Source organism: Lissotriton helveticus, chromosome 3_1 (genome assembly GCF_964261635.1).
Source record: "Lissotriton helveticus chromosome 3_1, aLisHel1.1, whole genome shotgun sequence".
Lineage (NCBI taxonomy): Eukaryota > Metazoa > Chordata > Amphibia > Caudata > Salamandridae > Lissotriton > Lissotriton helveticus.
The window spans coordinates 1,053,664,535-1,054,817,967 of NC_136061.1; the positions used below are offsets into that span (position 1 = coordinate 1,053,664,535).

General features: G+C 43.7%; 1 protein-coding gene across 1 annotated transcript; it reads right to left on the reverse strand.

Moving 5' to 3' along the window:
• Positions 1-39,993: 39,993 nt before the first annotated feature.
• Positions 39,994-893,748, reverse strand: CERS6 (ceramide synthase 6). The gene is made up of 10 exons (XM_078681623.1): positions 893,374-893,748; positions 687,404-687,509; positions 609,623-609,753; positions 548,530-548,587; positions 406,625-406,675; positions 363,375-363,467; positions 255,825-255,953; positions 255,187-255,293; positions 99,385-99,541; positions 39,994-43,962 (listed from the first exon to the last, which is right to left on the reverse strand). Exons 1-10 carry the CDS (start codon positions 893,541-893,543, stop codon positions 43,801-43,803), a joined length of 1,164 nt encoding a protein of 387 aa, XP_078537749.1. The 5' UTR covers positions 893,544-893,748; the 3' UTR covers positions 39,994-43,800.
• Between the last annotated feature and the right edge of the window lie 259,685 nt (positions 893,749-1,153,433).

The window sequence follows — 1,153,433 nt, forward strand, 5'->3', positions numbered from 1 at the left end:
CCTGCCATTGTGGCGGGCGGTGCTGAGTGCACCGCCCGCCACAATGGTAGGAATGCAGGATGCACCCGCCACTGTGGCGGGCGCATCCTAATGCTGCCGACAGGACCCCCGCCCTTATGGCCTGCGGTCCCTAGTACAGCGAGGATGGCGGGCGGGCAAAGTCCGCCCGCCATCCTCTCTTGTGGAAAATAATGTACAATGAGAAGTGTTTACAATAGAGACATTGAAGGATTATACAATTGTATTTATTTTACTTTTGTTACATTGTTTGTATAACTGTGTAGAACCCTTGATGAATTCCAAATGATAAAACTTTTCTATATATACCCATGTTTTGAATATTTATTGTTTTGTGATTGGTTCATTCGTTCTTATGTCCTCACAAGGAACAACAATATTTCTTAGATACAAGCCATTTGAATAATATCTCTCTGGCGAGTTTATCAATAATTCTTGCAGTTAAAAATATATATAAAAAGCAGTAGAACAGAGTATTCTAAATCCCTTAAAGGCGCTTTTTACCCGTTTATTTGATTTTCATTGGAGAACAGCAGCAGATAGTGCGCCAGCACAGGGGAAAAGCACAGGAATGTGCCCTATCTGACAGATACGGCTCATTCCTACCCTTTTCTTTTGCCGTAGGGCAGCACAGCCTCATGACAAAACCTCATAAATGAAGCCCAGTGTTCTTTGTAGGTGGGTATTTTATGTTTTTTGTACAGGTTTATGGATTGCAAGTTATCACATGGACATTTAGATGTTTCGTTTTTAAAGAAAATATTTTGGTTTCTAGTAAACCAAAATGTTAAATTTCGATTTGATTTGTTTTTCCGGGTTTCCAAGAGTGCTTTTCTTTCTTTTTTTTTATTAGAAACAAATTCCAATCATCACAGATATAAATTGCAGACAGTGTGGTTTTATAACATCCGATACTGAGTACTGAATAAAGATACATATTCAATCAATCATGTCAATTGTGAAGTGATTTTCCTTAGTCATTTTTACAGTCGGAGTACACATAGATTTCCACAATATGCATTCCACCCACTCCACTTTCTGTCCCATTTTTTGGGGCACCCACTGAATTTGAACACTTCTTTTTCAACAATCATGCACTTATCCAGTTCAGCCATCCAAGCATTTATTGAACGTCGCCCCGCTACCCCCACTTCATTGCAATTGCTCTCTTAACCAATGAAAGTTTTTCTTTTTATTTGTTTTCGAGTTTTTAATGATTCCTTAAGAATTTGAACTGCTTTGTTGGATTTAAACAGACCTGATTTATATTTTCACTTTTTTCGGTCTTTTGTGGAAATATTTTTCCCCCTTTTGATGGATTATATTTTTGATTACATGGATACTGATGGAAATCTACATGCTCAGACGTGAGTCCCATGCTCACTTTGCCACTGGATTCAAGCAAGCCGGGCTGAAGACGGCTGCAATGCCAGAAACCGGTCCTCGGAAGCTTGTTTCCGGTCCAGGGAAGGCATGGCTTGGCAGTTCGGGCTGGACTGTTCCCATGAGGCACAGGGTCAGACTGATTTGCATATAGCCATGTCTGAACTGGGGTGGCAGAGTGGGCTAAAGAACGGTGATGGATTAAACCCAGATCTTTTGACTGGTTGTGAGTGTTTGATTGGTTCAGATGCTCTGTCCATTACCACCCCCTTTTGTATCGCTTTTGGCCACCATAAGTGTGTCAGGGTATGCTCAGATGTGAGTCCCATGCTCACTTTGCCTTTGGATTCAAGCAAGCCGTGCTGAAGACGGCTGAAATGCCAGAAACTGGTCCTCGGAAGCTTGTTTCCGGTCCAGGGAAGGCATGGCTTGGCAGTCCGGGCTGGACTGTTCCCATGAGGCACAGGGTCAGACTGATTTGCATATAGCCATGTCTGAACTGGGGTGGCAGAGTGGGCTAAAGAACGGTGATGGATTAAACCCAGATCTTTTGACTGGGTGTGAGTGTTTGATTGGTTCAGATGCTCCGTCCATTACCACCCCCTTTTGTGTCGCTTTTGGCCACCATAAGTGTGGCAGGGTATGCTCAGACGTGTGTCCCTTGCTCACTTTGCCACTGGATTCAAGCAAGCCGGGCTGAAGACGGCTGCAATGCCAGAAACCGGTCCTCGGAAGCTTGTTTCCGGTCCAGGGAAGGCATGGCTTGGCAGTTCGGGCTGGACTGTTCCCATGAGGCACAGGGTCAGAATGATTTGCATATAGCCATGTCTGAACTGGGGTGGCAGAGTGGGCTAAAGAACGGTGATGGATTAACCCAGATCTTTTGACTGGGTGTGAGTGTTTTATTGGTTCAGATGCTCCGTCCATTACCACCCCCCTTTTGTATCGTTTTAAATACTTTGACAAGGGAGAAAATAAAAATGATGAGTTTTATGTAATGCATATTAACATAAAGTTTACTCCCATTTCAAAAAATCGCATTGATACACAGCAGGCATCCTGCTTGCAGTGGCTAGTATACAAGCAGCCATATTTATAACTGAAAAATACAGCCATTTGTTTTAAATGGGAGAAATATAAAGTGCAGAAAAATGTTCCTTACTATGAACATCTTTGCAGAACAATTTCCTGCACTTTAAATTCCTAACATTAAAAAAAATGGTTGTATGTTTGTGTTGTACATGTAACGGTAAAAGAACAACAAAGAGAGAGCGAGGAAAAACAAAGGGAACGTTCTTCTCCCCGGATTCAATCAATGAACAAGAACTTGGACGGACCCTTTCGGGGATCCAAATACAAGGATGACAATGTCCTGCACAGGAATGGGGAAAATAACCAGTGGGTTTAATAGAAGAACCCTCGCCCACCAACCTAGTTGGTGGCATGCTTCATCATTGGGTTCCCAGCTGGGGTGCTGAATGCAACCCAGCTGTGCTGGGATGCCTGAGTTACAGCGGAGCGGGTTTTGTTTTTTTAAGTGAGAAAAGGGTGCTGGAAGTGTGGTTTAAAAGTACCTTTAGGATCGTGAGTCTTTCTTCATGACCAAAGCAAGTGAATTGTGGATATATTTCAGAACACGCTCTAAGGTGTGCTGTGGTGCGGTGATGTTACCCTACTTACGGTTCTCACTGTCAGGAATAGGATAAGAGCTACAAGGAATATGCAGCTGATAGTGATCCCGAAGGGGGCGGAATCCTGTAGTCACACATTCATCAAGCATGTCCATCCACCTGCGATACCTACTGTGGTCCTACTGTAGACCACACTGGACTACTGCTACCCCCAGGATCCTTGATACCGCTGTGGTGCCACAGCAGTCTGAGGAAGTAATATGCTAGAGGTGCCGCACTGGCACCACCGAGCATATTAAGAGTTTCCTCACTGCCTTCCTTTTCATTCCAGTGAGCCCGCCATGAAAAGGGTGGATGTGAGGAAACTCGGGATCCTGAGTAGGACCACAGTAGGTATCACAGACATAAGGGAGGCACAACGAGGAGAGATATCTTTATTTTCTCCTCGTTTTTTCTTTTTCTATGTGTGCTGCAGTCTGCAGTACACACAGAAAAAGGAAAACGCCTCTTGTGATTGTTTTTGAACAGGAAGGTTTCCCTTCCTGCACAAAAACAAACATCCCCTCAAACAAGACGCCCTTGGCACCATGGTGCACAGGTGCCTGTGTTGGGCCAGGGCAGCCCATTGTGCGCCGGCGCTGGGGAAAAGGACAGGACTGCGCTGTATCTTATAGATACAGTGCACTCCTGCCCTTTTCTTTTGCCATAGGCAGTGCAGCAGGAAGGCCTGCTGTGCTGCCCTATGGCAAAAACACATAAATGAGGCCCCTTGTTTCCTGGTCGTTGATTAGCTTTATCAGGGGAGATTGAACTTGCTCTATGGAGTTAAATAAAGCACCTTGTCCTATTGTGAGGAAAGTCTCTAAGACTTTATACGATTCTTCCATTTGCAGTTTATCAAACTGAAACTTTTTTTGCCATAGATCATTGTGCCATATTTTCCGATGTTTCGAGGCCAGGCCTCTTTGTTTCCTTTTCCCAGGTAGAGTGCTCTCTCTGTTTTGCAATCATGCTTTCCTCTGTAGATTTTTATCATTTTAGACTGCATTTTGTAGTGGCTTGACATCTGCTCTGGATGGAATTGCTGCAGACATCACATTTCATGACACCCGAAGATAGTCCCTCGGGGAGCATCAAGAATGACCTCCAGAGATTTCTTTCATGCAATCCTATTTTTCTAGTCATTTTTTCCCAGCACCACAGCTCAGCGCAATAAGTAATTTGGCTTCCTACTGCTTCCATGACAAGGTCTCTATGTGCTGAGAAAGGATGACCATGGCTGTGTACCATTCTACGAACTTCGGGGCATATGTCAATGAAAATGGCACAGCGAGGTGCCACAAAGCCATTTTGCTGTGCAGATCTGCATCATTTTCCATTAAAAAGAATAAGCCGCTAAAAAACTACCTAGCGCCAACTCAGGTATCCTTGCACCATGTCCCTGTGTTGCAGGTATGATAGTGAAACAATCATTAATGGCATTTTGCTGCATGCAGCACACACAGATAGCTAAAAAGCTAAAAAAAACTAGGAGAAATAAAACTATTTCTCCTCGTTGCACCACATTAATGCCTCCTTTTGAAAGGCCTTAGTCTTTGGCGCTGCCTGAGATTTACAGATCCTTGTAAATCTGGAGCAGTGTGAAAAAGCCAAGTATGTTGCTGGGAAAGCCCCCTGCAACACCCATTGCATGCCACTTTGTCACAGAAAACTGCGTTGCAGAGGGCCATATTTACAAGGCTGTTGAGCCATGCAAAGTGTCTTAGCACGACCTTATAAATATAGGTTACCATAGAGCGCCACCGGAGCGTCAAAAAAAGTCACACTCTGGTGGCTCTAGGGGTTTGTAAATATGCCCCTTCATTTAAAGGAGCTCCTTAGTTTTCTTTGGCTGATTTCATATGAGCATCCCCCTTCTGGTTGTTCACTTTTGAAAGCCCTGGATAGGTGAAGTTGTTTACTTCTTCTAGCATTGTGCTATTTACGTTGCTATTTTTCTTTTTTTCTGAACACCATGGATTTTGTTATCTGGCTAATTATTTTTATCCAGTTATTTTTTGAAGTATTTTTCCATTCAAACTGCCTTGTATATCCGTGGGGAGGCTTGCTATTAGAATAGAGTCATCAGCTCATAATAAAGCAGATATTGTAAATCCTTCAATACCCGGCACATCTTGGTTTGCCTTCAGAGTTTCATAGTTGAAGTTATTTTTATATCAGAACAGTAATTGTGCTAGCAGGCAACTCTGTTTTAACCCACTTGTGCAGGAAAATCGTTTGCTAATAAGTCCTTTTTGAATTAGTCTGACTTAGACTATTCTATCCAAAAAAAACAATATCACCTCGAATAGAAAAGTAGGGACCAGGCCCATGTAATGCAAATATTTTCCAAGATCGAATACAGACGTGAAGTCCAAAAAAGCCACTGACAGCTGCATCTTTTTTGCAGTTGTGTGTTTGCCGACAATATGAAGAAAGGTGACTATGTAATCAATGGTGGGCAAACCTTCCCTCAAGCATCTTTGGATAGGATTAAGCATATTTGAATTTGAAATCCATTCTTTTAAAGCTCTGTAAGTTTGGAGATGATGCTACAGTTGATATCAATGTGGCTGTTTGGTCTGTAGGACTTAGAATTGTTTATGGATCCCTTTTTTACAATGGTACAATTTTACTCTTCATCCAAGATAGTGGGATTGCCTTACTCATGGTGATCTCTTTAAAATTCTCCACAAAGATGTTCCGTCACCAGGCAGGACTATATTTGAACACTTTTGCTGGCACCCTATTTGGCCCAGGGCCTTGCCTTTTGATTGATCCTATTGTGCTGCCTTTATTTTTTCCTCTTTCAAAATATTTTCATAAACGTTTCTCTTGGCAGCTATTTCAATTTCTGATTCACTGTCTTTGACTGGTCCTGTAATAGCCTGTGGATCTTTCCTAGGCAACTGATTACATAATTGAAATGTTGCTGAAAATGGTCTTATCCAGTATTCCTCTGAAAAATTGTTCTCCAAGTCGTTTTTATTTGTTTCCATGCATTTGCCTATCTTCTGCCAAAAGGATTATGAATCTTTCCCCAAGTCATTTTTTTGCTAATTCTCCCAAAAGTTCCTCCAAAAAATTCATTAATTTAGCAAAACAGCTTCTTTCTTTTGTTTTATCATGTTTCCATTTTCTTACGACTTTCTTAATTTCATCAATAGCTACTGCTATATGAATACGTTTTTTCAGATCGTCTTTCAAATTTTTATAGTGATCCTCAAACCAGCTTATGTTTGCTGTTCTGTCATGCTTTTTTCTTTTGTATTAGCAACATCACTTTTGGAAACCAGTGGGAGTGAAGATAGCATAAATTCTTTTTATATTTCTTTTTATTGAAAAATTAACATAAAACACGCAAGGCATAAATACATTACAAGAGGTACCAGCTCAGACGAGGAAGGAAAAACAATAGTGCAAAGTCAGTAAGCAATGAGTTGAAGCGGGGAAAAGGGGGGAAAGAACGGGCCAAATCAATATACATACGTTAAAACATGGTTGGAATGTAGGATCAGGGGGAAGGTGGAACGTTGATGGTTGCTACCATAGGAGGTGTACAGATCTCACCTCGATAACTATTCCAAGACCCCCATACTCTGCACCACTTTCTAGGACGACCCCTGGCCAAGTATACTGTTTTTTCCCTACACATGCACCAAACCATGTTTTCCTTCCACTGGAGCCCCATAGCTGAGCAATATCTCGTTTGGCGACCATGGCTCCCAGGGTCGCCCACTGCGTCTGCGCCACATTGTAATCCGTGGGTTCCCAGACGTTTAATAAACATCGTCTAGCTTCAGGCAAAAGGGCAACCCCGGTTACAGTGCTCATTACCTCATACACTCCCCTCCAAAAAGCTGCAACATCACGGCACTCCCAAATAATATGCAGAAACGTGCCTACCTGCCCACATGCCCTCTTGCACAACCCCTCCTCAGAGAAGCCCATGTGAACCAAACGGGGGCCCGTGACATACACTCTATGCAGAATCTTAAGCTGGACCAGTCGGAGACGAGCCGGAATCGCAACCTCCTTTGGGGAGGAGATCGCAGACTGCCAGTCCTCGTCATCCAATTCAAGTCCGTCACGGGTCCACAATTCTCGAAGATGCAAGAGGAGATCTGATCTATCGTTAATCAATTTCTTATAAACCAGGGAGATAGTACTGTCGGGCACATACCCATCCAACAACCTATCCTCAAGGGGGGATGACTCCGGAATGACTTCCCCAACCGGAAAAAACGATCGCTGGGCGTGGCGCACCTGGGCATAACGAAAGTATTCTGCGTTACTCAAGGCAAATTCCTCCTTCAATACATCAAACGATTTAACCTGGCCCTTGTTCCAGAGGTCACCCAAATTACTGATACCAATAAGGTCCCATTTGTCGAAGCCCTTGGTGTTCCATAACTTACCAAGCCTATCAGAAGCAAAAAGAGGGGTCGCCAAGGTCAATCGATCCCTCCACCCCATTGAGCTATGTGCATCTCACCACAATCGCACCGCGGTCCTAGTGGGTCCCGACAATTCCCTAAAGACAGATCCAGAATACAGCGCTCTATAGTAATTACCCCCAGGCAATAGCCATTTATCCATGGCAAAGGCGGGATTAAATTCCGGGCCGTAAGTACAAGGTTAATGGCACCCAAGTGGGATGCCCAATAATAACGCTTTATATCGGGCAGAGCAATACCCCCATCATACCACGGGTAAGCTTCCTCTGGAGTTCCTCTACCGAGCGAAAATAACTAGCCGGGACTAAATCAAGAGTGTTCTGGAGAGCATAGAGGAAACGAGGCAAAGACATCATCTTGAAGAGGGCCGCGCGACCCAAGGGCGAAAGCGGCAACCCGCGCCAACGCGCGACATCATGTTTTAATCGAGCAAGGGGAGGAAGTAGATTACGATCATATCTAATCGCGGGGTCCAATGAAACATATATGCCGAGGTATCTGAAACCCCCTGTAGCTATCTGAATTGGATAATTACCCGGGAGAGGGGATACCTCTCCAGAGAGAATGTACAAATATGATTTCGACCAGTTAATAATTAGGCCGGAGTTCCTGCCGAAGGACGCCAAGACATCACACAAAACCATCAGCGACTTCCGGGGCGAGGTCAGATATAACAAGATATCATCCGCATATAGCGAGATGCGATCTTCAAACTCTGGCGACCACCGAATACCTCTCATTGAAGGCTCCCATCGGATCCAAGCAGCAAGGGGCTCGAGTGCCAACGCAAACAGGAGCGGCGACAAAGGACATCCCTGACGCGTTCCCCTCTCGAGACCAAAAGAGGCAGAAACTCGACCATTGACGACAATTTGCGCGAGGGGGTCTTCATAAAGCAGCCTCACACAATTAATAAAACCGGGTCCAAATCCGAATTTGGTTAAAACCACCCACAAATACAGCCATTCAATTGTGTCGAAGGCCATCGTGGCATCCAACGACGCCAAGATGGCCGGCTCACGCAACGTTACTGCTCTCGCGAGAACACCATGCAGATGCCGAAGATTCAAAGCAGTTTTCCTATGCGGGATGAATCCGGATTAATCCGGATGGATTAACTCACTGATGACCGTGATCAATCGGTTAGCCAGCACCTTCGCAAGGATCTTAGTTTCAGCATTTAAAAGAGAAATAGGTCTATACGAAGCACATCTGTCTTTTGGCTTCCCTTCCTTATGTATAACAACAATGGTAGCCAAACGCTGATCACGGGGGAGAATACCACGTTCCATGGACTCCAAGAACATAGCTCGCAAATAGGGGGCAATCTTATCTGGGCGCAGTTTGTAAAGCTCGATAGGCAAACTGTTGGGACCCATAGCCTTTCCAGATCGTAAGGAGCGAATTGCAAGGGCCACCTCATCCGTGGTCAGTACGGCATCCAATTGTTCTCTATCAACTTCCGAAAGGCACGGCAGAGCAATATCTCGCCACAGTAAATGCGAGTCCTCCTCCGGTCTGTCAGACACAGAGGAGTACACAGTACGGAAGTGCTCTGCAAAACATTGCACAATGCCTTCAGGGTCGGAGACCCAAGCACCATCCGATGTCTCAACAACAGGCACAACTCGACTGGCTCTATCTTTCTTATCAAGCCACGCGATCAGTTTACCAGCCTTATCTCCCACATCATACAGGCGACCCTGTTGTGCCCTACTCAAAGCCCTGGCCGCGTCGGTAACCAACGCCCTATAATCAAATTGTTTTAAGCGCAAAGCATGCGTCTTTTCACGAGTGACCCCAGACTCCAAATCGAGCTCCAAATCTGCAATCTCAGCCTCAATCTTAACCACCTCCTCAACTCTTCGCTTCTTAACACCAGCGATCAACGACAGGGCCTGGCCCCTAAGCACCGTCTTAAAAGCCTCCCAAAGCGACACAGCGGATGACACAGATCCCTCATTTTCCAAAAAGTACAAGTCAAGCCACTTCACCAGGGCAGAGCGAGTTACTGGATTTTGAAGATACCAGGGGTTAATCGGGGCGACCCGTCCCTCAGTACCGGGCTCCAACTCCAACCGAAGCCACAAAGGTGAATGATCCGATATACCCCGAGCCAAATGTCTAACCTCGACAATGGATAGAGCCTGAGAAGCCGGCACCAAGAAATAATCGATCCTGGAGAGGCTACCATGGGCTCCAGAATGAAAAGTATATTGTCGCTGATCAGGGTGCAACAATCTCCAGCAATCTACTAGCCCTAGGGTGTCAAGAAAATCTGGAAGCCAGTTTTGCGCTCCCCGTAAATCCCTAGGCGGGTATCGATCAGTCATACCAGAGACCACCGCATTAAAATCACCCCCTAGAAACAGGGACCCCTCAGGAAGAGCCAGAACAACCCGCCCCAAATCAGCAAAAGTAGATGACTGCAATCCAGGGGGAACATATACAGAGATCAAGGAAAGATTGCGACCCTCCCACCTACCCGTAAGAGCGGCATAGCGCCCCCTATCATCCAAGACAACCTCGTCAATCTCAAACGGAAGGGAAGTACGAACAAGGATACCAACCTCCCTGGAGCCTGAGGAAAAATCAGCATTGGCAACCAACCGGTACCCCCTCCTGTTCAAAGCATAACAAGCATTGCCAATCAAATGTGTCTCCTGGAGCAGCACTACATCAGGAGCTAGTCGCTTCAACAGCTGCAGCACAACCCCTCGCTTTATCTTATCCCCCAGGCCATTCACATTCCAACACAGTATCTTTAGCCCTCTACCCCCCATCCCGAAAAATGAAGAAATTCCAACCCCAAGGAGAACTTGGCACTCCGAACAAGTTGGCTAAAAGTACACTGTCTTGCAAAACAACAAACACACACCCCAACAAACCCCCTCTGCCCCCCTCCAACAACCCGTTACAAACCCCCCCACCCTGCACCCCTGCATACAACTCGGAAACCACCCAAAAGTGCAGTGTGCCTGTGGCCCCCCCATCTAACTACGCAACAGAAAGAAACTTAGAGGAGGAATAAGACTCTCCAGGAACCCCGTGACCCCCCAAAATGTGCATATGTCAATATGAGAATTGTCGAACCACAGTTCGAGGCCCATCAGGGACCCCAGGATCCAAGCCGCAGGTGCTTATTCCTGTTCCACCGATCCACCCTCGGCTTTGCCTGATTGTTCCTCCGATGAGCACTGAGTTGGCAAATTGTCCAGCCAGTCTGAGACTACGTCTGGTCGATCAAAAAAGTATGTCCGCTCTGCGTGTTCAATCCTCAACCTGGCAGGGAAAAGCATGGCGTATTTCAATCCCATATCACGCAAGCGCTTCTTCACACCAAGAAAACCTAGTCTCTGCTTCTGAACCGCCTGGGTGAAGTCCGGGTAAAAACTGATATTTGTGTCATCAAATTTTGTAGGGCCACCCATCCGTGAGGCCTGCAGGATAGCGTCCCTATCTCGAAAATTGAAGATTCTCGCAATTATGGGCCGCGATGGGACGCCCAATTTCGGCTGGCCACCCGGAACTCTATGGGCGCACTCAACCGCAAAAAAATTTGCTAAGGCCCTTAGGTGCAAGGTGGCTGACAATGAGGTTCTCAACGAAGAGGTCCACAGACGGGTCTTCTGCTCTCTCCGGTACCCCAATAATACGAACGTTGTTTCGTCTAGCCCGACCTTCATAATCCTCCAGACGTCGTGTAAGAAGATCGCCAGTAGTCTTCAAGTGACGGACCTCCGACTGCAAATCAGTAACATCACTCTTCAGGCTGGAGGTCTTGATGTCCAGAGATTCGACCCTCTTGTTTGTCTTGGCCAAATCAGTGCGAATCAGGTTTACATCAATTGCCACAGTGTCCAACTTATGGGCGAGAGTATCCATTTGTTGCCCCAAGGAGGATTTAATCCCATCGAGTGCAGCCATGACGTCTTGCAGGGTCAACTCAGCAGTCGAAGATGGCGGGTCTTTCGCGTCGTCCTGTGCTGAAGTGTGGCTCACTGGTTAGAGGAGGCAGACCCTGAAGCAAAGGTCAGACCCGGGACCAGGGTTCAATTCCCGACGCGGTAGGGTCTTGAGCCCAAATGTCCACGGACTTGATAATTCTCGCTTCGGTGCCTACTCGAATCACGGGTTCACACTCTGCAACTCTGGCCAATAGCTTGCTTAATCTCCACTACGCCCCCCCGCGGCGGGATGCCTGGCTTTCACCTTGGGATGCCCAGTACGGGTTATCTCACAGGGAAAAAGCCAGGACGGGTTCCCAAAGCAAGCGCCTTGAGACCTTGCGGTGATAAGGCGCTATATATGAACCTTTGGCATGACATGACATGACATGTGCTATGCCCGTACCACCGGGAGACCCCTTAACCTGGGCATACCTATCCATGACGTTGGTTTGGGTATAGCTGCCTCGCCAGGTGGTCTTACTCTTAAGCTTCTCACTCTCCGGTTTCCCCGCCATGATAAGGGATCGGGCAACACAGCCTGATATAGCAAGTCAGGAAGATGACGGAGGCAGGTCCCCGCTGATAGAAGCAACCCAGCGTAGAAACAGGTCAAACGGAATCCGAATATGACCAAATGAGGAGAAACCACGGTCGAGGATAACACAGTGCGATAGTACAGAGGCACAGGGGTGGGCACTGACACAGTCAGAGAGATCTTCGACAAAATCGAAAGCGAAAGTGACAGGACCGGTCCACTCCACCCCAACAGGCCGTTGTTGTTCAACTACCACACGGGCACCGTGCCAACTCCACCGCCGGGCCTCACGGAAACAAAGGCCTCAAACTTCAAAGCGCTCTAACTTCGGTACCCGGGGTCCGAATCGAAGTCTGACTGCAGATTTCGCCTCAGTCGTGGTTCACCTTCATGAGAACGTTGACAGAAAACAGGATAAACGACAGGATAAATGCAGGAGGGTCGAGGGTCGAGGGAGGCCTAAGCTCACGCGGACATCTTGGTTGCGCACGAAGCTCCTCCTCCTGATAGCATAAATTCTTGATAACTGGACATGTAGTTTCCCTGGATGGTAGTTTCATGTCTTAATTTTGACATAAGGTCCTGTGTCTCTTCCCCATCTCTCCATTCCTTAACCTTGCTTTCTAGAGACTGGTTTGTCTTACCCTTATCTGTCCACCCATTTCCAGGTGTTCCTGACCTGGGGTCCTGAATTTCCCTCCATTGGTGAGGTATGTTTCCTTCAACATCAAGTGCTAAAGCGTTATCATCACTTTCCATTTCGAACATAAGCAAAATGTCATTTAGAACAGCTTGAGCTGGGGTGTGGCTTGGATGGCAGAGCTAATGGCTTCCTGATCCAGCCGCTGCACCGTAACGGAGAGATCGAAGCCAAATTCTCCGACTTTACCCGAGACCAAACACAGAGGAAAGGTAATCCCGGGACATTGGCGCCACGGAATGCAACCGTCCCGGAGAATGGTGAAAGCCCAGAAGGTGGAAAATACTCTCTGAGCGACGACACACCCTGAGAGAGTTCGACTCAAGATGGTGGCCAAGCAATGGAACAGAGCCGATCAACACGGAGGACGAGACGAAAAGAGAACAGCCGCCAAGACTGCTGGAGCGCGCAAGTCTGACGGCTCTGCAGGAACACAAGTGAGAAGCCAGAGGCGACTGACAGTGCCAGAGGTGAGCGCCGGTGGGGGGAGCCCGGACGCCTAGCCTCCGCGTGCATCAAGACAAGAGCACGGCCACAGAGGAGGCGGTAAGGAGGCACCCTCAAAATCAACTTACTGAGCCAAGAGAGTCCTCCCTCAGAGCAGCTCAAAGGCGGCCCACTCCCTGAGGGACTCAGGCCGACAAGTTAACGTCTAGTTAACGACGTAAGAGTGAGCGAGTAAACGAGTCCGTAAACGAAACCGAAACCGCAGGAAGGGGAGCAAGCTCCGGTGAAACTAAGGACCACAATAAGGCTGGAGCCAATACAATGCCCCACTAACCGTGCTAAAAGACAGTCAAGGAAGGACCTCATGACCAAATCTTGCTGTGTGGCGCCAGCCCATCAAAATAGCGATTGAGGAGCGAGCTCGAAAACAAAACCACACTAAGGGAAGCGTGACCCGGAGAACCACAACGGAGAAGGGCTCTTGATACTACCCCACAGCGCCTCATGTCCCCCGCTAAAAAGTCACTTAGTAACGAGACCCATGATACAAAAAAAACTCAAAAAAGTAAGGCTTAGAGAAGGGGCAACGCGGTATAACGCACAAGCGAGAAAATCCACGATGGCGGACAATAAGTATTAAAACAGGATCATTGGAGCACAGAGGCCCCCAGAGCAGGCAAAAGTTTATCACTCACCACCTACAAGGACCCCAACCAGCATACCATTGCGTGCTTGCAACATAAGAGCCCAGCCCTCAAAAGACAGTCGATAGGCATCAACACTGACCCCCCAACAACCCAGAACACCACACACAACGCTGCACATCAGGAAAGACCAAGAAGTAAGCGGAGGGGTAGATTCGGGGGGGCTCTCGGAAAGGAGCAGAAGAAAGGCGAGTAACTAGGTCGAAGAAGACCCAGCAAGCACGCAACACGCTCCACACAATGACCCAAAAGACAGATGGAATAAGGCAGGCCACACAAACCCTACAGACAGGAGGTTGAGAGTGAACAGAAAGAAGCAAGAAGGGGAGAGACAAGGAATAGTAGGGGGCTCAACCACGCCAGAGAGTAACAACCAGCTATACTCACCCATTAGCGAATGAGGGCAGTGTTAAACAACTAAGTACTCTTCGGCAACCAAAAAGCAGAGCCCTTTAGAATTAACATAGGGCACAACAAACCAGAGCTAGCCAGTCACTTGAACACAGGCAAACAAACCAAATACAAGCCGCAGGGCAAAGTACAGACCCGAGATGACCCAAACATAAAAGAAGCAAGGAACTAAGCAAGCAAGTAGGATTGGGAGACCAACAGGGACATGAGCGGTCAACAAACGGCACAAGGGAGGAAGCAAGCCAGACACAATACAAAAGCAAAGGGAGCCAAGGAACATGTCGGACAGGGAAATGAGGCTGCAACAACAACAAATGAAGAAGAGTAAAGGAGAACCAGCCATATCGGATTCCCCGATTAAACAAAATCCGGATGTAAATAACACCCTGGAAATGATACTAGAAAGTAGCAGAGGTCCAGGACCTGGCAAAATCCACAAAACTGACCACAGAAACAATCCAACTGGAGATTGCAGCAGTCAGAGCCGATCTGAATTCAGTAAACATCAGATTGGCAGCGGCAGAGCAACGGATCAGCAATTCAGAGGATTCCAGCCACAACACAAGAAAAGAAGTGAGGGCCCTAACAGAAGTAATGGGTTTCCTCCAAAAGCAAACAGCAGAGATGGAGAACAAGAACCGCAGAGGGAACATACGAATACTTGGCATCCCAGAAGGGGCAGAGGATGCGGCGGAATCCTGCTCCACTTTTCTCGAAGACCTGATCCCCAAGCTAACCAACCTAAAATTCACCCGACAATTCGAGTTTGACAAGGCATACAGGGTGCCAGCCACCAAGTCTCCGATGTCCCAGTACGCGAGGCCTATCATATGCAAGCCCCTGGATCACACCACACTGAAGAGATATTTAACTTTGCACGCAGGAACAACCAGATCAACTGGAAAGGTCACAAAATCATCCTAACACAGGACCACTCAAAGCCCATGGTGGACAACAGGAAAGGATTCTTAGCCCTACGCCAGAGACTCAAAAGCAGAAACATTCAATTTTTGTTTGTAGCACCTGCAAGATTAAAGATTATAGATAAATGGAAAAATCACCTTTTCACAGACCCCCAAGACCTTCACCGCTATCAGGAGGGTCCATCAACACAGGCCATGGACACCTCGCTCCACGGCTCAGCAAAGAGAGGCCCCTCACCGGAACCTAACACTGAGGAGGACGCTGTTTGGGATGAAATTTGTGGATCCATGTAGATTCCAGAACTTTTCCACACAGAAATTTGAGAAAAAAGTAATTTTTTCAGCTAAAATTGAGGTTTGCAGGGCATTCTGGGTAGGAAACGTTGGAGGACCCACGCATGCCATACCCCGCTGGACCCCCCCGGGTGTCTAGTTTTTAGGAATGTTTGGGTTTGGTAGTATCCCAAGATGGCCGCCGAGCCCGGGGACAAAAACCCAGGTGACCCCCCCATGCAAAACCAGGTTGTTTTGTAACAGGTCATTTTGATGTTGCCTCAATAGGTTTTTGGCCCTTGCCTGTCACAGGCACTAGGCCTACCCACACAAGTGAGGTACCATTTTTCTCTGAAGGCTTTGGGGAACATGGGGTGGGCGGAATTTTGTGGATCCACACAGATTCCAGAACTTTCCAAAACAGAAATGTGAGGAAAATTTGTTTTTATGGCAAATGTTTTAGGTTTGCAAGGGATTCTGGGTAACAGAACCTGGTGAGAGCCAGTCAAGTCACCCCATTCTGGATTTCCCTGTGTGTCTAGTTTTCAAAAATGTACAGGTTTGTTAGGTTTCCCTATGTGCCGGCTGCGCTAGGGCCCAAAAACCACAGGTAGGCATATTGCTAAAAACAAATCCGTGCCTAGTCAGCTTTCAAATGCCCGGGGAGGGGATTTCGGGGGTGGGGTTGCCCTGATATGCCCCCAAGGGTGGCAAAAACACTGTGGCTATTTTTTTTGGGGGGTGGGGGTATTGGTATGCCCATTCTAGGCAGGTCCCACCCCCACACATAAAAAATCCAGGGCGTTGTGTGGACTTTTTGCCCCGCTGGGGGGGCAGATTGGGGGCTTATGATTGGGGGCTAATGTCCTCATCTGCCCCCAGGGGGGCAGAAAGCCTACTAGATGGCAGGGATTTTTTTGGAGCAAACTTTAATTAGGGTGGGGTCTGCCCAAAATGGGCATGCCAATGCCTCCACCCTAATATAAATGTGCCCAAAAAAATCCCTGGTGTCTAGTGGGCTTTTTGCCCCCCCCAGGGGAGGGCAGATTGGGGGCTACTGCCCCATCTGCCCCCGTGAGGGCAGGAAGGCTGTAATGTTTGCGGAGGAAGGGGTAGGGGCATGGTCAAGAACGTTTTGGGCAGCCCTACCCAAATTCTAATTTGCCCAAATAAAATCCCTGGCGTCTAGTGGGCTTTTTGCCCCCCCGGTGGAGCAGATTGGAGGGTAATGCCCCCATCTGCCCCCCAGGTGGGGTAGAAAGTCTACTAGACGCCAGAGAGTTTTTTGGGCACATTTTATTTATGGTGGGGTCTGCCCAAAACGGGCATGCCAATGCCCCCACCCTAATTAAAAATTGCCCAAAAAATCCCTGGTGTCTAGTGGGCTTTTTGCCCCCCCCGGGGGGCAGATTGGGGGTTACTGCCCCAGCTGCCCCCCAAGGGGGGCAGGAAGGCTGTAATTGTTGTGGGGGAGGGGGTGGGGGCATGGGCATGCCCGTTTTGGGCAGCCCCACCCTATTTCAAATTTGCCCCCCAAAAAAACCCTGGCGTCTACTGGACTTCCCCCCCCCCCCCGGCGGGGAAGATTGGGGGCAAATGCCCCCTCTGCCCCCAGGTGGGGCAGAAAGTCCACTAGACGTTGGGGAGTTTTTTGTACAAATTTTAATTAGGGTGGGGTCTGCCCAAAACAGGCATGCAAATGCCCCCACCCTAATAAAAATTTGCCCAAAAATATCCCTGGTGTCTAGTGGGCTTTTTGCCCCCCCCCCCGTGGGGGCAGAAAGGCTGTAATGCTGGTGGGTGGATGGGGGCATTGGGAGCTGGGGAAGCTCTTCCCCAGCTCCCGAGGGTTTGGGGGAGAAAAGGGAATCCCTCTGGTGCCCGCACCAGAGGGATTTCCTGGGGTGGGTGTCATGACGAGCTAAGCTCGTCATGAGCACACGAGCACTGTGTGCCATGACGAGCTCAGCTCGTCATGAGCACCCAAGGGGTTAAAAAGACGGTCACAGTCAGGGTGAATACGTGACAACGTCAAAGAATTATCAACAAAATGCAGCATACGAAGCAAAAGTAAATACTGATCACGAGTCATAACTGCAGAAAATATGGCTGTTGCCATCAAGGGACTAGTAGACCAATATGAAGCCAGGGACGGCTTCCTCATCAAACCCGTCAATAAAGTCAAACCCAAAAACTTCTTAATCTCTTCCAGATTTGTGGGAGTCCACCCAGTAGGTCTAGAGTGGGGCCTAAGTTTGTTACTGTTGTCCCTCAAAAACTGTTCAGCATACAAATTAGTCTGCTCAACAATCTCACCTAAAAATACATCATCTATAAACAACTCTGCCCTCAGGGTGGCAGAAACAGCTAAATTAATGCTCACCAAAGGGGAGTAACCCTTGCCGAAGGGGCCACTCCCCACAAACAAATCCCTGGTGGTCTAGTGGGCCCAATTGTAAAAAAAAAGACGAGGTCTGCCCACCAGACACAGCCACAAACATTGCCCCCAAAGGAGAGCGACTCTTGACCAAGGGGTCACTCCCAATAAATAAATCCCTGGTGGTCTAGTGGGCCCAATATAACAAAATTGAGATCTGCCCTCCCTTGGGGGCAGACAGCCAAAAACAATGCCCCCAAGGGGGAGCGACCCTTGCCCAAGGACCCACTCCCCACAAATAAATCTCTGATGGCCTAGTGGCCATACAAAAAAAAATCAGACGATTTGACAACCCAGGGGGACAGAAATGGCCAAATTAATGCTCCCCAAAGGAGAACGACCCTTGCCCAAATCTCTGGTGGTCTAGTGGGCCTAATTTTTGGCTCCCTCTGGGGGCCAGACACAGCCACAAATATTGACCCCAAAGGAGAGCGACCCTTGCCCAAGGGGTCACTCTCAACAAAGAACTCCCTGGTGTCCTAGTGGGCTTTCCCCCCCCCCCAGGGGAGGGCAGATTGGGGCCTATCTACTGCCCCATCTGCCCCCAGGAGGGCAGGAAGGCTGTAATTTTTGCAGAGGAGGGGGTAGGGGAATGGTTCAGAACATTTTGGGCAGCCCTACCCAAATTCAAATTTGCCCCAAAAAAATCCCTATGTCTAGTGGGCTTTTTGCCCCCCCGGTGGGGCAGATTGGAGGGTAATGCCCCCATCTGCCCCCCAGGTGAGGTAGAAAGTCTACTAGACGCCAGGGAGTTTTTGGGCAAATTTTAATTATGGTGGGGTCTGCCCAAAACGGCCATGCCAATGCCCCCACCCTAATAACAAATTGCCCAAAAAATCCCTGGTGACTAGTGGGCTTTTTGCCCCCCCCGGGGGGCAGATTGGGGGCTACTGCCCAAACTGCCCCCAAGGGGGGCAGGAAGGCTGTAATTGTTGCGGGGGAGGGGGTGGGGGCATGGGCATGCCCGTTTTGGGCAGCCCCACCCTATTTCAAATTTGCCCCCCAAAAAAACCCTGGCGTCTACTGGGCTTTTTGCCCCCCCCCCCCCCGGCAGGGCAGATTGGGGGCAAATGCCCCCATCTGCCCCCCAGGTGGGGCAGAAAGTCCACTAGACGCTGGGGAGTTTTTTGTGCAAATTTTAATTAGGGTGGGGTCTGCCCAAAACGGGCATGCCAATGCCCCCAACCTAATAAAAATTTGCCAAAAAACATCCCTGGTGTCTAGTGGGCTTTTTGCCCCCCCGGGAGGGCAGATTGGGGTCTCCTGCCCCATCTGCCCCCCAGGGGGGGCAGGTAGGCTGTAATTGTTGCGGGGGGATGGGGGTACGGGCATACCCATTTTAGGCAGCCCCAAGCTATTTCAAATTTGCCCCAAACAAATCCCTGGCGTCTAGTGGGCTTTTTGCCCCCCCCGGCGGGCCAGATTGGGGGTAATGCCTCCATCTGCTCCCTAGGGGGGTCAGAAAGTCCACTAGACACCAGGGAGTTTTTTGGGCAAATTTTAATTAGGGTGGGGTCTGCCCAAAACGGGCATGCCAATACCCCCACCCTAATAAAAATTTGCCAAAAAAATAATCCATTGTGTCTAGAGGGCTTTTTGCCCCCCCGGGGGGCAGATTGGGGGCTACTGCCCCATCTGCCCTCCAGGGGGGCAGGAAGGCTGTAATCTTTGCGGGGGAGGGGGTGGGGGCATCGGCATGCCCGTTTTGGGCTGCCACACCCTATTTCAAATTCGCCCCCCAAAAAAACTTGGCGTCTACTGGGCTTTTTGCCCCCCCGGCGGGGCAGATTGGGGGGTAATTCCCCCATCTGCCCCCCAGGGGGGTCAGAAAGTCCACTAGATGCCAAGGAGTTTTTTGGGCAAATTTTAAGTAGGGTGGGGTCTGCCCAAAACAGGCATGCCAATGCCCCCACCCTAATAAAAATTTGCCCCAAAAAATCCCTGGTGTTTAGTGGGCTTTTTGCCCCCCCCGGGGGGGCAGAAAGGCTGTAATGGTGGTGGGTGGATGGGGGCATTGGGACCTGGGAAAGCTCTTCCCCAGCTCCCGAGGCTTTGGGGGAGAAAAGGGAATCCCTCTGGTGCCCGCACCAGAGGGATTTCCTGGGGTGGGTGTCATGAGGAGCTGAGCTCGTCATGAGCACATGAGCACTGTGTGCCATGACGAGCTCAGCTCGTCATGAGCATCCAAGGGGTTAAAAAGACGGTCACAGTCAGGGTGAATACGTGGCAACGCCAAAGAATTATCAACAAAATGCAGCATACGAAGCAAAAGTAAATACCGATCACGAGTCATAACTGCAGGAAATATGGCTGTTGCCATCAAGGGACTGGTAGACCAATATGAAGCCAGGGACGTCTTCCTCATCAAACCCGTCAATAAAGTCATACCCAAAAACTTCTTAATCTCTTCCAGATTAGTGGGAGTCCACCCAGTAGGTCTAGAGTGGGGCCTAAGTTTGTCACTTTTGTCCCTCAAAAACTGTTCAGCATACAAATTAGTCTGCTCAACAATCTCACCTAAAAATACATCATCTATAAACAACTCTGCCCTCAGGGTGGCAGAAACAGGCAAATTAATGCTCATCAAAGGGGAGTAACCCTTGCCCAAGGGGCCACTCCCCACAAACAAATACCTGGTGGTCTAGTGGGCCCAATTGTAAATAAAATGGCGAGATCTGCCCACCAAACACAGCCACAAACATTGCCCCCAAAGGAGAGCGACCCTTGACCAAGGGGTCACTCCCAACAAATGAATCCCTGGTGGTCTAGTGGGCCCAATATAAAAAATTGAGACATCTGCCCTCCCTTGGGGGCAGACAGCCACAAACAATGCCCCCAAGGGAGAGCGACCCTTGCCCAAGGAGCCACTCCCCACAAATAAATCTCTGATGGCCTAGTGGCCATACAAAAAAAATCAGACGATCTGCCAACCCAGGGGGACAGAAATGGCCAAATTAATGCTCCCCAAAGGAGAGCGACCCTTGCCCAAATCTCTGGTGGTCTAGTGGGCCTAATTTCTGTCTCCCTCTGGGGGCCAGACACAGCCACAAATATTGACCCCAAAGGAGAGCGACCCTTGCCCAAGGGGTCACTCTCAACAAATAACTCCCTGGTGGCCTAGTGGGCCCTAGATTAAAAAATTACAAAATCTGCCCCCCCATGGGGGCAGACAGCCAAACACATAGCCCCCAAACGGGAGTGACCCTTGCCCAGGGGGCCACTCCCCACTAAATACTCCCTGGTGGTCCAGTGGGCCGTTTTTGTTTATATTTATGAAAAATCTGCCCCCCCAGGGGGGCAGACAAAGCCAAAATATTACCCCCATAAGGGGAGCCACACTTGCCTAAGGGGCCGCTCTCCCAAACAACAAAACTAACTCACATATACAAAAAAAACATGGCCCCCAAAGGGGAGTGACCTTTGCCCCATGGGCCACTCCCCACTAAATACACCCTGGTGATCCAGTGGGCCGTTTTTGTTTAAAATTAATGAAAATCTGCCCCCAGGGGGCAGACAAAGCCAAAATTAATACCCGCATAAGGGGAGCCACCCTTGCCTAAGGGGCCACTCCCCCAAACAACAAAAATCACTAGAGAATAAAAAAAAAAAATCCCTGGTGCTAGTGGGCATTCCTGCTGCACGATCGCACGATCGTGCAGCAGGAATACACAAAAGTGGTACTGGGGGAAAGGAAAACCCTTGGGGGAAAGAAAAACCCTTTCCTTTCCCCAATGCCTCTTTTGGATAAATCCCCCCTCCCCAGCCCCAAAACGTACCTCTTTGTTCCACAACATGCTGGAAGCAAATGGCTTCCTGTGCGTCGGGGAACAAAGGGAAACCTCCAATGACGTATACAGGGGGCCGGGGGGAGGCAGGTGAATGGCTTCCCCTGCCTTCCCCGGTAAGAATACCCGGAACGGCCTCCCACTTGGGTAGCGCAAGCACTACCCTCGTGGGTGGGATTCATGACGAGCTGGACTCATCAAGAGCACATGCCCACTGTGTGCCATGACGAGTCCAGCTCATCATGAGCACCAAAGGGGTTAACGCCGCTTTGTAAATAAGGCACCCTTTCACGCTATACTTAGCGTGAAAAGGGTGGGCAATTGGTGTTGCGATGTGCGTTCTGCTGCAACACCCATTGATTTTGACACTGCCCCATATTTACAAGGGTGGCGTAAATATGGGGTAGTGCCAGGGAAAACCAGGTCTTACATGGTGAAACAAGGAGAAATGCTTTATTTCTCCTCGTGTTTGTTGTTTCCATGTGTTCTGAGTTGTGCAGCACACATAAAAACAGTATATTGCCATGATTGATTGTTTATGTGCAGGAAGGGACCCTTCCTGCACATAAACAATTTTCCCCTCAATGCAGGCATCCTTGCACAATGCTACAAGCGTGCCTGCATTAGCGCTAGGCAGCTAAGTTTAGATTCAGTGCAGGGTGTAACGCAGGGGTGCGCTGCATTCCAGTGGATACGGCGTGTCCCTGCTTTTCAAAAGTGACGGAGCACAGCGTTAGCCTTCTTTGCTTAACGCCGCGCTCCACCACTTTCATTGTAAATATACCCCATTATTTAACCCTGCCTTTTTGTGATTATTCTACTGCTGACTAAAGGCTTTTGGTTGTGATTTCCTCCCTTTGGAAGGAATTCTTAGGTATTTCTGAGTAAATCTTCAGGTGAAGAACTTATCTAATGCCCCTCTCTTTGGAGACCAGGTGGGGGTTATGATCTGAATGGGGAGCATGTTCGGTGTCATTTTATACCTTTCACAGCTTTCTGCAGACCAGGGCTTGGAAAGTGAATAAAAATACTGTGGGTCAGATTTGCAAGGGGCTTGTGTTGCCCTTGCATCATGCAAGGTGGTGCAAGGCAACACACACCCTTAACTGGGATTTACTCTGCTGTGCAAAGCCACCTTGCGTGACTCTGCATGGTTTGGTAAATCCAAGGTAATGCTAGGCAGCAAATTTTTCTGCCTTGCGTTACCCTGTGGCTGAGAGGCGTTCCATGGGTGGAGTGTGTATTTTGGCGCATTCCCATCTAACGAGCGTTATAAACCTGGGACTGCATCAAAAGGGTACTCCTCCCAGACCCAGGCGTAACAAGGAGAAATATCTTTATTTCTCCTCATTACTTCCTCTTTCTATGTGTGATGCATTCCGCATCACATATAGGAAAAGGAAAATTACTTTAAGGATTGTTTGAGTGCACCAATGCAAGAATCCAGCAGAAACTCATCATATCTTAGCAGATATGGAGCATTTCTGATGTCTCCATTCACACAAGTCACTGTGCTGCGCTGCATTGTGTGAAATGTTAGTAAATCTGCCCCTTAATGAGCAGCTGCAATGCAAGGGATGTCAGACAGCTTGCGCCAAATAAAAACAGGTTGTGCGGAACTGGATTCATGTTACTAGCTGGAGACATGGTTTCTGTATCCCAGATCACTCATATAGCATGGATGTGTGCTTACGCATATTCGACTTGATGAGTTGAGGTGACTAAACCAGCACTGGAATGCGATGCTTTGTCAAAAGTACCGGGGCATCTTTGAAAATACTGCTAAGTATTTTGTGCACCCAATTTGAAAATGAAACAATACACACAGACAGTGTCTTAAGTTAAGAGACTGTCAGTTTTAGTCTTGCGCAGAGATGGTCCTATAAAAGATCAATCAATAAATCAGCATTTGTATAGTGCAGCACTGTCACCCCTAGGGGTATCTGGGAGACCTGGATACAAGGTTTCTGTTGAAGAGCCAGGTCAGAAATGAGCAGAAAGAGAAAGCAGAAAAATGGCAGAAAACGAGCAGAGGAGGCACACATCTAAGTCAGCAGACAAGCTGGACAGGAGAACTGTTGCAGGGGGAGCTGGCACAAAGACCTGAAAGATGATTACTTGTAATTTATAAACAAGGAATCATGTATCTTTAATTGCAAACAACAGTGGAATTATTAGTATATCAAGATCTGCTATTTGTGCAAATAGAGAAAATCCAGGCTGCCCAACACTTTTGAAGATGTTTCTAATTTCCTTTAAAGTGAATGATTGCTTATTCAGCCATTACAAAAGACGCCATTTAAGAGGGCAATTGAATTATCTTTAGCCACTCACAAGTGGGCCGCATAAAATAAGAAAGATGAAGCACTTGAGTCAGTGAAACCGGATTGGAAAGGCAGATGTCATCAAAATAATTTCAGATTTTTTTTTATCTAACTTTTCTTTGCACAGCACAAATAATTGAATAGACAAATAACATCGGACAAATACTATAGTTATGTACCATTTTACATCAAACCGTCAATGTATATAGTTTCCAAAGCAAGGCATGTTGCTTTTAGGGGTGGAAGCCATCCCATTAAGAGGGCTTCTGTATTCATCAAATAGTCCCTGGTAAATGTTGAAAACAGTGGACCTCATCATTGCAATTAAAGAACTCCCAACGAGGCTGTAAAATATGTTAAATAGCAAATAGCATGATCACAATCCTGAAATACTCTTCTGACCTGTCTCAATGCAGTGGTATTCATACAAAATATTGATATTTTTATATTGACCTACAGAAATAACAAATTGAAATGTCAGCAAGAATATCGTTCACAAGAATATCGATTTTAAGGTAAATAATATCGAAGTTAGAAATATAGAAAGTGTTAATAACGATTACAAAAATATCTATGTTGTTAATATCGATGTTAAAAATATTGTTGCTAATAATATCGATTTATTATTATTTTAATGTAGTTTACTATATATTTTAAGGGTAAATGTTATAAACTGTCTGTATAAATATTGTTAATGATTTAAATATAGTTTGTGGATTTTCAGTACTTTTAAAATTTAATGTAAAAGTTTTTTTCATTTTTAGTACTGTAGCGGGATGTGGGGTTTATAGGGGTACAGTGTAGGAAATAAATGTATTATATGTAATTAAAATTAATTGTTAATTACCATAATTTATTTAATTGATATGTATTCATGTTAATTGTATAATAAAAAAAATGTTTATGTAAGTTTTAGGTGCAGGTTGTGGGTTTCTAGGGGCAGAAAGTGGGAAGTAAAATCATTATACCTAATTAATTTTGAATTCCTATTAATTACTTAATTGATAATTATTTGTTAATTATATAAATGATTTTTAGTTTCATTTAAGTTTTAGGTGCAAGTTGTGGGTTTTGTAGGGGAATTTCATAATTATTTGTTTCTAATATTAATTTTTTAAATGTAGGCATATAGGGTGGGAAGTAAATTAATTCCAATTAATTATTATTTATGTATTATTATAATTACATTATTAATTGAAAATTAATTATGTAAATTGCGTACACATTTATTTTTTGTAAAGTTTGTTGTTTTTGTAAGGGTAAAGGGTGTGCAGGAAATGAATTACACTATATAATAAATGTTAATACATAAAGCTATTTAATTGTTAAATGAGTTCGTAAATTGTGGAATTAAAATCTTGTTTGTGTTATATATTAGGCGTCAGTCGTATTTGTAGGGGTACAGTGTGGGGAGGTAATTAAATATAATTAATTTATTAGTTAATTATTATTTATTGTTTAATTGATAATTATGTTAAATATACATAGTAGCGTTGTTTGTTTTCGAAGGATAAAGGGTGGGATGGGAAACAAATACAAATGTGTAAATATTATAAACCCCAGCAAATGCAGGAGCTCCGCAGTAGTCTGGAGGTGGGAGACAACAACCCGAGCGAGCTTGCTTTCAACAGCCAGTCTTCGAGATAGGGGAATATTGGCACCCGTGATCTGCCCAGATCTGCTGCGACCACCATCATCACCTTGGTGAACACCGAGAAGCGCCAGGAAGGAACAAGGAGAGCACGGAGAACTGAAAGTGCTCGTGGCCTATAATAAACCAAAGGTGGTGCCGGTGAGCAGGCAGAATGGGAATGTGAAAATAGGCATCCTGCAAGTCCAACTCTAACATCCAGTCACTTGGGTCCAAGGCAGACAAGACCTGAGCTAGAGTGAGGATCTCAAGAAAGTAGTTGAGGGCTCGTAGATCTAGGATAGGACACAGACCCTTTTCCTTTTTTGGGACAAGAAAGTAGAGAGAATAACAACCACAGCCAACTTCTGCTGCCTGAACACCTCTCTATGGCTCCCTTGGCCAAGAGAGTCATGACTTCCTCCTGAAGTAAAGTCAGGTGATCCTTTATCAGCCGGTCGCAGATTGGAGGCATGGAGGGAGGGGTAGTCTCGAAGAGGCAGGATTAGGCCCTTCGGACTATCTGGAGGACCTACCTGTTCAAATGGATTTTCTGCCAGTGGTGTTGATGGCTGATCCTGCCACCAACCATGATCTTGAGGGGCCGGACTAGGAACGTTTCGGGACTGAGGGGGCGGTGGACTGACCTGACTTCTGGCTGCCTGACCCATGGGTTGGAATAAGCCATGCCCACGGCCACAAAGAGGTTGCTGAACTTGCTCGTTCTTGTGGCTGGGTATGGCTGGTGTGGCTGAAAGCTCCTTTTTTATCCAAGAAAGGGGTAAAATGGTGTGGCCACTGAGAGGCCCCAGGACTTAGCCGTAGCCTGTGAGTCCTTAAAGCACTCCAGTGCCATGTCTGCCTTGTTTCTGAAGAGACGGGTTCCATCAAAGGGCATGTCCATGAGAGAGGCCTTGACATCCCGTGAAAGTCCTCAACCAGGCGTAGCGTGGAACAGCCACTGTAGATTAAATTGTTCTGCCCAGCAAGTTGGTTGTGCCGAGACCACAACGAATGGTGAACTTTGCCACATCTCTCCTGTTTAATTCTGCTTGAGAGAGGATACCCCAGGCCCCCGTGGAAAACCGATGGAGTCCCCTCTGAGTTTCCAGGCCCCAAAGGCACTCCAGTAGGGTCAGGCCACCCAAATATGAGGCACATGGGATCAACCAATTCTTTGAGCTGTACGAGAGTCGCTCCGGCTCCCGGGAAGGCTGGTAAGTACAGAGCCCACTCAGGTGCAGGTTCTGAGGAACAAGGCCTAGAGCGCCGAGACTCCTCAGTCACGTCGGCCGATGGATGGGGAGAAGTCGAAGTACGCTTTGACGTCTTATGTTTCTTGTACTTCTTACCTAACCGATTTGAAGACTTCGAGTGGGAGCACAAAGACTTGGGACTCCCAAGGCGGTGACCGGACCTTCATCTCAACTGGGATCTTGAATGAGACCTCAGGGAAGAAGGATGCAGTGCTGGGCCACAAGCAGCTTTAGGGACTGCTCCCTCAAAGATTTCAGAGCCATGGTCCAGCAGTCGGAGCACACCTTTTGAGACGTGATCACGCTCTAGGCCCCAGAGACAACCCAGGTGTGGGTCCGTCACCAATTTTGCACAGTGACGGGCTCCACATGGCTTGAAACCAGAAGTGTTTTTGGACACGAGGAAATACCTACACACCAAAAAAGGGTTCAACAAAACTTTGAAAAAGGCCTGTCAAAAAGTGGCAGAGGGTAGCTAGTTTCACAGATTTGTGCTGCCTGGAGCAGAAAGAAATTAACTTTCGTCAGCGCATTGAGGTGGAACCTATATAGGTGACGTAGACGTCACTACTGTGAAGATGATGACATCAAGCGTAGCCGACCAACGCCCCCTCCTTACACACAGGAGTCCTGCTTGAAGAGAAATCTTCAAGGTCGAGTCTGATGCCTGGGAAAATCAAAGGTAAGGAATCTGCAGCTAGATGTCTCTATCAGATATTAATAAATACAATGACACCAAAATTAATTAAATCTCATCAGTTGAACCAGAATTATGATTTTTTAAAAGTTTTAAGTGAAAAATAGTGCCTAAAAGATCAAGGCACCAACCGTGGTTGCGCTGGATCTGGATAATGTCAAAAGCCAAGGAAGGTAAGGTAAGATAATGTTCAGAGGGGCAAGGCAGCCAACCATGTCTGGGGTGAAGGCATCGTCTTCAGGGAGCCGCTGGATGAAGTCACAATGATGATTTCTACGTTCGTACTTTGAAACTTTTTTTTAGATTTTGAAAATTTCCAGCAGGACAAAGCTACAGGCTGTAGCCAAAGAGGGCTTCATGGGGCCAGACACTCCTGAGCAGCTGAACAGGTCTTGCTTCTGTGGAGAAGAACCTAACAGGAGTTACCACAAAGTCAGGCCAACCAGCGATGCACCTCGGTTGGATCAGCGAGCAGGTAGGTCCTGATCTCTCAGGCCACTTTTTGGTAGAAAATGTTTTAAGTTTCCATGTTTCAAGTTTTGGCTAAAAAAGCATCGTAAGCACCAGTTCCAAGGGTCCGGGGTTGCTTTGGTCATGACTCACTTCAGATAGCAGGGTTCAAGGTCTCTGGAGCTTGTCATGTCCCTGTAGCTCAAACAGGAGGTTAGCCAACTTACTATTGAAGTCACTCTTGTTTTCATGAACTTAAGCAGCAAGACAGGCCGCAAGCATCAGAGCAGTTCTATTAGGGTACAAAGTAAGCTTCAAGCAGCAGGACAGTCCTCTAGTAGCAGCAGGGTACTCCACTGAGGTACAAAGCAGGACTCGAGCAGCAGAGCAGTTCTTTGAAGGACAAGGCAGTCCTTCTGGGGGGTCCGCTGCAGGTCCAGGAGTGAACTGAGGAGCTGGTCTGAGGGTCCAATAATTATACCCAAGGCCAGCCTTTGAAGTGGGGAAAACTTTTAGATTTTTTCCTCAGGGCACCTCCAGGTCCTCCCTCAGTCACTTTCCTTTTTCCCATATTTGTACAAAGGTACAGTACAGTGACAGTTGCAAATTGGCTAATAATGGGAGGTCTGTTTATGGATTTTTGTAGAAGTCAGAATCGATTGCAATACCTTTGTATGAGGGGCGGTCCATAGTCCTTGGATTATGAATTTCAGGGGGGGCATGTCCAGGCCAAGGGTGGGCCAGGCCATGCCTCCTCCAGGCATGGACTGGCCCACCCTTGGCCTGGACATGTCCGCATGCGTCCCGCGCTGCGGGAGTGTGTGGCCGGTAAAGAGGCATCAGGACGGTGATGTCACCTCCCGCTCTGCCGCAAGTCTAGCTGGGGGACCGAGTCTCACCCCAGCGGGGAGCAACAGCAAAGTGTCCGGGCCTCAAATGTCTAATCAGTGTGCCCACAAAGCCTGTTGTCAGGATCCTGGTGCAGGAAGCAGGATGAGAAGCAGGTAACTTTGGGGCTCAGAAGCCTGCTGTAGGAACCCGCGCTGCGTGAGAGTGCGGCCGGTAAAGAGGTGTCGGGAGGGTGACATCACATCTCGCGCCGCCGCAAGTCTTGCTGGGGGACAGAGTCCCACCCCAGTGGAGATCCCTCCATCTGGTTCTAGAAATTTCTGTCCTTCTCATTCCCATGCTCCAAGAGATCCAGGGTGACAAAAGGTTTGTGTCCAGATTATATGTGAGCTTGCTGGAGGCAGCCCTTTCAAATGTAAGTGGGGCAATGAACAGCTCCACCCCACCCATTCTGGTAGGAGGACCATCCTGTCTACGCCTAGATCCCTTTCTCTCAATCTCTGGGAGGAATACAAAAAAGGCCAACTGCCAACTATTAACAGACATGTCCAGGGAATAGGCTGCAGGCACTAAAGGGTTAGGACAGGAAAATGCCAATTTTCTAAAAGTGGCATTTTCAGATCTGTGACTTACAATCCAATTTTACAATTGAAGAGAATATTACATAACAATTCTTATGAGACCAAACATGATATTGCTACCTGTTCCCAATCAAAAGTTCACATATACTAATTGACGGCACGCCTGTGTTGCCACCTTTAACTTGCCTGCCTCATTGCTGGGGACCACTAGTCCTGGCTTCTCACCACCACTGACGCCGTCATCCTTGCGCGCCAGGAGGCACTTCGTAATCCGAGGAGGGCTACCGCAGCGCGGTACGCCCTTGTTGCCACCGTTAACTTGCCTGCCTGATTGCTGGGGACCACTAGTCCTGGTCTGCCTTGAGGCCTCTTGCCGCCGCCGACACTGTCATCCCTGCACGCCAGGAGGCACTACATAATCCGAGGAGGTCTCCCGCAGCGCGGGATGCCCGTTTTCCCACCATTATCTTGCCTGCCTGGTTGCTGGGGACCACTAGTCCCGGTCTGTCTTGTGGCCTCTCTACGCCACTGACACCGTCATCCCTGCGTGCCAGGAGGCGCTTCATAATCCGAAGAGGGCTCCTGCAGTGCGGGACACAAGCGGGTGCGAATGGGCAAAGCCCGGGCTCTTCCACGCCTGTCGGACCCAGGAGAGGGCTGGGCCCACCCTCTAACACCAGGACTGCAGGTCGCTAAGGCTCTCCACTTTGAGGTACTGGCTTTTTCTTAGTGATCTTTTATATAAGTGCTTCGTATAAAGAATGGTTACGTGTAAAGGCACTAGTGATCATCTGAGGGTGGAATAACAGGGACATTAGACACCTTCCTAACGAGGGCGGAATTGGTTTTGATCCACCAAATGGAACTGAGAGGTGACTTTCATTGGACTCTCTGACCATCCAGAAGCGTTTTTCTCTTAGCAGTGTATCTGTGGAAAGTCCCCCCATTACTTCCTCACCAATGCTTATGCATTCAGTACTACCCACAGCCTCAGCCCTTGTGGCCCCTGTGGCATTTGCTGTATTCGTTCCCGCTCTGCCGAAGTCTCATTCTCAGCCGAAGCCTCAACCAGGCCAAATATAGCTACAACGGGCCAGGCTGCAACCTCCCCACTAGACACTAACAGTGAGCCACCAGTAAAAAGTGGACACGCGCAGCGGGCGAGCCACTGGCGCGCTGAAGGCGTGCCTAAGGCAAGCCCGTCTGCGCCCGTCCGTGCCTGTACTGCCAAGCGCCAGGACCCCTGGTCCTGAGCTCCCCAAAACCTATCCTATACTCTGGAGTTGCTGCTTGCCTTGCAACGCAATGAGCCCTGCAAACACTATAAGTGGCATCATGAAACCCCGCAGAAACAGAGTAACAACTGTGGGTTTAAAGTTACAACTGACCTTAAATACTCTCATCTGGCCCCAGGTTCCACCCATATCCGTATATGCAACCTTAATTGCAGGTCACTGGTAAAACACCATGCGGATATCTTCGATCTTCTTATGGACTCTGCCCCAGATATACTGTTTTTGACGGAAACCTGGCTAACCATGGATACCACAACAATACCGGTATTAGCCTTACTTGCAGGCTGTAGGCTGCTCACTCAGAACAGGCCTAGCAGAAGAGGGGGCGGTCTTGCAGTCATATTCAAAAGTGCTTTCCACTGCTCACTGTCCCCACAAACTATCCCGAGTTGCGAAATCGCCCTGTTTAAAATGTCCTTGTCACATAACTTTACCTTCACGGGGCTTCTTATTTATCGTCCACGAGGCCCAGCCAGGGCTTTTCAAGAGGCCCTGGTTCACTCTGTTTCCACCCTTCCCATAGAACCATTTTTAATTTTAACATTAAAGGCGATCTTACCCTACACCTGCAACACCGATTGAGATTTGCACCTTCCTGGGCGATTTTAAGGCCTGCCAACTAATCCAGTTGGCGGAAAGACCTTCTCACCAGTCAGGCCACCTATTGGACCCAATCTTTTCGAATCTCTTAAATGTAGTAGCTAATACTCCTCTTCCTTTGATTTGGACTGATCATTTTCTGATCTCCTTGCTTCTTGAAATGGCAGGCCCTATCCTGAGGGACTAAGCGCACGCATATGCACACATGGTACAATGAGTCCCTACGGGCAGAAAAGAAAAAGTGTAAAATTTCGGAACGTGCTTGGAGACATATTTATGGTGCCGTTGCCAGAAATACCTATAGGAAGGCCATAAAAACCTTCCAGAAATCTGTTCAAAAGGCCAAAGGCTTGTTCTATACCAACTTGATCTCATCCAGCTCCAACCGCTCCAAAACTATCTTCTCACTCATGAAAGATATGTCAACACCTCCCACAGGAACCAATAACACCATATCTTCCAACACTCATTGTGACTCACTGGCAAGGTACTTTATTAACAAAGTGGACAGTATATACAACACACTAGAAATGAGGTGGAGTACCACTGAATCCATGGTGCCCCCCATCTCTAGAGCATTCCCACACACATTTCAAACGTAGTCACCCATGTCTCTCGAAGACCTAGCCACCCTAGAGGCTAAAGTCAAATCAGGTTCCCCTGATGATCCCATGAAACCGGATATCTTCAGGAAATTCCATAACTGTCTTATGACTGAGGGCTGGGAATTCATCAATGGCTCACTTCTGTCGGCAGTAATTCCAAAGTCGGGAAAGCATGCCAACGCCGTTCCACTGCTGAAAAAACCCACACTAGACGCATCTTTACCGGAGAACTTTCGACCTATCTCCCTGCTTCCCTACCTGGCCAAAATGATGGAGTCCCATGTTAACATCACTTCAAATATCTGGAGGCCAACCAGATCTTAGATAGATCTCAGAATGTATTTTGCCCCAGGCACTGCACAGAATCAGCACTTTTGGCAGTCACTGAGCACCTGTGGTCCACGCTAGACGAGGGCAATACCTCAGCACTATTTTTACTTGATCTTAGTGCGGCCTTTGTCACGGTCTCCCACAAGATTCTTCTTCAACGTCTTGAGGAGATTGGGGTCAAAGGCAGGGCTCTGGGCTTGTTTGCTTCTTTTCTTTCAGAACCCTCTTTTCAGGTACATGCCCTCCCTACCAGTCTAGTAATTACCCTCTTAGCTGTGGAGTCCTTCAGGGCTCTGCCTCGAGCCCCACGTTGTTCAATGTGTGTGTTCGCCCTCTGGCCCTCCTGGCTAAGGAGCGCAACATCAAAATGGTATCTTACGCGGACGATACCCGGCTGGTATTCATCTTTTCCAACAACCCTGCTCTGGACCAACTAAAATGTTGTGCCGATGTTCTGGCCATTGCAGACTGGATGGCAAACAACTATCTACAGCATAATTCAGCAAAGACGGAGGTGCTCCTGGTTGGCCGGGACACTCACAAGTGGGACTACCAATTGTGGCCGTCGTCCTTGGGCACCCTTCCCACACCGAAAAACGCAGTTAAAGATTTGGGGGTCTTGATTAACACCGCCCTCTCATTTGAGCCTAATGCAAAAAAAGTGGTCAGTACCTGTTTCTGCATGGCTTAAAACCCATTTTAGGATTTTTTTTACGCTGCCACTCGCCAACTGATAGTCCAATCGGCTGTCCAGTCGCGCCAGGGTTACTACAATGGTCTTCTGCTTGGCATAAATAAAACAGTTACGGCAAGACTCCAACGGATACAGAATGCAGCTGCACGTTCTATGCTTGCCCTCCCTAGGAAATGTCATACCTCCAATCTCCTTCACCGTCTACACTGGCTGCCAATCAAACAGGGAGTCCAGTTTAAAACCCTCTGCACCACACCATGAGATTGTACATGGCCAGGACCCCCAAATCCTGCAGGGACTCTGCACACCTTATGTCCACCTGCGTCCATTGCTTTCCACTGATCACCATCTGCTGTGCATCCCACAGGTCTGCTGACGCACAGCCGAGGGTCGCTCCTTTAAATCTCAGGCCCCCGCACTATGGAATTCCATCCCACATGCTGCCCGCAGCTATCAGGAGCACTGGGCTTTCAGGAAACTGATCAAAACTTAGCCTTCCTGGGAGGGGGCGTCCAAAGGGTGGTAACATTGAGGGGCACCATCCATGCATGAGTAGCAATGCGTGTAACACTGTAGCTACCCCTCGTAACAACCATCAATTGTTACCTTCCTGTCCAACAGTGCATTCCTCGAACTTAGCAGGAGTCTTAAACTCCCAGTCACATCCTATTATCCTTTCAGACGGGCCAGCTACCAATGCACGACCGCCATTGCAGGGGGTTGGAAGGAGGGAGCTCTGCCCTAGGCAGTGTCGACCAAACATGGGGAGCCCTTCCAACACATATGAGTCTCTACACCTTCCACGGGCCTCATCCCCTTTAGTACTGATTCTAGGCAATGTGCCTATCTAGAGGAGGATCAGTCCGAACCTACTGTCCAATTAATGGACAAGTCCCTGCATTGGTTAACACACCAAACATCTAGGAGGGTAAACAGGGGGGTTCAACTGGTCAACCAAATTATAATGCCAGAAGGGTAGAGTGGCTGGGACCGACCAAGAAAACAATGGAGGATGATTGTGTGATTATACATTTTAATAACCATCATGTATCAAGTTCCCTATTAGACCATCTACACTGGGACCCACCTAAAGGCACACAAATTAGAGCTCTACCCTATGTGTTTTCCTATAGGCACCTCCAAACGCTGGCAAGAGAAACAAGTGCTTTAATGTGGGGCGGGGGGCAAATGAAGGACGAAGAATCATGCACTGCAGGCAATGTAGGGGGTAACCCTTGAGAATAGATATGCCCATCTTAGTGATCTGGAGCAATGCGAGTGACTATATTCTTCTGACCACCTATTTAAGCAATAATGGGCTAGTCAATCATTTAACTCTCCACCCAGACAAAGAAAGCAAGGATGCTACCCCTTGCCAAATCATAGGCAGCACAGACCCGGCATCTTCCCTAAAACCAGCTCAGTTATCATACATTTCTTGGAATATACTGGGGTTGCAGTCGAAATTAGAGTGCAGGGACTGATTTGAATTAATTGAAATCCACAACAAGTTTCAGGAAACATGGTCCCTAAACCCATTACATCAATCAGGCTATCTTAACTTTCACAAACCAGCAACCCAAGGGCAGAGAGGTAGACCATCAGGAGGGCTGACAATTTGGTTAAAACAGGTCCTACGATATAGAATCTGGGAAGTCCATATTGACAGCCTGGATATTATGGCCATTTGTTTACAGATAAACCCAAGCTAAGATAATAGTCCTTAATGTTTACGCTGGAGGTATAACAGGTGAAAGACTGATACAGTAGCCATTTTAGAGGTCTTTTTTGAAGGGACGATTGGTACCCCAGACGCTGTAATTGCAGGGGACTTCAATACCACCTTTGAACTCCTTGACCAAGATGATAGCAAACTTACCGAAGAAGATGTACAATGGAGCCTCCCTACTATAGAGCTGCCCCTGATCAAGAGATGGACGGAGGCAGCTTTACAACTCAAAGCATTATGTATGGGGAGGGGTCTCTGGGCAGTAAATGGGCGAACTCCTTCAGATAAGCTGGGCTCCAATACCTTTAATAATGGCGTGAGCACGAGCCGTATTCACTCTATATATATATATTCATCAATTTGGAATATTGGGCCTCCCTTAAAAACATGGAGGTTCAGGAGAGAGCAGAAAACGATCACAATCCCCTAATATTAAAAATGAAAGTTTCAGGACTTAATCTGTTCCCAACCCCGACAATGCACTGTACCACCAACAATGCCCTGCTCTGTAATGACATGAGGAGGGTAAAATGGAATAAGATAGTGGAAAGCAAACAAACACTCCTAGCAATAAGGCCAGATGTTACCAATACCATGACAGAGTTACAAACCATCACCACCAGACCAAGTTAAATAAAAACATAACTAGGGCCCATGAAGACCTATTTGGTAAAATTAAGAAATATTTTATAAAGCCTCCCAGCCACCACAACAAATAGGAAGAAAAAAAGCAAATTGGTATAACAAGGCTTGTAGAGAAGCATACAAGTAATTGGCGGCAGCCATCAAACAGGCAGATTTTGCCACTGTCAAAGTAACACGCCAGAAGTACAAAGCTATAAAGCATGAAGCTGAAAAAGACTGGGATGAACTGAGCTGGCTGATCTTTATCAGGCCAGCCTAGGGAAAAATCTTTAATACTTTTGGCAGCTGGTTAAATGGGAGAGAGGCGGGCAACCACCATCACCGCAAAATCATGTAGCTCCCGAAATGTGGGTCTTACATTTTGCTAAGCAATTTGCAGTAGAGAAAGAGGGAGAAACTGAAGAAACATTTCAAATTCCATCAAATGATGTTGCATTGCACTTTGATATAGGGGAGGTCGAAATAGCGTTGGGTGCAGTAATAAGCGGAAGAGCCCAGGCCTTGACAGTATCCCAGCAGATTTGTTTCTATATGATTGGGTCATCTGGCATGAGTATATATGGTTGCTAGCGAACGCTATAGCCAGTGGAGCTTCCATTCCCGTCTCCTGGAGGGGTGCAGAATTGTTACCAATTCATAAAAAAGGTGGTCGTTCAAGCCCCAGCAACTACAGACCAATAAGCCTTATCGATGCTATACAAAAAATAATTGCAAGAATGGTGTCACGATTCGCTCCCTGTGCTCTCGTGCCCACCACCAGGGGGCCGAATTGTGGGGCGTTCCAGTGTTCTAATATGCCTCCAGACACTCACCTCTATGCATATCCTGACTTCCAGGCATTTGGACACTTATTGGGAATTGACATCCATTCCCAATCCATGCCGGGTTTTGTGAAAGCCAGCCTGCATAGACTTAAAGCCAGCCTACTCATGCCTGAAACTCCATTACCCAGAATTCCCTGCTCACTGCTTTGTCTCCACCCCTGCAGGCCAAGGATGGGTGGAGGAATTCAGCTCACCTGTGGCTGGCTGCTGCTAGCCTGCTCACACCAGCTGCATGTGATTACTGTGAGCTCTTTTAAGCCCCAGCTCCCTTCAGGCAAAGGTTGGTCATTGTAGCTGTTTACCGGTGAGACCAATCCTTGTTTCCAGTGCTCCTGAGCTTTTGCTATTCTTGTTTCCTGAGCTTTAATTATGCCTTGTTCCTGATCTGCTGCTGTTTTCCCTGTTCCTGAATTAGCACTGGCTGCAGTGCTACCCTGACCCCTGAGCCTTAGTATTCCTTGTTCCTGAACTACAGCAGTTTCCCTTCTCCTGAATTAGCACTGCTTGCAGTGCTACCTTGTTTCCTGATTCCTGAGCTATAGTTAATCCTTGTTCCTTGATTCCTGAGCTATAGCTAATCATTGTGCCTGAATTAGCACTGCCTACAGTGCTACCTTGTTTCCTGAGTTCCTGAGTTATAGCTATTCCTTGTACCTGAATTAGCACTGCCTGCAGTGCTACCTTGTTTCCTGAGTTCCAGAGCTATAGTTATTCTTTGTTCTTGTTCCTGGGCTTAGCTATTTCTTGTTCCTGATTTGCACTGCTTGCAGTGCTCTCTTGACTCCTTGTTTCCTGAGCTGTAGCTATGTCCTGTTTCCTTGAACCAGTACTGCCTGCAGTGCTACCTTGACTCCTGAGCTCTAGTAATTTTCCTGTTCCTGAACCAGCACTGCCTGCAGGGCTGCCTTGACTCCCGAGCCTTACCTCACTTCTTGTTCCTGCCCCAGCACTGCCTTCTATGCTTCTTTGTTTTCTTGATTCCTTAACCTGCACTATTCTAGTATACCCTTGTAGCCTCCTCTTCTGTATATCCGTGTCCAGTCCCTGCCTTACTTCCCATTTCCTTGTTTCCAGTTCTTGTTTGCTGTCTTTCTATTCTGCTGTCTTACTTCTGTTACCTTGTATGTTTGTTACCTGCTTTCTGCCAAGGTTGCCCGGTCATTTCCTTCCTTTCCTGTTAAGCACTCCTCCTTGCTAGCTCCTTTTCTATTGTGCTTGTGTTTAGCTCTACCCCTTTGCTGTTACTGCCTTGCGCGTTCCTGTTTGATCGCCAGGATCCGTGGGCACAACTGACTACCTAGGTGGTGTTTCTTGTTCACTGTGAGTATTGTCTTTGAGTTACATGTATAACATCACCATAGGTATAAGCTCCACAGACCCTGCCTTTGTATCCATATCCTACATGTGGGTATTTGCAGTCAGTATCTGTAACAGCAATTGTGGGTAAGAAACTTACTGAGCTTCAGTCTTCCCGTCTGGAGCTCCTGAGTGCTTTACCCCACACCCCCCTTTATTGTTAATGTTGTTTCATATATATGTCTTGCACATTCATCCTGGGTGTAGTTATTCTGAATGCTAAATTGCTTTCTGAGTGCCGTTCCTTTCTAAGTCTTACCCATCTTGTTCACTTGTACAGGCTTCCCCTTTGGATCCCTTTTTCTCCTTTGACTCCTGTATGATCCTGGGCAGCGCTGTACTCCTCTTCCTGTGTAAGTTTTCTACCCAGTTCCCAGTCCTTGCCCAAGTCCCTGACTGTGTTCCCCACATAGTCCCGGACAGTCCCTGACAAATGGTGCTAAATAGAATCCAGGAATGGCTCGTTGACTTTGATATACTGTTCCCTCTACAGGCAGGATTCCGCACCCATGCGAGTATGGTCGACCAGGTCTTTCGCTTTGTATTAATATACTGGCATGTTGTATTGATGGCAGGAAGTACCATTTACTCCTCTTTTGCGGACTTAAAATCTGCATTCAACCTGGTCCCCTGTAACAAACTTTGGTGGGTCCTTAAGGACTTAGGGATGCCATTAGAACTATTATCCGTTGTGGTGAGGCTGCATGAGGAGAATTGTGCACAGGTCCGATGGGGTAAACAGGGTAACACTACAAATCGATTCTCTGTATCCAAAGGGGTCCGGCAAGGGTGTGTTATGGCTCCAACACTATTTCCACTATTCATCAATGGGGTTGTCAACTATTTTACCACCTTCCTGACTGATACACCCACCCTTGCAAGCATTAAAACACCCATACTAATGTTTGCAGATGACACAACGTTAACGAGGTTTGAAGAATTCTGTGATGCCCATGGTCTTGTGATAAAGACAAACAAAACCAAAGTCATGGTCCTCCATAAACATCGGACTATTAAGGAGGGTATCCTTAAATAATAAATATCTTGACCAAATGGACGTTTTTAATTATTTATAAACTTAACTGGAAACCTCAGATAGAAACCATGGTCTTAAAACATCACCAACTAGCAGGTGCATTGCTGAAGGAACATAAGTCCTCATTAACTAAGCCTATAAACCCAGTTCTGAAGATCTATAACACCAATGTTTTAGCTTCTGTACTATATGGTGCTGAACTCTGGGGCTAGGACAACCTGACGCTATTAGTTTTAGCCCAACACAAATTTATGAGAGGCGTCACCGGTCTACCTCAGAACACTCCACTCAAGCCTTTATACTACAACCTAGGCTATAATAGATTGGATGAGGTAGCATGGTTTCGCCCAATAGCTTTTGCCTGTGGGAATTTGGATTGTTATTGTGCAAGGGAAAGACACTTCAATCTTATGTGAGCTGAAACAGGGTTACCAGAAAGGTAAGTCTATCTAGCACCTTATCCAATCCTCCAGAGATGAAAAGGTCCCAACTTTTTCCAAAGTTCTGTATCATTCCCCCTGATGCTGCAGATGCTCATTGGATACCAGGCCATGGGGTACAATAAAACATATTTTCCACACGTAGAGCTAGGAAAACAGCAAGACATCTAGATGCTACTGGCCTTACTAGTTTTCTTCCAGGCAGATGCAGTTGTCGCTGTTCTAAGGAACGTGTAAGTATCTTTTCGAGAAAAGGACTTACCAAGCAGCAGGCTTCTTTCAGAGATCATCATATACCCTTTTTACCCATTTCTCTGTCTCTCACGATAAAGGATTTGATCTAGAGATTCAAGTGAAAACAATACGGTCAACCACCAAATCCTGGTCTTTCTTACTTTTGAATTGCTTCGTTTTCCTTGATTTACTGCCCCGCTTAGGATATTCCTTTATTCTTACTACCCATCCGCCACTGTTGGCTCGCACTTCATGTATCATTTCTTTAATTTCGGTCGTTTGTTAGAGCACAGTTGTTGAAGTTTACATAGGGTATTTTATTTTGTGCATGGACGGTTTTTTGCTCAGCAAACCAATTCTAAGACTAGCATAGCTAACATGTTGTACTACTTCATGGACAGCATGCTCCAAAGCGCGGGATTTTGAAGTAAATTCACAAGGACTGGGTTTTGTGCAAATTGTCAACTTTTTTTTACTGCAGAACCCATATCATAATGTTTGTGATGTTAGTGGTCAATCACCACGTCCCCTTGTCAACCATTATTCATTACATTTCTTGCTTTTGGTTCATCCAACCACTTCAATTGCCATCCCTCTATTAAGTGCGTCTATGCAAAGCAATGACCTAGAGTGTGTTCCCCCTCATCTGGAATCTCTTCTTGAGGGTAAGCATTACCATACCAAGCACAGATACTTCACTTGCGCAAAATTAAGAGACAGATACATTTCTTCAACCTCAACATAATATTTTAATCATGTTTAGAGCACTTATTTCTTTTTCTATAGGGTTGTTCACATTGAGAAAAATTCCTTGCCATTTTTTACATTCCTAATGAACTGTCAAGGGTTTCATACTAATATTTCAGGGAATTATTTATGATTGAAGGGAAGAGTGAGAGAGAGAAGGTTGGAAATAGAGAGAAAGGCATTTATAGAAGAAAGGTCTTTGAGACAGAGGGAGAATGAGTGAGTAGGAGTGAGGAGATTTTTGTTCTGTATAGCTTTAATACATTTTCACAATTGTCTGGTTATGAATAAACACAGCACATCATTTTCCTGGTTCATTGCGCCTGTAAAATGATGGTGCCAAAGAAAGTAATAGAACTAGCTTTTGAAATATCAAAGGGTAAGACTTTCTAACTCTTTATTAATCAATACCAAACATTATGGTGTGATCACTGCCACAGTATGCTGAGCTAAACACAATCAGACATTCCATGATTGCTTCTGAAACCATAATTATTTTTAAAAAATGCAATTGATTTAAAAAATGAAATCAGGAATAATGTTTGACTGGTGAGTTCCTGTCTTAATAACAAAATCATTTATAGTAAGAATAGCCCCGCTCTTAACAGGCAGTGCTGGAATTATACATCAGCTGCTTATATTTCCACATATTGGGGACATTTCTTTGCTCTCGGAGAAATCCCTTCTCCCACCATTCCATTTTACCCTAATTATTTTCCAATTACACACTGCTTTTGCTGCCGTCTACAAGCAAAGTCAGTGTTGACTATTGTGGGGTTTGAAGTGATGAGCTGTGGAATGACACTAGGCATCTGTATATCCAGCTTGTCGAAAAATCCAGCCCTTCAGGATGCTGTTTTATAATTAGACGTCACTATTTGCTTACCATTTCCTTGATCCAAGTTCATTCTCCTTATCAAGCCATATTATTGAAAACCTGTACAAAGGGGAAGACAGACACCAAGGTGGCTTTCGTATTGAACTCATAAAAAGAATTCTATGTACATTTTCCAGTAGTCCCTATTAAGATATGACATAAAGGATTCTCTGAATCAGGGGAAATATATATTGTTTGCAGTCAAGTAGGGTTGCAGTCAAGTCTTTCCCAGGTGCTTGGTGTCTTTTTGAAAATCACAATTAACAATTTCCGCAAGAATAAGGACTTTGACTGTTTTTGTACTCCAACGATGTTGGCTAGCATTTCAAAGTTTGATCACAATTGGCTAAGAGGACTAGGCCATGTTGGAAACTCATGTTAAGTTTTTCCAGGCTTTATGAAAATTATCCGGGTCATCATCATTCAATTTAAGACTGGGGAACAATGTTCAGCAGTAGAGGTTTCCTTTCATTTGGTAGATGGATCTAGAGCTTAGTTAAAAAGGTGTATGAGCTATCCCTGCCAATAAATTAATTGGATTAAAACATTGACTGGTGAAAACAATGCAATCTTATAGAACAAATTACCAATTCACCCTCCATTTATCAAGCAACAGAAGAATGCACTACTTTTTGTAAGGTCATCTGCAAGAAAGAAACTAAATAAAGTGTGTAGAAATAATTATGTTGCACTCGCTCTTGGGTTCTCTTGTCATTTTTCCAGTTTGCAAAACAAATATTCACATTCACGTAGAATTCCTGTTGAAGAAGATAGTTACACCAAGCAAAAAACTCAGATACATCTAGATGAAAAGAGAATAGTGCATTATTGTAATACTTTTGTACATTGCCTTCATACATATGTAAGTAGTTATCCTGCACTAAAACTCAACTGATTATATTTAATTGAATCACCAATTTAGACTTCAAAACGGCGCTAAAGATATTACCCACAAAACTAAATTATTCAAACCATTAATTGAGGAGCATGAGAAAACTTCTTGAAACGTTAAATTATAATTTCGAAACAGTACATTGGGAAAGTGCCCACCTAAATGCTATTTTTAAATCCACTGCTATTCTACTTAACACTTACAATGCACTTTTCCACGCGGTGCATGAGCAATATGTCAACACCTCTCACTGGATCGTTTAATGTGAAGGAGCAGTATTATTTGCTCTTATTCAATAGAAGAGCAATTTCAGATAGGCCTGATCGCCCCCACAATAAAAACACACATATGCAGAATCCAAGAGGTGGGCTTAGTGCAGATGCTCCACCCACTTCATCAAGGGTCCTCATAGTGTGTGGCCATGGCACTCAGTTTTATATGATACTATAAGTAAATGTAAGTCTGTTTGCGGTAAAACGCGTTGATAAGGGGATGTTCCAGGACTGGCTTTAGGGTAGTGCGACTGGTCACACTGGGCGCGGACCTGTGGAGGGAGTGCTGAACTCGGGGGGGGGGGTCTGTTTTTAGCAATAACTTGTGATTGGAGAGATGAGTGGCACTTTTGCCTGATGGTGGTGAGAGAATCCAAGGAGGCAGTCATAGGGCGTGGGGGCACCAAAGATGATCATTGCACCGGGCGCCACCAGCGCTAAAGCCAGCCCTGGGCTGTTCCTTCTCAAGTTGTCAGAAATGCTAGCCATTCACGTTTCCAGTACAGATTAATGCACACAGGTTGATGGGTCACCAGGCCTCAATTGGTGTATTGAATGTCAGACACCTATAGCAAGTCATATATTTTTGTCCCGTTGAGGGTCCTCGTTAGAGAAGGTGATACATCCCAGGGGCATTTCAGGTCCCTCTAAAGGGAGCTCAGCTATAGAGGAGGGATTCTGGTCTGTCATCTAACGTGAAGGTGTAGGTGCACATACACATAATGTAACACAGCAGTGGCAACTGCACTAACAGGGTTTGTGTTTTGCACCTGGCAACTCACCCCTACGGTGCAGCTTGAGTGGAATAATAATTCGGTCTGTGGTGTTTATGCAAATGCACAGGCATTGAGGAGATTGGCATAATTATGCACCATCTAAATACTATTATATTACATTTCCTGTGATAGTAAAAAAAAAAAACACCCCCAAAAGAGTACGTCAAGTATGAGTATAGCTACACTCACGAAGAATAATTCAATATCTCAGCCCTTGAAAGCACTCGCATTTGATATAACCTCACAGTAACGTTCGGGGAGGTCAATGTCCATGTTGGCACATCATTCAGTATTTGCAATTTTGTGATGCAAATTTTCAGTAACTGCGATAAGATGGCCTCATTTTATACTATTACTGGTTTTCTCACTTCTGTATGAAAATACCAAAGCTTTCTTCTGTCACTCACAGTAAGTGTTTGGATAGAGATTATGCCTAAAAGTTGTTTGACTGCCAATTCATGCCACGGATATATTGAGACGATGAGAAGTTATTGATAATTTGCCTTTGAAACAGCGCTACACCGTCTGTTCTAAACTACGGTGTATGTGTAGGTCCAATTAACGCCGATTTGCACATATTTTGCTCTCCTGAATTAGGCACGGATGGACGGGTATTAAATACTTCCATCAATGAAAGTAAGCAGGGCGAACCAAAGTGGTTTACTTGCCTTTTGTCGCTTCTATAAAAACATATTAAAAATAAATAATATTCAAAGACAGTGCACCTGAAAATACTGTTCCCGTTATGCCATTTACATACACATAGAGCATGCCCACGGATAATAGAACGGCAAAATCCTCATTCACAAACAGAAAATATGGCAGTGCGCGATCAGAAAGCTTTGATAATCGTCGTGTTCTTTTCCGATGCTGAGATATACTGTATGTAGAAACCGCATTCACAATTTATTACGAACTTCCAGCAGGAAACAGTCTGTTTTGTTCTGTCTCGTGGTGCGACTGGAGGGCTAATGTTCTTCCGAGCACGTGGCGCCTGTGAGGTAGCCGTTTGTCCCACTGGCGGCGCCGCCGCTCGTGCCGTTGGTAGTGGTGCTGTGCGGGCTCTTGTGACGCACTGTGCCTTCCTCATCTGAACTGGTCTCAATGTCACTTCGGTCGTCTTTTGACACCTGAGGATAGAAAAGAAATATATGTAACGCGAATTTTTGGCAACATTAACCGGGGCGCTTTGTAAGAAGCTTGGAAAAGAAAATTTTGCACTGAACAGATGTATTGACACACAGGGGCGGCCTTAGGCATGTGCAAGTTGTGCACCTGCACTGGGCCACTAAACCCCAGAGTACTCCACGCCAATATAGATCCTTAATATAATAATCCTCTGAGGATGGATACATATTTGGGTGGCGGCCCCTGGCAGGGATTTGGCGGCTACATGCTCTGTTCCACTTCCAAACACCCTGACCCCGGTCCACCCCCTCTTCACTGGCCTCCGCGTCTGTGTCCTCCTGGTTCCTGAGCACCGGGGGGCTCCGCCCTGCCCGGACCCCCTCTTCCGGGGCCCCCTACCTACGCTCCCTGCCCAGGGCCGCCATGAGCCTAGATGTTACACATCTGAAATACAACAAATAGATTTTGTTTGTTTCAGATTTACCACGTTCTCTGATATGCAGTCAGTGCCAGGGGCGTAGGAGACACTAAAATTCTGGGGGGGACAGGGACAACCTTGTGGACTTCCCAGTGACCCTATACAAATCACTGCCCGTTAAACAAATGCAATTGCATACTTTCAAAGTGAAATATTGAGAACAGCAGGCATGTCACAGTTTGCATGTATGCTTTATTGTTATTTACAGTCATATAGTAATCGGACCAAATGTTAAAAAAACATGTATATGAATCTTGCATCTTCATGCACCAAGCAAACAAAGGTCGCTGACTTAGGGTGGGGGCGTCGTGTTTGCAAGCGCATTATGGTTTGAAAAGTACCTGCTGCAGCATTCCTGATCTCCAGCAATTTTCAGGCAACAATAAAAATTTGAAGATAACTTTGGTGATTAATGTTCTTTATTGAGAGAGATCAGAGGTTTGTCTAGTGGAAGTTTTGACTCTTGGTAAGGTAGCCACAGTGGGGTAATATGCATGCGCAAAGAACGTGTACCACGCAGATCACAAAATGCATATCATGTAAATAGGTCAGTGAGTTACTGCTGTTGTTCAGAGCTTCACGTCCCCGATGGCTCAAGCAAGTGTGTCGCTATCTTCACCTTCTTGGTGCAACACCCTTTCCTGCTGTTTTAGGTATAAGATTCAGGCTATCCAAGCAGCATTTATTCCTCGCAATAGCACTATGGAGATACCTTTAGAATGTCATCTGCTGGTCTAGCCCCCACCTGGTCCGTATTCAGCACAGTGGACCCATTGGTGTGTCATAGAATTTTGAAGGTTCTGAAATCAGGCTTACCATCCGATCCCTGCCCAGCGAGGACACTGGCAGCAGTTGCCGAGGTTATCAACTCTGAGGTTAATACCATTATCAATCTGTCTCTTCAGAAAGGGGTGGTCCTGCGGGCTTGGAAGGAGGCCAAGGGGTACATGCATCAAAGGAAATTGCATTCGCAAATGGTGCGAATCACAAAATTCGGCCGTTTGCGAATGCAATTCCCATTTTTGGGATGATTTAACATTTTTGTAATTTTCGCAATTTAAGAAATCGCAAAATTGTGATATCTTAAATTGCGATTGTATTTAAGGAATCTCAAATTGAGATTCCTTAAATGCAATGCATCAAACTCTAAAAATTTGCGATTTTGCAAATAAGGGGAGCAAATTACAATGAAGTTGACCTTCATGGTAATTTGCGAAAACTTTGAAAAATGCACTAAAGTGCATTTTTCAAAGTTCCATTTTAAACACACACATGCCCTTGGGGCATGCGAGTGTGGTGCAAAATGTACTTCTAAGCAGATTTCAGGGGTGCAACAGGGTGTCCTGTGGACACCCCTGCACCCTTGAAATTGCATTCTTAATTTGCGAATTTCTAATGGTGAATTGCAAATTAAGAATGTCTTTCCATTCATTCCTATGGGCCTCTAGGCCCATAGGAATGGATGGGGAGGTATTCCTTAATTGCGAATCTCAATTAGAGAATCGCAATTAAGGAATTTTAAGAAATCGCTAATTTTATAGCGATTTCTTGATGCATTGCAGTTTGCAATTGCTTAATTGCGATTCCTTATTTTTCGCAATTAAGGAATCGCAAAATGCAATATTGATGCATGTGCCCCTAAGATCCTTCCTTTTCTAAAAAAAAGCCGTTGTTGGACCCCCTTTGCCCAGGGAATTACCGACCTATCTCCCTCCTCCCTGCTGTGGCGAAGGTGTGTGAGAAGGTGGTCAATAAGCTGTTGACAGGCTTTGTGGAAAGGGAGTTGCTTCTGCACCCTGCACAATCAGGGTTCAGGGCATCCCACAGCACAAACTGTGCTGGTGGAGGTGGCTGAAGCCATACGGGAGTGCTTTGACGCCGGTGGGAGAGCAGCATTAATTTTGCTTGACCTCTCGGCGGCGTTCGACACGGTCCCACACGTTCTTCTTCTCTCATTTCAACGGCTTTATTCGACAGATTTAAGTCATAAAAGCAATTACAAAAATACAAATAAAATGAATCAGATAAAACAGCTGTCAATAGGAGAACATTCAATTACTGGTTATAAAAAGGATTTACTTCTTTTTCTCTATTTATATATTTCTTGGATAGAAGTACACGCCCCAGCTAAGATCATCTTTAGAGGCTCTGGGCATAAGTCTAAGTAGTGATTCATGCTAGACCTGGCCTCCGAAAGATTACATAATTAAAAAGAAAAATAGTTTTAAACCCAACTAAGATAGTTTAGCAAATCAACGATTCAAAATAATAACCCAAGATGCACAGAATCCCCCTTTTTCATCCGGTGTTATGGTGATTCGGTGCTCGTGGACCAGGATAAAAGTCATGCAGGTCCCAAATACAGATGGAGCCATCTCCAAGTTTGGGCTGGGTAGATCGCAGATAGGGGGCAATGTTCCTGTGTTTAAATTTAATTAAAATCAAATCCCCCGGAACATTTTTGGGCAGATGACCAAGCCACCCCACCCTTCTGACGCTCAGTATCCCGCCGTCTAGCGCGGATGGTAATGGTCTATTGTTTTTAAGCCAAAAGATGGCTTTGTTCAGTAGGTCCTGGTGTGGTTCACGTTTGGCCGGGCTGAGTACAGGGACCCCAGAGAGAACGGTGACGTATGGGGCGGCTTCGGGGGGTAAATCAATACGATGCCTTCTTTCTAGTGAGATCATAGGAGCTCTATGTGGGAGATGTTCGGGATTAAGAGTATCATTGCGACCACTTTGAATGGGTGATGTAACAGGGGAGTCACAAGTTTGAGCATTGTTCATAGCCCTTTCCTGGGTGTTAGTAGAGCGTGTTGGTATAACAGTGTTTCCAGTTAGTGGATATGACCGTATTACAATTTTTTCGATCCTGGACAGTCTGTCCCCAAATCATTAATTTTTGCTACCAGTGGGGATAGAGCAGTATTTAGCAGTCGCTCGATTTGGGTCAGAAGGTTCGATTGTAGGGGGGATGCAGTCATTTGGTCGAGTCTCAGCCTTATCCAACGTTAATGACGCTGGCTTGGGGCCAGGTGAGGAGGGGCAGCAGTTATTAGATAGAGAGAGGGTTGTATCGGGGGATGCCTGGGGAGTGCAAATTTCTTGATCAGTGACTCTGGCCACTATGGGGGGGGTTGATGCATCCGGGATATAGTTTGTGCCACACAGGGCGTTCAGCTCTTCCCAGATGGACATAATGGTTGGAAGACAGGATCCCAGAGACAAGAGTAGACAGTTCAAAATGATAGGAGTTGAAAGGATAGTACCTGACTGTAGCTTCTCCTATGATGGTGCCAGGGGTGGTGGCCCGTCCCGTCCTCCTCGTGCCTCGGAGGGCAACAGAGGGCCCGCCCTTTGCCCGGGCTTAGCCCGGCGCACTCCCGCGCGCTCCCGCGCTGCGGGGATTATGGGCGGGTTAAAACACGCCTAGGCTATGGGCGTGTCAATCAGCCAGGTGAGCGGGGGCACAGGGAATCCTGGTAAGTGTAGTTTTCAAAGCGCCTACCATCAAAGCGCTAGGGCGGGAGAAATTGGCAGAGTTCGTGGGTCTCCCTCCGCCCCTAGAAGTCCGGTTGCAGCAGAGACAAAAAATAAAAACCCTCCAAAGGCTCCCTCGAAGGTTCAGCACCAGCCCCGAACGGCGCTGCGGCACCCGCGGCAGCGGGTGCGGCGAGCAGTCTTTGTGCGCCTAGGCTGTGGGCGTGTCAATCAGCCAGGTGAGCGGGGGCACAGGGAATCCTGGTAAGTGTAGTTTTCAAAGCGCCTACCATCAAAGCGCTAGGGCGGGAGAAATTGGCAGAGTTCGTGGGTCTCCCTCCGCCCCTAGAAGTCCGGTTGCAGCAGAGACAGAAAATAAAAACCCTCCAAAGGCTCCCTCGAAGGTTCAGCACCAGCCCCGAACAGCGCTGCGGCGAGCAGTCTTTGTGCGCCTAGGCTGTGGGCGTGTCAATCAGCCAGGTGAGCGGGGGCACAGGGAATCCTGGTAAGTGTAGTTTTCAAAGCGCCTACCATCAAAGAGCTAGGGCGGGAGAAATTGGCAGAGTTCGTGGGTCTCCCTCCGCCCCTAGAAGTCCGGTTGCAGCAGAGACAAAAAATAAAAACCCTCCAAAGGCTCCCTCGAAGGTTCAGCACCAGCCCCGAACGGCGCTGCGGCGAGCAGTCTTTGTGTGCCTAGGCTGTGGGCGTGTCAATCAGCCAGGTGAGCGGGGGCACAGGGAATCCTGGTAAGTGTAGTTTTCAAAGCGCCTACCATCAAAGCGCTAGGGCGGGAGAAATTGGCAGAGTTCGTGGGTCTCCCTCCGCCCCTAGAAGTCCGGTTGCAGCAGAGACAGAAAATAAAAACCCTCCAAAGGCTCCCTCGAAGGTCCAGCACCAGCCCCGAACGGCGCTGCGGCACCCGTTCTTCTTCTCTCATGTCTGGCTAAGATCGGTCTGTCAGGCTTCGTGTGGGACTGGTTTACGTCATTTCTGGATGGGCGTGCCGAGCAGATCTGGATCCCACCATCCTCCTCCTCCCCTCAACCGGTAACAACCGGTGTTCCACATGGTTCCTCCCTTCTTTTTAACATCTATGTGACCCCTCTGGTCTCTTTGGCAGAGGAGTTGGGGGGTAAGGTGATGGCATATGCAGATGATACCCAGCTGCTTTTTACCTGGGACAAAGAGGCGGACACGGTATTACCAGTTCAACACTGTCTGTCCTCGATTTTTAAATGGCTGGCTGAGGTGCAGCTTAAATGTAATGTAGAAAAATCTGAGGTTCTGCTCTTTGGCAAATTTCCCCTTAATTTTAGAGAGCAGCTCTGGCCTCCTGAGTTTCCTTCACCCGCCTCATCAGGGAATGCAGCAAAAAACTTGGGGGTTTGGTTTGATGAACATCTTTCCTTCTCAACACACATCAACAAGCTGGCTGCATATTGTTTTGGCCTGCTTAAAACCCTCAGAAGATTTTTCCCACTCCTCCCTCTAGCAGCGAGGAAAGCTGTTGCGTTGCCTGTGCTCTGATCCTGTCTAGGTTGGACTATGCGAATGCCCTCTATGCTGGTGTTTCTGGGTACCTGCTGAAAAAACTGCAGGTGGTTCAAAATACAGAAGCCAGACTTTTGTTGGGCATCCCGGCTAGAAACAGTATCCGACAACAGCTATGCTCTCTTCACTGGCTCCCCATGTTGGAGTGAGTCAAATTTAAATACTTAATTTTGGCCCACCGCGCCCTGCATGATCGTGGTCCTCTCTAGTTACAGAGTCGCTTTTCTTTTTCTTTTTATGTTCCTGCACGTCCTTTGTGGTCCTCGTCCCTTTGCTATGCTCTGACCCCTCGCTTTAAGCTTCAGAGAATAGGGGGCAGTTCTTTTACGGTGAAGGCGGCGGTTGCCTGGAACGCCCTTCCTTTTGCTTTACGCACTATCCAGGACCCTGCTGTGTTCAGGAGGAAACTGAAAACTCCTCTGTTCTCCTGCTCGTACTCCATCTCCTCCCCCGCCAGGCTCAGCGCCGGGATACTCATGAATAGCTGTGCGCGCTATAAATTTATGTAACATAACATAACAGAGATTCTTTTGGTATTTGCAGTTTAAAAGTTAAAATCCTAACATTGAACAGTGAGCTATAAACCGTAATTAAAGAACTGCAAGAAAACTTCAAGGTATAGATTAGAACGTTATGATTTTTCCCAAGTCTTTCCTTATCCTAATGCTGGAAAATTGATTAATTAGGATAGAAATCAATCCTGGTTAATAAAGAGAACCCCACAACCATGGTGTTATGTTTTAAATTCTGAGTTTGTGCTTCTTTAGTGTTGCAAAGTCATCCTGTGCCCTGTACACTCCCCAAAGTTTTGCTGACTGGTACTGGAGGTACTTGACTGACTGACCCTGGCCTCTGTCTGAACAGGCACTGGGCCAGTGCTATTCTGAAAGAGACACTTAAAGATACTGTGAAAACACCTACATACCCTAGGGTGCACTATGGGTTAGGATACCCCTATGATTGGCATGGCCTCTCCTATAAGGCCTTAGTACATAATAGGGCAGGGGGATTAGAACTACCTTTAAGTCCCTATAATATAATAGGGCATGGCAGTTTAGAGGCCAGCAGCCCTTTCTGTGTTTGCATGTGTGCACTGCTGAAGCCAGAGGTCAGTTTAAAAGTAGCCCTGTGTTGTAGGACTGATTTTATAATGCAAATTGTGCCCAAACTCGACTTTTGGGTTTGGCGTACTTACAAATTGATCAACTACAATGCTGGAACAAAATTAAGTTAAGTGGAAAAATGTTTTCAACTTAACTATGGCTGTATCATATTTGCCACATGATACATCATCTGCTGCATAATCTAACGATTTTACGCAAAAAATTTTTGTAGCTCAAACGGATCAAAAACTACTAAAAGAAATGTGACTTATGTTGCTGTGAAGTGTAGGGCCCTTTGAAAAGGTTGACTGGTCATCTTTCCCACTGCCGCATTTGTATGTTACACAGGTACTAATGATGCAAAAGCTTTGCAGAGGCTGTTAGTATGTATAAATATGTCAAAATAATAAAGTATCATAAAATGCACCACATTACGCTGCAGCCTTTTTATTGTTGCATAATTTAGTCAACACTGCAACATAATTTTGGCCTGCATTACTGCATAACTCCAGTGGCAAGAAAGCTGGCTGCACGTGTTAAAAGTGTTTGTGCATGAAGCAAAGGCCATGAAGTTTGCAAAATTAGGGGCTGATTACGATGGCAGGCGGACTTCAGTCCGTCCGCCATCAAATCAGGGAATGGAACCGCTGGCCTTGAAGGTGGCGGTCCCACGAAAGTAATTACAATGCAACCGCCACCATGGCGTTTGCAGTGCCTATCTTTTACATTGCAGCAGGTGCCGCTGGCTGCATCATCCGCTGCAATGTAAAAACGGACATGTTACATATATCACTGCACTACGTGGCAGGCACAATACGGTGCCTGCCACATGGTTCAGTGATATGAAGGGGGGCATCTTAGATGCCCCCCGGGTCCCATGCCTGGGGGCTGGGGAGAAAGGGGCCTGCTACGAGCACCCAATGTCCCTTTCCGCCAACTTTTTCATGGCGGGTGAACAGCCATGGATAGGCTGGCAGGTAGGATGTATCGTAATCCCTAGTGCGGTGCCTGGTAGGCACCAGCAGCATTGAAGGAACCATGAGCCCCTCCGCCGCACTGGAGGGCCCAAGGAGCCAGTCCGGTGCGTGGCGGTTGGTTTTTCCGACCGCCAGGGAACCACCCACCATTGTAATATGGCTGGAGGTGATGCAGTCACCGATGGCGGTGGGACCACCACTGTTGGGCTGACATGGCGGTCCCACCTCCATTATAATCACCCCCTAAGTTTGGTGTGCATGCAAATCCTTCATTGCCGTTGCACTACTACTGCTGAAAAAGGCCAATGGAGGTACCAATGGGTACGGTGGACTGGCCTCAAGGACCTTGTGACCTCAGTGTCACTGTTGATCTAGGGTGTGCTTCTTCATATGCCTGCTCACAAGACTGGAGGTGAAATGCAGTATGGATTGTGGTGGACAGGCCTTCAAGGTTAACTCACACTTGCCACCGTTAGGGTCCACCTGCGGATGCTAAGACACCAGGGTTTCTAAGGTCTATTGGGCCTTCTAAGGTGTAGCATCAGAATCAGCTCTGTCAGGAGTGCGGTCTTGTGGACTGGTCATGAAGGCTGAAAATGGTGCGCCAGTTCCAAATTCAGCAGCTCTGGCCAGAGTGCCACATCCTCTCCCACACTGAACACCATATTGCCCCACTGAGAGAAATTTGCACTGCCTTCAGCTACAACTCAATTGTGCTGTGACTAAACCCAAATTATGCACTAGACAACAGTAAAATGCTGCCTGAAAAAAATGAATCACACCCTGGAAAAAGCAAACACTCATAAGGAATTCAAGAAGAAGCAAAGCATGTGAAATATATTCAGGAACAACATGATTACCTTAACAGTTTTAAACTCATTATTCAGAAATCAGTAAGTGATTTTGCCTGAAAAATTCAGGACATGGCTACAGGATTAGGAAGGGACCCGTTTCAATGTCCATTGCTTAAATCCTTTCAAAATGTAAGCAGTTTGGTTTAAAAAAGACCACATCCTCGGACACAGAGACACATTTTATAAACTAAATAATTATAACAGTTGAAAACGATCATATTAAACATTTCCACTCCACCCATCAACCAGGTATTGCAGTCCCTTTAGGAATGGTGCACTTACCCACCCTGGAAAAACAATGTTGTTCAAAGATAGAAGAAAAAAAAGAAAGTAGCGCTTTCACTGGCAAACTCTGTAAAGTGGCGCTAATGTGTGTGGGTGTAAATAACAATCTGGCCTGTCTGCTGACCACTCTGACGCTTTCTTTAGGTATTTAATTATTTTTTTCTCTCGGTCTGAGGTTTGTCTTTGGAATTATACAACAGTCAGCAAATTAGGACATTTCCAGCCAAAGTGTTCTGCTCGTTTTTGGATCCATTTCACAGGGAAACAAATAAAGAAAAGGGGAGGCAAGAGAGAGTACTTAAGAGCTGTCTCTAGAAATCAGAACTGAAGGAAGAGCGAGACAGAGACAGAAAGAGATGGAGGAATAAAGAGAGATAGGGGGGGCGGAGGGAAGCTGCCAGAGGCAGATCAGGAGAAGTGGACACTGTCCTTGCCTTCTCTGGGCATGAAGAAAAAGAGACAGAGTTTTTTTCCTTCTCTGCCCTTCCCAGAGGCAGAGCCTTCATGCAGCATAACAAAGGGCAGAGGGCGGGTGGCCTCTTTAAAGACTTTGACTCCAGGCAGGTCAAGTGCAGGGCCATTAGGTAGCACTTACGCGTGCTAATGGCCCTGTGAATAACAGAAGGCAGAGGGGAAAGTCTTTTGTTCCCTCGTCCCCCCCCCACCCTTGTCCCCCGTGTCCCCCCCACTCCAAAATCTGGGGGGGATATATCCCCCGCGTCCCCCACGCTTCCTACGCCCATGGTCAGTGCATACAACATCATCACGTGACGGGAGGCATCTATTTCTTGAGGCAGTTAAGCATGCTCTCTAGAGCCATGCAGGGGACATGTTTCATCCCGGCACTGATATTAGATCCTGGTTTGTTAAAGATACATAGGACAGCCGCTCTACAATGTAAACAGCAGTTTTCAACAGATTGACTAAAATGTCACCATAAGGATACATAGGACAGCCGGTCTATAATGTAAACAGCAGTTTTCAACAGATTGACTAAAATGTCACCAAACGAACATGGTTCTGCAGCCAAATATTCAAAACTTTGATTTGGGAGAAGAAAACATACCTGAAAGCTCCTGCAACTTTAGTTTGCAAAGTCTACGAAAATACATATTTTAGAGAATATGTTGTTAAAGAAATCCTGGATAGATATTCCAGGAATCCTTTATAAGAGTATATATTGATTTGAGAAATCTCTTAACCCCTTGCGTGCGTATTATGCCTCCACGCCGTCATGAGTCACGGTAGCCGTGTGCTCATGATGGCATGGAGCCGCCAGGCCGCTGCCGCTCTGTCTACGCGACACTAATTCCCCGCCTGTGCGGGCGAAATAATGAGCGGGCAGAGTCATGACGGCACCACGCCGTCATGAGCACACGCCGCTTGTGACTCATGACGGCGTGGTGCCGTCATGAGCACCAAAGCGCCTCGCCTGCCCCCTAGCCCCCGCGACGCTGCAAAATTCGCGGCACGGCAAAGGGGTTAAATGAGCAAATATAAGTTGTTTGCTGCTAACCCACAAGCACTGTACAGTGGCCGCTCCTCTGCTAAAGCGGAGGAGAGTCGCCCCACTGCTTTCTAGAAGTGTGAATAAAATAAAAAATAAAAAGATAACAACTTGTTATTATCATTTTATTATTTCCTGCTGTGGCAGCTTTGCGAGGAGCGGCAGGGCTGCTCTACTCTCAGAGCAAGGCGAAGAGTGGTGTGCACTATGTAAGTGCGCATGAATGTTTGTCCGTCCGTCTTGGGAAGCCTGGAAGCTTCCTGTACCACCGGGAGAGAGACGAGGACGGAGGACAGACACAATAAGGATGCAAGTTATTATTTTTTTTACACCCTTTTACCCCCCCCACCCGACCCCCTGCCATCCCTGATCTGTGTCAGCCGCCTCTGCAAGGAAAGTGTTATGCTTTTCTAAAGCAAGCTTCCAAAGCTGGGTTTTGTTGCTGGAAATTAAAAAAGAAGAGGCCCTGACAGACTTGGAGTTTTTTCTCTGTGTGTAGAGGCATTTTTTGTTTTATGCTTGGGGCCACCAGCATCTTTTTGGCAGGCCTGAATAGGAAAAAAGTATTTTGTAATGGCAGTCTAAACAGGACAGATGTTACGTTGTACATTTACCAAGCGCCCAGTGATGGATGGGTCATTAGTCAAAGGTTTTCACCAATAAAACCTCTCAGGATCCATTAGAGGCGCTTTTGTCAGACGGAACATCCTCCACTCATTGGCAGATATCCCACTTTTATCAAATTCTAAATGAGGCCCTCACTCTTTTTATTGATCAAATTTTCTTTTTTTCCATCGTAGGTGGTAAATACATCGATAGGTCTCCTTTTGGTTGATTGTGCTAATCTCATGAATTTCTTTGTCTAAATTATCCTTTCTCTACAAGTCCTGATCTCTTAGATCTCCTGGCTAGTTTTACCAGATCTAACTACTGAAGTGGGAGAGCACCAGTGGAGTTAATACTCCCACTCTCAACCTATCATGTAGACTGAGGTCAGCAGAAATAGCATAGTTGAGCTTTTACCAAAATTCAACTGTTGCGCCGTCACGCTCAGTTACAAACAACACAGCCAAACAAATGTGCTGTCGCATCAACACAGCATGAGTGCAAGTAAACCAGCATAATGCATTTTCTTCATGTTTGATTCAACGGTAATCTTCATTTATACAATGGAGGCAACGTAATTCCAAACTTAAAATGCAGCATAAATGCCCATCCAGGCCTTTTATAATGTAATGTAATGTAAAATGAATTTGTAGAGGGCATAAATCACCCCAAGGTCTCAGAGCGCTAGCAGATACCTCAGTACAGATACAGAGAGCAGGACTATGGGTTTGTTGCCAGAAAGAGCCAGGTTTTTAAGTGCTTATGGAACCTTAGATGGTTAGGTTCTGTCCTGATCTGGAGGGGCAGGGAGTTCCAGGCTTCGGGGGCTGTTTTACTAAAGGCCCTATCGCCATTTCTGACCGTACGTACCCTGGGGACCGTCAGAAGTGACTTGCTGGAGGATCTGAGAGATCTTACCGGATTGTGAGGTTTGAGCTTTTGTTGTATGTATGTTGGTCCGTGTCCATTGTTGGTTTTGTGGACTAGGCAGCATAACTTAAATTTTATGCGCTTCTTTATTGGGAGCCAGTGCAAGGTTTTTAGGCAGGGCAGAGATGGGGTGCGCGGGGGGAGATTAAGCACCAGTCTTGCAGCAGTATTTTGCAGGACCTGCAAACGGGCCAGGAGAGTGGCGTTAGTTGAGGACAATAGTGAGTTCCCATAGTCTATCCGACTGACAATGAGTCCCTGCACAATGGGCATGCGAGATGGAAGAGGGATCCATTTAAAGATCTTCCTCAAACTACGTATAAGGCCGAAGCAGGTGTGGACTACTTTGTTGACATGTTCAGTCATAGATAGCTTGTTATCAATTATCATCCCGAGATTTCTAACTGAGGATTTAGGGGAGGGGCAGGGACCGAGGGAGACTGGCCACCATTCAGCAGACCAGATCTTATCGGCCTTTCCAAAGAGCACAATCTCTGTTTTGCTGGCGTTCAGCATCAGGAAGTTCTCTGTCATCCAGTTTTGTACGTCTACCATGCAGTTTTTAAACCTCAGTTTGATTTCGTCTGGATCCTGGTTGATTGTGATTAGTATCTGGGTGTCATCTGCGTAGGACACGGTTCCGAAACCGTGTGCTCGGATAACCTTTGCAAGGGGGGAGACATAAAGGTTAAGAAGGGTAGGGCTCAAAATTGACCCCTGAGGCACACCCTTGTCGTTGGTATAAAAGCTGGAGGAGTGGGAGCCTACTTGGACCTTAGACCGTCTGTCGGTAAGGTAGCTTTTTTTTATCCATAGTAGCGCAGAGCCTTTGACACCAGCCTCTGCGAGACGCTCTAGAAGAATGTGATGCGAGATGGTGTCGAAGGCTGCGGACAGGTCGAGTAGGACAAGTATGGCAGACTGATTGGAATACAGAGTGATTCTGACATTGTCAACAATCTCGAGCAAGGCAGTTTCGGTGCTATGGAATGCCCTGAACCCCGACTGTGATGGATCCAAAAGCCTGTTAGACTCCAGGTGGGTAATAAGTTGCTTATTTATTAGAGATTCCATGACTTTGCCAAATAGAGGCAGAAGGGAGATGGGTCGGTAGTTTGAGAGTAATTTTGTATCGGCTGTTGTTTTTTTTAGGATTGGCCTTATTATCGCCGCCTTCCATTGCAGGGGGACAGAAGAATGCAGGAGGGACTGATTGAGAACTTTAGTTAGGTCGGAGACCAAGACAGGGGCAATTTTTGCTAGGATGTGAGGGGAGGCTGGATCTCCCGGGGCTCCTGACTTCATTTTGTACAGGGTTGACTCCACCTCCATTTCAGAGCAGGTTGGAAATTCCCTAAGATTGTTGATATGGTTAATTGGGTCCTTGTGGCAGTTGATGGGTGGCGGGATGGACTGTGACAGGGGGGAAACTTGGGGAAAAAGTTTGTGAATGTCATTAATTTTTTCATGGAAATACAAGGCTACAGAGTCAACCCATTCTTTTGACTCATTGGGTGGTTGCTGACAGGCAGATGGATTGGTGAACTCTTTTACTATTTTATATAGCTCTCTCTGAGAGTTAGCTGCTTGGGAAATCCTATTTCCTAAATATACTTTTTTGGCCATGGCAATTTCTTTCATGTAGGACCTGTGCGCTGCTTTATAGAGATGCTTATCATTTGCGTCTTTGGTTTGACGCTGGGGCTATAGAGTCTAGCGCTAGGGAGATGGCGGTGTCAAGATCGGTCGCTGCACTGTTAGGGTTGGTATTACTAGTGATGATGGGAGAGGAAAAATGGGTGGCAAAGGAATTCAGGGTGATTTTGTTCCATGGTCTGCTCAGCTTTTCTTGGGTTGATTTTATGGGGTTCAATGCAGAGACCGGTGATAGAGAATGTTATTACGAAGTGATCCGTCCAAGGCACAGGAGAAATCTGATTGATTTCTACTTTGGTCGAGTTAGTACATATGAGATCAAGTGTATGACCAGCATTGTGCGTAGGGCCGGTCGGTAATAAACCAAGTCCTAGAGAAGTCAGATTGGTGACTAGATCTATGGTATGGGGGTCGCAAATTTGTTCCATATGATAGTTAAAATCCCCTAATAGCAGGAAATTCCCTGTGACCAGGGAGTAGGGAGCAATAGCTTCTACAAGCTTGCTTACAAAGTTGGTTTTTACTACTGGAGGTCTGTAAATGAGGGCCACTTTCCACGACTCATTATTTCCGAGGGTCGGGTAACAATGCACAATTCACCCCAAGTCTCTAGGTAGGAGTCATGGGAATGGAGCTTGGTGGTGGATTTATATATGATGGCAATGCCCCCTCCTTTTTTTGTACCATGTCGGTCAAGCCTATATAATTTATAGTTAAGAGGCAATAGCTATATCTGGGGTGGACGACTCTTGCAGCCAGGTCTCCGTGATGAATAATATATCTGGATTGTCCGAGTCAACGAGCGACCAGATTTCTAAAGCGTGTTTGGGTAGCGATCTCGCATTGCAGTACATGCATGTAAGGTTTGTCTGAGGTTGGGGAACGATTGTGCAGTTATGATATTTTACACGTTTGGCTTTGTTTGCGTTACTCCTGGTGCGGTTACTGGGTAACTGAGGTGTTTTGTTAGTATTGCCGGCTATGTTTATGGAGTGAAGCACCTGGTTTGTATATTGTAAGATGCCCATTAGAGAGGCAAACCCAGGGGGAATATGGAGCTATAGATAAAAAATAAAAAGAACAGGGTACCTGGCATCTGGTATCGGTCGAGAGCGGACGGGCGCAGACGGGCTTGTCTTCGGAGTGCCGCCAGCGCGGCGCTGCGCACGTCCGCTCGGCGCACTGGTTAATGACGTGAAAGTGGGCGGGACCGCAGCAGTGTGAGAACGAAGCTAGAGAGCTACCCCTGATAGATCCAGGAAGTGAGGGCGCCTAGAAAGATGGTGTTTGACCCCTCCGCTCAAACGGCACAGGCCGCGGCGGACCAGGGGGACCAGGGGGACACCGAAGTACAGGTATGAGCGATTCAGTTTTAAAATGGTACAATTCCGATTTTAAAATAATAGCGTGCAAATATACAACAATTAAAAATGACTGGCAGAGGCAGCCTGAGCCTGCAATGTCGTCTGTGCTGGATGTTTCTACTGCGCGCGTTTGAATCCATTTCACATCCTAGGTAACCTTACACGTATTCACCCAATGCATTTCGGGCAATGTGCCCTTCGTCAGGGGATTCTGTGATGTAAAAATAAACCATCAGTGTTCTGATATACATGGCAAATTTTTGTATTTCATGAGCATACTCGAAAACAATTCTAACAAGCATTGGCATAGCCAATAGGTCTCAACTTTGGGACCTTATAAGTGTTTAGCCATGCAACAGTTGATGTTGTTGCACCAAGGATATTGTGCTGAATAACTAAACACTTATAAGATCCCAAAGGCGAGACCTATTGGCTATGCCAATGCTTGTTGTCTAATGCCCTCATCACAAGTGGCCCCTTCACTCCGTGGAGGCCAGTAAACACAGTTACCGTGGCCTGAACCACGCATATGCCTGAGCCCTGCACATGCTTGGTTAAGGCAGACACAGGATGGGTGGGGAGAGGAACAGGATACCAGGAGTGGAAGGATCGGGACGTTGCTTGGTAAGTAGGTCTGGGGGGTAGTTTTCAGTGGAGAGTAGTTTTCATGGGGCGAAGGGGTAGTGTTAAGGCTCAGGGCGGTGGGAGTTTTCAGGGCTGGGGGACATTTTAGGACTCAGGGTGGGGGGCAGGGGTCAGGGTAGTTTTTTGGCCTGGGGCTATTTTAGAGCTCATAGTGGGGGTCGAGGGTTGGGGTTGTTTCTTTGACTGGGGTGGGGTGCATTGCAGGGCTAGGGTCTGGTTTTAGTGTTCAGGGCAGGGTAGTGTTTAGGGATGGGGGATTGCAGTTCTGTGGGTCTGTTTTTAGGGCTCAGGGCAGGATGGCTGGGGTGTGATCTTTACCACGTATGCCTTTACCAATCATGCCATTACAATGAAATTCGTTGTAAAGGCATGCGTGGTAAAGGCATGCATGGTAAAGATGTGGGGTAGAGATCATGGTTGAGACATGCGTTGTTGAAGCATACGTTGTTCCTTCATACAACCTACTGAAGCAGCTAACTTAGTGGAGCCATCAAAGGCCCAGTGTGGCCAGTAGGATGTGCTGCGTACTGTGTACAGTTGCATTGAGTTTATCTCCCTATGCACGGCATTGGACTGTAAACTGAAGTTGCTCAGTTTCACTGTAAAGGACAAGTGGAGTTTCAAGATTTAAACCATTTTCAGGCAGCTCCTGTCCTTGTCCAAGCATCAGAAGATTAGACACAGAGTGTGCTGGGAGTTTTTCAAGACACTCTTGGCCTTTGCACCACAGTAAACAGGATGCAGGGTTTGTTTGCTTCTGTTGTGGCCAGGATCAAGCTTTGCAGCACATTGCACGTTCATTTTGCAAAACCCAGAATCGCGAAAAGCTGAAGGGTCTGATTTGGAAGAAGAATTCTTGAAATTCAATGCCTCCATTTTGGAAGTTTTTTCAATTGTCTGGAAATCTAATTGTGTTATAGAGGCATTGATATAGGCTTCATATGAATGCGCACAGGTAGCTTCACCACAGAGGTATAACTACCTGCAGTGTGGTTTATTTGGGCGGGGCCTGGTGTGTGCGTCAGTGCCCGGGAGGGTGCTCTCACCTGGGCTGGTCTGTGGTACCAGCACTGAAGCGTGTAACAGCAGTAACACGCTTGAGGGAACTCGTGTGGTTTACGTTCATTGACTGATGCTAATGATTTCCAGGAACTCTCTAAAGTCCACCCAGGAGCGACAGAAGCGGAGCTCATGCGCGCACTGGGCACAGGTTCATGGGGGATGCTTTCTATAGTCTCTGGGAGCTGCGGGTGAGTGCACTACATGCTGGCACTGGGTACAGCCAGCCAGGGTGAACTATCTCAAGAGCGCCAAGGCCTACAAACTTAGGAGTAAAGGACTTTATGACAGTGTGAAACAATGGAGTGAAAAGAGGAGCGGCAGGAAAGGGGAGCAGGGACAGCCTTTTTTCCTCCCCTGAAGTGTCATTACATTCTTCATTTTACGTCCAGTATTCAGAGGCACATTGGCAGGGCTTTAAGTGGGATGAAATGGGGAGGGGTGCGGCAAAGGGGCGTGGTCTATATAATTAAGGGCGTGGCTTAAACATATAAACTAAAATCCCCCATAGAGTGCCATCCTACCCACACTTTTGTATATAATCGCACTGCCTTAAAACACAACTCAATCGTGCCCGTTATAAACACCTGATGGGACTTATTTCAAAGTAGGCATACACTACAAGAAAAAAAAATACAGAAACACTGCCTAAATCACACGATGGTGGAGGAAACGAGCTGAAAACCACTATAGAGAGTGGATTTTAGCTAGTTTGCGGAGGCTGTCTGCAGCCGATGTCCATCCATGAAGAGGTGTGAAAACACCCCAGGATATCTGCGACAGCCTCATGACCCCTTGTGCTTGGTGAGGGGCAGAGTGCCTCTTAGAAGCTCTCACACCTGTCCCCGCCTCCTCCTCACACAGTGAAGTGATTTTGTGAGTTGGCAGGTATGGTAAAGAGTCAGTACATAAGGCGAAAGTACAGAATGGGTGGTAAGGTATTTTAAAGGATGATTCAGAGACATTAGTAACTGCATAGTTAAGCACGTCATAAACCTGTAGCACCTACGTGCTTTCGGTGTATGAGCAGCGCGCTATTCCCTCGGTATGGATTGTCAGCCTAAATTGGGATGAACAAGGCGGATAAAAAACACGCCCCTTTGGGCGCCTCCTTGTCCAGGGACTGCATACACGAATATTGAAAATGTTCGTGTAGTTGCTTTCTATATCACTACCTTAAAAATATACGAATCAAGTAGAGCACAGGTGAGCGGATGTGGTTTGACGGCTAGCGCAGGCAACTTTGAAGCGGGGGAGCTAGGTTTGAGTCTGCAGAGGTTCAAAAGCCCTGTGATTCAGCACAAAACACTTAATTCCCTGGTGCTTAAATGAATGTGTCCGTCTGTAATGCAACGGGCGATCATGTAAAGTGCTCTGATACCTTCAGGTCGAGTTCGCGCCACATAAAACCGCAAAACAAAAAGTGCTTGCCGCATTGCGCAAACCTGACAACAAAACGTAAAATGCGAACTCAGCAAATAACATGTTGTGACTAAGCAGCAAGACACTGTTTAAAGAGCAACGTCTACAATCAACCCAGGCCCCTCCCTGTTACTTTCTTTCTCGGGCGCTGAATGTGGACATGCCTCAGTAAAAAAAAAGTTACAAGTCAACTAACAAGTGTCAACTGGCCCCATGTCATAAGAGTATGATGCAGTCAAGTTGTGACTCTTTAAGAAAAGGCACTACAGTGCATGTTGGTATTTGTAGTACTAAGCTATTACTGTGACAGTTAAACGTCAAGCCTCGGCAAGCTCGGACGGTATTGTTGGCTGAAAACACATGATTCCAATGAGTTGGGCGTGGCGTACGTATGAAGAGATGCTCGCATGCCTGCTGGTCAGACCCCATATTTACCGGGGCACTGTCTGCTGGAGAAGACAATTGGACACCCATCATGTGCATTAAAACCAGGTGGTTTGCTATTTTAAATAAATAATACTTTCAGAAGAAGGTTCGATATAAAAGGCAGTAATCTTTGCAGGGGAGAGCATTCTATGGGAAATTTTGTGAGAGGCGAGTGTGATGGTATCTTGACCAGCATCCCCCCTGGTTGTTGTGAAGGAAGGTCTACTAGTAACTAGACTCTAGTTTAAAGCACCTACACAGCGTATGTTCTATTCTTCTTTTAAAAGGCAATAGTGCCCCCAAGCGGTCATGTAGAATATGGCGCCAACAATACTAACAAGCGTGCGCTCCTAAAAAAGTGTCGGCAAAAGTGAACGCGGTTCCCTTGCGGGAGCGAGCCAGAGGCACCATGTGTTTGTAAGTTAATTATAAACATATGGTGTCAAGCTCGCTCCAGCAAGGGAATCGCCTAACGTGCATGCGTTGCCGTTGAAGGCAATGGAACGCGTGCACGTTTTTAAGACACAAACCGAAGCGATTGCTAAAGGTCTTTTGTCTATGCAGCGCATGCATGCTGCTAGGCGAGACCTAAAACCACTCCATTCAACTAAACAGTATCCCATTAAATAATACCATCTCTCCCACGTTTTGACTACAGAATAAGCCAAAGTCAGCAAAATATTTGATCCATGAAAACGAGAGTGACTTCCGTGAAAGTCACCCGTGCAAAACTATGCACCTAAAAACCCACAACAGACACCCAGAAAGTGCACTTACAGGGTATCCACTTCTGCAACATAACAGTGCCGTGATCTGTCCCATGTCTCCTTCTTCTAATGATCCCAAATACGTATGCAGAGAACTGCTTCTCTTTATACTCCCAATGTGCTACAGGTGCAACCAATCCATTCAAAACGTGCCGTGTTATACAAATTAAGCATGTGACCGCCGACCCCACCTTGAAGTAGACATGGGGCTGATAAAACAAGAAGAAATATGGATTACGCTGGTTTACTTGAACTCACGCTGTGTTGATGCGACAGCACATTTGTTTGGCTGTGCGGTTTGCAACTAAGCGCGACGGCGCAGCAGTTGAATTTTGGTAATTTCATGCTATGCTTTGGGACAGAGCAGAAATCAAGCCTGCAAGCCGGAAACTACGCCTTTGAGCATGACATTAAATTATAGAACCTGAGTAAAAATGGGTGTGCACTCAATTATGTGTTTTTGATAGTTGAGCTTTTGACATGCTATTCTCATTCCCAAATTGTCAAATTAATGGAATTATTGTTATAACCCACTCACAACTTCATCTAAGAGCACTAGGTTCGAGAGCCGATTCCTTCATAAGCACACTCCTTTTAATTAATTGAATTTTAATGCTTCCTGGCTCTGGTACGTATGTTTGGCTGACACATCAAGAATTATAGTGAGTCTCTTACACCTTCCTTCTATGTCATATACTCTCTTAATCTATCCCTCAGATTGATGAGGTTTAGTGCCCTTTAGTTACAAACATATAACACATGATATGAGGAAAGATACTTGCCCTCCAGTTCTAAGCTGTGGACACTCTCTAGCTCTACAAACATAATTCCACATAAATCATCCCTATATGTCCTTCCTTCCTCCCAGTCTGGGCATTAACTATGTTGACTGTGGATTTCAAATATATGCTAGGAATGAAGCCCTTCTCTCAGGCTAAAGAGTGAAGAACCAACTTTCCCCTCAGCGCAGGTCATTTTCAATGCTACAGTCTGATCTAGTGCTTGCCAGATTTTTTAGGTAGATGAGACATCCCCCCAAAATCTGTCCATCATGTGTCAAGTCTGTACACATTATTCAATTTTTTTCACTCGTACATTGTCATGTTGAGAAAATCTCAAACTAATTTGGTCCTGTCAATGAGCGATTGCTGCTGAGTATGTCAGGTTTTGGCCCTATGAATTGTATACATGAAAAGGGAACTTGTAAATGAGAACTACCCCAGCTCTCTATTGCAGATCTGTGCATCATAACTTTACATGCTGCTCCATTTAGGATTTGTTTTACCAATATCATTCTCAATTTAACCTCTAGTCCTCAACAGTCAGCTGGTAAGCAGCAATCCAGGACTGGCCCACCTAAGCCCTAACCACATGTGGCTCACAAATTGCACACTTCAGGTTGCAAACTGGGCACCTGACAAATACTAATTGAAGGAGGTGCAGTATTTAGCTGGTGTGCAGTTTGCATATGGTTTCTATTTATACACCTCGGAATGGAGCATATTCTGCAAAAAGAAAAATGCTAATCGTCATTCTAATGTGCTCAGACAGTGCACGTGCACTATTTGCATATTCATTTTTGCCAGCCTTGACCTTCTAAAATTGCCTCTGCAAAATTCCCTGGTGGCACAGTTTGCACACGTACAGTAATACCAAGTCCGAGGCAAATGGGAGTTAGTATATGAAACCTTTCCATATGCCCATTTTTATTGATATTCTATCAAAATGGATGAGAATAGCAGGGAAGACCACAGGCACCTTGTGACTGGACGGCATGTCTATCGATATGGCAGGAACATGTACCAATCTGGATACAAGTACACAACATGGCCATTTGCTCCTGGGTGGGTACCAAAGCTGCCCCTTAAATGTTCCTTTTTTTTGTTTTTCTTTCTTTACGGAGTTTTATATAGCACAAACTTGACCCAGGTATCGGGTATCAGAGCGCTTTACAGGAGCACCAGTTGCATTACATGAGGACACCTTCGTTTTTTGTTAGGCACAGGGAGATTAAGTGATTTTCCCAGAATCTCAGGATGTTGTGCGTTCTTGCCGAGACTCTAACCCGGTTCCCCAGCTCCGAGGTCGACCACCCAGCCGTTAGGCCAACTCCTCTCCCTACCAGTCACCAGTGGGTAACTACCATGTGTCTAAATCCATCATTTGATCAGAATGCTAATCCGTTACCTTATCTGCCTTTTAGGCTAAGCTTCCAATTCTTACACCCCCTGCCTTTCTTCTGGCTTCTCCTGTCATTACCCCAGCTACAATTAACAAGGATTTGTACATAAAATGGTGGGTGTCCAAATGTGGGCAGGGATAACCTGATTTTAGAATCAACATTTGGAGATAAAAACACAACTGATGACATCTGAAAACGAACTGGACTACCCTCCTCAGCATACCTACAAAGATTATCAACGAAACACACAGCTCTACAAACCTTCCTTGAAGCACGAACACCCTGTGGTTACAAGACAATCCAGGAAGGCAACAGGGTAGTAGAAACATCTAACAGAGCAGGAAGCTAACAATTTGGCAAACTGGCAAAGGTTAGCTGAGGATCACAGGCTGTACTCAAGGCACAAATCCATCAGACATCCCTGCAGCAACGTTTCTCAGGGCCTCATTCTTGTTTGCTCGCTAGTGTAGGGCTGGTGCTAAGGCTGCTATGTGACTAGAAAAGCTATGCTAACTCTCTTTTCCCTCAGTGTGACGAAAAAGGTCCATCAGAGGACCAAGTTGGTAAGTAAATAAAAGGTAGTAAATGATCCAGTAAAGGAGGTGAATCCTCAGTACCAGTTAGGCCCAGTAACGCAAGATAAAATCTGCCGGATCAAATCTGGCAGCTTGTTGGAATGTTCTGTCCACTTTTTGGAGGGAGTTAGGTTGTCCAATCTAGAAACTGCCCAGGACCAGTCCGACCCAATGCCCATGGTTAGGTCAGAGGAGTGATGGAGTATTAGCAATGCTGAAACGACTTGTACCAGCAGGAGTGTGAGTTTTAATACGGTTGCACGTTGTAATTGCTTATATTTAGATTGCTGTGTTTGTAATAGCTGTGTGATGTCATGCGGAGTTCATTTAAGTTCATGTGTGATTGTGGAACCTAATGCACAGAAGTTGAAGGGGTTAGCGGGTCCCTTGAGACCTCAGATCCTGGGATATACCCCCTACACGGTGAGTATCAGCATAGAAGATACTTGATGTAGTTGTCTGCTGTGTTGTGGTGGTTGTCATGAGACATTGTCTACAGCAGCTTTGAGATAGTGACTTGTTCATATGTGTGGTTGTGAGAAGAGGTTGGTATAGTTGATCTCAATGCACACGGAATAGCTGTATCAATCTACGAGAGACCCTCTGGTCGAGGTTTCACTTGGAGTAAGTGTTAGAATACGCCGGAAAGCATAATTCCGAATTACCTTGTGCATGGAAATATTTCCTTTCATTAGTGGAGCAAACACACTTAGTTGCTGAAGTCGCTTGCATGGTTTTGTTCGAATTGCTTAGATAACGTGCTTGAGAAGAAAATTGTAAAGGAGGGGGAGCTACTGCATGGAGTGAGATTGACGTCACAGAGTGCCACACTGGTATAGGTCGGTTGAGGTAAGGCTGCGCTGTGATTGGTTGTATAGGTCATAGAGAGTTCCGCTGGTATTGGCTGTGACTGCCAAATAAGGGAATTGTGGGAGAGATTAATTTCCTGTTTTCAACGGAAAGTCATTTGTGAATGACATACTGAATTGAGCTAAAATTACATTCATGAAAGCTATACAACACACAGTAAGGGGAGATGTGACTGTACTCATTAGAGAAGGAGAAGAAATACCACCTAAAGGTACACCAGGTCACACCATGGTGGGCGATGTGATTTTCCGCACATGTCTTTGGCACGCATAATGGCACCAAAAAAGATCGGGTTTTGCGGTTTCCCCATTATGGCACATTCAATTTAAGAATTATTGGGAATTTAGGGAGAAAATTATGTGGCATGAAACTGCTTCGAAGACCTACTCAATTTGAAGCCCTTAATGCTTGGGAACATGTTGCGCATCTCAAAGAGAGAGAGAAATATCAGGGGAAAGTCAAGAAAGCCATACGCACTTGTGCAGATGCTAGGTGGGATGCTTAACAGAAAACCTTGAGAATTTACATGATTGAGGGGACTCTATTTCATCCTGTACTGATACCTGAAGGAGAAGAGAAGGGCAAATGCAAGAAAAATAAAAGCACCTAGAGATAGAAGGGACGGAAATATAAACCCGAGGATGATGACAGCAAATTGGATCAGAATGATTGCTAAACCACCCAAACCCATATAACGAAATACCAATTGCCGGACCAGGTAACACACCTGTTGATGGAACTTTTGATGTTCCTTCTGCACCGTTCAATCTGAATCCAAAAGTAGTTGGAGAAAATTAAGTAGCTTCAGTTACTTCCACATCACATGCTCTAAATGTTACAGATACACTGACAGTTTCCATCACCATAGGCCCTGTAGTTACTTTGTATAAACCTAGAGCAATAGGAAACACTACACATACGTTGATTGTTCCTACTGGGACAACTACTGTAACTGGCACTTCAGTAGGCTACGTGGTGAGACACGGTCCACAGACTTCAATGCTTCTAATACAAGGGAACACTTCAGATATTTCCAATGCAATTTTTGCTTCGAATCCAACAGTGATCAACTGATCCCAGATGTTTTCTAAAGAGAAACAATGCACTCAAGCACACAAAGTCCAGTTTAGAATAGTGAGTTCTGTTGAAATGATCAGATCCAGTCCACAAAATTAAAATTCTTCAACATTGTTTTTACTTCATAGATAAGTTTTCACACAGTATTGTCCCAAAACACTGCAGCTGACACGTGTTACATCCTCCTAGACTTTTTCCAAGGCGGCAAGATTATATTGCACAAAAATTAGCACTACTGCTATTTTTCTACTAGCATCTGTATGGGTGCCCCCATCACCAGTTACACCCTATTGTCACAAAAAGACATGTATGTGACGAAAGACAAGGAGGTTTAAACTCAGTTGTCAATACTTCAAAGAAAAATGAAATCCACCCAGTGTCTCCATTTCAAAGGCGTATTGAAAACATCAGAGTGAATGGAGTCACATCCATGCAAGTACAATTTTGCTTGATGGTATATTATAAGGTGCCCAAAGTCTGAGCCATCACCAAAAATAAGACAGGAGTGTGGGAATAAATCCTACCTATGAATGCTGGTCAGAACTAATCCTAGAGCCCTCTTCAAAAACGGTGTATGAAAGATATTGAGGCAATTCCTTCAATCTGAAGCATCATAAACAAAAAGGTTATTGCAATAATGGACTAACCGACGAGTAGGATCTGTAAAAAGAAACATATTGCCTGTCAGATTATGAAATTCCCAACGGGGGAATATGGACGAGATTTACAGCGTATCTTAAAAAGTGAGGGCCATGGGCTATTGTAGAAGTTAAACATATAAGCACTTATCCCCGAAATGTGTAATCTTCAGAGTGTCCTGGGAAATGTGTGGCGAGACCCTGATAAGCCGCCGTTGAGCAAGGAAAAATAAAAAAAAATTCAACCGAGTATTTTACTTAATTCCTGAGTTCCAAAGAGTGAAATGTTGTTCTTCCAATGAAAGTGATAAGTATGCCAGTCGGTAAACAGACCGATCTGAACTGGCATGGCAAACTTATTAATGATGAGCTCATAAACCCGCTAGTGAGCTAATGGATCCGCTATGTAATAAGGCACGAATGAGTATTGAGCTCAAACCCGCTAGTGGGTCCGCTAATACAACAGGACAGGAAGAAGTAAGCAAGCCAAAGGACACTCCTTCATTTCGTGCGAGTATAAACATAAATAGTTATTCCACAATGATAAATTGTTGGGTAACTAAGTAACAAGTAAAAAGAAAGGGGATATGAACCAGCAATTGTAATAATGTTCCACATCGTGGACTCTTAGCCACTCCACCGTGTCTGGGGTCAGGTGAACACCGTATGCACGAGGGAGTCATCTGAATCCCTGTTTAAGAATGAGGAAGTCAGTGGAGAGCATAACCATGAAAAGGGGATCACAGATGGAAGGCCAGGCTAACCATTTGTGGCTGCCATCTTGTAAGAATAGCAAAAATCACATGAAAATGTGAAGCAACCACCATTTTGAATAAATGCTAAGTAAACTAAAGTCAATTTGACAGAAGTATACACCGAGAAGTAAATTTGACCTGTTGGTTTTGTCACAATAGGAAGAGTGACAATAGAAAAAAAGAATTTATATCCCTGTTTCAATGCAAGAAATGGTCCATTGGACTAAAGTACGTTACGCACCATTTAATGGCGAGTTACAAATGATACCATGGCCACCATATGTGAGAGTTCTAAAGCATGTAGGGAATTAGCTATACTATCATATTTGAAGCCATGAAGTAATATTATGAGTTCAGAAAAAATGTATACATTGCTGGCCTGTCTTACTAACTAAGAACGCCACTGTTGTGGTGGTGTAATGTATCTGGTTCGCATATATAGATATGAATCGAAACATCCATCTGCGCCTCTAATGGAGGTGAGAAAAACCAAACCGTGAAATAATCTATAACCCATGTTTTTAAAGTGAAAGCGGCTAGTGGTATGGGAATGTTTGGTGTTTTCCCTCATGTCTAGATAGTTATCGTGTTTGCAAGTCATGCAGATTTAAACCCACAGAATTGAACACTCATAATCAGATGCATCTACCATACATGTTAAAAGTATACAATCCTGTATAAATGTTGTAACACAGTACTGTACAATATTATTAAATATTGAAGTTAGATGTACATTGGTAATGTATACACTGACATTATTATATAATGCTGTACAATATTGGTATATGTAGATGTTAGATGTACATTGGTGGTGTATACATTGAGGTATGTAACGTTTACAACGAAATTTTTACAACGCACTACCATTACAACGCAGGCATTATCACGCATACCATTACAACGCATTGCGCTGGGGGGTGCTCTAGGATAGGGAATACGTTTAATTTTCAATCCAACACCTTCCCTAGTGTCCACGGGGACTGGAGTTGGAATAGAAAATTATACTTACCACTATCCAGCACCCCAAAGCGCTATGCGTTGTAACGGTATTCGTTGTAAATACCGCGTTGTAAAGGTATGCATGGTAAAAGTATGCGTTGTAACGTCATACATCCATACATTGATATTGTTATCTAGTCAATGCTCCTGGAACTAGAAGAAGACATGCAATTCTTTGTCAATATTGAGGCACTGTGCAACCGCCCTCAATTTGATAATCCAATCGGTTTCAAGCTGTCTTAATCTAAGTGTTCTGTTTCCCCACCCTTGGTAATGGTTTTACACATTCAACTTCATGGAAACCGATATTAATTAACTCATTGCTTTTGTGAACCTGGTTGTATTGTGGGGCAATCGGATGGTATGGAGTATTGTTTCTTATTGCTCTGACATGATCTTGTATCCTTTCTTTGAGCAGGCTTATTGTCTTACCTATGTATACACGGTTACAGATGCATTTCATAAAGTACACCACAAATTTGGTATTGCAGTTGATGAAGAAGCGGATATTGTACACTTTGCACACGTTATACTTGAAAGTTTTTATTTTATCTGAAGCAAAACAACATACACAACATGAACCACATTTGTAGAATCCAACTGGGGGAGAGGGTAACCAAGTGTCTTTTTTAAAGACTGGTAAGTAGCTTGGACCAGATATTGTCTCAGCGTTTTTCCTCTGCCATGACTTCCTTCAATGTATCAACTTGAGTAAGTATGTACCAATGTTTTCCAAGAATTCTATACACTTCCGTGCTCAAAGCTGAATAGGGACTGATGAATGCAATTTTTCTCCTACTTTTTTTCAAGTTTTTGATTTTCAGTAGGCTGTCTTGTTTATCTCTATTAACTCTGTTGCGTGCTTCTGTCAGTGTCTCTTTACTATACCCTCTATTTGAGAATCTATCCTTCAACCTTTTCAGTTCCTGATTTAAGATCCCCTCATTACTGCAGTTTCATTTAATTCTGAGCATCTCCCCATTTGGGATTGCCTTTATTTGTGATACTGGGTGGCCACTCGTAGCATGCAATACTGAGTTGTATGCTGTGGGTTTTCTGTATGGGGATGTTGTTAATTTGTTGCCATCTACCTGTAAGTGGATATCTAGGTAGTGCATTGTAGATGTGCACTGAACCTTTCTGAATGTTATCTTGTGTCCCGGAGGTTTTCTCAGAGACCTTCTCATTTTTTCATGTCAAAATTAAGGGCCCCACCAATGATGAACTACAGTCCCCATAGGACAGAAGTGTCTACAGGAAAGCCAGCTTCTGACATGTCCCTTCTGCATTCACTGCCTGCGCTAAGCAGTGGTACTTATAGTGGAGAAATAATTCTGAATACTCCAGAAGAACAACCAGGTATTTCTGCTTGAGAACTCGATGATTGTCTAAGAAGTGTAGATACCCCGTTGACTAATAGAAACCCTGGAACGAATGGAGAAGCTACTGCTGAAACTCCAGAGTGAGAAAGGGTTATGGATGTCGTTAAATTGAAAACAGAAATCGAAGAAATTATCCAACTTTACTATAGGTTTATAAAGAGGATGATTTACAGAAGTGCAGGACAGGCTTATGATAAACTTGCACAGCTAGTACAGAAACATGAGATTGAAATCCAAAGGTCCAAAGAATTACAGAGAAGCTAAAGGATGGGCTTTTGTGACTGAGACATTGTCAACATGCGCTCACCTGGAATGAAGTTGCAGGTTAGAGAATTGGCACCCTATGTCAGGAAATGGAGTGAGCTGGACAAATGGGAAGGTAGATTGTGTTAACAAAAGAGAGAAGACCCAACTTGTTCCAGGGAACAGGGTACTACCGACAAAAGTCAAAGGGAATTTCCCTGGACTAGCTATATGGAGAGACACCGTGGTGAGTGCAACGGACACAGGGATCACTGAATCCGGTGTCAAATCACACATTAATACAACGAAGCGTTGAGGGAAGCAGTGAGCCCTTATGAAATTTTTTTTGCTTTTAAATAATACGATCAAATAGACTATGAAAGTGCCCAAAAGGATACAAGATAAAAACTTTTTCAATTGGGGAGATGATCGATTGATGAGCCCCCATTGGGATATAATAGGACACATCCCATGATTATGGATCCTGCAAAAACAAGCTCTAGTATAGAGAAGGATTCCACCAAATGTGGTGATGATGACCCCAATCATTATTGTCCTGAGGAAGGTGTAACCACATCAAAGGCTAAAACACCGAAACGCGTCGAGGCACTTTGTATATAGAATCCAAGTTAAGCCGAGTGGTTTCCATAAATTCGCCAATCGTGGACATTGGAATACTTATACATATGATAATAAGGCTATTGGATCTGGTCATCTGGGACTAATATCTATTGTTCCATTGAAAAGAGGGGTTTTCTTTTTTGTCTGTTTTTTATCAAGTAATGTGTTTTTATTTTGTGACATTTGCTGTTTTTGTATATTGTATTAGATGTATTGTATTGATGAATGTCTAATACATTTTTATTGTATTAAGAGAGATGTACACTCTTTGTTTTTCAGAAAAAGAAAGGTTTTCTGAAATTTTAAATTTGTTTGTGGGCTCCTTATGTTAAGGATAATACCCTGTTGAGTAAGGAATAAGATTTTTTTTAATAAAGAACGTATACACACTACATTTTAGTTAGTGGCAACAATTATTTGTGCATAATATGCTTGTGTTATAGTAAAGTGTCATATATAATACAAAACTATTCTCCATATAGCTAGTCCAGGGAAATTCCCTTTGACTTTTGTGGGAAGGTAGATTGTGCCAGAAAAAGGAGGCAAAGAAAGTCAGGATATAAATTACCCCCACACGAATCACAGGAGGACCAGAACAAATGTGCACATGCTCTCCATGAGGGAGGTTGCTGTTGGAGGGTATGTACATGTGCCATGAAGTAGGGCTGATCTCACATCCTTCACAAATGATTTCCCGAAATTGAGAAAAAATCCAGTGGAATGGTACAGGCAGGTTGAGCGATATGAGAAAATCTGCAAAGATTTATGGAAAGCTTTAATTATGTTATTTTAAATTGGTGTTCCAAGTGACTTGTGGACCGATTGCTAAGTTGCTGTTGATTGGCAACATTCGGAGCCGATGAGACATTCTCATTTGCAAGCTCTGCCCCTACTGTTATTAAAGAAATCTCATTAGGTAATCATCCACTTGAAAATAAAAATCTCTCCTAAAGAGATCAACTGGGTCAAAACTAACAGGACGACCCTGGAGTTTAAAGAAACGATTCATGCTTACTATGAAAGATTGTTGCAGGCATTCAAGCAGCTCAGTGGGACAGAGAATATTTCAGCGAAGGAGGTGGGACATTTTGTTTAAAGATTAGTGCACAGGTTGAAATTAGTTCAATCATTCAACATTTGATTTGTTGTCAGAGCAAGCCCATTGCTGAGATCCTGGAAAACGCAAAGTATTGCAGTGAAGAACTGGAAATGAAGCACAAAAAGTTGGAAGAGAAGCTGATCACTGCAGCCCCCTGTGATGCAAGGTGTTAATGGTTTTCCGCAGCAAGGATTTCAGCCACAGGGTAGAGGAGGAGTTGTGCTGATTGATCCGAGAATGGGTGTTGATGTACCAGCTTTGAATACAACTAACCCATGCCATGTGTGTGGCAAGTTGGGGTACTGGAAGCGTGAATGTCAATTTAACACTGGTAATTTGGTAAATGGAAATCAGGTTGAGAATGGTAGATTCGTTCAGTCACAGTGAAATAACAAGGTCCAGCCACAGCAGGGACAGAGACAGCGAGTTCAGAATCCCACCGGGAGTGGATGGGGAATTGCAATAATTTGTAAACATTTCATATAGTGCACCCTCAAGGTTTGTGGATATCGCGGACAGTAAAGCTGGTTTCTTCTCTATTTCGGTATTCAACAACTAAATCATAAAGGGGCTTTTGGTTTATAGACCCCCAGGAACATCAGGAACATCTACTCGGTTCGCCCCTAGTCTGATTGAGTGCTTAATTCAACCAGCACTCAGGGATGAGAAACTACTGCTACTGGGGGACATGAATCTTCACTTTGAGGATGTCTCTAATGCTTCCAATGCTGGGGCGCAAGAGATCCGTCAGGAATTGGCAGTATTACAGATGAAATTAAAATCTGAGCTCCCCACTAATTATCTGGGCCACCTACTTGACCCGATTTTTGCTAACTGGGAGGCCTTAGAAATAGAACCCGCTCCCGGTTATATATATGAGAGGATAGAGATAGCGGCGAACTCGGTCAAGGAGTTGTTCACTGTTTTTAAAGAAATATCTTCCTTGTCTAATATCGCTGCACCCTTGGTAGGCTCAGTGGAGTCCTGAAATCAGGTGGAAAGATTTACTCCAACTTCCTGGCCGCAGCTAGGGAGGGGTGCATGGACGATGATGCATCTAGTAACATAATGAGGACAGAATGTCTTGATACATTCAACGTTCCCTCTCAGGATACCCTAAACAAGATAGCTGCTAACATCAAGTCTGGTTCTCCCAAAGACCCTGCATCGCCCAAAGTGCTGAGAGGTAGTATTGAGACCCTTGAGACCTACATCAGACACCTCTTTCCTTTAGCACAGGGAATGTTCCTATAAAATGGAAGGAGGCTGTGGTTCTCCCTTTGAAAAAGAAACCCAATGTCAGCACGGAGCAACTGGACAATCTGCGTCCTATCTCGTTCTACCTTACTTTGCTAAGGTCACAGAGAAGGTAGCTAACAACCAACTGACGGCCCATATTAGTACACAAAGTCTTCTCCACCCCACCCAATCAGACCAAATCAGCTCTGCTCCTATTGATTGAGACCATCCAGAAATATTTGGATGAGGGACAGACGGCGGCCTTAATTCTATTAGATTTACGTGCCGAATTTGACACTGTAGCTCATCACACGCTGCTACAGTGTCTCAGAAAGGGAGGGGTGGTTGGTAAGGCCTGGGAGGGGTTGGAATCCTTTCGGCAAGACCGCAGTTTTCAGGTAGTACTGGGACCCCATCGGTCAAAAAACATCAAGCTGAGACAGGGGGTGTCACAGGGGTCCATGCTCAGTCCTACCCTATTCAATCTCTATGTCACGCCGATGGCTGAGATTACAGAGAAATTTAGGGTCAAAGTTGTGTCCTATGCTGACGACACTCAACTGGTTGTGTCTCTGACACAACCAGATGAGAAGGCAGCAAGCAATTTTACAACATGTCTGCAAGAATTGGCGTCTTGGATTGCCAATAATTGCCTCAAATTGAATGTAAACAAAACAGAGGTGATGATTATAGGGAAGGTTCCATCAATGTGGACATCGGCTTGGTGGCCACAGACGCTGGGTCATATACGGACGCCTAGCGAACAGGTTAGGAATCTAGGGGTGTGGTTCGATACCAAGCTCTCGTTTGAGCACCACACAAAACGAGTTGCAGGTATATGTTTTGGAATCCTGCAGAGACTCAGGAAGACCCTGGACCTGCTACCTACCACAGCCAGGAAAACGATGGTCCACGCCTTGGTCAATCAATTAGATGCATATCTTGACATTTTCAGGGGTAAGACAACACCTTTTAAATTCGGGTATTCAAAATATACTTCCAAAATTACTATCTAATGCAACTTCAAAAGACCTGGGTAGATAAAGTCCTTAAAATATTGAGTTACAAGATTTTTTATAAATGTGGAAGTAAGTGGTGAAAATGACGTCTAAAAAGAGGATTCCACGTTCTCACTTTATGTGGGGAAGATACAAACAATGCATGCTACCTGAAGAATGTGGAAAATTCATATTTGTTTACATGTTCAAGTTGGAATTTTGGGATACATTGTGTGGTTGGTGTTTTGAAACTCTGGGCAATAAAGTACGTCCAATCTGTGTATCAGGGCATGTGAACTTGCCTAAGCTATGGTAACGATTTGGCTATATAATTGCCATAATTGACTTTTGCTAAATATGGAAACTGGCGTATGCCTGCTAGAGTGACAGCAGAATCATGCTTGAACATACCTCAGACAGGATTCCCAGATGGAAAATTTACTTTCAAGGGCATTGTTAAAGCCAGACTATGTAATTAACTTTATACAATTACATAACGGTAATTACATTGTATTACCCCCAACTGTTCTCCTAAAAACAGCTGTTTTTCACTTTTGTTTTCCTTCACCTGGAGAGTAACCCCAATTCTATTTTTCCAGTGAAGGAAAAAAGGAAGCCTATTTTGCGGTTTTGTTTTTTGAGCGAAATCTTTGCCCACCCCTATGTGTCAACACTTGCTTTGCAAAGAGCTTATGGAGCACAATGGACCTCTGGAATCGCCTATAAATATTGACCTGGCTGATTTATTCTAACAGCAAATTAGATTTTTTCGAAATTTTGGCGATGAGCACTGGGCTTCGTGAAACCGACACCCAGTGAAAAAATAACCTTGAACTTTACATTTGAGGCCCTCAGTACTAGTGTCCGGTAACGTTTGATGGGCCCAGTAATGTAATACCAGACTGAAATTATGAGTTAAAATGGAACCGCCACGGATATTCCTACCCAGGATTTCACCTGCTTCAAGCATGTGGAATACCAGAGAAAACATGGGGAAATCAGCCTGATAAATTAAATTACTGTATTTGAGTCCCCCAAAACATACACTTTGTTATTTCCCAATCCCCAGAATTACCAGCATCACCAGTAGCAGTAAATTCAGGGCAGGTAAATTACAGACATAAATCACTTGAAATGAGGACCTATATCTGCCATGACCACCTGCGTGAAGTCCAGGGTAATGCAGTAAATCTTGCTTTACTGGTCAAGCAGGAGTCACTTGCTCAATAGGAAATAAAAGGAATCAATGACTGCAGGTCTAAATAATGGGGTTTAACTGTGGATGATGGAGTCTTGGCTTGATAAGATAAGGCAGGTAGTGCTTTAAAAGAATAGAGGTATCAACAAGGAAATGTTCAAGTCCTTATTAAGGGAGTGGTTTGTATTACACCAAAACATTCTGACCTCAAGTGCCTAGAAGGTTAATCACTGAGTGAACTGAACTTGCAGATATATTAGTACATACATTAGATCACGCTCCTCAGCTAGGGTAGACCAAAGTCCACTTTTTAGCTAATGCTGAACATTTCACGGGGCTGGAGAGGTCCTTTGATGGACTTCATAAAAGCAAAGATTTTTTATATCGCTCCTTAACTTTGCCTTGTACAATTATCCAAAATTTAGACTCAATGTGTTTGAACTGTATTCAAAGACTTTCACCCTTATGGCAGTCTACTCCTTTGTGCTGTTTGAGAATATAACTAGGATTTACTCCTTTGCTCGCTATGGCTAATATCAACAGAATCATTTACTATATACCTTCTAAATAGGAAAGAATAATCACTTCAAGAGCACTGTACCTAGTGGGGAAGTATTTTTCTCAGAAATTACATTCATAAAGTTGCAGGTACATTATAATCTCCCCCCCTGGCAACACTAGCAAGCATGTCTAGAATGACTCAGTTAGTGGTGAAAAAGGGAATCAAAGAGTCCGGTTTGCTCAGGGATATGGAGGTTGCAGCAATATATAAGCACAATAAGCACTTCCTCAATACGTTTACCCCTTCAAGGCAATCTTATCTCGATTTTGATACGTGTCCTCAGGCGAATATTGCCTTTTTCCTTTTGAAGCTTTTTAATCTCCCCTTTAAGGATTTGCTGTTGTCGGGACATACAAATATTACATATGCAGTATGTCCAGGATGGGTAAGTTAGCCCAGGAGTCCATGAAACACAATATGCGTGTGCCTAGCACTACCTGTTGCTCGGGAAAAATACCTAAAGCCCATGTTTAACGCGGAGTACAAAAGAACAATGTCAGAGGCGGTATGATTTTGTTTTAAGGGCAGCACACCAAAATCATTGAGCAATACTGTGAACATTTTGAGCCTAGCCCCAGGGCTTTTTTTCGTAAAGCTTTTTATTGGCATTTGTACAGTAATCAAAAACAGTACTGGCTTACTGCTAGAGTTTTACAGGTTATCGTGCCGCATAACATGAACACTCGAGATCCTTCCTCTCACCCCCATGGTCTCATTCCGTTCGCTCATGTATATCCAACAGTATACATTGTGACATACATAGTATTGAGGGTAGAGTAAAGATGTATTCTCCATTGCATTCCAGCTCTTTCAGTAACTCAGAATAGGCAAACGTTTCATTGTGCTTTCAACCAAACTGTACCTGGACCTCAGCCTGCTTTCATTTCTCAAGAGTCACCCTTCTCCCCTCTGTAGCTTCTCACACGGCACCTCCTGAGGAGACAGCCTCAGTTTAGGACTTCAGAGGTAGGGTTACAGAGGTAAAGTTTTGGAAATTACCTTGGTTGCCTTGGGAAGCTCCCTGAGACTCACTCCCAGACCTCCCCCCCATCATTATGGGAATCCAGAGGCGCTCCTCGGTCTATATAGCCAGGCTCTAAGGCTATTCTCCAGTTCTGGTTCCTACAAGTTTTAGCACTGAGGAAGGTAGAGCCCGGAGCAATGTTAATTGCTGGAACCATAAATCATTGTTCCCAAAGAATGGGACTAACTTAAATACTAGCGCTTAACAATAAGAATGAAATTGTCCTAATAGCACATACTGTAACTGGTAAGCAGTGCAACATAAGAGAGTTTGTAAAACATTGCAAAGCCTAAGTGTTAGTAGTGAGTATTAACAAAACTAGACCCATTGTCTTTGGCAAATCATGAGGATTTAATAAAGAAAAACTGGAAGTTGCAAATGAATATAGTTTCCTCAGGCTGCAGTTAAATAATATTGTATTAAGGGAAACATGAAAACATATTTTTTAAACAATGTGGTAGGAGCTTAAAAAAGTATAGGTGGCTATACGCTCTCCGATGTAGTACATTTGCAGCTTCTGTTTATTGGTTTGATGTATGTTTAAAACCAGATGAGATAGCAGCCTATATACGGAAAACTATGCAAACAAATTCCCATTCAAGCAGTGAGATTAAACTTGTAATGACATGTCCTAAGAAAGCAGCCTGGGAATCTGCAACGCAAATATTGCAGGATACAGAGTCATCAACAGAGCTGAGCTGTTTATTAAACTATTTACTAAAAGTCAGTAAACTCTATTTACTAAAAAACGTGACCATATGTATTCTTTATTTTCTGCTCATAAATGGATTGTGAGGTCAGTTGTCTCATCATTTGTTATCAGTGAATCAAACAGTAGGAGAGAAAAAAAAGTACACTGAAGATAAGTTTTAATCCTGGAACAATCTAGTAATGTTGACATTCTGAAAAAAAACCCAGATCTAATGGAAATGATCTTTTCTAAGGGTGCTGGGGTGTATACTGAACTTATCCTTCCTGTTCTGTCCCATTTAAGGATATGCATGCACTCTTCATATTTTGATTAGGCCAACTGCCATTTTTGTTAACCACTGCTGGAAGAAATTGGGTTTTTGGTTGAGGAGGGTGAAACCCTACTCAGGGCAACATCCACAATCCTTGAGAGGGTGAACCACAAAAAGTCACTAAATTATCCATGTCACTATACCTCTGGTAGCTTGGCACAAAAGCAGTCAGGCTTAAGTTAGAGGCAATGTGTAAAGTATTTAAGCAGCTCTTAAAGGTAATAAAGTTAAAACACAACACAAGAAAAACCCCATAACAATTCAGAAAAATAGACTAAATTGTAATAAATGATTTGAAACCAAAATGACAAAAATCGAATCAGTAGAACCTAAGATAAGCAATTTAAAAGATTTGAGGGAAGTATAGCCCCTATAAGCACAAAGTCCCACACACAGTGTCAGATCATGCAACACCGTGTGCAAGCTACACGTTCAGGCTAATTGCGATGGAACTCTGGCTGAATACAGGGACCCCGTTGGCAGGGCCGGACTGGCCATAGCGGGCACCGGGTGTTACCCCTGTAGGCCGCTAGGGTGGGAGCTGGTTTTGTGTCCCTGGGGGGCCGTTTTTGTTACCGGGGGTCGGCAATGTCGACCCCTAGGTAACAAAATCAGCCGAAACTGGCCGTCGCAAACTGCTCAGCTGCACTCCCCCTGACACCAGGGGGGGCCAGCTGAGCAATTTGCCAGGGCCGGTTTCTGTTCTCAGTCCGCCCCTGCCAGTTGGTCCTGCTGAAAAAGTTACCTTCTAAAGTCCAATGCGGAGGGTTCCCTTTGCGGTGGAGGAGGCTGCAAGAAGCAGGGAGAGCTTCACAGACAGTCGGCGCTGTAGCGGAAAAATCCCGTTGGGGGTTACGGATGGTCGTTGCTGAGGATTCACAATGGTGGTCACTGAGGGCTGTTTATGCTGTAGCACGAAGTGCAGATCTCGTGTTGCTGGTTTTCATTGGCGGTCGCTAAAGCTTGAAGAGTTGAGTTCACAGGAGTTTCATGTTGGTGGTCGGTACGTCTGGCAAGATCGTGGTGCGAATAGGACTGGTCACAGCTTCCATAAACTTCAGGATTTCTCCTTTTCTTCTAGAAGCTCAGCTGATGCCACAACAAGGGTCCAGGACCTGGGAGGCACCTCTTTGGCACCAGAAACTCGTTCCAGAAGAGACCAGCATGGCCCAGGCAGGTCCAGTTGCAGCAGGTCAGCTGGGCTGTTGCAGAGTGGCCTATTGAGTTTGTTGTTTCCCTGTAGCTCAGAAAAGGGGGCCAGTCAGCTGACCATTAGAGTCACTTAATCCTGGGATGAAGGGTGCAGGTGGTCTAACCTTCCTTCTCAGCAAGCAGGGCAGGCCTCAAGCAGCAGGGCTGCAAAGTGCCCTTCTTCTGTAGTATCCACAGGTCCAGGAGTGTATTCAAGAGTGGGTCTGAGGAGAAGCTTCTGGAGGTACCCACCCCCACACACAAAATATCTTGAGTTTTCTGCCTCCTTGCCTTGGTCCCAGTCTGACAGGGGGCACAATAGGCTAGTGTGAAGTCCTTTGTGTGTGAGCTTGGCCAGTGTGTTTGAAGTGCAAGTGTGGGAGTTGACAGCTTCACCACCTCCCCATATTGCCAGAGAATTTTTGAGAAATCAAGAACCAATATTAGATTAAAATAAGGTTTATTGAAGAATATAACAAGCGACCATCAGAGCCAACCTCTCAGCTCCTCAGCCAAGCTTCCCTCTGTTGGACTCCACAGACAGGATTCCAAGAAATAACCTTGTTGCTAGGAGCTGGGCAAAACTAAACAAGTATTGAAAACACAACACATCTCCCTTTTTACATTAACATTTTTTTTTTTAAATATCACAATTAAATACAACAAATTAGGTTAATAGTAATATCTCTCAAGTGCATATATAATCGTTGAATTTTATAGGTCTTACTCTTTGACGTGTACTGGGAGCTCTCACAAGATCACTCCTAGACTTATCCAATATTTCCGAATGATCTTTTAACCATACTTTTACTTCAGCATCATTGCACTTGACTACTTTGCAAATATTCCACCATTTTTCATCTGATGTTTTGATAGCATTACCCTTGACTTCTAAAACTATCTTTGGACAAGATAACTTTGAATTTCCTTTTTTTACTAAAATGTTAGGACAAACTCTCACAAAATCTCCCTGATTTATGTTTATTCTGTTCTTGCGAATTTTTTCATTGTGTCTATCACGTACCTCAAATTCATTCACATCTTTCTTACCACTTTTACCCATCCATGCAGGAACTGCTGCAGTGCAGGGAACCCTTCCTTTGAGAAGACAAAATGGAGTCTCTTCAGTTACAGAATTTGGAGTAGTTCTATAATTCCACAACATCTTTCTAATCTGAGATCTCCAACAGATATTCATTGAAGTAGCCAACTGAATGTGTTCTACTAAAACTAGGTTGAAGCGCTCAACCAAACCATTTCCCCTTGGGTGATACACAGGAGTCCTCAAATGTTTGACTCCCCATTTGTTTAGAAACTCCTAAAAATCGTGAGAAATAAATTGTGGCCCATTGTCAGATATAATCTCTGCTGGACACCCCTCTCTAGTAAAGATTTCTTCACAAAAGGCAATGACGCTACTGGTCTTGACATCTGTCATAAAAGCCACTTCCAGCCATTTAGAATAATAATCCAACAACACCAATGTATATTTCTCGACTGAACCTAACCCTTCAAACGGTCCACATATATCAATACCAAGTCTCTCCCATGCTTTATCTGGTAACTTCATGGTTGTGATGGGAGAATCCCTCAGTACATGTGACTTGTCGCTGCATGAACAGGATATGCAATCTCTCACATACTTTTCTATATCTCTATCCATATTTGACCACCAGAAATCCATCCTAGCCTTTCTTTTTACAGCAGACATACCTCTATGACCTTCATGTAACAATGTCATTAGCTTGGCTCTCAACGAAATAGGTACCACAAGTTTGTCATTTTGTCTAATTATTCCATTCGCTACAGATAACTCTTCCCAAACATCTTTGTACATTACAATATCATCATCTAATTTTCCACTGATAGTCAAAGGAAGAACTTTTATCAGCTTCAATAATGATTCATCAGAATTGACAGCCTCTTTCCACTAAGTCTCACTGATAGATTTATGGGAATCCTCAATATTAGCAATTAACAAATCATCTTCCTCATTTCCCTCATTACGTTTACATTCTACTGTCAACCGTGATAAACAGTCTGCATTTATGTTCCTCACTCCTGGCACAAATTTTAATTCAAAAGTGTATTCTTGCAATCTATATAACCACTTTGCTATAAGTGGGGTAGCTCTGCCAGCACCTGTGGTTGTAAAAAGATCAAGTAAAGGCCGGTGATCAGTGCGGAGTTTAAATGTCGTACCCCAAATGTATATTCTGAAATGTTGTACCCCCACCAAGCCAACACCTCTTTTTCGATGGTAGAGTATGAGGGTTCAGCACCTTTTAAAGTGCGTGATGCAAATGCAATCACACATTCTTCTCCATTTTGTTCTTGCATGAATACAGCTCCTAATCCATAACCGTTGGCATCCGTTACAATAATGGATTTCTTTTGCAGATTAAAAGATTTTAAAGTGGTAGCATTTGCTACTGCTTTTTTTTATAGCATCAAATGCCTTTTGGCACTTTTTTGACCATACAGAATGTGCCCCTTTTTTCATTATATCACGTAATGGTTGTATTATATCTGAAAAATGATGTACAAATATTACTCAGCTAAACCGAGAAATGATCTTAGCTGATCTTTATCCATTGGTGGTGGAGCTTTTTCTAAATCTTCTACTAGATTCAATTTAGGTCTTATTTCTTTGTGAGACAATGTATGTCCTAAATATTCCACCTCATGTTGACAACATTTACGTTTTTTCAAACTAATAGTAATACCTACAGTTTCAAGTTTCTTTAATACAGATTTGAGATTTTCATCATGCCGAATCTCATCTTTTCCCCAAATCAACACATCATCTTGGAACACTAAAGTATTCCTTACATCTTTTAAAATTTTCTGCATTATTCTCTGAAAAACGGCAGAAGCCGAAGCTAGACCGAATGGCATCCTAACAAATTGGAACGCACCCTCGGGAGTAATAAAGGATGTCAAACGTTTGGATTCTGCTTGCAAACGTACCTGATGATAGGCACTAGATAGATCTAAAGTGGTGAAATACCTTCCAGCTTCCACACTCGACAACATCTCATTTATTTGGGGTAAAGGATGCCTATCAATTCATATACATTCGTTTAAGTCTCTCAAATCCGCACACATGCGTTTGTGCGCGATTACAATTGGACTTAACCAATCTGCCGCTTCAATCGGTTCAATGATCTTTTACTCACACAACCTCTATAGTTCTTCCTTTAGTTTTCCCCTCAAAGCCATTGGCACATTGTGTACTTTATGTACTTTAAGTTTTGCATCTTTTTTCACAATAATTTGGTGTTCGAATCCTTTGAGACATCCTAATTCTTCTTTAAATAAATTAGGAAAATCTCTTACCCAGTTGTTTGTTTCATGTGTCTCCGTCAACAATACTTGCAAAGGATGGTTAGGATTTTAAATAATCCCTAAATTCTTCTGTTCTTTCCATCCCAATAAACTCCTGCCAGATTGCACATCATATATTTTGGCTATTGTGGAACGACCTTTGAACTGTATATTTGCATTAAAGTATCCTAGAACAGGTAATTTGACTCCACAATACCCAATTGGATCACATCAGAAAAAATTAAGGTTATGGATCCTAAACTTTCCCAACTGTCCTTATCTATTAAGGTAACAGGAGAACATTAATCTGCCCATACTTTTTTTTTTTTTTTGCGAAAACCTTTATTGAGGCAGTTGTTAAATACACAGCAGTGAACGCCTACATCCTGCAGGGTGCAGGCCGGCAGCAATCTCAACGTCTACAGTGCAGAGTGTTAATGAAGAGGGCAACATCTGACACAGCAAGCCGCCTACAACCCCTCAGAGTTAAAGACTATAGGGAGCTGTGTGTGGCAGCATTCGATAATGACGGAGACCTCGACATACATAAAGCAGAGAATGCATGAGGTTTTAATTTTTTTGTTTTTCTTCCCCTCCCACACCCATGAACAACAGTCAACTACAACATAAGTATATGGTCCGACAACCGGTGTGTCTGGCGTGACTGGTCTGTCCTCCCATCCCCCGCCCCTCCGTATCTTGAGGAAGGAAAAGGAGCTGTTAGGCATGATATCGAACCTCCCAGGGTCGTCCTTTTGACCGTAGGGGCCATACGGTAGCACCCCAATGTCTTGTGGAGAAGTGCGCACCACTGGGAGGTCAAGGGATGGGGGAGGTGGACTCAACAGCAAGGGAACTAGGGAGTGAAGCGTGGTCAGTAGTCCGTCACTAGGTCTGCACTCGGGGGGTGGCGCAGAAGAGGCCTGTGGAAACAATTATACATTGCGGAGTATCATGGCACGGAAAGCGCCCAGCCTAGAGTGCGGGAATGAGATGCAAGTGTGCCGTATCGTAAGGGTAGGCTTAGGGCTATTGAATACAGTTCAGGCAAAGCAGCTAGCGAGGGGCGCGGGCAGTAGAACGTGCTACGTGAATGATCCTAGGACTAAAGCGTGGTGCTTCATTGTGGTGCATTAGGAATGAGGTGCAGAGCATGGTGTCCCAGAAGCGTCCCCCCTGTCCGGTGTATCGGTGTCTGGCTGTGTAGAGTCTTGGAGACGCAGAAGGTACGCAGTCAGCGGACCCCATACGTCTTTAGGTCTCGATTTAAGGAGAAGAAGTTCTGCATAGTTATGTAGGTGGTCCTGCCAAGTGGACATTGCCGCGAGCCAGTCTTTGAATTTGGGCGCCCGCCCACGCCCCCTACTTGCACATCATTATCATTGATAGATATTATGCACTTTGGGGGCACCTAAGCATCATTTGAATTGTTTTGCACACTATTTACATCTTCAATTACCATGACTTCAATGTCACTATCTTCCTCAACATCTAATACATTTTTAGTGTTATTCATTTCAGATTCACCTATCGTGTTTACAGATTTCCTTACATTAGACGCGTCATTGGTTCTACATACACAAGAAAAATGCCCAATTCTTTTACATTTATAACAACAGCTTTTTGCTGCGGGGCATTGTATGGCATCTGAATTATGTCTGTAACTACCACACCTGTAGCAATTTTTTCTGTAATTAACAGCTATTGTTTTCTTTATGACATTACTTTCATCTTTAATTGTTTTGACTGTTTCTTTTATCTACTGCACACACTTTGTTATACTCAGTTTCTGTTTTCGAATTATTCTCAGATAACTCTTTCACATATCTTGAGGTATTTTCAATACGTCTAGCTATTTCGATGGATTTCTCTAAAGTAGGATCTTTTAAGTCTAATAACTTTTCCTGGATTCTCTTATTATTTGTCCTATTTATGAGTTGGTCTCTAATAATATCGTCTCTCAAATCTTTAAATTTGCATTTGATAGATAATTTTCTTAATGCAGCTACATATTGTTCAATCTTGTCTCCTTGTTTTTGTGAAAGAGAGAAAAATTTGTGTCTTTCTACCACAATGCTCAATTTCCTACCAAAATTGTCGGCTAATGCATTCAATGCCATTTCATATACATCCTCATCATCATCAGAAGAAGAATTGTCAACATTAGCAGTATTAGGTTGGAAATTTGGTAAGGTTTTCAATACATTTCTACCTTCTATGCCAAGACATACCTTTAAAATCGCTAGTTTTATTTTAGAAATAAAGACATCACCACCTATTGCTTCTAAATAATTTGTAAAAGCTTCCTTCCAATCTTCCCAATCCATGCAAGGAGTACCAGGTTCAGGAAGGAAAGTGGGTGGAATAGGAATAGAAGATTGCGTGGCCATATTTGTGCAGAATGAGGAGGAAGGAATATGCGGTTATTACGTAGTTATTCACACAGTTAGCTGTAATTTCTTGTTATTATTCCTGTTTAAGCATAATAGTCCTATTTAAATAATCATATTTTAGTCTGTGATGTTAAGCAAATTCTTTGGCATTAAAATATGGTACCTTTTTTTTTTTTTTTAGACTATCAAAATTAAATTACAATTACGAACACTTTGTTAAAGAACCTTCTGATGCAGCGTAAAATTACTGTTAGTAAGACCTGAGATTGGCAAGTAAATACGATATTTCTCTCTCTAATTTCCCTCTTCAAAATTCTGCTCATTTCATTGTTTCCTCGTAGAGTATATCGGGTGCGTGCGCTCACGTAAATATCTTCGTGTTGCAAAATAGCTGTCACTGTCTCTCTGCAACTTGTTCCACGTCGTCTCCCACGTAGATTTCCTCACAATGTTTATTTAGTTGACGCGGTATCCAGGCAACTACGTTGTTATTCTCGTAGACACCCACTGGCAATCGCTGTATCTAGGTAACCGCCGACGTCGTGTTTAGAAATATTCCTTTCTTCTCAGTGCGTCATGCATACCTCGCGCACTACCACATCAGGTCTCGCGTCCCTGGGAACGAGCCTCATGCAGCTTCCTTGTCCATAAACACAAATTTGTCCGAAATGATCAAAATCTGCTTTAAACGTCTCGGTAGTCCCTGCAGTCACAGCCAGCGCGGACACTCAACAGCGGTCCTCGTGGACTCCGGCCATCGCTATCGCCACTGCACACTCGGCTCAACATGCAATTCCGATCGGCTCAGCACGCGATCATTCCGTTAAATGCCAGGTACAGTCAGTCAATTTTCAAACCATAACACACTGGTTTGCTCTCTATCTTTACGCAGATTGACGGATTCAATATTCAATAAAGTGTCAGACTCGCACACTGACCTTAGAAATTCGAAGGTGAAGGATCTGAGGGTCTTCCTTTTTTTAATAATAATTTTAGAATTCTTCCTAGTTCTTTTTAAATTCCTATAATCTTCTCCAAGAACATTTCCTTATTGAATTGATCCCATCCTCATCGCCATTTTTGAGAAATTAGGAACCAATATTAGATTAAAATAAGGTTTAATGAAGAATATAACAAGCGACCCTCAGAGCCAACCTCTCAGCTCCTCAGCCAAGCTTCCCTCTGTTGGAATCCACAGACAGGATTCCAAGAAAGAACCTTGTTGCTAGGAGCTGGGCAAAACTAAACAAAACTATTTGAAAACACAACAACTACCTCCCCCATATTGCCCGAGCTGACCCATACATCCAACACCCCAATCCTCTATTTTGATGCTGTCTGTAAGTAATACACAAAAGCAACTGACAACTAAGCTTTGTGATGTGACCCAGGATACAGGCTGCAGGCACCAAAGGGCTAGGACAAGAAAATGCAGACATCTTGACAAAGTGGCATTTCAGTGCGTTTGAAGTGCAAGTGTGGGAGGTGGCAGCTTCACCCCCCGCCCATATTGCCAATGTTGACCCATCAAACCAAAACCCCAACCATCTATTGTGATGCTGTCTGGGAGTAATACACAAAGACCACTGCCAACTAAGCCTTGTGATGTGACCCAGGCTACAGGCTGGAGGCACCAAATGGTTAGGACAAGAAAATGCAGACATTTCGAACATGTGGCATTTTCAGAATTATGACTTACAATCTGACTTTTTCATTAAAGAGGGTTTTAAATTATAATTACTCAGACACCACAGATGACTTTTCTACCTATTACCAATCAAATGTTATCACTTATTAAATGTAATAAGGTAACCCAATGGTATCATTTGTAAGAGGTACGCCTTCCAAAAGTGAAAAACGAATATGAGAGCTTTTCACTACCAGGACATGTACATCTTAAAATCACATGCCCAACTTTTTAAATAGACTACACCCTGCACTATGGGATGTTTAGGACCTACCCAAGGGGTGGCTCATATATACTAAAAAAAGAAGGGATAGGCCTGACAAAAGGTATATTTTGCCATGTCGAAATGGCAGTTTAAAACTGCAAACAAAGGCTGCAATGGCAGGCCTGGGGCATGTTTTAAAAGGCTGCATTTAACTTACAAGCCCTGGGTACCTCTAGTACCACTTTACTAGGGACTTACAAGTAAATTAAATGTGACAACTGGTTTAAGCCAACCTAATCATGTTTAAAGGTGAGAAAACACACTTTAGCACTGGTTAGCATTGGTGAGGTGCACCGAGTCCTAAGGCCAACAAAAATTAGATTAGGGAAAATGGAGGAGTGAGGGCAAAATGTCTTTGGAAAGACCACATTAAGGTTGACAGGTCTAAGAACTAAATACAACAAGGCAAATCAGAGATCACTGATAATGCTGTATATGTTTTTCTGAAAATGACACTTCAGGATTAATATATTTGTCTTCTTTACACTTTGCACTTTGTAAGTAAAACGGATTACCCTATTATCAACTGGAGAGGCATGACAGTATTCAATGGATTAGAATGAGTGAAAATAATTAGTTTGTACATTTCTGGCAATTAATTTTTTGAGAAAATTAGACTTGAAATAAAAATGTAGAATATTGTATATTTAATGTTTCCTTTTCTATTTAGATTGTGACAGTTTAATGCATAATTGTATTAACGTTCAGCCAAATGCAATTATTCTTATTCTTAGTCACATATTAAGTTGCCGTAATCTATGACTTTGGAAGTGATGGTAAAGAGGTGGTCGGCCTATTGCGCGAAGATCTAACTAGTAAAATATAAGTATTTCTGTCATTTATTGGAGAAAGTATAGCAATCAGAAACAATTTAGGGGCCAATTACGATCTCGTTAGGAAACTCTTCTGATCAAATCGGTTTCAGAATCATTTCAGACCCACTCGGGTTTTGCGAGTCTGACCGGCCAATTACGATGCTTCCGTACATTGTTCGGTCGGACTCACATTGACTTCAAAGGGAGCATGTGTTCCAAACGAGAACACAGGCTATCATTGACAAAGGGGTGGTGTGGGAAAACCATGCACCCACTGGTGCCTGCTATACTGTGCATGGTTGGAAAAAGGGGACCCATGGTTGCCCCCATGGGCCCCATTCGGAGGGTCCTGAGTGAAGGGGGGGGCAGCTACGGGCCCGGAAAGTCAGATTTTTACAGCTGTTTCATGTCGAGCAGACCAAATCGGAACGCTGTCCGAAACGATCATTGTAGTCACTCGTTCGTAAAACATGTCCACAGAGCAGGACAATTCAGCTCCGAACAACTCGGGCTGTCCGAATGTCATTCCAGAACCGATTCGGACAGCCCGAATGGTTTCCTTGCATTGTAATCAGTCACCTGGAAAGGTGTCCGATTCGGTCGGAAACATAGGTTCCGAATCAGATTTGCCAGATCCGAATCCCGTGTGAAGCCTTTACGGACAGCATCGTAATCGACCCCTTAGTATGCGAAGGAAAGTCATCTCCTAGTTTTCCATACATAGAAGAAATATCGATAATTCGTTTTTGGTATGTAAAGTAAATTGGTTGCCTTTACTGGTTTTGTATATATTATAGGAAAATTGTAAAACAGGTTTTTGTCAGACTTGAAATTGTATATATGCAGATGAGTATGCAAACTATTACAATTGTCGGGGTAGGGGTGAAGGACCAGGACTCACAAGAGGCTCATGCTTGCCCTCTCCTCACTCAATAACGGTAATAAGTATCAAATTACACTCTGCGCATCTGCATTTAAGGCTGATACCAAATAATTTTCATGTGTATTTGTTTAAAAAATTTGTATTTAACAAAACCATGGATGAAGGGTGTTAAATATGTGCCGCAAGATAAACTTACAATAAATTGCCTCCTGACTATTTAGAGAGTCGTTTCCATATGTAAAGTAAATGTAACATGCAATCTGTGAGGAAGTAAACACTGTTTTTCCTATGCTAAATTCTCATAATCAAATCAGGTTTATTCTGTTACTAAAACTGATTTGACATTTGCAATGTAGTAATAGTATGCTTCTATTAGTGCAGTTGCTCTAAAAAAAACTGTTGCTGGACGACATTTATTTTCATTCCTTTGACACAAAAAAATTCTACTGCACTACTACTAATCTCTAATTCTATTAAGGATGAAGATGCTAGGTGCAATTTGAATGAACATAGTGGAAATACTCAATGTAAGCTGCCTCCATTGTCTCTTATTCTTTGGCGCCAACGTTCTTTCTCAAAATGTATGTCTGTGGTATCTGACTGTCACTTTCACAATTATTTCCAATGTCTGAACAAACCTATTTCTGATCAACCATTCAGAATTTGTTAGTAGAGAGGTTTTCTACTATTTGCCAACAATATTGGAAGATATGTATCAGAAATTTGTAAAAAAAAATCGCCTGACAGAAATATTGTGTCCTGAATATTGTTTACATAAATATCACCCTTCTAAAGTTAGAAATGATATATCTGCTCCCAATTTAGCAATATTGTTTGTAAAAGACATTTAGGACACAATATTTCTTTCAAACAGTATTTTTGTTAACAATATTTTGGCGTACAGCCTATCGGAGCCGTCGCCGGAAAACGTGTCGGCTGTTAATAAATGTTACAATTTAATAATCTTAAGGCACAAACTTTACAAAAGCTACTTTATTGACGATTAGTCTATTGTTAATATGTAAGAATGTTTCATGCAATGTGTTCAGTGAAACTTACGTGCAAAGGATTCCACTTCCCAGTCTTCCATGTTGGCACAAGGAAAAGCACAGATAAATAGAATAAGAAACCGCAACATAACATGAATTCCAAATTGTATGGGCTAGTCTAAAAGGCTAATTTGCTATTCTGCCTACATATATCTTCGGACATATTTGTGATGCTATTGGAATGAAGCTGCCTTACCTACTTCAGTACATGCTATGTAACAGGTGATAGAATACACACACACACACGTTTTTTGTTCACAGCTAACCGTGCGAAAGAAATTAGCAATGAAATTGCAACATTAACTTGGTAATTGTTTTTTATTTGTGTGAAAGGTATTGGAAATTGCAAAAATCCATAAATGTAAAGCAGGATATAACACAGGATATAACTACGAGGACGCTCACAGAATGGTTATTCTATGAGATACAGTACCACAAAATGCTCTCTCTCTTTTTTCCCTCTCTCTCCCTTTCTCTCTTTCTTTCTCTCTCTCTCTATCTATACTTTCTCGCTCTCGTGCAGCCTCCAGTTTCGCCTTCATATATGTTTGCAGGTGCCACAAAGTCTTATCAGGGCAGTGAAATATTTGCAATACGAGGCAAAGAAAAAGGTGCCTGAGGATGGCTGCAGGGCAGGCTTTGATTTCAGGGGAGCTGCAGAATGAAAATGTAGAGTTCTTCACAGAAACGTTTTGATGATAGCAGTGTGAACATGAAGTCATTGCAAAAAAAGAAACTTGCTTTCAGTTGTATGCCCTTGCTCTCCTTGTAGTCCCTATTCCTTTTCACCATCAGCTTTCTTAACAGCTCATTAACAGCTTTTCTGTCTGCTCAAGTGGTCTCTTTATAAGCTGCATGCCTAATGGATATTTACAGGCTGACAATCACAACTCACATTTGTGCAGAGGTGTGTAGCTCAAAGGGAAACCTAGGGCACCAGTACCAGGAGCTTTCCTTCTGTCTGCATATATATTATTTTATGTGCCCTCCTCATGACATCCAACTTTTGATGAGGACTTGCTTTGATTTTTTGTGGTTCTCACAGCAGTCACTCTGCTGAAGATTTCTGTCTCAACTGGGCATATTGGGCTTCAAACACATTGCCTTGTCTTAGTCTCGCCGGGAATTTTGTTGTAGATGTTGAGCCAGCTTGTCTTTTGAGCATATTTGACACAGTTTGATTTCAATATCTTGCAATGGATAGCTTTCATATTTAGGTGTCTACTACATCAAGCTCTAGCAGTCTTTAGACAGACCTATTGCATACAATATATAGTCAGTGTGGGCTTCGGATCAGCCCCTTGCTCATCATGGATATTGGGTTGCCTATATCACTTGTATATCCTAAGTTTGATTGCTTTCCTCACCATTCACGTATTTGTTCTACCCAGGAACAATTTAGTCTTACAGGGTTGTAATTGGAGGAGGTGTATGATGCGACTGCTAACTTTTCAGGACTACTGTTATCTTTTCGTGACACTTTTTTAATTGCCATTCAGCATTCAACAGAGATCCATGCGTTTCCTTGCTCCTTCCTTCCTTCTCCACTAGTTCCTCTGATCCCCCCTGATTTTGCTCCCCTTTCTTGACCCATCTTCACAATTTGTTGCATACTATTTTTATATATTCCTTTCTAAAGAGGTTTTGGTAGCTTCTAACTGCTACTACCCAAATATTTTCATTTCTTTTAAACAATGCCCTTGGTGTTAGTGTGGGAAAGCATTGTAATGAAGTAGTCTAGACACTATCTGGATTGAGCACACTGATCTCCGGCTGTTCCTGGCACAACTACTCCTCTCACTGGCCCTGGAGCATTTTCTGCACGCCCAGCTGCCATCACCTCTCCGGCTTGCACATCTCATTGCACTCCGATTTGCTCCTTTCCTCTACCCAACAGCAACAAGAACTTTAGTACACATGGGGCCTTATTATCCGGGAGATACAGTCAAGACATTTACTGGACAAGCACAAAGGGCAACTGGAATGTTTAAAGTGTTTTCGGGGAGTCCATTCATTGACAATTTATCAGAACGGGTCCCAAAGATAACCTTTTAAATATACTAAGATATTGAAGTAGATGCCTCACTTACTTATTGTGAAATTTTTAATCATCTGCACCTATCACACCTTGGTAGGAAAATTCCACCAGGGCGGACTGAACCAAAGATTGAAATGGGAGTTCTTGAATTAAATCTAACTGGGTAACCAGGGATCCAGGTGAAACTTTTGCTATTAAAAATATCTGCAGTTATACCCAAAGGTTTCCTTTATCCGTCAGGTACCTGGGGTATAAATAAAAACGTGTACCAAGGTTTTTTATTGCATATAATTGTTGAATTAAACCTCCTGTATTTATGCCAACATGTGTCAGTCCACTCTAGGAGCCCAAACGGGTCTGGGGCCTTCGTCAGGGCTTAATGAATCTATCCATGCCGGGGGGTGGCAACCTTCAGCAACAAGGATGCCCGTATCCGAAGGACCAGTTTTTCTGGGAAAAGCAAAATGTAGGGAGGCTGAGAGGATTGTGTCTGTAGCTCGCTGACCCTCCAGGCAGATGTAATTGCCATCGGAAAGGTGGTCTTGATAGTGAGCAGCCTAAGAGAGTATGCATGGAGCGGCTCAAAGTGAGTGCACATTAAGAAAGTAAGAACAAAGCTAAGGTCCCTCTGAGGCATAACAAAAGGCGGGTGCAGACTTTTAAGGAACCTATGTACAATAGGTGACTTGAAAAGAGAAGGCTGATCTGGCAGCTGCAGAAAAGCAGAGATGGCAGATAAATAACCTTTCAAAATGCCCAATGCTGGGCCAGGGTTGGAATAAGCAAAAGAACCTGAGAAACAGGAGCAGATAGGGGTCAACCTCTTTCTCAGCAAACTATGCCACAAATGTATTCCAACAGCCGGCTTATACAGTCTTGGTGGAGGGACGCCAAGCTGGCAAGATAACATCACAGACTTCGGGCGGAATGTCAAAGGCTGTCAATTATCGCTGCTAAATCTCGACCCATAAAGGCACAGGGTTGACAGGTTCGGGTGGAAAACCCTCCCCTGTTGCTGTGACAGAAGATCCTGCTGAAGAGGCAGCCTGATCAGAGAACCAACAGCCATGTTATGCTCAATAGCTCAGGATACCAAACTCTCCAAGACCAATTGGGAAGCCACAAGGGCAGCTTGGGCTCAGTCATTCCCGATCTTCTTGAGAACTCTGGGCAGGAGTGGTATAGGCAGAAAGGCGTACAAAAGGCATACATTCCACTCAAGATAAAAGTCTCTTGAAGAGAGAGACGCCTCTGACACTCTGACATTGCATGTTCACAGTGATGGTGAACAGATCTAACCAAGGCTCTCCCCATTGCGGAATAAAACCTTGAACCACCTCTGGGTGGACTCATCATTGGTTATCCTCTAGGCATCTTCGCTGAGTTTGTCTGCCTTGGCATTCCAATAGCCCACAAGGTGTTGAACCATCAGGGATGTGCCCTGACATTCCAGCCATATCTAGAGGCACAGGGCCTCTTTACAAGGGGTCCATGACTCCACCCCAACCTTGTTTGTTGCAGTACCACATGTGAGTGGTGTTGCCAGTGAACACCTGCACTAGCCTTTCCTTGATGGAGGGTCGAAAGACTTTCAATGCCAGTCGGATTGCTCACAGCTCTAAGAGGTTGATGTGGAATCTGGATTCCACTGCAGACCAGAGGCTTCTGATCTCCGCCTCTGTGAACTGAAGGTGCTTATAGCCTATCGTGAAACGCAGGTAATGTCTGTGGGCAGGCACGACGGGAATGAGTAAGTATGCGTCCCGCAAGTCCAAAGCAACCTTCCAGTTTTCCAGGCAGACAGGACTTGAGCGAGTATTAGCACTTTGAATGTCTCATTTTTCAGGAAGAAATTGAGAGGGAGCAGGTCTAGCATAGGACGAAAGCCTCCGTCCTTCTTGGGCAACAGAAAGTAGCAGGAATAGCAACCAGTAACTACTTCTGCTGTCGGCACCCTCACTATGGCTCCCTTGGCCAAGAGAGCAGCCACTTCCTGGTGGAGTAAGGAAAGATGGTCCTCCGTCAACCTGTAGTAAGTGGGTGGCATGAGTAAAGTGGTGGTCATGATGGGGAGGGAGAACCCCTTTTAGACAATTTAGAGAACCTGGCATTTGGATGGTATTGACCTCCAGTGGAGATGGGGATGGCGTATTCTGCCTCCGACTGATTGCCAATGATGGCTGGAGGACAATCTAAAGAGGCTGGAGGGCTGCAGCTCCCGGGGGAGTGGTGGACTGGCGTAACCTCTGGATACTTGGCCTCTGCATCTGTGGGTACAGCATACCTGGCCATTCATGGGCTCGGAAGCTTGGGCACCATGGTGGCTGGGCGAGTGGAAATATGGCTGGAAGCCCCTTCCATGGCCATGAAAGGAGAGAAAGGTGGACTGGGGCATCAAAGGGCCTGTCCATAAGTGAAGACTGGACATCCCCTGAAAAGCCAGTCGTGGCCCAGCGAGACCACCGATGAAGAAACTGCTTTGCCTAGTGAGTCCTTTTTTTTAACTTAGCTGCATCTCTCCTGTCAGCCATAGCTTGGGAGAGTATGGTCTGGGCCTCCTCTGGGACCATAGGCAACACCTGGTCAACGTAATTCCAGAGTGAATAGGAGTAACAGCCCAAAATGCACATGGTGTTCACTGAGGATGGTGGAAGAAAACATTATCTTGCCCAAGGTGTCCAGTCTTTTGTATTCCTTATCTGTTGGGGTGGGAGGGGATGCAATAGGATTTACTCGTAGGTAGAGACTTGGACCATTAAGTTGTCTGGGGTTGGGTGAGGAAATTGGTGTCCCCTGGGATGGGGTAATAGTGGCGGGCAATTGTTCTGTTCACAGGTGCCCCTTGAGGGGCTTGGACCAGGCCCCAAGCAGGATGCACTTGAGGGCTTTTTTAAACGGGAGGAGCTGTTCTGAAGGAGTGACCCCCGGATGAAGCACCTCCATCAAGACATCAGTCTTGACTGCCATCAAGGACAGGTTAAGGTACAGGACCTCGGCCCTCCTCTTTCTCACCAGAGCAAATAAGGCTCCCTCCTCCATTGCCACTGTACGAGGGGAGACCAAGCCAGTATTTGGGGAGGTATCCAGTTCACTGCCCTCTGCCAAATCCTCACACCAAGTGCCCTCATTTGGGTCTAAGGACTGGTAATCATAAGAGTCCCGAGGCCCTTCCCAGTCTTCCCCAAGTCCAAGCCCATAGGAATAGAGGTCTGACACTGGCCTGGTGGGAATGGCTCCAGTCGGCACCGGTGTTGGCATCGATCGACGCCCATCCGGCTCTGTGTCGAAGTCGGGGACGCACCACTGGAGGCATCAGGAGTGTCGGCAGCAGGGTCGGTGCCAGGAAAGTCTAGGTGTGTTGACTGGCACCGGTCCAAATCCATCTGTGGATCCAAGGGGCTAACTAGAGTCGAGGGTGAACCCGCCATCAGAAGACCAGTAGGGGCACCTCCTAAACCTGCAGGGCATGAAGGTACTCCAGCGGAGACGGGACAGAATGGGACGACTTCGACTGCGATGAAGATCGATAACTCAGCGACCAATCCCGGTACCCTCCTCTCAACCGGGATCAAGACCATTGCGGCGTTGCACATTGAACAGCAAGGAGTTTGAGGGATCGCTACCTCAAGGCCTTAAGGTACATGGTGTGACAATCTGTGCAGGTCTTGCGGTCGTGGTCACACTTGAGGCACAAAAGACAGACAAAGTCTGGGTCATTGCCAAAATTTGTGAGTGACAGGCACCGGAGGGCTTGAATCCAGCCTTCCTTGTTGACATCCCTGTCACACCAGGATGCAGGTGTCAAAAAAGTTCGGACAAAAAGACAGTCAAAAAGCGAATGATTGTAGTTCTCTCTGGATCTGCTCTGACATGTGCAGAAAGAAAATAACTTACTTGAGAACACTGGGGTGGCGGCTATATAGGCAGCGCACACGTCCCTTCCAGCACGGACAACGCAGATGAAGTCATGCAGAGCTGAATGACACCACCTACCGGTGCGCAGGGGTACTGCTCACTTAAAATTTCCAGATCCCGGCTGACGCCTGGTGATAATTCTAAGGTAAGGAATAAGCAGCTAGAAGCCTCTATATGTACACATTTGTGTGGGGATGCCTTCGGAGGGGGGCATAATACAACACTTCCTTTCTTTATGGTTTCTTACTTGAACTGGCTTTCTCATTCCCTGAGACAATAGAGGTGAATAAAAGGGGAATGAGGTGAAGTAGGTCCAGGGCAGATGCCTGATTCTAAGACTAGAGCAAGTATTTAGTATTGCTGGCAATGTCCTGCAGTTCAGAAACCCCCACGTGTTGCGCCAATATAACAATTGTGAAATAAAACACCTTCACAAGAAATCATGGCAATATGTGTATATTTCTTCTTAAGGCAAAACCAGAAGCAATAACAGGGCGCTGATATACAATCCCTCTCAGTGCTTCATTTGTTAAATAATAAGTGCTGGGGCTCGAAAGTTGCTCAGAAGCTTGCAGCTGGCACTACAAATGTCAGTGGTGCAGAATACCAAGGCTGTGTATTCATGTCACTTTCATTGACCGACAGACACTCCCTGTCCCTTTGTCTCATTCTTGCAGGTTCTTCTAATCTGTACTTTATCCCTTTGTCACTGTTTTTCATTATTTCTCTGAATCTTTCTTACCCCTTTTGTGTGTTTCTGTCTCTGACTCTGGGTAAAAGTCTGATTTAGGAGTAAATAGTGCTGGTCTCTGAAAAGTACCAGAGGCCCTACCTGCAACCACCGGCTCGAATTAGTCACTGCTTTTTCTACCAAAAATGTAATGTAAGTCCCCCTCACTCTCTTTTGAGTGCCCTCTCTCTACTCGCTTTGTCTATCTGTCCACCCCTACCCATACCTCAAAGTCCTCCCTTTCCACATAGTATGCTGTATGAAGTAACGTACACCACTGAATAAAAAATAATATTATTAACTCATGTTCTGCAAAGGAAACCCAATACAGCCTTTCTCACGTAGCCAAGAAACTCCTGTGGTGTCAGGAGTAAACATGTAATACCCCTAGGATGCCTCCATATTAATGTAATGTATTGTAAACTTGAATTAGAGAGGGCAACTAATGTCCAGGAGAATTGGCTCCTAGGTGATGAAACCTGACAAAAGAAAACATGAGACTGCCCGTGACAAGCCAAGTTTTTTTTTTTTGTGAACTATCATCTGGGTCGGTATCTTTCTCAGCGTAGGCGGTAGTTGTCTCGGTATTAATCCCAAACTAACCATTAATAGCTGTGTGTCATGAGGGGGATTTGAATAAGTCACTGACGTGGTTTGATAATTTAAAGCCCTTAACTACCTACCGCCCATCTCTGCCATGCACCTAAGACACCAGCAAAGTGTAAAAAAAAAGTCATTACAGCACACTTGCCTTACATTCCCGATTTTTTTTTTAAAAGTGTATCCAAACACATTCAAAGACATGGTTTACTCCTTTTTGTGGCCAGAACAACAGCCATTAGACGTATTCCAATCATACGGCATGCACGTTGCACACCCAGCTGAAAACTTTAACTTTTCTTATTAAACACACACTGGAGAAAGAATAACTGATATCTTCTTATATTTTCAACAACCAGTAACTAGGAGTGAGCATTCAAAATCTTCTAAAATCGTAGAGAGTATGCAAAGTCTACTAAAGTCGTTTCCGTTCTGGTGCAAACTTTATTTTTCACTTTCTTAGATTTCATTCACCTGCCTAACATTGCCAGCTACCATATTAGAACAATAAACATAAAATATAGGAAAATAGCTACCATGCATAATGACGCCTAGGTGTGCTTGTGCATCAGCAGCCATCGAAGAATGGGATTTCTTTAACAGAAAACCCATTGCAAAATTGTCATACATGCCAAAGCATTTTTCATGATGCATTCGTTCAGGTGTACCAGCAAATAAAAAATGTAATGGCAAAGTCTAAAGTCCAGGCATTTAAAGACAAGACCTGCTGGCTTTTCCAATGCTTGTTTTATATTTTTAACTTTGAATATGTAGTTTTAGATTTGAAAATATTCCATAAAATAATGCGGAAACAATCATACTCCTTTCTAACACAGCCATTTAGTAAAATACGATTGGTATAACAACATTTTAAAACAATTAGACAAATATAAAAGTACATATTTTGACAGCCAAGAGTGAACACATTTTTTCTTACCCTGCCTTTTGAAATAGCTTTACAGGCCGTCTTGATAAGGAGATATGACCAAAAGGAGTGCAAAACTTGAAGTAGTAAGAGTAAGAAGTTAAAGACCCACCACGAAGGATATGGGCCAACAATTTCCCAACTTTCAAATAAAGTAGTGTTTAATACCCTGATGAAAAGAAAAAACACAATTAGTAGGTATAGTTGATACACACAATTCAAAATCACACTATCGTTAAATAACATTCGAAAATGTAGCTTTCATAATTTTTGAAGTCTCAGATTAGTAGATGTCTTTGTCAGGATATCATTTATTCTGTGAAGACGTTCAAGAATATCATCTGAACAGGGTGACAGCGGAAGTGTACTGAGTTTACAAATGTTTTTCATAGGTCAACTCCTACAGTGTATCGTGCATTATCTTAGTTTCGAGTTTTATATCTTCTCTTCAAATAATCACTTTTAATTGTTTTTGATCATACATTGCTTGTGCTACTGAGACAGTACAACAATCAAACATGTTTACAAATATAATTTAGACATACATATTATTGGATTCCTCTGGCTCCGCTGAGTACAAGTATATTATATACTATGTTGAACAAGTACATTATTTCTGGGGTACGATCTTTTTTATTAATATTTCACTATGCCCCAAACAGGCTTTTGATCTATAACTAATTTTCTTTTTGGCTCAGGTGAAATCACCTAAGAACAATCTTTAAAAAGACCCAACAAAGCCTCATGTCACATTTGTTAGACATTGTGTTACTGGTTGAAGGGAGTGGCACCCTACTCCAGCAGAAACAACAATTCCTGACAGGGTGAAGTCACAAGCAACCCAAAGGTAATTATGCAAAACTTCAAGCAGTAATAAAGTGTAAACACAACACAAGAACAATCTCACAGCAGTTTAGGACAATAGAGTGAACTTTTATAAATTATTTGAGATCGAAATGAAAAAAATCAAATCAGTTGAACCTGAGATATGCAATTTGAAAGATTCAAGTGAAAGTAGTGCCTAGAAGCACAAGAAGCCAGCTGTGGATATCTGGTTGTGCCAGACTGGGACAAAGTCAGGCCGGCCATGATGGAGCATGGGTCGGATACAAGGACCAAGGGAGGCCCGCTAAACAAAGTACCTTAAATCCTGTTTTGCGGAGGATTGCAAGATCCAGTGCCTAAGATGCGTAGCGCACTGGCCGTTTCGAAGAAGCTGCAGGGCTGCAATGCGGAGTCCTGTGATGTCATTGGGAATGCCTTACATGAGGGGTTTGAGATGTAAAGGCCTGCGTTGGGGATGTATTGCTCAGCTGCGATTCCAAGAATGTGTTGTGCAGGCGCAGTTCCGAAGCAGCTGTGCTGAGATGCGTGAAGCTGCGTCTGTTCTGCTTACAGGACCACAGCTGGGTTAACAGAACACCTTCAGGCCCAATTCAAGGATTTAGAACTGGGGTGGAACCGCAGCAGGAAAAGTTCAGGTGCTGGGTTAAAGGTGGTTGGAGCCTTATCTGTCCCTGATCTCTGATCAGGAAGCCAGTCAATTATCCCTTGGTGTCCCTCTGATCGTCCTGGGTTCAAGATGCAGGTCCAGCCCTTTCACTCAGGCAGCAGGGCAACAAACAGATTGGCAGCCCTTCTCGTAGAGCACCACAGAAGTCTTCTAAGCCGTTCACAGACCCAGAGGCATACTTAAGAGTTGGGTATGAGGGTCTATCATTTATACCTGGTGCCAATTTTAAGTAGGAGAAGGTTCTGGAGGTTTCTACCCCCAGAGGGGCTTCGATTTTCCTGCCTCCCTGTCTCTGCCTAGGCCCCAGCTTGCCTGGTGTCACAAAAGACTAATGTCAAAACCTCTGTGAGTGTCCTCAGGCAGAACCTATGTAATGTGCAAGTATGCTAGAAGATGGCTCCTTCCCCTCATAAAGTCAAAGAAAACGAATTTAGAAGTTTTCAAAACCAGGACATGTAAAAGTTAAAAGTACATGTTCTACTTTTTAAATACACTGCACCCTGCCCTATGGGCTGTGTAGAACCTACCCTGGGTTAACTTAAATGTATTTAAATAGAAGGTTTAGACCTGGCAAAAATAGAAGTTTAAAACTTTACAGGGGCTGCAGTGGCAGGCATGAGATATATATAAAAGGCTACCTAAGTGGGTGCCACAATCAGCGCTGCAGGCCCACTAGTAGCATTTAATTTAGAGGCCCTGGGTACATGTTGTACTACTTTACTATGGACTTGAAAGTTAATTAAATGTGGCGATTGCCTACCAGCCAATTTCACCATGTTTAAAGGAGAGAGCACACACACTTTCGCAATGCTTAGCAGTGGTAAAGTGCACTGAGTACTGAGGCCAACAAAAAACGAGATCAGCAAAAATATAGGAGTAAGGCACAAAGTCTGTGGGAAGACAACCTTAAGGAAGACAGGTGTAACGTGTCCTCCCCAGCTGAAAGTGGGGAGAACTACCCAACCTCCTGGGAACCCGCATCATTAAGGCAGAAGAACCTAGAGAGACCATCAGCACAGGCATGGTCTGGCCAAGGGCGGTGTTCCATCATAAAGTCCATTACCTGTAGGGAGATGGACCACCTCCACATCTTGGGATTCTTACCCCTCATTTGCATACGCCATGTGAGAGGCCTGAGGTCTCTCTAAAACTGGAAGTGAGTCCTGACCAGGTATGGTCTCAGCTTCTTCTGTGTACAGACCATAGCAAAGGCCTCCCTCTCAATTGCACTCTACCTCTATTCCTGGGGAAGTAACCTCCTACTAAGGCTACAGGTTGGTATAGGTCCTCCTCATTTAACTGTGCTAAGACAGCCCCTACGCCATGCTCTGAGGTTTCCGTCTGCACAAGGAACTCCTCTGAAAAATTAGTAGCCTTGAGTACAGGCGCGGTAGACGTAGCTCCCCTGACGGAGTGAAAGGCTTTCCGATAGGCTTCTGTCCAAATCACCTTCTTGGGCTGCTTCTAAGTCAGCTCAGTCAACAGGACAACAATGGTGCCATAACACTTAAAAAACCTCCTGTAATATTCGGTGATACCCAGGAAGGGCCTCATCTAAGTCTGTGTTTTGGAATGTAACCAGGCTATGATAGTCTTGTAGTGTAGTTCCTATTTTCCCAATAGGCTCTGCGCATTGGAATAGTACCTACAGCAGTAAAGGCCTAGGCCAGACGTTAACTAGGTCTACTACTGTCGATACTAGACTTAATTTTTGGGTTTGCCAGCTAAGCTCAGAGTTCGCTAGAAACTTTCTCGAATGTTCAAGGAAGGATTAACTTCCCTGATTAGACAAGAAGGGATTTAGTTTCTGACAACCTTAGAACATGACAACTTTGCTCTCCCCTAATCAAGAGTCAATCTCGAGAGTCGTGTGAGCACAAGGCAATTATTTTACTCAGTCAGTACGTGCATTCTTAGTCTCATCAGAATGTAGAGAAAAGGAAGAGACGGGCGTGTTCAATAAAAAGGTGTCATTTATTGATCAGTCTCTTTTCTCGTACAAGAGAAATGGATCGATATTATTGCGATACCTATAGTTAAGTAAAGTGCATACATTAGAAGCAATAGTATAAAATAATACTGTAAAAACATTGATATGGTTTCTGAGCCATATGATGTTTAAAATGATTAAAATATATTTACATACACATATACATTTGACTAAACGTACTCAACTGGTGTTTCTAAATACGCCTACCCCGTGTACCTGACCTAAGTCTAATGCGTGGGCGGGAATAGAAAGTTACAGTTTAAGTTAAGTTTGTTTTTGCCAAGTGAATAACTAAAGAATTCTCTAGGAGGGGTTATTCAGTTCTGTACCTGGAATTTAGGATGAATGAGGAATGGTATCTCTTTCTCTGCTCTCGATATTCCAGGCTGCCTGCGAGGGCTACCCGGAAGCGCCGGTGCTGGGTCTCTCGGCTTGAGATAGCAGCGCGTCTCTCAGCGCGTCAGGAAGGCGGGGCTGCTGCCTGCGGGGTCTGCTTCTGCTCTCTGCTTCGGCAAGTATGGCTGCTCCGTCTTGTCACCACGCTGTGTTTTGCATAGGGCAAGATCGGCAATATTTATACCTTAAAGGTGCCGGGATTGACGTAAGGATGGACATAGGTACGTCAATAAAGATGTCATACGACTTGCTCGTTAGCACATTCTTTACTAAAGTTCTCTGTGAAATCAAAACAATGGCCGCACGGATTATCCAGGTTGTCATAGGTTTGATTTGTTATGAGAACGTCGTATGCCTTATCAGGGGCTGGAGGAATATCGCTTGTCTAATTAGATCTCAAGCGTTATGACCTAATCAGATAACACGTTCCTGTGCCGTAGTGTGACTGCGTCAGATAACGGTATCTGCATCATGGGGAATTTCTTGCCTCATGGGCTGACTGTTAGTTAACTAGCTAGGTAGTTTAACCAGAATAGGGTCAGGAATAGGGGGATCGATTCAGAACCTATAGAAATACACGACACCCACTCCACGCTAACTATGGTCATATCTACTAATCTATGCATAGTATAACATAGTACAACATACTATAGAGTATAGTGTATACCTTACCACCCCAAAATACATAAATGCATTTTGAAATTTTCAAATATACTGAAAAATTGCAGTCATATATATCGTATGCACTTAAGCTATGAATCAAATGCAAAAGTAAACACGCATTGTTATGCATTATTGTTTGTTGGTATATGATAAATACACATGAAATGGCTCTTAATATGGCTATACAGAAAAAAAGTCGAAACCATTTCATCACATAAAATATATTGTGAACATACCAGTGGGCAGCTAAAGTCTATATAAAGTCTATAAAGAATCTAAAAAAATAGAAATCTTAGTTCTCTAGGAATAGTTTCTTACTTTAAGCAGAAGATCAGTGTCCCGGGAAAAAATATATAGAAAAATATTTTAGGGGCTTGCTGAAAAAAGTTGCTGTCCGTGAACTGGATTGTAATTGTTCATGTGACTTTATTTTTAAAGTTGAAGGCCGAATTCAGGGAACGCCGTGTGCGAGTTTACTCAAAAGTCTCTATTTCTGTTCCGGAGAGAACATCATATCATTCAGGCTTTCGAAAAAACTGTCAACAGCTTCATGGGAAAGTTCCACTAAGTCGGAAATAGGGGTAACCATGCATTCATGCGCATGATTGTCTCCATTGACATTCCGATTTGCATTGCTGACAGAAGGTCGTACCTGTTCGATGCTGCTTTCATCTTGAACTTCACTACTCTTCAATCGCAGTGGTGAAGATTCCAGGAATGCCGTCATCAGAATTGGCAGCCTTTGAGGGCAGCACAGTGCGTGAACCTTGGTAGGAACCAACAGTGTATCTGCATCCACTGGCGCATCCGATTGTAGCGTCAGACAGGTGTCTAACACGCATTCTTCTCCGCATAGCAGACACCTTAGTACAGGTAAAACACACCTTTGCCACATTGGTCGAAATGATAGAAACCAAGTCATGTTTAGGTCTCTAAGCCGGGAGAGTCCCAGGATTTTTGATATCCGGTCCCGGTATCCAATGGCTAGGATCGTATCTTCCATTGTCGTGAGATTTTGTTCTGTGACATGGGTTGCCATAACGAAAAATAAGGACTAGGAATAGGATTCCTGCAATTAGTCCTAGGATCAGGGGAAGTCCGCCAAAAATCGAATGGACGAAGTCTGGAAAAATACCCAGTATGGCTTTGAATGGTGTTAATGCCATCGAAAATACTGTCTTAAATACCTTTGAGACCCCTGTGGTATCAGAAATATTTAAGATTTCGCTCAGGATTTCCGCGAAATGTACGGGGGAATTGGTTGATAATAATGTATGTATCTCTGCAGTCGTCCTTGCGACTTGTAGATCATACGTTTCTTTAGATGACGTGAGCCTTGTAGGCGTCTGAAGAAGCACTGTTTTCATTCTGCTTAAAGTGTCTATTCGAATAGAAGTAATTTTCAGACCGGGCCATGCCCTTGCCTCCCTGTCTGGAAAGGAGCTGGGGAACAAAGAACGTCCACAGCACTTGACCTTCGCCGTCGTAGTGACGAGATAAGGAGTCCCGGGCATAAGACTACAGCATCTGCGGTCTACAATAAGAATGTAACTCCCATTATAGAGTCTTTGAAAGAATGGTTCTATTTCAGTTGCAGGTGCGCCTTGCTGGTGACATGAAAGGTTGTATGAATTCCCTTCACAGGCTCCGTGCAAACTAATACCGTTACACAGAAGCGTGCCGCTCAGTGACATAGCACAATTGTTGCCACTAAGAAACACTTTCTGTCCTTTGTTACTGACACATGCATGTGAATAGGGCAGGTTCCAAGTTGTTTTAAGGTACCCTTTTCCCAATTTCTCGTACATGCCAGCCTGTATATATTTTTGGCAGTATTGAAACCTGAAGGTTGAGATTGGAATATTTATGATTCCGTGTATTATCCATTCACTGACAGGTCGTTCTGACATTGTCATTGGTAATCTTTCTAGTTTTTCAATGCTCAAGATTGTATAATCAGCACCCTTCTGCGCCATACCGATTTGTCTATCAGTAAGGTTAAAGATTTGGAATAGTGACGTTGTGTTGATTAAACGCCAAGGCACATAGCCTGAACGCAGATTTTGTAACGTCCAACCAAGCTGTACAATAGAACGCAATTGTGACTGACCATGTTGTAATAATAGTAAGTCTTGCGATAATATATCGATTGCTGAAGACACAATGCTGTCCAATGAAAAAATTCTGGAGGACAGAGTCATTAACCCATTGTCCACTACAGAAAGTGATTTTTCCAAATTAATACGGTCAATTTCCCGTATTCTTTCTGCTGTCTCAATTTGAGTAACCTTCCAGGCCTCATTGTATGCTGCATATACAGAGGCTGCTATGAAACGCTTATGACGCTGTTTGCGTGGTCCCAGTATGAAATCACGCAAGTCAGCACCATTAGTAAGTAAAGTTAGGTGTTGCTTAATTTCAGGCAGTGTGGAAGTTTGTAGCCATTGAAGGCATAATTTGCCCACACTGTAGGTTGTTATTATCCCTGGGTGATGTCTTTGGGGATATCTAGGGTCTGGCCTGGTCATTTTGAAACCCTGTGTTTTATTCAGGAATCTATCTTGACAGTTATTTGTATCTGTGGGCCAGATCAACCATTGTTTCCAATCAGGATGTGTTCTGTTTTGGTTAAGTATATGGTTTATGTCTATTCCTTCATATGTATCAGAGTTATTGCTAAACATTGTTGGCTTTGGAATAGATAGGTTATTTAAATCTTTGATTTTGGCTAAGCCAAGACAGGTGGTTTGTTGAACAGTGTCATTTAAAAATATCATTTGTTCTGGGATCATGCAGGCTCTAAACAAAGCTTCTATACCCTGTACTTGCCATTCTTTTGTACCCCAAACACTTTTCAAATCAACATGTTTGTCCCAATAATCAAATCCAAAAGTATTCATTTTTTCAAAGAAAGAATCCGAATATATCAATTTTGTGTTGGTTATCATGGTTTTCATCCCTGTCTTGTTTGACAATTTGTAATAAAATGTTTCAGCATTAGTTATGTTAAAACCTGAAAAATATGAATATTTGTCATATACGGTTCTAGAGCTCCCTTTTGGAGGTGTAGCACAATGTTCCCATTGATTATAATTTAAAACATTTCTAGGTTGTGCAGATTTATGCAAGAAATGGTTACCATAGTGGTTATAGCAATACATACTATCATAATTTGTAGAACCTTGCAAATAATCATGTTTTGTAAATTTAGCAGACATTACTAAGTCAGACATCATATTGTTAATACTTTCAAAGTCCCAATCATCAGCAAATGAGTTTGGTTTTGCAAAGTCACTCAAAGAGATCTTGATTTGGTGTGGATATTTCAGGATCTCGACCGGACCATAAATTTCATAGTCAGTGTTGTCCCAGGCTACCCCACCAGGTATTGGAATTGCTGTGAAGTTGGCTGAAGAAAGTTCTGAAGAAAGTTCTCGTTTCTCGACGTGTGAAGATGTGTGTGGTTTGAGGACCAAGTTGATGTTCTGACTTGCTGTGTCCATTTTAGCATATTTTCCCTCAATGAAGCGTCCCAAAGTAAATACCATGATGAGCCAAAGTATGAGGATAAATGCACCAAAACCCACCCAAAATTCAATCCATGGAGAAATCAGATATGTTTCTTTTAGATGTTTCAAAAGTTCCTTCGCTTTGTCTTTAAAGGATTTTGATGATGGCTGTGTCTTTTGTTCGCTGAAACCGTCAGAGGAATCATCGAAGTTGATGAAGTAACCGGATGCAGTTCTGTCAATTGTTCCAATTGGTTCAGGATTTTTGTTTCTTGCATTTTCACTTGGTACTTCTGTATAGATGGGTGTGTCTCTACTAAATGTCTTTATTTGGGTTTTCAGAGGTCTAAGTTCTATTGCATTGTTGCATAGTCCTTGTTGTTCTTCTGTAGGCGTTTCGAATGTAATGAGCCTCTTTGATAGGACCTCTGTACTGGTAGCAAACCTTGGTGTTCTGCTACTTATTGGGAGTCCACTTGGCCTACTGTTTGTTATCGGCCACATGTTGTGGTTTTACCAGGTCGATGGATACAACTCGGCTCTCCTTTTTTCCAGCAAGTGGCGGTAGTACAACTGATCTTGTCCCGTTGACAGACAAGACAGGAACTGCTTTTCTGTAAGAAGGCCCAAATTCCTTCTTTACCGCGATCTTTTCCCTGACTAGATCCCCGACTTTTGGAATCCAGACAGGTCTTGCTGGGACAGGTGGTGATTCTTCAGTGGTTGTTGGCTGTTGTTTCAACTGTATGTTGCTCAGGTCTTTTCTTGTTTTGTTTAAGTCCTGCAAAATAGCCAAACGGTCTTTGACATCAAAGGTTTTTTCTATTACCACTGAAGTCTGACTATCAAGGTCAGAGATCAACATCCTAGTTCCGAATAATAATTCGTACGGACTGAATCCCTTCAGAGAATTTCTTGGCAAGTTATTTAGACTACGTTGGACACTTATTAGATGTTTGACCCACCCAGCTCCCGAACCTAATATCCTTTCTATTATAGATTGCTTTCTGTCTTGGTTTTTTCTTTACACCATCCCATACCCTCAGGAAGGAAGTGAGAAGATTCCCGCTGGGCTGTGCTCATTTGGCCATTCTTTCCCCCCCCAGGCTGGATTGCCTGAGAAAAAGAAAAAAATGGTCGAACGTAGCATGCTCTTAGCGTATATGCCATTTAGACTCGCAAATCTTGTATAACAGTCCGGACGTCAGCCGAGTGCTGTGGATCTACATTATAAGTGGAACTAGCCTGTGTATGTTAATCGCAAGCCATTCTTTTTGTTGGTAATATTATCTGCCTTGATACGACGAGGTATTAGACTGCTTCTCTCCCCACTGCGATCTCTGTTGCAGTTTGGGCAGTTTTTTACAAACATGGTGTAGTGCAGGCTCATGCCTGGCCACCAGTACCGTGATTGTAATTCTTCCAGAGAATCTTTTAATTTAAGGTGTCTGTGACCCTCGCCCATGTGTGCGTCTGCGATTAACAAGTTTCTCCTGTCCATGTTTGGAATCACTCTATCCCCCACTCCAGGGATTCGAGCAAAAGGGACGGAGTTTGCATCGATTATGTATGTATAATTGAGTGGATAGTTGATCGGTAACGCTGAGCAGTCGCCTTTTGATGACGTTTTCACCGCCAGCAATGTTTCGCCGTCAATGTATTTTAATGTACGCTTTTTTCGATCTACGGGAGCCGATTTAGTGGCTGCCGCTGCGGCTGTCTCAGCCAATGAATTCCCCACAACGTGAACGCCATCACGTTGATGACTCAGTGAGTGAGTCACGTGAGTCTTTGGTAGTTCTTTCTTCAAAAGAGCTATTTGTTCCCAGAGAAGTCTCTGCTTTATTGGTGCATCTGTGTCATCTTTGTAACCGTTCTGAATCCATGTCTGCAAATCCTTGTTATATGCTTTGACGCAGAAATATGAATCTGACACTATAAGCGTCGGGAATTCGCGATCCGCATTATCTAGCGCCATTTTCAAAGCTAATATTTCAGTTTGCAGTTCTGAATTAGTTTCTACTGAGTGTGATTTTGTTAATAGAGGTCTTAGTTTACCTCCGTGCCACACTTCTTTTGTAATCTCACATGTGGGATTGTATGCATGTTCTCCCCAAACGGAGGGTTGAGCATGTCCGTCTGTATAGATTACACAGGCGTAATGTCTTAGAGGCAGAATGTCGATTGGCAGAGGATACGTTTTTTCATATTTTAGATTTTTCAATTCTTCTAGTTCTGGATCAAAGAAGTAGTATACTTTGTCCGTTGTGATTGAATTTACCCATTGCAACCAATCTGGATCCAATGTTGTTGTTGGTAAATTACACGGTGTTGTTAATGCCTCGAAGGCTGATTCAGCTGTTCTGACTGTGATATGTCGACCATCAGCTATGTCTTTTTCTCTAGCTATTGCGGTTTGAACTGCTTGAACCATTTTTCCTTTGTTGCTGAATCTCTGTTCAGCTTTTGTGTACAAATGTGATTTGAATGCAATTGGTACCTTTTCTCCCTCATTAGAGGTCAGGTATGTGAATCCGCATCTCCCTGGGATGACTCGGATCACAAGGTTGCGTGTATTATCACGGGTTTCTAATTTTGTTTTAATTAGCATGTCTGTTTGTAAGGATCTCAAAATTTCTGTGTGAGTTTGAGTCCAACTGGATCTTTTAAAGTCTGGTTTAATTAGATCGTAAAGGGGCTTGACCCTTTCTGCGTAATTAGCAATGTAAGTTCTTCCGAAATTTAGGAAGCCTAGAATTGACTGTAGGTTTTTTAGTGTTTTAGGAGCTTGGATTACGGCACATTTCTCTAGGAAATTGTCTGCCAGGCTTTTGCCTTCACTTGATAACTCATATCCTAAGAATAGGACCGTCAGATGGGCAATTCTGGACTTTTTGAAGTTGAATTTGTAACCCTCTGCAGCGAAACCAAGTATTATGGTGTTCACTCTTTTCAAGTGAGTCTCCAAGTCATCATCTGTTAAATAAATGTCATCGACATAAGATAATGCTTCATCATCATATTGTTGTAGTAATTCTGTTACTCTCGCTGAGAATACCCCCGGGCTATTCTTGTACCCCTGGGCTAACCGACAGAATTGTTTTTGAGTGCCATTTACTGAGAATGCAGTTAAATATCTGCTCTCTGGTGCTATGTTTTGACAAAAGAATCCGTTGGAGATGTCCAAGGTTGTTTTGTATTTTTTGCGCACTATGTTATTCATTAGTGCAGCACTGTGTGAGTTTTGCACTGCAAAAGTTTTGCAACATGTGTTAAGGTGTCGGTAATCCAAAACTAGACGGTACGAATTGTCTGGTTTGGAGACCGGAAACAAAGGATTGTTCATTTGTGAGGTGCAAGTTTCAATCACCCCTTGGTATTCTAGCTGATCTAGTATTTCATTTACTTGTTTTTTAGCTTCTTGCTTAATTGGGTACTGCCTTTGTGCAGTTGGTTGTGATTTTAGCTGGACTTTGTGAGGAGGAGAATCCTCATCCCATCCTACGTGATTTTTATATAAAGCAGGTGCTAAGGCCACTGCCCACTTTCTAGCAAGTGTGTATTTTTTATGAATCGGTATTTGATTCGAGAAGGCAGGCATAATTACTTCTTCGCCATGAGGGCACTCCCTGACAAACTCCGGTGGCCAGTCTTTTTCAGCTAGAAGGATGTCATAGCCCTTGGATAGGTTATCCCAAAATAGTCCCTTTATTTTCCTAGTCTTATCTCCCTCTATACGTAATGTTATCTCGTATATTTTGTGGGGCTTGCTAACTCTGGTATCTGCAGTTTCCACTTGAAGGTATTCATTCGTGTCCACTGTCTCCAGATGATTCATAAGGACTTTGCGAGCTATGCTCACCTCTGCTGCGCTGTCTAGCATTGTCTGAGCCCACTCTCCGTTTTTCAATTGTGTCCTCAGTATTCTCGGCATTGTTAACTACCTTGATACTGGCTACCTTCTTTTTTGGAAATTGTGATTTCTTTTTCAGTTGAGCAGGTTCCTTGTCTTTGGACTTGGCGTGCTCTTCTGATCGTCCTCTTCTTTCCGATTTCTGCGAGGAATTCTGAAAAGATTGAGAGGGACGTGTATCAATGTCTTGATATCTATCAGGTTTTTTAATATTATCCCTATTTCTAAGGTTATATCTATTCCCAGAGGGTTCACTCTGAGGTGACCTTTGTCTCGGGTTTGGAGATTTCTCTCTTCGCCTAGGAGACCTTCCTCTGGACTGGAATTTCTTTTCTTTAGGATTGGATTGTTTGTTCCCATCCCAGTTCTTTTTTGGTGAATTATTATTATTATTATTAAAAAACATTTTTTCTGGACTTGTAGTCAGTTGCGGTTTTACTGGTATTCCACCTAGACTATCTCTGCCTAGTTCTTCATAGGATTTTTCTATGATTCTGGCAATTTCAGCTGGTTGGTCTGCTATATCTGTCTCTTTTAACCTCTGGCGGATCGCCACGTTTGCTGCTTCACCCTTTATGTTGGCTAGTAATATAGCCGAGACCTGCTTGAAGTCTTTCAGTAATTTCATACCAAGAGTTAAAGCAGGTTCTGGACCATATTCATCTTGAATTTGTTTTAGCACATCTGGTATTACCGAAATGGATGGAACACCGTGCGTTTTTGTGTAGATGGAAGCAAAGACTGTACCCCAAGTGTCACAGTCCTCAATGTGTGGTGCGATTCCCATTGGGAGACATATAGTCAGAATCCTGTGTTTTTCTAGCGGGGTGGTGTCAGGAAACACCGCCTCTATTTGGGTGATTTTCTGTGCCAACCAGAATGGTATCTGTTCCCTTTTAGCTGGAACCTTACCTAGGCAGGATTGGATGTTCTGTGGTGTAATTTTATTTGTGTTCCCCTGGTGAGAGGTCAGCTGTGGTAGTTTAATCGCTGGCTGAATTGTAGAAGTCCGCATTACATACTGAACTAATTGTCTGTGAATTTTTAGTAGTTGTTTTAGCTGTATTAATAGCTCTGGTGCAGTCATCTCGTCGATGTCTGGATGTGGTGTGTATCCGGCTAAGACCGGCCACGTTGCTCCTGGTCTTCCTAAAGGACCGAGCCTTGTAATGTGATTATTATGTTTTAGGGCGCCATCAAATAAGAGCAAATGCTCTTGGAATTTGAGTGGTACTTCCACCTCCTCGAAAGGAGTGTACGTTTCAGGAGGTTCCTCTACTTTGTAATAGTGGAAGTACTTTGTTACAGCATTTGCTGCTGGAAAATGTATCCATGTATAGTATACCTCTGTCTGCCGATATTCGTGTGCCTCAATTACGAATATGACTGTGCCACCTCTAGGTGTCAGTCCATTTTCTATAAGTTTTAAGGTTATAGATCTCCTTTTGGCGACCTGGATGAGTATTATATCCGGGTCTGCTGCTTGCATGGTAGCATCAGCATCTGCTATTTCAGTAGCTAATCTAATTGCCTCTCTTTCTCCATCACTGTCTCCCATTTTACTGACAGGATGGTATTATTTTTATTTGCAGATCAGGTTTCTTTATGGAAACAGAGATTAGATGCACAATATTCTGGAACTGTTTTATCCTTCAACGTTGACTAGACCAAGAACCGTACATAGGAGTTCCCTCCTGCGAGGTTTTGGAGGATATAATAACCTTTCACCCACTCCAGACGTCTTTGGAGTATTTGGGAAAAGGGGTCTGAGTGAGAAAGCACGACTGAGTTACTCTAAATGTCTTACGTTAGTTTTATCGCCCTTTCCAAACGCGTTGGGCGCCATGTAGTGTAGTTCCTATTTTCCCAATAGGCTCTGCGCATTGGAATAGTACCTACAGCAGTAAAGGCCTAGGCCAGACGTTAACTAGGTCTACTACTGTCGATACTAGACTTAATTTTTGGGTTTGCCAGCTAAGCTCAGAGTTCGCTAGAAACTTTCTCGAATGTTCAAGGAAGGATTAACTTCTCTGATTAGACAAGAAGGGATTTAGTTTCTGACAACCATAGAACATGACAACTTTGCTCTCCCCTAATCAAGAGTCAATCTCGAGAGTCGTGTGAGCACAAGGCAATTATTTTACTCAGTCAGTACGTGCATTCTTAGTCTCATCAGAATGTAGAGAAAAGGAAGAGACGGGCGTGTTCAATAAAAGGTGTTATTTATTGATCAGTCTCTTTTCTCGTACAAGAGAAATGGATCGATATTATTGCGATACTTATAGTTAAGTAAAGTGCATACATTAGAAGCAATAGTATAAAATAATACTGTAAAAACATTGATATGGTTTCTGAGCCATATGATGTTTAAAATGATTAAAATATATTTACATACACATATACATTTGACTAAACGTACTCAACTGGTGTTTCTAAATACGCCTACCCCGTGTACCTGACCTAAGTCTAATGCGTGGGCGGGAATAGAAAGTTACAGTTTAAGTTAAGTTTGTTTTTGCCAAGTGAATAACTAAAGAATTCTCTAGGAGGGGTTATTCAGTTCTGTACCTGGAATTTAGGATGAATGAGGAATGGTATCTCTTTCTCTGCTCTCGATATTCCAGGCTGCCTGCGAGGGCTACCCGGAAGCGCCGGTGCTGGGTCTCTCGGCTTGAGATAGCAGCGCGTCTCTCAGCGCGTCAGGAAGGCGGGGCTGCTGCCTGCGGGGTCTGCTTCTGCTCTCTGCTTCGGCAAGTATGGCTGCTCCGTCTTGTCACCACGCGTGTGTTTTGCATAGGGCAAGATCGGCAATATTTATACCTTAAAGGTGCCGGGATTGACGTAAGGATGGACATAGGTACGTCAATAAAGATGTCATACGACTTGCTCGTTAGCACATTCTTTACTAAAGTTCTCTGTGAAATCAAAACAATGGCCGCACGGATTATCCAGGTTGTCATAGGTTTGATTTGTTATGAGAACGTCGTATGCCTTATCAGGGGCTGGAGGAATATCGCTTGTCTAATTAGATCTCAAGCGTTATGACCTAATCAGATAACACGTTCCTGTGCCGTAGTGTGACTGCGTCAGATAACGGTATCTGCATCATGGGGAATTTCTTGCCTCATGGGCTGACTGTTAGTTAACTAGCTAGGTAGTTTAACCAGAATAGGGTCAGGAATAGGGGGATCGATTCAGAACCTATAGAAATACACGACAGTCTCAGTCGTGGCCTAGAGGGGCTGCACCTTGACCCTGCCACCATGTGGCCCAGATATACCAGAGTACCCTGTTCTATCTGGTAGTTACTGGCTTTAATAGACAGGCCTGCCTCCTACAGGGCCTGCACTACCACCTGAAAGTGGTACAGCTGCTGTTCCTTCCAGCTGGAGCTATAGACAGATATGTGATCTAGGTATGCAACACCAAATGTCTCCTTCCCAGCTAGGACCCTGTTCAGCAATGTCTGAAAGGTAGCAGGGGCATTCTTTAAAATAAAGCGGATCACCCTGAAAAGGAAGTGGCCCTCTGGGGTCAAGAATGCAGACCTCTCTTTTGCCCCCTACGTAAGAGTAATCTGCCAGTACACTGAGGTGAGATCAAAGGTAATGAGTAACCTGATAATGCACAGCCTGTTTATGAGGACATCAGCTTGGGGATGGGGTGGGTGTCAGTCTTAGTGACAGAATGGAGTCTTTAGTGTCCATACCGAACCTAAGTTCTAGGGCGGTGCTCAGTAGGGCAGCCTTCAGTACAAGCACCACCGAGCTGGACGAGGACAGTTGGAGGGCTCAATCATGCCTAATGTCTGCATCTTGGAGGCCTTTTCCTTGATGCTAGCTCATACCTTGCCCCACAACCTGTATATTTTGCTCTTAAATGGCATACTGTCTCCAGCATCTATGTTGTGGGCAAACAAATGTGTATGTCCAGGGGTGAGGTAGAACAGAGAAGAAAACTGCCCAAGTACCTGGAGAGAGTTATTCTGCTGTTCTGGGGTCAGAGTAGGGGAGAAGTTAATACCCTCTACTGACTCATCGTGCTTCTGGGTAGATAAGAGGTCAGGGAGAGGTTTAATCTCTTCTTCTACTCTGTCATCTATCACCAAGAGCATGGTGACTTCGGACCGCTTAAAGTCTTGTTTGAGGAAGTTTACGTGGAGCAACCTTAAGGGGTTTCTAAAGGACTTGAGGTCCATAAGGTAGATGGCATTACCCTTCTGCTCCTTCATCTTACATGGACCTGCTGAATGATCTTGGAGAGCTCAGGGCTCCACAGGTACCATGACACTCACTTTCTGGCCAGGTTCAAAATCAACCAGAGTGGCCGTCTGGTCCTACTATATTTCATTACTTCTTGACCTGCCTCAATATTGTCCTTAATCTTTTCCCAGAAGTGTTGCATCTGGTTACAGACAGCCAGCTGGTAGCTGAGTATTTTCTGAGGGGGTTTCTGGACAGCTGGCCTCCCACCCTATCTCACAAGGCTGAGAGGCCCATTAATAGATGACCACAGAGGAGTTTAATCGGCTAAACCCAATCCCCTTCTGTGCTACCTCCCTTTAGGCAAATAGCAAGGATGGCAAGCGGACACCCCACTACAGCCCCATAGTTTCAGGCTGGCCCAATATCATGCCCTTCAAGGTCTTGTTGAATCTCTCAAAAAGCCCATTGGTTTGAGGGAGGCAAGGTGTGGAGAACTTGTAGGTTACCCTACTCTCATCCTACATGCACTTCAGCCGCCTCTATCAGACCGTACCTCCTTAAGGAACACCACACAAGTAGAAATTCCCATCAGGGCCCTAGCCTCCCCAGGTACAATAATCAACCTTAGTCGGATGGCTTCTGGGTACCATATGGCATGGTCTACCAAGACAAGGATGAACCTTTTGCCCAAGGCTGTCTTGGGGTCTAAGGGACCAACAATGTCAAAGCCCACAGCTACATAGAGAGTTCCAACAACAGACAAAGAAACCAAGGGAGCCTTCAGTTTCCCCCCTGCTTTCCAGTTGGCCTGGCAGCTGAGCAGAACATGCAGAACATGTCTGAGGCTCTCTTCATTTGGCGCTAATAGAATTGGGGGGACAAAACACTGGGGGGGGGGGCAACAGTACACAGGATTCCCCATGTCTAGGAACCTTAGGCTCACTGTAAAGGAGGCAATTCTCCCCATAAATAAGGTGATCTTCGGAGATATTACCTGCCGCCTTAACCTCAGCTTGTAACCTCAAGCCCTCTCGAGTTGGGCACTTTCTCTGCACATTGCAGAATTCCTCCCCGGTGGTGTCACCCTCAACCTGCCATCCAGCAGGCTAAGACAGGTCAGACCGGTCTCCTAAGTTTGCAATGTATCCCCAGTAGAATATAGGGTGGCTTCCTCAGGTACTCCATTAAATTGGACTGTGGGAACTTCACAGATTGGTCTCCTGCACCCCCTGCCCGTCTTCTCATTGACAGATGCGTAGGCCATTTTTCTAGGCCCCAGGCTTCCTTGGCGCCAATCTTGGACAGCCACGGACCTTGTGGCCCTACAGACACATTCAGGCAAACCGAACATCTCCAGGTGGGACCTAAGGTCCACTTCCTTCCATAAAATGTGCTCTTGGCCATTGCCCAACACACATTCTACAGGCATGGCAGGGCTCACAGCTACTTTTAAAGAACCTGACACCAACCCCCCTCCCCTACTCAAAGGGAACCAGAGCCACAGGTTAGTGGCTGCCACGGTTGTCTGAGATTATGAACTGGTGGGATAAATTTAGGATGACTTGCTATGAGGATACTAGTTGACACTTTACACTTGCCATAATGCCTCCTGTATCTCTCAGAGCCTCAACCACGTGCAATTTGATGGTGACTCACTGACTAAACTTAGAAGTATCGGAAGGCAAATGGGCTTTAGGCAGAATCTCTCTATCACCTAGGGACACTAATGTAAACTGCTCTCTCTACCATGTTAACTGGGACCACCCCCTCCCCAAGTGCTACAATGTCCAACCCAGGTGTCTGCCCACCAGTGGGCGGCTGCAACCTCTTGGGACATTTGGTATACCTTTTGAAATGCTAATACTTGGAGCACTCAGTAAATGAGGTGACAAATCTCTCTGTCCACTTGTCAAAGAACCCCTTCTTCTTTGGTTCAGTTTGAGACTGGTGTCGGTTGTTCCCTTGGGAATTAGTTTGGAGGTCTTATGAGAACTCTTTAATTTAAAGTTTTTCTCCCCCCTCTTTCTTATGGTGGGACCCCTAACTACCCTTCTGGTGATCCTCCCAGATACCCTTTTGTATACTCTAGTGCTGATACGGAGGTTTGCCTCCTTCGCAAACTTCCTGGGATCAGTGAACTTGCTTTCAACTAGGTGCTGGAGCAGCTCTGTAAAACAAACATTTAATATGTGCTCACTTATACTCCAATTAAACAACCCAGTAAAATCATTACGTTTGCTGCCACACGCCCAACTATTCAGTGCATTGCTGGTGTAATCCTGAAAATCCACCACATGACTGGCTCTGCGTCTTTTGCGTATCCCTGAACCTAATGCGGTACTTTTCTTGTGTGAGTCTAAAACTTGGTAACAAGGATGGTTGTTATTGGGATGTATGTCATCTGGTCCCATACCTCCAGTGTAAGTGAGTTATCCCAACTGTGGGCATGTGTTTCCAGAGTGATGCCCCACAAAACATCTGTGCATTTTAAGGGCCACCTCATAGGTAGAAAACCACTTCGCTATGTCATCCTTATCACATAGCTAGGCTCCACATCTTTCATTATGTGAATTTTCTTGTCCCCCTTAGACACCGTGTGTGTTCGCTGACACCATTGTTGCTGGACTCCGCTTGCCTAGCTCTAATGGCCCGATCCCTGAGGCTCCACTCATGAGACATTTTTCTCTACTCTGCCTCCTAGGGCAGTTTATTTTCCTCCATCTTATGTTTTGCCATCTGAAAGTCCGAATGATCTTAAAATATTTATCTGGGAATTTAGCGTAACAGAACATCACTGGCACTACACAAACACAAGTCCTAATCTTTCCAATGAACAGCACTGTTGGAAATTCTGTTGTGGCAGAAACCACAATTCCTGTCAGGGTAAAGTCACAGGCAGCCCCAAATGAAACTGTACTTAGCCCTCTGGTAGCTTGGCACAACAGCAGTCAGGCTTAACTTAGAGGCAATGATTAAAGTAATTATGCAGCACTTCAAACAATAATACAGTGGAAACAACACAAAAAAATAGATGACACCAATTTAGAAACATAGAGTGAAAATTAATAAATTATTTGAGATACAGATTTGGAATACAGATTTATAAAGAGCGCTACTGACCAAAGGCGTCTTGACGCTAGCCTATCGAGCAGGTAACCCAGAGAGTTGTACTAAGAATATGAATAAGAGCAGACTATAGATTAAAAAGCCATGTTTTCAGACCTTTCATAAAGGCTAGTAGCCCTGTCATTTCCTTAAAATCTGGGGCAAGAATATTCGAAAGCTTGGCAGTACAGAGGATGAATCTTCTGCTGTCCCAGTTCGATCTTGTGACTTTGGAAACAGTTACATTAAACACTGAAGATGAGTGTAAGGACCTCGAGGGAGTGTACCACTGCAAACATTTTCATATAGGGCTTTAAACGCAATAAAAAGTGCTTTAAAATCAATGCATTCCATTATGGGGAGCCAATGAAGTTTGATCAGGGCTTAAGAGGCAGATTGATGCTTGGGGATCCTCAACAATTAACGTTTTGTAGAGTCAGCAGCTTGTTTAAAAGTCTTTTCTGCAAATTCATAAATATTGCATTGCAGTGGGCCAGTTTGGACAGCAGGAGGGCAGATACTTCAGGCTTCTGCAACTCCTGCAGGATAAATGGAAAGTCGTTCCTTAGATGTTTCAGAGTGAAGAAGGAGGACGTAATGGCTTTCAAATGAAGGTTTGTTGTTCCCACGTTTTTAAGTTTTGTTACTGGAGTAGATAGACTAGCTAGTTCCTGTTGTCACCAGCTTGGGGGCCAAAAGGAGGTGTCCCTTCCGAACAGCAGAACCTCAGTTATACCTAAATTCAGTTTGAGACAGTTTTTGCTCATACACCTGCTGATCGATTGCATGCAGTTATGGAACTTAATAGAAGTATCCTCAGGGTTACTGCCCACTGACACCACAATCTGGGTGTCGTCGGCATATGATACAACTGAGAACCCAAAAGATTTAAAGAGAAGTGCCAGAGGGGTAACTTAGAGGTTCAAAAGGGTAGGACTTAGAGATGGCCCAGCGACACACCACATGGTAGAGAAAACAGGGTTGATGTGAATTTGTCAAAATCGATTGAATTGCTCTTGTGCAAAGAGAACAACAACAATTCATCGGTTGAACTGGAGATATGCAATTTTAAAGATTCAAGTGAAAATAGCGCCTTGGATCATAAAGTGCCAACTATGCAGTAGCGGCTGGAGTGGCAAGGTAGGGGGGGCGACGGATAATGGGGAGGTTGGCGGGTGAAGGGACAACAAAAAAAACATTTTTTTTAAACGTACCTGACACCTGACGCTCTTCTACTCAGTGTCCTGTGTCCCCTGAATCCAACCCAGACACTGCTCTCATGCTTGAAAGTAGCATCAGGATTGGCATGAGTATCATGAATTTGTGCTCCCAAAGAGACTGGGAGCCTGTGCTTGCAGTCTACAACCCGGCAACATCGTTGGGTTGGAGACAGTTCAGTGCGCATGTCAGTTTGGCCGTCCTGAGATGGTTGGCCAAACCAACATCCACACTGGTAGGAGTGCCCACCACTCCCTCTCGTCACTGCCCATGCAATGGCCCTGCCCCCAAGAACTGCTAGCCCTTAGAACCTGAAAAATAAAATGATAAAAAACCTGTTTTATTATAGTTCTATTCTACTAGTTTTGAGGCTGGTAGGGAGTCAACGCTGCTCTGCCATAGCAGAGGTGCCGTCAAAGAGCAAACTGTCAGACTGGCTGTCTTGCCGGGTTTGTTACTGTTTGGCAGAGACGATTGCCTTTGACAGAAACTTTCAGTGTTCTGGCTAACAGCAGTCTTTCTGATACCAGACTTACAAAGCAGAAGTTACTTTCAGCATGGAAGCTGTCAAGAACAATGATTAGTAATTAATATTCTGTCATGAGTGGTATCAACAGAGATCAAAAGCGACAAATTGATTCATTGATTTTCAAATGTTTGGCAAAAGAACACTCAGTAACGTAGTTTTTAGCGCAAAAATTAGCATCTATTTATTTTAAAAAGTGACAGACAGCGAATTAACGTTTGTCTGTGTCTTTTATTTAATGAAACAATTAAATCTTTTACAAAGACAGAGATTGTTAAATGTTGCATTTCCATGTGCACGTTACAGCCTCAACCCATTTAGCAGTTAAACGTCCAAATTGAATCCCAAACAAGCTTACATATTTTCTGAAGAGTAGCACTTAGAGAAATAATAACCACAGAAAGAGGGCAGTTCTACAATCAAGTTAGGCTGCATGTATTATTGAGAGAGAAACGGCTATACACGCTGGCTTAGAGGCCAACCAAAAATATGGGCACTCTATGGACCCGATTCACAAAGGTAAACTTATACTTATGTGTCCGTTTGTTTGCTATTCACAGAGGTATTTTATGAGTAGTATCTTTACGACTGTGGAGTTTCTGCACATAAAACCATAGGGCTATTTTATCTTTTTATGTGAGGCTACTCCGCAGTCCTAAAGATACTACTCATAAAATACCTTTGTAAATAGCAAACAAAGGTAAACTTACATAAAAGTGTATGTGTATCTTTGTGAATTATAGCCTATAGTTTTAGGTGTCACAGGGAAGGAATCGTACATCTACTTGAATTTAGAGCAGTATGCTGAGAACAAAGAGCAACTGCTATTTAAGCAACTTACTATTTATTCAGTAATGTTTATTACATAATTTGCTTTATTTTAACCCCTTAAGTGCTTCCGTCGGCCGTCACGAGCACTACCTTCGTAGTGCTGCGCACGGCCGACGCGGCCCCGCCCGTTTTGCCGAAATGCCGCACTGCTGCGAAATCGCGGTTGCGGCAAACAGGTTAAAGAACTTTTTGTGCAATGAACAGATGGCTCACTGAACTAATGCACCCACTCCAAGACTCTGCATCTGACTGCATAGTCACAGGTTCAAATCCAAGAAGCCCATTCAGTCTGTCATTCTTCTGAAGGCAATGCATTGAGCTGTATAACAAGAAGCGCCTGGTACTCAGTACCAAGATGCCCCATGTGGTAAATGTATGATTTTCAAATGCATGCTACATATTTTGATGTTATGTGTAAAGATAGTAAAGTCTGATGAACCTTTGCAAATTATTGAATATGTAGGTAATTCTGTAACACTGACATTAATGCTGTGAGTTCTAGGAGGTGACGATGAAGGAAAAAAAGAGATTGACAGAATTATGGTTAGCCTGTTATTTTACATGCACTCATCGCATGCTTAGAGATTACCGTACAATATATTTTATCCCACATGGAGTGGGCTCATGTCAACTTAGCCTCAGATAATTAGAGAGAGCGAGAAACCTGCTCCTCTCTAATTGTACCTACAACAACACATGTTATAAAAGGGAAGACTGCAGGCAGAAGTGTCAAGTGAACTGCTGTGGAAATCAAATCACCTGCTGAGATATCACTGATTATTAGTAGACAGAGACGATGAAGGACTGGCTACATAATTACACTGAAAACTTAACCTGGATGACATAAGGTTGCTACCTACCCTCCAAATGGTGTGCAGCATAGTCTTTGACAGTTGCTCATTTTCTACTTCCCAAGGAGACATTTCTAAAAACCAGTTGCAAATGACAACTTTAGAATAAAATGTAAATATACTGGTCTTTGGACACATGATTAAATGGGCCAGTTATTATGAACTAAACCCTAATGTACAAACACAATTCTGGCCTGTTTACCTTACATGAGCGTGGCCCGTTATATAAAACTGAAAGTATGCCAATTATGGTTCTTGTTCTCTTATTTCCATGTGCAAGTGGCACTATAGAAATTAGAGAATCCCATTACCTATGTAGTTACTATCTGTGAAACTCTAGTTTTAGATATATTCTGGATGTAGAACTTGTCTCTCTGGTAGTAAAACTGACGCAACTTCTTATTGGCCATGAACTTGGAGTGGAGAACAGTGGCACTTGCTTATTGAAAGTCAAAATAATAATATGTACTTTGGGGCAGCCAGGTATTGACGTTAAAGCAAATATATGACTTTTTAGATCACTTTGCACTATGCAACCACATTGGATATACATCAGGATTGAACTTTAGGATATTAAAAACTTTGTCACAGATCTCAATACATTACTGATATTGCAATTGATGCCCGTCTTTAAGCACACTTGTACTGATTCACAAAGGATTTTTGCCTGAATAAGTATGTGTCCTAAAATCAAGGCTAGCTATTCAACATAGGATGTCTAAAGGGTGTAAATATATTTAATTGTGAGAAAATATATTCCACAACCGTGAACAGTTATGAAATTATGCAGCAGTTAATCCTAATCAAGAGCTGGGGTATTGCTCTGTAAAGCATGGTTACCACTGAGAGTTTATGAATGCCCTCAAACACATTACTATGTGAGCATCTGCAAACTACTTCCTCCCTAATTCCAACTGTGGGAAGTTTCAGTGATTTGCTCTAGCAAAGAGCTGGGTAAATCCCCTTCTAGGCAGTCGTGACCAGCATGACTCGTAGGTGCTGTGTGGGGTTAATTTAAAATAAAAATGTTCTTACCTTTGCCGGACTGGTCCTGCGTCGTCTTCTTTGCAACAGGAAGCAGCCGCAGACAGCCTCCCTCCCCCTAAGCCAATCACAACACTGCAATGGCAGCGTTGTGATTGGTCGTGACTGCGCACAGCCACGCGCCTATGGGGAGTGTGCATTACTGGTTTGGTCGGCCCTACAGTCAGAGCCCACAAAGGTAGGCAAGCCACTCCAACCCTGCCCTCGAGTGGGAACGCACACCTGCTCGCCCCCAACCAAACCCTTCTGCTTTCTCGCAGTACGAGAGGCAGAAACATAAAATGGTATTTATAATACCATTTAATGTTTCTGCTTCTCGCACTGCGAGAAATCAGTGGGGCGACACTCCTCCACCCACATGGAAGAGCCGCCCTTGCTTATAGTGTGGGTAGGGAAACAGAACATCCCCAAATGCGGTGTTGGTGTGAGGAAAGGGTTTCTCTGGGTGCAAAATGTATTCTCCATGGAACAAAATACGAGAGAGCAATTACACATCGGTATCACCATTTCCCAAAGCAAAACTGTACTATTCATATAAAGTTTCACATTTTGTATATTTTTCTGCCGATTTTCTCCTCATGATATTCGTACGATATCCCACGGCATTTCTTGCTTATTTCCTGCATTTAATCTCAAGGTCTACTATTTTAATGCTGGAAGTCTTCACTTTTTATAATTTTTTGCCATTTATTGTGGGATACTCTGTCTTTGATCTCATTGATGCCAATGCATCCCTGTATTCTCTTTACCATATTTCATGGGTAGGAGCAGACATGTACTCCACAACTCTTTGGGTGCCAGATGTGGCTTGTTTTATCCTTGCATCTTTAAAGTCACCTTCCTTAACAAGACTTCCAACTTTGAAGACCCAGCTGACCTCAGAAGATTTATTCATGCTCTTTCTATTGCTTCAATGGAGACTGCTCCTTCTCTCGCTGGATCTTGACTGTTTGCTCCTTCTCTTATAATACTGCATTGAAATTACTGTTATAGTTTATACTTTTTAGATTACAGTGTTTTTCTAGCTCTATTTTGCATAATTCTTGTTTCCTTTTACAGGTTAATTGAGGTTCACCTTCCTCCTATCCATGTTTCCGTTCCTTGTTTATTATTTGATGTCCTGGTGTGGTGCGTTGCCCCTTGTTAGGTTTGCTGTTTCTGTTGTCCGTCTCATCCTTTCCCTTGTTTCCCGTAAGGTATGTATTACAGTCGTCGTTTGACATGTACTGTCTCCTCTTGTTTCTATTCTCTCTCCCCTTCCTCTCTCTTCCCTTTTTCATATCTTTTCCTTCTCCTCTTCTAACTGACTTCCCTATTTCTTCCTATGTATTTCTTTCCTTGTGTGATTTCTGATTATCTTTCCCCATTTTCTATCTTTCTCTCCTACCTTATATTATTATTGTTGCATATATTGTTCTCTATGTATTTTTGATGATTTTGTATTCAAAGTTATCTCTTGGAATGTGAACGGTTTTATTAACCCAATTAAGAGACAGAGAATACTTTCCCCCCTTGCCTCTTATAACCCTGATTTGGTCTTCTTACAAGAAACCCACCTTACAGAACGTGAGGCATTAAAATTGAAAAAAGGTTGGGTGGGATCAGTCTTAGTTTCCCCACCTCTAACAAGAAAAAATGGTGTGGTTATTCTATGTCACAAGAAGCTGAATTGTAAGGTTATCTCGCAAGAGACTGATACGGAGGGTAGATGGGTGTTGGCGAAGCTGTTAATTAATAACATATCTTTGACTGTATTCAATATCTATGGACCCACCCATCCTGACTGTTCTTTTTGGCCTTTGATTACTCAGAAAGGTATACAGTTTAAAGATGACTTCTTTATATTAGGAGGTGATTGCAATCAAGTTGTTGACCTCTTTCTTGACCGCCAATCTCAGGTATGCATTGTTCCCCATAAAACACACAAACACTTTCTTGACACCATTTCCCTAGTTCACCTTGTGCATACTTGAAGACTCTCCCATCCTGATGCTCTTGACTTTTCTTTATTTTCTCCTTCTCATAACTCTCTTTCCCGCCTTGACTATATTTTTCTATCTCAATCTCGAAATTCACTTTCTTCCGCTATTGAACCTATTGTTATCTCTGATCATGCCCCAGTTGTGGTAGACCTTGATTTGCTCCCTCCACACTCTAGGTTCTACCGATGGCGCTTTACTAATTCTCTTCTCCTTGATCCTCTTTTCTCTTCCTCTTTTACTACTTTTGCTAATGATTTTTTTTACCTAAACAATACACCCAGTACCCCCCCTCATATATTATGGGATTCCTTTAAGGCTACTGCAAGGGCTTTTATTATAGATTTGTTTAAAAAGAGAAGGAACATTTCCTCCAGCAGTGCAAAGATACCCTAGCACACATTAAATCCCTAGAACATAAATGTTATACCTCATCGACAGACTCAGTATTTCCTGATCTTATTTGTGCCAAATTGGCCTTTAATAAAACCACAACTGATAACGCATCTCCCATTCTTCTTCGTAGCAGCACTCGGTACTACGGTGGACGTAATAAAGTGGGGAAACTCTTAGCGAACTACCTCAAGTCCTGTAAAGACCTCTTAATATTAATAATAGACACATTTTTGGAAGTCTTGGAGACTTAAGGGGATAATCTAGGTAAAGATTTATTTGATGGCCTTACCCCACGCTCATTTCCCCAACTTCAAGATACCTTTCATTGTCCCGCTCCTTTCAGAAATTCTCAATTCTTTCGGCGGTCATCCTTGACACTTTTTATACTCTTCCCTCCATTCCTCCCCCCTCTGATCAGAACCCTTTTCTCAAAGTACTCCTTACTCTTCCCAAAGCTTCTCTCATTTATAAACGTATCCTGTCTCCTAATCCTGATCGCGCTAAAACTAGATTAGAACATGCATGAGAATCTGACCGGGCATGTGAATGGACTAATATCTTTTGGAACAAACTCTGGTCTCGTTCTCTTAAAATTTCTCGCTCTGCTTCTCTTACTCAGTCTATGTTTTTCCTTTACCATAGACTTTACTTTACTCCTGTCTCTACTGCTAGATTTTCCCACTCTACTGATGCTAATTGCTGGTCTTGTGGTTCCCCTAATGCTGACTTCATACATCTTCTCTCTCTTTGCCATTCCGTTTCTACCTTTTGGGGAAGGTTTGGTCCTACATCTCTCCTGTTTAACATTCTCATTTCTTATTCTATCCCTCTTCTTTTCTCTGGTAGTTTGTTTCACTCCTTAGATCTTCCCACTCCTATGCATGGTCTTTCTTGACCTCATGTTAGCTCTAGCTTTTCAACACATAACTCTTAACTGGAAAACACTCGGAAAACATTCTGTCCAACATTGGTGGAACAGTCTATGCCATTTTCACCGACTTGATATTGCTTTTGCCTCCTCCTGTAAGCCAATGATTAATAGAGAACTTTTTTGGGTGCCTCTCACTTCTTATTTAGATAAATTGGTGTTAGCAGATAATTTTCGTTTGAATGCAGAAAATGTTATGCCTCCTTAAATATTTATCTTCTCAGCTTTTTCCTTCTAATTCTTGTAAATGTATTATCTTTATTATTATATGATAATTATTGTTTGCATTCCTATGTAAATATGCAATTTCATATTTTTCCAATCTGTAAGTCTCCCTTTCTCTCCCTTTCCCCTCTCTTCCTTCCCACTCTTTTCTCTATCTCTTCCTTCCCCTCCCCCTCACATCCTTTATAAACTTAAACAGCTTTCTCTTTTACTTCTCTGTTAACCATATTACTATTATGTGTTATTCCAATATGCTACTCTTTGTATTGCTAGCCTTTGTATTTTCTATTATTATTCAAATTAAGCTTTTCAAACATAAAAAAAGTGTGTTGAAGTGGGAGAGAAACTGTACAAGCTTTTTTGATAATCGGTTCAGTCAATTTCACTTTAGCAAGGAAACTGTTTTACATGGACTGCATTACTCTTGTCAAGCATAGCCAAGTCACATATAAGCCCTATTAATCCATTTAACTGGAATAAGGCACTAGTCCATATAATGACCCTGTTGATTCTCGTTCATTTGCACATCCTTGGGCATCAGGTGTTTTTGTCTCTTATAAAAACACAGGCAAAAACACAGCTCTTGAAGCCTTGGGTTATCAATTACTTTACATTACAAAAACACGCATGTAACATACAATGATGGTATGATGGACGAGCAAGCTGCTATTTCCCTGCTAACTTGTGAAATGAAGTCACAAGTACAAATCTCAAAAAGGTGTTTTTCTCTTTTAGCACCCCCAAGGGCGATACAATGGGATCTCTTAACGATGGGTATTAGTAACGTTATTTCAGGAAATAAAGTAAAGTGGTTATAAACTGTATAAAAACAAATATGCCAGTTGTTATGTGATATATAATTGAAGCAGGAATCATACAATAACATTGCATGTGGAAAATAAGCTGCGCCTTGTGCAACACATCACTATAATAGAAATTACACCCTTTTTGAATAAATTCACAATGTGACCAACGCTGTGGATGTCACATTTCAGAATTCAGCCAGAATGACATTTTAAAATCATTATAAGTCAATGAAAAAACTTTTGCCATCACATTTCACGATAGTTTCTCCTCTAGTACCAGGGACTAACTAGACCCACATAAAAAGACAGTACACGTAGATTGCAGTGCCGGTCACTTCATCACAATGTCTTTCCATCTTGTCCAAAAGGAAAGACTTTCCCCAGAAGTGACACGTCGAGTAAGTGATTCCGACAATGATGAAAAAGACAGATGACAGGGAAGACTTTGTAGGAAAACTGATCAACTCTAGACTTAAGGTGACAGATTGGGAAGTAAAGCGACAGATTGAGAAGTAAAGCGACAGATTGTGAAGTCACTGGACCAAAACTGTACAATTCCCCACCATTTTATGTAAGCACAGCCTAGCATACAGCAAAAGCATCTCAATACAGAGCAGCATTGCAGCTGGGTAAGACACCCCAGCAGTTTAATTTGTGTGGGCTGCTGCAGACACTCTTTTCAAGTTTTCTGTGACTTTCGTGTAGAAACGTAAGGAAATATAATGGAGATCCTAAAGCCTCAAATCCACATCTTCAAAGACCAGCAGTGAGGCACCAACCTGCTTTCGCTGCTGATTAAAATGAAGGAACACATGACAGCAAACCGGAATCTCACTGTACAACTGCACATGCAGTGATGAACTCTCCTGGAGCCCTCATTAATGGACACTAAGAGCCTCTCTGCAGATGCAGAAAATAATTATTTTGGACTATATTGTTAGTTGCTTAAGGATCCTCTAACATACCAAGACAACCAAGCTCAGTGCACATCGTCAGCCATGGTCCTAAGCAGGTGTTAATTAAAAAAAAAATGCTGGGGCTCTCGCCAGGAGGCAGCTTGCACCAGCTTATTTCTTCTGTTAGCGCCGCCTCAATCAGAACCAACTGCTAACCATGAAAGCAGGGAGAGGATGTGGCGTAATGGCCAGAGCTGCAGACTTCAGAGCTTGGGAGCCAGGGTGGGTCTTGGTGTCGACTCAACATGCAGTTATTCTGAGCAAATCACTTAATCTCCCCAAAAATGTATGTATCCTTAACTGGTGCTAATGAAAAGTGCCAATGTTGATGATTAAATGCTGGTGTTGAGCACCAGAAACCACCGGGTCAAATTAGGCACCTGCCTTAGGGCTGACGGTAAAAGAATGTTACTGAATAATAAGTTTGCCTCACTTCCTTAGCACTACAGGACTTTCAAGTAGGAGGGAAGCATTGGTCAAGCTATCAACGAGGTTATCTGAAATACAAGCTTGACCCCCCATCAGGCCCTAACAAATCTAATAACTCCACCCACTGTAAAAGCATTAAAATGGTATATGTTATCTGTGCTTCTATCATATGTGGTCTAAAGACGACAGTACTAGATTACAATATCCCATCACTATATAAACATATAAATGTCTCTGAAATGTCTACAGGAAAAATGTGTCTTTAGGTTTTCCAAGACAAAGTAAAAAAGTAAATATTTAAAAACATACCCTTCACTTCTCTGCAGGATGAAGTGCAGTTCAAAATCCACCACATAATGAACATTTATTTCACCCAAGCATACAAACAACTATCCCATTCTGTACACACGTCCACAGTCTAAACATGGAAATAAGACTTTCTGGGTCACCTTAGTTGTACTGGGGATGAACAAAACCAAATATTATTAGAAGTTCGAGAAACTCTAGGATATGTTTCATGTAAAACAGAGCTACTAGAACCCGTGTCAGACAGATAGCTTGGAAATGAAAGTTTTTTAATAGGATCCAATCACAACCATTGTCCCCATACAATTCTGCTTTCAGGCATTCACATTCAAAGTATGAACTGTGCTGCAAGGTTCAATTCGCAAGCTATATGGATTGCTTTTACAAAACAAAATGCAATGGAAGAATAAATATCAAATGTGCTGTAGTGTAGGACTCTAGGGCAACATGTTCAACAAATTAGATGCCATCACAAAACCATCATGAGTCAAAAAGGAGGAAATCAAACAACATAACTCTTCGGCTAGCCAGCACAGACGAACCCAGAAGCCCTGTATACGCTACCCTATGCTAAGCCATGAACCGATTAATCGTCACCATGTACATTCACCTTATCCTCCACACTGCCCAGACCTCTCTTTCTTCAAATGAAAAGGGAATATAACAGGTATTGATGCTTTTGATTGATTTTTACACATAGCTCAAAAAGATTATTGCCAAAGTGCAGGAACCACTCATCCTTTTGCTTGTGGCAGATATTGAAAACAGGATATATGCATCGGTCCCATTAAAATCACTCCACGCCCAAAAAGTCTACTGCAAACATTTACAACAGGCAGAGCTACTAAAACATCTAATGATGAAATCCTTGAATTAATCTCAGAAACTGGTATTTAGTTTGGAACACATTCCATGTAATTGTTGCCATGCTTTCAGTGCTGCTACAAACAGGGAACATCAATAAGCAATTCAGCCCTAGTCCCAAAAAACTATCATCTACCGTGACTCTATGCCACTGCCCTTTAAATGGAGACCCGATTGTCATGGCTCAGCCTAGGCATGGGGACTTTAGGTCTCAAGATGCACCTCACTGATACAGCTTACTAAGGAAGAAACATGTATAGGGTTCATTTATTAACAGACAGGTATTTCTGGGGAGTTCAGGCTGCACTGTCCATTTCGGAATGGAACCAAGACTGGCTTGCATATGATTGGTCCCTGCATAGTGGCCAGAAAATTCATAGAATGTTGCACGAGTAACTATCAGTGGTTGAAATTAATTCAAGCATTCCATCAATCACATATTCTTTTTCTCCTTGAGCCACCCCAAGTTGTAGGGGTATGCACAGAAGAGGTTCTGAGCAAGGAATAGAGCTCTAAACTACTAATAAGGTTCAACACAGTTCACACATGTCTGTTGTTTCATGTGTTCCCATACAGAAAGAACACTGCCTTACACTTTCTGCAGGTTTATCCTTCTTGGAGCAGGAGCCAGAGGTATCCGCATATCTTTGTACCCAATCTGTAGAAGTATAGTGACTAAAAAAGACGGATGGTAATGTGGCTCAGAGTAATAATCAGTGGTCGATATTAATTCAAGCATTCCATTCATGACTTGTTTACTGCTGAGCTAGCAGATACGTGTTAAAATACCTTATCCCAGCAAAATCTGAGAGGAATAAAAGAATAATCAACTACAAAAACGCACCAAGCAAAACAATCTCATTCGTAATTGTTAGAAATGGGGTCTCTAGTTGGCATTGTTTTTCACCCTGTCAAAGTCTCACTCTAGTCAGAGTAAGGGAGTCACACAGCTAAAATAATCTCTGCCCACACCATTGGCAGCTTGGCATGAGCAGTCAAGCTTATCTCAGAGGCAGAGTGTAAAGCATTTGTACATAAACACAGTAACACAGTGAAAATGGTACAAAATGAGTCCACACCAGTTTAGTAAAATAGTCAGTATTTATCAGAGTAAAAGAAAACCAAAAGAGAAAAATCTAACATACACAAGCAAAGAAATCGCTTTTCAAAGACTAAGAAAATATACTCCATAGGAATCTATGGATGCGTCCCCTTAAGCACCAATTACCTTGGTTGCGTTAAAATTCAAAGACGGTGCGAGGCACAGGGAAGGTGAGGCGCTGAAAAAGTAATGTGATATGTGGGTTTCTCACTCCCAAGGGGGTTGATGCCTCGATTCCTTACTGCTGCACACTCAAGGCGAGGCGTCGATTCCTTACTGCTGGAGAGGTGATACATTAGTTCCTTACTGTCAAGAGGAGGTGTTGCATCGATTCTTTACTGGAAAGGGAGGTGATGTGTTGATCTCTGGACATGTGGCCTCGGTTCCCAATGAAGAAATCGGCGCCCAGGGATGATACGTCAAAAATCCAGATGCGCTGCGTCGATTGCATAGCGATGAAGCAGGCGCTGCATCAGATTTGAGCTGTGCTCACAGATTACAGTGATGCAGTGCTCAAAACTCTCACTCTGCAGCGGTTCTTCTGGCATGCTGCAACGGAAAGCTAGGGCCTGCAGTGAAAGCCATGGTCGATGCACTGATGGGGAACTATGCTTCAGTGCTGGAAGTGATGCGTCGAAATTTTAAAGATGCATGAATAAAAACAGATGCTGGGAGTCGCTGCATGGATTTTCTCCTTCAGTTCACCAGTTCTACTACCAAAGATCCAGGAACTGGATTTGGAACCACTTGGCAAGTCAAGACCCTCAGCAGAAGAGCCCAGGCACTGCTAGGTGAAGTCTTTGATGGCCCTGAGACTTTTTAACAGGAGGCAAGCACACACAAGCCTTTGGAAAACTTTGTAAGCAGGATGCAGAAAGCAAAGTCCAGTCCTTTCACGCCCAGGACAGAAGCAGCAGGCACATACAACAAAGCTGAAAATACAAAAGTGCGGAGGGTCAAAAGGGGAAATAATTTTACGACCTGTCTTCTCATGCCCCTTATAGCAACATGAAACAACAACAGAGAAGACCAGGTCAAGGTGGTGTACTAATTTGAAAGGTGCGTGGGATTCAAATGGACACAAAGAATTGAGTCCTACTGGGCTGAAAAAACCCATCAGACCACCCATTTGGCGGCATTTCATCATATGGGCATAAGTGATCGCTCCAAACAACGCCTAAGCCTTCAAGTGGCGTTGTATACATGGAGAGCAGCAATTTCAGCCACAGTAGTGCTCAAAAAAAAAATGGAAAGAGTGCAGTGCTATAGAAAGAGTGCTTGCTAAAATTGGCTACCTAGAGTAAGGAACAGCTTGCAGAAATAGATCTAGGTGTCAATATTAAAAACACGCCTGGTAGTGGGTAAGTGAGACTACATTATGGCGCTGTGTGAAGTGGTCGACTAGTTTCAGCTTGAAGGAAGGGGCCTCCCCTTCCGCTCGGATCGGAGCGTTGGGTACCGACGGATAGAGCGGGGCCTCTATTTCCCGAGCAGTTGCCGGGCGAGATGAGGCCTTCACCCACACAAAGCTGGGAAGAAGATTATTCCTATGATCAGTGGACATTGGGGTTCCAAGGTTTGAGGGGCAGATATGTTTTTCTTAAATATATCACATGATATTGATATAACTCATTCCCTCTTACAAGAGTATATACCCGTCACACTGTTTTGCAGTAGCTTTTTACAAGGTCCTGATGAAAGCTGGAGCAACATTCCTTCAAGCTGAAACTAGTCGACCACTTCACACAGCGCCATAATGTAGTCTCACTTACCCACTACCAGGCGTGTTTTTAATATTGACACCTAGATCTATTTCTGCAAGCTGTTCCTTATTCTAGGTAGCCAATTTTAGCAAGCACTCTTTCTATAGCACTGCACTCTTTCCATTTTTTTTTTTTTTGAGCACTACTGTGGCTGAAATTGCTGCTCTCCATGTATACAACGCCACTTGAAGGCTTAGGCGTTGTTTGGAGCGATCACTTATGCCCATATGATGAAATGCCGCCAAATGGGTGGTCTGATGGGTTTTTTCAGCCCAGTAGGACTCAATTCTTTGTGTCCATTTGAATCCCACGCACCTTTCAAATTAGTACACCACCTTGACCTGGTCTTCTCTGTTGTTGTTTCACATACAACAAAGCAACATCCAGAGTGTCAGTCCCTCCTACAGCATCCAGCTCTTCTTCCTGGCAGAATGTCCTTTCATCCAGAAGCATTCTGATTTTGGGGTGTCAGAGGTCCAATACTTATATCCCTTTCTGCCTTTGAACTAGGCAAACTTCAAAGGAAAGTCTTCGTAGTGCACAAGAACCTGCCTTTCCCTGACCTGACTCCAAAACACACTACAGGGGGTGGAGACAGCGTTGTGTGAGGACAGGCACAGCTCTATTCAGGTGTCAGCAACAACTCCTCCCATTCCTCTAGCTCAGAAAGGTTCATCAGCCAGGTGATGATCCATACGGATGTGCAAGGTACACCTCAGCTCTCTATGTGTGACTGTCTAGAGTGAATGCACAAGAGCCCAATTACTGAACAAGCTCTGCCTCTACCAAGGAGGAAGTATGCTTTTAGCACCCTCACAATCCAGCACTTGTGTCCCTCACAAGTGGGGCAATCAGAGACTTTCTTATAGAGACTGGGATGCACATGCCAGGCTCTGGTGTCTGTGTCGGTACTTGAGCATCATGCAAGTGGGTCCTTGATGGGTGCCAGACAGAACCTTTAACAGTACAGATGCAGCCTGAACTTAAGGTGACACTCATGGGGCCTCGGGAATACAGCTCATAGCAAAACTCTATTACAGCAAAGTAATTTACAGATACGTGCTGGCTAACTTGAACGACTACATGTTCTCAGACCACCAATTCAACATTTGCATCAATACATATACCCCATTCACAAATGCCATAAGACACTGCAGCATTCAAGACGAATGTATGACGTTACAATGCATACATTTACAGTGTATGCCTTTACAAAAGTGTGTTTACATCGCAACATCCTTTACAACACATTTTTTTTTTTTAGCAGAGTTTTATATAGCGCGAACTAGAACCGAACCGAATAAGTTATCAGAGCGCTTTACATAGCACCATTTACGTTACATGAGGACACACTTTCATTTTTTACATAGCATGCCATTACATCGCATTTTCAGAAACTACCTTTACAACGCATTCCATTACATTGCATTATACCTTTACAACGTATAACATTACAGTGCATACCATTACATTGCATTTAAGGTAAGTGTTGGATAATATAGGGGTAATAATTACTATTATAACTCCAGTGAGTGCAACAGAAGGATAAGTGTTGGAAAGTGTAGAGATAAAAATTACTATTCTAACTCCAGTGAGTGCAACAGTAGGGTAAGTGTTGGATAGTGTAAGGGTACTATGCATTGTAATGGTATGCACTGTAATGACTTGCGATGTAATGCCTGCGTTGTAGTACATGCACTGTAATGACATGCGTTGTAGTGACATGCAATGTAATGGCTGTGTTGTAATGACATGTGATGTAAAGGATGTTGCGATGTAATGACTGCTATGTAAAGGTAGTGCTATACAATGACTGCGTTGTAAAGGTTGTTTCTATCACTGGGGATTACTGCCACTTTGCACAGATACACTTGAGGTACAAGCAGTAGGATGATGGCAAAGGCCATTGATGTTGAAACTAAACATCAATCTGAACTCAAAATGGTGCCTTTTTTGTATTGAGCTCAATGAGACATTTCAATTCTTAGGATCAAGTAACAATGGAAAAACAATTTGGAAACTTGCAAATGTAAATGCTCCAATTATGTACCGATAAACCTCATTATTCTGAGTCTAAAGTCCTCATTATGAGTGACCTGGTTTTTGGGCTGCTATTTATTGTACAATCTCACTCTGCGGGGCTAGAATTTTTCGGGGCTGTTGTTGGACCTGGCCTTCTCTGCAAGGTCACTCCCAATCTTCTTGCTTTCCTCCTGTTTTCTGAACCTGTTTTAGTTGTCTGTAGGGCACAGCGCAATCTACCACTGCAAACCAGTGATAAAGTGGCTGTGCTTTCCTCTTTAAACATGATAGAATTGACTTACACCAAATTGGCACATATGATTTACTTGTAAGTCTCTAGTAACGTGGTAAAATGTACCCAGGGCCTGTAAATTAAATGCTACTAGTGTCCTGCAGCACTTATTGTGCTACCCACCTAGGTAGCCTTTCAACATGTCTCAGGCTTACCACTGCAGCTTGTGTGAGTGCAGTTTAAACTGCCATTTCAACCTGGCTCCATACCTTTTGCCAGGACCAAACCTTCCATTTTCATACATACAAGTCATTCCTCGGCTAGGCCCTAAATAGCCCATAGGGCAGGGTGCGTTGTATTTACAAAGTTGAAGATATACTGTTACATTTTACATTCCCTGGTAGTGAAACATTCTTAAATTAGTTTCACTATTGCAATACATACCTCCTTCAAAGGATAACATTGTATTTACCTTATTTCATTCATTATGTGATCACATTTCAATGGGGATAGGTAGGAAAGTCATGTTTGGTGTCTGCGGATTTGTAATTGTAAACCCCCTTTATTGGTAAAGTCAGATTTTAAGTCCCAATTTTGAAATGCCACTTTTAGAAAGATATTAAATATATAAAGGCAACCCAATATTCCCTTGTGGATTTGGGTATTAGAAGCCAGAAAGGTAATGGTGTCAACAAGGGTTCATTTTCATGAATAATTGTTAATAAATGTATCAATCATATAGGATGTTTAGACATGGCTTCGCAAATGAATTGAAAGTTATACATTCAATTTCTCTTTTTTTATCAAAAAAATAAATTTTGAACTGTGTAATTGGGCATTGTGCTCTAGCCACACGACCTTTGGAGAAGATATCTGTCACTCCACTCCAGATGTGTCTGCAGATATTTTTCATATTAATTATGTTTTCGTTTCAAATGTCTGCAGGCGGGTCTTTCATCTTTACACAACTACAAAGTCCTGAAGATAGTCTCAGAGATGTATAACAATAGAGACCGACACTTTGACACTTAACCCAACTTTCCTTTTAGTCATTTTTAAATTTAGGTTTGGATTCTAGTGTTTATGTTAGAGACAGACTAATGCACTATATACTTCAAAGTGGGTTGTTACATACATTGACAAATAGCATGCTAATAGTGAAAGTGATTTTAGACTTTATTGTCAATGTATGTGGCAAATGTTTTGTGAACCCCTATTTTATGATTCCGGATTTCAATATAAATGTGGTATAAAGACATACACCTTTGTGCTGAAATTAATTTGTTTGATTAAAAAAAGAAAAATGTAATGTATAACTTTCAATTAATTTGTGATACCATTTCTAGACATCCTATATAACTTTTTGAAAGTTGGCATTTTCTTCCCCTAACCATGAAGGAAAGTGACATTTTCAAAATTGTAATTAGAAATCTGACTTTACCATGAAAGAGGATTTTTAATCACAATAACATACATACCACACATGAAATGCTTATATTCCCCAATCAGAAGTTAGCACTTATAAAAAATAATACAGCAACCCAATGCTAAGGGACAGGTGGGCCTCGCGGTAGTGAAAAACGAATTCACTACCAGGACATGTAAAACTTGAAATTACATGTTCAACCTTTTAATGGCAATGCACCCTGCCCTATGAGATGCCTAAGGCATACCTTAGGGTTGACTTATATGCAATAAAAGGGGAGTTTAAGAATTGGCAAGGGGGTCATATTGCCAAGTCTATTTGACAGTTTAAAACTGCATTCAGGCTGCAACAACAGGCTGCAACAACAGGCCTGGGACATGTTTTAAGGGGATACTTAAGTGAGTGGCACATTTAGTACATATATGGCATTCCAATCTACAAGGGACATAAAAAGTAAATTCAATATGCCAAACCGGTAATAAGCCCGTTTTACCATGTTTAAGGGAGAGTTCACAACCATTATAGCACTAGTTAGGAGTGGTAAGGTGCACAGAGCCCTAAGGCCAACACAAAAGAATTCAGTAAACAAATAGGAGGAGTGAAGCCAAAACGTTTGGAGTGACCCAGCAGAGTAGGCCAGATCCAACAAGGACTAACGTGGTCCCAGTCTCTGGCCCATCCTCCATCACAGTCGGCCTGAACTTGTGACGTTCACTGGTCTCACACCACCAGTTAACCGCACGTGGTTCTTTGTAAATAACTTCCCAATTACGAGTTAATGAGGACTAACAATCAGATTTTTTAAATTACCGCACCAAAATCCACGTCCTGGAAATGTATTGGTGAAAAATTGCGGGACTGCCACGTTAGCCATGTAAATGTAAATTGATACTTGTATAGCGCACTACTCACCCGCAAGGGTCTCAAGGCGCTTGTACGAATACCGCTGTGGAACCCATCCTGGCTTTCCCTATGAGGTGTCCACTCCTGGGCACCCCCAAGGTGGAGGCCAGGCATCCTTAGCATTGTGGGGGGCGCTGTGGAGATTAAGCAAGCTATTGCCCAGAGTTGCAGAGTGGGACTCCATGATTGGAGTAGGCACCGAGGCGAGAATTATCAGGTCCGTGGAATTTTGAGCCCAAGACCCGCCGAGGTGGGGAATTGAACCCAGGTCCCGGGCTAGACCTCCGCATCAGGGTCTGCCGCTCTAACCATTGAGCCACACTTCTCCCACTTATGCCATCAAACTTCTAATTTCTATTTGTTACGATATCAGGAGCTATTCGTAATGAAGGGCCTTAGTCTTCATCGTCACAGTCCTGGAGACCTTTCACCCTGCCTGAGGGATCGACCACATAACTGTTGGATTGTGTTTGCGATTGCAGCAAGTGTTTTTTCATCATTTCCAGGGCAATCAAGCAGTCCTCAAAGGGTTAGCCTGACAGATCATGTGTGGCCCGGGTTTTTAGAAGTTTTGAGGCCTGTTTTATGGCTGGGTGGGCTGGTTTTAACTATTGACTTCCAAGATATTACCACAAACACATGCATCAGTCTCCCCTTCCTTTCAAAATATCCACATAGCATGTCTGTACAAGATCAAAACTGGCCTGATTTGCAAACGTAGGCCCCTTTTTTTTAGCTTTCTTGTTTGCTAATCGGGGCCACTTTGATTTTGGTGCTCGGGCCTATTCTTTGTCTCAGTCTGACCCCCGTCAGTTCCACTTTGTGGGGTCAGGAAACAGAGGTTGCTGTGTGGTGTTTCGGGAACACGGGAGATTTGGGAGAAAAAAACAAAACAGGGTATACATCATGTAGCAGGGGCTGGCTATGACGAAGAGAACAGGCAAGGAAGTGATTGATTAATTTTTTTAAATATAAGTTAATGCTTGATTATGACTTTAAAAAATCGCGTATGTTTGCATGCTACAGCAGTTAATGTGGTGTCTGCCGCCAGTTATCACACCATTTTATGGAATAAATCAGAGAGAGGGGAAAAAGAGATCATTTTTCGCCATTTTTTAATGGCAGAAAACAGTTTGAGTGTTAGGCTTTCCGGTTATTTTGAGAGTAAGACCTGCAATCCTGATGGACATTCCTTTTCGTAGTCAAAAGAGTGATGGATGCCTGGTGTAGCCGGAAAACAATGATGCACCACAAAAAAGTCCAGCAGGTGGCGCATTGACAAAGAAATACTGAAGACCAGTTCTTACTAACCATAATAGAAGCTGAAAAGAATCAGTTTAAAGCATTCCAGTAAAAAGAGTGGGCCAGGAAATATCCCTGGTGATATGAGTAACTACAGGGTAGTCACTGATTAACAAAGCTGCCCTTTGTTGCCACAGTTGTAACTATATGAGCAATCAATTCACCCGCTTAGCATTGAGCAAAAGTTCACCAAACATTTTATAATAAAAACAATCTTTTAAAAACAAATGGGATTTTACCCATATAAGCTACTTATTAATAACTACACTAAATACCAATTCTTCAGTGCTAAAAACGACAACATTCGGTTTATCGAATTAAAAAAGAAAATTATTCTGACCTAAAAAGGAATATAAAAGGACAATTATAGTAATGCAAATTTAGATGTAAAAAACACGAAGCAAACTTTATCAGAAAGATAACATAAAATAAGTGCATAAAGTCCACATCATAAAAAGCGTGACTAATAGAAACTGTGATAATGGAAGTTTCAAAGAAAAAGAACCACACATTATCAAAGCCAATATGTCGATCTTTGTAGGTCTGGCCGGGAGCCAGCTTCACTGCTTTGCCACACTTGTGTAAGCAAAACATGCATTAATAAAATACATATATACATCCTAGTGTTGCTTTGGATCAGCTCTTTTCATTCACTCGTCTGTTCGGGTGACAGTCACATTTTGATAATAACATCCTACTAGGCCGTAGGGCGGGTTGGATTGGACTGGGACCAGTGGGTCGCCAAGGGGAACTGCATTATTCTCAACTTTAGAAGCCCACATGGACTGCATAGGTTGTTATTTGACCCTGTGGACAAGCTGGTGAGGACACCTTCGTTTTACCCCCCCCCCCACCTTTGTAAATGCCAATGGTCAACGATATAACCCTGTGGGCTACAATATTCCAGTTTATAACCGGTACTCTGTGATTGAAGGGGTTGATTGACTTATGGGTGTCGGGGGGCATGGCAGTCTTATTGGGCCTGATGTAACCACCCTTGGATGTTGTTTGGAATAATCACTGCGGAGGGAGAGGGGTGTATGTCACGTTCAGCACCATATATGGTCCTCCTTCTCCCGTCTTTCTGGAGATGATCACTTTACTATCATTAAATCTATGAAGGCCACATACTTCTTTCAGGACATCATCAAATCCTACATGGAGACCGCTAGACTTAAGGTGCTCGATGACATCTATTGCATCATTGGTAAGACTGACTCTAGTCTCCTGGTTTCACTAAACCTCCCTGCAGCATTCAACACACTAGATTATGCCAGGCTGCTAAAATACAGAATGAGCCTTCGTGGCCAAGTCCTAAACTGGTTCTCATCCTACCTTCTACATCGTGAACACCTAGTCAAAAGAGCTAATAGCTGCTTCTCACTGTGTAATGCAAATTAGTGGGGTTCCTCAGGCCTTTGTTTTATTCCCTTTGCAATGTAGCAAATGTAAGACCTGGTATCCTTGGCCTGGTTTTCCCATAACTTTTTGCCTTCAGACCTCCTCTTTTGCTGACTTTGTTTTTGCATGACTTGTGACTCTGTGCACTTTACAGCCGCTAACCAGTGCGAATGTGCTTGTGCTCTCTCCTTAGAACATGGTAAGATTGACTTATACCCATTTGGCAAATTTAATTTACTTGGAAGTCCCTAGTAAAGTGGCACTACCTGTGCTCAAGGCCTGTAAATTAAATGCTACTAGTGGGCCTGCAACACTGGTTGTGCCACCCACTTAAGTAGCACTTCAAATATATAAGTTTCAGCCCTGCTATTGCAACCGTTGTGCGCAGTTTCAAACTGCCATTTTGATTTAGAAAAATAAATCTTTTGTCAGGCTCAAACCTCCCTTTATAATACATATAAGTCACCCTAAGATAGGCCCTGAACAACCATCAGGGCAGATTGTAATGTATTTAAAAAGTAGGACATGTACATTTAAGTTTTACAAGTCCTGGTAGTGAAAAATGCTTACATACCGTTTTTCCTATTGCAAGGCCTACCTTTCCCAAAGGATAACATTTGAGTTACCAGGAAGGCAGTGTGTTGGACTTGGGCCTTAGGGCAGGTTCACCCCTAATCTTTTTGCTTTTATTTGTGACCCTGTGTAGTGATTTTTGGGTCTTGGCGCACTTTTTCCCTGTGTCCCAGAGTAAAGTGCGTGCGTGTAGTATGGCTGGCCTGCCCTCCCATAGGAATGCATGGGGAATGTGTGTGTCCATGTTAGTTCCTGATGTGTGGGGAGTGCAGGCTCGAGTTTAGTATGTATGAACTCGTGAGAGTGAATGCTGCAAGATGGTGTATGCGGCATGTATGTGTCTAGAAGGGAAGAGCTACTTCTGGACATTGATGTATGTGTGCAGTGAGCATACTGGAGCGTGATTGGCTGGAGCTGGCTGGCATGCCAGGCTCCAGGAAGTCTGGATGGGTCTGCCCGGTGGTGAGTGTGAGATCAGCATGAGTGATGTGTGGGAGGAGTGCACCTGGGTCCTGGATGGACTGGGTTTTCCCCACACAATGCTGGCTCCGCCCCCCTGTGGTTTGTCTAACGACCCAAGCCTCCCCAGTGAATGAAAGGGGTGGTTGGGCCATCAAGGGTACTCCCAAGCCAGCTGCAACTGGTTTCCCCCCACCCTGCACCCTGAAACAAAGGATTTCTCTGTATAAAAATGGAGCTGTGTCCCCACAGAAGTGGTTCTACTTTGGATCCTTGCCAGAGGGGGCTGTTGCTGCTGCTGGGGCCAGGAGGACCGCCACTTGGCTTGTCTCCCTGCCTGGAGACCCAGTGTGCTGGCTCTGGCCCTGCCTTGCCCCCCTGCCTGCCTCCAGACCCTGCTGGAGCCTTTGCTTTGCTCTTAGCGCTTGGGAGCGCTTATTTGCCTGCTAGCGCTGTGGAGCGCTTTTCCTTTTGCTCATAGCGCTTAGGAGCGCTTTATTTACGAGCCGGTGCCCACCCGGCATTGGCCGCCTGAATTGCCGATTTTCGGCATAGCGAGTGCCCACCTCGCTTTATATTTGATTTGGAAGCCGGTGCCCACCCGGCATTGCCCCGTCCTTGGAGATTTAAATCATCACGAGGGAGCCCACTCCTCGGATGCTGAGAGCCCGCCTGCCTTCCTGAGACGAGCCGCCGCGCTGCCCGCGGCGACCCGGAAGTATTGGGCCGGCCGGCCACTCACAGCGCGGCCCGGAGAGGCCGACCGGAAGTCCCGCCTCCCACCGAGCCGCGAGACGAAGGAAGCAGCCGGCGTGTCCTGCCCGAGGCTCCCGATCGAAGGGAGAGCCCCGGGACAAGAGAGAGGAGCCGCCGCAGCGCCAGACAGCCGGTGAGTGTGGCAGTGCCGGTAGCGCGAGATCGCGCTAAGTGACAGAGTGAAGCCACGAGGGCTTCGTGCTGGGAGCCGCCTGGTTGGGTGAGCGGCCCCGAGGGGCAGCGGGCCGCTCCCACACTTGCAGGGGCAGTTCCCCTTTTGCCTTGAGCGGCCCCAGTGGCAGAGGGCCGCTCCAACGAGCGACGAGGCATTTTCTTGGTTGGAGCCACGAGGGCTCCAGAGGCCTCACCATTCCCGAGCCTGCGAGGCTCAAGGCGCCCACCTTGATTTAGAGCCCAGAGAGGCTCTGGGGGCAATTTGTGATTTACGAGCCAGAGAGGCTCCTAAGCCCTTTCATTGTTAAAGAGCGCTGAAGCTCTTTAGTGCCAGCATATTTGTGTTGTGAGCCCTGAGAGGCTCTGAGGGTGCCCATTCCTTGTTCCTGAGCCCACGAGGCTCCAACGTTTGCCTACCTGCTATTTACAACTGTCCAGCACTTAGTGGACAGTTGCTACGTTTAGGCTTTTGTTCTGTGCTGCCTGCGCAGCCTTCCCTGACTTTGAGACTCAGGGCATTTCAGCCCTTGCGAGGCCAGTTGGCCTGAGGGACATTTCTAGTGTGGTGCTACGTGCACCCTGCGCAATTTATGATTTATTGCTGAGGTGATTCCTGCGCAAATGTTCTACCTGCACCTCTGAAGGTGTTTTTATGTTTCATGTGCAATTGTTTGTTATTACCTTTGCTAAAAGTGACCTGCTTAGGTGATTCTTTATGTTTTATTCCCCTTTGCTAAAAGTGACCTGCTTAGAGGAATGTTTGTTGTTACCTTTGCTAAAAGTGACCTGCTTAGGTAATTCTTTATGTTTTTATCCCCTTTGCTAAAAGTGACCTGCTTAGAGGATTGTCTGTGTCATTACCTTTGCTAAAAGTGACCTGCTTAGGTAATGCCTTGTGCTTTTATTCCCCTTCGCTAAAAGTGATCTGCTTAGAGGAATATTGATGGTTTATTGCCTTTGCTAAATGTGACCTGCTTAGGTGATTATTTTAGGTTTCCTTCCCTTTGCTAAATGTGACTTGCTTAGGTGATAGGTTTTCCTTCCATAGGTCCTGATGTTAAGGTCCTAGTTCCCTGCGTGATTTCCCTACAGTGTTTAGGGTGGCGTAGGAGGTATTTACCCTTTACCAGTAGTTACTGGTTGTATGCTACATTTACTATTTTCTGTGTTACAGTCATTATATGTTTATGTGCTAAGTGTTATACCTACAAGTGTTATTTCTAAAAAGTGCATACCCCTGACAGTGGTCCAGGTGGCCCTGTCCTGTACATAATCCCTTGTAAATCTTGCCCGTGCCTGTTGGCACATTTTAAAGTATGTGTGTTATCTAATGTGTTTTTATTATTATAATACAAAGGCTATTTTTGATATAACCTTGTGTGGAGTTTCCTTTGTGGTGGGCCTAGGGTGTTGTCGCTGGGGTGCGCGTGCAAACGCTTTACACATCGCCTCTGAGATTAGCCTTGCTGCTCGCGTCACGTTACCTAGAGGGTGAGCAGGGGTTATCTTGGTGTGTGACTCCCTTGCCCTGACCTTAGAAATGGCGATCCCTGACTGACTCTGGCGTGAGCCTTGGCCGGCCGGGGGTCCCGTTTCTAACACAGGGCATCTGTGCACTTCAAAGGCCTGCCTCTAAATAGCTTCTCCCCACTTTGAAGGCATAACTAGGTATAAATAGTGGACCTCTGACACCAACTCTCAGTACACTTCTGGACCTGTGGATATTCTGCCAGGAACAAGGACTGCGGTGCTTGAAGGACAGCCACTCTGCTGGACTGCTGCACTGAAGAACTGCTGCCCTGCTGTGGTGACCTGCTGCCCACTTATTTGGGTGAGAAGGACTGGAGCTTCATCTCTTGAACCCAGAACCATAGAGTGACTCCAAGGGCTAGTTGTCTGGCCTCTTGATCCGAAGCCTCAGGGACACAACGGGCATCAAAAACTCTTGCATCTACACCTGGACTCTATCATCTGTAAGTCTACCCTGCCGAGTGATGCCAACCCTAGTCCTGGACCACTGGTAATGGACCTAAGGTGCCTGGAAACCTCTGTGGATCCAGTGGAACCGTACCATTTCCTCTCCTGGGTGGCACAACCCCAAGCCAAAAAGGACACTATGCCGGTGCTGAATGGATCCAAGTTGTCACAAAGATCTGCATCACCGCTGGTGTCCTCGGAACCAACGCATTACTCCGACTGTGTGATGCATCCTTGATGTTGTACTTCATGTCAGAAGCCCACGTTGACAGGACCCTTGACGCCTATGCAGTACTTCACATCGCGGCTTTGCCACACCTCAGAACTGATGCATCGCTTCTGCTGCATGACGCATCTCCAACGCGGATCCTCACAACGCTCCGCAAGCCTTTGTTCAGCGGGCCTAACTGTGTTCCTGTAGCCAGCCTGCGCTCTCCCACGGTCGGCCTGAACTTGTGACTTTGCCACGGTCCTGATCAAACTGAAGGGAGTTGGTGGTGCAGAGTGCTTTCAGTTTCAATTATCAGCGTCAGGAGCGTTGATCATCGCACACAAAAAAGCAAGTTCAGGTAATGAGGGAAGCTGTTTTTCTGAAAAAAAGAAAATCCTTCTGATGTAAGCAAGATTTTGCAATCAAAGGGTTTGTAACTGCAAACTGCTTTAGTATGTTAGGAATTAAAGATGGATTGATGATGTTGAACCCTGTCCACTTTCCTTTATTGCAACCCCTAAAATCCAGTCAGACTCATGTTCGCAAAGCGCACATTTTAGTACATGTAGTTTGACTCTGCTCTGAGGGTTGGGTTCAGTGCGTTTTATTGCCTTGGGCGCTGAAGTCTCTAGGATGTTCCCAGGTGTTTTGGAAATTTTAAGGTTCATTGTCTGAGGAGGTGTGCAGTTGTTGAACTAAGATTGCTCTTGATGCATAGTGGAGAACAAGAAAGCATAAGTATTTTTGGCAATTCACTCAGTTGGATTTGTAGACAACACAGAGGTCCTTTAACTTACACCAACTGGGACCAAGTGTCGGACTTTACATGTTTGTTTGATGTGATAATATTTGTGAAACATCAGGTACAGTCTGCCTGTCAATTTTGTATCTTTTGGGAGGACTGCATTGATGATATTACTGTAGACAATGTGAGCCAGGACCAATTTTGAGAATTTAGTGAGTTTTTCAGAGGATAATGCACTGTCTTTTGTACTATTTTACCAGCTCTTTGAGCCCAGCTTTTTGGTGGAGGTGTTCAAAAGCCTGGAGACTGGATCAGCTGGAATGTAATGGAATGTGTAATTCACAGCACCAGTATTTTCATTTAAGTTTGTATATCCAATGGTTGTCAGGAATGTTTTACAGGCAGAACTGATATGAAGCATTTAAAAAACAAAGCCTGCATACACATCATGGTGCACCAAAAAATCTGCAAGTCTAACAACATTTCTATGCCAGCAAAGAAAAATAAGTGAACCTTCAAGGGAATTATTGAATAGCCCTATGCCTTTATTTCATGTCATATTACAAAAAACAGTGGACCCTAGTAGTTTGGGTGATCAGGGTAAGAATAGACACAAACTGGAATAGTATTTGTGTCCTTTGTCCAGCCAGACAGGAATTTATTTGGCGATGCACACAATCAGAAATTAATGTCAAGGGGGCACAGCCCATGACCCACAGTGCACAAGTCAAAACAACAAGTATAAGCAAGAACGAGCAAATCGGTCTGTATACTTATAATCAGTGAACAGACTTGATTGTAGTTTGATTGACCATTGTACATAGTATTCACAAGCATATTCAGTACATATGATCCTATTGTGTCGACGACGTTTCGATGCCGAAAAACAAGATAAATGGCATCATCTTCAGGACAAATATATAATTCATGTTTGTCTTGGAATTATAAACAATTGCCTTTCAAGCAAGACAGATCCGTATGCGGGGAGGTAGCACAGTCCGAGAGAGGTGGATCGATTTGGACCAATGATAGCGTGTATTTCAGATTATCCCGCTTTTGAGTCAATTAGACCGTCCAGATCACGGCTCGAGTTGTGCCGGTTGCAGAATCGCAGGATGCGGCATCTCTGGCGGGGATCGCTCACTTTATTTCATGTCAGGCTTATACTCCTAAAGTAGAAGTAGCAAAGCCTTAAATCAGCAATAATGTTATGCTTGCAATTAAATAGAAGAACACAAACTGGATCTCAATTTCAAAGTAAACGTTATGCTGCATCTGCAGTTTAACAAAGAACGACTTAATCACATCACCAAAATGTAATGGTAACACTGGATAAAACAGCCATCTTCAAAATGCCATGGCCTTGATGAATAATCCAACCAAGCAATGGAAAACCATAAAAAAAACTCTTGCTAGCAAAAGGTAACAAAGGGGTGACTCAAAGACCGTTCTCTCTCTATAATGCTTTAGGTTTATTTATGATATATTGATGACAAGAACTTTTTCTAGACTGAAAAAGGAGTTGTACTTAACCTGAGTATCTACTCAAGGGTCCATGCCACCAATGAACAATTTATTTACCTTTACTTTAGCTCTTTTTGGTGTATACTCTATCTAACTGTAGATTCCTCACTTTTAGAATGTGTCAAACTGGATCAGGAGACGTAGTCAGCAATGCTCCCGGTACACCAGTAGGTGCTTATATATGACTTCCTACCACTATGGAAGTGATCAAGCAGAGATGCATATGAGCACAACCCCTGAGTATTGACATTGGTTTCTTTCTTTCAGCACCCTTGTCATTTTTCTGACTACTACAAAATCATCCAAAATATATCAGGGAAGATGAATCTCATTAAATCTATAGGATGTAAGCCATCCCGCAGCTGCAAGAAGCAGATGTCCGTCACAATCCCACAACATATGTGCCTCCAGACTGACTCAAACTTACTGGATAAAGGCGCCCTCATACATCCGAGATAATAAGGGAGTTGAAGGCACAGCTCTATGTCTCTGAACTTTAGGTCATAATTGGAACAACGGTCGTACTCCAGGTCGTGGACCACTCCCCGCTCCTGGTCACAGAGCTAGTCCCACGCAAATTCCTATTCTCAGTTGAAGTTTTCAGGTAAGTTTAAGTGACAACGCACCATAAGTGCAAGAAAGCCAAGCGGGACTTGACACCATCCCTCCACTCGAAATCAGGTGAGAAGTTGCAAGGGCAACACTTGAAGGGCTCCTGGCCTCCAGCGCCTATTGAATCTGATGTGGTTGCGCAGTGGTCTCAGCGCACCCCAAATTCCCCGGGCAGTCATCAATTTGAAGCAAATTGCTGCCTTCAAAGAGGCCAAGCTATTAACTTTCAACACTGTTGGCTACCTCTAGTGTGCCTTTGGGCCACACGGAGCCTGGAGGTAGGAGCCTCAAGGTGGACTTCCGCCACACGGACCTGTGGTGACACTGATTTGTCTACTTAGGTCTGGTCCCAGGGTCTGTACCCCAGTTGGACCAGACATTCGCTCCAGTCCCAGGTTCCATGCCAGTTCCCTCCAAGCTGCCACCGATACCAACTCTTATCAGTTTGAGTTCTGAACAATATCAATAATTTTGATGGCACATTGGTCCTTTTCTAAACAACAGACCTTTAGGCATTCCTATCTTACAGATGCCAATCAATAAACCCGAAAAATTCCAAACAAGGCCGTATTTGCAATTTTAATACACAAAATCTGATCATGGTGGTCACATATAACAATCAATATCATGCAAATGGGTTCTGGAAATCAGAAGCATGGTGTAGCCTAAGCTACACTGTTTACCATCACCCATCATGACCCACCAAGTGTGCTCGTCACACTACAGGAGAGCTACTGCTTAGAAAAAGTTCCACATTCAAAATGACCTTTACAAAAAAGGTTTTGGAAGAAACCTAATAAAAAATAAACAGACCTTTCTGGTTAATCTGGAAAGTCACACGAACCTCTGTGTTTTAAAATTAAGCCACAATGTTAAACATAGATACCAATTTTTCTTAATCAGTGATACGGAAATAGCGCATTCTCAAAAATATGCGTACCACAGCAACATATTAAATGTCTGAGTTTTACACTGATTATTACAAAAAGAAGCATTGTTATGTCGATAGGTCTGGCCTAGGTAAGCGTGCAATGTTACATTTGTTTGGGAAAACGTGAGGCTGGTGAGACAGCTACAGCTCTGTCTAGGTGAGACTTAATAAGGTTTGTGGCTAATATAAACAAAAACAAATATACTGGGTGTCGCGCCCCCGCTAGGAACCACACGGAGCCAGGAGTAAGTGTACACGTCTTTATTCTCCCGTGTCACTTCTCTAACTGCCCCTACGTAGTTTCCCTTTCCTTTTTCCTCCTCCCCACGCCCCTTCCTGTGATGCCTGTCCTGTCACATACAGAAGCCAGGCGATCACGTTATGACATCTCCCCCGTTTGTATAAAGTCTTACTGAGTCTTAGATTACTTCGAAGAGACGCTCTGGCCGTCGAGTGAGCCTTCTGGGCCGATCAGTTCGTTCGGGTGTTCTGACTCGGGGATCATCAAGCTGGTCTCGTCTTATCGGGCTGGACTGGCTGTGGTCACTGCTCCTGGTTTGGCTTTCTGAGTCGGTGGACGACTCCCATTGTCGACTGTCATGTCTTCCTGGAGAGTTGCACTTCTTGAAGTGTGAGATGTTTCTGGTGATTCGCTTGTGGTCACCTTGTGCTGTGATCATGGTTCCCTTTCGGCGACTGACTTTCAAGGGATGTGCAAGGTAGCGGCTGTCTGCTTTTGTTCTTCTGTCACGCCGAACCATCACCCAATCGCCTTCTTGGATATCTGTGGGTTTCGCATGCCTGCGTTGGTCGGCGTATGTCTTCATTTTTAGTTTCTTCTCGTGATCGATATCTACTAGTGTTTCGTGATCAACATTTGGAGCTCTGGCTTGGATCTTGTCGTCCAGGGTGGGTAGTCGAGTGTGTGGTACTCTTCCTAGCATCAGAGTGGCTGGGCATTGATTGGTAGTGTTGTGAGGCGTGGTGCGGTAGGCCCTCGGTACCTCATTTAAAGCCTGTTGAATGTCCCTGTGAGCTAGCTCCGCTTGTTGCACTGCTTTCTTCAGGGTCCCCATGAATCGTTCCACCATGCCGTTGGCTTGGGGCCATAGTGGTGTGATCTTTTGGTGTTTGAAGTCAAGATGTTTGGCGAAATCTGCAAATTCATGGCCATTAAATGGGGGCCCGTTGTCCGACTTGACTCGCAGTGGGATACCCCATGCTGCGAATGTTTCATCGAGTATTGGGATTACCGCGGTTGCCTTGGTGGACGATATTAAATGTGCAAATGGGAAACGGGAGTATTCATCCATGATGACGATGATGTATTGGTTTGACTTCAGGGGTCCGAAGAAGTCGACAGCAACTTGTTGCCACACACCTTCCGGTAGTTTAGACATGTGCAGTGGAGCTGGTGGTTCGTCACGGCTTACTAGTTGGCACGAGATACAGTCTTTGAGGGTGGATTCGACCATCTGATCTAGTGTCGGAAACCAGACACGTTCTCGGAGGGCTTTCTTGGTGGCGCTTATTCCTCGGTGACCTTCGTGAGCGAGGTTGATCACTCCTTGTCTCAGTCTTTTTGGAATGACAATCCTCCCCCCTCTCAGAATGAGGCCATCCGTACTGATGGACAGTTCAGCATGAACATGCTTAAACGCCAGGATCTCCGGAGATTGAGGGTTGGAATCGTCTTTCACGTGTCGCCAGGAGTTGTTGCGAATGCGTTCAGCGACATATTGGAGGACTAGATCTTGGATGGACGCGTCACGAATAGCCTCAAGAGGGACGGTGGGAGGGCATGCTGTGTCAATGACAAAATGTATGTACTCCTCAGCTACAGAGTGCAAATCTTTGGTGGAGGCCTTCGGTTGTCGCGACATGAAGTCTGCAGGGTTGTCCGACTTCCCAGGTTTGTGGATAATGGTGTAAATGTAGTCTTGAAGGCGTAGACCCCAGCGCTCAATACGTGGAGGCATTTTGGCTTTGGGGTTGCCAAAAATGGTGAGGAGCGCCTGGTGATCGGTGATGATAGTGAAATGTTTCCCATAAACGAACAGATGGAAATGTTCACAGGCCCAAACCACTGCCAGGCTCTCTTTCTCAGGTTGAGAATACCGGGTCTCTGTATCGGTGAGGCTGCGGCTGGCGTAGGCGATGATGTGGCGCTGGTCTGAATCTTCTCGATATTGGGCCAAGATAGCGCCAAGGCCCACCGGGCTGGCGTCAACCGTGTGTTCAGTTCGTTTGTTGGCATCAAAGTAGGACAGGTTGATGGCGGAGCTGACAGCATGTTTGATTTTGTGAAAAGACCGGCTGCATGCTTCTGTCCACTCAAAAGGTTGACCTTGGCGGGTTAGCTCAAGAAGAAGATGGCTGATAGAGGCAAAATCTGGGATATAACGAGCGCAATAACTCGCCATGCCAAGAAAAGAGCGGAGATCACTCACATCTTCCGGTGTTGGCGTGTCTGCAAGGGCCGAGACTTTGTCGGGGTCAGGAGTCATGCCATCCTTCGAGAAGACGTGACCGTAGAATTTCAAGGTTGATCTATGAAATTCGCATTTGTCGGCATTCAGAGTCAGGTTCGCATTGAGTAGGGCATGGCATACCCTGTCGAGGGCTGTGTCATGCTCAGTCTGATCTTTCCCAAACACCAGCAGGTCATCGCTATAATTGAACGCATTCGGGATGCCTTGTATCACTCGTCTAATGGCTTCTTGGAAGATTTCGGCTGCAGATCAGATGCTGAAATTCAGGCGCTTATACCTAAATAGTCCCTGGTGAGTCGTGAAGGTGGTAATGTAGCGGGAGTTCTCTTGAAGCTCTAGCTGGTGGTAGCCCTTGTTAAGGTCGAGTTTCGAGAAAACTGTGGCACCTTTGAGACGAGCGATCATGTCGCTGATGTGTGGTCCGGAGTGGCGTTCTCTTTCAATCGCTACGTTGGGAGCGCGCATGTCGACGCACAAGCGCACCTTGTTGTTTTGTCCCTTTTTTGGTACGACCACCACAGGTGATACCCACGGAGTTGGGCCGGACGTGCGCTCATTGATGTCGGTTTTGAGCAACTCCTGGAGTTCATCATCTACGGCTTGCTGCAGGTGAAACGGTACCTTTCTGTGATGTTGCGCCACTGGTGGTACGCGCTCGTCGATATGTAGCTTGACTTTGAAGTGATTTAGTTTTCCTAGTCCCTTGAAGAGATTCGGGAATTTTGCAATGATGTCCGGAGCATCTTCAGTCATGTAAAGAAGCTCCACGAGTCTCAGTCTTTCAGCTGTTGGCAGGCTGAGCAGACAATCAGCCACGTCCGGGCCCTCCACCACATGGATGAATGCTGGGATCTGGCGGTTTTTGTAAGATAGCGTCGTGCTGAAACGGCCTAGGCACGGCAGTGGCTTCCTGGACATCCACGTGAATATACGTACAGCAGCTGGCTCTAGCTTGGGACGTGGTTTCATGCTTTGGTATTCTAGTGCGCAGATGTAGTTCAGTGACGCTCCTGAGTCCAAAACAAACTTCGCTGGATGATCCCCTATCCGAATATCTAGCTTTGGATATTTCTTCAAGCGATCCGGGTCTGAGACCATGCAGATGTACTCGTCACTGTCTTGTGACACCGGTGTGCGTGACGGAGATTCGCTGGATGCTGATCTGCGTGATCGATGCGAACTGAAAGACCGGATACTTGACTGGGAGGAGCTGGATGAGTGTCTTTCGCGCCCTGTCACTGCACGGGCGTGATGCTGCTTGGAGTATCGAGACTTTGATGATCTTCGTCCTGACCGTTGAGTTTGGCAGACGGTTTCAAAATGGTTTTCTCTGCCACAGCGGTGGCAACGTTGTCCAATGGCGGGGCATTGCCCTGAGTGAGGATAGTCCTGGCCACATCGGTAGCATGCGGACGTCGCTTTGTTGTGTTTGGTGTGTCGCGAATCGCGTGATTCAAATCGAGTGGGTGGCTTCCGAGAGGGCGTGTGATGCGTCGACTTGTTGGATCTGTGACGATCGGTCTGATGCTTCCTCTCTTTGTGTGCTTGCATTCTGAAAGCTTGTTCTTTCTTGTCAGTTTTGTTGACTTCCATTTTCTTTGCGTGGTCTTCTGCTTGGTCGTTTATGCGCGTCATTTCTTCAATCTCTTCGAGGGTATAATGTTTCTTCAGCAGCCGTCGACGTAGCGACTCAGAGTGGCACCCTTCAATTATGCGGAGTCATAGTGCATCTTCTGTATTAAAGTCATCAAAGTTGCAATGGCGGGCTAGTCGTCTGATGCGCACTATGAAATCACACATTCGCTCATCCTTCTCTTGAGTGGCTAGGTTGAACGTGTAGCGCTCATAATCTAGGTTGTACTTGTGTAAGAATCTCCGATCAAGGGCTCCCTTCACGTCGTCATACGAGGCAGTGGCCGCGTCGGGCAGTTCTTTGATGATCTGTGCAAAGTCTTTCCCCGCCAGATTCCGTAGGGCTATTAACTTCTGTTTGGGGTCTTGTATTTGCAACCCAGTCATGTAGTCCTCGAAATCTTCGGACCAATTCTTCCACTTTGGTCCCATGCTGCTACCTGACGTTAGCTCTAGAGGCTCCGGGGGTCTCAAGTATGGCACTCCTACAACTGTGGGAGGTGGTAGAGCAGCCACCGGTGGGTTGCCTGGAGCTGTTTGCGCCGCGGGCGCTCCTCCCGTCCCGCTGGATGAGCTGGTGACCGACATTGCGAGTGTTTGATTTATTCTGGAGTGAGTCTGCGTGAAAATAGCACTTTTGTTGAAATGCCTGACCCTAAAATGGCCGACACGAAAATGCTATGGGAGGTCTATAGGCAGTGCCTGACTCCAAGATGGCCGCCGCTCGGGACGCGTGGTTTCCACTGAAATCAGTGTTCTGCAATGTCCTTATCTCTTTTATGTCCCTGCCGAGTGGCTGGCACTGTCTGCAAATTTGGCTGATTAAAACAGGTTGACTCTTGGCATTTGGGACTCACCCCTTCACTTTTGAGCGTGGTGGCCGATCGCCGGGCGCTCCTCCGTTTTCGCGCCCTTTTTGGTTTTAATTTTCCTCCCGCTAGGGCTTGTCTTCCTTCGGGCGTGGGCCGTTGTATGGCAGCAGGCGGGCTCGGGCACTCGCTGTTTTGTGCGCTCCCGCGCTCCGTCTCGGCGAGTGCTGCAGGCTCTGTGTTTGTGGCCGCGTGCAGGAGGCAGGGTTTGAGCGGTGATGCGCGAGGGGATTCACGATCCCACCCTCGTCGCCAGTGTCGCGCCCCCGCTAGGAACCACACGGAGCCAGGAGTAAGTGTACACGTCTTTATTCTCCCGTGTCACTTCTCTAACTGCCCCTACGTAGTTTCCCTTTCCTTTTTCCTCCTCCCCACGCCCCTTCCTGTGATGCCTGTCCTGTCACATACAGAAGCCAGGCAATCACGTTATGACACTGGACAAATTCAGCACCTACTAAATCTACTACGGAAATAATTTCAGAGTAAAATCCGTTTGATTACAATATCTAGGCATACGTTTTGGGGTCAATAAGGCTGTGTAACTGAATAAATGTGACTCCATGTAATTACACCAGAAGTTATGCAATGAACAGAAGCCAAAAACACATTCTGGAGTTCTTTTTAGGTAACCAAAAAGGCCATGAGTACAACGAGTAGCTAGAACTGTCACATTGACACCCAAGCCCATACAACAAGACTCAAGAGAAAGCCATAAAAACCCCATACATCACCCAAAGAGATATAGCAACTGCAAAGCATATGGAACAAAAATGATATAGCTCTTTGAGGCGGTGCTAAAACTTAGCAGGCACTCTCTCTCCTGTTAGGAAAACACAATCAAGGCTGACAGTCCCTAGTTACAGGCAGAGTAACAGACATGTGCTCAAAGATGGTTGATACAATCAGAAGTGGAAACAGAAAATAAGCCTCGCTCTGTGCCCAGTGTCAGGGGTACCATAGATATCAAGAGCCATTTCTTCTTCCACAGTAAAAGATACAGTACAAGTTTTGAGACCATCATCTTAGGACAGTGCAGAGAAATGACAGAAATAACTCCCAGACATGTTACGCCTGGACCCAAACTTTAATGGTTGTACCAAACCATAATTACATTTTGGTGCATAGGGATGGGAATCCCTATCCTAATAGTGTAATGAGGGCAAAGTAGCTGCTCCCCAAAGTAAAAATTGTGTTATGTGTGTAAACTGTCAGGCTGCGTCCAATTTGGGAAGTCGGCTTGCTTCACACAGGACCGGATAACATGAGGGTGGTCTTCAACTGGAGGTCTCACCCTGCAAAGTACCTACATCGGTTCCGGTCCTCGGCTTTTTGGCCAAAAGGATAGGGATTCCCATCCTTCCCACCTCACATAGGGGGCTCCCTTGCCCTGAAGAAAGTCCCGGACCTTCATGGCCACGGAGGACTGAAACATGTTGGCACTAGGGGCATAGGACCATAATACCCTGACGAGACCCACTTGTATAAATAATTTTTATACAGTATTTTAACTTCTCAGATAGACCCGAAAATAAAGGGGCACCGGGGATCTATCTGGGTGATTTTATTTTACGTAAAGCCCCCTCCTCGAATATATCAGAAGACCTTCCTAACACTGTGGTCGAGCCCACCCCGACTTGTAGGGGTCGGGGTGACCCGATGATTAAGCATGACGCCACTAGAGTGTGTGAGGGTAATATAAATAAGCTAGTTTTTTGCCCCATATACACGGTTGCGCTAGACACAACCTTATAGTTTCGTTATTCGTGTGGCTCCTACCGTTTTAGTTCTGGACCTCAGGTTAAAATTCTTCACCTTCTACTCAATTGACCACCCTGGGGTCTACTGGAGTATTTTGTCGTGTTGTAGATAATTTACTCAACTTTCTAAACAGATTGGGGAATTTTCGTGCGTTGTGCTTTTAGTTTATTATTGTTTGTGTGCCGCATAAATAATTTACACATTGCCTCTAAGTTAAGCCTGCTTTTGCGCCAGTCAGAAGGTTAAGCAGAGGTTAATCCAGGGACTCTTTGTCATTCATCCTGAAGAGGACTCTGGTTGTTGCCTAAGTGGGGCTTTCACCCCTCTAAACCAATAACTCAATTTCTTACAGAATGGTTTGGAAATCAAACACCTAAAAGTGAGTATGTTCTTGGTACAAATCGCATGGCACACTCTTACCTAATTAAGCGTCTTGCAATGTATCCTTTCTTGTACTAGCAGCCAGTACACATTCTACCTCCCGGGTGAAATATGATAATGTTGATGGTTTAATGATAAGATTTATCATGTGTTTATCAGGCACATAATCTTAGTCTTGTGCCCTCAGCTAAAGAATGTTGACATGCTCTGACATGGATTAGGTATAGAAATTTGGCAACAGCATTGAACAATCATGTGATGCAATATAGAAAATAGTTTATTTATATGCAGTTTCATGAGGTGGTTTTCTGAATGTTTTTATTTAGAGTAAGTCTTAGAAGCTGTAAATATCTAATGAGATGGGAGCTATGCAGCTTTAACTCTCCTGCCAGGACGGCAAAGGACTTCCTAATGCTACCTTTGTAGGCATCTCCCTGTGTTTATACCGATAAGGTTTCAGGGTCTGAATCCCTTAAGGCAAGCCACTTTGGGGAGCCAGGATCCCTGCCACAATGAGGTCATATGCACAAGAGTTATCTCCGAGTAATACAAAATTCTATTTAATTTGCTGGTTCGCCCCCATCGGGGGGGGGGGGAGATGCATATTGTTTGAGCATTCCAATAATACAATTGCATTTCATCCGCCCTCAGTCCTCCATCGTACACTGATAGGATACATGTATTTATTGATATTCAAGGTAGCACACCATCCCAGAGAAATGCCGAATATAGAGCCCTCACTGATTCTAAGCAATTCTTTGGAAATTCGTATATATAGTTCTAAAGTACGTAAAAAACTCTCAGAAGTACAATAATTTTGAAAAAAGGAATTCTGCCTCTAATAGTTAAAGGAATGTTGTTTCAACCGTATATGTCTTCATGTATAGTTTCCATAGTGAGATTATGTTAAATTCCAAACTTAGCTTGGGTATATGGTGATATGCATCCCTAGATATCTGAAACTACAGGTGTGTATTTGCATTTGGTTTTCTGTCTCAATTTGCTACTACCTCAGGACAATAACTGTGTTTTCCCCATTTAATGACCATTCCCAGTGCCTACCCATCAATGGCACAAAATGATAGGCCCCCCCTGCAGACTTTGATGAGGGGCCCCTGTGACAACTTTTTTTCACAGATCTTCATAGACTTTATCTGTTTTGGGCTCCAGGCATCACCATCGTTGGCTTACAGTGAGTTTGTCTTTGCTTCCACCCTACCACTGACAACCACATTTTATTTACACCATCCATTAATTTCTTGACACCATAGACCCAGGCGAAGTCCCTGTGATGCGTTGTTCCCACATTTGCCCCTCCATCTCATTTTGCAAAAAAACCATGAAATTCACTTATACATAAAAAAGTAGAAAGACAACTCAGTAAATTCAAAAATTCCTCCAATAATCTGTCTAATCTTCTTGTATGTGTGCATGAGCATCAAAACCAAAGGTTTGTGGAAAATCTGTCTAACTGGTTACAACATTGCAAAGGCTATTTCCAAAATGAATAGTTACTGCATAAAACAGAATAGTGGGGAGTTGATTATGTAGTATAAACGTTCTTAATACCAAAAGGATTCCCTTTACAGCACCATCATCCACAAGATTAAAGATGAATCCAAATGACTGTTATGCTTCCACTACATTCTTTGAATTATTATGTGAGTTGGAGCACCAATTAGTTAAAGGTAGATGGACTAAAGCGACGTGCCCTAGAAAATAACTTTCTATCTCTGTATTAAATCCTAATTTTAAAGCAGTGCATTTTTTACACAGTCCTGGTTATTTCCGAATCGTGACCATGAACAGATTGCAAGATGTTTCTATTTTCTCTGGTCACCTATAAATCCACATAGAGTGCGTCTAGCCTTTGTACAACTGCAGTAGGAGTGTACTATGTTCTTAACCATGCTGGACCTTACGAGATGATCAATATTAATTTTTAATAGTTTCTTTTTTTTTGTCATATATAGAAAGTTATTCCGCTGATGTTTGCTATTTTGTGGACTTGTTACTTACAGGGAGTAATATCAGTCAATTATAAATCACTCATAAAAAAAGTGCCCCTCCCAACTGCTGTGACATTACCTATTAGTTTTTGAAGATATATTTTCGTAAAATGAATCCGACAAATTAGTATTTAGTTTGAAGTGTTACTGTAGCCCTATTTTGTGTAAAATACCTTTGGTCTGTCCAAATACTGAGCATAATTCTGGCTGCTTAGATCCACATTAACCCGCCCTTTTTGGAAAAAACGTTAGGTGTTAGACGGGTAAAAATTAACATGCCTAATTAAAGGAATAGGGACGATTTTCAAAACAATTTGCACCTGTGCATATAACCCACAAGTAAATAGGCTTTTCTACGAGTACAATTATACTTCTGCTGTTTAGAAAAATAGCTTTTGCACTCAATAACGGTTTAACTCACAAATCGATAACACGTGAGTGCGTATTATAGGCATGAAAGTCATAAAAAACTGAAACAATTTATACGCATATTGGTGTTCACAGATTTCTGAGACTCCCTCACATCGTGGAAAAGGTCAGAGGTTTACTTCCGCAAAGGCGGGTGAAGGGGAAGATAGCACCTCTCTAAAATTGATGGGGGATAGGAAAAGTAAAGCATAAGATCTCTGTGATAAAAATAAAGTTGAGCATGTGCGCTTGCACTTGAAGGGTTTACTTTTGCATGCAAAAATACAATACACAAAAGTTCTCCAGGAGTTTGCCTACAGATTTGCGACTGTAGCTTTAAACGTCCCGCCCCCGTCATTTTAGTGCCGTTTTGCCCATGAACAGATAACATGACTTAAAAACGTCTCTGCAAATATTTATTCAAATATAGTTGCCGTGATAAGTACACAAAAATAAAAAATGTAAATGTGCTTTTGCCCCACTGTATTTTTGTTCTTTCTTTCTCATGCTGAAGAGTGGCAATTGTATCAAATACTTACTGACTGGTCATTACATCACAGGGTACTTTTCTAAACCCACATGTTCCTATTACATCTGATTTGAGCATCCATTATCTAAAGATGTCTTCTTTGTTTAAAAGCAATAGTGATTTATGTTCTACTGCGACAAGTTTCGCAGCACATCTCACCATGTCATAGAGTAGTAGGCTACAACACGGAAAAAACACCCTAACAGGCACCTGTTTGACTCCTATCGGTGCAGGACAATTCATTTTGATGCTGGTATGAAAATATGGTATGAAAATATGGCATGAAAATACAAAGGAACAAGATATAGCTATGGCTGATGAACAGGCCCTTAAACAATACAATTATTCAGAAGTAGATCTTTCAGCTGCTGTGCCATCTAACAGTGTAGCCTTAAATAATAAAAAAAAAAAAAACGATAAACACCTCTGAATAAAGAGGAATTTCAGAAGAATAGGTTAGCTGTTATACGCTGTTTAATTTTTTTTGGTTATGTATCCTGTCTGAATATGAATTTCATTCAGATTATTGTCAAGCCTAGTGATTTATGAAACCGCACAAGGATGATCAATCATATCTCTGAGCGGAAAAACTTTATGAGGATGATGGAAATTGTCAATGTATCGTATTGAAACGTCATTTGCGAAGCGTCTCATTCTTCTGACAAAGTTTGTAGCACATATTTGATTGATGTATTTGATTGTCCTGAATATCTGATTTGAGGGGATTCAAAGTGTCAAAAATGAACAAATAAAAATGAGAACTAAAATGAACATAAAAGAAATGGCAAGTCAGGAAATAAAACTTAGAAAGTCCCTTTTGTGGTTTCAAGAAAACATACTTAATTTAACATTTATGATAATATTTGATACCTTATCCTTCGAGCGGCATGACCAGAAGACACAATAACGCCTTGAGGTTGCATAATTTATCTCCTACTTTTGTTGCTCAACCCTTCATTAAACCACAGAGTGTGTTCAACACTGCATTGAATGTATCGTGCCCAATATCAGATTATATTAAAAAGGAACTCATTGGTTGCAGATATAAGGAAAAAACAGAATTGTCTAAGGATGCTCATAAACAGTCTTTAAAATGCCTGTATTTCATGTTCAAAGTGCATCTTTGCCATTGTCTGTAGTTGAAATCGAATACTCATAGTAGAATTTGGCACACACACTTTATAGGGGCTAATCGTACATTTCCCAAATAAAAAGCAGTAAGCTGAAGGGTGGAGGGATGACCAAGGTTTGGAATACATTCTTCCCAAGAGAAACCGGTGCAATACTGATTTGCATTAGGTAGGCCACAGTCTACGTTCCTGATAAAATAATAATAATATGTTAAAACCTTTAAGTCAAACGAGGGCGACGAAAAAATAACAACAAAGGCATAGGGGGTCCGACTCTGGGTCCTCGGACTCAACTCTTAAGCCAAGAGTGGCTTTATTGGGGGGGGGGGGGCGTTCACACCCCAAACCCCCCCCCCCCTTGCAGCTAGATATTTATCTGTCCATCTGCAGGCAGTGAAATATAGTTCATTTTTGGATGAGATGTAGTTCATTCACTAATTGTTTTCATTTCACATTTTATGACAACCATGTCCAATTAGATGTACAAAATAAACAATGTTAAATAGCAGACTCCAAGTCGGTATCTATGGACATTTACAGCTTCAGATGACATCTAGAACCATGAGAAATCCAACATAAGAGCAGATTATATGTAGGAATTCTTTTATGGGCAGGAACAGGAGTGATCTCAGTGGAAAACCGGGAGTGAATATCGGGTAGGTAGTTCACTCCCAAGAAGTATTATCTCTGTGCGTATTCATTCACCTTTCAAATGTTTTTTTCAACCACATTTGTACACCACTCGTTAGGGCCTCATTGAAACCCTCAAGGTAATATCAATATGATCCCAAATGTATCAGGGTTCTGAGTTTTGCGTTAATCACCCACACGTTGCAAAAATGTTCCATGAAATAACATCAATGGGTAAATCCAGCGAGGATTTGTGCTGGGAAAACTTCAACAATTCTGTGTTGAGCATCAAGGAACATGGGAAATGTGTAACAGCATCCTCATCCATTGTGAGATGTATAAATCTGAATTTTATTGATGATATGGAACCTGGTAAATACTTCACCGCACATTATCAGATCTTACCAAGAGGCTCAATGTGACAGTGGATAAAGAGAATGAAAAACACCCAAACTATATTTAATGCATACACAATCACTGTACCAGCCCAGAACATGTACTGGTCACGTCAACACATCTGGCTTGCATTGTATTTTGAGTACATGAGCTAAGAATTACTGTATGCCCATAATACATAAAGTATGCAGAGGGTGGCACCATTTTTGAGTGCACGTGATATTTTGAGGTTGAAAAGGAACTATTTTACCATCCACATTATAAATATCTAAAGTACATGGCATAGGGCACTATCGACAATATGCCGTCACCTGGTAGTGATTTCATTGCCGCTTTCAACAGACAGCTAAAGCTGTCTGCACCCAGATCCTAAACATGAAATGGCTAATTGGTGTACCACACTTTGAGATTATTTCAAGAAGAAAAGTAATCTACCCATGTAAGATATTGTTCAGAGCATTAATGATAGAGCAGCAGGCACAAGTAACAGTAACAAGACAGAGACCTCAAGCATTGAATAAAAAAGAGCAGCATTTGGAAAAATCTCTACTGAGGAAGATTTAAATGTTGCTGGACAAATTAACCGAACAATTTGTTTGGAGTTCAAATAAAACCCAGAATAGAGTAAAACTACAAACACCTAGTAGACCTCTTTTGTACTGCATTCATTAATCATTCAGTCGATTGTATATTTCTTTATGTCTAAAACAATTGTGGATTACACCACTAAAATTAAAAAATAATTTGACTGAAGCTAATATCCTATCCTCAAATTAGTTGCAAATGTTGTCATATTGCAATTTAAATGCTGCTTTGAGAAAATAAATCCCCAGGCCATTGGTAGTCCCATTTTTGCCTGAATAGGGACAGATAAATGGTACTAATTGATGTCCAGTCCTCTTTATGTGACATTCTAGATAAGGATGCAGATGCTGTTGGGATGCTGTTTGGATTAGCCACTGCTTTGAAAACATGAACTACTCCTCCATGATGGAGTGGTTAAGATGTGTGGTTGGCGTGTTGTCAGAACAGGAAATGGTTCCGTTTTTTAGGTCGAGCCTGGGCAGCGCATGCGCTGCTCTGTGAGGCCTTCTGTATTGAGGTAGAGATTTGGAGCCCCGCCCACTCTCCTCCCATATTTTTCATTGGCTTGTGTCATTGCCCACTGTAAACTGGGGTTGTTTATTGGTCAAAAGTCTTAGTAGTCCCTCCTTAGTACCGCCGTGTCTCATTCTGTAACCTCCCACAGTGACACCCCCTGTTACATGTGTTGTTACTCAGCATGCTTGAATTACACTATTTTCTCAAATAACTTTGTCTTGCCTGCTGTTTCAGGCAGGACACGCTCTCTCCTAATGCTTTTTTTAAATTTGTATAGCATGCATTTGCAATGCAATAGGTCTCACATTGGTGAGATTTTAAGCTAGTGGCATTATAAATGACAATGGCTTTTATTTTTCTGTTTTAAAAACAACACATAAATAAAAGGCATTGTCATTTACAATGCCAATAGCTCAAACTCTCAAATATGCATGACCTATTGTATTGCAAATGCTTGTTATAATTTAAGAGTGGGATATGCACTGTTTCTGTGAAGTCTTGCCTTTCTTCGCTTTTATTAAAATGTATTTTTAGCTTCTACATGTTAGACTGAAAATTATATATTTCAAGTTTCGCAATGATGCTGATATGGAGGTGGTGTGAGTGGTTTATTACAAAGTAACTGGAGACATTGTTAAAAAAATGAAAGCAAATGATTTGGGTAAGCTTCAACAAGATAAAACGGAGAATGTATTGCTAAAGATTTCCAGAGAACCTTATGGAGGTTAAAAATCACCTACACCACTTTCTCTGCAGGTAGAAACATGGTGACCCCTAAGGATAAAGTTAAACTTCTGGTTGTATGGTTTGACTCTACCATATGCATGAGATGTCATATTCATTTGATAGTTGTAGCAGTCAATTAGCACTTGAAATTGCCAAAGAGCGTCAACCTCCACTGAAGAGGTCAGCTTGTGTTAGAGGAACGATAAGTCATCGGTTGTACTATCAACTATTTAAGCACAAAGGGATAATTGAAGGATAAAAGGATAATTTAAGTAGAAGTAAAGTAATTCAAAACTTAGCAGCAACATCAGTCTCCATGTACTTATAAGAGTATGGATGTAGAGAAAGGGATTTATTCACCAAGAATAATGTATTTCTAATGGCGAAGAAAGCAACATCTGTTGGACACCAAACTGGGCTGTGAGAGGCGTTTTTACAGTTGACAAAAGTATTCCATTATCTGATGAAACAGCCAAAATGTAGGAGAGGATATATGAGAAACTCCACAGGTCCATTTAATCAAGCCCTTAGAATGTCAAAAATTGCAGGCGATGACGTTATTCTAGTAAAAAGCGGAGAGCATGTGCGATAATCATTAATGACATAACATAACTTTAACACATATTTAATAACTTATGTTTGCCCTTGGAGCACTAACATGAGATCTTAAACAGCGCCCACAAACGAGATTTTGAGTACGATTAAAGTGAAATAGATTTTTGTAAACACACATTACAATAGGAGGGCCTCCTCCAAAGACCCAGGTTTGTTTTCAGCCTTCTGAAAATATGAACCTCCTGTTTCTGACCAGAGATCACTTTCTGTTGCAGTATTGAGAAGAAAAGGCCATGGACCACTCTTTACCACTGAAAATTACCAAACCCCTTCACATTATTCTAAAAGAAGAAGATTTGCAAGGGCGTATTTTAAATTCAATCAACAGTGTAAATGCCAACTCTTAAAATGCTCTACACCTAAAAAATAAAATATACTAGCTAATACTGTGTATATTCAGCGAACCAGACATGTTTGGGCTAGGATAGAAAATAGGCCCGGGAGCCAAACTAAAAGTGGCCCTCATTAGTGAAGTAGAAAGCTAAAAAAGTGGCACATGATTGCAAATTGTGTCAGTTTTTAACTTTATAAAAGCACACTGTATAAGTCTTTGTAATGTATGGAAGACTGAATGAACTTGATGTTGCTGCATGCAGTGTTTGTTTTAAAATCAGGGAACTCCACAGTAAACACTGGCCAAGCAGACTATAAGACAGGCCCACAAACAGCCAAAAACTATCCCACACACTGACCTGCCAGACTGGCCCGTTGGGCACTGCCTGATTGCCCTGTAAGTCAGTCCAACTGTGATATAAAGACAAGAGTGAGAATCATGTCCCAAAAGTAGGCCTCCACTAAAAGTATTGTGATAAATTCTTAGCAGTAAGCATGCTCCATAGAAGTGGTCGTCCACCTGTTGAGTGTGCATCCTTGCCCTGCAGGGGCTATAAGGCATATCACTGGGATGTGTTGCCAGCAGCTGAAAAACTATGGTTTGTTATCTTGACCTCACTAAACCACTGTATTACAGGCTCCAGACTTGAAAACAGACCCATGATCGGTGCAAGAACAGATATCCCTCAACCCGAGTCTATTCTTACGCAGTTCTCTGGACCTAGATTTAACTGGCCAACAGATGAAACAAATAGGCAGTCTGTCTACCACTTCACAGACATACCAAGACACAACTGGTTTATGAAAGAGACATATATGTGTGCAGCAGTCTATGCATAACTATAGTAGTAACGATTATTTACATAGCATACAATAGCACACAATACAAACTGAATTGCTTTTGCGTTCAATATTATTACCAAATTATTCCACCAATTAAAGACTAAGGGGCCGATTACGATGTTGTCAGGAAAGGCTCCGAATGGTATTCAGATTCTGCACATCCGATTCTGGACTTATGTTCCCAGACAAATCGGTCCCCTATCTGGACGACCGATTATGATGCAAGGAGGCGGCCCGGGATATCCAAATCGGCTCCGAACGGAATTCAGGAAGCCTGAGTCATTCGGAGCAGAATCCCACAGCCCAATTCAGGCAGTTTCCAAACGAGTGAGTACGATGACTGATTCAGACAGCTGTTCCGAATTTGTTTGGCAGAGACAAAATGGCTGTGGGAATAAACTTTGGGACTCGTAGCAGGCCCCCCTTCACTCGTAGGCCTCCTGATGCAGCCCATGGGGGTACCCAAGGGACCCCCTTCCCAACCATGCACAGTGTGGCAGGCACCATGGGGTGCCCGCAACAGGGTGCAAGGTTTTCCCCACCCACCGCTTTTTTCAACTGGAGCCTGTGTTATCGTTCGGAACACAGGCTCCCATTGAAGTCAATGGAAGTCTTCCAAACTGAGTCCGTAACCATCTAGACACATTGTAAACGGTTGGTAGATCTCCTGGAATAAGAATCGTTCAAAAAGCATTCCTAACCCGATTTGGTGAGAATGCTTTCTTGATGACATCGTAATCAGCCCTTAACTGTGCCCTTTACCGATTCAAAAGTATGACAAACATGGATCTTGCAGATGTTTGTAGCAGGCACACACACCACTTTACTCTTTCGGTGCTCGTGTTTTCTTGACGGAACCATTCAGTCACGAGAACAGGGGCACTAAATCCCTCTGCTGCAGACAGAAGAGGGATTTTTTTTTTTATTGGCCTCAGGAGGTTGGTAATTTGCATTTTCATTGAAATGCCGATCACGCGCATGGCGCACTGACGACATGGCAATGAACATTAAACTGAAACTTAGTTTCAGTTTCATTGTTTCGGTGTTCGTGGGGTATCTCAGCCCCGAGCACTGAAACACTTGGGAGAGGTATCATTAGAAAAGGGAGAATCTCCCCTTTCCAATGGCACCCTTCCCTAGTAGATCCATGCTTTGGGATCACCCAAGGAGGATGATCCCCAAGCAGAGATCCATTCACTAGCCACCAGGGAGAGGGGAGCAGCCCCTTGGGCAAGGGCCTTTGCTCCCCCCATATAATGTGGGCACAGACAGTCTTTCTGCCCCCCTGGGGGGCAGATTGGGACATTATCCCCCAATCTGCCCCATAAAATCCAGGGATTTTTTGTATAGACAAGAGGTTTATTTTTTATTTGTTTACAAAGTTTGAGGTTTGCAAGGGATTCTGGGTAACAGAACATGGTGAGAGCTAGACAATTCACCCCATCCTGTACTCCCATGGAGGTCTAGTTTTCATAAATGTATAGGTTTGCTAGGTTTCCAAAGGTGCTGGCAGAGCTAGAGTTCAAAATCTACAGCTAGGCATTTTGCAAAAAAAGGGTCAGTTTTCACTATGAAAATGTTGTGTGTCCACGTTGCGTTTTGGGCTGTTTACTGTTGCAGGCACTAGGCCTACCCACACAAGTGAGGTACCATTTTTCTTGGAAGACTTTGGGGAATGTGGGGTGAGTGGAATGTTGTGGATCCACTCAGATTCCAGAACTTTCCACTGCAGAAATGTGAGGAAAATGTGTTTCTTTTTAACAAGGTTTGAGGTTTGCAAGGGATTATGGGTAACAGAACCTGGTGAGAGCCAGACAAGTCACCCCATACAGGATAGCCCTGGGTGTCTAGTTTTAAAAAATGTATAGGTTTGCTAGGTTTCCCTGGGTGCCGGCAGAGCTAGAGTTCAAAATCTAGCTAGGCACTTTGCAAAAAAAGGGTCAGTTTTCACTGTGAAAATGTGGTGTGTCCACGTTGCGTTTTGGGCTATTTCCTGTCACGGGCACTAGGCCTACCCACACAAGTGAGGTACCATTTTTCTCTGAAGACTTAGGGGAATGTGGGGTGGTTGGAATTTTGTGGATCCATTCATATTAAAGAACTTTTTACCACAGAAATGTGAGGAAAATGTTTTTTTTTTTTACAAAGGTTGAAGTTTGCAAGAGATTCTGGGTAGCATAACCTAGTGAGAGCCAGACAAGTCAGCCCATCCTGGATTACCCTGGGTGTTTGGTTTTAATAAATGTATAGGTTTTCTGCTAGGTTTACCTAGGTGCCGGTAGAGCTAGGGTTCAAAATCTACAGCTAGGCACTTTGCAAAAAAGGTGTCAGTTTTCACTGTAAAAATGTGGTGTTTCCACGTTTGCGTTTTGGGACGTTTCCTGTCGCGGGCACTACATCTACCCACACAAGTGAGGTACCATTTTTATCAGGAGACCTAGGGGAACCCAGAATTGTAGAGCAACTGTTACTACCTATTGACTTTCAATGCATTTACTGACTTCCAAATGTAAGACAATGTGTAAAAAAGAAGTCACTTTGAAAAATGTCCTATAATTCACATGCTAGTATGGGTACCCACAATTTCAGAGATGTGCAAATAGCTACTGTTTCTAAACTCTATATTTTGTTCCCATTTCAGAAATACATAGCTGTCTTTCATAACCAGTACACAATAAAAAACCATTGCAGGACACTGCTCAGTTATTGACTGAGTTCCTCGGGTTCTAGGTGGACCTACAAGTTCTATATATCCCCATAACCAAAAGGGTGGAGCGGATGTAACGGTATATTGCTTTAAAAAATCTGTCAAGATTAAAAGAAGTTACAGGTGAAAACATTGGTACAAATGGCTGTTTTTTTAACTCATTTTCAATTTTTCCTATTTTCAATTGTTAGTTTCTATAAGAAAACCTTGAAGGATCTACACAAATGACCTCTTGCTCAATTGAGAATGTTGTCTACTTTTCCTACTTTTCAGAAAGGTATAGCTTTTCGGGATCCGTCATTGCTTTCATACCCATTTTTTTTCATCATTAACTGGAAGGAGGTTGAAATCACAAAAAAATAGGAAAAATAGGTTATTCCCAGTGAAATGCCAAAACTTTGTAAAAAAATGTGGTTTTCTGAAAAATAAGTATGTCAGTCCCTGAAAGCTGGGAAGATGGTGATTTCAGCACCACAAACCCTTTGTTGATAGTGTTTGCAGGGATGAAACCAGAGGCTTTCATCTGCAGCCCTTTTTTCAAATTATCCCCCCAAAAACACAATTTAGCTGTATTTTGGCTACTTTCTGGGTCCCCTCCAGGGGAATCAACAAACCCTGGGTCCCTTTAAAATCCCCATGGTGATGGAAGTAAAGGATACAAATTTGGCATGGATACCTTATGTGGTCAAAAAGTAACAGGGGCCTAAGCTCAAAGTACCCCAAATAGCCAAAAAAAAGCCTTAGCACAGGGGGAGGGGGGGAGGCCTAGCAGCGAAGGGGTCAACTACTTTGCAGAGTCAAACTTGTGACTTGCAGCTCATACGTGGAACTGCAACAACTTCATCAAGCATGTCAGGTTAGTTCACCAGACCCAGAGACACTCATAGGCAAGCCTTATATTGACTGCTCTCTTTGAAGCAAAATAAGCCAAATATTTTTGTGAGCTCACTGATGTGGCAAGTACCCCCAACACAGGCACTTGATTTACAGGCAGTGCCTACAGATACAGCTTTACTCCTGAAATGTGGTTGTAGCATAGAATATCAACTTCAAATAGCAATTCATCAATGTCCAGTCAGTGTTACTGTTTTAAAAAAATCGCGAAGGCTTTATTTCCAAGAAATATAATTCGCTGAATAAGAAAGATTTATAGCTCACATCACAGAGGTTCTCATTGTATCAACATTTATTTTACTATGCCAGGCAAGCTCCTATTCTGTCTGAAGAACAATTACAGTTTGAAAAATAGAAACAGCGGAGTGCCTAGACTTAAGAGGATACAACAGTGAAAGTAGCATTTTACTCAGTTATTACCATCAGACACTCTGTACAAATGCATATTTAATTTATTGATTTCAAATGTTTTACCTGTTTTGAGTGCACTCTAGCCAACGCTTTTGGAACCTTACTGGAATCGTCGAAAGGGGAGCACACTGAGCATCGCCGTGTTTGTGCCACTATAAGTTGGGCCAGAGATATGATTGCCATCTTGAGTGATTTCAGTCCTCGATCTTCTGTTACAAGTCATTGTCTTTAGAAGCCCTAGTCCAGTTAGTTATAGTCTAGCAAAAAAGATTACAATTTCCAGAATTCTTTATGTTGTCAAAAGAGCTTCAGTCTTGGAAACATGTTTCCAGATGACAGGAAGTGAAGTGGTAACCCAGGGCTAAGATTCGTAGTTTGGCCATTAAACAAGCATTAGAAAATAGACGCAAATGTAGCCCCCGACAGACTGAGTACCGTATGTCAGACTTAACGTCTGCTACCATGATAGACAGCAGTCCATACTTTTTTAGGTAGAGACTGGGCAGTGCAATGTGCTGCTGTGAGGCATGCAGTAGTGGAGTATGGACTTGAAGACCCACCCACTCTCCGCTCATATTTGTAATTGGCTTGCGTCATTGCGCTTAGTAAACGCTGGCTTCCGATTCATTATTAGGCTTGACAGTCCCTCTTTGGTACCTCCTTGTCCACATTTTTTTATCTCGCATAACAACTGGAACTTTTACTTGTCTTGTTACACGGTCTGCCTTATCTTGGCTCTGTGCTATGCAAACAAATGATGGACGCAATGCTGAATAAATCATAGATTCACCCCCAGTCAAGAGATCTGGGTTGAATTCAGTTCTTTTGCTCACCATGCCACCCCAGTTTAGACTCAGCCATATGCAAATCAGTCTTGACCCTGTGCCCCATGGGAACAGTCCAGACCGAACTGCCAAGCCAGGTCCTCCCTGGACCGGAAACTAGAATTCTGGGCCCGGTTTCTGGGCATTACTCTTTATCAGCCAGGCTAGCTTGAAACCAGTGGCACAATGGAGCAAGGGACCTACATCTGGGCATACCCATCCCACTCAGGGTGAAAAGTGCTACCAAACAAATGATGGATGGAATGCTAAATAAATCATACATTCACCCCTAGTCAAGAGATCTGGGTTAAATCCATTGTTCTTTTGCTCACCATGCCACCCCAGTTTAGACCCTGTGTTGGACTTGGCTCTTTTTGAAGGTCATCCCTAAACTTTTTGCCTTCCTTCTAGACTTTTTCCTGACATGGTGTTGGTGATTTTAGGACTCTGGGCACCTTTGTACTGTTTATCAGCGCAAAGTGCAGGTGCTCTCTGCCCTCCATAGGCTAACATTGGGAACACACCCCTAATGGCATAACTCCTAAATGGAACAAAATAAGTATATAATGTTTGGAATGGAAATAATAAATGCTGCGCAATGGTGTGCGCAGATTTATTTTAATTTTCTTTAGGAATGCCACTTTTAGAAGTTGCCATTTCTGTGTGCTATGAGCCGGCCTGCTTGATGTGTATTGCATGTCTGGTTGTAGAAGTGACTGGAGCTGGTGAGGTGTGGGAGGCTCCAGGGAGGGCAGGGTGAGTCAGCACTAGGCTGAATAGAAGATCTGCAATTGGACTAGTGGAAGGAGAAGTCCCCTGTCCCTGAATAGATCTGTGCATGCCCTGCTCAATGCTGGCTCCGCCCTCGTGTGGTGTGTCTGATGACCCAGCCCCAGCTCACAAAGGAGGAGGGAAGCCTGGTACAAAAAGTGATTAACACCCCTCCCACAGCCAGATGAGACTGAAACCTCCAAGACCCTTCCAGAAGCTTCTAGTAGGGGGTAGACAAGGAAGACATGGAGTATAAATATAGGGGCTGTGACCCCATGTGTTTGTTGTGCTTGTGCTTTTTTGGAGTGGACAGTCTGGCGTGAGGAACCGCCGCGGGACCCAGTTGCTGGCTCCTGGGGGTACCTGCGTGCCTGCCTGCCTGTGCCCAGCTCTGCCCCTCTACCTTCTACTGGACCAGGAAGAGACATTTGCTGGAGTAAAGACTGCTGCGCCAGGAGGATTACCACCGAGCTGAGTTAAGACTGTTCCTAGGAACTGCTACCTGGTTTTGGCTGAGCTGCCCTACTGGCTGCTGATCCTTGCCCAGCCTGAGCCCTTGGACTGTGCTCCAGGTGAAGAGGAGAGCTATCTTTGTATTTCTGGAGTTCTGGAGCCTATATTTTACCCAGTATAAGAAGGGGAGCTGGTGGCCTGCAGCACTGTACTGCCAACGTGCTGCAAGGGAATCCTGGGGTGTGGGATTCCCCCCTGCACTCCTGAAGCCAGCAGGAGCCCACCCCACATATTACCGGTAAAAGCGGGAGCCTACTCCACGTTTCGTCATCTCTAACAAGCGGGTATCCACCCCGCGTATTTGTACACTCCTGCGGGTCCCTACCCCGCATTCCTTCTTGTTTATAGAGTGGGAGCCCACCCCGCATTTTGCAGAGAGGAGCGGGGGCCCACCCTGCTTATAGTGCTTCCTAGCGGGTGCCCAGCCCGCGTTTGGTGTTGTCGAGCGAGTGCCCACCCCACAGCTACCAGAATTCACCGCCGCGACCTGGGACAAAAAAGAGACACGACCGCTGGTCAGTGGTTGCAGCGAACAGCTGCTGTCTACTTCGCTCAGCCATCAAGGAGTGGTGAGGGGGCTGAGCCTTTCTTTTTTTTCTTTGGTTGTGCTCTCCCAGGCCGCAGTGGTGAAGAGCCAGTGTTCCTTGGGCTACACAGCAGCGCCGCAGTTGCGGGCTGCTGCAATGTTTTTGGGTAAAAACTATTTTCAGGAGTCCCAGGCCGGGGGCTGCAAAGGCACAAGTGTGCCTACACTAGTTGGCACAGCTGTACCGCTCGTTAGCGGCAGCTGCAACGTTGGGGACCATTTTGTTTAGCGTTCCAGGGGGTTAAGGAGGCACAGTTGGTTCCAGTGTTTTCTTGTATCCCCAGCTGCACCAGGGGGGCATTTGCTTTTTGGGCCATTCTTCTGTTACCTGGACACATCTGTGCCCAAGAAGCTGGCAGCTGCGACGTGGGCCCCCAATCTGCACCTTGTTAGTGTTAATGCTTATTTTTATGGTTGCAAAGAGGGGCATATTTGTTTTTCATCCCAAGGAGGGTCCTACAATAGAACGGGGATAATCTGTGTGCACTGCTGATTAGGGTTTATGCCCCATGCTAATAGGAGTGTGCATAATGTATTGAGGCTGATGCTTGCAAAATGTGATTTATGCCCCATGATTGTTGCATAATGTATTTTGATGCCTAATGATGTCGTATTTATGCTTATGAGGATGCCCAACGTCAGATTATTAGGTTCATGCCTGATCTGATGAGTTTATGCCTCATGTTAAGGTGATGATGCGAAGTTCATGATCTTGCCAGTTGTTACTGGTTGTTTTACATTTATTGCTTGTACGTTTGTGATGGTTCTGGCAGCGATCCAATTGGCGTGGCCTGGTACATAGTCCCCTGTAAATTATGACCTGGTGCCAGTTGGCACAGTGTATATATCTGTAATTGTGATTCTAATGTGTTTTACATAATACAAAGGCTATTTTTATATAACCTTGTGTGGAGCCTCTTTTGTAGTGTGCCTAGTGTGTCGCCACTGTGTGTGTGTGTGTTGCACAAACGCTTTACACATTGCCTCTGGGATAAGCTTGACTGCTCGTGCCAAGCTACCAAGGGGATGGGCAAGGGTTATCTTCAGTGTGTAACTCCCTTGACTAGAAATGGGGGTTTCTGCCCGGCTTTGGCACATGCCCTAGCCAACTGGGAATCCCCGTTTCTTCTAACACGCAGCCATATGAAAATCAGTCTTGACCCTGTGCCTCACGGTTTTTGGGTATTACCCTTCATCAGCCAAGCTAGCTTGAATCCAGTGGCACAGTGAGCAAGGGACCCACGTCTGGGCATACCCATCCCACTTAGGGTGAAAAGTGCTACGCAAACAAATGATGGACGGAATACTGAATAAATCATACATTCACCCCCAGGTAAGAGATCTTGGTTAAATCCATTGTTCTTTTGCTCACCATGCCACCCCAGTTTAGACCCAGCCATATGCAAATCAGTCTTGACCCTGTTCCTCATGGGAACAGTCTGGACCAAACTGCCAAGTCAGGTCCTCCCTGGACCGGAAACAAGCAGCCTGGAACAGGTTTCTGGATATTACCCTTCATCAGCCAGGCTAGCTTGAATCCAGTGGCACAATGAACAAGGGACCCCCGTCTGGGCATACCCACCCCACTTAGAGTGAAAAGTGCTGAAGATGGGTGAAACCCTAAAACCAGTCCTAGGATGCTTGTTTCCAGTCCAGGGAGGACCTGGCCTCACAGTTCGGGCTGGACTGTACCCATTGGGCACAGGGTCAAGACTGATTTGCATATGGCTGGGTTCAAACTGGAAAGGCATAGTGAGCAACAAAACGCTGGATTTAGACACAGATCTCTATACTGGAGCAAATGTATGACATTGTTCTTCATTCTGTCCATCAATTGTTGTTTTTGCATTTGTCACCCCAAGTGGGACAGGTATGCCCAGACATGGGTCCAGTGCTCTCCATGCCACAGGAGTCAAGCTATTCTGGCTGAAGAGGGGTGAAACCCCAAAACCGGTCCTAGGATGCTTGTTTCCAGTCCAGGGAAGACCTGCCCTGGCAGTTTGGGATGGACTGTTCCCATTGGACACAGGGTCAAGACTGATTTGCATATGGCTGGGTTCAAACTGGAATGGCATGGTTAGCAACAAAACAATGGATGTACTAGGGTGAATGTATGACATTGTTCTGCATTCTGCCCATCAATTGTTGTTTTTACATTTATCTTGGCTCTGAGCACTATTTTATTTAATGATTTGGCTCTATTCCATCCACTACCTCGCAACACGCCCGCTTTTTAGAAATGTTATAACGGGTGTCCGCATTAACTATAGCGGATGTGTTTTTTAAAATTAATGTATTTATTTTATCAGCCCGGTCCACTTCAAGTATAGCGGCCGCACTTACTTATTTATTTCTTTTGTTTACCAGCGCCCATGCGGCGCTTTCACATTGATAGAGGTCGCACCCCTTTCTTTACACAAACTGCGTCTAAAGAAAAGTGCCCGGCTGACTTTAAAGTGAAATTGCAGCAAGCGCACTTTTACCCCCCCCCCCAAAAAAAAATCTGTTTATCCACTTGACAAACAGATACTTTTTTGGGTCTAAGTTGCCATGCTGCGGTTTCATTTTAACGTGGAACTCACTTCTTCCTTTAGACACAGCTTGTCTAAAGAAAGGGGTGGGGCCTTCATTAATGTGAAAGCGCTGCTTGGGCGCGAGTAGAAAAACACATATTTGCAATGCAGTAGGTCTCGCATTTGCGAGAGTTTAAACTATTACATTGACAATAGCTTAAGCTCTCGTAACTGCGAGACCTATTGCATTGCAAATACTTGTTTAGGAATGACCTCTGGTCCAGTGGTCATCTCTGTAAGTCACAGTGGTTCTCTCCACGATACAAAACATTAGGCGGACTACCGCCATTGCTATTGATAGTCGTGTACGAAATGCTTAACATTCTTTGTTTTTTAAAAACAATCCCTCAAAGTGGAAGTTTAATAATGAAAGAAGGGTATTGGGGTTTTAATTTTTTTCTGGCCCTCATCGCTAGATTTTTCCTGGCAGTGTCTGTCATAAATTAAACTATCAGATGGTCACTCTAAATAAAGTGGGTGGTGTGATGGCTTCACTCAGTTCTAATAAATAAAATAGGGCCACCAGAGGTACTGTTCAGTTGAGGGAATAAACGGGGGCTCAGCTGACGGAAAACTGGTAGTTTACCCATCACTTAATGAGGCAGTTGAACCATAAGTTTGGTGGACAGGGTACTCTGTCATGTTTGTCCACTTAACTTTAAGGCAATCCATTTGCTTCTATACATATTCCAATTGCAATGTTCTTCTTTCACATGTTCATGTTTTGAGGTTAAGCACTCATTGTGAAGAAATGGTTGAAACTCATAAATCTACGGAGAGGCAACTGCCTATATTTCTCGACTGCTGAACAACAGAATGTTACTTAGGCAATTTGGAAATCATTGAATGCAATTTGGAAGTCATTAAATACCTTCTCCTTGAAACAGAAGTAGGTTTGATCGAATACAAGGACAATGAGAGCTTCACATGCTTGCAAAGTTGAGTGAACATCACCGTGCAGCGATCAGGGCTTGGAAGTACTGCCATAGCCATAGTGGGTAACTTCATGTATTTTGGGAGATGGGAAGGTTTGACATAAGGTTTGACTGATATGCTTTGTTCGAAAAATTACCCCTTACATTCCTCAATACTTACATATGAATTTATCTGTTTGAAAACATATAAGATTTAGATAATAGTTCCCCAACAACATTCTGGGATAAGTCATTTACCATTTAGATTCTAGTCCTATATTATTTAGTTGAGGTACACTGTACCATAGCTATACAATCATACACAATTAAGGGCCCGATTTTGATGTGGTGGGGAAGGCCTCCAAAAGGCATTTGCTCAGCCCAAATCGGATCAGGAACGTGTCTTTCACTGAGGGCCCAATTCCGATCTCGTTCGAAAAGCCCTTTGGACGACTCGGATCTGAAGAGCTTTCCGAATTACTTTCACTCCGGGAGTCCGAGCAACTGATTCCGATGTGTCAGTATAGTGACGGACGCGGTTTGGTTGGACTCCCATTGAACTCAATGGGAGCCTGTGTACCGAACGCATACACAGGCTCCCATTGCAAAAAGGGGTTGGTGGGGAAAAGTGTGCACCCTGTGGCAGGCACCCCATGGGGCCCACCACACTGTGCACGCATGGAAATGGGGGGACCCATGGGTAACCCCCTTTGACCGATTCGGAGGGCCCTGGGTGAAGGGGGGACTGCCACTGCCCCCCGAAGACTGATTCCCACAGCTGTTTCGTCCTGGCAAAAGCAAGTCGGTCCGGCTGTCAGAACTAGTCATGTACTAGCTCGTACTTGGTTGTTCAGAGAGGGGGACGATTTGGTCTGAAACATACGCTTTGAATCAGATTTGCTTTTTTTCGAATCCGGTTCGGAGCCCTTCCGAACGCGTTTGTAATAGGGCAAAGAATAGGAAAGGTTTCCGATCAATCGAATACGGTGCGAGTTAGGCATTAGGAATATCCCAATCAGAACCAGATGGCATTCGGAATGACAGAGCCATACAGAGCAGAATCGTACGTCTCTATGAGCTGCATTTCCAAATGACCGATTACGATGCTGGATTCGGACTGCCTTTCTGAAATGTGCCATCCGACTTGAATCAGTAGTCAGAATCAGACTTTGGGGTCCCTTAGAGGGCCCCCTGCACCCAGAGCCTTCCCAATCGTGCCCATGGGGTTACCAAGGGGTCTCTCCTTACCAGCCATGCACAGTGTTGCAGGCACCATGGGATGCCCGACACAGGGTGCCCGATTTTCCCCAGCAACCCCTTTCTTCAATGGGAGCCTACACTTTCGGTCGAAACATAGGCTCCGATTGAAGTCAATGGGAGTGCAACCAATTCGTATCTGGAAACATCCAGATGCATCTTAATCGGTCGGTCGGACTCTCCAGATCTGAGTCGGACAGAAACCATTCCCAAACCGATTCGGTCTGGAAGAATTCCAAACCGCATCGGAATTGGGCCCTAAATGTCAAGTTTTGTTAATTAATTCTATGGTGGTTTTGATGTTATCAAACAATTTAATAGCATGACGCTGGCATATATATCCCTCAGGCTGTCTACAGGCCCGACTGGTGGTAGCAGGTACCGGGGGTTTAACCTGTGGGCAGCCAGGGTGTGGGCCAGTTTTGGACTCCTGGGGGGCCGATTTTTTGTTAACGGGGCCGGTTTTGCAGCATAGCTGCAACATCATCCCCCTGTAACAAAAGCAGCAGCAGTCTTTCCCACGCCCCCGCAGTCTGTCCAGCTCGGTTTGCGTTCCCAGTCCGGCCCTGGCTGTCTAGAACAATTACAGGGGACCTATATGTTTGAGTCCTATATTTAAAGAGCTGGTTGCAGTGTGTGGGGTCCTGACATGATTTAGTCATATTTTGCCAAACATGTTTCTGATGGTATTCAGTCAAGATATTCAGTTGGAAATGTCGACTTACACTAATATCGAGTTTTAAATATTGTGACACAGAAATATCAACAGCAAGAATATTGTGGTGAAGACTATCAATATTAAGGTAAGAAATATTGATTTTAAACATATTGAAGTCATTAATATTGTTTGCAAAAATATAGTTGTTTAAAATATTGATTTTTCGATTAGGGCTATGTATTTTAGCATGTATTTTAAATGAAAGTGATGTATTTTTTTGTATAATTATTGTTTATGTTTTTTAATTTATCTGTTACATTTTTAATAGTTATAACTTTTATTTTAATTACATTTTGTGTGTTTTGTTTCTGTAGCAGGTTGTGGGTTTATAGGGGAATAGGGTGGGAAGTAATTTAATTATATTAAATTGGTGAATATTTTTGTATTTATAATTTATTTAATTGAGATTTTATAATTTAATTGTGTTTTTAATTTTTTGGGGTTACAACTTAGGTGCGAGTTGTGGGTTTATAGTGGTAAAGGATAGGAAGTCATTTATTTTTTATTAATAATTAGTTGTTAATTAATATAAATGAATCAATTGACAATTAATTATGGTAATTGTGTAATTAATTTTAGGTGTGGGTTGTCGGGTTTATAGGGGTAAAGAGTGGGAAGTAATTTATTATTAATCAATTAATAATTAGTTGTTAATCAATAATAATTAATTAATTGACACATATGGAAAATGTGCAATTAAATATGGTAATTGTGTAATTAATTTTAGGTGTGGGTTGTCGGGTTTATAGGGGTAAAGTGTAGGAAGTAATTTATTTTTCATTAATTAATAATTAGTTGATAATATTAGTTACTTATTTGACAATTAATTAGAGTAATTGTTAAATATTTTTTGTGTGTGGGTTTTGGGTTTATAAGGGTGTAGGATGGGGAGTAAATTAATTTTACTTACTTTATAATTAGTTGTTAACTACTAGTAATTTTTACCCCTCTGCTATCCAACACTTTCCCAACTGGTGCACAGATTGGAGTGGAAATAGGAAATGTACCCCTCCGCTATCCAACAATTTCCCCACTGTTGCACTCATTGGAGTGGGAATAGTAATTGTTACCCCTCCGCTGTTTAACAATTTCCCTCCTGTTGCACTCATTGGAGTAGGGAAAGAAATGTTTAGCCCTCCGCTATCCAACACTTTCCCTACTGTTGCACTGACTGGAGTGGGAAATTTGAGTTTAAAGATTTTTAAATAGTTAAATGTTTTAATTTATAATAGAACTTTTTTAATATATTTTATGTTATTGGTATGTGTATATATATATATTTATTTGTTACATTTTTAGTTAATTTTAAAACATTAAAATTATTAGTTCAATACTTGTTTTTAAAGTGAATATATAGATATATATTAATTATTATATATGTGTGTTTACTGTTTTAAAATTAAGTTTGTTATATTTGTTAAAATGAATACCAAATCTAATTTTTTTTAAATTAATTTTATTCCTTAATGCATTTACTATTTATTAATTTATTTTATATATATAAAAAAGATATTTTGTACAACTATATTTATGACATCAATGTTTTTGTACTAAGCATTATAACTCAATATTGTGGTATAGGGATATTTTAGTTGTCGATATTCTGCCAGAGAACCCTTTCTAATGGTATGCATGCAGATGTTTCTATTTTTCTTTTCTTTTTACAGATTTTATTGACAACACTTTTGACAGCCACATTATAACAATATATAAGCGGATAAAGCATTCCAATCTCCTGAGAGGAGACAGTAGCAGTGCAAAATGAAGCAACTAGGGCAGCACATGTCTCAATCTTGTGACATAACAATCCAACAAACACAAGTACTTCAACACAACCCACCCAATAGCTATGTCCGAGAAAAACATCTACTCCATTCATGCAGTGGTTATCCACTGCACAGGCAGTTTACTTAAAGAAACAGCAAGATCGAGCGAAGAAAAGGAGAGTAGAGGGTGCAAGTGGAAGCCACAATGGTCTATCAGCCTCCCTGGCAGGTAGAGGTAAGTAGCCACTGATACTGTCCACCCATGTCGCAGCTCCTGCAGCAAGGCATCCCAGGACCAAGCAATCTCCAACTAGCACTGTCCCATCTTTGCTTCCCTGAGCAAAGTCCACTCTTCTAAAAAAATCCACCTTCCATTTCGAGACCTGTGGGCATACTCTTCCAATTTAGAGTAGTGCTTTGCCATTATCAGAGCAAGATCTATAATCGTAGTAACTTTGGGCCGAATTACGAGTTTGACAGATGGGATACTAGCCGTATTGCAAGTTCTATTGGATATAATGGAATTGTAATATGGCGGATTCGATATCTGTCATGTTTGTGATGGAGTAATCCAGTCCGCCAAACTTGAAATTTGGCCCTGTGTGTTTATACATTTTTGGGAGCATCCCCAGCAGACTGGCAGCAGGCGTGATGGGTAATGTACATTCCTTGAACTCATATACAACTCCCCTAAGTGAGGGCAACCCCACACCATAGGGTACTTATCTGCCATCACTAGGCCACATCTGGGGCACCGTGACCCTGCCTTGGAAAAAATGTGTTGATCTTCGCAGGGGTGATTCGCCTTATGAAGATAATAAAAAATAACCAATTTGAATCGTGCATTATGGGAAAATCAGGGAACCCCAGCCAGGAGATTATCCCAGTCGATGTCTGTTATAGGGGTGCCGATATCAGCCTCCCAGGTGTCCCTGAGGGTGCCAAGGGGAAAGCTAGTGTTCGCCCTGACTGCTGCATATAATGCTGTGATTGCCCTGTGCCTACCCGAGGATGTGCATATGAGATGGTAGCCTGTAGGGTAGGTGGCTCCTCCTGCCCGTGGTGCCTCCGCTGACATATCAGTGCAGTGATGGCACCAAAGAAAAGGAAGTGACCCGTGTCAAGTCAAGTCATAGGCCGCCTGTAGGTCCCCAAAGGGCAGTAGGATCACAATTTCATATAGATTGCCAATTGTATCCAGCCCTTGAGCTGCTCGTTCCTCCAACCGCCGAGGGGCATCCTCTTAAAGAAAGAGAGCCAGCCACCGGAGGGGTAGGGCTCGGGGTATAGGAGGCGATTACACCTGCCTTTTGCAAATACTGCACCCAGTAATGCCTGGCCACCAGTTACAGGGTGCATGGCTTAGCTCGGAATCGTTTAGGCTCCAGCAACAGTTGCATCAGCCAGGGAAGCTCCGGCGTGACCCTCTCCAGGAGTTACCACCCCAAATCCTACCATCTGCTTACCCACTAGAATTGGGCCACCAGATAGTATGTTTCGAAGTCGGGAGCCGCCAAACCGCCATCTCAAACTGTGTGCTGAAGTTTCACAAGGGCTATATGCCAGAGGAGATCGGTTAGCAGAGAATGTATCTCTCAAAACTTGCTATGTGGAATTATAATGAGGAGAGTAGCAAAATAACATAATAGCCTGGGCAAAGCAACCATTTTGGTGATCCCCACAGGCTCCACCACTGATATGGGGAGAGTCTTCCATAAGTGTATTGATTCGCAGAGTACCACAAGCGTCCTGCCTTGATCCCCATCTAGTAGAACAGCCTCAATCCGAAATAGTTGTACCCATTGCAGTTCCCCATAAGGAGACAGGATCTCGGGGGTCACCAGCAGAGGCATCACACTGGTCTTTCACCAGTTTATGCTCAGGACAGACAGAGCAGAAACTCCTCCAAGAGTAGAGTGACCCCAGAGATGTCCACTCTGTGGTCCGGAGGAAAAACAACATGTCATCAGCATACAGAGAAATATGGTGCAGAACACCCCGGAGCATGATGCTGCTGTAATAATCGCCCTGCCGTACTCTGCTCACCAGAGGCTCCACAGCCAAGGTGTAGAACAGTGGGGATAAGGGATAACCCTGCCTGGTACCCTGCCCCACCACACTGGATTTGGACACCATTTACCCTGTTCTAACGCTTGCAGTAGGGACTGCATACATCAACCTAAGCCATGCATGGAGCCCCTACCCCCGGCCCATGTGGCGCCATACAGAGTACAGGTAGTCCTGATTAAGTCTATCAAAGGCCTTCTAGATGTCTACTGACATGACTTCTGACTGTGCGTCAATTGAGGAGGCAGCAAGTAACAATGCCATCACCCTTTTGATATTTAATGCTGTGCTTCTCTCGGCAAAAAGATAGGGACACAAGTGTGAGCAGGCACCCAGGTCAGGTCTGCAAAGAGTAATGATCAGACAACATTCCGGCCAGATACTCAGAGTGCCCTATTATGGCGTGGACGACTGGGCCAAGCATAGAAGCATGTCTAGATGCAAATGCAAGTTATGTAAAAGTGAATGAAAAAAGTGGGGGAAACATTGGTAGGGGAAGTCTGCCATGGGATTCTGAGCATGTTCATAACAGATTTTACTGTGGCATTCCTTAAAAGATTTTACTGTGGCATTCCTTTCATGTGTCAGAGTAAGACCTGCATCTAGGAGTCGTCATAGGGTTTTAACTGTGTCCACTGCAAAGAGCCATGGGGCATGTTCTAAGTGGGTGAGCCAGCCTGACATAGAAAAATTTAGTAGCCAATTTCTACGTGTGAAGGTTTTTGTTTTGCTTGGGCTGAGTTTTAGATAGTAGGCAATCATCCAAGTTGTGATGACAAACAATAAAAGTGCCAGCTTTGCTGGCATGGTGTTATTAAAGTTCTGGAGCTTGTGACTGGTGAGAGTGTTATTTGCATGATTGAAGCAAGCAAGACCACAAGGTTAGATCAAGGTTAGAGGAGGGATGCGGTAAATGTTGAAGAAGAGTGCCAGGAAGTAGGCAAACCATATTCAGGAAGGAGGGAAGCTATAAGCCGGAAAGAGGCAGTCAAATCCCATGTTATAGTGCGATTAAATTACCACTGTTGATATGGTTGTAGGGCAGCTTGACTAACAGTGTTTTTTAAACAAGAAAAAATCTTTCAGCCATTTTCTCTAAGCAGTTCAGCTTTCCGCCACTACTTTTCTCCTACAAGACTTAATACAATATTTGGTTGTTGACCTTGACACAGGAGCCCACCCCACACAATACATCTCATTGGCTGATTTCAAGCACTGAGATTTAATAGTAACATCAGATTCATTCGGAATGATAAATTATCTTGTTGGTGATGAATAGTAGCAAGTATGTTGGTTCCAAACCTCCCCCTCCAGATGGTCACTATCCTATACCCTACTCTAGTATTCTGCCAATTGGAGAGAAACACTTCCCTTGTAGGGGTGAAAGAGGAGACTAGGGAAACCACTGGTGTCGAATTTAAGGTTAACTGTGGGACAAGCACTATATTGGCCTTAAATGCAGACATATGTGAGTTTTTCCATTAAATGTCTTCAAGATTGTTTAAGGTAAAAAAAAATAACACCATGTTATGCAGTCCTTAAATCCTACAATATCACAATAAACTGATCCAATGTGTATGCAAATGCACTTATCCTGTCTACCTTTAGGTCTAAGAGAAGTAACAGTTATCAATGCTTAAAGGCCGATAAATGTCATAAATTGTGTGTGTAACTCAAATATCATTAATGAAACAAGATACTCACAAAATTCCATGTGAATAGAATCAGCAATGTTATCTTATGCAGATTTGTGGAGCACACTATCACCCGGGAGGGAATCCTGGTGCTGGGCAGGTGTGAGTCTAGACACATGCAGGGCCTAGTGGGACGACTCAAAAGACCAGGTCTTCAGCTTCCTGTGAGGAGGAGGCACTTAGAAGCGATATAGGAAATGGCTCCACCGCCAGATCTAGTTTTCTGTATGCATGAGTTGTGTGCAAGTCAATGCTACTGCTGGGCCAGAGTTATGTAGCGGCTTGAAAGTGAGGGTGAGGAGTTTATATTGTGCAAGTTTATGAATGGGGAGCATGGCATGGAAGGATGAGGGTGATTCTCCCCGCCAAGCTCTGAATGGGTTGAGGCCTTCTGGAGAGTTTTTTATTGATCACTTCATAGAGCGTGTTCCCGTAGCCCAGCATCCCTGCGACCAGAGTCTACATGATGGCTTTCCAGGAACAATATAAAGATTACATTAAACTAATATAATATATTATTGTTATCACAAGTAATGAATCTTCACAACAAGACCACGAGCACATGAGAGGAGATGTGTAGGTGGAAAGAAACACAGCTAAGCCCAAGATACAGAGAGGAGGGACACTCAGGAGGTGGCATGTGATACAACTGCATGATGTGGCAGATGTACAGCAATGCATTTAGAAGTGGTCTTTGCTAATTCATCAGCACTAATAAAGAATGATTTTGAATGCATTGCATTTGACAAATAAGCAGGGTAAATGTATGGTCAAGCCTTTGATTTCCACGGAAGAACTCAGTGGTCTAGCAAGGGTGCCATGGGCCCCACTTCAAGCAAGAAAAAGGCTCCTCCATCACCACTGGCTGTGTAGTAAAACTCATTATGATCAGGCTTCTGTGGTTCTCCAAGCCACTGGGCCTGGTGCCACTGCACCTGATCTACTAATGATAGCTAAGGCCCTGGAAGACTTTAAATGTTGTCACCTCATGCTGCAAGTACACCTCAATGGCCATCATTGCTCTGACATCAAGCACAGGCATCAAAAAAGAAAACAAGAGCGTAAATAAAGTGTTCCATTAATATCAAATGGTGTGAGTGCCTAAGAGTAATGTCTGTTACAAATTAGACCTCTACACTTTGTTTGTAATGTATGCGATTATTCACTGTTTATTTCCTCTCTCAAGGAGGTTGTGATACATCCAGTGGGCACCTTGGGTAGTGCATACAGTGACAAGGCCGTGAGAGGCAGGATTATAGTGGTAATATGCAGGAGTATGTAATTCTGCTTGGAAAAAAACACACCCTTATATATAAGGAAGGACAGGCCTAACCGGTAAGTGTACATTTTAAACAGATTTTGGTTCTAGTTCTCACACATCGAATGATCTGACCATAGATAAGTTGCAACGAGTCTCTACTATAAACACAAATACAGTGAAACCCCTCTTTGTTTCAACCCTTCCTCATTCTATCTACCAACTCTTCTCATTTAGCAGGTTCCTGCCCCCTTCCTCAGGCATACCCTTTGTGTCATTCTATTGAGGAAATAGGTGGACATGCCAGAGTATCCGTCTCAGTAATTGAGAGTAGGGCAGTAACAAGTCTTCTGAGTGCCATCATCACCTAAGTAGGCATCCCCAGATTTTGCCATATCCACGATAGTTTCTCCTGCTTTTGCACACCCTGTGTTTCCGGTAGCCGCTGCTTCTGAGTTTAGTGTCACTGCTTCCTCCTTCTGTGCCTTAACCAGCCAAAAGCCAAGAAGCCAGCCTAAAACACCTTGTCAATGCTCAAAGAAATCCGCAGGAGGCCTCGGGTAGGTCCTCTCTCAGGCAACGTGCATTAAACAACTAGCAACAACCCAATATTTTTTGTACAAAGGAATTATTCCCCGGGAGAGCAATACAAATGTGCAATGACAAGGAAGTGCACTTCAATGCATATGATAGTTTGGGAAGAACCAATTTGTACAATGGCAAAATGTGATGCAAAGAAGATGCAACAAATACACTAAGCCTGGCGCCTCTGATTCCTCTGCTGTGAGGGTGCTGGTTTCTCAAATCTGGTGCACAGCAGGACTTTGAAGCACTACTACTAGCCTTGAAGAATGTAATTGAGAGACAGTTACCAGGATGGGCATGGAAAGAGCTTACTACCACCCATGTATACAGATTAGGGACTCGTTGAACGTGCATCCTAGGCTCTCAACTGCAACCATGCTACCGGTACTCACCAAGCAACATTAGTGAAGTGTATGCTCTCCAGTGCCCAAAGTACCCAATCCCCAGAATATAGATATGCTAGCACTCTCCTGCACTGCTCACCTCCACACAGACAAGTCCAGCTGTCTCCATCTGTCTTCTCACTTCCCAATCTCTGTTACTCACACTTCATGTCCATCTGAATTCTGCTACTATGTCCCAAATCTTCTATAACCGCACTAAGCCTACAGCTTAGGATCATCAACCCTACTGCCATCACATACACTTCTACCAAGGAACCCTCTCTATTGCATTCAGAGTGGCATCCAAAATCTGTCCCACCGCCTTGCCTTTGCTAGTATGCCTCTGTGTATTTCACGGTCCTCAAATCACCAAATCTCAGTCCAACACGCGCTAAGCAACTGCAACACTAACACTTTCACCATACTTCTTCACAGTTACACTCATTCTTCCACTCGCATCGCAGGTCTGCATTCCCTCTTTATACCCACTACAAGCCATCAATGTCACAATGTGCAAGAGGCGAAAACCAGTATTTGACCTTTGGAAGACTCATCCAGGGAACTATTCGCCCAGAATGCGCACACTTGGTAGCTGTGGAAGTCAAATGGCAAAGCTGGGTAAATAGCCCACATGCTATTGACACATCTGGTTACAAGCGATCAGCAGTGGGAATTGTGAAATGAGGCAATTTAGACTGTGCAGGTTTGAAGGTGACATTACTTTCTGACCCGAGGTCACATATTATTGAGTTGTTGTCCCCAGGTATATGTTTAATCAATTCAGCAGTACAGGAACTAGGTCAACCAATTCCTCTAGGTGGAAAGACACAATCTCTGATCATTGTAGCTAAGACGAAATGCCTATAAATAGATGCGTCTGACTGAAAAAAAACGTACATTTCTCCACTCATCATCTTTCACAAGAAAACGTTTCAGTGATAACATTCCTGCAGCAATCCACTCATGGGGAGCAGGCCTGATTGCAGCATTACCCTCACCAAATATGGAATCAAAACCATTCACTTCCCCTCAATTAACCTGGCCCTAAGCCCACTGAAACATGCCTCTATTTCTACTGTCAACTCCCTTAATTCCGTGAAGACATGGGGAAAAATGTATAAAGGCTTTGCGATTGTGCCGTAGCAAAAAATGACAAAACACTGACACAACGTCTTGATAAACTATTTACTATCAAGTGCAAATCGTGATTTGTACTGTATAGAAGTTCTCAATAAACAAACAGTAATGCAAATGTCCTCAGGCAACCACCCATGGTTTTTGGCCCAAAGCCCTATCTACTAAAATTGAAAGGTGTAAAGTTACAGAAAAGTTTACTTTTCACTGAGCTTTTCCAACTTTGCATATGTGCTGTACTGCACACACACAAACTTGGAAAAGCTTCAAACTATGTGTAAGAGTAGTATTTTATACTGGAAGGGTACCCGTTCATTACAAATCCTATGCTAGGACACCACACACACACCCTTGCACTGTAGTGCGCCAGTGCGGGAGAAGAGTGAGCAACAGTGCCCTATTTTAGAAAAGATAGTGCTGTAAGCCTCTCTTCCTCTCACTCAACACAGTGCGACAATTTTGGTTACCATGCTGCACTGCATGACTTCTGAGTAAATTTGCCCTATAATCTCTGGTAAGATTTGATAGTATGCCTGCTTTGTGGATCATAGGTTTTAGGTGCACATTCTTAGATTGTTGAGATCACTATGCCACCATGAATATCCAACATTATAATTTTACCACATGTATGATGATGTTCTTTGTGAAAAAAAAACTTCTTCCTTAGTGTATCATTTTTAATAAAGTATTAAACTACTGAAAAGAAATAGACGTGCTTTGGCCCAATTTTTTACACTATTCAAAACAGTACTGCATTTGATCAATTTGGTGGCCAGGTCACCGGTATAAGTCAATGCCACATTGTGAATGAATGGATTGTTATGTATCGCTCCCATAGAGAGCCTCTATCGTTTACATCAGTTTCTAAAGCTCATAAGCCACTGCTATGACATAGTAACAGTTGATAACGTATAAAACTATAGATGGGTAGCAGTAAATTATGGGGATGTGTTTTACTGAGGGGGTCTCAGTGACATCAAATAGACAACGAGATCTAAGCTCGAGTTGGCTATGATGTCACTCAGAACCCTTAGGTAAGAAACACACGTAATTCACTTTTTACCAATTTATAATTGTGTTGTATGTATGGCCCCCAAATCATCTGTCCCTGCTTTCAACAGGTATGCAGTGGCAGAGGAGTAATGGGGGAGCCAATGCCTGTTGTTGGTGCAGGGTGCTGGTTCTGTGTTGCCGGTCATCCCGGGAGTTCACTGTTGGCGCATAGAGTAGGTCCCAACTGAGCTTTGAGTTGGGAGTCGATGCAGGCAGTCATTTCTTGGTGTGAAAAAAGTACTCTGTGGTCGCAAGGAGCCCAAAACGTGTGCAACTTCACCTTATCTTCAGTGGGAGTTATCACTGATGCCAGCCAAGGGTTCAGGACCTGAGGCGTCTCTTGGGGATCAGGACTCACTCTTGCAAAGTTCAGCAGAAGGGCACAGGTAGGTCCTGTTGCTGCTGGTCAGCCGAGCAGTTGCAGGGAGGCCTCTGGAGCTTGTTATGTCCCTTTAGCTCACAGAGGAGGTTAGTCAACTGACCTTGGAGTCACTCGGGTAGTCTGAATTTAAGGCAAGCAAGCCCAATCCTTCAATGAGCAGGGATGTTTGTCTTCCTCAGACAGCAGGGCAGTTCTTCACCTGAATCTTCTACAGCTGCATGAGTGTTCTGACGAGAGGTTCTCAATGCCCCATATTTATACTAAGTGCCAACCTTTTTGTAGTGGAATTCCCTTACCCACCCCCATAACTGGTTCTGGCCAGTTCCTCCACTTCCACTAGTCCTGTCACCAAAATGTCTAGGGTGACACAGGCAAGGGCAGGTCTGGTGTCAAGTTTCTGTGAGTGCACTGCAGGCAGGGCCATTTGAAGTGTAATCAGGGCAAAGTACAGCTCCTCTCCAGCCATACTGTCAGGAAGATCATCTTCCCTTAGAACCAGGTATCCTTTGTCTCACTTCTAGAAGAAATACACAACCCTCAAAAGTAGAGCCATTCACACTCAATTTCAATTCAAGAACTTTATTTGGCTACTATACAAAGTAAACCATAAAAGCACAGTTCATATATTACACTATTAAAGTTCCCTGAACAAATTAAAACAGAAAACCACAAGAATGTCAGATACTCTTAAAATAAACTTAAAAAAAGCATATATCATATCACAATTGATTTACGCGAAGGCAATAATAGAGGTAATAATAAATTCATTATCCAAAAACAGGAGAGCCAGAAATGCAGGGGGCATTATCTCCGACCCAATTTTTTTAGCACTAGTATAATCCATCTTTTTCTAGGGATAGAATAGAATTTGCAAAAAAACAATATATGTTTAGACGACTGTACAGAAACATCATCACACGGGCATTTACATAATGTTCTTGACCAATCATTTAGTTCGGGGAAACTTAACGACCTAGTCTGAAACGTGTTAGCAAGAATCTATCGTAGTCGCTAGTTATTAACAAGACATATGGCTGTATGGTCTCAAAGGCCAGAGTAAGGTGGTGAGACTTGACCGTTGTTTTCTTAATTTCAGTCATAATTCTCATTTCACTCAATAAACACATACAGCCACTCTTTAGATCCTTTCAAGACATGTCACACATAGTGTGGGGATCGTTATAATATTCTTGATGGCCTAATAGAAATACAAATGTTTTGACATATTCTAGCCATCGTATATGTTTAGCCCCATCAATCCCCAGGGCGTCTTTTAATATGTGGCGATTAAAAGCAGAATCATCTGTGGTCCAAAACCTGTGCCAGAGGAGGACGGGCTGGATCTTAATCACACCCTCCAAGTCATTCACAGTCATGTGACCCAGGGAACAGGCAGAAAGGCACAGTTTGTTTAGGCAGAGAAACGCCAACTTTCTAAAAGCGGTAATTTTAGTATTGTGACTACAAATCTGACATTACCATTAAAGAGGATTTTTAAATAATTCATTTGAAGGTAAGGATAATTTCTCTATCTCCTCCCAATCTGATGATAACCTCACAACAGTGCAAAAGGGACTTTAGGAGTTCTTCACTGCTAGGACATGTAGATCTTAAATACACATGTCCTACTTTTAAATGTTATGTGCCATGTATTATAAGCCTTTAGGGCCAATCTTGGGGGTACTTATAAGCATTAAAAATAAAAAAGATTTAGGCTTAGAAAAATGTTTATCTGGCAAAAGTTTAAAATGGCCCTACAGGCTGCAGTGGCAGGCCTGAGACATGTTTTAACAGGCTACTTAAGTGGGTGGCACAAGGAGTGCGACAGTCCACTATTAGCAATTAATTTACAGGCCCTGACTACATGTAGTACCATTTACTAAGTAATTATAAGTAAATTAAATATGCCTACTAGGTGTAGGCTAATGTTGCCATACTTTAGGGACAGCACAAACACTTTAGCACTAGTTAGCAGAGGTGGTGTCACAATGCCAACAAAAACTAGGTCAGCAAAGTCAGGGAATAAAGGCAAAAACTTTGGAGGATTACCACGCCAAGAATGTCAGGTCTAACAATAGCTCTTTAAAGGGTAAGCACCACTGGGGAACTAAGACATTGTACTAATGATGCTTTAACGGTACTGTAAGTAATGTAGTAATTTTAATGTTTGGTCTGAATAAAAAATATAATTATATTACAGATTTGGTGTTTTTTTAAAGAGGCATAGACCAGTAGTTTTTTGTGTTTTCTATTTCTTCTAAATATACTTATTGCTCCTTTTGAAAAAAAAACATAAGGGAATTATATTCATGTATGAGACATAAAACTCTTTCAATTTACATTTGAAGACCAAACGGCGAAATGAAACCAAATACCATGCACAATGCAATTATGGTGAATGATAACATAAAATATGTTATAATACAGTAAAAGTATATATCATTGTTCCACACATGTATCCTGTACTTACCAACGTTTTTCTGTTTGAATTGAGGCAGATGTCTTCAGAAAGTTACTTAACTTCCTGAGCTATCTTAAACTGAAGTATGTTTGTAACCAATCCAGAACTAGAACAGCTTTACTATCACGTTTCCTTAAATTGTCAACTGATCTGGGGGCTGAATAAAAATAACGCATTTGCACTGGCAACCATAGATTGACTGTCATTGACTTTGCAACTATTCACTTGACACCTCGTGACTCACTGCCCTTTCTGCCGCCATTTACCTACCTCATTCTCCCCACTTGTATGTTCCTACAGTAAATTATGTCTGTTTACACTGCTGGGCACCCCTGACTTGCCTCACGAATCTTGTCTCTAATGCCTGATCTGTGTTCTCCAGCAAGGAGGTAGGTAGGGGTGAGGATCTCAGTCAGGTGGCTGGCAGAGGGGTCGGTAACATCAATGTTACATGCAGGGCCCAGGCTAGTTAACATCTTGGAAAAGTTCGCCGGGATGAACTGCTCTGGAAATAAACAAATCAAGCAAGATACAGAGAGGAAAAGAGAATGAAAGAAAGTGAATTGAGGAGGAACTAAAGAGAGCCCTAAGACAGAAACAAAGGGGAGCACTGGGAGAGAGAAAAATTAGTCTGAGAAATACTGAAGGAAAGCTAGAGCAGCGGGACAGATGAAAAACAGAGAAGAGAGAAGGGGGGTGGTGATTTAAATCTTGATCTGAATTATTCAAAGTATTGTCCAAGGGTTAGTAATGGAAGAAACCTTGAAGTGACCAAACTGATGTGCGTTGTAGAACATGCGTATTGCATTGTACCGACAAATTATTCTCCATTGTATATAATATCTAAACAGCCATGTAGCGGCCTAATTGTACAATTACTGACACCTTTTTGGTAAAAGTAGTAAGTGTGGCAAGGGAATGTCACGAGAGAAGCCTAGAGTCAAAGTGGTGGCAAGATGGATCTTCACGTTATAGAACATCCAAGCACTGGCACTGGCTGCAGTAGTGGCCGCCACAAAATAAAGTGTGCATGTGGGGAGGGGAGCGGGGTGGGGGCCTCAGGGGGTGGTATGAGGAATTCAGGGGAAAAGAATAAGTAAAAACAAAGTTACTTCCAAGTTACTTCCGCTGCCTCCGATGGCCGCCTCAATCCTTCAATCCCAGCAGACTCTGGGAAGGCACAGCCCCCCCCCCCCGCAATCCAGATGTTGCTCTCATGCTATGAGATCAGCACCAGGATTGGTCTGAGCGGCCTGGTCTGCTGCTTAGACACTTAGACACTTCCCAGGAGCCTGTGGCTTTTCTCCATCCCGGCTGTGAACACAGCTGGGTTGGAGAAAAAGAAGTGCACATGTTTGTTTCGTCGGCATAAGTCGGCTGGCCAAACTTACATGCGCACTTCTAAGTGACCACCCCTCTTCCCATTCATGGCCTGGCCCCACCCTACGCAGGCATGCCAGCCAGTCACAGAAAAATAAAAAGGTATTGTTGTATTATAATTTTATTTTTCTGTGACTGACTCTGATGAGTGGGGTGGCGTTCTTCTGCCATTATGGAGGAGCCGTCCCTGCCTGGCTCTTGTTCAAGTAAGCTTTGACTTTGGTCTGCCATTGTGGGGCCTGCAGTGCTTTGTCAGCTGTGCTATCCATGATTTATGGACTCAACTGGAGTGGTTTTCACACATTGCCACATGCTCACAACTAATGAATGTTCTGTCTGTGGAACTCTACACCAATATTTAGAAATATTTATGTCGGTGTGCTTTTTTTTTTAATAAACGTATTCTATATTTTAACAAAGACTGTTAGCACTGAGTGAGACATTTTTCAGCATCCAGATCTTCTTATCTCCTGCTTTACTAAAATCTAATGAAACACAGGTTCACTCGAGGCCTTGTCAGATCTGTAAGAATTCCTTCAGTATATATCATTGTAATTGTGAATTGTATTTCTAGCGATCACTAACCATGAAGAGGCATTGAAGCGCTTTGCGGCGAGAAGCATGCTACTTCAGAAGTAAAAGTTAGGGGTACGAAGATAGCAGATTATAAAAATGTGATTTATTTTTGACCTTTTGGATTAATTGTGGTAAGTGTGTCAAGTTAATGCTTCTTATTATCTCTTGCATTTACTGTAACTGTTTTGAAATACGTGATGTCAAAAAAGCTTGTATATATGTCTGCCCTACAGGGAGGGGAGAGCCATTCCTTTATCTCAGCCGGATGATGCAAATTTACTGTTTCCTCGTGCCTTCAGGCACATCAAAATCCTGAGTAATTACCAACGTTCACTGATAGATTTTGTCAACCCATTTACAGTACATGTTTACATACGGCAGCTCGAAGAAATTGTGTGCAAAAACCTGGTTTGTGGGTTCCAAGGCAGTAGCGGCTAGCACGGATCAGGAGTGGCGGGGCAGGCAGAGGTAACGATAATAAAAAGAAAACTTATCTCCTCGCGTCTCTCGTCGTCATCCCTCTTCGACCTCGCCCCTCCGCTCTAGCCAAATGAGGAAGCAGCCAGGCTACCCTGACTAATCACAAACCTGCAATGCAGCATTGTGATTGGTCTGAGCACCGTGGTTCGGCGATAAGATGGAGAATGGGAGCCTGGGCATGTTATCTATGCAGGCTGTAATGCAGCCTGCATGCAGAAAATGTAATGTGCCCATTACTGTTTGGCCAGCCCAAGAGGGCCGGTGAAACATTCATGCGCACTTTACAGAGTTCCATCTCTCTCTCCCCTGCTCTGAGAGCAGAGTCACAAGCAAATAAAATGATAATAACATCCAGTTATTATCATTTTAATTTTCCTTCCTTTCCACTGCTAAAAGCAGTGGGGCGATTCTCCTCCGCCTGTGTGTAGGAGCCGCCACTGTGTAACCAAGTAAAGCTTAGTCAAAACAGTGCAGTTCCTCTTTTTATCATTTAACTGATTACTGGACACTCCCACCTCTTTAACCAGCTGTTAAATCGTGAAAGAGGACAGGGGGAAAACTTTTCAAACTCAAAGGGAATAATAATCCAGCGATTAAAGTGTGGAGTGTGAAAAGGAACTGTATCAGGCCTGTGAAAATCAATCATCGTCAACATTCAGTCGCATGGGCGAGTGGGTGAGTCAAGCATAGCTTACATTTTTTAAAGTAATCTCCAAATGAGAGGTTTACGTTCTACACATTACAGAAACCCAAAAGAATGTGCTATTAGAGCAAGGTTCATCACTAAAGTGACATCTCAGAAACACTCCATAGTGCACAAATTGGACACAGGCCAACTCCTCTGCAGAAATGAACAAAAGTACATTTTAGCCTGTGTGGTTTCTCAGTCAATTACTAATTCTCACATGTCGGTCGGTGTGCCTAGCTTTGCTACTATGTTCTTTTGCTAAATCATTCAATCTGAAATGCAGGCCAAATCAAACGCACTTTGTCCCTTGTACTTGTCATTGCTTTCTATTCAAAGTCGAACATATAAACTTGTTTTTTATTGTCTTCCTTAAAATGACCTTTGGACCTTGATCTAACCGAGCCGTTTGATTATAAATGACAACAGCAGCTCGGTGTATGTTCAGCCAGGAATATCATAAGGAGGGCTGACACCAACTGCCAGAAAAATCCGTACCGATGGGATTCTTTTTATACCAGCACACCTCAAAATGATCCCGCCCAATACAGTGCATTACATTTGGGAACAATGAGTCCATGACTTTTTTTTTTTTTAATAAAAAGAACGAGCATACTTTTTAAAAACGTAAACTGTACTGTGGACGGGAACATCAACAAAAGAACATATCTGGATGATATAAAAAGTGATGAAGGTGGTGAGGCAAGAACACAGAACCAAAACAGAAAATGCAACCTGACATAATTCACAATAGAAAGTAGGACATAGTTGTGGGAAATGAAGAATACCTACATTGGGAAATGAAGAATACCTGCATTATAAATCCATTGGACAACCACCAATGATTGCAGTTCTGGTTATACAGTTGGATGTATTTTCATGTGCTTAATGATTTAAATCCCAGGTAATCAATAGACGTCTTTACTTGGACGTCAGAGAAGGGGTGTGACCATCGCCAATTTGCCCTATCTTCATGTGTTTCAGTTTTAAGGACACACCACCACTAGAACATTGCTATACTAATACAATGAGAGAGGCTCTTGGAACAGACAGGTATATTTGGTAATTTATGGTGATCAAAATAAATCCCCACATAGCACCCCATGCATCTTTAAAGTAGGTAACCTCCATAGTAGTTGACGTGCCACCTTCTTAACCCAAGTCCTTACTGGACTGAAGATTGTTTTGGGCCTTAGATGGTCAACCATAGATATTCACTCTCCTGCCAGGCTGCTGTGGGGGGCTTATTCTGTTGCTGGAGTCTGGGGTTTTCTTGATGGAAACAAAAGAACCCAGAAGTAAACTAGAAGTAAAATTTCACAATTGCCATGACGTGGTTATCTTGCAAAAAAAAAAATCAAGAAGTGGACAGCCTGACGTGAAATAATTACTATCTAGGACAGCAGAATGGTTTCAGAAAGCACAGAGTCTATGGCCAGATGATCTATGCAGAGAACAACTAGGGAGATGGAAGTTGACCCAGAGTTCTCCAGTACTAAGACAAAAATTGGGCCTGTGCAGATGCTGTAGCTTAAGGATAGAGTGAATTAAAAAACTTGGAAAAGTTCTTCCCCAAAAACACAAGGCAAGTTCATTTCAACATCATCTGTAACCGAAGCAGCGTGATGTAAAGGACCCCCACTATTTCAAGTTAACACGGTCAACATCTAGATCCAGTAGTTAGCAATCCTGCTCACCCCTATTCATTCAGTTCATCTCACTTCTATGTTTTCCTTAGGCAATCCAGCATTACATTTTTAGCACACTTAGCCTAAACCTGCAAGTAATTCAAGTTCAGTTGTAGTCTTCTATTGTGTATCCTCCTGGTCCCACTACCAAAAGGACACTATCTGCAATTTCTCTATAATCTCTGATTGTAAAGTGGGTCCATTACCACTGAAACCACTTTCATCAAATGCAAACAGATGTCCATCATACAAAGATTAAGGGACTGATTACAACTTTGGCGGTGTGGGAGCAGACAGCCATGCCAGCGCCTGTTCCCATGCCGCTAAAGACGTACTGACACCGCTTGCCAGATTACGAATTTCCTCGTGCCAGGCGGGCAGTGTTTTATTGGTCCCACGGCGGTGCCCCTTAAAAAGGCACAACAATGGGAGCACCAAAGGCCGTTCCTGCACATCATAAACTTCACAGGAAAGGGATTGAATGCACACAGGGGGCACAACATGTGCCCCCTGCAGACATGCAATGACCCTGAGGAAACAGACGGCCCTGTAGGGATCCTTTTGTTTTCTCAATGCCACAGTTTTCATGGCAGCCTCAACGCCATGAAAACCGTGGTGGTGAGGAAACTCCTAATATGCTCAGCAGTGCTGCAGTAGCACAGCCTCCATATTGGGGGCTTTCACTGCCACGCCACCACCGCAGGATCCTTGGATCCTTGATCCCTGGCAGTTGTGGTAAGCCTGTGGTGGTCCCACCACCCTAATAGTACTATGGCGGGTGGACCACCAGTCTGGCAGTCCATGGACTGTCACCACGGGTTCGCCGGACTCATACGCAGCCCCTAAGTCTTTTTCTATTTTTCATACACCCTCACCTTCATGCTTGAGCTTTAGCACCAGTGCAGCTTTATTTTTTATGTTGCCTTCATAATATAGAAGTACATACAGTTATACAATTTTACAACTGAGATCTACCATGAAGAAAAAGAGGATTACTGCCTATTCTGTCCAAAGGAATTATGAAACATTGTTTGGGGAAATTAAATAACTATATAGCACAACACAAACAGACCCTTCTCTCTATCCTTATTTCCTTATTGAGAAAAAGATACCTTCTACTACTTTTCCCTGAGTGATATGTATAGTGGGTAAATCAAATATAGTAAGCAGTAATTTGCAGGTAATGACACAACACATGTATTTCCATTTCTTTGAGTTCTAATCTATTTAGTAATCTTTTTACATTTTAATGCACATTGGAGACACTGGTCTCTTCTTGTTAGAGTAAGAGTAACTAACTAAATAGGTAAAAAATAAATAAACAAATGGGTATACTGCGGTGGCTAGAGGAAGAACCCCCAACCTCATTAACACGTTAGATCTCTTCTTTACTGATGGAGTCGATTCCTTTAAGTAATTTCAATGATCAGAGGCAGCAGCTTTTTCACACACAACCATTTTCGGATCCCATATAAGTTGTTTAAAATACTTCCAAGTCATGGAGCAAAGGATTTGGCCATCTCTAACATAAAACCCACATCTAATGTTTTAAAGTGCCTAAAAATATTTTAAATAGAGCATGTTCTCACATCCTCTGTCCACAGACCAGGGGATCACCCAGGAATATCTAGTGTGACCAGTAGGGTTTCCGATTCTATGACAGGACTGGAGGCGAACATTATGCCTTCTTTCTTCACTTTTATTAACCAAGCAGCAACAAGAAAACCAACAAAAGACTACGTTTCCCATGAACCACAGGGAATAAGTAGTTGAATCAAAATACATGAAGTAACCAATCACAGCTCGAGAACAATGTCCAATCAGAGCAATACAGCAACTCTATAGTCCATTGCTAGTGTCCTTTCCTCCTCTTTCTTCGCTGTTACACAGCCAGATAAGTGCCTTTCAGTTTTCTCTAACTGCTTCATGCTATGTCTGGTTTTTGCTTCATATGTTTAAATTTAATTATATGGTCCGCGCAAGTGTGCGGCGTGCTTTTACTGTGTGACTGTCATGTCGGATTTGCTGTCAGCGTTTGTTTATTCCTGCTGCTTGGCAGCATGAGCGCTCTGGTAATTCCCTGTCAGCGTTGTTTTCGCTTTGTGTGTGAGTCCCGGTAGTCGCGCGGTTTTGTGTTTTTTTCTGGCCGCGGGAACGGGTCTTATTCCTAGCGGCTTACTGCTGGTTGCACCTGCATTCCTCCTGCCACAAGGAGGCGTGGGAGGCGGCTGAGAGCGCACGTCGCCGCCGGAACCACTACGAGGGAACGGACAGCGAGCGCGCAAGTGTCACTGCAGGTCCTGTTCGGAGGACGAATGCCGTAACGGTCGGTAGCGCAGCAACGGTTCCTCTGTTTGTGGGCGCTGTTCTTTTCTGTGCATGTCCGGTTCCCTCGCATGTAAGGCTGCAAGTGTGGAACACGGGTCTGTATTGTTTGCAATTGTCGCCTCGTGAACGAGGTCAAGTAGCAGCCTTCAGGCCTCTCAAAGGGGACATTTCCAAGACCAGTTGTGCCCTCGGGCTGAGAGGATTAATCGCTTTATTGTTTGCCAGCAGTCTGTCCCCTGGGGCTAGTACCCCGTACAATTGTGGCTCATATAGCCACCCTTACCTGCCCCTGAGACCCAGCGTTCCCTGAATACACCTTGCTTAAGGTCTGAGGGCCTCTTGTAGTGTGTTAGCCTACAGTAATATATTGACTTTTCCTCTCCCTCATTATGGAGCATTACGATGAATATCAGGATGAAGAGGACCCTTTGGCAGACATGCCCTGGGGGGATGCCTTCTATGAGGCTGTAGACACTTCCATCTACAAGGCTGTTGATTTGGCCATTTCACCCTGGGAAAACGGGCTTTCACGCCAGATTGAACAGGCGTTTGTAAGTCTGGAGCATAGAGTAGCCTCCGCGCTAGCTCCTTCCACGCCACCTCAAGACACTTTGACTTCCCACCCTGCCAAACGACCTCGCGAGCCAGGAGTGGATGTTGACGCTTTTGAGCGCCTCAAGAAGGCTTTCCCAGATAGCCAGTCAGGTACTTCTGGGACCACCCGTCCATCGACCCCTTCCCAGCCGCCAGCTCTACCGAGTTCTTCGGCGGACCCCGACCCGGTACCCAGCCCCTCTAGACCCTGGCTCCCGTCCTACCCTCCTCAGGATCCCCAACCTGCTCCTACGGCATCAGACATGCTTGACCCCAATGACATAGTGCACCCCCGCTCGTTGGATTGGGTCCAGGCAGAGAAGGTGGCTGGGTATGTCACAGCTTGTTTATGTTGGGTATGATGGCCCAACGAACCATGCACTATTCACTTGGTGCTATGCACCTAAACATATAATACTTTTTTACAGCAAAACATAAACCTGTTGTCATTACAGTATCTTGTCTTTTATTTTGAAACTTCTTTTATGTCTTGTTTATCATATATGCACTTCATCATTCTTTGTTAATCACAATCTTTCGATTAACATAAATGGTTCAAAGTAACAATCAATATATTCTTAACATTTCATATTCATGTTATGATTTACTTTGCAAAATATTGTACATTTTGTGAGAGAGCCCAATGCATTTCGGCACTAATGATTAAGGCGACGTGGAAGATATGCACATTAGAGAAAACGGGAGAGTTGAATTGCAGAGATAGATAAAGTTTTGGAGAACCAGGAAGCTGGTGAAATAACGACATTAGCGGCCAGAACACTGAATACACCATACTCAGGTCTGCCCCTGATGAAGGCACTTTGGTAGTGCCGAAATGCATTGGGCTCTCTCATAAAATGTACAATATTTTGCAAAGTAAATCATAACATGAATATGAAATGTTAAGAATATATTGATTGTTACTTTGAACCATTTATGTTAATCGAAAGATTGTGATTAACAAAGAATGATGAAGTGCATATATGATAAACAAGACATAAAAGAAGTTTCAAAATAAAAGACAAGATACTGTAATGACAACAGGTTTATGTTTTGCTGTAAAAAAGTATTATATGTTTAGGTGCATAGCACCAAGTGAATAGTGCATGGTTCGTTGGGCCATCATACCCAACATAAACAAGCTATAATTACCAGGGACTGACAAACCCAGTAACCATAGCACCAAAGACAAGTGTAAAACTACAGAGTGAACGGAGTGCTCCCTCATCCAATAAAACACTATTTACTGGGTATGTCACAGAGCACATCCGCCTCCCTCTGGAGACAGACGCCAGCAACTGCCTTGGGGCAGAGTGCCCCCGCCCCTCCCTCGATGGGAAAGTCACCCTGACACCGAAAAATGACCCTAAGATGTCCACATTCCTTCAAAAATGTATACGTGATCCCAAGAAGGGCATCGACAGATCATGGAGGGCGTGCCAGGATAAGCTCCTGGACGCCCTTGGGCCTATCACTAAAATTCTAGATGTGGCCGAGGAGGCCAAGGCATCTTGCTCTATTATATCTCCGGAAACCTCGTCGGGCTGAGCGAGGCGAGCAGTGATTTCCATGGGCAACGTTATCTGTGCCCTTTCCACTGAGCGCCGCCGGTCCCTCCTGTTTAAGATCGATCAGAAGCTAGGTGACTTAGCAGATTTGGAGGCCGGCGCCACCTCTCAGGGAGGTTTGCTTGGAGAACCTTTTATAAAAGAACTGGGCGAGTTCGTAAATACTTTTACGTCCTTGGATAAGGCCCAATCTACAATAAAGAAAGTCTTCCCTCGTGTTTTTCGGGGGGCCGGTCGAGGTAGGGGCCGCTCGACCGGTCGTCAGAACCACCAGAATAATCAGAGAGGCTCCGGTCAATACCAGGATCGAGCAAAGTTTGGAAACTTTTACCCCACCCGAGGACGTCGTGGGAAAGGCAGAGGCTTCAGAGCAGGAACATCTAACTATAATTCCAGTGAGTGTTCTCTCTTCTTCCCCTCAAAAAATAGGGGGGCGGTTGACAAGTTGTTACCAGGCCTGGCGAATCATTACCCAGGATGCATGGGTGCTTCAAACAGTGAAGGGTTTCCATATAGAGTTTACTGGATTCCCAGTTCAGAAGGTGGCCTGAGACCCATTCAGTTTTCCGTCCAGGATGCACTCCTTATGAACGAGGAAGTAGAATCACTCCTTCACAAGGGCACCATCGCCCTCTCTGTACTCCACCCCCAAGGGTTTTTTAGCAACATTTTTCTGGTTGACAAGACCGATGGCGGAAAGAGACCGGTAATAAACCTGAGCGAATTCAACGAATGGCTGGTTTACCGCCATTTCAAAATGGAGGGGACTCACCTCCTGCGTGATGTCCTCCGTCCTTGCAATTGGATGGTCCACCTGGACCTCAAGGACGCGTACCTGGTGATCCCGTTTTTTGCGCCCCATCACCGTTTTCTCCAGTTCACGCGGCGTTGTCGGGTTTACGAGTTCACAAGTCTTCCTTTTGGACTCTCTTCAGCGCCCCGGTGTTTCACCTAGGTCCTCAAACCGGAGGTGGAATTCCTGAGAGCTGGAGGCGTGAGGATAATTGTGTACTTGGACGATCTTCTCCTGATGGCCTCGTGTCCCCGTCAGCTGACGGAACATCTTCCGATGGCAGTGACTCTGCTCCAGGACCTCGGGTGTGTGATCAACGAGAAGAAGTCGTTGTTATGTCCGACAGTGTCGGTTACATTCTTGGGGTTCGTCATCAACTCCACAGCCTCCACACTCAGTTTGCCAGCAAAAAATGTGGCAAAAATGTGTCACGAGTTACAGCGAGTCTTGACCAAGCACCAGGTGTCACTGTGGCAACTCGCTCGTATAGTAGGATTGTTATCAGCCTCGATTCAGGCCATTTTCCCGGGTCCGCTTCATTACAGGGCCCTTCAGCACCTCAAGGCACACTTTCTGCGGAAAGGTTACCCTTACCCGCACAAAGTGGATTTGTTCGAAGAGGCGAGAGTAGATCCTCTGGTAGTTAGACCATATGGAAGCCTGGAACGGCAGGGCAATCTTCGGGTCAACTCCAGACCTCGTCATCGAGTCGGATGCCAGCAGGCTCGGTTGGGGTGCGCGTTGCGGAGATCTGTCTTCGGGAGGGTTGTGGTCTCCCGAAGAACAACGGTTGCATATAAACTGTTTAGAACTCCTAGCGGGTTCGTTCGCTGTGCGGTGCTGGACGACAGAGTAAGTACAATCTTGCGTCCTGCTGAAGATGGATAACATCTCAGCAGTACGGTATATAAACCACCTGGGAGGCACCAGGTTGAAAGCCCTCTCGGACATCGCGGCGAACTTCTGGCAGTATTTCCTAGATTCTCAAATCTCAGTGACGGCGGAGTACCTGCCGGACCGCGACAACGTGATAGCGGACTTTCAGTCCCGTCAATTCAGGGATTCCTGCCTTTGGAAGCTGGATAAAGAGATTTTTTCATCTCTTCAGGACCTTTGCGGTCCGTTCACGGTGGATCGGTTTGCCTCCAGGCTGGACCATCAACTTCCAAGATTCTTCAGTTGGAGGCCCGATCCCTTGACGGTGGCCTCGGACGCGTTTCTCCAGGACAGGGGTCTGGAGCGGCGATATGCATTTCCCCCGTTCGCGATGATAACACGGTTGACCACTCAGGATCGCAGGCAATCTGCAGACCTAGTCCTGATCACCCCTCTGTGGTGGTCTCAAGTGTGGTTTCCAGTTCTTCTGGAACTTTCTTGGGATTTTCCAATCCTACTCCCCCAGTTTCCTCTTCTTCTGAAGAACCCGGATGGAGCTCCTCACCCATTGGTGTCGACGAACTCGTTGTGCCTCATGGCATGGAGGATATCAGGGGTAGATGGCAGGCCCCAGGCCTTTCGCGAGAAGCTGAGATCCTCATCTCCAAGGCTTGGGCGGACAGTACTGTCAAAAGGTACAAATCCGTGTGGGGCAGATGTCCCCTTGCTGTGTGCGAAGGGGTGTCGATCCCGTGGTCGCAGATGTGGTCCACGTTGTAAATGTTTTGGCACACCTTGCCTCTGAAGGCTTGGCTTATCGGTCAATTAACACTTTTAGATCGGCCATCTCCTCTGGTCATGTCCCGGTTAATGGAGCTCCGGTGGTGGAACATCCCACGGTCTGTAGAGTTTTGCGAGGCGTTCGGCTCTCCTTGCCCCCGGAACCTCGCAATTCGGTTCTGTGGGACGTTAATCTAGTCCTGAATCTTTTTCTCTCATGGCAGCCTAACAGGTTCTTGTCCAGAAAAGAACTTTCTGGGAAGTTGGCAATGCTTTGTGTCTTATCTCTTGTAGATGGGTTTCGGACGTTCGAGCCCTAGACATCTCTGGGCGTGTGTTCACCCCTAACGGTGTTACTTTCACCTTACTCCGACGCACCAAGTGCCATACCAGGGTCATTTCCTATCCAGAGTTTCCTGACTCTCATAAACTCTATGTGGTGCGTTGCCTCAAGGCTTATGAGGAGATGACGGAAGAACTCCGTCCCCCGGGTGAGAGACAACTCCTGATCGCACTTCATAAACCTTTCAAGGCGGTTTCTTCCCCGACCATCGCTAAATGGGTCCGGTGGGTGATGGAGGAAGCTGGGATCAGTCTTTGCCATTTTGGAGCTCACTCAGCAAGAGGCGTCATGGCTTCCAAGGCGTTTGGCTTTGGTGCCCGTTTGGAGGATATTCTTAACGCGGCCGATTGGTCCTCTGATTCTACCTTTAAGAGGTTTCTACTTCAAGCCGATACTTGACATGGCTCAGTTGGTTGTGGGCAAGCTTTGAACAAGCATAATCCTCGCCTCCAGTCCTGATATAGAATGAAAAATTTCCAAGCTAACGTAACAGAAAGTTTCAATTCTATTAAGGATTTTGAGGTGAGGATTGTCCCGCCCAGTGCTCCTGGAGGAGGTCCCTCCCCGTACGAAAGTAAGTACCTTTAATTTGGGATTTGCTTATGTACCTTATGGAATGTTCTTGTATGTTATCACATCATGCTCATCTTGCAGAGGGAGTTATTTTGACCTCCGGTAATACCTGTCTGATTCTATCAGGTTCGGATTCCAATAAACAGGACAACTGAAGAGGAGAAACGGGCTGCATCCGCACTACGAAAAAGGAGGAAAGGACACTAGCAATGGACTATAGAGTTGCTGGATAGCTCTGATTGGACATTGTTCTCGAGCTGTGATTGGTTACTTCATGTATTTTGATTCGACTACTTATTCCCTGTGGTACATGGGAAACGTAGTCTTTTGTTGGATTTCTTTCTGCTATGTTAATAAAAGTGAAGAAAGAAGGCATAATCCTCGCCTCCGAGTCCTTAATAGAATTGGAACGTTCTGTTACGTTAGCTAGGACATTTTTCATTACACTGCCTACCATACCCATGGCACATTGTGTGCTATACAAATCGTAATCATGCAATACAGAACACAATAGGTCAAAAGCTTCTCTTCTTCAGCGGTGATACTGCATAGAATTGTCATGCTCATGCAAGTATTCCGATGATTATACATCCCACTGTAGGAAAGTGCCCTTTTCGGTATAGTCACCCCCACTTTTTGACTGGTGTACGATGTGATTTCGACTTAAAAAGTACTGGGTTCCTGCTAACTGGGTCTCCAGTGCCTGATCTCTTTCCCAAAAACTGTGCAATTGTTTTCCCCAATAGGTGATAACTTTTGTACCCTCCCCAAGTCCCTAGTAAATGGTACCCCCTGGTAACATACGGCCTGAGGTACTAAATAGGGTCTCCAAAGGAGGCAACAAGAATTGTGCCCCCTTAAGGGACCACTCACCAAGCTCATGCAACCTGCGACTGCCTGCGGCATCTTGGAACAGACAAAAAGTCTGTGCCATGCCTGCAACCCCTGCATGCAGTATAGGTAAGTCACCCCTACAGAGGGCCTCACAGCCCTAATGCAGAGTGTACTATATTATATGTGAGGCCATAGCTGAAAGAGCAGATTGGCCCCAGTGCTTCTCAGTTTCATTACTGCCAGTACAAGTGGACAGGGAAGCCATTTTAAGTACATGTGTTGGACACTTGTGAAAACGAGCTCCCCAGCTACATGATGACTTCATTAAAAATAGGGATGCTCAGTATCAAACATCTTGTACTAAAAAACCCACACTGATGCCAGTGTCAGAATTATAAATACATTCACCCAGAGAGCACCTTATAGGTGCCCCCTGAAAACCCACCAGTTACTGGTGGTTTGACTGACTGGTTTTAGCTATCCTGCCACCAGAGATGAGTTTCTGACCCCCAAGTGAGAGGGCCTTTGCTCTCAGGGGGCCATAAACCAAGCCTGCTCAAGCAGAGGGTGCTTTACACCCCCACCCTCAGGATGACTAGTGGACTAGCATTCCAGGGACAGTGAGCTTCAAAGTGGCCCACCGCCTTAGGTAAGCGCAAATGGCTTCTCTCACAAGAGAGGAAACTGAACCCCTTTGTCCAGGGTCTTCGGCATATGGACAGGTGGGAAAATTAGCTAGGCAAGACAGGTGTGTCCACTCTCAGGCGAGTACCACCTAAACTAGGCTGCCTGAAGTGGATGCAACTTTCAGAAGTGACCCTCTTGATGATGGCTAATTTAGGATCACTGGGACAGGGTTATGCCTACTTTCCCCAGGAAGTGGTCATGTAGGGGGCGTTGTGACCACAGGGGTAAGCAGCCCATTGGCTACCACCCTATACTCCCCTAAAACCCCTAAATTCAGTATTTAGGGAAGGCCTAGCACCAGGGAACCAAGCACTTTAGCACAGGTTAGCAGTGGTAAAATGCACAGAATCCTAAAGTCAATAAAAACAAAAATGGAATTGGTGGTGACCCTGCAGAGAGGGCTAAGTCCAGCATGTCAGAACAGAGTAGAACTATACAAATCCTGGTAACACAAAATAAAATAATATCTTAAAATGCAGAAAACTCCTCAACATGTCTGTTGTACTGGTAGGTGTGGACAATATTTCTAAATTCTCCTAACCAACCTCTGTGCCTCTCTGACGTTTCGTTCCACCTGAAGACCTGCCTCTTTAATTGGCAGGTACTGTATTTTCAATCATTGTCAGCGCCCCGCCAACACGTGGTGGTGATCGAGCACATTGTAAAATAAAACATAAACACTGCCTCTCTCATGCTCAGTCTGCAAGGCAGAGTGCCAAGAAGGGTGAAGTTTTCTGGAACATCAGTTACTTTTTTTTACTGCTTAGACATCAGGTTGCCCAACTTATGAATTAAAAATTAATTCTTCTACTTTAAGCACGTGCTTCGGTTATGAGTAGCTAAAGATAGCAGTAGCTTGCACTTTGGTACCTTTGGCTGCTATAAGTTTCAGGTTTCATGAAGACATCAACTGGTAATTAAAGTAAGCAGGGCTTAGAGCCCTTTCACTTTTTGAGTTGAATTTCTTGTCTTTAACCCCTGAGCAGCAACTAGGACCACGTAAAGGAGAGATTGGTGGGGCAAAGGGTCAATGCTGCCGACACCCGTTATCAGAGGGTGCATAATATCACTTTGATAACCCTGGCACTTTGGTGAATTGACTTCCATAACTAAGGGGATCAGTAAGAGGTGGGTGGATGTGGGACATCTTTCAAACAGCAGAGGTATTCACGACCCCAAACTGACAGTTCTCAGCCACCATTTTGAGGCAAGAGAACTGCAGCATTTCCACTATTGGAGCCTCAGAGGGCTCTGCTGGTGGCAACGACTGACTCAGGGGTCTGTCTGCCAAAGGACCTCCATGTCACAGTGGCAGTAGCCATTCTCTATTTAAGGCAGGGCAAACGTCACTGGTTTTCTCCAACCAGGACCGCCAGATCCAGATAGGGAAACAAATAATGGCTCTGATGTGTGAGGAGGAAACCCTCAAAAGAATGGCCACTGATTTCTATGTGATTTGCAAATTCTTTCTTTGGGAGTTTGTGAAACACAAACATGGGTATCGTCTTGACATTTTGCTATAGAGTTATATGCACACATACCAACATTTTCTGCCAGGAAAGTGGACTATTTTGAAAAAACAATCCGGGGAATGTATTTTCCCCATTGACTTCTATTGAAGTAGAGAAAATGTCAGGCGGGAGGTTGCTAAAATAAAGCCATTTTTTACTTCAAAACTTGGGAGTCTCTCGCCTAAATCCGGTCTGTAGTCATGAGTGTGCGTGCTGACACAGTGACGTTGCACCAGCCGGGTGTATAAATTACCCTGTTCGTCTTTTTACAAACTCGTATGTTTAGCCTAACTAGCACAGAGAGTGACAAGTTCTTGTCAGGCAACGTAATTTATTGGAATTGCCCTCAGAAATATTCCGATATTGAAATAGTCAGTGTCATGATTAGTAGTTTTTTCTGTTATTATTTTGTAACTATTTTTTTCCTATTCCTATGTTGAAATGTTGATTTGCTTTAAACTTTGTTAAGTACTTCTACGAAAGCATGCTTAGCGCGTTTTCTTCCTGAAGCACTAAGCATATTTAGATACACGTTCTAACCCATTATTAAAAATAATTATGTAGCGTGCTTTTGCGGTACAAAGTAAATTGTTCTGCAGCCTGCTTGTAAATCAATTTACACGCAGCAGAACAAGTCCCTGCGTTACATAATTAGTACTTAACGTCTTTTTAATTCATCGCTGCGTAGAAAGTTCATTGCACCCAAGACGCACGCTGTACTTTCCGAAAACAGTTCCAAAGAAAGTGCGTATTTAATAACAAAGAGGTAAACACGTTCTGCATCACTGATATTTCATGCAGGGTTGCCCTGCCAATTCTACTTTTAGAGCAGGTGGAAGAAATTAGTATCTAGTAACCGACTTGAGAATTACGGTTGACTTAACACATGATGGGTGCCAAAAGAACTCTAAATATAAATCTTCTTGGCTAGATTTCTCTGTGAAGCCCCCTCCTAGACTTGAGGTACACCAAGTGGCTCCCTGTGGAGTGCCAGATCAGCAGTTTGTGGGGTGATTGGGCACTTGGGATCTGGGGCCACTCAAGCTGTGCCAAATGGGGAGATTTGTCACTGTTACTGTATATAACGTTATAATTGTTTACATTGTGTTCTAGGTTTCTAATTTTTGTGGCATTTAAGTATAATGTAAAACTTTTGTAACTGTTTCACCGAAGTATTTATATTAACGCAGTAATACCCAACTGGGTCTGATGTGTTCGGTATAAACCACATAAATATATAAATAAATAAATGATTGATTAATTATAGATCCATCAGGAAAATAGAAAAGAACAACATGCTACCTATTAATTCCCATAAAGAAGACACGAGCAAGGGCCAGATGTACAACTTATTTTGCCCGTGCAAAATCGGTCACTAATCGATCTGCAGAAGCAAAATCGATCGTATGCAATGTACAACAGGCACTCACAAAACAAAATTTTGCGATGCACCTGAATACCAACTCACAATAAAAGCGACCGGCAATTGAGTTTCCTAAATTGCAAGTCGCTCACTGTGAGTCGCTAATCAAAATGTACAGACCAGTCGCAAATAGCGACCATGCGCAAAATAGCTTGTTTGCACATGCAATTTACCGTGCATCAAAAACAGTTGGTAACCAGGCCCAAACTATAAAAACAGCCCCAGAATGCATCAGAAATCTTCCCACAATGGCTGCCCTGTATGTGATAGCGAGCAGGATGTGGATACTGACTCCTCAGCAGAGGAGGCAGAGACAGGAGAGGATATTCAGAGTCAGGCTAACCTTGTTTGATTAGACAGAGGAAGAGATATATGAGCAGTACGGGCTGAGTAGCACTGACATCCTAGATCTAATAGACACCTTGAAGCCGCAACTGGAAAGCAGAACCCAGCGCAGGAATGCAATCCCCACACATGTTCGATGTTGTGCTCCCTCCCCCTATTGGCTAATGGTAGTTACCAAGATGGCATTGCAGTGGCTGGAGGGGTGTTGCACAGTGCACTTTTCCATTTCTTCCACAATTTCTTAGATGCCATGCTCCACCGCATACACCAACATATCTACCTGCCCAGGAATGAAGTGGAAGTAGAAAATATCAACCTATAATTCTAGAGAACAGCAAGGTTTCCACAGGCCATTGGGTGCATAGATGGACCTATGTGCCCATATGTACCCATCTTGCATCAAATACATATTCCGGATTAGAAAAAGCACACAATCCCTCAACATTCAAGTGGTCTGCAATGCAAACAACTTAATCACAGACATTGTGGTCAAATATCCAGGGAGCACTCTGACTCATACATCTTCAGTCGCAGTGGCATATACCAGAAAACAGAAAGCGGTGACTTTGATGCAGAATACCTACTAGGTACTCGTATGTCATGTCCACAGTGAAATGTATTGGCACTTTCATGTCTGTCTGCATGCTGTCTCACCATATTATTTCTCTTACCAGGTGACAGTGTGTTTGCCTTGCGTCCATGCATACTTACACTGTACCTGTCTCCCAACAATCCACATGAAAGGCGTTACAACATCAATTTATTGAGCGCACATTTGGCATCCTAAAATCTCGCTTTCGGTGCTTTCACAAAAGTGTTGGAGCCTTGCAATAGGCACCTGAGACCATCTGCAAAAACAGTGGCAACATATGCCATACTCCACAACATGGCCTACAGTGCTGGCTTGCCCTTGAATGTGTCTGATTCAGATTCTGAGGATGATGACCCAGGACCACCTGCCAGACAGCTAAGGGAGGGAAGCTCAGCAGCAGAGGGGAGAAGGCACAGAGACCACAGAGCTAACAATTATTTTGCAAGGTACGTCCGAACCATTGACACACTATCCTCTACAAATGATAATACAAATTGTGAATTCAACAATGAATCTTTGCCTTTATTGTGCAAACTTCCACAAACAATTGTAGGATAACCTGTCCATCTCCATTTATATAACTTACCACAAGTATAACTGTAATGTGGTTATGGCACCACAAAGTAAACAAAAAAGTTGGGCCACTGAATGGCATGTTCGTGGTAACTATTCATTTCCCGGCTGTACATCCAGCACGGGGGGGGAGATGGCACATTGAATTACAGCCTGGCGGCTTCTCCGCTGCATTGGGTTGTCCGCAGCAGACATACTACTGCGGCTGGACACCTCGCTATATGCTGCCTCTGTTGCTCCTCCACTGGCAAACAATTTAGTTTGCATTGTCTCCCCTGATGCTGTGATCTGTTGGAGCCCTCGTGCCACATCACCACTGTAGTGGCCCATCTCTACCTGAAGACTCAGGGTGCGCTTAGTGTGTTGGATGGTTGCCTGCGCCAGCCTCCCAATTGCCCTGGTCATGGCGTCCATACTGTCCGGCTGTGCTCAAATAGTCTTTGCTGCCCTCTCACCTCCGACAACTTTTTACACAGCTCCCCAATGGCTCCTGTAAGGGCATCACATTTTTGCTCAATGTGGCCCTGGTTCTCAGCCGTCCATTGGCCAATATTAGTGAATCCCTGGTTCAGCTTGGCGTTCATCAGCCTAATTTGTTTCTGTTGCAGGTGCTGAATCCTAATCATCGCCTGTTCCAGGCCACCGAACAACACCTGATTGGCTGTTCCAGCATTAGGGTGGGGGGAGGGGGAGTGTGCAGCCTTGCTTGCAGTCGGCTTCCTGACTGCTGGGTTGGACGCACCAGTCGTACCCTGCTGACTGGAGTACATTGTGATGGTGCTAGCTGTTGTGATGCTGGGATTTCACTAGCAGGAGCCTGTGTTGAGCTGGATGCAGCAGTAGCCTGGGAATCTGAACAACTTGTTCCACTTGACGATCCCTCATTCTGCCCTTCCTCCATCTGGCCCTTATCCAGGACTTCTTCTGCCTCATCTGCCCTTTGTGCTCCCCCCAGAGGAGTATCTATGTGGCGAATAAATAAATAAAAAGAAACATATGTGAGTCACTATCTCAGTGTTGTCACTATGTTTTTCAGCTCATGTCAGTCCGTAACTACACTGTTTATGTCACTGACTACGTTTCCCACAATGCACCACCAGTGAGTTTCGATTAATGTAGATGGACTATTAGGGTGTGGGTGTGTTGCATGCATCTGGAGAGCAGGATTTGAGCTGAACTGCAAATACGTTACACATTTCACACTTAGCAGGGTTTGGTGGAGTCAGAGATGCATCGAGGGTCCGAAATCCAACCACTGCCTTCCTCTCCAAGGTACTTTCCACCATAGCCTCTGCTATTGATGGTACCGATACATCGGATGGCCCTCCTTCTGTCCCTTGGATTTCACGCAGTGGTGCTGCCACCCTCTCCTTGGCCCTGGAGTGCAGGTGGTATCACCTTTTTCTTTATGTCTTCCAGGGACCTGTGTGCCACACCATGGGCTTTTATGCGCTGCTAATCTCTTGCCATATTTTCCTTTTGTCCAACTCTGGGACAGTGTGCGATGCCCTCCCAAACAGCTGCACGTGATTGTTGCAATAATCCTCAATTATAATGTCCAGTTCCCTCTCTGAGAATTTTAGTTTTCGCAAACGCTCCTTTCCTGACTTCTCACTGGCCTTGCTGGACAATGTTTTTTTTTTGGGAGGGGAGGTTGCTAGCAGTGTTGATCTGTCCTGCTGCACCTTACCGTGTGCTTACTATTTTGATCAGGAATCTCCACGGCCACCATTTCCTGTTTCTGGGTTCTTCTGCTCTCCCAGGAAGTGTTTCTGCTTATTTTGTTAACCAAGGTCACTATTTGCGTGGGCTAAATGGCCTATTCAGCCGATTGTGCTATTTGTGGATGCTAAACATCCTTTACAGCCGTGGATGCTATTTGCTTACAGCGCTTACAGACTCGCAAATAACCTCAATGCTAAATTTCAATGTGAGCCTTTAGCGACTCGCAATCTTGGTACAAGTTTGGTACGTAGATTTCAATTTGCGACTTGTATTTTGCGACTAGCAATTTCATGCAAAGTGCATTCATCTGGCCCTAAATCATATCACTGAACTCATTTGGGCAACAGTAATATTAATCATGGAAAATAGATAGAAAATGTGTGCTCCCGCTAAATGCAGCAAGAGAAAAATCAGGAACTATCATTGGCTGAACTTTATAGTTCATCATCAGCAAGCTGGACTACAACAAAGCACTCTTTGCTGGAATCACTGCTAAACAAACAACAAGATCCCAGACCATGCAAAACTGTGGGCAGGCTCACCCTCAACCAGCCACCCCACACTCCCATCATCCCGCACCTCAAAGACCTCCATTGGCTCCCAATCTGCAAACAAGCACTCTTCAAACTCCTCATGCACACATACAACGTCTTATGTAACATTGGCCCTACGTACCTCAACAACCTCGCAAGCTTCCACAAACCTACCAGACACCTCTACTCAGTGTGACTCCTATTCGCACCACCACACCCAATATGCAAAACCAGATATGCTGATCATGCCATCATGTACCTGTTTCCTAAAACCTGGAACCATCTGTCTCTTCACCTCAGAGCCTCATCCTCAGTTCCTGAAGTCCACAAGAAACTGAAGTCCTGGCTCTTGAACTTGCCCTGACCCTGGCTCGGCTCATGCAGCACCTGCTTCAGCACCAGGATGCTCCCCCATAACACCCTCACAGCAGATCTGTACTTGGGACCCCCTTAACAGCACTACACTTTATGACATCATTAGTAAAATCAAATCTGGTTCCCCAATGGATCCACTCCCCCCACAAATTCTACAAATCCTGGACACTTCTTCTCTCAATCTAATTTTGAATTTAGTTAACACCTCCCTTAGAGAAGCCAAGGTACCTTCTGCATGGAAACATGCGATGATAGTGCCCTTATTAAAAAAGGCGAATGCTGACCCCAATAACCCATCCAATTTTCGCCCCATCTCACTCCTTCCGGTTTTTTCAAAAATTCTGGAAAAACACATTAACATACAACTCACTCAACATGTTGAATCAAGGAACTTTCTACATCCATCCCAGTCTGGCGTTAGGTCCGGCTTTTCGACGGAATCTACTCTGTTGGGGGTTTTGGAAACCATTTGATGCCGAGTGGACAAAGAGGAAACCGTGGCACTCATTCTGCTTGATTTAAGCGCTGCATTCGACACGGTTTCCCATTCCATCCTTCTTAATGCTCTTAAGTCATGTGGCATCACTGGCTCAGCCCTCAACTGGTTTGCTAGCTTCCTTTCAGATCGTACTTTCCAAGTATTCTCCTCTTCATCTGCCTCTCAAATCTATAAATCTGCTCACGGTGTCCCTCAGGGCTCCATTCTGAGCCCCCTACTTTTTAATTTATATATTAGACCATTGGCCACCATTGCGGAGCAAGCTGGGCTCACCATTTAATCATATGCCGATGATACTCAGATCATCTACTCTCTTTCGATGGGACATCACTCCTCCCCATCCTCTCTGCGCAGTGCTCAGTAACATCGCCGCATGGATGCACGAAAACAAATTAAAACTGAACGGGGGGAAAACAGAGCTCCTCTTGGTTGGCCATAATACTACCTTATGGGGGCCCCACCATTGGCCGACGCAAATGGGCACTCTCCCTGTCCCTTCTAGAACAGCACGAAATCTTGGCATCATCTTTGACGACCAGTTGTCCATGAAGCAACATGTGGTCAAAATCTCCTCTACTTGCATCACTATCATTAAGTGGCTTAGAAAGATAATCTGGATGCTTCCTCAGGAGACACAGAAAACCGTAGTCCAGGCCTTATTTACTTCTAGACTGGACTACGGCAACCTTCTTCTCCTGGGGGCATGCAAGGAGGTGACTCGCAAACTACAGAAAATCCAGAACATGGCGGTCCGGCTGCTCTGTAAACTCCCTAATAAATCCTCCACTTCTACTTCTCTACGTAGCCTGCATTGGCTCCGTATTGAAAGCCGCACTAAATTTAAGGCCCTCTGCTTTATCCACAGAATTAATGCAGGTCGGGCTCCATTTTACCTTAGCACTTTAGTTCACCAGTACTGTCCACCCCGCACCCTTCGTTCATCCAACCAGCATAGGTTCCAGGTTCCTAGGGTCAAAAGAGCCAGAATGGGTGGTCGCTCCTTCTCCTGTCTGGCCCCCTCCCTTTGGAACTCTCTTCCCTTATCCTTGCGTACTGAACCTTGCTATCTCAAGTTTCGCAGAGAGGTTAAAACTTGGTTATTTAACCAATAATCGCTCCTTCGGATTCTTCCTCAGCTGGTACACTCCCTTCATCTGGTCCCTAGCACCGGGAAACCTCCGGGTAGCTGTGCGCTCTATAAACTTAAATATAATAATAATAATAATAATAATAACATAGCATACCATAACATAACACTCAAATTAGAGTATATATGTCCACAAGCCCGAGTCAGTGCTGTATAGGCATAGTGCATCAATAAACAAGGATACAGTGGTGCAGGAGTCTGAGGATTAGCCAAGTATAGTTTTGAGATTAAACACCCAATTTACAGAATTTGTGATAGGAACATCCTGATGGCTCTTGAAAGGTCAATGGACCTTTGCCACTGTTTGTGAATTGCAGCTCGAACAAAAGCATAAACTAAGCATATATCATCAACAGTTTTGAATGTCAATGATGAGAGGTAGGTGAAGTTTTCAGCACCTTTATATATCTTAAATCATTGTATTTGTTTTGTCATCTTTGTCCATATTAGTCAGTTTACAGAAATGTCAGTATAATATTGAATAGTGATAGCATAAATCAATACACACAAGGAAACATCACTAAACTAGCTAGAGGGCCTAACCTATTCTAAGTAGAATCCATGAAGAGTCCTTTTCAGAAAAAAGCAAGAGTGAGAATAGAAGAAGAACTTCCCATAAAGAGTCCTTCTGGAAACTCAGTCAAGTTCCCTACAGTTCCAGTAGCAACCATCAATGATAAAGTGATGTCTGCAGTAGCACTGATCAGGAAAAGGTTATTGGATAAAAGGAAATAAGTCACCTTTAGCAGTAGCTGTTGAGAAGTGGAAATAGATCTGGCCCACTCGGTCTCGCATCAGGAACCCCTCTAACTGGGAACACTCAATAGTATAAAATCATACAATAATGTATATAAACTATATTAGGTATTAGCTCCTTTGGCCAATGGAAACCGCTAATTCGATGGTGTCACCAACTTCCGATGTCTCTTCTCTCGATTCCCACTGTAAACATTCACATTGCTATAGTGTGACACATTTTTTCAGGGCTTTGTTACATGGAGGAAAGTTCTCATGAGAACCTTCTTACCTAAGCTAAAAGATGCGCTATGAGTTTCAGTGTGGAGACAAAGGCTTGTTAGAGATGCGGAGGCAAACTAGCAATAACATTCTGATGAAGCACACATAAAATGTCTAAATCATTATTTATTATAACAATCACAGCAAGTCTCATTGTATTAAGGTAAATCACCTAACATGGGGTGAGAGAACTGAATGAAACACAAGTTTGACGTCAGTACATTCTTAATCAAGTTGCTGGTACTGGGCAAAATATTCTCATGAGCAAACCATGGGTAAGAGTCGGGGGAAAAGGCTTTTAGGCCTAACTAAAGTGGCATATATAAATATAATTGCCTAATACAATTTTCTTTAAAATTATATTATTTCATAAACATTTCGTGAGCATTCTTTACTCTACAGATGAATCATTTATATATATGTATATTTTAACAACATTAATAAGGAATCTTCTCATTCTATGTGCTAGGCACATTTTTCTTCAAGTCATTTTCTATGTGAAAACATTACTGCAGCAGTTTAAACTCATTTCTAAAGTGATATTCTAACATGGTCTGCAAGTTGAATTTTATTTTCAAACTAATTTCCTCCAGAGGTCTATCAAGTTGCTTCAAAACTGAACTCTCCAAAGGTTGGATAGGCTTCAAACCCTTCAAGGATTTTGTAACAATTGTTCTGCTTCTTTTTTCTAAACAAATTCAGTAAGGAATTTAGGGTCAAGTTTACAAAGCTTTTTTATGTCTGCAAACAGACCGAATCGCAGAATTGGACTGTTTGCGAATGCAAAAATGCATTTTTAAATGTACAAAGGATCAATTGCAATTAGGTAACCTATTACCGAATCGCAATTTGGGTTTGCAATTGGGTATGAGGAAGGGGGGTGTTTAGGGCATCCCTTCCTAATAATGAATTGCGGTGTCATGTATGAATGTTTTGTGACTGAAATGCGGTCACAAAATATTTGTAATTTACCAACAACTTCATGTTGGTGGTAACCAATTTACAAATGGGAAGGGCCCCCAAGTGACCCCTTCCCCTTTGTGAATGTTTGTAAAAAAAAAAATTGAGAGCAGGCAGTGGTCCCTACTCCTAAAAGGAAAATAGACTGCATTAAAAAAAAAAAGTTGCTTTATTGAAAAGCAAACACAGACATAGTGGTCTGCTTACCCCTTCATGCTTCAACTACCTCTCATCATTGACTGAACATTTAAATTCCCTGTGATTGTTGCAATTCCCAATGAGCCACAAACCGAGACCTGCCTCATTAATATCCATGAGGTAGATGTTTTCGGACCCACTGGGAATCGCAAAATGTTTAATACACATGGGTGTTTGTGAAAACAAAATATCAAATCGCAAATATTCGCTATTTGGTAATCGCAAACGATTACCTACCTACATCTGGCCCCTACTCAGTAAAAAGTAAAAAGGACGTGACAGTTAATCTGTCAAACCCTCCTGAAGAGCCGATTTTCGACTTTATACCAATTTTACTTGTAACATTATGCAACATCCAGCTCATCACAAATCAAACATTTTCCTGGTATAAAGATGTTATTATTCCATATTTGGAAGGGTGTTGCAAAACAGATGGTCAGTTTATTTCTGATTATACAGGTAGATCCATGTCATCTTGCTTATGAATAAAAGGCATGAATATACACGTTTGCAAATGATTCAGAAAAAGCCACAGTATGCAGGAGAAAATGAAAGAAGGAATGTTCAGCATGATAAAAGTAATAACTTGATGAGGTCATTCTGAGTGTTAAACTTCGTTCTCTCATAACTACAAGATTTCAGCTCACCAGAATACGGATAACACTGGTTCTCGTGTTCAGAAACATTAAAAAGAGGTTGTTATACCTCAAAGAGGGCTTAAAATAATTGACCAAGAGCATGATCAAAAGCCTGGCACTAGGTAGAGGGATCCTCTCCTAGAGGGATCCTCTCCTTCCAATATGACGAACATACATGCCTCACAAGTGACCAACCATAAATGTCCATAACATGGTCTCCATTTTTATAGAGTCAAAGGAAACTACATTTTCTCTGCTGTTGTAGGTTCCGGGGCTATTATGGCAAGAATCACTATTTAGTATAGTATAGAACTAACAGAAGTAACGAAGAACTACTGATTTTGGAAAAGGGGGTGGTGATGGACAGAGTTTCTGAATGGTGCAGAATACTCTTACCAAGTCAATAGATCATGGTTTTAATCCATCACCGTTTTTTAGCTCACTGCACCATCCCAGCTCAGAACCTGGCTATATGCAAATTAGTCTGTTCCTGTCCCAGTGCATGATGGGAACAGGGCAAACCAAACTACCAAGCCAATTCTTATACTGGGAAGGAAACAAGCTTCCGGGGACCGGTTTCTGGCATCACAGCCTTCTTCGGCCCGGCTTGCTTGAATCCTGATGGTGCAATGAGCAAGGGACTCACGTCTGAGTATACCCTCCCACACGTAACGGAGAACTACTGCCAGTTGTGCTATGGTGCACCAAATACCTGTCCAACACAGTGATTTATACACTTGCATATGGCCTTATAAAACTTGTAAACACCTATGCCTAGACCTATTATACTGTATGTTGTTTCACAAAACATTTTACAGCGGCTTAACATAAGTATTAAAACTCCTGACTGTTTAATGGAGTGCTGTGGCCTGGGTGTGGGGAGTACAGAGGCACCCACCACTATGTTAGTGAATCATAATGCCACAGTGGATCCACATAGAAATTCAGCACAATATCTCACTATATTGATTCAAAAACAAACCACTCCTCATTAGAAGATGGTACATCACTGGAAAAAGTATGTGCCTTCTTACTGGCTGTTCCTCATAAACTAAAGGCATATCTTCCTTAGAATATTAAATGTGGATTACAAATTTAGATATCTTCCAGAGCTGAATATCATGTAGCTCATTTGAATTATAAAAACATATGTAAGGAGCGTTGTAGGAGAATTACACTTAGGGGCAGATTTACTATGATTGTGATTCTGGTTTGCATCACTTTTTTGGTGGAGCTCCGACGCAAACTCAGTTTTGGTATTTACTAAACCATGCAAAGCCGCTTTGCGCTGCCTTGCTTTACCTTGCATTGTGAAAGTGTTCCATGGGTGGAGCATGGGCATTCCCATGCATCCACCCATGAATCGTGGTGCATTCCAAGATTTACTAAAGCTAATAAACCTGGAATGTGTTTAACTGCTACCTCTTCGCAAGTGAGGCATAACGAGGAGAAAGATCTTTATTTCTCTTCATTTTTTCCTTTTTCCATGGGTGCTGCATTCTACAGCACACATACGAAGATGAATACATCTCTAAGGATTGTTTTTGTGCAGGAAGATATCCCTTCCGTCACAAAAACAATCCTGCTCATAATGCAGGACGAAAGGTACCAGGGTGCAAGGGTGCCTGCAGTGCTACTAGGCATCCCTAAGTCAGCTAGCGCAAGAAGAGAACTGAGAGTGCAATATCTCACTAGATATGGCACTCTCAGCTCTCTACCATTCATACAAACCAACATAGCAGTCTGCTTTACTGCATTGCGTGAATTCTAAGTAAATCTGCCTCTAATTGTCTGCCTAATAAATATATTCAGTTGATTATGAAACATATATCTCTTGATCAGTTTCACCAGAAAAACAAGATTAAGTATAGTTGGTAGTTGGGCTTTGTGTATTCATCCTAGAAAGCCATACACAATGGGAGTTTAGGTGTGGCTGAATGGGCTATCACTGGCAGGATGGGAGGGAGGAAATATGCCCAGCCTCACTTACACCTGAATATGCTGTGTGCAGTCTCCTCACAAAGGGCTATATACCCCCTGTGGTTTGTCTGGAGACAAAGCAGGAAAGGCAGGAGATCTGTGCACAAAGGCATGCCTCTAGAAGTGTCTGCCCACTTCAAAGACACAACTGTGTATAAAAGAAGGACCTCAGACACTACCACTTCAGTACACTTCTGGACCTGTGGATACTCTGTCAAGAAGAAGGACTTCTGTGCTGCTGAATGACTGCTACTCTGCTGCACTCCTGTTTGCAGTGCTGGCCTGCTTCTCTCTTGCCTGGTGAGAAGGACTAGGCCTACATATCTTGAACCCAGAACCCAGAGTGACTCCAAGGGATAGCAGGCTGGCCTCCTGATCTGAAGGCTCAGGACATACCAGGCTTCCAACAACCTGCACCAACACCAGGACTCGGCAACTTGTGAGTCCACCCAGCCAAGTGGTGCCACCCCGGTCCTGCAGCCTTGGAATTGGGCCTAAGGTGCTTGCCATCGGAACCACCGCATCCCCTCTGATGAGCGATGCATCTCTGAGTGGAACCAACTCATCTCCTTGGCTAAGCAGTGCATTCCTCAGCAGAACCGCCATACCGCCGCTGCTTCGTGGTTATGACCCGTCGCAAAAGACCTGCATCACCCCCACAGTCCTCGGAAAAGGCCAGCGCATCCACACCCCAGATCCTCGCTTCTCTCATCAGCGGCAGCATCAATGATGGACTCCGCATCGCAGCCTAGCAGCTCCATTGAAACAACGCATCACCAGTAGAACTATGCATCCCCTGGACTTTGCATTGCGAGCTGTGTTGACGGAATCCTCGATGATGGCGCAGCAGGTCTTCGCACCGCAGCCACACCACATCTTGAAACCAACGTTTCGCTCCAGCTGCACATCTTCGAAGCAGATCCATGAAACGCTCCACAAACAGGGTTAAAAGTATTCTGTTCAGTGCTCCAACACGGTCGGCCTGAACTTGTGACTTTGTGCCGATCCAGCGCTGTTTTTACTAGAAACCTTAAAACTGTACATTTCCTGTGCTACTAATTGGATTTTTGTTGTTTTGGTCTTGATTCTAGTTATTAAAAAACGACTCTATTGTTCTAAATCTGTTGTGGGATCATTTTGTGGTGTATTGTTACTGTTTTCCTGTATGAAGTGTTGGACAAGTACTTTAAACATGGTCTCGGAGTTAAACCTCACTGGTATGTGCCAAGCTACTAAGAGGGTGAGCACAGGGGAATTTGGGGTTTGCTTGTGCCTTTCACTGACAAGGATTGTGGTTCCTGCTTGACCAAGGCTTACACCTCAATCAACAAACAACCCAATTTTTTATAACACCTCTGTACATTTATTGTGCATTGACTGTATTTGTATGTGTCTGCTTTCTGTGTGAATCTGTCTATGACTATATCTGCTTTTGTGAGTGTGCTCATTGCAAAGGGATAGCTTGAGTTGGTATATCTGTATCAGGGCTATTAGTGGGACTGGAACAACACTCGAAGGCGAAAGTGCATCCTAAAATATGAATTCTAAATTAGGGCACAAGCATCTATACTCTTTGCCAGTCCAAGCAAGGATACACACCGATGTGTGGAGAGGAGGAATGTTTAGTATTGTGCCAGAAAGAGCCAGTGTCTAAAACAACTTTTTTTATTTACGTAGATGTGCACTATTGTATTATATTTCAATCAACATTTATAAAATGCACATGCACCTCTGGCAATCTTGGGGCTGAATGGCAGATATCTATTCTTATCCTATTAATGGTACTCATTTTATTGACCTCAGGGAAATGAAATACTGGCTGCACTCACTGGTTTCCAAAACTGTGAACATGAGATCAACACAGGTCCCTGCAGCGGATTATTAATGGCCGCATTAGCTTTTTGCTCAACTGTGAAAATTATGTTCTTGGCTAGCTGGGGAGACAGACCCGGCATTACATTTTGCGAATGACACCTTGCTCATTTCAAAATCCTCAAAAGGTCTTCACACCCTCCTTAATAGTTTTTTTTCTATTTTCCTTAATATGCAAGGTCTAGAGGTTAATATTCAGAAGACAAATGGTATGTGTTTTAACTGCCGAAAAAAGTTCGGGGCTGGTGAGCCTGGGAGAGAATCAGCTTGACAGAGTTTCTAAATTTGATTACTTGGGAATTGGGTTAACCAACACTAAATTCATGGATGTTGCATATCACAAAAAGTTCCCTTCCTATAAAGCACAGGTTCTCAGCTATTCTTAGGTTTGTGAATCATATTCCTTCATACCCTATTTCCCCTGCAATTGAAATTCATGAAGTACAAGCAATTAATGCCGCTCTCTATGGTGCTGAACTCTGGCTCTTGGCACAATCCATCTTCTATCAGCCCAAATGCAGCCGCTAGAGTGAAGGTCAAATACTGGGAGTTATTTATGGAGAAAAAGGAATCATCTGCAGCTCTGGGTATTTTATCACAACCATTCTTGCACCACAAAGATGTCTTCGAGTGTGAGGAATATTTAGATTATATATCAACCTTCCCTTTGCAATATCCTTGTACTTGAAATTTGGATATAGATGTATGTCCATAGACACTTTTACATCCACCTGGTCTTTGTCCTCCACCAAGTCTACACTATGCTCTTCATGCCTCCTGGCAGCAGATTCTGAAGAACAATGACTGTTCTTTTGTGCTGCTTACTCTAGCCTAGGGCTATGTTGTAACATGGGTATGCTGGAAAGGACAAATGTGCTAAGAATTTGCAAAATCGATATAAGAAGGCTCATTGGCCCACATGCATCAAGCATTTTTGTAGTCGCAAACGGTGCGATTCCTTAAAATCGTCCGTTTGCGAATGCAAAAGTGCTTTTTGGGATGCATGAAGCAATTTTAGAATTCGTAACATTGTTGCGAGTTCTAAAATTGCGGGTGCTTTTAAGAAGTCGCATATGTGCGATTTCTTAAAAGCAATGCATCATTACTTTTACAAGTGGAAATTCGCAGTTAGGGTGCCAAATTTACCGAGTGGTTGAACCACTCGGTAAATTTGGAAAAAGTGTTTAAAATGGTGAAAATGGTTTTTTTTCAACATTCATGTTTCACACACACATGTCCTTAGGACATGTGTGTGTGAAACATGATGCGAAAAATACATTTCAGGGGTGCATGGGGGGGTCCTTTGGACCCCCCCTGCACCCATGAAATTTTCTAAGTGCCACTCGCAATTTGCTGATGCCTTCCCATTGACTCCTATGGGCCTTTTGGCCCATAGGAATCAATGGGAATTGCGAAAATGTACTTAAGAATTCGGTATTCATTTGGGATTCGGTAAAAATTGCGATTTTTACCGAATCCCAAATGAATACCGAAAATAATGATGCATAGCATTTTGCACTTCTTAATTTGCGATTCCTTATTTTTCGCAAATTAGGAAGTGCAAAATGTAACAATGATGCATGTGGGCCATTGTGTTCTCTGTTTCTAAATGTCTGTACGAAACGTGGCTGATAACACTCAATTCATTAGGAAAACTGGACAATAGCAACTCATAATAAGTATTTGCAGTTTTACCTTTTTTTCAACACCAATCAAATGCTTATTTAAACTGTTTTCAGAGTTTTGAAAATATTTATCTAGATTCCTTTTAAAATATATTTGTCTGCGCCTGTAAGGGTTCTAACATCTGCATGAATCACAGGCCCTGGCACAATTTTACAGATAATAATGCAATCACTTCTGCTCGCATTTTATGATTAATTTGGGGGAAAACAATCCTACAGCGAGAGCACATTTAGAGAATGTGAGTATCCGCTTGCACTCACAATTCATGTTCTACTGCATTTAACACTATTTTTTACCCATCCTTGTGTCCATTTGGAATGTCAGGGTGCATTTTGCGCTAACAAAATAGCATTAAATGCAGGAAGTAAGTTGGGGGGAAATCCTAGCCCAAGAGGGCATTTAGTACTATTTCTTAGCACAAAATGCATTCTCGTGCCCATTTTGGGTCAGGGGGGGCATTTTGCGCTGACAAAATTGTGCTAAATGTTGGGGATAAATTGTAGGGGGAAATCCTACCACAATGGTATATTTAGCAGGCGCAAGCAGCTGCATTAGGGGTATTTCTTAGTGCATAACACAGAATTACTCTTCTCACATAATTATGCACACTCTTGTGGTAGTTTTAAGTAATTTAAACTAATTCTAGATCACTCAGCCAACTGTAATTTACCACATTCAGGCACACAGTTACTCACATTCACCTGCCCCCCTACTATCATTCACCCAACAACCCACACACACTCCCCCTTTAAGAATGTACTCACTTTTTACCTCAACACCCGCACTCACCTTCCCACTCACGTTCACTCATGCACTTCGTATCCCACTGCCATTCATTCATCAACTCATTCCTCGAGTCAAATACATTCAACCATACACTCACATTTACCACATTTTATTTCCCTTGCAGAGTACATCTGTTCAATGGGGGGAAAGGAAGTGGTTTCCAGGGTGCCAGTCTGCCAATTACGTTATTGCGTCACTGACGCAACTGCATCTTTGGCAAGAGAGCCACCCCCTCCCATTCCCCTCCTGCACCAGAGCGAATCTCCCTCTCCAACACAGGGGTTGGAGAATGGGGTAGCATCAGAGCAACACACAACAGCTACTGCTTTGATGCCCAGCGTTGGCACATGACCTCCACTTCCATAGTGCCCGGTTGGGAGCTCATGTCCATAACACCTTAGGGAGTTAATCAGCTGAGAAACTCACTGTCAGCCTTCTTTCACAAGAACATGCACTTGCTGCCAGGGACGCCTCTTCTGCTAAGGTGGAGGAGCGTCGCCCCACTTCTCTCAGATCAGTGGAAAAAGGACAAAGAAAATGAGAACGTTATTATCATATTTTTCATAGTTACGGGGCGAAGTTAGGCCGGGGCTGATATCACAGGGCGAAGGAGTGGTTTGTGCATAATAAGTGTGCATGACGGTTTGGCAGGCCATCGTGGGCCGGTCAAACAGTGAAGCGCACATAACATGTTCTCCACTGGGCTGTATTGCACTGCCTGGGTGGAGAACAGGCTTCTACTCCCTGTTGGAGCACCGACAACTGTGCTCAGACCAATCATGATGCTGCTGTGAGGCTGGTGTCAGCAGCGTCATGATTGGCTTAGGGGAGCCTGTGTGCTTCCTGCTTCCGGGACTTGGAGTCAGGAAGAGAAGTGTAGGAGAGACGACAGCCATGAAGACGTGAGTGGGATTTTTTTATATTTTGTTTTTTTCAACCCGCCACCTCTGTTCCCTACGGTAAACGTTGTTTACAACGCGGTGTTTACACAGCACGATCTTTACCATGCTGCCATTACAACGCAAGTCGGTACTACGACTTGCGCTGGATGGTTGCTGTTGGTTAAGGAATATTGTAATTTTATATTCCAACACCTTCCCTACTGTTACGTGGACTGGTGTTGGAATATAAAATTATAAAAATCCACAATCCACGCCCTCCAACGCAAGTCGTTGTAACGACTTGCGTTGTAAAATCCGCGATATAAAGTACCGCGATCAAAATGATCGCGTTGTACTATCATACATCCTTCGCTACCAACTGCCACTGCTTGCTGCAGAATGCAAGTAGAACACGACTATCCCTGTTTTGATGCACTCATGGTGGAACAATAGGAAGTCAATGATAGTCCGCCTTTCTTGCCGATGACACACTGGAGGGAATTCATACAGCAATCATGTATCAGTCAGAGGACAGAAAGATTGGCAAGAACAGGAAACCTCAGTTTAAGAATGCTGCCGGGGGATGAACGGTGGAAAACATCTATAAAATTGTGCTTATGCCTCAACAATATCGCTTCACAGAGACGTGATGTTCACATAAAGGATGGGCAATTCATAAACCATGACACATTTTGTTGCCTTCCTTCTAGGGAGATGTACGGCAATGGTTTTTCAAATATTAGTTTAGTTTCTAGGCACCAATAAAATTCAGAGATCATATTATGCTGTTATTGCTTATGTTTGAAAACTGTGAGCACGCTAAACCATGAGCACAACTCACCAGAGTACCTTTGTTCAATTACTCTTACTGGATCACATAAATAATTCATAATCTATTTTGGTTCCTCATTCATTTTGCAGTCCGTTGCAAAATGGTTTTGTTTGATATGCAAGTCTGGCATAATTGCATACTAAACTGACAGTGATATCTACCTGCGCGTATTTTAATCAATCGCTGGCATTGGTGCAGGTTTGACTGTTTTATGGTTAATGTCCAAGCCAAAACCGCCAGGAAACATGACCCAATAAACATAATCATTATGTATATGTATACTAAAAAAAAATGTGCAAGTTATTCTCAAATTTCAATTTAATTTTACAAATAAACATCTTATAGAAGAACCACAACACAGCTACATTTTTAAAAATAAAGTGAACTGACGCACATGCTGTTGTGTAAGCAGCAAACATGATCTAACCAAAAGTGGCCTAACAAGGTGAAAAAGGGTTTGACTAACCACACCAAACAGAGGAAGCTTGCATCAAACTATAGAAGGCAGTACATTTATACAATCAAAGAACAATTGTAAAGGGCAACAATGCAGACAAGACACAGGAATCTCTCCACAAACACCTCCACAAATGGTATCTAAACCTTCTTTTTACAGTAGCTACTACAGCTGATTATTCACTTGCTTACTAAGGAGTTTTATAGAGTGCTACCCGCATTACTCAACGCACTTGAGTGAGTTGTGACAAATACAAATATCTGGTGTATTTTACTGTTCTGTATTTTTTATATATTGCTTCATACCACTGATAATGTCATGAAGCGCTCTTGCATTAGGAATGTCAGTGTCCAGAGGGGTGGGTGATTTAGGATATCTGAAATGTTTTTACTGCAATCCTGAACCTATGGTGAGTTTCGCTTGAAAGCAAATCTGAACCGCATGTTGTCAGTTAGGAGCTAGGGCTTGATATTCCTCCTTGATTCAGCCTCTTTAACCCCTTCACTGTGGGGTGTTCCCCCCCCCGCTGTGCGGGGGGAGGGGGGCCGCGCGCGGTGCCGCTGTGGTTGTGACGAGCTCGGCTCGTCATGAGGCACAGTGCAGCTGCACTCATGACAAGTGGAGCTCGGAACAGCCACATCAGTTTTGGAGCGTTCCGCAGAGCGGAGAAATTATCCCCGTGTGTGAACGTACCAACGGTCATGACAAGCTCAGCTCGTCATGAGTGCAGCTCAACCTTTCCTCATGGAAGAGGTTAACCTAATGATGTGGTTGTTGCTTGGGGGGCTCTGCTTTGAGGTTTTCCTGACTTTCCAGTTCCTGAAGGTGTGCATGGCCTTTGCATCAGCACCCATGGCTTTGAATTTTATCCTGCAGTCATTAGGACGTCTGAGGATAGCGATAGGGTAGGGTTAGATGAGGTCCTGTTTCCAACACCTAAGTAAAGGTCTTGCTGACTGTTTCTGAAAACATTTGGGCCTTATTATGAGGTACTGGGAAAATGATATATTAGCAGCCGCCAGAACAAGGGCTCATGCCACTTTGACTCTGTGGTTCATATGGAGAAAAGTTGGCATTTTTTGAATGAGCTATATCTGCAGGTTTACAACCTTTGTTGCAGCACTGACTTGGGAAGCAAAAAATAGGTGGCATCGAAGATGATCCTCAAATGCTGGCAAAGGGATGAAAGAGGGTCCAAGGCTTGACGGCCTGCCCAATGGTAGTGAGATAGACTTTGTGTCCTCGGGTAATAGGATCTTAATATTGGCACAATTAATGTACAGGAAGTGCTCCTTCATCCAGTGGAAATTGGAATCTGGTCAGGTGGTAATGTTGATTGGTTATCTGCCTTTTCTTCTAGCATTAGTGAATATTTGCATCATCAGTAAAACTGTGAAAGTTCACCTGTTACTTCTTGAGGAGGTGACCCAGGGGGCGTACATACCCATGAAAGGGATGCTCATTTAGGATGCCACAGAGCACTTGGCATGCCACTGACAAGAATTTATAAATCCTAACTCTTTTGCTGTGATTGTTGAAATAGGAATGGGCCCAAAAATAGCAAAGGAGTATGCATCATTACAAAATGAAGAAAGCCATCATGACGAAATCAAATTGACAAAACCTAATTTGCTAAAAATGCCTTTTACACAAAAATTGAATGTTTTGATGGAAAAAAATTCCCAGGACCAGGATTGATCCCTCGATCTTGGAACAAAAGCGTCTAACTGTTTCTAATGAAATAGGAATTGTAAGAATAAACGTTTTTTTAAGCTTCACAGAATTCTTTACTGATGCCTACCATGACTAATAGTGCAAGAAAGCAGGACACCAACAAAGATAAAAATTGGAGAATAACGAAGTGAAGGTAAGAAGGGAAAAGTGGTGGCAACTGAGGCTGTGGGGAGGGCTAAAGGGTTGTGGTATTGCTAGGAGTTCCAAAAACAAAAGCATTAAAGGGGAATAAGAGAGTTTAAAGGAGCGGTACTGAGGAAAGAGTTAGATATGAGGGCTCAAAGGGGTACCCCCTCATAGAGGAAAAACACGATGTAGGAAAAGAAGGTTCAGAGCCTTAAATGGGAGCAACCCACCATGAAAACAAACATGAAGGAAATATTTTTTCTCATGGTTGGCATCAAAAAGCTGGTGAAAACTATTCATGGCAAAAAAATATCATAAATGGTTCAGCTCAAAAAAATCATCAGAACCAGTTTCTTTATGTAGATTTTTCGTTAGATTTACATTGAACCATCCATGAAGGCAAGTAAGTGGTGAACATATATAGCGACACAAGGAAATTACATAAAAATGATTTTATAATTACAAAATGTGAGGATTGCTTTCAACACTACAGACTCAATCAATCAGGGGTTTATATAGCGCACTACTCACCCGTGAGGGTCTCAAGGCGCTGGGGGAAGCAGCTCCGGATCAGTCGAAAAGCCAGGTCTTGAGGTCCTTCCTGATGGTGCGTAGGGTTGGGGAGCGTCTGATGTTCACGGGGAGCTCGTTTCAGATCTTGACTGCGATGTAGGAGAAGGCTCTCTAGCATGTTCTGTTTCTGCCAGTGCAGGGGACCTCTGCCAGGGCGAAGTCGGAGGAGCGGACGGTCCTCTTGTGTATGTGGAAGGATACTCTCTCTTTGAGGTATTAGGGTCCGATGTTGTAAAGTGATTTGTAGGCGTGGGTGAGGAGTTTGAAAGTGAGCTTTTCTCGATGGGGAGCCAGTGGAGGTCTCATAGGTGTTGGTTCATGTGTTCGTGACTTGGAGTTCCGAGGACAAGTCTGGCGGCGGCGTTCTGGATGGTCTGGAGTCTGTGTAGAAGAGTTCTGTTGATTCCGGCATATGGGGCGTTGCCGTAGTCCAGTCTGCTGGTTATGAGCGCTTGGGTGATGCTCTTTCTGCAGTCGGGGGGATCCACTTGAAAGTCTTGCTGAGGATGCGCAGGCAGTTGAAGCTAGTGAAGGCGACAGCATTGATCTGGCAGTTCATGGAGAGGGAAGAGTCGAGGATGATGTCAAGGTTGTGTACGTGGTCAGTAGGAGTGGGTGGATTCCAGAGGGCAGAGGGCCACCAAGTGTTGTCCCAGGCAGAGTTGCTGGATACGAGGATGAGGACCTCGGTCTTCCCTGAGTTGAGCTTCAAGCAGCTGTCCTTCATCCAGGCTGCCACATTCTTCATTCCTTCCTGGAAGCAGAGTCTGGTGTCTTCAGGATTCTTCATGAGTGAGAGGATGAGCTGGGTGTCGTCGCCGTAAGATACAATGCTGAGCCCACGCTGTCTGACGATGGAGGCAAGGGGGGTCATGTAGATGTTGAAGAGCGTGGGTCTAAGTGATGAGCCTTGGGGTACTCCGCAGCTGATATCTGTGGGTTTGGAGAGGAAGGGAGGGAGTCTGATCCTCTGGGTTCTGCCGGAGAGATAGGATCATATCCAGTCGAGGGTGGCTCCTTGTATTCCTGCGTTGTGAAATCTGGCTACAAGGGTGCGATGAGAGACAATGTCAAAGGCCGCGGAGAGGTCTAGAACGATGAGTGCCGCAGTGTGCCCCTGGTCGAGTAGCAGGCGGATGTCGCCAGCGGCAGCGAGTAGAGAAGTCTCGGTGCTGTGGTTGCTGCAGAATCCAGACTGGGAGGTGTCTAGGATGGAGTTCTCTTCGATGAAGGTGGTCAGCTGGGCGTTCCTGAGTCTTTCGGTGACTTTGGCCACGAGAGAAGGAGAGTCTGTGTAGTAGAGTTCTGTTGATTCCGGCGTATGGGGCGTTGCCGTAGTCAAGTCTGCTGGTTATGAGTGCGTGGGTGATGGTCTTACTGCAGTCGGGGGGGATCCACTTGAAAGTCTTGCTGAGGATGCGCAGGCAGTTGAAGCTAGTGAAGGCGACAGCATTGATCTGGGGGTTCATGGAGAGGGAAGAGTCGAGGATGATGTCAAGGTTGCGTATGTGGTCAGTAGAAGTGGATGTATTCCAGAGGGCCACCAAGTGTTGTCCCAGGCAGAGTTGCTGGATCCGAGGATGAGGACCTCGGTCTTCCCTGAGTTGAGCTTCAAGCAGCTGTCCTTCATCTAGGCTGCCACATTCTTCATTCCTTCCTGGGAGCAGAGTCTGGTGGCTTCAGGATTCTTCGTGAGTGAGAGGAGGAGCTGGGTGTCATCGCCGTAAGATACAATGCTGAGCCCATGCTGTCTAACGATGGCGGCGAGGGGGGCCATGTAGATGTTGAAGAGCGTGGGTCTGAGTGATGAGCCTTGGGGTACTCCGCAGCTGATATCGGTGGGTTTGGAGAGGAAGGGAGGGAGTCTGATCCTCAGGGTTCTGCCGGAAAGAAAGGATCGTATCCAGTCGATGGCGGCTCCTTGTATTCCTGCGTCGTGAAATCTGGCTACAAGGGTATGATGAGAGACGGTGTCAAAGGCTGCGGCGAGGTCTAGAACGATGAGTGCCGCAGTGTGACCCTGGTTGAGTATCAGGCGGATGTCGTCAGCGGCGGCGAGGAGAGAGGTCTCGGTGATGTGGTTGCTGCGGAATCCAGACTGGGAGGCGTCTAGGATGGAGTTCTCTTCGATGAAGGTGGTCAGCTGCGCGTTCACGAGTCTTTCGGTGACTTTGGCCATCAGAGGAGGAGAGAGCTGGGCCAGTAGTTTTTCAGGTCCGTTGGGTCGGCTGTGGGTTTCTTGAGGAGGGGTTTGACCTCCGCCCGCTTCCAGTCATCTGGGAAGGTGCCGGACATGAAGGAGGCATTGATGGTCCATCCCAGTTTGGGTGCAATGGCGGCAGCGTCAAAGTAATAAGACTGACAAAGTAATTGCAAAGGAGGACTACATGGCACACACCTGCTGATGTAAGGGCACAATTCATTTGACAAAGTCTAACAGTATGCATAAAATAACACATTTCAAGAGAATATCACAAACCCAAAATTTATTGCAACCACATAGAATAAATATGAAACCAGCTAATCATCTATGTGTCTTCTTCCTGGGAATTTCACTCCACGAAACAATAGACTTGATTACGTCTCAACCTCACTAACTTCATGGAATCAGACCATTTCTCACAGGGATAGCTCAAGTGAAATTGAATATGTGCTCAAACTTGCGTGGGTCACTCCACTGCTTAAAAAAAGCCATTGCGAATCCTTAAGACAAATGATTATTGGTCCCTGTCAAGCACTGTATTGTGTCTGTCACAGATGGAATCAATGAGAAAGTTCTTTAAACTCTGGTAGCTCTTATTAAGTAAGGAAAATCCCATGCACAGCCAATAGGATTGCTTCTTGGTTTTGTGTGGAAATTTAGTGATGGCACTTATCACCAACAGCTCTCTGAGGGATTCAAACTAGAGTGCGAGAGATAGCAAACGGAAGGAGCTGGTACTAGCTGACACTGGAGTGCAAAGCTGGAAGCTGCAACACTCCTGCTGCTGCAGCACACAAAATAGGAGAGGTGGTTTCATAACAATGCTCTCCATGGTAGTGAATGGAAAATTCACATCCATGACATGCTGAACTGCAGATGTGCTGCTAGACAACATGGCTAAAAGGCATTCACATTGACAAGGCCAATAGCTTGGCATTGCCACGACAGATTGGCTTTGCTAATGCTTGTTTCAGAAGCCGTTATTGAGAAACGTCCTTTTCCTGGAAGAGAAGGCAGACCCTACATTATACCGACACCTGTCCTAGGTGGTTGTCTCTCCAGCATTGTCTGTCTGAAAATCCCAAACTAAGATTGCCTTCACCTTTCTTCCTGTGATAGCACTTCCTGTCTTAAACATACGTGAGCAGGCTTGGGCTTGAGAAGGATGCAACAAAGCATTCATTCCCTGAGTGTACATCAAGCTCCACTCTCATTCCCTAATTTTACATCAAGCTCCACTCCCATTGTTATTTATTTTGAATCCTGATTTTTTTTCCCCATCAGGTTTTCTTTTCAGTTTGGCCTTCCAGAAAGCGTATTCAAGGCTATTTTTCAGTCATGATTCAGTGTGGTTTTGGTACCTTACTTATCAACCACAGACTTGGCTCTCAATTACAGTCAACAACCATCAAGATTACCTTGGAGTTGTTTTGCTTTTGTGGTTTTTCCTGCATACTGAGACCATCTTAAGAAGACACATATTTCATATGTGTATTAAAGTGTAGGGTGACACTGTGATTACTGGGAGGAGTCACCCTTTGTCTAGCAATCGAAAAGGTATCTTTTTCTTCTCGATTGTCAGATTTGACATGGCACGCTTAGGTGTTTAGTTGCTTGTGGATGCTGGGGTCCTGTATTGGCTGCTTCAAGTTGTCTGCAAGGAGAGAAGCATAGTGGTGCATGTGACTTGAAGCTGGAGATAGTGGCTGGGCAAGAGTGAAGGCGATCAAATGGTCAACCTGCCTCTTTCATGTTTGGGTTCTCATGAGCTCTGGGACACTATCATTTTACCTTTCACATTTCCTGGAGTAGAAGAGGTCAAGTGATGGATTAATTCGGTGCTTGGTGGAATTATAGTACAAGTATGAAGGTCACATTGCCAGCTCCCCTGGCTTTATCACTATCAGCAGGAATATATAATATTTTCAGGAATGGTTTTGCATTGTCTGAACTATGAAATAACCTTGTTCTTCCTCTTGATGACAGCCATCAACTTATCATTAACTTTGTTTGGCCTACTTCAATCATACTACAAGGCTTGAAACAAACATGCACCATCAGAGGAATAAAAATAAAACTAACAAAATATGCAAATTAACTTTCATTTCACTATCTCGGTAGATATTGGATGAGTAAAAATTCCCAACATATTAAGTAGTAATCTGCATTCCATAGTGCATACTTATGAATATAGATGGGTTTCTTGCAGTTCCTTATGGAGTCTAATACTGCTGCTCTATTATTGAACATGTTCATTTCAGACATCAATTGTTATCTTCTCAGTATACTGGTGAGGTGGGTCACCTATGGTTTTCAGCCTTTACTTTCCAGCCATTTTTACGTGGATGACATGGTTCCACTCAGCCACACTCCAGTGAGGGTGTAGTGTCTGCAAAAATGTTTGAAAACGAATTGGGATTTTGCATGTTTCAGCACAAAAAAGTGATTTATTGAGATTGTGCAGTCATTATTTTGCCTAAGTCTGTAAAGAGTTACATCTTCAAACTGTGACTGGATTGAATTCATTGTGTGTTATATTTGAGGAGAAACTACATTGAAAACAATTAATGCCGAAATCATTTATGGCTTGATTATAAGTGATTTGACAAAGTGCAGCTCACTAAAGGGTTATCAACTTATAGACCTTGTTAGGATCATGTACAACACCAAAGTAGTTGGATACCACTGACAGATGGGCCAAGTAACAATTGGACTGGTAAACCCTTACTGAAGGTTTCTTCTCAAAGGATGCATTAGTAATGGATAAGGCTACGCCACTGAACTAATATGCAATTTACTTCTGGTCTTCAGATGAGGGGACAACATTGTAAGAAAGCGAACTATTACTGTGGTCCACTACAAGTAATAAAGCCAGTGACCTGTTAGGTCCTGTCAAAGGTCTCAATAATTTAAATTTGAGTTCAACTTCCTGTAGCTATGGCATGGAGCTGATAGGCCTACCTTAGAGAAGATGCGTATGGCTTTTGGAAGTACCAAAACAGTTAAAGAACTCATAGACACAATAAAATAAAAATCAATCCCACTCTAATTTTAAAACATTAATAAGCAAAAGAACACCAACAGGACAAAAATCCAATAAGGTGAACTTGAGACAGTAATTTTTAAAATTTAAAGTGAAAATAGGGTCATCAAAAAAAGTACCTAATGTCAGTCAATGCACCCAGAAGACAAGGACCAACGTGCAATTTCAGACTAACCACAATAGAGCCCAGGCTGGATTCATCTGGTTGATTTATACTGGTGATGGTCTATAATTTAAAAGGTTAAAAAACGTTTTTAAGTCCCTACACAGAGAGAGAGTTTGTCACTTTTCTGAAGAAAAATGTTGACATTTATTCTAAGTCCCAATGCAGGAACGGACTATGTCCCTTTTTGCAAAAAACCTCTTCACCATGTGTGGAACTGAAAACCATATACCAGAAGCAGGCTGATCCCGCCAACGCATAAAGACAATTAATCAATTTTTCAGAGGTGCTAGGAGCACTGAGTAAGACAAAGCTGAAATTTAATCTGACACAGGGCAACTGATTGTTAGCTACTTTTTCCCACAAATTCCACTGCCGCTCTGGAGAAAACGTTTCTCAAACATTTAAAACTTTCTGCTGGTGACCAAACAACCAAAAGAGTACACTTCTAAGGAACCCTTGACCTCAGGAGATGCACTTAATACTCCCTGAGTGTCAGACAGCAGGCATAAGCAGGGTCTAGTCCAGGTCCAGTTGCTACTAGTCAGCTGAGCAATTTAGGAAAATGGTCTCCTGCAGCATGTTGTTGCCCTGTAGCCACACAGACGGTCAACCAACTGACCCTTGGAGTCCACTTCTTTGTCCCAGGTAGAAGTAGGGGCAGGTCCAGCTCTTCAGGTCCCATCCCAGGTCTCAAACAGCAGGTTTAGTCCTTCTTCTGTTCTTCCACAGGGCAAGTGGGTGTTCTAGGGAGGCAGTCTTGGGGTTCCACGTTTAAGGTTGGCACTAGCTAGTAGATTGGGGTGATCCCTGCCTCCTCACTAAACAATGAGGTAAAAGTGTCTGTGGGCAACCCTACCCACTTTTCAGCAGTTTCTGTTTGCGCTACTGCAAACAATCCCACACTACGCCTCGTCCTCACAATTCATGATGGATTAACCCTTTCTTTCCTTGTGTTTATATCCACCAAGAGATGTGACTAGGGTATTGAGCAGTCCCCTCCTCTTTGGTCACTCAAAATGGGTTCTGGAGGTAACTTTCCTCAAACTGGTTTTGGTCCGAACCTGAATAGGGGGACAAAGGATGGGGCTTTATAGGTGTTATCTAACATTTCCTTGTGACAGAGCAGGCCCCTTTTAGCAAATTAAGTGCCTAGGCCCAATCCAGTTTGTCTTCCTGCCAGAGCTGCCAGAGGAAGAAAACACCCACCTGTTCCCAGGTCATTGTTCATACTCAAAGTAGTTTTGAAACATCTTTTACACCTCATTCAGGCTAAATACAGGCTGGGCAGTGGTTGGAGAGCTAATGCAAATTAGTGACCAGTAGATTCAGGCACGGTAAATGTATGTTTAAAAAGTTAGATTTCCCATATATCTAATAACAATCTGATTTCATCATTAGATTGAATCCTTAATAAATATTTGTTTTTAAATGTAATGGGGGCCATAGCTGGTACAGGTCAAACATAATTGATTGAAGTGTATAATCTATTCTTTGACGTTTTCCTATGTGGAAGCTATAGCATGACCAGTGACAATGTTGTGTTATGTTAGTCACTGAGTAACATGCCATTTCTAACATCAAACATATTCCTCTCTTAAATATAATCCACCATACCTTGTGGGAGGCAAGGTGTGATATTTAATAATTACAATCAGGTTTTCCTATCTGTCAAAAAGATGATTTTGACAGGTAAGTGCAGAAGGGTTCAAGCTATTGGTATCAGGCTACACAGGGTAGGCCTTAGGCCATGTTTTGATGCGTCTCGCTAGTAGATGGCACACTAGGTGCTATAGTTCAAATGTGATACTTAACTTTCCATGCTATGGATGTTGTCATCTCTACACCATGTACTATGGCCTTACAGACTAGTTAAATACGTAAATCAGGGATAAGCCAATTTGTATATGTTTTAGCGATTAGAGCATGTTCACTTGGCCCTGTACAACAATACAATCCAGCAAAAAATAGGGGTGGCCATGCAAAAAGGATAATTTTCTCACAAAAATGCATTTAGCTCAAAACGTTTCCGACTCATAGTTAGGGAGAATGAATAAGGTATCCTATATGGAACAATTTATTGGAAGAGATGGGGAGCTAATTAGACATGCAGTGTTTGAAACTCCCAGCTAGAACTAATGAATTTTATTATGATCTTTTACCTGCTCCTAATGAGACTAAGTACTAAGTTTATTAATCCTCAAGCGGGATAAAATAAACTCTTAGATTACCATTCTGGAACATGTTTAAAGATTTTGCACACCTCAATTAAGAAAAGAAAATAATCGAGTCTGCAATATCATTTTAAGTTGCTGCTCTGATTGTATTTTAACATGCTTATAAGTAAAAGGTTTTAAAATATTTTTTAATCTAAATTATATGTTTATTAAATTGTAGACGTGAGTTTGGTGCACTTGTTTGAGCAAACTGTGTAAAGGTGTTCAGTATCTTGATCGGAATTGTGAAATTGTATAGTCTTTTTCAATGGAAAATTAAAGTAGTGAACATTAGTAAAAAAAGGAAAAATAAAAAAATTTATTGGCAACAAAAAATAAACTATAAGACAACAGCGAATAAGAATATGTATGCACGGGCAAATGAATTGTACCGTTATGAAGCTATCCCCACAAGGCACTGTCCTTCTTTCGCTTTCAAAAGAGAAGGAAGGGGTGCTCTTTCCAGATAGATCATAAACTATTATGGTAGTGACAGCAGCAAGTGCTGTTGTTTGGATCAAAACACAACTAACACTTTGTGTGTTTAAACAAACGTATTACATTATTTCGTTTCTAGTCTATTTTCATGGAAAATCTTTTGATGCTTGTGGAATGATTCTGCAATTACAGGTCCCAGTGCAAAATTTAAAACTAGGACAGAAGTGATAAATAAGTGATGGAGCAAGCTGTGCATATTGCCATGGGCTGCATCGAATGGAGGTCTAACAAAATGGAAGGCCGCATGCATATTTTATTATACACTTTAAGTACAAACTATGTATTTTACTAAACTTCGATTTTCCCAACCAACAAGCTTTAAACAGGCATATGAAGGAAATCCCAATTAAATGCGCTAAATGCGCTTTTTCATCAAAGGACATCCCAGCTCATTAGACATGCACTATTCACGTTTTGTTGACTATATATCATTAGGCTTCCGAGAGGACTTTCAAAGGCTTCCTGAATAAAGATACTTAGCAGGCCAGATGTTCAATCATATTTAACCCAGATACACTGTGAAGGCATTTTAAAATTGCAGCAAATACAATGACATTTCTTCTAGAGGACCTAGAAGGTGACATATTAAGATGACAAAGTATCAACATGGTTTCCGCCTCAAATATCACAGAAGCCATTCTAAACAAAAAAGACATGCCCCTATTGATGTGTCTCCTTTGACACGGGGGGCCTGGGGGGGGGGGGCAGCCTGGTGGTCTGCTCACCCCCCCCCCCCACCCCTCCCTCCCAAGGAGGGCTTGGGGGGGCAGCCGACCGAAGGGAGGTCCCCCCCCCGGGTTGTTTGGGAGGTTAGGTGGGGGGGGTTTCTGCAGCTTCCTGCAGATTTTTCTAGAATTGGGCTTGTTGGTCCTACCAAATGGAGCCCAAGCATAAATGCTTGCGGCTCCTCCCCCCGGCCACCATTTTAGGCTTGGTGACCTGGTGGCCGGGAGGTAGTGCTAAAAAAAATGTTTGTGGTATTTTGGTAGCTTTAGCTTTTAACTTAGTCTTTTTCGACGTCTAATTAATTTTGATTATGGCGGCGGAAGACTATAGAGTTCTAGAAGCCATTCGGCTCCTTAGTGAGGCGGGGAGGCTTGATTTGGTAATTGGTGATGTAGAGGGCCCGCCGCGGCCTCATCGTCGGGCCTCAGCCGGGGTAGCGGCTGTGGTAGCGGCCTGTGTTACTCCCAAGGGCCCTCGCTCGGGAGTTTTGAGTGAGCGCGGCCGTTCCCGCGTTCGAAAGGTGGTGCAGGGCGTTCAAGCACGGAGGCCTGATGAGCCGGTGCCCTTCGATGCTCCGCGGCCTTCTGAGGCGGTAAGTGCTGTTCCGTTAGGGGCTTTGGCTGTGGTAGGGCCGCGGGAGCCGTCTCATGCTCCGCCGTTTTCTGGGAGGGCAGGCTCTGCTCCTGCGTAGCGGGGAAGAAGGGTTTGCAGCACGGCAGTCAGAAGCGTTCTGCTTCGGCCGCTGTGACTGAGTCATCAGCGGTTGTGCGGAGGGGTGAGGAGGAGGGGCCGCGTGCGGTCTGCCCTCCGTCTCTCCATTCTTTTTCAGTTATGCCGGCTGCGGGCGAGGGCCGGGGTTTTTCTGCTGTTTCGGCGGGGGAGCTCACGCAGCATGCGAGTGTGCGGGGGAGGGGGGCGAGGTTGTCTCCGTCTCGCCTTTCTCTTGGAGAGCCGGAAGGTTTTGTGAGGCAGGCAGGTATCCAGGTGCAGCCCGCGTCAGAGGTTTTGCATCAGGTGGCACTGGGGCAGTTTAGCCCTCTCTTGTTTTCGCCCCCGGCATCCATTAGGGGTGAAGTTTTATCGATACAGAGTGGGTCAGTTGGAGAGGGTGAGTGGGCTCAGATGGATCGCTGGGAGGATGTGTCTTTTGGACCTCGAGTTCAGGATGCTGGCATTTTAATTTCCCCGGTCCTTTCAATGGGGCCCAGCGCAGTGGTTGCGGGTTATTTGTCACAGGTGGCTGCCTTTCCTTCAAGGGAAACTGTGAGTAGAGGGTCTGGGATGGGCGCCAGGTCCTGGGAAGGCCTTGATGTTTTTCCCTCTTGGTCGCAGGGTGTTTTGGAAGCTGGTTTGGGCAGGAGGGGTTCAGTTTTTGGTGGTCTTAAGGATCCTAGGGCCAGATGTAGGTCGGACGGTAACGGCCAAAAATCGGTATTTTCGGCCGTTACCGACCGGTATTTCAGAAATGGTATGTAGGGCCCTTAATTTTACAGAATCGGTAAATTTACTGATCGCTAAATTTACCGATTCTGTAAAATACCGAATCGGTATTTTTACCGATTCGGTAAATTTGAGATGTAGGTGGGACTCTTCTGAGTCCCACAAGCCTTACAAAATCGGTATTTTACCATCAAATCCAATTTGATGGTAAAATACCGATTCCGGTGTGCATGCACATGTGTGCATGCACACCTCTGCCATATGACAGGCACACCTGCCCTTGGGGCATGTATGCCTGCCACATGGCACCCGAGCCTGTTTTGGGGGGGCCAGAGGGTGTCAAAGTGACACCCCCTGCACCCTTGAGAAATTCGGTATTTACTGATTCTGTAATTACAGAATCAGTATTGCCCATTGATTCCTATGGGCTTTCCAGCCCATAGGAATCAATAGGAAATACCGATTCGGTATTTCCAGATTCGGTAAATACGGAATCTTAAAGATTCGGTATTTACACATCTGGAAATACCTACATCTCCCCCCTTCATATTTACCACTTCTTAAATACCGAATCGGTAAGATTCGGTATTTAAAAAGTGGTAAATAGGAATTACCTACATCTGGCCCCTAGTCAGTTAGGGGGGCCTTGTGATTTAGTGGTTCAGGGACAGGTGGGGCAAGCTGGCCATAAGCTGGGTCCCGCTTCAGCTGTGATACAGGCTATGCTAGATTACAGCAGTGGGGATGAGGTGGTGGATCCTTCCCCTCCTCCTCGCAGGGTGAGTTTTTCATCAGCTGATGTGGGGTTGAAGGATAAGGGGAATTTGCAGAGTACTTATTTTAGGGGCTCGTCTGTTTTTGGTGCAGCTGGTAGTCAGGGGCCCGGCACATCAGTCCAGCCTTTTTCTTTACAGGTTAGGGACCGGCGTGGGACTGTGGACTCGGTAGGGTGACAGGCGGCCCATTTTCACCGAGGAGAAGGGAGGGTGGAGCCTGGCGCGGCACATTCCGTACCGTCGGGGGATCCCGGCGTGGTCAGCAGATGCAGGTCCGGTGCGACCTCGCTGGCCCCTACACACCATGATACAAGGAGGACAGATTGGTCTGCTGAAGATGCTCTTGGGATCAGTCAAAGGTTGAGGGAGTACCGGCGGGTACAGTCGGCTCCCCCTTTAGGTGGTAAAAAACGGGTTGGTAAGGCCCTATCTGTGGTGGAAGAGCCGACAAAGGCTCACAGGAGTGTGATGGTGTCAACCCCTCCTCAGATGGAGGAATCATTGAATTTGGATTATGATGAAGACAGCCCCGAGGAAGGGGAGCTGCGTGGTACGTTTTCATGCTTCTTGTAGTGTTTTACAGGCACCAGTGGCGGTGCACCCAAAGAAAGTGGTGATGTCCGGACCAGTTCGAGAGCGCGGCCCCACAGGAAGGGTTACTCGGATGGTGGACAACGTGGAACGACCGACATGGAGGTCGGGGCCAGGGCAAGCCCCCGTTTTAAACCCAGGTGAGCTTAGTGAACCACGGGCCAAACCGAAAATGGTGTCTGTGGGGATCGGGGGTGAGTCTTTAGAAGAGACTGGAGGTAAATTGTACAAGGGTCGCTACGTTAAGGATCAAGGAGTAGGTACGGGGGATGGTAAGGGTGCAGCCGACAAGGCTGAGTGTGCCACAAACACTGAGTTTATAGGGGGCACAGAGCCCTTGCATAGCAAGGAATTGAAAATTAAAAAATTACCCTACATGGGTGTGACTAAGCCTTTAGGGGCACATTTGATGGTGTCTACCAAGGAGAGAATTTGGAAAGGTGAGTATGTGGAACTTTTGAAGTTGCTACATAGGGAGGTGCGCTCTAAGGATGGCTCGAAAGAGGAGGAATATGAGCTGGCTAAGCGCCCTAAAGTACCGCTCACTATTGAGAACGGGACTTGAGCATTTTTGATATACGCTAGTGTTTATTGCGAAAAGTTTCCTGAACGCTGCGTGGCTTTATTTAAATACATAGATGTTATCAGGAAAGCGCAGATCACTGGTAGTGGCTTTGCATGGGCGCAATATGATGAGGAATTTAGGGCGCGTATGGCTTGGGATCCTGATGCCAAGTGGGGCGAACTGGACACTGATCTTTGGCAATACACCATGGGTGTTTCTGTTGGTGGTAAAACCATTTTTACTGCTAGTGGTCTTCCTTTAGTGTATCGGCCCTTTCAGGGTAAGCCCACCAGGGGAGGGGTGGGAAGTTCAGCGGTCACAGTCAGGAGGGGGAGCTTGTTGGGATTTTAACAAGGGCCTGTGTTCAAGGGAATACTGCAGGTTTAGGCATGAATGCTCTCAGTGTGGTAGGAGACACCCATCGGTCAAGTGCTGGGGGCCTCGACCGGGGCAACAGTGGCCCCAGCAAAGTGCTAGCGCGTCCGGCCCCCCTCAGCAGTCCCAGGCAACCAGAGGAGGGAAGTATACACCAGGGGCTGGGCCCAAAGGCTCGTACTCCGGTTAAGCTTGATAATTTGGCAGACAGTTTAAGGTGGTATGGGGATGTGCGAGCTCAACAACTTTTGCTGACAGGTTTTCAAGAAGGTTTCCGTCTGGGTTATTTTGGGCCTCGTTTGCGGCGATGGTCCAAGAATTTGAAATCGGCCCATGAGCTAAAATCTGTGGTGCAGGGCAAACTTGATAAAGAAGTGCAAGAAGGTAGAATGGCAGGTCCTTTTGATGATTGGCCTTTGGAGAACTTGATTATTTCACCCATAGGAGTCGTTCCCAAAAAAAGAGCCAGGGCAGTATCGTTTAATCCAACATTTATCATGGCCAGAAGGGGCATCTGTTAATGATTTCATTGGCGCAGAGTCAGCTTCAGTGTCCTATTCATCAGTTGATGTGGCAATGTCTTTGGTGGTGAAAGCAGGCCCTTTAGCGGAAATGGCAAAATGTGACATAAAATCAGCATTTAGACTGCTTCCAGTCCATCCTGAAGATTGGAGTCTTCTGGGCATCCATTTTCATGGAAAATGGTACGTGGACAAGGCACTGCCAATGGGCTGTTCAATATCCTGTGCTCTTTTTGAAACTTTTAGCACTTTTTTACAGTGGTTTTTTGTACACCAATCTGGTCACGAGCTAGTCACACAATAACTAGATGATTTCTTTTTTGTAGGGCCCCAGGGATCTTCTCAGTGTCAGGCAGCTTTGGACAAGTTTCAAGATCTTACGGAATATTTGGGAGTCCCACTTGCGCCGGAAAAGACAATGGGTCCTTGCGCGACCATGTCTTTTTTGGGCATTGAGCTTGATTCGAGAGCAATGCAGGCTCGTTTGCCACAGGATAAGAAAGTGAAAATGCCTGACCTTGTGCAGTCTATGTTGTCAAAACCAAAGGTTACAGTGAAGGAGGTTCAAGTCCTTTTGGGGCATTTGAATTTTGCTTGCAGAGTGGTACGAGCAGGTAGGACTTTTTGCAGGCGACTGGGCATGGCTCTGTCAGGTCGTCATTTGCCTCATCACAGGGTGCGACTTTCTGCTGGGGTGAAAGAAGATTTACGGATGTGATCCACCTTTCTGCATTCTTTCAATGGAATTCCTTTGGCTCAGGAGCAAGATTGGTTGTGGGAGGTTCAGATATTCTCAGATGTGGCTGGCAGTGATGGTTTTGGCTTGTATTGGCAGGGCAAGTGGTGCGCAGAAAGATGGCCTGAGCAATGGAGGGATGGAGGCAGAAGTATCTCATTTTTGGAATTGTTTCCGGTGGTGGTGGCTTTGACTCTGTGGGGCCAGGATTTGGCGCACAAAAAGATTCTGTTTCGTATTGACAATCGAGCTGTGGTAGACATTATCAACAGGCAGTCTGCTAGGGATACTCAGATTTTGAAACTGCTGCGCGTCTATGTGTTGGGGTGCCTTAAGTATGACATCAGTTTCAGGGCCTTACACATTCCTGGTGTGGACAATGACATTGCGGATGCTTTGTCTCGTTCACAGTGGGAGAGATTCCATGGGCTTGCCTCGGAGGCGGACAGGACCCCGACACCCATGCCGGAGCACTTTGGGAGGTCGGCAACACTGGGTCGTACAATTGGTGGTATGTTTGTTGTCTTTATCTACGCAATCTGCTTATGAGCTGGCTTGGAGAGAGTTCTTAGCATCGGGGGCTCGAAGACGTGCACCAGGTCCTGGACGTTTGGAAGATGTAGTACAATTTATTCTGTGCTTGATGGACAGAGGGTTATCCAGGGTCACCATTGCTGGGAAGTTAGCGGGCATTTCCTTTATGGGTAAACTCCTTTGGGGTTACTCTCCTTCGGCCGGTGAAGTGGGGAGGAGACTGTTGGAAGGGTGGTCCCGTGAACAAGGTGCTAGGCAGGCAGTTAGAAACCCTTTGTCCTGGCAAAATTTGGCCAGGGTTGTTGAGTCTCTCCCTTTTGTTTGTAGGGATGATTTTGAGATTTGTCTGTTTTCCACCCTCATGGTGTGGATGTTTTTTGGGGCTTTTAGGGTTTCAGAGTTGTTGGGTTCTAGAACCAGTAAAGGTATTGGGTGGGGGGATGTACATTTGTCTGAGAAAGGTGTTCATCTATGGCTTCATCGTTCAAAAACTGATCAAAGGGCCAAGGGCAAGGGGATTTGGTTGGAAGCTTCCTCTCCCTCAAGGACATGTCCTTTATTTTGGGCTAGGAGATGGTGTACTGTTTCTGGTGGGGCTCTTGAATCTGGCGTTTTTGTTCATGCGGATGGAGTACGAGTCTCTGAATACCAATTGCGCATGGTTTTGCGCAAAGCTTTGCGTTATATTGGTCTAGATGACAAGAAGTATGGCACACATTCGTTCAGAATTGGAGCGGCAACTGAGGCACATAACCGGGGTTGGTCTGGGCATGATATTATGCGCTTAGGGCGTTGGTCCTCTAGGTGTTTTCAGCGCTATGTACGACTTGAAACGGATGCGGCGCATGCGTCATCCTCTGTGTCTTAAAATCTGATGCTGCTTTTTCATTTCAGGTTCGGAGGCTGGTCCCCGGTCAACATCTATGACCATCTGGATTGTGGGTCATTCATTCGTGAAGTGGGCACAGTGTCAAGCACGGGATAGATATTTTGGTTCAATGCTTGGTTTTAATGAGAGTTTTTTCAATGTGTCATGGAAGGGTAGAGGGGGTATGTGTTGGAAAGATTTGATTCCTGCTCTTAATTCCTGGTTGGGTGGGGGACATTGTCCCGATGTTTTGTTACTTCATCTTGGGGAAAATGATTTGTGCAGGGTGAAGGGAGTGGTTCTTATACGAGCGATGAAGAAGGACCTTTCTCTGTTGAAGCAGCAATGGGCTGGTTGCCATGTTATTTGGACGGAATTGGTTCCTAGGAGATCTTGGAGAGGAGCTATCAAGCCCAAGGCTATTGACAAGGCGTGGAAAAAGCTTAATTTAGAAGTTTCCAGGTTTTGTAGAGATTTGGGCTTTGGTCGTGTGACTCATTCTGACATTCGTTATGACGCAGTTGAGTTTTTTCGTGATGATGGTGTTCACCTTTCTCGTTTGGGCATGGACTTATATCTTTTGGAGTTGCGGGAAGTCTTGTCCCGCTGTTTGAAGATTCAGGAGTTTTCTGGCTGATTCTACCCTGTGTTGGGCTTGATGCCTCTTTTTTCTTGCCCTGTTTTTCTTTGGGGGCAGAAAAGGGGGGTTACTTTTGTCCCCCCCCCCCGCTTTCTAGGTGGCGGGATTTAGTTGTGTTTTGTCAGGCTTGGCAATTTTGTGGTTGGTTTTAATTGGTTGGTGCATTCGGCAGGGGAAATTGGGCAGGATGATGTGTGGGGATGTCTACATAGGTTGGGGGACCAAGAGGGGTTTGAGAACAAACGGTGGAGTTTGTTTTATGGTTTGGAGGGTTGATAAGTTGAAATGTTTATTGTGGGGGTTTTTGCATTGTTGGATTTGTAATGATGTAATGTTCGGGTGGGGGCAGGGTCAATGAAGTTTTAGGGGTGGGGGTGGGGTGTGGAATTTAAGGAAGTTATTATTTAGTGAGGTTTAGTTTTGTAAGGCATGGCTGAGGTTTCAAATTTGGTAATGTGCACCTGTTTCAATAAAAGCGGCCTTTTTCACACACAAAATCTTGTCTGGTGGTCTGCTCACCCCCCCCCCCCACCCCTCCCTCCCAAGGAGGGCTTGGGGGGGCAGCCGACCGAAGGGAGGTCCCCCCCCCCGGGTTGTTTGGGAGGTTAGGTGGGGGGGGGTTTCTGCAGCTTCCTGCAGATTTTTCTAGAATTGGGCTTGTTGGTCCTACCAAATGGAGCCCAAGCATAAATGCTTGCGGCTCCTCCCCCCGGCCACCATTTTAGGCTTGGTGACCTGGTGGCCGGGAGGTAGTGCTAAAAAAAAAATTCCCCTCCCTCCCTCCCCATTTTGTAGCTTTGCAGTTTTTTGTAATTTCTACATTTTGGTTTTTCTTACTTAATATTGGAATTCTCTGTTTTTTCCCCCTTTTTTCTTTTTTCCCCCCTTTTTTTTTCTTCTGGGGCTTCTTTTTGTGACTCAGGTGTACATGGGGTCTTTTTTCTTTGTAACTGTCGCTTGGAACAGGTGCTGTGCGGGATTTAGTTGTGTTTTGTCAGGCTTGGCAATTTTGTGGTTGGTTTTAATTGGCTGGTGCATTCGGCAGGGGGAATTGGGCAGGATGATGTGTGGGGATGTCTACATAGGTTGGGGGACCAAGAGGGGTTTGAGAACAAACGGTGGAGTTTGTTTTATGGTTTGGAGGGTTGATAAGTTGAAATGTTTATTGCGGGGGTTTTTGCATTGTTGGATTTGTAATGATGTAATGTTCGGGTGGGGGCGGGTTCAATGAAGTTTTAGGGGTGGGGGTGGGGTGTGGAATTTAAGGAAGTTATTATTTAATGAGGTTTAATTTTGTAAGGCATGGCCGAGGTTTTAAATTTGTTAATGTGCACCTGTTTCAATAAAAGCGGCCTTTTTCACACACAAAATCTTGTCTGGTGGTTTGCTCACCCTCCCCACCCCTCCCTCCCAATAGCGGCATTTTAAAGGGGTGTAAGCTAGAGAAGTGATATGTAGGACTTCAGGATACGAAAGTTGACAGAAAACATGAGAGCATTCTTAACAAAATGTTTCAGTGTTCATAGATAGGCTTGCATTTTTTATTCACATGTATTTCCTGTTTGGATTATAACACACATGCTCACAACAATTTACATATATTTTTGTATGGGACACTGGCCAGGATTAACATATAATCATCCGGTATCTTCAGTTCTCGAGAGTTTCCAGTCCCAAGGATACTCTGGGGGAGGAGGCAAAGTTATGGAAAGTTTACTGCGCCACTCGAAATAGGGGCCTCAGTGTTCCCGTGGAATGGATAAGCCATCATGAAAAAAAAGCATGAAGGAACTTGGGGCAAGATGTATCAACGGACTGGTCGCAAAAAGTGGTTGCAAATTGCACACCACTTTTATGTAAGCAGTTTTAATATTGTGGCGCAACCTATATTCTAATAGGTCGCCCTGCAAAGTGTCCAGTCTTCTTCTTCAGGATTCTTTATTCGATGATTAAAAATCACCATAAAAGTACAAACATACAATATATATTCCCCCCCATTTTTCCCCTTTCTTTAAAAGAAAGAATTAAATTGACATGAATCCCAATATTAATACAAACAGGTAACAGTATATTAAAAAAGAGGTAACTGGTCTTTAAAACCTATCACTGGAATCTCAAATTTCAAATTCCCCCCCCCCACCCTCTGGTTGCTCTCAAACGTACCGCTCCTTTAATAAAATTAATAATGCAGCACAATGTAAGGGGATCAGTCGCTTGTTGTAGAAAGATCAAGGCTTTTTGGGCACTTTTTATGTTAGTTTGTTTTAAAATATCAACCAAAAATCTACGCCTGGGCTCAGAATAAAAAGAACATAACAATACAAAATGAAGGGAATCCTGCGGAGACCTATTGTCGCAGCCGCAGGTTCCCTTCTGCTCAATTGTAGACGAATACCCTAATGGTGATGCCAATAAATACGGTAAAAGATTGAGCCTAAAACGGCTCATTAAAAACCTGTCCTGAGCATTATATATCAAATATAAGTAAGGTTCCATGCCTTCTGTGATCTTTACAAGGTTGTAGGCACACACTGTGGTTTTGTCCCTTTCTTGCTCTGTTCTCTGTGTAGCCCTGTGTGCAAGAAACTCTTTTTTTACAGTCATTTTATGCTGTGGGGTAATCGCTGCGGGATCAGAGAATAGCTTCCCAAGGCCCAAAGTTTCCAATACAGTCTTGACATAACTGAGCCACGGGATTCGCATCCATTTATCTCTACCCAGGCAATCATTCATGATTTCCCTACTTAACGTTGCCTCTGAGTTTACCCAGATTTTTAGCCAAGCTAAGATAGGCCTAACCTTCACCAGGTCTTCAAGATAAGGTATCCCTAACTCCCTGTGTGTAATTAATGCAGCTAGGCTCTGTGGGGCTTTCAGGACGGAACGTAAATATTTGTTCTCTTCCCGCTGCAGTTGGCAAGTGTTCACAAAGCCCCACACCTCTGCCCCATAGATAACCTTTGAACAACACATGGAGCTATACAAGTTCAAAACCTGTTCAGGGCACCATCTCCCCAACCTTCGGCCATATCCTGCAATTGCCCCGTTTGTGACATTCATCTTGCGGCAGCGTTCCTCCACCAGACAGTTACATTTTAATTCACCGTCAAATAGTAAGCCCAGATACGAAAATGATTTAACTTTCTCTATCTTATGGCTCCCTATCGTGAAGGCGCATTTGTTACAGGGTTTATTGCCAACAACTAAAACATAGGATTTACTCAAATTAACAGATATGTCTAATGAACCCATAAAAAGTACAAAACCATCGATTAAAATCTGTAGACACCTTATTTATTTATTTATTTATTTGAGGGTTTGTAACGCGCCGGAATCACACCCGCAGGTGTATCTCCGCGCAGTGCTGTAGAAGAACAGGTCTGAGCAGGCGCTAATACTGGAATACGGTTGTCTTAAGGCTTTTCCTGAAGGCTGGGTGGCTAGAGCACTGTCTAAGGGAGAGAGGGAGGTTGTTCCACAGACGGGGACCCATAACAGAGAGGGCACGTCCTCCCTGTCTGGTCTTGTTATGTCGGGGAATCTGTAGTAACAGCTGATTGCTGGACCGTAGATTGCGGGGGGGGGTGATGATGGACAAATTTTTCGGCCAGATAGGGCGGCCCTAAGTTGTGGAGACTCTTGTGCACCACACAGCAGGTCTTAAATTCCACCCGTTTCCGGATAGGAAGCCAGTGGAGCAATTTGAGAAGGGGCAGAGATGGTGTTCTGGGGGGGGCATTTGTCACCAGGCGTGCCGCGGTGTTCTGTACCACTTGAAGCTTGTTAAGCACTCCTTCATTGGCCGCTAAAAGTAGACCATTGCAATAGTCGAGGCGACTCAATACGAGGGCCTGGACCAAGGTCTTCCTTGTGCTGTCAGGGAGAAGGGGGAACACTTTCCGGAGGAGGCTGATGATATGGAAACAAGACCCCACCGTGGTGTTGGCATGATGTACAAGATTGAGGTCTTGGTCCAGACGGACCCCCAGATTTTTCACCACCTGTTTGGGGGAAGGGGCCGCACCCAGACTTGTAGGCCACCAATCAGGGGTCCACATGATTTTTGCTTCCCCGAACAGCATGACTTCCGACTTCCCCACATTGCACTGGAGAAAGTTCCTGGCCATCCAGCCGGCGACCGCAGTCATGCCATTCGAGAACGCTTGCCTTATCTCCGGGGTAAAGGTTTTAAAGGTAAACAGTAGCTGTGTATCATCAGCGTATGAGATGGGTAAAAACCCAAAAGACCTCATAATACCAGCTAAGGAGGAGACATAAACGTTAAATAACGTAGGGCTGAGACAAGAGCCCTGCGGGACTCCTCTGGTGATTTTTGTGGAGGTGGAACTGAAGGTGCCCATGTTGACCTGCTGGGTACGATCTGCCAGAAAGCTGGAGAACCATGCCAGGGCAGATTTCTCTATGCCGATCTCCCTTAATCTTGTTAGGAGGATGGTATGAGATATGGTGTCGAATGCTGCGGACAAGTCCAACAGCACCAACACCACAGATAGACCCCTATCCAGAGACATACGTATAGTATCCGTGACAGAAAGGAGGGCCGTCTCGGTACTATACCTGGGTCTAAACCCTGACTGAGAGTGGTCCAAACAGCCGGTCTGCTCTATGTGACTGGAGAGGTTGAGATTAACGTGCTTCTCCATTAGTTTGCCGACAAACGGCAAAAGGGAGATAGGCCTCAAGTTGGTCATATCCGACCAGGGAACGGAAGTGTTTTTCCTTATGGGCTTAACCAGGGCCTTTTTCCATTCCAGGGGGACCACTCCTTCAGCAAGGGAGCGATTAATCACCATCTGAATGGTGGGACTCAGAGCATTCCCTATAAGATGCATCACTCGGGCGGGGATAAGGTCCGCCGGGCTGCCCGATTTAATCGTCCCAATCAGTGAGTTTACATCATCCAGACTGATCTCAGGGATAGCAGACAGTGCCGGATGGCCAAGGCCAACTGTTCCGAGCTGTGGACTAGGCAAGGAATCCTTAATATCGACCACAGTAGTGGCTTGAGCAATATTTTGGTAAATAGTGTCTATTTTGTTTGCAAAAAACCCGGCAGTATCATCGCACAGTTGTTGGGACACCGTCTCTGGGCTGTCGCATGCGATGGTGTTAGTAAAGGTTCGAAGAACCTGATACAATATTTTAGGATCATTACCTGCCTCAGACAGCTGGGAGACAATATGGTTTTTGCGGGCAGCTCTGATATTTCTATGGTAGGATCTCAAAGCAGAGTGGTAGCGGGATTTATCTACTGCACTCTGAGAGATCCTCCAGGCCTTCTCCAACTTCCTACATGCTTTCTTTTCTGCACGCAGTGAGTCGGAGTACCATGGTTCCTGCTTGCGATTATACCGCTGATTACAGATTCTTAAAGGGGCAATGAGATTGACAGCAGTGTTCAAGGCAGCATTGTATTTGGAGAGGGCAATGTCGGGAGTATCCAAGGGAGAGAAGTCCGGGGGACCTTGGTGTGCGTCCGAGGATGACCGCGTCATCTGCGTAAAGTAACACAGGAACATGACGCGTCCCTACTCGTGGACAATCGGTTCTCAACTGTAATAGTTTCTGCTCCAAATTGTTAATATAAAGGGAGAACAGAAAGGGCGCCAAAATGCACCCTTGGTGTACCCCACTTTTACAAGGGAAGGAATCAGTACATCCGCCCTCCATGTTATACCTAACCTGTGCTGAGGTACTGCTATGCAAATCTCTTAGGATATTGATATGGCCGATCTCTATCCCCATTCTGGTCATCATATCCCAAAGCTTGTCCCTGTTTACGTGGTCAAAAGCAGCTGCCAGGTCCTTGAACCCCATATAAATTGATTCGTTACTGGCCTTCGTGTATTTGGCTGCTAGCATGTAAAGGTTCAAGCATTGGTCGCTCGTGGACCGGCCCGTCCTGAAACCGTACTGGGTATCTGAGATTATATTATTTGCCTCAGTCCATTCCAACAGCCGGTTTAATATCCCCCTCCCTAAAATTTTGGCAGATACATCAATCAGGGAGATTGGTCGATAACATTGGGGATCGTCCCTGCTACCCTTTTTAAAAATAGGGACAATGATAGTCGTTGACCAGGAGGGCGGCAAACCCCAGCGGATTGCTGTGTTTATAACTCTTGTCATTAAAGGGGCCCATAATTCCACAGAGCTTAGGAACAAGTCTGGCGGGATGCCGTCTGGGCCAGGGGCTTTGTTTTTAGACAAGCCCTCAATCCTGACCTTGATTTCCTTTAATGAGAAAACTACGGGATGGCCCGGGTCAACATTCCCATATTCAGTAGAAGTTCCCATTTCGTGATTGTATAAACCCCTATAATGAGTAATCCACATGTCAGGCGTGATGTTTGTTCCTATTTCAGGTACCTTGTCATCCTGGAACGTAGGTCTATTGATAATCCGCCAGAATTCTGTCATGTCCCTCTTTTCCCCCGCCTCCCTCAAATCTGCCCATCCTTCTGCTTGAAGTGCCAATTTCCGCCTACTTAATTCTCTCTTATATTTTTTCCTACACAATGCAACTTGTAAGACATCCCTTGGCTTCATTTTAATACTATTTTTAAGCTCCCTCAAAGCCTTAGAGCAATCTCGGTCAAACGGTTGACTACAGGTTCTTTTTACCGGGGCGCTAGTTTTTAACAGGCCGTCTACTAAACCAGCAATCTGTTCGAATGCTGTGAGTAGCTGCTGCCCTTCTACTGATGTATTTAAGCATTTCTCAAAAGCTAATTTCCCCTTTTCCATCAGTGATCTATAAAACATTTCTCCATTGATTTTGGCCCACCTAAGGCGTCTGCCCTGATCAGTGACCCTTTCGGTTATCGCATCGGACTTTCGCCCTCTGGGACAGACCCGATAAAATATATCTAGTATCAGGGGGTTATGGTCACTGAACAGGTTCCAGTCAATCCCAACTCTAGAAATCCTATTTTTAAAAACCCTTGAGACAATGATATAATCAATATATGAGGAACATCCCCTGCCCTTAAAAGTTGGTGGCAAGGTGCCATCCTGCGGTATGTGCACCATATCCATAGTATGAACCAGGTCTTGGTTGTGTAAGAATTTTGTTAGTACATGGCCATCCACTGAGTGCTCAAAATGAGCCCCATTATCCTCTGGGCAACGCGACCAGGCCTCATCTAGTGTGAAAAGAGCCGGGCAAAGATGACAATTAGGGTCCCCCATGACCAAAATATTTTGGCCAGGGCTCCCAGTTTCGCCAGAAAAATCCTGGCACAATCTGCACTCCAGTTCTCTTATCAGTGCATTACAACCTCCACCCGGTCCGTTGTTATAAACATTGAACATTGTCAATTTTAATCCTTTGCCAATAAACCGTACCTCTTGAATGTCTTGTGAGTTGCGGTTTGGGGTCGACCATGTACCGAGGAGGTTCAGGTCTACGTATAAAGATTGCCCTTCCATGGCTCTACCAGAGCTAGATTTCTTTGCAGGAACAAAGAAACACTTATACCCTTGAATGTGTAGGGAACCGTTATCAACTGCCCAGGTTTCTTGTAAGCAAATTATATTGAATTTGCTTATATACTGGCGCCATTCTTTATTGTTAAATTTGGCTGCCAGACCGGCTATATTCCAGGACACTATTCTGACTACCTCATCATCTACCTTCCCACTTTTATCTCCCAAACTAGAAGCATGTGCGGGATCGGTTTGTCCATCGGGTACAGCTACATTATCAATCAGTATGTCCGAAGGACATGTATGCTTTAGGGGAGGGACATATAAATTGCCATTATGGATTACTTCCACATTAGTGTGTGCTACATACCCTATGGGTATGTAGCGCGCTATATAAATTAACTGAATTGAATTGAGTGTGTCCAGTCATTTAGAGGGTCGGAAGATGACATAGATAACGAACATTAATTTGGCAGGTCGCTATTTGCAGCCACCTCTGATTGACTACAAAGACTGAATGCTTAAACCGGAACAATAGACCACCATTTCTCCATTTATATCCCCAAATCAGGACCCCCCCCCCAAAAATAAAGTTTCCTGCTTCGGGACATATCAGTGGGACCAGGCATTGGTCTACGGACCACCCTGAGGCTGTTGGAACCATCCAGAAAGGGAAGGTGTCCCAAGGTGATCCCTCCACACTTTGCAAACCAGTAATCACCTCTTTTGATGTGTTAGTAAGTTATCAATAGTTTACGACCACATTGGTACATACAATACCAATTCACAAATAGGAAGGAACACCACTTTCACACCATTTCTTAATTGTGATTTGATAAGGGGGTAGGCATACATGTTTTGAATGTTCAAAATGCTTTTCCAAATTGCAAAATGGTCTCAGGCAGACCATAAAAATAATGTTATAATCGCAAACCCTGTACATTTTGAGTCACTGGTTTGAAATAGCAAAATGGATTTGTAGATTGGACTCTTGGGCTGTTATGCAGATATTACTTGATCAGTACTATTAATGATTCATTTTAAAAGAGCCTAATTTCCCATTTTTTATTTGGTTTACATATTTTACTATCAAAGGGAGATGGCAATAGTGGCTTCCTAGTTTTGGTTTCAAATACTTTTTCATTAAATAAGCGATAAAGTACCCCCTGCTGTACATTATAAGGATATTGCAAAGATATTGGTTCTATAACCATGAGGAGGAACAAGCGTGAGTTCTGAGTTCCTTTATAAGGTTATTGAACTCTTATGATGTACGCGAGGGAGGACTTTATCACATATAATACATGGTCACACCATCACCTTTCGCACAAACCGCTTAAAACCTTGGTGCATAGCTTTTTCAAATGAATGATTAAGCACAATTGTAAACATGAATAATAAAAATAAAACATCTTGAACAAAATTAAACACGTCAAAAACCTGCTAGATATTTGTTGCAATCAGATATTAGAACCGTTCAATACGATTCAGTTAAAAATAAAATGCAGTAGCTCAGAACATGTAGAACCATGCAGAAAGAGTGTAGCTGTTCTCTATCTAAAGAGTGCAAAAAATAAATATATTGTCTCTGCTTGTCACAGTAAGCTATTAATATACACAACATGTTTATACACAAAAAACACATTGCACACGTTAGACACAGATTCCCACAAAACAGCTTGCTTTAAAACGTGAAATAAAGAACACAAATTGATAAGACAACACTAATACAAATAAACGAATGGCTATAATGACATTTTAATGCATAGCTTGTTTATTAACGTATATTCAGGGAAATTGTGATGCTAGATGAAGTGTCCTAGTGTTTTCTATGCTCTTTGCTGAAAATGCACCAGTTAGAAAAGTCAGTGCAAAAATGTGTAGCAATGAAGTACAAGCTTGATATTTTCCAATATGATAGTACAGACTCTATAGTTTATGACATTAAAAAACATTTTTGAAGGAAGAAATTTGAAAAACATGCATGAAAGTTGTAAAACAACTGTGGTAGTAGGGCATTTATAATACTTATTTTCATGTAATAATATTTTATGAAAATGTATGCATTCATGATTTGAATTGATTTAATTTCATTATATTCTACAGCTAACACAGAGTGTGGTCTCCCTAATTTACACTTCTTCTATCGGCGGAGAAAGATTCATCAGCGGATCATTGCCTCTGTGGTAATGGAAATGTTTCAGACTGTCTAATCTTAAAGGGCCCAGTACGGTTAGAGTAGTACGAAGAGTAAGCGTGCAATTAAACATTTTACGCATGCTTCATGCTGCAATAATCCCTATGAAAAGTCTTAGGTTAGTCAGATGAGTGGAATTTGAGCCGAGTGCTCTTGTTGGGACATAGTGCACTAAAATGATCAAGGCTTTTGTTCCAGTATATTTAATCCTAGCCTCCATTGTAAGGGCCGGTTTGATGTGGCCCAGCTTGCAAAGGCAAAGGTACACTCTAGATAATGTTTATTCAAGTTTTTGGGCTATTGCAATGAATTTATTCAAACAGTCAGAGTAGATAATATTACAGTATCTTGTCGGAGTAGCATTCTCTGGAAATGTGAGTTTACCAAGCCAACTACCCTAGCAATGATAAGGAAATATAAGACATAAGAAAACTAAACAGCGGGCTGATTCACAATATAAAGGGCACACCAAACAAGCCAACAACTGAAGGGGGCTCACTTAGAGAAGCCAATAGGCGAAGACAGCTTACCCAAAGCCCACTCTATAGTTTATATGTTGTATTCTCTTTTGTGCTAATATGAGATCTGGCGGACAGTTAAAGCCACTGTAGCAAGACCTAAGAAAAGTGTGTGTTTGACATGCTATAATAAATTGATGAGAAAGTAACAAAAGCAGTTTCAGATACAAAACGGTTTGCAAACATACTTTTGTGCTGGCCTACTAATATGCCACACTACTCAGCAGAAACAAGTTACACAATGCTCCTCATCACTTACATTAAATGCATCCTACTATTACAATTCAAATAGATTAGATTAATATTTATAAAGCGCAACAAATGCCCGAAGGCGTCTTAGCACTAGCGGCTATAAAGAGAAATAAATGAGAGCAAAAAACTAATCAAGTCTTCAACATGAGAATAGCCACATTTTAGCTGTTTTCTACATCCCATCAGGTTCGGCTGGGACCTAAGATGAAAAGGCATTTGATTCCATCACAAAACAGTTGCAGGTACAAAGCTTTTGCCACCCCAAGAAGCTTTACAAATCTTGGGTACTAGCATGGTCTTGGCAGAAGCAGATAGCAGACATCTACTGTGAATGTACCATACATTTTTTCCTTTAGATAATCTGTGCCTATTCCATGCATGACTTTATGATGCAAGGCAGAGCACTTTAAATGCAACTCAGCTCTTAATTGGCAACCAATTAAGCTCTTTGAGACCTTTGCTGGCAGATTCATATTTCCTGAGATTTTTCAGAAGCAGGACTGCAGGAAACTGCAGCCTCTGACACTTTTACAACAGTCATTGTTGAATACCCAGACAGACAGTGTTACAGTAGTCTTTCTGAGATAATACCAAAGAGACCACCCCTGTTGTCTGAAGATCTGTAGAAATGAATGGTAAAAACTTCTTTAATGTTTTGAGATGATAGAAACAAGAAGAAATCAATTGATTTGTCTGATCTTTAAACGTTAATTTGGAATAACATATCACACCAAGATATTTTACTTTGGTGACTGGGGAGGGTAGAGGACCCATCATAGAGGGCCACAAAGAAGAGTTCCAGATCGCAGGTCAGATCCAAAGAGAAGCCCCCCAATCATGTCGGAGTTCAACTGGCTTTCCATCCAATTGAGGATAGTCACTATACAGTTATTAACTCTACTGGCTACCTCATCTACATTTGAATGGCTAGAGACGCCAATTTCTGTGTCATCCGTATAAGATATTGTACTGAAGCAAAAAGATCTAATCAGTGCAGCCAAAGGAGTCACATAGATATTGAACAATGTGGGGCTTAATGAGGACCCTTGCGGGACCCTACATGGCAAAGAAAAGGAGCTAGAAGTGAAATCTTCAAAAGTGACAGACTGTATTCTGTTACTAAGAAAAGATGTCAGAGGGTTTAGCAGGTCCTTCAATCCCAATCTCACTTAATCTTTGGATCAGGACCCGATGACTCACGGTGTCAAAGGCCGCAGACAGGTCCAAAATTACCACTGGAGCCTTTTCCCCCAGCTATTCAGGATTCCACAAATTTTCTTCATTGCCACCTGCAGAGCAGATTCTGTGCTATGTGATTTCCTGAAGCCAAATTGGGTTCTATCGAGAATCCCATTCTGCTCGTGGAATTTAGAAAGAGCCACATTCATGTGCCTTTCCAATATTTGTGCTGGAACTGGAAGTCTTGAGATAGGGCAGTAAATCTTCTCTTCTGCTGGATCTAAAGTGGATTTTTTCATAAAGGGAGATTCTACGCTCTCTTCCATTCGGCAGAAGAGATGCCCACCTCTATGACCTTATTTAATAAACTGCCAGAGGAGGAGCTAAGATAGTAGCCAACTCATGAAAGATGTCCACAGGGCAGGGGTCAATAGGGGCCCCAGACGTAGTCTATAAAATTAGCTGGACCACCTTCCCTGGTGAAAGAGAAGGAAACACACTCAGAGAACAGATATTCTCATTTGTGACAGTGATTTCAGATGCAGCAAGGACAACCCTTTACTCCATTAAAAGCCTTATATATCGCTTCTACTTTAATTAAAACAAACTTGTTAGATTGTGGTAGTTGTATTACCACTTCTTTAATTCATGGCAAACTGACCTTTGCAAAAACAAAGACCACAGGACATAATAAAACAATAAAGTAATATAGGGTTAGGAAACTTAAATATATACATTCATTTTATAAACTAAAATGTACACACCCTCTTACAAATACGCACAAACGTTGTTCTTATTCTTGCTGCATGAAGTACCAGCACGCAATGTTTCCAGATGATCCAAACTCATCTGTGACCCATAGTCTACCTTTTATAGCAGCCGAGCACACGCCGTGTAGTGAAGGTGCAGCACTTTACCAGGCTCATACTTATGCTTCAGGTTCATGCAGCGCTTCACTCTATCCCCCCTTCCCCACAGGCACGGCTCTTTTCTCATTTTTTCCCTTTTTTCTGCTTTTTGGTGGCATTATTACTCGTGTTGTCAGCTTGCTTCCTTGTTATCCTATTAGGAGTTCTCTGTGTACAGGAGGGCCTAGAGATTTACAGCCCTAGGGGGTTGGCAAAAGGAGGTTAAAGAACACAGGACTGTTAGTTAGAAAGAGTGCTGTAATTAGCATATTGCTATCTTCCTAGTCCAAGAATGCAAAATGGTCGCCATTTCCTGTTTCTTACTGCAATCCCTTAACATCATTGCACAATAATGGCTTTCAGCAACTCGCAGAAGTCTTGTCCCCTTGATCCTGTCAACCTGGACCTTGACTTGCCTCAACCTAGAATATGTTCCTGCTTCTTTCTGCAATTCTTCCCTTCTTTAGTATTACCAGGTTTTAAGAAACAAGCACGTCCACAGAAACGTTAACATTTGCTCTTTCAGAAGAACAGACGGGAAATCGATTTGTAAAAATGATGTTGCCATTCACTGCTAAATGCTGACAAATATCATTTTAAATATTCGGTTAACACTCCTATAAATGCAACTACATTTTTACTTCACACCGATTAGACCTTTAAAAGCACATACCAAGGAGTATGACCTGAGAAAAGGCTCCTTGGGAAGATGTTGAGTGTGTGTCATGGGAGAATAAAGCCGGTCTTTCACCCAGTCACTAAGGTGCGAGGCAGCTCCTGCTTCGGTAGTGCTCCCTTTTTGCACACAGCATCCTGCAGGGATGTTTATTACCTATTCAGGCCTGTAACATTAGATATAGCCAGAAAAGAAGGGGAGCGTTCTGATTGGCTGGCCAGCTCCCAGCATTCCACTTGCTAATGCCCATTATTGTCCCTCATGTCCCTAATGCGCTTACGTCTGTGCCTCGGGCCCATAAACATTATTGACTGTTTCCGCAGTTGGTAATGCTATTTTAGAAAAACTACCTTTTATGCTGAGAGGATGAGGGTAATACATTTCTAATCACAACTTGAAGAATACTCTTAACTTCCACAATTCTTATATTGCTTTGTTCAGAAAATACAGTGTCCACGTTTTGATGTACATTCATTTTCTTTCATGAACGATTGTCCTACTTTAAGGTAGAACAACAACTTACCATAACGGGAATATAGCAAGCCGTGTGATGATGAAAACGAACGCAAAGGTGATAAACAGAAGGTCACACAGTTTTTGGCATTTGGAATAGTTGGCCATTTTAGCAGCCTGCGGAAGAAAAATATGCAGACTGTAGTGGCAGATGGGAGAAGAAATGCCAAGCATAGCTCATCAGTTTAATAACACACTGTGGATATTGTAATATATTAAATACATGTACGCCATGTACTGTTGTAGTCTTAGATTGCAAAGCATGCAAGAGGCATAAATATCTTTCTTTTGTGTAAAATGACGGAGACTAATTAATTTGCACTATCTCTAACACAAATAAAACAGCAGAAAAGTGTTTAAAAATACACACGACTAAAATGAAGTAACTGAATTACTACAATTAACGAGCCCTTGGCCAAAGCACTGAAATGTAAAGAAAAACCATTGAAAGCTGCAGGGGGAAGAATAAAAAGCTATGTTTGCGTAAGAACCACGGACCCCCGTCCCCCAAACAAAGCAAAAGTTCCCACTATAAATCATGCAGCATTCGCTGTGACGCTTACTATTTCACAGAACGAGACGCAGTACCAAATAAACAATAACAGGCTGGTTCATTACATGTCAGAAATGCACAGGAAAGGATCTTACCTCTAGAAGCACATCTGCTACATCGTGAAGGCACATAACCAAGGTACCTACACGCACCATGTTGTTTACATAGGAAAATGTTATCAGTGAAATTGTTGCAAGGTGATGTACGGACATAACTCCAAAGTCCTATGGGAAAATATGGAAAAAACAACTGTGTAAATGACTTCAATAGCTTTTGCAAGTCTGGCTAGAGGCACCTTTATCAGACACTACACCACAACATCCAACGTGCATATATTATACCAAAATATCTTTGGGAAAGACCCCATTTAATCATTGTAAATTTTCGGTCGATTCCCCTTTTTACATTAACCCACACAACATTTCAAAATTATGCAACAAAATCACATAGCCACAAGGATTTTAATACAGAAATACAACAATTTTTAATAATTTTAATGATAAAAAAGGTATCTAGCTGGTGTTATACTAAAGTCAAGTACACTGATATTTCAGTCATTGCTACGTAAATAGCAAGGGGCCGATTCACAGAACTAACTTACGACAAAATCCTAAATTTACTACTTTTGGTATTCACAGAAGGCATTTGGTAGTCTTAAATTAGGACTTTGTCCTAAATTAGGATTTTGTCTTCAATTAGGAATTTGTCCTAAATTAGGATTTTGTCTTAAGTTAAATTTAAGACAAACTTAAATTAAATTTAAGTTTTATATAAGACAAAATCCTTATTTAAGCAAAATCCTAATTTAGGATAAAATCCTAAATTAAGACAAAATCCTAATTTAAAACAAAATCCTAATTTAAACAAAATCCTAATTTAGGACAAAATCCTAATTTAAGACACAATCCTAACCCAAGACAAAATCCTATTTTAGGACAAAATCCTAATTTAAGACAAAATCCTAATTTAGGACAAATTCCTAATTTAAGACAAAGTCTTAATTTAAGACAAAATCCTAATTTAAGACTACTAAATGCCTTCTGTGAATACCAAGAGTAGTAAGTTTAGGGTTTTGTCGTAAATTAGTTCTATGAATCGGGCACCAAGTTCGGTGATATCTGGCGTTACATTTACAATCCCAAACTCTCAAAAGAACTGACAATCAGGCACTTTATTAGAGGCCGATGCTTCTTGGCTGTTGTTTATGTGACAAGTGAAGGCATGTATGTATTGCGGTAGAACAGTGAATGGTGCCATGTGGTACTCAGTGATTCAATCTGGAAGTAAAAACATCACATAATTCCCCAGATACCTACTTTTCAAATTTTTTATCTCAATCAAGTGGAACTACTTTATACTGATTTCCTTGGGAAGACATTTTTCCAAAAGGGCTAGATTGCTTGCTTGCCCATTAGGAAATGTTGCTTACTGACCACGAATTGTGATCATACCTAATGAGACAGCAAAGTAGTTTACCACGCCAAAAATATTTTGCATTGAAATATAACTGACGATTTTGCGGGACCAAGACAAGACTTCTATACTTTGTTGGCTCAGTTCATCTACTTTACAGAAAAGTATGGAGTTTCTGGATGTTCCTGAATGCAGCACTGCTCAATAGGAGATGCTGTAGAAGAAAGTATCACTTCGATCATTGATCAATCTTTCTTTATAGAAACCATAGTTGACACATTGACAGTCCTCACATTTGGCATGCTGAATTAAAAAGAAAAAGTTCCCTGTGAGATGTTTGGTGCTGCAGGTCTTTCTGTATTGGAAAAAGCCTAGAACTACAAGTTTACATGTGGAAATCAGTCATATCGTCAATTTTCACATGAAGTCCCCCATTGTGCAAGGCGTTCTGGGATAAAGTGTAACCACTTGGTAATCAAGCAATGCAGAATTATCGGAAATTAGTTGGTAATACCCAACTTGGAAAAATTGGAATCAGTGTTAAAACTCTCTGCAGTATTACCGATATTTTGACAAAATATTGACTTGTAAATATCAGGATTCAGAAATATCGGGACAAAAAATATTGCTATACAAAAATTAACATGATGCAGAAATATCGTTGCCAATAAAATCCTTCTTTTCAGGTAAGTAATATCATTGTTAAGAATATCGTTGTTGTTAATATAGTTTTTAATAACACAGTTTGTATAATTGTTATTCATTTTATTATAGTTTATAATTTTAAGTGAAATAGAATTTTTAATGTAATTGGTAATAGTTATTTATAGCATTGTAGTGGTTTGTCTGGTTTGTGGTGCGTTAGGGTGGGTAGGTATTTAAGCAATAATGAATTATTTATCATTTTTAGGTGAGTATGCGATTGATCTTAATTATGTACATTATGTAATACTGATTTATTTTACTTAACTTATAGGTGTGGCTTGCTATGTTTGTATTGGGTGGGAAGTTAATTAGGCAATCATTTATTACCTATTCCTTTTACATTTAATATGAATTATTTGATTGATTAATAATCATGAAAATTATGGAATATATATTTTAGCTGTGGGCTGACAGGTTTGTAGGGGTCTAGGTGGGAAGTTAATTAAGTAATAATTCATTAGCAATTAATTAATCTATTATTACTTATTGAATTGAATATTATGTACATTATTTAATACTAATATATTTTAGTTATATTTGTGTTGCACGTTGCTAGGTTTGTAAGGGTATAGGGTGTGAAGTTAATTAATAAATAAATAAATAATAACTAATTTATTATTAAACAATTAATTGATTAAAACTTTTTAAAATTGTGTAATAATTATATATGTTAGTTATATTTAGGTGGACTGCTGGGTGTGTAGGGTTATAGAACGGAAATTAATTAAGTATTAATTAAAAAAATATTTATTAATTGTTAATTATGTAATTATCAATTATGTATATTGTGCTATACTTATTTTTTGGCTATATTTTAGGGAAAACATTTTTTGACTTGCCTCTAACTTTGGCCTTACTTGACCAATCTTCATGAAATTTTCCCCAAAAATGTCAAAGTAGGTTCTGTGTGTCATGGATTTGGGGGTGATCGATTGACTGGCGTATTGGAAGTGAACTTATTGAAAGTAATTATAAGAACTGTGACATTTATACCTACAGATGTATTCCAGTGGGATTGCTGTTTATTAAAACATGATTATATTGATTGCCTAATAAGACCATAATGCATCATTTGAAACTCTGATTGGCTGGCAAATTCAGCCCAGGGAGAGTGGGCAGCCCTCTCCCACTTTAAAGAAAGTATTTGGCAAAACAGAGGGCAGAAAAATTAGCAGAATAGGCAAAATAGAGCAGAAGAGGGCAAAACAGAGAGCACTCAGACATTCACACACCCACACAGAGACCCACTTAGAGACTCATGCACCCACTCACAGACACACTGAGACTCATGACTCACTCACAGACCTACTGGAAATGCATGCACTCACTCACAGACCCACTCATAAACTTACACCCACTCACAGACCCGTTGAGACACTCATGCAACCTCTCAGACTGACCTAGACACTCACACACCCTCTCACAGACACAAGCAGAGACACATGCACCCATTCATAGACCCACTCTGAGACTCACTGCTGGAAAGTCATCCTGTGCCTTGGGCACCCCCCAGCGTTTTGCTGACTGATATTGGTAGTAACTGACTCTGACTGACCCTGAGCTCTGCCTAACCAGGCCCAGGGCTACTGCTATGCTGAAAAAGACACATTTCGAATACAATGAAAACACCTACATACACTAGGGTGCACTATGGGTTGGGGTGCCGCTGTGATTGGCATGGCCTACCCAATAAGGTCCTAGTACGCAACAGGGCAGGGGGATCGAAACTACCTCTCAGTCCCTAGTATATAAAAGGGCATGGCAGTTTAGACGCCAGCAGCCCTTTCTGCACTTGCATATGTGCACAGCTGAAGCCTGAGATAAGTTTAAAAATAGCCCTGTGTTGCAGGACTGCTTTTATAAAGTAAATTGTGCCCAAAGGGTAGGGGGTCAGGTATTTCTAAGGAGGACCCTTATAAAGTGAGCTTTATATGCCCTGGGAAAAGTGAAATTGCACATTTCACTCGCACATTTCACTCCCCACATTGTGATAAAGTGCTGCCCAAAATCGACTTTGGTACTAGGAGCACTTTAGAGGGAGGATCTGCAATATGTTTACATATTCAAAACCCCTAAAATCTCCTCTAGGTGTTCCAGGAGTAGGGGTACTATAAATATAGGCAAAGTACTTATAAGTTTTTCTATAAGCCCTGGTGCTGGAAAAATGGCCCAAGTCTTTTTTCTCATTGCAAATCCCATGCCACATAGATTAACATGGCAAGAAGGTATTTACTACTAACTCTTGATAGGAGAAGGCTAAAAATACCATTCGAAGACTTCCCAGAATGGTATTAATAAACTCAACAATATAATATTGTTGTATTTCTCCTAAAATGTACAGACAAGAAGTTATAAGACTTTCTTGTTTGTAAGCCCAGATTCAGCCTTCTAGTGGGCTGTCCTGACTGGTCAGAGTTAAGTGGATTAGCCAGGCTCCATTGAAGAGGTGATAAAGAGCTGCTGGGGTTAACCAGCTCTGCTGGGAGGGCAGTGCTCTATTACACAGGAATGCTAGAGCAGGTTGAGGAATCGTAAACAATGGACTTCAAGGAAAGGGGAAGACACCAGTGTCATTTACAACTCTACTCTTTTGAACCCAGCCAGATGCTAGGCTTAAGGAAGGAATGAGAAGATGCAAGGGAGAGAGACTATGGAGATTATCCATCCTAGGGTTGTGTTTAGCCAGCTCTTCTTTCCGTGCTGAAAAATTCTGCCATTATGAATTTGGAAGAATTGGTGCACTCTGGGACAAAATAGTGCCACGCTCGGCAGAAGTGCTCATACCTTGCTCATACCTTGGGGCGGTACCCTATACCTCATTGGACAGGAGTGACCTCCTGCTTGACCCAGAGAACTTGGAATACGTGTCTGAGAGGGGCATATCCTCTCATATCTGCTGCTTGAAACCTAAGAAAGCAAGAAGGCCATGCTGAAAGGCTTGATGTGCATTTCCTAAGGCCTGCACTCTGAAGATTGCACCTTCTGTACCATCTAGAACTACAGCCATGTGGACTACCTTGCGGTAAAAAGACTAAAGAGTGGACTCCCTGCAAGCTACAGGTTAAGAGAGCTCACCTGGAACATCACCACCAAGAATTCTCAACCTAGAGCACGACCAGAGGATTTGTAAGGGTTTTGTCCAAGTGGATTGTGGGAACTGAAGTCCTCAACTTTCAAGTTTGGCGAACTTTGGAAAAAATCTCCATAAGGGGACCGACTCAACACGGCCAGCCAAGACGCCTGGCTTCAATCGCGAGTCGGCCTGCCGTCCAGGTTCGCCCTGCTGAATAGCTCCGTAGGTCCTGCTTCCAGAGTTTGACCAGGAGTAGGCGAAATCCAAAGCCTGCGAACCCTCACAGAATCTGGCCTAGTCAAGAACATCGAGGGACCCATCGAGAAAAAGCTCCCTAAAGGTTTCTAACGACCATAAGGTTACTGGGAGCAACAACGAAAGCCAAGCCGCCTGGCTTCAACCGCGAGTCGGCCTGGATCCTTGGTCTGTCCCGCTGGAACGCTCCGGAGGTTGGACTTGGAATAAATTTGACCGGGAGCTCATCGTAAGGCAATCCGGCGAACCCTCACTGAATCTGGACTGGCTGAGAGTTTCGAGAGACCCTGGGAAAAAAAGCTCCAGAAAAGTTTTTAAGTCAGAAGGTAAACACTTTGAACGAGACCTACCATGAGGGGTAGCCCAGAAGAGATCCATTGTGGTTGGCCTGAAACTTTGACTTTGACCCGGTCTATCACAACCAGATGTCCAGATTAGGCGCTGTAGTCTTCCATGTGCTAGATAATGCTAAATCTTTGAAAATTCATATCTCTCGTTTCCTACGTTGGATTATTGTCGTTTTGGTGTCATTTTAAAGATACAAATATTTCCTATTTTTTAAATTGGTGTTGGATTTGTATTGTGCATTGTGTCTTACTTATTTACTGAATTGGTGTTTTTAAATGCTTTACATATCGGTCTTTGAAATTAAGCCTGCCTGCTCACAGCCAAGCAACCAAGGGTTGAGCATAGGAATCATTTTCTAAGACATATTCTGAGCCCTATACTGCATTAGTGGCCTTATTGCCAGTGGCAATTATACATTTGCCCCTACCAATAATCCACTTTCCAACACTGACACACCCACTTACAGAACCACTGAGAGATTCACACACACACTCACAGACCCAGAGACTCATGCACTCACTCACAAACCCACTCAGGGACTCATGTATGTACTTACAGACCCACTTAGGCACTCAAATAAATCGTCACGGGGCATTTAATCAGAACATCTGACCAGTTGTTAATATTAGGAGATGTAACTAGATGGTAAACAATATTTAATCTAAAACAAATCAAAAACAACCTTTAATGACAATTCTGCACATAATTAAGTTATTGATGTAAGCCATCCATGACAAGTATCTGGTTATTGACAACAGTAGGTTTCACCAATTCCCAATATAATATCCGTTCTTCACGCGAGGACAGACATTGTTTCTTTAATTCACTTAAGGCAGGGTTTTTAAAATATTCAACATGATCTAGATCCAGACAAGCCTGTTTAACAAATTTGAACCAGTAGCTTAATTGCATCTGGGACAGAATAAGACAATCATTAATAATCTTAAGATTTAAAACTGTGTCTTCACCCCAAGTTCAGTATTACATACAAAAGAAGAACAGCTCTTACAGACAGACAAAAGGCTCCTCAAAAAGGCATTCTCTACCATCTGGAGCCAGTTGATGTTGTTATAACCCCAAATTCTTGTTCCATATAGAGATGCCGACACACAATTAGCTTTATATATAGTTAGCCTCTCCCTCTTGATTTTTGCCAAACTTGAGGCGAAGTTTAGAAGCTCTGAAGTAGATTTATTTAAGTGCAATTTGCTGTTGTTTACAACCACATTTCATGAGCCTTGTGCCTCAAATAAAATTCTCAGATAAGAGAAGGTGTTAGTGAAGCTAACCTTGACATTGACAACTACAAAATCATGACACTTCCTGACTTTTCTCCCACTTTTAATTTTTGAAAGTTTTCCCTAAATTAACATTCAAACCAAGGTCTACCATGTGGTTGACAAAACAGGTAAGTATCTGATGCAAAGCCAATGGGGCGAATCTGGGGAACATCTCTTCAGTTTTTGGTCAAGACAGAGCCCAGACTGTTAGTGTACAGGATATCAGAAAGGTTGCAGGACACAACCCTGTCTAATCCCTCTCTCAAGATCAATAGTGCGAGTACATTCACCACAGGATCCATAATGCACTTTTGCCCTGCCCCCCAAACACATTTCTCTAAGGAAGGATACTCTCGGGGGATCCAACCCAAGCTCAAATATAATTTCCCACAGTGTGTTGTGGAGAATAAAGTTGAATGCATTTGACAGGCCAACAAATGCTAAACACCACTGACCTTTTTTCATTGAAGTATATTTTCCAATTATCAGATTGGGATTTAACCCCTGCTCACTCATCTCCAGACCTCTATGGAAGCCATATCGCAAGGCTGAGAGGGTTTCATTGGTCTCAGCCCACTCTTCTAATCTATTCAATAATATTCTCCGGGTGACTTTCACCAGGGAGTCACAGAATGATATTGATGAATAGCAAGCTGAATTTGTACACTTCCTCTTTCTTATAGAAGGAAACTATCACAGACTCCGACATGTGGACCTATTATAGCTAGGGTGCACTTTTCCTGTTTGCGCCACGGCACACCTTTAAGGAGGTGCGTCAGGTGCAAACAGGAAAAGTGCGCCCTATCATGGAATGGTCTGCCCTCAGGGCAGCTGTGAACTTGTGCTTGCCTGGGGCAGTGTATTCAAGAAAAATATGGAGCAGCTGTTTAAAATGTGCTCTGTGCTTCTCTGTGTAGGCGGAAACTTGCCTGCACTTTAAAGAGGGATTTGAGGTCCTCTTGCAGGTGGGCGCAGTGAGTGACTGCACCCGCCGGCAAGGGGATGTCTGTAGACCCCCTTTCCACTCCAGATGCCAACATCTGAGCCCACGTCTATAATACGTTGTGTGCGCAAAGGGATTGCCTCATTTGCATGGGCCCACACCCCCATGCAAATGAGGGAATGCCCTCTTGAGGAAGCGCTGGCGCTACATGTGCGCCAGCACTTTCAGTATTACAGAAGGGGTGCATAAGTGTCTGTGGCCCCTTCTGTGATACCAATGTGCCCCGGGGGCGTGCAAAGCAGGTGCAAACGCTCTTTGCGACCCCGGGGCATGTTCTGTAATACGGCCCCAGGTGATCAGAATACCAGTGCAGCAAAAAGTCCTTAATACCCTTGTCAAATTTAGGCCCCATAAAGGTACATTGGCCTTAAAAAGATTGATTGGGATGCCGTCCAAGCCAGGTGCTTTACTTCCCTTGCTGCCCATAAGTGCGCTATTTATTTCATCCAGGGCGAAAAATAAGTCGCTGGTGTCCGATACTAAGCCCTCAGCAGTTGTGGGGCCACACCGCTGTGTCTGCACTCTATAGGTAGAGTAGATCTTTGCAAAGTGGGCCATCCAATCAGACCCGTTGATGGCAACCCCTAGTCTGGGGGCACTGTAGTCCTTTCATAGAGGGCTGTTAATTATGCACCAGAAGGCAGAACAATCTGGCTATACTAGCTTCAATCAAGGATCCCCTGGCAGCATTCTTTAGTTCTTTCTTCCTTAGTTTCAGTGCAAAACTATACTCACATCTACGCATTCTCACTTTCAAAGTGAAGCCCGGATTCTTGTGAAGGGCTGCCATGAGATGCTTCTGAGCTTTGAAACAACTGGGATCAAACTAACCTGGACTATTACAACTAGGCTGAGACGTGGATCTAGTTAGGCCTTCTTTATTCCCCTGGGATATACTAAGGCAAGCTTTCTAGATGTCATCATCATTAGCAGTCATCCAAACAAATGTCAAAGGCCTCCCTGTGATCAATAACCTGCTTTTCAAAAACATTATTAAGGTTGACCAGAGACCATTATAATAAAACTAATTGTCAGTGACAAACACAGTATTATCAATATTACATTCAATATGATTGCTGTTCAGGCTCTACAACAAGTGGCCTACAACCATAATATGGGGTAATGGTCACTCATTGGAATGGGATGAGCTGCGAAATTGAATAATAGCGTACCAAGTTTGTATAAGGAGGGGATATAATCAATAAATGTGTTAAGGCCACTACCATTAAATGTGCAGTTAAAAAAAGTCGTACTATGACATTAGATCATTCAGTTTCGCTCCATAGTCACTATGGAGAAAATGGGTTTGATCAGTGTTGTGTATGTCCATCATGCCACAAACCTTTTTAAGTGGGAAATAAATCTATGTTGAAATCTCCACCCCACAATATAAAGACCTCTTTCCCATAAATCTTCCAGGTCATGATCAAGTTGTGATAAAACCTTGATGATATCAGGTAGTGGTGCATTATAAAACTTAACAAGCACAGAATTGAGATAGTATGACATTTTGATAATAAGAACTAATGTCTGATTTTATCATTACATAAGCCAATAAATTCGAAACACAAATGAACAACCCACCCTTAGCTCTGCCAAGTTCAGAAGGGACTGTGGGTAGGTGAAATGTCTTACATTCATTAATACGATTGGGCTGAAGGGTCCAGGTCTTTTGGAAACAAAGGATGTGAAATTTGAGTATACACGTCATTCGAAGTGAAAGAAGCCCCTTGGTGCATAAGCCTGCCTTGTTCCAATGTATAAAACTATAGTGTGGTAGGCACCCCTGGACCTCAGACAGTGTGAACATGATTAACCATGCTAGTTGAAGGGGAAATTGAGGGAAAACATGGCACATCCGGAAGAACCTCAGAGGTGAGAAGCATGTATGTGTGTGTATGTGTATGTATATGTATATATATATATATATATATATATATATATATATATATATATAAAACCAGTAATAGTTAAATCTCCACTAAACTTTCCCAAAAAGTTTTATTTTATGCTTAGCTTGTGCATGGGAAGTTTCAGGGTTATCCATCCAGCTGAGGCTGAGAAAAAAGGGGGGTCCCAAAATATGGCTTCACCATTCACTTTCACATAGACTCAGCTACACATTAAACCTCTGAATGGATTTACGCCACATTTGGCAGAGAGCTACATCTATGTCCAGAAAGAGTGCTTTTTTGGTTTTGGTGTAAATCTGTTCAGTAGTGTTTGAGCAATTTATGCTAAAAAACGTGGTACATCCAGGGGCATGTAGGCTCCGCAGATCCCAACAGATTTCAAACTGAGATCTGATTTGCTGCCACCACCTCAACCGGGAGGTGGCTGCAGCCATATTAGGAGTCCGGGAAAAAAAAAAAAAAAGACAGAAGGTGGCATGGTGGGAATATCCTGACCCCATAAGCTTGGTGCCTGGAGCCGACACTGTTTTTTTTTTAAAGTTTGCAACAAATTTGCAGAGAATACGTAAATCCACAAAAGATCTGTGAATCTGCATCAAATTTAAAAAAAAAACATGTTTTGAGATAACTATACCTAGTGATTTTCTGTGGTTTTTAGAGTTTAAAATGTTATATTTTAAACTCTAAAAACACGGGGCCAGTGGTGCGGGCAGGAAAACCTGTGTTTGTTTTTGATTGGCAGGAGCAATTTAAAATCCACTGCCATGCAGGAGCAAACACTATGGGGCCCATTACGATGTCGGGCGGATTGCCTCCGCCAGGCTGGCGGTAGCCACGGCCGGCCTGGCGGAGGCAATCCGCCCGACATCGTTTCCCAAATTCCCCCCCGCCATATTAGTATGGCGGGGGGTACCGTGGCGGATGGAAAGACCGTCCGTCGCTTTTCTGCCCCAGTCGCCTTGCAACCGGGGCGGAAAAGGTTTAATATAGCCATATTAGCATGGGCTTCCAGACATGCCTTTCCGTGGCGGCAATGCTGCCACGGAAAGGCATGCGGTCTTCACTCTGGGGGCCCCCTGCGGGCCCCCAGAGTGGAGGGGTGGGGGGTGCACACAGGGGGTACCTGTGGTACCCCCCTTCATTTGCATAAACAAAGCGGCAGGCACCACGCGGTGCCTGCTGCTTTGTTTATGCAAATGCTGAAATGCATTTTTAGCATTGTGGCGGGCGCTGAGAGCACCGCCCGCCACAATGCTAAAAATGCAGGCTGTGCCCGTAATTGTGGCGGGCACATCCCAATACCCCCACGGGACCCCTGCGCTTATGGCGGGTGGTCCCAATCCCTGCTAGGATGATGGGCGGACAAAGTCCGCCCGTCATCCTAATGGACCCCTAAGTCCGCTCCCAGTGGGCAGGGGCCTAAAAAATGCTTCCACCTGCTGGGAGCAGAATTTTCATCTCTTTCCCTGCTCGCAGTGATGCAAATGTCTAAATATTGTTCCTGCTTGCAAAAAAACAGCATTATTAGCTGCTCCCTATGAGGGGAGCAATGCCTGCTCCACTCACCCACCTTTTATTCTGTAGGACCCAGGGATGGGGTCCGTGTGGCCAAAATAGACCTGTGGAGGGGTGACTTGTGCCCCACCCCATAATATTAATACTAGGCCCTGAGGGACGGGGTCCTTGGAGCATAAATTGGCCCAGGGAGGGGGGAGCATGCCTCCACTCTCCCTTAAATTAAGGCCAAGTCATGGGTATTCTGTCGCCAGTTCCAAAATCGGGACAGAAGGGTGGTCGCATGCCCCCTATCCCTAATGTATCACTGATCCCCAGGGATGGGGGCCTCAGGGCTGATTACAGGCCCAGGGAGTGGGTCACATGCCCCTCTACCCAAACAATAATGCTGGGCCCCAGGGGATGGGGTCCCAGAACTGAAACCTATCCAGCGGATAGGGTGGGCAGCCACCCACAGCGCACCACCTAAGGCTGTGCGCATCATGGGATTGGATGCATGCAGTGGGTTGGCCAGGCCCGGCCCTGCAGACAACGATCCCTCTAATTTTTTTCCTCTGTGTGCTGCAGTGGAGGGTCTCTGTCCGCTGCAACCATGGCTATGTGCGCCAGGAACCAGACCGCGCATGCGTGCGGTGCCAAATGTCACTCAAAATGTTTACTTTAAAAAGTGAAAAGATGGTGCATTTTCACACATACAGCGCGACAATAAGGTTCTTAAGAGCAGTTTGCAAATTGGATAAATATGCCATGACATGAATTGGTTACACAGGCAAGTACTCTTCAGGTTTAGAAAAGCACAAGACTTCAACGGTGGTACCATAATAAGATTTTAATAAATATTCTTAACTGGAGCACTGTTCATTGGGTGGGGAAATGTTGAGAGCCTATACAATATCACATATAAACAATAAGGGAGAGGGCCGTTCAGACACGTCAAGTGGCATCACTAGATGGGTGACAGGGTTGCTTCTCATGGCGATCCTTGCCATTTTTCCAGTGCTGATAAACTCTATCTAGGTCAACTTTACCATTCAGGAGGTAGGCCTTTGTCCTCATCAGCATATCCAAATGCTTCTGCTCTAGTCTATTCCTCAATTTACTTTTGATAGTATTCATGAGGCTGAATCCTCGTTCACAATCTGCGCTAGATGCTTGAAACGTTGCGCAGACATCAACAAGCTGAGACACCACACTATACTGAGCAGCATTGTGTACAGTGAAATTCACCATGTCTTGAAAGGTGGTATATAACCCACCCTTTGCTTGTTCTGCCACCACATATTTATAGTCTCTGTATTGTCGAACAATATCTTCTGGTGTTTCACAGTCACCCAGGACCAAGACATTTTTATACTTTTTAACAAGTCTTTGTATATTCTCAGTCCCAAAATCAAAATGAGATTGTGTTGCTATTGCCTGGATTTCAAAACGTGCCCATTCTTCCAGCTCATGTTCAGGGAACCTTTTTTGCATGTGCTCAAAAAGAAGGGAAACAAAAGACAAAATAGGTGTACCACACCATCAGATCTCTTACATTGCTGCTCCAAAAGACACTGTCCCCCCAATACTGCTGCTTAACTTGGCCAACCTTTGCTCTTGCATACTGTACAGCTTCAACAGTAGCAAAATAACTTTTTTGGAATAGTTTGCACAAAGATGTGAATTCACCCAGAATGTCATCAAGTACTGCAAGTGAAATAGGGTAGTTGGAGTTTCATAGCTTTTTGTAACAATATTTAGCAACTGGATCATTCTCCTCAACTTTCTCATAATCAAAGTACTTAAGAACAGCCTCGTAATTACGAATTAGTGCACCAAAAGCAAAATGCCTTGAAAGCCACCGGACTTCATTCAGTGGTCAAAAAGAGACCACTTCACATTCAGTGACCGATGCAATTTCATCCAGCTTGGACTTCCTTGTAGGAGATCTGGAGAACACAGTGTAGATAGTCCGCAATAAAGGCTCCATCTCTTTAATCATTGAAACCCTCTTCCAGGCATCATCAACTCCCAAATCTTCTCGATGGGCGATACAATGCTGCTCTACTGGATGAGGAATGGATTGTTTAAGGCGATTAGCAACACCATTATTCTTACCCAGCATCACAGACGCACCATCGGATGTGAACATGACCATTTTCATATGGTCCAGTTCATTGGCAGTGTAGAATTCTTTCACAGCAGTAGTGATAGCCTCAGCATTACAACTAGTCAGCTTCACTAGGCCCCCAAACTGTGTTTTGTGCTCTAGTGATGTTACAGGTCAGAACTTGAAGTACAGGATAAGCATTTTTGTGACAGACATATCTGTGCTCTCATCAATTATCAATGCATGATATAAAGCATGCCAAAGTTCTGCCATAGCTTCACAGTGTATCACGCTATTGATGGCCTCAAGGAACTCAAAGGCATAGTTGTTGCTCCTCCCGCTGTCTGGTATCTTGACATACAAAGCTAGGTGGTCATGGATGTCTTGTACAGATAACATTGAAGTATTCATCTTGACTGCCAGCAACACGTTGTTGATGAGAATCTTTATCTCCTCAGGCGTAGATCTTTGGCGGTCAACTACTTCCATTCTATTTGCTTTGTCAGTGGCAGTTTCTGTCAGCATTGCCCGCACTCCATAACCAAACCTGGCAGAAGCACTTTTGTTTCTCAATATCACCATGGCAGACTTGTGTACTTTGCTAAGTATATGGCGTTTCATGTAATCCAGTTTCCAGCCATCACTCCATTTCTTCCCTGTGGAAAAGTCCCCAACAATCTTGGCTTTGGCACATGCTTTGCAAATAAAGCCTACGTCTGGACTGTATTGAAATAGTTTCCCGAGTTGCACACGAACCTTGCTTCGTGATTTCTGTGTCTCAGCCTCCACAATTTCTTTCATCCACTCTTCCTTGATTACAAGGCAACATTTCTCCCTTTGTGGTGAAGCACCGCACTCTCCTAAAATTACAACTTTGCGCTTGAACATTTCTGTGCCCGCCGGTTTGAACCTGCTGTGCCACAACGCCTGCAAATTAAGGGAACATGGCTTACGTTGACGCCTAGCTCATAAATGCACTCTGTTATACTACAATGTACAAGATGCACCACAGTTTAACTCTACCAAACAATTACCTCTTCTGCTTGTACTCATGTACGCCTGTTTAAATGTGTGGGGTACTGTCTGCGAAACCTGCAACAGAAGAAAACATGGGTAAGTATATTATACTACAATGTACAAGATGCACCACAGTTTAACTCTACCAAACAATTACCTCTTCTGCTTGAACTCACGTACACCTGTTTAAATGTATGGGGTTCTGGCTGCGAAACCTGCAACAGAAGAAAACATGGGTAAGTATATTATAATACAGTGTCCAAGATGCACCACAGTTTAACTCTACCAACAATTACCTCTTCTGCTTGTACTCACGTACGCCTCTTTAAATGTATGGGGTTCTGGCTGCGAAACCTGCAACAGAAGAAAACATGTGTAAGTATATTATACTACAATGTTCAAGATGCACCACAATTTAACTCTACGAAACAATTACCTCTTCTGCTTGTACTCACGAACGCTTGTTTAAATGTGTGGAGTACTGTCTGTGAAACCTGCAACAGAAGATGCACTAGTTTAACTCTACCAAACAATTACTCACGTCTGCCTGTGCAATTGTATTCTTAGTATGGTCTCACGAACCTGCAAAAAAAAAAAGGGGTGCAGATTGTGAATCTATTTACCCAGAACCCCCAACCCGAGGAACGTAAACAGAATTACCTTGTCTTTGTGGGTACTCGCACCTGGCCACTCAAATCCAAAAACCTTACAGACTGGCAACCTGCAATTAAAGAAAAGTTAGTCAGCAAACGCTCGAAGAATTCCAAACTATGAATGGGACCGGTCTAGAGGCCCCAATAGGAAAAATGACCAAATAATTACCTGGTATTCCAGCCTAGGACAAACAGGCGTGTGCCATGTGTTCCATTATCAGCATCCATTATCTTAAAGTGGTCTATAAATCTGTATTTTGTGTTACACCTTCTGTGATGCAGCTTTTCCCTGGGATTCAAACTGTGCAAATTGTTGAAGTGGGTGAACAAGAAAATTCCCAGGAAGACTGAGCAGCACACAATCCATCAAAAGATCCCACCTGAAGATGATGCAGTGGCGTACAAAAAATATACGTTCGTGCAATTTTCAGGCAACCATAAATATGTCAAGATAACTCTGAAGAATGATGGACCTGCTGCAGAGAGATCTAAGTTTTGTCTACTGGAAGTTGACTCATCGTTAAGTAGCTGAGGAGGTTAAAATGCCTGATGAAAAGCTGGTGAACCATGCAGATCACAAATTACATGCAATGTAAATGGGTCAGTGTATTAATGCTTCTGTCAGAAAGCTCCTTTTGTTACTTGCAATTTATAAGTTTTAATCCTAGTATAGAACAGTGAGCTATTAACTACCAAAGAGCTGCATTTCCATTCATTGCAATGGCAGAAAACCTGCGACAGACCACCCAAGCGGAAGAGTAACAGCTTTTGATTGTAAAAACTTAAGGGTGTTTTCGAACAGTAAATAAAAAAACTTCAAAAATGAAGCCTTAAATTTAAAAATCAGCATCAAGAGGAATAACCTTCAATCTTGTTTTACTTGCAGAGATTTTTACATATTTTCCGCATCTTCATTGCTTTGATTTTGTTCACAAGAAAATGTCACCCTTAGCCATCGAATGCTAGTCATCATAAGTGCATTGAAATTATGAAAATGCCAATGTCTAAGTTTATGCTATATAAAACTACAGAAAATAAAGAAAGAAAATAGCAGCAGAATCTGACTGGCGCTGGGATTGGAAAAAACTATGAATTGTTTAGGGAGCTGCAGTCCAGCCTGAGGCGCATGCTTGTGCAATTAGAAGTTCTGTGACATTTGTGTTGACAACCAATGATAGATGGTCTGGGGTGTCAGGAGAATAATGAGTCAACTGGGGTCTGGATGCTACATCATGTGCCAATGTTTCCGAACCTTTGCTATGTGCACTCCCTCCATAAAACTTATAGTGTAGTTCTAAAGGTTTAGAACCGGCACAACAAACAAACCGGCCCTCGAAGTGAGAGGCCTACAGTCACATTACCAAAAAGGACTTTGACACAATAGTTTGATACTGTCTTACTACTCATGGATGAGGGAACCAGGGATTCATGTTTGTCTGGAATCTTTCAGTATGAACGGGCAGTGGGAGTCAATAGGCTTTGCTTCACCCTAAAGTGAAATACCTTTTGAAAATACACTGCCTGATGTATGCACTTCTCATTTTCTTTCTTTCTTTCTCTCTCCCACTATTTGTTATTCTACCTGAATTCAGAACACTTTACCACTTTTACAGCTCAAATGCTGAAAAATGCATGTCTAACTGATAAATGTGACTGCAGGCAGAGTTCAGTTTAAAAATTAGAAATTTCAAACACTAAAATCTTCAAAGGCTGGTCTCTGGATCATCTAGCCAGAGTAGTTTTATTCACCTATGAGGATTCAGTCCCTAGATACCGCGAGCGGGTGGAGAAAAAATATAGAGAGCGGAGGGAGGGAGAGGGGGGAGAGAGAGAGAAAGAAAGAGAGAGAGAAAGCGAGAGAGAGGGAAAGAAAGAGAGAGAGAAAGAAAGAGAGAGAAAGAAAGAAAGAGAGAGAGAGAAAGAAAGAGAGAAAGAAAGAGAGAGAGAGAGAGATAGAGAAAGAAAGAGAGAGAAAGAAAGACATTTTTGCTCTATACAGTCTGATTTCCCTTTGGATTATCTTCTGAAAGACCCTGCATGCCTCTTTTCCTTTCTGGATCTCAGGGAAAGTTTGGTGCCTTGCTTAACTACTTCTACAAAATGTTCATCTTCAATCAGGAGGAAAGTCACAGAGGGCATAAAAAACGCTCCTTAGCAATTTTAGAGCTCTTACCTTGAACTCACTTAATAAGACACTTGACAAATTTAAGATGCACGATTAAAGTGCAAAGGGGCACATGGCTTTAGAAGTTGCTATCCCTTCCTCGAGCAATCGAGATGGAAACTTGACAGATCTTCTCAGCAGCCAGTCTTTCACAACTACTTTTCAAGAAGCCTTCCATGATGGTGGTTTATCACAGCTTTACGTTAATTTAGCTAAGCAGCAAAACAGAGCAGGAGGCTCTGGAAGTGTTAGTTTGGGGAGTCTACATTTCTACGGCATCTGTTACAAGGTTCAGTCAGTATTTGCACTGTATCCGATGTAATACTCTGACAGTGCTGAGGGTATTTATATTTACAAGGAATTATGATCCTGAGCTGGGATTACTTCTGCAAGTCCTTGCAAACTCCTCAAAATGCGGAAATGGTAGCCTATTAGTTCTAGAATGCCGCAGTCTCTGCATTTGCAAATTGAAAGCATTACAGCCACTGCACATTGCAGGGACATGAGCTTCAGTACTAGAAAGTGTGGCACAAAATGAGAGATTTTGGAAACATGTAGTGGTCAATAGAACACCTTTCTGCTTCCTCTAATGCCTGCAACTTCCACTACAAAATAGAAGTCAATCACCCACCTTCCCCTTTGTGTATATGTATAGAGTTACATTGGTAGTCTGTAGCCTTTCAATGGTTGGTGTCCATGGAGTGATTGCAAACCATTGATACATTCTCAATTTTGGGAATGCCTCTTATCGCTTCCTTTGTCTTACAATGTGCAAGAAGTTACAGTGATGAGTGATGCAAATTGAAAACCTCTTTCTGTGGTCTGACTTGACAACAAAGCTGTTGCCAATTACGTGGCTAGTAAAGCGCAGTGCGGGGATGATTGTGGCCTTTTGTTTAAGTATTGATGTTAATCAGAGCCCCTTCACGGGCTCTGATGAACACCAATACTTAAACAAAATGCCGCAATCGTCCGCGCACCGCGCTGTACTAGCAAAAGAGTAGAGCCAGTTTAAAAACACGGCATGTGCTAAAGTACACGCTGTGTTTTGAAACTGCCTCTACGCTTATGTTAGTAAAGCGCGGGGACGATTGTGGCATTTTGTTTAAGTATTGATGTTAATTAGAGCCCATGAAGGGGCTCTGATTAACATCAATACTTAAACAAAAGGCCACAATCTGCCCTGGGCTCTGCGGTCACATCACCACAAGCCCACTAGCCACCAGCCCCCCAGCCCTCCAGGCCACAAGGTCTCCTTACCTGCACTCGTCACGAGACTCACGACTCCTCCGCCACGCACACCGCATTCAAAAGTGCCTGATTTTAGCGCTGCTCGCTTCGTTAAAGCGACGGTGCGACTCTCTCGCGCGATGTCCTGGCTGTGTGCGTGCTCCACACAAGGCAGTGCGCGCTGACGTCAGGGTAGGTGCCCGCGCCCGCGGGCACGTGCCTTAAAGGGAACGATGCCTGCAGACATAATTCCACCATGCACAGTTGGAGGCCGTGTGTCGTGGGGGTTGGATTTCCATATTGCGATGAAATATTACAATTCATTAAAAAAACTGAAATTTACTGAAAAAACAAAGGTTAAAGTAACGTTACAGTTAGGTCAAATTATCAGTAAAAACATAACGTTTAAACTCTAAAACCCTCAGAAATTCTCTAGTTATAGGTATGGTTATCTGTGGTAACTATATCTCTTGCCCTAAGGTAACTATAGCTCGTGCCTTCGCCATGCACTGCAGGCTGGCCGCAGGGCCTGGCGAAGGCCCAGTGGCCAACCCCCTGAAAACCAGCCAACCTGGGAGGGGCTGGGAAGAAAAATAAGGGGGCCCTACTCACTTGGATTCTGGGTATAAAGTTTTAGCAAAACAACAACGGCTCCGGTGGATAAATATAAAACACTTATAACAAGTATTTATGCACAATGGCAATGTAGGTGGTTGTTGTTTTGCTAAAACCTGGGAGGGGGGCACGCAGCCCTCACCCTGTGCTGACTTCGCCCCGGGGTCAGCCCCTTTATTTAGGGGAAGGGGAACGTTGCCTATTCCCCTGGACCCACTGCTGGATTTACAAATAGGGAAGGGGGAACATAGACCCCCTTCCGGGAGAAGTTTCTGGCCCTGGGGATCCCATATCTGGGGGCCCAACCATGTTATAAAGAGGGATGGGGCATGCAGCCCCCCTACCAGAGACAATGTGGCCACAAGGACCCCATCCCCTGGGGCCCTCTATTATTTTAAATAGGTAGGGGTAACATAGACCCCCTTCCCGGGACAATTTCGGCCCTGGGGCCCCATCCCCGGGGCCCAGCCAAGAAAGGTGGGCACCCACAATCTCCTTGCTGGGCCTCAAGGTCCCTGCGACCCCAATCCGCTCCCCATCTTCAGCGAGCTGGAGCAATATTCAGAACTGTAGGTATGCCCCACTCCCAGCTGGCAGGAGCATTTTTAAGGCTCCAACCAGTGGGCTGCGGACTTCGTGTTTGCTTGCCACTTTGAAATTGCTCCAGCCAAGTGAAAAAAACACAGATTTCCTTGCCTGCACCAGTGTGGGCAGAGAAACTGCTATGTCCCGGGAGTGGGCACCCCAGGCCATAGCTGCACCCACAATCTCCTTGTTGGGCCCCAAGACCTTGCAACCCCAACCAGCTCCTCACCTCCAGTGGACAGCAGCAATATTCAGATCTGTATGCATGCCCCACTCCCAGCTGGCAGGAGCATTTCTAAAGCTTCAACCAGCTGACAGTGGACTTTGTGTTTGCTTGCCACTTTGAAATTGCTGCAGCCAAGTTAAAGCAAGCACCGGTTTCCTTGGATGCACCAGTGTGAGCAGATAAACCGCTATGTCCCGGGATTGGGCACCCCAGGCCATAGCTGGAGCCCGTCCCTGGGGATGGGGACCGCCGGGCCACTTATGGCTCAGGGATGGAGATCACAGTGCCCCACTCCCTCTTGAATTTGTGGGTGAGCCCCGGAGGATGGGGCCCCCATGGCCGAAATGAGCCCGGGTAGGGGGGCAGCATGCACCCCTCCCCAATATATTTAGCAACTGAACCCCTTCTGGGGCCTGGCCCATCCGGGGGTAATAGTAAAAAAATCTCAGTTCCAAAAAAGAATTCCTTGTGAATTTATAGGAAAATTAAAACAAATCTAGGTCTATGGCCCCCGAAAGTGTCCCTGGCAGACCACACCACCAAGCATAAAGGGATCAGGTTATTTCTACCTTGCCCCCTTGACTTTTTTTGTGTGCTTTTTCTTGGTACTTGGCCAAGTCCCAAGATGGATGCTATCACTTCCTGGTTAAAGTGGTGGCACTGATCAGATCTCTAATTAAACTGATATACATAAATCACTTTTTTTTTTAATAATTCCAATACTACTGAACACATTTACACCAAATTACAGAAGGGCTCTTTCTAGACCAAGATCTAACGTTCCACCAAATGTGGTGTAATTCTGTCCAGCAGTTCGGACTGTAGTTATTTCTCCAATCCCTCTGGGAATTTGCATGGGGAAAAATGCGTTTTGTCCCCCCCCCCCTTTTCTCGGCCCCCACTTGACAAATCACCCCAAAACTTACAGCTGAAGTGAGTGGCAAACGAGTTGTGAGAATTTTGTGAAAATTTGTTAAATGGTGTCAAAGTTTTTAGTAAACCAAAACACGCTTTTCCCACGGTAAGTAGGCCCTAACTATAACTGTCTAGTGCCGACTGCCATTAGCTAATATACATACATATATATACTTTGGTTGCTACTAAGCAAGCAAGTTCCTGTCCTCGTGAACTATAGCACCTGTCCTGAGCTTTTGATGGGAAGGTGGAGCAAATATATATATATATATATATATTCACTGAAAAAACCATAGGTTATAGACCATATATAGTTAGGAATTAGCATTTACAAAACCTTGAAAATTCACTGAAAAAACCATAGGTTATAGACCATATATAGTTAGGAATTAGCATTTAAAAAACCTTATTTTACTCACACAAAACCATTGAAATTCCATATATAGTTAGTTGCACTAACTATATAATGCGCACCCGCAATCCACTGCTGATCATGTCACATATTACATCATTCATGACATGGTCAGTGACATCACTGATGACATCACTGATGACATCTCAAATGACATCACTGATGACATCACTGATGACATCATCCAGTGACTGTGTGTTTCTGTAAAGTTTAAATATGTTTTAGATATTGAAGAATGAGTAGATGTATAACTGTCTGGACGAAGGATTTAGTAGGTGCATGACTGAATGTATGAGTGAGTGATTAAATGTGTCTCACTGAGTGCATGGGTTAGTGACTAAACTGTCTTAATTTGTGCATCATTATGTCTGTTGTTCTGTAAACTACTGCATGTGTTGATCAGTAGCTATATGATTAACTATATGGGTTATTGATTGATTGTCCAAGTATTTGTATGGGAGACTGAGTGTGTGTGTGGCTGGCTGGGAGGTGTGTGACTCTGTGCAGATCAATGTGTACTTGTATCAATGATTGTATAAGAAAGTAAGTATGTGTTACTATATGTTTGAAAATGTAAGGTGCTCTATGTTTAACTGAATAGACAAGAAAATGGAAGTGTGATTGATTCTTTACAGGACTGACTAGGTGTGTGAGTAACTCCATGGATGAGTGGCAGAGTGTGAGTGTCTGTATAGGTGTATGAGTGCATATGATAGTGTTGTAAAGATGAGTGATTGTATGTATGAATGATTGTATGGGTGAATGAGTGAATGTGTGTGTAGACGTAGGAATCAGTGAGTACGTATGTAGTAACTAGTATTGGTGTGTCAATGGTTTCAAAAATTATACTCTGTATTTAACACTGGGTGAAACAGAGGTTATATTAAAATGTGAGGAGATGCATTGTATTGTCACATGAATGATATCATCAGTGATGTGGTCATTGATGTCAAATGAGATGTCATCAGTGATGTCATCAGTGATGTCATTTGAGATGTCATCAGTGATGTCATCAGTGATGTCACTGACCATGTCATGAATGATGTAATATGTGACATGATCAGCAGTGGATTGCGGGTGCGCAATATATAGTTAGTGCAACTAACTATATATGGAATTTCAATGGTTTTGTGTGAGTAAAATAAGGTTTTTTAAATGCTAATTCCTAACTATATATGGTCTATAACCTATGGTTTTTTCAGTGAATTTTCAAGGTTTTGTAAATGCTAATTCCTAACTATATATGGTCTATAACCTATGGTTTTTTCAGTGAATTTCAATGGTTTTTTAATAGCAAATATCATAAGCTGTCGAATGTCAAGTACGTGGTAAGTGAAAACATTTTCGTGTTTATGCACACTGATCTGCTTTGAATGGTGCCCCCCCCCCTCATTTCTATTAGGAGTACTCTCTCTTTGCAGATAGTGAAAGGTAGTTAACGCAGGCCTTTGCCCCCGTTGTAATCCGTCGTGCCTGCTTCTCTCTCCATTTGATTGATTGTTATCCAAGTATTTACTGTTTTAGAATTAGTTCTCTTTGGTTCATTCTCTATTTACAAACAAACACAGAGTCGCAATACTCTGTTTAGTCTTTGCAGATAACGAAAAATCGTGTAAAAAAAAAGAAAAGGAATCGAGCAAAATCAGTAGGCCACTAATGGGATCTCTTTTTGACCTCGCTAAAATAGAAACATTAGGAACAACCCCTCATGACAAATACAAAACTAGTGAGATGAACTGAACTCCACACAATGATGGCTGCAAAACAGCTCGGCTCCGCCACCCACCCCGCCCAAAATAACGATAAAGAGCGGCTGCCATGATTGGTTGCGGAATGGCCACAACGGAGCTACGAAATGGTGCTGCTCTCATGCTAACCCCAGCTTCGGTCTGAAACATCCAGAAACACTGTAGACTACCAATTCGATCAGTTCCGGTAGCGCCCCAATGTAACCCGGTAGAGAAGAACTAGCCCTCCCCTCTTTGACTGATGGTTCTTGTTGCCTGTCCCTTCTGTTGTCATTTAACAGAACTATTTAGCCTGCTGAAAGGGGTTGTGTTTCGACCGCTGGTTGGTGGAGACATTTTGACTATATTCTGGACCTGCGTTGTCGCGTAATGCGTCATATGACGCGCCGCGTTAGCGCATCCGGAAGTCATCCGGGGCGCGCAGCGCGTAACGTAAGCATAACAAGTCATGTGACTTGTTAATAAAACTTTTCATTGGTTCATTTTACTTTTCTTATTCTAATGATGAAAGCCTTGGTCATATCACCTAAAAATTACGCTTTTAATTACTTCCGAACATTATTTTCTCTTAAATATATGTTATAATGTTCCAGGCTAATGTACTTTCCCGGAAATTTTACAACTGTCCTGCAAGTAAAATATATTCTTTTTTCGAGAAAAAGAGCGTTTCTTCGTCCCATGACGGAGCCGTTGAGCAAAAGAGGGTCGACCTGCTGTCTTAGTCGCCGATACGCCTGAATATGAGATTCTTATCGATCACTTTATGTTGCAGGAATAGAAAACACAACAGCCCTTGACCATTTATCTTTACTGCGTTCCTTCGTATTATACCTTTTACCCTTCATGTAATTGGTCTGCTTTATTTCACTTGCCTTTTAATGATTCTAAAACAGTGACTATTATTAAAAACTTTACCAATGTATACACTACTACCATGTTTTCTTTTAAAAACCTTTTTTGTGAAAATGTCATTATACAAATACGAGCCTATAACCACGTGGGCCTGCCACGGAGCAAACTGTAATCGTATATGATGAATAGACATTTACACTGTAGAGGAACGTAACGGGCGGGCCATTAGGTTGCAAAAACTAAGGTGTCTAACAGTTACGGAATCGGTGGACGTACATTTTATAATTAAAATACGACAGGGCCAGTTACAATAAAATTATCTAGATATACATTTGCGGGCAAGTACCATGGGTGACGTTAATTCGAATTTTCAACAGTACAGTAATCAATAACACATCAGAACTTAATATCAATAGGGATGTCGAAATATTCAATCAATTCTCGTCCCCGCCCGCCATGTGCTTCAAAACTGCATACGTATCTCGTGATATCAAGGTTGTGCAACCAGTACACAACAAGGAGTTACGAGTCCCATTTATTCCGGCGCCATTTTGGGCGAGGACGGGCAGGTCCAGGATATAGTCAAAATGTCTCTACCAACCATCGACTATGATGATGTTCATATGCTGTATTTATTAGAGTAACACTCATCTGCCCACATGAAATTAATTTACCACAATCTAAACATGTCATTTTAATCTTTCCAAAGTTCTTCTAAATATTTGGGACCGTTTCCCTTGCCTCTGAAGCTCTCAGTGCCACTTCTTTAATGAATGTACTAGCAGGTCAGGGGTTCTCCTCCAAATCTCTCTTTTATGCAGCACTATAATTAATTGGTGCCACCTCTCCATATGACGATGCATGGTATAGTTACCACAACTATATTTTTTTTCGGTTCCTCTGGAGAGTTCATCGTGGCAGATGAAGCGTGTAACATACCGGGCATTTACCTTTTTTTGCATGTACAGGAAAGGGAAAAAAAATCGAGCGTCCGAGTTCTAAGGTGTCCCAGGGCCATTTTAGTGGACCAGGCCCAAATCCAAAGAACAGCCATCTCACAGGCTAATGGGGCGACCCACGCCGAGTTTCAGCATTGTAGGATGACCACACAAGTACAGCAACTTGCTAGACATCACCTCGGTGCCATCCGGATCTCGGCGCCCCACTGCAGATGAAGTGCCTCTCAACTATGAAACCACCACGGTGACATCCGGATCTTGGCGCGTTGTGCTGCCTTCGGCCTATTCGCACATCGGTCCGCTACTGACGCCATCTCACAGGCTAATGGGGTGACCCACGCCGAGTTTCAGCATTGTAGGATGACCACACCAACTTGCTAGACATCACCTCGGTGCCATCCGAATCTTGGCATCTCAACGCCTAGTGGTATCTTCCATACAGAAAATATTGTTACGCTGCCTTTGGCCCCATTCGCACATCAGTCCGCAACTTAGACATCACCTCGATGCCATCCGGATCTTGGCATCTCAGCGCCTTGTGGTGTCAGTCAGAAAATATTGTTGCGCTGCCTTTGGCCCCATTCGCACATCAGTCCGCTACTGACACCATCTCACAGGCCAATAGGGCGCCCCACGCCGACTTTTACCATTGTACGATGGCCACACCAGTGGCACAACTTGCTAGACATCACCTCGGTGCCATCCGAATCTTGGCATCTCAACGCCTAGTGGTATCTTCCATACAGAAAATCTTGTTACGCTACCTTTGGCCCCATTCGCACATCGGTCCGCAACTTAGACATCACCTCGGTGCCATCCGGATCTTGGCATCTCAGCGCCTTGTGGTGTATTCTCTTCAGAAAATATTGTTGAGCTGCCTTTGGCCCCATTCGCACATCGGTCCGCAACTTACACATCACCTCGGTGCCATCCGGATCTTGGCATCTCAGCGCCTTGTGGTGTCTTCTACTCCGAAAATATAGTAGAAAATATTGTTGCGCTGCCTTTGGCCCCATTCACACATCAGTCCGCTACTGACACCATCTCACAGGCCAACAGGGCGCCCCACGCCGACTTTTACCATTGTACGATGGCCACACCAGTGCCACAACTTGCTAGACACCACCTCGGTGCCATCCGGATCTTGGCATCTCAGCGCCTTGTGGTGTCTTCAAATCAGAAAATATTGTTGCGCTGCCTTTGGCCCCATTCGCACATCGGTCCGCTACTGACGCCATCTCACAGGCCAACGGGGCGCCCCACGCCGACTTTCAGCATTGTAGGATGGCCACACCAGTGCGGCAACTTACTAGACACCACCTCGGTGCCATCCGGATCTTGGCGCGTTGTGCTGCCTTCGGCCTATTCGCACATCGGTCCGCTACTGACGCAAACTCACAGGCCAACGGGGCGCCCCACGCCGACTTTCAGCATTGTAGGATGGCCACACCAGTGCGGCAACTTACTAGACACCACCTCGGTGCCATCCGGATCTTGGCGCGTTGTGCTGCCTTCGGCCTATTCGCACATCGGTCCGCTACTGACGCAAACTCACAGGCCAACGGGGCGCCCCACGCCGACTTTCAGCATTGTTGGATGGCCACACCAGTGCGGCAACTTACTAGACACCACCTCGGTGCCATCCGGATCTTGGCGCGTTGTGCTGCCTTCGGCCTATTCGCACATCGGTCCGCTACTGACGCAAACTCACAGGCCAACGGGGCGCCCCACGCCGACTTTCAGCATTGTTGGATAGCCACACCAGTGCGGCAACTTACTAGACACCACCTCGGTGCCATCCGGATCTTGGCGCGTTGTGCTGCCTTCGGCCTATTCGCACATCGGTCCGCTACTGACGCAAACTCACAGGCCAACGGGGCGCCCCACGCCGACTTTCAGCATTGTAGGATGGCCACACCAGTGCTGCAACTTGCTGGACACCACCTCGGTGCCATCCGGATCTTGGCGCGTTGTGTTGCCTTCGGCCTATTCGCACATCGGTCCGCTACTGACGCCGCCTCACGTGCCAACGTATTTTCTCCGCATTTTACACCCTATGCCGCATAACAGGTCATGTGACTTGTTTATAAAACTTTTCATTGGTTCATTTTACTTTTGGTTTCCTAATGATGGAAGGCATGATCATGTGACCTAAAAACAACACTTTTCATAGGATGAAAACTTTTTTTTTTTCCCAAACGATGAAAGCCCCACCTTGTTTCTGGATGTTTCAGACTGAAGCTGGCGTCAGCATGAAAGCACCACCATCTCGTGGCTCCGTCGTGGTCATTCCGCGAGCAATCATGGCAGCCGCTCCCCACCAGAAGCCTGCAGGAGTCGGAGCCCCCAAAACTTTTGATGAATTCTCAAGGCGGAGGGGACGCTTTCGAGAATGGGGTCCAAGACCTAGCAGACAAGCGTCCGATTTCCAAGGTGTCCCAGGGCCATTTCAGTGGACCAGGCCCAAAAAGGAAACAGCCTGCCGCCATTTTGAGAGTCCTGTGACAGCCGCCTATCGCTGCACCGCAAGAGTGGGCGCAACTCAGCTGAATTGCGGCTTTTGACACAGTGGACCAAAAACGGACGGAATGGCAACTGAAACGGTAAAGGGGCGCCCCACTACAACAGATGACACTCCACCTGGAGAGGCCCGTTCACGCCGCCTCCCCCGGGGCGCTCCACGCCGTTATTCGGAGCAGCATTGTAGGATACCAAAACCAGTGCGGCAACTTACTGGACATCACCTTGGTGCCATCGTTCTGCTGCCTTGGAACTATTTGCGCAACAGTTTGCTACTGATGACCCACCCCCCGCGACGCCCCATGCCGTTATTTGCTGGGTGGCAACTTACTAGACATCACTTTCGTGTCATCTAGATTTCGGCGCGTTCTGCTGCCTTGGAACTATTCGCACAACAGTTTGCTACTGATGACCCACCCCCCGCGACGCCCCACGCCGGAAATCTGGACGTTGTGCTGCGTTGGGACTATTCGCACAGCCGACCGCTACTTCGTTGTTTTTCCCTAAAAATGTTTATATGTTATTACTATTTTTGTTTTCTTGTATATATTTATAAATTATTAAAGTTTTATAATCTTACTACTTTGTCGGAGTGCTATATATTTTTAATGTGACACATAATTGTAAAAACTTTGATGTACAAACAGTCATCCCTGGAATCTTCCGCTTCAGGCTCGGTCCCCTCCCCAATCACAATACAGGATGGTTTTCAGATAATAGCAACGCTTCTGCTGTGACGGATCTCATCGAGTGTGGGCCTTGATCTACTATAACTCCTTTGAAGAGGGGTGATTCTTTACAGCTGTGGCCATAAACTACATCTGCAGGGCTAGCTGATACCCTAGGACCAGCCTGGACAATCGGACACAGAGGAAAAGGAGTGTCAGAGGGTGCGGTAGTGAATAGGGCGAAAGGGAGGTGTCGGGCGGGCACAGGGTGTGATTCTCAGGGAACAGCAGCGCAGATGGGGGAGGTTTATTACCCATGCATAAGACAGAGAGCGGGGGTGACCACTGCCTGGGGGAGATGCTTGCGAGGGTGGGGAGCCATGCTAAGGATCGACAGCGTGCACAGAGTGGGTCTGGTCAAGGCATCTAAAATGGCTGCCGTGCACGACAAAAGTGTGGCATTTGAAAAAAGACAAGATGGCGCAGACAATGTTTTTCAACACTTCCTGATTTCCTTCGAATCGAACGTTAACAGACGTTGGGGCATATTACCAAAGTTAAGCGATATTTATCCCTAACGATGCTTAGCAACGATTTTTTTACCGTCAGAAATTATCGCAGATAAACCTTGCTATTATCAAGGTTTATCGGAAATACGATAAAAAACGACCGCAATGCATTAATATCGCTGAAAACTCAGCGATATTCATGCATTACCGAGCTAATGCTCTTAGCCATGTTATCCACCTCCCATTGGATAACATGGCTAAGAACTGCTCAGGGCAGGTGGTAGCTTTTGGAGATATTCGCCCTTATCTCGAATATTTCCAAAAGTTGATAATAGGAGATAGCGATGTTAGCGACTGTTTCCAGTCGCTAACATCTTGGCATGCCCACTTTGCATGTCATTAGTGATAAATATCACTCACATGCAAAGTGGGGCCCAAGATGGTCGCTATCTTCTACTAGCCGTCGCTAACTGGTGTTAGCAACAGCTAGGTAATACACATATAATTTTATCTCCGCGAAGCGGAGCGCTGTTACAGATATATATCTTGTTTCTGAACGTTAATTTCTCAAAATGCACTGAAGCACATATATTGAGACCTAGCAAAGGCACATCGGGCTACCAGTCCCTACAATTTTGCCAAGTTTCGTGCAAATCCATTCAGCTGTTCGATCCTACCGAGAGACAAGATGGCGGCCGCTACGGACTGTTTGGAATGTTTACAGACACCGGAGAGCCAATCAGCTTCGCTTCGCAAAGCTCCGTAACGCGAAAAGTACGCGAAGCGGTGCGCTGTTACAGATATATACCTTTTTTTGAACGTTAATTTCTCAAAATCCACTGGAGCACATATATTGAGATCTAGCAAAGGCACATCGGGCTACCAGTCCCTACAATTTTGCCAAGTTTCGTGCAAATCCATTCAGCTGTTCGATTATTATTATTTTTATTTTTTTTTGCCCCACGGGGCCCTTTTAAAACCTCCACATCAAACCTAGGGGGTGAGCGACAATGTACTATGCCCCCTTATGGTCATTTGCCCCTTCGCTTTGGCCTCCTCTTGTCTCTCGATCCTACCGAGAGACAAGATGGCGGCCGCTACGGACTGTTTGGAATGTTGACAGACGCCGGAGAACCAATCAGCTTCGCTTCACAAAGCTCCGTTGCGCGAAAAGTACGCGTAGCGGAGCGCTGCCCAGTCCGCTGTTACAGATATATACCTTTTTTTGAACATTAATTTCTCAAAATCCACTGAAGCACATATATTGAGATCTAGCAAAGGCACATCGGGCTACCAGTCCCTACAATTTTGCCAAGTTTCGTGCAAATCCATTCAGCTGTTCGATTAATATTATGTTTATTTTTTTTTGCCCCGCGGGGCCCTTTTAAAACCTCCACATCAAACCTAGGGGGTGAGCGACAATGTACTATGCCCCCTTATGGTCATTTGCCCCTTCGCTTTGGCCTCCTCTTGTCTCTCGATCCTACCGAGAGACAAGATGGCGGCCGCTACGGACTGTTTGGAATGTTGACAGACGCCGGAGAACCAATCAGCTTCGCTTCACAAAGCTCCGTTGCGCGAAAAGTACGCGTAGCGGAGCGCTGCCCAGTCCGCTGCTACAGATATATATCTTTTTTTGAACATTAATTTCTCAAAATCCACTGAAGCACATATATTGAGACCTACAAAAGGCACATCGGGCTACCAGTCCCTACAATTTTGCCAAGTTTCGTGCAAATCCATTCAGCCGTTCGGGCTAAAAGTGAGGCCAACCGCCCTATGGAAATTAACATGGGAAAAACGCGTTTTGGGACCCCCCTTTTTTCTCGGCCCCCCCTTGACGAACCCCCCCAAAATTTTCAGGGGCTGCTCAGAAACAAAATGTGCCATTTTCCTGAAAATTTCAGCCAATTCCGTCCACAAACGCCAAAGTTATTAGACATAGAATTTTCAAAAATCCCATAGAGAAAAAATCCTAACTATATATACCTACTGGCGACCGCCAGTAGGTAATATATATAATATATATATATATATATAATCTACTGGCAGTCGCCAGTAGATAGTTATAGTTAGGACCTATTTTCCATAGGAAAATCGCAACATTCTATTTCCAATAACTTTGACGCCGACTGAGGAATCTTCGCGAAATTTTTAAAACTCGTGGCTTGCTCCGGTCGGCTCCTATCTTGAAAGTTTCGGGGTGATTTGTCAAGGGGCGGGGGCTGATAAAAAAGGGGGATCCCAAAACATGATTTCCCCATGCAATTTCCCGTAGGAAACTTTAGACACGGCTACAGCCCGAACTGCTGAACGGAATTACACCAAATTTTGCAAAAAGGTAGCTCTTGGTTCAGAAAGATCCCTTTTTGTTAAATGGTGTAAATCCGTTCAGTAGTTGCTGAGAAAATCAAAATTAAAAAAGTTTCGATATCTATGGCCGCGCAAGATCCGCGCACCCTCCCGATAACGAGCTTTATGCTAATTGGCAGTGAACACTCCACACCAGGAAGTGTTGGCAGCCATCTTGTGCCTCGGTAGAACCGAGGCACAAGAAAACAGAAAAAGAAACACGAAAAACAAGAAAAGGGGGCAGGGTAGAAACACCCTGAACCCCTAGGCCTGATCAGGGCCAAAAAAGTTTTAAAAAACTGCGAGATTTGCGCACCCAGCGCAAATTTCAGCCGAAAATAAAATAAAAACGAAATGCGGGTTTCCACGCTTCATTTAATTAAGCCCCCAGGTGGGCCAGGTCCCGGGGGCAGTTAAAAAATGTGTGGGGGGCCCAATCCCTCACACTGCCCCGGGGACCGACACTTCCCCGGGGCTTGATCAAAGAGGTGCGGGGGCACGGAAGAGGAAAACGTGTTTCAAGTTGTGGTAGGAGGGCAGGCCGTCCCTGACCTGTACGACCCCTTTTTGGCAGGTAACAGCTGTAAAGGGGGTGCTTTGCAGAAGGGGGTGTGCTTGGGGTTATTCGGATGCTACACGTGTGGTGCAGAAACAGTGCCAAGTGAATGCACAGAAGCGCCGGGGGTGTCTAGTAGCTGTCCAGTAGCTGCAGAGGTGTTAGTTAGTAAGAGAGTCGCAGTTCTGCTAAGGCTGGAGCTGAGCTGCACTGGGAATGCCCTGTTGTGCAATGGGATGCTGAAAGCCTGCAAAAGGTGCACGCTGTAGCTGTACAGGCCTACAGGAGAAGGCCTGGGACGGACCCTGTGTGAGTGTGTGTGTGTGGGGGCTGCTCGGAGCTGCGGTAGGGGTGTCCTTGAGCTGCACAAGGGGCCTCGGGGACGGCATGTGATAGGCAGGGTAGACGAGCGGGCGTGAACAGGCACTGGAGTTGTTGTCTGTAGGTGTCCCGGGTGGTTGAGGGTGCTTCAGGGCTGCAGGGCAGACAGTGGATTGGCAATATGCTTGGAGTTCCCAGGGGCTCTGTTGGGTACACATGGCTGTAAGGTGAGGGGGTAGGGTGAGGAGTCGGGGCTGGAGTGATTGCGGTGTAAGGGGCGGCAGGGGCTGTACCAGCATGGGGCTGCATAGGGGTTCCAACTGCACATGCTGCGCATATGAGCACGTGGAGTCACAGGGCTGCGCGCAGGGGTACCACATGTGGCTGCAGCTGCACGCGACACACGTACAGGCACCGGATGGGGTGCACAGCACTGCACGTGGAGCCCAGGGCTGGGAAGAGCGAGCACAGCCACAAATCACCCCCGCGCGGGGACCCCTGTGGAATAAATCCCGACACCCAAGTAATCTCACATCGCGTGGGGAGGGGCTGCTCCTCCGCAGATGACAGCGGTCCTCTGGTGCCCCACAGCAGGCACTGGGCATGGGTGGGATTCGCGGGGGGGCGGTGGGCGCATGTCCCTACATCCTCTCGAGGACAAGGGCAGAGACACTGGCATTGGTCAAGAGACGGGGGCGTGAGTGGCCGGGGCTGTGATGAGTGAATCCACTATCACAGGGAGGCCGGAGCTGCTCTCGATAGTAAGAAGAGGCCTGGGGCGGGTCTCTTGAGACCGGATTTGCATTTGTTCTGGAGTCTGACTGACACTAGACAGGCATTGAGCTTCAAGGTGTCACTGGAGCGGGGTACAGAAGCTGGAGTAGGACCCCCTTTCCCGCACTGCCCCAGCAACCTTCCGATCCCTGATGGCTTGAGTGCGCCATTTGCTACCCGTACCTTACTGGCCCGGCCCTGCTGCACATTGCCACAGTTGACTTAGGGTGGGTAAGGTACGGGCGTAGGGTCACTTGCACGAGCAACGTGCCCCACAGCCATCCGGCCACATCTCTTCACGACACCGAGGCACGTCTACCCTGTCACCGATCATAGTGCCCACACCGCCATTCACTCCCGCCCGCTTGAACATATACACAATTCCTCCCCCAATGAAACTCTGGAGACATATTTATGGGAAAGAACTGCGGCAGTTTTATTTCATACAACACACGTATGACGTTTTAAGGTGGGTCATCTTACGGGCGATCCAAAGCAGGCAGCCCCTCGCTGACCCGCATGCCTAAGGAGCCATCTTGCACGGCGAGTCGATGCTCTGACCGTGCAGCATATTACCAACTTCGTTATACTCCCGCCCCCCCCTGTCGGGGTGGAGCGGTGTGGCACACCCCCGGTCGGTTCAGGCCCCCCGACCGCCCGAAGGACTAACGGGGCGCCGTCGCGGTTTCCCGGAACCTCCTTCGGCTCCTGGTACTTGGCTCAGGCACCCTTACTGTGCCAGGCAGTGGTACCCTTACTGTACCCTTCTGCCGCAGAGGTACCCTTACTGGACCCGTCTGCTTCCAGATCGCCCTGTAACTCCGCCTGCAACACAAAGAAAAATATTACAACATTCTATTACTTCGCGCCGCCGCTCAAGCTGCTGGGTCAGGGTTCAGGGTGGGAACAGCGCTTGAGCCGTGAGAAGGCTGCGGATGGAAGAGGCCGAGCCTTGGCCACCGCGGTAGATAAAGGGGGGTACGCCCCTCCCACATGTAGGCCCTCCCCTGGCCTGTGGATGGTGGACGCGGGGCGGGGCGCCCCACCAGTGCCGGCTGGAGTTATGCCGGATGGGACTAAGGCGCTGCCCCGCCCATGTTCCCCTGCGGGTCACGCGGTCAGCGGCATAGTGCCCACACCGCCATTCACTCCCGCCCGCTTGAACATATACACAATTCCTCCCCAATGAAACTCTGGAGACATATTTATGGGAAAGAACTGCTGCAGTTTTATTTCATACAACACACGTATGACGTTTTAAGGTGGGTCATCTTACGGGCGATCCAAAGCAGGCAGCCCCTCGCCGACCCGCATGCCTAAGGAGCCATCTTGCACGGCGAGTCGATGCTCTGACGGTGCAGCACATTACCAACTTCGTTATACTCCCGCCCCCCCTGTCGGGGCGGAGCGGTGTGGCACACCCCCGGTCGGTTCAGGCCCCCCGACCGCCGAAGGACTAACGGGGCGCCGTCGCGGTTTCCCGGAACCTCCTTCGGCTCCTGGTCCTTGGCTCAGGCACCCTTACTGTGCCAGGCAGTGGTACCCTTACTGTACCCTTCTGCCGCAGAGGTACCCTTACTGTACCCGTCTGCTTCCAGATCACCCTGTAACTCCGCCACAGCTCTGGAGGAGGCTTCCGTCGATGACAGAGCCCCCCACCCACCTAGCTCCTTCCCGTCGCTGTTTCGTACCTCCTGTAAGTCCGGGATATGTCCGCTCCCAATTTAGACAAGTGAACCCTGTCTTTGTCATATTAACCCTCAGTTTTCTCTTGTATTGGTACTGCCTCACGTCCCATGAACTCATGCATGGGTCTTGTTGACTACTACCCCGAGCGACTGCCAGTGGTTAGATACATTGCTAGCAGTCCTCCTATCCCTTTGCGTGTTTGAGTAGCTCTTAACCTGCACTCCCTTCGCCTGCCCCCAAATTAATGGGCGTACTGTCCAGTCCAGGGGTTATAAGTATCCACCGTCACCCCAGTTGGAATTTACACTCAGAAATTCGCTTTGTGGCTCTTTTCCGAAAGTTATTTCTTTGCTCGCCTGAAGTGTGAAGTTTGATTACTTACACTTTCTCACTCTGCAAACTTGCAAGGAGGTCACTTCAACTTATCATATTTGTTCACCTTTCCTTGTTTCGCTTAATGTGCAATAAGGTAGCTGTTTCCTACGGAATGGGATACCGGGGATCGGCGAGTGATTATTTGCATGATCTTATTCGATGCTAATGGAAAACCATTGATATTAGTCCCAGGAACAAAAGTGATGGAAAGTTACCCTGTCGTCAGACTCGTTTTCTTGCTGTGCGAGCACAGCATCGTAGTAATTATGACAATGGATTTACAGTCAAATTGTCCTTCCAGTTTTATGTTGTAAATATGATCTAATTGCTGGAGGCCTTCAAGTACCAGAAAATCGCTTTCAGGCTCTATACTTCTCCTCAGTGAACTTAAGGGTGTTTATTTCAAAATGTCATATTAGTACACCTTTCTTAATTTCTGCTTAATGAGCAAGCGTACGCTGTTTTCGGCAAGTGACTATTTGCATTACTGTATCTGGTGCTAATGGAAACCCGTGATATGCGCCAAGCAAAGTGAAAGGATAATGGAAGTTACCCTGTGGTCAGGATTAATTACTTGCTGCGTGAACACAGTAGCTGTAACAATTATAACAGTGCATGTCCTGGCAAGTTACTGCAAGGTCATTACCTGGAATGGTTAGCGCATGGCCTGGCAGATACACCTAACAGTCAATTGTCCTTCCATATTCCTAGTTTAAATGTGGCATTGTTGCTAGATCCATTTCAAAGTTTGAAACAAATTCCGGTGTTCAATCTAATGTGAATGGTGCTAGCGGATATTGGTAAACACGGATACGGGGGAAAATAGATGGGTACAGTTTCTAGTCGAATAGTCCAGCACGCCTGTGGTTATGACCCTTCATGTGGACGCCAATCGAACAGCTGATTGACACGATGACTATCCTTCATGCATTGTGCTGGCACAATGGGCATCACACAATGTCGGGGAAGACGCTGGCATACGGTTAATGCCTCCAGCGAAAAGCACATGTGTAGCATGCATATGACTGCTTAGTATTTGTTGTAGCTTGTTACTTGCAGCTCACAAACTGGAATCCTCCTGATATAGCACCGTGGACTGTGAGGGTAGTGGTACTCCTATCCCTTGTAACCCTCACCGTCACATGTAACACATCATGTATACTGCTGTAATTACCCACTTAAGCAATGTATTGTCCATGTATCGTGTGAATGTTACCCCAAAGCGCTCTGCCATCCTGCATTGGAAAGAGTAGTGCTGTAGAAAATACAATAGTGCTAATCAAATCGTTATATGGGTAAGTACAGGGACAGACAAAGACATCTGGCAATCTTACAGTGCCTGCACTATATATAGGGTGAACAAGGTCACAGGCATGCCTCTTATCAGTCCCTGTGGAGTATTTGCCATTTATTGCAGTATTGTCCTTGCACCTGTGTGTAGTACTCTTTTGTAACTTGCCCACATCACTTTCCACTTGTAACACACTGTTTGCTACTTCTTAAATGTTGTTTGCCTTTGCTACTTGCACAAGTGCCTAATTTCTTTGCTCACAATTGTCACTTTTACCTCATGTACTTAACGTCTGCTTTTATAAGTTTTTTACCTGTCATTTACTGTTCCTATTGTGAAGCGCTCTCACGCCTTCGGGTAAAGTCTGCGCTATATAAAAACGCCTAAATAAATAAACGGATGAAAGTTGACCTCAAGCAAATGAAGAATGCCCCACTCAGGATGGCGTGTTTGCCGACCATGCATTGCAAGTGGCTGTGACTCCTGCCAGAGCACTTGGTGTTCAGGATCTAAACTAACTATCCTAGTTGAAACATATGTGCGCTAAACAATTCCTTCTCTGTACGAGGCTGTCCTGCGCCTGCCAGGTTCGTCTGGATAATGATCAAACCTGCAGTGAACACTCATTTAACGTGATCCCTGTGCTGAGCTTCCTTGGCAACACACAAGTCATGTGTGGTGCTGTCTCAGTCGTTTAAAACGCCGCTTGGTATGCTTATTTCCATGAATTATTTGACCATTCGCTTCTGACACTCGATCAGTTTCAGACTATCTAACTTAAACGTTGCAACTCGCCCATGAGAATGTGCGTTCCATTAACTCCGATGCAGGTACTTCCATTGTTTGCAGGGCAGGCAGAACAGAGCAGCGCCCTGAACAACAAATTGTGAATACCTCTTGCAATTTCAATAATTTAATGTGCACCTATTGCACAAATCACATCAGGCCCACTGAACATCTGTTTCTGGTGGTCTGCCTATATTAGCTGGAGGCTTCAATACAAATTTAACAGCATCCTGCTCTTGCTTTCATGAGCAGGGAGGGGATTTATGTATGCGATTTTATCAAAGGGCTTCCATACCGATTTAACAGCATCCTGCTCATTCATTCCATGAGCAGAGTGGGACTTTTTTGTTAACCGGCTCGACTTTGACTTTATAATATTATGTGCATGCTGTCCGTGAATGACCCATCCCCACACAAAATAGTTCCCCTTTCGTGTCAATGGCTGGTATGACAATGTGTATTGTTTGAGAGCACGAACCTCGTTTTAGGGTTGCGCGTGCTAAGCAACTACCAAGTAAGTTCAGAAATTTCATGCATCACGGAGCAACTAAATTACCTTGCTAAAAGGCATCAATATCTGGGCGCCTAGTGGAGTATCTAACCTACATTCCACACTATAAAAGACTGCACCTTGTGTTCGCTGTTATATACTAAACCACTTACAACTGGCTCAAATAGCTCACAAAACATGACGCACATAGGGCACCGGTGTACCCGGCCTACCTGACTGATCGGCACCGACACTGAGGAACGTTACCTTCCCGAGCGGGAGGGAGACCCATGCCGAGCCAGGCACGCGAGCGTCTAGCTGATACGGTCCCACCAACTGATGAAAACCAGCACCTTGAAAACGGAGCCCTCAAAATGAGATGACATGACACATGACCACCCCACAACAGCTAAGTGGCTGCATCACGCACAATCAATAAGCGCAGAGCAATCAGACTCTGCACACAAAACAAAGCGGGACACTCATCCTGTAGCGTCGCTACAAGCAGAAACTAAAATAACCGTTACCCTGTGGTGTTACAATCGGTTTCTCCTTTCAGCACCCGCATGGCTGACGAGGTTAGAATTTGCTACGTGTGGCATGTTCATAGTTAAGGTATATTTCGGAGTGAAATTCGACGACCGGCGTGTGCCACTTCAAAGTGGCCCTTTCTGCATGGCTGAATCATGCTAAATGTCCAAGCGACAATTGAACAACCTCGCAAGACTCTGTTACACAAGCGCATCAGCCAGACGACGCTGGGAACAAGCTCCATGATGGCCGTGCATCGTGGCATTACAAACGCGCAGTCACAACCACCGCGCGAGCTGCCGTCAAAGCGCCGCGAGGCATTAGGGTAGCCATATTTTAATTCTCTGCTGACAAGATGCAATATGTAATTTTACACCGGGAACAAACTCCACCATGGCCGTGCATCGTGGCATTACTAAACGCGCACTCACAACCAACGCGCGAGTTGCCGACGAAGCGCCGCGAGGCATTTGGGCAACCGATATTTTAATTCTCTGCTGACGAGATGCAATATATAATCTTACACCGTGAACAAACTCCACAATGGCCGTGCATCGTGGCATTACTGACGCGCACTCACAACCAACGCGCGAGTTGCCGACAGGGCGCCGCGAACAAACTCCAACTCCACAATGGCCGTGCATCGTGGCACTACTAAACACACAGTCACCCAACGCGCGAGTTGCCGACAAAGCGCCACGAGGCATTAGGGTACCCGATATTTCAATTCTCTGCTGACGAGATGCAATATGAAATCTTGCCCAAAACCGACAGACATCACCGAAAGGTGGCCCGCCACGGAGGCCCACGTGCCGGGGTCGAAAATATTACTGCATAAAGGCACCAGCAATGGACTACGACTGTCGGGGATCCCCGGCGGGCTCGCTTTACCTACCACCGCGGCGCCATTGTGCACTCCCCGTCCCTACACACCAGACAGTACCGAGAGATGCATGCAACACGTGAAACGACCATCACTTGAATTCTACACCCGCCGCCCCGGGAACCAGATATGCCTAAGCGGCCCTGTACTACGGGCGACCACATGTCTAGGTTAAACTATGGGCGACCCCAAGTCTAGGTCTCTGCTCATGCCGGGCACGGTGAACTCCACTCCCTGCCCGTACCCATGGGCGAATTCCGGAACGCGCGATCGGTTCAACGAAAACGCTGTATCCTGCTTGGTATAGCTATCATGGCAGAGTAGAGAGGCATAAAAAAGGCCCGGAGGTTGCGGGCTGTTGCTCGATCAAGTATACCCAAGGGGATGGTCTGTGGGTAAAATATGTACTATAAACTATTCGTTGTGAATTCGTTAACATGGCGTCTGTGGGTAAAATATGTCTGATGTGCGTTGGTAGTTGCATTGCGCCCTGTTTTCATGAACATAGCATTCAAATCTCATTGTTGACTGTAACAGGTTCGCTATATCAAATGCATATGTACTATAAGCTATTCGTTGTGAATTCGTTAACCTGGCGTCTGTGGGTAAAATATGTCTGATGTGCGTTGTTAATTGCATTGCGCCCTGTTTTCATGAACATAGCATTCAAATCTCATTGTTGACTGTTACGGGTTCACTATATCAAATGCAGGGTACTGTTAAGTCGGCGCAGTGCGAGTAGGTAAAACTAGTGTCCCTGTCCATAAGTGCTCGTTTATTTGGTGATAGCGCTATGGGTCGGCGTCTTAACCTTAAATGTAGAGAATTCCGGCTCCATCCAGAGCCGAGCAAGTTGGGCAGACCTGATGCTGGCCTTCCAAGTAACAGGAGTCAGGCCAGATGAGCAGCCGTGTTTACTTACAGTTTATACTCGAAATAAAAGCCACCATTGTGCGTCTTACCGGCCTTCTGCTATCTTTGGAAGACGCGCTCCCGTGTCTAACTGGTTTCATTTAGCTTGCAGTTAACAGTAAAGAGAGACTAATCAGAACATATCAGTCGGTTTTAACAAAGTGAAATACTATTCTTAGTAAACAAAGTGAAACACTATTCTTAGTATGTCAGCAGCAATCATTAATCAAATTTAGGAATTAAAAGACTCAATTCGGCCGCCACCACCGGTCCTTTGTTCCCAGCCCCTCGCGATGCGCTCGAACACCGCCAAACACAAACATTTCCAGGCATTGTACCAACGCATTCAATCGCATCAATGACGGCGTCACTAAACCGAGGAAAAAAATTGTTCTCTAAAATCGGAGCTCCTCAAACACCGAACACCGCCACAACAAACACTGCCGGCACGCACTCCCTCGGCCCCCTATACCATTCAACCGCCGCTCTGCATCGGGGACAACAAACGCGGGCCCCGATCACCAGCACTCACCGCACACCCGTCGAGGCAGGCAACCCGACGCAAGACCAGCGAGGCAGGCAGGCGCAGGACGGCCAAACAGAGGCCGGGACAGGACAGCGCCTGAAGAACACAGCCGCAACAGCGCTTGAGCCGCGAGAAGGCTGCGGATGGAAGAGGCCGAGCCTTGGCCACCGCGGTAGATAAAGGGGGGTTCGCCCCCTCCCACATGTAGGCCCTCCCCTGGCCTGTGGATGGTGGACGCAGGGCGGGGCGCCCCACCAGTGCCGGCTGGAGTTATGCCGGATGGGACTAAGGCGCTGCCCCGCCCATGTTCCCCTGCGGGTCACGCGGTCAGCGGCACATGTGCCCTTCACCAGTGCACAACTGCATCTCCGTCACAGCATTACCCACGTCTCTGCTCCCTCCCACGTGTCCCAGAGTATCCCCGGCACTTCCACACCACACCAGCCAATGGACACCTACAGCTTTTCAAAACACAGTGATTACTCCCCCTCCCCCTGCACCCCTGTCCCACAGCATCCCTGTCACCGAGCACACAGACCCCTCAGCATCCTCGTCAGTATCCTGTCACCGAGCACAAATGCCCAGCAGCATCCGTCAGTACCCTGCCACTGATCACACATACCCCACAACATCCCTGTCACTACCCTATCACCGAGCACACACGTACCATAGCATCCCTGTCTGTACCCTGCAACTGGGTATAAATGCCCCACAGCATCTCTGACCGAGCACACACTCCAAAAAGCTTCAATCATCCACTGCACGCGTGCACCATTTCCGAGCACACATTCCCAACAGCGTCCCTTTCACCCCCCCACACACACACACAGGCTCTGGGGCACACATGCCCTGCTACCTACTGCACATGCCATGCAACTTCCATGCCACGTCCACCAACCCACACGTCCCACGAAACCCTAGTCACCCGTGTACTCCTAATACATGTCTGCATCTTGTCCAAGCACACTTCACCCTGCATCCCAGCCGTGCCCTACCACACCTGCCTCATTCTAAGCACACATAACCCAGTGCATCTCTCGCTCATCCCTGTCACCGATCCCACGTGACAACAGGATCCCCGTGACTCAGTACCCGAGACTCAGAGAAGCTCGGTCACTGAGCATGTACACACCCCAGAAAATCTGAATACACTTGACCCACATACCATATTTCACTGAGTACATGTCACTCAATTCCTTCTCACTGGGAACAAATGTCCCACAGAATCTGTCACTGAGCGCAAAGCCCCGGAAAATCCCTGTCACCTTCACTCCCCCCCCCCCCCCCCCCTCCCCGGCCTGCACCAACTCCCTCAGCCTGCAGTCATACCCACCTTCACACCAAACACACCTGTTCTTTTTTCCAAGTAGCCACCTCCAAACACTTGTTTTAGTGAATGCCTCTCAACTCTCTTCGCTTCACTTAACCACTCGTTTTTTACAAAGCCCTTCCTACCACGCTTTTGTGGTCCCTCGACCATATATATAACAGGCGGTACCACTATCGAACGTAATGGTGCTCTATTTACCGACCAAGGAATGATGAAAGACCGAGGTGTCTTTACCAGGATTCAACTTTAATTGCACATGTCAAGTGGCAGCGTGCAACACGCTGAGTCACCTAGGCTTCTCTCCTACAGTACGATCACATTGTACCGAGCAATTTTGCCTCTCAAAAGCACCGAAAAGGTACACCATTCGTTACATACTCAAATCTAGAACCGGCAAAGCAATGACAAAAAAAAAAAAAAAAAATGGGCACAGTAAAGCAATGGCATCTTTCACACGACGTCACTGAAAGTGTGCTTTCGATTTACATCATACATATTATGAATTGAATAAAACATGTATGTCACATATTCAATTGTCAGCTCGCTTCAAAAGCTAACTTCATGCTGTACTATCTATAACCACGGTTATTATTTACACGCCGCGTGCTACAAAAAAGTGTTTTTGCACTGAAGTAACAGATTAATTATTTTTAGCAGAGCCATTTTAATTGCATCGACTTAAGATGGGTGAAAGGCCTGTCAGCCACAGTTCGAAATGTGCTCTTCAATACCGAGTGGGGCATCGACTATTTCGTTTGAAAGCGGCAAGCACTTGCCCTGTTTTCGCAAGAACTCCAGCGATAATTTCGTAGAAACTACAACTTGTGATAGGGCTTTTTTTGTTAAGGAGGAACATGTAATTTTCACCAGACCCCTTAACTTTGTTAATGCAGCCGTCTAATTTAGTTATTTAAAATTGTTTGCACTTTAAGGAAGTGAGTATGTGCCCGTATATGTGTGTCATGCAACATGTGGCAAAAGGGATCTTTTGAAATATCTAAGGTGTCTAAGTTTGCAATTGGTATTTTCTTGTCACGCCGCCAATGAATGCAATAGGAAAAGGTTGCTGTGTCAAACTATCAAGCGGATCTGTGAAAGGCACGTCTGAGCCCATATAGTGGAAGACGAAACCCAAGACACGCGACAAGCACTGAGGGGAAAATAATCCAATTTCTGGCTATAGACTTGGTATGATTGTAGCCTCCAAGTTCCCATCTCTTCCCCCCAAAAAATTCCACCAGCAATAAAAAAAATTCCCAGCTTTATGTTTATGAGTCTTTATCATTCCCTGTGTTCACCGCTCTCACAGCTCCGTTAATAATCTGGAATTGGACCCTAAGGACCCTCAGGAATCAAAGGGACTTAATCTTCCAACTTAAAACGGCCACAGGGTGTGTTTATAGTGGTGAAGGGAGGAGATGAAGCCTGAGGTGACGTGTGCAAACACGCCCTGTGGCGAGTTTTAAGTTGGGGAAATAATTACCCTTCAATCCTGAAGGCCCCTGGGTGCCAACTAGCCCATCAGGTGCTACCAGTAAGCACTTTTGTACCGCTTTGGCCGCCATAAGTGTGGCAGGGTATGCTCAGACGTGAGTCCCTTGCTCACTTTGCTCACTTTGCCACTGGATTCAAGCAAGCCGGGCTGAAGGCGGATGGAATGCCAGAAACCGGTCCTCTGAAGCTTGTTTCCGGTCCAGGGAAAGCATGGCTTGGCAGGTCGGGCTGGACTGTTCCCACGAGGCACAGGGTGAGACTGATTTGCATATAGCCATGTCTGAACTGGGGTGGGAGAGTGGGCTAAAGAACGGTGATGGATCAAACCCAGATCTTTTGACTGGGTGTGAGTGTTTGATTGGTTCAGATGCGCCGTCCATCACCAACCCCTTTTGTACCGCTTTGGCCGCCATAAGTGTGGCAGGGTATGCTCAGACGTGAGTCCCTTGCTCACTTTGTCACTGGATTCAAGCAAGCCGGGCTGAAGACGGCTGGAATGCCAGAAACCGGTCCTCGGAAGCTTGTTTCCGGTCCAGGGAAGGCATGGCTTGGCAGTTCGGGCTGGACTATTCCCACGAGGCACAGGGTCAGACTGATTTGCATATAGCCATGTCTGAACTGGGGTGGCAGAGTGGGCTAAAGAACGGTGCTGGATCAAACCCAGATCTTTTGACTGGGTGTGAGTGTTTGATTGGTTCAGATGCTCCGTCCCATCACCACCCCCTTTTGTACCGCTTTGGCCGCCATGAGTGTGGCAGGGTATGCTCAGACGTGAGTCCCTTGCTCACTTTGCCACTGGATTCAAGCAAGCCAGGCTGAAGACGGCTGGAATGCCAGAAACCGGTCCTCGGAAGCTTGTTTCCGGTCCAGGGAAGGCATGGCTTGGCAGATCGGGCTGGACTGTTCCCACGAGGCACAGGGTCAGACTGATTTGCATATAGCCATGTCTGAACTGGGGTGGCAGAGTGGGCTAAAGAACGGTGATGGATCAAACCCAGATCTTTTGACTGGGTGTGAGTGTTTGATTGGTTCAGATGCTCCGTCCATCACCACCCCCTTTTGTACCGCTTTGGCCGCCATATGTGTGGCAGGGTATGCTCAGACGTGAGTCCCTTGCTCACTTTGCCACTGGATTCAAGCAAGCCGGGCTGAAGACGGCTGGAATGCCAGAAACCGGTCCTCGGAAGCTTGTTTTCGGTCCAGGGAAGGCATGGCTTGGCAGTTCGGGCTGGACTGTTCCCACGAGGCACAGGGTCAGACTGATTTGCATATAGCCATGTCTGAACTGGGGTGGCAGAGTGGGCTAAAGAACGGTGATGGATCAAACCCAGATCTTTTGACTGGGTGTGAGTGTTTGATTGGTTCAGATGCTCCGTCCATCACCAACCCCTTTTGTACTGCTTTGGCCGCCATAAGTGTGGCAGGGTATGCTCAGACGTGAGTCCCTTGCTCACTTTGCCACTGGATTCAAGCAAGCCGGGCTGAAGACGGCTGGAATGCCAGAAACCGGTCCTCGGAAGCTTGTTTCCGGTCCAGGGAAGGCATGGCTTGACAGTTCGGGCTGGACTGTTCCGACGAGGCACAGGGTCAGACTGATTTGCATATAGCCATGTCTGAACTGGGGTGGCAGAGTGGGCTAAAGAACGGTGATGGATCAAACCCAGATCTTTTGACTGGGTGTGAGTGTTTGATTCGTTCAGATGCTCCGTCCATCACCACCCCCTTTTGTACTGCTTTGGCTGCCATAAGTGTGGCAGGGTATGCTCAGACATGAGTCCCTTGCTCACTTTGCCACTGGATTCAAGCAAGCCAGGCTGAAGACGGCTGGAATGCCAGAAACCGGTCCTTGGAAGCTTGTTTCACGTCCAGGGAAGGCATGGCTTGGCAGTTCGGGCTGCACTGTTCCCACGAGGAACAGGGTCAGACTGATTTGCATATAGCCATGTCTGAACTGGGGTGGCAGAGTGGGCTAAAGAACGGTGATGGATCAAACCCAGATCTTTTGACTGGGTGTGAGTGTTTGATTGGTTCAGATGCTCCGTCCATCACCACCCCCTTTTGTACCGCTCTGGCCGCCAAGAGTGTGGCAGGGTATGCCCAGACGTGAGTCCCTTGCTGACTTTGCCACTGGATTCAAGTAAGCCGGGCTGAAGACGGCTGGAATGCCAGAAACCGGTCCTCGGAAGCTTGTTTCCGGTCCAGGGAAGGCATGGCTTGGCAGTTCGGGCTGGACTGTTCCCACGAGGCACAGGGTCAGACTGATTTGTATATAGCCATGTCTGAACTGGGGTGGCAGAGTGGGCTAAAGAACGGTGATGGATCAAACCCAGATCTTTTGACTGGGTGTGAGTGTTTGATTGGTTCAGATGCTCCGTCCATCACCACCCCCTTTTGTACCAGTAAGCACTACTGCGCTGCATTGCAGAGAGGTGGTCAGATGCCAAGCCCCTTTTTACACCTCTCTGCAACGCAGCTCTGTGGCGCTACCTGGAGATACCTGGTGGGCTAGTTGGACCCAAGGAACATTCAGGATTCAAGGGGACTTTTTCTCCCAACTTAACACGGCCACAGCGTGTGTTTGCACACGTCACCTCAGGCCCCCCTCCCTTCACCAGTGTGCAAATGCACCCTGTGGCGCGTTTTAAGGGGTAGTTTCAATCCCCCTGCCCTATTATGTACTAGGGGCTTATGGAGGAGGCCATGATAATCACAGGGGTACCCCGACGCATGTTTTTCCCTAGTGTATGTAGTTTTAACTGTATTCTAAGTGTCTTTTAGTATAGCACTTACAACAAGGGGTGGTGATGGACAGAGTCTCTGAATTAAGCAGAGTACTCTCACCCAGTCAAGAGATCAGGGCTAGATCCAACACCGTTTTTTAGCTCATTGCACCATCCCAGTTTCAGAACCTGGCTGTATGCAAATTAGTCTGTCCCTGGCCCAGTGCATCATGGGAACAGGGCAGACCAGACTACAAAAGCCAATTCTTACACTGGGAAGGAAACAAGCTTCCGGGGACCGGTTTCTGGCCCTGATCTTTGGACTGGGTAAGAGTGGTCTGCTTAATTCAGACACTCTGTTCATCACCACCCCCTTTTCTGTATCGTTTTTGGCCACTATAGGTGTGGCAGGGTATACTCAGACATGAGTCCCTTTCTCACTGCTCCATCAGGATTCAAGCAAGCCGGGCCGAAGAGGCTGAAATGCCAGAAACCGGTCCCCGGTAGCTTGTCTCCTTTCTGGTGAGGAATTGGCTTGGTAGTTTGGTCTGCCCTGTTCCCATGATGCACTGGGCCAGGGACAGACTAATTTGCATATAGCCAGGTTCTGAGCTGGGATGGGGCAGTGAGATAAATAACGGTGATGGATCAAGCCCTGATCTTTGGACTGGGTAAGAGTGGTCTGCTTAATTCAGACACTCTGTTCATCACCACCCCCTTTTCTGTATCGTTTTTGGCCACTATAGGTGTGGCAGGGTATACTCAGACATGAGTCCCTTTCTCACTGCTCCATCAGGATTCAAGCAAGCCGGGCCGAAGAGGCTGAAATGCCAGAAACCGGTCCCCGGTAGCTTGTCTCCTTTCTGGTGAGGAATTGGCTTGGTAGTTTGGTCTGCCCTGTTCCCATGATGCACTGGGCCAGGGACAGACTAATTTGCATATAGCCAGGTTCTGAGCTGGGATGGGGCAGTGAGATAAATAACGGTGATGGATCAAGCCCTGATCTTTGGACTGGGTAAGAGTGGTCTGCTTAATTCAGACACTCTGTTCATCACCACCCCCTTTTCTGTATCGTTTTTGGCCACTATAGGTGTGGCAGGGTATACTCAGACATGAGTCCCTTTCTCACTGCTCCATCAGGATTCAAGCAAGCCGGGCCGAAGAGGCTGAAATGCCAGAAACCGGTCCCCGGTAGCTTGTCTCCTTTCTGGTGAGGAATTGGCTTGGTAGTTTGGTCTGCCCTGTTCCCATGATGCACTGGGCCAGGGACAGACTAATTTGCATATAGCCAGGTTCTGAGCTGGGATGGGGCAGTGAGATAAATAACGGTGATGGATCAAGCCCTGATCTTTGGACTGGGTAAGAGTGGTCTGCTTAATTCAGACACTCTGTTCATCACCACCCCCTTTTCTGTATCGTTTTTGGCCACTATAGGTGTGGCAGGGTATACTCAGACATGAGTCCCTTTCTCACTGCTCCATCAGGATTCAAGCAAGCCGGGCCGAAGAGGCTGAAATGCCAGAAACCGGTCCCCGGTAGCTTGTCTCCTTTCTGGTGAGGAATTGGCTTGGTAGTTTGGTCTGCCCTGTTCCCATGATGCACTGGGCCAGGGACAGACTAATTTGCATATAGCCAGGTTCTGAGCTGGGATGGGGCAGTGAGATAAATAACGGTGATGGATCAAGCCCTGATCTTTGGACTGGGTAAGAGTGGTCTGCTTAATTCAGACACTCTGTTCATCACCACCCCCTTTTCTGTATCGTTTTTGGCCACTATAGGTGTGGCAGGGTATACTCAGACATGAGTCCCTTTCTCACTGCTCCATCAGGATTCAAGCAAGCCGGGCCGAAGAGGCTGAAATGCCAGAAACCGGTCCCCGGTAGCTTGTCTCCTTTCTGGTGAGGAATTGGCTTGGTAGTTTGGTCTGCCCTGTTCCCATGATGCACTGGGCCAGGGACAGACTAATTTGCATATAGCCAGGTTCTGAGCTGGGATGGGGCAGTGAGATAAATAACGGTGATGGATCAAGCCCTGATCTTTGGACTGGGTAAGAGTGGTCTGCTTAATTCAGACACTCTGTTCATCACCACCCCCTTTTCTGTATCGTTTTTGGCCACTATAGGTGTGGCAGGGTATACTCAGACATGAGTCCCTTTCTCACTGCTCCATCAGGATTCAAGCAAGCCGGGCCGAAGAGGCTGAAATGCCAGAAACCGGTCCCCGGTAGCTTGTCTCCTTTCTGGTGAGGAATTGGCTTGGTAGTTTGGTCTGCCCTGTTCCCATGATGCACTGGGCCAGGGACAGACTAATTTGCATATAGCCAGGTTCTGAGCTGGGATGGGGCAGTGAGATAAATAACGGTGATGGATCAAGCCCTGATCTTTGGACTGGGTAAGAGTGGTCTGCTTAATTCAGACACTCTGTTCATCACCACCCCCTTTTCTGTATCGTTTTTGGCCACTATAGGTGTGGCAGGGTATACTCAGACATGAGTCCCTTTCTCACTGCTCCATCAGGATTCAAGCAAGCCGGGCCGAAGAGGCTGAAATGCCAGAAACCGGTCCCCGGTAGCTTGTCTCCTTTCTGGTGAGGAATTGGCTTGGTAGTTTGGTCTGCCCTGTTCCCATGATGCACTGGGCCAGGGACAGACTAATTTGCATACAGCCAGGTTCTGAGCTGGGATGGGGCAGTGAGATAAATAACGGTGATGGATCAAGCCCTGATCTTTGGACTGGGTAAGAGTGGTCTGCTTAATTCAGACACTCTGTTCATCACCACCCCCTTTTCTGTATCGTTTTTGGCCACTATAGGTGTGGCAGGGTATACTCAGACATGAGTCCCTTTCTCACTGCTCCATCAGGATTCAAGCAAGCCGGGCCGAAGAGGCTGAAATGCCAGAAACCGGTCCCCGGTAGCTTGTCTCCTTTCTGGTGAGGAATTGGCTTGGTAGTTTGGTCTGCCCTGTTCCCATGATGCACTGGGCCAGGGACAGACTAATTTGCATATAGCCAGGTTCTGAGCTGGGATGGGGCAGTGAGATAAATAACGGTGATGGATCAAGCCCTGATCTTTGGACTGGGTAAGAGTGGTCTGCTTAATTCAGACACTCTGTTCATCACCACCCCCTTTTCTGTATCGTTTTTGGCCACTATAGGTGTGGCAGGGTATACTCAGACATGAGTCCCTTTCTCACTGCTCCATCAGGATTCAAGCAAGCCGGGCCGAAGAGGCTGAAATGCCAGAAACCGGTCCCCGGTAGCTTGTCTCCTTTCTGGTGAGGAATTGGCTTGGTAGTTTGGTCTGCCCTGTTCCCATGATGCACTGGGCCAGGGACAGACTAATTTGCATATAGCCAGGTTCTGAGCTGGGATGGGGCAGTGAGATAAATAACGGTGATGGATCAAGCCCTGATCTTTGGACTGGGTAAGAGTGGTCTGCTTAATTCAGACACTCTGTTCATCACCACCCCCTTTTCTGTATCGTTTTTGGCCACTATAGGTGTGGCAGGGTATACTCAGACATGAGTCCCTTTCTCACTGCTCCATCAGGATTCAAGCAAGCCGGGCCGAAGAGGCTGAAATGCCAGAAACCGGTCCCCGGTAGCTTGTCTCCTTTCTGGTGAGGAATTGGCTTGGTAGTTTGGTCTGCCCTGTTCCCATGATGCACTGGGCCAGGGACAGACTAATTTGCATATAGCCAGGTTCTGAGCTGGGATGGGGCAGTGAGATAAATAACGGTGATGGATCAAGCCCTGATCTTTGGACTGGGTAAGAGTGGTCTGCTTAATTCAGACACTCTGTTCATCACCACCCCCTTTTCTGTATCGTTTTTGGCCACTATAGGTGTGGCAGGGTATACTCAGACATGAGTCCCTTTCTCACTGCTCCATCAGGATTCAAGCAAGCCGGGCCGAAGAGGCTGAAATGCCAGAAACCGGTCCCCGGTAGCTTGTCTCCTTTCTGGTGAGGAATTGGCTTGGTAGTTTGGTCTGCCCTGTTCCCATGATGCACTGGGCCAGGGACAGACTAATTTGCATATAGCCAGGTTCTGAGCTGGGATGGGGCAGTGAGATAAATAACGGTGATGGATCAAGCCCTGATCTTTGGACTGGGTAAGAGTGGTCTGCTTAATTCAGACACTCTGTTCATCACCACCCCCTTTTCTGTATCGTTTTTGGCCACTATAGGTGTGGCAGGGTATACTCAGACATGAGTCCCTTTCTCACTGCTCCATCAGGATTCAAGCAAGCCGGGCCGAAGAGGCTGAAATGCCAGAAACCGGTCCCCGGTAGCTTGTCTCCTTTCTGGTGAGGAATTGGCTTGGTAGTTTGGTCTGCCCTGTTCCCATGATGCACTGGGCCAGGGACAGACTAATTTGCATATAGCCAGGTTCTGAGCTGGGATGGGGCAGTGAGATAAATAACGGTGATGGATCAAGCCCTGATCTTTGGACTGGGTAAGAGTGGTCTGCTTAATTCAGACACTCTGTTCATCACCACCCCCTTTTCTGTATCGTTTTTGGCCACTATAGGTGTGGCAGGGTATACTCAGACATGAGTCCCTTTCTCACTGCTCCATCAGGATTCAAGCAAGCCGGGCCGAAGAGGCTGAAATGCCAGAAACCGGTCCCCGGTAGCTTGTCTCCTTTCTGGTGAGGAATTGGCTTGGTAGTTTGGTCTGCCCTGTTCCCATGATGCACTGGGCCAGGGACAGACTAATTTGCATATAGCCAGGTTCTGAGCTGGGATGGGGCAGTGAGATAAATAACGGTGATGGATCAAGCCCTGATCTTTGGACTGGGTAAGAGTGGTCTGCTTAATTCAGACACTCTGTTCATCACCACCCCCTTTTCTTTTAGTATAGCACTGGCCCTCGGACTGGTTAGTCAGAGTCAGTTACCACTAGTACCCATCTGAAAAAGTTGAGGGTACAGGATAATTTTGCAACAAGACCTTTTTCTGCTCCTCTGTTTGTTCTTTCTGCCCGTCTTGCTTCTTCCTGCACTTTTCTTCGTCTTTGAGGACTTTTGTTGCTTTTTTCTGCATTTCTTTTGCTTCTTTCTGTGTGTTTTTTATTCCTTCTTTCTTCACATGTCGTACCTCTGTAGGCATTGGTAGAAACTAGCATTTACAAAACCTTAGAAATTCACTGAAAAATCCTTAGGTTTCAAGCACGTTATAGTTACAAATTAGCATTTAAAAAGCCTTTGAAATACACTGAAAAAACCATAGGTTTCAGGCATATTATAGTTAGGAATTAGCATTTAAAAAACCATAGAAATTCACTGAACATACCATAGGTTTCAGGGGCGTTAAAGTTAGTTGGACATTTGACTCGTACAAAGCCATTGAAATTCCCCCGTTATAGTTAGTTCAGCTAACTATAACTTGTGCGCCCGCAATGCACTGCTGATGACGTCACATATTACATCACTCATGACATGGTCAGTGACATCACTCATAACATCACTGATGACATCTCAAATGACATCACTGATGACATCATCCTTGTGATAGAGTGGCACCCTAATATAACCTTTGATACACACACTAAAAAATAGAAACTAACATTTTCAAAACAATGGACATACCAATTCCACTTACAACACACCTATTTAGTAATTCCAAGATCTACACACACATCCACTCATTCACCAGAAGTCCTATACAGTTACTCATACATGTACTCACTCATCATAAGTACTCATACACCTATACATCGTGTTACACAATGACACTCATCAATAGAGTTACTCACACACATAGTCACACATGCAAACAAAGTATCGAACATCCATTAACCCCTTGACCGCAGCGGTAATTACGCCGCGGTGCTGGGGGGGGGCGCGCGGCGCCGCCATGCTGGTGACGGAACCACTCCGTCACCAGCCACGGGTGGGCTGTGCTAATGACGGAGAGTTTCCGTCACGGCCCCGCCTGCCCATTAGAATGTGCCGCGCAGGCACGAAATTAGTGCTTCGCAGGCGCGGCGGCCGGGTCGTGACGGAACCACTTCGTCATTAGCACAGCCCACCCGTGGCTGGTGACGGAGTGGTTCCGTCACCAGCATGGAAGGGGTTAAATTGCATATACCGTTATACACACACCAACGCACTTACTGCTACAGAAACTTACACATACTTACTCTCTTAAGCAATAGCTTATAGAAACACATACTAATTTATACAGGAACTCTTCCAATCTCTCACTGTCACATATACTCACTTATATACACCAATACTCACATATACTAGTTTAAAACTTACGTAGTTACTCATAAAGACACTATTGAGACAGTCATTCACTCACTAACACACACATACACAAACTCATCCACCCATACAGTCCTGCACACATGCTGTATTCAACACAGACAAACAGTGAGTCACTCATTTAAGCATCTATGCACTACGTAAGACCCCCCAACGAAACATACAGACACTCAGACACTCATACTGATACTCAAAAAAACAACTAATAACCTATATAGACACTCATGCAGCTACTCACCAAACCATGCAGCCACTTGTACACAAAGTGAGAGACTGATACAGATATTTATATATTTAAACATTACTCACTAACTCATATATTCATTAAGATACACTTAATCAATTATACAATACATTTAAAAAAAAATCATCCATTTAGACATTTTTATACTCATTTATTCTTGCATCGACATTGAAATATACATATCTAAAACATATTTAATTTTCAGAAAAACACACATTCACTGGATGTCGTCAGTGATGTCATCAGTGATGTAATTTGAGATGTCATCAGTGATGTCATTAGTGATGTCACTGACCATGTCATGAGTGATTTAATATGTGACATCATCAGCAGTGCATTGCGGGCGCGCAAGTTATAGTTACCTGAACTAACTATAACGGGCGAATTTCAATGGTTTTGTACGAGTGAAAACTATAACGCCCCTGAAACCTATGTTTTTTTCCAGTGAATTATATATATATATATATATGTATATATATATATATATGTATATATATGTATCCTTGTTAGTCCATTTGTCCTGCTTTCCTGGCGCTCGTTTCGCAGTGCGTTGTCCAGCGGCGGGACCACACCGCTAATACTTTTGCCACAATTCCGGAACCCCAGAAGAACGGCTCGCACTCGACAAAAGCGTTAGTTTTTCCAAATTTCTTTTATTTTATTTTCAGTTTCTATCTTTTACCGGCATTTTACAAGACAAACAAATCCGACGCGTTTCGCAGCCACCGCTGCTTGATCACAGCATTTAACATCTCACTTTTTTTCTGTTTTTAAACTTTGTTTGAAAAGGATAATCACATCATTTCCTGTTTCATAAAAAAACTCCCCCTAAGACTTATGGGACATGTAGTTTTGAGTCAACAAAACATCGTGGATTTACAGACACACCTGGAGTTTTTGTGAACAGGCCCAATATGTCTTAAGTTACATTCTGATTTAGCATGTTTCTAACCCATATCATCATTTCAACTTCTTCACCCCATAAAAGATTACACTTTCATTTAGTTCCCTCAATAATTGTTTTTTTGGGGATACTTTACACTTTTCAATAAACTCATTATTAATCACTTTTACCAGTCATTTAAGTGCACGTTGGAGCCCATAGTTGGTGTCAAATATCTTTGTTTATTCCAGTTTAATTTAAATGTACGTATAATTCCTCCGATTGGTTTAAACGAAACGGAGACATAGTTCTGAATTTCAAATTGTGACATGATTCCTTTTGTCGAAGGATTTTCTCCATATTTCCTCCACGTTTGCTCTCAGCCACTTGGTCTATGCCCTAAAATTTTAGGGACTTCCAGTCTCCCTTATGGGTCAGTTCCATGTGTTTTGCCACTGCGTTGTTTTTATCTTTGTTTGTGGTGGCCCGTGTATGTTCCCGGATTCTTTTTTTAAGTTCGCATGTGGTGCTCCCTATATATTTTAGTTTGCACGGGCATTCGATTACATACACTACATACTTGCTTTTGCAAGTGATCAGATTTTGTATTTTCCACATTTTTTTATTCGCCATTTGGAGTTCAGATGTTGGTTTAGCAATTTGACAAACTTTACAGTTGTAACATTTCACAAAACCTTTAGTGTTTAGCCATTGATTTGCTTTATTTTGTGGCTGTAAGTGGCTATGGATCAAGTGGTCTTTCAGATTTTTCACTCTACGATATGTTACTATCGGATGATCACCCACCAGTTTGCCGATAGTAGTGTCCAATTTGAGTATTTTCCTAAATTTTTTCCAATATTGAATTCACTGATTTGGATTCTTGTGTGTAATCCGTGATGAATCTTATTTCTGCTGGATTTGTTGTTGTTTCTTTGGTTTTTATTGTTAAGCATTTATCTCTTGTTTTGCTGTTTGCCCTTTTCCAAGTGGCTGAGAGCAAACGTGGAGGAAATATGGAGAAAATCCTTCGACAAAAGGAATCACGTCACATTTTGAAATTCAGAACTATGACTCCGTTTGGTTTAAACCAATCGGAGGAATTATACGTACATTTAAATTAAACTGGAATAATCAAAGATATTTGACACCAACTATGGGCCCCAACGTGCACTTAAATGACTGGTAAAAGTGATTAATAATGAGCTTATTGAAAAGTGTCAAGTATCCCCAAAAAACAAATATTGAGGGAACTAAATGAAAGTGTAATCTTTTTATGGGGTGAAGAAGTTGAAATGATGATATGGGTTAGAAACATGCTAATTCAGAATGTAACGTAAGACATATTGGGCCTGTTCACAAAAACTCGAGGTGTGTCTGTAAATCCACGATGTTTTGTTGACTCAAAACTACATGTCCCATAAGTCTTAGAGGGAGTTTTTTTATGAAACAGGAAATGATGTAATTACCTTTTCAAACAAAGTTTAAAAACAGAAAAAAAGTGAGATGTTAAATGCCGTGATCAAGCAGCGGTGGCTGCGAAACGCGTCGGATTTGTTTGTCTTGTAAAATGCCGGTAAAAGATAGTAACTGAAAATAAAATAAAAGAAATTTGGAAAAACCCGTTCTTCTGGGGTTCCGGAATCGTGGAAAAAAAAAATAAAAAAAAAATAATATATATATATATATATATATAAACACACATACACATCAATTGGAGTAATCGAACTCCAATTTAAGTAAAGGTAGGAAAACTATTAGATTTACTATTCCAATTCTAACATAATCCAAGAGCAGGGAACGTGCTAACTTTTAAAGAAACATTTAAATACCTAAAACATAACATTATTTAGACAAAATGAAAAATATTTGCTATGCAATAGGTAACATTAATTGTGAAAACAATTACTAATACAACATTGTAACAAATAAAAAAATTAACAACATGCACTTCCCAAAACACACAACCATAAAAACAAAAATTAAATATAAAATACATTTTGTATATTTTATGATATACTGATTAATTCAGAAATTAATTACAAATCAACATAGAATTAATCCATTTTTAACATACATAACTAACAATGAACTATTTAATGAAATGTAAATAATAATTTAAAAATATTGTAGCTTACAAAAATTCCCATTATACTTCCCTACAAATCAAACTCACAACTAAAATATAAATTACTAATTTAAGTATAAAATATAATTTAAATAACTTCCCACTCTACTTCCCTACAAACCCCCAAAAAACTTCAAATTATATATTACAAAAAAAGTAAGCATTATAAATTTCACACTAAAATGAACAAAGTAAACTTAAAACAATAGAAACAATTGCGTTGATAATATGAACACCTCAAAAATAGTATAACATAGTAAATTAATTAAAAAAGCAATATTGAATACATTTACGTTGAAGTGTACAATATTACATACAATATTTTTTAAAACATGTTTAATACAAAAAAACATTCTTGCCTTCTATCGTTTCTCCTTCGAATATTTTGCAAACACAATCGTTTTGACAAAATATTCGTATCACACCATATATTTGACATTCACTGTCCAGACAGCACAATGGTGTCACACTTAAACCTATTCTCTCAAAACATGCACAATGCCATTGTAGCACTCAAGTGGGCAAGGTGAATTTGACAACTGAGCTCTCAAAAAAATTGCAGGTTTAGATGAGCCCTTCCCCTTGCCGTCTTCTGTCAAATGTGACCACAAATTTCATTACAAGTACGGAGGCTACATTATGCATTATTCCTTTAATGCAGTTCAAGCAGCCGCTTACATCACAATATTAAAAGGCTCCAGAATAGAACAATAGCAACACATGAAAGGCATGAGCCATCAACAATCTGCCTCTTTTAAATGCAGCTCCGAGCAGATATGTTCATTTTCCTTCATTACCATTATTCATTTTATCTCTATTTTGGAGTTCCCTTGTGTGTGGCTTCACCCCCCCCCCCCTTCCTACTGCTGTTATACCGATCTCCAATTTATGGAGATCTCACTACTCCCCTTCCCTAGTCCCATTCTTGCGTGACTGACCAGATTAACCTGCCTTTTCTATCAGCTTATGGACTATTTCTAATGTTTGAATATATTAAAAGATTTTTAGATGTTTAATCAAACCTTAATATTTCGTTTTTTGTGTAAACGATTATTCTTCAATTTCATCCTTGTTCTACTTCCTCATGCCATGATGAGCTTAAATTAAATATAACAAGAGAGGAACTATTCTCTTCCTCTCTTGTCAGAAAGAGTAGGGAGGAACATGGTGGCGGTAGGCTGACGTCTGTCGCGGAGCTCCTCGCCACGGCGGCGCTACAAGCAGCATAGTAGAACATAATGGAGTTTTTCCTTTCGAACGATTCCACCGGAATTAAGCGGTGAGACGCTGGGTGCTTTTTTCATTAGGAAATTCAGGGGACTGTTACCAGTGCAGCGTGTCTTCTCTTCTCTTCTAGCGATGGCAGTGGTGGTGGCGGAGCCAGGAGCAGAGTAGTGCTCGGGGCATTAGGACCCAGCAGTACTGGGCAAATGCGGGAGCAGCCTGTAGCAAGGTCGGAGGCTGAGGCGGCGTCGGCGTGCACTGAGGCCAGAGCTGACAAACAGCTAACAGCGGCACCCGAGGTGAAGGTTCGTTTGGCGTGTGCGGGGGCAGCAGTTGGAGAAGGAAAGGAACTGGAGTGTGAGCCAGGATACGTGAACTGGAGGAGTGTGTGGTATCGTTCTCAAGGGGCACTTCTTTCCCATTTCAGGGGTCCAGTGTGTTGGGGGCAGTTTTCAGCTGTTAAATCCCTGGGAGCACGATATACTGGTAAGGAGACATTGAGGAGAGGGTCTGTATGGAGATAAATCCACTATCAGTTGGAACAGCTGCAGAGGTTGAAGGTACGGCAGTGGCAATACCACCTCCACAGGTCTGGCCGCATTTGAATATTGCTGAAGGCTCCCCCGGGGTCGTGCAGGACATATTTAAATCTAAAGAGGCTGTAGGGGAACCGAGGAATAAATACCAATTAAGGTCAAAACAGGACCTGCGACGACAGGGGGTCTGGGACTCTGTAGAACCAATTGAAAAGGGTGGTCCGACCCCTTTAACGCCATATAAGAAAAAAAGAAAGTGGGGGACTAAGAAAGGTGGGAGCACTAAGGCGACCTTACAGCTGCAGGTACAAAAAAGTACGCCCTCCCTTAAAAGTTATTTTCAGATCATGGCGCACATGGCGGGGTCTAAAAGTTCTCAGGATACTATGGGGAAGCCATTAACAGTTGATGTAGCTCAAACAGACCAGGCTGCATCTCCGTCCTCGTCCTCCCCAACTTTGGGGAATAGATATGCCCCGCTTGAGACCATCCAGGGTAATGAAAGCTTAGAGGGCCCAGAGGTCCCGGGGATTCCAGAAGTCCCAGCACGTTTAGGAGATGGTTTGCCTTCGAGTGTTATTCCTGACACTATTTTTGACCCCCAAGTCTCTCTTACTCTTTCACCTTCTTCATTGGTAGCACAAGGGCTTCCTTAGGCTTCATGAATTCCACATCCTCCACGGCCTCAGCCTCGGTGAGCTCGGGAGACCAAAATATACCTCAATTATTTCAACCACCTCCGGTAAAATCTCCGGTTCTGGCTCAGTCTCTCCCTGAGAGCAGTTCAGCTGCCCATGACTTAGCCAGAACCACAAATCTGCCCGAGTGTGACAGAATTGGTTCACTACTTCAAACATTGCGGGAAGACTTAATGGGAAGGTTCGAAGTCTCAGAGTACAACCAAAAAAGATTGCATGATAGATTTGATTTGTTGGAAACCAAATTAGATGATATAGCAATCCGGACAAGCTCATTGGAAAGTAAGGTATCAACGCTTTCAGAAACCACTTTGTGGAACATGAAAGACATTGACACTCTCAAAGCACAAAACCGATCCCTCATGATGGATATGGAAAGGCTGGAGATACAAACCCGACGGAATAACATCGGAATTTTAAAAATACCAGAAGGAGAGGAGGTGGAAGATATTAAAGGGTTTGTGTGTAGACTCTTACGTGAGGGGGTGTTGAAGGACCGGCCAGATATTGATCTTGAGGCTGAAATCCAGAGGGTGCATAGAGACCCCTTTAGACTACATCCTGATCGGAAGGCACCTAGAAAGATCCTAGTTAACTTTCAAACCTTTAGCGTTAAGGAGTTAATACTAAGCAGATGTCTAGCACGATCTTCCCTCCCCTACCGGGCTAATCATTATCAAATTAGATCTGATATAGGGGGACGGACTGCTCAGAGGCAGTGGGAATTGGGATCTAGAATGCCAGAACTTAGATCTTTCGGTGCGCAAGTACAAATGAAATTTCCAGCCCTATTGAAGGTGATGTGGAACAATAAAATGCACAACTGTAATCACCCTGAAGAAGTGGACGAACTATTGTTAAAAATGAGGAAATAGTTACACTCAATCCTGTAAGATATAACCAGGATCAGGAACCTTACTACATATTCATTTACCTACTTACTATGTATAAGGAAATCTAAGTTAGATGCATAAACACATATATTTCCTCTCTTAGTTCTTTTTCTCTCTTCCCTCTTAAATAGCTATTTAATTAAGAGAGTAATGTGATAGCTTGGGTAGAATTTGTTGGTGGAGAGTAGGGAAGAGGAAAGGAGGAAAGGGAAAAGGTGGGAAAAAAGAATAAATAAATAAGTAAATAAATTAATTAATAATAAAAAAAAAGGGTATCATTGCACACGGTAGCGTCGTGAGGGCGAGGGGCTCCCTAAGGCAAGATAATGGCCAGTAGCATGGGAGCAAGCATCAAATTTCTCTCCTGGAACTTAAACGGTATGCGGAGCCGTAAAAAGCAAATGAGGGTTTGTGGATTTTTAAAAAATACTCAAGCACACGTCCACCTATTACAGGAAACTCATCTAGAAGCTGAGTTATGTCATCAAGTCTTCGCGAAACTCAGTTGGGTCCAGGATGTGTTATGCTCCAGGCAAAAGGGTATAAAAAGGGGGGTAGCCATAATTGTTCAAGCAAATAAGGGAATAAGGGTCCAGAGTTGGGAGACCGATCAGTCCGGAAGATGGCTGGTGGCAGTCCTCTCTATAGGTGGTTTATCATATACGTGTGCTGTATACTGCGGCCCCAATGAGGATAATCCTAGCTTCCTTCTAAAGCTACAGGGAGTTCTGTTACAGTACACAGCGCCACTAATATTTGGAGGCGATTTTAACTTAGCTTTAGATAGTCAGCTGGATCGTACCTCTAAAGCTAAGTATAATGTCCCAAGAAATTCTCTCTCGACTCTCGGGGGAACATTATGAAGGAGTTCCGTCTGCAGGATATATGGAGAGCCAAGCATGGAGTCTTGAGGGAATACTCTTTTTACAGTAAAAAATAAAGGCAATACTCCAGAATCGATTACTTTCTGGTGGACCGTGTGTTTACACCAGACATAGCTTCAATCTCATATATTCCAGCAGGCCTCTCTGACCACTCTGTGGTCGAATTAAAAGTTAATTCTAAGGCCAGATCCTTAGACTATAGATGGACTCTGGATAGAACACTCCTACTAGATGAGGAAATCGTAGCTAAGGTTAAGGACAGTACATCTGAGTTCTTTTTATTCAATATAGGCACAGCTACGGAACAGATAGTTTGGGAATCATTTAAAACCTATATGAGAGGGATCTTGAGCTCTCTGATGGCCCACAAAAGAAGATCCATTAGGGAAAAGGACTCCAATGACCTTGATTGCATCAAAAAGAAGGAGCAACAGCTACAGCTGGCTGCCCTGGAAGATAGAGGAAAATACTGAAATTAGAAAAGGAACTTTTAGAACTACAGTCACGATTTAAAGCTAGAGTTGAAAAATCAATCAAGGACAGAAGGGAGACTAGCAGCTTAAGAACTTCGAGTATGGAGAAAAGTGCGGCGCCCTTCTCGCTTGGAAAGCAAGATCTGAGAGGAGCAGGAAAACATCAACTCCTTAATCCAGCGAGACACAGGAGTGGAGTTAACGGAAGACGATGACATCAGGGAAGAAGCAAGAGGTTTTATGATGGAATTATATCAAGAAAATAACTGTTCGGGAGTTGAAGAACTGGAGCAGTGGTGGAATTCAAGGGAATTGCCTCAACTGAGTGAGTCGGATAAGATCATCTTGGCCAGTGACATTACCGAGGGGGAGATAAGAGCACAGGTGAACAAGATGAGTAGAACCAACGCTGCCGGCCCAGACGGACTACCGACTGAGGTCTATAAAGATAACCTTGAGGAAATTCTACCTGTACTACTGTCACTTTTTAATAGAATCTTTACACTTGGAGGTGACATTCCACCCTCATGGTCAGAAGCCACAATCGCTCTGATAGTAAAATCAAATAAAGACCCTAAGAAGATTGAATCATACAGACCCATTTCCCTCCTAAATTCAGACCTAAAGATATACTCTGGAATATTAGCTACTAGGTTGGCTAAAGTGATTAAGACCATAATTCACTCAGACCAGAGGGGATTTATACCTGGCCGTCAACTAAACGAGCTCACATTTCAGGTGATTGGAGCAATAGATGTAGCTGAGGAGAGAGGACTGCCGCTCACCATCGTAGCGATTGATGCTGCAAAAGCATTCGATCAGGTCAATTGGGTCTTTCTGTGGGAGACTATGGCAAAGTTTGGGTTCCCATCTTCTTTCATTGAAGGAATAAAATCACTATATAGGAGCCCTCGTGCTAAGGTCTTGATAAATGGCGGCCTGACCAACTGGTTTCATATCTCCAGAGGCACTAGGCAGGGCTGCCCTTTGTCCCCGCTTCTTTTCGATATATATGTCAAGCCCTTTGTTTGCTCTTTGAGATTAGACCCAGTAATTATTCCATTTAAAATGGGAGAATTAGTGTTAAAGACTGCATTATATGCTGATGATCTCCTACTCTATACTATCAACCCCGCAGAGGCTATTCCCAGACTATTTAAGTTAGCAGAAGAATTTGGCACGGTGTCGGGATATAAAATAAACAAAGAAAAAACTGATATAATGAGCTGGAATATCCCGACCCCGATACCTGGTGTTAAACAAAAAATTAGATATCTGGGCATATACCTCACTCAGAAACTAGCGGATGTTCCAAAAACCAGCTGGCAGATAGTGCTAAAGGAGATAAGTAAGCTGTTAATTAGGTGGGCAGTCTACCTTTGAATACTTATGGTAGAGTCAATCTGATCAAAATGATCATTCTCCCCAAAATCACCTTTTTATTTAATAATATTCCCCTGATCTTTAATTACAAAGATATTGGCAGTCTTCAGGGGAAGATCGGGTCTTTTATTTGGGCCACCAAATCCCCTCGGATTGCGTGGAAGAAATTACGAAGGGGCCTCTTCTCATGGCCGTCTCTTTCGAGCAATTTTATCTGACCAGCCACAAGGCCTAGAATTCTTCCTCTACAAATTCGGGAATCAAAAGTTCTACAAAAAGGTCCGCTTGAAGCTTCTACAGGCGGCACTTAAGAACTATTGCACAAAACAGGGAGAGGGGGGGTCAAAGGGAAAAGAGTTTTAAGACCTACTACCAGTTCACTTCCCCAGCTAAGTACTATGAAAAACAAAACAAAACTAGTAAGGTCTAACAGCCAAATTAATTGGCCACACTGACATGAAGTACACTATGTCAGTGAGTGCCATTGAATGAAGTTGTGGAACAGTGGATATTTTGAGCAGGACAGATAGACATCGTTAGACTCTATAGATAGAATGGAGCTGGGATGCATTCGCCTGTTTACATACCTTTTGTTCCACAGCGCGGGGCCTCGTATACCTGAGCACAGTCCAGGTGAGGTGAGGTCCAGTCCCCTGTCACTTTTGGTGAGCAATTAATTTGCAATATCTTTTAACTTATGTATGATATGTTGTGAGCATTTGTGTTTGTGAAGCGGTGAACGCTTAGTATATTTGCGAGTAACAGTTATGTATCTCCCCTTAGATCACGTTGAGTATCCTGGTGACCAGGAGGATGTGTACATATATGTAGGTACAGGTTGTATCGTTCCTATTTTCATTTGCTTTTGGAGTTTCATTTTCACTGATTAATTTGGAGTGAAATGTTTGATTTACTTTTCACAGATTTGATACAGTAGCAACACGTTAGAGCAGTGGCCCTGATGAAAGCCAAGGGACGTTTAGCCCATTAGGCAGAAACATGTCGGCCCTATTAGTGACAGTCATTTTTTCCATACTGTCTTTTGCACTGTTCCTGTTCTTTTAGTTAGAGGATGTGCCTTGTTTCCAATAAAGAGTAGTTTTGACACATCACCCTATTTTAGATTCACCACGTTTGTGTTATGTTGCACTGTCTTTTCACCACTGTCAACCATCACTAACTGGCCAACAACTTATGGCTCACAACACACTGTGGACCTGATCCAGCACTAACATCTTACTGTGTGGCATGGGGTCTAGATGATCTAAAGACTGGCCTGGTCACAGTGTGGACGATCCAATGATATGACTGATCACTTGGTTTGTTTGATGGTTATCCAAAATAAGTTGCTCTGGACTTTGTTGACCAGTCCGTGATTACACTTGCTTCTCACACATGCGACTCACACTCTGTTACTCTGTCTAGAGGCAATTATAGCACTCACTGACATAGTGTACTTCATGTCAGTGTGGCCAATTTATTTGGCTGTTAGACCTTACTAGTTCTGTTTTGTTTTTCATGGCACTTAACAACTGGCAGTCTATATGCAAGATTCTGGGGATCCCATATTATAATGCCCAAGCCCCAATATGGGATTCCCGGGTACCCCGGAATGTCTAATAGATCGACTGGCCCTCCCTCTGAGGGAGGCGGGTTTTGTGAAATGGGGTGACCTCTGCAATAACTCTCAATTAATGGACTGGGAATCTCTATCTAATTTAACGGTGGGGTCCCCCACAAGATTTAAATATTATCAATTGTCTTCTTGGTGGGGGAGGCAGGGTTGGGGGAATGAGGACAAGATCCAGATCCTAGAGTTAATCAATAGAGGGAGAGGTTGGAAAGGGGAGATCTCAGTTTGGTACAACTCTTTAGTGGGTGCAAAGGATAATGTAGAGCCTGAAATTACGAAGCTTTGGGATAACCTTTTAATCGATAATACCGATGAGATGACGAAGGTTTGGATAGACTCATTTACAATCTCACAGATGATCATAAAACCCGCCAATCTTAGAAGGAACCACCTGTTCACTGCATATAGAGTATATTGGACTCCTGCGAAACTATCAAAGATCTCAGGGATTCCATATTATTGCCCAAGATGTAAATTCCCTGCAGCTGACGACATACATATGTTTGTGGAATGCCCAGAAATCAACAGTTACTGGAGACAGATGAGTAGGTTTCTAGAGGAGGTATTATTGACACCAGTTATTTGTAGCTCGAGATTGATCCTCTTAGGCCTCCCACATGGATATAACATCAGAGACAGTGCCACAAAGTTTCTATTCTATGTTATTGTCATTGCAAGAAGGGAGATATGCAGAGAGTGGAAATCTGAGGCCCCCCGAGATTTGCTGATTGCCTAAGAAATATCATGGCCATTAGTCAGTCTGATATGTTGTGTAGCGGAGAGGGTGCTACTAAAGTATGGTCTGCTTTGAAAGTATGGTCGGATAAATAAACAGTCCAATGATTATGCCAGAGGTTTGTGGTCCGGTCCTCCCAAGGGACAAGGTACATCGGATCGGTATTGGGAGTTGGATAAGGAGACAGCCTACCTCTGGGTGACCTCTGCAGGCCTAGCACTAAATCCAGGGGCGGAATCAAAAAATCGATTGGTGTCAGTGGCTCTGAGAGAGATCCCATCTAGAGTTGATACTTTCTGTTGGCATATATGAGGACAAAAAAAAAGAAAAAAAAAAAAAGAGAGGAACTATTCTCTTGACATTTCTTCATCTATAAACCTTGTCATTATTATTAAGGGAAATCCTCCCTAATTATCTTTTCATTAAAGGGCTATACCACTTTTTACAAGTTAACATTTCCTATATACCATGTCTGACTCTGACTCAGACAATGCTTCTGCCCCTACTCCTGCAAAAAATCCTTCATAAGGAATTGAGGTCCTGCATGTTTGAGACCTTAAGTCAGATCATGTCCTCTAAAAGGTCACTTCCTGATGAGCACAAAAACTCAGAAATTCCAAACCCCTACTCTGACAACATCACTGAATTAAGGGGTAAAAGACTTAAGAAAAGTAAAAACATTGATAAGAGCAATATAGGAGGTCAAGCACCTCATCAATTTAGGGAGGAGTTAGCACCTCAACTTCTAATGGAGGTCCTCGCACCTCGAACTCTCAAGGTGTCCCTAGCGGCACGACTTATCTGGGTGTCCTTAGCGGCACAAAACATCTGGGTGTCCCTAGAGGCACAAAATATCATAATGCTCTTTACAATATGGGAGATAACGAATCTACTGATATAGAATCCTCAGGCACACCTGATGGGTATGTCCTTGAGCTTGATGAAGATGATCAAGAATTTTACAATCCAGAAAAGGAACTTACATCATCCTCTAAGGACATTATCCTTGACCCCTTAGGAAAGAAATATTTTCCCCATTAAATCTGAAACACCCAAGAAGTTCCGAACGGTTCCCTCAGGACCACGTTGCAAAATTCATAAAAAAATGGATAAGAAACCTTTTAGAAAAACATCCTTAGAGCTGAATGCTCCAGACCTTCTATCGAGGATAAAACTGGCTATACCCACAATTTGGACGCTGAACTCATTAAATTCCTATTCAAATTTAGACGTGATCCAAGAAAAGGGATGGAAAAATCCCTGACAGGGTGCCAAGACCGTCTGACCCATTAGCCAGAATCTTAGATTCCACAGAAGAAAGCCACATCAATGGCACTCCTCTCAACACCAATCTCATCAGGGGATGGAATCAGAGATCATTAATTCTACTGGATAATGCAAACACTAGCATTAATGCAGAAAGACTAGGAGTCGTTTTGACTAAAATAAATCCCAAACTAACTGACATGGCGGATAAAGAACCCTCGCAAAACTCAAAAGGTTTACTCTTTGGAGAAGACCTCATTAAATATTTGGGGAAATACGTCTCCACTTTCACTGCCCTGAACAAGGCACTGCAAAATATGCGCAGAGTTTTTAATCCTAACCTCTTTGGCCAGGCCGGAAGACGGAGCCTCTCTTCTGGCCGCTTCAATCAAAGGCCATTTCCAAGATCCCGTGGTTTCAGAAGAGGGTATCAGTAGTACAACGTGCCTCAATTCTACCCCCAGAGAGGTAGAGGCCAACGCATCAGAGGATTTAGATCCCGTGGAACCTCCATCCCCAACAACCCTGTGAATGAGTACTCTCTTCCCTCTCCCTTCTTCTTCTTTCCCCCAAAAAGTGGGTGGCACTCAAATACTTCCTTCACAACTAGAGATTGATCACTCAAGATCCTTGGGTTTTAAACACTGTCAATGGGTTTATGATAGGTTTTACTCACATATCTTTACAAACTTCTTTCCCGAGAGACATGCCTCTCTCTCCAGAGCAACAAAAAATAATAGAGGAGGGGATCTCCTGCATGCTTCAGAAAGGAGCCATAATAGAGGTCGCATTAGAAACTTTAAGATTTATAAGCACACTCTTTCTTGTAAAAAAGTAAGACAAAGGTTGGAGACCTGTCATAAACTTAAGAGAACTAAACAAATATTTGGTTTACAGATATTTTTAGATGGAGGGCATCCATCTCTTGAGGGAGACTGGCTAGTCAAATTGGACCTTCACTATTCCTATGGCCGAATCCCACCAACCCTTTCTTCAATTTGTCTGGAAAATCACCTTTACCAGTTTCAGGCTCTCCCCTTCGGACTCTCCTCTGCCCCGTGGCACTTTACAAAGGTCAGGAGAGCTGTTGCCTCATCTCTAAGAATAAGGGGCATTTGTTTAATCATTTACTTAGACGACATTCTTATAATGACTCAAGATCCTTCACAACTAGCCAAAGACCTGAAGACTGTGATGGATCTCCTAGAAAGATTAGGATTCATCATAAACAAGGAAAAATCAATTCTGACCCCTTCCAGATCTCTGGAGTTCCTGGGTTTCACAGTAGATACATTGAAATGTCTCCTTTTACTACCTTCCAAAAAGATTACCAATATCAGGTAGGAAATAAGACAAGTCCTGAAACAGTAAGACGTATCTCTAAGAGAGCTAGCCAGACTTCTGGGTCTCCTCTCCTCCTCCATCCAAGCCATCTTTCCCAGTCCCCTCAACTACCGGGCACTCCAAAGGGTAAAGGCGAGAGCCCTAAGATCTGGCCTCTGGTACGGAGATGGGATCTGTCAGGATCAAGAAGCCAAATCGGAACTAGCCTGGTGGCTTGAGAACCTAGACAGATGGAATGGAAAAGCAATCTTTGGTTCAAAACCAGAGTTTGTTTTAGAATCAGATGCGAGCCTTCATGGCTGGGGAGCTTGCCTTCTCAATCAGAACACTGGTGGTATCTGGTCATAAGAAGAATCATCTCACCACATAAATTATTTAGAACTAACAGCTGGGCTTTACGCCCTCATGAGCTTCAAACACTCTCTCCAGGGGAAGTCAGTCATTCTAAAGATGGACAACATGCCAGTGGTAGCCTATATAAATCGTCTGGAAGTCACAAAATCTGCGGACCTCTCGAATCTAGCAAAGAAACTTGGAATGTTCTGTCTGGAACATCTCTGCAGACTGGAACTCAAGATTCCTGTTAGATCACAGCGATTGGAAACTGCATGTTTCCGTGTTCAGCACCCTAAAAAAGATCTGGGGCCCTCTAGAGATAGACTTATTTGCGAGCCGACTAACCTTTCAACTGGAGAACTAAACTACTTCAGCTGGATGCCTGACCCGGGTGCTCTGGCAGTCAACGCCTTCCTACAATCTTGGAAAGGAGCCAAGGTGTACGCATTCTCTCCCTTTGTCATGATTCAGAGAGTTCTTCAGAACGTGAGACAGAATCTGCGCTTCCTTATCCTAATAACTCCCTTTTGGCCATCCCCAGCATGGTTCCCCACCACTCTAGAACTAGCTTGCAACCCACCTTCTTAATTCCTACCCTAAAGAATCTTCTTGCAGATGTAGACGGAGGAGTTCACCCCCTAATTCAGATTGGGAGTTTAACCCTTCTTGCCTGGAGAGTGTCAGGAGATCCAATGAAATCTCAGGAGTTTCGGCGACGGCTCCAACTCTCCTCAGAGAGTCTTGGGCACCAGGCACTCACTGCAGATATAACATTTGGAGAATCTGGGTACGTTGGTGCCAGGAAAGAAACCTGGATTCCTTGGAAGCACCTATAACTGTTGATTGCTATAGATCGGCTATTTCTGCTGGTCATGCCCTTGTCAACGGTAAAACAGTAGGTAAAAATGTCATTGTTTGTAGAGTGATGAAAAGCATTCGTTTAAGAAGACCTCCTAAACCTAAATATGAAAGTCTTTGGGATGTCAAACTAACCATTGATCTTTTCAATAACTGGCCTGTTAATACTCTCCTAAATAGAAAAACCCTTTCCATTAAGCTGGCTACTCTACTATGCCTAATCTCATGCTGAAGGGTCTCTGATGTCAAAGCTCTGGAGATTACCAATAGATCTTATAACATGTTCGGAGTCAAATATGTGATTTATAGAAGAACAAAAACGATGTCTGATTCAATCTTTTACCCACGTTTTGATTTATGTCCAAAAGTTTGCGTTGTGGACTGCATGAGAGAGTATGATCGCAGCATGTTTGCTCTTCGCCCTCAGGATGTTAACCAATTACTTATATCCTTTGTTAAACCCCACAAAGGCATAACCTTGACCTCTATTGCTAAATGAGTTAAGACTGTTATGAGTGTAGCAGGTATTGACTTAAAGAAATTTCAAGCTCATTCCCTTAGAGGTGCTATGGCCAGTAAATCTCTCTGGTCTGGAGGTAAGTTGGACGACATTCTCAAAGCTGCTGACTGGTCAAATGCTAGCACCTTTGCACATTATTATTGCAAGGCTATTGAACATATGTCTGATGTTGTTTTATGTTATGTTATGTTATGTTATGTTATTGCGTATTCGTAAAGCAGAACAGCTACTCAATCGAGTGTCCCGGCGCTAAGCAGAACACAACGCTACCGAAAACAGGACTGACACTCAGGATGAAATTATTGCTGGAATAACCAGGTTTTTTGTTGTTTCCTAAACAGCCAAACATGTGTCAGTTGTCTTATTCATTCATTCATTTAATCTTTATTTCGGCTCATTCGGCCATAAAAGATGCATAAGCAACAACAATACATTTTGCACAGTGGATACAACATACAATAGATTCGGCATACCAATGGGGAGCAGAAAATATTCAGTTTCTTCAGCTAATACAATAAATATTCTGATTAAAATAGGCATCACTAGCCAATAACAGGGCAACCTAAATTACATGCAATTTACACCCATTTAATGTCTACAAATCAAGAGCCAAAGTTTTGCGGGTATAACTAGCACTCAATAGGAATCTACTGACACAAAACACTGTAAGGCGTCCAGTGTCAGTTTTAACAATCCTATATGCTTCCAGGTATGATCGTATACCTAAGGCTTTACACAAGGGTTTAATCCATTTTCTCCTCGCTAGTTCGTAGACAGTACAAAAGAACAATATATGGCTGTCATCCTCTCTCTGATTTAACTGACAACATGTACAATTTACACTTTTTGAATGCCCTGTAGACTTATCCCATCTTGCAAGTACTGATTTTGTTTTAAGTATACCATATCTAAATTTTAAATACAGGCTTTTTGCTAGGGGTGGTTGGATCTCATTTAAAAAGTCTTCAAATAATGGAGAGTCCTTAAAATCAAGAAAACTACGTGTAATGGATCCACATGAGTAGCCATGTTGGTAATTATGTGTTATATAGTTGTCTTATTGTAGTAGGTAGCTTATTCCAAAGGTGTGCTACCTGTACTTGGAATGAACGGCCACCTCTGCGAGAGCGTGCAAATTTAGGCATGCTCAACAGATGCTGTTTGGATGATCTTAAAAGTCTGCCAGGCGTGTAAAAAGTCACTCTTCTCCTAATATAGGGGCCGATTAGGATGGCGGTTTTTCCGCATCCTCCGGGCCGGCGGAAGTGTCCGCCGGCCTGGAGGATGCGGAAAAACCGCGGCGGAGACTCCAAAGACCCACCGCCAAATTAGGATGGCTGGTGGGTCTGGAATTCCGTCCGCCGCTTTTCCGCCGCTGTCGGCTTCCGACCGCGGCGGAAAAGCTATAACATGGCAGGCGGTGTCTATGAGACACCGTCCGTCATATTATGATGTCGGTGTAAATATGCTTTTCCACGGCGGCTTTTCCGCCATGGAAAAGCATACGGACATTCACTTTGGGGGCCCGTTGCGGGCCCCCTGGGTGAATGGGGGGTGGGGGGTGCACATGGGGGGTACCTATGGTACCCCCCTGCATTTGCGTACACAAAGCAGCAGGCACTGTGCGGTGCCTGCCGCTTTGTGCATGTAAATGCAACACATGCATTTTTAACATTGCGGCGGGTGCAGCTTGAAGCTGCACCCGCCGCAATGTTAAAAATAGAGGATGTGACCGCCACCCTGGCGGTCACATCCTAATTGCCATGGAGGGACCGCCGCTGCCCATGCGGACGGTCCCTCCTACTCAGGGGTGGCGGACGGACGCAAGTCCGTCCGCCATCCTAATCGGCCCCATAGTGTGCTCCGGTATTATGCACAGCTTTAAAGGCCAGTGTCAAAGCCTTGAACTGAATTCTGCGGTGAATGGGAAGCCAGTGTAGGTTCTTTGAATGGGGAGTGATCCGTGCTCTGGGGCCCAGCATAAGAATGGATCTCGCAGCAACATTCTGGACGACTTGAAGTTTATTTAATAAACACTCTGGAAGGCCCAGATAGAGGACATTTACGTAGTCCAGCCTTGAGGTAATGAGAGCTTGGACCACCATCCTTCTATGAGGAAGTGATAGAAGCGGCAGAAATTTCCGGAGCATTTTCAGAATGCCATTGCAGATTCCTGCAACCGATTGGACTTGTTTCTTCATATTTAGTGAGTCATCCATTTTTACCACAAAATTTCTCACTATGCCAGCAGAAGTCTGTGGGGGTGACATATCTGACAGCCACCATTGCCTCCAAAAATCTGAGACAAAAGATCCAAAGAGAATCTCTTCAGACTTCTCAGAACTGCACTGAAGCTGATTGCATTTAAACCAGGCAAAGACCTTTCTAAGACAGTTATTAATCTTCTCCCCATCAAAATCCTCTCCCTTTTTACAGGTAAACAACAGCTGAGTATTGTCGGCACAAGATATAATTATTGCACCTGCATCTTCAACCAAAGGGACAAGGGGAGCCCTATACAGATTGAACAACAGTGGACTCAAGATTGACCCTTGGGGAACCCCGATGTTGTTTTACAAAGCTACCAACATGCATAATGTAGCCTCCGTTCTTGTAATGAAATAGCGATTCTCATATTACCATGACTAGAGAATCCGGATTTCATTAAAACAACGGAGGCTGACATTATCCCTCCCATCCCACCCCTTGGTTGTCTTAATGAATTAATGCTGTTTTTGTTACGGTTTATTAATGTACTTTTTATTAACAGTGCTTGTTTCATCTCTTGTTCTATTAGCTTGATAAGCTTTACACAATTTTTTACCTTCAAGAGATATTTACTTCTTTCTCTTTTCAGGTAACGCTTCTTAACTGCGTGTTGTTTGGCCTTTGGTTTTACCTTCATTCTTCCTTCTCCTTCCTCCTGCTCATCAGAAGATCGTTTTGAAGTTTCAAGTTTCATTAACTTATTTTCCTCCACATTTAAACGAGGCAGATTGTTGATGGCTCATGCCTTTTATGTGTTGCTATTGTTCTATTCTGGAACCTTTTATTATTGTGATGTAAGCGGCTGCTTGGACTGCATTAAAGGAATAATGCATAATATCAGCCTCCATGTCTTTAATGAAATCCAGATTCTCTAGTTATGGTAATATGAGAATCGCAATTATCAGCCTTGTTTTCGTGGTTAAGAGCCAGGATCAGTCTGAATGGACTCCGTTTGCACCAGTAAGTGTGTGCAGGGATTTAAAGGTGAAAGTTGCACAATGACAGCAGACAAATGTCTTTAGAGATCAGTGCCTTTCAAAGCCCAATAGCAGAGCAGAAAAAGGCACCGCCATGGGACCAGCAAAGCACGTTCCAGCACAGGAAGAAATGCACCATGTTGTGGATGTCTTTCTCTGCTGAAACTGGGGGTGCATGCATACAGGGTGGCACAACATGTGCCTCCTGCACAGAGGCGACAAGGGGCCTCCCTTTAGTTTTGCCACCACCCCAGTTTTAATGGCGGTCGCACCGCCATGAAAACCTTGGTGGTGACAAAACTGCTAATATGCTTGGTGGTGCAGCAGCAGCACCACCAGCAAATTACGGCCTCAGACCTCTGCGCCCATGCCGAGTGATCACGGATCCCTGGCGGTTGAGGCAGTCCAGTGGCGGTCTGACCACCAAAGTAGCCACACTACCACTGTGAGTATGGCGGTCCATCGGACCACCAAACTCATAATTAGGCCCTTAGTCCTCTGTTTGCGAAGCTTGTTGAAATGGAACAGTTACAAGTCTCGGGGCAAAACAGGTCTGTTTGTTTATTCCACAATCTGACTCTACTATTAAAAAAATATGTGTGAAGACCATTCTTATTTGTAATCTTAGCTTTAAGGTGTCCACTTCACCACCAGCATATCACGCAATATCAAACAATTGTTTGTCATTTTTGGCTCAGCAATTAAAGCTTTTTGTACGCTATCCAGATCAAATGATGTGCTCCCTACCCAAGTCATTCTAACTGACTACTTGGTATCATGATAAACAGACTTTTAATATGTTTTTCAACCACCAGTTCCGTGTACTGCAAGACACTCAGTGCTTTCTTCTTTCCTCTTTTCCATTCTATACTGTTATGACAGGGCCATTATTTTGCAAGGGAAAGACACAGTTATGCCAAGAGCGTTGAGAATATAAAATAAAATGAACACCATCATGCAAGGTCTGCCGTTTTGCTGGGGACAGCTGGAATTAAAAATAGGCCCAGAAAAGAGGGGAACATCCACATTTTTGGGTCCAATGTTTAACATGAAATAAAATACCGGCAAAGAAAAATATTTTTTGGTGCAGATGATCCACTCTGCAGCTCTGCAATGGGAAAAACGTCAAATGAGGGAAGAGGGAGGAACATCGTTTTTAGGTAGGCCCAATGTGTTTTGGCAAAACCCAATATATCTTTAATCAACATGCTCTGATGGAGAGTCAACATATTGGTTTACTATGACATAAAGTGACCAAGACCTCCTGTTTTTGGCCTGGAATGGTGGGAATTCTGCTAAACAATATTTTCAAATGAAATGTAGCCTTTCAATGATAAATACATTTAACATCTGCTGTTTTGCTGCTTTGCTTAGGCCTCGATGCTATCTTCTACGAAACAATGGCTCGTTCCATAATTATTTCTTTGTGACAAGGCAGGCTTTTGACGAAAAAGTTTAAATCTATTGCAGGTCAAAGTTAGCCTTAAAGGAGAGACACTGGTTAGCTGCAGTACATAAATGCAGTATTAAAATACATTGTTACTTAAAGCTAATGGATGCTGTTGAGGGAATTAAAGTGAGTTTAATGAAAATAACAATGAAGACCAATAACTAAACAAATCATTAAGTATTCACTTAAGAAGATTCTTTGGATGATGAATCTTTTTACAAGCTCTTCTCACATAAAGATTTTTCTAGGAACATGTTATAAATGTTGCACATATTTTTGTCATAACTTGTTTTGGATTGTAGCCCAACACATTCTAAGAATCTTCACACCCTTGAAAACGACCTAGTACTGTCTAGTTAACATAATATATATCAAGTATATAATACAAAATCAAAGTAGTTGTAACTCAATTCTGGTTCCGATATTGATGAATTAGGACCTCTGTAGGGTATATATTAAAAAGAGACACATGACCAAATATTAAAATAGCAATCTAGTCCTAATTCTGTTAATACTCCTTAAAGTAGTTTTATTTCTGAAAGTTATATGTTAACCAGCTATTTAAAACAGCGATTCAGGTGTAAAACTAGCTGTTCTGCTTTTATATCTGTTCATGTGCATCTTTATATGTTTTTTTATTTTTAGTGAACCACCTGAATCTCACTTTGTCATTATCTTTCTTTGTGGCTTCAAAGAAGTGATGTGAGGATCGAAACACATGTTGCGACACTGAAAACGTGAGGCAAACATGGAAAGTAGAACAAGCAGTGGCAAAGCCAAAAAGTCTGACTTGCATTGGGAGTTTAGAGAAAAGCACTTAAAAAGCATGCTGCAGTGAATAAAATAACTACTGTCTGTTTCCAAGCAGCTGTGAGCTAAATAATTTAATGCGTGCTGATTCAGAGTACTCGTGGGATGTAAAATAGCTCCTAATGCATTTTCATATAAACAATCCAAATGATGGTGTATGATACACTAGGCAACCAGTAGCTTAGGCGAGTGAAAAATGATCACCGGGGAGGGGCCACAGCCAACTGGTATGTATAGTTTGAAGGATTGGTAATAATAAAGCATGGAAAAATAATAACCAGTAGCAATATAATAAATTACTGAAGAAATTAAATGTTAATTACCTCCCGCTGTGTTTTCAACATAAACTCAGTCACAAGAATACTCACCAGACTTTACTACTGGTCTAATTATTAAAATGTGGGTGCTAAGGAAGACGATGTCTTAAACCCTACTGTAGTAAAGAGGGACGCAGAGTTCTTGTGCTGAAGGGTCTTTATTCTTAAGTTGATAACAAAGAACTGCCGTCAGCTTGTCAGTATGGTAGCCCGGGTCACTGTGTCAACATTCCACAGTGAGCGCCTGGCTGTCACATGGAATGTACCAACACTATACCAAGAGGAGGGGGGAAAACGGGGAAAGGGAAGGGGTGAGGGAATGCTTAGGTTACAACACATCATCCCCCTTAAGGGAAATAACACGAGTACTCAGAAATCTGTCTTGCGGTGAATGGTAGGCTATGAATGTGATGTGTGCGTCTATCTCATTATGTACTGTTTGTGCCACTGAGGAGAGGTTCTAAATCTAACACTCCTTCTGTCTTGTCTGACGTTTTCTCTGATGTCATTACCTCCTGCTCTCCTCACTACTGACGCCTGTTCTCTCCCTTCTGCTGGAACCACTCGATCATGGCTCCATAGCCTCCCATCTTCCATTACCACAGAATTTCTATTTGGCTGCCTGATGGTCTTGGAGGCATAGAACTTGTCACCCCCTTTCCATAGTCTCTCCGGTTTCTTCACATAGACTCCTTGACCTTCCTGAAATTCTCTTTCCTTCACTCCCCATTTCTTGTCATACCATTCCTTGTATTTTCGTTGACTGTCTTCAATCTTCCTCTTGACTTCTCCGTGCTCGATCTCCGTTGAATGTCTTCTCCCCATCCAACCTGGTGTGAGTTTGGTGCCCGCTTTTCTTCCCCTCAGTAACTCAAAGGGCGTGCATCCGGTGGTGGACTTAGGCGTGGTGTGGTATGCCCACAGCATGTCTCTTATGGCCTCCTCTATGTTCTCCCCTGCCCTATTGGCCAACTGGATGCTCTCCTTCAACATACGGTTGACTCTCTCCACCTTTCCGTTTGCTTTGGGACAATACAGTGGTGTGCGAATGTGGGTCACTGAACAGTCTTTGAGGAATTCCTTCATTTCTTCCGACACCAGTTGAACTCCATTGTCTGTCACCAGTGTGGAGGGTATGCCTTCTAGGGTGAACACCTCTTTAAGGAAATCTACTATAACTTTAGTGCTCACGCTGTGGACGATCTTGCAGATTATCCAGCTTGAGAAGTAGTCCACTAAGACTAATAGGTAACAGTCCTGGGGTCCTCTACCCCGGATGGGACCTGCAATATCAAATCCTAACTTGCTCCATGGAACTTCTGGAACTTCAACGGGTGACAGTGGTGCTCTTCTCGTGATCTTTGTCTTATCACTCAGGGCACACGCGTAACAGTCGCGTACCTTGTCTTCCATTTCTCTGTCCATCGTAGGAAACCAATAGTCTGCCCGGAGTCTGGCCTTGCACAAGCTCCTTCCTAGATGTCCTTCGTGGGCTAGTTCCACTACTTGGTTTCTTATGGCATCTGGAGGGACTAATTTTCCTGACTTCAGTATGAGATCCCCTTCCACTGATAACTCCTCTCTCACATTCCAATATGGCTGGATCTCTGACTCTGTGTCCTTGCATTTCTTGGGCCATCCCGACACAATATATCTCCTCACCTTCTTCAATACTTCATCTTGTTCCATCTGTGTTTCCCATGACACCTTTTCAACTGCTGCTAAACGCACCTCCATGATTGAGTTAACCTCCTTCTCTTCTTCCTCTTCTCCTTCTGTGGGTGCTCTTGACAAGAAGTCTGCAACTCTGTTTTGTTGACCAGGAATGTAGGACACTGTGAAGTTATATGCTTGCAGGCCCACTGCCCATTTAGCTATCCTTGGCGTCATGCTTTCCATGTTCTTTTTGGTGAAAAGAGAAACCAGCGGTTTGTGGTCAGTCTGTATTTCAAATGGCATGCCCCAAATGAAAAATTTGTAGTGACACACGGCCCAATACACAGCCAGGGCTTCCTTCTCTATGGTCGAGTAGTTTTTTTCAGACACCGTGAGGGTTCTTGATGCAAAAGCTATCACGTTTATCTTGCTGCCTTCCTTCTGCGCCAGTGTTGCCCCAATGCCTCTGTTGCTTGCATCCGTGGAGACGATGGTTACTCCGTTAGGATCAAACTTCCCTATGTATGGAGCTCCAATGATAGCTTTTTTTATGCTCATCATGGACGTTTCTTGTTCTTTACCCCATTCAAACACACTGTCCTTCTTTATCAAGTCTCTTAGCGGCTGCGACACCATCGCAAAATCCTTAACAAACTTGGCCATATATTCTGCCAGACCTAGGAAAGACAGTATGTCCTCTTTGTTCTTGGGAGAGGGAGCGTTCTCCACTGCCTTTACTAGGTCCAGTTTTGGCTTGATGCCTTCTTCGGATAGAGTGTGTCCCAGGTAGTCCACAGAGCTTACTCCCAGTTTGCATTTGGAGGGTTTCGTGGTGAAGCCTACTTCTTTCAACTTCTTCAGGACTCTTCTAGCCATTTCATTGTGTTCTTCTTCGCCACTACCAAAGATAAGTATATCGTCTTGGAAACATATGGTGTTCCTACAGTCTTTCAACGCATGTTGCATGACTCTTTGGAAAGCAGCAGCAGCTGACGCCAATCCAAATGGCATTCTCTGAAACTTGAAATTTCCAAATGGGGTAGTGAATGCTGTCAATAGCTGGGACTCAGGATGGAGTTTGATTTGATAATAGGCCGACGATAGGTCCAACACGCTGAAATACTTGGCCCCCTTTATGGTGCTTAACATCTCCCCTATCCTGGGAAGAGGAAACCTGTCCACCAGGATGTTGGCGTTCAGGTCTCTCAGGTCCACGCAGAGTCTTATGCTGTTCCCTTTATCTTTGGCCATGATGACGATCGGGGCAAGCCATGCTGAACTCTCAATTTCTGTAATGACCCCCTCATTGACTAGTCTCTGGAGTTCCTGCTGGAGGGGCTCCCTCATGCGTAATGGTATGGACCTGGTCTTGTGCACTACTGGCTCCGCTCCCTCCTTTAACACTATCTTGTGCATGTAATTCTTAAACACACCCAATCTATCACTGAACACTTCTTTAAACTCTTTGGTGAGATCCTCTGATATTCCTTCAGGTTCAATTAACAACACCTGCTCCCTATTGTTAGGATCAAGGATGATTCCCAACTGCTTCTGATGCTTCCAACTCAATAAGGTCGATCCCCTCGTGGACACATACACCTTCCCTACTGTGTGTCTATCCTTAAATGAGATTCTCATGGTTGCCATGCCCTCCAGGGGAATCCTTCCTTCATTGTAACCCTTTGGACTGATGTCTGGTGTATACAACTTCACAGGGCGGTTAGCAAATTTGTCATCAAACACTTTCTTGTCTACTAACGTGTATGGGGAGCATGAATCTGCGAACATACTGAACTTAACCCCATCAAGTAAAACATCACATTTAGGGTACATATCATCATCATTATCTTCCTCATCCCCCACTTGAAAAACGTAAGACTTTTCCCTTTCCTCTTCCTGAGGTGTTTCTTCAATGACATGCACTGCCTTTCCCGGGGCCTTACACACCTTAGAATAATGCCCCCATCTGTTACACTTTCTGCACTGTACATTCCTTGCTGGACATTTCCAGTTATTGGCTAAGTGATTGGGACTGCCACATTTGTAACACACAGAAGAACTAGGCTTGCTGCGATTGACCTCTTTACTTTTGTCGCCTACTTTGCAAACTGTTTCACTCTCTGTACTGAATTTACCTTCAGCCCTCTCTCTGTTAGTCCCTTCAGGTGCTTTCATTTCCCTCATGCAGCGTGCAGTGTGTTCTAGTCCCTTAGCAATGTTTATAGCCTCCTCCAGATTTGGGTTCTTTGTCAGTAATTCCTCTTGTACCTTCGTGTCATTGGTGCACCTCACTAGTTGGTCTCTTATTAATGAGTCGGTGATCTGACCAAACTCACAAGTGGCTGACAACCCTCTTAACACTGCTATGTAATTGCTCACTTTCTCCTCCCTCTTCTGCACCCTCTTGAAGAACTTATGCCTTTCCATCACTACGTTTATCTTCTCCTTAAAGTGAGCCGCTAGTTCCCTCAGTGTGCTTTCATACACATTGACACCTTCTTCCACCACCTCTTCCTCATCCTCTATCAATCTCCCTGTAATATCCTCGTATATTTTCCTCCCATGTGTGCCTAAATTGTGTAGCAATATATGTTGTTTGCTTATGTTCGTGTAGTTGCTACCCCCAATAGCTATTAGGTAGGATTTGAATATACCTTCCCACCTTCTCCAAGGAATGACTGGCTCACCTAACTCATTGAGGAATGGTGGAGGTTGGCTCATTCCTGCTCCTGCCATTGCCATGCAACTACAAAAATCCTGTTAAATTATGAATAGCTTAATGAAAATACACCAAAGATTTTCCTGAAGCAGTGCACTCTCTCCCACTGCTGCAGTGGGTCTAATCTGAAGGATTACACATGTGAGCTCACATTTAAACTTAGCTTTTCTTTTTTTTTTTCTTCTCAATGTCACACATCAATCATGGTAAAACAGGAGAATCACAGTATCTCCCTGTTCATACAGTCCCCTTTCTGCCTCTACAGGTTGTCTTTCACGGTGCCCAATGGAACTGCTCCTTTCTACATACTGGCGGGCGCTTCCTGTGTGGAGGCTTTCCCTCAATCAAGTTCCTGTCAGGAAGACGTCGACTACAGTCTGGGTCCCCTTCCAGGACGTGCGCTTCACAGATAAGCCCTTCCAGTCGAACTCCCTCGAAGGCAGGACACCAGAGCGCAGCGCTGAGGAAACACGATCTCTGGAGAATGACGGGAGGTGAGAGCGCTGACTGAATGTGCGTCGAAGTAGGAGCGCCGGCAGTCGTGCGCGCGAGGAGCCTCAACTTTAAAACAGACTCAGCGTGGGTCAGATCGCCAGAGACTGAGCGCGCTGGGGCTGACGCTGTGAGGGAGATAAGATTTGCTGAATAGCGCACTCCGAAATTGAACGGAGCGGACAGCTGCGTTGACAGACCTGGTGCGAGCAGCCCTGATTACACCTCTCGCCGGTCACACTCGCTCGATGTTAATTCTAGCGCTGCACTCCTCCCCACAGCTGGGAATGGCTCCCCCGCAGGCTAAGAACAACGATGCCCGACCGGCACCCGAAAGTTGGAGATTACACTTTACTCCCCCAGCCTCTCTCCGCTCCCGCACTAACGACCCAGTCTCAATTAATAATTCGATGCCCGACCTGGCATCCGAGTTAAGCTTGACCCCACAGGAGTTTATTATCGACTGATAAATTTCAGTGAAAACAAAGCCGCCGTGTCACCTTACTTGTTTACCACAGCTCACATGTCCGCCTTCATTTTGGGATTGCTCCTTTAAATTTTGTCACAGGCTACTTGAGGTATTTTCCTTCTTGACAAGCAATGAATATCGTCCAGGGAAACGGCAGTCACTGTCCCTGGCCCAGTCTCCTCCTCCTCGTCGCCAGGAAAATGTAGTAAAGAGGGACGCAGAGTTCTTGTGCTGAAGGGTCTTTATTCTTAAGTTGATAACAAAGAACTGCCGTCAGCTTGTCAGTATGGTAGCCCGGGTCACTGTGTCAACATTCCACAGTGAGCGCCTGGCTGTCACATGGAATGTACCAACACTATACCAAGAGGAGGGGGGAAAACGGGGAAAGGGAAGGGGTGAGGGAATGCTTAGGTTACAACACCTACCTTGTTTAACCTGTTACTGTTCCCATATATCCAATGTTCATAACATAAAATGTAATTTGGCTGGATATGTGGTCCAATGGCGCAGCTGCTACCCTTATAATATAGCCAACTGTGTCTGAATCATAGCCTCAACAATCGCTTAATTTCACATCTGCATAAATGTGCATGGCATCTGATAGACACAAATCCTCCTTTGATGTACACAATCATGTATCCTCTCCCAACACCCCCTATAAATGCAGCACTCACCTGCTTACCTGCTGGATTTGTACTATATAAGTACATAAATGTATTTATTTGTGCACTATGCCACTTAAGATGAAACCGTCTTCCTGTGCCAAATAGTTGCTATTCACATTCTGGCTACTATTTGTGATTGAAAGAGAGATCCTAGTCCGATCTGGTAGGCATATAATTAAATGCCAAGACACCAGTAACAAAACCAATGCTTATCCACATTCATTTCAGTTCGGTTTCAGTACACTCTTAGTGATTCATAAAACACATATAAGTGATATACATCGCCAGATATCTCATGAGCACCCCTCATCTTACCTAACCATTCTGGACTACAACGCCTTTAATCAGGTGCGGTATTTCATAATAACATTGACATCAACATATCTCTGACAATAATATTGTGGTAAAAAATAAGTATATATTTATTTTACTTTGTTACAATAATATCGAATTAAAAAAATAGATATAGTTGTATTGGATTATGATTTTTGTTTCTTAAATTTAATTCTTTAGTTTTACCAATTTTTTATTAAAATGATAATAATTAATAATTTACTTTTGTGGGTTTTTGGATTCTTGCATGAATGAATGGGTAGTTGTTTTATATATGTAATAATTAACGTTGATTAAATAATACATTGATTCTGCTTTTTTTATTACTTTTAATTTTTTAATTAATTTCCTTTTCAAGTTGTGGGGTTAATTGGATGACTGAGTGGGTGGTGTGTTAATTAAAATATATCGTAGTTAATAGTATTTGATTGTTATGCTAATTATGTAATTTCTGAATGAGTTATTTGCATGTTTATTTGTTTTTAAGTTATTTCATTATTTTTAGAGAACACTGGAGTTTACTTGGAGGTTGGGTGGGTAGTAGTTTGAATAAAATATATATTAATTAATTATTAAATTTAATCAGTTTATTTTTAAACAGTGAATTATTTATTTAGAAGCTTCATTATTTTCAAGTTACTTAATTTTTCATATTGTATTGTGTGGTTTATTGGGGTAAAATAATATTTAAAAGATGTATTAATTGATAATATTGTTTTTAAAAACATCGTACATTTATTCCTTTATTTGGCTGTGCAATGAATTTTTAGATATAATAAACATTGCTTTTGATAACGCACTTTGTACAATGTCTGTTGAAATAATATTGAATAGTAAATCTGACCCGCTCCATCTCCTGATTAAATGCACTTTCCAACCAGTTTGGTTGGACTGAATTTAAAATAACAAATCTGGACTTCCCCCTCCAAATATATGCACTTTCCGTACTTTTTGTTGGACTGCTATTAGAATATTGTGTTTCTTGTACTTAAGTTAGAATGGCAAATCTGACCCGTTCACCCCGTGAAATATATGCACTTTCCATTATGGGAGTTGGATTATAGTTAGAATAGTAAATCTGCCCCTCCCCAAAAATACGCACTTTAGGCAATATTACTTGAACTGGAGTGAGAATAGTAAATCTTTTGCCCCTAAATATATGCAACTTCTCCCAGTGTTTTTTGGATTATTGCCAGAATATTAAATCTGGCCCCACCATCAACCCCAAAATATATAAATATATGCACCTTCCTCGGTGTTACTAAGACTGGAGTTTGAATACCCTGAACTTTGCTTCTTTTAAAAAAGCGTTGAAAACACACTTGTTCCGGTCGGCCTTTTAGCTGTCTTTTGTTTTGGAGTCCTTGGCTATTATTCTGTTTCCTCTTCTTCGCGCCAGGATACTCCGGCAGTAATTGAGCGCGTTATAAAACAGCATAATAATAATAATAATAGTACATTTCACCACACAAGCTACATGCACTTTCCCCAAAGTTAGGTGGATTATACTTAGAATACTAGAAATTACCCCCATTTTACGTAGTTTCCCACATTAGGAGGGCTGGGGTTAGAATAGTACATCTTACTCCCTAGTCTCAAATATATTTTTAGAAACCATGTCCAAGTAGGGACTCTTATTCTAGTCAGGTTAAGGGAGTTACACACCCAAGAAAACCCCTGTTCACCCCCTTGGTAGCTTGGCACGAGCAGCCAGGCTTATCCAAGAGGCAATGTGCACAGCATTTGAACAAACACACACAATAACACAGTAAAAACACAACAAAAGGACACCACACCAGTTTAGAAAGATAACAATATTTTTTTAATAAAACAAGAACAAAACAACAAAAATCCAACATACACAAGAAAATATATCATTTTTGAAAGGTTTAAAATAGTTCAGTCCATAGGAAACTATGGATATGTCACTTTTATCACAAAGTACCTGGGATGTGTCAAAACCAAAGATGAAAACAGGTGCAAGGGAGGTGAGGCACCGGAAAAACAAAAGCAATGCGTTGGATCCTTACTCCCAGGGGAGGTGATGCATCGGTTCCTTACTGACAAGGGAAGTGATGCGTTGGTTCCTTATTGCAGGGGAGGGGATGCATCAGTTACTTACTGTCAAGGAGAGTGATGGGTGAGTTTCTTACTGTGAGGGGAGGTGATGCATCGATTTCCGGAGACTCCCGCGGGTTCCCTACTGCTGGGCAGTCAATGCAGAACTTGGCACACAGGTCTGATGCGGCGAAAATCCGGACTCACGGGGTTAATGCGGCGGCGAAACAGGCAATGCATTGATTTTCCAGACACGGAGCAGGTGATGCGTCAATTTCTTCCATTGGACTGCAGGGCCTGCGTCGAAGTTGGAGAGTGTGCCACGGATGTTGGTAATACAGTGCTCAGGACTCGAGCTGTGGCAATCTCTTACCCGAACGACAGGCGCTGCATCGATTCTTCAGCCACACCGCAGCAATGCATTTGGTTTTAAACCGCATGCGATTGTTGCGTCGGAAAAACAAGCGCTGAAGGTCGGTGCATGCATTTTCTTCAGTCCTTTGAATCAAAGTCACCTCCAAGGGCCCAGAACTGGAATTGGCACCTTTTGAAAGGTCAGAACTCCCAGCAGAGGGGTTCAGGTTCTGCAGGTAAAATCTTTGATGGCCCTGATACTTCTGAAAAGTAGAGAAGCACAAACAAGCCACCCTTAGAGGACCTTTGCAAGCATGATACAGAAATCAAAGTCCAGTTCGTTCACTACCTAAGACAGAAGTGGCAGACAGTAGGCCAGGAAAACACAGCAACAAGCAGTTCCCCTCCAAAAGCTTCTCCAGCTCTTCTTCTTGGCAGAATCTCCTCTTAGTCCACAAATGTTCCAAAGTTATGGTGTCACAGCTCCAGTACTTATACAGTTTCTGCCATTGAAGTAGGCAAACTTCAAGGGAAAGTCTTTGTAGTGCAAAAGGCTGTGACTTTCCCTGACCTGGCTCCAGACACACTACAGGGGGGGGGGGTGGAGATAGCTTTGTGTGAGGACAGACACAGCCCTATTCAGGTGTCAGTGACAACACCTCCCATCACTCTAGCTCAGGAAGACCCATCAGTTTGGTGATGGGCCCTAAGAATATGCAGAGCACACCTCAGCTCCCTTTGTGTGACTGTCTAGAGTGAATGCACAAACAGCTCAACTGTCACCCACCCTCAGACGTGGATTCCACAGACAGGCAGAGACACAGAAAATGCCCACTTTCTAAAAGTGGCATTTTCAAACACATAATTTAAAAATCAACTTCACAAAAAATGTATTTTTAAATTGTCAGTTCAGGGACCCCAAATCTCTCTCTCTTACCAATTGAAAGTAAGACTTGTAAGACTTTACAAGGCAGCCCCAATGCTAACCTATAAGAAAGATAGGTTTTGCAATAATGGAAACCGAAATTGGCAGTATTTCACAATCAGGACATGTAAAGCACCTCCGTACACGTCCTAACTTTCACATACAGTGCACCCTGCCAATGGGGCTTCCCTGGGCATACCTTAGGGATATCTTACATGTAGTTAAAAGGAAGGTTTGAGGCTGGCAAGTGGGTACACTTGCCAGGTTGACATGGCAGTGGCAGGCCTGGGGCATGTTTGCAGGGCTACTCATTTTTTTTAAATGTATTTATTTATTTATTTAAGTTTTGTATAGCGCTAGCTAGACCCGAAGGTATCAGTGCGCTTCACAACGTATACAAATAAGCAACAACATAACAGGTAGGTTGAAGCAGGGTAGGAAGAGTATGAGAAAACATGGTAGCACGTAAAAGTCTATACAGTATCAGCATGAGGGCGACATGCCGGAGCACAAGTGAGAGTCATCAGGTTTTCGCTAGGACCAGAGAGTGAACTATCAAAGTCATACGATGGTTCTCGTTATGGACCAGCCCGCTCAAGAAAGAAGGCTTTGAGTAGTATCTTGAATTTCAGGAAGGAGACGGTCAATCTGAGGTGGGGGGGATGGAGATGCATATCTTAGGAGCAATTCCCGCAAAGGACCTGTTAGATCTTTTACGTTTCTGTGATTTCAGAGGTATGAGTAGTAGCGTGTTGGAGCTTCTGAGGGTCCTGGACTGACCGGCTCTCTTGAGTTTATTGGCCAGATATTCCGGTTTACCTGTATGCAGGGCTTTGTGTGTGAGGCAGGCTGTGCGGAAGTTTGCTCGTAGGTTAATAGGAAGCCACTTCAGGTCCTTGAGAGCCGGGGTGATGTGCTCATATTTCTTAGTTCCCATGACCATCCTAGCTGCTGCATTAAGGGTAGCAGTCAAAGGACCTAGATGAGATTTGGCTGTTCCAGTCAGAGTAGCAATGCCATAGTCGATCCTGGAGAGTACCAGTGCCTGAGTGGCCTGTTTCAGGTCTTTCAAGGGGAGGAAGGGTTTAAGTTTGTAGAGAAGTTTCAGGTTAAGGAAAGCACTATTGGCAGTTTTAGAGATGTGTTCTTTCATGTCCAGTTTTGGGTCCAGAGTGATCCCTAGTGATTTGACGGAGGTTGTAGGAACAAGAGGAACATTGAGGGCGTTTAAGGCTTTGAGCCATTCGAGTATTTGGGGATTTTCACTTTTGTTTGAGATGAGGAGAACTTCTGTCTTTTCTTCATTAAGTTTGAGGTGGCTGGAGGAGAGCCAGTGTTCAACCTCTGTGAGTGTGTCATTTAGTCTGTGGATGTCTGCGATCGAGGTAGTTTCCAGGTAGAGTTGTGTGTCGTCCGCATAGAGGTGAAAGGGGATGTTGGAGTTCCTTAGAATTGTAGTGAGGGGCTCCATGTAGATGTTGAAAGGTTGTGGAGAGAGTACTGACCCCTGTGGGACTCCTCTAGTAATAGGGAGGGGGTCCGATTTGGAGCTTTTAATTTTGATAATCTGTGTGTGGTTGTTGAGAATGGGTGGCACAATCAGAGCTTCAGGCCCACAAGTAGCATTGGGCCTGCGCACACACAGTGCACTTTACTAGGGTCTTCCCAGTAAATCAAATATGCAAATCATAAATAACCAAGCATAATCACAATTTCCACCTAGATCACTCGCAATTTAGCACTGATCAGCAGTGGTAATTGCTCAGAATACTTAAAAAAGAAATGCAGCACACAGTCAAAAACAGGAGGTCAGAAGCAAAAAAAGACAGAGGAAAAATACGCCAAAGATGCCAGGTCTAACACATATGTACTCCAGCGTTTGTTGGATTGGAGTCAGAATATTAATATTAACTTCTCCTCCAAATTATGTATTTTCCTAATGTTTGCTGGGTTGGAGTTAAAGTAAGTGCTTTCTAAATATTTTAATTGATGCTGTTTATACTTTTTGGATTGGAGTTAAATTAGTTAACAGTATTCACTTTTATTTTTTTTCCCATGTTTGAGCATGTTAAACTGAGATATATATTTTGATATACTTGTTTTATTTTGTTGAATATTTTCCATTTAATATTGCTTTTTTTAAAGTATTAACTATTTATTAAATTGATTTATGGATTGTAGAAACATACATTTTTGTTATATGTCTTTAAAAAAATGTATAATGCCTTAATATTATAAGAATACATGTTTATTATTAAAATGTTTGATATTTATGTATGTTTATAAATCTATTCATGTGTTTATTTTAATGTAACAATTTGCTCTATTTTTATAAACAATGTGATGTAATTTATATTCTAAGATTACAAATATTCCTTTAAGTAATTGTCAAACAAATAAGCTACATGTTTAAAAGTGTAAAGATGTATTATTCAGATTAAATTCTTTATTTCAATGACTTACATAACCATAAAAGACCCAAACACAAAATAAAATATATAAATACACAAGTAATAAACATCATCCACTATAAATACAGAATAAAGTTTTATAGTCAAATTAATGACTGGTCTGGCGACCTATGTTTGTACCCCTGTGATGATATATCAGTCCAATCCACCATGCATGTAATTTTATTTTGTAAATTTTACGTGAACGAGAGGCGCAGATGGATTATTCCATTTTTGAGAAAAGGGGGATGGAGGCAATGTCGACCTGCATTGTATCATTTACTTATGATGGACAGTCCTCACTGTATTGGATCTAAGGCTGGTTTTTTGAAAAGTGTTATAAGGGCAAGGAAATTGGTGGTGGTATAATATTTTTTAATTGCTGATGCAAAGTGGGCAAAAAATATGTAGAAATAGTAACCCCTGATTGTGTATAATCAGTTACGAATGAGATGAAAAGCATCTGATTGGTATTATGAAATGAAACTGGCTTGCTATACATATTTCTATTGTGTAGGAAAACGTTTTTTAATATGTATTAGTATGTAATGTTTTTAACTGTATGCTTTTATGATTTTATGTGCCTAAAATCGAATAAAGTTTGTTTTGATTTGAATTAGTCAAATCAACAAACTCAGATTAATTTGATTTTGCAGAAGGAAGATTGTGCTTCAAGATTAGAAAACAATTCCGGCATATTCAAACTGCAGCTGAGATTCCTAATGTAAGCCAGCTAAGGAATCTTCATGGCATTCTCACATCTGAGAAAGTCCAACAGAAACAAGTGACTCAAAGAGGTTTGCTTTTTTTGTCCAAATAGATAGCCACAAAAGAAGAGGGTTAAGCTTGATGTGATCCAAAATGTAATCTTACCACAGTTTGGTGACACAAATAAGTGGAATTGCTCTGAGGGACTGCTGCACTCTTCTCAGAAAACTAATTTTGCCTTCTGAATGACAACATTTTCCTGAGTGCCGCAAAGCATAGCTTCATAAGTGGCAATTGATAGACATTTTGACTTATAGACCTCAACAAGCTATTTGATGGTTTACTGTTTGAGATGAAGGTACACTTCTTTTGTAACAACTGTCGCCCCTGTGCGTCCCAGCGGGCTCCATCTACTAACATCAACAAATAGGACCACAAAGTAGGGAAAGGTGGGTGGCAACAGCGGTAATCATGGTATTGTTAACAAGATAAGTCCTATATTTGTACTTTTTCCGTCCATAAAACATAACATGTGTGCTCAACTAATGTATTGCTAAGTTTAGTTCCATCATAAAGAGGGAAAATGTATCCAAGAGTTTCTGTAGCCCTAATGGGGCCTGGGATAGAAGCATTGCATCATCCGCATAGAGGAGAGCATGTCCTGCGTGGGATATCAATACCACATTTTGTTAGAAATTTATTGAATCCATTGATGAATAAAGTAAATAAAAAGGGGCAAGTGTGCAACCCTTACAGACACCCCTAGATAGTATGAAAGGGTTAGTAACCTCACCATTAGGGCCAAAAAGGACAGCAGGTGTTGTACAGTTGCCTGAGAAAGTTAACAATGTTTGCCTCTATCCCTAAATTGGACATAATGTCCCTAAGTTTGGAACAATTTAAATGGTCAAAGGCTGAATTCAAGTCTATGAATCCCAAAAAACACATTCTCTCATTTAGCTACTGCATATGTGTTAACTAGCAGGTGTAAATTCAAACACTGCTCAATTGTCTCAAAGCTTGATCCAATCCCAAACTATAGGTCAGGCAAGATGTGATTGTTATGAGTCCATGCTCTTAGACGTTCCAATAGATTCTTCCCCATTATCTTGGCTGTTGAGTCAAGCAGTGATATTGGTTGGTAGATCATTGGATCAATTTTATCTCCCTGATTGAATATAGGTACAATAGTGACATAGTGCCATGTCATAGGAGGGTCAGGGTTCATAAAACCTTTCAAAACATTAGTCAGGAGAGGGGCCAATAAGTAACCACTCTCCCTAAATAAATCTTGCATAACCTTATCGGGGCCAGTTCCTTGCCTCTAGGACACGTGTTAATGGCAGCCAGTACGTCTTCAAAGTACATACAAAGACTATCCACCCCTACTGCCCTGCACTCTGTATCAACTGGTGACTCAACATTCAATACAGGGACATCATAAACCCCAATAAATTGAGCAATCCAATTGACATGCAAATTTACAATTTCATACTCTGAGGCTGGCATAGCTTGGAAAACGGGGAGATTGACGCTTGGCAAAAGGCTTGAGTATCTTTACTTGTGCTTTCTGCCAAAAGGAATTCACAGGCCTCCTCTCTTATATATTTTTTTCTCTTCATGATCGCCCTTTTATATTCTGACCTGCAGTAGCACACTTATTCCGCATTCCTAGGAGCATGTTTACATGCTGCAATCAGGGTTCTATGGGTTTTTGAATAATGTGTGTCAAACCATTTTATAGGTTTTACTTCACTGAACTGCTTTAGGGGCCAAATGCAATTCCTGAATTGAGCCACATAATGATAATTGCTTCTGGGCTAGCACCCTCATTCAGACATGTCAAAACTACAGCTTATTATTTAAGATCAGGATAGTTTGAAGAATTCCCTTGTCAACTCTATCACGTCTCATTAGGACCTCCTTGTTTTTTGCCGCACATATTAAGACTGGTGTTTCGGGGAAGTCAGCATACAATGTTAGTAGATTGACAGAATATTGTGATTGCTGTGGGAATTTTCTAAAACAATTTAGCATATCTAAAAAAACAGTACAAAATGAATTAAACTGCTACTGTCTCTTTCATTAAACGTGGGATTTAATATGGTAGTAGAAAACGAACCAAAGGCAAAACATAAACAATGTTTAATAAGCAATAGAATGAGTGCTTCCCATAACAGTGAATGGCAGAAGTTAGAACTTCCCTATTTGAATCCACAATCCCATAGATTTGGTTTGGTTGTTGGTAAGGGCGGACAGTGGCAGTGTCTCCCGACCCCGCTTGGCACCAGGTAACGATCTTTCAGAGCAGAGCATTCTGAACAATCAGCGGACGATTCTGTGTTTTGGAATTGAGTTAATAATTTTTAAACCACTTGCGCCGCTTTTAATGTGACAGAACTCTTATACTTGCACATATCATGTTATATTGAAATTGAATGCTAATTCTAATATAATTCTATCAGAGTGCACTCACGAACTTCCCCGAAGTGTAAGGGGCCCCATGGGCAAGTCTTTGTCTTCGCTCAGTGTTCCAGCCTACCCGCCCCGGTCCGACTCGGTATCCTATACCGTTGAGCGGAGGGCGGGGTAGACAAGAGCAAGACACGCCCAGCAACCCCGAGACTTCCGAGCGGTTAGCGCTCTAGCAGCACTCCTCACAGGGCTACTTAACCACTCGTCGGCTGAAGCGCGCAGCGGTTGCGCGCAGAGGTGCGCCTTTGACGGCGCCGAAGACAAGCCAAAGACCAGCCCGTCTGTGCCCGTCCGTGACTGGACGTGGCCAAGGGCCATGGTAGCCGCCATACCTGATCCACGAGCATTCCCCTCCAAAAGAAAAACGTATACTGCACAGGTACTACTGGGTTTAAAAACCGACTCGCTAGTGGGCTGTAGAAGTGGCGATTTTCTCCACCTCGAGGGACCTTTTTCCTGCTTCCATTGTCAGACCCAATTTCCCATACATAAGAGGGAGACCTACAATCTAAGATGTCCCAACCCAATGATTCCTATGTGCACTGATTCCGATAAAATTCAATGTTCTTCCCTTGGAAGGAAAAATATTCTTTGTAATGTCAGGTCACTCTCCAAACATTCCTCGGAGGTCTGGGACCTAATCTCATCACAACATCCAGACATATGCTACCTCACTGAGACGTGGCTCAAACCACACTGTACCCCGGCTATAACTCTGGGAATTCCGAGCAACTATAAAATAGTTAGATTAGATCGTCCCACTAAAACTGGTGGTGGAATCGCCATTGTACATAAGCAGGAAATCACTATCTCAGTCTTAGAAGAACTATGTACCACGGATATTGAACTATTAGTTTTTAAGATATCATCGTCCCCCAAAGTAAGTCATAAAGGCGCCCTAGTATATCGGCCGCCTGGTCCCTATAACAATTTTTCTAACATACTGGTAGAGCTATTAGCTCCACATATTAATGATGTCAGCAACTTTGTGTTAGTTGGTGATTTTAATGTACATACTGATAGGTCAGATTGCAGTGAGGCACAAACCCTACTAACTGACCTATCGTCCCTAGGACTAATACAAAGGAACAGTGGGCCAACTCATCAGGCAGGTCATACCCTTGACCTGGTATTCTCCAATGTCCCGCTAATCTCTTGTCCACCTGCTACACAGGTTAACTGGACAGATCATTTTGTTGTACAATTTGTCACTCCCTACTGCGTCCCCACCCCCTCACGCACAATCTTACTACCAAAGGTCCGCAGACAGTGGCATAAAATCACTGATACCACCTTTAAGGAAACTTTTAATTCCCCCCTCTTCTTACCCCAAGAAAATATTGCAACCATCCTTAAAAAATTTGAAAGGGCAACTAAGGAAGCCATAGACAAAATCGCCCTCATGAAACACTTTAAATCAAGACCAGCTCACAAGCAGGAAGTCTGGTTTTCCGACCATTTAAGGACACTCAAACTGAGCGCCAGGAAGCTAGAAAAAAGGTGGCGAACTTCCCACCTACAAGAGGATAAGAAAGAGTATTGGGATGCACTCTCCCTCTATCATAAAGCTATCCGCATAGCACGTAAGACATACATTGCATCACAAATAAAAGATGCAGGGAACTCGCCCAGGGTTCTCTACCAAATCCTGCAAACATTTGTTAAACCTGCTGCATGTGAGTCCTCTGAGATGGCATCTCAGCAACTATGCGACGAGATCTCTTGCTATTTTACCAATAAAATTGATAAAATATACGACAAAATAGTATGTGCCAACAAACTAATTACCACTGATCTGGCATCTCCCCAGGTAGATACAGAAATAAAACTAGACACTTATTCCTTGGACAGCTTCCTTCCCATTTCTCTACAAGAAACTGCCTCTTTAATACTGCAGATTAAGAGTGGAAGCCCTGAAGATATCATCCCTGCCAGGATTATGCCTGTCCTAGCTGAACAACTTTGCCCCTTGATTACAAATCTGGTGAATCTGTCACTCAGTTCAGGTATCGTTCCCATAGAATGGAAACGCGCCCTTGTCAGACCCATCAGGAAAAATACTGCCACCCCCTGGTCTGATTTAACCAACCTCAGACCTATCTCCTTATTACCTTTCCTGGGAAAATTAATCGAAAAATATGTAAACTATCAATTGTCTGGATACATTGAACTTGCTGGCGCCCTAGACTACTCTCAGTCAGGGTTTCGGCCTAAACATAGCACGGAGTCCACCCTCCTGTCTGTCACTGATGATTTGCAGATGTACCAAGACAAGGGCATCTCAGTCATCCTGGTTCTATTAGATCTGTCAGCAGCGTTCGACACCGTGTCTCACACCATCTTGACTGATCGGTTGTCGAACGCTGGTATTAAGAACAATGCCCTTGACTGGTTAAAGAGCTTCCTATCTGATCGCACCCAGAGAGTCACCATGGGAGCGTATCGTTCAGCGGAAATTGAGATCTCTAAGGGGGTGCCACAGGGCTCCTGTTTGAGCCCAACCCTTTTTAACATCTATGTGGCACCCCTGGCAAGAGTGATGCGTAGGTATGGTTTCATCCCCGTATCCTACGCAGATGATACACAGCTCCTCTTCCCTTTTAAGACTCTCTCCGCTGATGTTAGGAGCTCCTTTTCATCTGGCATGAAAGCAGTGGCAGACTGGATGTCCTCCAACTGCCTCCAGTGTAATGTCAACAAAACGGAGGTAATGTTGTTTGGAGAGGCTATAATGCTATGGACTCCTGAGTGGTGGCCACAAGATCTGGGAGCAGTTCCCGAACCCAAACAGGTCGTAAAGAACCTGGGGATTCGATTCGACCATGATCTATCTATGAAACAACATACCAACTACATTTCAGGTATCTGTTTCCACACCATCAGTCTGTTACGTAGGGTCTTCCCATTACTGCCTGACTCGGTTAGGAAGACTCTTGTACAGACATTGATTCTTAGTCGAATCGATTACTGCAACGGCCTGCTGCTCTCTGCCAATGAAGGCGTGCTGGTCAAGCTCCAGGTCATTCAGAACACGGCAGCTCGCCTTGTTCTGAATCTCCCCCCGAGAACTGCTTCCAAACCTCTCCTTGAGCAGCTACATTGGCTGTCAATCCGGCAAAGAGCCAAATTTAAGATATGCTGTATTATCCATAAATGTCTTGATGGGGAAGGGCCAGCCTATCTAACAAGGAAATTTGTTCCTTATGCTCCAACTCGCTCCCTCAGGTCCAGCAATAATCTTCTCTTAGTAGTCCCCCGTGCCAAAAAAACAAGACACGGGTGTAAAGCTCTTTCCATCTCTGGACCTAGTCTATGGAACAGTCTCCCTCTGTCTTTGAGACAATGTAAAGAACATCTCACTTTCCGAAAACTCTTGAAGACCGCCCTGTTCAGAAATGAAATCTAGACTCTACTTATATCATCTTTTCCGTTACTACTGGCATCAAAAGCGCAGAGATACTCCTGTCGGAGTCGATTCAAGCGCTATACAAACCAATAAATAAATAAATAAATAAATAAATAGAAACCACAATACTTAAGATTAAAATCCTCCATACATGCAAGTTCCACTGGACCACACGGACTACTTGCGAACCCCTCTATTTCCTTGCTCAGGGAATTTATCATATTGGTGGTGTTCAAATCAAAAAATTTATAATTGAAATAAATTAGAAGAAATTTCATAAAACTGCAATCGGACCACAATAAATGTCCCTGGGAATGAAGTAGAAACGAGGGTCCACAATCCACCCTTGGTCTACCTGATCATGTAGAGGTCTCAGGGAAAACATATGATAAAAATCCATCAATGTATTGGGGGTCAATGGCCTGGCAACAAATAATATCAAAGTTCCTAATAACACACAACCATTCTGGGTTGCTGCTCGCCTAAGAGCTTAGACCTGCTAGTTTCCAGGAGAATGCTTATGAATTCTTAAATATGAATTCTTGGTTGACAGAAAACCTGCTAGCGCAATGGTTAAAGAGCATTTATTTTCACAATTAGGAGCATATAATAAACCGGGCTCAGCTATTATTAGTATACCCTCTTCCACGAGATGGATGTTATGCTTCCCATCGGGTCTGATTGCATCTGATCTGCCTAATTGTCAGCATAAAGGTTCAAGTTGCGATAGTCCAGCACATCTGTTTGCAACTGTGATATCAGAACGTGGGAAAAGGATTGAATCCCTTTCACTCATCGTTTACATTTTAAGACACAATAGCAATAGACCTGGGTCGATAGAAAAAAGCCAAGTGGAAGTGCCTCAATCTTGCTGTGTCCCAGAGATGGAGATTTAAGCCTAGGAATCAGATTGGTTTATTAATTTGTTTCATTTTGTTATAGACTGAGGAAGGCGACAGCCGCAACGCGTTTGTTTGCACATCTTTTCATTAAACCAAAGCATTTATCCCCATGAGTGCCGATCTCCCTTTTGTTTGGGAAATAACGGAGCAGTGACATATCCTTGAGTGTTGCATACATTTTTTTAAATGTGTTATTTTTATTAATACATTAACTTAGATTTTGTAATTTAATGTAATTTACAAACGAATATATCATTACTATTAGAATATCAATATTTTTTATCACAACATTTTATAAAATGATAATGTATTACTTTACATTATATGTATGTAAAGTAAATATTTTTGATGTTGATATTTCCACACATTATTTTGTGCCAGTTTTTTTGTAGTCGATATTTTTAAATATAACCTAATGTTCTCTCAAGCTTTTTTTAATAAATATTTGCATTTAATTTTTGGGAAGTTGCATCCAGCACACAAAGAAGAGAACAGCACTTAGGATATCGAAAGCGCAACTTTGGAACAAAACAAGAGAATATGCAACATCCATATTTTTCAACAAACAACACACTCTCCCTTCACCCTCAAAACTTGACGTCTGCCAGCTAACACATTTGTCGTATATCAGAGGTAATTGGTGTCCACAGCCACGTTTGGCATTACCTTTGTATATCAACACTCATCATGTCAGGTCATGGCCCGTTCCCCTCCCCCATCAGCCACACTAAGAAGTAGTAATTTATCCATCTGTTCAATACCTTATAACATTTTGGGGGGAACCCCTACAAGCATATTTGACTTTTTCGGCTACCATATACATGTGCATGTTCCACTTCCATTCCAACAGTGTTAGTCTCTCACTTGCCCGCCAGTACCGGGCTATATATCTCTTCGCCAAATAAATTTAGCGTCTGGCGGGATCAATTCTGCAAGGATTTTGCAAGGTTCCCCTATAATCTCTGTCCAATAGGAGTGGATTAGTGGGCAGCACCAAATAGTGTGGAAAAAGGAACTATCTTCTTCATTACATCTGCAGCAATATGGGTCTTGTGCCTTTCCCACGATGTGTAGTCGCTTCCTGTTATAATATACCTGATGAAAGATTAAATCGGATCAATTGTAGACTCGATTTTATTGCTCCCTCTGCAAAATCTTCCAGGTCTCCCAGCTATGCCACCCCCTCTGGTACCAACCCTGTCATTTCATGGCTTTCTCCCAGGCTGCCAGAGAAGCCTAGGTGGCTGGGAGAAGCCCCCTCACTTCCTTGTCGACCGCATAAAGCGAAATTCTCTTCTCCGCACTATACACTCCCGGTAGGGAGAAGCCTCAGACGCCAGGATGGTCGCCTACTATGCAGGCCAGGAATTTCATTGTGAGAGCAAAGAGGAGAGGAAACAGGGGACAACCCTGCCTCGTGACCCTGGCAATAGTGAAATTGGGAGATAGTGTTCCATTTACTCTAACAGCTGCTACAGGGGCTTGGTAAAGGGACTTAACCTCCTGCTGGTATCAGAGACCAAACTCATACTTCACTAGGATGCATTCCAGGAAGGGCCAGTGCACCATTTCAAACACCTTTTCTGCATTTAATGCAAGGAAGACATGCAGCTCTGAATGGGTTTTAAATTTCATTTGTCCAGTTGTACGCTCACCAGAGATTATATCGTGCTGACCTACTGGGCATAAAGCTTGACTGATCTCTGTGAAGCAGGGGCGTGATGACCTGTAGAAGTCTGGTGGCCAATATTGTGGCAAGAATCTTGACTTCGACATTGAGGAGTGAGATTGGGCGGTAAGATTCCCAACGCTCTTTGGGTTTACCCTCCTTATGTATCACTACTATAACAGCCCGACTGAGGTCTGGTTGGAGGATATCTTGTTGGCCAGCTTCTAGGAACATGTTAAAGCAAACGGGGTCCACGTAATACTATGCTGCGCTTAAGACACTCTTCCAGGAGCCCATTAGGGCGCAGTGTCTTACTGGAATATACCTTCACGGTAGCAGCTCAGTGCCTCTTTCTCGCAGGGAAGGCCCTGGGAGAGGGTGGGGAGAAGACAAGAGTACAGGATAAGAAGAAAGACCCAGGTCTCCGATCTGGCAGGTCCGCACCCCTCACCCCTAGAGTGTCTCTCTCTGCCTCTCCCGTGGTGGCAAGCAATTTTTGAACCAGCTGGATGAGCACTAACCCTCGACAGCGGCAAGCCAACCCAGGGGAATAAGTGGCAGCTTGCAATTCGCAGGCCATATAGTAGGCAGTCAATGGTCCTGCAATCACCTCCACAAATGGAGCATCAGTGGGCTGCGGACAGACAATTTTAAAGGAGGAAAGGAAATTGAGAGGGGGGAGGGAGGGTCCATCAGCAACACAAGCTCAGGACCCCTCCACCAGCTCCTCTCAGATCCGTCACCCTTTGGTCTCCTCCATATCTCCCTAAGTGGGCCTAGGTATGTCCTAAAGTGTCCAAAACAGGGAAATCTGCCCCGGGGCTGGGCCCCCACCACTAGAGCCATTTCACCAAGGAACCCGGCATCGCTGTCCCAAGCAGCTCCTGCACTCAAAAACAAAAGCTGGGGGGCAGAGAAGTAAATGATGGGGCCCTCCCACTGGGCTGCCCAGTAGTGGTGATTAAGTCATTAGACCCCCTACATCCCTTACTCCAGGTCAGGCTCAGGCCTTACCGCACCGCTTCTGTTTGTGAGGGCTAGCACTCGTTTTCTGCAGGAGCTTCAATTTCTGGCACCAGACCTCTCTTCTCTGGTACTGGGCACCCCAGGCAGCAGTAGCAAGTCTTGGTGCTCTGGGTTCCAGGCTGCAGCCTCGGCGTTTCAGCCCACAACAGGCATAGGTCCGGGGACCGAGAACCGGCAATCACCATAGGAAAGTTTCTGCTCCTTCTCAGTTTTTTGCTGGCTCCAATGGACCCTCTGCAAATCGTATGGGGGGTAAACTGCTTATTTTTAAGTGGCGCACATGTTAGTATTGAAAGTAAATTACAGAGATTTTTTTCCCTCATCAATTCACATATATATGATTTGAAGTTCCAATTTCTTATAATTTTAAGCACTTCATCATTCACTGTATTTATTAAAAAAGCTCACCCCACCGGTGTCTTGTGTTTCAAAATATGAAAAATCTACAGATATGTTCATGTGCCACAAGTACCCTCTAGACTGTATGTATTTAACTAACTGAAACTTATCAAACGTTTATGCCATTAGGGCTTTAATACAAGCAAACTGAAAAGGTGGAAAAGGATGAATAGATATCTAAATATTTAAATAATAGGGGACTGTTAATTCTCTTATAATAGTGACACTTGTCCACTCGTCCGCTATTTCAAGATACAGATACCATCACGACTATGTGCAGACGTGATTACATATTTTATTTGTCGTAATCACAGGGGATCATTCTCTATAAGTGTCAAATTTACATTATGCACAAATATACATACATATGTACACAGATATATACAACAAAGAAAGACAAAATACACCATATTTGTACAAAAAGCACATAATCACAAACAATTCCTTCTTCACCCAGAGAAAGTTATTAAAGCAAAAGCTTAGTGTCCTCCTATGTATTCTAGGAGGTACACTCCGAGGTAGTCAGACACAGTCGGTTAAAAAAAGGAATGTATAGAACCTAAATATAAAGAATGTGTCAATGGATGTAATTCCAATAAAATTTCAACGTTAAATCAGACTCCTCTTTATGGAAAGTGTTGACGCAGTCGTGTTTCGGCCTTCCGACAAATCTGGCCTCCTCAGGACAGGGTGATTAAAGAACTAATATGGATCCAATCAAGCAGAACCTTACGTGAAGTCTCACAGGAAGGAGGATTTCTTCTAAGTGGCGGTATAACGCCTGCAAGGAGAACTCTCACAGGTCGCTCAATCTGAGTACCGAATATCCCAGGGTCAACGACTTCTCCAAAGTATGCCACGGGTCGCTCAGTCACTCCGTGGGGTCTCCACTCGACATGGCGGTTAAGTGACGCACATGTTAGTATTGAAAGTAAATTACAGACATTTTATTCCCTCATCAATTCACATATATATGATTTGAAGTTCTAATTTCTTGAAATTTTAAGCACTTCATCTTTCACTGTATTTATTAAAAAAGCTCACCCCACCGGTGTCTTGTGTTTCAAAATTTGAAAAATCTACGGATATGTTCATGTGCCACAAGTACGCTCTAGACTGTATATATTCAAATAATTGAAACTTAACAAACATTTATGCCATTAGGGCTTTAATAATCTTAAACTTGTGAAACTCCTGCCTTTTAAACTCGTGCAACAAACAAAGTGATAGAAGGATTGCTTGAAATAATTTTAGCCACTGGCAATCATTCAGGCCACATTCCAAATGATAATATTTTACCTACTACGCCGGTCTAGACACAATGTAAACATCTGCAAACAAGTCCGGTTTCTACTGCTGTATGAACAGGCCAGCCGAAACTGCCAGGCTAGGTTCCCCTACAGACAAGAACACAATAATTTCCCCAGCCCACTTTTAGCCTTTTTCCACTCCATATGTAAGGAGCAGCTTGAGTGAGCTAGATACATTTGTTGTGTCCAATTTTGAGCATATCAGGGTGATTTTATGAAATGTGAATTGAATGGCAATGGTGTGTGTGTATATATATATCACAGTGGCAGTCACAGTTGTATTTATTTTGCTTATAACTTTGGCACTGTCTCCCAAATCTAAACAAAACTTTCCCAAAAAAGTTCATCTACCTCAGCTCCTTTCTGGAAAGTTCCACAGCAATCAGAAGACGGCAAAAAGAGGTGTAGATCCCAAAACATTGATTTCCCATACTAATTCTCATAGGATATTTTGCTCTACAATACACAGAAAAACCGCTGAATGTAATTGCACCAATTATGGCAAACACCAGGAGATGATGGACGGAGTGCTGAAACTTTTCAGACACTCACCCCCAGTCATAGATCTAGGTTGAATCCATCATCATTCTTTAGCTCACTTCACCACCCCAGTTCAGAGTCAGTGGCAAAGTGAGCAAGGTACCCACGTCTGGGCATTCCCTACCAACATTTGGCAACCAGTTAGAACTTTACTCAAAAAATATAAATATTTAGCAAGTAGGTGTAAAACTGTTCAGCTGATTTCCAGAAATGTTTGTATGGAGGGGTTAAAAAGTTAAATAGATCTGGACGGTAGGCCCCACAGAACTCCAGAATGAGTCCTATTGTACAGTAAATTAAATAAATAGGGACCTCTGATTGGCCTCCCGCTATACAAATGATTTGATTGTCTAGCCACAAACCAGAGAAAAATGTGTGGCTGCCTTTACAGGACTTAGGGTTTCCGTCCCTGTGTCCTGAAAATGTAAATGAAATTGGGAATAAAAGGGCCAGGCCATGCTGCCAGCACCCCGCTGCACACGGCCAAAGGGACCCTTGGTAGCCCTCTCTTTAAAGTACATGTCCCACTAAGCATGGTAAATGCCCGGGAATTCCCAACCTGCCTACTATGCATGTCATCAGGACCAGAGGAATCCTGAAATTCTCTAGTGTAATGCTGTGATTGCACAGGAGCATAGAAAACCCAGGGATTCTGAAAGGAGAAAGGGATGGTTGTTGCGATTTGAAAGCCAATGGAAGTGAACTGACACTCTCATACTATGCCTCGGTACCCCTGTATTGTCACCTGGTGGAACTAGATATCTGCATAACATTATCCCCACTGCCATTCTAATTTACATTATGACCCTGGTAAATCCTAAATCAGAAGAATTTGGAACCCAGGCTCTGATGTGTGATGCAATGATTGATATTTAACTAATGGAGATCAGTTGCATTTCCCAATTTAAAATAGGTGTCTTATTGCAAGAGGAGAATGTGGCTCACAATTTCTAAATCTGATCCCACCTGAAAGTGTACCAGAGGGGGAAATGTGAGAGGTGAAATGTTGGGCAATGAGGCATGTCATTTTACGGGAAAATATTTTTCTTCTTTTTTTTATTAAATGTTTTGATTTTCTTAAGTCAGTTGTTCAAAAGCAGACATCGGCATCTAAAGGCCCCAAAATGGCACAAACTTTGAGCATGCATTTTGTACTACAAACATAGGAGTAGAAAGTAAGTGGAAAAACATAGTAGGGATAGTATACCTGAATCCGAAAACAACTATGGCAGATTAGACTACAAATGGAACAGTTCAAAAGAACTTAAGATAAGAAAAGCTGGAACACCTAACTATCACATTATACATGATTATTTAACAGACTCCAACATTTTCTGAGCCAATCCATAGCCGCCTAATTTTCATACATGAGCACTGCTGTAAAGATCCCAGTTAATTTGTGCCCAGATCTGATGTAATCTTTTAATAGTGCAGTTGGAAAAGAGTAGTGATGATGGAAAAGAGTAGTGATGACAAGGACATCTACATAAACGAGGCATATGAGGTCGCCGATCCGGGAACTAATATTATAGAAACTAAGGCAGGCCAATGTGCCCAAGATCCCTTCCCAGATAGATTGCTAGTGGGAAAAGAGGGTAATTGTGAAAAGGTTTCTAATACCTGTGAGAGGGTTAGTAATTTTCGTGTACTCTCTTGGAATATAGCGGGTTTTGCCCATAGGGGGGAAGATCCGGTATGGGTAGATTTTGTGGAGTCCTTTGATTTAGTTTGTTTTCAGGAGACCTGGAGTATAGTGGATTTGAGTTTGGATGGTTTCCAGGCTTTTAATACCCCAGCAATACCATCAAACTCAGGGCGAGCTAAGGGTGGACTTATGACAGCAATCCCTGTAAAACATAATTTAATAACCGTAAATCTTGTGGTGGAAAGACCTTGGTACCAATTATTTATTATTAAGAACCTTATTACAGAACCTGTTCTTCTTATTAATTGGTATTACAATATATTTGACCCAAATAAAACGGAAATTATTGATAATTTGTATGAAGAGATTGCTAAAGTAAGAAATAAAGCTTTCCCTCTCCTTATTATGTTGTTAGGTGATTTTAACTGCGAGCTGTGTAAATTTAGCGGGTCCAGAGCCTGTGGGATGATGGACTTAAATGACCACCCTATGGCCCATTTTTCTCATACAAAACAAGGCGAGGCCCTAAATAGTATTTTAGTAAACAATAATTTATCTATTCTTGATGCGAAGAATTTTATGGGTAACATGAATATGAATATGAACATACCCACTTTTCAGGGCATAAGGGGCAGAACTAGCACAATTGATTTTGCTATAGTATCCATGGGATTTTTTAGTTATCTAAATGATTTTAAAATTGAGGTAAACCCGGCTAGCGATCATAACCCCCTAACCCTGAGTTTGACTATTGCTGCTGACTCAAAAAGGTTTCAGGAATATCCAGTAGCATATAATAAGAATCAGGGTATTACTGTAAAATGGAATAAAGTAGCCGTGGGGGAACTGGAAAAGGATATCTTTAAAGAAAATGTGGCTCAGATAGACATATGTCTATCATCTGATCCCGACCCAGTTCATATAATTAGGAGCTTCGAGAAGCTAATGGAAAATGTAGCTACACATTTACTAGTAAAGGTAGGGGGGAAGAATCAAGATCATGGGCCCAAATGGTTTAACGCAGAATGTTCTGCAGCTCAAACTACCTTAGCTAAAGCACTGCGTAAAAAACCCAGAGATGGAAACATGGTAATACTAGCAAGGAAACAATATAGGCAGGCAATTAAAAAAAGGAAAAATGAATTGAAAACTAAAGCATGGGAAGATTTAGATAAGGCATCTGACTTAAGGGATAACAGACTCTTTTGGGAAGTTATAAATAGGCCCTTTTTAAAATCTGGGGAGGAAAATACTATCCGAGTTCACCTATCAGAGGGAACTTGGGTAACTCATTATAACAAAATTTTCAATCCCAAAGAGAAATTATATACTGCTGCCCTGGAGGAGGATGATTCCCGTTATGTTAATATGGACTCAGCTAAGAAGTTCAGCGAATCGATAACGCTTGCCGAACTAAAGTTAACTTTGACTTTGGGGGCAGCTTCAAAGGCCCCAGGCCCTGATTCAGTACCTCTAGATCTTTTTAAATCTAATCAAGAGTTTTGGTCTCCTCTACTGATGAATGTATTTAAGGCAATAATAACTGGCCCCATTCCGACCTCATGGAAAGAGGCCGTTTTGGTCCCAATTTTTAAAAAAGGCGACAAGTATGATCCAAGATGCTATAGGCCAATATCGCTAATAGACTCAACATGTAAGTTGATGGGTCGGGTGATATTGGCACGGTTGGAAACATGGGCTGAGTCATCAGGGGTAATTGTAGAATCGCAATATGGTTTTAGGAAAGGGAAAGGAACCACCGAGCAGTGTTTGAACCTTGCTTTGATTATGGGCAAGTACATGGGTGCCAAGAATGGTTCTATACACTTGGCATTCATGGACTTGTCCAGCGCCTTTGATACAGTGTGCAGGGAAAAATTATGGCGTATGATGGACTCCATGGGTTTTGAAGAACCACTGGTTACCCTGCTCCGCAGGCTACACACTGCTACAACGGTCAGGGTCAGATATGGCCGTGGTGGAGAAAAATCACAACCAATTTTATCTACTGAAGGCGTCCGACAAGGATGTATTTTAGCACCTTTCTTATTCTTGGTTTACACAAATGGCTTGGAGGGTTTTTTGTTAGAAACATCTGCTGATTTTCCAAAGATAAACGGAAAAAGAATCCCAATGTTGTCTTATGCTGATGACACTGTTTTAATGGCACTTACCCCTAACAGCATGCAGATTTCTCTGAATGCTTTTGATACTTTCATGGGCAATTTAGAATTAGGTGTTAATTTTACTAAATCTTTTGCCATGACTTGCGGTCCAAAAAATGTTAAAATACGGAAATATACGGTAAAGAATGCTACCATTGAGAAAGTGGATAACTTCTGTTATTTGGGTAACCTCTTTAATAAAAAACTGAGTTGGGAACCATTGCTGACAGCACGGGTTCAGAAGGTTGCACAATTAACCGAAGCTCTTTTCCGCTTTTCTAGTAAATTAGGCCAGCGGCGTGTAGCAGAAATTATATCATTATATAAGGCCAAGTGTGTTTCCGTTTTGACCTATGGTTCAGGGGTGTGGGGTTCGGATAAATGTGAAAAAATACAAATTGTGGAAAATAAGTTTGTTAAGCGTTTGTTATCTGTCCCAATGGGTACATCTAATATTTTCTGCCATGGAGAAGTTGGTATCGAGTTTATAAGTGACATCATTCACGTTGCCCCTCTAATATTATGGGCAAAGGTTTGGCAATCTGAAGACCTGAAACTAACAAAAGATATCATCCAAGATTGTCTTAAACTTGATTATTATACCCAAATCCCGTGGCTAAGATACGTTAGAGAGACTTTTTTTAACATTGGCCTAGGTAAAATGTTTACAAACCCGGAACTACTTGGTAGGGATGCCAAGGAGATTATTAAAAACGCTTTTAAAACTAGTTTGGGTTCTTTTAGGACAAATGACCATGCACTGAGCGCACGGGGAAAGCCAGTTTGCCAGTTTTATTTGTCATATATTATGAACACGCAATGGCGTTTCTATCTAACAAGATTTCGCCTTGGTACCCTACATTTTTTGTTCGCTTTCCCAAAGCAGGGGGGCTGGTGGGAAAAGTTACCCCGCTGCCCCTGTAACAATAGGGTTTCACAGAATACTCTCCACCTTTTGTTTTTCTGTACCTTGTATAAAGTACCAAGAAACACTTTCCTTAAACCTTTATTGGCATCATTTCAAACACGTTATTATAAAGAAGCGTATGATTATTTGTTATCCCTGTCAACTGCACATATTTGTAATGCCGTCTTAAATTTTATCAGATCAGCTCTGGTGATTCGAAATAGATATTGATGGCATTTGGTTTTAAGAAAAAGTATGTAAACATGTACAATGTCTGATTAATTTTATTGTTTTTTTTTAAATTTGTTATGTATACTTTTATGGTTTCTTTATGAAATCGAAATAAAGTTTTTGAAATGTAATGTAAATGTAATAGTGCAGGCGCCCCTTGCTTTAACCAGGGCCTTCTCCGACTCATATGTTTGTCAAATAACAGTCCACCATCAAACTGTCCTAGAAGGAATTCTGGGCAACCCATGCTCTAGTGATGCAGAGACTGGCCGAGACAATTGCTACTCACAACATCTGTCTCAAGCCGATTTCAAATTCCATTTTATAGCCCAGTATAATCTCCTCAAAGGAAAGTTTTGTATCATATCCAAGACAAGAGTCTTGCAAATTAGGACAGGTAGAAAACATGTGTAAGATATCTGCTGCATAGTGCTACCACTTGGGACACTTCGGCTGCTTCTCACTCCCAGGATACTCACCCCACTTGGCTATGTATACTACAGCATGTTGATTGTCTTAAACTGTTGCAGCATTAGATTACTAGAATGAACCAAGCCCTCAATAGTCTCTAAAGCACTTCAAACTTCTGAGGAAAGAATTTCATCAGGAAGCACCTGACTCCATTTGGCTTCCAGGGAGCGGCTGTCATCGACCCTATATTGGCAGAACCCTTGATGTATAGGTTCTAATTAACGAATTCCAAGGCACCTTATGCAAACAAGAAAGTAGGTCATAGCCGCCCAATTCAGATATAACATATTCAGACATAAAAAATTCCCTTATCTGTAGGAGTGTAAAAAAGAAATGGTGAGGGAGATTGTAAGAGACCTGGAGCCCAGCAAATGTACAAAATCCATTAAGGTCATAGAGTTGGCCCACAATCTCCACCCCATAGCGTCACCAAGCTTTACCCACTACATCGTGGAATATAGCTCGGAATGCAAGGTTATCCCACAAAGGTGTGTGTGAATGAATCAACAGGAGAAAGTATTTAATAGATATTTCCTGCCATATACTGATAATGTTCGTAAGACACTTAAACTCAGAAATGTTTAAAATAATTGAGATCTCTGCATCTATATAAGAATAGCCTGTAGTCTGGCCATAACGCTAATGGACAACCAAAACCTGAAGGGTATAGGTCACTTTGCATTACAGATTACACAGGTGACCCGCAAATGCCACCCAGAAATAAAGCTTAAAATCGGTAAGCTGTAGACCCCCCTGCCCATAAGGAAACTTTAAAAGTCTTACACACGTATAGCCCGACAATATCCACAAATGAAGCAAATTATGGTACCTTCTAAGCGTTTAAAAAAATGATTGGGACCCCAGAGGGCAATTGCATGGAATAGATATAAAAATATAAGCAGAACATTCATTTTGATGATGTTGCATTGACCAATATTGCTTATTTGGACCGTCTTCCACAGTCGTAGTTTACTAGTATCTGATTAGCAGCAGGTGTTCTTAGTTCAATTAGACAAATTTCCTAACCAGCAGCCTTAATTGGACCCCCATGTATGTTGCAGATAAGCAGTCTTCAGGGATCAGGGCTTCTGGTTTAAAGTTTAGGAGGACTTGAGTCTTCAATATATTAAGTTATAGCTGAATAATCCAAATCGATTTGATTCCTTAGTAATGTTTGCCAGTGCAACTGATGGGAGTAGGTGCAAAAAGGGCAACGTCATTCACGTATGCTGTAATTCTGAGTTCAAGACCTTCTGCAGTCATAGGCTGAATTTGCTCATTCTTAAACAGAGAGTGCAGGAAAGGCTCGATATAAAGAGCATTTAAAAGAGACGATAGAGGACACTCCTGTCAAGTGCTGCAGTAGACCTAAAATGAGTTTGAGAATATCCAGGCACAGACTAACTGCATGCTAGGGTTCCTATATAGCGACTCTACCCACTTGCGGAATTGGTCCCCTACACCCAAAGCAGCCATTGTTGCCCAGAGTCATCCCATACAATGCAGTCAAAGGCTATTTCAGCATCTAAGATGTTGCTGCGAGACCAAGTCTGACATAAGAGGAGTAAGTCAGATAGCAAGAATCTTTGCAAACACTTTAGCATCAACATTAATGAGAGATATAGGGCGGTAAGATACCCGTTCATCTGATGGCTTACCATTCTTTAGGAAGTTGTACTATTCCACATAGCTGACACTTCACCACCAGCATTGACATGCCAAACGAGTCCCAAAACACCAAGATAATAATATCTTTAAATGTTTTATAAAATTCCAGTGGTAGGATGTCTTGTCCTGCCTACTTTCCGGATGGCAGAGCTAAAAGAGCCACCTCAATATCACTAATTATAATATCTTGCTGAAGTATGCTATTTTGGGCAGTTTCTAAATTATCATAAGATACGGGGGCTTTGACGGCGCTGTGGGGAGTTGAAACAAACAAACCCCCCACTCATACGGCCTTCCAGGCGATGGTGACTTTGTGCTCGGCGGGACACCTGGTAAAATGGTTGTACCGGGCCATAACTGTAATGACCCATTGACCTTTGCCTAGACTACAAGAGAGATGGGAGGGCACACTGACTAAGCAGCTGAATGAGAGGGAGTGGAAGAAGGTCCTAGGAAGCCGAAAAAAGTGTCCAGGGACGCTGCCTTTAAACTCATACAATTTAACGTGCTCCATTGAACTTACCTCACCCCTCATAGGCTGAATGTAGTATATGGTAGAGAAGACCAGGCCTGCGCCAGATGCTAGCAAATAGAGGTTGACTTTGATTACATGATACCGGCGTGTCTGGGGTTTCAAAACTACTGGACCAAAATCGTGGATACGGTAAATGAGGTTTTATCTCGCAAACTGACATGCTCACCGGAGGTGTGCTTTCTGGGGCTTTTCCCGAGACCCAAATCCAAAAGAATGGGTCATAGGTTAGTAGACTAGGCTTTCCTCCTGGCTAAAAGTAGAATAGCGCTCAGATGGAAAGCACAGACGGACCCTTTAAGAGAAGACTGGGAAACTGATGTTTCCTGTTCGGCCAGGGCAGAGGAAAAAGCACTAATCCGGGAGGATAAGATCACGAAACGGGGCAAACCTCTGGTGGAACCATGGGCTGACATACTGAGGGCTTGGGACACTTGTGATACACCTAACCGAGGCTCACAGTGGAGCTCATCGGAGTCTGAGGGAATAGAAGAGGCACCGACCCACTAAATACATAACAGTTATTGCAGAACCCTTGTGACACTCTGAGATCCTGAGAGGAGGGTAAGCTTAGCCCCCAAGCACCACAACACCTGGATGACACCGTCATTTTCTTCGGTGTATTTGGTGCTGGTCCTTGCCCCAGCATTCTGTGGGTACTCATTGTTTTCCCCTCTCTTCTCCCCCATTGGGGCCCCGGGCCCGACAGTCGAGCAGTTTCAGACATACCGATTGACAGAGGACCCCTGGTGGATTTACATAAATTTTAGTGGAGTGTCTAAATTGTATTTTAGATGCACTGAGTTTTTTTTTGTTTTCTTTATTAAAATGTCTTATTTCGTTATTGTAAGGCAGTTATACAACCATTGTTCAGAGCATGTAAATACGGAACAATCAAGGCTGACAGAGGACGTAGATACTCCATACAATGCACCCCGCTGCAGCAGGGAATTATTATGCATTAGTATAAACCTGGAGGATAACTAACACTACACTGGAGAGAAACACAGGGAAACATGATGTTGAAATCACTACTGTTTACTTTGTACTTATATATGATATGTATTTGTGACTGATATATGGCATGTTTTTCTTAAGAATTGTATTACTACAGTGGTTTTGAACTTACCTTAATTGTATAGAAGACAATATCATACAAGCCAATAAAACAGAGCATATTGTGCAAATCCTGAAGCATTAAACCCTTGAGGCTGACTGTAAAGTTCTTGGTAAAAGACCAAAAATTGGTCCGCAATACCCTAGGGGTAAGTATTCACTGCACCATTGATACCTTTAATGGAATGAATTACACCCCTGGATTTTCTATCAGCAATTTGATGAGCGAGTACACATCCTACCTTTCCCCCATATTCATATTGGAGGGCCCGATGCTTGGCATAGCTGGCCGCAATCTTTTCTCTTAGGGTCCATCCTAATAAAGATCGTTTTGGGGGAATTTCAGAATGAGACTCAAGTAAAGTAGTTTTATGAAGAAAATGAACAGAATGTATTTTGCAAACTTACAATGGCACACATGTCCCCAGTTTTGCAATTGAATGGTATATACAGTCATGAACCATATGTAGTATGTGTACAAGTAACACAGACATGGATATAATGCCTAAACACAGACCATTCTTACCTTTCTCTTGATGTCAGTGAACTGAGAAAACATTAAGGACCAATAGAAGGACAGCTCGACTATGTAGTAGTAATGGAGGTCTGCAGTCAGCGGCTGAAATCATAATGGGTAGAATGCAGTTAATATGATTTTTTTTGTGTGGGAATTTTTTTTTTTTAAACTAAGCAGAAAATACATATTAAAATATTTCATAATTAGAAAGTAAAATAGTTCATACTACCGTGTACGAAAAATGCACACTATTGAAACAATAATAGACGTGAAACAACACAAAGCAGTTAAACACATTTTAATAAATCATTTGACAACGTAAACTATTGAAAATATACAAAATGTGTTGTGGGAATGGTTCTACAAGGCTCCATGAGTGTACTATCTGTTTTAAACGCAAGGGAGAAGAAACTGTGGCACAGCGACTTAAGCTGGCTTTTTATTAGGGAACATGCTTGATAATAGTTGGGCGATTTTTGTGTCAGTCGTCCACAGCTGTCCTGGAAAGAAAGTTCCGCAATTAAGAAAAATCTCAGATTGTAACAATATGGAAGCTGGCAGTGAGGTACATCTGAGGAGCAGCTGCTACCAAACGGGGAAGGTTGGGCGATCGGAGGGGGAAAATGAAAAAAATAAGCATTTACCTCCGTCCTCTTCACACAACAGGAAGCACACAGTCTCCCAGAATCCCCAAGCCAAACACATTGTTGTCTTACAGTAGCTTTGTGATTGGTCTGAGCGCCATGGCTCAGTGCTCAGAGAGGGACTGGGAGGCTGTGCATATCCTTCATCCAGGCTGTATTTTACAGCCTGTGGAGAACATGCAAAGTGCGCATGAAGGTTTGGACATACCGAGACGGTCGGGCAAACCATCATGCGCACATAAGATGCAGCCAACACTCTTCCTTCTCGATGTCAGGGCACTCTGTCCCGCCACACCCTAACCTAGTCAGGCTTCCACTCCAAGCTCAATAAAAAAAGTCATAATAATAACGGAGCGTTTTTATCATTTTATTTTTTGTATTGAGCTTGCAGTTGAAGCAGTGGGGCGACACTCCTCCAGGATGTATGACGGTACAACGTGTGCTTTTACAACGCGTAACGTTACCACGCAGGTTTTACAACGCAAGTCGTTACAACGACTTGCGTTGGGGGGCGCTGGATAGTGAATAGTTTAATTTACTATTCCAACTCCAGTCCCCGTGGATAGTAGGGAAGGAGTTGGATAGTAAATTAAACTATTCCCTCCCATACAGCGCCCTCCAGCGCAAGTCGTTGTAACGACTTGCGTTGTAAAACCTGCGTGGTAATGGTATGGCGTTGTAAAAGTTTCGTGGTAAAGGATGTTTCCCCTCCTCCACCTTAGTGAAGGAGCTGCAGTGGAACAGACTGCATTAGTTGAGTTAAGTTGTACCTCCAAGAACAGTGTTCTGAAAAGTAGTCAGAAGATGAAGTATGTGCTGTAAATAGGAAACTATGGAAAGCAAAGATTTTGCAGAACAGATATATTTAAATGAATGGCTAGTATTTTCATTGCATCTTTAGAAAAGCCTAAATGCATGTTAGTCTTTACTGTGTCCACCAAGCTAGCCAAAAAATCAAGAATGTTAAAGTTAAGGTACACAAATGAAAAGTGCAAGGTGAATTAGTTAATATCAATGTTTCTTAATGAGAGGTTAAGACATCCAAACAGCAAAAAGCCATGAATCAGAAAATAAAATGTCACCTTGTCAGCTAAGTAAATGCATTAAAGTAAATCCAGTAAAGTAAATTCAACTAGACTGGGTCTCGAGCTTTGTCTAGTCTTAGGAAGGTTTTAGCAGAGCTTTTAGCCTTGAAAATGCTAGTTGTCAACAGCATTAGCACAACGAAGGAAAAAAACGTATCGATGCTGAGCAGCATCAACAAAAATAGAGAAAAAGGCAAATGAATTATCTCTGTGAGTATATGCATGCATGTATTAGCACACTTGCTACCGTATACATTATGATGCCTGGGCTACCATTTTTTCCCCAGTATTGAACAGCATTAGCAAACACTAAAAAACAGTGGGCAGGCATCATAATGCAAGCACACATGTCTGTGTGATGATGCTGCTGCAGCCATTATTTTTACTTTCAGTTTACTGTTCCAAGTGAAGAACACCAATGTTGGAATGGTAAATTTGCTCAAAATCGATTTATGGAAAAATGAGCAGCCCAGAAGCAAATCGCCAGACCTACAACCCCCTCACCCCCCAAAAAACAGCATTGAAAAATAATAGAACAGTGGAGACGCAGGGGAGCAATGGAAAATCAGAATGGAGTAAGTCTACACTTCTAAGCAGTGGGTAGTAAAGGTGGGCAGCGAATGGAGAAAAGTTGAGCGGACAGCAAAAAGCTGGAGAAGCAAGGGACATGTAAAGTTAAAAGAAGTGCATGGGTCATGGAGGTATGAGGGGGAAGCATCACAAATAGCTTAGCATCAAAAAGGTTGAAATTGAGGTACTGCTTTAATAGAATGGACACAGTACTGCTGGAGCGAGGATTCAAGAAAACTGAACTTGCTTGGATCAATTCCTCAATAATAAGTACTAACCTCTAGATATAGAAAAGAAGTAAAAAAATAACATACGTACAACATTCACATATGGGGAAGAGAGCTTCTTGCACGCTTAAATAAGAAAGATTAATTTTCAGCGCGATCAAATCCCGCATTAAACAGAAAATGCTTCTGCGCATGTGCAACTCAGAACCTACGTAAATAAACATTTGATTAACTTGTTTGAGAGGGAAACTCTCACGCATGCGCAAAAATTCCTAACCTTAGGTCTGGAGGCCCGAGTGCCTGGCATATGCTTGCCTAAAAGTTAAAAGAAGACGTTGCTGCTAATACTTTTGCTTAAAGACAAATATTTTAACATGGGATAGAGTAGAAGTGGGTGGTGAACAATGATAATCACATATTATAGAAATTAACATCTGTTTATGATTCTTTTATTAATAGTGTACATTTGGGCCGGTATACCTGAACAATGAAAGAAAATGGCTCTGGAAGAAAGATAGTACTGCGCATGTCCGGAAAGAGATGAAATGTGACCTAGTGCCTGAAAAGTTGAAGAACTGCCAAAGATCAAGAATAGTAGCTGTGTAAACATGGGAACCTGTGATATTTGTCAATGAAGTTTGAATAAAATGTTATTTAATTAGTTACAAATTATGTATGGGAAAGGGTAGACATCGATGAGCTAAAGGGGAAGGGCTTACAAAACAAAAGGGTCTTAATAAATTGGCAGTGTCAGCATAGTATGATGTGAACTCCCCTAGTTTCAACCAATCATATTTTATATTTTACCGAGATTTAAAACTTTTGAGGGTGGGACATGCAGAAGTAAGAGTATAACTAGAGTGACTTAAGTTGAAAGGGGTGACGCCGATGCTGAGTGAGTTGTGGGCAGGAGCTGCTGCTGCAAGGAAGAAGAACAGACTGGGGAAAATCATTCTTGAAAGACAGCCTGATTAGATTGTAGGTTGCAGAAGAATATCGAGGAGGGAGAGCGAGTAAGAGAGGGTTACGCTCTGGTGCGTCAGGGTTCTAGAGAAGTATCATCCTATCCTGATCCCGGCCATATACTCTTTGTTTCCTTATTCTTAATCAGGAGACCTCCACCAGTCCTTTGGCCAGAGGGTTGGGTTTCCCGTTTCACAAGTTGGTAACTATTATTCTGTCTTATATATGCATATCCTTTGCAAATGTGTGAGTTTGTAAGCCTTTTGTCTCTTTATCTATCCACTCATAATGCATTGAATTGTTGAATGAGTCTATGAACTGAATGAATTTGATAGATGAAATGTTCTCCCTCCCATCAAAGTTCATCGAATGTGCACTGTGAATCTGTACAAATGAGAGATCATTTTGACTGAGTTATTAGATAAAATTTAATAAATCTTACTCAGAGTCTGTGATTATTTTATTGTAAGTTGTAAGTTATAATTAGTTAATTTGTTAATACCACCATCAACAACTCGACTAATGGTCCATTGACCAAAGGAAGACTGTTGATCTGTGAAGATTAGTTAGAAATTGACTAATCAAGATCAAAGTAAATATAAAACTTGACCCCCAGCGGAACAGCCAGGAAACTTGAATGTGTATATGGGTCCAATTTGTATTTATTCTTGACTCTGAAGTGTTAATCCCTGGCCTTCTGCTGGATCAGTACTACATCGGTAATATTGTTCCCTCATAAGCTTTAAGCTCTGCCTAAAAGCCTACGGCCCCTATCACGATGTCGGTAAGAGTTGCCTCCGACCGACACAGTCTCTATGTGGGAACTGCCCGACCATAGGATGCAACTGCAATCTGCTATTTCTCATTGGGAGCTTATGCGGCGGCTGAAACTGCCCACAGCACAAGCTCCCATTGAGAAATGGGAGTTTGTGGAAATCCCTGCACTGTGTGGCAGGCATGTCACAGTGCCTGCCACATGGTGGAGGGATTTTCATGGGGGCACCATAGGTGCCCCCAAGGCCCACAACCAGAGCCCATGGAGCAGGGCCACCAAAGCCACTTTCCCACAGCATTTCCATCTTGGTAAGCCCAACATGGAAAAACGGTCGGAAACCGACATCATAATCCCGACGGCGGAAACACCATACTTAAGGGATTATGATAGGTTTCTGACTGGCCGAAATGCTTTTTGAGCCACTTGGATCCGAGTCGGATTGACTGGCCAGTTTACAATCCGACCACTGACATTGAAATTCGGCTGTTGGACTGCAAACCAACCATGTTGGTCAGTAAGCCTCCGACGAGTGGTCAGAGGCTTACGGACCAACATCATAATGAGGCCTCTAATATGAGATTAAATCATTGGAGTTCAGAATACCTGTGCTAGCATATCAAAAAAACATATATGCCATATGCACAACTAAAAGTTTATTTTTTTTTTCCAAAGACTGCTCTGAGCTTTTATAGTAATTATCATATTCATCATTAATTAAACAGGATTTTTAAAATTTAAGACAATATCCCTCTGATTTAGTATGACCATGTTGCCACACAATAAAATTATTAGGTGCCTATCCAGAGGTGTAAATGGGCTGCATTAGCATCTATCAAAGCTTTTGGCAAACCAGCCAGAAACAAAGAAGAAAAGTAGTGTTGTATGTCGAATTAGATTCCGTATGTGTTTCCCGATTCATGCACTTATATAGGTACATTTCACATAGCCCTTATACAGGCATAGAACCCCAGTCCTTATTTAGGCATAGCCCATGCTTCCCAAATACAGGCATGGCTACTTACATCCGTTCATCTACGTCACAACGATTTCTTGGAACTCTTAAGCCCTTAGGGGCTTCCCCTTGCTTGGATATTGATTTCTCCAAGAACTCATTTATTATGCATGAACATCTATTCCTTAGGGGTTCATTCATGATGTTCATATGCCTGACTTTACGTCAATACTGGCATTCCTAAACACCTTCAAGGTATAAATATACCTTCACTTGCTATGTCAAAGCAAGGTGTGGTTTGGTGCCGTTCGACTACCTATTTGCATGATGCAGCACGCCACAGCAAGTCCCGAAGGAAGCCAACCCTCCAGCACTGACCAGAAGCTGTCCTCTTCCTGCCGAGAAATCCGGGTCCAGTGTTTCCGACTCCCCTTGCGGCGTGTTGGGAAATCGAGTCTCGAGAAAGAGATACCAACCTCTCTCATTCTAAAGAATGGAGCGGATTAGAATCTAGAGAAACCTTTGGCAGATTCTTGGCAAAACTAAACTTAAACTAAACAGCACCTACTTCTTCTCTCGTACTAGACCTAGGTTAGGTACACTGGGGTAGGCGTATTTTAGAAGCACCAGTTGAGTATTTTAGCCTTTGTTATTCATGTATGTATTTTTATATATGTCATAGCAACAGACAATGCTTTTACAGTATTATTTTATATTACTGTTCACGTTGTACGCATTATACTTTGCATTCTGTCTAACGATTGTACTAGTTCATATCTCTTGCATGAGAAATAAGACAGTTCAGTAAACCCTTTTATTGAAAAACCTGTCTCTCTATTTCTATGCTACTCTGTAGAAACGAAGCATGCACGTTTCACTGAGTGATATAGTTATCTATTGTTTCTACGACTCTGAAGATATTGTTCCGGTTCTAGGGGAAACATGTTGTCATGTTTATGCGGTTGTCAGAAACTAATCCCTTCTTGTTTATTCAAGAAAGTTTTTTAGTGACCTCTGAGTTAGCTGGCACACACAATTAAGTTTAATATACTCGATAAGAGACGTACTGACCTCAGTCCTATGTCAAATAATAATAATAATAATAATACTGACATTTATAAAGCACGATCAGCTACCTCACAAGGAGGTGTCCCGGCGCTAAGTGAGCAACTCTTGTTAGGCAGGAAAAACAAAAAAGGAGGGAGAGTGCTTATCTTTTCTGGGCAAATAGCCAGGTCTTTAGTAGCTTCTTGAAACAGGATTCAGTCGTGGCAGCTTGGATGGCGGCCGGCAGGGTATTCCAAAGTATTGCCGTGCTAACAGAAAAGGATCTGCCACCGAGTCTAGCTTTTTTGGCGCGAGGGACGAGGAGCTGAAGCCGAGCGTTAGAACGCAGGTGCCTCTCCTGGTGATACCTGGGGAGTCTAAGTTTTAAGTAATCAGGACAAGACCCCTTAAGTGCTCTGAACGCCAAGGTTAGAGTTTTGAACTTTATTCTACTAGCCACAGGGAGCCAGTGCAGGTTGTGTAGATGCGGAGAGACATGATGTCTAAACGGGATGTGTTTTAGCAGTCTCGCAGCCGCATTCTGCACGAACTGTAGGCGGTGTACCAAATATTTGGGTAGGCCAAGATATAGGCCATTTGCGTAGTCCAATCTGGATGTAACTGTTGCATGGACTACCATTTTTCGACAGTCTGGTGGCAAAAGCGCAAGGAACTTACGAAGGTTCCTAAGTTTGAAAAGACAGCCAGTTGTGACCTGTTGTATGTGTGCCGAAAAGGAGAGACCCTCGTCCCATCTGACACCTAAGTTCTTCGCATAGGTCCTAGGAGGAGGGGGGGGACCCATTTCGGGAGGCCACCACAGGTCAGAGGGAGGGCGATTGTGTTTGCCAAAAAAGACAACCTCCGTTTTGCCAGCGTTCAGTTTTAATTTGTTGGTATTCATCCAGCTGGAAATATCCCGAAGACATCCCCTCAATTTGCTGAAGGCTGCCTCAGATACGTCAGAGAAGGGGAAGACTAATTGCGTATCATCTGCATACGAAATCGCCTTCACTCCCCATTTTGAGATCAAGGTAAAGAGTGGGGCTAAGTAAACATTAAAAAGTAATGGGCTGAGAGCCGACCCCTGAGGGACGCCACACTTGAGGTGTTTTGGTTTTGAGGTGAAGGTGCCCAGCGCTACTTTCTGGGAGCGATCTGTAAGATAGGATTGTAGCCAGCCCAATGCTTTGTCTTTCAGACCTATATCCTTCAGCCGTGAGATCAATCTGTCGTGATCCACCGTATCAAATGCGGCTGATAGATCCAGGAGTACCAGCATGGCTGATGCTCCTGAATCTAGAGACCACCTAATCGAATCAGCCACCTCAATGAGGGCAGTCTCGGTGCTAAATCCCGATCTGAAACCTGACTGAGTTTCATGCATGCAAAATCTCATTGTCCTCGATAAATCTGTTCAATTGACGTTGTATCAATTTTTCGAGCATTTTGCCCGGGCCTGCTAGAAGGAGATTGGGCGGAGATTACTTAGATCATCCGGAGCGCCGTTTGGCTTCTTTTTCAGGGGAAGGAGAGTGGCGTGTTTCCAACAATCCGGAAATATGCCTGATGCAATGGACGTGTTCCAGATGTGTAAGAGCGGTAGAGCGATCGCCTCCGACATCATTGACCAAAGCTTAGGCCGGCAGGGGTCGTCAGGGGCCCCTGCTTTACATTTTTGTATTTCCATCAGGGCCTCGGCAAAGGGAATGGGGTAAAATTGGGCTAAGGAGGGGGAGGGCAGCACTATTTCAGTCATATCCGTCAATACTGTGGGCTCGAGGCTAATGAAGGAGGCATACCCCTTCTCAATTTTTTTATCAAAAAAATCTGAGATATCCTCACAGAGTTTCTCCGACGGAGTGACTTCAGTCTCAATAGATGAGGGCTTAAAAAAGGATTGAACAATCTTGAAGACTTCTTTGCTGGATTGCTCCGCTTGCTGAATGGAAGACGCAAAAAATATCTTTTTTGCTTTCCTTATGGCTGGTGGAGACCATGGAGGGCTTCTTTATAGCGAGTTTTTGCTGAGTTGCAGTAGTTTGCCCGCCATAGTCGCTCAAGCCTTTTACAGTCGCTTTTTTTTACCCTCAGCTCAGTAGAGAACCAAGGGGCGGAGGGAGATTCCCTCCGTGATATAGCGACTGTTGCCGGGGCTAAGATATCCACCGTATTACCTATCCAGGAATTCAATGCTGCCGCATTGGTGTTCACGTCCAAAGACAGAACCTGGGGGGTAGCTGCAAGAGCGGGGCAAAGGGAGTCTGCTGATATATTGTCCCATTTTCTGCGTACATATGAACGTCTCCCATTTGTTCGGTGCTGGTGAGGGAAAGAGAATGAAAAAGGGATAAGAAAGTGATCCGTCCATAGCAGTGGCTGTGGGGGATTGGCAGTTATGTCCATGATGATGGAAAAAATCAGGTCCAACATATGGCCTGCCTTATGCGTAGGTTCCAAAATAATTTGAGGTAGATTCGCAGCTTCCAGTGTTGAGATAAGTTGCAAGGCCAAGGGGCAATCAGGACTATCTACATGAATATTAAAGTCGCCAGCTACAATGAAATATGAGTAAGCTAAAGAGCTTTGGACTATAAAATCCATGAGTTCACAGGTGTTAGTTGAGGAGCAATCCGGGGGTCTGTAAATAATCAGACCAGCTACAGATAGTTGAGGATTAATTTGAAGGCAAAAAAGTAACCCCTCTATGCCTGAAAGAGTGGTAGGAGTTGAGGACGCCAATGTAAATTTGTTTTTAAAGATAATGGCTACCCCACCACCCCTTCTACCCTTTTCTCTATTCGAAAAACTTATTTTAAAACCAGGCGGGACTGCCAATGATATGGAGGCCATATTTTCCTCAGATAGCCACGTTTCCGTAAGGAATAAAACGTCCCATTCGGAATCAACCAATAGCAACCATATGTCATCAGCATGTCTCGGGAGGGATCTGCAGTTTAGTAGGCCAGCCTTAATAGTAATCTCAGCGTGATTAGCTGACGGTTTCATTTTTGATTTTAAGTGTAATACTTGTGATGAAGAAGCATCACAGAATGTTTTGCGGCATTTTGAGCACAACAATGGTAGGGCAGTTTTGGCCAGGTCAGATCTAATCGCCTGACACATATTAGATTTATTCAGTTCTAGTAATTTCTCTCTTGGCCAAACGATCCTCTTGTTCGCCCTATTCTCACAGGCAGCGTGGCTGGCGCTGGCCGCGATCCGGTCGCGGATGGGCGCAGACGGGCGCAGACGGGCTTGCCTTAGGCGCGCCTTCGGCGTGCAAACGGCGCTCCCGCTGCGCTCGTCCGCTGCGCTTCCGAGGGAAGCACATATTTTATAGTTGTAGATGACGTCAGTAGGGGTGTGTGGCCTCGAGAAAGGGGCGTGGCCTCACTCGACGACGGAAGGGCGTATGTTATTCCAATGTGCGGAGCCTATTAGTGATATAGGAACTACACTACATGGCGCCCACAAGTTTGGTAAGGTACTCATTTAACGCTAGATACTGATGTAACTCAGTCTGGCTTTTCTCAGAGACCCCTTTTTCCCGTAATACTCCAATAGACGTCTGGAGTGGGTTAGGGATAATATCCACCATAGCTGAGTAGGACGAAAACTCCTATGTATTAGCTTTTTTGGTTTGTTTAACGTTGAAGGAAACAGTGTTCCAAAATATTGGGCACCTTATCTTTGTTCCCATGAAACTTGCTCTGCAGTTTTCATTAAACAAAAAATGTCCCTAAACGGGGAAACACCAAAACCGGTGGAGCTGCGGCTGATCCAGTCGATGCAGCTTTTAACTTCACAGGTTTCCAAGAGACCGATGAGAATGCTGTAGCCATTCCTCAAAATTTAAGGAACACCATCACTATAAAACTTATAAAACATGGCCTAACATCAAGAGGTGGTGGGGCAGTTTTTGTGATAGAGGCACATGAACATCACCAGACAGAGGTATTCTATTCATGGACAGTCTTCCCAGAAGCAAATCAGTAACACACATGTTTCACTTCTACAAAGAAGATGATCCACCAGAGGAATACATCCCTTTTGAGGATATTAAAATTCCACTCACATACCAGGAGCATGAACTCGGGTTTAAAGGCGCCCTAAAACATTTAAATCACATTACTAGGCTTGGTCCACTAGGTAAACCAGGAGCTACATGGTCGGCTCTCGCCGGCTACACACCTGACCCTGACATGAATTAATGTTGGACGAGGACTTACTTAGTAACATACAAAATTTAATAGAATTATACAGTTACATGTTTTTACTAAAAACATTCCTACTCCTTCTAAAAAGAAGTGGGAAAATAGCAAACAAAAATCTAAAGAGAAGCGTTCTCATCCCAGAAGTACGTCTCCTCAAAAGGAGCCCTCTGAAAGGAGGTATAACCTCAGGAATAGGGATAATTTGAGAAAACCTGATAGATATCAAGACACTGATACACGTTCCTCTCGTACCTTTCAGACTTCATCACAGAAATCCGAAAGACGAGGATGGTCAGAAAACAAGGAAGAACGTGTAAAGTCCAAAGACGATCAACATATTCAGAAGAATAAAAAACCTAAATTACCCAAAAAGAAGGTAGCAGGTCTAAAAATCAGACATGTCGAGGATCTTAAGGACACAACACAAGAACGGAGAATGGGCTCAGACAATGTTGGACAGCGCAGCTGATGTCACAATAGCTCACCAGAAACTGAAGGTTCTTCTGGAGACAGTGGACTTGAATTAATTCATTCAAGTTGAAACTGCAGATACCAAGGTTACCTCTCCACATAGGTTATATGAAATAACACTTCGATGGAGGGAGACATACCAAGAAAAGTGAAAGCACTCTTTTGGGAGCGACTTTCTAAAGGCTATGATATACTTCTAACTGAACAAGACTGGCCACCAGAATTTGTCAGGGAGTGTCCACATGGGGAAGACATCATTATGCCAGCCTTCTCTAATCATATTCCAATACATTTAAAATATACTTATGCCAGGAAATGGGCAGTAGCCCAAGCCCTAGCATTATGCAAAAATCATGTAGGATGGGATGAGGATTCACCTCACCATAAAATCCAATTAAAAAAATCAATCAACTCCACGAAGGCAGTACCCAGTTAAGCAAGAAGCTAAAAAACAGGTCAGGGAGATCTTAGATCAACTTGAATATCAAGGATAGATTGAAACATGCACCTCATCAATGAACAATCCTTTGTTTCCAGTCTCCAAACCAGACAATACATGTTGTCTAGTATTGGATTACAGACATCTAAACTCCTGTTGCAAATCATTTGCAGTGCAAAATGCACACAGTACAGCATTAATGAATAACATTGTGCGTAAAAAAATATTAAACCATATTAGATATTTCTAATGGTTTCTTTTGTCAAAACATTGCACCTGAAAGTAGGTATTTGACCGCTTTTTCAACTATGGGGAAACAGCGTCTCTTTTGTCGTCTCCCTCAAGGATTCAAGAATAGTCCTGGGTTATTCTCAGCAAAGGTAACAGAGTTACTTCAAACTTATGATGATGAGGCATTGTCATATGTCGATGACATCGATCTGACAGACAATGACTTGGATAGGCACTTGAACAGGGTGAAAATCATTATACTGGGCTTCGCCTCTGAAGGGTACAAATTCAATTTTAAGAAATCAAGAATTGCCCACCTCAATGTCCTTTTCCTAGGATATGAATTATCAAGTGAAGGTAAAAGCCTGGCAGCCAACTTTTTAGAAAAGTGTGCGCTGCGCCAAACACCAAAAACTCTAAAGAACTTACAGTCAATGCTAGGATTCCTGAATTTCGGAAGAACTTACATTCTAAACTACACAGAAAGGGTTAAACCTCTCTACGAATTAATCAAACCTGATTTTAAAACAGTAAATTGGACACAAAAACACACAGAAATTGTGCGTTCACTCCAAACAGACATGTTACATTTGCAAACACGCGTAAACATACGCAACTTAGTGATCCAAATCATTCCAGGTCAATGCGGATTCACCTACTTAACTTTTAACAAAGGTGAAAAAGTACCAAGTGCATACAAATCACACTTGTACACACAAGTAGAAATGAAATTCACTTCTACCGAAAAAATTCTGACAGCTGTTCAAACTGCTGTAGCAAAAAAGAGAGCCCTCACACAGGGAAAACGAATTATGATTGTGACACCTGTACCTGCTTTAGAAGCAGTAACAAAAGTGAGCATTCCAAATGCAAAAGCTTTACATCCGAGATGGATACAATGGGTTAATTCTCTTGCGGCAACTAATGTTGAATACGTTTTTGATCCATATTTAAAAACACAAGCCTTTCTACAATACGGACAAGAATGTCCTCTGCCTACTGAAATTCTCCCTCTTCATCAGTATGAATGTATAATTTACACTGACGGATCAGCACAACCCGCTACGATGGTAAACAAGCTTACAGTGCTGCATGCGTGATCGTTAAAGGTCATATGTTCGATGGCAAATTCAGACCTATGGTCACAAAAACGCAATCTCTAGGAGAATGTACAGCTTAGCGAGCTGAACTACAAGCCTTCATCGTGGCACTTGAAAATACAGATCGTGAATTCCCCACACTCATAATGTGCGATTCTTTCTATTGTGTCCAATCCTACAATGAATATTTACAAAATTGGCTTCAAAACGGTTTCAAATATACAAAGGTGACACAATCAGGCATAAAATGCTTTGGGAACAAGTAGTTCAGTTACAAGAAGGACTACAAAACACTCATGTGATACACACGCTGAGTCATCAACATGATGGCGTTCACGTTGAAGGGAATACATTGGTTGATGAATCTGCCAAGGCAGCTGTGCAAAGGGCTTCCATAACTGCAATCACTCGTTCAAAAATAATGCTGGCGGCTGTCAATGCTTCTAGCAAAGACAGTGGTAAAACATTACCGAAAGGGTTTCCAGTCAAATACTCATATATAATTGATGCAGGCAGCGTTCCTTTTGCTCGACACCCTGGAGTGGGGGATAGAGTAATTTCAAACAGTAAACATAGAGTAGCTTTGATATACGAAGCACATTTGGGAGAGAGTCCGATACATTAAGGGACCTTTAAAACAATATTATTTGTAAAAGAGATGTACTGGTGGCCAAGAATGAATGCTCACATTCATATGTTTATCATTGACTGCATAGGCTGCAATAGAGATCGCAGCACAGAACGCCGCCAGAAACCGGACTATAGCATAGCCAGCCCAGTACAGACACCATTGTTAGAGAGCATTAGTCTTTCTACATGCAGATGTCCCTGTGGACAAATGTGGTCCCACAAATATTAAGACAAGGTTTATTTGGATGTAACCTCAGCGCTCGGCTGATGCTCGAACTGTTATAAAAGATTTGCGAGTCTTTATCGGCACATACGCAATCGGCATGCTACATTCTGACCAGGGTCCTGCGTTTAACTCTCAAGCTTACATGGAGGTCAATGTCCAATTTGTGTGTTGCATTGCGGTATTCTAGTCCATTCCATCCTGAGGGAAATTTGGTTGTGGAGAGAAAAAAACAGGACATAAAGCAATCTATAACAGCTAGGGTATTAGGTTAGGGTAACGGGTGGGTCAAACATCTAAGGAGTGTCCAACATAGTCTTAATAACTTGCCAAGAAGTTCTCTAGGGGGTATCACTCCACATGAGGTCCTTTTTGGGACAAGCATGTTGGTCTCAGACGTTGATTGTCAGACATCAGTGGTGGAACAAAAAACATTTGATATCAAAGATCGTTTGGCTGTTTTACAGGACTTAAATGAACTAAGAACGAAAAAAAGCAACATGTTCCTGGAGCCAACCACCACTGGGGAAAAACCAACCGTTCTATCAAGGCCTGTCTGGATTCCAAAGCTTGGTGATCTAGTCAGAGAAAAGATCGCGGACAAGAAGGAATTTGGGCCTTTTTTACACACAACCAGTACCAGTCCTAGCAATCCACGGATCAAGAACAGTATTACTGCCGCCCCTTGCTGGTAAAAGGGAGAACAGTTCGTGGCTACCGACCTGATAAAACCACACTATGTGGCCTGATACTAAGCAATAAGCCAAGTGGACTCCAACAATGTAGCAGACACACTCCTCTAGCTACAATCCAAGAGGTTCAAACTGAGAGACTCATCACCTTTGAGGAATCTGCAGTGCGAATAGATGGACAATGCAACAAAGCTTTGGAACTTGTGCCTCTTGAGACCCAAATAACAGTTTGTAAAAGAACACCTGTCTACAACGAAGTAGCACCTGTCTACAATGAAGTAACAAATAATCAAGTGGGTCCAGCGATTTCAACGAATTCTGATGCAATCCCAACAGTTGACAGAGCTGCTTCTGGCTATTTCATTAACTTTGTTACGTTTTCTGAGGATCCCAGTGAACCTGAAACAACGCCAGCAAAAATAACTTTCAACGAACAAGCAAATTACATTTTTCATCATCTGGAAAAGGCTTATCTGGTTTCACCATGGATTGAACTTTGAATTGTGTTGGGAATATTTTTTCTTCTACTTTGGTTGACTCTAGTAATAACTCGGGGAATGCTGATAAATTGAAAAATGGACACAGCAAGAAAGAACGTCAACTTACTCCTCAAGCCACACAAATCGTCCCATCGTGAACAAAGAGACTTGTCATCAGTGAACATCACAGCTGTTCCTATACCTGATAGTATAGTGTGGGACAAAACAGAATATGACATTTTTGGCCCGTCGGAGCTGTTGAAGATTCCACACTTATTCAAGATTTCATTAAGTGGTTTTGTTTCATCTAGTACGTTTTCAGATGATTGGGACTTCACGTCTGTTAATAATATGAAGTCAGACCTAGAAATGTCTGCAGTATTCACAACTCATGAATATTTAGAAGGTTCATCAGACTATGAACAATAGTATTGTTATAATCATTATGGTCATCATTTCTTGCACAAATCTGCAAATCCTAGAAATGTATTCATGTATAACCAAGAGGAACATTGTCGTACGCCACCAAAGGGTAGCTCAAAAACATTTACTATGAAATTTCCATACTTTTCAGGGTTCAATGTATCCAATGCTGAATCGTTTTTCTTTAAAAATGTAAACAAGGGGGAGGAGCCAAGCTCGCGAGCGAAATGGTGGCCTTGTAGCTCGGCTCCGTCAGCCCTCTGGCCTGACTCACATATCCTGCTACATATCCTGCCCAGAGACGATACATTTTCGAAGAAAGAGAAACGCAGCACTTCGCTCCAACTCACCGTCTGACCTGGAGGCTCCGACTTGTGGTGGATCCGGAGTTGTGCCCTCTCGCGGAAACCGGGGCCTTTGTGAAGCTGAGACCGGGGCTTCGCCTATTGGATCCGGCCTGGCGTTGTGGCGACTGTTGGCCCCGGCCGAGAGACTGCACCACGAGAGAGAGCCACTGTGAGAAATCCCCGGTGATCCTGAACCGGGCCTGCCTTGACGGCCGTGAGACTGGTGCGGGGCGTGGTGCTCCATGGACTAACCGTGTAAAGGGGTTTCCCCGCCGCCGCTCCGTTCATCGACTCTGGACCCTCGCGCTATACTTTTGAGGAGCGCCGGCTCGAACATAGGCGACCCTCCGCTTGGTGGGGCTCTCTTTTCTGCACCGCGGTGGTCATTGCCGGGGCCCCCCAGACATCTGTAAAGGCCTACGTTTGTGGACTGCTCCGGGGGTGGCGGAGAGTGAAGAAGGGGTTGAATTTACAAAATGGCTGCCGCAGTTTGGAGCTGTGGATTTCCTCCTGATGGCGATCTCCGGTTGCTAGATTGCGCGGAAAACTGGCCATGTGGGTGTGAGCCTACGATCGGCGACGTTCTTGCTGCCTTGAGATCTTTACACACGACCTTGGCCCCCGGTGTTCCTGGGGACTTGTCCCAATCCACCGCCATCTTGGGTGAACGCTCCTTCAAGGTCCCCTCTTGCCTCGGTGATACCATTGCCTCACCCCCCTCGATGGCTCCGAAATATGGTGCTGCTATCCACCAACGGATTTGTACATCGGCGGCTTCAGAACCTCCTGTTCGATGTTCGGAAACTGGAGACTTAGACACTGTGCGAGGGCCCGATCATCCCCGGGTGCCTGAGAAAGATGGCGGACTGCTGCTTGTTTTTACCTTGATGAGGTCTTGTTTCTATTTTGCCAGTATACTCCCGCCTTTTCGAACGACGAGACTGCACTCCTGTTTTTTATTGCCCCTGTGGCTGTTGCTGATATATTTGGATTGCTTATTTGAATTTTTATTCACTTGCTTTTTCATTGACCTTTCTGACCAGCATCTGTATCGTATTCTTTTTCATTTGTGTGCTTGCCTCGCATCGTATTGCACGCTTCAGGCTGTTATTTGGTGGGTGGTAAATGCAGTGAAGAAGGGGATTGGGGTGAGATGCATGGCCCCCGAAAGATTATTGGTATACGAATTCATGGCGGAGTTGCCCATATTCATAGTGCTATGAGAAACCTCTCTGAAAGTTTTATCGTGCTCAAGTCTATATCGTTTTGGTACACATGTACTGTAGTGTATGGTTGGGTGGAGGGCTGTAGCCGACCGTATTTATTTTTGATCTCATGCTCCTCCCTCCTATTTACTATTTTGTTTTCGTATCTTTTTTTTGTCTTCTGTTTCTTTTCTCTCTTATCTCCACTATATTTCGGGTTCTGGTTTAGGGCGACAGGCGCGCTGTTTGGAGGATAGGCCGTAGCCTTCTGCAGGGGTGCTGGGTGGGATGGGTGGGTTGGGTCTTTTTTGTTGTTTTATTTTCTTCAGTTCTATGGCCCTTTTGTATATCTTTATGGGGGTGCCGCGTCTATCCTTTGCCTCCCGTGGTATGATTGAGTGGGATATGTGACGTCGCTGTTCCTCTTCTTAAAGTTCTGTTGCTTCCGATGCGACTCCCATGCCCTCATCGTTGCAATTCCCCTGTTCCTATGTGTGTTCCTTGCTATGGGGAGCTTGTTCCGACGCGGCATTCCTCTTCTTTTAATCTGTGTTTTTTTTTTTTTCTTATTTTCTTTCCTTTTCCCTCTTCCTCCCCTCCCCTTTTCTTTTTCTCCCCAGGTTAGTATGGCGGGCTAGTTTTAATGATATTACTATTCCGGCCCCCCTGTTCTATATCCAAGTGCTATTGGGTGGTGGGTACGCCAAGTTATTATTGATTGCATATTGATTTGTGCTTCCTACGTCTGTCCTTCTACCGATGTGTATAGTACTGCCATTTCTATATTGCTGCCCTTTATCCGTTGGCTGTTAATGATTTGTGCGGGGTATCCGGATATTGTTTTGTTCTCGCTGAGCCTGCCATACGCCCTATCGTTATATTATAAAATTAACCTATATTACTCCTGATTGCTGGCCGTATAGCTCCTCATACTTCCCCCTCTCTTTTAGCGACTATATTGAATGTACAATTTACTCTGATTCTGTGACTACTATTTTGGAATTTTTGACTGCTTTAACATGTTGTGGCCGGCCAGATCGGTTGTAGGCCCAGCCTTGTATATCCTTTCTGTACGAATAAAGGTTTTCAAAAAAAAAAAAATGTAAACAAAACAGAAATAAAAAGTATGTTGACAAATACCAAAGAGATTTATTCTGCAGCCTTTTATGCCCAACTGTCTAAACTAGGTTTCGACTTTTGGAAAGACAACATTGAGACAAAAATTGTCTGGGGTACAAAAGATTGGCAGGTACAGGGTGTAGAAGCTATGTTTAGAGCCTGTATCATCCCTGAGCAAATTATGTTTTTAAATGACACTGTCCAACAGACGTCTTGCCTTGGGTTAGCCAAGATCAAAGACATGAACAATCCGTCCATACCTACACCTGAGACTGATAACACTTCAGAGGGGGAGGTCGGCATACATACTATTTTGCATCACAACAGAACAGATCCAGATTAGAATAAATGATTGATCTGGCCCAATGACACAAACAACTGTCAAGATAGATTCCTGAACAAAACACAGGGTTCCACATTCAATAGGCCAGACCCAAGATATGTTCAAAGACAGCATCATGGAATAGTAACAACATACAGTGTAGGGAAACTCTGCCTTGATTGGCTAAAGAAATGTACACTTAAGGATGTAAAACCTCACTTATCTTTACTTAAAGATGGCGTGATCTTAGGGAATTCTTGCTAGGACCAAGAAAACCGCGCCCAAAACGTTTTATATATGCCAGTATATATGCTGCATATAATGAAATATGGAAGATTACGCAATCAGAGACTGCAGGAAGGATACGAGAAATTGATTGTATTAATTTAGAGAAATCCATCTCTGTGGTTGACAATGGGTTAACGACTCTGTCGTCCAGGATATATTCATTGGACAGCATTATGTCTTCTCCCATAGACATCATGGGACAGGACTTGGTCATGTTGCAACATGGTCAGTCACAATTACCTTCTATCATGCTATTAGGCTGGACGTTACAAAACCTTTGTTCAGGCTATATGCCTTGGCGTTTAATCAATACTACGTCACTGTTTTCAGAATTCAATCTCACTGATAAACAGATCAAATTGGCACAAAGGGGAGCAGACTATACGGTGCTGAGCATTGAAAAACTGGAAAGATTGCCATTTATGGTAGCAGGGAAACCAGCTACTGAATGGATTATACATGGAACAATCACTCTGCCTGTTACAATTTTCCATTTTCAGTATCGCCTAAAACATATACCAACAGGCATATATGAAAGGTTGGGTAAAGAATACATCAAGACATCCTAGGAATTACCATACACACGCATATGTTGGAGTGGGGGACGTGAAGTGTTTCCTAGCGGTTCAAATAGTGAAAACACACTAAGCGGTTCTCTCCTTTGTCAGGGTATAAAGTTACACGGGGCCTGCGATGGTTCCTCCAACAATTTATCCTGCCACCTGCAAGGTTCACCAGCTGAAGTGATTGAGCCAATTTTTTGACAACTTTCAAATGGAAGTTACCTCATGTTGAACGATCACAGCTGCTATGGCATGCTGCCAGGTATACCATATCTAGTAACTGTGTCATCCAGGGTCACTTGCTGTATGCTAGTATTGTTTCCAAAAACCAGGTCAGGGATTCGCCACTTTAGCCTTCACTGAACATCTCTTCTATACGAATTGATACTCTAAGCAGAATGAAAGCCATTATTTTGCAAAAATATGTGCCACTGACCTCGGCCAAAGAAACCTATGATCTACAAATCGCTAGAACTTCTGCCGAGATAATGCCTTTTAGCTACAATTGGGAGCAAGCAGCTTCAGTTACTGAGACCGGGACTGTGAATCTAAGGAGGTTCCAGCATTCCTACCTGGCGGGATTCCTTCACCGGCGCACCAGCGGGACTGCGAGTCCCAGGGAGCAAAGCGGCTCTTCACACGCCGCACCTGGTGGCTCTTCCCGGCTGGCCGCGCCTCCTGCCTGCGAGGTCAAAACCGCGCCTCGCGGCCCCCGCTCCGCGGGTGCCGCTCGATTTGGGAGCAAGCAGCTTCAGTTACTGAGACCGGGACTGTGAATCTAAGGAGGTTCCAGCATTCCTACCTGGCGGGATTCCTTCACCGGCGCACCAGCGGGACTGCGAGTCCCAGGGAGCAAAGCGGCTCTTCACACGCCGCACCTGGTGGCTCTTCCCGGCTGGCCGCGCCTCCTGCCTGCGAGGTCAAAACCGCGCCTCGCGGCCCCCGCTCCGCGGGTGCCGCTCGATTTGGGAGCAAGCAGCTTCAGTTACTGAGACCGGGACTGTGAATCTAAGGAGGTTCCAGCATTCCTACCTGGCGGGATTCCTTCACCGGCGCACCAGCGGGACTGCGAGTCCCAGGGAGCAAAGCGGCTCTTCACACGCCGCACCTGGTGGCTCTTCCCGGCTGGCCACGCCTCCACGGACTTATGGCTATAGAATAACGCCCTTAGTCACGCAACGCGGGACGCGCGCGGGCGGTCGCCGGGCTAAGCCCGGGCAAAGGGCGGGCCGTTCTAGGCCGTTAGAGGCCGGAAGAGACCGGACCGGGCTATCTCTCTGACTCCTGGCTTGCCGGTCCTTCTCCCTCGATTTTCGAGTTGTTCTACTGCTAGGATACCATCATGGCTTCCAGAGGATCCCGGAGTAAGTCCGCCCTGCAGCACGCAAACACTCTTGAAAATTTTTTCCCTAAGGCTAGCGCTGGGGCTAGGAAAAACTCCACTGTGAAAGAGTCATTGTTTGAGCTGAACACCGGAAATCTGTCCCAGGATTTTCTGGCTCCATCGTCTAATGATGCCAGCACCCCATCAATTCTCCATAACACTCACCTTTCACTTCTGGATAGCATTGATGAGACTATTGAGTCGGTGCTCCAACAACTCAGGACCCCGACAACCCAACCTAGGGACAGCCAGCAACTATGTCCCTCCGGTGTAGTGGATACCACTCCGTATGTGAACTGTGTGGTACCAGTCGAGTCATCGGAGGAGGGCCAGCCTTTACTGCCAACAGTCCCCTTGGGTTGCCGAAGGGCTCACCCGCCGAAAAGGAAAAGGTCTAGAGAGACATCAGGCTCAAAAAGGGCTAAACTGGACGCGACTGCTCCAACACTGGATGCCAGCACGGATATGTCGGCATCCTTTGATAGCACGGGACTGGGCTTTGAGTCTGATCAGCCAGATACACCTTGTGCCACAGCTGATCAGGGGCGCTTGGGGCCATTTATGTTTGGGGGGCCCTCAATCAACCCTGCAGACGCTCTAATCAGCTCACTCACAGTCATCTTCAAGAACCTGTTGGAACCACTGTCTATGAAATTAGACTCTATAGATGCTAGACTTACGGCCATAGAAAATGCGCATAGGCGTGACCTTTCCGGAGGGGGGTTGGGTGCTAGCGCGCAGCTCGCTCCTGGAGATTCTGGGGGGAATGGTCATCTTACGGTTGAAACATCTACACAGCCCCAGACTGGGGCTCCAACAGGAACTCTAGCTACCCATGTCCCTCCACTTCCTCCCACACAAACTCGCAGGCCTCCTATTCCCGCGCCAAGAAGATCCAAGCCACCAGTAGCAGCCGAACCAAGGAGGGTGGGGCGGGATACTAATGTACCCTCTGGTCATAATATTAGTCCCAATACCAGGCGTAGGGCGGTTAACTTGCCCCCGGAGGCAGTGCCCTATACGGCAATAATGGTGGGTGTTCCTGAACTCACTGGTGGTTCCAGAGAACCGCAGGATTCACTTCGCAACAAGGTAATTAGTTGGCTTAATATCAACAGACCCCTCCCCCCCAATATCAAAGGAGACGTCCTAATGGTCAGAAGGATTCCTTGGATCGGAGTCACTCCAAAGAGTAGGGCTGGGGACTGTGTTATAATTAGCTTTAAAAGCCCACTAGTTGCTCCCTACATTTGCAATTGGCTGGTAAGGCCTGATAATTCTAATATAGAACTAGTGCCACTTTCAGATTTCTATCCACAAGTGACTAATATACCCACGGGGAGGGAGCAGAGTTGGACGAGAGTGGGCTATGCAATTGATGGCTCAAGGTACAGACCGAAGCATAACCCAATCCCCGCCCTTGTTAACTTTGTTCACCAGAACAGATTTTCTTGCCTGGACAATGTTGATTGACCACTACGGGGAGTGATATCAAAAGTTCCTGTGAAATCTCCCCATGTCACCCCAGCAAGAGGTGAGGACTCGCTCCAACCTCTAGCCGAGGCAAAGATCCAGGCTATCCACAATGAGGGGGGGGCCTCTGAGGGATGCACCCAAGAGCAAGTACAGGAACCACTCTACCCAAGTTCTGCCCCAACACTGCAACAGGAGGAGTGTGCTGCATTATCCATCCCGCAGCCTAGTTCACCAGGGCTGGGCAGGTTGCCACTGCACACTTGTGACACTGTGCCAGCATTAAGCGAAGCTCTCCATCAACCCAAGGGCCTAGCATCAAGTGAAGTTTCCCTGCAATCCCGAAGTCCAGGGCTAGTGATCCTGTCATGGAATGTGGCGGGCATTATGAATAAGGTGGGCACCCCGGAGTGGGAGACCCTACTCGAGGGGAGTGACATCCTCCTCCTACAGGAAACGTGGGCAAGGGAACCACAGCATATGAGGGGGTACGATATATACGAAATCCCGGCGAAATGGAATGGTAGGGGGAGACCCTCGGGTGGGTTGGCAATCTGGGTGGCGAGTCACATTGGGTGCCTGGTGGAGAGTATGGATACTCTCTCCCAGGACATCCAGTGCCTTCGCCTTAATTGGCCTGGTAAAGGGACTTGGGTAATTGTAAATGTTTACTCCCGACCAGTTGCCGTGGGCAATGAATCTCCCACTCTAGTCGAACTCTCATCCTTTTTAGGTCAACTACCTGCAGACCTGAAAATAGTGGTGGGAGGGGACTTCAATTGCCACTTTGAACCACTCGAGGGTCTAATGGAGGGACCATTTACATCTGAGGATGACTACTGGGGAGTCCCACCCTCCTCCTCGCCTCACCCTAAAGCGTGGTCCCCGCTGGCAATACAGCTCACTTCCCTCACTCTGAACTTTGCACTGAGGGCGTGCAATGGGCGCACTCCCTCCGATACTCCATCAAAGTGCACATTTAACAGAAAGGGGCATGAGTCCCGGCTGGATTACATTTTTATCGATATATCCCTATGGCCTAAAGTGCAGGACTTCAAAGTGGCACCTAGAACAGATAGCGACCATAATTGTCTCCTTCTGGAAATTCAGCACCCAACCTTCACTGTAGGGTTGGTAGCCACCGATGCAGGAGGCGATCAGAGGGACATACTCCTGACCTCAAGCAGACGACGGGTGAAATGGGGGAAGTTGGTCAAAAACGAAAATGCCATGAAAAAGCTATATGGTATAGCACTCCCCATGCTTCAGGAGGTGGATGCTCTAATCAGTCAACCCAGACCTTTTGACTATAATGAGAGACTCTCCGGCATCCACCAGACTTTGGTCAGGGACCTTGCTGATGTCTTTAACCCAGTGGTGCCCGCAAGAAGGAAAGCCACCCGTATTGCGACTTGGTATACTTCCACCTGTAGGAAAATCAAATCCGACCTACTTTCAGCTATCAAAGAAGGTAGTGATAGGGAGAGGGTTACTACCCTGAGGAGGGAGTATAAGTCTGCGACGGCTAGTGCTAGGGCTGAGTGGGATTGGAACCACTGGCAGGAACTGTTTGAAGCCCTGAAGTGCAGAGACTCCAGGAAGTTCTGGGCTCTGGTAAATAACGGCACCGGGGCGTACACGCCTGCGGTGGAGCCTAACATTGCCCCATCTGTGTGGGAGGCCCACTTCGGAGCACTATACCATGCAACTACGCTATGGCCTGATGGGCTGGCGACGGATTTTCCTGGTCTCTCAGACACGCCTCTGGAATTCTCCCTAGGCGAGGTGAAGTCAGCGTTGGAGTGTCTGGCTTTGGGGAAGGCACCGGGTTTGGATAAGCTGCCCGGGGACCTGTTTAAGTGCTACCCCGACATTTGGGCCCCGTACCTTCTTATTCTATTCAACGCTATACTAGGAGGTATGGCGGTTCCTTCCTCCTGGCTAGGGGCCGAAATTGTCCCGATCCACAAGAAAGGTTCCCCTCTAAATCCAACTAACTATAGGCCAATTAGTCTTATAGATGTCCCCCAAAAGCTTTTCGCGCGTCTTATCCTGAACCATCTACAAGACTGGGTAGAGGACAATGACATCTTGAGTCCTCTGCAGGCTGGCTTCAGGAAGAACACGTCGACCATGGACCAGATCTTCCGCCTCGTCCTCCTTTACTGGAAGACCGTGATCATCGAGGGGGGAAGACTGTACATGGTCTTCGTGGACCTGAGGTCAGCCTTTGACCTAGTCCCGCGCAGAAAGCTCTGGGAGGTGCTGGAAAAGCTGGGAGTTCCCCCCCAGCTACTTAACATCTTAGTCAGGCTGCATGAAAACAACTATGCGCAGGTCAGGTGTGGGAAAGATGGCAAATTGTCATCAAGGTTCCCCGTTTCCCGAGGGGTGAGGCAGGGTTGTGTCTTGGCACCAACCCTGTTCTGTTTGTATATCAACCTTGTCATCTCCCACCTGGAAAATGTTAATAACAACGATGCGCCCTGCCTGGCAGGAAGGAGGGTACCGGCAATTATGTTTGCCGACGACACCCTCCTTCTTTTCAAGTCCCCCATGGGGATCCAGAGGATCCTGGACGGATTTGGACTCTTTTGTGCTCAGCACGGGTTGGAGATAAACACAGAGAAGACAAAATATATGATTTTTAATCCACCCACTAAAACAAGACCTAATCCTACCTTGGGGTCGGCCAGTCTCGAGAGGGTGTCCACCTTCATATATCTGGGGGTAACACTACAGGAACACTTATCTTGGGACCACCAGATAGCACGCTCAAGGGTAAAACTGTCTCAACTGTCTGGTGCAATTTTGAAGGTGGCAAACTCTTCGTCCTTTAAGCCTGTGAGCCCGGCCCTCGAAACCTACAGGTCCCAGGCCAAGGCAGCGGCCATTTACGGTTGTGAACTCTGGGGGCATAAAGCGGCGAGGGATTTGTCTACAGTTGAAAACAGTTTCTTGAGGCGATTACTGACCCTTCCGCGTGCAACGCCACTTTTGCCCCTGAGAATGGACTTGGGGCTACCCCCTATTGCAGAGGAGCTTGTGTCCAGACCAGTGAAGTTTTGGCACAGGCTCTGGTCCACGAACGAACTGCGTCATTATAGGGAGGACCTCACTCACGTTATGAGTCTTAATAGTGGTGGAAAAATTCCTTGGCTTGTCTCTGTTAAAAATGAACTGACTTTGATGAATCTCCGTCTCCTCTGGGAGGACCCAGCGCAAGGTTGCCAAGCAATCTCGCGTAAAGCACTGTCAAAAATTTTCAAGGACAGGTCACTTGCTTTCTTGATAAATGCGCAACATAGCGGTACCCTTACTCTGCGATTTTTAGAATCCAAAAATTCATACACTTTTGAACATTTTATGGATTTTATTTTTCCCATTCTGGCTAGAAAACTCTTTGTCCAATGGAGGCTGGGCACTCTGCCTACTAAAACCTTTACATCCAAGTGGTCCAGTACGGCTGATAAATCTTGCCCATGCTGTAAAACCCACTTGGAAGACGATCTTCATATTTTATTTGTGTGCCGCGCCTACCAAAGGCCTAGGAAACGCTGGATAGCACCACTTTGCAAAAACCTGGGGTTTAGAGAGTATGCACAGGCATACAGGATCTTGAAAACTAGCACCCTGGGCCACATCGTGTTTGCTGTCTCAAAATTCCTTATGGCTGTATGGTTGATCAGAAAAAAGATAGGATCTGTTGAACTCTCTGAACTTTAGTATCTTAATTATTTCTACGCTGGGATGGAGTATTTTATAACATGTAATTTTCTAAACATGATGTGTATTTAAATGTATGTGTTTTTATTGTCTCTTTTATGGTCTATATGACCGAAATAAAGAATTTTTGGAATTGGAATTGGCTACAAACTGCCCTATACATTTCTCAGAAATGTTAGGTCGTATCTTAAACATGTCTGATACGAGCGGTATTGTACATGTATTTAAGACCGTATTTTACAGACTGTTAGCACCTTTTCAAGCAGTCCTAGGAATATTTCCAAACTTCGTGCACTCTGTGTTTGGATGACTGCCACTCCTTTTGGGACTCGTTGCAGGGATACTATTTTTGTTCCTACTGCTGCGATATGGCAAGCCAAATAACCTGCAACACCCAGTTCTCCATGGAGACAACTCTACTGCTGATGAAGCGTCGTGAGCGTATCGTCCAAATTTTAGGACTACATTGTCTACAAGAATTAAATACCACATGGTTTCTATCATTCAGACCAATCTGGCAATATTGCATCTTACCTGTCCTACGCTGCCTGCTATGCGAAGAAGAATGCGTTAGACACATGTCTCACACTCCCATCAGTCATGCCAATGGATGTTGATACTTTGCTTGAACCAGTAACGGCCCATGCTCTGTATTGTCCCCAGCGGCTACCAATTCTGATGACGGCATTCATTGAGATCTCACAGACGCAAATTGCAACTGCTGAGGTACGAGAGGAATCAGGCGCGCAGCTACCTTCCATTACGAACATTGCTAATGCGACCAATGCTGACGGCGATGCTTCACATCTATGTGCGGTTAATCTTCTAAACAAGGTAATCCAACTTTCACCTACAATGGTAGATGACTTTTTGTCAAAAGACATAGAAGATTTCATGTTTTCGCCAAGCCTTCACACTGACCTTGTAATTTGGCACAGTGTTCTGAGACACTTTGAATCTGACCTTCATTTTTCAGAAGAAGGCACTAACTTTGGGACTTTTTCCTGTGATTAATTTCTTTTCTCCAAATTTGTATTTTTCAATTTTTGGCACAAGTAATCTACTTAAAGTAAAACTATGCATAGAGAACAAGAATTATTTGAACACTTCCAGAGACAATATATGACCTTGTCCAAATACAAACAGTTTTATGCAATCTGACATGAAATGGTTTCTGCACTTTTTCTTCTGTATTTACGAGCCATTTCAAAAATGTAAATTTTCATGGTTCATTCATTTAGCATTTCAAATGTCGATGTATGCTTAGAATACAGCATTACTTTAATGAGTACAGCACCAATGCAATAGTTTGATTGCGTTATTTACAATGTATTTGAAACATGCTTTTAGCACTTCACGTACAGATATGATTTGGATATGTTGAACGTGTTTAGAACTTAGTAATGTTGTACATAAGAAAGTGTAGGGGGTGTTGTATGTCGATTTAGATTCCGTATGTGTTTCCCAATTCATGTCCTTATACAGGTACATTTCACATTGCCCTTATATAGGTATAGAAATCCAGTCCTTATTTAGGCATAGCCCATGCTACCCAAATACAGGCATGGCTACTTACATCTGTTCATCTATGTCACAACGAGTTCTTGGAAAACCAGACTCTTAAGCCGTTAGGGACTTCCCCAAACTTGGATATGGATTTCTCCAAGAACTCATTTATTATGCATGAACATCTATTCCTTAGGGTTTCATTCATGACGTTCATATGATCGACTTTACATCAATACTGGCATTCTTAAACACCTTCAAGGTATAAATGTACCTTCATTTGCTATGGCAAAGCACGGTGTGTTTCGGTGCAGTTCGACTACCTACTGGCACAATGCAGCTCGCCACAGCAAGTCCCGAAGGAAGCCAACTCTCCAGCTGACGCACTGACCAGAAGCTGTCCTCCTCCTGCCGAAAAATCCAGCTCCAGTGTTTCTGACTCTCATTGCGGGGTGTTGGGAAATCGAGTCCCGAGAAAGAGATACCAACCTCTCTCATTCTAAGGTATGGAGCTGATTAGAACCTAGAGAAACCTTTGGCAATTCATGGCAAAAACTAAACAAAACTAAGACAGCACCTACTTCTTCCCTCGTACTAGACCTAGGTTAGGTACATTGGGAAAGGCGAATTTTAGAAGCACCAGTTGAGTATTTTAGCGTTTGTTATTTATGTATGTATTTTTATATATGTCATAGCAACAGACAATGCTATTACAGTATTATTTTATATTACTATTCACGCTGTACTTCGCATTCTGTCTAACGATTGTAGCAGTTCATATCTCTTGCATGAGAAATAAGACTGTTCAAGAAACCCTTTTATTGAAACACTGTCTCTCTATTTCTATGCAACTCTGTAGAAACGAAGCATGCACGATTGACTGAGCGAAATAGTTATCTATTGTTTCCACGACTCTGAAGATGTTGTTCCGGTTTTAGGGGAAACAAAGTTGTCATGTTTATGCAGTTGTCAGAGACTAATCCCTTCTTGTTTATTCGAGAAAGGTTCTACTGACCTCTGAGTTAGCTGGCACACACAATTAAGTTTAATATACTCGATAGAGACATACTGACCTCAGTCCTATGTCAAATCTATAGTGTATGTTATTCCAATGAGCAGAGCCTATTAGGGATATAGGAACTACACTACAGTAGGTGAGCTAGAATTTTGCCTAGCTTTAAGAAGTTACTGATGTCAGTTATGAGTGTCATGACGCCTATTTGATCTGTTTGTACCCTTGTCCATGTAGATATGTGCACTGCCTCAACTAAACGTAATGATAGCTAAATATAATGATGCCAGAGGAAGGGTCTTTCACAAGATAAAGAAAATACTCTATTACATTGAGGTATTGGAAGTGTTTGGCTCTTCAGACGTGGGCCTTGAACATCCTAAGGTGAGGATATGGTTAAGTATTGAACTAGAATTGTGCACATTTAGTAGTTATTATATTTTGGGATGCCATTTTAACATCATTTCAATTATAGTTTTTTCACAGAACAAAGTCTTTATGACTATTGATTTCAGTAACTGTTTTAAATAGACAGAGCACCTTTCCTCAACTAAAGTCATTTCAGTAATATTTTTCACTTTTCTAATGATATGCTATAAAAACTGTCTTGCAGGTGTGTTTATCAATAGACCTAAGAAATTATATGCATGACCTAAAGCTATGCCCTGGAGACATCGGCACAGTGCCTGACTTTAGACACAGCAGGCCCAGCAGGCAATATGCACAGTTTTTGGCTTTTAACATGCCATACACACAGTAACTCTGCCCCTATATAGGTTAGGCAAAGCCTTCAGCAGTAGCCAGTAGGCACCATTAGTGACGCTCCAAGGTTTACAAAGCCTACCTCAAGTCTTGACAGATTCCCGGGCACAAGACTCAGTTCAAGAACTCTGAGGAAATACCACACGGCCAACGAGTCTCTAGGGGTTCACACACCCAAATGGAGGTTCACAAGCCTCTCCAAAAACAAAATACAAAAATTTAATAAAAAGAGCCAGGACATGTTTGGCTGGCCGAAGGCCATGTGAAGTGGGGTTGGTTGATAACTGCAGGTTGGTGAAGGGGCCTTCACGAGTAATTTAAAAGAAGTTGGATGTAGTACATCATCAGAAAGAAAACGAAATTGACTGAACTAACTACAGGTAAAGAAAAGTTACATTTAGGGATGGCTAAAACACCTTAATGTGTGTTAAAAAAAATATAGTTGAAGTTCAGTTAGGGTTATAAAGCAAACATAATACTCACTGAATGAAATTCACAATGTATGGAAAGCTATGCAAACCATAACTCACTCACAAATAACCTGCCAAACGCCACTAGTAAACCACGTCTTACCTGAGAACTAAGTGGGACTGGGTAAAGAAATATGTAACAAAGATTGGAAAAAAGTTACAGTCTATTTTTTAATGTATCTAGAAACATTAGACTTAAGCTCATTCTGTGTAATAACTTCCCTCAAACATATTTCACACCAGCCAAAATTCTATTGAATAGTCAATGTTGGATCGTTTAACTGTAGTAGGTACAGTGCTGCAGCTGCACAGTACATACCTACTGATGGGATTAGACAGAATTGGCACATTGTTAGTGTGCCACATTGCTAAAGATAAACAACGGGTTAGGTGGTCCTCTGTTGTCAACACACAAAGTGTGTTCGCTGGGAGTATTCCAGCTCTCGGATAAAGTCACATACAGGAGCAGATTTGCAGACTTGGGGGTCTTATTGGCAAGAGGATTAGTCATGGATTGGAAGGCCATGAACGCCCTGCACTGAGAACATGGCATTGATATGTATTTAAGTGGCCACAGCAGGTCGCTTCTCTGCAAGTGTCCTCCTCCAAAGCACAGGGATGTTAAGCACCGCCAGCATGGGAAGATGCCTAAGAGATTGTTATACACAAATGAAATGACCAGCCATCTTGATGTAAGTGAAGAACTCACACAACTATAATAGTTCAGTCCCTTCTGTAACCCATGCTTTTGATGACCACAGAAACATGATTATCATGCCCCACATTCTATCACCAAGTTCATATCTGCTATATGAGACCCGTAGTCAGGGTCTGTCTAGTCTCTATATCTGTCTGTAATTAATTCCATCTGAAATCTGTACACAAATAATGAATGAATGAAATGAAATTTATAAAGCGTACTAAACCTGAGTGTACCAAAGCACTAGTGTATACTGAGAAACAACTGAGAGAAAACAAGTAACAACACTCATGGGAGAGAGAAGAGCTAGGTTGCGAAACACAGAGAAGGACTCCAGGGTTGCGATGTGCACAGGTAAAGTATTCCACAATTTAGCCGCCACCACCGAGAAGGAGCGGCCACCCCATCTAGTTTTGCGGAATTTGGGGACAATGCCTTTCCTGTGAGAGGATGATCCGAGCAGTCTAGTAGGGATATACCAGTCGAAGGATGTCCTAAAGGATATAGGTCCTTGATGGTGGAGAGTCAGGAATACCATGCAAAGGGCTTTAGATACTACCCACTTTCTTACTGGCAGCCAGTGAAGGGAGCGAATACCATCCCTCACCAAGAGATGTTTAGGCACATTTAACACAAGGTGGGCTGCCACATTCTGAATAACTTGAAGCCTATTCAGTGAGGACTTGTTGATATTCAGATGTAAAGCATTGCAGTTGTTTAAGCAAGATGTTATCAAGACGATGTCTACTGCAACTCAGAGTTCAGGAGGGATTAAAGAGAACACTTTCTTCACGGTCATGATTATGAAGAAACAAGAGCTGGCAGTCCGACTAACCTGAGAGTCAAAGTTATGTAAATGATCAAAAATAGCCCCCAAGTGTTTTGCAAATTCAACCGGGGATGGCAAAGGACCACACATTTCTGGCCACCAAAGCTCAGACCACAGCGAGTGCTGAGCCCCGAAGACCAGGATCTCAGTTTTTTCAGCATTCAAGTTTTAACATTTATCATTCATCCAATAGCTGAAACCATTCATACAGTACTTAAACTTATCTGGTACAAGTGGCAGATTGTCCGATATGGACACAATAATTTGAATGTCATCAGCATAGGATAATACTTGGAAACCGATCAAGGTCACCAACTCAGGGAGAGGGAAGACATACAGATTGAAGAGAGTGGGACTGAGAGAGGAACCCTGAAGGACCCCGCAGAGGAGCTTGAAAGCCCCCATCCTAAAATTTCCAAAACTAACTGTTTGGACCCTATCCGTCCAAAACAGTAGCCCTCACCCCCACCTGATGGACCAGGCAAGAGGGTGACATAGTATCAAATTTTTCAGGGATTTTAGATCTGCCATTCTCCCACTCTGGTCCTTGATTATACATGAATCGCTCTTACAGGGTAGGATTCCTCACTGCCTGAAGATAGGACAAGTCACACCCATTCCAAAAAAGCTTAATGTAGACCTATCTGATCCCAACAATTAAGTATGGGCGAATTTTGCGGATCTGCGGTCCGCGAATTCTCACAAAATCGCAAAAAAAACATGCAGATTTTGCACTGGAGTACTTTCTACTGGCTAATCCAGTAAGTGCTACCTCGTTGGGTAAATGTTTAGTGCTTTTCCTACACTGCAGCTGCCAGTGTAGGAAAGGGCCAGATGATTTGTCTCCACTGACCATGTGTGCCTGTAACTTTGCCACCGCACCAAAAGGCGCTGAGGTCCCTTGAGTGAGCTGTCCATCATAGTTAGGAAAGGGCGGGAAAACGTTTGATACCACTAGTGTCTGGTGCGGGGCCATACGGGCGGGGCTTCTATGCGTGTCAACATGCCTCTTGTGTATAAAGGGTCAGAGAGCGAGCAGGGCAGCAGGTGAGGAGAAAGCAGCCTCCTTGTCACAGGAACTACACGGGGATTGCGCTCGAGAAACTCATGGAGTCAAAGACCTCCCTCGAGTATTACAGGTAATTTTCGACGGCAGATATGGGGTTAAAGCACTCTTGCCCAGCCTCGACCGTGCTCACTAATGTTTTGGGCTGATTAAAACGTTACTGAATTGGAGCTTCAACTCAGGCACCTGCTTTATTTATATCTGTAAGTGCTACCTGTTGAGGTTTAATTTTTGTGACAGGAGCCTCGTGCCATAATGAATCCTGCCCTGCATAGTTATCCACGAAGATGCCACCGTTTTGTGCAATACCTCTACTCAACTGGAGTACTTTCTACTGGCTAATCAGTAAGTGCTACCTCGTTGGGTAAATGTATAGTGCTTTTCCTACACTGCAACTGCGTAAAGGGCCAGATGATTTGCCTCCAGTGACCGTGTGTGCCTGTAACTTTGGTCCCTTGGGTGAGCTGGCCATCAAACATTAAAAAAAAAATCCGCCCGCAAGCGAATTTGCGAACTTTGCGGCAATTTCGCGAGATTAGTGGATCGCGAAATTACCGAAAATCTGAAAATTCCGCAAGCGGAACTGATTTTTGGCCCATACTTAACAACAATTTACGTCCAATCTCCAATTTCATGACTCTAGCTAAACTTTTTGAGAAAAGCGTACACATACAACTGTTCAATCACATCAAAAAGTTTCAGTTGCTTGACAAATACCAATCTGGTTTTAGAGCAGGGCATATTACTAAAATGGCTCTAACCCACATTGTTGATGAAGCCTTCAGTCTACTTGACCAGAATGATCCTTGCCTACTTATCCCTCTTGATCTATCCTCGGACGGTCATACCCAAAAACCTGATTGATCTTCTGGAAAAAGGAGGGGGTTAGCGGGCCCAGTCTTAAACTGGTTTGCCTTGTTCCTACAGAACAGAATGCAAAGATTCAAAGTGAACCATTCCCTCGCTAACAGTACACTACTTTCAATTGGAGTGCCTCAAGGTACCACACTCTCACCTACGCTCTTCAACGTGTTCATGGAACCCCTCACAGAAATCCTAATATGTTGCAACATACAATACCACATGTACGCTGATGATACGCAACTTTATATGAAATTGACCTCTCTGGAAGACATCAAAACTCTGAACTGTGTTCTTCTGAAAACTCAACAATGGTTAACTCACAATCACCTTATGCTTATTACTCTCAAGACTGAATTCCTCCTGATTGCCCCACCCACCCACTCCACACCCATTCAAGGCTGGCTCAAACAATATTCTGCCCTCAACTGCGATCCACATGTTGTTGATTTCACAAGATCTCTAGGTATCAAGCTAGACAAATTCCTGAATATGCAAGACCACATCAGCGCAACAACTAGGGGAGCCAACTACCATCTCAACGCTCTTAGGAGAATCAAGCCATTCCTGCCTCCTGTGGACCTGCAACATGCAGTCCAGTCCCCAGTGATCTCCACTGCAGAATATGGAATTATGACCTTGGATGTGTAGTCCAAAGCTAGACTGGCCCCTCTTAGGGACACTCTGAACTCTGCAGCCAGACTCATCACGGGCTCACAAAAACATGATCACATTACAACTGATCTAATTCAGCTCAACTGGCTATCGTTCGAAGATCGGATTAGGTTCAAGATTGCCTGCCTGATGCACAAAGCTCCTCATTATAATACCCCAACTTACCTAAAAAAAACTCAAACTTTCTGGTATGAATAGGACCCTAAGAAGTTCCAGCACCCTCCTGCTCAAATTTCACAAATTCAAAACGAAAAGAATCTATAACCGCGTCTTCTCGGGTCTGGCCCGAAGTATTTGGAACGCTCTTCCGCCCGATGTCCGTTCTAACCCTTCGACCTCCTCCTTCAAAACACAAGTCAAAGGGTTTCTCCTAAATAACCAGCTGCAACAATCGTCCTGAAGACTACATAACTAACTTTTATACCATACAGACAATAAGGCTATCTTATTCATGGAGGCATTTTCGAGATGCAACTTATGATCTCGCTACATATTCTACATGTTTGGGTTGGCTCTTACTGTATCTGGGTTGGTTAACTACAAATGTTTATGACGTTTGCTTGTTTAGTGACCAATCATATCTTTTTTCTACTGTAAAGAGCTCTGATATCCATAAGGGTCATGTTTGCGCTATATAAAACCTTTCAAAATAAATAAATAAATGCTGCTGATAGGTCCAGCATCACCAAGATGGTGGCAACCCCCCGGTCAATCTGGCAACAAATGGAATCTGCAATGACAACAAGAGCAGACTCTGTACTGTGACCACTTCTCAACGGTTTCTGAGACGTATCCAGGAGATCATGAGTGTTAATTAATTTGACCAGCTCACGGTTAATATGTTTTTCTAGCATTTTTGCAGGAGTGAGCACTAGTGAGATTTTACCAATCCAAAGCTGTAATACTGTGCCTGGAGTGGCATATGGATTTAGTCATTTTGCATCTTGGCATGGACAGCACTGTGCAAAAAAGAAGCAGAGAACTCTGGTTAGTTCTCAAGTTTAGGTGGAAAGCAGCTCTTGTATAGAGCACTCTCAACACCAGCAACACTCTAGATCTGCTCACCTCAAATGTCTGCTTTTCTATCAAAGTTTCTAAGCATAGGATTAGCACTGTGCCATCCATGCTGAGCTAGATAGGGACATAGTATTTTGCCACTTTTACAGCAAAGTCTTTAAGCAAAGGACTAGCACAGTGCTGTCAATGGCGAGCTGTAAGATGACAAAAGTCATATACCACTCCAGGTACAGTATCACAGCCTGGATTGGTAAAATACCAACCAAGCCAACCTGAAATGAGTAAAAGCAACCCCTGACATCGTATTTAGCTCTACTTAGAGCTCTTCGGAGAGGTACAGCTTTGCCCAGACACTAGGGAGCACCCAGTATAAGTCAAAACAATACCCTTTCAGGCATAGAGTGACGCATAAATTATCGAAGTATTGGTACAAAAGCAGACATTTGAGGTGAGCAGATCTAGAGTGTCGCTGGTGTTCGAGTGCTCTATAGAGGAGCTGCTTTCCACCTAAACTTGAGAACAACCCAGCGTTATCTTCTTTTTTGCATAATTTATGCATCACTCTCTGCCTGAAAGGGTATTGTTTTGACTTATGTGTGCTCTCTTGTGTCTGGACAAAGCTAGACCTCTCTGAAGAGCTCCAAGTAGAGCGAAACACTATGTCAGGGGTTGCTTTTACTAATTTCAGGTTGGCTTGGTTAGTATTTTACCAATCCAAAGCTGTAGTAATGTGCCTGGAGTGGTATATGACTTTTGTCATTTTGCAGCTAGGCATGGACAGCACTGTGCGAGTCCTATGCTTAAAGACTTTGCTGTAAGAATGGCGAAAGACCTTGTCCCTTTCTATCTCAGCGTGGATGGCACTGCGCTAATCCTCAGCTTAAAGACTTTGATAGAAAAGCAGACATTTGTGGTGAGCAGATCTAGAGTGTCGCTGGTTCTCTGCTTCTTTTTTGCATAATTTTATATACTTTTGTGTGTGTGTGTGTGTGTTATTTATATAGCACTAACATAGTTAAAAGGCATAGGAGTCCTGTACAGGGGCAAATGCTAGGAAACAGTTAAAAAGTGATTTAAGTAAACGGTTTCTGGGAGCAGAAGTGTCCTGTTACATCATTGTGATGTAATTTTATTTAAAGACATATTTCTTAAGCTCTTTCCTAAATTGAAGCAGCGCTGTGACAGTCCTAATGGATATAGGGATGTTGTTCCATATTGTAGGGGGATAGACAGCAAAGATCATTTGCCTTATCTTTTTTCTATTTAATTTTCTGTATCTCCAGTCTGTTAGAGTCTGGCTGGAGGTGGCACAAGTGTGGTATGTGTTAAACTGCACATGAGCAGTTTATCTCGTACTGCATCAACAGATGCACAGTGTGATTCTTAGAATTATGTTGGTATGCTTTTAGTTGGTGTTCTAAGTTCTGGCTCATTGAGAGTTGCGGTTAGAGTTTTGACTCTGACCATTGTGCCGGACGGACAAGGACCGGGGATGCATGCATGCACAGCACCGTTGTGATATAACAGAGGACAACTAGCAGCCATTCCCACCGTTCAGATGTGAGAGTATGAGGGTGAACAACAGTTCTGGGGTAGATTCTGGGAGAAACTGTTTCTCTTTGTTTAGTAGAGAGAGCTAGTAGCAGGTTGTCTCTGTTTCCTCTAGGGTGATGTTGGTGTCCAGGATAAATCCACGCGGTCCGGGATTAGGTGAAAGCAGGGGTTTGAAGCCATAAGAGTTAATGCCAATGAGCAAGTTTTGAACTATTTCTTATTATTATTTTTGGTATATAACAGGAATTACGTCTTTGTTTGATTGAGCTTAAGATAGGTGTTGGGCATCCAGGTCTGGATGAGATGCAGGCATTATTTAAGGCATTGGATATCAGTAAAAAAAGGAGAGTTTTGTAGCAGAGTTATGGGTCATTGGAATATTGATGAATGTGCATGCTTTCAGCAGTGAGTGGAGCCCAAAGGGCCTAGATGTAGAGGCTAAAGATGACAGGACAGGATGGAACCTGGGGGGACTACGTGTGTCGTAGGGATCTTCTGGGACCTGGAAGGGTACATGTGAACAGACTGCTTTTGACTGGGGAAGAAGGATGAAAATCAATGAAGGATGTTACCAGGGATCTCAATTGAGAGTTCAGGAGGTCTATGACAGTGGAAGAAGCAATATTTTGTTCATCGTTGAATACAGACTTCTCACAGAAATTCACATTTCCACCCACCACTTGTTTATGGGTTCAATGAGTCACCACAACACCTCTTGGTGACAAGGCCTATTCAAAAACAATAGGGGTATATTGTAAGAAAAGCATAACTATCTAGTCAAGTGGAAACTAAATGAGAACGAGTACCTAATATGCTTCTGATACCATCTTTGCTTGTCCACTTACTTCCCTTTCCTTCCCCCACTGTGATTTTGTAAGTAAGGGTCTATGGCTATAGTTCTACTCTCACTGCTTTATCCGCCTTAATACACTGCAGGTGTCCCAAGGCCACCTTAACATTGGCCTTTAACATAAACACAACTAAGGAATATTCCATTTTAGCCTCCTTTAACACAATCTGAATACACGCCGATTACAATGAGCGCATAGAAATGTACAGTTTAGTCCATTGGGTTAATTCAGACTAAATTCTGTATGACGTCGTAGATATAAATGGTCTCTTATCAACCAAGTAGTTGTATATTGGTTACTTTGCAATACCACTAATTGGATATGTAAATGTAACCATTGGACTTTGCTGTAAACAATCAATAAGTTACGGTAGGTAGGCAGACTAAGATGTCTGCCATGTTAGGAGAATAGCTGCCCCAACACTTCCGGTTTCTCCTTGTTTCACATCCGGGTGTCTAAAAATAAAAGCGCACTTGCTCAGCAGGCTACCTTCACACACCATTACCGAAGGAGTGCTGCCCATCGGCCAACATGGTGAGGAAATGTAAGTCAATATCGTTTTGAAGCCCTCAGGATACCTGTGGCATTATTTATTATGTTTGCAGTTTGGCCCTATTATTGCGTATTTCTGAAAGGTTTAGCGCCAGGATGCCTGCCAGGTGACAGTGCGCTTAAGAAATATAATAAATAAATAAATAAAATAATAGACTGTTACAGAACTTGAGCCAACCAACTAGTAATGTAGAAAGACTGTGGCATAGTCTGACTATTGATGTATTATCGTTGAGAGAGCTACTTATCTCCATTTACTGATGGGAGTGTGTTCTCCGCTAACCTAATCAGACATTTATGCGAAGGGAGCATAGATTTTAACGGCTGTCTGAAACACACAGCCTAGATACGGCACCAGTAAACAGTCACTGTCATTTGTTATTGTCTCTCGGGGAACGAGAGAAGACGATAGTGAAATCTCAGACACGATCCAAAGCTGGATATAGCTTTATCTGCGTTCATGAATCCGTGTCTATTTAAAATAGGACATGTTCGTATTGAACAATGAGTTTGTTAAGAAGCAAAACCATCTTGATGACCTACATACGTTAATAATAAAGTATCCAAGTTAGGCAATATGCCTTCTTGTTCTTTGGAGGAACTGTATCCAGTATTCAGGTTTAGTTCCCCTATGTAGGAGTACAGCTAACTAATACAAGTAAATGATTACCATGTATATTAGTGATCTCAATTTCAGAAGATTTATATGAGATGCATATTTTAGGCAACTGCTTAAGAATTTGCCTTTCCGTTTTTGAACTGAAAAAATTAAGTACATGCACAATACATTGAAACTGATGTGATGTCACTTGTTTTCAGAGTGATTGTCGAAAAGATTGAATCTTGGACTAATTCGAACGCCTTTGTAATTGACATCACTGGCTTGTCAATCACCTGACCAGGTACACCAGAAATGTATTCCATCGAGCGGTAATATAATTAAATTATCAATAAGCAACCTTAGAATAATTTATATATCTCAATTTCAGAGTGTGAACTCCGACATTCAAGGTCTGGAGCATTAGTGAGTTCCTTTGATACCGAACCAACTGTGCTGAATCACTGTCTGATTGGCTTTTCTTTAAAAGTAAGCACATAAATGTTAAATATGAAATTCCTGTTTTAAAATGTGGAGAGGGTGAGATAATCTGACGCTTGGCATATTTTGCTTTCTTAAATTGAAATTGGATGACAATACAGTAAAGTACGGGGTCGAAAACGATAGTCACTATACATGTACGCTGTCTTGTTTTAACACGGGTTGTCTTGGATTTATTGTTGAATCAATACATTAGAATTGAATTTAACGGACATATATATAACTGTATGCATTGTGTTCTCTCAGGGGTCTTTGCTAGATGCAATATCTATTGTCCTGAAGATGGTCTGAGGGATTCACACCACAGAAGACCAAAACGTTGACTGTATCATCCACTTCCCTAATATTGAATGTATTTTAAGTGATTGCTTTGTCTATCAGGAGATACGTCACTTCTTTGATTATTTGGGAATGGATGTTTTTACTCATGAATTATAGGTTGAGTTGTAATATACCTTTTTCATGTTTTTGCATTGAATGAATTTCTGTTCTGATTGTACCCTTCCTAATGTGATTTACATATAAAAATACATTTCTATATTGATTATAAGACATGCCCGTGTTTGTTCTGTATTTCGTTTTTCTGCGCATTTATTGCACAAGTAATTCATTCAATTGCTGGTTCAAGATTTATTTAAACTGAACTACCTAACTTTTTGACTACAACTTATTAGAAGTTATATTTTCTAAATAAAATCCCTTGTTGGCACATCTTACCTGACACCTTAACATTGAAGCCTTTTTCTCCTACAATTGAACATCAAAATAATTGCAGATGGTCCAATGACCAACCAACTTTCTTTTGCCACACTGGGCTTATGACTAAGATAGCCAACAGCTCTAACTCATGGCAGAAGCACCTTTAGGCTTTCATGACTCTCTCTGTATCGTGCCATTCAGGCCCCTACTAATGACCAAAACCGTATGCCTGCAGTACAGGGCTCATGCCCATCCAACGGAAGGTGCCAGCTTTAGCTGCCACTTTTTAGCACTTATATTTCTTTGCCAAATTAGTAATTATCACCTCAAGAATATATTTCACACTTAACATAGACATTCTTTCATACATCCATTCCTTCTCCTTGATTTTGCTCAAGCAAAATTTGACACCAGCCTAAGCGCCCACCACAAGTACCTACAAATTGGCAAATGCTCTCATTTATTTACGGAGCATGACAAGGTTGTTACAGGGACAGAGTTACAAAATAAAATTTAGAAACAGAGTCACTAATCCTCAGTTGATTTTCACAAACGGGCGCCTGTCAAGTGAGCTAGGTTTGAAAATCAGCTGTCACTTACTGCTGACAAGGGATAATGAGGAATATAATTTTTAAAATGTAAATATGTTTATAATATTTATGATTTATTTGGCTATAGGCCAGATTATTTTCAACATAATATGTTTTAATGAATTTCATAATGCCTTTTTCCTAACAAATGGAAATTGTTTTATATTGTCTTCAATTATGTATGTTGCCACTTCTTAAGAAACCGGCTACTCTCCAAGTTGACTGGCTATCCAAAGGTATTTATGCTGATATTGACATAGTAAAATGTATAATGATGTGAGTTCTATTTTTAAACATTTCATTGATCTTAATCCACATCTATCAGGATAGCACCCCAATATGTTTGAGAAAACATCCAATGTGTCAGATAGGTTTTTAATAGACACGAGTGAGAGAGAGAATTAGCACCACGTCATTGCTGGGAATTGCATAGTCTGGCTACGTGCAATTATAGTATTTGAACATTTGGATTTTGTCCATATATGTCAAGTCAATGTGGCTACTAGTTATTTAATTTAGCACACGGTACAGTCCACTATTCTATCTTGTATCTATTCAAATTATTGACCTGTAGCTATTGGCTCATTCAGTTGGGTGCACATCTTTTTTACCTTTTGGAATGTACAACCAGTTTCCTAGTACCACATCCGTAAAAAGAAATTTGAGAGGTAAAATAATGATGTAATGTGTGATATTAGTTGCCCTTCTAAGGCTGCACAACTAATCACCTTTGGTCTCCTTTGGGTAAACTGTAACATGCGCCTTTGTGTAGTGGCTACACATAGGAATTACCCGCTCCCCCTGGTAAAACAGTAATGTGTGTGAAATTATATATTGTGTGATTGCGCATTATAGAGTGATATAAAATAGGCCTTATGCTCAGTAATTACAAGCACTAATGGTGTGTCTGCCAGCCTGGTGGTGAGCTTAAACAAAGCCTTAAAGAAATAGGTGAATGAGTTACTCCTAAACTGGGGAAGACAGCCTAAATGGTCGCAAGAATAACCCTGCTGGGGTTATGGGTTCGACAATGAAACCCATTGACCCCAGCTGCTCTCATAATTCAAAAGACTCCTTTGGAACCATGAAAAACTGCACCCCAATTGTTGCTCTGGTTAGCCTTCCCTTGGCTCACCACTATGGTTTATGCGAAATGAAATGTGCTTTTTTTAGGAAAAAAACAGGTATGTCCACAGGCTAAATCCTTGCCATTTTGCATAATGTGGAATTTCGAATGATTTTTACACAGTCCTAAAAATATTCTACCACATTTGGTTTTCGAAGAATCAATGTCATTAACATTTAAAATGCAGTGCAATGTATTCCTTTTGGAATGCTGAAATAATGTGTAGAATTACCATTGCCTGCAGAAACATTGCAGGATTAACATGTGCGGATCTTGAACTGGCATCCCTTCTCCCCATCCAGAAGAGGTGCCAGTTCAAGATCCTCCCGCACGCCTACAAAGCTCTGCATGATAAAGGAATGGCCTACATCAACCAATGATTGAACCTCCACCTACCTGCAAGACACCTGAACTCCTCCTCACTAGCCTGTGCGCACACCCCCTGCATCTGTCGCAGCTGGAGCGAGGGCCGCATCATCTCGTACATCACCGCCAAGACCTGGAATGACCTACCCTACCATCTTCGAACAGCACTCTCCCTGGCGGACGTCAGGAAGAAACTCAAAACATGGCTCTTCGACGGAGACGTTGCACCCACAGAACCCAGATACCCGTAAGTGTGACACTGCTGCGCTACACAACTGCTGTTCAATTATAGACACAAAGCAACCAGGAGCAAATATGCTCTGTCAATAGTTATTAATCAGCCGGGGTCTGTGCAGGTACCAGCGGTGGGGCCATGTAAGGGGGTATTTTGAGGGACGATGCAGAGAGAAATTTAAATAAATAATTAATTTTCCCTCCGAATCGTCCCTTGAAATACCCCCTTACGTGGTCCTCCCACCGCTGTTACCTTCACAGACCGCGGCTGTTAATAATTCATATCATCTGCCCTACCATGTTTAAATAGAAGAAGTTAGCAAGCAGCTCCTGCAACACCAACCACTCTTCTTTTACTAACTGGCATTTAAGGAGCAAGTTACCCACGCTTCACACTGTGGTATCTGGTGAAGGACTTACCCTTTTGGAAGACCTGCTCGGAGATTATGTTATTTTGGCAGCACTGCCCACTGTGAAAGCTGGATTGTAAAATAAGCGAGAGAGAAACTAAACATTGGAGCACATTCCAAAGCAAGAAATTCAGGTTATAGATGCAGTTGTGTATCTACAGTTAAACAAACATTACTCATACTCGGTTATGGCTCATCACGTGTTAATTTTTCTACGAGGTAACACTCAGCTGAAAGCCAGGTACTGTAATTAGAGTACTGGTATTATTAGCCCCGTGTTAAGGGATGGTATATGCAGACAGGGATGGTATATGCAGACAGGCATGCATGCCTCTTTTTCTAACATGGCAAAAATATATTTTAAGCTTTAAAATGTCTAACATTATAAAACATTGCTTCACGGCCCATAGAAGCTTTTTTATTGAAAGGTGACAAATATTCAGTTCCAAAGGACAGCAGTTTTTGCATAATGCGCTCACTAAGAAGAAGTGTTGAGCACATTCTCAAATGACTTGCATGAGTATTAGATCTGTCATTTTAAATGCCCCAAAAAATATACATACCTGTATGGCTGTGTTTCTACGTGGTTGTTTATAAGCCTAAATTGCATTTTTTTGTTCCATATGTAAATGCAAAAAAAATGTCCACTGGAATACTATATCTGGAATTTGACCTTTATACAGGCTGAATTGTTTGAGCTCAATCCCAAAAATTGACATAACATTCAAATATGGCAATTACATTTGTATAATTGTTCCGAAATTAAGTAAGGTCATATGTAGATTGGAGAAAATCAGCAGGTCTCAACTTCCCACAAGTAGAAATGCCAGTTAGCCATGAAAACCATGCAAAAAGATGGATTTCCTACATTTAATATTTGTGGGCACAAGCTGAAATTTTATAACCGGAAGAGTGGAATTTAAAGCTGCATACGAATGTCACATTCTGTAACGGATAGCAATTTGCCACCAGTGGTAAATACCACTTCTAAATGGCGGTATTCATACACAAATTATTGAGTGAAATTCCGTATAGCCCCTCGAAATGTTATCTAGAATAAAAGGACTGAAGCTTATTTTTGCGCCAGGCACAATTTGTATATGATACCATCTTTGAGCCTATTGGTTCAAAGCACATAGCATAGGTAAAATCATCATCTAGTTGTTACCTTCTATTATTAGAAAATGTTGCTAATATCTTTATTTTAAGTATTATTTTAAATATAATGATTTCCTATTGTTGCAATATACATATGTGTTCAAACAACAACAAAATATCCAATTACCTGATATGGATAGTTGTACCAACACTGTCTGGTATTCCATAGCCACGGAGTCTGGAAAAGACAGAAAGGAACATTTTAAAAGGTGCCCATAATATTTATTTGACCATATGACCAAATGAACACTTTAGGAAGAAATGTTTTCTTTGGAAATTGTATAGTTTAGTATAGTGTATTGATAGTGACAGGTTAAGAGACAGTTTTTGAGTGTTGGGAGAAAATATGTGGCTTTCCAGAAACATCAGCTATCCAGTTGAAACATTCCCTATAGATTGATATTGACTGTCAGCAGAATTTTAAAACACAAAACCATAGGGCCTTATTATGACTTTGTTGGTCCTCCAGCGCCGCTGCCACCGCTCCGTCAACTGGAGGACCGCCAAAGCTATTGTGTGCCAGCCCGCCAGATTACAAGTGTAATCAAGGTCAGACAGGCGCTGCTGCAGTGGTTTCACGGCAGTGGGCTGTTAGCTCATAGCGGAGCCTAACATGTAGATAGCTGCTGTGACAGCTTCTGCAGCATGTTCCTAAATGTTGTGCCATGCATGCCACACTGTGCAGGAACTGGGGTGCAATAACAAGGGGACACAAATGTGACCCTGCACATGCACCTCCAGGCTAAAATCCAGCAGGGGGCGCTGTTAGGGTCCCCTTAGCTGCCTGTCCACCAGCCTTTTCATGGCAGGCTCATCGCCATGAAAAGGGTGATGAAAAGCCAAATTAGAATACGTTTGGCAGTTCCGGCAGTGGCACTGCCAGCATATGCATGCCAGTTGCAGACTGCCGGACGAGAAAGATCTTGCTGGGCCGGCGATCTCCTGGCGGTCTGATCATAATACTGTGGACGGGCCCACATCATGGCGGTGGTTGGACCGCCACCAGGAGTACGGCGGTCCTATCGACCACCGTACTCAAAATTAACCCTGGGCAAAGTACTACGCTACCCTCGCGTAGTTTGCGAAGTTTGCGCTACTTCGCACTACGCGAATTGCACGTAGCACAGTGCAAACACACATAGCGGTCATTTTTTGCTTGCTCGCGGTCCTCAATGTCAAGTTGGTGACCGCAAGCGTGCCAAATGACATCCCGGCGAAACTTTTTCCTTGTTCGCGATCAGCAACTTCAAGTTGCCGATCGCAAGCGTGGAAAATAAACCTCCAGGCAAGATTCTCAACGCGGGGAGGCCAGGTTTCTCATTGCGAGTGGTCGCGTAAGCTCGTGACCGCTCGCGATGAGAAACTACCAGTCCGCCTTGAGAAAACTGCCACTCGAGTAGAAATCTAGTTGAGCGGCAGAAAACGACCACTTGCACTGTGCAAGATGCAGTTTGCACTGATTGCACAGTGCGGACAAGCATCCGGCACTGTGCAATCAGTGCAAACAGCATTTTGCACAGTGCACTATGCAGTTTGCATAGCTACGCGTAGCGCTACTACTCGAACTACGCCCAGGGTTACTCAAAATCAGGCCCTAAGTATTTGTTAATGCACATGAGCCAACATCTTGTAGCAGATATTTTAAATCTGATTGAAATTCTATAAATAGTATACATCACTTTCACTTTCCTCCTTAATTCTATACCTCTCTTGGGATTGTGTTTTGTCATGTGTTGCATATACATTGGGAAATACATGTTATTCTTGATATCATGATATTTATAAGGCACGTGCCTCATTGCACCTTATGAAACCAAATGCATAATTGCTATTCCCTAGTGAATGTAAAGATTGAAACAAATTGAATATGATGCTCCTCCTGTATGAGAAGCAGCAACCTAACTGAGGAAAGAGATACAATACAGTTGCGGGCCTATTTGTGCAAAGCTTATAGCTTAAAGTGTTGACAAGTCTTGTGGATTAAACGATTGAACTAGCAATGTTGTATACATAACTATTAAATAAATGACTGCTCTATTCCTCTCATGGGCCTCTCCATTGTTACACTTTTTTTAATAGATTGTCAAATAATAGTAAATTGGACAGAGGGACGTTTTTGTACAGAATACAGGAAAATTGGTTGTGTAATAAGAAGGCCTGTTAAATGTAGTGCTTCATCTGCATATCTATAGCCTTTGACCAAAATCATGGAGATAGGCATTGCGAGTTTAATCCACAATGGCATCCCAGGAAGTGCCATGTCATTACCTTTGACTTAGATGGCACCACAGAAAGGGACACTACATGCTCCTTTGACGTGACGAGGAGACGGGAAATGATATAAAATTGAGGATCATAACATCCTATACCAAGTACAAAATTAATATGAAGAAGTGAAGAAGTTGACTATTTCTCTGAAGCATATTAAAATACTCTAGAATTGATATAATGTTCCCAGTCCTGTGGAATCCTGTCACACATGGAGCGCTAGAATCTGGGTTCGCATATTGCAACCCCCCATGCATTTGACTGAGTGGGCATGGACAATTCTCAGGTTTACATGTCTTCTAGAAATGTAAATGAGTAACTATCATTTGCAAGGATTTTTTCACCAAGTGGTACGGGGAGGTGGCAATAGTTATTATTATCTGCGCTTTTGGGCTCTAACACCTGCTTGTTACCCAGTCTAATAAGTATGGGTCTAAGCTGCCGGGGAAGGCTCATATAGATGAGGAGGGTGATTTAAATTCATTACTGTACAGCAGCTTCAGTCAATATGACTGTTCGCATCCAACCCAACATAGACAGCAATAGCTGCATTTCACTAGAAGCAAGGGCAGAGGAGCATGCAGCACACCATATTCAGTGGTGAAAAGCAGCCTTCATATACTGCTGCAGAGCTCCTTCTCTTACTTTGGGTGCCCAGCCAACAGAAAAGATGCTCCCTCTCCACTGCCACTTTGGTAGAGCTCCAACAAGTGCTTTGATGAGGGAGAAAGCAAGACTAATCAATCACAGAAGAGAAGAGAAAAATAAACACATCACTATTTGGAGTTCTCCCTACAGCACTCTGTGGTATATAAATGATGTTCTTGAGTCATGGATATATTTATAGTTGCTTTATTCAATGTAGTTACAGATCCAATTCTTATGATGGTAATTAAGAGACCCCACCAGGAGTGACTGCCTTGTCACTCAGCCTGCCTCCAACTGTCTGTAGGCTAAGGCAAAACCCCCAACATTCTATGATGTCACTGGGTAAACTCACATTGACATCAAGTGATTAACAAGGAAGTACAAACCTGAGAAAGGAGACAAAGTCCATGTACAACACACTCCAGTTTGCATATCCCTAAATGAAGCATAAGGTGGAGCAGGCATACTTTCGGAGGGAGCAGGTTTTATACGAGGTGTGCAGCAGCACAGAGAGGCTGCTTAGAGCTACCAGCCAAGATGTGTTCACCACTGTCTTCACTATCCAGTTAAAGTTAGCTAACGATGATGGATGGGAAAATCTACAAAGGTTATAGGACGATCCTGGGTTTACTGGTAGAGGTAACTAACACAACTTGAGAGACAAGGAGCTTGCAACCACACAATGCCTCAAGAGTAGGCCCTTACTTCTATTTTTACCTACAAATAACGTATTCCAATTTGTTGTCCAGGTTCCAAAATTCCAATAAGGTGCTAATCTCATTTAGAACACAAAATTGAAAAACACTGCCTTAATTTTATAGCTATACATTTCAATTAGTTCTAGCTCCAATTTGCAATAAGAAAAACAAAGTACATTGTTTTAATTAAGAGTTGTTGTAAAAAGTACCCAATTGTAACTGTGTTATCACATTGCCCTTTTTCTTTTAGGCCTATCGCCTTTTCTGGCAGGCCAAGTGAGCCATTTAGTTGTGCAGCCAGGACTGTCTGTTGTCTTTATTTTGTTTTAAATTTCTCTGCCTTTTTCACTCTGAGAATTTGAAAATAGAATTGGATGGATTTGGCGGGTGGTATTCCGCACAATTTTCTGAGGCCATGGTTTCACAGGTCTCAAAGGTAGTTATAAGCTATTTGGGAAAGTTAGACTGTTTACAATGAGGCATGCTTCAAAAGCAATGGCTAGAAACTAAGAGGCAGACTTGGAGGAGCACTGCACTTTAGTAGAAGAGCCTCCATGTAGGGTTTGAGTGCAACACATCCCTTTGAGATTCCACAAACTATAGAGTTGTAACGCAATGCAAATTGCTGGCAGTGGGGGTGGGCTGCAGTTTCTACGCAATGCTCTCCTTTTTTTGCATGGTCTGGAATGTGTCAGGTGCACCGCAACTTCTTGCTGCTACTTTTTAGTGCCATATATGTTTATTTCTCCATGTAACAGGCTGATGGAGTATGATGGCTTCACTGGCTTTCTAATTGTCTCATAAGGGTAGGCTTTTATGGAGGTCGCCCTTTCAGGGCCTGTTTCTCTGGGCACACTGGTTGTGTACTTTTTCTTTTCGGCTCCCAATTAATGTTTTTTTGCTTTGGGCTATTTTGGCTTTTGGGGTTCTGTTGTTCCACCTTTGTGTCTTTTTGTTGCCCTTTCTAGCTGGGACCATGGTAAGCAAACAATGCTGGAGGCATCTGTTTTGAAAATAGGACTGGCTTGAGAAAGTGATGAGGAAGTCATATTTTATTTGCTCGCTTGAAATCCTATTACTCCAATACTACTTCCTTGTCCCAGTTCTTATGACCTTCAACCCCTCTCTGCTCTGTAGCATACTTCTATTTGGGTCTAGTGGGTTGTTTTGGTCGTCAAACATGTTTCTTTTGACAAGGCAGCGAGGTGCCTGTCTCCTCAACTCATGAGCAAGCCACTGCGCCACCGCTATGGCGAAGGTTGCTGCCGGCCACCTACCAGATTATGACTTTTAAGTAGACTGGCAGGCGGGTGGCATGGCAGTGCCTTTTTCAGAGGCAGCGGTTCCTTTGAAAAAGGCACCGCAATGGGACCACACAACATGGTTCCTGCACGGCATGGACCCGAAAGTCCACACTGTGCAGGAACCTATGTGAATGCATACAGGGGGGCACATATTTTACCTCCCTGTGTGCATCTATATGCGGTGGAGGCACAGTGGGCCCTGTAGGACCCCCTTTGTTTCCTCTCCGCCAGGGATTTCATGGAGGTGGAACCTCCATGAAATCTCTGGCGCAGAGGAAACTTGTAATATGCTTGGTGGGACCACAGAGGTACCGCCAAGTATATTGCAGCCTTAGGACCACCACACCACCTCCAGGGAACAGCGGCTCCCTGGTGGCAGTGGCGGTCCCAGGGCGATCCGACTACCAAGTTGGAATCAGGTGGTTGGACCGCCACCACCGCACCACTGCCGGTTTGTTTTGTTTTACTTGCACGTGTATTATGATTTTCAGAATACAACATAGTCTACAAAGGCAAATCTAATGTAGGGGGAGATGCTGCCAAAATTGACAATTTTTGGATTAATTCCAAGATTCATTAAAAAGGTATCGAAAAAAGTAATATTTCACATAATAGAAACAACATCTACATTAGATCCTCTCAAATCATTCTAAAATAAAATACAGCCTAATAAACCCCATAAAGAAAACAAAGAGAATAAATTGTGTACCTGTCCCAGTAAGATGTGATTATAATTTAATTAGAGTTAGCCTTTGCTAAATAGTTGAGTAGACTGAGTAGATGATGAATTGCAGAAACACTTCATTTTTCTAATTTCACTTGTTCCTTTGCTTGCCATTGGGCTTGATAAAGTATGACAATTGATAGAAAGAATTTCGTCATGTTGTAATTTAAACACATTGAATTGAAAAGTGCACATTTTATGCTGAATTACACATTTATAATAAATGATAATATGTAGTAGGTAATCATATTTAGACATTATAAGCGCACAAATTAAGAAACATAATGTTTTGACTTAGGTTAGGGTGACTACGGATGTCATAATGTTGACTTATACGTTAGGGGTAAGAGGCTTGTTTTCACATTAAACAGTTGTCTTGCACAAGATATTTTTTCACTTCCACTGCAGATACTTCTGTTAGCTAGTGAATGGGCATTTGTTATGTATTAGACAACTGATAGTGATAGTTTCCCAGAAAGGAGAGGAGCTGGCATGAAACATGACTCATTGAAAGACCTGTCTGAATCACAATATGTTTCCAGTGTAACATTTCAAGGACTTGATTCTGTACTTAATTGTGAAATCGTGAGAAACTATGGAGATTTTCTGCTACCTGAGTTTGCTGAGGATTGACTGGATGCCGGGATCAATGACATATTATCAATCACACAAATATTGTGATACAAAAAATATTGTGCCAACAATATTGATTGCAAAAATAATGCCAAATAAAACAATATCGAAAACATATTGTTTCACACTGATATTGTTAAAAAACATACAAAAATATTGATTGTCATACATATATACTATAAAGTAGTAAATTTAAAATATTCGAAATATAACATTAAAATAATAATAAATCATGTTTTAATCTTTAAAGATATATACTCATATAGGAACACACAAACATATATAAATATTTATATATTCAAACTATTCACTCGGAATTGAGGCCGCTCACCACTCGCAGGTCGGTTTTCAAAACCTTTATTAAAGAAACATGCAGCTTGCAAGTCCTGTGTTGTTGTCCTTTGGCCTTACGCGTTTCGAAGCCTTGTCGCTTCTCATCTTTATATATATATACATGTTTATATATACATATATATATAAAATGCAACACTATTAATAAAAATATATATTTTAATTTATATCACATTTTTTAAACTATGGTTTTTAATTTACAATTATAAAATGCTGAATTATATAAAAATCTAAATTGAATGGAAACATAAAAAATAATAAAACACAATTATGAAACATTAAATGAAATTACTAAATAATTAAATATAAAAAACGATACAATTAAAAACAATTATTAAATATATTACGAAATTAAAATAACATTTTTAAAAATTGTATTTTTATAAGAAAATACAAAAATACACTATTCCAAATCCAGTCTGTGCAACAGTAGGAAATGTGTTGGACTTGGGAGTGGTTAAATTTACATTAATTATTATTTATGGATCAATAATTACTTAATTAGTTTCCAACCCTATACCCCACAAACTCCAAAAACCACGCCTAAAATATAATTTTTCAAATATAATATATACACAATTTACATAATTAACAATAGATTAACTTATCAATAAATTGATAATTAATTATCAGTCAATTATTATTAATTATCAATTAGATAGCTACAAAACGATATTTGTAACAGAAGGGGAGTGACCCTTGACCTTGTTAGGTAGGTCGCTCCCCCTCCGCACAGCACCACCTGTGCGTCCTGACCCTGCCCTAGCTGCCGCTGCTGAGGAAAGTTGAGGCCCTCCTCCACCCGCAGGCTACCACCTGTGCCTCATCCCTGGTGGCCAGTGGTAGGCCTTAGGTCTGTCCTATTTTCGGTGTCATTCATTGTGTTGCCCTTATCGTTTTTAGGTCGAGCAGACCTGCATTCAATGCGAAGCATTGATTGCTGTTGTCTGCTTCTAGACCTATTGTCAGCCGTATTTGGGAATGTGGACAAGAGATGGGCACGAGCACAGATTGCCCCTCGTGGGCGCGCACGGTGCCGTGCCCATCTCCTGCCTCGGAAGCTCCAACACGCATGCGCATACCCAGAGACACACACACACGAGCACCCATGCACGCACCCATACATACAGAGAACGCACCCCCGCCGTCGCATACACACACGCGCACACACACACACACACACACACGCTCCCCCCCTTACCTCACTAGAGACACACACACGAGCGCACATACACACATGCACGCATACAGAGACACCCCCGCTGTCGCACACATACACACACGCGCGCACACATACACACACGCGCCCCCCGCCGCTCCCGAATACAGTCCCACTTACCGCCAATCCGGTGTTCTGTAGCCTCAGCGGGGCTCTCCCTCGGACATGGGAGCCCCGCGTCACCACTGCTACTCGGGCCAGGAACTCCGTGGGCGCTGATTCGCGCACAAGACGGAAGTCCCGCCCCCACGCTAGGTTTCGTTTTCATGAGTGCGCGCGCACATCTTGTTATCACTTGTTTTATTATGAAATGCAAGTTAAAAGAACCCAAGTCCGTCCACTGAAAAAAGACATGTGCTCCTCCTGCAGCACTAAACATGTTATTCAGCGCCAAGATACCCTTGGGTGAATGTGCGCTTACAATTACACGTTTTGTTATGTTATTTGCACTGACAGAAATGGATCGTGCAGCCCCAACACAACTGAAAACATTATTACCGGCAGGCCTTCCGTTCGACCCGCACAAAATACAGACACTATCGACGGCTAGCTGGGCCTGGAAGATACCAGCTTGACGGTCGGTCGTTAAATTCCCCTGTGATTCCCCTAGCTGACAATCCCTGGCTCCCACCACACACAAACACTTAGTCCAACATATATTGTCAAAAGATGACTTACACGCCTTTGGGGATCCTTTTTCTGATGGACATGTATTCTGCAGAACGGAAGGCATAAGGTTTCAAAATGCCCCTTACAGGGATCACTTTATGCCCCCCCGACTCCAGAGCGCATTACGAGCGCAGATCTAAACCTACCCGACAAATTTCTACCACTGACGTTGTTTATGTTCGACATGGATGGGAACGGACCAATTTCCAAATGATGCCACAGTAGTTTAAACCTTATTCTGGGCCAACACTCCAAGGTTCAAACTTCTTGGGAGGCCGATTTTGGTCCGCCCTTGACTGATGAGGTATGGTATACCCACTGCAGGCCGACACGCCATATCTCCTTCAATCATAGACATAAGATTATTTTTTACAAATTCGTAGCAGGCCATATGTTACTCCCTGCAAAAGGATTCGTCTTCACAGACTCAACATTCTGGCTTAATTTGCATCGGCCCCATTCATTTACTTTATCACGGTGGTTTGTGTAGCGCTCCCTGCAAAAGGATTCGCCTCTAGGTGTTAAGTTTAGCGCACACTTCGGGTTGAAGATCGACGATTAGCTGAAGGATGAGGTGACCACTGGCCTAACAGAGTCTTAACGGCCAAGTGCACCCATGCCCGTGCACCCGCGCCAGTCAGCCAATGCTTTACTGCCAAACGAGCGTTGCATTTTGGGGCTTGTAGGCAGGGCCAAACTTTAGCATATGTGAGCTGGGCTCAGGGCGCCAAACTCCAGAGTGGCGCAGGGCAGGAGCTGTCTGCAAGAAGCCTCACTTCGACCTGGGACACATAGACAATTAAAGAAAATTAGTGTAGGGTTGGGGATGGGGCGCCAAGTGTGTTTCACCCAGAGCACTCCCTGACTAAAGGCCAGCTCCGTTTGTGGTCCAGCTTTACCCATTATAAACGCGATTCTACATTTCGTCACTGCTGCTGGCACATTGAACCAGCCATGGCGGTTTGATGAGGGTTGGGAAAACTCGGTTTTCATTACTTTTCTTAGTGTTTTTACTTTTGCAGTTTTATGTAGTGCAAACTCGACCGGAAGGTATTGGGAGCGCCTTACATTAGCGTCAGTTACGTTACACACGGACACATTCGATTTCGGTAGGCACAGGGAGATGAAGTGATTTGGCCAGTATCACAGGATATTGAGCCGGAGCGGAGACTGGAACCTCCTTTCGCAGTACCAACGGCGGCAGCTCTGGCCGTTATGCCACATTCTCGATGAGCCACATGCAGCTCAGCTGTTAATTGTGTAGAGGGTAGGTGATGTGATGGGGTGGAAGGTTTGGGGGACTCGGGAGGGGTATTGGCTGCACTATTGTAACACCTCACTAGTCGATATTGGGAGGGGTAACCAGACATTTGAGTCCATTTTACTGGCACATTATGTCCTAGACCTGGAATTTCAATTCCCCATCTGTTGGATTCTGGGAGCTGTAGTCCTATCTTTGGGGGGAGGGGGTGGTGATGCCATCAGCGAGTTCTAGCTATTAAATGAACAACTTTGCATTTTGGGTTGTGTAGTTTGCATCCTACCATTGGACGTGTAAGGTAAATGTCAGCACAGGCTGGAAGTGTCACGAAAAACACAGGACTACTTAAGAGCTGTAGGATTTTGTTTAATTTGAAGTGCAACCAGAAATGTACAACTTTAAAATAATTAGCAAAATGCCCGCCACCCAGGACTGAAACATAATTGCGCCAGTGGCATTAAGAAATCTGCAGCCGCATGAGTGGAAGAGGGTGAGGGGGTACACATCTGCTTTGCAGACCGGTTTTACACCAGCGGCAAGCACCATACAGTAAAGCGCTTTATCCCATCCTTCTTAAGGTCATACCGTTACACACTGCAGGACTACAAATACCAAAATGGAATGGGTAAATCAAACATGGACGAAATGCCGCAGCTGAGAGGTGCTGCCCTCACTAGAACGCGGAGTCAAATGTAAACGTGTGAACTATGGGAGCCTTTCTGTGATGAGCTATGAAAAGTGCATGCCCTCATCCTTCCCCTGCAGAAAGTTTACTGCCTGCGTGCAGGTGCTTGAAGGCGGAGTTTTGATAAGCACAAGACGAATTTTAGAGGAACATTGATTTTGAGTGCAGTTGCAAAAAAAAAAAAAGCATTTGCAATGCAATAGGTCTCGCATTTACGAGATTTTGAGCTATTTACGTTTTGGTTTTTAAAAACAAAATAAAAGGCATTGTCATTTACAATGTCAATAGCTTAAAGTCGTGTAAAAGCGAGACCTATTGCATTGCAAATGCTTGTATCACCTTTTTGGTAGGTCTCCCAAACTACTACCACCCTCACCACTGCCATCCTTTCATTCAAAAGGGCTCTCTATTGCCCTAAAAGATCCGTATTTTAAACAACTATTTTCAAATCATTACTCTTTTGTTTTCATTGAAGTTTGTTTATTCTTGAGTAGCTTCCCCTTATATGAAATAATGCATCTATGTATCCAGTATACTTGTCTATAGCCATGTATTGACCTGTCGGCCTATTTCATGGAAATCAATATGTGAATGTTGAGAAGGATGCAGCTGTGAGAGCTCACTGGGAAGATTCATATTAGCATAACATTCATTTGTCTACAGATTGATTGCTGTGCAGTGGAAATATGAAAAGTAGTGTTCGTTGCAGTACATGGTATGCTTTTAATGGAGCGACTGATGAACAGAGTCAACCCTGCTTCGAAGACTGGTTGTGTGTCGTTTACTTCCTCTTCTTGTGTATCCCTCTCCACTGAAGGCTGGCCTCTTAACGTGCGCCTTTCCAGTGCTTACTTATCAGGCAGTCTTTTTTTTTTTGGGTTAAGTACTCCATGAGTGCATATACCTTCCTCGCCTCTCCTTCATGTACTTCTCTTCACCTCTCCACTGTGATCCAAGTTGCTCTTATGTGTGTGCTTCTCTCTCAAACAGGGCCGTCTTAACAGCATTATAGCCCCCCAGGCAAAGTAGGGCACTGGGCCCTGCCTAAACAACCACACACACAGGATTAAAAAAGTTTAATGCAAAATGAGTGCATGGTGCCCTTATGCTCACCAGCCCCCCCCCCCCGGCCAACTGACTAGGGTGCCCATGCGTTAAGATGGCACTGTCTCCACCCCTTCGGTGTTGTGCTTGTCCTTGTGTCTTTTCTATCCCCTACATTGCTTTCTTGTCGGTTTGCTTCTCCCCATTCCACGTTGTGCTCTCTCTTTTGTCCATGTGCGTGTTTACCCACAATCAATGTTGCTCCCTCCCTCTGTCTATCTATCGCCCTCCCTATATCCATCTATCGCCGTCCCTCTATCTATCGCCCTCCCTCTATCTATCTATCGCCCTCACTCTACCGCCCTCACTCTACCGCCCTCACCCTACCACTCGACCACCCTCACTCACTCTACCGCCCTCACTCAGTCTACCATTCTACCGCCCTCACTCTACCGCCCTCACTCGCTCTACCGCCCTCACTCGCTCTACTGCCCTCACTCGCTCTACCGCCCTCACTCGCTCTACCGCCCTCACTCGCTCTACCGCCCTCACTCGCTCTACCGCCCTCACTCGCTCTACCGCCCTCACTCGCTCTACCGCCCTCACTCACTCTACCGCCCTCACTCACTCTACCGCCCTCACTCACTCTATCTATCGCCCTCCCTCCCTCTATCGCCCTCCCTCACTCTATCTATCGCCCTCCATCTATCGCCCTCCCTCTATCTATCTATCGCCCTCACTCTATCGCCCTCCCTCTATCTATCTCTCGCCCTCACTCTATCGCCCTCCCTCTGTCTATCTATCGCCCTCATTCTATCGCCCTCCCTCCCTCTATCTATTAGCCTCCTTCTCTTCCACCCACCTCCTTCTCTAACTCCCTGTTCTCTTCTCTTCTCCTGTGCTAATCTGCTGCTCTCTTCCACCTCACCTCCTTCTCTAACTCCCTGTTTTCTTCTCTTCTTCTGTGCTGATCTGTTGCTCTCTTCCACCCTGCTTTGTTTCTAACTCCCTGTTCTCTTCTCTTCTCCTGTGCTGATCTGCTGCTCTCTTCCAACCCCCCTCCTTCTTTCCTGTGCTGATCTGATGCTCTCTTCCAACCCCCCTCCTTCTTTCACTCCGTCTTCTTCCCCTGCGCTAATCTGCTGCTCTCTTCCACCGCCTCCTTCTTTAACTCCATGTTCTCTTCTGCTGTGCTGTTATGCTGCTCTCTTCCACCCACCTTCTTCTCTAACTCCCTGTTCACTTCTCTTCTCCAGAGCTGATCTGCTGCTCTCTTCAACCTGCCTCCTTCTCTACCACTATGTTCTCTTCTCCCGTGCTGTTCTGCTGCTCTCTTCAAGCACACCTCCTTCTTTAACTCCCTGTTCTCTTCTCCTGTTCTAATCTGCTGCTCTCTTCCACCAACCTCCTTCTTTAACTCCCTGTTCTCTTCTGCTGTGCTGATCTGCTGCTCTCTTCCACTCACCTCCTTCTCTAACTCCCTGTTCTCTTCTTTTCTCCCTCTGCTGATCTGCTGCTCGCTTCCACCCCGCATCCTTCTTTAACTCCCTGTTCTCTTCTGCTGCGCTGATCAGCGCCTCTCTTCCACCCACCTCCTTCTCCAACTCCCTGTTCTCGTCTCTTCTCCCGTGCTGATCTGCTGCTCTCTTCCACTCTACCTCCTTCTCTAACTCCCTGTTCTCTTCTCTTCTCCTGTGCTGATCTGCTGCTCTCTTCCACTCCCTGTTTTCTTCTCCTGTGCTAATCTGCTGTTCTCTTCCACCCGCCTAGTTCTCTAACTCCCTGTTCTCTTCTCCTGTGCCGATCTGCTGTTCTCTTCCACCCGCCTCTTTTTTAACTCCCTGTTCTCTTCTCCTGTGCTGATCTGCTGCTCTCTTCCACCCCACCTCCTTCTTTAACTCCATGTTCTCTTCTGCTGTGCTGTTATCCTGCTCTCTTCCACCCACCTCCTTCTCCAACTCCCTGTTCTCTTATCTTCTCCTGAGCTGATCTGCTGCTCTCTTCCAGCCGCCTTCTTCTCTAGCTCCCTGTTCTCTTCTCTTCTCCTGTGCTAATCTGCTGCTCTCTTCCACCACCCCCTTCTTTAACTCCCTTTTACTCTTCTCCTGTGCTGATCTGCTGCTCTCTTCCACCGCCTCCTTCTCTAACTCCCTGATCTCTTCTCCTGTCCTAATATGCTGTTCTCTTCCACCCGCCTCCTTCTTTAACTCTGTTCTTTTCTCCTGTGCTGATCTGCTGTTCTCTTCCACCCACCTCCTTCTTTAACTCCCTGTTCTCTTCTCCTGTGCTGATCTGCTGCTCTCTTCCACCCCGCCTCCTTCTTTAACTCCATGTTCTTTTCTCCCGTGCTGATCTGCTGGTCTCTTCCACTCGCCTCCTTCTTTAACTCCCTGTTCTCTCTCCTGTGCTGATCTGCTGCTCTCTTCTACCCCACCACCTTCTTTAACTCCCTGTTCTCTTCTCTTCTCCTGTGCTGATCTGCTGCTCTCTTCCACCCGCCTCCTTCTCTAACTCCCTGTTCTCTTCTCTTCTCCTTTGCTGATCTGCTGCTCTCTTCCACCCGCCTCCTTCTTTAACTCCCTGTTTTCTTCTCCTGTACTAATCTTCTGTTCTCTTCCACCCGCCTCTTTCTCTAACTCCCTGTTCTCTTCTCCTGTGCCGATCTGCTGTTCTCTTCCACCCCACCTCCTTCTTTAATTCCCTGTTCTCTTCTCCTGTGCTGATCTGCTGCTCTCTTCCACCCCACCTCCTTCTTTAACTCCCTGTTCTCTTCTCCTGTGCTGATCTGCTGCTCTCTTCCACCGCCTCCTTCTTTAACTCCCTGTTCTCTTCTCCTTTGCCGATCTGCTGTTCTCTTCCACCGCCTCCTTCATTAACTCCCTGTTCTCTTCTGCTGTGCTGTTATGCTGCTCTCTTCCACCCACCTCCTTCTCCAACTCCCTGTTCTCTTCTCTTCTCCCGAGCTGATCTGCTGCTCTCATCCACCCGCCTTCTTCTCTAGCTCCCTGTTCTCTTCTCTTCTCTTCTCCTGTGCAGATCTGCTGCTCTCTTCCACCCACCTCCTTCTCTAACTCCCTGTTCTCTTTTGCTGTGCTGCTCTGCTGCTCTCTTCCACGCCGCCTCCTTCTTTAACTCCCCGTTCTCTTTTGCTGTGCTGATCTGCTGCTCTCATCCACTCCACCTCCGTCTTTAACTCCCTGGTCTCTTCTCTTCTCCTGTGCTGAACTGCTGTTCTCTTCAAACCGCCTCCTTCTTTAACTCCCTGTTATCTTCTCCTGTGGTAATCTGTTTTCTTCCACCCGCTTCCTTTCTTAACTCCCTGTTCTCTTCACCTGTGCTGATCTGCTGTTGTCTTCCTCCCGCCTCATTCTCTAACTCCCTGTTCTCTTCTACTGTGATGATCTTTCTGCTATCTTCCATCCACCTCCTTCTCTAACTTCCTGTTCTCTTCTCCTGTGCTGATCTGCTGCTCTCTTCCACCCCACCTCCTTCTTTAACTCCCTGTTCTCTTCTCCTGCGCTAATCTGCTGTTCTCTTCCACCCGCCTCCTTCTTTAACTCCCTGTTCTCTTCTCCTGTGCTGATCTGCTGCTCTCTTCCATCCCGCCTCCTTCTTTAACTCCATGTTCTTTTCTCGTGTGCTGATCTGCTGCTCTCTTGCACCCGCCTCCTTCTTTAACTCCCTGTTCTCTTCTCTCATGCTGATCTGCTGCTCTCTTCCACGCCGCCCCCTTCTCCAACTCCCTGTTCTCTTCTCCCGTGTTGATCCGCTGTTCCCTTCCACCGCCTCCTTCTCTAACTCCCTGTTCTCTTCTCCTGTGCTGATCTGCTGCTCTCTTCCACATACATCCTTCTGTAACCGCACACACACATACATACAACCACGCACACACACACAACCACACACATACAACAACACACATACAACCACACACATACAACCACACACATACAACCACACACACACAACCACACACAACCACACACACAACCACACACACACAACCACACACACACAACCACACACACACAACCACACACACACAACTACATACACACAACCACACAACACCACACACACACAACCACAAACACTAAAACCAAAAAGACCAAGGGCAGCAGACCAGGTCAAGCACTACGGTTCATTTTGTTCTTAAGTTAAGGTGGTGCAACCCCTTCCAACATCCGCTGCCGTAGGATGTGTAAATTATTGAAAAACAAACAGAAAGGAAGGTGCACTCAAATGAAGTCAATAGAAATAGTATTTATAAATAACTTCTTCTTTATTCAATAAATGTTCTTGAAGCATAGGCACAGCCAACGCTTTTCGTTCCTTTTGCCTTTTTAGGAACTTCGTCAGGGCAGGTTCTTGTTATACGATAAATGTACACAAGAGTCGATTAGAATTAAATCAGAATTGCTGGTAAGCTTCGTGGGCCAAAATGATATCCGGGTTCTTTATAAAACGCAGAAATGTTTTCAGGAGCCAAACACAAAATTAGGTCAAAGATGGCGGTAAGCCCAGCGGATCAAAGAAAATATCCTTCGTTTCTGATGGATTAGACCCCACCGTCGATGGACTCAAATTAAATTCTTTCACAGTTAAGTCCAATTCAATATATCCTAAAACGCTAATAACAACCTCAATTCCGAAGTAGTATTGGAATAGAGGGAATGGTGGTATCTCCACAACAAAACGTTCTCCTGTGAAAACCTGTGGCATATGCAAAAGTTATTCCACGTGGGGACCTCAAAGTGGAAGAAGCCGATCACGTCAGCAAAAAGGCGCAGGTCCGGTAATAACCCAGATCTTAAGACAAGCGGCACAGAGCACCTTTGATAGGGTGTCCGCTCCCAAGTTTACAGCAAAAACGGCGTCTCTGTTTGTTTTACAACCACAAACACAACCACACCCAACCACACACAACCACAAACACAACCACACCCAACCACACACACAGCCACAACCACACACAGACAACCACACATACAACCTCACACACACACAACCATACACACACAACCACACACACACAACCACACACACACAACCACACACATCTATCTATCGCCCTCACTCTATCTATCGCCCTCACTCTATCTATCGCCCTCATGCTATCTATCGCCCTCACTCTATCTATCTATCGCCCTCACTCTATCTATCTATCTATCGCCCTCACTCTATCTATCTATCTATCGCCCTCACTCTATCTATCTATCGCCCTCACTCTATCTATGGCACCACCACAGCATCACTCAGGGGCACCACAGCATCACTCAGGGGCACCACAACATCACTATGCGCTACCACAGCATCACTGAACGCCACAACATCACTCAGCGCCACAACATCACTCAGCGCCACCACAGTATCAATCTGTGCAACCATTCAACAACAACTGGTTCAAATATGTTCTCTCAATGTTTCAAGCTTTATTACAAATGTCACAAAAAGATGTTAATATTTCACTTCTGTTCTTGGATTTTCGTCACAATAAAATAAACTGAACATAATCTTCACAAAAGTTATTAACAAAAGTTTAAGCTATTGCCATTATAAATTACAATAACTTTTATTTAAGTATTAATTATTAAAAAAAATAAAAGCCATTGTTACTTGTAATATCAATACATCTAAGTCACGTAAATACAAAACATGTTGCATTGCAAATGCTATAGGTGTCACATTTGCAAAAGATAAAAGTATTGGCATTGTAAATGACAAAGCTATTAATTTCGCTATTTTCAAAACCAACACAAATAAAAAATTTGTCATTTACAAGACCAATAGCTCAAACTTTCCTAATGCGAGACCTATTGCATTGCAAATGCTTGTTTTCTTTGTTGTCTGTGACTACCGTTGTCTGACTTCCCCCTGTGCCTATATTTTCTCATGTACCCTTCTTTCCTTCTGTTCGCATCGTCACCCCCTAGACTCTGTGCCTGTTTTTCCTTCTGTGACCCCCGTGATTCTGTGCCCGTTTTTTTCTTCTGTGACCCCTGTGATTCTGTGCCCTTGCCTTCCATTCCGTTCACCGCTCCCGTTCCCGCCGCTGCATCCCCTGCGGCCCCGCCCCTCTGACTGCCCATTCGCTGCCACTACCTCCCGCCGCCCAGCTGCTCCTACCTCCCACCTCCCCATATATGGCGCAGCGGGCGGGCAAGCCTGACTGCGCCCATCCGTGCCTGGACCTTGCCCAGCGCCAGATCCCCTGGCCCCGCGCCCGCCACGAAAAAACGCCGCCACTACGATGCCAGCACACAGCACGCTCTCAACTCCGGACGGGCCCACACCTGCTTCAAGGCCGCTTCGGATCGCACACACGGTTCCCTTCACCTGCCGGAACTGCAGCTACACCATCCATAATATTTATGTGTCACAATATTAAAAACTCAATATTTATGTATCTCAATATTTTTTATTTGATATTTTGTCCAGATACCTTGCCGGGAACAGGGAAAGCAACAATTATTGCAATTTAGCTTTAGCATAAGTATATTAGTGTATGTTCCTTATATTAGTGTATGTTCCTTAGTTTAGGGGGCGAGAGAGCAGAACTGAATAGAAGAGACCCCATCTGAACCCTTCCCATTCTCACTCAGAGGCTAGGAACTCCTGCTGCCGATATAGCTGAGAATACTTTCCAGTCTTGCAAATTCCTTTTGCTTAAGTGTTTGGGCTTCATACCTGTGCATTTCTATTTCTCTCTTCAGAACACTTCATTTGGGTTTCTGAAACGGACTAGTTACCTTGCTTATTGAAGCCTTTTCATACCTAAACCCCTATTAGTTTAGTCTAGGGATTTCCTTTATGGAACAAACTTGCTGTATTTCCTCTTTTTTATTTGAAATACCTACTAATGTAGTATCTTATCTAGTTTTGAAATATCGATTAATTGATTGTTTGAATCTGTAATGATGATGACTAAAATGTCATATTTACTAAATGAATAAATACATTTTTGAATTGTAAATATAACCTTAATACCAATATCAACTCTATTATTTCTTTGGGAAACCCCAAGAGCCATATGACCACTTGCACCAGTTATTTAACGATTATACTTGAAGATTAAGGTACATTAATTCCCACTTCAGCACAATCAAGTACTTCACACAAAAAGAATCAGTTTTTTAGTTATTGCATGCTTTGTGTATAATTGTTTTGCTGTGCACCATCATATGTGCATGCATGCCACATTTTATATAAAAAACATTATTATAATGAATTCCAATTTATGCATGGAGGGGGTCTGATAGTAAACACAACTCTTTTCAGGGTGAGCCTCAAAAGTCACGTCACTAAATAAATCTGTACTTAACCGGCTGGTAGCTTAGCACAAAACCAATCATGCTTACCTTAGTGGCAATGTGTAAAGTATTTATGCAACACTCAAATAGTGATAATGTGAAAACACAACAAAAGAAAAATCCTAAACCAGAAAAATAAAGTGAATTTTCATTTAAAAATTACACCAAAATGACAAAAATCCAATAAGCTGAACCGGAAGTATGAATTTTCAAAATGTAAATATAGCGCCAAAAGCCACAAAGCACCAACTGCAGTTATCTGGTTGTGTTAGCCCAGGTGAAAGTCAAAGTTAAGGCTGACCACATGGAGCACGGTTGGGATACAGGAACCAGCTTATTCCCAGTTAAGACTTTCTGACTTACACATTTTTCTGGAGGAAAAGTGGTCATCAGCAAAGTCATTGGCAGGGCAAGCTGCAGGCTGGATCCCAAGCATGGCTCGAAGACAGTGGATTGCTGAAAAGCGCTGTCCTAGGCTTGTAATTGACTAAGGCGAGAAAGCTCTGAGAAGGTGAAGACCGAAGTCTGAGCCCAGGAAGGTTCGAAGTTAATGGGTTGATGCTCGGGTTGGTCACGAGAAACCCTTTTTAGTTTGTACTTAGAAACCTTTCTGGAAGTCAGATTTTCTTCCGCGAGGCAAATCAACAAGTTGAATCTGGCCAATGATTTATCATTAATGGCTTCGGCTCGATGGCGGTCCTCAATTCCCGACGTTTTTTAGGAGGAAAAGTTGGCAAAAAGTTTGGAAATCCCAGCTTTTGTAGTTGGAACAGGAGGAGTACACTCAATGGTCCAGCACCTGTGATGCACCACCTCGGAGCAAGGACTCTCTCCAACAAAGGACAGTAGCAGGATCCAGGGCAAGTCCAGTTGGAACTAGTCATCTGGGCAGTTGCAGGAAAAGGCCTCTGGAAGCTTATTATGTCTTTGCAGCTCAAACAGGAGTCGGCCAGCAGACCCTTAAAGTCACTTCTGGAGTCATGGGTTCAAGGCAAGCAGATCCAGTCTCACTACAGGATTCAACTGTGTGTTATACTATAAGCCATCGCATAGTAGCCCTATTTCCCTAAAACTAACACATCACAACAAACCCTTCTTCCACTGGTCAGAACTCCATGTGCCCACCCCGAGGTCTAGCTATAGAAATGTTCAACTCCCTGTTGTGGTCACTCTAAACCAGTTCTGGGGAAGCTCCCCCACACACTTTGTTTGAAGCCAAGCTAGCAAGCAGGGCAATAGAGAGGGCAGGTCCTGTGTCAACTACATTTGCCACTGAAGACCAACTGAACAGTCAGATGATACTGGACACTGGCAGAAAGGGCCTTTTGACTTAGGCAGAGAAATGATAACTTACTAAATGTGTAATTTCTAAAATGTTAATATAAGATCTGGCTTTACAATTGAGTTTGTATTTTTAATTACTAATAAAATGAGTCATTGAATAATTTTTCCAGCTGCTCTGGAGACTTTCCGCCCAACATCATAATCGGCCCCTACACACACAAGTCCTAATACCATGCACCCTGTCCTACAGGACTTTAAAGCCTACCTAGCTTAGGGGTGACTTATGTATTAGCCTCTTCAGCGCTCATGACAAGCCCTGCTCGTCATGAGTCACAGTGGAGCTGTACTCATGACGAGCTGGGCTCGTCGTAACGGCCGTGCTCCTCCCACGCGCAATTGATTTCCCGCCTGTGCGGGCGAATTAATAAGTGGTCAGAGTCGTGACGAGCCCAGTAAGTCATGAGCACAGCTCCACTGTGACTCATGTCGAGCTGGGCTCGTCACATGCATCGTAGCGCCGCACCTCTCCCCCCCCGCCCCCCACACCGTGGGGAATTAGCCCTGCAGCGAAGGGGTTTATAAGGAAAGTTTAGGCTTGGCTTGGCAAATGGTGTATTTTTCAGGTCAAAATTGCAGTTTAAACTGCTTACACAGGCAGAAGGAGCAAGTCTGGAGACATGCTCTATAGAGCATGCCATAATGTCAGCAGTCCCCATGCACCCGATTTTAAGCTGTGATTTACAATATCTATCTTGATAAATAAACAAAGGGTTGGGTCTGGTAGACAAGGAGGAGGAAGGACAGATCTATCTATTTTTGCCAAGTCCTCCACTACACTAAAATGTTTAATGTTCAGACTATTTTAGTGGAAACTCGTTCAATTTTAACTTTCTTCAGACTCCTCCCTGAGGAAGAGGTTTGAAAAATTTGGTTAATATTGTATATGTGAACAATTTTGCTGGTTACTGACGCAGCAGTACAACACTTGCTCAATAAACAGAACAGACTGTCTCAGGTCTCCCATAATGATGGCTACCCATATTTTATTGTCATGATTCCTTTTGTCCCAGATAGTTACAACAGGAGAGTTATCAACTAAATAAAACTGCAATGCGTTAACTGAACCAACAGCAGACAAATAACGAAGAGCACACCCGTTGGAAAGCACTGGCAAAGCCAAGAGGTCTGGCTCTAATGTTTTTACGCATGCAAACATAGGCGCGTGCTAATGATGCTTGCTTACAATAACACACTAAACGCACACCCACTGGCTGGGACAATTAACACCCACTTTTAACAGATAAGGAACTAATCTTGCTGCACATACACAGTGCAGGTGTTTTATACTTTGAAGGTATTATGCACACATCGAGCAGTGCTTCTGCTAACGGCATCCACATACAGCTCATCCTGACATTCTTGGGGAGTTTAAAAGTAACCCACTGTAAATGTACAGCAAGGTAAAAAAAAACATCCAGCAAAGGAAGGTTTTTCAAGGCGAAAGACAGGACAAAGTGACAGCACCTGCATTGGGGCAGAGGAACATCCGCCCGCCGCGAGCACAGCAAATGTGAAAAATAAAATGGCAATTAAATGATTTTATTTGTTATCCTTGAAGCTTGAGCAGAGTATGAGGGTGGGGTGGGGCCATTGCTGCTGATTGACAGCAGCAAGGAGGAGTGGTGGCAAGTGCAAGTGCACATGTCAGTTTGGCCAGCTGTCTTGCAACAGCCAGCTCAACATGCTCACTTTAAACCTCACCAGCCACAGCTGTGTTGCACAGCCGGGTGGAGAGCAGACACAGGCAATCAGTGTCGCGAGAAGTGCCATGCCAGCCCGCTTCAACCAATCGTGGTGCTTTATTCATGCTGGGTAATAGTATTAACAGCATGAGAGCAACATCTTGATTGGTTAAGGAAGTTGACTAGAGTCTGGGAGCCTGTGCTCTGAGCCATGGACTTCCAAGACTGAAGAGGAACAGTGAAAGTGCTAAGATTTGAGCATGATATTAAGGCTGTACTAGGTGACACAAAAGAGGATGATGGACGGAGCGCTTGAACAAATCAAACACTCACCCCCAGTCAACTGATCTGGGTTTAATCCATCACCATTCTTTAGTTCACTCAGCCACCCCAGTTCAGACATGGCTATATGCAAATCAGTCTGACCCTGTGCCTTATGGGAACAGTCCAGCCCGAACTGCCAAGCCATGTCTTCCCTGAACCGGAAACAAGCATCCTGGGACCGGTTTCGGATTCATAATCCTCATCAGCCAGGCTATCTTGAATCCAGTGGCCAAGTGAACAAGGGACTCACGTCTGAGCATACCCTGCCACACTTATGTCGAACAAAGCGATACAAAAGAGGATGATGGACGGAGCGCATGAACAAATCAAACACTCACCCCCAGTCAACTGATCTGGGTTTAATCCATCACCGGGTCAGACTGATTTGCATATAGCCATGTCTGAACTGGGGTGGCTGAGTGAACTAAAGAATGGTGATGGATTAAACCCAGATCAGTTGACTGGGGGTGAGTGTTTGATTTGTTCAAACGCTCCGTCCATCATCCCCTTTTGTATCGCTTTGTTCGCCCTAAGTGTGGCAGGGTATACTCAGACGTGAGTCCCTTGTTCACTTGGCCACTGGATTCAAGATAGCCTGGCTGATGAGGATTATGAATCCGAAACCGGTCGCAGGATGCTTGTTTCCGGTCCAGGGAAGACACGGCTTGGCAGTTCGGGCTGGACGGTTCCCATAAGGCACAGGGTGAGACTGATTTGCATATAGCCATGTCCGAACTGGGGTGGCTGAGTGAACTAAAGAATGGTGATGGATTAAACCCAGATCAGTTGACTTGGGGTGAGTATTTGATTTGTTCAAACGCTCCGTCCATCATCCCCTTTTGTATCGCTTTGTTCGCCCTAAGTGTGGCAGGGTATACTCAGACGTGAGTCCCTTGTTCACTTGGCCACTGGATTCAAGATAGCCTGGCTGATGAGGATTATGAATCCGAAACCGGTCGCAGGATGCTTGTTTCCGGTCCAGGGAAGACACGGCTTGGCAGTTCGGGCTGGACGGTTCCCATAAGGCACAGGGTCAGACTGATTTGCATATAGCCATGTCCGAACTGGGGTGGCTGAGTGAACTAAAGAATGGTGATGGATTAAACCCAGATCAGTTGACTTGGGGTGAGTATTTGATTTGTTAAAACGCTCCGTCCATCATCCCCTTTTGTATCGCTTTGTTCGCCCTAAGTGTGGCAGGGTATGCTCAGACGTGAGTCCCTTGTTCACTTGGCCACTGGATTCAAGATAGCCTGGCTGATGAGGATTATGAATCCGAAACCTGTCCCAGGATGCTTGTTTCCGGTCCAGGGAAGACATGGCTTGGTAGTTCGGGCTGGACCGTTCCCATAAGGCACAGGGTCAGACTGATTTGCATATAGCCATGTCTGAACTGGGGTGGCTGAGTGAACTAAAGAATGGTGATGGATTAAACCCAGATCAGTTGACTGGGGGTGAGTGTTTGATTTGTTCAAACGCTCCGTCCATCATCCCCTTTTGTATCGCTTTGTTCGCCCTAAGTGTGGCAGGGTATACTCAGACGTGAGTCCCTTGTTCACTTGGCCACTGGATTCAAGATAGCCTGGCTGATGAGGATTATGAATCCGAAACCGGTCCCAGGATGCTTGTTTCCGGTCCAGGGAAGACACGGCTTGGCAGTTCGGGCTGGACTGTTCCCATAAGGCACAGGGTCAGACTGATTTGCATATAGCCATGTCTGAACTGGGGTGGCTGAGTGAACTAAAGAATGGTGATGGATTAAACCCAGATCAGTTGACTGGGGGTGAGTGTTTGATTTGTTCAAACGCTCCGTCCATCATCCCCTTTTGTATCGCTTTGTTCGCCCTAAGTGTGGCAGGGTATACTCTGACGTGACTCCCTTGTTCACTTGGCCACTGGATTCAAGATAGCCTGGCTGATAAGGATTATGAATCCGAAACCGGTCCCAGGATGCTTGTTTCCGGTCAAGGGAAGACATGGCTTGGCAGTTCGGGCTGGACTGTTCCCATAAGGCACAGGGTCAGACTGATTTGCATATAGCCATGTCTGAACTGGGGTGGCTGAGTGAACTAAAGAATGGTGATGGATTAAACCCAGATCAGTTGACTGGGGGTGAGTGTTTGATTTGTTCAAACGCTCCGTCCATCATCCCCTTTTGGATCGCTTTGTTCGCCCTAAGTGTGGCAGGGTATACTCAGACGTGAGTCCCTTGTTCACTTGGCCACTGGATTCAAGATAGCCTGGCTGATGAGGATTATGAATCCGAAACCGGTCCCAGGATGCTTGTTTCCGGTCCAGGGAAGACATGGCTTGGCAGTTCGGGCTGGACTGTTCCCATAAGGCACAGGGTCAGACTGATTTGCATATAGCCATGTCTGAACTGGGGTGGCTGAGTGAACTAAAGAATGGTGATGGATTAAACCCAGATCAGTTGACTGGGGGTGAGTGTTTGATTTGTTCAAACGCTCCGTCCATCATCCCCTTTTGGATCGCTTTGTTCGCCCTAAGTGTGGCAGGGTATACTCAGACGTGAGTCCCTTGTTCACTTGGCCACTGGATTCAAGATAGCCTGGCTGATTAGGATTATGAATCCGAAACCGGTCCCAGGATGCTTGTTTCCGGTCAAGGGAAGACATGGCTTGGCAGTTCGGGCTGGACTGTTCCCATAAGGCACAGGGTCAGACTGATTTGCATATAGCCATGTCTGAACTGGGGTGGCTGAGTGAACTAAAGAATGGTGATGGATTAAACCCAGATCAGTTGACTGGGGGTGAGTGTTTGATTTGTTCAAACGCTCCGTCCATCATCCCCTTTTGTATCGCTTTGTTCGCCCTAAGTGTGGCAGGGTATACTCAGACGTGAGTCCATTGTTCACTTGGCCACTGGATTCAAGATAGCCTGGCTGATGAGGATTATGAATCCGAAACCGGTCCCAGGATGCTTGTTTCCGGTCCAGGGAAGACATGGCTTGGCAGTTCGGGCTGGACTGTTCCCATAAGGCACAGGGTCAGACTGATTTGCATATAGCCATGTCTGAACTGGGGTGGCTGAGTGAACTAAAGAATGGTGATGAATTAAACCCAGATCAGTTTACTGGGGGTGAGTGTTTGATTTGTTCAAACGCTCCGTCCATCATCCCCTTTTGTACCGCTTTGTTCGCCCTAAGTGTGGCAGGGTATACTCAGACGTGAGTCCCTTGTTCACTTGGCCACTGGATTCAAGATAGCCTGGTTGATGAGGATTATGAATCCGAAACTGGTCCCAGGATGCTTGTTTCCAGTCCAGGGAAGACACGGCTTGGCAGTTCGGGCTGGACTGTTCCCATAAGGCACAGGGTCAGACTGATTTGCATATAGCCATGTCTGAACTGGGGTGGCTGAGTGAACTAAAGAATGGTGATGGATTAAACCCAGATCAGTTGACTGGGGGTGAGTGTTTGATTTGTTCAAACGCTCCGTCCATCATCCCCTTTTGTATCGCTTTGTTCGCCCTAAGTGTGGCAGGGTATACTCAGACGTGAGTCCCTTGTTCACTTGGCCACTGGATTCAAGATAGCCTGGCTGATGAGGATTATGAATCCGAAACCGGTCCCAGGATGATTGTTTCCGGTCCAGGGAAGACATGGCTTGGCAGTTCGGGCTGGACTGTTCACATAAGGCACAGGGTCAGACTGATTTGCATATAGCCATGTCTGAACTGGGGTGGCTGAGTGAACTAAAGAATGGTGATGGATTAAACCCAGATCAGTTGACTGGGGGTGAGTGTTTGATTTGTTCAAACGCTCCGTCCATCATCCCCTTTTGTAGCGCTTTGTTCGCCCTAAGTGTGGCAGGGTATACTCAGACGTGAGTCCCTTGTTCACTTGGTCACTGGATTCAAGATAGCCTGGCTGATGAGGATTATGAATCCGAAACCGGTCCCAGGATGCTTATTTCCGGTCCAGGGAAGACACGGCTTGGCAGTTCGGGCTGGACTGTTCCCATAAGGCACAGGGTCAGACTGATTTGCATATAGCCATGTCTGAACTGGGGTGGCTGAGTGAACTAAAGAATGGTGATGGATTAAACCCAGATCAGTTGACTGGGGGTGAGTGTTTGATTTGTTCAAACGCTCCGTCCATCATCCCCTTTTGTATCGCTTTGTTCGCCCTAAGTGTGGCAGGGTATACTCAGACGTGAGTCCCTTGTTCACTTGGCCACTGGATTCAAGATAGCCTGGCTGATGAGGATTATAAATCCGAAACCGGTCCCAGGATGCTTGTTTCCGGTCCAGGGAAGACATGGCTTGGCAGTTCGGGCTGGACTGTTCCCATAAGGCACAGGGTCAGACTGATTTGCATATAGCCATGTCTGAACTGGGGTGGCTGAGTGAACTAAAGAATGGTGATGGATTAAACCCAGATCAGTTGACTGGGGGTGAGTGTTTGATTTGTTCAAACGCTCCGTCCATCATCCCCTTTTGTATCGCTTTGTTCGCCCTAAGTGTGGCAGGGTATACTCTGACGTGAGTCCCTTGTTCACTTGGCCACTGGATTCAAGATAGCCTGGCTGATAAGGATTATGAATCCGAAACCGGTCCCAGGATGCTTGTTTCCGGTCCAGGGAAGACATGGCTTGGCAGTTCGGGCTGGACTGTTCCCATAAGGCACAGGGTCAGACTGATTTGCATATAGCCATGTCTGAACTGGGGTGGCTGAGTGAACTAAAGAATGGTGATGGATTAAACCCAGATCAGTTGACTGGGGGTGAGTGTTTGATTTGTTCAAACGCTCCGTCCATCATCCCCTTTTGGATCGCTTTGTTCGCCCTAAGTGTGGCAGGGTATACTCAGACGTGAGTCCCTTGTTCACTTGGCCACTGGATTCAAGATAGCCTGGCTGATGAGGATTATGAATCCGAAACCGGTCCCAGGATGCTTGTTTCCGGTCCAGGGAAGACATGGCTTGGCAGTTCGGGCTGGACTGTTCCCATAAGGCACAGTGTCAGACTGATTTGCATATAGCCATGTCTGAACTGGGGTGGCTGAGTGAACTAAAGAATGGTGATGGATTAAACCCAGATCAGTTGACTGGGGGTGAGTGTTTGATTTGTTCAAACGCTCCGTCCATCATCCCCTTTTGGATCGCTTTGTTCGCCCTAAGTGTGGCAGGGTATACTCAGACGTGAGTCCCTTGTTCACTTGGCCACTGGATTCAAGATAGCCTGGCTGATGAGGATTATGAATCCGAAACCGGTCCCAGGATGCTTGTTTCCGGTCAAGGGAAGACATGGCTTGGCAGTTCGGGCTGGACTGTTCCCATAAGGCACAGGGTCAGACTGATTTGCATATAGCCATGTCTGAACTGGGGTGGCTGAGTGAACTAAAGAATGGTGATGGATTAAACCCAGATCAGTTGACTGGGGGTGAGTGTTTGATTTGTTCAAACGCTCCGTCCATCATCCCCTTTTGTATCGCTTTGTTCGCCCTAAGTGTGGCAGGGTATACTCAGACGTGAGTCCCTTGTTCACTTGGCCACTGGATTCAAGATAGCCTGGCTGATGAGGATTATGAATCCGAAACCGGTCCCAGGATGCTTGTTTCCGGTCCAGGGAAGACATGGCTTGGCAGTTCGGGCTGGACTGTTCCCATAAGGCACAGGGTCAGACTGATTTGCATATAGCCATGTCTGAACTGGGGTGGCTGGGTGAACTAAAGAATGGTGATGAATTAAACCCAGATCAGTTTACTGGGGGTGAGTGTTTGATTTGTTCAAACGCTCCGTCCATCATCCCCTTTTGTACCGCTTTGTTCGCCCTAAGTGTGGCAGGGTATACTCAGACGTGAGTCCCTTGTTCACTTGGCCACTGGATTCAAGATAGCCTGGCTGATGAGGATTATGAATCCGAAACCGGTCCCAGGATGATTGTTTCCGGTCCAGGGAAGACATGGCTTGGCAGTTCGGGCTGGACTGTTCCCATAAGGCACAGGGTCAGACTGATTTGCATATAGCCATGTCTGAACTGGGGTGGCTAAGTGAACTAAAGAATGGTAATGGATTAAACCCAGATCAGTTGACTGGGGGTGAGTGTTTGATTTGTTCAAACGCTCCGTCCATCATCCCCTTTTGTATCGCTTTGTTCGCCCTAAGTGTGGCAGGGTATACTCAGACGTGAGTCCCTTGTTCACTTGGCCACTGGATTCAAGATAGCCTGGCTGATGAGGATTATGAATCCGAAACCGGTCCCAGGATGCTTGTTTCCGGTCCAGGGAAGACATGGCTTGGCAGTTCGGGCTGGACTGTTCCCATAAGGCACAGGGTCAGACTGATTTGCATATAGCCATGTCTGAACTGGGGTGGCTGAGTGAACTAAAGAATGGTGATGGATTAAACCCAGATCAGTTGACTGGGGGTGAGTGTTTGATTTGTTCAAACGCTCCGTCCATCATCCCCTTTTGTATCGCTTTGTTCGCCCTAAGTGTGGCAGGGTATACTCAGACGTGAGTCCCTTGTTCACTTGGCCACTGGATTCATGATAGCCTGGCTGATGAGGATTATGAATCCGAAACCGGTCCCAGGATGCTTGTTTCCGGTCCAGGGAAGACATGGCTTGGCAGTTCGGGCTGGACTGTTCCCATAAGGCACAGGGTCAGACTGATTTGCATATAGCCATGTCTGAACTGGGGTGGCTGAGTGAACTAAAGAATGGTGATGAATTAAACCCAGATCAGTTTACTAGGGGTGAGTGTTTGATTTGTTCAAACGCTCCGTCCATCATCCCCTTTTGTATCGCTTTGTTCGCCCTAAGTGTGGCAGGGTATACTCAGACGTGAGTCCCTTGTTCACTTGGCCACTGGATTCAAGATAGCCTGGCTGATGAGGATTATGAATCCGAAACCGGTCCCAGGATGATTGTTTCCGGTCCAGGGAAGACATGGCTTGGCAGTTCGGGCTGGACTGTTCCCATAAGGCACAGGGTCAGACTGATTTGCATATAGCCATGTCTGAACTGGGGTGGCTGGGTGAACTAAAGAATGGTGATGGATTAAACCCAGATCAGTTGACAGGGGGTGAGTGTTTGATTTGTTCAAACGCTCCGTCCATCATCCCCTTTTGTATCGCTTTGTTCGCCCTAAGTGTGGCAGGGTATACTCAGACGTGAGTCCCTTGTTCACTTGGCCACTGGATTCAAGATAGCCTGGCTGATGAGGATTATAAATCCGAAACCGGTCCCAGGATGCTTGTTTCCGGTCCAGGGAAGACATGGCTTGGCAGTTCGGGCTGGACTGTTCCCATAAGGCACAGGGTCAGACTGATTTGCATATAGCCATGTCTGAACTGGGGTGGCTGAGTGAACTAAAGAATGGTGATGGATTAAACCCAGATGAGTTGACTGGGGGTGAGTGTTTGATTTGTTCAAACGCTCCGTCCATCATCCCCTTTTGTATCGCTTTGTTCGTCCTAAGTGTGGCAGGGTATACTCAGACGTGAGTCCCTTGTTCACTTGGCCACTGGATTCAAGATAGCCTGGCTGATGAGGATTATGAATCCGAAACCTGTCCCAGGATGCTTGTTTCTGGTCCAGGGAAGACATGGCTTGGCAGTTCGGGCTGGACTGTTCCCATAAGGCACAGGGTCAGACTGATTTGCATATAGCCATGTCTGAACTGGGGTGGCTGAGTGAACTAAAGAATAGTGATGGATTAAACCCAGATCAGTTGACTGGGGGTGAGTGTTTGATTTGTTCAAACGCTCCGTCCATCATCCCCTTTTGTATCGCTTTGTACTAGGTGACCCCATATATTGACACTCATTAGGGCATCAGAAGCCACAAGAAATCAGTTTGAACTGCAATATAAATGCTATTAAAATAAGCTTTCAAAAAGCTGTAAATTAGACAGGTATTGCATGTTGAGATAATAAGATCTTCCACCCAACATGATTTTTCTGCATTCTGTTCAATGTATGAACCTATAAGCATTCCAATACTCCTCACCCTGCACTTTCCCAGGGAACGAAGATAACAGCATCTATTTTGGATAGATATTTTTCCTTTCTTGAGTAATATAGGTTTATGGCAAGCAATTTCAATCACAGTGAGACTATGTATGGGTTATAGGCATGGACATGAAGTTAGCAATCATAGTATCTTTGGTTACACACAGACGTATGGGCCTGTGGCACAAATTAACTTGTAAGCTGCTTTAGATAGATCATCTTATATGTGCTACCCACCTCAGTATATCTATTAAATACCTATTAAGTTAGAAGTAGTAGAAAATATTTTTAACATTAAAGAGAATGCTTGACTCCTGCCTAGAAAGGGGGTGCTTGACCCTTTTTGTTATTATGATTAACTTTTTTGTATTTGGACTGTTACAGATGTCATTGATATCAATCAATTCTATTGCAGATGATATATTTTCCATAGCTACTCAGTAAAAAACACATACAAAAAAGGATCCTCTTCACATGCTGGTGTCCAGAGTTTTAGATAGTATTGAAGGATTGGAGCTCATGCAGACTATTCTTTGCCCAATAGTTTTTGGAGGAGTGAAGACCACAACAAAAAACAAATGAAGAAAAGCAAAACTAAATAAAGCCTTTGTGATCCTTCTTCTAAAGTTTACTTTAATGTATGCCATTTATGTACCAACTAAGCTTGTTACCAGTTCCCTTATTGAATAATTATAACTATAATAGTAATGTTCTGTTTATATTTAGGCTTTTCTGGGAGTACTCCATTTGAAGGGCATCTGTTTTCCGAATGAGAGTAGCTTGGGCCTTCTAATGCTATTTGGGCCATAGCCAAAGGGGTGCCCAAATAGGTGCACTGTATATGTGAGCCAAACGATGGGCCTGTAGGCCAATTTAGGGTGCCTGAAAGAGGACTGAAGGGAGCTAAGGGCTGCTCCATGCTATTTGTGGGCAGATGAGGCTAAAGTCCCTGGGCACCTGCTGATTCTATTTGAGCCCCAGCAGACAACACACCATCCCACACTGGGACATTTATTGGCACTGTGAGGCGGCATTCTGATAATGTTTAAGGACTATTAGAGGGTATCTCAGTATGTGAGAGGCCCGGCTGCCGCTGAGTCAATCCAAAAAATAGATTAGGGAGCCTGAGCCCTTCCGAGGGGCAGCAAGGGTTGACTGAAGCCCATTAGTGAGGGCCTGCTGTGTATACAGTGATAATTTCATTAGAAATAGCTAGCAAAGTAGATCATGAAATGCATTCACATGAGGTATGAACTAACTACCTTCGGCCCAATAATTGGTGTCAGTGAAAAAGCAATAATGCCGTAACATCACCAATAATCTTTCTCAACTCTTATGAATAAAAACTAAAATATCACCTTCAAATATTATATAAAATTATATAAAGCCACTAATATTTCTCCAAAATATAATCGTCTTTCTGAAATGCACACAGTTTCTGCAAACGGTATTCCTTTTTAGTAATTAAAATAAAATACATTCCTGGGACTTGATTGGTATCTCCACGGTCGGAGACCTGTGGAGGCGGGGTGCTGTCCTTTCCTTTGAACAACTTGTGGAACAATATGCGCTAGCGCACACGGAGCGATTCCGATATTTGCAGATAAGTCACGCCCTGAAGTCACTGATCCAACCCAGTGACGAGTTACCTGAATCCACTCCATTAGAAGATAGGCTCCTCACGGAACATATGCCTAAAAAAGCGATCTCCTTTGTTTATCGAAAGCTCGTTAATAACCTGCCTGATCCCACCATAAAGCTCCGGGCGGCCTGGGTTGCGGAGGTAGATGAGTTTGATGAGTCGGATTGGCAGACTGCGCTCTCCTCACCCCGGGAAGTCGCTATTCCATCCTGGCTCCGATTAATACAATTGAAAATTTTGCACCGAGTATATTACACTAGAGTTACTCTTCACAAGATAGGGAAAGCCAACCATAAGTATTGTCTGCGAGGATGTGGGGAGGAGGGGACATTCTTTCATACAATCTGGGACTGCCCTCAGGTTGCCGGTTATTGGGCTAAGGTTATGCAGACTATATCACAAGTGGTGAAAGAATCGCTGGTCCCGGAACCGCGCTGTTGCTTGTTAAACATTTGGGAGCCTAACGATCTTAATCAGGCCATGCAGGATTGGGCCACGCTAAGTATCATGTATGCTAAAAGGAATATAGCCAGATTCTGGGGATCCCCTTTGGTGCCAGCACTCAGGGACTGGTGTACGGACTTGGACTCTGCGATGGTGGCAGAAAAGGCAGTATATCTGAATCTGAAATGTTAACGAAAATGGGCCAAGATTTGGGGGGCCTGGAATGAATATAGAGGGTTCATATGCGAGCCACCACAGCTGGATATCTCTAGCGACTCCGAGTAGAGGGGAGGGGGAGGGAGATCCAGGGAGGGTGGGGGACTGACGGATTGCTCAAATTGTCTTGCTTTCATAAATGTGCCGATGTATTGGATTTCTTGATCTTGCCACAATCTCTGTATGTATGGAATGCTTTATAAATGCCCATTGTTTATTTTTTGAATCAATAAAATTGTTTAAAAAATAATAATAAATAAATAAAATACATTAATTGTGTGCCAAAACAGCATATTTTAATTTTAGTAACTAACTTATTTTTCCTATATCAGGGCTCGACAAATAAAAGGGAATGAGCAATACAGATGCCTTTAAATCTTGTTATCTTGTCACTTTTGCTCCGTTTTCAGAGACGGAGGTCAAGTGGGTTGCAGTCAGGTCGAGGGGATTTTCCATGGTACTAGACCAGCAGGACTAGTACTATTTTTCGGATTTGTCGAGCCCTGTATATGTTACCAAGTTGTTTTCATTGTGCCAGTCTTGGATTCCATGTGAAAAAGTGACTGCATCTTTTTTTCATAAGCAGTTGCTGTTTCTGGGCCCCCTGGTCAACTATTTTAGACCATCAGCAGGCGATCCGCACGCGATCCAAATTGACCCCCAAGTTATTTGCAAAGAAAGTCTCTAAATGAGTTTGAATCAGCTTCTTTCAAATTGTACCGATATCTAAATAAAGCTGTGTTAATGCAAGTGATTGATAAATTTAGTTAAATTCTATACAAGTTTGAGAATAGCTGCTGATTTCAGAAGACCGAAAACAGATATGTAGAATTTCCACCTGGTCTTATTTAATCAGCAATTAAAAATTCCAGGGTAAGCTTCTAGGTCGTAGGTTAATAATGGGAGGATGGAAGTAAACAATACAATGACATCGTTTGAGGGGGGTGAATGAGAGGGAAGCAGTGGAGGGGGGGTTATGGGGAGGGGAGGAGAGATAGGGGTACGGAGAACATCAAGGGGAAAACGATCAGGAACAAAGCCCCGGGCTGTGCAATCCTAATCAAGATATAATACACATAAAGCTGCTCGAAATTTCTTACACAAAATCTAATAGAAGCAAATGCTCAGAATATCAGTACAAGGGTAATAAAAAAAAATAAGGAAAGAATTAAATAGACAAAATGTAGGAGGGGAATGTAGGTCACATATGGAGACACTGACGTCAAAACATAGGCGGCTCAACAGTAACACACTAGGGCTAAACATACATTGCATTAAAGTGCATGACAGTCACCCTTTGCCTTCCGGGTGTCTTCCATCCACCTCAACATCCTCAACAGGAGAGTTAAAGTCCCTGCAGCAAAGAAAGGAGGCAAAGGCTCCAACATATCCTTGGGGCGGGAGCGTAACAGCAATAGTTCACAAAAGTTAGTGTAGTCAGCTGTGGAATTTTCAGATTAAGACTGTTAAGAACATTCCAGCTCGGACAGGACAGGACAGGAGAGGAAAGTGGATTGAACCAAGTAAGAGCAATTACAACAGTTAGTCAACTGCTACTGTCAGTATGCCACATCACCCAGCTATGCTTTAGTGGAGGGAGCAGGTTTCCTACCCCAGTGTATGGCCACCCTGGGTTTAGCTAACAGGAATAACATGGCGGTGAGGGGACGTGGTTGACCAGTGATTGTATAGATGGTTGCAAAGACCTTCGTCCAGAAGTATGCCACCTTCGGGCACTGTCAGGCAAGGTGGATAAAGGAAGCTGGGGTGAAGTAGCAGTGCAAACAGTGGCGGACCAGGACCAGCTTCATTTTGAAGAACTGGATTGAGTGTGATAAAGGCAGTGTGAGATTAAAGTGGATGAGACAAAGCCTACAGTTGGGGGAAAGCAGCTCCAATTGACCACAGCAGAAGGACAACTGCATGTCCGACAGGGCTGGAGTGATGTCCTCCTCTCATGTTACCTGCGCCCTCGGGGATGCAACTGGTGAGGAACACTGCATAATATTGTAAAGGTGAGTAATCAGTTTATGCAGAGATGGACATGTGCGGTGGTGTTTCAGTGCCTGGAGGGGAAGTGGCAGGTATCATGTAAAGCGCAGCAGGTGGCACGTAATTAGTAATATAGCAGTGTATCTAGAATAGTGGGGGGTGGAGACACCGCAGCCTCAAGTGGTGGGAGGAATGTGTCATTGGGGTAAAGGTAGGAGAACAGTCTGATGTTGCGCTTGTGTGTGATTGCGCCCTTGCATAATGAGCAGTGGTGTCATGGGATTATTGGTGAGGGGACTGGAGAGAGCATTTAGAAGTGTCAGCCCTGCTTTCTTCCTCAAACTCTCCTAAGCCCAATGCATACACTCAACTGTGTTGATTTCAGCCATAGGGGCTTTGTACGGTAAGTATAGAGCTGTTGATAGAGGGCATGGAGCTGCGCGGTCTGTCTCAACTGCTGTATGTGTTTGGAACAGGGTTGGATAAAGCTTGGGCACAAAAAGCATAAAGCGTCATGTCCAGCGCCCCTAGTCCGCCCTGCGCAAGCCGTAAGGTGAGGAGCTCCCAGGAAACTCGTGACTGCTTACCCACCCACACCAAAGCCACCATGTTATATTTTAAACGCTTGATAAATTGAACCATTAGTGGAAGGGGGATATTAAGGAAAAGGTAGCGAAACTTGGGGAGGATGAACATCTTCGCGATCATGATACGGACAGTGATGGAAAGCCGCATTGATACCGAACTGGGCCATCTGCCCAATTCAAAGGATACTCAGTGGGGAAGGGAGGTGTGTTTTCTGTAAGGGGAAATAGTATGGACTTGGACAGTTCACTTGTATTCTGGAGTGCCAAACAAAACTTCACCACCTCGCTTGCCAACAGGGCCACGTTTTCACAAGGATCGCATGCATACAGGGTGATGTTATCTGCATAAATCGAGACCATCAGGCCCCTGGAAGTGAAGCCAAGACACCTGTTTGCATGACATTGCTGAAGCCTTGACGCCAGAGGCTCTATTGCTATGGTGAAAAGTAACGGTGATGGTGGGCACCCCTGCCGCTTGCCCCAGGTTTTGGGGAAGAAGTCAAAAGTGAGCCCGTTGAGGCGTAAACAAGCAGTGGGATGTGTATAAAGGAGTTGTACCAGATTGATTAAATGTGAGCTAAGGCAGAGCTGCACATAAAGAGGAATGAGACATGCCCATTCCAGTGAGTCAAACTCTTTAGCGGCGTCGAGCTGAGCAGCTATGTCAGAGACCTAAGGGTCAAGGTGTTGCACAACTGTGAAAATGTTGCAGAGATTATGCGACGTAGAGCGGCCGGGTATAAAGCACCATTGATCAGGCCGCACAATCATGGGCAAGAGGGGCAGCAAAAGATTGGTTAGCACCTTGGCGTAGATTTTATTGTTGACGTGTATGAGGGAGAGAGGGCTGTACGAATTGCAACAATCAGCAGGTGTGTCTGGTTTGAGGAGTGTGATAATAACTGCCTCCTGCAACGAGGGTGGCAACGAGCCTGTATCCAGAGATTCCTGGTACATTTCTAGAAGGTGTGGGGCCAGTAGGTGAGCAAACTCCTTGTAAAAGGTAGACGTTAGCCCACTGAGTCCAAATGCCTTACCCCCAGGAAGTCTACTGATGAACTGCTAGATCTCTTCCTTGGTGATGAGGGAATCTAAGTAGGAACAATGAGCATGGTTGAGCCAGAGAATCAGGGTGACAGTGTAAGGCTAGGCATAAACGGTGGACATGACATTCAATAGCTCTGGTGTGGAGAACAAAGGATTGGACTTGGAGTCAAGGAGTTCTGCAACATAACTGGATGTGCGCAGGTTGCATAGTAAACCCGCAAGAGTTTTGACCGGCCTGTCACCCTCCCTGTAGCATCTGGCTTGTGCGTCGCATCACAATGAAAGTAGCGAGTCTCACAGAAGGCTTCCTCCTGAAACTCCATCAGCTTCCTCAGATACAGGCCAGGAGAGCAGTTTCTTTGGAATGGAAATACTGCAGCTCCAGGGTTTGGATATCCTGCTCAAGCCGGGCTATAGTCCCCCGGATGGCCTTCAGGACACCGGATTGTTTTGCGATTCAAGCTTCCTGTATAATAACTTTGAAACCCTCCCTAAGTACAGATAGCGATTTAACAGAGCTTACATTATGTGCAAAGTAGTGTATGATTTATTTGCAAATTTCTGCACAAAAACAGCATCAAGCAGCACTCCCTTAGGTAAGCACCAAGTAAAGGCATTGGGAAATGGACTCACCTGGGGGACCTGACGTGCCTGCAAACTGGAGCATGGTCTGAAAGGGTGCGCTGCAAGTGGGACACATTCGACGTTCAGATCTGAACATCTTTGGATATCAACCAAAAATCTATCCTGGACCAAGCAATGTGCCTTCATGTGTGTGGGGGTGTAAGAGGCGCCATACATCTTTTTAAGAGCTGTTGTGTGCTATCGTGGTGAGTGTTGTAGCATGTGGGTGTAGGCTTTTAGAGATGCCATATCTGTCCAGCCAGTTGTCCTTTACAGCCTTAAAGTCACCTCCCCATAGGATGGCACAGGGCAAATCCAAATATTTCTGCCCAGATCCTAGAGAAAGACTCGGGATCATCTATATTGGGACCATACACGGCAGCCAGTGTCACTGGCTGCCTGTGCAAGGAAACCGCAAGAATAACATACCGACTGTCCGGGAAAGTGAGGGAATGGAACATTTACCATTGTAGCCTCCTGTGCAGTAGAATCGACAGGCCTCTGGCATGGTTGGAGTAAGCAGGGGAGTATGCTTCCCCACACCACTGGGTGCGTATACCTGGGGCCAAAGAACTGTGCATATTAGTCTCCTGTAGGAAGCAAATGTCATTATTATGTCTGTTGAGATAAGCATGGACTAGGTATGCTTTCCTGTGGTCATTGAGGCCGCAGATGTTCCAGGTAATGCAATTTGCCTGTGTTACCTACAGTGAGGGTGTAGTGCTTTTGAAGGGCATATGCTATGGGACAAGTGGTAAGCAGGCGCCGCAAACGGTAGGAGGTCCTGTTGCAGAAACTGAGGGAGAAAAGGCAAACAAAACAGCAAATCACAACACAAAAATAAATGACCCACACCACACTTCTCCCACTCTAACCTCTCCAACTAGGTTGAGATGAATCCCCTTTTTAAAACATAGCAAGAGCGGGAATCATCCCTGGGTACGAGGCATACAACCCTACCAAGAACACCCGGGTGGCCGAACAAGTAGTCACAGGGGCAGCCCATACAAATAAAGTATCATGACTGGTAACACAATACAGTATAAGGGACACATAAGTGCCATGTGGAGCAGCGTAAGGCTCCCTGAACAGTAAAGACAAATGAGAGCCCCCAAAGACGATGGTAGCCTACTGCACCCACTGTTCAGTCATTGTCGCTAAGTGAGGTCTCCTCTGTGGCATTTGGTGATCCCCAGGGGATAGATGACATTTGACGGTGTGCTTGGTGAACTTTAGGGCAGATTTTGCGTCTATGTAGAAGTGTGACTTGCCCTCGAAGGAGACATTCAACCTGGCTGCGTAGAGGAGAGCATAAGGCATTTCCGGTTTTTAAAGAATCTTCTTGGAATTTCTCTTGAAGAAGTCGCTGCGAGCCACCTGTATCGACAATGTAAAGTCCGGGTAGTGAAATATTGTTACTTTGTTATTGGATCTAACCATGCTCTCGTGGCAGCTGCAGAAACGTATCATGATCTCAATTGTTTAGTAGGCGGGAAACTATGGGATGAGCTGGCGTGCATGGGTGTGGTCGAGGGCCAAGCGAGCGATCAGCACGCTCCACGATGAATATCACGGATAAGCCCTCACCAAAGAGGTCACGCAACAAGGTCCTGACAAAGTTTTCCATTTTGGAGATCGCTGTAGATTCCAGAATCCCGATAATCCGGGGTTTGTTGCGTCTTGATCTTAGCTCCAAATCTTCGTTTTTGGCTTTGCTGAGGGCAAGGACCTTGTCCTAACGTAACAGGTGTTCTTTGGAGTCTGCCAAAGATCTGTCTGCATCAAACACGCTGTTTTCTAGTTGATCAAGTCTGGTTTCATGCTTATCAACGCACTGCTTGACATGATCTAAACTACTGGAAGCAGGTCCAGCTTGGCATCCATAGCTTTCAGACTTGTCTTTGCATCCATAAACAGCTCTCTGAGATCCATCTCCTGGGGGCCTTGTTTTGCCTGGAGAGTAAGGTGTCTACACCCAAAGAAGAGTTTTGATTGTTTAGCTTCATGTTTGCCCATGACGACCGCCACAGGCGCATCTGATGCAGGTGATAAGTGAGCAGAGTCTTAGCAGAGAAGAGGGTACGTAATAGACGGCGTAGCTGGGGATGGACGCGACCGGTCCACTACCCCAAATGGTAGGTGTCCGGGAGTGTATGGTGGCACCCGGTACAGAGAGTCAGCAGAGCCCCGCCACACCCGGTGAAGGTTTGTATGCCAGGGGACACGAGTAGGCTCAGCCCAAGGGACAATATTCCAGCCTTCTTGGTGGCCACAGCGTAGAGTAGGTGAAGGTGAGGAACTATATGGCCAGTGCAATACTCCCTGCGGAAAGTTTAGGGGAATTGTGAGCCAAGATTGTAGCACCTCTTTCCTTTAAAAACAATCTCTATCTCTGCACATCAGCATACTAAATTTCATATGTATTATGTAAATGTCTCACAATAAGAAACTTAAGTATTCAAGACTTGTGACCTTATAAAAAGAGATGCATCATATACCCTTCCAAACTTAGAGTGTCCTGTTAAAATATCTGCAACTCAGAGAACAGGGTCAAGACATAAACAATAGTGAAATCAAAAAGTCCTGACAAATAAGGAGTCAATATAGCCACCGGGTAAGAATTGGGCATTTAAAGGTTACGGCTGCAGACACGACACCTCAATTCTTCTCCAGCGCATCAGATGGAGATATTTGTAATACCTAGACAAAACTATCATCCCTGTTCATGGCAAATTAAATCTAGGGGTGATCACCTAACTTGTGTTTGCTTACTAGTGTATGCTGTGTGCAGCAAACAGTTTAATCATTTTGATCAAGATAGAGACAATATTTTTGTTAAATTGGCACATAATGAGGCGGGTGATGCATTATGCGGTGCCTGAGGAAAATTCACATTTATGTGGAAAACAATGCCATAGCCACAACCACATTTTCCGTTGGATCTGAATAGAGGGTTGTTACATTATTTTCTCTCTATGGTTTTCTTTGGACACAACGTATTATGTGAATCTGTGGTTTGCTTACAATCACGATCAGTCAAAATTGTATTCAGCACAATTCTTACTGTTATATTACACATTTGCAAACAAGTCCAAAGTACAATTGTGGGGTTTATTCACTGTATAGTTTATGCTCACATAGGCCACCAAGTAATGCAACAATTGGCATTCCATTTCCATTGTAAAAGGGGTGGGGAAAGGGGCAGACAGTGCTGAGAAGAAGGTGGAATATAAATATTTTGTACACATTCCCAATTTGATTTAGTACAAGGTATTTATTAAACTTTTGCAAGTAGTAGTTTCCACATTTATACCTACAAAAATGAGGTGAAAGTGTGTGGAAAAAGAGAAACACTATTCCCCTGCCATTCTTTCATGCATACAGTAGAGGTTTATTAATCACAGCCTTCACCATCGAAATAAGAGTACTCAAGGAGGCATTGTGGTGCATAGTTGGGGCATGCAGTTTTTGATGCACTAACAAAATTACAATGCATACCCCTTCCTTTTTATTTCACTGACCATTACAGCATAATGATTTCAAATCCAAACATACTCTTGTTTTATGGCACTTATACGCCTCAGAAAGAGGTAAACATGTTGTCAATTGTCTGGTATATGTAGAAGAAGTTTTTGTCTTTGACTCACAATGTATAAATAATCCCTGCCTTTAGATTATGATATTCTTGGGTCGACTTGAAACTTGGTGGAAATGTTCAAACCCTCAGGCCCCCATTTTGGATTTTGTGAGGAAGGTACTTGTAAAACAGCTGCAACTGTTTCTTTATTGGCAATGCTGAATATTCTACAATGCTCACTGAATATTTCTGTTTTCCTTTTTTGTTGGAGAAATTAAAAGGAAAAGAAGTTACCATAGCAACATAAGATATTGTGCTTTTATTTGCATGTGAATTATTTTCTTTGCCTATGCATATGCTCTCTGGGCACAGTTAAAAAGCGGTTGCATTTCCAGTGAGAGGAACAGATGTGACTATTCTACTGTGATCAATCTACTACTTTTTTAAATAAAATAATTCTTTGGTTTTTAAAACCATGTTCACATTTCTGATAAACATACCGCACTGCATGTGGTATTAGGCATTCATAGACAATATCAGTGATCCTGTGCACCTTCTTCCATAAAATGTAAAGCACAACCTTACGTACTTGCATTTGAATACTTTGACATTAACGTGATGCATTTGATTGATTTGATTAGGTATTGCATGACACTAGAGAAGGTTTAATAGGAATGACCATCCTCATCTATTTACTTAAAAAAAATAAAGTTAATCAAATCAGCTAACATCTGAGATTGGTCAGATGGGAACCCAGCAAAGATTATTTGTGACTGTTGTGTGTATTGAGTTTACAGGTATGTAGGCACTAGTAATGAATAGCAATTATTTCTGGGTGCTAGCGGTAAAAAGGTGTTGAGGAGCGGAGAACGTGGCTAGGAGAAACTCTGTGATGGAGGCTGTGAAACGCTGGATCATAGGTGGACAATACAGTAACCCTAATGAGGAGCCCCGAATAGGGCGAAACTGGTTAGGGGATGTTTCTGGTCCCTCCTGAAGGGTGCTTCACCTGGCAGTTCAGGAAAGACAGTCCCAAGAGGTGCATGGGTAGTACTGACTTGCAGAAGGAAGCCATTTGTCTAGAGTGACATGGTGGGCATAAAACAATAGACTGGAATGCGATTCTGACTGATTGCCAGTGACTGATATGCATTTTAAGTATTCAATCTATCACCTTGTTATTGTTGCAGCTGATGCTCTAAGGGTGAAGGGTATGCCCAGACACGGGTCCCAACCTCATGGCACCATAGGACTCAAACCATACCCCACTAACGAGCCCACAGTACAACAAAACCAATCTCGAGTTGCTTGTGGTCTATTCTGTAGGGAACTGGAATGCAGCCCGAGTGATTGCCAGTGGCTGAGATTAATTTAATCATTCCATCCATCACCTTGTTGTTGCTGTAACTGATGCCCTAAGTATGACGGGTATGCCCAGACTTGGGTCTGGTGCTCTCTGTGCCATAGGAGTTGTCTCAAGCTACACCCTACAGACAAGCCAGAAGAAGGGCAAAACCAGTCGGGTTGCTTGCGCTCCCTTCTGGAGGGGGCCTCACCTGGATATATGGGACAGAACTGTTTCCATGAGAAGCAGGGTCAGCACTGATTTGCATAAGGCAGGCCCTTGTCTTGGCCTGGTGGGCAAAAAATGATGGACAATAATGCGGCACCGAGAGAATGCCAGTGGTTGAGATTGATTCAAGCATTCCATCAACTACCTTGTTGTTGTTGTGGCACTCATTAATTTGGGAGCAAAAGGCTAATCCTGAAAGAGTACCCTATCTCCCAAGGAGCACGTGGATGAACAGTTGCAAGAAGTAGTGATGAACTAAAGCTAGGATATATACCCGACCTAGTCTATAAAAGTACAGCCAAGACATAGGCCTGGGTGGTAGTTTCCCCAGTCAAGGGTTTACATTTCAAAGAGTTGCTGTTTTGATTAGATCTACAAAGAATGAAAAGGTGCTGACTGTAAAGGAGTGCAGAAAGTAGCAATGTGGTCTGACTGTCAATTGAGGGCCAAATTAGGGGATTACCCTTATTTTTTATATTATGACAATGGTGACTGTTTTACAGGCCACTAACTAAAGGTGTTTAGAAGGGGCAATCAAGCAAGTAGTCATCAGAAATCTGCGAACGGCTTAAATGGTTAGAAGGACAGTTTAGGCTTGCAACCAAGAGGCGCAATGAAAAGACCCATCAATGTCCACCCATCAGAGTAGGAATTCAAAGTGGAGGAGAAACTTCTAGATTCTGGTGCAATAGGACCTAACAAAATTGAAGGCCAAGTGAGAACCTGGGAAGCAGAGTTGTCTTAGAAATATAAAAAGCATCCCTCCTGTCAGGTCTGATGCAACAGGCAGAAGCAAGTTTAAGCTTGCAGCCAAAAGGCTAAATGAAGAGACCCATGAATGTCCGGACCCTCAAAGTAGGAATTCAAAGTGGAGGAGAAGCTTCAAGATTTTGGCGCAAAAGGACCTAACAAAATTGAAGGCCTAATGAGTACCTAGTACCCAGGAAGCAGAGTTGGCCTAGAAATTTGAAAAGCATCCCTCTTGTTAGGCCTGATGCAATAGGCAGCTACCTGCATTGCTTTCAATGCAGAAGTTGCATTCCGAGGTTTCTTTAAAGTCTGTTGGAAGAATGGCTTGTTGAACAGCCAGAATCTTCAGGCTGGAGGTTGATGGTGTGCCACATTATGTTAGTTTTAAGGTTCTCACATAAATTATTTTGCCTTGACGTTTGAAACAAAAAAAATAAAAAATACATGGCTCAATTCTATATGCCTCAACCGAGAAACATGTGAAGCAGAGGACATGGGGTTGGTTGCATCCCAAGTATTAGAAGAGATATTGGAGGAAGAGACCGGGGGTGATGCAAGCGACAAAAAAGAAGTCCCTAGCGAGGCGTTCTTCTCAGTGTCAGAGGGCGGTGAATGGTCGGAGGAAGAAGATGGCAGCCTGGATCAAGAAGACAGTGGATCTGACACTGATAGCGATCTGGAACAGGACGATCTCTGCCCCCCAACAACCGCAGTGAAAGCCACTGCAGGCTCAAAAAACCCACCTCCAAAAAAAAGAACAGCAGACGGCTAAATCCACCAGAATGATTCAAGATAGCCCAGGAGGGGAAGCGGCACAAATGTCTCTCCTGGAGGTTATACATCAGGAAATAATCTCACACAGGGAAGAAGCGCGACAAGAGAGTCGCAAATCTCAGGCTGCAGCCAGAAAAATGCAAGGGGCGGTCAGAAAACTGACAAAAGTTTGTATGAACCTGGGAGAGCGGGTTAATAATTTGGAAGAGCGAGTTGTTTCAGTTGAAGCCGAGTCGGCAGCGGCATCCAGCACGGCAGATTTACAAGGAACACAAATAACTGATATGCAATGGAAATTGGAGGCGCTGGAAAATAGATCACGACAGAATAACCTTCGCATTCTGGGAATTCCTGAAGGATCAGAGGGTTCAGACATGAAAGCATTTGTAGTCAAGCTATTTGAACACGCCTTCACAGATTTGAAAGATTGGGATTGGTCTAAAGAGGTTCAGAGGGCTCACCGAATACCATTTAAAATTCATAAAAACGCAAAAGAGGGAGACAAACCGAGGGCAATTTTGATCTTTTTGGGCATCTTCATTCTGAGGCAAGCAATTTCAGAGAGGGCGAGACCGGATAAAAAAAAGAATGTTGAGGGTTACTCTTTTTTCGTTCGTCCTGACTTTTGTTATGTCACGGTGGAGAGACGCTGGAGGTTACGGCAGATGATCAAACCGTTTCAGGATAAGGGCATGCAGGCATACCTGATTAATCCTGCTCAACTGAAAATAATCAAAGATGGAAGAACAATATATTTTTCCTCTGAAATAAAGGCCAAAGAATTTTTGCTGTTGTAGGGCATCTAGAAATGTTTAGAAATGTTTAGTAATGTTAGGTAATGTGTAGCAATTATATGTAAAATTGCTTGGTATAACAAATTTGATTTGCACCAGGGGAGAATCTTGCTAAAAAGGGACTCCTATTCAGGTTAAGTTCGCTACAAATAGGCTCACCTGGTGGTGTGGTGTGGTGTGTACTGTACATGGTGGCGGGTCATAGGAACTTAAAGGGATTTAAAGATGGGCCACAGGTTTTAATCTCCTCAATTCGGGCTGCGAACCATCACGTGCACAGACCTTCGTCTGAGCGCCTCTAAGAAAGGGGGGGGAGGGGCAGAGCTCTGGCTGGGTGCGGGGGAAGGGGCAGCAGGGCAGGGAGGGGGAGGGTGGAAAAGAATGGGAAAAAAAAAGAACATTTCTGAGATGGAAAGGAGTATGACTATGACTAGAAATAGACTTATGGAAAACAGGAAATGTAGGGAACAGAACTGTGTTTATAATGTCAGACATTAGGATTTGTACTATTAATGGAGGGTGTTTAAATGACTGGAAAAAACGTCAAAGGATGTGTCATTGGGTCAAATCGAACAATATAGACATACTATGTGTTCAGGAAACCCATATACCCTGGGCTAAAAGGAAGCTGTTGGAGATGTATGGGTATACGCTGGTGGGATGTTCCTCGCAATCATCTATGATTAGAGGTGTGGCTATTTTAGAAAAATGCAATCTGGGGGGGGTGAAACGGAGTTTAACTGATGGGTCTGGCAGATGGGCCTTAGTGGAATTCCATATGGGGATTACGCTGTGCGTAATTTATGGCCCAAATGAAGATGAGCCAACGGTGTATGATAAGCTGGAGGAGGAATTGGCTAATTGGGCAACCCCGATGATAGTATGTGGGGATATGAACATCTCAGCTGACTGGAAACAGGGAAGCAGGTATATAGGGCGCAAACGAAAGGTAAAAAGAGCTCTTGGCTCCCTAATACAGTCACACGGCCTGGTCGACGTATGGGGTGAAAAAATGCCCGGGGATCCGGGGTATACATATTTCTCACATCCGGCGCAGAAATATTCTAAACTGGACTATTTCTTTGTGACAATGGGAGAAATCTGTAAGGTTAAAATTGCTAAATTACCAAGAATTATCTCGGACCACAACCCCCTGATATTGACGTATAAGATCCCTAATATGCAGAGGAAAATCTCAAAATGGACTTTTGAAAGGAAACTTTTAAATGACGAAAGGTTTATTAAACATATCAAACAGTGGGCGAAAGGATTTTTTGAGATCAATAGATATAGCGCATCCAGAAATGGCGTATGGGAATCCTTCAAGGCCTCGTTAAGGGGGGAGACTATTAGCTGTGCAGCCAAACTAAGGAAGGAGGATAGAAGTAAAGTGGAAAAACGCACCCTAGATTTAGCAGAAGCTGAGAGATGTCACATATCGGAAATAGCCTCAGGTCAGGATAACTCTGAAACGGCCAGAACTATGGCTCTGATTAAGGGGGAGATTCTAAAAATAATAACACAGAAGGAGATCTGCAACTATCAGACACACAGAGCGAGGCGATATGAGACAGGCGAGCAAGCTGGAAGAGCCTTAGCTTTGCGCATTAGGCAAGAAGCAAATAAAAATAAAATTGGTAAGATCAAATATAATGGAGTTGAACACACAGACCCGAAAGCAATAATGGAGGTATTCCAGAAGTTCTATCAGAAACTGTATGACCAAGAGACTGGGATGTTACCACCTTTGCATGATCACGAGCCACTATGCCCAATGGTGAAGGAGGATGATAAGGAGCAACTGGACCTAGATATAACAGCAGAAGAGATTAAGACTGCTTCATATGAACTTGCAGCGGGTAAAGCCGTCGGCCCAGATGGTCTACCACTAGAAATTTATAGGGTACTGGAAGAGGAAATCCTCCCTATGCTCGTAGACTTATTTAATGGAATAATTTGCTCTGGGAAGATCCCCGATACTTGGAAACAAACTAATATCGTAATATTTCATAAGAAAGGGAAACCTGAGGAAAATCCTGGCTCCTATCGGCCAATTTCGCTGATAAATTCAGACGCAAAACTCTATTCTAAAGTATGGGCTAAAAGGTTAGGGAAGATTATCGGCCAACTTGTCTCACCCTGGCAGCATGGGTTTGTCCCGGGAAGAGGTACAACTGAACACACGGCATGGGCAATCTCGCTATTTGATGCAATGGCTGCTACAGGGGGAGATATGGCCATGATTCTTTTAGATGCCGAAAAGGCCTTTGACCGTGTGGTTTGGGATTTCATGTGGGATGTCTTGGCTAGAAGGGGCTTTGGAGAGAAATGTAGGAATGCAATCAAAGCTATGTATATGGACCCTGTAGCCAGAATTACTGCAATGGGTCTGCAGTCGGAAGAGGTGGTGATTAGGAGAGGAACACGCCAGGGATGCCCCTGTTCCCCGATACTCTTTTCACTCTATATCGACCCCTTTATTAGGAAAATTCTCGCTTCTGATAAAATATCTCCAGTTATAACCAACGGTCATAGTACCAAATTATTGGCGTATGCGGATGACTTGGCAATTACTACCACTAATCCACAAACGGCAATGATAGAGTTAACTCTTCTGGCTCACGAGTTTGGATTGTGCTCTCGGTATAAGCTTAATACGGAAAAAACAATAATAATTGGTACTAAAAACATTCATAAAAGGGACCCAAGATATGTGGATTCTGCGGTTTATCTTGGGGTAAGAATCAATGCTAATGTGGGGAAAATCATTCAGGAAAACTACTTGCCCTTACTTACCTCAATAGATAAAGAACTGAGAAGAATAGATGTTCTACATTTATCCTTGATTGGAAGGGTGAATGTTTTGAAAATGTCAATGTTCCCGAAATTACTGTACCTATTTCGTGCTATACCCCTACTTGTTGAAGAGGGTTTGTTAAAAAAATGGAAGCTGTTTTCTCACAATTCGTGTGGCAATATGGGAAAATTCGGAGATCATTAGCCCGACTTTCTGCACCATTGGAGGGGGGAGGGCTATCGGCTCCTAATCTGAGGTTATATCATTGGGTTTGTTTAATGCTGCAAATGAATTGTTTATTGAAATATGATGTCCAAGAGATTCCACCTGGCCCTTATAGAATCCCCTCAATATATGAATTAATATTTGGAGAAAAGGCCCCGGGGCTCCTAACACGTGAAACTAACATCTTACACTTTAAAAGGAGTAAAAGCAAAGTAATGTTAAGTGCGTGGGGCACTTGGAAGGCAATATTGAAATTCATGAAAATTCCTAAGATCAATGGTATGGTCGATTTATGGAGCTCAAAACCCTTTTCTCATCTTGGACAGAATAGAAATAGCAGTATATGGAAAATGTTGGGTATTAGATGTTTGGGGGATGTTATGTGTAAGGAGGAATTATTAGGGTTTGATCTTCTACAACAAAAATTTGGTATCCCTGCTAGCCATTGGTTTTTATATAAACAAGTAGAGCAAACGGTCAAATCATTCAGACCGAGATTATCAATTCAGGAGATAAATCCTCTTATGAAATATGTAATAAATGGTGGCAAGAAGATCAAAATAGGGTATAGCTATCTTTTGCAGGGGTTGGGTGATGACATTGGACAAATAGAATCTGCTTGGGCGCGAAGATTGGTGGATCCAAATATAGACGTAGATTATGACGTAGATTATGTTCTTGCACTGAATAAAAAGGTATTAAGAGCAACCAATTTAAAAGCGCAGCATTACAAGATGATTTTTAACTTGTATTTTACTCCTGCAAAGCTGTTTCAGTGGGGCAAAAGAGACAATGATAGGTGTCCCAGGTGTAATCAAGGCCCGGCGGATCTATTGCATATTTTCTATTCTTGCCAGAATCTTACGCCTATTTTAACAGAAATGGAAAAAATTTTATCGGGCTGCTAGAGTACCAAATTTCTCTATCCCCAACTACTGTTTTGCTCGGCAGGGATGAAAACTCATCAATTGGACAGGAAGCCAAAGCTTTCATATTTCTATGTGTGGCTGTTTTTAGAATCCTAGTTGCTGCGGCCTGGAAGGATCCGATTGCCCCTACTTTTCCAGATGTGGCTAACTAGGCTGCTGGGGACCCATAATATAGAGGATTGCCTATATAACTTTAAGGGAAAAAGGAGGAAAGAGTATGGTAAAAAGATTTGGGCTCCTCTTAGTAACTGGAGGGAGTTGAGTTGAGATCAACGGACTAAGAGTCGACCAGGGCTGATCCTCCTGCATTATCTGGACTGTAACATTCTGTCATATTTCGGCTGACTGTTGAGATTTTATGAAGAGATTGAAAATGCATATATTTACCGTAATGTCTGATTTTATCACATGTAATCTAGTATATATTTGTAATGTCTGATTTTATCATACGCTATTCAGTATATATTTGTAACTCTGTTTTTGATATTCCGATCCATCTCAATAAAAAAAAAAAAAAAGAAACATGTGAATATACAGTGTCATAGCTTAGCCACCTGCCAAACGTATTATTTTCCACGTTTATATGTATGTATGTGGTTTATATGTATGTATATAAGTTTGTATAAAGTAATTAATTTAATTGTACAAAATCCTTTTAAATTCATTATTGATTTTAACAATATGTATATTTATGTGTGTGCATGCATTTCATTTTTTTATCTATAAAACATTGATTTGTATTTGCTTTTATTTTATTTACCTGCCTTCATTGTTTTTTCTTTTACGAGGATGTGTTGCAGTACCTGTTGGGGGCCGTGCCCGGTGCTCTACTTACTCCAAGACTCTGATGGAATATATTTACTGCTGTTGGTGGTTCTTTTTTGTCGCAGTTTGTATTCACAATGAGTTAGTCTTTTGTGGGTAGGACTTTGTAATTGCAGGTCCCTCCCTAAAACTCTCTTTCCTCCTCCCTAAACAACCTGCTACCCATCCCTAATCCCTTCAAATTTAGTAGAGAATATTCTCAATTTTCCTGCCACTACTTCAGTTTCCTCTCACATTTACTACTAAAACCTGTAGACCTCCACAACACGGGTGGAGAACTCCACATAGAAAAGTGTGAAGAGGTAGAAGCAACCATACATTTGTGAACAGACGTTGGCAGTACATGACTAGTACTACTGTTACACTACTAAATGTACAACGGTGTACATTATGTGAATAGCCTCCCCCAGATCTTAATCTGAGTAAAACAAGGTAGGAATTATTTCCTAGTTGTGTAGCCAGTGAGTCTTGACAACTTGTTTGGAATGAAAATGCTTTATTTCCATACACTTCTTCCGATGGCTATTTATCTCAATGAGATTGGTGCAGCGCAATTTTGGCAAAACCTTTACATGTCACAAATACATGACATGAATGTGCCCTTAGCACATGTTACTCGCGTGGTCTAACATCACTAAAATGAGTGTTCAAACACAGTTGCGACTCCTGCAAGTTAGCCCGGTGGGGCGCAACGGGGGCTGGGTGCGGGGGAGAAGCCGACAGACGACGGAATAGGGAAAATAAATAAATAAATCCTATTCCGTCGGCTCTCCTCAGACCCATCCCACCGCCCCAACTGGCTTCCAACTAGCTTACCTGCAGGAGCCACGACTGGTTCAACTTGACATTATTACTAAAGTAAATTCACTGTAGGAATAGTGAATTTACTCATACTGTGTGCCTTAACTGTATTAAATTAGACATTAATAAACTATCCTTGCTTAGTAAACATGTATTCACTATAAAACAAATTCGATTTATATAATGTGTGCCTTAACACATTAAAAACCATTTACTGTTTAGGTGTGTGAGTAGAAACCATCCTCATGTTCTGAAATCTCATTTATATTAGAAACGAAGTAGATTTATGTAACGTGTGCTCTACTGTTTCATATATATTGCATTAAATGTAGTTCCTAGACATACTTAAACATATACATTTAAAATGTTATTGTATGCTACATGTCTAATGTACTGACAATTTACATTCATTTGTGTTTAAATGTTTTCCATTTTCTGATAACATGCAATTTCTTGCAGGTTTTCACACATATTGTTAGTTGGAAGCTAGATACATTAGTGCACTAGCAATAGAAGGAGAGAGCCTGAGAAAAAGAAGTTTTTGAAAGAACATGAAGAGCCAGAGTATTAACTGAAAGGTCTATTCAGCAATGTAACAACCTAACCTGAGTGTGAGAAGACAATGTTGTTCATGTCCATTGTGAGATCTTTAGCCAATGTTGCAGTCTGCAAAGTGAGAATGGAAGAGGACAGTAGTAGCCCTGATGATGCGTATAGAGGATTGTTGCTCTCGGGATCCGGATGGAAATAACTGTTGTTTACACCATCTGAGTTTCTTTCATTTGGACTTTGAGAGGTTCAGACCTCTATGCTTCCCTTTTTTTTCTTTGCTTAGTGTGGCGTAGGCTAACACTTATTTCCCTGGCCCAAGAAGCCTCTTGACTGAGCTTCTTCAATGCTTACACCTCCTAATATATTTCATCCTGCCTTATTATGTGTTTCCCTTGTTTGAATTTCCCAGATTTTGTTGATTCTTTAGGTTTTAAAACCATCCTCTTAGCTTGGGCTTAAGAAATTTAGATTTACTCATGTATAGAGAACATTTAAGATATTTCTCTCAGCATTAGATTCTAATATTTATCTTTGTTATTGCTGTGACTTAATTTCTTGTTTACCTAATACTGATTGCTAACTTGTAATAAACATTCTTAATTATTGTTACTGATTCCTGGGAGGCCCTATGGGAAGTGCAACCAAGATGGCTGCACCACCATGAGGCTCTGGTGGCCCGAACCGTAAATACTCAACAAAAATTCGGTACCGCTGCTAAATAGCATGCCTACTATTCCAAAACCTGCTTCGGAAAGAGTCTGGAATCCTCAGGTGACCTTAACAGCACTAGCGGATCAAGGCAAAGCTTGAAAAAGCTGATCAGGAGTCCCAGCGGGTGCGGCATTACGAGACACATAACAAGGAGCGGGCACATCAACTAATCGAGCCCGCGGTCGTGCACGAGGCGAAGGCCGAGCTCACTGCGTGCCTGTGGCTTCTCCTTTGGCGGGAGAGGCCTGCGGACTGCGTGGCCCTGGGTGAGCGACCGGGGCTTTGGGTGCCCCCCGTCGCCCGACAAGGTGAGAAGGGACCGTTTTGAAGCATGGGAGGTAATGGCAATTCCATACAAGGCACCAGCGCAATGCAGACAGCACCCCCTCCGTTGGGACCATTGGCATTCGCAGCAAAGATCCCCTGACACAAAACAGCGGAATAGCTATCACCTATTGGTTCCAGGTATGAGAGACAGTAGCACTTATTGTACAGCGCTGGAATGAAGATTGTGGCCCAAAGGCTTGTCGCGAGGCACACGGGGCACTACCGCAACAGAACCCCCCTCCTGCTCCAGGCCTGTGTGCTCAGGCCAACATAGTGCTGTACCCCCACATACTAAGGCGAGTGGTGTCTGGCAGAACGTCCCCAGTGCACCACAGTAATGAGTAAAGTCGGCAGCCCGCATAAGGTCCCTGCGGACACAAAGACACTGCTGGAAGTTAACCTAGCTAGAATTGAGCTACATCACAAGGAGACTGAAGTAAAATTTAGAGGAACAAATTGAACAAACAGTGAAGCCCCAATGTCGGACTAGACAGCCACCCTATAAACATTGTCAAACGGAACTACTACCCTAAGGAGTGGGCCAAGACACTTCGGAGTATTAACAGTAGCAAGATGGAGCGTACAGGCGGCAAGAAGTCAAACCTGCCCTTCGATGCCCCAAAAACAGCGCGCTCGCAGCACGAAGAACAGACTAAGACGGGGGCTTCTCCTGATGATCGAGTCGATGGCTGGAAAGCCATACTCCTCACTATGAAAAGTAGTTTAACCTCCATTGAATCAAAAATAGATGCCATGTCCACGCGTATGGACACAATTGTCCAGAAAATTGAAAAACACGCCCACAAGATCAATGAAGCAGAAACCAGAATTTCAGATCTGGAAGACAACACCACAAGTCATAAAGAACAGATCTCTCAGATGGATCGACTGCTGAGGGTCATTGCCGCATGACTTATAGACGCGATCGCGCCGAAACAACGTACGCGTGCTAGGTCGTCCCGAATCGACAAATAATGGCCACATGGAAGATTACAAAGAATGGCTGCTCTGCGACGTGTTCGGCGCCAACGCCTTCTCCAAACACTTAGTGATCGAAACAGCACACAGATCACTGGGGGCAAGACCACCTCCGGGAACGCCACCAAGGCCCATTGTGGTGAGATTCCTCAACTACGGTGATAGGGATTCTGTGCTGTAGCTTGCTTGTGAGAAAAAGAAGGTGGAATACAGGAATAATGCCCTTAGCAGATCCAGATCCCGATCTTCTTCACCATTATCCAAACTTGACTGAACTCTGCAACAATGCTATGTATTGTACTCTTTTGAGAAGCAGTCACTTCACCCTAACCGTGGGCTGCTGTTATCTGTCGAACAATATGGGACATATGCAATAGCCGAGGTGAACCCACTGGTGTGACCTGACAGACGATAATGGGCATAGAACTTTTGAAAATGAACAGAAAATCCATGCTTTCTCTCACTTTTCTTTTTATCCTATGGTAATATGATTTCTTAAGTGGTACAGAACTTTACCAAAGGTCCGGATGCCCCCCACGCACTTCCACAAGTTGGAGGTCACCCTCCCTGGTCATCGGGCATTATGAGATGGAGGGCTGGCGCAACCCTCCTAGCGGCACCTCTGCGGGAGATCCCACCAAAGCAACCTCTTAGAAATTAGCACATTCAATTTGGATGATTGCTTGTACAATGTTCTGTTTAATGTTTTTATTGCCAGATGGGGAATGGGTGGGAAATGCATGTTGGGGATGTCGGTGTGGGAGGGGGAGGGAAGAGGAAAGCAATCAAAGCAATCAAGTATTTCTTGATAGAGATTCAGGTCAGAGCATCTTTTTTAAACTGCATAGTAAAATAAACATGTTACATATATGTTCACCAACATTAAGAGTACCACAAGGACACCGGTTAAAATTCATTGCATATCCTGGACCGTAAGGCACCCCACAAAAAAGAAGGCATATTTTAGCATACTTAGATAGACACCAAATCCAGATAGCACTTCTACAGGAGACCCATTTTGACCACGCTATGTAACCAAGCTTCGCTGCCCGCTGGGCATCATACGCTACTTCTCGTCATTTTGCACATAAGCACGGGGAGTAGTGATCCTTGTTAGAAAAAACACACTATTTGCCCCCCGGGACATCACTAAATGACCAACAAGGATGATACTGTATAGTGTGGGGACGCCTGGGCCCACATGTAGTCACCATTGCCAACTGCTATGGCCCTAATGTAGATGACCCCTATTTTTTCACTGCAATATGGGGTAAAATACTTTTAATAGGAACGGCGTATATCATTTGGGGAGGAGATTTCAATATAGCAGTCTTGCCCGCCTTGGACAGATCACACCCGACTGCACAGCACTACACCGCTGCGCAGGGTCAACTAGGAATTATTATAGACAATTATCGTCTTGACGCATGGAGATATCTCCATCTCACTGAAAAAGAAGGAATACACTACTCAGCACTACACTCGACGTGGTCGAGAATCGACTACTGGCTACTCACAAGAAGAATGGGACACTGGGTGAACAGGCTGAACACCTAGCTCAGACAGTTTCCAACCACTCTCCAGTGAAAATGACACTTTCCATTCCAGAGTGCAAGCCACCATATAGCAAGTGGCGACTAAACTCAACAATATTATTAGACCCAGTCTTTAAAGAAGAAACAGGACAAGAGATACAAGATTTGTTCGAGCGCAATATCAACACTCTCCCCAAAATCGCCATGGTGTGGGAAGCGTTCAAAGTCACCATACGAGGACTCTGTATCACAAAGGGTGGGGGTATACTAAGAGATATTCACACACAACTTAATTCACTAGAGAGGGACATAAAAGATTTTAAACAAAAAGCGAGCAAGCCAAACACGGGGGAACACATGAAAGCCACCTTACGAGACAAACATTCAGAGTATAAGGATACAGCCGACCGGGAATGTACATTTAAAAGTAAATACCACAGAGCTAGAGCCTACAGAGAAGGTGACCGCCCATGAAAGGTTATTACTGACCACATCAGGCAACCTAGATTCTCCAATTTTGTCACAGAACTACATGATTCTGAGGAAAACATTCATAGGGACGCCACCGACTTAATAAATATATTCACTACATATTACTCTGCCCTATACACCACACAGAGGACACAGCCCCATGACATCTCACAATACCTTGAAGACACTGCACTGGCTTTGCTGGGGATTCCCAAAGGGACTTTCTCGCAGCCGTCTTGGAAGAGGACGAAATCACGTCAGCCATCATGCAAATGAGCTTTGGGAGAGGCCCTGGATCAGACGGGCTACTGGTAGAATTTTAAAAGACATACATTACTCAATTAGCCCCCATGCTCAAGAAGGTGTTTGAGGAAGCGTATGAAGATGGTATACTCCCACTGACAATGAGAGAAGCTATGATCACCTCTCTGCTCAAAGCTGGTAAACCAGCGAAATATTGTGAATCATACAGACCGCTCTTGTTGAAAAACTGCAATACTAAAATCCTCGCATATCATTAATAAAAATGGTCAAACTTCCCAAAATACTTTACCTGTTCACAAACGTCCCATACAACCCAGGCAGGGTCTTCTTTAAGGCCCTGCGAATGCAAATGATCCGGCTGGCATGGGGAGGCAAACAACCCCGACTCAAATGGAAGGTACCGATACTCCCATACTCTCAAGGAGGATTTGAGGCACCAGAACTTGAACTGTATTATTACTGTGCACAGGCACACTATGCAACATATTGGTTCAATTCACCCCCTTTTATGCCCCACTTAGCGGTCGACATGGGACATATGGACCCAATCACTCGGTCAGGTTTATTTCCACTAAGCCAAAAAAACGAGAAGCAGTCCCCTCAACGGTAGCATGCACCAGCATCGCATGGATGAAAATAGTGAATAGACTAGAAGTGCCTATGCTATACTCCCCTCGCCTACCAATTGAGTACCACCCTGATGTGCGGGTTACCTATGAGAAGACATGTAGGCAGGTCCTAGATGGTGTTCAGAGGAATACATGGGGAGACCTCTATGAAAATGGGGAGAGTTTGACAAGGGACAATTCTTTTGAGATAAAAATCCCACATTAATGGAGTTGTTCATTTTTGTTAGACTCAGACAAAGCGTCCGTGCAATTACACCGGAATTTCCACAAGAACCTCAGATCTTAACACCATTGCATGACATACTCCAAGCAGAACCACCTCGGCATGTGACATCGCGCATTTACCACAACACACAAAGAGCTATTAAAGCACCTCAGCTAGCATCCCATAAGGTTTGGGAGGAAGAGCTAGGTACATCAATACTAGAAAAGCAGTGGAATTATTGTTGTCAACAAACAGGATATATCTCAGCAAATAGTAGACTAAAATGATACATTATACATTTTTGCACCTATTATATTACACACCTGCTAGGCTATATAGACTCCACTTGAGGGACGACAACAGGTGCATGTGATGCAGGCAGGAGAGGGCAGGATTCCTACACCTAGCCTGGGAATGCCTGACCATCAATGAATACTGACAACAGGTGTTCGTGGCTCTGGAACAAATGGTGGGCACTCCCATTTAGGTTACTCCGATTATAGCTATACTGGGATACTCAGATGGGGTGGAAACAATGAATTGGGCATATTGATAGAAAAACGCAAAGTCTACTGCAGATGGGGCAGAGGCAGAGCCCCCAAATCCAAAGATTGGCTTTTAGACATGACATGGCAGGAACAAGCTCTCACCTACGCAGAATTGCTTCCACCCACATTGAGGCCCAACATTATATGTGAACCCCTCAAAATCTACCTTCTCTCTACCCCAGGCACTACATCCAACTCTCAAGATTGACAGGAGGCACAAAGACAATAAGGGATTACAGCAAAATATACAGATTGACCAATCAATCAATCAGGGCATTTGTAAAGCGCACTACATACCTGTGAGGGTCTCATGGCGCTGGGGGGGGAGCTGCTACTGATCGAAGAGCCAGGTCTTGAGAAGTCTTCTGAAGGCCAGTAGGTCTTGGGTCTGTCGTAGGTTGGTGGGGAGGGTGTTCCAGGTCTTGGCGGCGAGGTGGGAGAAGGATCTCCCGCCGGCAGTCGTTTTAAGGATGCGGGGGACCGTGGCGAGGCTGAGTGGAGACTGCTGGTGGGGGTGTAGAAGCTGAGTCGTCTGTTGAGGTATGCTGGTCCGGCACTGTGTAGGGCTTTGTGTACATAGGTGAGGAGTTTGAAGGTTATCCTCCTGTTGACGGGGAGCCAGTGTAGGTCTCTCAGCTGGGGGGTGATGTGGCTGCGTCGGGGGATGTCGAGGATCAGTCGTGCCGAGGCGTTCTGGATGCGTTGCAGCCATCTCAGAAGCTTGGTTGTTGTTCCTGCGTAGAATGCATTTCCGTAGTCCAGCCTGCTGGTGACGATGGCTTGGGTGACGTTTTTTCTCGTTTCGGAGGGGATCCACTTGAAGATCCTGCAGAGCATTCGGAGGGTGTTGAAGCAGGATGCGGAGACGGCGTTGAACTGCTTGGTCATGGAGAGGGTGGAGTCGAGGATGACCCCTAGGTTGCGTGCTTGGTCGGTGGGTGCTGGAGCTGTTCCCAGGGAGGTAGACCACCAGGAGTCGTCCCAGGCTGAGGGGGTGGAGCCGAGGATGAGGACCTCCGTCTTGTCAGAGTTAAGCTTCAGCCCACAGGGTCACAGTAGGAATTTAGTCCCGATCAGACCTAGCTGTAGTATATGGAGCAGAAGTGTTGTGCTTCTGGATCACAACATAGGCAGACTCATTGTAATATAAAGCTCCTGTAACCTGTATACAAAGTGTAAACCTCTGAATAGATCACAAGGATATGATTAACAAGCAATGTTCTCTCCGGGCGCTGAAAAATGTAACGCACCTACGCCAACACTTACTGAATGCAATGTTCAATGCTAAGACTGTAAAGTATCATTCTTTTTCACTTGTTTTATTATTGAAAACAGATGTTATGTATAGGCAGTACTGATTATGTGAAAATGCTTAATAAACACATTTTTTTAAACTATTCTTCCTTAATCCTTGTCCTTATTGTGTAGCCAATTGGGTTACACGGTTAATTGAAATTGATTGATATAATGTTAACTCTCTTCACCTCTCAGTCAGATAAAAAGGTCCACTGGAGGACTAATTGTAAGAGAGTGGGCTCAGAGCCCTGGATCAAGATGGATGGGGCATGACAATGTAATCAATTATGAACAACATGTACAACAATTTATGTTAGAAATAATGGACATTGTTGGTTAAAAGATAGCCAGCAGCACACAAGAAGAACAACATTTATTTATCATGCAAAGTTAACTAGAACCATTACATGACTGAAAAGACACTCTAAAAACCCTACTGGCAGTAAAATACAATGGAAGATACATCGATCACATATGTAATCTTAGTGTTTACAATATTAAAATGTAGTACAAGTATTTTGATATGCTTGCAACTTCTTGAATCGTGAGGAAAGGCCCTTTTGAATCCTTAGCAATACATCTACAATAGACGCTTCTAATGCAGATGGGTGTGGAAATAAGGTGCAGTTAAACTACTGTTAATCCAGCCATAGGTCGTAATCTGGTCTTGGGGCACCTCTTTTAGATAATGCACGTTCATCAAACAATTAAAGTATATGCTGTGCAATTTAGAAATTATTAAAAAGGGCCCACTTTCTGACTTGACAGTGTCTCTGAAAAAGAAGCTTCTAATACAACGATGGACAAGGAGCAGTAGACTCAATACACTCTTGGACCGCGATCGTAACGTGTCCCGTAGCGAGGACGCCACCGCATCCTAGAGGGGACACTGGAAGTAAGGTTTCCCCCTTCACAATTGACAATTTTGATTCAACATGGGCGGCTGACTAAGGCGGTCGCCTCTGGAGGTATCGACTGTTTCCTTGTGGATTTCGCTTGGTCGCACCTAGTGTGAATGAACGCGGACTGTTTGTAGAACTCCAGTCTACGACTGCGCATTGCTCATCTTCCCATGTCTAGAAGAGACCCAACTATACAGGCCAAAACGCGTAGACCACTATAAGTGGAGGAGTCCAACTTTAAAACAAAATTAACACATATGATGTGGTATACACTGCAGAATTTCAGATGGCCGGACGATCCCTCTTGTGAATCAGCTTATATAATATGGAAAGCATATGATAAATTGAAATCGCAGCCATATCTTTGTATAAAACTGTTGGAAGAGAGATAATACTCATCAATCTATTTTGATATATATGTGTCTTTTGGTTTTTATATAATCTAAAAGTGTTACGAATCTTGTACAAAATGGTACATGTTGTTGAGTGATGTCAATATACACTTGTTATGTCGTTACATGTGGACACACTCCTATACTCTCCTCACGCTAGGAGTTCAGATTTTCGCTTACAAAGTCTATCTAAATTACATTGTGTAATTGCATACACCGGACCAGTGATCAATTAATAAGTTCACTGTTACAATTTTTTGGTTTTCATTTGCTCCCACAGGTTACCAGCTTTTCTGTTACCCCTAATACAAATAGCAACACAGATAACATGCAATTTTAATCATACCATGATTCTAAAATAGACGCTTCTAAAACAGATAGCAGCTCAACTAAAATGCAATTAATGTTAATCATACCATGGTTCAAAGCCAATTCTCAGGCTGCATCTATAAGCAATAAGTACACAGAACCCTGCTATTGCCCCCTTAAACACCACAGTTGCTGGAACTAGCACAGTGCAGTTAGAACTAACACAATCATGCAACAGTACCATTCCTCAAACAATATCTTTTCTATATGCTGTTTGTGGATCCCACAAGAACGTAGCACAGAAATAAATGTGAATTACGATGTCGGTAGTGGTGAGAGATTCATGCAACAATCTCGTTTCTCAGACACTATCTGTTCTAGGGGTTATTCAATGGTCTAGCAGGAGCATGCACCCTCAATCTGTTTTATAATCAACTAAAGTAATTTAATAAAACCTGTAGCATCTTCCCCCACCCGGGAGCATGCAGAAGAATTTCAGCACACAGAAGCTATGGTTAAGCATTACTTTATTCTTCAGCATACACTCACCCACTGGGCATTGCATCATACTTCCCAATTAACCACACCTTAACACCTCCCTGCATATGATGTATTTCATCTTCGGAGACTGCCCAGATCCACGAGGGTCCAAGTGCACATAACACCAATATGCTTCATCCCCCCTTTGTTAAATAAAAAGAGGCATCACATTTTCTCGATTAATCAGCCAGGCGCCTGCACTTGTCTGCCAGTTCGGGTGATTTGAGGTGATCAAGGTTCACCCTGATTGAGCAACAGTGACATAAACTCATGTGCTTCAGCCAGACCTGCTGGAGGGGTCGCCTCACAAGTGATTTAAGGACTTGACAAGTGTTGCGGTAGGTGTTTAAAATGTGATGTGTCCTGAGTAATGGATTTTCCAGGACGGAGTACTGTCACCATATGTCCCTTCCATGCCACGACCTGTAAAGGATCAGCGACAAATGGAGCATCCATTTTCCGTCTTGGTTTCTGTTTAACGGGTACCCAGTTTACTGGACATGGCGACGCTGATCTGCATACGTTTTAATTTTCCTTTTCCAAGTCGCGTTGGTGTCTCAAACTGTGTTAGTGTTCACTGACCAAGCCGGGGTCCATTAAGATCATTTTGTTCTGATTCCTCTCCCAAAAAGTAAGATGGCTGGAACCTCACAAGTTGTGGAGTAAGGAGTTTATCAATAGGCCTAGAGGGTCTGCCAAATGGCTTGGTTCAGATCCATTCCCTCCAAGGACGCTCAATGAATGCCCCTTTTGAGGGTGCCCATGAATTGTTTAACTACACCATTGGCTTGGGGGCAAAAGGGTGTACTCTTTTGGTGTTTGAAGTTGAGTCAGACAAGAAATTCTATGAAATATTTGCTGTTAAAGGGTGGCCTTTGTCAGATTTGTGGATGTTGATTTTACCCCACATTGCAAAGATGTCATCAAGCCATTCTATCACTTTCATGTGTTGTTGAAGATAGGTCTTTCACCAGAGGAAAATGAAAATATTTGCTTATGACCATCATGAGATGAAGTCTATTTCCTAAAGGTCCAAAAAAGTCAACTGCAACCTTCTCCCATGCATGGGCAGGAAGGTCAGGCAATGTCACTGGGCGCTGTGTCTCCTTGATGATATCATGGTGCCATTCATGGTCCAGCTCGATGACCTGCTGTCTTAGGCTTCCAAGTACGACGATTTTCGAGCATCGCACAGTTACTGTGACTGCTAACTCAAGTGGCCGGGACCTTTCCTCGCCATGATAGCATGGTAATAAGTTCTTTGATTATAGTCATGTCTTTATCTGCGTTGGTGGAAGCAATGATTTGTTCCACAGACAGAGCCACTGGTGTGCTGGTCGCACAATAAAGTTGAGATAGGCTTCAGCTGTCCTTGATGTTGAACTGTGACAAGACAGTGGCACTCGTGAAAAGTAATCTGCCAGATTTTGATCTTTACCCGATTTGTGCACAATCTCATTGTCGTACTCTTGCAGTCTTAAGCCACACCTCTCGATGCGAAGGGGCATCTTCACCTTCGGATTTACAAAAACTGTAAGTAATGCCTGGTGTACCATTTCCGTAGAGGAATCTATGAAAATGTTTGCAGGCCCACACTAACTCTGAACTCTCCTTCTCCAGCTGAGAGTAGGCATGTCCTGTTGTAGACAGACTTCAACAAGCATAGGCCACAATGTGTCTGAGCATTTGGATCGTCATTGTGTTGACGAAGAATTGCCCCCAGCCCTACAGAGTTAGCATCAACTGTTATATTAGTATGTAACTTGGGATCAAAGTAGGCTATTTCAGTTGCCTTATCAATTGCATGTTTAATGTCTTTGAAACTCTTATCATATTCCGGAAACCACTGAAATGGTACATTTCGCTTTATGGGGCACTCACAGTAGCAAAGTTGCAACTGTACCTTAGACCATTCCTAGAAAGGATCGCAACATGGTAACATCCTGGAGTGTGGGAGGGCAAGTGAATGACAGTGCTTGCTCCTTGCCTGGGTCTGGAGTCATTTCCTCATCCAAGAACATATGCCCCAAAAATGTGAGTTTGGGTTTGTGAAACTCACACTTTGCATTGGTCAGAGTGAGACCTGCATCAGCAAGTAACTGATACACTTGGGTAGGGGCTTTGTAGTGTTCTTTCCGTGTTCCCCCAAAAGCCAGTATGTCATTACTGTAATTGAAAGCACGTGTAACAGGTTGGATTTCTCGTGAGTAATAAACTGAAATATCGCAGCAGCCGAACATAGACTAAAACTCAGTCTCTTATATCTGAACAAACCAACATGAGTGAAAAGGTAGTAATGTACCTGCATTTCTATGAATGATCAATAAATATAACACAAGGTTTATTGAGGATTATATATGTTCCAAAACCTGCTCAGGACAGAAAGGACACGGACCTCTAGTTGATGTGCACAAGTGCCAGGTTTATTGAGGATTGTACAATATATATATATATATATGTACCAAATGCTTTAATTTAAATTGTAAGTAAATGTAGGCACAGTATATCATACTATTGACACCAAAAAAACGAATGAGGGAAAAGGATATTTCTACAATGTCTATTGTTATGCACGTACAATGATTGTCTTTAAGCACGCACTTGTCACTTTAAATTCAGAAAGTATTGTCTTATCTGTGTCATGTGTTCAAGGCTCGTCAAGGGCTGAAATGTTATGGCGCCAGACTGGAATCTGGATCCGTGTTCGTGTTTTTAGCACAAACTTAAACATATATATATATATATATATATATATATATATATATATATATATATATATATATATATATATCAAAACACTCCGCGTGTTTAAGTTTGTGCTAAAAACACGGACCCAGATTAGTTAGTTGGACTAACTGTAACTCTCGCGCCTGCAATCCACTGGTGATGATGTCACATATTACATCATTCATCAGCAAGACCTTCAAATAGACCACCCCACGAATCAAGGAAGATGATCACCCAAGCACTCATCACCAGCAGGCTGGTCTACGGGAACGCCCTCTATGCCGGAATCAACAAATCTCTACTCCACAAACTTCAGACTGTCCAGAACACCGCAGCGAGACTCATCCTCAGCATCCCACGACAAGACCACATTACCCAGCATAAACGAGCATTCCACTTGCGCCCCATAAAAAAAAACCAGTGATCTTCAAACTACTCACACACACCTATAAAGCCCTCTACAACACCAGACTCCAATACCTCAATCTCCTTCTACACCAACAACAGAAACCTCCACTCCGCTGACCAGGCCTTGCCCGAAATCCTCTGTATTCACATAACCAGACAGGTGGCACACCCTTCTCGTACATCATGGCCAAGACCTGGAATGAACTCCCTCTCTGCATCAGATAAACCCTCACACTGAAAGGATTCAGGAAGACCATAACATCTGCCTTTTCGAATAACCAAAGCTGCACAAATCCCCTCCACATACTCCCCCAGCACCTCTAAACCCTCACAGGTCAGTAGTGAGCTCTATGCATCCCTAATTGATTAATTAATACGCCACCACAATTTGTGTTTGAGTGTTACCCACAGGCCCTGCCATTGCTTTCGCTGTCTGTAACTCTTAAGGGTAGTGAAATGAGACGTGCTACCTTCTTTAATATACACAGAATCTCTGAGATTGGTTTGGTTTGGCTTCACCTCTCAGAGCTACTTTCAGGGTGCTGGTGAGCTACCAGTATCTCCCAAGCTACTAGTTGGAGACCCCTGGTATGTATAGTGAGTGGGGAATTGTAGTCCTCAAGCATAAATGTGAAGGTTATTACACCACTACATGCATAATGCCTAGCACTTTGAATCACTCCATTCCCTAAAGCCTGCCTCACTGCATGAGTACATGCTTACTGACTGAATTATTACATTAATATAAATAAAGACACTGGGTGAATTCTTAATTGGTTCACTTTTACTTTACAGAATGAATTACTAAATGGTACCAACAGAGTCATTTTGAAATTGCAACAGCACTCACACTGTGTGTGCTGGAGTATATAGATACTGACTGGGGAATTGTAGGTCTGAAGCACAAATGTGAAGGTGGTTACACCACTACATTCATAATGCATAGGAGTTTGAAATACTGCATACCCTAAAGCCTGGCTTACTGCAAGAGTGTACGTACTTATGTAACTGGAAACACATCAACCAACCTAATCAATCTCTCAATTTTGCCAAATGGATACTAATTCATAGTGTTATTCTACACAAATAACAGTATCCTTTGCAGTGTATAAAGAAAGATTAAAAATATTAGATAAATAAATGTATTAAAACTCGGAGTAATGGAATTAAATAAATTAATACTCGCATATAAAGTTTAATAGAGAGTACCTCTTGCACGGGATGCAGGGAAATAGGGGTTTACGGTAATGAAGAATATTAAAAATAGTTCTACAAAAAAAGGGAAGTTACTAGAATAATAAGTCGGAAAAAAAGGGGAATGAATGTTAATGCCTGTATTAAAAAAAAGTAACCTATAAAAATGCTTTAATAGGAAAAACAAGTTTAAATAAAGCATTTTAGAAATTATACGAAAGTTAAAAAGTATGGAAAGAGGCACGTTTACATAAATACGTGAAGCACTAAAACAGTGGAAATGAGAACATTTCTCAACTGAAAAACGTGACTTAAAAGTGGGAGGAACAATAAATTGATCCCATAGAGTGTTAAGTAACCAAAAAGTATATAAACCACACCCGTGGGATGATTAGTTTAGTTCAGAAAATTGATACGGGCGAAGAAACTACTCGCAAGGTAATGATTCGGGGCTGCAGAAGCATCTTCAGAATATCTTTCATTTTCTCAGAGGGAACATATTGTTAATGTATATTTAAAAATACATTAAACATTATATTCCTTCTAGAGGAGTTGGATGAATTTCGACGAAAGAAGGAAAGAATATCGAAGAGAGGTAAATTATCTGAATAGGTATATGTTTGATATTTGTAAAAAACAAAGCAAAAATATTTAAATGATTATTGAATATGGTATGATTAAATTTAAATGGAATATAATTACAAGAAATATAGGTTAATTAAGGAATTACTACGTGCAAAGTAATGATTAGCAGCGATGCCATTAACTTCAATGTATCTTTCATTTCCACAGAGAGATCATATTGTTAATGTATATTTTAATTTATATATAACTTTATGATGCTTCAACTGGAGTTGGATGACTTTCAATCGAGAAGGTCATACATTAATAAATAATATTTTTTTTTAGTATGCAGTATTTCTTAATGATTGAAAAATGTACTATAAATAAACTATCAACGAAATACTTTGAAATAAAGGAAAATACTCTTTATCTTCTAGAGTGAAAATGGGCTAAAAGTATTTATATTGAGTAGTGCTTTCCCCAATGTTCACTCTTGAAGAACAGGAAGATTTTCTTCGCAAGCACTTTTTTGACAAAAATAATATAATTGTGTCTTCAAATGTTAATAAATATTTCCATTTTTAAAAATGATTGTTTAATGTAATAATGACATGAAGTGTACACAAAAAAAAGAAAGATGAAGTAGTGAGGGAGTGTTTGTGGTATCACTTCTATTCTACTTTATCTGAAAGTAAAAAAAGCCCAAACATTTAAATAAAAATGATGGGGCAACACTTATATAATGTAAACATAAGGAATGAGTGCTTACGATAAAATAAAAAAAATGTGGTGCAGCGCGTGATACCAATGAATGAAAAAAAGATTTTGCATTTCAACCGTGTGTGTGATGAATATAAAAGATTCAATAAAAATATTTTCAAAAATTGTGCAGTTTTTCTTTTAAGGATGGTTTGAAGAATTATACATTTAATGACAGGACAAAGTACTCCACGCTAAAGGAGAAAAGTCAGCACAATTATGATAGATGAAAAAATAGAATAATATTTTTAAATACCGTTACAGTCAACAAACTAAAAAGCAGAGTACACAGTTTAACTTAAAAACACCCTACTACAACTAGTTCTTTTTTTTTTTTCTTTTTTTTTAAAAACCTTTATTTGAGCAAGCAAGAAGGTACAAGGATGGGCCTACAACCACACGGGCCAGCCGCTAAAAAGGAGTAGACACATATCATATATGCCCGCAGAGGTAACAGTCAGTCAACAATGCAATACTCCACATTATATACAGAGCAAAAAACAGGTTTTATGTATATAAAAGAATAAACATACAAAAAGGCGAGAGTGTATCACTGAAGGTCAGCCCAAGGGACGCAAGGGGGGGACAGCAACGGAAGTGCAGTAGCAAAATTCTAAGCACTAAGGAGTTCGGAGGGGGGGGGGGGAAGGGGCCCAGAGATCAGGAAGAAGGGGGGGGGGAGCCGGAAACACCAGCTCAGTCCCTATATGAAGATTCCGAGAACGCTAGCCTAAGGAGACAGGGTAATCTCGATAGTGTCCACAAGGGGAGGAGTACAAATGTCGCCACGGTATTCATTCCATTGACCCCACACCTTCACCCATGCCCTGGGTCTGCCCCTGGCCACATAGACAGTTTTCTCACGGAACATGGACCAATCCATGTTATCCTCCCATTGCGAGAGGGCAGGGGGCCTGGAGGCCCCCCAGAGTTGCGCAATATCTCGCTTCGCAATCATATAGCCCAGGGTGGCCCATCTAGTCTGTGCCACCGAATAGTCAGTGGGCTCCCAAACATTCAAAAGACAGCGACGAGGTTCCGGACGCAAGGACATCCCTGTCACCACAGTCATCAGATCAAGCACAGCCACCCAATAAGCAGCCACCATCGGGCACTCCCAAAGAATATGCAGGAAAGTAGCACGCAAACCACATCCACGCTTACACAATCCATCGGAGGAAAAGCCCATCACCATCAGTCGCGGTCCCGTCACGTACACCCGATGAAGGATCTTCAATTGGACCAGACGGAGTCGAGCCGGGATAGCCACCTCCTTCGGGGAGGAGAGGGCCGACTGCCAATCCTCATCATCAAGTTCCAACCCATCTCCCACCCACTGTTCCCGAAGTCGGGCCAATAAGTCAGTCCGATTGTTAATCAACTTTTTATAGATCAGGGAGATAGTGCTATCAGGAAGATGTTCGTCAAGGATACGGTCTTCAAGGGGGGAAGAGTCAGGCGGAATCTCACCAGGAGCAAATACCGAAACCAAAGCGTGCCTGACCTGTAAATAACGAAAGAATTCCCGACTACTCAGGCCGTAGTCAGCCTGGAGGGCCTGAAACGGGCGCACAGAACCCTTAGAGTACACATCCCCCACCTTAGAGATCCCAATCAAGTCCCAACGGTCAAAACCCTTGGAAGACCAAAGACCGCCCAGACGTTCTGAAGCATAAAGCGGCGTCGCCAACGTCAAGCGATCCTCCCAGCCCAGGCTCACATTCGCGGCACGCCACACCGACAAAGCAATCAAAGTAGGTCCCACAAGATGGCGCCCAGCGGAGCGAGAATAGAGCACTCTGTTAAAGTCACCTCCCGGAAGCTGAAGTTTATCCATCTCAAACGCCGGATTACGACCTGGCGAGAACATAGCGTGATTAATAGCGGACAGATGGGAAGCCCAGTAGTATCTCTTAACATCGGGGAGCGCCATGCCCCCATCATACCACGGGATGGAAAGTTTCGCGAGAGCAATGCGCGGTCGCCCATCCCAAATAAGTTGCCTCTGAAGGCTCTCAATCTCCCGAAAATAGGCCTTAGGGATAGGATCGTAATAATTCTGGAGAGCGTAGAGAAACCGCGGTAGTGACATCATCTTAAACAGGGCCGCCCGACCCAGGGGAGACAAGGGAAGTTTGCGCCAACGGGCAACGTCCAAACGGAGCCTAAGCAACGGGGGAAGGAGATTACGATCAAAACGAAGGGACGGGTCCAAGGTAACAAAAACCCCCAAGTATTTGAAGCCATCCCGGACCACCTGAAGAGGAAGTCTACTCGGCAACGGAGGCAAGATACCAGATAAAACGTATACACAGGACTTAGACCAGTTGATGACGAGGCCTGAGTTAGCGCCAAAGGACGCAAGAACGTCAAATAAAACAGATAAAGACTTGCGAGGGGAAGTAAGATACAAGAGGATGTCGTCCGCATAAAGCGAGACGCGGTCTTCGAAGTCCGGGGCCCAACGAATCCCTTTAAGGGATGGTTCCCAACGGAGCCAGGCCGCCAACGGTTCAAGAGCGAGCGCAAACAACAGAGGGGACAAGGGGCAACCCTGACGGGTACCCCTGCCCAAGGAGAAGGGAGCCGACACTCTACCGTTCACTACAACTTGTGCCAGAGGTTCCGCGTACAATAGTCTAACCCAGCTAATAAACTCGCACCCGAATCCGAATTTTTCAAGAGTCGCCCATAAATAGGGCCACTCCACAGTGTCAAAGGCCATGGAGGCATCCAGGGACGCCAAAATGGCCGGTTCAGTCAAAAGCCCCGCCCTCGCCAGCACGCCGTGGAGGCGACGTAAATTCAGAGCAGTGTTTCGATGCGGGATAAAGCCAGACTGATCCGGATGGACCAAATCCCCGAGAACCGAAAGGAGACGGGTCGCCAAAAGTTTAGCCAAAACCTTAGGTTCAACATTTAAAAGGGATATGGGCCTATACGAGGAACAGAGGTCACGCGGTTTACCCTCTTTGGGGATGACGACGATTGTCGCCAGACGCTGATCATAAGGAAGTATGTGCCGCTCACGAGATTCTAGAAACATGGCGCGAAGATACGGCGCCACCTTATCGGGGCGCAACTTGTACAACTCAATAGGCAAACCGTTCGGGCCCAATGCTTTGCCCGAACGGAGCGAACGAACTGCAGTGGCTATCTCATCATTCGTAAAAGGGGAGTCCAAAGCAATACGGTCCAAGTCGGTGACACAGGGCAAAGTGATATCACGCAGAAGAAGGCGGGAGTCGGCAACATCCCTTACAGACACGGGAGCATATACCACACGGAAATATTCCGCAAAGCGATCAACAATGGCAGTCGGATCAATCACATTCTCACCACTCGCAGACTGAATCACGGGCACCACACGATTAACTCTTTCTTTCTTGTCCAACCACGCTAGGAGTTTGCCCGCCTTGTCACCCACATCATACAATCTGCCCTGTTGCTCACGAAACATCACCTTCGCAGCGTCAGTGACCAAGGATTTATATGCAAACTGTTTTAGACCCAGGGCATGGAGTTTCTCAGGCGTGACACCAGACTCTAACTCGTCCTCCAAAGCAGAGATCTCCCCCTCGAGGTCCACCACCTCCCTCCTCCCAGCCTTCTTAGCTTCAACAATCAAGGAAAGGGCCTGTCCACGAATCACAGTTTTAAAGGCTTCCCACAGGGACACAGCCGAAGAGACCGACCCCTCGTTTTCCAGGAAATATGCATCCATGGACTTGAGCAAGAGGGTACGAGTCTCAGGGGAGGAAAGATACCAAGGGTTAATGGGAGCCACTCGGCCCGCCGCCTCTACCCCAACCTCGAAACGAAGCCAGAGCGGCGAGTGATCAGAAATACCCCCTACAACTAGTTCTTGAAACGCATTGTAAAATAAAGTGCATCACAAAATGGGCTACGCACATGGTGATGGTATCGTAACCTCACATAGAAAAAACAAGCCAATCAACATTAGGATCAGGAAGGTAGAGTTAACCACACAACAGCCAATCAACTGTTTTTCAAAATCTGCGCAAGGGAACGGATTGGTCGGTAATACGTCTTCTTACAATGCTTCACAAACAATGAAAAAGAGGTGTAAAAAGGTTCTGTTTTTAACATACGAGCAAATCAGATGACCTTGCAAGTACACGCAGCGAAAGGCAATTATTAAAGATGACTTGCTATCGCAAGACCCCGAAAGGCTTCTTCCAGAATAAGTACGCACTTCACTGCCAGATCCTATTTAATGATTAACCAGGCTCTCAAGCCTAAACACATCAAAAATCATCTCTCGTCACTTTCTCTTCTTCCACGTTCTCCGTGAAAGTGCGTGTCTACTTCTCCTTTAACTCATTTCTTTTTCATAGTAATTGTTACTCATACACTATCCAGCAAATACCCCACAGATGAAACCCCCTGGATTTGCAATACTAATTGTTACTCAAACACTATCCAGCACATACCCTACAGATGCACCACCTTGGGGTTGGAATATTTTTTTTTTTACTGATACACTATCCAGCACATTCCGTACAGATGCACCCCCTTGGAGTTACAATACAAATTGTTACCCCGACACTAACATTACCTTACCCTACAGATGCATCCCACTTGAAATAGAATAGTAATTGTTACCCCTACACTTACATGCACTTACCCTACTGATGTACTCTACTCTCTCTTACAAAATACAAACCAGATTTACAACACCCTTGCACCACTTTCCCGTCACTTTTCCCATCTTAAAAGTGATGCAATAGTAACACAATGAACTTGTAAATCTATCCCTATGCACATTACGAGCAAAACAAGTACACAACTCATTCACTTCTTTAACAATCACAATTAGACACTGTTGCTTCACGATTCACAATGAACTTCAATAAATACTTTGTGCCTATTTAAATGGAAGACGAGATTGTCGACATTACAAAACTTAGTAGCATATTTACAAAAACAGAGTTAAAATTGTCGTCGCTTTAACGCCTTGAAAGTACAAAAAAACCCACCGAAAATGGACTTCAAAATCCTTCGTTATCTTACCGGAAATTTTCTCAACATTGCTGTTTCCTATACAAGACTGAGAGCCACCCCTGGGGCTATAAAATAAATGGTTGTAGGGGGCTCCCCGACTCAAAATTAAAAGTGTGGGGACCTCAATAACGACCCCCCTCAATCCCCGGGAACCACAACCCTCAGGATTTAGTGTATTGTGGGAGGCAGACTGCGTGGCCCTACGCCGACAGCCCTCGAAGGCCCTGGAGACCGCAACGCCCGAGGGCCGGCACCTGCAGTGTCCTGGGGTGCCTACCCCTGGGACACTGCTGTTTGCTATGAGAGGGTGTGAGTCTCGCGCCTTCTGCCCTCCCATAGCAAACTTAGTTTGGATTTTGAAAGACAGAGCAGTGAAATCTATTCTCACTTTCATAATACAAACCAGATTGCTTTTCCATATACAACTTAGCATCTACCCATGTAGAAAAGCAATGCTAGCTCCTGAAGGACGCGTAGAGCCGATGGGACCTTGGGGGCATTGTGGCTCCCCTCACGGTCCCCAACATTCTTTTATTAGCCCCGTGGGATGGGGTCTACGAAAATATTAGAAATTACTGATAGGGGCTATTTTTTACCAGGATAATTAAAAGTCGCGCACCCAGCGCATTGCGGCCCCCTGGTGTGCACGCGCTGCATGCACAACTCAATCCATTAGGTGCATGAATCCAGCGCCTTTGGTGCACAACTTCTACGCGTTTGGGAGCCGCCATTGCTCAGTGCGGCCCCCTGGGGTGCACGCGCTGCATGCACAACTCATAATCTGTAGGTAGCACAAATCCAGTGTTTTTGGTGCCCAACTTCTACGCGTTTGGGAGCCAGCATTGCTTTCCTACATGGAAAGCTACTAACATGCAGCTTCCCATGTAGAAAATCAATCTCATTTAGATTTTGAAAGAGAACAGATTTCTTTACTATGGGAGGGTGGAATGGACACCCCGGGACACTGCAGGAACTGGCCCTCCCACATTACATAAAGCCCCGGGGAGTGGTGGTTCCCCGGGCTTTGGAGACCTTGCAGCCCCCCCAACCATTTTTTTTGTAGCCCCGGCAGTGAGGCCTCCTGGTGTGCACGCGCTGCCTGCATGACTCATAATCTGTAGTGAATTCAGCGCCTTTGCTGCACAACTTCTACGTGTTTGGGAACCAGCATTGTTTTTCCACATGGGAAGCTACTAACATACAGCTCCCCATATAGAAAATCAATCTCTGCAGGAGCTGGCCCTCCCACAATATATAATGCCCTGGGAAGTGGTGGTCCCTCTAGGCCCCCCATAAAATGTCATAATTTTGCTCCCGGTATTTAGCCCCCCCGAGGTCTAAGTATAAGGGCCCCTCATAAAATATAATAATTTTGCCCCCGGTATTTACCCCCCCGGGAGCTAATTATAAAAAAAGCTCTGTTTTATTTTATTTATTTTACGGCAGAGTCCGTGCACCCTACGCGCACCTGCCGGTTTAAAAATAAATAAATAAATGTGGGCCCTAGGGTAAAATTATTTCTACCCTGCCCCCTTTCTACGTTTTGCACACATATTCCACTGACTTTCCTCAGCCTCGCTTCTACCGAGGTCACAAAATGGCTTATGTTTCGAATGTTTACAACCGCTTGACAGCCAATTAGCATTGAGCGCGTGATCGGGACGGTGCGCTTATGGTACGATGACAGCTGTAGCCGTGGCTAAAGGTCCTATGGGAAATTACATGGGAAAAACACATTTTCTCGGCCCCTACTTAACCAATCACCCCAAACTTTCAGGGAAGCAGCGGAACTGAGCTGGCCAAAAGTTTTGAGAAATTTCGAGAAGATTCATCAATCGGCGCCAAAGTTATTGGCAATAGAATGTTGCGGATTTCCTATACATAATAGGTCCTAACTATAACTACCTACTGGTGTGTGTGTGTATATATACATATACATATATATATACATATATATATATATATATATATATATATATATATATATATATATATATATATATATATATTTCGACACAATGCTGCTCCTTTCTTTTCAAACAGCACACCGTAGACACAACTGTTGCAAAGCGTTATTTATTTTCGGCTTTCGTCTAGAGATATATCTCTATATATATATATATATATATATATATATATATATATATATATATATCTATATTACCTACTGGGGATAGCCAGTAGGTATATATAGTTAGGATTGGCTACCATAGGAAATCCGCAACATTCTATTGGGAATAACTTTGGCGCCAGTTGAGGAATTTGCGTGTAATTTTCCAAACTTTTGGCCAGCTCCGCTGCGCTCCTTCCCTGAAAGTTTTGGGGGGGGATTCGTGAAGTGGGGGCTGAGAAAAAAGGGGGTCCCAAAACGTGTTTTCCCCATGTTAATTTCCATAGGACGTTCTGACAAGTCTACAGCCCGAACCGCTGAACGGAATTACACCAAACTTGGCAAAATTGTAGGAACTGGTACGCAGAAGTGCCTTTGCTATATTTGGTGAAAATTGCTCCAGTGGTTTTTATGAAAATTAACTTCAAAAACACATATATATCTGGGCGGAGCCTTACCACACATCTCATCGTGAAATCTGATTGGCTGTCAGCACTTCATCCAAGAAGTGTTGGCAGCCATCTTGGGACCAATATACATGATAGCACCTCATTAAAAAGCATTGTAGTTAATAGAGGGTTTTAGGACTTTAGTTACATTATAAATCATTTGTTGATGGTACCATACTCATTTTAGGAATTGTGGTGTGTTCTAAGGTGATTTTACTATGTGAAAAAGCCTTCTGCTGTGATATCATGAATCATGTTTGAAAGAAAACTATTATCTCGTGATTTTCCCACAGTGGTTTGGAAGGGGATCTATAAGCTAAACTGAAAGCATATTTTCTGTAAATTCACATTATCTTTCTCAGTCATGTGAGAATGAAGTCTGACATTCTCAGTAAAACATGTACATCCAACAAGAGCAGAGACTGACAGTTGATTCCTTTGTGTTCTACTGCAGCCTCCAAGAGTGTTCTAAAGAACAACTAGAGCGCTAACAGTCCTACTTATTACAAAGGTATGGCACACCTGAAGCCATCTTGATTGGAATAAAGTGGTAACTCTTAAAACATTTAATTTAAAAAGGAACAAAATGAGGGGGTATATTTTGCCATAGAAAGTATGATTAGTGCTGCAGAAAGACTAATTAGGGCACATTTTGAGTGACTTCTCAAATCCTCTTCAATTTCATAAAAGAATTCTGACATGCAGTCTCCCAAGATGGCCACCAGAGACAAAAGAGCCCAAATGTAGCCCAAATATCACCAGATGTAGCCCAAGTATAGCCCAACGACAGAATGTCCCAGAGTGTTCTAAAGTTCAACTAGAGTGCTAACAGTCCTACTTATTACAAAGGTATGGCACACCAGAAGCCATCTTGATTGGAATGAAGTGGTAAGTCTGAAAACATTTAATTTAAAAAGGAACAAAATGAGGGGGTTCATTTTGCCATAGAAAGTATGATTAGTGCTTCAAAAAGAAAAATTAGGGCACATTCTGAGTGACTTCTCAAATCCTCTTCTATTTCATTGAAAAAATTCTGACATGCAGACTGAAACATGCACTTTGAATACCAGCAGCAGACTTCCCTGGTGAGCAGTAGCTTTACTACAGTGATCTAATGATCAACTAGAGTGCTAACATTCAGAATTTATGGCAATGTGTGACACAGCTGAATGCCTTCTTGATGGAACCAAAGTAAACAAGCATTGAAAATGCAATAGATCTCGCCCTCGCTTAAGTTAAAGCCATTCTGTTTGTAATGAGGTGGCTTTTTAGCTTTGCTTTTATTAGTGTTTTTAAAACTTTCATGTAAATAACATGCATATGTATGCATATATGTATATGTATGCATGCATTTATATTTGTATTTATATAGATATGCAGATTATATATGTTTATATATGTATGTATATATATATATACACATACACATATATATATGCATATGCATATATATGCATATATATATATGTGTATATGTGTGCGTGTAGAGAGAGGTAGAGAGGTAGAGGTGTAGAGGTAGAGAGGTAGAGGTAGAGGTAGAGAGGTAGAGAGGTAGAGACTAGTAGAGAGAGAAGTAGAGAGAGGTAGAGAGTGAGTAATAGAGAGTAGAGAGTGAGTAGTAGAGAGCAGTAGAGAGAGTAGCAGAGAGTGAGTAGTAGAGTGAATAGTAGAGTGAGTAGTAGAGAGTAGTAGAGAGTGAGTAGTAGAGAGTGAGTGGTAGAGAGTAGTAGAGAGTGAGTAGTAGAGAGTAGTAAAGAGTGAGTAGTAGAGAGTAGTAAAGAGTGAGTAGTAAAGAGTAGTAGAGAGTGAGTAGTAGAGAGTAGTAAAGGGTGAGTAGCAGAGAGAGAATAGTAGTGAGTAGTAGAGAGTGAGTAGTATAGTGAGTAGTAGAGAGTAGTAGAGACTAGTAGAGAGAGAGTAGTAGAGAGTGAGTAGTAGAGACTAGTAGAGAGAGAGTAGTAGAGAGTGAGTAGTAGAGAGTAGTAGAGAGTGAGTAGTAGAGTGAGTAGTAGAGAGTAGTAGAGAGAGAGTAGTAGAGAGTGAGAAGTAGAGTAGTAGAGAGTGAGTAGTAGAGAGTGAGTAGTAAAGAGTGGGTAGTAAGGAGTGAGTAGTAGAGAGAGAGTATTAGAGAGTGAGTAGTAGAGAGTAGAGAGTAGTAGAGAGTGAGTAGTAGAGAGTAGTAGATAGTGAGTAGTAGGGAGTGAGTAGTAGAGAGAGAGTAGAAGAGTAGTAGAGAATGAGTAGTAGAGAGTGAGTATTAGAGAGAAGTGGAGTAGTAGAGAGTCAGTAGTAGAGAATAGTGGAGAATATTCCAAAGTTTGGCACAGCACCACTTGCACAATAAGTCCAATCAAATCATATCACTTAGAGTCCTTATTAAAGCGCTGAATCTTGGTGTATATTCAAATGCTTTTATTTTCCTTAAGTTTATGTACCACATCCAGTGACAAGTTACGTTCTGTACAACAGAACTTCTTCAGGGCGTTCTTATTTCCTTCAAGTTATGTCGGTATCCTGTTGTCATATAACTAGATATTTCTTCCAAATGTTAGACGAGACGTAGGTACATTCTTATTCAAAGTGACTAGGTATCAATTTTACCCACACAATTCGGGCAGACTTGAGTAATTTATAGCATCCTCAAAGTCAGTCTTTCAAAACTTCCAAACAATAGGACATGATAATCCAAATCCAAATGTTTCTCAAGAAAAGTCATTTTCAATCGTTCGGAATATCGGCGTTTGGGCAGATATGACCCAGGGACCCCCAGTATGCAAGGGGAATTAGTCCCCCCTCTGCAAACGTGGCAGGGGGCTGCGTTGCAGAGAGGTGTAACAAGGGGCATAGCCTCATTACACCTCTGCAATGCAGCCCCCTGGTGCATACTGGAGGTTCCAGGTGGGCTAGTTGGCCCCCAGGGGCCCCCAGTATGCAAGGGGAATTAGTTCCCCCTCTACAAACATGCACGGGGGCTGCGTTGCAGAGAGGTGTAAAAAGGGGCGCGGCTTCGTTACACCTCTCTGCAATGCAGTCCCCTGGCGCATACTGGAGATTCCTGGTGGGCTTTCAGGTCTTATATAGTTAGGAATTAGCATTAAATTAACCTTTGAAATTCACTGAAAAAAACATAGGTTTCAGGCCTTATATAGTTAGGAACTAGCATTTAAAAAACCTCGCAAATTCACTGAAAAAAACATAGGTTTCAGGCCTTATATAGTTAGGAATTAGCATTTAAAAAACCTTTGAAATTCACTGAAAAAACCATAGGTTTCAGGCCTTATATAGTTAGGAATTAGCATTTAAAAAACCTTTCAAATTCACTCAAAAAACAGTAAGTTTTAGGGGTGTTATAGTTAGCTGGACATTTCACTCATACAAAACCATTGAAATTGCTCCTATATAGTTAGTTGTACTAACTATATTTCGCGCACCCGCAATCCACTGCTGATGATGTCACATATTACATCATTCATGACATGGTCAGTGACATCACTGATGACGTCTCAAATGACATCACTGATGACATCACTGATGTGTGATTCTGGGCAAATCACTTAATCTCCCCGTGCCTAAAATTAATGTGTGTCCGTCCTCATGTAACGTAACTGGTGCTATGTAAAGCGCTCTGATACCTGATTCGGTTCGGGTCTAGTTTGCGCTATATAAAACTCTGCAAAAAAAAAAATGTTTTTTAAATCTTTCATCACTCTTTGTAAAATACAGAGTATCATATTTGAATCCATTGTTACAGCAATACAAGTATCTAAAAACGCACTCAGTGATTCATAGATGTATAGACACATCTAATCACTTACCTGTAGATTCACTCATACATGCTGTCAATGAACAATAGAACACTATCAAAAATACTTATACACCTAAATCGACATTACACACCAGCACACATCCTATTCACATATGAAGTCATCCTACTCACTTATGCAAAAAATGGATCATACTTACATATTTACTTAGCTACACACTTATACAAACACAACTTCATCTATTCATTTAGATAGTAAGTCATACTTAGTGAATTTTAAAATCATTATTACAAGTATAAAGTTATCCATACAGTCGCTCACACAATCATTGAGTCTTATGTATACTTATTTATATACAACAACTAACACATACACTGCCTTTTATTTTTCTAGTTTATTGGACATGTACCATTGAGAAATATATTTGCTCATCACCACACCCATAAACATATTCACTCACCCAAACAACTGTTAGAGCATGTAGTTTTAACTTCATATATCTAGTGAATGAACTATTCACACATCTTTGGGTAGTCACACACCCCCCACCGAACCACACACGAATTCACTCTCCCATACAAATACTCAGTTAACTAATCAATAACTAATATAGACTTTCACATAGCTAGTAACCAACTGGAGAACCAGTTTACACAACAACTGACAAAGTGATACAGATATTCAAACAGTTTAGTCACTATCCACTATATTTAGTGAGACACTATAAATTGGTCAAGTAAACAGTCAATTACACTGAAATTAAATCCTCCATCCAAATATTTATTTTTATATATCCACTCATTCTTCAAAGCAAATTGCTTTATATATAATGCATATTTAAATAACAAGGCAAACCACATTCACTGGATGATGTCATCAGTGATGTCATTTGAGATGTCATCAGTGATGTCACTAACCATGTCATGAATGATGTAATATGTGACATCATCAACAGTGGATTGTGGGTGCGCGAAATATAGTTAGTACAACTAACTATATAGGAGCAATTTCAATGGTTTTGTATGAGTGAAATGTCCAGCTAACTATAACACCCCTAAAACTTATAGTTTTTTGAGTGAATTTTAAAGGTTTTTTAAATGCTAATTCCTAACTATATAAGGCCTGAAACCTATGGTTTTTTCAGTGAATATATATATCTATATATATATATATCCTATAATTTATTGCCACATATTCTCAAGTGAGTCAATCTGCAAATGTCCCTTCATGATTTTGATGATGCTTGGCGCTTGTCTCCTATATGGCAATATAATTTTTATGCCAACAGTTTTATCTCTGTTGTGATATAAATGCCTTTTAACGCATTACTTTGTTAATGCACTGATAGGCTTTCAGTAATTGCTATCCGGTTCGGCCTCTGGCTGTTCATTTCTTAATAATTTCTTCCAGACGTGCCCGGTAGACATTGTTCTCTACAATTATTTGTTAAATTCGAAATAAATGGTTATAGGGAGGAATGGCAGCAACACATTATGCAAATGCATAAATGAAGTAATCTATGAGTGGGAAGGGGAGAATGTGTGTGTGTGTATTGCAGTTTTGCAAGTCTCTATTACAACCGTCTTCTGTTCTGATCAATGCCCTTTAATCCAATTAAGAAGCCCTATTTTAAATTATTTAGAATTTAACAGAATATACCATATATTTTACAAGTTTGGAAAATGTTTCTGCATTGTTTCCTTAATGAATGATAAAAACCCTTAAAGGTCTGTAATGCAGTATTAATAATTTATTGTGCTCATCTTTTAATGTTTACTTTTTCCCTGCAGGGACATGTACTGCAGTTGCCTGCCAGAAATATTATCTGACTAATGTTTCCCAGCATAATGTGTTCAGCCCATTTATTAAACAAACAGTTTTTTCCCTATCCAAAGGCATATTTTTTTAAGAAGTATTTTAAAAAGGCCTGCCACAATCTAATCTAATGGCGAATACAATGTCGTAAGCTACTGTCATTCTACTTGCCCTTTTTATTGACACCCACATTGTCATCAAAGAGCAATACTGATCTAATGAGCATTATTTTTTATTGGTTAACGGCGCAACTACTCACGGTACATGATAACAATGTAATGATTTATAGCAACAACCTTAGCAGTGAACTTGTTTGAAACGATATTAGTAGGCTCCTTCCCGGAGTTTCGTTGCTCTCATGCTTCTTCTCTTCCTTTGCCTCTAGCTTACTTTCAACCCCTTGGGCCCGTCCAGAAAACATTTTGGACTGGAGATGGCCTTGGTGGAAAGTTAAGGCAATGCATGCCTCAAACTAGGCCTGGGCGGTAAATTCCGTTCCGCTCACAGAATTTGCGGTATTTGGGTAATTTCGCGTTCCGCGGAGAACATGGAATTGGCAAAAATTCCACGATCCGCGGAATTTTTGCTTCTTCGCACTTTAAAAATGCATGTTTGCGAGATATTTCTCCCCGAGCACGCAAACAGCGTTCGCAAACAAGAAAAAAGCATTGCAAATTGGCGGAACAAGCAATTCCGCGTTTTCGTGGAACTTTTGCGTGCTTCCGGATTTTTTTTTTATTTCACGGAGCTTTGCGTAGGGCGACTACGCAAATTCCGCCCACCCCTACCTCAAACACCATTTACCACTGCATTATGAAGACAAGTTATGGGACAATAATGAGTTTGCCCAGAAAATCAATACATCAAAAAGTATACTGTTAAATGTAAAGAGAGAGAGCGAAGGTGCTCGAGCTATATCCAGGATAGGGGTGTTGCCATCAATGTTATCTCACTGAAGTCAGATGGATTGTGAAAAATGCAAGCATTGCACAAACTGTAGCAAATGAGCCACGTCGATTCAGCAGGAGAGTTGTAGGGGTGTGGTATGTAGCTGTTGGTGCAATTTAGAGAACAGTCACAAATATATTACATAACCATGGTGTGGTAGAACACTTTGTTTTATACATAGCACATTTTCTATTGATATGGCAACAAAATTCACACTGACGTAGTTCACTGATCAAAGGAAATACCGCACAAATGATAATGTGCGGAAAACAGGTTTTCGCAAATATTTAACATTTGCACATCACCAAGTAAAGTTATTTTGATCTTATTCAAATCATTGTTCTCATCCCATTTTAGCATTACAAAAGAATGTGCTTAATTTGTGCTTTCCTAACTTCCGATAACTTTTTTGAAATATCCATTCAGCTCAGGCGCAGGTATGTAAATGTTGTTGTATTTTCGGAAAAAAACTCACATCCTACAACTTTCCTTTACGCACTCCCTGCACCACTACTGTTTTCAGACAGTACAATTGGGAAAAAAATAAAATTTAGCAGTCAGAAAAAGGAAACACCATCTCCAAGTTAAAAGAAAAATCATCAATTTCTCAGAAGACATAGCTTGATATTGGACCTCTGAGCACATGTGACAAGATAAAAATAAGGCATCTTCAGTGCTCCTTCACCTTCTGAACTCCAGCATGATTATTTGGGGGGCGGGTGCTGCAGCACCACTGGCACCCCTACTTCCACCGGCTAAGAAGGAGAGAATACAGCCATCGTACATTTTTCTTCCGCTATGGTACTGCTAACGCGGGATTACTGGTTACTAATTATCTTACCAAATCCCAAACTATGTCGACTGAATCGTTGGTACCTGTCGTTGAGTAAAAGGTAATCTCACAATAAGTCAATCAATTTAAGAACTTACACCACTCTAAATGACCACCAACCAAATTTAAGTTTTAAAGATTTAATATAAAGTCAAAGATAACTGAAGATACAAACTTCTCAAAATGAGATTCAAAAGGTAAATTGGTATCACTATAAACATGAACTTCTTGAATAATCTAAGTCTGAAGAACAAAATAATAAGTACAAGCTCAAAAACCATAAGGGTTGTCAAAATAGATATAAGTTGCAATCTCAAAGTCATTACAGAAAAGAAAATTAAAGTTAGTCTGTCCCTACACTATACTAAGTGACATCCCTACTTAGCAAGATCTTAACCCTCTAGGTGTCAGCCGTAGTGACTTCCTAAGAAGATCACGCACTTCTCTTTGTCTCTTCTCTGATAATGGGTCTCTCCTGATCAGCCTATCTGCCTACCCATCCGCTTCCTTAGGCTCCCAAAATCATCTGCTCTGCTCTCCTCCCGGGTCTCTTTCCCTAATACCAAATCACATTTTCAATAGAAACGCCCCTTGGGACGCCCCTCACGTGGTACATCTTTGCGCGGCAAACTCCATGATGGTACTCTTGAAGACCCTCGTTATAGTTGACCTTGGTTCCCAGGCTTCTTCTCCAGTGCGCTGATACCCCCTGAAATTCCTGGAAACTCCTACAGGCCTGCGCAAGGCGCCACTGAACAAAGTCCCTTTCATTCGAGCTGATTAGGACCCTCGCACCTGCATACAGCTCGTCCTGCAGTGGGCCTCAAATTCCAGACTCCACCATATCTTTAGTCGTAAAACACTCTCAAAGCTCTGTGCTGGACACCTCGCGACCTCTTCTCTAACGAGCACATGACGATTTAAACGACATGACATTATCTCCTCTGGCCTACTTGATTTACATGCAGCAGGTCCCTGCACTCTTAAAACGTTAACTTGATTTAAACAGCAAACATTCTTAACTAGCATACGTTTCTAAAATAACACATCTATAAAGCATATACTTTTAACCCTAAGTTCAATAGTACATTTGGAAGAACCATGTCAACCTTATCTCACATTAATTTAGCAGCACGTTCAGGTTTGCTGTGAATTGCCCTAAGGCCTACACATTATACTGGATTTTAAAGTTACATTTAATTCGGACATGATTCTTTTAACATGAGAACGTGAGGTTTTCATATTCATTCCAACATTTCTACATTAATCTCACACCGTTACAATTATAGTTACTCTACTTAACATTCTATACATTTCACTACTGAATATAAAACACTCTGTATATTTTCACTCCTAGATATAAAACACTCGTGTGCAAAACATGTTTAAACTAACTACGTGCTTGTAAATATGGCGTACTTATACATTTTTTTCCAAACTTGTGCTCTCTCAGTCCCCCCTTTGATGACCTTCAGGGGTCATCATCACCAAGACACCAAAAAAATGTAGAACCCTTCAAAGTGAAGTCATGGTTGTGCCACCTCTTTTCATACTCTCCAATGCTTTCAGACTCTTATATTGAGTGTCCTGCATCGCTGTCAACTCTTCTTCCTGTTTCTTCATAGCTCTCTGTAACCTATTTGCTCTATAACATTGATACAAACGCACCAATCCCCACAAAGTGATTACACAAATCACTATTATGATGATGGGTTTCAGTATGTACCAAACGATACCCTTTCCTAAGTTGGCAAACCAACTTCCAACTTTACCCATTCCATGACCTACTTTTTCCCACACATTTACCTTTGCTAGGTCCTCAATTTCGTAGTGTATGGCAGTGATATTTTGTATATACTTCTCTAGAGGTTTTGAATTGTCTGGAATGTAAGTACAGCATTCCTGGACCTTCAAAGCCTTACAGACTCCTCCCTCTTTTGCTAACAGAACGTCTAGAGCAAGTCGGTTCTGAAGAACCATTGCCCTAATCGATTGCATCTCACCTTCTATCAGCATCAATGATCTTGCAGTACTAGCAGATAGCCTATCTACGACTGTAGCTAACCTCCTAATTTTGATGTCATTCATTATCAATCCTAAGAAAGGGAATGCAGCACCTAGTACATCTCCAACTACTTCTGCTGCACCCAGCCCTCGTTTCCATCTAGTTGATATTTCCTTCTTAGGCGTGTCTAAATTCTCAACATGATATATTTTAGGGAAGACAACAGCCAAATAACATGATCCGTACCAATTATCTGGTAACTTCACATAGGCATTTCTTCCACATACAAAATATACATTTGGTATTGCTTGCATCCCTTTCAAAAAGTTCTTAGAGTAATACTCCAATTGAAAGGCATGTTCACAATGGACTTGACCTACATAAAAGTTTTCATAATAGGAGTAACTCCTGTGAATGCACAGTTTTCCCCGTTTATCCTTATCCAAAGCAATTGGACCAATACTACCTTTTCTTTGATGTGCCCTTTCCTCCTTGGTCCAATCTGTTTCCCATTGTCCTGATGCTTTCAAAATCTTCTGCCTCCTGTATCTAGTATCTACCTGTGCTATAAACTTTTTCTCAACTTCTGATATTTGACAAGTCAGATTATTCCTTCGAGCATGTGAAGTATCTAACGTTTTCCATGGAATAAACCATTTGTGTAATCTGTCTTCGCTTTTGTAGTAGTCCCATTTGTTCAAATGCTTGAAATTCGGAACCTCTGGCAATGTCGAGTCGAAATTCGAGAAATAATACTCGAATCCTTCTCATCCATAAAACATGCTCAACAATAAACTGCACGTTATTCCGTATGTCAACGGAAGATGATGGTATCTGATACCCTCCTCCACTGAAGCTGGTAATTGCATACAAACGTAACAATCCTTCACTTCCATGGCATCAACATATTCATAAAGCAATTTAGCATAAGCATTTGACTTGTAATTTCCCTGTGACTCATCTGTGTGAAGCCTTTTTATTTCTGCATCTAACAACGCTTTGTCTTTCTCATTGATGTTTCCCTTCCCTTTAATAATGGTAGTTTTCGGGGTTGATACTCCCTTATCGTCCTTGACTGCGGTTTCATCCCCTTCGTGTCCCACTAGGAATGAAACAGTTACCACTAAAATTATAAGAGAAACCACTACTCCTAAAAGTGTAACAGCTATACATTTTGCCCTGCGGTTCGGGTTGCCAGCCTCCATGTTCTCAAACAGTGTAGTTCTTGACTTTCTTCCAGCATTCACTTCTTCTTCTTTCTGAGCCAAAAGTCTTTCTTTCTCGCAATGTCTTTCTTTTGAACACTTGGAAGCTTGACAATTTATTCCCACAAAACAGTTCAAAGTCCAGTAGAGAATAGACAACCCTAGCCCTTCTCCATCCACTAAAAGGAATCCCCTATCACTTTTCTTCTTCCACTCGGCGCTAGGTTATCTTGCAACAAGTTTACAATTTCTTTTCAAAAGTCTTATTTTCGTCTGAAGTTATGTATGACTCAAGGAGTGACACTACGTCTTCATAAATGTCCATCCGAAGTATCATTCCCTCAGGTTCTGGGCAGTTCGTACCACAACATGGAAAGTCAACTTTTTCTAGGATTATTCTCCTTATTTCGCTCAAGACAAGTGGACGGACAAAATTGAGAGTTAGCGTTTTTTCAATTTCTACTCCTGGTACTATCAGTTCTACATCCACAATTACAAAGGGGTCCGTTCTAATCAAGATCACTTTCTTCACCTTTCCAGTTCTGCGCCCCTTTGAAGACATTCACAATATGGTATTAATCCACAACAATAAGCGCTCCTAGCATTTCTACTACTCGCTCAAGCATTTCCAAACGAAGAAGAGTTCCCTCCAATATTGGATATCGTGAACAGCAAACTGGAAACTCAACTGTCTCTAAAATCAATTTTCTTATTCCACTCAGGAGAGCAGGATGAACGATGTTGAGTGTCAGCAACCTTTCGGTCTCCGCTCCTGGCAGTAGAAACCTTATTTGCACTGTGATGATCGGATCAGTTCTGATCAGTTCCACTTCCCTGATCCTCCCTGTTCTGTGTCTCCCAGACATCTGCAACGAGGTAGGTCCAGTCGGGAGTAGAGTATCTTCTACTAGGCACTCGCACCCTCCTTGATCTTCTAAGACCCTCCTCGGCTTGATCCTGGATATCTTCTTCTGGATCTGAGTCTTCGGATATAGGAGTAAGCGTTTCTTCCTGGGCCGACCTCAAACTTAGCCTTCTTCTCCTTGTTGGCCAAGTGGCAGCTCCAAGCCTTATTCTCCTATTCCTTGTCCTCTCACTTGGTTCTTGGTCGCTCTGATACGGATCTGAGTCTGAGTCGTATTCACTTCTGCTCTCTCCTTCAGTTGCGTCTTCTGTCTCACTGCCGTCCTGCCTTCGCTCTTCTTCTGAATCCGTTGCGTTCCCAACTTCTTCTGACACCCCCTCAGCTGCCTCAATCCCTTCTTGCAACTCTTCTTCCACTTCCGGGCTTTCGTCTGGGATGGGAGCTGTTCCCTCTAGAGGTGCTGGAACTCTTCGAGTATGGGAAGCATGGATCCAATTTGGCAGCCCCCCGCACTTCACCGCGGTGTTCGTTATCAGGATTACCTGAAAGGGCCCACGCCAGCGAACATCTAGGCAGTTCTTCCGGACGTGTTTTTTAACTAAGACCCAGTCCCCTGGGTTCAGATCATGACACAGGTTCCTCGATGCTGGAACTTCAGCCGCATGCACCTGAAGGGACACAGAATGGATGGCGTCAGACAGTCCTTTACAATAATCCAAGATCAGATCATCTGTAATATTCAATAGGGCAGTAGTTGGAACTGTAGGAAGTCTCATGGCCCTCCCCATCAGGATCTCGTGGGGAGAGAGACCTGTCCTCCTGTCAGGTGTGCTGCGCATGCTCATGAGCACTAAAGGAAGAGCATCTGGCCAACTCAAAGATGTGGATGCCACTACTTTAGCCAATCTATTCTTCAACGTGCCGTTCACTTGTTCCACAATTCCTGAAGCTTCTGGTTGATAACTACAATGCAGCTTTTGATCGATATTCAGTGTGGAGCACAACATCTTCACTATTTCGCTGTTAAAATGTTTTCCTCTGTCAGATTCCAAAGAGGCAGGCACCCCGAAGCGCGGTATCAACTCCCTGAGCAACAACTTTGCCACTGTGAGTGTATCGCACCTACGTGTAGGGTACGCTTCAACCCATCTGGAAAATACGCATACAATCACCAACACATACCTAAGGCGATTGACTCTTGGCATTTCGATGAAATCTAATTGCATTCTATTGAAAGGCCCCCCCGACCTCCCAATGTGACTCAGTGTGAGTGGTGTTCGTTTGCCTACGTTCAGTTGTTGGCAGGTAACACATCGCTTACATACTGATTCTGCTGCTATTCTAAATTTAGGGCAATACCAAGTTTGCCTAAACACTCTCATCATAGCATCCCTTCCTAGATGTACTGGACCATGTATTTCTCTCGCCATGGGATTAGCTAATTCTTCAGGTAACACAGCTCTCCCATCTGCTGAAACCCAAAAATCCATTTCACTTCGCACGCAACCTGCTATTTCCCATGCCTTTTTCTCTGTTTCAGGTGCGTTCTCCTGCATTATTCTTAAATCCTCCCAAGTGTCTACAGTTTCTAACATCATACTTAATTCAGTCTTTTCTTCTGCACCTTCTATTTCCACCTTTGAGAAAGAATAATTTTGTTCCGCACAATAGCGTGCGACTTCATCAGCGTATCTGTTGCCTTGTGACACAAAATCTGTATTCTTAGTATGAGCTACACATTTTACTATTGCGATGTCAACTGGACCTTGCAATGCTTCTAACAACAGCCGCACAAATTCTCCATTTCGAATGGGCGAACCAGAGGAGGTCATGTAACCCCTCTGAGACCACAACTGCCCGAAATCATGAACCACACCGAAACCATATTGGCTGTCCGTGTAGATGGTGACTCTCTTTCCGTTTCCTGCTATGCAGGCACGGGTTAGGGCAATAATTTCTGCTACCTGTGCGGAATGTATTCCTTCCAGGCAAGCGGCTTCTACAACTCCAGTAATGGTACAAACAGCATAAGCTGCTCTCAATTGACCAGTATCGTCTCTTAAACATGAGCCATCAACAGAATAAATTTCATCGGGGTCAGACAACGGCTCATCCACAATATCTGGTCTGGGTTTCGTGCATAGTTCAGTCACCTCAAGGCAATCGTGGTCTTCACATCCTTCGCCTTCTATTACAGTAGGTAATGGCATCAAAGTAGCAGGATTCAAGACAGAGCATCTCCTGAGGGTCACGTTCTCTGCGGCAAGTATAACTTGCTCGTAGCGCGTGAGCCTACTATTGGTCAGATGCTGCGTCTTCGTCCTGGTCATTAACAATTCAACTGAATGTGGTACATACACCACCACTGGATGTCCCATCACAATACTCTCGCTCCTTTCAATGCTGACACCCGTTGCAGCAACGGATTTGAGACATCCGGGCAACGCTGCGGCTACTGGATCTAATGTAGCCGAAAAATATGCAACTGGTCTACGGGCATTTCCGTGGGTCTGTGCCAAGACTGACAAAGCACATCCCTCTCTCTCACAGCAATAGAGTGAAAATGACTTTTCGTAATCTGGCATTCCCAGAGCCGGAGCACGACATAAATCGTCTCTCAGCTGTAAAAACGCCACCAGACATTCTTCATCCCATGGTACCGGATCACTCACCTCCTTGTGCGTCAGTTTCTGTAAGGGCTTTGCTTTCAGTGAGAAGTTAACTATCCACTGTCGGCAGTAACCCACCATTCCTAGGAACATTCTAACTTCTCTCTGTGTTGTAGGCGCATTCATTTTCATTATCGCCTCAATCCTCTCTGGGGACACCTTACGTTTCCCTTTTTCTAACCTATGCCCTAGATACTGTACTTCTGTCAGACAATACTGCAACTTGCTCGGAGATACCTTATGTCCATTTTCAGCTAAATGGTTCAGTAAGGCAATTGAATCTGCTTTGCAAGCTTCCTCTGTCTCTGACGCAACAAGTAGGTCATCTATGTACTGTACCAGAACCGAGTTCTGTGGCAGTACTAGATTCTCAAGATTCTTCTTCAACAACTGATTAAAGATGGATGGGCTGTCTGTGAATCCTTGTGGGATTCGACACCATGTTAAAACGCGATCTTCCATTTTAAAAGCAAAAAGATACCTGCTCTCTTCATCCAATGGGATTGAAAAGAAAGCCTGACAAAGATCTATCACTGTGAACCATTCTGCTTGACATGGTATTTGAAACAGTATCACTGATGGATTCGGTACCACGGGACAACATGAAACGACTATGTTGTTAATCTTTCGTAAATCCTGAACTATCCTAAACTTCCCGCTAGGTTTCTGCAAACCCATAATCGGGGAGTTACAAGGACTACCCACAATTTCCTTCAGTATTCCCTGTTGAATCATTGACTCGATCACAGGTTTTATTCCCGCAATCGTTTCCTGGGACAATTTGTATTGAGGCGTTCTTGGAAACTCAACATTTGGTTTTACCAGAATTTTTACCGGCTCTACCCCCTTAATCAATCCTATTTCTTCTCCTGTGAAATCCCATACCTCTGACGCCACTGCATCTCTTAAATCTTGGGGAAGATCTTCTATTGTCAGAGTAGGATATAGTTCTACACAAGATTTTGAATTGGCCACCTTAAAAGTAGCATCTTCGTCGGTAGTCTGTACCTCCACTCCTTGCGGGGTGCAGTATATGGTGCAGTTCAATTTGCACAACAAATCCCTTCCTAACAGACATACCGGACTCGAGTCACAAACCACAAACTGATGTTCGTTCATGTGGTTTCCAATTTTCACAGACACTGGTTCTGTCAAGGGACTAGTCATTCTTTTATTTGCGACTCCTACCACCTGAATTGTTTCCCCTGACATTGGCAAGTCTGGAACCACCGCTGATCTCAGAGTCGAACGAGTAGCCCCAGTGTCCACTAAGAACGTAGTGGGACACCCTGCCACTTCTGCCTCAACAAATGGCCCTCTCTGATCCACTTCTAGGACTGCCCCAAGGGTACAGTCCTCTTCACTGCTCACCCGTTGTCCTGTCAATGGATCAATGTAATAACACTTTTCTTCCTCGATAAACAGAGGCATTTGTTTAAAGACCTTTCCCCCAGCTGCTATCTTCGGTGGCTGTGGGAATTGGGCCCGTGGAGCCGAAGTCCCCCCTTTGGCCACCTTACTACTTGGGACTGTCACCTTTTGCACTGGGACTTCTTTGACCTGCTCTTCTACTTCTAGCTCTCCATTTTCAGGGTTAAAGGGACACTTGCGTCGCCAATGCCCCACCTGGTGACACTGATGACACTTTGTCGTTTTCTTTAGAGTGGCAAAGTCTATCCTAGGTCTCTGCCCTTCCTCATTGTCCTTATTCTGACCGTTTGGTTTTCGTCCCATCCCCTGCTTCTGCTGGCCACCCTTCCCAGCGGACTGCATTTGCACCACCATCAATTTCTCCTTTAGATTCTTGGCTTTTGAATCTATCTCGTCACTGCAGTACCTCGCATAACGTAAAATCTCATCTAGTGGTTTGTTCTGCCAACAGATTAAATGTTGCTGTATCATCAAACAAATATCAGGTCTCAACCCCAAGACAAACTTTGACACAAACTGCCCTATATCTTTGGGATCCATTACATCTAGTCCACTGTATTGCTTGAATGTTTTCAATAATCTTTCATAAAACTCGTGAACTGTCTCCTTGGGTTCCTGCCTTGTTCGGTCTATTTTTACCCAATCTATGTCCTGTGGTGGTACCTTATCTTTCAGCCATGCTATTACCCTTTCATACTTTTGCATGACAATCTCGGACGGTCCATTAGTCCGAAGATCCCTCACTGGTTCAGTATTTGGCCATTCAACACTAGTCTTACAAGGGGTCCACAGATCAGATGGGACCACGATGTCAAACAACGTGTTCAAATCAATCCACAATACCTTCGAAATTTTAACAAACCTCTCTACCTGCTTATACCACTCTACTGGATTGTCCCGCAACTTCGGAAATGAGTTGGTAAATGCAGCTAAATCTCCTCTACTCCAGGGTACATGTACATAATTTCCGTTTGATATCTCTCGCAAAGGGAATGCCTCCATATGCATTACCCTTCCCTCGGGGGTCATCACATTTGCACTTCGTCTAACCGTGCCCTTTTTCGACCACCTTTCTTCCCATTTATCCAGTTCCCTCCACACTCTTATCCCTGATACCAGCTCTCTTATGTGTGTTTTTAATCCAGTAGTTCTCTTCTCATCTAGATCCTGGTCTGCGTACTGTAATCTGTGGTTACTCTGTAATGCCCTTGTCCTAGACAAATCCACGGCATATCTATCTGCCAAATCAGTCAGTTTCTCATGAAACGCTCTAGCTTTCCTAGTAATATCCTTTGCCATGAACAATAACTCATCCTGTTCATACAATTCTATCCTTTCCAAAGGTAATGTTCCATCTATTATCTCGTCAACATCTGATTTTAAACTAGTAACATCAAGCCTTTTTGCCTTAATTTCAGCTTTCAAGACACTCAATTTAGCTCCTCCATCCGCATCTCTCCCATCCCAGCTCCGAGATCTACGTTTAGGTATTGGTGAATTATAGGGAGTCCTCCCCTGTTCCCATCTCTCTAGGTCCCATGCCTTTCCATCTTCTCGGGGTGGGTGGTGAAACACTCCTTCATGCCTCATAGCCTCTCTCTCCCCATCCTGGCTAGTTTCACGGGATGCAGGGTAAGATGTTCCATTACTCCCTCTTTCTTCCCTACTTCCCTGTGATTCCTGATTATTCGAGGCGTGGCGGGACCTTTCACTGTTCTCCTTTCTCCAATGTTGAACGTCTTCCCCAAGTGTATGATGAAGGCACCTAAACCTATTCTGAAAAGCCCGTACCGCCTCATCTCCTCCTTTTCCCCAGAGACGGGACATTTCCTCACATTCTACAATCCTAGTATTTTGTTCCGGCTGTTCTCTCTGATTTGTAGGACATGCATCCCCTCTATTCTCTTGACTTTGGCCTTCCCGGCCCTGACTGCTTTCGCTGGCCCCACAATGAGATACAGTCCCGTTACCCCTGCTTTCCCACTCTGGTTCCGTTCTTGTCCTGTTACTCGGAGATACTATGGACCCGTCCCATTCCCTCAAATCAGCTCTTAACTCTGAATAGGATCTTGGCCGCGGTCCCCTTAGATCCATTGGTCCTCTCGGACCTCCCTGTTCTGAATTGGGACCGACAGTTATGTCTAATGGGGTATTCCATGTTACTGATCCTGGCAATTGTTTCCATGCATTTGTCACATTATTCCTCCTTTCCATCTCGATCCTTTCTCTATCCAATTGCCTTTGTTGTTCCCCCCTATCTCTCTCAGGGTTATAGATCGAAACTATGGGTCCTATGGTCACAGGCACTTGAAGAGCGTCTGGTAATCCCACAGACTCAGCCCTTTCGGTGGTTGGCGTTTTCTGCACCACAAACCTTCCCACTACACTCTGTACAGTGTTGTTTGGAGGTGTTTCTACACTTTTGATAGGTGTCCATTCCGATATAGGGAGTGGTGTATATCCCTCTATGTCATTCCCATCTTCCCTTGCAAGCCCTCTATCTTCAATTTCCTCAACTCTCGGAGGTGGTCTATCCATTAACAATCTGTTTATCAGATTGTCCTCCGACTCGCTTTCCTCGTCTTCTTCCATGAGGTTTCCTCCTCCTGACACCTCCCTCATCGGATACATTTTCTCCACCTCAATAGTCTGTACCGTTCGGCACACGATTCTTCCGCTGCTCGTCTCTCGACGTCTCGGGCCTTGGGGTAAACTAACCTCTCTAGATTACCTTCCTCAAGAAGATAACCATCCTCACTCTGCTACCAACTGCTAACGCGGGATTACTGGTTACTAATTATCTTACCAAATCCCAAACTATGTCGACTGAATCGTTGGTACCTGTCGTTGAGTAAAAGGTAATCTCACAATAAGTCAATCAATTTAAGAACTTACACCACTCTAAATGACCACCAACCAAATTTAAGTTTTAAAGATTTAATATAAAGTCAAAGATAACTGAAGATACAAACTTCTCAAAATGAGATTCAAAAGGTAAATTGGTATCACTATAAACATGAACTTCTTGAATAATCTAAGTCTGAAGAACAAAATAATAAGTACAAGCTCAAAAACCATAAGGGTTGTCAAAATAGATATAAGTTGCAATCTCAAAGTCATTACAGAAAAGAAAATTAAAGTTAGTCTGTCCCTACACTATACTAAGTGACATCCCTACTTAGCAAGATCTTAACCCTCTAGGTGTCAGCCGTAGTGACTTCCTAAGAAGATCACGCACTTCTCTTTGTCTCTTCTCTGATAATGGGTCTCTCCTGATCAGCCTATCTGCCTACCCATCCGCTTCCTTAGGCTCCCAAAATCATCTGCTCTGCTCTCCTCCCGGGTCTCTTTCCCTAATACCAAATCACATTTTCAATAGAAACGCCCCTTGGGACGCCCCTCACGTGGTACATCTTTGCGCGGCAAACTCCATGATGGTACTCTTGAAGACCCTCGTTATAGTTGACCTTGGTTGCCAGGCTTCTTCTCCAGTGCGCTGATACCCCCTGAAATTCCTGGAAACTCCTACAGGCCTGCGCAAGGCGCCACTGAACAAAGTCCCTTTCATTCGAGCTGATTAGGACCCTCGCACCTGCATACAGCTCGTCCTGCAGTGGGCCTCAAATTCCAGACTCCACCATATCTTTAGTCGTAAAACACTCTCAAAGCTCTGTGCTGGACACCTCGCGACCTCTTCTCTAACGAGCACATGACGATTTAAACGACATGACATTATCTCCTCTGGCCTACTTGATTTACATGCAGCAGGTCCCTGCACTCTTAAAACGTTAACTTGATTTAAACAGCAAACATTCTTAACTAGCATACGTTTCTAAAATAACACATCTATAAAGCATATACTTTTAACCCTAAGTTCAATAGTACATTTGGAAGAACCATGTCAACCTTATCTCACATTAATTTAGCAGCACGTTCAGGTTTGCTGTGAATTGCCCTAAGGCCTACACATTATACTGGATTTTAAAGTTACATTTAATTCGGACATGATTCTTTTAACATGAGAACGTGAGGTTTTCATATTCATTCCAACATTTCTACATTAATCTCACACCGTTACAATTATAGTTACTCTACTTAACATTCTATACATTTCACTACTGAATATAAAACACTCTGTATATTTTCACTCCTAGATATAAAACACTCGTGTGCAAAACATGTTTAAACTAACTACGTGCTTGTAAATATGGCGTACTTATACATTTTTTTCCAAACTTGTGCTCTCTCAGTACAATAGCAAAAAATTAAACTGGCTGTATTATGACTATTGAAACAATGAGTTTATTTCTCTGTGACACTAGCGCTACATTTTAGGGGTGCTACTTTAGTTATTTCAGACTTCACTGGCTCTGTGATGTGTTTAATCACATCAAATAAGCTCACTAAACTCTTAATTTGCCAGGAAAGGGTGAGAGCAGCCAGAGCAGGGAACTACAACTGGCCATTTGCCAGTAACACTGATCCTGACTGCATCCTAATTTATTTCTCACATATTTCCCCTGTGTACATCTGCTGTGCTCCATGTGCTAATGTAATGTCTGTTCACGGGATATGCAGCACCTCTGCTAAATGTAGAATCATTGTGGAAACAAGGTTACCAGAAAATATGTGCACATACAAATCTTTGAGTGTTTGTCAGATGAAAACATTACTCTGATGAAATCTGTGATGGACCGGTTTCTTTTCACCCTCTCAACTTCCCGGTCAGCTTTGCTTTTAAATGCAGTCTCCAAGAAAGGAAGTAAAATGACCTCAAATGTCACCCTAAAGCAGCCCTTGTGGGAAAACGGTGGAATGCAAGATTTCTCCCTGAGCACAGAACCAGGGGAACAGTGAGTTCCGCTGTAGCTTCCCATTGCCATCCCGGGGTGAGGATAAATTAAAGATATTGAAAGGCCAGACCCATTCATCAAACCTCAAGTACAAGGCAGGATGCTCTTGTTCTTTGGAAGGAGGCTATGTGGGGACTCACCATTGCAATCACCTCTAGGATGAATCTCATGGGATGTATGACATTACAACGCATGCTTTTACATCGCATGCTTTTACAACGCGGTTTTTACAACGCATACCATTACAACGCATAGTGCTTTTAGGCGCTGGATAGTGAATTGTTTAATTTACTATTCCAACTCCAGTCCCCGTGGATAGTAGGGAAGGTGTTGGATAGTACATTAAACATATTCCCTATCCTAGAGCGCCCCCCAGCGCAATGCGTTGTAATGGTTTGTGTTGTAAAAGTTGCGTTGTAAAGGCACTGCGTGGTAAAAGTTGCGTTGTAAAGGTTGTACACCATCTCATGAAATGATGCTAGCTTTTCAGTAAAGATTTGCTCAAAGAGCAAATTAAAGCAGGCATAATATCTCCCCAGACATGCACATAATTTGGAAAACTTGGTAGTTCACCTAAGCAGCTTTTACACTGAGGAAAACTCTGTTTTTTGTGGTGGAATTTTATAGCAGTTGCCATGCATGGTAGACTCGGTGCTATAACAGCCACCACATCATTTTGAGACCTTGAATTAACAGTTAAACATCTATAGCTCTTCGAGAAAGACAGCACTACAGGTACCTCAGTACAAGACCTAGCTTGGCACCTCAAGCGACAGGCATCATCCAAAGCAGACAGCTAGCTATACCACCATCATTTTCCAGTCGGGGTATTTCCAAGGCTATGGTACTCATTTTATAGTGTCCCTTGGCTCTAGGTCATGCATTCGTTTTTCTCGTGTCCAGAGAGGGGAGGGAGCATAAAAACAATTTAGTTTGTTGCAGAATTGAAGTTTACGTTGTAGTAACTGCACTCCAAGGGATGAGACCCCATCTAGCCTACATGATACTTTGCTACAAACAAACCTTACAACTATCACACAGAACCGATGTGCAGTAAACCAGATGGCAAGGAAGCAAGAGAGCTCTCTAACGGAAACGTATAGTGTGCTACCTAAAACAAATGAATAGTTTAACACAAACCCATGGTATAAATGAGAGATAAGAGCGTTGCATTTGTTCTGTGAAGATCAGAAAATACATTTATCATGAGGATGTTTAGGATAACACTTCTTCACCACTGAGAAAAACTTGTGGGACATGTACCATCCAAGCTATTCGTTGATATTATATACTGGAATCAAATCAATTCAATTCAACATATCAAAAGAATTAGTTGTCTCTGAATGCATAGCCTAGTCTCAGGCACCCCTGAACTACATCAATATATCAATACTCTTGTAGGAACATACCATATGAAAAACTGTTTTTAAATGTTCAAACTCTGCTGTATTGTTACTTTCGATTGCAAAATTTTGTCTCAGTATTCCACTTTTATTTTTGAATGGTCAGCGATATTACAGAACATGTATATGTGAGATTGTTAGTTCTCAAGCTACAGAAGTAGGAAAACAAGAATTTATCTCATAATATCTTATCTAGAAAAATAGGTCTGGATACTGTGCTTCAGGGTGCTAAATTAAGGTTCACACAGGAATATTCAAGATATTCTCGAATACTTCCCAATGACAACACTGTAATTGTACTAATGTTCACAAGCCACACAAAAAGGTAATTATGTTTGTGGTGGCTTTAATGAGAGATTGTACCCTGATAAACACCAATTACATCATGTTTGGACTAGCAGTCGGTACATATGCATATATACTTGGATTGTCTCGGGTAAATATGAAAAAGTGTGGAATCTCTGAGTGAATGGGTGGGAAGCAATTTGAAGATAATAGTTAAAGAATATGATTAGAAAAAATAATGATTCTCCAATCATGCAAAATGTAATAGCTGTTCAGGGTAGGGTTAATTTTGGATGGGTATGTTCTGTCGAAAGATAGAGGCTGAAAATCAAAAAAATGCATCTACAACTACAAGTGAATAAATAAGGTTACTAGACTGTTGGGTCTCCACTGAAACCTGTTTTACTTAGGCAAGAATTATATATATATATATATATATATATATATATATATATATATATATATATATATATATATATATATATATATATTAGCTAACCTTTTTTATTTTCTTCAAAAGTACTGAATTAAGCATGTTGAGAACTAATACACTCATTGCTGTGGTCTCTGCTAGGCCCTACAGTTAGTCCTAGGGTTGTATCTGAGTGGGTCCACTCACCATTTAGTCCATCTGAAATTACTATAAAGAGACACGAGTTGGGAAGACCTGACAGCCTTTGGTGTGGTTGTCACGGGTCGGGCACCCACTCCCCTGTGAGAATACCTGATCTGATAAAAAACAGGAAGACTGGTGGTCCTCGCCCCCTGAAAACCATGCTGTCATTTCTTTGCAGCCCGAGAGTTGGAGCCCCGGTCCGAACTCCGTTTGGTTAGAGGAATCCCCTGACACGGGGATATATACATTTAAGGAGGTGGACTCACAAGGAAGCCGCGCCTGGAATGAGGACGTCAGCTAGAACGTACCAATAGGGATGCCGGCCTCGGATAGAAGAGAATGAGAAGAACCCGGAAGCGGGGAACACACGGAGACCGCGACCGGCCAGCCAAGTGAGGACGAGAGAAGCGAGCCAAGGAGAAACCTAAGTGCCTGGAGTACCTCCGACATCCCTGCGGACCAGAGGACAGAGGGACTGCCTGGAGGCCACCGTCCCCGGTTTCCCCCCAGCCACACTCCCGGAGGAGTGTGGCTCTCAAAGGTACGCAGCCGAGTGTCGGGATGGGTTGGGAGGAGAGAGAGGGAGGAGGAGTGACTGCAGAGAATGTAACCGCTGACCGGTTGTAACCACCAGGTATCCAGAGGCGTTTCCCTTAAGGGCCTCTACATCCCAAGCTATTGCCGAATGCTTAGATGCACTATTCGCTCGCATGGGTTTTCCCAAGGAAATCCTGACTGATCGGAGGACTCCATTTGTTTCCAAACTAATGAGGGAAGTTTGCAAACTTCTTGACCTGCAGCATATAAAGACCTCCGTATACCACCCCCAAATGGATGGTCTGGTGGAAAGGTACAATAGGACCCTCAAAAAGATTCTAAAGAAAATTCTGACAGTAGAAGGGAGAGAATGGGATCAACTCCTCCCCTTAGCTCTCAATGTGATCCAGAGTCAGGTGCAGAGCAGTCTGGGCTGTACACCGTTTGAATTACTACATGGGAGAAAGCCCAGGACTCTCTTGGACATGACTAGAGAAGCATGGGAGAAAGAGGAAGAGGAGGACACCCGTCACTTCCTAGATCACACCCAGAGCCTCCAATCCAAAATTGGAAAACTCCGGGACCTGGCGTATTCCCAGTTAGAAAAACAGCAAAGGAGGCAAAAACAGTTCTACAACAAGGGAATAAAATGGCGAAGATTAAACCAGAGGGATTGGACCCTCATTATCCTTCCATCCTTTGCTAGTAAGCTAAAAGCAAGATGGATTGGTCCCTCTAAAGTCGTAAATGCCATAGGACAAACCAGCTACAAACTACAGATGAAACCAGGTAAAATACAAACATATATCAACCTGTTAAAAAAATGGTTGGGGCCTATACCTACACAGGTTGGGTTCACAATTCCCACAGATACTCCCCTATGCACAATAGATCAGCTGGTTATCAACCCCAAACTCCAAGATCAGGAAAGGCGTTCCCTAGATGATCTCTTACAATCCTACAGTCCCACCTTCTCAGACTTACCGGGAGAAACCTCCCTGACAGAACACACTATAGATACCATACCTGGCCAAGTGGTTAAACAATGGCCCTATCGAATACTAGCAGCCAGAAAAGAGGCCATACGGAAAGAAGTCTAGAACATGTTAGACCTAGGAGTCATTAGGCCATCTAAAAGCGAGTGGTCCTCTCCGCTAGTCATGGTTCAGAAACCTGATGGTTCCACACGGTTCTGTATGGACTTCTGTGCCCTCAACGCGATCTTAAAATTTGACTCCCACCCCATCCCTAGGGTTGACGAGATGATCGAGAGACTGGGAGAAGCCTGATACATTACCGCCATCGACCTCACTAAGGTGTATTGGCAGGTTCCCCTCAGAGAAGCCGATAGGGAAAAAACAGCCCTCATCACTCCAGATGGACTGTATGAATTCACCATACTACCGTTTGGTCTTCACGGAGCACCTGCTACCTTCCAAAGGCTCATAAATGAAGTGCTTCATGACAACCAAGACATTGCCTCAGTCTACTTGGATGATATTGTGGTATACAACCTTTCATGGGAAAAACATCTAAAGGACCTCCAGGGGGTCCTGACCAAATTGTCTGAAGTTGGCCTTCACATAAACTCCATGAAGTCAAGGATAGGTTTTGAAAAGATTAAATACCTGGGGTATGTGTTAGGTCATGGTCTGATAGAACCCCAAGAGGAAAAAGTAAGAGCAATCACGGACACCCCATTTCCCTCGAGTAAACGCGAAGTGGGCGCCTTCCTAGGTCTCCTGGGATATTACCGCAGGATCATCCCTCATTATTCAGAGATAGCCACTCCCCTCACAGAGCTACTTAAGAAAGGAGTGCCTAATAAAACCCTCATTCACCCATCCCAGGAAGCGGAAAAAGCCTTTAGACGTTTAAAAGACACCATCACCTCATCTCCTGTCTTGTCCTCCCCGGACTTTTCACAGCCGTTCCTCCTACAGATCGATGACTCTGAACACGGTCTGGGGGCTGTTCTGTCACAGTTATCTCCCGATGGGGTGGATCATCCAATACTTTTTATAAGCAGAAAGTTGTTCCCCAGAGAACAAAAATATCCCACCATCGAAAAGGAATGCTTGGCCATTAAATGGGCAGTGGACAAATTACGTCATTATCTAGAAGGTACACGTTTTACTCTCTATACTGACCATGCCCCCCTCCAGTGGATGAGCCGGAATAAAGGCCATAATCCCCGCGTTTTGCGGTGGATCCTAAGTTTGAAACCTTTTTTCTTCCAAGTGAAACACCATAAAGGTGCTGACAATGGAAATGCATACTTCCTATCGAGAATACTTTCTCTACCCGATCGGGAGAATCCAGGGCGGGGGGAATGTCACAGGACGGGCACCCCCTCCCGTGTGAGAATACCTGATCTGATCAAAAAAACAGGAAGACTGGTGGTCCTCACCCCCTGAAAACCATGCTGTCATTTCTTTGCAGCCCGAGAGTTGGAGCCCCGGCCCGAACTCCGTTTGGTACCAGGAATTCGCTGACACGGGGCTATAATAAAACACACTAAATAAAAATAAATAAATAAATAAGGAGGTGGACTCACAAGGAAGCCGCGCCTGGAATGAGGACGTCAGCTGGAACGTACCAATAGGGATGCCGGCCTCGGTTAGAAGAGAAGGAGAAGAACCCGGAAGCAGGGAACACACGGAGACCGCGACTGGCCAGCCGAGTGAGGACGAGAGAAGCGAGCCAAGGAGAAACCTGAGCGCATGGAGTACCCCGAACGTCCCTGTGGACCAGAATACAGAGGGGCTGCCTGGAGGCCACCGTCCCCGCTTTCCACCCAGCCACACTCCCGGAGGAGTGTGGCTCTCACAGGTACGCAGCCGAGTGTCGGGCTGGGTTGGGAGGAGAGAGAGAGGGAGGAGGAGTGACTGCGGAGCATGTAACCGCTAACCGGTTGTAACCACCGGCGCCCCCCCTCACGAGCATTTCCCGTACTGTCTTGTGTGTGGCAGATAACTGAAAGCACCGTTGTCTCCTCAACCCCTTCCTTCTGTTTATGAAATAATAAACCACCGGGCTGATACTCAATTTTCTTTTGTTTCCCCCTACATTTCCTTTCAACCCATTTTGGAGTCCACAACACTTATCCCGGGGATCCCACGTCTACCAAGCCTCAAGGTCTGAAATCCTAGAGTCGGGACGAACGTCTCAGGAAACCAGAGACGCATAAGAAACTTTTTCCACAAAGATTCAGGAGTTTTGTTTTATTTGTAGTTAATTTACTAAATTACCCTGGCTTCCGTAAAAAGGCAGATATATAGAAAAATAAAGCCCAGTTTACGTCACGTTGGAGTAGATCTCTTTACTGATCAAGACCCCCCTGAGTCAACCCCACTACAGTGGTCTTCTCTTAAACATTTTGCCTTGGCCGTAGGACATTATGCATTTTACCACTGCTAACCAGTTCTAACGTGCTGGTGCTCACTCCTTTAAACATAGTCAAATTAGCGTAAATCCAATTTTAACATTTAATTTACTTATAAGCCCCTAGTGAAGTGGTATTATATGTACCCAGGGCCTTTAAATTAAATGCTATTAGTGGGCCTGAAGCACTTATTGTGCCACCCACGTGGCCCTTTACAACATGCCCCAGATCTGCCATTGCAGCATGAATGCAGTTTTGAACTACCAATTCAATTTGGCGAATTCAACTTGGTAAAATAATCCTTTTACCATGCCTAAACCTTCCCTTTTAATACATATGTCACCCATAACGTAGGCCCTAAACAGCCATAGTGCATGGTGCACTGTAGTTAAAAGATTGTACATGTACTTTAAATTTTAAATGTCCTGGTAGTGAAAAACTCTTACATTTGTTTTTGACCACTGCAAGGCCTACCGCTACCATAGAATAACATTGGGTTATCTTATTACATTTAAGTGCTAACTGTTCAAATTCAAATTCACAATTTAGCTTTATTCGATTTCAGAAACAAAATCATGAAAGCATACATCGTAAAAAGGTACCAATTGCATTAAAAGAAACTGTACAGTATAAAAAAAATTCACATTTTAAAATGATATATCATGATACCATTTACACAAGGTGATTAATAATGAGAATACGTATCACGGAGTGCGTATCAGTTTATAAAATAAACTGTTCAGTGACTTGTGCACAGGAAGATTGTAAAACATGGCTTTCCTGGGAAAGTAAGGTATTTAACAAATGTAATTACCAAATACATTACAATGAATTTCGAAACCAAATTACACGTTTTAAAAAACAGGATACTGCCTGAATGACGAAGTCATTTTCTAGTTTTTGCAGCTTTAGAAAAGCCGCACTACAGGTACGGATCCCCCAGGCCCTCAAAATGGGTTTCAGAAATTCCCCCCTCGGGTGCTGATAGAATTTACAAAACAGTACACAATGAATATTCGATTGAAGTGAAATGTCATCGCAAGGGCATATTAAACGTTCCCTGGACCAATTGTTACAGGTTGGAAAAGTGATCAGGCGGAAAAAGGTACCCATACGAAAATGGGTCAGTAGCGTGCGGGCATAACTACTAGGCTCAGATAAGAGGTACTGTTGAGCCCCTTCGCAGGTTGTAATTTGCTGGTATTCTACAACTGTGCTTTTAACTTTTTCTCGCCCCCACCTCTTATTTGCTAGGTAATCCAAGACCATTTTTTTCAAAGACCCTCTGGAGACAACTTCCATACATTCGGGTCTTGAAAAGAATTCCGGATGCCCAATCTCAGTTAGTATCTTTTTTACATAGGTGAGCCATTTAATGTTGGCTACCCCATCGAGCTTAAAGCAATCAGTAATTATCTCTCTATTTAGGGTTGTCTCAGGGGTTACCCATACCTTACGCCACAATAATACAGGGGAAGTATTTATGATATCAGAAATAAATGGTAAGTCCACCTCAATATGTGTGGCAAAGGTAGCTGTTGATTTGGGGACCCCTAGTAAATAGCAAATATACTGGTTTTCGGAACGTTGTATCTGTTGGGAGTGTTCAATCCCCCATAGACCCGAACCATATGTACCCGTAAAAACACATTTGGCTTTGTAAATTTGGATAAGATCTCTCACGGGTCGACCACCTAGTTTAACCGCAAAGTTTCTCAAAGCACCTATCGCCCTGGAAAATGCTAGATTTCTCGCTGTCACTGCTGCATGCCAGGTACCCATTCTGTCAAAGTTTATTCCTAAATAGGAGAACCTGTCTGTTGCCTCAATCCTTTTTCCATCCAGGAAAATTGGGCAAGGTACCCTCTTTATCCCTGTGCCGCATGACATGGTGTACGTTTTAGTGGTGTTGACTTTGATCCCCCTGTCTCTCATATAGTTAGTAAATTTAGCTACAGCCCTCTGGAGACCGACCCTGGTCCGAGACATTTTGGCAGCGTCGTCCGCATACAAAAGTAGTGGCACTGGTGTTCCCAAGATGGAAGGATGGTCGTGCTGTGATTCTCTGAGGTGTTGCCCGATAGAGTTGATATACAGGGTGAAGAGAAGAGGTGCTAGAATGCACCCCTGTCTCATTCCCCTCCGAATATCAAACTTGTCAGAGCACTCACCCAACCTACCATGTCGCACCCTAGCACCTGCACCCCTATATAGTTCTCTAATAAATGTAAGAATTTGTCGGTCTATGCCCATGCTGCTGAGTGTCGCCCATATTTTCTCATGATCTACGCAATCGAATGCGGAGCTAAGGTCCACAAATATCACAAAAAGGTTACCATTCTTGGCCTGTGTGTATTTGGATATTACTAGGGCCAAGTTTAGTCCCTGTTCTATTGTGCCCTTGCCCGCTCTAAAACCATACTGTGGATTCGAAATGACATTGTTTTCCTCTGCCCATGTCTGAATCCTATTTAAAAGAATCCGACCCGCCACCTTCATTAGGGCATCTAGTAGTGAGATCGGCCGGTAGCAAGTAGGGTCGTTTCTGTTGCCTTTTTTAAAAATAGGGACGACAATAGTGTCAGGCCAAGATGGTATAAATCCATACTGAGATGGTATAAATCCATACTGACTGCTAACTGTTGATTGGGAACAGGTTGACATTTCATAGCTGGTCTCAAAAGAATTGTAATTTAAAATCTTCTTTAATGGTAACATAGGGTTTTAAACCACACAGTCCTGAAAATGCAACTTTTAGAAAGTTAGCATTTACTTTCCCTATTTGGTGCCTGGAGCCTGTGTCCTGGGTCACAAGACCGTGAACTGCTGGCTGTTGGCTTTTTTGTATTCCTCCTAGACAGTGAGACAGAGGGGAACTAGGTTTTGACAGAATGGGTGGGGCCAAGCTGTGCCCAATTCAATTGTATTCCAAAGGGTAAGCCTCAAGCACACCCATAACAACCTTGACACCAGCCCTTCATCACCTTAGACCCCTGGAGCCTGTGCAGTGGAAAGGAAAGACTTTTCCAAAACCAGTTGGGATGGGAGCCTATAAACTTCTCCCATTTTAACGACTAGCACCAGGGGTAAATATTATAAATACTGAACCCTTAGACTTACTTTTCTATTCAATCCTGGATCAGCGGAGGACCCTCAGAACGACTGCTTTCTACAAAGGGTTTGCCTATTCTGCGCTCCGCTTGGAGTGCGGAGTTCCAGCAAAACTACTCGAACCTCCGGGTGGCTGAGATTTCCCTTACGCATGGCTCATCAACATTAAGTTGGTGAGCGAGAATTTGCATCCCCTAACACAATTTTCAAGCGCTGGTACTCCTCCCGGTTGGATTTCTCAACACGGATGGTCGCAGCTTGGTGCTACCATTCGCGTTGAGAAAGCTGCCCCTCATGGTAAGAAAGCTGCCACTCATGTAGAAAATCTACTCGAGCAGCAGCAAAAAAGCAGCACACTCTATCGTGTCATGTGGTGCCATTCACACTGATTTTGCACCACTGGAAAAGCTCCTGGTGCTAAAAATCTGTGTGAGCAGTGCGACGTGCCAAACTCTGCAGAATCATGTGGGAGTTTTTAGGAAATTCCATGGAATTCTGTGGAGTTAAATTCAGCCAGTTCTGCCCACTCCTACCTTATACCTCAGAGGACTACCCTGCTGCCTGAGGCCTGCTTTGTACCTCAGAGGATTATCCTGCTGCTTGAGGCCTGCCTTGCGGATTGATCCCAGGACTACGAGAGTTACTCCAAGTGTTTGTTGGCTGGCCTCCTTTTCTGAGCTACAGAAACACAACAAGCTTCACCAACTTTGAACCCACAGTGGGACCCTGCCTGAAGTGATTTCTTTCCTCCAAGTGGTGCCCCATCAGTCCTGGACCCTTGGAAGTAATGCTAAATGTGCTCAAACAGCCAAAAGGTGTCCTGAAAACCAACAGAAGACCAGGACCTATCATGTGCACAAGGTGCATTGCCGGGTGGCCTGACTTCGCTGTAGCTCCCCCTAGATTCTCCTCTGCAGCAGCAAATCCAGTTCAGCTGCTCCTCTCAGGAAGCATATCCGGCCACTTGGAGCCCTAGTCGACTACAGTCTGCAGCTTTGTCCCACTGGAGATATTCTACTTTCAAAAACGTGACAATTCCGAACATGGAAATCCTAATCATCACTTCTTCCGGAGATTCCACTACAACAACGACTCTTTCTGACACTGCCAGCTGCCTCATCCAGCTGAACTTTTCTTCAAAATTTCGAAATGTAATCGGAGACGAGGCCCAATCCACCTAGTGTATTAGAACAATGCTCCATTGCGGTCGGCCATAACAGTTGACTTTGCCCCGGTCCTTCGCGACTAGATGCCGGCGGTTGGCGCTTTGATCTTTTAGGCACTATTTTTCACAAAAAAATTCATAACTCTGATTTGATTGGGTTTATCTAGTTTTGGTGTCAATTGCCACTAAGTTAAGCCTGACTGCATTTGTGGCAAGCTGCCAGAGGATTAAGCATAGGTACATTTGTGGCTCACCCTGACAGGATTTGTGGTTGTTTCTTGAGAAGGGCCTTTACCCCCTCTATAAAAAACTCAATTACCTACAGTAACAATAAAGATCTATGATCTATCAAAATACTAAGATATTCCTCTGTGTGAACGTACTCTTTACAAATGGGAGTTTTATTTTTTATGTTACTTAATTTTCATAAAGTGGAATAGCAGATTTAAGGAGAAATCAATCCGATATCTGAAGGTGATTGCGACATCAAAGAAATACCCAAAGGCACCCAGAACTTCGGCGAAGGTATAAGTACCATGGAAATAGATTAGTTCTGTCGGGGCCAAAACAAATTATATTTAAAAATAGAAAAAATGATTGCATGAATACAGGCAAAGTAGACTGTCCAGTCAGTCGAGTAGACAGGTTGTCTGGGCCCCGGGGAGACCCATTATTTTGGGTCTAGGTTCGGTTCTCGAGCCTTTGTCAACATTTGTGGACCATTTTTTGAGGCCCATCTTACAGAGAATGCCCACATACTTACAGGACACCAAGGACGTGTTGAGAGTCTTACCAGAGATTGAGTTTGATTCCGAAAGAGACTTTTTAGTCTCTTTCTATGTAGAGTCCCTGTACACCTCTATCCCCCAGGATGAGACTCTAGAAGTCGTTACATCCATCCTGGGGGAGGCTACATTGAATACTATAACACCGGTATCCTTTATAATGGCTCTTGCAAAGTTAGCCATGAAAGACAACTTTTTTCGTTTTGAGAAGAAAATTTATCTCCAAGTATCAGGGACCAGCATGGGCAGCGTTTTTGCGCCGAGCCTTGAGAATCTTTATGTACACCAATTTGAATTGAACAGCAACATGTGCTTACACCTACTAATACCTTCTTCACGTCAATAAGATGGTGGAAAAGATACATTGATGACGTGCTGGTAGTGAGGGGAGGGAATCATGAATCGATTTTGGAATTCCATCAATGACTTAACACCAGGAACGCATTTTTGAAATTCACTGTAGAAATTCACAAAGAGAGATTGGCATTTTTGGATCTTTCCATTTATGACACGCCTGAAGGTTTGCAGAGTGAACTTTATCGAAAGCCAATGGCGAGAAACTCACTCCTACAGTACGATAGCCAACATCCTAAGGCCCTACGAGATAATTTGCCTTATGGACAGTTCCTCCGTTTGCGGAGAAACTGCTCTACTACTATGTCTTTCGAGAATCATGCAAAAGGTTTGACCAAACAATTGCTAGAGAGACATTATCCATACCCACTGATTAAGCATTCACAGAAGCTAGCTAAAAACAACAACCGGGTAGCTCTTATAGAACCTCCAGTACAAAAAACTCCTTTGGATCGGCTGACATGTGTGAGCACGTTTAATACAAAAACTAACAACATCCAGAAAATAATTTGCCGCCATTGACGTATTTTGAATCACAGTAGTGACAAGATTTCTCCACCTCTTTTCGCTTTTAAGAGGTCGAGCAGTATACGTGATCGCCTGGTGCATACACGCCCATAAGAGACACCCAGAAGAGCGGTAGGGACCTTGTGGAACTTACCACCTGTGTTGGGACATCATCCATGTGGAAACTGTTCAGTCTGTCCCCAGACTAGACATTCCACCACAATAGATATAGGCACAGATCGCCCTTGGGAACAAGTTAACTGCACTAACTGCAATTGTGAGAATCTGATTTATCTCTTCACCTGTCCGTGCCTGACTAGATACGTGGGAATGACGACACGCAAGGTGCGTATATGCATGCTTGAGCACAAGAGTTCATTCCGTTGCAGAAAACCAATGACGAGTCTGAGTAAACACTTCGTAGATAAACAGCAGGGGGAAGAAGAATTCCAGTGGACGGTTTTAGAGAAACCACTAATACCATCACACATCAGTAATGTCCCCAGATACCTGTTAGCTAAAGAACAGAAATGGATTTTCAAGCTGCACACTAATACATTGGGGCTTAATGATGATATACCTTGGTTGAGTTTATACGTTTGAGATCCAACTTTATTGTATCTGCGACCTGGGGTGCAACCATCCAGTGATCTGACATCTTTTTTGTGAGATTTGATAAACTATAGGGACTTCATCTATAGTACACTCACGCATCCACATCAAGAATATCATGGTATAGTTTTGGTGTGGTACCATCTAGAAGGTCCCCGGCTGTAAGGTGCGATGCAAGGTGTGCTACCGTAATGGATAGATATAGTCTCTAGGTGACGTTTCAGTCTTTTTATGAATACATCCCACTTTGTTTATGATAAGTAATGTCCTTTGTATTTAAGCTCAAGACCTGTATTAGTAACAAGTAATAAAGTCTAAGACCTACATCGTTATCCATGAAGGTATACTTCAATTGGCTCTAAGCAAGGGGCGCTGAAACCATCAGTAAACAACGGCATAGAATAGTGTTGATTGTGACAACAAACTATATTTTTATACTCTTCCAAAAAAACATAAGGGTATAAACCCACCCCCTGGCAGACCCATTGTCTCGGGGCTTGGATCGTTGCTTGAGCCTCTTTCTAATTATTGTGATTTTTTTCTTAAGACCTATTATCAAAGCAACCAGTACTTACATCAAAGATACCAAAACCCTATTAGCTATGCTAAAGACAATCACAATACCAGAGGAACCCTGCTTCTTGGTAGCACTAGACATCGGGAGTCTTTATACCTGTATCCCTCAGGATGCTAGTATTAGGGTGATCTCAGACATGTTAGAACACTCTACATGGGAATTTAACACCTCACGTGCCTTTGTAGTGGAATGTGCCACCTTGGATTTGAAACGAAACTTTTTCGAATATGAAGGTAACATCTATCTCCAAGCTACAGGCACTTCGATGGGGAGTACTTTCGTGCCAAGTGTGGCCGGTCTGTATGTCTATCATTTCGAATGTGAACATATTCTCCCACAGACCAACCCTTTTACATCTAATGTGATACTATGGCAACAGTACATAGATGATGTACTCCTTGTTTGGAAGGGAGAGGAGAGTGTCTTACTAACTTTTTTGGAGTGGGTCAACAACCAAGACCCACACATGAGATTAACTCATGAATAAGCTGAGGATAAAATTGTGTTCCTGGATGTCACCATTACTAAAGTAGGCAACCAATTATGGACTAAGACCTACTATAAACCAACGGCAAAGAACAATCTTCTGCACTATTCTAGTTTTCACCCTCAATCATTAAGGGAGAACCTTCCATTTGGGCAGTATCTTCAGATACGACGACATTGCAGCCAACTCACGGATTTTAAAGATCAAGCTCAGAATCTCACTACCAAGTTACAACGTAGAGGCTACCCTAATCACTTGGTGATCAAAAGCTGTAAAAGGGCACGAAACCAGCATAGGGATGCTTTGCTGGTGGATTACCCCAAAGACACATCTCCAGAGGTACCTCTAACATGTGTGACGACTTACAATTCTGTGTCCAATGTTGTAAGCCGTTGTATCAACAAACACTGGAGAATACTTAAAAGCACTAATCATGATTGGGAGAAGCCCCTGTTTTCTTACAAACGGGCAATGAGCTTGAAGGATTCGCTGGTTCACACACGCCCTAGAAAACAACAAAAAGAGAATATGGGCAGTGTACTGAATGCTTGGGGCCTGCCACCAGTTAATGGGCATTTTCCTTGTGGGGGACGCAGTGTCTGTCACTTGACAACTAGTACCAAGATATTGGATCTCGAACCCGGAAAACAATGGCAGCAACGCAACCATACAAACTGTAATTCTTGTAATGTTGTTTATCTACTTACCTGCCCCTGTAGGCTGAGATATGTAGGAATGACGAAAAGACGGATTAAACACCGCATCTGCGAACATCGTAGTAACATCCGATGCCAGAAGAGTAATACTAAATTGACAACACACTTTTTACAGATGAAACACACCCGAATGACATCAGTTGGACATTATCGAACAACTTTTTTAGGGCTCTGACAATAGTTTGTTTGAGAAAGAGCAAAGGTGGACTTACCGCCTTTCTAGTCACCTGTCGGGACTAAATGATGATATCCCTTGGGGTACAGTTATGAGACGCTGACAGTGTTAATGAAACAACTCTCTGCGGCAAGTAGTTATTCCTGTGCATCATTACCCCCTGTCTCTTAGCTTTGGTTGCAACCTATTTAAAATCTTTGGGTATGTAAAAAGTGTTGTCAGTCTTCCACCAACAATATGGACCCACTCTCTACCGATGCTTAATATGTGCATGTACTCATCAATATGTACGTGTACGCACCAATAGTTAAGCGTTAATGAGCTAAAAGATTATTCATCAACTGTCTGGTTATGATTTACTTAGAAACCAGTAGCCAGAATTACATACTGCATGTAGCCTGATGCCCATTATAGCAACTAGCCCCTTCAGGTTTTGTGTAGGGAGTTTTAAATAAAGTTTGGCTTTTGAAAAAAACAGACTTCCCCACTAGTTCATTGTGAGTGTTTGATCATCAGGGAGGAATGGGGCTTCACTGGATCAATATATAGAACAAGTTTTCGAGCATGACGACTTGGTAAAATACCTACCAGTGACCCTTTCTGATAACCGGAACAAATGTTTAATACTGGTTCTTTTTCCTGCGAATCGCGATGTAATTTACATCGAGAATTTTTCTCAGAACCCCCCCCCTTTTTTTTCATGGAGTCCTTTTAAATCACTTCTTAACAACACGCTGATCGAATTTCATACCAGGTCTAATCGGGTAGTTGTCCGTGGTTGAATTATTGACAACATTGATACAAACAAAGAAAAAAAAACTCTAATTCAATCTGACAAGAATGACTATAGCTTTAAGAGCAACTCCACGAAGACGTCGATACATGTCGGTCACGTGACATGGACCAAATGCTTTTCACTTCCGCATCACGGCAGAGCCTGTTGTCTTTCGGGCTGCGGATGCGTTTCGAGTAGGTTGCTTGTTTAACAAGTAAGTGGGGCGCCCAGGCGGTCTGTTTGTTTTAATTTTGCTAACTATCACTCAGCCTTGCCGGCAGTGCCACTACTTTGATTGTTCTGTTGCCTCATAGATCAGATGCAACGTGAAGATTAACCCCACCCCCCTCCGCAAGCCCATGTGGCACGCACAACAAACTCGTGCTGTGAGTGAGATTTTATCTTCCTTTTTGTTTTTAATGGATTTATGACCAACATTTTCTTTCTCCGGATGGGAGATAGATAAAAAACTTTTTAACGGGGGCACGTACTAGGTGTCAATCTTTTGACATTTGCTCGCACTTAACAATTTTGGGGGGAAAGACCACAACTAGTAGTCTGCCGGCCATAAGGAGTGTGTAAATATCCATAAGGATATTCTCAATCGCTAAACCTCCCTATTAATAAGGGGCATGTAGCGATTGGTAGCTACTTCATAGTATTGATTGTAGCCTAATTGACCACATTGGTGTGAACAAGGTCTTATAAAGTAGATATCCTTATTCATATTTTGGCGATCATGATGAAAGGAACAAATGTGGGATTCTGTTAATTTTTCTGCCTAATTGCATGGGATAAATTTGATGGCATCTAATATATTGATTTCATATTTTACAGGTTATGGCCCCTGGTGATTTCTAGGAGTGCCCACACGGGTAAAACCGTCAGTTTTTTCACTTTCACACAGATATCCTCACGGATAGGCCACGCCTTAGTGTGCGTGGACCACCGGGGATACTTTTTTGGTCCTGAAGAAAGGTGAGCTGAATATAGCAATAAACAGCTGAAACATGTCGACCTACATTTTCTAGGACACAGGGGTTCAAATAACTAGACCACTAAGTGTCCTTTTCACCATTTTATAATGGTACCAGCTGACCGCTTAATAAAATAATTTAGGGTACAGACAGCTGTTATCTTTTAACATTTACACTCATCACACTTGAGCACATTATACGATCCCATCACAACAACCCGCTCCGCTGTAAATCAGGCGTTGTAGCACACTGGGGGGACATTCGGTTCCCCCAGTGGGAACCCTATGATGAAGCATGTCACCACTATGTTGGTGAGTGAGGGTTCTTTTAAGAAATAAGGTTTTTTCTTCTTTTTCTTTCGGTACCCTACCGGGTCACCTCCGCTTTTTCTTGGTTGCTTTTGGTTAATATCATTATAGCAACTTTTAGTCACTCTTACGTTGTTGGTAACAAACTATAAACGTCATCGTGATGATGTTAGTTAGGAGTTTTTGACCGGTACCGAGTCATCACAACAAACTCATTGTGTTGGAACTGTAAACGTGAGAGGGAAGCATATTAATCAGCATTCTAGTTTATGACTTGCATCGCTACCTATTATGATGTAATTTAATAAGCCATATTGTGGGGTGAAGAAACTATTACTATAAAACAGTACAGCACAACATATACTGGGTGTGCAATGAAGTTCATTGTGGGAACGAACTATAAACGTCAACGTGATGTCGTCATTTTGTAGTCTTACTGAATATATAGGTAATGTAGATGGGTTTTACAGGCATGCCCCTATACCTATATAACAAACTATTACTTCCATGAATGTATAGAGCCTCGGTAACAATATAGGGGGCTGCTCTGTTTGATTTGGAGTCAGCGCAATAAGCTCTCCGTGTTGGAACTACAAACGCGTTAGTGATGACATCACTTTGTAGTTCAATACTTTCCAGGTGGCCGCGGGATTACTGTTGTTTAACATAGAAGCCCCGAATTGAAGTAATGGACTTGCGTACCAAGTAAGGCTGTTTAAGTTTGATACTCGCACTGACTTTGGTTAGCATGCATTAACACAACTTCACAATTAATATTGAATACAACTGAGTTGGCTAACTTTATGATTGCGGCAGAGAAAATAGTTCCTCCGACTTTCTTCCTTTTTAAACGTGCCTGAAAGACCGTTTTTTGCCTCCCCCAAGACTCAGAATAGTCTTGAGGCAACGACGGTCAGGTAGGATGGCCCGTTTTCATTTGTAGATCTAGTAACCAAGTTGCAGGCTGTGTGTGAGTTGATTTTTAGCAGATAATTAATATCAACCTCTGACACAGTGTGATAAATAAAACAGCAGCTCGATATGTAATAGAGGCTGAGGCGTCATCTGAGTAACTACGTGCATATAAGGAGACTGAGCCATTATGGTGAATTCCATGAGGGTATTAGTTATTTTTTAATATCTCCATCAGGTGATTGGCTATTTCAGATTATCCGTATAGTTGGAGGTGTTCATCTTTCACCTAGTTCCTTTGTATGAAGCCGTGTTGTGTTGCCTTATGTGTGGAACAAGGTATCAGCCAGTTACCCGCTATTTTAACCCCAAGTAAATGAAGATGAGCATGTGACCAATGGTTTATAGAAATAAAGAGACTGCTTATCAGTAGCTCTACATTTCCCCTTGTGTCTGCCTTCTTTCTTCACAGAGCAGGGCCTCGATAACCTGAACACGGTCCAGGTGAGGTGAGGTCCAGTCCCCGGTCAAGCTGGGTAAGAATTTACATGAATTTATTTTAACTAGCATTATATTTTGTTGAAAGAACTGTGCATGGTGGGACTACTTGTAAAGTGTATTTTGTTAATTTTGTTTTACTTCATATTTGTTGCAGATGTCCTCTGCATTCACTGACATGGAGGATTAGCATATTACAGGTTGTATTTATTCCAACCTAGATTTAATTGATTTCATGGTCACGTTTGTTGTAGCTTCACACTTTGATGCAGTAGCAATATATTGAGAGCAGAGGACCTGACGAAAGCCAAGGGACTATTTGCCCGATTGGCTGAAACATGTTGGCCCTTTTTTCCGGCAGTTATTTGTTTCCACTGTCAATTGCACTGTTCCGTTTTTAATTAGGGGATGTGCCCATATCTCAATTAAACTGGTACTCATCTCTGGACACATTACTCTATTTTAAATCACTGCACTGATATAATTTTTTGGCACTGCTCTTCACTATTACTCTAGCCATCAATGATTCAGCTGTTCAATGGTGGTCCAAAAGTGGTTGTGGACATGATCCAGTCCACGAGTGTTCGAATGGTAATAAGTCTCAATGATCAAGGGACTTACCATATCCTTAACTGGATGACCACATGATAAGACTGATCACAATGTCCCTTTGATGGCAATCCAGAGCTGGTGGTCTGGATTGTGTCAAATTTACACTTTAGTCGTCTCTTTCTATGCATGAGTTCTTTCTTTTGGGCTTTCCCAGGTAACTTGGGTACTAACTTACTAGTGTGTAGTTAAGGTTAGCTCGCCATATTATTGGCCTTTGGCCACCCGGTTCTTTTTGTTGTTCATATGTAGTATTTGGGGATGTGAACCAGGGCAGGTCTTTAAAATTTCCCTATGACCCTTCTCCCTCTGTTTGTTGTAGTGGGCCCAAATGCAATCAACAATATTGTGTAACACAAAAATTGTGTCAGTGAAATGAAGTGTCAGCTGACACAAGCGGACACTTCACTGCGGGCTGTGTACGGAAGTTTACGCGGCTCACCACCGCGTTCAGGGGGCAGGGCTTGAGGTGATATGTGTGCAAACATGGCCTGTGGCGTGTTTTAAGTTGGGGAATTAATTCCTCTTCAATCCAGAGGTCCCCTAGGGGCCAACTAGCCCACCAGGTACCTCCAATAAGCACCAGGAGCTGCGTTGCAGAGTGTTGTAAAAAGGGGGCGTGTCCTCTGAACACCTCTCTGCAATGCAGCTCCCTGGTGCATACTGGAGATACCTGGTGGGCTAGTTGGCCCACAGGGGACCTCAGGATTGAAGAGGAATTAATTCCTCAACATAAAACGTGCCACAGGGCGTGTTTGCACACGTCACCTCAGGCCCCGCCCCCTTCCTTCACTATTGAGCAAAATATTACTCTAAAATCAGCCTTCCATAGGCTAACATTGACTGGTTTCACTTGGAAATTCTTCTAAGTGTGGAGTTTTGGAACTTTAAAATATTCCTCTAAAATCAGCCGAACTACGAATTCCGATTTACTCACCTGTCATCAGGAGAGACCTCAGTGCTGAATCTTTCAACCCAGTACTGACCCTGAAAAGTAATTTTAACCGTACTTACCAGTAACTTGAATTTCCTTCCATAGGGTATCATTGACTGCTATATAAAATATATATAAATTAAAAAATATATAAAATAAAATAAAAATATTACAATTTCAATATTTTTAAAAACATTTTTCCATTTTATATTAAAAATATGTAATGTAATTTAAAAACATAAAATATCTAAAAATAAATACTTTAAAACAATGTAGTATATCAGTATAAAAAAAATATTACAATTAATACATTTAAAAATTATCATTTACAAACCCTTAGAAATTCACTGAAAAAAACATAGGTTTCAGCCACGTTATAGTTAGGAATTAGCATTTAAAAAACCTAAGAAATTCACTGAAAAAACCATAGGTTTCACGCATGTTATAGTTAGCTGGACATTTCACTCATACAAAACCATTGAAATTCCCCCGTTATAGTTAGTTCAGCTAACTATAACTCGCACGCCCGCAATGCACTGCTGATAACGTCACATATTACATCACTCATGAAATGGTCAGTGACATCACTCATGACATCACTGATGACATCTCAAATGACGTCACTGATGACATCACTGATGACATCATCCTTGTGAAAGAGTGGCAGACCTCCTCTCATCATAATATAACCTTTGATACACACATTCAAAAATAGAAATTAACATTTTCAAAAAAATGGAGATATCAATACCAGTTACAACAACCTATTCAGTAATTCCAACATCTACATACACATCCACTCATTTACCAACAGTTCTATATAGTCACTCATACATGTACTCACTCATCATATGTACTCATACACCTATACATCCTGTTACACACCGATACTCATCCATAGACACATACTCACACATGCAAAAAAACTATCAAACATCCATTTACTTGCATATACAGGTATACACACACCACTACACTTACTTATACAGAAACATACATATATATATATATATATATACATATAATCTATTACACAAAACAAATCAATTCCAAAACATTTAATATATATTACCAAAACAAAACAAACATATAACTAAAGTAAACCAATAATACATAATGTACATAATTACCATTCAATACAATAATTAAGAATAAAATAATAATTAATGTTAGGTAATTATTACCTAATTAATTTCCCTAATTGACTTTCCACCCTACACTCTGCCAAACTATAACTAAAATATATGAATATTACACAATTTACATAATTAATAATCAAGTAAATCATTAATACATTATTAATTGTTTATTATTACTTATTTAGCTTCGCACCCTATACCTCTACAAACCCAGCAGCCAACACCTAAAATATAACAAAAATGTAATATAAATAACAAATTATAAATTAAAAGTTAATTATTACTTAATTAATTTTCATTACTCCTACAAACATAGCAACCAGCACATCAAAAATAAGTTTAAAATAATCAATATTACATATCATACATAATGAATATCAATCACCTACTTACCTAAATATTACTAATTAATGAATACTTAATTGGTACCTAATTAACTTCCCACCCTATCCCCCTACAAACCCAACAACCCAATACAACTCTGTAAATTGCTATTAACAATTCAATTAAGAATTGGGGGCGTGGCCAAGCAGGCTACGATGGCGGACGCAATCGGGCAGACCAGTGGACAGCACCACCTCGTTGTATCTAGCACAATATCGCCCCAGCTGGTGTCTAAGCCGAGGCTGCATGCATGGGTGTCCAGACAAGCCTGTATACCACAGCGCCTGCTGAGTACGCTGCAAAAGTCTCACCTCGGGGCCTAGCAACAAGATGGCGTCCACCCATATCCAGCCCTGACTTCAATGCGGCGGAGTCCCGATCACCAGGCTAAACTAATTCCCGCACCGGTTGTGCCTCGATACTGTCCCGGACCTAGGCAAGACAAGACGACGCCCACGCGATTGTTGCCACCTACCAGCGCAGACTCACCGTGTCACAGAGGGAACCAGGAGCAGCCGGTGGACTTCCAGCGCGTCTTCGCCCAAGCGGCACCACCCCTAGATCGGACACTGTAAGCGCCATCTTGGAGTGGTGTTCACTTTGGGCGCCATCTTGGAGTGGTGTTCACTTTGGCCGCCATCTTGGAGTGGTGTTCACTTTGGGCGCCATTTTGGAGTGGTGTTCACTCTGGGTGGGTGTTGCTGACGAGCGGTCTAGCACTCCGGCTGAGTGGAGGGACGCCTATTTAAGGCGACCTGCCCTGTGGACTGCCCTGAGAAGGTACTCGCGCTTTGCGCGTGCTATGCGCCTAAATACCGCGCTATCATTTTTAAAGCTACCCTTATAACTATTTGTGTTCTTCTTAGTTGTACTCTGCCCTGATTTTAATAGGATTTATTGTAACCCCCTCACTTGCACTCTAATCGGCTCCTTCACCGCTGTTTTGGCGGGTCCGGTTTCTGGGGTGGGATTGGCTTTGGGCGCCATCTTGGAGTGGTGTTCACTTTGGGCGCCATTTTGGAGTGGTGTTCACTCTGGGTGGGTGTTGCTGACGAGCGGTCTAGCGCTCCGGCTGAGTGGAGGGACGCCTATTTAAAGCTCCCTCCAACGCGCAGCAGTTACGCGCAGTGGGCGTGCCTGAGTCGTGCCAGAGTCCTGCCCGTCTGTGCCCGTCCGCGCTAAGGAGGCGCAGCCTGCGGCAGGACTCTGGACCTGGCCATCATGACTTTACCTTTGAGAACTTATAGTAGGGCCGATCTACTGGCCCTTCGGGACCGATGTACACATTGCGAGTTTTCGCCTGTAGTCCCGCTTTGTGGCCCATATCATTGTAGGTGTGGTGCTTGGTCATTGGAACCCCCCTCTCTTATACGCTCCTTGGGGCCTGTTATAAAGAGGGTAGGACAACGGGACCTGAGTATCTGGAGCTTAAACGTCAGATCTGTGGTAAAGCACCATCAGGAGGTTTACGACCTTCTCATTGATGGCTCGCCGGATGTGCTTTTTCTAACGGAAACGTGTCTCCAGGACTCGGACTCCTCGATAATTAACCTAGCCTTTCCCCCAGAGTATGCTATTTTTACTTTAAATCGGACGACTAGAGGTGGAGGCAATGCGATGGCCACCAAACGGTGTTATCCCTGCGAGTGGAAAGCCGCTGAACTTTTGGGGTGTGAGGGTGCCCTATTTAAAATAGCGTTTAGTCACCAGTTTACCTTCTCTGGTTTATTAATTTACCGGCCTCCGGGCTGTGACTCTGTTTTTAGGGCTGCTCTTCCTGAGTACATTAGTACAAAGGCACTAGGATGCGCAAATTTTAATGTTGTGGGAGATCTTAATCTCCATTTGGACTGCCCTTCTTTACCCTCTATTTGGAGCTTTCTGGCGGATCTTGAGGCTCTACAGCTCTCGCAGATGATTACTTTCCCCACACATAGAGGTGGTCATACTCTTGACCCATTCTTCACAAATCTAGAAGGATTCAGAGTTCTTGGTTCCTCCCAGTTGGTCTGGACAGACCACATGCTGGTGAAAACGGCATGCTCTTTGTCTGACTCTCCTTTTCTATCTCAGGACAGACTTGTTCTTAAACGACACTGGAACAAATTAAGACTGGAGGATTTTTACCATCTGCTCGAGGAGGTTCCTTTCGGTCCGCTCACCGAGGTTGATTGTGGATACGACTCCTTCTGTGAGTGGATATCTGGTGCCCTCGATTCTCTGATTCCTATGTGTTGGTCCAAGTGTCATCGGAAGGAGCCGAGTCCTTGGTATGACACTTCCTTGGCATCTCCTAAGAGGGCCTGTAGACAGGCCGAAAGATTATGGAGGAAGTCGTACGACCCAGATCTGAAGATATGTTATCTGGCCAAGGTCAAGATCTACCACAGGGCAGTGTTTCAAACTCGCGCTTCCTTTTATGCTCAACAGTTTCAGAATTCTGCCAATCCATCGAAACTTATTTTCAAAGTATTAAAGGACCTGATGGCGAAGAGAGCAACTGCAGTGGAAATATGCTCGGACTCACATTGTGAGGGTTTGGCCTCTTTCTTCCATGAAAAAGTGCAAGCCATCTATCGCACTTTTCCAACGGGTTCCCTGATGCTAGAGCAGGTTGGTCGCACCTTAGGTGAGGGGGAATGTCTTTCTATCTTACCCCCCTTATCTCTGGAGGTGTGTGACTCTCTCAGCACCAAAATCAAGTCTGGATCTCCGGCAGACCCACTGAAACCGGCCCAACTCAAGACCCTGGCACCGGTTTGCCGTACCCCGGTGCTGTCCTTGATCAACCTGTCCCTCTCTTCTGGAGTGGTTCCCGTCAGATGGAAGCAGGCAGTAGTCACGCCAATTCTGAAGAAGGCGACCCTTGACCCCCTTAAACCTGAAAGCTACCGCCCTATCTCCCTTCTCCCTTGGGCCACGAAAATAGCGGAGGCCCATGTGAATGCCACTCTTACAGACCATCTTGGTAGGCTTAACATTCTCGACCCTACCCAGAACGGGTTCCGTGCGGGTCACAGCACGGAGACGGCCCTTCTCTCGATGGTCGAGCATCTGCGTTCCGTGCTGGATTCCAGTCGGACGGCGGCACTATTGTTATTAGATCTCAGTGCCGCCTTCGACGCGGTCTCGCACGGGATTCTGATTCGGCGTCTTGAGGAGGTGGGCGTTTCTGGCTCCGCCTTGCACTGGTTTCGATCCTTCCTTACGGATAGGTCATTCCAGGTGGCGATCCCACCCGGTAAGTCGTCATCCTACCCGTTAGACCAGGGAGTCCCACAGTGGTCATCACTGAGTCCCACCCTTTTCAATCTGTATGTGAGACCGTTGGCTGCGGTCGTCAAGCGGTGGGGCCTGACCATGGTCTCTTACGCAGATGACACGCAGCTGGCGGTCACACTGAGTGGGGACTCAGACCTGGAGGCTCCCAGGTTCTGTGATGGTCTGCGGGAAGTGGCTAACTGGATGAATTCCAACTGTCTCCAGTTAAACACCAAGAAGACGGAGATTATTGTGGTTGGTAAACAGGTGGCTTTGTGGGGTGACAAATGGTGGCCTTCGGAGTTGGGTGTGACTCCCCTCCCAGCGGCAGAGATAAAAAACCTGGGGGTGTGGCTTGATCCTTCTCTGAGTTTCATCTGTCATACCAAGAAGGTGGCGGCTTCTTGCTATGGCATCATCAGAGGACTTCGACCCATCCTCAAATTCTTTGATGCACCCACAAGACAGCTGGTGGTCCAAGCATCAGTGCTGTCCAGGCTGGACTATGCCAGCTCCCTACTGGCGGGGGTTAACCAGTCAGAATTTCTGCGGCTCCAGCGGGTTCAAAACTCTGCGGCCCAACTGGTGACAGGTCTGCCTAGGCGGTGCTCGGTGTCCAATGCCCTGCGCTCTCTCCACTGGCTCCCTGTGCAGCAGAGGATTAGATTCAAGGTTCTCTGCCTTGCATTTAAAATCCTCAAGGGTACTTCCCCACAAATCTTGGAGAAACTGCTGATCCCCTATGTCCCCTCTCGCACTCTTAGATCGCTAGGCCAGAACTTAGCAGTGGTCCCGCGTTTTAAGTTGAGCAGAATTGGTGGCCGCTCTTTTCGAGTCCTGGCAGCGAGCTGGTGGAATTCTCTTCCTCCACAAATCCGGGCCATCGATGAGCTCCTTCAGTTTAGACGGGCTATCAAGACCTTTTTATTTGTTTAGCTCATCTGTTGTGTCTCTTCTCCTTTCTGCCCGCTTTTAATGCTGTGTTGTGTTTACCTTCTCAAAGCGCCAGGACGCCCCTTTGCTGGGGCAGCTGTGCGCGGTACAAATAAAAATAACATAACAAATAAAAAAATAAAAAATACCAAGGGCAGACATCGCCGAATGAAGCAGACGAACACCGGGTGTCGAAGCACTAAAGCCCCCTCCTCGGCTCTCCATTCGGGGCCTTCATCGCACCAAAATCTGCCTGATTTCAAGATGGCGCCCGCGAGTTTAGACACTCGGGACCCCCAGACAGAGCTCCCCAGGGGCCCTACATGCAACACCACAGAAGATGAGAGATGATTCTGCCCACCTCTGCTGGTCCTGACCCTGCAATCCCCTCTCACCCGCCGCAACGTCTAGGAGACAGGACCGCCATTGCCTGACCCTAAGATGGAGGCCGCCAGGGTGGCTTAGGCTCAGTAAGCAGGCCGCCAATACGCCACTACTACACCCACAGACTTAGCGGATGGGTGCTTGGACCACCCTAGACGCCAGCATTAACCACCAAGCTGCCGGTGATGTGCGCAATCGCCAGCAACCGACACTGATGCCCTGGGGGGCAGGGACCCTCTGAGCACCTCGGACTAACACTGTAATCACTGATGGCCCCAGAAGACACAAGGAAGCGATTAGCAGGTCCAACAGGGCGTGATTGCCGCAAAGGGAACCTACCGCGAATGTGGCTGGCGGCACAACGGAGCAGGCACCACTGGAGCAAGAGTGACCTGCGGGCGCACTACACCTCATACATCAAGCGGTCAACAAGTGGGACAATTAGACCGCGAGAAGACACAGAACCGCTTACACCCCCACCGCCGACAACGAAGGGCAAGAAGGACTTCACCCCAAATGGTAAAATGCAGAATCCCAGAGCCACACAACAGACAACAGTCCTAGAAACTGCACCGGAGAATCAGCCACGCACAAATGCACTGACCAAGCCATCCACGACCCAACTGGAGCCGACCATCTCAGACAAACGACCAGGTACTGGCGGCAATAGAACTTTCTAGAGCTTCCATGGAGGAATGACTCGGCACCCTCACTACGGACACAAGCCTTATCCGAGATGACCACAGGAAACTGGCCGACAAGGTGAAAGATGGAGAGAAGTCCCTCGCCGACCTACAGCCCACCGTGAGTGCACAGCAAAAAATGCTCCGATCTGTCCTGGGTCGCCTGACCACTGTGGAGGCAGTTCGGGCTGGGCTGTTCCCATGAGGCACAGGGTCAGACTGATTTGCATATAGCCATGTCTGAACTGGGGTGGCAGAGTGGGCTAAAGAACGGTGATGGATTAAACCCAGATCTTTTGACTGGGTGTGAGTGTTTGATTGGTTCAGATGCTCCGTCCATCACCACCCCCTTTTGTACCACTGTGGAGGAGCGCATGGATGATTTGGAAGGATGCTCATGGCGCTCCAATATCCGCGTGCTAGGCCTTCCGGAGGTAGTCGAGGGGACACACCCAATCGTTTAGATGGAAGCCTGGGTTAAATCTTTTACCCCAACCGCGGACCGAACGGCTTTCTTCTCAATAGAACGAGCCCACTGGGTTCCAGCGAGCAAACCACTGCCCGGAGCCCCACCTCAGCCGATGCTCGCAAAATATTTGCACTTTCAGGACCGCGATGCGGTACTCTGGGCTGCCGGATGCACAGGCCCCCAACAGGTGGAAAATAAACACATCATGATCTTTCCTGACTATGCAAGGGCGGTGCAGAAACAAAGATCGTCGTTCCTGGAGGTGAAGCGCCGACTGCGGGCGAATAACATACACTATTCATTACTATTTCCAGCCCACCTGAAGGTCATACATGCCGGCACCATCCACTTCTTTTCAAACACCACAGACGCCTGTGAGTGGGCTGACCACCATTGCACACAGAACCCCGCAGAAGATGCCCCGCGGGAGTGGAAACAAAGAGCACCACGCAACAGAGGCGCAACCCGCAACTAACACAAATGCAGAGGCGGCAGGTACAGAAAGAGATCACAGAGCCACGTAGTAGAATCACCGGACCTGGAGTAAATCATGCAGTAACTGCGCTGGGCCTTGCAGGCGGTGACAGATCTAGGGACCACCCCATCCGAGGAAGACATTGAGGGGGTCCCCCACCCTTTCTCTTCGGAAGGAGAAGATTATAGCAATGAGACTCATTCCATAGCCAAATCCATCACCTTACCCCAGGTCACTCCACAAACTGCCGACAACCTGCACTAATGGAAATGCAAGATCATGACCAGAAGTATCTGGTTAAATTGGGCGGACATGAGCTAACGCGCCCAAATGAAACACGCCCGTACCATGCAACACAACTTGCGTGATGAACCACAATCCAGATGACGAACATTGATCTTTCGAATGCCCTGACGGGACCCCGCTTTGCAAGCACGAGCTGTCACCCCCATATATTGGCTGTTTACTCTCTAGTTCCATGAGAGTTGGTTTGGATGTATCGGCCCCGCCAATAGGTCCCAGGTATTGGGACAGTTTCCCCACCCGGTTACTTGTTTTACTGACACGGTTTACTCCAACCCTTCACCCCGCAGGGAACACATACACCAGGGCAACCAGCACACCTGGGAGGATGGCACTGTCCTCCATGTTCGACGACCGCAGGGCTAGGACACTGCTAAAACCCATGACTCCACCACCCGCCGTCCCACTACAGTGCATAGGTAACAATCCAAAGACAGAATATAAAAGAGGGTCTACTGGGGAAATATATTTAGAGACCTATTTGCATCCCATTCCCTAATCTAACTAGCAACAAACACACAAGGGATGCTAAAGGTCTAAGCACGGCTCAAAAATGTCTGCTTACTAAACAGTGAGTGCATATAAAAGCAGAGACAGGTGAGAAACAGTGTAGAAATATACCCATTCATAGGTAACAATCACCAGACACCCAAATGCAGAGTGCAGACATTAGTATTCTAACCTTAAACACACGGGGTCTCCATACGCCGAGCAAACGGTACGCAACATACTCATACATTAAGCGCCAATAATCACAAATTGCATTCCTGCAGGAGACACACCTCACAGCGCCAGAAATCAGCAAACTGCGGGCCCGATGGCGCAGAACCATATGTGCCACATCATACTCAGCGTACGCACGAGGTGCGCTCATCTGGGTCCGCCCGAGTACCCCTTTTCAGGATCTCCGGAGAGTAGTGGACAAAGAGGGTAGGTATGCACTGTTAGAGGGGCTGTTAGATGGACAGCCCATTCTATTGGGTAGCATAAACGCCCCGAATATTGAACAGGACAGGTTCTGGAAGTCCCTTACTGGGATTCTAGCCCAATTCGCATCTCTCCCATGGATCTTAGGGGGCGACTATAACTGCGCGCTCAATATTGCACTAGACAGATCTCACCCGCCACCGCCACACTCTCCCGCCCTAAAACAGATGGAGAGCTTTTAACGTTGGGTCAGTCACTGGGCATTAGTTGACGTGTGGAGAGCACACCACCCTCTAAGGAGGCTCTACTCGTTCTACTCCATTTCCCACAACCTACTGATCCGATTGGACAGATTTTTATGCTCCCCATCACTGATTCCCAAAGTCCAACACACGGATTACCTAGGCCGCGTAATCTCTGACCACGACGCACATACCTTATGCATAAAATGGAGGCCCCTCACCCCCCGGTACCCACGTGGCGCCTCCCACGTGACTGTCTGACGGACCAAGTGTTCAAACACGACCATGAACAAAGCATACAAGACTACTTTACTCACAACAGGGGGTCTGTCACCTCCAGACTAGTGGAATGGGATTCATTCAAGATAGTGGCTCGGGGAGCATGCATAAAACAAATAGTGGGGGTGAAACACACACTAGAACAAACACTTATCACTACTGAACTGAAGTTAGCAACCTTCATGAAACAGGAAGATGCTAAAGCTGCAACGGCGGCTCAGGTGGCAGAGGCCAAAACACAGTACTCCACCGCCATGGCAGACTTACGCAAATACAACTTTAGGGCCTACGCCACTCGGATTCACAAGGAAAGGGATAAAACGGGCACACTCCTCGCATGGCTAGCAAAACATGACACAGACACAAAACCCATCACTGAGGTAATAGGCCCCTCGGGTAACCTGGTGCACTCCCAAATGGACATTCTAAGTGCTTTCCAGCAATACTTTACCATGATTTATCGCACCCGACACATCTAAGACAGGAGTCGATAAGCCACTTTCTAGACCTGCTGCCGATCCCACACATCACGGAAACCGAGAAAACCACACTAGACGCCAAAATCACGTCGACGGACGTCACCCGCGCGATCCGTGCGCTAGCAAGGAACAAGGCACCGGGACTGGACGGTCTGCCTCTTGAATATTACGGCACCTTCTCCACCCTGTTGGTCCCTCGTCTCGCGGAAATGCTGGCAGCTGCACTCCGAAAGAGGGAACTGCCAAGCTCTCTTCGCGAGTCGGTCATAGTGACGTTCCTCAAGCCACACCGAGACCCACAACAATTATCTTCCTACCTCCCCATTACACTTCTATCTGCAAAATGTAAAATACTGCGGAAAATTCTGGCAGATAGGTATGAATAAATTCTGTGACCCCTAGTCCATCCGGATCAGTGTGGGTTTGTCCCCGGCAGAAATACGTCACAAAACATACAACGTTTGTTTCACGTTCAGGATCAGGTGGGAGATGCGCACCCTTACGCAGTTTGTCTAATTCTAGATCTTGAAAAGGCCTTTGATACTCTCACGTGGCCATACCTTTTTGCCGTCCTGTGACAAGCAGGAATAGGTCCAAGTACACACAGCTCCTCTACACCAAGCTTACATCTCGTATCAGAATAGGTCGATACATCTCAGCCCCATTCAAGGTGAAGAGGGCTACAAGGCAGGGATGCCCACTATCACCCCTGATCTTTGCCCTGACAGTAGAACCTCTGGCGATACGGTTACGCATGGGGCATTTCCATAGCAGACCGTCCACTGCGTCTCCCTGTATGCAGACAACCTCCTCCTGTACATCCGTGATATCACTGCGGACCTCACACCAATCTGGACGACTCTGACGGAGTTCGCGGAGGCGTCCGGACTCAAGGTAAACTGGGACAAATCCCCAATCTACCCAGTACACCCGTCCCTTGAGCCACAAGAGGAACGAGTGGGTGCATAGAGCCTACCCTGGAGTATAAACACCCCCCGATATCTCGGTGTCCGCCTGTATCACTCCCCCAAATACATTTATGATGGCAATCATCGCAAAGTGTTGGCTGGCATCAGATCGTCGGTGAGATTCAGGAAGGGCCTTCCGTTGGATCCGATAGGCCGGGTAGCCATAGCCAAGATGATCATTGTTCCCCGGCTGTTGTACTACTTCACGAATTTGCCTGTAATTCCACCCAAGCCTTTTTTTCCAGGACCTAGACTCTCTTCTCCGCTCACTTATCTGGGGAGCAAACAGACACCGGATAGCTCTCATTAATCTGCAATTGCCCACTACGCAAGAGGGTCTCGGTGCCCCTGCCTTCGAATCATATTTCCTTGCGGCACAGCTCCAATGGCTGTCGTACTGGACAGTGGGTAGGCATACCGGTGAAACATATACGACGTGGAGCCCGGTCCCTACCCCGGAGCTCTGCTCTCTGCTGCTGCCGGGTACCAAACCACGGCCGACGTATCAGCTGCAAGTGTCAGTGGCCCGTTGGTGTATGCAAAGAGTTCACCGCATGTCGGCAGGGACCCCACACTACTCCCCTTGGCTACCGCTGGTCGGCTGGCCCAAACGGGAGAAATACTTCACAACTACCATGCTCCGTATGTGGACGGAATGCAAGATAACTGAGGCTGAAGCGCTATTGACAAATAGGCAGCTCCGTCTCTATGAACAGCTCATGGAGTAATATGATCTCCCCCCGGGACAGTTTTTAACCCACTGACAGCTCATAGAAAATTATCGCCCACACTCTGACCTTTCTGCTGTCGAGCCAACAACGCACCCGGTCATCCACACGATTCTATATATGGGTACGGGCCGACACCTAGTTACATGGCTTTATAAGTCCATAAGAGAACTTACTAACAGCCCACTGCATGCTCTCCGAGCCAACTGGGAAGACGAATCTGGGCGACAATTACATGACAGGGAGTGGGTAGGAGCGCTGGAATTCCCCAGGTTAGTGTCCAGAAATGCACGTTTTAAAAACATACAGTTTCATGTCCTAAAAAGAGCGTATTAAATACCGGCGCGCCTGCAGCGGTATTACCCAGACATGCACTTTCTCTGCCCAAGATGCCGCTCACCAGACGTGCACTTCCAGCACATGTTTTGGAGCTGCCCACACTTAAAGAACTCACAGGACTTACAGATTGACACACGTGGGAAGCAGTCGCTCTAGGAATATTCCGAAGACCACTAGCGTTACTAGCCTCGCTCCTAGCCAAAAGAAATATCGCCAGGAATTGGCATTAGGCCCCCCGATAGAGGCATGGGTGGGAGCGGTACAGAAATGGGCGAAAGCAGAGGAGGAGACCCTGAGGGAGGAGGAAGCAAATGGTCTACGAAAACATCCCATATCATTGGAGTGGGCCATGCTATCCCACCAGTTTAAGCAATCCCACACGTGAACCGATCCAAACACCTCTCAACACGGCTTCACAGACTTGGCAGCACGAACCTCACAACAAAGCACGCATGACACATCCCCCACCACCCCGACCATCACGTGATGTATGAGTATTCCACTACACACTGCACTGTATACTGCACCTGGCGACGTCATCCAACTGATAGCCCATAAACAATGCTATGACACACCTGCAGACTGTAGCTGACATGACCCAGACGCCCTCCACGATGCCCACACCCTGACTCCCCCCTCAATACACCCCCAGTTTATTCTCCCCAGCTCCCTCCGACATCATGTTACAGAGAAGACAAGTGGACTGCAACTACCGGCTAAACTATGCAAAATACGAGGTAATGTGATTTTATGGCAAAAATGTTAATAAAAAATATATATTTTTTAAAAACAATTCAATTAAGAATTCTAATATCACTTAAAATTAGAAACTATTGAAAAAAGATAATAAAATTACTAACACATACAATTAAAATATTAAATTAAAAACATTAAATTAATCAAAAAACGCTATTCCTTACAAATGTATTAATGACAAAAATATTTACAACAACATCTTAACAAGGATATTACTTACCTGGAAAAACCATATTCTTGACAGCAAATTTCTGCATCACAATATTTTTGCATCGCAATATATTTATTCAATATTTCTATCTCCTTATATTTACAATTCGCAATTTAGTTCAAATACCAATCAAGGCAAGTAGGCTCCTGTGCCCCAGTGGGGTAATGTAATTCAACCTCATCTGCTTTGCAGTGCGCTTCTCATAAACATGGCTCGGGAGTCATTTCACCAGCTGCACTAATGATAGCTTTGAAGACTGTATGCACCTTCATCTAGTACCTTATCTTGCAAAAGTCCAAGAAATCACACAATTTCATATCCATGTTGAAAATTCTCCAGTAGCTCCCTATGAAACCTAGGATTCAGATAAAAATGAACTGGCTCATGCACACAACCTTCCAGTGTACCCTCCCCAGCTATACTTCAATGTAGGACAAAGAGACTCTAAAAGTAAATCCAACCTACCTTTTGAAATCTAAAAGTTGATAAAATCCAATAAACTAGGCCAGGTCTTCTTTTACCAAGTACTAATGATCTGGAGCCTCATACTGTAAATTTAAGGCACATCTCTACTTCACTGTACCTCTAGGAAGGCTTCAACACCCATCTTTTTAGAATCTTCCTTATTGCCTGTTTTTTCATAGATGTTCAACACCACCTCATCTTGTCACAATCTAGTATGTCCCATGTTTCGTAAAGTCAGAAACATGAGGGTCTGCACCAAACTTTTTGTACCATTAAAGGAGCCACTGTGGTGGCAGCTCCTGTGAAGACGCAGAGATAATTGCAGGGTTGCCGAAGATCTCTGAATTTGACAGGAGGCAGACCAGCTGGTGTGGTGGAGATGATCTCCACCACATATACACCCACCCAACAGGGTTTAAATTCGATTCTTGGCTTTGGTAAAATAGTCTGATTACTAACGATGTGACATAAGCATGTTACTCGTTTTCACTTCTCTTGATGCCACTTCATGCCCAAGTGTTCTAAAATATACAACAGGAGCAATAATGTGCATCACATTGGCTCAGTATACTAGTATGTCATCCTCAAAGGCTGTGATTCACTTCAGATCATGATACAGATGTTGTACTAACTTTTGAATACCATGGAGGTCGACGCTAGATCAAATGGCATTTATTTTTCAACTATAACAGCTCTATCAGGAGTCACACCTGCTATAAAGTCAACACATAGACATTCCGTCACCTTATAAGAACCAGAGGTGAAACCCATCAAGGTGAGTAAGTTGATTTAATTATATCTTCATCAGGCAGTTTCCTTAAGATGTTACCTTTCCTCACAAGGACTGGAATATTCCTAACCTTGGGTTTGATAGTTATAGCACCCATTTAACTTTACATGTGTGCTCCAAACGTCTCAACTTTTATAAACTGAGGACTAAGCATAGCTTGGTGTTTTCTTAAAACTACCTGTGGCACCTCATAATTGTTGACAGCTATCACCATAGGGGCATGCAGTCTTGTCACATCTTCATGACCCTTTCTTGTCACTACCTAGGATGTAATCTCAAATATCTGCCATAAATCGTGCTTTTAGGTCTTCTGTCAATTCACTCAATAGATCACCAACAACTCCATCCAGATGAATAATGGTCATCTGATATGCACCAGTTGTATTGACATTTTGCAAGTAAACATCAAACCTTTTGCCTCATACAAAAAATAATGGACCAAGGAGCAGCATTAATATCACAGCGAGATGGGACGAATCCCGCAAGATAGGTCCCCCCACTTAAACAATGGGTGCTATGAATGGCAGTTAGATCGACAATCCTGCACCCGTCTTTATATCTCCTTCACAGAGCATTATTTCAGGCCATTTATCGATAAACATTTTCCTCGATAAAATGGTTGTAGCAGAATCTGAGTCTGCTAAACATCTTATGGTACGATTCTGAATCAAGATGATACACATGGGTTTACTTTCTGGTCTATCGTCCATCCATCTGCTCACACTCCTCTAGCAATAATTTGATGTAACTAAATCCTCACCAACAAAAACCCCTTTTTTTTTAAAAAAACAATATTGAAATATTTAACAAACATGGTCCAACAGAATGTGAATTGTTGAAACCACTCAAAGAAATATGGCTGGTGTAGCTTTTATCAGCTACATAACTAATACACAGTTTAGAGGTTCTTTCTCACTTACATTATCATTCCATTCCATTATGATGCACTGTGGCGAATTGAAACCCCCTCGCGTCCACCGGTGGCATCAAGTAGGTGCCTTGCGGGTGGTCGACTTTGATGAAAGTGTGACTACAAGTCACCACCCCCTACCGGGACCCATGACGTGAGGTCACTTGACACTTCACGTATTTATGGCTTTCAGAAATCATGAAGGTACAACTAACAACAGTGAGTTTATTTGGTTCAATTCGCCACTGGTTAGGGTGCGCCTTAGCGTGCGCACACCGCCGTGATGTGCTGATCCTGAAGAATGCTTCGCTAATAGCCTCTTGAAGCAGAAACATGTTGACCATTTCCTTTTTCACAGTAGGATGTGTCTGGACAGTTATTGTTAATATCCAACACACTTGTTTTTATTAGTGTCTAGTTTTCCACTATTACATTTTTTGGGGATAAAACAAAGGCACTTTTTAAATCACTCTTTCTATTCCCTCATTCCACTCACATCTTGCACTAAAAAAACCTGCTCCGCTGTAATCAGGCATTGTAGCACACCAGAGAGGAATTCTGCTTCTCTGGTGGCAACCCAATGATGAAGCATGTCACCAACTAGGTTGGTGAGTGAGGGTTCTTTTAAATAGGAGTGTTTTTTCTCTTGCCAGATGGTCACTTTTTCTGTTGGTTGCACTCTTCTGTTATTGAAAGCGATGTGAAACCAGCCAGTTTTAAGGCGCAGCTTACTCTGCTTTCCATGCCGTATGTGCATTTCTAGGACAGGTGAAATGCAGTGTATTTCAGTCTGACACTTTCTGAGAAGTCTAGGGTTAAAAATATAACTCCATTGCATTTGTGATGGGTAGTAGCAAACTCTCAATCGTGTCACCAAGCAACCCATGCAACATTTTATTTTTGCAGGCAACTGCGTCTTAATATAAAATATTGTTGTATCCTCTATATTGCATTTATATGTAAACCAGACTAGGTACTTCTAGCTGCTCAGACAGAGTGTGAGTTGGTTACAGAATGGTGGTGTGACTGTGATGCGTGGAATGCCTGGGTACCTGAGTGGATAAGTGTTGTCAGTTAGAGATGGGTTGAGCAGTTAGTCAGGCTGCTCCTGGGGGGGCTGGTTCTTGACCAGAGCAGGCTGGAGTTAAGATTGATGTTACTTGGACCTGGAACTAATAAAGAAGACTCTGAAACTTAACATTATTTTGGTGATGAGGGTGGGATTGAAACTTAAAAAAACGAAGAAAAGAAAAACAATACATCAGGGAAGAACTATGCACAAGAAAGCAATAGTGTTTGAAACTCAGGGATGCACCATAAAGCAAAACCTTGCGAGAGAGTGAACAAGGTTAGTGTTAGTGATGTGGAAAGTTTGAGTGTGTTCAAGTGTGATTGTGGGTGAGAAACAGTGAGTGTATGTGTACATTGGTGTATTAAGGCACTCAAGGCATTTTATTTAAAGCAAATTTAAACCCTGGCAAGGATTACGAACCACCACCTTTAAGGATCATCAGATACTATTGTCAAAAGGTGAAACATCCATAAGGAACAAGCCGAGTACAATATTTCAAGCATAATCACATACAACATGCGAGAAGCTGGTTTGTTTGTTGAATGGGGGGGGGGGGGTGATCTCTGTTCAAGCAACAGTCAGAATCCCCGTGAGGGTGAACCACAAAAGTCACTAAATTGAACCTGAGCTTAACCCTCTGGTAGCTTGGCACAACTGCACTCAGGCTTAACCTAAATGACAAAAGTCAAATCAATACAACTAGAATTAAGAATTTTCAAAGTTTAAGTTTGAAAAAGTTTAAAGTTTAAAACTACGAGAAAGAGGTTACCCAAAAAAACTCCTTAAAATGCCAACGAGAGGGTCCGATTTACACCAAGGGAATGTCTCTTATCAAAGAAAGTCAAGGAACCCATGACCAAATTGGTGTGCCTCTCCACCTTTGGACTGTATACGAATCAATTTCGCCAAATCATCCTGAAAAACTGGCACTTGCTCCAAAATTAGGTTTGTCCGTTTGAAAGACCACTTTTTGCCATGAAGAGAGAAAAGAGCATTGGCCAAAAACTGGTGAGGGCCGACTGTACCCCAACACCCAAGAAACAGGACCTACGTTCCCATTGGAAGTTGTAACCTATTGAGGGACACCACAAGTGTGGTAACTGTGTTTCCTGCGAAACAACAGGTGAAGAATCTGTGTTTGAGCACAATACCATCAAATGGACTCACAACAAGCTTTCAAATTGTAAAACAAAAAATGTCGTTTACAGGATCACATTCCCTTGTGGGAAGCTGTATATTGGAAAGACAAACCAAGAGATCCGGTTGAGAATAGTTCAACATTGATCAAGAATCCGCACCAAAGTTAAAAAGAGCCCTTTTTTGAATGATCACCACAGATTTCGATCTGTTTCAAAATATGACAGAATGCAGTACGTGCCTTTGCCCTCCAAAAAAAGATGCCTCACTAATTAGGGAACAATCATCAGAAGGTCATGGTGATGTAAGAAAATGATTCTAATAAAAATCCTATAGAATATGATGGAAGATAAATCAACCGAAAATGTGCACACTTGTTCTAAACTACCAGGTGCTACCACCGTTGGCAAAATACCTTCACTGTCAAAATGCTTTGCAAAATGCCCACATGCAGAAGAAACCATCATGTGTACATGTGTTTAAAATAAATATGAGCAACTTTCGCTGCGCAAAAACTTTTTTAATAAGGTAATAAAACGCGCACAGACGTTTTTGACACTGATCAGGCAAGTCCAATAATCATGATGCAACCAACAGATTAACTGGAGTCACGATAAAACCATAACAATGGTTTGTACAAGCTTTAAAGATTAAATGAAGTCAGCTAAAGCAAGCACCAGTCGGTTGAAGTTTTCATAAACAAGCATTTGCAATGCAATTGGTCTCGCATTTGTGAAAGTTAGAGCTATTGACGTTGTAAATGACAATGTCTTTTTGTTTGCAGTGGAATGAACATTTAGAAAAAGTGAGTTAGAGCTATTGGCGTATGTAAGAATGTTTTACCTATGTGTTGTGGAGTTGATGTATGAGGTGTCCAGTGGAATATTGTGGATAGAAATTAAGTGGTATTGTATTTTCTGTTGTGGAATGTTATGTAGCGGAGGTTGATTATGTTGGGTGTTGTTGAATTCTGTGGTGTGATGTGGAATTATGTGATATGGATTGTATGTATGTGGTGTGTTATGTAATTGTGTTGCTGATTTGTATTTTGTGGCTTTTTGTTGAATATTGTGGTGCGGAATGGAAACATGTTGAGTTGATTTATGTGGATTGGAACTGTGTGCTGTTCAGTGAAATTATGCTGAATGGTATTATGTCGTAATAAACTAATGGGGTAACCCAATTCTGTTAAGGACCTGGGTATCATGTGTTATAGAAAAACAATGGTCCTAGAACTATTTATCATGCAATTAAAATGATTCTTAATACTATTTTAAGCATGTATAGAATCAGCACAAGGTACTAAATACACTCAGAATTTTGAAATTAGCACCTTCAGAAGAAAGAAAAGAAACACTGGCACCCAATGGTTCTTCAAGACCAAAATATCTGTTTTATTCAGAGACATATTCAAAAAGTAAGCAACATTACCGTGTTATATAATAGTTGTAGGAAGGATATTTGAAAGGAGGAGGGTGAAAGAGCAGTGCTCATGTTTGATATAGATAAAAAGGGAAGGTTTCAGAGTGAAGATAGTTCAAAAATAGAAATCACAATGATTTTGTTCGGAACTGGTTCTAAGCCATGAAAGAAAATGAATGGGTTGAGAAAAGAAGGAATTGGTGAAAGAAAGGGAGCATGAGGCAAAGAGTGGTGTAGAGGGGATGTAAGTAATGAAGGGAAGGAGTTAAAGAAAAGTGAAATGAGTGAAGGAAGGGAAGGAGAAAGGAAGGGAGCGTCAGTAATGAATGCGTACCCGATGGGAAGACATAAGGCGGCAGAGCGTGGGTAAAGTGAAAAGAGGATTAGAAGATTGAATCAAAGAAAGGCAAAAAAGGAGCGGAGGCCGAAGGAGGCCAGTAATGCTGTGGTCACCTGCAAGATACCTGCTGTACATATCTGTGGTAGAATGTGGTAGTCTTATTTTGCTTAAAATGTCAACAATTTAATATGCATATGTATATGTATGGAAATAAAAGTCTATCAGTAGCGTCTGCTCCCTCTGTTTAGTGAAAAGTAATGTTTGATTTCAAACAGAAACGTACAGTGACATATGCCTCAGCTGTATAGATCATATTGCAGCCTCTGACATTTGCACAGTATGGAAGTTGAAATTGTATGCAGGCATCAAATATGTCCTTAGTATGGAAGCTTCCTGTACTCAAGACTTAATAATAACTTACTTTATTTTCCAGAGGTTTTAACTGTTGTAAATAACGGCTCTTACCCAATGTAATGGCGATAAGTCTACTAATCCCAGAAGAATGAAAGCAGTAGGATGGAAGGCTATGTAGGCCATACATGGAACTTGTGATTTGCAGATTATCACAGATGTTGGGGTAATCCACTAGCTATGTTACATTGATATTTCACCAATATGCTTTACGTAGCAAAACATTTACATACAAATTACCAGGAAAGAATAAAAACATAATTAAACAAAACAGTAAAAAGGGCATTGTATGTTCGTTAAACTCAACGACTCTTAGAAGCATATTTGTAAAAAAAAAAAAAAACTCCTGACCTTGTTCTAATGACCACGAACAATTCTACCCATGAGCCTGTTCTTTACTTCTCTTATGTTTTTGCATTCACTGGGGGTAATGCCCACTAAACTCTATATTCCTGGCTAACTCCCTGCTTCTAGGACTATGCAGGAAATGTATGCATAAGGTGTGCATGTGCAAGAGACTCTTATGAATGCATGTTTGGGTGCTCAGTAGCAGATCCTTCTTGGAGCCATGCATTTCTTTCATGTGTGAAGAATAGTCAGGACAAGTGGGGACAAATAATGAAGCAAACAAATAACTATCAAATACAAGGGGCAGAGAGGCTTTCATAAACATTCTCTACAGATGCCACAACACACTGTCGAAAAGAGGAATATCAGATGAGTGATGTGGTTGTTCAGATGACTTACCATACTGGGTTTTGCAGAGTCCTAGGGGTGGGGTAGGGGGTTTATGGGCAGCCAGATGACCTTTCTGGTGCTACTTAGAAGGCCAGGTGGGGTCTAATGCAGGAGCGAAATATTTTAGGAAGAACAGTGTCTTGGCTGGAACAGGCACTTGAAAGGGAAGAGTGTGTGTATAGGAGAGGAGGGTGGGGATGCGGACACAGGTGGCCACTGCACTGTCACGCACTTCCTCCATGACTAGCGGTGCACCAGGAAAAACGATTAATCGCCATGCCAAACCAAACGTGGAAAACAGACACGTTTAGCATCCCTAGTAAGAATGACGTCAGAAAAAAGCGTCAGATCAAAGGGGACCTCAGACTAATGTAGCAAGGCACTTATTCCACACCTTTAGCTATCCTTTTAAGGCACTTATGTTTCTAAACGTTTTCCTAACGAACAGTATTAAAACAGGGAAGCAAGAGCGTGGCAGTTATAGAAGTTCTATTCTACAAGGTGAAATGCTTATTTAGTGTTTCAACGGGGAGGCATTTTGAGGTCTCGGCTAGAGTGGCTGGGCACATGCGCAGCTCGCTCGGCGAGATTTAATGGTTTTGAGTAACTTCTGTACAGGGCTATAAGCCCACCCCTCTTTTCCATTGGCTGGCGTCACCGTTTATGCTAAATGGTGACCATCCAATGGAAAAGAGCTTTTTATGACGTGTACTTTTGGCTTTTTCAGACGGCCCACTTGGACGGGCTCGCCTGCTTTCCTTTTGTCGCAAAAGGTTTTTTATTTTTATGGGGCCATGTGTTCAAAACACATGGCCCCATAAACATAAGGGATCGCACGCAGTAAGGATTCGCTCTCTTTATTGCTCGTTTTCCTTCACTGTTTCCTCCTCTCCCTCACCCCTGCCTTCATCGTTTTCCCACCGCTCACTTGAGCAGCTTTTCAACTCTTGTCAGTGTCACATTTCGACCTCACTGCCACACATGCTTGTTTAAATGTACCTAGTTTTTGCTTCCACGCATATTCATTTAACCGTGCATAGAACAGACACCATGTCACACCAACACAGTGATTCCGGGTGACTTCGCGAGCGATCATCGAGAAAACCAGCTGGTGCGCTACAAGGCTATTGACACGACAGGCGCTATGTACTAATACTCTCAGCAAAGAGCACTCCGGTGTGCCATCCTACGACTCGTGGTATGGGTTCTCACTGTGCAGAATTCCGTTCCTCCTATGGAAACTGTAGTCAAAAAAACTCCCTGTCCATTGTAGAAGGAGCGTTTATCAAACCATGCCCAATAAAGCGCCAAGAAGCGCCTGTGCTCTTGTTACCCACTAGAAATGGATTGCCAACCGGTGGGAGTCCACAACTTGTGCTCGCTGCGGCACCAGTATGCACGGATTTCTTAGCATAGTTTAAAATTTCAACGAGTGATTCCGGGTGACTTCGCGCACGATCAGCAAGAAAACCAGCTAGAGCGCTACAAGGCTATTGACACGGCAGGTGATATATACTAATACGGTCATCAAAGAGCACGGCGGTGTAACATCCTACAACTCGAGGTACGGGTTCTCACTGTGCTGAAGTTCGTTCCTCCAATGGACACTGTAGTCAAATAAACTCGCTGTCCGTTGTAGAAGGAACGTTTATCAAAACTATGCCCAATAAAGTGCCAAGAAGTGACTGTGTTCTTGTTGTTATCCACTACAAATGGATTACCAACCGGTGGGAGTCCACAACCTGTGCTCACTGTGGCACCAGTATGCACGGATTTCTTAACATAGTGTAAAATTGCAACAAAGGATTGTAACGTTGAGGTGTTTATTTATTTTTTTATTCAAGTTTAACATGTATCACAGATTTACATGCCGTTATCCAGCCTGTATGTACACTCGCATGAACAGGCACCGTGGCCCATGCAGTCCTCTCTGGTATGTGAAATGTGAAATGTGACACTGACAAGAGTTGAAAAGCTGCTCAAGTGAGCGGTGGGAAAACGATGAAGGGAGGGGTGGGGGAGAGGAGGAAACAGTGAAGGAAAACGAACAATAATGCGGGCATTAGTTTAACGCATTGCATTCTGGAAGCTGTAGTCAGTGGTGCACAGTAAGTGCCAGTTGGATTGCAGTTCAAGGTAACTGTAATTGTCTGAATAAAGAGAACCTGTAATCTAAAGAGATAACTGAGTAAGCACATGTGATACGGAGATGTGCGGGTAAGAAGGCAGCTTTGGCAATGGAGGGAGGGGGGCATCTGGAATAGCTGAAGGCCTTTAGCTCTGACTGTGAAATGCCCCCTCGAGTGGACACACACAATCCAGTGTTGAAATAAAATCCTTTAAATGTACTAATTCGTTTTGACAAAAGCAGCATGACCTTTCTGACCAGAAATCCCCCAAAAGGTCAGTTGTGGTACATCATGTTAGGTAGATATATTGGAATAGAGAAGCAGGAGAAAAGTGAGGTTTTCAGCAAAGAAGCTGTTTTGTGACAGGGGGAGGGAGGGGAAGGTATACCCTGGAAAGAAAGCACAAATCGTACAGTCGTGCAAGGAGTAGTGACCGGATGGGCCTGTTTACACTTCTGGTGCTGTCATTAATTCTTCTTTTGTTCCCGACTCAGCAGATGGCTTCTCAGGGTATTTCTGAATACAATGAGCAGGGCAGACTCTGATATCCGGGAGCACGGGGGAGGGATGAGCGGTTGCAGGGAAATCCAGCAGGTTATTGCAGTAATCCAATTTAATAAGTACTATTGAACCTAGTGACTTGGCGGCAGATCAACAGATGATCCTGAACTCTGTTTGTGCTCACCATTCAGAGCTGAAAAGGTGATCCCATGTTGCCCATTTTCATCTCATGCCAGTCAGTGGTATGATAAATACATTGCTGCTTCAATTTATTCTCCAATCCGGGCAAGTTACAGTATGAATTACAAATTTCCTACAAACCCAGGTTTCCTCAGGTTATAGTTAGTTCACTTTTTTCTGCGCTCAACCGTAACATTTGCGTTGTAATGCAGGTTTACTATGGTTTCAACAGTGACTTTATAACGTGGGGTTTATTTTCCAGCACATTGTCAGTGAATCCCTATGTTGGAGCAGCTGATTGTATCTAGTCCTTATCTCGCAGTGCTAGCAATTTTTCCGTGAAAGTCCTTCGTATATTCACGTATTTTTCTTTCTTTACTAAACACTTATTTGTACTTGTTCTTATGTCACCTTGTGCAAAGAACTGCCCCAGCACGCAAACCTTACTTCTTGTCACCCCTGTACAGCTGGTTAATGACTGAATTTGTATCCCTCGCTGAAAATGTAATAGGTCTCACCTTTGATTAAGTTAAAGCCATTTGCTTTGCTAATGGTATTGTATTTTAGCTTAGCATTAGTTAGTGCATATTTGTGATATGTGCATATATTTTCTCTCCCTCCCCCTTTTGTCTGCCACATGCTATTGTCATAATCACTTTATGAAATTAACACACATACTATTCTTCTATTTATTCACCCCTGAAATCTGAAACACTGCTCTTTTCTGACTAACGCTATGCTTTAAACTACTACACATCTAACAAAACAATTCTAACTACATACAACTACAACATATCACAAATATACACTAAATAATGCAAAGCTAGAATACAATAACATTAGCAAAGCAAATGGCTTTAACTTAATCAAAGGCGAGACCGATTGCATTTTCAATGCTTGTTATTTTTAGTTGCATGCATTTTGCAATTGTCAAAAGACAATGCTCTTAGTGACTGCCAAAAGTGGAAGTCTGGGAATGTGGCACAAATATCATTTCATTTAGGCATGTTAGATCTCTGCATCTGTAGCAAACATTAGTAATGTTGCGCTGCAAAATGCACAATAGCGCTCACAGGTTTTGAGGTGGGAAAGATGCACTAAAATACTATACTCCCATTTCCTTTGTCGTCACTAGGTTGCTTACTGTTTCACAGGCCTCCTTAGCCCGCCTATGTTATTGTTGCCACCCTGAGGGGAAATAAACCAGACTGACGCTTTCAGTGCTTGGAACGTCACAAGGCACCCTCAGGATGGGAGTGCTTATCTCCTATCAATATTTAATTGTAGCCAGCATGGAAATAGAAGGCAAACTATTGCCGGCTATCGCAAAAAACAGAACTGCAGCTGAAGTCTATCCCACTTTAGCCGGAGTGTCTTAGATACTAAAGAAAGCAAGTTTGTCGCCCAAGGTAGGGTGCCACATAGTTTCGATTTTGCAGTCAAAACACGCAGAAAAAAAGTACACTATATTTGGGGGCACGGCCTCTAGGCGTATGTAACACAAGTGTATGCCTGGTATGTAGGAGGCGCGCTGACATTATGAATTCTTTTTTTATTTAGCAAAGAAGGAGGCCTTCCAGTGACCCCACGCTCGAGAAACTTCACCAGAACGCATACCTCATTCGCTACTCCCGCAAAGCTAGATTTTCTGTGCAGTATCATTCTATGCGCTATATTCAATAGCGCTGTTTTTTTTAAATTAGAATACATGAATGGGCCGGAGCTGACCTGTAGCTCGTGGGTATTTAAACAAAACAACTGCCAGTGCTGAGAACTACAGTCGGAAGCTGAAAAACTGTAAGGAAAAAGTTGTTATGAATGTAACATAAACAACTAGCTCTAAGATTTGCAAAAAACGAATTTTTAATTGCTTTTTTTAGGATTCTTCACTTTTTAAATGCAAATTTTTGGCATTGGTCGTCTGAGGGCTGAGCCCTGCACAGCAGGCCACGGGTAGCAACAGGGTCCTGGGGCCCGAGAGGAGGCCGCGGGCGCACAGGGCAGCTATGGCTGGAGACAGGGTACCTTGCACTCTGTACATCGTGCAGTGACAGGGCGGGCGCTGCCACCACCCGAGTCCTGGAGGGTTACACAACGCTACAGCCTGTGTTTCACCTTCATCTATGTCCTGGAAGTGCCGATGTGGCACAAGAAACATTCGGCATCCCGGAGGCAGCGTAAACCGCCTGCTCTCTCTATTGTGCCGCTTGCTCGAGGAGCCACACTGTGACCCGCCCACAGCATGATCTACAACACCCCCCCTCTGCGCTGTGCCCTTCAGCGCAGGATTGTGCAAAAAGAAGAATGCTTGCAGCTAGAATTCCTCGAGTGCGGACTCGAGTTAAACAAGCACCCACCTTTAAAATGAAGCGCGGTGTGCTGTGCTGGGTAGTGCACCCACATGGCGATCCTCCAGATGCTGGGGGTGGGGGTGAACGCAGATGCAGGGGAGAGAGGGGCAAGAGAGCACGGACAGCGGGAGGGAGAAAGCATTGCGAGTGGTGTGGACAGGGCAGTAACAGAGGGCCTGGTGCTGCGGCTCGGACGTGATGGGGCTGCAGGTGCTCAGCGCACTCGAGGCAGCAGATGTCCACAAGGCTCTTGGTGATCCCAATGCAAGACCTACAAAACAACAAAGTAGTCCCTACATCAAAAGACATCGCCCTGCAGTGTATGTCTACTGTAGTTGATCGATGCTGCTTCCTGCAGAAACGAAAGAAAACGGAAGTGACGGATGGGACCACTAGCCAACAATGAGCGAGGTAAGAAAAGCAATGCCAGATTGGACCAATGGCAAGTGAAAAAAAAAAGAAATGCAATGGGTAGAGTTTCGCTGGTATTACTAATTACTTAATGCCTCGGAGAGGCAGCGCATGCGCTGCCTATGCGTGACCTAATAAAAACTAAATTAAATTAAAAACTACATTAACCAGCATGCCTTACAACTCAACTCTAATGCCAACGGAATTGGAACAGGAAGTCTGTGTACAACAAAATGATCTCTAAGGTAGAAACAGTGTTCCAGAGAGCTGGTGGAATGCAGATTGAATGACTAAAGAAGTTTGCATAAACTTGAGTGCTGACACCAAGTTGCTTTGAAATATTTGACTGTAGCAGCAAAAAGGAGACGCTTAACAAGATAAAGACTTTGCTTGTGTTCTCTCTAGGTCAAAGCCATGATTAGGAACAAGAGTGATGAATATCCTTGTGTTTCTGCCACGGCGAGCACTAGCTTCAGTAGTATCTTCAACAGGAAGTAAGTGTCAGAACGAAGGATTTGACACTCCTGCGCCAGTCTTTCAATCAAACGCCCTGAACCTTCCTTCAACCACTGATAGCAATTTTGTGTTTGCAGGCTTTTAAACAAATCAGCACCACAAGCCACGTTAAAAATAGTGCTAAGCTGAAGAATAGGTGACTATTGAAGCCAAAAGAAATGTCCTCTAAGTAACTGGAATCTGTGATTAATCCACAAAAAAACAATTAATAACGAATGTAAATATGGGCAATTAGTAACTAAATGACCTTGTCCTTTTAGGACAACAAACAATTTCCCATTTCCTTGAAGGGATGCCCAAGACCAATTTGAGGTAGATATAATCTTGAAATATCTATGAGTGTTATGGAGGTGATAGAGAATGGGGAGTGTGTACTAAAACAATACACATGTGTTTATTGGTTTTACAGAATCCAGTCACAGCCCTGAAGATAGGCCCCAAAAATAGAGTGGGACTTAAAACGCGTTGGCACTTCTAAAAACAGGGGAAGAATTTAAATCAAAATGTGTAGCAACTTAAGGAAATATATGCATTGAATACTGTACCCCTTTGTTACCTGAAATGTTGTGTACCCCCGTTGTGTGGTAACCCCAGTGCTCAAAAATCTTTTTGTTGTTTGTTACTTGTCACTATGTCTCAATTTTGTTTGGTTTGATGTAATGTAAACGTTATATGTATCTGACCACTGTCTTGAGGATTTATAAAATGAAATGTTTGAAAATGAATAAGTAAATATAATAGACCAACTGATTTGTGAATTTGGTCTGAGTCTGTCCAAAAGTTAGCAGCCAACAAATGGTCATCTAGATGTTTTCACTTTTCTAACCTATGTAAAGGTGGCATTTTCAAAATTGTAACTTAAAATCTGGCTTTATCATTAAAGAGGATTTTTAATTAAAATTTCTCAGACACCAAACATGAAAGGTGTACCTGTTTCCAATGAAAAGTTAGCACTTAATAAATGCAATAAGGCAACCTAATGTTATCCTATCGGAGAGGAAGGCCTCGCATTCGTGAAAAATTAATTTAGGTATTTTTCACTACCACAACATGTAAAACTTTAAAGTACATATCTAAGCCTTTAGCTGCAATGCCCCTTCCCTATAGGCTACCTAGAGCCTATCTTAGGGGTGACTTAGATGCAATAAAAGGGGAGTTTAAGGCTTGACATAGGGCTTATATTGCTAAGTCAAACTGTTTTTAAAAGGGAACTCAAGTGGGTGGCACAATAACTGCTGCAAGTCCACTAGTCGCATATAATTTACAGGCCCTGGGTATATGGTATACCAGTCTACAAGGGACGTATAAGTACATTAAATATGCCAGTCAGGTGTAAGCCAATTTTACCATGTTTAGAGGAGAGAGCACAAGTACTTTAGCACTGGTTAGCAGTGCTAAATTGCACAGAGCCAATAAAAATGAATTCAGAATAAAACTGGAGGGGTGAAGGCAAAGGGTTTGGGGGTGACCATGCAAAGGGGACAAAGTCCAACACAACATAGCAGCATAATATGATACAACAAAACATCAATGCACCACTACTGCTTATTTTTCACATCTTAGTCAAACTCCAAGTGGCATTGTCACTTTATCTTAACATATATTTCTTAGTTTTCCTGGCCTTAAATGGCATGCAAGACCTGTTGTCTTTTGATGAAAAATGCCCAAATACTCCAAAGGCAGGGAAAGGTTTGACAAAAAAAGCACAATGAAATTGATAGCAACGCTTACATCATATCTTTGCATATTTGTAATATTCTGTTCTATTGCATCATCCCATGCCATCATTTTATGCTGAACAATATATGTATATTTTTCCTAATTTTGAGCACCATCTACATATCATGGTTTTCCTTTGCTGTAGCTTTTAATTATGCCTTTTTATAAGACTGTTTCAACGAAAAACTACCCAAATTTGTCTATCAACGCTTTAGGGCCTAAAGCGTTGATAGACAAATTCATTCATCCTTCTGCTGGCAAACAGACTCGGATAGTCTATAAATAGCACACTGATCGTTTTACATTAGAATTGTGTTATAGTGTAAGTTGAAAAATGTAGAGAAACTCTTTAATTCCATGGAAATAAAATATATTCATATATACCTGCAGAAGAAAAAGGCTAGCAGTCCTAACCAGAAACACTTCTATTGCTTTCAAAAATGTTATCAACCAGGAAATTGTGACTAGGCCAAATACACTGCTAATAGAAAGCTGTATTGTACTACTGAATATGGACACCAACAATATCAAGATATAAGAATATGAAGGACAGAATACTGAAGGACGAAATATCAAAAGTTAACTGCATATAGGGAATAACAGATTTACTATTCCTAACTCCACATCTACATGCCTTGAAGATATAATGTACTGAGTAGGTACATATATGGGGAGTTAGGTAAAACAAATATAGACTTACTTGCATGTCAATATTGTATTTTCAATATTGTCCTCTCTATTATGTTCCATCGATTTGATATTTTGATATTCAGGAAGCACAACGTAAAGAGTTAGTACAAAAAGCGATTACACTATATTGTGAATGATGCAGTGATGATGCAGATTTCTTTTTTACTCAAAAGTATCCTTTGTGTAATCAAGCTGTACTACATTTTTTATACAAATAACAAGAGTCACAGAAACTGGCCGGTCTGAAGTACAGCTTTGAAGGTTTCGTGATCTATTGTGACATTACCCTCAAATTGCAAACAGTTCTTGCTAGTGCAGACTTTAGTTGTAGTGCCTAATTAAACCTTATTACAACACTGACATTTAAGGTGCTACTCTGAAGGCAAAGGAGTGGCTCAGGGCCAATAATGTCCAAAGCCCGAGCTTGCCATTGGGCCAATACTCAGGTTTAGGAGCCTTAACAAAAGAAACAGCCTTCAATATTGGGCAAAAGTGCCATATTATTGTGTCCAGTAATGTTATTAAAAAACATACGAGTTCTTACCTTTTTCAAGAATCGTATTCCATAAGTAAATATGTAAAGATAAAATGTAAATCTCCACCTGCATAGGGAAAAAGAAAAATATGATGATATAACAATTTCTCATTGCCCCTCTTTAAAATGTTCAACCTCACCATTTTATCATGTATATAGTTCACACCAATAACATCGAGCTTTTAATTTTCATGTTGTCTTTGAACTAACATGTTTAATCCAATAAATCCCTCGCACACCCTACTTATCTGCTCCTTTTGGTGCTGACTGACCAGTGGTATAATGAAGTGGAATGTAGACATAAAAACACACAATAAAAAACACTTTGGCTATTGTCCTGGATTGGTGATGAAGAGAAGGATGTATTTTCTAATACAGATGAAAACTGGAACCATAATCCAGAACAAATTTCAAAATGTGACTAAAATCAATTGGCAAGTGTAATAAACATATTTATGCCCAATATAAAGTACTAAGAGCATGAAAACTTCTTAACTAATAAATACATCTTAAAAAACAAAACTACCGAATTTAAAATAAATGTACGACTAAAAATGATATATGAAACCTGTCTTTTATATGAACAACACACTAGCCATTTAGTTCTGATTCACAAACGTTTTTGTGCACAGCCATATGTACTAAGGCTTTGAGCTGGCACTAACGCAAAGCAAAGCTCTCCATACTATTTACTATCTATCAGAGTTTTGAACTGGAAACATTAAAGTTGCTTGTTGACTCCTCGACCCAGGAGACAATTTTACCAGTCTATTATGTTGACTAGTGAGGGGTCAGGCTGTATCTATTAGAGCTAACCTTCAGCTTGCCACATCTTGCCATCTTTTTCGTTAACTAATTATTTGCAGTCATTGTCAGTTGTGTCCTACTGCTGGCATCTCCTTCTCTCTGTTTATGATTCTTCCTGGACTTATCATTGGTCAAATTCCAGTGCCTTTTTTGACAGTTTTCCTTCTAGTTATTATGAATATTATGATTATTATTCAGCTGATGCTATCATGTTTAGATATTCAACCATATCTGGTCCAAGTGTCAGTAAGTGTTGATCGTATGTTATTGACACGGGTCCGCTTGGGGATTCTCCATAGGCTTGTTAGCTTTCCTACCATAAATGACTGGTCTAGAAACTTGGATCCCTGCCCCTGCGACGATGTGTCAAGACAATCAACGCTCCAATTTCTTTTATTCTGCAAGTTGTACTCCAACCCTTGAAATAGATTTATTTTACCTAAATTAAAAATGTCAGGTCTGAGACAATGTTGTGTTGCATTTTTTATGTTACTAAAGTTGGAAAATGAACTGATTGCAATACATGTAGCTCTTTTTAAAAAAAAAAATGCCATTAAGTATAGGAAATCTATGTATAATTGAAATTTAGAGGTAGGACCATGCAGAATGGATGTTTTTAGATCAGTAGCATATGCTAAAATTGCACTTTAATGTAAATTAGTATTTTACTTCTGTGCTTTTATGATTTACTTTTTAAATCGAATAAAGCTATTTCTGATTCTGATTATTATTATGTGTAAACTATAAAACACATGGCTACCCAAAAAAAAATCCAAGCGGTAGGCTCAATTAAGGAAAATATAGAACAAACTCAAATGCCATCATAAGAAAAAGCAGTGTTAGGAAGATTCTGAAAGTTGAAACAGCCACGTTTTTAAAGATTTGCGAAACAGAGAGAGTGACTGACACTCCCTCAGTGTTGGTAGTAAATCATTCCAGAGTCTGGGTACAAGGAAAAAAGAATGCAAGACCTCCTTATTGGGATTTCCTAATTCTAGGAATTACGGCCAACCTCATATGACTAGAGTGCAACGTGCATGCGGGGGAATACAGAGACACCAAGGCTCTAAGATAAGCTGGTACGGAATCTGAAAGGTATTTGTGCATAAAGCACAATGCCTTAAAATGCACACGGTATACGTAGCCATTGTAAGGTCTGTAGCATACTAGCTGTGGAGATTATTATAGGAGAGTGGAGCAAAAGTCCTGCAGTAGCACTTTGAACGATCTGTAGGTGTTTACGTAGTGTTTTAAGCACCCCCAGATATAACACATTCCAATAGTTCTGAGCCAAAATGCTACATCTAGCTGTGGAGTCTGGTTCAAGGATCACAGTGATCACTTCTGAGTTGAACCATGAACAATGGGGTGACAAGAAGTTAAGTTCTCCGGATAGGTCACCTGTATCCTATGAGATCAAAAATATAGTGCTAGAGGGATTTCTTGAAGACATATTGGAGCTCAGAGACAGGAAGGTATTTGGCAAGGTGCATGTGGCTACAAAAGGCTTAAATATTTTAGGATGGTATCATCAGGGCCCGTTCCGGTTGATTCTCAGGCCAGGCACAATGGAGCCAATTTTATTGGTAAAGGATATGTCTTTGTCAGATTCTATCGACCAAGAGTACCCTGAGGTCTTTATTAATAAATTGGGACAGATTGTAAATTTCAAACACAAGATTAATGTTAAACATAATGCCATACTGGTGAAAAATAAGATTAGATCAATTCCATTCAGTTCAGGAGATGATTTGGACAAAGTACTAAGCAGGTTGCAAGGTTTTTGTGTCAAGTTTATGGTTATTACCATTAGTTGTGGCTAGAAAACACAATGGTGATATTCGTGTAAGTGTTGATTTGAGGAGTCTCAATAGGGAAATTTGGACTGACTCCTATCCGCTGCCCAAGATTGGTGGCCTGTTGGTAATGTTGGGTGAAGCATGTGGTTTTCAAAATTTGACCTGGCCTCCGCGTACCATCATAATGAATTGGAAGAATCATCTAGACACTACACACCGTTCAATTCTCCTGCTGGAATATAACAATTCTGTCGCATGCCATTTGGTCTGGCATCTGCAGCATCAGTCTTCCAGCGTGTCATGCACCAGCTCTCAGGAAACACCAAGGGAGCTGCAGTTTTGTAGGAGGATGTCTTGATTTTTGTGAAGAGATTGGAAGAACATGATTCCCTTTTGAGGGAATTTCTCTAGAATTTTTCTGATAAAAGGAATTGTGGTTAAGAAAATGGTGAGTTTTGGAAGGACAAAGTTGAATTTTTGGGACACCTCATTTGAGGTGAAGGTATATACCCGAGACCTGGTTTAGTAAAAGTGGTTGTAGATTGCCCTCCTACCAAGAGCAAAGATTAGTTGGTCTCATTTATTGGGCAATGTGAATTTAATGCCAGATTCATCCCGGAGTATGCACCGAAAATAAAAAATCTTCCAAATATGTTTGAAAAAATGCACAGATTGTGTGGGATGTTTCATTTAGTCAAGAATAAAATAACAGGGGCAAGAGCATTACAGTCCTATGATTCGGCGCTCCAATGCACCATCACTGTCGATGTGAGCAAGTATGGCCTCTGTGCTGTTCTAACTCAAGATAAGAGGGGTGAATCTGTCACCAAAAGTTATGCGTCAAGGGTTCTTTGTAAACCGGATCTTAATTAGTCCGTAATTGAGAAAGAGTTGCTAGCCTGCTATAGAGAAATTTAAGTCATATGTGTAGGGTACGAGATTTTGCCTCCAGACAGACCTTAAGCATCTGCTAAATATTTTGAATAGTGAGAAAGTCAAGTATAAGACACAGCTTGTCTTACTATGAAGCCTTTACAGTATGATTTCTTAATAACACATATTCCTGGGGATAATGTAACTGCAGACACATTGCCCAGGTTGCCTGTGTGTGATCAAGAAATGATTGATCCGAGGAATACAATGAAAGTTCTTTTGTTGCTGCATTGGGCATGCCTAAGTTCAAAGCGTGCTCGGAAAAAGAGTGGAAACAAGCTATTGAGGGTAATGTTATGTTGAAAATGGTCCAAGATTTCATCATTAATGGCTGGCCAAAGGAGAGGTGAGTGCACTCGAAGATTCAACCTGACAGTACAATTGCTGAGGAATTGTCCATTGAGGGTGATTTGATCTTGAGAGGGGTCAAGTGTATTTCCGCAATGTCTTTGCATCAAACGTTGGTCAAAATGTCTCACAATGGGCATTTGGGGGCCACTGTGACAAAAAGGAGAGCCAAGGCGTATTACTGGTGGCCTTCAATGGACAAGTACATCGACTGTGAAGTCATGGAGTGTGTATTGTGCAGTAAATCAGAGAAAGGTCCTAAAGTGATTTTGCCAACTTTGCAACATATTAAATTTCCTGACAGACATGGGCTAAATTGGATATAGATTATGGGTGGGTGGCGAACTCAGAGAGCGGAGTTCAGCAAAAAAACTCCAATTCTGCTGTGTGGTTGAGTTTGCCCCTGCCGCCCACCCCTAAAGCAGTACAAAAGGGGATGGTGATGGACGGAGCATCTGAACCAATCAAACACTCACACCCAGTCAAAAGATCTGGGTTTGACCCATCACCGTTCTTCACCACCCCCTTTTGTACCACCCCTAAAGCAAGCAATCAAGCTCCAGCCTGAGTCCTTACTGGTATCTTGGCGTGGCCTTCGCCATACCCGGTCTATCTCCTCGTCCTCGGCGGTGCAGGATTCTCCTCCTGTGCTGTAACTAATGAAACCCCTTCGATGCAGGACTCGTGAGGACTGCTCATGCACGTGCATGGAGAGTGGAGAACGGGTTAAGGTCTCTACTCTCCAAGTACGTGCATGCGCAGTCCTTGCACATCTTGCAGTTTCATTAGTTACAGCCCAGGGTTGGAGAAGAAACAATGCGGATCATCGCCCCGGCAGAGGTAAGCCCGTGAAAGCAGTTGGCTGTCTGAGGGTCAGGAACCCTCCATGACAAACGAGCAGTGTGCTGCCCAGCCAGGTCTAGGGACTCTGCTGATGCATAGGGTGGAACGGAGCGGAATTCCACAGAGTTTTTAGGCAACTCCATGCAATTCCGCATTCTGCCACTCCGCCAACTTCGCCCACCCTTAGAATTGATCTGGTTGGAGCATTCAACTTTTTGCCTCATCATTTGAAGTATGCGTTTGTTCTAATGGGTGTTTACAGCAAATGTCTAGAAGTTTGTGTTTTTCCATGCCTTTGGCAAAAAAGCTGTACTTTTTCTCACGGAGGTCTTTTCTATGGGAAGGGTTTCTGGATCATCTCAGTTCTGACAATGGAGTTTAATTTGTTATTAATGAGATGGAGAGATTTTTTAAATCTCCAGGAGTCACCCATTTGAAACATTATTTTTATCATCTGCAGACCAATGGACTGGTAGAGAGGATGATCAGAGTTGTGGGTGACTGCATTATGTGGGTCAACAGCAACAGCTAAAATGTGGAAGAAGCTATCCAAAATGTAACAGAAGGGGGGAGAGAGAGGGTCAGTGGATTCGATCTCCCTGTACGTATACATAAACAAAGTGGAATCCACTCAAGGTAGTGATCCCAAAAGTGATGGGGAGACACACAGTGTTGTTTAAATGCCCCTCACACACCAACAGGCCCCTTGGTGTCATGCTTCATCATCGGGGCCTTCGCACCCCTCTACGGGATGCGGCGTGCTACGACTAGCGAGTACGCAGGAGCACTTGGAAGTGAACTATGTGTGGGGGTGTGTGTGTATATATAACCAAAGTGTGAGTGAGGTGAGGTGAAAAAAGTGAAAAAGTTAAAAAATACCTGGCACAGGAGCACACGTGCCAGGTATTTTTTAACTTTTTCACTTTTTTCACCTCACCTCACTCACACTTTGGTTATATATACACACACACCCCCACACATAGTTCACTTCCAAGTGCTCCTGCGTACTCGCTAGTCGTAGCACGCCGCATCCCGTAGAGGGGTGCGAAGGGGTGCGAAGGCCCCGATGATGAAGCATGACACCAAGGGGCCTGTTGGTGTGTGAGGGGCATTTAAACAACACTGTGTGTCTCCCCATCACTTTTGGGATCACTACCTTGAGTGAAGAAGCTATCCAGTCTATGCTGTGGTTCTATCGCACAACACATCACTCGGTCACTCAACAGTCTCCATGCAGCCTTTAGGGGGACGGTTCCCTGCCTCAATGTTGTATCTCTCTTGGCTGCTCAGGTCTGATACGGACAAGGTCATTAATTTTGATGATCACTATACCTTACGTCATAGAGTTAAGGTGAACTAAGATTCAGTAAAACTTACATTAGATGCTGGACATAATGCCACACTGATCCTACTGTACCTCTCGGCAGCATTCGGCACAGTCTCACATGAGATCCTTCTATGTCACCTCACCTCCATTGGGGTGGAAGGTAAGGCATTAGCCTGGCAAGGATCTTTCTTAAAACATAGAGAACAGGTGGTTTGGCTCAAACCATTTCACTTAGAAACAATTAAATATGGTGTCCCTCAGGGCTCAGCAATGAGCCCTACTTTTTATATATATATATATATATATATATATATATATATATATATTAAAGAAACAAGGTTTAATCACCCACTTGGGTATTATTACCCACATAGGTATTATTACCCACATGGGTATTATTTTATGAGAATGTGATACCCAAAATGGTTACTTAAGGAACTTGAGTCTTGGCAGAGGAACTACTACTACCAGAATGCCCTGCTTGCCGACGCCCATTGGGGCGGGACTTTTTACTCAGTAAAGCATGTTCCTATTTAAACATCGCTGCCTCTGCATTCTCCTTCAGCCAGTGATCAAAAGCGACACAGCGCTTGAAACACGTTTGGCAGGATTTCACCAGGGGAGAACATGGGTCAAGTGTGGCGGCTTCTACTGGAGGCCGAGTGCTATATCCCTCTACGTGCGATGTCCCCACTTGGGCAACCTTGTTTCTTTGATGTTATAGCGACCGGCCCGGTCGCGGAGATGTCTCGCCGCTTGCTTCGGCGGATCTTGGGTGCTCGCAATCGCGTGCACCTCTTGGAGTTGAGGGGGCCTGACCTTCGGAGTACATTGGAAGGCGCTGCAATTTTTACCCGTGTCCTTCCACCCACTTGGGACAAGACATTTAATCACCCACATGGGTATTATTTTATGAGAATGCGATACCCAAAATGGTTACTTAAGGAACTTGAGTCTTGGCAGAGGAACTACTACTACCAGAATGCCCTGCGTGCCGACGCCCTTTGGGGCGGGACTTTTTACTCAATAAAGCATGTTCCTATTTAAACATCGCTGCCTCTGCATTCTCCTTCAGCCAGTGATCAAGAGCGACACAGCGCTCGAAACGCGTTTGGCAGGATTAAACATCGCTGCCTCTGCATTCTCCTTCAGCCAGTGATCAAAAGCGACAGAGCGCTCGAAACGCGTTTGGCAGGATTTCACAAGGGGAGAACGTGGGTCATGTGTGGCGGCTTCTACCGGAGGCCGAGTGCTATAACCCCTCTCCGTGCGATGTCTCCACTTGGGCAACCTTGTTTCTTTGATGTTATAGCGACCAGCCCGGTCGCGGAGATGTCCCGCCGCCTGCTTCGGCGGATCTTGGGTGCTAGCAATCGCGTGCACGTCTTGGAGTTGAGGGGGCCTGACCTTTGGAGTACATTGTAAGGCGCTGCAATTTTAACCCGTGTCCTTCCACCCACTTGGGACAAGACATTTAATCACCCACATGGGTATTATTTTATGAGAATGCGATACCCAAAATGGTTACTTAAGGAACCTGAGTCTTGGCAGAGGAACTACTACTACCAGAATGCCCTGCGTGCCGACGCCCATTGGGGCGGGACTTTTTACTCAATAAAGCATGTTCCTATTTAAACATCGCTGCCTCTGCATTCTCCTTCAGCCAGTGATCAAGAGCGACACAGCGCTCGAAACGCGTTTGGCAGGATTTCACAAGAGGAGAACGTGGGTCATGTGTGGCGGCTTCTACCGGAGGCCGAGTGCTGTAACCCCTCTACGTGCGATGTCTCCACTTGGGCAACCTTGTTTCTTTGATATATATATATATATATATATATATATATATATATATATACACACACAAGTTACAGGTACATGTCCGAATCGTACAACATCTCAGAGCAATAGTCAACAACGACACAGCGTACCCAGTTGCCAGGCACTTTAGAGCAGTGCATGGCAACAATCTAAAATGTCTTCAATACTTTGTTACCTCAGCCATCCCTGCATTCCCTAGAGGAGGCATCAGGGAAAGAGCTTTGAGACAACTGGAGACCAAAATCATTCTAGAAGTGGACAGTAGGCACCCTAAAGGGCTAAATAACACAGAAGATCTCCACAACTTTCTTTAGTGTCCCATATCGTGCAGTATCGGAGTCTGATTATAGCATATTGTATCCCTCAGCTGCTTAAACATACCCCCCCTTTTTTCTGTTATTAATATATGTATAGATTTTTTTATATATAGATTTTTTAGTTTAAACACACCCGATTTTATAACAACACTTGCACATTTGCACAATTACTTTTTGCACTACATTTCTCAGGCACTTTCAGGCTATGCATTGAAGGGTTTAATGCTGGCCAACATATTGTTTACATATTGTGAAACTTTGCACATATTATTGGAGTGGTACGTGAACATATCTATTGGGGGATCTAACATAATACAGGAATTTATTCAGTTATCATTGCTAGTACTGTTGCGAAATTTAATATTTATAGAAACAATTTTTCTGTGAGTATGGTATTTATTAATAAAACTTTATGTACGTTTTATATATGTATATATATTTCTTATATAATGATAGGTGATGAATATATTTATATACTTCTCTTTTATCTTTATTTATAATACCGTTTGAATTTGCATTGTCACTTTATGTGTCCCTGCATTCATGCAGACAACGAATGTTTCAAATCACCCCCTGTATCAAAAAACTGACTTGGGTCATTTACGTGGCAATAACTCTATGTCAAATGAAGAAAGTGCCGTTAGTTTGTCTTTTATGTACACTCTAACACCTGACACAGGTGTAGCATTTTCTACCAGACATAAAGTTGTTCTGTAAGCAACTGAAAACACACCTGTTTAAAGATTAGATTGTCACTGACCTCAATATTTGCTACATGCCCATCGACGGGACAACTCAAGTAGTAGCCATGCGCTCAATAAATCTCATCATTCATTCATTCAAACAAGAAACACAAAAGGCAAGATATGGTGCTATAAATTATGTAAAACATGTGTTTTTTGAGGTGGTTGACTTTGTGCGGGTAAAAAAAACTATTTTCATAAAGAAAGGCAAGGCCAAATATGAGCTCCAGTCAAGACTGAATCAGTCTGTGGAAGTGCTGTCTGTGTGCAAAGGGGGCATTGGTGGAATATCAATAAGATTGTCAAGGTTACTAATGTGAGAAGTTCTGCTTTTGCTCAGTTCATGCAAAACAATGAGGGAAAGGTTGGTCCGGGTAATGGCGCTCAAGATAGTTCTGTGGGGCCATACCCCAGTCACAGTTTGCTAAAGGGTCATCTGTGGTATCAAGCGTAGCCTGGAGAAAACCTACCTGGAAGAGGTTTGAGCCTATGAAATTAAGGTGAAAGTGCACATTTGTTTTGCATTACTGTTGTTTTTTAGAATATCTTTCTTATATAAGTGTAGAGATATCTTCATCTATATTTTATAGTTGCTTGCGGTTATTAGTATTTTTTAGTTTTGGTATTGAGTTTGGTTAGTTTTTACTTCTCTTGTTTTTCTAGTATTTTTTTACATTCTTTCTCATTGTATAAAAAAAAGGGGGAAATATGTTGCGACTCATGGCATGGAATGCTGACAATGCCGTAATTCCACTACTCGTGTTGCTGGTAGTGTTCCAGAAGCGACAGTTTGATTACCCTGGAGAGCGCAACACGGCTGTGGCTCTTATTACTTCTATGCAGCATTGAATAAAGACATCTTTATTTTACATACCTGGAAGACATCATCTTCATTACACAGTATCCTGGATTTAAATACCCTCTAATGATTGTAGGATCATGCTGTGATTTACTGTGTCAAAGACTGCACTGAGATCTAATCAAATCAGTGCAGCAGCCCCACCATTGTCTAGCATATGTCTCAAGAAATCAGTAACACTGAGATGAGTCGATTCACTGCTATGGCCCGCACGAAACCCAGATTGCGAAGGGTGGAGTAAGCAATTAAGTTCTGTGAACACTATGGGGCTCATTAAGATGTACCTCCGGTCGGCAGTCCCGACCGCTAATTACTACGCGGCCGCACATGGTGCTGTCACATACTCACATTACCCTATGGGAGTATGTGTTACAGCGTAAATCAGCAGTAGCACAAACTCCCATAGGGAAATGGGAGGTTGTGTTCATCCCTGTGCCGTGTGGCAGGCACTTTAAGGTGCCTGCCACACCGTGCAGGGATCAACAAGGGCGCACCATAGGTGCCCCCTTTGCCCCCCAACCGGAGCCTGCAAACAGAAGGAGGCTCTGCTAGGGGCACTCAAACACGCTTTCCGACAGGCTGGCAAGCCTGGCGGAAAGAGTGCATCGCAATCCGGATGGCGTAAAATGCCATCCATATAGATTCCGACTGACCGAATCCAACCAGAATGACCAGCCGGTTTCACTTACGACTGCCTTAATAATAATTAGGTGGATCTCGATCGTAAAGCCTCTGACCTAAGGTTGGAGGCTTTCCGACCAAGAAAAGCAAGTTCAGTACATATGTAAGCTGCTCCAAGGCAGAAAAGGAGAGCTTACCAAGAACAGCTGGGGGTAAGGAGTCTATTGGGGATCCTGATTTAAGGATGGCCTTAAAAAAGCACATCTAAAAGCTGAAACCTATCCAGCATGCAGTCTACTTTAAGGGGGGCTGTTTGCCTACTCGCCTTACCTACAATAGGGAAAGCCGTCTGAATATCTGCCAGTTTTTTAAAGAAAAAGTCCGCTATTTCATCACATTGAAGTCGTGAGAAGGGAGTGACAGGTGCAATACTAGTGGGGTCCGAAAGGATTTTGACTACATGAAAAAAAGATTTAGGGCAATTTTGAGTTGCTGCAATTTTGCTCATATAAAACGAGGCCCTCTCCTCATGACAAGTTTTTTTTTACGGTATCAGCAATTTAAGATTCTGGGGCCAGATGTATTATTTAGGGCTCGAAAACACCAGTTGCAATTTGTGACCAGTATTGTTGACACCATTTAAGAAAATTCAGATTTAAAGTGGGTAGCAATCTGACCTATCTCACTAATATTAATGAGATAGATCACAAACTGCAACTCACCCCTATTGGCCTGTCATCATTGTGGAATGGTGGCCTGCTGAGGTCAGCTGACCACCATATCTATGACTACCGTCCAATAAAGTATGTTTTTTTTAATGCAGCCTGTTTTCCTCATAGGAAAAAGAACTGCATTTAAAAAGGAAAGTTAACTTTTTTCAAACATTTGTTTGAGCATTAGCAGTGGTCCACAGGGGAGTGATCCTAAGGAGACTCCTTCCCTTTAGCGAATGGGTTACCACCTCAAACATAGGGCTGGTCATTTTGCAATGGTTTATAAACCATTGATAAATATAGATAGAAATTGCTATTTGAAAGAGTCGCTTAAAAAACACCACTTCCAAATAGCAGTGCCTTTCCCATTTGTAAACGCATTTTAGAAGTCAGAAAAAAAATTATCAACTCCTAAAATGGATTTGGTGCATTAAGAAATGCATTTTTGGGTATGCAAATTCCGAATCAGAGTGTTTGCAATCACAAAAATGCTTTGAACATCTGGCCCTGGTTCCTAAGGAATAAAACATGGTGTAGTCTTTTGCAACTCAAGACTGAAGACTTCACCTCATCCTGAAACTTCTAACCCACACCTTCAGGCGTAAGATTGAGTTAAACGAAGTGTTAATCAGTGGCGGTTGGCATGGCTCGCTAGTGGAGTGGCGGCCGCGGGGGAGGCACAGGGGGCGCCGGAGGGGTTATGGGGAATCGTGCGAGGATGCACATAATTTAGAAAACAGAATAATTAACTTACCTTCCCGCAGGGTCCTGTGTGTCTGCTCCTGGTGTCCTCGAGGAACAGGAAGCACAGCCAGGCCCCACTAACCAATCACAATGCTGCAATGCAGTGTTGTGATTGGTAGGCATAAATCCAGCCCTGACCAATCACAATGCTGATTTGTTTGGAGCGTCCTGGTTTGATGCTCAACCAGAGAATGGGGGCCTGTAACGCAGCCTGCATGGAGAACAGGGAAAGTGTGTGTGACTGGTTTGGGCGGCCCCAGAGGGCCGATTACAAAGTAATTCCGCACTTAGGAGTGGGCAAACCACTCGTCCCATGCCCTGCTCCGAGAGCAGAGTAGACCCGCCTCCACGCCCACAAAGCAGTACAAACATAAAATGATAATATTTTATGTTTCCTCTTCTCGCATTGCTTGAAAGCAGTGGGGGGACGCTCCTCCACCATAGCAGAGGAGCCACCACTAGTGTGAATCCAATCAAGACGCTTGATAATCATGGCATTTGGAAATTTTTTCCCTGGTGCTTATTACACACCTAACATCCAAAATGTTGTATGGTGGCAAGAAAAAGAAGAAAAATCAGAACTGGTTCATCCGAAATTAGATGATGATCAAGTGATCACATTGTCTTTATTGAATGTGATCTATTCCGTACACAGACCGTAAACCTGATAATTGCTATCATTTTCCACCCTATCCTACACACTTGGCAACAGGTTGACAAATTACAAATCAAAAAATAATTAAAGGGCTAACAAAAGCAACGTTCTGATTTACCTTATTTACGTTCTGCGAGCATGCTCAAGACCTCCATTATTATTGTGAGGGCATTGGCTATAATAGATTTAGAATGTGCCTATTACTCGCTCATTATGTATGTAAGATATGGTCCATTAACCCAAAGCATTTCAATTAAGTTAATTATGCTAAGCGTGTTTTTGAATGTCTATTATCTTAATAGACGTTCCTATTTTTATTAGGGGTGATGAGGCTTATTGCAGTTATTCTTCAAAGATCTCGAATTCACATAATTGGCTAAACTGATGTAGACGCGTCAAGGTGATTTTGATGAATACATAATTTTACATTACTTCCATATTTTCCTAAGGCCCACTTAGCCTTTGAATGTCAAGTAATCAAACAAGCAATTTAAGCCCTAGTATTTTACATGTCAGATACTTTCAATGTTTTTGTTTACACATTTTTAATAGTGTATTCATACCATGCAGAGTTAGATGAACAAAAATTGAAACTGGAAGATGTTGATTTTCCAATGAACAATTAAAAATGGACATCCTCTGCTGTTTTGCTCTTGGTTTTAGAGATACCGGGTAGGGACTTGTTAATTACAGCAACAACAGAACAGTTCATAGTTACTTGTGCTATCACCTTTCATGTGGGCATAGCTACGGTCAAAACGATTTCCCATTTTTTTCAGAAATACAAGGGACCATTCAGGGTTTTCCATACAAGAAGGTTCACCAGAAATCAGGTGGTATCCCCCATCGCCAAATTTGCAGCGCTCCTGCCATACAGGAGACCCCAGGGCAATGGTGGTGTAGACTCAGCTTGCTCTTCACTCAGAAACGTTTGTTTTGGGATTGTAGGAAGACCAAAGGGCCTGTCCCATTTCAAGCAAGCCTTCTGTCATTCGTTTTTAATGCACACGACTGCCTTTAGAGGCATGACAGATCAGGAAATGAGAAAGATATCAATGTTCCCAAGGGGCAGGCATACATCCCCTGAATCAGGCTTTGTTTCTGTGAAACAAAAAGAAAAGGTAAGTGAGCCAGAATGACATGGAGGCTCGCCTGGCATCACAGCTGTGACAAAAGTGCTATTGCCATGTCAGTCAAAGCACTTTCATCATAAATGCCCCACGAGAACAATAGGACACAAAAAATAGGGTGGATAATCCGCTGTGAAAGGAGCTTGAAAAGTCCCCCACCATGTTGGCGGGCAGGCCGATCCCCAGCAGGATTTCAATGAGCGACCTAGTGAACACCTGTATAGGTTCTGTGAGTGTAGTGTAACACACCACATATTCTCTAAATCTTGAATACATAGGGGAGTCAGACATTAGTCGTTTTTATTAAATAGAACTGTGCATATTGGACACACAATCTGATACCACAAAACAAGCCAATGTGGTAGCAAAATGTAACATTAAATTGTAATTTTTTTCTACACAACATAGTATTAATTTATAAGGAAATGCCATCGTCACTGGTGGGCCTGCAGTTGCCGTTGCAAACAGATACTTTTTACTATACGAATCTCTGCAAGATTTGACATTTCTTTTCGCCATTCCTCACACAATTATTTGTTGGCAGAGCATATGGAGCTCGGAATGTCTTTCCCTAAATATAATAGACATGCATATGTTGCTCAGAGAAGCTTTGCTTTGAGAACTCTTTTAAAAAAGTGTGTAGTTTGCAGTCCCAGTCCACTAGGGCTGAGGGAAAGGAACACTGCAACATTAACATAAGGTAGAAGCATAGAAACCGTGTAAATGTTAAAGAATTATTATATGCATGGCGTCGACACCTGACTCATTAATGAAGTATCCTGACGCATCCTTTCATTGCCGTCACAATATTTCATAACGTCTGTGATGTAAATTTTGCCTTCTCCCACAAAAAGGCTGCAGGTGACGGATGGCAAAATTAGGTGGAACAAGAACTTCATTTCACTTAGTTTTCTTGAGTGCCTGAATTCCAAATAATGTTTTAAGTAGACCTTTTGTGGAGTGGCAAACAAACTTAAAGCATTTGTAGACTGATGTCCTCCCATGTCAGGGGGAGTGTTTGGCTCATTAGGTTCTAAGTCACTTTGTTGGAGGATTGGATGGTTCTCTCTTCGTGCATGAGGTGGTCCTGCTATCCGCATGCTTCCTCAACAACTGAATACAGGGTCTTTCCACCAACTTTCATCCACTTTAATGGTGTGTGGCAAATTATATAGGTATACATAACCTCAGATGTCTGCTAGGCATGCACTGAAATGTTAGTCTTGGGTAACCAGAATGCTGTGCAAGTATTCCTTGTTCATAGAGTCCTAAGTTGTGGCATATGCGCAAAAATGTATAGTACTGACCTTTTATAAACATATAAAGCTAATGTCTCCAAGAAAAACTGAAGCATGGCTTTCAAAGACCTCTACGATATACTGACAAAGTATTTTCACAACAAAAAAATCCATGATATTCTGCAAAACATGATGAAATGGTGCGAGTTAAAATGATAAGAAACCACACAAACATAGTTAGTCCAATCTCTGTTTCATTGAACTATCATTAATAAGGAAGAGTTTGTGTGAGTTTCATAAACTAATTCAAGAACTTATGCACATCAGATGATTCATTTTTGGCAAGGTTTTTAAAGAATGTTGAAAGGCTTTGGAGTCCATTAATTGAGTTGATTAGCCTTTCATCAATATCGTAATATCATTAGCCCACTAGGAAGTCTGCACACAAATTAGAAAGATGTGACTGTTCGGAAGGGAATGAATCATTAAGCTACCAAGCGACTGAATACTTAACGTTGTAGCTAAAACTCTGGATTCTGGCAAAAACTTTAGAACTATACCAATATGGCAGACATCTCTCAGTTGTGGTTAATCTGTTCATACATCAACCAAACGGGGTGAATAAAAAATATACTAGGGGTAAGTACATAACCTAAATGTGATATGAACAGAAGTACCCCATAGGTAAAGAGGGTCTTGAACTACTCGGTCATCATCTGATCTGAAGAATATCCAAAGGAATTTTCCTTTAAAGATTGGATCCCTTACCCACCAGTATGGTGGCTTGCTTCAATATAGGGTTTCTCCTCATGCCAGCTAGTTTGGGCTACAATCCTGTGGGGTAGGAGAGCCCATGATGTGTTTGCAGCATCAGTCCTTTGGTGAATGGCTGTTTTGGAGGGTGTAGTGAGCCACCCGGACACTGCAGTGGAGTATCTCTGCCACGAATGCAATAAAACACATCCTTTGGCTGGGCACAGCCAGAGGCTATAAAAACAAGCTCTTCATGTGTTTTCGAGCCGTCTCCCTCATGTACTTCTCTCTCCCAGCACTTGTGTTATAGCAAGTCAAAAATGCCAAACCAAAATGTGGTTCACGCTATATTGACAGCTGCCTACTTACTACCTGAGCCAACCACTGTCTATTTACACAGAGGAAGTCCCTCCAATTAAATTAGAGACATCGTGCATTTTAGCTTTCGCTGGGTACCCTTTACCCCAAACAAGATCTGAGAAAATCGCCATTTGCTAGCTTCCAACACTTACTCCACCCCTAAATATATCATCCGGCAAAATGCAACACCCAGCACTAAACCGCTGTGTTTTCACTACTTCGTGAATGATGCTACTCAATTTCGCCTCTCATGGCTTCCCTGCAACCAGCATGCAGAGAACGCAATGTGCTCCTGTACACCTACATGACCTTCACTGTGTGTGTGTGTGTGTGTGTGTGTGTGTGCGTGAGTGTGTGTGTGAGAGAGGGTGGGGGGGTTATGGGCCTTAAGCACCGGAAGAAGCACACACGTCTCCACGTGCTGCTAAAAGAGCTTGTGTTAGGAGGAGGGAAGGATGAGAGTAAGAACAACACTCCCACCTAATTAAACATGGCCTTGAAAGTTCCCAATAATTAGTTATAAGAGCGGGGAACGGGAGCTAAATAAAAGTAGCTTGGAGTGTATTGGTTCCTGCTACTAGAATGGATGTGCGTTGTGCCAAGCTGGATAAACGTGTCCTGTGCCACAGTGGGTGTGCACAATGATTGAGCCGGGTGGGTGTGGCAGAACTCACCTGCACGCCTGTGTAGTTCTCGAAGAAGAAGAGCACCATGCTTTGGTGCAGGGTGTAAATGTAAATGTAAATGTAGAATATTTATATAGCGCACTTCTACCCGGAGGCCTCGTAGCGCTGTATTCATACCGCTGTGGAACCCATCCTGGCTCTCCTGTGAAATGTCCACTCCTGGGCACCCCCAAGGTGAAGCCAGGCATCCACAGCGCTGCTGGGGCCGTTGTGGAGATTAAGCAAGCTATTGCCCAGAGTCACAGAGTGGGACCCATGATTAGAATAGGCACCGAGGCGAGAATTATCGGGTCCGAGAAAATTGAGTCCAAGAGCCGCCAAGGCGGGAATTGAACCATGGTCTCGGGCCAGACCTCTGCATCAGGGTCTGCCGCTCTAACCATTGAGCCACGCTTCTTCAGTACTGTAGTTCACCCATGCACATGATGCAGTCACCGTGCAGGTCACACACAGAAACATGCACAGGACCTCGGCCCTGAAAGCTGGGTTAGAGATGGTCATCCACTTGGTGGTATATACGGGCGGGCAGCATGCAAGAAAGAACGCGCCCAAGCAAGCAAGTATGTGGGCGCCGAGCCCATCATCACGGCAGTGGGAGTAGGTAGCGCAAGAAATAGGTGTGCAACACCAGGGGCAGCAGCATGGTGCCACTGTAAAGTATGGGCAGCCTCCGATGGCAAGTGAGGTGAGACGGCACAAGCTGCCGGTACAGTCAGGGTCCAAGTCCTGCCTTCTGTCTTCCTGCGCGTGTCGGGTTTAACGCAGCCTTAGGCTGGCAGGCATCATGACCCCTGTTACGGCGGTCTGCCAGTGGGGGGTTTTCACAGTGTATACGTCCTGGCCGCCATGCTGGGCGGCTTCATCATAGGCGAGACTGTAAGTGGCAGACATGTTGGGTGTGGGTACAAGCTTCTAATGTAACCAGAAGAGGATTCAACATTCAGAACACTGTTGGTTTAAGCCACAACTAAGATGGTCGCGCTTCCAGTCATTTTTTTTTTCAATTGTGCGGTCTAGTTTGAAAATTTCCATAAATTTTTTTTTGTTGCAGTGTTATATAGTGCAAACTCGACTCGAAGGTATGGGAGCTTCTTATATAAGCACCAGTTACCTTACACAAGGACATTTACATTTTGTGGGTAGGCGCGGGGAGATTACGTGATTCGCCCACACTCACAGGGTGCTGAGCCGACGCCGAGGCTCGAACTAGGTTTCCCCAGCTCTAAAGTCGGCAGCTCTGGCCATGCATTTCGTTATGTAGTATAGGCTATGCTAATAGCCGAATAGACTTTTTCGTCAGGGTTAGTGAATGGAAGGTGGCAATGGGGAGGGTGGTAACAATTGTAGCATCATCAAGATAAACAAGCATTGGCCGCGCGTGAGGTGGGGAGGGGGAGAAGCGGGAGTTGTGCGCAGGCGCGCGCAAGGTGCTGGTGCGGCCGAGAGCAGGTAGCGTTTCCCTTGCGGGAGCGTGCGACCAAATTGTGCTGTGTGCTCCCGCAAGGAAATCGCCAAAACGTGCATGCGTTGCATTGAAAGCAATGCAAGACGTGCAAGTTTTTGCCTGGAAAGCTGCATCGATCTCAAGAGGTCTCTTTCCTATGCAGCGCGCATGTGACATTTAAAAAGGGCCTAAGACCGCACAGGTTCTTTTGCCTGAATTATAATTCAGGTGTGTGTTGTGTTTATTGCAAGCTCTACTAGCAAGGGCATAATATGCAGGTGGTTGGGCCACTCCTGCACATTTGGAAATGAGGGAGTCACCTGAGAGGCACCAGAGCCACTCCATTACTGCCTGGGCGGCCGCTATCATCTATGGTTCCGCCTCACAGCGGTGCTCGGTTTGCTGCCACCCAATTGGCCGCTGGTCTCGTAGCTCAGCCCTATATATCGCTGACAAGGTTGCGCTAGAGGGAGCACCTGTCATGGCCTTGTGTGGGCTTCACCAGCAGCCATCAATGCCTGGTTGGGCACAATGTGTCTATGGCGGTCGACCTGACAAAGGGTGAGGGCGCAGTGGGGTGTGCGATCCTCACACCCAAACTATGAATTGCCACCAGCTGCAACAAAATCTCAGCCCCTGACAACCAGGCGGAGTGAGGCTGGCATCCACGTGCTTGTGGCAGCCAGGAAAAAAAAGTGATGTACACCTTTCAAGGCATCTGGCAAGCACACAGCAATGCCAGGGGCAAAAGACAATCTGCAGATTTGGGGGCCATGGTAGATGATGACAATGCAGTACAAGGACAGGGTCTGCCCTTGCGGCCCATCCCAGAGCAGCACACGCAAGTAGGAGTACTTCAGCCTTTTAGTAAACTTGTTGCCCCTGCCACGGCTCCGCCCAGATCGAATACGAGGGTAGGAAGACTGATTAACTATTTCATAGCAACCCGGGAGAATGATGGTGCAGTCAAGTGCTCCCTAATACTCGATTATGCGGGGAAGAGATTTATAAACTGTTTGTACATCTACTCAAAATGGGAGCAGCAGTTGACTATAACGTGACATTGAGGGAGTTTAATGCGCATTTTGGCCTGCAGCAGAATCCAGATTTTAAAAGATTTAAGCTTCACTAGGCCCGTCAACACGGGGATCTATCAATTAACACATTCTATGCCAGTCTCCACAAATTGACTGCCACGTGTATGGCATATGATCGGCCTGGGAGATCCAGGTGCAAATCATACAAGGGTATTGAAACAAGATCCTTTGGGACCTCATATTGCGACAGCCCAACATCAGTTAAGACAACAATCTCATCAAGGCAAGGTTACACGACCTGTCGGACGCAAGGGCTACTGAGAGGGACATAGCAGTAACGTAAACACTCAATAATACCCACAGTGTGAAAGTGGAGCACGTGGACGCAGTGTCCACAAAAGCTAAGATGGTCCAACCTAAGACCACCACATTTGAACAGTTGGATGTGCAATGCAGAAATTATGGCCGCAAAGAACACCCCTTGGAGAATTGCCCAGAGCAGGGACAGACATGCTTGAGCTGCAGTAAGCGGAACCATTTTGCAAAGATGTGCAGAGGTGTGCCAAGAGGGAGAGGGGCCTGTGGGTGGTGGACCTCAATGAAAGCCATTCATAAGCTATCACTTCATTACTCGGAGCTCCAGGGAGCAGCCAAATGCAACCCGTGGGTTTGGGTACTGCCAGGATGAGTCACCTTCAGAAGAGGAGGAGGAGGCATTCCTCAAGCGGGATAGAAGGCTGCAATCCATGTGTGTGGTGGAGATTGATGGTTCAAATGTCAAGTCTATCATCGACACAGAAGCCTCTGTAAATGTGATGGGCATCCAACAATATAGATGCCTCCGTCCAAGGTAAACCTTGTCCCTGTCAAACACAAAGATATACACGTACGGGGTACATAGCCCACTGCCACTCAAAGGACTCATGAAGGTGTGTGTGCACACTCTAATGACCAGAAAATCATTGCAGCGTTTCATGGGATCGAAAAAGAAGCAGACACATTCCAGGGGTGTCCTACAGAATAAGATCTGGGCCTAGTGTCTTTCGCCATGAATGCTGACAAACCGTCAAACCAATTCCTGGGCTATTCAAGGGACTAGGCTACCTACAAGCCTCGCCAATTAGTCTACACATTGACAAGTCAGTCAGGCTGGCAGCCGTACGTCATCGATGTGAACCATTCCTCTTATGGCCACTAGGGGAACAGGAGCTGGACAACCTGGAGAGTTTTGGGTGATCAAGAAAGTATTCGGTCCAAAGCCCTGGGCAGCACTGATGATGAATGCTGAGAAACCTAAGCAGCCTGGCAAGGTACAGCATTGACAGGCACCTCCTGAACAAGGCCCTCAAGAGGCTAGAGGCACATCACTGACTTGAATGGGGCCAGGTGGTTCTCAAAACTGGATCTAAATGATGTTGGATATCACCAACAAGCAGCAACGTTTTGAAATATGACAAGTTCGGTTTGGTGGCCGACTAGCGGCCTTCAGAGGGACTTGGGCAGAGATCACTACAGATGTGTGGCTCCTACAATTCATCTGGAGAGACCAGGTATTCGAATTTACTGCCCTTCCGTTCAGACTTTCATCAGCTCCCTGGGGCTTCACAAAGGTGCTCCATCCCGCGGTGGAGTTCCTGCAGAGCCAGGGTATTTGGATGATCGTTTATCTGGACGAAATTTTGCTCATGCCCAGAGAAGTTGCTTCTTCAGCTCCAGCAAGCGATTTCCCTCTTGCAGGGGTTGGGTTTTATAATCAACAAGGACAAGTCAGTCCTCACTCCGTCCCAGAGTATGGTGTTTCTTGGATTTGTGGTGAACTCCCTCAGCTCTTCCCTGAGTCTCTCAGCTCGCAAGTCAGCCAAAATTCGGCATGTGTTGAGACAGACAATAACCAAATCTCATACTTCCCTCTGCCAAAGTGCCAGGGTGGTGGGGCTTCTCTCCTCTTCCATCCAGGCAATTTTCCCGGGGCCCCTTCATTATCGAGCCCTTCAACGTCTCAAGGCACACCATCTGCGGAGAGGCCTCTCATACGACCAGATGGTGGTCCTTTCGACAGAAGTGAAAGAAGGGATGTCCTGGTGGCTCACGCATATTGAGGCCTGGAATGGTCGAGCAAACTTCGGGTCTGTTCCAGACCTCATGATAGAGTCCGACGCCAGAAATAAGGGTGGGGTGCCCGTTGCGGGGAATTCTCCACAGGCGGTGCCTGGTCATCAGAAGAGAAGGAACTGCACATCAATTGCCTGGAGCCTCTGTTGGGCTCCTTCGCAGTGCGCTGCTGGACTGTCGTGGCAACCTAATAAATACCTTTATGTGAAAGAGCGGTCAGCCAAAGTAGCTATGCTTTTGTGCTTCGTGTCTTGCCGTAGAGCAGGGGTCTTCAAAGTGTGGGGCGCGACCCTCAGGGGGGCCGTGAAGTGACGGAAAGGGGGTCACGCATTCCTGATCACACTTCTGCCCGGGCCCATCCGACCACAGGGATTAAGTCCCCCTCCTCCCCCGTAGTTTGTCTCAGCTCGAGCTGCTGTGAGCTCCGCTGGGCTGTGTCTGCAGTCTTATCTCCAGCACAGCCCGGCACCCCTGAGTTTTTCACAGGTCGTTAACAACCATTTCCATATTAACATACCTTTTGGAAACTGGTTACTGAGGCTTAGTTTTTTTTTTTTTATTGTTCCAGTACCCCCTGGGCCCCAACTCAGCCTTTTCCTTACATTTGTATTTTACATTTACTGCAATAGTGTGAGAATGCATTTCATGAAAAGAAATAAAAAGTAGGATTGCCAGAAGAAAGAAATACCAACCATTTCTTTTGTAACACACTGTTTGCTACCTCTCACATTTTGTTTGCTTTATATACTTGCACAAGTGCCACCATTGCCTACGTAACGTTTGTTCTAGTGTTTGTGTCTGCCATTTATTGCAGTATTATACCTCTATTTGTGCTTTGTACACTTTTGTAACCTGCACACATATCACTTTTTCCTCCTGTAATGTACCGTTTGCAACCTCTTGTATTTTGGTTGCTCACTATTGTCACTATTGCCTCATGTGACTTAATGTTTGCTTTTGTAATTTGTTCACTTGTAATTTTCTCTCCATGTAACATTACTGTTCCTATTGTGAAGCGCTCTGACACCTTCGGGTAAAGTCCGCGCTATATAAAAATGCATAAATAAATACATTCGTAATGTGACTTTTCTGTCTTTGTTCCCTTTAATTATCAGTCATGGATCATTGAGGCAGCCCTAGAACACAATTAAAAGTGCTTTCTATTTAGATTTGCTGTTCCAAGTATGCACAGATGAGTGCTGAAATATACAGCTTTAGGTGACTGCTTATTTTTGTACCGTCTGGGACATCAAAATAAAGAGCAGGCAACCCTAACCATAGGACTGCAAGTATGTTGCAAGATCAGCATATTATTTATTTCCTCCACCCTCGATCCCTGATTAATGTCATAATAGCAATAGTTTAACTTATTTCTTAAACCCTATGCCGCCGTCATTAATATGTTGAGTTACTTCAAGTGTCTGGAAATGCACCCTGCATTCAGAGAACTCACTTCTCATTCTCGCACTTCACCTTCATGCTCACCCTGCACTCACAGCGATCACAATGCACTCACACTGATCACCATGCACTCACATCATTCACCCTCTCACCCTGCACTCACAGTGATCACTCTGCAATCACAATGCACTTGCGTTGTTTACCCTGTACCTCAGCCTGCAGTCACACTACTCGTCTGCACTCATCCTGCACTCATGTGACACCTCATTCACCTGTCCCCCTCACTGCTCAATTCGCAACTCGCTCAAACAAGCCGATCATTAACCATGTATTCATTCATCCCACTCAGCACTTATATCCACAGCCAAATTCACATGGCCACCTCACTCACCCTGCAGTCACTCCTCTTTCCCTACTCTCATACTGTTGCATCGGTCACCGTGCACTCACATGGGCACTCTTCTCATCCACAAAGTGCAGAGGGTTAACGTGCCTGCTACAAAGAATATGTATTATGCAGATCACAGAACTGAGTGTGAGCAAACTATGCCTAGCACTATAAAAAAAAAGTTTGTCAGAAAGGTGCTACAGAGAGATGAGGTGCATTGTTGGTGCCACTGCAACTTTAACCACCCACCCATTGCCTTGCCTGTGCGGCCAATGACAATACTTATGCAACTAACAACCATAACACTGTACAAGTGTGACTATTTCAAGCCCCCAAAGCTATAAGAATGGCATGGATGTCAGGAGTTTATCGTTTTTAATGTATATTGAATTAATAAACAGCTGTTCTGCTCATCTCTAAATTACACAGACACCATGTGGCAGACGGTCTGTGTGCACTATTATGTGCCAGTGCGGAGCACCGGAAACCACCTGCTCTAATTAAGCACTGGTGCTGAGGTAACAGGGGAGAGGGACATTTGTTCAAGAAGGTGTGAAAGAACAAAGTAGAGATTTGAATGGAGAGACTTAATGAGAAGTGCAGATGGTCACGGGAGGTGACGGGCCAGAGAGGCCATGAGATACATGCGAGAAACTGTTAGAGATGAGGGCAGTGAAAATACAGAATGGCAAGAGGTGATTAAGGGTGAAGTGAGAAGTTGAATGGGGAGAGTTCAGAAGTTGTAAAAAGTGGTGAAATAAAATGCCGGCAATATGAGAGAGTGATACGGGGTTGAGTGAGGGATGGAAGGGAGGGGGTGAGAGGAAAGCGGCATGGGTAAATTGCTTAACTCTGCACAAGACCGCCAGGAATTTTAGGGACCCCTGCTGCTCCCGGCCAGGGCCAGGTGAGCTTCTTATGTGGCAGCACGTATTCCTGCGGAGTGGAAGGCCCATCACAAAGGTTGACTAGACATCTTTCTGATGTTAATTGCTGTATTTTGGTTATAAACTGGTACTGATGGGGTGAAATCTTTCCTCTGTGTTATTGTGTGCAAACAATGTCAAACTAATGAAGCAATTCTATGCCAAAACAACGTGGCATCACATAACATTATTTACATTTTCCTCTCACACAATTTAGTCAAGCCTTTTGTGTAATTTGGTCCTCACCTGCCTCATAATTCCAGAAGCCCTGCCTACAGGTTTAGAAATGTTTGTCAGGAGGGGTCCTTACGACTGAAAATGTTGACAGGGGGGGTCTCAGCACCCAAAAGTTTAAAGACCTCTGCCGTAGAGTGTCCGATGTCCAAACTTTGGATATCTCGGCGAGAGTTATTTCCCCGGAAGGGGTTACCTTTACTGTGGGTCGACGTACAAAGTCTCTGTCTGGAACAATTTCGTACCCAGCCTTTTCGGATATCCCCAAGCTACGTGTTGTCCAGTGCCTTAAAGCATACGAAGAGATGACAAAGGAATTTCGTCCTCTAGGCGAAAGACAGTTATTCATTGCCTTACAAATACCACACAAAGCAGTCTCCTCTCCCACCATAGGCATGTGGGTACGTTGGGTCCTGCAAGAGGCAGGTATTGATATTAAACTGTTTGGAGCTCACTCTACCAGAGGTGCTATGGCTTCTAAAGCATTTTCTCTGGGAGCTCCCTTGGAGGACTTGATGCGCACCGCGGATTGGTCTTCGGACTCCACCTTTAAAAGGTTTACTCTAAGCCAGTAGTGGATATCGCACATTTGGTGGTAAGTAAGCTTTAAACTAGCATAATCTGAAGCCTCCGGTCCCAACAGAGAATCAAAATTTGCCTAGCTTAGTAACGGTAGGTTTCAATTCTATTAAGGACACGGAGGTGAGGATTATCCCTCCCGGTACGCCATTGGGTGGGAACCCGCCTGTATTGATGTAAGTAATCAATTTTCAATCTACATATAACAGTGGTGCATTTTTAGAAATAGTGTGATGTTTTGATCGAACACTGTTATGTTACAGCTTTGTTTCCTACGAAGCGTTGACACTGTGGTTTGTTTCTTAAAGAACGATGGGTCGAAACAGGATCAGTAATACGGTGGCATGGCTCGTGCGAAGAAAAGAGGAGGACCTAAGATGGACACCCTTTCTAGCATTCATGGACATTTTAGAATGACTTGTGTTGTGCTTTGCCTGCCTGGACTCATGGGAGTTGTAGTTGTTTAACCTGGATGTTCATACTTTTTTCATTTAAAACACGTCTGTTTCCCTGTGTTTCTGGGACTTGTAAATTTTTTCTTGCTTTTCTGAGCTGCTGTGAAAATTGTATAGAATAAAGAGTGAAGGAAGAAAAGCATAATCCTCGCCTCCGTGTCCTTAGTAGAATTGAAATTTACCGTTACTAAGCAAGGCAAGTTTTGATTCTGCATAATTTCATGGAATTACATAAAAAGCTATGAGATTCCATGGAGTTACGCCAATGGGCAGAAATAGGCATGTTGTGCTGCTCGTGCCATGATTTAGTGCTGGTAGCAGGTTCTGTGCTGAAAACTCCATGCGAACGTCACCACACAGTGTGTCAGAGGGTGCAAGTTGATTTTGTTGCCACTCACGTACATGTGCTACTCAATCGGTATCCTTCTAACTGTGAATGATCATGACCTCCTGCATTAGGAAAATCTTGCCAGGTGTCCCCCTAGCGACGTAAAATCATGCAAGGAGGGGCCAAATCTCACACGCGCTCGCCAACCTACTATTCTGAAGCAATCCTCGATAAAAAATTGCGTCATGAGGTGATTGGCTGAATTTGGCCAGAACTCTCTATTACAAGATTAATGCGGAGTCATCAAAATTCTGTAAATTCCGCATATGCCGGCACGGAACATTCTGCCCACACCTAGTTAAAAGCGTATTACCTATTTTGAGGAATATATTTTTTTACAACTGAGAAAAAATACTTCTATCTATCCACAGCTAGCAAAAAAACAGAGTGGCGTAGAGAAAGAGAAAAGTGAAATTTGCTAAGTTAGCATTCCATAAGATGAAACCACCGGGGCACAGAGTGTTAAAGGAAAGAATGAGTTTTCGTGACAGCCCTGATTGACAACGGACTCACTCAACCCCAAACAAACAAGCTTTCTGGAGCACTCGCCTGTTGAGAATTGAAAGGTTAACTAAATGTCCGCTGCCTCTTAAAAGTGCAGTAGACTGGGGTAGAGCCAGTCACTTAATCATGGACATGTGACAAATGTTTCTCTTTGCCACATTAGCCTTCTTAAATGCCAGTGAATCAGGAGATTGGAAGGCTAGCTGAACAAAATGCCCGTAAGTTTCAACTTCATTTTTTAGTAGGCCCGCTACATCTTGGGTAATGGGACTTGCCATTATCTCAATTTTTGGTAATGTGAGTTGCCATTTCTTCTCATTTTATGCAGAATCATTGCAAACACAAATGGGCCGCTAGAATAGAGTTGCCAGTAGGGACAGTCATGGGAGGAACCCAAAGCTTTTGGAGTAGATGCTTTACCCACTTAATAGTGGCATGCTTCATCATCAGTGTCTATACACACCCTAGTATGATAGTACAACCAGGGCGGACTAAACTAAAAAAGGATGGGAGTTCTTATATAAATTATAGCAGGATATGTGGCAAGGATCCCTAAGGTAAGAGGTAAAAATATCTCAGGGTAAACTCAGGTAAATTTCCTTTAATATGTGGTACTCAGACATAACTAAAAACAGAGTATGCGTCTTGTAGTTGAGTCAATGTCTCAAAAAGACCCTAGTTAAGCCAACATGTTTTGTCCCACCTTAAAAACCAACATCCTAGGGCCTGGGCTTCATGAGAAATTAAGTCCCGGGGGCCTCAAGTGATTTCTGAAATTCGGATCGCCTGTGTGCAGAGCTCATAGGGCCTTTATGGGTTGGCGTGTCTGGAAGCAGTCCATCATGCAAAATGAAACTGGTATGCATGCCACATGAATATCATATCTCAAAATTCATGAAGGGGCCATGAAGGCAGGAATAAGTACATCAGTCTGCCAATGAAAAGTACATTAATTTATTCTTGGGCCCGAATGTTGTATGTGATGCATGATTCTCTGGGCATATATTCTAAATTGCCTGGGACTATGTGAAAATGAGTGTGAAGGATACACTCAGCAATATGAAACAATGGGCGGTGTTTACTAGCTGGTGGGGGGTAACAAGGTCAGGGGCAGCTCTTCAATTTGGGTGTCAGAGTGTCGCCCCACTACTTTCTCGCAGTGCGAGAAGCAGAAATGTAAAATGGTATAAATATCATTTTACGGTTCTGCTTCTCAAACTGCGAGAAAGCAGAAGAAGGGTATGCCTGGTTGGGAGGGGGGGGTGAGGGAGGAGTGGCTAGCCCATTGTTATGGACGCTGACTGTTTGGTCGTCCCCAGGGCCGACTAAACCAGTCATAGCACTCTCTGTTTTCTTCATGTAGCCTGCATGAAGAAAACAGCCTCCCCATAGACGCCTGTAAGGACAGCGTCCTAGCCAATCACAAAGCTGCCATTGCAGGGTTGTGATTGGCTTAGGGGAAGAGAGGAAGGCTGCCTCCTTCTGCTTCCTGTGAGCAGAGAGCAGGAGGCGCAACGCGGACGTTCGGTACCGGAGGTGAAGGTAAGTTTTTAAAGAACATTTTTTTATTGAATTATCCCCCACCCGCTCCCCGCGTGAACCCCCACCCCCCATTCCCGCGATTCATACCGGCCGCGACTGAACACGATGTGTGGCAGCATCAAGAGGTTACCTACATTTTGTGTCCAAGAGATCTCATCATTGAGGCCAGTAGTAGCACTCCTAAATCTATAGCTCCATCGTTGTTGGTAGACAGTTTCTTCTCTGGTGCTTGGGGTGGTAGTTTATCAATGGCATACCACATAAAGTCGTTTTCAGAGTCCCACTGACAGAGAATGGTACATCAATTTCATTGCTGTTTTTTAACACCATTAAGGTGCTCCTGTGCTTGTTGATTCTGACAAAAATCTTTCTGGTGGTCATTCCCATGTATTTTAGGTCACACAGGCACTTGAGAATATAAACGTTCGTTGTGTCACAATTCATACGTTGTCTTAAGACCCAAGGGGTCTGCAGTCCTAGGTCTAGTTCCTTAACTGCTTTGGGGGCAGATGTTACAATGCCCATACTGGTAGTGGCCAACTACCGGGGCAAGTGCCACAGAGACTGAATGATGACTTTTCTTGCTATTGGGAGGTTTGGTCTGATGTGTACCAAATGTTCCTTCAGAGCTTTGCTCCCCCTTTTGTACCGCTTTTGGCTGCCATAAGTGTGGCACGGTAGGCTCAGATGTGAGTCCCTTGCTCACTTTGCCACTGGATTCAAGCAAACCGGGCTGAAGACGGCTGTACAGCCAGAAACCAGTCCTCGGAAGCTTGTTTCCGGTCCAGGGAAGGCATGGCTTGCCAGTTCGGGCTGGACTGTTCCCATGAGGCACAGGGTCAGACTGATTTGCATATAGCCATGTCTGAACTGGGGTGGCAGAGTGGGCTAAAGAACGGTGATGGATTAAACCCAGATCTTTTGACTGGGTGTGAGTGTTTGATTGGTTCAGATGCTCCGTCCATCACCACCCCCTTTTGTACCGTTTGAATCAAAACATTGGTTTTTGTAGGTTTATCGTACCAGAGATCAGGATTTTCCAATGTTTGATGACCATTCTCCTCATCTGATTGGAGAATGGACTATAAGTAATGACACAGATGGGGCGTTCATTCATTGGTTTTTCATGTGCTTGTAGAAGGGTTGGTCTGGAGTTGTTGCAAGTCCTCTTTTTTGCTTTTTGGATCAAGTTTACAGGGTCATTTTTGCCCTTTAGTTTCTTGGTAAGAAAGTTTGCATCAAGGTTGAAATCTGTCTTATTGGTGCAATTGTGCCTCAGGAATTGCCCAACTGTTAAGTTGTCCTTGAGTGTCTTAGGGTGAAAGTTGTTGTATTTTAACTGGTTATTGCAAGCAGTAGGCTTGTAGTATACCTCAGTGGAAAGTTGATTCTCCTGGGCCTAGATTGTAAGATCAAGGAAGGTGATTGTCGTTTTGTTTATTGGGACAGTGAATCTGAGGAAACTGTCCTGAGAGTTCAGGACAGATTCTACAAAGTGAAGGACTTCTGGTTCATTGCCACGCCATATGATCAGGAGATCATCAATATAGTGTTTCCATGTTTTTATGTTGGCGATGTAAGGATTGGTGTTTTGGTAGATGTATTTGGATTCAAAGTTGTGGACAGAGAGACAAGATATGCTTGGGGTAAAAGTGCTGCCCATAGACATGCAGTGTGTCTGCAAATAGAACTGGTCTTTGAATTGGAAGAAAAGCCTGGTGAGGGCAATGTGGGCACAGTCGAGTATGAGGTCGAATGATGTGGTTGAGTCACATGGTACCTCTTTTACTGATTCAAGGACATTGAGGGAGGCTTCTTGCAGATTGCACGTATATAGAGTTTTAACATCTAAAGTAACACGACAATCAGTGTTTAAATTGAAGTTGTTATCTTGGATAATGTTAAGAATGTCCTTCATGTCTTTCACATACGAGGGCATCTGGGTTACTAACGTTCACAAGAAATGGTCAGTGAATTTCGAGAATGGCTCCAAAAGCGATCCAATACATGATAAAACCAGTATCCTAGGAGGGGAATGCATACCTTTGTGTATTTTAAGCAAGACGTAGAAATAAGGACCTCTTGGATTCCTCTCGCACAGAAAATTCCTGCTCCTGGTTTGTCACCCAGCCCTTTACTTTGGCTTGGTTCACCATAAACTGTATGTCTTCCATGATGTCTTTTGTTGGGTCTCTGTCTAACCTTCTGTAGTTTCTGGTCATTTAGAAGCGTCAAGTAATCAGTTGATATATTTCTATTGGAAGGATGACTGTGGCATCACCCTTATCAGCTGGTTTTATGATGGTATTTTCAAGGACATCAATTTCTCCCACTGATGTCTGTTCCAATCTATTAACATTATGGTATATTGAATCCTCCTGAGGCGCAGCCGGGAGCAGTGATCTCTTGTAATTTATTTTACTGTGTTATAGTGTGATTTTAAAAACGTACTTACCGACCCTCTGGGCACCTAATCTCTTCAGGCATAGACACCCCCGCACAGCGGATTTATCGCTGCCGCGGGTGAGTTGTTTAGACCTTCTTGCCGCCATTTCCGCGAGCTGCAAGACACGCCCACTTGCGCTGGCCAAGCCCCCTCCACCAGGTACATTACAAGTGCTGAGTACAAGCGCCACTCTGTATATTGAATCCTCCTGAGGCGCAGCCGGGAGCAGTGATCTCTTGTAATTTATTTTACTGTGTTATAGTGTGATTTTAAAAACTTACTTACCGACCCTCTGGGCACCTAATCTCTTCAGGCATAGACACCCCCGCACAGCGGATTTATCACTGCCGCGGGTGAGTTGTTAAGACCTTCTTGCCGCCATTTCCGCGAGCTGCAAGACACGCCCACTTGTGCTGGCCACGCCCACTCCCAACACTTTACTCACTTCCATAAAGTATGTGTCCCTACCGGAAGCGCAGCGGACGAGCGCAGCTGGCGCGACGTTTGCGCGCCGAAGGCGCGCTCAAGGCAAGCCCGTCTGCGCCCGTCCCGCCCGACCGGGCCTAGGGCCACCCCACTATGCCCTATCGAGACAATACTCGTCTGCGCAACTATAGGGTCTTCAAGGCCCAACCACATCGACAGTCTGGGACTTGCAGCCTCTAGTCCCCCGCCTTCTTCCCCCTCCCCGTCTCATCCCCCTTCTCACCCCCTTGCCTCCTGCTCCGACCCCCCCGCCGCACCCAAGCCCACCTTCCTTTCCATCTACTACCTTAACATGCGCTCTGCTGTCAAACACTATCATGAGCTCTCCGTTTTACTTGACCTGCACAAGCCTGATCTCTTATTTCTTACAGAGACCTGGTTCCGTGATAGTTCCCTCCCTTCTTTATTAGCAGCTCTCCCTGCCACCTACTACGCGCTTCGCACCGATCGACCCCCTGGCAAAGCGGGCGGGGGTGTCGCCTTGATTGCCCGCAAAGAACTCCCTTTTCAGCCTCTTACTTTCCCCCCTATCGGTACCTCTGATTTTCTAGTCGTCCGTTCTCTCTCCCTTAAAGTCCCTCTTACCTGCCTACTCATGTACCGTCCCCCCCAATCCTCTCCAGCTTTTCTTCCTGGGTTTCAAGAGCTGTTGGCCACCCTAGCGGTTAACAACTCCTCCATCTTGGTGCTAGGTGATTTCAACTTTTGGCCCTCTGACCCAGCGGAATGTTCCACCTCCATAGAATTTTCAGATACCCTTCGTTCCCTCAACTTCAACTCTTTTGTTCACACCCCCACTCACACTCAGGGCCACATCCTCGACCAGATCTGGTCCCTCAACTGCCCTATAACGTCCCTCTCTACCTCCCCCTGTCCTTGGTCGGACCATTTTCTGATATCCTTTTCCCTACATCTTGATTTAACCACCAAGCCCCTACTTTCCAAAAACATCTGGGCACATTCTTGGGGCCGGGTGGATGTGTCCCAATTGGCCTCCACACTCTTTCCCTTCTGCCCAGATTTACTTGGCTTACCCCTTTCAGCACAAGCAGACTCCATCAACTCTTGGCTTCTGTCAGGTTGCGACTCGGTCGCCCCTCTCAGACGTGTCTCCGCCAAACGGCCTAATGACTCCAACCGCTGGTTCAATGACGAACTGAAGGCCCTAAAACTTTCGGTCCGCCACGCTGAACGAGCCTGGAGACGTCATTATTGCCCCATTCTTAAAGCCCAGTACACCTCCCTCCTGTCGCAATACAAAAAAAACATTTTAACCACCAAATCGGACAATTTCTCTTTGAAGATCTTAGCCGCCGAGAACCAGCCCAGAGAAATCTTCTCTATAGTCCACAACCTTGCCTATTCTGATAGAACCACCCTCAAACTCCCTCCGTCACAGTCTCTATGTGACTCCCTGAACACTTGTTTCCTGGACAAGATCGCAATAATCAAATCCAATATCCCTCCCCCTTCTTCTTCCTTTTTCATTCCCCCTTGTCCTCCTGCAAAGGCTCGTTTTGACTCATTCCCCCCCTTAACGGAAGAATCCTTTCTTTCTATTCTACCCTTGGTCAAATCAGACTCCCCTCTAGACCCGTGCCCCGCTTACATTCTCAGGCACATCTTCACGACCTGTGTGCTACCCCCACTTTCTTTTCTCAACTGTTCCCTATCGCAGGGCGTTGTTCCTCCAACTCTGAAAACCGCCATAATTCTCCCCATTCTCAAAAAACCTGGTGCCGACCCTTCTGCCCCTGTCAACTATCGTCCCATCTCTTTACTACCCTTTTTAGGGAAAGTATTGGAACGACATGTGACCAGAACCCTCACCGCCTACGTGGAAGAAAACCAAGTATTAGCCCCCCGTCAGGCAGGATTTCGCCCCGCTCACTCCACCGAGTCGGTGGCGTTATCCGTCCTTGACAACCTTAGAGAAGGCATGGAAAGCAACCTCCCCCAGGCCCTGGTCCTCCTCGACCTCTCCGCCGCCTTTGACACGGTGGACCACTCCATCTTACTCTCCCGTGTCGGGCGGCCGGGGTCAGCGGTGTGGCCCTAGTCTGGTTGTCCTCCTTCCTAAGGGACCGCACCCAAGCGGTGCGTTTGGGCGACTTCTCGGCTGAACCATGTACGGTCCCATGCGGGGTCCCCCAGGGTTCCTCCCTTTCCCCACTACTTTTTAATTTGTACATAGCCCCCCTCATCTTTGCTCTTCAACAAATGGATGTCTCCGTATATAACTATGCGGATGACCTCCAGCTCATCTTTTCCCTATCTTCAACCCCTGATTCTATTTCTAATTTTCAAACCACTATGACCTTCATCCGGGACTGGATGAACCACAACCACCTGAAATTAAACCCAGACAAAACCGAACTGGTTTTGACAGGTGGTTGTGCCAGTCCCTGGTCTCCCCTCTTCTGGCCCTCTTCCCTTGGTCCCCGCCTCTCCCCTCTCCCTCCGTCAAAACGCTTGGTTTCAAGATCAATGATCAACTCACTCTGCACTCCCAGGTGAGCTCAGTGGTGTCCTCTTCCTTCCTCTCACTCCGCACTATCCGCAAGGTCTCCCGCTTCTTCTCTTTGTCTGCTCTAAAACTTATTGTACTGGCCATGGTCATCTCTCGATTAGACTACGGCAACGCTCTATACTACGGTATGCCCGCATATAATGTTCGACGGCTTCAGCTGGTTCAGAACCAGGCCGCTCGTCTAGTCCACAACTTGGCCAAGTCCCACCACGTCACCCCGCTTCTAAAATCCTTGCACTGGCTCCCTATCCGCGAACGCTCCCAGTTCAAAATGGGTTGCATCACGTTTCAGGCTCAGTCAGGTTCTGCCCCTGCTTTTATTTCGTCAGAAATTAAAGTATATGCTCCCGTAAGGGAACTGTGATCATCTTCTCTACACCTGCTGACTGTTCCCCGTTTTCGGTGAAAAAAATGGGGTGGCTCTAAATTCTCCACACTCGCCCCCACCTTCTGGAATTCTCTCCCGCTCCACCTTAGATCCTCCGCCCAATATCCTCTTTTCCGAAACGCATTAAAAACCTTTCTTTTCCTACAGGCATTTCCTCAATAATTCTCCTTATGCCCCCCGGTCTCCCCCGCCAACTGAGGTTCAGTGAACCACAGCGCCATGAAACCGTCAGGTGTACGCGCGCTTAAGAAATGTTTTAAACTCAAACTCAAACTCAAACTATGGTAGACCCGGGTCTTGCATTCTCTCAGACTATCAATGTCAAAGGTTACTGCCTTCTTAAAGTCATGAACATCTGGGGACATTGCACTGGTAGGGGCATAGAAATTTGATTGGTTCTTTAGGCCTGTATTTTTTTCTGTTTCGCTAGTTAGTGTAGGTTGGTCTGAGAAAGAAATCAAGAGGCGTGTACGTCGGAAGAACTCAGCAAGTTCTAACCTCAATAGGCAGATATCTGTTTTGGGTTGGGCACAAATCCAAGGCCTTTCTTTAGTACCCCGATTTGTTGTTCTGAAAAAAATGTGCTTACTCAGATTTACTACTCCCTTTGACTTTTGCTCATCCACAATTGGAAGTGAGTGTGTCTTTCCATTTGAGGATAGGTTTGCCACTGTATCTTTTGTCCTCTCCTTTTTGGCCTCTGGCTAAAAAACAGACTGGAGATTGTTGTCAGGGCAACCCAAATTGTTGAGGTTTAAAAGGTGGATGGACATATGGATTCCATCTAAAGAAGAGTTGAGGATATTGGGTTTTTTGGAGTGGTGGGAAATTGTTTCTGCCTCTACGTAGGCTATTCCCCACCTCCCTGTTTGTTTGCAACTATTATCACTGTCTATTAAGTGGTTGAAGCATCTGTTGGAGCCAGAATTCTCTGTTCCGGAGGTGTCACAGCTATCTCCTGCTCTGGGATGGAAGTTGGGCTTAGAGGAGGTAAATCTGCAGTCAAAAGAAAAGTGTTTCTAGTCTTCTTTTAAACTTGTTTACTTTAGTCTTTGTCAAGAATTCCTTCAATTCATTGATGGTTTTATTACTCTCATAAAGGTTTTTATTGAACATTGCTGCTGTCAAACGGGTTTTCAGGGTTTATTTGAACTAAAAGAGCATCAGAGACTCTCTTGGCTGATTAGATGATGAGTACCAGACTGTCCCTAGTACATTTCCATGAAATGAGGGATCATCCTTTCCTTTCCTGAATTCAAGGTCATTTAGAAAGATCTGGGGTTTATTAGAAGCCATTCGAGGCTATGTTCTTCCTCAAATATTTGGTCATAATTGCTCCGTGGAGTAATGTTTTTACCTGTAGCCGTTTCTGTTCAGACAATGTGTCCTAATCATTGGAGTTCACATTTGATGGTGTCAGGGTAAAGTCTGATATGAGGGATGATATGAGGGATGGCGCTGAAAGAAAGGACGAGATGACATCGTCATCAGAGGATAGTCCCATTTCCAAAATATGGATAGTGGTGGTAACGTGACTTTGCCAGGTATTCTTCTAGGGGGACTTAGACATTTTCAGAATAATCTGATTGCTTTTGGAGCTATAGAGGCTCCACTATACTTTCAATCACAATGAGAGAGCGAGAGAAAAATAACCCTAGCTGTATTCTCCCAACTATATTTACAACCACAAATGGGCAGCTAGGATAGAGTTGCCAGAAGAGACAGTCATGGGGGAAATCCAAAGATTTTGGCATAGACGCCTCACCCACTAAAAGTGGCATACTTCATCATCAGCGCCTATCTATACCCTGGTATGATAGTACAACCAAGAAGGACTCAATTGAAAAAAAGCATTGTAGTTCTTATATAAATCATAGCTGGATATGTGGCAGGGATCCAGAAGGTCACAGATAAAAATGTCCCCTGGTAAACCCAGGTACATTTCCTTAAATAAGTGGGTACCTTAGACATGTAACTTAGACATAACTAACACAGAGTGTGGGTCTTGTAGCAGAGTTGCAATGTCTCAAGAAACCCCTAGTTAATCTAACATGTTTTCGGCCCGCCTTGAAAGGCCAAATGGTCTAAGACCTTTGTCAGGGCTAGTTGTGTCCCTTCTAGCTAAGCAGTCATGGCGCCCCTCCTATCCTGGCATTACTTTAATTTGTAAGGCATTTCAGCTGAATCTGCTGACGACTACCAAATACACTTCACAGCACGCGCCCTGGCTCCCAGAACCATTTCACCACTTTTCTGACAATAATATTGAGAGGCCCACGCTGAATGCAATATCGCGGTGCCTGGCTCCCCACACCAATTATTACAGAATCAGTAATCTTACTGCAAAGTTTTTCACATTATATTTTTTACTCCAGAGAGAGCTCTCGGGCATTAAGCTGGCTAAGGCATCCGATGTTTACAGTGGGTGCTTACCATTATCGTGACACACCTTTGGTGCCTCCACACATGTACCCCACCAGGTACCTGTATGAGATGCACTTATGTCTTTTGGAGTAAAAAGCCAAAAGGACTCATGCCACCTAGGACACTTGGTTACCAGTGTATACTATATCCATTGCATACTATACTAGTCCGATGTTTCACCTAAGCAAGGAACTACCCCAGCACCAGATGTTTTATGTCAGCCTAGCACAAGATGTCTAAATACGGCTTTACTTCTACCAAATTCAGTGTGTGACTACAAGAGGGAGCCTCTCGCCAGATCTGCATGATATCGGAACCACCAGAATATAGGGTGAGAAGTACAAGAGAGGGTTGTGTTCTATTTTTATGTTTATTTGCTTGTTTTCCCGCTATTGCTTTATGTGGATGCACATATGTGATGCTTTACAATGGTTTGCATGCTTCACATTATAGCTTCACAATGTAGCATGACTACATATGCATCATATTCCCCATTTTTCTAAAAAAAGAACATAAGTCTGAAAAAGTACAGGGACTGTTTTACCGGTCGGAGGTTCCAACTGACTCCTCCAACTGACTCCTCCAACTGACTCCTTCCACTGCCTGAAATTCTCCATCGGCAGGGTCCGTCCGTGCGAGCGAACCCGCCATCTTGGAGGTAGTGGGGGTGACGCTCTAGTGCTCAGAGTTCTGGGCTATTTAATCCCCGATGGCGCGGCGCGCCAAAGGCAAGCCCATCTGCGCCCGTCTGCGCCATGGTTGCGCTCAGCGCCTGCCTGCCTGCCATGCTATGCTCCAGAGGTGCTTCTACTGAGGATCTGGGCCCCATGAAATACTCTAGAGAACTGCTCCTTCAAATTGGTAAGTCTCACACTGATAAAGGGACACTGGACCTTTCAGCTTCAGCGACTACATTACGAGATTTCCTTAACACAGGTCTGCTGATGTGTGGGCTTCTTAATGTGAGGTCCCCAAGCATAGCGTTGAAATCCAGCTGCTTGTACAGTCACATGAGCTTAATGCTCTGTTTATGACTGAAACCTGGACTAGCCTCGATTGTGAGGTTGACTTGGGATGGGCTAAAGAACGGTGATGGATTAAACCCAGATCTTTTGACTGGGTGTGAGTGTTTGATTGGTTCAGATGCTCCATCCATTACCACCCCCTTTTGTACCGTTGACTTGGGATGGGCATGTCCATCGGGCTACAAAATTCTTCACCAACCCAGGTCTCTTGGGAGGGGGGCGGAGTTGGAATTATCTATAGAGACTCCTGGAAGTTTGTGCCTTTTAATATTGATGCGGTTATGGGCCTGGAATTACTCGGCGTGACAATAAAAAAGGAGTCGGGCATTGTTTGCACAGAGATTATCTGCTACAGGCCTCCTGGGGCATTTAGCGCCCAACAGCAACTCTCACTGCTTGACTTTCTTACTAACTTGACAGCCACCCACCATAAACTGATTATCCTGGGGGATTTCAATTTGTGGCTTAATGGATCTCTTGATTCTGGTCTTTTTAACCTGCTTCACTCATGTGAAGGTCTTGGCCTTTTTCAGCAGGTCACTAAGGCCACCCATAAGGCTGGCCACCTCCTTGACCTAATTATCTATGAACTCCACCTTCTTCACGTTGGTGAGATTCTACCTATGTAGTGGACGGATCATTCTTTGGTGAAATTTCTTGTTAAATTTAAGACCCCTCAAACTTCGTTCCTGGTTCCGACACTTGAATACACCAGCAGAAACTGGAAGTCTCTCGCACGCCTGAGGAGCGGTAGCTCTGTGTTTAATGTTACCGAAAGCTTCTCCCCTGATAAACCTGCTGAGGAGAACTATGGCTCACTGTGCCTTAGGATCACTTCGATCCTGGATGAGTGTGCCCCTCTAAAAAAACACAGAGGCAAAGGTAAAGCTTCTGCCCCATGGTTCAATACTGTATTAAAAGATTTGAAACTTGGGTGTAAACAGGCTGAGAGGAGATGGAGGCATGGGTACAAGGAGACAGACAAGCTGCTGTGGAAACAACACATTTTTTAATATAAAAATGAGATTAAAAGGACAAATGCTGACTATTTCACCTCTGTAATTTGTAATGCCTCTAATGGTTCTAGAAGCATTTTCAACATTCTGAATAGCCTCATTAGCCCTGATTGCTACAGGAATGAATTAGCTCTGTCTCAAGAATTTTGTGAGAATCTGGCTAGTTTCTTTCAGGAATAAATCCAGCTGATCATCGATGATCTTGCAGGGGGTCAGCTGACAGCTGGGAAGACCGCATCTGAGGCTAGGTGCACTGGTGTCCTTGAGAGGGAGGAGTTGGAGAGTGCGAACGATGGCCGGGAGTGGCAGGATCCAGAAATTCTATCTGAGTTTAGACCGTTTCTGGTTGAGGATTTTTATCGCTTGGCTCAGGGTATCACCTCTGGCTCACCCCTGGACCCAGTACCCCATAAGATCTGGAAGGAGTATGGGGATGAACTCTTCCCCACCCTTCGTCTGATCTGCAATCAGTCATTAGTGAGCGGTGTAGTGCCCAGACAATGGAAACAAGCCCTAGTGTCCCCTTTATTGAAAAAACCCTCCCTATATCCGAAATGCTCTAAAAACTACAGACCCATTTCCCTACTGCCGTTCCCATCTAAAATTGTGGAACGTGCTGTTGCCACCACACAGTCCAAGCACCATGAACAGCACAATTGGTTAGAAGAGGCTCAGTTTGGTTTTCGACCGTCACATGGGACAGAGACTGCCCTGGTGAGCGTCATGGACGAGCTTCAGAGGCGGGCAGACAGGAGGCAGGCAGCTGCCTGATCCTGCTCGACCTGTCTGCCGCCTTTGATATGGTAAATCACGGAAACCTGCTGGAAAGACTTAGTGAGGCCGGGGTGAGAGGCTGCGCCTTACGCTGGTTCCACTCTTTTCTGCATGATAGACAACAGGCAGTGTCCCTCCCTCCTTTCCAATCCACCTTTTCCAATGTGCTGCATGGTGTACCTCAGGGATCGGCAATCAGTCCCATTTTATTTAACATTTACTTGAAACCTCTGATTGCAGTCATTAAGTCTCACGATATTGATATTGTGAACTATGCAGATGATACTCAGATGATTCTCTCCTTTGATGGAGAGGACTCAAAGTCTGTGGAAGTATTCCACAATTGTCTGCAGGACACGGCCCGCTGGCTAAAAGCCAACTCCCTACAATTCAACGCTGGCAAGACAGAGGTGATCGTATGTGCAGCAAACAGGATCCCTCGTCCCCTCCCTAACAACTTCTGGCCCCCGGACTTTTCTAACACAGTCCAGCCTATAAATACTGTACGTAACTTGGGCATTATGTTTGACAACAAGCTTTCTTTGGAAGCCCAGGTTACGAAAACAACGGCCTCTTGTTTTGCAATTATTAGGTCCCTTCGCAAAATTTTTCCGCTTCTACCTGCTCATGCGCACGCCTTAGTAGATAGGTGTACCATCCTCAGTAGGCTAGATTATTGTAACGCCCTATTGCTGGACACTCCCAACTTTCTGCTGGACAGACTACAGAGGATCCAGTCAGCAGCAGCCAGACTAGTCTTAGGGCTGCCTAGAAGTTCCTCCGCTTCTGCAGCTTTGGCAAAACTTCACTGGCTTCCTTTGAGACAGAGAGTGCACTCTAAGTCTCTCTGCTTAATTTTTAAAGCCCTTCATGGGGTAGGACCTGTGCTTCTGCGCAAAAAATTTGATTGCTACATCCCTTCAAGAATGCTTCATTCTCTTCGGCCCGACTAGTGAAGGTGCCAAGATTTAGGAAAGTCAGGTCAAGGGGCAGATCCTTTGGAGTGGCAGCAGCAAGACTGTGGAACCAACTTCCCTGGGAGATTAGGCAAATCAGGGAACTTCTCCCCTTTAAGAGACGTGTAAAAACCTGGCTGTTTCCTACGAACTAGCTGGTCGACTCCTGCTTCTGACTCACCTCCACTTTTGAGCTGCTTAGCGCCAGGATGCCTGCAAGGTGATAGTGCGCTCTACAAGTTACATAAATAAATAAATGGCTTCTTGAAGTCACTACTGTAAGTACTATATTGTTAGGCCATTTACAGTCCAGCTCCTTTTAACCTTATAGTGCACTCATTATGTTTTTAGGTTTCTGAAAGAAAGTCTCCTTGAGTTAAGATGAGAGCCAGAGGCCTCAATTCTGCATGGCACCACTAGCCCTGGTGAAGAGCCTAGACCACCCATGTGGGCTTTCAAGGCGGACTGAAGCATGTTGGCTTAAGTAGGGTATTTTTGAGACATTAACATTAAACTACAGGACTCATACTCTGTTTTTAGTTTTGTCTAAGGTACCCACTTATTAAAGGACATTTCCCTGGGTTTACCTCGAGACATTTTTAACACTTACCTTCTGGATCCCTGCCACTTATCCAGCATTATTTATATGAGAACTCCTATCATTTTTTTGGTTGAGTCTACCCAGGTTGTACTATCATACCAGGGGTGGATAGGTGCCGATGGACGAGGAGGCTACTTGAAAATCTTTCTACTTTGCCCATGACTGTCCCTTCTGGCAACTATATCCTAGCTGCCCATTTATGCTTGTGATTATAGTTTGCAGAATAGAACTAGGATCCCTCTTCTCTAGCTCTCTCATTGTGATTGAAATTATATAGAAATCAAACCTAAAGCAACATCAATCTGGGACTAATATCTAGTTCTCACAATGTCAAGTTTAAATAGGTGCAAACACAGACCTATAGTCAAAACAGTATAGTATGAAGTGACATCCATGTACCCTATTTGGTCATCAGATTATGTTTGGAACATACACCTTGATGCAAATTATCTATTTCAGAAATTCCAATCCTTGATAAGCGATAGTATACAAGTACTGCCATATGACCACTTGTCAGGAGAGGTCCCTCACCCAGATTATCGCACAAGATACTGCTGGAGAATGTCTTGACTGCTACCAGTGCACAGAGAAGACGCTGCATCAAACCTGATGCAGATAAAGAGCTGAGGCCAGGAGAAGGGACACTGCCCTGTTGTTTGTATTCCTTTCGCAGGGAACACTGCGTTCACGCCTCTCTGATAATCACAGCTTTAACTGTCAAAAAGGTATGAGGTGCGCTGCTCCTCCCTAAGAAAGGCTAGATTGCAATTTCTACTTTCCATGCTCTCCTAGCGTTGCACATAGAAGTAGGTTTTAGGGTGTTAGATTTTACATGACATTTTACTGATGTTAGAAATTTCTATTTTATTCTTGTTTGCTATTTTTATTTTGTGGTGGTTTTAGATGTGCTGAGAAACAGGTGTATCCATAGTGCATAGTACATAATATTACAATAACACCTATGCACAGAGCTCTTGAAGTTGAAGGTTTAATGTACAAATATTTGTAATTACAAAAAAAAACCTGTTCACAACTGACACTATCACTTGAACAGAGAAAATCAAAGCAATGGTGAAATCTGATAATTTACCCCTGAATTCTCTTCCCCTCCTTTTTTCCTTCTCTTGTCCTTTACTGTGCACCCTATGCTGGCTGTCTAGATGGTGAAATCTGAGTACAAGAAATAGAAACGGGCTGGAAATAGGAATATAGAGAGGTAAAGAGTAAAGTAGAATGAGAAAGCTGAAGTAAAGAGAGATAAAGATGAGATAGCAAGACAGGTGAAGTAAAAAGAGATGTATGATAAAGAGCAAAGGTGAAGCAGCCAGAAAGAGAGATACAAAGGGTTAGACAGGGGGAAAAGATGATTGAGAAAGAAAAGTAAGAGTGAATTTTAGAGGTAATGAGAGTCAGAGTTGGGGAGAAGGTATTGTAGAGATGGGTAGATTGTGAGGGGTACACAGAGTAAGATAGAGATAAAGCAGATAGATATATTTGGAAAGGTAGAGAACTGTGGCACTGAGAAAGGTACAGAGATGCAAGGCAGAGATTGCTGTTTGGTGGTGCAAAGGGCTAAATAAGAAGAGGTTTAGAAAGGGAAGTCCGGTGAATATAGTAATGAGTCACAGTGACATTTATAAAGAGAGAGAGAGAGGTGAAAGATAGAAAGAAAGATGTGGGATAGAGATTATAGAGGTGATGTACAGAGCCAGTGATGAGGCAGGGAAAGAAATGTAAAGTTAACAAAGAGCCCCAGGAAGTCCAACTCCGATTCCTAGATCTCGCCCTCATTATAACAAAACGGTCCACAACCATTTGGATATTTGGATATTTGGATAGGTATTTATAGAGCGCAAACGTTCGCTCCGGAGGGAGCATCATGGCGCTAATAAACCAATGACCAAATCACAAAGAAGGTAGTGGGGAGTTAAATGGCTGCTTTGGTCCAGTCATCCGAGAGATTAAAAATCCACGTTTTGAGTTGTTTCCTAAACGGCATTTCAAGCGTCTGAAGTCTGAGATGCCTTGGCATGCTGTTCCAGGCTCTAATAGCCAGAGAACTAAGTGTTTTTCCGCCTTTAGACTTCAGATTGAATTTGAAGGGGGCCATGAGATTTTCTTGCGAGGATCTGAGAGAGCGGCCCGGTGTGTAGTGGGGAAAGCGGCTTGACAAATATGCTGGACCGGATTTGTTGAAGGCTCGGAAAGCTACAATGAGAATTTTAAAGAGTATTCTTTTATGCAAGGGGAGCCAGTGTAAGGATTTCAGAGCAGAGGAGATTGAGGATTTGCGTGGGAGTTTAAGGACAAGGCGCGCAGCAGTGTGTAGGACACTTTGAAGTTTCAATCGGGTGGACTTTTTAGTCCCTGCCAGGAGGCCGTTACAGTAGTCCACTCGCGAGAGTATGAGGGCTACCGCGATGGTCTTTCTGGAGTCGAGCGGGAGGAAGTCAAAGAACTTTCTCAGGGACTTTATGATGCCGAAGCATTTACCTGCTACGGTCGTGGCGTGGGTGTCGAAAGAGAGATCGGAATCAAAAATAACTCCGAGGTTTCTGGCTGATGAAACTGTCTGAGGTGGCGCAGCGGAATTATCAGGCCACCACAGAGCGGGACAAAAAGAAGCGTTCTTACCAATGGGCAGGATCTCGGTTTTATTCGAGTTGCAGCGGAGATGGTTAGCGTCCATCCATTGAAAGACCGCTGTGAGACAGTGCTTAAGGTTGAGTTCGGCCCTGTTTGAATTGTCATCGATAGGGATGACAAGCTGGGTATCGTCGGCATAAGACGTAACGGTTATGCCGAACGATTCTATGAGGGTAAGCAGGGGGATGAGATATATATTAAAAAGGAGGGGACTTAGAATGGAGCCCTGAGGAACTCCACAAGAGACCATTTTTACTTTTGAATGAAAGGGACCCAGTGTGACAGTTTGAGCCCTGTCGCAGAGGAAGGAACAAATCCAGGCTAGGGCCGAGTTTGTTACGCCGATGTCCTTGAGTCTGTTAAGCAGAATGGAGTGGGAAATGGTATCGAATGCTGCCGTGAGGTCGAGAAGGATCAGGATGGCCTTCTTCCTTTGATCTTGGAGGATTTTGATGGTATCGGTCAGCTCGATCAGGGCGGTTTCGGTGGAATGTTTAGACCGGAAACCGGATTGTTGAGGGTGAAGGAGGTTGTGAGTGTCAAGAAAGGACTTGAGCTCCTTGTGGACTAATTGTTCAGTTATTTTGCCTAGTGCAGGTAGTAAGGTGATGGGACGGAGGTTAGTTAGGTCAGAGGGGGGTTTGTTTGCCTTCTTCATGAGAGGTTTAACCACCCCTTTTTTCCAGGAGAGGGGAACAGAGCCAGTTTTGAGGGAGAGGTTGACTATTTCATTAATGACAGGATTGACTTCGTCAATGATGATATGAAGAATCTTGGGAGGACACGGGTCAGAGGGGGAGCCAGATTTGCATGAAAGAATCGCTTCTCTGGTCTGAGTCAAGGTCACCGGGGCAAAGTGGTCGAGACTGTTAGCGATTGGGCGAGGTTGATTTAGATCCAAAGATGAGTACACAGGGGGGGGAGGGGGGAAGTTTTTAAGAATGGAGGAGATTTTGTCATCAAAGTAGTCAGAAATCCTGTCACACAGCTCTTGGGAAGGGGGGATTTCTGGTTGAAGAGCTTTTGGTTTGGTGAAAGATTTTACTATGGAAAAGAGGGTTTTTTGTTTTTGGCTGGCCTCTTTAATGGCTTTTACATAGTATGTTCTTTTTGCTGATTTGATTGCTGAAAGATAATTTTTCCTCTGTAGGATGTAGTAATTACGATCATCAATGTCGTAAGATCTACGCCATTTGCGTTCAGCTTTTCTGCAGAGTAGGTGAACGGCTGTTAGATCAGGCGTGTACCAGGGGGCTTTAATTTTCAATTTTTTTAGGGTATTGCCTTTGTTATTCGGAGGGCATCGTTTTGAGATTTCATGCGAGAGCCAGTTGTTGAGACATACTGCATCGGTATCGATGTTACCAGAGAAAGAAGGGGTAGAGGTAGGAGAGAAAGGATGGGAACTGAAACTTTTCTCGACAATTTTCCAATTAATAGGGTGAATGGGTTGGCGAGTGCGTTTTATGCAGGTAGGCGGAGGAACGATTGAAATGTGGAAGGGGATCAAACAGTGGTCAGTCCAAATTTGGGGGATGGGGGACGAGGTGGTGATGGACGGGAAATTGGAACAGACGCCGTCCAAAGTGTGACCGAAAGAGTGGGTAGGCAATTTGACGGATTGTTGCAGATTAAAGATATCTAGTGTCTGCAGAAAATTTCTGGTAAGGGGGTCGGAAGATTTTTCGAGATGTAGGTTGAAGTCACCCAAAAGGGTGAAATGGGGGTAGCGAAGTAAGAAGTGTCCGAGGGCTTCGTGAAGGGAGTCAAGGAACTTCGCGGCATTGCTGGGAGGGCGGTAGATCAAACCCCCGGAGAAGGAAAGGGTTTGATTAAGTTTAATGGAGAAACCTAGCCCCTCTGTATCCGTGAGAGGGTCGAGGCAGAAGGTGTGGCAGCTAAAGGAGTTCCTCAGGATGAATGCAACTCCTCCTCCTCTCCCTTTCTGTCTGTCCTGTCTGTGAAAGGAGTAGCCAGGGGGAAGGGCAATGGCTATATCTGGGTTACTGTCTTCAGTAAGCCAGGTCTCGGTGATAAAGAGACAGTCTAGGTCATGGTCAATAATAAGGTCGTGGATGTCCTGACTATGTTTGCACACTGATCTAGCATTTACCAGACCGCCTGTAAAGTGCGGGCTGTTGGGGGAGGTTGGCTGTTTGGAGGCGAGATTAAGAGTCCAACGACACTTGTTACAGCTGGTGGAGCCGAATACATTAACAAGATCAAGCTTACAGGGGCAGTCAGATCTACCTTGGAGTTTGAGGAGGACGTTGGGAGCGTACCTAATGGTTGGAGGAATTTGGACAGGGGTTCCTGCGCCTGGCGCGGTCTTGGCGCGGACGGGCGCAGACGGGCTTGCCTTAGGTGCGCCTTCGGCGCGCAAACGGCGCTCCCGCTGCGCTCGTCCGCTGCGCGTTCTATGCATGCACATTTGTAGAAAGAGGAATGGGGCGTGGCCTAAAAAGGGGGCGGAGTCTGCGCGCACGCCGCTGGTGATGGCGGCTGCTGGCAGAGAGCAAAGAGGGGCGCGACCAGCTAGAAATCAGCTGTGCGCACGGTGAGTGTGAGCGCTAATTAGTGCCTTGTTCTATTTAAAAACACATAGGATTAGTGACACCACACAGATCAACAAAAGAGGGAAAATGAGCAAATTTTAAAATACTAGAGTACCTCCAGCTCCCGGCTACAGCCTCAGGACTGGGTCGAAGGTTTACTGGCCGCCGCTTGTAGTCAGCGGTTTAAGTATGCCGATCAGGGGGCGTGGCCTAAAAAGGGGGCGGAGTCTGCGCGCACGCCGCTGGTGATGGCGGCTGCTGGCAGAGAGCAAAGAGGGGCGCGACCAGCTAGAAATCAGCTGTGCGCACAGTGAGTGTGAGCGCTAATTAGTGCCTTGTTCTATTTAAAAACACATAGGATTAGTGACACCACACAGAGCAACAAAAGAGGGAAAATGAGCAAATTTTAAAATACTAGAGTACCTCCAGCTCCCGGCTACAGCCTCAGGACTGGGTCGAAGGTTTACTGGCCGCCGCTTGTAGTCAGCGGTTTAAGTATGCCGATCAGGGGGCGTGGCCTAAAAAGGGGGCGGAGTCTGCGCGCACGCCGCTGGTGATGGCGGCTGCTGGCAGAGAGCAAAGAGGGGCGCGACCAGCTAGAAATCAGCTGTGCGCACGGTGAGTGTGAGCGCTAATTAGTGCCTTGTTCTATTTAAAAACACATAGGATTAGTGACACCACACAGATCAACAAAAGAGGGAAAATGAGCAAATTTTAAAATACTAGAGTACCTCCAGCTCCCGGCTACAGCCTCAGGACTGGGTCGAAGGTTTACTGGCCGCCGCTTGTAGTCAGCGGTTTAAGTATGCCGATCAGGGGGCGTGGCCTAAAAAGGGGGCGGAGTCTGCGCGCACGCCGCTGGTGATGGCGGCTGCTGGCAGAGAGCAAAGAGGGGCGCGACCAGCTAGAAATCAGCTGTGCGCACGGTGAGTGTGAGCGCTAATTAGTGCCTTGTTCTATTTAAAAACACATAGGATTAGTGACACCACACAGAGCAACAAAAGAGGGAAAATGAGCAAATTTTAAAATACTAGAGTACCTCCAGCTCCCGGCTACAGCCTCAGGACTGGGTCGAAGGTTTACTGGCCGCCGCTTGTAGTCAGCGGTTTAAGTATGCCGATCAGGGGGCGTGGCCTAAAAAGGGGGCGGAGTCTGCGCGCACGCCGCTGGTGATGGCGGCTGCTGGCAGAGAGCAAAGAGGGGCGCGACCAGCTAGAAATCAGCTGTGCGCACGGTGAGTGTGAGCGCTAATTAGTGCCTTGTTCTATTTAAAAACACATAGGATTAGTGACACCACACAGATCAACAAAAGAGGGAAAATGAGCAAATTTTAAAATACTAGAGTACCTCCAGCTCCCGGCTACAGCCTCAGGACTGGGTCGAAGGTTTACTGGCCGCCGCTTGTAGTCAGCGGTATAAGTATGCCGATCAGGGGGCGTGGCCTAAAAAGGGGGCGGAGTCTGCGCGCACGCCGCTGGTGATGGCGGCTGCTGGCAGAGAGCAAAGAGGGGCGCGACCAGCTAGAAATCAGCTGTGCGCACGGTGAGTGTGAGCGCTAATTAGTGCCTTGTTCTATTTAAAAACACATAGGATTAGTGACACCACACAGAGCAACAAAAGAGGGAAAATGAGCAAATTTTAAAATACTAGAGTACCTCCAGCTCCCGGCTACAGCCTCAGGACTGGGTCGAAGGTTTACTGGCCGCCGCTTGTAGTCAGCGGTTTAAGTATGCCGATCAGGGGGCGTGGCCTAAAAAGGGGGCGGAGTCTGCGCGCACGCCGCTGGTGATGGCGGCTGCTGGCAGAGAGCAAAGAGGGGCGCGACCAGCTAGAAATCAGCTGTGCGCACGGTGAGTGTGAGCGCTAATTAGTGCCTTGTTCTATTTAAAAACACATAGGATTAGTGACACCACACAGAGCAACAAAAGAGGGAAAATGAGCAAATTTTAAAATACTAGAGTACCTCCAGCTCCCGGCTACAGCCTCAGGACTGGGTCGAAGGTTTACCATGAGGTGGAAATCAATAAAACCACCAGCAATATCCACCTGGCACAGTGAAGTAGTACGCTGGGGCGGAACCGAAAGCGCAGTTATAAGACAGGAGGCGGCCCAGGGGCTGTGTAAAAACCAGATCTCAATGGAGTGGGATGTTATGCTAGAGGCCTTTAACCCCTTCTATGCTGGTGACGAACCCCAGCCGTCACGCTGCGCGGCGCTCGTGTGCGGATGACGGCTGGGGTTCGTCACAGCCCCGCCCTATTCATTTGTTTACCGCACAGCGGCGGAAACGGGCCAGCATCGAAGGGGTTAAAGCCATAGACCTCGATCCCTTACCTACACCCCGAATGCACAGTAGAAACAAGTTGACTAGCCGTAGCGCCAATAGATGCAGTCTATAGTAGGACTAGTTAGGTTGCACGATCACCAGCGTTATGTGCATAGTACAAGATAGGCTAGGACGCAGCACCATATGTTAGCACGGATAACATGGGCCAGAACAGAGCGGGGAGCAGTTGTTACCAGTTAAATGTGAATCTGAATATTGTAGTATGTGCAACTACAGAGATGTACTGTGTATATGATTGATAAAATGATATCAGTATCAATTCAACTACTGGCTATGCTGTACATGCAACCAACTACTGTAAAATACCTGGATCAAAAGAGATGTAATGTTTAAATGTTCTTAATGGATGCACTGGATACAAAAAAATCAATAAAGTATGTTTAAAAAAACTAAGACAGATAACTAAAGAGGGAGAGTTTAGATTCATAGATCGATAAAAAGGGAGAGGTATAGAGAAAAACAGTGGATTGGAGAATGGAGTGGAGAGGGTTGGTTGTAAGAGAAATGGAAAGGTAGAGAGAGATGAAAGAGAGAGAAGGTAATAGAGAAAAAGTGGTAGAGTAAGACAGGAAGGGTCCGATTCACAAAGGACAACTTAGAGTGAAGTCTAAGCTTACTACTTTTTGGTATTCACAAAGGTAAGTTACTTCTAATAACTTTATTACTAGTAATTTCACTAGTTGTAACTTTACTACTTGTACCTTTACTACTAGTAGGTTTACTAGAAGTAAAGTTGCTAGTAGTAACTTACCTTTGTGAATACCAAAAAGAAGTAAACTTACACTTAAGTACTAAACTTAGACTTTAGTCTAAATGTACCTTTGTGAATCGGGCCCTAAGAGCCTAAAGAGTAAGGTAGTGAGAGAGGTGAGGTGGAGGCAATGGAGGTAGAAATAGAGAAAGGAGGTGGAGAGGTGAGGTAAATGGAGAGGTTAGGTAGTGAGAGAGACAGGTGATATAGAAAGAAATGAGATAGTGAGAGAGAGAGATATGTGGTAGGGATATGATGTAGAGGGTGAAGTAGAGGGTGGTGAGGTGTCTGAGGTATGGGAGAGATAGAAAGAGGGAGATATTGAGTGTATTGAGAAATATGGTTACGAATGATATGTTTGAGAGAAATGTGAAGGAGATGCAGTGAGCAAGTGAGGCACAGGGTGGAGTATGAGGCAGGCAGGCAGTTAAGATAGGGAGAGAGACTTTGAGATGTAGAGGTAGATGTAGAGGTAGACACAGAGGGTGGTCGATAGGTCACTTGGATAGAGAGAGGTAGAGGGCGGGGAGATACCGAAAAAACTTGTGATATAGATTTGCAGAGGTAGGTGTAGAGAGAGAGAGAAGGCAAAGTGGAAAAGAGAAAGAGACAACGTTGAAGAGGTAAGGTGAAGTGAGGAGAGAGAAATATATTTTTTAAATGCGATTTTCACCAGCTGTCTGAGATTCCAAGGGTTTAACGCTGGAGAAGCCTATCATGTCCACATATTAAATGATACATTAATGTGTTTTCTATTCACACCATTAACCGTTTTACCAGAAGCTCCCTGGAGAGTGGGGTCCCTGAGCAGCTGCCTACTTTGTCCATGCATTAATACAGCTATGTGTCTTTCACCCACTTATCTTCCTTTCCAAACACTGATGATTTAGATATAGGGTGCGCTGTAGGTGACTGGGGTGCACCAGGAATCGTTATATTCACCTAATGCGTGGAGGAAAGAAACAATTAGTGGAAAAAAAGATAAAAAAGCTGGTTTTACTTTTCTGTAACCTACTAACCAAAGGGATGTAAATTCTCTACAATTCAGACACTCCTCACACGTACACTTGGGAAAAACACAAAAATAAGGTATGCATATGAACTGCGTCCGTTTATACTCAAGGTTCTAAGAAATGCACTTACTCGCCTGGGGCTGTGTGAGTTGGGAAAATACTTGTAAATCTCCACAGTGCATAGGCTAAAACCTAAATCCATTATTCAGAGTGGCCCTGAAATTCTGAATCAGATGCAAATTGGGTTTTCTGAAAATACTGGCCTGATTTACAATGCCAGATCGCAAACCAGGGGTGTGCAAATTGTACACTGACTGGTTTGTAATGTATGTACTAATAAACCTGTGCATTCGCAGGTGCTCATAAATTGACTTGCATTAAAAAATATTTATTAGGCATGCTGCAGTTTGTGATCCCATGGGATTGGCAAAGAACAGCATAATTCAGTGTGCTTGCATTTTTAAACAGGAAACGTTTAAAAAAATATCGGCCTGTATTTATTAAAGTCACAGGTGCAGCTTTGAAAATAAAAGGTTTTACATTTGCGAAAACAATGGGGAACATGCGTCTCATCCACCTTTGTAAATCAGTAAACGCCTTAACTTGAAGGTGGGTAACTCTTTGTTTGAAGATTTTATTGTTTGACTATTTAAAATCAATACAATTAGGGAAACTTTATCATGGATGTATAAAAAGTGAAATAAAAAAAGTGAACCATGGATACAAAAGTTAAAATACTGTGATATTTCAGGTAGATCCAAATTACACCTCCTGGCCACTACACTGGGATGGTCTGACGCATGGCGCGAGTATCATCCCTCTGAGCTGGGATACACAAACATGACCGCCGTCAACGGATCACTGTCCCGTCTAGATTACGTATTCATACCACATAGCTACATTTCATCGAATCTCCCACACCTCTCTCCGACCCAGAGGATTATCTGACCATTCTACGGTCCTATTCAAGATCTGAATCAGCTCCCATAGACCCCCTTTTAAATGGCGCATGTCCCCATGGCACCTTCGCGATCCAGACTATCAGGAGACCCTGGCCCAGGTGGTGGCAGACTACGTCACGTCCAAAGCAGTCTCTGCCCTATTCTGTGGGAAGCCTTAAAACCTACAATCCGTGGGGTAGACATACGTTTGTGCGCAGGCGAAAGGCATAAACACATAGCACAATTGGTTAAATTGGAAAGTCACCAGAGGAGCTTAGAAGCTCAGCTCGTCACTGACTTTAGCTCATTCCTCCAGCGCAGCTTACTCCTGGTGCAACAACATATACAGCAACACCGTACCAATTAGGAGAAAGCAATATGCTTAGCATTGCAACATTGGATTTACCAATGGGTGGACAAATCCAGCAAAATGCTCCACAGACTGTGCCATGCTGCGAGATCTCCCGCGAATGTCCCAACACTCCGAGGGTTGGATGGGACCCTGTGCTCATCTCCCAAGGCGGTAGCCAGGGAATTCACACAATATGTTTTGTTACTCTACGCTCGACAGGAATAGATATCCGAGGCACTGATCACCGAATTTCTAAGGGACATTCCTCACCGTATGATCATGGATCATATGCAAGATCGGCAGGATGCCCCCATTACAGTAGACAAGCCCAGTGTGACACTGGACAATATACCCCCGGGCAGGGCACGCAGACCTAACGGATTCCCCGCTGACTTCCTCAGGCCCCACATGAGCACGCTCGGCCCACACTTACTAGAGGCGATACATGAAGCCTTTGACCAACGCATATTGCCCAGGATTGGCAACATGCTGAGATTGCCTTGTTTCTGAAGCCCGGCTGACCACCAGAAGATCCATCATCGTATCGACCTATCTCCCTTATCAACTTTGAGCCTAAACTTTTGGGCAAAGTCCTTACAGACTGTCTTCGGGCCTGTATTCAAGACTTGATCCACCGGGATCAGTCTGGCTTTATGCCACATCGCTCCACACGCCAAAACATCCGGAGAGTCCATAATGCCCTGGTGAGGGCCTCGGAGCTGGGACGCCCACTGGCTATCTTATTGGCCGATATAGATAAGGAGTTTGACTCCCGCTCACTTGAAACCTTGCCTGAATTTCATCCTCTCAAAGGCCACTTATTGATGGGGGATTTGGGAGCACACAAGATCCACCAGATCTACCAGACACTGACCACCCACACCCATACAACGCTATACAAGACTAGGGGAGCATGGCGTGAGGACTTTCCTGACTTGACTGACGATGATTGTACAGAAGCCCTGGCCAGCCCACGGGGCGCGGTGGTGTCTACACAATACCTTCGCATCTAATTCAAGTATTTGCACTGCGTATATTTCACACAATCCCGCCTATGGAAAATTAGTGTCATCCAGTGCCCCATGTGCCTTAGATGTGAGAGGGAGGAGGGGACCTTCCTGCACACAGTCTGGAGCTATAGCACACTACAACCATTCTGGCATAAGAATGCATCCTGCCTAGACCAAGTCCGATCGTAGGATCTCCCATTTGACCCGCAGTTGTTTCTACTCCATAGTACGGATGAGATCGGTGGGAACCAGAAGCAACATCTGCTCTTCCTAGCTGTGAGAAAGAGCCATCTTTCTTGCATTGGTATGCCCCCACTTTTTTCTGACTGCTGAAGTGCTTTGACTGAGTGTACCCTGGGCTCCTGCCAACCAGGTACCCAGGGCCTGTGTTCCTTCCCTAAAACTGTGTTGAAACTAAAACCCAATTGGCATCTCTGGCCACCTGTCAGCCATATACTCTTAATGGGTAAGCTTTTCCGCCCCCCAAAGACACCCCTGCACTCGGCGCCCTGCAACGCTCTGCGCCTTCCTTTGGGGTACCTACCTGTGCTCCAAGATCCCAACTTACCTCTCGAAGTGGTGGTCGCCTCTGAAGAGTCTCCATCCCCGAGTCTGCAGCCTTTGTTCATCTTTTACTTTTCCCATTAAATAACATTGAGCGCCCGACGGTTCAAAATCACCCTGCACCCAGCCGCCAGAGTGCACTTGGCCGTGCTACCTTGAGCAAGTGACCAGGAGCCCAGCTTCCACAGCTGCGTGGGTGAACCAACTTTACCTACCTGACCCTGGGGGACCGCTGAGTCTATGCCCAGAACCTTAACTTCACCAGTTGAGAACTCACCTGGAAACCGGTAACTCACTTACCTGCCATTGGATAACATTGACTGGCTTGACTCGAAAAATATTCTCAATGTGAAGTATTGGAAACTTTAAATATTCATATAAAATCACCCGAATGCCGAATCCCGAAGTACTCACCTGTGATCAGGAGAGAAGCCAGTACTGTACCTTGTGGCCCAGTACTGAACCGCCAAAGTAATCCTTACCGGGCTTACTAGTAACTTATATTTTTTCCACAGGAATCTATTGTCTGCTTTTCTATGAAATTTCTTCTAAGTGTCTACTTTTGAAAACTTGAAATATTCTTTAAAACTCATATGAAATACTGACACGTAATTACCTGTTTTAAGTTGAGACCCCAGTGCTGGACCGAGGAGCCCAGTACTGGATTACAAAATTAACAAGATCGTACTTTACCTGCTACCTGAATTTCCTCCCATTGGATAACACTGCCAGATTTTCATTGAAAAGTTTCTAAGTTTGAACTTTTAAAACAGCTTTATATTCCTGAAAAATCACTACGATAACTAAAACGTTCATACCAAACTGTTTTCAGCTTAGACCCCAGGACTGGACCTACCAAAGTAATCTACAAAGTAATCAACTGTACTTATATGATGAGAACCCATTGAGCTCAATGCTAAAGTGTGTTTAGAATTGTGTTGCCTACTGCAACCCCTGTACCTATTGTGTTCACAAAGTTTATTGCCTTTCTGCAAAGTACTCATCTGAGACCTCTCATATTAGGAGTAGTATATTTTGATACCTGTTGGTTCTAGAAACAAAACATCTATATCTTTGATATAAAAACAATTGGCCTGGAGTTCAGTCTTTGAGTGTGTGAAACCTTTTGCTGACTGAGTGTGTACAACACATGCTTTACACTGTCCTCTGGTACTGCCTTACTGCTCGACCAAGCTACCCCTTTAGAGAGTAAGGTCACACCTGGCTTTAACCTCGGTTATACCTCTGGGGTTTGCGGACTATATATACACACTGTACCTTAGTCTGGTCCAGTATATATATAGAGCCACTTTCTCACATTGGTGGATCAGCGGTGGGATACAAACTTGCATTTGTTGGACTACTTGGTTACCATCTGATCACACAACAGAACTCATAAAATGCCTTTAGAATTCTGGAATTGGGTTTTCCAAAATACTAAAAGTCTTGTCAGGGCCTTGCTTAAGTCCCTCTAGAATTCTAGAAAAATAAAAGTCACTATAGTCAGGGTAGAGGGTTAGAACTATCAGGTTAGAATGTCTCAACCACCCCCAACAATTAGTGAGGATAATATTGCACAGGACCTAGTGGAGGAGCTTGGTCTCACACCGTACTTATACTTACATTTCAAAGAGGTAAGGTCCTTATACAAACTGAAAAATATACCAGTGGGTCTGCATCCAACCAAAGTAGGGCTCCAGGAGCTCTTGGCAGAATATGCTAAAGGCTACCCCTCTGTACAGGGTGATGACCAGTCAAAGGAAGAAGAGGTGCTAGAGGAGGAGGAGACTTCCCCCCCATCATCTCTAGAGAGAGGAGGGGCCCTGTACCATTAACTCCAAGAATCACACTCTGGGACCCTAGGACCTATACAGGTGGGCCAGGGCCCAGAGAAAACATTGGGACTAGTCCCAGTGAAGAGGACAGCTTGTTAGCCAAGTTGGCCAAGAGATTAGATCTAGAGTCCACATTCCTGGCTCTAGAAAAAGAAAGGAAAGAGATGGGCTTAGCCCCTATCGCTGGTGGCAGCAATACCAATAACAAGGATAGAGAGGAATCTTATGATCCTAAAATCCCCAAAGGGATTGTCCCTAAATTTGAGGATGGTGATGATATCACCAAGTGCTTCACAGACTTTGAAAGGGCTTGTGATATGAGGAGAGTGAAGAAACCTCTATGGGGGGCACTCCTGTGCGAACTGTTATCTGGTAACTGCAGAGACAGGCTTCTGACCCTCTGGGCCAGATGCAGGGTCTTATGACCCCATGAAGAGAACTCTGATTGCGGGTTTTGGACTCACAACTGAGGAGTACAGAATTTGGTTCAGGGGGGCTCACAAAACCCAGACCCAGTCCTGGATAGATTTTGTGGAGTACTCAGTAAAGACACTGGATGGTTGGTTAACTGGACACAATGTGCATGATTTTACTGGACTTTATAATTTGCTTATGGAGGTACACATTTTGAATAATTGCACAAATGAAAAGTTGCACCAGCATTTGGTAGACCTAGGTCTAATTTCTCCCCAAGAATTGGGAATGAAGGCAGGCCATTGGGTCAAGACTAGGGTGACCAGGACAGCCACTGGGGGTGACCAAAAGAAGGTGGTTACTAAACCTCCCCAGGGAAAAGGTGGTGAGAATCCCCAAGATAAAAAGTCTGAGTCTTCCAAAGGGTCCCAAAAACCTGTAGAGGGGGGTGGGTCCCAAACTATTCCCTATGTGCCTCAGCCCTATAGGGGGAAGAACTTTGATCCTAACAAGAACTCACATCCAATAAAATGCCCAAGAAGGTAAACTAGACTGTTAGCTGCCAAAAGGCTTTTGACACCCTGAAAGAAGCAATGTGCTCAGCACCCATTCTAAAAGCACCAGACTACTCCAAGCAGTTCATAGTGCAGACTGATGCCTCGGAGCTGGGGATAGGAGCAGTCCTCTCCCAGATCAATGAGGAAGGCCAAGACCAACCTGTTGCTTTTCTAAGCAGGAGGCTACTCCCCAGAGAGCAGCATTCGAGTGCCATTGAGAGGGAGGCCTTTGCTGTGATTTGGTCCCTGAAGAAGTTGAGGCCCTACTTGTTTGGAACTCACTTCCTGGTTCAAACTGACCACAGACCTCTCAGATGGCTAATGCAGATGAAAGGGGAAAATCGAAAACTATTGAGATGGACCCACAGGTTTTGCAAGCATTACAGTTTCAAGTATATGAAGGTACCCCTGATAATGTATATCTTTCAAATGTATACAGAGGGCCACCGCCCATTATGTACCAAGAAAATTCAATGACATATGTTTTTTTTAATACTGTGATATTTCAAAGTTTCATTGGGGCATGAATTCGCTAGTTAAGTTTACATTATTTTCCAACAACTTGGTTAGTCTAAAAAAGGGGTGCTAATCCATTAAAAACACTTTTTAAAAAACAGAGTAAAGGGAAGCAGATTTGGCACTAGTCCCTTTGATGTTGGCAGTCCTGCAAAGTCTTGAGTGTCCCCAGGTAGTGAAAGACAGGTAGTAGGGTTGCTAGGACTCTTGCCGCTTGAACTTTTATCAGCTCTTAAAAAACAGTGGTGAATCTGATCTTATGCATTGTATTTTCCAGGTTCATGGCTGCTATGATGGCCTGACAGCAGGAACGAACACCAAGTTTATTCCATTCGCCCCACAGCAGTGGTCTGAGAGGCCAAACTCGAGTCTTATTTGGGCTGGGGATGAAGATTTTAGTAGGTGCCAGACTTTCTTAAAAATGATTGTCGTTATTTTGTTCACCATATGAAAGTTCATCCCCAGCATTACCTCCTGACTATACCATAGGTAGTTGGTAATTTTGGCTTTCATGACTGTTAAAAGCGGGGTTAAACTAAGGCCAGATAACTGCCTCACTAGCTTAGTTAGGGCTACCTCAAATGACAGAGCTTTGGGCCCGACCACCTCCTTCTGTTTGGAAAAAGTGCCCTTTGCGCCCATACAAATCCCAAAATATTGTAAAATGTCGAGCATTCCATGCTTTTGCCATTGAATTGCCATCTGCCACTCGGCCACTTTCCTTTCCCGAAGGTGATAGCCTTGGTCTTTGATAGGTTTAGCTCCAGTTCGTTGCTAATTGTATAGGGAAGCAGCTGATCGAGTAGCCTCTGCAAGCCCACCCTATTGTGGCTCAATAGAACAAGGTTGTCTGGTTATACCAAATTGGTTATACGAGTTATGCCAAGTGTAGGCAAGTGGGAGTTGGCGATGTCCTGGAGTTACGATAAATCTGAGATAAAAAGATTAAAAAGAAAGGGGGCCAGCAAGCAGCTTTGTTTGACGCTGCAGGATGTTTGGATTTTTCTTGAAACATGAGATCCATCCCCCAACTTTATGCAAATCCAAGTGTGTAAGTGAAGTTGGTTATTCCCAATTTTTGCAATTTGTACCATACCAGATCCCTGGAGATGCAGTCAAAGGCCGCTTTGAAATCAACAAAGCAGCAGTGAAGTGGCATTCCTGAAACTGATGCTTTCTCCATCATTATGGATAGGGCAAGCAGATTACATTACTGGTGGTTCCTGATTTCACCACAAAACCGGTCTGGTTGAAGGGCATACAATGATTTTTTTGTGCCCAGGACAACAGCTCTTCAAGCAGGAAACTTGCAAAATATTTTGATTCAACGTCCAAGAGAGCTATAATCCTATAGTTTTTCGGGTCAGCTCGCCTTCCGCCTTTACAAATTGGATGGATAATGGCTCCTTTCCAAAAATCTGGAATGTGGTGACTAAACCAGCAGTAGGAGAATAGAGGGGCCAGGTGATTTGTTCACAACTAGATGTGTGCTTTGTACAGAGCCTGAGGAAAACCATTGGGTCCTGGAGCTCCGTCTGGTGGGGAATTGTTTATGATTCATTATATGTTTGGTCTCAGCGCTTCAGGTGTCTTTAATGCCTTACACAACAGCTTGTCTTGCTGGGGATGGTGTTTACAACTTGTGCCTGAACAGCCGTTTCTTCTTGCTGGTCTTGGTATTTCGGATTAAAACTGTGGAAATTCTGACTTTTCGCCATTTTTATGTTTTTTAAGATGATCTGTTAAAATGATACCAACTCTGCTTCACTTATGTTGGCACAGCGTTGCCCACTAGAACCATGTGTCCTCCTAATAAATAGCGACCAGATTTGCTTTGGATAAGTGCTTTTGCTGGCGTGTACTAATTTTGGCCAGAACTGATCGGAGATTTTTTGATTCTCTCGGTGTATCGCTTGCCTAAATGACTTTTGAGCTTGCATGAACATTTTGACTAACCGAGCATCTCCTGTGTTCTTCCTGCCTGTCTTAAGGCTCAGTTACATAGAGTTTTTTTTTGTCTCAACTGAGATAAGTAATTAATTACTTACTAACGGTTTTCGTGAGGAGGACGGAAATTTATTAAGCAGTTGTTTTGAGAAGAACTCCCTTGCTTCAGTTGGTACAATGTCGGCTTGTCTCCTTGCTTCTAGAAGAGATATCTGAAGATTTTAGCCTTTTGAGGTTCTCTGTATAAATTCCGGATGTTGTTCAACTAATTGCTATGTGCCTGGTGACACTGAGTGACAGACTGATTATTTGGGGGAGATGATCGCTCTCTCATTGTGGTGCAATGAAATAACTCTCAATCAGGGGAAGCACTTTGTTGTTGCTTAGTGTATAATCTAGAAATGAATGGATGTGTGATTGGTTCTTGTCCAATTTGGCGGTGTATCCATGGGGAACCGGACGTTCAATATGGTATAACCAAGATTATTAAATTTGATCCATGAGATGTGACAAAGCCATTGGATTTGTCTCGTCGTGAACTTCTATTGTATTTGGAAGAGATTCATATTAAAATCACACAAGATTAAACAAGGGTTACTTCCATGTTTGCTTACTAGATTACACACAATCTGGGTAAGGTGTTCCAGTTTTGCCTTTTTCTCTCAGACGTTTGGAGAGATGTATATTTTGATAAAGAGCAATTGCTTGGTGGAGTTAAGTCTTTTCACTCTAATGCCGATAACCCAGTCTTCTTTGAATTCGAGCAGGTTGACTTTTAGATTTAACTTACAGGCTACGTAAATTGTAAGCCCGCCCCGTAGTCTGCCATACTTGTGGCTGGAGACATGAATTCCAGATAGCCTTCTATGGGAATACTTGCCTCCGACCATGTTTCCTTAAGGAATATGATGATGTGATTTTTTTTATATATTTTAATGTATCCGGCAATTGCGATTTTGCAATGTTCCAAAAACATATTGTAAGATCAGAGTGGAGAATATTTCAGTCATTCACGCCCGAAGACAGGGCTGCTGTCAGCCTGGTCCAGTCAGTCCTTGTGGCGGCGTGATGCTTGTAACCGCCTTAACTTGAAGGTGGATAACTCCATGATTTGTGAAAACAACTGTGGTCTAGAGCCATTTATATGCACCTTTCCGTTTAATAAATAGGAGGGGGTGGCAGTTTATGCCTCCATCTATTTGCAACTTGGAAAGGGTCGCAAGATCCCCTTTATGAATTGAAAAGAATTAAAAGGCTTTTGTATAATGCAAAAGCTCTTTTATGATTTTACACCCTGTGAGTTTGTGAATTACAGGGTTTAGAATAAAAAAGGGCCTTGCTATCAGGCCCTACCACATGTGCACATTGTGCACACTTCCATGATTTATCCCAATGCAGATGTCAACAAGAAAAATCTGAACAGGAAAAAGAGATCACAAAGATAGAAAACATGTGTTAATCAGGGGCGAAAACTATAATACTGCAAAGTTCCCACTATCATCTAACCTCATAAACTCAGATTTTGTGGTACTATTACTGCATGGATGGAATTTAGGGGACACCAGGGGTTCAGCTGCATCCCCTGGCTTGCCCCTTGCGTCCCCTGGCTCTGCCTTTGCGACCACTAGACTCAGAGGTTGCAAAAGCAGTGCCTGGAACACATGGGTAGCTTGTCCTAATAGACGTCAGTACGAGCTCTATCTTCCAGGTTTTCTGTCAATTTACTTATTTCACAAATAGGGAATAATATTATTCACTATTAGTATAATAAAAATGGAGTACAATTACCTAAAATATGTCCCTATCTGGTAACTAAGTCAAGTAAAAAATGCTTTCATTGCATGTTGTATGCGTACTTGCAGGTGAATGTGTTTATCTGAGAGTGTGTGAATGTGTGAATGTATGTGTAAGCATGTGTGTGAGTCAAAGAAATGCCAAATGGTGTGTGATGTCACTTCCGCTATCCCTGAGATTTGGGTGAATTGACGCCCATGTATTACTCCAGGGAAATACCACCTTGTATGATATAATTATAATACCTGATCCTGGGGCAAAAAAAACTATTATTAAATCCGGCCAATTTGGAATGACCCTAGCAAGGTATCAGGAAATGTAAGACTTTTTCATGAATCAACTCAGCTGCGTCTCTTTTTTTTTGCACAACTTTTAGACTGATAGTGCTGCAAACCTTTGGGGAGTATGGTAATTCACAAACATTCAGTGCCAAGCAGTTCAGAAGTGCACATGGTAATATGTAGCAAATGTATGTATATTGCTGACCTGCACCCGCTTTGCTCATACTAATTGCGTCAGAGCATGTAGTACGTCTGTTACGAGTTTAAAAAAAATTGTGAGCTTTCTTGGAAACAATTACTTTATACTACTAAATTATTTTTGTAGTATTTATCTCATCTTCTGGTTTCTCATTTCTGTCTCTCTCTCTCTCTCTTACAGACGCATAAACACAAATAACACAGAAAATAATGGTACATGTTGCCATATTTTTGGCATTACACATGCTTTACCAGTCATATTTGAGTAACATGCATAGAGGCATACAGGGCATACTGCACATGGTTTGTAAATGATCACAAAGGTATGATTGCGGTCTGGTAAGGTGGATTTGTGGAGCGCCACTTGTCACCCATGCAGCTATCCCTGCGCTGAGTAGGGGAGAGTAGGCGCGTGGTGAGGGTTGGCCGGAGTACAGGCAGTCTCGATGGTTCCGCAGGATCTGATATGCATTGCATTGGAATCCCAAGCAACTCCTCCATTAGCCTTGAGAATGGCCAATGGACTGAAATAACTTCAAAGACAATGTGAACAAATAGTTCCTAATTAATGTGTTTTTCCACTCTGTGAACTATCTGTATATATATTACATAAACTTAATTCATAATTTTTTCCAGATAGTAGCTTGATCCATGCTTCACAAATACTTAGAGAGTCATTATAAATATTTGTTCGGTGGTTTTTCCTGAACAATTTGGTGACAAGTACGTGATATTTAGCATAACTAACTTTGTGGTATCTCACGTGCAAAAACAAGGGCATACCCCCAAATTTTAGTCTACCAAGATGCAGCCAAGGGATTTGGCTTAAGAAGAAAATATCTCCTATGAGACATATTCTGTTCAAAGCACCTCCTGCAAAACAGTTTGTGTTCTACCCGGCCCCCAACAGAAAGAACTCAACAAAATTGTGCAACCACCAATTTTGTGTAACACAAGAATTGCGGACTCTTAGTTCTGACGCGAGGGTCAAAACTTGTCAGATGAAACAAAATCAAGTATCCTCTACTTACATGCTTTCACAGAAGCGTGTGATCTTGCTGGGCTTCTCCTGATTCCGTCTTTGTCGAAACCAGCGTTGGATGCTGCGTATGTCCCAGTCCAGCTGCTTCGACAGCCCATCCAATCTTTTCTCATCAGGGTGCTACAACGCAAAGTTGAGGCGATTAACTACAGCGTATTGCAACTCAGCAAAATTAGTAATACCAGTTGTAATTAAGACAAAATCCAAATGACATTCACTACATAAGAGTAACAACAAAACAATATACAGATATTCCACATGGGCCTTAATTTGGATATGGTCAAAATGGGGTAAGACTTATCAAGTCTACCTGCACACTGCAAGAATACTATGTTTGTGTTCCATTAGTTCATTATTAGCCTATTACTTTGAGAATTGTAGTGCTAATTGAAAAATGCAGTTGACATAAAACCAAGTGTACTGTTTATGAGTACATGGTACAGTGTAAAACATTGATGCAGGGTAATGTCACGCAAGTTTGAAGGCCATGTACTACATTGATACGCCCGTAATTCATGTACTAAAACTGCTTGAAGTCTCATCCTCTAATTCACATCATGAGTAGGTGGGTGATATGGTTAGTGCTAGAGATGACTCAAAGGTGATGAATCACATTTCCTATGAAACAGGGAGACAAAGTAGGAACTTCAAGATGATTGTAAATCATCTGTAATCAACCAAAGGATTTTATTGCCAGATATAAGTCATCAATCCAGGCTTGATCAGTTGATTATGGCAGTCTGATGTTTTCTTGCTTAGAAGTGAATTTATGAATAGTATTTGGGATGTAGCTAGACTAACCCGTGCTGCTTCTCGGATTGTAATACTGGTCCAGCATCTATAGTCTGTCCTTGAAAACAACTTCAAGGCCTTGGGCTTGGCAAGGCCGTTTTACGCACTGGTCCAAGGTAAGACCGTGAACAAGGGTTCAAAATGTTGAATATAATATTATAATGCTAAAAAGTCGACTTTATACAAGGAGAGAGTAATCTAAATTATGAAAATGCCAAAAGAAACAATTTTAATAATATGTTGAGAGAACTGGGACTCCTAATTTTGAGAACCATATATTTTTTTCTTTTTGAATGTCTAGTTTTGGGACATTTGCTATGGGTTGGTACCCTCCAGTGGAGTTTGTGTAATAAAACAGTTTTGAGAGGTAACTCTAGTGCCTAACTTTTAAAATAATGTCTGCTACTGTCCAGCAGTGGAACAGTGCTCATAGTTGGATGTGCGTAAACAACTGTGCACACCTATGTGCTTACGTGTAGGCTGGGCGAGGAAGATTATTGTCTGACCCAGCTTTGCATCTCAGAACAGGTAAGACTGGGACCCAGACTAAATTAGTATTATTTAATTGGAGACCATAAAGGATTGCACTATCCCTTTTTGGCTATACTATAACGTGTAAGGCTTTTTAAATGTGCGCTACATGTGTGCATTTTGTTTCACTATAAATCTAGTTTGGATTGAGAAATATGTGATATAAGGGTGTGAGTTGCTGCATTGTACATATATTATTGGGGATGTAATCCAAATACAGGATATTTTTGATATATCAGGAGCCTTTCACAAATTAAATAATGTGGCATATATCTCGTACCCAGCGTTAAACTGATCCACTCCCTGAACTACGTGCTCGGAAAGGTACTTGTGCTGCTGTCAAAGCTGACAGATCAATGACCCCCTGAAAGCAATAGGCCCATTCCAGGTAAATTAGGCTTCTCCTGATAGAGAAATGGGATTGAGCAGAAATCTCCATAGCGGTTATCAGCACCTCCCTATATATTAGAGCAGAGGTCGCCAACCCTTCCTGCAAGAAGAGCTACTTACAGTAAATGAAATCATCCTGAGCTGCTATTATTATTATTACAATGGTAACAGTTCCACATCAGAAAATATTACATCAGTGGCCACCATATGTTAGCAGTGATCACATCATTCTGTCAGGCAAGTTTGTAAGCAGTTATTGAGAAATGCTTTATGAATTTAGAATTTGGAATGCCTCTCTATAGTTAATACATGCAGCCATAACTGCAATGCCCCAGGCACCAATGTAATAATATTAGTAATAAGTCTCCCCAGTGACACATGATTGAACAATCAAATATCATCCTTTCGATTTTGGGATACAGGCAATAATTCAACCAAGCAAAAGCTTCTAATTTAGTAGGCTGGGATGCACACTGGGGAGCTACTTAAAAGAAGCCGGAGAGCTACTTGTTGCAGAAGCCTGTATTAGAGGATATTCCCACATTAGGAAAAGGAACTCTGTATTCAGTCATAAGAGGAGAATTTTATGAAGCCTTGGCTGAAGAAAGCATGCCAGCATGGGCGGAACTTGACAAAGAAAGGGAAATATGCCACAACTTTGGAGTTGTAAGTTACCTTTTTGAAACCTTTTCAGAGAGCAGTGCAGGGTTGGAAAGGCATTTTACTGCTACCTGTAAGGGACTGAAAGGGGTGATATGGCAGGATCAGAAGAAATTTTGCCTCACTTTTCAAGTTCCCTGCAAAGTCTCAGAAAGCTGAGGAGCCTTCAAGAGCATAGAATGAACTAGCATGAGCTGTGGTACCCATCCCAGATGTCTGAGGAGCCTTGACTTGTAGTCAAGGCTCCAGGGATGATTGCACCAACTCTCTGACCACTCTCAGGGCCAGTAGAGGGTGGACTTGCTGGAGACCCTGAACGGGGAGAACTTCTACACTTCTATGGACTGCTCCAGTTTTGGGTACCTTAGGAGTAGGCACTGCAGTCTCTTGCTAGACACACAGGTAATCTGGAAGTAGCATAAGGCCTGGATGGCAAAGAGAGTGATCTGTCTTGAAGCACCTTGGAGCGGTTTGCCCCCAAAATCCAAATCCCTACAACCAATCTGCTGCTAAAAGGGAGAAAGCTGCAGCTCGAGAGGCTGTGGAAGGCAGAAGACATCTCTCACCAATGACTCTTGGAGGTTAGGAGGAGTCTCAAGGATACTACTAGGAGAACAGTGTCACAGGCCTCATCAGTATTAGGCCAACTGGGCCCAAGGTATCCAAAAATGAGTTAGCCTATTATGCACAACATTTGTGCAGCTGCTGCTGGTGCCTTGGAGCTTGGGGCACCCACAGCAACGTGGAAAAACCAAATGTCCCTATTCCCCCAGGAGCCTCTTTAGCACGGTATTCCAAAGTAGACCTTAGTGTTTGCGTACATTATTACAATTTTGACCCTGCTTAGAAGTGGGGGGCCATTAAGCCATCCCCACGGGGAATGAAGAGCGCATCTCTCTTGCCCCATTAGAAATCCTGCCATCCGCAGTGCAGCACTGTGGTTGGGGCCTCCCCTGAGAGCCAGAGGCTTCATTGGCCTCCTGCCTGCACCCTTGGTGAGGAAGCGTCAGGAGGCAGGCAGAGTGCACGATTAGCAGGTACAGTCAGACTCCCCTTCTCAAGCACTAGGAGTATTATTCTTGCCCCAAGTGCAGAGGGAGGCAAGAAGGGAGAGCGGGAGATTACTGATTCCATACTTGGCACTGGAGAGCAAGTGCCAGACGGCGGAGAAACTGGAGGTGTGGGCAGGGGTCAAGGAAACCCTCTCTGAAAAAAAACACAAATTATAAAACACTGCACTTTAAAGATTCCAAGTCCATGAAGGCTACATCAAAGCACTGAAAGAGAGCCGTGTGCAAGAGGCGTGACCCATAATGCCCTGGGGACTTAAATACTTGCTTATTCTTTTTTTAGATGTTTACAGAAGGTACAGAAGCATTAGCACCCTACTAAACCTTTTTTTTGGGGGGGGGGGTCACGTTGAGCAGCAATTTTTCCCCATAAGCTCCTTCTACAGGCAGTCATGCACATGGGAATGCTAAGTATTGTAGGAGGGAGAGTTGATGGGCTCTCAACAGAAGCTCTGCTTTTTCGTCAAATGATTTCTTGGGCTGAACGTTTGTAAATTTTCCAGGCCTTATGGACATTGTTTATTAAGAGGTCTGAGTAGTTTTTTCAGAATCTCAGTGTAAAAATATAAACTAGTTATTTAGTGAATTTTCAATGATGATATGTAAAGTCAAAGTCAATAGTTTGACTTGCGTATTGTTTATGGAAAATTCTTTAACTCTCGTGATAAAGCCAGAAGGCTAATGATATTCAATATAACATTGATTTAAAGTCTGTAGAACTGCTATTATCATTGTGAACACGGTGAAAAATGATGTAGGTCCAGATTTTTAGTACTGTATAATATTTGTAGTTTGTCAATAGGTATACCTAGTCGGTATTGCTGTTTTAGGTGTTTTAGCTCTACTGATGTATGTATGGTTCATGTAGCCACAAAACTAAGGGGTTTAGTCAAAATGTAAGCGGTAAGTTGTCGCTGTAGCCTTTTTTAGGATATGTAATTTGCATCTTGACTAGCTTGTTACACCTATTTTAAAGGGGTTCCAATGGGTATTTCCACATGCCCGTTTGTAAATATTTATAATTTTGTGATAATATTCAGGTTTTTTTTTTAAACATCTACTTAAACAAATATATATCTAGTCTTAATTGAAAAGTTTGGCACTTTCCCTGTGCTTAGGAGGAGATGTGCAGGCAGGAGGAGCAAGGGGCATGGCAAGTACAATCCACTCTGGAACAGGAGCAGTTCACATTGCATTTCAGTCTGCTGTAATGAAGGAACCAGTTCAGCTACCTTTAATGTCCGTTGTTTCGTTGTTTATTCATGTATTTATTCATTTAATTTATTATGTATTTTATTAAATATAATTGTAATATTACTTAATATTAGTTGTTTACTTATTAAATTTTTTGTTATTTTTCATGATTACAGAGTTCACTCTACCAGGCTTAAGGATTGGGGCAGGGGAGTCAAGATTGAGCACTAGGTTGGGCTGCTCAATATGAGTGGCACAACCCCTAGTGGCTGAAGAGGAGATATATAATATATATATATATATATATATATATATATATATATATATATATATATATATATTACCTACTGGCGGTCGCCAGTAGGTATATATAGTTAGGATTTTTTCTCTATGGGTTTTTTGAAAATTCTATGTCTAATAACTTTGGCGTTTGTGGACGGAATTGGCTGAAATTTTCAGGAAAATGGCACATTTTGTTTCTGAGCATCCCTTGAAAATTTGGGGGGGGTTCGTCAAGGGGGGGCCGAGAAAAAAGGGGGGTCCCAAAACGTGTTTTTAACATTGAGTTTTCCATAGGGCGGTTGGCCTCACTTTTAGCCCGAACGGCTGAATGGATTTGCACGAAACTTGGCAAAATTGTAGGGACTGGTAGCCCGATGTGCCTTTTGTAGGTCTCAATATATGTGCTCCAGTGGATTTTGAGAAATTAACGTTTAAAAAAAGATATATATCTGTAACAGCGGACCTGGCAGCGTCCCAGGACGCGTACTTTTCGCGCAACGGAGCTTTGTGAAGCGAAGCTGATTGGTTCTCCGGCGTCTGTCAACATTCCAAACAGTCCGTAGCGGCCGCCATCTTGTCTCTCGGTAGGATCGAGAGACAAGAGGAGGCCAAAGCGAAGGGGCAAATGACCATAAGGGGGAATAGTAGATCCTCGCTGACCCCCTAGGTTTGATGTGGAGGTTTTAAAAGGGCCCCGCGGGGCAAAAAAAAAAAATAATAATAATAATCGAACGGCTGAATGGATTTGCACGAAACTTGGCAAAATTGTAGGGACTGGTAGCCCGATGTGCCTTTGCTAGGTCTCAATATATGTGCTTCAGTGGATTTTGAGAAATTAACGTTCAAAAAAAGATATATATCTGTAACAGCGCACCGCTTCGCGTACTTTTCGCGTTACGGAGCTTTGCGAAGCGAAGCTGATTGGCTCTCCGGTGTCTGTAAACATTCCAAACAGTACGTAGCGGCCGCCATCTTGTCTCTCGGTAGGATCGAGAGACAAGAGGAGGCCAAAGCGAAGGGGCAAATGACCATAAGGGGGCATAGTAGATCCTTCCTGACCTCTTAGGTTTGATGTACCATTTTGCCAAGTTTGGTGTAATTCCGTTCAGCCATTCAGGCTGTAGACGTATGTAAATGTCCAATGGAAAATTGCATGGGGAAAACACATTTGAAAGTGTTGAAATTTAGAACCAATTAAAATGTTACTTTGGTTTTGTATTTGTGTGTGATGAAAGTTAATTGGTTATGTATATATGTCAAATGAGAGGAAACCACAGCCATTTTGTGATACTACTGTCTGAGGTACATTTGTGAGGAATTTTTGGTGGTGAATTTCTGGTGTTTGATTTACACAGTACTAACACTTCTGCTACTTTTAAAAAGGTGAGTTGTTAATTTGTAAGGGGAACTATGTTGTACACTTGAAGATAATTTGAAAAATGTTTTCTGTTATTTATTTGCAGTCCTTCTGTTATACTAAATACTTGATAAAGTTAGTTTTATATTATGTATTACTAAAAACGATAAATGAAAGTGATTATTTTTTTCTGCAATTTACAGCAAGCAATTTCAAAATAAAATGGCTCACAATGAAGAGACCGTGGCAATTTCTTTTGAATTGTCCACTACATTGATTGAAATTGAGAGCACCAATAATGAAATATTGTCACAAGGAGGACATGACTTGTATGATTCCATTAGATTGATTGAAATGGACAGCACCAAGAATGAAATATTGTCACAAGGAGATGACTTGAATGATTCCACTACATTGATTGAAATTGAGAGCACCAATAATGAAATATTGTCACAAGGAGGAGATGACTTGTATGATTCCATTAGATTGATTGAAATGGACAGCACCAATAATGAAATATTGTCACAAGGAGGAGATGACTTGAATGATTCCACTACATTGATTGAAATTGAGAGCACCAATAATGAAATATTGTCACGAGGAGATGACTTGAATGATTCCACTACATTGATTGAAATTGACAGCACCAATAATGAAATATTGTCACAAGGAGGAGATGACTTGAATGATTTTTTTGATCAATCTCTTGATGGCGAATTTATCGAGTGTTTGGAGACCATAGAGTTACAAGAATCATCATTGGAGACTTTTAATGAGGACATTGCTGATGAGGACATGTTACTAGTTCTTTCAAATTTAGAAAATTCTGAAGAATAAATTTATATTTAGAAATCAAAAATTGTTTGAGACATTATTCATTTTTATTTTTAATTTATGAGGTTGTAGCGAAGTGATTGTAGTATAAAATGAGACTTATAGTATAGAGTGCAACATTTTTATGTTACATGGTAAGTTTACTCATATTTACTTCCCTTCTGCCACTATATTATCTCCAATGTGTATTTGACATCTCTGCTTCATCTCCGGCCTCCTTTCTCTCACTGTGTGTCTCCGATGCATCTTATCGCTGCTATTTTGTGTAATTACAGAAGAGAGTAAAATAAAATAGTTCGGAACGTGAAAAGGGGGCAAAGTAGAGTACTCCTCACCCCCTAGGCCTTTTTAGGCGGTCCCAAAAGGATCAGTTTCTGCTTTCCTGAGAGATTATGGTATGAGTTCCATATACCACAATAACTTGCATTACAACATGCAAGATATCTATCTCCTATTACCAACTTTTGGAGATATTCGCGCTAAGCGCGAATATCTCCAAAAAATAACACCTGCCCTGAGCAGTTCTTAGCCATGTTATCCAATGGGAGGTGGATAACATGGCTAAGAGCATTAGCTCGGTAATGTATGAATATCGCTGAGTTTTTAGCGATATTCATGCATTGCGGCCGTTTATTATCGCATTTGTGATAAACCTTGATAATAGCAAGGTTTATCTTCGATAATTTCTGACGATGCTTAGCGGTAAAAAATTCGTTGGTAAGCATCGTTAGCGATAAATATCGCTTAACTTTGGTAATATGCCCCAACGTCTGTTAACGTTCGATTAGAAGGAAATGAGGAAGTGTTGAAAAACATTGTCTGCGCCATCTTGCCTTTTTTGAAATGCCACACTTTTGTCGTGCACGGCAGCCATTTTAGATGTCTTGACCAGACCCACTCTCTGCACGCTGTCGATTCATAGCATGGCTCCTCACCCTCGCAAGCATCTTCCCCAGGCACTGGTCACCCCCGCTCTCTGTCTTATGCATGGGCAATAAACCTCCCCCCATCTGCGCTGCTCTTCCCTGAGAATCACACTCTGTGCCCGCCCGACACCTCCCTTTCGCCCTATTCACTACCGCACCCTCTGACACTCCTCTTCCTCTGTGTCCGATTGTCCAGGCTATCAGCTAGCCCTGCAGATGTAGTTTATGGCCCCAGCTGTAAAGAATCACCCCTCTTCAAAGGAGTTATAGTAGATCAAGGCCCACACCCGATGAGATCCGTCACACCACACGTGTTCCTACTATCTGAAAACTATCCTGTATTGTGATTGGGGAGGGGACCGAGCCTGAAGCGGAAGATTCCAGGAATGACTCTTTGTACATCAAAGTTTTTACAATTATGTGTCACATTAAAAATATATAGCACTCCAACAAAGTAGTAGGAATATAAAACTTTAATAACATATAAATATATACAACAAAACAAAAACAGTAAAAACATTTAAACAACGAAGAGACCGTGGTAATTTCTTTTGAATTATCCAAAAGATTTATTGAAATTGACAGCACCAATAATGAAATATTCTTGTCAGTAGCGGTCTGTTGTGCGAATAGTTCCAAGGCAGCAGAACGCGCTGAAATCTAGATGGCACGAAAGTGATGTCTAGCAAGTTGCCGCCCAGCAAATAACGGCGTGGGGCGCCGCGGGGGTGAGTGAGTCCAGTAGGCACCACAGCTATTCTTACCGGCATTGCAGAATTACTGCTGGGGACAATGCCTGTGCTGTAGCAGGGTCACAGCAGAAACAAAAAGGATTCTGTTGAAGATGTTGTTGGTTTTCAATTTGAAAACAGTTCTGGTGTCAACTGCTATGCTAATGTAGTGGTTAATGTTTTGTTTTCTCTAGAAAATGTAAAAGAGGGGGAGGCAGTCCAAAGTTCCGTTAAAAGGGCAAAGGAAAGGATCGGTGGTTTGAACTATCAGTCAAAAAGGGGAGGGGGTGCAACAATTTTTCCTACCGGGTCACACTGTGCTTTCACCGGAAGTGAGGTCTGCAGGATTCTAGTAATTCAAAGTGAGGCTGGCGCCGACGTCCCGCGGATACAGTTTCGTCACTCCACGGGTGATCATGGCAGTCATTCCCCATCGGGGGTCGGAGACTCCCGCGGCTCCTCTAGAATCTTCAAGGTCGTGGAGGACTACGGTGGTGGGGTCAACCAGTGACCGGGCCATTTCTTTATGCTGGGCCCGCTCTTGCCAGGTCGACCTCCATTTTGAGAGTTCTGTAGCTACTGGCGATCGCGGGGTCAAATGAGCGGACGGGCTCCACCCTGCCGGGCGAGACGTTGCAGCATGGCCACAGTGGAAGAACTCTTTTCCGGGCGCCTGGAGCGCTGAGGGTGCAGCTGGGAAGCCTCCACTGGGGAGGCGGGAGAGGCCTGTTCGCACCGTCTCTCCCTCCCAGTGCACCCCACGGCGTCTCGCTTCAGATTTGTTATGGCCGGACCAGGCGATGAGGACGAGGGGGGGGGGGGTCGGAGGCATGTGCAAGACATCCCCCCCCAGGGTTGTTGCAGCAATTATACAAGAAAGAAGAAGTGTCCCGTCCGTCTTCGGGCCGGGCTTCCGGTAGATGTCGGCCGGACGCCCCTGGCTCTGGCCCCATGAACGGGTTTCTTGGTTTATCGGCTGCAGCCGGATCCCGTCGGCCTCGGCCCCCCGACCGTTGGTGGCCGGACCGGAAGAGCATGTGGCGGGACTACCTGCAACTCTCAAGGGCCACCGCGGCCGGACTGGGAGAGAGAGGGGAGGGTCGAGGAGACATTCCCCCCCCCCTGCAACTGTTCAGCGTTGTAAAGGCAATCCCCTGGCCGGGTCCCGCTGGCCTCGGCCTCTCCTCCGGCTACACCCTACGTTAGGATCTCCTGGCCGAGGCGTGGCAGCAGGACCTGCCTTATATGGGCTGCTCCCAGCTGGGCGTAGCCGGAACCCTGCCCCATCTTGGAAGTTTCCAGAGTGGGGGCGGATGTTCTACTGACTTGCATTTTCCCTAGTCTATCGATTTTTTGGGCGTGGCAGGCGGTGGGACAGCGAGGGGTGATTTGGTTTCTCTTACTGTTTTTCTGGTCTCTCACCACTGGCATATTTTAACGTTTTCTTGTTTCTAGGACATTAATAGGTTTTATCATTACGTTATGTTATCGTTTCTTTGTTCGTTGTTTAATAAAAGTTCATGTTCATCAGTGGCCTACTGATTTTCGTTTTCCTATTCTTTTCTTTCCAGGTTGTTTCATGCTAAAGTTTCTGTTAACAGGATACAGTGATCACTTCGTTATTATTGCATATGTTCTTTTCACTAGGGGTGCTCTCTGGTCGGGCCAGATGACGTATCTCTAGTAAATGGTCCGGGTGAAACAGGTGCATCAATCAGTGGGGAGTAGATAGGCATGACAGATTACAACGGGGGAGAAAGGTCCGCATTACGTACCCTTTCACTACTTGCAAAGATTTTCCTACGTTTATTTGCAAACAGGGAATACCTCCAAAAATAACTAATTCCCAAACAGTCAATGTTCGGACAATCAATCAATCAATGAGGAATGAAATAGGTACGACGTGTTAAAGGCTTGCGTTACCTACCCTTCACTATCTGCAAAGGGAGAGAGAATATTCCTATTCTTCCTCGTTTGCAGGCAGAGAAGATCCTTAAGAGAACCAACTTCGAACAATTCAATGCTCGATTCAAACAATCAACAAGGGGTAATGTGAACACAAATGAACGCCGCTTATGTACATACGCATTGCTATTTTCAACAGGTTGTTCCTAATGTTTCTATTTTAGCGAGGTCAAAAAGAGATCCCATTAGTGGCCTACTGATTTTGCTCGATTCCTTTTGTTTTTTTACACGATTTTTCGCTATCTGCAAAGACTAAACAGAGTATTGCGACTCTGTGCTTGTTTGTAAATAGAGAATGAACCAAAGAGAACAATCAATCAAATGGAGAGAGAAGCATGCATGACGGATTACAAAGGGGGCAAAGGGCTGCGTTAACTACCCTTCACTATCTGCAAAGAGAGAGTACTCCTAATAGAAATGAGGGGTGGGGGGCAGCATTCAAAGCAGATCAGTGTGCATAAACACGAAAATGTTTTTACTTACCACGTACTTGACATTCGACAGCTTATGATATTTGCTATTAAAAAACCATTGAAATTCACTGAAAAAACCATAGGTTATAGACCATATATAGTTAGGAATTAGCATTTACAAAACCTTGAAAATTCACTGAAAAAACCATAGGTTATAGACCATATATAGTTAGGAATTAGCATTTAAAAAACCTTATTTTACTCACACAAAACCATTGAAATTCCATATATAGTTAGTTGCACTAACTATATATCGCGCACCCGCAATCCACTGCTGATCATGTCACATATTACATCATTCATGACATGGTCAGTGACATCACTGATGACATCACTGATGACATCTCAAATGACATCACTGATGACATCACTGATGACATCTCAAATGACATCACTGATGACATCACTGATGACATCTCAAATGACATCACTGATGACATCACTGATGACATCTCATTTGACATTACTGATCACATCACTGATGACATCATTCATGTGATAATACGATGAACCTCTTCAGACTCTAATATAACCTTAGATACACTCAGTGTAAACAGACACTCATAGACTGTCACTCATCCATGGAGTTACTCAGACACTTAGTCAGTCATGCAAAGAATCAATCACACCTCCATTTCCTCAACTATATAGTTATACACACCTTACTTATTCAAACATATACTAAAACATATTTACTCACTTATACAATCCTGGATACAAGTTCACAATGATCCATACAGCCACTCACACATTCACTGGCTCTTATGCACAGTTATTTATATATGTCAACTCTCACATGTACTGTGTTTTACATATGTACTTACTTTGACATGTAGCACTGAGATATCCATTCACTCACCAATACACTCATGCACACAGTCAACCGCCCATACAGCTGTTTCCACATGCACTTTTGAACCCATACATCTAGTCAATCAACTGCTCACACATCTATGCAGAGAGTCATACACCTCCCAGCCACCCACACACACACTCAGTCTCCCATACAAATGCTTGGGCAACCAATCAATAACCCATACAGTTAATCATATAGCTAATGATCAACACATGCAGCAGTTTACAGAACAACAGACATAATGATGCACAAATTAAGACAGTTTAGTCACTAACCCATGCACTCAGTGAGACACATTTAATCAGTCACTCATACAGTCAGCTATGCCCCTACTAAATCCTTCATCAAGACACTTATACATCCACTCATTCTTCAAAATGTAAGACATATTTTAACTTTACAGAATTATACAGTCACTGGATGTAGTCATCAGTGATGTCATTTGAGATGTCATCAGTGATGTCATCAGTGATGTCACTGACCATGTCATGAATGATGTAATATGTGACATGATCAGCAGTGGATTGCGGGTGCGCGATATATAGTTAGTGCAACTAACTATATATGGAATTTCAATGGTTTTGTGTGAGTAAAATAAGGTTTTTTAAATGCTAATTCCTAACTATATATGGTCTATAACCTATGGTTTTTTCAGTGAATTTTCAAGGTTTTGTAAATGCTAATTCCTAACTATATATGGTCTATAACCTATGGTTTTTTCAGTGAATATATATATATATATATATATATATATATATATATATATATATATATATATATATATATATATATATATATATATATATATATAAAGAAAAACTCCCCAAGCCACCTCCAATCAATTCGATCGGTGAAGCGCAGAAAGGAGACGGACCACCAGATCTGGCCTTATATGTCTTTAATGGTGCAGGTAAACAGCAGCAGCAAGACGCGTTTCGGGCTCGCGGACCCTTGATCACATGCAAAGTGGTTACATTTTTTTACACATTTGTAAATGCTGTGAATTACTTACACGCCCCCTGATTGCTCAAGTCTTTTAGATCACATGACCGTAGACATAGAAGATATACTTTTCATTATATCAACCGATCAACCCAATTCGTGTTCAATATAAGATGCACAAATGCATCAACAGAAATGAAATAAATGGAATGTAAGTTGTACCAATAATAGCATAAATGCTTATTACAGTTGTGGCAGCGAACAGCAAACTTACTGCTCCCACTCGGTTAGGAGCACCAATATCTTCCAGGATAAATCCCTACTGGCTCCCACCTTTCTTAAAATGCGCCGTACAACACATTCCTAACTTCAGCAAAAGGCAAGAATATACTATCGGGGGATTAAAACAATTTAAAGTGCAAAAATAATTTTTGGGGTATGTCTAAATGACAATTATACCATATGATAATTACGAGTAACAACTCTACTATCAGTGCAAAAACAGCTGTGCAATTTTAAAGTGCAAAAAGAGTATTGAATTAAAGTGCCACGTGTATGATGTACAGATTTTAAATATATATATGTGCAGCTCCAAACACATGCAACAATAAGCACACCTAGGCACCCACTGGGATTCCAGGCACCTTTTATTGGCAGATGCATTTCAGCAACAGCTTTCCTCAGTGCTAAAAGGTGATGATACCAAGTGCACTGCGTTACGTTTTAAAATAGAGCAATGTCTCTCCTAATTGGCACTTGGTGATTTATGATAAGTAAGGTAGGACTCAAAATGTTCACAGAATCTGGCCGCCATACTTGCAAGGTAAATGCTCAATGTTGTCTTGTTGCCATATCGACTTGCAATTAATTTCATATTGAATAACCATTTAAAGCTTCTTTCGAAGGCAAGTCCATTACCAGTGCTCTCCGTGCAACAAATCCCCTCGCGGTTGCCAGTAGTTAGTTATAGTTAGGACCTATTTTCCATAGGAAATCCGCAACATTCTATTTCCAATAACTTTGGCGCCGGTTGATGAATCTTCACAACATTTTTAGAACTCGTGGGCCACTCCAGTCCGCTCCTATCTTGAAAGTTTATGGGTGATTTGGCAAGCAAGGGCTGAGAAAAAAGGGGGGTCCCAAAAAGTGTTTTCCCAAAGCAATTTTCCATAGGGAACTTTAGCTGCTGCTACAGCCCGAACTGCTGAACAGAATTACTCCAAATTTGGCAAAGTGGTAGCCCTTGGTTCAGACTCGTGGTGTAAATCTGTTCAGTAGTTGCTGAGAAAATCAAAAGTAAAAACACATATATATCTATGGCTGCGGTGTATCCGCGCACCCTGTGCGCACCCTCTCGATCACGAGCTGAATGCTAATTGGCTGTCAGCACTCCACACCAGGAAGTGTTGGCAGCCATTTTGTGCCTCGGTATAACGAGGCACAAGAAATAAGTGCACAAAACGTAAAAATGGGGCAGGGTAGAAACTCCCTGACCCCCTAGGCCTGCTTAGAGGTTCCCACAAGGACCCCCAGGGCAAAATACGCGCAGGGTGCATGGATCCTGCAGTGAAAAAAAAAATGAAGGACGCTTCTTTAATAATTAACCCCCGGGGGCAAAATATTTGATGTAATAGGGGGCCTAGAGGGGCCCCAGCCCCGGGGACTGCCACCCCCGGGGCTTTCATGAAATATGTGTGGGGGGCTCACAGCCCCCTTAGCCCCGGGGACCGCCACCACCCGGGGCTACAAAATACATGGGTGGGTGGGCTCAAAGGCCCCCCAGCCCAGGGGACTGCCACCCCCCGGGGCTTCAGTAGTAAATTGGTGGGGGGGCTCCAAGGCCCCCCCCAAGCCCCGGGGACCACCACCCCCGGGGCTTTGTATATTGTGGGAGTGGGGCCGTGTGGCCCTTTGACAACTGTGTTATTAATCTGTTAAATGTAACATGAATAAGCACATTGTGATTAAATAACAGTGTGTTGAAGTACTGGTTTGAGATTTGTTCTTGTCCAAAAAAAATTCATAAAGTGTTCGCTTGTGTACCATTGTGACAGAAGCATGTGATTGTTTCATCTCTTTCCTGACACATAACTACTTTTCTACTGCCCTTGTGCTCCTCTAGTGAGCCATTCAGCACCATGTACTAATCCATTCATTCTGCCAAACCCCAACCACTTATATAGTCACCCAGGCACTCTCCTTGCAGTACTGTAATCTTTCAGTCAGTACCCAAGTACTCATGCAGTGAGCCAGGCCTGAGCACATGGACTGCTTCAAACCCATATCCACTATGCATGCAGTCCTCTAACCACCTACACATTTGTCCTTCACACCTTCAATTCCCCAATCAGTGTCCATAGACCCAGGAAACATCCTGTCACTCCCTTAGCACTCCTCTAGTGACCCATTCAGCAGCATGTACTAATCCATTCACTGGGCCATAACCCAACCACTTATACATTCATCCAGGCAGTTTCTTTGCAGTATTTTAATCCTTCAGTTAGTACTCAAGTAGTCATGCAGTGACTCAGGTTTTAGCAAATAGACTGCTTCAAACCCCTATCCACTATGCAGAAGCAATCGCAATGGACCGCACACCGCTAGCCCCTCCTCCGGATCGCCCCTAGGGACTCTGATACATGGAGTTCTTGAGTGGTTCACCCCAGTGGGTGCAAGTAGGTACTTGTTGAACTGATGATCTCTAGACCCGATACATGTCCCGGGTTTAAGGATATCGCCCGAGACATGGCTCGGGTTTCGGGATAACTTCCCCCATCAGTAGAGAAAATAGTTAGGGGTGGAAGAGAAGGCCGCCAAACAACCGTCAACGGCCTCGATGCCAGAACCGGCACGCAGGTGCGTCATCCAGGAGCCCGTCGGCTCAAAGCTCAAAGGAGCCAATTTGGAGAAGCAATCGCAATGGACCGCACACCGCTAGCCCCTCCTCCGGATGGCCCCTAGGGACTCTGGTACATGGAGTTCTTGAGTGGTTCACCCCAGTGGGTGCAAGTAGGTACTTGTTGAACTGATGATCTCTAGACCCGATACATGTCCCGGGTTTTAGGATATCGCCCGAGACATGGCTCGGGTTTCGGGATAACTTCCCTCATCAGTAGAGAATATAGTTAGGGGTGGAAGAGAAGGCCGCCAAACAACTGTCAAAGGCCTCGATGCCAGAACCAGCACGCAGGTGCGTCGTCCAGGAGCCCGTCGGCTCAAAGCTCAAGGGAGCCAATTTGTAGAAGCAATCGCAATGGACCGCACACCGCTCGCCCCTCCTCCGGATCGCCCCTAGGGACTCTGGTACATGGAGTTCTTGAGTGGTTCACCCCAGTGGGTGCAAGTAGGTACTTGTTGAACTGATTATCTCTGCCCCTATCCACTATGCATGCAGTCCTCAAACTACCTACACATTTGTTTTTCACACCTTCAATTCCCCAGTCAGTGTCCATACACTACAGTAAACACTCTTCCACTCCCTTTGCACTCCTCTAGTGACCCATTCAGTACCATGTACTAATCCATTCATTCTGCCAAAACCTAACCAATTATAAATTCACCCAGGCAGTTTCCTTGCAGTATTCTAATCATTCAGTCAGTACCCAAGTACTCATGCAATGACTTAGGCCTTACCACATAGACTGCTTCAAACACCTATCCACTATGCATGCAGTCCTCTAACCACCTAAACATTTGTTTTTCACACCTTCAATTCCCCAGTCAGTGTCCATAGATTCCAGGAAGCATCCTGCCACTCCCTTTGCACTCCACTAGTGACCCTTCAGCACCATGTACTAATCCATTCACTGCGCCATAACCCAAGCACTTATAAAGTCATCCAGGCAGTTTCTTTGCAGTATTCCAATCATTTACTGACCTCATTCACTGACCCTTGACCCTGCTCGCAGGGCCGGTCGCACCACACACCGCACGGCTCCCCCCCGTGGGTGACCAGGATTCCTGCCCTTACCGCTGCTGCCGCAAGCCCGCCACCGCACCCGCACTCGTGAAGTAGTATTGTTTTTGCCCCAGTGTCTCTTCTGCTGCCTTGTGCCCTGTTAGTGCCTGTTGCCAGTTGCCAGTTTACTTTGCTTTTCTGTTTATTTGTTTACTTGTCCCTCCGTGACTGTGTCCCGCTTCTGTGCCCCCCCGCTTCCCACCGCTGCTCGCCTGCGGCCCCACCCCTTTCCCCTTCTGTGCCCGCTCCCTCTGACGCCCATTGGCCACCCCGCTCCCGCCTCCCAGCTGCTCCTCCCTCCCACTTCGCCATTTATGGAGGACGCCACGCGGAAGCGCCCAGCGGGCGCGCCGCTGTCGCGCCGAAAGCACGCCAAAGGCAAGCCCGTCTGCGCCCGTCCACGCCTGGACCGTGCCCAGCGCCAGAACCCCTGGACCCCGCGCCCCTTGCAGCGCCAGACTGCACTAAGACTCCAGAACCCTCCGCGCACTCAAAACCGGACGAGCCCACCCCTGCTACCGGGCCACCCCGAAGCACACCGAAGGACCCTTCACCTGCCGCAACTGCAGCTACACCAGCATCCAGCCCACCAAAGAACCAGCCAAAGAACCCAACCACCTCCGATGCATCCTCCTCAACACTCACTCCACTCGCAAACACGCCATCGAACTCTGGGACCTCCTAGACTCCACCGACCCCGATGTCGCCTTCCTGACGGAGACCTGGCTGAACACCACCTCAGCACCAGACATCGCAATAGCCATCCCACAGGGCTACAAGATATCCCGCAGAGACTGCACCAACGGAGTGGGAGGCGGAATCGCCATCGTCCACAAAGACTCCATCAGAATCTCAACTAACACCCACGACACCATCACCACCGCCGAGCACATGCACGTCCAGATTCACACCGACCCCAACACGACCCTCAGAGGGACACTCCTCCCGGACCCCGACCACAGTTCAGCGACACCATCAACGACCTCATCAGCACCCACGCCCTCGCCTCCACGGACTACATTCTCCTTGGGGACCTGAACTTCTACCTCGAGAACAACAACGACGCCAACTCCACCACCCTGATCGCCAACCTCGCCAACCTCGGACTCAAACAGCTCGTGACGACACCTACCCATGCCGCTGGACACACACTCGACCCCATCTTCTCCGCAAGTCCCCACGTCTCCTTCAACTACACCTCCGAACCCCACTGGACCGACCACAGATGCGTCCACTTCACCTTCAGGAAACCCACCACATACCACCGCACCCAACAGCTGCCGCGCCGCTGCTGGGGCAAGGTCACCAAAGACCAACTGACGACCACCCTCGCCCGGAGACCACTCACCGACCCCACCGACCCAGACACCGCCGCAACCAACCTCACACAGTGGATCAACGACTGCGCCAACACCCTCGCCCCTCTCAAGACCGCCACAACCAACCACACCAACAAGAAAGCCACCTGGTTCACCGAAGACCTCCTGATCTCCAAGCACACCTGTCGGAAGCTGGAGAAGAAATGGCTCCACGACCAAACACCAGACAGCCACACAGCCCTCAAAAGCGCCACCCACAGGCACCACCAACTCATCAGGACCGCTAAGAGGACCGCCTTCAAGGACCACCTAGACAACAACGCGCACAACACCAAACAGCTCTTCAGCATAGTGAAAGAACTTTCCAACCCCAGCTCCAACACCAACGACATCACAAGACCTGTGCGACTCCCTGGCGGCCTTCTTTCACCGCAAGATCACCGACATACATGACAGCTTCAACTCCGACACCCCCGCACCCAACACCGAGTTCACCACCCCTGCGACCACCCGCACCAGCCACCTGACCGCCTGGTCCAACGTCAGAGACGAAGACACCATCAAAACCATGAACTCCATCCACTCCGGGTCCCCATCTGACCCCTGCCCACACCACATCTTCAACAAAGCCAGCACAACCATCGCGCCCCACCTCCGAATAACAATCAACAGTTCCTTCGAGACAGCAACCTTCCCGGAAATCTGGAAGCACGCCGAGTTCAACGCCCTTCTGAAGAAGCCCAAGGCAGATCCCAAGGACCTCAAGAACTTCCGGCCCAGCTCCCTGCTTCCGTTGCCGGTAAAAGTGACAGAGAAGATCGTCAACAAACAGTTAACCCGCTACCTCGAAGACAACAACATCCTGGACACCTCCCAATCCGGTTTTCGGAGCAACCACAGCACCAAGAACGCCCTTATCGCCGCCGCTGACGACATCAGGATCCTAATGGATAAAGGAGAAACAGCCGCCCTCATCCTCCTGGACCTATCAGCAGCCTTTGACACAGTCTGCCACCGCACCCTATCAGCACGCCTCCACAACGCCGGAATTCAAGAGAAGGCCCTGGCCTGGACAACATCCTTTCTCTCCTGCAGAACCCAGAGCGTCCGCCTTCCACCCTTCCGCTCGAAATCCACCGAGATCATCTGTGGCGTCCCACAAGGATCCTCCCTCAGCCCGACACTGTTCAATATCTACATGGCACCGCTCGCCCACGTCGCACGACAACATAACCTCAACATCATATCCTACGCCGACGACACCCAGCTGATCATATCCCTCACCGAAGACCCCCACACCTCCAAAGTCAACCTCCACAGAGGAATGAAGGCCATAGCTGACTGGATGAAGGACAGCAGGCTGAAGATGAACTCAGACAAGATGGAGGTCCTCATTCTCAGACCCACCCCATCAGCCTGGGACGACTCCTGGTGGCCCACATCGCTAGGCGCAGCCCCGGAATCCGCAGACCACGCACGCAACCTGGGGGTCATCCTCGACTCCACCCTCTCCATGACCAGGCAAGTCACCGCCGTCTCCGCGTCCTGCTTCAACAGCCTCCGAATGCTACGCAGAATCTTCAAATGGATCCCTAGCGACACTAGAAAAACTGTCACCCAGGTCCTCATCACCAGCAGACTAGACTACGAGAATGCCCTCTACTCAGGAACCACAAACAAGCTCCTGAGTTTACTACAACAAATCCAGAACGCTTCGGCTCGATGTACCCCGCCGCAGCCACATCACTCCCCACCTGAGAGGCCTGCACTGGCTCCCTGTCAACAAGAGGATCACCTTAGGGCGCCTTTAAACCAGAGTGCATGCTCTTGGTAAGTTAATGGAATTTCAATGTCCTCGTAAGGAACATATTCCAGTAGATGTTCCTCTATCTTGTAGTAGTGAAACTTGTGTGTAACACTATCTGCTGGGGGAAATGAATCCATGAATAGAATACCTCTGTCTGCCGATATTCATGTGCCTCTATAACAAATATTACTTTACCACCAGTTGATGGAACGCCATTATTTATGAGTTTGTAAGTTATTATTTTTCTTACATTTACCGGGATCATTATGGCATCCGGGTCATTCTGTATGCGCTTTCTCGCCTCTAAGAGTGCTTGAGATGTAGCTTCAGCTAATTCTTCATCAGTAATTTTTATTTTACCGACTGAAGATTTTGCAGAACAAGTTTCAAGGAAACAAAGATTAGGTGCACAATATTTTGGAACACTGTATCCTTCAAAGTTGAATAAACTAAAAACTAATATATAGGATTCTCATCCTACTTAGTTTTAGCGGATATTATCCTTTAACCCACTCCAGACGTCTTTTGGAGTTTTTACGGAAAAAGGGGTCTGTGTGAAAAGCACGACTGAGTGACTCTAGTATCTAGAGTTAAATTATCGCCTTACCAAACGTTGGGCGCCATGTAGTGTACTTCCTATATTCCCAATAGGCTCTGCGCATTGGAATAATAAACCCTGTAGATTAGACGTAGGACTGAGGTCAACTAGGTCTCTACCGAGTCTATTAAACTTAATTGTGAGTGCCAGCTAGCTCATAGGTCACGAGAAACGTTCTCGAATAAACAAGAAGGGATTAGTTTCTGACAACCATATAACATGAAACTTTGTTTCCCCAGAATGAAACGTATCTCTAGAGTCGCGGAAACAATAGATAGTTATTTCACTCAGTCATTCGTGCATGCTTCGTTTCACCAGAGTTGCTGAGAAAAGGAAAAGTATTTATTGAACATTCTTATCTCGCAAGCATAAGAAATGTACTGCTACAATCGTAATACTGGTTATAAAATACAGGGCGTATAATATGAACAGTATTATAAAGTAGTACTGTAAAAGCATGATATGGTTTCTAAGCCATAAGTTGCTTAAAACGTATAAAATACATACAATGATAAAAGATGGCTAAAAGTACTCAACTGGTGCTTCTAAAATACACCTACCCCGGTGTACCTAACCTAAGTCTAGTACGAGGGAGGGAGTAAGTAAGGAGTAGCTTAAGTTTAGCAATTCTCTGTCAAGAGTCTGATAAGGAATTCTCTAAGAGTTCAATCAGCTCCGTACCTTTGGTTTAGAATGAAGGAGGTCTTGTATCTCTCTCTCAGAACTCGATTTCCCAGCAACCCGCAAGGGTAAACCGGAAACACTGGAGCCGGATTTCTCGGTTGGAAAAAAGACAGCGTCTCTCAGTGCGTCAGCTGGAGGGTCGGATTCCTTCGGCACTTGCTGCTGCAGGGCGTCGGGCAAGTAGTAAGTCGATCTGCTCCAAACCACCGTGTGTTTGTCTGGGCAAATCTGGGAATATTTATACTATGAAGGTGCCGAGATTGACGTGTGATTGGACTTAATAATGCCATATAGGGACTCAATCCCTAGAAAACTCCTTGATTTCCTAGATAAATTAGCATACAGGCAAGGGGAAGTCCCAAGCTGCTGAAGGCGGGTTTCTCTAAGAAATCATTGTAGATTCTTGGAACTTAGGGGAAGTAGCCATGCCGTATTTGGGCTGCATAGGCTCAGACTAAATATGGAGATGATTTCTATGCCTATATAAGGATCGAATAAACTATACCTATATAAGGGCATGAATCAGGAAAATTACACAAGGGTCCTAGATTGATTTACAACATGATAAAAGTAAGATGCAAAGCGTTTCTGAGATTCGTAATCTTTTGGATATATGTTCTGGTTCTACACAATTTAAGCAGAATATCCAACAAGATGCTCAGGAATTTCTAATGTATATGCTTGCAGTATCGGAAAATGAAGGAATAGAAACTGAAAATTGTATGTTTACATGTAGCACTAACATGGATACTGGACGATTTATATATTTGACTTTACCAGACTGTAAAACAGTGTCTTTCAATAAACTAGTTAAAGAAGCAAATCAAAACATGGAGTGTAGCCAATGCAGATCAGAAATGTTATCAATATTATTTATACGAAGATACGGACAATATATAATTTTAATGATACAACGTTGTACAGCTGATGGAAGAAAATTGGAAACTTTGATTAAACATTTTTTAGCAAGTCAAGTATCAATATCAGGAAGAACTTTTGTAGCAGTAACAATTATTTTCCATGATAGTCCTTCAACAACATCTGGACATCATACTGTCTATTTAAAATGCAGTAAAGGATGGACATATTGTAATGATGCTCAATTGGTTTTTAAACAACGTTTACCTAGCGAAATACCACATTTGTATCTAATATTTTTAAAGCCAAAGTTTTAAGAAGATAATTCAGCTTATGAGGAATATGTTAAAAAGTATTAATTCAATTACTATTGGACACTTTCAGTATAAAAGAATTCAGGAATGCCATTTGGCCTAGAGGAAAGGTATACATTTAGATTAAGGACTTTTTCTTGGATATTCTTACAGCATATATTATTAAAGAACATCATTTAAAGTATATGAAAATGATAAAGAATTCTTCATTTAATTATTAATTCAGTTCTTTGTAATTGAAGAAAGAAAAATTTCTTATTAGAAAGCATTTAATATATATGAGATTTGTATTATATAATATGTTATTGAGGATGTTGTTTTTATGGAATGTCGAGAAATAGTTGAGTATATTATAAATAATGTTTTACATAGATTTGGGTTTATTTAAACAATCTTATTAATTTTTTTTGCCCGCTGTTATGTGATGAATAACATTGAAGTCACTGTTTGTAGTGAAATTCAATATATTCTGACAACAGAAAAAAGGCAAATAAAATATTTTATATAATGTTCAAATGATGTTGTATTATAAAAAATATAACATTATATATTATGACTTAATTTTTTCTTTTGTTTCACAGATCCTAATTCTTAAGTATGACATTTTCAAAAATTTAAATTATAAAAAATATCTGAAAAAAATGTTTAGCATTTTTTGAAATTGACTACTCTCCTGGTAAGATGGGCTGTTTTTTTTCACACTGGTGAAGAAAGTGGGGATGATCCCATGTGACCTGGAAAAAAAATATTTGATTGGTTCATAACATTTTCCATTGTACCTATTGAAGGACTGCAAGCATTTCAATCGTTGTACTATAAGCACTTTTGGAGAGATATCTCTGTGCTTACCTCCTGTCAATCTCATGCATTTTTTCAATCAATCAACTAGCAATATGTTCTTATTGTAACAGTCTGCCAATACCTAAGCAGTTATGGGGTAGATTTAGAAGTATCCTGTACCAACAATATGTCACTTTTTGTAACATAGTGATGGCGCCAGACGCTCCTTCATATTTACAATGAGAGGAAAAGGCACTCTGTGTAGATTTTCTTCTCCTTATAAATACAACCTTATCATACAAACCACTTTGTGTTCAAGGGGCGTTCCATAGGTGTTGCTGTGGGTGTTTGCACACAACACTCATAGAACAGGCATATCTTCAGATTTATCATAAATCATAAATCTGGAGATGTGTGTGAATGCTGCACCATCTTCCAGTTGGTGTAGCAAGGCACAACAAGGAGAATTGTTTTCATTTCTCCTCATTTTTTCTCTTTCAGTATATGCTGCATTGCACAGCATACATTGAAGGAGAAAAATGCCTTCACTGATTGTTTTGTGCAGGAAGGTGTGTCTTTCTGCACAAAAACAAATTCTGCATGACACAGATATCCTTGCACCATGGTGCAAGGGAGCCTGGGTCACCTCATGGCTCTAGTTTAAGCAGCAGTGCAGAGGGAAGCATAGTTTTGCAACATATTTATGTACATATGTTGCATCCCTGTGCTTCGGAGGTACCACAGCACACTGCAGCTAAAGAGCTAACAGTGTCATGCTGCAGCACTTCCTTATAGTTCTGCACTTATACATCCACCATGCACTACTAATGCATTCTTTCAGTCAATTATGCACTATGCTTACATTCAATCAAACTTTCACACACTATCATACAAATATAGCTCTTTCTTTAACCACAGAAATTAGTTCTGAAAAGAACTTTTTTTTGTTTCATATTTTTTTGTCGTTTTTTGAACGATTTTGTGATTTTTTTTGTTTTTTCAAAAGAAAAAAAGTTGAAAAAAACAGTCAACTTAAGGAATTAACAGCCCAGAAAAAAAGTCTTAACAGCGATAGTTTCGTTGCGCTGTACAGACTAGGTCCACAGACTGCTCTCCGTAGCAGAGAAGTTGGTTACACTTGATGCAGTGCATCTTGAGTGATGTAATATGTGACATCATCAGCAGTGGATTGCGGGCGCGCGAGTTATAGTTAGTAGAACTAACTAGAACAGAGGAATTTCAATGGTTTTGTACGAGTGAAATGTCCAGCTAACTATAACAGCCCTGAAACCTATGTTTTTTTCAGTGAATATATATATATACACACACACACACACACACACACACACACATAGTAGCAGGGACAAAACTGATAAATTCAGGAATTGGCATGCTGCCTTAAGCGTTTCAAACTTTCGTCCTTGATCACAGGCTGCCAAAAAAAGAACACAACAGGTCGGCTCCAAACCACCATATAAATGAACTTGATCTTTTTATTGGCAGCAGGTGCACAGATATTGGAATGCATTATGGAGCTGGTGGTTTTTAAACATCATACCTAACCCACAGTGGGTGTTGTGTTCCTTTGTATACATATCCCTTGCCCCTCAGTAGGCAGTTTTGTCCAAATACAACCTTTTTTTTTTTTTTTTTTCAGTTCAAAGAATTTTATTGAAAGAAATGCATGATAAAGTACAAAAATGAACAGGTACCGTAGGGAAAGGAGAGGGGGGAGAAAAGGGAGGGGGAATTATATGATGAAAAAATAGTACAAGAATATAGGAGCAATACAATGGGGCAGAAGGAATACATGGTATAAAAACAAATCATGGAAAATCAGGAATATACAATACAAGAAAATGCAATGCGAGAAAAAGCAAATAGAACAATGCAATGAATTGAATTAGCTAACATAAGAGAAATTACAAGGGTATCAGGGGGGTTTAGGAACTTCCTGCTGAGCAGGAGTAGGACAGAAAGAACGAGCAGTACAATTATCTAAATACGAGGTGATTGGGAGCCATAGCTCAGCACGTTTAGTAGCCATTTGTGGAGGGAAAACAAAGGCAGTATCCAGTCTATGGTTATGACACACATTATACCACCAGGCCTTAAACGTAATATTTGACGTAGATTTCCAATTGACTGTAATTTGCTGAAAGGCAACAGCCAATAACAAATCAACAATGCGAACATTAAGGTCAGTATGTTCCCAACATGGAGAAAGGCTTCCTAGAAAAACATGAGCGTGTGAAAATGGAATAGCAGTTGAAAAAATAACATTGATTTGAGCCCACACTTGTAACCAGAAGGCATGAACATTCTTGCAAAGGAACAGCATGTGAAACAAAGTGGCATTCGGGGAGGCACATGACCAACAGGTATCTGGTGTAGTGGGAAAACGTTTATGAAGGGAAGATGGAGTGTGGAGTAAACGGTTATAAATGAAGAAAAGGGATTGCGTCAGGGAGGCAGCTCTCGAGGATTTGCGAATTTTCGACCAGATTTTATCCCAAGTGGAAGTGGGCCAGGATAAGGAAAGGTCAGTCTCCCACTGCTCCTCTACTTTGCTTTTGGGTCTAGGGCGAGGTCGTGCGTGAAGATGTTTGTATAGGTGGGCAGCCTTTGGATAGGTAAGTAAGGTAGAGTGGAGGTGAATGAGAGGATCAGGAGTAGGTACAGGAGGACGAGAGTGGGGAAGTTTATTGAATGTGTCCAAAACTGATGCTTTGAGAAGGAGATACTGGGGAAGAGAAGAGAGAGGTAGTTGAAATGTGAGACGAAGGGTGTGAAAGGGTTGGAAGACAGAGTCTGAGAACAATTGTGAGATCCAAAGCAACCCTCTAGTTCTCCAAGATTTCCAAAGTACGGGCCTACCTCGAATTAAAAGATACTTGTTATGCCAAATAGTAGAAGAGAGGAAATCAGCAATACAAACAGGAGGCGAAGGATTGGAAGATAGGAGGAGTTTAAGAGTAAGCTTATGAATAGGAGTGAGAAGTGATACAGGCTTGCGTGAAAAGGAGATAACTTCGGCAAAAGAGAAAGGGGAGAGAAAGAGGCGTTCTACCTTGGTCCATAGGGGACAGGGAGAGTCCTCTTTTTGGTTACAATGTCCAAATACAACCTGTCACAGCACTCGATGTTCCGAAAACAGTCAGAGTGTAAAAGCTCTTGCAAGCCATCTAGAACTTTATTTAGCCTGACTTAGGTGTTTTGGTCGACAAAACAGAGAATTTCCTTAGAATTCATAGTTGTCAATGATAGAGGAGTTCATAGGAGATAGCCAGAGAGGGCCTGTTAATGAGCTCTTACTGCAGGAAGTCGCTGAATAGCTCCCCGCACTGCTGGGAAAATTCTAGAACCGACGAATGCTGATCGCTGCCCTGAAATGTTTCCTTAATATCCAATCAGCACTAATTGCTATTGTAACCTGAAGACTAAGCGCTTTCAAATGGATATGTTGAGTGTATCAATGCCCCCTGCGGATCATCACAAGCCAAATCAAATGAAATCACTCTGGGTCCCACGGGAGGTCAGGATTGTTTTGTAGAAAATTGGCGCGCGTCCTGTGCTGTGTGCTGGTGCTTTGGTCTCCTGCCAGCACACGTGCACTACCAGGCGATCTATTTGTGGCTTGTCAGAAAGATCTGCGCAGGGCTGAAGGCGAGAGGGATGCAGGGCCTATGTTATTTACAACGTCGGGTTTTATACCAGTCGTTTATGTATTCTTTGCACGCATTTATTTTCGTGTAAAAAAAACACCTATGATGATGTGGAGACGAAACAGTTTACAGACTATTTAACTAGCTTTCATATTTTGCGAACATTTTACATACCTTACCTGTGAACTATGCCAGTTTTCCCCCTCAATAGCTATGTAGGGGCTGTATTTTAGGGTACTCATTTGAACATCTATTTTCGCAATCTCATTGCATCCCAAATGCACAGAACTCTGCATATCTTTGGAGTGAGTGTCATTATCACATCATACATATGTAATTTGTGTATGCAACATATCTGACGACAGAACACGTTTTGAAAAGCTTTCGTTCTCAATATTTCACTCCTATAAACACATACATCAATGCGTGTCTTAAGTGGTACTTTTCTTTCGCGTCACTGGTCTTTAATATGTATAGTGGTTCTACAGTACCACACTGGACATCAAATGCAGCTGTTAGTGAACTTGTAAGAAAGGCCTTTTGCCATGCCTCGAGCAGCAGGGTAGCAGAGAAGGGCTCCTTCATGAGAGAACACATCCCTGATCTTTAACCATCCAAACAAACTTCAGGCTGGTACTGCAGCAATACAAACATGTTTACAAGGAGTGTGCAGCCACATATTCACAACGCACAAGTAGGTTATGCAGTGCAGAAGTAAAACTCGTATGGTGAGCTGCGTTTCTGTGAGTAAGTCAGAATGCAATGTCTGAGTCCATGTCAGAAAGGGTCAGCTGCTATGTAATTTCAAAGAAAAGGCGTGTCTAGAAAACTGCATTTCTCAGTGGGAGGGAATTGAAGGCCGTTTCATAATGATCATAGTTGTGCCGCTGTGGAATGCGGAAACCATGTCACGCTAGCACATGGGTCAGGCCCGAACAAGTACACGTGAAGATGTATGAAGGCACACCTTGTATTATCAACCAGACAAGTGATAGGAAGATTTCACAAGTCTTTATTTGATATACTTTAGGATAAGGTATCAGAAGAGCCGTATTTCCAAGAAAAAATGAATTCCCAACAATTAAATAATGTACAAAATATAAGGTTTCATTCGTGAATAAGTTAATTTGATTAAGAATAGTACTTTTTATGTATATCTCTTGCTTAAAGCGCATGAGATGACAATGCTAACAAACATACATCAGATATTAGAGTGTCTTCCTGCTAAATGAAGGTAGACCAATCAATAGATTTCCCTGTTGATATTCTAGTCCAGGAGCGTCCCTTTCTCTTGCAACCCATGCAATTCTATAGACAGAATGTCACATTTAACATTCTGATTAGAATTGCGAACCTACCGTTTTGCCATAGCATAAAGCAATTGAGATTTACATTCGTTTAAAGTAATTTTTTCTAATACACTGCTTTTCACGTTTTTGTAATTGGGTTCCATTCAGAAGCATTACTTTGCAGTTTCACACAAGTAGTGCTTAATTTGAGCCAGTGGTTTCTCGTGCTCTGCACAGGCACTTAATTGTCTACAGTACTTATGACAGTCTGCCACATGGTGACACACATTTTCTAATTTATGGGTTTAGCAAAATCACAGTTGTTTATTGATTCAATATACTTTGAGAATGACTAATATCTGCAGCACAAGCCATTCTTATAGCTTTGGGGGCCCGTAATAGGCCTTTTTGCAGCAGTGATGCAAAATCGGCCCCTTGTAAAAAAAAGCGCAGCAGAAGTGGTCCAGCCCTGGCAACTAAGTCCGACCCCCTCTCCCAGGGTCGGGTCAGAGTAATTGCCAGGACTGGCTTGCGATCCAAATTCGGCCTGTCAGGGGCAATAGGTCGTGCAACCTTCAGTGGCCTGCTGACAAGGGCCCTGGCTCTTATGTTTTTTTACAAATTAAGCACTGCATTGAAGGGCTCATCAAGATATTTCCATGCAGTCGTTCACCTGGAAAAATGAAATAAATACATCTTTTTTTCTGTGCTTTCATTGTTTTTCTTATTTTTGAACCTGGTTTTCCTGTACTTTGATCCCTGGGCAGTTGCGTTCCCAATTGTATCTGCACTTTCCAAAAACCTGAAAACCGATTTTACAAATAAAAAGGCAGGATTAACCATTTGGTAAGTCATCTGTAATGTGTGCACAAGTGGCACATGCTGCACTAAGGTCACATCTGAAAAGGGGGGGCTCTTGGTCCCCCCGCCCGCATGGCGGCGCGGCGACCGCCTCCTCCTCCGTGCTTCTCGGTGGTGGGGCGTGCCCTCCTGGGCGTGCCCCACCACCGATTGGTTGGCACCCTCCCTGACCCGGATGGCATTGTAGGACATCCGGGTCAGGGGGGCGGGCCACAGGAGGGGCTGGGTGGGGGGCGTGGCCGCCCCCCATCGGGCCCCTCATGGATAAAGAAGCGGGGAGTGCCCAGGAGACCCTCTTGGTCCCTGGGCGCTCCCCCACATCGTGTCGTGCCCCGCGCTCGGGGCTTCTTGTTTTTACTCCCAACGCTGGCCGTGCCCCGCACTCGGGGCCAACTTTGTTTCTCGTTTTGTACTCCCATGCAGGTCTTCGTGGCTGGCGATGCAGGATCAGGGGGGCATGGGGAGCATCGCAACTTCTGGGGAGTTGCCTGCGGCAGGACGTTCAGCGCGGGAGGAGCCAGGCAGCGGGGACGTGTGGTGCTCGGCAGCGAGGGCCGTGGAGGCGGCATCCAGTGGCGTTTGGGCACTGTGAGACCAGCAGTGAGGGTTATATTTGGGGGAGTGAATTCTACCTTCAAGGATGGGGTGCTCTGGAGGGAGGCAGGGAATATGCTCTGGGCTACTAATATACTGGCATGGTTGGAAGGGTTTGCAGGGTGAGTATGACCTTTCTAGAGGAGGTGAGGGGGAGGCCAGATCCTCGGTCAACAATGCTGGCCTGTGGCGGTAAGGTCATGACCGGTGAGCAGCTATTTCAAGGTCTGAGGGGGCGGGCATCATCCTATGGAGGTTCCCGCCCAGGGGGAGGAGGCCATTGGCCCCTCCTAGAACTTCAGGGGCAAGGTAACTGGTGCTTCAAAGGAGCACGGGTTGGAGTAGTCACGCTTTCCTTAGGCTGGTAGCCACCCCGCGCGCGCATACTTATGACGTCACCGGATGGCGCAGAGTAAGGGCCCTCCTTTAGTGGGTAAATGGAGTTCACGGCGTGGACCGGGTAATTACCGGGCCCGGCTGCGCATGCGCACATCTCTAGGTGAGGCGCAGCTAGTAGGACCTGACACCGGTTAGCGACCTTGCCATATGGCCAGAAATGTAGTATACAAAAATCTAGATGAGGATGTTAGATTCGGTTAGGAAACAATCTGTATTAGAGTTTCTGTTAAGGTTAGTCTCTCAAACTTGTTGACAATATTGTATCTAATGTCCTGCTGATTTTGTATAAATTGTTTACCATGCAATTAAAGTTTATTAATTTTATATCTTAATAAATACGGCCGGGGGGGTCTTGCGACCTCCCGCCTTCCAAAGATAACCATGTTTCATGTCCATGTGTCCGGGGGTTGGTGTGGTCATATGGGAGGGGGCGGCAGCCAGTCGCTGACCATGTGAAAAGGGGGGGCTCTTGGCCCCCCCGCCCGCATGGCAGCGCGGCGACCGCCTCCTCCTCCGTGCTTCTCGGTGGTGGGGCGTGCCCTCCTGGGCGCGCCCCACCACCGATTGGTTGGAGCCCTCCCTGACCCGGATGGCATTGTAGGACATCCGGGTCAGGGGGGCGGGCCACAGGAGGGGTTGGGTGGGGGGCGTGGCCGCCCCCCATCGGGCCCCTCATGGATAAAGAAGCGGGGAGTGCCCAGGAGACCCTCTTGGTCCCTGGGCGCTCCCCCACATCGTGTCGTGCCCCGCGCTCGGGGCTTCTTGTTTGCCCACCCACCATCCCTGGAACTAAATGGTTGATGCTTTACTAGTCTGTTTTAGGTGTAATTTGCTAGGATTTTGTGACCATAATTTTCCATGCGTAAGTGAACTTTATCTGGTTTGTATATTTTGCTGATGATGCTTTCTTTAGGAATTTTTCCCCTTTTTTAGTGAACTGGGCTGAAATGTGTTTTGATGTTGCAATTGTGTTTAGGCCTTTTCTCCCTTTGTAGCTCTACGTTAATGCGTGTTGTGATTTAGCCAGTGTAGTTGTCCTTTAGAATTTTTTCCCATAGGTCGTCGTATTTATTAGGTATGGGGCATGCGGTAAGGTCATGACCGGTGAGCAGCTATTTCAAGGTCTGAGGGGGCGGGCATCATCCTATGGAGGTTCCCGCCCAGGGGGAGGAGGCCATTGGCCCCTCCTAGAACTTCAGGGGCAAGGTAACTGGTGCTTCAAAGGAGCGCGGGTTGGAGTAGTCACGCTTTCCTTAGGCTGGTAGCCACCCCGCGCGCGCATACTTATGACGTCACCGGATGGCGCAGAGTAAGGGCCCTCCTTTAGTGGGTAAATGGAGTTCACGGCGTGGACCGGGTAATTACCGGGCCCGGCTGCGCATGCGCACATCTCTAGGTGAGGCGCAGCTAGTAGGACCTGACACCGGTTAGCGACCTTGCCATATGGCCAGAAATGTAGTATACAAAAATCTAGATGAGGATGTTAGATTCGGTTAGGAAACAATCTGTATTAGAGATTCTGTTAAGGTTAGTCTCTCAAACTTGTTGACAATATTGTATCTAATGTCCTGCTGATTTTGTATAAATTGTTTACCATGCAATTAAAGTTTATTAATTTTATATCTTAATAAATACGGCCGGGGGGTCTTGCGACCTCCCGCCTTCCAAAGATAACCATGTTTCATGTCCATGTGTCCGGGGGTTGGTGTGGTCATATGGGAGGGAGCGGCAGCCAGTCGCTGACCATGCCAGATTTACACATACACAGAAAAAGACATCCAGTTCCGTATACGATAAAAACTGCAGTATATATGTATGTATGTATGTATGTATGTAATGTATGTAGTATTTTTATAGCACAAATCTTGTCAAAAGTCAGCATAGCATTAGGTCAACGACAAGCATAAATTCAACAATTAATAGGAGAGGAAGCTTGGTAGTGGATTGGTAATGTACTGTGATGTGTAACATTGTGAATGGCTACCACAAGAGAGGAGGTGTCTGGAGGGAATTAGTGGGAGTGATCAGGCCATTTAAGCGTATGTTGAGAAAAGTCTCTACGGATACACTTCTGGATTAGTTCAGACCGATTGTCTTAGAAAAGTAGGTGTCAGACGTTGCTCTAGAAGTGCTTCTAGGGGTGGTGCATGGAGAGGCTTATTGGGAGTGATAAGGACTCAGTCATTAATGCATCTATGGAGAACAGTCTCTACAGATACACTTCAAGATTAGTTCAAACCAAATGCCTGATAAAAGAGGCGTCAGACTTTGCTCCAGAAATGCTACTCAAGGGTCCTGACTTGCAGGCTTCATATCCCTTTAAAGGAGCATGAACTAACTATAAGGAGGGGGTTGTAGGAGAAATTAGAAGCACGAAGGCGAGATGAGAGGAAGACCAGGCGAGTGAAGCTGTGGGTGAAGACAAAGACAAGGCGGAAGGAGGTAGTAACATCAACAGAGAAGTGGAGGTTGAAGACAGGGGTGAGGTGACAACAGGGAAAAATACCAGACAATAATCTGAGGCTGAAAACAATGGCAAGGTAGAACACACAAGAAGACTGGAGGAGGAGCAGAGACTGAAGACAGAGGTGAAGTGGGAGGAGGAGTAAGGAGGTCAGGTGGACAGAAGCGAGAAAAAAAAACCCATAACTGCACACTACCTGCTGACGGACTCAGTGGCCCTTGAGAGAAGGGCCCTGAGTCATCAGATAACAAGGCCCGCCCAAGGGTTGTGGCCTAAGAAAAGTACTGATAAGGAGGTTGAAATTTCCTGCCTTTGTCGGGTGTGCATTGAGACAATAACAGTTTGTTCACTGACTTTTACTGAGGAAAACAAAAGTGTAGTACAGCCAATAAAAACACCTGTGGGAGGCATACTATCTCTTTCACAGCATGGCAGGCAGCAGTCCTCTTATTCTACTGACTGGATGTGGCAGATTTGGGGTTTTGGGCTGAGGCTGCACCACGGAATATTAAAAAGAGTGAACATGGTTGAGTCTTATACTTTACTTGTACTTTTCAAGGGTGAAGAGTTCCCAAAGAGTCCTGGTTGATCAACAAAGAAGAGATTGGAAACAGTGTCAATACTAGGATGGTAATAACCTATATTCAAGCTCAAACAGTTCAAAATGGCAGCACAGGCTAGGAATGTGCTTAAAAAGGAAAATCGAAGCCATTTTGCATGTAAAATGCCACATGCGGATGTCTTCAAGTCATCTCTAAATGTGCAATAGAGCTGTAGTGTGTGAATGTGAGAATTAAAAAGCCTGGCCTATAGTACAATGTGGCAATACAATCTATTTTCGCCATCTCCTCTTGGGAAATAACAAACACTTCATTTTCACAGCCCATGGGCAAATAAGCATAATAAAACCAATGGTCAAATACGATTGTTATCTACACTGCCAATATGAATTCTGTAAAATTTCACTTATCTTGCCTAAATATTTGATCAGTCGAAGCTGGTGCAACAAACCCTTCCCTCTAGATGTGCCTCTTGTGGCTCAGAGGTTTTCGCTGTTTTTCATGCCTTATCATCCATTAGATGAGGTCGTTTCATGGTGCTCTCTCATGGCCATCTTGGAGAAACACTGCAGGGCAAGGGTAATAAAAAGCTACTGTGTGCAACTGCACATTTTGCTACTGTACCTTTTCAGGTAAGAGGTGATTCTACAATTTATTCAACAATATATTTGAAGTTGAGTCTCCATTTCGACACATTTTCAATCGGAAATATATCACATTCCGGATCTCCCTCTCTGCAGTACCTCCTTAATTTCGCTTTCCCTCGTTTGCCCACATCAAAACTCTAGTGCATGGAGCCGTAGTCACATTTTTAAAACATGTGCCTTTGTGCCAGTGTGGCAAACTAAAAGACTTAGCAGAGCCCTTTTCCACACAGGTCAGATTGCTATGAGTTAGACACATGTAGTGAGACTCACCCAGAGTAAAAAGTCCAAAACCGAGTGAACCAAAAGGCAGAAAATCCACGTGTACTGAATGAGCGCAACCCAATTGCAACACGCAGTTTCGAGGGCTAAGGAAGCTAGGCTAGCCTCCTGCTCACCCACAAAGAAAAAGAGGCTACATTCTGACTAGTAGTGTTCTGCCTACTGTTGGAACTTTTCTTAAGATGTTGGAGGGTGTGACATGTATGGCAAGACAGCCGCCTTAGGATTTCTCCTAAAACCTTGGTCCCCAGAAAGCATTTCAGAAAGCAACATTTTATTGTAACTGCTGCACTGAAAATCCCTGCAGTGTGCCTAGCTCCAGGAAACATAAGAAACACCAAGAGTTTGACAATCGACTGACTGCCCTTCTTTGAACGGAATAATCAATAATAAATAGAATTGCATTATCGATAGGAACATGCATCTGCCCTCTGAAAAATGTTAGTCGGTTAATAAAGCTCTTTCATATTTTGTTAGAGAACACTAGTTGTTTAAGATTATTTGGTTTCAAAAGAAAAGAAATAAACCTCTTTAGTAAACCAGTGTAGTGGGCAACATTACTCCTTCCTTTATTTCAAACCCTCTTAAAATATTTATCTGCTGCTATTCTGTAATAATTGGGAAAATTACATTTAAATAAGATAAAAGTAAATGTATACTTAATGCGCAAGTACTAGATGGAGTTATGAAATAGAAGTATGTCTTATTTCTTTAAATACTATACATTGCACCTGAAATCAACTATAGTTTCTTAATTTAAAAAAATGGTTACTTGTACAATTTAATTAAGTTATTAAATACGAGAACAAAGCTTTACACATTTAACAGAGTTTGGTTGGCCTTTTACAAAAAGGAATTTTAAAATAAAGCTTAAGCGTTTTGCAGTCTAATCATTGTTTTCTAGAAAGATTACATTAGTTTTTTAGTGTTGCAATTATCCACAATATTCATTGATATGACCTGATTTCTTTCAGATTTTCATTCCTGCCCAGTATTCACACTGCTTACTCTTTCAGCGTGATTTGATCACTTCAGCAGATGTTTACTATAGACTTACATTAAAGATGCATGATATGTGCTTGCCCTTGTTTCTTGGTATGCTGAGGGAACCTTCAGTGCTGAAGATTGCTTTCCCTGAGGTTTAAACACTGCAGGCAACTCATTTGCAATGAAGTCAAGCACCCAGCGTCACTGTTTTCAACAGATGTGGGCTGCACATCTGTTGTGCCGAGGGACTGCTCTTGCAGCAGTAATGCAATCTCATGACTGCTGGTCCATGAAACATTTGTAGCGTTCAGCCTATGCAAACAGGGTGCTTAAACTATAGTAAACCCACATTTGTATTTTAATCTCTAGTTCAGTTTTTGTTCCTGTAGTCACAATGGGTAAATAGAGAAATATGACTGATATCACTGTATTTAATTTTTCATTCATTTTAGGAAAATAGTGCAAACTGCTTCTCTAATGTATCTAGTTATATGATATTGGTAGTAGTATGTGAAGTCTGAAAACTCGAGCCCAATGAGCCTTCCAAATTATAAATATAACCATAATCACTACCTACTATTTCATATCTGTTTGTTACACATGATTTTCTGTTACCCAAGAGTTTAAATAATATGGCACAATGAGATTTATATGTAAATTGTAAAGCTCCTGTAGTAAATGCTCATAAATATCCATTATTACAATGGCAAAAAAGATTCGTATTACGTTTAGGATCTTTTATCGTACAAACTATAAACATTCTCATTCGAATCAGTGCTAAATATTACAACTACGTACCTTAGAAAGACAACTCAGCAATCTCGCCCTTCTACAGAATGTGTTTTTAGCAAAGCAAAGGGTGTTTTCTTTTAAAAGTCCACATCCTTAACTACAAAATTAAGTATTGGACACTGTTTTTTAATGTAGCCAACAGAATTATATAGTGAAGTATTTCACTGTTTTCAATAAAGAGTCCCTGTTTTAAAAAAAAATGTTTTTTTAGCTAACAACAAGTTAAACATGTAAGATAAAAATACATAACAGATAACTAGCATTACGGTATTATATTGTCATTTCCGCTTTTGGTGAGATATACAAACCTCATAATATTAAAATATACATATATATATATTTGGTTTTTTTTGTTTTTTAGAGCGAAGTACCTGTTGACAACATATAGCAAGAAAGTAAAGCCAGTGTGTAGAGTGAGAAAAAGACCAAATTAGAGGTGGTTGGTTAATCATAAAATCAGAGATGTTAAATTTGGCATGACATGATTCACATGACCGTTAATGTGTCAGGATGGTAGATAATTGTGAAGACGAATGACTATAAATGTAAATGGAAAAGTCTATAAAAAGAGCAAAATAGTAAGATCGAAACGTATTCATAATCTAATGGAACCATGATAAATAAATATATATAAAAATATATTTGAACCCACTCCTCAAATGCTGAGAAATAATTCTTTAGTGAGTGATTTATTTTAGGTTTGCCCGTTCTGAATAAGTGTATATATTGGACAAACTGTAGCATACTAAGAACTCATATTTCAAAGGAACCCATAAAATAAGCAACATGTTTCACATGTCCCTGTGAAATATGGGTTTCATTATTAGAATGACTGCCCCAGACCAAGCTGCACACTTTTACCTTTGTACATTATTTAATCATCATTTGATTTATGATAAGTAATACCCCAATGTTCTAATTCCAGACAGTGCCCACTGCCAGCTGAATTTTGCAGAGAATATTTTAAAACAATTCTCCCTTCTAGAGATAGAACACAAAAAGTGTTTTTAAGATTCGACAGACCAGACGACCAAACAGAATACTCCAGTATTTAACCTACTATTTTCAATACACACTTCTTTGTTTGAAAGTAAAACACCTTTTCAAACTAACTGGTTAAAAAAAGTGTACTATAAAAGAAAACACTAATGGGTACTAGGTACTTGTCACAGATCCTGGTTTTGGGAACATTCCAAAACACTCCGCCTTTGCACTTGTGACTTATGATGTTCCTAGAAAACACCTCAAGTACAATATTGGGCCATATAGTAACAATTAATGTAACTTCCATATGTTACATGTTTTTTTTTAATTTTATATTATTATGCAGGGGTATAACAATCCATATTCCACTGGGCAGAATGAAATATTGTTCATATTTTGCAGAAATCCTGTGTCTCTTTCTTTTTCTAAAGACAATAAACCAATATAGGTCAAAGTGTCACTTATTGTTTTCACGTTTGCCCGTTTGAAGAAAAATACATTTTTATGCTAAATAAATCAAAATAAATACCCTTTGAGCCTAACCTCCCTTGGGCATGCCATTCGGCAATGTGTAGAGACAGGTGGCAGCATGGACTGGCCTTCAGGCAGGTTCTACGCCCAAGCTCATTGGGCAAACAAGTCACACTACTCAAGATCCTTGCCAGGTACAGTGGGGTTGAGCCACAGACCATAGCCGCTTTGACCTTCCCCGTAAATCGTTCCCATCCCATTTGATCTTCATGCAACCTGATTTTCTTGTGGTGGGATTTGTTTACTAAATGTCTGCCAAATGCCATGAACAGTCATAAAGCAGTATCAAAGTTGCCAGAGAATGACATTTTTATTGCCTCCTCGATTTATGTTTGCCCCTTTTGACTGATCTGCTAAAAGGTTTTAACACCAACAGAAAAAAAGAGCTCCTGCCATGCTCTTCGGCTAGAGGTCACGATACATACGGTGCAACCGCGCTGGAGCCAGAAAGAGTCCTGCCATGCTCTTCGGCTAGAGGTCACTACACCGGCACCGGCGCCGACCTCGCTGACCATGCCCAAAATGGAGTCCCTCATCAGTTTTCAGTCACGAATCAGATGCAAGTGCGGCCATAGCCGTACTCATAAGAAGCAGCCTCATTTTTGCCATGGTGGTCAGAGAATGGCCAGAGGAAGGATATAGATTGTGTCGGGCTGAGACAGGCTCGTCATCCCACTATTGTATGCCACCACTTTCTGGGATTTCCCTACTACAGCGCAACAGTCACTTAGTTCTGGTTATCAAGCCTTAATACTACAGGCTGCCCCATGTATTTTTTCACCCTGGGCTGCAGAGCGCCTGCCACAGATGTCAGACAGTGCTGTTATTACGACCTTGGAAGTTGCTTCAGGATATAACCTGTCTGGAACTGGACTTGGCAGAATGGATTGAATTGTGAGGTAGGAGGGGGGCCCTCTTTCCTTTTTTTTACATTTATATTGATATATTATTTTTAAAGAGGATTTGCTGGAAGCTGGTGCGAAAGCATTGTACAGCTCCAGCTCTTAGAGTGGGAAACGAGCCAGATAGGTAGCGGAGGTGGCCCCTCCTAAGTGTTGGGTGCGGTTTGTTACCACTTGGCTTGTTACCAGTCGGCTCACACATACCCTCCCTCCGAAACCCTCTAGTGCTTTAGTGCAGGTGCCTCATACAACCTTGCCATAAGACGGTATTATGAAGCGGCAGACTGCACGTGATGGGTCAGTTAAAGCTCGCATCCCAGCCAGGAATCTAAAGACTAATAAAGCATCGAAAACGCATCACCTCCCATCACAAGTGACCTTGAGCGAAATTTTGCATGAAATAAGGCAATTAAGGAATGAACAGGAAAAAGCCCAGAAAGAAGTCAAGGGCCAGCTAGAAAAGATCAATGAACATATCTTGCAGCTAAATCAGAAACTAGCCCTTGCAGAGCAATGCATTTCTGATCTCTAGGACGCCCAGAAAAAACTTGAACATCTAAACATACTAGAGAGCTCAAGGAAACCCAGATCAAGGAGGGCAAATTTGCGTTTTGTGGATATTCCGGAAGGACAAGAAACTGGGCAAGATACAATTAAATTTGTTTCCGATCTCATCCAAAAGGATGCGATCCGAGTTGAACAGTCCAGTAGCAACTTTCACTCGATCATGACAGCTCATCATATCCCATTCAGCCTAATGCTAAATATCCTTGCACCTTCCTTGTCAATTTTGGAGACTATCGCATATAGGAGTCAATTCTAGCAGCCGCCATTAAAATGAAGGGATTTCAAACAGAGGACACATTTCGGTTTAACATCTATTACGACATGTCAGCCGCAAGATGACGCTGTGAATTCAGAACAATGCTGAATAAATTTAAGAATCAAGGATACCAGGCGTCTATAGTCCAACAGTCCAAATTAAAAGTACTTGTTAAAGGACAGCTTTAAATTCTACATTCAGTGGAACAGGCAAAAGAGATCCTCCAACAAAAAAACTGAGATAGTAATTGGGGGGTTCGGGCTGGGTTGAGGATGAAGGGACCACAAAATTGGAGGCCCCCCTTTTTTTGTGGGCGGCAAATCAAGCTATGGCAGTCACCATGTATGTGGTGACCTAAGTGCCACACCAAGGCACAACAGCTTTAACATCACAGGGAAGGGAGCGAGACGGGTTCTCCTTTCCCTAATTGGGAGATTTTGGGGGTGCACTCGGGGTCTTCAGAGGGCACCACCAGGTTGGTGCGGGTAGCACTTTTTAGGTGGTAAAATGAGCAGATGTACGGAGATCAGAAAACTATTATTGGATTTTATGCAACAACACATAAGTGCTTGTTGAAGGGTGACAAAGCTAAGTGCAAGGAAAAAATGACTTTCTTTAAATGTCGTTATCTTTAGAGAGTACTAGTCGGATTTTGTTATGCAATAATAATGGGATACCCAATAAGCGAAACAATGCTTATGTGATGAGCTGGCTAGCTTCCTTTACACTGGCTGTTATTTATTGCCAAGGAAACCCATGTAACGAGTAATACGCCAAAATTGCGAATCTCACGTTTGTATTCGCACACATTTTTTGCATCAGCAAGTTCTGCAGTTAGGGGAGTCGCCATATATTTGCGTTGTAAAGTTAAGGGAGGTGAGAGAAGTCATTCGAGATATACATGGGGGGTAGGTTATGGCTCAAAGTATTAATTAACAGGCAAAATATAAATCTTATAAATTACTATGGTCCTAGTAGCGATGAAACAGATGCCCTTGTTAGGATATTTGATCTTGCTCTCGGAGCTGTAGGTCCCCTGATTTGCGGGGGAGACTTTAATTTTACACAACATCTTGTTAAAGACACCTCAAAACAAAAATAAAAAGCAACTCAAGCCCAAAACCAAAAAGATATTAGAAGTTTTAAAGTGCAGCTTCCAGCTCATTGACCCCTGGAGAGAGGATTACCCAGAAGATAGACGGGTTACATGTTTTTCGTTCAGATTCAAAACTGCGTCAGAAATTGATTTTTCTTCTGATATCTAAATCTTTAAATAGGGGCTGAACTGAGATCATCTCCAATGCCTTTTCAGATCATTCCCTTGTTTCTTTAGAGGTTGAAATTCGGCCAAAAGATAGGGATGGATCTAGATGGCAATTTGATAGATCTTTGCTGTCAGATCCCGACTGGGTGGAGGAGACTAAGCAACTTATTTTAGAGTTTTTTACCCTCAATTCCAATACAGCTCAGTTATTCTATATTTGGGAGGCATTTAATACAACATTACGGGGAAGGATCATAGCATAAGGAATGTATCAAGCAGATAGAAAACCTACAGGCCACCCTAGAAAATGCAATTAGAACCAGGGAACAAAACAACGGGCACGAGATAGAGCCAGTATCAATTGCCACTTCAAAACAAAATCTTAAGGACTTCATTACGCTGGAAGAAATCAGAAAATCAAGCAGCTACCAACAAAAAATATATGAGGAGATACAACACATCGGCAAGTTTCTTGCCTGGTCAACTAGTCTAAAGAAAGAGAAGGAATTGATGATGTCTTTAGAACATCCAATCACACACCAGATGGTCACTGAACAGGAAGAAATTCCAAAACACTTTTTTCAACATTATTCTGAAATCTACCAGACTCAATATATGTTATCTGAGAGCCTTATCAGTCAGTACTACACTTCATTGACTTTGCCTCCTCTATCTGAATCGAATTATCAGGCTATGTTGAAGCCAATAACCCTCTTGGAGATTCAACATGCTTTCAATGTAATCCCCAATGCAAAAGCTTGCTGTGATGATGGGCTACCTACAAAAATTTTCAAAACATTCTCAAATGAACTTCTTCCATTTTTAGTTGATCTATTTGATTTTATTAAAATTCGGGATAAGATCCCCTCAACCTTTTCAGAAGCAATAATAGTTTCATTTCTTAAAAAGGATAAGAAGCCAAAATCTCTGCACTCTTACAGGCCAATTAACCTGCTAAATACAGACCACAAATCACTAATGAGGCTTTGGCAGATCTGTGTCGCTCCAGCAGCACAATAGTTAATACATCCAGATCTAACTGGGTTTGTTGAAGGCCATTTAATGTCTTCCATTACCCAATTTCTGATTCAGGCCATAGATTATTTTTCAGTATATCAGGTAAAAGCCCTAGTGATGATGATTGATGCAGAGAAGGCATTCGATCTTGTAAATTGGGACGCCCTTTTTTTCTGTTAAGAAAAATTTGGTTTTCCCCCTCAGATGATTTAAATGCTAACCAACTAATATAACGGTGGCCAAACAAAGCTGTTGGTTATTGTCAGGGTAGCAGGTCTAATGAAGATCAAAAGAGGCACGTCAGGGGTGTCCTCGTTTCCCCGCTTTTATTTACTTTTTTTATAGAACAACTTGCAATACAAATTTGTAGCAGCGCAAACTTAAAATTGCCATTGATGGGGATGGCAAAATTTAAATTATTTGCAGATGATATGATTGTTTATTTTAACCCCGAAAATGGTAATATAGAACACGCCTTTCAGATTATTGCAGATTTTACTAAGATAGGAGGTTATAAGATCAGTCACACTAAAACTGAACTTTTGCTATTTAACGTTGCACTGGAAGCTCTTCCCTCATCATTACAGTTGCACTCTAAGTCAAGGCTCCCAATCAGATACCTTGGTATATTTGTTACAAATAATTTCTCTTGCTAGATAAATGGTCTCATCTTCCCTTGACCATAATAGGCCGTATATCAATGCTCAAAATGTCGATTCTACCATTATTAATTTCGTTATTTTCCAATTTTCCGATTAAAGTTCCTAAAAGTTTTTTCAGGCACTAGATTCAGTGATGAGGAGCTTTAATGGAAAAAAAAAAATCGGCGAGGCTTAAGCTATCGGTCTTACAACTTGATAAATCACATGGCGGTTTGGCATGCCCCAATATTCGCATATATTATCAGGCAGCATTACTCGACGTACTTCCTATTTAAATCAGGACACCCTGCTAGACAAGTACTTTTTAGAGAGAATGATACAAGAAGCAGATACGAGCCTATCAGTTTTCATAAAATCAGCAAAACTAACAAAAAAAACTGGATACAAAGTTCTTCGAGATATCGGTGGGCTTATGAATGCACTGGGAAAAATCTTTTAAACTCCTTTTAATCTTTCCTTAGTCCAGCTTCAGGAGAGCAACGATATGGATCTGCCCCTTGGAGAAAATGAAATTCGATTTTGGAACTCTGTAGGTTTCAAAAGATCCACCGACTTTTTTAGACAAGCAAAAATTATTGCATTGAAGGAACTACGATCACGGCTCGGCCCGCAATCAATACAACATTTTTTAAGCTTTAATAAGATTACACATTTTCTCCATTTTCAAAGTTATGATGCAAATCCAGTGACTCATTTGATATGCAGAGTACTTGTAATAAGCCAACTATTGGGAATTGGCAATTGGTACCGGTTTCTTCAGAATCTCGCAGTCAAGCCGGATCTACCTGCTTTTCTATCAAAGGCTATTTGAAAAAACTTAATGTAGTGTCTCAGCAAGTGACTGGTAAGTAATTTCGGAGACAGGAAATAAATCCCTTCGGAAGGCTAACAAAAAAAAGAGTGGCAATCCTTTCTAGATGGATATTGTATTATATACCCGAGCATCTCCATAAGATGTATCCCACGGTACCAAACAATTGCTTTCGTTGCTATCAAGCAGGCCAAGGTGGTTGGGTCCACACATTTTTTACTTGTACACACTTAACAAATTCTTGGAGTCAAGTATTTACAGCTATTAGAAATGCTATTATTCATCCTATTCTGACTGAAGCAACATTCATTTAATTTAGTTGTTCTAAAGGCAGCCAATTCTTAACAAAAGCCCAGCAATATTTAGTTTCAATAGCTCTACCCATCGCTTGCTCCCTCATTCTGCAGAATTGGAAATCCGGAAAGATTTTTGCATTAACTGAATGGAGGAATAAAATGTCCCACACTATGAACTTTAAAGGGGCCTATGCCAAACATGCAGAGGGTTTGAATAAATTTAACAACATCTGGCAATACTGGCACTAAGTGGCGAAGGGTGTGAGCAACTATTTTTGGGCTGCAAGTCACCCCGAGATCAAATTTATGAACAAATCAAAAACTGCCTTTTCATCTGTCATGATATACAAAAGTGTTAGCCCCTCTAAGCCCACCTGGCACCTTTTACAAATGCTCACATGTCAAACACCTATTGAAAGGATTTCCACAAACCAAAAAGCATACTTTATGAACATACTTCAAGTCAACTATGACATAAATCCATTTGGTGGTTTTGTTTTGGTGCCAACAACATGTAATCTTTTTTAGTGCCTTAGCTGTTTTGATACCCATGCTTTGATACATCTTATGAGTTGTCGAATATAGAAATCATCTCTCTCTCTCTCTCTCTCTCTCCCTCTCTCTCTCCCTCTCTCTCTCCCTCTCTCTCTCCCTCCCTCTCTCCCTCTCTCTCTCTCTCTCTTTCATTCTCTCTCTCCCTCTCCCTCTCCCTCCCCCCAAATAGGAAATCACAAATAGGGATGTCCTAATTGTGATTTCCTAAGCACATGTACAAAACATTTCCCAAATGCGAAAGGCAAATTTAGGATATGCAATTACCATCAAATCCAAGTCAATGACAACCATGTGTAATTTGAAAAATGCACTCCAAAATGCTTTTATTTAAGTGACATAAAACTCACACATGCCCCTAGGACGTTTGTGCACTTTACATATGCACCACTTGTTTTGGGTTGCATCAGGTAGGGCCTTAGGCTGATAGGGAACCTTGTGATTCCATATTCCAAAATTGCCAGTTAGGAAATGCAAAATCTTTCAAACCTTTGGGCCTTAGGCCCGAAGGAATGAATGGGTTTGCATTCCCTAAAAAATTACTCCTTAATAGTGATTCCTACTCTGTAGGAATCGCTACTAGGAAATGGCAATTTTTGTACATTACATTTTGCATTTCTTGATTAGCAATTTCTTAAGATTCGCTATTTAGGAAATGCTAAATTGGGATTTTGTACACCTGCCCCTAAGTCCCAGAGTCCTGTAAAAGCTGCCAGCAACATTTTTCTCATGTCGTTGATAGCCAATCAGAGCTCTCATTCAAATGGGAGTCTGATTCCCAGGGAAGCTAAAAGAGCTCCCTGGGTCAATATGAATGGCCACTTTTTGAATTGGCACACTTGTGACACTCTCGTGGGAGTCCCTCAAACCCAACTGTACAGATAAACAATATTTTTGTACCTTAATTTTCCAATACTGCTGAACTGATTCACATCGAATCACAAAAAGCCCAATCTGGGGCTCAAGATCTAGGTATCTGCCAAATGTGGTGTAATGCCATTTAGCAGTCTTTGTGGTAGTGCTGCTTAACCTCTTGGATGCTCATGACGAGCTCAGCTCGTCATGAGCCACGGCGCTCCGGTGCTCATGACGAGCTGAGCTCGTCATGACCGCGCCTGTTAGATGGAACGCTCGCACGCTAGGCTGATTACCCTGCTGTGCTGAACGTTCCATTGGAACGGGCGCGGTCATGACGAGCTCAGCTCGTCATGAGCACCGGAGCGCCGTGGCTCATGACGAGCTGACCTCTACATGAGCATGGGGGCGCTGTACGCGCCCCCCCGCCCCCAGCACAGCGGGGGAATCCCGCCAGCGGCGAAGGGGTTAATGAAGTCTATGGAAAATGTATGTGGATTTTGTTTTTTGAGACCTCCCATTTTTCTTGGCCCCCGCTTGACAGATCACCCTAAAATTGTCCATGCACAAACTAGGCACAAAGATCACGTATTTGGAAAAGTTTCTTAAGGATGCGTCAAGCTGTGCCAAAGTTATTAGCAACATAATAAGCATATTTTGTTTGAAAACACTGTCCTAACTATAACTACTCAGTGGAGACCGCAAATATACAAACAAAGAAACACACCATAAGATAGGGAGGATAAGGTGAACATGAACCTTCCATTTCATCTAAGAGCAGCACATGTATTTGCTATTCAAATAGAAAACCAAAGCAGTCACTGCACCGTGGACAATAAAGTACACAATGTAGTCCTTTTATAAAATAGAGTTGCACGCGACATTTTAATGAGCTTAAATTGTTGAGAAAATGTTACTATTATAACGAACAGTCTGGGGAGACAGATGATGAGCGTTGAGAAGCAATGTCAGAAGCAACCACTAGAAGATGCTTAAAGAATACTTAGCCAAGCGACGAGGAGGACAAAGCACAATAAATGGCGATGTGCACTGCATGTATAGCGCACGAACGAACATAGGAAGCAAGACCAAGACAGGGTAGCTTTACAATTAAAGGTACAACACTGTAAGGAGAGTCAGCCTACCATATTTTGGAAACTTGGGAGCATGTTTTTTGGACAAAGTGCGCAAATAAGGAAACTGCAGACCGTGGGCACATAATTTATGAGTGAAGCGATTGCAGTCCAAGTACAAAGCTAATTTTCAAAATTCAATAACACGGTTGACGAATTATGAAATAATTTTCACTGTACAATGTGGATAATAAGGTACCAAGATGTTGTGGTTTTCTGTTGAGTCATTTAACAGCATTCATTCTGCAAATACAGTGTTGTGAGTCAGTTCTATTTTGGAAAAGCAAAGCAAATGACCCTTTTCTAAAGTCAGACAATGCGTCATTTATCTTGATCCTTGGACAGGGTTGCAGTTTCACAGTAACAGGTGGCTACTTAGGCAATGGCAACAGGCAGTTTTCCGCTCACAGTGCAAGTGTCCGCCTGACATGGTAGCCACCATCTTGAATTGACAGCTAGCATGTCCACATGGGGATATGCCAAGAAAAGGAGCCTTCTCTACATGTCATCCTTTACTAGGAAGTGGCAAGAGGACATTTGAAGCACCGCTTCTGATTAGTGGGAACGTTTTAAAAGGATTACAAGGTGCAGCAAGTGAAAGATTTTATAGTGTTTATAGTGTATAGTGTTTAAAGGCACCAAAGCTGATTGTAAAAAGTGTTTAAAAGTGATTACTTAGTAAACCAAATAAAATGTATCTTTAGTCTGGAGAGATTTTCTTGAAAAGCTGGCCTCACTCTAAATTGGAAAAGGATGGGGAAGTTCTCATATGAAGTTAATGTTTTTATTGAAATATAAAACACAGTGAATTCTCTAATTTTGACATTGCCACCTCTCTAGCCCCTGAATTAGCTTAATACATCTTAACTTTTTAGGCATCACATTCTGATTGATTATATGGAATGATTTTTAAACAGAAATGCTGATGATTTCTGAACAACAGGGTAGATTCACAGATGGAAAAGTTAGACCAAAAATATAACACAGTAATCACAAAGGGACTTATGAGTAGCATGTTTACACCTAAAAAGGAATCTCTAACTCGGGGCAGAACCTCTGCACTAGGGCCGGAAGCTCCGGACTGGGGGTAGGGCATCTCTGCACTAGGACCGAAAGCTCTGCACATACATCTGCAATTATTGCCACCTGCAAACTGTGCACTGTAAACCAAATAATATCAGCACACATCTAAGGCTCAGTTTTTTCCAAACACATGACTCGCATGGCTGCTCTGTGCCTTGCCATGGCGTCTACCAGCTATCACCATCTTGAATACCGGGAGAAAGAAAACGTTCACAGAGGAGGAGAATCAAATGAAAGTCACATTTGTAGTGGAGAAATACAAAACGCCACATGGTCTTTCTCCATACCTCAGCAGTGCAACACAGAAGGCAGCCCTATGACAGCAGGTGGCTAATACAATCAGTGCATTAGGGATGATGTCCAGACCATCACCGACATCAAAAAGAAGTGGCAGGATGAGAGGAGAAGGGTGAAGGAGACGTTTGCCTGGAGAGGTGGACAGAGCTCTCCCTGGTGGACAAACCGGAACTGATCTCCATCTCCAACCACCTGAGAAGAACGTACTTTCCAATATGCAACCCCACCTGCTTCATGGGATGCCCTTGACTGATGACCTTATTGTGCTAACAGATGATGGTTAAACAATGATTTTATTAGAAAAATGTTTAAAGTGAAGTGCAAATGTGACTATGGAAGTCACTTCAGGTTTGCGCTAATATTCATGGTAAATTCTACTATTTTGTATTTCATTTTGTCTCTCACACTACAAGTCCCTGAATACTAAGTATTGCAAGTTGTAACTTCCAATTTCTTCTTCAGAAACAATTGACCATCTCTGCTGGTGATTTCAGTTAAGTTTTGTAACTGGCATATGAAATTGTGCATGAATTAGTACACATCATAGTTGGATTGTAAATGTAATTAAGTAGCTATGTTAAATAGTGTACACAATCATCATTTGTTCTATTTGTCTATTGACGTCTTCATTCAATTTCCACATACAGCCAGAGTAGATCCACCCACAGGAGCAGAGGTTCCTGCAGTTGCAGGAAGACAACGTCATGGGGCAGATCAATTACTACCACTGGCACAAATTGGTGCATAAATACGCACAGTAGTGGGTTTCATGTACTACATAATTATCAAACAACCTATAGATATATTTCTTTAACTCCATCACTTGTTTCACACACATGATCTTAACTAGTGTATGTTGGTTTTAACATGTGTCAACTAGAATGACAATAAAATTATACTCATATCCTTGTAGGCCCTGTGACGTTGGTCAGGACCACACATACTGCAGTGACCTCTGCTCCATGTACAGGTGTGACTAATGGTCAGACATCACACACTGGGCGGATGGTAGACCCTGGAAATGTCACTTACACATAGCTTTATATAAAGCTCATAGTCTAATATATTTAATGACATGTTAGTAGTATGTGGCGGGTGTAAAATATCCAAGTTGCCATCCATCTCCATATACTCAGATATGGTTCATATGAGTATACTACTTCATAGCATGTTGGCTAAGGAAAGTATTACTCTACATTTAATACATTTAAATTGAGATAATAAAGTATTTAAATATTTGCTTCTATTGAAACATCCATAGAGGAGTAGATAGGAGGCCAGCTTGGGATGATCTTAAGTTTCGTGCTGGCATATATGGTTTAATTATTTGTTGAAGGGTTTTACTTTCCATGCATTATAAGAATCACTGGTGCACTTTTTGGGGACATTTTGTGAAGATTCGTCAACCGCACCAAAACCAAAGATATAGGCAAGTCAAACAGCGCTTTTCCTATGGAAACATGGTCCTAACTATAACTACCTACTGGTATATATATATATCAATTACTTTATTCGGATAAAAACATATCCATAAAAGGACAAGTCACAATCCAACATACAAAATACACAATTGCTTTATTGAGAACACCACCCACTTTGGGCGTTACACACAAGAGTTGCACAATAGCATGCTGGTTCATGTAGTCTCTAAGGTGAGTCCTGTATTAAACATGTTTTGAAAAGTTCATTGTCTCTGTGTAATTATTAGAAGCTTGTTTTAATCCTTGAGTAGGTTTGGTTGCCAAACTGCAGGCTTCGTTTTGCCATGGGGCTGCATGCTTACACGGAGAGAAAAAGTTTCTTTCCAAGCCTTCCCTTTCAATTGTAGGAAATGGTAACGCCCAAAGTGGGTGGTGTTCTCAATAAAGCAACCAAAGAAACAACACTGGTGAGTCAGTCATTTCCCCTGTGTAGCAGCCCATGAAGAAGAGGCGTTGGCCTCGAAACGCGTCGGGAATAAAGAAGGGAATTTAAAAATAGAATGGATGCAAAAAACTGCAAGCAGCCTCGAGGCTTCCAGACCGGATGGTAGGAGCTGCATCGTGTGACCTCTGTAAAGCTCAGGGCATTTGAGAGGAAATATATATATATATATATATATATATATATATATATATATATATATATATATATATATATATATATATATTTTGACAGCAGAGTGTGCCACTCTGTAGTTATAGTTAGGACCCTCCCTCCCCAAGCTTCATAGCGGCCAAAGGGACACCATCCCCTGGGGTCAAGCTTTCAATTTAGGAGAGGGGGACATTTGCCTCCCTCCCTAAGCCTCATAGAGCACCCATGTTCTGCAACACCATCCCCATATCCATCTAGACAGTCCCAAAGCTACTCTATTTAGGAAACAGTTGAAGACTTACCTCTTTAAAGGACATCACATTGCAATGTACTACCAGTCTGTAACACTGCTACCTTTCCTATAACCTGTTGAATGTATGCTTTTCATTGACCCTGTACACTGCTCCACTACCTTTTGCCTTGATTTGCACTATGGAAATGCCATATAAATACTTACATACATACATACATGCTCACTTGGGTTTTCCTCCTTGCTCTAGTATGTGAGTGAAACACCCATACCCACCTAACACAAGAACTAAAGTTATATCTCCTCTAGGACTCAAAAGGTAAGTCCTACCCTATAGAACGAAATGCTATTTTGATGTCACAAAAGGCATAATGTTGTCTCTGTAATTTATCCATGTGAAGTGTCACATATTAGTCATTCTAAGCAGAGTGGGAATCAAGTGTCTGCCTGGGAAGAAACCATGCTGGTACGGGTGAATGTTAGACCGGTCAGCCTTTAGGTGGTCTTCCCCCTAACTTTTTTCCTCCCATCTCCATTTTTGCTGATCTTGTTTTTACTGGCCTTAGGACTCTGCACACTTTACCACTGCTGACCAGTGCTAAAGTGTATGTACTCTCACCAATTGGCATATTTAACTTACTTAAAAGTCCCTAGTAAAGTGACGCTACATGTAAATTAGAAATGCTATTAGTTGGCCTGCAGCCCTGATCGCGCCACCGCTTAGGTGGCCCCTGTAAACATGGCTTAGGTCTGTCAGTGCAGCCTGTGCGTGCAATTTTTAAACTGCCATTTTCACCTGGCAAAATAAACCTTTTGCCAGGTCCAAACCTTCCATTTTAGTACATATAAGTCACCCCTAAGGGAAGGCCCTAGATAGCCCACAGGCAAGGGTGCAATGAATTTAAAAAGTGGTACATGTAATTTTAAGTTTTAAATGTCCTGATAGTAAACAACCGTTACGTTTGTTTTTCACTACTGCAATACCTACCTCTAACCATAGGATAAGGCAAAGCCTACCTCTTCCATAGGATAACATTGGAGTTACCTTATTAAATTTGTTTTTATTATTATTATTGAGCAGTCATGGCAGATAAATCAGAATTCTTGAATGATAAATAGTACAATTAAAATGAACCATACAAAAATAGCATCATGCCTTGATCTAAACAAATCATCTAAAATGCACAGTAAACCATCTACAAATAATTCCCTTCAATATGTATATTGTAAATGCTCATTTCTGCCGTATATTATTTTCATTAGGAGAGCTAGAGAAGTGCATACCAATAAAATGATGCTACTTCTAAAATCTACTTGTCCACTTCTCAGCCACCTCTGCTCTAATCCAAATAATCAATCCTGATCGTGCATTTGTAAAGAGCAAGTGCAAGAGTGCTATTATATTGAGATCAACATTTTGTCACTGTATCATTCTGTCCATTTCACAATTCATTAAAGAAAAACATGTGCAGTGGTGCTAAGAATAATATATTAAAATATAAATACCATGCTTCAGAATAAAGTGCATTAGTGCTTCTAGCGAATAATATATCTTTGGGTGCACTGAAACTTCGGTACAACAAAATTGGAACATCAGAAGTATCTCTAAATAAGCCAACGTTCTCATGTTTTTAACATTCTGAAAAAGAACCTACAATTGATCTAACACTGTATAATCTATCCACTGTTTACTTCAGCACCTTCCAAAATTGCCAAGTGTCCTTATATCTATTAAGTCCCCCTACTCGCTCTGCATAGGCCTCTTAAAACTTCATAGTACGAGTCATTTTGTGTTTCCAGTGCAACTTTGTAGGAGGCTTACAGGTTTGACAGTTCTGAAGGATCAAGGAATGTGCAATGAACAATACTATAACAAATCAAATATTGTTAACCCTTTGTTAATTGTTGGCTCCTTTTAGAGATGTCAAATGGAGCCAAATTAGGATCTGGTAAATAGACTTATATCCTGAAACACTTGCCGACAGAAATTGGTAAGGTGTGGACATGTAAAAAACATATGGAGCCTTCACGCTTCACCTAATTGCTGACACCGAAAGCAGTTGTTGGAAACTGCTGGATACATTTCTTTTATAGTTGGCTGCCCGTAAAGATTTATAACGTAATTCTGCAATTAGTTTCCACTCACTCACTGATGGCTGGCATTGTGTTTTTACTAGCATCCTTGAAAAAGCAACTGCTAGATCTAGCTTGCAGGAAACCTCCTTTAATGTTTTATACCAATTTCCAATTCCTTGTAATTTGCCCATATCGTGAATGCTGCTAACAGATTGAAGCTCCTGAGTCTGATTTTTGTAGTGAATCTGCAAGAAATGCTTCATCTTATTAAAACTTAAAAAGTGTTGCTCATACTGGGACCCCAACCTAGCAGTTAAATCTCCACAAGAGATAGATTTTCCTTGCTCCCATTAAGTCACCAAAAGTTTTGAAACCTAGAGAGTTCCATAATCTAATCTCACGAGCTGTCAGGGAGAGGCACAAGTAGCTGCCCTCCTCTAGCTTTAGTGAGAATCCATCGAAAGAGGACTTATATACTTTACCCAAGACACCCATTCAACTGTGAATATCACACAGAAACGTATATCTTGTTCTTTTTGGAAGCTTCATTATTTTTAAAAACACTGGCACACTTATATCTGATTCCTGAATCATCTTTGTGAAAAAAATGATCTAATCCCCCAGTACTATTTAAGCATCAAGAGAAAACATCTAACAAAGCTGGTTTGTAGTAAATACATTTATCAGGACATGCAAACCCTCCTCCTACTTTCTCCAACTGAAGCACTTCCAACTTCACCCTGAAAAAAACTATTATGAACTTTTATTAGCAAATTAGCAAATAAGAATATTAAAAGAGGAAGGATAGACATTTTGATCATGGAAACACGACCTATGATGGTCATGGGGAACCTGTACAATCTGTCCAATAATCCTTTAATTTTACCTAACATTATTTTGTAATTCAATCAAAAGGACTAGAAACATTATTAATGACACAAATACCCAGATATCTAATTGGAGACGCTATCTTTGCTTGCGTCTTTAATGAAGAGGGAAGGTCTTCTACTGACACGTTAAAAAGCAACAATTTTGTTTTACTTTGATTTGTCCTCCAATCTTAGTAAAGTACTTTATCACGTGTAAAGTTTTAATATCATATCATCCGCAAACAATTTAAGATTCGTCATGCCTTCTATGGGTGCCCTAATATTAATATTGTTGCAACATTTAATTACCAGCAGTTCGATTACAAATGTAAACAGAATGGGTGAAAGAGGACACCCTTGACGAGTGCCTCTTTTAATCACAACCGATCCTGCCATCTTTTAATTCACCGACACCTTAGCTTCAGCTCCATTATATAAATTGGATAGCATCGACAAACATTGGGAGGGAAAACCAAACCTCTGGAGACAATAAAATAAGGCATCCCAATTCACCAAATCGAATGCTTATTCAGCATCGATCATCATAACTAAGGTTTTGCTATGATTTATTGAAAAATAATCTATGGCCTGTATTTGAAACTAGGTGTTTAACGCCATTAACCGGCCTGCTATAAAACGGCTTTGATCTATATGTATCAGCTGTTGTGCAGCGGACATTATATGAGCAGCCCAGATCTTTGTTAACGTTAACAATTTGTAGTCCGAATTAAGCGGACTAATTGGCCTGTAGGAATGAACACATTTTGGATTTTTATCCTTCTTAAGGAAAAAAACTATTGTTGCTTCTTGAAATGTGGGAAGGATCTCACCCCCTTCTTTAATGAAAATAGAGATATACTAAAAATGCCCTGAGCTTGCTGAAAAATATTTTATAAAATTCTGTGGGAAAACCATAATTTCCATATGTTTTGGCATTAGGTGTTTGCTTTAAAGCATGGTCAATCTCGGTTGATGGTATGTGCTCCAAAATTAGCTGGAAGAGCGATTTGGATAAATAAGGAAGAGGCATATTCTCATAGTACTGTTGAATCTGACTTATTGGCACTGTGTATTGCATCTGCTAAATATCTGAGTAATGCTGTATCAAGAGTTTCACTATCTCTTCCTGATCAAGTACTACTTTTCCTGTTAGAGGACTCTCTAAAGACTTTATTATTGCCTGTTCGTTCTCCTGTGGACCAAGCCAGGAACTTGCCAATGTGTTGATTTTCCTCATATATTTTCTAATGGTAGGTATTGGAATTATTTACTACTAAATCCCTAAGATTTTGTTTCGCCATTTCTAATTGGCAAACCTCTGTCTCAATCCCTCCACTTTGCTCCATGGCACCAATGGCATTATCCAGAGCTATCTGGAGACTTGCTATCTGCTGAGAAAGTTATTTTCTTTGACTTGCTTGATATGCTTTCAGTCTCCCTCTTAAAGTTGAATTAAAAGCTTCCCAAATTGAAAAATAAGAGGCTGTGTTCTGGTTGATAATAAAAAACTCAGCAATGAACTGTTTCGTTTTGGCTACCCATTGTGAATTTGTAAGCAGAGATCTATCCAGTTGCCATCTAGGTATGTCCCTATGCTTTCACTTATTACTATTTCGAGGGCGACTACAGAGTGATCTGAAAAAGCATTAGCCCTAATTTCGGATGGCCCCCTACTTAACGATTTAAAGACTAAGAAGAAATCAATTCGGGAGGCGTCCTAAATCTATAAGAAAATCATGTATATTGTTTGCTTTCTGGATTGTCCTCTCTCCAGGAGTCCACTAACTGGAAGCTTGACTTAGAAGCTTGAAGTAATTTTTTCGTTCTGGGTTTAGGCTGTTGTTGATTATTATTTGAGGTGCATTTAACTAAATTCTGGATAAAATTAACATCCCGACCTCAGATCAAAGGCCCAGATGCCCCTAAGGCAATGTCAAAAAATTTTGATGGGGAATCTGTCTCATCAGTTGTAGGACCATAATAATTGATATCATTTTGATCTTGACCACTAGTTGTTGCTTTGACTCAAATCCACCCTCCAAATGGATCCCTAATCACTTCCTTCACATCCCAATCAATGCTATTTTCTAGAAAAATTGCAACTCCCCTCACTGCCTCCGGTGCAGACACAAAAAAAGTATGAGAAAACATTTGTCGGATTGACAGATTTGCTTTTTAAATGGGTCTCTTGTAGAAAGAGAACCTCTGGCAAAAGAGATAACAACCAGCCCATTAAGCTGTTATATTTTTTTGTTTGCTAACCCGTTGACATTGCATGGAAGGATCCTAACTTTGCATTTCTTCAAAGACATCAGCCTGGAAGCTTTACATTATAGCATTTAGCCCCCTTCTTATAACATTTAGCAAGTGTCCTTCCCCTGAACTAATGGCTAACAGATTTCACCAATGCTTTCTGCTCTAAATATATCTGCTCTTTTTTTGCAGCCTCTTCACCCTAACTGCTCTCCCTCAAAAAAAACCTGTGTGCCCCACCCCCCTTGTACCCTAAGCAGAAACTCACCCCTAATGAGAGGGGAAGAGCCCACCATACCCCTCCCAGTGTAAAGCTATTTAAGATGTGTGCCATGACATTGCACCCATGCACCTTTCCACCCTCTGCCCCCCTCCCTCATCCCCGTCTCTGATGGAAAAAATCCTGAGCTTCTGAAACCTTGCAAAATAGATGAAACTGTCAATTCGAGAGAACCTTTAATTTTGAGTGCTTAGTAATGCTAGCCTGTACCCCTTGTGCTTTATATAGATGGAGCATATTAACAAAGTCCTTTCTGCGTCTGGCTGCAGCAGTGGATAGATCTGAAAAAACCCAATACAGGGGCACTTCTGGTGAAGAAAACTATCTCTGCGGCATCACCTTTGATAGAAACAGCTTTTTTATTCCATAATCCCCGAAGTTGACAAGGATTGTCTGTGGAAACTTCGATGTGGCAGAGCATAGTGCTGGAACTCGGTGAGCTCTCATTAAGTTTACATCGCCAGAAAAACTTGGCAGAACATGGGATTTAATAAATTTCTCCACCCATGGAAGCGGTTGTTGGCCCACACAGCCCCCTGGAACCCTAACGATATGAAGTTTAGAGCGACGTGAGTGATTTTCTAGTTCTTCAATCTTGTTTTCTAGTAGGTCCTGCTGCTTCAGAAATTGGCCAATTTCTTTCTGGGTCATGGTGAGCTGGTCTTCTAGGTCCAAAATCCTACATTCAGCCTTCTTAACTCTCTCAGGCAGTTGTGCTATAGCTTCCTCAATTTTATTTAACCAGACATTGAGGGCAGCAGTTTTTTGTGTTTTTGGAGACCTTCAGTTCCCTTATCTCTTCAAGAATAAGATTAAGCATATCTTTGACTTCCAATTGGAGTGAGGGGGCGTCAGTAGGCTGCTGAGAGGCTTGATGCTGCGTTCCATCTCCTTCCGTACCGCTGTTTGCCCATCCAAATCCTTTGGCTGCAGAAACCTGAAAGCGCGCCTGAAGACATTATGAAGATATTTGAAGGTTTGCCTGTACACCCGGTATATCAGAAACAGGAAGCAAAGGTGGATTTAGTGAGCTTCCTATCTGAGAAACGTCTAAAATATATGCAACAATCGTCAAATTAACTTTCTGGAACAAAGGATAATCCTTGAGAAGGGCCGTGTGATGTTCTAAATCGGATTCATGATTTAGCAGAAATGCTGTTGTGTCTTCACCAGTCCCTTGCTTAGATTTGAGAGCCTCAGTATCCGCCAAATTTTTGTGCTCTGTCTGCGCTATAGATTCTGGAGACTCGGGATCGGAATATTCAGCAGTATCTGGTGGTGTCAAATGATCCTCGTTCTCTCCTTTGCCTGGGCCTGTATTTGTAGCCATCATTAGTTCCATGCGTAGCAGGGAGGTATGATTGGCACGAGCTGCTGTCTGCCCCCTCTGCTTTTTTTAGCCCTTTGCACCAACGCTGCAGCCTCAGGTTTGGCCAGGGCACCTCATGCCTTAGAGTGATTCCTCATAATTAATTTGGCAACTTGTAGATCCACCCATCGACCCCCAACCAGTCGGTAAATTTAGTGCTTCACAGAAAACCACTGATTGAGATTAAAAAAAAAGCAGTTCATTCATTCATTATTTCTTTATTTCGGCAATTATTTTGCCATAAAAGATTTCAACAGTAATCATTTCATTTTAAAACAATCCAAAATCCATTTTACACACAATAATAACGATAATAATTGTCATATATAGAATTAGTGAGTTAAAAATCTTAAAATTATTACAATCATGGGTGTCTAATTCAGTCAGCTCAGCCAACTCTTAAAATACGTGAAAACACTCCATGACTTTTACAACTTTAAGCCTTTTTTCTACGAACAAAATAGATGGAATAAAGGTATCTGCTGGCACTGAATACAATAGTTTGTGATGTATCAGATTTAATTATTCTAAGTGCCGTCATACATGACCTAATTCCTAAAAGATTACACAGAGGTTTAATCCACTTTCTTCTGGCCAGCATGTATGCTGGGCAGAAGAAAAGGATATGCATGTCATCCTCCTTATGGTTGCCCTCGCACATAGTGCATAAATCTCCTGCAGTTGGAATGTCATTTGCATTTTTCCTTGACCAACGTGCAAGAGTTGAATTAGTCTTGAGGTTGCCATATCTAAATTTCATGAAAAGGGTTTTAGCAAGTGGGGGCTCAATTTCATCAAGAAAACTCTCAAATAGGGGTACATCCTTGAAGGTTAAGAAGGTACTAACCAATGACCCACCATTATTGCTGTTAAATACTTGGTTGTTTATAAAGCCCGAAACCCTTTTTTACCAAATTTTTTGAATTTGTAGGCAACCTTTCAGGGCTTTTCCAAAATTGAGGAAGACCTATTTTAGTGAACCACATTCTGATATGTTTTAGCCAGGCATTGGAGTTGGATACATCTAAGCACAGTAACTCTTTTAACCCATTCCTATAATCATGCAGTTCTGGAGTCTGCCATAATCTGACCCAGAACATCAGCGGTCCTACAATAGTATAATGATCGGTCCTCTTGAGGTCCAAGTCTAGTTGAAGGGGAACCAAGGGCGTGCCTTTCGGGGCCCTTACTATGCTACGCATAAATTTGTTGTCCAGAATGTCAAAAGCATCCTTTGACATCGGACCCCAAACTTCGGCGCCATAAAGAGCTGCTGGTTATACTTTGTGCTTAAAAAGCTCTACAGCTGGTGAAACCGATTTACTAGTACTTAAATAATGCTTAGTAAGAATGGGTTTTATATTCTGTGCAAATATTACCTTGCTTATTTCAATTTGTGGGTTCGACGTGAATTTAGAGTCAAGCAAAAACCCCAGATAAGAAAAGTATTCAACTAATTCCAACCTTTGGCTATTTAGAAATAAAGATCCTTTATCAGTTTTAATAGGATTCAGAGTCATGCATTTTGTTTTTTTTGCATTAATTTCTAACCCTTTCTTGCTGCAGTAAACACTGAATGAATAGAGTAGTGCCTGGAGACCTTTCTTAGTTTGCGAAATTAGAATGTTATCATCCGCGAAAAGTAACGCAGGCACCCTCTCTCCATTCAGTTTCGGCGAGTCATTCAAGCAGCCATCTAGATGTTCGGGAATATCATTCACAAAAAGCGAAAATAATGTCGGGGCAAAAACGCAGCCTTGGCGGATGCCACACTCAATTGGTATATTCTTAGTGAGTTAACCATTCGGGCCCCACCTTACTTTGGCAAAGTTCCTAGCATGCAACTCGACTATCTGAGTTAGCAAACAATCAGGTAGTCCAGCGTTATGAAGGGACCTCCAAAGCAGTTCTCGCGGCACTAAGTCGAATGCCGCTTTAAGGTCTACAAAGGCGACATACAAATGGCCCTTTTTAATGTGGACGTATTTCCAGTAGAGGCAGCAGAGCCTGAAGACTTGGTTGATGCTGCTCACTTTACTCCTAAACCCGGCCTGGAACTTTGTAAGGACCATCTTGTCTTCTAACCACTCGTTTACACAATTTAAGATATGCCTTGAGTACATTTTCTGGAGAATATCCATTAGGCTGATTAGTCGATAGATCGAAGGGTTCGACCTATCGCCTTTTTTAAAAATTAAGACAATCTCTGCTCCCCGCCAGCTATTAGGGTAATCTTTGCTATACGACAGCGTGTTGCATAAATAATTTATATAGGGTGCCCATATCTTTGTATCGTGTTTATAAAGATCCCCAGGTATTTTATCTAACCCTGGCGCCTTACCACTCTTCCAAGAGTTTATTGCTACCTCGGGATCTTCAATTGTGAAGTCCAGAGGATCAGTAGAGGCTATATGCCATGGTGCTTCACCGTTAGTCTCACTGGGATTCCCATCATATTTTTTATATAGGGTGGAAAAATGGTTAACCCACGTCATCTCATCGAGGTAGACGTCCTTAACAGCCCTCCCTACATGGTTCCCATTTGCGACTAGCCGCCAAAACCCTATTGTGTCCTTTGTTTTTGCAGCTTCTAACGTATCAGCCCAGCTGCCCTCCTCCCACAACTTCTTTGATGTCGCCTGTACTCTCTTGTAATTTTACCTAGCAATTCTAACATCTGCTGGTGTTTTAGTTTTAATCGCCAACAGGAGTTTCCCCTTGGATACCCTACAAAGCTTGTCGTACCAAGGTTTGCTATGAGACATATTACTCAGATTTTGATGGCTCTTTTTTTGCATTTTTGGCACTAGTGCTTTCAATGCCTTGAAAAATTTGTTATGGAGAGTAATAAATTGTTCAGGGGTATTGGTCTCGGTAGAGGAGCCCGTCAAGGCTTCAAAATACCCAACTAGCTGTGAATATATTGCTGCAAGGATATCGCCGTGCTCTAATATATGAGACCACTTCAATGTGCGCCTATTATTACTAACCAGGACCTCGTCACTTATAGGATTATGAAACTCTTGTGATCTTGCAGTCCCATCCTCTAAAAACAAACCTTCTTCTATCAATATATCCAGAGGGTAGTGATCACTCTCTGTCCTATCCTTCACCTCAAGGTCAACCATGTGGTGCAAATGGACAACGAAGTAATAATAAAATCTAAATTACTTTTACTGTTGTTCCTAGAGAAGGTCGTTTTTTTTCGAGACGTCCGACGGAAGATGGCCATTGCAGGCCCTAAGTCCATGTTCCGCAGTCAGCTTTACTAATTGTACTGCCAAATTTGTACAATTTACAGATGCGATGTTTTCCAGTGGAGGAATATTATTTGCTTGATCTTCCTCCTCAAAAATCTCACTAAGCCCTTTAACTGGTTCGAAATTACAGTTTAAGTCACCGGCTATGATAGTCGCTTCCTTGCCAGCTAATCTACCCAAAAAACAGTCCAACTTCGTTAGGGTAAGCGATTCCTTAGATGTAGATGTGGGTCTGTTGTAAACATTAATTAAATAAAGTAGTTTCCCTGCATCATTAGTAATTTTTAAAGCTAATAAATCTAAAGAACCAGTATTTATAACTTCGACCCGGATCCTTAGTGTTACCTTAACCCAAGTAATAAGGCCACCTGATAGCCTACCCCTTATAGATGGCACTGCTCCAATCCCATATGTTTTGAAGTCCACCCTATGTGGTGTATCTACTGCCCATGTTTCTTGTAGTAGGCAAAAATCGCTAGAGTCAATATACTCTGCCCAATCAGGGTCCCTCAAATTTTTTGCTACACCAGCTATATTCCAAGATATTAGTCTCAGGGTTGCCTCACTGTGACTCTTTATCGATGCTATTTCTAAATTTAATCGCCTTGGATTGGGGACGGTCACTCCCGTTGTATTCACCGTCGGTGAGTTCTCTCAACATGCAATATGTCTTGCTCTCCATGTATATTGTCTGTATTTGTACAATGTATTCCTTTTTTTACAATAATGTGGGTGTTGTTTCTCCCTCCCTGCTCATTTCCTTCAGCAATCACCTCCTTTGCCTCTTCTAAGAAACTTTCCCTAGTATTATAAACAGGCATGGAGCTACATGTGCAAGGTGGACCGATAGTGCTAGTTTTGCAATCCATCGTAGGCCTCAGTCAATCCACTGCTTCCAAACAGCTGAATCTATTGTATGTTGGGGCACCTATCCATCGTCTTTGATTACCCTGTCTCTCGCCACTGGACCCACCCTGGGCGTGATAATTGACCAGGGTCCACCTCCCTCCCCCGTCAATGCACTTATTTGGCGGATAGAAGAAGGAGAGTAGTCTGGTATTAATTCCAAGGGGTCCACTAAGGGAGTTCCACGCACAAATATGATTTACAGTACGTGGATCTTCAAATGTTACAATAACGCAATCACCCACGATAGATTTATTTGTGGGGCCTATCCATGGTGTCCTACGAACCATCAGGATTTTACTCTTATCGTGGTGGGGTATGGGTCTTTTTTCATTCAGCCAGTAAGAAACTTTGTTTTTGAGTGACCAGAAGGTTTTCTCATGATGGTTATTTATTTCAGGAACCCCCGTCAACACAACAACAAAGGGACTAGCGTCCGGTGGTAACTTAATATATCCTCCCCTCACTTTTTCCCCTTTCTGAGTCTCCTTTGGATTCTGCTGGTCGTGTTTAGTAACTTTTGTACCCTGGCATGAGGTTCCTTGGTCTGGTTGGACAGTGGGTGCATGGTTCGAGGTCGTTACTTTTGGATTATTAGCACTCTTACCCTTTGCCGGGGACTTAGGTTTGGTCACGTGCGGGACCAGCATGGCCAATGAGATCTGAGCAGCACCTGAGGTGCTGTTAGGCGTTGGTCCCACTCTGCTGAGGCTTGTTAGGGCTATTATACTTTTTTCAACCTCAAGTAACTGGTTTTCTATGGATGTCAATCTTGTTTCAAGAGGGATTAGGAGTTTTTTTAAGATGTCACCTATGTTCTTCAATAGGATATCATTCCCGCCATCCACATTCCTGGTTCCATTACCTTCCAAAGTACCCAAAGTTGCTGAATCTTGCGGGCTCTCAGATATCAATAAGTTTACAACATTTTGGGCCTCTTTGTGCTTACTTAATGAATTATGAGAAGCCAAACCAATCCCATTCCCCTCATTAATCACCATACCCCTTGACACCTGCTCTTTTACTATTTTAGATGTTTTCCTAGCATAGGCTGAGGCATTGGGGCGTTTCCTTTTCGGTATTGCGCCCTCCCAGGCAATTGCCTCAAGCTAGTGTTAGCACCCTGAACATCTGTCTCGTTGAGTTCAGCTAAAGTGTCGCTCGTCACAGCTTGCCCAACAGGACTTATGTTATCCATAGATGATTGCGGGATTGCTTCTGTCGAAGTTGGTGTTCTAGAATGTTGAACGGGAATATGGTGTATATCAGCGTGCGTGACTAAAGGAGCAGGACTAATCACACGTTCGGGGGTTCTAGCCGATGCTATGTGGCCCAGCGAAGACTTTTTCGACATAAGTCCAACGACACTTTATGTTCCATTAATTGTATGCCCATATCTATTACAGAGTTAGACCTAGTAATGAAATCATCAAGGGTGCCTGTAAGCAATTTCCCCCCTTTAGCAGCCCTGCTTCTGCTTTCCCTAGTGGGCATTTTTTGTTGTCCTATATATATTATAAACACCACACTACAAACGATGCTTATATATAATATAAGTACAAGATGTAAGGCACAAGAAATAAAAACCAAGGGGGGTTGCCCGGTCCAGTCTGAATCGGTCAGGAACGGGCTAGAACGGGCCCGCCCTTGGCCCGGGCTTCGCCCCGCGCTTCGTCCCGCGGTGGCGTAATAGGCATGTCTTAAATAGGAAAATAAGGAGGAGTTATGGGAAGAGGCACCAGGTGCGCGTGGTGGCAGAAGCGCCCTGACATGTGGTCCTCGCAGTCCCGCACCCCCGAGCAGCAATTCCAAGGGCAGAGGCAGCGGTTGCAGTCCCAAAGTCAAATAAAGGGAAGTTCGGCTCCCAAACAGCAGTGAGCTTTGACTACGAGCGGCGCCCGCGGAGCGGGGGCCGCGAGTCGTGTTAAGAAGGCAGCAGGCTCAGCAGGGAGGAGTTATGGGAAGAGGCACCAGGTGCGCGTGGTGGTAGAAGCGCACTGACCTGTGGTCCTCGCAGTCCTGCACCCCCGAGCAGCAATTCCAAGGGCAGCGGCAGCGGCAGCAGTCCCAAAGTCCCAAAGTCAAATAAAGGGAAGGTCGGCTCCCAAACAGCAGTGAGCTTCGACTACGAGCGGCTCCCGCGGAGCGGGGGCCACGAGTCATGTTAAGAAGGCAGCAGGCTCAGCAGGTAGGAGTTACGGGAAGAGGCACCAGGTGCGCGTGGTGGTAGAAGCGCACTGACCTGTGGTCCTCGCAGTCCCGCACCCCCGAGCAGCAATTCCAAGGGCAGCGGCAGCAGTCCCAAAGTCCCAAAGTCAAATAAAGGGAAGTTCGGCTCCCAAACAGCAGTGAACTTCGACTACGAGCAGTTACCATCTGGTTGGAAACCTGGTGGTCGATGCTGCTGGTGATCCAGTGGCTTTGAAGCTGTCGTAATTTGACAGCGATTGGGTTAGCATTTGCTTCAGCTACACAAACTTTCACTGTTAGCTTGACTATATTCCGGAGGCCATTTTGAATTCCAGACTTCCATTTTAAGTGAATGCGCTACCTCGTGGTCAGCATGCCCTTTTGTCCTTTCTCTCTCCCTATGGCCATTTTGATCTGCCCAGCAACAGGTTATTTTTAGTAATGGTCAAGCCTGCACATGCGTATTCGGGCTCTCAAGGTTAATGATCGGTCACTGCTTAGGAATGTTCTCCAAACTGACCAGTGGTACTAAACTCCTCCCACAAGCTGGTTGTGTTCCAAAAATGCCCTTATATGTACCTAAAGTTGTATAAAGTGTGAACCGCCTATTTCTTGCATTCCTGTAAACTGTATAAAAGGAGCTATGCACCTATGTTCGGTGTGATACTTCTTGCATTGCCGAAGGGTGCTGTAGGATTGTACCACCACCCCATGGGGTCTTAATAAACTTGTCTTTTGCATTTTCAGTTTCCGTGCCAACTTCTATTCTAAGGTATCGAGAGTTTTTGCAGAGTATGTAGGTCTGTTGAAACCCAATACCACAAAGCAAAACTGAATTTCTGTAGGGCTTTCAGGTTATTAAATATAGCACAAAGAGTTCTGTGATTGCTTGAAAGGTCTCTGGTGTCATAGATTTTAAAAGCAGACTCACTCTGTTGTTGTGCTGCCACCAAACACACCCTCAGCACACACCAGGGTGCCCGCTGGAACTGGAGAGAATCCAGAGCAGCCACAAAAAGCCAGCTTCTGATTTCCCCAACTCTACAGTGCCCTCCGAAGTCAACGAGGCCAGGGAAGCGGACCTCAGAGCCAGGGTCAGTCAACGACTGGCCGCTTGAATCGCACCCCCATCCGGCGAAGAATCTCCACTCGTGCTGCTCGGCATGTAGCTCGGCGCCCCGACGGGTGTGTGAGCATCGGACGCAGGAGGGGTGAGGGGCTGCTGTGCTTAGCTGACGAGCATGTGGGATCCGCCCTCAAGCCTCCACCTGCTGCTTACTCTATTACATTTAATAAGCTCTTAATGTTAGGTGTCTTTGGAATTGTAATGAAAAATCCTCTATCATAGTAAAGTCGGATTAGAAAATTGGCATTTTCCTGCCTTAGCCATTCGGAAGCTGTAGGCTGTCTCTGGGTCACAGGACTGGGTGTAGCTGAGAGTTGGGTTTTGTGTTTATCTCCTAGGCAGCCACGCACAATAGAGAGCATAGGTGTTCCTGGATGGATCATCACTGGCTGGATGGAAGGTCAGAGCTGGGTACAGCCCTAATTTCACTTGACTAGGTTGTTTCCTGCCACAACAAAGAGTGCTGCATAGACCCTGTAGTTAGTCTAGAGCAAGGACAGTGAAGGCAAGATGCCTGAGGACTCCAAAGGGAAACCTCTGGAAGCTTCTCCCGCCTTCCAGAGGGAGGGCACAAACTATAAATGTTGGACCTCAAATACCAACTCTTCAGTACACTTCTGCACCTGTGGATACTCTGGCAGGAAGGTGAGCTGCTGTGCTGCTGAAAGGAATGTCACTTTGCTTGACTGCTGCTCTGAAGGACTGCTGCCCTGCTGTGCTCCTGACTAGAGCCTCAGGAACAGAAGGGTTCAACAAGCTTGAACCCAGCACCAGGATCCAGCCTTCTGAGAGTCTATCCAGCCAAGTGGTGCCACCCCAGTCCAGGACCCTTGAAAGTTGACCTTAGGTGCTCTGCCAGCCTCTATGAATTCAGCGGAAATCACACATCTCCTCTACTGCCGCGGCGCAAGCCCGAGCAGAACCGATGCATCGCTGCTACTGTATGGATTGGTTCCAATGCATTGACCAGCATGTCATCGTAGCCCCTTGCCTCATTAGAACCACCAGTGCTCGGTGCAGGCCCTCGCATCTCTTGTCAATGGCAGTCTCTATGCCAGACTCTGCGGGACTCCGCATTGCAGCTTTACAACTCCTCAGAACTGAAGCATCGCCCCGGCTGTGCGATGCATCCTTTATCCTTCACATCGCAAGGCCTTATCAATCAGGAACCGACACATCACTTCGGCTGCCGAACACATCTTTGTTTGCGGACCCTTGCAATGTTCAAAAAACCAGGATTTAAGGCACTTTGTTCAGCAGGCCTAACACCCTGTTGATCAATGAAAGGTGAATTCATGAGTGCTCTACACAAGTCTACATGTACGGTTTGTTGAGATCATTCCCCACATCATGGAAAGACAACTATTATCTTCTAAAGTAAGTTTGCTATGCCTGTGATATGTTTTTCCATTGAAAAAATGTGAATTTTTTCAAGTTCAATTCAAACCGATGTATAGACTTCTAGGATTGGATACCCTTTTTAGTTTTCCTCTGCCTGAGTGGTAATTACCTTGATCATTTCAAAATCTGGAATGACATGCCAACACTACCTGCCTCTGCTACTTAAGTGGAAAAAAACACGCACACATTAGTACATGCAATATACCTAAGATTTAACCTGCATGTTTATCCAGCCGACTGTGTAGATGGACAGTGTGATCCTTCCTTCAGTGATATTAGCAGTACTTTGTAATGTGAGAACATTTTCATGCAACATGGAAGATGCATAACCGGTAATCATTAGAACTTGCATTTCAGGTTTGACATCCAAGTGGATTATAATTCTGACATACTTCGTGAGTCACAAAGTACCAGGTTAAAAAGTATTTTAACCAAAGCACACCTTTCAATATGGCCTTTGGAATGGCCTCCTTGGTCCTTGGATGAGAAAACAATTCTGCTATTAAAGCTTTCCCTGAAACTCTCTGAACCAGACAACTTTAATGACGTGGCATCATTGTTATCTAAATTCTCACGCGGATCAATTCAGAACTCAGTTGTGGCCTTCAAGAAGCAATATTGTTTTCTATGGTGTCGATTCCGATCCGGTAAAATCCCCGTCCGTACGAATCGTATCCGGAGCCGTTTCCGTACGACTCGTACGGACGCCGTACGACCGGACGATTCCGATCCCGATTGGCCGACCAGGACGCGATTCGTACGGTACACGTCGATTCGTACGGAAAAGCGCACGATCACCTACACACCGTACGGCGCCTACCCCCCATGATCGCAGGGGTACGTGCCGTACCCCTGTGGGCATGCGGGGTACGTGCCGTACACCCAGCGTACATGGGGTACGTGCCGTACACCCACCGTACATGGGGTACGGTGCGTACCCCATGTACGCTGGGTGTACGGCACGTACCCCGCATGCTCACAGGGGTACGGCGCGTACCCCTGCGATCATGGGGGGTACGTGCCGTACCCGGGGGGGGGCGTTCCGTACCTTTTTCGGCACGAACTCTGCGTGTACGACTGTTTTCAGCTCCCGTAGGAAAAGGGTCGTACGGTGCGTACCCGACACGAATCGTACTTGCTGGGTCGTAAAAACCAGCCGCGAACCGTAGTGATGTCGCGTACAGCGGGTTCCGAGTGAGACTCGTACGGAGATTTGATTCGTACGGAGTCCTGTACGACTCGTACGGAGTTCGCCTCCTGGTACGGATCGTACTTCGTCGTACGTACGGGACGTTTACGGGTACGATTCGTACGGGCAAAAAACGCTCCGTACGACGATTCGGAGCGCATTTTACCGGATCGGAATCGACCCCAATGTGTCTCAGGACCTGGGAGCTCACGTGTCAAAAGCCTAGTTTATTTTCCATTCAAATGTACAGTAACATTGCACGTGTGATATTTGCTCCTACATTCTGTGCCGGAAACATGGGATCCTGCTCCGTGGGGCAAGTGAGTTTACACCCAAAACAGGATTTGTGGCCCCATCATGATCGGAACGGAAGCATAGACTAGACAACAGGTGACTGCTGAGTACACACTGCTGTAACCACAAAACTCGAAAATAGATCAGCCTTCAACTGTCCTGAGTTGATGGACCTATCATTCAGAGATCTATTTGGGTTTCTGATTTGCTGAATCGAAGTCTAGCGAGGGCGTTATCCTTAAAATTGTATACTTCGGCTTTTACATTTTTCAGAAGAAATTAAAGCTAGCAAGCACAATGAAGTAGTGCATCAAAAGAAATGGAAGAAAAATTGTCCGGTTTCAGATTAAATAATAAACATTACAGTTTATCAGTGTGCCAAAACAGACGACCAGGCGAACTGTTTAACAAGGCTCCATCATTCAACACCGAACTACTGAAATCTAAAGTCACTGTCAAGTAATGGGGTTGATTCACAAAGGGAAGTGGGACAAAAAGGATATAAGTAGTCCTACATTTTGAGAACATTTTAGACAACTCACACAAACCCTTAGGTTTGGTACTCACAAATGTAAAATAATTTTCAGCCACTGAAAAAAAATTATTTACGGGCGGAAAAAAACCCTTTCCTTATACTCGCTCTGACTATTTAGTAGTTCATGCTTGCTACCCAACACTGAACCCTACTTACTTCTGCCCTTGAAAGGGTAGTTTTGCGTGCATATTGGGTTGGAATATAACTGTATCAGTAGTGAATACCCACAAATACATGACTGTGGACCGTAGACATTTACATTCCCTGGAATCTCAACATTTTCGCTCCTATCTCTTAAATCCGCATACTGTTGGATGTTTCAAAACTACACAAACCCCACTTCTGAAATGGGGGTTGTGGTGAGTGCATTTGGGGTATACAAAACCATTTAGAAATCCAGGATGGGTGGAAGAGCTAGATTTAATCTGAACCACTTGGTAACTGCTGTAGGAGCCTTGTGTTTTATCTCGTCTGGTATGAAGAGGGGAAAAAAAGATCCAAAACACTTGGGGCCACATGTACGACCGTTTTTATGAGTTGCCAGCAGCCAATCAGGCCGTTTGCAACCGCTAAATAGGAGAGTGGCATGTACAAACTCTATTTTGCGAGTGGGTGACCTATTACTGACTCGCAAAATAGGGTCTGTGACTCGCTATTAGGAAGAGGAGTGCCAAGGACATCCCTTCCTAATAGCAACTCGCAGTGCCATGTACAAATGTTTTGTGACCAAAATGCCGTCGTAAACATTCGCATTTTACCGCAAATGGAAACTTTGTCGTAGACCAGTAGCAAATGGGAAGCGGCCCCCAAGGGACCCCTTCCCCTTTCCGAATATGAGCCCATGGAGCACTTAAAACATGAAACTGAAATGTTTCATTTTTCTTTTTGAAACGCATCCCATTTTCTTTTAAGGAAAACGGCTGCATTTCAAAGGGAAAAATTTGTTTTATTGAAAATCCAGTCACAGACATGGTTGTCTGGTAACGTAAGCAGGCCAACATCCCTGTGAGTGCCGGCCATTCCCAATGTGTCGCAAATTGCGACCTGACTCATGAATATTAATGGGGCAGGTTCCTTGTGACCCATTTGGCAATTACAAACAGTGTCTCATTCCATATTACGACACGCAAAAAAATGCAATTTGCGACTCGCAAAATGGAATGGTCGCTTATCTAGCCCCAGGTGGTGTTCATCTTAGATGACAACAGCATAATTCCAATTCAAATGATGCTGCTGCTCAGCTAAGAGGGTGGAATCCATTTTTAATGAGTCAGAGCCTCAGGCAAATCAGTCTTATATTCATCGGCAGAGAGTAGTTCCACTGGCAATGGTTTCTGCTCGTCACTGCTGTGCTTTCTGTAAAGGTCAGTGACGAATAACAAAGATAACCCTGCCTAGCAATGTATTATATAATATGTCCCTACATATAGAGTATTCTGTGGCAAAGAAAGAAACCATCTACAGTCACAGTACTTGGCAGGCCACACATAAAAAGCATCAGAGGGCATTTGTTGTGTCAAACAATAAGTACAGAGGAGAATGTCATCAACTGGCACTGAGGCACAATCATTACTTGCCCATCCAAGTTACAGTAAAGGTAGATGTGACTCCAAAGGTTGAAGTCAACGTTTTCATCTCTTTCTGTATGTCTCATGAACCTCATTATACAACCATGTGGCACTCTAGCACACTTGTGTATTATAATTCTGTTATATGATATTTACACCTTCAACTTCTTAAACCTCTACTCTTTCTGTACAGGCAAAAAGAAATCATGACAACTATAGTGTTATAATTTATCAGAGGTTAAAGACAAGAATGCAAATCAGGCTAAAACCCACTGTTGGGATGACCACTTGTGTAATCCCACAAACATTTTAACTCTTCTGTTTTTGAACTTTGAAGGCACTCAGTCTGGTACAGTTACCGGTCACCAATTAGGCCTAAAGCACCTGCTACCTTAAGGAACAAGGAATATCTGTCATAACTAGGGTGACCATTGGACCACCACGGTCACTGTCTCCAATCCTGAACTTTTCCCCTTCAAATTATTGATTTCAGGTGTGTCATTCTAATTAGTTAAATGTAAGCAAAACAAGACTACAAGATGGCATGGGCTATCAGACAAAAGTATAGGACTGGAATGATTGTCTATAATGAAAATGCCATCTTACCATGCATGCAATTACAACGCGGTTGTTAAAACAACCGCGTTGTAAAAACGCATACCATTACTTCGCAAGTCGGAACAACGACTTGCTCTGGGGGGCGCTGGATGTTGGAATAGTTTAATTTACTATTCCAACTCCAGTCTGTGCAACAGTAGGGAAGGTGTTGGATTTTAAATCCAAGACCTTCTGACCCCTCCGCAAGTTGTTGTTCAGAGTAATGGTATGCGTTGTTTCAAAGCGGTTGTTGTAACGACCGCGTTGTAATTTCATGCGAAGTTCCGGATTAGTGGTAAATGATGTTTACCGTCCATAATGACCTGGAGGGAGGTTGTGCGCTAGACTAAACTCCAGGTGCTGCTAGTTTGAGGTGAATCAGATTTGCGAGTTTATTTTCAAGTATCCAATATTGTTGTCTGGATTAAACAACAGCGAACAATCTTTCTGGTGGGGTTCGAATCTGTTGGAGCCATTGGCAGAATTTAATTATAAAATAGCCACCTTAAGAAAAAAGACTTAAAGCTTCTAATTGGACACCTAGAAAGTGGATCTATTTAAAGCCCAACCTTGCAACCCTGAGTACTTAACCTACTTCATTGTGTAGTTGGAGACATGTGGAGGAGCCGATACATCAACGATGATACAGGATGCTCATTGGCATTTTATCTGCTGGAGAGCTAAGGATGACTTGGTATGTGCTGCAGGAGTGGAGCTAGCAAGGGAGAAATAGCCAGAGAGGGGAGTCAGCCCTGGAGACAAAGTACATCACAACGACTCACTGAAAGTATGATAGTGTAGGATGCCTGGCTCGAGACTACACACAGGCCCAAACAGTTGGAACATCAGTTTGCAAACTAACTTTCTCTTCATTTCGCCGAGATCGTCACGAGCAGCCTGATGTATTCAGTGTTTATATGCTCCACCTGGCAATGTGTTCGTTATTATATTCCTTCGCTTTTTATTGTGCACCGTGCTTTTTTTTGGCACGAGGGTCAATCTTTCTCCAAAAATGTTTCAAGAATTATTCGCCATCAAGAACGTTTTGTTCTTTAAAAAAAAGTCGTTTCTTTGTGTTCATGACGTTAAACGAGCAAAATGGAGTGGCCTGAGATCCTCTGTTGTAGCAAGACAGTGGATTACAATTCCACCATACTTGAAAGAATATTACGATTTTTGTTTTGTTTAAAGTAAGCTGAAAACTGAACTGTTCTACTACTTTAGTATTACGATTTCCCTTCTCCCAGCCTCCTCGTTATTCTCTATTAAATTTACTTATCACTAAGCAACTGCTAACTGCACAAAAGTACATATAAAATCAATTATCCGAAAGTGTTATACATTATTTCAGTATCTCAATTAAAAAAGCAGCGTTTTTCTCATTGCATACCGGAAAAATCTGTTCTCTCCAAGCACTTTTATATAGTGATTTGCTACCGAAATTAACAAGAAAATATTTTGAATGCCAAACAAAATACATCTATTTGACAGAGTTTCTTCATTTAGAAAGAGTTGTCGTGTATACAGGCACTCATAGGGAAATGTGTTAAATAATACACAAGGTCATAGATCTTGACAGACAACAGCAATTTTATTTTCAATAAAAATGAAATGCATCTATGCTGCACCTGCAATGACTAAAAGGAAACCCGTTTATAGACCATTAAAATATGTTACATTTCTCAGTATGATAGAAACTTCCTAGATGCCGAGGGAGAGGATGCCAGCTGCGTGGCAGCTTCCAGCCGATTACCACGGCAACCAACAAAAGCATAGAAATCAATCTTAAATAGGTAGACTTGAGGGTACAGAACACGGCTGTTGTTCTGTAAAGTGTTCATTGTAGGTAACGAGGTTAACAGCAGCAAATAAATGGACACGCCATTCCCAATTCGCACCATTTTGTCAACATATGTCAAGCCAGAGTGGATTTGGGAGGTGAACGTAGGTCATGTCGATCTTGTCAGATTATGTCAAAGATCAGGTCAGGCAGACCTCAATATCAGCCGAAGCACATGTCCAATTTGTCACAATAAGCAAGTTAGGGATTCACGAGGTGCGTGAGGGATATATGGCCATCGCTTGACTTATCAGAAACAATTAAAGTAACATTCAAGTAGCAGTTGAAAATTAATCTTTTTACAGCAATAAATTAGCATTTTCTCTCACACATTTTAGTACGGTTCATTATTTTCCTATAAAAGATGGGAGGGTGTAATTGGAGATTGGCAAACATCACTTCCAGGGAGCAATGGCATTAAAACACATTGCAAAACAGCACAGCCACAGAACAAATCAGGTGAGAGTTTTCGCCATAATTGTCTGTCTAAAGCAACATATTTAGTTTCGATCACATTTCACATGTCATTAATTAATTGTTGTGTAATATTGACGGAAATAAAACAACCAGAAAAATGTCTCTCGCCACAACAAATGTTATGGGCTTCTGAAAATCAAATAATGAAAAGTGGTAATACATTTAAACACCACACCAAAATCAAAATCGCCAACAAATCCACTCACTGGGGGCTGGACTTCATCACGTGGTTCCAAGCTTAACCTTGGCACTTAGTAACATTATATAAAGCCTTCTCACTCAGCTACACAAGGTAGGTTTAATTTCAGCCACTGCCTCATGAATGGGAAAGCTGGTGCGTACCATGGCTGTGTGCATGCGTTTTAAGACATGGTACCATGAACAGCCACTGCTCCCTGCTTCCGAACGTTGTTGTCTGCGTTATCACCTAAAAGAAACACACTTACGCCCTTTAATGCCACGGGGGTGGGGGGGGGGGGCAGTCAATTGGGGACAACCCATCAGGATTACATGTGTTAGAACACTGGGATTCCAGTCTTTTCCATCTGCATTCGTCGCATACTTAAAGCAGGTAAAGTCTCTGTGTGATAAGTCAGTGGCAAATGGGGAAAACAAGCGTGATTATGCATGAGAAAACGGATTTCTGCATGTTTTTCTCCAAACAAATGTAATCCGTGGTATTGCAATGCCCAATCTGAAATTACTAATGTCCTGTTACTGGTAACTGAGGAGGGTAATAGCAGCCATTTTAAACTGGCTTATAATGTGGCCCTTAATCAACTGTCTCACTGTCCTTAGCCATGGGTTTGACACATCATACACCTGGTATTAATAGGGCCTTTCAAGAAAGCTAATTTAGGACTTAGTTGATATTTATTTCATGTTTTCATAATTCTTTCCAGTCAGCCCCCACCCAAAACACATTATATAGAAATAAGAAAAGTATATCCAATCAAATTAAACAGTTAGTAAAAATTATGTGTGAACTCAGTGTGTTCCTAAAAAAGAACAACATCTTAGAAATAGAAGATAACTTTTCAGGACAGGAGCCAGAGAGGGATGGAACCAAGATCAAACTCCCGTTCCCGGACAGAAAGAGAAACATGGAAACAGATGACAAAGAAAAGAAAAACTTCCAAACTCTCCACAGAGGCCATGCTTCAGGAACAAAGACGGAAGTCCATCATGCAAAGAAGGCAGGTCTCTGGCCATCATAGAAGAGACAGGTCATCTCTACATCTTCAGAAGAAGAAAGTGATTGAGTCAGTAACCACGGATCTACAAGTCAGCAGTTACCTTGCTATCTGGGAAGTTTGAAGTGGTTTGGGGTGCCATACTCTGCCCATTTCTGGTCTAGGAGTGGAAATGCTGTCCCACAAGAGAGCTTAGGAGTTAAAGGAGGTGGGGGAAAAGTGTGTGTGGAGGGGGAGTTAATTTCACCAGGGCTGGGGACTATGTTGGAAGGCTTCATCTCATTTAGAAGGAGAGGTAGAGCTCAAGGGGAGATTGTATTTGGTTGAGGGAGGAATTCCACACAATCTCTAATGCAACCAAGTGCAGAAGCCCTGCTTTACCCAAAAGGAAGATTTAATACGCTGCTCTGGGATTTCTTTAAATATACTTTTATGTTTAAGTTCTGCAGTCTCAGTTCCCATGCTAAAAAGATGAAAGAGTCATACATCCCTGAATAGAATCAGCAGGGATATATGCCTTTTACAAATGTCTCACATGTAGCCGGGATGTTAGGCGGTTCAGGGTTCTTACTAGTCCAATCCTGTGATAGGTAATTCTTTTGGCACCTCACATGGGCTTCTCCTCACAGGATTGCTCAGTAAATAAAAGGGGTAGGTAGCTTCTTACAAATGAAGTGTTAAAAGGTACTACAACCGCGATAGTTGTAGTGTATGCACCCAATGTTGCGTTAGAGTACTTCCTCATGCTCATATTTAAGAATCTCTGACCTCCAGCTGTGTGACACGTGGCAGGACGAGACTGGAATTTAAACAACATACATAACATAACATATGTGCTTTTAAGGTGCATGTTCACCCAGAAGGGTATCTTGGTAAAGAAATAACGGATGTTTCCGATACCAAACTCAATGTTACTTATAGACCTCTGAAGGATGAAAGGCTGAGTGGACCTGTTGGGATTCGAACCTGCGACCATGTCGTCAAACACAGATCCCTGCACAGATACATTAGTCCACTGGGCAACCAATACCCAGCTAAATCCATAATTTAGTTATGAAGTAAACCAAAGGGAAATCAGAGCAAATTGTGGGACACAGTAGCCCTAGGAAAATTGGGAGTCCACTGCCTAATGAAGGAGGACCTGTGACATGCCTGAAGGACATTACAACCCAAGCAGGTTGATTAATGCTACTTCATGGCATACTATAAGCTTACTCTGCTGTAAAGTCTGTATGATTCTCCTAGAACTTAAGTCAAAGAAATCAATAGATGGGGGTGGGCCATCAGTTCTTATCTCCAGGGATTTGCGAGACGGAGCTAGATCAGCCAATGAAGCACTTAGGCTCACTGGGGCAAATGAATAATGCGGTGATTAAAAATCCAGGGTCTAAAACAGAAATAGCTGAGCAGTGCATGGAAATTTCTTTAAGACTAAAGGTGCATATAACAACTGATGGGAGCATGGTTACAGAAATCAGAAGATGAGGGTGAAACTGGTATGACAGAAACTGAGCCGAAACTAAACATAAACATCCACAATCATCACAGATGGAGTGGAACAAACTATTTTCTTCTCAACTCAAACTTTAATATCTTAATAAAGTGGAACATGTCTTAGAGAGACTGAACAAAGCATTCTTTGCAGGGACACCAAGGCTGCGAGTCGGTTAGCAAAAATCATATTGGCACAATACTAGATAACATGGAGAAGGTATCATGGCTCCATCAATACAATGTGTAAAAGGTTGATGCTCAGTCTACTATGACCTTTCCCATTAAAAGGACCATAGAACATCTTTCCTAATCTCACATTGACCTACTGGAACAACATGGGGCAACAGAAGAGTTAGTCAGGGCAATCAAAATGTTTATATCACTAAAGCAACGGGGGCAGTAGTCTGAATGCCATTGATTTATAGAATTGCCTTGCCACTAGCCAGACTGACTTGCCACACTTTACTGCAATATCTCAGAGTCTTCGAAAGTACAAGAAGAACCTGAAGGAGTGCAGTTCTTATCCATCAGTCTCCTTACTAAAGGTAGACAAAGATTTTTACAAAAAATCCTAGCAACAGGTCGTGCTGGGTTGGTGGCCCTCAGTTCCACCCACACAAATCAAACTTCATTCACAAGGGTCAGGTCACAACAGCACCAAATACGTGGTGTTCCTGATAAAAGCAGCTCACAACCTAAAAGGATAAATGCTTCTGTCTATTGATGCTGAAACATCTGTTGATTGGATGGGGTGGGGATATTTAAGGCAAGCCAGGTGTTTTGGTCCCACTTTCATGAGTATGATTTAAGCGAGTTATGCAGAACCTAGAGAGTAAAAGTTTAAAATCCCACAAAGTCATCATTAACATTGGAAGGAGGCAGGTGTGCAACTTGGCACTGTTCTTTGCCCTGTATGTAGTGCAACAAGCCTGGAGGATTGTCAGTAGTGAGGCTATTACGGGCATCTGTTTGAGTGCGCGTATATTTCGTTTGGCACTATTCACTGATGATTTTCTAGTTTCCTTTTCACACTCTTCGAAATCTCTTCCTGCTCTACTGAATGAATTAGAGTGCTCTGAGTTGGTATCTGGCTACAGAACCATTGAAGATAAGTCAAAAGCTATTGGTATTACTGTAATCGTGCATATATATCACCTTTGAGAAATGTTGCCGGTCAAGTGGGGCTTAACTTTCAGCTTAGACATGATAACCCCACATGAATGTGGAGGGAATAGAGGCTTGGCATTATGTAGACTGGGGTCACACTTTGTAATGAATTTCAGACAAAGATTTTCCTAGGGCTTAACAGCGATGAAGAACTAGATGTGCATTTGAGATAATATGTTTGCAGGACAGGTCCTTTTCAGAACAAATAGGTACTCATTGGAGTTATTAAAGAGGGGGCAGATGTAGTTCTTATCTTTTTATTATATTTTTACATAGTGGCATTTAAGTTTCATCTTAGTACCAATTTAAGCCAGTAAACCAATAATGAAGGCATTGGACCTTAGGATTCAAAGAAGTGAACTGAGTATACTATGCTTGTAGGACCCCAAATGCTTGATTGTGATTGACTAATTCTTGGAAGATGGACCCTGAACATTTAGTGATGGCTGTTTAAATTCCAATAATACATTTTAATTTCCATGGAAAACCTAGGAAATATTGCAATAATGGGATACATCAAGACTAGTCCAATATGGCCTATGAATAAATTATGTATATATCATAGGAAGCACCCAGTATACAATGGACAGTCATTTATAGATTCATCAGTGGACTTGGATTTTTTTGATTTACATGCAATTGATAGAATTGGTTTGGTATGCATTGCAGCAATTATAATGTGGTGTTCACCTTATGGACATGGAACACGGGCTAGTCCAATATGACTGACGCAATGCTTACTATTGTGCCGCGTATTGAGAACCTCTTTTGTTTTGATGTTTCACGAGCAATAGAGTGGATTTACACTAGACAGTGATACAAGCGTGTTAGTCAAAACGTATCTGTTTGTTACTGGTGAATACAGAAGAACTTTATATTTCCAAGGAGCGCCCATTTAGCAGTTTATTGATCTGGAACCAATCACCCTTGAGGGCTGGAGCACTGAAAGCCAGTTGAGTCCCCAACATGTTTGTATGCTGAGACAAGAAAATGAAGTGCTCACTCAGGATTGTGGTTAAGCCTTTATAGCAACAAGAACTTTTCGGCCATGGGCGAGGCCTTGTTCACATGTACAGATTATAGACAGACAGTAACAAAACTGTAAACATAGAAAAACACTTACAACCTGCGGTTCACCACTGTGAGTGAAAGTGGCGCCAATTTTTGAAGGAGCACTCATAAGTACAATACATTTGGATTACCGATGTGCATGCCAACCCTGACATCTGAAAACGTGCCAAGGTAATAATGGGACAACCGGTTAAAGTGGAAAACGAGAAAGGAAAGAGACATGTCGCTATGATAATCGTATGTGACAGATACCGCTCGGAACAGACATCGGGTAAGTGAGATACATGCGAGTGGTAAACCATAATGGCACACCTGCCATTATGTGGGCGGCGCTGCCTATACCCACATAAAAAAAATTGCTGGTGTCTGCGCCACTAATGTAGCAATGTTACTCAGCCTACGAGGAGAATTCTGGGTATCCGAGTCCCTCATTTTAGGGAGATGCATCACTGCGATTGACATAGTATTGAGGCGTGTGATTCGTGCAGTACACCTCTGGTGGCAAATTGTGCACAACTGCTGTGAATTAAACAGCGTTTCCATTGTCCTCATTACAAAAAGGGCTGGTATTACACTATTGATCAGCCTGGGAGGTGAATTATGGGTATCCTAGTCCCTCAATATATGGTAATGAACTATGCCCTTAGTGACCAATTTGAGCAGGATCTTTGATTCACCTGTGCACTTCCTACTACCACGTTACACTCTTTGCATCCACATGTTCCCCTATAGACCTTATATCATGGAAAGGTACAAACAAAGCAGTGAATGCATACTGCTCCTGGTTAGTGCCATATCAGGCTTGGCAGTAACGCAATCCACACCAGGTCTTGAAGATCCTTAAACACAGCATTAGCCTATTTTCTTTTAGATATGAGACCATCTCAGATAAAAAGCATAGAAGTCTTGCTCTTAAACTGCAGAGTGCCACCTTAGCAGTAGTTGAGGCTAGGTGTTTCTGCATTTTTTTTCTTTGGAAACTCTCTGTGTGTACAACCATAACATGGCACTCATGATACAGTTGCGTACCAGCCACAATATCAAATCCCTGGCACAGGTGAATATATACACTGGGTGGATTAGAATTCGAATCTATAGACTTTAAAAGGTTGTTCATATAGTCTTCCTTAAATCATAAGTGGTATCTTCAAGCTGAATCTGTTTCAGAATGGTACCTTTTTGTGCCGTACTGAAAAACCAAAAACGCTGTTTATGACATACCTTGGTGATGGCTGTGAAGACCTTTTCCAGAATAGCATTATGTTGAGCTTTCTGCGGTCCACTGGCCTGTATCTTCAAGCCCAAAGCACATGGTTTGGCAATGAACCTAGAAGACAAAAAACAGATACCTTGATTGTAACAAAAAGACCCTTTCACAATTCCTCACGAATTTTTCACATGATAAAATTGAACACAGGCAAGAGGTCACCTAGAAAATTTCTTCAAAGTTAGTAAAATATGATAATCAGTTCTACGTAGCGGATTTTGCCATGAATTTAGCCAACAAGAATTTCCATAAAAATACTTGAGGCACGATTTACACGGGAGCGAGTGGGAAATGAAGGGATCCTAAAATGTATTCATAGTGGAGGAGGATGAGCTAAAAGTTGGATGCAAGAGAGCTGACACGAAGCATTTTTCCTGAAACTTTGGATATTATTGGTTATTACTGTAGGATAGGCAAATTAAAGATACAGGAAAATATTTTTAGGGGTGAAATTAGAAAACATAAAGCAGATTTGGTCATTATAACAAAAAGTTAAATAAGTGCAGCCTACAGCTACTTAGAGGTAGCTGCCACCTTTGAACTTTGAGCTGCATGACTCAGAAGCATTAGAGAATAGAGAATAATACATCACAATATTTGGGACTGCGTTGGTCGTCAAATACATAAGGGTATCCTGGATCTGTTGGGCCCAGTGCACCCGATTATGACATAGGAGAGACCCATTTTCATGTCTTTCCTTAAGGCCTATGGCCCCCTTCCTAATCCACTGAATATAAGCGTAGACATTGCTGCTCCCTTTACCGTCACATGCTCTAGCCATGGAGTCAGAGCACCTGCATAGCCTATCATTGTTGTGGACTGAAATAGTTAGAAAGATGGAGAGGCGCGAAAGTCAACAAAGATTAATACCTCTGAATCATCCATAGCTCAAAAGAAGAGGAGATTTAAGAGTCAATGAGGTTTAATCCCTCTCAGTCAATCCAGAAATCTCTAGCTATCAACTACATGGATTCTTATATTGATCTAGAAACAAAATAACAGTTTACCAAGCAGAATGTTGAGGAGAAGGAAAGAGACATGTCGATAAAAGAAGGAGATCTAAGAAGTAAATTACAAAGATCCAAGGCAAAGTAGAGGAAGGGAGCACAGTCATTTCAATGAGGAGAAAATTGAAAGAAGATTTCACTTATCCAGGTGCTTTTCCTTAAGAAACAAACAGGTCGTGCTGACAACCATAACGTTGTTCTTCTCCTGCTGAATGTGCTTGGAGTGTTCCTTTCAATTTAGCAAAAGGTGCACAAAAACAGTACGCGAAGAGGTGCTTCAACAGTAACATTTCAATCAAGAAAATATGGGAAATAATTTTCAAAATGCTGAAGAGTGGGTGAGTAAAAATACTGCGGGAGATGGCCTCACATCCAAAAATATAAGAAGTGGGTGAATTCTAATTCTATCTGCAGTATAAAAACGGGCGAAAATTTTAAACTTTGCATTGCTTATTACAGCATTACAATCCAGAGGTGGAAGGAGCATTTGTTGAACGCAGAATATGATAGTGCAAAGACCATCAGACATAAATATATATATTTTTTTTTTAAACATTTTTATTTATGGGTGGCACAAGCAATTTAAACATATACAAAATATTTCATTTAACAAAACTTTCCAGCGTCTGCATAAATGTTTACAAGAAGCAGTTTTACAAAAAAAAAGATAAAAAGAAAAAAAAAATTGTTAAACATAAGAATAAAAGATAAATAAGCTAAGGAATCAAATGCATCTAAAGGTTAGCAAAGTAATAATATAATACAGGGCTTCAATTCAGATTAGTTCTATTCATAAGTAGAAAACAAGCAACCCCAGATTCTATCTATTTTGATCAGTGCTTTAAATCCTCTTTTCCTAGCTAACAATAATTCCATATGATGTGTCTCTTTCACCAAGCACCACCATTCGTTTACATGAGGTGTTTGTTCTGCTATCCATGCTCGAGCTAAGACCAGCCTTGCACATGCTAATAAAATAAAAATTAGGTCTTGAAATGGAGAGGTGTTTAGCTGCAAGCCTAACAGAATCATATCTGATGTTATTGGTTCCTCAATTAGTTGTTTCATTCTCAGGATATTTTCTAAGCTGTCCCAATATGGAGCAAGAGCAGGGCAAAGAACCAACATATGTTCTAAATCAGCAGCCTGAAGGTGGCATTTTGGGCATTTAGTGCGATCATTAAAGGTATTGTTGAGGGCCCATTTGCTTATTTGTAAAGGGGTATAATAAAGTTGACATATCGTTTTGTATGCTTGGAGTTTTAAGCTTGAAGAGTGGACTAGCGTTTCAATCTTGTTTAATCATTCGAGCAAATATCGGTCGTAAACCTTGAAGTCCATTTCTGTGCTAATTTAGGACAGTCATCAATCTTACTTTCAATAAAACATTTATATCCTTGGCTTATAATAGCTTTCTTGTTTCCGACTCCTTTGTACATACATATCCAAAAATCTGAGTCCCCAATCTCTTTAAGGTTTAGTTTCCCTATTAAAAAGTCACGTATTTGCATATACTTAAAGTAAGTATGTGCTGGTAGTTTATATATTAGACTAAGTGTGTCAAAGTCCAAAAAGCCTAATGAGCCATATAGGTCCCCCAATCTAGTTATGCCTTGATTTGCCCATATCTTACATCCTGAATCACTGAAAATACTTGGTAAGCCCGGGTTGTTCCAGAGGGTTAAAAGTGGATGATAGAATGATGCTTTATTCTGAATAATTAATATCTTCCATATACTGATTATATCTTTCGCGGTCTTGAACCTGACTCTCTTAAAATAATTCGGGTCATTGTTTCTAGTCAAGAATTGTAAAGATTCTGATCCTAACATAAATTGGTGGAAAAAATATGGGTTACTAGAATTAAACAGACTCCGTAGCCGCCCCAAAAATGATGCAAAGTAATACATTCTGAAATCAGAAAAGTTAAGCCCTCCTTTAATAAATGGTAATTTCAGAGAGGAAAGGGCTCTGCGGTTCTTTTTAAAGCCCCATATAAAACTACGAAATATACCATCCAATTTCTTTAAAAATATTTTATTTATCTTCAAAGGAATGCATCTATATAAATACAAAAATTTTGGGAGAATATTCATTTTGATGAGGTTAATTCGTCCAATAAGATTCAAAGGCACCTTGTGCCATTTTTTAAGGAGAGTCTGAGTGTCTTTAAGTAAAACGTCGTAATTCAGTGCAATTATATCCCTAATGTCGGATGTTAACTTAATACCTAAATAAGTTGCAGCGTGGCATATTCCCGTTACTTGTGTCGGTGGTTTATAATTAACTATAATTTGAGTCTTGCCTATATTTAACTTGTATCACCGAAGTCGCCTCTTTCTTTAATAATTCCTGTCATAGTTTCAATCACATCAGTTGTATAAACTGCCAAATCATCTGCATAGGCAGTAATTTTAAGCGAGTTTGCCCCTGATGTAAATGGTTTTATCATCTCCTGTGATTGTATGGCGTTAATAAAAGGTTCCATAGCAAGAGCAAAGAATAAAGGTGATAATGGGCATCCCTGTCGAGTCCCTCTCAAGATTGAAAATCTAGAAGAAACTAAGCAATCGTACCCTATTAAAGCATTAGGGGAATCGTAGAGTGCTTGATTTTCGCTAGGAAGTTAGTTTTAAACCCAATTTCTTTGAGAACTGCCCACAAATAATCCCACCCCACTCGATCAAAAGCTTTTTCAGCGTCAAGTAGTATCATCCCGAGTGGGGAGGGATTAATAGTTGCCATGTCAAGCAAGGTAATAGCCGTGTTTACATGTTGAGTTGTACCCCTGCCTACTACAAAACCATGTTGATGTTCACTAACCAACTTAGGCATGAGGGGAGAGAGTCTTATAGCGATTAGTTTAGCAAATACCTTGGCATCGGCATTAATCAGGCTAATTGGGCGATACGACCCGCACTCTGTAGGTGGTTTATAAATATTGTTGACAAAAATATATCTCCTTCAAGTTACTAATAGAAGATCTACACCCAATGGCATGATGTTTTGCAAATTATATTTTGGACATGATATTTACGCCAGACGATATTTCTGACTATGCTAATCTGATGTACATTACTGTTTTAAGCAGTGGATAGTTTACTGGCTTCAGTATTCCTGACAGGGAGGAGAATCCAGGTCAAACGAGACACATTCAATCATAGGTCCTGGACATGGAGTATTATTTTTTGGCAGCACAAATTCAGTTTATAGCTAGTTGGTTCTTGGATGTAGGGGACTGATGGAAGGACGCAGGTCATACATAGAAATGGTAAACATGCTATTCGCAGAAAGCCCACAGACTGAGAATGAATGTTGTATAAATTCCGGACGGCGTTGTTGAGAGTGCAGGGGTTTAAGACACAATTTGCTCCACAAGACATCCCACCCCGCCCCACTGGGTGCTTTATGAATTTCTGAAAGATATCAAAAACATATGGATATTGTGACAATTAAAATTGCCAAACCATGAGAAATCTGTACAGGGTAGAATCATTTTTAATATCTAATGAGGCACATTAGTCTTACTCCACCCCCCTACTCAATTTCTCCAGCAGCTATCACTTTGTGCAAAGCTTAATTCACGCTAGCTCCCTTGCAAACTCTATTCACACTGATAGATGTGTTTATGTGCTAAGGAGCCATTACATCATTGTGCAGGGTTGTTATATGTGATGGAACTACCTGTTAGGAACAATTGGGTACAGGAAAGACACTCTTACAGAGTGGCATGGGACAGAACATTGAAATGTGTACAAAAAGCTTAAAGCATTGACATATTCCATATAATACATTTCAGTATACACAGTTTATATATGACCTCTCAAACTATGCAGAAAATAAACAGTGAAAAGCATGAAAGTTGCCCTATATCTTGCACTTACGTAACTTCCTGTATACGCTTGACATGGAGCGGTATGAAAAAAATGCAGTTCTGTGCAACATTGATAGATAGGGCAATGGTCGATATGGTGCGGACTAAGTCCACCCTATCTTGGGACTCCTCCCCCCTCTCATCTTGTTATGGCCACTGTGAGGCACCCTTTTCGTCCCCTCTATAGGACTTGTTCCATTTCCAAGAAGATATGATGCAGTGAGTGAGTCCGGCACTGGATGTTTAGGATTCTGGTCCCCAACCGGTTTGTTGACTTGTTTACTCTTGACTTTCCCCTGAAGTACTGTCTTCCTGCCCGGTCTGCCTGACCCGATCAACATTCCAACCCCTGACTATATTACTTGCACCTCCATTAAATTACACTGTTCTTGTTTGCCGGTCTCAGCCTCCAGTCATTTCAGCTAAACCCAGATACTACATTTTTCAGACCTTTGCTCACACTTTTTAAAGGAGGACTGCATCTCTGTCAATATATAGCTGGGCCATAACCACATGTTCAATTTGTATCATAGGAAACTTGAACTATAAACCCCTGCCTGAACATTCCTATTGGTTGACTCTTAAAGCAACGATCAGCTCCTCATCTTCTGACCCCGACGGGAAGGTTTCAAGGCTGTTCAGTGGAGAAGGCAAAAAGTAATTTGTTGCTGAATCATTCTTTTCACTAATACAAGGCAGTTTTCAGTTTTTTGTAGAAAATTCCTCTCATTATGTGGTCCCTGACTAAGGACCATGAGATAAAGAATCAACCCACGTTAGCACAATGGCACGAGATTTCATATTGTATTGTATTGTAATTGCATTTATATAGCGATTACTACCCCTGACGAGGCGTCGAAGCGCATTTTCGGCGGGTAGCACGCTACACCGGGACCCACAGAGGATTAGTGTTGAATTAGTATAGTGAAACATGCAAGTACATTTTAAGTGGTAGATAGGTTAGTCAGTTATTTGGATTTGGAATGATAGCAGAAGGATAGAGTAGGACAAAGGTTTGTATTTATTTATCGCTCGCTTGTTGACGCATGCTATTCAGGGAGCCTATAATGGATTAGTGGTGAATTAATATGGTGAAATATGAGGTAATTCCAGTGGTGGATATTAGTCTGTTACTTGGAGTGAGAAGGATAGCGGATGGATAAAAGGGTAAGAAAGATTAGCATTCATATAGCACTTGTTACCCCTGATGGGTGTTGAAGCGCTTTTCTGGCGAGTAGCACGTCACTCCGGAACCCATAAAGGATTAGTGTTGAAAATTAGTATAGTGAAAATATGAAGTAATTTGAGTAGTAAATATGTTATTCAGTTATTAGTATAGTTGAATATGGAATATGGAATTTGAGAAGTGAACATGTTAGTCTGTTAATTTTGATTGAAAAAGGATAGTGGAGGGATAAAAGAGTGAAGGATTTTTTTTTTATAAGTCTTAGCAGTAGGAAGAGGCTTTTGGATGAGTAAAAAGGAGTTTTGGAGGGAAGGAGTCAGAGGGCAGCATTTCTGGCCCTAGTCCCGACCAGTCTCAAACAGGCCCAAACAGGCAACTACCCTTGTCCTCTCCACCCTTAGCCTCGACGCCCGGGCAGAGACGCCCTAAGCCTGGCCTTTCTTGTAGCCCTAGTAATCAGGTGACCCCTTCAGCCAATGGGAACCCTAGCCCTAACACTATCCAATCACAACACTAGCCCTAACATCTAGAACCAATAGGAGACCAGGACCTTACAGCCAATATTAGCCCTAGTCCAAGGACCCAATCAGTTAAAAAAAAACCTGATCTCAACATCCAATAAAGGCCTTAGCCCTACCACTAGTCCCAACACAAGTCCAAGCAGCCAATGGTACAGGTAGACCTAGTCCCTACTTCCAATAGAAAGCCTAACCCTACTCTTAGTCCCACAACTGGTCCAACAACCAATCACACCAGAAGCCCTAAATAGCTACTTCCAATTAAGGGTCTAACCCTAGCACTAGTCCCACCCAACTCCCAACAACCAATAACATAGGAAACCCTAGTCCCTACTTCCAATAGAAATCCTAACCCTATCCCTAGTCCCAACCCTGCAATGATTGAATCACAGACCGAGAAACCAATCAGAAGCCTCAAATACCCAACCAATGAGGACATTAACCCTAACCCAATAGAAACACCAGATACAACCACCAATCAGAGTACACATGTGCCAACCACTAGCACACCATATAAGGTCCCAGCAACCTCAGACAAGGTTTGCTGGCCAAGGAGTTAGAAGCTGCTTGCTCCTGTTCAGAATCTCCTAGGAGACAAACAGGCTCAATCCACAACTTTGGACTTCAACAGGTAAAGGCTTCACTAACTCGAAATCTAACAATACTGTTTGATTAAAGCTTTACTCCCCCTGCTGGCCAAAAAAATCCCTGTTGCTGGGGGGGGGGGGGAGGCAGGGGGTCTGGCCTCACTGGCTTGTGAGCACAAAATGGTGGCTGGGGGTGCACTGTTTGAGCACACAGGCCTAAGCACAGAGCAAAGGAGAAATTTGGAGGGAAAACAGATTTGTCACCAAGGAATGAGAGGGACAAACTACAGAGGTTGGACTGCAAATCCCACAATTCAACACACTAAATGAAAGCAATCATGGGCAGGGAAAACCACACATTTAAAACACAACACAGGTGATAAAATATGCAATTACAGGCAGGCTAAAATTACGATTTTTAACTGTAACAGCCACAGGCATAGACAGTAAACACAGAAAATGAAAATCGTTTTTTAAACAACTTTTTGTCTTGGGAAGAGACAGCACTAGTCTGTCTCCTTACCACTTCCTGGACTCTGCTCACTGCAATCTGCAATCTGGGGCACATGTAGGCTGCAACTCACACAAGATGGAGGAGAGTGATTTAGGGTGCACCTAGCAAGGCCTCAAGGGGCCTGGGCAGGTGTGAGAGGAGGGCTCAGACCTGCCTGGTAGCTGAATAGCCAATGGGCTGTGTGGTTCTGAAACTTCTGGACTCGTGTAATTATTCTGGACTCGAGAATTAAACTTCGTCGAAACATGACGAATTTGGTATAAAAAAACCGAGAATGGCGAGCACACCATGTACAAATATTTTCAGCATATTCGAGTGACGATTTCACCTCAAAATCGTCATTTGCGTTCTGAACCCTTGGCTTCCATTTATGTTTAGCCCTTTACATAGGCCTTAATCCAGCTGAATTCAATTCCACAAGGACACATACTCCTTAATCGACTTTCCTATGACCTGTGCAAGTTGGAACCATTGCCCCAGGCCGAACTCGTTAGGTCAGTTCCCCTCCCAGTGGCCGAACAAGATAGCATCAAGGCTCAACAAGCCATAAAACCATTTCAGCGCGCACACCTGCCGTATCTTGCTCACATCTGTCTCTACTCTTTTTGCTTCACTTACTTTATGGTGGGGAGGTGCCTGTTTTATTGAGGGTCCACCGATATCTGATGAAATGCTGGGCCTTGCCGGGTGATTTGTTGTGGGCAGCACGAAGTGAAATATGTACATGTCATCATGACTCTGCTTTTCTTTTGTAACAAAGAACTGTAAATGATATACTGCAAATTCGAAGAATGTTTGCCTGAAGCTGAATATTTTGTATAAAGAGAGAAGCCTGACTTTGTAAATTCGAGCAGTCTCCTGAGAACATACTTCCTGTGTGTTGTACTTCTAGGACACTTGTTACTTTGGTAAAAAAATCGATCCTTGACTTCACCTAGAAGACTGAGTTTCTGTGGTCTGAATCAGGAAGAACCTGAGGTCTCTGGGTGTACCCTGACACCGCTGGGTTGCCGGTTCTGTGCCGGTTCTTAAAACTCAGTACCTCAGCTGGCGCCCAATGTTTGGGGCGATTCCAGTGGTACCAGTCAGCCAGAGGTTCGTGAGGAGCTTCGTGTGGAAATTCTGGAGGACGGCCAACCACCTCATCGACCCCTGCATGTCGACGTGGTCCGAAGGTCTTTGCTGCGAGGTTCCCCGCTTCCCAACGGCTACAGAGGACTGCTGCCCTGGCTATCGCCCTGATTTGGACCCTTGAAGTTTGGTAGAGCGAAACACTAAGACGAGTCTTCTGGTGACGTCATCGATATCTCAGTTAAGTATAAGTGGAGCGTCTCCCAGTCCTTAGTTGGTCTTAATCTTGGGTATCCTTTGGGATAATTGTTGGTACTTGCAAGCACCAAAACCGAAGGACTCGTGTATTCACGAGAAATATCGTAATTGATAATCCTTTGAAGTTTGGAACTAGACTAGAGAGCGAAGATGCCTAGTCTTAGACTTGGAAATTTGTTTTGTCTTGGTTGTAATAATAGGGACTCCCGATTGGAGGACTCATGTCCGGTTCCTCCGGTTGGAACTCCAACTTACGAGTTGTATGTGAAACATGGGGTAGGCCCCATCACATACAACGAAGTGTGGATCAAATACACCAGAAAAGATGGTGTTTTAAAATGGCCCCAATATGGTAGTTTTGATACCGACATTTTAGATAACCTTGAAGTTAAACTGTTCAAAAAGAAAGCCCGGCCGGCGATGTTTGACTCTTTTCGCCTATGGCATAAGGAGGCCAAACAGAAGGAAATTAAATTAGCTAAGAAAAATAAGAGAGAAGGGGGACTTTCAGTAATGCAAGCTGCTGTGCAGTTTAAAGACAATGAAGAAGAGCAGATGAGTGAGCAGTTGCACAGGCAACGTAAAATGGCAATGGATAAATGTTATCCAGTTTTGCCGTCTCTTCAGCAAGAGGCAGCAAAAGAGCGTGAAAAAGATCCATTAATGTCACATTTATTACATTCGCCACCCCCCTATGCGCAAAATGCCACGGAACCCCCGCAACCTTTAGTTGTGCAACCTACGCCTCCTGTTCCTCCGCAGCACCCACCAGCTGTTCTTCAGCTGACTCCTGTTTCTATGGTGCAGCCTCCTCCAGGCCCACCGACCACATCTGCTTCACCTGTGCCTTCTACGATTTTGCCTACTGTACTTTCTACTTCTCCTAATGCTCCCTCTACGATTTTGCCTAGTGCTCCTTCTATTTCTCCTGATGCCTCCTCTGCTATTGTCTCTGCCCCTGCCTTATCTCACCCAGTTGTTCCACCCGTTCTTCCTTCAGTTTCACCTTCCATTCGGCAGAAAATGGCCAGCACTGTTACTAACCTTTTCACACCTCTTTTTGGGTCGCCTACTACGACCCCTAACATGGGACGAAGACAGTTGCGAAGTCGACTGCCTGACTATCAAGAGAGAGACTCCCTGAATCGTTTAGCACGGAAATGGGTTATGGACACTGTAAAGTATGATGTAGAGTCTGTCATGGAAGTCTTCCATCAGTGGGAAGCACCGACACAGAGATATGTTTTTGAACAGATGTGTGTTTTCCTTTGTGAAGATTTGGAAGACAATGATCTGGAATGCACCCCGCAAGAGTTGTGTCGTGTACGGTTTAAGTTTGGAGAGGGCATGATTGTAGGTCCTGATGTAGAAAAAGCGGTGGAAATATTGTTATCATATCGGAGTAAGGGGAGCAGTTCTGGGTCACAATCTGAGCCTAGTGCATCTAGTAGGAAAAAGGCGCGACAATACCCCATGAGAGAAGTTCCCCCACAATGGAGAGAGGGCGACACATCTGTTGACCCCCCTATTCTGCCACACTTTCAGCGTGTATGGGTACATGTCCCATGGAAGCGAGCTGAAGTTTTAGCACTCAAACAGGCATTACCTGATCCGCGTAAAAACCCTGCAGGGTATTACAAAGAGTTGTCACAAACTGCTGGGTCATGTATAATGAATTTAGCCGATATCGATATGTTATTTGGGAATGTTGTTCCCCAGCCTTTATGGGGTAAAATTTGTCATACAGATCATGATCAAGAGTTAGGTGACTCATGGGCTAATATTGCTGCTGCAGATGCCCGACAAGTAGGTGGTGCTAAGCCTGAGCCTTTGATAGCAGAACTCCCTGGTAGAATAGTTGATTACATGAAAACAATAATGCCCGCAATACGTGTAAATTGGGATAAGTTGTCTGCATGCAAGCAGAAGAAAGAAGAAACTGTCTCAGATTTCTTCACCAGGTTTGAAGAAACATTTGTCGACCACAGCGGTCAAGATATGACCACAGAAGGTGGTCAGAGATTGTTTGTCGATAAATTAGTGCACAATCTGCTTCCAGAATTGTGTAAAAAGTTAAAGGATTCGGAAAGTTCTTGGGCTGTGTCATCTTCAGCCCAGATATTGGCTACTGCGCAGTACTACGAAAATAGAGACAAAGACGAGAAAGATAGAGCAGAAAAGAAAACGAAGGAGTTGAAAACGAAGGTTTTGTTACAGCAAGCATATCCGCCACGTGGTGGTGGTAATCAAAATAATAGTGGCCAGAATCACTACCAGAATAATTTTCAGCAGCCTCAACAGTATCAGAGGAACTCGCAAAGAGCCGAGTACACTCAGCCACGTGTCCCTGTAGGCCCCAACCAGTGTTCGTATTGCAAGGAAGAAGGTCATTTCAAGTATAGTTGTCCTATTTTGTTACAACGTGCAAATGGTGCTTCTAGTGCAAGAGGTCGTGGTGTTCAGCAAGCGCCTAGAGGTAGAGGACGTGGAAACGTCCCCCAGAACGCACGTCCCCTTCCACCCCAAAATTCTATGAATAGGTTCGATCAGCAGAACAATGCATCTGACAGGACAGCTCAATACTATGTTGATGATTACTATACAGAAGATGAGTATTTGGAGGGTAATGATTGCTAGGACAGCCATAGACAAAGAGAGGGAGTTGTTTCAGTTCCAGTAGATCAGAGTGGACCCTACGTTGAGGTGATAACATCAGGTGTGTCAGAGCCTTTTCTGTTGGATACTGGTGCTACAAAGAGTTCTATTATGCACTCCAAACTCCCTGGCGCACCTTTGTCTGGCGAAATGAACGTTTCTGTAGGTTTTTCTGGCGCCCCAGTTAGAAATCCGATTTCTGACCCTTTGTCTCTTTCTGTTGGTCCTTGCGAATTCGAAGCACCCCTTATTCTGACAACAGGTTGTGGCGAAAACTTGCTGGGATTGGATTTGTTAAAAAGATTGTATGCGACTTTGTACTGTTCTCCTTCAGGAGTACAACTTACTTTAGGTAAGAAAGTGGTTTCTCCCATGTATTTGTCGAGGGATGAACTTCCAGCAGAATTGTCGTTTCTTCCAGATATTCTTTGGGCTGCTGGTCCTAATGATGTGGGCCTTTTAGAAATTCCACCATATGTTGTAACATTGAAAGCCATTGTTCAAATGCCACGAATTCCACAATATAGGATATCTAGTGAGGGTGAAAAAGCTTAGCTAGCGATCGTTTACGAATTGATTGAAAAGGATGTGATTGAAGAAACACGAGGCAACGTTTGCAATAGTCCTGTTCTGCCTCATTTAAAACGAACTGATCCCTCTAAGCCACCTGTGTACAGATTCGTGATTGATCTGAGAGAGGTGAATAAAATAGTTGTGCCACAATTCCCAGTTGTACCCGACATTACCACATTATTAACTATGATTCCAGCTTCTGCAACTTGGTTTTCGGTGATTGACCTGAAGAATGCTTTCTTCAGCATCCCGATTGCTGAGGAAAGCAGGGATATTTTTTCCTTCAGTTTAGGAGGTCGTAGCTTCCGCTTTAAACGTGCTCCACAGGGCTACTGTGAAAGTCCATCAATATACAGTCAAGCTCTAAAAACACACCTTGATACGATTGTTTTACCTAAAGGTGCTGCGCTTGTACAGTATGTGGATGATTTGCTCATTGCTGCAGACACTGAGGAAATATGTAAAAAGGCCACGCTGTCATTATTGCGTCATCTGTGTGATCTTCATCACAAGGTGTCACTTTCCAAACTGCAATATTGCCGACAAGAGGTGACCTACTTAGGTCACCTCTTATCGAAGGAGGGAAGGAAACTGACCCCAGAAAGAATCCAGGCAATAGCGAAATTGAGTGTGCCAAGAACACAGAGAGAAGTGCGTGCTTTCCTGGGCATTACATCGTACTGTAGACAGTGGATTCCAAATTTTTCGTTATTAGCCAAACCCTTGGTGGCATTAACGTGTAAAAATACACCCAATCCCATTCCTTGGTCTGAAGAGTGTCAGAAAAGTTTTCTCAAATTGCGCACAGCATTATGTTCGGCTCCTGTGTTAGGTACTCCCAACTACAGTAAGCCTTTCACATTGTATGTCCACGAGAAAGAGGGCTGTGCATTGTCAGTGTTGACTCAGTTATTTGGAGGTAGGCAGCGTCCATGTGCCTATTTTTCGTCGACTTTGGATCTGGTAGCTAAAGCATTGCCAAGTTGTTTAAGAGCCACAGCAGCGGCAGCTGTTTCTATTCGACAGTCTGCTGGTCTAGTAATGAATAATACACTAATCGTGATGGTCCCACATGCAGTAGACACGTTGTTGAATAGAACCAAGACACAGCACTTAACTAGTGCTCGATTGTCCAGTTACGAATTAACATTACTAGCGAGTCATGTGCACATAAAAAGGTGCAGTACTTTAAACCTAGCCACATTGTTGCCAATTGTAGAGAAATCAGGTGTTTCAGAACAGCACAATTGTTTTCTTAGAACAGAGGAAGAGATGAAAGGGAGAGTGGATCTATCCGATACTCCTCTTGCTGAATGTGATGGTACGCTGTGGGTGGATGGTTCATGCTTCAAGCTCCCGAATGGTGACACGACTGCAGCATATGCTGTTACGACTTTGCATACAGTTGTTGAAGCTGCACGTGTTCCACATAATTCCGTCAAGCAGCAGAATTAATTGCACTCACAAGAGCATGTGTGTTGTCTAAAGGGATGAAAGTGACTATCTACACTGATAGTCAGTATGCATTTGGAGTGGCTCACAGTTTTGGACGATTGCGGAGAGAACGTGAGTTCCTGACTTCGCATGGAGCTAAGATTCAGCATGGTCAGTTGGTGAATGAGCTTCTTGAATCCCTGACCTTGCCTCTGCAGATGGCGATTGTGAAATGCAGCGCTCACAAGAAGGTGACTGATGATGTTGGTCGTGGAAATGCATTTGCTGATGAGATCGCGAAAGAAACGGCAAAGAATGTAATGAGCCGAATGTATGTTGCAGGCCCTGCAAGATGGACTGGTGATATTGGAATGTGTGAAGACACAATAGAGAGTGTGAAGTCCATCCAAGCTGAGGCCACAGAGAAAGAGTTGAGCACGTGGAGAGAAAGTACGGGTAGAATGGATGCGAATGGTTGCTGGATCGAATTATCAGAGCATCAGAGAGGGCTGTTACCTGATGCTTATGTGCTTGCAGTGGTTACAATGGCTCATGGAATGGCTCATATCAGCGTAAAAGGGATTTGCGAGTTGTTGTCTCCAGTATGGCAAAATTCAGGGATTCCCAAGTGTGCAGAGAATGTTGTCAAGAATTGCATGGTATGCCTGAAGCACAATCCTGGAAGGGGAACCCCAACTCCAGCTGGTCATTTTGCGCCTCCTACGTATCCGTTCGAGGTTTTGCAGCTAGATTTCATTCACATGGAGAGGTGCAACAATTTAAAATACGTACTCGTTGTTGTTTGTGCCTTCTCAAGATGGGTGGAAGCCTATCCCCTAAAAGATAACACTGCCTTGTCCACAGCAAAAGCCCTTGTGAAAGAGTACTTCCCCAGGTTTGGAATGCTTAGAATGGTCTGGTCTGATAATGGAAGCGAATTTGTGGGTCGTGTGATGAAGAGAGTGTTTGAAGGGCTAGGTATTCGGCAGAAGTTCCACGCTGCAAATCACCCCCAATCAGCTGGATTAGTAGAATGTTACAACGGCACTTTAAAACTTAAACTGGCCAAAATCCAAGCGAGCACAGGTCTTAAATGGCCTGACGCTCTACCCTTGGCACTCCTGTCCACCAGAATGACTGTGCATTCACGAGTGAGACTTAGCCCGTATGAGATCGTTTTTGGCGGGCCAGCCAACATATGGGGAGTGCCTAGACCCACAAAATTCAGTGAGCTTGACCACCCTGTTTTGCTTGATTATCTGTATGAATTGACGGCTAAATTGCGTGTTTTGCATCAACAGGTTCACGACACCCTGCCTCCGGTCTCTGAGACTCCGGGACATAAGATAGACCCTGGATCCTGGGTCTTGGTCAAGAATTTTCAGAGAACCAAGAACGACCAGCCCAGGTGGACCGGACCGCATCTCGTCCTTCTTTCCACAAGATCAGCCGTTCGGGTGGAGGGGAAGGCCAACTGGGTCCACGGGATCCATTGTAAGAAAATCCCTTTTCCTCTGTCTTATGACCAGTGGGTCCAGAAGGGTGTCGCTGACCCAGAACCTAATACAGTGTCACATGTCATACCTTTCAGTGATGCACGGGTAAAAAGAACTGACTCTGAACGAGAAAATTAGAACATTTCGCACAAGGCTGTGCCACCATCCAAGCTATTGAACACTACAGAGCCTGAACTCTTGTTCCTGGATCAAACAGTACCTGGAAGACAACCGTATAATTTGAGACCAAGAAAAACGAACTAATAAAAACGATTTTATTTTGCAATTTGAGACCGAGACCCATGGACTAATAAAGAATTATTTTTCCTTCCAAACCCCATTTTTTTTTTTTGAAAGTGCAGCTCTCCCATCTGAGAAACTTGCTCATTTTTGTTTTTCGAACCGCCATCCGGGTTCCGCTGGTAGGGCCGCGGTTGATTAAAGTCTTTGGAGTGCAGCTAACGACGTTAGGTCGGTAGTTCTGGTTGGTCCAAGGAAGTTGCCCTAGACTGACAGAAGCATCCCTTAGCAGAGGCAACCTCCCACCGCGGGCAGCACTTTAGAGAGGATGGAGTTTCCCGATGTGGAGAGACCTGCCAAATGAACGAACTTTAAGCGCAAATTATGTAACGTGATGACAAAGAAAAGTTTTATAATATTGTGTATCTTTATGCTATTCAGTGTAATGATATTTTTAATAAGTTATGTTTTATTCTCTTTTCGTGTAACATTTGGACCCACTGCATCACCCATACCTCCTCCTACTGTTTCCTCTCATTCTTTCCACCCTCTTCCTGACCATGAATCCAATAGGAGATTGGAGTTCATTAATAACTCCTTTGTTCAGCTCTTGCACCAACACCAACTTGTAATGAACACAACTAAGTGTTGGGTGTGCGGTCTTATGCCTCACACAACGGATAAAGGTATCCCTTATCTGGTCCTGCCATTTAGTCACAATGGTTCTGTATGGGCATATAGGACAATGTTCATATATGCCCACGAAATCTACCCCCTACGTTCTGTAACAGACAATCCTAGAAAGAGTACTCTAGTCAAGGGTATAGTAGACATGATTAAGGAAGGTATTTCTTATGAGACTATCCCGAGAGATGAGACACTAGTATACATAGGATGGAACATGACTGGATATGGAGCTACTCTGAGTGAGAAACAGCAAGCTAAGAGATCTTCCCCGATTTGGATTGTACCCCATCAGGGTCATCTGTGTCTGCAAGGTAATGGCACAAATCCCAGGGCTCAGTTAGGGAAGAGTGTCTGTACTGAAACGTATGTTTTTGGATCTCAGACTTCCCCTGCGTTTTTAGCGGCTAAGGGTACCTATTTCATCTGCCATGATAGAGCCTATACATGGTTGCCCCCTGACTTTTCGGGCTCATGTTTTGTTTCCTTCCTGTTGCCTCCCACCTACACAGCAGCGGCAGACTACCACAGGACAAGGATAGTTAGAGGTGTTTTGAGTACAGAAGACACTGCAGGTCAAGAATTTGGGGACTTTGCAAAGGGTTTTCTGCCATTCTGGGGATCCATGGCCAACAGCAGGAACATAAGGCAATTGACAAGGGTAGTTGAGTCCACCGTGATTGAAACTGCTGGTGCCCTTAGTAACTTGACTGCTGAGCTCCAGTCGGATCAACTTATGACCCTTCAGAACAGGGTCGCGTTAGATGTCATACTTGCAGACCGAGGTGGGGTATGCAGATTGATCCAATCGAGTTGCTGCGTTTTCATCCCAGATAACGCTCCAACAGTGTACCAGGCCATCTCCAAACTACATAAGATTTCCGAATCTATTCATGTGGATAAAGGAGATTGGTCGGTAATGGGATGGTTCTGGGAACTGATATCCGCCTGGGGATGGAAAATCCTGATGGTCATTGGAATGGTCTTAGCCATTCTTTTCCTGTTCTGTCTATGCGTGCAGTGTGCTCCTGCAATATGTGGCCTCTGTGTCACACCATGTGTAAGGAAACCTGTATCAAGAGACGAACTAAGTACTAGAATGATGTTACAGCAACATGCAAAGATGGCACTTTAAAGTCAACTGCCATAATGGAAAGTATATTGTACATTCCACAAGGCACAGGGTCATTAATGAAAGCACCCCTTTCTATAGGACCTACAAATGTCTTTGATTGGCTAGTTGTGTTTTAGGTAACTTGGAGCCCTGAAACATGACAATTACAGTAGTTCTCTTCCGGATTGTCAACCTAAATATGTGGCCGCAACTGTTTCACAAAAACTTGAGGTCACACAGGCATTCATTCAGATTAGTTTCTTATAAAACATATTCATAAAGTAATGTGAGCGATATCTAGGGATGATATTCTTGCTGCTAGGAAGAAATTAAGTGAAATGTAGGTTCTAGAAGATATCTTGATGTCAGAGTTTTGATGGCATTTCTACCACTGCAACCAACCTTAACTGAATAAGGAAGACTTTTTCATTCATATATCAAGTAGTAGATAGAAACAGTGTTGCATCCCTGTGATGGAAGACTCTGAGAAAACCACAAACTCACAGAAACTTTACTCTGATGCAAACCTGATCTTGTGAGCACCATGGTGCTACAACTTCACTACATTCACTGCATCTGATCACTCACAATATCAAAGTTTTTATATCGACCTATACTCTCAATTTATCTTGAGTCTGATTAGTAAATCTATGCCACCTATATTTTCTTCTCTTGATGATATAGCGGTAGAGAATGTTGTGGAGTCAAAATATGAGCAAGCTGATTTTGTAGACCTCAATACTGTGACATAGAGAATACTTGTTTTTCTGGGGGGGGTACAGGGTCACTTTTGTTTGCGCTGGACTGCTCTATTTTGCCTAAATATGATGTATTTAGACAATTATACCAGAGAGTACTACCTTTTCTCGGGTACATGTTTATTTTTGTTTTCTTGCATTAGAGTTTGGTTCAAATGGTTATGTTGATGAAGTTAGATTGATGAAGTTCAGTGATGAGGTCCTAACAACTGTGACAACAGCTAGCTTCGTGGGTACATAAAATGGCTGATGACTCTATGAAATAAATGTCTTAAATGTCCGGGTAGAGCATTTACAACTCTAAAGTGAGGCTTTTAGCAGGGCCGCAGGGCCGCTAGGGTGGGGGCCGGTTTTGGGCCCCTGGGGAGCCGTTTTTGTTATCGGGGGCCTGCAATATCGGCTTTCGGTAACAAAATCGTCCGAAACCGGCCCCTGCAAGCAGCTCGCCCGCACCCCCTCAGCTTTCAGGGGACCGGACGAGAAGTTTGCCAGCACCGGTTTCAGTACCAAGTCAGTCCCTGGCTTTTATTACGGATATAAAACGTTGTTAGTTCGAAGTGAGCTGCAACCTGAAAAGTGTTGTATCTGCAGAAGGCTAACAGGCAAACCTGGGGGTTAATCATACAAAGACGTAGATTTGTTTTGGAAAGATTTTAATCTTATGGTGGCATTGGCCAGATCTCACAAACATCTATTTTCAGTGCCATATTTGTGAAAGATATAGACAGCAATAACTCTAAATACATTGCATGGTGCGATTCGGTCCTAACATCAAATACCACACATTTATAACCAACCCATTATCACACAGATGTGATAAACAGAAAGGGAGAGAGTTTGTGCTTGAAAGATACACTGAAAATGAAAAAAGACAAAGAAGTGCTGATATAATCAACTGTGATGCATAGACGAGCCCCACAAATACATCTGAACAAATACAATTACATTTTGTGGCCTTTACGTTATTACAATACAGTCGCAGATTAATGCCAGTCGGTTGGTGACCCATTTTCTTTTAAAGATTATACCTGGTGAGAATGCTTCACATCAGACAAACATGTATAAAAGGCAGAAAACCATTCAACGACGAGGTAATCAATGACCTGGAACTAAAAAACAAAAATTCAAAGAGGAGGTTAAGGCTGATGTCAGAGCCAGTAGGATAGAGGTGGTGCTGGGTTTGGAGAAACGTGTTAATTGATTATAAAAAATAAAGAAGGTTAGATCCATATTATCTTTGAAAATATCTTTTTCCACGAAACACAGATCAATATCTCCATGCAACCATAAAAGGTTATCTGCAGAAACACTGTGGATTGAAGTCATAATATGTGCAGTGTGTATTCTTCATTATAAGACTGAAAGCCATTTCTTTCAAGGGAAGTTAGACACGAACATGCACTGACAATGTCCCACAGAGATTCAAGTTTAAGTTTTTCCTTTATTTGTTTAGGATGCTACTATTTGTCATGTAGCAGTTTTGAAAAATGCGGGTGTGATGTTAGAATTATAAAAATACGTGTATTTTATGAATAAAATACATACATTTGTCATGAAATGGTTAATTAACCAAAGCTGGTAGGGACTATAGGTAAAAAACTAGTTAATGTCTGTCCTATACTAATTAGACTGCAAGCTAAGAGGAACTCTAAGGCAGGGACCCCTGTATTGATGCCTGCTTTTATTAATCTTTAATAGAACAAAAAAGAGACAAGAACCCAGAAGAGTGCGTAAAAAAGGAATTAGCAAGAAAAGTAGATCACGGAAAATAAAGAACAAACCAGAGTCAACAGTTCAGAAATGCATTAGATTCCTGTAACTAACAGCTTTGCTAAGAATTCTGAAATGCTAAATATGGCACATGGTTTGAAAAAGCACTGTTTCCCTGTAGTACAGACATTAATACATGAGTGCTGGATTGAAATAAGGAGGCAGCATTTGTAATGATTGGGTTCATTGGACAGGGAAACATTACACTAACAAATGTCACCAAGGGCAAGTGGACACTTTGATACAATAAATGCCAAATATAGACAAAATATATTTTATTACTTTAAAGGGATCGCGGCGGCAGCAGTCCCATGGTGGTCAGACTGCCCTACTTGTTATAAGGCGGTTGGATCGGCGGTGCGACTGTGCCGCCACAGTGAGTTTGGCAGTTCATCGGACCGCCAAACTCATAATAAGGCCCTTAGAGATTACACCACCACAACACCTCAGGCTGTTTATACTTAATCAAATTAACCTGCTGAAAAGGATATGTAGGAACAACTAGCTGGAAGATCAAAAGTTGCCTTGCAAATATAAAAGTAATATTAGAACAAAAAAAACAGAAGACACCACTAGTGATCAGTGTCATAATTTGAATCAAGCTAAGATTTTAGGTACTGGAGGAGATGCACAATAGGGAAAGAGGTGGAGATTCAACAAGTTTATTTTCCCGAAGAGAAAACATCTGGAAGATGAAACGTTATATGTTAGAACCATATGGATTAAATAATAAGGTGAAAATTAAATGCATTTTGTAGGGAATCTTGCTTTCCTGGTGTGGCCTGTGACAGCAAACACCCAGTGTTCCATAATATGTTTTCCAATAAAAAACACTATGTCAGAGAATATAGGACAGTAAGTCTCGCCCTCACTCCCCACCATATTCCTGTAAAGTACGTTTTTCACTCGTGGCTCTTTTAATAGGATATTAGTAATATCTTTAAACATATAATTAGTTACTAACAGTGGTTAAATTCAAAGATTAAGGCACTTGTTGATTTAGGTAACTAGTGTAGGGTGACTGTATCTTATGTTTTGTGGTAATGTAGCGAACATCTGTTGGTGAATCTGTTAGACTGGAACAGCACATTTCCACTTCTGTTGGACATAAGCTTTTACCTTAGTTTTGGAGGCTGAATCACTCATTCTGATGTAAAAAAATACAACGGGTGTTACAGTTTCTAACATTATCTCGCTTTGATTACCTAACAGTCTTTTCTGTAGATCATTACAATATATGTTTTCACATTCAGATTGTTGCTGAAAATCTGTAAGGATGCAGATGCTTACTCACTCCTATCGTCAGAGCGCAGAGGTCGGGCGTAATGACCGCTGACTCCAACAGGTTCAAGGAGCTTGCCGGGGCGGCGGTCGGAATCCTATCCCTACAATGGAGGCTGTGCTTGGGCACGCCTCCACCATTGGGATTAGGATGTCCCTTTCTGACTGCCTTTTCATGGTGTTTCGACCGTCATGAAAAGGCAGACGGAAATGGTCTTTGGGGGCCCCAAGCAGGGCCCCGTCCCCCATGGGCCACTGCTGAGTGGCATGGGGGCACATTTGGTACCCTCAACACATCTATTCACTGTGTCCCAGCCACCATGCAGACACCACATGCTGCCTGGCACATGGTGAATGGAAGTGGACAAAGTACTTTTCTGTACTGCGTCCCGGGAAGAAACGTATTCTATAATAGAACGAGAAGCTCTGGTTTGTGTGTGGGGATTAGAGCCATATAGTTCGAGCATATTGGGTTTATGCATAACTTAAGCAGAGATCATAAACCGCTAACTAAAGTCCTGATTGCGAAAGAGTTATTGAATGCATTTCCTCACTTAGCTTGTATGACCATTAAAGTATAAGACTATAGTTACAATGTACATTTTGTGCCAGATGTAATGACAAGATAGCTGTTTTTTGAGCTGGGTGCTTCTTCCCATGAGATCTGAACCAGATGATGAGTATGAGAAATATAGCATCACGGATGTTGCAAATGTAGTTCAAGAGGAAGAATGGACTGAGGACTCACAGAGGGATAGCGCATTGCAAAAGGTACTGTAAGGGTGAGCTGTGTTTTTACGAGGCCAGATTCACCATTCCCACCCCAATCTAAGTAACAGTATGGAAAGTGTTGGAATTTTGAGGGGATAGATTTATTAGTCACACTCCAACACAAGCAAAAACAGGGAAAAGTTGTAGACCTAATTAAAAAAAAATAACGATAAATAGAAATAAAATGTGAATAAAATGTTTTTTTATCAATAATATAAACATTTGAAGAAAAGAAAAAATAATACAAGAATAATAACAATCAAGATAACAATAATAAAAGTGTTAAGACTTCAAAGGAATCAGGTTTACTATAAGCCAAAGTAGGGAAAGTGATGGATATCGTAAAGGTTTGATCTACTATTCCCAGTCTAATGTAAGCAAAAGCAGGGAAAGTGTTGGACTTTGGAAGGGTTAGACTTACAAATTCCCACTCCAAGCCAAGCAACAGTAACAGAACATGTTGGATTACGAGGGGGTTAAGGTTTGCTTCAACATAAGCAAAATCAGGTAAAGTCTTATATTTTGGAGAGGTCTACTATTTTCACTCCAATCTAGCCAATGTAGGGAAAGTGTTGGGCACTGGAGAGCATAGACGTACTATTACCACTCCAACATACACAAAAGCAGGGAATGTTTTAGAAGGGTTAGTTATAGCATTTAAATTCCTTATCATTTAAAAAACAAATATGTAAATATTTAACAACCAAAAAAATATTAAAATGTATTTAAAATAAAAATACATGCATTATAAATAAACTAAAATGTGATAGAAAAATATAATTTAAAAATAGAAAACAAATTGCAAATATAAAACAAATTACGAATACAGTCCCCTCACGACTAGCTAGAAAAACTCCACCATAATTAAAAAAATGAAAAATAACACAGCAATAATATTGAAATAGTAATGAAATATAACAAATAAAATGAAAACTAATAATGAATATAACATTTATTTTAAAAATGTTATCAAATATACTTGTCAATGATTTAACAAATTATTAAAAAACAACAAAATTAAAACAACAATGAATTAAATAATTACCAATTACATATTTCATTCACCGAACACATTTTTAAAAAACAAGAATTTATAATATAAATTAGTTCCAACCTTATTCCCCTACAAACCCAATAAACCATCAATAAATGATAAATTAGTAATTAAATGATAGAAAAATTTCATTAAACATTAAAAAGCACAAAACGTACTTAATTGAAATCACAACCCATAGAGTATATTTTTAATTAACATAGAAAATAATGTAAAATAGAACCAATAGTTTATACTTGAAATAATTTTTCTTCCAGTTTCCTTACAAACCCAATAACCTTCTATGAAAGTATACATTGCTAATTAAATGCATTCAAACTACACTACAAAAATTAGAACATTATTTTAATATTCATACCTAACATACTGTAATAACGAATATATAATGAATTAATTAAAGCAATATTAAATACATGTATATTAAAGAAAACAATATTATACTAAGTGATATTTTAAAATGATAATATATACATATTTTTATATAAATTACAATATAAACATACAAAAATGATATTCTAACGTCTATATATTTTGTTCCTCAGTATATTTGACTACGATATTTTTGACACATTGTTGCACCACAAGGTTTTGAAATTATGCATTGGTCATTACCGTCATGTGTATCTCCACAAATGAGTAGGTTTGTGCATGGTCATAGACATTGCAGCCACTGTTTTCAATTGTAAAAGCTGAGTGGCGTTCTTTAGTGAAGCAATTGGGCAAGGTATTAAAATTTACACATGTGCATAGCTCTTTAAATTAGGTCTTATGTGAACTAGGCTGTTCAGATTCAGTTTTTCTGATATTATTCATGTGAATCCATTGGATTGCAGTGCGAAAAGCAAATCTTTATTCACAAAATCAGGATTCGGGGATTATTTTTATAGACTTTGGGTACATGCATCAAGCATTTTTGTCTTTGCAATTTGGCCAATTGCCATTTGCAAATGCAAAAAATGCTTTTCAGATGCAGCAAACCCTATTTTGTGATTCAGTACCCTATTACTGAATCGCAAAATGGGTTTGCGATTCGCTATTAGGGAGGGGTGTGTTTAAGGCATCCCTACCTAATACCGAATCGCATCTGTAGTTAGGAATGTTTTGTAACCGAAATGTGGTCTACTTTAAGTAGGTGGTAACCCATTTGCAAATGGCAGTGGTTACATGGACCACTTCCTGCCCTTAAAACATGAAAAGAAAACTTTAGATTTTTATTTTTGAAACACACCCGTTTTCCTTTAAGGAAAACGGGCTGCATTTAAAATAAAAAAAATTGCTTAATTTAAAAGCAATCACAGACATGGTGGTCTGCTGAGCCCAGCAGGTCACCATCCCTGTGATTTTTGCGAACCCTAGGGGGTGGTCGCAAATTGCGACCTACCTCATTAATATTCAGGAGGTAGGTCATTTGCAATCCCCTAGGAATCGCAAAAAGTGATCAACACACTTCCATAGGGGCCGTTTTGCGAATTCCTAATTCCAAACCACAAGGATTCGCAATTCAAAAATCGCAAACTGGTTTCTTCATGCATCTGCCCCAAAATTCTTTATTGCTGAAGAAAATCTGTTAGTGTTTCAGACCTTCCTAAATAATATGTGCATGTTACGATGGAGTAAGCATTTAAAATGAGTGTGGGAGATAGCCGTAGATCCAATCACACCCACATTTCATATTTTTTTTCATAGGAAAGTGTTTGTCCACAGGAAAAAATATATTTTCGTGTAGGAAAAAAAAACAGAAGAACAGTTCTATACTAATGCTCTTCTCTGCCTAATTCCTGCAGATTTTTCAATTTTCAGACAAGGCCGGCAGCAGGCTCATGAGTACATTCCGAGTTGGAGCACGACTAATGGAATTCAATAATTTGTGTATGTTTCTGTGCATCTTCGGAAATCCCCTGGAAATTTTTCATACTTTCAAAACTATTCTTTGAAAATTGGGTTACCAATATCTTTTCATTGCTTTTTAAATAAAACGTACTCACCGAGGAAAAAGAGTAATTGCTGCAAAGGACAGGCATACACATAGCTGACTGATATACAAAATAAAAGATTCAGTTAGCAGATTCCGTGAACCCTGCACAGCAAACAAACTTTTGAAAACCCTTGCTGCCTGATGATGTAAACACTAATGCATAGTTTCTCCAATTTTAAATGTGTTTCAGTCATCTTCATAAACCCCATCCTCATTTCTGAAATGCCAGTTTCAATAAATGATAAACTCGTGTTTCCCTTGCATTTAGACAGCTTCACGCTGACTAAAGCAGTGGGAACTCACTGCAGGCTGTTCAATTTTTAATTATACCTTTCATTTTAGTCAGATAGAGACACATCCGGTCTGCTCCCTGACCTTGAAAGAACCACTGGGAGATGCACATTCCCTATATCTTGCCCATTACTGCCATCTCTCGTTCCAGTATTTAACGCATGGTTTATTTTCAGTTTCCACTTAAATATTTTCAAAATGTAATTTGACAGACTAAAAAAGCCAAGTGCTACTGATAAAACTACTCAAGAATACATGTTTATTTGATAGGCACAATGGCCTCTATATCAGTGTTAAAATGTAGTTGTCAGCTTTCAGCCAAGCACAAACAGATTAACTAAACTCACCAAGATGTCGAATGTTGAGCTCTTTAGCAATGTTCCACTGCTCAAGACTGCAGAAGGGAATAGAAGCACATTCCTGGCATGTGGTAAGTCACTCTGGCATGTGACATGTCACAGCTTATATAAAACGTGCCACAACATGTCACCGATTTCTGATATCTTGTTCCGTGTCTAACCATGGCAAAAACTACCCAATCCTTGCCAGTGGGTGATTTCCAAAAAGATACACGTTCCCTTGGATAAAATAATACAAATACAAATTGAACAAAACATCTGAGGGTGGGTCTTACATCATAGTCAAAATATTGTTTCATCCATGACGTTGACTGCTATACCAACTCTTTTGTATTTTGAGAACTTGGCTATATGTCTTTTCAAGTAGTCATTGCTCTGTTACTATGTTCATTTTCCTTTACACTCCACAAACCCACATTTGTTCTTTTAAGAGTGTAAATAAAAAACTCTTCCCCTCTTTCATCGTGGCACTCTCCCCACACATTTCTTCCCCCCCCCCCGACTTTTCTCTATAATTCATTCCACAAATTAAGGGCTTCCATGCAGAGCAAACCATACTCCTACACAATGCCACAGCATGTTACAGAGTTCTGCCGTGCTGAAGCATAACTCATTAGGCCACTTAGGTAAAGTAAGAATTAGACCAAAAAAAATGTTTAGGTGAATATCCGCAGGTGGGGGTTTGAACCCCAGTCAAAATAGTACACAACCAACATTATTCACCACAGAACCAAGCCTTCGCTCCTGTTAGAGATATAGATAGGTGTATTTTTGATATATATATAGTGAAGTGGTCCTTCTTCTATTACCATGTTAATTTTCCTTTACATGCCATAAACTCACAAGAGTTTTGCATGCCTTAAAAATAACAACCATTCCTCTCTTTCACTGTAGCACTTGCTAGACACATTTCTGTTTATCTCAGACTCTTCCACTAATTCTCTTTGCACAAATCAAGGCTTTAATTTCACAGCACACCACGTCCTTTATCCATATCCCACTGCATGCCACGGATTTCTGATGTGTCATGATTAATCATATCAGAAACCTCTCAAAAAGTGCCAGTGGGTGATATAGTTGAGAGCTAATCAGTTGCATACAGTGGTATAGAATGAATGGAACAAGGAAAACAGGCCCCTGTAACCCTGTCTGGTAGTAAGCCATCCAATTGCACAGTGAGTCTCAGTGCCACTGCACCTGCTGCACTTCAGATAGCCACACCCTTGCCCACTACTAGGTTTATTTGAAACATTATCAAGCTCATACGAAACCCAAATGTATCTGTGTTTTGCCAGAAAGTAAAAAAACTCTGATCACCTTTGAGTATAAACTACTTCAACATTGAAGTGGTACATCTAATCTATTCTTACTGTTGTATTTCATTTCCTATGCGGGTTCCACTCCTTGAGAACAGAACAGTGACTTCTCCTGTTTTGGGCTTCTCAATCTGTGAGATCACACAATGGATGAGTTTGATCCTCTCCTACAAATGTGATTGTATATGAATTTGAACTTTGACTTCAGCTCACTCTCACACAAGAATGCGTATTGTTTAGTTAGATAAAAACATTGTGAGAAAGATGAATGTATGAAAATTGCTATGTACTTATACCGCACAAACGAAACATGTTTGGCTTTTGTGTAAAATATCAACTGGACGTGATATGCATTTTTTGTTAGAGTCAAACATTTCCACTAAATATGTCTTCAGTACATACCTTCCAGCCAGTACCAATTTGGAGGTTGCAGAACAAAATGTAGAATTGAACACTTTTGAATGTCTAGCAAAATTTCAAAAATACTGCTGACTACTGCAGCTTACCCATTATATCAGTTGAGATCAGTGGCGGGTTTGAATACACAGACACAGCATCTGTGACTTCTTGCCACACTCATGATTTAGATGAGGTTTTTCCAACTTCTCAATCACAGGTGAACGAGTAGTAGCTCACAGGCATCCTGTGAGTTGCTTACACCTTTGATTCCAGTTAGGAGTTCTGCAGATGACTGCAAGCGAACAATTTGTTCAAACATGTGCATGGCTCCATAATGAGTGGCATCTGACAGTGCATGTGTGACAGACTTGATCCTTCTTGATGGTCTCCTTCAGGGCCTGCTTTATGACTGAAGAACCTGTGTACAAGAAAAGGATGCTACATATCTCCAATTAGGCACCAAAGACTGGACCAGATAATTTGTACCTTACTGTTAGGGCAGGCTGGGATTTCATTCTCTCCTCGGTGTAATTTGCTCAGGTCTCCATGGGCTACTCTGAATCTGAGACCTGAGAGGGCTTTAGAAACCAACCTGGTCATGAAGACTAATATCTTGTGTTAGTTTTATTATCAATGTTCTCTAAAATATGTATGTTGTTCACTGAAGAAAGTTGGTTTTCCCAGACATTAGCAATTAATCCTGACAGGCTTGGATTCTCGAGGCAAAGTGCAGGAGTTATTGGCCTTTAGAAGGTTAGGATGATTTTTATTAATATGAACTAGCTCTCACTAGCAAAGGTTGGCGTCCCCTGATTTACATATTAGTGCCAGTTGGTCCACCTACTCCAGATGTCCCTACTCTACACAGGTAGATCCCACTCAAACAGTTTGAAAGTTAGCATTCCAAGACATAGGTAGTCTTGGAAGTTTGTTAACATCCAGACATATGGACATAAGTAAGCATTCACAAACTCCTCTACTCCTCTCTTTTCACTTCCTTGAAAGGGTCAGATTTTAACTCCAGTCAAGGACTTGTATAAATCATTTTTTCATGGTGGGAAGGAGAATGGATCGACCTCAGATTTGGTGAAAGTGTAGGGAATGGGCATTCCCCACTGGGAAAATATTTTCCGCTCTTGAAAATAAAAGAGAGACACAGCAAGGAGAGGAGACAGCTGGGAATGTTTCATGACATTCCCTGAATTATACATGGACACCTGAACCTGCAGCTTTCCATGGACATTCCTAGGAATGTTTTTTGAATTCAAGAAAGCAATGCATCTACACCATTACTTTCTTTGTGAATCCAGCCCTAAATATCTACTAGAGATGGATAAGAAATGGGATTAATTTTGGCTCTTTTCAGTGTTTGCAACTTTGTGTCAATGTGTTTACCATTCGGTCAGAAAAGCAATGGATTGAGATATGGTTGGGTCTTATATATTCATCATGCGAGGATTTGTATTCATTATCATACACAAAAGAAAACAACTGAATTGTAAATACACCAAGGATCAATGGCTGGCTGAGGGCAAATAATTCATACTGAGGAGTAGACGTTTAGGGAAGGAGGAATATGTTAAAACCACCTTTCAAGTAATAAATACAATTGGTTGAGAAAGTGATGTTGTTATTATTTGCTCATCTTCATGCTTGGTCTAAAGCTAATTCTCCACCTCTGAAGAATTACCCAACACCTTGAAAAATAAATACCCAGACCCTCTTAAAAGAAAGCATACTCACAAATGTGAAACAGGCCAACTGTATATATACCCGTATATATACTTGTACTCTTGAATTAATATATATAAGACCCTTCTGATTTCTTTTAACCAGGAAGATTGCTAGTTTTACCAGTTTTTGCAAATTGGATTAGGAGAAACCTGTAGAATTGTATATATCTCCTGGTAGCAGCTTATGCAGGGTGTATTGTTAAATTATTTTGACCTGCCTTCATATGTTTTGTGGGGATGTATGACGTTACAACGCATGCTTTTACAACGCGGTTTTTACAACGCATACCATTACAACGCATAGCGCTTTGGGGTGCTGGATAGTGAATAGTTTAATTTACTATTCCAACTCCAGTCCCCGTGGACACTAGAGAAGGTGTTGGATAGTAAATTAAATCTAGTCCCTATCCTAGAGCGCCCCCAGCGCAATGCGTTGTAATGGTTTTCGTTGTAAAACCTGCGTTTGTAATAGCACTGCGTGGTAAAAGTTGCGTTGTAAAGGATGTTTCCCGTTTTGTGGGACTGATGTACAATCCCTATTCGCAAACTAAGTTTGTGCAAAGTGCACATGAACAGGTTTGTGAATGGGGATGCAAAAAGGACCAGAGAAAGGTCTCTGTCTATCACTACTTATGCACCCTATGAGATCAGGTACACCTCAGTACAGAAACCATAGCGTGCAGGCACAGAAAGGGTGTACAATACTGAAGCAGGGCACCTGCACTCACTTAATAAGTAAAAGTCTGACTGGGATTCATCCTTACAGTTGGAATGAGGGTATATCTGTCTACTTCGATCACGTAATACTTTTGACAACAATGATAAAACTAAAAGGCAGCTGACTAAATGGATGAAACAACACCCCCCTTTGTTTGCCAGTCAGGTGCCCTATAATTCCTTGGGATCAGACATACTGTCAGGCACATGCTCATCTAGCACTTTAACAAATGCTACTCTAATTTTTCTTAAACTGAATTCTGTAAAAAAATATTCATGACACATGAGGGTTTCCTGTATTCACATGATTATTACTCTGTGGTCACCTACCCTCACATTCCTATATTTTATTATAGTAAGGAATATAAACCAGATTCTTTAAGAATCAGAAGAAGCAGAACTAGTTTTTTAGAATCCGGCTATCATGCTTACTAAAGTTCCTCTGCTTCTTCGCTGTCCAAAATTAAGAATTTAGGCATGACTGTGTTTGTATTTGTCAGTATAGACCAAGGCTCCCCCTAGATCCAATTTCCTGCCTTTTCTGACTAATGCTATGTGCATTTTGTTAGGTGTTAATGTAAAACCATACTTCAGCTGTAATTGCTTGCCTGAGATGATCTTCATGGATTTCATTACCAGACCAGACCAGAGGCTACCAGAGGCTGCGCTCTCACAGCCTAACTGCAGATCGTGCAAGATGCTTAGACTAAGCACCTGGTGAAGGAACAGAACCGTTGGGGCAGTGTGATCCTCGGCGCACCCCCACGGCCAATCGCCGATCTGACGATTAGATTGAAAACCTTAGAAGTAGCGACTGGAAGGCTCCCCGGACCCAGTTTAATCCACATACATAGGAACCGATGTGTGTCCTATCCTAAGAGCCATTGGATGACTGCACGTAATGCGCTCCTGTTCTTCTCGTGTCTTGAAGAAGACCCCAACCTGAGGTTCCCAACAACCCTTACTACAGGGGTCGAAACGTAGACCAGATCACATCATCCCTCTAAACATAGAAGAGATTTTTTGGAATAATACTAATCCTATGTGAAAGAGTTTCACGGAACTTATTTGATCTAAACCAGACTGTAAAGGTTGCACCAATTATCACTGTGATTGTTTTAAGGTCACAACACCTTTACCCAGTCCCCACCTGTATCCCATCACACCCATCCCATCTAACTACCTCCTTTCTTTATCACCATGAGCGCGTTGATACTTTACTATGTAAATACTATGTGATGACTTTTGACAATTACAAGCTATCTAAATGAGGAAATTACCAATGAATTGAATTCTATCCTTATTTTCTAAAAGTATTTGATTCAATGAAGTAATTGATATGCTTGTACATATGGCTGTTTGATTCTATCTTTTTCCTGATATTTTTTCAGTAAAGTACCCTATTGAACTACGTGCCGAAATAAAATACGCACTGTAACTATGGACTGACTATAATTTGCGATAACAAATGTATATGTGGGACATTTGATGTTTTCTAAAAGCAATAGACTCTGACCACTGCTTTTGTACCTACCCAACATTGTAGCACTTTAAAGAATATCCAATACATCAAAAGTAAAACATTCCAACATAGAATGTCGCAACATCATATAACTCCATGACAACTGTGGCTCTTTCCCTTTTATTTGCTGCTCCTCAAACAGCTAAGTAAATGTTATTTTTAAAAACAACAATGCCTTAATATATTTATTTCATAGGAAGATACTTACAAAGTTAGTGTGCATGCGTTATATTTCCCTTCCAAGTCATGGTTGGGTGCTGATGCCTTTGAGCTTCTTTCTTTCCCATTAAATTACGAAGGCTGAGCTTCGCTTCAGGATCTCGCAACAACACTGCAGCAGACTGCGCACCACGGCTAACTTAATAAAACACAACTGCACCCTCCAAAAACAGTAGGAAAAGTATCAGCCACTGCCTCATAATCTGCCGAGACCCGACCAGCAATTAGGTGCTGACAGGCCTTGGAGAGGCAGACTGCCCAGGACCCGACCAGTGACTACATGCCGGCGGGCCTCGAATACAGAGAGCAGCAAGCCTTGTACGGAAGTGCCTTACTTCTGACCTCACATAGGAGGCAGTAGGAGGGAACATTATGCGATTAGGGACAAACGTCCTAAATAGGCAACACCTGAAACAGAAATAGGACAATGGGATTGGAACCGTTGTCTTCAAACAAAGACTGTTGCTTAGCAGCGGGCAGGAAGAACCAGCACTCTGCAACCGCCTTGTCAGCTGCTGATACGTTTTAAATAATTACTGACCAAGGGCTAAAGGAAAATAAGCTTACTCATTAAAAATTATAGTTATGTATAAATTATAAATAATAATAAAAGGCCAAAAACGGAAAATGCATTTTGGAGAATCAATTACCGATTAACCTACTAAGGTTTTAATGAATAAGGGAGAAATATTTATATATTTTAAAACTGTACCGGTACCCTAACCAAGTAAGGATTTCAGAAAGTGGCATACAAGACACAATGAATACACCCCTTAATCAAGATATATTTTAAAAAAAACTGAGATGGAATTTAAGTCTACCGTAAAGGAGGTGGTAGAGGCTGTGCTTGGTAAACTGCAGGGGCACAATATAACTGGAGAAGACCCCCTGGAATCTTTACAAGATGATGCACCTCTGTCTAAAAGGCGAAGTAAGGCCTCAAAAAATCCAAACACCTCTCAGATGGGGTAAACGCCATAGGTAGCCTGCGCGTTGCATGTAATCTAGGTCATTCATTGAGTAGCCTGAGCATTACAGGTGACCAGGGTGTCCATAACTACACAATAAGGAAGAGCAGCCTTCTTGGCGCAAAGAGCATTGGTGGCCCCCATGGCCCTAAAGGAACAAGTAGCCTTCATGGCACAAGAGAGCACAGTCTTGTATCTGATGAGGAATACTCCTTCGAAACAGATACGGTTGAAGAGTTTGATGAATATATATTTAACCTATTGGAAACGTTTGATTAACTATTTCCTGGACAACAACCTACAACAAGCGTCCACATCGAAGGCCATAAGAGACCCTTCCAGTGTCGAAATGTTTGACCCCACCCGCATCACACACCCTAGAAGGTCTGAATGGTGGCTTATGGACCACGTCACAGCCTTTATCAAGCACTGGAACCATAATCCACTTGACAAAGAGACACGTATTCTAATGCGGGCATGATGCCCAAGACCCGTTCTAGATAACAAGGCTGGAATGACTCCAAACTTAGACCCTGAGTTAATGACCTTATTTAAAACAGGAAAGGACCCTAGAAAGGGTCTCGAATGGTGTCTTAAACAGTGTGAAGGTAAAGTTCTCGATATTTTAGACCCACTAGCCAAGATATTGGACTTTGCTGAGGAAGCTTCATGCAAAGAAATACCAGTGGATGTCAAACTGCTCCGAGGATGGAGCCAACGATCTCAGTGTTTACTAAGCAACGCTAATGCTGGGTTAATCTTTGAAAGGCATGAATGGAGTGGACTGGTGCGCCACACAGGAGAAAGTTATGTATGCAGTACATGGTTGCCCCAAGAAATACAGCAGAATTTGGGGGAAATGGTAGGGAGGGGGTCTAACTGTGAGGGGTTTGACTGTTTACATCTTATTTCTGCTTTATTAATGTCTGCATGTTGGGTATTGAGAACTTGTGATTGTAATCCTCGATCATTGCAAAACAGTGCGGATTGCCTGGTGCATTTCTTTTGTAAAATGAATAAAAATGTGTTTATCAAACAAAATCTTTTGTTATGTTTGACCATGCCTTTGGAAAATAATGTAGTCTTCGCCCTATCTTTGAGTGGGTAGAACCAATCGGAGGACAAACTCTTACCTTGATCATCAGATCCCTGGGATCTGCCGCTATTGTTGCGTGGGCGGGGGTTTCCACCGCTTTGTGGGAAGAAGTTGTTGCTTCCACCGTAGCCTCTTCCATAACCCCAATGGTCATTGCTTAGGTAGAATTGGGGCCTTTGTTGACCATGGCAGAAAGCCAGTCCCCTCCTGTCGGCGCTCCCAAAAACGTCATAGTTAAACATGAATCAAATGTTGCTCTGGGCTTTGCTAAAAGCAGAGAATGTAGACACATATTTCCCCAGTGTTTTGATAACATTTTCTCCAAAAAGAAAGTCGTTAGTGTCTCCTTGAGAATTCCTGTTGGCCAGGTCATCCAATTTGGGCTTTATTCTCATCAGAATGGCAATCAGTCATAAATTTGAAAGATGTAAACACATTTTTGGTTTACAGACACTTCAAGAGGGAAGGAATTCACCTTCTAAGGGACATCTTTCAAGAGGGAGACTGACTTGTGAAGTTAGATGTCAAAGATGCTTACTTCACAATCCTGATGGACCCACACAGTCAGAAGTTTTTACATTTCGGTTAGAAGGGTACCCTTTATCAGTTTTGTTGTCTTCCTTTTGGTCTTTCCTCAGCCCCCTGGTGTTTTACCAAGGTCTATGACCAGTTGTGGCCTCCCTAAGAAGAAGGGGAGTAAGAATAATAATATATTTACATGACATAATGATAATGTCTCAAGATCTAGAAGAATTACTGGCACATATGAAGTAGTAAAAGACACTCTTAGAGGAGTTGGGCTTCATTATCAATATAGAGAAATCTATTCAAGTCCCAACGCAGAATTTAAAATTCTTGGGTTTTCAGGTAGATACCATTAAGTCTCAGTTGCTACTACCTCAAAAGAAGCTAGCAAAAATAAAGAAAGAAGTAGCTTATGTTAATTCGAAAGATGTGGTGAGTCTGAAAGGTTTGGCAAGAGGAGTCGGGTTACTGTCCTCCTCAATACAAGCCGTCTCCCCGGGGCCCTTACATTACAGGGCTCTTCAGAGACTGAAGTCCTTGGGTCTAAGGAAGGGTCTTTGGTATTCAGATTCAGTCTCATTATCCCACAATGCTTAAGAGGAGCTCGATTAGTGCCTGAACAATTTGGACAGCTGGAATTAGAAAGCAATTTTTGGAAATATCCTACAGTTTACAATAGAATCGGAGAATAGCAACCAGGGCTGGGGTGCAAAGCTGGAGAGACAGAGACAGGGGGGAAATGGTCCAGAGAGGAACTTTCTTTACAGATAAATTGCTTAGAAATGTTAGCAGGCCTGAATGCCCTGATGAGTTTCAAAGACACTCTAAAGAACAGCTTTGTCCTAATCTGACTAGGCAATTTCACAGCAGTCTCCTTTATCAATGGCCTGGGAGGAGCAACGTCAAAGAAACTCGCTGACCTAGCCAAAAGAATCTGGTATTTTTGTTGGGGTCAAAAGATTCTATTGAAGGCGGACTTCATTCCAGGCCTCCTGAACATAAGAGCAGACAGGAACTTGAGGTAGCTCCGGAATTCCAGAGTTTGGAAATTGAACATGAAGTTCTTCATGAAAATTAAGGAATTATGGGTCCCTTTCACAATAGACCTGTTTGACAGCAGACTGACTTACGAGATAGACAGATTTTAAAGTTGGGGTCCAGACTCCAAGGCCATAGCAGTAGATGCTGTACTCCAGAACTGGAAAGGAGAGAACAGTTATAATTTCCCTCCTTTCATACTAATTCAATGGATCTTCTTAAAAGTACGGAGCCCAGATTATTCTTGAGACACCATTTTGGAGCACACAAGTATGGTTTCCTGGAGTGATGGAGCTATCAATTAATTTTCTGTGCCTAATACCAGGCATTGTAGGCCTGTTAGAAGGACAGGATGGGGAGGAACACCCTCTGATTCAAGAAGGAAATCCAAACTTTTTTTTGAAGGATTTCAGGAAATCCAAAAGATACTTAGGGCTTTCAGGAGAAGCTAAGGACTTATTGGATGAGTCTTGGGCACCAGGCACTAGGAAAGAAATACAGAAGTATGGAAGAAATGGTGTAGTTGGTGTTTGGAACGGAATTTGGATCCAGTGGATGCTCCTTTAGTTGAATTGGCAAATTATCTCTCAAATTTGTTTAGGTTGGGTCTGTCTTACAGAACCGTAAACTGCTACAGATGAGGTATTTCAGCTGGACATGCTTTAAGTGAATGATTTTGCAATTGGTAGCAACCCCCTGATTAGCAGGGTAATGAAGGGTGTAAGAATTAGACATTCGCCTAAGGCCAGGTACAATTCCTTATAGAATGTCAACTTAGTATTTGATCTATTTGTATCTTGGCTGGATAATCGCTTTCTCTCAAGAAGACAAACATCATTCAACCTGGCAACCTTACTATGTTTAATTTCATTTAGAAGGGTATCAGATGTAAAAGCCCTAGAAACTTGTAATACGTACTACACTTGAGATGGGGGTTCATTTTGACATATGCAAAAGAACAAAAACTATGTCAGAAAACATATTTCACCTGACCTTTCAGGGCTGTCAAAAGTTATGTATGGTAAGTTGTATGAAAGTTTATGATGAAACCATGTTAGAATTCAGACCAGAAGCTGAAGAACAATTACTAATTTAATATGTTATACCGTTGAGAGCAGCAACATCAGCTACCATTTCTAGATGGGTAAGGACAGTGATGTCTGAGGCAGGAGTAGACTTAACTAGATTCAGAGCACACTCATCAAGCGTGGCAAAGGCAAAGGCCATTAAGGTGTTTTGATCATGTTCACTTTTAATAAATACACAGCTAAGGCATGAAGTGGTAGCACACTGTCATTTGTAATCAGCAGATTTTACATTGAAATAGCCACAAATGTTTCCATTGACATGCGGCTTCACTGATAAAACTATATACAATCAATAATGTTTGCAAATTGAGTTTCTGAAAATATGTGTCACTTTGCACATCACCAAGTAAAGCGTTCTGGTTTGTTTTGCGCCTATTTAACTCTTTGTTTGCATCACACTTATTAATTACTAAAATGTGCTTTTGTAATTCCAGATATGTTTTGAAATATTTGTTATATTAATTTACAGGCTATTTATTTACAAAACTCACGGGGGGGTCGCGCAGGAGTAACCACGGGGAGATGGGTCAAATAAAAATAAACCTTACCTGATCGGGTCCCGCGCCGTGTCTGCTCCTGGGCCGGGTTTCTGCTCCTGGACAGGAACAGGCATGCTCCGTCCCCTAAGCCAATCACAACACTGCAAAGGCAGCATTGTGATTGGTGCGGAGTCCTGGACAGCGCCCCGAAAATGTAGAGAGCGCATGACTGCTTCGGTCAGTCCCAGGTCTGACCAAGCAGTCAGGGCACTCAGAGTGGTACAAGCCACTCCTCCCCGATACCCCCCAACCAGGCATATCCTCGCCCCCAACCAGGCATACCTCTGCCTTCTGCTTTCTTGCAGCGAGAAGCAGAAAATAAAATGGTATTTAAAATCACATTTTATTTTCCGCTTCTTGCACTGCGAGAAAGCAGTGGGGCGGGGCTCCTCCGCCCTAATGAAGAAGCTGCCCCTGTTTATTTAAATGTTATGAGTTAGAGAAAAATAACTGACATCTTCTGACAGCTGACTTGACAAAAACCTCTAACACTAGTAATAGAGAGAAAAAGAAACCTCATTTCCAAGCAGCAATTAGTTAAAAGAAACTGACATTAGACCTCTTTCCTTGAATAGACAGCAAATGTGTCAAGATAAAAATAAGATTTAATGGCATCTTTATTGCTTGTTCACTTTCTGAATGAACAGAAACACCTGTTCCTTTCCAGACTAGGGGCCAATTATGATGGCGGACGGACCTGAGTCCGTCCGCCACCATAGAGTAGGAGGGAATCTCCGCATGATATGCGGAGTTCCCTCCTGTGCAATTAGGATGTGACCGCCACCTTGGCGGTCACATCTTCTATTTTTAACATTGAGGCGGGTGCTGCTTGAAGCAGCACCGCCGCAATGTTAAAAATGAAAGTTGTGCATTTGCATGCACAAAGCGGCAGGCACCGCGCGGTGCCTGCCGCTCTGTGCACGCAAATGCAGGGGGGTACCATAGGTACCCCCCATGTGCACCCCCACCCCCCCTGCACCCCTGGGGGCCCGCAACGGGCCCCCAAACAAGTATGCCTTTGCACGGCGGACATGCCGCCGTGTAAAGGCATTGAAATTCAGACATCCTAATATGGCTGGCGGTGTCTGAGAGACACCGCCACCATATTAGGCCTTTTCCGCCGCGGTTGTAAGCCAACCGCGGCAGAAAGGCAGCGGACCTAAACCAGGACCCACCGGCCATCCTAATGTGGCGGTGGGTCTTTGGTGGGTCCGCAGAGGATTTTCCGCATCCGCCGGGCCGGCAGTGAATTCCGCCGGCCCGGAGGATGCGGAAAATCGTCCATCATAATGAGCCCCATAGTTTGCCAGATGGGACTAGTAAGTGATCAAAAATAGCTCGACCCTGATTACCTTTTACAGGTGAGAATATTTTTCGAGGCCTGCTTTAAGGCAGAAATACATAGGATCAAAGAAACTGCCGAGGATGGAAGTAGAAAGGTAAAATGTAATATTCTCACAATATCTACCTTTTAGTACACCCACTTGCAAAACATCCATGGTTTGCTTGTCACATGAGTGCATAAAGGATATGAAAGGATATGCAAGTTATCAGGCCCAACCCATTTAGTCATCAATTTAAGTGAATAACCAAAGAACAGTTTCAAAGTTAGTCAATTGCAACAAATTGTTTAATGTCGTTAGATACATAGTAGTGGGGCTGTTAGTCCATAAGTTAGCAAGCAATATCACAGGTTTATTAGCTGCCACGTGCACCCCAGCACCATCCTTACTATATTAATTGGGTCAGTTGGAACAGAGTACATATCTTTTTCAGGAAAGCCTCTTTCACCTTAGGTAACAACTGTGGCTCCACATGCTTCAACAGATGGGGGCCTATTACGATGTAGGGCAGACACCGTCTCGGCAAAGTGACAGACGACCTCTGACCGCCTCATTATGATGCGACTGCACATGGTGCGGTCGCATTCCAACATTTCCCTATGTGAGCATCTGCTACGACTGTAAACTTGCAGTAGTACATGCTCCCATAAAGAAATGTAAGGTTGTTTTAATCCCTGCACCCAGTGGCAGACATCTCAAGAGGGTCCAACCCAAACACGCTTTCCGACAGGGTTTCCATGTCAGAAAGGCCGGCATGAAAACCCTGCCGGAAACCATGCCTCACAATCTGGATGGCATAAACAGCCATTCATTTGGATTATGGGCCGGTTCCGACTGGCTGACTGGCTCCTTGAGCCAGCTGGAATGACCGGCCGGTTTCAATTCCGACCGGCTGAATCAAAACCTGAGGTCGGAGGCCTTACAACCGACATCGCAATATGCCCCTTAGTGTGCACTCACAGCAATTCTGGTCCCAAACAGCACTAAAGGAGGCAACAATGGGTCAGACCCCACTTCGTAGTTGTAGGCCGAAAAGACCCCCATTGGGTGCATGTTCGTGCGTAGTATGTACCCAATTTATGCATTCATTCATGGAGTAAGCCCGGATTACTTCAAGGAGACATTTACTTGGCCTCTGTATAGTCTTTTTCTCTGCCTCTGACTCAACTACAAAAACTATACACCTTTTTAGTCACCTAAACTCTCAAGGAGAGAGTTTATATTTAATGACATTTAGCGAATATATTGGCATACAATTCTGGCAAAAGGATTAGCTTGCACTCAATTTTCAATTACAGTTTCCAAGTACAAAAACAGCATTTAAATATATCCTGCTTGCATATAAGAGGTGACATAATCGTTGTGTCATCCACAGGAGCAGAAGCTGCCCAAGATGCCAAGATTTACTCATGAATAATAAATATATATTTTCTACATGCCAGAAACCTGCTGCAATATGAGCTTAAATATTTTAAAACGACTCAGAGCCAGAAGAACAGATTAAAATAAACATAAATGGCCTGGCAACATGCAGAAAGTAATCTTTGATCTAATAAATGTTTCACGCAATTACATTACAAAATAGAAACTAACAATTTGCATTTCATTTTGGATGAACAGATACTCAATTATATAATCATCTTTGACACAGCCACCTGCCCCTACTGTATCCACCTATCGTCCGGCTTTTCTGAACAATAAACCCGATTGTGCTGTATTGTAACAATTACGACCCCCAAGAGGTTTTGATTACATGGATATGGGAATACTCAATTTGTGGTGCTTGGCTGCTGGGGTGTAGGTTTAGAAGTGGCTTGTGGGGGGAAGCGGTTTGGTATCATGTGTGAGGCTATGAGGGCAACCTTTTGGTTGCACTCATGGTGAAAATTAAGGGAAGAAGAGTAAGAGACAGAGTCAAGCTTTGCACGTGCTTGCTGCTCATTTGTTTAATGCAGAGATTGTAAAGGTACCAAGTGCTGAGTGGCTTGCATAGGAATATGTTGATCACATGCATGTATGGAAGAGTTTGATTTCAGTGTGATGCCCGGTAGGTGTTCCAATCATGATGCAGGAATAGCTGTGTCTACAACTCGAGAGAGGATTTACAGATTTGAGCATTATCCACTTTTAAGAGAGACATCTGTTTGCGAACAGCTAGGTCTGTTTGGGAACAGCAATGTCTTTACCATCTTCCTGAATTCCAGATGATCTTGAAAAGTCCACATCTTTGCTGTCAATGACTTCCAGATCTTGGCTGTCTGACCACAGTGGAGGAGTGTGGCTCAATGGTTAGAGCGGCAGACCCTGATGCAGAGTTCTGGCCAGGGACCAGGGTGGGGTCTCGGCGGGGTCTCGGGCTCAATTTCCCCGGACCTGTTAATTCTCGCCTCGGTGCCTATTCTAATCATGGGCCCCATGCTGCAACTCTGGGCAATAGCTTGCTTAGCCTCCACACCGGCCCCAACAGCACTAAGGATGCCTGGCTTCACCCTGGGGGTGGCCAGGAGTGGACACTTCACAGGGAAAGCCAGGAGGGGTTCCACAGCGGTATGAGTATCAGTGCCAGGAAGCCGAATAGGCGACACCGCAAGGTGACCGTCTGGTGACAGTGCGCTCTATAAGTACCATGACATTTACATTTACAGAAACAAGTACCATAAACGCTAGTATCCTTGAAGGCGGGCTGTCTGGGGGCCCGGTCTTTGACTTACGTTTTTTGAGCGTTTTGCTCTGATGCCAACGTTGGCACTCTGGAGGAAGCAGGGAGCACTGAAACCTCTTTCTGTTCATAAAGCACTAGTGGAGTGCTCTTCATAGACCCCTTTGTGCAGATAATTTGTGTAACAAAGCCACAACTGCACCAAGGGTTATGTGGCCTGGACCCTCCAAAAAAATCCTCCATGAGTGAAAATAAAGTGCATGGCATAGTGAAAAAAGCACTTCTGGTAACCTGTTTTACTTGAGGCCGTAGCGACAGTTGAGAATCCATGATCACTCAGATGTCTTATTTCATTAGATGTGAGGAGTTGTCTATGTTCCTGGGAATCTATGCTGGTAGTATGCCGTTTCCGGATTTCCATAAGATGAGTCGAGGTCACTGGTCCAAGACTTGGCAGCATTGGACTAGGCCATATGAGTGTAAGCATACCAGAACTAGAGCTTGGCGACACTCTGGCTATTGCCTGCATAGTTATAGCCAGTTGGATTGAAGGACTCGAAGACATCCGGCAGAGGGTTCTGTTCTGCATTGAAGAGGATTGCAGGAATGGCAAATCCTTTTCAGGACTGTGTTCAGGTTATTTGGCAAAATCTCTCGTGAGTTAAATAAATGAGGGATGCAGTTGTACAAGTAAAATTGTCCTCGATGAGCACTTTTCAATTTACCTGGATTAAAGCAAAACAATGAATTTGGCTTGCTGTATTTCTATTGTTGCAGCACTCAACTGCATACAAGCTGATATTTTTTATTTTATTTTACAGAGTTTTATATAGCGCAAACTTGACCCGAAGGAATCGGGTACCGGAGCGCTTTACATCGCACCAGTAGTGTTACATGAGGACACATTCATTTTTGTTGGGTACGGGGAGATTAAGGTATTTACCCAGATTCACAGGATGTTCAGCATCATTGCCGAGACTCGAACCCGGTTTCCCAGATTAAAGGTCAACCGCCCTAGCCGTTAGGCCACCTCCTCAACCCGTAAATGAGGAAAATCCTCCTGGATGGTTTTCATTAAACAAAAATACTGAGAGAGGTATTGCACATTTGCAATGTAACTCTACAGAGAAGATAATAAACATTCTCCAGAAGTGGGTTAATCGAGGGGGCGCGATGTTATGCTGCGCACAGGGGAACCCCTTAGTTTTCAAGAGGCAGCTCAGATACATCTCTTTGACACGGACCACAGGAGAATGCCCTTGAGTTACTGGAAAAATGAGAAACAGAGGACCAACCACAGGAAGGAGCCAAGAATATCAGGCAAACTTGGATCGGACAACTTGCATCAAAGGGCACCTTTTCTCACTCGTAACTTGTGCACTGAGGATGTCATTCTTTACTGAGTGCTCCTTATTTGCATATGCCCTACCATACCTTGTTTGGAGAATGACAGGACCTCCATGTGCTTTTTCTCTTAGCTGTGCTGCTGCTGTATAACTAACTTGCAAACACCCTGCTTATTTCCAAAATAAGGGCTATGTTTGGTTAGGCAACAAATTCTTAGCAAGTGGGTAAACATGGGTTTATCCCACTGGTAGCCCCATCCTAGAGTGTGTGGGAGCTCAGCCACAGCTCCCCTCAAGATTCTGCCCTCCTTCTACGTCAGGCAGCCAGTATAAAGTTCTCAATGAATCGCGCTTTATTTTATTTATTTATTTGAAGAGTTTTATATAGCGCTGTTACTAGAGCATAGGATAACATAGACAAAAAAGAAAACATTGTTACATAGTTCCATCAGTTAATAGAGCATAGCTAAGCATGGAAACAAGTCCTATGGAGCATAGAAGGTAGTGGGGCATTGTCAGGGGTTGGAATGTTGGAATGTTGATCGGGTCAGGCAAACCGGCAAGGAAGATAGTACTTCAGGGGAAACATCACAAAGTCAAGACTAAACAACTCAACAAACCGGTTAGGGACCAGAATCTGAAACATCCAGTGCCGGACTCACTCACTGCGTCATATCTTCTTAGAAATTGAATGAGTCCTATAGAGGGGACTAAAAGGGTGCCTCACAGTGACCATAACAAGATGAGAGGGGGGAGGAGTCCTAAAAATAGGGTGGACTTAGGGCAATGGTCGATATGGTGCAGACCAAAAGGCACGCATCGATCTGTTGTAGCCGCCAGAAAAGAGGACCAGGTCATGGCACCCAATAACAAAGATAAACAGAATGGCGGGATAACAAATGAGAAAAAAAGAAAGAAAAAAAACCCAATCGAAGGGCTTTGAGGAAACCGACCCATGAAGCAGGGCTGGTTGGGGGAGGCAGCCACGGGTTCCCGGAGGAAGGCTGGTAATCGGCGATCTTACTCGGGTGGAAATAAACAAACAATCAGGGTTACGTAGCAGCAAGTGGCTCAATTAAACAAGCTGAAAATGCCAGTGGAACTCATCTCGGGTGCCCGGGCAGCAGCCCCGCAAGAGGAAGGCAGCTGCAGGGTCTGGAGGGCTCGCTCATTCAAAAACAAAAGGAAAAACAAGCTGGATGTCACAGGGGAGCAGTGTCGCGGCATTCTCCTTGCTGCTATTGTCGGGGGAGCAAGACTACATGTGTCCCAACCGCCAACCCGGAAGGCGTTGTGGGAAACCAAGCAACTGTGAACAGATCAAGAAGGCTGGTGATGGCCGGAGAGGAGATTCCCAGCCCATCTCCTCAGCAACTACCTCGGTAGCTCAAACAGGCATGCTATGTTGGAATGGATACGCAAACGGCAGATTCTCGTTGATTCATCGGAATGCGAGGAAAGAAGGAATACGAGGCGAAAGAGGTGAGAAACAGTGCCCATGTCCAGAGGCCAGGTGATGGCCGAGGGGGTGATCCACAGACAACCTCCTCTATAGCTATTTCGGTAGCTCCACCAGGTATCGGCCATGTTGCTAGGGCTCCGCAGTCAAAGGACTATTACGGTTCCATAGGAAATTGTTGAAGTCGGCATTCAAGGTAGATCCAGAGAATAGGAGATTCAGAGGACCACCATCCATAGATTCCCAGGGGCGAAGAGGGTCTTCGACTGGTAGAATCCAAGGGTAAAAGCCAATAAGGCAAACCCTAGCCAGGAAACTCCTGGCCAGAGCTCCTCACCTGTCGGCCATCTTGGATTAAAAAAAAAAATAATAAATCGCTTAATGTGAACTTGGATGGGACAGTGACAGCCAGTACTAGGTCTCTCCAGTTCAGCTACTAATAATCAGAGTCTGAGATAGTAAATGAAAAACTGCAAAGCCTCCAGTTACATTATGTCTTCCACTTTTAACAAGCTCAACTTGTATCACAAGATCAGTGCAGTTAGAAAAACACAATGTAAGCAGTGAACTCTGCATCATGTGCTTACTGCAGATTGATGCAAGTTGTGAATACTGTGTAATAAGCACCATATATAGAGTGGATTGTAAACACATGTCTGGTTATTTTATTAGCACGGTTTAGACAGGAAGAACCGGTACGTTATATCACCTAAAATGGAAAAAATGTGCCAGTCCTGACTTATTGTCATGTGTCCAGAATTAACCGAAGGAATGTTGCAGTTAAGGTTGAATTGTTTCTAAAACCTATCTGACACCACTAGGTCAATTACGGGCAAATTGGCCCTTAATTGTATTATTCTGTAGTTAATTCCACAGTAGAAGGGTACATTTTAATCCCACCACGTTATATACCTTATTCTGTATTTAGTTTTTAATGTTTTACTCTGTTATCAGTTTTACGTTACGAAAGATAGACCACAATAAGAATGCTAATTTATGTATATTACGTGAGGCATTCAACCACATTTTGGGGCTCCCTTTGTTTGCTATTTCGCACCAATTAGCGTTGAACGTGTTAATATTATATATATTTTTTACGTATATATGTGGATACTAATGTTTTAATTTGATTATGGCAATGATTTTTATGATTTGTGGCAAATAAAATCTATCTATCTAACTAACTGTCTGTCTGTCTGTCTATCGATCACGTGGCAATACAATTCAACAGATTCAAGAAGCTAACTACTACTGCAAAGGCTAAAAAGCAGGGGTGGGCACATTTGAAAACTTTTTATCTTGCGACCTGCCCATATTTTTTGCAAACACTATGATTACTACCTGGAATTCACTTTTTTCTGTATGTGCTAAAAAACGTTTTTGTTAGAAAGAAAAGATCCCGCCCGCTCATCCGCTCATCCCCTCCCCCCCTCCCCGTTTCAAACTCACGGGAGGAAAACGTTTTTAAAGCCAAGTCATGAGAAAGGGATTTTCAGTGCACCAGGAATCACCAAGAAATATTGCCATTTTGCATGAAAAAAGACGAGTTAGCGTAAGCCTACTGAATCTCTGCAGTCTACGGGTGTGACAGCAATAGGAAATGAGACAAGACTTCACTTGTGTAATATTAACTTTACACTTCCCTCTGAAAAACTTGGTAATAATACCAAATAAACATTACTTTGTGCTAGACGTTTGTATAATGTTCCTTCCTTGCCCCCACAATGTACACTTGAGCCGGTGTAGGTGAAGAACTGTTTTATTATAAGTAAACAAAGTTATCTCAAGCATAAAGCGCCGAGCGTCTTAACAGGGAGAGCTCCGGTCGCTAACTGCCAATTCCCCGTTCGCGCCTTCACCAAAGTCCGTTCTGCGCATGCGTGCGCCTTCCGCTCTCATCTACGGCGTGACGCGTCATCGCGTTCACGCTCGTAGACTAGAGCGCACACCACATATCTCCCCCCTTTAACCTTAACACGATTTGCCCTGCCAGTCTCAGTTCTAGTGTCCTCTCATTTCAAAGTCTCTATATCTGGAAGGCACCTTAACTGCTCTGCCGCTGCGTGTGCACCTTACCGGTATTTCTTCCTCCTTCTCTCTCTCTCTCAGTAATCTCTCGCCTTCACTCTGATCCTCTCCTTGTTCTTCGCTGGCCTGTGTATCATCTTCGTAGGTAGACTCTGTGGTAGGAGTTTCCATTTCTCTGTCCACACCTACTCCTTCCAACAGGCCATTTGCACCCTGCCTAACAGGAAGCCTCATTTCAACGGACCCCTCCTGTATCTCCTCCTTCACCGATTGGGGCCACTTTACAATCTTGTTGACTTTGGCCATGCGGTCTTGTGACCATACCTTGCCGTCGCTAAGGAGAGCTGCCCTGCCTCGCACCTCCTTGACCTGCAAGGGTTGACTATACTTGCTTTCTCCTTTCTTTTGTAGGATGGGCAACTTGACCCTGACCCATTCTCCTTCTTCCAGCTCTGTTTCCTTCGTGTTGTGTCGTTTGTCATAATAGGCCGCATAAATCTTCTGGGCCTTCTCCAAGTTGTGCTGGACCACAACCGGGGACCACTTGCTGGTGATGGTCTTCTCCCTCCACACCACGTTGTCCCTGGTGAATGGGAGGCGGCCTCTCAGCACTTGGAAGGGACTGTACCCCACCACCATGGGGGTGATCCTGTACGCCCATAGCATGCTCATTACCTCGGTCTCCCAGTCTTTTCCTTGCGAGATGGCTGCTTGAATGGAGCCCATCAGCACACGGTTGAACCGTTCTGCTTGGCCGTTGCATGCTGGGTGGTAGATGGCTGTGTGTTTCGACTCAATCCCATTCCTCTTCATGAATCGCCTCCATTTGTCCGAGACAAACTGCGGTCCGTTATCACTGAGTATGGATTTCGGTATTCCTTCTCTTAAGAACAAAGACGTCAAAAACCTCAGCACAGTGTCTGTGTCCATGGATTCCTGTATGTCGACTTCAGGCCATTTTGAATACTTATCAATGACTACACACAGGTACTTGTTCACTCCTCTGCTATCCAGGACGGGCCCTAGTATGTCAATGGCCACATTCTCCCAGGGGTTTTGAGGGGTGTCGAACTTTCCCAAAGCTGGTCTGAAAGGTCGAAGTATTTTGTCCGCTCCTTGGCACTGTCCACACTCTCTCACTTGCCTTTCAATCTGGGCATCCATGCCTGGCCACCAATACATTTGCTTGACTCGTGCCTTAGTCTTTACAATGCCCAGATGTCCTTCGTGTAGCTGTTTCAATAATCTGGGTATCAGGATTTCCGGTGGTACTACCCTTTCGCCTCTGTATAGAAAGACTCCTGAGTCGCTCAAGGACAGTTCTTCTCTCATCTCGTAGAACTTCCGTACCCCTTCTGTGAGTTTCTTCTTGTCCGGCCATCCAGACGTAAGGTGTCTCTTTATCTCCACTTTCTCCGCGTCCTGTTCATAAGCATCCGCCCATTCTTGACGACTAATCGTCACCTCATGGTCTTCCATGCTGGCTACCATCTCCTCTTTGTCCGTGACCACTTCCGGCGCTTCCTCCATTGCCGAAGCTCGGCTGAGATAATCCGCCACCCTGTTTCGCGTACCTGGCAAATACTCGACGTCATACGTGTAATCTAGTAGTTTTAATGTAATTTTTGCAATTCTGGGTGCCGCCGTTTCATGGCCCGAAGACGTCAATACCTTGACCAGGGGCTTGTGATCCGTTTGGAGCTTGAACCTGGTTCCCCAAATGAACTGTCTAAATTTGCCCATGGCCCAAGTGACTGCCAGCATTTCCTTTTCGATGACACTGTACCTTTGTTCCGTCGGGGAGAGAGCACGTGAAGCAAAGCTGATGGTCTCCACAGATCCATCCTCCCTCTCCTGTGCCAGCACCGCCCCTAAGCCTTTGTCACTTGCATCCGTCGTCACTACTGTATTGCCTTCGGAGACGAACCCTTGCAAGGGAACAGCTTGGCTGATGCAGTCCTTTACCATCTCAAATTCCTTTTGCGCTTCCATGTCTCATTCAAACTTCACCTTGTCTCTGATGAGCTGTCGCATTCTGTACGTTTTGGTGGCAAAGTGTCTCACAAACTTACTATAATACTCGGCCATTCCGAGGAATGACCGCACTTCCTCCTTGGTACTCGGGGCTTTAGCATCCTTGATGGCCCTTACGTTCTGTTCCTTAGGGGATATACCATGTGTCCCAATTTCGTGTCCCAGATATGTGACTGAGGGCATCCCTATTTTACATTTGCTCCATTCCGCTGTTAAGCCTCTGTTTTGTAACACCTCAAGGACTCTGGTTAATTTGCTGTCATGGTCCCTTTTGGTGGAGCCCATCACCAGAATGTCATCCTGGAAGTACTGTACTCCCGATATATCCTTAAACAACCGATGCATCAATTTTTGAAATACAGCCGCTGCGGATGCCAGCCCAAAGGGCATCCTGCGGAATTGATAACACCCGAAGGGTGTGATGAAGGAGGTGTACTTTCTACTCGTGGGATGCAGCTCAATCTGATGGTATGCAGACGTGAGATCTATGGTGGAGAAATGGGAGATGCCTTTTGTTCTTGCCAACATCTCCTCAATCCTGGGAAGGGGAAACTTCTCCACAATGAGGCATTTGTTGAGCTCCCGAAGGTCCACGCAGAGACGAACCTTCCCATTCGGCTTCTTGACCACCACCAAGGGGGACAACCACTCCGCACTGTCCACTGGCTCAATGATGCCTTGGTCCTCCAGTCTCTGTAGCTCCTGTCGAACAGCTTCGCTGGTGGATATGGGGATGTTCCTGACTTTGTGCGTCACCGGTATTGCTCCCTCCTTGAGGACTATCTTGTGGACAAATTTGTCTAGTTTTCCCACTGTTCCTTCAAATACCTTGGGGTAGGCCGATCTCCAATCATCTTCTTTCGTGAGGGGCCACTCATCCGTTAGGAGTATCTGTTCTTTCCCACCGGGATTGAGTATGATCCCCAGATCCCCTGCGTCTCTCCATCCAAGTACCGATGGGCCCTTTTCTGCTACATACAATGTGCAGGTGGCTGACCTCCCCCTAAATGCAAACTCGAAGTCTCGGCAGCCCACCAAGGGAATGGCGTTCTCCGTGTATGAGATGGGCCTGATGTCTGGCGGCCATAAGTCCGGCCCAACAACTGGTGCAAAATCTTCTTCCCATATGGATCTTTGTACTATGGTCCAGGGTGAACCTGAGTCGACAGCCACATGTACTTTCACACCTCCTATGTGCATGTCCGTGCGGGGCTTATCTCTGCGTTTCCCCGTCACCTCCAACACTTGATCCTCGATACACAGTACCATTTCACCGTCTTCTAGGTCTTCTTCCTCACTTGCTCCCAACGCCGCTGGTTCCACACACTTGACGGTGGTCCTCACCCCCTTCTTGCGGCATACTTTTTCAAAATGGCCGACCAGGCCGCAGAACGCGCATCTGGCGCGAAACGCCGGACAGCGTTTATCCTGAGCCGAGTGCGCTGCGCTGCCACATCTATAGCAAGAGAATTTGCTGTCTGAGCTGGGGCGGCCTGTCTGTTTCCCGGTCCATCTGGACTCCTTCCTCTGTTCTCCCTGCCATCCTTTTTGTCTGTAGGATGTAGAGGCCTCGTCTATCTTGTTAATCATCTGCCTTTGTGTGCTTTCTCTTTTGGCTGCTTCTGCGCAGCGTTTGGACATTTCTGCCTTTTTGACCATCGCTATGACTTCCTTGAGTGAGGTCTCATTCTGTGACCATAGTTTGTCCTGGACAGCCTTGTTGGTGGTATGCATGACTATCTGGTCTTTAATATACTCCTCCTGTAGCGGCCCATATCGGCATGTGATGGCCAGACGTCGGAGCGCCGCCACGTAGTCATCTATTGACTCGCCCGCCTCTTGCTTCCTTTGTTGGAAATTATAGCGGTCTATTGAGACACACACTGCGGGGCGGAAGTGGTTGTCCAGGTCATCTAACGCATTTTTGAAGACGTCCGTCTCTGTTGCACCCCTTTCTTTGGGCACAATGTTTGCGAACACTCTCACCCCCTCCGGGCCTAGATTGTGGAGTAACAGTCTCTTTTTCCTCTCTGGTGTGTATTCCTCTCCATTGTCGTCCTCACGTGCCTCTATGTAATTCTTAAAATATTCTCTCCAATCCTCCCATTTTAACTGGGGTTCCCCTGGTCTGGGCAGGAATGGGACGGGGGCCATCAAGGCTGAAGCTTGGCTCGCCATCTTGGCTTCACCTCTGTGCTCTACTGCTTGGGCTCTGGCTTGGTCAGGCACGCTGGGTGCTCCTGCGCTCTCTGCCGTGTCACTTTGACCTCTGGGACTGCCTGGGGTATTATCTCTTATTTCCTGCGTGGGGTCGTCTGTTTGCACCCCCTCCTCTGGTTGTGGGGCGGTGCCCTTGGTTGCCAGGGTGCTGGGTTATAGGCTTTTTTGTCCCTAGGGCAGCACTGACCTGGTGCCTTGTGGCCGGAGTCTTGGCACGTCCTGCTGTTGCGCTGCTGCCACGCTTTACGCTTGTGCTAGTGCAGGTTGCTGTTCTTCCTACTGGCTGGTGTAGGCAGGTGGGGGTGGTGCTTCTTTCCACTGTGCTCGGTGGTGTTCGTGTCCCAGCCTCGTCGCCAATATAATGTTCCTTCCTTGCCCCCACAATGTACACTTGAGCCGGTGTAGGTGAAGAACTGTTTTATTATAAGTAAACAAAGTTATCTCAAGCATAAAGCGCCGAGCGTCTTAACAGGGAGAGCTCCGGTCGCTAACTGCCAATTCCCCGTTCGCGCCTTCACCAAAGTCCGTTCTGCGCATGCGTGCGCCTTCCGCTCTCATCTACGGCGTGACGCGTCATCGCGTTCACGCTCGTAGACTAGAGCGCACACCACAGTTTGACAATCAATTGGTTTGTAATTATGAAAACATGTATCTTTATTTTCACCATATTTAATTACTTTGTGGCATTTCAGAGAAGATCCTATGAGCAATATGCATCCGCACAAATCTCTATCATTTGCAAATGTATACTGAATGAGCTGTGCCCACAGCGTTAAAAAACATAGCTCAGTGTACCTTTAAATGTTCAAACGCAGCGAAGAGCCCTTTAAAAACTAATGGACACGAGTCCTTAAACTGAAAATAGTCTGGAACAAGGTAGGCTTCAATGCTCATGTTTCTGCAAACCACTTAGCACTGACCTTTTCTGCCGAATGGCATTTGAAAGCTATGATTGTGAACACTAAAATGACACCATCCGTGAGCTGCAACGCCCAGAGATTTTTCAGCCTGGCATTTTTCCATTCCTGTTATGCTTCCCACTCGTTTGCTGCCGCTGTTTAGCAAGAATCTCTAAATGAAAGACTGTCCTACCAAAGGCGCTCCCAGCACGTGCATGTACTTCTATAGGTGTTTCCTGCAAAATGGTGAAAGGTGCTAAGCTAGATGTAAGAAAGTGTGGCACCTTTCAAGTGAAGCTTTAAGTATGACAAAACCAATTTCTAAAAAAAATAAACATATAGAAAACACTCATACGGGTTTTTTGGCCACACTTTAGGTTCAGTGTTCTTCACACTTAACCACACATCCTGGACCTCATTTTACAAAACTGTAATTATACCATCTGCCTTGAAAGTAATGGAGTGGCAGAGGGCCAATAAAGGTTGGCATATACCTTCCTCTCCAACATTACAATGTTTGTCTTTTGTTTTTCATTTTTTAAATATGGAGTATTTTACCCTCGAGTTTATGCTGTAATAGTGATATAGCCCTTCTGCTCAGGGTGAGATGTCCCTTTCCATTTGTAATTAAACCTGTAAGCTGCTAGACCTAAAACTTGCGGAAAGAGCTCTTAAAATCCAGTATAGACCTCAAAAGTGGGCTATAATACAGAGAAACCTGCAACCCTTGTATAAAAACATGTCTCTAAATCTCTTATGACAATCTTTTAATAAGAAAATGATATAGTTACCTAAATGTTATACATTATTACAGTTGCGTTGTGACGTCATAATGCCTGGTTTCAGAGCCAGCAGACAGAGTAAAATTAATGTTCTTTGGCTAAAGTACCACCTGCTGTACATTATAAGGGAACAGCAAGTCACCAAGCAGTTTCATGACAATACAGAAGAACAAGGTCAAAGGCTGGGTGCCTTTTTAAAGTCATGGAACTTGAAAGTGACTTGCAATATCCTTTTAACGTACAGCAGAGGGTATTTTATTTCTTCTAATACATGGTCCCACAGTCACCCCTCCCATAAATATCGTAAGTCCTTCGTGTCTAACTCTTTCAAATGAAAGAGACAGTATGGTTGCCCACATGAAGAATAAAAGTGAAATCTGTAGTGAAAAATTAAATACACCAAAAAGAGGTCCATAATTTGTTGCAAAAAAGATCAGTTTAATGTAAGTGAGATTAAAAACATTGTAGCTCAGAAAGTGGGGAAGCATGCAGAGACATTATCGTTCCTCTAATTACCTATATATAGTATGCAAACAGCATGCAGTAATTAAACATGTCAAAATGAAAATCTAATTTCTGCTAATCACTGTTAATTTCAGAAAAACAGATCAGAAAGTGAGTTTTCATTATTTAACCCCTACCGCGCTACCGCGTTTTCCCGCTGTGCGCTGAAAAAAAATGGCTTGTTTATGACAAAGCCAGCTCGTCATCCGCGTAGCGCAGGTAACGCCCATGACGAGCTGGCTTTGTCATCAGCACTGAAGGGGTTAAAGTGCAACTGTGTTGACTCTCTGTGACCTGCCTTTGACATTGGCTGCATGTTCTAGCATCAGGCATTATAACGTCACAACTCAACTGCCATGATATGTGAAGTTTAAGCACCTACTTCATTTTGTTATTACAGGTGACATAGATGTCACAACTCAGCAGCAATAAGGACATTAAAGAGGCTTTATACAGGGATTGTAGGACCCTGTCTATTGTAGAAAAACAACAACGGTGTCTTAAAGAATGAAAAAAAGAAAGAGCTTTTCTGCTCGTCTGATTTTTTTCTCAAATGTAGAGATATTAGCAGAAAGTGGATAGTTACAAAAGCATGTCGTTTTAGCATTGGTTATAGTTCATTACACAAAAGCAGGGTCCTGTCTCCACATTGCCACACACTGTGATTTGTTGCTACTTTTCTAAATTGACTTGTATTGAACTGCTTATACTATATTTTTACAACAAATTATTAGCTGCATACTAGTATGTTTAATTTCACACTACAGAACGAGATTATTCTACACAGTGATATTCCTTCATATAAAGAAGCATGAGATAAAATATTTAGCCATTTTGAGGGAAGGGTAATATTGTGTTGTTACATTATAAACAGTATCCCACCACACATTATACATTAAAATAAAATTACAAGTCATCTTGAGTTCTATGATCTTAAAATAGAACTCAGTTTTAGGCCTCTATGTGCGGAAGAATCTGTCAAACATGTATAGACACTTATTTTGATCGAATGCATCAATGTTTTATCCTGAACATTTTTTGTTTTTTATTTTATGGGCGATATTTAGAGTTTAGCTGATGGAATATTTGGTTAAAATATTGCAAATATCCTATCCTCATATTACAATGCAATACACTTTAATTCTGCGGTATATTAGTGTTGGAAATGGCCCTGGGTTATCCCCAAACTTTTAGCTTCTTCCTCCTGTGTTTTTCCTGACCTGTGGTTGTTGGCTATAGGACTCTGGGCACTTTACCACTGCTGATCAGTGGTAAAGTGCATATGCTCTCTGTGTAAATTGTTATTGTGATTGGTTATCCAAGATTGGCTTATTTGTTTTACCAATAGGTCCCTAGTAAAGGGCACTGAGTGTGCCAGGGCCGGTAATTCAAATGCTACTAGTGGGCTTGCAGCGCTGATTGTGCCACACACATGAGTAGCACTGAAAAGAGGCCTCGGGCCTGCCAACGCAGTGCCTGTGCACAGTTTGTTAACTGCAATTTGGACCTGGCCAGTGCACCCACTTGCCAGGCCTTACCCTTCCCTTTTCTTACACATTGAACACCTCTATGCAGGGTGCGGTGTATGTGAAAGGTAGGACATGTACTAGTATGAGTAACATGTCCTGATAGTGAAATACTCCCAATTTCGTTTTTCACTATTGAAAGGCTATCTTGCCCATAGGACAGAATGGGGAATGCTGTGTAACATGTTTACCTGCATATCTTCCCATTGGAGCAAGGTAGAAAACTGCATGTCGCAGGGCCTGTCGCGGCTCAGAAAACCACAGAGTTCGCCGCACAGCTGTCGGGCATGCACGCATTGCCTCCACATTGTCGCATCGCAGTAAAGACGCCATTTTGTCGCATCGCCCTGGAGCGCAGGAAGAATTGACGCATCGCCTTCTCTGTGCCCCTTTTTGTTCGTTTTGTGTTACGCATCTTTGAGACTAGAGTGTCGCATTTATCATCTACAAGTTTATTTTTGCAACAACCTTTTTAAAGACATTCTACTGAGTTTCAGTATGTTGGATGTTTGTCGTTTTGGTCTTGTTACGTTTAGATAAAGATATTTTATTTTTCTAAACTGGTGTGGTGTCCATTTGTGGTGTTTTCACTGTGTTACTGTGAGTGTTGGTACAAATACTTTATACATTGCCTTTGAGATAAGCCTGTCTGCTCGTGCCAAGCTACCAAAGGGGTAAGCAGGGGTTATCTAAAGTGTGTATCCCTCTTACCCTGACTAGAAGCAAGGGTCCCTATTTGGTCAAAGGTACCTACCTCTGCCAACTAGAGACCCCCAGTTCTAACAATCAGTCACATTTGTGATGGAGTATCCCGCCTGCCAAACTCAAAATAAGGGTGTGTGTTTACTTATAGCCATAACATTGATCAGCAGACCACCATGAACTCAGAAATGACTTTAACAAATATATTTTTACAGCTGACAATGTTTTATTTCATTCCCAAAATGATTAGAAACTAACAATTTGTTGCAACTGTTTCGATGTATTTTTGGGAAAATATGTGTCGCTCACATAGTTTGTAAAATAGAGTGCATTGCCTTTACAAATATAAACATTTACTTTGTCATTTGATAAAGTAACTGCTTTCTTTTTTACAAATTCCTTCGAAAAACCCAAATGCCACCCAGATATTTTGTGGAAAAACATTAAAAGAAGTCCACACACTTTGAATACCTAGGGGAAGTAAGCCCTACTTCTGTGACACAAGAATTTCAGCTAAGCGAAGCAATAGAAAGGTATTCTCACCTTGCAAAAAAGTATTGGCTAACTTCAGGTATAAAAAGTACACATTGAGGCAATTCAAAAAGATGTTTGCTCTGTAAACATAAGGTGAGAGACAAACATACCTCAATGTATGCCTTCAGGCATTCACAAAAGTATACCCAGGCATAAATGTCCATGACCACGGAGAAGTCCACTGTAGTAAATCCCACACAAGGAAAGTGGGTGGAATATGGACTATTTAGCATTACAACCTGAACATTTGTGGGCATTCTTTCCGAGCTGTTCGGACTACGGAAATGGCCTGAGACTTATTCCAGGCAACTGCTGGATTAATTTCTCTTCCAGGATGGGGGGGGAGAATCATCCCCAGATTAGGGAGGGGTGTATCGGAAATCAGTGTGCATGTACGCAGCAGGTTCCACTCCTGTTTTATATAATTCTAAATTATGTACAATTAAGCACAGGGGAACAATGCCGGCTGGTAGCAGACTGTGGCAGCGGGATGGGGGAAGGTGGCAGGGGTAGGAAATAAACAAAAAACACAACTTACCTGCTATTCTCTGTTGCCAAGTGCCGCCTCCAGCCACCGCCTCTCTCAGGAACCAGGAACAGGAAGCACCCAAGCTACCAGAATCCCATGACCAACCATGTGATTATTCTGTGCGCCGTGGTTCCGTTTTTGGAGAGAGAGTGGAAGCCTGGGCATGTTCTCCACCCAGGTGGTAATACAGCCGGGGCGGAGAACATGCAAACTGCGCATGAATGTTTGCCAAACAGTTATGCACTCTTTAGAGTGGAGCAACCACTCCTCCTCCCTATGACGTGGGGAGCTCAGCCCTGCACCGCCGTAACCTGTCAGCAACTACAATTAAAAAAAATAACATGATAATAACGCTCCGTTATTATAATTTTTTTCTCCTCTGCAATTTTTTGAAGCAGTGGGGCGACGCTCCTATGCCTAAGAGGAGGAGCCTCCGCTGCAGGGAAATAGGATCTAGGGAGGTTATGTCACATGACATTTGCATTAGTACACCTGGTAACCTACACAGCTGTGCAGATTTCCCAGCATACTCTTTAAAATGTATGAATTGTAGAAACTTTAAAATCTATAACCATACCTAAACATACTTTTAAAGCTGAAGATTTGCTAATTTCATGGTGAATCGGCCTAATTATGCTAAAGTCACATTAATGTGCTTTTAATAATTTATCCACCTTTTATATTTTCTGGAGGTTTTGACCCCGAGGTGGTCTGATATTAGCCTACAGTGCTCTTTGTGTGCTTAGGTGATATGGTTTGGGAGATCATAGTTAGAATATCTTATATTACCAATGCTGTTTCACATTAATTGAATATTTGTAAATCCATTGCTCTTGTTCACAAATTGGCACCTTTGCCGATGACACTGTCAAAAATAATTTTCCATTAAATATATGGCATGTAACTGGAATAATACTACACTGTTTAGTCTTCTACTTGGTGGCTTAGATATGCTCTTAAGGAAAGGGGCAAATGTTTATTTTAACACATTGTCTACAACTTCATTTGCATGTGACGTATTTTCGCATCAATTTGCTGTTTATGTTCTTTATTTGTCCACAATTCATTCACAGTGGAATACAACACCTTAATTAATATTACATTCTCTAATTAGGCCACTGTAGTGTGGATAATTGAAGTTTCATTGCTTTTTTTATTACTAATGTAGTTATCTTTTATCACCAAAGTGCTATGTTAGACTTTTAGCATGCAATGCAGTTCTTAATTATTCGAGGAGACCAGAACACCTTGCTGCTTCCACAACTATTACGGTCACTCTGCAAAAGCACATTGCAAATTGGTGAAGCAAAGGTAGAGAAGGTCTTCTAAGACTGAACTGAATGCATTGGAATAAATAAATAAGAAGTTCGAGAAGGTGGCTCAGGCTCAATCTGAAACCGACTATTGATTAGATAATGTGAATTTCTAACACATATGCGTTGAGGGCTGCCATGTGCATGTGAATTGTGTGCTATGGACAACATGGTCTTGTGCTTATTAGCAGACCATCCTCACCCAAGATTATATTTGGAATGGGGCAGTGAATAGGTGGTAGCTGGCACATGGTCAGCTCGTGCCACGCATTGTGGTTTGGCAAAGATGGATTTGTAGCTTGCTTTAGTGAATCCGGTTTTGCACATTTTGTGGTGGGCTTCCTCACAAACACTAAACACTAATATATTATCAAGAATTAACAATGAATATACTAAGTGTGCATATTTTGTGTGTCATACCAGCTCGTTTTCCCTTATTAGCAAACTGCAAGGTCACGTTAGACAAACATCAAAAATAATTTGTTTCAGATGCAAAACCGCATACGTGACACAAAAACAAAATATGTCCCAGGTAGTGAGAAGCATCAGCTGATCTCAAACAGACCCACAAGCAGTCCCAGAGCTGCTAGTAAAGCAGCAATCAAAGGCAGCTGCTTAGAAGGTCAATGATGAAGGACAGCTGACAAACAGATGCCAGCATAAGACAAAAACCAATATGAAGCTCTACTAATTGCTTCGCCAATTTGCAATGTGCTTTTGCAGAGTGTTTTCCAAAGAACACAATCTTAATTTTAAAATTTCTGTTTATTGTTTGCACAAAACCTTACCATAGCATTACTATTTGATTTGTAAAAATATAAGTTCCAGCCCCAGAACTGTATTTCTTGAGAGCCTGGATGAGGAGGGGGAGTGAGCAGGAAGGCAGGGCTTAACTTGCTCAGTATTATGAACTGCATCAAGCACCTATGTCGAAAAGGAGCCCTCAACCACCTACAATAGCTGCTTGCCCATAGGCTGTACAAACAGCCTGGACAGGGACATGCAACATTCACAGCCCTTCATTTGTTTCCATTGAGTTGTTGGAAATAGAAAAGGGCTGCCAATATACTGAATAGATTACTGTATTGGTAAACTTTCAGTTTCCGTGAACCTTAGAGGAAATAAACTGCAGACCAGGACCGTAACAGTTGTGGAAGCAGCAAAGTGTCCTGGTCTCCTCGAATAATTAAGAACTGCATTGCATGCTAAAAGACTAACATAGCACTTTGGTGATAAAAGATAACTACATTAATAATAAAAAAAAAAGCAATGAAACTTCAATTATCCACCCTACAGTGGCCTAATTAGAGAATGTAATATTAATTAAGGTGTTGTATTCCACTGTGAATTAATTGTAGACAAATAAAGAACATAAAAAGCAAATTGATGTGAAAATACGTCAAATGCAATTGAAGTTGTAGACAATGTGTTAAAATAAACATTTGCCCCTTTCCTTAAGAGCATATCTAAGCCACCAAGTAGAAGACAAAACAATGTAGTATTATTCCAGTTACATGTCATAGATTTAATGGCAAATTATATTTGACAGTGTCATCGGCAAGGGTGCCAATTTGTGAACAAGAGCAATGGATTTACAAATATTCAATTAATATGAAACAGCATTGGTAATACAAAATATTCTAACAATGATCTCCCAAACCATATCACCTAAGCACACAAAGAGCACTGTAGGGGTCAAAACCTCCAGCAAATATAAAAGGTGGATAAATTATTAAAAGTGCATTAATGTGACCTTACACTATAGCATAAAGAAGCCGATTCACAATGTAATTAGCAAATCTTCAGCTGTAAAAGTATGTTTAGGTATGGTTATAGATTTTAAAGATTCTACAATTCATACATTTTAAAGAGTATCCTGGGAAAGATGCACAGCTGTGTAGGTTACCAGGTGTACTAATGCAAATGTCATGTGACATAACCTCCCTAGATCCTATTTCCCTGCAGCGGAGGCTCCTCCTCTAAGGCAGAGGAGTGTCGCCCCACTGCTTTAAAGAAGTGCAGAGGAAAAAAAATGATAAGAACGGAGCGTTATTATCATGTTATTTTTTTAATTGTAGTTGCTGCCAGGTTACGGCGGTGCGGGGCTGAGCTCCTCACGTCACAGGGAGGAGGAGTGGTTGCTCCACTCCAAAGTGTGCATAACTGTTTGGCAAACATTCATGCGCAGTTTGCATGTTCTCCGCCCCGGCTGTATTACAACCTGGGTGGAGAACATGCCCAGGCTTCCACTCTCTCTCCGAGAACTGAACCACGGCGCACAGAACCAGATAAATAAAGGGCATTTTATTTTAAAATGCGAGAACCTATTGCATTTCAAATGCTTGTTATTTACTGTTATTGATTTAAATTGCCGGCATCAAGCACCAACGCATTTAGTTATCAATAAACAGGCTAAGCACAGTTGCCTACAAGTCTAGCACGGTACATAACTTGTAATAAGATTTGAGCACATGATAGACACTTCACAGATCCACATTCTGGAGTCTCATTCTCTCATGTGAATCGATTGTTGGAGTCATTAAAAAGGCACAGAATTCAGTATGCAAAGCTATTAAAAGTATTTATTCACCTCCATATAAAGTGTACCAACACCACAAGTGTATTAGGGCACTTACCAGAAAACTCAGTTAAAAATATTACAATAAAACTGGAGTAACAGGGCATAAGCAAGCTCAGTATGCTCATGATCTTCTCAATATATGCCTGCGTTCTACTACATGGTACTACTGTTCACGTCGAAATGAGTTTTGAGCAAGTAATTATAGCGCAGAAGTATTGACAAAGGTAAATGTTTTAGGTGTCAGTCAAACTATTGACTGAGACCTCCTGCAAGCTTTCACCCAGGGTGTGGGGGTCATTTTTAATTTTTATCAGTTTAGGACCACCAGGTATTACCTGGTGATGCTAAACAAAAGAACAGTACATCAGCATGTCCGCTCTAAATAAGGCAGATGGTCTAATGCATCTGTACCAATGGCCTGAACTGCATCAGTGTATGTTTTTGGCTACGTGTTCGAGCAGCGGGGGCACTGCGTTTCGAAACATGATGGACTGTTTCACTTCAAATAGCACAGGTGGACCATCAGTTTGGTGGATAGAGTACTCCTCCACATTTAAGGACATTGCGCTGTCATACAAACTCTAAAAAAGACCTTAAAGATTGAAAACATTTCATAGATGCCAATACCTTTGTGAACTAATTTTCATACTACCTAACTATTTTAATTGCATGTTAAAATGATAGAAATGTTGTCATTGTTTCCTGAGCATTCTAGTATCATGCATTTATATCATTGTCATAGTTTGCTTATAAATGTGTTTCGTGCTGCAAATTTGCTAGAAAGCCACTCTCAGTGATAAAAAATGTTTTACGTTATCTTATGCCCATTCAATTTTCCCATTTCAACTACCTCCCTCGACCATAATTCTGGTCTTCCCCGTGATTAGACCACAGATCATTTTCAATAGACATTCGAGAACCAGCATCCAATCACACAGATTTAAGGAAACGCCCGACTGCTATGTTGACCATTAGAGTGAGGAATAATAATAATTTGTTAAACAAGGGACTCTCCCAATTGACATGCTCTGCTAGCAACTATGGTAAAACACCCGAAAGCAACAGAACCCTCCCTTGAACATAAGCTGGTGGACAAAACAAGAACATGAAGATTTCATTCTCATCATCACATCACTAAATATAATTAGAAACTTCAAAAAAAAAAGTTTAATTGGGAAAAATCAATTAATTAATAATCAAAGTAGGATGAAGTCCTCTGCCAGAGTAGGGTGGGGCAGCCAGCTTTATAGAGTAAAGCACTGATGGCCGTAGTTAGACCCTGGTGGACGGTCCACCAGTCTGCTACGGCAGCAGACTTGGTGAAATCTGCCACTCTGGTGGTCCACTTATTTAGAGATCACTATCTGCTTGGCAGCGATTTCTTTAGTGCAAAGGGAAATGCCTCCATGGCGTCTCCCTTGAAGCACTGAAGATTTGCAGAGTGGCGCTGCATTTAAAGCGCCCAATCTGCAAATTCATTTTTGTTCAGAGAACATACCAGAGCAGGAATTTGTTTTCTCTGAAGAAAAACACAAATGGCCCGGAAACACAGGGAGTTTTCTTTCTACGTGTGAGGGAGCCATTCAGAATTTTCTCTGCTTTTGTCAGGCAAGACCAGGAAAAATAAGCGCCAGTAGTCCCACCCTTAGTAGGGTTAGTCAGCATTCCTTGTCTCCTGGCAGTCATTTGGAAACGGTGACCCAGATCAAACGTTTATACTGATGGAGCCAGTGGAGGCTCAGTCAGAGTAAACCTGTAACTTCCCAACTCTAAATGGAGTGAGAGAACCGGCAAGCTGGTGGGGTGCAAACATTGCCAATGTACGCCAATTTAGTCACCCACTATGCTTCCACTCTGCAAAACCCTAAATTTAGCACTTAAGAGTTCTGCATCATCCACAAATGTATTTTAAATTGCTTGATAAATATGAAATAAGTAGATGTAATAGTCCACAGTTCATTCAAGTGCCAATGATATAATAAATATTTAAATGGAGGCAAATACTGGAATCACTAGCTGCCATAATAAGATCCCCTGGCTGGATCTCTCTTAAGTAAGATACATTGTTGATTATCTTTCAATCTTGGGCTCAAATTATACATATGTCATCCTGTCTTGGTTCACACCATAGCACACCCTTAATACTAAAAAAATGTGCTATGCTCAGCACAAATGAGAACTCCGTGTATGCCTGCACTGAAATAGCACATCAGTTAAAGAGAGAGCTATGGGTTGAAATACCAGCTTGATCTTTCATTGGAAGTGAAGGGCTTTAGTTTAAAAGAGGGTGTGTTGCTGCATCCCCATGCCGAGGGATGCCTGGTTGGTCCCTTGGACTCTTGTACCTTTCCCAAGGTGCCCTCTATGGGGCACACCAACTGTACACCACCCTCTATAATGCATAAAATCTGTACAGAATCTCACAACTTAATTGTCTTTGCACCCTTGCCTGTAATGCAGCACAGGCGCAAAGGCAAAGAGCTCCCTCATTTGCATGGGGCCACCACCCAATGCAAATGAAGGAACATACCAGTGTGATCATGCCAGCGCAACTGTTATTACAGAAGGAAACTCACAACCTCCTGCAGACCATTCAGTACTACCAAAGAGCCCTGGGGATAAACACAACCGTTATATTCTGAGTGCAGATGGTAATGATGCAGCGTTTTGGGCCTACCCTCTTACCGGTTGTCCTCCGATGGACCTTTCTTATCCGGCGATTGGGCAAGAAGAGTTAACAATACATCAATCAATATCAATTTTGTTTTCGCAGAGTTTTATTTAGCGCGAACTAGACCCGAACCGAATCAGGTATCAGAGCGCTTTACATAGCACCAGTTACGTTACATGAGGACACACATTCATTTTAGGCACGGGGAGATTAAGTGATTTGCCCAGAATCACAGGAGGTTTTTAACAGTATAACCCATTTGGTTACACAGTAAGGACATAATAAGGACTAGCAATCAGTGACTATATTTAAGAAGGTTTATTACAAGTTAGCAATCAATTTAAGGTAGACTATTATTAGCACCATTCCTATAAATGTACAGAATAACAACTGGAAAGCTAAACCTACAGAAGAAATTGGGTTGGACTAGTATTAGGCAAACAAGCAATTCAGTCACAGCAATAGAAAAGATTAACAAAGGTATCTGATGCTCAGAGAAAAGCCTCAGATTGTATCATCTATACATGGGTAAATCTAAATTAGCCTAAAGGGGCTCATTACGATGGTGGTCAGATGAGTGTCCAACCGCCATCCCCAAGGGCAGGGAACCGATCGAGAATATGTCGGCAGTCCCATCGCCCAATTACAATCTGCCCTGGGAAAGGGCTGCAGCACAAGCTGCAGTGTTATGGAGCACTTTGTGCACATTCATGCACTGTGTGCAAGGCACATTACAATGGCCCACGGGGGACAAGGGCTCTGCTTGGGGTCCCCAAAGTCCCTTTCAGGCTAACTTTTCATGGCAGTGGGACCACCACGAACAGGCAGTCGTAAAAGGAAATCGTAATCCTGACAGCGGAGTCTGAGCAGGCACTGTCTCATTCTGTATTTTGATTCCGACCGCTGCCCAGTCAGGACCAGTAGATACTGAGACTTCCAGCGACGGCCTGTTGGTGGCAGTCCCACCGGCACCGTCCAAGTGCAAGTTATCAGGATGTTTTTTTTGGAACCCAAAGAATCTAAAAAATCTGAGAAATTCAGGTATCCTATTGTCCTTCTCCATTTCCACATTGCAGACTACAACATTCGCAAAGTATCCCAGACTAGTCATGGGAATGACATTGTCTTCTCACACTCAAGTTTAAGTGGTAACATTGCTGAATAGGCCTTTCAGTTAAGGCGTTGGCTCGCCATATTCTATCACTAGTAGAGTAATGTATCTAGTCTTCAATGAACAATGCGTGTGTATACCTGCAAGAAATGTCATGTTAGCAGAAAATGGGAAACAGTATTTTATGCAGCCTAGAAATATAGGCCTAGTCAGGACAACTTAAAGTATTAACTCGGTAGTGCACATGTAGTATGCATGTGCACATTTAAATACAAATGAATGCAAATTGTCAGTACATTAGAATCATATTTCATGTGGCATATAGTAACATTTTAAACGTGTATTTTTAAGAATGTTTAAGAATTACATTTAATGCAATATATGAAACATTAGAGCACACATTACATAAATCTAATTTATTTCTGATATAAATGAATTTTCATAACATGACGATGGTTTCTACTCAAATATCTTAACAGTAAATTTCATTTAATGTATTACACATATGTAAATCAAACTCATTTTATAATAAGTACATGTTTGCTAAGTAATGCTGGTTAATTACTATCTTTTTTAACACAGTTAAGGCACACAGTATGCATAAATTCGGTAATCCTACAGTGCATGCACTTTAGTAATAATGTCAAGTTAAACACTTATTTTTAATGTTGCTAGACTACACAAGAAACATGTGCTAGGTGCACTTTTATGTTACGTTTTGGTGACATGTAAAGTTTTAGCCAAAACTGCACTGCACCCGTATTTACCTTGACCTTACTTTCAAGTGCAGCAAACACATCATTAGGACTAATCTGAGATGAAGTCAAGAAACTAGACTCACAATGGGAGATGAAATATATTCTAAAGACAGTGTTGTACAGTAATTTTGGAGGTACAGTCTGCCCTTTCCAGATACTATTATGTTTAAATTATGGGGCTGTGAAGTAGGCACATCCCCGGAACCCACCGACCACGCACGCAACCTGGGGTTCATCCTCGACTCCACCCTCTCCATGACCAAGCAAGTCAACGCCGTCTCCGCGTCCTGCTTCAACACCCTCCGGATGCTCCGCAGGATCTTCAAATGGATCCTTCCCGACACAAGAAAAAAACGTCACCCAGGCCCTCGTCACCAGTAGACTCGACTATGGGAACGCCCTCTACTCAGGAACAACAACCAAGCTCCTGAGATGACTACAACGAATCCAGAATGCCTCGGCATGACTGATCCTCGACGTCCCCCGACGCAGCCACATCACACCCAACATGAGAGGCCTTCACTGGCTCCCCGTCAACAAAAGAATCATCTTCAAACTCCTCACCCACGCACACAAGGCGCTACACAACACCGGACCAACATACCTCAACAACCGATTCAGCTTCCACACCTCCACCCGCAACCTCCGCTCTGCCACCCTCGCCCTCGCCACAGTTTCTCGTATCCGGAAAACCAACGCCGGCGGCAGATCCTTCTCCTCCCTCGCCGCCAAGACCTGGAACGATCTCCATACCAGCCTACGACAGACCCAGGACATGCTGGCCTTCAGAAGACTTCTCAAGACCTGGCTCTTCGATCAGTAGCAGCCACCCCTGCCCCCCCCCCCCCCCCCAGTGCCTTGAGACCCTCATGGGTATGTAGTGCACTCTACAAATGCATTGATTGATTGATTGATTACTTGTGCATACAGTTTGGATATAGGACTCTACGCTTGCTTTGCCAGACTGCATGTTGGCAGCATCACTGACTCCTATTCCACATGTGTAGTAATCAAACTCTGAATGAAAATCTAAATCCATATGTTACAATTGGTGGCAGCAAAAATATAGAAATGAATGTTACTATGCAGTTCTTTTGAAACACACAAATCAGAAGATTATCTATTATGATGTTGAAAAGTGGGAATTGACTAAGGATAAAATAAATGAACCGCCTGGCATCCCAAGGTCCAGGCAGAAATTGTATTAGCTCATGCAAATGTCCCTGCTGAGACATTTGCACACTAGCAGAGCTCAAATAGATTTCTGAACAACAATAAAGAAGATTAGAAGGCACGGCTGTGTTGATTAGTCTGTCCCAGCCAAGAAAGGTTTTTCTGTACTTTTGTTCAGCTTCTTTTCACAGTATCTCTGTTTACAGTCTATGTTACTGCAGTTGTCTATGTACTTTCTTGCCCATTAGCTTCAATAGTGGGCGAAGAATGTGTCTGAGGTAGGCAGTACTGCATTCGTTTTCCAGAAGATGAAATTGAGGAGAAACGTACCACTTCCCTCACTTATTTTTAAGTCCATCATGATAGATATTCCCTAAATTGACTATTAAAGAAATCTGTTGTCACATGCTAACACTTTCTATCTATGGAGCAAATATACATATCCCACTTTCAGAGAGTCCAATACACACTGAGAGGAAGCACAGAAGGTAGATGCTACTGCTGCACATGTGGAGTAAATACACGGGAACCTACCTAAATCTTCTATTTGAAATATTCTATAGAAAAAACTTCCCTCTCAGTGAATACTCGCTATCATCATAACATTTCGAAATCTCTTGCTTTAAAGCTGAAAAAACCTATTTAGGACAATACTACCCTTGGGAGGTTAGGATCTGATGCTAGGACATTGGCATTAAAAACTATTAATTACAAACATGGCCTCATTTATGAGGAAGTTACATAGTGCAGTGCAACAAGTCACTTTACTGCGCTGCACTGCATGGCAGGGAAAGGCCAGAAATGCACTGTAGTTAAGTCAATAGAGCGAAATACTGGCCTTTCTCTTGCAATGGCGCCCTCTTGACAGCCCAGAGCTAACGAAGGCACTCTTGTAACATGGTGCAAGGGTGCCTGTGTTGCATGCAGGATTGTTTTTGTGAGTGGAGGGGCATCGTTCTGAACAAAACCAATCCTGGGAGGCTTTTTACTCTTTCTATGTATGTTGAAGAATGCAGATATTTCTCCTTGTTACTCCTCCCCTGGAAGGTGTAAATTTTTGGTGCATCCCCAGGTTTTTACAACTTCATGTAAATCTGGGGATGCGTCAAAATCCATTGGAGAAGTTTGGGAACACCCATGCAACGCCCATGGAACGTCTACCGAGGGCAGAGTAACGCAATGCAGCGATTTGCGCATCGTTACTCCAGATTTTGAAGTCATTCAGAGCCACGCAAAGTGGCTTTGCGTGTCTTAATAAATCTGACGTAGAGGTTTGCGTCGCACATGTACTACACTCTGTGGTGCAAACGTGATGCAACCCTCTGATAAATGAGGGACTAAGTGCCTTGGGAAGTCCTAGGTATTCATGGTGCTTACACTACTCGAGAAGAGAAAAGTAAAGTAACCTCGGCGAGTTGCTGTAGGAGTGCTTTTAAAAAATGAAGCAGCCGTCCCACTAAAGAAAATGAACTATCCAAGTGTCTTACCTTGTTTTGTATAATTTATACAGCAATTTAAACTTGCCAGCGTTTAGTTTTTAGCTCTACTGTATACTCCTTTGTGTCTAGACCTAGATGGTATTGCACCAACTCAAAGCTGCAATGCTGTGCCTGGAACAGTAAAATGTTTTTCATTTATTAGCTCCATGCCGATAACATTATAGGTATTCTCATGCACAAAAATATTTTGTTAAATGGCGAAAGACTTTGTCATGTCTCTAGCTCTGTGTAGATAGCAATTCGACCACTTGTTTTCTTAGAAGTTATTCCATAAAAACATACATTTGTGGTGGATAGAGGAGTCTGTGATAAAGCTCAAAGACTTATTGCTGAGGACGAGGGTATGTGAAATCCCACTAAAGATAATTTGAGAAAGCTTGGAAAGTACAAGGGCATTAACAGAGAAAAACCGAAATTCTGTTGGGTAAACATTCATTTTGATTTACAGAGACGCCACTCAATAACGCAGCTCAGTTATAAATCTGCTGTATGGTTTAGTACCTTACAGTTTAGATTTTATTGGCTTGCTGGTGCTTGGAGATGCCCTCTGGTGTCTCTATATCTTTCAGCTTCAAGAACATTTTATAAGTCAGGGCTTTAAAAATATGTTCAACTCAGACATGTTACAGAACACAAGCACAGGTGCACCACACATCAAAATTCAAACAGGAAGAACAATTATATAGTCCATATCCAATAAAGAAGTTCTTCAATGTCTCTCTTTTTATTCCATTTCCAGTGGATTAAAAAACAGAGTTACATTTTATGACTCTTCACACAGTACAGCTGAGGTGTTTTGTCCTAGTGCAGGACTTCTTCAGGGCACTACATTTTGGGTGGGTCAAACACATCCAAAGGCTAGTGAGTCGCAGGCTTCGTTACTTACAAACTATTCCCCGTCAAGTGATATATTGAGTCCAAAAATGTGAACCGTCTATATCTAGACCACAAACTGATGATCGCTAGTAGGAGGATCCCGACATAAGGATGTCTAGCATCGCTGTGATGTGTTGAGTATAGGCTCACATCCAAGTCTTGCGATTGATAATCTCAAAGTTACGCGAGAAGGCCTACAGGTCGGGTAAGCAGCTCCACCCGGTTAGAGATGAGCATGAACAAAATCAGCCTCACAAATACCTATAATCACATAGGTACGGAGAAAACGTCCCAATACTAATATCTCGTAAATTGGTAAAATATTAAATGGACAGGAAAACAACAGCCGAAAAGAGGCTGTCGCAGGCAGGCAGAGTGCCGAGGGACGTGGCAGGGACGGATAAACAGACATCTGTTTATCCGTCCCTGCCACGTCCCTTGGCACTCTGCCTGCCTGCGACAGCCTCATTTCGGCTGTTGTGGACTATATAATTGTTCATTCTGTTTGAATTTTGTTGTGTGGTGCACCTGTGCTTGTGTTCTGAATGGTTAGGTTCCCTAGGGAACTAGCATTGTGACAGTGGGTGCGATTCAGTGTGCACACAGACCCCAGTAAGTATAGAGGGGCTAAAACTGGTGGAGGGATAGCAGGTTAGGTACTGGTAGCTAGAAGGTTTCACTGTCAGGTTCGCCTGTTTACTCAGACATGTTACATACTTTGATACAGCAAGGTAAGTCCCGGACAAAAAAAAACAAATGGCAATTAGAAGCAACCTACTCTGAAAATTTTGCACTTTTCTATGCTTGGCACTAGAGCAGTTTTTGGGTCAAATCATACTTTTGTGTTTTCTAAACCAGCAACTATTCTAACTACTGTGACTGTTTTGCATTTAGTACTTTGAGAAAACATGCATTTGATATTACATTTTCTTGGGCGAATTTTTGATGCACGAATTCTGTAAACTTTATTACTCAAGGGAGCCAAAAAGAACCTGTCAAAATGTTCAAACCAGCCTTACACTGCAGAAGACTACGCCTGCAGTTCATATGTGGTTGAATCAGGGCAGCCATTTTGCTCTGAAAAGTCCACAGGCAATTCCAGAACGACTGAATGATTATTCTGGCATTGAATCTAGCTGAGTTCTAGTTTTCAGTACTTTATGAGAGCTTCAAAACCTATGTAACATATTTCTGCTCTATTAGAACATATATGAACCTGGTAGGCAGTGTGTTAGGAATATTTAATAAATCAATTAATAAGTAAGTGCAATTTCTGTTTTATGTAATCTTTGGTGTACTTTGTTTTGTTTTGAGTCTTGGTTGATGCATTTGAAGTCATTTTCATTTGAAATTCAATCCCCAAGTTAATAACTTTAGTCAGGGCATTTGGCAATATCTTACAAGAGAAGTCCTCTATTTCTCATCTTAAAATGTTTCTATGTGCATAAATATGTTTTTGTTTAAAAAAGGCCTTTACTTTCCTGTTGACTACTTATTCTGAATTATTTACATAGCATCATCATGTCCTGTGCCTTTTGAAATAGTTGAGTAAGGAACTCTGGGTCTCCAGAAGTCTGCCGTCACCTCACCGACTTACGATCAAGCACTTTGAATTTATGTGCTGCACCTAGCTCTTTCCCTTCATGTTTGACTCAGTAGCGGAGGCAGACTAAACCTCCACACCATAGACTACAGGATAGGGATGTTACTCAATCACTTTCATAATGCTTTTTTTAATATCATGAAATGTGACAATTAGAATAACATTATGTTATTTCTAGGCAAAGGGGCATTTCATATAATAAAATGGTATTGGTTGTTTAGGTTTTTCTGTTCAGCCTGGAAAATCATTTTTTTTTTCACAATAATGATCCATTTCAAGATTGTCCAATATTGAGCAGAGATCCTTCTGTAAGTTACAGTAAATCTGCGATTTAGGACCCTTTGCATTCTTATATTTTACATATCTTTTCTCTGCGTGCAAGCATTTATATGTCCAAGATTTCGTAATCATTGCCCCAGCCCTTCCGTAGGATGATTGCTACTTTCGTGAATTTGGTGTGATGAAATGTACTAAGGTTGAATTTGAATGGGTCATTTCTACATTTGTTGAGAACAAAGGGGAAAGGCTTTCTTCATGAGAAAATATGTTTTTACCATGGAGAATAAAAAAAAGGAACATGTGGTTCTGCACAGTGATCTTGATTCCTCATTTCTAAACAATGTACAATACTGCATAGAGGGAAAGGAGGCCCATGGGGAATTGTCATATAAGGTGGCCACCTGTGTTTTAAATAACTATGTTTAGCATGGTATTATGCCAGATTTATGCCTGATGTTGTTTGGAAGCTTTAGGACTCTGCACACTTTGCTCCTGCTAATCAATAGTAAAGTGCTGTGCTCTCTGTAATTGGCATACACCTGACTGACACATTTAAAAAAAACGTATGATCCTAGTATATGGTGCAACATATACCCAGATCATGTAAATTAATTGCTAGTAGTTAACTGCAGCACTCATTGTGCCACCCACTACGGTGACTTTATAAAGCGTGACGCCAGACCTGACAATGCAGCCTGTTTTTTAAACTTTCAAATCACCCTGTCAAAATCATCATTTTAACAGGTCTAAATCTTCCTTTTGAATATTTATAAGTCATCCCTAAGGTAGGCCTTATTGCCTAATAATGCAAGGTGCATGGCTTTAAAAAGTAGACCAAGGAAAATTACTGTTATACGGGTCCTTACAGTGAAAAGGCCCAAAATCCCTTTTTACTGTGGCAAAATCATATACCCCATAGGAGAACACTGGATAACATTACAACACCTCATAATGATCATTTTGGGAAGGAAGCAGGTAAAGGGCTTATTTTAATATTTATTCAAAGTCCAGTTTATTGGTGAAATTGAATTTTTACAAACTTTGCTGGAACAGGTACTTTTAGAAACATTATCTCTCCCTGCCTAAACCTCTAGAGGCCTTTCTGAAAATATTCAAATGCCACCTGATGACTGATGTCTCCCCTGTGGTGAGGTGTGGATTGCTCCCAGACAGAGGAGAACGGGCTTGGGTTGGGGACATGTTGTATATTCCTTGACAGGATGGTCTGGGGGCTACACCCAAGGGCTAGTTACACATCAAAATGGACTACACTACCACAAGAAGATGGACCTGACTCGAGGTCTGCCCTCTTCCTTTGTCCCTCTAATCAGCGTGGTTACGGACCCAACAATAAAATGAAAATTCCTGAGATTCCGCTTTATAAACATCCAACTGAAAGAGTTCAAAGGCCCTTGGAATTCTAAATTAAGCTCTCTTAACTTTAGACTCTGCAACTATCCTAATGAATCTCTGAATCATATGGTCTGTCTCTGCCCCAGACTGAGTGATGTCTGTAGTAAATATTTGTTACCTTCCTTCAGGCAGCTATCTTTGTGCACTTTAACCCCTTCCCTGCTACCATCGGCCGTCATGAGCACTACCTCGCTAGTGCTGCGAACGTCTAATGGCCGACGTGGGCCTGCCCACCCCGCGGAACCGCCGCACTGCCGCGAAATAACAGCCGCGGCTAAGGTGTTAAAAGAGGCTATCACAGCTTGCTTTAAGTTACAACCAAACTCCTTTATCAGGAAACTGATACCATTTTTTACGATTTCTAAGATACTAAACACAAAAGACAGCATAACTAACACATTAATTCTTTCACATCACCTACTCAACAACAGTACCTTAGCATCAATAAGGTCAGTCAAGATGGAACATCTTGAATGCATGTGTTTTCAGTTGTTTTCTAAGTAAAACGATCCTGAAACCGACAACAGGCAGGGTGGAATGAAAGGGTAAAACCAGCCTGGCAATTTAATATACCAACTATAATTCCTCCAAGCAAGCGAGTTACTCAAGATAGCAATATTCCCATATGAAATTGGGATTGTCTTGTGCTTTTTCTGACTTGGATGAAAATAAAGCATACTGACTTGTGATATAGGTTTATGGTTCTCACATAAATAACATCCTAATTGTAAGTTTTTCTGAATTAAAGATCGAGAAAACATATATCACAGCATCAGTGTTCGTGTACTCATCTCAAATATTACTAACTTACAGTGTATACAATTTCCGGTCCCCTGCATATTGTTGCCTTCTATGCATTATCATCTGGTATTACTAATTAAATGTGCACAATATTCATATATTGTCTCCTCTGCACTGCAAGCCCCATAGTTTATATATTATAGACAACAGGGTGGTACTGGCTTGCCATATTCCCCTATTTTCATTCCCGTTCCTCTCAAAGGATCTTATATAAATACACTATTCATCCCTAGATGCAAGCAAGTTAAGAAGAAATTGTAACATTTTACGACAAATATGGGTACCAATTATGGAGTTTTTAGTTTCTGTAAAATCAGATTTCTTTTTTGGTTGCCAAGGATTGTTCCACAATTTTAAAAAAACAAACAACTTAAAGTATTGATCTAACACTATCTTTAGAAAACACATTATTTGGCTTCCCACCCACCCATTGGCAATGAAAAAGCACTGCAGAGGCAACCTAAATTAGCACGTTTGTTGATAGGGGAATCTTCAAAGGTATGAATCAGTTTACATTCTCCAGGAGAGCGGACAAGATGGAGGATATGCCAAGTCTTTAAGAGGTAGATACAGATACAATTGCTCTTTTGACTTAGTCTTTTGTACCTGAACTATATTATCCGACAGAAGATATTTTCTCATTCCGACCCGTGCTTAAAAAAGAAATCACAAAAATCTGTGACTTTCGAAATGCCGTGACACTTGCAGCTAAGGAATCTAAGGAGTAAGAAAATACAAATAAAGTGATGTAAATTTGTTTTGGAATGTGTTAGATTTTTGCACTTTTTCTATTTAAGTTTGTTGTTTATGTTCTAAGGTAGTACATGCCCATGGCTTTTTTTGATGAAATAAAATGCTTGCAGAGCAATAACAAATAGGACCCAATAGATATACCTGATGACAATTCATCTCAGGAGTATATTAATAGATAATGCTGCCCACATGTTTGGACAACTAAAAATAAAAAACAAGGATATTCATTTTGATAGTTGCATGTTTTCCACCATAATCCATTTGTAGCAACGGGACAGATAAACTATCAGTGAACCATCCAGGGTGAAAACAAACATTTCATCTGAACTGATGTCATCGTTATGAGATATTAAATGACATAAAATTCATACCAACAGAACTATTGCCTTGACGATCTTTGAACTTCAAATGACTCCAAATGCATGGTAAAGGCCATTGAGGTAGAGGAAAGAAAACGCCTTGATGGATATGGAAGGCAAATATGTAGAATGGTTTCTAAATTAACATAGTGTTCATGAAGAGTGTTCGAAACCTGTGTAATATTAGGGATAAAGTACCCCCTGCTGTACACGATAAAGACATTGTTTTAAACAGCTGATTCAATTATGGTCCTTGACCTGCTCTGCCTTTCACCTTGGTAGCTGGCTCTGGCAGCAGGCACTGTGACATCAGAACTCAACTGTAATAACTTATAATAATCACGTTCTGGCATCTTTTCTTTATAATCGGCGACTCGGTGCATCGCAAGTTGCCAATTCTATAAGGGATAAAGTACCCCTTGCTGTACAATATAAGAATATTGCAAGTCACCGAGGAGTTCCATAACCATATGGAGGAACGATGCTGAATGCGGAGTTTCTTTATAAGGTTATGGAACTCTGAGGGAACTTGCAATATCCTTCACATGTACGCCATGGGTGTTATCTCATATAGATGGTTGCATCATCACCTTTCCTACAAACCATTTAAAACCCTGGTGTGTAGCTCTTTCATATGAAAGAGTGAGTATGTTTGCAAACATGAAGAAAAATATAAAAACTGTTGTGCAAAATTAAGCACATGAAAAAACCTGTTAGATATTTGTGGCAAACAGATATTAGAAACTGTACAATAAAGGTCAGTTTAAAAAAAATAAAAAGCTGCTGTACCTTAGAATGTGTAGAAACAGGCAGAAAGATTCTACCTTTTCTTTATCTAAGGAGTGCAAAAATTCATTGCAAGCTATTAAAGTAGAGCAGAAAAAGGAAAAGCAAAGTTCAATTTCATTGCTTTAAACAGCTGCTTCAATTATGCTCTATGACCTGACCTGCCTTGCACTTCGCCTGCTGGCTTTGGAAGCACTCATTGTGACGTAAGAACTCTACTGTAATGACCTATAAATAGTCGAGCTCTGACATCTTTTCTTCATAATCGGCGAATGAGTGTGCTACAAGTTGACTATCATAAAGAAATCAGAGACTCCCATTTATGCAGGGATTACAAAATCCCATGCATTATAAAGGAATTAAAGATTGGCGTTTACACAGGGATTACAGAATCCCATGTATTATAACTTTCCTAACAAGGATCCATGTCAGGGGATTTGTGTAAGGAAAAACTCTGTGGTGGGTGCACAGGTATTGCCTCTGCACCCCTGGCCAATGGATTATAATAATTACACCAGGACAGAGAAGTAAGCCAACACTAGATGTAGGTACATTGAAGCAACTCTACGCCCTGTGAAGCCCGGCAAAACAGTGGCCTAGCTCACTACTCTGTTTGGGTGAGTGGAGCATCAGGGGATTCAAAGAGGGATGGGGAACTAAGTGTATCCAGGATGATGAATGCAAATTCCAACAACATCCATAATAAGGGGTTGCCCCACTGTTCCTTTTTGTTTTGTTCAGCTTGCCCTTTCCTGCATGAAAGGAGCTCTCATATTTATGTGTAGAAAATATCTTTCACAGGGATTGAAGGCAACTGCTACCTTTGAAATCATTATGCCACACATGCAATGTGATGAGCACTTGGTGTTAGTAGAGAGACACACCATTTGCACGCAAGGGTGCTTACGTGGCCAGGCTATGTGGACCACACTGACAGTGTCTCAATCTGACTTTGCCTAAGGCCCTTTGCCTTTTTTTGTGTCTCTCAGTTACTTTTTTTTTTTAAAACAGATTTTATTTGATGGATTGCACATATATTGCAGCGCCCCGTACTCCGGAGTCTACTGCCAGTCATACACATGTTATCCGTGGATTAGCAATCATTACATCATTTTAGCCGGCAATAGTATCAACTTTTAAACATGTTGGTCCCCCCATCCCACCCAAACCATCCAACTCCCCCCTCCCCTAGATCACACCCCCCCCCCCCATCACACGTCTCCGTCTCCTCAGTTCTACAAAATATATCTGAGTCCAGAGTCACCCACAACTTTCATTAAGGCTCTTCAAACAGTTTGTCTCTCAGTTACTTTTCAACAGTTTGAGTTGCTTATGTGAAAGTAACATTCTCACCCTACACCAAAACGGCCACCAAAGTGCAACATGGAAAGGGTTTAGCCTGCAAACCCAGCATGTATCCAAAACAAGGCGTCAGCCACTTGGGACCCCACTAGTCGAAGGTGGAATTGCCTGGGCATTCAGAGTTTACCATAACATTCACACAGAGCACAGAGCACCAGAGCTGTGAGAGCAACACCATCAAGCAGGATGCACCATCACAACGGATGAGCACAAGCATTTCTTCCTGGTTTTTTTTCATCAAGCTTTAAGAATATCTTTGTCACTGTGAACGGATTTCTTAATTTTGAGGGGGTACCGTGTTTACATGTTTCGTGGCAGATGATAAAAACCATAATTTCTTAAAAGTGTGCGGCCTTCTTGGAGGTACAATCCATTCACTAATATAATCCATTTTACTGGCTTATGTTAGGGGGGAGGGGGTGGAGTAGAGAGAGGGGTTTAGAGCTGTTTTTCAAAATACAAACATTGATCAATGTCACAACTTACTGAATAAGGAACAATAAGTAGCAAGCATTGGCAAAGCCAATAGGTCGGATGTAAAGGGGCTAACAAATTCAAACATAGGCATGCACAAATAATATTTGCTTATCGCAGTTCATAAAAGCCGAACCTATGGACTTTGACTATACTTGTGTGCATTATAGTCATTTGAGCACATGCAAAAACTCCATGGAAATTTAGATGTGTATCAATGTCTAAGGTAGATAACATTATCCATTAGCCATTATCTAAAAAAGGAAAATGTGGAAACAAAAAACATAATATCTCTAAGGTTTCCACAGTAGTAAATATTTACCTGCTAATCCTTTTTGCAAAGGACATTTGAAAAGTGAACGCACTTTCTGTAGCATTTTTGATACATAGAAGCTTCACTTTGTAATATTAACTCGAGAAAGGTGTATTTTACTTTCCTGGTATATTATTCTACACATATATATTTTGGCCCGATACTGATATCTATCACGCATCCAGTGTTTTTCCTCAACAGTGAACGCGCTAAAGTGAAAGATACATAATTACAAATGTACACTTCACTAAGAATCACCTCATTTGCTTGGTAACCAAAAACATATTTTGAACTTTTAAGAAGGGGAATTATCTCATGGTAGCTGAATAAAGAGTTATTTCTATGATGAACAATGACATTTTTTTTTGATGCAAAACAATAATGTATAGGAATGGTTAACACTGGCATACAGAAACAGGGTATACTTAGCCAATTGGTTTAACTATATCAGTAATAAAACAAGAGAAAGGGTGTAGAGCCCAAATAACTGGGAAACAGGCGTAGATGCAATATATTTGAAAGACTTGGGGCTAATGTGTGAAACTTTTTAGTGATCACAAACCCTGTGATTGCTAAATTAGTGTCTCTGCAGCCACCAATACGTTTTTACCTATGTACTAAATACATTTAATGAACCCCAAATGTATTTGCAATTCAGTAAATGAATTCAGAGATAGTTAACAAATCGCTATTTGGAAGGAGTGTGTTGTGGGCGTCCCTTCCAAATAGCGATTTAGTACCATATATAACAATGGCGTGCGCCCGTAGTAATTCTGGTAGCAAACCACTGAAAAGGTACTAACTCCTTTGTGAATTTTGGAAAAAGGTTTCTGGATGAGTAAGTAGTAGCCAAAGGGACTGTCAACTCTTTAGGAAACTTGTAAAACATATTTTTTTAAAGAAACCCCATTTCATTTATGGAAATTGGGATGCTTCAAAAGAAAAGTATACTTTATTTAAAGTTAGTCATAGGCATGTTGGTTTGCTGACCCTAGGAGGCCACCGTATTTTTCCAATTGGAATGAGTTGCAATTTGCGACCAACTCAATAAAAAAGGATGAGGAGGGTTGGATTTGAAACTCCCTTCATATACTTTTTTCTTGTAAAATGACCTATTCATACATAGGTTGGTTTGCAAAATAGCTTTATGGTCACAAATTGGAACCAGAAGTACAACACTGACTACTGTATGTTGCAAAGGTCTGACATTAGCATTATGGCAGCCAATTTCCAACACGTTTTGAACGATATATTCTAAAAGCTGCAAGGAACACCAGACATTTTGAAAAATGGGAGATAACCATGCAAGGGACATCCTATGTCCAGTGTCCTAATAAATGGACGTTTTTACACTTCTGCGCCATCATTGAGAAGGTTAACACGAGGGGGCAATTTGTAAGATCAGTAAAAACCATTTTAAAGTAGTGGAAGTAAATACATAATACCTGAGACCACAAGTAAAGAACACAAAATTATAGGGCACTGGAGTAAAAATAGATTTGCAGAAAAGGTCAGGAAAGAAGATTGCAATTGATCATGAATGCCAGCAGGCCAAGTGCAGCACTGATTCATCTGAAAGCACTAGATAAGATGGAAACATGAAGCCATGATTCATTCAAGGGGGGTGGTGAGGCTAAATGTCGAGAGCACAGGCATTGCGTGGTTGAAGACAGGTTGACAGGAGCTGTCCAAGTGCTGAAATGCTGAAAAGGGGGAAGAGATTAGTGCTGGGGCTGGGGAAGTTTGAACAATACAGTGTGCAGATAAGAGAGAACTTTCTGTAGAAGCCGACAGACAGACATTAGGAAAGAGGTCAGGATGCTCACATCCCACAGAGAGGCTTTCAGGGGCTTGTTCTGAACAGGGAGTGTGAATGGAAATAAAGAGGAGGAAAGCGCAGACCGTCTATTTAAGATGAAACAGTCCTGAAGATAACGTGCAGAAAGAAGTCGAAAGGTAAGCATGAACAGGTATGAGTGTATTACAGAGGGGCGAATATCCAGTTTACCTTTCATGAACATGCTGACCCGAAAGTGGCCATTACCTGTATGCAGTGTGGACAATTTGAGTGGAACTGAAACTTCTGGGCCCATAAGTGTGTGCCAAGAGTCATTTCGAATGTTGAACCAGGCTGGCGCCAAGGCGTGGAGTCCCATTTCCTCATTCTAAGTGGCGCTCCCTGGTTCTTGCCCACAGAAGGATACAGGTAATGGCATCCATGCCATAAGCCATTACGCAACAGGAGCAAAGAGGGAAAAAGGGCGCAGGTTACCCTCCACTCACAATACGGCAATCAACAAAACCTGCCCCATCTCTGATAGGATGTCTCAAGCAGCATCTACCTCCTTAATTAGTGAGGATATTTATAGTACGCAACATTTCTGCAATACTAACAGGCTAGTGGTGTCTAGCTCAGTTTTAGTGGGTTGGAACATTGACTGTAGGTGTTCTAGCCGAGGGGGTCGGGTTGCAGTAGTTTTGTGTAGTTAGTTTCACTATTAAGTTACACGCATTACTTACACGTTTATTAACTTTCCGGTGGGATGATAAGTTGAACACACTGATGAGTACCTGTCAGCAGTTCCCTGGTGGTTGTTTCCATGAGGTTCCTTCCCACCTTGCACACACTTTTTGAGAACACTCCTATAATTGGAAGGGTGTTTGAAATTTGTGGAGATACAGACACAACTAGGATTTTAGAAATGAGATAGGTACACCCTGTTAGTATTGCAGAAATGTTGCGTATTATAAATATCCATAGCAGAAGCCCTGCATGTGGGATACTTGTGACCTGACTGGATGGTTGATTCCCGTCCTCAACTGCTCGCTCTACCAGCGCCTCATTTTCTGGAGCTTGGCCTGTAGTACCTCCTTACGAGACAGTGAGTAAGGCCACTGGTGTGGGGAAAAGACACACATATGCACATGCACGCACACACAACCTCTCTCTCACACACTCTCACTCTGTTTTGCTGAAATATGCAAAAATGTATGGGATTATAAAACACACCAAGGAGCGGTATTTTTTTTCGGCATCTGAATGAAAAAGACAAGAATTGTGACAAATGCCCCCGCTGTTGGGCTCAACGGAATTTGAATAAAATCTTATAATGTTTTTCTTTACCATCCTACGAAATAGAACTCTGATATCCCAATGGCTGTAACATGTTCGGTGTGTATGAATGTAAGCTCGAGGTTGTGCTACACACTTTATTTTTATGGCCTCAGGCAAGGGTGGGTCTTCTTAGTTATTTTACAGGATCTAGCTCAGCTTTAACATGCAATACCTGTCTCAAAGGTGAGAGATTTGTCACTCATTTGAAAGGTGCTTTTTGGGGAGTTGCGTTCGGTGTCTGCTGCTATTCATTTCTGTTGCAAAGTGATCTCTTTTGAGTGGTCATCCCCAGTTTTAAACCTTTCGGGGGGATTTACCTGCTGGAAAATTTGAATGTGGACACTGCTATCCAGTACCCAGTGTATGTGCTTTGATCCCTAAAGCCATTGTATGTGTAGTAAAAACTACATCTGTGGCATGTAAAAGTAATTGTTATTTGTGCACTCAAGCACTATATTGTTCCCATCCACTATGTGACCCTGAAAACATGACACATGCCTCCACTAAGGCCTGGTGCCATGCAGCCTGCAAGACATCATGTTTGCAGATAGACTTGTAAAAATAAACTCTTTTACAGTCCCAAAGATCCGCTTCTAAGCACTAATTAAGTCAACACTAAAATCACACCATTGGCCATAAGATAGGGTGCATGGTGCCTAGAAATGGCACTTGTCTAAATTATTTTTAGCATGTACGTACAGTGAATAAATCACTAAAAGCTATTTTCATTGTATTGGGTTTAGCTGCTCCCACAGCAAAAACTATTTCTGCATTATCTCTTAGGAAAAATCTACAGAAAAAGTTTTTAAAAAATTGTTCTAACTAGTTTAAAAATCTAATTCATTGGTAAAGTTGGATTTTTTCTAACTAGTTAAGCTATATAACTTTCAGAAAAATTAATGTTACTTGCCTGAGCCACTATGAGCTAATTAGCCTCATTCTGCCACTGTAGCTCAGCCCTTCCCTGTCTGTATTGTGATGTAAAATTTCTTCCAGGAGCCACGCATTAGCCCACTTTGATTGAAAGGTCTACCTAAAAGTGCAGGGATAGCCCATCTGAGCTCAACAGAATAGTCAGGGTGGGGGCTGCTGTCACTCTTATTGACACAAGTATCAAATCCGTAATGGCAGGCCCATCTGAGGTAAATATACAACTTTTGCAGCCGTGAAAGAGATCAACCAGGTCCAGATCAAAATTCTTGTGTATCCTCTCTCTGGTTACTGAAGGACCCTGCTTGGACTCACTAGGATTCTGCCTCATTTTATGCTGTGGGTTCAGAGCCTGCTTCAAACTGGAATTTAGTGTTCAATGTGGGAGGGCACTAGTAATTTCCATAGTACACTGCAGTAACACCCCCACCTAACAGAGCCCAAGCTTAGTGTGGCTACAGACTTTGGCCATCTTGGATTTGCCCTAACAAATTAAAGTTTGGACATGTTTGCAGTAAGGCAAAAGAGAATAACGGATAACACTGGTAGGCCTGGACTTGGGAACATTGGTCATAGAGGGACTTGGAATGCGCTAGGGTGTCCACGCCCACAGGATAGGTAATCCTACAAAGTGGAACCTTCACTTATTCTTCCTCAGAACACTGCTGGACTTGTGCAAGAATAGGCAGACTGAACCTGCAGCACTTGGCATCTGTTACTTGTGAGAAGGACCTGAGGATATTTGAAATCCAAGCACAGAAAGAGCTCCAAGGATCATAAAGCGAATCCCCTGGGTGTTTCCAGGAACTTAAAAAAAAGCAGGAGGAGTGCATTCCTGTGAGCAATCCCAGTAAACCAGAGGCAATTGGACTTGAGCTGAACTTTGCTGTTGGCCTCTTCCTGAAACTCTGTAAATTCCTTCCACTGAGGTCCAGAAGTGTACTCCTGTGGTTGTTTGTGCACCAAAAGAAATTTTGAAAACCTTTCAAAACTTATATATCACAGCTATAGAGCTTCACTGGGACTTGTTGGAAACAAGTAGTCATCCAGCAGTTCGACAGAAATGGATTGGATTTCAGGTTCATCTCATGGGGAAATCTTGCCACCTCTGAAAAAATGACTAAGTCCCAATGAGAAATCTCAGAAGCTCCAGAGTGACAGCAGGATTTACCTGCTTCAAGTATCTGGAGTTGAGTTCCACAGCAGCAGCAGCTACAGTTTTAGTGGGGTCCCACGCAGGAAGGATTTTTCTGCTTACAAATTCACAAAGTACCATTCTGCATTGGACCTTAGCTGAAATTTCTACATTTTTCTTACAGAAAGTGACAAAGTGCCAATCTGAAGTCCAACTTACAAACTTTTTCAAACTTTTTGACTTCCAGACTTACACCAAGACCAAATCACATACGGCCACATGCATCATTGTAGGATTTTGCAATTCCTAACTTGCAAAAATTAAGGAATCGCAATTTAGGAATTGCAAAATCCTATGCATCAAGAAATCCTAAAAGTTTTTAGGATTTCTTAATTTTCAAAAATTGCGATTCCGTAATTGCGAATCGCAATTAAGGAATGGCATTACATTGATTCCTATGGGCCTAGAGGCCCATAGGAATCAATGCCTTTTTGCGAATTTTTTTTTTGCCAATGACATTTTGTTGATGCATTGCAAGGGTGCTGAGGGGGGGTCCAAAGGACCCCCCCTGCACCCTTGAAATGTTTGTTTTAGTGCAAGTTTCACACACACATGTCCAAAGGACATGTGTGCTTGTAACATGACACTTTCCAAAATGCATTTTTGTGCTTTTTTAAAGAATTTCGCAAATTACCACGAGGGTCAACCTCGTGTTAATTTGCACTTCCTATTTCAAAATTTGCATTTTTTTACAAATTCATGCATTGCATTTAAGGAATCGCACAAATGCGATTCCTTAAATGCATTCGCATTTTTAGGAATTGCAAAAAAATGTCGATTTTCAAAAATTGTTTCATGCATCCCAAAAACTTATTTAGGAAGCGCAAACGGCCGAATTTACCGATTCACACCGTTTGCACTTCCTAAATAGGTTGATGCATGTGGCCGTTGGAGTGTCTGACTCAGCCTGCATCGTGGTTGGTCTAAAATTGCACCTTCGTCCATGTCTACTGGGACAATTGATTTAAAATTGGTGTTTTATTTTTCTAGGATCCTTTTCACTTTAATACTTTAAATATTCATATTGCCAGTGCTCCTTATTGGATGTTTGTCGTATTGGTCTTATTTTACTCATATCTTTTTTCTTTTTCATTTATAAATGGTCTAGGAGTTACATTTTGTTGGGTATGACTATTTCCACTATTTATGCATTGCCTAAATATTTTACACATTGCCTTTGATTTCAACCTGATGGCTTTATGTTACATTACCAAGGATTGAGCAGAGATGTATTTAATTAAATGTATGTAACATCTAGCAAGTAGTGGCTACTCCTTTTAGGTGGACACTTGCCCTCCCCAAATAAAAATCCACTTTGCTACATGTTCTCTCTAGTCTGTTTTTCATTTATTCATCTCAAATCCTTTTTATCGTTACTGAAGAGCTGGACATGAGGAAGGCAGGATTCCTAGTCAAGAGTGCTCATTGGTAACAGCTACTTGTTGACTTGTCAGGCAGGACTGGATTATGAGGTATGCTCTTAGAGGAGAGGAAGCAAGGATGGTGACATTTCTAATTGTGCCTCTTGGGGTAGTCTACCAGGTGCAAGGCAAATATTACTGCAATTTACTTATGAAGGTGAAAGTACTAAAATACCTAAAATAAAGTTACTGTTATATGACCACCCGTTTCATAGGCATCAGTGTTGCTTGACACAACCATGCAAAAAAGATGTATGCAGAACAGTGTCAAGTAGCCGTATTTGAGTACAGCTTGTAATGATCAGTAACCGCTCACATAAAATACAAAAAGATATGGCAATGTTGTCTGAATTTCTGACTCTTGACGTTTTTATTCTAGGTATAGAGTACCCACATTATAAATGTATTAAATGTAATATTTCCGTTCATATAGTTTGTGTGATATATTCATGAAGCTTTAATACTGTTTCCCTTTGAGACTTAAGACTTGAAACTATTAAATAGAGTCGTTTCTCTTTGAAAAAGGTAGGCTACAGTCCTTTGCACTGTCATGGTCTGTAGTTTTCAATGAGTTTATTTTAGGTTTGTTGAGAGTTTTCAAAGAGGTTCTCCCTACTTCATGACCAGTCACTAGAAGCACTGTGATGATTCTGAACCTATACTGCTACTGCAGGCTTGTCTTTTATCTCAAATACCTGACCCCCAAAGTCATGAGTGGCAATGCCATGTAGCTTCTGTCCGAGGTACTCTGAGAGGTAGTTCATCATAATATTAAGCATAAAAATAACATAGATCAATAATACTGTAGCCATAATGTCAACAACCAAAATATTCTGAATGTTAGTATATATCTTGAAGATCTATTTATCATCAGGGTACACAGACGTGGAGTTAAGTATGGTAAAATGGTACTTACCTATAAATGCTTCTCTTCAAGATTTTGTAGTAAATTTTCTGGGTACAATATTTTTGTAGAACGATATTTCAGACATGAAATTGTAGTAGAAAACCATTTGAGAAGGAGGAAAATTAAAAATTCTAATTCAAAATGGTACTAAGTCATGAGGAAAGTACAAAATGTCACCACCAAGAGAGTTGTTTTCAATCTCCTAAAGGTCAGGTAATGAATTGTTTACATGTAACAAGTCTTCATTGAGAATCTTGTTCATATCGACCACCCTAAGCTAAAGTGTTTTGAGACCAAAGCAACCAAAGAAGAGGCCTTCAGGATGGATCAATAACAAACAAGCATCCTGAAGGTGAGTCACTAACTTCAGGTGAGGTACACCGAGATGCCCTAAACCATATTGACTCTGGAAAAGGCACTGTGTGGCGTTTTAGCATCTAGCAGCCTTGTCTAAAGTGAACATATGAGCAAATCATGAGAATCTTCAAGTACCTTTGAAAATGATACAGTGCCTAATGAGACTAGTTGGGAGCTTGCACCTGTGCATAATATAATTTATATTGAAAAAAATGATCTCCAGGAGTTCTTTTTTAGCTGATTCAAAAATATCAAATTGTCTTTGAACCAATTTTGTTATCTGCTCCACTTCAGATATATTAGCTTGATATATAAGTTGTCAAGACCTACATTCTGATCTGAGGATACTTCATTGTGCTTCAGCCACAGGACACACTACATCGTGCCCAGTGACATCTAATGTAATTTACAATACAAAATGAAGTGTTATATGTAATATAAGATGAAAATTGGCAAACAGCCGTAGGCATACCAATCTCATTACAGGGATGAGTGGACTCAATTGATAAGAACTGCAAATCATATCAACCAAAGTGAGCATAAGGTTATACATTATTTATAATAATAAGATACTATTATGAGAAAATGGTTTGCTAAGAATAATGCTAAGACTTTGCGAAATTTAAAATTTGCCGAAACAAATCAGGAAATTTGGGCAAGGTTTCCTGACTTGTTTAGCTTTTCCAGCAAGAGTGCTTTGCATCCAGAAGTCCCACCCTCAACGCACTACATCTGGTTAGAGTAAATTGGTTGCACCATTGCTCTTGACTCCACTCATAGAAAAGGCAAGAAGGAACATCGGTACACATCGGTACACAGTCCCATAAGCCCATCACCCAAAAAACTCCAAGTTTCCACCTGACACTATATGGCCTGTGATACCCAAACAAATCCGCCTGCAGTTATGGCAAATTTAAAGCAGCTTATAGCAGCTCATTTTATGTCTCTCCACTATACCTTGCTCAAAAGTGACAAAGTATAGTTATATACACCTCTTTAACCCCTTCGCCGCGGGGGTATTTTCCCGCTGTGCTGGGGGGCGAGGGGGGTGCGCACGGCGCCCACATGCTTGAGGCACGGCGCTCCTGTGCTCATGACGAGCTCAGCTCGTCACAGGTGCATTACCTGCCGTGGAACGCTCAGCACAGCAGGGGAATTATCCCCGCATGTGAGCGTTCCACGGCTCCTGACGAGCTGAGCTCATCATGAGCACCGGAGCGCAGAGGCTCATGACGAGCTCAGCTCGTCATGAGCATGGAAGAGGGATGTATGACGTTACAACGCATACTTTTACCACGCATACCATTACAACGCGGTTTTTACCACGCATACCATTACAACGCATAGCGCTTTGGGGTGCTGGATAGTGAATAGTTTAATTTACTATTCCAACTCCAGTCCCCGTGGACACTAGGGAAGGTTATTGGATAGTAAATTAACCTATTCCCTATCCTAGAGCGCCCCCCAGCGCAATGCGTTGTAATGGTATGCGTGGTAAAAACCACGTTGTAATGGTAGTGCGTGGTAAAAAATGTGTGGTAAAGGTTGTATACCATGGAAGAGGTTAAGACTTTCCAGTATTCCATGCAAAGATCCTGGAGTTACTTAAAGGGAATCACCACCACTTAAGGAGCAGCTTATATCTCACTAGACTAAACCAATTCTTTATCACACTCAAAACTTCTACATGAGCTAAAAATGGATGAACATGTATCTTAACAATTAGTGGAATAAGATCACGCAATGTAGCTTGGCGGATTTTTTCACAATAATATTTCTGGTTAAATACGAGGCGAGTTGGTTAGAAAAACAAACACTATATAAGAAAGTGAGTTTATGATGCATCAAGATCTAGCACTCTCTTCCTGTTGACAAATACCCAATTGTGATGGGTAGCCCACTCTTGAGGAATGTACCTACTTAACCTCTTTACAGACAATTGAGAGAGGAGATTGAGTGTGTCTACCCGTTTAGTTAAGGAGAAACACAGGAAAGTTATCTTGTTTTTTGTTTTTATTTTTTTTACTTTTCGTTGGTGATAGCAAATTCTATTATATGCTTTTCATTTTATAACTTTAAAGAGAAATCCCATTCTGATATGTATGTTTTACAGTTGATATACTGTAAACAGCAGTGTTTCTCCCTTTGTGTGGCTAGATTACCTGAGGCTAATTCAAGGCTCATAAAATAATCTTCAGTTCCTGCAATTATGTGTTCTTACAAATCAAATGGGGGAAACCATGTGAATTCTTTCAATCCTGACAATGTTTTCTGCATGCGACCGTGTTGGTGTCTTCCTCGTGATTTCTTCTGGGTGGAAGACCTTCTGGACTGTACAGGGATGCATGAGCGTGCCGACAGTGGAGTAAGGCGGGAAACTCTCCTCTTCTATAAGGACCTCAAGTAGTAGTTTATGGCCATTCCACAAACTCCACATTCTAATTACCAGGAAAGTTCAATGTCGTGGTAATATATTTACCAGGACACAGGTTACATTTGTGATTTGGCTTACCAAAACAAATTCGGATGATGGCTATACCACGGTGTCTCTACTTTGAACATAACAAGTGTTCTAAAGATACAATTAACTTGCTTCCTAGCTAGGTTCACACTAAATAAAGAGCAATACACACATTTGGCATTAAAAGAATCCTGGAAGTCCATCCTAAAATGTGCTTTTAAACATGTTAACCGGGGCTTGTCCAAATTGCCACCCGAGTAGGAGTGATCCTGCAGAACTCTGCTTCCTGACTTTACCGACGGGTGGGTGGGCACCTCCTCGGCGATCATAGTCCAGGCAGCATTGGCGGACATCAAGGGGCATACTTAGGGACCACTTTTGCCACCTGCTGCATATGCAATCGGGAGAGAGGCGTGGGTCAAGATGGCAACTGCTGCCAGACCCAATCAGAAGATAATAGCTGGGTGCCCTAACAACTGGAAGAAATACAGCACCACACCACAACGCCCACAGACTCCGTATAACCCCCAACCCCTTCCTCAGTGGCTCTGCGGGGGACCCTCAAGAGTGCCAGTACAGTGAATGCTGGAACCGCAAGGAGCCACCTATGATCAAAATGGCGGCCCTGACCTAGCTCGAGCGATGGGTCCCCAAAGGTGCTGCCTTGAGGACAGCCTCCTGGTAATTTGCACTAAGAGGACTGCAGCGCTGCTCTGCGCGGCAGCAGAAACTTACCACATCTGAAGTTCTGAGGCTGGAGGAGCCGCAGGATGTAGTATTCTCTTTATATCTATCTTAGATTGGTTCCATGGAACCTAGAATGCTTAAGTGATGAGTATTCTTATGTGTTCAGTTACTGCCTGGTAGCTGATGGTGAGGGTGTTAAGAATAAACCTTACTTGTTTCAACATTATACTTCTATGTGTATTTACAACTTTTCATTGGCGACGAGGATGGGATACTTTTTTTTTTTCTCATTCTGGGAAGTTGGAGTGAAGATTGATTTTTATAAATCTACATAAAGAGTTTGAGTATCACAAAGTACTTTATTGATATTCTTTCTCAATTTGAGCTTCCCCAGCGGCAGTAAATTTGTATGAGGGAAAAAGGGTTTCCCCAGCGGCAGTTGGTTAATTCAGAGGAAGCGTTCTGAAAGATATAGGAAGGATTACTTTAAATATGTGGTGGAAAATAATTATATTCCTTCTCCAGCGGCTGTATGGTGCATAAGAGAAGTTTGTAATTTAAATTTTTCATATTTCTAAGTTTCACATTTTAACTGAATGACGACTTCTCCAGCGGCAGTTTTAAAGATCTGGTTGGGAAGGAATGGAAGTGTAGCTGTGAAATTACAGCGTTATGCTAAAGAAAGAAATTCTGTTGAGTTGAAAGCCTAAGAGACTTAGGGCCAGATGTAGGTAATTCATATTTACCGACTCTTAAATACCGAATTTTACCGATTCGGTATTTAAGAGTCGGTAAATATGAAGGGGGGAGATGTAGGTAAAACAGATTCTGTAAATACCGAATCGTTAAGATTCGGTATTTACCGAATCTGTAAATACCGAAATCGGTATTGCCCATTGATTCCTATGGGCCTTGAAGCCCATAGGAATCAATGGGCAATACCGATTCTGTAATTACAGAATCGGTAAATACCGAATTTGGCAAGGGTGCAGGGGGTGTCACTTTGACACCCTCTGGCATCCCAAAAATAGGCATGTGCGCCATGTGGCACACAGACATGCCCTAATGGCATGTCTGTCTGTCACATGGCTAGGTGTGCATGCACACATGTGCATGCACACCTGAATTCGGTATTTTAACACCCAATTGGATTGGGTGGTAAAATACCGAATTTGTAGGGCTTTTGGGACTCAGAAGAGTCCCACCTACATCTGGAAGGTACCGAATCGGTAAAAATACCGATTCGGTATTTTACAGATTCTGTAAATTTACAGAATCTGTAAAATCTGGCCCCCTACATCTCAAGATGCCAAATACCGGTCGGAAACGGCCGAATTCGGCCGTTTCCGACCGGTATTTGCCACCTACATCGGGCCCCTAGTTTTCTGTTACCGTTTTCTCCCTGGGCTAAACGGCAATTCTGCGGGACGAGCTCCTTCTTCGTAGGCGTTTTTTCCGGTGTGATGACATCGTAGAACGAGGAATGGGAGTTGGCGAAGGGCACGCATGAATCATCGAGGGAACTCGAGCGGCTGTGTGTTCTCAAGCGCGAGTTCAAAGGGCACGCATCTGTCATTGCAAGAGCTAGAGCGGCAGTTTTTCTTCGTGCTGAAAAGGAGACGTCATCTTTGAGCTGCCTGAACTCTTGAGAAATTAAAAGTGTGTGCGCTTTCATTTGTGTGGCAGTTTTACCACATAAAGTAACGAAGACAAATGATTTGCTGAACCTGGGAGGAATTTATTGTGGTAATTCGTGAAAAGGCAAAGGCTATGTTTTATTTATTTCGTTTTTATTACACTTATATTATATGTTTTAGATTCGTTTAAAGCTGAAGATATATGTCTAGGTTATGTACATTAACGTAATATTTAACAACTGACTAAGGAAGAAAATAATTTTATTCTAGTTTAAAGGCACTTAGAAGGGAAAAGTTATTTGAAATTTTTACGTTGCTCCTTTAATTTTTTTTTCTGTTCAAATTTTAAGAATGCAGAACGTAACAACTCCTCCGTTTTTCTTGAGTGATCCTGGTGAGCCTAGGGTAAAATGGAGCAAATGGAAAAAGATTTTTGCGCACTATGCAAGAGTTTGTGGCGCAAACTTAAGTGCGGAAAGAAAATACTCTTTATTAATGGATTGTCTTGGTGGGGAAGGACAAGAGGTTCTAGAAAATTTGCCTGCTTTGTCTCATCAGGAACAGAGGGGTTTGGATGAATACGAGGTTTGTTTGTTACAACTGGACAAGCATTACTTACCTCGTGTAAGTACCATAATGGAAAGATATCATTTTGGTAGAAGGGAGCAAGGTAAAGAAGAGTCAGTCGAGGAATATTTAACTCCTTTGAGAAAATTATCTTCTACTTGCAAGTTTGGTCCTGCCAACGAGGAACGTTTGAGGGATCAGCTAGTGTTGAAATGTAGAGAAGATAAAATTAGAGAGGAATTATGGCTCAAGGATGAACCACCTCTTGAGGAAGTTGTAAGCATAGCCAAGAGGGTTGAACACATGATCAAATGTGTTGATGAATTAAAACATGACAAAGGGAAGTCTGAGGAAAAGGTAGAAAAGTTAGAGGTGAAGGAGGATGTTTCACAGGTTAAGGAGGTGAAAGAAAGCAAGGCCTCGGTAAATGGAAAAGGTAAGGAGGAGGCTTCTTCGTCAGCTGTAACTTGTTATAGATGTGGAAAATCTGGTCATAAGGCGAACTCAAGGTTCTGTCCTGCGATGAGCTTTCTCTGTCATGGGTGTGGGAAAAAGGGGCATTTTGTAAAGTTTTGTAAATCTAAGGAAAAATAATTGTAACTAAAGAAATCAAAGAAATTATATGTCAAGTGAAGGATAAAGAAGAAAAGGATTATCCAACTGATTTGGTTAAGATCGAAGGAATTGAACTGGAAATGAAATTTGACTCTTGTGCACGCATAACAATTGTATCTAAAGAGTTTTATGAGAAGTGTTTAAAAGAAAAAAACAAATTAACCAAAATGGATGTATGTGCAGGAGGATACGGTGGTGCACCTATAAGCATGATGGGATATTTCAATGCTGCCATTGAATTCAGGGAAAGAATTATTGTTGGGAAGGTTTACGTTTCCAAAGTTGGTGATTGTTTAATTGGGTGGCAGCATCAACGAATGTTGGGGGTCATACTTAATCCAAATGCTAATACTCAGATTCAAATTCAGGAGGTTGTATCAAAAGATAACTCTTTTATGGAGGAGTTTCCCAAACTCTTTCAATCTGTTTTGGGTTGCCTTAAGGGCTATAAACATTGTATAAAGTTAAGGAAGGATGCTGTTCCTGAGGTTGCTCAGGTTAGGAGGATTCCAATAGCAATTCAGGAAAAAGTTGAACAAGAATTGAAAAAATTACAGGAACAAGATATAATTACTTCTGTTGAGGCAACTGAATGGTTGGCTCCTATTGTTGTCGCCAACAAACCCAATGGCGAAATAAGATTATGTTGTGATTTGAGGTCACTCAATAAGGAAGTTGTAGTGGATACATTTCCTTTGCCCAATATTGATGAATTGTTATCATCTTTAGGTGATGCTAAAATTTTTACAACGCTTGATTTAACTCAGGCTTATCATCAAATTGAATTGACGCAGGATTCACAAGATCTTACGGAATTTATCACTCCGATGGGTGCTTTCAAGTATAAGAGGATGCCGTTTGGTCTTGTGTCTGCTGCGTCGGTTTTTCAACGTGTTATGGCATCCATTTTGAAAGGTATAAAAAAAGTAAAATGCTATCAGGATGATTTGTTGATTTATGGTGTGAATCAAGAGGAGCATGAAAGAATTTTAAGGACGGTTTTAAAAAGGTTAGAAAATGCTGGTTTGACCTTAAAATTTGAGAAATGTAAATTTTCAGTCTCTGAGGTGAATTACTTAGGTCATTCTATATCAGTGGTTGGTATTTCACCAAAGAAAGAGCTGGTTGATACTATAAGGAACCTTGTATCACCAAAGAATAAGGAGGAGGTTTTTTCCTTTCTTGGTATGGTGGAATACTATGGAAAGTTCATCAGAAATGTAGCTAGTAAATCTGGAGGATTGAGAGATCTTTTGGGGAAAAACAAGGAATTTAAGTGGTCGGATGCATGTCAAAGTGAGTTTGAGGACATCAAGAGAGATTTAGTTGCTGCTCCTGATTTGCAAGCATTTGTTCCTTTTGAAGAGACTTATGTTATCACTGATGCTAGTTCTAAGGGTTTGGGGGCAATTTTAAAACAAAGAAGGAATGGACAGGAGAAGCTTATTGCCTGCTTCAAGGAGTTTGAGAGGTGCAGAACTGAACTATTCGGTCATTGAGAAAGAAGCTTTGGCCATATTCTGGGCTTTGAATAAGTTCAGGAATTTTCTGTGGGGTCAGAAGTTTAAAGTTTGTTCTGATCATAAACCACTAAGGGAGATTTTCATGGTGAAAGGTTTGGATAATGTTTCTTCAAGGATCAGAAGATGGGTGATTGGTCATCAAGAATTTTGTTTTGAAATTGATTATATACCTGGTGTGGAGAATGTATCCGCAGATTGTCTTTCACGTCTTGTTGATGACTCTCATGAAGTTGTTTATGAGTAAATGGATTGTGAAAGTGAGGTAAATGTTTGTGAAATTACCTCTGGTGTTATACTTGAAGAAGAATGGTTGGAGGAATGCAGTAAAGATTGTGAGATTAATGGGGTAATTGCTTCTGTAACAAGCAATACTGAAAGGGTTTGTCTAAAGTGTGGCATTTGATCAAGAATGAGTTGTCTGTGGAGAATGGTGTTCTTTTAAGGGGTTCTAAGTTAATTCCTCCGAGTTCTTTGAGGAAAAGGTTGATTGAAGAGGCACATCAAGGACATATGGGAATTGTAAAAACAAAGGAAAGGATTGTTGTTCTTTTTGGTGGCCAGGGATGGATTTGGAAATTGAAAGGGAGGTGAGGGAATGTTTGCATTGTAAAGTAAGTGATAAAATTTTAGTATCTCGTACTGCTCCCATGATCTGTCGTGATCTTCCATGTGGACCTTGGGAGGATATTGCTATTGATATTGTGGGTCCACTCTCAGGTGAGCATCGAACTCCTTATTTGATAGTTGTGATTGATCTCTATTCAAGGTGGGTTGAGATCTCTTCTGTTTCTGAGGTAACCTCTTCATCTGTCATTGATTTTCTAAAATACATTTTTAAAAGAGAGGGTTTTCCGAAATCTCTGTTGTCAGATAATGGTCCTCAGTTTTGCTCTGGTATGATGTCTGATTTTTTGTTGTCTTGTGGCATTAAACATAAAAGATCTTCTGTCTATTACCCAGAGACTAATGGAACCGTGGAAAGGTTTAATAGGGTGATAAAGGAGAATATTCAGCTTTCAAGGGTGAATGCGTTAGATTGGAAGGTGGAATTGCAGAAGTGTATTCTGGCGCATAGGTTTTCACCACGGATGTCTACCATGAAAACTCCATTTGAGTTGTTTAAAGGAAGAACTCCCAATACTAGTTTGAGTCCGGCATGGATGTTCTGGGGAAAAGGCGTAAAGGATAATGGTATTGGTGAATGGAGACTGAGAGAGATAGAACTACGTCTGAAAAATAAGAGGTGTTTTGATGAAAGAAAAAGGGTACAAGAAGGGAGAGTTGAAGTTGGGGATGAAGTAAAGGTCAGGGCTCCTGTAGGTTCTTTGTCCTGGTCCAAATACTCTTGTCCCATGAAGGTTATCAAATGTTTTAATAATTCTGTGAAGTTGGAAAATGGTAAGATATGGAATTTAAATCGTGTTGCTATAGTTAAAAAATGCAATGCTGATATGGATACTCGTGCACGTCAAACCATCTCTTCTAATGGCACAATGGTGCCTCCAAGTAGATTAAGTTCACTTGTTAGGAAAGTACCAACTTACCTCAGAGATTACACCACTTGAAAATTCTCCTTTCTTTCTTGTGGTGATTCTTTTTCCTGTATTTTGTGCTAGGTTGTAATTTTTGATGCTTGCTTCATATGTTGTTTCATTTGTATTATATCTGTAAGTTCTATCTTATTATAAGAAAGAGGATGTGTAGTATTCTCTTTATATCTATCTTAGATTGGTTCCATGGAACCTAGAATACTTAAGTGATGAGTATTCTTATGTGTTCAGTTACTGCCTGGTAGCTGATGGTGAGGGTGTTAAGAATAAACCTTACTTGTTTCAACATTATACTTCTATGTGTATTTACAACTTTTCACAGGAGACCTGCTGCCTTTATTGCTTTGAGACAGAGAGGAAGGGAGACAACATTGCTATGCACTTCAGGGGCGTTTGGAGGGGCGACACGGGGTAGGCATGTGGGGGTACCTCCTGGGGCAGAAGCCTGGCAGAAATCCCCCACATAATGCCAGCAGATGCAAGATGGCCCAGGAGGGCACAGCCTCAAACCCACATAAACTGTGGCGACTATTGGAGTGGGAGACACGATGGCCACACTAGGCCTTCATGATAGATAGTGAGTGAGTGTGAGATTGCTTAGACAATGTTAATATATAGATGACCTTATTCCACTAACTTTGTAATAATTAATGAACTACGTTTCTTGAAAAAGATATACGGATATATTTTGCGAGCCCGGAACTAGGAGTCCTATGTACCTCTGTAGAAATGCTCACCTGAATGTTATAAATGATAAAATGCCAATGAACATATATTTTAAAAAACAAAAGGTAGTAAGTGAGGGGCCGTGACGAGAGAGGGATCAAGGGGCACAGCATGAGCAGAGGAACTGTTGCAGTTAAGCCCTACCCCCCTGCTTCCCACATCCACTTCAGTGGGGTCATTTGGGAGTCTCCGTCCATAGAAAGACTCACCTGATGCAGGACTATTGATACCGGTGGACTGAGCCCTGGGGGTGCGTAGGATCAGAAAAGCGGGAGGCGCTTGACCACAAGCCTACAGTGGCACTCCCCACAGCACAAGCCCAGCGATGCAATGACTACCCACCATATCAAAAAAAGACACCAACTTGAAGGACATGCTCACTAAGCATCCCATTAAAAGGATGGATCTGCATCAAGAACACTCGCCCTCCCCCCCCGGCCGCTTCCCATGGGGTGTGGTGTTGCTAACTCCCTGCAGGGGGAGGCACCAGTCACATTTGTCATTATGGAAACCTTATCCAATGCCCTGCAGGAGGACACAGCGGCCCTGAAACAGGAAGTAGCAGCAGACATTAAAGAAGTCAGGCGGGAGTTGGGTGACATAGGGGTTCGTGCACACATACACTTTCACTGTTGCCAACATCTATGCCCCCAATGAATGCCAGGAGGAATTCATACTGAACGCTGTGGGGCAGGTACTGACCACGTTGCATACAGATGTCCTTATCAGTGGAGGCTACGCTCTGGAACCACAGTCCTGCCTGTGCATCACATGTGTGCACACACCAAGCTCTCACACCTTGCGGAAGCACGCCTGCCACCACCAATTCAGGCTTTGCTCTCAGGCATTTTATAGTAAAAACTGCATGAGAGCAAAGCAAGTATTGGGTGGGTCAGGTAAACCCAACACTTCGAAGGATACCATAGGGGCCGAGCTGAATTCAAGGCCTAATGTGCGCATGGCAGGTTGGTCGCAGTCCGAAGCCTGTCCAACCAGTCATGCGCTCTGGACTTCAGACGAGGCTCAGGCTGCATTGCCAATCACTAGGATTGGTTACTCCATGCCCTAAACAGCACTGACAAGGGTGAACACTGGCGGCCTTAGTATATTTTTAACTATTCAAGTTCTGCCTCACTGCTGACTAGAGGGGGGCTTTGGGATTAAGGGGGGCGAAGCTCCTGTGCCCCAGAGGAGGAACCGCTGCTGGTTATAGGAGGCGATTTAACCTAGTCCACAATGCTCTTCCCTCACAGGGCAAGCAGGGACCTATTCACCATCAGGCCTATAATGAACACAGGATATGGGACTAGTAGATGTGTGGCGTGCTCGGAACCCAGCTGCAACAGACCTTACTTTTTTTTAGCTGCTCATCAAAACTATGTCAGAATTGATTATTTTCTGGCCTCTGCCCACATAGCGACAGCTACCACTCACATAGACATTGGTGCAGCGGTGCTCTCTGATCACTCGCAAACATCGATTGCCTTCAACATACCCACAGTGGCTACAACATGTAGAGCGTCTTAAACCAAATTGCGGATATGTGACCCCATTCTCAATGAAATCAGGGACTCTTTCCTTGGCACCAATGACACTCCCAGCACTTCCCTGTCACTGCTCTAGGACACTCTTAAAGCTGTCTTAAAAGAAGTACCTTCATAGTTATCTGCGCCAGGCTTGCTAGGGAGTGCAGAGATAAGCAGGCCACACTAGAGAGACAAATGACTGAGCTGGAGGATGCTCACAAGCAGTCAGGCGCTCATAGGATGAGGCAGAAATTAACACTTGTCAGAAACCAACTCAAAGCACTATATGTTGACAAAGCAGAGTGAGCTGTCCTAAAGAAACAGAAGTACTATGCTGGGGCAAACAGGCAGGGCATTTGCTTGCCCATCTAATGAGGGCTCACACACAAAGGTAGAGAATCACAGAGGTTCAGGGACAACGCACACACCAGGATGCCGACATAGCCCAGGTGTTTGAACACTACTATGCTGTTCGATATTCGGCAGAGAAGTTAAGTCAAATTGCTGCTGTCGATTATGTGGCTCAGGTGCCCACTTCCTGTTTGCCCACTGAGGATGCTCAGCAACAGCACCAAGACATAAGGGAAAATTAGGTCCTTACAATGGTCGTGCGGCTCCAATTTGATAAAGCAGCAGGGTAGGACGGGTTTCCTTCCACTTTCTATCAAGTGTTTGCGAAGTCGCTGGCTCCTATCCTAACCCGCCTGTACAATTCCTTTAGATAACAGGGCACACTCACAGATACGATGCGGCCAGCAACAATTGCCATGATCCCTAAGCCAGAGAAAGATCCCACCCTATTTACGTCTTACCAGCCCATCTCCCTACTTAATTTCGATGAAAAGATTTTCACATGCATTCTGGCCACCTGATTAGGCCCTTACATGCAATGGGTAGTCGACCCTGAACAAGCAAGGTTCATACCTGAATGAAGCTGTTGTGACAGCACAAAGCAGCTTTTACATGGTATAGATAAGACGACCCGCTACCGGTTGCCTGTCCTCTTATTGTCGATCGACGCAGAGAAGGCATTTGATTGTGTCCACTGGCCCTTCTTTCAGATGGTACTTGAGAAAAAGGGGACTAGGAGCTCGCTATTAACAAGCATTTGCAATGCAATAGGTCTCGCATTAGGAAAGTTTGAGCTATTGGTTTTGTAAATAACAAAGTTTTTATTTATGTGTTGATTTTGAAAATAGCGAAATTAATACCTTTGTCATTTACAATGCCAATAGTTTTAACTTTCGCATATGTGACACCTATAGCATTTGTAATGCAATATGTGTTGTATTTACGAGACTTAGATGTATTGATATTACAAATAACAATGGCGTAAACATTTTTTTAATAATTAATACTTAAATAAAAGTTATTGTAATTTATATTGGCTATAGCTTAAACTTTTGTAAATAACTTTTGTGAAGATTATGTTCAGTGTATTTTTTTGTGACGAAAATCCAAGAACAGAAGTGAAATATTAACATCTTTTTGTGACATTTGTACTGAAGCTTCAAACATTGAGAGAACATATTTGAACCAGTTGTTGTTGAAGGGGTGCAAAGATTAATGCTGTGGTGGCACTGAGTGATGTAATGACATACAAAGGGCTACAGAGGATATGTACAGCTGATCGCCTACGGGACCCCATATGCGCTTGTCATATACAATTGGATACAGGACTCCGTGGTGCTTCTGAGGCGGAACAGGCATAATGACAGACCACGCATGGCCCTGGTGGGGTAAATAAAACAGAGGGGTACATACCAATGCAGATGTAAGATGGATCGTGCATTGAGGACGTGAGTGCAGTAGGCCCAGCCTGGGCCAAAGGCTGGCAAGGGTGAATAGGCCATCTTGAAAAGTGCTGGTGAAGGGAGACCTGAAGAAAATGAGAGCCCGTAAATATAAGCTTGACGTGAAAGATGGAAGCCTAACGTAAGCACCTCTCTGCGATGCGTGCAGAGAGCTGGTGGGCAAACATGGCAGCTAAGGCAGTAAACCTGGATTGACATTGGCACCATGTCGTCAGATATTGAAAAGTGAAACAATGGCGCAGGGGAGAATGGAGCCTAGTCACCCATAAGCGGTGACGTGCACCTGCACTAGTGGCGTGTGGCAACCTTACATGGTAATAATGCAAAGAAAGGGTGGTGGCCTGCGGGTGCCGTGTGCTGGCGACCTGTGTGGGGCACTCCGCCCGTGCGCTAGTGGGCCTACGGGCTAATTGAGACACGAGGGGCCAGAATGCATGCTGTTCGTCTATAACGCCGCCGGCCAAGCAGTGGCATACTGGTACATGGGGGGTCGGAACAAGGGAGGCGGGTGCTTGAATATTGAATATGGGAACACTGAGTGGGACAGTGAATGGAAAAAGGCAGAAGGGCAGTGAATGAACAGCGCATGTTGGGAATGATAGTTGTAGGAAGCCGCAACTCACGTTCTAGAATCAGCTAGGGGAAAGAGGAGTGTGGGCTGTAGCGAAAATACAATAAAAATGCCCGAGGTCTATGTCAGCGCGGCCGTTCAAAAGTCTTACCTAGAATCTCGGTCTCAGGTATCGGCTATCCTTGCAGGGTGGCCCTAGTGAGCCTGGGAAGCCGTATATAAAGTGGATGAAAAGAGCGTGAAAAAGTTAATTAGGCAGCATGCAGGAAGACCGACTGCAGTGTACTCCAGCCGATAGGTGTCGGTTCGGTGCTGCTTAAGTTTATGCGTGTCTGTGACGTCATAACCCCTGGTGGAAAAGAGACAGAGTCTCCCGTTAATGGTTTTGCTTTTAACTAGTGGGCAGCCTTGGGCGTATCTTTGCATTTGGCATCCGGGCTGGGAGGAGTGGGAGGGCGGGGGCTGCCTGCACATGCGCAACATTTCCAAGTTTCGTTTTGAGGTCGGAGCGCGAGCCCGTACCCCGGAGCGACAGCGAAGTGCCGTACCTGAAGTCCCGGGACCCAGGAGGGGGCCCGGGTGAAGACCAGCGGGGAGACTGCGGGACCCCCAAGCCTAAGGGGAGAGACCCGCATCTTGCAGGCATGGCATAGCAGCTAGAGTGCTCTGCGAGGCTCCCGAGAAGCCCGAAGCCCGGTTAGGTAAGAGAAAGGAGGGGAGAGGGAGTTGCCTGTCTGGGTGCCTGCTTGTGTCTGCGTGTGTCTGTGTGTGTGTGTGTGTGTAAGTGTGTGTGCGCGCGTGTGTGTGTCTGTCTGTGTGCATGCATGCACGTTAGGCTGACTTGCTGGGAGTATGGGAGGGAAGTGCACGGCGCGGCGCGGGACGGAACGTGCGCGCACCCAAATCCGGCTTTCAGGCTCGTAACACCCTCTTGTCCTTCCTTCCCCCGAGCCAGGCAACTATACGTCTCCAGCTGGACACGCATCCTTCGGATGCAGTTTACCAGCGAGACCTAAAAAGTATCCGCATTAAAGCTAATTCGCAGCTAATAGCCGTGAAAAAACAGAGCCATGAACCTCCCGCGCCTGATAAAAGAGGCGTACTTCACAGGCAGTCCTAGACAAATTGAGCATTTCAAAGCGGCCCGCCAGATACTTGTCTGGATTAACATGTAAATGCGGACAGCCCATCGGCCATTGTCCAGGCGACTGGCGGCATTGTCCGGCCCTCCCCGTGTCACTCCCCGAGGGGGCGAGGGTTGGCGTCACTCCTGGAACTTGCCACTCGGATGTGAGCTCACAATCCCCGAAACCAACACCTCAGCAGACCAAACGAACACATTAGCTGCCCAAACTCTGCAACTGCGACTCTCTGCTAATGAGCCCGGGGGTGTCGGAAGTAGCTCAGGGAAGATTATTAACCCAAGAAACCTATCAAGAGCTCCTTCTTCCTTGAGAATTAGCTATAGCTTTTTCCTCCCGCAGATTTTTTTAAATTTAATAATATTAAGAAGAATTTGTTAAGGCTATGTATGGATGCTTATATGTGTGAGTTGCAGGGTGAAGGGGAAAATAAAACGTTTATTTGCATAAAACGAGGTCTTCTGAAAGTCCTTCGAGGTAAACAAGGCTATGTCTGTCTGAAGCGTTTAGCAGCATGCTGTTGCTGGTGGCTGTCCTCTGTGTACTCGAGATGAAGCAAAAATAAACCCGTGAATAAAATCACTCTAAACCCGTTTTGCAGAGTGGCCAAGTGGTAATCTTTAATCGTGTTTGACTCAGACCAATTAAACCAGTGAAACTGCAATGTAAACTACCTCTTGCCATGTCTATAAAGGGACATAGCCAAGTCAATTTGAGGAAGGTAAAAAAATAGACTAGTGCATGGTGACCTTGGCTTTTTGGTCGCATAGCCTGCATTTTCTTTTACAAATCCCGGACAACAAGTCCTAGAATGCAATGAGGCGGGTTACTTACTCGCATTCGAAACACACAAAACCCGAAATGTGTTCTTTATGGGTTTTTTATGTTGGTCATTTGTTAAGTGCAGATGACCTGGTTCCCGCACGAGTACCTTGGTCACCCAGTCCATATTTTCCGTTACATTCTGGGACTCGTATTCCTGCTTATGCCTCTTTGAACAGAGGCCTGCAAATAACGAATTAAAAGGAAATCCTGAGTGAGCTAGTCACACAAAAACGAGAGCCTTGACTGACTCGGGTTGCACTGTAAGTAACTTACCTCTGGACAGACAGAGGTTTACCATCCTACTCCAAAGTAACACATTTCACCAGGGTGCTCCATGCAAGGGATGCAAAAACCACTGCGCTCAAGGTTATCAGGTCAACACGTGCCTAGTTCATCCTCACCTTGATTTTGCTTTGCATTCTGGGACTTGTAGGCCTGATGTTATAATTGCGTAAACTAGACTACTAGCTCCATAACGCAAAGCAAAACACCAAGAACTATTTACTGCGTGGAACTGGGAACCCTGAGAGCTCCAAATACGCCCAGGGTATTTGGATCGTACAACAGGATACGACCCACAGCTGATATCAGCGAGAAGTATGGTGAAAAAAACAAGCGGTACCTAGCTGTTCTGTGACCCCTTTGGCCTGTGCTGCACATTCACTCAGTCTGACTTTTTAAAACCGTACATTCTGGGATCTGTAGTTTAGCCGGTTGCTCTGTATCAGATTGCTAGTCACCAAGTACCAAGGGATTTTGGCTGAGTGGCCATGCTTTCGGAGCCCAGCGACTTCACTTGGAAACCTTGCTTGTGGCCTCGTGGTCAGAATTTCCAGGTTCAAGTTTCCCCCTAGAGTTACTCTTTCCTGGCGTCCTCCGTGGTCAGCCCTCCCCTTCACGGTCCATTAATCTGCAGGCAGTCTGGTCTGGCCTCTCCAGCTCCATTTACGTCCAGTTTGTTTTGCTTTGGGATTCTCTGGGTGATTACGGGAGCCGCAGACAATAGCACCGGAGCGGGAACAAAAGGAGAGTACAAGGTTTATTTATTTTTGGGAGCCTGGGTTCAGATTGCAGGAGACATCACACTCCACCCCCTGAGTAAAGCCTCCTGTCTTTGTCCCCTTTGTTGTCCCATAAACAAAAGGTGAGCCGCTGCCCAGCATCCATGTGAAAGGCTCTGCGGCCGCGCGCCGGTGGTGGGAGGACGGGTCGCGTTACCAGCCCAGCCCAACCCGGCTGTGTAATGCAGATTGCAACAAAAGTGGTTAACTCGAGGGAGATGTAGTATTTACTTAAGTGAGGAGGGTGTGTGTGTAGTACTCCGTTTATTTTCCAGAAAAAAAACCACGAGTACCAGAATGCAAGGTTTTGTTAATCAGAGCATTCATTCCGGACTAAATCATATTAGCATCTTGCATACATGACTCACTAGCACGTTTTCGTAGTGTTGTTCAATTCAATTAAAAAACCTTATTCGGTAGCATTGTAGCAACCATAAAAGTAAGTCGCAATAAGTTTAAACAAATAACATTCGGAATTACATCAAGTAAAATGCATATAAAAGAACAGGACGGTACCAAATAATAGCAGCAAATTTACGCCTAGCAGCTTTTAAAAATGAACCAATATTAAAAATCACTCCCTCGTTATTTAAAAGCAATACAAATCTAAAAGCAGGACTGCAGTGGCTGAGGTTGTAACAATACTACTTTAGGATTGGAATTAAGAAGTGTCTACTAGAGCGTATATAACATTTGGATAAAACAGGTTGTGTCCCCGAATAAATTATCACCGCCGACGGGCCCGGGATTCCCGAGGAAACGCTGTGCCCGCCTCCCTGCTCGGGGCCGCGCTGCCATTGGCGGACCCCTGAGGCAGGAATCCAGGCAACGGGCGAGAAGACGTGGGCCGGGCCAGAAGAAAGAAGGAAGTCCCGCCTGCTGCTGGGCTATGATTGGCTGCCCGCCGGGATGGAGCAAAGAAGCCGAGTCCTCCCGCGGCCCTGGGCTCCCGTGAGCTAGGGAGAGCCCCGGGCCGCCCCAGAGAAGAGAAATCCTGCGTAGCCGGTGAGTGGGGTCCGGTGCTGGTGTGTGTATGTGTGCGATGGCGGCGGCGGGGGGATGGGGGTCTTTGTATGTGTGCGTGCATGTGTGTAGGTGCGCTGGTGTGTGTGTGGGGGTCTCTGTGTGTGCGTGTAGGTGCGCTAGTGTGTGTGTAGGTGCGGCGGCGACGGGGGGGGGGCGGGGGTGTGTGCCTATGTATGCGTGTGGCTGTGTATGCGTGTGGCTGTGATGTGCGCATGCGTGAGTGTGGGTGCGCGTGCACGCAGTGTAATCCAGCCGAAGAGAAGCGCGTGGCAGTTTCTTGTCCTCCATTCCCCCGAGTCAGCTAGCTATAAGTCTCCACCTGGACGCATCCTTTGTATGCGAATTCCAGGCTCGACCTAAAAATGGATTTTATTTAGTTATACACATCCCACAGCTCTGGTGAAGGTCAACATCCTAAAGTCCCATGACCATTGTCCCCGTTTTTGTTCACTCTATATATGGAGCCCCTAGCAGAATGAATCTGCATAAACCAGTCAATTATAGGCATCATCATGGGCAACCAGGAACATAAAATTGCACTATATACCAATGATATGATTGAAGTCAAGCTGCCCCACACTTACAGCCTGATTCATCAAGCTTAATTGCGCTCGCAAAGGGCCAGATTCTGAGAATCAGGCCCTTTGCGAGTGCAATTTTTGCATTTGGGATTCATCATCCCAAATGCAAAATTCGCTATTAAAGAATTCGCATATTTGCGAGGAATTGCATTTAAGGAATCTCTATTTGAGATTCCTTAAATGCAATTCATGAACCATTTTACAATACCGAAATCGCTATTTTGGGCCGCTATTTACCACGAGGTCAAACCTCGTGGTAAATAGCGAAAACTTAGAAAAATGCATTTAAATGCATTTTTCTAAGTTGCATGTTACACACACACATGTCCTTTGGACATGTGTGTGCGCAACACCAATGTAGATTACATTTCAGGGGTGCTACAGGGTGTCCTTTGGACACCCCTGGCACCCTTGAAATCGCTATCTTATTTGCGATTAGCAAATTGTAATTCGCAAATAAGGAATAACTCCCCATTCATTCCTATGAGCCTTTAGGCCCATAGGAATGAATGGGGAGTTATTCCTTATTTGCGATTAGCAATTTGCTAATCGCAAATAAGGAATGTGTAGGAATCGCATTTCTTTATGCAATTTCTACATGAATCCCGTTTTGCAAGTCCTTAATAGCGATTCCTTATGAATCGCTATTAGGGGCTCGCAAAACGGGAGAATGATGAATCAGGCTATAAGTTCCTTGCCTCTACTCTTGCAAGAGCTTACAACCTTTATTAGTGTCTTAGAATTCAAAAGTTAACATACAGAAGTCCCAAGCTCTTAATCTCACTATTTCCTAGAGAAAGAGAACTAAAATGGAACACCTCTTCTCATTTTCATGGGCGACTCAAGGGGTACAGTACCTGGGCCTTAAAATCCACTCCACCATAGAAAAGATTAAGGAACGTAATTATGCAACCTTGCTGACACCTGCACGCTCCAAAATAGTCTTGGAAAGGCTGGGTAGGATCGTGGTCATCAAGATGACCCTTCCTCTAAAGATTCTTTATTTAATGTGGACCGATTCTCTACAACCACCCCCTCAGGTACTTGCAAAACTACGTCTGATTGAAAGTTACATATGAGACAGTAAGAGGGCATGCATGCAATGGAAACAAGCTTGCTGGTCTCAGCACTCCCAATCTAATGCATTTCTACCAGGCGGCCCAGTTGCGATACATGGTAGAGTGGAAACGTACATGCACTGAAAAGCACTGGTGTTTTATAGATCAGGCGACCACTGGCATACAGATATGTTACATCTCATGGCTACCTAAAAAATATCATCCATCTGGGTTCTATATTTCACCAGTTTGCAAGCAACATTTGGGACTTGAAACAGGATTAAATTGGACAAGAAACCTTCTGCACACATCTCACTGCAAACCCCCTTCGTAGGGAATTCAGACCTCAGCCCTCCCCCCCCCCCCCAAGCTCTGCAAGGGGCACCATTTTTTCCATGGCAGCAAGCCAATTGTAAGAGGATAGGAGACCTCTTTGACCATTAAGATCTCTTAGACTTCCCTCAAATTCAGGCGAACTATGGAGTACCTCCTACCTATCTGGCACTAGATGGCACATCCTCAATTGTGTCCGCAAGCTAGCAGAACACTCCCCCCTTTCGAGAAATGGCTTCTCACCCACCATGATGACAAGGGTCCCCTCTCTGCTATAGATGCCCTCCTGAATGCGCCTACAACCGTTCGTAAAATCCCTGGCTCAGAAGAGGTGGGAACTAGAATGCAACACACCTTCACTCTCAAGGAATGGTCTGATATCATACATAGAGCCCACACCTCAGCACATGGCACGTTGGGAAAGTGAACTTACTTAAAGTAGCACGTTGCTGGTACTACACTCTGGCCTGTATGGCTAAATGGGGGTAAGAAAGCGAACAGGGCTACTGGGTGCATTAACCCACCGGCTCTGGCAATGCCCTAAACTGCACCATTATTGGACTGAGATCTTGGCAGACATCTATGACATGTAGGAGACTGAGCGGTACAAAAGGGGGTGGTGATGGATGGAGCATCTGAACCAATCAAACACTTCACCACCCCCTTTTGTACCGCTTTGTTTGCCATAAGTTGGCAGGGTATGCTCAGACGTGAGTCCCTTGCTCACTTTGCCACTGGATTCAAGCAAGCCTGGCTGAAGACGGCTGAAATGCCAGAAACCGGTCCTAGGAAGCTTGTTTCCAGTCCAGGGAAGGCACGGCTTGGTAGTTCGGGCTGGACTGTTCCCATGAGGCACAGGGTCAGACTGATTTGCATATGGCCATGTCTGAACTGGGGTTGCCGAGTGGGCTAAAGAACGGTGATGGATTAAACCCAGATCTTTTGACTGGGTGTGAGTGTTTGATTGGTTCAGATGCTCCGTCCGTCACCACCCCCTTTTGTACCGCTATGTAAGAGACTGAAACACCCAAATTCCCCAGATACATCCTGCTAGGTCTTTCCATGCTTGAACCTATCCATTGCATTCTGCGAAGGGGAGAGCAATCACCCTGGCCCTTTGTGCCACCAAGCAAGTGATCCTGTCTAAGTGGGGCAAAGAGGTGACGACCACCCATGGTCACTGGCTATATAAACTGTGGGACCTCCAAGGCATGGGACAACTGACACAATTTGGCAAAACATGGGGACCCTGTATGTGATTTCTTGTGCAAAACTTCAGGGAATTAATTGAGCTGTCCAGACTATTTGTGAATACTTCACTTCACAGCTCTGGAGAACATCGCTGCTCTCCCCTGAGGGAATACACGCCGTGGATTCAGCTACCCATCCTGAAACATGCTTAACGCCATTGTTCCCCTTTCCACTTTTTCCTGTGTTTACCCCCGCCCCCCCCCATCTCCACCCAACTATTCTTTGAGAATTGGACTCACACACTAGACCACTTTCTCGGAACCCCTTCCCCAGCCCCTGTTTTTCCCCTTTTCTTTCCCAGTTTCAGGCCCCTCCCATGTCAATCTACCTCACCAGCCAGTGGATGTAAGTGAAGCTATACTTTAATATCTGGTAATTTTCTCCTTTTCTGAAAACCAATAAAATAGATTTAAACTTAAGCATGATAGCAAAATACAATTTATAGGTATTTCTTTGTATACAATGTGTCCCTTAAACATATGTATACTATTCTTGCATATATAATTTTGAATTTAAGTTAGTGAAGAAATCAAACTCAAGCTATTAAAATGTTTCAGGTTTCTCTATAAGTGGTTAGTTTCTTTAGTGTGGTGCCTACTCTCTGTCGGACAAAAAAAATCAAGGACACCACTCTTAAAAATAAAAAACTAGCACATTTTCACACAGTGCAAAACTGTAACAGAATACTGTTGTTTAATGTGGTTGCATATCTAAATAAATAAATGTGACAAAATGGCAAAAGTATGTGTTTTAAACACATATTTTTGCTATTTTGTCACCCCCCCCCCCTCAATGATGGCACTTGTCACCCCCAGCTTGACAAAATGGCAAAATTATGTGTTTTAAACACATTTTTTGCCATTTTGTCAAGCTGGGGGTGACAAGAAATTTTCCGCACCGGGTACCACCTGACCTTGCTACGCCACTGGAAAGCTGCCAAAAAGTGTATGATTTGGAAGCGAAACCTGGTCAGCAAAGGTTCTGCTTCTCATTTAAAATTATCTGTAAATAAAGTACAGGCTCTACAAAAAGATTGCTGAGGGTATTTTCCTTGCTCAATATGTCTATTCGCAATACAGTCCTGATTGGTGAGTTTGTAAAAAAAAGATCTTTGACTCTACCGGGTGAGACACTGATAAGGATGCCTGGATTGGAACAATGTGGAAAACCCTGCTTGGTAAAACTGAGTTCAATTAACTTGAATCACAGGACATCCAAAAAGTTATCCAGAGACAGGCAGTCTGTACTGCAGGGCTTTAAGTGGGCCTGGTCTCACTGGTGCTGAGCACCGGCAGTATTTTAAAGGGGGCCTCGAAACGTGTCTCTAGCGGGCTCTGTTTTGTGCCCTGGCACCAGCGGTCCATTTGTTTCCGGGTTGCTGTGACAGTAGGCACATGGATGTGCGTGTGCTCACACTGCTCACTTCTCACTAGTGAAGTAGTTATGACATGACGTCATGCCAGGTGAGCATTTTAGAGGAAGGAAAATCCTTTAAAGAGAGTAATTTTCTCTCTCGATTTCCCTTCTCTTTTAGAAACTCAGGAGCAGCAACCTTTAAGTGGAAGCTTTTTCAATATTATATACAAGCCATAGTTGCAGCTTATTTATCTTATGCAACTTCACAACCATTGACAAAGCCAATAGTCCTGACTTGTTGTAGGTGTGATGTTACTTGTTGTATTATATATATGGATGCAATGACAGAAACAGCAAAATACCAGAGGGGCGGCACAGTATGCTAAGCACTGATTTTTTACTTACATGTTTAAAGCCACACCCATAATTACATTGGCCACGCCCCTTTGAGGGACACCCCAGTTTCTTTATCCCACTTAAAGCCCTGCTGTACTGTTCTACAAAAATGGGCCTCTGGATTTTTCCAAATTTTGAGCTAGAGTAACAGGGGCTGTAGTTTATTGTGATCTTCTAAACTGCCCAAACCAACTTCTTCATGGCAAAAAGATGCAGGAGTAGATTGTGTCACAGCTAGCAGCCTTTTTTAAAATGTGTTTTCAATAGTTTAGAGGGAGTTGCTATTGGCATAACCCCAAACTCCAATGCCAAAGGAGTTAATTGATAAGAACTTACATTCAAAAACTCACAGCAATTATTTTGCTGGCTTATGCCTTAAACTTTTAACGAATCTAGAATCAATCGACCATTGAAAATGTAGAGCCATCATATTCAAGAAAAACTTCCAGTTAAAACCAGCTTCAACAGGTACTCCTAAATACGTGAAATGGGGAGTTTTCATAATTTCACCAGTAGGAATTTCCTAATTTTAGCTAATTGAGGGTCGCATTTCATTATGAAGGATTTAGTGCAGTTTGTCATTAGTCCCAAATTATCTGTAAAGCTTTTGGAGGCATCAAGTAAGGTTGAAGGAGATCGGCTGCTCTTGCGATAAGAGCCGCATCATCTGCATAAAGTAATAAGGGAATTTGGAGTGAGCTGACTTTCAGGATGTCTTTCCCCACACTGTACAAGTGTCCTTCAAGCCTGTTGATGCAAATTAAAAAGTGAAAAGGTGCCAACATGCAACCTTGCCTTACCCGGACTGTAGAGGGTAACTCGTCAGTTAAATTCCACCCCTGCTGTACCGGACCTTGGCTGTGGTGTGCGCATAAAGCCTATAAAGCAGAGTAATATAGCACTATCGATCCCTAGTTGTGCTTTAGTTGACTGTAGTTTAGATCGATCTTATGTGCCAAAGTCACATGTTGAGTCCAAAAAGGCTATATGGATACAACCTTTTTTTGCTTTTTTATATTGTTGAATAATAAGGGATCGATTCAGGGACTGTTCAGAAGTTTCTAAGCCAGGGTGAAACCCGAATTGAACATCCGATAGCCGCCCTGGACTCTGCTGCCCGATTTTCCAGTTTATTCTGGATTACCCTGCCCAGAATATTTACTGTACTGTGTAGTGGCCGATAAAAGTGAGGTTGGCTTTTGTCCCCCTTTTAAAAAATAATAAATTCCTGCCATGTTTTGACTATAGAGCCGACAATTGCACATCTAATAAAATTCATGATGAGTGGTACCCAAAATTGCGGAAGAGATTTGTAGAGACCAGGCGGACTTTTATCTGGTCCCAGGACCTTATATGGGGGGTCTGCTCGCAATAGCTAAAGTGACATCTGACACCTCAATCCACTGCTAAGGGCCATGCTAGGATCTAGAGTCATGTTATCAGTCTGGATGCCTGGGCAAAAGTTTTTTGAGAAGTGTTCCATCCAGTCTTTAGCTGATATTAGCGTCTCTAATTTTGGCATTTCGTCTACCAACAAGTTGGGCCACTTAACAACCTCCCAAAAGGCTTGAGGATCTTTCAGGGTGCTTGCTGCCCTTAGGTCTTCCTAGGCCTTCTCCGTTATTCGAGCTTTCTTTGTTGCAAGTTGCTTCTTTGTAAGTTTTTCTGGCAGAAGCTACCCATGCCTGATCTCGTGGTTGATTACCAAGGGCGTATTTTAGGGATTTGTAGGCTTTGAAACAGGCGCTAGTAAACCTTCTAGGGATGTTACTTATCTTAATATCACTTTTAGTTAATCTTGTTGCCATATAGCTATTGAATGAGGAGTGGGCCTGTATAACGTCTGCTGGGTTTATACCATATTGCAGGGCTTTAGCAATTTGGGGTTGGTTATTTACAAAAAGATCTTCAAAGAGGACAAGAATGTGGGTGTCTACCTAAGGTCTATAATACCAAAGTCTTGAGCAGAAATCAAGTTATTAGCAGGTATCACTCTGTTCAGCGAGTCCCCAAACGGGGTATGCCTAAAGTGTGTAAGAGGTTGATCTAACTCATCGCAGAAGCCACAAGATGCCATAACTTTAGGATTGCACAATTGGATATTAAAATCTCCCACCCAGGAAACTAATAGTTCTTTCTTGTGATCATTTAACATCTTGTGTAAGGATCCCTCCAACCCACACACCGCCTCAGTCACAGCTGAATCAAATATGTTATAATAAATATCTACCATCAACAAATTAAAAGGTTTCTGCAAGGTAATTAAAAGTATATGATAGTACAGTGTAATAGATAGCCAAGCCACCTTTAGCCCGGCCTGACTTTGAGGGAATGGCTGGGACGTGATAGGTGACATAACTGTCTATGTGAGGGGGATCTAGAAACCAGGTCTCTTAGCGAAAAATTATTAAATTCTGTTCCACTAGTCTTGACCAGTCAAGATTACTTAGCTTAGGGCGAAGTCAGGCCACGTTCCATAAAATCATACTCCAGGTCTTTTTCTGGATGCCCGTGGCATTAGTCAGACATTGGGGGTACAGGGAGAATTACGAGTTCATTGGACTTCTCTGTATTTTGGCGCCTTGTGGCAGTCAATCTAATTGTTCCAACGATGATAGCGCCTCAAATCTATTGAAAAGGGCAAAAACTGTTACAAGATCAAGAACGTACAAAAGTCTAACAACCTACTGCACTCAAACACAGGACCAGAGACACTTATTGCAGACACTCTCTACTGCAAACTCTCCCAGGATCAGGGTCATAAACTAATCCCTCACCATGTACTATACTCAATGACAGGTACGGGGACACATACAGCGCACACCCTCCACTGCAACCTCTTGCAGGACCAGGTGCGTGTGCTTGCACTAACAAAGGACCAGGATTCTGAATTCGCCCTCTAATGCACTGTTACACAGGACCAGAAACCAGATTCTTCATACACATGCTCTAGTGTGCACATGCACCTGTACACAGGACAATGGTTAATGACAGGAAGAACAACATTCTGCCCCTGTGTGTTTACACCAACAACACAGCACCCATACTGCGCTTAATGTCTCACGCCCCTGCCTCTGATACACTATTTGTTTCTCAAAAACTATTGAGAAATGACTACAAATTCGATAGCATCAAACATTCAACAAAAGCCAATGAGACATCATAACACCCATTACATCTGGTAATTGTTCCCATGTTCTTTTTGTCTTCACTACTGTCCCACTCCCTTATTTTCTTCCAGGATTGCAGCCGGACATTCATCTGCAGTGTAGTGTATTGGTTTTTGTTCTGGGTGGCTCCACCCATCAACAACAGCTCTGTGGCATAGCTGCCTTTCAGCCTGAATACGTGTTTATCTGTAAGGTAATTATGCTGCTGATGCATATTAGGCAGTTTGGCCAGCTCTGTGGAATTGGGTGCATTATATTGGCCACCAATGATAAATAGCTAGTTAAATACAGGCCTGCAAGTTTTGCCTGACTAGAGGGCTGATTCATTAGAGCCTGGTGGAGTACCATCCTTCAGATTTAGAGGCCTCTGCCTGCCTAATAGGGATCTCTATGGATCAATAAGAGATCAATGGAAACTGTTTTAGCAGAGTATTCCACTTTGAAATAGGCATGTTTAAAGTGGTTGCAGCTCTACGGAAGCAGAGCTCCATTCCTAACCTCGTAGATGGGAGCTGCAGTAAGGGCTCTGAACTTTGCTAAAAAGCAACAATGTTAGTTGCATCCTGCTGAGGCAGAAGTAGGGATTTATTGCTGAAAAACAAAACTAAGAGGCCCTTATGTCCAAAGGCCTGGTGGCCTCGAGGTACACAGGCCACCAAGTCAAGGGTTTCCACCACTAGAGCTGGGTCAAGCTCCTCCGATGCAAACCAGAAAATGTACAGTGGAGCACCTGCTTTCCCACACTCTAAATCAGCCGCTGAGGATCCCTGGGAAACAATATATGTGCAACGCAATCCTGGTTGAGAATATGGTTCATTTATGTGCCTGGTGATATTTAATAATGGGAATATTGCATATGTACATTTCAGTAGCCAGACTGTCCAATTACTAATACTTCGTATTATGACTCACTAGAGTCAGCTTTAGATGTTTTTCGCAAGATCTTACGTCATCTATTCTTTAAATAAATAACAAAAAGAAGTATACAAAGAGAGTGGGCTTTGGGCCAGCTCCCCTCAGCCATTACCTTCTGAGTTTCCCCCATTAAGCATTTCTTGGATGGGCTATCAGTCAAGGCAACTGCATTTCTTGAATGTAAACTTTGTGCCATAGATTATATATTATGGCTTTAGCGTGACAGCAGTTGTTACAGTGAATGGATGTCTGAAGCTCTTTGGGTTGAGAGTTTCCTGACATGGCCGGTGGCTCTCGGCTCCTTTCCTGAGTTTCCTACACTCTCCAAAATGTCAGAGCTCTCTTCTGCTTTTACTCTGCTGTCACTGGCAATACAAGGCTTGCATTACCATTTGCAGTAATAACTGAGTCACAATCATTGTTGTTAATAATCATCATGAGTAACTAGATGCTGAATTCGGTGTCCATCTTGGAACGTAATACCATGATTCAGTATCGACAGTACCGTTTCAGGACGCCCATTACATTTAGAGCTAGTCGCTGCTTACCTCTGTCTGGGTCAGCAATTTTGTGTGTCTCCCTTCCATGTCCAATTCCATGAATTCGGTGTCCATCTTGGAACGGAATACCATGATTCAGTATCGACAGTACCGTTTCAGGACGCCCATTACATTTAGAGCTAGTCGCTGCTTACCTCTGTCTGGGAAGCAAATTTGTGTGTCTCCCTTCCATGTTTGGCTCCTAGCCATACAGTGTGTAAGTCGGGATCAGAAGGTGAGTGTTGATGAGCACTTGAGATACAGAAGCAGGTGTCATACCAAGGTCATGGTGAAACAGCCCACTGAAGTATTGGAGCTGTTTCGTTAAAGAAAAGCTATGTGTATCACAGCAACCACAGAAAGAGTGCCTCCCTCTGTGATAAGCATGCAGCAGGCATAGGAGGAAAGGTGCAAGCTATGCTTCCCGTGAGCCGCGAACATGGGCCTGGGCACAGCATCCTTTTTCCAGCACCCAGTGTCTCTCCAGGAGTGCGCATACCCCCAGGTCTGATGGATTGAAGAGTGCCTCATGAAAGGCAAAGATCACACTGCCAGTAGAAAGTCTGCAGAATTGAAAACGCCTTCCCCTTTAATGTGTGTGTTTAGGAAAGTCTGCAGAAATGAAAATGTAAATCTTTGACAAGATTTAAACATACGCATTCCAGGAGAAGAAGTTTTCATTCCTGCAGTCTTTCTACTGACAGCCTGATCTTTGCCTTCCAAAGAGCAAATTTCAAAACATGAACTTCGACCTCAGTTTGAGATAACTCACAGGTCTTCTAATCATTATGTGCTGATCATCCCTCATTGGTAGCAATAAAAGTACAAGGGCTACAATTAAGGAAACTTCATGGAGGAGTGTTTTATTTACATGAAGTTCAAAGTAATTAAGACTGTTGGAATGGATGGAGTAATGTTCTGCTTACCCATCACTTTCCTTGATGCACACAATAATCGCTATCAATGTAAAACATTAAAAAGGCACTTCAAGCAATCAGCCGCCCCGGAAGTCCAATAAGGTGCTACATGGCTGGAGTTACAGGGTAGGCTTGTGAAAATATCAATCCTCATATTTTATAGTAAAACGTGGTTATGTACATGTGTTATGTAAGTGATTATGGGGAGATGTGCTGGTGGCTTTAAGGAATTCTGTCTATGTAATTGCTAGTATGTCATTTTAGGTATACTAGAATATGGAGCCTTCAAGGCATTTCTTGCCTAGCTCCTGTTGTAATAAGTTGTGGGTCTTGATTCTAAGAATAAAACATATTTTGGATTTTGAAGATTAATTACCAAGTTTCGTTATCTTTCATTTCGCCACACTACAGTACATCTAAAGGATGCTTTAAAGGGCAACATGAGAACAGATGTTTCAAAGAAGGAACAGAAAAGATTAGTGAAAGAATAAGGGAACTTTACGGCGAGTTGTTTGCATAAAGAAAATATGCTACCTTGAGTCTTTAAAGTGCTGACAGGGAACAGAATCAGAGGTAGAGAAAAGAGGGGGAACGTTCTAGTGGTTGGGTACTTGAACAACTTCTATGCCACCCTAAGGCTGCTTCAAAGAGCTACATAGGGAACTGATAAGAGACAGAGTGGAAGGTGAAGTGCAATCCTTCATATAAAACAATATAATTCCATGTTTCCTCACCTACCTCTTCTCACCTACCTCTTGCTCATGATCCCTTAGTCCCCATTCTTTTCCCTATTTTGCAATTTGAAATAGTCTTGGGGCAGCATAACAATTATACAAGCATCCAACATGCTGTAATGTTCTCTTCTTCCGTATACCCCATCTTCCCTCTCTCTTCATTTCCCTTTCTCGCTTGGGAGCAGCCTTAGAATGGCACACGTACTTCACAAAATTCCAGAATGCCCCTATATTTCCATTGTCTTTCTCTTCATGTTCCCTTTCTTCTGTCACTTATTTCCTATTTCTATACTCACACAGCACTTGGAGGCAGATTAAATATTACAAAATTCAAACATGTTATGATGTTCCTCTTTTCTCTCCATCTCCTTTCGAGACAAATATATAAATATCAACTATTGATTTTATGGTTTTCTTTTTTTAAAACAAATTTCATTTATTTTCCATATAGCGACAAATGATGCAGTTGTACAGCAGATTTAGATAGATAATCATAATACCGGAACATTATTGCAATACTCATCAGAGTAGTAGCTCAAGTAGTTTTACAATCCTTAAAATCTGATTAACACTGTCCTTACCCTCTTGCTGAAACCTCCATTATCATCCCCACATGTGTAGCAGCAAGATTACACTGTGGAAAAAACGTTTTTCTAGTAACTAATAATCACTAAAAACAATCACCCCAACCCGCTGACGGTACCAGAAGTGAACAAAGCAATAAACAAAAATAGGAGAAAAACGGCAAGACATTAGAACACGTCCTGAGGTTATCATTTCTGCTGTACGACTAATCCTAAAAGGAACCCCCAGACTGAGAAATACAGAAAGCTCCCATATGCGTACTGTCCATAAGTAGTTAATCGTTCATATGATCCGGCTCAGAGATTTCCAGGAGTTGGGACGTCAGTGCCTTAAAGGATTCTAGTATAGCATTCCAGCTCATGGCTGTGGGATTTTTTCCGGAGACCCCTTCTTTTCTCAGCATGAATGGCAACACTTTCCGCCAGTCCCCATTAACCATCTCGTCCCTCCGAGTTTGAAATGTAGGGGCAACTGGGGATTTCCACTTCCTAGTTATGCCCCGATTGGCTAACAATAAGGCCAATCCATAAATTTGACTTGAACTTCGCATTCCCTCCGTCTTTTATACAATCCTAAAATAAAAACTTCAGTCGTGTGATGCCCCATGTTGCCCAGTGTCTCTGCCAGTTTTTGTGCTATCTCCTCCCAGTACCCCGTAATTTGCTGCAGGTCCATAAAATGTGTAGCAAATCGGCATCTTGGTCGGAACATCTAGGACATAGAGCATTAGTGCCAGGATATAGGGTATTAATTATGTGTGGCGTCAGGTAAGCGCGCTGTGTAACCATATTTTGAATGAATTTACAATAAGTGCTACGGGACACATGTTTCGGGTATTCCAATATAGTCGCCCATTACCTGTCTGACAAAGGTCGAGCAAGGTTTCGGTCCCATTTATTTTGCACAGCAGCCAGGGGGACGGTTGGTGCGTATTTATTCTGCGACATAACCAACGTATAAGATGGCTAGCTTTTCCCATAAGATACATCAGGTGGAATAGTTCATTTTTAGGGGGTTCTGTTCCCTGGGGAGTCCATTTTTTCTCGACATAGGCTGCTAAGCTAGCGTGTGTTAAAAACAGTATAATCTGCTACTCCCCTTTCGTTAATAAAATCGATATGCTAGAGTAACGTTCCACCCCCAAACAAATCGCCCATTGTGTCCACCCGCTTTGTGCCCAAGGCTCCAGCTTTAGTGTTGTAAACATCCCAATGATCGCAGGGATACCCAGTAATGGGATATTAGGTGCATATGCAGGAACATCTGCTGTGTATTGGAGAGCCCTTCTCCAGTGATCTGGCGCTGCCTTAAGCAGCACATTAGACGTAGAGGGGGGTTCAGCACTCAGGCACAAGCAGTGAAGTCTGCCCTGTGCTAGCATTTGTGGCGTGTATGCAATTGCACCTAAATTTCGGCCAGCCAGCCAGTAAGACAGCCAGTGAATCAGTGCAGCCGGACAGTAAGCATATAAATCAGGTGCTCCTAATCCACCTGCGTTTGACGCAGCTTTTTCAAGCTCAGCCAAGTGTTACGTGCGGGTATGAATCCGCATTGATCAATATGTTTTAAGCCCGTCAAGAGTGGTTTCAGCCTTGTTGCCAGAATTTTGCTAAGGATCTTATAGTCAGTGTTTAATAGTGATAGTGGTTGGTATGCATTTAGTGTTCAAGGATCACAACCTGGTTTGGGAACAGAAGAGTTCAACCCCTGTGCTGTTGAAGGTGGTAAGGTACCTGTATCGTAAATTGTGTCGTACAGTTGTTTAAGGTGTGGAGTCAGCTGCTGTGCGTAGGTAGCATATAACTCCACAGGCAGTCCATCTAAACCAGTAGTTTTGTTTTTGGGAAGATTTTTTTTATTGCCGAGTGTATTTCATGAAGTGATATGGGGCTAGCAAGCGAATCCCTGTCTGCATCAGTGATATGGGGCAAGTACACTTTGCTTAAAAAGGAGTGCAATTCCAAAGGGTCTGCCCGGTGTGGAGCCCTGTTCAGTGCCTGGTAGTGGCGAAAGAAAGTATTATTAATTTCCGCCTGGCAGTGAACACGTTTATTGCATGGAGTGATTATTTCTACAATTGGGTTAGGTGGTGGAGGATCCCTGATAATTTGTGCCAGCAGCGTAACAGGGCGTTACGCTTCTACGTGTATTCTCTGTGTATATGACCGGTAGTCAATAATCTGCAATTGTTCCAATAATTCCGCATATTTAATACGAGCCTCTTGCATAGCCGGCTTCTCAGCCAGATCCGAAGCCGCCTGCAGTTATAGCGCACCCAACTGATCCTCTACTTGGCATAGTTCTCTGTTAGTCTGATGGCAAGATCAGGTGACGGCATTGATAGCTGCACCCAGGATCACCACCCTAAATGCTTCCCATTCTGTTGCGGTGCTCGCTGTTGTGTCTGTGTTTTCTATAAAGTAATGTGTGATGGTGGTGACTAGCGTATCCTTGAATACTCTGTCCTCCAAATACAATGGATTCAGTCTCCATGTGCACTATGGTCAGAGATTGTTTTACCCACACGTAGTTTGTGTTACAAGCGATGCACTACAATGTACATGATCGATTCTAGTATTGAAGTCATGCACTGAAGAGTAGTAAGAGTACTCCCACATCCCCGTATTATGTTTTTGTCACACCTCTGTTAGAGACAAGCCATTTGCCCAATTATTCAGTGCAGCTGCCAGTCGTTTGGTATGCGCCCCAGCTATGGAGGGATGTGAACGGTCCAGTATTACATCCAATACCGCATTATAGTCTCCCCCTAGTATCCACAGGTGATCAGTCCAGTTCGCAGCACCACAGTCACCCGACTGTAGAATGACTCCTGCTCAGTATTTGGGGCGTATAGCCCTCCCAGCAAAATGGGACTGCCGTCCAACTCATCTCGTAACAACACAAATCTACCTTCTTTATCAATGTGCTGTTCCTGCACAACGAATGATACTCCTGAGCTTATCCAGACTGTCACCCCTCGGGCAAAAGCAGAATAGACCGTGCTGTATATTTGTCCCCTCCACTTTTTCTGCAAGCTGGACATTTCCAAAGCAGTCGTATGCATTTCCTGCCGGAAGTCTGTCTGCATTTTACGCCTTACCAATTGAGCTTGTATTGTATGACGTTTATGTGGGGTGCCCATGCCCCGTACATTCCAAGTTAGACAGTGATATTGCTGTACATTATGCATTAGTATTGTCGTAAGATTGCATTAATAAGATATCCCGCTCAGTTGATAACACTCCAGTTCCCGTCAGCTGCCCACTAAAACTACTCAACACAAGGTCCAACTTCAAAACTGAGTTCGACCAATTAACAAAACCAAAAATAAATGCTAGCAATTCTACAAACAAACATTGTGCTATTGCTATGGGGGTCATGGTGGTTACACAGTAACGAGAGAGCTGGTCAAGCTCCTTAGGCACTACAGTGAAAAAAGCATCGGCCCCAGCTCGGGTACCCGTCCGAGTGACTATTGATATTATGTTTAATACGGACATTTAACCTCTTGGCAAGGGCTTGCAATTTTCACAGTTTGGTAATGGAGAAGCAAACATTAAATAGCCAAGCTTGTATGTAGATTTCTTTGGGCATTGTGTTGCAGTCTTGCAATGGCAGAAAACAATTTGAAGTACAAAAGCCCTATGTTTCACCTTCATCGGTGATTGCATGTCTGATGGGAAGAATGCCTTTCAAAAACTAAATTGGATACAAAAGAAAATCTAATACAGTGGGTAAGGTATGATATCTATTAGTTTATGCATTATTTATTTATTTTTGTAGTCCTCATTTAACATCAATAGGTGTATACAGACTTGATTAGGCAGATTAAGCAGGCAGTTCCAAGGACTTTTATCTACGTTATTGTTTAGGTTCTAATGTTTAAGCGAGTGTGCATCGCCAAATATAAAAAGTAACTTAAATCATAACAAAACTTCTTTCTAATTTCTAGTTTATAAATTATTATACACTACAAAAGGATTCTGAATCTGCCAAGCGACTACACAGGTATATTCATGGGGGAGGGTTTCAATAATGGCCAAGAGTGATTTAAGATTTATAGAGATGGATTTCACTCCAATGGATCCATACAAGGTGGTTTCTAACTCTATTGCTGCAACACCTGTCTGTGTGTTTTTGACAGCTGTCAACAATGTTCTTTGGTGCGGTATGTGGGAGGTTTAAGGATCCCGATGCTTATCTGTAGATCCTCCACTCTGCATAGCCAGAACACTAGATCGAATCCTCTAAGGCGGACACATGCTCGATAGGAACATGGGATGAAGGAAAGAGTAACACAGCAGAAGATGGCCTGATCGTCTGAAAGGTATTGGGCCACATGGTTACCGCAGCAATACAGGATGGTACATGATGTACAAGATGTATAGTGTTACAGTCGAGCCTGGCCCTGTAAGCACTGGCATTTAGAAACATTCAGTAATTACTAAGTGTGCCTACGTCGAGTGTCTGGAAAGTATAATAGCAGCCATATTTTAACTAACTTAAAACATAGCAATTGTCTTACACCAGTGTTATACCAAACCAGTATTTCAACAGAGAAACTGTGACTGGACTCGAGAGGCACCCAGTTTGTATTGTATTGTATTGTATTGTATTGTAATTACATTTATATAGCGCTTACTACCCCTGACAAGGCGTCAAAGCACTTTTTCTGGAAGTAGCACACTACTCCAGAATCCATAAAGGATTAGTGGGGAATTAGTATTGTAAAATATGAAAGTAATTTGAGCAGTGGATATGTTAGTCTGTTGTTATTTCGATTAAGAAGGGCAGTGGAGGGATAGAAGAGAAAACGTTTTACATTTATTTAGCGCTTGCTACCCCTGATGAGGTGTTGACGCCCTTTTCGGCGAGTAGTATGCTACTCCGGAACCCAAAATTAGTGGGGAATTAGCAGAAGGAAAATGTAACATAATTTGAGTGGTGGACATGTTAATCAGATGCACATCTCAGACTCGTGACTACTTGTAGAACTTTAGGCTTCAGAGAAACAGACCTCGTAAACATCCATAAACTTCTCAGAAACAGAGTAAAGGAAGAACCTACAAAGAAACACAAAACCTGGACGAGGAAAATTACAGCGATACAAACACTTGTGTGGTGTGTTGCACTATGGCATTAGGAGCCCTCTAACAGAATAGCTTGTCAGTAGTCAGTCCCGTCCAGTTGACACTACCTAGTTTTCCCAGGAATTAAATAACCCTACAGCCCTTACGTCTGCAACGCAGGTGGTGTGTAAAAGGCCGTCTTCTCAACAAGACCACAAAAGTCCCGCCACCTCAGCCCCAGTCTCCAATAGTCTGTCCTCCACAGTCTCCAACCAGCCGGCTGCCTATTCCCCAAGCATATGTCTGTTCATAAATGTAAAAGTGTCCCTTTCTTGTGTGCCTCCACTATTTACTGTTCTGCTCCTCATGTCTTCCTGCCTTGGTCCTCACAATATCTCAGTGTATTTGTAAGCAACATTTTAATAGGTCCTTTAACTAAAAACGCATAACCACAAAATAAACATCAAATTCAGTTTTGATGCAAATTGGATTAGATTCCTTGAGATTGTTCTAGCGTCAGAAAATGTTGAATTCAGGCAATTAAATAAAAGAAGCCATTGTGCATCAATGACGCTGACAAAAGTCATCTCCATTGAAGAAACAGGGTCGCTTATAATTCACTATGGAATTCTTGAAACCTAAATGGGGGAATCAGAGAGACTAATCTTGTCAAGCTCCAGTCACCGCAGACTGTCATGTGGATTGAAGTGTAACGAAATTTGCAATTGCACGCAAAATCTGATCAGACCATTCAGAGGGTACAAAAGATCCATTCTGTAGATGAGTCTCAGATGTCAGATTAAGTGAAAGAGGGAATGGTAAATTCCCGGAGTTTCTTTGCAGCTAGCAGCCCCAAGTAAATAATTATCTGTTGGCCCAAATAGGCGGACATTGACCAATGAAGCACAGCTAACAGATACTAACGTGAATTTTACTGACCCAGTGCCTTGACACAAGTTCATGACAGTGTGGCACAAGTCCAAATATACAACATCCCTTACTGTGAGAACTAGAGTAGGAGATGTACAAATGCTAAGCAATGGGAGTACTAATCCATATTCTGGGAGGACACCCCACAACATATCAGTGGATAACAATGTATACCAGAATATGAAGCCAGTATCCATGTACAAATGTGCCACTCCAGTGTCAGCAAGGTTTTTGTGAGTGATCACAAATGTCACAGGAAATATTAGAGAGTGACTATTTTATATTGGCTAAAATGTTGGGAAAGCGTGTTTTGCTACATTTATGTGTTACAACATATGTGTTACAATAAAGGGATCGAAGGACGTTTTGGTAAATGGAAACCACTGTTGAGAATGTCTAATAACAGGTCATTTTTTCACAAGTTCACACTGGACATGTACAACAGAATTATTACTGATTTGAAATGGGGAAAGTTTTCAAAAGGGAGACATGCCAGCATGGCCTCGGGGTAAATCAGCGTTACGTTATTAGGAGAGATGCAGGACAAAATGACATTTCTTATTTTTAAAAGTAAATATATAAATATATACTGTTACTGTAAATAATGCAGTCTAGTTCCAGCTGTTCGCGGCCTCCCTTGAAGGGCAAGGCAGACTCTTAAAACATGCAGCTCAATTTATTTTTCAAGCTCCTTCTCTAGTGTCATCCCTGTGCAATTAGCAACAAGTGCATGATAATTACCAGCACGCCACAGTATAGAGTTTATAAATGTCTGAGAAAGCTGTTGCCTGGCCGGCTCGAAGAAATGGCATCCAATTCAAGGCAAATACAGCGATGTGCATTTACAAATTCCAAACACTCAGCAGATGAGCGCGTTGACAGAACTAGGTCAAAGCACAGATTGGAGAGTGCAGCACAGGACACTGCAGTGTCTGGGATTCAGACGTTATGACAGGAGGTTATTCAGTTTCATTTTATCAGACATTAAATCACACTAACTCTAGTTACGTGTAAGGTTTGTCACTATTATATCTTAAAATAAAAAATTAAAGGGCTGGCAAAAACGTCACTTAAACTAGGCAGATTAAATCTGCATAAAAAGGTTCCCTCTAAAATATAAGTCCCTCTGTTAGCGATGGCAAATTGCCAAATCAATTAGCTTGTCATTAGCTGCAGTGACTTTGGTGCAGTGGCTTCTTTGTGAGATATCTTTAGCGCAATCAATGGCAGACGAATTTCCGCACGCGATTGCCACATTTCCATGGTCCCGTCCATCTACGAAGGAGATCGCAAGAAAGGAAATGCAAAGTGATCCCTGAATGGCGGACTAAAACACTGACACCTGCACCTGAAAAGCTGAATGTCCACTAAAGCACATTTCCCAAAAATCATCCACTAATATTCAATCACAGACGTATGAGGCAGTGGTGGCTGGTGACTTTTAAAAGTGGTGAGGCGTAAAATTATCGTACTACAGTACGGCGAGCAAGCGAGCTCGAACAACCTACAAGGGGCTTTTGCAAGGTCTAACTAAGGGACATAACATGGTCCTAACAGTGCAGTCTTACATGTTGAGACTTGCGCGATGCCTTAACTTGTACCTGTCTGGGTCGCATGAGAAATGTATAACTGCCACCATACCTGCCTTCTAAAGCGTGACCTCGGAATTGGGTGCCCTACTGATCTCCCAACTAACTCCCAATATCCCTGTAGATCAGGAATGTTTAGATGTATAACACAGCGCCCTAGATTTCAAAGCCCACCTTCGGAAGCTAGGTATTTCCCTCAATGTTCGACCCCTCATATAATGAAAGTGCCTGATTCAAAAACAGCCAAGTAAGACAACTAGCATACTCTTGCCCTCTGCTTACTCTTATGCTTGGAGTAAAATGTATAACTGCTTTGGAACTGACAAAGTATGGCCGGGATTACTTCAAGAAACTACAATTGTTGTACCGGTCCTGCGGGGCTCAAATGCATGCAAATTATGCATATGGTGTTTCCAACAAGTGGACAATTCTGCATGCACATATACATGAAACAGATGCTCACTGGCAGCTGTAACTTTTATTTTTTATTTTTCTGCCTGGGGAAGTGATTTTTGATTGGGAGAAATAAATTCCTACTAAATGTGGGGGTGTTCCTTGAAGATTAATTAGTAAAGCAATCCCTCAAATTGACTCAAGTTTCGGAAAACACATCCACTTACAAGTTGAGAGGTGTTTATGACTTTAGCACGGTGCTACACCCAAGAAGACCCACAATACTGCTATCAACCATAAGCCTATGCATGTGGCAATTACGCCACACAGTGGTAGTTTCTGCATTCCTTCGTAAACATTTCAAACGTAAAATTCCATCAATCTGGAATTTATATACTGAAATTGCTGTTTGAGCATGTAAGATCAACTTAGGTATGCGAAAAAGCTTATGAATCAGATCCTCGGGGTTTGCGCTTTTCTCCATGCTCTGAAGCACGGTGCCAAACCCTTTCTAGTTGTGCTATATATAGAAGTAGGCACGCCTATAGTACTCGGACAAATAAGAGGCGTGAATAAACATGTGCAAAAAGCAGGTCATGCCTACCAACAACACCATTCTCTTGTCCAGGTTCTGGCGAGAAATATGAGCAAGAGCTAAAAAATTGTAAGGTGGCTAGAAAATTAAATATTATATATTAAAAAACAAATCTTACCTCAGTCACCGCCGGTCCGGGTCCGCGCCACCTCTGCTCCCCGACCCCTTAGCGCCTCACGTCACAAATGGGGACTGTCAGCCCCTCGCAGCCAATCCTGGCGCTTGGGGCACAGGTTGCTCTTCGCCCACAGCACGCCCATTAGGAGCCCAATGGGCTCCTAATGGGCATGCGCAAAAAAGTGCAAACGCAAGTGCGCATGAGTGGGCACGGGTAAAAAATTCACCCTCCGTCCCCACTCATGCGCACTTGTGTTGCTTGCCCTGGTGACATCATCATGTCAGTCAACATGACGCCACCCCGCCCACCCCCTTCAGACTCTGAAGGGGGTGGGCGATGTGAGGTCATGCTGAGTGACATGATTGGAATGTCAGTTCTCCCGCCTTGGTGTCTTTGAACTTAAGTAAACTGAACTGATTCAGTTTACTTAATTTCAGAAACGCCGAGGGAGCTGCGGGCGGCTGCGGGCGGGCGGGGGGCTACGCCCACATGCCCCAATGGGCGCACCGCGCCTGGTATGAGGTGCACTGTTAACTCCACCTACGCCTTCAAAAGAGAAGCCAAATCCTATTTACGGACTACGGGCCATATCTATGAAGCAAATTCACATTCGCAAATGCCGAAATTCGCAGAATTTCGGCGTTTGCAAATTTGCCAAATGGTATGTATAAAGGAAAATCTGGTGCAAAACAAGGAATCGCAAATTTTGCGATTCCTTATTTTGCAATTGCATTTAAGGAATCGCAAATTTTGCGATTCCTTAAATGCAATGCATGAAGCAAAAAAAATGCAAATTGTCCTTAAGGAATCGCAAATTACCACCAACTTTAAGTTGGTGGTAATTTGCGAATTCCTTGAAAAATTCACATTTTTGCATTTTTCAAAGTGCTAAGGGCATGTATGTGCGCCACATGTACACCCATGCTTATTTCAGGGGTGAAACAGGATGTCCTTTGGACACCCCTGCACCCTTAAAATTATTCTCAATTTGCGATTCTCAAATTGCTAATCGCAAATTGAGAATAACTTCCCATTCATTCCTATGGGCCTCCTGGCCCATGGAAATGAATGGGAAAGTATTCCTTAATTGCGATTCGCAATTTGCTAATCGCAATTAAGGAATACTAAGAATTCGCAAAAAAATTGCGAATTTGTACATACATCCCTATTTGCGATTCTGAAATAGCGATTTCTAAAAAATCGCTATTTCAGAATCGCAAAAAAGGTTGATGATACATATGGCCCTAAGTTCTTACCCTAAATCAACATATCGATTACATTGATCAGACCAAATGCTAATCATGTTATCTGCATGTAAAGCGCTCTGATACCCTCGAGGGTCATGTTCGCGCTACATAAAACTTTCTAAATGAAATAAATACAGCAAATACAGTGCCTCAGAACTTTGGTTTAATTCAAGGCAAACAACACTAAAAGCAAATACATCAAACAAATCAACATAACAAGTAGGGAAGAACTTCTATCAAGGGGGAAAAGCTTACACAGATAAGGCCAATGAAATACTACTGCAAGCTGGACAAAAAGGTAAGAGAGCTGGTACGAATGAGCATAAGCCTGAATATAATGCACCATTGAACTGACTACTGTGGAGGTAAAATAATGATGCATGAGTTGGTAACAAAGCATGCACGGAGGCCAGGCAGAACCACTAAATACACCGCTGTAGCCGTGTATCATGCGCCACTACAACACGAACAACCGACAACTCCTCATCCAATGTGACAATGGTAAAATACAATGACTAGTATGGCACAGACTGGTGAAGCGACTTCTGAAGCACCTTTGTCCAGGAGTAGATACTACGCACATGTATATGGCACTGGCCTGGAGGACATATGGAAGGTCCACACTTGCAACACAGACCACAAATAGCTTTTATCTTATCCACAGAGTAGACAAAGGTATAAAGGATCGCTTACCTACTGCCAATAGTTGGTTACCCATGGTATCACATGGTACCATAGGTAACTATGGCAACTTAGATCAATAAAATGTAGTATATAAATGGCAATTTAAAGCAACGTGTGCAGAGATAGGACTGGGTTAAGAGCAGATGTGTAGGCAAAGGGGCCAACTGGATAAGAATTTGTAGGCCATCTGGTACATGCTAACTGGAAGCTACTGATGCAAGCTGCTGATACGGTCCACCCAAAAGCAGCAGAAGCATTACCAGCAGCCTGCACTCTGGACTCATGCTCAACACTGCAGGTGCTTGCCAGTGCACACACAGAAGGACACGACACCCTCAACATGAGACTAGCCACTAAGTGTGCTCTTTCTCTCAGCAGCCAGTACACCTCTGCTAAAAAGAAACTCTGCCATTCTACATGTAATTCCACTGTGTGGCTGGATGCAAACACCAGCATCACACATTTGCTTCCAAAACCACAAGATTTGTCCATGGCACTTACAAAGAAAGTATGTGTGTGAGTGCAGCCTTAAAACCCATCCTGATTTAGGGATCATGGAATGGGGAGACTAATTCTAAGATATACATTCCCCTGCTGTGTCTTTATGATCACATAATTAGCACTCCAAGAGCTTAGCATGAAGCCTTTGTCCAACCTTATATATATTACAGCCGGTGAGGAGCCCTACCACTCTCTGAGTCTCTGACATCAACCATAAATGTCCTTGTTCCTTCATTATTGTGCCCTCTAAAAAATTAACGTCCTCCAAATATCCACCATGAGATCCATGATGGGGAACATCCATTACGACGCAGTGTTTACACCGCACTACCATTACAACGCTGGTTTTACAACGCAAGTCGTTACCACGACTTGCGCTGGAGGATGCTCTAGGCTAAGGAATAGTAGATTTACTATTCCAACACCTTCCCTACTGTACGTCGGCTGGTGTTGGAATGGTAAATCTTACTATTCCTAAGTCCAGCACCCTACAGCGCAAGTCGTGGTAACGACTTGCGTTGTAAAGCCAGCGTTGTAATGGTAGTGCGGTGTAAACACCGTGTTGTATTGACATACAACCTCCATGATGAGGTTTGAATGTCTGTCAACTCCTCGCATCTGACATGATGCTAAAAGAAGGTAGAGACATTCCTTATGCATCAGCAAACTCATGTCAGGTAACTCCAAATGTGGAAACGATGAAACTGTCAAAGTCGTTAGGTCCAACTTTCAGTATCACAAAATGAATATGCATATCAGTGTGTGGGGGGATATATTATAACCCTAAGAATACGGGAAACCTATGTTCTGCCTTGGTTATGTAAATCTGTTGCAGTTGTGACAGTGGGACAATCATTGATCTCTATAAAGATCCTAAACATGGCGCAAAGCCACCTTCTTACACTGCAGCAAACTCTTGGTGATGGTATGATAAGTAGACGTCTGGGCAGTGTAGTGATAGATTAATATAAGCCTACTGTAATCTCTTGCAGCTCAACTATGCCTGAGCATGGCCAAGCCAGTCCTCTTGAGGGCAGTGCTGCAGTCTGCAGCCTGACAGATAAATAGAGCAATACATTTTGGTGGACAGTTTCACCTTGCATTGCAGTTACAGCAAGAATCATAGTCAGTGGTGTTATTTTTTATTTCCCTTTGGCCATACTGGATTGGCCCCACGAAGAGCACAATGCTGTGCCGATGCAAGCGAACAGACTGTGTAGAGACCATACTCACTAGTGGCCTCATTTATGGGGTTTTGGCATAGGACAGAGCACCAAGTCACCTTGTTGCGCTGCCCTACGTCAAAGTGAAAGGCCAGTAATGCACAGTATTTATCCAATCTGATGCTTTCCTGTCCTTTCCCCCTGCATTAGCGCCATTTTGGCAGTCTAGTGCCAACGAAGGCACCCTTGCACTATGGTGCAAGGGTGCCTAAGGTAGCAGCAGGATGTTTTTTGTGCAGGAAGGGGCACCTTCCAGCACAAAAACAACCCTGAGAGCTGTTTCCCTCTCCAGCACACATGGAAATAGGAATTCTGCAGCACACATGGAAATAGGAATCAACAAAGAGAAATAAAGGTATTTCTCCTCGTTACGTCTCACCTCGGGGTTGTAAGGTTTTGGCGCTTCCCCAGGTTTACATGGTCTTGTAAATCTCAGGAAGTGTCGAAACAACCACTGCAATGCCCGTGGAAGGCCTCCAGAGCACAGGGTAAGGCAACACAGCGATTTGCGCTGCCTTGCTTTACTCCATACCTATGATTCCATTCAAAGAGGCTTTGCGTGGCCTCATAGATATGATTTCAAGGTTTGCCCCGCCAGAGCATCACAAAAAGTGACGCTTCAGGGATCACTGAAAGAATATCGACTACCAAAATATCGACTACCCAAAATATCGAGGAAAAAATATCTACAGCAAAAATATCGAGTTTGTATGTACAAACAGGTAAGTACAAAAATATCGAGTACAAAATATCGTTTACAAAAATATAGTTGTAAAAAATATCGTATTTACTAAAAACAGTGTTAAATTAAATTAATATTAATAATTAATTACTAAAATATACTTAAAATTACTTAAATTAACTTATAATAATTAAATAATTAATGAAAGTTAAATAAATATTTTTTTATTTCATATTTATTAAACATATATATATAGTAATAAAATATAATAAAATAATACCCAAAAACTGAAAACTGACCCTGAACCCTAAAAATACCCCTTTACCCAAAAACTGAAAACTGACCCTGAACCCTAAATATACCCCTTTACCCAAAAACTGAAAACTGACCCTGAACCCTAAAACTACCCCTTTACCCAAAAACTGAAAACTGACCCTGAACCCTAAAAATACCCCTTTACCCAAAAACTGAAAACTGACCCTGAACCCTAAAAATACCCCTTTACCCAAAAACCCAAAATTGACCCTGAACCCTAAAAATACCCCTTTACCCAAAAACCCCAAACTGACCCTGAACCCTAAAAATACCCCTTTACCCAAAAACCCAAAACTGACCCTGAACCCTAAAAATAAAAACGATATTACTTCACTTACCTTAAAAACGATATTACTTCACTTACCTTAAAAACGATATTTTGGCTGTCGATATTCTGTCCTGTCGATATTTTCTCCAAACGATATTTTGGAGTCGATATTATGTCCAAACGATATTTTGGAGTCGATATTATGTCTGTGTACCACGCTTCAGCATTGCAAGGCGGCCATTAATATGCCCCAAGGTGTCTTAATGGCTTGGGAATCATTATTTTTTTTTAATTGGCTGTATACCACGGTATTGCACCACCCACCACATTTTCAGCTAGGTTTGTATTATTAACATACTACATACACATATACATACATCTTTTATGGGGAATTAAACAGTCCCAGATTGCGTGGTGATGCTTTTATCATGTTGTGGATGGACAAAATGATGAGTTATTGGGCACCAATGTAGAAGTAACATTTCACCTCCCACCAACCATCATGGTCCGACACAATGCCTTTCTTTATTTTGCATTAAAACATAGGCTTGATAAGAACACATGTATGTTTTTACTTTATTGATTTGTTTCAGCTCTCATGAGCACTCTAATTTGTTTCAAAGTGAGTGCAGACCCCCAAACTTTGAATTCAGTAATTTGCCGGTGGTCTTCCAGTCTTCAGTGTCTGTGTCTATCTCTGGATGTGTCGTTCTTCACTGGTAGTCTCACATGGCAGCATTAGACCTTTCATTGTGCCACAGTTTGACTGTGATCTTACTGAGAAGAGAAGCGCTTGCTAGTGTTGTTTGATTAAGGTTTTAGGGGACTCTGCAGATTCTGAAGATTGGAAGAACACCTTCTCATAAGGTTATATCTCATGAGCTACTGTCAGCATCTCAGCCATAGTGGTGACTGGCATCGCAATTGCTCCTGGCTTTATTGGCCTCTAGTTGCTGAGCTGGTTTAATTTTTAGATTTCGTCTGTGAAATCTACTGTATCAACTATATATCTTAAAAAGGGTTTACACCCTGCCTCCTAGCTTTCATCACTTTTCATTGGTTACTGTGCTTGCCACTTGCATTTCTTCTGTTTCTGTTTGCTGTAGCACACTGTTTCCCTGCATCATGTTGTGCCTCTTGTGTGCTTTTCTTATCAGTTTCCAGGTACAGAAGTACTGTTTCTATCCGCTTTTCTAGAACACTGTTTTAAAGGTTTTTACCTGCACAGCTCGCATTTACAGCGTTTATTTACAGCGTCTGCCTGCATTCATGCATTTGGAGCTCTGAACGAGGACTCACTTTCAGATGAACTGCATGTGCCTTGCCAGTTTGAATGCTGGATCTTTTTATTATTATTACTTTTGTTGTTCAGATAGACAAAAAATTGAAGCACACTCCTTTCCACATTTCTTTCCTAGTTTTCACTGTTTTGTGGACTTTCTACATTTACGACTTAAAAATAAAAATGTTGCTGTTTCAACTTACTCCTTGCGGCTTCTGTTTGTTGGGTTCGTTTTGAAGTCGAGTCTGTAAATAATCTGTGCATATTTGCATGCGTTTAGTTTGTTTTGAAGACAGGTATATGTAAATAATCTGCGTGTGTTTGCACACATTTAAAGTGTGCTTTTGTTTATCTTATTCACTACTTGGCATTTCACCGTTTGTTTTAGCTCATCACATTTCTTACATCCTGTTCAATGAATGTAAAAAAGGTTATGAGCTTGGACAAGGTGTTAAATGCAAAGTATCCACTTCGAACACATTGCCAATATTTTTGCAAGCCCACTCATCCAAAAAAGTAACAAAGGTTAGGAGCCATGAGAAAGTGTTACATGCAAAGCAGTAGTAACTGGCAGGGAATGAGGGTGGAAGGGCAGGGGTGATGGGGTGGCGCTCAAAAAATAAAAAACAGTTACCTCTTCTGCTGGCCGCTTCGCTCCTCCGGGACTCTGGCGAGTACCGGAACCAGGAGGAACCCAAGCTCCCCATAGCCAATCACAATGCTTTAATGCCCCGTTTTGGTGCATCGACGGGAACTGGAGGCTTGGGCATTCTCCCCACCAGGCTGTGTAATGCAGCCTGGTGGAGAACATGCAAAGTGCACATGACTGTTTGGTCGGCCCAAAATGGCCAGCCAAGCAGGCATGCGCACTTGAAGTGTGCAAACCACTTCTTTCCTATGCCTCCAGCCTGGCCCACCCTAAACCAGCCCGAACCTGCAAAAAATAAATTGATAATAACTGTGTTACTATCATTTTATTATTCCTGCTCAAAGAGCAGTGGGGCGACGCTCCTCCGCCTTAGTGGAGGAGCCGACCCTGATCCAAAGCAGTGAATTCTATTACAGGACCGGAGGCTTCGGATTATGCTTCTCTTTCTTATATTTGCCACTCACAGCAGCCAATGAAAAACGTTTTGTATGCAATAAAAACTACATTTCCCATGATGCTTGTACATACATCACATCCTGTATAGCCCCATAAGAGCTGCTGCATCCTCTGTCTCCTCCTCTTTCTTTGCTGCTCACGCAGACAGTTAAGTGCTCAGAACGTTATGCCATGATTAATGTCTTAGTTGACTGTTGTTTTATCTTGGAGGTCTTACCTGTATGATTGCGCTCATTTCGCGCTATAGTGAATGCTTGCGCGTATATCGCGCTGTGTGACAATGCTCTGCGCTTTTATCGCGCTATATTTCATGTTTGTGACATTGAGGTGTTTTTTTGATACTGACGCATATTTGTTGTCGCCTTAAAACGGAATTGCCGTATTTTGTCTTGACTCGGCGCTCGTGAGCGCCATTGATTGTTTTCTGCTTCAGGCGGAGCGGCTCCCGCTGGGAGCGGCGTACTCCGGGGAAGCTTTTTACTGATTTGACTGTTCGGCCTCTCCGGCCGCGTTTTCCGTCCCCATGGCCTGCGGGCATGGCCAGGTTTGTCGAGGGGGCGGCTTATGGGGGTTGAACCTATTCCCGCAGCGAGTCTGTGCTTCCCCCTGTTGGCCCGGTCGGGCGCAACTTCTGTCCCTGTTGACCGCTACACGTCTCGGCTTCAGGGCTCTCTGAACGAATTGCAGGCGCCCGTCGCCTCGTGGTCTCAGCCTGGGGCTGTCAGTACAGCGGTGTAACCGCTCTGCGGGTGACCTTATCAGGCGCCCTGTGCTCTCGCTGTTTTCTGATTCCCTGCAGGGGTCTTCAAGCCTCATTACCTTCGCCATGATTGCTTTGCACGTGGCCTCGGGGCAAGGCGGTTGCCTCTTACCGCTATGGTGCAGGGTTCGATCCGAGGTGCCCCAGTCATGTTTTCTGATTATATAAAAAGGAGGTTAAGGGTTTATAATTTCTATTTTGTTTTTTATTGTACTTCACGTTCAATATTTTCCTGGTACATGTTTTCATTATTGATTTTGTTAGCGTTTCTTGTTTCAACCGCCAATGCAAATTCAGATCGCTCCTGCTGGAGTAGTGCCGGTGACATTGAGCCTCAGGGGAGGCCTGGACTCGGCCGCAATCTACATCAATGCTCCCTCGGGAGCTGAAATGCGGCGCTAACATTGCGCCATGATGAAATGGGTATTATGTCTTGTCTAGGCTTTTTATCATAGTTACGTTCCGACGATGCAGTTCCATGCAAGAGATTTTTAGCACTTCCACAGGGTTGTTCGAATTATGGCGCGATCTCGCGCTTCTCCGCCAAAGGCTTTCCCTAGTAGCCGAGTGCGGTTATGGAGTCATAGCGCTCCGGTATGCGTAACCCAATTGGGCACAAATTTGGGCTTCATTTTGGGCAATTTGGCTTACGCATGTCGTATGCGGCCCCTGTTTGTTTTGTTTCGAGGTCTCAGTGCCTCCTGCTTTGCATGAGCAGATTTCCTGGTAGCCTCCAGGTATAACAATTGGCTGGCCCTCGGAGTGCGCACACGCTCCTTGTATTTTACATTGACTCCGACGCCCTTTGGGCTGGTGTAATGACTACAGCTTTGCTGAGGAGCCGATACATTCTTAGTTTCTCTGTTTCGGTGTGCACAGGGTTGGCTCCCCCTCTACTCCTCCATTGCGGTGTGCTTTGCACTATAACATGTTGAATACGGATATCCCTTGAGGGTGATGGTGGTATATATGTATTGGAGGATGACACCTACTGATAGGAGCGCAAGAGCCTCCTGACCTAATTACGTTGACACCCAGGTTCTTCCAGTTCTTGTGTGGTCAACAGGGCCTCGAGTATGACGTTGCCTAACTCAGGGTGACAGGGCTTGATTGACGCCCTTTCCTTCTGCTAACACATATCATTGAGCACGATTTGTATTTGTATTTATTTTAATTTTATCTATTATTTTTATTTCGTTTTTCCTTTCGCCAACACGTAAGGCGGCCGACGCGTGTGTCGGGATTTGGCCTAGTATTTGCCCGGCGGTGTCGCCAATGTTCCTTTTTTCCAGTCGTCTCGGAAAGAGATTCCCAGATTTGACAGGCTGCAAATCAATGTCGTAGTCAGCCACGATCGGCGGTGTGCGTCGGTATGGCGCAGTTTCCGCCAGTTTGTCCGAGAGGCGCAAAGCCTTTCATATGGTTGGGCCCCGGGACATCCGATCCAGATGGGCCCTTTCGCGTCAGGCCCCTAGGGGCCAGATTGTTTATCGTCGAGTGTATAAAGGGTTGCTGTTTTGCTTGTGGCACACATTCGTACTAGTTGGTCGGTTCCTTTTCCATAGCTTTCCGCGGCTTCTGGCATATAGCGTGCAGGAGAGTGTCTGGTGATCTCCTCCTTCCACACGACGGCAGTTGTTCCGGTAGCGGTTCCAATGGTTGATGCGAAGTGTGGGTCATACCAAGCTCTTAGCTCTCTAGTGCCCTCCGAGTGCCGGGTTACTTTACCTTTCAAGTTACCTGGATTCATATATGTATGGATAGGTCTATCTTACCAGGCCTTGGCCTCACATGTCCAGGCTTCGGATTGATGGGCTGGAATGGCCCGGTTATAACCTTCATGCATTTGTGGCTCTTAGTTCGGGTTTATCTAAAGCCTTTGTCGTGCAACGCCTCTGGCGGCTTACTGATCAGCATGCGCCATATCTCGACTGCGAGAACGATCAGCAGTTATGGGCATATGGGTCACCTTTTCGTGGACTTGTTCCAGGACTCAGGCCATTCTGCCGAGAAACTTCATGTTTAGGTTGTTGAACCGGGATGCCTCTTAACCTACATGACAGTGACGGATTGTTCCATCCGGTTCCTTGTATTCCCGGCGACTAGGTCATTCCTTTCGGGCAGGGGGGACTCCATTTGAAATTCCAATGTCCCTTGGGTCCGCGGAGGCCAGCTCTGTTCCTGCCTTACCTTACTATTTTCCATTTTTCTCATGAAGTAGCGCTCATGTAGCTCAGGGCAGATGCCTTTATGGTTCACCGGGGGCTACGGCCCGCAGATTCATCGTTGCCGTTTAGTATGCACGGGTCTGGGTTGACATGTGGCGATGTGGTACATGCAGTTTCCTAGGTGATAGGTATTCAGACTTTCCTTGTTTACGATCAAGTTTCTGGTATCTCCACTACCTTCCTTGTATTTCGAACGTCCTGTGGGCGGTCATTTTGTATTTCTGGGTCCTTCCATTCCCGACATACGTTTCGGCGATAGAGGGTCGCTTCGTAGTTCTGTGCGCCTTTGGCGGTTTTTGTGAGGGCTGATATCTCTACTTGTAGGTTCTTTACCAAATATTGTACGGGGACTTCGATGACGTTCACCTTATAGAGTCCATTTTGGCCGGTTTTTTCTGCGGCTCGTTCTCGGTTCGGGGCAAGTTGCTGAACTTGCGTCGGTTTTTTTCTTGCAAACTCTTTGGTGGCGTAAATATTTCAAACCGGACTACTTCTCGGATTTCCTTTTATTACTATACATATAATAGTATGTCGACTGGACAATACATAGTGTCAGGCTGTGTTAAGCGGCATTCCACCTTCAGGTGTTCCTAGGGCGAGGCAAGGCCGCTTTTTACAGGTACAGTATATGCTATAGGAAGTTGCTCTGTCAACGAGGTCTGGACTACATGTGGCCAGGACCTGGTCACACAAATTCGAGATAATGCACCTTATGGGTGTCTTGGCATACCTCATGGCTTCCAAAGTTGATTCTCGGATTTACTAAATGAGGTTTTTTAGAGTACATGTTCATATGATGGTTGATGTTTATTGACATTCTATATGTGAGTACGAGGCTATTACAGCCGATAATTGAGGGCCTGTTGCCGGAATAGGTGTTAGACCAATGGTGCTACGCAGTTTGCTCAAGTACAATACTTATCATTCTTGTTTGGATAATTCTCATTGTTGTGCAAGTTTTAACTTTTCTGATGGAGTTTCTCAGACTCTATTTAAACTGTATTATGTACTGGTGGGAGATTTAAGACTGTAGTTGTGTTACTAAGCGTTAAACTAGCATAATCCGAAGCCTCCGGTCCTGTAATAGAATCAAAAATTAGCTAGCATTCGCGCCAAGAATTTTCAATTCTATTAAGGACACGGAGGCGAGGATTATCCCACCCGGTTTATTACAGTATTGGTAATAATTACCCACCCGAATGTACTTGATATTCTGTATCAGCAGAAGTTACGGGTTTTTCCTGTCTCATTCCTTTCAGCTTCGAGTAGAGAAGAAGGGGAGCAGGTGTTCTTCTGGCTTAAAAGACGTGGTTCATCCAGTTGACGATGGTTCGCCATGTTGAAGGATGTTTCTTGAGATTCATATCCGTGAAAAGGACTGGATTTCTTAATGTTCGTTCTCCATGTTGAAGGATGTTTATTGTGACTCTTATTCCGTAAAATGGACTGGATTTATTAATGTGTGGACTGTATATGTTCGAGCAAAGAAAGAGGAGGAGACACAGGATGCAGCAGCTCTTATGGGGCTATACAGGATGTGATGTATGTACAAGCATCATGGGAAATGTAGTTTTTATTGCATACAAAACGTTTTTCATTGGCTGCTGTGAGTGGCAAATATAAGAAAGAGAAGCATAATCCTCGCCTCCGTGTCCTTAATAGAATTGAAAATTCTTGGCGCGAATGCTAGCTAATTTTTGATTATACAACACATATGCTAGTTTATTTTCACACAGTCTCTACTTCAACCACATACTGCCGTCTTATTGAGGTTCCAGACGGTAATTTACTGTGGTCGCCATTTTGCTATGCTAATTTACATGACAACACTTTTTACAAGCACCTCAACGCTGTTCCCTTTTACAAGGCATTATTCGCATTTACAAAACCTGATACTATCTCTTCAAAGGGAAGAGGCAGCCACCTTGTACAGCAATTGAAAGACCGCTTCTTTTTCGCTTTGAATGGAAAACCAAAACGAGACAAGGTTTAAAAGTATCCTTCAGTTTCTGCAACAAGTTATACCACATAATGTTATCGTGTTAGCACGCATTGTCAACGTTTTTAAGAGCTATGTTATCTCTTAGATTTTGGTATGGAATGACTACTTTTTAGAAATGTGACCAAAAATATTTAAAACATTTAAAATTAAATTTTGTAGACTTTCCCCTACGAAAAATGTACATTTACTGCGTGCTTTGACAAATGTATTTATTAGGTTTCTAAAATGGTGTATTTTGGAGGGAAAAAATCAGTTTCGCTTTCACCACAATCCTTTCAAGTAATGTTCTTTTACTTTCTTTTGAAGCAAAGTCTTTCAAATAATTGTTTGCATGGATCCACTCAAGAACAGTGGACTATTTTTTCATATTACTATGTATTGTGCATATTTTTTAGCGCAGTATTCTAAAAATAATACAGGCATATTTGGGAAAACACCTCTCACTAAATATATTTGGGGGGGCATAAATGACTAGAATTCATTGTCACACATTCCTTTTCTTTACTTTATCTAACATTCTCACATTTATTACATGGAACCGCTTGGGCGCTATGTGAATTTAACTGAATAAAATGTGTATTTTTGCCACAGATTTTAAACACGTGATCAGCGTGTCTCTTTCCACTACCCGGCAGACCACTTTGGCTCTTTGTGTTCCTGTACAGTGTGTGCACTTAGAGCACCTATTTGCTTAATAGGCAGTCACAAGTGCAGGTATCTTGCAGGATACAGGGTCATGATTTGAATAGTACAACAGGTGCAGTGGCGCTGGGCCTAGAAGTTGTCAGAACTCCTCTGAATGCCTAATATTGCTATATTTTACTACTAAACTGGCAGTGACAATTGCAGTCACCTTGCAGTTAAAAGGGGCATATTTTAAATGGTGAATCAGGTGCTGTGGCACCGGGGCAAAACGTCTAGGAACCCCACTAAATGCAGAATATTGCTTAATTTTACTACTAAACAGGCAGTCTCAAGGGCAGTTATCCAGCAGGCACTAGGGTAATAATTTTAAGGATGCAGCAGGTGAAGTAACACCAGGACCAAAAGCTCTAGCCACCCCACTAAGCACCTAATATTGCTATATTTAGCAACTAAATAGGCAGTCACAAGTGCATCATATCATAACTCCTCTAAAAACCACATATTGTAGATTTTATTACTAAACAGTCAGTCACAAATGCAGTTATCTGGCAAGCACTAGGGGCAGGAATTGAATTGTGCAGCAGGTGCAGTGGCAACAAGCCCAAAAGTTGTTATAACTCCTCTGAACACATAATATTGGTATAACATCAAATAATTATGTATTTTCCCTCTTTAATTTCATTTTTCAAAATATTACTATTACTTACCCACACCAGACCACTAGTAACAGCACAATATATTGCTTTTTGTCCATAAACAAGTCATAAAACTTTAACAGACCTTATGTAACTTACAATGTACAACTACTCAAGAAGCTACAACTTACAACATAAAAACAGTTTAATATTATTTTTAATCACATAAGCGAAACCTAATGCATTTACCAATGCTTGTTTCTGTTTGAACTTTATTCTCTGGCCTCCGTGTGGGCTGAGTGATGGCAGCCCATTGTCTCTCTTTCGAGGTGCCATGGGTTCCCTCTTGTTGTGATGAACCAAAAAGGTGTGTGGTTGTTCATGGCTGCAAATGTACTGTTTAGTGCTAGGTATTTGATGCTACTAGAGGTGTTCATATATCGGGGCATATTTTGGATTACGCCTATATCGAATGTGCACTTTAAAATTATTGGCAACAGTGCCCATGTTTGGCTGGCGTCTTCCAGGATAATATTGCTTTTGAAATGACCTCTTTAGGCGCTTGTTGGCATTACTGGCTGAGGAAACTGGGAGGTTGGAGTGGGACTCATTTTGGCAATGGGGTCATATGCGTCTTCCTCAGACTTTGTGCCAGGGATCGACCTTGTCTAAACTGGGTGAGATGCACTTCTTGGGGGGAGAGAGGATTTCTGCTCGGTGAGCATTTTACTGCTGTAACTCTTGATGTGCATTTTACATCTCAAACAGACTTGGTGGACAATGCACAAGCTGTTGCAGTTGGCCTGGAGTTCTGCAGTTTTTAGAAGGGGTTTCACCTGGTAGAACAAAGGTTTGTGTGGGTATGAACAGACCCTCCCATTGTTATCTTTCTGTGAAGTGGCTGCATTTCTAGATGTTATTGAGGGGGAATTTGCAGAATGTCCACAGTATGCATACCTCGAGCACTGGTTTCATTGAGCCTTATTTTTAAGTGTGCTAGGGGGCTGCACTTTATGTTTTTATGCAGTTATATATTCTGTTGTTGTCTATGCACCATAAATGCTGGAATTAAAGTACGTTGCATCTATTTTCCAATGATTCTTTGTGGCTTCTTTTAAATGTTTAAGGGATAAGATGCAGTTGGTGTGTTTTGCGGCTTCAGTGTTAGCAGCACCTTAACTGATCAGATATGTGTGGCTTGTGACTCACTGTTGCATTCAACTTTGCACATTTGTTGTTATGTGCATATATCCATTGGATGGATACAGGGAACCAATGACTGTATATAAAATATCCTAAATATTTTCTGTCCTTGCACCTGTGCGTTGTATTCTTAGATATGAACATGAAATGGCGCTTCTGCTCATGGTAAAGTTTGCAAAGATCCAGAAACAGGTAAAGGGCACATCCCAGATTCAGCTACTGGTTACTTGCTCCGTTATTCTTATTTTGGATTAGTCCACATGGTCAGCGACTAGCTGCCGCCTCCCCCCCAATCCGGCACCCAACACCCAGGAACGTGGACACGAGACGTCTTTACTTTTTGGAAGGCGGGCGCTAGTCGCCCGGCCGTATTTATTAAAGTATGAAATTAAAAAAGGTTTTTAATTGCATAATCAACAATTTATACAAAAATCAGCAGGACATTTAGATACACAATTATTATCAACAAGTTTGAGAGCCTGACCTTAACAAAACTCTAATACATGTTGTTTCCTAACCGAGACTAAACATCCTCATCTTGATTTTTGTACATTTCTGGCCATATGGCAGGGTCACTACCGGTGTCAGGTCCTACAAGCTGCGCCTCCCCATGAGACGTGCGCATGCGCAGTGTTACCCCGGGAATTGCCCGGTCTACGCCCTGAACTCCATTTACCCACTAAAGGAGGGCCCTTACTCTGCGCCGGTGGCGTCATGAGTCCACGCGCGCGGGGTGGCTACCAGCCTAAGGAAAGCGTGAACTACTCCTACCCGCGCTCCTTTGCTTTGCAGCATCCATTACCTTGCCCCTGGAGTTCTAGGAGTGGCCCGCAGGCCCCTCCCCCTGGGCGGGAACCTCCATAGGATGATGCCCGCCCCCTCAGACCTCAAATATGTGCTCACCGATAATGACCTTACCGCATGCCCCATACCTAATAAATACGACGACCTATGGGAAAAAATTCTAAAGGACAGCTACACTGGCTAATAAATAACAGTATCAACGTATAGCTACAAAGGGAAAAAAGGCCTAAAGACACTTGGCATCAAATACAATTCATTTCACACATGGTTTGCTAAAAAAGGGGAAAATATTCCTAAACAAAAGCATCAACAAAATATACCAACAGTTCCCTTTCTACTACCCTGTGAGACATGTGGACAGTACCTTCAAAACTTACCATTCAACCAGACATAAGAACTGCTACAAGTCTTTTGTTCCAAGGGATGGTGGGTGGGAAAACAAAGAAGCCCCGAGCGCGGGGCACACCGTTCAGCGAGGGAGCGTCCAGGGACAAGGGGGTCTCCTGGGCGCTCCCCACCTCTTTATTCCCGAGGGGCCAGGCGGCCCCTCCTATAGCCCGCCCCCCCTGACCCGGACCTTCTACCTTGGATCCGGGTCAGGGAGGCCGCCGGCCAATCGGCGGTGGGTCGCGCCCCCCAGGGCACGCCCCCACCGCCGAGTGACAACAATGGGGGAAAAGGGGGGGCGACGGTCGCCGCGCCGCCATGCGTGCGGGGGGGCCGAGGGCCCCCCCTTTTCACATGGTCAGCGACTAGCTGCCGCCTCCCCCCCAATCCGGCACCCAACACCCAGGAACGTGGACACGAGACGTCTTTACTTTTTGGAAGGCGGGCGCTAGTCGCCCGGCCGTATTTATTAAAGTATGAAATTAAAAAAGGTTTTTAATTGCATAATCAACAATTTATACAAAAATCAGCAGGACATTTAGATACACAATTATTATCAACAAGTTTGAGAGCCTGACCTTAACAAAACTCTAATACATGTTGTTTCCTAACCGAGACTAAACATCCTCATCTTGATTTTTGTACATTTCTGGCCATATGGCAGGGTCACTACCGGTGTCAGGTCCTACAAGCTGCGCCTCCCCATGAGACGTGCGCATGCGCAGTGTTACCCCGGGAATTGCCCGGTCTACGCCCTGAACTCCATTTACCCACTAAAGGAGGGCCCTTACTCTGCGCCGGTGGCGTCATGAGTCCACGCGCGCGGGGTGGCTACCAGCCTAAGGAAAGCGTGAACTACTCCTACCCGCGCTCCTTTGCTTTGCAGCATCCATTACCTTGCCCCTGGAGTTCTAGGAGTGGCCCGCAGGCCCCTCCCCCTGGGCGGGAACCTCCATAGGATGATGCCCGCCCCCTCAGACCTCAAATATGTGCTCACCGATAATGACCTTACCGCCACAGGCCAGCATTGTTAACCGACGATCTGGCCTCCCCCTGCCTAGACCTACCCTAGAAAATTCTCACTTCAGCAACATCTTCCAACCAGGCCCTGACTTCATCAGACCACAGGGCCCTTCCTTCCTCCGTTAAATGGACTCCCCTCACCAGGTAGAACAAATACACCCATGTTGGATCATCTACAACCGAGGGGGGGGCTTGAAATAATTTGTCCCATTGTGTGTTGATCCTCTTTATCGAATGATTCAACGCCCTGACCGAGTCCCCGCCACCACGGGATAAGTTGAGACCCTACTACTGTGCCACCCGGGCAAGTCCTGAAGACCCACCCACAGTGGAGATGAACTCATCAATGAGTATTCGCCTCCCCAGTTTGGCCAATTCAGTCCCCCCTAGGTGAAGTATCACCACTGACAGGGGGTCGGGCTGCTGAGCTAAAAGTCCCTGCAAGAAGTTCCTGGACTGACCATGGCACAGACCCTTAAACCAACTCTTCCCTGTCCTGCGTCCAGCCTGTTGCTTGTGCTGGCACATTGTAGCTCCTCAACTTCTGGTGATGAGTTCCTCCCCTGCGTGACAGGTTTGAGAAACTGCAAGAACCAGGAAAAGGCCAAGAAAACCTGGGTGACAAATTTCCCACTTCCCCCTTAGGGAATGGGTAGCACTTACACCTGCCAGCAATACTTGGGCCCTTGGTGTCCTCTTTCTCAACGTATGCTTCCCTTTTGACGTCCACCCGCTGCTGATGCTGCGGTGTGGAGGACTCCTCAGATATCCGCCATGGACCCAGCCGTGACTGACGTAAGCATCCCTTGGGCTGTCCACCTGTTGCAGCTGTTGTGATGTGGAGCACTCCAGGTATCCACCATGGACCCGGTCATACATAAATTGGAAAGATAGACACAAACCATTAGTGTTCCGGCAATAACTGCTGTACACGCCTTAAACTTACATTACCATCAGTCGCTAAGTTTTAGATAATCTTAGTGCCAGATCACTACACATTAACATGTCGACAGTAAATGTTACCATGGTAGGCTGTAAAATTGGCTTCCTATTTTCACAATCATTGTTACACAAGAAAGTTGTGCTGCAGGCGAGGACATCGCCTCTTACTCCTGGTTTTCTACCCACGTCTTCATGCATAGGATCTATGTGTAAAACAAGACAGCCTACTTAACAGTGCAGCATCACAGTCTTTAGCTCAAAGAATTAGCACAGCCCTAACTCCGCCAGGCCATACGCTGGCCCAAGGACCTTTTCCGCTCGCCACTTTGGCTTCTGGGAAATATCATCCCAGCCAACCGGACATGATCACATGCATCCCCCGAACTATGTGATGCCGCAACTAGGCTCTTGGGCACCTTTTAGGTGTGACATCAGGGTGTGTATCATTATCAGTACCCCAAGTGGTCTTTCTAAAGGCTCTTGGCCCTGTCTCTATGCCATTCGTGGTTCCCCCACCATATTAATAATATGTGGCTTTTGGTACCCCCTTAGAGCTCAACGTATATGGTGCTAAATTACTGTGTGCTATATAAGTTTTCACACTGCAATTATTCGCCTCAAATCTCATCATAGGCTCAACGTATATTGTGCCAATTTACTTGTGTGTTAAATAAGTTTACTGACTGAACTAAAGGGGTGTGTTTAGTACAAATCCATATATTTGTTGGTATACACCTGTTCTTTTTCATTTACTCATTCATGAGATTAAAGACTGGTAAAACAAGCTGCTCTATATTCCCTCATGACTTAGCTGAAGGCTGCACGCAATACAGCTAACCCTAGGATAGCTTACTAATAATGTTGACTTTAACCTATCATCCATGAAGGGTCGTTTGGACAGGTGCAATGTTTGGACTGGTGGAATGTCCCCCCTAGAATAGTGAACAGCACCTCATATGGTGCTTACCTCCACAATGCAATAAGTCCATTGTTTATACCTTATTCTTGAATGGTTCCATGATTGTACTCACTATCACCTCAGCAGACACCAATGATAGTCATTCTAGAGCGTCAAAATGCCTACTCCCTCGAGGTCCGGGCTTGGCTACGCAGGATCACCGCAAGCAGAAGACCGCCGACCTCCCCCTCCACACGAGGATATAAACAAAGAAGCCCCGAGCGCGGGGCACACCGTTCAGCGAGGGAGCGTCCAGGGACAAGGGGGTTTCCTGGGCGCTCCCCACCTCTTTATTCCCGAGGGGCCAGGCGGCCCCTCCTATAGCCCGCCCCCCCTGACCCGGACCTTCTACCTTGGATCCGGGTCAGGGAGGCCGCCGGCCAATCGGCGGTGAGTCGCGCCCCCCAGGGCACGCCCCCACCGCCGAGTGACAACAATGGGGGAAAAGGGGGGGCGACGGTCGCCGCGCCGCCATGCGTGCGGGGGGGCCGAGGGCACCCCCTTTTCAATAGGACAGAACAAATAGGATGGGCGATGGATCAGCCCTCTTCAGCCATTGGCTTGTTTGCCAGCATCCTTCTCTTTTTGGGCCAGCCCACAACAAAGGCATTTTGTATAATTATATGTGGCTCCGAAGTGAAAGTTCTACTCCATGAACTTCTGCTTCTCAATATAATCTTGGCATTGCTGCCACACAGGGCGCTGCTGCGTGTGTCCAGCAAATTGTGAAAGTGAATTATGAACTACCGTACACAAGCTGTATTCTGCAATATTCTCTCTCCGTGCTGTCGCTCTTTTTTCGAGCTGTGTCTCCTGGTGCACGCTCTACTGAGCAGTATATTTGGCTGGCACTAGGCGATCAGACTGCCGGAGCTCTTCAACACACCGAGCACAGTTGATTTGGAAATTTGCATTTTCCAAATGAAGGTGCTGTGGCAGGCTCAAACCAAGCGTGTCATTGCTATTTAGGGCTTTCGCAGCTAAAGTAACAGGGCGATTTCTACTACCTCAGTGCGGCTGTGCCTAACTGGATGCTCTGTGCGTGACTTCATGCATATAAGATCGTGGCCCCAGGAGTACTGCAGCTGCTGCCCGTGACCTTCGGATTCCGTCCTGCTGCTTCCCTGCTCCCCATCCATAAAGTGCCATCTCGTTATCCCTTCGCAGTCAAGGACTGCTTCCCCACCTTGTTAATGCGAGGCCCCGCCCCTCTGTCATGGAGTGCTCGAGTTCCGTTCTTCTCGCGCTGCTCTATTATTGTATTGTATTGTAATTGCATTTATATATTGGGCACAAACACGAGCCTAGCAAACTTGTAGGCTAGAGAGAAAGGAGTTTTAATAAGAAGTAGGAGAGGAGGAGAGAATATGGCGTTAATGCCAGAGTTGACGACTTTGGAACTAGACAACAACATTTGAGTGTCTGCGTCGGCTAAACAACCTGTGATTCTGAGCAAAAATCGCGTAATCTTACCGTACCAAGAAGAAAACGAACGAAGGTGTCCATGTGTATGGTAACTGCTCCACAACCATTTCCCTTAGCTTTCCCTTCCCTCGTGTGCCTTTTTAGGTTTCGACCTAGCGAGGGCACTGCTTGCAGTGCCCCGCCCAGGGCGAAAACTTTTGTCAACAGTATGGATGTTCGGCACGCCTCTGTTTCCCATTGGCTAGCTCCATAAATGGACGCTAGCCATTGGCAAACAGAGGCGTCCGTCATCCTGCGAGGCGACTCGTGGGCGTTTCTGGAGAATTTTTCTCATCCGGCCCCTTTTGTCACGTCAATGCGGCGGTGGGCGGGGCTTTTTTTTTTTTGCTCGTCGAGGTTTGTTTTGGCCATTCTGCCGCCGGAGGAAGTCCAGGTGAGTGCTTCTTCAGCTTTATTGTGGCCAGGTGGTTCGTTTTCGTTGGTTTCATGACGCTCTTGCTAAGTCACGTACCATAATCGTTCCTATTAACCCGAAGTGGTCCGTCATCAAAGTTAGGTAAACGTTTTCAGCCCCCCCCCATGCCTGCTCGCCAGTCGGCACCAGAGCGATCTTCTGCGTCGGGCGGTTTGTGGCTCATGGCTACTAGTTGCCCTGAATCCCCAGGGTGGTGACGTGAATTTCCTTGCCTGTCCGAGCTGCAGGGTTATGCCACGCTCTCGCTGCCTTTATGAGCACAGCAGTGGGTGGGTCACAGCCGCCTGGTGGCATCCATCGTGTGTGTTTGCCGGAGCCCTTCTTGTAGGGGCGTCGTGAGGTCACACGGGTTTCCTAGTTAAAGCATCTTCCGCTGATGCAAAACCCTTTTGTTTGACGTGTTTGCAGGAGCAGAACTTTCGACGTGAGTGCCCAGGGCTTCAGTGAGGCCAGGCACAGCCCTTGTGTTGTTGGAAGCGACCCCCATCCCACAGTGGGGCTGCAGGCAGGTCCCGGGGCTGAATCCGCCGGGCAGCACCTTACCAGCACAAGCCTGCGCACTGGGTGATCCTTCGTTGTGCAGAGGCACCCCCTCCCCGTGGGGCTGCAGGCGGGCCCTGGGGGCAGAATGCAGCCGGGCGCTGCCTTAGCAGTGCAAGGTTTGGCACTGCGCGATCCTTCTCTATACAAGGCAGGCCCTGGGGGCTGAATCCGCCGATCGCCTCCTTGGCAGTGCGCGATCCTTCGCTGCTCCGATGCAGGCCTCCCTCACCCCAGCGGGGCTGCAGACAGTCCCTGGGGACAGGATCCAGCCGGGCGCCTCCCTAGCAGTGCACGGCTGCGATTGGCACAGCGCTGGCCGGCTGCCACCGGGCCGCGCAGAGCCGCTGCCTCTAATCCCCGGGGCCCCGCTTCCCACGCTGCTGCTGTGCGATGGGGCTCGGGCCAGCACTGCCGCGGGCCGCACTCGTGGGTGCGTTGGGTCAGCGGTACAGGCCTCGTCCGTCACACGTGGAGGCTCTGGTGTGGGCACCTGGGGTGTACCTGCACACACCGGACGTCGGCGGGAGGTGTGACAGGTGCTTTAAGTGTGCTTTCGATGATGGCGGCGGCACGGTTTATATAGAGGTGTTCCCTTTGTAGGCCTCTGCTTTTCTGTGCGCCTCTCTAAAGCTGACAATCTATTTCCCGGGATCCCATAACGTGGTACTAACGGGCTGCCTACCCTCCTGAAGCTTGCTACATAAAGTGTTAACTGTAAAGTGCCAACTGTAATAACAATTCGGTACTACTTTCGGAGCAGGGGGCGCTGTAAGAATTGAGGCCAGCGGTAGGGGAGGTGTGTCGTGATCAAACTCTGCCATGCGAGACTCTTGAGATCTGATCAGATCTACAAAAGACACTTTTTGTAGGGTGTATTCAATTTTGTGATTGCTCTCGGTTAAATTGTGTTCCTCGTCGCCGTCTGCACAGTGTACCTCTCACATCTATGAGTATTTTTGTTTCAAGCTGAACGCGCATCTCATGTTTATCCACTGCAAAGATCAAATTTCCCCTCCTGATCTGTGCATTGTGCCAACTTGTTCCCCATTACCTCCTCTTTGGTGACGTAAAGCAAGGGAAGAACCAGACAACTAAAGTACCCCCAACTTTTAACAATATCCCAAAATGACGGCGAGTAAAAACGCACCTGTCCGCCCTTCCCAGCACCCGTCCACCCAGGCAGGATTTTCATTTCCCCCCCCCCCCCACCCCCCCGGGGCAAGGTGCGGGTGGACCCGTCCTACGCGCCTAGAGTGAATTAGGCGCTTATTAGACGCACGGCGACCCTCGCAGCGCCGGCCTGCGGGCTGAGGCGTGAGCGAGTAGGGTCAGGCATGGAGGGAAATGCGCTTTGTCGGAGTCCATAAAAGGAACTGGTGAATAAACTGCTCGTTGCCGTCTATTAGCGGTTTGTAAGTGAGCTCGGAGGGGAGTCTGTCGGGAACGTTTCATATGTGGGCTGTGGTAAGTAACACTGATGTATGGTGTGTGGTGTGCAGGCTCGCGGTAGCACGGTGTGGCGATGGGGCAGGAGTCAAGGGCAGGGAAGGGCCCTACCAGTGGTCGAATGGAAATACAAGTGTTGTAAAATATGCTTTACGAAAGCCGATGGATTTGGCAGTTTCTATATTTTTCTCATTTTACTGATGTCTCTGGGAAGCCGATGGCTTTGGGCTCCTAGCAGCAACCTGCTATTAGTCATTTTCTAGCGTTTTACAGCACTTCAGTGAACTTTTGCGTTAGTAGTGCTTGAGTGGAGTGTAATAGAGGGTTTAAAAAAGAATCGCTTTTATTGATGGGCGCAAGGAATGCCTCACTGTAGTACAGCTATGGTACTCTGCACCCACCCATCCCCTAATGTTCCCCCAGTTGGTGCTTTTCAGTTGGGTTTAGTTTAGTTACAGCCGCACAGTGAGTAATTCAAGCATTCCACCCATCACCTTGTTTTACGTGTTTCAAAAATATGACCAAATTAAAAAATACACTTAAAGTTATACTTTCAATGCTTTTTATACTTTACTTTAAAGAACCGTAGCCTAAACCCATCTGTAGTTTAAGTAATTCAAAAGCTAAAAAAAATGTCCTTATGCTTTGCGTAGTGCCCGTGACGAAGTACAGTTAAGCCGCTCCGACTACGAAGTTGTCAGATCATGTTTTTTCACATTCGTTTTGAAGTTCTTGTGTAATTGAATTTTGTTTTGACAGAACGTACTTTATCATGTGCAGTGCTAGCTTCATACATATTTAAATAGATGTGTCCAATGGAATGAATATTCGTTCGTTGCCCATATAGATTTTAGCTTCAAAGAATGTGCACAGGATAGACCGAATTTACGTGTGTTCGTCCCAACTGACATTGACGGGACACCGGGTAGGTGCCTGCGCTCCCTTCCTGTGTCATGGGCGGGTAACTTCGTGTGCTTCGAAGCAGGTTGTCCTCCGTGTGTCCTTGTGCTCAGATAGGCTGTGTTCCTCGTGGCCTTTGGGAGGAAGCCCGTAGTGCAAGTAGTGTTGGGGGGGGGGGGAAGGGGAAAAGGGGTGCATATCAAATCAGGTGAAACTGTACACGGCAGATATTAATCTATTAAGCCTTCCGTTTTAAAATCGCTCAAAGAACAGTAAGCAAGTATTTGGCTGTGAAACTCGTTCACACTCGTATGCTACATCATGCAGATGTAGTATACATTCTCTTTAGACGCCAGGTCCCCCGCAGACCCACTTTCTACCAGTTGCAGTGATGCCCGCGGGCTGGCCGCCTCACGCCTGGTTATCAGTGAGCCCCGCAGCGTTATCCTAGTCATCTGTCAAGACGCTGGCCCCAGCCACTTTTACATCCACAGAGAAAGCAGTGGGGGGGTCGGAAGGGACGCTGCGTCGGGTGGGGGAGGAGTGAATGAACTCCATTGCCAAAGTTTACCAATGTTTGTGCACATGCATAGACGTCTTTAATTAATTAATTCTGCTTTAGATGGCTTTGGCATTTATGGGCGTTTAATGCAAATGTCCGTTTCATTATCTGCATCATTTAACACGTACTTCACTGGCAATTTGAGTGCCGAGTTACTTGCAATGTGTTACTGTGTCGTGTATGAGTGTGTGGGTCCGTGGGAAGAAAGTGTGTGAGGTATTGAGTGCACTTTGGTGTGTGATGTTGTTGCATACTTTTGTTTGTTGGCCACATGGATGGGAGGGCGGGCCCCAGGGTATTCTGATGCAGACGTCCTGTTTGTGTGGAGGATGCGTAAGCCACAGGGTTGAAATTCCATGTGCTGTTTGCGTGGGGTGTGTGTGTAGTCCACTGGGTTGAATGCTTGTGTGCTGTTTGCGTGGCGGGTAAATACTCCACTGAACTGAATGCCTATTTGCTTGGAGTCTGCATACTCCACTGGGTTGAAGTTCCATATGCGGTTAGCTTGGTCGGTGAGTACTCCACTGGTTTTAATGCCCATATGCTGTTTGCGTGGATAGTGATTACTCCACTGCATTGAATGCCTGTTTGCTGGAGGGTACATACTCCACTGGGTTGAATGCCTGTGTGCTCTTTGCGTGGCAGGTACATACTCCATCACGTCGAAAGCCTATTTTCTCTTTCCATACAGTGTGTGTACTCCTGTTTGCATGGAACGTGCATACTTTACTGGGTGTGATGGCCATGCAGAGTATTGGTGTTGAGGTTATTTATGGTTGTGTGTGCCTTTTATGGGTGTGTACTTGAGTTCCCTGTGTGAGGGGGTGTGTGAGATTGTGTGTGCTGCTATTTGCTCTGTGTGAAGGTGTGAATGGTGGTGTTCAGCTCAAAGCTTATTTCCTGTACGTTGTATGCATGGTTCATGAAGTTCTATTTTACTTTCATTGTTTCAGTGTTATGTTCCTTTAGTTTGGCTGTTATGTATTCAGTTTCTTGTGTTCCTTTTATGTTCTTGTACTTTATTGAGCTACTGTTCGTGCGGGGGGGCGAGTGAGGGGGAGATGTGTGCTATTACCCCTGTGCCCTCAGCTCTTACCTGTGCCCTCAGCTCTTACCCCTCTGCCCTCAGCTCTTACCCCTCTGCCCTCCGCTCTTACCCCTCTGCCCTCAGCTCTTACCCTGCCCTGTGCCCTCAGCTCTTCCTAGGCCCTCGCTTCTGACTCCTGCGCCCTCAGCTCTTACCTCTGCGCTCAGCTCTCACCCCTCAGCTCTCACCCCTCTGCCCTCAGCACATACCCCTCTGCCCTCAGCTCTTACCCTCTGCCCTCAGCTCTTACCCTGCCCTGTGCCCTCAGCTCTTCCTAGGCCCTCGCTTCTGACTCCTGTGCCCTCAGCCCTTACCTCTGCCCTCAGCTCTCACCCCTCTGCCCTCAGCTCTCACCCCTCTGCTCTCACCCCTCTGCCCTCCGCTCTCACCCCTCTGCCCTCAGCTCTCACCCCTCTGCCCTCAGCTCTCACCCCTCTGCCCTCTGCCCTCAGCTCTCAGCCCTCTGCCCTCAGCTCTCAGCCCTCTGCCCTCAGCACTCACCCCTCTGCCCTCAGCTCTTACCCCTGTGCCCTCTGCCCTCACCCGTGCCCTCAGCTCTGACACCTGTGCCCTGTGACCTTCACCGGTGACCATGGCCAGCATGGCGGGGGAGATCGTGGCCTTGCTGCTGGCCCTGTCAGGCTGGGTGCTGGTCTGCTCCACGCTGCCCACCAAGCACCGACTACTGGAAGTGTGTGGCTCTGTGTGTATGTGTGTGGCTCTGCGTGTGGCTCTGTAGGTATGTATGTGTGTGGGACTCTGTGTGGGTCTGTGTGTTTGTGTGTGGCATTTGCGAGAGATTAAGCTATTGGCATTGTAAATGGCAGTGCCATTTATTTATCTATTTTCAAAACCAACACAAATAAAAATGTTGTCATTTACAATGCCAATAGCTCTAACTTTTTCAAAGGCGAGACCGTTGCATTGTAAATGCTTGATTTATCGGTTTTCAAAACCAACACATAAATACAAATTTTGTCATTTACAATGCCAATAGCTATAACTTTTCCAAAGGCGAAACCATTGCATTGTAAATGCTTGTTAGTCATCCTTCCCTTTCCCCTACTTCTCTCCGCTATTCTCCTGCAGCGCTTTGAACCTGCTTTAGTCTGCCATTGGCACTTTAGGATCTAATAATGGTACCGGTTTAACTGTATCAGTGTTCAGGTTCTGTAATATTTTTTAACTTGTATGCAGTCATGGTGTTCTAGAGGTTCAGCCCCAGTCCCTTCTTGCGCTGCCTTCCTACCCTGTGATGCAGTGTTGCCGCTGCGCTCTCTAATACAGTCAGGGCTTTAAAAGGACAAAAATAAGTGCATGTACTCATCAAAAGGAGGGATAGATTGGGGGCGAAGTTTGGCAGGCATAAGGGCGGTTCTAAAGGCAGAACAAGAGGCGGAGATATGTTTTTGACCTTTTCAAGCTTTTTATGCAAGAAATCTACAGACAGTGTTAGAATATCAGATGTATCTCTCCATTAGTTTTTTATACTAATAACCATTTATATATCACTTACCAACCAGTGTTTATTACTACCCAAAGTAACCCTTTGTCAGCAACCTTAAAAAATTTAAAGATTGAGGAAAAACCAGTAAGGTTATATAAATATATTTGCCTTGTTGTTGAATGTAGGTCCTTGGTGCAGTGGCACAACTAACTAAGATATATGCAAAGGGTGTGAACTTGTGACCTACAAGGAAGACTAGGATCTATGCAACAAAAGCAGCATCCCACTTAGCTTTCTACGTAAATAAAATAAATTAAAAAAAATCTCTGATCTACTTGTTGCATGCTGTACTTTCCAGCAGGCACAATGAAGCTCTATGCAATTTTATAGTGAGTGCATTACCCACCGGAGTTATTAATTTCATTGCTACTCATGGTGTCCCAATCTTACTTAATTAAGAGAAAGGCCCCGGCTTCCTGTTTCTTACGATTAGTAAATGTGCTTATCTGCAAAAATGCGATCAATTCATCAGACACTCTTTTCATTCTCGGCACTAATGCCGTCTAAAATGGAAACCAGAGTTGATTTCCAAGGGACATACTTTGTGTTATGTTATGTTATTTTATTACGCGTACAGATACTCAGGATTGTCCCGGCGCAGAGCCAATAGTGGGGTGGAGAAATACATTGAGACAAAAAGATTAGTTTTCAGGAGCTTTCTAAAAACAAGTGGATCCTTGGTATTTCAAAGAGACAACGGGAGGGTGTTCCATGCCACTGCCGCTTTCCGGGCGACGGAGCTGCCACCTGACCTCTGGCATTTAAAGCAGGGAACCCGAGCCAGAAGTTGAGATGAGGAACGCAGCTGTCTCAGAGGGGCATAAAAAGAGAAGCGTTTTAGCAAATAAGTGGGTCCTTGGCCATAGAGAGCATGATAAGCAAGGATTAGTGATTTGAATTTTACCCTTACCGCCACGGGCAGCCTGTGCAAAGAGCGCAGATGGTGGCTCAGACTACTTCTGGTGGATAATTCCAGAAGAAACCTGGCTGCCACATTCTGGATTACCTGAAGCTTTTTCAGCAGGTAGCCAGGGATGCCCACATAGAGAGTATTGCATAGTCCAGTCAAGAAAGAACAAGGGCACGGATGACTGTCTCCTTAGCGGCCCTGGGCAACAGGGGTAGGAACTTCGTAAGAGTTTTAAGAAGGCCAAAGCAAGCCCTGGCCAGCTTCTTGACCTGAGTGTGGAAGGAGAGGTTCTGTTCAAACCATACCCTCACATTTTTAACAGGCTTCCCAGTAGAGGTAGACAAGGGGGACTCTGGCGGCCAGAGGGTGTCCCTAAACTTAGTAGGAAATTTCCCAAAGAGGAGAATCTCGGACTTCATCTCTGACTTAATCTGTAACTTCAGTTAGCAGCACATTCTACCTCTCGCTGCCACTGGATGAGGAATGTTGACACAGAGACACTGGCAAAATTGCTGCTGGTGGCTCAACCTTTCAACATTCCATTTTATGTGGTTGAAAAGAAGTGTGGTGATATTAGATGATTAAAGGTATCTACTGGGTTATCTGCATACACTCTGTGTAATTAAAATATACACCATTATCTCCGTTGGATAATTTTAATTGCTTTAAATTATTTTGTTGACATTACTTTGCAGTATTTAGGGCGAGCCCAGTTATGTTAATTTAGATAATAACTTATATTGTACGCCTCATATACTTAATATAGTAAATGTCAAATGTACTCTTGCATTTTGAACTGTTAATGAAATAACTATTTTTAAAAAGCAACAGACATTTACATTACATTACAAATGGCAAGAGGGTCTTTCTAAATCGAAATATGACTACTGACATGAAGTCCCCGTCAGGAGATAGGGCATATTATAATTACATTTGTTTTCTGAGCTTGCACCAAAATACCTTGTATCAAGGACCATCTGGGAGTGCAAAATAGGAGAAAAAATTATGTTTTCCTGCTTTTGGCGTCCAATCAGTGTGCAATACATTACAACCATGAGTGTGAGTTACACCCATGCACCTAGTCATTAATTAAATGTATTGGCTTTTGATAAAAATACAGCTGTATACTTCCTTGTGGCATGTAAGCCCAGATGGTTTAGTGCTAGCTAGCTGCAAACATCTCTGTTCATATCACATTTTTCACTGGCTTCCCTCCTTTTCTTCCGTTCATGGTTGATGAACGGGATCAGTGAGCTTGGTAATGAAATTAAATGAATGAAATGAAAGTCGTTTTTGTATAGCGTGGTAGCTACCCATCCTAGCGCTACGGACACGAGCAAGAACAGAGGATGTTGGAAGCTGAAAATGTAGTTAAAAAGGAAGGTTTTTAGATATTTTCGGAAAGCGAGTAGGTTGGGTTCCGCCCGCAGAGGGAGGGGATGATCATTCCATAGCTTGGCCGCGTTGAAGGAGAAGGAGCGGCCCCAACATCTTTATCTCAGAACTTTAGGAACAAGGGCAAGATGGGCTGTAGCTGATCGAAGCTGTCTGGGGGGCTGAGAGGGAGAGATCAGGGAGTGACAGATGTCCAGGCCAGTTTTCCAGAGGGCTCTGTGGGCGATACATAGGGCCTTGATTTGGGTTTGCTCCGTGACTGGAAGCCAATGCTGTTCCCTCAGGCCCGGCCTAGAAGAATGCCGGCGGGGAATTTGAAGCAGAGTTGGGGCAGCGCAGTTTTGAATAATCTGAAGCATTTGAATAGTGGATTGAGGGGCCCCCAGGTACAGAGCGTTCCCATAATGTAAGCGAGACAGGATTATCCCCTGTACCATAATCTGTCTCACCTGGTAGGGGAGCAGAGGGATGATTTTGCATATTAGTCTGAGAAGACCGTAGCAGGAGGCGGATAGCACCACTGCCTGTTGGTTGAAATTGAGTGAACTATCCAACCAGATGCCTAAACTTTTTATTGTACTTTTTGGAAGAGGGGGGTCCAAGACAGGGAGGCCACAATAGATGTGCATTGAATGAAGGAGCGTGACCCAAGAGCAGCAGCTCTGTTTTTTCTCCGTTTAGTTCCAGACAGGAGCGAGTCATCCAGTTAGCCACTTGCACGAGGCAACCGCTCAGATTGGATGCAGGGGCGTTCGGCTGACTCAGAGCCACTACCAGCTGAGTGTTATCGGCATAAGTGATGATATTAATGCCGAAGGGACGGACAATCTCAGCTAGGGGGCTCATATATACATTAAATAATGTAGGGCTCAGGGAGGAGCCCTGAGGGACGCCGCAGCCGAGCAGGAAACTGGGTGAGACATGGTCAGCTTCAAAGACCTGGAAGGTACGTTCTGTCAGGAAAGACCGGAACCATGTAATAGCATTTTCTGTGACACCTAAGGTGGTAAGTCGGTGTAGCAGAATTTCATGGTATACCGTGTCAAACGCGGCGCTTAGGTCTAAAAGAATAATTGCTGTGGTGCCTCCCTGATCCAAGATACGTCTTGCTTCCTCCGTTCCTGCGAGAAGGGCAGTCTCAGTACTGTGTTTTGGACGGAACCCGGTTTGAGAGGGGTTGAGTGGATTGTTATTCCCCAAAAAGTCAACCAGTGTTATATTTATATGTTTCTCCAATATCTTGCTCAGCCAAGGGAGCAAAGAGATTGATCTGTAGTTGCCCGGGTTTTCTTGGTCCAGAGTGGGCTTCTTTAATAAAGCCCTGACCATAGCCCGCTTCCAAGGGGGAGGGACAATGCTAACTGAAATAGAAGCATTGAGCAGGTTCAAGACAGTTGGAAGGATATTATCTATAGGGAAGAGGTGTGGCGCCGCGGCCAGGGCGACTGACGCTGGAATCTGGGGATCAGGGTTCGATCCCCGGCTCCGGCGGCAGGTTAGCCCAGCACCATGTGACTCTGGGCAATAGCTCGCTTAATCTTCCCGACGGCCCCCAGCGCCTAGAGACCCTAACGGGTGATTGTGCGCTTTACAAATGTGGATTATTATTATTATTATAACAGGCAACAGGGCTTGTGGGGGGTTGGGTCAAGAGGAGAACCAGATTTGACCTTGTACATAAGGGACGTCAGTGTGCTAGAATCAAGAAGAGGAAAGGAATCCAAGGTGACTGCATTAGCTGCTCCAGAGCTGGTATCGTGCGGCAAGGCAGATGCGAGCTGGGGAGGGGGGAAAGAAGTGTAGATACTTTGTATTTTGTCTATGAAAAATTCTGCTACATTATTGCATCGGGTTTGGGTATCTGTGGTGTTGGGAGGGATCTGGGGGAGTTTAAGCAGAATTTTAGCAATGCAGTAGATTTCCTTAGGTGCTGAGGCAGCTGCTATAAAGCTGCCTGAGATTCTTTAATTTCCTTCTTGTATGTTTTTATCGCTTCAAAATTTTACTAGGGGGAGAGTAATCGGTTCACCAGTTCCTCTCTAACTTTCTGCAGTTACGATTCAGTTCCTGTAACTTCGAAGAATACCATGGTGCAGATGGACTACCACGTAAAGCCTGAGAAGATTTCAGGGGAAGTATGGTGTCAAGAGAGCTAGATATCCAGCTATTATATTCCTCATTTGCTGTTATGGGGTTAGTGTTGGAGGCATTGAGGATTGGTACCCAGAGTTCAGCCGAGAGTCTGGGCCAATTACGTTGCTTATGGGTAATTGGGGCTGATGAGGAGGGCAAATAGGAGAAGTCCCACAAAAGGGGGATCAGAAAATGATCTGTCCAAGGAAGCGGATGGAGTGTCCCTACTGTGAGGTATAAACAGTTACTAAATACTGGATCAAGAGTGTGGCCTTTTCCAGGAGTAGATTCAAGTATTAATTGTTTAAACTGTAGGGCCTCCAAGCTCGCCGTTAATTGCCTGGTATTATGGTCAGAGGGATTATCCAAATGTAGGTTGAGGTCTCCAAGGATTGAAAAATTGGCTGGTGTGGAGGCTAAGTTGGCCATGATGGATGGAAGGGCACATAGAAACTGTCCAAGAGCCCCGGGAGGACGATAAATAAGAATCCCGGAGAACGTGTTTGTAATGAGATCCCATATTGATGGTTAGAGATACAGAAAGCAAGCGAAAACTTTTTGTTCTTTCCAGGCAAATTGAGAATACCCACCGCAGGCAACAATATTTTTATTACTGGAAAAAATGCTTGTATGTGTTTTGTAGATGCACACTATCAAGTATTTGACTCTTGCATAGTGCTCAACATCTTGTCTTGTGATAGATGTACTGGCAAATTTGTGTTAAAAAGTCTAATGGCGGACGTTTATATATAGCGATTTCTGCTACAGAAGCGTCATTGAAGCCCTGTGTTATCGTGAACAATGCCTTCCACACCCTCACCCATTAGGTTTTACAGCCTCCTGTCTATGCCCGCTGTGTAAGAACAAAGGATAAATTAACTTCCGTGCAGCCACACCTCTGGTCTGATGACTGCTAGAGCAGTACATGCAGATCACTGTGTACTGGTGACAAGAGCAGCTGTCTTTTGGCCCAGCCCAGGCTTCCACTGTGACTAAAAGTTGAAGGTGTTGCCGAGGTGATCGATGAACGGAGCGACATCTGCGTCAAAGCCAGGCCCTCGTGTGTACCGGTACTCTCCTTGTTCGAGGAAAAGTGCTGGTACCCAATGGGAGAAAATGAAAAAGTGCCAGTACTCAGTACCAGTGCCTACCGGCCCAATTAAAGCACTGAATACAGTGCCCCGTTTCCACCCATCTTGTTCTGTTTTGGGTGTGTGTGCTCAGCCAATAGATCAACGATCCTGGTAAACTCTGGGCTACAGCCAAAGGAGCTTAAATGAATCATTACCAGAATTCTGATTTTTTTTTGTTTCATAAAAGCAAAAATGTATCCTGTTCTCCATTACTAGCAAGTTGCAATGTTTTTAAGAATCATCTGAGTGGGAAGTTAGCTTTATTATTTGCTGCTCTAATACAGAATGGTAATGTGTTACACCAGCAAGTACTCTGCGCCCCCTACACTAGAGTTTTGGGGGCCTGTACACAAAGGTAAATTTACACTTGTAAATGTACTTATGTGTAAATCTACACTTGCACCTCAGTGTAAATCTACACTTTTGTGCTGTTCACCATTTACAAGTGTAAATTTACACCTGAAAGTAGATTTAAATGCATCCGCACCCTACGTTTAGGGGGTAAATCAAAGTTTCAATGTATGAGTGTAAAGTTACTACTAGGAACTTTTAACATATAGATGGAGATCCCGTCCAGTATACAAGTATATGGACAACTTTGTATTTTTTTTTTTTATTGAAAAGACTATAAAGAACATGCAATTTGACTGGGCCTGGCATCAGCCGTGTAATTACAATCACAGATGCAAGGAGTCAATGGAAACAACAAGACAGTATAATGTACGTTAGGGTAAGCAGCACATTGGCCGGCAGTTCAATTCTCTAAAGTGTGAGGTTTATATTACAATGGAAGACAAGCACCTGTTGGAGAGCAGCAATACCTTTGTAATATGGTAAACTTTAAAGTCATGACCACAACAACACCCATAGGTCACCACTATTTACCTGCATGGCATTGTCATCCAGGGACAGCACACCCAACAGTCATCCTCCCTTACCCCCCCACTGCTGATACATCCTCGCCCTTCGTCTCTCGTGTCTCCTTGCCAATTAGGTGGGTCTCGTATGGACCCCAATGGCTCCTGAGGCAACTCTGGGGAAGGAGCAACTCACTGTACATGTCAGATTGTGTGTTACGATAAAACATATCAACATGCCATTGTTTACGTTTAAGTAGTAGACCAATGGCGACCAACTGCCTAACCTCCCTATCAATTTCCCTTTTGTATCCCAGCAATGCCAGCAGCGGGGCAAACTCTAATGATTCTCCAGTGATGGCCTCCAGCTCGTGGAAAATTATTTGCCAGAACGCATGCATCCCAGGGCAAAAACAAGCAAGATGTGCAAATCCAGTTACACTCTCTCCTCAATGCTGGCATTTAGCAGACTCTCGTAGGCCAGATCGGAATAGATGTTCTGGATTGTAATAAACCCAGTTGATTCACTTGAAGTTTACCAGCCTGTGCCTTTCATTCAACAAGACAGTCCGAACAACAGAACAGCAATACTGCCCGCGTTTGTCACTTATGGCCACACCTAGGTCCCTCTGCCACTCAAGCCGAGCGTTGGTCAACCCAGGTCTACATGCTTCTTGTAAATACGCATACAATATTGCTACTAGCCTGATGAGGGCATCTACCAGTAGTAAGGAGGACAGTGTTGGCATGTTTGGGGCTTCAAACTATCGTCAAGCAGCAATCCCTGTAATGTGTGTCTTGCTCTGTAATAACAGTAGCAAGTGACAGCTGTTGGTGTGTCACCCTATCACGGAACCAACTCCCACGTGCACTCTGTGCCATCCTGAAAGAAGTCCCACATGGTGCTGATCAAGAGTGTATGTAAGGCCAGTGATGCGTGTTTCTCCTGACCCATGGGCAATCAGGAACACCAACTGAATGGAATATGCGGTGAATACAGTATGGAGCCAGCATGTCGCTTCAGGAGACCACGCAAAGCATGCACTGTAACATTTAAAGAATCAAAGACGTCATAACGCTGCGTCTCGTTTCGAAACAGCACTTGATGTAGTGTATGAGGATCTGCGGCATCACTCAGAGGTTTGATTATTTGCTCAGTTTCAGAAGCATCACTATTAGGGCCTCACGCATGGAGACTGCCTACACCATTTTCTCATATAGTGTGACTAACTGAGGGACCAGTAGGTCTTGGTAGGCCTTATAAAAGGCCACTGTAAGCCCGTCCCTGCCCGGCTCCTTCCCTGATTGCAGGCCCTTAAGCACCCCTCGTTGCAGCGGTGCCATTAAATGTTCCCTATGCTCAGCAGTGGTAAGCCAGGTCATAGCTATATGTGCTGAAAAATCAGTGGTAGCATCCTCATCATGGGGGGATTTGTGACTTGTACAAGGCGGCATAATAGCCGTGAAATCTATCTGCAATCTGACCCGTGTCGCTTAGTGGCTGTACTTGCTCATCTTGTATTTCTAGTATAACATCGGACTCCCTGCTAGGGCACAGTTATGCTGCTAAAGTGGCCCTGGGACATTCCCCATCCCCATATACATGTATGATAGCATATTTTCCTCAGTGGTTAACTTTGCTTTTAGCCGTCTCATAAAACTTATCTATCTTTGCTTTAATATCCCTAATGAGGCGTCGTCGGCTGAGCTCTGATGTCCCTGCTTCAATCCTGCATTCTCTCCTAAAGACGCGTCAAGCGGCCTCTCAGCGACCTAAGGACACCAGACTGTTTAGATATCATGACACATTTGATGCAGGACTTGTAGGCCTCCCAGACAATTGAAAAGTTATCGACTGTTCCGACTTTAATGTTATGTTATGATATGTTAATGCGGCTTGTATAGCGCACAGCTATACAAGCCGTGATACGCACAGTGTACGCACTGTGCAGATACGCACAGTGAACAGAAAACCAAGTAGCTGTCAGAAGTATCTTAAATTAGGCTAGAGAAAAGAGGAACGTTTTAACAGCTCTCCTGAAAGCAAGTACACAGTCCATGCCACGGGTCTGTTCAGGCAAAGAATTCCACAGCATAGCTGCCAGGTAGCGAAAGGAACGACCTCCCGCATGGCTGCGCTTAACCCGCAGAACAGCAACCAACTGCTGCCCTGCCGACCGCAGCCTGCGTGTGGGACTATACAGAGTGAGCAAATTGTTCAACAAACTGGGACTAGCAAATTTCACAATCTTGAAAGATAGGCACAGTGACTTGAATTGAATCTGTTTCTCCATGGGAAGCCAAAGTAGCTTTCGGATAGTATCAGCAACAGAACAGACTCGCGGAAGGCCTACCAAAGCTCGGGCAGCGGCATTTTGGACGCGTTGCATCTGACATATTTCGGCCTCATTTGCCCCAAGTAAAAGAGAGCTGGCATAATCGAGGCGGGAAAGGATGGTAGCCTGTATAACCAGCTGACGAGTAGTGGGGTCAAAAAACTTCAGAAGGGTTTAAGACCCCGCAACAGGCCGAAACAAGTGCCAGCAACTTTCCTAGTATGGTCTCGGAAACTAAGGGATGAGTCCATCCACACCCCGAGATTTTTCGCCAAAGTCTTTGGCGTGGGGAGTACACCCAAAACAGTTGGCCACCACTGCTCGCTCCATAGACTAGTGTGCTTCCCAACCAACAAAACCTCGGTTTTGTTGGCATTGAGTTGCAGACGATTGGAAGCCATCCATCGAGCCACCGCCGCCATCCCATCTATGAACCTAGAGGCATTAGGGGAGGATCCTTCGGCCAAGGTGACAACCAGCTGCGTATCGTTGGCATATGAGACCATCACAAGATCCCATTGCCTGGCGACCGCAGCCAAAGGTTGGACATAAAGATTAAACAATGCCGGGCTCAGAGCTGAGCCCTGAGGTACCCCCTGATCAATAGTATGGGCCTGAGAGAGAAACGGAGGTGCGGACACTCTGAACGAACTTTCAGTCAGAAAAGATCTGAACCATTTCAGAGCACACCGATCACTCCAGCTTCCTCAAGCCGCTGTAGCAGGATGTCATGTGAGACCATGTCAAAGGCGGCACTGAGGTCTAACAGAATGAGTGCCGCACTTTGACCGGCATCAAGAATGGACCGCAGGTGCTCAGTAGTGGCCAAGAGATTGGTCTCCGTACTATGTCCCGAACGAAACCCATTCTGAGAAATATCCAAGAGATCATTGGCATTCAGGAATTGGGTAAGCACGTTGTTAACATGTGCCTCTGCAACTTTAGCCGCCCAAGGGAGCAGGGAAATAGGCCTGAAGTTTTCCGGTTTGGAGGAGTCCAGTGTGGGTTTCTTGAGAATAGGGGACACCCAAGCCTGTTTCCAAAGAGCAGGTACAGTAGCAGTGGAAAAAGAGGCATTGATTACGTGGCAGAGTGGGGCCTGAAAAATAGGGAAGGACTCTCTAAACTGTGAAGGCCTCATGGGGTCAGCAGGAGAGCGGAACAAATCCTGAATGGCCTGGGCCATTTCAGCTTTTAAGGCCGAGTCCAAAAAAGAGTAGCCGGCGGACCCAAGCGAATGCAGTAGCCCTCTGGGTTCAGAGTTCCAGCTCCAGCACCACACTGATCAGACTAGGTCAAGAAAAAACAGCCCCTTCGATACAAGCCAAAAGTCTATTTGTGTGTGGATGTCATGTATTGTGGAATAGTGAGTGTACCTCGTCCCAGTGGGGGATCTGTGATGCCAAACATCGAGAAGGCTCTCCCAATCAGCAATGTCCATGAGTTAGGGAGACCAGAATTTTAAAGCAAAAAAACGGGACATTTCACAAAAATAGAAGAAGGACTCAAGCGAGCGCGCAGAATGACAGTGCTCCTCAGCACAGAATTACAAAACAGGCAGTAAGAACATATATAAGAAGCTATTTTTAAACCCAGTACCTTGCATGTGAATTAAATTACTTTCTTGGAACAACTGCTAACTATCCCTGCTTTGTAAAACATAAAAAAACACCTCCCCCTGTTTTTAGTTGACCCTCTCCAAAAAGCGGGACACAGGGCCGGCTCTAGGGCGGTGCGACCGGTGCCACCGCACCGGGTGCGGACTTCGCACAGGGGCGTAAAAGCACCTGCTGCCGCGTTCCTGGCCTCTAGCAGTGTTCAGGCAGCAATTAAAATGTCAATAAAACTATGGTGATTAATGTTCTTCCAGGCGAGATCGGAGTTTTGTCTAATAGAAGTTTTGACTCAAGGAAGTTGGTATTCTTGGTTAGGTAGTGCAGAGGGTTGACATGCCTGCTGCACAGAACATGTACCATGCAGGTCACAAAGTGAAGGTAACGTAAACAGGTCAGTGGGTTACTGCGTTTGTCAGAGACTTCATTTTGTTAGCTGCAGTTTACAGTGAGCTAATAACTGTCAAAGAACTGCTGGCAGCGTTCAATGTATAGATTAGAACATATGGTTTTTTTCCCCAGACTTTCATTATTCTAATGTTGCGAAAAGGGTTCACTTGGGTACAAATCTGTTCTTGTCATTAAAGAGAGCCCCAATCCATTGTGTTACATTTTAAATTCAGAGTTTGTGCTTCTCCAGACCAAGTACTCTTCAACTATACTGCCTATCAATATGGATGACATGTAAATTCACCCCTTGTTATCCTTTGTCTTATGTAACATGTCCTATAAACTGATTTGTACACCTATGATTGATAGTCTCTGTGTAATGTGTGCATTATGTACAGTGCTCTGACACCCTTCACCTTTATGAGAGCCACTATAAAATTTATTAAATGCATCTGAGAGAGAGTGGTTATGGAGACTGTTAAAGGGTAGTAGGGAGGGAATCCGTGGCGGAGGTGGTCATTGGGAGGGGGGGCACCAAAAAACATTGTCGCACTGGGCGCCACCAGTGCTAAAGCCGGCCCTGCCGGGACATGAGCTAAATTTCTCAAAATCTGCCTGGATAGCTGGTGAAAAACGGAGACCATCCTGGCAAATCCGGGACGCCTGGTCAGCCTACCATGAGTGCTAGTATAGCAATAGATGGTCGACGTAGGGGACCCTTGGAACAATCACATTCAGGATTTAAGACACAGTTAAAATTCCCACCCCAAATCTGTGGCAGGTCACTCCACTGGAGGAGGGGCGCACTGAGAAAAAAAATAAAATTGTGGATTATCATAATTGGTTCCATACACCCCTACAAACAATACAGCCAAGTCCTCTTTGTAGCAACGAGCTATTACGATCCTACCCCATTGGTCTATGCATATCTCTTTTAAACTAATCCCTGATCTGTAGCTAACCCTAATCAGTACTTCAGGGCCATGCAAGGTGCAGCCCGCTGCATAGCAAAAGTCCTGCATTCTACGCCTAGTCAATATACTGCTTCCTGGGGCTATGTGGGTTTCTTGCCTTATCGCAACCTCTGTCCTATGCTTTTTAAGATATGCCACCACCTTTGGTATCTTTCTATTGTCATTTAGACCTCTGATATTCCATGTAAGAAATCAAATCAGTGGACGACTAGGTGTGCCTGCCACTGTCAGCCCTATGTTAGCCATCGACCAGTGCTTCATACTTTCCTCATGCTTAGCCACCCAGCATAAAAAAAACACTTTTCCATAAACAACAAATCAAGAACATTTACAATGAATATCCCACCCAAGCCATGTAATCCCACCACTTGCATAGCATTTTGACATCCCTCCCAGCCCGCCTTATCCCAAAAAAATTAACAATAAAAGGCGGTAAACACATAGGGGTAAATGCTGCCTGGTGCAATGCTCTGTGCCGGCCTAAACCACATGTAGCCACATGTAAAACATTGTACGTGCCCAGAATATGGAAGGAGGAAATATTGGAATACACTGATAGCACCACATAGCACCTCCATATCGAACATGAAAATAATGAAATTACATAGTGGTAAGAGTGCTATACAGCATAGGACAAAGAACATACAAAGGGAGAGCTTTCATGCTACAACTGGATCACTCTTACCAGTGTCCAAAGCAAATATTGTAGGCAGGAGGTAGAAACTAGGGCACAACCTCAGCCCCGAGTCTCACAGTTCTTCATCATTAGGGGGCTGTATGAACCCCCATTCCAGTCACAGTGGGCCAAAGGCCAGGGCGCACTTTCTGCCTAATTCCACTGTAGTTACCTCAGCTGGCATTGGCAAACATGATTAACCACAGTATTACATCATTGTTCATCCATGTCCTGCATGTCTTACCCGTCGTTATCTGCTCTCTGACACCCTGTCCATTCTGAAGGAGAGTGCGTCAATCTTGCCATCTATTTTTGCAAGACTGTGATGCATGGCCGTTAAGATATGTGTCAGGTCCGAGTCTACCCCAGGTTCAGGGACCTCCATTACAGCATCCGTCTCAGTTTTGCCGGCCTCGCGGGATTTGGGGGTTTTGCGCAGATTAAATTGGAGCTTTGGCTGAAACTTTTTTGTTTTACCCCTGCTGCCGGTCCGGAAGGCACCACCACCAGCCATCCAATCACTTCACTGGACTTCCATCCTCAAAGTCGCGCTGCAGCGCGATCGTGGACTCCGCAGCTCAGCCACAAACAAACAGAGTTCACCTTGTCTAGGATCAAGGACGTAGGCAGGTGGTCTGAGACACGATTGCCGAGCATCTGGAGTCTGTGCTGGTGGCTCGGCAATCTGTTAGAAGTGCTGGTGGTCGCGCCGATTGATATGACAGACGGCTGAAGAGCGGGCGGACAGCTGACCCGGATCCGATGATGTTCTGGATCCCAAGAAGGAAACCTCGTGGTCATTGGCGATCCGAGTGAGAGTGCGGGGGCGCCGGCCTGCGACCGACGGCGACTGCTATTATTGTCATAGGCAGTTGAGGCTCGTTCCGAACAAGGACCCAAGATGGCGACTAAACTCGAATCGGAGAAACAGCAGCCTAGATCCTCCAAGAGGTCCCGCTACGTCCAAACCAACAAGTTGGACAAATACACGCTACCCAGGGACTCGCCTTCTGGGACTGGAAGACCGCAAGACGGAGGTGGAGAGGCCTCAAGTCCCACGTCAGAGCCTACATTACAGGATGTGATGGCAGCTATCTCTGGGGTTAAGACCTCCCTCGGACAGCAGATGGAGTCGCTGGACCATAAGTTGGACACTGTGTCTATAGAGGTCAATTTGATTCGAGATGATCTCACCAAAACAAGTGAGAAGGTGAAATCATTAGATATAAAGACGGCGAGTTTGACGGATGACGTAGTGCAGCTGCAGCAAGAGGTACGGAACCATAAAACCTCGAGTGAATTGGCAAACCAAAAGCTGGATGACTATGAAGGGAGAGCCCGGAGGAAAAATGTGCGTAATTTTAGAGACAGAGACGCTATCCTGCAAGCCTCCAGATCTGGGGGCCCTCTGAACTATCAAAATTCCACCCTCAACTTTTTCACGGACTTTACCCAGACGGTTCAGCGACAGCGGCAAAGTTTCCTGGGAGTTAAGAAGAGACTCAGAGACAAAGGACTTAAATACGCCATGTTGTTTCCTGCTAAGTTGCGAGTTGAGGCTGCAGGAAATGTCTCTTTCTTTGACAATCCTGAAATTGCCTCAGACTGGGTGGAGAGTCTGTCCTCCCTCAGAGACGAAGCGGCGAAGAAGGGGAAGGCTCGCAAGAACAGGAATGATGAGTACACTGTTGACTGTGCTGTTGTGGATTTGTTGAGCGGGGGTCCAAGTGCGGGACACTGCTACGGGTACGCTTCTCGAGAAGGAAATCTGTAATAGGGCTAACTATCCTTAGAGTGGTGCGGGGTTGCGGGATGCCAATTTCCTCCCCAGATCTACTTTTAGATAGTCGATTAGTTAGAGTATGGGGTGACAGGCACACTGCGAGTTTGGGGTTGGCGAAGGCCGTGAGCAGGGGTGCAGGGTGGGGGGAGGGAGTGGGGAAAGTTGTTGAATGGTTGTTGTTTTTTTGTTTTAATTTTTCTTTCGCTAGGAGATGGTGTAGTGATTGTATGGTGTTTAGTTATTATTTTTCCTTTTTTTATTGCATCAGGTGATAGTGATATGATCAGAAGTTTGTTCTTTGAGTGAGATGGCGCATGTTAATCAGGGAGAGGGGATGAAGGTGCTAAGCTGGAATGTTAACGGCCTAGGAGATAGGATTAAGCTGGGGATGGTTAATCAGCTCATTAGAAGGCATTGCCCAGATGTTGTATTATTGCAAGAAACGCACCTTGTGGGTAACCACTGCATGGCCCTCCATAAAGGAGGTTACAAGTTAGTTGCGCAAGCTGGATTTACTACGGGCTCAAGAGGGGTTGGAGTGTTGATTAAGAACTCCTTTCCAATGGCAATACAGTCAACTTGGTTGGATCAGAGAGGTCGGTATGCTGGTGTGTCAGGTCAAGTAGGGGGAAACACTGTCACTCTTCTGTCAATCTATGTCCCACCTGGTCTACAGACCACCGCTTTTCGAGACCTAAGCAGGGTGTTTCTCACCCTGCCCATGGGCATCCTGATATTGGGGGGTGACTTTAATGCGGTTTTGGATGGAGAGATCGATAGGAATCCGCCGCGGCCACTTCTTCCATCACAGAAATGGCTCTCGAACTTCCTGGAAACTTTGGGACTAGTGGATAGCTGGCGTGTACGTAATTTGACACATACGCATTTCACCAACATATCAGCGGCACACAAGAGTTTGTCTAGATTAGACTACATACTACTACCGGCGGCTATGGCGCCCACTATCCGGGACGTACCGTACCTGGGTGGAGGTATATCCGATCATACTCCAATATGGTTGCGGCTTGAATTTGGTCAGGTGGCGGTGGGCAAAGTGGCCCCTATTAGTGCATGGCAATTGAAGGATCCGACCACTAAGAAGGAGATTATTGAAATGTCAGATCGGTATTTCCAGGAAAATGTGGGTACGGTTGAATCGGCGCAGACTCTCTGGGAAGCATACAAGGTAGTGGCAAGGGGCGAGGTTTTTATCGCGGCCGGGAAGAGGAAGCGTCGGGCGGAGATGTCTAGGATGGAAGGCGAAGAGCTGAGATTAGAGGAGGAGGTGGCTAGAAAGTCGACACCGAAGACGTTCACCGCATGAGGCTATGTCAGGAGGAGTACAGGAGCCTGGCCAGAGATAGAGCTATGGCTCAAAATGAAGCTATTCAAAGTAGAATATATGAACGCGAGGAAGTGGCATCAAGATGGGTACCTGAGGTAGGAGGAACTGATTCGGGCATAGTGACGGACCCACAGGCGTTCGCTGATGCCTTTTTGGAATATTACAAGAGTGTATATACTTCTGGCAGTGGATTTACGGTAGCTGAAAACAGCGAAATGCTTAAAGATATTATTATGCCAGAATTAGCCGTAGACGATAAGGATTATTTGGACTCCCCCCTAACGGATGATGAAGTTGCGCAGGCAATTAGGGGGATAAAGTCGGGTAAAGTGACCGGACTTAATGGGATACCGATAGAGTTGTATAAATTGCATGCTCATAAACTTGCCCCGTATCTCCGAGCGATGTTCCTTGAGAGCAAAGAGAAAGACCAGCTTCCCTACAACCAGCGGGTAGCAAATATAGTGGTTATACACAAGACGGGTAAACCCAGGACGCACTGCTCTTCCTATAGACCCATCTCCCCTCTAAATGCAGAGCCCAAAATACTAGCGAAATTGCTGGCTACTAGATTGTTTAAAGTGGTCTCAACCCTTATACACCCAGATCAATCCGGCTTTATGCCGCGCCGAAATACGGCATTAAACCTGAGAAGGTTACACGGAATTCTTGGGGGTGCCTCGGAGATACTGGGACCGGCAGTAATGGTGTCCTTAGATGCCACTATGGCGTTTGACTGGGTTGAATGGAACTATCTTTTCGCGGTTCTGGCGAAGCTGGGTTTCGGAGAGGGATTTATTGGGTGGGTGCAGCTACTATACGCTACTCCCCTAGCCAGAGTGGTGGTCAATAACTGCAGATCGAATGATTTCACACTGGAGCGGGGCATGAGACAGGGTTGCCCGCGGTTCGCGTTAGAGCCGCTTGCGGCTTGGGTTAGATGGGACATATCAATACGGGGTTTGAGGTGGACGCCCGGCTGGGAGGATAAAATCTCCTTATATGCTGATGATATTTTGCGATACCTTACCAATCCTAGGGCGTCTTTGATTTGTTTCTTAGACGTACTGGCAATTTTTGGTAGATATTCAGGTTTTGCTATTAATTGGTCAAAGTCGGTGCTTTTTGTCAGAGCCGGCAAGCCCCCGGTGGTCCCGCAGTCGTGCCCCGTCCAAATAGAAATGATTGGGTTTAAATACCTGGGTATCTACATAACACTGGACCCTAAACTTAGATACGCCAATAATTTGGTCAATCCCTTGAGCAAGTTTCGGAAGGATGTAGAGCACTGGAATTCCTTTCCCCTTTCATTGTTTGGAAGGGCAACGCTATTTAAAATGATGGTCTTGCCTAGATTTTTATACGCACTGCAGAACTCGATGGACCCAGTGCCGGTCTCCTATTTTAAACAGATTGAGATACTCCAGAGACAACTTCTTTGGGACAGCAGGCCTAGAATTGCGTTCGCAAAATTAACTCTCCCGTGGTATGACGGGGGAATCGGACTCCCGGATATACGCATGTATTATTGGGCGTCACAGCTGGCGGCAATGAACCATGTGGTCTGCGGTCCCCCGGGAGACCCGGGATACACCATGGATCGTGGGCTGGCAACAGGCGGAGATATCAGCAGAGCTCTCTATGCCAAGCCAGGGCGATTTAAGTTGACAGGCCCAACGGCACACGTGGTACAGGTGTGGCACGCTGCTAATAGATACTTGGGCTGGGAGGGTAAACTGACTCTATCTACTCATCTGTTTAGTTTGGAGAAACTTGGTATCCTATGGAAAACCAAGGGATTTGACAAGTGGGAACTTATAGGGATTGCCCAGATAAAAGACATGTGGGGAGGAGGGGAGATACATAGGTTTGATTTCCTCAGGCAACAATATAGACACTATAGCTATCTGCAGGTGAGGCATGCCCGCTCATATACCCAAGGGTGCTGCGCTTCCAGAGGCCTCTCCTCTTGAGGATAGGATACTCGACGGGCACCTTCCTGAGAAGGCTATCTCCTTAACATATAAGAAATTAGTGAATAATATGGAGGACCGGCTTGGTCGAATCAGTGTACAGTGGAATGAAGATGGGTTAGAGTTGGACGATGAGGATTGGGTTGCGGCTAGATCGTATATCACTGGTCCCCGGTTGATGCGTATGGGGTGTGCGGAGAATGGAGATTGTAGGAAGGAATGTGGTGAACCCGGTACTTTCATACATATTCTTTGGCTTTGTGGGGAGATCCAGCCATCCTGGAGGAAAATCCATGACTAAATGAAAGAGGTATTGGGGGGAGACATGCAATTGGAGGCTCGTACATGTCTGTTGAAAGTGTGGGAACCCACAGATCTGAATGAGAGCCAGAAGCAAAGGATTTCACTCGCATATATGGTGGCGAAACGTAATATAGCTCAGCTGTGGGGTGTCAGTCAGCCGCCTCGGGTTTCTGGATGGGCCAAAGACTTGGACTGGTGTATATTCAGGGAAAAATCTGTGTATTTGGCCAGGGGGTGCCCAGAGAAATAGGGGAGGGTCTGGCGGGTGTGGAATAGCCACCGGGGAGATATCTGTGGACCACCGATGCTGCGATCAGTTTCGGAGGCGCGGGAATCCCCAGGTTCCCACAGTATGTAAATGGTTGCTATTAAATCTGCAAATGTGACATTCGGACTAATGTGATGAGAAAATATGACCCACCTGAGGCTTGTTTAAATGATTGTGTAATGTTGTTTCCTTTCCTTTTATTTCTTTTTTGTTAATAAAAAAGATTTTTTTTTTAAAGTAACATTGCTTACAGAATAATAAAAAAAGTCCCACAAAAATAATTATCTTTATTTAACATGCATTAAATGTTGTTAAACATGGGGTCGATTATGAGCCCCTTCGGAAGGGCTCCAAAATGGATTTGCCGAATCAGATTCGGAACCCTTGTTGCCGACCGAATCGTACACGGTACCCAACGACTGATTGTGATGCCCGTAAACCAGTAGGGCTGTCCATATTGGTTTCAAAAGGCATTTGGATAAGTCGAGTCTGTGGGAGGCGAATCTTACAGCTCTATCGATTCGTTTTCCACGTGAGCAATTACGATGACCGATTTGGACAGCCGTTCCGAATCAGTTTCTCTGGAACTAATCGACTACCGGAATCTGTCTTTGGGGACCTATAGCAGGCCCCACTTGAGCCGGGGCCCTTTGACTCAGGCTCCTGTGGGTACCCAAGGGACAGCCTTTCCAGCCACGCACAGTCTGGTAGACACCATTGGCACTCCGCCAACTCTGCCCACCCTTACTAAGTACTAAACTTACATGTGAGAGATCTCTCCATACAAAAGATAGAAGAGATTGCTGTGAAGATAAGCACCTGCATGTTTGTGCAATGAAGGTATAAGTAAGTAGTACTCTGTACTTTGGTTAATTTGAACCGGTGGTTTCCGGTGCTTAGCACCAGCACTTAATTTTCAACACCGGCACATATGATCGCCTGCCACCTGATGGCTAGTTTAGAGACGAAGAAAAACACAGTTTATGAATTCAATATACAATATACATTAAAAGTTACTAAAACCTGTGGTCAAAGTCATTCTTATAGCTTTGGGGACCTGCTCCGATTTATCACATTTGCATAAGTGTGATGGTTAGTAGTTGTGTTTTTACTGTCATTAGGGTGCTTAATTTGTGCTGATGGTTGCTGGTGCTCGGCACCGGCACTTAATTGTGGGAACCTGCTCTTATGAAATCCGCCACATGGAGGCGCTGTTGGTGTAATTTAAAGATGAGCAGAAAAATGGTTGCTTGTTAATTCAATCCACATTAAAAACGAGTAATACCTTCCACCCAAGCCATTCTTAAAGCTTTGGCGGCCTCAAACAATCTAAATTGTCACAATTGTAGCAGTGTGATGGTTAGTAGTTGACGAAGTACAGCGGCAATGTGTGGTGCAAACTGCGGTGGCCTCCTGATGAGTGCCCCAGCACGCATTTCTTTACAAAATAAGCATTATTTGAAGTACCACACAAAGCAGTTTGTGAATCAGTCCTCGGGGTCCCTTGAGTTCAGCAGCTTGGCACACTGTCTTTTAAAGTTAGAAACATTTCAGTGTGGTCAAGCATTGGTCTTCGGAGCGCACTACCAACACCAATTTCTATATTTTATTTCTAATAGTATTCACAGTGCCAAGTATAATACTTTAGTAAAAAATATTTTTTTTAAACTTTTTCTGTTTCTATATTATTGACCTTGGTGTTTCAGTTTGCGGGAAAGCTTCTGATAAGATAAGCAAAGCCACGCTGACATGTTTGTGTTTTGACTGAAAAGCCTAGAAGCTTTTGGACAAATGTTTTCCTACAGTACGTTTGACTGCATTTGGGAGCTCCTCCTGGACCCATGAGAAAATAGGTTAAACTGCAAATTTTCCCGTCTGGATTGTAATAATCATATTTTATCCTGTGTTTAATCTCGTGCTTTTATGGTTTTATCATGTGAAACTGAATAAAGTTACTTGACTTAACTTGACATTTAATATGTTGCATTGTCTACAAGTAATTTCTTATATGCATCCAGGAGAGCATTTTTATCAAACCCTCACACTTTGCTTTTTTTGGCAGCTGCAATGATCATTGCGTTACATTTCGGAGTGGCCATCAACTGCGAATTCGTTTTAAATTACCTTCTTACTTTTTCAGAAGGCTGCCTCCACATTCTAAATCAGTAAATCATGTACATCCATCCTCTAAAACCATGGGGCCCGATTCACAAAGGTAAACTGAGACGAAATTCTAACTATACCACTTTTGGTATTCACAAAAGGCATTTACTACTTGTAAATGCAGTTGTGAATACCAAAAGTTGAACTTTACGCTTATGCCGTTTGTGAATACTGAAAGTCGTGAAGTTAGACTTTCGTCTCATTTTACCTTTGTGAAAGGGGCCCATGGCTTTCTATTGTGGTTATTACTGTGCTAATCAATGCCTGGAGACTGCCTGCATGGTGCAAGCATGCCTAAGCGCATAGGCACATTTGCATATGTGCATGAATGTCACATCTATATCCATGTGTGCCTGGATATGTATGACTGCGTGCACCATGCAAATGTCACCGTATTGGCGCTGCCAATGCTTGTTGCACCTGTAGGTAGTTTTATCAGTGCTAATCAGTTTGCTTGAGGAAAGGGCCATGTCTGTGCACCGATGCCCATGCATGGTGCAGGGTGTGGAGGCGTGCTGTTTGGTAATGTGCTCTGAGGTGTGTGTCACTGGGTATGTTGCTGGTTCGTAATCACTGGGACTTTGTCCATGTATTTGTTTGAATTACGCAAGCCTGCTTTTGTCCCAGAGCACTCGCTGTCAAAACTCGTCTTGGCGAGCTCGTTGACTTTTGCCTTTTTTCTAGGTTAGCTGCTTTGAGTTTACAGAAGGAAAAACAGTGCCATTTCGTGCACCGATGCAAACACGAGAAGTGTTTTGGCTCTTACAGTTGGACAGTGACCTCATGAACCACAAAATAACACAAAGAAAAACATCAACAGCAGAGAGTGGAATTCTGGAAGAATCGAGCCAAAAGTACAAAAAATACCAGCTTCAATCTGCTGTTTACTTCCAAATTGGCAGGAAACACCGCATTATGGAGTGGTGTGGGAACGGACCCTTCATTCGGCTGCTTTAAGGCGCTTTTCAGAACGAGCAATGCACACTTTAACAATTTTGGCGCAGGGCCCCTCCTTCGTTCCTAATATATACATTGCAACATATTGCTTAAACAACCAACAAGCTTCCTTTATTTTAAAGGCCACAAGTCTTACACCCAACCGTGGCTGAACAATACATGAGAGGCTTCACAAATGTAGAACTGAGAATACACAACACCCAGCAGTGTCAGCTACTTATCTAGAACTGGAAAAAGACCTACATTTTCCATAACTGGGTAAATAAAGGCAACATAAAGAAATCTTCAGAGCTGGTTTTGCAGACAGAATTGAACTTGAAGCAGTGCTTTAAATGGGCTGGCACTGTCCGGAACGGAGTACCGACACTTTTTTATTTGGAGAGGGAAAGTACCGGCACTTCTCAAGAGTGACGTAATACTTTTAAATGGAGAGTATTGCCACTTCTCAGAAACAAGCAGGTACTCTGAAGTACCTGGACCTCTATTTTTCCATTCTAAGTACTGCTTTGAAGTGGTGGAATTTACAAGTAAATACAAAATAAAACACACATCCTCTTTTCTAGTCAATTTACAGACACATAGGGCCAGACTGACAAGCTGAACTTAGTAGTGCAAGATGAGTTACAAAACGTACAACAAAATATACGTTTTACTTATGCTTATGTGTGCATAGTTCTACACCCCTGACAGCGAAGTCTCCGTACACGTAGAGGCGTTAGTAGTATATGTGGGAGTGACACAGAGGAGAGAGGGCGGGAAAGGACATATTTACTTCCTAAGGGGCTGGAATTAGGGAGGAGAAAGAGGGATTTAAGGAGGGTGGGAAAGGGGTTTAGGAAGGGACATCACCACCCACACAAGAGGAAGCCAATTGCTTTTCTCTGGAGGTGGAGACATGTAGCCTACACTTTTGTAGTAAGTTTACATTCAGAATTTTTAAACACCGAGAGTAGTAAACTTACTTCAAAGAGTAAAGTTACTCAAATGTGTAAGTTAGCTTTGTGAATCAGGCCCTATAGTTGAAGCTCCTGTGGTTCAGAGTTGTTAATTCCCCGTCTGCGTACAGCTAAGCTATTCCTTTTGTGAATTATCTTTTAACACTAGCTTGAAGCCTTTCTCTGTTACTATGTGTCTTGCCACAATGGTGTGTTAATCCTGAAGTACAAATCCAATGGCAGGTTACAACATTTGCTATTGGGGTCCCAAGTAGGAAACAGTCTGTTGGACACTTGATGTAGTGCAATAGAGAAAAACATTTTGATTCAGTTTCAAGATTTCATTAAACCCAGTAAAATTAATTAGATTTTTAAGAATTAGTCAATTCTAAGAGAGAGTTACTCAGTTGCATGTGTGGTGAAACATGGCGTCACCTATCACAGGTGAGAGATGCAATTTTTTTTCCACCAGTAAAAGATATTCGTTTTGAGGTACATTTTTATCCATTAATGCAAACTCTTACTTCTCTTTATATTAGCTGCTGCATCACACTGACAACATTCACGCAGAGGGACGGGAGTCATTTGTTTTGTATTAACAAAAACAATGAACAGTGCAGAGAGGGTGCAAACCTATTGTGCTGAGGAAGCAAAAAATGAAACTGAATAGTCAACAGCAGACCGACTCACCTGGTTGATCAAGAAAACCACTTCCTTTAATAACCGATTTGGAGACAGAATTCAAAATTTTTAGTCTGCAAGTATTTGGCCACTCTACAATAAATGGATTCCCCACCCCTCCCACCCCCACCCCCAACCCCGGCTGATTGGCTGAGTTGCATGTAACATGCTTCATACATATAGGGTGAGGGCTCAACTCCTCCTAATGGTCCGCTGATAAAAGGAATCACCGAAGAGCCTGGTGCAGGTTTTAGCGCTAGTATTGGAAACATATGAAGGTATTCATAATTTGTAAAATAAACTATTTTCTCAAGATTTTAGGGTTTAGGGATTGATGAATACATACATTATAATAATGTATGAATTTGAAGTGTCTGAAAACAACTATTACTGAAACTGATCAGCTAAAGGCCAGTTAAAAGGCAGCGGATTAATCTTTTGGTTTCAAAACAAGTCCTGTCATGAAACAAATTTCCATGTTAGATGTCAAGCTAGAGTCACCTGATCCTATAGCAGTACTAGATCTTTAAGAAATTCCTGGAGAAAAAATAAGATACGTATGCTCTCTTTTTGCAAATGTTACTGTTCAACTGACTGTACTAAAAGAGTTGAAGAAGACTGCTACACAGCATAGGCTTGTGACCCCTTTGGGTATTGTGCCTGCTGCTGTGACTTCTGTGGAACACATTGTGCATTGATCATTTTTGAGAATGGGAGCCTGGAAGTTCAAAAGGATCAAAGGAAACAAAGGACTTGTGGGATAAGAGTTTGTTTGTCCTCATACTTATGGATATTTCCAGAGGAAGCACTGTTGTACTTTGGCACTTTTCGGACCATTATGATGCCCATTGGAGCACCACCAGGGCAAAGTGTTAGCTTTTATCTGAAGAAAATATAAGTTCATTGGTATTCACAAGCACCTAGTCAGAGTAAGAGTTTTCTGAAGTTCGGAAAAAGTATTTTCTATTGTACAGCCCAGCTTGGAATTAGCTAGCCCAAGAGACAATGCTAGAACGCATGCAGAAAGAGAACCAGGAGAAGCTGAGCATCATGTCTGTGTGGTGTTAAAGAGGTAATTCTCTCCCACTGGGCCTTCTTCAATCTACTATTTCATGGTCACTTTGACGAGCTGTCCATCATATCGGACTTCAAGAAGTTCTTAATAGATGAAGCCTTGAGGCACCCTAAGTTTTTGATTAACAAAACAGGCTCAGTCGAAGTGTAAATGTATGCACCTCGTCTAATCAATTGCCCTGTGATATTGCATGTACCAGTAAGTTGAATTCCTTTAGACAAAGATTCCACTGAAAATATGCTGTGAGACACATAATCATATATTTCATACATTTTAGATTTTTTTACAGAATTATGCTGAGGCGCATAAAGCATGTGTGAACAAGAGTGAAATGCAGTTTCCTTCACATTTCGTTCATCTATCTGCTTTCATTCTTTTGCAGCAATTAGTTGACAATGTTTCCCTTTTAGGAACTTAATTTAGATTTTACATTATTTGATCTTTTAACTATATTAAGTCATTGATTGTTTCATATCAACGTCTCTCGCGTATGTTTATTATAGAGATTGCCCTACACTAATAAATGGTGGCACAACAATACTCTGGCTTGCCCCTGGAGGCATACCCTGACCAGGTTATTGTTAGAGTTTAGCCCATGACTTAGGACACTTGCTCCATTACACTTGAAGTCAGAACATTTAATATTTTAAGGATGTTTGCTGTACAACTCCTAAACAAATGCATTGATAAAATGATTTTAGTAGAAAAAAATCTGCTTTTGCAAACCAAATACAGCATAATGCAACGGTCCCCAAACACCAATCTGAGCACCATTCAATACACTGCATTGTAAGGTATAGTTCTTGGGTAAAACACATCCTCAAAATATGCACTGAATAGGAAAACTACCTTGAAAAACACTACTTACTCCTGGGTGAAGCAACAAGACTTAAGAGAAGCACAGTGTCATCAGCCTGGCGTTGTGAATATATTTAGTCTTTGCCCGGGGTTGTACACAAAAGTCCAGCTTTAGGACCCTAGCCTAATTAGGGGTCAATTAGGATTGCGGTGAATCCGCATCCTCTGGGCCGGCGGAAGCCACCGCCGGCCCGGAGGATGCGGATTCACCGCTGCAGTAAGTGGAAAGACCCCCCGCCACATTAGGATGGCTGGGGGGTCATCGGCGGACGGGAAGACCATCCGCCGCTTTTCCGCCGCGGTCGCCCTCCGACCGTGGCAGAAAAGCTTTAATATGGTGGATATTAGGATGTGCTTCAGGACATGCCTTTCCGTGGCGGCAATGCCGCCACGGAAAGGCATACAGTCTTTTCTTTGGGGGCCCGTTGCGGGCCCCCAGGATCAAGGGGGGGTGGGGGGTGCACATGGGGGGTACCTATGGTACCCCCCTGCATTTTCATGCACAATGCGGCAGGCACCGCGCGGTGCCTGCCAATGCACAGCATGCATATTTAACTTTGCGGCGGGTGCTGCTTAAAGCAGCACCTGCCGCAATGTTAAATATACGGGATGTGACTGCCAGGGTGGCGGTCACATCCTAATTCCACCGGAGGGACCGCTGCTGCCCCTGCGGACGGTCCCTCCATCTCGGGGGTGGCGGACGGACGCAGCTCCGTCCGCCATCCTAATAGGCGCCTAGGTTCGGTGGTGGTAAACAGGCTCAACTCATGCATACTAATGGAGTAGGCTGCTAGTTAAGCTGGGCTGCACATCGGTATATTGGTTTATCATAGCAAACAGACATCAGAGGTGAATGAGCGAACAATTCACAAACACTTCAGGAGTCAAATGAATACACCTTCAACCACCCACTTTCAAGACTAAACCCACCAAATCACAGAGATCCCACAGTCTCAATATGTGCAAGAGATTGTCACAACCTCACTTTCAGCAGCATTTTAGATTGCAAAGAGTTCTTCCTCTGCACAGGCTACATTACCAAACACATAAAATAGTCAGCAATTTTTGTCTGCCATTTTTGTGAATCTGAACATGCTGGCACGACCCAAAGCAGAGTTGAACACTGGCCTGAGCAACAGAATAAAGAGGTGTAGGGGTCAAGAATCAGTTACCAGCTGTTTGTATTGAAAGCTGATTATATGTGTTTTTCAACAAAGGTATGTTTTATTTGAGGAGGTATTCTCTTTCACTGATTTTACCTCTTGCGTAAACAGCATAATTAAAACAAGCATTTGCAATGCAATAGGTCTCGCATTGGTTAAATGTTGAGCTATTGCTTTGCAAATGTAAAAGAAATGTGGCGTCTGCCTGCCTTTGTCTTTTTTATTTATTGACTTTTGTAGCCAAGGCGGCTTGCTGCGCTTTAGATGTTTAAAGCTAAAGCATTGGGTGCTGCCATTGCTACAAAAGTCAATAAATAGAAAAGAAAAAGGTTGGCGGCTGCAGATTTTTTCTGTTTATTTACTATTGTAGCAATTGTGGCACGCCGCGCTTTAGCTTCAAATGTTTAAAGCTAAAGTGCGGTGTGCCGCCATTGCTACAAAAGTCAATAAATAGAAAAAAAAAAAAGTTGTACGGCCGTCTTTTTTTTGTTTATTTACTATTGTAACAATGGCGGCACTCTGCGCTTTAGCTTTAGATTTTTAACGCCTTAACTGCGGTGGTTTTTCCGCCGCGGTGCGGGCGTTTTATTAGGTGGGCGGGGCTCCGTCGGCAGTTGGCCAACGGCAGCACTAGGGAGGGCCGACCGGAGCATGCAAGGGGTTAAAGCTAAAGCACGGCGTGCCCCCATTGCCACAAAATTCAATGCAGTGTTGTGCATGGTGGTGGAGCATGGAGCAGGAAGGACAGCAGCAATGACGGGAGGATGGGGGTGCGAGCAAAGAGGCAACAGATGGCCAGGGATGGCTTACCCAAAAACAAATTGGTGATGTCCGCTGTGAAGGAACTAAGCACACAAAGGCGGGACAGATGGACAGTACTGACCAACCAGAGTAAAGGAATTTAGAAAGGCAGGCCAACTAATCAACCAGATGCGCTGGGCATGCTAAATGCCCATATCCTGAATACAGCATGTCTGGAAGAGACAGCGCTAGTGTTGCCTAGGTGAGACCTAACAAAAAATGACCCAATGGAAGACGGACTTCGAAGCAAATAGAAATATGGGAAGAAAATCAGAATCAAAATTATACCCTTTAGGCATAAATAAAGATCAACATATAATTATTATAGTTTACTGAATATAACCATGTTAACCCTGTATAGGTCTAGTGGATGTGGATTGCATCTTAAGGGTGTCCAGCAGTAAAAGGTCACGTCATTAGGCCTTTTTTATAACACTGGTTTTTGGAAACCTCTCACTGACTTGATGGCTTATCCTATGTAAGGACAAATTTACATGCAGATGATCGCATGGCGTCTTTTAGCTTCCCAACACATATCTTAGCTGCATAACTTTAAAAACATTATCAACAACATGTTTTCGGATGTCTAAGAGCCCATGAAACATATTTCAACTAAGCAAACAAAATTCTTTCAAAATAAGTTTTATAATTATTGATAAAGAAAATGTGGACTATAGTTGTGCAAGCAGGAAACAATGCATGTTTTTCATGTCCACGCTATTACTTAGTTACGTAAATAGTGACTTTGCGCCAGACATTCGTAAAATGCATTTTAGTAAAGTGTAATATATAACAGAAACGTACTTACAATGTACAAAAAGTTCAAGATACTACCTGTGAACCTGATGGATCCAAAAACCCTATTTTTGATGGTGATTAAATTATAGTTGACGGCAAGATCTGATGCTGGCAACAGTAGGACTATAGACACCCTGCTATGATGCTGGCATCAAAATGTATTCGACTCTGTTGAATCCCATAGGTTAGTAAAATATACTCAACAAATGCAGGGACAGCATCTAACAACATCAAAGCAGTGACTAACTGAGAAAGTGAGCATAAATCAAATGCATTTGTTCTACTGTCAACGACCACAAAAAATCACAAATGCAAAAACTCCATGCAAACCATGCACCGCATAAAGAATCAGAAAATATATGGATTTGTCAAGAGTGTCAATAGCTTCGACAAAGGGAGGGTCGACTTAACACATTTTTTCAAGTAATAGAGTGCACCAAATACAAAGTCTCAGAATTATCAGTCATTTATTTTTTTCTAAGTGTAACTTCTGACAGTTGTTTCTAGGTTTAATAGAGAAGGTTGCCAGTGCATCCACATAAATAAAGCATCTTCTGCCTTTCTTGCAGTTGAACTGCGCCAGCAAGCAAGAAAATGACGGAGGTTGTCAAGTGCTGTTGAATAACCAAATGACTCCTATTCTACAGCTATCTCACTAGGGACAGTGAGACCAAGAAGTTAGAGCTAACCCCAGAAAGTGACAGAAGAAATTGCGCATGATGCGGTAATCACACTCGATAAACTCAATGTGTGGACAGACCTGTACTTCTATAAGAGCCGTGTCTGAATGCTCTGTGGCTTAATAATGGGAAAATGCCATATGTTTTAATCCCAGATGAAACTTAGCATTTCATTCTTCTAATATATAATAAAATGAGTACCATTACGTTAGGTAACCATAAACTGTAAACACTGTTATTTAGTACTAAGTAACTCATCAAGGTGAATGTCTATTAAACTCAAGAGGATTTATTTAGAGACTGGAATGAGGTGCACATTCAAAATGTAATGCAGTTATAGTCACCAACCCAAAAAAATAAAGTTGATGCACAAAGTGACCTGTGAAGTGATAATGGAAGGTAGGTCTCTTGATAGCTTCCTCATGTACACTACTACACAGCCCAAATCCATTACACAAGACTAGACCATGCTCTTGAAGTTGCACTCATTTGACTTGGGTGCCCCATAATGATTCGGATTATTCAAGAGATTGGTGTATCTAAAGAAGCTAGATCCTTGCTAGCACTTACAGTCTGACTAATCATCTTTTTTTCATAATTCTACACCCTTCATGCAACTTTCGTAGGGGCACTCCTAAATGAAATCCAATCTCCTTCTGAAAAGGAAATCTTCTCTGTAGTATTTGTAATGTGTTGAAATTACTAATGCTTGTTGTAGGGGTGAACAGAATTGAAACGGCTATTTATAGTCTTCCAGTAGTTCAGCTGACTGGGAGTCCATCATTTTCTTTCCCAACCCCTTCAGTGCCTCTTAGGACAGCCACATAAACAGACAGTGCTGAGAGGGTGCAATGCTGTTTGTTTTACCAACCATAGTTGCCCAATGAGTTTTATTATTCTAATTTCATAGTACCTTGGGAAGAGAAGTAATAACCAGCTCTCCCAGTGTATAATTCTTTTCAAGTAGCATTTACTTTCGATGTAAAATAATGTTTTCCCCCTGAAATACTCAGAGATAATAATGTTATAATAAGTGAACAGCAAAAACAGTTTGGTTTCAAATCTAGCTAGAATTTACGCTTTTTTCTCAACATTTTCAAGAGACAGAAAAAAAACATCTACCAAAACTCTACCTTTTGTTTTATCGGTACTCAGGCCATGCCCCCAAAACATATACTTCTATCTATTGTCGTTAACCACCCTGTTCATGATCTGTAAGATGTTTGGGGGGATTGCTCAGCTGACCAGATCAGATCATTGGGATTGGTATTGGTGGTAGTTTCTTCCGGTGTCACTTTTTCAAAGAAGGCCTTAAGTTTGAGCTTTCTGAAAAACTCAGCTAGTTCGACATGGAGCTTAAATTTGTCCAGTCGCGTGTTAGGGACGAACGAGAGGCCTTTACTGAGGACTGCTGTCTCGCTTTCTGTCACAGGTGTGCTCAATAGATTAAACACCAGGGATGTGGGTGTGTACCACCAATACCAATCCCAATGAAACAGGCCTTAGGTTAAAATCCACCTTCGTGCCACCTCCTACCAGTGTACCCACAGAAATCTCTACCTTCGAACAAGCATTTTACACTGACATAGAGAAACTGAACCCCAAAGTAACCTTCAACAATCTATCGAAAAAAGACCGTGACATCATACTACGCCTACAAAATAACCCCACCATTGTCATCAAACCAACTGACAAGGGGGGAGGGATCGTCCTTATGGATAAAACCGACTATGATCGAGAATGCCGCAGACTCACTGCGGAACTGCAAATCACCATACATACCCTGGTAAAGAGAGCCAGTGACGCTGAACAAATCTCAACCCAAGAGGCGGAATACCTGTGCACCAAAAATGTGAAAGTACCTTACTTTTATACTGTACCCAAAGTACACAAGGGCACCATACCACCCCAGGAAGACCTATAGTCTCAGGGTTCAACTCGCTATTGGAACCACTTTCTAGGTACTGTGATCACTTCCTGAACCCACTGGTACAAGAAAACCCTACCTACATCAAAGATACCAAACACCTCCTGAACATCATTACTGAAATGAACTTCGATAAAACCACCCAACTCCTGGTGGGACTGGACATAGAAAGTCTTTACACCAGCCTCCCACAAGACGCCACCCTGCAAGTCCTACAAGATGTACTGAAGCAAAACCTCTGGATGTAACATACACCACAGCAATTCATTCTTGACTGCGCAGCCCTAGCACTCAAAGAAAACTACTTCGAGAATGAAGGCACTTACTTCCTGCAAACTAACGGAACCTCTATGGGTGGTGTTTTGCTCCTAGTGTGGCAGGACTGTACGTTCACCATTTCGAGCAGGAACACGTCATGCCACTGACCAACCCATACTCACAAAACATAAAGACTTGGCACAGATATATAGATGACATCTTCGTGATTTGGGAGGGAACACAGATGTACTAAACATTTTTCTCACTTGGCTTAATGAGCGTGACCCTTACCTACAATTCACGTGCAACTCCAGTGCCACTGAGCTGGCCTTTCTGGATCTCAACATTCGAGCAGAACAAGGGACTCTGCGCACTACCACCTACTACATACCAACAGCTAGGAACTCGCTGTTACGGTTTGACAGCTTCCACCCCAGACCCTTAAGAGAAAACCTACCCTTTGGGCAATTCCTGCGGATCCGGAGAAACTGCAGCCACCTAGAGGACTACAAAAGACAATCCCGCACCTTATCACACAAATTACAGGAACGTGGATACCCCAACCCCATTATTGCCAAAACCAGCAATATAAAAAGAGAATCGCTACTGGAAACGGTGACAAAAGACCAGGAACCACCACCCATGACCTGTGTGATCACCTATAATACAGCGTCTAATCAAGTTTCTAGTATCATCCGCAAACATTGGAAGATAATCAACTCAGGCACCGGAGAATGGTAGATCCCGTGTTTTGCATTTAAACGTGCTAACAACCTTAAAGACAAACTAGTGTCAACAAGACCACGTGTCAGTTCTAAATCTATGGACAATACCGTCCTCAGCTGTTGGGGCCTCCCCAAAGTCACTGGCCATTATCCATGCAACAACTGCAGTGTGTGCCATCTCACTAACGAAAACTCTCAACCTTGAACCTGGCAAAATCTGGACACAATGCCAACTCACCAACTGCAACTCCAGCAACCTTGTGCACCTCATAACATGCCCCTGTGGGCTCCATTACGTGGGCATGACGACCCGCAGAATCAGGACTAGAATGGTTGAACACAGAAGCACGATCAGGTGTGGCAAAAACATCAGCAGACTGACAGAGCACTACCACACCCCCAATGACATGACCTGGACTGTCATTGAAAAATTTGATATTAACCAAACAGACAATTAACCGGATCCTTCATACAAAAGAACAGAGATGGATCTATCGCCTCTCCACCCAGCAACTGGGTTTGGGCTTGAATGACTCCATACCCTGGAGCTCACTGAAAACACGAATTTCTTTCTCCTCACATGGAACACTACTCTTGATTCCTCTCCGTGTTAAATGTCCCTCTGTTGTATTAGCCAGTTATAATACACCTGGCCGCACAACTTAACCCCACAGCGCTTTTTAAGTCCTTTTTTCCCCGTTATCACTCTTTATTTCTCAACCGTTCATGTTACTACACCTGTACACTAATCTGTGTACACTGGGTACAGCTTGCATAACCACACCCAATGCGCAGGCGCCGACAATCGGTACCACGTATGCTCATAGCAGAATACACTACTCTCCCGCACATGGGCATGCTCACAGCAGGATACACTACTCTCCCGCACATGGGCATGCTCACAGCAGGATACACTACTCTCCCGCACATGTGCAGCATAGCCATGACTCAGCGTGTCCTCGCACAGTCTGTTTTCTCTGTCCTTCCCCGCACAGGTGATCCGAATGATGCAGACTGCATTTAAGGCACAAACACAGGACAGTCTTACGGAGGCCACAGAAACAACAAGAGGTTCAACGCAGACACTGACCGAAATTTTCGTGAGTAACCCGAGCGCTTTGGCTACGAGCCGGGTAAGCTCTCTTTCCACAGGTCCCTAACCCCCTGAGGCCCCTTTATCTTCCCAGGGTCTACTCCTCTGCCGGACTATTCCATGGGGCAAATTTGGCAACAAGCCAACATGAGGATAATCTTCCTTTCATGCACTTACCACCGTTTTTTTTGTGTTGATGCGCTTACGATGCTTAGCCCACCACAAAACTTCATGTATATATGATAACTTTCACCCTAACCATACCACCAATATGGCTACACCATTTGCCGCTTATTTATCGTCTACACAGCACAATAGATATCGGCAATCAAACTGTTTTGTGAATATATTACCATACTAAGACTCTCCCCTATATGTGTGTTTTGTCATACTTGTTGTATGTCCAGTAATGCTCTAAGAGGAAATCCCCCTCACACATGTAAAGCACCTTAGCGAGTGCTACACATTTTTCAAAATTACACAACCACTTAAAATAAAGTAATTTGCACCTACACACTTTGGTCCTGAGGAAAGCCAGTTTTAATCATAAAGGCCTGGCTGAAACATGTAGACCACACCTGGATGTAGGAGACCCTAATTAACACTCCTATAACATCCAACAGCCTTTTTAATGCTAACAGTGACCCAGTTATTAAAATATAATTTACCCTCGGGTACTGGGACCCCTGTATAGCTTTTACATTTTCACCTTCACGTCACTACACTGCACACTCAGAAATATACCTGCTTCGCTGTATTCAAGCGTCGAAGCACACCCGGGACACACTCGGTGTCACTGGGTGGGCCCGATGATGAAGCATGCCACCAACCAGGTTGGTGGGTGAGGGCTTCATGAACAAACAAAAGGGTTTGTACCCTGTCCTACAGTCTTGAGTCTAATTCAAAAATAGGCTAGTCCTTTTTTATCTCACTTATTAGTATGAATGACATCATTTCTTCTTTTTACTGACACATTAACATTTTATAGTGAAACGATTTGCCTCCCTACATTTACCTTGTATAAGCAGTCGGTCTGTCTGTGTTTATAGAAGTGTCATCTGAATATACAAAATAAACCACATTTATTCCACCTGCCTTACGCAAAAACAGGTGGTTGTATAAAGGCACATCGTGAAACCAACACACAAGTTTCTAGAGACACACACACTCACTCAAATGCATCTACTTAAATGCAAACACAGAGACTACCTCTTATCCCCTTATTAGCATTCACAGATATACACTTACGTGTCTCTACACTCAGGTGCTCACAGATACTAAAACTAAAATATTTATGGTATTTAGATTGCAAGTGTTGCAGGTACTGTGGAAAGTTTAAAAAAAGATATGCACAGCTTTTAAAGTAATGATATAGATAATGCTGTAATTGCAAAGTAGTCGCAGGCTAGAAACAGAAAAATATACCTTCACTTAAAATCTTACTGCTGACTAATATAAAAGAAAATTGTTTACTGTTTGAAAGAAAGGTTCCACTACTGCATCATTACTGTACCAAACGTACTAACAGTAAGTTTATTTAATTTCAATATATTAATTATTCGAAATATAAAATAAAAGAACATTAAAAGTATCTGCTGTATAAAACAACCTGAATTAAACCCACACACTAAGCAGTGACAATGCCATACACTCTGGGCATGATTCTGAAATACAAAACTTTCTTGCTGATCAGAAATAGTGCGAGCTACAAATTCACCTCTTTAATCACAGTACACTTCACCCCCTAATTCACTGAGTAGTAGAACCAGACTATTAGTTGATCTCATTTAGTTATGGGAGCAGGTAGGTTGGCTTGAATTTCACCACCTGTAGCAAATGGGTTACGCCCATTTAGTCCCTCAGGAATTTCTTGTTGTTATGGTGTAATTTTTAAATAGTCTATGTATGTGTAAAAATTTGTATATAATTTGAATAAGGAAAAAATATAAACACAGAATTGGCAAACAATCGGCAAAAAGGATTTTTTCAAATCAAGTACGGGGTATCACTTTTCATTTGGCAAAAATAACGAAAGATAAAAAGTCCATTTATGAACGATAATACGAAGACTTTTGTAGATTCTTATTCAAGAAAATAATGCAAGTTTTTGGTCTAGGAGGTACTTTTTTGTTGACAGTTCATTTTGATTCCAGCCTCCATAGTCCGTTACTGAATCACTCCCCCAATAGGAGATATACTCCTTTTAAAATATGGCAGTTGTTGCAGAGCTACGGTAAGAAGATCTGGGCTGGTTGCACATGAACGCCTGACCACACGTGACTATTGCCGTGCTCAGTCCAGCATCTGCACATAGGTAGCCTGTCACAGAAAGGACTCTTCAAGGATTGGTACTGACCTGTTGTACGCCTTATAGTGTGAGGGGGCATTCACAGTGCAGATCTGTAGTGCTTACACTGTGCATACATTATAGGTTTAAAATGTCCTACATTACAGTTTCAATCCATTTAGGCCTAAAGAGTCCATAGACGCACCAATCTGGCACATCACATGCACCCAGAGTGTGAATTCACAGTCCCTAATACCACGCATATACACCTCTTAGCTTCCCAGCAGAGGGATCAAATGCCTTCCCACATAATTGAGCAATTAACAATCCTTGACCCATTTCCTGGAAAAGGAAGAGGTGGGGAGGAATCAGCACTTAAAAATTAGCTTGTCACTCTGCACCAGGGTCCACTGGAACAAAGGAAGAGCGCTAAACCTCTACAGCCAACATAGGACAGGCTCGTTTTTGAAGATTTGGTGGTAAGGGATCAGGCAGCTGTGTACTCTAGGGGTGGAGCTGAGGCTCTGAGAGAGAGATCTTTGTAGTGATAATCTGAAATTGCCATATTGATTAGTCCTAGAATACTGTGCAGGAGGGTTGGGGAAGGGGGGGGGGGGTGATGATGTGGCATCCTAGGACTGGACAGGGGGGCTTGACCTCTAGAACTTTCAAATCCCCATTTGAAAGGTCCCTCCACAAGAGAGAGACAGATGAGAAGACCCTTGGCCTAGGAGCGATGACGATGAAAGAATGTCTAGCTGGAAGGAGAAGTGACTTGATGCCCTACAAGGATGGCCTAAAGGACTTTGACACCAGCTGACCCCTAGGACTAAGATGGGTTTCTTCAGGGCCAGTGGTGCAGGTCCCAGTATGCTCTCTGAGGAACAGAAAGGGGAATGGTCCTGTTGGGGGAACTTAGATGGTTCCACTAGGATTTCCATGGTTGACCCACCGGTGCCCTTCAAGTAGCTCTGGGGCCAGGGAGGGCATGCAGGAGGGTTGCCAATATGAGTTCCACAGCTCCATGATGGCTTCACCGAATCACAAGATGTTAGGTACCAAGCATCTCAGAATAATGAGCCCACACTGATGCCAGGGATAGATTAATTAATAAATGCATTCCGAGGGCACCTCGGAGGTGCCCCCTGAAAACCTACCAAACCACTAGTGTGTGACTGACTAGTCTGCACCAGCATGCCACTTCTAGACATGTTTCTGCCCCCCTGAGGTGGGATCATTTTGACTTGTGGGTCAGAAACAAAGTCTCATCTGGGTGGAGGTGCACCACACCTTACCCCAAGCAGGAACAGCATTGAAGGGGGTTTAGCCTCAAAGGCTTCTGCCCTTTGTTATGCTGAACAGGGCCTCCGCAACTACTGGCGATGCCCGCCCCCCTGACCAAGCCCCACTTTTTGGCAGCAAGGTTGGTGGGAAAATTAGTAAGCAGGAGAGGTGTCCCCTCTCAGCCAGGACCACTCCTAAGGTGTCCTGAGCTGAAGTGACCCCCTCATTTGAGAATCCTCCATATTGGAGGATTGTAGCCAACTGGATTAAGGGTATGACCCCTCCCCCAAAAGAGGGACATACAAAGAATGTAGATACCCTAAAGGTAAGCATTCCATAAATTGAGTATTTCGGGGCACCCCTAAACCTTAATCCTCAGTTCCTGATGACCTACAAAGGAAGAGGCCAAAGAAAAGCCATGCATCCGAAGAGGACTGAAGACATCCATTGACTTGGCACCAGCACTACCGGCATATCTGCAGCCATCAAGATCATGCGTAAACCAGCGACTTCTCCCACAGCCCAGCACTCTCCAAAACCCTCTGGAAGAACTGCTGTCTTCAAAATAGGCCATACCTCCCGAGAACAACGGACCTGTTCAAATAAGAAACTCCAAGAAAGCCCTCTGCGACCTGTGGAACCACAAAAAACTGCTTCTGATTCCTCCACTGCACCCGAAGCCTCCGGCCTTCGTATGAGTAGCCCTCTGGTACCAAGAAGATTCCCCAGCGGTCCTGAGCTTGAGTCCACTCCACAGTGACCTCTCTTGGACTCCCCCTCGATGCCTGCAGCCTCAACACAAAGGGTCCTCCAACAGGGACCAGCTCCGGTAAGACTTTTATGACCTCCAAAGACATCCCTGCACCCACAGCCCCCCCCCCGCCCCCCGGGCCTAGGGAAGCTCCACCAACAGGGTCCCTGAGTTCTTCAGCATCCCAGCTTACCTACAGAGACACGGTTTTCCTTTGTCCAACTTTCTGGTCCGAGCCTGCAGCCTTTGTTTAAAATCTTGCCTTTGTATTGGGCGCCCGACACTATGTCTGCACTCTGCACCCGGACGCCTCAGTGTGTGTTTGGGGCTGCCTCGTGGTCTAAACCCCCGGAGATTGACCCCCAACTCCAATTTTACTTGCCTTCAATCAGCACCTCATTGATTTACCCGAAGACTGGAATTGTAATTTGTGAACTTACCTGTGAAATTTAATAATTGTTTTCCTTCCATAGGTTAAAACTGGTTTTATGTGATCGGATTTATTTTCTTTCACTGTATCTGTTTTTGTTTTAAAATTCAATAAAACATTTTTTTTTTTAAATTATGATGATCAACCACAGCAGTGGGGGCCACAAATAAAATGATCAATGCTTAAAAAAAAAAAAAAAATTAACTGTTTAAAAAATGCACTGTGTCCACTTTTTATACTGATTAACTGTGATATTACAAAACGTCTTTTACTGCAACAAAGTATCTCTGGTTCTAAGTAATAAACATAGAAAAGTAATATTTTTAAAACAGTTGGTCTCAGATTTAGTCATTGAGTGTGTGCGTAATAATTTCCTGCCCAAGTGTGTACAACAAATGCTTAACAGCCCTCTGATAAGCCTTACTGCTCGCCCACACTACCAAAAAAAGAGAGCATTAATATTATCTACTTTAGCCTCTGTAAAACCTCTGGAGATCCACTAGACTCTGTGCACACTATACCTTACTTTGGTATAGTATATACAGGCCAGCTTCCTACACATGGATGACAATAACGCTTTATTAAAACCAAGTACCAATTCCTGGTATGATCTAGATGAACAATAAGAGTATGCCACGATTAAAGCATCTAAATTACTGTTAATATGTGTCAGAGTCCATTAGGAGGCCACGGACTACCGGGCCTCAGCCACGGGGGCTCGGGTAGTTTGCCTCTGATATCCTAGTGCCCGTTCTACTATGGCTCTTCCAAACAGGGCAAAGTAATCCCATCTGCACTTGATTTCCAGTGCTAGTGATAGTGATCAGTCACAGGCTTATCAGGGAAGTAGTATGGGGTGCTCAAACTCACAACGCATCAATCAGCGCAATAATGGATTGTTCCCCCCCTCCCAATTCTTCACTTCGATAAAAAAGTACCTTAACACACAAGAACAACGCAATGCTTCACAGAACAAGCTACAGGTACACATGTGACATGGTGCTCCGACTACTGCATTTGGGGTCCTGGTTCCTACCTTCACTCTTCCTTTCCCTTCGCCTGGGTGTCCTTCCTGTACAGGCTAGTAGGTTCCTCCCATCTGGGTTTGAGTTTTTTCTGGGAAGAAATCAAAGCACTCAGTTCTTATTGAGTGGCTTGAGAATACCAAAAGCACATGCCTGCATTACTGGGAGGAGACATGCCAACAGGAGGTTTACCCGCACTTAGTTTGCTCTGCAATAGGCAGCCGTGGTAGCCACTAACCAGAGTCTGTGCAGAAACTGCAGCTCTGGTGTAGACGGAGGCCTCCAACTGACAATGAGCAGCTTCCGGTGAGATGGGGTTTTGGGCCATAGGGTCAATTGTCATGGTCCACCTTGGTCCAGTGCCTGGGGCAGCACAACCCTGCCACAGACCCAGTTAGTTGATGAAGTGGTCCAGTGCCTGGGGCAGCACAACCCTGCCACAGACCCAGTTAGTTGATGAAGTGGCACTGTACTCTCTTACAGTTCGTTGTTGCAGTAGCACAGGCCCTTTGGGCACAGTGCATTGTTCCAGCAGCCCAGAACTCTCAGGCATTTTTTTTGATGCAGCAGCACATTATGTTCAGGCACAATTCGATGATGCTGCTGCACAGTCCACTTATGCATATTTGGTTGATACACTGCATAGTCCAGTGGGGCAGCACTGCTGAATGGAACTGTTAATCTGGAGAGCCTGCATTCACATTCTCTACATCAGACCACTCTCTCCAGCCTTCCAAAATGGACGGAACTTTACACCAAATAAGTCAAAGCGTCATCTCCTGGAGGATTGGCTGGCATCTTCTCTCAGCAGGCAGCTAGGCCTTGATGCACCTCAAGTCAGGAGAACAGCTTCTTCCTTCCAGGGAGAATTTCAAATGATATCCCCTCACCTCTGGGAAGCTCGCTGTCAGGCAGACACTAGTTCTGGTTGCACAGCAGTACTCAGAGTACTCTGCATTGCACTGCCTTCCTTGGTCAAGGAGATCTTGGAACTGGAACAGCAAGTGGGCAGAGGCTCCCAATTGTATACAGTCAAAGCAGATAGGAAACGTGAATACAATGTCTGCACTTTTAGAACTGATTTGGGGTGGTTCTCCTTTCGAGTGACATCCCCCGGCTGCCATTTTGCAGAAAGATACGCCTTACAGTAGTTTAGTCTCCAGGACAGAGCGCCCACAACTGAAGCACAAAGAAGTGTGAGCTTTCTGACCTGGCTGCCATCAGCCACACTGAAGAGTGATTTGGGGAAAGACAAAACGCTTTTTCAGAATGCAGTCTCACACTTCCCCCACCATCTACCAAATGGCAGCGTTCAGGAAGTCTAATCAGCATCTCCTCTTAGTAAGAGGACTTAATCAAATGTCTAAAGGAAATCTGGCTCCTCTTTACCCACTTCATTGTCTTGGTCTATTCAGTCTGGCTTCAGGAATACCAGCAATATACACCCACTATCTTGGAAAATAAGCTAACCCTGATCTTGTGCCCAGGAACAGGCCAGGGTCTTCCAAAATGGAACCCAAAGTCCATCATTAGTCGGGTTCACTTATATACACATTGCACATACCACCCATAACATACATATGGTTTGTTAGTGCAAGAGTCTGGGATGGCACATATAAGCAGAATGTTTATTTGAAGCAAGGAGTTGATGAGGCTAAACTTCCTGTGCCATTTTAAAGATCAAAGCACAGAGACATTCATTAGTAAATATCATTCTACATTGAACGAGTGTTCCAAATCCAAAGACTTACTGTCTGTGCATCCATGTTACATATCCATAAGGATAGAAAAGGAATAATACCGAGACACCCAAGAGTGTTCAAATTGTGTAGTATGTTACACAGGTACACAGACACACAGGTAGAGAGGAATCAGAGAGAATGAGTCCCACAGTTACAAGTGCTCACACAGAGAGGGTCTGGGCAAGTACCAACCCATAAAGGCAGACTAGCCACATGCCCTTCCCCAGAGAAGAGCTCACTTCTCTCCTGAGCTGCTGCTGCTTGGGACTCTATAACTCGGCAGTCAGAGAGCTGAATGTGAGTTTCTCACTAGCACTGGGACAGAGAACGCTGTTGAGCTTCTGGGCTCAGATTGTGCAGCCAGCTGTGCTTTCTATCATGGATCATGGTCTGCATGATCCATGATAGAAAATGATATGTCTAATAAGTGATATGCAACACTTGCCAGCACTAATGCAGACTCACCTCCAGTCACACCCCCTCCTATATTTTCTGTGCCACAACATTTTGCAGCTTTAGATAAAAGAACGTTGAATGGCATTAGCATAAAGGGTATTTGCAAAGCATGGGCATTTCACTATTCATCCACTGCAATGGGAGCAGATTAATTTCAGTGATCCTCCTGCCCCAAATTAAATGGCTGTAGGCGGTGCACAAGCAAAACGCCAAACCTCAGAAATGCCAGTTAAACTAAAGGCTGTTGAATATAAGCTGACAACAACCAATGGTTGATTAAAGTTGACTATTCACACAGTTTATCTTCCCAGGAGTATATGGTCAGGTTCCGAATGGCTCAATGAGCTCCAAACGTGGTAAGTCCAACAATGTCTACAATTTAAAAATATGGTTCTTTAAGAGTGCCTTTTGAGAAAAGGCTTTGAGGGAATGTGTAGTAGTTGAAATGAAAGCTTCGTACATATTTCATAAAGCAAAGTATGATTCGGTGCACCCACTTGCAAAGCGGGTTATGTGCCATATTGAAGAGCCAGCTGAGCTGTCCATTAATATTCGTCTAGCAGCCAAATTATTATGCAGTAGATGGAGGTACGTCAATATTTGAAACAGCAGGAGGCAAACCATAACACAACAATCTTGCACTGTTAGTGGAATTTACCATATCAAGCAGTAATGTGATAGATATTTGCTATGGGAAACAGCCTTTACAAGGGGGTCTTTACTATGCTTGTGTTTACCACGAATATGCCTTTACCACACATTTAAGGTAAGTTGGAGGGTGTGGGGGTCTCCCCCACAAATATTTTTTATAAACAATGCGTGGTAATGGCATGCATTTCAAAAGCATAAGTGTTCTAAAAATATGTAGGGTAAATAATGTGTTGTAAAAGCATGAGAAGTATTTCCCTGACTTTTTCCATCATACAATCGTTTGCTATGGACATCTGGGCCGTATTACATATGCTGAACCTGATACGGACGCGGAACGATTTCTTTCCCTAGAATTTTCACAGTTGCCAAGTAATGAGGCGAGCAGTTGGTTAAAGAATTGGAGCCACTGCCTTGACACTAAGAAGTAATCTAGATGTAAAGTGTCTTTACCCGCTATCTTTGTTTCTCCAAGTACCTATGGACGACCATAAATAAAGATTGGTTAGACCTAATTTTAATTTCAAGATATATATTGCTCAAGCAAATCTCGAGTCCTGAAGATGACCGCACAATAATATAGCGGTCGAAACGCCGTTGACGCTTTTCTGTGGCCCAAATTGAATTAAGGACACAATACTCATGTTTATGCTGTTCCTTTATTCCAACATGTAATGGTTTCGTTTGCCACCTGTCTGGTTTGTGATATATGTTTCCCTTTATGTACACCAGCACTTTTGTCTTGAGCATATCTGTTTTTTAGAACTGTTTTTTGGAACTATTTTTGTATTATATGTAATAAATATGGAATTTTGATATCAGTAATACTGTCTAAAAGGGCTTCTTTAACCACTGTTTACCTTTCTTTTTCTGTTTCTTTTTATTCTTTAACTGAATATATGGGATTATATATAGTTTTCATTTGATCTCTCCCCCTGAACGTTTTGTTAGATGTACTGTATTACATATGCAGCACACTTGTGTGTGCCACAGCCCACATTTAAATAGGTGTGCTGTGTGCAAACGGGAAAGTGTACCGTATTACCATAAATGTGCTGCCCCAGGGCAGCTGGGAAGTCGTGCTGCCCTTGGGGCAGGGCATTCAAGTGAAATATGAAGCGGCTTCATCAAAGCCACTCAGTGTTTCACTGTGCATGCAGCAACCCGTCTGAACTTTAAAGAGAGGACAGAGATACCCTTTGCAGGCGGGTGCAGTGAGTGACTGCACCCACCTTCAAAGGCATATCTGGGGGCTCCATTGGACCACCTTTCTCCCCTCTAAAGGGCTGCCTCTAAAGTCCTGTTTGTCTCATTCCCTGCATCCATAATATGGCGCAGATGCAAAGTGATTCCCTGATTGGCATGGGGCCATGGCCCCATAAAAATGAGGGAAACCTCCTTTGGTGATAGCGCTACATGTGCACCAACGCTATCTGTATTACAGAAGGGGCTGCAAAGGCATCTGTGGCCCCTTCTTTAATACCAAAGTGCCCCGTGGGCACATAAAGAAAGGGCACATCTGTTGCACCCCCAGGGCACTGTGTGTAAGACTGGCTGATGACGAGTGATACCTGAAACCGGTTCCAGAATGCTTGTTTCTGGTCCAGCGAGGATCTGGCCTGATGGTTGGGGCTGGACTGTTCCCATGGGGAGCAGGGTCAAGACTGATTTGCACAAACTGATTTGCCCAGACTGCTCACCTTAGTCCCTACACGTGTTGAGGTGCCTCTCCCAGAATACGGAGCCCATAGTTATGCCACATTCTCTACTACTATAATTATCTCACTATGAGAAGTATAGACGTCTAGTAGACATTTCAAGATGGATGTCATAAACCATTAGGAATACACATATAATCCGATGAGAGCGATTTACGAAGGTATTATTGTGACTGATAACAATGACCCTATATGCAATAACACTGTGTGACTTATAGATGTCAGAATATAACGTATCATGATGTTGACTGTAAACTGAAGTAATAGGCACCATGACAGTGGGTATTTATGCACTTCAAAATGGATGCTATGTTTACTGTTGTATTACAGCTCTCTTTTTTGTCATAGAAACTGTATGTATTCTGCCGGGTTATTCACATCCAGTGTGTGAGCAAGAGTGCGTGACACTCGAAACGCTTTACTGGATTAAACATCAACCTTTTGGAGAAACTCCATGAGTGATCGTTTGATTTTGAAACAAATTGTGATTAAAGGTCCGGCCCGCTCCGCCGGCTTTTGCGGTCCTGCTACCGAGGGCGTGGAGAGCAGAAGGAGCAAGTCTTGGAAGTTTCGCAATAAGAGGCTCTCCGTAGGTGGCCATCGAGTTATGTGAGAAGAAATGCGAAGAGGATTGATACTGCGGACTGCCTGTAGACGGAACAACGAATACGGAAGAAGACCGACGTCCCAGAGGTAAGTGAAACGGGCAAGAGTGTTTACCTCCTTTCGGGTGGGTGGGGGGAGCTGGGACGGGTCGCAACCCATTGGGTATCACTGCGACCGGTTCCAATCTCTGAGCGCGGTCCAACAGTAAAGCGGGGCACAGGATACTTGAACAACTACAAACCCCCACCGATCAGTAGTGAAGGGTGGGGAAGTGCATATCTGCAAACTGAAAGAGATCAGCAAAACCTGGAGGAATATTCGAAACAGGGCAACACTAGTAGCAGAACATTAGATCTTACTCATTCTCCTCAGCAACGCGAACGTGTGTACACGGTGCACGCATTTAAAATTACAACTTGACAGCAGTAGTAACTACCTATCCATAGAGATAAGAAAGGGGGGGGGTGGTCCCTGCTATGGTGATCCAGCCAACTGTGAGCCACAATTGTTAGAGAACATACCCATATATAGTATTAAATATTAGTGGACTATATTTCATTTACATTGTATTAAAAGTATACATTAAACTATTTAACATGTTCTACTTTAAATTTTATATATATTAAAACATCAATATTTCTGTCTATACCTTTACGATACTAGTTTCTACGATATTTATTTACAATATTTTTATAGTTACCATTATAAGTATAGGATCACAATGTTATGGTAAATGATATTTTTTCCAATATTTTGGACAGCGATTTTCCTTGCAACGATATTGTGTCAGTGATCCAGGGCAAATCCTTAGCTGGTTTTCTTCTTTCCTTAAAGTTTGTAAACAATAAACTAAAATAAACAACAGCTTACCAATCCACCTGGCTATTGAACAAGGAATTCCCCAGGGCTCCATTTTCTCACCAGCACTTTTCAACCCCTACATCACACCTATCCGCCCTGTCTTCATTCAAAACCAATATCACTATTCGTCTTTATGCTGATGACACCCAGCTTTGGTTCAAAGTATACTTTCCAGAAGACATTTCATAACTAACCTCTGTTTAATCAGACATCCCATCCGGGATGACAAGTCAGCACTTCAATCGGAACCCACCCAAAACAGATTTTTTCCTTATCTCAACCCGACCTGCCTCCATTCCTGTCCTCCAAGACTGGACTATGGACATGAACAAGGATTCTTAAAATGCACCACTATCCTTTTAAGGCAAAACTCCATGCAGCAAGAAAGCTGGTCTCAGGCACAAACACATTACACCTTAATATATCACTCCTTCATAGCTACCTATTGAGACAATAAGAATCTCCAAGCAGGGCTATAGTGTCCACAAAGCACTCCACATAAGAAACCCTAAATACCTATCCAAAAAACGCACATCATGCAGGACCTTGACCATCCTTCAGAAGCATGAAATAAATATTACCAATTCCTCAAGTTCTTTGGAAGTTTCTCATGTGTTGAAATCTGAATAGCTGGGCGCAGTGGGGGCAAGTTTCAGTAACCCACCTAAATAGAGAAGTAGTTTGAATACAGATCCAGCAGTATGTAAAAAATGTAGGTGATATGGTTCATGATGGCCAGTGTCTTTGGAAGCGTAGCATTTTCAGCTTCCCTTTAAAGGAGTCATGGGGTGGGTTCGTTCGTAGCTTGGGTGGGAGGCATTTCAAGATATTCACAGCATTTCCAGGAAAGGGTTATGCAATGTTTGCCTGTTTCTTGAAGATCCGAGCTTCTAAGTGTAAGGAAATACTCTTCTCAGAGTCATCTGTTGCTGTTCAATTATTTGCATGTATTACCCTTCTATCTGTAACTATAAAATGGACTTCACTATGTAATGCGTTCTTATACCAGGAAAACCGGTGTGTCAAGTGCAGCATGAAGCTTCTTTCCCTCTTTCCTCAGGTGGTACAGACAAAGGGAGAAAGGTGGTAGGGAAGATGTAGGCCATACTATACACCAGTAGTGGCAGGGTAAGATCATTGTACCATTTTGTGATGCCTAAATGGTTGAAGCGTTTGGTATTACTCTGTGCTTAGGGCATGCATCGAACAACAACTTGCATTTCCAGCAGTAGCCCCCTATTGGAAAATAAGTCAGCCATATGCAACATGGGCAAAGTGTATAGTGCGTGTTTAAATAATGTAATATCCAAATAACCTAATAAGTAAAACCATCAAACTGTTTACTGGCACATAAAGAGTGGTTTATGGGTATAATCTAAGATTCCCAAGTTCACTTCAGTAATTCATCATTTCAAACAACGTCCGAAACCAGAACTTGCAGACTTCTTGATCATATATGTCCGCATATGTGTGACCTCTGCTTTTTGCCATAAACGTGATTATTGATGTTTTCAAGTCAGGTCTGTCTGTTGTAGAACAAAGTTGTTCCTACACTGCAGGCATTTATACCTCTTAGGTGCACGATTGAGGTGTATTCACTTTAGCAAGGATGGTCGGGATTTTGATGTGTCAATGTCAGGGTAGTACAATACAGGATTGAAGGGGTACATTTATGCTTTGACATAAAGGGGCCTACCACGATGTCGGAAAACGGGCCCGATCGACCTTCGGTCAGCAGTCCTAACCGCTTCATTATGATGCGACCGCACATGGTGCGGTCACATTCTGACATTTCCCTATGGGAGCATGTGTTACGGCCCTAAACTAGCACTAGTACATGCTCCCATAGGGAAACGTGAGGTGGTGTTAATCCCTGCACCCTGCAGGGGGGCACCATAGGTGCCCCCTTGGCCACCAACCGGAGGCCGCAAAGTAAAGCAAGGCCTGGTAGAGGCCCCCAAACACACCCCTTCCATGTCGGAAATGCCAGCATGAAAACCCTGCCGGAAACTGTGCATCGTAATCCAGACGGTGTAAACCCTCGTCCATTTGGATTATGAGTTGGTTCTGACTGGCCGACGGGCTCCATGAACCTGTCGAAAGCTAGCCGGAATGACTGTCTGGTTTCAATTCCAACCGGCTGAAGGTCAGAAGCCTTACGACCGACATAGTAATAGGACCCAAAGTCTTACGTCATTAATGCAGGCCATGTAGATATATATGCCTTTTCCTACCAGAATGAATATTTTTATTAATCACTGTGACATGATATAGTTAATTAAGACATGCACAAGAAAATGTGTGTTTCGCAATATTACATTCAGTGTACAATTTGAGGTACGGAACCTGGCCACAAGTGAACAGTCTCAATAATGGTGTTCTGCCTCATCCTTACTAACATATCTGTGAGCGCAATCCAGAAGAGCACCACAGAAGAACTCAACAGAAGTCTGTTCTGGTGTTGGTTTGATGTTAGCTCTTTCCCAGGTCTCGCTCTACTCTAGTTCCTTTTTGATCAGCAACAAATGAGGAGCGCTTCCTGCTGTGTGTTTCAGCTCTTGTCACTTGTTTAATGCGAGAATCCAAGAAGAACTAGAAGAATAATGGGTGGAAATACAGCTAATTAGTGTGTTCCGCCATTTTATTTAAAACCCTGGATTGTCTGGCCTCTCGTGTGAGCTGAGATTGTGCACGCTTATCTAGCCTCACTCACTCTAAAAATACTATCTTTTGACCTCTTCACAACAGATCCCACTAATGTGTAGCTAACGTTATTCAATCAAGACACTGGGCTGTTACTGAAAACTTTAAAAAATATTGATAACCAACCCCCATAATACGCATTATAAGTGTATGCTAGCCTACTCTGATACAGATGATTCCGTTTTGACTATTAAGATGTAGGACAGATTACCCCCTCGTTTGACCCTTTCAGCTAGCTGCATGCTGCACTGAGCTATGACAGTTATTTTGCTGCAAGCCGCATGTCTCTGCAGCATAAACATCACTATTACATTGGGTCTTATTTTTTGGTGCATGCAGTCAAAACCAAAATATTCTCCAAAATTTTGCAGAAATAAATCTGAACATCAGATTTGCTACACATATTTTAGATGTGTAACTTTTTCTCAAGAGGCAGATGTGGAGCCAGGGCTTGCTGACAGTGATTCGGCGTGAGTTGGGGTTCTGTTCAGCAAATCCACTTGTGGCAAGTTTTTGCAATGGTTAGAGAAACTAGTGGTGTTCACAGGGTGTGGGTACAGCCTGGAGCATGGTTTCGCACATATGGACAAAGCGCTATGTGATGATGCCCAACAATGAAACTACATTTCCCAAGAATCGTTGAATCCTCATGGTGAGTGACAGTGTAGCTGCCCTTTTGGATTATCATGTATAACTTTCCTTATGTCTCTCAAGCTCTTTGGTACAGCCAGGACGTCGGTTTTGGATTCGTTGGTTTTTTTTTTGAACAGTTGTTCCCTTTGGAGCTTGCAGAACAGCATTTGAATGCAGAGAAGGGTTTTCAAAACCAAGTTTTATTGGAAAACAGATTCTTTGAATTACATTTTGGAGAAGTGGACTTTACTGTTCAGTACTTTAGGGTTTATTATATTTCTTGACCACAAGCATTTTCGTGCAGGGACACAAAGATCTCTCGCACCACGATACCACAGATTATAAAATCTGATGTGAATGTGCATGAAGGAATGAGTGGTATTTAGTAATTGCCAATATATTGCAGAATAGTAATTAAAGTTCATTATTTCCAGTTGCATAAAAAACAAATTTGAATCGAGCCAATCAGTAACAGAAGGCGCATTTGTAGAAACTTGAGGTGCTTATCTCGCCAACAGAGAAGGAAGGGAGCGAGCGCTTACAAAGTCACTATTATTTTGTTATGCTTCGGTTTTGGATTGGGCAGTTTCATAGCAAGAACAGAGAAAACCGGTTACACATGATTTCTTTAAGGCATATGCTTTCACTTTTAAACTTAGATGCAGAACATTCTCAGCAGACTGTCAGAATCTCTTGTGCTGCCTTTATAGGACCTGCAGACGTCCAAGCCTAGAAGTGTGATGAGACAGAGTGAGGATATCAAGTGTCTGTTTTTTTTCTTATCCCATTCCCCTTTCTCTGTTTCTACTATTGTTCAACAGTATATTTTGAATATAACAGTGGTGGTTGTAGAGAGAGGCGGACGATTCTATTGTTTCCTTTGCTTCAAGAGTACAAAGTTAGCACTTTCTGACACTTTTGATACATTGGGAAGTTCTGTTCCCAATCCAAGTTAAGTGGATTCTTTGCTAAAGGCCATTTCATACCTTATTTATACCTCTGCCTGAATAGCCAGTTTCTGTCCACATCTTGGCAGCATTGTTTGTCTTCCTGGAAGTCATCTGTGCCCCGGCTTCTACGGCAACCTGACAGTAGCCAGGGGGAGGGAGATGGCTTGGGAGTACCACTGTGACTGACTAGAGCACATCGCACTTGGACCTGGATTAATGGGCACAGCATTCCCAAACCACCGCCCTACCTAGGCTTCCAAGGACACTTTTAGCAGATGGTGTTGAGATCCTCTGAATTTGACTGAGTTGCCGCAGTGTTTGGCAGGGGTTGGAGTTGGGGGTCAGCAGAGGAACACAGATGCACTGGACAGTGTTCCCTCCCATCTCGGCTTTCGGAACACAAGCCACACTCTGATGATTTTTGTGTCATTAGATACAGGAAATGCATGATGTGGAGTAAAAAGCAGCATGTGAAGGTTGGCAATACTTTACTCCTTGGTTGAGGGCCACGTACCAATTGTTTAATAGTTGATCTCTTATGCGCCACGGCACTTCAGCACACACACAGAACATAGGAGACCAAGAATACACGTCCCTGCCCTCTCCAAGAAGACCTTCTCCTCCATTTTAGGAAAAATACCAGAGGATGGCTGCATGTATCCCTTACTGAATCTAGGTTTACACATTGCATCCCAGTTTAGGGAGCGCAAGGATTCTAACCTGGTCCAAAGGGGTACTTGGACCGGACTGTGCTGTGACAACTGCCTGCTAGAAAGACAATGTTTCAATGAATGCATGCTGGGAGAATGCAAAAGCCCTGAATGCAAAAAGGCGCTGACCACAGAGGATCCTGTTCCAGGTGAACTGTATGTCGAATATCATGCCCGGAAGACCTAAAGTTTGTACCTAAAAGGACCTGTAATGCTAAGAGAAATCCTGTTGTCCTGGAAGAATTCCCTACTGACCTGTGACGTGCTTGGGAAGACCCAGCAGATCTGTGTGGCTGAGGAGTGCCTTTAAAACAATCTCTCAAGATGGTTAAGCAATATCTTTGTCATTCTGATGTGTCTGAAGATTGTAACAACTTTAAAAATTCTTTGGAACTTTTCAACAATTGTCCTCATCAAAGACGCAAAAAACATATAATCCAATGTGTAGAAGCCCTTCTTGCCTGTTTGAAGTGCCTTTGAGGAGGCAGAAAGATGCCCTTTCAGTGAAAAATCTCAATGCATTGCCGCAACATAGCTGATGCTTAAGTCAAATAAACTATTATCTTGTTTGAGTTTTCCTCATCCCTTATTATGCTCCTATTTTTGTCAAATTAAACTTTGGCCCCTTCGTTCTATTTTTTAAATATGTTGCTTAGTAAAAAGCTTGTATTTTTAACAATGCTGGTTTTGGCCATGAAGTTTTTTTTAACTATGCTGTTGTTTCGTTGTGTTGTAACCACCTGTGTTTGCTATGGGGACTTCTTTGTTGTACTGGGCTAGCTATGCAGGAACCCTAAAGAAATCATATTTACAACTGTGGATGGGACTCTGTGAAGAAGTCCAACGAGCCCTTTATTAACCATCGAAATAAATTTCACAACAGAGTGGAAACAGAACTGTCAGGACACTCTCCGTTTTAGGCCCTACTCTGCTCTACTTTGGTCAGACTAGTCAACTTTACATTTTGAGCAAGACTATTGAATTTTTATTTTATTCAATTTACAAAGCCAAAATTTAACTGACACGGTGATTGCAGAAAGTCTAAAAACAAGTGCTTCCTTCCTATATTTATCATTGCATCACATCTTTAATTGGGTCTTTAAACTTCAAAAACGTACAGTTCATTTGATTCGTAGCTCATTCATTTATTTGTATCTAATTACAGAGCACAGATCAAGGCTTTTTGAGAACACGGGCACTCAGTGCGGATCTGTTTCAGTTTTATATCAATACACTCTAAAATGCATGAAGCATCATCTTTGTACAATAATGCCAATACATTTAGGGGCAGATTTATGTCGGACTTGCGCCACGTTTACGCCGACGTTGCGTCACGCAACGGCACGGAAACGTGGCGCATCCCAGCGACCTATTTACAACGTGACGCATCTAGGCAGATGCGTCACGTTGTAAAGCCCTGCGCCACATGAAACCTGCGTCAGGTTTCATGTGGGCGTACTGTCGCAGGGTGGGCGTTCCCTCGTAGGAAAGCCCCGTAAAACTGACGCAGTGAAATCTACAAGATTTCACTGAGTCAGTTTTGCGATGCTGCTGGGTCAAATCCTTACGCCTGCTTGAAGCAGGCGTAAGGAGTGACGCACCACGTTATGTATGGGTGGCCACTGTACATTGCAGGAGTTGTGTCGCACTTGAGACACTACTCCAGCAATGCGCCGCCCGTACACCACAAGATGCGTCACGCATCTGCCCTTCCTTGCACCATGGTGCGCCGCATTGTAAAGGAGGGAATTGCGTGACAAATCAGTTCTGGCGCATCCCTGATGATTTGCAGAGATGCGCCAGAACTCATAAATCTGCCCCTTAGTGCGTGCAAAATTTGGACTTGGCCATTACATTAGACATTAGAACACAAGGAATGTATGCCGAATTTCTTGTTTCAATTAAATACGTCACAGAAGTTTAGATTGTCGGTCACCAAATCAGTAAGACCCTCTGTGTTTACGGTTTGGCAATCTGTGCCACTTCAAAGTGCTTGTGCGTAAAAACCAGAATGAATGACAACGGTGAACTCAGGGCCTGATTACGATGTCGGTCGGACCGACCGCCATCTTCATGGGCCCTTTCCGACCGCGGAGGCAGGGAAGTTTCCTGTGCCGTATTACGATGTAACCGCTGCTACTGCAGCGTTCGCATCTAAAGCAGAGCACATATCCCCAAATAAGTTGCTGCAAATGTGTACAAAACCAGAGAAAATGTGAATTGTACACACGTGAATAACATATGTGGGGATGTGACTTGAGCACCATGTACCCCACTGCTGGAGTGTGGTGGAATGTGCACTGTCCATTCAATGGGGATACATACCGCATAAGGACTTACCTAGATTCTGTCACCCAGAGGATCGTAGTCATCTGGGTGCAGCTACTCCGGTGTAGGGGGACCAGAAAGATGGGATCCACTGGAAAGACTTCTGGAGAGAAGTGGATTTGAATGAGCATGCACTGCAAATCCATCGTTTCTGATGACTTGAGGTAGTTGGTCGGACCGCCGCGGTCGGGTCACAACCCACATCATAATAAGGACGGCGGTTAGAGATCGCTGTACTGCCTTGTGGATGCGGCCATTTAACATGTCGGAGAAAGGCTGTCGGAGTTGGCAGTCATACAACGGTCAGTCAGAGAACAGGATGCATGCATCGTAATCCGGCAGTCGGATTGACCACTTACAATGAGACAGCGGCGGTCCGGTTGCCTTCGACAGGACTGCAGAAGTCGGTCTGACAGTCATTGTAATCAGGCCCTCAGTTACAAAACAATTGGTTAACCATGCATGAGTCAGGTAGTAAAATGACTGAGGTGTAACACAAAATGATGCCCCATCTGCAGAAGTTGATGAGGGCCCACCAAGACCAAGGTATCTTATCAATATTTATAGACTTTACACTGAATGGGCCCAGCTTCAAAAGCACTCCTTCCCACTTCTGCGCCTCAGTGGCAGCAAGAGATTGCATTACATCTCTGAATACACAGAAAACTCACACAGCAATGTGCTATAACATAAAATAGCAATGACATACGTATTTTAAACCATGATTTGGATGGAGTACGGGTACACAAAGGGATCCTTAGGTTACAAGTGAGGGACATTTCTTGTTTCCTGAGACATTTAGGGATTTGGGGGAGGGCACAATTTTTATAATGAATAATCGCTGACATACCTAGGGGAGGAGCTTCTGTGGCGATGTTTGGGGTGTTACACCCCCCTAATAAATTTATTTTGGGATACCATCACCACCACCACCCCCTAAGTGATCATCGCCGAGACCCTGCTCAACCCCTCTTCATCCCCAGATATCGCGACCGCAACGGCTACGACATGATACATCGAGAACGCACCAACAAACACAGAGGAGGCATTGCTCTAATCCACAAGGAAACCCTCCAACGCACCACCACCGAAAACAACACCACACCAATCATGGAACACCCCAACTTCAAACCAATTGCCAAGATAACCATTAGAGGAGCCCTTGCCTACAGACCCCCTGGCCCCTGCGATACCATCTCAGAATTCTTCACCCCTCTACCAGTTGACTCCAAGTACTACATCTTCCTCGGTGACCTCAACTTTCACTTCGATTACTCCAAAGACGCCAACTCCACCAACCTCCTGGAAAGCATGAGCAACATCAGCCTCACCCAGCTGGCCACCCGCCCAACACAGCGCAGGACACATGCTAAATCAAGGGGCAACTCCTCTGTTGAAGCAGAGGACCGTCACCCCACTTAAAATCCCCCCACCATTTTATTTTTCATCAGCCGTCCCGAAGACAGCGTCAGGATGTGGTGGGAAGCTGCTGATGGACAGCAGCAGGGAGGGCTGTCTATGCACTGTTTAAAGAGTGCATGCCTTTTTGGCTGGCTGTCTTGCGATGGCCAGCCAAACATGCGTACTTTGAACATCTCTAATCCAGCTGTTTTAAGACAGCTGGGTTAGAGCATGTGCAGGCCTCCAGAGTACTATAGAGTGGCAAATGAGGCTGCTCCCTTCAATCAGGGCACTGCTCTCATGCAGGATGTTATGTTCAGGTAGGTTTTATTGATTTCTATTTTATTTTGCGTGCTGCGCACCCATCCCCTTCCCCATAGAGCCAATTCCAGGTTCCCTGGGAACCGCCAAGCCCCAGAGCCCCCCACACCACAGCTGGAACAAAGAGACAGACATCCAGTGGACGGCCGCCCTCAGCACCACCAAGGAACTCTTCAGTATCGTCAGGGAGTTCTCCTGCCCTTCAGCCACCAAGAACACAGTCTGCCCTTCCCAAGAACTCTGTGACACTCTGTCAAATCACTTCCATTACAAGATATCTCCCACCACTGCAACTTCGATCCATAACCCACCGACATCGACAACCTCCTGACACCAACAGATACCACCCACGACCACCTACTCACCGTCTGGATGCCACTCACAATGCAGAACACCACAACCATCAGGACCTCCATTCACCCCGGAGCACTGTCAGAACCTGCCCCTATCTCATCTTCAACCTATGATACAAAGAAATCAGCAGTGCGCTCAACACCATCCTCAATGCATCCATCACCACGGCCTTTTTCCCTGACATATGGAAACATGCAGAGATCAAAATCATCCTGAAGAAACCCTCTGCTCACCCCAGCAAACTCAAAAAGTACCAACCCATCTCGCTGCTTCCGTTCCCTGCCAAAGTCCTCAAGAAAGCTATCAACCACCAGCTCACCAAACATGTAGAAAGAAACAACATACTCAATGCCTCTTAATCCAGCTTCTGTGCCAACAACAGCACCAAAACCATCCTGATTGTCGCAACCGATGACATCAGAACCCTCCTCGACCAAGGTGAAACAGCAGTCCTGATCCTCCTTGACCTCTCTGCGGCATTTGCACCATATGAAATGAATGAAATGAAAAGTAGATTTATAAAGCGCGGTAGCTCCCCTGAGGCCTCTTGCGCTAGAAAAAAGAAGTGCTTTCTGGTGAGGCTGCTAGCATCGGGAGTTTGAAAGATTTCTTAAAGAGGAGGGCTTTTAACTGTTTACGAAATGAAAGAAGATTGGGGTCAGATCTCAGGTGAAGGGGGAGAGAATTCCACAACCTAGCCGCGTTATAAGAAAATGACCGGCCTCCACATCTTGATCTCTTTATTGGGGGGACTGTGGCAAGGAAGGCAAGAGCAGAGCGAAGCTGTTTGGTAGGATGATAAGGAGTAATCAAGGAATGGTTAATGGCCGGGCCCGTTTTCCAAAATGCTTGATGGGAGATGCAAAGAGTTTTGAACTTAATTCTTTCCCTGACATGAAGCCAATGCAGGCTTCTCAGGCTGGGTTTTGCTGAGAGGCGCGGGGGAGCTGAAGCAAAGTACAGGCAGCACAGTTTTGTATTATCTGGAGTTTTCGTAAGGTATATTCAGGGGCTCCTAGGTAGAAGGCATTGCCAAAATCAAGGCGGGACTGGATTAAGCCTTGGACCACGATCTGTCTAGTCCCGAAGGGCAAGAGGGGAAGAATCTTCCTGAGAAGTCTAAGAAGGCCAAAGCAGGTGGCTGATAACTTGATTGCCTGACTGTTGAAGCTAAAAGATTTATCCAGCCAGACGCTGAGGCTTTTTATAGTGTCTTTGGGTATTGGGGAAAGACTGAGGCAGGCGGGCCAGATTGAGTTGATCGTGGGAGAGACGGAGCTACCGAGGAGCATCAGCTCTGTTTTGTCTCCATTAAGTTTGAGACACGAAGCGGTCATCCAGTTATTGACTTCTTCCAAGCAGCCCCTCAGATTGACCTGTGCTGGTTGGCTGTCTAGCTGATTGAGAGATACCACTAGCTGAGTGTCGTCGGCATATGTGATGATCTTTATACCAAATGGACAGACAATCTCAGCTAGTGGGCTCATTTACATATTGAATAACATAGGGCTCAGGGATGAGCCCTGCGGTACCCCACAGCCCAGGGGTTTACTGAGGGAGACGGTGTCACCATCGAAGACCTGGAATGATCGATCACTCAAAAAGGATTTGAGCCAGGTTATTGCTGTCCCTGACACTCCCAAACTGAGGAGTCGATGCAGTAGAATTCTGTGATTAACCGTATCGAAAGCGGCACTTAGATCGAGGAGGATGACTGCCACTGATCCCCCCCGATCCAAGATCCCCCTGGCTTCTTCCGTTACTGCGATCAGAGCGGTTTCCGTCCCATGCTTGGGGCTGAAGCCCGTCTGGGAGGGGTCGAGCAGATGGTTACTCTTGAGGAACTCAGTTAGGTGTTTATTGACGTGTTTCTTGAGGATTTTGCTCATCCAATGAAGCAGGGAGATGGGACGATAGTTACGGGGATTGTTGGGGTCCAGGTTTGGTTTTGATATCCCACCACATCCTCATCAGAAGACTCCACCACACCGGCGTCCAGGGTTACGCCCTCAAATGGATTGCATCATTCCTCACAGGATGCATCCAGAGAATCCACCTACCACAGTTCTCCTCCAAACCTAAGAGCATCATCTGTGGCGTCCTTAAAGGGTTGTCTCTCAGTCCTACCTTGTTCAATATCTACATGACAACACTGGCCGACATCATTCGATCCCATGATCTCAACATCATCTCCTACAAGGATGAAACCCAACTCATCCTCTCTCTCACAGAAGACCCTACCACCACCAGATCAAACTTCCGAAAAGCCATGATGAACATCGCCAGCTGGATGAGGACCATCTGCCTAAAGCTCAACACAGACAAGACAGAAGTGACGATTTTCGGGAAGAACCCCTTACCGTGAGACAACACCTGGTGGCCCCTGAACTTTAACCCACCCCCACGGACCACGCCCACAACCTCAGCATCATCCTGGACAGCAAACTCATCATGAAATGCCAGGTCAATGCAATCTCCTACACCTGCTTCGACACACTCCACATACTTTAAAGATCTTTAGATGGATCCCCATCAACACCAGGAAAACGGTCACACAAGCCCTTGTTGGCTGGACTATGGCAACGGACTCTACTTTGGATCCACCATCCTTCTCCTCAAGAGACTTCACACCATACTGAATCCATCTGCCAGACTCCTATTCAGCCTCCCCAAATGAACCCATATCACCGGCCACCTAAGGAGTGTTTACTGGCTCCCTGTCCAAAAGAGATGCCAGTTCAAGATGCTGGCCCACGCCTACAAAGCCCTCCAAGACCACGGTCCAGCCTACATCAACTACCACCTGAACTTCCACCAACCTGCCAGACAACTGCGCTCCGCTTTCCTCGCCCTCTTTCCCCGCATCTGCCTAAGCCAAAGTGGAGGTCATCCCTTCTCCTACCTTGTCACCAAGTCCTGGAACGGCCTCCTCCTCTACCTGTGAACATCATCCGCACTGGCAGACTTCAGTAAGAGACTTAAGACCTGGCTCTTTGGCTAGCAAACTCTGAGACCTTAGCGCCTGGATACCCCATGGGGTGATTAGCTGCACTCTATGAATAATGGTTGATTGATTGATAAATAGTTAGGTGCAGGTCCTTTCAGCCGGGCATAGCTGAGGTGTCTGTTGGATTTCATAAGGACTTTTTTGCACACAAACAAAAACGGACACACACACTTTCTCTCTCTCTGTTTGGAGAGACTTCAAAAATGTTGGTTATTTCAAAGAATATTGTGTTTTCTCTTACTTAGAACCCTGCCAATCCGTATTCCTCTATCTTTCCACTGCACCTTGAGCCCATCTCGTGCGCCCTGCTTGTCGTAAAATGCATTTTAACATTATGTGCCAGGGTGATTGATCGTTGGAATATCTGGAGCTCACCCCCCCCCCCCACCAATTTTACTGACCAAGCTATGCCCCTGTACACAACGCGTCACACCCACCGATTGTTCGTGCAACAGCCGCTCTGTGCTTGTGCAGCGCTGTCATTATCAGTGGAATTTCGCCTCCTAGTGACAATCTTTACACGGCTTGTCGGTGCGTGTAATAACACGATCGCGACTGCTGCGGGGATCTTGTTCTCACAAAGGTAACAGGACAATGAACACGATTCGGGAGCCGTGCACCCCGAGGAAGCCTCACAGCCGTGCGCTGTCCACAGCACCCCCCATCCGCATAAGCAGGGCAGGCTCCACCGCTGGCGCACAGCTCCAACCCTCTCCGCAATGACCGTCCTCAGCAGACCTGTTTCCAAACAGAAGTCGCGCAATCTAGACCGAACACTGTGAGGGGAACCAGCACTTCCTATGCAGACACAATGATTGCAGACAAAACTCTGCTGAGCCTAGCAACGTGCGAGGATCCAGCAGGGAAGCATGTGTGCTTTCAATGCATACCTTGGTCTTGCGTACAGAACGCATGCGGCACTGGCTGTGGCTCGCGTATGGCATCGTGAAGGGCTTGTTTTGGTCATTCGCAGAGTACACCTTTTAAATTATGAGTACCACACTCTTGCACTGTGTACCTTTGGCATAGCCATGTTTGAGGAATCCATTGTCGCATGTGCCATGCACCATGTGCTATGCTGGAAGCACCCGTCTTCTCGCAGCTGTCAGTTTGGCAACAGAGAGTGTGTGACAGAACACACACCCGGCGCACAGTGCCTTACCTCTCAAACACCAGCCGGATCATGAAGATGCAGAACGCCAGGGGGAACGCGAGGTACAGATCCTCCGCCTGCGGGAAGGAAGCCTCCTCGGTGTTCTTTAGGTCCGCCCAGGTAACATTGTGCGGCAGCCAGAAGCGCTCATTCCAGAACCAAGCCAGGATGCCTGCCATCTTCCCCCAGTGCACCGCCGTGGGCAGCGGTTCCAGATGTGGCAGCTTGTGCTGGCAGACTCCTCGGTGTCCCAGGGCAGCGCTGCTGGAGCTGCTGATGCGAGCACTCCCAGCTCTGCCGTCTTCCCTTTCTCTTTCCCTTCTCTGCAATGGGAAGGGAGGGGGCGGCCCCAGCCAGCAGGCGCTGCTCACTGCTGCTGCCTCAGTCTCAGCACAACTCCTGGCTGCCAGGCGGGTGTACCAACTTGAGATGCAAGCAGAGCCTCCATTGGCTGCCTCACGCAGAGCGAGAGATTGGTCCCTGCACGGCCTCTGCTTATTGGACGCTGCAATTTCTGTGACCTGCTTTCGCATCTGGCTCAGTCTCTGAGTCTGGGAAGGCTGATACAAGTCAGGCTGTGCACCACTTCAACTTCCTGCTTTACTTGTACATATAAGTCAACAACTTAGTACGACTGAGCACGTTTAACAATTTGCATAGGATAATTAAAACACAGCAGTGGAATAAATGAGAATGACTCTAACCACTAGTATATGTAGTAGACCTTTGTACTCACTACCATTCCTATGTGATTCTTAGAGTTTATCCATTTGTATCTCTTCCTTGAGTGACTTTACAACTTGTACATTTGCAATGTTTTCTATTTGTATCTATTCCCTGTGTGACTTTACAACTTGTACATTTGCAATTGTTTCTATTTGAATCTCTTCCCTGAGTGACTTTACAACTTATACATTTGCAATTTTTTTCCCTGTTTGTATCCTTTATGTAACTCATGTAATCCTAAATCCTTATGTATCGCAACTGGTTCTTTTGTAAAGCGCTCTGACACCTTCGGGTAATGTTCGCGCTATAGAAAATCGCATTAAATAAAATAAAATAAATAAAGTCAATTGGCAGTTGTGACAAGGCACTGTATTAATCGAGAAATGACTTTTTAGTAACACGTGTTTGTCAGGAAATATACATTGGGACACACTAATCTCCACAGAGTGAAAGAAAATCACTTTGAAAGTGCTGAATTTCAAATTAAAAAGAAATCAACTAAAATACACATAAAAAAGTTCCAGTAAGGTTCGTGGGTTAAACAGTGGCACCGAGAAAAACATGTGAGTATCACACTTACGCCACCGCCTGGTTTTATGTTTCACTCTATTAGTTTCCATTCAATATTATATATTAAACGTGCCACCAAAATATAATGTACATTCAATGTGTCCCAAGGAAAATTACAGCAGTAGTCGACTGTTAAAAAAACGAAACTCTGTAAATGTGCTACTATTCTTTGTGGTGTGGAATACTACAAAGAAAAGATCTCCTTTCCAAAAATAAAAGGAAGCATATGCTAAAAGTGAATTCATAAGCATACAATTTTGACTAACCGTATACGTCCTCTACAAGCATAGAGCAACCAAATGCCTTAAAAATACAGCAATGCAGTCTCCCACTAGATATAGCACCTTATTGCACTTAATATTGTCTTCCAGATACAAAAATAATTTTTTTTCTTTAGATCTCGACAACAATGTAATCTAACTTACAACCCACTGTGGTGACTTTTATATTTCATACGAGTACTTTCTACGGACAGCTTCCTATTTTCTTTAAAACTGATGAAGCTGACCAGTAATCCGTTTCCTGTTTGAGGGTTGCAAACTCCACCCCTTTATCCCATGACTAGAAAGAATTGCATTGGTGGCAAATCTCCACCCACAGACATGGCTCTTTTCAACTGAAACAATAAACAGTAGAGCTAAATGTGGGTAAGCCAGATACACTTGCAGCAGGCCCAGTTAAGAGTTGAACTAGATTCGATGGAAAGAATTGGACAGCCTCAATTAAAAGCATTGCCACTGATCAACAACCACACACAGACACACACACACATATCTGTAAACTCAAATGTTTGGTGGCACTCTGGCTACTCAGATCACGTTATGCCGACAGACCTAGCATGCAGATCTAGAGCTGAGTAAGCCATTTCGTGTGAAATGGGCTCACACCTTAACTGATTTCCTCTCCTTGCATTGAACATTGTTTACAGGATGGCACATTTCTTTACTTTTCAATCATTTGCGTTATAGCAACAATAACAGGTGCAGCATGCTAGTAATACGCTATGCAATTTCAGCATTGTGGAATCAAAAATGGTTGCAGACAAATTACAAGGCTACTGGACAGATTAGTCCATATAGAAGGCAATTCGGGGCATGGGTCAGAGTCACAAGTTTACGGGAAGGTACATAATAATTTCAGCCTTTAGTTGAAATTTTTTATTTGTAGAGCAGTTTCCCAAAATGTGCTCCTTTCATATTTCAAGAAAAAAACTTAACTTTAACCCGTTGACCGCGGCTGGAATTCCGCCGCGTGCGGATGATTTATGACTGGGCGTAGTCAGGACGGCCCCCGGCCATCCTCCTCACACGCCACCGTGTCCGACGCACGCAAAGGTTTAATGAACGTTAAGGTTATAATCCAAAATTGATTAACTCCTAAAATTCCCCAGTGAATGACACGGAGGCATCCTTAATTCTCATGCCAAGTCACTGGATATGACCTCACGAACGACTTCAAAGATGAAATCACAAATGTTTGCTTCAATTGTATCACCGCAAAGAGTACCAATGATATAATTGATGACATCATTGATGGCATCAAACATCACAAAACCAATGACTATTCTTAAGGTTTTTGAACAAATGCTCAGGACACAGTTGTCACCTTCCTCTGGCTATCAGTCTCATTACAAGTTTGCTGCAATTGGGTGTGGAATAGGCGCAGCTGGCACAGGTAAGAGTGGTGGGGCGGGTGGTGGGCGAAGTCAACAGATGACGGGATAGGTAAAATAAAATGAAAAAGAAATAAAACCACATAACTTGCGCTTGCGCATCTCAAAGTCAGCGATTGCGCAAGCGCAAGGTAAGTGTTTTTTTTAACATCTTTTTATTATTAACGCAATAACAAAGAAAAACATCAGGTGACTTCAGCAGTTATCACACAGGTCAATGATACATTCCCATACTTACAGAATATTAAATACAAAATAAAGATGATGGATCACGGGGACTCCTGTGCATCTGCATCTTCAAGACGTATCGGGGGCGTACAAATATCTCCACGGTGCCAGTTCCAGGCCTCCCATACCTTCCCCCACTTCTCAGGGCAATCCCTGGCAACATAGACTGACCTCTACCTGAATATGCACCAGTCCAAGTCTTCCGCCCACTTCGCGGCCCGGGGTGGCTGACTGGCTCCCCACAACTGAGCTATGTTTCGTTTCGCTATCATACATGCCAATGTTATTCATTGTTTCCGATACACATTCAGGTCTGTGGGTTCCCAAACATTTAATATACACCTACGGGCCTCCCTATAATCTCCACCCCAAGGACATCTCTCAGAGCCTCATGGATCTTCACCCAGTAGTCCTGCACCACCGTACAGTGCCACAAGATATGCATAAAGGTGCCAAGCTCCCAGCAGCCCCTCTGACACTCCCCACTCGCCACTCGGCTCATGCGAACCAGACGTGGCCCCGTAACATATGATCTATGTAAAATCTTCAACTGCACCAATCTGAGCCTCGTCTGTATTGCTACCACCCTCAGAAAGGAGATCGCCTCTCTCCAATCCTTGTCGTCCAGCTCCAACCAATCGTCACTCCAGTGCGTCCTGATAGATACCAGTGGGTCCTCCATATTATTTATAAGCGTTTTATATATTAAGGAGATAGTCTTCTCTGGGAGGTGTCCGTCCAACACACGGTCTTCAAGAGGGGACGCGTCGGGAAGCGTTGTGTCCCTCGGGATATGTGTAAGTAGAAGTAACGGTCTGGAGATAACGGTAGTGTTCACTATCGTGAAGGCTGTATTGCTGCTTGAGAGAAGTAAATGTGTGCACTGTGTCTTTCCCCCATACGTCTTTAATCTGAGTGATCCCTATAAGATCCCATTTGTCAAAGCCCTTGGACTTCCACAAGCTTCCAAGCTTCTCTGAGTTCCATAAGGGGTTGGCGAGCGTGAACTTCACCTCCCAAGCGAGATGCCTGTTGGCCGTGTGCCACACGTGCACAGTATGCGCTGTTGGTACCGCCAAGGGAAACTGGCAAGGTCTGGCATACAGCGCCCTGGTAAAGTCACTCCCTGGCACCTGCCAGTGGTCCATAGCATATTCCAGGCCACTGGAATTCTTAAAGCTTTTGAAGGGATTGCTTCTAAAGCGGGGGGTATGTTATCGGCTCCAGGGAAACCTAGGGTGTTCAGTGATCCTAAATGGTTCTGTCCCCTATGTTCTAAAGCCGCAAGAGATCTTAAGGCGGGACTGAAAGAAACACCCAGGGACAGAACCCAGATAGGTAGACTCCGGAAAAATTATAAAAAAGTATTGGCCACTCGAACAATGGAAATGAAAGAAGCAATCTGGAGGGAGATCCTAGATCCACTGACCCTATCTAGCAGCTCCAGATTCTGGAGCATTATTAATAGATCGCCTTTTTTAGTGGAAGGGGCTGAAGAAGTGGGTACTAACATAACGGAGGACGAATGGGTGACCCACTTTGTCAATATTTTTAAAAGTACATCAATCCCGCCATACTTGCCGGATACACCGTCGGGGAAGGATGTAATTGTGTTCTCTGTTAACGAGATGGAGGAGGGTATTAACAACCTTACAAACAAGAAGGCCCCAGGCCAGGATGGTATTTCTCCGGACCTTTTTAAATCAAATCCCTCCTTTTGGGCCTTGATCTTGACAGTGGTGGGTAATGCCGCGGCTAAAGAAGGATGCCCAACATCTTGGAGAATCTCAACAATTGTGCCAGTATTTAAAAAGGGAGATCGTAACAGTCCTATGAACTATAGGCCAATCTCCCTGCTCAACTCCGTTGTAAAGGTTATAGGGGGAGTCATTTTGAAGAGATTGATTGCTTGGGCGGAGGAGAAGAAGATCATCTCAGATATCCAGTACGGGTTCCGCCCAGGCCACTCGACCATGGCACATTGCCTTAAATCTGTACCTGCTCCTAGGAAGGTACACCATCGCTCGCCCAGGAACCATCTACATGGCCTTCATGGACCTTTCGTCCACTTTTGACTGCGTCAACCGGGGAAAGTTGTGGCAGTCCATGAGGGCCATGGGAGTGGAGCCTAATTTGGTGGACTTTTTGATGGAACTGCATAGAGACACCAAGGCAAATATCAGATACACCATAGACCTCAAGGTTACTAGGAACTTTAACACTGAAAGGGGGGTGCGTCAGGGGTGCATATTGGCACCCTTCCTTTTTAATATCTATATTAATGACCTAGAGGGATCACTGTTAGAAACCGGGGCTGACTACCCATATTTGGGCCGGCGGGGCCTGCCCGTCTTGCTATATGCAGATGACGCAGTCCTCCTGGCTCGCACCCTGACAGGGTTACAAACCCTACTTGATGCTTTCCATGGGGTTATGGCAAAAAGAGATCTGTCTATAAATAACTCCAAATCCTATGTGATGCAGGTAGGGTTGCGCCCAAAACGACAGTATCCTTTCATGGTGAATGGTGATAGAGTGCCACTCTACACAACCTTTTCATATCTAGGCGTCCTTTTAGACGACCGGCTTAACTGGGTCGCTCTCCATAACAAGAAAAGGGGAGAAGTCACCAGGGCTAACGCTGCACTATTTGGTTTTGCAGCCAAAATGAGCAATCGCCCAGTGGCTGCTATGTTAAAAATCTATTGAGCCAGGAACATATCTATAGCCAGTTATGGGAGTGACCTATGGGGATATTCCGGACTTGAGGGTCTACAGGTTACGGAATTTTTTTTTTAAACGGCTAATGAGTGTTCCAAAGGGGACTGCGAACATAATAGTACATGAAGAAACCGGCACACCATATTTAAGTGATATTTTGGCTCTGCGTCCCATAACTTTTTGGCTACAATGTTGGCTTAATAAACATCTTGATCTCACACACAACCTTCTTAAAGAGGTCATGGGCCTAGATCACATGATTAACATTCCATGGATGAAATATTTAAAGATGTGTTTTAGCGAGTTGGGACGCTTGGACCTGTTTTTAAAACTTGATTGTATTGTCAAAGAAGATGTAGCACTTGTAAAACACTCTTTCATCCAACGAAAAATAATGGAAAGAGAGGAGAAAGAACTGCTGAAGCCAAGTTTGTAAATATATGATGCCTAAAACATCACTAGACTTGGAACCATATTTATCTTGGCCGTTACCAGCCTACGAGAGATTTTTACTAATCAGGTTTAGAATGGACCTCTTCCATCTTTTATTAGCTGTTCCTAGGGGATGTCATAAAGGGAAAGTGCTAGCACCCTGTGGCTGCAACAACTTGTCTCCACAGGACCTGCTGCACGTTATGTTTTTCTGTAAATTCTATGAAATGCCTAGGATCTTTTATTTAAAAACTCTTTTAAAAAAGTTAAATTTTGCGCAAGTACTTCCTGCTCTCTATTACCTGCAACTGTTAAAACCTGAATGTATTCCTTTTGTGGCCGGTTTCCTGAAATGTTCTCTGAAGTATAGAAAATGTCTGGAATCTTAAATGAATTGGTCAAAGTATTTTATGATCTTCTAATCTTATACTATTTATTGGATCTCTTATGATGCCCTCCCCATCTCGTTAATATTGAAGTGATACCATCGCCATTGTTTTATAACTCGGGAACATGTACATTTAATATGTTTGTATATTGTGTATTTTAACCTGTGACTATAATGTATTTTGTAACTTGCAAACTTTTATGGTTTCATATCAAGCAAACCGAATAAAGTATTGAATGAATGAATGAATATCCTGGGTCCCCGGGGGGCCCATAAACAATGTGGTTCACTGCTGCCAGTTGGGAGGCCCAATCGTATTTCCGTAGGTCCGGCAATCCAACCCCTCCGTTATACCAGGACAGAGTGAGTTTAGTAAATACTATTCGGGCTTTACCGTCCCATAGAAGCCGTCTCTGGAGGGCCTCTATTTCCCTGAAATAGGATTCCGGTACTGGGTCCATTGTGTTCTAGAGTGCGTATAAGAATCGGGGAAGGACCATCATCTTGAAAAGCACAGCTCTGCCCAAGAGGGAGAGCGTAAGAGCCTTCCAGCGCTCCACATCCCTCTGAAAACGGGTCAAACGGGGGCCCAAATTATTGGCATACCTTATCTTCGCATCAAGTGTGACATAGATACCGAGGTACCTAAACCCCGTCAGCTTAATGTGTATTGGGCAGGCCTGCGGTATTACCGGCGGACCGCCACTAAGGACGAAAAGCACGGATTTCGTCCAGTTTATTGCGAAACCGGAATGCCTCCTGAATATGGCTAGCATGTCCAGAAAACAGATCAGGGATCCCCTAGGATTAGTAAGGTAAAGCAGGATATCGTCAGCATATAACAAAATTTTGTCCTCCCAATCCAACGTCCACCGCAGGCCTCGTATCGAACGGTCCCATCAAACCCACACCGCCAAGGGCTCTAGGGTGAGAACAAACAGAAGCAGGGAAAAGGGGCAACCCTGCCTCGTGCCTCTACCAAGGGGAAAGTCAGCGGACTTGCGATTATTTATAACTACTCTGGCCAGGGGATTGGAGTACAGTTAACGTACCCAGCTAACAAATTCCGGTCCGAAGCCCATCTTCCCCAGTGCTGCAAACAGGTAGGGCCACTCGTCTCTATCGAACACCATGGTGGCGTCCAAGGAGACCAACACTGCATGCTCCTGGATCGTTGGGGTCCTGCCCAGGATCCTGTGTAGCCTGCGCAGATTGAGGGCTGTGTTGCAGCGGGGCATGAAACCAGACTGATCCGGGTGTATCAAGGTGGTGATTACCTTGACCAGTCGCGTCGCTAGCAACTTTGCGAGAATTTTAGGCTCGGTATTGAGCAGTGAGATTGGTCTATATGAAGAACAGAGCGTCTTGGGTTTACCTGCTTTGTGGATATAATTAAACAAAGAGAGAGTAAGGGATCAGTTCGCAAGGGCGAACGGAGTGTACTACTGGTCCCCTAGGTCCAAAATATACATAAACATAAGAGGAGTACCATCAGACACTGTTTAAAGAACACAGTCTGAGTGGGATGACTACAAAAAGAAGAGAGTCCTTCTTTTATTTAAAAACCCCTCACTCACCAACCTAGTTGGTGACATGCTTCATCATCGGGGTCCACCCTGATAGCCGAGTGCCATCAGGGTGTGCTGCGACACGTGAACTACAGTGGAGCGGGTATTCGTGTGTGAGAAGTGAAAAAAATGTTAAAAATTGTCCTGGTATACTTGTGTGAAAAGAATTTTTATTTGCAAGTTACTGGACAATATTAAAATCAAGTGTGTGGATACAAAGAAGGTATATTATGACCATGTGTATCACTATGTGTAGGGTCTACATGTTTCAACCCGTCGTGTGGGAGTACCGGGTTTTCATCAGGACCAAAAAGAAGGAAGGTGGGTGGTCAGGACACACTAACGACCTGCCAGTCCTAAGTTCCTTGAGGCTACAGACAAAAATCTGTCGTAGTCAGAATCTTCACACCCAGATGGGGGTGAGAAAAGCAAAAAGACCTGTGGAGGAAAAGAAAGGGGGTCACGAATATACATGTTACAAGCCTGTAACGTCGTGCCGTGCTGATTCTCACGTGTCTGCTTGCTTCCTATACATCCCATTCAGAAGATATTACAAACGGTAGTGGTGTGTAAGACTACACATCATTTGATTCCTAATGATGGTGCTCACACTTATTGTGAAATATCAAAAGCCTGCCTGAGGCTAGAACACGCATACTGTATCAATATCGGCGTGCTCTGTGATCAATAAGCCGTTACTTCAACAGTCGACTGCACCCATCGTTTTTAGTTGTGCGTGGCTCGGCTCCTCAATGCAAATTTAGCGTGAGTCAATAACGGCGTGAAACATTACTCACTTATACATACATTCACATCTGACAAACATACAACATCCACACAAATTGAGACCACATAGTGAATAGGGCTTACTCCAATTATGGGTCTTTAGGGCTTCACGGGGTAGAGGGAAGGGAAAAAAAACACGTGAAATAACGTATTCTGTAGAGGAAAGAAAAGGTCGTTTTAAAACGGGGTTCGCTGGTGGTCAAAAACGACCCAAGTGCAGGCAATGAATTGCCTGCACTTGGGTCGTTTTTGACCACCAGCGAACCCCGTGAAGGGTTTTTAAATAAAAGAAGGACTCTCTTCTTTTTGTAGTCATCCCACTCAGACTGTGTTCTTTAAACAGTGTCTAATGGTACTCCTCTTATGTTTATGTCTGCTTTGTGGATAACCACAATATTGGTCACCCACTGGCCATACGAGAGCTGGCTCCTCTCTCTACTCTCCATGAACATGGACCGGAGGAACGGGGCGATTTTGTTGGCACTTAGTTTATATAGTTCTATGGGGATTCCGTTCGGGCCGGTGGCCTTCCCGGAGCGCACCCCTATGATGGCCTGCACCACCTCGTCGTCTGTGAGGGAGGATTCTAGATATTCCCGGTTTTCATCCGAAAGCGTAGGCATCTGGATGTCCCTAAGCATTGCACTAATATCTTCCTCTGTGTACCCTCCGATCGAGGTATACACCCCGCCATAGTACCCCGAGAACTCATCTGCAACTGCTTGTGGGTCGGTGACTATCGTGGAGTCCATTCCCTGCAGTCCTGGCACAAGCCTCGATGCCCACTCTCCCTTCTCTAGCCACGCTATCAATTTACCGGCCTTGTCTCCATGCTCGTATATTCTGCTTGAATATCATCGTTCTGAGCTATGGCCTTGTCTTTCGTGAGGCCTCTGTAATCATCTTGTCGCAATTTTAGAAGGTGCATGTTCTCTGGAGTTGCTGCCCTAGCTACCTCTTCTTCCAGCTTTATCACTTTCGCCTCTGCCTATTCCATCTCCGCCTGACGCTTCTTTTTCTTACCCGCTACCAATGACAGTACCTCCCCTCGAATGACGGTCTTATATGCTTCCTATAGAGTTTGTGACGAATCTACTGAGTCCCTATTTTCTAGGAAATATCTATTGGTTATCTTGACAATCTCTTTCTTGGTGTCTGGATCCTTCAAATGCCATGCGTTAATAGGAGCCACCCTACCCACTGCAAACTGGCGAATTTCCAGATGGAACCAAACGGGAGAGTGGTCGGAGATCCTCCTCCCCAGATGTCACGCCCTTCTAATTGTGGCAGCCTGGGCTGCCGGCACCAATACATAGTCAATTCTGGACAGGCTGTGGTGCGCCGCTGACACGTGGGTATAGTGTAGCCCCGTTTGATTACTCATCCTCCAACCATCCACAAGCTCCGTCATTTCTAGGAAGTCAGGAAGCCACTTCTGGGCCGGTCTCAGCACTCTGGCCGAATGTCTGTCCATCTCCCTGTCCACCACCGCATTAAAGTCTCCCCCTAACACTAGGAGGCCCAAGGGCAAAGTCAGGAAGATAGCACCCAGGTCTCGGAAAGTATCAGATTGAAGGCCGGGTGGGACATATACGGACACGAAAATGACTGTCTTCCCAGCCCACTGCCCGACACTCCAATATAGCGGCCTCTCTGGTCAGACCATGTAGCTTGAATGTTTAGGGGAAAAGAGTTCTTCACCAGGACCCCAATCCCCCTGGACCCCTCGGTGAACCCAGCATGTGCCACTAACTTGTAACCCCCCCTGTGAAGGGCCATGCAACGATTGCCAATCAGATGGGTCTCCTGCAATAGCACTACATCCGTGGAGTGTCTTGTAATCAACTGGGTAACCATCCCTCTTTTGATCCTGTGCCCCAGGCAATTTACATTTCAGCATAGCACTTTTATCCCTGATCCCCGACTAACATTTGACATTTAACCGGTATGGGTACAATACAAACATATCGTTCTCACCTGATGCACAAAGAAAGAAAAAGCAAAAACACAACATTGCGAAAATCTCGAAACCTAACATCTCAGTCAACCCTCCCTCCACCCTCCCTCCCCGCACCCCTGCATATGGCTAACGCACATCCCCAACTTGCAGTGTGCCGGATGCCCAATGCCACCCTACTAACTAACTAAAGGTAGTTACGAGGAGAGGAAGTCCGGACCCTGTCATCTCCCCCGTACCCCCCACCCCTCTGAAAAAACAACCCCACTCTGTGTCCGTGTCTGCACTGAGTCCTGGGAGCAAGATCAAAACAGTACATGTGGGTTGGACCCACTACCTGACTCTTCAAAAGTCCCGGACAATCTGCGGTCTCCATCATTCCTCTTCCTGCGGTCCGCCACCTCCATCACGGTCCTGTCCCTCTGGTCCGCTCGGGGGGCGGCTTTCCAATCAAAAAACCAGACCCTCCCTTCAGCCTCCACCCTTAACCGGGCCGGGAATATCATTGCGTATTTCAGTCCTGCATCTCTGAGTTTCTTCTTCACTCCGAGGAAACTTTGGGGCAGTTTCTGCACAGTGTGGGTAAAATCCAGGACAAAAGAAAGAGTAGCATTTTCATATCATAGGGGACCTCCCGATCGAGAAGCCTGCAGGATGGCGTCTCTGTCCCTAAAGTTTAGCACCCTCCCAATCATTGGGCGAGGGGGGCCCCAAGCTTGGGTCTCCCCCCCGGCACTCTGTGCGCTCATTCAATCGTGAAGAAGTTGTCCAGCCCCTTGGGCTTTAGATGGTTAAGGATGATATCCTCGACAAAGAGGTCTGGGGTCGGGCCCTCTGCTTTCTCGGGAACACCAATAATGCATACATTATTGCGTCGAGCTCTCCCCTCATATTCGTCCAGCTTCCGATTGGTCTGGGCGCCTTAGGCCTTAAGGTCTCGCACTTCCTGCTGGAGCTGTGCAACGTCATCCGTTAAGCTGGCGGTCTTAATATCCAGAGACTTTCTCAATCGTCTCAGTGAGGTCAGCTCGTATGAGATTGACCTCAATGGTGACTGCATCTAACTTGTTATTCAGCGACTCCATTTTTTAAACCAGGGAGGTCTTTACACCATTTATCGCCGCCATCATGTCCAGTAGGGGCGGTTCAGCTAGCGGGCAAACAGACTCCCCTCCGATTGATTGAATACGCCTCGAATCCAGCGGCGACCCCCGAGGCATGGTGTACCGGTCAAGTTTGTTAGTCTGGACCTTCTGTGACCTGTTAGAAGTTCTTGGCTGCTGTCTATCACCCTCGGATTTTGACGCCATCTCGAGTGCCTCCTCAGTGGACCCCAGGCCTCTCCACTCCACGGCGATGCAACAACAGCACACTAATCACTCAGCCAGGGGGGTGGGCAATCAAGTGTCATCACTAGTCAATGCGGCCCCAAAACAGGTAGGTCCACCGGCCCAGCTGCAAAGTCGTAAACCTAAAAAGCAATTCGGACCTCAACATGCAGGTCCTCGATACCGGGGGAAGTACAGGGCCAGGGAAGGGCCATCCACCCCACCTCGAATCGCTACGTCCAGGACCACCATGGGCGAGCCAGCCCACACGGCCACGAAAGGATGTTCAGGGGTCCCCAAAGCCACTGCGTTCCCTCCACCTCTCAGAGCGGTCTTTAGCCACTCGGGACACAATGACATCGGTGTCCGGCTGGTTCTGCAATTAGTAGAGATGTGGGTCTCAGTCTCATGGGCCCCGGCCGCTCAGCACCATCTCTCTGCCAGGGCAGGCCCCGGGCGCAGCATCTCCTCTCCCGGGCCCGGCAACCCCCAGCACCACCTCCTCTAGCGCCGCTGCCCGGGGGGCATCCCCATTAGGTTGCAGGGGGGGCCTCTCATCCCCTATGTGCACTCGATCAAGACCACAGTACAGGAGCCCGTTATTATTCTCGAGCACCGGGCGCTGGCTGCAGTAGATCCGTACCGGGGCCCGACTGACGACTTCCGGTCTGCGGCCCCGGTGTTGTTTAACTGGCGGATGGCTCCCACGTCTACGAGATCCCCCGGCTCTAGTCAACACACAGGCCGCAGCTGACGAGGGGCGTAACTCCGGCCCCCGTGGTCGTTACGGGGCTGGAATCGCTGGCGGAGGCACCGCTCACCTTCAGCCGACTCGCGGTGGGGGTCAGCTTTCAGGAGTTATTACAGGATTGTAGGGATGGGGGACAAGTCCGGAGGAGCTGAGTCTTCACGCGGCCATCTTGACCGGCGTGTGCGTCCTCAAGGTAAGGGGTGTTATAATTTTTTTTTATTTAACTGCCTGCCCTTAAAAAATATTTTATAAAACATTCTCAAAGGGGGAGTCCCTTTGGGGCCCCTTCTCACTTGCGAATGGGTTAACGCCAAGTTTCAATTGACGGTAAATTGCGAATGTTTTGCAACCGCATATTTGTATATACCTTTCCAGTTCGGTTTTTGGAAGGGAGGCCTTCAACACGTCCCTTTCCAAAAACTGATTCGCAAATCCAAACTGCAATTCGGTAACAAGTTACTCAATCGCAAATTGGACTTTGTACACCCCAAAAAGCATTTTTTTCGCCACAAACGGCCCAATTCTACAAATCAGGTCGTTTGCGACTTCAAAAATGCTTCGTACACCTAGTCCTTTGTCCTGAACTTGTAATGAGGCCCTCTGTGATCAATTTGAACATGGTGCCGCATAGCCATGCCCTGTGTAGACTGTATGCTAATTACATTCAAGGCCCAAGATTGCAACGGTAAAGCAATTCATGGCCTACAGTAAGGCACAAGGTTAGACTGCGTGCCTGTGCACATTCATGGAGAGGACACAAATACCCATACATGTTAAAGGAACAGCATCGATACAAGAGAGTTTATCAAGATGAGACAAACACGTACAATATGTTCAATCTACAACCAACCTTTCACTCGCCTGAAATGAAGACTGACGCTCTCAAAAATAACACGTAGGCTCTCTACGGTGCTGCCCGTGACTTACTCAAACCTAGCATAAACACAAGAAAAGGTATGCCACTCTCTGGAAATACAGATTGAACATCCTTTAAATACATTCTTTGATACCTCTGCAAAATAAACATGAACATCACCTGACCATAAACGCATGGCCCAATTCACAGAGCTTTCATCCACAAAAAGGTGATACTCTTAGAAATTCAGAAGTAGGTCAAGCGTAATTCAGGAGGAAGTTACCTGTATTCGAAGGAAAAGTTTGTGAATCTGGCCAGTAGACAAGGGAGTACCCAACAACGCATAAAGTCAAGCCTTTTGGAATTGTAAACTACCACTGAGTAACTGAAACGTGGGATCCTGACCCTTCCAGGGAAGGTGGGCAGGTCTTGTCCCCCCCAAGAAAAGTTCCTCCCTTCTTCTATTTCTCTTTCCTCCTTTCTATTTTCTTTCCTTCTTTCTATTTTTCCTCCATTCCTTTTAATGTTCCTTCCCTCCCGCTCTCCTTTCTCCTTTCCTTCTTCCTTCCTTTCTTAGAACGTTCTTTTCCTTCCTTCTTTTACAGTGTCACTCCACATGTCTCTCACATTTTCTCTACGGTTCTCGTAATTTATCTTTTTCTTTGTAACCATGTTTGTGTCCTCTGTTACCCCATGCTGTGTCATTTATTAGCTTCTTCTGTCTGCTGACCTGTGAGTCACAGTTCAAAGTTTAGAAGAGCCATAAAAAGCAATGCAATCAGTGCAGTTCCACCCTGATCGCCCCCGCCAAGCCCTTGCATATAGATATCATTGGAAGAGAAGTGTAGCTATCACTAAAGTCCAAAGATGAACACCATATAAGACAGCAGACTGCACAGTAAGCGGAAAGAAGAAGCCATACTACTGTTTTGCTAAACTTGCCTCCAAAGAACGTGCTAAGACACTAACGTCTCATTTAAAGAAAGCCAAAGTGTACCAAACCATGTTAAATAGGCACGGCATAGATCTTTGTGCATTTAGCGTGATTTTCGGTTTAGAAAAAAGTGGTATTACTGCACAAAGGAATGAGTTAATACATTTCACGTTTGCATTTCAAGTTTGCATCCTTAAACACAGAAAAACACGGAGTAACATAGTATACAAGTGCTCTGCTCCATTTGAAGCTAAATTAATGTAATATCATGGTTACATGTTGCAGTGAATCAACTGCAGACATATTGATATTACCACAAAGGTAACAAACTTTAAAAAACAAGGGCCGAGTCTTTACCTAATTGACATTTTAGCCTTAGTGAAGACTGATGTATTTTCCCAACAATCCCTCCCCTATGAATAGGTTACTCAACCAGTCTGCCTTTGGGGACTCCACTCTCCCTCAACAACAAACGAGGCACACTTTGTCCTTTCAGTCATTTTGACCTCTCCACTATCTCCCTTGGCTCTGATCCACAGGGACTATACCTTCTGATGCTTGTTGTGACTGATCTGGACAAGGCCTTTGTCAATTCCCAGGTGCTCGTATGGTGATAGAAGTTAGTGCTTGTCTTTTGGGAAGAGTTCCAGAAATGATTACAGTCCAGGGTTCTTAGTGGCACCAGGCTTGATCATTGAATGTCTCTCAGTAGTTGGTCTTGAAATATGAGTCCCGGTTAGTAAAGATACATTTCTGGAGCTTTACTATTGACTCATAAGTGTTTAATTACATTATATGGGGTGATACCTCATATATTGAATCCCACATCCTACCTCAGCAGGATGATGAGCCAGATCAGATCCAGTCTCTCAAAGAGAGTACAAAATATGAGCATACATGACCACACTGAACATTTCAAATTCACTAGTCTCTCATTCTCCTTGCACAGATTGTGCTGCACTTCCTCAAAACAGGTGCAAGGGGCGTAGATCTAAGCATCAGAGAAAAAACAGTCACATGCAAGCGAGAATCCCCGGAGCCAACTGGGCTCCCTGTGATGGGTAGCAGACAGGCCTCAGCAGGCGTGAAGAGGTATAGATGTTGGCGGCATTCATCTGTAATCAGGTGAGTCAAGTCGATGAACTTTCCCTCGTTGTTACCTCCCGTTCTTTCTCTAGCCCCATTATTTTAGCAGGAGCCAGCACTAAATTCCAGAAGCTCTGCTTTGTTTTGCCAGGCACTCGGTGAGGAACTGTAGGGATTAGCATGGGTGCCCAAGCACACGACTGAGACATGTGACCCAGCCAGGTCTGCTGCATGGCGCCCTAACTCTGCAACCAGCAAAGTTTTCAATAGGCACTCAGCATCACTCAAATCAATGTAATATATGTTTGTCGTGACATATACATCGCTTTCAGCAGGCTTATTCTAAAGACCTAACATTGTGCATCTCCTGGCAGAGGGCGCTACTGTGTGTTATTCTAGCTCTAGTGGGTCCATTATATATTATTCCCCAGGTATCTATTTTTTCTGTAACCTCCTCATCAGATTTGATCTTATTTTCAAATTATTGTCTCCTAGTGCATATCAAGCCTCAGCATGATATTCGAAAAAAAGGTAAGGGATGGTAAAAAAACAACCCAAATTCTTAGTAACAGCTACTATATGAGGGTGACCAGATTTTTAAAACCAATACCGGGACTAGCTTCAAACATAGACGTTGGAGTACTAATTGGCTAACACAAATAACACTCATCACATAGGACTATGATAAAACTCAGGTGCTTATTTACAAGCCCATTGCGCCACCGGTGCGTCACTTTTATTGGCACACCGGCAGTGAATGGGATTCCCCATATTTACATAGGTAATGTCTCCCTGCATGGCTTTTAATGGCCTTGTAAATATGTTTTTCTTTCACTCATGATTTTGCATGAAATGGGCATTCCATGGGTGTTGCTGTGGGTGTTCCCATGTAACATCCATGGAACTTGACGTATTTATAAAATTACAACATTTTGTAAACCTGGGAATGCATCAGAATCCTACGTCTCGCCAGTCCAGTCATGAGGAGGCGCAATGAGGAGAAATACTTTTATTTCTCGTCGTTCTTTCCTCTTACTATGCAGCAAGCACAGAAATGCTTTTAATGATTGTTTTTGTGCAAGAAGTTGTTCCTTCCTGTAAAAAAACAATCATCCCCTCAGCGCAGGCACCCTTGCAAAATGACACAAGGGTGTCTGCATTAGCAGACGGTGATTTTGTGCCCCTTTTACTTCTGTTACCTTCGCTGTCCCTCACCACCCTCGCCGCTGCCTCCCCTGCGTCCCCGCCCCCCTGACTGCCCACTGCCCATTCGCTGCCCCTGCCTCCCGCCTCCCAGCTGCTCCTCCCTCCCACCTCCCCATACATGCCAGCCACTGCGCGGCCGCGCCAATGGCGTACCGAAGGCGCTCCTAAGGCGAGCCTGTCTGCGCCTAAGGTGAGCCCGCCTGCGCCTGTCCACGCCTGGACAGTGCCCAGGGCCAGAACCCCTGGCCCCTGCACCCACCACGACGACCGCCGCCACTACGACGCCAGCACTCTGCTGCACGCTCTCAACTGCGAACGGAACCACACCTGCTTCAAGGCCGCCCCGAAACGCACACAAGGGCCCTTCACCTGCCGGAACTGCAGCTACACCAGCCTCAGAGCCGACAAACCACCCGCCAAGAAAGACTGTAGTGTAGTTCCTATACTTTCAATAGGCTCTGCGCATTGGAATAATAATATATCCTACAGATTAGACATAGGACTGAGGTCGACTAGGTCTCTATCAAATACATTAGACTTAATTGTGAGTGCCAGCTAGCTCAGAGGTCACTAGAAACTTTCTTGAATAAACAAGAAGGGATTAGTTTCTGACAACCGCATAAACATGACAACTTTGTTTCCCTAAGATAAAACTGATCATCAGAGTCGTGGAAACAATAGATAGATATTTCACTCAGTCAATCGTGCATGCTTCGTTTCACCAGAGGTGCAGAGAAATATATAGTCGGGTGTTTACAATAAAAAGGTTTTATTGAACAGTCTTCTTTCTCAAGCATAAGAAATGAACTGCTGCAATCGTAAAACTGGTCGTAAAATATAATGCATACAGAATAAATAGTAGAATAAAATAAAACTGTAGGAGCATTGTATGGTTCCTAAACGATAGATAAATACATACATAAATAACAGAGGCTAAAAGTACCCAACTGGTGCTTTTAAAATACGCCGGGACGCTTACGGGCAGCTGTGCGCTTTACAAGTCCAGCACATTTACATTTACATTTACATTACCCCGGTGTACCTAACCTAACCTTAGTACGAGGGAAGAAGTAAGTGAGGTGTAGCATAAATGTAGTATTCTTTTGCCAAGAATTTGTCCAAGATTTCTCTTAAGGTCTAATCAGCTCTGTACCTTAGTTTAGAATGAAGAAGGTCAGTCTCGGGACTCGATTTCCCAACAACCCGCAAGGGTAGCTTGGAAACACTGGAGCTGGATTTCTCGGCAGGAGAAAAGACCGCGTCTCTCTCAGTGCATCTACTGGAGGGTTGGCTTCCTTTGGCACTTGCTGTAGCAGGATGCGTCGGGCAAGTAGATAGTCGAACTGCTACAAACCACTGTGTTTTTGCTAAGGCAAGTGTGGGCATATTTATACCTTGAAGTTGCCGAGTTTGACGTAAAGGTGGACATAATAACATCATTAAAGACTCTCAGTTCTTTGAAAACTCCATGAGGTCTTGGACAAGTCAGTTCTCGAGCAAGGGAAAGTCCCTAGCTGCTGAAGCTGAGTTTTCCAAGAAATCGTTGTAGATTTTCGGAACTAGTGGAAGTAGCCCTGCCGTATTTGGACTGCATGAGCTATGACTAAATATGGTTATGATTCTTATGCCTATATAAGGACATAGTGATTTATACCTATATAAGGGCATGCATCGGCAAATTTACACTAGGGTCCTAAAATGGTTTACAACACCCACTCCACGCTATTATGGTCATCTAAGAGTAAAGTCTGAAACACAGAAACTAGAGCATGTGTTTTTTCAATTCCACCCAAAAATACATGAAATGTATTTTAAAAATGGTCGTACACAAAATGAGCATTTGTACAGTATGCATATAAAAGCAATGATTTCATTGTAAGCATATGATATGATATTAGCAATGCTAAACAAAATGAATCACGAAATGTACATTTATGAAATGGCTCTAGATACTGAAAAAGATCGAGACCATCCCATAGCAGAATATACAAGCTAGTTAGATTTGTGCATTAGGTCAATATTGTTTCTAGGAAGTAGTCAAAAGAATTCTTGCTCTCTAAGAATAGTTCTACTTTAAGCAGATTACTTTGTGACAAATTTCAGTCTGTTTTGGAAAGAAGTCAAATTAAATTGTAGTGAAATAGAGTTCCAAACTTGGAAGCTTTTGTTTTGAAAAAAGTGAAGGTCGAATTTCAGAGTTCGAAAGAACGCTGTGTGCTAATTTCAAAAGTTATTCTCGGTGTCAGGAGAAAACATCAAGTCATCAAGGCTGGCAAATAAATCGTCTACCACAGTAGATGAAAGTTCAACCACTTCATTAACCCCTTCGAGGCGGATGACGAGCTCAGCTCGTCATGAGTTACGCCTCTCGTACGCTCATGACGAGCTGAGCTCGTCATGCACCGCTGGTTTTTTAAAAACCCAGCGAGCAGCGGGAAAACCGCTAGCGCGCATGCGGTTAAGAAGGTCAATTGTACACAGATGTGAAGCATCGCCGTCAGTGTCAGCCGCATTAGCAATGTTCATAGCAGATGGTACCTGTGTGCCTGTTGGTCCGCGTATCTCACCTCCAGTTGGATTTGCCGGTGAGATCTCAATGAATGCCGTCATCAGGATTGGTAGCCGTTGGGGGCATCACAACACATGAACTGTTAACGGACCCAGTAATGCGTCAACATCCGTTGGCATAACCGATGATAGTGTTAGACAGAAATCTAACACGCATTCCTCTCTACACAGCAGGCATCGTAGAACAGGTAAGATGCAATCTTGCCAGAATTGGTCTGAATGACAGGAACCATGCATCTGTGTTATTCTGTCACGATACCTCATGGCCTGGAGCGCATTCTCCATGCTGACTTTGGTATCGCTGGTGGCCCGGTTTGCCATAATGGAGCAGGACAAATAAAAATAAGATCCCTGCTACGAGTCCCAAAATGAGAGGCAGGCCGCCGAACACAGAGTGTACAACGTTAGGAAAAATGTCTTTTTGTAGTTCCTTTTGTAAATGAACTACTTGTTCCCAAAGCATTTTATGCTTGATTGTGGCACCTTTTGCTTTTTAAAACCATTTCGAACCCAGGTCTGCAGATATTCATTGTAAGACTGAACGCAGAAATACGAATCGCACACTATGAGCATGGGGAATATGCGATCGGTATTTTCAAGCGCCATCTTGAAAGCCTGTAGTTCAGCTCGCTGAGCTGTACAGTCTCTGAGAGATTGAGTTTTTGTGACCATAGGTCTGAATTTACCATTGCGCCAGCGACCATTAACAATCGCGAACGCAGCACTATAAGCTTGTTTATCCCCAATTGCGGGCTGTGCTGATCCATCTGTATATATTATACAGCCATAATGTTCTAGAGGTAGAATTTGAGTAGGCAGAGGACATTCTTGTTCTTATTGGAGAAATTCTTGTGTCTTCAAGTAAGGGTCAAAAACATATTCAACGTCTGTTGCAGCAAGAGAATTAACCCATTGTATCCATCTTGGATGTAGAGCTTTTGCATTTAGAATGCTTGCCTTCGTCACTGCCTCTAAGGCAGGCACAGGTGTAACGACTTTAATGCGTTTACCCTGTGTGTGGGCTCTCTCCTTTGCTACAGCAGTTTGAACCGCTGTCAGAATTTTTTCCGTTGAAGTGAATTTTATTTCAGTTTGTGTGTACAAGTGTGATTTGTAAGCTATTGATACATTTCACTTTCATTAAAGGTTAGGTATGTGAATCCGCATCTCCCTGGGATGATTTGGATTACAAGGTTGCGTACATTGTCGCGTGTTCGTAAGTGTGTTGTTGCCATAATGTCTGTTTGTACTGAACGCAAAATTTCTGTGTGTTTTTGAGTCCAATTAGTAGGTTTAAAATCAGGTTGATTAGTTCGTAGAGCCGTTTAACCCTTTCTGCATAATTCAGAATGTAAGTTCTTCAGAAGTTTATGAGTCCTAGAATTGACTGTAAGTTTTTCAGCATTTTTGGAGGTTGGAGAAGCGCACTTTTTTCTAAAAAGTTTGCTGCCAGGCTTTTGCATTCACTTGAAAGTTTATATCCCAAGAATAGGACGTTGAGGTGGGCAATTCTTGATTTCTTTAAATTGAATTCATACCCTTCAGAGGCCAATCCAAGTATTATGGTGTTCACCCTGTTCAAATGCCTATTCAAATCATCATCTGTAAGATAGATGTCATCGACATAAGATAATGCCTCATCGTCATACGTTTGTAGTAACTCTGTTACTCTGGCTGAAAATAATCCAGGACTGTTCTTGAACCCCTGGGGGAGACGAAAAAAGTGTTGTTCTATCCCCATTATTGAGAAAGCGGTCAAGTACCTGCTTTCAGGTGCAATATTTTGACAGAAGAAACCGTTTGAAATATCTATTGTCGTTTTGTATTTCTTGCGAACGATGTTATTCATCAGTGCTGCACTGTGTGAATTTTGTACTGCAAAAGTTTTGCAAGAAGAGTTTAAATGTCTGTAATCCAAAACTAGACGATATGGCTCGTCTGGTTTGGAGACAGGAAAGAAAGGATTGTTCATGGACGAGGTGCATGTTTCAATCACCCCTTGGTATTCAAGTTGATCTAAGATCTCCCTGACTTGTTTTTTAGCTTCCTGCTTTACTGGATACTGCCTCTGAGCAATAGGTTGATTTTTTAACTGGATTTTATGGTGAGGAGAGTCCTCATCCCATCCCAGATGATTTTTATATAACGCTGGAGCTTTGGGCCACAGTCCATTTTCTGGCATAGGTGTATTTTTTATGAATAGGAATATGATTAGAGAAGGCAGGCATAATGATTTCTTCGCCATGTGGGCACTCCCTGACAAATTCAGGTGGCCAGTCTTTTTCAGCCAGAAGGATGTCATAACCCATGGGTAGTTTTTCGCAAAAGAGTGCTTTTATTTTCCTAGTTATATCCCCCTCTATTCGGAGTGTTACTTCATATAACGTACGGTGTATACTAACCCTGGTGTCTGCAGTTTCAACCTGAATGCATTCATTCAGATCCACTGTCTCCAGATGATCTTTTAGGATCCTGCGAGCTATGGTGACCTCTGCTGCGCTGTCCAGCATTGTCTGGGCCCACTCCCCGTTCTTGAGTTGTGTCCTCAAGATCCTCAGCATGTTTGATTTTAATACTTGCTACCTTCTTTTTGGAGAATTGAGTTTTCCTATTTTTTGGAACGTGTTGATCGTCTTTGGACTTCACACGTTCTTCTTTGTGTTCTGATCGTCCTCTTCCTTCGCATTCCTGTGAGGAAGTATCTTCATATCTATCAGGTCTATCAGGTTTTCTTGAGAGTGCTTCTCTTTAGGAAGTGACTGTCTACTATTTTCCCATTTCTTTTTAGGAGTAGTTAGATTATTTTTGCTCAAATTTTTTTCAGGATTTTCTGTTAGTTCGGACTTTACAGGTTTCCCTCCCAAACTATCTCTTCCTAGTTCTTCATAGGATTTTTCAATAATTCTGGCAAGTTCATATGGTTGCTCAGTAATATCAAGTTCTTTTAATTTTTGACGGATTGCCACTGATGCAGCTTCACCTTTAATGTTAGCTAATAAAATAGCTGAGACCTGTTTGAAATCTTTCAGTAATTTCATACCAAGATTCGAGGCTGGTTCTGGTCCGTATTCATTTTGAATCTGTCTCAGAACGTCTAGTATTACCGCCATAGACGGGACACCATGTGTTTTTGTGTAGATTGAAGTAAAGACTGTACCCCAAGTGTCACAGTCCTCCACGTGTGGTGCAAATCCCATTGGTAAACAGATTGTTAGAATCCTGTGTTTCTCATGAGGTGTACTGTCGAGAAATACTGCCTCTATTTGAGTAATTTTCTGGGCTAACCAGAATGGAATTTGTTAGGGCTCACCCCTTTCCTATTCCGCTGGAATAGGAAAGAGCCCTAATGCAGTTAAACCAAACTTCAGGCCAAGGGCTCTCCTCCAGAGGATTTTGGACAGTTCACGTGAATCACAATCACGTGACCTGCTCTCATGCACGAGCCTTCCCCCTGGCAGCAGCATTTCTTCACGGCCGCCAGGCCACTTCAAAGGGTTCTGCTGCCCCGCCCCCTGCTTCACGCCCATCTGTTCCCCAGCACCTCCCCTCTCTCTCCCCTAATTATTCACTGCATGGCCGGCCGGCACATCAAAGGCTGCTGCTCCCCATGCGTCTAGTTTATTTTTTTTGTCCCCTCTTGTTTTTTGTTGACTCAATGTGCCGTCCACACCACCTCCTGCTGCGTTTCTTGCTAGTCGGCGCCTGTTGCAGCTCGTAATTATTTTACTAAATCAGCAGGCAGTGTGTGTGTGCCATGTTTGAACTGCAAAATCCCAGTTCCGTCTGCCCCTGCTACGTCACCTCCCCCCCTTTGCAGGCGATGCACCCCCTCCCTCGTTTGCTGCCTTTTGCTCTCTGTAATGGCCCAGGGTGGCCAGTTGTGCCCCCTCCTCCATTGCTATAGGTATACCATTGAGCCGTGAAGACTTGTCTTCCCTTTTGTTTTCTGCATCCGTAGCCCTCCCTGCATGTCCCTTTAATCTGTTACTCCTCAGGTTGTCTCTCTACCTCTTTGTCCCACCCACTCCTTCAAATAAACATTTCTCTCTCTCTCTCTCTCTCTCTCTCTCTCTCTCTCTCTCTCTCTCTCTCTCTCCCCTCTCTCTCCTGCTCCTCACTGAGCGCCACTACTGCTCCCCTCTCGTTTGCTGCCACGCATTAGTGCTCCTCTGACCTATTTTTCAAGGTATACAAGATGACATGCACACCCATTACACACATACATAGCACTTAACACATGACGTACCTTCCAGCAGCTGGTCATCTGCCAGGGGTGAGATGTAGTTAGGGGCAGGGCACCTAGATGATGTGAAGGCTTTTTTTTTTTTAAAGTATAGATTCGAGGAGACGTTCAAGTCAAGTCTGATCTATGACAGTTTGTGCAACAATGAACCCGGGCTTTTATTTTAAACTAATTGTGCTTGTTAATATAGCACTATTGTGCAAGATAGGTTAGTTTATTAATGCAGGCAAGCGCTTCGGCGCCTCGTCAGTCCGCTATAGTAAAGGCTATTTAAATGCAATTAAAATACAACAATGTGTTTCAGGCGCTTGTGCAGTCTCGATGTCCTGGCTTGTCTCCCAAGCAGGGCTGGGTTTGTTTTACAACATTCCGAGGCCAGTAAAATTGTTACCTTTCAATTTATAAATAGCAGTGTAAGAGCGTGACGCCGTGGAGTATTCTGCACGCTAAAGCCAGCTGTGGTGCCGATAAAACGTTTTAAAAAGTCTATTTTCTTGCAGGTCAGAGGTCATGAGGTTTTATAACCAGAAAAAAGCCTTCCTTTCAAAGTTTTCCTCGTAGTTGTACTCGCTTGTGGTTTTACTTTCCTCAGACCTTGCTTCCCCCACTTTGGCTATGTGAAAACCAATGTTTATATTGGGCGTCCTGGTTTGTACATTCCCAAAATAGTCGAGCGCTGTTGCAGTCCGCTATAGTAAGCGCTATATAAATGCAATTAAAATACAACAATGTGTTTCAGGCGCTTGTGCAGGCTCGATGTCCCGGGTTGTCTCCCAAGCAGGGCTGAGTTTGCTTTACAACATTCCAAGGCCGGTCAAATGGTTACCTTTTAACTTATAAATAGCAGTGTAAGAGCGTGACGTCTTGGAGTATTCTGCACGCTAAAGCCAGCTGTGGTGCCGATAAAACGTTTTAAAAAGTCTATTTTCTTGCGGGTCAGAGGTCATGAGGTTTTATAAGCAGAAAAATGCCTTCCTTTCAAAGTTTTTTTCGTAGTTGTACTCCCTTGTGGCTTTACCTTCCTCAGACCTTGCTTCCCCCACTTTGGCTATGTGAAAACCAATGTTTATATTGGGCGTCCTGGTTTGTACATTCCCAAAATAGTCAAGCGCTGTTGCAGTAAACACTTGAAAAATGCTTCGGTTTTGGCTCTTTAATAACAAAGCCCACCCTTTACTACATTTTACAGCACACCTGTGTGGTTTCTGTGAAAGAGTTCGTGATATTCCAACTTTGTCACCACCTGTCCCTATCAGTTGTAAATAAAATGTGTTGATCATATCGAAATAGGACTCGGTTTACCGACCTCAGAAAAATGTTAGTTTGAGTTGGTCTTATCAGAATTTAAGCTTGTGATCTGCAGGAGGCATCTGAAAGTTTTTACCTAAGTGAGCCATTTGAGAGGAAAACAGTTAGAGTGTATTTATCAGAAAGACGTGCAGAGCTTAATTTGAGCCCGTGGTTTTCGAGCACTTAATTGTCAGCACCAATGGTTGTGACATTCGGCCCCCTTGCTCCTGCGCACCGCCGTCCCCCAACCACTCTACCGCCCTCACTCTACAGCTCTCACTCTACAGCCTTCATCTACCACTCTACCGCCCCCACTCTACCGCCCTCACTCTACCACTCTACTGCCCTCACACCCTCACTCTACTGCCCTCACGCCCTCACTCTACCGCCCTCACTCTACCACTCTAATGCCCTCACTCTACCACTCTACCGCCCTCACGCCTTCACTCTACCGCACTCACTCTACCACTCTACCGCTCTTATTCTACCGCCCACACACCCTCACTCTACCGCACTCACCCTACCACCCTCACTCTACCACCCTCACAACCTCACTCTAACGCCCTCACTCTACCACTCTACTGCCCTCACGCTACCGCCCTCTCTCTACCACTCTACCACTCTACCACCATCACGCCCTCACTCTACCGCCCTCACTCTACCACCCTCACTCTACCGCTCTCACTCTACCACTCTACTGCCCACTCTCTACCACTCTACCGCCCTCACACCCTCACTCTACTGCCCTCATGCTCCCCCTCTACCACCCTCACTCTACCGCCCTCACTCTACCGCCCTCACTCTACCACTCTACCGCACTCACTCACTCTATCGCCCTCCCTCTCTCTATCGCCCACCCTCCCTCTATCTATCGCCCTACCTCACTCTATCTATCGCCCTCCCTCACTCTATCTATCGCCCTCCCTCACTCAGTTTTGGCTCTTTAATAACAAAGCCCACCCTTTACTACATTTTACAGCACACCTGTGTGGTTTCTGTGAAAGAGTTAGTGATATTCCAACTTTGTCACCACCTGTCCCTATCAGTTGTAAATAAAATGTGTTGATCATATCGAAATAGGACTCGGTTTACCAACCTCAGAAAAATGTTAGTTTGAGTTGGTCTTATCAGAATTTAAGCTTGTGTTATCTGCAGGTGGCATCTGAAAGTTTTTACCTAAGTGAGCCATTTGAGAGGAAAACAGTTAGTGTGTATTTATGAGGAAGACGTGCAGAGCTTAATTTGAGCCCGTGGTTTTCGAGCACTTAATTGTCAGCACCAATGGTTGTGACATTTGGCCCCCTTGCTCCTGCGCACCGCCGTCCCCCAACCACTCTACCGCCCTCACTCTAGAGCTCTCACTCTACCGCCCTCATCTACCACTCTACCGCCCCCACTCTACCGCCCTCACTCTACCACTCTACTGCCCTCAAACCCTCACTCTACTGCCCTCACGCCCTCACTCTACCACCCTCACTCTACCACTCTAACGCCCCCACTCTACCACTCTACCGCCCTCACTCTACCGCACTCACTCTACCACTCTTCCGCTCTCATTCTACCGCCCTCACACCCTCACTCTACCGCACTCACTCTACCACCCTCACTCTACCACCCTCACAACCTCACTCACAACCTCACTCTATCCCCCCCACTCTACCACTCTACCGCCCTCTCTCTACCTCTCTACCGGCCTCAATCTACCACTCTACCGCCCTCACGCCCTCACTCTACCGCCCTTACTCTACCACTCTACCACTCTCACTCTACCACTCTACTGCCCACACTCTACCACTCTACTGCCCCCACACCCTCACTCTACCACCCTCACGCTCCCCCTCTACCACCCTCACTCTACCGCCCTCACTCTACCGCCCTCACTCTACCACTCTACCGCACTCACTCACTCTATCGCCCTCTCTCTATCTATCGCCCACCCTCACTCTATCTATAGCCCTCCCTCACTCTATCTATCGCCCTCCCTCACTCTATCTATCGCCCTCCCTCACTCTATCTATCTATCGCCCTCCCTCACTCTATCTATCGCCCTCCCTCTATCTATCGCCCTCCCTCTGTCTCTCTATCACCCTCCTTCTATCTATTGCCCTCCCTCTATCTACTGCCCTCCCTCTATCTATTGCCCTCCCTCTATCTATCTATCACCCTCACTCTATCGCCCTCCGTCTATCGATCACCCTCCCTCTCTTCCACCCACCTCCTTCTCAAACTCCCTGTTCTCTTCTCTTCTCCTGTGCTGATCTGCTGCTCTCTTCCACCCCGCCTCCTTTTTAACTCCCTGTTCTCTTCTCCTGTGCTGATCTGCTGCCCTTTCCACCCGCCTCCTTCCTTACCTCCCTGTTCTCTTCTCCTGCGCTGATCTGCTGCTCTCTTCCACCCGCCTCCTTCTTTAACTCCATGTTCTCTTCACCTGTGCTGATCTCTTCCACCGCCTCCTTCTTTAACTCTATTTTTTTCTCCTGTGCTGATCTACTGTTCCCTTCCACCACCTCAGTCTCTAACTCCCTGTTCTCTTCTCCCATGCTGATCTGCTGTTCTCTTCCTCCAGCCTCATTCTCTAACTCCCTGTTCTCTTCTCCTGTGATGATCTTTCTGCTATCTTCCATCCGCCTCCTTCTCTAACTCCCTGTTCTCTTCTCCTGTGCTGATCTGCTGCTCTCTTCCACACCACCTCCTTCTTTAACTTCATGTTCTCTTCACCTGTGCTGATCTGCTGCTCTCTTCCACCACGCCTCCTTCTTTAACTCTGTTCTTTTCTCCTGTGCTGATCTGCTGTTCTTTTCTACCCACCTCCTTCTTTAACTCCCTGTCCTCTTCTCCTGTGCTGATCTGCTCTTAGCTTCCACCCGCCTCATTCTCTAACTCCTTGTTGCCTTCTCCTGTGAAGGTCTTTTTGCTCACTTCCATCCGCCTCCTTCTCTAACTCCCTTTTCTCTTCTCCGGTGCTGCTCTGCTGTTCTCTTTCACCCCGCCTTCTTCTCTAACTCCCTGTTCTCTTCTCCTGTACTGATCTGCTGTTCTTTTCCACCACCTCCTTCTGTGACTGTCGGTTCTCTTCTCCTGTGCCGATATGCTGTTCTCTTCCACCCCGCCTCCTTCTTTAACTCCCTGTTCTCTTCTCATGTGCTGATCTGCTGCTCTCATCCACCCACCTCCTTCTTTAACTACCTGTTCTCTTCTCTCGTGCTGATTTGCTGTTCTCTTCCACCCCACCTCCTTCTCTACCTCCCTGTTCTCTTCTCCCGTGCTGTTCTGCTGCTCTTTTCCACCCCACCTCCTTTTTTAACTCCCTGTTCTCTTCTGCTTTGCTAATCTGCTGCTCTCTTCCACCTCACCTCCTTCTCTAACTTCCTGTTCTCTTCTCTTCTCCTGTGCTGATCTGTTGCTCTCTTCCACCCGCCTCCTTCTTTAACTCCCTGTTAACTTCTGCTGATCTGCTGCTCTCTTCCACCCACCTCCTTCTTTAACTCCCTGTTCTCTTCTGCTGTGCTGATCTGTTCCTCTCTTCCACCCACCTCCTTCTCTAACTCCCTGCCCTGCCCTCACTCTATCTATCTATCTCCCTCACTCTATCTATCTGTCGCCCTCACTCTATCTATCTATCACCCTCACTGTCTATTTATCAATCTATCTATCTATCTGCCTCAATCTATCTGTCTATCTATCTATCTATCTATCTATCTATCTATCTATCTATCTATCTATCTATCTATCTATCTATCTATCTATCTATCTATCTATCTATCTATCTATCTATCTATCTATCTATCTATCTATCTATCTATCTATCTATCTATCTATCTATCTATCTATCTATCGCCCTCACTCTATCTATCTATCTATCTATCGCCCTCACTCTATTTATCTATCTATCTATCGCCCTCACTCTATTTATCTATCTATCTATCTATCTTTCACCCTCAACCTATCTATCTTTTGCCCTCCCGCTAGCTATCTATCACCCTCAGTATGTCTGTCTATCGCACCACCACAGCATCACTCAGGGGGCACCACAGCATCACTCAGGGGGACCACAACATCAATCTGTACAACTATTCAACAACAACTGGTTCAAATATGTTCTCTCAATGTTTCAAGCTTTATTACAAATGTCACAAAAAGATGTTAATATTTCACTTCTGTTCTTGGATTTTCACCACAATAAAACACACTGAACATAATCTTCACAAAAGTTATTTACTAAAGTTTAAGCTATTGCCATTATAAATTACAATAACTTTTATTTAAGTATTAATTACTTAAAAAAATTTAAAAACCATTGTTATTTGTATTATCAATACATCTAAGTCACGTAAATACAAAACATGTTGCATTACAAATGCTATAGGTTTCACATTTGCAAAACTTAAAAGTATTGGCTTTGTAAATGACAAAGCTATTAATTTCACTATTTTAAAAACCAACACATAAATAAAAAATATGTCATTTACAAGACCAATACCTCAAACTTTCCTAATGCGAGACCTATTGCATTGCAAATGCTTGTTCCCTTTTTGTGGACAACTCACCGATTACTGACTGTATAGTCTGTGGTGTGATTTTGTTTGTGTTCCCCTGATGAGGGGTGTGCTGTGGAATTCTAATAGCAGGCTGGACTGTTAAGGTCCTCATGACATATTGTACCAATTGTCTATGTATTTTAATTAATTGTTTAAGCTGAACTAACAGTTCTGTTCCTGTCATTTGTTCAATGTCAGGATGTGGTGTATAGCTGGCTAGTACCGGCCATGTAGCTCCTGGTCTACCTAGTGGACCAAGCCTGGTAATGTGATTTTGATGTTGTAGGGTGCCTGTAAACCAGAGCTGATGCTCTTGGTAAGTTAGTGGAATTTCAACGTCCTCGAAAGGAACGTATTCCGCAGGATGTTCCTTCATCCTATAGTAGTGGAACACATGTGTTGTTGGATTTGCTTGTGGAAAGACAATCCATGAATAGAATACCTCTGTCTGCCAATATTCATGTACCTCTATGACAAATATAACCGTACCACCTCTCGGTGATAGGCCATTTTCTATAAGCGTTATAGCTATGGCTCTTCTTACGTTTTCCGGGATGATTATAGCATCCGGGTCATTTTGTTGGAAACCTGTAACGTCTTAAACCGGTTGGGCTGCAGTTCTTGCAGCTCCACTGCCCCCAGGATTGTCATCATCTGCCATTTTGTTAAGAAGTTTTGCAGAGATAGTTTCAAGGAAATAAAGATAAGATGCACAATATTTTGGAACACTGTATTCTTCAACGTTGAACATAACCAAAAACTAATACATATGATTTTTCGTCCTACTCAGTTTAAGGTGGATATTTTATCCTTTAACCCACTCCAGATGTCTATTGGAGTTTTTACGGGATAAAGGGGTCTCTGTGAAAAGCACGACTGAGTTACTCTAGTATCTAGCATTAAATTAGTGCCTTACCAAACGTTGGGCACCATGTAGTGTAGTTCCTATATTCCCAATAGGCTCTGCGCATTGGAATAATATATCCTATAGATTGGAGGTTGGACTGAGGTCGACTAGGTCTCTATCGAATGTATTAGACTTAATTGTGAGTGCCAGCTAGCTCAGAGGTCACTAGAAACTTTCTCGAATAAACAAGAAGGGATTAGTTTCTGACAACCGCGTAAACATGACAACTTTGTTTCCCCAAGATAAAACTGATCATCAGAGTTGTGGAAACAATAGGTAGATATTTCACTCAGTCAATCGTGCATGCTTCATTTCACCAGAGGGGCAGAGAAAAAGATAGACGGGTGTTTTCAATAAAAAGGTTTTATTGCACAGTCTTCTTTCTCAAGCATTAGAAATGAACTGCTATATTCGTAAAACTGGTTGTAAAATATAATGTATACAGTATAAATAATAGAATAAAATAATACTGTAGGAGCATGGTATGGTTCCTAAACCACAGATAAATACATACATAAATAACAGAGGCTAAAAGTACTCAACTGGTGCTTCTAAAATACGCCTACCCCAGTGTACCTAACCTAAGCTTAGTACAAGGGAAGAAGTAAGTGAGGTGTAGCATGAATGTAGTATTCTTTTGCCAAGAATCTGTCCAAGATTTCTCTTAGGGTCTAATCCGCTCCGTACCTTAGTTTAGAATGAAGAAGGTCAGTCTCGGGACTCGATTTCCCAACAACCCGCAAGGGTACCTTGGAAACACTGGAGCTGGATTTCTCGGCAGGAGAAAAGACAGCGTCTCTCTCAGTGCGTCTGCTGGAGGGTCGGCTTCCTTCGGCACTTGCTGTAGCAGGATGCTTCGGACAAGGAGATAGTTGAACTGCTCCAAACCACTGTGTGTTTGCTAAGGGAAGTGTGGGCATATTTATACCTTGAAGTTGCATAGTTTGACGTAAAAGTGGACATAATAACGTCATTAAAGACTCTCAGTTCTTTGAAAGCTCCATGAGTTCTTGGACAAGTCAGTACTCGAGAAAGGGAAAGTCCCTAGGTGCTGAAGCTGACTTTTCCAAGAAATCGTTGTAGATTTTCGGGAACTAGTGGAAGTAGCCCTGCCGTATTTGGACTTCATGAGCTATGACTAAATATGGTTATGATTCTTATGCCTATATAAGGACATAGTGATTTATACCTATATGAGGGCATGAATCTGGAAATTTACTATAGTGTCCTAAAATGGTTAACAACAGCCAGGCCAGTTTAGATTCATAAAGCACCTGTCCTGGCCAGAGGGACCTACAGTAAATTAGTTCGTATCTGAAGAACTAACGTCTTTTTCATATTCCTCAGTGGATGTAGCTAGGGGATTGGTTGAGGAGGTGGGAAGAGGTGCTGAGATGGTACAATGTGATATCAAGTCTGCCTTTTGGCTACTGCCAGTGCACCCCGATGATTTTCAACTATTAGGCATTCAGTTTGACGGGCAATTTGCTGTGGACAAGGCATTACTCATGGATTGTTCTATCTCATGGGCCTTGTTTGAGCGTTTCAGTTCCTTTCTCATGGCAAACCGGTAAAGAGACAGGAGCACACTACTTTGACGACTTCTTCCTGGTAGGCCAACCCGGTTCAGCGGACTGTCAGCAGCAGCGGACAAGTTTCCAAGAGCTCATGGGGGTACTTGGGGTCCCTCTAGAACCAGAGAAGAGACAAGGTCCAAGCGCAGTGTTGTAATTTCTGGGTATTGAATTGAACTCAGTGGTAATGGAAGCATGCCTCCTGACAGATAAAAAAAGATGCATATGCTGTTAGATGTCATATTGACAAGGCAAAAAGTAGGGAGGTACAAGTGCTACTATGGAATCTTAGTTTTGCATGTTCAGTGGTACAGACAGGAAGGACATTATTAGGAGACTGAGCAGCTCATTGGCAGGGCTTACGCTGCCGCACCATCACATGAGCTTGTCTGCAGGGACAAAAGAAGACCTACACATGTGATGCAGGTTTTTGGAAGAATCCCATGACATTCTCATGACAGAACCTAAGGAATGGGATGTCCAAATGTATTTGCACTCAGCAGGAGCTATTGGTTTTGCACTGTACTGGCAGGGTAGGTGGTACGCTGAAGAGTGGCCAAAGAAATGGAAGAATGGGGACAGGGGTATTGCCTTTTTAGAACTCTTTCCCCTAGTTGTAGCAGCCACAGTGTGGACACAGAATTTGGCACATAAATAGTTAATTTTCAGGGTGGACAAAATGGCAGAGGTACATATGGTCATTAAGCATTCAACCAGGGAGGAACACGTACCTAAGTTGCTGAGAGTTTTCATCCTTAGTTGTCTAAAACATGAAATTCTGTTTCAACCAAGACATGTGCCTGCAGTAGACAATGACATTGGAGACACTTTGTCTCGTTCACAGTGGGAGAGGTTCCATGGGCTGGCCACGGAGGCGGACATTTTCAAGACTCTGGTGCTTGTGGAGATGTGGTCCATTGGAGACAAAGGATGCTGCAACTGGTGGTAGGGTCTCTGTCCGTCTCCACTAGGAGTGCATATAGTCAAGCATGGCAGGAGTTTATAGGAGGAGGGGCGCAGAAGAGGGTGGAAGCTTGGGCACAGGAGGAAGATGTTGTTCAGTTTATCTTGTCATTGAATGACATATGTTTGTCCAAGGTCACAATTGCAGGCATGCTAGCAGAGATTGCTTTTATGGGCAAGCTTTGGTTGGGTTATGCCCCTTCAGCGGGTGAGCTGGGAAGAAGTATCCTTGAAGGCCAGTGTCGGAAGCACTTTTGGCCAGGCTCTTAAGGGTAATACCAGGGATCTGCAAGAGTACTGAAGAAACAATGTTATTTTCTGCCTTAATTACATGGTTGTATTTTGGCGCATTCAGGAGTCGGAGCTGTTGAGGAGAAAAGGAGTGTCAGGATTGGATTGGAGGGAGGTCGGGGTTAGCGTGGGGGGACAGGGTTGGTAGCAGTGAAGCTCCAACAATCTAAGACAGACCAAATTGCAACAGGTAAAGTGGTAGCAATAAAGGCCAGCACTGACCCAGCATTATGTCCGGTATGCTGGGTCGTACATTGAGAGGTGTAGCTACCAGGTGTCTAGGGTATTGTGGGTGGTGCAGAAATCTTTGTTAGAGTTGGCGGAAGCCCCGGGCGACTATGGCACTCATTCGTTCAGGATCGGGATAGCTACAGCTGTAGCAAATCAGGGTTGGGATAGGGACAGAATAATGCACTTGGGGTGTAGAACTTCTGATTGTTTTAAGAGATATGTCAAGTTGGGAGAGCCAGTGTACTGCAAAGTATAGTTTTTCATGTACTTATGCGGGTGTCTTTTCAGGTGCAGTATCAAGGCCGGATACGGTGGAGCTTTCCTTTTGGATAGTCAGTCATTCATTTGTAAAATGGGCTGAATTACATGAATTTCAGAGGGGAAAGGTTTGAACCTTGGGCTGGACACTTTGTTGTTTAACATTTCTTGGCACGAGAAGGGTGGTAGGAGATGGCACAAACTCCTGCCCTGCTTGAACAATTTACTGCCCTGATGTTTTAATTGTGCATTTAGGGGAGAATTACCTTGTGGTATGCAAAGGGTTAGCTTTACTGAGGGAGATGAATAGGGATTTATTGGAGATCAGGCAGCAATGGTCCGGATGTTTCTTCATTTGGATGAAATTTTTCCCTCAGAGACAATGGAGGGAGGCCGAAAGACTCGCCGCAATTGACAAAGCTAGGAGGAAGATCAATTGGGACATGATATTATTTTGTAGGGATGAAGGTTTTTGAAGACTAGAGCACCCCGAGCTGAAGTATGCAGCGGTTTATTCCTTCAGGGGAGATAGAGTGCCCTTGTCTCGCTTCAGGATGGAGCTGTATGTGATTCAGATAAAAGAGGTGTTAGACAGGGCATTAGACATACTGCTGTACCCTAGATCTTCCTAGGTTGTGGGGTGTCAGAAAAGACATAGAGAGGGAGGGACTTTTCTGAGTGGTGGTTGGTAGCTAGTTTTTACATGTTTACAGGTTAAGTTTACGGTTGTGAACAAGTGACTCTGGGAGCAAACAAAAAGGAGAAGATACGATAGGAGATACTTAGGTAGATGTTTAGAGAAGTAGGTAAGAGGTTACAGGGTTAAAGTTCAACAGTTAAAGGCAGAGTAGGGATTTTTAAATAGTTGTGGAGAAAGGATAAGGGTGGGGAAACATTAGTGGTGGAGAGAGGAGGCAATGTAGGTGAATAAATGTAAAGTGAGGTGTAGCTTTGTAAGGCAATGTTTTGAGGTGGACCTGTCTTGAATAAAGCATAATTTTTCATACATAGAGTGTGATTGTGGTCTGTGCTGCCCCCCTTGGCTCAATTGGGGTTTGGGGTGATCCAGCGGGCTATAGAAAATATATCATAAACAACGCTACCCAACCTATAAACAAAATTCTATACTAAATATGGACCCATTTATAAACCTGATATATTTTGGGCCTACTGAATCAGGTGGTCAGAATAAATCTATATACACATTATCTACAAACTATATACAATTTTATACATTTGCAGAAAGAATATTGTCATTAGAATAAAACCCAACCATTTAAACGACCACCATAGGCGACGTGATCTAGCTAATAGTAACCTACACTTCTGAATAACCAAGACCAGCTTGTTTGTCAAAAGTAAAATTTTATTTTCTAAATTATGGTATGTAAATTGATAGTTTTATAAATGAATTTTATTTGCAATAAAGCAAGCATGATTAAAAAGAAATATGGAAAAACACAATTTAAGCAAGTGAATCAATTTTAAGGTAAATTTATAAAGTTTAACATTTTTAAAACCTAATTCCCTAACTGAGCTAAATAGATAGAAATTAAAGTAAAGTTCTTTGAGGATTCTTACGTGCTCCACGCAAAGTCCAGCAGCACATCACCCTCATCGGAAAGTCAGAAAGCAGCAGCCAACCAACCCTAAGGGCTTGACTTTTTATACCTTTCTACGCTAACTAAACTAGCAAAGGAAAGTTTTCAGAAATCCTCGACGTCCCATTGGCTGAGAGTGACAAGTGACATGTCACCCGTTTCTCAAAAAGTTCCACTAAATCATATTTGTTAGAGACCATTGTCTTTTCCACGTGAAGCCAGAAGCTTCCTCATATTGCAACAAATGTATTAAGTCATTCTCGCAGCGTCCATTGACTTTCAATACAACTTCCGCGGATGCCAAGTTAAGGATTGACAAAATGTTCACTTTCGACCTTGGCCATGTCCGACAGAATGATGTCAGCTCATCAGTTTTTGCTTTGTGAATGCAGCTTCAATAAACGTTTTAATTCAGAATGGGCGTCTCGTGACTTTCTGCAGAATTATATGTCAGCTCTTTTTCTGCGGTTCAAATGACTAGGCCCAAAAGCAGGCAACTTATGCTTTCTAGTATAAAACAAACACAAGAAAAGTATTAATGTAAGAAATAATGTAGATTCTGTATCCACCCCTTGTTTCACTAATTAATTAACCAACCCGATTAATCAAAATGTTACCTAGCCATTGCAAACAAATAAAGCAGCGTTTATATTTACCAGTCTCCGTTTTTCTATGAGACCCATATGCACCTAGAATAGTAGAAATGACATCACACAGACAAGGAAAAGCAAAACAAGCACATGCTTCTTTTAAGTTTGCAGCAGTTAGTAATGACAAAAACGAAAACAATATTTTATTTTATTATTTTGCACGAACAAAAGATGCAACATTTATGCACGTTTATGAGCACACATGTTAGTCCCCCCACGTGTAAAGTTTAATCTAAGTTGTATTAGCACGACATATCACAAATCATTAATAATTTTATTCATGTTATGGAAATGTGACTTTGCGAGTTTAAACAAAATTTTGTTTTCTATCTCGCTCCATCAACTCCCTCATCTGGTGATTAACAAATCACCACACCAGCACTCAAAATTTTGGTAAATTAAATTTTAAAAAAAATCGATTCAAATTCATTTGTGTTAGTAAACCTAAAAGTCTGTTTCTGCATAATCTTTGCAATTAACATGACGCTCTCTATGTAACTCCTGTAACTCGATCTCCCTTTCTTCTTCTTTTCTGAGTTTATAGATTCTCTTCTTTTCTCTCAACTGTTTCTTTCTTTTATGTAACAAACAACCTACTTTAGTCAAAATAAAAATGAATACTATTATAATCAAAGGTGCCAGAATCTTGCCAAGAATTGAACTTCCGATATTATGAAACCAGTTTTTAATCGCTTGAAACCTTTTTGAAAGTTTCCCTGTAAAATCTTCTTCTTCTAAAGGAATTATCTCTGAATGCATTTGTGTAATATTCTTAATATACATTTCAATATTCTTACTTTCATCAGGTATATATGTACAGCAATGTTGAACATGTAAAATGCCACAGACTCCTCCCTCTTTTGCTAGGAGTATGTCTAAAGCAAGACGATCTTGAATTACCATGGATCTAATTGCAATAACTTCAACATTCACTAATTGAAATCCATCAGCAGTGTCAGTTGATAATCTATCAACTATAGTGGACAATTTTCTAATTCTCCCTGCATTTAGGGTTATACCAACAAAAGGTATTACAGCTTGAAAAATATCTCCCAGAACTTCGGTAAAAGTTTCTCTTTTAGCTCTATTTACATAATTATGAATTTTAAACAATCCTTCTGAATCTCTGTCAACATGAAACACTTTAGGAAAAACAATTCCCACATAACAAGTTCCATACCAATGGTCTGGAAGGTTGTAGTAGGCTTTGTCACCACAAACAAAATAAATCCCAGGAAAGATAGGATCTTTTCCACCTTTAAATCCCCAACCTCCCATAATCTGATAAGTATCTTCACAGTTACTTGCACCTACAAAATAATTATCAAAAAGTGTATTATCTCTTCTAATGCAAAGTTTTCCACTAACTGGTTTGTCTATGTGAATTGCAATATTTTCAAGCATTTTGCCATTTAATTTCTCATCCTCTTTTTGCCAGAAGGCTGACTTAGTCTGCTTGACTAATTCATTTCTCTTATAAATTGCTCTTCTCTCTTCAACCATATTCAAAAATTTCTTTCCTTCAGCACTTAATTTACATGTTAGATTATTCTTGTAAGCATACTCATATGTGAGTTCATTAGTAACAAGGAAATATTCTCTCATTTGTTTTGCTTTCTTATGCTTATTTAAAGCATTATCAATCTTAACATTAGCAAAAATCTCATCATAATTTGAATAGTAATATTCTAAACGTCCAGTTTGATAAAATAAACTAGTTAATACACTACATGTAACAGCATAGGTGAGAGGAAGCATATTATATGTTACTCCCTCAGAAACAGAAGCAGGTAACTTAACACAGACATAGCAGTCTTTTGCATCCATTACCTTTACATATTCACTCAAAAGCTTTGTGAATGTATTGCTTGAAAAATCACCTATTGATTTATCTTGATGAATGTTAGGCTGATGATCAATAACTTTTGCAGATGCACTATGTTTAGTTTGGCTAACCAGAGCTTTGCTTGTTAAGTTAACTTTGTGTAATTCTCTATTCATTTCTAAAGGTATAATCACAGCTAGTACCAACCAGAGCAGAACTAAAATGAGCAGACATACCAGAGTCATCTTACAGCATCTTTTAAAAACAGAACATTTTGAAGTGTTCTCCTTAACATATGGCATTTTTGGTTAGTTTTAGCCTCAAAAATAAAAATAAATTTTAAAATTCTAAATTTATTTACACCCCCCTTTTAAAATATTTTTATTTTAAAACCCTAAACAAGATTTCTTCGACCTTATGTCATACATAAGTTTTCTTCAACTAAACAGTTTTTCTTCGACCTTGTGTCAACTAACAAGATTTCTTCTGCCTTATGCCAATTTAATAATTCTGTACTTCAATCATTGTCACTAATTTCTTGGATTTCGTTTTCTTCTTCACTACTATCATATATGTCAATAACAGGTGGAATTACTAAGTAAGTCCACTCAGGAGACTTGTATTTTTGATTTGGTCTTATTATTCTCTTTCCTTTTCTCGATATCACTTCTATTTTTCTTCCAACTCCAACTTCTTTTCCAGGACTCTTTTGACTACTAATTTCTTCAACTTGTTCTATTGGCTTTTTGATCAGTCTGACTCTCAATCTTCCACCTGGCCAGTAGTCTGCTTTTCTCACGTACTTCTTCTTTGGTTCAGAATTATTTGATTCTGACTTCCAAGTCCTTTTCTTTCCGTTTTCACTTCCACCTTCCACGTCACTTTCTTCAGTTTCGTAGTCTGAAATTTCAATTGACTCAGGAACTTCTCTATTCGGCAATTTCACTCCTTCAGGAACTTCACTTAGTCTTCCATCACTGGTACTCGGTAATTCGTTTTCCTCCTCTTCCTCAATTACCTCTAACTTCCCAGATTTCGGATTTCTGTTCCTTACTTCAGAGCTTGTTCTCTGCCTTTCGATACTCTCCTGGTCTGAAACTTCTTTTTGTTCAGCTTCTTTGTCTTCAATAGAGACAACCGAATCCTCAGTTATCTTTCCTTTTAACAGATTCTCTTCACCTTCAGAATCTATTTCAATGATTTCCAAGTCTTTTCTTGTCAGATTTCCATTCACAGGCACAATTTCCAGATGTCGACTTTCTTGTCGATCTTCAGAATCTGGAATTATTTCACCTTCTGATTTGTCTTCTGCTTCAGAATCAGAATCATCTGTGGTATCACTTTCAACATCAGAACTTTCAGGAGTTGGTACTGGAATAGTGTGACTAGGATGAATCCAACGTTTCAATCCTCTGCACTTTACAGCATTAGTAGTGATCAAGATTATCTGTCTAGGTTTCTGCCATCTAGGAGCTAGGCAATTCCTTCTCCGATGTACTTTCGTTCTGACCCAATCGCCAGGTCTCAGATCATGTGTTAAAACTTTTTCATTTGATTGAGCTTCAGTTCCCACCTGATTAGACACAGAAGTTACCATATCAGATAACCTTTTACAGTAATCCAAAATTGCACTGTCATTTATGCTCAACAGTTTACCTACAGGTACAAAAGCTTGCCTCATAACTCTTCCCATTAAAATTTCATGAGGACTCAAACCTGTCTTTTTATCTGGTGTACTTCTTAATGACATCAAAACAAGTGGAAGAGCATCAGTCCACTTAATACCTGTTTCAAGACACATTTTTCCAATTCTGTTTTTGATTGTTCCATTTATTTGTTCAACTACACCTGATGCCTCTGGTCTGTATGCACAGTGTATTTTTTGCTCAATGCTCAAAGCTTCACAAATTAACTTCATCAGTTTGTTATCAAAATGGCTTCCTCCATCACTCTCAATAGTGACTGGAAAACCGTACCTTGGGATGATTTCTCTGAGCATTAGTTTTGCCACAGTAATTGAATCACAATGTCGTGTAGGGAAAGCTTCTACCCATCTTGAGAACAAGCATACAATTACAAGCACATATTTCAAACAATTATGTAAGGGCATTTCAATGAAATCCATTTGTAACCTGGTAAAGGGACCACCCTCTCGACCAATTATTCCTGTCCCCACCACTGATTTTCTGTTTGGATTCATTTGTTGGCATGACAAACACCTTTGACAAAAAGATTCAGCAATGGTTCTAAATTTGGTATTGAACCATGTTTCTCTAAAAAGTCTGACCATAGAATCTCTTCCTAGATGTGCAGGACCATGATATAATCTGGCCATGTCAGCAATCAAGCAATTTGGTAAGACTACTCTGCCATCTTTGTAAACCCACACTCCATCTTCTTCACGTGGTCTACAATCTGATCTTAACCATAGGTCTTTTTCTTCATCATCTGCTTCGTTTTGTAATTCTCTAATCTCATGCCATGTTTCTACAACAGTTGTTAGCATTAATGAATTTGAATCAGTTTCTTTACTCCTCTCCCGATTGTATGAATAATTTTTCCTTGCGCAGTACTTTGCTGTTTCATCTGCGAAGGCATTTCCCTTGGAAATATAATCAGTTCCTCTAGTGTGCGCTGCACATTTGACTATGGCGATTTCTTTTGGCAATTGTATTGCTTCAATTAATCTTCTAATGAAAACTGCATTTTTAATTGGTGATCCTGCTGATGTCATGTATCCTCTCTGTGACCAGAGTTGTCCATAATCATGTACAACTCCGTACCCATACTGACTATCAGTAATGATGGTAACTCTTATATCCTTTGATATTTCGCATGCACGAATTAAAGCAATCAATTCAGCTACTTGTGCTGAACGAACTCCTTCAAGACATGATGCTTCTTCAACATCTACCACTGTACAAACTGAATATGCAGATTTTAAGACACCTCCTTCGGATCTTAAGCATGACCCATCTACAAAGTAGACAAAATCCGATTCAGACAAAGGTCTGTCTTTGATGTCTTTTCTTGGTTTTGTGCAGAATTCCATGACATCTAAACATTCATGTTCTGTTTCAATGTCATCAACAATTTCAGAATCAGGCAGTAATGTCGAAGGATTCAGATTCAAACATCTTGAAATCGAAACATTATCTGCTCCCAGTATGATTTTCTCATACTTTGTCAATCTGCTACTTGTTAAATGTTGAGTCTTACCTCTTGTCAGTAATATTTCAACTGAATGAGGCACAAAAACTTTCACTGGAAATCCCATTATGATTCCTTCACTTTGTTCAAGACTGATACTTGTAGCTGCAACTGCTTTTAAACAACCTGGTAATGCTTTTGCAATTGGATCAAGAACTGCAGAGAAGTATGCAATAGGTTTCTTTAGATTTCCATGTCTCTGAATTAACACAGATAATGCACATCCTTCTCTCTCACTGCAATACAGTTCAAAATCTTTCTCATAATTTGGCATACCTAAAGCAGGAGCTTGGCATAAGCTCTTTTTCAGGTTTTCAAAAGATTCCATCTCAGCATCATTGAGAATAATTGGATCTTTTATATCTGATTTGGTCAGTCTTTGTAGTGGTTTTGCAATTACTGAAAATCCACTTATCCATTGTCGACAGTAACCTACCATTCCCAAGAACATTCTGACCTGTCTTTGTGTTCTCGGTGGTAACATTGCTTGAATCATTTTTATTCTCTCTATTGTTACTTGTCTTTTTCCTTTTGCAATTCTGTGACCAAGATATTTTACTTCTTGTTTGCAAAACTGTAGTTTTGCTGGGGACACTTTATGTCCTTCTTCAGCAAGGCGATTTAACAGAATTATTGTGTCTGTTACACAATTTTCTCTTGTCTTTGCAGCTATTAGCAAATCATCAATATACTGTACTAGCGTAGACCTACCTGGTAAGTCTAAGTCTTCTATTGATCTTTTTAACAGCTCATTAAAGATTGAAGGACTTTCTGTATAGCCTTGAGGGATTCTTGTCCATCCAAGGGTCTTACCTTGGAATCTGAAAGCAAATATTTCATAACTGTCTGGGTGTAAGGGAACAGTAAAGAATGCATTGCAAAGGTCAATGACTGTATACCATTCAGCATCATGTGGAATCTGAAATAGAATTACTGCTGGATTTGGAACCACAGGACAACATGGAACAACAATTTGATTAACCTTTCTCAAATCTTGTACGATCCTAAATGTCCCATTAGACTTTTTAACTCCCATAATTGGTGAATTACAAGAGCTACTCTTCATTTCCTTTAATACACCTTGCTTAATTAATTTTTCAATTATAGGTGTAATACCTTCAATTGTCTCTGTTTTCATTTTATACTGTGGAGTGTTTGGAAATTCTATTCCCTGTTTCAATGCAATTTTTACAGGATCTACGTTTTTCATTAGACCCATCTCATTCCCAGTAAAATCCCATATTTCAGATTTCACTGTTTCTTTTAACTCTTCAGGTAAATCCTTTTCTTCAAAAGCAGGAAACAATTTTGTTTCTTCTGCTTCCATCATCATCATTGTCATTCTGTACAAACCATCTTCCTCCATTGTTTGTAACTCAACTCCTTCAGGAGAACAGTATATTCTACAATTCATTTTACATAGGATATCTCTACCTAATAGATTTACTGGACTACTATTACAAACCACAAATCTGTGTTTATCTCTGTAGTTTCCAATTTCAACTGGTACTGGATCAGTTAAGTCAGTTTTAATTTGCTGATTACTTACTCCAACAACTTGGATGGTATCCCCAGAGAGAGGTAGGTTTTCAATTTCCACTGATCTAACAGTAGAACGGGTAGCACCAGTGTCCACTAGAAAAGTGATGTCTACATCATTAACTTTCCCGTTTACATAAGGACCAGACTGGTCAACCTCAAGAGTGGCTCCAACAACACACTCTTCCTCCTCTCTCGGGCACCGTCAGCAATAATCATCAGAATCGCTGTCTTGACTTTCTGTTAATAAAAATTGTTGTGAAGCATTTTGCATTTGAACCCTTTGCTGTTTGTGCTGTTTTTGTTGCTTTATTACCTGTTCACTTCCCTGAAATCCCACGTTTGGATTATATTTTTGAACTCCCCCACAATTCGGAAAAGGTGGTTGTGGCAATTGGTCTTGACGATTATTCACCTGTTGTTGCTGCTGTTGTTGTAACTGTCGCTGAATATTAAATTCGTTTAACCCCTGTTGCATCTGTAGCTGTCGCTGCAGGTCAACACCATTCTGCATCTGTGGATTCAATAAGGGATTCTTTGAGTTTTTAGGAGGATGAGGACACTCGTCCCTCCAATGTCCAATTTCGCCACAATTAAAACAAGGTAATCTTTGTTTCAGCTCTTCTATCTTTGGGCTAAATTTCTTTGGGAAATTATTACCTTTAAACTTTCCTTGTATCTGGTTTGTATTTCCAGTTTGAACAAAATTAGTGTTCTTATTTCCCATGCTGGCAATCTGTTGCTCAGCCACCTTTACCTGAGCCCACATGGCTTTCTCCTTCAGCTTCTTCTGTTTTACTTCTATTTCATCGCTGCAATACTTTGCTTTTCTTAGAATATCATCTACAGATAGTGATTGCCATCCGACAATACTAGTTCTGATCATTTCTCCAATTTCAGGTTTTAGTCCATAAACAAATCTATAGATAAAATGACTCATGTCTTTTTCATCTAATTTTTCATAACCACTGTATTGTTTAAAAATTAACAGTAGTCTTTCATAAAAAGAATGAACTGATTCTTTTGTTTCCTGTTCTGTTCTCTCTATTTTAACCCAATCGACTTCTTTAGGTGGAATTTTATTTTTCATCCAGACAATTACTTTTTCATAAAAATCCATTACAAGTGGATTTGGGGCACCTGTTTCTTTAATTCGCTCAGGTTCTGTTTTTGGCCAACTAATCGATATTTTGCATTCTGTCCAAAGATCAGATGGAACAACAATGTCAAAAAATCCATCCAAATCAATCCACAGAACTTTTGACACTTTGATAAATCTATCGACTTGCCTGTACCACTCAACTGGTTTTTCTCTCAATTTTGGAAAGTCATTTGTGAATAACAGAATGTCCTGTCTCGACCAAGGGACATGAACATATCCTCCTCCTGCAACTTCTCTCATTGGAAATTGTTTTGACAATTTTTCCAATCTTTCATCTTCCTTCTTTTTGGTCCATTTCACTCTCCATTTGTTCAGTTCTCCTAGCTTTTTGATATAGACAATCAAATCTTTAATATGAACTATTCTTCCCATTGAGTTCAAACTCTCAATGTCACTTTCTGAAAAGTCTAATCTGTAATGTTTTGCAAAGTTCTTTTGTTTACTCACATCGATTCCAAGTTCTGCTGCTAGATCCTCTAGTTGATCATATTTATTTTTCGTTTTCCACTGGATACTTTTGCAGATGAACAGTAGTTCATCATCTCGATAGTAATTTAAACTATCTGGGCCAATTGTTCCAATTATTAATTCTTCGATATTCGCTTTTAATTTGGCCACATCAAGTTTTGGTGTGGTTACCCTGACTTCAGGACTCCCTACATCTGACATAGCACCCATTGGTGTTTTCGGAGATAAATCCTCATTAAAGGTTAAATCAGGCATTCTCGATCTAGAAGTGTTTAATTCAGTTAAGTCTGAATAAAATTTTTCAGTAGCCTTTTGAGTTTCTGTATTTAAAGGAATAGTTAATCCATTTTTGTTTGTATCTCTTTGGTCAAATACAGGCTGAACAGGACCTATTGTTACTGGAACTGTGACAGCTTCCATGCCTTTTGTCATTCTTTTAATTAATTCTTCTTTAGACCTTAAATATTCATTATAATCAACATCCTCAACATTTCTTGTCTCTCTTGCATAATCTTTTGGAGGTTCCCTTGCTCTTGGAGTCATTGAAAAATGTCTACCTTCATTTCGAGCATTCTCAAATTCTGGTCTTCTAGGAGTTTCAATAATTTCACAATTATTTGGATAAAGTTTAGGAGCTTCGCTAATTGGAGGTGCACTCGGTGAAGTTTCAGTAGAAACCACCGGAGTAGACCATGACCTAGGAGGTCTCAAAGGCTGATTTGGCTGATTCTTTCTAGTAGTTGTATATATTTCTTCCATAACTGCATCCTCAGATTCACTTTCCATAGATTTCCCTGTAGGAGAACCCATTACCATTTCATGAATTAAATATAATCCTTCACTCATGTTTCCCTGTCTCCACATTCTCAATCTATCTTCATGAGTTTCTCTTTTCCAAGATGGATTTTTAGAAGGTCTTTTAATTCCACTAGCTTCTCTTTGTAACTGATACATCTCGTCTTCCCACTCAACTAAAGCTTCAAATTGAGTTGGTCTCGGTTTTGGAACAAGAGCATTCATTTTCTCTCGTAAATTTCTTAAGACTCTTACATTAAAAGAACCATCATCAGGCCAAGCTAAAACACCGTCGTTTTTAGTATAGCGTTTCCAACTGTCGAACCATAAGACAGTATGATATCCATATTCACCTTCCATGTACGCTGCAGGTGTTTTATACTTATGAAGTAGTTTACCACCTCGCGTTTCGATTTTCTTGTCAGGTGAAAATAAATTTTTAAATTTCTGAAATAATGTTGTCTTTTTCTCAACATGTTTAAAATGATAACTCATTTTTAAAAGTTAAATTTAATTCACAAAATCGTTCGTAAAATATTTCCGGGATGTTCCGCAAAACAACCAATCCGTGCGCGAAACACACCAACAAGCCAATGGCAGTTGAGCTACGTCACTTTTCTGCTCAACCAATAAATTTGGAGTTTTTCTGAACGACCAATCAGCTCACAGGCCGTCAGAGACTCAAGAGCCAATCAGAATACAGTTTGTGACGTAGGTCACCCAATCCCAGCGCGGCTCTGTGACGTACACAGCAGCTGCGGTTTCTCGCTTCTCACTCCTGGCGCTTACCCCTCCTTCACAAAATCTTTTCACAGCGCCATTTTAAGAACACTTTTCAGTGTAAATTAATTCTTAACAATGACTATAAAGACAACATCTGTTCGTTTCACTAATTAGGATAGTTTACACTCATTCAAGTATCCACACTTCGGAATAGACGGCGCTATTCACACTAAGGATAATATTCAATTGTCAGTAGAGTAACCCTTACCCCACCCTTCTAACACGTATAATTATGAACTCGCTTAGCTCTGAACCCACCGCGAAGTGAAAGTTCTAAGAGTTCCACTTGAACATAAAATACAATTCAAACTCGCACTTTTACACGGAAAATTCCCTAAATTCAAACACACATGAAATCCGTACAGGACTCTCACCTGTTTATAGAAATCATGCACCGTTAGCAAAATAACGACGTTATCCGTACAGGGCTCTCACCTGTTTATAGATATGAAACATGTACCCGTACAGGACTCTAACCTGTTTATAGATAATCATGCACCGACGTTAATTTTACCCTTCACTCAAGCTCGGATATATCTAATACTCTCATCACAGTGAGTTTTATGGAAGGCGCTTTGTCCCTATTCTCATGCTGCTTTAATTTCTTAGAAAACCCTCACTATACAAGATTCAGACCTAGCCCTAAAACTGTGCTGCTCGGCGACAACACTATGGTACACGGCGATACCTCTTGTGATACTCGGCGATATCACTACAAACAGAACAGATGGCTTGCGTGACTAATTTCTCGCCACACAATCTATACCGGTATAGCTTACAGATAGCACGAAAAACGAACTCAACATGTGTTAAAACATCGATCCTATTTCCATACCATGACGTAACCCTTAGCAACCAACATTTTACCTTGGTTACCTCTTAGCAACCATCAATTTCTGCTACCAGAGAATTGATCCAGCGGGCTATAGAAAATATATCATAAACAACGCTACCCAACCTATAAACAAAATTCTATACTAAATATGGACCCATTTATAAACCTGATATATTTTGGGCCTACTGAATCAGGTGGTCAGAATAAATCTATATACACATTATCTACAAACTATATACAATTTTATACATTTGCAGAAAGAATATTGTCATTAGAATAAAACCCAACCATTTAAACGACCACCATAGGCGACGTGATCTAGCTAATAGTAACCTACACTTCTGAATAACCAAGACCAGCTTGTTTGTCAAAAGTAAAATTTTATTTTCTAAATTATGGTATGTAAATTGATAGTTTTATAAATGAATTTTATTTGCAATAAAGCAAGCATGATTATAAAGAAATATGGAAAAACACAATTTAAGCAAGTGAATCAATTTTAAGGTAAATTTATAAAGTTTAACATTTTTAAAACCTAATTCCCTAACTGAGCTAAATAGATAGAAATTAAAGTAAAGTTCTTTGAGGATTCTTACGTGCTCCACGCAAAGTCCAGCAGCACATCACCCTCATCGGAAAGTCAGAAAGCAGCAGCCAACCCAACCCTAAGGGCTTGACTTTTTATACCTTTCTACGCTAACTAAACTAGCAAAGGAAAGTTTTCAGAAATCCTCGACGTCCCATTGGCTGAGAGTGACAAGTGACATGTCACCCGTTTCTCAAAAAGTTCCACTAAATCATATTTGTTAGAGACCATTGTCTTTTCCACGTGAAGCCAGAAGCTTCCTCATATTGCAACAAATGTATTAAGTCATTCTCGCAGCGTCCATTGACTTTCAATACAACTTCCGCGGATGCCAAGTTAAGGATTGACAAAATGTTCACTTTCGACCTTGGCCATGTCCGACAGAATGATGTCAGCTCATCAGTTTTTGCTTTGTGAATGCAGCTTCAATAAACGTTTTAATTCAGAATGGGCGTCTCGTGACTTTCTGCAGAATTATATGTCAGCTCTTTTTCTGCGGTTCAAATGACTAGGCCCAAAAGCAGGCAACTTATGCTTTCTAGTATAAAACAAACACAAGAAAAGTATTAATGTAAGAAATAATGTAGATTCTGTATCCACCCCTTGTTTCACTAATTAATTAACCAACCCGATTAATCAAAATGTTACCTAGCCATTGCAAACAAATAAAGCAGCGTTTATATTTACCAGTCTCCGTTTTTCTATGAGACCCATATGCACCTAGAATAGTAGAAATGACATCACACAGACAAGGAAAAGCAAAACAAGCACATGCTTCTTTTAAGTTTGCAGCAGTTAGTAATGACAAAAACGAAAACAATATTTTATTTTATTATTTTGCACGAACAAAAGATGCAACATTTATGCACGTTTATGAGCACACATGTTAGTCCCCCCACGTGTAAAGTTTAATCTAAGTTGTATTAGCACGACATATCACAAATCATTAATAATTTTATTCATGTTATGGAAATGTGACTTTGCGAGTTTAAACAAAATTTTGTTTTCTATCTCGCTCCATCAGGGGGACAGCCGACCGCCAGGGAGGCTTGCACCCCTGGGGTTTTTGGGCCAATGGTGCATCCCTAGATCAATTGAGCTTGCTGGGCTGGGGTGGTGGGAGTGGGGGTACTTAACCGTCCATTTCAAGTGCTGTGTTACCATTTTGTGTAAGGTGACATGGCAGCCTGCTGAGGGAAGTGGTAAAGTTGTTTCTCCCGCCCTCCATCCCTCATTACATTTTTTTTCCTCTAAGGTCAGTTATAGAGAATAGGTAATTTTGTTGATCACAGGTGCGCTGGTGTTAGTTTATGCTTGTTGATGCTCTTGTAACGCCATGTATAAGTTAGCATTTGCGGCTCCGTTTTCTTCTTCAGACTCCATTTTGTGTGAGGTCCAAAATCAATCCTTCCCTGTTCCGAGAATAACCCTTTGCTAAGTTTTATTTCTGCAACGAAGAACTGCTTGTGCATAGTTTTCCCTAGGCACAGAACCTCTTCTACCTGTCTGGCAGTTTGATCGCAGCACAGGATGGAACGGCCTTGAGAGTGCCCTGAACTATGCAAGAAATGCGAGTAGAAACCATTTTTTATCTTTCCCTGTCTGGCTATCTCTCTGGAAAATTCCGCTGTTACTGTGTTATTACCTACCCATGCAATGTACATAATGTATCTTTATGCTTACTGTTGCTCAGTTCCCTCGGTAGTACTCTTACAAGACTGCAGATGGAGCCCCGCTTTGAGTATATACTAATAAACAATTATTGATGTATATTCTCCACTATTTCTCTGATTCTTCATTCGGTATGGAAGGCTGAGAGGTGGTCTATAGTGACCCGGGTGGCCCTGAGCAGGTCACTTCCTTTACTGGGAGTTAAAAAATGTAATTGGTTGTCGCTTGAAGTAGGTGTAGGGTAGTTTGTAGCTAGTTCTGACATGTTATTCTAGAAGCAGGCAATAAGAAAGAAGGCAAGATAGGAGATTCTTAGTTAGGTAGATGTTTAGAGAAGTAGGTAAGAGGTTACAGGGTTAAAGTTCAACAGTTAATGACCAAGTAGGGTTTTTTAAATAGTTGCAAGGAAAGGATAAGGTGGAGAAACCTTAGGGGTGGGGGATGAGGCTATGTAAGTGAATAAATGTCTAGTGAGTTGTAGTTTTGTAAGGCCACGGCCAAGGTTAATGTTGTGAGGTGCACCTGTCTTCAACATAGAGGCCTGTTTCACACATTATAGAGCATGATTGTGATCTGTGCTGCTCCCCCTTTTTTCCCAAATTCCCTTTGTGAGCACAAGTAGTGTATTGGCAGGAAGCGCTTGGTTTGCATAGCTAACTATATTTGGTGCATTTCTGAGGTTTCTAGCATTCGGATCTTGACCCAAAATGTCTGTGTTTCATGGCGGATGTGGCATGTCCGACAGACCACTATTGTAAGCATGATACATTCATTTCCCTTTAATGTTCCTCAGTTACTCCACCTTGATCAGGCACAATCTCTCTCCTGGTGAGGCTTTGGGTCTTTGTTGATTTTGCTGTTCAAGAAAATTTCCAGCTCCTCTGTAGTGAGCCGGGTAGCAACAGAAAACACCCAGTCATCATTGGCACACTTTCTTTTATATCCATTCTAGGCTTTTTTAGATCAAGCCTGGGCAGCGCATGCAGTCCTCTGCGAGCCATGCTGTATTGGAGTATGCACTTGAAGCCCCGCCCACTCTCCACCCATATTTGCCATTGGCTTGTGTCATTGTCCTTCATAAATGCTGGCTTCTGATTCGTTATTAGGCTTGTTAGTCCCTCCTTAGTACCACTTTGTCTTCATTCGTAACCTTATACACCAAGGAGCTGAAGGGGGTGAAGAACAGGTCGCCCCCCACTCACACATCTATAAACAACAATGGACCTGTTCAAAAGGTGTACATGCTGCTCAGTGACCCCTCCAAACATGTAGAGTCAGCCAACTTTGTGTGACGTAACAGTGGTTATCCTTATACCGTCTGTTCAGGAGGGAACTCGATCACCTGCTAGTTAATACAAATCAATTGTGTCTGTGAGCTCTGCTTCCTGTGGTCTATCCTACCCTCTAGTGTGAAATGACCAAACATAAGTAGGAAAGGAAAAAAGGTGAGAAACGATTGGCAGTGCCTCACGGTAGTAACACCATGGGGGTCTGCAGACTGGTAATCGCCTGCGTCCTCAGGTTCTCACCATCAGCAACTGCCAACCCATAACAAAAATTGTGATAAAGTAAGAAACAGAAAGAAGACACAGTGCTAAGTGTGGTATCACGTGTTGCTAGTGCACCAGGCGGCTTATTCGGTCATGCGGCAATATTAACCCTATAAGGAGTGGCTTGATCTGAACTGAAAAGCCGCAATTCCTAATCTAAAACTGACCTAGACAACACAGGCTATATTGCTTTATTCCGTGCTCTGTGTCTACTCACTTAAAAACCAACATGTTTCATTGCCATGGGGAACTTACAGCAATTTCATCAGGGCATGGGTCAATTTTACACACTGCACCAATGGTTGTCTATTTTTTATATATTTTATGTACCTGCGGGAGACAGAAACAACACAACACAACAAATCACGAGTTAGCACCAAATATAACGTGTAATTTCATATATGCGGGAGCCACCTTCATTTCATCAACATATTTACCGGGTTGTTGCCCTTCATGGGCATACCGGCAACCCCCTTTACTTGTGAGTGTGTGCAAGTCCACAATCACACTGGCTGTCACATAAGCTGCAGAACGTCAGTCTGTTAGGAAATAGGGAGCTGGAGTGAATACTAGCAACATGCTATGCCCGTAAATTGTAAGCGTAATTAAGGCTCACTCCTTTATCTAAAAATTTCGAAATCTTTAACGTGGGCTTCGTATCTCTTCGCGGAGGCAGTATCATGGAACTGCTCCCCATGAAAAATCTTTAAGGAACTTTTTTTATATACAAGAAAGGCTTGGAAGGGATAAATACTTCCGCCCGCTCCCCTGCCTGTCTTATTGCCGCTTACTGTGACAGCGCGAGTGTCTGGCGTTTGCTCCCATGAAGACTGGCCCTTTTACTTTGATTGCTACACGGTACGTCTTCTTTAGTCTGTAAGCACTATTTTCTTTAATGAGTTTCTCTTACGGCAGGAGGGTCTTTCATGTGCATTTGTGACCACCTGCTTCTTTATTTAACTCGTAGCAAACAGGGAGCTCTTCAGGGGCCATGGTAGACAGAAGGAGGCAACTCTGTGATGTCTTGAAGCATTTGGAATGCAATATGTCTCGCATTTGCAAGAGTCTAAGCTAATGGCATTGCAAATGACAATGCCTTTTATTTATGTTTTAAAAACCAAGTCATAAATAAAAGGAATTGTCATGTACAATGCCAGTAGCTTAAACTCGCATAAATGCGAGACCTATTGCATTTCAGATGCTTGTTCTATATTTTTTGTAATCGTGGGGACAACCTAACCAAATCAACGTGAGACTGTGGGTGTTCTCTAGTTACCAGATAACTGATTACACAATTCTCAACATCACCATTTAATTGTTGATCAAAAACAGGACATTACAATATATGTATTACAAACATTCATACATAAAACCCTAAAATTACATCGTAAGAAAGCTGAAAATGATCCAATATGCACATTCCCATATCTAAACGTAACAAATGAAGGGTTTTGCAGTGCATCACTCAATTAAAAGTAATGTAGTGCCAATTGCTAGGTCCTACCATTATTATTTTGTGCTTTCGAAGTAAACACAGCCACAGCAGAATATCCAGCGCACTGAGGAAAAGCAAAAAACTATACTTTAAAAAGATTAGTTTCCCAATTGACTTATCAATTCTACGTACATATGAATGAGCTTTGTCTGCTTGCAAAGGAGTATTCCTCTCTTAACTTGTGCTATTGGCTGTTCAAAGTATTATTCTGCCTCCTATGGAATGCTTGCAATGATAAATAACTATTTCCCGTCTCTTAAGTATACTGACCTATTACAAAATATTTTTTTTATGTCATATCAGTACTGTATACAGGAAACAATGGATGTTTTATTTTATTTTTTTAGGTCAAGCCTAGGCAGCACATGTTGTATTCACTCTGTGGGCTTACACCCCACCAATTGCCTTTTTCTTTGCCCCTTGGAACGTCTTTTAAAAATACTTGCTTGCTGTTGGTTAATCTTTCCTTTTTGTCCCTCCTTTTTGTGTTTTGTTTACTTCCACAGAGCACCGCCCAAGTACTGTTAACATTCCATTTTAATGCTTATCTGTTTGTGTCGGGGACTCATTTTTTATTCCTTTCCTGCTCCTCTTTGTTGTGGCAGCTGAAAGGCATTCATCCCCTACACTCATCCCGACAGCACTCACTCTAGACTTCTTCTGTAAATAGGACTGTAATTTTTGTTCTTCTCTCCTCACATAGAATATTTATAAAAAGTCAGTGTAGATTGCAACGAGTGTGCATGTCATGGTGTTACTTCCTATTACAGAACTAGCATTGACTGCTTTGGTACATGCAAGGCCACGTTCTCAAAAAACAACAAGGAAAGATCACTGAGGCTCTCTGGGCACAGTGGGAGAGCCGCTACTATAAAATTCACTGCTTGCTGCAAACTCACCCCATAATGCTTTGCAGGGCCTCGCCTTTAAAATACTTTTTTGTCCATATCTAATTCTGTGGTGGTCTCGGGGAAACGAGACCACCACAAAATTGTTCAGCACGGTGTGGCCTTGCTTTTCTTGTCAACTTTAAGGTCCTGACCCTAAGTTGGGGGGACCTCAAAATCATTACCTTCTCTGCCTTCCAATGCACTTTCAAGCTCTTTCATGGCTGGAGCTTTTTGCTCTACAGTCGCAAGTGGTTTGCACTCTAGGGGCCTTGTGCATGGTAACTTTGGAGAAGGCCTGGAAGTCTGAAAATTTTTTAGTGCATTGTTCATGTGGTTATTCTCTCAAATGGCTGATTGTATAGTTGCAGCTCAATGCTCTATCAAAATGCTGTTTACAGGAATATCTCGCCTCCTGTGAATTCACTTAATTGTTTTTGATAGAATCTTTAGTTCTTCACTCCTCAAAATTAAGGATTCAGTACAGCTATTTCTGCAGAAAACAATACTTCTACGGTGTGGTAAAAGATAGTTCTTTGTGCTCCAATACAGCAGATATCATCTTATCTGGTTTTATTTTGCATTAAACATATGTGCCTTCACCCACATTGTTTTCATGCTGCTACCCTTTCCAGAGGAGATGAAACGTTGTTTCACTCATATTACATTAAGCTTAGCATATTATTTTCAGACCTAAAGCTTGAAAAGTTTGTTTCTAGGGATAAACACGAAGCTTGCCTTTCTACTGTGAATTATTCTCAGTGTTGGTGTCAACATTTCCCACTGCTTAAAAGCCAGCATCCCCCTATCTTGTTCCTTTCACTGGAAGCAGAATGGGCTTATGTTATGTCATGAGATACACGCTTAGCACACGTACACTTACTGTTTTTAACTTTTGCCCATGCTACACAGTATCTTGACAATGCTGAAGTGCATCGCCAAAGGCACTACCAAACCAGTAGGTCCCAAAGGCAAGACCTTTTGGCTATGTCAATTCATGTTTTCTCTGCAGCTGGCTTTTTATTATTGTTTCTTATTGTTTTTGTCAGGACTCAAAATTCAAGCCAGACCTATTGACTTTACTAATGCTTGTTTTACTTCATTTGCTAATGGAAAGTTGGCCTCTGAAGCCTTCTTTGGGTAGCTTTTCAAGCAGTCAATACCTATCTCAAAGGAGGTCGTGTAAAGGTTCTGATGGGATAAAGTCAAAACAGAATTAACACAGTTGCAATAAAAAAGGGATACCCAGCCAAATTTATTTTAGTTAAAAGAACGAAAACGAGAAAGATTTCAGTAATGCCTCAAATATATAAACACACATATACAAGTGCATGTATTTTATTAACAGCAAGTATTCCAATAAATATGTACTCAGTTCAATCAATCAATTCAGTTATTTATTACAAAATTGTAAATGTCAAATTAAATTTTATTACCACAGTACAGCAAAAGTGAAAAACACTTAATATATATGTATGTATATATATATTACCTACTGGCGATAGCCAGTAGGTATATATAGTTAGGACCTAGTTTCCATAGGAAATCCACAACATTCTATTGGGAATAACTTTGGCGTCGATTGAGGAAATTGCGTGAAAGTTTCCAAAATTTTGGCCAGCTCAGTTCTGCTCCTTCCCTGAAAGTTTTGGGGGGATTCATCAAGCGGGGGCCGAGAAAAAAGGGGGGTCCCAAAACGTGTTTTCCCCATGTTAATTTCCATAGGACTTTCAGACACGGCTACAGCCCGAACTGCTGAATGGAATTACACCAAACTTTGCAAAATTGTAGGGACTGGTATGCAGAAGTGCCTTTTCAATATTTGGTGAAAATTGCTCCAGTGGTTTTTATGAAAATTAACTTCAAAAACAAATATATATCTATATAAGCTTACTGTAAGCTTACTGTACTCTGTACCTTCCCGAGTACGAGCTGTATTCTGATTGGCTGCCAATGTCTGTCAACACTCCAAAACAGAAATTGTAGGCAGCCATCTTGTACCTCGGTAGATTGAGGCACAGGAAAGCAGAAAAACAAACGTGTAGAACTCACAAAGGGGGCAGGGTAGAAGCACCCTGACCACCTAGGCCTGCTCAGGGGGTCCCACAAGGACCCCCCAGGCCCCCAATTTATTTATTTTTTCAAATCACGGGGTACGCATGAGATCTGATTGGCTGTCAGCACTTCATCCAAGAAGTGTTGGCAGCCATCTTCGGACCAATATACATGATAGCACCTCATTAAAAAGCATTGTAGTTAATAGAGGGTTTTAGGACTTTAGTTACATTATAAATCATTTGTTGATGGTACCATACTCATTTTAGGAATTGTGGTGTGTTCTAAGGTGATTTTACCATGTGAAAAAGCCTTCTGCTGGGATATCATGAATCATGTTTGAAAGAAAACGATTATCTCATGCTTTTCCCACAGTGGTTTGGAAGGGGATCTATAAGCTAAACTGAAAGCATATTTTCTGTAAATTCACATTATCTTTCTCAGTCATGTGAGAATGAAGTCTGACATTCTCAGTAAAACATGTACATCCAACAAGGACAGAGACTGTCAGTTGATTCCTTTGTGTTCTACTGCAGCCTCCTAGAGTGTTCTAAAGAACAACAAGAGCGCTAACAGTCCTACTTATTACAAAGGTATGGCACACCTGAAGCCATCTGGATTGGAATAAAGTGGTAACTCTTAAAACATTTAATTTAAAAAGGAACAAAATGAGGGGGTATATTTTGCCATAGAAAGTATGATTAGTGCTGCAGAAAGAAAAATGAGGGCACATTTTGAGTGACTTCTCAAATCCTCTTCTATTTCATTAAAAACTTCTGACATGCCGTCTCCCAAGATGGCCACCAGAGACAAAAGAGCCCAAATGTAGCCCAAATATCACCCAGATGTAGCCCAAGTATAGCCCAATGACAAAATGTCCCAGAGTGTTCTAAAGAACAACTAGAGCGCTAACAGTCTTACTTATGACAAAAGTATGGCACACCAGAAGCCATCTTGATTGGAATGAAGTGGTAAGTCTGAAAACATTTAATTTAAAAAGGAACAAAATGAGGGGGTTCAATTTGCCATAGAAAGTACGATTAGTGCTTCGGAAAGAAAAATTAGGGCACATTTTGAGTGACTTCTCAAATCCTCTTCTATTTCAATTCTGACATGCAGGCTGAAACATGCACTTTGAATACCAGCAGTAGACTTCCCTGGTGAGCAGTAGCTTTTCTACAGTGATCTAATGAGCACCTAGAGTGCTAACATTCAGAATTAATGGCAAATGTGTGACACATCTGAATGCCTTCTTGATGGACCAAAGTAAACAAGCATTGAAAATGCAATACATCTCACCCTCGTTTAAGTTAAAGCCATTCTGTTTGTAATGAGGTGGCTTTTTAGCTTTGCTTTTATTAGTGTTTTTAAAACTTTCATGTAAATAAGATGCATATGTATGCATATATGTATATGTATGCATGCATTTATATTTGTATTTACATAGATATGCAGATTATATATGTTTATATATGTATGTGTATATATATATATATATATACACATACATATATATAAATGCATATGCATATATATGCATATATATGCATATATATGTGTGTATATGTGTGCGTGTAGAGAGAGGGAGAGAGGTAGAGGTGTAGAGGTAGAGAGGTAGAGGTAGAGAGGTAGAGACTAGTAGAGAGAGAAGTAGAGAGAGGTAGAGAGGTAGAGAGTAGAGAGTGAGTAATAGAGAGCAGAGAGTGAGTGGTAGAGAGCAGTAGAGAGAGTAGCAGAGAGTGAGTAGTAGAGAGTAGTAGAGTGAATAGTAGAGTGAGTAGTAGAGAGTAGTAGAGAGTGAGTAGTAGAGGGTAGTAGAGAGTAAGTAGTAGAGTGAGTAGTAGAGAGCAGTAGAGAGTGAGTAGTAGAGAGTAGTAAATATTGAGTAGTAGAGAGTGAGTATTAGAGAGTGAGTAGTAGAGAGTAGTAGAGAGTGAGTAGTAGAGTGAGTAGTAGAGAGTGAGTAGTAGAGAGTGAGTAGTAGAGAGTGAGTAGTAGAGAGTGAGTAGTAAAGAGTGAGTAGTAGAGAGAGAGTAGTAGAGAGTGAGTAGTAGAGAGTAGAGAGTAGTAGAGAGTGAGTAGTAGAGAGTAGTAGATAGTGAGTAGTAGGGAGTGAGTAGTAGAGAGAGGGTAGTAGAGAGTAGTAGAGTAGTAGAGAATGAGTAGTAGAGAGTGAGTATTAGAGAGTAGTTGAGTAGTAGAGAGTAAGTAGTGGAGAATATTCAAAAGTTTGGCACAGCACCACTTGCACAATAAGTCCAATCAAATCATATCACTTAGAGTCCTTATTGAAGCGCTGAATCTTGGTGTATATTCAAATGCTTTTATTTTCCTTAAGTTTATGTACCACAGCCAGCCGACGCGTTTCGTTCTGTACAACCGAACTTCTTCAGGGCGTTCTTATTTCCTTCAAGTTATGTTGGTATCCTGTTGTTATATAAGTAGATATTTCTTCCAAATGTTAGACGAGACATAAGTACATTATTATTCAAAGTGACTAAGTATCAATTTTACCCACGCAATTCGGGCAGACTTGAGTAATTTATAGCATCCTCAAAGTCAGTCTTTCAAAAATTCCAAAGTATAGGACACGATAATCCAAATCCAAATGTTTCTCAAGAAAAGTCATTTTCAATCGTTCGGAATATCGGCATTTGGGCAGATATGACCCAGGGACCCCCAGTATGCAAGGGGAATTAGTCCCCCCTCACGGGGGCTGCGTTGCAGAGAGGTGTAAAAAGGGGCGTAGCTTCATTACACCTTTCTGCAATGCAATCCCCTGGCGCATACTAGAGATTCCTGGTGGGCTTTCAGGTATTATATAGTTAGGAATTAGCATTTAAAAAACCTTGCAAATTCACTGAAAAAACCATAGGTTTCAGGCCTTATATAGTAAGGAATTAGCATTTAAAAAACCTTTGAAATTCACTGAAAAAACCATAGGTTTCAGGCCTTATATAGTTAGGAATTAGCATTTAAAAAACCTATAAAATTCACTCAAAAAACTATACGTTTTAGGGGTATTATAGTTAGCTGGACATTTCACTCATACAAAACCATAAATTGCTCCTATATAGTTAGTTGTAGTAACTATATTTCGCCCACCCGCAATCCACTGCTGATGATGTCACATATTACATCATTCATGACATGGTCAGTGACATCACTGATGACATCTCAAATGGCATCACTAATGACATCACTGATGACATCATCCACGTGACAATCACATACACCTTTTCATACACTAGTAAAATCTTTCATCACTCTTTGGAAAATACAGAGTATCATATTTGAATCCATTGTTACAGCAATACAAGTATCTAAAAACCCACTCAGTGATTCATAGATGTATACACACATCTAATCACTTACCAGTAGATTCACTCATACATGCTGTCAATGAACAATAGAACACTATCAAAAATACTTATACACCTAAATCGACATTACACACCAGCACACATCCTATTCACATATGAAGTCATCCTACTCACTTATGCAAACAATGGATCGTACTTACATATTTACTTAGCTACACACTTATACAAACACAACTTCATCTATTCATTTAGATAGTAAGTCATACTTAGTGAATTATAAAATCATTATTACAAGTATAAAGTTATCCATACAGTCACTCACACAATAATTGAGTCGTATGTATACGTATTTATATACAACAACTGACACATACACTGCCTTTTATTTTTCTAGTTTGTTGGACATGTACCATTGAGAAATATATTTGCTCATCACCACACCCATAAAGATATTCACTCACCCAAACAACTGTTAGAACATGTAGTTTTAACTTCATATATCTAGTGAATCAAGTATTCACATATCTTTGGGCAGTCACACACCCCCCACCGAACCACACACACATTCACTCTCCCATACAAATACTCAGTTAACTAATCAATAACTAATATAGACTTTCACATAGCTAGTAACCAACTGGAGAACCAGTTTACACAACAACTGACAAAGTGATACACATATTCAAACAGCTTAGTCACTATCCACTATATTTAGTGAGACACTATAAATTGGTCAAGTAAACAGTCAATTACACTGCTACTAAATCCTCCATCCAAATATTTATTTTTATATATCCACTCATTCTTCAATGCAAATTCCTATATATATAATGCATATTTAAATAACGAAGCAAACCACATTCACTGGATGATGTCATCAGTGATGTCATCAGTGATGTCATTTGAGATGTCATCAGTGATGTCACTGACCATGTCATGAATGATGTAATATGTGACATCATCAGCAGTGGATTGCGGGTGCGCAACATATAGTTAGTAAAACTAACTATATAGGAGCAATTTCAATGGTTTTGTATGAGTGAAATGTCCAGCTAACTATAACACCCCTAAAACTTATAGTTTTTTGAGTTAATTTTAAAGGTTTTTTAAATGCTAATTCCTAACTATATAAGGCCTGAAACCTATGTTTTTATATATATATATATATATATATATATATATTGAATTCCAGCACTTCCCCGCTAAGGAAGAAACACCACGGTCCGTGGTGTTTCTTCCTTAGCGGGGAAGTGCTGGAATTCGATAGTACACAGGGCTGCCGGTGCCCTGATCACGGACCGCCCTGTTTGTCGGCTTCTTTCGGAACCGGAGTTTGTTGGCTCGCATATATATATATATATATATATATATATATATATATATATATATATATATATATATATATATATATATATATATATATATATATATATATATATATATATATATATATATATATATATATTCACTGAAAAAAACATAGGTTTCACACCAGTTATAGTTAGGAATTAGCATTTATAAAAACCTATGAAATTCACTGAAAAAACCATAGGTTTCACACCAGTTATAGTTAGGAATTAGCATTTAAAAAACCTATTAAATTCACTGAAAAAACCATAGGTTTCACACCAGTTATAGTTAGCTGGAAGTTTTACTCGCATAAAACCATTGAAATTCCCATGTTATAGTTAGTTGGACTCACTATAACTTGGCCGTGCAATGCACTGCTGATGACGTCACATATTACATCACTCATTGGTTCAGAACAGTTTTCTTTTCCGAATGATGAAAGACCCCACCTTTTTTCCTCATTCTACTTTTGTGCTTTGAGAGAGGTAGACCTGCAATTATTTAAGTAGAAAATGGCTACATTAGCTGCAGCTGCTGGAGCTTCTGGACCACCACCACCACCACCACAAGGACCACCACAACTTCATAGTGGTGGAGATCAAGAAGAGGAGGAAGATGAGGAGGAGGAGAGGAGATTCGTCCGAGAGGACAATATTACATACAAAACCCAAAGAGCACATCATCTGGCAGTTTTTTTCAATCCCCAAGGACAAGAAAAAAGTAAATGCGCCTAAGGCAACCTGCCTAATATGTCTGTCAAGGGGGAATCCCAACAAAAAATACTCCTTTGGCAACCACACGATGACCAGGCATATGCAACGCAGGCATCCAAATAACTATGCAAAGGCAGAGCTCAGGGAACTGGCCAGAAACCCTGTCCAATCTTCTGCCAGCACCTCCCAAACTAATGTTCCCACCCCATCGGACCGGAAGTTAGGGAGATATGCTCCACCATTCAAACAAAATTTTCCAATTTTAAAATGGTTTGTATTTTTTGTGGACAAACAATATGCTATGGAGAGCAAAGCATCACACTTATTAACCGTGCTTGGGATAACCACAAGTGCCCAAGAAAGCCTTAATTATTTCCACCTTTTTTTTGCTCCTGTTGAGCCCTTTAGAATTCCCTGTTTTTTGTTTCTCCCCTTAAAAAATACAAAAAAATATAAAACTGTTCAGAAAAGTCAAAAAAAGTAAAAAATGTTCAAAAAAACAATAAAAAAATATAAGACAACAAAAAGAATAAAAAACAGTTCTTTTTAGAACTACCTTTAATTTATAAAAATAAATCTATATTTTTGAAAAATCTCTATCAATCTTTTTTTTCAAGGGTACGCGTACCGGTACGTGCACCGGGGCGCGCACCGGGGCGCGCAACCAAAAAAAATATAAAAAAAGAAAGAAAGAAAGAGTGAGCATGAGGGAAGAACACAGAGACAGTAATGTTAATAGAAAAAGAGCTAGAGGGAGCAAAACAGAGGGGTTGTTTATTACATAGTAAAAAACAGAGAAGGTGTAATAGGGTGTAAGTCAGAAAAGGAAAATGAATAAGGGAGCGAAAGAAGGGATGAGAGAAAAAGAAAACTAAAGTAGAGGTACTGCTAGAATGTGAGTGGGTGTTGAAAATAAAAGGAAGGACAGGGGGAATGAGGGGTAGTGACGGAACCGGAATAAATGAACAATGGTGAGGGAGGGTGAGAAAAGAGCAGTAAGTGTAAGGAAAGGGGGGTGAAAGAGGGTGGATAAAAGTGAATAAGGTTAAGACATGGGGAGTGACAGAATGAAAAGAGAGAGAGAGTAAAGGAAGGAGTGACTGAAAAAGTCTGAGTGAAACAGGAAAGAAAGGTAATTGAGGCAGTGTGGGTGACTTATAGGGAGTCAGTGGGTGTAGGTGGGGGTGTGGAAGGTGTGTGTGTGGGTGTGGGTGTGTGGGGTGTTTGGGTGTGGGTGGAGGTGTGAGTGTGTGAGATATGTGTGGGGGGTGTGGGTGTGGGGGGTATGGGTGTGGAGTGTGTGTGTGTGTGTGTGGGATGTGTGGGTGTGTGTGTGTGAGGAGTGTGTGAGTGGCTGTGTGTGTGTGTGAGGTGTGTGTGTGGTGTGTGTCTGGGGTGTATGTCAGAGGTGTGTGTGTGTGTTGTGGGGGGAGGTGTGTGTGTAGGAGTGAAGTAAATGATTATGGGAAAGAGAATGAGTGAGTGAGCAAAGGAAGGGGACAGAGGGTAAAGGAAGTAAAGAATGGGGACTGAAAAAAATTGAATGTAGGGGGGGAAATAGGGAAAGGGGAGTAAACATGGAGAATATGAATAAGTGAGGGAAGCAGAGTAAAGAAACAGGACTGAGGTAGGTTGAGAAAATAGTAGTGAGGTTAAAGCAAAGGGTGATGACAAAGTAAATTTTTTTAGTCACACTTACCATATAATAAATGTAACTTTAATTACATTTTTTTACTACATTTTGTATCTGTAAAGAGAGAAGAAAAAATAAGTTATAATTAGTAAAATATGTATTTAAAATTAAAGATACAAACGAAGAGGTTAAAAATCACAACAGTGTATTTAGAAATAAAGTAAGGTAGAAGGACAAAAAGAGAGAAAAAGAAATAGAAGGAGAGCAAATTACTAAGAGTAAGGCATATAAATTCATTGACAGAAAGGAAGAGAAGAAGAGAAAAATGAACTGAAGGTAAGAAAGATACTAAAAGAATATGAGTTAGCAAAACGAAATCAGGAAACAGGACTAAGTAAAAAGATAATGACTGAGAGGGAAAGGAGTCTAATAAAGGATGCATTTAGAAGAATGAGGAATGGAAGATAACTGAGAGTAAGTGAAGAAGAGTCATAGAGTGAAGGGATGAAGGGAGAGAGGATAATATAGAAGGATTGAGGGAAATGGAGTGAGGAAGTTAGTAGACAGAGAGACTAAGGGAAGGACTGAGTGAAGTGGAGTACAATGAGTGAGGAAAGAAAAATGAGTAAGGGAGCAAAAGAAGGAAAGAGAGGAGAAGAGGACTAAAGCAGTGGTACTGAGAGAAAATGATTTGGTGATGAAAGTAAAGAGAAGGACAGTGAAACATAGGAAATGAGGGGTAGTAATGAAACCGGACTAAAAGAAATAGGTTGATGAACGATGAGAGAGGAGCAGTGAAGTTGTTGTAAGAGAAATGATAGAAGGTAGATAAACACAAGTGGACATAACACAAGGAGAGTGAGGGACTGAGGACATAGAGGTAGTGAACGGAAACTAGAGAGAAGAGGTCAAAAGAAAGGAGGAAACAAAGATAAGCGAGGGAGAGTGGATGATTTATAGTGATAGAGTGCGACAATACTGGTGAGTGAGTAAAGAGGAATTACTAAAAGAGCAAAAGAGGAAAACACGGAAAAGGAAAGTAAAGCAGACAGACTGAAAGCTGAATAGTTATGCAAGGGAGAGAGGGGATGCAGACAGTTGAAATGAGAATGAGGAGTTGTGAATGAAGTGGACTAAAATATCGGGGTTGAAAGAGAGTGAAAGAAAGACATTATAAGTGAGTAAAAAGAGCTGAAAGAGTGTGGAAAAAGGAAATTAAATGTGAGACAATGGGAATATATTTTAAATTACAGAATACAAACTATAGATTAACTTGTACAACATGTTACATAGTTTATTTTTGCTGTTCTCAGAATATATTGAATTTCACTTAAAAAAAGTGAGTTCAAACTACTCATCATATGACAGCGGGGAAAAAAACACAATCAAAAAGATTGTGTTTTAAAAAAAACCTTCTAAAGTTCAAAATAACAAATGTACACTAATCTTTGATTCACTTACTTTTCCTTTAGGCCAAATAGTATATCATGAAGGTCCTTTTCGTTGGAAAGTACTCTGCTGTTCTCTAAAAATTCCATTTCATCGACTTTCTAGTAGAAAACCTCGAAGAACATCTAAAATATTTTCATTATTTTCATATACTCCTTCTGTTCAGTCATAACTCTTTGCTCATTCCTTCACCATTCCTTAAGGCCAAATAGTGTCAGATGTATTAGTATATTTTCAAATTAATTCAAACAAACTCTAAAATTACTGTTTTTCCGACGTTCTGAAAGAAAGGCTCAAACAACATTTTCACAATATTTAAATTTTCGTAATTCCATCTCTGACTCACTCATGTTCATCATTTCCTATAATACTGATATCACTTACTATGAGATCCACTTACAGTACCTATATGACAACTCAATTTTTTATATTATCTTGATCACTTTTACTCAGAATATAATTTTAAACAGCAAACTAACCTTTATTAACTGCTCCCGTCTTCATAGGCCAATTACCTTTACTTAAATTTTGGTTCTAAAAACACTAGATATGAATTTTTTAAGTCAAAAGGCAAACGTTGTTTGAAAGTCAAATAAGTGTCATTACAAAGGGTCCAACCTTTACAACTTTTTAAATAGCATGTGTAATGCCCTGATGTTGTTGAAGGACCGTCATGATAAATAATAGCTACAGTTGCAAAGGTTCTTCCTGAAATTGATAACTGAGAAGCCACAACATTTTTAATAGAAGTTGTCAATTTACTTCCATCAGGTCTACATCGTTGGAACATTAAAATCACATATTTACCATAACTTTGTAAAAATAATGTGGACAGCATTGCAGACTTACATTGGGTACACACCATATTGTGATCAGCTGCTTTAAATAGATTATTAAAAGGCACTGATTTGCAGTCTGGTAAACTCAAATATATAAATCTTTCAGTGTCTATTCTAGTACTACTTGATAAAGTACAGTTGTCACAGTCATGCTGCCATTGATAAGAAAGGCTAAAAAGATTTTTTATATCTACTCCTTCATCTTCCAATACATCAAACATATACATTAAAAATTCCTGACAATCCTGCTGAATAATCTGTGAAAATTGATTTTGACCAGAACATATGTCTAGAAGATTTCTAATTTCTGAAACACATTCTATTTTTGCTCTATCACTGCTACATTTCTCAAACACAGAATTCAATAAACAGCAGAATGTTTGATCCCGATTTTCAACAATCTGTTCTTGTAAATTTTGAAGAAAAAAAACATTACCACTACATTAGCATAGCAGTTGACACCAGAACTATTTTCAAACTGAAATCCAACATCTTCAACAGAATCCTTTTTCTTTCTGCTTACAATTACAGTTTCATCTACTTTTTGTCTTTTTGCTAGTACCTCACTGCAATTATTCTCATTTCTTCTTTTTCGGCCTACCACACGTTTTTCAAACAGAGGACATTGAGGCAAATGTGGAGCATACTCTCTTCTTAACCTATTGTATTCTTTAACACAATCTAGATCAGCACAAATCTTTGTTTCATCACACTTAATCAAATACAATCCTGATAAAGTTCTGACTCGTGATAATGCCACATATGCCATACCCTCTTTAAACACAGAACTTCCAATGTTCACCAAAGCACTACCTACACTTAAACCTTGAGATTTATGAATTATCACTGCATATGCCAAACAAACAGGAAACTGTTTTCGGAGAACATATAAGTCTTTCACAAGCAAAAATCTAGCTGAACAACGACAAATTTGTTCTATTTCGTCAATGCCATCAAATTTAATTTTTAAAATTTCAATTCCATCTCTATTTTTGTAATTCACAAAACCAACAACATGACCCATTGCTCCATTTACCAGACCTCTTTCAACATTTAAATTCCTTCTCAAAATGATACGACAATTTAAACACACATTCAGAGTCTTTTCAAAACCAGCAGTTTTAGATATAGTCTTCTCTAATGAATCCAATTTTGATTTCAAATTTTCTGACAAAATAATTGTTGCTTCCATATGCTCTATTTTATCTATAGCTTCCAGTTTCACTATCTCTTCATTTTCTAACTTTAACATTTTGTTGTTGAACATGGAACATTCTTTCAGTGTTGGCAGCAAACATATGCCAGATTTCTTCTCGTTAATTTTCTTAAAAATATTCTCTGGAAGAATGTTTTCATTTGGGTACAAATTTGAAATTAATCGTCCATGTAAAGCTTCTTTTCCATGCTGACTTATTTTTCCGATTCTTACATCTTGTAGAATATTTTTATAATCTTCATCCTTTGCCTGCCGCATATTTTGGAGTAGTTCTGCATATTTGAAATTTAACCATATATTAACGTTTCCAATGCTTCCTAAGCACTTCCTGGTATCTTCATGCGTGACCATTTTAAACACTGGTTGTCCTTTCACTGGAGTCAACCGCAGTAGATCTCCAAAAACAATACTGTGTTTTCCTCCGAATAACACATCATACTCTGTTCTAAGAATTTCTTGCATTCTCAAATGCACAAAAGCAAGCATTATATTTGAGACCATGCTTACTTCATCAATGATAAGAAGTTTCATTTTCTTCAGGACTCTGGAAACTTTGGAACACGCATCTCCAGATAGCTTGTGATATTGCAATTTGTTATCATGCTCCACTGGCAGCATCAGTAAACGATGTAAAGTAATCCCTTTAATATTATGTGCTGCCAGCCCAGTTGGAGCGTTAACAACATAAGACAGCGGTGATTCAGTCCTTTTCTGCAGATAACTTGCAACTGCTTTAATCAGAAAACTTTTTCCAGTTCCCGCTTCTCCACTCACGTACAGTTGAACAGGCTTAAATGATGTACATGAGCACTCTTTCTTCTCATGACTGAATCCATGTTCAACCTGTTCTGTGACTTTGTCATATATCTGTTTCTTCTCAAGGTTTAATTGTTTCACCAAATCTTCTAAATTAATTACATCCTCTTGAGCTTGCTCCATAGCTCTTTCCGCCTCATCCATGGCAGTGGCAGCTTCATTTTGGATAATTGGTCCTCCTAGTGGATCCTGACTCAATGAAGTAGAACTCTGACTGTCTTGAGAACTGTCTCTCGCAATCTCTGCAGCAATTGTTGCTTCTTGCTCTATTTCTTCATTCAACATTTGCAGATAATTTGCAAAAAAAGGACATTCTATGGTATCCTTCGTTGCATTAAAAGAGTCTTCGTAACAGAGAAAATCTCCAAGTAGTTCCTCTTCTGTACGCCATGGTTTAAAGAGTTGCAAAAGAGCCAAATAGTAAAATTCTCTTTTGTCTGGATTTTCACAACTCAATTTTCGGTGATTAATCAAATGACCTTTTCTCTGTTTCACTAGACATCCTTCACATCCAATGACAGCATATATTCCATTATTGATATCTTCTCTGATGTTCCTCTTATAAATATATCTTTGCAGAACTTCATATAGACAAGCGTTCTCAAGGTAAGGACTTCTATTTGGATAGTATGTATCCAACATGTTTGTCTTCAAAATATCTGTACTTTCTGGTTCTTTCTCCGCCAAATACTCTATTTCCTGTACAGATTTCAAAACTCGGGTTCGTGTTGCAGCAAGACCTAGACTCACCCAAATGATGGTTCTAGATTTGGCATATAGACTTGCTGATGACAATCGATCGGAACATTCATATGCTCCAATTTCTCGATGTGACAACATCTTTAGACTATAACTGTATAATTTCTTGCTTAGACTCTTTTCATGTGAAATGTCCTCCCACATTTCCTTCAGTTCTGTCTTTTCTTTTTTTGTGATGTAAGACATCACATATTGAGCCACAGAAATAGAGTTGTCAGCAACGAACTGAATATCCATGTTAGCATTCCACATGGACAAAATCACTGGGTTGTAGTCGTTGATGTACTTGGACTCTTCGTTTCTTTTTAAATTGTATGTATTTTTGTGTGATTTCCTCGTCACAGTGTGTCGCAGAGAAGACATCAAATTATTTACTCTTCCTTTAGAAATCACTGCTCGTGGAAAACCAAAACGACAATTTGTGTAGAACTTGTCCTTGTTTCTGAATTTTCAACGACAGTACTTTCCACAACGATGGGATTGAAAGCGTAAAACTTGTTGCCTTAAACTGTTTTCTTCAGTAGTTTTCGGAACAGCACATGTTGAATACTCTTCAATGAAGCTCATCACTGTCTCATCCGAATCTGTTCCAAATTTGGGTGCATCTTTAATCCACAACAACATATGTATGTGAGGAGCACCTCTCGCTTGGTACTCCTTTCTCCAAAAGAAATCCAAAACCTCTCCAAGGGGAGGATATTTTTTGTTGGTAATGAAAGACATCATAGCATCAAATCTCTGATTAAAATATCTGCATACATTCACTGGATCCAAAGAACACAGTTCTCCAGGTGTTTTGAATTCTATATTTTGTATATTTGCATTTGCCTCGCGTATAAATTGAAGTAAGTCATCCCATGCATACTCGGCACAGCTAAGAGTGAGGAGCCATGTAGGACTTCCTAAGTTTCTTAGCATACATTTCAATTCCCCATGACGACGGTACCAATACTCGTTTGTACCACGCTGACATGCCATGAGATTGATTAGATGAGATTCCAAAATATTATCTTGCAGATTAACTTTCTCCATAAAGTCCCTCACCGAAACATTTTGGAGATGTGGTCCACTTTTGAGTATATGGTTTACTGCATAAAAAAGCCCAGACAAGTCACTTTCATACAGTAGATGAAACAAATATGGGATGCATTGATGAAACCTTGGATCTTCAGCATATAATCTTAAAGTCCGGTATTCAGATGCTGGAATTTGAAGTGGTCGAACGTCATATCGTCCACCTCGACCTGTTGGAAATAGCTGTGGAAAACAACGAGCTTCCTAACTTTCTTCCCATACACTAATGGGACTTCCTTTTGCTGTATTAATTTGAAACAAGTCAATTGCATTCCCCATTACTTCTTTGGAATGCAAAGGATGAACAGTATAATGTTCATATATTTCTTCACTTCTAGACACATCAACTTTTTCAATTTGGCCAGCTGAACAATCACTGTCTTCATCTGCAGCTGTTTCTTCTGCTCCAAGACATACATGTTTGTAGTACTCATTGTTTTTGACCAAATACAACGTTGCCTTTTTGACTTTCCTAACATCCACTAAATCTTGCCAGATTTTCTTACTCATTGTCGGAACCCCATTAACTAGAATAACCAGAGGTTCCTCTTCCACTTTCTCTACACCAATTGTATCAATATTTTTCTTGAAATCTAGAGGCAAATAAACAACTATTCCCTTTAATCCTCTCTGTAAATCTGAAGGAGGCAATTTCCCTATCTTAGGCTCCATGCAAACAATTGCCTGAAAAGGATGGACACATTGAATCAAAATACACTCATATGTATTTAAATTCATCAATTCAAGAGGAATGTCTACCAACTCAAGATTATTATGAACAGCTCTAGCAGGCATTCTGTTTTGATTTAATTTATCATAACAATATTTACAAATACGCTGATCAGAACTCAAATCAAAAGAATTCTCCACCCACAAATAAGTTGCAAAATCCTTCCACTCATATTTATTTATCGTTTCACTTTTTACGTATAAATCAACTAATCTAGTTTGATGCTTATAATGAGTTCGTCGACAACACATACAAGTAAAATTCGGCCTTTCACTTGATTTCACCTTAAACCTGATAATTTCCTGCTCAAACTTTTCTGTACTTGAAATCTGTACATTGTCTTCCACATTACCTTGAATTTCTGTGTCAATATCTACACTGTCCTCTTTTTCACTAAAATAACAAATCTCAATTTCTTCACAAATCTTCTTCACATCTAATTCAGTTCCATGCAAAAGAGCACAGTTTAATTGTTTAAGCTTAAGTGCTGGACTTTTTGCATAATACAACCTTCTCACTAATTTCCTCATTTTGATGCACTGCTAACATCCTAAAATGATGAAAAACACTCTGACAGACTTTTCTAGAAAGACAAGCCAGTGAATGCCCTTGCAAACCTGTGTTTTCTCTCACTCTGCACGGATCTAAGTCTTGCAACATCTTCATTTTCTGTTTTAGAGTTTTCTTACTATATGTACGTAAAAAGTTACAAAACAAATCGATTGATGTCTGTCGCACACTACAAATACTACTACACTTCCAAGTGTACACTGGACCCTTAGTACGTCTCCCTAAAACTTCATCAGTTAAAACCTCTTCTGGTTCTCTAGGCACAAGTTTCTCTTTTTCAATCGGACAACCGTCTTTCACCTCATATGCTCGACCACTGGTGTCAACTGCATGCACTAAATCATTCTCCTGAAAGTAACTTTCCTCATTAAAATATGGCTCACAACTTGAACTGTGCATCCATTCTCCAGAAAAAACTTTACAAAAATTAGTCCGATTAATTACTCTTTTCCATTTACTGTTTGATTTGAAAACATCAATTGTCTTGTTAAGTGTACTAGTTCTATTGATTATTAAAATAAATAATTTTTTCTTAACTTCAAAAGCATGATCAACAATCTTCTCTACACTTTTCTTTTTCTTATAAAAAGCAGATCTCTGTTTACCTTTTTTTATATTTTTTAACAAATTTAAACCCACCCTATTGCGAAACATTCGTTTACGAATGTCCCTAAATTGATTTTGCCTTCTATTCCTATACATATTATTGTCTCCTGATGCAGTAGTAACATTTTTTTGGAATCTCTCCTTCCTCTTCAAAATTGCTCTCTCCTTCTCTTTTTCTACATACTGTCCAACATTTTTTTTGGATCTACATATGTTCCGTAAGAAAGACTTAGTTGTCTTACCAGGAGCTTTTTTCCTGTTTTTTGAAGTATTTTTTGTAGGAGACTGCTTTAATTCCGTTGCTGATTTTTTCCGCTTACAATCTTTTCGTCTCCTTTCCCTTGAGGGCATTTTTCCTTATTTTTGAAATCTTGATTTAAATCTTTGGAAAACAAAAATAAAAATAAAAAAAACATTATAGTCCACTATTACCAAACAACAAAACAATGACAATAAGCAAACAATATAAACACTATAATACTTCTACATATGACCTTATCTCTGTTTTTTAAATATAATTCTAAACAAATATTTCGGGCACATGAATTACTTTTACAATATTAACAAGGATTAGATAGTATCTGCATATTTAAAAAAATATATTTGCACATTTCACAATCATATCACCTGTGTTTTCTCAGATTAGTAAGCAGATTGTGCACATGAAGTAAGGACTGTCCTGGGGAACATAGGTGGTGAGGCCGGTGTCTAAGAGTCCACTGGACTGCACTTCATGAAGCCTATCCCCCACTGCACTCTTAGACACAGCCCTCACCTCCTTTCCACCTCTGGACAGACCTCTCTTCCACTACACTCCTCAACGCAGGCATCACCTCCTATGCACCCATGGACAATCCTCACCTTATCTGCAACCCAGAATAGACCTCAACTCATCTGCACCATTAGACAGGCCTCAGTTCATTTACACCCCTGAACACACCTCATCTCATCTGCACCGTTACCATCAATTATACTCAATGTATTGAGGCCTGTCGAAGGGGCACAGATTAGATAATGCTTGTCTAAAGTTCAGAGGAGGTAAGTCCTCTCCATTGCACTCATGGACACAGGCCTCAACTCCTTTGCACCCCTGGACATGCCTCACCTCATCTGCACAATCCACTTCCTAATTTGAGGAAACACAGGTGATTAATTGTGAAAGGTTCAAATATTTTTATGTAATCATGCACACACTATTTATTCCTTCTCAAAAATGTAAAAGCCATTCATTTGCCCCAAAATCGTTTTTTGAATAACATTTTAGAAACAGAGCACAGGTCCTATGTACAAGCATTCAACTTCATTACTGAAACCTCACTATTTCACAAAATAAAAATCCTCTATCTTGCAAATGTAGATACCAAGCATTATCAAAAAGCATGACACAAACCAACAGCAAAGAAGCTCAGAGTATCATTTATAAGGCCCTGCGTGAGTTTTGCGCTAGTGATGCATCACTTTTTGTGATGCATCGGCAGCATAAAACATGTGCATTGTTGCGCCATATTTAAAAAATGACACATCTAGGTAGATGCGTCACTTTTTAAACCCCTGCGCCACATTATACCTGCGTCAGGTATAATGTATGCAGAGGGGGCGTTCCCCCGTAAAAAAACCTTGTAATAGTGACGCAGTGTAATCTATGAGATTTCACTGCGTCACTTTTAGGACGCGGTTATGTCAAAATCTTGCGCCTTCCTCATAGCAGGCGTAAGACTGACGCAAACCCTTTCACATGGGGCTTTCCCCATTTGAAAAGACGCATTGCTGGAGTTGCGTCACTTTTGTGACACACTCCAGCAATGCGTCACTATTGCGCTTACAGATACGTCAGAAATACTGCCTTATCTGTAACTCCTTGCGACATGATGCATCATACATTAAATATGACGCATCATTGGTGTCGCAAGAAATGCGCAGTGAATACTGATGGATCACTGTTTTCATAAATAAGGCCCTCAGTGTGCTTCCTAATCTAAGGTAACACAGGTGACATGATTGTGAAAGCTTCAAATATTTTTATGTAATCATGCACACACTATTTATTCCTTCTCAAAAATGTAAAAAACATTCATTCGACCCAAAATCGTTTTTTGAATAACATTTTATAAACAGAGCACAGGTCCTATGTACAAGCATTCAACTTCACTACTGAAACCTCACTATTTCACAAAATAAAAATCCTCTATCTTGCAAATGTAGATACCAAGCATTATCAAAAAGCATGAAACAAACCAACAGCAAAGAAACTCAGAGCCTAATTTATGAGGCCCTGCGTTAGTTTTCCGCTGGTGATGCGCATCGGCAGCATAAAAATTGTGCCTTGTTGCGCCATATTTAAAAAATGACACATCTAGATAGATGCGTCACTTTTTAAACCCCTGCGTCACATTATACCTGCGGCAGATATAATGTATGCAGAGGGGGCGTTCCCCCGTAAAAAACCTTGTAATAGTGACACAGTGAAATCTATGAGATTTCACTGCGTCACTTTTAGGACACTGTTATGTCAAAATCTTGTACCTGCCTCACAGCAGGCGTAAGACTGACGCAAACCCTTTCACATGGGGCTTTCCCCATTTGAAAAGACGCATTGCTGAAGTTGCGTCACTTTTGTGACACACTCCAGCAATGCGTCACTTTTGCGCTTACAGATACGTCAGAAATACTGACTTATCTGTAACTCCTTGCGACATGAAGCGTCATACATTAAATATGACGCATCATTGGTGTCGCAAGGAGTGCGCAGTGAAAACTGACGAATCGCTGTTTTCATAAATAAGGCCCTTAGTGTGCTTCCTAATCTAAGGTAACACAGGTGACATGATTGTGAAAGGTTCAAACATTTTTATGTAATCATGCACACAGTATTTATTCCTTCTCAAAAATGTAAAAGCCATTCTTTTGCCCCAAAATCGTTTTTTGAATAACATTTTAGAAACACAGCGCAGGTCCTATGTACAAGCATTCCATTTCAGTTCTGAAAACTCACTATTTTACAAAATACATTTCCTCTCTATTGCAAACATTCCTACCAGGCATTACCGAAAAAATGTCACAAACCAACAGCAAAGAAGCTCATTCTGCTTCCTAATCTGAGGTAACACAGGTGATTAATTGTGAAAGGTTCAAATATTTTTATGTAATCATGCACACACTATTTATTCCTTCTCAAAAATGTAAAACCATTGATTTGCCCCAAAATCGTTTTTTTGAATAACATTTTAGAAACACAGCGGAGGTCCTATGTACAAGCATTCCATTTCAGTTCTGAAAACTCACTATTTTAAAAAATACATTTCCTCTCTATTGCAAACATTCCTACCAGGCATTACCCAAAAAATGTCACAAACCAACAGCAAAGAAGCTCATTCTGCTTCCTAATCTGAGGTAACACAGGTGATTAATTGTGAAAGGTTCAAATATTTTTATGTAATCATGCACACACTATTTATTCCTTCTCAAAAATGTAAAACCATTGATTTGCCCCAAAATCGTTTTTTGAATAACATTTTAGAAACACAGCGCAGGTCCTATGTACAAGCATTCCATTTCAGTTCTGAAAACTCACTATTTTAAAAAATACATTTCCTCTCTATTGCAAACATTCCTACCAGGCATTACCAAAAAATTACACAAACCAACAGCAAAGAAGCTCATTCTGCTTCCTAATCTGAGGTACCACAAGTGACATGATTGTGAAAGGTTCAAATATTTTTATGTAATCATGCACACACTATTTATTCCTTCTCAAAAATGTAAAACCATTGATTTGCCTCAAAATCGTTTTTTGAATAACATTTTAGAAACACAGCGCAGGTCCCATGTACAAGCATTCCATTTCAGTTCTGAAAACTCACTATTTTAAAAAATACATTTCCTCTCTATTGCAAACATTCCTACCAGGCATTACCAAAAAATGTCACAAACCAACAGCAAAGAAGCTCATTCTGCTTCCTAATTTGAGGTAACACAGGTGATTAATTGTGAAAGGTTCAAATATTTTTATGTAATCATGCACACACTATTTATTCCATCTTAAAAATGTAAAAGCCATTGATTTGCCCCAAAATCGTAATTTGAATAACATTTTAGAATTAGAGCACAGGTCCTATGTACAAGCATTCCATTTCAGCACTGAAAACTCACTATTTTACAAAATACATTTCCTCTCTATTGCAAATATTGATACCATGCATTTTCAAAAAGCATCATACAAACCAACAGCAAAAAAGCTCAATGTGCTTTTTAATTTGAACTCTCTATCTATATTGAATGAACCATAACTCACCTTTACAAATGCTTTGGGTGATTGAGAACAGTGTCAGATACACACACCAATATTTCTTTAGCAGAGCAAAAGGTATGTTCTCCAGGCACTGTAACCATGAATGGCACAGAAAACCTCTAATTCTACACACATATTCCTCATGGTAACCAATCAAAACTCTTCCCTCTCTATTTTCAAGTCAACACCCTTCCCCCCCTCAGTCCTTTCTACCTGTTACCATAGCAACTCCCTCCTCACTGAACTCTCAGGGTTAAAAGTTTATTCTACAATGTTGCAAATGAACTCAGCAAGAATGTTTGACCTATCAATAAACCAGCTTATCAGGTGCAATCTTTCTTTTAATGACTTTTTCTTGACCGTGCAATCTTTCTTTTAATGACTTTTTCTTGACCATTCAAATGACTTCTTTCACAGAACACAACCATGCACCCTAACTTTCACTTTTCAACTATCTGAATCCACCAATCATTGCTTGTGATTCAAGAGCACTGAAACTCCACAGTTTTTTTTGCAAACTCCTACTGTTCCAACTGCCATTTCATTCCTACACTTCATATGACTGCACCAGAACCTCCTCTCACCATGTACTCTGTCTGGATTATTGGACATAGCTACATTCACTGGGCTCAAAGGTATGCAGCTATCAGACATTTTGACAACCTTGATTTACTAAATGTGCACATAAAATGGATTGGCCAAAGAGGATTGAGATGTCATCAATTGATACCATTGGTGAAAACCTTTCACCATCTGCCACACCCTGACCTCATAATTTTGCACTGTGGTGGAAATGAGCTAGGCACTTTGACTGGGGTAGGTCTGAAAATGGTTTTAAAGGACACCTTTGGGCAATTGATGACACTTTTTCCACAAACTGCCTTGGTATATTCCAATATATGCCAAAGACAGAAATGGAAGTGGTCCAACCAATTTTGTCCACAGATTGAGAAAGCAAGGAAACATGTGAATAAATCTGTTTCTGCATGCATGAGAGACTATGGAATGGGTTCAATATACAACAACAACTTGCGTTACAACATGCAAGATATCTACAGAGGAGATGGTGTGCACTTCTCAGATGAGGGGAATAGAATATTCCTCCTGAATTTAAGATTGTGCATTGGAACCTACTTGTAGGTACCTAAATCAGCCCCAGAACCCAAAAGCTCTTTTCAGGGCTACCCTACATCTGATCACTCACAATGATTATTTTACTCTAACTTTTTTCACTAATTTTCACCAAAGTACGCTCCCCGGTACGCTCCCCGGTGCGCGTACCGGGCGCTCACCCCGCGAAAAATTAAAAAAAAATTTTTGGGCCTATATGGGCTTCCTAAGCCCCCCTCAGAAAACCTGGGGGTCAGGGGGTGCCTACGGTGCCCCCTTATACCCATTCCCAACGTTGTTTGTCCTCCATCTTGTGTCTCAAATCTACCGAAACACAAGATGGAGGACTCCCGTTGCGCTCACCGGTGCGCGTACCAGGGCGCGTACCGGTAAGCGCCCCCAAAATTTTTTGTAAGTCAATTTACTTAAAAACCACTGGAGAAACTTTCACCAAATATAGAATAGGCCCTACTACCTACCAGTCCCTATCATTTACCCAAATTTGGTGGAATTCCATTGAGCCATTTGCCCTGTAGCCCTGTCTAAATATCCTGAGGTAAATTACATGACAAAAACACATATGAACAGTTAGGATTTACAACCAATTAAAATGTTACTTTCATTTTCTACTATTTTTTCCCGACATTTGATTGGTTATGTACATGAATATAAATGTAAAATGAGAGGGAAACACGGCCATTTTGACTACACCTACCTGAGGTACATCTTGAAACAATTTTCTCCATGTATCTTCATCACCTTTCAATAAGGTAAGTTGTTAATTTGTAAGGGGCACTTTAAGGTCATTTGTAAAAACGTTTTCTGATAGTTATTTTCTGTCCCTCTGTTATAGTTATAGATTGAGATAGGCTTCTCTGTTATAGTTATATATTGAGTTAGGCTTCTCTGGTATAATTATGATTTTACTTAGTCTTCCTCACATGCACTTTTTAATAGTTCTACTTCCTGCCTGATACCATACACTGCCCAAAGATAACTTCACTGTTAAAAACTCAGAAGTACCTGTCTGAACTTAAACCTAACAGTGCCCTATCTCTACTGATATATTTATTTTTTATGCAATTTACAGCAACAGAATGGAAGGAGATCAAAATAAATTTAATATTTCATTTGAAGTTCATCTTCAGAACAACCCAGAGGAAGAGATTAACGATTCAGACTTTTTGGATCAGTCTCTTGATAAAGAGTTTCTTAAATATGTGGAAGAAATGGAATCATGTAATCCAAATGAGGACATTCCCGACGACATAATGTTGGAAGTGTTATTACATTTTGAAAAATCAGAGCAATAAATGTATATTTAATATTTAAAAATTGTTCCAGACATTATTCTTTTTTATATGTAATTCATGAAATAGTACCAAAATGAATATAATATAATGTGAGACTTATAGTATACTGTGCAACTTTTTTTGTGTTACATAGTAATTTTGCTCATAGTTACTTCCTTCTCCCACTTTATTATCTCCAATGTGTATTTGACATCTCTTTTTCATCTCCTGCCTCCATGTTGTTTCTGTTTTCCTGACAGACTATAGTATAGATTCCATATACCACAATAACTTCTGTAACAACATGCAAATTATCTACAGAGGAGACAGTCTACATTGAATTTAAAACTCTGCATTGGTACCTACATGCTGGTACTTATATCACCCACACAACACAACAACTCTATGCAGAGCTACCCTACCTCTAAGCACTTTAAATTATTATTTTACTGTTTCACTGGGTTTTCCCCATGTGTGAGGGGGGTGAGGTGTGTGTGGGGGATGTGTGGGGTGTGTCTTTGAGGTGTGTCTGTGTGTCTGTGTGGGAGGGTGAGGTGTGTGTGTGGGTGTAGGTGTTTGGGTTGTGTGGGTGTGGGTGGGGATGTGGGTGTGTAAGGTGTGTGTGTGGGTGTGGGTGTGTGGGATGTTTGGGTGTAGATGGAGGTGTGGGTGTGTGAGGTATGTGTGGGGGTGTGTGGGTGTGGGGGATATGTGTGTGGGGTGTGTTTGTGGGATGTGTGGGTGTGTCTGTGAGGTGTGTGTGTGTGTGGGGGGGAGGGGGGAGGTGTGTGTATGTGGGATGTGTGGGGTGTATCTGTGAGGTGTGTGTGTGGGGGGGGTGAGGTGTGTGTGTGAGTGTGGGTGTGTGGGGTGTGTGGGTGTGGGTGTGGATGTGTAAGGTGTCAATGTGGGTGTGTGGGGTGTTTGGGTGTGGGTGGAGGTGTAGGGTTATGTGTGTGGGGTGTGTGTGTGTGTATGAGATGTGTGTGTGTGTGTGTGAGGAGTGTGTGTGTGGGTGTGTGTGTGGGGTGTGTGCGGGGTGTGTGCGTGTAGCTGTGTGTGGGATGTACTTGTAGGTACCTAAATCAACCACAGAACCCAAAAGCTCTTTTCAGAGCTACCCTACCTCTGATCACTCAAAATGATTATTTTACACTATTTTGTTTCACTAATTTTCCCCATGGTACGCTCCCCGGTACGCTACCCGGTGCGCGTACCAAGCGCTCCCCCCGCGAAAATCGAAAAACAAATTAATGTTTTTTATTTGCCCCGCGGAGCCTTTTATGGCCCCCACATCAAACCTAGAGGGTCAGGGGGGGTCTACACTGCCCCCTTTTGGTCATTTCCCCCTTTGTTTTTTGCCACCTCTTGTGTCTCGATCCTACTGAGACACAAGATGGCGGCCGCTCCGGACTGTTTGGAATGTTTACAGACACCCGAGAGTCAATCAGCTTTCCGCGCGCGAACTCGCGTTACTCGCGTTACGCGCAGAGTGCGCACCCCGGTACGCGTACCGGGGCGCGCTTATAGATATATATATTTTTTTGAACCTAAATTCCTCAAAATCCACTGGAGCACATATCTTGAGACATAGCAAAGGCACATCGGGCTACCAGTCCCTATAATTTTGCCAAGTTTGGTGAAAATCCATTCAGCCGTTCGAGCTAAAAGTGAGTCCAACTGCCTGTGGAAATTAACATTGGGAAAACACGTTTTGGGACCCCCTTTTATCTCGGCCCCCGATTGACGAATCCCCCCCAAACTATCAGGGAAGGAGCGGAGAGCCGTAAGGCAAATTTGAGGAAAATTTCAGGCAGATTCCTCAACCGGCACCAAAGTTATTCTCAATAGAATGTTGCGATTTCCCTATGGAAAACAATCCTAACTATAACTACCTACTGGCGACCGCCAGTAGGTAATATATATATATATATATATGTATATATATATCCACAAACCCTCCAGACGAACTGTAGGAAGAGGCCACACAGGGAAATGCCGGAAAAGCCTTTAATTGGACCAACAAGCAGATAAGGCATGATGCATTTCGACACACTCGTCTTCCTCAGATGCACTTGTTGCTTTGCAAAACAGTCCCATCTCTCCGCAATAAGTACTTCTGCAGACCTCCCACAAGCAATGGGAAGCGCCTCCCCTTCCGTTATTACGCTCACCTGCTGTAGTGTTGGTTAACCTACAGCACCCAGAATGCATCATCTCTGGGTAGGTGCTGCGAGGGAAAATGGATGGTGAAAGTCCGTGTGGCTGTGGCGCGCTGCAGTGCGGAGAGTGCTGATGCAGATGTAAATTCAGTCCTCGGGCTTCCCTGGGTCCCTGAATACATCATAACCTGCCACAGCACGAGTCCGTAGAATTTAGGGCCGGCACAGTGTCCAAACCTGACCGTGAAGTCACGGGCTGCCGCTTGGCAGCAAACTCCAATTGAACTGTGCTGGGAAGGTGGGCTGTGATAATCCGATACCTCGGTGCACAAAGAAAACTGCAGACGCAGAATTATTTCGCCAGTGATATCACAGTCACTTTACAGACGGAGCCTCTTAAAGCGTCTCTGGCTGACGCTGGAAATGTCCACAAACCCTCCAGACGAACTGTAGGAAGAGGCCACACAGGGAAATGCCGGAAAAGCCTTTAATTGGACCAACAAGCAGATAAGGCATGATGCATTTCGACACACTCGTCTTCCTCAGATGCCCTTGTTGCTTTGCAAAACAGTCCCATCTCTCCGCAATAAGTACTTCTGCAGACCTCCCACAAGCAATGGGAAGCGCCTCCCCTTCCGTTATTACGCTCACCTGCTGTAGTGTTGGTTAACCTACAGCACCCAGAATGCATCATCTCTGGGTAGGTGCTGCGAGGGAAAATGGATGGTGAAAGTCCGTGTGGCTGTGGCGCGCTGCAGTGCGGAGAGTGCTGATGCAGATGTAAATTCAGTCCTCGGGCTTCCCTGGGTCCCTGAATACATCATAACCTGCCACAGCACGAGTCCGTAGAATTTAGGGCCGGCACAGTGTCCAAACCTGACCGTGAAGTCACGGGCTGCCGCTTGGCAGCAAACTCCAATTGAACTGTGCTGGGAAGGTGGGCTGTGATAATCCGATACCTCGGTGCACAAAGAAAACTGCAGACGCAGAATTATTTCGCCAGTGATATCACAGTCACTTTACAGACGGAGCCTCTTAAAGCGTCTCTGGCTGACGCTGGAAATGTCCACAAACCCTCCAGACGAACTGTAGGAAGAGGCCACACAGGGAAATGCCGGAAAAGCCTTTAATTGGACCAACAAGCAGATAAGGCATGATGCATTTCGACACACTCGTCTTCCTCAGATGCCCTTGTTGCTTTGCAAAACAGTCCCATCTCTCCGCAATAAGTACTTCTGCAGACCTCCCACAAGCAATGGGAAGCGCCTCCCCTTCCGTTATTACGCTCACCTGCTGTAGTGTTGGTTAACCTACAGCACCCAGAATGCATCATCTCTGGGTAGGTGCTGCGAGGGAAAATGGATGGTGAAAGTCCGTGTGGCTGTGGCGCGCTGCAGTGCGGAGAGTGCTGATGCAGATGTAAAATCAGTCCTCGGGCTTCCCTGGGTCCCTGAATACATCATAACCTGCCACAGCACGAGTCCGTAGAATTTAGGGCCGGCACAGTGTCCAAACCTGACCGTGAAGTCACGGGCTGCCGCTTGGCAGCAAACTCCAATTGAACTGTGCTGGGAAGGTGGGCTGTGATAATCCGATACCTCGGTGCACAAAGAAAACTGCAGACGCAGAATTATTTCGCCAGTGATATCACAGTCACTTTACAGACGGAGCCTCTTAAAGCGTCTCTGGCTGACGCTGGAAATGTCCACAAACCCTCCAGACGAACTGTAGGATGAGGCCACACAGGGAAATGCCGGAAAAGCCTTTAATTGGACCAACAAGCAGATAAGGCATGATGCATTTCGACACACTCGTCTTCCTCAGATGCCCTTGTTGCTTTGCAAAACAGTCCCATCTCTCCGCAATAAGTACTTCTGCAGACCTCCCACAAGCAATGGGAAGCGCCTCCCCTTCCGTTATTACGCTCACCTGCTGTAGTGTTGGTTAACCTACAGCACCCAGAATCGCCAGTAGGTATATATAGTTAGGATTTTTTCTCTATGGGATTTTTGAAAATTCTATGTCTAATAACTTTGGCGTTTGTGGACGGAATTGGCTGAAATTTTCAGGAAAATGGAACATTTTGTTTCTGAGCAGCCACTGAAAATTTGGGGGGGGGGTCGTCAAGGGGGGGCCGAGAAAAAAGGGGGGTCCCAAAACGCGTTTTTCCCATGTTAATCTCCATAGGGCGGTTGGCCTCACTTTTAGCCCGAATGGCTGAATGGATTTGCACGAAACTTGGCAAAATTGTAGGGACAGTTAGACCGATGTGCCTTTGCTAGGTCTCAAGATATGTGCTCCAGTGGATTTTGAGAAATTAACGTTCAAAAAAATATATATATCTGTAAGCGCGCTCCGGGCAGCGCCCCGGTTCGCGTACTTGACGCGTAACGGAACTTCGCGAAGCGAAGCTGATTGGCTCTCCGGTGTCTGTCAACATTCTAAACAGTCCGGAGCGGCCGCCATCTTGTCTCTCGGTAGGATCGAGAGACAAGAGGAGGCCAAAACAAAGGGGGAAATGACCATAAGGGGGCATAGTAGATCCTCCCTGACCCCCTAGGTTTGATGTGGAGGCTTTAAAAGGGCCCCGCGGGGCAAAAAAAAAACAAACAAAATTTTGTTTTTTTTGCGTGGGGAGCGCCCGGTACGCGCACCGGGAAGCGCTCTGGGGAGCGTACTATAAGGAAAAAAGAATGATAGACTATGATATTTTGAAATATTGTATGTTTATTGATTGTTCTTTTTTTTTTTTTTTTTTTTTTCTTTAAGTAGCAGTATTAATGATTATTAAATATAAATGTATTTTTGGAATTGTGCACAGTATACTATAAGTCTGAGTTTACATTATAATCAATTTGGTACTAGTTTATGAATTACATATAAGAATGATTAAAGACTGAAACAATTTTTTAATATTAAATATAATTTTATTTTTCTGATTCTTTTTCAAAATTTAATAGAACGTCTAACATTTGACTGTCCGATATGTCCTCTTGTTGAGTGAACATAACTTCCCACATTTGACCGTCATCATAATGAAGTAAATAATCCACAGATTCTACACATTGTAGAAGTTCATGGTCTCGTGATTCATCCATGAATTCCAAGTCAATGGGTTCAATTATTTCCTCATTGTTCATGTCTAGGACAATTTCAAAGGAAACATTCTGTTCTCCTTGCATTTTTGTGCTGAAATTTGAATACAAAATTAATATATCAGTAGAGATAGGGCACTGTTGGGTTTAAGTTCTGACAGGTACTTTTGAGGCATGAAGTAGTACTATTAAAAAGTGCCTGTGAAAAAGCCTATGTAAATTCATAATTATACCACAGAAACCTAAATCAATCCATAATTATAATAAACAAGCCTTTCTCAATTTCTAACTCTTACAGAGGGATAGTATATAACTATCTGAAAATGTTTTCAAATTTATAAAATATTATCTTACCTTTTAAAAACAAGTTTAAGTTGTGAGTGAAAATGATCTTGCAATGTAGTTCAGGAAGTAGTAGTCAAAATGGCTGTGTTTCTCTCTCTTTTTTTATATATATTCAGGTACATAACCAATCAAATGTCAGGTAAAAAAAGTAGAAAATGAAAGTAACATTTTAATTGGTTGTCAATTCCAACACTTCAGATGTGTTTTGTGAAGTAATTTACCTCAGGGTATTTAGAGAGGTCTACAGGCTAAATGGCTAAATGGAATTCCAACCAAATTTGTGAAAATGGTAGGGATTGGTATGTAGTATGAGTTAATCTATATTTGGTGACATTGTCTCCAGGGTTTTTTCTGTAAATTACTTTCCCACCTTTTTTAATGGAGCGCTTCCCGGTGAGCGCCCCGGTACGCGAACCGGCAGCGTTACGGGAGTCCACCATTTTGTGTTTCGTCGAATTAAGATACAAGATGGAGGGCAAATAATGTTCAGAATGGGTAGAAGGGGGCACGGTAGACGTATCTTGACCCCCTAGGTTTTCTGAGGGTGGCTGAGGAGGCCCATATGTGCGAGAAAAAAAACATTTTTTTTCAAATTTTCGCGCGGTTAGCGTCCGGTGCGCATACCGGGTAGCGCTCCGGGGAGCGTACTTTGGTGAAAATTTGTGAAAAAAGTTAGAGTAAAAAAATAATTGTGAGTGATCAGATGTAGGGTAGCTCTGAAAAGAGCTTTTGGGTCCTGTGGCTGATGTAGGTACCTACAAGTAGATAGCAATGCACAGTCTTAAATTGAGGATGAAAATTCTGTTCCCCTCATCTGAGAAGTGAACTCCATCTCCTCTGTAGATATCTTGCATGTAGTAACGCAAGTTATTGTTGTACATGGAGCCCATTCCATGGTCTCTCATGTAAGCTGAAACAGACTTATTTACATGCTTCCTCGATTTCTCAATTTGTGGACAAAATTGGTTCGACCACCTCCATTTCTGTCTTTGGCATATATTTGAATATACCAAGGCAGTTTGAGGAAAAAGTGTCATCAATTGGTCAAAGGTGTCTTTTAAAAACATTTCCAGACCTACACCAGTCAAAGTGCCCAAGTCATTTCCTCCACAGTGCACAATTAACAGGTCAGGTTTTGGCAAATGCATAAAGGTTTTCACCAATGGTATCAATTGGTGACATTTTATTCCTCTGTGGCCAATCCACTTAATTTCCACATTTTGTAAATTGAGGTTAGGTAAATTTCTGTTATCAGCATACCTTTGAGCCCAGTAGATGTAACTATGTCCAACAATCCAGACAGAAAACATGGTGAGAGAAGGTTCTGCTGCAGTCAGATGAAGTATGGCAATGAAATGGCAGTTGAAAAAATAAGAGTTTAAAATGAAAAAAACTGTGGAGTTTCTGTGTTAATGAAGCAGTAGCAGTGATTGGTGGATTTTGATTGCTGAAAACAGAAAGTTAGGGTGCATGGATGAGTTCTTTGAAATATGTAATTTGAATGGTCAAGAAAAAATCATTTTATGAAAGATTGCACTGGATATGCAGGTGTACTGAGAGTTCAGAGTTCAATTGAAACATTGTTGTGTGAACTTGCAAACATCAGAGGTCTTTCAGGAGGTGGTTGCTATGCAAAAAAGGCAGAAAGGGCAGAGGGGGAAGGGTGTTGATTTGAAAAAAGTGAGGGAAGAGTTTTGATTGGGTGACATGAGAGATATGTGTGATGAATTACAGCATTTCTGTGGCATTGTTGCTTGCAGACTCTGGAGTGCATACCTTTTGCTCTGCTAAAGACAAATTGGTGTGTTTCTGAGACTGTTTTGAAACTCAAAGTATTTGCTAAGGTGAGAAAAGATTCATTTAATTTAGATAGAGAATAGTATGGTTTAGGGAGAAAATTATGAAGAAAGTTGTGTATTTAAAATGTTGCTTTGTGTCAAGTGTTTTACAAATAGATTTTGTTTCTTTGTGTTACATAGCCATGTTAAAAGTGACGCTAAAATAGTGCAAGGGTCTTACAAAAATGCTTTCATGTGTCTTAGGGTATTTTAACTCACTTCCCCATGAATGTATGAATATAATTGCTTTACAAGATGTGCTTAAAAACGTTTTTTGAAATCAATTAGGTTTCTTGATATGTACTGCTAGAGTTTCATAGCTTGCTTGGGGCATATTTTCAAGGCTTTTGAGTTCCTTTGATGTAATTTTTCCCATTTTAATTTAAGACCTTTCCCCGTGGTGCAAGGTCCTTGTAAATATGCCCCCATCTGTGCTTGGCAAATTTAGATTTTAATTCTTTGACTAACATAGCCATGTTAAAAGTGACCCAAAAATGGTGCAAGGGCCTTAAAAAAACGCTTTCATGTGTCTTCGGGCATTTTAAGTCATTTCCCCTTGAATGTAGGTATATAATTGATTTATATGATGTGTTTAAAAACGTTTTTTGAAATCAATTAGATTTCTGGATATGTACTGCTAGAGCTTCATAGGTTGCTTGGGGCATATTTATAAGGCCTTTGAGTCTCTCTGATGTTATTTTTCCCATTTTAATTTAAGACCTTTCCCTGTGGTGCAAGGTCCTTGTAAATACGCCCCCATCTGTGCTTGGCAAATTTAGATCTTGATTATTTGACTTACATAGCCATGTTAAAAGTGATCCAAAAATGGAGCAAGGGCTTTAAAAAAACGCTTTCATGTGTCTTAGGGCATTTTAAGTCACTTCCCGATGAATGTAGGTATATAATTGATTTAGATGATGTGTTTTAAAATGTTTTTTGACATCAATTAGGTTTCTGGATATGTAGTGCTAGAGTTTCATAGGTTGCTTGGGGCATATTTATAAGGCATTTGAGTCTCTCTGATGTTATTTTTCCCATTTTAATTTAAGACCTTTCCCCGTGGTGCAAGGTCCTTGTAAATATGCCCCCATCTGTGCTTGGCAAATTTAGATTTTAATTCTTTGACTAACATAGCCATGTTAAAAGCGACCCAAAAATGGTGCAAGGGCCTTAAAAAAACGCTTTCATGTGTCTTAGGCCATTTTAAGTCATTTCCCCTTGAATGTAGGTATATAATTGATTTAGATGATGTGTTTAAAAACGATTTTTGAAATCAATTAGGTTTCTTGATATGTAGTGCTAGAGTTTCATAGGTTGCTTGGGGTATATTTAAAAGGCATTTGAGTCCCTTTGATGTTATTTTTCCCATTTTAATTAAAGACATTTCCCCGTGGTGGAAGGTCCTTGTAAATACACCCCCATGTGTGCTTGGCAAATTTAGATTTTGATTATTTGACTTACATAGCCATGTTCCATACAGTTCTCACCTTCTGCGTAGTCTTTGATATGCTACACTCCATCTGCACAATGAGATACGTAAGCAAAGGAAACACAGGTGATGTGATTGTGAAATGAGGAAAAGAAATTCCACATTTTTCAATTACATCACCTGTGTTTCCTAAGTTTACGAATGACATTGTGCAGATGAGGTTTAGGCCTGTCCACGGACACAGAAGAGGTCTGGCCTTTGTTCAAGAGTGAAGTGGACATGACTTACTTCATTGGTAGGCCTTCACATGTATTATCTCCTCTGTACTCTTCAACAAGCGTAAATTTTATCTGCAACCCTGAGTAGGCCTCACCTTAAACAAACCTCTGGATAGGCCACACCTTATCGTCATCCTGAATCAATCATTTAAAATGTTAGGGACAGATTTATGTTATGTTATGTTATGTTATTGGTTTTTGTACCGCGCACAGCTGCCCCAGCAAAGGGGCGTCCTGGCGCCAGGAAAGGTATACACAACATCACAGAGCACAACTGAGTCAAGAAGTATTAATTAAAAAGAAAGGTTTTAATGGCGCGTCTGAATAGAAATAAATCCTCCATAGCTCGGATTTCACTGGGTAGAGAGTTCCACAATTTGGCCGCCACAACTCGGAAGGAGCGGCCACCCATCCTGCTCAGCAGAAAGCGTGGAACAACAGACAAATTCTGACCCATCAATCTCAAGGATCGAGAGGGAACATATGGGGTCAGTAAGTTCATCAGAATAGGTGGAGCCGTACCTTTCAAAATTTTAAAAGCCAGGCAGAGCACCTTAAACTCGATCCGACGAGCGACAGGCAACCAATGGAGCGATTGCAATGCTCTGGACACTGAGCAACGTCTGGGCAACCCTAGTACCGCTCTTGCGGCGGCATTCTGCACTCGTTGCAACCGCATGAGTTCTGCCTTGTTCGTACCTGCTAATAGGACACTGGCATAATCTATCCTAGACAGCACAGAGGCCTGAACCACGAGCTGTCTAGTGGGGGCATCGAAAAATTTAAGCACCGGCCTGATACCCCTGATTATGCCAAAACAGGAGGCAGCCACCCTCTTAGTTTGGCAGGTAAAACTCAGTGTGGGGTCCAGCCATACCCCAAGATTTTTTATCTCCATAGCAGGAGATGGAATCATTCCTAGCTCGGGGGGCCACCAGTTGTCGTTCCACCATCCAGGTTGCTTCCCAACCACCATCACCTCGGTCTTCTTTGTGTTCAATTGGAGACAATTTTGGTTCATCCAATTGGCCACCGCACGTAGCCCCTCACAGAAGTTAAGGGCGTCCACAGCTGAGTCCCCACTTAGTGTGACCGCCAGCTGCGTGTCATCCGCATAGGACACCATTGTCAGGCCCCAGCGTTTGACTACCGCAGCCAGCGGACTCACATATAGATTAAAAAGAGTGGGGCTCAGAGATGATCCCTGTGGGACTCCCAAAGTGAGCGGGTGGGAGGTGGATTTGCCAGGTGGTATCGCAACCTGAAAAGATCTGTTGGAAAGGAAGGAGCGGAACCACCCTAGAGCCAAACCCCTGACCCCAGCTTCCTCTAACCGCCGCAACAGGGTCTCGTGGGATACCGTATCGAAGGCGGCACTCAGATCTAACAACAGGAGTGCCGCTGTTCGTCCGGTATCAAGCACGGAGCGCAGATGTTCGACCATGTATAACAAGGCAGTCTCCGTGCTGTGGCCTGTACGAAATCCATTTTGAGTGGGATCCAAGATGTTAGCTTTGGCAAGATGATCGGCCAGGATCCTATTCACGTGGGCTTCGGTAACTTTGGCAGGCCACGGCAGCAGTGAGATGGGGCGATAGTTCTCGGGTTTTATAGGATCTAGGGTAGGCTTTTTTAAGATCGGTGTAACTACCGCTTGCTTCCACTTGGTGGGCACCATCCCTGAGGCCAGAGACTTGTTGATGAGGGCCAACAAGGGTGAGCGACATGTTGCCTGCATGTTTTTAAACTGAGTCGGTATGAGGGGGTCTGCAGGGGAGCCAGATTAAATTTTTTGGCTCAATAGATCAAAACCCTCCTCAGAGAGGGGGGCCAGCATATCCAGGGTCATAGCATTGCCCTTTGGACAGACATCTAAGTCCAAATGGTGCATGGTAGTTGGAAAGGTGCGGTAAATTGCTTGCACCTTTTGGACAAAGAAAGAGGCCAGACTCTCGCAATGAGGGTCTGTGCAAATTTCTGCTGCAGAAGCCCTCTTAGTCGTCAGGTCTTTTAGGACCTTGAAGATTAGTTTAGAGGGGTTAGGGCTGTTCCGAAACTCCTGCGCATAGTATGCGGCACGCGTTCGACAAACCGCTCTATGATAAGCCTTGGATAAAGTGAGGTAGCAGGTTTTGCGCACAGGATCATAGGCTTTCCTCCATTGCCTTTCTGCTTGCCTACACTCTCTTTTAAGAGACGCCAAGGTCTCATCATACCACGGGCTATGTGTCTTAGTACGACACTTGGAACGAACCAGGGGAATAAGAGAATCCAAGGCCGTTCCAATCCAATTGCAGAATAAGTCATACCCACAGTCAACATCCGAAAAGGTAGGTAAGGGTGTCTTTCCTAGTAGAGAGTAAAAGTCTTCTAATTTTAATTTACTCCACTGGCGAGAAAGGGAGGTTTTGTTCTGTGCCACAAAAATAGGGTCTGCCACAGAAATCGATGCCTTCACCAACATGTGATCCGTCCATGTCAACTGGACAGGTGGGCACATAATTATGTCCTCTAAGGTGGTAAAGAACGGGTCCAGTATGTGCCCGCCTGAATGGGTGGGGGACGTCACTCTTTGTAAGAGCTGCAAAGCTTCTAAATCGGCAAGGCAGCTCTTAATAGCGGGTTGAGATATACAATCAAAATGTAGGTTGAGGTCGCCTACCACATTAAAATTCGCACAGCCAAGGGCTTCTATGCTAATGACGTCCGGGAGAGCGGCCCTAAAGGCGGCATCGCAGCCCGGAGGCCGGTAAATTAGGAGACCTGAGAGGCTGTAACAGTGGGAAAGAGAGATTCTAAAGCGGGCACATTCACAGCCCAGGAGTTTTAGTTCTTTCCATTCGCAGGGAAAACGACGTTTCACTGCCATCGCAATACCACCCCCTCTCGAACCGCGGTTAAGAGTGACCACGGTGTAGTCAGGGGGGAAAGCAAGATTTAGAATCGCGATATCAGCATCCTGTAACCAGGTCTCGGTCATGAAGAACACATCCGGGGAATCATTAGTCACAATATCAAAGATCTCCGCCTGATGTTTGACCAGAGATCTGACATTTAAACTGTATATACTAACAGTATTCACCCCAGACACGTTAATCCGACGGGCTGAGGTTTCTAAGGAACGGATGCGAGAAGGGGGAGGCAGGCACCAACAACAGTGAGTGCACCGGTAAGGACCCCTTAGCGGCGCAACGAGCGAAAGAGGACAAATGGAAAGTTGGTCCCGTAAGGCCAATAAGTCTGCTCTAGCATACCTGATGGTGGAGGAGGCCATAGCGAGGAAGAGAGTTTACTGCCGCTGACGGGCGCAGATGGGCAGACTCTGGCTCGACTCAGGCGCGAGTCAGGCGCTACCGCTGCACGTCCCCGCTGCGCGGGAGAAGTGAGCTTTAAATACAGCCTCACCTGGTCTCCAAACGGAGCACTAGAGCGCTGCTACAGGTGGCGCGCTGAGAACCAGCACCCCCAATATGGCGGCCAAGCGTCACCAGTAAGGGAGGTAAATAACACAAAGGACTCCGCTCTACAAGCGGTGGGGGGCTCAATTTAACGTGCAAGTCTGTGGACAATATTATCAAAGTTAAAAACAGAGCAGAGAAATGCAAATAACAAAAAGAGCGCGAAAACAATAAATGTTTAAAATATCAATAGCGCTGCACGCATGTAATGCAGGAGTCAAGAAGCGCGTTAGAAATGCGCGATGATCTTTCCTAAGATAGGTGTGTGCCTCTTTTGCGCCGCTGTGCGTCACTTTTGTGACGCAGCGGCGGTGCAAAAGATTTGCTATGTGGCGACATATTTACAACTTGATGCATCTAGGCAGATGTGTCATGGTGTAAAGTCCCGTGCCACATGAAACCGATGCAGCAGTGATGCAAAAGATGCACCATGTTACAAGACAGGCCTCACTTCATCTCCAACAAGATAAGAAGCTGAATCTTCTGTAAATGTCAAAATTGTTGTATACACTGCTCAACTTCTGTGTACTCTTTGATATCCTAGACTCCATCTGCACTATGAGATACCTAAGCAAAGGAAACACAGGTGATGTGATTGTGAAATGAGGAAAAGAAACTCCACATTTTTCAATTACATCACCTGTGTTTCCTAACTTTGCGAATAACATTGTGCAGATGAGCTTTAGGCCTGTCCACGGACACAGAAGAGGTCTGGCCTTTGTTCAAGAGTGAAGTGGACATGACTCACTTCATTGGTAGGCCTGCACATGTATTATCTCCTCTGTATTCTTCAACAAGCCCAAATTTCATCTGCAACCCTGAGTAGGCCTCACCTCAAACAAACCTCTGGATAGGCCACACCTTATCGTCATCCTGAATCAATCATTTCAAATGTTAGGGACAGATTTATGATAGGTGTGTGCCTCTTTTGCGCCGCTGTGCGTCACTTTTGTGACGCAGCAGCGGTGCAAAAGATTTGCTATGTGGCGACATATTTACAACTTGATGCATCTAGGCAGATGTGTCATGCTGTAAAGTCCCGTGCCACATGAAACCGATGCAGCAGTGATGCAAAAGATGCACCATGTTGCACTTCATCTCCAACAAGATAAGAAGCTGAATCTTCTGTAAATGTCAAAATTGTTGTATACACTGCTCAACTTCTGTGTACTCTTTGATATGCTAGACTCCATCTGCACTATGAGATACCTAAGCAAAGGAAACACAGGTGATGTGATTGTGAAATGAGGAAAAGAAACTCCACATTTTTCAATTACATCACCTGTGTTTCCTAGCTTTGCGAATCACATTGTGCAGATGAGCTTTAGGCCTGTCCACGGACACAGAAGAGGTCTGGCCTTTGTTCAAGAGTGAAGTGGACATGACTCACTTCATTGGTAGGCCTGCACATGTATTATCTCCTCTGTATTCTTCAACAAGCCTAAATTTCATCTGCAACCCTGAGTAGGCCTCACCTCAAACAAACCTCTGGATAGGCCACACCTTATCGTCATCCTGAATCAATCATTTAAAATGTTGGAGATACATTTATGATAGGTGTGTGCCTCTTTTGTGCCGCTGTGCGTCACTTTTGTGACGCAGCGGCGGTGCAAAAGATTTGCTATGTGGCGACATATTTACAACTTGATGCATCTAGGCAGATGTGTCATGCTGTAAAGTCACGTGCCACATGAAACCGATGCAGCAGTGATGCAAAAGATGCACCATGTTGCAAGACAGGCCTCACTTCATCTCCAACAAGATAAGAAGCTGAATCTTCTGTAAATGTCAAAATTGTTGTATACACTGCTCAACTTCTGTGTACTCTTTGATATGCTAGACTCCATCTGCACTATGAGATACCTAAGCAAAGGAATCACAGGTGATGTGATTGTGAAATGAGGAAAAGAAACTCCACATTTTTCAATTACATCACCTGTGTTTCCTAACTTTACGAATGACATTGTGCAGATGAGCTTTAGGCCTGTCCACGGACACAGAAGAGGTCTGGCCTTTGTTCAAGAGTGAAGTGGACATGACTCACTTCATTGGTAGGCCTGCACATGTATTATCTCCTCTGTATTCTTCAACAAGCCTAAATTTCATCTGCAACCCTGAGTAGGCCTCACCTCAAACAAACCTCTGGATAGGCCACACCTTATCGTCATCCTGAATCAATCATTTAAAATGTTAGGGACAGATTTATGATAGGTGTGTGCCTCTTTTGCGCCGCTGTGCGGCACTTTTGTGATGCAGCGGCGGTGCAAAAGATTTGCTATGTGGCGACATATTTACAACTTGATGCATCTAGGCAGATGTGTCATGCTGTAAAGTCCTGTGCCACATGAAACCTGCGTCAGGTTTCATATAGGTGTTTTGTTGCAGGGTGGGCATTCATTTGCATGAAAGCCCGGTAAAACTAACACAGTGAAATTTAGAAGATTTCACTGAGTCAGCTTTATAGCATTGCTGAATTAAATCCTTACGCCTGTTTGAAACAGGCATAAGGAGTGATGCACCATGCAATGTGTGGCTTCCTCCTGTGCATTGCAGTAGACATGTCGCGCTTGCGACATGATTCCTGCAATGTGCTGCTTTTGCGGCACAGATGCGTGACGCATCTGTGCTGTTTTTGCTCAATGGTGCTCCACATTGTAAATGCGGCACATCATGGGTGGCAGAGCAGCGGTGCACGTTAACTGGTGCATCCCCGGGGATGCGCCAGTTAACATAAATCTGCCCCTTTACATTTAAGTATGAGCAGGGTAAAAAGAGTCGGTGAGGCTTATCGAAGGTTAAGAAGAGATGAGTCCTGTTCACTGAAAACTTGGACATAGGCCTCACCTCCTCAGCATCGCTGGACATGGCTAAATAATAATTGCAAAATGTTACTCTTGTTAAACAATTTTAATATTATAGTCTCTGAGATTTATCTCTTACTCTGCAACATCTTATTGTTGTTCTCTTTCTTTAAAGATAACGACAACATCAACCATGAGTGATAATGAGCAATCAGTTGATCTCGATCTTATCATTGAACTTGTCATTGAAACGTCAGTGGAAGTAGATCCCTTGGATGATTTAAATCCTGAGGATGATGAAGAACATGATGAGGATGCCGATTTGTCAGAATTGTATGACATAGGGTGGGAAGCTGACCTGCTTGAGCCTATGGAACTATAAACATTTATTTTTAAAAGTTACTGGAAATGAAAAATGAAAAATAAAAATGTAAACCGTTTCATTTAAAATTAAACAAAAGTTCAAAAATAGGTTGTGTGTAGTGTCTTTAATAAATAGTTCAGATTCACATATAAAACAGCACAGGTCAAATGTAGAAGCATTCAATTTCTTTGCTACTATTGTGAATACTAAATTTGCCAATGCACTAAAAATGACAAGTAGTGTGTTAAATTTTTGACGACTGTTATTGATTTACTGTTTGCTAATAGTGGTTAATAACATTTTTTATTATATTTTACCACAGATTCAACTGCAGATCATTTCAAAATTAAAGAATGCCTTCGAAGGACAGAAGGCGAAAGGCTACCAAACATCAAAGACAGCAGCTTAAAAAATTGTTGCAGCAGACCTCTACAATAAAAACTTGTCAAGTCACCAAGAAAGGTCCGGGTAAGATAAAGAAATCATTCATAAGAAACATTTGTAGAAAAAAAAGTAGTACTACAGAAAATGTTTTAGTCCAGAAAAAGAGAAGCAATTTAAACGGAAAGGGAAGGCCAATCAAAAATGTTACTGCTAGAGCAGGAGATAACTCTGTGCATGGTAGTAGAAGGAAAAATCAGTTTAGGGACATTCGTAGACGAATGTTCCGCAACAGGATAATTGGCAATTTGTTAAAAATATTAAGAAAGGTCAGCAGAAAGTGTTTTTTTATAAGAGAAAAAAAAAATTGAGAAAGTTATTGATCAGGCATTTGAAATTAAGCAAAAGTTATTTATTTTGATAATCAATAGAATTAGGAAGCTAAACAAGGCAATTTATGATTTCAAAAGAAATAGTAGATGGAAGAGAACAGTTAATCGTAGTAATTTTTGTGAAGTTTTTTCAGGAGAATGGATGCATAGTTCAAGTTGTGAGGCATTTTTTAATGAGGAGAGTTATTTCCAGGATAATGATTTGGTGCATGCAGTTGACACCAGTGGTCGAGCTTATGAGGTGAAAGATGGTTGTCCAGTTGAAAAAGAAAAACTTGTGACAACAGAGGTAGAAGAGGTGTTAGGTAATGAGGTTTTAGGAAGACGTCCTAAGGGACCTGTGTACACCTGGAAGTGTAGTAGTATTTGCAGTGTGCGACAGGATTCCATCAATTTGCTTTGTGATTTTGTACGGACATTTAATAAGAAAAGTTTGAAGCAGAAAATGATGTTGTTGCAAGAATTAGATCCTTGCAGAGTGAGAGAAGTGACAGGTTTGCATGGTCATTCACTGGCTTGTCTTTCCAGGAGAGTATGCCAGAGTGTTTTTCATCATTTCAGGATGCTAGCAGTGCATCATAAGAAAGTGAGGAAATTAGTTAGAATGTTGTATTATGCTAAGAGTCCAGCAATTATGCTTAAGCAATTATGCACTGCTCTTTTGCATGGTTCTGAAATAGATGTGAAGAATATTTGTGAAGAAATTGAGTTTTGTTACTTTGCAAGTAAAGAGGAGAATGTTGAAATTGACCCAGAAGAAGAGGGTAATGTGGAAGATAGTGTACAGGTTTCCAGTACAGATAATTTTCAGAAGGAAATTGCCACGTTTCAGGTGAAATCAAGTGAGAGGCCTAATTTCACTTGTGTGTGTTGTCGACGCACTTATTATAAGAATCAGACTAAGTTAGTGGATTTATATGCGAAAAGTGAAAGGCAAAATAATAGTGAATGGAAGGATTTCGCAACATACTTGATGGTAGAAAATTGTTTTGATTTGGGATTGGATCAACGTGTGTGTACTTATTGTTGTAACAAATTAAATCAAAACCAGATGCCTGCTAGAGCGGTTCATAATAATCTGGAATTGGTTGAGATTCCTTCTGAATTGAAGGATTTAAATACTTATGAATCTATTTTGATTCAAAGTATCCATCCCTTTCAGGCTATTGTAAGAATGGAGCCAAAGACAGGGAAATTGCCTCCATCAGATTTACGGAGAGGATTAAAGGGAAGAGTTGTTTATTTGCCTCTAGATTTGAAGAAAAACATTAATACAATTGGAGTAGAAAAAGTGGAAGAGGAACCTCTGGTTATCTTAGTTAATGGGGTTCCGACAAAGAGTAAGAAAATATGGCAAGATTTAGTGGATGTTAGGAAAGTCAAAAAGGCAACATTGTATTTGAAAAAAAACAATAAGTACTATAAGAATGTATATGTTGCAGAAGAGGAAGTAAGTGAAGAAGAGGATAGCGATTTGTGTGCTGGTCAAATTGAGAAAGTAGAACCCTCTACAAGTGAAGAAATATATGAACGTTATAGTGTTCATCCTTTGCATTCCAAGGAAGTCATGGGGAAGGCTATTGAGTTGTTTCAAATGAAACAAGCCAAAGGGAGTCCCATTAGTGTTTGGGAGGAAAGTTTGGAAGGTCGGTGTTTCCCACAGCTATTTCCAACAGGTCAAGGAGGAAGATATGATGAGCGAACTCATCAAATTCCTGCTTCTGAATACCGGACTTTACGATTGTATGCAGAAGATCCTAGGTTTCTACAATGCATTCCCTATTTGTTTCATCTCCTGTTTGAAAGCGATCTGTCTGGACTGTCATATGCAGTGAACCACATCTTGAAAAGTGGTATACAGATGCAAAACATCTCGGCAAGTGACTTTATGGATAAAGTCAATGTGCAAGACAGTATTTTGGATTCTCACCTGATTAATCTCATGGCGTGTCAGCGTGGTACTAATGAGTACTGGTACCGTCGTCATGGTGATTTAAAATGTATGCTGAACAACTTAGCAACTCCCACATGGTTCCTCACTCTCAGCTGTGCCGAGTATGGCTGGGAAGACTTACTTGAATTTTTACGAGAGGCAAATGGAAACATTGAAAATATCGAATTCAAGACACCCGGAGAACTGTGCTCTTTGGATCCAGTGAATGTATGCAGGTACTTCAATCATAGATTTGAAGCTATGATGTCTTTCATCATGAACAAGAAAAATCCACCTCTTGGAGAGGTGTTGGATTTCTTCTGGAGAAAGGAGTACCAAGCAAGAGGTGCTCCTCATATACATATGCTGCTGTGGATCAAGGATGCACCTAAATTTGGAACAGATCCAGAAGACTTAGTGATGAGTTTCATAGAACAGTATTCTACATGTGCTGTTCCAAACGCAAAGGAGGACAAAAGCCTAAGAGAACAAGTTCTACGCTTCCAAAGCCATCGTTGTGGAAAGTACTGTCGTCGTAAATTCAGAAACAAGGACAAGTTCTACACCAAATGTCGTTTCGCCTTTCCACGACCGGTGATTTCTAAAGGAAGAGTGAACAGTTTGATGTCTTCGCTGCGACATAATGTGATGAAGAAATCACCTAAAAACACATACAATTTGAAAAGGAACAAAGAGTCCAAGTATATCAACGACTACAACCCAGTGATTTTGTCCATGTGGAATGCTAACATGGATATACAGTTCGTGGCTGATAACTGTATGGCTGTGGCTCGGTATGTGACATCTTACATCACCAAAAAAGAAAAGACAGAATTGAAGGATATGTGGGAGGACATTTCCCATGAAAAGAGCCTCAGTAAGAAGTTGTACAGTTTCAGTCTGAAGATGTTGTCACATCGAGTAATCGGAGCTTACGACTGTTCTGACCGGTTGTCTTCAGCAAGTCTCTATGCCAAATCCAGGAGTATCGTTTGGGCGAGTCTTGGTCTTGCTGCAACGCGTAATCGAGTTCTGAAACCTGTGCGGGAAATTGAGTATTTGGCGGAAAAGGAGCCAAACAGTACCGATATTTTGAAGACCAACATGTTGGATACATATTATCCAAATAGAAGCAGTCACCTCGAGAATGTTTGTCTGTATGAGGTTCTACAAAATTACATATTCAAGAGGAACATCAAAGAAGATATTGATAAAGGAGTGTATGCTGTAATTGGAAGTGAGGGATGTCTCGTCAAGCAAAGAAAATGCCACTTGGTAAACCATCGAAAATTGAGTGGCGAATCTCCTGAAAAAAAAGAGTTTTTCTATTTAGCACTTTTGCAACTTTTCAAGCCTTGGCGTGCAGAAGAGGAACTGCTTGGAGATTTCCTCTGTTACGAAGACTCTTTCAATGCCGCCAAGGAGACCATAGAATGTCCTGTTTTTCTCAAATATCTAGAAATATTGAATGCGGAAATCGAGCAGGAAGCAACGATTGCAGCCGAGATTGCTAGAGACAGTTCTCAGGACAGTCAGAGTTCTGTTTCATTGAGTCAAGATCCACTAGGAGGACCAGTTATCGAAAATGAAGCTGCCACTGCCATGATTGAAGTGGAAAGAGCCATGGCACATGCTCAGGAGGATGCGGTTAACTTAGAAGACTTGGAAAGAAAACTCAACGTTGAGCAGAGGAAAATATATGACGAAGTTACCAACCAAATTGATCATGGATTAAGTCATGAGAAGAAAGAGTGCTCATGTAAGTCGTTGAAACCTGTCCGACTGTACGTGAGTGGAGAAGCGGGAACTGGAAAAAGTTTCCTCATTAAAGCAATTTCATGTTATTTGCAGAAAAGGACTGAGTCATCGCTGTCTTGTGTTGTCACCGCTCCAACTGGACTGGCAGCACATAACATTAAAGGTATTACTTTGCATCGTCTACTGATGCTGCCAGTGGAGCATGATAACAAATTACAATACAACAAGTTATCTGGAGATGCTTGTTGGGAAGTTTCAAGAGTCTTGAAGAAAATGAAACTTCTTATCATTGACGAAGTAAGCATGGTTTCCAATGTCATGCTTGCCTTTGTGCATTTGAGAATGCAAGAAGTTCTCAAAACAGAGTATGATGTGTTATTTGGTGGCAAACACATCATTGTTTTCGGTGATCTTCTGCAGCTGACACCAGTGAAAGGACAACCTGTGTTCAAAATGCTCACGCTTGAAGATACCAGGAAGTGCCTAGGGAGCATTGGCAACGTTAATATATGGTTAAACTTCAATTATGCTGAACTGCATGAAAATATGCGTCAGGCGAAGGATGAAGATTACAAGAATATTCTACAAAATGTTAGAATCGGAAAAGTGACCGAGCATGGGAAAGAAGCTTTACATGCACGATTACTGTCAAATTTGTATCCAGAACAAGACGTTGTGCCTGAGAATATTTTTCAGAAAATTACTGAGAAGAAATCTGGAATATGTTTGATGCCAACTCTTGCAGAATGTGCCATCTTCAACAACAAAATGTTGTATTTAGAAAACCAAGAGATTGTGAAACTGGAAGCTATTGACAGAGTAGAGCATATGGGATCAACAATTATTTTGTCTGAGAATTTGAAATCAAAATTGGATTCATTAGAGAAGAGTATATCTAAAACTGCGGGTTTTGAAAAGACTCTGAATGTGTGCTTAAATTGCCGTATAATTTTAAGAAGGAATTTACATGTTGAAAGAGGTCTGGTAAATGGATCAATGGGTAATGTTGTTGATTTTGTGAAATACAGAAATAGGGATGGAATTGAATTTTTAAAAATTAAATTTGATGGCATTGAGGAAGTACAGCTAATTGGTCGTTGCTCTGCTAGGTTTTTGCCTGTGAAAGACTTATATGTTCGCCGTAAGCAGTTTCCTGTTTGCTTGGCATATGCGGTGACAATCCATAAATCGCAAGGTTTAAGTGTAGACATTGCATTGGTGAATATTGGCAGTTCTGTGTTCAAGGAGGGTATGGCATATGTGGCATTGTCACGAGTCAGAACTTTATCGGGATTGTACTTGATTGAGTGTGATGTCACAAACATTTGTGCGGATATAGATTGTGTTAAGGAATACAATAGGTTAAGAAGAGAGTATGCGCCACATTTGCCTCAATATCCTTTGTTTGAGAAACGTGTGGTAGGCCGGAAACGAAGAAATGTGACCAATAGTAGGGAGGTTGTAGCAAAAATACGAAAAGTCGATGAACCAGAAATTATAAGCAGAAAGAAAAAGGATTTTGTTGAAGATGTTGTTGGTTTTCAATTTGAAAACAGTTCTGGTGTCAACTGCTATGCTAATGTAGTGGTTAATATTTTGTTTTCTCTAGAAACTTTAAAACAAGAGATTGTGGTCAATTCGGATCATAGATTTTGCAGTTTGTTGAATTCTGTGTTAGAGAAATGTAGCACTGATAGAACAAAAATAGAAAGTGTGTCTGAAATTCGAAATCTGTTAGACAGATGTTCAGGTCAAACACAATTCTCTCAAAATATTCAGCAAGATTGTCAGGAGTTTTTAATGTATATGCTTGATGTATTGCATGATGAAGGTGTAGATGTAGATCACCTGTTTGGGCTTTCTTATCAATGGCAGCATGACTGCGAGAACTGTAGGGTATCAAGTACTACTAGTGTAGACTCAGAAAAATTTATATATTTAACTTTGCCAGACAGTAAATCAGTGTCCTTTAATAAGCTAGTAAAAGCAGCTGATCACAACATGGAGTGTAGCCAATGTAAGTCTGAAATGCTGTCAACATTATTTATACGAACATATGGCCAGTATGTTATTTTAATGTTCCAACGATGTAGGCCTGAATGAACAAAATTGACAACTTTAATTAAAAATGTTGTGGCTTCGCAGTTGTCAATATCAGGAAGGACTTTTGTAACTGCAGCAATTATATATCATGACGGTCCTTAAATAACATCAGGACATTACACAGCTTATTTAAAGTCTAGAAATGGCTGGTCATTCTGCAATGATTCTGTTTTAACTTTAAAAAAAAAATTGCCTTTTGACCTTAAAAATTCTTACCTGCTGTTTTTAAAACCAAAATTTTAGTGAAGGAATCTCAGGATTTGTTCTGAGGAATTTCAAGAGGTTGTAATGGCTCCTACACAATTTGGCCTTGAGGATAAGTGTAGTACAGAGTCAAAAGTTATTTTTGAGTTTTAAATAGTTCCTGGAAAAAAAGAAGGTTTTCTTACAGAAAGTGGTGGGCACGGATTAGTTAAAGGACAACAGAGTATTTCCCAAACCAAACGGTGTTCTTACCATAACACTTGACGTCATGGAAAAATAACTGCACTTTGAATGAGTTCAGAAAAACTGTTTCTTTTTATAAGCTAATTCAAGCAGCCAATAAAAACATGGAGTAGAGGTAATGTAAGTCTGCAATGCTGTCTAGATTATTTGACCAAACTTTTGGTTATAATGTCATTTTAAAATTCCAACTATATAAACCTGATGAAAGTAAGTCTTCAACTTTAATTACAAATGTTGTGGCTACACAGTCGTTTATTTTAGGAAGAACATTTTTAACTGCAGCTATTATATGACATGATGGTCCTTTGACAAGATCCGCTTATTACACAGCTTATTGAAAATGTAAAAAAAGCTGCTGTTTCGTAAATGATTCCTATTTGACTACGATACAATGTTGCCTTTTTACTTAAAAATATTCTTACTTTCTGTTTTCAGAAAAAAGAATTTAGGGTAGGTAACTGGCCTATAATGATTCTAGGGGTTGATATAATGTTATCTACTGTTTTAAATTGCTTTGTGATTAAAAGTGATGTAGAGAATTAAATAATTGTAGTAGTCATAGAGGTAGTGTAAGTCTGCTTCATAGTAAGCAGTATCAGTGTCATAGGAAATGTGGAACATGAGTGAGCAAGAAGGGTGAGATATTACTAGTACAGGATTGTGAAAGTGATCTTGAACGTTTTCTTTCTGAAAGTTGCGGAAATACAAAATGACGGGATTTGCTTAGAAGAATTCCAAGAGTTATAAATGGCTCTTACACGATTTGGCCTTGTGGAAATGTGTGGTAGAGAGCGAGGAGTCATTTATTGTATGTAACATATTCGTCAAAACGATGGAGCTTTTCTTTCAGAAAGTGGCGGGCTGAAAATAATAGCAGCACAACAGAGTGTAAGCTGTTCATAGGATATCCTTCGACATTATGGAAAGTAAGTTACTTTTCAGGAGTTCTGATTTCTGATTGGTTATGTTATATGGGTTTTTTAAACACAATCATTTTGATTGTGTTTTTTTCCCCCGCTGTTATATGATGAATACCTTCAAGTCACTATTTTTAGTGAAATTTGATAAATTCTGAGAACAGCAAAAATAAACCATTTAACATGTATAATTAATTCTGTATTTTTTGTATTTATGATATACATTTAGAACTGTGTAGTAGGCATGGAGAAGCTGAGGCTTCTATAAGTGTCAAAGTTGTTGCATACAGTGCTCACATTCTACGTAGTCTTTCATATGATAGACTACATCTGCACAATGAGATACCTAAGCAAAGGAAACACAGGTGATGTGATTGTGAAATGAGCAAAAAAAATTGCACGTTTTTCAATTACATTACCTGTGTTTCCTAACATTACACATCACATTGTGTAGATAAGGTTTAGGCCTGTTCCAGGAGATAGAGGAGGTCTGACATTTGTTGAAGAGTGCAGTGCACATGAGTCACTTCGTTGGTAGGCCTGCACATGTATTATCTCCTCTGTACTTTTCAAGAAGCCTAAATTTCATCTGCAAAACTGAGTAGGACTCACCTGAAAGAAATCTGTGGATAGGCTACACCTTATCAGCATCTAGAAACAATCATTTAAAATGTTAAGGGCAGTTTTATGAAGGCTGTGTGCCTCTTTTGCGCCGCTGTTCCGTCACTTTTGTGACGCAGCAGCAGTGTAAAAGATGCACCATGTTGCAAGATAGGCCTCAGTTCATTTCCAGCAAGATACCGTCAGTTTAAAATGTATATAATTAGGACTGTGTAGGGGGCATGCAGAAGCTGAGGCTTCAGTAAGTGTCAAAGTTGTTGCATGCAGTGCTGCACTTCTGCGTACTCTTTCATATGCTGGACTACATCTGCACAATGAGATACCTAACCAAAGGAAACACAAGTGATGTGATTGTGAAATGAGCAAAAGAAATTGCACGTTTTTCAAATACATTACCTGTGTTTCCTAACATTACGAATCACATTGTGCAGATGAAGTTTAGGCCTGTCCAGGGAAACAGAGGAGGTCTGAACTTTGTTCAAGAGTGCAGTGGACATGACTCACTTTATTGGTAGGCCTGCACATGTATTATCTCCTCTGTACTCTTCAACAAGCCTAAATTTCATCTGCAACCCTGAGTAGGCCTCACCTGAAACAAACGTCTGGATAGGACACACCTTATTGCCATCCTGAAACAATCATTTAAAATGTTAGGAACAGTTTTATGATGATTGTGCACCTCTTTTGCGCTGCCATTGCGTCACTTTTGTGAGACAACAGCAGTGCAAAAGATGCACCATGTTCCAAGATAGGCCTCACTTCATCTGCATCAAGATACTGTTAGTTTAAAATGTATATTTTTAGGACTGTGTAGGGGGCCTGGAGAAGCAGAGGCTTCTGTAAGTGTCAAAGTTGTTGAAAAACTGTTTGTCCTTCAAATCTTTTCCCTTGTCTTTTCTAATTTTTATATACATGTTTTAATATTTTTCAAATGTTTGTTCTCTCTTTCACAGATTGAAAGTATAAAAATAACAAGTGACTAAGTTAACGACAATTATAAGGTAAATGTTTTGTACTCTTTTCGTTACATTTCTATCACATTTAACTACTATTAGTTCCACTGCTTCATTTCTTTAACCCTCACTTTCCTGCCTTTGCTACTTCCCTCATTCCTTTCTCTATTACTTACTTACTCTACTCCTTCAACTCCTTTTCTCAGTCCCTCTCTTCTCATAGTTCCTCACTCTTGTTCACTCACTCCGTCTCTATTACTCTTAGTGTCTCTGACTGATCACTCTTTCACTACTTGTTGATTATGCTTTCTCTGTGTAGTTGAAGCACACTAAGGGGCATATTATGAACACAGCCAATAAAATTATTGCTGCTTTTATCGGCAGAAAACTGCTGCAAAAGTGGCTTTAGCGGCAGTTTTCTGCCGCAAAAGCGGCTTTAGCGACACATTTCTGCCGATAAAAGCTGCGAAACTTTTATCGCCTATGTTGATAATATGCCCCTATGTTATTTACATTTCTTTGCTGTTTCAATTATTCCTTTTCTGTTACTTCTTCTTTTCTGCTTTCTGTTTTTTCTCTGTGTTATTCCACATGTTTTAATCTTATTTTGAACATTCACTCACATTCTCTAAGAAACTCTTCTTTGTTATTCTTCTACTCTCCTTTTTTTCTTTCACTTCCTTATCTATTTTGTTTTTCACAATTATACCCTCTTCCATCTTTTCTTCGGTAAATAGATCTATTAAACAGTATCTCTGGTTTAGTCCCTATAGCTGTCTTTCTTTTAACATTACTCTCTGTTTACTTCCCTTATACTTACTCTCCTTTTTTTAAAAACAATTTTTGGGTTCGCTCCCGGTTCGCGTACCGGGGAGCGAACCGGGAAGCGAACCAAAAGAAATAGAGGTTGCCAGAGTGCTACACATTCTAGCAATTTTTTTATAAAGGGGAGGTAGTTCTGAAAAGAACTTTTTTTAATGTTTTTGTTGTTTTATATTTTTTTTTATTTTTCTGAACATTTTTTGTTTTTTTTGTATTTTTTGAACAATTTTATGTTTTTTTGGGGTTTTTTGGGGGGAAACAACGAAAAACAGGCATTAGAAAGGGCTCAACAGGAGCAAATTTTTTTTATTTTCTGGGGCGTTTTGAGCACTTGTGGTTTTCAAATGCTCTGTTTATCAAATTGATACTCATATTTGCACATGAGAGTAGGTTACCACAATAAAGACACACTATCTTCATGTGCACAAAATTCTGTTGAATGTTTGGCACTGTTTCCCGTGCCTCTGGCCCCGACAGAGTTACCTGTGTCGATGTACTGGCCACAGGAGTTGGTGGGTTGTCTTGGAGGTCACGCATCTCTGCCACGCTGTAATTCAGTGGATGCCACCTCTGCATATGACGGTGCATAGTATAGTTGCTGTAACTATACTTTTTATCTGTGCCTCTAGATAAATCTTCTTTGCATATGAGGCATGTCACATAGCGAGCATTCACTTTTTTTTGGCCTTGAGGAAAAGAAAAAAACTGCCAAATAAAACTATTTTTGTGGTGAGATTTCCGGGGCTCCTCACGTAAAAACTGTCTTGGCTGTACTTCCTCTTCCTCTTCTTCGTCCTCTTCCTCCTCTGTGTTGGGAAGGAACTGTGGAGGTGGTCCTCTCTTCCTAGGAGGTGGTGGTGGTGGTGGGGGTGCACCAGCTGCAGCTACTACTGAAGCCATTTTCTAGTAAGCAAAATAGGTCTTCCTTTCACAAAGTTGAAAGTCAGAGTGAGAAAAAAGGTGGGGGCTTTCATCATTTTGGAAAAAAAATAGTTCTAAACCAATGAAAAGTGTTATTTTTAGGTCACATGACCTAGCCTTACATCATTAGGAAACCAAAAGTGAAATGAACCAATACAAAGTTTTATTAACAAGTCACATGACCTGTTACGCTTACGTTACGCGCTGCGCGACGCGCCCCGGATCGCTTCCGGGGAGCTGCGCTTCGCGCCTCGGTTCGCGTACCGGAGCACTTCCGGGTGCGCTAACGCGGCGCGTCATAAGACGCATTACGCGACAACGCGATACGTCGCGCTTCCGCGACGCGTCACGATGTTGATTTCTAACGCGGCAGTTGCGCAAACGGAACGTTTACCGGTTCGCGTACCGAGTCGCGGCACCAAATTGAGCTAACGGGAAGCTACCCGGTTCGCGGACCGGGAGCGAACCAAAACATAATAATAATTTTTTTTTTTATTAATAAACATATAAAATATATTTTTTGATTTAAAGAAGAATACATTTTAAAGCTTTTGATATTTGCTATTAAAAAACCATTGAAATTCACAGAAAAAAACATAGGTTATAGACCATATATAGTTAGGAATTAGCATTTACAAAACCTTGAAAATTCACTGAAAAAACCATAGGTTATAGACCATATATAGTTAGGAATTAGCATTTAAGAAACCTTTTTTTTTACTCACACAAAACCATTGAAATTCCATATATAGTTAGTTGTACTAACTATATATCGCGCACCCGCAATCCACTGCTGATCATGTCACATATTACATCATTCATGACATGGTCAGTGACATCACTGATGACATCACTGATGACATCTCAAATGACATCACTGATGACATCACTGATGACATCTCAAATGACATCACTGATGACATCACTGATGACATCTCAAATGACATCATTGATGATATCACTGATGACATCACTGATGACATCATTGATGACATCTCAAATGACATCACCGATGACATCACTGATGACATCACTGATCACATCTCAAAAGACATCACTGATGACATCACTGATGACATTATTCATGTGATAATACGATGAATCTCTTCAGACTCTAATAAAAACTTAGATACACTCAGTGTAAACAGACACTCACAGACTGTCACTCATCCATGGAGTTACTCACACACCTAGTCAGTCATGCAAAGAATCAATCACACCTCCATTTCCTCAACTATACAGTTATACACACCTTACTTATTCAAACATATACTAACACATATTTACTCTCTTATACAATCCCTGATACAAGTTCACAATGATCCATACAGCCACTCACACATTCACTGGCTCTTATGCATAGTTATTTATATATGTCAACTCTCACATGTACTGTGTTTTACATATGTACTTACTTTGACATGTAGCACTTAGATATCCATTCACTCACCAATACACTCATGCACACAGTCAACCGCCCATACAGCTGTTTCCACATGCACTTTTGAACCCATACATCTAGTGAATCAACTGCTCACACATCTATGCACAGAGTTATACACCTCCCAGCCACCCACACACACACTCAGTCTCCCATACAAATACTTAGGCAATCAATCAATAACCCATATAGTTACTCATATAGCTACTGATCAACACATGCAGCAGTTTACAGAACAACAGACATAATGATGCACAAATTAAGACAGTTTAGTCACTAACACATGCACTCAGTGAGACACATTTAATCAGTCACTCATACAGTCAGTCATGCACCTAATAAATCCTTCATCCAGACACTTATAAATCCACTCATTCTTCAATATGTAAGACATATTTTAACTTTACAGAAACATACAGTCACTGGATGTTGTCATCAGTGATGTCATTTGAGATGTCATCAGTGATGTCATCAGTGATGTCATTTGAGATGTCATCAGTGATGTCATCAGTGATGTCACTGACCATGTCATGAATGATGTAATATGTGACATGATCAGCAGTGGATTGCGGGTGCGCGATATATAGTTAGTACAACTAACTATATATGGAATTTCAATGGTTTTGTGTGAGTAAAAAAAAAGGTTTCTTAAATGCTAATTCCTAACTATATATGGTCTATAACCGATGGTTGTTTCAGTGAATTTTCAAGGTTTTGTAAATGCTAATTCCTAACTATATATGGTCTATAACCTATTGTTTTTTCTGTGAATATATATATATATATATATCGCCAGTAGATAGTTATAGTTAGGACCTAGTTACCATAGGAAAATGGCAACATTCTATGCGAACAATTGTCAATAAATTTTGGGTGAAATACCGGTTGTCTCCATGGTGGTAGTGATTCAGCAGCAGAGAGCCTCTGAGGAAGGGCGTGGCCAGAAACGCGTCAGGCTCTGCTGGCGCAGGTTGCACTTGATTTCCCTCTTACCTGGAGCGAGCTGTCTGGGAGTGCGCCTCGCTTTGGTGTGCTTTGTGAAACTTAATATTGAATGGCCGACCCAGCCGGGAGGCGCACCGCCGCGCTACCGAGCGGCTCCACTGCTGGTGCGATAATCAGCGGTATGGAACATTCTGGTTCAGATTTTGAAGGGAGAGACAATGGAATGGTGCACCCTTGATAAAGTTGGTGATTTTACTGAACTCACTGCCTTCCAGCCCACTGGGGTGTTATTTGAGACTACCGGCCCCAGAATGCACTTTGTGTTATAACTTTACTCACCTGAGTTGGATTGTGAATAAATATTGGGTGAAATACCGGTTGTCTCCATGGTGGCAGTGATTCAGCAGCAGAGAGCCTCTGAGGAAGGGCGTGGCCCGAAACGTGTCAGGCTCTGCTGGCGCAGGTTGCACTTGATTTCCCTCTTACCTGGAGCGAGCTTGTCAGGTTGTAGACGTTGCGCCTGCCCAACGAACTACAGTTCCCAGCAGGACCGGGGGTTGGACTACGTTTCCCAGCATCCTCGGCGCCGATTGGGATATCCCTGGGCGGAGTTGGGCGCTCGAGGCTTGCGATTCTGACCGTGAGGAGGACGCGGCTGCTCCTCCTCGAGCCCGGCGTTCTTATGCTGTTTTCCGGAGTTGTGAACCTCGTCCATGAGGTTTGAGACTGGTGATTGTATGCCCTGAGAGTATTCACGCTGGCTAGCGTGTATGTTAGTGTAACTGTTCCCGTGAAGGCTAACGTGGAGCGCGCTGATATGTTTTTGTTGTCCTCGCTGCTGCAAGGAAATAAGTAATACGTTTTGTGGGATGCCATATTTCTAGGTAGGCTGGCTGCTTCGTAGTTTAGTGCAGAGCCAGACGCGTTTGTCACTGAAGTGCAAGTGGCGGAGTGCAGGGGGGGATGAGGACCTCCGCACTACCGGCACGAACAATCATTGTTGGACACACAACCTTGGATAGGATTGTAATTACCAAAGCGGATGTCAGTAGTTGTTCCTACGTCATACCGTGTTTGGATTGATGAGGACTTTTGACATGTGTTTGCTTACTGTGTAAAGGAGCCATTTACACTAGCAAATCTGTGGAGTTTTTTGTGCTTTCAACAAAGAAACTTTTGGGCTTCGTTTTCTTTCAAGGAGGAATTGTTTCCTTTTCCTTTATTACTTTGGGAGTTTTACTGGATTCCTGGAATCGCTTCTAGAGTTGTGGAGGGAGGCTATAGGGGCAGAAGGAAGGTTGGAGAGACTGAGGTATTGGGCCGGTTCACAAAGCATACAGGTGATTTCTAGGCTGTGCTGTAGTGAGAATTACATGAGTGTAGTGATTGATGTGTTACTAACCATTGCCTTTTTGTTTTCCAGTTTCTTTTTCCCTGCTGCCCTTTCCCTTCTTCTCTTTCCTTTTTGGGTTTTTCCCCTTTTGGGGTTTTTTCCCTCGCCGTATCGTCTGACCGCCCTGTGTATACAAACGTCAGGGTGGTCGGAGGGTCCGGAGGTGGAGCATTGTTGCTGCGTGCTGATCCTGTGGAGTGCGAACCTGACAGAGCTGTCTGGGAGTGCGCCTCGCTTTGGGGTGCTTTGTGAAACTTAATATTGAACGGCTGACCCGGCCGGGATGCGCACCGCCGCGCTACCGAACGGCTCCACTGCTGGTGTGATAATCAGCGGTATGGAACATTCTGGCTCAGATTTTGAATGGAGAGACAATGGAATGGTGCACCCTTGATAAAGTTGGTGATTTTACTGAACTCACTGCCTTCCAGCCCACTGGGGTGTTATTTGAGACTACCGGCCCCAGAATGCACTTTGTGTTACAACTTTACGCACCTGAGTTTGATTGTGAATAAATATTGGGTGAAATACCGGTTGTCTCCATGGTGGCAGTGATTCAGCAGCAGAGAGCCTCTGAGGAAGGGCGTTGCCCGAAACGCGTCAGGCTCTGCTGGCGCAGGTTGTACTTGATTTCCCTCTTACCTGGAGCGAGCTGTCTGGGAGTGCGCCTGGCTTTGGGGTGCTTTGTGAAACTTAATATTGAACGGCCGACCCGGCTGGGAGGCGCACCGCCGCGCTAACGAGCGGCTCCACTGCTGGTGCGATAATCAGCGGTATGGAACATTCTGGCTCAGATTTTGAACGGAGAGACAATGGAATGGTGCACCCTTGATAAAGTTGGTGATTTTACTGAACTCACTGCCTTCCAGCCCACTGGGGTGTTATTTGAGACTACCGGCCCCAGAATGCACTTTGTGTTATAACTTTACTCACCTGAGTTTGATTGTGAATAAATATTGGGTGAAATACCGGTTGTCTCCATGGTGGCAGTGATTCAGCAGCAGAGAGCCTCTGAGGAAGGGCGTGGCCCGAAACGCGTCAGGCTCTGCTGACGCAGGTTGCACTTGATTTCCCTCTTACCTGGAGCGAGCTGTCTGGGAGTGCGCCTCACTTTGGGGTGCTTTGTGAAACTTAATATTGAACGGCCGACCCGGCCGGGAGGCGCATCACCGCGCTGCCGAGCGGCTCCACTGCTGGTGCGATAATCAGCGATATGGACCATTCTAGCTCAGATTTTGAACGGAGAGACAATGGAATGGTGCACCCTTGATAAAGTTGGTGATTTTACTGAACTCACTGCCTTCCAGCCCACTGGGGTGTTATTTGACACTACCGGCCCCAGAATGCACTTTGTGTTATAACTTTACTCACCTGAGTTTGATTGTGAATAAATATTGGGTGAAATACCGGTTGTCTCCATGGTGGCAGTGATTCAGCAGCAGAGAGCCTCTGAGGAAGGGCGTGGCCCGAAACGCGTCAGGCTGCTGGCACAGGTTGCACTTGATTTCCCTCTTACCTGGAGCGAGCTGTCTGGGAGTGTGCCTCGCTTTGGGGTGCTTTGTGAAACTTAATATTGAACGGCCGACCCGGCCGGGAGGCGCACCGCCGCGCTACCGAGCGGCTCCACTGCTGGTGCGATAATCAGCGGTATGGAACATTCTGGCTCAGATTTTGAACGGAGAGACAATGGAATGGTGCACCCTTGATAAAGTTGGTGATTTTACTGAACTCACTGCCTTCCAGCCCACTAGGGTGTTATTTGAGACTACCAGTCCCAGAATGCACTTTGTGTTATAACTTTACTCACCTGAGTTGGATTGTGAATAAATATTGGGTGAAATACCGGTTGTCTCCATGGTGGCAGTGATTCAGCAGCAGAGAGCCTCTGAGGAAGGGCGTGGCCCGAAACGCGTCATGCTCTGCTGCCCAGGTTGCACTTGATTTCGCTCTTACCTGGAGCGAGCTGTCTGGGAGTGAGCCTTGCTTTTGGGTTCTCTGTGAAACTTAATATTGAGCGGCCAACCCGGCCGGGAGGCGCACCGCCGCGCTACCGAGCGGCTCCACTGCTGGTGCGATAATCAGCGGTATGGAACATTCTGGTTCAGATTTTGAACGGAGAGACAATGGAATGGTGCACCCTTGATAAAGTTGGTGATTTTACTGAACTCACTGGGGTGTTATTTGAGACTACCGGCCCCAGAATGCACTTTGTGTTATAACTTTACTCACCTGAGTTTTATTGTGAAAAAATATTGGGTGAAATACCGGTTGTCTCCATGGTGGCAGTGATTCAGCAGCAGAGAGCCTCTGAGGAAGGGCGTGGCCCGAAACACGTCAGGCTCTGCTGGCGCAGGTTGCACTTGATTTCCCTCTTACCTGGAGCGAGCTGTCTGGGAGTGCGCCTCGCTTTGGGGTGCTTTGTGAAACTTAATATATATATATATATATATATATATATATATATATATATATATATATATATATATATATATATATATATATATATATATATATATATATATCATACCACAAAATGCCCTGAGCATTCGCCAAAACACTCACAGTGCTCCAGACCATCCGGCCTGTCTTCATGCATGCCTTTCTGCTTCACAGAATAATTTGCCTGACGCGTTTCAGGGTCCGAGACCCCTCTTCAGAGGCAGCTCAAAATGATGACACACAGAAAGCGCTTCATTTCATTTCCGGCTCAATTTTATTCAAGTCCCCCAGTGGGCGTCGGTTGCATTCATCATCACGCTGGGCATTGCTGGGACTTGTAGTTCGTGAGGCGCTAGTCTTTATTACCTTGAGTAGGTCTGTATGTTCATTTAAAATTCATGCTTGCATTTAAATACCTTGGTAGGTCGTGTCGCATTCCAGCATGGTTCATTTATGTGGAGCGCTGTGCCCATAAGTCAATTTTGGTAATCGGCTCGGGCCCCTTTCCCGCTGGATGTCGCTTTTTTCCAACAGGCGGCGGTGCAATGGCCACGGACGGGCCGCCGTGTAAGCTTATCATACCACAAAATGCCCTGAGCATTCGCCAAAACACTCACAGTGCTCCAGACCATCCGGCCTGTCTTCATGCATGCCTTTCTGCTTCACAGAATAATTTGCCTGACGCGTTTCAGGGTCCGAGACCCCTCTTCAGAGGCAGCTCAAAATGATGACACACAGAAAGCGCTTCATTTCATTTCCGGCTCAATTTTATTCAAGTCCCCCAGTGGGCGTCGGTTGCATTCATCATCACGCTGGGCATTGCTGGGACTTGTAGTTCGTGAGGCGCTAGTCTTTATTACCTTGAGTAGGTCTGTATGTTCATTTAAAATTCATGCTTGCATTTAAATACCTTGGTAGGTCGTGTCGCATTCCAGCATGGTTCATTTATGTGGAGCGCTGTGCCCATAAGTCAATTTTGGTAATCGGCTCGGGCCCCTTTCCCGCTGGATGTCGCTTTTTTCCAACAGGCGGCGGTGCAATGGCCACGGACGGGCCGCCGTGTAAGCTTATCATACCACAAAATGCCCTGAGCATTCGCCAAAACACTCACAGTGCTCCAGACCATCCGGCCTGTCTTCATGCATGCCTTTCTGCTTCACAGAATAATTTGCCTGACGCGTTTCAGGGTCCGAGACCCCTCTTCAGAGGCAGCTCAAAATGATGACACACAGAAAGCGCTTCATTTCATTTCCGGCTCAATTTTATTCAAGTCCCCCAGTGGGCGTCGGTTGCATTCATCATCACGCTGGGCATTGCTGGGACTTGTAGTTCGTGAGGCGCTAGTCTTTATTACCTTGAGTAGGTCTGTATGTTCATTTAAAATTCATGCTTGCATTTAAATACCTTGGTAGGTCGTGTCGCATTCCAGCATGGTTCATTTATGTGGAGCGCTGTGCCCATAAGTCAATTTTGGTAATCGGCTCGGGCCCCTTTCCCGCTGGATGTCGCTTTTTTCCAACAGGCGGCGGTGCAATGGCCACGGACGGGCCGCCGTGTAAGCTTATCATACCACAAAATGCCCTGAGCATTCGCCAAAACACTCACAGTGCTCCAGACCATCCGGCCTGTCTTCATGCATGCCTTTCTGCTTCACAGAATAATTTGCCTGACGCGTTTCAGGGTCCGAGACCCCTCTTCAGAGGCAGCTCAAAATGATGACACACAGAAAGCGCTTCATTTCATTTCCGGCTCAATTTTATTCAAGTCCCCCAGTGGGCGTCGGTTGCATTCATCATCACGCTGGGCATTGCTGGGACTTGTAGTTCGTGAGGCGCTAGTCTTTATTACCTTGAGTAGGTCTGTATGTTCATTTAAAATTCATGCTTGCATTTAAATACCTTGGTAGGTCGTGTCGCATTCCAGCATGGTTCATTTATGTGGAGCGCTGTGCCCATAAGTCAATTTTGGTAATCGGCTCGGGCCCCTTTCCCGCTGGATGTCGCTTTTTTCCAACAGGCGGCGGTGCAATGGCCACGGACGGGCCGCCGTGTAAGCTTATCATACCACAAAATGCCCTGAGCATTCGCCAAAACACTCACAGTGCTCCAGACCATCCGGCCTGTCTTCATGCATGCCTTTCTGCTTCACAGAATAATTTGCCTGACGCGTTTCAGGGTCCGAGACCCCTCTTCAGAGGCAGCTCAAAATGATGACACACAGAAAGCGCTTCATTTCATTTCCGGCTCAATTTTATTCAAGTCCCCCAGTGGGCGTCGGTTGCATTCATCATCACGCTGGGCATTGCTGGGACTTGTAGTTCGTGAGGCGCTAGTCTTTATTACCTTGAGTAGGTCTGTATGTTCATTTAAAATTCATGCTTGCATTTAAATACCCTGGTAGGTCGTGTCGCATTCCAGCATGGTTCATTTATGTGGAGCGCTGTGCCCATAAGTCAATTTTGGTAATCGGCTCGGGCCCCTTTCCCGCTGGATGTCGCTTTTTTCCAACAGGCGGCGGTGCAATGGCCACGGACGGGCCGCCGTGTAAGCTTATCATACCACAAAATGCCCTGAGCATTCGCCAAAACACTCACAGTGCTCCAGACCATCCGGCCTGTCTTCATGCATGCCTTTCTGCTTCACAGAATAATTTGCCTGACGCGTTTCAGGGTCCGAGACCCCTCTTCAGAGGCAGCTCAAAATGATGACACACAGAAAGCGCTTCATTTCATTTCCGGCTCAATTTTATTCAAGTCCCCCAGTGGGCGTCGGTTGCATTCATCATCACGCTGGGCATTGCTGGGACTTGTAGTTCGTGAGGCGCTAGTCTTTATTACCTTGAGTAGGTCTGTATGTTCATTTAAAATTCATGCTTGCATTTAAATACCTTGGTAGGTCGTGTCGCATTCCAGCATGGTTCATTTATGTGGAGCGCTGTGCCCATAAGTCAATTTTGGTAATCGGCTCGGGCCCCTTTCCCGCTGGATGTCGCTTTTTTCCAACAGGCGGCGGTGCAATGGCCACGGACGGGCCGCCGTGTAAGCTTATCATACCACAAAATGCCCTGAGCATTCGCCAAAACACTCACAGTGCTCCAGACCATCCGGCCTGTCTTCATGCATGCCTTTCTGCTTCACAGAATAATTTGCCTGACGCGTTTCAGGGTCCGAGACCCCTCTTCAGAGGCAGCTCAAAATGATGACACACAGAAAGCGCTTCATTTCATTTCCGGCTCAATTTTATTCAAGTCCCCCAGTGGGCGTCGGTTGCATTCATCATCACGCTGGGCATTGCTGGGACTTGTAGTTCGTGAGGCGCTAGTCTTTATTACCTTGAGTAGGTCTGTATGTTCATTTAAAATTCATGCTTGCATTTAAATACCTTGGTAGGTCGTGTCGCATTCCAGCATGGTTCATTTATGTGGAGCGCTGTGCCCATAAGTCAATTTTGGTAATCGGCTCGGGCCCCTTTCCCGCTGGATGTCGCTTTTTTCCAACAGGCGGCGGTGCAATGGCCACGGACGGGCCGCCGTGTAAGCTTATCATACCACAAAATGCCCTGAGCATTCGCCAAAACACTCACAGTGCTCCAGACCATCCGGCCTGTCTTCATGCATGCCTTTCTGCTTCACAGAATAATTTGCCTGACGCGTTTCAGGGTCCGAGACCCCTCTTCAGAGGCAGCTCAAAATGATGACACACAGAAAGCGCTTCATTTCATTTCCGGCTCAATTTTATTCAAGTCCCCCAGTGGGCGTCGGTTGCATTCATCATCACGCTGGGCATTGCTGGGACTTGTAGTTCGTGAGGCGCTAGTCTTTATTACCTTGAGTAGGTCTGTATGTTCATTTAAAATTCATGCTTGCATTTAAATACCTTGGTAGGTCATGTCGCATTCCAGCCTCTGAGGAAGGGCGTGGCCCGAAACACGTCAGGCTCTGCTGGCGCAGGTTGCACTTGATTTCCCTCTTACCTGGAGCGAGCTGTCTGGGAGTGCGCCTCGCTTTGGGGTGCTTTGTGAAACTTAATATATATATATATATATATATATATATATATATATATATATATATATATATATATATATATATATATATATATATATATATATATATATATATATATATATATATATATATATATATATATATATATATATATATATATATATATATATATATTACCTACTGGCGGTCGCCAGTAGGTATATATAGTTAGGATTTTTTCTCTATGGGATTTTTGAAAATTCTATGTCTAATAACTTTGGCGTTTGTGGACGGAATTGGCAGAAATTTTCAGGAAAATGGAACATTTTGTTTCTGAGCAGCCCCTGGAAATTTGGGGGGGGGTTCGTCAAGGGGGGGCCGAGAAAAAAAGGGGGGTCCCAAAACGCGTTTTTCCAATGTTAATTTCCATAGGGCGGTTGGCCTCACTTTTAGCCCGAACGGCTGAATGGATTTGCACGAAACTTGGCAAAATTGTAGGGACTGGTAGCCCGATGTGCCTTTGCTAGGTCTCAATATATGTGCTCCAGTGGATTTTGAGAAATTAACGTTCAAAAAAAGATATATATCTGTAACAGCGGACCGGGCAGCGCTCCGGTTCGCGTACTTTTCGCGTTACGGAGCTTTGTGAAGCGAAGCTGATTGGTTCTCCGGCGTCTGTAAACATTCCAAACAGTCCGTAGCGGCCGCCATCTTGTCTCTCGGTAGGATCGAGAGACAAGAGGAGGCCAAAGCGAAGGGGCAAATGACCATAAGGGGGCATAGTAGATCCTCCCTGACCCCCTAGGTTTGATGTGGAGGTTTTAAAAGGGCCCCGCGGGGCAAAAAAAAAAAAGAAAAAATAATAATCGAACGGCTGAATGGATTTGCACGAAACTTGGCAAAATTGTAGGTACTGGTAGCCCGATGTGCCTTTGCTATGTCTCAATATATGTGCTCCAGTGGATTTTGAGAAATTAACGTTCAAAAAAAGATATATATCTGTGACAGCAGACCGGGCAGCGCTCCGCTTCGCGTACTTTTTGCGTTACGGAGCTTTGTGAAGCGAAGCTGATTGGTTCTCCGGCGTCTGTAAACATTCCAAACAGTCCGTAGCGGCCGCCATCTTGTCTCTCGGTAGGATCGAGAGACAAGAGGAGGCCAAAGCGAAGGGGCAAATGACCATAAGGGGGCATAGTAGATCCTCCCTGACCCCCTAGGTTTGATGTACCATTTTGCCAAGTTTGATGTAATTCCGTTCAGCCATTCAGGCTGTAGACGTATCTAAATGTCCTATGGAAAATTGCATGGGGAAAACACATTTGAAAGTGTTGAAATTTAGAACCAATTAAAATGTTACTTTGGTTTTGTATTTGTGTGTGATGAAAGTTAATTGGTTATGTATATATCTAAAATGAGAGGAAATCACAGCCATTTTGTGATACTACTGTCTGAGGTACATTTGTGAGGAATTTTTGGTGCTCAATTTCTGGTGTTTGATTTACACAGTACTAACGCTTCTCCTACTTTCAAAAAGGTGAGTTGTTAATTTGTAAGGGGAACTATGTTGTACACTTTAAGATAATTTGAAAAATGTTTTCTGTTATTTATTTACAGTCCTTCTGTTATACTAAATACTTGATAAAGTTAGTTTCATATTATGTATTACTAAAAACGATAAATGAAAGTGATTATTTTTTTCTGCAATTTACAGCAAGAAATTTCAAAATAAAATGGATCACAATGAAGAGACCGTGACAATTTCTTTTGAATTATCCACTACATTTATTGAAATTGACAGCACCAATAATGAAATATTCTCACAAGGAGGAGATGACTTGAATGATTTTTTTGATCAATCTCTTGACGGCGAATTTATCGAATGTTTGGAGACCATAGAGTTACAAGAATCATCATTGCAGACTTTTCATGAGGAGATTCCTGATGAGATGATTGAAGAGGAAATTCCTGATGAGGACATGTTACTAGTTCTTTCAAATTATGAAAATTCAGAAGAATAAATTTATATTTAGAAATCAAAAATTGTTTGAGACATTATTCATTTTTATTTTTAATTTATGAGGTTGTAGCGAAGTGATTGTAGTATAAAATGAGACTTATAGTATAGAGTGCAACATTTTTATGTTACATAGTAAGTTTACTCATATTTACTTCCCTTCTCCCACTATATTATCTCCAATGTGTATTTGACATCTCTTCTTCATCTCCGGCCTCCTTTCTCTCACTGTCTGTCTCTGATGCATCCTATCGCTGCCATTTTGTGTAATTACAGAAGAGAGTAAAATAAAATAGTTCAGAACGTGAAAAGGGGGCAAAGTAGAGTACCCCTCACCCCATAGGCCTTCTCAGGCGGTCCCAAAAGGATCAGTTCCTGCTTTCCTGAGAGATTATGGTATGAGTTCCATATACCACAATAACTTGCATTACAACATGCAAGATATCTACAGAGGACACGGTGTACATTTCTCAGATGAGGGGAACAGAGTATTTCTCTTGAATTTTAGACTCTGCATCGGTACCTACTTGTAGGTACTTAAATCACCCACATAACACAACAGCTCTTTTTAGAGCTACCCTACCACTAAGCACTCCAAATTCTTATTTTACACTATTTTCTTTCACTGTTTTTCCCTGTGCTACGCTCAGGGTACGCGTACCTGAAAGCGTACATGGGAATGCACCCAGCGCTTACCCCGCGAAAATGTTAAAAAAAATAAATAGTTTTTTTGCCCTTCAGGGTCCTTCTAGGCCCCCCTCAGAAAATCTAGGGGGTCAGGGGGGTCTACCCTGCCCCCTTTTAATCATTTCCCCCCATTTATTTTCACCTCTTGTGTCTCGATTCTACCGAGACACAAGATAGCGGACTCTCCGGACTGTTTAGAATGTTGACAGACACCCAAGAGCCAATCAGCTTTCCCCTCGCGCACTTCCGTGGCGAGCAGGGTGCGCTCCCCGGTACGCGTACCGGTAAGCGCTAGAAGCGCGCATATAGATATATATGTGTTTTTGAAGTTAATTTAAAAAAAAAAAACACTGGAGCAATTTTCACCAAATATAGAAAAGGCACTTCTGCGTACCAGTCCCTACAATTTTGCAAAGTTTGGTCTAATTCCGTTCAGCGGTTCGGGCTGTAGCCTTGTCTATTCGTCCTAAGGAAATTAACATGGGGAAACATGTTTTGGGACCCCCCTTTTTTCTCGGCCCCCACTTCACGAATCCCCCCGAACCTTTCAGGGAAGGAGCAGAGCGGAGCTGGCCTTAATTTTGGAAAGTTACAGGCAGATCCCTCAATCTGCACCAAAGTTATTCCCAATAGAATGTTGCGGATTTCCTATGGAAAACAATCCTAACTATAACTACCTACTGGCGACCGCCAGTAGGTAATTACCTACTGGCGGTCGCCAGTAGTTACCTACTGGCGGTCGCCAGTAGGTATATATAGTTAGGATTTTTTCTCTATGGGATTTTTGAAAAGTCTATGTCTAATAACTTTGGCGTTTGTGGACGGAATTGGCAGAAATTTTCAGGAAAATGGAACATTTTGTTTCTGAGCAGCCCCTGGAAATTTGGGGGGGGGTTTGTCAAGGGGGGGCCGAGAAAAAAGGGGGGTCCCAAAACGCGTTTTTCCAATGTTAATTTCCATAGGGCGGTTGGCCTCACTTTTAGCCCGAACGGCTGAATGGATTTGCACGAAACTTGGCAAAATTGTAGGTACTGGTAGCCCGATGTGCCTTTGCTATGTCTCAATATATGTGCTCCAGTGGATTTTGAGAAATTAACGTTCAAAAAAAGATATATATCTGTGACAGCGGACCGGGCAGCGCTCCGCTTCGCGTACTTTTCGCATTACGGAGCTTTGTGAAGCGAAGCTGATTGGTTCTCCGGCGTCTGTAAACATTCCAAACAGTCCGTAGCGGCCGCCATCTTGTCTCTCGGTAGGATCGAGAGACAAGAGGAGGCCAAAGCGAAGGGGCAAATGACCATAAGGGGGCATAGTAGATCCTCCCTGACCCCCTAGGTTTGATGTGGAGGTTTGAAAGGGCCCCGCGGGCCTGGGGAGCGTACTACAAGGAAACAAGAATGATTGACTTTTAACTTATTGTATGTTTATAGATTTTTTTTTGTCTTTTTTTTCTGCTGAGTGACGTCTCGGTCTATCTCCACGGGATGCAGTCCCTACCATCTCGGCGATTAAGCCCAGGGGGACCGGTAGTGTGGTAGAGATAACGTCTGTTAACGTTCGATTCGAAGGAAATCAGGAAGTGTTGATAAACATTGTCTGCGCCATCTTGCCTTTTTTCAAATGCCACACTTTTGTCGTGCACGGCAGCCATTTTAGATGCCTTGACCAGACCCACTCTCTGCACGCTGTCGATCCTTAGCATGGCTCCCCACCCTCGCAAGCATCTCCCCCAGGCACTGGTCACCCCCGCTCTCTGTCTTACGCATGGGCAATAAACCTCCCCCCATCTGCGCTGCTCTTTCCTGAGAATCACACCCTGTGCCTGTCCGACACCTCCCTTTCGCCCTATTCACTACCGCACCCTCTGACACTCCTCTTCCTCTGTGTCCGATTGTCCAGGCCGGTCCCAGGCTATCAGCTAGCCCTGCAGATGTAGTTTATGGCCCCAGCTGTAAAGAATCACCCCTCTTCAAAGGAGTTATAGTAGATCAAGGCCCACACCCGATGAGATCCGTCACACCACACGCGTTCCTACTATCTGAAAACCATTCTGTATTGTGATTGGGGAGGGGACCGAGCCTGAAGCGGAAGATTCCAGGGATGCCTCTTTGTACATCAAAGTTTTTACAATTATGTGTCACATTAAAAATATATAGCACTCCAACAAAGTAGTAGGATTATAAAAGTTTAATAACTTATAAATATATACAACAAAACAAAAACAGTAAAAACATTTAAACATTTTTAGGGAAAAAGAAGGAAGTAGCGGTCGGTTGTGCGAATAGTCCCAACGCAGCACAACGTCCAGATTTCTGGACGGCACCCAGGTGATGTTGCCTGGGTGCCGCACTGATTTCGGTATCCGGCGTGGGGCGTCGCGGGGGGTGGGTCATCAGTAGCGGTCTGTTGTGCGAATAGTTCCAAGGCAGCAGAACGATGGCACCAAGGTGATGTCCAGTAAGTTGCCGCCCTCCGAATAATGGCGTGGGGCGCCCCGGGGGGGGGGGGTAGGGGGGGGTTGAGGCGGCGTGAACGGGCCTCCCCAGGTGGAGGCTCGTCTGCTGTAGTGGGGCGCCCCTTTACCGTTTCAGTTTCCATTCCGTCCGCTTTTGGTCCACTGTGTCAAAATCCGCCATTCAGCTGAGTTGCGCCCACTCTTGCGGTGCAGCGATAGGCGGCTGCCACAGGACTCTCAAAATGGTGGCAGGCTCTTTCCTTTTTGGGCCTGGTCCACTGAAATGGCCCTGGGACACCTTGGAAATCGGACGCTAGTCTGCTAGGTCTTGGACCCCATTCTCGAAAGCGTTCCCTCAGCCTTGAGGATTGTACAAAAGTCTTGGGGGCCCCCGACTCCTGCAGGCTTCCGGTGGGGAGCGGCTGCCATGATTGCTTGCGGAATGACCACGACGGAGCCACGAGATGGTGGTGCTTTCATGCTGACGCCAGCTTCAGTCTGAAACATCCAGAAACAAGGTGGGGCTTTCATCGTTTGGGAAAAAAAAAAGTTTTCATCCAATGAAAAGTGTTATTTTTAGGTCATATGATCAAGCCTTCCATCATTAGGAAACCAAAAGTAAAATGAACCAATGAAAAGTTTTATAAACAAGTCACATGACCTGTTATGCGGCATAGGGTATAAAAAGCGTAGAAAATCCGTTGGCACGTGAGGCAGCGTCAGTAGCGGACCGATGTGCGAATAGGCCGAAGGCAGCACAACGCGCCAAGATCCGGATAGCACCGAGGTGGTGTCTAGCAAGTTGCGGCACTGGTGTGGCCATCGTACAATGCTGAAAGTGGGCGTGGGGCGCCCCGTTGGCCTGTGAGGTGGCGTCAGTAGCGGACCGATGTGCGAATGGGGCCAAAGGCAGCGCAACGCGCCAAGATCCGGATGGCACCGAGGTGGTGTCATAGTTGAGAGTTCTGAGCAGCGGTTGTAACACTGTCTATAGCTTATTTGCAGCTGCTGCAGCTTCACTACGCGCCAAGATCCGGATGGCACCGAGGTGGTGTCTAGCAAGTTGCCGCACTGGTGTGGCCATCCTATAATGCTGAAAGTCGGCGTGGGGCGCCTCGTTGGCCTGTGAGTTCGCGTCAGTAGCGGACTGATGTGCGAATAGGCCGAAGGCAGCACAACGCGCCAAGATCCGGATGGCACCGAGGTGGTGTCTAGCAAGTTGCCGCACTGGTGTGGCCATCCTACAATGCTGAAAGTGGGCGTGGGGTGCCCCGTTGGCCTGTGAGGTGGCGTCAGTAGCGGACCGATGTGTGAATGGGGCCAAAGGCAGCGCAACGCGCCAAGATCCGGATGGCACCGAGGTGGTGTCTAGCAAGCTATGCAGCTGAGTTGCGTGCGCACTTGCGGCGAATAGGTCGAAGGCAGCACAACAATATTTTCTGAATAGAAGACACCACAAGGCGCTGAGATTCGGTTGGCACCGAGGTGGTGTCTAGCAAGTTGCCGCATTGGTGTGGCCATCCTACAATCCTGCTCCGAATAACGGCGTGGGGTGCTCGAAGGGGGGGGGGAGGCGGCGTGAACGGGCCTTCCCAGGTGGAGGCTCGTCTGCTGTAGTGGGGCGCCCCTTTACCGTTTCAGTTGCCATTCAGCTGAGTTTCGGCCGCTCTTGATGCTACAGCGACAGGCGGCTGCAACAGGACTCTCAAAATGGCGGCCTGTCCTTTGGATTTGGGCCTGGTCCACTAAAATGGCCCTGGGACACCTTAGAACTCGGACGCTCGAATTTTTTTTCCTTTCCTCTACATGCAAAAAAGGTAAATTCCCGGTACGTTACACGCTTCATCTGCCACGATGTACTCTCCAGAGGAACCGAAAAAAAATATAGTTATGGTAACTATACCATGCATCGTCATATGGAGAGGTGGCACCGATTAATTATAGTGCTGCATAAAAGAGAGATTTGGAGGAGAACCCCTGACCTGCCAGTACATTCATCAAAGAACTGGCACTGACAGCATCAGAGGCAAGGGAAACGGTCCCAAATATTTAGAAGAACTTTGGAAAGATTAAAATGACATGTTTAGATTGTGGCAAATTAATTTCATGTGGACAGATGAGTGTTACTCTAATAAATACAGCATATGAACATCATCATAGTCGATGGTTGGTAGAGACATTTTGACTATATCCTGGACCTGCCCGTCCTCGCCCAAAATGGCGCCAGAATAAATGGGAGTCGTATTGTGTACTGGTTGCAGAACATTGAAATCACGAGATACGTATGCAGTTTTGAAGCACATGGCGGGCAGGGGATGAGAATTGATTGAATATTTCGACATCCCTATTGATATTAAGTTCTGATGTGTTATTGATTACTGTACTATTGAAAGTTCGAATTAACGTCACCCATGGTACTTGCCCGCAAATGTATATCTAGATAATTTTATTGTAACTGGCCCTGTCGTATTTTAATTATAAAATGTACGTCCACCGATTCCGCAACTGTTAGACACCTTAGTTCTTGCAACCTAATGGCCCGCCCGTTACGTTCCTCTACAGTGTAAATGTCTACTCATCATATACGATTACAGTTTGCTCCGTGGCCGGCCCACGTGGTTATAGGCCCGTATTTGTATACTGACATTTTCACAATAAAGGTTTTTAAAAGAAAACATGGTAGTAGTATTTACATTGGTAAAGTTTTTAATAATAGTCACTGTTTTAGAATCAGTAAAAGGCAAGTGAAATAAAGCATTCGAATTACATGAACGGTAAAAGGTATAATACGCAGGAACGCAGTAAAGATAAATGGTCAAGGGTTGTTGTGTTTTCTACTCCTGCAACATAAAGTGATCGATAAGAATCTGATATTCTGGCGTATCGGCGACTAAGACAGCAGGCCGACCCTCTTTTGCTCAACAGCTCCGTCATGGGACGAAGAAACGCCCTTTTTCTCGAAAAAGGAATATATTTTACTTGCAGGACAGTTGTAAATTTTCCGGGAAAGTACATTAGCCTGGAACATTATAACATATGTTTAAGAAAAAATAATGTTCGAAAGTAATAAAAAGCGTAATTTTTAGGTCATATGACCAAGCCTTTCATCATTAGAATAAGAAAAGTAAAATGAACCAATGAAAAGTTTTATTAACAAGTTACATGATCTGTTATGCTTACGTTACGCGCTGCGCGCCGCGCCCCGGATCACTTCCGGATGCGCTAACGCGGCGCGTCATATGACGCATTACGCGACAACGCAGGTCCAGAATATAGTTAAAATGTCTCCACCAACCAGCGGTCGGAACACAACCCCTTTCAGCAGGCTAAATAGTTCTGTTAAATGACAACAGAAGGGACAGGCAACAAGAACCATCAGTCAAAGAGGGGAGGGCAAGTTCTTCTCTACCGGGTCACGTTGGGGCGCTACCGGAACTGATCGAATTGGTAGTCTACAGAGTTTCTGGATGTTTCAGACTGAAGCTGGCGTTAGCATGAGAGCACCACCATTTCGTAGCTCCGTCGTGGCCATTCCACGAGCAATCATGCTAGCCGCTCCCCACCAGAAGCCTGCGGGAGTCGGGGGCCCCCAAGACTTTTGTAGAATCTTCAAGGCTGAGGGGACGCTTTCGAGAATGGAGCCCAAGCTCTAGCAGACAAGCGTCCGAGTTCCAAGGTGTCGCAGGGCCATTTTAGTGGACCACGCCCAAATCTGAAGAGCCGGCCGCCATTTTGAGAGTCCTGTGGCAGCCGCCTATCGCTGCACCGCAAGAGCGGGAGCAACTCAACTACATGGTGAGCGAGACGTTGTAGTCGAAAGAGCGGGCGGTAAACAGCTGAATAGCGGAAGAGGCACAGTGTAGCAAAAGCGGGCGGAATGGCAACTGAAATGGTAAAGGGGCGCCCCACTACAGCGTGTCTTTAGGTGAAACGGATTGTGGGACAAGGTCAAGAATGGAAGAGTTACCAAAAGGCAAAAAGTTCCGCTTGATCCCGGGAGCCGGCCACCTATGTCGGGGGCGATCTCGGGCCACACCAGGAGAACACGACTTGGGGAGGGGGCCGGAGCCAAGCGCCCCCTCCGAGTCCGCGCCATCACACCGTCCCTCGGGGGCCTCCGTTAAGCGGTTCAGGGTGGCACCGCATCACATTGTTTACAAATGCAGTAACGTACTCAAACAGCCCCCACTTACTTTTAGAATAGTGAAGATGAAGCAAGTGCAAATAGGCTTCAGACAGTGTTACAAGCACTCTTCAAAACTTTGAATCATCAGAGTGCATGAGTTGCATGCTCGATCGATTGAGCTAGCCGGATCGGGCAACAAAAAGTTTAAAATAGTTATGTAAATAGTTGTTTAATAAAATGTTTTACCCTGTTACTTTGCTGGTGTGTTGTATATATTTGCATAGAGTTTATCGTTATTTTGGGCGGGGTGGGTGGCGGAGCCGAGCTGTCTTGCAGCCATCATGGTGTGGAGTTCAGTTCATCTCACTAGTTTCGTATTTGTCATGAGGGGTTGTTCCTAATGTTTCTATTTTAGCGAGGTCAAAAAGAGATCCCATTAGTGGCCTACTGATTTTGCTCGATTCCTTTTGTTTTTTTACACGATTTTTCGCTATCTGCAAAGACTAAACAGAGTATTGCGACTCTGTGCTTGTTTGTAAATAGAGAATGAACCAAAGAGAACCAATTCTAAAACAGTAAATGCTTGGATAACAATCAATCAAATGGAGAGAGAAGCAGGCACGACGGATTACAACGGGGGCAAAGGCCTGCGTTAACTACCCTTCACTATCTGCAAAGAGAGAGTACTCCTAATAGAAATGAGGGGGGGGGGCAGCATTCAAAGCAGATCAGTGTGCATAAACACGAAAATGTTTTTTCTTACCACGTACTTGACATTCGACAGCTTATGATATTTGCTATTAAAAAACCATTGAAATTCACTGAAAAAACCATAGGTTATAGACCATATATAGTTAGGAATTAGCATTTACAAAACCTTGAAAATTCACTGAAAAAACCATAGGTTATAGACCATATATAGTTAGGAATTAGCATTTAAAAAACCTTTTCTTACTCACACAAAACCATTGAAATTCCATATATAGTTAGTAGTACTAACTATATATCGCGCATCCGCAATCCACTGCTGATCATGTCACATATTACATCATTCATGACATGGTCAGTGACATCACTGATGACATCACTGATGACATCTCAAATGACATCACTGATGACATCACTGATGACATCTCAAATGACATCACTGATGACATCACTGATGACATCACTGATGACATCACTGATGACATCTCATTTGACATTACTGATCACATCACTGATGACATCATTCATGTGATAATACGATGAACCTCTTCAGACTCTAATATAACCTTAGATACACTCAGAGTAAACAGACACTCACAGACTGTCACTCATCCATGGAGTTACTTACACACCTAGTCAGTCATGCAAAGAATCAATCACACCTCCATTTCCTCAACTATACAGTTATACACACCTTACTTATTCAAACATATACTAACACATATTTACTCTCTTTTACAATCCCTGATACAAGTTCACAATCATCCATACAGCCACTCACACATTCACTGGCTCTTATGCACAGTTATTTATATATGCCAACTCTCACATGTACTGTGTTTTACATATGTACTTACTTTGACATGTAGCACTGAGATATCCATTCACTCACCAATGCACAGAGTCATACACCTCCCAGCCACCCACACACACACTCAGTCTCCCATACAAATACTTGAGCAACCAATCAATAACCCATATACTTACTCATATAGCTACTGATCAACACATGCAGCAGTTTACAGAACAAACATAATGATGCACAAATTAACACAGTTCAGTCACTAACCCATGCACTCAGTGAGACACATTTAACCACTCACTCATACAGTCAGTCATGCACCTACTAAATCCTTCATCCAGACACTTCTACATCCACTCATTCTTCAATATGTAAGACATATTTTAACTTTACAGAAATACACAGTCATTTGAGATGTCATCAGTGATGTCATCAGTGATGTCATTTGAGATGTCATCAGTGATGTCACTGACCATGTCATGAATGATGTAATATGTGACATGATCAGCAGTGGATTGCGGATGCGCGATATATAGTTAGTACTACTAACTATATATGGAATTTCAATGGTTTTGTGTGAGTAAAAAAAGGTTTTTTAAATGCTAATTCCTAACTATATATGGTCTATAACCTATGGTTTTTTCAGTGAATTTTCAAGGTTTTGTAAATGCTAATTCCTAACTATATATGGTCTATAACCTATGGTTTTTTCAGTGAATATATATATATATATATATATATATATATATATATCGCCAGTAGGTAGTTATAGTTAGGACCTAGTTACCATAGGCAACATACAAATGGCAACATTCTATTCCCAATAACTTTGGCGCCGATTGACGAATCTTCGCGAAATTTTCAAAACAAATTCTATGTTTATATCAGCTCCTATATTAAAAGTTTGGGGGTGATTCGTCTAGGGGGGCCGAGAAAAAAGGGGGGTCACAAAACGTGTTTTCTCCATGTTAAATACTATAGGAAACTTTAGACAAGGCTACAGGTTGAATGGGTTAACGGAATTACCCCAAATTTGGTCTAGAAAGCACGTATTTGTTTATTTGGTGTAACTTCGTTCAGTGGTTTTGAAGAAATATCGAAATTTACAGATATCGATATTTGGGAATTCTGCATCTGATTGGCTGAGGCATTACGAGCACGGGCAGGAGCTTGCTGCTGATTGGCTACGAGCGGTGCGAGCGGTTGCAACTAAGAAGTGTTGGCCGCCATTTTGTGATTCCGTTGAAGCGAGTAAGTGGAAAAAGGGCAAAAAAAAGTGGGAAAGAGAAGGGGAGGAGGACTGTAACCTCTGTAGGGTGTTTAGGGTGCACTATAGAGAGGGTACGAAGTGAAATATTCACCCCTACCGGCGTAAAAGTGGTGGGCTATGGAAATTAAGTGAGGTATTGCGTAGAGTCTGATGCTGCTAAGGTGAGCTGGAGACGGGACTCGGAGATAAAAGCATGAGCCCAAATTGTGTGTCTTATCCTGTAAACTCATGTGCCGTGGCCGCTGCACTACACTTGTGGAAGTAGTGTCAGCATGTGTTTATAACTACTAGGACAAACTACTGACCCGTACTGGTCTGAAAGTCCTGGGGTACAGAAAATAAGTGGGGTACTGTCTAGAGTCTCATGCTGCTAAGCTGAGCTGCTGCCAGACTCGGGGATGAAAGCGTGAGTCCAAACTGTGTGTCATATGCTGTGAAGTCATGTGCTCTGGCCGCTGTGCAACATCTTTCCAAGTAGTGTCAGCATGTAGTTATAGCTACTCGGAGGAACTTTTGTTTCGAACATTGGAACTTGTGTATGGTGCTTAAGGGGTGTTATACAGGGAGTGCAAAGGTACATTTGCGCGTATTAAATTAATTTGGTATTTGTGAAGTACAAACTAATCACTCCTATGGGTGTGATGGAGCTGGGGCGTACGCTGAGCTGCTAAAGGAGTCGGGGTAAAGTCGGTGAACTACTGACCCCTATCGGTCTGAAAGTGCTGGATACAGAAATTAAGTGAGGTAATGCTTAGAGTGTCATGCTGGTAAATTGAGCCCAAACTGTGTGTCCTATACTGTGAGCTCATGTGCTCTGTGCGCTGTGCCACACCTGTCCAACTTGGAGGTGTTGTATAGGGAGTGTGAAGGTAAATCAATACAGTATTTTGTAAAGCGCAAACTACTGACCCCTATAGGTGAGTAGAGCCGGTGATCAAAGTGAGGGCTCTGTGCTGCAAAGTGAGATGGTGTGGCCCCTGCGCAACAGCTGTGTGGAGAATACATTTTAGTGAGGGTCCGGGAGTTGCCGTTACCTGGCCCTAAAATAGCGGGGCTACGTTGTAAGTTATAGGGTGGCTCTAAAAAGAACCCTTGTGTTCATTAGTTGGAGCTACATATAAGTGCGGATGCACAGCTTCAAGTTATACAGGAAAACTCGATTTCCCTGATCTGTGAAGTGTACTCCATCCCTTATGTAGATATCAGCCATATCAAAACGTATGTTGTTGTTGTAGATGGACCCCATTTTGTGGTCTCTGAAGTATGCAGACACAGCTTTGTTGACTTTCTTCCTAGAGTTTTCAATCTGAGGACAAAATTGTTTTGACCATTTCCACTTTGGCTTTGGCATATATTGGAATATACAAAGACAGTTTCAGGCAAAGGTAACATCAATTGTCCAAAGGTGTCCTTCAAAAGCATTTCCAAACCTACCCAAGTCAATGTGCCTAAGTCGTTTCCACCACAGTGCACAATCATGAGGTTAGTGTGTAGGAGATGCAAACAGGTTTTAACCAAAGGGAACAATTGGTGACACTTCAATCCGCTCTGTGGAAACCATTTAATGTCCACATTTTGTAAACCTAGGTCGAAGTCAGTACGTCTCTGTTCTGCATACCTCTTGCACCAGAAAACATAGCTATGTCCAACGATCCACTCTAGCATTTTGAAGGTATGGCTGAAAGGTATGGAAAGATGTCTGTAGCTCATGCAGTTCCTTCGTAGAATAAGAGATATGTTTAGATGGGGAACTAGTTATTTTCACATACAAAACGATACCAGATTGGGAGATGAAAAGCATTGTTTTTTAAAAGTAGGGTGCACATTCGTTTTGTGGAAAAGCATGTTTGTGATTGGTTAAGAAAAAGCAGTTTGAACGTGGAGTACATATTATAGGATAAAATTTGCTCAACTCAACCACACCTGCTACTTGCATTTGGAAGGCACTGTTCGCAATTAAAACAACCGTAAACTTTTAACCTGCACGTGCCGTTAAATGTTCGAGAAAATGTTGCAAAAAAATATCGTTAGGTTTAAAAAAAATTATGAACTTTTAACCTGCACATGTTGTAGAATGTTCTAGAAAGTGAGTTGATAGAATACGTTGCACTGCTGACTTCGATGTGTCATTGAATATGAAAAATAATGTTTATATGGAAAATTAAAAAGAAACTAATAGAGAGAAGTTTTGAAACGTAAATGAATCAATGAAGTATTCTAATTTGTGTGTTACTTGTATTCATGTGTGGAGGAACAAAATTATAGAAACACCTCCAGAAAGAGGAAGAAGCAGGGAGTGGGGGGACGGGGGAGATGGGCACAATGGCACACATTTACAATGAAGTACAGCACAAGTATAGACAAAGAAGGGCCAAACTGAAACACACCAACAAGGAGCATAAGTCCCACAACCTGGGAACATCATACCACTGAACAGGCATAGAAGTGAAAACCATGCTGCATTCATAGAGGATGTGTAGAAAGGCAGGTCGTGGGTGTGTTGTGGGATGTCTGCGACCATGGTCATCATGGATGAGATGCCCAGCCCGTGGCACATGGGCGGGTTCACTGTGTGCTACGTTGCCAAACAGCTGCTCCTCCCTCCCTCGAGCCCCCACACTTTTTGTGTGGTGCGCTGTTGTATCCCGTGCACTCGTATGGCACAGCATTGTAATGTCTATTCCGGCATGTCCTGTGGCATTCAAACTACATCATGAGAGTGCAGTTTGGTGGTGATGTATCCCACTTTACAACATCGCCTGCTGCTGCCCTTGTGGCAGGCCACACCAGAACACAGAGACACACTTACCGTACTTCCTGCACACAGACATGTCCGAGACACCCAGTTTTCCTTGCCGGATAGGCACACCCCTGTGGTGAACTGTGTACGCCGGATCAGCACACGTGTGTTGTTGTGCTTGCAGGAGGATACATGCGCAGCTACATGTCCAGGGTCACTGCCAATGCTGTGGTGACATGGTAACGTCTGCTGAAGACAGCACACTGTGATGTTGCAGGGCCCGAGCCTATCATGCTAACACAATGACCACACGGCACACTTGCTCAGATGCGGGTTTGGGGGGCATTGGTGGTCCTGGTGTTGTAGCGATGAGTCTTGTGGCCCACTGGGTATCGCTGTATCGTGCTCATTGACTCTATGGCACATGTGGGTGTTCTGGTGTGGCTCTTGGCTGTGTTTCCTTTCTCCAGGTAGTTGTCATGCTTAACACCAGGAGAAAGGAGGTGTACAATTCCTGGTGGTAACGTGGGTTATTGCCGGAATTAATTTCGCTTTGCAGTTATGAAAGTTGTGATGTCATTTTTTCATGTGCAGAACAATATATGAACTGGGCAGTGTATCCGGTCAAGATGCAGCATCTGACGCACTATTCCTAATCATTAACAATACAAAGAGATTTCTTCATTGATTTTGTGTGTCTACTGTAAGTGGAGGAACTACCTATGTGCAATTCAATACAGGACTTTAGTATTTTGAATAAATTGCAAAGGTACACCTCGTGTGTTTTTGCAGGGGACGGCTATTCTGCGTTTCATTATCAGCACTTTAATGCAACTAAAGCTGAGATAAATCTGACACAGTATTCAGATGTTGGTGCAAACTGCAGAGATCACCAGTATTCCCGCTATAAGTGCTCCAAAATCTAACACCATGGTGGATGCCAGCAAATAACAGTAATAAGAACAAGAATGAGTCACACAGCAGTTAAGAAAACAACCGAAAAGGTTAATATTTTTTGGGAATCAAACTTTAATTTTTTATAAACATATATAAACCATGAACTATTTTTACATTTTATTTTTTTATTAATATATATAAAAAATAAACCAATAAACAAAATTTAACAGACATAATAGAAAAGAACAAGGTGGAAGAGTGCTGTGGAGACCATGGATGTCAACGACAGAGCCCGGAAAATAAAGCACAAAATAAGGACATGTGTAATGCACATATCAAAGGACTAAGAGAGAGAAAAAGAGAAGAAAAAACAAGCCAGAGAGAAAAAGAGAGGGAAGGAAAGAAAGAAAGGGAGTGAGAATGGGAGAGAGAGATAGAAGGAAAGGAATGAAGAGGGTGAGAGAGAGAGAAGAGAGGGAATTACGAGAGAGAGAGAGAGGGAAAGAGTCTGTCACCTCTGCGCATCCATGAGCAAATAATTACCTGGTGCCAGCAGAGTGTGCAGCAGTGAGCCGAGTCCACGTGACCGTCAAAACCCCGCCAATCTCAGATGTGTTGCTGAGTTCTGAGTCCTGAATGGTGGAGACCACATCAGATACTCCGCTGATCTCAAATGTGTTGCTGAGTCCTGAGTAATAAATGGCGGAGACCACATCAGATTCTGCGTGGATTTTACAGATGTCGCTGAGTCCTGAATGGCGGAGACCACATCAGCTTCTTCGAGGATCTCCCAGATGTTTCTGCGTCCTGAATGGTGGATACCACTAAAGCTTCTCTGCGGCCCGTAAGATCTCACACGTGTCGCTGGGTCCTGAGTCGTCAATGGCGGAGACCACCTCAGGGTTTGGTGCCACTAAGCCTGTGGAACTCAAGTTCGTGCCACGTGGTGGTAGGCTCCTGATGGCCACATGAGTTTGGGGTGGCACTAACCCTATGCATATGAAGTCCGCGCCAAGTGGATGGTAGGGCGTTGACGGCCATACAGCTGAGGGTGCGACTAACCTTTTGCACAACTTTTCATGGACTCTTTATGGTTGAGACCCATGGAGCGTTCACCAGCTAGTTAGCACCGGCAATAAAGGATGTGATGTTGTCGATCTATTATATTTGCGTGGTCACATTGCCTGTTCCGCATGTGCCGGATGGGTGTGGTGTATATGCAAACCTGCCCTCAGGGAGTGGCAGTGAGATGTTAAGAACTAGACAACTGACCTGCACACCAACAGCGAGAACGCCTGCGACAGGTAGCTATGTGGGACCAACCTTGGAACGTAATCAGAGTGGTGTGGCGTGGCGTGGCGTGGCGTACGACGGAACAGGGCAGGGATAGACACAATGACGCGGACGGCTCGTAATACTGAGTTTGGGAGTCGAGCGGATGGGCTGCAGCTGTCCCTCTGTGAGCCTGGGTCCGAACTGTTCATAACTCACACTATATAAGTATTGAAAAAACATTTTGCGATTCAGTCTGTCAGCTGGCATCTGTCAGAGGCATTTGTGAAAACAGATCAGATTTATTTCTGTGAGTGATACCCCTTTGACGCTCCCTCTTCCCACATTAGCAGGTAACGTACCCTCTTCCCACATTACCAACATACCTTTAACAACCTTCTTGGGCCCGGAAGTGTCCCTGTGCAGTTGGAGAAAGAAGAATCTTAGCCATGTATAGATTAACATATAAAAAATGTATTTAAAGCAAAGAACAACAAATAAGACTGAAGGGAGTCCGGGGCTGTGATCGCTGCCACGTAGTTGGGGTCACTGTCGTTCAGGACTCAGGACACAGTCACACATGTGTTAAATAGGGTTAGTGGTGCCAGAAGCATTGAGACTGTATGAGCCTGTGATGATGGTTTATGTGGACAGGTCGCACTGGGAGCAATGTGTCTTGCCTACTGGACTGCGTCATGTGGAATCGGGACTGTATCTGAATTGTGAGGCCTTCTGACCGTAGTGTAGGCCAGAGGTAGCGATGAGGAAGGGCCCACAGTCATGTGCATACGTTGGTGGACCCACCGGCCTGGGTAGTGCTGGTTCCCTGGCACCACTTGTCGGCAGACTTCAATCTGTAAATACTCCTCACTAATTGAAGGGAGTGAGGTGCTGTGGTTGCTGCCACAAAGTTGGGGTCACTGCAATTCAGGACTCATGAAACACTTGAGTTAAAGAGGGTTAGTCTGACTTAGTGTCGCCGGCCTTGCATATCGAAATATGCCTCACTGATCGAAGGGAGTGTGGTGCTGTGATTGCTGCCACGGACTCGGGGTCAGTGCGATTCAGAACTCAAGACACAGTTACAATTGTGGGATTGACTTCTGTTGAATAAAGTTAGTGGCACCATGTGTAGCCGCCGTTGCATATGTTAATATGCCTCACTGATTGAAGGGAGTCCGCTGCAATAGTTGTCTTACGAAGTTGGGGTTACTGCTATTCTGAACTCAGGACACAGTTACACATGTGGGATCGGCTTGAGTTGAAAGAGTTAGTGGCACCACGTGTCGCTGGTCTTCCACAGTGTTGGGTTTAGAGGTAGCGGTGAGCAAGGGCCCATAGCCATGTGCATATAGTACAGGTTCAGTGGCACCACGTGTCACTGGCCTTCCATATGCAAATATCTTTCATGGATTCAAGAGAGTCTGGTGTTGTGGGCGCTGCCACGAAGTTGGGGTCGCTGCCATTCAGGACTCAGGAACCAGTTACATATGTGGGATAGGCTTGTGCTGAACAGTATTAGTTGGCACCACGTGTTGCCGGTCATCCATAGTGTAGACCGGAGGCAGTGGTCAGCAAAGGCTCACAGGCAGGTGATGTTGACATGAGCTGCAAAGATTAGGAGCATTTGGTCTTCTTAACCCACTATAGTCTCTTACACAATTTACTTCGCTACTAATCTTGAATTGTGAACCGTGTAATCCCAGTGTAGGGCATAGGCAGTGGTCAGGATGGGCGCACAGCCATGTGGCGTTGAGTTGAGCTGCACAGTTAGTGCCATCTGGAGCACTCAGCATGTGCGCACCCTGTGATGACACGTGGTCCTGGCGGACCGCACTGGGTTCAATGTCTTGCCTTGATAAGGGCACATAGAGATGACTTATGGTGCAGTGAGTTAGTAGCATCTGAAGCACACAGCATGTGTGCATCCTGCGATGAGGTGTGGTCCCGGTGGGTGGCACTGGGAGTAACGTGTCTTGCAAACCGGACTGCATCATCTGCAATCGCCACTGCATCTGAATTGTGGGCTCTGCTGTCCGCAGTGTTGATCGAAGGCAGTAGTTAGCATAGACATCGAGGAATGCTTTTTGTCACATCTTGACAAAATCCGAGGACATAGTATACAATTCTCTGTGCAATTAATAAATCAAGGTTGAATTCAAATTATGAACCCTGCTGTCCGCAGTGTAGATCGAAGACAGTAGTCGGTACAGACATAAGTTTGAGGTGCTATGCCGCTGGGTTTGCAGGGGGCTTGTGTGGAGAAGGCCCGCGGTCATGGCAGCAGCCATATGCCAGGGTGAGTGCCTCCGCTCTGAGACTCGTTGGTCTTCCCAGAAGTGAACCACGCCCATGGCCTGGCCTATTTATTCATACTCCTACGCTGGAGTGGCGTACGTTGGACAAGCCCACTCCGCTTCCGCTTACAGGGGGGGACAACACAACTACATGACCGAGATCTTCCCCACTATTTGAGGTAACATGGTTGCAACAACTGTGCGCTACAGTACAAGTATCAATAGAATATCTCCACATGGAGAGGTTTGTGGTTTGCATAGTGAGGTCTGTGCAGCACATCAGCGTTACACATTGTGTGCATTGATATTGATGGGTGACTTGCCTTCTTCATATATAGTTGGTTGCCACATCTCCCAACATTCAGCTATTGTGCGGCTGAGGGGCCATGGTATTTTGGGAAGGTCCCTTGTCCTGTTTTGCGCTGCCTCGGTGGTGGTATGGGGGGATGGTCCTGGGGGAGGTTCTGGTGGTGGTGGTGTGGGTGTTGTGGTCTTTTTGGGTGTTGGAGCTGCAGATCAGTAGCTCTACCATGTGTTGATCTTTAGATGTCGCTGTGAGTTGGGTCCAATTCAAGCAGTAGATAGTCGACATCCTTACACTAGTTAAAGGTTGATGTTAATTTGTTACTGGTAAGCCGCTTATTGTCTGCTTTTTGGATCATATTGCAGATTTGGCTGATTGTTGAAAATATGGGGAAGTGGTGTTTTTGTGTTTTTTTTGCACAGGAATGCCTACTTTGCATATCATTAGCGGTAGTTGTGGCTCTCATTTGTGGCGATTTTGATGGCGGAAGGTATCGATGGAAGAGTGGTGAGATTTGCAGTTTTCACCAGGTTGAGAATGGGATGATAATTAAAAAACACAGAAAAAAAGATATGTTTAATGAACATTATAATTAGAAATTAGCATTTAAAAAAACGTTGAAATTCAAAAAACCATAGGTTTCAGGTACGTTATAGTTAGAAATTAGCATTTAAAAAGCCTTTGAAATTCACTGAAAAAAACAAAAGGTTTTACAGAAGTTACTGAACTGTGTAAATGTCTGTATCAGTCTGTCCATTGTTGTGTAAGCTGCTGCATTGGTTGGTGAGTAGCTGCATGAGTGTCTATATAGGTTATTGATTGGTTGCCTGAGTATTTGTATGGGTGCCTCAGTGTGTGTGTGGGTGGGTGAAAGTGTGTGACTCTGTGCATAGATGTGTGGTTCTTTATTTACCGGGTGTATGGGTTCAAAAGTGCATGTGAAAACAGCTGTGTGGGTGGTTGAGTGTTTGTATGGGTGTGTTGTGAGTGAATGGACATCTCACTGCAACATGTCCAAGTAACTAAATACATAAAACACAGTGGATGTGAGAGTTAGAGTATATAAATGACAATACATGAGAGTCAGTGATTCTGAGAGTGGCTGTATTAAGTATGGGTGAAATTTGCGAATTCGCGGTTCCAAAAAAGTCAGCGAGTTCGCGAATTTTCCCGCGAACTCACGGATTTTTGGTGCCATTTGCACAAATATGTGACCGTGTGTGCCTGTAACTTTGCCAGCGCACCAAAAGGCGCCGAGGTCCCTTGAGTGAGCTGGCCATTTAGGGTGGGGACGGGCGGGAAGACGTTTCATACCACGAGTGTGTGGTGGATAGGGCCAAACGGGTGGGGTTTCTATGCGAGTTCACATGCATCTTGTTTATAAAGGGTCAGAGACCGAGCAGAGCAGCAGATGAGGAGAAAGCAGCCTCCTGGTCACAGGAGCTACACGGGGATGGCGCTCGGGAAACTCATGGATGCAAAAATACGTTTGGCACAGGACCCCAGAATCCTTCAGATGTCCAAGACAGCTCTGCTGCGCGTGTTGGTACAAAGCCATTCTGATCCTGCTCAGTGGGTTCAGGCGCATGCAGCGGCTGCTGCTGGACAATGTCCCATCTCATACTAAACTGCCCCGTACAGGCATATGCTGGCGCTGGGCAGTAGGGTGCAGTGGCATGCAGGTGTTCCACGCCTGGTACATGCGCATACCAGTGCCAGGGAAGACACGTGTTTATTGGTGCTGTGTAACAAGTTATGACTTTACATTTTGACTGCACCAGACGGTGGTACCACCTACACGGATCAGGAGCATCCAGGCACCAGACTTCATGGTGCAAGAGCATAAAGGTGCTGTGCGGTACGGGTATATATGTACTGGGGGTAGGGGGACACTTAGCACAATGTGTGCTCACACCCAGAGGGCTCCCAGTCAATTGAGCACAAATGATTCTCACACTGAGAGGGCTCCGGGGCAGTTCAGCAGCACGGGGGCTCACACCCACTGGGTCCCGGGGCAGTTCAGTAGCGCGTGGGCTCACAACCCCTGGGCAGCTCAGCAGTGCAGGGGCCCACACCCACAGGGCTCCCGGGCAGTTTAGCAGCGCCACCCTCTGATTTAACACTGCCATCCTCTGGTTCACCACTGCCACCCTCTGGTTCACCACTTTCACCCTCTGGTTCATCACTGTCACCCTCTGGTTCCTCACTGCCACCCTCTGGTTCACCCCAGCATCTTCTGGTTCACCACTGCCACCCTCTGGTTCATCACTGTCACCCTCTGGTTCATCACTGCCACCATCTGGTTCATCACAGCACCCTCTGGTTCACCACTGCCACCCTCTGGTTCATCAATGCCACCCTCTGGTTCATCAATGCCACCCTCTGGTTCATCACTGCCACCCTCTGGTTCACCACTGCCACCCTCTGGTTCACCACTGCCACTCTCTGGTTCATCACTGTCACCCTCTGGTTCATCACTGCCACCCTCTGGTTCATCACTGCCACCCTCAGGTTCACCACTGCCACCGTCTAGTTCATCACTGCCACCCTCTGGTTCGCCACTGCCACCCTCTGGATCATCACTGTCACCCTCTGGTTCATCACTGCCACCCTCTGGTTCATCACAGCACCCTCTGGTTCACCAGTGCCACCCTCTGGTTCATCACTGTTACCCTCTGGTTCACATCTGCCACCCTCTGGTTGATCACTGCCATCCTCTGGTTCATCACAGCACCCTCTGGTTCACCACTGTCACCCTCTGGTTCATCACAGCTCCCTCTGGTTCACCACTGCCACCCTCTGGTTCATCACAGCACCCTCTGGTTCACCACTGCCACCCTCTGGTTCATCACTGCCCCCCTCTAGTTCATCACTGCCACCCTCTGGTTCACCACTGCCATCCTCTAGATCATCACTGTCACCCTCTGGTTCATCACTGTCACCCTCTGGTTCATCACTGTCACCCTCGGGTTCATCACTGCCACCCTCTGGTTCATCACTGCCACCTTCTGGTTCATCACTGCCACCCTCTGGTTTGCCACTGCCACCCGCTGGATAATCACTGTCACCCTCTGGTTCATCACTGCCACCCTCTGGTTCATCACAGCACCCTCTGGTTCACCAGTGCCACCCTCTGGTTCATCACTGCCACCCTCTGGTTCATCACTGCCACCCTCTGGTTCACGACTGCCACCCTCTGGTTTATCACTGCCATCCTCTGGTTCATCACAGCACCCTCTGGTTCACCACTGTCACCCTCTGGTTCATCACAGCTCCCTCTGGTTCACCACTGCCACCCTCTGGGTCATCAGAGCACCCTCTGGTTCACCATTGTCACCCTCTGGTTCACCACTCTCACCCTCTGGTTCACCACTGCCACCCTCTGGTTCACCCCTGCCACCCTCTGGTTCATCACTGCCACCCTCTGGTTCATCATTGTCACCCTCTGGTTCATCATTGTCACCCTCTGGTTCATCACTGCCATCCTCTGGTTCATCACAGCACCCTCTGGTTCACCACTGTCACCCTCTGGTTCATCACAGCTCCCTCTGGTTCACCACTGCCACCCTCTGGTTCATCAGAGCACCCTCTGGTTCACCATTGTCACCCTCTGGTTCACCACTGTCACCCTCTGGTTCACCACTGCCACCCTCTGGTTCACCCCTGCCACCCTCTGGTTCATCACTGCCACCCTCTGGTTCATCATTGTCACCCTCTGGTTCATCATTGTCACCCTCTGGTTCATCACTGCCATCCTCTGGTTCATCACAGCACCCTCTGGTTCACCACTGTCACCCTCTGGTTCATCACAGCACCCTCTGGTTCACCAGTGCCACCCTCAGGTTCATCACTGCCACCCTCTGGTTCATCACTGCCACCCTCTGGTTCACGACTGCCACCCTCTGGTTTATCACTGCCATCCTCTGGTTCATCACAGCACCCTCTGGTTCACCACTGTCACCCTCTGGTTCATCACAGCTCCCTCTGGTTCACCACTGCCACCCTCTGGTTCATCAGAGGACCCTCTGGTTCACCATTGTCACCCTCTGGTTCACCACTCTCACCCTCTGGTTCACCACTGCCACCCTCTGGTTCACCCCTGCCACCCTCTGGTTCATCACTGCCACCCTCTGGTTCATCATTGTCACCCTCTGGTTCATCATTGTCACCCTCTGGTTCATCACTGCCATCCTCTGGTTCATCACAGCACCCTCTGGTTCACCACTGTCACCCTCTGGTTCATCACAGCTCCCTCTGGTTCACCACTGCCACCCTCTGGTTCATCAGAGCACCCTCTGGTTCACCATTGTCACCCTCTGGTTCACCACTGTCTCCCTCTGGTTCACCACTGCCACCCTCTGGTTCACCCCTGCCACCCTCTGGTTCATCACTGCCACCCTCTGGTTCATCATTGTCACCCTCTGGTTTATCACTGCCATCCTCTGGTTCACCACTGCCACCCTCTGGTTCACCACTGCCACCCTCTGGTTCACCTCTGCCACCCTCTGGTCTATCACTGCCACCCTCTGGTTCATTACTGCCACCCTCTGGTTCACCACTGCCACTCTCTGGTTCATCACTGCCACCCTCTGGTTCACCACTGCCACCCTCTGGTTCATCACTGCCACCCTCTGGTTTGCCACTGCCACCCTCTGGTTCATCACTGCCACCCCCTGGTTCATCACTGCCACCCTCTGGTTCACCACTGCCACCCCCTGGTTCATCACTGTCACTCTCTGGTTCATCACTGTCACCCTCTGGTTCATCACTGCCACCCTCTGGTTCATCACATCACCCTCTGGTTCACCACTGCCGCCCTCTGGTTCACCACTGCCACCCTCTGGTTCATCAGAGCACCCTCTGGTTCACCATTGTTAACCTTTGGTTCACCACTGTCACCCTCTGGTTCACCACTGCCACCCTCTGGTTCACCCCTGCCACCCTCTGGTTCATCACTGCCACCCTCTGGTTCATCATTGTCACCCTCTGGTTCATCACTGCCATCCTCTGGTTCACCACTGCCACCCTCTGGTTCACCACTGCCACCCTCTGGTTCACCCCTGCCACCCTCTGGTTCATCATTGTCACCCTCTGGTTCATCACTGCCATCCTCTGGTTCACCACTGCCACCCTCTGGTTCACCACTGCCACCCTCTGGTTCACCCCTGCCACCCTCTGGTCTATCACTGCCACCCTCTGGTTCATTACTGCCACCCTCTGGTTCACCACTGCCACTCTCTGGTTCATCACTGCCACCCTCTGGTTCACCACTGCCACCCTCTGGTTTATCACTGTCACCCTCTGGTTCACCACTGCCACCCTCTGGTTCATCACTGCCACCCTCTGGTTCATCACTGCCACCCTCTGGTTCACCACTGCCACCCTCTGGTTCATCACTGTCACTCTCTGGTTCATCACTGTCTCCCTCTGGTTCATCACTGCCACCCTCTGGTTCATCACATCACCCTCTGGTTCACCACTGCCGCCCTCTGGTTCACCACTGCCACCCTCTGGTTCATCAGAGCACCCTCTGGTTCACCATTGTTAACCTTTGGTTCACCACTGTCACCCTCTGGTTCACCACTGCCACCCTCTGGTTCACCCCTGCCACCCTCTGGTTCATCACTGCCACCCTCTGGTTCATCATTGTCACCCTCTGGTTCATCACTGCCATCCTCTGGTTCACCACTGCCACCCTCTGGTTCACCACTGCCACCCTCTGGTTCACCCCTGCCACCCTCTGGTTCATCATTGTCACCCTCTGGTTCATCACTGCCATCCTCTGGTTCACCACTGCCACCCTCTGGTTCACCACTGCCACCCTCTGGTTCACCCCTGCCACCCTCTGGTCTATCACTGCCACCCTCTGGTTCATTACTGCCACCCTCTGGTTCACCACTGCCACTCTCTGGTTCATCACTGCCACCCTCTGGTTCACCACTGCCACCCTCTGGTTCATCACTGTCACCCTCTGGTTCACCACTGCCACCCTCTGGTTCATCACTGCCACCCTCTGGTTCATCACTGCCACCCTCTGGTTCACCACTGCCACCCTCTGGTTCATCACTGTCACTCTCTGGTTCATCACTGTCTCCCTCTGGTTCATCACTGCCACCCTCTGGTTCATCACATCACCCTCTGGTTCACCACTGCCGCCCTCTGGTTCATCACTGCCACCCTCTGGTTCATCACTGCCACCCTCTGGTTCACCACTGCCACCCTCTGGTTCATCACTGTCACTCTCTGGTTCATCACTGTCACTCTCTGGTTCATCACTGTCACCCTCTGGTTCATCACTGCCACCCTCTGGTTCATCACATCACCCTCTGGTTCACCACTGCCACCCTCTGGTTCACCACTGACACCCTCTGGTTCATTACTGTCACCCTCTGGTTCATCACTGCCACCCTCCGGTTCATCACAGCACCCTCTGGTTCACAACTGCACCTTCTGGTTCATCACAGCACCCTCTGGTTCACCACTGTAGATTATGGGGAGAAAGCACACCTGCCCAGCCTCAACCGGGGGCTGGTTAATGTGTTACTGAATTTGAGATTCAAGTCCAGCACCTGCTTCCTTATCTGTAAGTGCTTCCTGTTGTGGTTTAATTTTTGTGACAGCCTGGAGCATTGTGCCATACTTGTAACTATTCTCTGACCCTGCTTCGAGGGTCAGAGCAGGATCAGAGAATAGTTGCAAGTAGGCAACAACTCTGGAGGCGCCGCTCAGGAAGCACTTACAGGGTTACAGCAGGTGCCCAAGTTGAAGTCAAATTCTTTGTAACCATTTTGTAAATGGTTACAAAGAAATTAGCTTCAACTTGTGCACCTGCTGTAACCCTGTAAGTGCTTCATGTACTGCAGTTTTTGAAAATCTGTCCCGAACGCGATTTCGCAGATTTTTCTGCAATTTCGCGAGATTCGCAGATCGCGAAATTGCAGAAAATCCGCAAATTCCGCGAACGGAATGGATTTTACGCCCATGCTTAGGCTGTATGGATGAGTGTGTACTTGTATCAGTGATTGTATAAGAGAGTAAGTATATGTTAGAATCTGTATGAATAAGTGAGGTTATCTGTGTATAACAGCATAGGTGAGTAAATAGAAGTGTTTTTGATTCTTTGCATGAGTGACTAGACGTGTGAGTAACTCTGGATGAGTGGCGGCGTGTGAGTGTTTGTATAGTGTATGAGTGCCTACAATAGCATTGTATTAATGAGTCACTGCATGTATGAGTGACTCTATGGGTGAATGAGTGGATGTGTGTGTAGGAATCAGTGAGTGCGTACATAATAACTGGTATTGGTGTCTATTATTTTGAAAATGGTAGTCTATATTTTAGAGTTGGTATATCAAAGGTTTCATTAAGGTGTGAGGAGGTGCATCAGATTTTCACGTGGATGATGTCATCAGTGATGTCATCAGTGATGTCATTTGAGATGTCAACAGTAGTGTCATCAGTGATGTCACTGACCATGTCATGAATGATGTAATATGTGAAGTCATCAGCAGTGCATTGCGGGGGCACGAGTTATAGTTAGCTCAACTAACTATAACAGCGGAATTTCTATCGTTTTGTATAAGTGAAATGTCCAACTAACTATAACGTCCCTAAAACCTATGTTTTTTGCTGTGAATTTCTAAGGTTTTTTAAATGCTAATTCCCAACTATAACGTCTGTAAAACGTTATATATATATTCACTGAAAAAACCATAGGTTTCAGCCATGTTATAGTTAGGAATTAGCATTTAAAAAACCTTAGCAATTCACTGGAAAACCATAGGTTTCACCCATGTTATAGTTAGCTGGACATTTCTCTCATACAAAACCATTGAAATTCCCCCGTTATAGTTAGTTCAGCTAACTATAACTCGCGCGCCCGCAATGCACTGCTGATGACGTCACATATTACATCACTCATCAAATGGTCAGTGACGTCACTGATGACATCACTGATGACATCATCCACTGAATGTGTGCCTTTCTGAAAAATAACGATTTTTATATATGTATATCTAAAGGTCGATAGAAGAATAAATAGGTAAATAAGTCTCTAAATGGATGTTTTTTTTGTAAATTTCATTGTATAACTGACTTATTAAGTATATCTTAGTGAATACATGTATTAGCGAGTAATGTTTAAATATGTAAATATCTGTATCAGTGTCTCACTTTCTGTATAAGTGGCTGCATGGGTTGGTGAGTAGCTACAAGAGTGTCTATATGGGTTATTAGTTGGTTTTTTGAGTATCAGAATGAGTGTCTGTATGGTTTGGTGGCGGGTATTACTTAGGGCACAGATGCATGAATGACTGACTCACTGTTTGTATGTGTTTTGAAGACAGCATGTGTGCAGGACTGTACGGGTGGATGAATGTGTGTATGGGTGTGCTAGTGAGTTATTAACTGCCTCAATAGTGTCTTTATGAGTAACTACGTATGTTTTAAACTAGTGTATGTGAGTATTGATGTATATAACTAAGGATATATGACAGTGACAGATTGAAAAAGTTCCTGTATAAATAAGTATGTGTTTCTATAACTGATTGTTTAAGAGAGTAAGTATGTGTACGTTTCTGTAAAAGTAAGTGTACGGGTGTGTGTATAGCTGTATATGCAAACAAATGGATGTTTGATAGTTTATTTGCATGTGTGTGAGTAACTGTATGGATGAATATCCGTGTGTAACAGGATGTATAGGTGTATGAGTACATATGATGAGTGAGTACATGTTTAAGTGACTATATAGAACTGTTAGTGGATGAGTGGATGTGTATGTAGATGTTGGAATTACTGAATAGGTTGTTGAAACTGGTACTGGTATCTCCATTTTTTTTGAAAATGTTAGTATCTATTTTTGAATGTGTGTATTATAGGTTATATTAGGGTGAGAGGAGGTCTGCCACTCTTTCACATGGATGATTTCATCAGTGATGTCATTTGAGATGTCATCAGTGATGTCATCAGTGATGTCATTTGAGATGTCATCAGTGATGTCATCAGTGATGTCACTGACCATGTGATGAGTGATGTAATATGTGGCTTCATCAGCAGTGCACTGCAGGCGCGCGAGTTATAGTTAGCTGAACTAACTTTAACGGGAGAATTTCAATGGTTTTGTATGAGAGAAATGTCCAGCTAACTATAACATGGGTGAAACCTATGGTTTTTTCAGTGAATATAAATATGCACTGGAAAACTAAACACCCACTTCCTTTACAAAGAAATGGAAAGTTTGCATCTCTGCAACCTCTCTAATTTTTCACCCTAGTCAATCTTCCACTCAGTGAACACAACAACCACAAATACACACACCTACTTGCTACCATTCTTGCCTAAGCTTATCAATTATTCTTCTTTAATTCAAATTCAAAGTGCAGGCCCTTTATTCATCCTTTTTGGTAACTACTACCCGTGAATAGCAGTGGGTAATTTGCACACTTCTGTCCTTTCTTGCGTCTTTTCTACCACACACTGCGACAGGTTTACAAACCCCTTGTGCCACTGTTGAATCATTATTCCCACAACCTTGTAAATCTGCCCAACTGTGTGTACTTTATGCACTAGCTTTCCTACTTAGTTGTTGTACTAGTTTCTCTTGCTCCCACTGTAGAATCCAACACCCTATCTGTGTAATAACCTGGAAATCCAAAGATCCACTTCACTGACAATGCAGTGGGTAGTTTGCATCTCTCCAACCTTTCTTATTTTTCAAGTTTTTCATCTTCCACTCAATCTACACATCATCCACACATACACACATCTAATTGCTGCATTCCTTAGCTGTGATTATCAACTATTCTTCTATTTTATATTCATCTTCAAAGTGCAAGCCCTTTATCGAGCCTTTTTGTTGTAACTACTGTTCCAGGAATCCTGCTCATACCCAGAACTGTGCATAAAGACTTAGGACCTCAGTGAATTATGGTGTTCCAAAACCCACCTTACTAAACAAACCCCCTACCAAACTAGGAATCAGTGACTCATTGGTTCTTCGCCCTAGAGCAAAAACACCAATGACTAGTCAACCCAGAACATGCAACTTAGATTACATGAAGTAAAGTTGATAACAAAAACACTCTTTCAATATAGTCTTACACCAGTCCAAAACAAGATGTAAATAAAGACACGTGCAACTTTGAAATGTTTATTTCTAACGCCATATTCTCATGCACAGTACCTTAGAAAATACAACCAAACATATTATCAGAAACAAGGTTGTCAGCACTGTTACTATTCTATGAAATACAAACGGAAAAAAGCATCCTATAATGCTAAAGGTAAACAAATTTAAAATATACCTACATTTCGCCCTCCCTACCTAGCAGATTAGTTTATAACTACAGAAAGTCTCATAGGATTACATGGGCAGACCCATACCTTTGGTACTCAGCAGTAGTGGATCACATTCAGTGCTCCACAAACTGTCAAGATACGAATGTTCTCCAAATGTGTGTAACTTTGCCTCCACAATGGATTATGAAACGCGCAAGTATCAGAGGTGGCCACAGCTCCATTTGTATTATGGCTAGAACGTGCGAGGATCATTCTGAATCACAGACACAGTATTCAAGATAACCTTGATGTTCCACGCTCTCACTATACACACAAAACTACCGAGGTAGTTTACAAATCTAGCATACCAAATTATTCTCTTATAAAGCAAAATACTCAGCCTTCTCTAAACAATATCACAAGTACGTGTCGTGTGCAAAGCAGAGCAGGAAAGCAAAAATAGCGTATAAGCTTCTAATAAACCCATGCTAACTTAACAAGGTGTGAGTGCAACGCCCAGCCCCACGGCACCCTTTCTGATCAAAGCACGTGATATAAACGTGGGCGAATTAGAAACGCAGAGTCCAAGCCTAAAAAGCAGAGTCAAGTTCACATTTCCAAAAAAAAGTTATTCGCTCTTTGATAGAAAGCAGTAGCTAAATAATAAAGAATACATAGAAAAATCAAAGAGTCTTAATCCAACAGCGTGTAAGCACAGTATGTAGAAACAGCCTCCAACAGGAAGTCATTGTTCTCATCTGAAAACATTTCAGCCATCCAATTCAATAGTGGGAATGAACATACATGTTCCTCAACGACCGGAGCCTCTATCACCATCGGAGGAAAACTGGGGTCATCTTCAATGTAACTGCGTGCCAAGAACTCAAGCGCTGCTGCAAAAACATTCCAACGTCCCATTATTCCATGTGTCGCTGCTAAGGCCATAATCCCGCCACCAGAACAGAGCACGTCCTGAACCAGTAAGGGGCTCATCAACTGGTCATAATCCGCGTTGGGAGACACCGTACTGCAGAGACACAAATCCAGGGCCCAGTCGAAATCACAGCTCAGGCAATGGAGGACAGGTTGAACGCATGTGAAAAAGGAGAATCAAAACGATAATCCATAAGCTGCACTTAACGTTGCAAGAGGCAGCGCTCCATAGTAACTAATCATTCAGTTGCGAAGCATCAACAGCCGGGACATATTATCGTCTGCTGCAGGATGTGCATACATATTTATGTAAACAAATTAATAAAAGCACACTGGCAACTAATGCGAGTATTAAGCGCAAACCACCAAAGATACTGGAAAAAATCAAATAAAAAAATTCTAAAAAGACACCAAATATACTTTCTACAGAAGTCACAAGGCCACTGCTTCTAACTTTAAAAAAGTAAGGTAACCCCGTAGTCAAGGACACATTAAAGATACTCTGAATTAACTCCCCAAAATTCAAGAGCACGTCTGCATTTAATAAAGCATCCACTTCTGTGCGGGTGTTTGCTACATGAAGGACAAATATTTATGTACCAGATATAAGAGCGACCTCTTTTTGAGACAATAGCGCTCTTATACGACTCATTTGGTTGACTCTGCTTTCAAGGTCGAAATCAACAGCCAGATGGAAACATCCAGCTTCCCATGCAGAGGATTTAACACAACTTTTTTTTAATCAAACCACACGCTCAGTTACCGTAATCATGTAACAGATTCCTCCTAACATTGCACAACAATCTCCATTATTTCAAAGTAAATAACTCCTGTTTCCAGTAAAGTGAACGTTGTTATGATAGCAGGTGTCGGACTACCTTTCAAAACTCTGTCCAAATTAGCCGCATCTTGATTACAAGAGCCATGCAATTGTATGTGTCTACAAATTAAGTAGTGATCCTGTACTAATGTGCAATTCTCGCCATTCACATAGACTTCTTTTACCTCCCTCAGACACATATATGTAAATGGCAATAACCAACCTTCATGCAGATAAGCGCTCCCTAAACATCCATATCTGCCTATAGCATAGTATTTTATGCAAACCTCAAACTTAACCAGGTTAAAAAATAACGTTATGATACTGTGGATAAGCCACACAGCTGAATTGGATCTCCAATGATTCAGCACTTCTAACCATTCTTATAGCGCGCCCTGTGCTCTGATTTGACAGTGAGAGAGTGATCGCACCATAGTTTGTACTGCTAATCATTCTCAGCATACGCTACTAATACCCTTTGACGTTACATGTCGCATCAAGCTTCCGTGTGATGTCATGTACGGTGCCCCATACAAAAAATACGCGAATGTTTTTAATTGTTTAAAAACATATATTCATGTAATTAATGAACATACTAACAGAAGACTTAATGAAGGATAATTATGGAATATTTTTTGTTAAGTTTTAAAAATCCTATATTACTTCTATATTGTATGAGTGCAGCTGCGTGCCCCTCCGCCTGGTACCCTAGACTCCACAACGCCCAGACCCGGTTCATAAGCACGCGTGATCGTCACCACAAAACCATTACCACGCATATCGCTTTTCCACACATGCTTTTACAACTAGTATGCATTTACCACACATGATAAATGCATAATATTTATAATGTTTTTTGTTGACCAACACGTGTTGTAATGCCTGTGGCTTACGTCCTTCAAATTCGTTTCTAGATATATGTGTGACCAAGTTTGATAAGATCGGAGACCAAGGACAAACACCGTGGTATCTGTGGCACGAAATCTCATCGATCACAGAGAAAATATGCACAGGGTAAAATGAAAGTAACAGGTATAATAAAAATAACTGAGAAAAACTACTAAAATGGCGGATGAACGGAGTATGTAATCAACTTTTGGCGCCTCGACACTACATTTCAAATAAATATACATACAATATGTTTATTAATATATTACAAAAGTATAGCACCGGATGACACACATGACCCGGGAAAAGAAAGCGGCAAATTTAATACCTAAAATCAGGAGAGGCTTGCTTGGCGAACTTGAAGAAAAAGAGAAAAATGTGCACTTGCAAACAAGGCTGCACATGGGTAGAGAGTACAAATGATGCAGGAAAAAAAACGGAAAGTTTTACATACTCTCATAGAAATATAGCTCTAAAAATTGCCCCTGTAATTTGCCCCCCCCCCCCGCCGGACCTAATAAAAAAACGGACTTCTAGTTTTTTTTCAACTTTTCCACCGCGTACAAGTACTGCACGAGTACCCCGCCATTTTTCATTTGATTTAAAATAAAAATTGAGCCTAAGGATCCATGTACCATCCCCCTGACCAATACTATCGGGTCAGAATGTTTCTACCCTGCCCCCTTTCCTTATTTCTCAACTTTGTTTTACTGTTTTCTTGTGACTCGGCTCTCGCGACAAACAAGATGGCTGCCAACATTTTCTGTTTTGGAGTATTGACAACCAATCAGCATGCAGCTCTTGCTCGTAATTGTATGTGTTTCCATAAGCGTACGCCGCGATTTTCCTTTAAAAAATAAAAATAAAAAATAGAGCCTAAACATCCATGTACGACCCCCTGAGCAATCCTAGAGGGTCAGAATGTTTGTAGCCTACCCCCTTCCCTTATTTCTCAACTTTGCTTTACTATTTTATTGTGACTCGGTTCTAGCGAGGCACAAGATGGCCGCCAACACTTCCTGGTTTCGAGTGTTGACAGACAGTTCACAGCCAATCAGCATGCACCTCGCGCTCATAATTGAACGCATTTCCGTACGCGTGCTGAACTTTACTTGCAATTTTCTCAGAATTTTCTCAGAAACTATTGAGCGGATTTACACCATACAATAAAAAGCACAATCTGCGAACAGAACTCTACCTCTCTGCCAAATTTCGTGTAATTCCGTTCAGCAGTTCGGGCTGTAGCCCTGGCTAAAGGTCACTGTGGAAAATTGCATGGGGAAAACACGTTTTGGGACCCCCCTTTTTTCTCGGCCCCCACTTGACGCATCACCTCCAAACTTTCAGGGAAGGGCGGAACCGAGCAGGCCATTTTCTTGGATAATTTCGCTAAGATTCGTCCACCGGCGCCAAAGTTATTCCAAATAGAATGTTGTGGATTTCCTATGGAAGGTAGGTCCTAACTATAACTACCTACTGGCGACCGCCAGTAGGTGATATATGTGTATATATATATATATATATTCACAGAAAAAACCATAGGTTATAGACCATATATAGTTAGGAATTAGCATTTACAAAACCTTGAAAATTCACTGAAAAAACCATAGGTTATAGACCATATATAGTTAGGAATTAGCATTTAAAAAACCTTATTTTACTCACACAAAACCATTGAAATTCCATATATAGTTAGTTGCACTAACTATATATCGCGCACCCGTAATCCACTGCTGATGATGTCACATATTACATCATTCATGACATGGTCAGTGACATCACTGATGACATCACTGATGACATCTCAAATGACATCACTGATGACAACATCCAGTGATTATGTGTTTCTGTAAAGTTTAAATATGTTTTACATATTGAAGAATGAGTGGATGTATAAGTGTCTCAATGAAGGTTTTAGTAGGTGCGTGATTGACTGTATGAGTGAGTGATTAAATGCGTCTTACTAAATGCACGGGTTAGTGACTAAACTGTCTGAAAGTGTGCATCAGCATGTCTGTTGTTGTGCAAGCTGCTGCATGTGTTGATCAGTAGCTATATAAGTAGCTATATGGGTTATTGATTGGTTGCACAAGTATTTGTATGGGAGACTGAGTGTGTGTATGACTGGCTGGGAGGTGTGTGACTCTGTGCAGATCAATGTGTACTTGTATCAGTGATTCTATAAGAGAGTAAGTATGTGTTAGTATATGTTTTAAAATGTAAGGTACTCTATGTTTAACTGTGTAGATTAGAAAATGGAACTGTGATTGATTCTTTACAGGACTGACTAGGTGTGTGAGTAACTCCATGGATGAGTGGCAGAGTGTGAGTGTCTGTATAGGTGTATGAGTGCATATGATAGTGTTGTAAAGATGAGTGATTGTATGTATGAATGATTGTATGGGTGAATGAGTGAATGTGTGTGTAGACGTAGGAATCAGTGAGTGGGTATGTAGTAACTAGTATTGGTGTGTCAATGGTTTCAAAAATTATACTCTGTATTTAACACTGGGTGTAACAGAGGTTATATTAAAGTGTGAGGAGATGCATTGTATTGTCACATTAATGATATCATCATTGATGTGACCATTGATGTCAAATGAGATATCATCAGTGATGTCATTTGAGATGTCATCAGTGATGTCATCAGTGATGTCACTGACCATGTCATGAATGATGTAATATGTGACATCATCAGCAGTGGATTACGGGTGCGCGATATATAGTTAGTGCAACTAACTATATATGGAATTTCAATGGTTTTGTGTGAGTAAAATAAGGTTTTTTAAATGCTAATTCCTAACTATATATGGTCTATAACCTATGGTTTTTTCAGTGAATTTTCAAGGTTTTGTAAATGCTAATTCCTAACTATATATGGTCTATAACCTATGGTTTTTTCTGTGAATTTCATTGGTTTTTTAACAGCTAATATCTGTAGCTGTAAAATGTATTCTTCTTTAAATCCAAAAATATATTTTATATGTTTATGAATAATTTTTTTTTTTAAATATTTTTTTTTCTTCGTTCCCGCTTCGCGAATCGGGAAGCTTCCCGTTAGCTGACCTTGATACCGCGAAATAGACCGCGAGCCGGTAAACGTTTCTTTACCGCAACTGCCGCGTTAGAAAACAACATCGTGACGCCTCCCGTCCGCATGACGTTTCGCGTTGTCGCGTGATACGTCATATGACGTGCTACGTTAGCGAACTCGTACGCTTACCGAGTCGCAAAGCACAGGTTTCTGGAAGCAAACCGGGAGGCCCTGCAAAGCGCGTAACGTAAACACAGCAGGTCATGTGACTTGGTAATAACACTTTTCATTGGTTCATTTCACTTTCGGTTTCCTAATGATGTAAGACTAGGTCATATGATCTAAAATGAACACTTTTCATTGGTTGAGAACTATTTTTTTTCCCAAATGGTGAAAATCCCTCCTTCTTTCCTCACTCTGACTTTCATCATTGTGAGAGAAAGACCCTTTGTTACCAGTGAGCAATGGCTTCTTTACTAGCTTCAGCTGGTGCTTCCCCACCACCTCCACCACATCCAAGGAAGAGTGGACCACCTGCTAAAGTTATAATTCAGCAAGAAGAGGAAGAAGAGGAACAGGACGACCTAGATAATCTCCCTATTATGGCCAGAAGATCTGTTGTACCGGAAGTAACGGGACCAGAGGGCAGGGAGATGGTGCCAAATGTACAAACGAGATTTCGTGAAGTAAAACAAGTCTGCGTACATTGCAGTGGAATCATTTGCTACGCAGAAAGTAGCATCACTCTGATCAACAGAGCTATTAACAATCATGCTCATGTTTGTCCGAAACTCCCCAAACAATAAATTCTTTTTTTTGTTTTCTTCCTCCTGTTGAGCCCTTTACAATGAATCGTTTTCGTTGCCCCCTCCGAAAAAAAAACAAAAAAAATATAAAACTGTTCAGAAAAATTCAAAAAAAGTAAAAAAAATGTTCAGAAAAATAATAAAAAAAATATAAAACAACAAAAACAATTTAAAAAAAAGTTCTTTTCAGAACTACCTCCCCGTTATAAAAAAATTGGTACAATATTTGCAACTGTGCCAACCTCTATTTCTCTTAGTTCGCTTCCCAGTTCGCTCCCCGGTACGCGAACCGGAAGCGAACCAAAAAAATTTTTTTATAAAAAAGAACAGTAAGTATAAGGGAAGGAAACAGACAGTTATGTTAAAAGAAAGACAGCTATAGGGGAGTAAACTAGAGATACTATTACCCGTAATCCACTGCTGATGATGTCACATATTACATCATTCATGACATGCTCAGTGACATCATCAGCAGAGGATTGCGGGTAACAGTATCCCTAGTTTATTCCCTATAGCTGTGTTTCTTTTAACATAACTGTCTGTTTCCTTCCCTTATACTTACTGTTCTTTTAAAAAAAAATTTTTTAGATCTGTCAGAAACAGTGAAAGTAATGAAATATAAAAGACTACGTAGAATATGAGCACTGTATGCAACAACTTTGACACTGACAGAAGCCTCACCTTCTCCATGCCTCCTACACAGTTCTACATGTACATCATAAATGCAAACAGAACAGAATTAATTATACATGTTAAATGGTTTATTTTTGCTGTTCTCAGAATGTATCAAATTTCACTAAAACAGTGACTTGAAGGTATTCATCATATAACAGCGGGGAAAAAAAAACACAATCAAAATGATTGTGTTTAAAAAACCCATACATTACAAATCAGAATTCAGAACTCCTTAAAGTTAACTTACTTTCCATGACGGCCAAGGATGTCCTATGAACAGCTTACACTCTGTTGTGCTGTTATTACTTTCAACCCGCCACTTTCTGAAAGAAAACTTCCATCGTTTTCAAAAACATGTTACATACAATAAATGACTTCTCGCTCTCTACCACACGATTCCACAAGGCCAAATCGTGTCAGAGCCATGTATAACTCTTGGATTTCTTGTAAGCCAATCCCGTCTTTTCGCATTTCCGCAACTTTCAGAATTAAAATGTTGAAGATCATTTACACAATCCTGGACTAGTAATATCTTCCCCTTCTTGCTCAATCATGTTCTACATTTCCTATCACACTGATACTGCTTACTATGAAGCAGACTTACACTACCTTTATGACTAGTACAATTATTTAATTCTCTACATCACTTTTAATCACAAAGCAATGTAAAACAGTAGACAGCATTGCAGACTTACATTCCCTCTACTCCATGTTTTGATTCGCTGCTTCAATTAGCTTATAAAAAGAAATAGTTTTTCTGAACTCATTCAAAGTGCAGTTATTTTTCCATGACGTCCAGTCTTATGGTTAGAAGTTATGTCTCTGTACTACACTTATCCTCAAGGCCAAATAGTGTAGGAGCCATAAGAACTTCTTGAAATTCCTCAGAGCACATCCCGAGATTCTTTCCCTAAAATTTTGGTTTTAAAAACACCAGGTAAGAGTTTTTAAGGTCATATGGCAATTTTTTTTTGAAAATTAAAACAGAATCATTGCAGAATGACCAGCCATTTCTACACTTTAAATAAGCTGTATAATGTCCTGATGTTATTGAAGGACCATCATGATATATAATTGCTACAGTTACAAAAGTCCTTCCTGATATTGACAACTGTGAAGCCACAAAATTTTTTATTAAAGTTGTCAATTTTGTTCCATCAGGCCTACATCGTTGGAACATTAAAATGACATACTGGCCATATGTTCGTATAAATAAAGTGGACATCATTTCAGATTTACATTGGCTACACTCCATGTTGTGATCAGCTGCTTTTACTAGCTTATTAAAAGAGACTGATTTACTGTCTGGCAAAGTTAAATATATAAATCTTTCTGAGTCTACACTAGTAGTAGCTGATACCCTACAGTTCTCGCAGTCATGCTGCCATTGATAAGAAAGCCCAAACAGGTGATCTACATCTACACCTTCATCATGCAATACATCAAGCATATACATTAAAAACTCCTGACAATCTTGCTGACTATTTTGAGAGAATTGTGTTTGGCCTGAACATCTGTCTAACAGATTTCGAATTTCAGACACACTTTCTATGTTTGTTCTATCAGTGCTACATTTCTCTAACACAGAATTTAACAAACTGCAAAATCTTTGATCCGAATTGACCACAATCTGTTCTTTTAAAGTTTCTAGAGAAAAGACAACATTAACCACTACATTAGCATAGCAGTTGACACCAGAACTGTTTTCAAATTGAAAACCAACAACATCTTCAACAGAATCCTTTTTGTTTCTGCTTATAATTTCAGGTTCATCAACTTTTCGTCTTTTTGCTACAACCTCCCCAGTATTGGTCACATTTCTTCGTTTCCGGCCTACCACACGTTTCTCAAACAAAGGATACTGAGGCAAATGTGGCGCATACTCTCTTCTCAACCTATTGTATTCCTTAACACAATCTAGATCCGCACAAATGTTTGTGACATCACACTCAATCAAGTACAATCCCGATAAAGTCCTAACTCGTGACAATGCCACATATGCCATACCCTCCTTGAACACAGAACTGCCAATATTCACCAATGCACAGTCTACACTTAAACCTTGCGATTTATGGATTGTCACCGCATATGCCAAGCAAACAGGAAACTGCTTACGACGAACATATAAGTCTTTTACAAGCAAAAATCTAGCAGAACAACGAGCAATTAGCTGTACTTCCTCAATGCCATCAAATTTTATTTTTAAAAATTCAATTCCATCTCTATTTCTGTATTTCACAAAATCAACAACATTACCCATTGATCCATTTACCAGACCTCTTTCAACATGTAAATTCCTTCTTAAAATTATACGGCAGTTCAAGCACACATTCAGAGTCTTTTCAAAACCCGCAGTTTTAGATATACTCTTCTCTAATGAATCCAATTTTGTTTTCAGATTCTCAGACAAAATAATTGTTGATCCCATATGCTCTACTCTGTCAATAGCTTCCAATTTCACAATCTCTTGCTTTTCTAAATGCAACATTTTGTTGTTGAATTTGGCACATTCTGCAAGAGTTGGCATCAAACATATTCCAGATTTTTTCTCAGTAACTTTCTGAAAAATATTCTCAGGCACAACATCTTCGTCTGGATATAAATTTGTCAGTAATCGTGCATGTAAAGCTTCTTTCCCATGCTCGGTCACTTTTCCAATTCTAACATCTTGTAGAATAGTCTTGTAAACTTCATCCTTTGCCTGACGCATATTTTCATGCAGTTCAGCATAATTGAAGTTTAACCATATATTGACGTTGCCAATACTCCCTAAGCACTTCCTGGTATCTTCATGCGTGAGCATTTTGAACACAGGTTGCCCTTTCACTGGTGTCAGCTGCAGAAGATCTCCAAAAACAATGATGTGTTTGCCACCAAATAACACATCATACTCTGTTTTGAGAACTTCTTGCATTCTCAAATGCACAAAGGCAAGCATAACATTGGAAACCATGCTTACTTCGTCAATGATAAGAAGTTTCATTTTCCTCAAGACTCTTGAAACTTCAAAACAAGCATCTCCAGATAGCTTGTGATATTCTAATTTGTTGTCATGCTCCACTGGCAGCATCAGTAAACGATGTAAAGTAATCCCTTTAATGTTATGTGCTGCCAGTCCAGTTGGAGCGGTGACAACACAAGACAGCGATGACTCTGTCCTTTCCTGCAAATAACATGAAATTGCTTTAATAAGGAAACTTTTTCCAGTTCCCGCTTCTCCACTCACGTACAGTCGGACAGGCTTCAACGACGTACATGAGCACTCTTTCTTATCATGACTTAATCCATGATCAATTTGCATGGTAAGTTCGTCATATATTTTCCTCTGCTCAACGTTGAGTTGTCTTTCCAACTCTTCTAAGTTAACCGCATCCTCCTGAGCATGTGCCATGGCTCTTTCCACTTCATTCATAGCAGTGGCAGCTTCATTTTCGATAAGAGGTCCTCCTAGTGGATCCTGACTCAATGAAGCAGAACTCTGACTGTCCTGAGAACTGTCTCTGGCAATCTCGGCTGCAATCGTTGCTTCCTGCTCAATTTCCACATTCAACATTTCTACATATTTGAGAAAAGCAGGACATTCTATGGTCTCCTTGGCAGCATTGAAAGAGTCTTCGTAACAGAGGAAATCTCCAAGCAGTTCCTCTTCTGCACGCCAAGGCTTAAAAAGTTGCAAAAGTGCTAAATAGAAAAACTCCTTTTTTTCAGGAGATTCGCCACTCAATTTTCGATGGTTTATCAAGTGGCATTTTCTTTGCTTGACCAGACATCCCTCACTTCCTATTACAGCATACACTCCTTTCTCAGTATCTTCTTTGATGTTCCTCTTGAATATGTAATTTTGCAGAACCTCATACAGACAAACATTCTCGAGGTGACTGCTTCGATTTGGATAATATGTATCCAACATGTTGCTCTTCAAAATGTCGGTACTGTTTGGCTCCTTTTCCGCCAAATACTCAATTTCCCGCACAGGTTTCAGAACTCGATTACGCGTTGCAGCAAGACCAACACTCGCCCAAACGATACTCCTGGACTTGGCATAGAGACTTGCTGAAGACAACCGGTCAGAACATTCGTAAGCTCCGATTTCTCGATGCGACAACATCTTCAGACTGAAACTGTACAACTTCTTGCTGAGGCTCTTTTCATGGGAAATGTCCTCCCACATATCCTTCAATTCTGTCTTCTCTTTTTTGGTGATGTAAGATGTCACATACCTAGCCACAGCCATACAGTTATCAGCCACAAACTGTATATCCATGTTAGCATTCCACATGGACAAAATCACCGGGTTGTAGTCGTTGATGTACTTAGACTCTTCGTTCCTCTTCAAATTGTATGTGTTTTTAGGTGATTTCTTCATCACATTATGTCGCAGCGAAGACATCAAACTGTTCACTCTTCCTTTAGAAATCACCGATCGTGGAAAGCCGAAACGACATTTGGTGTAGAACTTGTCTTTGTTCCGGAATTTACGACGACAGTACTTTCCACATCGATGGCTTTGGAAACGTAGAACTTTTTCTCTTAGGCTTTTTTTCTCCTTTGCGTTTGGAACAGCACACGTAGAATACTGTTCTATGAAACTCATCACTGAGTCGTCTGCATCCGTTCCAAATTTAGGTGCATCCTTGATCCACAGCAACATATGTATATGAGGAGCACCTCTTGCTTGGTACTCCTTCCTCCAGAAGAAATCCAACACCTCTCCAAGAGGTGGATTCTTCTTATTCATGATGAAAGACATCATACCTTCAAATCTATGATTGAAGTACCTACATACATTGACTGGATCCAAAGAGCACAGTTCTCCGGGTGTCTTGAATTCGATGTTTTCTACGTTAGCATTTGCCTCTCGTAGAAATTCAAGTAAGTCTTCCCAGCCATACTCAGCACAGCTCAAAGTGAGGAACCATGTGGGAGTTCCTAAGTTCCTCAGCATACATTTTAAATCACCATGACGACGGTACCAGTACTCATTAGTACCACGCTGACACGCCATGAGATTAATCAGGTGAGAATCCAAAATACTGTCTTGGACATTGACTTTATCCATAAAGTCACTTGCCGAGATGTTTTGCATGTGTATACCACTTTTCAAGATGTGGTTCACTGCATATGACAGTCCAGACAGATCGCTTTCAAACAGGAGATGAAACAAATAAGGAATGCATTGTCGAAACCTAGGATCTCCTGCATACAATCGCAAAGTCCGGTATTCAGAAGCAGGAATTTGATGAGGTCGCTCATCATATCTTCCTCCCTGACCTGTTGGAAAAAGCTGTGGGAAACACCGAGCTTCCAAACTTTCCTCCCAAACACTAATGGGACTCCCTTTCGCTTGTTTCATTTGAAACAACTCAATAGCATTCCCCATGACTTCCTTGGAATGCAAAGGATGAACACTATAATGTTCATATATTTCTTCACTAGTACAGGGTTCTACTTTCTCAATTTGACCAGCACACAAATCGCTATCCTCTTCCTCACTTACTTCCTCTTCTGCAACATATACATTTTTATAGTATTTATTATATTTTTTCAAATACAATGTTGCCCTTTTGACTTTCCTAACATCTACTAAATCTTGCCATATTTTCTTATTCTTTGTCGGAACCCCATTAACTAAGATAACCAGAGGTTCCTCTTCCACTTTTTCTACTCCAATTGTGTTAATGTTTTTCTTCAAATCTAGAGGCAAATAAACAACTCTTCCCTTTAATCCTCTCTGTAAATCTGATGGAGGCAATTTCCCTGTCTTTGGCTCCATTCTTACAATAGCCTGAAAGGGATGGATACTTTGAATCAAAATAGATTCATAAGTATTTAAATCCTTCAATTCAGAAGGAATTTCAACCAATTCCAGATTATTATGAACTGCTCTAGCAGGCATCTGGTTTTGATTTAATTTGTTACAACAATAAGTACACACACGTTGATCCAATCCCAAATCAAAACAATTTTCTACCATCAAGTATGTTGTAAAATCCTTCCATTCACTATTATTTTCCCTTTCACTTTTTCCATATAAATCCACTAACTTAGTTTGATTCTTATAATAAGTGCGTCGACAACACACACAAGTGAAATTTGGCCTCTCACTTGATTTCACCTCAAACGTCGCAATTTCCCTCTGGAAATTATCTGTACTGGAAACCTGTACACTATCTTCCACATTACTCTCTTCTTCTTGGTCAATTTCAACATTCTCCTCTTTACTTCCAAAGTAACAAAACTCAATTTCTTCACATATATTTTTCACATCTATTTCAGAACCATGCAAAAGAGCAGCGCATAATTGTTTTAGCATAATTGCTGGACTCTTAGCATAATACAACATTCTAACTAATTTCCTCACTTTATTATGATGCACTGCTAGCATCCTGAAATGATGAAAAACACTCTGGCATACTCTCCTGGAAAGACAAGCCAGTGAATGACCATGCAAACCTATCACTTCTCTCACTCTGCAAGGATCTAATTCTTGCAACAACTTCATTTTCTGCTTCAAACTTTTCTTACTAAATGACCGTATAAAATCACAAAGCAAATTGATGGAATCCTGTCGTACACTGCAAATACTACTACACTTCCAGGTGTACACAGGACCCTTAGGACGTCTCCCTAAAACCTCATTACCTAACACCTCTTCTATCTCTGTTCTCACAAGTTTTTCTTTTTCAACTGGACAACCATCTTTCACTTCATAAGCTCGACCACTGGTGTCAACTGCATGCACCAAATCATTATCCTGGAAATAACTCTCCTCATTAAAAAATGCCTCAGAGCTTGAACTATGCATCCATTCTCCAGAAAAAACTTCACAAAAATTACTACGATTAACTATTCTCTTCCATCTACTATTTCTTTTGAAATCATAAATTACCTTGTTTAGCTTCCTAATTCTATTGATTGTCAAAATAAATAACTTACGTTTAATTTCAAAGGCCTGATCAATAACTTTCTCAACTATTTTTTTTCTCTTATAAAAAACCACTTTCTGCTGACCTTTCTTAATATTTTTTAACAAATTCCCAATTATCCTGTTGCGGAACATTCGTTTACGAATATCCCTAAACTGTTGTTTCCTTCTACTTTCATGCATAGAGTTATCTCTTACTCTAGCAGTAACATTTCTCATTGGCCTTTCCTTACCATTTGAATTCGGTCTCCTTTTCTGGAGTGAAACATTTTCTGTAGTAATATTTTTTTTACTAGACATATTTCTTATGACTGTTTTTCGACTCTTACCCGGTGCTTTCTTGGTGACTTGACAAATCTTTTTGTTAGAGGACTGCTGCAATATTCCATGCTCCTGCTGTCTTTGACGTTTTCCAGCCTTTCTTACTCTTTCTTTGCTAGGCATCCTAAAATCTTGAAATAATGTGCAGTTGAATCTGTGGTAAAATATAATAAAAAATGTTATTAACCACTATTACCCAACAGTAAATTAATAACAGTCATCAAAAACTTAACACACTACTTAAGTATATAATATACTGAAGCCTATCTTCAATTTTTCACTGAACAGGACTCATCTCTTCTTAACCTTGGATAAACCTCACCTACTCTGTGTCCCCTGCACATAATTAAATGTAAAGGGGCAGATTTATATTAACTAGCACATCCCCAGGGATGCACCAGTTAACGTGCACCGCTGCTCTGCCACCCACGGTGTGCCGCATTTACAATCAGATAGGACAAAGCTACATCAAAACCCTGCGCCTGCTTGAAGCAGGCATAGATCTTGACGCAGGTAGGCTGAAAGCTAAAGCAACAACTAAGTGTCGTGTGCAGAACTTACAAAAAAGGAAAAATGGCGTTTAAACCAGTAATGAGACCATGCTAACGTAATACAGAGTAAAAATATCCAGGATCTACATCAGTTTGGGGTTCACGAACCTGGCAGGTACAAGGCACTGAGGCTTTCCACCGTGCATGTCTCATCCCAAAACATATGTTGTTTGTGAATGAAACAATTTCCCAGACCAAATGCTTTGGATTGGCTACTTCTAAAAAATTAAACACCCCTACTATCCCGGAGTTAGAGGAATACGATGGTTGGAGTAATTTTACTTGTTGTCTATTAAAGATTTACAGGCCCTACTCCGTAATTCTTCCTTTAACATTTCCAGTATAAATCCAAAAGGTTGACTGCTTTGGCAACGTGCCTTATCCACGGTTTAATAACGCTGCCTTTTGCTTTATATAAGTTTTCAAATTGTATGAAATATATACCAATAGGTCGTTATTAACCTTTAGGTAGTGGTTTTCTTCATCAAGTCTGGTCGCTTCCATACACATACAGATTTTCAAAGATGATCAAGAACTTTATCTGAATGGAGAGGAATGCACTGAGACGCCAGATCATTCACTAATGTGTAGGCACAGACAGTTACACGGTTCATGCAACAAACACCGACCAAATATGGCTTGCGTGTTGCAAGGCACGCCAGTTCCTGCTATCATCCCCACGTTCAAGTTCTTGGAAAATGGTAGTTATTTGATGCTCAATAATGAAGATTGTTCTGGGTTAATTAAAAGTATTCATTTTATCGTAACAGTAAATGAACGGGTTATTTGCTGCAGAAATGTTCTATTTCCTCCCACACATGAACATAGGGAGTTTTCAATCTGGCCACAAATACCAACCTTGGGAGCACATTTCAACAGCATGGCAAGAATAAGAGCTCTTTTGTCTCAGAGAGAGGTGGCCTTGAGTTCGGCCCGTGAAACTTTCGTGCTTCACATAGCGAACACCCGTACAGAGGTGCAGACCCTTTTAAATACAGATTCGACTTTGCATTTCAGCAAGATTACCCATTCATTTCCATGCAGCAGGAGGCCCATAGGAATGAAGGTGCAATTTGCGATTAGCAATTACCTCATCGCAAATTACGAATTTTTCCGACGGTGCAGGGGTATCTCAAGAACACCCTGCTGCACCCCTGAAAAAAAAATTTGGGGTCATATGGCGCACATAAATTTTGAAAACATTCCTTTACCTCAAAAACGATTTTCAACTCATAATTTGAAAACACTGCACATGGGGAAATGACTTAAAATGTCCTTAAGACACATAAAAGCATTTTTTGATTGCCTTTGCAGCATGTTTCAGTCACCTTTAACATGCCTATGTAACGGAAACATTCAAAATTTAAATTTGCCATGCACAGGTGGGAGCATATTTACAAGCAATTTGCTCCACAGACAAACTTCTTACATTGAAATGGGAAAGACTCTCAATTACCTTATAAAGAAGCAGACACCATTATGTCCTTCTCATCAATATTAAAACCATTGCTTTTTCTCAAAAACGATTTACAAGTCATAATTTGAAAACACTCCACAGCTCCTATGCACATAAAAGCCCTGTCAGTACTAATACTTCACATTTTCTCCAATTACAATTTCTCAAACAAACAAAATCTATTTGTGAAACACTTGAGACAAAGCAACATTTGAAAAACACAACTTTCTTCATAATTTTCTCCTTAAAGCACACTATTTTCTATCTAAATTAAAGAAATTTTTTCTCACCTTAGCAAGTACTTTGAGTTTCAAAACAGTCTCAGAAACACACCAATTTGTCTTCAGCAGAGCAAAAGGTATGCACTCCAGAGTCTGCAGCTATCAAAAGCACAGAAATGCTGTAATTCCTCACACAGATCTCTCATGTCACCCAATCAAAACTCTTCCCTCACTTTTTTTCAAAGCAAAACCCTTCCCCCCTCTGCCCCCTCTCTGCTTTTTCTGCATAGCAACCACCTCTTGCAAGACCTCTCACACAACAATGTTGCAATTGAACTCTGAACTCTCAGTGCACCTGCATATCCAAAGCATTCTTTCATTTAATGATTTTTTCTTCGCCACTCAAAATACATCTTTCAACGAACTCATCCATGCACACTAACTTTCTGTTTTCAGCAATCAAAATCCACCAATCACTCTTACTGCTTCATTAACACAGAAACTCCTCAGTTTTTTTCATTTTACACTCTCATTTTTTCAACTGCCATTTCATTGCCACACTTCATCTGACTGCAAGAGAACCTTCTCTCGCCATGTTTTCTGTCTGGATTGTTGGACATAGCTACATCTATTGGGCTCAAAGGTACGCTGAAAACAGGAATTTACCTAACCTCAATTTACAAGATGTGGAAATTAAGTGGTTTGGCCACAGAGGATTAAAATGTCACCAATTGATACCATTGGTGAAAACCTTTATGCATTTGCCAAAACCTGACCTGTTAATTGTGCACTGTGGAGGTAATGATTTGGGCACTTTGACTGGGGTAGGTCTGGAAATGCTTTTAAAGGACACCTTTGAGCAATTGATGGCACTTTTTCCTCAGACTGCCTTGGTATATTCAAATATATGCCAAAGACAGAAATGGAGGTGGTCGAACCAATTTTGTCCACAAATTGAGAAATCGAGGAAGCATGTAAACAAATCTGTTTCAGCTTACATGAGAGACCATGGAATGGGCTCCCTGTACAACAATAACTTGCGTTACTACATGCAAGATATCTACAGAGGAGATGGAGTTCACTTCTCAGATGAGGGCAACAGAGTTTTCACTCTGAATTTAAGAATGTGCATTGGTACCTACTTATAAGTACCTAAATGTACCATAAACCCAAAAGCTCTTCTCAGAGCTACCCTACATCTGATCACTCACAATTATTATTGTACTCTAACTTTTTTCACTAATTTTCAAGAAAGTACGCTCCCCAGAACGCTTCCCGGTTCGCGAACCGAGCGCACTCCACGCAAAAAAACTAAAAAAACGGTATATATTTTTTTGCCCTGCGAGAACCTTTCAAAGCCTCCACATCAAACCTAGGGGGTCAGGGACGATCTACTATGCCCCCTTATGGTCATTTGCCCCTTCGCTTTGGCCTCCTCTTGTCTCTCGATCCTACCGAGAGACAAGATGGCGGCCGCTACGGACTGTTTGGAATGTTTACAGACGCCGAAAAACCAATCAGCTTCGCAAACCTCCGTAACGCGAAAAGTACGCGAAGCGGAGCGCTGTTACAGATATATATCTTTTTTTGAACGTTAATTTCTCAAAATCCACTGGAGCACATATATTGAGACCTAGCAAAGGCACATCGGGCTACCAGTCCCTACAATTTTGCCAAGTTTCGTGCAAATCCATTCAGCCGTTCGATTATTATTATTATTTTTTTTTTTGCCCCGCGGGGCCCTTTTAAAACCTCCACATCAAACCTAGGGGGTCAGCGAGGATCTACTATTCCCCCTTATGGTCATTTGCCCCTTCGCTTTCGCCTCCTCTTGTCTCTCGATCCTACCGAGAGACAAGATGGCGGCCGCTACGGACTGTTTGGAATGTTGACAGACGCCGGAGAACCAATCAGCTTCGCTTCACAAAGCTCCGTTGCGCGAAAAGTCCGCGAACCAGACCGCTGCCTGGTCCGCGCTTACAGATATATATCTTTTTTTAAACGTTAATTTCTCAAAATCCACTGGAGCACATATATTGAGACCTACAAAAGGCACATCGGGCTACCAGTCCCTACAATTTTGCCAAGTTTCGTGCAAATCCATTCAGCCGTTCGGGCTAAAAGTGAGGCCAACCGCCCTATGGAAATTAACATGGGAAAAACGCGTTTTGGGACCCCCCTTTTTTCTCGGCCCCCCCTTGACGAACCCCCCCCAAATTTTCAAAGGCTGCTCAGAAACAAAATGTGCCATTTTCCTGAAAATTTCAGCCAATTCCGTCCACAAACGGCAAAGTTATTAGACATAGAATTTTCAAAAAACCCATAGAGAAAAAATCCTAACTATATATACCTACTGGCGACCGCCAGTAGGTAATATATATATATATTCCATCTTCACAGGACTCCAATTCGACAAAGGCCACAGCAAGTTAAATTCAGCTCCGTCTTTATTTCTCTGCAACTTGCTGAATGATCCCCGGCACAGAAAAAACATCCATACTGGTAGAACGCCAGACGCGTTTCGGGAAAATGAAATCCCTTTCTCAATGGCGTGCAGTTCATGGAAATGAGTCCCAGCGCTCTATACTCTGCACTACTTATTGACCTTTACCTGCCACGTGGGCGCCGCCCACTCAATGGCCTTGTGGGAGGTGTAGTGCATACATAACACCCGAGTGGGTGCGCTGTCTCTCAGTCCTTATTAAAACATTAATGTTCCCAAGTGGGTTGATGTAGATTCAGGCGGGCATCAATTCTTGCTTTGTAGAAGCCGAGACGAGCTCATACTGAACGCCCCCTGCAAGACGCCAGCATTCTTGCTTCCTCAATTCAAGCACCAGCCTGGTGCTCATCTGGACCCGCTGCAGCAGTGAGCCTTCGTACGCGACCGGAGAGCCGCACATAATTCCATCTTCACAGGACTCCAATTCGACAAAGGCCACAGCAAGTTAAATTCAGCTCCGTCTTTATTTCTCTGCAACTTGCTGAATGATCCCCGGCACAGAAAAAACATCCATACTGGTAGAACGCCAGACGCGTTTCGGGAAAATGAAATCCCTTTCTCAATGGCGTGCAGTTCATGGAAATGAGTCCCAGCGCTCTATACTCTGCACTACTTATTGACCTTTACCTGCCACGTGGGCGCCGCCCACTCAATGGCCTTGTGGGAGGTGTAGTGCATACATAACACCCGAGTGGGTGCGCTGTCTCTCAGTCCTTATTAAAACATTAATGTTCCCAAGTGGGTTGATGTAGATTCAGGCGGGCATCAATTCTTGCTTTGTAGAAGCCGAGACGAGCTCATACTGAACGCCCCCTGCAAGACGCCAGCATTCTTGCTTCCTCAATTCAAGCACCAGCCTGGTGCTCATCTGGACCCGCTGCAGCAGTGAGCCTTCGTACGCGACCGAAGAGCCGCACATAATTCCATCTTCACAGGACTCCAATTCGACAAAGGCCACAGCAAGTTAAATTCAGCTCCGTCTTTATTTCTCTGCAACTTGCTGAATGATCCCCGGCACAGAAAAAACATCCATACTGGTAGAACGCCAGACGCGTTTCGGGAAAATGAAATCCCTTTCTCAATGGCGTGCAGTTCATGGAAATGAGTCCCAGCGCTCTATACTCTGCACTACTTATTGACCTTTACCTGCCACGTGGGCGCCGCCCACTCAATGGCCTTGTGGGAGGTGTAGTGCATACATAACACCCGAGTGGGTGCGCTGTCTCTCAGTCCTTATTAAAACATTAATGTTCCCAAGTGGGTTGATGTAGATTCAGGCGGGCATCAATTCTTGCTTTGTAGAAGCCGAGACGAGCTCATACTGAACGCCCCCTGCAAGACGCCAGCATTCTTGCTTCCTCAATTCAAGCACCAGCCTGGTGCTCATCTGGACCCGCTGCAGCAGTGAGCCTTCGTACGCGACCGGAGAGCCGCACATAATTCCATCTTCACAGGACTCCAATTCGACAAAGGCCACAGCAAGTTAAATTCAGCTCCGTCTTTATTTCTCTGCAACTTGCTGAATGATCCCCGGCACAGAAAAAACATCCATACTGGTAGAACGCCAGACGCGTTTCGGGAAAATGAAATCCCTTTCTCAATGGCGTGCAGTTCATGGAAATGAGTCCCAGCGCTCTATACTCTGCACTACTTATTGACCTTTACCTGCCACGTGGGCGCCGCCCACTCAATGGCCTTGTGGGAGGTGTAGTGCATACATAACACCCGAGTGGGTGCGCTGTCTCTCAGTCCTTATTAAAACATTAATGTTCCCAAGTGGGTTGATGTAGATTCAGGCGGGCATCAATTCTTGCTTTGTAGAAGCCGAGACGAGCTCATACTGAACGCCCCCTGCAAGACGCCAGCATTCTTGCTTCCTCAATTCAAGCACCAGCCTGGTGCTCATCTGGACCCGCTGCAGCAGTGAGCCTTCGTACGCGACCGGAGAGCCGCACATAATTCCATCTTCACAGGACTCCAATTCGACAAAGGCCACAGCAAGTTAAATTCAGCTCCGTCTTTATTTCTCTGCAACTTGCTGAATGATCCCCGGCACAGAAAAAACATCCATACTGGTAGAACGCCAGACGCGTTTCGGGAAAATGAAATCCCTTTCTCAATGGCGTGCAGTTCATGGAAATGAGTCCCAGCGCTCTATACTCTGCACTACTTATTGACCTTTACCTGCCACGTGGGCGCCGCCCACTCAATGGCCTTGTGGGAGGTGTAGTGCATACATAACACCCGAGTGGGTGCGCTGTCTCTCAGTCCTTATTAAAACATTAATGTTCCCAAGTGGGTTGATGTAGATTCAGGCGGGCATCAATTCTTGCTTTGTAGAAGCCGAGACGAGCTCATACTGAACGCCCCCTGCAAGACGCCAGCATTCTTGCTTCCTCAATTCAAGCACCAGCCTGGTGCTCATCTGGACCCGCTGCAGCAGTGAGCCTTCGTACGCGACCGGAGAGCCGCACATAATTCCATCTTCACAGGACTCCAATTCGACAAAGGCCACAGCAAGTTAAATTCAGCTCCGTCTTTATTTCTCTGCAACTTGCTGAATGATCCCCGGCACAGAAAAAACATCCATACTGGTAGAACGCCAGACGCGTTTCGGGAAAATGAAATCCCTTTCTCAATGGCGTGCAGTTCATGGAAATGAGTCCCAGCGCTCTATACTCTGCACTACTTATTGACCTTTACCTGCCACGTGGGCGCCGCCCACTCAATGGCCTTGTGGGAGGTGTAGTGCATACATAACACCCGAGTGGGTGCGCTGTCTCTCAGTCCTTATTAAAACATTAATGTTCCCAAGTGGGTTGATGTAGATTCAGGCGGGCATCAATTCTTGCTTTGTAGAAGCCGAGACAAGCTCATACTGAACGCCCCCTGCAAGACGCCAGCATTCTTGCTTCCTCAATTCAAGCACCAGCCTGGTGCTCATCTGGACCCGCTGCAGCAGTGAGCCTTCGTACGCGACCGGAGAGCCGCACATAATTCCATCTTCACAGGACTCCAATTCGACAAAGGCCACAGCAAGTTAAATTCAGCTCCGTCTTTATTTCTCTGCAACTTGCTGAATGATCCCCGGCACAGAAAAAACATCCATACTGGTAGAACGCCAGACGCGTTTCGGGAAAATGAAATCCCTTTCTCAATGGCGTGCAGTTCATGGAAATGAGTCCCAGCGCTCTATACTCTGCACTACTTATTGACCTTTACCTGCCACGTGGGCGCCGCCCACTCAATGGCCTTGTGGGAGGTGTAGTGCATACATAACACCCGAGTGGGTGCGCTGTCTCTCAGTCCTTATTAAAACATTAATGTTCCCAAGTGGGTTGATGTAGATTCAGGCGGGCATCAATTCTTGCTTTGTAGAAGCCGAGACGAGCTCATACTGAACGCCCCCTGCAAGACGCCAGCATTCTTGCTTCCTCAATTCAAGCACCAGCCTGGTGCTCATCTGGACCCGCTGCAGCAGTGAGCCTTCGTACGCGACCGGAGAGCCGCACATAATTCCATCTTCACAGGACTCCAATTCGACAAAGGCCACAGCAAGTTAAATTCAGCTCCGTCTTTATTTCTCTGCAACTTGCTGAATGATCCCCGGCACAGAAAAAACATCCATACTGGTAGAACGCCAGACGCGTTTCGGGAAAATGAAATCCCTTTCTCAATGGCGTGCAGTTCATGGAAATGAGTCCCAGCGCTCTATACTCTGCACTACTTATTGACCTTTACCTGCCACGTGGGCGCCGCCCACTCAATGGCCTTGTGGGAGGTGTAGTGCATACATAACACCCGAGTGGGTGCGCTGTCTCTCAGTCCTTATTAAAACATTAATGTTCCCAAGTGGGTTGATGTAGATTCAGGCGGGCATCAATTCTTGCTTTGTAGAAGCCGAGACGAGCTCATACTGAACGCCCCCTGCAAGACGCCAGCATTCTTGCTTCCTCAATTCAAGCACCAGCCTGGTGCTCATCTGGACCCGCTGCAGCAGTGAGCCTTCGTACGCGACCGGAGAGCCGCACATAATTCCATCTTCACAGGACTCCAATTCGACAAAGGCCACAGCAAGTTAAATTCAGCTCCGTCTTTATTTCTCTGCAACTTGCTGAATGATCCCCGGCACAGAAAAAACATCCATACTGGTAGAACGCCAGACGCGTTTCGGGAAAATGAAATCCCTTTCTCAATGGCGTGCAGTTCATGGAAATGAGTCCCAGCGCTCTATACTCTGCACTACTTATTGACCTTTACCTGCCACGTGGGCGCCGCCCACTCAATGGCCTTGTGGGAGGTGTAGTGCATACATAACACCCGAGTGGGTGCGCTGTCTCTCAGTCCTTATTAAAACATTAATGTTCCCAAGTGGGTTGATGTAGATTCAGGCGGGCATCAATTCTTGCTTTGTAGAAGCCGAGACGAGCTCATACTGAACGCCCCCTGCAAGACGCCAGCATTCTTGCTTCCTCAATTCAAGCACCAGCCTGGTGCTCATCTGGACCCGCTGCAGCAGTGAGCCTTCGTACGCGACCGGAGAGCCGCACATAATTCCATCTTCACTTGGGAACATTAATGTTTTAATAAGGACTGAGAGACAGCGCACCCACTCGGGTGTTATGTATGCACTACACCTCCCACAAGGCCATTGAGTGGGCGGCGCCCACGTGGCAGGTAAAGGTCAATAAGTAGTGCAGAGTATAGAGCGCTGGGACTCATTTCCATGAACTGCACGCCATTGAGAAAGGGATTTCATTTTCCCGAAACGCGTCTGGCGTTCTACCAGTATGGATGTTTTTTCTGTGCCGGGGATCATTCAGCAAGTTGCAGAGAAATAAAGACGGAGCTGAATTTAACTTGCTGTGGCCTTTGTCGAATTGGAGTCCTGTGAAGATGGAATTATGTGCGGCTCTCCGGTCGCGTACGAAGGCTCACTGCTGCAGCGGGTCCAGATGAGCACCAGGCTGGTGCTTGAATTGAGGAAGCAAGAATGCTGGCGTCTTGCAGGGGGCGTTCAGTATGAGCTCGTCTCGGCTTCTACAAAGCAAGAATTGATGCCCGCCTGAATCTACATCAACCCACTTGGGAACATTAATGTTTTAATAAGGACTGAGAGACAGCGCACCCACTCGGGTGTTATGTATGCACTACACCTCCCACAAGGCCATTGAGTGGGCGGCGCCCACGTGGCAGGTAAAGGTCAATAAGTAGTGCAGAGTATAGAGCGCTGGGACTCATTTCCATGAACTGCACGCCATTGAGAAAGGGATTTCATTTTCCCGAAACGCGTCTGGCGTTCTACCAGTATGGATGTTTTTTCTGTGCCGGGGATCATTCAGCAAGTTGCAGAGAAATAAAGACGGAGCTGAATTTAACTTGCTGTGGCCTTTGTCGAATTGGAGTCCTGTGAAGATGGAATTATGTGCGGCTCTCCGGTCGCGTACGAAGGCTCACTGCTGCAGCGGGTCCAGATGAGCACCAGGCTGGTGCTTGAATTGAGGAAGCAAGAATGCTGGCGTCTTGCAGGCGGCGTTCAGTATGAGCTCGTCTCGGCTTCTACAAAGCAAGAATTGATGCCCGCCTGAATCTACATCAACCCATTTGGGAACATTAATGTTTTAATAAGGACTGAGAGACAGCGCACCCACTCGGGTGTTATGTATGCACTACACCTCCCACAAGGCCATTGAGTGGGCGGCGCCCACGTGGCAGGTAAAGGTCAATAAGTAGTGCAGAGTATAGAGCGCTGGGACTCATTTCCATGAACTGCACGCCATTGAGAAAGGGATTTCATTTTCCCGAAACGCGTCTGGCGTTCTACCAGTATGGATGTTTTTTCTGTGCCGGGGATCATTCAGCAAGTTGCAGAGAAATAAAGACGGAGCTGAATTTAACTTGCTGTGGCCTTTGTCGAATTGGAGTCCTGTGAAGATGGAATTATGTGCGGCTCTCCGGTCGCGTACGAAGGCTCACTGCTGCAGCGGGTCCAGATGAGCACCAGGCTGGTGCTTGAATTGAGGAAGCAAGAATGCTGGCGTCTTGCAGGGGGCGTTCAGTATGAGCTCGTCTCGGCTTCTACAAAGCAAGAATTGATGCCCGCCTGAATCTACATCAACCCACTTGGGAACATTAATGTTTTAATAAGGACTGAGAGACAGCGCACCCACTCGGGTGTTATGTATGCACTACACCTCCCACAAGGCCATTGAGTGGGCGGCGCCCACGTGGCAGGTAAAGGTCAATAAGTAGTGCAGAGTATAGAGCGCTGGGACTCATTTCCATGAACTGCACGCCATTGAGAAAGGGATTTCATTTTCCCGAAACGCGTCTGGCGTTCTACCAGTATGGATGTTTTTTCTGTGCCGGGGATCATTCAGCAAGTTGCAGAAAAATAAAGACGGAGCTGAATTTAACTTGCTGTGGCCTTTGTCGAATTGGAGTCCTGTGAAGATGGAATTATGTGCGGCTCTCCGGTCACGTACGAAGGCTCACTGCTGCAGCGGGTCCAGATGAGCACCAGGCTGGTGCTTGAATTGAGGAAGCAAGAATGCTGGCGTCTTGCAGGGGGCATTCAGTATGAGCTCGTCTCGGCTTCTACAAAGCAAGAATTGATGCCCGCCTGAATCTACATCAACCCACTTGGGAACATTAATGTTTTAATAAGGACTGAGAGACAGCGCACCCACTCGGGTGTTATGTATGCACTACACCTCCCACAAGGCCATTGAGTGGGCGGCGCCCACGTGGCAGGTAAAGGTCAATAAGTAGTGCAGAGTATAGAGCGCTGGGACTCATTTCCATGAACTGCACGCCATTGAGAAAGGGATTTCATTTTCCCGAAACGCGTCTGGCGTTCTACCAGTATGGATGTTTTTTCTGTGCCGGGGATCATTCAGCAAGTTGCAGAGAAATAAAGACGGAGCTGAATTTAACTTGCTGTGGCCTTTGTCGAATTGGAGTCCTGTGAAGATGGAATTATGTGCGGCTCTCCGGTCGCGTACGAAGGCTCACTGCTGCAGCGAGTCCAGATGAGCACCAGGCTGGTGCTTGAATTGAGGAAGCAAGAATGCTGGCGTCTTGCAGGGGGCGTTCAGTATGAGCTCGTCTCGGCTTCTACAAAGCAAGAATTGATGCCCGCCTGAATCTACATCAACCCACTTGGGAACATTAATGTTTTAATAAGGACTGAGAGACAGCGCACCCACTCGGGTGTTATGTATGCACTACACCTCCCACAAGGCCATTGAGTGGGCGGCGCCCACGTGGCAGGTAAAGGTCAATAAGTAGTGCAGAGTATAGAGCGCTGGGACTCATTTCCATGAACTGCACGCCATTGAGAAAGGGATTTCATTTTCCCGAAACGCGTCTGGCGTTCTACCAGTATGGATGTTTTTTCTGTGCCGGGGATCATTCAGCAAGTTGCAGAGAAATAAAGACGGAGCTGAATTTAACTTGCTGTGGCCTTTGTCGAATTGGAGTCCTGTGAAGATGGAATTATGTGCGGCTCTCCGGTCGCGTACGAAGGCTCACTGCTGCAGCGGGTCCAGATGAGCACCAGGCTGGTGCTTGAATTGAGGAAGCAAGAATGCTGGCGTCTTGCAGGGGGCGTTCAGTATGAGCTCGTCTCGGCTTCTACAAAGCAAGAATTGATGCCCGCCTGAATCTACATCAACCCACTTGGGAACATTAATGTTTTAATAAGGACTGAGAGACAGCGCACCCACTCGGGTGTTATGTATGCACTACACCTCCCACAAGGCCATTGAGTGGGCGGCGCCCACGTGGCAGGTAAAGGTCAATAAGTAGTGCAGAGTATAGAGCGCTGGGACTCATTTCCATGAACTGCACGCCATTGAGAAAGGGATTTCATTTTCCCGAAACGCGTCTGGCGTTCTACCAGTATGGATGTTTTTTCTGTGCCGGGGATCATTCAGCAAGTTGCAGAGAAATAAAGACGGAGCTGAATTTAACTTGCTGTGGCCTTTGTCGAATTGGAGTCCTGTGAAGATGGAATTATGTGCGGCTCTCCGGTCGCGTACGAAGGCTCACTGCTGCAGCGGGTCCAGATGAGCACCAGGCTGGTGCTTGAATTGAGGAAGCAAGAATGCTGGCGTCTTGCAGGGGGCGTTCAGTATGAGCTCGTCTCGGCTTCTACAAAGCAAGAATTGATGCCCGCCTGAATCTACATCAACCCACTTGGGAACATTAATGTTTTAATAAGGACTGAGAGACAGCGCACCCACTCGGGTGTTATGTATGCACTACACCTCCCACAAGGCCATTGAGTGGGCGGCGCCCACGTGGCAGGTAAAGGTCAATAAGTAGTGCAGAGTATAGAGCGCTGGGACTCATTTCCATGAACTGCACGCCATTGAGAAAGGGATTTCATTTTCCCGAAACGCGTCTGGCGTTCTACCAGTATGGATGTTTTTTCTGTGCCGGGGATCATTCAGCAAGTTGCAGAAAAATAAAGACGGAGCTGAATTTAACTTGCTGTGGCCTTTGTCGAATTGGAGTCCTGTGAAGATGGAATTATGTGCGGCTCTCCGGTCACGTACGAAGGCTCACTGCTGCAGCGGGTCCAGATGAGCACCAGGCTGGTGCTTGAATTGAGGAAGCAAGAATGCTGGCGTCTTGCAGGGGGCATTCAGTATGAGCTCGTCTCGGCTTCTACAAAGCAAGAATTGATGCCCGCCTGAATCTACATCAACCCACTTGGGAACATTAATGTTTTAATAAGGACTGAGAGACAGCGCACCCACTCGGGTGTTATGTATGCACTACACCTCCCACAAGGCCATTGAGTGGGCGGCGCCCACGTGGCAGGTAAAGGTCAATAAGTAGTGCAGAGTATAGAGCGCTGGGACTCATTTCCATGAACTGCACGCCATTGAGAAAGGGATTTCATTTTCCCGAAACGCGTCTGGCGTTCTACCAGTATGGATGTTTTTTCTGTGCCGGGGATCATTCAGCAAGTTGCAGAGAAATAAAGACGGAGCTGAATTTAACTTGCTGTGGCCTTTGTCGAATTGGAGTCCTGTGAAGATGGAATTATGTGCGGCTCTCCGGTCGCGTACGAAGGCTCACTGCTGCAGCGAGTCCAGATGAGCACCAGGCTGGTGCTTGAATTGAGGAAGCAAGAATGCTGGCGTCTTGCAGGGGGCGTTCAGTATGAGCTCGTCTCGGCTTCTACAAAGCAAGAATTGATGCCCGCCTGAATCTACATCAACCCACTTGGGAACATTAATGTTTTAATAAGGACTGAGAGACAGCGCACCCACTCGGGTGTTATGTATGCACTACACCTCCCACAAGGCCATTGAGTGGGCGGCGCCCACGTGGCAGGTAAAGGTCAATAAGTAGTGCAGAGTATAGAGCGCTGGGACTCATTTCCATGAACTGCACGCCATTGAGAAAGGGATTTCATTTTCCCGAAACGCGTCTGGCGTTCTACCAGTATGGATGTTTTTTCTGTGCCGGGGATCATTCAGCAAGTTGCAGAGAAATAAAGACGGAGCTGAATTTAACTTGCTGTGGCCTTTGTCGAATTGGAGTCCTGTGAAGATGGAATTATGTGCGGCTCTCCGGTCGCGTACGAAGGCTCACTGCTGCAGCGGGTCCAGATGAGCACCAGGCTGGTGCTTGAATTGAGGAAGCAAGAATGCTGGCGTCTTGCAGGGGGCGTTCAGTATGAGCTCGTCTCGGCTTCTACAAAGCAAGAATTGATGCCCGCCTGAATCTACATCAACCCACTTGGGAACATTAATGTTTTAATAAGGACTGAGAGACAGCGCACCCACTCGGGTGTTATGTATGCACTACACCTCCCACAAGGCCATTGAGTGGGCGGCGCCCACGTGGCAGGTAAAGGTCAATAAGTAGTGCAGAGTATAGAGCGCTGGGACTCATTTCCATGAACTGCACGCCATTGAGAAAGGGATTTCATTTTCCCGAAACGCGTCTGGCGTTCTACCAGTATGGATGTTTTTTCTGTGCCGGGGATCATTCAGCAAGTTGCAGAGAAATAAAGACGGAGCTGAATTTAACTTGCTGTGGCCTTTGTCGAATTGGAGTCCTGTGAAGATGGAATTATGTGCGGCTCTCCGGTCGCGTACGAAGGCTCACTGCTGCAGCGGGTCCAGATGAGCACCAGGCTGGTGCTTGAATTGAGGAAGCAAGAATGCTAACGTCTTGCAGGGGGCGTTCAGTATGAGCTCGTCTCGGCTTCTACAAAGCAAGAATTGATGCCCGCCTGAATCTACATCAACCCACTTGGGAACATTAATGTTTTAATAAGGACTGAGAGACAGCGCACCCACTCGGGTGTTATGTATGCACTACACCTCCCACAAGGCCATTGAGTGGGCGGCGCCCACGTGGCAGGTAAAGGTCAATAAGTAGTGCAGAGTATAGAGCGCTGGGACTCATTTCCATGAACTGCACGCCATTGAGAAAGGGATTTCATTTTCCCGAAACGCGTCTGGCGTTCTACCAGTATGGATGTTTTTTCTGTGCCGGGGATCATTCAGCAAGTTGCAGAGAAATAAAGACGGAGCTGAATTTAACTTGCTGTGGCCTTTGTCGAATTGGAGTCCTGTGAAGATGGAAATATATATATATATATATATATCATCGTCACAAGCAGAATTATGAGTTCAAATACTGCACCCAGTAATACTGGGTGAAGCCCCACATCAGTTAATAATGCACCCAACCACTACTGTGCCCAGAAACGGGATTAATATTACAAGTTGCTAAGGAAGCTCACTGACAGGTGTAAATACAACTGAAATGTTCCACCTGCTCAGAGCGGGCAGTAAATCCAATGGAACAGCAAGATTGCTGGAGTCCCTAATGTAAGCAAAAAATTTGGGTCACCATTCACTTGGACTTATAGTGAAAAACAGTAACTAATTGGGATGAGGTGAGTGTCTTATACTCCTCGGCCTCGTGCCAGGGCACGAGCCGGGGGTACGCCCAGGTAGAAGGCATCTACCCACTATTTTGCAGCGATGTCACACGTCATGATGTCACTTGCATACTGTCTAACTTAGTTAGTGCCTGTGTACTATCGAGCTCTGTACCCCATCGAGCGCTGTACCCCCCTCGTTTTGAGCATGCGCAGGAATGTTGCGCATGCGCATATTATGCCCCTATGACGTTTTATGACGTTTCGTGACGTGCGTCATTATTTGCTGTACCCCCTTTCGTCTTTCGTCTCTGACCTATCACAAGTCAGACTCTTTTTCTCATCCAATAGATTGCTTCCAGACTGTTAGCTTCAACCAATCATCGCATTTCTATGTATTTATTAATCGCCAACCTTCTGGAACTTTTTCCACAGCCCTGCTGAACTTTTACCACCCCCTGCCTACTGCTCGAGTTTAGTAGTGCAATCCCTGCATCGCTTCCAGTTGAGTGTGTTGCAGTGTGTACTACATCCTTTGCATCGTCTACTTGCAACCCTTGCATCGATTGGGCATGACTCTGTAGCTTTGAGTCGGTGAGTAGTCTAGCTATGTGCGTTTTTTGTTATTTCAAGCCAGCTTTGTGCGTTTTTTGTTATACTTCTTTCGGAATGTTTTGTCGTATGTAAATTAATATTTCTGATAGTCAACAATGTGCCTTTTTTTTGCTAATGCCTTTGTTCGACGTTGAAAGCCAGACATGTGCGTTAGCAAATTGCCTCGACGTTTAAAGCCAGACATGTGCGGCTACTCCCATGAGCTACGCCCTCAGGCCTGCCATGTGCTACGAACTCTGGCCTTCTTCCAAATGCGTAGCTCCATTGGGCTTTATAAGGCTTGGGCAATGGTATGTTAAATTATATCTTTTTGGTTTACATGCTGTAAATTCTGTTCCCTTATGCCTACGCTACGTGCCAAGTCCCAACGTAATCTTTTTGAAAACCAGCCATGTGCGTTAGCAAGCCAGACACGGGTGGCTACGCCCATGAGCTACGCCCTCAGGCCTGCCATGTGCTACGAACTCGGGCCTTCTTCCAAATGCGTAGCTCCATTGGGCTTTATAAGGCTTGGGCAATGGTATGTTGAATGATATCTTTCTGGTTTATATGCTGTAAATTCTGTTCCCTTATGCCTACGCTACGTGCCAAGTCCCAAACTTAATGTCTTTGAAAACCAGCCATGTGCGTTAGCACGCCAGACACGTGCGGCTACGCCCATGAGCTACGCCCTCAGGCCTGCCATGTGCTACGAACTCGGGCCTTCTTCCAAATGCGTAGTGTTCTTGACAGGGGCGATATGTATACTAATGGTGTATTTTTTACACCTTCGTTAAATATTGGTTTTTGTAATTATTTGAATGACACCATGTAAAATGGCTTAATGGTATATATGACTGTATATTATTCTTTAAACTTTTTCTTTTTATAGTAATGGATGCCATAAAGTACTATGAGCTTGTGGATTATGTGAGCCGTAATGTTTATCCAGATGGTTTTACAAAAGTCCAGAAGCATGGATTACGCCGAATGTCGAAAAGTTACACCGTTGATGGTAGTATATCTCATTATTTATTTGTAAGTGGCATGTGTTAACAGTTTATGTGTTATTGCATGTTTTTTGTTAATGTTTTCATTTTGGCCCTGCATAGTTTGCGCAACTGTTCTTCATTTTTTTCTCTTTTTGATAATAGGTGGGTGTTTGTTCTATACTGCTAAAGCTAAGAAGACTAAAGTGGTCATTGGTGCTGAATCTGCTTATAAAAGTTTTCAAGAATTTCATTCCTCTACTCTTGGTGGCCATTCCGGTATCAATAAAACTCTGAAATGCATTTCCTCCCGTTATTTTTGGCCAAATATGTCAGTTCAAATTGATGAATGGGTGAGTTTCCATTTGTCCTGTTTTTATAAAAACTTATTATATATGTTTTTTCCTTAGCAACTGTGTTTTTAATACAAAAAATTTGAACCTGTATATTTATGTTTTATTTCACTCTCTCTCCACTATGGTATGTACAGTGTTTCAATGAAGTACTTTATAGGGTATGTTTTGTTCTAGTTCTCCCTTAGCACTGTAGATGTAAGGCGTCAAGTTTTTTAGTTTCTGCACTCTGTGACATGGTTATTAATTGTACTTGTCAGATTTGTATTTTTTTGACTTGCAGATCAAACAGTGTGACGTTTGTCAAAAGGAACAACCAGCCCTCAAGATTTGCCCAGAATTAAAACCAATCAAAGTATGTTTTAAATTTGTTGTCTTTACTGTTACAAACTTTCTGTCCATTACCTGATTTTGATCTTAGTATTGCGTTTTTTGTGCCTTTAACTTTTGTACCTGTGATTGTGTTTATTAACAGGTGGAAGAAGTTTGGGAACTTGTTGGATTGGATTTGATGGGACCTTTACCTACCACTCCTACAGGATACAGATATGTTCTGACAGCCACAGATTATTTTTCGAAATGGGTTGAGGCATTCCCTTTACAATCAAAGACTGGAGTTGAGGTTGCTTCAAGATTGGTGCAAATGTACCTCCGCCATGGTACTCCAAAAAGGATCCTAACCGATCAAGGTAGTGAGTTTGTGAATGAAGTGAGTGAGCCATTTTGCCGTAACTTATAATGCTCTGATATTCTTTAATTTACTTTGTCTATTGTGATCTTTGTGTACTGTTTTTTCTTATTGATTAACAGTTCTAAAGTTTATTTCACCCACATGTCCCAATATATTGATGTTTGTTTTCAGGTTAATATGGAGTTATGTAGGCTCTTACAAATAGAACGTTCTGTAAGTGCAGCCTATCATCCACAGACAAATGGGTTAGATGAGCGTACAAATGCTAACATTAAAAGGTAACGCAAGTTTGTCATTGACTTTCAAAGTACTTGTGAGTTAGCTGTCATGGGGATGTTTTTGCATTTGACTATTTTACTAATTTCTCTAATGTGGTCTGACAGGTTTGTTTTGCTGCAGTGCAATCGTAACTGGAAAGTAATGTGTGTACTGAGCTGTCAGTATTATTTATGCTTCAGGTTAATTGTTTTTAATATTACAGCACGTTGTCCAAGTACGTCAATGAGCATCAGACGGATTGGGATGTTTATTTGGACCAAGCATTGTTTGCTTTACGATCGAAGCCGCATACCACCACAAAAGTTTCCCCTTTTCTACTTATGTATGGCCGAGAAGCAAGATTTCCTAGTGAGGTAATGGATGGACCGGTATGATATTTAGACTATTCCAATGTATATTTTAATCTGACAGTTGATGTACTTTGACATATATGTTTGCCTATTTTTTTTTTCATTTGAAACAAAGTATGTTTATCCTATTTTTGAAAAATAGCTGTATGTTAAATCTCTCATTTTAAAATCTGTAAAAATAATTTATTTATTTTCCTTTCCTTTATTAGCTTCTGTTTAAACTAGCAACACAAACCGAGTATGCATCACTTCTTGCAGAAAAGAATATTAGAGCAGCAGAGTTGCAGAAGCAGACAAAGCAGAATATAGAGGTTGCGCAGGAAAAGCAGAAAGAAAAGTTTAAAAAAGAGTTTGCAAGAAATATAAGCGGTACTTGTTCAACGAAGGAGAGTTAGTCCTTGTTAAAAATTGTAGGCGATCGACAAGGAAAGGCAGCATTTAGGAGCATAAATTTGCAGGACCCTACCGTATAGTTGAGATTGAAGGAAAGCGTGCAAAGTTACTCAATAGTAGCAACGTGGTCTTACGTAGAACTTATAATCTGGACATGTTGAGGCCTTTTAAGTTGAGTGCGACAGGTAATTTTCCAAGGGCTACCTTTTTTAAAGTAATGGCCTAATATTTTTAAGTTTTTTCTTATGGTGATCACTGTGCCTGTGTAAATGTCTCTTTAATATGCGCAAATTTATTTATTATGAATATTTTGTTGTGTAAAGAACAGTACTTTATGGTTGGGATTTATGAATATGTACTCTTGTTTCAGTATTGTTTGCGGTTGCATGTTTGAGTAGTCTGTTTAAATTATTAACAACCACTTTAAAAAATCATTTTGCAGGGAAGATGACCAGTGACCAATGGCCATTCGTGCTCCCATCATCTGGCGCACCGCCTGCATCATCTGCCGCCACGCCTGCATCATCTTCCGTCACCGCTGTATCATTACAAATACCAATTTTTCCTATGAGAAGATAGACCACTTAAGATCTTCCCAAATTATCTCCTCTAAACCTGTTCAGCCCACTTTTGATCAGTTTTTAGCCACCAATATAGACGAGGTCTCCAGAATCATGACTACCATTAAATCAGGCTCTCCCTATGACTCTTGCCCCCCCATTCTGCTTTCAATAGTCAACATAGTAGCTCCCCAACTCACAGAAATTTGTAATTTCATGTTCTCCACAGGGGTCTATCCTGACACCTGGAAAGACACCGTTCTCAAACCGCTTTTGAAAAAACCTCACCTCGATGCTGAAGCCCCCAACAACTACAGGCCTATTGCCAGCCTGCCTTATGCAGCAAAACTAGTAGAAAAACTGATGAACATACAACTATCACAGTACATTGAAGACCACCTCCTATTAGACGATACCCAGTTTGGCTTTCGTAAACACCACAGCACCGAGACAGCACTTATCAAGGCCACAGACGAGATAAGAACAATCCTAGATCAACGAGGGACGGCAGTACTTATCCTGCTCGATCTGTCTGCGGCCTTCGACACGGTCGATCATAACATCCTGAACGACCGTGTCAATGCCATAGGTGTTCGGAATAAGGCCAAGGATCTTCTCACCTCCTTTCTCTCTAACCGCACACAAATGGTGCAATTGGGAAATTTCAGCTCTGCCCGGATGATACTTCCCTGTGGCGTCCCCCAAGGCTCATCCCTAAGTCCAACGCTATTTAATGTCTACGTGACACATCTAGCTAGGGTTATCAAGGACTTTGGGATGAGCCTAACATCCTACGCAGATGATACCCAACTGATACTAGCCATAAAAAATAATGTAGATAAAATTGCGGCTAATTTTCAACAATGAATGGTGTCCATCAGCAACTGGATGACGACCAACTGTCTTAAGTTAAACTCTAATAAGACGGAGGTAATGATCTTTGGAAATCTGTCCCCCAATTGGCCAGGAGCATGGTGGCCCAATGAATTAGGCTCCCCGCCTATACCAACTATTAAAGTCAAAAACTTGGGGGTACTACTAGATGACAAATTAACATTTGCTGCTCATGCAAACTCCATTGTTTCAACTGCCTTCTACAAACTTAAATCTATCAAAAAGATTCTTCCTTTTCTCCTCCCCGACTCAGGTAAAACATTAGTTACGGCTTTTGTTATGTCAACCCTGGACTACTGTAACGGACTTTTCATTAATGCTCAACAGAAAGTAATTCGCAAACTACAGTCTGTGCAGAATGCAGCCGCTAGAATGCTCTCTGGGACCCCAAAATTCAAATCTATCACCCAAGTGATTAAAAATTATCACTGGTTGGCGGTAAACAATCAAATTAAATTTAAGGCACTTTGTATAGCTTATAAAGCCTCCCGTAAGCTAGGGCCCCACTTTCTCATCAACTGTTTGGCATTCTATGCCCCTAACAGAACACTACGCTCCATAAATGCCCTGTTGATGACTGTGCCCCGAACCAAAACAGCCTCATGGGGTGACCGCCGCTTCATTGTTGCCACATCCAAACTGTGGAACTCACGTGATGCGGACATTAGATCTTGCCCTACTCTTACTCTCTTTAGAAAGAAAATAAAGACCTGGCTTTTTAACCAATAAAGCTGTGTTATTTTCCCGTTCTGAGCAGTCATTATCTAGCGCCGAGACGCCTTCGGGCAATTGCCTGCGCTTAACAAATTTCTTTAATAAATAAATAAATAAATAATAAATTTGCTGCTGCTATGCTTGCATCATCTTCCGCCACGCCTGCTTCATCTGCCGCCACGCCTGCTTCATCCTCCGCCACGCCTGCATCATCTGCCGCCACGCCTGCCTCATCTTCCGCATCGCCTGCTTCATCTGCCACAAAGCCTGCATCCCCCTTACGTCCTACTACCAAATCGTTTAAAAAAGTTTTTGATGTATGGAAACCGGTGATTGGACGGTTAGAAGCAGTAGTGGCGAGTTTCAAATTGTATGATGAATCTTTTTGTTCCATAAAAGAGGAGCAATGGATCATTGATGAGGTTGGTTTACATAAAATGTATCCTTTCTATAGTATCTAATTATGTAGGATGTACATGGTGAGTCCCGTGGTAGAGTTCATGTGTTTTCTTCATTTTTTCAAAGGTCATTGATGCGTATCTCTGCAGATTATGCATGTTAACAACTAATGTACGTATATTGCCATTAATTATTAATGCACCAACCAAAATTAGTAAATGTGTATGAAATGTTTCTAAACTACTTTATTTTATCTTGACTTCAGTGCTTATTGATTTCTGCAACAGTCTCTTCGTCCATTTTCCTTGGATTATATCGGCCCTCTCATTTCCGGGTACATATTGAAATCTGTATCATGATTACAATATTTATTTGGGTTGTTAATGATTATTTGATTGTTCTAATTAAGTTTCTTGCCATTTATTAATATTGCAACATTTTTTCGAGTATTAAAAACGTGTATGGTGTATGTCATTTATTTTTCTCATTGTCTTGGAAGTGCTTATTTTTCCCTTCTAGTTCTCTTTTAATTGTCAATCACTTTTTAGCATTTTTCTGCAGAAATTGAGTATGGATGTTGTATTTGACTTGCATTTTTTCATAAGCTTATTTTGTACTGTATAGGTACCTTTTGAGATGATGGATACAGTCCTGTGTCCGACCAATACTGGCGTTCATTGGCTACTTTTGGTAATTGTAATCTTTTTTCACTTGTCACTTTTGTCATATCTTCTTCCTAAGTTTGACTTTGTATTACTAGTAACTGGTGAACTGTTTTGCTGAACACTATATTAATTTCCTTTTCCTTATTTAGTAATCACGTTTGTAGCATACAAAGGCATTTAAAAATGTCCATATTTTAATATTTCATTTCCTATTGTGCTTTCTCTTTCAGATTTTAAAACCTTTTGCCAAGCAAATAATAGTGTATGATTCGCTGGATGGCAATCTTAGGACCTACCATACATTTTTACAGAATTGGAGGTACCACTTACTTTAACTTTCTATTGAATATGTCATATCAACAGTGCGCAGATAGTTTTTGGCCAACAGTTTTGATTTTTGTAAGTTGAAAGATGTAGTATATTGTAATTGTATTTGTGTTTCATTTTTCAAACTAATATTTAACCTGACCGTTCGTATGTTTCTAAAGGGCTTTCCTACAGGCAATCGATTGTCCACACTGTGAGCTCTGGCACTTAGTCGTAGAATGTAACGCCAAGCAACAGGATAGCTACAATTGTGGTGTTTTTTGCATGCTGGAAATTTTTCCAAACTTTAATTCCAATTTAGAAATTGTCGTTCATAGGTTATTTTAAATATTGCTTACGCCTTTGTAGTAGTTGCACACATTAAAGACTGGGCCTGTACTTTTATTGTCGAATTTCCGAATGACAGGTCCTTTCTGGGCCTGTACTTTTATTGTCGAATTTCCAAAGTAAAGGCCCTTTCCCGGCCTGTACTTTTATTGTCGAAATTCCAAAGTACAGGCCCCTTCTGGGCCTGTACTTTTATTGATGAATTTCCAAAGTACAGGCCCCTTCTGGGCCTGTACTTTTATTGTTGACATTCCCAAGTACAGCTGAAGCGGTCACTAACTTTAAGATCAGTTTGGACTAGATGAGTCCAGTCGGCTTCTGGACTTATTCAGCGTCCACACAATGCAACACACCAATTTCAAAGTACAGAACTATAATTCTTTACATTCAAAGTACAGGCCCTTTCAGAGCTGTGTTTGTCTATTCTTTTAATTCAAACTACAGACCCTTCCTGTGCAGTGTTTGTTTATTATTCTTGTAATTCAAAATACAGGCCCTTTCTGGCTCTGTTTGTGTATTGTTACTGTAACTTAAAGTACTGGCCACTTATTGAGCCTGTGTTGAAATTACAAAGTACAGGCCCCTTTTGGGCCTGTACTTTTATTCTTGATGCTCTTCTGTTGTTCCATTGTCTTTAAATCAGGCAATGTGTCACTTTGCTCTTCTTTGTGGAGTTGGATAATGTCATCCAGCTTGTTAATGCATGGTACTTTAACTTTATCTGGAAGTGAGATTTTAAACCTCTTCTCAGACGGCCAACTCCTTGCAAACTTGGTCGAAATACCAAAGTACAGGCCCCTTCTGGGCCTGTACATTTATTCTTGATGTTCTTCTGTTGTTCCATTGTCTTTAAATCAGGCAATGTGTCACTTTGCTCTTCTTGGTGGAGTTGGATAATGTCATCCAGCTTGTTAATGTATGGTATTTTAACTTTATCTGGAAGTGAGATTTGAAACCTCTTCTCAGACTGCCAACTCCTTGCAAACTTGGTCGAATTACCAAAGTGCAGGCACCTTCTGGGCCTGTACTTTTATTCTTGAACTTCTTCTGTTGTTTCATTGTCTTTAAATCAGGCAATGTGTCACTTTGCTCTTCTTTGTGGAGTTGGATAATGTCAACCAGCTTGTTAATGCATGGTACTTTAACCGTTCCTGGAATTGAGATTTGAAACCTCTTCTCAGACGGCCAACTCCTTGCAAACTTGGTGGAATTTCCAAAGTACAGGCCCCTTCTGGGCCTGTACTTTTTTTGTCACATTTAACAATACCCTTCAAAAATCTTAAAACCACAGGAGATTTGAAAAGAGGCTGCTGGTCCGGCAAACATAGAAATGCGGACAAAGCTGAGAGATAACCCTTGACTGTGGCAACAGCAAGTCCTTGCTGCGCAAAAAAGAGAGCAAACTGGAGAACATGAGATAAGTAGGCTTTCAAAGGGTCAACAGATTTCTCTCCACACCAGGTTACAAATCTAGATCATCTATATGAATAGATGGACTTAGTGGAGTCACGTCTAGCTGAAAGAATGACATCCACCACATCTCATGAGAGAGAAAAGGATACAGGTTGCCCCGTTCAATCTCCAGGCATGAAGGTGTAATGTCTGGTGGTGGGGGTGTAGAACCTGCCCCTCCATCTGAGAGAGGAGTTCTGCCCTGTGAGGGAGACGGAGCGGCGGGTGAGAGGAGAGGTGGAGAAGATCTGTATACCACACCCTTCTTGGCCAGTCCGGGGCGACCAATATGACTTGGGCCCGGTCCTGGCGAATCTTCCTCAGAACCCGAGGAATCAAAGGTATGTGAGGAAACGCGTAAAGGAGTTGTCTTCCCCAACTCAACTGAAATGCGTCCCCCAAGGCTAATTGCATCGGATAATGTAGACTGCAGAATGATAGGCAGTGAGCATTCTCGCGAGTGGCGAACAGGTCCACCTGAGGAGTCCCCCACGTCCGGAAGACGTGACGAACTACCTCTGGATGAAGCCTCCACTCGTGGTCGGCCGAAAACTGCCGACTGAGACTGTCTGCACGCACCTTCAGAACTCTGGCCAGATGATTCGCCATCAGACAAATCTGATGGTCCTGAACCCAGGACCAGAGACGCAGAGCCTCTCTGCAGAGACACTGTAACCCCACTCCTCCCTGCTTTTTGATGTACCACATTGCAGTCGTGTTGCAGATGTTGGAGCACTTTCTCTGACGACTCTGCTTTGATCAGCCAGTCGTTCAAATAGGGGAATACAGGAAACCCCGACCTTCTGAGATGCGCTGACACCACCGCCATCACCTTGGTAAAGACACGAGGCGCAGTAGTAATTCCAAATGGAAGGACCGCAAATTGAGAGTGTTGCGATCCCACCGTAAAATGGAGATACTTCCTGTGCGACTTCAGGATTGGGATGTGGAAGTACGCACCCTGCAAGTCGAGCGACAGCATCCAGTCTTGCATGGTACTTTATCCGTTCCTGGAATTGAGATTTGAAACCTCTTCTCAGACGGCCAACTCCTTGCAAACTTGGTTGAAACTTGTTTTCCTGATTCCCAAACTTATACAGCTTGATGTTCTTCTGCTGTTCCATTGACTTTAAATCAGGCAATGTGTCACTTTGTTCTTCTTTGTGGAGTTGGAAAATGTCATCCAGCTTGGTAATACATGGCTGACATGGATGTGCAATGTCTGTACAATTTGAAACCGCCAGGGATGGGCAGACCAGAAAGGCTGGCTCTGCACTGTGTAACATTTGCATATCATGTAGTCAAGACAAGTAAGGTGACCTGTAAAGGTGTACAGAATAGCAACTAAAAACATGAAAACTGAGATGTTGTCAGTAAAAATGGAGACCTGCAGGAATACTTGATTGAACAGGACGAGAATAAAACTCCAAGTCAATCATGTAGGATCCTACCGTGTAGCTGAAATGGAAGGGAAGGAAGCGTGTAAAGTTAATCAATGCTAGCAACATGCTATTACGTAGAACTTTTCAATGTGGCATTTTGAGGCCGTATAATGTTAGCGAGCAAGGTAATTAAATGAGGGCAACCTTACATGAAGTCTTGGCATAATATTTTGCATTTGTTTTGTCATGGTGTTCCCTCCACTGCCTCTTTATTTCTCTCTTTGATCAGTGCATCTCCCGTCAACCCATTCATGGCGTTTGTTCACCGTCTATGGTCCAGTCGCCTTGAGGTAAAAGAAACAGCTTTTATTTTTCTCGCAATTACCTGTTCGGATACCTGGTGATGTGAATGCACGTTTCTGTTGCAGTCGTCTTCTGTTTATTTTTTCCTGCCAATTGTTAACTTTCACCATTGACCAGCCTCCTTGTCTATTTAATGGCCTTAATCCAGTACCCGCAGATCCGATAGTCTTCCACTTCCCAGAGGATTCTGATTTGAAACCTCTTCTCAGACAGCCTACTCCTTGCAAACTTGGTTGAAACTTGTTTTCCTGATTCCCAAACGTATACTCCCATTGATTGAAATCATTGAACATTTAAGCAATCCACCTCACAATTACTGACCTGTCCATAACAGCCTAACATTAGTATTGTTTTAGCTTCCATCTGTCCAGTTTTTGGATTAATATAGACTATTTTTTGATAGGATCTGTTTAAACAGTTCTTCTACAATCTTCTTTTGCGTTGATTTCTTTGACTGCCGGAAGGGGTGGTTATAATTGGTCATTCCCTAGCTGTAGTAGTCCATTTTTTAGAGAAATGGATCAAACACCACAGACTCAAGTAATGCAGTGCAGATTGTAGTTACACATGTTCTTCCACATGCACTTGTGTTGATGTCAGCAGATATTATCCTCTTCTGCTTCCATGTATTCACACTGGACACAATAACACCAATTGGGGGTCTCTTCTTGATCCGAGCGTGAGTCTTTGCGTTCATTGGACTCTCCTTGTTGACCCCAGTCTGAGTCTGACCCGTCTCCCATCGTTGCACCTCGGTTTCATCTGTCTGGTCTCTGCTCTTCCGTCTGCAATGTCTTCAATGTGCTTCATAAAGGTCCGTCCGTCCCCCGGGGAAATAGTCTCACTTGCACTCCCATGATGCTATCAGAACAAACCGGGCCATGTGTATGCAATGTTTGTTTTTTAGTTTCATTCATTTTCACCTTAGTCTTTATTGTTTTCTGCAACAGTAATTTCCTCTATAGTCTTGGACACTAGGACGCCTTTCCTAACCAGGCTCTTGGCCGCATCTTAGCCTAGTTTTCAAGGTAGATCGCAGTATTTTGTGACAGTGGTTTGACTGTGATTTCTTCACGGCCACCAGTGAAACTGCATTCATCTCGGCCGAGGAGGTCATCACTTTCAAGATCAGATCTGACAGGCTGCCCTTAGCCTGCCTTATAAGTTGTGTGTGAAAGGTTATTCACAGAGCTGTGCTCATCCTCCCTCTTTGTTCAGAGATTGTTCTGGTGTTGTTAAATGCTGCGCGCTTGCACTCCAGTAAGCCGCACCTGGCTATCTGGTTCCGGTCGATGTGGCTCGTGTGTTATCTTCTTTTCAAAACTGCATAAAATCTTTGACTTTTGACAATAACCTTATTCAGCATCCACAGAATGCAACACATCAATTTGTACGCCATTATACGCCAGAGTTGACGGGTCCATTAATGACTGAATGAGGCTACTCCATGGCAGATCGTGTGCATTCAAACGATCCCCTGACTGGGACCCAACACTCCTATCAATTTTGCGCAAGTATTTAGTCTTAGTTGGAGTTTGCTGTACTGCTCAAAGCCACATATCGGTGTAGTGAGGATAAAAACCAAACAGGACACACTATGGGGCTTATTAGGATAGCGGATTTTCCGCATCCTCTGGGCCGGCGGAAGCCACCGCCGGCCCAGAGGATGCGGAAAATCTGCTGCGGACCCACCAAAGACCAACCGCCACATTAGGATGGCTGGTGGGTCCTGGTTTCCGTCCGCTGCTTTTCCGCCGCGGTTGGCTTACAACCGCGGAGGAAAAGCTCTAATATGGTGCATTTTTTACATTGCTGCGGGTGCAGCTTGAAGCCGCACCCGCCGCAATGTAAGTAATAGAGGATGTGACCGCCAGGGTGGCGGTCACATCCTAATCGTACAGGAGGGAACGCCGCAGCCCATGCGGAGGTTCCCTCCTCCTCAGTGATCGCGGACGGACGAAAGTCTGTCCGCGATCATAATCGGCCCCTTTGTCTTCATTTTTTTTCGCAGGTGTCAGTACTCGATGTGCTGATACTCAATTGGTCGCCGGCTTGTATTTCAAGCAATGGCTTGTTAATGATGGATTTTATTTGAAAGTGTGCCATAGTGCACAGAGTCATGTATCTGTGTAATGGACTTGGAAGCTGAACATCATTATATAATTTCATTTTCTTCAACCTTCACAATGATTGAGCTGTCCATAACAGCCTAAAATTTGTATTGGTTTTGCGGATGTTCAATTGTCCTCCTTCTTGGCTTCCAGTTCTTTTTTGTTCATCTGCTGCTTCTGCCGCCAAGAATCAGTGTTCTTTTATGGCTTGGTACGGTCATAAGATGCTTCGACATCGTTGTGTGTCAACGGGATCACTGTCTACGGAATCTCCGTCGAGGTGTGTCCCGTTCCCTCGCCCAGGACCCTTTTTTGGGCTCCTGGGCGGGGGGCAGCTACTTTGCCGACATGTCCAATTGTCCGCCTTCTTGGCTTCCAGCTCTTTTTTTCATCAGCTGCTTCTGCCGCCAAGAGTCAGTGTTCTTTTATGGCTTGGTACGGTCATAAGACGCTTCGACATCGTTGTGTGTCAACGGGATCACGCTCGACGGGATCTCCGTCGAGGTGTGTCCCGTTCCCTCGCCCGGGACCCTTTTTGGGCTCCTGGGCGGGGGGCAGCTACTTTGCCGACATGTCCAATTGTCCGCCTTCTTGGCTTCCAGCTCTTTTTTTCATCTGCTGCTTCTGCCACCAAGAGTCAGTGTTCTTTTATGGCTTGGTACGGTCATAAGACGCTTCGACATCGTTGTGTGTCAACGGGATCATGTTTGACGGGATCTCCGTCGAGGTGTGTCCCGTTCCCTCGCCCAGGACCCTTTGTTGGGCTCCTGGGCGGGGGGCATCTACTTTGCCGACATGTCCAATTGTCCGCCTTCTTGGCTTCCAGCTCTTTTTTTCATCTGCGGCTTCAGCCGCCAAGAGTCAGTGTTCTTTTATGGCTTGGTACGGTCATAAGACGCTTCGACATTGTTGTGTGTCAACGGCATCACGCTCGACGGGATCTCCGTCGAGGTGTGTCCCGTTCCCTCGCCGGGACCCTTTTTTGGGCTCCTGGGCAGGGGGCAGCTACTTTGCAGACATGTCCAATTGTCCTCCTTCTTGGCTTCCAGCTCTTTTTTTCATCTGCTGCTTCTGCCGCCAAGAGTCAGTGTTCTTTTATGGCTTGGTACGGTCATAAGACGCTTCGACATCGTTGTGTGTCAACGGGATCATGCTCGACGGGATCTCCGTCGAGGTGTGTCCCGTTCCCTCGCCCGGGACCCTTTTTTGGGCTCCTGGGTGGGGGGCAGCTACTTTGCCGACATGTCCAATTGCCCTCCTTCTTGGCTTCCATCTCTTTTTTTCATCTGCTGCTTCTGCCGCCAAGAGTCAGTGTTCTTTTATGGCTTGCTACGGTCAGTCAGTCAGTCAGTCAAATATCTTTATTTCGGTTAATAAAAACCATAAAAGCAATGCAAAATTCATTATTATACACTTTAAATTTATACAGAAATAAGATATGCACATGATTGCAGTTCATTTAAACAATCTAAAAACAGTTAAAATCTTTGATACAAAGAGAAAAAGGGACAGGATCAGTGTCATAGACCGATAGGCCCAACCCAATTTCAAACAATCCTCAGTATGTTATATGTCCTCCTGATAATGAATTCTTCTGGGTGAGTCTAATTTTATTTGTACGCGCTGCCGCTACCAAAAAACTGGCTACGCTGTAAGTAACCTGCATAGAATCAAGCATTTGTAAATGTAGGAGGGCAGGCCTCACCTGGACAAATTTTAGTTCCTTCAGAACAGGGTATAAAAAATGTTTGCGGGCCACCAGATAGTGCTCGCAAAACATCACTAGGTGGAGCGTGTCCTGTGTAGAAAAACTATCACAGGTGCATGGTGGGGTATCTTCTGGGGTCCCCCACATCAGATAGGTACCAAGTGTAAGGTGGATGAAGTTGAACCTAAATCTAACTAAGAGGAAACGATGGTAGGAATTAGTCACGTACTTCAGATAAGGTTCCATGACTGGGGAGATCACCAGTTGATAAATTGATCTCATCATAGGTTTCCTGAGTTCAACCTCCTCCCTTTCTAGCTCCAGTAATTTGGGGCAATTGCGCTTAATCCACCCTACATCCTCATTCCTGAGACCCTGTGGTGATAAATACATTTCCGGACGCCCCAGCCTCACGCATGCCGCTCTAACATACGCAAGCCAGGGTATTCTATCAACTCTATCCAGGGCCATACAGTCCTTGAGTATCAGGTGGTTAAGCATGATCTCCTCATTTAGCCAGGTTTCAACCCATCGTAATAAAGGGGCCATTTTTAAGTAATCAGAGATATACCCCAAACCTACTTCACAGTGAATTGAATATGTGGGGGATGATTGTGGCAGTGACAAAAGGGATCGTATAAACTTGTTTTCTATAATTTGGATCCCTAGTGTAGGAACATAGCCCCAAATATCGGCCCCATATGAGGAAATTGCTATGCACTTTGATTTATAGATGGGGATCATGGCCTCCATGGGTCTCGCACCCAATCTTTTTGAAAAATTCATAAGGGCTGTGGTAGATCTTGCAACCACATTGCCCTTGAGTTTCAACTGGGGTCCCCAGTTCCCCCTTTCATCGAATATAACACCTAAGTAACAAAAGAAGGGTACCCTTGAAATTGGCGTTCCATTGCATGTAAAGGTTTTGATCTTCATAGTTTTCCTGCGTAAACCGGTCACCATTACGTGGGATTTCGAGGTGTTGATTTTTAAATCTAGGGCCTCCATAAAGGAGCCAAAATGATCTAACAATCTTTGTAATCCAGTACCTGTACGGGCAAGTAGGACGGCGTCATCCGCGTACAGGAGGACCGGGATAGCCGACCCTCCCATACGCGGGACGTCCAGGGTGGCCAGGTCTAGGGATTTACCCAAAGAGTTAATGTAGAGCGTAAATAGGAGAGGGGCCAGAATGCAACCTTGTCTGACCCCTCTTCTTGATCTGAATTGCTCAGTACATCTGCCATCCCTTGTTACCCTAACGGAAGCCGACAAGTTCTGGTGAAGATCATTTAAAAAATTAACCAACGTGCTGTCCAAATCCATATCCCGCAAAATAAACCATAATTTAGAACGATTAACCAAATCAAATGCGGAAGATAGATCCATAAAACCCAAATATAGAAGCCCCTCCTTCACCACTGTATACTTGCTAATAATAAAGTGAAGGTTTAAGCATTGATCCATAGTCCCCCTGTGTGCTCTAAAACCATACTGGAGATCAGAAAGGATCCCACTCCCTTCAAGCCAATCTCCCAGTCTCTGTAAGATGACTCTGCCTAAGATCTTTACAGCAGAGTCCAGGGAGATTGGCCTGTAGCAAGCGGGGTCCCCCCTGTTCCCTTTCTTAAAAATCGGAACAATAAAGGAGGTTGACCAAGAGGATGGGGAGCCTGCGGTCGATATTGCATTGAAAACATTGGTTAGAATTTTGGACCAGAATTGTGGGTACAGAATGTAGAGATCTGCAGGGACCCCATCAGGGCCAGGGGCCTTATGTTTGCTTGTATCTTTAATCGCCTTTTCCACTTCAGAGGTGTTAAACTTAATGGACATAGTATTTCGAGGTGCAACTGCGTCCGAGGGAGTTGAGACCCCTAGCTCGATGTCATAGATGTTTCTAAAATGATCAAGCCAACTCTCATCTTCAATTACACAGTCCATATCTGATTTCCCCTCCTCAGTGAAAAACGACTGGTTGATAATAGCCCAAAATATTTTACTGTCCCTCAACACATCTGCAGATTGCAGATTATCCCAGGCTTCTTCCTTGATCTGGGTCTTGCGATTTGCAAGTGCCAATTTGTATTCCTTACGAAGGTTTGCCACAAGTAACCTGTCCCTGGGTTTATGTTTTAGTGCCTTAAGTAGGGCACTATGGGCGAGTGAGCACTTTTTATCAAACCATTTATACACCTTCTCGCAATGTGAGCCATTCCTAGACTCCAAGTTCTTGTAAATCCGTGAGCATATCTCTACATAGGCGTCCACAACATCAGCCCCTGATGCAGTGGGGTCTAAGCAGACGGCCATGTTGTCCTCGGTTTCCTGTGCAAGTGTTTTAAAAAAGGTTTCTGGAATGATCTTCTCCCACTTTACCCTCCTGCCCTGCTCCCCAGTTGACAAATCTCTTGAGGCCAACACACCTGAGTTCCTTCCGTGCAAAAAACTCTCAAGATCCATAGCCAATAAAACCGGGTTGTGGTCACTAAGGATTGCGGTCAGTACCCTATACTCCTTCGTTTTGGCTAGCACCCCAGGGGAAACAAAAATATAGTCAATAACTGTGTTTGCGTCCCTCCCAATAAATGTGGGCGCTCTGACCTCGTCATTACCTAAACCTGGTTCAAATAATTTTGAGTTGGCAAGGAGACTCTCAAGGGCATTACCCTCCTTACTATGTTCAAAGTGGGGGATCCCCTCTGTCGTAATTTGGCAGTATTGGGTTAGCATTTAGCTAAGCTACACGAACTTTCGTGTATAACTTGACCAAACTTGCGGGGGCCATTTTGTATTTCCTGGCTTCCATTTTGTATGAACATGCGGCCTCGTGGTCAGCATGCCCTTTGTCCTTCCTCTGTACCAATGACCATTTCCCTTGCCCAGCAACAGGCTATTTTTAGCACTGGTCAAGCTCACGCATGCGTACTCGAACATTTAGATTAATGAGTGGTCACCTCTTAGGAATGTTCCTCAAACTGACCAGTGGTACTAAAACTCCTCCCACATGTTGGCTGTGCTCCAAAAATGCCCTTATATGTACTCAAACTGTTTCAAAAGTATACCGCCTACTCTTTTTATTGCCATTAAACCGTATAAAAGAGGTCGCGCACCAATGTTCGGTGTGATACTTCTTGCATTACCGAAGGGTGCTGTAGGAATGTACCACCACCCCATAGGGTCTTAATAAACTTGTCTTTTGCATTTCCAGTTTCCGTGCCAACTTCTATTTCTATGGTGTTTGAGAGTTTTGCAGAGTATGTAGACCTGACCAAATTCAATACCACAAATTGGCGACCACGAAGGGACTCATCGGCGACTCAGATGCCCGAAGGAGAGGTCGTGACGAAGGATTGGAAACTCGCCTTGGACGCGTACGCTGCCACTGAGTGACCCGAGTCTTGGCACCCACGGTGTTTTTCCTTTCCTTCCGATCTGACCTTCCAGGTGGCGCCGGTCCTCGACTGAGATCCTGATCGGTTGGGTTGTCACGCAGTGCCCGTTTGGCTGATTCGATTAAAAGAACTTGGCAGTTGGAACCTGGACGTTTGAGAATATTTGGTAAGCTTGTGATTGGTAAGGTAGTCTATTGACACTTACTGTGGCTTTTTGAATTTGTTTGAGTTAGCTAACATTTGGACCTATGATTTGAGTCATATGTGGAGTGCACCTCACATAGACAGGCATGTAGAGATATTTCTCTGATTTTGTATTTGTTTGAACGGCACACCATGTGTAAAACATATTAAGTGCTATTTTCGTAATATCGCGTTTTCGTGATATTTTTGACATGCCTGTTTTAAGCACACTCCGAGGAATGTGCTGTTTTGGAAACGGTACCAGTTATCGATTAAATGAATCTCAGCCGGCTCCCCCAGAGGGGACACCTAATCGTGAAATGTACATAAAATTTGGCCTTCCCCCTATTATGTATAGTACATTGTGGCACAAATACACGAAAACCGATCGTGAATTACAATGGCCACTACATGGGTCGTTTGACTTACGAAAGGTTCAATATGTGGAGCAGTGTTTGTTTCAGCGCAGGTCTAGACAGGATATGTTTGATTGTGTGCGTATGTGGGAGAAAGCGGTGCGTGAACGAATGAAGCGTGAACAAGCCTTGGCGGACAAAGAGCAGCGTAAGGCTGCTCGTGACAAAGCTTTACAGTTGCAGGAAAAAGAATTGCAGGAACAGAAAGAGAAGGAGATCCGAGAACGTAATTTGCAAGTTAATGGTCAGTTTCCTATTCGACGTCCTCTTTATCCTGTCCTTACTAATGAATCAGATGATTTTTCATTACTAGATCGTTGCCCGCCTCCGTATGTTCCGCCTACGGCCCCGGATGAGGACTCGAGCGAGGATGATCAGAGGGATAGTCGCACCAGGCTAAGTGTTGACCGAGCCTCGGAATTGCGCGGGTTTGCTCGTAAACTTAATATTGATTCTATAACTGTTTCAGAGATTGATGGTCTTATGCGTAAGTGGTCCGATAGAGATGCGGATGAGTTTTTCCAGCGGTTGGTTCAGCTACGGGATGAGACGTTACGACTACGGGCGTTGAAAAAGGCATCGGGTTCGTCTGCGTCCGGATCGACGGAAGTATCCAAAGAGGGTCCTATCTTGGGAGCAGATAAGAGCGCTGCAGTACATGTTATGCCTATGCGAGAAGCTGCGCCTTTATATGTCCCTCCTAAAGGGCAAGGTACAGATGATGATGAGATGTCAAAGGATGCGAAGGGTTATTTTATATATAATTGGGTTTATACGCCCTGGAATAGAACAGATGTTATGACACTTTGCCTGATCCTCGTAAAAATCCAGCAGCTTTTTATGAAGGGGTGGAAGGTGCTATTTATTCGTGTGTTATGACATTAGTTGATATCGATCTTTTCTTTGGGTTAATATTGCCTCCTGATATGTGGAGAGCGATTCGTAAGTTTGATGATCGAGCGGTTTTGGGTGCAGATTGGAAGGATTTAGCTCAAGCTGATTTGGATAGGGAACCCGTGTGTAAGCCATGCCAATTAATTTTAGATCTCCCCGCGGCTATTTTGAATAAATTAAAAACGCTTGTTCCCCCTAAGAAAATTGATTGGACGATGTTGGCTTCCTGTAAACAGAAGCCGGATGAATCGGTCTCTGACTTTTTTTCACGTTTCGAAGAAGCGTTTCATGATTACAGTGGTCAATTATTAACAGAGGACACGGGCAGGCATTTGTTTGTTGATAAGTACGTGGCTAATCTCCTACCGGAGATTGCAAAACGTTTAATGACTAGTGAAAGTTCATGGACCACGGCAACTCCTGCTTCTTTATTGACTATGGCTCAGTACTATGAACGACAGGAATTGGAGGCTAAGGAAAGTAGTGATAAGAAAGCAAAGGATTTGAAGACGAAAGTGATGTTGGCTCAGGTTTACGCTACGCAGCCGAGAGGGAATGATAGGGGTAGACGTGGATCGTATAGTGCGTCTTCTCCTCGTTCCGATATTTCTGAGGATCAGTGTGCATATTGTAAACAGTTTGGACATTGGGCTTCGGATTGTCCGGTGCTTCGAGAACAGCGTAATCAGCGTGGTCGAGGAAGTTGAAGGTCACGGAATAGTTATTCAGGACTGAGGGGTGGAGCAAATGATCGTGGTAGGTTTGAAGCGAGAGGTCGTGGTCAGGCTGATCATAATATTTTTGAATGACGAAATCAGTATCAGATAGCAGAAGGAGAGTGTACTGAGTCTCAGGATAATACATATGCATAGGATTGCGTAGGATGGGGTGTGGAATCGGTTGAAGTACCAGTAGATCAAAGGGGTCCATATATATCAGCACATGTCTTGGGTTCTACTGATCAGTTTCTGGTTGATACAGGAGCTACTCGTAGCGCTCTGTCCAAACACCTGGTTCCAAGGGCTCCCCTGTCTGGCGAAACGATTACATCAATAGGGTTCGATGGAACACCTTCTCTTAGCCCATTGTCTCAACCTCTTACATTTCACATTGATAAGTTTACTGCCCCATGCCCATTTTTGTTATCTCCGAATACACCAGATAATATTGTGGGACTTGATATGCTTAAACATTTTCAAGCAACGATACGCTGTGCCCCTGAAGGGGTACGGGTTATTTTGAATGAGAACTATCCGGAGGTCGAGAGACTGTGCCTCATGCAGGAGGCCGATGCGTTAGCCTCTCTTCCAAACACTTTGTGGGCTACTTCTGATACTGATGTGGGACAGATGATTATCCCTCCCGTACGTATTACTGTAAAGGAGGGAGTGTCTTTGCCTCGCGTACCACAGTATAAAATATCCAGAGAAGGGGAAGTTGCCTTGACACACATTGTAAATGAGTTGATTATGGCAGGGGTGGTGGAGGAAGTCCCCTATAATGTTTGTAATAGTCCAATTCTTCCAATCCTAAAGAAAGATACAGACACTAGAATTTATCGTTTCATTATTGATTTGAGGGAGATTAATAAGATAGTTGTACCCCAGTTTCCGGTGGTGTCTGACATTACCACTTTACTTACTTTGATTCCATCCACAGCCACTACAATTACGGTTATCGACTTAAAAAACGCTTTCTTTTCGATTCCCATTCATCCCGATAGCCGATATTTGTTTGGCTTCACATTAAATAACAAATCTTATAGATTTTGTAGAGTTCCTCAAGGTTACACTGAAAGCCCTAGCATTTATAGCCAGGCTTTAAAGAGACAGCTTGATTCTTTCGACTTACAGTCTGGGGTAGCTCTCATTCAATATGTTGATGATATATTATTAGCGGCAGACACGCAGGAGCAATGTGAGGAGAGTACTCTTTCCCTGCTTACTTTTCTTGCCAAGAATAATCACAAGGTTTCGAGGAAGAAGTTGCAATATTGTAGACCAAAGGTGACCTACCTCGGTCATCTTTTGTCTAAAGAGGGACGTGCATTGACATTAGACCGAATTCAGGCAATTTTAGATACACCAGTCCCTTGCACTCAGAAAGATGTTCGTGCTTTCATAGGTTTGACGTCCTTTTGTAGACAGTGGATACTAGGATTTTCACACATTATAAAACCCTTGTTAGCATTGTTGTCCAAAACCACACCGATTCCCATTGAATGGACAGATGAATGTCAGAATGCTTTTGAACAACTGAAGCAAGCTCTTTGTTCTGCACCAGTGTTAGGTACACCGGATTATACAAAGATCTTTACATTATATGTACACGAGAAGGATGGGTGTGCATTGTCAGTTTTAGTGCAGAAACACGGAGACAAGCAGAGACCTTGTGCGTACTTCTCAGCAGTACTCGACCCTGTGGCTCGAAGTCTGCCTGGGTGCTTTTGAGCAGTCGCAGCAACAGCAGTGGCTATACGACAGAGTGAGGGAATAGTTTTGTCACACAAATTGTTGGTGTTAGTTCCCCATGCGGTAGATGCTTTATTGAACCAAACGAAAACACAGCATCTAACTAGTGCTCGGTTAACAGGATACGAGCTAACACTGTTGGCGCCACATATTACACTGAAGAGGTGCGCCACTTTGAACCCCGCTACTTTGCTGCCATATCCTGTTACTGAGATCCAGAAGGAAGAGCACCATGACTGTGTTTTTCTGACTGAAGAACAAACAAAGGGTCGCATCGATTTACAGGATACGCCGCTTCCAGATGTAGATGGAGAATTGTGGGTTGATGGGTCGTGTTTAAAGTTGCCAGATGGTACGACTTCCGCAGCCTATGCAATCACGACGCTTAAGACAGTGGTAGAAACAGCACGAATACCGCAAAAATCGGCACAAGCAGCCGAATTGATAGCCTTAACGAAAGCATGCGAGTTAAGTGCTGGATTATGTGTGAATATCTACACTGATAGTCGTTACGCTTTCGGAGTAGTGCACGATTTTGGCCTACTCTGGAAGGAACGAGCGTTTTTGACTTCGCATGGAGAGCACATTATGCATGGAGAATTGGTACGCGATCTCTTGAATGCGCTATTGTGTCCAAAGAAAGTGGCGATAGTCAAATGTAGCGTACACAAAAAGGTGACAGACAAAATAGGACAAGGAAACGCTTTTGCAGATCACATAGCGAGGGAGACTGCAATGTTACAGAATGTCTCTCCTATGTATGTGGTAAAATCACAGGCTGAGCGATGGCATGATGCTAGAGAGGAAATATTAGACATACAGAAATCAGCATCTGAAGCAGAACTCGCAACCTGGGCAACAGAGGGAGTGTTGGATGATGAGGGTTGTTGGCGTAGCAAAGACATGGAGAGATGGAAATTGCCTGCCGCTTATTTGCAAGCAATGGTTCAAATGACACATGGGTTGGCACATGTTGGAGCTCTTGCAATTACTCAATTGCTTACACGAGTTTGGGAGCATCCTGAGATTGCCAGCACGGCTAAGAGAGTAGTGCAAACCTGTCTGATATGCTTACAGCACAATCCTGCAAAAGGGACTTATATCCTAAAGGAGGGTTTGTTCCACCTACTGCACCATTCGAAGTACTGCAAATGGATTACATCCAGCTTGAGCGCTGTAACAATCTAAAGTATGTCTTAGTGGTGGTATGTGCCTTTAGTAAATGGATTGAGGCCTACCCCACGAAGGACAATACAGCATTGACAACAGCTAAGGTGTTACTCAAAGAGTACTGCCCACCCTTTGGTGTTTGTAAATTTTTGTGGAATGACAATGGTCCTCATTTTGTTGGGAAAATAGTGGAGTATGTCCTAAAAGGATTGGGAATTAAACAAAAGTTCCACGCTGTATTTCACCCGCAGTCAGCAGGTTTGGTAGAAAGGTACAATGCAACTCTGAAGCTGAAGCTAGCAAACATCGTGGCATCCACGTCTTTGAAATGGCCGGACGCCTTGCCCTTGGCATTACTGTCTATCAGATCAGTGCCACATTCCCGATCTGGCTTCACACCTTATGAAGTGGTGTTTGGAAGGCCCATGAACATCTGGGGAGTTCCTAAGCCTCGCTTAATACATGATGTGCCTTGTATAATGATGAACGATTATTTGGCACGATTAACAAATGATTTACTTTCTATTGATCAACAGGTTCGAGAAGCGCTCCCTGATAACTCCACTGGAGAGGCTCACGATCTCCGTCCTGGGGACCATGTTATGGTCCGAGTGTTCGAGAGGAACAGCAGTCTAGAGCGAGGTGGCGTGGCCCTGAACAAGTATTGCTGGCAACTCGGACGGCTGTGCGAGTCACGAACAAGAAACGGTGGGTGCATTCCACTCACTGCCGTCGTAACTCTCCGGACTTGGTGAATCTTGTGGTGCTATCTGATTATCGAGATATCCTGCATGCAGAGAAGAGCCCAGCTACTACGCCTCACGAATCGGAGGGAGCCTTCCCGGACCACACTGTTTCTGGTGGAGCGAAGTATAACCTACGTTTAAGAAAATATTTTTTTTTGTGCAAGACTGGTTGAGTTACCGTTCTGAGGTTTGCGAAAACGGAAGCCGAGAATATCAAGGGGGGGGGGATCAGTTCTGTCCAGTGTAGCGACACCTGTCTTGAATCTCGGAGAAGAAACCAGCGGCTACCTCGGATCTCAGCACTCATTTTTTTATTTTTTAGTTTTGTTTTGAACTTTTGTTCTTCGAACTATGGCACCTACTGTGATGAGAAGTAGAAGAATTCTGGGTGCAGTGCTTTTTGGTATGACTATAGTGGTAATAGCAGTAATAGCTTGGATCACAGAGCGATTGCTTCCTGCACGAGAATATTTACTGCCTACCACTCCAATTCCATCTGAACATTTTCATTTCACTCTGCCTTATCATGAAGAAAGACATAGACAGACTTATCTAAATAACAGCTTCATTCAAATTCTACATCATACCCATAATATGACAAACACTTCAAATTGTTGGGTATGTGGAATGTTGCCTGGACATCAGAAGAAAGGAGGAACTCCACTTATTTCTCTTCCGTTCTCTCATAATGGTTCTTGTAATGCTTGGTACACACTTCTTTTCACTTTGAGATGGCCAACGAACGGTGGACTACTCTTTCGACTGAATAAAGTATGCTACAATGACAGAGATGGCTACCCACAGGCAGAAGGAACTAAATTTGAGTGGGAAGAATATCGACCAAACAATGTATCTACACCTCGTATTTTCACCAATCAAAGACTTATAAATATGTCCAGTTTACATGTGATTACGGTTATTGATACTAAGGCTGACCTTTGTGTGAGGAATAAAGGAACTATTCCGGTAGGGAGAAGTGAATGTAATATCACTCTTACATTTGATACACCACATGGTATTGCCTTTGTAGCCTCACGAAACACTTATTTTATTTGTGGAAATAAAGGATATCATCGTCTTCCCATTGGGTGGTTAGGAACATGTTATATATCTTTCGTGCTACCCCCTGTATTCATTGCACCACCTATGTATCATAATGATTTTGTCTTATATCATGATTTTATATTAAATAGGGTTAAGAGAACATTAGAAATTGAAAATGTTGATCAAACCGACACCTCCTTACAGCAATATGTAGATTTTAATTTAGGCCTCTTTTCTTTTGTTGGTGCTGCTTTAAATAGCAGGAAAATAAGACGGCTAACATGTGTTGTGGAAGCTGTTGCTAATGAGACTGCTTCTGCATTAGGGAACTTGACTGAGGAACTCCAAATTACGAGGATTGTAACGCTTCAGAACCGCATGGTTCTGGACGTAGTATTAGCTGATCATGGGGGTGCATGCCGCATTATCGGTAGTAGTTGTTGCGTGTACGTCCCTGATAATTCACCTTCCGTATATGATGCTATCTCTAAATTACATAAAATTGCAGCTGAAATCCATCCCGAAAATGGTACGTGGACATTCTCTAATTGGTTCTGGACTTTGCTTAGCACCTGGGGTTGGAAATTATTGACTATTCTGTGTATGATTATAGGAATACTTTTTTTCCTTTGTTTATGTATTCAATGTGGCCCTATCTTATGTTCCGTATGTATTACAGCCTGCATTCCGTCCAAACTAATTATTGCCAAAAATGAGCAAATGAATAGTAAAGAGATAACGAATATAATGTTGATTAATATCGATGATGAATATCCTGATTACTTCCGTTATGAGGTAGCTTCAGCTAAATGCTAAAAGGGCCGTCTGTCGTAATTTGGCAGTATTGGGTTAGCATTTAGCTAAGCTACACGAACTTTCGTGTATAACTTGACCAAACTTGCGGGGGCCATTTTGTATTTCCTGGCTTCCATTTTGTATGAAGATGCGGCCTCGTGGTCAGCATGCCCTTTGTCCTTCCTCTGTCCCAATGACCATTTCCCTTGCCCAGCAACAGGCTATTTTTAGCACTGGTCAAGCTCACGCATGCGTACTCGAACATTTAGATTAATGAGTGGTCACCTCTTAGGAATGTTCCTCAAACTGACCAGTGGTACTAAAACTCCTCCCACATGTTGGCTGTGCTCCAAAAATGCCCTTATATGTACTCAAACTGTTTCAAAAGTATACCGCCTACTCTTTTTATTGCCATTAAACTGTATAAAAGAGGTCGCGCACCGATGTTTGGTGTGATACTTCTTGTATTACCGAAGGGTGCTGTAGGAATGTACCACCACCCCATGGGATCTCAATAAACTTGTCTTTTGCATTTCCAGTTTCCGTGCCAACTTCTATTTCTATGGTGTTTGAGAGTTTTGCAGAGTATGTAGACCTGACCAAATTCGATACCACACCTCCAAAGGTGATCCTCCATGTCCATCATTATAACAATCCCCCTCACAGGGGTGCATATTAAAATCTCCCAGGATCACCATCTCTGGGACAGAAGTGCAATCATGTTTGTAGACTGACAGAAAATCTGCCAGGGCAATCAGATGCTCGTTCTCAGATGAGCCCACCCTGGAATTATAAAAATTAATGATTAAAAAATGTTGATGGTCCGGAATGGTCCATTCAATTATTAATGAGTTCAAAGGGGTGGGATTTACTTTTTTGAAAACCCCAACCAGGTTAAGTGAGAACAGTGTAAGCAAGCCCCCTTTGGCTCTTCCTCTCAATCCCGGTACTGCTGGGGTAGAGAAACTGAGAAAGCCATCCAATGAAAAACTGGGCGATGTATCCCATGTCTCTTGAAAGGCCAAAATATCGTACTGCTTAACAAAGCCCTGCCAAAAAGGATCAGAAGTTTTTGCGCTCAGTCCTGCCACATTCCAAGTAAGAATTTTACAACATGGTCTCTGTATGCTAGGCAACCCTTTGTCCACACCTGGAGCGTCTAGGAGTCAATCATTCATCGCCATTGAAGTCAAAGGGGAGAAACGGTTGGTGAGTCTAATGGCAGGTGGGCCTAGACTATCCTGTGATACATAGTCAACTACGCTAAGAAGATCACTTCCCACCCCGCCTGAGAGCTCTCGGGCAGGTCTTTGTTGTATCGTATTAAAACGCTGCTGGAAAGATGGATATGTGGTAGCTCGAAAAGGCCCCACTTGACGTAACACAGGAATTTTACCCAGCGGACTTGTTATCCCCCCCCGGAGGATAAAAGTGACCCAGAGTGAGGGGTCTGATACCATAGTTTGACAAAGCTGAGGCATCCCAGAATAGTCTGTGTGCGCTATCATAGCTGTTAAAATTCACAACGAGGCAATCCCCTGGGATAGTTTTGGGAAGTTGCCCCACCCAGCTCACCCTTCTTGCCACGATGACCGTGCGTGTAATATCTGTGCCTCCAGAACTAAACTCAGCGCAAAATTCCCTGGCCAGGTTCATCAAGTCTTTATTTGTCTCGCTGTTGCCTGACCTCAGTTGAGTAATCCCTGTAAAGACGGCCACCAAAGGGGCCGCCTCTGGAGGGAGGTGCAAACATTTCAGTCTGTGAGGGGGTTCACTAGGAACATGATTGGTGAAATTGTTTCCCCATTTAATGTTTTTGGGCCCCTCCCCAGTACCCCCTTTCGCTCAGGAACTCCCACTCGGACTTCCCGTGTGCTTAGTTGCGATGTTACTGCATGTATGACTAGGGATAACAGGTGAGGGATTAACTACCTTATCATTCTGATTAACGAATTGTTTGAGGATATACATTTTTTACACTTAGCCAGTAAGCCTGCTACACATTCATTTAATGTATCCACTATGTCCTTTGCTACAGCTTTCAAAGCAAGTTCCAGTCTTTTTATGAATAGTTCTTCCACAATGTCACCAACATTGTCCCTTGTGGTAGCAACTTGATGGATAGATTTCCCAAGAGTGGATTTCCTTCTGACGCCCTTTGCATGAGTTCTTCGTCTTCGCGCTGTCATAGGCAGTGGCGCTTGCGGGTTATCAATTGTTTGGGTGGGGTTAAAAGAAGATGGGGGAGTTGGAGGTGCAGACTGCAGAGGAGCAGGACAGGGGGTTTTGATGGTGATAATAGTGGGTTCTAGTGGTATACGCTGTACTGTATCGGAAATAGGGCCATTGTCTATAACAGAGGTGTCGCTGAGAGATTCCAAACCAAGTTCCTTTTCAGCATGAGCGATTTCCTTGGTTAAGACCCCCACCGCGGAAGTTAAATACGATATTATGGATTCTGATTTGCGTGGGATCTTGGCAACCTTACCTTCTTGCTCGCCTCGACATGTCTGCTTCCTTTTCCCCATATCAAAATAGAAGGGGGGTGGCCCGACCCGACCACTGCTGGCCCCTGATAGTCACAGATGGCCCGCCCTCTGCCCGGGCTCCGCCCGGCGCCACCCGCGCGCGTCCGCGGCGCAGAGGAAGCTGTCGGAATTTGAGCGCCTCCAGTCGCGCTGTGCAGGAAGTGGGCGGTGTCCTCCCAAGGCAGGCTGGGAGCTGTAGTTTCCACCCTGCTCAACGGCCGAGCGTTGTCACCAGCTCGGCGGCGGGGGAAACCACAGCGTCAGGGACCCAGCGATGTTATGCTGCAGGTAGGATTTGGGACCCCTCACTGTGCGCCCACTCGATATTGCAAACGGCCCCCGCTCCTCCGTGGAAGCTGTCGGAATTTGAGCGCCTACAGTCGCGCTGTGCAGGAAGTGGGCGGTGTCCTCCCAAGGCAGGCTGGGAGCTGTAGTTTCCACCCCGCTCCACGGTCGAGCGTTGTCACCCGCTCGGCGGCGGGGGAAGCCACAGTGTCAGGGACCCAGCGATGTTATGCTGCAGGTAGGCTTTGGGACCCCTCACTGTGCGCCCACTCGATATTGCAAAAGGCCCCCGCTCCTCCGTGGAAGCTGTCGGAATTTGAGCGCCTCCAGTCGCGCTGTGCAGGAAGTGGGCGGTGTCCTCCCAAGGCAGGCTGGGAGCTGTAGTTTCCACCCCGCTCCATGCTGAGCGTTGTCACCAGCTCGGTGGCAGGGGAAACCACAGCATCAGGGACCCAGCGATGTTATGCTGCAGGTAGGCTTTGGGACCCCTCACTGTGCGCCCACTCGATATTGCAAACGGCCCCCGCTCCTCCGTGGAAGCTGTCGGAATTTGAGCGCCTCCTGTCGCACTGTGCAGGAAGTGGGCGGTGTCCTCCCAAGGCAGGCTGGGAGCTGTAGTTTCCACCCCGCTCCACGGCCGAGCGTTGTCACCAGCTCGGCGGCGGGGGAAACCAAAGCGTCAGGGACCTAGCGATGTTATGCTGTAGGTAGGCTTTGGGACCCCTCACTGTGCGCCCACTCGATATTGCAAACGGCCCCCGCTCCTCCGTGGAAGCTGTCGGAATTTGAGCGCCTCCAGTCGCGCTGTGCAGGAAGTGGGCGGTGTCCTCACAAGGCAGGCTGGGAGCTGTAGTTTCCACCCCGCTCCACGGCCGAGCGTTGTCACCAGCTCGGCAGCGGGGGAAACCACAGCGTCAGGGACCCAGCAATGTTATGCTGCAGGTAGGCTTTGGGACCCCTCACTGTGCGCTCACTCAATAGTGCAAACGGCCCCCCTATTGCAAACGGCCATTATACGCTTCGACATCGTTGTGTTTCACCGGGATCACGCTCGACAGGATCTCCGTCGAGGTGTGTCCCGTTCCCTCGCCCGGGACCCTTTTTTGGGCTCCTGGGCGGGGGGCAGCTACTTTGCCGACATGTCCAATTGTCCTCCTTCTTGGCTTCCAGCTCTTTTTTTCATCTGCTGCTTCTGCCGCCAAGAGTCAGTGTTCTTTTATGGCTTGGTACGGTAATAAGACGCTTCGACATCGTTGTGTGTCAACGGGATCACGCTCGACGGGATGTCCGTCGAGGTGTGTCCCGTTCCCTCGCCCGGGGCCCTTTTTTTGGGCTCCTGGGCGGGGGGCAGCTACTTTGCCGACATGTCCAATTGTCCTCCTTCTTGGCTTCCAGCTCTTTTTTTCATCTGCTGCTTCTGCCGCCAAGAGTCAGTGTTCTTTTATGGCTTGGTACGGTCATAAGACGCTTCGACATCGTTGTGTTTCAACGGGATCCCGCTCTACGGGATCTACGTCGAGGTGTGTCCCGTTCCCTCGCCCGGGACCCTTTTTTGGGCTCCTGGGCGGCGGGCAGCTACTTTTCCGACATGTCCAATTGTCCGCCTTCTTGGCTTCCAGCTCTTTTTTTCATCTGCGGCTTCTGCCGCCAAGAGTCAGTGGTCTTTTATGGCTTGGTACGGTCATAAGACGCTTCGACATCGTTGTGTGTCAACGGGATCACGCTCGACGGGATCTCCAACGAGGTGTGTCCCGTTCCCTCACCCAAGACCCTTGTTTGGGCTCCTGGGCAGGGGGGCAGCTACTTTGCCGACATGTCCAATTGTCCTCCTTCTTGGCTTCCAGCTCTTTTTTTCATCTGCTGCTTCTGCCGCCAAGAGTCAGTGTTCTTTTCTGGCTTGGTACGGTCATAAGACGCTTTGACATCATTGTGTGTCAACGGGATCAAGCTCGACGGGATCTCTGTCGAGGTGTGTCCCGTTCCCTCGCCAGGGACCCTTTTTTGGGCTCCTGGGCGGGGGGCAGCTACTTTGCCAACATGTCCAATTGTCCTCCTTCTTGGCTTCCAGCTCTTTTTTTCATCTGCTGCATCTGCCGCCAAGAGTCAGTGTTCTTTTATGGCTTGGTACGGTCATAATACGCTTCCACATCGTTGTGTGTCACCGGGATCACGCTCGACGGGATCTCCGTCGAGGTGTGTCCCGTTCCCTCGCCCGGGACCCTTTTTTGGGCTCCTGGGCGGGGGCAACTACTTTGCCGACATGTCCAATTGTCCTCCTTCTTGGCTTCCAGCTCTTTTTTTCATCTGCTGCTTCTGCCGCCAAGAGTCAGTGTTCTTTTATGGCTTGGTACGGTAATAAGACGCTTCGACATCGTTGTGTGTCAAGGGGATCACGCTCGACGGGATCTCCGTCGAGGTGTGTCCCGTTCCATCGCCCGAGACCCTTTTTTTGGGCTCCTGGGCGGGGGGCAGCTACTTTGCCGACATGTCCAATTGTCCTCCTTCTTGGCTTCCAGCTCTTTTTTTCATCTGCTGCTTCTGCCGCCAAGAGTCAGTGTTCTTTTATGGCTTGGTACAGTCATAAGACGCTTCGACATCGTTGTGTGTCAACGGGATCATGCTCGACGGGATCTCCATCGAAAGGTGTCCCGTTCCCTTGCCCGGGACCCTTTTTTGGGCTCCTGGGCGGGGGGGCAGCTACTTTGCCTACATGTCCAATTGTCTGCCTTCTTGGCTTCCAGCTCTTTTTTGGTTCATCTTCCTCTTTTTTGTTTTTTTCTGTCTCATCAATTCAGAGATATCATTTTGTGAAATGCTGCCCTTGCTTGTCATTTAGTATTCACATGTAGATTGAAAAGTCCACATGCTTCGACACTGGTGTGTATCAACGGGATCACGGACGACTGGTTCGCCGTCCACGTGTGTCCCGTTCCCTCGCCTGGAACCCTTTATGGGCTTCTGGAAGGGGGGCAGAAATATAGTCAACTTTTGTGCCTTTTTCCTCTTTTTGGGTCATCTTTTGCCGTCATCAGCCTTCTAGACTTCCACCTCTTTTTTGTTTTCTTTCGTCTCGTCAATTCAGAGACATTATGTTGTGAAACGCTGCCCCTGCTTGTCATTCAGTATTCACATGTAGATTGAAAAGTCCAAACGCTTTGACACTGGTGTGTATCAACGGGATCACGGACGACTGGCTCGACGTCGACGTGTGTCCCGTTCCCACGCCCGGGACCATTTTTTGGGCTCCTGGGCGGGGGGCAGCTATTTCTTTGGATTTTCAACTGCCCGCCTTCTTTGCTTCCATCTCTTTTTTGTTCACCTTTATCTTCTTCCGCCAAGGGCATCAAGCGTTGCAGTACTATTCCATTTTGTCAAAGTCAAAAGAAGGAGATCAAACTATTCGATCCACGAGACAGACTAAGTCCAGTTTACTGTAGCCACAGACAATACTGCTGTAAAAAATGAAATTTTAGCAGTTAATTTACTTTTGCAAAAAAGTATCGAAGGCTCTTCTGCATATTAAACGGTCCCACTCATTCTAGTGCCACATAAACAACCTGTTTTTGGCAGAAAACTCGAAGGTTTCATTGTTCAGAAGACACTCCAAGACCACCTTTGCCCCTCTGGTCTAGACGACTCCCTTCATTGGTAAATACCTCTGCCCGCACCAGATACCTTTCAACTGGCCAGCCTCAAAGCAGGGGCAGTGTGGTGGCTGCACGTTGAGGCTCGTCAACTTTGTAAATGTGTAAACCTGTTGTGAGCTGCATTTCAGGCCTCCTTGGGAACATCCAGGACATGTGACTGTGTGAGCTGCAGATCAGTGCTTTTTGTCACCACCCAGACGCATATCTGTATAGTGAGGGTGGAATCCAAAACATCCAGCCTTTACCATTGCGCATGTCTTTTCACGGACACTGAAATGGCGCAACATTCTTGTGTTTTCTATTTTATTATTTATTTATCTTTGCATTGCGCATCAAAAAAAATAGGTTATGTCTGCAAGGACAGATGCGCCTCTGGGACAGACGTATTTCTGATTGAGGCTGAATCTTGACCACACGGATGGCACTGGATGCTTCCACAGATTCCGGATAGGCCACGCACTCCCGTCCAGGCTAATGCTCTTTTGGAAATGTAAGAGAAAAGATTGGCTGACATCGTCCCAGCTGCGCATTTTGTCCGTCCTTTGCCAGAGGGCTGTTGTCCACTTTGCATTGCATCATGAAGGCCATTCTTCTAAGGACGTGTCACCAGCTTTTTTGTAATCCTTGAATGGTCACATCTGATCTTGTTACAGTTGTATCGACAATACCTACCTTGCTCCCTTCATCAAGGAGATTCTGCTCCAGGGAAGCGCACTGGTCACCTTATGTGATGCATGCTGAAGTACCATCTGCACGCTTCAAGACACCATTTATAAGAAATACTTAAATATGCATTAATTGATAGCACTCCAGTGAGTGTATGCACATATTTACACTTCTTCCAATATAATTAAGCCAAAAATGTCAAGGATACACGTTTTAACAGTGCTCTGTGGACTGAATGGCCACTGCTTTGCTACATCTAGAGCATACGAGTTGCTTGCTTTGTTTCAGGAGGTGTTCATTTGGCCTTAGATTTCTTCTATGGATAGCTCCACCGCCGTTTCTTCTTGGCCGCATCGTTGCTCTTGGTGATCATCGCCTTCTTCTTAAGCCGCTGCTAAACCTTTTTGGGTTTGTGTTGAATGATTCGCCTTTTATGGGGAATACTCTTTTTTGTTTATTTCAAAATTTAGGATTATCAATTTGTTTTTTAATACCATCAGCAAATACAGGCAGCATTCAAAAGCAGTTAGTGGGGCTTTAGGTAGTTCCTTTGTGACTGTTCACTGTGTTTTTTTCACGGCAAATGATAAGACAACATCGGTGTGTGTCAACGGGATCATGTTCAATGGGATCTCCGTCGACATGTGTCCCGTTCCCTCGTCTGGAACCCTTTATGGGCTTCTGGGCGGGGGGCAGCAATTTAGTCAACTTGTGCGCCATCTACCTCTTTTAGGGTCATATTTTGCCGTCATCAGCCTTCTAGGCTTTCACCTCTTTTTTTTGTTTTCTTTCGTCACTAGTGGCCTGCCGTAATAGATGCATTTCATACAGTACAGTTAATTCTGTACACAGATCCTCTTTGTTGAGCATAGTGTAAGCATCCACATTGTTATTCAGTGCTTGCTCAGGGAAGGCAATTGTTATTCAATGTTTGCTGAGGGAACGAAATTGCTATTCAATGTTTTTTTGAGGGAAAGAAATTGTTGTTCAATGCTTGCTTTCTGGACAAGACTTTCTTAAATGGGTGAAATCATAGAACAGTTCCACAACTTTGTTGTCACTGTTAAGGTACCAAAAGACTAAAACTGCCTATGTTTTAGTGTCCACATCAGTGGTGTCATCAGCCTAAATAGCCACAAAGTCTGTGTTTATCAACTCTTGTACGATAGAGATTTTTACAATCTCTAACATGTACTCAAGCAGTTCATTTTGTATGACTTTAGTGGTGCAGTGATTGGGCATTGCCACGTTTGACACTCCCACCCCCGTGCTGCAACACTACACTGCTGCTACTGTCAACTTAAGGCAGGCAAGCACTGCACAAGAACTCAGCAGTAGCTAATCCTGACGCTGCTTTCTTTAGAGGAGAGCTGGTCTCTAAAGAGAGCAGCGTCACGATTGGTGTGAGCATGAAAAAGAACGTTGCTCCTTTTTCAACCACTGGGGTCTGTGGCATGAGGCAAACACCGTACTCAGCGGTGCTTGCTTTTCTAATGCCACAGGCTTCAGTAGTTCAAGAAAGGCAGCCAGTCATAGAGCACATGCGCAGTGGTGGTGCGACCTTCTCAGTGTGAGTCAATGCAGGCTGTGTCATCACGTGATCGTGTTTTAAATTTAATGACGTGTCGCGGCACTGCAGCGCAATGCATTTAAGTTATTTTTAATAAACTAATCTGCGTGCCCAAAAATTGCCCAAATTATTAGTTGGGCAACCACCCATATGATAAATCCGCCACGGTGTATTGCTGTCTACCAACACCCAGTCTGAGAGCTGACCTTGAGCCTGATTCCACGGTTGTGCTAGCCATTCTTGTAACCGGCGCATTTGCAGTCTTGCGTGTGGAACTATGAAGATTTAAGACGCCATCATGCATATTGGTCTCGTGAACAATGTGGCTTATAGAGACTGCTTCGTTTGAAAAATGGAGACTAAGGTCTGAATTCCCTGTGTCCTGGCTGGACTGGGATACGCTAGAACTGTAGATGTGTTTATTGTAGCTCCTAGATACTGATGAATGTGCGAAGGCTCTAGGTGCAACTTGGTTTAGGTCATCGTAAACATTAAATCATGCAGCGGTTGGATCGTTAGTTGTGTGTGAACGCACTAGTTGAATGATCTTGCTTTTATGAGCCAATCGTCTAGGTAAGGGAAAACATGTATCTGTTGTCTTCCAAGATGTGCTGCTACTACTGCTAAGCACTTTGTAAACACTCATGGTTCTGTTGTGACCCCGAATGGAAGCACTTTGAAGTGGTAGTGTTGTCCTTGTATGACAAATCTTAGATAGTTCCAGGGAGCAGGATGTATAGGAATGTGAAAATAGGCGTCCTTTGGGTCTAGTATTGAAAGAAACTCCTTGTTGTAGTAATAGGAGTACTGTTCTTTTATGGCTTGGTACGGTCATAAGACACTTCGACATCGTTGTGTGTCAACGGGATCACGCTCGACGGGATCTACGTCGAGGTGTGTTTCGTTCCCCTGCCCGGGAACCTTTTTTGGGTACAAGTATTCATGTTAAATTTTCTAAGTAACATAGAAGTGTATTATAGTCTAAATAATTCCATGATCACCATCTGAAGACAAATATGGTAACAAGTCGATGCCCAGGCACAATATCAGAAGGAGACAGCCTTTCCACAAACCAATTTCTAAACATATAAAAAGTTTAAAAAAACGGCAGGATTATGGCAACCATGTGAATCTACAGCTGTACATGCCAAACAAATACCTACTGTGTAAGTGACAATAACCATATCTAAGATATGTCAGTAGTTATCAAACATGTTGTCATTAAAGTGAAATGAGTTATTCTGAAACAGTAAAACTATTTTCACAAGTTCTGTAATGTTCTAACACTGTTTGTGGTCCTCTTTTTTTTTAATTTAGAGGTACAGTGAAACAGGACAGAATTTTTAAAAATAATAATACTTGCATTTGTGGGCCCACAAATTCTTTTGGGTGATACATTGAAAGGTGTTTCAAAAGTTACTGTTTGAAGAGCAGAGATGTAAACAATTGAGAGTTTGGATACATGCTTAACATTTCTTTACTGTAATATCGGCATTTGTGAGGTATAATGTAAAATGTAGTTAATATTTATTATGCAAATAATGGAACAAAGTTTGTACTTGTGCAAAATCATTTTGAAAAAATAAATACTTACAAATAAAAAATACAGTGTCGCTGGATTGTGTCAAGTGCTTGATTATGAAATATGCATGAACATGGTGATTTCAATTGTTGTGACTCACACATACACACAATAATAGACTGTGCAACATAAGCACATTACGGAAAAGTACGTAGCATTTCATTTAATATTTTGGCCTTTAAGATGGCATGCAGTCCTCGCATACAAAGTTATTTCACAGCCATCTTACTTTTTATATTAAAGGGTTGCAAAGGTCTTTCCCAAAAAATTTAAACAGAGAAGGTTGGAGGTTACATATGACACTAGACTAATGCGTGAAAAGGGTGTGCCAAAGTCTGCATGTACAATGCCCGGTGGAGGCATTCTGGGCAGGATTATTCACAACATTAAGAGTATAACAAAGATACCCCTAGTACAAAAATGGAATTATAGATAAGAAACGACTGCATAAGGCATTGAAAAAAAGGAGTAAAGAACTGACTGGAAGGTCCTTAGGTGGAGGCAGAGTTTGGTAATCTGTGTCCTACCTACTTAAGACACTATAACAACCAAAGGACTTTATTTTATGTCCCCAAAATAAATGAAAAATAAGGTTGGAGGGTGTAAAGTAAAAGTCACTAAATTAACTAGTATGGTCTGAACACTGGATGGTGCACCGAATACCCATTGTAATTTATAGCAAAGAGGATACAAAGCAAGGTGCCATAAAAAGGAAAGTGGATCGTCTACACACTGTGAAAAATCAGATAAAGAACAAGTCTACAAAACTACAAGGAACACACAATGTGGAACAGATTGCGATGAGAGGTGCAAATGAAGTATGAAAAAACGTGGTCCCAAAAAAATGCAAGGTAAGATATCATACATGACCAACACAGTGGGGTAACACTGGGTTGTATAGCACAGAAAATGAAGTTCCAAAATTATATGTCCGAATGTTTCTGGAGCTGGAAAGGAGGAGATTATCACCCTAGTCCACGCACACTGGCAAAGTAGAAAAGGCCTGTATAAGCTCCCTTTATGACTTAGGGGGTACACAATAACCACGGTGAGCATAAATACTACCCGCTTCCCATCAACACCAGCCAAACCCTAGTCCACGCACACTGGCAAAGTAGAAAAGGTATGTGTAAGCTCCCTTTATGACTTAGGGGGTACACAATAACCACGGTGAGCATAAATACTACCCGCTCCCGATCAACACCAGCCAAACCCTAGTCCACGCACACTGGCAAAGTAGAAAAGGCCTGTATAAGCTCCCTTTATGACTTAGGGGTATACAAAACCACGGTGAGCATAAATACTACCCGCTCGCCATCAACACCAGCCAAACCCTAGTCCACGCACACTGGCAAAGTAGAAAAGGCCTGTATAAGCTCCCTTTATGACTTAGGGGATACGCAATAACCACGGTGAGCATAAATACTACCCGCTTGCCATCAACACCAGCCAAACCCTAGTCCACGCACACTGGCAAAGTAGAAAAGGCCTGTATAAGCTCCCTTTATGACTAAGGGGGTACACAATAACCACGGTGAGCATAAATACTACCCGCTCACCATCAACACCAGCCAAACCCTAGTACATGCACACTGGCAAAGTAGAAAAGGCCAGTATAAGCTCCCTTTATGACTTAGGGGGTACACAAAACCACGGTGAGCATAAATACTACCCGCTCCCCATCAACACCAGCCAAACCCTAGTCCACGCACACTGGCAAAGTAGAAAAGGCATGTATAAGCTCCCTTTATGACTTAGGGGGTACACATAACCACGGTGAGCATAAATACTACCCGCTCGCCATCAACACCAGCCAAACCCTAGTCCACGCACACTGGCAAAGTAGAGTTTTGAGCAGCAGAGTGCAGTAGAGAGCCGAGACGGCAATCGCCAAATGCCAAACTCCTCGGCAAGCAGCGAGTAGCAACAAGCCGCCACGCCACGCACCTAGTAAGGAGGAGATCAGCGGGAAGGCTGCGGTAAAGCAAATGCGGCATCCCATCTGACCCTCAGCGGTTCCGGTTGCGGTGTGTGGCGGGAGCCGGTTCAGAGTCCGGGACTGGGACCGGGACTGAATTGAAACTGGTGACCTGGGAGAGCCGCGGCTGAGCTCAGAGCTGAGCTCGCTCGGAGCGCCGGGCGGTCTGGTCTGGTGAGGCGAGGGGCTCCTGCGAAGTGACCAGCAAGGGCGAGCTGGTCACTGAACCGGCCAAGAACCGGCAGTGGCAGCAGCGGAACCACAGGGAGCCACTGGAGCGGCGAATTGCCGCGAATTGCCTTTCACAGGAGCCGGAAGAGCCACGGCCAGTGTCTTGCCCCCACAGGAGCGCAGCCAGGAGGCAGGGGGCTGGCGCAGTGATAGGCACTCAGAATAGCGTTTAGGACAGCGAGGGAATAACAAAACCTTGCCTACGGGGACACGGAGATACAGAGACACGGACGGCACAGCATAGCACCACGCCGCCTTAGCTCCCCATAAATCCTGCTACTACAGTGCCAAAGTGGTGGCGCACGAGAGCAGAACCAGAACCAGCGAGTCTGAATCGCGACCAGAGAGGAGAGGAGAGGGGAGGAGAGGAGCAGGAATCTGGAGTTGGGAGGCTTGCGGACCGTCTGGAAAAGCCAAACCGAGCCGCCCGCCGAACCACAGGCAAAGGTCCACACTGCTGCAGCAGCCCGCAGCCCTCAGCCTGCCGAAATCTGGGCACTAGCGCTAAGCTGCTCTGGGCACCGAGCCGCTCACAAAATCTGGCGGCTTTCTTACTCAGTGCAGCGCGGCGCGGACTGCCGGCAGATATCTCGGCGAACAGCAAGCCAAGTCGCCGAGCAGCCCCCCGACCCCTCGAACATCTGTGCCCTATTCCTCAGAGCCGCCCAGGGGAACCAGTAAGACGGCGGCCGAGACAGAGGCCCAGAGACAGAGGCAGAGACAGAGGCTACCTAAGGCTGACTAAGGACATCAAAGGGTCCACACTCACCGAGGCATTATCCCAACAGCCTGTCGATCCAGCCCCAGCCATAGGCCACTGCCCAAGGCGCCAGAGAAAGTCCGAGGAGCCAGTCGATCCAGAAGCTGGAAACGTACACCGTATATTGGGACCTTCAGCAGCAGGACGGTGAGAGTGGCACTGGGGGTCACGGGGGAGGGGACAGGAGAGAACTAGAGTGACTGCGATCTCCTCACGAATAACCTCCCAGAACCCCTCCCCTAGTGCATTACCCCCGCTAACTGACCACCGCTACTGACTCTGCGTCGCAGTGACTGTGATTGCGATTCAAAATCTGATCGCCAATAGCCAAAATCTCTAAGGTGCTACGAGTGTACAATTAAGGTGCGGTATCACTCGAGGTGGGTCGGCCCGAGCGCGACTATTAAGGACCAAATAAATCGAAGAAGGAGCAGTGGAAGTAAGTGGGGTGCAGGTGTTTGCGCGGAGTTTAACACTGCAAGAATAACGCCGCTGCAATACCACAAAACACACGGCCGCAACTGAAAACCATCGCAACAGGCAGTGGCGGGGGCTACCCTAACGTGGTAGGCACCAACCAGAGTCTAGTGAGCAGAGACCAGAGGAAGGAAGACAAACAAATGCTTTGCTCGGTGTAAAATTCAAGTATTACCCGACCATCGGAAAAATATACTACTAATAGTTCCGGTACAGGGAAATGGCCTTCAAGAAACTGAGATCACGAACCATCTTTATGAAAAGAATGGGAACAGAAGAGGCAATCAGAAAGACCTCTAATAAAGCGGTGAAAAATGGACGGATAAGAGGAACCCCTGAAATAAGAAAGTATTTTACAACATTAACCATGGAGGGACAAATAGCAAAAAATCAGTCAAACTCAGTTATAGTAGCTGTTATAAAGGAGGATGCGGAAGATAAAGTGGGAACCAAACAAGACCACCCCAAAGAACAAACACTAAAAACTCCCGAGGCTGATCAAAAAACCACTCTAATGGAGCTGGTGGACTCACCTTTGGAAATAGAATCAACTGGCCAAATAGCATTGGGACTATCAAATATTCAACACAGCCCAGACTATAAGCCCATACGGCCAGAAACCATCACCAACGGAGACAAAGATCTCGGGCCACAAATAGAGCCTGATGACATATACAATAGCACGCTACTAAAATCCTCGGATCGAGAAGGCCTCCTGGAATATTCACCAGATCTCTTTATGTTTAAGACTGCTAGCTTAACGAACAATTATACTCCAGTGTCTAATTCTTTATTCACATTACAAAAAATCCTGGACTCGGTCCTCGCCCATTTAGGCAATATTTTGGAGAATTCGGATCAAACACTCGATGTGCAAATAGGAATTTTAAAATTCCTAGTAGAAGAAAAGAGAAAAAAGAACAAACTGAGTCAACAAAAACAAAAGGAACATCTGCTAACAATCTAGAAGCAACAAGTGATATCAAAACCACCAGTACCCATCTAGTTCCGGGTAATAGAGAATTTGGAACACAAACAGGGAATAAATCATGCAAGGGAACTATGAGCAACCAGTGTGAAACTATCGTATATTCCCTAAGAAAACTCTTTAAAGAAGAAAACAACAGAGAGCCTAACCAATATCCAATATTTAGGAATATCAAAAACAAACATATTACGATCAGTCCTGCCGGGGAGCAAGAAATAAAGGATAGCATTGACTTAAATAGTGAGGACGCGCAGGATTTACAAAATAGAAAAAACACAAAAAAGAAACAAGTGGAGGTAAAGAAAAAAGGGGAAAGCCGTTAAGAAGATTTAAAAAGAAGAAAGCGCAAAAACTCAAATTCCAGAAGTCAACTGCTTCCCTTGATATTCAGTTCGACAATGAAGAAAGTACAAAATCGCCTACGCCATCAAAGATAAAATATCGAAACTTGACGGTAAAATCGGAAAATAAAAACCCACAACAAAGCTCCGCGTTAAACCCAAGGGCAAAAGACTTCCTTTATGACCCGGCAAGCCCAGCATTAAAAGTCTACTTCAAAGGACCCGAAGATCATCAAAATAAATACTCACCGCAGGAGGAGATAATATCAACATGCCTACAAATAACAGAGCTCTTTCCCACAGATGATGCCCCTCTCTATCGAGGCCGAATCATTAATCTCCTGCAACGTATTTTGCCGCTACAAACCTTAACACGAAAATAAATTAACTTAGTAACCTTTCCGGATAAAGAAACATGAAAACCGCCAGGGTAGAATTTTGGTCACCTGTGCTGCCTGGAATTATCTTGAAGGAACAAGAGATTCTCCACAAATGTGGCTACGATTTGACCTCAGTACAGAAAACTACAGACTGTAACTCGAGAAATCGGCATAGGGGATCATTACGAAAAATTTCCCATCAGTCAAATAAAATGACCAATGACATAGAAGATTCAGTAGAAAATCTATTTATTTCCGTAAAGGACGGAGAAAGGGAAATTTGGAGCCAAAGTACCCAAAAAAAGGATGCAGCAAGAGTCGATCAGCCATGGTTATGGATCGCAGAGACTCTGAACAACAAAAAACAAGTCCTGAACAAGAATCACTCTGTTTAACAATAGCCTATTGATATCATCCTGGAATATAGCTGGGAAAACAAAAGAAAAAAGGATTGAGCTCACAAAAAATTAACCCGCTATAATTGCGCTACAAGAAACTTGGTCAACAAAAAGTTTTCATCAGGATGGGTATTTCACCTATGATATTCCTGCGCAGGAAGTTGACCGAGGTCATGCGAAGGGAGGGATAGCTATCCTACTAAGCGAAGAGTATAATTGGGCCCAAGAAATCATCACTACAAAATCTAAACATTTTCAATGTATTAAGATCAGGCTGGGGACAGACCCCATAGATCAGCAAAAAAACGTATTACTTTTTAACGTATATATTCCACCTGGACAAAAAAATGATGGGCTATTGGTGGAAATTCTGGACGGTATCCAGCAAATAATAGAAGCCCTAGCCTATTTGCCATATATGATCATGGGCGACCTCAATGGAAAACTATCAAATAGTGAAATATCAAAATGGGCAAACTGGTACAAAGAACAAGCTCTGGAAATTTCAGTCCCGCTGTTCCCGAGTAGAAACAAGGTCGATAAAAGGGGGAAAATATTATTAGCATCACTCCCACTATTAAACGGAACTATTCTAAACGGGGACGTGGAAGGTGACATTCCTGCATCTTACACGAGACGGGGAACTAATACTTTATCAATTCTGGACTATATGATCTACAGCTTGGATATATTTGGGTCTGCCACACATCTTCGAATTTATTTTGTCCAGGGAAGCGACCATGCTATTCTGTCGTTACTTACGCAATGGAAAACAATCACATGTCCAACTAGCCATATCATGTTTAAGCATAGTACAGTTATGGCAAAGACAAATCAAAGGCGGATCTATTGGAATTCATCTACGCTCAATAAAATAACCACCTTAATAAACACTAATCAACTTCTTCTGATAGAGCACTCCCCCAATCCAATAACAAACTTTGAGTTAATTCTTGAGATACTAAAACAAATGCTTCAATACAAATTGCAACAAACAGTACCAGCAAAGCACGGAAAGAAAACCATTAAGTCATCTACAAACGCAAAAATGCTAAACAAATTGATAAGAGCACAATTCCTGGAACTCTCAATGTCAAGACAGGCAGAAATCAACAAATTGAAGAATCAACTCAAGAGGGAGAAACAACGAATAAAAAGCATGGCAGAAGATAAAAACTGGGTCGACCTGCGGATAGCAGCAAAGCAGTACAACCAACGCACTTACTGGTCCTTAATTGCAAAAGAGACAGGCACAAAAAAAGCCCTGCAAGCTATCCCAGTCCCCCCGAAAGAATGGGAGTTATATATAACTAATCTGTATAAATTAAATACAACCTATGAAATGTCTAGTAACGCCACAAGTAATTGCGAAGGAAACCCCTTGCCCATTGGAACTGCTTCCCCCTTCTCTACGGAAATGCATATAAGGAAGGCAAGACCAAAAGGAGCCACCGGCCCAGATCAAATTCCAATCATGGTCCTTCAGGCTGACCCTAAGGGATGGAGTACGGTGCTTTCTCCCCTCTTTAATTTTATTCTAAAGACAGGGAAAATGCCAAAATCTTAGAAGGGGAGCATCGTAGTTCCAATACACAAAAAGGGACCGAGACACCAACCTGGCAATTATAGACAAATAGCGCTATTGGACGCCACGGGAAAGATCTTTGGTCCTGGACCAACTTAAAAAAATGGGCATTCTCACTGGGACTGATTCCGCTCTACCAAGCAGGCTTCAGGCCAAAGCACTCAGTCATAGACAATATCGCGATGCTACAAACTATCCTTGACAAATATGTGGTAGTTAAATTCCAGCCTGTGTATGCAGCATTTATTGACTTTACAACAGCGTTTGACCGAGTGGACAGAGCGTTGCTATGGAATAAACTGAGGAAATTAGGAATCCCAGAACAGCTACTACGAATTATAATTGCCCTGTACACAGACACTTGGTGTCAAGTTCAAATGGGGAGGGAAAAGGGCCTGACCAACCCGATCCCGACGCCAAATGGACTCAAGCAAGGATGGCTCCTTGCCCCCTTGTTGTTTTCATTATATCTCAGTGATCTCCCGCAGCGTCTACAACAAGTGCGAAGCTTCCCACCAAAGGTAGCAGCTCTAAATATACATGCCCTACTATATGCAGACGATATTATAGTACTGGACCTAACCCCCTTTGGTCTGCAAAGCGATCTGGTTGCCCTGTATAAGTATACTCAGGAAAAACATTTAATTCCTAATTTAACCAAAACAAAAATAGTCTCTTTTTCAGGGAGGAAAAAAAGTAGCAAATACTGTTGGAGACTGGGCGACGAAAAAGTCGAAGAGGTTGAGGAGTATACCTACCTGGGCAGGACTTTTACTAAGTCTCTAAAAAACAATCAACAGCTTCTAAACTTGTCCAGGAAATCCGAGGTACATGCAGGAGCTCTGCAAAGGTTATACGCGGCCGTTGGAAATAGACACTTCTCCTCCCTGCTAAAAGTCTACAGTGCGAAGATACCTTCAGTTCTGTCATATGCCTTGGAATATATTCCAATCAAACAGTGGTCATTCCTGGACCTAAAAGAAGGAAAAATACTAAGGAGAATGTTAAAGGTATCGCAATCTATCCCAGTACAAGCTCTCCGCCTTGAACTTTCACTCACGAGCTCTTACTCTAAAGGTATCGCCAACGTGATTAGGTGGGCATACAACCTGCTACATGCGAAGGATGGGACCCTTCGCTACCTGCTCAAAACAGAGACTTTTGACTGTGACTCATCGAAACATATATTCTTCAAAAACATGTTTATTGCTTTTAAACTGGTGGATATTAATGTCAATCTGCTGCTAACTTGGACACCATCTCAATTGAAACTTTTTCTGAAATGCTATACCCCAAGACTTAGCTTTGAACTTCACTCCTCGCATTGCGCCAAATTAACTTTATACAAAAATATTACGGAAACAGTGGTACTCAAGAAAACGCAGAAATATATAGATTTTAATCTTACGCATGGCGCTAGGAGATCAATCATCCTGCTCCGGTTGGGCATTTTACCTGTCCAAACTATAACAGCGAAATGGCATCCAAACGAAACCACAGTATGCAGCCTATGTAATGGCGGGGAGTAAGATTTAGAGCACCTACTGTTCACATGCCCCAATCCAAAAGTAGTAGCGGCAAGGGCAAAACATCTGTACCCCATATATGTCAGATGCCGTATTACCACCGTAAAGGAATTGATTATCGTATGAAAATCTCCTCCGAATGAACTAGTATGTTATAAATTTTATACATTTTTAAAGCCTTTTTTAGCTCTGTACTAATATGAGAAGTTTTAAATGTTGTAGTAACTGAATCTTATCCGTATAATATTTGTGGTCCTCAGTGGAGTACCAAAGCAAATAAAAATAAACTTGAAACTTGAAACTTGAAACACTGGCAAAGTAGAAAAGGCCAGTATAAGCTCCCTTTATGACTTAGGGGGTACACAAAACCACGGTGAGCATAAATACTACCCGCTCGCCATCAACACCAGCCAAACCCTAGTCCACGCACACTGGCAAAGTAGAAAAGGCCTGTATAAGCTCCCTTTATGACTAAGGGGGTACACAATAACCACGGTGAGCATAAATACTACCCGCTCGCCATCAACACCAGCCAAACCCTAGTCCACGCACACTGGCAAAGTAAAAAAGGCCTGTATAAGCTCCCTTTATGACTTAGGGGGTACAATAATAACGGTGAGCATAAATACTACCCGCTCCCCATCAACACCAGGCAAACCCTAGTCCACGCACACTGGCAAAGTAGAAAAGGCCTGTATAAGCTCCCTTTATGACTTAGGGGTACACAAAAGCACGGTGAGCAGAAATAATACCTGCTCCCCAATCCACACCAGCCCAACCCTAGTCCACGCACACTAAAAACCTAGAACAGGCCTGTATTTAAGCTCCCTTTATGACTTAGGGGGTACACAAAACCACGGTGAGCAGAAATACTAGCTGCTGACAATGAACGCCAGCCGATCCCTAGTGAACACACACTAAAAACCAAAAACAGGCCTGTATAAACTCCCTTTTGACTTAGGGGGTACAGAAAACCACAGTAAGCAGAAATACTAGCTGCTCACAATTAACGCCAGCGAAACCCTAGCAAACGCACAATAAAAACATAGATCAGGACTGTTTAAGGTCCCTTTTCACCAAAGGGGTATACAAAAGCACAGGGAGCACAAATACTACCTGCTCCCCATCAACGCCAGACAAAGCCTAGTAAACCCACACAGGCAAACTACAATCGGCCGATATAAGCTCCCTTTTGATTTTTTTTTATAAATCATAAATATTATATTATTAAGAATTAATTACTATTAATAAAAAGAATTAATTATTCATAATTATTATATCATGATATATTATAACATGTATTATATATTGCATAAGAAATTAAAAGATAAATATAATATTATAAATTATATATTAAAAAATCAATTTCGAAAAAACATGTTTGTCAAACTTTACAGAATTAAAAAGAACGATTAGAACAATATGTGAAAAATAACTTCCTTTAAACATGCAAAGAACATGTTACCAAAATTATTTCCATCAATTTCAAATAATTGCTCGCGTAATTACACTTTTAGAAACTAATGGCAGGCGTGGTTAAGCACAGCGACCATGTCCCACAAGCTACAACGTACTATGAACAACTCCTCCCCCGTGACGTAGTTTGACAAAATTTAGATAATTAAAACGAACGATTAAAACAATATGTGAAAAAAAACTTCCTTTAAACATGCAAATAACATGTTACAAAAATTATTTCCATCAATTTGAAAGAATTGCTCGCGTAATTCCACTTTTAGAAAATAATGGCGGGCAACGATAAACACAGCGACCGTCTCCCAGGAGCTACAACCAACAATGAACAACTCCTCCCCCGTGACGTAGGATGTACAAAGCTCGATGGGGGAACGACGGCCAATAGCTTGGTTCTGAGAATCGCTGCACCCCCTGTGACGTAGGGTGACGTAGGGGGTACAGCGCTCGATGAGGGTACGATGCTCGTTAGAACACCCCCACTTTTTTTTTTTTAGGACTTGTGCCCTGATAGCTACTCTGGTAAATCATTTGAATTAACCAAAATGCCCTAGAAACATATTGGTAAGCCAAATGTATACCAAATTACACACAAGTACAAAGAAAGGTGATCAATTAACTCTCTCAACAATTTCACAGCATGTACACTAACAATATATTGTTTGGACATGGAGAGCCTCCAGCACTTGGTGACCCAAACTGAGGATACACTTTAAGCCTGGATGAGCATTCTTACAGCCACCTCCCTCCTCACTTCAGCCTCATGAAGTTACTGGCTCTGCTTCACTTTTTTTACACATGCGGATTCAGCCACCAGCTGGCAATCTTCAGGCACAGCCCGGTCTACATTCCTAATGTAGGCTTTAACTGCCCTACTGAGCCACAATACAGACATCTCCACTCACCCTCAGAGAGTAATTGCAGTGACGGTCAATTTCTGTGCTTCTTAAATGTCTCTGGGGAATCAGACTTCATCCATGAGACACTGGTAGCAACAAGGACTAATGAGCAAATTTACCACAATAGAAAAATGCGTCACACCATCAATGTAGAGTCTGCGTCTGATGCAGGTTTGACTCCTACCCTTTGCTATGACATCTTCCCTGGTTCCAACCGCTACTCGGCAGGAACCATCCATGGAGAAACACCATTCGAGAGAAAATGGCTGCTAGGTGAGTATGGCACACACCTTTCCCTCACATGATATTGCTTAGAGGAGAACTACTGGCTTCATAAGCAGGGGCAGCTCCTCCGCTATGGCGGAGGAGCGTCGCCCCACTGCTTTCTCGCAGTGCGAGAAGCAGAAACATAAAATGGTATTCGTTATTACCATTTTATGTTTGCGGGTCGGGTGGGTGGGTGGGGCTGCTCTGCTCTCCGCGCAGGGGAGGAGGGGTGTGCCCACTCCCGAGTGCGCATAAACAGTTTGGTCGGCCTTCTCAGGCCGCCCAAACCAGTCATGCACACTTTGCCCTTCTCCATACAGGCTGCAATGCAGCCTGCATGGAGAACATGCGCACCCCATAAACCCCTGGCTGGGCGCCGTCACGACCAATCACAACACAGCGTTGTGATTGCCTTAGGGGAGAGAGCCTGGCTGCCTGCTTCCTATTCCTGTCGTAGGCATGAGAGCAGGAGCCGAGAAGACATGGGACCCAGCCTCAAGGCAAGTTTAATTTTTTCTTTTATAAATTAACCCCCCCCCCGCGTACACCCCCTGCGTCCGTCCCCCCACCCGTGAGCCACGCTGGCTGCATTTCTTCATATGTCACAGGTGAACGACAGTTGAGAAAACATAACTGCTAAAGGTGTGTTGCATTGTGGGATTTTTGCTCCACTCCACACTCTCGCACGCAACAGACATGTGGCACATAGTACAAAAGCCATAATCGTGTACCGATTATGGGGGATTTTACAACCATGCAAATAGGCTCATGGGTCTGTAAATCACAACATAAACATCTGTCCCAATGTGTACATACAAAGCCTACGGGCTACATGCTGGGCTGTAATGGGATGCCCTGGAGTAGCACAATAACCTACAATATGTATCAACACCATGGAGCAGACAGAGTTCATTGTAACGTGTCAGGTGCTTCCATGCATCACAAGATCAAGGTACCATCAGGCAGACCACAAACAACTTGTCACATGTCTGTCTACCCCCCAGCATGCGAGCTTACACATTCCTTCCTAACTCCTGTGGGTGATTAGGGCCATCCCTTGCGACATACATGGTTAAGGCCAAGTCTGCATAACCCTGCAACAGCTTGGAAATGGGCTTACAACCAGGCACACAGCAGAACCCATCAGAGCCACAGCTACCATTGGTGCAACAAGTGCAGTGGCACAGGGGCCCAGAGCCCTGTGGGTCCTATTTAACCCAATAAACTGCTGTATTTTACCATCCCAACAGGAGTCAAATGGGACATGTTCCGTGCTTGCACCAGGGCCCATGGCATCCTTTGCTAAGCTACTGAAACCCGTAATACCATTGGACATGCCTCTAGAGTTTTAAAGGAGCATTCCATATGCTTACACCACACCGTCCTTGTGTTGGTATATGTGCCAGATGAGGTGCGTCGGATCACATTGACCTCATGTGTACTGTGCAATGCAGCATTTATATGATGTGTACCCTTGCGAGGAATATGTGAGCAGTGCAGGCGCATTGATGAAGAATAACAGCCACAAATGGAACAGGGTAAAAGTCATTTGCACCTCAGTGCTACTGGAATCTGGAACGAACTGATAAACAACGAATTTAAAACCACCATAGTCACTTAAAATGACTTGTACAATATAAGGCACTGAACAACAATCACGAAGAAACCCTACCGCAGCACATTCAGGAAAGGAGGTTTAACTAAACACAAACGTATTCCACTGGCTGCCCCTTCGTACTTGTTATGTTAGGTTATTTTATGCTATGCTATACAATGCTATGTTATCTTATGCAATGCTATGTTATGCTATGTTATGCTATGTTATGGTATGCTATGGTATGTTATGGTATGCTATAGCTATACCATGTTCTGTTATGTTACGTAATGCTTTGGTATGTTGTGTTATGCTATGCTTTGGTATGGGATGCTACGTTATGTCATGTTATGCTATGCTATTTTATCTTATGCTGTGTTAGGTTATACTGTGCTATGTTATGCCATGTCATGCAATTTCATGTTATGTTAGTAATTTTTACAGCACATCATCCTCATGAGGGTCTCTGCATTCAGTGCACCAAGTTTGCATTAAAAGAGAAAAGAGGTCTTCTGAGGGCAAATAAGGTTTTAAGCTTTTTTCCAAAAAAGCAAATTAGAAAATTAGTTTCAGATCAGAGGGGAGGCTGTTGCGGATCCGACTCACTAACACAGAAAATGATTTGCCACGAAAGGAAGCTTTTTTGAAAAATGGAACAAAAAGACAATTATCTGAGGTAATTTATAGTGTGCGTGAGGGTGATTACTTAGTGACTTTAGATCTGGGAAATTGAGGAACTGCATGGTCAGCGACTAGCTGCCGCCTCCCCCCCAATCCGGCACCCAACACCCAGGAACGTGGACACGAGACGTGTTTTACTTTTTGGAAGGCGGGCGCTAGTCGCCCGGCCGTATTTATTAAAGTATGAAATTAAAAAAGGTTTTAATTGCATAATCAACAATGAATACAAAAATCAGCAGGACATTCAGTTATACAATTGTTATCAACAAGTTTGAGAGCCTGACCTTAACAAAACTCTAATACATGTTGTTCCTAGCTTAAACTAAACATCCTACACTTGATTTTTGTACATTTCTGGCCATATGGCAGGGTCACTACCGGTGTCAGGTCCTACAAGCTGCGCCTCCCCCCTAGAAGTGCGCATGCGCAGTGTTACCCCGGGAGTTGCCCGGTCTACGCCCTAAACTCCATTTACCCACTAAAGGAGGGCCCTTACTCTGCGCCGGTGGCGTCTTGAGTCCACGCGCGCGGGGTGGCTACCAGCCTAAGGAAAGCGTGAACTACTCCTACCCGCGCTCCTTTGCATATTACCTTGCCCCTGGAGTACTGGGAGTGGCCCGCAGGCCCCTCCCCCCGGGCGGGAACCTCCATAGGATGATGCCCGCCCCCTCAGACCTCAAATATGTGCTCACCGATAATGACCTTACCGCATGCCCCATACCTAATAAATACGACGACCTATGGAAAAAATTCTAAAGGACAACTACACTGGCTAATAAATAACAGTATCAACGTATAGCTAAAAGGGAAAAAAGGCCTAACGACACATGGCATTAAATTACAATTTGGTTCACTCATGTTTCTCAAAATCACAATATCAACGTCTAGCTATAAAGGGAAAAAAGGCCTAAAGACACATAGCTTCAAATACAGTTCACTTCACACATCTTTTTGCTACAAAGGGGAAAAAAATTCCTAAACAACAGATCACAAAATACACCAACAGCCCACTCTCTCCCGTGGTCCGTACCTTCGAAACTTATCATTAAACCGGACATAACACTGCTTAAAACTTTGTACCAAGGGATGGTGGGTGGGAAAACAAAGAGGCCCCGAACGCGGGGCACAACGTTCAGCGAGGGAGCGTCCAGGGACAAGGGGGTCTCCTGGGCGCTCCCTACCTCTTATTCCCGAGGGGCCGGATGGCCCCTCCTATCGCCCGCCCCCCCGATCCGGAACCACTCTATTGAATCCGGGTCAGGAGGGCCGCCGGCCAATCGGCGGTGGGCCGCACCCCCAGGGCACGCCCCCACCGTCGAATGACACGCGGGGAGAAGGGGGGAGATGGTCGCCGCGCCGCCATGCGTGCGGGGGGGCCGAGGGCCCCCCCTTTTCACATGGTCAGCGACTAGCTGCCGCCTCCCCCCCAATCCGGCACCCAACACCCAGGAACGTGGACACGAGACGTGTTTTACTTTTTGGAAGGCGGGCGCTAGTCGCCCGGCCGTATTTATTAAAGTATGAAATTAAAAAAAGGTTTTAATTGCATAATCAACAATGAATACAAAAATCAGCAGGACATTCAGTTATACAATTGTTATCAACAAGTTTGAGAGCCTGACCTTAACAAAACTCTAATACATGTTGTTCCTAGCTTAAACTAAACATCCTACACTTGATTTTTGTACATTTCTGGCCATATGGCAGGGTCACTACCGGTGTCAGGTCCTACAAGCTGCGCCTCCCCCCTAGAAGTGCGCATGCGCAGTGTTACCCCGGGAGTTGCCCGGTCTACGCCCTAAACTCCATTTACCCACTAAAGGAGGGCCCTTACTCTGCGCCGGTGGCGTCATGAGTCCACGCGCGCGGGGTGGCTACCAGCCTAAGGAAAGCGTGAACTACTCCTACCCGCGCTCCTTTGCATATTACCTTGCCCCTGGAGTACTGGGAGTGGCCCGCAGGCCCCTCCCCCCGGGCGGGAACCTCCATAGGATGATGCCCGCCCCCTCAGACCTCAAATATGTGCTCACCGATAATGACCTTACCGCCACAGGCCAGCATTGTTAACCGACGATCTGGCCTCCCCCTCTAGCCCCTGCCTAAGGACACCCTCCTCCTCTCAAAGCCCTCTAGCCAAGCCCAGATATTGTCAGACCATAGGACATTACCCTCCTCTGTCAAATGAACCCCGTCCTTCAAGTAATACTTGTGACCCCAGATGCACCCATGAGGTATTGACTGTAACAAGGGGGTTCGAAACAACCTATCCAATCGTGTGTTGATCCTCTTTACCGAGTGATTCAACGCCCTGACCGAATGACCCCCCCGCCACTGTAGTCGGGGTATGAGTTGTGACCATACTAGTGTGCACCCGGGGCAGGTCCTAGCTATCCAACCCGCCGTTGAGATAATCTCCTCAATCAAGATGCGCCTGCCCAGTGTTGCCAAATCATTCTCCCCAAGGTGAAGTATCACCACTGACGGTGGAGACTGCTGGCGTGTTAACAGCCCTTGGAAGAATCCCCTAAACTCGTGAAGACATAACCCCCCTCTGCCAAAGAACGTGATGTCCAACCCTAGTTGTGCCGCCCTTTTCCTCTTATCACCTGACAGGAAGACACATTCTGCTCGCTTCACATATGAATGACCAACAATCCAGACATTGTTCTTCATAATTTCCTGGTCGCCGCTCCGTGCCGATGAATATTGGCGGTGCCCGACGACAAATTCCTCCCCTGCGTAACAGGTCTGAGAAACTGTAAGAGAGCGGAAAGAGACCAGGCGTGAGTGACAAGTAATCATAGCATGTCAATCCGAACATAACGTTTATAACATTCTGAAGACCATCTCCCAATTGTCTTCACTCTTTCCACCGGGAGGCCCCCCGCCACCGCCTCAGTTGCTGCCCCAATCCTGAAGGAATGAGAGCCAAACTCTTTAGGGTCAAGACCTGCTTTCCTAACCCCCATTTCGAACACTCTCCTGAATTGATACCTGGTCAAGGGGCTCCCGTCAGCGTGACAGAGCAATGCCCTGCCCGCTGAACCTACCAATAGTCCGTGGAGTGATTCTACGTGCCTCACCGGGCAGCACGGGTTGGCGGGGGCCCTTTGCAGAACTATGGTGTGACCCCTAGCTTCTTGGTCGGTTTTTGATTTCTGGATAGTCACCCACATGGTGTCCCCCCTTATCAACACCCCAGCCTTTTGCAAGCCGCCTAGTAGGTCTGACTTGGAACCTGTCACAAGTTCGCTAATTCTCAGCGCCCCATAGAATGCCAGGGAGAATGCCGCCTTAAAAAGAAGCACCTCCCACTCCGAGTTACAAACAGTCTCCAGTGTGCCCAGTAAGGCTGTTAGCCGGGCCATTCCAATGGGTTTCCTCTTATCCTTCTGGTGTCCCTGAATACGGCGCCATCCCCTTAAAGCCTTACGTATCATAAAGGTATTAGTGGGATCCCGGAAGCCCCTAGCTTGCGCGAAGAATGACACAGCTGCCCTATGTCTGGTCGCCGCTGCCACCGAGCGCCCCTCCTTATGCATCCATTCTAAATAGGCTGCAAACCCATCCTCCTTCGCCCAAAGCACTTCCCACTGTGGCCCCAAGAAAGAACAATAAGACAGAAACGCCCCTTCGTAAGCCGTCTTGGTCCTGGGGGCTAGGCTAGCGACCACGAGGTCCTGTAATCTGGGGCACCAATCTGCCAAAGTACTGCTGGGAAGTGTGCTGGCGAGGGGTCTGCTGTGGGAAGATGTTCCCTGAAAACCTGCATTTTGAAGCGAGAAAGGGAGTCAGCCGCATTGTTTAAAATACCAGGGACATGTTTGGCTCTAAAATTAGCATTCAGTTTAAGGCACCGCAGAACAATTTCTTTGATCAGCCGAAGTATGAAAGGACACCGCGCCCCCTGCTGGTTGATACATTCCACCACTGTCATGTTGTCTGACCAAAACACCACTGATTGGTTACATAGGTGTTCGGGCCATACCATCAGTGCCACCCAGATTGGGAAGAGTTCAAGGAAGCCAATGTTGCTGATCAGACCCCATGTCTTCCATTCTTCTGGCCACTGTTGAGCGACCCACCTGTTCCCTAGGATGGCGCCAAAGCCCACACCACCGGCCGCGTCAGTCCATAGTCCCAACTCCGCCGATGTTGTGGGCGGGCCGGGCCAGACCACCCTACCGTTAAAATCCTCCAGGAATGCCATCCAAATAAGCATATCCTGGCGAATTTCAGACGATAGGCGCGTGCGGTGGTGTTTTTCCCTCAGGCCCCTCATCGCGTGGGCGATGGAGCGAGAGAAGGGGCGAGCCATGGGGATGATTCTCAATGCGAAATTCAATTGCCCTACCACCTCCTGTAATTGCTGCAGAGTGACCTTCTCCTTCCGGAGGCATAACTGTAGCGATGTCTTGAATTTGCACACCTTGTCCATAGGTAATCTAAAACATCCCTCCATTGAGTCAATCTCGATGCCAAGGAATTCTAAGCAGGTGGTCGGGCCCACCGTCTTCCCGGGCGCAAGAGGGACCCCAAAAGCCCGCATGAGCACGCAAAATTCCTGCAATGCCAGTGCGCACTCCTGAGATCCCGCTGTACCGAGGAAGAGGAAATCATCTAAGTAATGCATGACCCCTTGATGGCCCGTCACTTGTCTCATGGCCCATTCAAGAAAGGAACTAAACATCTCAAAGTAGGCGCAAGAAATAGAACAACCCATAGGCATGCATTTGTCCATGTAGAACCTCTCCCTAAAGGTGAAACCTAAAAGATGTTGGTCCGCCGGGTGGACTGGGAGGAGGCGAAAGGCTGATTCTATGTCAGATTTCGCCATCAGCGCCCCGGGTCCCGTGGCCTGTAGTAAGTTAACAGCCTGATCAAAAGAGGCATACTTAACACTACAGATACCCTCGTCAATGGCATCATTCAATGACGCCCCCCTAGGTGCTGACAGGTTATGGATCAATCTGAATTGCCCCTTCTCTTTTTTAGGGACAACTCCCAATGGGGAACACACAAAATTGGGTACTGGCACTTCAGAAAAAGGCCCAGCTATCCTGCCTAATGAAAGCTCCTTGTCAATTTTGGCGGCCACAACAGCCGGATTGTGCTTGACTGACAATTGATTTCTACAGTGCGCACTGCCTGTGTATCCCCCGGCCGGGATCCTAAAACCCTTAGAAAAACCTTCTTGGAGTAGGGTGGCCGATGTGTGGTCTGGGTATCTGTTCAACCATGGAATCATTGCCACCACATCCACTGGTGTGGGGGGGCCTAACCTGTTTGCGTTACACTGGCCTTCCCCTACCCCTCTGACCTGTGTTACTTTGCTTGGACCTACAGGTGGTTTCTGGATGAGAGGGGTGCCCACAGGAGGAACATGCATGTCTAAACTTACACGCGGACCTTGTGCAGGTGCGCCTATTAAAATCCCAGCACACCCCTTTCTTCTCTGGCCCACCTGCCCTAAACTTCCCAGGTACCTCACTCGTTTGGGGGGGCCGAAAGGGCTGATGCGGTCTAGTGAACACCTTGCCCGCACCGAACTGAGGGGGGGGTGCAGTATCGGAGAACTGTTTGTGCCAAGCCATGGAATCTACCGTGTCCCATGGCAATGATCTGTTGAATTCCAATGCCTTCCTGAAATTGACATCATAACCCTTCCATGCTTCCCCAGAATACTGTTGACTCCACCCCACAATCCTGCTCGAGTAGCATGCCAATGCTGCCTGTAAATCTGGAGGATGTTCAGCTTTAACTGCAGTGAATACAGCCCATGCTTGCATCCAGTTGTTGAGATTCTCCTCAACTCTAAATCTAGTACACTGCGCCCTCCATTCACTTGGGAGCATCCACTCCTTTAGTGCTTTTGCCTGCTCCATTTCCCTATTATCTAACAACAAAGAATAGATGTATACGTATTTATCCGCCCAAATCATCTCTTTCACTGCTAATGACACATGCTGAGCCAGATTCTCGCTCCTGGAAGGTACAACACCGTCCCCCAAGAGCGGCAATGCCACTTCCTTACCAAGTGCGGGCACCGGGGGCGGCTGCCCATTCAATCCGTCCAGCTGGGGAACACTCGGACCTGCAAGGGGAGAAGATACTGGCAAGACAACACTGTTGGCGACCGGCGCCAATCTGATTTTTTCCACAAACTTCGCCGCCTCTGCTGCATGATCTGCAGAATTCGGAAAAGCTCCCCCTTTTTGGAGCCATGGCATCAAGGCCGTTAACTGGGATACCAGTTCAGGGGGCGTTGACTCGAAATTACCCACAGGAATGTGGTATATAAATAAATAATACCGGATCTATTTTTGGATGAATGAATGAATAACAGATAGCTCAATAAAATAAGAGTCAAGATTCGAGGTAGTAGGAGTTTCTGCAGGTTTATTACAGCATAAGGACAGGATCAGGACAACCTGCATAGGAACAGAGGTAACAGGGCCCAGCAGGACAACTGGGGCCCAGCAGCTGCCGGGGCTTGGTCTGGGATGAGCGCGCTAACTTTTAATAACAATACATTGACTTATATACATAGCGCAACACATAGCATTACATTGCAGTAGGCGTAACAGTGGGTGGAGCAGAAGGCGTGACGCGTAGCAGTCGCGAAAGATAACAGTAAAAAGAGGTGTAACTGGGAGTATACTTAGACATGTGATGCAAACGTAACAGAATATGTCATGAATGGGGCGGAAACATTGGAGGGGGCTACCTAAGGAGCCGGGACCTCTAACCTAATGGTGCGCGAAAACTGGCAATGACGTGTTACTAGGAGAAGCTGGGGGCTACGAACTCTGTGCTAGGAGCAGAGACTAGAGTCTGGAGGGTCGGAGCGACATGTACCTAAACCCTATCTGGTATCTAATGTTTAGGGAACATGTTGATATAAACTAGAAGTCATGAGGGGAGAAGCTAACTCGACTCTAAGACTGGACCATGCATTATTCTACATGTAGTGCGTGATGAAGAATATTAAATGACCATTAATACAGTATTTCTCTAACGTGGAGACGAGAAGGCTAGACAATGACGGAAACTATTGATGCAGTTCAGTAGCTTTGGAATGCAGAAGAGGAGGACTGAACTGATAACTGGAACTATAACATACTCTTGGCAGACTCAGAGGCAGAGCCAAGCTGCACCGGGCACTGCGAGGCAGGAAGTAAGTGAAGGGTCGAGGATACAGGTGGGGGCTGTATCGCTCCTCAGCGAGGCTTTCAGGAGACAGGAGCTGAATCTGTGGTCCGGGCCCTGTTGAGGCCTGGAAACGGGGACTTTATAATGAAATAACGTGCACACTGGGAAACGTGGCAACATAACTTTACATAGGCCTGATATTCGTAGTATTCACGAGGACTGGAAACTAACATACTAGAGGTGGACACAACTGGAATTGCGTCATTAATCGGACATGGGGAATAACATATGCATATTGGTCATGCACACATAACATATGATGGATGAGGCGTAGGGACACAGAACATGGCAAAATTTACTTTTCCACATTCCCTCCTTGTCACTACGTTTCCATCAGGAAACATCAATTTTCATGATACCGTCTATCATTTCATACAGTATCATTTGCTCGTCTCGAATTGTCTTGGAACGGGATTTAGAACGGGGCTTGGGACTAGGAATACAAGAGGTAGCACACATGCTGCAAATCGCAGGGCCACATTGTATACAGAGGCAGCAGCTAAATATGATTGCTACTGCAATACCCAAAAAGGACAGGACTTTCCATCCCCAGGCGGAAATTATATTCCAGAACCAACCTGACCATGTCCAGGTGCCTGGATCTTGGTGTAACAGATGGGCAATTTTATGGAGTCTGGTTATAGCTGAATAAACAGACGGCGCGTTATTTGGAATGAAAATGCAGCAACTAGATCCGATGACTCTACAGGCCCCGCCCCTATCGGCCAGTATGACGTCAAGGACGAGACGATTTTGCAAAACGACAAATCTCATAGCAGATTGTTCTTCGGTTAAGTTACCTAGAGCAGAGGCAGTCTCATTTACTACAGCTTCAAGGGTTCTTGTTAACCTACGGATCAGTTTACTATTCTGGACAGGTCCTACAAAGAAGAAGAAACCTTTATTGAAATCTGTATACTGTTCTAGAGTAGTTTCAGTATAATCGACAATTGGGGACTCCCTTTTATGTCTAATGTGTACTAGATGTGTGTTTCTGTGATAATCAGATGGGGCTAGAAAAACAGGTGGCAGTAGGAAAGCAATGTAACAGGTTCCCTCCCAATCGAGGGGCAGACGGACATATGCGGTCTGACCACAAATAAAATAAGAATGACGTGAAGCTTTGAAAACAGATTTCCCACTGTCACTATACTGGATAACAGTAGTACATTCACTATGACCTACATGTATGGAACCATAACTACGGACACATAATTCGCCTTTGACTGGTAGTACTGAAATAGCAGGTAAGTCTGGAGTAGTATCAGACTGAACATTCAGGACCATGAAATTCGACGAATAATTACCTAAATTATATACTTCATTTTCTAGATCTAAACCTGTTCTGTGGGGGAAACCTTGCTTGTCTGAGAAACATGTACTGTTAAGAAAAGACATATCTGTTGAGGATGACGTTAACGTGGACCATGCTCCACACGAACCATTGTGTGAGAATGGATAAGGAAACAGTGGCAGAACTCCCTTCGGTGTCTGGAAAGGGGGGAGTCGACCACACACCCAACAATTAGTAGCATTGCTGGTCTGGTGTGAGTAATGTAACATACGGATAAATGTGTTGTTACGCATAGCGAGGCGGTAAGAATATTCGTGAGGAGGCAGATCACTAAACGTGTGCTCTACTGTAGTATTAGCAGACATATTTACATGAGGAACTGGACAATACAGATAGAACGCATAGCTGGTGCAGGAAATCATAATGCTGATGAATAATACAAAACTCAGAAAAACGATACATCTGATTGAACTTTGACTGACTCTCTCACTATGGGGGTCTATTTTATACATGTCAGAAACAGTCTAACCGTTTCACCTAGGGGAGGACTTATACAATCAAACTGACTGACTTATTTTACTAGACCTGAGCTTTAACTTATACTCCTGTTGCGGAGTTTTCTCTAACAAGGGAGGGGTTGTAATAATGTCTTGTGCGGGACAGTCCTTTAAAACAATGTTTTGGCAGTCTTTAGAATCTTGGGAATCCTTGGAAATGTTCTTGGAGACTGGTTTCAATCCATTGAAAAGTTTTACATGAGAAAGATGGACCCACCCCTTCCTGCCTTCCAACTTGACGGCAGTACGGGTGGTCAAGAGGACCTGACGTGGCTCTTTCCAACGTGGTTCCAGCGGACTTGATCTGTCAAAATTTCTGATCATGACCAAGGAGCCTGGAACGATCTCGTGCGGTGCCACCTCGGTATTGTCTGGAAATGCGGCAGCAACCTGTGAACGACATGAGTTGAGGGCAGACATCAAGGAAGCTAGGTAATCTGTCAGCATATTACATGAAACATCGGTAATACTTCGGGGTCTAGGAGTACCCCACATGTTAGGGGGGCGGCCGAATACGACCTCATACGGGGACAGACCTGATCTGGAATGTGCGACCATGCGCATATAAAACAAAGCGACTGGCAGAGCTACTAGCCAGTCCACACCTTTTTCTTTACAAACTTTTGCAATACGGATTTTCAGGGTCTGATTATGTCTCTCTACGAGACCGGCTGCTTCAGGATGGCGTACACAATGGAACTTCCACTGGTACCCTAACAAAAGGGAAACGTGCTTCATGAGTTCGGATGAAAATGGCTGGCCGTTATCAGAATATACGACTCTAGGGAGTCCATATCTAGGGAAGAATTCACGAACCAACTGCTTGGCAGTGGTCGCGGCTGTGTAATCTGGGACTGGATATGCTTCTGTCCACCTGGACAAAGCGCATACAACTACAAGGACATACTTGAAACCTCGACATCGCTCCATCTGAATATAATCCATCTGGAGGACCTCAAAAGGGTGGTCAGGGGGCTGGAAACCACCTTGTTCCACCGGGACACTTTTACCTGGATTAAACTGACAACATATCATACAGGTACGGACTTTCTGCTTGGCTGCAGCTCGTAAATGCTTGTTGAACCAAATGTTCTGGATACTGTCTAACATAGCTTTTTCTCCTAAATGTGCTGGACTATGTGCGGTATTGATAATGACTTGAACCATAGAGTCGGGGAGAAACCATGTGGCTCTACCCTTCGTTAACCATCCCTGATCTGTCTGGACCCCTCCTTGTTCGGACCATTTCTTGATTTCAGAGGGAGTAGCATGTAACTGGATATCTATGACATCTTGTGTAGGGTCCTTAACTGTCATGCAGGTAGTCAGATCTGGAGTATGTGTCTGATTAACTGGAATGTCTGGAGTCTGTGCTGTAAGCTTGGCTGTGCGATCTGCTAGATCGTTACCTTGAGAAATAATGTCAGTAACTTTCGTATGTGCTTTACATTTCATGATAGCAATGGATGTCGGTAAATGTATGGCATCTAACAGGGCTTGGATAAGGAGACCATGCTGAATCTTGGTTCCATGAGAAGTCATGAAACCTCTCTCCTGCCAGAGCACTCCGAAGTCGTGTACAACTCCGAATGCGTAACGTGAATCTGTGTAAACATTAACTTTCAGGTTCTTGGCATGTATACAGGCTTGTGTCAGAGCGACTAGCTCTGCTGCTTGAGCGGACAGGGTATCAATACGGTGTGTTTCAATAACTTCAGTGTCAGTAGTCACTGCATACGCGGCGACTAGTTCTCCTGTACTAGTTCTCATACATGAACCATCCACATAAAGTGTCAGGTCAGGATCTGGTAACGGAATGTCTGTCAGGTCTTGTCTTGGCTTTGTCGTAATGTTAACTACTTCCACACAATCATGTGGGTCTGGATTTGAACTAACTGATGGTAACAGTGTAGCAGGATTCAGAACATTGCAGCGTCTAATTTCTATGTGTGGCTGGAACAGTGTCAATTCATAACCTGTTAAACGTGCAATTGTCAAGTGCTGTGTTTGTGTTCGGTTTAAGAGAACTTCCACGGAATGTGGGACTTGTACTGTCAGGGAATGTCCTAAAACTATGGAATCACTTTGTCTGATAGCTAGTGCTGTGGCTGCAACTGACTTGAGGCACGCAGGCAACGCCTGGGCGACTGGATCTAATGTGCTCGAAAAATAAGCACAGGGCTTGTATTGTCCTGCTTGATCTTGTGTAAGAACAGATAATGCTGTACCTTCGCGTTCAGTAACGAAAAGTGTAAAAGGCTTACTGTAGTTCGGTGTAGCTAGAACTGGAGCTTGACATAGGGCTTTCTTTAACTCGTTGAAACTAAGTGTATGTTCAGATGCCCAAGGGAGGACAGTCGATACGGCTGCCTCCTGTGTCGTTAACTGTATCAGTGGCTTGGCTAGAAATGCATACTGGGGAATCCATTGTCTACAATAAGAAGTAAGGCCGATAAAGGCACGTACCTCCTTCTGGGTTCTGGGCTGGGGAAGACTCGCTATTAACTGGATACGGTCGGGTGTCAACTGCCTACCCCTCTTGGACAGCAAGTGTCCTAAGTATACCACTTGCTGGACACAGAATTGAAGCTTCGAAGGTGACACCTTGTGCCCCATCTCGGCTAGAAAATACAGGACTGTAAGTGATGCTCGCTCGCAAGCACGTTCAGAACGGGCTGTGATCAGTAGATCATCAACATACTGGAGCAGGGCAGTGTCAGTTGGCATGTGAATGTTGTCTAGTTGTCTCTTGAGTGCTTGACTGTAAATACTAGGGCTTTCTGTGAAACCTTGAGGAGCGCGTGTGAACATATAGCTCCTTCCATTTAAACAAAATCCGAAAAGAAACTGGCTGTCTGGATGAATCGGAACACTAAAAAATGCATTCTTGAGGTCTATGACAGTGAAAAACATGGCTTCGGAATCAATGGCTGTTAACAGGGATGAGATGTCTGGGACAACTGGGTACTGAGGAATAATACATTTATTAAGCTCTCGTAAATCAATCACTAATCAATATACTGGGGGTGCATTTGGATCAGTACGTTTCATGACTGGAATGATCGGAGAATTACATACATTGGAGTCAGTTTCTACAACTACTCCTTGAGCCATGAGCTCGTCAATAATTTTGGATAAGGCTGCTACAGCCTCAGGTGGCAATCTGTACTGTCTGATTCGGGGTAACACTACACCTGGTTTGAGAGTCACACGATGGGGTGTGATTTGCATGTAACCTACATCAGTTGGACCTTGCGCCCATAAGTGCTGCGGAACATTAGACAATCTTGAATCAAAATCTCGTAATACATAGTGACCCTTAAAGTCACGTAGGAACAATCGTATTCCCTCTGGGGAACAGCAAATAACTGCACCTAATTCTTTCAGTGTCTTAATGCCTAATAGGTTTTCTGGACATGACTTAGTAAGTAACAGATCAGTAGTACGGGACAATGGACCTACTTCTAGAGTGACTGGCTTTGATATCTCATTTATAATGGGTTTTCCTGAAAATCCAAGGGAAACATTTCTTGAGCCTGAGAGCGGAGCCCCTGGAACTTCGGCATGACTAATTGTGGTCCTACTTGCCCCTGTATCGATCAAAACTTTCTATCTTTCCCTAATACTTGACTGTGAACATAGGGACCTTCTTGATCTACAGGAATCTCGATGAGAGGCAAGCCTACCTCCCTCTCTAGGCTGTTTCATGAATATGGCTGGTACTCTGGATACTCAGACTGTGCATACTGGTACATCTGCGATGTAACGTGCTGTGTTGCAGCAATAGGCTGCGGTACTGTAACTGTCTGTGGTGCATTCTGTGGCTGAGGAATCTGTGAAACTTGTTCTTGTCTAGGCGGACGTGGTCTTTCTTTAGTCTTACCAGTAGCTACGTTATGTTTCAGAACTGCACACTCGTTTATAAAATGACCTGGCTGTTTACAATAATTGCAGTTCCCTTTAACGGGAGCTGCAGGATGACTGGCTTGATTCGGACCCCTCTTCTGACTGTCTTGAGGAACTGTTTGTGCAACTAGCACTTTCATTTTCGTGTCTTTCATACGTTTTCTCTCGTGTTCTTGCTCTTCCCTGATTCTATTCTGGTGATACTGGAGCATCTGGAGCATCTGGGACGGGGTATTTGCTTGCCAGGTGCTTTCGACTTTCAAAACTCGATTTTTAATTTGTGGACTTGAATTCTCGACTAATTTGGTAACGAAAAGGTGAGGGTATGACTCACTACTTGTCTTGAGACCACTGTTAATACTGAAACATTTCTCAAATCTAGAATAAAAATCACTAATATCTTCATCTTGTTTCTGTTTACAGGCTGAGATTGCATCCCAGTCTTCTTTTCTCGTTGTCAATAATCTGGGTAAAACTTGAATCAGTAATTCTGGTAATTCTTTACATTTATCTCCAAGACCGGTACCTGGTACTCGTGCCTTGTCTTCAGCTTCTAGAGCTGTCCAATCGATCTTTTTCTCTCCCACCTCCCATTCTTTTTCTTTTAACTTTTCATACACCCCTGCGGGTAGCAGGACCTTTAACATTTTAATGATATCTGGGTAAGTGTATTCTCCCATACGGAGCATGTCTTTTAATTCTCTATGGAACCCTGCTGGATCTTTGTCATGACAGGGAATTAATTTCTTCATTTCAAGAAGTTCCATCTTTGATATCGGAGTGTATACAAACACTCGTTGCATTACGCCACCCGCCCCTTGGACTGGGTGGACTTCTCGTAACGGATTCTGTCTGTCTATGTAGAATGGTTTACTTTCTGGGGGTGAGACATGAACAAAATGCGGGTTCAGAAACGTTCTATATTTGTGACGCTGTTCTAGAATGACACTAATTAAATCGGTACCTAGACCTCTCCATCTATACTGGAGTAACTCGTTCAGGATATCGTGTAACGGACCTGGATCAGAATGTTGACCCTCATACAGAGTAATGAGGTGCTGGATCATATACATACCCACCAGTCGTTGCTCGGCTGGGGGCAGTTTCAGAAACATTTGTGCCACTATTTCGTCTGGAAAAGTGGTAGAATCAGTAATCCATCGGACTGCTGATCGGACTAGTTCTTGTTCATGCATGGTACTTATTTCACTGTAGCCGACTCGTGATTTCAGAATGTGATCGGTAGCTTGAAATACTTGTTCTAGAGAACCTTGTTCTGGTGCTGGATGATGAAAAATAGACTTGTGTTCTAGGCGTAAATGGCGATCTGGAAATCTAGATTTTCCTACATACGCTATTCTGGCGGAATTCTCGTCTTCCTCTTCAGGATCAGAGATGCTTTCTTTCTCGCTTACTTGTGCTGCTTTACGCTGTTCGTGTAACCTTATTATTTCTTTACGAATTTTCTTGTACATACTCTCCATGGCACCGACGGTCTTGTGTTTACCCTCGGCTATATTATCACTCCACCTTGTCAGGATTCTCATTTCGGCGGGATCTTTAGACGGATAATCTTGTTCTCTTATTAGACAATTGATCAGGAACTTTAATATCATGAGCTGAATCTCGGCTTTCCTTTGAGACATAATCTCGCCAATACTTTCTGGATCATCCCCTGTACGGATGAAACGATATATTCTGTCTAGATCTTCTTTCATATTCGGTAAGGTGACTAGATACTCGGTCACTCTCCTTACACGTACGGAATATAAAACCATATTATACTCGCCTGGGACTGGATCATAGACACATTCGCCAAGGGCTTGTCTGATTTCTGTGACAGACTTATTACTTTTAGGAGTACGCTGTGATGCTTGAGCATGTAATTCGAGTGCTGATAAACGCTTGTGTGGCGGCGGGGTTTGAGGGAGACCTCCTCCCGCGGCCCCTAAACTGGAATCGTCGACTGACATTCTTCGTCCTGGCAGAGTCGGTAATTGTAACGTGGGCTGGACTTGTATGGCGGACTGGACCGGGGGAGCTGTAACAGGTACTCCGGTGTCTGGAGGAGCGGGAAGTGCCTGATTTACAGGGACTGGCGGAGCGCGAACACGATTTGCATATTCGGGGACTGTGTCGTCCAAGTAGGACGAAATAAAAATATCAGCTGCGGTCGGTTTGTGACGTAGCTTGGTCGGAACTAATGGCGGCGGGAAATTACTGGATGCCTCTGGGGTCGCTTTTGGCAAACCTTCGGCAAGGAGAGGATACATACCCTTAATGAGGGCATGCCTCTGTCTGTCTGACTGTTCGGTTTTGACTTGTTCGCCTATCTCGATTAATTCTCTTTCTTGGGCTCGTTCCTGGGATTCTCTACTTAACTCTGACTTTCTGACTTCCTTTTCCGTTCTTCTATGCGCTTCTTTACGCCATAACTCGATGGCATCTTTCTGTGACTGTCTGGCTTTCTTTTTCCATAATGCTTCTTCTACTCGCATGATACATTCGGCATCCCATGTACCCGATACGGGCCATCTATACTTTTCTTCTAACTGTTTGGTATACTCTACCCATAAATCTAGATACATTATGGCGCTTATGCCATGTTTCTGATACATAAAGTGACCTGGACTGTCCCTAGGTGGGACAGGAACTGCTTCCTCTAACAGACCCTTTCTAGTTTTTAACTGACGTAACTTGGAAAATATAGGCATGACTGAACTGTAATCTGGACACAATACAATACACAATAAAAACACGAAATCACATCACACTCATACCACAACATTAAAATACATGAAGAACATTATGAAATAACAGTTCGAACAGAATATTACCTGGAATACTGAAAACAGAAACAGAACAGAATTTCTCGAGAACGGAACAGACTAGAGTTACTGGATGCACTGCTATAACAGTACGGAACATACCGGTCCCACAAAGGGACGCATCAAGACCCGTATCCACCTAGGTGAACACTTTGTTTGTGAGTCTGGGCACCACCAACCCACGGACCAGGAGTCAATTTAGATTGGTCCTGTCTAGATACTACCCCAGCAATGGTACTCACCGGGCAGCACGGAACGGAAAGCCTCGGACGGGACTGGACTGCTACGACAACGAACTTCGGACTTCGGTTACAGGTGGGCCTCCGGATACCTCGGACCTTGGACTCTCGGCTTGGGCTCTGGTCGGGACTCGCCGCGTTCCTCCACCGTCTCGTTCGGATGCTGGACCGCCTCCTCCGTCTCCTCCGTGGGCCTGAGGGATACTTGAAGCAGAAATATCTGCACGTGGCCGGTATGGTTCCGTCACGGCTGCAGAGGGTCAGGGGGTCGGCGTGGCTTCACCGACGCGTGGGGAAAGGGCAAGTCCCTATTCGGGCGCCATTATGTGGTATATAAATAAATAATACCGGATCTATTTTTGGATGAATGAATGAATAACAGATAGCTCAATAAAATAAGAGTCAAGATTCGAGGTAGTAGGAGTTTCTGCAGGTTTATTACAGCATAAGGACAGGATCAGGACAACCTGCATAGGAACAGAGGTAACAGGGCCCAGCAGGACAACTGGGGCCCAGCAGCTGCCGGGGCTTGGTCTGGGATGAGCGCGCTAACTTTTAATAACAATACATTGACTTATATACATAGCGCAACACATAGCATTACATTGCAGTAGGCGTAACAGTGGGTGGAGCAGAAGGCGTGACGCGTAGCAGTCGCGAAAGATAACAGTAAAAAGAGGTGTAACTGGGAGTATACTTAGACATGTGATGCAAACGTAACAGAATATGTCATGAATGGGGCGGAAACATTGGAGGGGGCTACCTAAGGAGCCGGGACCTCTAACCTAATGGTGCGCGAAAACTGGCAATGACGTGTTACTAGGAGAAGCTGGGGGCTACGAACTCTGTGCTAGGAGCAGAGACTAGAGTCTGGAGGGTCGGAGCGACATGTACCTAAACCCTATCTGGTATCTAATGTTTAGGGAACATGTTGATATAAACTAGAAGTCATGAGGGGAGAAGCTAACTCGACTCTAAGACTGGACCATGCATTATTCTACATGTAGTGCGTGATGAAGAATATTAAATGACCATTAATACAGTATTTCTCTAACGTGGAGACGAGAAGGCTAGACAATGACGGAAACTATTGATGCAGTTCAGTAGCTTTGGAATGCAGAAGAGGAGGACTGAACTGATAACTGGAACTATAACATACTCTTGGCAGACTCAGAGGCAGAGCCAAGCTGCACCGGGCACTGCGAGGCAGGAAGTAAGTGAAGGGTCGAGGATACAGGTGGGGGCTGTATCGCTCCTCAGCGAGGCTTTCAGGAGACAGGAGCTGAATCTGTGGTCCGGGCCCTGTTGAGGCCTGGAAACGGGGACTTTATAATGAAATAACGTGCACACTGGGAAACGTGGCAACATAACTTTACATAGGCCTGATATTCGTAGTATTCACGAGGACTGGAAACTAACATACTAGAGGTGGACACAACTGGAATTGCGTCATTAATCGGACATGGGGAATAACATATGCATATTGGTCATGCACACATAACATATGATGGATGAGGCGTAGGGACACAGAACATGGCAAAATTTACTTTTCCACAGGAACAACAGGTACCACTGGGGTTATGGCCTGTGGTACCGGCACGGCTGGCAGGGCGGGTGCCGGGTGTGGGATACCTGTACCCGGGATTGTGGGCACCGGTGGGGAAGCAGGCCCAGCGTCTACTGGTTGACCTACAGGCACCGGCACCACGGGGGCAAGGGGTGTAGGCATAGGTATGTGCGGGGGTGGCACAACCGCCGCCGGCACGGAAGGTACCGGCTCTACTGGCCCTGGGGTGGGGGTGTCATCCCTGGGTCTCTTGGACTTAGACTTCGTAGGTGAAGTGATAAAATCCCCCCTTGGCACTGGTGCAACCCTCTTGCGAATAGGCCTACCCGATGGGCCTGGGGCGTCACCATGCTTCTCATTAAACCGTGCTTCCAGCTCATTTACTTTCCCTAGCTGCTGTTTCATTTCTTTCATATCACGCATCATAGCCCGCATCATAGCCTCCATGTTGGACCCTTTCTTTCCACCCCGTGGACCTGGCATGATGCTACCCCCCGACAACAGCAGCCTACTCTTCTCAATATTACAACAGGGTGACTCTGTGTACCTTTTGATGGAGGGTCACCAGGGGGCTTTCAGCACCGTGCAACGGCGACCGCAACACTAGCGGCTTGTCCGCTTATGTAAGGGGTGAGTAAACCTAATGTAGGCCCACCCGGCGGCCACCAGGAGCGACGAATGCCAGCCCCCCGTACCCCTCGTACCGACCAGTCCTGCGTCCTCGCCGGCGATACTGATCAGCGCCCACGGTCCACCACGTCGCGTGCTGAACGCCCTTAGGTCTTGTCCGCTATTGAATTGCACCCAAAATGTCGTTAAATTGCCTGAAAGTGAGAAAAGTATTAGCGCCGTGTAATGGAACAGGGGCAGTTTTAGAAAAAGCCACTTTGAAATACAAGGAGACAATTGAACACCCCTGTTAACCTCACTGTTGCTGTGCGCCACTAAAAACACACTATCTCAGCATAATTCACAATATCCCTCCTAAAAAAGACCACGCTATTACTGCACCTGTGACTGCACTTATTGCCTGGACTGTTCACTTTGTGTAAAGATATGAACAACGAATCACTCAGTTACTAAAGCACAACCCATGAAGAAACGCTATTTACACCATTGTACACTTTGTTTCTACTCATGAACCCCAATTACCTATTAATAAATGCAGTGCAGCCGTGGAAATCGTTTCTCTGAACAACTGTACAATTTTTACATAGGGTCTCCCATCCAGGTGCTGCCCTGGTGGACCCTGCTTTACTTCCTTTCGGCGCAAGTGCAAATGCGTGGGACAGCGCGCGCAAACAATTGCCTAATACCGATCACAAAATACAGCTGCCTCTTAGCAACACGTAAGGCCACAAAATGTGAGAATGCGCGTGAATGCGCACCAAAATAATTGAGAATGAGCGCCAAATAATATTCTCTTGCGACCCGTATGGCAGAATGATAAGGCAATAGCTCGCACCAGATCCCCCTTTACTTGCCGGCGCGCTCACCGGTTGTGAAGTCAGAGCGCAGAGCGTCGTTACCGGCTATCCCTTCGTCCCCACACGATACCTTACAGGCCTCTACACGGGCCGCACCACGCGTCCTCAGCCGCTCCCGGCACCTGCAGCGTGGCTTCCTCGGACCTTCGGCAATCCGCGATGCGATGTTCCTCGTCTCGCCCTCCGCTCCACAACGCACGCGGCTGGACCCGCGAAGCGATGTTCCTCGTCTCGCCCTCCGCTCCACAACGCTAGAAGAAAAGCGAAAGCAGTTAAACACCCGAACACGCTCTCCGTCCCCACAACGCGGCCGGCCCAAGGCAAAGTCTCCGAGGTCGATGCTCGAAAATTCGGCGCCGCTCCACAGGATTCCGACTCCGACACCTGTAAAATAAACGGAGAAAATTACTAAAACAAAGAGGCCCCGAACGCGGGGCACAACGTTCAGCGAGGGAGCGTCCAGGGACAAGGGGGTCTCCTGGGCGCTCCCTACCTCTTATTCCCGAGGGGCCGGATGGCCCCTCCTATCGCCCGCCCCCCCCGACCCGGAACCACTCTATTGAATCCGGGTCAGGAGGGCCGCCGGCCAATCGGCGGTGGGCCGCACCCCCAGGGCACGCCCCCACCGTCGAATGACACGCGGGGAGAAGGGGGGAGATGGTCGCCGCGCCGCCATGCGTGCGGGGGGGCCGAGGGCCCCCCCTTTTCATTCTATTTAAGCCTTCATATACGTGTTACAGGAGTCTGGAATGGATTTATTTTGGGACGTGTAGCCAGTATATTCTATTTATAACGGGCTTTGCAGGAGTAAGAAGGTGGGCTAAGTTATTGATCGGGCGGCTTGGGCCTGTGCATGTGGTGGTTGGAAGTAACGCCATATGACAAATTACAGTAGTTACATTTTGAGCCTAAAGTTGCAGCTTTGGCAGTTCTTCTACAATCTTTAGGGAAGAGCGGACGTCTCAATTTCAGAGATCAAACATGCAAGAGGACGCCACCACATACATCTGTGCACCCATTTTAAGTTTAGGGACGAGTATGACAACTAGATTTTGCAAAAATGATTTACTAGATGGAAAAGTACCGAGAAAACTAGAGAACTTGGTTGATGACCAGGCTAAAGAATAACTGCCGGCTGTCTAGACTTCTGTGCTCTGCATGTTGATTTTGAGTATTGCCGGGCGAATTTTTAATTACACTGGCATAATTTGGATATTTTTTGGTTATGCTTAAAATTCCTTAAATTACACCATTGTGCCACGTCTCTTAATTATGCTGCATTTGTGGCAAAATTAAAGGAGGAGCGCTGGAACAGTGGGACCGACTAGAATGTGAGCCGGTGTTTTTCACAGGTCATGTGTTTTGGGTGCTTTTTAGGTCGAGCCTAAACAGCGTTTGCGCTGTAGGCGATCTGTTATCTCTAGTTTGTGGAGTCTGACTCCTCCCGGGCTTTGAATTCGCTTGTTGTGGGTGTGTCAATTAAAAATCGTAGCCTGCAAATGGCTACTGGCGGGCTCATGTCCCGCCTTTACAGAGAAGGCCACTCCCATGGAGTATTGCCACGAGAGCGAGCAACGGCGCGCACGGTAGCTGCTAAAACAAGCTTTGTCCAGACAGTTAACTTCCCTCCACATTGGTTCCTTCCCCTTTCCAGCCTCTCTGCGCCTGTCACTTTCCACCATCCGTTTTACTTTGGCAGAGCCGCACACTTTAAGTATAGTGGCTGTGCGCCTTACCAGGAAGCATTTAAATATAAAAATGTACAATCTGGGAGAGACTCAGCTGTATTGATGTTAGTGAGCGGCATGCGGTAAATGCCCACACACGTAGAGCGCCTAGGCTTTTTGGGACTGAAATGATTTGTAGTAAAAGTGGCACGCTAATACGCATGTGTGCAATGGGGCAGATGCGAAGTGTGACACTGGGCATTAATAGGGAGGTTTAGGTAATATATCAGCGGCTGCAGGGGGAGGAGAATGGAGGAGCCTGCTCCGGAAATAGCACAGCCAGCATTCACGGTGCACTGTGCTTGGCTCGGAGGTGCTCCCCAGCACTCAGAGTGTGCAGCTCGCTTCTGCAGCCTGGCCTGGCCGCCCGCACTGTGGGGGCTTATGTTGCAGCAGCCGCCAGCCACTGTGACTGGAGTAAAGAAGCCAAGTAGCGGCCAGTGTGCGGCTGGGTCTCACCCGTCTCACCTGCTCTCCCCGTTAGCCTGCCACAAGAGGACTATAACGACCAGCATTCTCTGGGGAAAGACGCACCATAAAAGAAGGTTGCCGGCTCGTGGCAGGTCGTAGCTGCGTTTTCAGATGGGTCTCACCTGCTCTCCCCGTTAGCCTGCCACAGAAGGAGTACAACAACCAGCATTCTTGGGGGAAGGACATGCCATAAAAGAAGGGCGCCGGCTCGTGGCGCAGGACGGGCGCAGGTATGCGCCCGGCCAAAGCCCGGGCCAAGGGCAGGCCCGTTCATGCCCATCTGAGCCCATCGAAGCCCGGAAGAGGATGGGCTGGGCCCACACTCTAACATCCGACACATTCTAAAGGTACTGTGCTACTTAGTATTCCTTTTTCCCTCTTTGACTTTGGTGGGATTGTGCTGAATAATATCCCTTCCTTTAACATGCGTAAACGGAAGGGACCAAATGAATGACCAGTGGGTGGTGTTGCAGGCACTTTGGATGCCTTTCTCATGAGGGCAGAGACAGTTTTAACTCTTGAAATAGAGTTAACGGAGCAACAGCTTTCCTTGGATTCTTTTATTACACAAAAGCATTCCTCCCTTGGCACCATTAGTACGGAACCCCGCCCGTGAGGTCTAGCTTGCCCTGACCCAGTCGTCGCTATATCTCCTACCTCCTCTTCCTCCCTTATTGTAATACTGACCAGCAACATAGTGACCCAGGCCAAGGTAGTGCTAGTGCCAGCCCAGCCTGATCCTAGTCACAGTGGACCCCAGTCAAAAGAAGAAGGTGGAGTGGACCCATCAAGCAAAATCCTAGGAAAGGGGCATGTGCTGGCAAACGTATCAGGATAGATGATCTGGAAGTGGGATAACCTGAATCAGTCAGGTCTACAGATACAGATACTGTTATTTTACCCACACATTTGGCTGAGGAGGACTTTTTGAAGCAGGTGGAGACAATGGTTTCTGTACTATTGAATCCTCTCTTTCATAAACTATCTAGAATTGAAGAGAGGCTGTCATCAATGGAGGTGGGCTGTAGATTGCATCATACTTGTGTCAACAGAACCCAGACAAATGAATTCGACAGGTTGCCGGCCCAGACAGAGGTCTTAGCTATGTCACCAAGTGAGGAAACGAACAGCCACGATTCTCACCAGACTCCTGGGCCCTCCGTTTCGTCAGGAGGGTCAGTACAGTCTACAACGAAGGTGGGGGACAGTTTATTGCACCAGAATTAGAGCCTGGGTAATGTCAACCAGGGAGCTGTCCCTAATACTTACAATATTAATCTCCCCCAGGGTGAATATCAAGGAAGTATAAGGGCCCAGAAGAATGTATCTTCTGCATCAGCTCCTACTAGATCTAGCCATCCAACTAATTCCCAATCGGCCCCAAGGGGGGGGCGATGACAAAGTAGCCAATTCAAGACAACATACCAATAACGAACACTACTCACTACATTAGTACGGAACCCCGCCAGTGAGGTCTAGCTTGCCCTAACCCAGTCGTCGCTATATCTCCTACCTCCTCTTCCTCCCTTATTGTAATACTGACCAGCAACATAGTGACCCGGGCCAAGGTAGTGCTAGTGCCAGCCCAGCCTGATCCTAGTCACAGTGGACCCCAGTCAAAAGAAGAAGGCGAGGTGGACCCATCAAGCAAAATCCTACGAACGGGGCATGTGCTGGGAAACGTATCAGGATAGATGATCTGGAAGTGGGATAACCTGAATCAGTCAGGTCTACAGATACAGATACTGTTATTTTACCCACACATTTGGCAGAGGAGGACTTTTTGAAGCAGGTGGAGACTATGGTTTCTGTACTATTGAATCCTCTCTTTCATAAACTATCTAGAATTGAAGAGAGGCTGTCATCAATGGAGGTGGGCTGTAGATTGCATCATACTTGTGTCAACAGAACCCAGACAAATGAATTAGACAGGTTGCCGGCCCAGACAGAGGTCTTAGCTATGTCACCAAGTGAGGAAACGAACAGCCACGATTCTCACCAGACTCCTGGGCCCTCCGTTTCGTCAGGAGGGTCAGTACTGTCTACAACGAAGGAGGGGGACAGGTTATTGCACCAGAATTAGAGCCTGGGTAATGTCAACCAGGGAGCTGTCCCTAATACTTACAATATTAATCTCCCCCAAGGTGAATATCAAGGAAGTATAAGGGCCCAGAAGAATGTATCTTCTGCATCAGCTCCTACTAGATCTAGCCATCCAACTAATTCCCAATCGGCCACAAGGGGGGGCGATGACAAAGTAGCCAATTCAAGACAACATACCAATAACGAACACTACTCTCTCCATCTTCCCTCGGCAGCAATGCCGTTAGTGATAGCACTGAGAAATGTTCCACCTTTGAGGGAGGGTCAAGCGGAAACTACTTCCCAGCTGATGGATAAGTCCCTTCATTTGCTGAACTGTTATGCAGCAGGCTCCGGTTGCGGGGAGCCACATCTAGCCAATCAAATCATCATGGCCAGAAGGGTCGGATGGTTGGGCGTATCCCCAAAGGTGTCTCAGAGTGATTGCGTTGTGATTCATTTTAACAATCCCTATGTCGCAAAATTCCTTTTAGACTACCTGCGCAGAATTCCTCCAGTAGGGACACAGATCTCTGCATTTTCATAGGGCTACTTCTTTAGGCCCCTCTCACTGCTGGTCTTGGGATTGTCACTTTACACAAGGGAAAACCCAGGAAGCTATAATCAGATGGACAACCAGGTAATTCCCTTGGAGAATAGATTTGCCCCCCTTTCAGGGTTAGAAATGTGCGATTGACTACCTGAGAATAGGCAGGTGGGGCAGGCCTTATTGCCCATGGCAGTTCCCGCAAACAATACCGACAGAGAAGCAACTATTACCCCCAGTAGAAACAATAGGGGGTATTCAGATGTAATAAGAATAGTATCATGGAATGTTGCAGGTATTTCAAATAAACTCGGGGAGCCCACTGGCTTAAACTATGGCAGGATCAAGATATCTCCTGCCTGCAGGAGACTTGGGCCACAGAAGAGACCATCGTAAATGGTTACCGCTCATATCAGATAATAGCCTCCCCATCCTCCATGGGAAGAGCTAAAATACACTAGCAATAAAAGTAAAGATGCTAGAAGGAACTTCCCCATACTTTCATCTTATTATTTTAGAGTTCGCTAATCGAGATCAATGGCTCTTAATAAACTTTTATATTAACAACTTTGGCCCAAATATGCATAAAGTTTTTGATGAAGTGAACTATGCCATTGACAAGGCGACCAATTTCATTAAACAAAAGGCTGTCTTAAACATCATCTGGCTGGGAGACCTTAACATACATCCTAGCAACCATAACTTAGATCGGGTTTGTGGTGTAAAGGATATGAGGGGCAATCCTGTCCACCATTTCTCGCATAATACCTACGGAAACACTCTGAACATGCTAATTTAAACGAGAAATATGCTTATGGGCAACAAACTAGCCACTATTAGTGATACTTAGTCTCCAACGTTTCACAGGGAACATCAGGAATAAACTATTGACTTTATATTGGTCACATATCCCTTAAACACGAGGTGTAGCAAGTAAATATTCAATTCGCTTTTAGTGACCATGTGATTCTACTTTGTGAAATCCAACTTATGTAGAGGGCAGTGACAACCTCCCAGATAATTGGTCAGCCTATATTAGCCAGGCAAAATGGATACCAACTGAAGTGGCCCAAAATTGATAAAACAAAGGTGATAGCGAAAATAATTAGGAATGCCCTTCATAATATTAGTAACTGCCTAGATTCTGATAATCATCCCCAATTTGTGATGTCTTCCTTCCTAGAATTTTTAGAATGCATAAGGAAGACACTCACTAGTAAAAATACAGATAAATTAAACAAGCATTTGCAATGCAATAGGTCTCGCATTAGGAAAGTTTGAGGTATTGGTATTGTAAATGACAAATATTTTATTTATGTGTTGGTTTTGAAAATAGCGAAATTAATAGCTTTGTCATTTACAATGCCAAAAGTTTTAACTTTCGTAAACGTGACACCTATAGCATTTCTAATGCAATATGTGTTGTATTTACATGGCTTAGATGTATTAATATTACAAATAACAATGGCTTTTATTTTTGTTAATAATTAATACTTAAATAAAAGTTATTGTAATTTATAATGGCAATAGCTTAAACTTTTGTAAATAACTTTTGGGAAGATTATCTTCAGTGTATTTTATTGTGATGAAAACCCAAGAACAGAAGTGAAATATTAACATCTTTTTGTGACATTTGTAATAAATCGTGAAACATTGAGAGAACATATTAGAACCAGTTGTTGTTGAATGGTTGCACAGAGTGATGCTGTGGCGTTCAGTGGTGCTGAGTGATGCTGTGGCGTTCAGTGGTGCTGAGTGATGCTGTGGCGTTCAGTGGTGCTGTGGCATTGAGTGATGCTGTGGCGTTGAGGGATGCTGTGGCATTGAGGGATGCTGTGGCATTGAGGGATGCTGTGGCGTTGAGGGATGCTGTGGCGTTGAGGGATGCTATGGCGTTGAGGGATGCTGTGGCGTTGAGTGGTGCTGTGACATTGAGTGGTGCTGTGGCATTGAGTGGTGATGTGGCATTGAGTGGTGATGTGGCATTGAGTGGTGCTGTGGCGTTGTGGGGTGCTGTGGCATTCAGTGGTGCTGAGTGATTCTGTGGCGCTGAGTGATTCTGTGGCGTTGAGTGGTGCTGTGGCATTGAGTGATGCTGTGGTGTTGAGTGGTGCTGTGGTGTTGAGTGGTGCTGTGGCGTTGAGTGGTGCTGTGGTGTTGAGTGGTGCTGTGGCGTTGAGTGGTGCTGTGGCGTTGAGTGGTTCTGTGGCGTTGAGTGGTGCTGTGGCGTTGAGTGATGCTGTGGCGTTGAGATGCGCTGTGGCGTTGAGATGTGCTGTGGCGTTGAGTGGTGCTGTGGCGCTGAGTGATGCTGTGGCATTGAGTGATGCTGTGGCGTTGAGTGATGCTGTGTTTGATAGCGCATTTATTCTGAGGTCTAATACCTAAATACCTGGCACTCACGGTATGATAACATTGTTTAGCATTACAGTTTCATTTACATAGAGTGTATTACCTCTGACCGGGCTTTGAAGCAAGTGCTGCTTTTAGGGTTGTTTCGTGGTCTAATATTTCTGTACATCATTTTCAGAATTTTCCCCTTGGCTATTTTTATAATGGAAGAGAGAGACACACACACACAATGTGTGTGTGTTTGGCTGGTTGAGAGAATGAGTCCACTTCTGGAGGTAGGTACTGTTAGGGTGTATACACAGTGGTGGCCGTGATGTTTAAATGTGAAATGAGGTGGGGCCTAAATACATACCTTGAACTGGACAAAGTGAATGAGCGAGCCCAACTCTTTCAAAGGGGGATTGGATGACTCTCCCCGAATAAATTTTGAAAACATAGTGTACAAATGAGTACATTTAACAGTACATTTTGCACAAGGGAAGCCACCAGGAACTTGGCAGCTATAGATTGATGCACTATAACTAGTCACAGGCCATTTGCTGGAGCCAACTTTTAGCAGCGCCTGCCTGTTTAGACATCTCACCTAGAACACATTTTATCAACTCAACTCTGGTGAAGTCTGCGGTAAACACGGTCAGATCCCCTTGCGGGTCGCACTGCCCCCACACATATCCTTTAAAGCGGCCTGTGTCACTGCAAGCAGTGTGTTTGCAGGACATTGCAATTTAGTGTTTATTCAGCAAAACTAATTGGAACCTAAAATCCCTTTGCTAAAGGTTAAACATTCAAATATGTATTGCAGACCATGACTGACTTCATCCACTTAATAGATGAAAGTCTTAAGAATATATTAGGAAAATGAAAATGGGGAACTTTCTTGAAAGTAGAGATGCATGAAGGGTTGCACACACGACTGAGCGCAGGCATCTTTAATACTCATTTATTTCTTCACGTGTGTTACACTTTTCAGTTTTGTCCTCACAAAATAAATCCAGCTCACAGTGTAAATCTTGCGGCCAAACTACACTGTAAAATACTTTCTACCTGTCTTGCAGAACGAAATGGGATGTTTTCATTAAATTGCCTTGGCCTTAATGCTAAATATGGAAACACGGCCCCCTCAAGACGGGCATCATATTATTCAAATGAGATGTTCGACTTGTGGGGGCGAGCCTTTGATTCTTACTGTAGGCGTTTTTATTTTATCCAAATGACTGGTGAGGGTGAGGCAAGCAAAACTTGGGAACAGCTGAAATGTGCCGACGCTTAATCCCTTATTACTAAATTCTACTCACTGCATGCACAGACAGCTATCCTCCTAGCACACCAGACTGTAATAATAATAAATCACTTCCGAAATGAGAATGATTTCATTCAAAGAAATTGTTATTTTCGCCTTAGACTTGCCCTTGACCGAGGCAATCGGAAGAAAAGAGGTGCATGGGTTTATTTACCTTTTACGGAGACTTGTGATTGAATGAAGGCAGTACATGCAACAGGAATGACTCCTCTCCATAGTGAGTTCCACAAGTGGCTGGAATCACTTGGTCATCACACACACTGTCATTAACATGCATTGACAAAGTCCCTGTAATGTACTGTTTGCAACCTTTTGTATTTGTTCGCTCACAATTGTCACTTTTGCCTCATGTCACTTAAAGTTTGCTTTTGTAATTGCTTGTAATTTTCTCCTCAAGTATCAGTTCTGTTCCTATTGTGAAGCACTCTGACACCTTCGGGTAAAGTCCGTGCTATAGAAAAACGCATTAAATAAATAAATAAATAAATAAAAAATGACCTGTTCTCGGGCTCGGGTCGTGCGCAGCTGATATTAGACCCGGGTCCTTGTCCGTACTCTCTTTCCGCGGCGGGCGGGCACGCACGTGCTTGCTCAGTGCATAGGAGGGATGCACTGGTCCTTGTTCTTTCGCTTTCGCAGCTGTATAGGAGGCCGAGAGGGGGCATGCGCCGGCAGTCAGTCAGACAAAAGAACGGACCGAGCGCCATGGAGCCACCGCTGCTGCTCATCGCCTGCCTCCTGCTGCTCGGCGGGGCCCACGCTGACCTCTCCGGTGAGTGCGAGGAAAGATGGGGGGACATCTCACCCCTGGGGGGGTGGGGTTGGCGGCGGCGGCAGCTGCGGGGGTGTCTCTGTATGTGTGTGCGTGTGTGTGTGTGTGTGTGTGTGTGTGTGCGTGTATGTGCGCTCGTGTGTCTCTGTGTGTTCGTGTGTGTGCGTGCGTGTGTATCTGTGTGTGCACGCTCGTGTGTGTGTGTGCGTGCTTGTGCGAAAAGCAGGGGCTGTGGCTGTGTGTGTGTATGCAAGAAGTGCATGAGGCTTCCAAGGAGAGAAAGAGGAGACAGGAGATGGTGAACGCGTGCGCAACCTGATCCGAATCTGGCTGTGCGTGCCCATCTCCTGTCTCCTTTTCTCTCCTTGGAAGCAGAAACGCCGACAATAGGCTCGCTCTGCGACATGGCTTTGCCATGTGTCGCAGGAGCGAGACCTAAAAAGGACAAGGGCTGGTTTGACTATCTGTTTAAAAAAAAGCATTAGGCTGCAAAGCAGGAAACACTTCCGAATTTTCCATTCTCGGTAGGGAATATAAAATGGCCAGGAAAAATATTGAGAAGGCGATAAGGGAAGAAACCAGGGCCAAAATGGAGCAGGCCTTGGCTTCAGACAACTCTAAGGAGTTTTGGGGAATAATAAATGACCCCCACTTTAAAATGCCTATTGACGCAGCGCTTGATGTTAATGTAGGGGAGGAGGAGTGGGTGGCTCACTTTAAAGATGCTTTTGCCCCAACTGATTACCCGATACCCCCTGTCTGTATTACCTTTGGGAATCACCTCTCTTTTTTCAATAATGAAGTTAGGAATGAGTTGGAGGCCTGCAGCACTGGGAAAGCCCCAGTTCCCGATGGTGTCCCAATGGATTTTTTCTTTGAGAACATGGACATATGGGTCCCCCTTATAACCAATGTTTTTAATAAAATCGCCAAAGTTGGCCCCCCCATGTCTTGGAAAACCAGTATAATCGTCCCAATTCACAAAAAGGGAGACAAAAGTAATCCTAAAAATTACTGGCCAATCTCGCTGATCGATACGACGGCCTAACTCATGGTCCGCCTTCTTTTGACGAGATTGGAGGCATAGGTGAGGAGCAAGAACATGTTAATGGAGTCCCAATATGGCTTCCAAGAGGGAAAGGGCACAAAAGACCAATGCCTGAACCTCTCACTGATCATGGGCAGATATGTCAGAGCCAAGGGTGGGAAGATTTATCTTGCCTTTATGGACCTATCCGCAGCTTTTGACCGCATGTCCCACCCTAGACTCGTTCAAATAATGGAGGAGATGGGAATAGATCAGGCATCGGTTGACTTCATCAGACAGCTGTATTCTGACGCCTCCTTGTCAGTCCATTACGGGAAAAACAGGGAGTGTACTCGATCATTCGCGATCTTAAAAGGGGTAAGGCATGGCTGTGTCCTGGCACATTTTTTTTTCCATCTATACTAACGGTGTGGGAAAACATCTTGAGGGTGCAGCCTTGTCCATGTTCTCTCTAATCATCAGCGGTTACCGATTTTGGCGAATGCTGATGACGCCGTTCTGATGGCCCGAACTGGGATGGGGCTCCAGTATCTTATATCCGCCTATGTGGTTTTTGTGAATTCATTAGATTTAAAGGTCAGTCAACCCAAATCTTTTATAATCATCGCAGGGACAGGGAAACGCGACAGACCACCTTCTTGTTATATGGACTCCGGTAAAATTGATGTGGTGGACTCGTTTCCATATCTAAGAGTTCTCTTTGATAAAAGTCAATCATGGTCCAAATTGCTAAAGGAAAGAGCAACAGGTATGCAGAGAAGCCTAATGGCGTTGAAAACATTTTCTAAAAGGTTGGGAACCAAATCTCTAATTCCAATGAAAAAAATTAATCACGCAAAAACACAGGCTGCAGCCATGTACGGGGCAGGAGTATGGGGGATGGCTCCAAGTGATTCATTGCAATCCATTGAGAGCACATTTTTAAAGTCTTTTACCTCCCTACCCAGTCATACCCGAATTACGTGCTTCACATGGAACTGACTCTACCATACATTATGGATTCGATCAAAATGTGTTGTAACTTGCCTCTTTGGTACCTCCCTTCTCTCCCTGTTTCCCCCCTCCCACTTCCCTCACTTGGTATCGCCCGTGCTGTCACTTGAAGGCAGTTATGGAATGTTGAGCTGTTACCATCCTGTCAAGCTGGGAGCACCATGTTGATTTGAACTATTAAATGGTTTTTGAACCCTACAACGTGTGAACCTCGTTACTACATTTTTGGCGACGACGGAAACGGAGCTGAGCCAGGGTCAGTGGGGTGCTCTCCCAGCACCGGAGAGAAGAAGGGTGGTCATCGTGAAATTACTACAGCGGGGGGCGCTTTTTGCCCACTTTGTGGTACTCTGGGATTTCTTATCATCGCCCAGGAGGTCCGTCCACTGCCTTCAAGGGATTGTCAGAGGTGAGATGTGGTGTGCTGAGTTGTGTCTGAGATATCCTCAAACGAACCCCTATCAGCGAGTGTGGGTGGCGAAGCAGGCGGTAGTCAGCCAGCGCTTCTGTGGTGATCGGCGCTGAGCCGGGCATACTGTTTCGCTTTACGAACGACGAAGCGATCAGCAGGGAGAGATAGTGTCTACCGCTGTTCAGTGAAGTGTGTGATATCAGTGATAAAGGAAGTTCATGGCGGATGGGCCGACTTATTATTGAAAAAATGAGTCTTAACCGGGGGGTAGAAAGTCATTGTTAGAAGCTGTATTCCTGTGCAGATTCGGTGAGGAGGTATTCTTGTTCGTGTGCCAGGCCGGGCATAGTGGATACTGCAAGACTGGTGAAGGAGCGAGTCAGTGAGGGGAGCAGCGTTCGAACTCTAGGAGTTATTGTGTGAGGAGGTTGGCTCGTGTGTCAGGTCGGGCACAGGAGGGGCATGCGGTGGTCTACTTAAAAGTGACGTCGAGGGAAAGCTGTAAGCGCACTGTTGTGGCGCATCTTGGAGAAATATAAGGGCGAGTAGAAGTAGGAAAAAAAAACAAAAAAAAACGGACTCTGTGACGGAATTTACACCCGCTCTGCGCATCTGATACCTCACTAAGAACTCAGAATTTCACCGCGCTTGCTCTTAGAAGCGTCTCTGGGCAAATAGCGGGGACGCCGAGCAGCGCGAGTGAAATCAGGGCCTCACACTGAGAGTTCGCATTGTGTCTAAATGTACTTCCACTGTATTTAGCGATAACGCCTTCCCAGCTGAAATTAGCTATTTATCAGAGAATGCAGTACGTATTTACCTTGGTGGCTCATCTTTTCTTTAAGCAGCCCCCTCCTGACAGGAACTTACTCAAGAAAATCTTCTCCACAGGAAGTTCCCGCCGCTCAGGGGAGGGGAACTGTACTACCATAGGTTGCTCCGTCTTCAGTCAGAGGAAAGAGAAAGGGGACTGACGAAAATATCTTGGTTATTGATGAATTCATATTTAAATGTAGGTTACTGTATTTTGAAGGATAAAGTGACATTTCCAGCTTACTTACAGTGGAAACCGTATCTTCATCGCACCTTTCAGTTTCTCTACTATACACCTTTATTTTGTCATTGAGAGGCTCATTAGGTACTGTAAAGCAATTTGGATCATCCCTTGGGCGCACAGCTTGCGCAACAAGTTTTCTGTTTGGTGTGCCAGAGAGTCCAACGTGTGCACTCGTAGTGCCATCTTTCTGGTGAGGTGGACATTGCATCTTCACGTTATATTCTTGAATACTATAGCACACTTCACATGGAGGGGGGCCGAATGTACAATTTTCCGCCACCGGTGCCGTTTATGGAGGAGGATAAAGTAAACATTGCTGAATGGAGAGAGTGGAAGGAGTATTTTGAGAACTATGTGTCAGTTATTGAGGAAGAGGAAGTACCTCTCCTGCCAGAGGAAAAGGCGGAAATTTTACTTCACAGTTTAGGAACCGGGGGACGAAAAATGTATCACAAAATGGAAAAAGGATTCATGAAAGGAACTGACAGAAATATCTATGAGAACATCTTGAATGTGTTGGATGAACACTATACACAAGCCTCGTTAGGAAAGGTACAAAGGGACGATGTTTTTAAAGAAAGAAGGGAGGGCAAACTGGAAGTCAATCCCAGCAAAAATAACCAGGAGTGTACAATCTTCATAGGCGGAGTAGAGACAGAAATCATACTAGACTCAGGATCACGGTATAGTGTGGTTAACAGAAGTGAATGGAGTAGAAAATTAGCTAAAAAATATGGAAATGAATTGAAAGAGGCCAACATATCCATAAAAACGTACGCAGGGGAGGACATCAACGTATTAGGTTACAAAGTTATGGATTTAATTTACAAGGGGAAAAGTACAAGGAGCACTATATATATAACGGAAAGTGGACCCACCATGCTAGGGTGGAAGGATCAAAAGAAATTGAACATATCACTAGGTGGTAAAAGAAAGGAACACATGAGTGAGCTGGCACAGATCCAAAGTATGCATGTCAGTAAATGTGAAACATTGAATGCTCTCACACCGCCATCAAAGGGTTTGGCAGTCTTTGAAGGAGCTGCAAGAAAGAAAGAACGAGGTAAAGAAGCAGTTAAGGACAAACTTAATAAAGAACAAGATACTTACCTAAGTCAGGTGGATGAAAGAGAAATACGTAAGAAAAACGATAGAAAAGACAGTGATGGATAAGTTAGGAAAAAAAAAAAAACGAGTGAAGAAGTTAAGAAAATTGAAAATTAGTTTGTTGGTAAAGGAAATGTAAGGTATCTCCAACTAAAAGAGGATAGGAGGAAACGTGTAATACTTCGCCTATTAAGTCTTATTTTCCACGTTGGATTAAGGCCAGGACTTTAGGGTGGCCTTCTCAGAACTTATACTCTATTCAACAGCCTTACCTTCCGGGTAATTTGGAACTGAGGACTACCATTATTGTGACTCTGGGTGGGTCACCTCATAAATAATGATTTTTGTTGACAGCTATTCTACTTGTGAAACATTAGTTGAGTTTAACTAGAAGCCTGATGTGTTGGCCCCTTTGGGCCTTGTCTATGGGGTAGCTTTCTTGGCAGTGTCTACATTATTTCCTCAAGGACAGACCCTTGCAGTATTAGCAGCACTGGTCCTTAGTCTGGAGTCAGTATTAAGGGGTTTGGGGTGGATGGATTGTGGGGTGTTCTTCTCACGTTTTTTCCCACCAGACTTCAACGGGAGCTGTAGGGGATCGATAGCCACCCTTTGGTTGACAGGTTAAAGGGGGGGGGAATATTGGGTCGAGGCCCTTGTATACACCTCCTCGTCCCTGGCCTGCCTCACCCCGCCTTTACATAGTCTGTTTTCCGGTTTACATTGGATCTTTGCCAAAGCTTTGCAGAGGCCATGGGTTCCTACTTCTATATTTCCAGGTTCTTACAGGGGCTGTGGTTTTCTTCACAGTACCCACTTTCATGTCTGTTGGTGTATCTTCAGTTTCCTTCTTCCCCCCCTATCCCTTCTGCCTTTCTACCTCTCTTCTTCCACCGCTCTCTCTCTCTCTTTTCTCCCCTCCTTCGTGTTCCCCACCCCGCTCCCCTTCTCTTCTGTCCCTCGCCCTTTCCCTTTGTTTCCCTAGGGAGGATGATGTGTTGTAACTTGCCTCTTTGGTACCTCCCTTCTCTCCCTGTTTCCCCCCTCCCACTTCCCTCACTTGGTATCGCCCGTGCTGTCACTTGAAGGCAGTTATGGAATGTTGAGCTGTTACCATCCTGTCAAGCTGGGAGCACCATGTTGATTTGAACTATTAAATGGTTTTTGAACCCTACAACATGTGAACCTCGTTACTACAAAATGGCAACACTCCTGCTGTGGCTCTCGATTTGGCGCAGGGATACAGTCCCCCTTCTGCAAAATTTAATAACAACTATTTTAAAATCAGACAACTATAGCAGGATCAGGTGGCTAAAGTATGTGGAGTCGGAACTAACTGCAATTGGTCTAAGTCGCCTTTTTAAAGACCCATCTACCTGCAAGTCCCTTACACAGTGGAAATTCATTTTGAGGGCCCAATATTTAAGAAGGGAAAAAACTTACACATTCAGACAGCTCGTCTGTATGAATTAACTCCAGTGCTAGAGGAGGGAAGTTATTTTTACCTGGCTGATGTCACATTGCCACACCACAAATATATTTTATTAAGATTCCGTTTAAATCTGATTCCACTGACGATAGGATATCCAGGGAAGAAATAAAAACATTCTGATCTTTCTGTGTGCCAGTGCGACAATCTATCCCCACAAAATCATCTTCATGTTTTATTCTTTTGTGGTTTTTATCGTCAGGAAAGACATCATTTTATTGTACCGATTTGTAAGCGTCGCAATTTTGAATTTTGTCGTTTTAGCATTGTTTTTCCTCAAAACCTTGCAGAACTCTTTTGTGTGTTTTTTGCTAGCATCATTTTCATGGGCATGTTTGAAAAAGAGGAAGCAGGTTGGCCCATAAGGCGAATTAGGACTGGTTTTTACACTTTTATTATATCCAGCTTATGTATATAGTTGAAATGGATTTCATGATAAATTGGATGATAGCTCCTTTTAATTATCAGGACTTATGCTATTTTTATCTAAGTCTTTTTTATAAATTGTGATTGCAAGTACTTTTATGATCTTATGTGAAAGATAGAATAAAGGATTTGAATTGAATCTAATTGACTAGAGTAGACACCTTGCAGCGTAGCAGATACTAAACCAGTGGTGGAAAAGCACAGGCGCTCCCTCCTCTCAAGGCGTCGGTTGAAAGGGAGGTCCTCACCCTTGCTTGTACATGCCCATTAGTCAGTTTAGGTCACATGTGAACATATGGGGATTCTCCAGTGCTATAAAGTAGTTGCTTTAATGGCTCCTCTAGTGGGAAAAAGTGGCTTAATTTATGTTATAGAACTGCTTTTGAAGATGGGCCCAGCAGAGAATGCCATATTTTACTCAAATGCAGCTAGCCTGTACGCACAAGAAGCCTTTTTATTATTTATTTGTTTTGCAGTTATTTTATATAGCGCGATCTCAACCAGAAGTTATTGGAGCGCTGTACATGAGCACCAGTTACGTTACAGATGGACACATGCATGTTTTGGTAGGCACGGGGAGATTAAGTGGTTTGCCCATAATCACAGGGTGTTGAGCCGACGCAGAACACGAAGACTCCAATCTGATTCCCCAGTTCCAAACTTGGCAAGACACCATGTTAGCACGTACCTGTGCCCCTTCTTTGCCCCTTCACAACATCCTTCTAGCAAGGTGATAATCCCGCGAATCCTCCTAGGCAATCCAGTCGATTTATAAGGAATGGAATATTGCTGCACCTCCTTCAAACGTGATGTATTAACTACACTTCCCATCAAATTGAAAAGCTTTGAATCACAGCATATGTTTTACTATAGCAGTGTAAGTGAATTCTTTCATTGTATGTGAGTGGGGCACCGTGGGTCTCAAGAAAGGGGAACTACTACTGGGCAAATTATGTTATGATGTGGAGACAATCACACGTGGGATGTACTGTTTTTGCTCAAACCAAAACCTATAAGGACGCTGAATTATAGGTGTACTTTCACTTTTTTTCCCTTTTTTTTAAAATCCTCATTCACCACCAATCTCACTTCACATGCATACTCAGATTTTCTATACCCACACTCAGCAAGCTGGGAGGCGTAGGAGTCTGGAAATGGAGGAACCTGCCTACTGGTACGAGAAACTTGCTTGGGTGCAAATGAAGAAACCAGCTGAGATAACTCTTCTACCAAGCTCCAAGAGCTAGATGGCCCTCGTCTTAGAACCACTAGTACCAGACTGGAAGTATCCGACACAGCCCGAAGAGTATAGCAGCTTAACCATATAACTCAGAAGGGAAAAAAATGAAAAAAACGCCTCAAACAATCGACTCTGGGCCCCATCTTGTTTGCAGAATATTCCAGAATGTTCTCTTCTTCTTGCTGCCTGATCTCATAAGATCCAGCTTGGAGACTGCCAAGACTGAAGTCTGCCATTCTAAGAAGGAGGGGGGGTGGGGTCTGTCCGTTTAATACAAATTTGTCTCCTAGCTAGGAGGATGGCGTAGAAAATCAGCAATCTTGCAGGACCTTTCACATTATCTGTCAAGCCAAAAATAATCAAGGGTAAGT

What these genes read in the sequence shown, in the direction of transcription:
- CERS6 (XM_078681623.1), bottom strand. Translation starts at nt 893,543, where the DNA reads ATGGCAGGCATCCTGGCTTGGTTCTGGAATGAGCGCTTCTGGCTGCCG. An exon ending in GAATACGATTCTTGAAAAAG is followed by an intron (nt 406,676 to 548,529) that starts GTAAGAACTCGT and finishes TGTCTTTTCCAG; the next exon opens with ACTCCGTGGCTATGGAATAC. An exon ending in TAGCAGATGTGCTTCTAGAG is followed by an intron (nt 255,294 to 255,824) that starts GTAAGATCCTTT and finishes TTTCTTCCGCAG; the next exon opens with GCTGCTAAAATGGCCAACTA.